This window comes from Microcaecilia unicolor, chromosome 10, assembly GCF_901765095.1.
Source record: "Microcaecilia unicolor chromosome 10, aMicUni1.1, whole genome shotgun sequence".
Taxonomy (NCBI): domain Eukaryota; kingdom Metazoa; phylum Chordata; class Amphibia; order Gymnophiona; family Siphonopidae; genus Microcaecilia; species Microcaecilia unicolor.
Window position 1 is genome coordinate 697,543 of NC_044040.1, and position 947,505 is coordinate 1,645,047.

A 947,505-nucleotide genomic window follows, 5' to 3' on the forward strand; every position below is an offset into this window, starting at 1 on the left:
TCAAATACACTGAAAATATTAACAGCGGGATCTGGATGGAATTCGTTCACTCGAGTTACACTCACAATAACCGTTACTGTGCCTGTGATGTTGTAAACAAAGTTACATTTATTTAGGATAATGAAGCCACTTAAAAAACGTAAATCATCATTTTATGGAGATATGAATCCATTCAGCTTTAGTGTTTCATTTTATATTTTCATTCTAGTTCTCCTCATAGTGATTCAAATTGAAGATCATGAATCATGATTCACGGTAGAGAAATAGATGTTTAAAACTATCTAAAGGGAGATTAATTGCTGTAAAATACGTGGGTACTTTTGGAACCAGTGTTTGCTGAGAAACATCACAAAATCCTAAAGTTCTTGTATACTTTGTACTCCCTGTTTCTTTAGGAAACAAAATTTGAATTTTTTTTGTTACATTTGTACCCCGCGCTTTCCCACTCATGGCAGGCTCAATGCGGTGGGCAATGGAGGGTTAGGTGACTTGCCCAGAGTCACAAGGAGCTGCCTGTGCCGGGAATCGAACTCAGTTTACGCTTGGGGAAGGCCTCTTCCTAAAGCTGGTATAAATGAAAGAGTGTATATACTTTCAGCAATTGGGAAGATCATTTCTATCCAAGTCAGTCTGGCTAGGTAACTACTAAGATACCCAACTAAGGGGGAATATGGCATTTTACTGCAGATTGGTTTACCTAGGGAGTCACTAACCAGCAATAGTGCAGGATTGCAGTTAGTGACTCCCGTGGTAAAGCAACAACACAACTTGTGATTAACATTCAAAGTTGCAATGGAGTGGAGGAGTGGCCTAGTGGTTAGGGTGGTGGACTTTGGTCCTGGGGAACTGAGGAACTGAGTTCAATTCCCACTTCAGGCACAGGCAGCTCCTTGTGACTCTGGGCAAGTCACTTAACCCTCCATTGCCCCATGTAAGCCGCATTGAGCCTGCCATGAGTGGGAAAGTGCGGGGTACAAATGTAACAAAAATAAAATAGATACTATTGGAGATTCTACATAGAATGTTGCTACTATTGGAGATTCTACATGGAACGTTGCTACTATTGGAGATTCTACATGGAATGTTGCTATTCCACTAGCAACATTCCATGTAGAAGGCTGCGCAGGCTTTTGTTTCTGTGAGTCTGACGTCCTGCAGGACGTCAGACTCACAAAAGCAGAAGCCTGCGCGGCCACATTGGTGATCTGCAAGGGCTGACTTCTACATGGAATGTTACCAGTGGAATAGTGGAGGAGTGGCCTAGTGGTTAGGGTGGTGGACTTTGGTCCTGGGGAACTGAGTTGGATTCCCACTTCAGGCACAGGCAGCTCCTTGTGACTCTGGGCAAGTCACTTAACCCTCCATTGCCCCATGTAAGCCGCATTGAGCCTGCCATGAGTGGGAAAGCGCAGGGTACAAATGTAACAAAAATAAAATAGATACTATTGGAGATTCTACATGGAATGTTGCTACTATTGGAGATTCTACATGGAATGTTGCTATTATTGGAGATTCTACATGGAATGTTGCTATTCCACTAGCAACATTCCATGTAGAAGGCTGCGCAGGCTTCTGTTTCTGTGAGTCTGACGTCCTGCACGTACGTGCAGGACGTCAGACTCAGAGAAGCAGAAGCCTGCGCGGCCACATTGGTGATCTGCAAGGGCCGACTTCTACATGGAATGTTGCTAGTGGAATAGCAACATTCCATGTAGAATCTCAAATAGTAGCAACAGTGGAGGAGTAGCCTAGTGGTTAGGGTGGTGGACTTTCGTCCTGGGGAACTGAGGAACTGAGTTCGATTCCCACTTCAGGCACAGGCAGCTCCTTGTGACTCTGGGCAAGTCACTTAACCCTCCATTGCCCCATGTAAGCCGCATTGAGCCTGCCATGAGTGGGAAAGCGCAGGGTACAAATGTAACAAAAATAAAATTAGTCTGCTTCCAGGGAACATTGGGCCACTAATGTGTGGCCTGATACTCGTGGGGCCAGCACTGTGAAATAGAGAGTGGTCTGGTCTTCAGCAAAGATGCTGAAGATAACCCAACCCCCTCTAGACCCACAAGTTCTGAAAGACATAAGTGTTGCCATACTGGGACAAACCCTTCAGAAGGTCCATCAAGCTCAGCGTCCTGTTTCCAACAGTGGCCAATTCAGGTCACAAATACCTGGTAAGATCCCAAAAAAGTTCAATACATTTTACGCTGCTTATCCTAGAAATAAGCAGTGGATTTTCCCCAAGTATTAATGGTCTATGGACTTTTCCTTTAGGAAGCCATCCAAACCTTTTATAAACCCTGCTAAGCTAACTGCTTTTACTACATTATCTGGCAACAAATTCCAGAGTTTAATTACGTGTTGAGTGAAGAAAAATGTTCTCTGATTTCTTTAAAATATACTAGTTTGTAAAAAAAAAAAAATAATAAAAATATACTAGTTTGTAGCTTCATTGCGTGCCCCCTAGTCCTAGTATTTTTGGAAAGAGTAAACAAGTGATTCACATCTACCCATTCCACTCCACTCATTATTTTATAGACCTCTAGGGATGTAAATGTATTTTTTTTCATAATAGTTCTCTAATGGCCCCTTTTAGAAAGTGGTGGTAAGCCCAACACGGGCTTACCGCTCACTAAAAAGGAAGTACTGCCAGGCTACCGCAGCAGCCGGGCATTAGTTCCCACCCGTAGTTCACCATGTGTACCCAGCAGTAATCAGGCAGTCCTGTGCACAGTCCAGCTACTGCCAAGTTAGTGTGGAAACCCTTACCACCACCAAAAGAAAGACCTACCTTATACCTGCTGTGTTAAAAGGGAGCCTTGACACAAATCAAAATCACGCACTGACACCAGAGCAGTCCCCCTTTTGTTTCAGCTTGGTAAAAGAGTGCCTATGTCAGTTGATACCTGTATGTGCGGAGGAGTAGCCTAGTGGTAAATGCAGTGGACTTTGATCCTGGGGAACTTAGTTCGATTCCCACTGCAGCTCCTTGTGACTCTGGGCAAGTCACTTAACCCTCCATTGCTCCTGGTACAAAATAAAGTACCTGAATATATGTAAACTGCTTTGAATGTAGTTGCAAAAACCTCAGAAAGGTGGTATATTAAGTCCCAGTTCCCTTTCCCCCTTTCCCTTATGACATCACAATATCAGAAGTGAGCCAAGTATCGGGCAATCAAGCCATTGTGACATCACTGATGAGGTTGGCTCTTATTGGTGGAATGAGTTGAGGAGTAGCCTAGTGGTTAGTGCAGTGGACTTTGATCCTGGGGAACTGAGTTCGATTCCCACTGCAGCTCCTTGTGACTCTGGGCAAGTCACTTAACCCTCCATTGCCCCTGGTACAAAATAAGTACCTGAATATATGTAAACCGCTTTGAATGTAGTTGCAAAAACCTCTGAAAGGCAGTATATCAAGTCCCATATTCCTTTCTCTAATATGATCTGAAATGTTAACAGGTATAGAAATTCTAGAAATCTGCAAAAGTTCTAGTTTTCCTGCAGAATCCCAATACTGGATTAACACTCACTTGTCAGTAATGGAGTTCCTCCATCAAACAACTTCACGATTAATGTATGCTTAAACTGTGTTTCAGCAAAATATGGGTGATCTGAATCTAAACCCTTTGGTCCTATCTGTGAGGCAAGAGAAATATGTCAAAAAAAAGCTGCATGTGTTAGAAGGTATGTTAATTGTAGCTGTCTCTTCAGTGTATGAGAGAGAGAGAGAGAGATTAGTGGCAAATGACAGAAGGTACCAGGACAACAAGAAAACAGTTCAGTACAATCAATTTATTAAACCATGAAAATATGCTTTGAATAGATAAACATATAGAATATTAAAATCAATATGCACATAAAAATTAAGTATAACCAATACAGTCATGTTTCAGCAGAACACCTGAATCAGGCACATAAAATTCTTACACAGAGATGAAATCACAATTCAAGTGCTTTGCATTCATACACCAGTATAAAAAAGAAGAAAAAAGTAGAAAATAATTTCTCTAAAACTATCAGTTGACAGTTTTGCAAATACACTTAGGGGAAGTTATTAACTTGGGCTACCATTAAACTGTTTTGCAGTTAGTAGTAACTAGGGACGCTCTTTTACAAACTGGTGATAGAGCTTCTGCTGCTTTGCCACATGCCAAATTGGGAGTCCCACCGAGATACCAGAGGAGCCTGGTTCCCCCCAGCGAACGCCATTTCCGGCGCTACAGAAATAAACTCACTCATGGTGATATTTTTGGTCAGAGTAAATTTTTTGGCTGAAAACTCATCCTGTAATTTGAACCAGCAGCAGTGAATTAACTTTATAGTAATAAACCTTCTAGGAAATCTTACAGCAAGTGATTAGCCATTTATAAGGTGACATTAGGAGGAAGATGATAAACTCACTCACAGTGATATTATTCTTGCTCAGAGTAAATCTTTTGTCTGAAAACTCATCCAGTTTGTCCATTGTAAAAGTGATCTCATTATTTGGACCAGTGACATCATTGTCCCAGCAGGTCAAGGACATCAGGAGAGTACGAACTGCACTTGTTTCAGGAACTTCAACACTATCATATATAAAGAAAGTTAAAGCTCGAAATTCATCTTATCAAGATCAACACAACATTCTTCCAGGTATCACATTTTGAAAGGACGCACTTTTAAAGCTACTGTACATTCCTCACCTGAATTTTCTGAGTTTACAATGGAGGTGACTTCTGTTTAAAATTCGATGAATTACGTTTGTTAAGCGATGAAATGGAACGCATGAAGAATTTCACTGAACAAAGATAAATAAAAACTATGGGAGTCTTTCACTAGTGTGATAAAATCACGGCTTAACATGTTCTAATGCAGAACCTTCCTGTTTGCCAAGCCCAGATTTAACATTTTTTAGGACATTTCTTTTTTGCAGATTGTGCGTTAATGTTCCCATTAGTATGCAGAATCTTAAAATTAGGCAGGTTTTATAGAATAGTTCTTTGGGTTGTATAAATGTATATATGTATGTGCCTTCCTCCTCCTCTACCATCCCACCCCATTCCCTTCCCTCACCACTTTATTTTCTTTCTTTCTTTCTTTCTTTCTTTCTTTCTTTCTTTCTTTCTTTCTTTCTTTCTTTCTTTCTTTCTTTCTTTCTTTCTTTCTCAACTCGTGCACTCGGCACTTGCTCCGCCTCACTCGCAAACACTACACCAAAACGCTGCTCTCTCCTTGCTGTCCCGAATGGAAAAGGAAATTCCCCTTTCCTTCCCTTCCTTTAACTTTTCTTTTCTCTCCGCCCCTCTCCTCCCCTTCCATGCTTTAACCCTTTGCCTGCCTATCTCTACCTTTCTATCCTCCCTGCACCCTCCTCCCGCCTCCCCCCTCCCTCCCCACGTCGCATGCCATCGGCCCGGTTGTGCCCAGCCTCCCTTTAGGAGGTGTGGCTGGGTTCTTTCTTTCTTTCTTTCTTTCTTTCTTTCTTTCTTTCTTTCTTTCTTTCTTTCTTTCTTTCTTTCTTTCTTTCTTTCTTTCTTTCTTTCTTTCTTTCTTTCTTTCTTTCTTTCTCCTATGCTCCTCCCCTTAATTTGCTATTAAGTGTTTTTCCCACTGTTTAACAATTTGCCTCGTAGCAGCATGGAGAATAATATAGTCTTGAGTTCCAAGTATCTCGTGCCTCCCGGTACTGAAATTTAATTGTGATTTTTGCAATAAGCTCTTTTTTGTCCTTTTATACTGTAAGACTTTTTTTGGCATTAGTATGATAAATTTAGATTACAGTTTTTAGTCTTACCCCTTGCAATAGTTCTTATAGGGTTCCTTTTACTAAGGTGTGCTAACAGATTTAACGCGCGATAATCATTAGCATGCGCAAAATGATAAGACGCCTATTATATACCTATGGGCATCTTATTTAGTGTACGCTAATTGTTAGCATTCATTTTCTTTCAGCCATTTTTGATAACTGACAATTGGAATATATCTTTATTATTGGCTTTAATTGAGAGATGTGGAGGGGCATTTTCGAAAGGGACATCCAAGTTGCGATTTGGACATCCTTGCAAAACGGCAAAATCTAGGGGCAGGGAAACCCGTATTTTCAAAACAAGATGGATGTCCATCTTTTGTTTTCAAAATACCATCAGGGACGTCCAAATCCTTAAATTTCGCTGTCCCTAGATTTGATCATCCCTAGACATGGACGTTTCTGATTTTCAGCGATTTTCAAAATCAAAGACGTCCATGTCAAAAATGACCAAACGCAAGCCATTTGGTCATGGGAGGAGCCAGCATTTGTAGTGCACTGGTCCCCCTGACATGCCAGGACACCAACTGGGCACTGCAGTGGACTTCACAAATTGCTCCCAGGAACATAGCTCCCTTACCTTGTGTGCTGAGCCCCCCAAAACCCACTACCCCCAACTACACACCACTACCATAGCCCTTACGGGTGAAGGGGGGCACCTAGATGTGGGTACAGTGGGTTTGTGGTGGGTTTTGGAGGGCTCACTGTTTCCTCCACAAACGTAACAGTTAGGGGGAGATGGGGCTGGGTCTGCCTGTCTGAAGTGCACTGCACCCACTAAAACTGCTCCAGGGACCTGCATACTGCTGTAATGGACCTGACTATGACATCTGAGGCTGGCACAACATATTTTGAAAGGTGTTTTTTGAGGGTGGGAGGGGGTTAGTGACCACTGGGGAAGTAAGGGGAGGTCATCCCCAATTCCCTCCGGTGGTCATCTGTTCATTTTGGCACCTTTTAGTGCCTTGGTCATAAGAAAAACATGATCACGTAAAGTCGTCCAAGTGTTCATCAGGGACATCCTTGCTTTTTTTGATTATGGGTCAAGGACGTCCAACTGTTAGGCACGCCCAAGTCCCGCCTTTGCTATGCCTCCGACACTCCCCCTTGAAATTTGGCCATCCCTGTGACGGAATGCAGTTGAAGATGTCCAAAATTGGGTTTCGATTATACCGATTTGGACGTGTTTGAGAGAAGGACGTCCATCTTCTGATTTATGTTGAAAGATGGACATCCTTCTTTTTTCGAAAATGAGCCCAATATTCATACATTCCCTTTGGCCTTGATAATGCCACATTTTCCCCTTCATAATTTGCACCTCATGTTCATACATGCCTTTTTATTAATTAAATGTTGTTATTCTTTTACACACTTTGGTGCCCTTTGTGACAGATATTTGGCAACTCATGCTTTTTTAGCATTAATTTTAATTCATGTTTTTCATAACTTTTTCTTACAATATATTTTAGAACCTGCTTTATGGACATGGTTTTGGAGGGTTAACCATACGATATAAGGGGGGTAATGGTGAGATGTGTACCTGGGATCTTTTATAAGAAGTCCACTGCAGTGTCCCATAGGGTGCCCCTATGCTCTACTGGGATGTCTGTTTGGCCAGTCTACTAAGAATTCTGGTCCTCCATAAGTCCCAATAGTTTGGTTTTGTGTGTTTTTCCCTTGGACTTTTTTATGTACAAAAATGGACCGGAAAGATAGATGCACTGAGCACAAAATGTCTACATAACATCTAGGAAATGGCCACTTGGGTGTTTGCCACTTGGGGGTCTTTTTACTAAGCTGTGGTAAAGGGGGGGCCTGCACTAGGGTCAGCGTGTGTTTTTGACTCATTCTGAGGCCCCTTTTACTGTAGGTGGCCATTTTTGGGGAAAAGAAATAGCCGTATGGTAAGTGAACCACTTACTGCACGGCCATTTCGATGGGGGAGACCTTACTGCCACCCATATTGATGGCAGTAAGGGCTCGTGTACTAACCTGGTGGTAACCGGGGATTACTGTCAGTTTCAGTGCTACAAAAATCTGAAAAAGTTACTGTAGTGCCGGAAATGGTGCACTGGGGGTGAGAACTACCACCGAGCTCCTGCGGTAGCCGATCAGTGGTTCTGGATTGGCGAATGGGAAGCCCATTGCTGCGCGTCAATCCTTTAGTAAAAGGGCCTCTAAATTTTTGGATGTTTTCAGCAAAATGTCCAAATTCAGATTTAGACGTGATATCAAAATGCTTCTCTTAATCTAGCACCCAGTCCCCTTCCCATGTTTTACCACTGAGTTTTCTTCCAAATCCGTCATGTTGTTTAGTGAAAGTGTCAAGCTTTGAGTAACTTTTTTCATACTCACACATTGAGGTAACTTTCACACTGGGGAGGATTGTCATTAACATCTTGTAAGCTGACATTTAGCGTCGCAGTTGACGAATGCACTCGGTCATTATCATAAGCTCGAACTTCTAATATGTTAGTATGAGGAAGGCTGAGGTCCTCATAATCCAAAGAGTTGGAAATTGTGATTTCTCCAGAATCTTGAGTCCATAGATAAGAAAAAATTGTCAGTGCAAATGTATAAATCAAGGAAAGTGGAAGAAAGTAAGGTGACATTTTATGAACAAAACTAGAAAATGAGTAGAGTGAGTGATTTATTGTTTGATTTATTTATCTTCTTTCTTTCTTGAATAGGATTTATTAAGCACCCTTATGAAAAGTCACCCAAGGCAGTGTACTGCAGCTACAGCTTGGCATAAACTTTACAGTTTTGCTAACATAACAATATCGAACTTGCCTTGAATTTAGCCATCCATCTGTTTATCTCATCTGACTCTGTACCACCCACCTTTCCCCATCTATATATCTGCACTTGACTCCTCGACAACATGGTAAGTTGTATTGTAGAAAAGTATTAGCATCATATCCATGTTAATTGAATGTTTTAATGCGTGCTTATTAGATGTTTCATCAGTATTATGCTGACATTGTATTAAATCTCTGCTATTTAAATTTCAGTGCTGTTAAATGTGTTTATCATTGATGTTGTATCATGGTAGACCTATTATTGGGTTTTATTTTGCTGTTATTGTTTACCTTATTATTGTATTTATGTTTTTATTTGGTCATTTTTACTATTGTTATGCTGTTAACAAAATTATGTTAAACTGTACGTGCTGTACACTGCCTTGGGTGAATCTGTTCATAAAGGTGGTTAATAAATCCCAATAAATAAATAAAATAAATATTTACCCCCCCCCGTTTACTAACCCATGTGACAATGCCAACACAGCCCATTCAAAGAGAATGGGCTGTGTCAGCATTAGCACACAGCAGCCGCTGGCACGGCTTAGTAAACGGGGGAGGGGGGTTAGTCTGCTCAGTGACCACCTTTTCCCCTTAATTACCACTTCCTTAAACTAAACATTCTCTGGATTTGTCCCAGGCTTTTGACAATCCTCCCTTTGCCTTTGTTGTCTACCTGAAAAGAGAGAAGCTCAACCAGATCTCGTAGGGTACAAGTTATTCGGTATTCTTAGTTAACACAAATGAACATCACGTTGGTTTGCATATTTCAGACTTACCTTCATTTATAGAAAAACCTTTGTAAATCCTCAAAAACTCATAGTGAACCCAATCATTGATATCTTTGTCAACTGCTTCGAACGTGTACACTTTTGTGCCAGCAGGAAGATTCTCGTCAATTTTTAGAGAAACAGATATATTCCTCATAAAACAGAAAAATGATTAGATTTAACAAAAGTGCCTGTTATCTGGGAATAGTATTTCAAAAAAAGTGATAAGCAAACAGCTTTATTTCAACAAGAAGAGTTCATAAATAAGGGACATTTAGCATCAAAACAGGTCAACTTCACATTTATAGACTTTACCACATATATTAATTATGGGAGATTCCTGAGAAAAATACAGAGTCGTGGGATAGGAGGCAAGGTTCTGGTGTAGATTAGGAAATGGTTATTGGACAGAAAACAGATGGTAGGGTTAAATGGTCATTTCTCTCAATGGAGGAGAGTGAACAGTGGAGTGCCGCAGGGATCTGTACTGGGACCAGTACTATTTAACATTTTTATAAATGATATGGAAATCGGAATGACGAGTGAGGTGATCAAATTTGCAGATGTTACAAAAACTATTCAAGGTTGTTAAAACACGTGCGGACTGTGAAATATTGCAGGAAGACCTTAGGAAATTGGAAGACTGGGCATCCAAATAGCAGATGAAATTTAATGTGAACAAATGCAAGGTGATGCGCATTGGAAAGAATAATCCAAATCACAGTCACCTGATGCTAGGGTCCACTTTGGGGGGTCAGTGCTCAAGAAAAAGATCTGGGTGTCATCACAGATAATACTTATTCCAAAAGTACAAAGACTAGGGGACACTTGAGGAAGTTACATTGAAATACTTTTAAATCAAATAAGAGGAAACTCTTTGCTGGAGGAGGTGGTAACAGCGGTTAGTGTATCTGGGTTTTAAAAAGGTTTGGACAAATTCCTGGAGGAAAAGTCAGTAGTCTGCTATTGAGACAGACACAGGGAAGCAACTGCTTGCCCTGGGATTTGTAGTATGGAGTGTTGGCACGATTTGGATTTCTGCCAGATACTTGTGGCCTGAATTGGCCACTGTTTGGAAAACAGCATCCTGGGCTAGATGGACCACTGGTCTGACCCAGTATAGCTACTTTTATGTTCTTACTCTTTTAGGGGCCCTTTTACTAACAGGTTCTAAGAAATGGGCTTAGCACATTTTAGCGTGGGACTTTCCCATGCACTAAACCCATTTCTAGTGCATCCCTAAAACAGGACTTTTTTCTTTTTGCAGGTCCCATGCTAATTTTTCCATTAGTACATGAGACCTGCAAAAATATTAATGATAACACTTCTATGCCCATGAGATGCCCCTCCCCAAAATATTGCTTAAAAATAAACAGCAGACAATTAGCACACGCTGACAAGAAAATTATTGCAAAATGTTTTCGCTTGTTTTATGAGGAGGTGGGAGGGAAGGGGGCAGTGCTTCTGAGAGAGTTGGGGGAGGGAAGGTAGAACAGAAGGGGATAGGAGAGAGGGAGGAGGATTGGTGGAGCAGAGGCACCTCCATCCCTTATGCGGGTCCTGGATGATATTCAGAAGGGGGGCTGCTGTTCTGCTTTTGGAGGATGGGAGGGAGAAGAATTTGGGGATCAGAGGGCATCTACATCTCTAATGTGGGTCCCAGTGGAATATTGTTCAGGAAAATTCTTATATTACTTACTTGAAGACTGGAGACTCATCATTTACATTCTGAAGGTTTATGGTGATGGTACCACTACATCTGGAATATGCTTTTTCTGTATTTACTACAGCAACAGTCATCTGGAATGTCTGAAAAACAATAAATATGGGCAGTAATATTTTGTATGTACAAACTTACCAACCTCAGTTTTACAAAGAGTAATCTTAAGGATAGGAACCACTGTTCCCTCTATGCTGAGTGGGAGTCCTCCAAGTGCAGAGCTTCAACACTGTGCTATCAATTGCTAGGGAGAGGAACAGTGGCGTTCCGAGGGGCACTGACACCCGGGGCAGATCACCGATGCGCCCCGCCCCCCGGGTGCAGCGCCCTCCCCGTGCAGCGCGATCCCCCCCGGCGAAGGGACACACCCCCACCCTGGCGAAAGACCCCCCCGGGTGCACGACGGTCAGCGTCGTTCATTTCCATTCTCCCTCTGCCCCTGAACAGGTTACTTCCTGTTCCGGGGCAGAGGGAGCATGGAAACGAACGATGCTGACCGGGTGCGGCACCCCCCCAGCGGCGTGCACCTGGGGTGGACCGCCCCACCGCCCCCCCTTGGTACACCACTGGAGAGGGAGGTCCCTTGGAGTCCCGCAGAGCTTGCTTGTCCCTCACTACTGAAAAGGTGATAGTAAAACAGCACCCCCCACTGGCAGGACTGTAGATGGGAGGACTCCTCCTCAGCTTAGAGGGAACAGCAGTAGGAGCTGTTACTTTCTGCTACCTAAGGCCCAGATGCTCAAAAAGCATCCGTACAATGTTGTAAAAATAACGTCCGGAACAGCGCGGGAAAACAACTCCCTAATGGTCAACGCTAATGAGATGCAAATATAGGCACGTTCATAGTGTTGAGCATTAGGGAGCAGGAAGACTGTGCTTGGCACATGCGCAGAGGATCTGCGTGGTAAGCGCCTGCCAAAACCTGAACGTGAAGGACACATTAGCATCTGTTTTCTGCGGCCTAGATATAAATGCTTTTAATTTTAATTTTTTAGCTGGGATGCTTATATTTAAATGTAAGAAACAGACGTCAATGTGTGCTTTCACTTTCAGGTCTGCTGTGACTTGCATATATTCATTTCTCATGAACAGCACTTAAGGGCTTGCACAGGCTTCCTTCTGCTCCCAAAAAGCAATGAAAAGTGGCAAATCTCGAAGAAAGAATCGTGAGAAATTCAGCACCCTAATGCCTGCTCTGACCTGCAGTTTTGTTTCTGAGCATTGGGAAGGAATTCAAAATGACCTCATTAACATGATACTTAGATTGTTCGTCTGAGCGCTCGTTTGTTCCTGCACTCTGAACATTCTATGCAGGTAAATGCGGGTGTTAGTCTGGCGCTAATGGCCTTTAGCGTCTGCATTTACTTTTGAGCATCGGGTCCTAAATGAGATGACAAGAATTATGTGTTTGATGATAAGCTTCATGTTCAGGAACAACAATAGAAAATAGGAGGTGATATAGTTTAGGTTACTGTCAATCCATTGATGTAATATTTACCTAGTACTAATCTAAAATGAGAAAAGACCTCAGAACTTTGGTGGCTTCACACAGTAGTATAGCTAGTTATATCTGGAGCTATGAGTTCAAATCACTTGCCAAAAAAACTCTTCATACACCTCCTTCCAATATCCATTATACACGGTACAATCATGAATGCTCTGACCCAAAAGACAGGGATAAACATCTCAAAATCCATCAAGCAAAAAAGTGACAACCCCAAACCCTAGGGAAATCCTCGGAGAGAACCCCCTGCAAAAACTGGCAAAAATCATGAGTTACAGCCTCTACTACAGAAGGATGAATTACTGAAAAAGATATTTCCTGCTCCACCAATGTTGGCTGTCTGACAACCACAGAATTTGAAGCAAAAATTAATGAAAAGCTAGCTCCCAACAGAACCTCAAAAAGAAGAGAATGACACACAAGTCCCTGTAATATACCAGGCTGCAAACTGTGCCATCACATATCACAGGAGGACCCCACAGTTACCCTCATGGGAAAAACATTCAACGTACGAGGACTGTACCCATGTTCTTCCTCAAATATACAATGCAAAAAATGTGAAGAATAAAAAATAAAGGTCTGACACCACTTATCCTTTTCTCTATTCCTGTTTGGAATGTTTTGAGGATTGATTCATACTGGAGAGTCTTTTAATCTCCCTCGGAGAATCCTGAGGGAGTTAGATTGGCAAAATAATAGAGTTCTCTATTTTTTCTAAAGAGACATCGTTGATGTGTTTGTAAAGACATATAAGAACACATCCTTTCAGACATTGTTTTGAACCTAATTTGGGTTGGTGGTTTTCAATTTTGATTTACCAGGTTGTTGTACACTACCTTATGTGATAGAGGTATATAAAATAATGAGTGGAGTGGAATGGGTAGACGTGAATGGCTTGTTTAGAGGGGGCACACAATGAAGCTACAAAGTAGAAAATTTAAAACAAATCATAGAAAATATTTTGAATGTGTAATTAAACTCTCAAATTTGTTGCCAGGGATTGTGGTAAAAGCAGTTAGCTTAGTGGGGTTTGGCTAACTTCCTAAAAGAAAAGTCCATAAGCCATTATTAAAATGCACTTGGGAAAATCCACTGCTTATTTCTAAGATATTCTGCTATCAGTGGCAATGTTCTACTACAACTTAGTTTCTATACCTCACACGGAAAAGTAGAACAGATGCGTATAGGTTATGTATATAGTACTGCTGTTAGTAGGGAAGTCTCATAAGGTCGCCGGGGTTTAATTGTAATCTCTTACATGCCCCTGTTTCGCGACAGTTATAATCATCGACTTACCCTACCTCCTTCCTCTTTTGTGGTGATTTTATGATTTTTTCTAATATTTCTATCTTTTTTTAAAATATTTTTTAATTATCAAACTCCAGAGGTATGACTATTATCATTACTGCGTACACATCAGGAGCTTTAGTGTTTGAACAATCTGACAAGGCTGTTAACTTTTCTTACAAAAAAGCATAACTTAGCTTAATTCTTGAAGTGCGGAACTCTCTAAGATAAGCAGCATAAAACTTATTGTACTATTTTTGGGATCTTGCCAGTTATTTGTGACCTGGATTGGCCACTGTTGGAAACAGGATGCTGGGCTTGATGGACCTTTGGTCTGTCCCAGTATGGCAACACTTATGTACTTATATAATAGCCAGCATATATGTAATCCCAGTTAAAACACAATTAATTCACCATCGATAGGTGACAAACACTGGAAAATCAAGCCAAAATGCTAGTGAATCTTCACACTGAGAAAGCAGCAAACCACATTTCCCCTGGCCTTCCAAAAATGCCACACAGGCTTGGAAACTTTTGAGTGTGATCTAAATTAGTGGTTTTTTGTTTCTTTTCCAAGTTTGAACCTGTGATCTTCAGGTTGAAAGGCAGCTACCTTTCAGGTAATGCTATTCTGGTTCACATTCGATGTATGAACACAGTTTTCTATTTCTTAAAACGGTATAGGGAATTTTTTTTAAAGGTCGTATTTAATAGTTTGCGCTCAATAGTCTACAAACACATGTTGTACTTAATTCTGGTGTATATGTTACCTTTAGACTGCTGATCCAGGCTTTTTAGCACTGGAAACAAGGAAACATTCTTTGGTATATCACAGGGGCGTAGCCAGACAACAGATTTTGGGTGGGCCTAGGCAAGAAGTGGGTGGGCAGCAAGTGTTCTCCCCCCCACCAAACATGCGTAGGTGCTGGTATTGTGGACAGTAACATTTTCGTTACCATCAGGAGGAAGTCTTCAGCTGGTGGAGCTTGGGATCTCCACCAGCTACTGCTAAACGTGTGCTACTGTTGGGTGGGCCTGAGTCCTAAGCCCACCTGTGGCTATGCCACTGGTATATCATTTATACTGTTTCAGGAGTACAGGCATAAGCTGTAAATACCATGATCTCTGATGCTATGCACTTTTTTTTGCTGGGCCACTACCTCTTCATGGCTATCAGACCTTTTGATTTTAGGGCAGAAAAACTTCATCAAACAATTTCAAGGTACTTGTTGAAGACCCTCTGTTCTTCTGTCTTTTTTCTCTACCCAAAGTGGCTTCACTTTTCCTGCCTCACCTATTCCCAAATTACACTCATAAAAATGAATTAAATTAATGAGGATTGGACTTGTTGTATTTCTCTCAGTTCTCTTTGGTTCATTTAAAGTTACTTGAACTGAAAATTACCTTATTTATCTCCCCCCCCCCCCCCCCCCCCCCCCATTTGTCCAGAAATTAATACATATCTCAACTGCTTTAGGTCCACATTTGTAAGTTAAGGCTGTGTAAACCTGTTAAAATGTAATTATAGTTCCCAGGTCCTTTCACCTCTGTTTTACAGTTCCCTTCAAGCGAGGCAGATTATTTTCCAATGTTCAGCACATTGTCTCCCAAAACTCTGCATCATTCTAAATATAAACTTATTCTGTTAACATCAGTTTGCAGTTTATATAGTCTGATATAAACTGCATTTTAGGATAAAACCTTTTAAGATAGAGTTCCAATTCTGTGTATTTGATGGTTTCTTAACTCATGATAATTATTTCTTCTCATCAACTACTGGGTTGGCACAGTGTGGTATCGGGGTATTTCTCAGCTCAGATCTCTATTAAAGTACTCTGAGAATTCTTGGCAAGACCAAGGGCATTTCCTTTCCTATGAAAAGGCCACTGTTTAGAGCTGGAAAACAGATTCGTTTACCTCAGTGTTTTAGTTAAAATGTGGAAATATTTTACTGGTAAAAGTTTCTGGTAAACAGGAGATTAAAAATAATTTTGGGGATAAATTTGAGTGCATTTTGAGTTCTCACAGGCCCTTTCTTCAGATGTCAAAACAGGGGTTGTTATACTTGGCTATCTCTTCTCCATTTCACTTTCAATCAAATGTCCTTGCATACCTTCAATTCATTATGCTACAGTGTTGGTGACTGGCAGGCTGTGGGTTAGGTAGCCAGTGGAAAACTTCTTTGAAACTACTAGATCTAGAGATCCTTTATGAAAACAAAGGATTAACTCAAAAGCAGATATCGGATTCAGATATTCTATTCTCAAAACCTGGATGCAGCTGGCTGAATATTTTATTTATTAGCATCAATTTACCACTTTTCTGAACAAATTCACACAAGGTCATAAACAGCAAGAATAAGCCAAACATAGGAAAGACAATTCCAGCAGTACAAATATTCAAATAACAGTACATAGTTTGCACAGTATGTTACATTACAATGTCAACACAAAACAATCAAAACATAAGTACATAAGTATTGCCATACTGGGAAAGACCAAAGGTCCATCAAGCCCAGCATCCTGTTTCCAACAGTGACCAATCCAGGTCACAAATACCCGGCAAGATCTGAAAAAAGTACAAAACATTTTGTGCTGCTTATCCCAGAAATAAGCAGTGGATTTTCCCCAAGTCCATTTTAATAATGGTCTATGGACTTTTCCTTTAGGAAGCTGTCCAAACCTTTTTTAAACTCCACTAAGTTATCTGCCTTTACCACATTCTCTGGTAACGAATTCCAGAGTTTAATTACATGTTGAGTGAAGAAACTTTTTCTCCGATTCGTTTTAAATGTACTACTTTGTAGCTTCATCGCATGCCCTCTAGTCCTAGTATTTTTGGAAAGTGTAAACAGACGCTTCACGTCTACCCGTTCAACTCCACTCATTTTATAGACCTCTATCATATCTCTCCTCAGCCGCCTTTTCTCCAAGCTGAAGAGCCCTAGCCGCTTTAGCCTTTCCTCATAGGGAAGTCATCCCATCCCCTTTATCATTTTTGTCACCCTTCTCTGTACCTTTTCTAATTCCACTATATCTTTTTTGAGATACGGTGACCAAAGTTGAACACAATATTTGAGGTGCGGTCGCACCATGGAACGATATAAAGGCATTATAATGTTCTCATTTTTGTTTTCCATTCCTTTCCTAATAATACCTAACATTCTATTTGCTTTCTTAGCCGCAGCAGCACACTGAGCAGAAGGTTTCAATATATCATTGACGACGACACCTAACATAGTAAATGATGGAAGATAAAGACCTGTACGGTCCATTCAGTCTGCCCAACAAGATAAACTCACTTACATGGTATGTGATACTTTATATGTATACCCGAGTTTGATTTGTCCTTGCCTTTCTCAGGGCATAGACTCTAGAAGTCTACCCAGCACTGTTCTTGTAGTAAGTTCGGGAGCTAATGTCGAAGCCCCTTAAAATTTACACTCCAGCCCATCCCTATCTATTCATTCACAATCAGGGCATAGACCATAGAAGTCTGCCCAGCTCCCATTTTGTTTCCCAATTACCGGCGTCGCCACCCAATCTCCTCTAAGATTCCGCGGAATCATTCCTTCTAAACAGGATTCCTTTGTGTTTATCCCATGCATGTTTGAATTCCATTACCGTTTTAATCTCCACCACCTCCTGCGGGAAGGCATTTCACATATCCACCATATCCACCTAGGTCTCTTTCTTGGTTGTTGACTCCTAACGTGGAACCTTGCATGACGTAGCTATAATTCGGGTTCCTCTTTCCCACATGCATCACTTTGCACTTTCCCCACATTAAACGCCATCTGCTATTTAGATGCCCAGTCTCCCAGTCTGATAAGGTCCTCTTGTAATTTTTTCACAATCCTCTCTTGATTTAACAACTTTGAATAACTTTGTGTCATCAGCAAATTTAATTACCTCATTAATTATTCCCATCTCTAGTCATAAATATGTTAAAAAGCAGCAGTCCCAGCACAGACCCTGGGGAACCCCACTATCTACCCTTCTCCATTGAGAATACTGACCATTTAACCCTACTCTCTCTTTTTCTATCTCTACCTCCTATCTCATGACTCTCCAATTTCTCTGGAGTCTTTCATGGACAGTGCAGAGTATAAGTTGAGGAGCAACGTATAGACAGATTAGATAGAGTAACAGGAGTTAAATTGAAATAAAGGTAACTAACTTAAGGAAAAATTGCACATTAAGTCAAAAAAGATGCAGGAGAATAATTTCAGCTGGAGTAGGCATGAATAAGCAGCTCGTGTTCAGGACTGGCTCAAGGAATTGTGGCACCATGAGCCAGTTTGCTTTGGCACACTCTCTCCTATCTCATTGGCCTGTGCACCCTTCTACCAAAATTGGCACCCTCTCTCATTAGTTCCCTGTTGTTCAGCATCTCTTTCTCTCCTCTCTCCCTTCTTTCTTCTACTCCCCATTGGTTGCCGGTAGGAGAAGTGATAAAGATAGACTCCTCTGACTTGCCCTTGGGTCTTCCTTCTGCTGTATCCTGCCTACAGGAAATTGCATCAAAGGATGCAAGATGTGGTAGAGGGAAAACTCAGGGGTGGGCTGGAAGCAGCCTATCTTTATCACCAATTCTACTGGTAACTCATGACATCTTTGCAGAACCATGGAGGATGAGGGTGAAGGGAACAATGCTTGACCCATGGGGAGAAGGGGAGAGAGACCAAAAGGGGTGGGGAGTGAGGAGGAGAGACATTGGACCAACAGAGGGAGGGAGAGTTGCTGGACTCATGGAGAGGGAGGGAAGCCTGTGGAGGAATAGCCTAATTGTTAGTGCAGCAGGGTGAGATGCTGGGAAACTGGGTTCAGTTCCCACTACAGCTCCCCGTGACCCTCTGTTGCCCCAGGTCCAAAATGAAAAGCCCTTAGATTGTGGGCTCACTATGAACAGAGAAAGTAGCTGCATATGAAGTGTACAGCACTGTGTACATCTAGCGTACTATAGAAGTGACTACTAGTATTAATATTTGGTAGCCGTCAGCCCTGGGCCTTTTGCCAGGCACATTCACCGATTTTGCCCCTTACAATCTTGCACAAGGGGATTCCCTGTCTTTCCTCTTTGATTCTTCCATATCCTGTCACTCACTGGGCAGGAGCATCTATTATTGATCGGCCTAGGTACTTCTTTAGGCATCCAGACGTGCATAATTCCTTTTTATGATGCCTTCACTTTGCCACACTCACTTTGATCTGAATCTTTATTTACTCATTTCATTTTCATCTAAGCAGTTTACAGTTTCATTTTACAGGTCAAAGTTCGCCTTAAGATCTGTTTTCTCACCCTGCTATTCAGTGGCTCTAAGATGATGGACTGGAGCACAGACCCCCTGAGTAGATCTAATATTCTTCTTCATATCTTCCTTATCTGGTCCTTTCAGAGCTCCTTGTGTTTTCCGAGGTTTTTAAATGATTAACTGCTTCATTAGGCTATTTATTATTAAGGGTCCTTTTAATAAGCAGCACTGACCCCAACAGGAGTCCCCCAGCACTGTCCCCAGCGGGAGCCTTTCTCGTGAGCTGAGGCCACTTTTAGCACGGTGATAAAATGGCCCCATTTTAATTTTTTTTCTATTAATGGCCATGTACTAATTTCCTGTTAGCTGTGTGAGGTCTTATCGCCACCTATTTTTTAGATTTTAAGGCAAATTTATTTTATTTATTTATTTGCTGCATTTGTATCTGACATTTCCCACCTATTTGCAGGCTCAATGTGGCTTATAATATATATATTACAAATCGGTTAGCATGTGGCAATGTAGCTGCACTAACCAATCAGCACAGAGCATGCATACTGTCCAACCCACACACGCGTGCCCTGCAGTGTGCTTCCTAACCTGCAGTAAGCTTACCGTAGCTTCGTAAAAGGACCCCTGAATTTGCTATACCAACACTACATCCGGTGTGTTTTTCTTTTTGCGGCCTGAGGGCTGGTGTAAATGCTTCTCAGATCACACAAATAGGGGAGGGAAGTATAGAAATTAAATAAGTGGAGTTTTTTTCAGCAGATTTGGAGAAGATCTGAATTTCTTATCATAATAAAAATAGGCTGAATTCCTCCACATTAGAATTGTTGGTACAATGTTGATTGCATTTATTGTGTGCTAGGTGGTGATTAATGTAATATCATGTGCTGCTAATTCTTAACCAGAGCTGACACAAGTAGAAGAACGATAAAATGTCTCTGATTAACACCTAGACAATGAACCAAAACAGTCTGTGTGTCTGTGTGGTATAAAGGCCTTATTTTCCATGCTTACCCTGGGTTCTGATTCATAGTCCAGAGGTGCTCCAGCAGTTTTAAAAATCACACCAGTATCTTCATTCAGATAAAAGTATTTATTTGTTTCATTTGTAAATCCCACAATCTCAAACTAAAAGAAAAATAAGATTATATACTCACGAAAAAGCTCCTTAATATTTAAACTGAGCAGACAAGCTGAAAGAAATGTACAAGAACACAAGCACAAATTTCTTTGTCCAAATTCCACAGAGAAACTAGTGTCATTTCAAAACAATACCAAGACAGTAGACAGACATGAGGGAACAGGATAACAACTGGCTACTACGGACGCAAACACTCCGTACGATACTAGCCCAAGAGAAACGCTGGACAAAATAAAAAAATCATGATAGATAAACTTGAAATTAACAAAGGATATTTTAAGACAACTATGAAGTGGTAAATGATTCCAGAGAGCAGGCACTGTTTTTCAGCACTAAGGGGTCCTTTTGCTAAGCCGCTTAAGTGTCTACGCATGCCTAGCACGTGCCAAAATGAAGTTACCGCCTGACTACCGCATGGCCCTTGTGGTAATTTCATTTTTGGCATGCATCTGATACGCGTGTCTGAAAAATATTTTTTATTTTCAGGCACGTGTAACGGATACGTGCCAAGTGGCATGCGTAGGTCATTACTGCCCGGTTACCGTGTGAGTTTTTACTGCTAGGTCAATGACTGGCGGTAAGGTCTCAGACCCAAAATGGACGCGTGGAAGTTTTAATTTTGCTGCATGTCCATTTTCGGCAAAAATAAAAAGAAGGACTTTTTTACAGACGTGCTAAAAAATGGATTGGTGCATGTCCAAAACCCATGCATACTACTACTACTACTATTTAGCACTTATATAGCGCTACAAAGCATACACAGCGCTGCACAAACATAGAAGAAAGACAGTCCCTGCTCAAAGAGCTTACAATCTAATAGACAAAAATAAAGCAAACAAATCAATACACTACCGCAAGCCATTTTTCAGTGAGCCTTTGTAAAAGGACCCCTAAAACAAGATTGTATAGTGTGATCAAGTCTGAAATAAAAGCGGGATTGGATAACTAGGAGATTATGTTGGGAGGAATGAAGGGAATGAAAGGGAGCTTAAGGGACCAGGGAGTTGTAGGGGAAAGCTAGAATATCAAAACAGAAAGCTTGATGGTCACTATTTAGTATTTTAAAGGGGATGCAATAGAGATCCAATGTCCTACATATAAAAGTAAAGTAACCCTATCAAAACGTTTAGCACAATGTAAGAGCTTGACTGAAGCGTTCTCTATACCTGCAGATGAATTTGAGAGAACGGCAGACCTTGGTAGAGATAATTACAGGTCATGCGTTAGATTTAATCTGTGCAAATGACTTATCAACTCTGACGTGTTTAAATTGGAGACCTGTTATTTGGTCAGACCACTATACTTGTATATTCACTTTGAATTTTTATTTATCTAAATTGCCTCAATCTTTTCCAGTTGTGAATCAAAGAACTAGGGGTAAAATAGATAACTCACGTTCCTGGTCTTCAGTAATTCCATTATTAGCTACTTCTGAATCTGAGCCTGTTATCTTTGCTTTCATCTTTGAATGCTGTAACTACATTAGTCCTTACCTCTATTGCTCCAGAAAGAGAATTAAGAGTCACTGAAAAATCCAAATCTCACTGGTTTACTGCTGAAATACTGGCTCTGAAAAGACAGTGCTGCTGTTTAGATCAAGAAAACAAAAGAATGAAACTGTAAGGACTGAATGGAAACAGAAGTTAAATCAGTATAGATCTTGTATTAATGTGACCAAAAAAACTAATTTCTTTGGTGGGATTAGACAAACCTAATTTGAGGAAATTATTTAGTCTGGTCAATTCTAACTTGACATCTTCTGTTTCAACAAGCATTTCTCAACCTTCTGCTGAGGATTTAGCTACATATTTTGCGACCAAAGAGAACTCCATTTATCATTCATTTGATAACTCCTTTCACTGTAATTTACTAGAATTTAATTTTACATTAGGTATTCCTGTAGATACATATTGGTTTTCTTTTGACCTAATTTATATTTCTACGTTGCTTTCTTTGATTAACTGATCAGCTCCTTCTAACTGTCCTTTAGATAATTTTCCTTCCTGTTTATTGAAGGATCTTCCACTTGAAGTTATGAATTGGATAGTTCTATTTGTTAATTCAGTTCTGGCAACTGGTTGGTTCTCTTCAGATATGGGAAATAATGTGCTAACCCCAATTCCAAAACAAATTAATGGTGTTTTATCACAAACCTCCAACTACAGAGCAATTGCTAATATTCCCTTTTTGATGAAGTTCAATTTACTTCTTAATTCTCAACATGGGTTTAGAGCTTTTCATAGTACCGAGACATTACTTTTATCATTGATTTCCAAAGTTAAAAAGGTTCTTTGTTGTGGAGGTAACATGGTTCTGTTGCAGGTCAACATATTGGCTGCTTTAGATATGATAAATCATATTTTGCTATTGAATTTACTTTCAGTTTTTGGTCTGACTGACTCAGTATTTTTATAGTATAAATCAGTTCTTACCCAGAGACATGACTCTGTATTAAACAATAACTCTCTATCAAATTCCTGGTGTTCACTTGCGGAGTCCCCCAGGGTCCTCCTTTATCTCCTGTGCTGTATAACTTTATATGAGTACATTAGGTCAACTTTCCTTTGGATCAGATGTTACATTTTGATCATATGCTGATGATATTTTTTTCCTGATTCCTGAATATACCGTTATTGGAAATCTTGACTCTAAAATTAATGTTCATGTAAAGAAGACATTAGCTTGGCCAAAAGCCATGAGACTTAAATTGAACAAGGATAAAAGAAAGATCCTCTGGTTTGGACTTGGCCATTCCAATACTGCACTTGATAATGGATTTTCTATCAACGTTGATTGTGAATCTAGAGTTTTAGGAGTGTTCCTAGACTCTTCACTTTCAATAGAGTTTCAAATAAAAAATGTAAGACATAATAAGTCTTTCTTTAAACTTAAACAGCTATGTTTGATCATATTATTTATTTGAAGATTTCAAAGTCATTGTGCAGTTGTCAATTCTTTCAACACTTGATTATTGTAATTCCTTGTATATAGGATAAACGGGTATTCAACTCTGTCAACTTCAGATGGTTCAAAACTTGGCAGCAAGGATGATCTTTTGCTGCTCCAAATACGAAAGCCACTCCCCATTGTTGGTTAAGTTGCCTTGGTTGCCGGTTCGAGCAAGAATTCATTTTAAGACTTTAAAGAATTTTGTTTCATCTAGAACTTACAACTTTGTGCTTCTGGTATTTTCATCTGTTAAATGCATTTGTTTTAAAGCACTATTTTCTGGATCATTTCTGTTGTCTGCTATTCGTCTCTAGAACAGTTTACCAGTACAGCTATGTTCTATATTGAATTTATTTGTTTTTTGGAAAACTTTAAAAACATTTTTTTTTCTAATTTTAATGGCTGATTTATTTTCTTTAGTTTGTTTTGTTTTCTTTAGCTGTTTAATTTTCATGTTACATCCTGATTTATGAATCAGTTTATATTCTTTTGTTACCTCGCCTTGCATTTCATTTTTGGAAGATTTGGCGGGTTATAAGACCTCAGATAACAAACAGCAGTTAAAGAGATTTGGAACAGGACAATATATGTATTTATTTGGATTTTGATCACACCTATTTCAGTAGTAGCTCAAGGTGATCTTGTCAGGTATTTGTGACCTGGATTGGCCACTGTTGGAAACAGGATGCTGGGCTTGATGGACCTTTTGTCTTTCCCAGTATGGCAATGCTTACTTATGAGTTACATTCAGGTACACTATTATTTCTCTGTCCCTGGAGGGCTCACAATCTAAGTTTGTACTCGAGGCAATGGAGGGCTAAGTGACTTGCCCAAGATCATAAGGAGCAGCAGTGGGATTTAAACTAGGTACCTCTAGATGTCAAGACTGGTGCTGTAACCACTAGGCCACGCCACTCAGAATTTGTGAACATTTTTGAATTCTGGCTCTGTTTTTGAAAACTTCTTAAATGGAAGGATGCCCCTTAGGACTAGTACCATGAGATTACAGCCAGGGTTCGCAGCAGTCATTTTGCATCCCTGTGTGGTCCTGAGTGGGAGCAGATGAGTACTCCTCACACCTGTGCCCACTGATCTACCCATACAGACTCCTGGATAGGTCCTAACTCTGATGGGGGTGGGGAGTAATTAGGGTCAGGGGTGTTGGAAATTTGAGTGGTGGGGGATCAGATCAGGGGGTATCGGGGGGAATGTGCAGCCACACAGGTGCAGTGGTTGTATTATTTATTTATATTTTATTTATTTATTTGTTGCATTTGTATCCCACATTTTCTCACCTATTTGCAGGCTCAATGTGGCTTACATGGTACTGTGAGATGATCGCCTTTCCGGTATGACAAATACAGAGTGATGATATGGTATAATAAGGTGCATGTGTGACAGACACATAAGGGAATAGAAAGGAGGAAGCGTTAGGTTATGTCCAGTTCGAGTATTAGTATCATTGTGTTGCAGAATTCAGGTATTTAAGTTGGATTGTTAGGGTATGCCTTTTCGAACAAGATAGTCTTTAGTGATTTCCGGAAGTTTGGTAGGTCATATGTTGTTTTCGTGGCGTTTGGTAGTGCGTTTCAAAGTTGCGTGCTTATATAGGAGAAGTGGATGCACTACATGCAATTTCAGATAGTTAAGGTGCTCCTGCACTGTCTGTCATTACATGTGACATGGTGCCATACAGTGACTGTCTCATGTGAAAAATGCAGAGCAGATACTGGACATGCCCGACAATTTTTTGCACTTACCATGCATTTCGGATTTGAAACCAATGCATGGTAAGTGCAAAATCTTACCACGCTTTATAAGTGCTTCTAATTCAAATCTAGCTTTCTTAGATGGTAAGTTTACCTTAATTTTTTCTCCAGGGTCCAGTTCTCTGGCCAAAATTGTGTAGACAGCCCAAGAAGCAGGAAAGTTTTCAGGAACAGCTAAGGAAATGCCTAAGTAATTGCAAAAGAAAAGATGACAAAATAATCTCATGTTGAAGACCGTTAATCATCTACTATAATAAAACTCACCCTCAACGTTCTGAGGACACTGACTTCAGTGAAGCCAAGCCCTGACTTCCTTCAAAAAGGTTCGAAGGTTCGTGGTGGTGAAGCCACCAAAATCGCTCCGGGCCCTGCCCTTGAGGGAGGAGCAATGGCAGAACAACGAAGGGGTTGGCAGGGAGGGAGGCAGGGAAGCGGGGGGGGGGGGGGGGGGGGGAAATCGCTCTGGGCCCCGCCCTCGCGTCAAACGTCATGACATTGGGGGCGGAGCAATGGCAGAACAACAAAGGGGTTGGCCAGGGAGGGAGGGAGGGAGGGGTGTTGGTGACGAAAACCTTGCTAGCGCCCGTTTCATTTGCTCTGAAACGGGCCTCTTTTACTTGTAATATAATAAAAGGGTTATAGAACCTCAGATGTGATGACTTATAGGTAGGATTAAATGAGAGAATATGGGGAAATGGAAGGAAAGTTGCACAAATACTGAACTGGGGCAAGTCATTCTCGCTGCAGCTTTACAGTATAGTGGGTTAAATTTCAATGAAAAAATATGCAGAGAATCTTTGCACATCAACTATATTGGTGTTACAGGCTGTCTATTAGAGAGATTCGGACTCTGAAGCAAGTTTAGTGGACTCTGATGTGAACTGTATGGAGATGAACGGTGTTCTTTTACATAAGATGGAGGTGTACAGAGAAGGGAAAATGTTGCAGTAGTTGCACTCTGACAGCAGGGATGTAGCCTTACAAGTTTATTCTAAGGTAGGTCATGGAGAGAATAATTGAAACATCCAGATCATAATATGCTCAGTCCCTCCTGTATATTAGAAATGGTTCTGATGAGCGCAAAGTACATAGGACACCAGCAAATACACAGATATTTGACAACACATCCAGAAAGAGTAGCAATTAAACTGAAAACAAGAGCATCTGAAATTTTTCAAGTCACATTGAAGGCAGGAGCATCTAAATTTCTAAGATAGCAAACTCCAAGACAGGCTCCTCTATCTGTTAAAGGTGCTTGGAAGGATCAAGTCCCCACCACCACCATTCTAGATCAGCCCTGACATCTATAATATCCATCACCCTGGATTAGTGCTCACATCCCTCCACTCCCTGGACCTGCTACACATCTACAATATACCCCTCTAGCCTCCAAAATCAATTTTTCCCCTGGACCCCTAGGAGTCTGAGGCACCATTTTGAACTTAGGGTATGAGTGACTGGGATTTCCCCTGACCCTCTATGAGACTCCAGAGAATCCCTTGGTAAAAGCTGGGAGAGGGGGAACTAGATGGATTTGGGAGTGGATATTGTGGATGTCAGGGCCAGTCTGGAGGAATCAGGGGTACCATTAGTTTCTGGACCTGTCTCCTAATTGAGATGGCTCTTGTGTGTGCTATTGGGCAGATGCAAATGCGAAAAGCAATATTTTTGGTTTTAGATGTGATTTCCCATTGTAAAATGGAAAGTTTTGAAGCACACCAAAACCTATCCCAAGCAATAGTTCTCCACCCCTCCCCCACTCCTTAAATCTCTGCATCCCAGGTGATATATAATTGCAAATAACGGCCTCTACAATCACCATTTCTATATAAATGTTCCATTTACACCTCACTCCTTCTACAATCATCTCCTTTGTATGAATAGATTAGATTATTTTTTTCTGCTATCATCTATTGCAGTGTTAGCACATAGAGCTAAGAGTTGTTAATATTGATATTCTTTATTGGTGTAACATCTAGCCTTGATGAATGGGTAGACGGTTACCTCCGAGACTGGAAAAAGCTGGATCACAGAAAGGAGGGTCATCCACATTGATGACATTAATTCTAAATTCATAGCTCGCAGTGTGAGTCTCATTATTGTCTTTTGCCTCAATCACCACAGTATAGGATTTGGGATTATCAGGATTGTCATAATCCAGAGGTCTCATAAGTGTAATAGCACCAGTACCTAAATCAAGAAAGGAAGAAATGCAGAAGATACAAGAAAGAAACATGAGGGTAATATTCAGTGATCCAATAACCAGTTAAAAATATACAGACAATTTATTTGGAGATCTTTATCCAGGGTTTCCTCAATGACATATTAAACAATGAGCATCGAATATGCTGCCCCCATGTGGTAATATTAGGCCTCTATCCATATAGGTAAGCAGCTTCATTTATGATGGTGAAAAGATTATCCTAAATTAAAAAGATTAAGTATATGGATAGCGGCTGAATATTGGCTCAATGGGAGCTGAAAACACGTGGCCTAGTGGTTAGGGTGGTGGACTTTGGTCCTGAGGAACTGAGTTTGATTCCCGGCACAGGCAGCTTCTTGTGACTCTGGGCAAGTCACTTAACCCTCCATTGCCCCATGTAAGCCGCATTGAGCCTGCCATGAGTGGGAAAGTGCGGGGTACAAATGTAACAAAAACAAATGCTAGCATACATGTGACTATCCAGTTTATTTTCGAATGAGAAGGCCGGTGATCTTCTGACACAAATCGGAATTCGATATTTTCAGTACAAGGACCTGAACTCTGGAATATGCTTCCTCTGCATCTTATACTGCAAACATCCCTTCAACAATTTAAAACCAATGTCAAGACATTCTTATTTTCAGACTTGTACACTTGACTTCCCTTCCCTACATAGGCAGAGTGTGAAACCCAACATATAGCATATCCCTATTGTGTCCCCCCCTCACTGTTTAATGTTGTAGTTCTATCCCCTATCCTTCACTGTAACCATTGTTGAATGCACTCACTCTTCCTCCAACCCTTTTCTTTTATATGGTAAGCCGCTCAGACATCCTTTTTGATGGGTGGGTGTAATGGAAGTGAATTTTAAAAGATTGTTTTTCAACTCTGTCTTTGACTGAAAATAACTTTTCTTGTAAATACAAAAAACAAGTTGGAATGCAGAAGAACAGCTCTAACTAATTTGGTATGTGAAGGGGAGGATGGCACTTGTTTTTCCGGGCCCAGCTTGGCCACCTAGACTTGGGAAAGCATGTGACCATGTTCCCACAGACCTAAGCAGAGAAGCATTCTGTAATTTTCCTTAGAAGCATTCTGTAACTTTCCTTAGCTCTGGACATGACTAAGAGCCTAATAAAAAGGGAGGGCTTGACACAGCAGAGTAGGGACTCATCTGTGAGTAGACGTACTGTGCAGAGGGTCTGTTCCTGGTCCAAAAAGCTCCTGGCTTTCGCTGTGAACCGGGCTCCCCCAGCTGATGATAAGAGCCTGAATGATGGAGACCAGTGATGTTGTATGTATAGTGTAATTATTGCTTCTTTTCCTGGTCTAAGAACTCTTGGCATTGCTTAGATGTAGAGACCAGTGATGTAATGATTGTTTATACAGCTAATCATTGTGTGTATATGTGCTAATCATTGTATATATCCTAATCATTGTAAATTTAGCTCCTCTAATAAAGGTTTTCATTTACTTATTATGAATACAAAAGAATCCACAGTAGTCTGTGTCAGTGAGACAGGCTGTAAATCCATAGCAGTTCAGTGTGATAGAAAGTCCCTCAATAAACTTGGAAACTTAGAATAATTGGATGATAACTGGCACTAATTGACACAAATTGAATCTGTGCTCACATCTTGCTACATAGAAAAAAAATAGAAAACCAGAGAAATATTGTAGGCAGATAAAGACCATATGGCCCATCAAGTCTGCTCATCCATGCCATCTACTCTCCCTTTCTGTCCGCTAGAGATCATATATACTACCTGCTATTTTATATCATTGTGTGCCCAAATCCCATAGCATGCAACCCAAAAGGGGTGTTTACTTGCACATCATGTCTGTTGATTTTACTCCCCTCCAATTTTTTTTATCCAGCTTTTTTAAAATTCATTTTTCTTCAGTTTCATCTTTCAAATATCAAGCACCATTAACGGAACAGAACAAAACAAATCAATTTCATTAGGATTTATGTTTAACTATGAGATGAAGTGCACACACCCAGGGTCACAGACTTAGTCACACACTACATGCCTGGAGGTGAATATTGCCGTGCTCTCACACACACAGTCACTTGTGTCATGGTAATTATTATTATTATTATTTATTGCATTTGTACCCCACATTTTCCCACCTATTTGCAGGCTCAATGTGGCTTACAAGCACCTGTTATGGCATCGCCATTCCAGGAGATAGATACAATTGGTATTACAAAAAAGATTCTGGATGAAGAATTGTACACTGTGCTTGAATAACAGGCGTACAGGCAGCATATAAAACAAAAACTGGAAACAAATGGAAGTGAAAATGTGTGCCCAAATCCCATAGCATGCAACCCAAAAGGGGGCATAGCCATGGGAGATATATGGGTGGGTCAGGGGTGTTTCTAAAACCCACCCATACATTTGGGCATTTGAGAGATGGGAAGAAAACCCATCATCTTGCTTCAGTCAGTGACTCACTGTAGTTCTCATTGAGATAATTGAATGGAAGTTACGAAGACAACCAGAGTTGCTTATTACTATCCACTGTAGCCAGTGTTTTCATTCTATTTTACAGTTCAATCAAAGCATTTTAAAATTGTTTGAAACTCACTCTTGTCTATATGAAACATGGTCTGTGCTGGAGAGAAGGTGTAGGCGATTAGAGAGTTGGCATCTCTGTCTTCCGCTTGTGCTCTTGCTATGACTGTCCCCACAAGGGTGTCTTCGTTTAGAGTAACTGAGTCATTTGCAAATTTACTACACAAAGGGAGGAAAATAGTGTTGGATTGAGAAATCATAGTTTTTCAAAGAAATAATGTTCTGTTATGCATTAAAAACACTTGGATCTATGCAGTAAAAGAAAAATTAATTTTGAGAGGTAAGATTAAATATAAGATTACTGTACTTATGGCAGTATCAATCACATAACATTATATGGTAGCTGTTCTCTGTTAGAGCATCATGGGTTCAATAAATGCTATACACAAATAAGAGGCATTTTTTTATTCATCTAGTGTATGGGTACTAAAAACCACCTAATCGGAAAAAATACATAAGGGTTGGCAAACTTTCAAAACTTAAAAACGATCTATGAACTAACTAACTTCCACAAACAACTGAAGACCCATCTCTTTAACAAGGCATACCACAAAGATCAACAAATGTGAACTCCTCCACATATATCCAATATTGTCCTATAATATTTGCTTGTTATACTAATCTCAGGCTTTTTCATTATCATGCTACCCAAGATCCTTCCACAATACTAAATGTCAATTTTATTACATATCTCCACTATTCATGATATATTGTAAGCCAAATTGAGCCTGCAAAGAGGTGGGAAAATGTGGGATACAAATGCAATAAATAAATAAATAAAAATATCCCCAAAAGAGCATGAAACGTGCAGTTTGCTAACAGATGAGAAGACAGATTTGGATAGGCTGGAGTGGGATTAAGACGGCAACTCTAGTGGTTGGAACATAAGGACAGAGCCAGGCAGACTTCTATGGTCTATCCCAGAAACGCCAAAGAAAGGCTATGATCAAGTATATAATATCACGTTCATTGTTGGTTTAAATCTGTTGGGCAAACTGGATGGACCATTCAGGTCTTTATCTGCTGCCTGTGACTATGTTAGGATGGCTAACCCAGACTGTGGGGAGCTAAGAAAAATCTCACAATTACACAATCGAGGCCTCGCATGTTTACACATTGTCATATTCACTGACATGCAGGCTTTCACATAATCTCAGCGTCATATGTACGTAACATCACACATATTTTCTCACATAAATGTGTCCCCTCATCCAGTTAGCAAACTGCATGTTTCATGCTCTTTTTGGGATACTAAAAACTACCATCATATTTACGCACACTTTGTTAAATGGGTTATTGTTATGCTGAGCAGCTTGACAGAGATTATTGCATTAGGAATTAATGTAATTCTGTGAGGAAGTATTTAATGGCTGGATATTCATAGCATTTTTGTGACAGAAATAAAGTTGTCAATTCACAACAAAGTGGTTCCACCCAGAAGATTACCACAGCTGACCTTTCAAACAAAGCACAAGCAGAACTCAATTTTAATCATGGGTGTTCTGAAAATACTGTAAAAAAGAAAACAATAATACTTTTCTTACTGAAATATAGGTGTTTCGTCATTCACATCCTTAATATCAATAATTAGTATATCTTGACAGAAGAGGCCATCCTTGTCCGTTGCTCTTATTGTGAGTTTAAAGCGCTGGAAGAAAAGAAAATGTAAGACCTGAGAGACTACTATGGTGCCCACAATGGCAGGGGAGGGGTCCTGAAGCTGAGAATAAACTGCACATGAAAGGATATGAGCATGCAAGAATGCCGAAATGCCAGTTCTTTAGGAGGGGATTAGGCAGTTTGAATGCATCGAGCCCAGAACAGATATAATCCCTAGAGCATTAGGACCCTTTATGTGATAAATGATTAGAGTAATGGCATAGATGAGTGTGTGGGTATGTAAATGACAAAATTGCACCTAAGCACTATTCTCTAAATACTTGCAAATCTTAGCATGTATTCTACAGGCGGGCAAACACAGAGGTGGAGTCTGGGCGGAACTTAGGCTGGACTCACACTTCCACATATCATGCATAAAATGCTACATGCTACGCATGTACCATTGACAGATAGGATCACTTACACCTGGCACAAGCGCTCATGTTTAAATTCTACATGCAGATCTAACCTGTTACTCTGGTATTCTATAAAGGAGAGTATTAATTCCTAATACAATTAATGGAATACTTGACACATTTCTCAGTCCTACACAGCTCTCAATCAGGCTTCAGACCACACTTTATAGCACTGAGACAGTCATAACAACTCTGATAACAAAATTCAGAAGCCTAAGGTCAGAAGATCCTACTACTGCAATTTGATATGTCAACTGCTTTCGATCTAGTAGACCACACAACACTAATGACACTACTTGACAACATAGGAATAAGTGGAGCAGTGGCAACCTGGTTTAATGGTTTCTGAAGGACCAGAGCCTAACTCGTAAAGATGTCCAATCAGATTTCAGCCTCCTGGATCCCTAAATATAGGGTACTACAAGGATCCCCAACATCACCAATACTATTCAACATCATGATGGCTCCACTTGGGTACAAATTAGAAAAAATGGGACTTAACCCATTCATATACGCTGATGATGTCACTAAATATATACCTTTTCACAATAACATCAAAGAAAGTTTGGATAAGATTAAAAAAAAGGCTGGATCTTATAGAAAAATGGGCCACAACCGTCAAACTCAAACTAGAGATAAAACCAAATTCCTGGTCCCAACACCTACTAAACCTTCACAATCGACCAACAAACGTACTCAATTGAAACAGAACTAAAAATATTAGGAATCATTCTTGATAAACATTTATCTCTTGAAACCCAGGTCCCTGCAGTCAGATCAAAGCGTTTCAAAACCCTGTGTAAACCGAGAAGGATCAGAGATTACTTTCCCAGACAATCATTTCGTCTGATAGTACAATCGCTGATACTACCCCAACTAGTCTATTGCAATGCTGCATATGTAGGATGCAAAGAGAACATTCTAAAATCACTGCAAAACATAGTAGCAAGACTAATATTCAGAAAATCTAAATACAAAAAGGTAACCCCACTCACTACTTACGATGCTACACTGGCTCCCAATAAAGGCAAGACTATTTTTCAAATCAAGCACTCTCATCTTCAGAATACTGGTTGGTATGTCTCCCGACTACATGCTAGACTTGATCGATTTGTCTCTAAGAAATGCAAGCCCAGAAATCTACCTACTCCTTCACCTATCTAACTGCAAAAACTTAACCTTCAAATCCATATACATGGCTGAATTTTAGGTATTTGGGTTCCAAATGGTGGAACTCAATTCCCAAAGCGATAATAAGAATCACAGACTATCTTCAATTCAGAAAAGAACTAAAAACCTATCTTTTCAAAAAATTCTATGGTTAACCAAATGAGACGTTAGTCCACTCTAATCTATATTTCTATAATGCGTCATTGTAATCTCTCATAAATGTTAATTGTAGCCACATTGAACCGTACCTTATCTTTGGATAATTGTGGGGGTACAAGAACAAATACATAAATAAATGTGCCTGCTTTCCTTTATAGAAAATGCTCCAATTAGAGTCCACTAGGTCTTTCGATAGAGGCTATAGTGCTATCGACTTGCTCTCCACATGCCTAATTGTATAAAATAGCCCCTGTGTCAAGCTGATTCTAGAAAGAAATGTAGACACTTGTTTTTTATAAAACGCTACTGCAAGTGGCAGAAACACTCTAATATTTAAGGTACAATCAATCACGTCACCTGGGGTACATGCCCATGCCAAAATGTGAACTAGAACATGAGTAAATTATACTAGTCTATAATTTCTATGTGTGTTTGTGACCTTCACCCATGTTATATCCAAACTCCACCTAAGCATGTGCCCACCGGCAAAGTCACACCATCAAAATCTTGAAGCATGATTTCTACTAGCCAGTATTCTATAAGAAAACATTTACACACATAAATAGTTAGAAAACTGCTATTTGTGTGTGTTCCTAGGCCGCTCTTTATACAGCAGTCTTCACACATATTCCTGAGCAATTTTGTAAGTTCCCATTGATGTATGAATAATGATGTTTTAGCTCCACCAGGGGCACTATTGAGCTACATTGCTGCCAGATAATGATAAGGCAATACCCTGTTATGTTACACACGTCTCCTAGCCCACAATTACAAAAAAAAAAAAAAAAAAAAACCTAGTTCAATGCATGTTGCAATGTTACAAGATGAACTGGCAGCAATAATCTAGGATTTACAAAGTTACAAACAAGTTTGTCTAATAAATAATAAATGTCTTAAGTGCTTTACAGAATACCCAATAATCTGAGAGAACCCAAATATGAATAGGCAGTGAATTCCACACTGAAACTACTTGATAGTGTAAAGACAAATCAAAAAGTCTTTCTGGCTGTGAGAAAAGCTAGAAGCATTTGATTCGGAGTCTTAATGATAGAACTTCCGTGCAATAAAGTAGCCAATCACTTAAGTATAATGGAGCATCTCCATGTATAATTTTGCAAACAGTGACACAAAGTTTAAACTGACCCTAAGCTTTTATAGCCTTTTAAAAATCATTTGCCTGATGTTCTGTGGCCCTTTTTCATTTAGGGGGTCTTTTACAAAGATGTGATAGCGTTTTTAGTGTGCACTAAACATGTAGATGCCCCATAATACTCCTATGGGTATCTACACAGTTAGTGCATGCTAACAATGCTAAAGCACCTTTGTAAAAGGGTCCTTAAGTAGGATCGCTGACTGTATCTGAAATTTGAGGGGTCTTTTTACAAAGGCGTGCTAGCATTAAAGATAAGCACACGCTAAATGTTAGAGATGCCCATATATTTTTATGGACGTCTCTAGCATTTAGCGTGCACTAATCATTAGCATGCACTAAAAACAGTAGCGCACCTTGGTAAAAGGACCCCTAAATGACTAACATCATTAACAAGTAGGGCTTCTGCAAGAAAATGAAAACACAGAAAGTGAACGCTCCTAGTTCTCTTATCACTCCTCTGCAGGCTGGTTTTGAATCTTCCTCTCAGATTTTCTGCTCTTGCTGAGCTGATGATTTCTAAGTGACTCATACATACACATTTGATTCCACTGGGAAAGGTACCTATCAATCTTTCCTGTGGAGTGAAAAACACTGAAGCTGAGATTTTTTTTCTATGTTCAAAGAAACAATAGCTGGAAAATAAATACCTACAGTTATGATTTGTAAATACCTAACAAGAGCCTTACAAAAAAGCAAGAACTGCTGTTTCCACAGTCCTATTGCAATGCATAAAATTATGGAGATGATCATTGAATAACTTCTGGCTCTACCTTGATGAATGGCTGTAATACCACTTCCTCGTAAATATATATGGGTTGATATTTAGCTAACAGCACTCAGCATTTTGCTGACTGCCAGAAATTCAGTGCCAGGCCATGTCCCGGCTCCAGTATTGAATTTTTGGATGTGCGACGCTGGCTAAAGCATAGTCATTTAAGCGCAATATTCAGCACTTAACTAGCTATGGGTTACTGCAGAAAGATAGGAGTGACTTTTATGTGGTCCTATTTATTCAGCGACCTTGGCTATCGGCACTTAACTAACCAAGTGCTGACTCTGCCCCTAAAACAACACCAAAATAGCCATTTTTTTTTTATTAGCTACAACCCAATTAAGTGCCACTGAAAATAGCCAGTTACCCTACACAAGTGATTTAACTGACCAGGAGCCATTTCTGACCAGTTAAATCGATTTGAATATCAACCCTATCATGTTTGGTTGGAGGTGGAGATCTCTAGCCAAAAGCTATGTGTTGGCCAGGACAAAAGTTTCAAAATAAAGAAGCCTCCTTTTGAATATAGACACCATTGCTTTCAGCAGAAAAAATTTCTATTATTCATTAAGGGGCTCATTTTCAAAACAAAAAACATCCCGAAAACATCTTAAGGTGGCAGAAGGACATTTTTCTCTCAAAAACATTCAAGATGCAATTTTTGACACCCCAAATTTAGATTTTTTGCTCCACAGTTCATCCAAATTGCGGAGGTGAGTTGGGGGACTGTTTTGGACGGGACACGAGAGACGCCAAAAGATAGATGGTTTTCTGCAATAATAAAACAAAATGAAAACTTCTAGGGCCAAAATTAAGATGTTTTTGGCTAGACCTGTTTCAATCATGACTAACTGAACAAAAGGTGCCCCAAGCTGAAGTGTCCAAACAATATTCCATGCGTGATTGCATCGTGGATCAATACAGGTGCATTTGTGTATTCCCCGTCGTATTCTCAAAATCTTCTCAAATAATTCCTATCATTCTCTTTGGTATTTTAGCTGAAACTAAAATTTGGGAACAACCTGTGGCTTTTTGCATTTATATTTTGTTGGCATCATGTGAACATCACATTCCTACGTTTCATGTTACCAATTCAAGATTTTACCGACATCAGGTGATCATTCAACAGGCAGGAAAGTGCTAATGCTAAAGTTTAAAACTACCCACAGGGTTTGCAAGATGGATCAGAGACTGTGGGGCTAATTCTATAACTGATCACCTTCTTTAGGTGCCCTGAGGCTGTGCAGTAGAGGCTTATTCTATGATGGAACCTGGTACCTAAATTCAGTTGTAGAATTAGCATAAACTGGTATTGGCTTTCCTTACATTTAGATGCCACCCGTTTCAGCAGGGGGCTAAATGTGGCAGAGATGAGTGTAACTTAAGCTATTCTGTAAGTTACACATGTAAGTGGACCTCTTACCTATATCCTGCCCATAGGCATGCCTTCCTATGCAAGATATTCTGTAAATATGTAACTAACTCTTAGGTGGTCCATTGGTATATACACATGCAAGTATGCTCCTACAGTTCTGAATTTTGGTCAACAAATTCCTCTCTCTCTCTCTCTCTCTCTCTTTATATATATATATATATATATATATATATATATATATATATATATATATATATATATATATATATATATAAAGCAGTATTCTACACATATGTAATAGGGTCAATTTGCAAAAGAACCTCTGGCCAGAATTGTGAGTCAGTATCTATAGTCTTAGTGAGCCCTTCATGAAGAAATGAGGGTTTAGAACATAAGTGTTGACATACTGGGACAGCCTGAAGGCCCCTCAAGCCCAGTATCCTGTTTCTAATGGTCAATTCAAAGAAATAGTGGACAGAACAAACAGTAGACAATGTAAAAAAACACTAAAACAGTGGGTGGAAGCTTACGTGATATCCCTCGTCATAGTCCAGGGGATTTGCAGATGTTCTTGATATAGCTCCAGTTACTGAATCCACACTGAAGAATGCCCCATTTGTTTTTGGCCCAGATAATTGCTCCTGAATGGTATACTACAGAAGAGAAAGAGAATCTAGCAGTTTACATGACTTTATCCTAGAGAAGAGAAAGAGAATCTAGCAGTTTACACGACTTTATCCTACAGAAGAGAAAGAGAATCTAGCAGTTTACACGACTTTATCCTACAGAAGAGAAAGAGAATCTAGCAGTTTACACGACTTTATCCTAGAGAAGAGAAAGAGAATCTAGCAGTTTACACGACTTTATCCTACAGAAGAGAAAGAGAATCTAGCAGTTTACACGACTTTATCCTACAGAAGAGAAAGAGAATCTAGCAGTTTACATGACTTTATCCTAGAGAAGAGAAAGAGAATCTAGCAGTTTACACGACTTTATCCTAGAGAAGAGAAAGAGAATCTAGCAGTTTACACGACTTTATCCTACAGAAGAGAAAGAGAATCTAGCAGTTTACATAATTTTATACAAGAGAGAATCTATCACTTTACTCAAATTTATACTACAGAAGACAAAGAGAGACTAGCATTTTACGTGACTTTATACAAGAAAGGAAAGTTGCCACACTGGGACAGACCAAAAGTCCATCAAGCCCAATATCCTGTTTCCAACAGTGGCCAATCCTGGTTGCAATTACTTGGCAAGATCCCAGAACAGTAAAACAGATTTTATGCTGCTCATCCCAGTGTCTAATTTCCTTTCTGGAATACCATAAGAATAGCCATAATGGGTCAGACCAATGGTCCATCTAGCCCAGTATCCTGCCTCCAACAGTAGCCAATCTAGGTCACAAATACCTGGCAGAAACCCAATTAGTAGCAACATTTCATGTTACCAATCCCAGGACTAGCGTAACCGAGTGTTTATATACCTAACATCTAAATATAAGCACGTACACCAGCCTTAGAACTGTGAGCACCTAAAACCTATGTAATAAAAATATCCTGTCCAGGTTATGCTGAATTGGTTCCTTAACCTAGATAAATGTATCCATTTCAAAAAGTACAAAGACCAGGGGACACTCAATGAAATTACATAGAAATACTTTAAAAACAAATAGGAGCAATATTTTTTTTCACTCAAAGAATAGTTAAGCTCTGGAATTTGCTGCTGGAGGATGTGGTAACAGCGGCAGGCATATCTGGGTTTAAAAAAGGTTTGGACAAGTTCCTGGAGGAAAAGTCCATAGTCTGCTATTGAGATGGACATGGAGGAAGTCACTGCTTGCCCAAAGATCGGTAGCATGGAATGGTGCTACTATTTGGGTTTCTGCCAAGTACTTGTGACCTGGATTGGCTACTTTTGGAAGCAAGATAATATGCTAGATGGGCTATTGGTCTGGCCCAGTATGGCTATTCTTATGTTCTTATGCTCTTATTTGAGGGACCATAGAAATAGCTATCCTAACTTGAATTGATAAATTGTTTGTTAACGTTTAGGACTGTAGATTCAGGGTTCCTCCATAAATAGCTACAGCTGCTGAATATTGACCATGACGTTTAGCAATAAATTATCTACACATCTTTATGTGGCAGTTGCCATATTCTGACTATGTTCACCCCCCCTCACCTTTCAGAGTTTTCAATGGTCTTCAACCTCAAACTCTTGAGGAGTGGAGGAATAGCCTAGAGGTTAGTGCAGTGGACTTTGATCCTGGGGTTTTGGGTTCAATTCCCATTGCAGCTCCTTGTGACACTGGGCAATTCACCTAAACCTCCATTCCCCCAGGTACATAACCATTGTCATACTGGGACAGACTGAGGATCCATCAAGCCAAGCATCTTGTTTCCAACAGTGGCTCATCCAGGTCACAAGTACCTGGCAAGATCCCCAAAAAGTACAATACATGTTTTGCTGCTTATCCTAGAAATAAGCAGTGAATTTTCTCCAAGTCCATTTTAATATATAGTATGTAAACCACTTTGAATGTAGTTGCAAATACCACAGAAAGGCATTATATCACGTCCACCCTCCCTTTCATAAAAATCAAAAGTGAAGGTACACCAAAGAACTTTACTAAAATGATGAATTTCACCCTTGGAGACTTTCAATTTTGTCTCCAGCCGTCCTCCAGTGAGTGGAAAAGTAAACCCACCTCCACAGTGTGCAGGGAGCATGGCAGGGCCTGGGCATTCCAACAAGTACACATGGACGTTTGTTTTAAGCTTATACTTTTCAGTGAACTGTTTTTACTGGCAAATTCTGCAGGTACTATACACCTGCAAGAATTAGCAAAGTGCACAGGAGTTTTCCCCTTGAAAATAAACTGAAAGACCCACAGGTGTGTGGGGGACTAAAAATTACCCCTGAAGACTTACAAAAGTTACTAGTTTCAACTTTCTAGGTTATTGATTGCTTAATTTAATCTTCATTTTGGAATACATCTGAGCTCATTCCCTTAATCACGCCTCCAAACAACCAACTTAATCTTCAGCTAAGCTGACATTTTTGAGCTGTTAGTCCACCAGTCAGACTAAATTCAGCTTGCTCTACTTTTTGGCTACATTTTGAGGAGTTGGATCAGTTATTGTTATTGATAGGCCTTTGTAGAAACGTTTTGGGTGGTGTTTCTGTTTATTTGACCTTTCCACAAATGTAGTTCACTGCAGTGCTCAATAGAAAATAAGAAAACACACACACACCACTTACTGTTATTGTGTCTCCCATATCCTCATCTGTGGCCTCCACTCTGTAGAGGATGTCAAACATTTGATAATTCTCATCAATGGTCATCCCTTAATGAAGCAAAAATAGCATGTCAGTAAGGATATTCAGCAATTTAGCAAAAATCAGAGCTAGAAAACCATGAATATGTTGTAACTCCAGACTGCTCAAAACACAGCTGCAAGGCTAATATTAGGCAAATTGCGCTTTGATCATGCACAACCTCTTCGTTATCAGCTGCATTGGCTCCCCATTATAGACCATATTACCTTCAAAATTTGCTCATTGACTCACAAGATAATTTATGGGGAAGACCCTGCCTATATGCTGAATTTGATAGATCTACCATCAAGAAATGCGTCGGCAGGGCTTTTTTTGAGGGGGTACTTGGGGGTACTGAGTACCGGCACCTTTTCCACTGTCTGCTAAACTTGACCCATGGTTCTCGTATTTTAATGAAAGAGCTCAGGCTCTACATACAAATTCTGCCTTGTCTTAGATTCTATGACTGGTTGCAGGGGTCCTGGCTATTGTAAGGTGGGTCCCTCAATGATCACTCCACCCCTGACGGGTGGCCTGGCATTTGAGTATCGGCACCTTTTTTGCTACACAAAATGCACTGTGTGTTGGTGACTGCTCGATCCTACCTTAATCTACATTACCCAAGCTGCAAGTCTGTAAAATACAACTGCTCTTTTCATCTTCTTTCTCCTATGTCAGCCCAAAGTCTTGGAACATCCTACCAAGGCATCTAAAAGTGATTGACAATCACCAGCTATTCAAGAAATCCTTTAAAACATTTTTATTCGAGAAAGCATATCCCCCCAATTAACGCTCAGTCTTCACCTTCCTCATATTACCAATACCCATTTAGCCAACGTGTATTGCCCTCATGTTCTTTCCCGTCCTTCAGACTTTTGTGTCCTTACCCTCCTTATATTGTAATCTTTGTAAGATTGTAAGCCACATTGTGCTCACTCTAGTGGGAAAATGTGGGGTATAAATGTACCAAAAATAAATAAATAAATAAATAATTTATGTAATTGTTTTCAAGAGAATTCCCAAAGAACCCCTTCCTTGATAAATATACAGTGTAGCTGCTTAGGGAGGCTACAGGAGATTTTCTTGAATCAGTCATTTAGATTGGCTTCTCTGAAAAGATACTGTAGTTTTGGCTCATTATTGAATTCCTAGGTCAGTGTCTAAACCCTGCAGTGAGTGTGCTTTTCTAAAATGTTCCACTCAATGTGGAAACTCAAACGCGTGAAACCATTCTTCCCGAGGGAAACATTTCGCAATTTGATACAATCAATGGCACTAAGCCATGTAGATTACTGCAATGGAATCTATGCAGGATGCAAAGAACAAATCATAAAGAAACTTCAAAACACGGCAGCCAGGCTTATATCGATTTGAAAGCGCCAAACCCCTCTGAGAAAAACTGCACTGGCTCCCAATCAAAGAACGTATTGCTTTCAAAATCTGCACCCTGGTTCATAAAATTATCTACGGTGTAGCCCCGGAATACATGACAGACCTCATAGACTTACCAACCAGAAACACAACAAGATCAACACGAACATACCTAAATCTCCACTACCCAAGCTGCAAATGACTCAAATACAAATCGACTTATGCATCCAGCTTTTCCAATATAAGCACACAACTATGGAACGCATTACCAAACGCCGTGAAAACTACGTATGACCACCTAAACTTCCGGAAATCACTAAAAACTAATCTGTTCAAAAAGGCATACCCTACTGATCCAATTTAAATGCCTGAACCCTGAAACACAATGAAACCAAAGCTCGTACTGGACATAACTTAACCCTTCCTCCCTACGATTCCCTAATATGTCTGTTATACATGAACTTTATTCTACATTTGGTCTTTTCCCAGTATGGCATTACTTATGTACTTATGTACCACAACATCACTTTGTATTTGTTCATACCGGAATTGACGAACGCCTTTACGGTACTAGGTAAACCACATTGAGCCTGCAAATAGGTGGAAAAATTTGGGATACAAATGTAACAAATAAATAAATAAAAACCCCGCACTGTTCCAAACAGTGCTGTAAAAATAGCACTGGAACAGTGCAGGGCTTTACCACCCATATGATCAGAGATAATTGTATGCAAATTTAAGCACACTATTCTGTCTGATCATAGGGTAGAAGTGTAGGAGCATTGTGCCTCAGCATGCGCTCAGGCACAGTCCTCCTGCATTTGTTTGACAGGTCTGGGCTATCAAAAGCCCAGACCTCTCGAACACAGGGGCTGGAGGTCCATGGGACCACCAGACCCCAGCTATCCCCACCCCGAGCCAAGCGAAACAGGGGCCGGAGGTCTAGCGGACCTCTGGTCCCCATGACCCCCCAACACAAGTTCAGGGGGGGGGGCTGGAGATCTGGTGGGTCTCCAGCCCCCCTACCCCTAGCATCCCCTCAGATATTCCTGGTGGGCTGTGGGTCAATCCCCCCCACCTGGTGGTCTAGCAACCCTTCCCCACCCCCTACCTTCAGTTGGAGGAGGGAGGTGGCCCACAGGTGTGTGGTATAGAGAGGTGACAATGAGAAATATTTGTGGAGAGCGCTCATCACCAGTAGCAATTGTGTAGTGCTCTGCAGGGTGTCAGAAAGGATCTGCTATTGACTAACCCAAACACAGCTTATGGGACTGTAACATGTGAAATAAATAACAAAGAAACAGTAGAAGGAAGACTCCAAGGAAGCAGAAGAGGGATTAACATTGACTGCAAGACCCCAAAACAGTAGGACAGGGGCAGAGCAGCACCGACATTGGCTGGAAGATCCTCAAACACCATGAGGGTAATTAAGCATTGCCAACATTTCCTTGAAGACTCCAAGGCAGCAGCAGCAGAGGGGCAGAGCAGCATTAACATTGGCTGGAAGACCCTACGGCAGTGGAAAAGGAGTAAAGCATCATCATCTAGAAGACCCCAGAACACCAAGAGATGGTAAAGTCAGCCCTAAGTCTTTGTTCTAAGGACTTTTGTCTAAATACAGGAATCTGCTGCGAGGATCCTGCTGGACTAGGAGAACAAGATACTTCATGGATTAGTTGAATAAGATTCTGCTTGATTTAGATAGAGTGCAAAAGAGAGCTGCAAAGAACACAACATTCCCATGGTGTGGTGAATGTGTAGAGGATGACCACCAGGTAGGGGGTAACTACTGAGGCAGAGGAACAGAGATAATCGAGAAGACCAACAGGCTATAGAATCACAGATAAAGGAAGCCTGAGGAATTATCTGAGGGCAATAGAACATTGACATCACTCCAGCTGAAGTGTATGCCATCTGGGCAGTGCATTTATGATCTGGGATGGGGTGAGGAGAGGAGGTGAAATAAAAAAAAAAAAGGAGGATTAATGACATGGAAATTAAAGTTTATTCATGTTGTAAGAAGAAGCATTTAATATCAGGATTGGGAGATCCTGCTATTAAATGCTGCTTCTGGGAGATTGGGAGTTAGTTAATTAATTTATGTGGAGCTGCTGGGTATAAGATTGGGAGTTAGTTAATTAATTTATGTGGAGCTGCTTGGTATAAAATTAAAATTCTATTAAAAGAAATTGGAATTAAATTAAATACATTGATTGCCCAGGGCTTTATCACCCTGATGGTATTCATTTATTGGAAATAGGGTTACATATTTTTCTTCGTTCAGTTCAAGATTTGTTGGAGGCAATTCTTTGACCTCAGTTTGCCGCAGCTTCAGATTTTGGGGAAGCAATGACTAACTGTAGGCTAGGCAGGGAAAGACTATGAACAATTGGCAAGCGGCCTGCGTTTATGATTTTAATTACTATTTTCTTAGCACGCGCTAAGAATACAGGGCACTAAGGTATGAGGCAGTCTATAAAATTAATAAATCCAATCCATTGTATGCACCTTTGTGGTATCCTGTTTCTTTTTATAGGTGACAATGTAGCTTTTTAGATATACACAATTTATTCATTCTGTATTTTAATATGGTATCCTGTTCCTTTTATAGATTACTATGTACTTTTTTTAGATATACATACCATTTTATAGTTTTTAAAATACATTTATGCATCCATTTTTTTAAATATTCAAGTATGTATATGTTTATCATTTTTAGACTCCTGAGGCAGGCTTTTATGCTGAAACACATTGCCGTGTCAAGTCTACTTATATATGACAAATAACGACTATATTATACCTTATCTCTGATTCCATGGTCTGTTTGTGAAGAGCCATTTCTAGTTCCCCACTCCGTTTGGTGGTCTTCTCTAGAGCAGTTTTCATATCACATCTCTAGCTGCTGAGAGTTCAGCATGAAAAGTTAGCAGATATGGCTTAATGATGTGCTGCAGTCACTTAGCATTCTCATGATGGGCCAACAGCCTATTGGATTTATACTTGGGGGGGGGGGGGCAGGGGTTATAATTCAAGGCTTGAGGAACCAGAAGAGTTACAAAAGAGTCACTATCATCCTTCAATTTTCACTGCTTTCTTCTTCTGAGTCTCCACACTCATATATGATGGTCTTCTCCAGCTATAAGACTTGTTCATTTCTTCTAATTGGGTACTTTTCTTTCTCACAGATTCTTTCAGGCCCCCACATCAGCATGTCATACTTTTACACAAGCCTGTATTCACTGCCTTCCCCGTCAGCACTAGGGAGGTCATGAGAATTCATAGCAGGATGGGTCCAATGAGGAAGGCCGAAGCTGCATTTGCATCTGCCTTACACAGCCTATCTAGCATGATGTTACAGATTCCTCTTCCATTAAAAGTCTAATCCATGAACCCTTATGTTCTCATTATTAGGAGTGTGGTAATATTTAATTCTAGGAGGATCATGGTTTTCCCCAGCTCAGACACAAGAAAGATCTTTTCCTTAACTGTGAGTGCTTTCAGTACCTCATTTGAGAAGCTTCCCTCCTTCCCAGTAAATAATCTTTATCACCAGACAGTGCACATCTGAACTGCTCTTCGACCCCCATATACACTTGATCTCTTAAGTCTCATGTTTTCTTTCAGCAAATTATTATTACTTAGAATTATTATCAATTAGAGATGTGAATGGCAAAAGTTGTAGTTCAGTTCATTTTCAGTTCTGTCACCTGCTCATTTCATCTTGAGAGATGAACCAGACAGGAGATGGAACTGGGATATTATAAAATAGGCTGGAAGAACTCAGGGCCCTGGGAATGACAGAAAAGACATTCATGTTCAGTGAGTGGGGGTTTATTCCCCAAGGATTTGGCCAGAAAAGAGGATTCAGACCTAATGCTGACAGGCAAAATGTTCCATAATTTAGGAGCAGCAGATGAGAAAGCAGTTTTACGGGTGATGTCGAATCATCTATTTGAAATTGAAGGGAGCTGTAGAAGATGATGTTGAGAGGACCATAAGTTGCAAGTTGGAATGTATGAAATTAGAAGGTTTGAAATATATTCTGCTGTGCTAGTTTGTAATCCTTTATAGACTAGAGAAAGAACTTTAAATGCGTACAGAAAGGGGCAACCAATGTTCTTGGTGTGACATGGTTGAACTTGTGTGCTCTGTGAAGAAGGTTTACTGCAGTTGACTGTATGAGGCGCTTGAGCAAGGAAAGAGGAAAACCAGAAAGAGAGAATTGCAATAATCTAGATGAGATATAGCTAAAGAAAGTAATAAGAGACGGATACTGGAAGAAGGTATGTACAGTAATATGTAAATTTGATGAAGGGCAGAAAAGGAAGAACGTAATAATTTATGTTAGATTTAAAGGTTAGCTTGTGGTCAAATATAGCTCCTAAAATCCTTAGTTTGTCTGAGTAATGATATAGGGTTGTGCATTGATGACAGGTGGAGGTGATAATGGGCAGTAGGGTTTGGAGAAATGAATGAATTCACTTTTTGAGACATTTAGAACAGTTTATGGTTTTATATCCAGGAAGAAACTTTCCCCCACAATATTCAGCTGGCAATGGGCAGCACTTTTGCTGTCAGCCACTGAAATTAAACCTGGATACTCAATGCCAGGCCATTTCTTGTGATCGACATTGAATATCCAGTTTCATTTTTGCTGCGGCAACTTAACCAGCTATGCTAATATTCAGCAGTTACCAGTTATATTCTTTTCAGTTAAAGATAGGCCTACTATTTAAGTGCCTGTTTTAAGCATTAAACATAGCTGGTTTGGTGCTAAACATCTGCACCTAACCGCCTATGTCAGGCGATATAGCCAGTTACCGGCTAGCCACTAACCGCAGATAATCAGTGGGAGATAACCAGTTATCTCCCGCTGAACATCCATGGTTAGGTGCTAAAACACTATTTTAAATAGTTTTGAATATCTGGCTCTTTGTTTAAACAGGAATTGAGTGTTAAAGGTCAGCGATGTCATTGGCATAATAGTACGGGCTACAGCCAGAAGATTGGATTACTGTGATTAAAGGTGCTAGAAAAAGGTTGAACAGAAGAGGAGCAGGGGAGATCTCTGTGAGTAGGTCAAAGCCCCTGTCTTTAAAAAGGTTTGTACATTCATTTGAAGTGTTGTTTTCTATCTGAAACATTTTCTGTGTTGTTTTCTACCTGAAATGGTAGGGAAGAAGCCTACATTTTTTTCGCACTTCCTGTTTTGAAGGACTGAGCTCTTTTGGAAAGAACTGCAGTATTTGTGAACAGGGCACCCTCTCTCCAAGCAAGTAGTACCAAAAATATTTCTCTTGCAATGGAAAAAAAAGAAGAAGGAAAACCTCCCATAAATGACAAAGAAAACACCCCTAGTACTCATTTATAAGTTGAATCAAAATAAGATCGAAAACATTTTCAACATATTTCATCTTACCTCGTTCTGGAATAGGTGTCAGGTTCAGGCACACAGGAGCTTCTTTTTCATTCAAAATGTTGACTCTGAGAAGAATTCTATTGATCGGGGAACCATATGCATATCTTGATTCAATGATCACCTCAAAATTTCTTGGATCAACCTCATAATTAATCACTTTGATAGTTTGAATTGTACCAGAAACTAAAGAAAATCAAATTGAATTATATTGTTAGTTTTTTTTTTCTAAACCAAAATTATTCTCTTTTCTTGGGGTAACTTAAACTAAAATACAAATAATGTATTTTTTTTTAAATTTTGGTAAAACCTTAGGGACGTCTGTAACGAATAATTTGTCTTCTGATTTTAAGTGTTAACAAGAACAACAGCAAGAAAACCAGCAAAGAACACACCTGATGAAAATACTGTCAAACAGGCATTTATTGGGTGAACACCAGAATAACACCACTTCCCTAATAACACTGTAACCCCTCTCCTGGATTCCAGTAATTCCGAAATGCCTCACTAGATGTAGATATTCAGTGTCTGTGCCTGGAGAAGGGTCAACGTTAAATACCTTGATCTAATTTTGCCAGCGGCAGCCAGCGTTTAAAGAAACATTGCTGCTGGCTGAATATTGTACATCAGAAATGGGTTCAGCATTCAATTAGGTTCATTTTTTAACCTTGTTAAAGATAAATTATTAACTTTTCTTGGAGCAATGCTCAAACTACCTGTAATGGCGTATATGTCCCAGCACTACTGACCAGAAAAGCAAGGGAGGTACCAGTAATCCAAGATAAGGAACAGTAGAATAAGCAAGGGAAACCCAGGAAAGAGACAAATACAAGCAACGATTTGTCGGTTCCTATGGTAACCTGAAAGGTAGGAACCAGGCAGGAGAGGAGTCCACCACGTTATAAAAGCTTGAAAGACCGAGTGGGGGGAGATTCAAGGAGCTGTTAGACTAAATGGAAGAAGACCAGAATATGCAAGGTGCTCTCCTTGCAGGTCAAATGATTATGCATTTGAAGCTCCAAGAAAGGAAACTAAACCTATAGCTAAGAAAGAGCAAGAAGTGAGTCTGGCACTGGTAGGAGTGAGAAAGATTTCCAAACCCTCATCAGAAAGTGGCTTGTTTTAACAGAGTCCATTAATCCATTACAAAGAGAGGTAGCATCTATGAAAATGCAGGGTAGGATCATTCATCTCTTAAAAAAAAAAAAAGGAAGCGAGGTGATAACTGTGGTGGTGAACACCGATACTGAAAGTGACCTTCAAACCCTGGTGGCTGGGCTATGCTACGAGGTAATTGCCTTAAAGGAGTCACAATTTTGTGCAAAACAATCAGAGACTGAGATATGAGGCTCTGAGAATGACAGGAAGTACCAGGAGACTCAACAACCAACTTCCATGAGTTCTCAAGTCAGGATTGAGATGAGCAGGTCTACTTCTGGCTATAGAGGTGGTGAATGAGGCCACTAGAGGAGAGATACTGCCACCTATCAGAGGGGGTGATGATGGGTCATGAAGGAGAATAAGTCTTCCAAACAGCCAGAAAACGTTGGAGGGACCCAGTGAAGGAGTGACTAGGGACCCAGAAGGTAAAAAGCTCCAGAACTCAGCCAGGCCAAATATATTCCGCATATTAAAAAAGGAGGATGGAAGACCAAACGCCAGCCGGCATGGTTAAAAAGTGAGATGAAGGAAGCTATTAGAGCTAAAAGAAAATCCTTCAGAAAATGGAAGAAGGAACTGACTGAAAATAATAGGAAACAGCATAAGGAATGTCAGGTCAAATGCAAAGCGCTGATAAGGAAGGCTGAGAGGGAATTCGAAAAAAAGATTGTGTTGGAGGCAAAAACACATAGTAAAACCTTTTTTTAGGTATATTAAAAGCAGTAAGCTGGCAAAAGAATCAGTTGGGCCATTAGATAACCGAGGAGTAAAAGGGGTGGTCAGGGAAGACAAAGCCGTAGCAGAGAGATTAAATGAATTCTTTGCTTCGGTCTTCACCGAGGAAGGTTTGGGTGGGATACCGGTGCCAGAAATGGTATTCGAAGCTGACGAGTCGGAGAAACTTAATGAATTCTCTGTAAACCTGGAGGGTGTAATGGGGTAGTTCTACAAATTGAAGAGTAGCAAATCTCCTGGACTGGATGGTATTCATCCCAGAGTACTGATAGAACTGAAAAATGAGCTTGCGGAACTATTGTTAGTAATATGTAATTTGTCCTTAAAATCGAGCATGGTACCGAAAGATTGGAGGGTGGCCAATGTAACACCAATTTTTAAAAAAGGTTCCAGAGGAGATCTGGGAAATTATAGACCGGTGAGTCTGACGTCGGTGTCGGATATGAATCACTAGCCCCTGGATAAAGTTTAGCCCCGTCCCTGGAATGCACCAGATTACATCTCATTTTAATTCTTATGTGGTCAGCAATGCAACCAACTGCTTAACTGCTCTTCAATATCAACCTGCACCATCTTGGGTTAAGGCAATAAAATCCTATTTGAATAAATTTAGATGGTCATATAACCATATATGTTCAGTGCTACTCTTTGCTGAATACATGCTTTTAAAGTTTTCCAGATATGTACTTAACTAGAAATATTTAACTGCATATATTCAGAGGCAAATTTAAACTGCAGGTATTGTGTGGTGAACTTATCCAGGAATCTTTAATTGCACGTGTTCAGTAACATACCTATAGTTGTGGTTATGGTTACACTTTATCTGATCTACCACCATTACTTATTCAGATCACTACATCATAGAATATATACATTTATCCCATTCTATATATGGCATCTAAAGTTGCGCATGCAGACAAACTGCGTGTACAACTTAACTGATTAACAAGCCAATCAACAAGCAATTATTGGCACTAATTAGAATTTACGTACACAACTTTCTAAGCATATTCTGGAAAGTGGTGTGTGTAAATTCTTATGTGTGGATATCAAAAGAAGGTGTGGCCATGGGAGGGGCATGGACGTTCCTAAAAATTACACGCACTGTTATAGAATATGCCCCATCTGCATCTTAGTTAGGCCTGGCCATTTATAGCAGGTTTTAGTGGGCATAAATAGTCACACCTAAATTTTAGTTATAGGAATGGCATATTCTAGAAACCCATCTCACTTTAGGTGTGGTTTACAGTATAGTGCTAAGCTTGGGGTGTTGTACCGCCTATTTTTTTGGATATATATATATATATATATATATATATATATATAAGAGAGAGAGAGAGAATTTCACCCATTAATGTTATCTAGATAATTTTATCACTGACCAACTTGTAGATTATTGACCTTGATGTTTTTATGCTTTTCTAATTAGATTGTCCTGTGGTTATGATTTTGTAGTATGGTATTTATTTATTTAGTTTTGCCTTGGGACTTGTATGATATGTTTTCAACCTTGTTTTGCAACTTAATTATTATCTTGTTCCTTAGTGATACCGGGCCTGATATTCAGCCACCAGTGGGCAGCGCTTTTGCTGTCTGTCGCCAGCGATAAACCCGGATTTTCAATGCTGGGCCATTTCCAGTGACCTGCGTTAAGTATCTGGGTTTTTAACTGATAAAAAGTTAACCAGTTAAGCCAATATTCAGCGCTAACTGGTTAACTTTTTAACAGTTAAAGATAGGTCTCTATTTATGCAGCCTGTTTCAACCGCTGAACATAGCTGGTTAAGTGCTGAATATCCATGTCTATCCGGCTATGTCCGTGATATAGGGGCTCATTTTCAAAACACTTAGACATACAAACCAGCTTATAATTGAAAAAGAAAAACACCTATATTGCGACCCAAATCGGGAGATAGACGTTTATCTCACAAAAACGAATAAAGCGGTATAATCGAAAGCCGAATTTGGACGTTTTCAACTGCACTCCATCGCGGATGCGGACAAAGTTGATGGGGGCGTGTCGAAAGTGTGGTGAAGACGGAACTGGGGCGTGGTTATCGGGCGATCAGAGATGGGTGCCTTTCGCCGATAATGGAATAAAAATATGCGTTTTTAGCGAGAATATAGTGCACTTTTCCTGGACCCTGTTTTTCCACGAATAAGGCCCCAAAAAGTGCCCTAAATGACCAGATGACCACTGGAGGGAATCGGGGATGACCTCCCCTGACTCCCCCAGTGGTCACAAACCCCCTCCCACCACAAAATATGCCGTTTCACAACTTTTTATTTTCACCCTCAAATGTCATACCCACCTCCCTGGCAGCAGTATGCAGGTCACTGGAGCAGTTATTAGGGGGTGCAGTGGACTTCAGGCAGGTGGACCCAGGCTCATCCCCCCCCCACCTGTTACACTTGTGCTGGTAAATGGGAGCCCTCCAAACCGCCCCCCAAACCCACTGTACCCACATGTAGGTGCCCCCCTTCACCCCTTAGGGCTATAGTAATGGTGTAGACTTGTGGGCAGTGGGTTTTGAGGGGGATTTGGGGGGCTCAACACACAAGGGAAGGGTGCTATGCACCTGGGAGCTCTTTGACCTTTTTTTTGTTTTTGTAAAAGTGCCCCCTAGGGTGCCCGGTTGGTGTCCTGGCATGTGAGGGGGACCAGTGCACTACGACTCCTGGCCCCTCCCACGAACAAATGCCTTGGATTTATTCGTTTTTGAGCTGGGCGCTTTCATTTTCCATTATCACTGAAAAACAAAAACGCCCAGCTCACAAATTGTCGAATAACACATGGATGTCTATTTTTTTCGAAAATACAGTTCGGTCCGCCCCTTCACGGACCCGTTCTCGGAGATAAACGCCCAAGGAGATAGACATTTTTGTTCAATTATGCCCCTCAAAGTAACCTATCTTTGAAAGTGAACCCCATAGCTGGTTAGCGGGAGATAACCTGTGATCTTCCACTGAATATCTACGGTCAGGCGCCAGCAAACTATTTAACCGGTCAGTGACCATGTCTGGCCAGTTAAAAAGCTTTGAATATTGGAGAGGTTTATGTTTTATATGTGTTTGATACTGATTATTTAATTGCATGATGGGAAATAACCGTATTAATAAATAAATGTACTATGAAAGACCTATGAATAGAGGACAAGTGAAACCTTTGTAAAATAAAACCAAGCATTTACCTGAGTTAATCTGAAAGTACTCGGAGTTTCCCGCAATCGCGTATGAAGCAGCGCGGGGATTAGATTCCATTGCTCTGGATATTATTGTATCAACAGGCGAGTTCTCATTCAGATTCACTGGATTAGGACTTAATGCAATCTGGGCATTCACCTGTGAAATCACTAAATAGGAAAAAAAAGAGAAATAAATAGCCATTAATATTTGCTGCATGTGGAAGGCATATTAATTCACTAAGTTTAAAAGGGAAGGTGCCTTGTAAGGGAAAGGGGATGGGAACTGATAACCATCTTTTTGTGGTTACAATCAAAGTGGTTTACGTATTATATACAGGTGCTTATTTTGTACCTGGGGCAATGGAGGGTTAAGTGACTTGTCCAGAGTCACAACAAGCTGCAGTAGGAATTCGACCCGATTCCCCTGGTTCTCGGACCACCTCACTAACCATTAAGCTGCTACTCCACTCCACTGTACAGAACTGGACCTATGCAAAGTGTTATCCTCAGCCTTTTTGCTGTCCTAACTTTAGCCTAGGTAACTGGTTACCAGTCTGAATATCGTCATTAACTGGATACATACCAGCTCCTCCCAGGCTCCACGCAGGGACCACCCCGGCACTAACTGAAGAACGGAGAGGTGGCTAGTGGTGATATTTTATGCCTCAGTCCAGTTCTGTGACACTGAATATCAGTGGTTAGTTGGCCATAAATAGATGATGTCTCAGATCTTGGAGCACCTCTGGGGACATCATGGCAGATGGATGTCTCTGTGCCCCTCAGAAAGGAGCTACCAATCACTACTGCACATTTCTGATCCTCCTTCAACTAGAGAAGGTTTCTTCTTTTCTTCCAGGTCTTTGGAGTCATGATATAGGGATCAGCTTTTGTGCTGTCCTACAGCAGACTGAATATTGCCATGCCCATATTTGCCCTTCCTCCAGGTGTCCAGCATCCCCTTCCTCTCCCTACTCCTCCATTCAGCATCTCCTCCTCCCATCCAATGCCCTTTCCCCACCTCCACTGTCTTATCTCTTCCCAAAATTAAGTCATGAGCAGATACAGTGCCAGCAATGGACCTTTCAGTACTGACCAGTGTCTACCTTACCCAATAAAGGAGTTCTTGTCAGGGGGAGAGGGAGGGTAGGACATGACAGCCTAAGCTTGAGTGTGGGCCTGTGTTGAAAAGTCCAGTTCTGGCCCTGTATATGCTCAAAACTTCAGACTGGGCCGAGGTTAAGGGTGGCAAGGAAAGGGCAGAGGGAAGATGTGCTGGGCAAGGAAGAGGCGAGAAAGGGGAAAACAGATTCTGCTTTCCTACCCCCCCCCCCCCCCCCAATGCTGCTGCCCTCAGTGGCACCTGATCAGCCAGTGGTACAGCCAACCATCAAAATAAAGAAGCTGCTGCATTCTGTGTAGCCGTAAAGGTCAGTTCACCTGATTTGTCCTTCCTAAACAGTGAAACTAAGAACCAAAATCCTAAAATCAGCAGGAGCTAAACAAGAGTTCAAAGTTTGCAAAAGCTTCAGCTTAAGCACTGAGGCCCTCACTGCCTCTCTGATGTGTGGTTACATCAGCAACAAAGGATCAGAAAGGAAGTTGCTACTGTTAATTGAGAATTACATTGTGCAACACACAGTGGATAATTGACATTTGTAAAATGGTTAAAAACATAACCTCGATTCTTGTGTTTTAAACAGTTGTCAATTATCAAACATCCATCCTTGACCTTCCCTCATGCAGATATCTGCGAAATGTATCACGTCACCTATAGAAGAATGAATAGGCAAAAAGACATCAAATCCTGCATTGACCATTTTGCCTTTATTACTGCTAAGAATAAATTCTCCTGAAAATAATTTTTGATTCACTTAATGCACATTGCTAAGAACAGAAGTACATAAGTACATAAGTAGTGCCATACTGGGAAAGACCAACGGTCCATCTAGCCCAGCATCCTGTCACCGACAGTGGCCAATCCAGGTCAAGGGCACCTGGCACGCTCCCCAAACGTAAAAACATTCCAGACAAGTTATACCTAAAAATGCGGAATTTTTCCAAGTCCATTTAATAGCGGTCTATGGACTTGTCCTTTAGGAATCTATCTAACCCCTTTTTAAACTCCGTCAAGCTAACCGCCCGTACCACGTTCTCCGGCAACGAATTCCAGAGTCTAATTACACGTTGGGTGAAGAAAAATTTTCTCCGATTCGTTTTAAATTTACCACACTGTAGCTTCAACTCATGCCCTCTAGTCCTAGTATTTTTGGATAGCGTGAACAGTCGCTTCACATCCACCCGATCCATTCCACTCATTATTTTATACACTTCTATCATATCTCCCCTCAGCCGTCTCTTCTCCAAGCTGAAAAGCCCTAGCCTTCTCAGCCTCTCTTCATAGGAAAGTCGTCCCATCCCCACTATCATTTTCGTCGCCCTTCGCTGTACCTTTTCCAATTCTACTATATCTTTTTTGAGATATCAAACTGTAGCTTAATTTGTGATTTCAGTACATCAGTGAGTCATGTATACTATTACAGATTATGTATAGGCAGCATAGAAAGGATTATAAAGCTAGTATATCTGATAATTGAACCCTGAATAAAGTTTATTTAAGAGTGGAAGAGTAGCCTAGTGGTTACAGCACTGACCTGACAAACAGGGAAGCCTGGCTTAAATCTCACTGCTGCCCCTTGTAATCTGCCTGGCTTAAATCCCACTGCTGCCCCTTGTAAACTGCCTGGCTTAAATCTCACTGCTGCCCCTTGTAATCTGCCTGGCTTAAATCCCAATGCTACCCCTTGTAATCTTGGGCAAGTCACTTGGGGGGGGGTCTTTTACTTAGGCACGATCACGTTTTTAGTTTGCTCTAAAATTGGATGCACGCTAAAAGTTAGAGACGCCCATAGGAATGCATTGGCGTCTCTTAACATTTAGCACTCACCCAATTTTAGTGTGCGCTAAAAACATGAGCGCACCTTAGTGAAAGGGGGTCTTAACCCTCCATGACCCCAGCTACAAACGTAGATTGTGAGTCTTCCAGGTACAAGGAAATACCTAGTGAACCTGACTGTAACTCACCTTGAGATACTACTGGAAAAAATATTATGTAAATCCTAAATAACTAAATAAATCAACATTAAAATAATTAATGCATGTACATCAATGAGGCATATACTGTAAGAAAATAAATGTACCTGTATAAAACAAGAGAAGACTGAAGACATTATTTGAAAGCCCCATTTTCAGTGAATTCATTGTCCCGTGAGTTTGAGTTACTGTCTCTGCTTGTACAGCGCTGTACCATTGTCCCTCATCCAGTGTCATGGAACCTCTGAACAACTGCTAAATTGTCTAGTGAGTTACTTTGTATTGAAGGAACAGAAGCAACAGGCTAATTTTTGTTTACAGTTGCTAAGTATTTTTGTGCCATAGATGCAGAAGGTCAGGCTATGGTGAGTTACTGGATTAAGACATAGTAAACGGTGTTTCTGTGATACACACCCACAGAAAAAAGAAAGAAAAGGCCCTTGCAGATAAAAAAAGTCAGTATAAAAAGAAGCCAAAATGCAAATTCAAAGCTTACATTGTATCCAAAATTTGAAATGTAGTAATGCAAGCCGATATATAAATCCTTTGTAGGAGCAATGTTTCCAAATGAGTTAGGTTTGCACATAACTATGACAGCAATGAACCTCACTCTTAAGCCAGGGCGTGCGGAGTATGATCTCAAACAGTGCTTGTGTCCCAGCAAAGAAAGCTTCCTTCTGGCTTCAGAAGATGCAACAAGTAACACATGAAAATAGCAGCAGATAAAGAGGCCCATAGAGACAACCTAACCCAACAGGGGAGTTACTTTTGACATGTATATGTTCTTATAACTGTAAGTCGGAAATGCCTGACTTACAAACATTTTATTCAGATTTGTGTACACTGAGGTGTTCTTTGTTATTGCATTATATTCATGATTATTAAAGGAGCCGGTACATCCCATCTATATTTATAATTACAGGTGATCTTGTAATTTGGGGGGAAATGATTTATCATAAATGTAATACAAGCAACAAGACCTATACAGTAACTGGACATCAGATAGTCACATCAATAATGGAAAACCACCACTACAAAAAGATATAGTTTATACTCTCACAATAAAGCCTCAAAAGTGTTAAAGGGTTAAAACAATGAGATAATTAGCAAGGAATCATGGTTACTTTACTTTATTTGGATTCTATGTGGCTTGCATAAGATTTTGGTCAAGGGTGCATGATTTTTATGTATTTTTGTTACATTTGTACCCCCGCACTTTCCCACTCATGCCAGGCTCAATGCGGCGGGCAATGGAGGGTTAAGTGACTTGCCCAGAGTCACAAGGAGCTGCCTGTGCCGGGAATCAAACTCAGTTCCTCAGTTCCCCAGGACCAAAGTCCACCACCCTAACCACTAGGCCACTCCTCCACTGTTGCTACTATTTGAGATTCTACATGGAATGTTGCTATTCCACTAGCAACATTCCATGTAGAAGTCGGCCCTTGCAGATCACCAATGTGGCCGCGCAGGCTTCTGCTTCTGTGAGTCTGACGTCCTGCACGTACGTGCAGGACGTCAGACTCACAGAAACAGAAGCCTGCGCAGCCTTCTACATGGAATGTTGCTAGTGGAATAGCAACATTCCATGTAGAATCTCCAATAGTAGCAACATTCCATGTAGAAGTCGGCCCTTGCAGATCACCAATGTGGCCGCGCAGGCTTCTGCTTCTGTGAGTCTGACGTCCTGCACGTACGTGCAGGACGTCAGACTCACAGAAACAGAAGCCTGCGCAGCCTTCTACATGGAATGTTGCTAGTGGAATAGCAACATTCCGTGTAGAATCTCCAATAGTAGCAACATTCCATGTAGAATCTCCAATAGTATCTATTTTGTTTTTGTTACATTTGTACACGCGCTTTCCCACTCATGGCAGGCTCAATGCGGCTTACATGGGGCAATGGAGGGTTAAGTGACTTGCCCAGAGTCACAAGGAGCTGCCTGTGTCTGAAGTGGGAATCGAACTCAGTTGCCCAGGACCAAAGTCCACCACCCTAACCACTAGGCCACTCCTCCACTGTTGCTACTATTTGAGATTCTATTCCACTAGCAGCATTCCATGTAGAAGTCAGCCCTTGCAGATCACCAATGTGGACGCGCAGGCTTCTACATGGAATGTTGCTAGTGGAATAGCAACATTCCATGTAGAATCTCCAATAGTATCTATTTTATTTTTGTTACATTTGTACCCCGCGCTTTCCCACTCATGGCAGGCTCAATGCGGCTTTAATGGGGCAATGGAGGGTTAAGTGACTTGCCCAGAGTCACAAGGAGCTGCCTGTGCCTGAAGTGGGAATCAAACTCAGTTCCTCAGTTCCCCAGGACCAAAGTCCACCACCCTAACCACTAGGCCACTCCTCCTGAATACAGGACCAGGGAGGAGGCCTAGTAGAGGTAGATAGTTCCTTGGAATAAGTATGAAGTCCAAATGTAGATTGACCATGCTAGGGTGGGAAAGGGCGGGGGTTGCATAATCAGGTGTCTTGTAGCATAGATTTAATTTACATCTATTTTCTTTTCCATGTTTTATTTTGTTTGATTTCTATTGATAACCTTAAGAGTGGACTAACACGGCTACCACACTCATCTATTAGCAGGAATTTCCTATATAAGAATGTTTTCATTTTTTTTTTCAAAAACGTTTATTGGAGGTGTCATGTCGTATGTCTTTGGTCAATGTATTCCACCATTAATATGGAAAGCCGGTGGTGGTGGCTGAATTGTAGACCACCCCTTTGCAGCTGGGGAAGTGGATAATTAGGTGTTCTCTTAGCTTCTCTTTGATGTTTAGTATTACTATTTATTTAGATTTTGCTCGCACCTTTTTCAGTAGTGGTAGCTCAAGGTGAGTTACATTCAGGATATTTCTCTGTCCCAGGAGGGCTCACAATCTAAAGTTTGTACCTGAGGCAATGGAAGGTTAAGTGACTTGCCCAAGATCACAAACTGGAAGAGAACCTGTTGCAAAGTAAGTGCTGGGCTGCATGTCAGAGCCCTTCCACAAAGCCTGAAGGGAACACTAGGAAATACTGTGCAATTCCCCTCCTCATACACAGGGAAGACGCTTTCAAAATGGTTGTTCCTTCTTCGAGTGGCCATGACCAATGGTGACCCCCTCCCCTATAGCATTGTTTTCTACCATATCAACCTCCACAACCACCCCCCTACCACCATATCAACCTCCTCTTCTCCTGATGGTCCCTGGATGACACCCCCCCCCCCAATCCAACTGTCACCAGCCACCCAGAGGGATCACTCCCTGCTAGTAATCCTCCCCAGATTACAGAGACCCCCAAGGATTCCCTGCAAAGCAGTTCATCTGTGGCAACCCTCCCTACCCCCAAATTTGGTGTCTTCTCCCAAAACCAACCACATTCCCATGGTACAAAAATAACCTCATTCAGGCCCTGAACCCCATCTGATCCCAATCTCGGCCTTACTTGGGGGTCCCTGGTGTCTGGTGGGGTAGGGGCACACTGTGATGCTCCTCTGGGCCAAAATGGCCACTGAGACCTCAATAGCTAATATTGCAGTATTATTGCTGTGGGATCAGGCTTCCATATATGGGTATTTTGCCCATATATGGAAACCTAATGCCTAGTAGTAACGCTACAATATTAACACTAGAACTCTGAGCAGCCAATTTGGTACAGACATGCAGCCCAGCACTTATTTTGCAACAAGTTCTATATTTTGCAGAGCCTGTTGTATAATAGCCTAAGAGAGTCCTAGATCCTGACCTGGATGTGTGAATTTCTCTCTCCATGTTCCATGTAAAATCTGCCTCCACGATGTGACAACTCCTGAATCTCAGCAGTTTCGGAAAGGAAGGTGAAGATTTTCAAAGCCAATGGTTAGTGATACTGCAAACAGTATAAGTTGAACATTTCTGATTGCTTTACATAGTTTTCAAGTTCTACCCGGTACAGAGAAGACTCAGCTTAGTTTTAAATAACAAGTGTACAAAAATAGGCAAAGCTAGCACGGTTGACTTTTCAAACACTTCTGTCAGTTCAATAGTAATGTTTCTCTCGGTTATTGGCAGGCAGCTCTCTTTAAACAAATAGAGACCTATCACTTCATCTCCTTTCTATAAACGTTTATGATACTGTTACTAATAAGGGTGCATTACTCATCCTAATGTTTCCGATTTTCTGGAAAACATTACTTGCCTTGGAAGGACTCCACTCCTCTTACTAACGTGTAGAATGGCATTGGGGTAATTACTTCAATAAGGCAACCCTCATGTCTTGTGAATGTGTTTATATACAGATCACTGGTTAGTTACTCACAGGCAGCAGGCAGATGTCCTGGGACAAAGAAAACGATTTTAGTGCCTCTGAAGACTGTTCTCAGTGAGATAAAAGGCTTTTATTTATGAATTTACATCTTCCTATTTATCATGACTCTTGCAGGTCAACAGATGAGAAAGTTATGTTAGCTAAAGTTTGATATTCAGAAAATTTATGCAGGGAAGACTGTCTTTTACCCACATAAACCTTGCCCTTTTATCCCCCTTGCTCCAAGTAAGTTTGTGCACAGTGTGAACAAAATCACCTGATCGAAAAATGGAGCTGGGGTAGAAGCATATGAACAGTTGTTGCTGGATATCAGGCATGAATATGAATAGACAAGTTTTTGCCTGGTCAGATTTATCCAGATATAAGTTTGAGTTGGTACTTCTGTGGTGGTGGTGGTGGTGGCAGTGGCTGGACCTCTGTAACCCCTTGGTTTTTTTAATCACAGGAAGGCTACAGAGAAAGTTAGAGGCAGTGAGCTGAGTGGCTGAGGTCACAGTATAACTGGCCCCTGTTTGACACTGATGCAAACTAGAGTACTGAAAACACTGGAGCACCAGGGGTGGTTTTCCCACAGATGCAATAACCCATGCATGTGGCTGATGTGATCAGCTTTTGGAGCAGGAGTTAGGTTAGGGTTAGAGCAGTTCAGTCAGGCACCTGTGAGAAGCTGTAAGAATTAGCAAAAAGTTTGAAAAACAGAATAAAACTCTCTTCATGTACAGTCAGACACCCTTTGAATATCCACCCCATTCAGAAAATGGAGTCAACGTCACTGCTAGGCAGTCCCTCTTGGAAATTCACCTCCCCAGTCACCAAGATCTTACAAAATAGCACCAGCTGACCCCTAATGATTCATCACCAAAGCAGCTGGAGTGAGGAGGTTGTCACTCTGGGGGCCATCAGGGACCTAGGAGGGGAGGAGCAGCTAGTCTACTGAGGATTTCTGAACACTGGGATGGGGGAGGGGTGGTGCCTGCTCTAAGGTCTGCATAGAGTCTTTAAATCTTGGCTTCCAGGACCACTACCAGCAGGTGAACTCAGGAGTAGGAGCCTACTTGAAAATATTAGTTCACCTCATTGAGCAGTTTTGCATGAGTTTGCACTGAAGCAGTTCATTAATGTTACATTTAAATGCACTGTTGTGTATAGTCAGATAGGAATAAAACTTTACTAAGCATGCCCTAGTACAGTCAACTTGCCTGTAAGGAAAGTTGAAAAATACACGTGAAAGGGAGGAAATAAATTGCATTTTGTTCAGTGCCACTGAAATACAGAAGTTAAGTCTGGCTCAGGGGCTGTGGCCATGTCTCGCTTAATGCTGGATGTATTGCAGTATTTCTAACAGGAAGGAATCCTACCCCCTCCTCTCACCTTTAGTTAATTTACTTGTTTAATTTATTTATTATTAATTTAGATTTTGCTCATACCTTTTTCAGTAGTAGCTCAAGGTGAATTACATTCAGGTACTCTGGGTATTTCTCTGTCCCAGGAGGGCTCACAATCTAAGTTTGTACCTGAGGCAATGGAGGGTTAAGTGACTTGTCCAAGATCACAAGGAGCAGCAGAGGGATTTGAACCAGGCACCTACTGGATATCAAGACGGGTGCTCTAAGCACTAGGCCACTCCTCCACTTGTGTATTTTAAAAGTGACAACATTGGAGAGTGAGGGAGCCTTTCTTTTCAGTGTTTGTTTTCCTAGTGTTCAAAGACCCAGTGGAGCAGAAAGGCAGACATTCCAGTTCGTAGAGGCTTTCTAACTGAAAGAGCAGAAAGTGTTTCTAGCTGTTCTTGATTTTGTTTTAGAATTAGAACCAGAGGCAACCTCACCAAGAAACATCATCCTTCCTCTGCTGGACCCCAGGCCCCTCACTTGTGACATGACTGTATAAACAAATTATTTCCACTTAGAAATATTCAGGCCCTGACACTTTAATGCTAGTTCGTGATCCTAATTCTTAGTATTTCCCAATAAATAGATATACACACACTGAAGGACACTGTATAAGGCATGATAACATGTATGTATCAGAATTTCCACCATAAATGTATGTGGGGGAGGGACAGTTTTACTGCTTGTAAACAGTGATATAGGCACATTAAAATTTAACTTTGCTGCCCAATTCCAGAATCTTAGTAGCATGAGGTATGCTGTGATACTCTTTTATGTGTACCTGATCTTGATTTGTCCTTGCCATTTTCAGACCGTAGAAGTCTGCCTGACATTGGCTTTGTTCTACAATTTCTGAAGTTGTTGTCAAAGCCCCCGAATAGCTGCACTCCAGCCCATCCAAATCTGTTTAGCCACAATCACGGCACAGACCGAAGAAGTCTGCCCAGTACTGGCTTTGCTTCCCAATTACTGGGACACAAACCAGCTTATTTTCAAAATAGAAAAACGCCTATAGTGCAACCTAAATCGGGAGTTAGACGTTTATTTCGCAAAGGCGCCCAAATCGGTATAATCGAAAGCCGATTTTGGGCGTTTCCAACTGCACTCCGTCGCGGAAAAGAATAAAGTTGACGGGGGCATGTCGGAGGCGTGGTGGAGGCGGAACTGGGGTGTGGTTATCAGCCGAGGAGAGATGGACATCTTTAGCTGATAATCGAAAAAAAAAGGCGTTTTTACCGCGATTTGGGGTCACCTTTTTTGGACCCTTTTTTTCACGAAGAAGTCCCAAAAAAGTGCCCCAACTGACCAGATGACCACTGGAGGGAATCTGGGATGACCTCCCTGGACTCCCCCAGTGGTCACTAACCCCCTCCCACCAAAAACCCCCCACTTTACAAACTTTTTTTCCAGCCTCTATGCCAGCCTCAAATGCCGTACCCACCTCCATGACAGCAGAATGTGTTCGATCTCTCACAGCCTTTCCCTGGGTCAGATGTGGCTCTCGGGTGCAGTACAGGGTCACATCAGCATTGCATTGTGGTGAGTGTAGGGTATCGGGCTCCGTGATTTCATTAGCTTGTGTTACAGTCTCACGATGTTGGTAGTTGGTAGGCTCTTCTCCCATGGTGCTTTTCCCCCTACCTACTGGGTCAGAGTGTGCCCTGTTGTGTTTCCTGTTGTAGTCCATGCGGTAGTGGCCATTTTTGTAAGCTAGTTTTAGTTCCCTTTCCTGTGTTAGCCACGTTAGAGAACTTAGTTCTTACCTTGAATGTGGCTGAAAGAGGGCATTGTACAGCATTCTGCCAGCTCTGACCTACTGCTAATCTCAGTACCAGGGAGACTCGTTGCCAGTGGGGCACAACCTCTGATCTGCAGTTAACTGTGAGTAAGCGTGCTTATTCCAATAAAGGACGTTTTCGTAGAGATTAGTCTTCAGGTGTCAACTGGTGTGCCAATGTTAAACAGCAGCAACAAGTCCTAGAGGCCTGCGTGTATGCAGGTCCCTGGAGCACTTTTAGTGGGTACCGCAGTGCACTTCAGCCAGGTGGACCCAGGCCCATCCCCCCCTACCTGTAACACTTGTGCTGGTAAATGGGAAGCCTCCAAAACCCACTGTACCCACATGTAGGTGCCCCCTTCACCCCTAAGAGCTATGGTAGCGTTGTACATTTGTGGGTAGTGGGTTTTGGGGGAGGGGGGTTGGGTTCTCAGCACCCATGGTAAGGGAGCTATGCATGTGGGAACTTTTTCTGAAGTCCACCGCACTGACCTAGGGTGCCCAGTTGGTGTCCTGGCATATCAGGGGGTTAGTGTACTACCAATCATGGCCCCTCCCACGACCAAATGGCTCGGATTAAGACTTTTTGAGCTGGGCGTTTGTTTTTAGTTTCCATTATCGCTAAAAAAAATAAACGTCCAGCTCAAAAACGTCCATTTTTTCGAAAATACAGTTCCGCCCGCCCCTTCACGGACCCATTCTCGGAGATAAAGGCCCATGGAGATAGGCGTTTCCGTTCGATTATGCCCCTCTACGTAACCTACTGCACTAACCATTAACTATTCCACATGAAGTCTGAATGGCCTTTTTATAATATGACTGTCCATAGCTCCCGAAGCTGTCATAGAGCCAAGTATCCCTTGCCACTTTCATTTTTCGGGGTGGGCTACAACTCCTGGGGGATTAAGAAAGTGACTTGCCTTAATGCATCCTGTGCAGAACTGCTCAATCAGAGCATCTTTCTGTAACCTGGATGTGCCGGATACTAGTGACCACTGGGGGAGTAAGGGGGGGTCATTCCTTTTTTCCTCCAGTGGTTATCTGGTCATTTAGGGTACTCTTTTCTGGCTTATTTGTTCTAAAACGGGTCTAATTCAAAAATCTTAGTTTGCATCCTGGTTTTAGCCCTTTGTTTTGTTCCATTATGACAGAAAAACATCCAAGTCTTAGGAAAACCCAGATCCCACCCTTAACACACCCCTGACACACCCCCTTGAGATCTGGACACCCTACAGGTTCACAGCATAGAAAATCATCTGAAAAATGGGTTTTGAAAATACTGATTTGGATGCTTTTATGAGTTAAACATCCAAATGCTGCTTTATGACACTTTGGGGCTCATTTCCAAAAGAGAAAAATGTCTACAAAGTATCCCATATCGTCCTTCCCTACACCCCTTCCCGTGCACTCCGCTCCATGGATAAATCCTTCTTATCTGTTCCCTTCTCCACTACTGCCAACTCCAGACTTCACGCCTTCTGTCTCGCTGCACCCTATGCCTGGAATAAACTTCCTGAGCCCCTACGTCTTGCCCCATCCTTGGCTACCTTGAAATCTAGACTGAAAGCCCACCTCTTTAACATTGCTTTTGACTCGTAACCATTTGTAACTACTCGCCTCCACCTACCCTCCTCTCTTCCTTCCCGTTCACATTAATTGATTTGATTTGCTTACTTTATTTATTTATTTTTTGTCTATTAGATTGTAAGCTCTTTGAGCAGGGACTGTCCTTCTTCTATGTTTGTGCAGCGCTGCGTACGCCTTGTAGCACTATAGAAATGCTAAATAGTAGTAGTAGTAGTAGTAGTAGTCTCTTGTAACCAGAGCTAATATTGTGATGTCATAATGCCTCAGTCCACCAATAAGAGCCAACCTCATCAGTGATGTCACAATGGCTTGATTGTCCTATACTTGGCTCACTTTTATTACATAGCTCTTTGAGCAGGGACTGTCTTTCTTCTATGTTTGTGCAGCGCTGCGTACGCCTTGTAGCGCTAAATGCTAAATAGTAGTAGTAGTAGTATCAGTAAATAGAACTCAAAATGATCAATTACTTGAGAAAATGGTAATATTTGCTTGGGGATTCTTTCTAGTGAATAGAATGAGATATCCATGAACATATTTATATCAGCAGGGCTTGTCCAGGCTGCTGTCTGATAATGTCCAACAGGTTGAAATGAAAAAAGAAAATAGGGAGCACAAAATTCAACCCTTCCTCAGAATTTGGAGAAAGTAATATTTCTGGATGTGTCAAATTTGCTTTCTCCATGCCATAAATTATTATCTCCTTCACAACTGGTCATTGGATCCTGCTCTTGTCTTCACAGTCTTCATAAAAATCAAAATATGAAAGAGGGAGTGTATTTAGTTAATGTTATAATAGATTTTCCTCATCTTAGTTTAGAGGCAGAGCCTGAAGTAATTTGTTGTATGTCTTGAAAAAACATCATGCCATCCACAAAAGGAGCCTGTGTGCGAACCCTCCCCGTTCATCAGCCCACAGAAGATTAACCTCTGCCTGAACATCAGCAAGTAATGATTCCCCCATTATTCTGACTAACAGAAGATAATTCATCACTGGAGTGCCCACATTTGGCTGACTGCTGATGGTTGACCTAGTGTTTTCAGTAATTACCAAACATCTGGAATACTTCCATTCTTAGTACAAACCTTACAGAATAATAAATCTGTCAACCCATGGGTCAGTCTCTGTTCTCACTGGATCCTTCTGTTCTCTTCTGTGCAGCTCCAGGTTATATTCCATAAAAAGAAAGTGATGAATTGTAACACTTGCCGGTCTGACATCAACACTATAAAATATGGCTTATTAAAGAAAAATATCTCTCTTCTTGCATCTTTTCTTTATAAGGAAACATTTGATTTATGAATGAGACACTTTTTCAGCCTATGAGACAATAAAAAAGTATGTTGGAAAAGAAAAGCATGTATAAATAGCCTGCAGTTTTGTGAAATGCAACATTATATAGAGATCAATATTCAGTTTAAAAGTTAAGAGGCAGACTTTCTATAAGAAACAGCAATGAGTTTTTCGATCTATATGTAGGCTGAGGAATAGCTTCAATGTGGACTGATGCTAAGACTCATTATTTTAACACTGTCTCATTTTATACAATGAGACCTAGTCGCTAGTAACCCAGGGTACCAGTAAAATAACCCATCTTAATGGTAGCCCAAGTTTATTACAACTCCTCCCCTAGCTTAAAAAGCAGTGAGCCTTTTATGAAATATGAAGTATGCCTGCCAACAATGCACTTAAATGTGATTCAGTTCACTAGAGGCAGGGCCATTAAACAGAGTGGGTTCACAAGGGGGATATATGTGTGTCTATATATGTAAAACTCCCTCAGAAGTGTCCCCAGAAGTGTCCCCAGATTCAGGGCCTGACTTAGCAGGAGCCCCAAGGGCCAGCTCCATTGATTCCTTATATGTATGTTGCCTGGTGCCTCCAGGGTATTAGTGAGCAAGATTTTCCCTAGGAAAGCTACAACAGACACTTCAGTGAATTTAACACTCAGGATTTTCCAGTCCTCTGTGATCTGTGACCCATTTTACTTGACAGGATTCAAAATTCCACAGAAACCACTCTGTATTCATTCTAACACTCTCTGATCTGTGACTTGTACTCATCTGACAGGATTCACAAATTCCACCCAGCCCTCTATTGGCCAAGTCTGTAACTTCAGTTAAGCCAGCGCTGAGAGAAAACGCCGTAATCTCCCCTCAAGGACAGATAGAAAGATATATTTTCACTCTATTTTTTTCTCCTTTAGAATCTCAGCCCTGGGGCTAAACTCTACAACTGCAGCCTTTCTGTAAACCCTTTATCCATTCTACTCCAATCCACACTCCACTTTCCAGATTTTCAGCTCATACGTCCCATCACGGACCTCACTTAGCTCTCCTAGGTTCACTCTACTTTCCCCATCTAGGTATTAGGGTGAGGTTAGAGACTGACCAAACCTGAATCTGCATCCAAACTTCATCACTCAGTTTCAGCCAGATTTGGAACTAAAACAGTGGTCCTGCCCCCACCGCTGCAAGCCCGTCCCCCTGAGCCAGCCTCCCCTGACATAAAACCCATTGCCACAGGTTGTCTACCAGCTGTGCCCTCCACCCACCCATAGGCCCTCCCTTTGATATACTTACTGGTCAATATTCAGCCTGTAGTGGTCAGCATTGTTTTAAGTGCTGTATACTTTGGAAGAAAGCTGGGAGAGGTGGGCTTCTATCAATTGAAAGGAAGCTGTGGAGTGAGGGATCAAAGGATGAAGGTGAAAGGGGACAGACTCAGGAGTAACTTGAATTCATGGAACGGCCTCCTGGTAGAGGTGGTGGAGACAAAGACTGTATCTGAATTCATAGAAACATGGCAGATTGGCCAGGCCATGTGGTCTTTATGTTCCATCATTTTCTCTGTTTCAGTGCAACTGGAGTTTGTTATATGTGCCATGTACAGTCAGTTTGTCTTGTACCTATGGCAAAATTTCAATTGTGATGTGTGACAATTTCTTGCAATCTTCCAAGTCTATGTTTAAGAAAACATCAAACAAGGGTGTCATTTTTTCAGCATATTTATGTTGTCTTGGTTGTTGAGAGGTGAGGATAGTGCTGGGCAGACTTATACGGTCTGTGCCAGAGCCGGTGGTTAGGAGGCGGGGCTGGTGGTTGGGAGGCGGGGATAGTGCTGGGCAGACTTATACGGTCTGTGCCAGAGCTGGTGGTGGGCAGCGGGACTGGTGGTCGGGAGGCAGGGATAGTGCTGGACAGACTTGTACGGTCTGTGCCAGAGCTGGTGGTTGGGAGGCGGGGATAGTGCTGGGCAGACTTATATGGTCTGTGCCCTGAAGAGCACAGGTACAAATCAAAGTAGGGTATACACAAAAGGCAGCAAATATGAGTTATCTTGTTGGGCAGACTGGATGGACCGTGCAGGTCTTTTTCTGCCGTCATCTACTATGTTACTATGTAACTATGTCTGCAATCTTCTGCTGGGAGCAGTGAGTATGATCCAATATTTGCAGAAGGCAGAACAGAGTTTTAACATGATATTTTAGCCATGTGGTAAATGGCATTTTAAAAGTGAACATCACGGTTCATGTAATTTTGGGCGTAGACCTTTACCATTTCAGTGTAAAGGCCCTGTTAGTAAGCCACACTAGAGCCGTGTTAGCATTTTTAGCTGCCCATAATATTCCTATAAGTGTCAACACGGTTAGCGTGTGCTAACTTTCAGCACAGGGCCCTAAGTGTAGAAATGAAGCTATGCTATTTATCTCGGTCTTTCTCTCTCTCCCACCTTCTTGAGCAATGGGAATCAGCTGTGACCCAGCTTGGACCCTCATGGAACAGCCAGTATTACTGGTTAAATCAGGCCAGATTTAGTATAGGGACTCCTGGGCCTGATACTTACAAGACAAAGGTGTCATTTGAAAACAGCTTAAAATGTATATAGCAGTAAAAGAACTCAGCACAATTTGTTTCTCTGTTTTTCATAAGTACAAATAAGCATTGCCACACTTGGACAAAGCAAAGTTCCATCAAGACCAGCACCCTGTTTCCAACAGTGGCCAATTGAGGCCACAAATTCCTGGCAGAAACCCAAACAGTAGCAATATTCCATGTAGAACCCCAAAGAGTAGCAAGATTCTAGAATCCTAAAGAATAACAAGATTCCGTGCAGAATTTCAAAGTGTAGCAACATTCCATGTAGAACCCCAAAGAGTAGGAAGATTCTAGAATCCTAAAGAATAACAAGATTCCATGCAGAATTTCAAAGTGTAGCAACATTCCATGTAGAGCCCCAAAGAGTAGCAAGATTCTAGAATCCTAAAGAATAATAAGATTCCGTGCAGAATTTCAAAGTGTAGCAACATTCCATGTAGAACCCCAAAGAGTAGGAAGATTCTAGAATCCTTAAGAATAACAAGATTCCATGCAGAATTTCAAAGTGTAGCAACATTCCATTCAGAATCCCAAGTACATAAGTGTTGCCATACTGGGACAGATCAAAGGTCCATCAAACCCAGCCTGGAGGAGAGTTGCTGGCTGCTCAAACAGAGACAGACGCCAAAGTGGCTCAGCTGGTCCTGTCTGAGGGTGTGACTGCAGCAACGGAGATAGATTCTCAACTTCGGGAAACATTACTACAACAGGCTTCAAAGGTATTGCCTCAAGCTATTGTTTCCAAGTTAGCTCGTGCTGATAGTCTATCTCAATCTCCTCCTGTGGCTAGTGGAGTGATTAGACCAGCAATTGTGATGCTGGAGTCACTATGGGATATGGTTTACAATATCCAAACCTCTATGCAAACTACTTTAAAGCAGAATTCTTCTGATATTGAAGTTCTTTCTGAGGCTGCCCTGCTTCAAGCACAAGTGACTGCACAGCAAACCCAGAAATTGGAACATGTGGATATCAAAATTCAAGAAATGTGATCTATAGAAACAGCTCTGGTTAAAGACAATAATTTCCTACATAAACGACTTGAATACCTGGAAAATCAGACTAAAAGACTTAACCTTAGGTTTCTTAATTTTCCCAAATCGCTGTTAATTTCTCCCTTGGAGATGGTTAAAAAATACTTGGTGGACATCCTTGGAATGGACAAGGACTCCCTCCCTCCCATTACACGGGCTTATTACATCGGGAGTACTGGAGTGGTGGTAGGAAACCCCCCTGTAATAGGGGAGGGAATTAATCTTACCTCATTCCTAGAAAGCTCATTAGAAATAGTTACGCAGAGGTTAACTCTGCTTGTCACTTTTGCGCTGGAGCCTGATAGGAATGCCGTACTACGGCTTTCGTTGAGACATTTAGAAAATCTGTTTTTGGGCTCAAAGGTCCGTATCTTTCCAGATCTCTCACGGCCTACACAGATGAGATGAAGGGCCTTTTTGGAACTTCGCCCCAGGGTGGTGGCATTGGGAGCAAATTTTGTTTTGCGATTTCCTTGTTTTTGTAATGTGATACTTGAGGGTAAACATTTTCAGTTTGTAGATCCAAAACAGTTGAAAGAGTTTATTGATGCAAGAGTTGATGTGAATATAGTAAACCTTCCCTAATTAGCAGGCTGGGGTCTGAACCAGAGGAAGCATCTATTGATTGTTAATTTTTGTATTTTTTTTCCTTTCTTTTTTTTGAATTTCCTTTATCTTGGAATCAAATTTCTTTAACTTGTGGACAAATGGGCGGTAAAGATATATACTTACTATTTTTGTTTCCTAATGTTAAATAATGTCGATTGCATATTCACTTTAAGTGGTGATGTATTGGAAAATTTAAATAAATAATTAAAAAAAAAATCTACACTTCCCCAGCTGTAAAGGATTACAAACTAACACATGCGACCAACTTTTCATACATGAGCACACAACTGTGGAATGCACTACCAACAAAATTGAAAACAATTAACGAAATAACTAACTTTTGCAAATCTCTGAAAACCTATCTCTTCAACAAGGCCTACCACGAGAACTCGTAGCTTAGCTATAACACTTCACCACCCCACCCAATTTTAAACGACATCTTTCTTTAAATGCATGCTTAGTTCTTCTCTGTCATCATTGATCTCTCTATAACACCAATTTGTTCCTTTCACCCTGTCATGGCGATGCCATAACAGATCTCTGTAAGCCACATTGAGCCTGCAAATAGGTGGGAAAATGTGGGATACAAGTGCAATAAATAAATAAATAAATATTTGTAAGGGAGGGTCAAGGGCAGGACACAGGCAGCTCCCACATGTACATAACTTACAGAATACAGTAAGTGATGTGTGTCCCTGCTGCATTTAGACACACTTATGCTAATGCCATGGCTTCTGTAATGGCGAACAACTAAATGTTAGATGCACCGATACTGGGACCTGGGCATCCAGGTTCTGTTATAGAATTAGCTCCTACTGCAGATCCTTCTGGCACCTAAATGGAAGAGCCCAATTGAAGAATTATACCTTTACTGACTGGAGTTTGCTGCTGAATGTGCAACTTTGCTACGCTAGACCTTCCCCAGATCATGTCCCTTTTGGATGTTAAATTTGGCTATTTTTTAAAACATATTGGTCAAATTTATCCGTAGGTGAAAATGGATATATTTGTGTAGTTGGTTCTGCTTTTGAATAGCAGGCCTTGAAATGTCTAGCGCATAAGAGTAGCCATACTGGGTCAGACCAGTGGTCCATCTAGCCCAGTATCCTATTTTCCAAACAGTGGCCAAGCTAGGTCACAAGTACTTGGCAGAAACCCAAATAGTAGCAACATTCCATGTGGAATCCCAAAGAGTAGCAACATTCCATGCTATCAATCCTGGGGCAAGCAGTGGCTTCCCCCATGTCCATTTCCTCTAGGAACTTGTCCAAACATTTTTTAAACCCAGGTACGCTAACCGCTGTTACCACATCCTCTAGCAACAAGTTCCGGAGCTTAACTATTTATTGAATACGAAAATATTTCCTCCTATTTATTTTAAAAGTATTTCCATATAATCTCATTGAGTGTCCGCTGGTCTTTGTACTTTTTGAAAGAATGAAAAATGAATTCAATTTCACCTGTTCTACTCTACTCAGGATTTTGTAGAACTCAATCATATCTCCTCTCAGATGTCTCTTTTCCAAGCTGAAGAGCCCTATTTGAGGAGTTCCATTCCCTTTATCATTTTGGATGCTCTTTTTGAACCTTTTCTAATTCCACTATATTTTTTTGAGATACGGTGACCAGAATAGAACGCAATACTCAAGGTGAGGTCACATCATGGAACGATACAAGAGATTATAATATTCTTGGTCTTATTTTGCATTCCTTCCCTAATAATTTGTAGCATCCTTTTGCTTTTTTGGCCACTGGTGCATACTGGGCAGAAGATTTCAGTGTATTGTCTACAGCATTATTATTATAAATATCCTGCCTAGTGGTCAGGTCATTTTGTAAATTCTTCAAATCATTCAACCATATGTGTTTCATCAGAAAAATAGAGTTGTTTGTTGGTAAAAGATATTTATATGATTTATGATTCATTCTGTTTAATTACAGAACCATGTAAACATAGGATGGAAGCGATGCAATGTTAACTGTGTATCCCTATTGCCTAAATGTAGTACTGGTCAATGTAGCATAACCTAGGGACACAGAGAATAGTGAAACAGGTTACTTTACCTCAGAGGATAAAATCATTGTTCTATATGACATATGGAAATGATCTATCAAGTGATATATTAAATTAAGGTTCAATGAACATAATCTATCAACTGCATGGCCTGGAAATAAAACTTGGATTATCATTGCCCAACAATTTTCTACCATAAAGTTCATGTGGAAGAGGTTCTTGGTAAATGGATCACAGATGTCTTTTTGGGAGCATTCTGTGTGCGTTATTATTGTAAACACTTTGATCTGTAAGCCAGCTAAAGTGGTATATCAACCATTAATAAACTCATAGGTAGGGTTTAGCATCGTTATCCTTGGGTAAACTGTAAGCATCAAAGGTAATGACATAATACATCAGGGAAATGAATAGAAGCAGAGAAAAAATGAAGGCAGATAAAGACCATATGGCCTATGCAGTCTGCCCATTCACACCATCTACTATCCCTTCCCTTCTCCCTTAGAGATCCAGTGTGCCTGTCCCATGTTTTCTTGAATTCAGATACTATCTCCAACGGGAGGCTGATCCATGCATCTGTAAAGAAGTTCTTCCTTAGATTACTCCAGAGTCTGACCTCTTTCACCACCATCCTATACTCCCTCATTTCAGAGCTTCCTTTCAATTGAAAGACATTTGCCTCCGGTGCATTTATGCCATGGAGGAGCCCAGTGGTTAGCGCAGTGCTCTGAGAACTGGGGAACCAGGTTCCATTCCTACCCTGGGCAAGACAATTATCCCTCCATTTACCCAAGTGTAAAAGTAAGATTTGTGGGCCCACTAGGGACAGAGAAAGTACATGTATGTAATATGTAAACTGCTGTGATTAACCACAGAAACGCGGAATATCAAGAATCAATTAAATAAATAATTTCTCCCCTCTCCTTTCTTCTAGAGTATAAGTATCTTTAAATCTGTCTCTATATACTTTATGATGGTCTTCATTATAAAGAGTATTGGAACAGACTTAAAGATCTCAATATGTATGCTTTGGAAGGAGAGGTATGATAGACATGTTTAAATACTCATTTTGTGTTTCGTGGCTGCCTTGCAATTTGAAGTTCCTTCTTTAACTAAAACTCATCTGGTTGTGACTAGAAAGAGCGCATTTTCTTGGCAAGAAGTGGGTGGGCACCAAGTGTTCTCCCCCACCACCAAAAAAATATCTAAGCTGGAGGGAAAATGCTTCTCTCCACCTTGGCAGTCTGCAGCAGGCTTGCGCTGAAAACAGAACATGCGCAGGTGCCAGTATCATGGAGAGCAGCGTTTTTGTTCCCCTCAATGGGAAGCCTTCAGCTGGCAGAGCTTGGGATCCCCAACAGCTACCGCTAAACGTGTGCTACTATTGGGTGGGCCTGAGCCCTAACTGGGTGGGCCTCGGCCCACCCAGGCACACCTGTGGCTACGCCACTGCTCCCATGATCTTTTGCGGGCAGTCCAGTCCCTTCCACCTTTTAAGTGCCTTTGATATTACTCTCCTTGAGGGTTAGAGGGCTTGATGTTTTGGGTGCCTGTTGATGTTAACATTCATTCTATTTGCTGATTTTTTTAAAGTATGATTGTGTTTTTCTATCATGAATTGGAGTTCTTTTCACTTCTTGTTTTTAATTTTTAATTGTGCACCGCTATGATTTCTTGTGAATTCAATGGTATATCAAGTTTAATAAACACTATAACTATACCTAAGTGGCATAAAGACACAGGAAGCGAGTATCTTTCAGTTGAAAGGATGCTCTAGAATGAAGGGACATAAGATGAAGGTGAAAAGGGAAGTAACTTGAGGGAATACGTCTTCACGGAAAGGGTGGTGAATATGTTGAATGGCCTTCTGGTGGAAGTAGTGGAGATGAAGATTGTATCCGAGTTCAAGAAAGCTTGGGAGAAGTACATAAGATCTCTAAGGGAGAGGAAGGGATGATAGATGGCAATGGATGGACAGACTGAATTGGCCGCATGGTCCTCATCTGCCTTCATTTTTTCTGTTTCTACACCCAGCTTTATATTGAGTAAGCTATCAAAACAATTTGAAATCTAACGAAAATCTTTTATTAATATGGACAAATAAGGTTACAAAAAGAACAAGAAGTAACTGGTACAGAACGTAAGCAGTAAGTGGAGAACTCTCTTTCCATCTGCTAAGAGGGATAGAAAACAGGTTTATTTTTACAGTTTCCCCAAATCCAGTTCTAATGTAGAAAATTTATATTGGTCCACTTAGAGGGGCATAATTGAACGAAAATGTCTATCTCCATGGGCGTTTATCTCCGAGAATGGGTCCGTGAAGGGGCGGACCGAACCGTATTTTCGAAAAAAATAGACGTCCATGTTTTATTCGACAATTTGTGAGCTGGGCGTTTTTGTTTTTCAGTGGTAATGGAAAATGAAAGCACCCAGCTCAAAAACGAATAAATCCAAGGCATTTGTTCGTGGGAGGGGCCAGGATTCGTAGTGCACTGGTCCCCCTCACATGCCAGGACACCAACCGGGCACCCTAGGGGGCACTTTTACAAAAACAAAAAAAAAGGTAAAAGAGCTCCCAGGTGCATAGCACCCTTCCCTTGTGTGATGAGCCCCCCAAATCCCCCTCAAAACCCACTGCCCACAAGTCTACACCATTACTATAGCCCTAAGGGGTGAAAGGGGGCACCTACATGTGGGTACAGTGGGTTTGGGGGGGGGGGGGTTGGATGACTAAGCATTAAGCAGCACAATTGTAACAGGTGGGGGGGATGGGTCTGGGTCCACCTGCCTGAAGTCCACTGCACCCCCTAACAACTGCTCCAGGGACCTGCATACTGCTGCCAGGGAGGTGGGTATGACATTTGAGGGTGAAAATAAAAAGTTGTGAAACATCATTTTTTGTGGTGGGAGGGGGTTAGTGACCACTGGGGGAGTCAGGGGAGGTCATCCCCGATTCCCTCTGGGGGTAATCTGGTCATTTAGGGCACTTTTTGGGGCCTTATTCGTGAAAAAACAGGGTCCAGGAAAAGTGCCCTAAATTCTAGCTACAAACGCATACTTTTTTTCCATTATCGGCGAAAGGCGCCCATCTCTCCTCGGCCGATAACCACGCCCCAGTTCCACCTTTGCCACGCCTCCGACACCCCCCGTCAACTTTGTATGCTTCCGTGATGGAGTGCAGTTGAAAACGTCCAAAATCGGCTTTCCATTATACCGATTTATTCGTTTTTGTGAGATAAAAGTCTATCTCCCGATTTGGGTTGAAATCTAGGCGTTTTTCTCTTTCAATTATAAGGTGGATAGTCTCTAGATGTCTCAACGCTTCCTTGAAGGGAATCCTGCTGCATGGAATTTACCTGGTACCAGATATTCACAGAAATAAGGGAACGATAAAGACATTATTACATCACTGTCCTTTTATTCTGTTTACTATCCATGTTACGGAATACAAACCTTTGAAGGTTCAATATAATTCATTCACTGAGGCACAGCCCAGAAGAAAACATACAAATCAGTTCAAAAAACAGTATCCAAAAAATATCACAATGTAAGATCGTCTGCACAGCAGAGGCTGCCAAATATAATAGCCTGGAATCCAAAGTCTACATTGGGAGACATAAAATTGTTACTTATTCCTTTAGCTCATAATTCTTCATAAAACACTGAAGAAACAATGCTGCAGTGAAAGCTTTGCTCCTTCCAACCTGCAGCTCAAAAAACCCATAACTTTTACAGCAATCGCAACTTCCTCTGGAGAGCTGACTGGTGGTTTTCTGACATACAAAAGAGTCACTTTTTAATGAGAAGATTCCAATTTAAAAGCAGAAATGTTTACAGTCTTACAAACAGTTTAGAAAATACATTTCTTGTAGCAGTTTGTATTAAGTGAAACTGTATCATTGTAAAAGCTATGTAACAAGCAGTTAACTCAGCCTATTAATGAGTTAACCTAGAAACTTTGGTGCTGAGTTAAATATTAGTACACAATATTGCCTCTGATATGAAATTACAGTGAACAAGTTTACAAAACAACATGGCCACATAATACTTTGAGAACAGTATAAAAATAATAAATGGAACCACATTAAAATGTTATTTTGTGGTCACTCATGCCACGGGCCACAGACTTTTCTTCATTACATGCATGTTCCTTATTGAATAAGTTCTGTATTATGCTTGTTACATTTATGACATGGAAAATTTGGGCAGAAAAAAAAGACCCTCCAGTCCACACAGTTTGTCCATTTTTACTCACATGCCACAGATTTTACTCAATTGTAATCTTCTTTGTCCCGTTTCCTGTCCTTGAAATGCTCGTGTGTCTTATGTATGACTTAAGCATTGTACAATAGACACCTCTCACCATTTCCTAGGGATCTGTCAGGCTGTCATAGCCACAAAAAACGTAGTTTAGCATTGCAAACAAAAGTCTAAACATACAGAGCTTTTTGTCTTGGTTTTCATATATGTATTACTCTTCTCATGGATTAAATATGGTTATACAAAGAAAATTATACACAAATATTATTGAAGTCAAAACTATATCAGTTTTATATTGTAATGCATTGTATAAGCCTGATCTGTATTGTTGGGGTAATGTACTGCTGTATAAAAATCTCTGTTTGATTCCCCAGTTGCAGTACTGATGGACTCAGGGTGCATTGATGACAGGTTTTAAACGTAATGAAGATTCTGGGTAGAGCTTTTTCAGATGAGTACTAAATTATTGTATTTTATTTATATTGTGGAAAAATTTATGTGGAGGCATTTTTTCAAAGCACGTAGACTTACGAAGATATGTGGAGGGGCATTTTCAATACATTTTCACTACAATGGTCTTTTTAAAGACCATCACAATCAATCGTCACTACTCCTGGACTTTCATGTTCTGAAATCAAGTATACAGACTCCTGATGTAGGCCTTCTGGCCGAAACACAACGTTGTGTCGAGTCATTTTGTTTTGCTTCATCACTTTTGAGGTCCTGCTTTGGGAATCCTGGTTCTCATTCCCACTTTCCTCTTTGTTTGAGTTTCTCCGTGGGATTTCTTGAGTGGATTTTCTTTTAGACAAAGCCATGGGGTAGGATGGAATACATCCAAGAATAGTGACAGAGAAATCCTGGCAGGACCTCTTAAGGATTTATTTAATAGACCCTTGGAGATGGGAGATGTTCCATGGGATTAGAGATTAAGTGGATGTGGTCCCAGTTCACAAAAGTGGAGACAGGGAAGAAGAGGGAAACTACAGGCTGGTAAGCCTCACTTCGGTGGTTGAAAAACTAATGGAGATGCTGCTGAAGGAAACGATAGTGAACTTCCTGGAATCCAATGGGTTGCAGGATCTGAGGCAGTATGGTTTTACCAAAGGAAAATCCTGCCAAATAGCTCCGAATGATTTCTTTGACTTGGTGACCAGAGAGCTGGATAATGGACACACGCTAGATGTGGTCTACCTGGAATTCAGCAAAGCCTTTGATATGGTTCCTTACAGAAGGCTCATGAATAAGCTGAGTGGGATGAGGTTAGGACCCAAAGTGGTGAACTGGATTGGAAATTGGTTGACTGGCAGACAACATAGTGTGGAGTTAAATGGAATCCACTGAGAGGAAAGAAAGTGAGTAGCGGAGTTGCCTCGGGAATTCAGTGCTGGGGCCGATTCTCTTTAATGTATTTGTGAAAGATATTACTGAAGGGTTAAAAGTAAAGGTTTGCCTTTTTGTGTATGATATGAAGATTACTAATAGAGTGGATACCCCAGAGGGAGTTGAAAGCATGAGAAGAGATCTACAGCAATTAGAAGAATGGTCAAATGTTTGGCAGTTAAAATCTAACATGACGGAGAGTGATGGCTTGCAGAAATCCAAAGGAGATGTTTGAGATTGGAGGCAAGAAACTGATAAGAATGGCTCAGGAGAAAGAAATGGCCACAAGGGGATCCCTGCAGAGCAGAGGGGCAGTCTAGTGGTCACTACAGTGGACTTTAATCCAGGACACCCAGGTTAATATTCCACTGCAACTCTGTTATTTTAAAGGGTGAGCCCTCCAGGAACAGGAAAATACCTACAATACACCGCCTCAATAGCCTTCAGGTTAGCAGATGTCATAAATATTTAGGTACCATAGATAATCCCTGCTTTCTGGAGGGCTCATAATTTAAAGAGGAAAAAAAGAGAGATTAAGTGCAAAATGAACCTGGGTCCCCTGGTTTATAGTCCACTGCAAGAACCACTAGGCTACTCTTCAGACCTGCTTTCTGCTGTAATGAAAATGCCCATAATACCTGATACTGTCTTAGATCTCTCTTCCCCCCCTCACCCCTGCTGAGGCCATTTTCATACAAATGATGCATTATTGTCCCCAGTTTCACTTTCAGGGGAGAGGGAGGGGGACAGCAACCACTGTGGGATTCAGGAGGGGTTATGCCTTAATCCCTGCAGTGATCAGCTGCTCAATCAGAGCATTGTTTTGTAACTTGGGCGTGACTGAAACAGATCTAGATATAAACGTAATCCTTTTTCGATTTGGATGTTTCTTCCCATTCCATTAACACTGAAAGACATCTTAATTTTGGGTCTGCCGTAGCCCCACCCATCATCTACCTCCAACATGCCCCTCCATTTGGATGCACTGCAGTGTAAAAATGACCTAATTCCGCCTTTCCAAAATCACTATTTAAATGTTTTCGGCAGAGGGACACTGTTTGGCCCTTTTGAGATATCCATCTGCATTGGAAATGAGAACAATAGTTTAATAGGACAGAATTAACATGGATTTAGCCATGTTTTGAAGGCACAAATAAACAAATGGATAACACAGAGCCGGTTGATAAAATTTCAGAAAACATTTAACAAAGTCCTTTATGAGAAACTACTGAGGAAAAAAAAAACACTTGGGATAAAAGTCAATGTCCCATTGTGGGTTGGAAATTAGTTGGAAAAAAAAGCAGAGAGTATGGTTAAATGGATAATTTTCTCAACAAGGAGTGGTAAATAGTGGAGTGCCACAGGGCTCTTTATTTGGAACATGCTTTTCAATATATTTAAATGATGAGAAAATGGAACAATGAGTGAAGTAATCAAATTTGCAGATGGCACAAAATTATTTAGTTGTTAAATTGCATATGGATTGTGAGAAATTGTGTGAGGACTGTGAGTCTTGAAGACTGGGCGTCCAAATGGCAGATCCATTTAATATGAACAAGTGCAAAGTGATGCACATAGGAAAGAATAATCTTAACTATACCCTACATGTTGCAGGTTCCACATTAGGAGTCAGCACTGAGAGAAATGATCTAGGCAGCATCTTGGACAATTGGTAGAAGTCTTCTGCCTAGTGTATGGCACAAGCCAACCCCCCCCCCCCATCCTAAAACTCAAAAAACAAACAAACAGAATGCTAGGAATTATTAGGAAGGGAATAGAGAACAAATAAAGTATTTCATAATAAATCTGGCCTCACTTCAAATATTGTGTGCAGGTCTGGTCTCAAAAAAAAAAAAAAAGATACAACAGAATTAGAAATGGGGTGAAACGATTCTCATATGACAAAAGGCAAAAAAAAAAAGTTAGAGATAGTCAGCTTGCAGTAATGACAGCTAAAGGACATATGATAGAGGTTTAGCCACATTTCCAAGTTTATTCAGAATTTCCTATGCCGCCCTCTGGGAAACCATCAGGACAGCTTACAATATAACAATGCAGTTATGCTATTCTGAATGGAGTTGATTGGGTAAAAAATACTAATAGGAATACCAATATGATGCTTGTATCCCAAATATAGCATAGCAAGTTCAAGGCAGTTAATTAAGAAGAAAAACTAGGCATAGCTACAGAATTACAAATAGAAAACACCCCTGATAAAAATACATATAGTACATTTTTTTTAACTAGCTAGATTTTGAGACTTTTCCTGAAATGTGAATAATGAGTAAGATTTCTAAGAATCCTGGAAGAGCATTCCGGATCCTCACCGCCTGATATAGGAAGGTAGTCATAAAGACTTTTATATTTCATCCCTTTTCCACATGGAAAATGAAGTAACGTAAACATCACACAAGCCTGAATAGGCAACAAATATGCCTTATGAAATAGGGGCATAACCCTCTCAAATCTTTTCAATGCTGTATTCTGCAGGGTCTGCAATTTTCTTTTCTTTGAACCTTTTTCTAAATCTGTTATATCTTTTTTGAGATATGGCAACCAAAATGACTCAAGGTGAAGTCACACCATAGAGTGATACATAGGCGTTGTAAGATCCTTGTTCTTATTTTGCATTCCTTTCCTAAAACTTCCTAGCATCCTGTCTGCTTTATTGGCCACCACCACACACGGTGCGGAAGATTTCCGTTTATTGTCTACAATGACATCTAGATCTGTTTCTTGTGTGATGAGTCCTAAAGTGGACTCTAGCATCAGGTAACATTTGGATTATTCTTCCCAATTAACAATCCACTTTGCATTTGTCCACATTAAATTTCGTCTGCCATTTGAATGCCCAGTCTTCCAGTTTCCTAAGCACTTCCTGCAATTTTTCACAATCCGCATGTGTTTTGACAACTTTGAATAGTTTTATGTCATCTGCAAATTTAGGGCCTCTTTCATCAAGCTGTGCTCGCAGTTCCCATGCAGCGATGCTGATGGATCCCATTCAAAGTGAATGGGAATTGTCAGCATTACCGCACTGGGGGCTTCTAGTGTAGCTTGACAAAAGGCCCTTAATTATTTTGCTTGTTGTTCTGATTTCCAGGTCATTTATAGATCCCTTTGGCACTCCACTATTCACACTCCTCTATTGAGAAAAAAGCCATTTAACCCTAAACCAGCTAACACCTAAAACTTTCAAAGTTGTTTTCAATGAAAATAATTTCCATTAACTTTTAAGTTTTCAAACAAGGATTTTTGCAGAATTGGATCAACTAAAAGAATCTTAATTTTATCTACATTCAATCTTAATCGATATTTTGTAATCCAACCATAGAAGCCAACTTTTCAAAATTATTGGGGGTGCTAAGCCCAGTGGAAATAACCCCTCCCTGGACACATACAAAGAGTTTTCTCAATATTGGGGGTGCTCAAGCACCCACAGCACCCACAGAGTTGGCTCCTATGAATCCAACGATCCACTGTAGTACCTTGTAAACAAATTGGAGAAAATACATTGTATCATTAGGCTCTCGAACTTGTTGGATGATGTGATAAAAGGAGTTAGTGTAGCTGGATTCAAGCAGCTTGCTCAAATTCTTTGAGGTTAAGCCATAAACCGATATTAAGGTAGATCTGGTGAAAGGTTAAGTAGTACTGAACTTGTCTATGTTTTGAGATCCTGCCAGTACTTCTGACTTGTGACCAGGAACCAGGATGGCAATTATCTTTTCATGACAGAGAGAAAGAAGCCATTTCTGTTTTGTTTTAATAAGATTTATGGTCCCCTTTAAAATGCACTAAAGTATAGGCTTCATGCATTTTAACACGAGACTTTCCCGGACACTAAGCCCATATTTAAGGCATCAGTATTTTAAGGAGCTTTTTGAAGGTTCTGTGCTAATTTTTCATTAACATGTGGGACTTGCAAAAAATTAACATGGAAGCACCTACTGCGTCCTATTAATGAGGTGGATAGTGATCCCAAATTAACCCCGTGTTATCCACTAATATGAATAAATCAGCTGGATAACACCTCCGTGCCCCATACCTGACATGCCCCCTCCCAAAAATATTACCAAAAATAAATAATGTGGGATTAGCATGTGCTGACAGGAAAATTATTGCACAATGTGTTACAGCATTTTGCGGTAACCCTTTTTCCCATGTTCAGTGTATGTCATTTACTTTTTTTTCTAATTTTTTGGGAGGGGCCATATTGTAGGTCGGGAATGGGCAGAAACATTATCCAGCTAGCATTGTTCCCTTGCTACTAGCAAACATCTAGGAAAGTTCAATGATTTCATGAACTAATTTTGTTGTTTTCCAAATTCAAATTTGTGATACATTAGCAAATGATAAAATGTATATTTAGCTATGTTACTGTAACTAAAAAAAAAAAAACTCCATACAACAATATGGAAAAGTAATGATGTGCAGCCATGAATATCCCTAAAACCAGCTTCAATGGGATCTCCAGAGCACATGCACATGATTGCCTGCTTCCAACACAGAGGATGGTAATTTCATGCACTGCATTAACCCAACAGCTGGAAAAATAGTCTTACAAAATAACAGTTAGAAATTACATTCTGCCACCACCAACGACCCCTGACAACATAATATGTGCTGTGGTGTCATGAGGAGACATATCATCTTGAACCATGGCTCAGAAAACTAGTTTGGCTGTAGTCTGGAAAATTCATAGGTATGTGAAAAAAATTATATCTATATATCTATACCTATATATATACACACACACAGAGGATTAAATATCTGTAGGGCAGAGCTGATCATCACCCTTCTCCGCTGCTAACTCCTAGACTCCGTTCCTTTTATCTTGTTGCACCATATGCCTGGAATAGACTTCCCGAGCCAGTACATCAAGCTCCATCTCTGGCTGTCTTGAAATCTAGGCTAAAAGCCCACCTTTTTGATGCTGCTTTTAACTCCTACCCCCTAGTCACTTGATTAGTACCCATGTCTGTTTTATCATTCCCACCTTAGTATTTCCCTTATCCCTTATTTGTCCTGATTAGATTGTAAGCTTTGTTGAACAGGGACCGCATACAATTCATACAATTCAAGCTCCTCCTCCTTACCTACAAGTGCACTCAGTCTGCGGCTCCTCACTACCTCTCCACCCTCATCTCCCCCTATGTTCCCGCCCGTAACCTCCGCTCACAGGACAAAGCCCTTCTCTCAGTACCCTTCTCCACCACTGCCAACTCCAGGCTGCGCTCATTCTGCCTTGCCTCACCCTATGCCTGGAACAATCTTCCTTTACCCATACGCCATGCCCCCTCCCTACCCATCTTCAAATCTCTGCTTAAAACTCACCTCTTCAATGCTGCCTTCGGCGCCTAACTGCTTGAGATAGATAGAATGCCCCAATCTATCCACTCTATCAGATTAACTGTTCACTCGTCCTCTAGATTGTTCACTTGTCTTTAGATTGTTCTCTTGTCTTTTAGATTGTAAGCTCTTTGAGCAGGGACCGTCCTTCTATGTTTAAATTGTACAGCGCTGCGTAACCCTAGTAGCGCTTTAGAAATGTTAGTTAGTAGTAGTAGTAGTAAGCTTTGTTGAACAGGGACCGTCTCTTCATGTTCAATTGTACAGTGCTGTGTACATCTAGTAGCGCTATTGAAATGATAAGTAGTAGTAGGCGGCAATATTTTTCCTTTCTGAAACATGAGAAAAAAAAAAATCTGCAAATTGCATTGCCTGGGAGTTCTGTAGACTAGAACAAGGGTTCTGAATCCAGTCCTAGTCAGTCAAATTTTCAGGATACCCACAATGCATATGTACTGCCTCCATTGTATGCAAATTTATCTCATGCATATTCACTCTGGGTATCCTGAAAACCTGACTGGGTAAGTGTGTCCGGAGGACTGGGATGAGAACCCCTGGACCAGCCGATTAAAAGGGAGACTGAGAGGAGCCTGCCTCTTTGCCACTTTCAAAGGGATATATTTTTATGACCTCATAGTGTCACTGACTTCAGTTACAGCCAATTCCTACAGCCTTGGATAAGGAAATGCTGGCAGTCAAATCCACTTAGTTCCCTACTGAAGTGCTAAGAAATTAATGGTAAAATGCAGAAACAAAACAGGAATTTGGGCATTTCGGATACTTAAAGACTATTTCATTATACTGGACCAAAGAACTATATTTTCTGGAATTAGTCATGAAGGGACAGTGTTCAATTAAAACATGGTTCCTTATCAACCAAATGAACCCAAGAAGCAGCATAAATGAATCCTATAAACAAGTTTTACTTTTTCCCTAATGCATATCATCCAGGGAAAGTTCTATGTATCCATTCAAGTATCTTCAGGAGATCTGTCAGCACATTCGCAACAACTGTAGCTCATATAAAAAAACCAACAAAGTAACAAAACAATGGTAACAAGACATAAATATCAATTGGAGAACACAGAATCCCAAGGAGGGCTTCTGAGGCGTCTATAAATTATACATTAATTTCCAAGTGTCTGAAGTCTTTCTGTGCTTTGAGCGGTTTGTTTCCTGTGCTCAGCTGTAACTCTGCACCTTGTATGTCAACAAAACTTTTTGAATCCACTTTGCATAATAGGCCACTCTTACAAATATTCCAGGCCGGTTTGGCGTGGCACATCCACGGCCTGGAATGATGACACCCTGTATCAGTTTTATTTTATCATCTTCGCAGACCAAGGGACCACCATAATCCCCCTAGAAAAATGAAAATGAATGAATTAGTGTTTGTAAAATCAATGAAATAGGAAGCTAATATTAAAAACAGAACAATGCTGCTGAGCCATAAACAGACACCTGATCTATAACATCTGGAGGTTTACAAAAATTACATTTGTACCCTGCGCTTTCCCACTCATGGCAGGCTCAATGCGGCTTACATGGGGCAATGGAGGGTTAAGTGACTTGCCCAGAGTCACAAGGAGCTGCCTGTGCCGGGAATCGAACTCAGTTCACCACCCTAACCACTAGGCCACTCCTCCACTGCTGCTACTATTTGAGATTCTACATGGAATGTTGCTATTCCACTAGAAGTCGGCCCTTGCAGATCACCAATGTGGCCGCGCAGGCTTCTGCTTCTGTGAGTCTGACGTCCTGCAACATTCCGTGTAGAATCTCCAATAGTAGCAACATTCCATGTAGAATCTCCAATAGTATCTATTTTATTTTTGTTACATTTGTACCCTGCGCTTTCCCACTCATGGCAGGCTCAATGCGGCTTACATGGGGCAATGGAGGGTTAAGTGACTTGCCCAGAGTCACAAGGAGCTGCCTGTGCCTGAAGTGGGAATCAAACTCAGTTCCTCAGGACCAAAGTCCACCACCCTAACCACTAGGCCACTCCTCCACTCCTTATGAAACTTCAGGCATTTCATCAATTTACTAAGGCATGGGAGGGGCTGATGCCAAATCAGCAGTACTGCTAGGCTAGAGCACGTGCCCAGTGGTAATTCTGAGTTTGACGTGCACCGAAACCTGCGCTAGAAAATAATTTTCTTCTATTTTCTACCGTGGGGGCGTTCCCGGCGGTAATCAGCAGCTGGCGCACACTGCCTAGTTACCACACGGGTAGTGTGTGAGCCCTTACCACTAAGTCGATGGGTGGCAGTACAGGCTCAGGCCGTAAATAGCTGCACACTAGTTTTAATTTCAGAGCACGCCCATTTCCAGGTCCATTAAAAAAAACCCTTTTTCTCAGCCATGGTCAGAAATGGCCCAGAATGCACCCAAAAACATTTGCCCCACAATACTGCAGGTCACTTTTTACTGCAACTTAGTAAAAGGACCCCTATGATTGGGAAAAGTGGTTGCACTGGCACATACAATGTTAATTGATCTAAATTTCTCCTCATTAGTGTTTTAAGGGAGAAGGAACTCAAGTGCTATTCAACGTAAGAGTTAACCTCTCATGCAGAGGTTTTCAACCCAGTCCTCAATGGAGAATTCAATGGGGATATCCTGAAAACCTTGACTGGCTGGATGTGTCCCAAGGGCTGGGTTGAAAACCCCTGCTCTAGTGAATACGTGAGTGAGCAAAATAAACGTTTACCACAGAATTCCAGACACGTCTGGTATATGTAATCTCCTGTTTATGAAAGCAGGGAATATGGGGCTTAGAATCTATGAGCTAAAGGGAAAGACTCTGCAAGATCTTCAGTGTAGGTGGAAAAGCTTGCATTAACGTTTATCAGCATCGTAGAGCAATCTTTACCCAACCACTTCTTTGAGTTTTTCTTCAGCTTTCCTCCATACAATAATCATGGCAGAGAGTTTTCTTTTTACCTCACAGGTGCCTGCTGGATCACTTTCACTTTTTGCACAGATTTCAGACTCGTTTACAACAATCTTGCCCTTGTGGTTTTCATTGCACTTATCATTTCCGATGGTAACCAAGTTTGCTACTTGTAATAAACCATTGTAGTTAGTTCCTGAAAGATGGAGGAGAAATGATCAGAACAAACACAGCTTCTCAGCCGAGATTTGATGTGCTATTTTTATCTAGAAGATTCTGCTGCCTTTCAGATATTAAACGGTACTGACAGATAGTTAAAGATTTATCAACCACCTTTATGAAGAGATTCACCCAAGATGGTGTACAGTAGGTACAGTTTAACATAATTTTAACAGTATAACAATAGTAAAATAACCATGAATAAACAGAAATACAATAAGGGGTATGTTTACTAAGGTGTGTTAGTATTTCTAATGCACCTTTAAATTTAAGGTGCGTTAAACGCTAATCTGACTATACATTTCTATGAGCACATTAGCGTTTAATGCGCATAAACCATTTTCATGTGTTAAAAACGCTAACATGCCCATAGCGCACCTTGGTAAACATAGGCGTAAATGAGGTAAACTTGAAAACAGTAAATTGAAACCTAATAACAGAACTACTGTGAAACAGTATAAAAATATACACATTTAACAGCACTGGAATTCAAATACCAGAGATATAATACAATGTTAGCATAATACTAATGATACACCTAATAAGCATTCATTAGAGCATTCAACTAACAGATATGATGCTAAAGATTTTCTACAATACAGCTTACCATATAGCTGAGAGACCAAGAGCAGATATATGATGGAAACAAGATGCGTGGTACGCAGTTAGTTGGGATAATTTGATGGTTAGTTAAACTCAAGGCAAGTTCGTTGTATAGTTAAACTCAAGGCAAGTTCGTTGTATAGTTAAGCAAGAGATAAGGAAGTAGTCTAAGTTGCAGTGTGTGTTGCAAGCTAGACCAGGTGCAGAATGAGTGTATAGTCAGTCACCCTATGTATTAAAGGCTTGGGAGAAGAGCCAGACGTTCACCTCATGTTTCATCTATGTTTTGCTAAGAAGGACTGTATTGCATTTGAAAGGAAAGCTTGTGTTGTTGCATCCTGGTAAACACCTGTTCTCCATGGCAGCAATCAATCACAAAAGACTGTCCTATGGTGTCCATTAATGTGTGGCAGACATCCAAGCCACTGTCTCTTGGTACTTTCATAACTATTTTTGCCTTTGTGTATAGCATAATGTGATTTATTTCGTGTTCTGCAAACATTGATATCGAATACTGTGCAAACTTCCAAAGCTGTATAAAAATAAACGATCTAATATCATAACAACTGTCATTTCAATGGAAATAGTAACAAGATAGCAAGAATATAAGTTGTTCTAATTTTTCATAAAGTCTTGGGAGAAGCCTATGATTATCCTCTATCACTAGTAAAAGTGCAATGCTTTATCACCCTGCTTTCACACGTCTCTTATGTAATAAGAGAGTAATGCACACACACGCTGTCGGGGACATTATCCTGCTTATAATCGAAATAGAAAAACGCCTATATTGTGACCCAAATCAGGAGATAGACGTTTATCTCACAAAAACGAATAAAGCGGTATAATCGAAAGCCGAATTTGGACGTTTTCAACTGCACTCCGTCGTGGAAGCGTACAAAGTTGATGGGGGCGTGTCGAAGGCGTGGTGAAGCCGGAACTGGGGCGTGGTTATCGGCCGATCAGAGATGGGCGCCTTTCGCCGATAATGGAAAAAAAAATATGCGTTTGTAGCGAGAATTTAGGGCACTTTTCCTGGACCCTGTTTTTCCACGAATAAGGCCCCAATAAGTGCCCTAAATGACCAAATGACCACTGGAGGGAATCGGGGATGACCTCCCCTGACTCCCCCAGTGGTCACAAACCCCCTCCCACCACAAAATATGCCGTTTCACAACTTTTTATTTCACCCTCAAATGTCATACCCACCTCCCTGGCAGCAGTATGCAGGTCACTGGAGCAGTTATTAGGGGGTGCAGTGGACTTCAGGCAGGTGGACCCAGGCCCATCCCCCCCCACCTGTTACACTTGTGCTGGTAAATGGGAGCCCTCCAAACCGCCCCCCAAACCCCCTGTACCCACATGTAGGTGCCCCCCTTCACCCCTTAGGGCTATAGTAATGGTGTAGACTTGTGGGCAGTGGGTTTTGAGGGGGATTTGGGGGGCTCAACACACAAGGGAAGGGTGCTATGCACCTGGGAGCTCTTTTACCTTTTTTTTTGTTTTTGTAGAAGTGCCCCCTAGGGTGCCCGGTTGGTGTCCTGGCATGTGAGGGGGACCAGTGCACTACGAATCCTGGCCCCTCCCACGAATAAATGTCTTGGAGTTATTCGTTTTTGAGCTGGGCGCTTTCATTTTCCGTTATCGCTGAAAAACCAAAAACGCCCACCTCACAAATTGTCGAATAAAACATGGACGTCTATTTTTTGCGAAAATACAGTTCGGTCCGCCCCTTCACGGACCCGTTCTCGGAGATAAACGCCCATGGAGATAGACGTTTCCATTCGATTATGCCCCTTCACATATTTTTTTCAATTAACTTTAACATAAAATGACTTACTTTTTTTGGTGGGAGAAATGGCCACTGGCTGAGATGCTGTGTTAACTCCTAACCTTTAAACTGGAATTTATCCACTAAAACCTGTAAGACTGTGATGGCAGCATAATGTGAAAGTGAAAGGACAAGAAAAAAAAATCTGTCTGGCTGAGCCTTATAGACCTGCAGGCAGCCTGACAACGTCTGATTGTACAGGGGCTCCAGCGTTTTGTGGGTTCTGTCACTGACAGCAGTGATGTCTCTGCAACCAGCCAGATGTTTTGCTTACTTCTGCAGGTAGTCTCTCCCAGATGTTGTAACTAGTGGTTCATGTGGTCCAGGCAAAACTAAGCAATGCATTGTCTGCAAATATGGGGTGACAAGGAAATGTGTGAGCACACTTTTGTCACCTGGGATTATTTTAATACGAGAAGTACTTTCAGTTATGTTGGAGGTGGTGTCCAGGACACCTTCTGTTAAGCCTTTTCCAGAGTCAAGTAAACGTCTTTCTTTTCTAGTCTTTGTGTATTTAGAAGGGAGAAATATAACTTTGAACAACGGCTTGTGAGCAGTAATCTAGATGATCAGTATTTTCTCTAATTCTATAAGTAGAGGAGTGTGGATCTGGGGTTCCTAGCCCATTATAAACCATAAAGCTGTATGTCTCTGTTGATCACTCCACCCCTCACCTATCCACACCCATCCTGTTAGAATATCAATGATATGCTTTGATGTCCCCATGCATACCTGCGACCCACCCCCATCCTCCCACCCTGTCAGACTGTCATAGTAATGCTTGAATGTTTTCACTTATATACACTGTCAGCTAGCACATTTGCTTATTTCCGACCTGACGAAGAAGGGCAACCTTCGAAAGCTAATCAAGAAATGTATTAACTTATGTCCAATAAAAAAGGTATCATCTTATTTTCTTTTCTATGTTTTATTTTGTTTGATTTCTATTGATAACTCTAATTCTATGAAATGGTTCTGTTTATTTACCAATGAAACAGTTAACAATTTCAAAGATCAGCTCTTATTTGGCATTTTAGAATTCCTACCCAGGATTTGTCATGGACCATTCTGGTCACCTTAGTGTATGGGAATATTCAAGGATACTTTATAACCCAGAAGGTTCCACTATGCCTGTGTATAGGTGACCAAAGGGAGGACATCGCTCTCTATGTCCACCAGACATCCTTGAAGTCCATCATCTTGGGGTTGTCATGGTTCCAGAAACACAACCCAACCATAGACTGGGCGAGAGGGGACATTACTGCCTGCAGTGATGCCTGTGATCAACGTTGTTTGAATTCTGAGATGGCTGCTGTCATCCTAGCCACTGCTAGCATTCCTTATGATCCACCCTGGACCGGTGGGGTTCTGGTCAAGGTCTGGCCAGGGCAGCGAACAGAGACGAGTCCTCCACATCAGAAGAGCAAGGATGCCACAGATCTCCTACTGGGAAGGAGGCTTCTTCAGAGTAAGACTTGTTCGCTCTCTGTATCCAAGATTCAGACTATGGCAGGGAGTCTTCCTAAGGAACCTCCTCAAGCTCCAATATCAGGTACCATGCCTGAAGAAGTGGACCTCTAAAACAGCATTGTTATCAACTATTCTATGTACACTAAGCTAAGTTTTAATCTTAGCCACCTTTTTCTTGAAAAACTGCTCTAGAGCATAGGCTGACGGAACCTCTTCATCATGTTCCAATAGCAAATCATCAACAGTAGTTAGATTATCTACTAAATTAAATAGTTCAGGAATACTCGTGGTTGACTCACCCACTGTCTTTGAGAAAAATTCTTTTTTCTTAACATTTATAGCAGTGGTTCCCAAACCTGGCCTTGGAGGCACCCCAGCCAGTCAGGTTTTCAGGATATCCACAATGAACATTCATGAGAGATATCTGCATGCACTACCTCCACTGTATGCAAATCTCTCTCATGAATATTCATTGTGGATATCCTTAATACCCAATTTTCTGGGGTATCTTCAGGACCAGGTTTGGGAACCACTGACATAGCATATTTCTAAAGAGATATCATAGATCCCCTGCTCTTTTTTGATTCTTCCAAATTCTATCTCTCTCTCTGTCTACAATCCTGTTTCAGAGTTATTAACTATCTCAAACCATTTTGCTGATTTAATAATCATTTTTTCATCTAGTTTTCACTGCACAAACATCCACTTTACACCCAGACATGCCCTCCTCCAAGCAAAGTTTTAAAAATTTTTTTAGCATGCAGTTATCGTGCACAGATTTGGAAATTACCGTAGGATGCCTGTCCTTAGCACAGTTTGGTAAAAGATCCCATGAGTGGCTTAATCTGTGTTGCCCAGATGCAGGACGAGTTGGAGGTGATGCTATTGTTGATGCTAACTTTGATTTTTTTTCTCTTTTCCTACAATTTAACATGTTTTCTTTTTTTTTTTATTGCTGATATAAGGCTTGATATGCATATATAAAATGAAAGACTTACTTCCTGTGTATCCCCACCCATAGACATTGCAAGCAGTTTTCTCTGGAACGATACAGCCATGATTTGGAAGTTTGATTGTTCCTACAAAGTTAGTCAGCACAGCTGGCCTGTCAAAAAAGAAGAAAAATACACATTACAATAGATATTTATTGACCTTGAAAAAAAATGAGGGATTGAAGGTTGACCCGTGGATTGGGAAACTTTCCATGATATTCGTCCATCAGCGGTTAGTGATTTTAAAGCTGCTGCCTTCCGTGGGCTGAATCTAACCTGGATATTCAATCCTGAGGCCAAAGTCCAGTCATTGCCTTTGACTATCTGGATCAGCCACTAACGCAGAGGTTAAGTGGGTGCCGGCTGACATTCAACACTGGCACCTACATAGCTAAGTGGACAAAGATGGGGTCTCTCTGCCCGCTTAGGTACATGGACACCAGCAATAAATATGTCCAGTGCCTGCATAACTGGTGGTTCTGTCTCTGCCCACAGACCACATCAGCACTAATCACAGTCTACTGCCGGGGTCAAAGGAATATTCAGCCTCACTGTAGAGTTAACTTCCTCCTGAACATTAAGAACATAAGTATTGCCATACTGGGGCAGACCAAAGGAAAAGTCCATAGACCATTATTAAATTGGAATTGGGGGAAATCCACTATTTCTGGGATAAGCAGCATAAAATGTTTTGTTCTTTTTTGGGATCTTGCCAATTATTTGTGACCTGGATTGGCCACTGTTGGAAACAGGATGCTGGGCTCGATGGACCTTTGGTCTGTCCCAGTATGGCAATACTTATGTACTTATGTACGTACTTATGCCAATCTAGGCCACAAGATCCCAAAACATTTTATGCTGCTTATCCTAAAAATAAGCAGTGGATTTTCCCCAAGTCCATTTTAATATATACTGTTGGGCTCATTTTCAAAAGGGAAGGATGGCCATCTTTCGACATAAATCGGAAGATGGGCGTCCTTCTCCCAGGGTCATCCAAATCAGTATAATCGAAAGCCAATTTTGGACGTCCCCAACTGCTTTCTGTCGCAGGGACGGCCAAAGTTCAAGGGGGCATATCGGAGGCGTAGCAAAGGCGGGACTTGGGCGTGCCCAACACTAGGATGTCCTCGACTCATAATCGAAAGAAACAAGGACGTAATACCTTAAATTGGGCCTCACTAGCAATTTGTACAGGGCTGTTAGCAGCTCCTTTCGTTTGTTGCTTTCACCTCTCTCTATACCTGAGCCAAGCTTTCTTCTGGGTTTGGACATCGTCTTGTCGCATTCTGAGGATGCCCCTAACCCACTAGTGCACTGTAGTTATTTTTCTTTTCTTTTGCATTTTCAACAGTTATTACATGAAAGAGATACTTTGAAAAAGAAATAATGCACCATGTCTTACAGAAATAAAATAAAAACAATTATAACCAAGAAAAACAACACAAGACATCCTGTCTCTGTGTTGCCCAAAAGCAGAAGTCTGAAAGGAAGCAGGACTGAGAAAGGAAATAACATATCAAGCAATCAGGCTAAATCTACATTATTTAGTTGGATTTTGCTCACACCTTTTCAGTAGTAGCTCAAGGTGAATTACATTCAGGTACACTGGATATTTTATAAGGCACAGCATAAATCCTTGATTGTCCTTTAGTAACATAGTAGATGACGGCAGAAAAAGACCTGCATGGTCCAGACCCTTATTTTCCAAGAAGAAATGAAGTTGCGATGGTTCATAAAAGACATGAGTAATTCTCAAAACCAATACACATTTACAAGGATATCTTAAGGGAAATTTAACTCCCATGTCTAACAAATTCTTCCAATAAGACAAAAACTGCTTTCTCCTGGATTGGGTCGACCGGAAACATTAGGAGAAACTAAAATGTTCCCACTCATAAATTCGCATGGACTCTTGTGGAAAAACAATTGAAGAACTGCTTCCTTATCTTGCAGGAACACAACAGAAACAAGAAGCAGAGCTCTGCCTGTATCCATTATCCATTGAACTTTCTAATATATGAGTAACATCCAAGCTATCAGATGAAACTTCATCCAGCGATTGGGAGGCATTGGGTTCCACAGATTTTGAAGCCTGTTTAACTGCAGAAGATGGTAAAAAGTAAATCTTCCGTAATAGAATAATTCAATTTCTCTTTCAAAAATCTATAAAACAGGTCTTTGGGTGGTACAGTCAAAGTCTGTGGAAAATCCAAAATAGAAAATTTTGAAAATATATAAGATCTCTTAATCTTACATAATTTTCAAAATTTTCTATTTTTCGATGGATAACCAATTTGTCTTGCAGCACAGCAGCCTGAAATTGCTAAACCTGATGGATGGGATTGTCTGTCCCTTGGCAGCCTCAACATATTCTTTATAGTGCTGCTTTAAATTGTGTTTAATGGTATTCTCATTTCTTAGGATTTTAGTGCTGCAGGTACTTCCTGTCATGTGTTTTCTTCTTCAAAGACCTCCTGCTGCTATTTCCTGACCTCTATGACCTGGTCTCAGACTCGCTACCTATTGGTCCCTTCGCCTTGCTCCCTGGCCTTCTGGGTATTCTTCTTGCTGTCTTCTGACCTTGCGAGGCAGTTGCGTCCATCTTGACTTAGGAGTATGTGCTCCTCTGCTTCCCTGAAGTGAACCCATCTTTTTACCTAATACAGCATCTCACCTCTGAACGTCTTCTACCTACCTGCCAATTCTCCCACCTCTGCCATAAAGCTTTTTCTCTTCAGAACTTCACATTCATCTCCACCTACAGCCTTCAGAAATTTGAAGTCTGTTGCCTTAGGGCACCAAGCTTCTGAGAATCTACAACTGAGTTAATTAGCTATATTTATTCAATAAATTAAATTTCAGAAAAAGAACAGAGGCTTCTTGTGTTATGGTGCCTGTATATGTTCTAAGAAGGCCAGGAACAGGGATACACTAATTCTGTTATTTTAATGTCTTCCTTTGTACTTCTTTTTATTGAATTTTGTAACTTTTATTCTATTTCCTGTTTTTAATTGCTTCTTATTTTAAACTTTTTTAAACCACTGAGATAGCAATGATTGGTAGTATATAACATTTTTAATAAACTGTAAACTGTTAACATAAACTCTTTTTCCATCAGATTAGAAGTTGCCAACCTTGAAAGTTTCAGCAGAACCAGATTTGATCCTTTTGGACCAAACACCAACTGGGAAATGTTCATAATCTGTTTATTTTTCTCTTCTTTATTAAAAATATTGTGGACCCCCAGCCAGGCTTCATAGTGTCTCAAATCTTCATCCCTGTACAGACAAAAGACACATTTTTCATACCATCAGATTAATTTTTTTTATTGACTACTGATGTTATATGTATCATAATTTACATTGTAATATAGCAAATGAGATCAGAAAGAGCAAACCTGACCCTGCTCAGCTATCCATTTCACATTAAGAAGGATAAATCCCAGATATACAGTGGGGGAAATAAGTATTTGATCCCTTGCTGATTTTGTAAGTTTGCCCACTGACAAAGACATGAGCAGCCCATAATTGAAGGGTAGGTTATTGGTAACAGTGAGAGATAGCACATCACAAATTAAATCCGGAAAATCACATTGTGGAAAGTATATGAATTTATTTGCATTCTGCAGAGGGAAATAAGTATTTAATCCCTCTGGCAAACAAGACCTAATACTTGGTGGCAAAACCCTTGTTGGCAAGCACAGCGGTCAGACGTCTTCTGTAGTTGATGATGAGGTTTGCACACATGTCAGGAGGAATTTTGGTCCACTCCTCTTTGCAGATCATCTCTAAATCATTAAGAGTTCTGGGCTGTCGCTTGGCAACTCGCAGCTTCAGCTCCCTCCATAAGTTTTCAATGGGATTAAGGTCTGGTGACTGGCTAGGCCACTCCATGACCCTAATGTGCTTCTTCCTGAGCCACTCCTTTGTTGCCTTGGCTGTATGTTTTGGGTCATTGTCGTGCTGGAAGACCCAGCCACGACCCATTTTTAAGGCCCTGGCGGAGGGAAGGAGGTTGTCACTCAGAATTGTACGGTACATGGCCCCATCCATTCTCCCATTGATGCGGTGAAGTAGTCCTGTGCCCTTAGCAGAGAAACACCCCCAAAACATAACATTTCCACCTCCATGCTTGACAGTGGGGACAGTGTTCTTTGGGTCATAGGCAGCATTTCTCTTCCTCCAAACACGGCGAGTTGAGTTCATGCCAAAGAGCTCAATTTTTGTCTCATCTGACCACAGCACCTTCTCCCAATCACTCTCGGCATCATCCAGGTGTTCACTGGCAAACTTCAGACGGGCCGTCACATGTGCCTTCCGGAGCAGGGGGACCTTGCGGGCACTGCAGGATTGCAATCCGTTATGTCGTAATGTGTTACCAATGGTTTTCGTGGTGACAGTGGTCCCAGCTGCCTTGAGATCATTGACAAGTTCCCCCCTTGTAGTTGTAGGCTGATTTCTAACCTTCCTCATGATCAAGGATACCCCACGAGGTGAGATTTTGCGTGGAGCCCCAGATCTTTGTCGATTGACAGTCATTTTGTACTTCTTCCATTTTCTTACTATGGCACCAACAGTTGTCTCCTTCTCGCCCAGCGTCTTACTGATGGTTTTGTAGCCCATTCCAGCCTTGTGCAGGTGTATGATCTTGTCCCTGACATCCTTAGACAGCTCCTTGCTCTTGGCCATTTTGTAGAGGTTAGAGTCTGACTGATTCACTGAGTCTGTGGACAGGTGTCTTTCATACAGGTGACCATTGCCGACAGCTGTCTGTCATGCAGGTAACGAGTTGATTTGGAGCATCTACCTGGTCTGTAGGGGCCAGATCTCTTACTGGTTGGTGGGGGATCAAATACTTATTTCCCTCTGCAGAATGCAAATAAATTCATATACTTTCCACAATGTGATTTTCCGGATTTAATTTGTGATGTGCTATCTCTCACTGTTACCAATAACCTACCCTTCAATTATGGGCTGCTCATGTCTTTGTCAGTGGGCAAACTTACAAAATCAGCAAGGGATCAAATACTTATTTCCCCCACTGTATATTTTTTTAAGCTTTTGTGCCGTCCTCTGCACTTTTCCTCCATCTAGAAGACCTTAAAAGATTCCTCCAGTCCTGCACCTGTCCTCTGCCTAAACATACGGATCTGTAATAATCTTAATGCCGCTAGAGTGGCTCTTCCTTAGAATCCAAACTTCAAGGTTCCTTGCACAGGCTGCCACACAGATGCAGAATTCCTGGGGGTGGGAGGAGGGTCAAATCAGTATTTTTAAACACTGGCCACCAGTGGCTGACTTGTGCCTGTATAATCAGTACTGGCACCTATCTGGACACTGGAACTAAACATCTGGGCAGCTGGCAGCCTGTCGAGAGTTACCTGGGTACCACCAATGTGGAATGAAGGTCTCTGGATAGCTACCTGAATATTATTAGTACCCAGTTAACTCCAAGTTCTGCCCTTAATCTTCCTCCATAGGACCCCTGCACTAGTTGGATAGCACTACAACAGTCTCCCTGGATTTTCTATGGCAATATCCAGTTATGTGTCACTGAATAGCAGAGCCATAGATAAGAATGGTAGGTAAAGACAATATGACCTATCCACTGCTACCCTCTACAGCCCCTTCCTCTACCTCTCCCTATGGTGGTCCCATGCTTTCTTAAATTTAGATGCAGTCCTTATCTCCATCACCTCACTTAGAAATTGTTTCATGCATCCATCACCATTTCTACTACTATTGCTTATCATTTCCATTTATTTATTTATTTGTTGCATTTGTATCCCACATTTTCCCACCTATTTGCAGGCTCAATGTGGCTTACAATGTTCCATCATGCCATTCGCCATTCAAGAGTAAAGAAACAATTGGTATTAAACGAAGAACAAGTATAACATAATAGAGTTGAGCAATCCGGTATAAAAAGAAAACAGTCAAAGTAACAGGTAAGTAGTGATGCGATAGAATTCCTATTTTTGATCATTGAAACAGTGGCGTAGCTATTTGGAGCCTGGGGGGGGCCTGGACCCCCGTAGATTTGGGCCTGGACCCCCCTGCCGATGACCCGCTCGACCCTCTCCCGCTGCCAACCCGCCATCGCCTACCTTTGCTGGTGGGGGACCCCAACCCCTCGCCAGGCGAGGTCCTCCTCGCAGAAAGCTTCCTTCTGTGCAGGATGTCAGACTCACAGAACGACGAAGCCTTGCAGATCAGCTGATCTGCAAGGCTTCGTTCTGTGAGTCTGACGTCCTGCACGTACAACGTGCAGGACGTCAGAAACAGAAGGAAGCTTTTTGTGAGGAGGACCTCGGCTGGCGGGGGCTTGGGGTCCCCCACCAGCAAAGGTAGGCAACGGCGGGGGTGGGGTCGAGCGGGTCATCGGGGGGGAGGGCAAAGTTGGCAGTGGCAGGGTGCACAATGGCTGGCGGGCAGGCAGTGTGCAAGAGTCAGCGGGGGGTGGGGGTGGGGTGGAACACAGCGGTGCAGAAATCTGAAGAAGATGACAGGTCCCGTGGGCTGCAGCACTAATGGATTCTTGCTCTGTCTTTCCTGTTGTGTTGTGCTGCGCAGCACTGCATGGTACCGTGAGGAGGCTTGCTGGGTCTCCTTGCAGCTGGGAAGGCTTAGTTTTCCCATACAGGGCACTTATAGCTTGTAATCCTGTTGTGTATCTTTTATGCTGAGTAGAAATAACTGGGGGTGCTTGGAGCAGCCCTATCTGGTTCCAGTTATTAAATACAATTCTGCTGAACACCCCCTATTTACCTTAATGCGAACCTTGGATCCATTTTATTAAATTCTCCCCCAAACCCATTTTTCTAAGAGTTTGAAGCATGAAATTCCAGTTAATCCAACTGAAAGCCTGCTTGGCTTTAATTGCTAGTAATATAAATGGTATCCCCTCCGCTCCTTTTTCACTGACTTTGACCCTTGGCTTTCCTTCTTTCTTTCCTCCTCTTCCCTCATCGCTTCTCATCTTTCAATGATTTCATCACATGTAGCACCTCAGAGACAGAGATGTCTTTCTCCAGCAATTCAAGGCCCTTCTGTGAAAGGATCCAGGGTGGGCAGGAAGCAACACATTGTCCCTGCCCATACCAGGGGTCCCAAAGTAGTGGGAGGAGGGAGGAGAGAGGAAGCCTCAAGCCTGAGCTGTCATTGTCTTTAGAGAGGAGGGAGGGAGGGGAAGGGCTGGGGATCTCATTGTCCTTGGGGGGAGGGAGAGGGCGAGGAGACCCCCCCCCCCTAGTCCATGATAAACTAATTACCACTTGCTAAATGAAATAAAAATGAAACAAAAAGAAAAAGATGTTTTCACCTGTGTGTCCTGCTGCTAAAGCTATATCCAAGCCAGTGGCATACCAAGGGGGGGGGGGGGGGGGCGGACCGCCCCGGGTGCACGCCGCTGGGGGGGGGATGCCGCGTGCCTGTCTGCTCCGCTCGTTCTGTGCTCCCTCTGCACCAGAACAGGTTACTTCCTGTTCCGGGGCAGAGGGAGCATGGAACGAGCGAAGTAGACAGGCGCGCGGCACCTCCCCAACAGGTACAAAATGCACCCGGGGGGGGGGTGTCCTTTCGCTGGGGGGAGGTGGCCTTTCGCCAGGGGCAGGGGGGTCGCGCTGCACCCGAGAGGGGGTGGCCTTTCGCCGGGGGGGGGGGGGGGGGCGCATCGGCGATCTGCCCCGGGTGTCAGCCACCCTAGGAACGCCACTGATCCAAGCTTCCAGCCAGTGTCACTACTTGTAAGATTTTGTAGCTCTCATTATACAAGACAATTTTTGTTGTCTTTTTCATCTTTATTTCTTACTTTCTAACTCCTCTTACTCTTACCTATCTATATGTTCCATCTTTGCTTATACCCTACACTGTCAATTAAAATGTTCTATTACGTATTGTGTTGACATTGTAAGTAGTATACCATGCCACACTTTGTATTGCTATTTGAATATTTTTACTGCTGTAAATTGTCTATTGCTCATGTTTGATTTATTCTTACTGTACACCACCTTGTGTGAATTCCTTCAAAAAGGCGGTAAATAAATCGTAATAAATAAATATATTTCACCATCTTGTGTGGATTAGCTTACAAATTCCCACTTAACTCACACCCAACACATCTCCCCCTCCTATGTCTAACCATAAATATGTTGATAGTGATCACAACTAGTGGCTCTTACTTAAACATTTACCCCTCTGTCGGACAGATTTGGCTATGTGAACATTTGCTTTCACCTAGGACTTTTAGCTACATTGTAACTAGTACAAGGTCTTACACCCAACTCATGCCCTACTGAATACTGACCCAGTCCCCATAGCTATACTGACTGGGACTCAGCTTTACCAACCTGCTAGAACTGACCCAATGGGGTATGTGGGACTTGGTGTCCTTTGAACTAAGCAGGCTTCCCAGGGGCACACGGGACTGCTAGAACATGCTTTCTTATGCCGGCCTTTGTCTTCTGCTTATGTTTATTTGATTTGAATAACCAGAACAAGGTGCTTCACTTCATCAACAGAATATTAAAACACTAAAAGCAAAGCAATTAGGAGAAAAGAGGGAGAAACAAAGGATTGTTTCAAGAGATAAAGATAGTAGACTGTGGCTCAACCAGTCCCAGTGGGGAAATGTTTGAGGGGAACAAGCCGATACAGAAGCTTTGCATCAAATATCTACTACTACTTAACATTTCTAAAGCGCTACTAGGGTTATGCAGCACTGTACAATTTAACATGGAAGGACAGTCCCTGCTCGAAGAGCTTACAATATAAAAAGACAATGTACAGTTAATCAGATAGGTCAGACAGATCGGGGCAACCTATATGTTCGAAAGGTTAGGTTCCGAACGCAGCATTGAAGAGGTGAGCTTTAAGCAAGGATTTGAAGATGGGTAGGGAGGGGGCTTGGCGTAGGGATTCAGGAAGACTGTTCCAGGCATAGGGTGAGGCAAGGCAAAATGAGCGGAGCCTGGAGTTGGCAATGGTGGAGAAGGGTACTGAGAGGAGGGATTTGTCATGTGAGCGGAGGTTACGGGCAGGAACGTAGGGGGAGATGAGGGTAGAGAGGTAGGGTGGCGCAGCAGAGTGAGTGCATTTGTAAGTAAGGAGGAGAAGCTTGAATTGGATGCGGTATCTGATCGGAAGCCAGTGAAGCGACTTGAGGAGAGGGGTGATATGAGTATATCGGTTCTGGCGGAATATGAGATGTGCGGCAGAGTTCTGAATGGATTGAAGGGGGGATAGATGGCTGAGTGGGAGGCCAGTGAGGAGCAAGTTGCTGTAGTCGAGACGAGAGGTAATGAGAGCGTGGACGAGAGTTCGGGTGGTGTGCTCAGAGAGGAAAGAGCGAATTTTGCTGATGTTGAAAAGGAAGAAGCGACAGGTTTTGGCAGTCTGCTGGATATGCGCAGAGAAGGAGAGGTAGGAGTCGAAGATGACCCCGAGGTTGCGGGCAGATGAGACGGGGAGGATGAGGGTGCCATCAACTGAGATAGAGAGTGGGGGAAGAGGAGAAGTGGGCTTAGGTGGAAAGACGAGGAGCTCGGTCTTGGACATGTTCAGCTTCAGGTGGCGGTTGGACATCCAGGCAGCAATGTCGGATAGGCAGGCCGATACCTTGGCCTGGGTCTCTGCGGTGATGTCTGGTGTGGAGAGATAGAGCTGGGTGTCATCAGCGTAAAGATGATACTGGAAGCCATGAGATGAGATCAGTGAGCCTAGGGAAGAGGTGTAGATAGAGAAGGGATCCAAGAACAGATCCCTGGGGAACACCAACAGATAAGGGGATGGGAGTGGAGGAAGATCCATGGGAGTGCACCCTGAATGTGCGGTGGGAGAGATAGGAGGAGAACCAGGAGAGGACAGAGCCCTGGAACCCAAATGAGGCCAGTGTGGCGAGAAGTAAATCGTGATTGACAGTGTCAAAAGCGGCAGAAAGATCGAGGAGGATGAGGATGGAGTAGTGGCCTCTGGATTTGGCCAGGAGCAGGTCAGTGCAGACTTTAGAGAGTGCTGTTTCTATTGAGTGGAGAGGGCGGAAACTGGACTGGAGTGGGTTGAGGATGGCATGAGTGGAGAAAAAAATCAAGACAGCGGCTGTGAATGGCGCGCTCAAGTATTTTGGAGAGGAAGGGTAGGAGAGAGATGGGGCGATAGTTGGAGGGGCAGGTAGGGTCGAGTGATGGTTTTTTGAGGAGAGGTGTGACTACGGCGTGCTTGAAGGTGTCAGGGACAGTTGCAGTGGAGAGAGAGAGGTTAAGGATGCGACAGATGGAGGGGTCTCAAGGCCTGGTTATGTCTGGAACATTTGCATCCTCCTCTCTGCACTGCATGGAGTGTTATACAGTGCAGAAAGGAGGATGCAAATGTTCCAGCAGTAAAACAAAAAAAAATAAAAGAAAGCAAAATAGGCAGGAAAATCTCAGGCTGCAGGGGAAATTTCTCGTTGCTATGGTGACCTTGTGCCTGGGATTTGTCAAGTCCTGACCCTCCCCTCACCCTTTCTGCTTATCCCACTGCTGGTGAATCAGTTACTGGTTCTGTCTCTGTCATGTATACTGTGTGAAACTGGTCCTTGAATGCACAACCCTTTCTGAAGCAGTTTCTGAGTCCACCTCCTGCTGATAATTTATGCTTCAGATTATGCACATCTTGTTCTGCTGCAGAGATGTTTACAAATTTTTTTTATTGACAGGTATCAGGTTCTAACATCACAGAGGCCGAGTCACAGGATGAGACTGAAAGATGCAAGGATCTGATCAAATGGGCTGTGCTAGTGCCACTTATTAAAACAAGAACCCAGGAAAACATTCAAATGAAAAACATGCTGTGGTGGAAAACATTGCTGACTGTAAGAAAAAACAAACAAACAAAGCACAGTACCGAGAAAGGAAGCATTGACTGGCTGTCAGAATCCAGCTCTCCTTTATCAGCGATCCTCCGCACTTATGCTTATTCCTGTGGAGAAAAGGACAAAAGTTAGGTGCCTGCTCTTTGCACTATTCCTGCTTCCACTAGTGCTGTGCAGCAGAAGGGAATGTAGTGGACAGGGTGGTCCATAAGGGAGAACAAGTGCTCAATAGAACATAAAACTTATGAAATACAACAATTTAAGCACACGGATTTAGTGGAGCAGGTTCATAGTCGACTGGGGAGACAGAAAGATGAGAAATGTACATAAGTATTGCTATACTGAGAAAGACCAAAGGTCCATCAAGCCCAGCATCCTGTTTCCAACAGTGGCCAATCCAGGTCACAAGTACCTGGGAGAAACCCAAACAGTAGCAACATTCCATTTAGAACCCCAAAGAGTAGCAAGATTCTAGAATTTTAAAGAATAACAAGATTCCATGCAGAATTTCAAAGTGTAGCAACATTCCATTTAGAACCCCAAAGAGTAACAAGATTCCATTCAGAATCTCAAGTACATAAGTTTTGCCATACTGAGACAGACCAAAGGTCCATCAAGCACAAAATCCTGTTTCCAACAGTGGCCAATCCAGGTCACAAATACCTGGCATGTGTTCCAGCACGGAGAGCTCTGTAGGATGAATCTGTTCAGAAAAACACTCACTTATTTCACATTCCTTCAGGCCTTTTCATTTGTACTGAAGCTGTGTCGTGCCCTGAAAACATTCTAAACTCTGCTCTCAATGGCTGACTGCAGACCTCATTTTCAGGATTTCTGCATGAATATCCAGCCCATATCTTTCCATGCACTTATTCCAAAACTGGGTTTGTTTGCCTATTGATTATTTCTGAAAAAGAGACCTGTCTGTGGCCTTCAAGGACTGAAGTTGAGTTTCCTGATTCAGAAGAACTGCAAATCCTGTCCAGCATAGATTGAAGCTTAGAGTACAGATTATAGGCAACTTGTGACTTTCTGTAAATTCTCCACAATAACTCAACACTTTCCTTGTTATACCACTTAAGGAAGATTAGAACCATGTCTTATCTTGAATAAATAACAGACCTCAGATAATATCCAGTTGTGTCTTTCAATCAAGCCGGCAAAATATGGCTTTATAGCAAGTTATCAGGGTTGTAACTGTAATTCAAATTCCAAAGCTATTTAAACTGGAGATACTGAGAATAATTACTCCACTAGTGTTTGTAAAATACGAGAGTGCATCGGTTTATTATATATTGAGAAAATATTAGGCTTTTAGGTTTTTTTTTCTGTGCTTAAGGGATGACTATTTTTGAAAATAATCATGTCTCTTTCATTCGAGTTATACAGCTGAAATAGAGCATTTAACAAGGGATTAACTGCACATAACTTTGCAAATTCAGTTCACACAGATGGCAGTGCTGGACAGATACCAGGGTAATTTAGGCTCTTTCTTAACTGCAGTTCAAAGACAGGGAAATGATAACACACAGGCCTGACTTTATTCTCTGTAGATCTGGGCCTCAAGTGAGGAAGCAATCATCTGTTAAACATGCTATTTTGACAGCACTGCACTTCAGTTCAGCTTTCACTTAACAACAACTCACTTTCAGCTAGACAAAGTAGCTGATAACTCTTGCATGCCTCAAAAACTAGGGATATTAATGGATAAGAAAAACAGCAAGACGACACCATAAAGCTGGAATAATATTTATCCTTCATATAATAAAACTGGAACCATACCTCAAGCTGAAGGTATACAAAACTAATTTCTTTATGATGAAACTGGCCTAAAAAAGCACAGCTTTTGCTTACTAAACTCCTCTGCAGTTCTTTCCTTTACTCCTTTCCCACCTGTTTGCAAACTCATGTTTACGGTAGCAGCAATAAATGATGGAGAAAGACCAGGTGACCCATCCAGTCTGCACAGTTACAGTGTCCCTATCAATGAGCCTTATTGCATGACCACCTACAAGATTTCTCCCCTTCTGAAACATCCTTCATCTTCCCCCGTACTCTACCCCCTCCCTTTAGCTCTGATTATTCTCATGCCTAATCACAAAGTTCTGTCATAATTTAAATAGCCCAACCATGGACTCCTCTGCCTATGGTACCATTTTCTCTGGTATTAAAACATTGTGGTCAGCTTTGCCTTCACAGACTGCAGTGTGGAAGAGTAGCCTAATGGTTTGTGCAGAGGGCTTTGATCCTAGGAACCTGGGTTCAATTCCCTTGTGACCTTGGGCAAATCACTTAACCCTTCAAAAACTTAGATTATGAGCTTTCTAGGGACAGAGAAAGTACCTGCAGATAATGTGTATAGTTCTGAGTACATCTAGCAGGAGAGTTGGTGCTGAGTGTTTCTCTAACCCATAGGCAGTGGGATCAGGTGGGTGGGCCATGGTCTTACCAGTATTTTGCCCATTAGAGAGCTTGGGGCAGAGCCAAAGGTTGTTTTTTTTTTTTTAAGCCCTTCTAACCAAAATGATGATCCACTGCCTTTGCTGCAACCTTTTCCTACCTGTATTGCTCAAGCATATCGTGCAGTTAATTGCTTTGTTGATGGTTGGATATACATCCGATTTTTTTTTAAATTCACCTTGTTTCTTTAACACAGAAAATGTTTTGCTAATTTTCTAAGTATCTGGCCTTCCTTCACTACAAACTGCTGAAATGTTGTAGCTCTTAGCTTTAGAAATTCTAGCTTCTCTATCATTTATAAGAAAGAGATTTGGGATTGCCAAAGCACATTATCCTTCTCTCCCTTCACCTCACCCACCCTTCTCAAGGGCTGAGCCAATAGACCTCAATTACTGTACAAACATAGCTGTGTTGCCGTTCATAATGCAACTGATTTATATAACCCCAATAATCAAAACGACTAGTATTTAATGCAATTGCTGCACTGCTCTTATCCTGAGACAAACCATTTGGAATATTAGAACTTGCCCTGTCTGTCTCCAGATCTCTGCTTTGAAATACGAGTTGACTCAGCTGAGAAATTAATAAACTGCAATAAAAATGACCAGAAAATAACAACCTACCCCCAACCCAGGAATAGATGGATTTTATGGGATCTGGAAAGGTACAACCTATAAACACAGGAATACCTACTTCTCCAAAGGATAACCCTGAGAAATGCCTTTTTTTATCTTGGGAAAGGATGATGCCACAATAACAGAACCCAAATTAGCTTTAGCGAAAAGAAGCAACATCCAGTATATCAAAAATCTCTCAGGCAATGTCGAAATGTCTCAAGAGAGAAAAGTTACTCCTTTGAGATTCCATTATTAGAAGCATTAATTTGGGAACAAAGTTCAAGAGACATAAAAAGGCTGAATGTCTCCCAAGATCCGCAGCAGAAACACAGATCAAATTGTTAGTGAAATCAAAGAAGAAAATAAGGATTCTAAAGTTTTATTTATTTATTTAATACATTTGTATCCCGCACTTTCCCACTAAAAGCAGGTTCAATGCGGCTTACAAGTTGATGTTATAAGTACATAAGTAATGCCACACTGGGAAAAGACCAAGGGTCCATCGAGCCCAGCATCCTGTCCAGGACAGCGGCCAATCCATTTGGGAACAAATGAACTGCTAGAATCAGCACCTCTTCAATGCAATGAGATTTCCAAATTTTTGGAGAGAGACTTAGGGGTCCTTTTACTAAGGTGCACTGAAAAATGGCCTGCACTTTTGTAGGCACACGTATTGGACGGCCGCAGGACCATTTTTTAGTAGCCTGCAAAAAAAGCCTTTTTTGGGGGCCAAAAATGGACGTGGGGCAAAATCTAAATTGGCACGTGTCCATTTTGGGCCTGAGACCTTACTGCCACCCACTGATTTAGTGGTAAAGTCTCACGCATTAACCGGGTGGTAATCGTCAGCGAGTATACTTAACTTATTTTTTATCAATACTATGCAATCCCTATTACTGTGTAAGCCGCGTTGAACCTGCTTTGAGTGGGAAAGCGCGGGGTACAAATGTAATAATAAATAAATAAATATATACTGCCAATTACCACCCATTTAGCGCCACGTGGTAGAAAATAAAAATTATTTTCTGCCGCGCATATTGGACACATGTAAAAAATGGAATTACCACCCGGACCATGCTGTAGCTAAACTGACACATGTTGGAAGCGCATAGGTACCCTACATGCCTTAGTAAGGTGGTGTTCAACAAGAATATGTCAAACAATAGACAATTACAGCAGTACAAATATTCAAAGTTACTTTGATAATATATGATACAGACGTTCAAATATTTGAAAGGTATTAATCCGCAAACGAACCTTTTCCGGAGATGGGAGGGCGGTAGAACAAGAGGACATGATATGAGAGTGAAGGGGGGCAGACTCAAGAAAAATGTCAGGAAGTATTTTTTCATGGAGAGAGTGGTAGATACTTGGAATGCCCTCCCGCGGGAGGTGGTGGAGATGAAAACGGTAGCGGAATTCAATCATGCGTGGGATAAACATAAAGGAATGCTGTGCAGAAAGAATGGATCCTCAGAAGCTTAGCCGAGATTGGGAGGCGGGGCTGGTGTTTGGGTGGTGGAGCTAGTTCTGGGCAAGACTTCTACGGTCTGTGTCCAGAAAATGGCAGATACAAATCAAGGTAAGGTATACACAAGAAGTAGCACATATGAGGTTATCTTGTTGGGCAGACTAGATGGACCGTGCAGGTCTTTTTCTGCCGTCATCTACTATGTTACTATGTTATATACTACTTATAATGTCAACACAAAATGTAAAAGAACACTTTAATAGACAGAGTAGGGTGTAAGCAAAGATGGGACATATAGATAGGTAAGAAAGAGCAACAGGGAGGTAGTATTTTAATGTCTTTATATTGCAGTGAAGGGCAACGAAAATGATAGCAGGGATGGGACGACTTCCCTATGAAGAAAGACTAAGGAGGCTAGGGCTTTTCAGCTTGGAGAAGAGACGGCTGAGGGGAGACATGATAGAGGTATATAAAATAATGAGTGGAGTGGAACAGGTGGATGTGAAGCGTCTGTTCACGCTTTCCAAAAATACTAGGACTAGGGGGCATGCGATGAAACTACAGTGTAGTAAATTTAAAACAAATCGGAGAAATGTTTTCTTCACCCAACGCGTAATTAAACTCTGGAATTCGTTGCCGGAGAATGTGGTGAAGGCGGTTAGCTTGGCAGAGTTTTAAAAGGGGTTAGACGGTTTCCTAAAGGACAAGTCCATAAACCACTACTAAATGGACTTGGGAAAAATCCAAAATTCCAGGAATAACATGTATAGAATGTTTGTACGTTTGGGAAGCTCGCCAGGTGCCCTTGGCCTGGATTGGCCGCTGTCGTGGACAGGATGCTGGGCTTGATGGACCCTTGGTCTTTTCCCAGTGTGGCATTACTTATGTACTTATGTCCTCTACTTGGCTCACTTTTATTACATAGAGCAGTGATTTAACCTATTGTGATGTCATAGTGGCTCATTCCACCAATAAGAGCCAACCTCATTAGTGATGTCACAATGGCTTGATTGTATAGAATGTTTGTACGTTTGGGAAGTTCACCAGGTGCCCTTGGCCTGGATTGGCCGCTGTCATGGACAGGATGCTGGGCTCGATGGACCCTTGGTCTTTTCCCAGTGTGGCATTACTTATGTATTTATGTACTTATGCTCCCTCATTCCAGAGCTCTCCTTCATTTGAAAAAGGCTCTCTTCCTGTACATAAATGCCCTTGAGATATTTAATTGTATTTTATGCTTTGTTTTTTGTAAACTGCTTAGTTTTAAGTGGTATAAAAATTTTGAAAATAAATAAATAAAATAAGGAGACTAATTCAGAACAGTGCATGAATATGTCAGCTAAGGCAGGAGTGGATAAACATGTCCTTCTCTCGTTTACTCCTTTCCCCACCTGTTTGCAAATTCATATTTATGATAGCAGCAATAAATGATGGAGAAAGAGCAGGTGACCTATTCAGTCTGCCCAGTTACTCTGTTCCTACCAATAAGGATACTTCCCAGCTGCCAGCCTTAATGTGTGACCACCTACAAGATTTCTTCCCATCTAGAACAGCCTTCTTTGTCTTCCCCTGTACTCTACCGTCTTGGTGTCACTGCTTACTATGCAGTGACTGTGCAGTGACTGTCCTTCCATGTTAAATTGTACAGCACTGCGTAACCCTAGTAGCGCTTTAGAAATGTTAAGTAGTAGTAGTAGTATGCTGAATGGGTGCTTGGTTGAATTGGCAGCCTGATCAATGCATTGAGAGAAATGTTGAGGCCCTTTTACTAAGGGCACCTAAAAGTGGTCTGCGCTGGGGTAGGTGGGTGTTTTGGACGTGAGCAGGTCAATTTTTCAGTGTGCCTGGAAAAAAGGCATTTTTTTCTGTGGCTGAAAATGGATGTGCGGCAAAATTAAAAACAGCCTAAATGAAGGTGTAGTTTGTAGAATACGCTTAAGCGAATTTCATTACTGTGTCAATTTTTTAGGTGCGATATATAGAACCTAGTCCTTAAGGCACCTTTTGGTTGCTTAGTTGAGATTGAAACAGGTCTAGCCAAAAAGGTCTTAATTTTGGCCTTATTGCTTCAGCAATATTATGGTTGATTTATGGATTTTAAGAAAAACCGTGTGTTTTTTCTTCCTTGGTTAATGTGGGCTATATTTGAAGAAGTAATTTTTATTTGTATCATATTATATTTTTTATGATGTGTGCTTATCTTTTTATTGTAAACCGCTTAGACACAAAAGTATATTGCGGTATATCAAATCAAGAAATTCAATCCACATCATATCTATTCTTAGCTCAGTTTAAGAAAAAGCTTCACTGTTACGGTTACCTGTATCTCAAACTAACCATCCAGCCTTCACCGGTTTGTGTTGAGATTCCATTCACAATTCTGACATGCTTCGATGATCCACACGAATGAACGGAATCTGAAAAAAGGAGCAAACATCACATTTTATTAAATGCAATTACTTAGCCAAACCTACTCAGAACCTACTTTAGGTTTAATTGAGATTGGTGAAGAGAAATGTAAACATGTCATGATAACAGGAGAACCCTCACTTTGAGGTTAATGAAAGGTTCACCTCTAAGAGTAGGTGCAGCAGGGGCAACACTGGGATGGGATGGGTGAAGTAAGTCTAGAGATTTAATTTTGAAATCCTCTCATCTGATCACCTTGCATAGGGGTCTTTTTACTAAGGTGTGGTAACAGATTTAGCATGCGCTAAATGATAAGGCGCCAGAGGAATATAATGGGTGTTTTTGTTAGTGCACCTTAGTAAAATGGCCCATAGTTATTTTTTTCGTTCTTGCTTATGCCTTTCTTAATAAATCAGGTAATTGTTAAAGAACACCCATTTGGAATTTGTTTTGAAAATCGGGTTTCAGCCTTGTGACTACAGGGTCCTGTTGGGCCTGCAGACTCCAAAGATAATTAAAGATGGTCCTGTTCACCAGGGTAAAATATGAAGGAGGCAGTTTCCGAACAGTTTTTCTAGATGTGGTTCATCGCTCACCCTATGCAAGAATCATACCCCTAGACCAAGAAGGTCTTTGTAATAAAAACATGAAATCTGCATAAAATGAATTATAATAATGAACAAATCTCTTTCCTTGTGGAATTTGCAGGTCAGATTCCCTGCAGTGAAGGAGCAGTGATGACTTAAAAAAAAAGCTGTGTATGCTTTATATCCCTGGACAGCCCTGGTCTTGCTCCCTTTTCACCATCTCTTTTGGCTTAGGTATTATCTGTACAAGTGAGCACTTGATAAACCTACAGAAATCTCTGAAACTTTTCCCCATATACAATATGTTACACACACATGCTGCAGTGGAAACAATGTAGCTCAGGACTTCCCACAGCACATCCAAAATGAATATGCATGACATAAATTTGCATACAGAGGAGGAAGTGCAAGCAGATCTACCTCACATGTATTCATACTGGAGATCCTCTAAACCTGACTTGCTATGGTTTGGAAAAACCTGATTTTGGTCCTTTTCTTTAAATAAAAGTGATTGATTCACTCACCATCTAAATTCAATACAGGAGGCATTGAGTCAGCTTCACCTGAACAAGTTTGAAATGAGAAAACAGAAAATTAGGAATGTGTCGGTAAGAGCGTGCATGCTTCCAAAAATGTGCTCTTTTTGCAAAGAGTGCAAAGTATTTGCAAAAAGGGGTGCACTCTCCATAAGAATTCACCCTTCTAGCAAATAATGCTCTCTCTTAACAACCTGAAAACATGAACCTCTCTTGTGTCATTTGAAAATGACATGTTGACATAACATTGGCATTCGCACTTCAGTCAGTCTATCACCACACACCTCTTTAGAGATTTAAATAACACCACAACACCTTGTTTGGAATAAAATTTGGCGGCAGCTTTATTCAACAAATAACAATATATAACTCAGCTTCGCAACTTCACTTTTCTTTAGCAACAATCAAAGTTTTATCACCCTGTTAACTTCCCAGAGCGGTTTAATAGTGCTAAGCCATTCGGTAACGAAACTGGCTCTGACTTTCCCCACATTACAACTTCCCACAGCGGTTCAAAATTGATAAGCCATTCGGTAACGAAACTGGCTCTGACTTTCCCCACATTACAACTTCCCACAGCGGTTCAAGATTGATAAGCCATTCGGTAACGAAACTGGCTCTGACGTTCCCCACCTTACCCCCTTCTACCCATGTGACTTACGGTTCTGTCAAGCCACATCTTACTCGTGGCGGTTCCGCCCCCGAGTTCTTTCCATTCCATATCGTTAACAACTGTTCACTTAACCGCCTCTGGTGCCTCTTTATTCCCCTCAAACAGGCCCCTTGCCCTGCAAAGCTGCTACCGATCTCCCAAACTCTACCTATACCCCTTCCCACCCCTCCCCCTCTAACTACCCCTATCCTCTTCCCAATACCTCACTCACTGTCCCAAAAACGGGCGGGTTGGGCAGGGTCAGCCAAACTTCCTCCTATCCAACCTCACCCTCACCTACCCACCCACCTAATACTTTTTCCTCTCTTTTTTAACCGCCCAAACCCTTTATCCAATCTTATCCCTTCTCTATTTCCACCAATCCCATTGCCTTTTACCAACCAATCCCCTTTCTTCCCCTTGTTGCTATCCTGCCTAACTTTTCCCTGCACTTCTCACAACCCTTCCCCCTCCCCTTTCTTTTCCATCCCTTACTTCCTTCGGCATCAGCCAATGTTATTACCCCCACTGTCAAAACAGTGAGGGTCTCCTAACATTGGCATTCGCACTTCAGTCAGTCTATCACCACACACCTCTTTAGAGATTTAAATAACACCACAACACCTTGTTTGGAATAAAATTTGGCGGCAGCTTTATTCAACAAATAACAATATATAACTCAGCTTCGCAACTTCACTTTTCTTTAGCAACAATCAAAGTTTTATCACCCTGTTAACTTCCCAGAGCGGTTTAATAGTGCTAAGCCATTCGGTAACGAAACTGGCTCTGACTTTCCCCACATTACAACTTCCCACAGCGGTTCAAAATTGATAAGCCATTCGGTAACGAAACTGGCTCTGACTTTCCCCACATTACAACTTCCCACAGCGGTTCAAGATTGATAAGCCATTCGGTAACGAAACTGGCTCTGACGTTCCCCACCTTACCCCCTTCTACCCATGTGACTTACGGTTCTGTCAAGCCACATCTTACTCGTGGCGGTTCCGCCCCCGAGTTCTTTCCATTCCATATCGTTAACAACTGTTCACTTAACCGCCTCTGGTGCCTCTTTATTCCCCTCAAACAGGCCACAAGCGGTGACAGATTATATCTTGTCACCGCTCCCCATAAGCGAAGCTGCCGCCAGATCCTGTTTTTAAACAATCCTCCAACAGATCTTGGATTGTACTCAATATTATATCAAGCCCAATCTCCAAAAGATGCACTCCATCCTTTCTATATAACCCGCTCATGCACTAACACCAAACCCCCATTCTTCCCATGAATTTTAACACTTCCCCATTCACCCAACGCCGCAAACGTTCAATGCCCTTTGTATTATTTGCCCCCCTCCAAACTCTTCTTGAAATTACCTGTGACCATACCATGAGTGCCTCAGTAAATGACACATCACAGCTAACAATTCTGTTTTCATTAAACGAGTTACCTCAACACCCTTTACATTACATAAATCATTACACCCAAATGAATACAAATCAAAACTGGTGATGAAAAATCTACAAGCTTGCAGTAATGCTGGTAACATCAGCTTCCAAGTCAATGGCTCGTATGCTCAACCAGCGGATTCAAATACCATATTCCACCAATCCCAATTTGGATCCCACTTTGATTCCTGAGCATGCTTATGTGCCAAACACATATGAATGTCCACCACTCCACACACATATGTCCGGTGGCAATGCATCTGCAAAAGAAACTATAACAATTAACATGCAGTATTCAAGTTCCCCTCACAAATATACCCTTTATATCTATTAGCACGCCATCTCCCCAAACGTTGAATTACAGCCACCGAACCATCCTCCTGCACTGCATTTGAAACTGCTCCAATTCTAAACGAATATGTTCCATATTCTTTAGGCTCCAACCCATATACCCCAAACCTTTCTGTAACACTGCTACAAACTGATAATGAGTCAATGGCATCCCGTTTCTGTGACCAACCAAACCTCCCTACCCACTGGCCTTACCACATTATAATCAATCAATTGCACATTGAACCGGACAGAATTCCAAACACTCAGATACCCTTAAAATAATCCACGTGCCCTTCCCTCCTTGATCCATTCTCGACTTGCGTAAATATAAATACAACACTCTCTTTCCCAAAATGACATCCCTTCACTGCAAACCTTCCTCATCTCCTGTCTGGTTAGATGAAACAACCGATTCCCCCCACTCTGCAAGCTGCAAAGAAAGCCACCACAAATGCCACTTGAGCAATACCATCTTTCGCAAAACAAATCCTCGGTCACACCTTACACAACTGCACCACCTGTACATAGAACAGAGGCCGCCTCACCCTCTTAATCCGTGGTTTCACCGCTGCTCTTGAATACCCACAAAATAACTTGCTTATCAAGCATGTCACAGCTGGATCTGTCCAACCCACCAATTTAAAACAACTGCTATCGCGGCCATTGTCTGGGAAACCATCCCAAACGACCATTTTTTATGAACCACAAAAGCAATATATCGGATCACTCTCTCCTCCACAATCGGAAAAACCAATTCCCTATTCTTTTCTTTCAAGAAGGTTAAACAGCGACTCCAGCCCACTCCTAAGCCTTCCAAGTATTTATTTATTTATTGCATTTGTATCCCACATTTTCCCACCTGATTGCAGGCTCAATGTGGCCTACAAAACCTAATATGTCATCGCCAGTCCCAGAGAAAGATATATAGTTGGTGTAACAACCAGATCATGGATGAAGAAAACGAAAAGATCTGAACAAAGTTAAAGAGAGATAATTATCAGAATAGAGTGGAGTGGTGAAGTATTGTCATTAAGTATCCGTAGCTAACGCCCTCATCAACAACGTTTCACAAGTGCTAAACTTGTACCACAAATCTTCCGACATCCTCGTAGATTCCCAATCGGCTAATGGAGCCCAGCCTCTAAAACGATATAACTGTATACAAGAGAAGCATCCACAATGTCATTCCACACCCCAGGCACATGTCTAGCCAATAACATACAGTTGTACAGTTGAACACTATTAACCTCACAGCTCAACTAACAAAGGACAATGCACATATTTCTTATTGATCGCCCATTCCACTAACATATTATCCGAATAAAAAGCAATCCACCTATTATACCATCTATTCCCCCATAAACACAAGACAATCCTTATCGGAAATAATTCCAACAGAGCCATATTCGCACACCAACCACTCTCCTTACACCCTTGCGGCCAAACCTCCGCACACCCTTCACCTCCCAAATAGATCCCCAATCCAATCTCCCCTGAGGCGTCAGCAAACAATTCCCGATTCACATTGGAACCACTACCTGCTGCCATATACACATTCCATTAAACACTGCCAAAATTGCCTCCAGATCTGCAAATGCGCCTGCACTGCCTGCGTTAAACACAGTCTAAAATACGCCCTCCTCAAACCGACTAACAACAATGCTAACCTTCTTGAAAATACCCCTCCCAATGGAATCACCCTCATTGTAAAATTGAATTGACCCAGCAAAGATTGAATCTCCCTCAAGGTCACTTTCCGCTTACTGCAAATCCTATCAATCTCTTCTCATAAAGCAATAATCTATTGCCTGGCCAGATGCCACTCCATTCACAAAGTCTCACTCCATTCCCCCGAACACTAAAGTAGTAACTGTTCCCTCACTTTTATCCCCTCCTTAGCCACTATACTAAATGCTGACAACAAATCAGCATACTGATCCAAATTCTACAAACCCCCAAATACCAAATCATTCAAGTAATAACAATAGTATCCAAACCACACACTTGTTCCACTACCCAATGTAAAATATGTAGCCAATGCTTCAAGTAATTACAGGAAATCGAGCAAACATAGGCAAACATGTGTCAAAATAAAATTGCCTTCAAATTCCTCCTGCTGGGCCAAAATTACCCACTCGCAACCCCCCAACTCCCCCGATGCTTGCCCTTGTACCACTACCATATCCCGGACATCCAACATAGTCTCCCGACGAAAGGGGATAATTGTCTGATTTGTCACTTGCCACACAAACCCCCATACATTTTGTATGCTCTTAGATTAAATCCCAATAGCTGAACAATCTCGGAAAGACCTGGTTTCCTTGCCCTAAAACACTGGCAAATACATGAAAACTCCGCAACCAATTCAAAATCGTCTGAGGAACTCTCCCTTTCCTCCTTCTTCCCCCCATCCTTCCCTGCCTTACCAAATTAATCCTGCACCAGCAGGACAAATAAATCTATATATGCACCCCGTAAAATTCTCTGTCGCCACTTTACCACAATCCAAAGGTGCAATAGTGAATAATGTATGACCCATTCTTGAACCCGCATTCACTCCCCATCTGAGTATTCCACACACCCATTACCCCAGTCCCCATAACTCTTCCTCTTCCTCAGAAGAATATGACTTTGACCCAGATGACTATCATGAGTCCGATGACTCCCAAACCTACATCGGGTCGCCTGTCGCTTCCTCCTCTGCTTCTTTTCACTATCTATGCTGTGCCAGAGCCGGTGGTGGGAAGCGGGACTGGTGGTTGGGAGGCGGGGATAGTGCTGGACAGACTTGTACGGTCTGTGCCTGTGCCGGTGGTTGGGAGGTGGGGCTGGTGGTTGGGAGGCGGGGATAGTGCGGGGCAGACTTATACGGTCTGTGCCCTGAAGAGCACAGGTACAAATCACAAAAAAGCAGCAAATATGAGTTATCTTGTTGGGCAGACTGGATGGACCGTGCAGGTCTTTTCCTGCCGTCATCTACTATGTTACTATCCAATCTCTTTACCACATAACACACATTACACAACAATTTCTTATTCCTCAATCTCTTCCTTAAACCTCCACCACTCACCCCATTAGCACGACTCCTCCTCTCCCTTGCACCCTCCCAAACCTCCCTTCTTTAGCTCCGCCCTTTCTGCTGTACCTCTCCCTAAGCTTGAAACAAACTTCCTGAGCCAACACGCCAAGCCCCCTCCCTGCCCATCTTCAAATCCTTGCTCAAAGCTCACCTCTTCAATGTCACCTTTGGCACCTAACAATTTCACCTCTATCCAAGAAATCTGAACTGCCCCAATTTGACTGTCTGCACATGTTGTCCCTTAGATTGTAAGCTGACTGCACATGTTGTCTATTAAATTGTAAGCTCCTTTGAGCAGGGACAGTCCATTTTTTGTTGCACTGTACCACACTGCGTAACCCTAGTAGCCTTTAGAAATGTTAAGTAGTAGCAGTAGTAGTAGTAGTAATGGATCCTTGCCAGCATCTTCAATAACTGTAACATCACCTCTCTCATCTGCAAACCACCTGGCCTCTCCTGCACTGCCGAAATGCCACCTTCCACCATTTCACCTCTCAGGCCCCATGACAATATTCATTAACGTCTCCCCACTACCCTTCAGCCCTGCACACTAACGAACCTACAAAACACCCTCACTGCCCCTCCAGCCCGTCCCCATCCGCTTCACGCTACTGAGAACCCCACCCTCACGATCATCGCTCCACTTCGTCAGCTATCACGCCACCTGACCGTCACCCCTCACCCCTTCCCAGACCCACACAAATGTACCTCAGGCTTCCACAATTTCTTCCTCCCGATTCCATTCGCTTTCACTCCGTCTCAAAAACGCGAAACCGGAAGTGCACTCGCCAGCCGTTCCGCATCAGAAAACTGCAAGGACACCAACGCGCCCCCGACTAGCAGGTACCAATTCTTTCTCCCCCAAACCAATTTCAGCCAAACTTCCTCCTATCCAACCTCACCCTCACCTACCCACCCACCTAATACTTTTTCCTCTCTTTTTTAACCGCCCAAACCCTTTATCCAATCTTATCCCTTCTCTATTTCCACCAATCCCATTGCCTTTTACCAACCAATCCCCTTTCTTCCCCTTGTTGCTATCCTGCCTAACTTTTCCCTGCACTTCTCACAACCCTTCCCCCTCCCCTTTCTTTTCCATCCCTTACTTCCTTCGGCATCAGCCAATGTTATTACCCCCACTGTCAAAACAGTGAGGGTCTCCTTATCCTGTCATTTCAAACAAACACATATCCCTACTGAGCTGCACAACAAGAACATTCATATGAGTCAAACAGTATTTTTCCATTTACGAGTTTTATCACCCAGCAAAACTTTCCCTCTGATATTCATCTTGTAGCCCCAGGTATGCAATTACTGGACAGTGTGAATATCCAGGTATAATTTGGCTGCCACTCCTTATCCAGGTACTGGCAACATTCACACTGAATTCTGCAGCTAACTGGGTAAATGCCAGCTCCGTCCAGGCTCCACCCCCAGGCGCTACCTGGATACTGCTAAGGCGGTCTGTCCAGATATTTAGTAAAAACCTGGTATGGACCTGGTGAATAGGACTTATCCGGGTAAAAGACATTTCTATCTGGAAAAGTCACAGTGAATCACGTGACCCACTGAGCTCAGGCAGCAGCACTGCAAAGGCCAGAAGCAAACAATGTTCTATAATGCTGAAACTTAGAAGGTTTCGATGACAAGGTTTCTTGGGAAAATCTCCTATTGAACTGTGAGTTTTGTCTTATTTCACAAGCTGAAGGAAACCTGTGGAAATTTGATGTGCAGATGGTAAGAAACAAACATGTGCGCAGGCCAATCAAAACTGAAAGATGACATGGAGGGGCATAATTGAACGAAAACGCCTATCTCCATGGGCGTTTATCTCCGAGAACGGGTCCGTGAAGGGGCGGACCCAACCGTATTTTTGAAAAAAATAGACGCCCATATGTTATTCGCTAATTTGTGAGCTGGGCGTTTTTGTTATTCAGTGATAATGGAAAATGAAAGCGCCCAGCTCAAAAACGAATACATCCAAGGCATTTGTTCGTGGGAGGGGCCATGATTCGTAGTGCACTAGTCCCCCTCACATGCCAGAACACCAACCGGGCACCCTAGGGGGCACTTTTACAAAACAAAAAAAAAGGTAAAAGAGCTCCCAGGTGCATAGCACCCTTCCTTGTGTGTTGAGCCTCCCAAATCCCCCTCAAAACCCACTGCCCACAAGTCTACACCATTACTATAGCCCTAAGGGGTGAAGGGGGGCACCTACATGTGGGTACAGTGGGTTTGGGGGGGTTGGACGACTAACGCATTAAGCAGCACAATTGTAACAGGTAGGGGGGGATGGGCCTGGGTCCACCTGCCTGAAGTCCACTGCACCCCCTAATAAGTGCTCCAGTAACCTGCATACTGCTGCCAGGGAGGTGGGTATGACATTTGAGGGTGAAAATAAAAAGTTGTGAAACGTCATATTTTGTGCTGGGAGGGGGTTTGTGACCACTGGGGAAGTCAGGGGAGGTCATCCCCGATTCCCTCCAGTGGTCATCTGGTCATTTAGGGCACTTTTTGGGGCCTTATTCGTGGAAAAACAGGGTCCAGGAAAAGTGCCCTAAATTCTCGCTTAAATCGCATATTTTTCTTTCATTATCGGCGAAAGGGCGCCCATCTCTGTTCGCCCGATAACCACGCCCCAGTTCCGCCTTCGACACGCCTTCGACACGCCTTCGATACGCCCCCGTCAACTTTGTCCGCATCCGCAACGGAGTGCAGTTGAAAGCGTCCAAATTCGGCTTTTGATTATACCGCGTTATTCGTTTTTGTGAGATAAACGCCCATCTCCCGATTTAGGTCGGAACTTGGGCGTTTTTCTCGTTCGATTATAAGCAGGATTGGCACCTGATTTTCTGCTCTTAAATTTAAGTGCACACAATTTTTGAAGAGCTCCTATTTAAAGGCACAGAAGAACAATGCCAGCGTGTGCTTAAACATCCAGTTTTGTTTGGACATGCACACAAGGGCCGAACTTACCGCAAAACTTTGGTACACATGCGCCAGGCACGTTCAGTTTAACAGTGCATGCGTCTTGCTTTTGATCTAACAATGCAAATTGTTCATGCATAAAATCTGAATCTCATTTGCTTGGACCTGTTTTTCTGTGCTGTTGTCATGCTATGGGGTTTGCGCTGTGGGCTTTAGTGCAAAAGCTTTGAACATCTGCCTCATAAAGAGAGAATTGTGGAGCAAAATATTTGAACGTAAGTAAAAATGTAGTTATACATTCTCCATCGATACTTAGCAGAGGCTCAAAACTATAGAAACTGTACAAACACTTCCTCCCGTACTGGGGAATATTATTGCAGTAGAAGTTTCATCTTGGCCGCACCATCACATAGATACTCTTTGTTTATGGATTTTTACAATTTTTTTGTGGCTTCTAAAAATGTTCCTGTACAATCCCTCATGCAGACGAAAAAAATTAGCAACAAAACAAAAACTAGAGTGAAAAAAGTGAAAGTTGTCTAGATGGCAGCAAAAGTAGATGGTCAAGCTTCACAAGATGAGCTGCTCCATATGAACTCATGGCTGCAGAGATTTCCCAACCTCAGGCTTCAACCTGGTCAGTGGTTTTGCATGAACAGTTTTCTCAAGAAGCTTTAGATACATTCCCCCCCAATATTCAGCCAGTGTCGGGCTACGCAGTGACTGTCCCACACCAGCAGTCAGACTAGATATTCAGTGCCGGGCCATAAACGGTTAAGCTGATACTCAACGCGTAGTGATTTAATATTTAGTGGTTGAAGATACGCCTGTTATTTGTGTGGCCTGTTATAACTGCTAATAATAGCTGGTTAAACACTGAATATCCACACATAATTGGCTATGTCGCACGATTTAGCCGATTACCCCCGGATTCTATTTAGCACGCCTAGAGTTCTGCGTGTAAATCTAGGCATATCCTATAACTACGAGTGTAGATTTATTGTTTTAACAAGCTGTTAAGCATTGTTAACAGGTCTTAACAAGTAATAACGAGCACTAATATACAAAAATTAGATTTATGCGCAGTATTTAGAATATGCTTAAGGGTGATTGCCTACCATACGTTAAATTTAGTTTCCATATATAGAATCAGGCCCTTAGTGGCTAGCCGCTAAGCCTGAATACTTAGCAGAGATAACTGGTTATCTCCCACTGAATATCTGTGGTTAGGCAGTAAAACACTATTTAACTGGCCAGGAGACATTCCTGTTCGGTTAAAATTATTTTGAATATTTAGCCAGACTGTTTCTATAGTTTGTGGAAATCTGGTGCATCGATTGTGTATAACCTGGACCACATCACCTAAGTTCAGCAATCTCATGTGTTGGAACGGTTATAGAGCTGATGCCTGACACAGGCACATTCCTAAAACATGGCCCGAGTTGAGTCCTCTAATAAAATTAGTTCCTCCACACTGATCCTTGCCCACTGTGCTTTTTTCCTGCTGTGCTTTGTTCACTGCGCTTTTGATTTCACCCTCTCTTGGCTGGTACATTATTATTAGGGAAATAGAAACATAGAAACATGATGGCAGATAAAGGCCAAATGACCCATCCAGTCTGCCCATCCTCTGTAATCCCTAACTCTTCCTTCTCCTAAGCAATCCCACATGCTTATCCCATGCCTTCTTAAATTCTGACACAGTCCTCGACTCCACAACCTCCACTGGGAGGCCATTCCACGCTTCCGCCACCCTTTCCGTGAAATAATACTTTCTTAGATGATTCCTAAGTCTATTCCCTCTTAACTTCATCGTATGCTCCCTCGTTCCAGAGCTTTCCTTCATTTGACAAAAGGCTCACTTCCTGTACATTAATGCCTTTGAGGTATTTAAATGTTTCTATCATATCTTCTCTCTTCATCATAGAAACTATGATGGAAGGCTTCTATTGGACTGCTTTTCAAAATTTAAGTAAGTGACTCAATAGAGCAGAATTTCATGTTGAGAAGCTTAAGGAATATTGCCGGGTTAAATGTGTATCTTGTGGTTATACATTTAACCCAGCAATATTCCTTACTTCTCAGCATGAAATTCTGCTCTATTGAGTCACTTACTTAAATTTTGAAAAACAGTCCAAACTTGTGGTTTATGTCTGAACTAAGCTCTGAGCCAAAGAAAAACCACACAAAGTGTGGAGGTGCACTGGATCCCCACGAAACAAGTAGGAGAAATGAAAGGAGGGGTGGGGAAAATAGGCTCTATCCAAACAATGGGGGAGACGTATATTTTAATAACACAATGATATTTATTGCAAATGGTTGGCTCAACACAGCCGTGTTTCGGCGCCATAGCGCCTTCTTCAGGAGTCTATAAAAACAAATACAGTAACAAACATAAAACATGAATATTGCGAACAAAGGAAATTTATCATATATATATATTTTTTGAATTTCAAATAGACATCTAAAAAGCATATATGAATAAAAATAAACATACATAAAATATCATAAATACAAAAACAAGAGCATAAACATTTGTCAATAATAACAATTATTATTCAATATTAGTTCTTATTGATTTGAATATGTTTATGATCTTGTTTTTGTATTTATGATATTTTATGTATGTTTATTTTAATTCATATATGCTTTTTAGATGTCTATTTGAAATTCAAAATATATATATATATAGATAGATAGATATGTATATATAGATACATTTCCTTTGTTCGCAATATTCATGTTTTATGTTTGTTACTGTATTTGTTTTTATAGACTCCTGAAGAAGGCGCTACGGCGCCGAAACACGGCTGTGTTGAGCCAACCATTTGCAATAAATATCATTGTGTTATTAAAATATACGTCTCCCCCATTGTTTGGATAGAGCCTATTTCCCCCCCCCCCCCCCCCTTTGTTTTCTCCTTCTTGAACTAAGCTCTGCACGTTTGATACGGATCAAGAATTTGTGACTCTTTAGACTGCCATTCTTAGTAAAAGTTCTTATGTCCTCATGCTTTTAATTATTGAAACAGGGGAAACAGCTACCTAAATACAGCAACAGGTGGATGGACATTTGCAAACTCTTCAGCGCATGAATCATACAGATTAGACACAACAGAGTTTGTCCCAATTTCAGGAAGAGGTTAAGTCAGTAGTTCCCAAACCTGGAGGCTCTCAAGACAGTCAGGTTTTTAGGATATCTACAATGAATATTCATGAGAGATATTTGCATCCCCTGCATGCAAATCTCTCTCATGAATATTTATAGTGGATATCCTGAAAACCTGACTGGCTGGGGTGTCTCCAGGAGCAGGTTTGGGAACCACTAAGTTAAGTAAATGAAACTCTATAAATACCGTTGAGATGAAATGAACTATAATCAAGAGAAAATATACTTTTGGATGTTTAAAAACGGTAAAACTGCCATTGATTGCTCTAAAAAAGTGGCATTTGAAAGTTCATCTGATGATTCCTTCACTGTTTTTGATCAGGACTCCTTTTTACAATTTGGAAAAACTCTGGTCAAAAAGCATCCAACAACAAGATTGGGTGTTATTAGGAAGGGTATGGAGTCCAGGTGTGCGGATGTTATAATGCCGTTGTATCGCTCCATGGTGCGACCGCACCTGGAGTATTGTGTTCAGTACTGGTCTCCGTATCTCAAAAAAGATATAGTAGAATTGGAAAAGGTACAGCGAAGGGCGACGAAAATGATAGTGGGGATGGGACGGCTTTCCTATGAAGAGAGGCTGAGAAGGCTAGGGCTTTTCAGCTTGGAGAAGAGACGGCTGAGGGGAGATATGATAGAAGCGTTTAAAATAATGAGTGGAATGGATCGGGTGGATGTGAAGCGACTGTTCACGCTATCCAAAAATACTAGGACTAGAAGGCATGAGTTGAAGCTACAGTGTGGTAAATTTAAAACGAATTGGAGAAAATTTTTCTTCACCCAACGTGTAATTAGACTCTGGAATTCGTTGCCGGAGAACGTGGTACGGGCGGTTAGCTTGACGGAGTTTAAAAAGGGGTTAGATAGATTCCTAAAGGACAAGTCCATAGACCGCTATTAAATGGACTTGGAAAAATTCCGCATTTTTAGGTATAACTTGTCTGGAATGTTTTTACGTTTGGGGAGCGTGCCAGGTGCCCTTGACCTGGATTGGCCACTGTCGGTGACAGGATGCTGGGCTAGATGGACCTTTGGTCTTTCCCAGTATGGCACTACTTATGTACTTATGTAATAGAAATTCTTCCATATTTAATTTGTCTCATCATTCACTTACAAAAGTGGAAGAGCGTTTGCTAAATAAAGGGTTATCATATGTTCCCACTCAAGATCACGAGTCATTTTTTAGGCTACTGGCTTTAGATATGTCGTTTCTATAGTTTGTACAAATATTTTTTCTAAGGCCATTTCTTTCACCAACTGTCCTTCCTGATAGTAGATAAAGCTACATCCCCTGGATTCCATCTTCAGATAAAGCTACATCCCCTGGATTCCATCTTCAGATAAAGCTACATCCCCTGGATTCCATCTTCAGATAAAGCTACATCCCCTGGATTCCATCTTCAGATAAAGCTACATCCCTTGGATTCTATGTACGGATAAAGCTATATCCCCTGGATTCCATCTTTAGATAAAGCTACATCCCTTGGATTCTATGTACGGATAAAGCTATATCCCCTGGATTCCATCTTTAGATAAAGCTACATCCCCTGGATTCCATCTTCAGATAAAGCTACATCCCCTGGATTCCATCTTCAGATAAAGCTACATCCCCTGGATTCCATCTTCAGATAAAGCTACATCCCCTGGATTCCATCTTCAGATAAAGCTACATCCCCTGGATTCCATCTTCAGATAAAGCTACATCCCCTGGATTCCATCTTCAGATAAAGCTACATCCCCTGGATTCCATCTTCAGATAAAGCTACATCCCTTGGATTCTATGTACGGATAAAGCTATATCCCCTGGATTCCATCTTTAGATAAAGCTACATCCCTTGGATTCTATGTACGGATAAAGCTATATCCCCTGGATTCCATCTTTAGATAAAGCTACATCCCCTGGATTCCATCTTCAGATAAAGCTACATCCCCTGGATTCCATCTTCAGATAAAGCTACATCCCCTGGATTCCATCTTCAGATAAAGCTACATCCCCTGGATTCCATCTTCAGATAAAGCTACATCCCTTGGATTCTATGTACGGATAAAGCTATATCCCCTGGATTCCATCTTTAGATAAAGCTACATCCCCTGGATTCCATCTTCAGATAAAGCTACATCCCCTGGATTCTATGTACGGATAAAGCTATATCCCCTGGATTCCATCTTTAGATAAAGCTACATCCCTTGGATTCGATCTACTGGTAAAGCTACATCCCCTGGATTCTTTCTACGGGTAAAGCTATATACCCTGGATTCTATGTACGGATAAAGCTATATCCCCTGGATTCCATCTTCTGGTAAAGCTACATCCCCTGGATTCTTTCTATGGGTAAAGCTACATCCCCTGGATTCTATCTTCAGATAAAGCTACATCCCCTGGATTCTATGTACGGATAAAGCTATATCCCCTGGATTCCATCTTTAGATAAAGCTACATCCCTTGGATTCTATCTACTGGTAAAGCTACATCCCCTGGATTCTTTCTACGGGTAAAGCTATATACCCTGGATTCTATGTACGGATAAAGCTATATCCCCTGGATTCCATCTTCTGGTAAAGCTACATCCCCTGGATTCTTTCTATGGGTAAAGCTACATCCCCTGGATTCTTTCTATGGACAAAGCTACATCCCCTGGATTCTATCTTCAGATAAAGCTACATCCCCTGGATTCTATGTACGGATAAAGCTATATCCCCTGGATTCCATCTTTAGATAAAGCTACATCCCTTGGATTCGATCTACTGGTAAAGCTACATCCCCTGGATTCTTTCTACGGGTAAAGCTATATACCCTGGATTCTATGTACGGATAAAGCTATATCCCCTGGATTCCATCTTCTGGTAAAGCTACATCCCCTGGATTCTTTCTATGGGTAAAGCTACATCCCCTGGATTCTTTCTATGGACAAAGCTACATCCCCTGGATTCCATCTTCAGATAAAGCTACATCCCCTGGATTCTATCTACGGGTAAAGCTATATCCCCTGGATTCTATCTACGGGTCAAGCTACATCCCCTGGATTCTATGTACGTATAAAGCTATATCCCCTGGATTCTTTCTACGGGTAAAGCTATATCCCCTGGATTCTATGTACTTATAAAGCTATATCCCTTGGATTCTATCTACGGGTCAAGCTATATCCCCTGGATTATTTCTATGGATAAAGCTATATCCCCTGGATTCCATCTTCAGATAAAGCTATATCCCCTGGATTCTTTCTATGGGTAAAGCTATATCCCCTGGATTCTATGTACGTATAAAGCTATATCCCCTGGATTCTATGTATGTATAAAGCTATATACCCTAGATTCTTTCTATGGATAAAGCTATATCCCCTGTATTCCATCTTCAGATAAAGCTATATCCCCTGGATTCTTTCTATGGGTAAAGCTATATCCCCTGGATTCTATGTACGTATAAAGCTATATCCCCTGGATTCTATGTATGTATAAAGCTATATACCCTAGATTCTTTCTACGGATAAAGCTATATCCCCTGGATTCTTTCTACGGGTAAAGCTATATACCCTGGATTCTATGTACGTATAAAGCTATATACATACATAGATGTCTGATTTAATAGACCTGCCACCCAGAAACGCTAAAAGATCATCCTGCACTTTCCTCAATCTCCACTTCCCTAAGTGCAAAGGCATAAAATACAAAGTACTTCACGCATCAACCTTCTCTTATATGAGCACGCAATTCTGGAATACACTACCACGCAACCTGAAAACGATCTACGAATTAACTGACTTCCGCACACTATTGAAGACTCATCTCTTTGAGAAAACTTATCGCAAGGATCAAAACACATGAAGTCCATACACACTAATAGAAATGCATCACTACACTTCTTCTGAATTCTCTTCCCCCATACTTTCACCACTTTTAAAACTCTACCCACAGATAAAATTGTCATACCCAAATGTTCTCTCGCTATTGTTCTATTGCCCTACCATTTTCCCATTGGTACATTCCATTGCTCTATTCCCCTAATGATATTTTGACTTTGTCTTCCCATAACTCTTCATAATGTAACCCATAATCGAATTGTAACAAACTGTTTTTCCATCATTCACAATGTATTGTAAGCCACACTGAGCTCGCAAATAGGTGGGAAAATGTGGGATACAAATGCAATAAAATAAATAAATAAATAAATAAATAAATAAATAAATAAATAAATAAATAAATATCCCCTGGATTCCATCTTCAGATAAAGCTACATCCCCTGGATTCTTTCTATGGGTAAAGCTACATCCCCTGGATTCTATATAATGTGCACAAAGTTGCACTCCAAAATTTGAGCATTTGCCCAAGTTCTGCACGCAACTTAATTGATTAACGAGCCCTTAACTAAAAATAGGTGGGTGCTAACAACCAATTATTGCAGTTAATTGGCATGAATTAGAATGTGCGCACACAGCATGTTGTAATGTATTCTATAAGGCTCAGCGTCTAACTCTCAGAACGCGTATCTGAAAAGGGGGCTTGGCCAGGGGCATTCTGAAACGTTGTACATGCAATTACAGAATTTGGCCTAAGTGCGCCCAAGTTGGGTGCCAGCATAAGTCCAGTGCGGACTTCACGCCTCTGTGTTGTTCTATATAAGGGGCACCCTTTAGAGAGTAGCTTCCTAGTGCCAAACATTTTCAGTGCCCAACTTCATTGATAGAATTTCCTCCTATGTGTGTTTAAAGACATGTTACATTTACATATTATACTTTAGAAAATTCAAGCACATATGTAACTTTTCAAGGAAATATTACATACCCCAAAAAGCAGCTGTACATGTGTGCACATAGTTTTCTTGGGAATAATTTTCAAAGCGAGAGTACCTGAGTATAATTAATATGGAAAGTTAAAAAATTACCCTATTACTTCCTAATTCTGAAACTCTACACGTAAGCTTGAAAATGAGAGACTGGACCACTTACATTTTGATATGGCACAATAGTCCCATGGGATGGTTGGGTTATCTGTGTAGCACCATGGGCCATGGGCATCGTTATCAGGATTTCGGCAGTAATTTTTATCCAGGATGCTTTCATCTGGTCCTCTGAAGGTAAGCCTGCAGAATAATGAACACATATTTGTTAAATGCTTTCATTTTATTTCTGTTTACCAGTCATTACTCCTATATTATTTAGTAATGTAGGAACTGTCAGCAAATCAGAACCTTTTGGACAAACCAGCCCACAAAATTTCTCTTGTCTAGTGTGACAGCAGGAATTGCCCTTCATGTCTGAGCATCTATTTTTTTTACCCTTCCACATCATCCCTTATTGGTCAGTAGCAAAGTTCAATTTGTCCAATTGTGGAATTATTTTACCTTTCCAAGAATCATCCATTGACTCAGTTAAGAGGTGTTTTCTGCTTCAGAGTCCATTGACAACCATGTACAGCACCAACTGGGCAGCGAGATGCTAAATTAACATCCAGACAAATTACTGCTGTTGGTGGTGGGCATTTATATTTGGTAGGGCAATGTAGGTGTTCCTGGAGAGGGGAGGAGCTGTAGTTTGAGCGGAGCAGAGCTGAGGTTGACTTTTCAGTGTGTATTTATAAAATGTGAGTAGAAATTCATCACATGCACATATGATCTGCTTCAGAGTAGGTGTAAATGTGAATGTCAGAATTTCTGCAGTACCGGAGCTGCCTGTGCCTGAAATGGGAATAGAACTCAGTTCCTCAGTTCCCCAGGACCAAAGTCCACACCCTAACCACTAGGCCACTCCTCCACTGTTGCTACTATTTGAGATTCTACATGGAATGTTGCTATTCCACTAGAAGTCGGCCCTTGCAGATCACCAATGTGGCCGCGCAGGCTTCTGCTTCTGTGAGTCAGAATCAGAAGCCTGCGCAGCCTTCTACATGGATTGTTGCTAGTGGAATAGCAACATTCCATGTAGAATCTCCAATAGTAGCAACATTCCATGTAGAATCTCCAATAGTATCTATTTTATTTTTGTTACATTTGTACCCCGCGCTTTCCCACTCATGGCAGGCTCAGTGCGGCTTACATGGGGCAATGGAGGGTTAAGTGACTTGCCCAGAGTCACAAGGAGCTGCCTGTGCTTGAAGTGGGAATCAAACTCAGTTCCTCAGTTCCCCAGGACCAAACTCCACCACCCTAACCTCTAGGCCACTTCTCCACTGTTGCTACTATTATGAGATTCTACATGGAATGTTGCTATTCCACTAGCAACATTCCATGTAGAAGTCGGCCCTTGCAGATCACCAATGTGGCTGCGCAGGCTTCTGCTTCTGTGAGTCTGACGTCCTGCATATCACAGAAACAGAAGCCTGCGCAGCCTTCTACATGGAATGTTGCTAGTGGAATAGCAACATTCCATGTAGAATCTCCAATAGTAGCAACATTCTATGTAGAATCTCCAATAGTATCTATTTTATTTTTGTTACATTTGTACCCCGCGCTTTCCCACTCATGGCAGGCTCAGTGCGGCTTACATGGGGCAATGGAGGGTTAAGTGACTTGCCCAGAGTCACAAGGAGCTGCCTGTGCTTGAAGTGGGAATCAAACTCAGTTCTTCAGTTCCCCAGGACCAAAGTCCACCACCCTAACCACTAGGCCACTCCTCCATTCCACATGCACAAGAGGTTGAGCCTCTTTCATTTGAAAAGACGCTCTGGAATGAGGGAACATAGGATGATGAAGAAAAGGGATAACCTCAAAAATAATGTAGAAAAATGTGTTTTTATGAAAAGGTTGGAGATGCTTGGAACAGCCTCACAGCAGAGGACTGTATCTGAATTCAAGGAAGCAAGGATAAATCCAGAGGATCTGTATGGCGGAGGAAAGGAATCTAGAGCTTAATAGTTGATGTGGGTGGGCCTATTGCTCCCAATATTCAAAAGCATTTAACTGGCCAGGATCGGATATATTGGGTGATATAACCGGTTATCTCAAAAACACTAATGTGTCACTCCTTTTATACAGTCTATAGGTGAGCGCAAGACTTTGATCTGACATAAGAAATTTATATAAATAAAATAGCCTCAACGGCCCAGGGAACCTAACATTAGGACTCCACTGAAATGGCCAACATCATGGGCTCCTACCGCCTTCCGAAAAAACTCACAGACATCAAAAAACTCCCGCACTTAGGGAGAAAAAGATTCTGTGAACGGTTATCTGCCAATTTTCAGCCTGAGTTTAGTGGCCAAGTATGGCTGCTTGAAAACGTGGGGTATCTGTGGCCGGTTTCAAGATAACCGGCTAAGTCTGTATATCTACTTAGCCGGTTATGTTGAAACAAACTAAAAATAAACCAGATATTCAATGCCGGTCACCGGAAACGGCCCGACATTGAATATCTAGCATCACTGCGGACTGGGGGAATTAGCCCAGCTAACCTATGCGATCTGAACATCAGCCGCATTGTCTTTGTCCGTTGTCAATTTCTCTATTTCTTAAAGTGACTTAAATGAAACATCATCAAACTGCAGATAATACAAAGGTTTCCCAATGGTATTTGACTAAGGAAGGGGCAGATTGACAGTGATTTGGGTCCCTGAGCAATAAGGGTCATGTGCCCCTAACCATCCATCTGACATATATTACTTGGTATTACTGGTTAGGGGAGAGTGGGTCCTCAGGCACTACCCTATTTACAGACTGGTCAGTCCCTCCCCCCCCCCCCCGAACTAAGACTCTGGCAGCACATCTCAAGAACTCAACCAAAAAGCTTCTCTAGCCTAAGTACATGTGATCTCTGCACATTCACGTGTAGCTGTACTTCATGTACCTCTTTAAGTCTTCCATGTTCTCATTCCACATCGAACACGTCAGTTTAAGTCTTGTGATAGCCATGTTTCCCTTGTAGCCATTGCCATTCCCGTTATAGCACTCTAGGAATAAAAGGATACCTTATTTTGGTTCTTTAAAATTGTTAATAGAAAGCGTTTGAACTTAAAAAAAAAATACAGAAAGTAAATGATCTGGTCCCCTGGTCTTTGTACTTTTTGAAGAAGTGAAAAATCGACTCACTTCTACCCATTCTACACCACTCAGGACTTTGTAGACCTCAATCATATCCCCTCTCAGACGTTTCTTTTCCAAGCTGAAGAGCCCTAACCTCTTTAGCCTTTCTCATATGAGAGCCTGCCATCCTCTTTATCATTTTGCTCACCCTTCTTTGTACCTTTTTAAATTCTGGAATGCCTTTTTTTTTTTTTTAGATATGGCAATCAGAATTTCACATCTTGTCAACGTATAGTCACACCATGGAGTGATTCTGAGGCATTATGATATCCTTTGTTTTATTCTTGGTTCCTTTCCTAATAATTCCTAACAATCTGTTTCCTTTTTTGGCTGCTGCTGCTGCACACTGAGCAGAAGATTTCAACATATTATTCATGATGACACCTCAAACCTTTTCCTGGTTGGTGACTACTAATGTTGAACCTAGCATCATGAAATTATAATTCAGAAAATTCTCCCTACATGAATCACTTTGCAATTGTCTACATTAAATTTCGTGTGCCATTTGGATGCTCAGTCTTCCAGTTTCATAAAGTCTATATGTGATAGAAGAAATACAGAATTCACAAAGAGATATCGAACATTTCTTGGAATGCATTGACCAGCCCAGTTTTATTGTGGTTTATCAGATCACAACGGGCTCAGTGAATGCACTAGTACTGTCTTATAAGGTGCTACTCCATTCACTGAAATAAAAGAAGAAATTATTTACTGACACACACTAGTCACCACTTTTATTCTATGGAAAAACTTCTAGCTATTTCTAAGGGATAATCAGGAGGACGATAAGTGATACATGACTCATACAGTACCTTCTGTAGTAAAGACATCACACATTGGTATTTGCGTGCAATACCCGATCCGAGTATCGGGATCAGTGGTGAAACACCAAGGTGACTCTGCTCCATCTGGATTTCGACAGTAATTTTCCATCAAATCCCTATAAAGATAAATGTTTGTTGCAATTTACTTTAGGATAATGGTACTGAAATGTAACTTTTCTTTGGAAATAGCATTTACAGGGACAGTTTATCTATTTATTTATTTATTAGATTTGATATATACCTTCCAATCAAGTATCTCAAGGCAGGTATAGAAATATAACAATAAAATAAATATCACTCATTAAAAATGTAAAATAAAGCATCATAACATCATAAAAATAGCAAATACCTACATACAATATGTAAACCGCTATGACTGTAACCACAGAAAGCAATATATCGTTCCATCCCCTTTCCAAGTGATGTCTACTAATATGTACTACACTAATATTTAGGGATGTTTGCTACACCCCTGATTGTGCTCATAGTATGATAAAAAATCCTATGCTGTTGGGTGTGAGTTGAGGTGGGAACAGGACAGATGTAGCCAGTACCGACAGTGAGAATGTGGTACCTTAACACACGGCAACTGCCAGGGAGGCCGATAGTGAGGGTGTATTAACACTACCTCAAGAGACGGTGTTAAGTGTACACCAGGTAGTGTGGGAGCAGTACCCAAAAAGAAAAACCTCAGCTCCAATACCCACTCCCTGAGCCCAAATCCTAATGAGAGGCTCGCAATCCATATTCCCCTCTGTGGGACACCCCAGATACATATAACCCCAATAGGAGACCACTTTTGAAGCAGAATCCCCAGGAACATATGATCACCCCCCCCCCCCCCCCCCAGCACTTTCCGGTAGTCTAGAGGATAAGAAAAGTGCAATTCCCCTCTTCTCATGCTACACTGCCATCCTGGGTCAAAATGGCAGCTATGGCCCCCAGCAGTAGCCTCTCAATTTGGCAAATTGACCTTATTTGGTAGATTGACTTTTCTATGAAAGCAGAAGGCTTCTGTGTGTTACAAATCAGTTGATTCTGTACTTCCATTTGTTTTACATGTTAAATATAGGGGATGTGCTCACATCAGGGTGTCATATCAAGTTGAATTAATATGGTATTCACTCTCTTTGAATGTTACATTCTTTCTGAAGATACAGCATTTCCCCTTGTTTTCATGTTAACGACATGCAAGAATATGGAATATGTTGTTGCCATGTCCTACGTTGCTACGAATGACAACCCATTCCTATTTCAGCACCATCAATTTCTTCCATTGGTTTTACTATATTTCTTTATATCACTAGCCAAGAGGATGTGCTCTTACAAAATAAAAGCAGCAGTTAAGATTGAAAAAGGTCTTCTTTAATTAGCTTTTTTTCCCCTCAGAGACACAGAGTGGGAGAAACACTTTAGTGAATCAAGGCCTTAAAACGTAACTTAATGGGATGCTCTATTTTCATATTAAGAGGGAAGTTCCCTCTGCACAATCTTTACTACTCACTTGCATTTGTAGTTCTCAGGAGTGAAGTTGTGTTGATGAGGATACTGAGCGTCCCAGCGTTGGCACAGGGTTCCACTATATATGGCATTCACCGTACCTCGAAAGCCCTCTCCCTGGCCTTTGATGCACTCTGTCGTAATGTCGGTAGTGTTCACAATGTTGTGTGCTGTTGGGAGACAATAAGAAGGAGAAGACTCATCTTTTCAAGCTTTGATTTAGTTTTATCAATAAAATACACATCAGAACTGGACAGAATAAACAAACATTAAAATGCAACCAAATGCATACAGAGCTCTACATCGTAACACAACAATCTGCTATGCTGACCCTGTGATGACTCTCTTCATTTCCGGCCACAGGCAGAAATTAAATCCCCACGTCTACCTGCTAGTTTAAATTTTATGTTAAATGATAACCTCTAACAACAGATGAGGTTTTAAAAGTTTCTTACATTGCACGGTATCTGTAGTTCTTCTAATATACACCAGTAACAAATTCCACATCGTTAGGCCTGCCACAGAGAACGTGTTCTCATGTATTTTCAAAATGGGACAAACAAGCAAACAGACTCCTCTGATCTGAGTGATCGATTTGGCACATAAAGTTTAAAAATAGAGGACAGATACAATGCAGATTCCTTTTTTAGTGCCGTATGAATCAGAAATAAAATTTTAAATGAAATTTTCTACCTAACTGGAAGCCAGGGCAATTCATGCAAAATTGGTGTATTGTGTTGCAAACACAAGCAACCCGTAATGAGAAATGCCGAGACATTCTGAACTACAGAAGAGAGCCTTGACAAAATCCTAAGAGACCTTCAACCAACTACCTGCTCCCTCGACCCCTGCCCATCAAAGATAGTGTAGCAAGCAAGTATGGGTTTCTAAGTATGGGTTTCATAGAAGGCACCACAAAAATTGTGAACTCCTCTCTTTCTAATGGGCAACTACCAACAGCATTAAAAAGGGCAGTGGTGCATCCTTAGCTACAGAAGAACAGCCTTGACCAGGACAAACTTGAAAGTTACCGACCAGTATCCAACACCCCATTTTCTAGGGGTCTGTCTCAGCTCAGTGGTTGGCTAGAAGAGAGGAACTGGCTAGATCCATGTCAATCTGGATTCAGTCCCAATTAAAGAAGAGAAACGGTCCTCATATCCCTATTAGATGATCTTCACAGAAACCGAGACAGGGGATTTGTCTAGGTGTTAGTACTGCTAGATTTCTCAGCATGTTTAGACACTGTGGATCATGATATATGCTAGCAGATACAGGTATCAATGGAACAGTACTTGCTTGGTTCAGATCCTATGCATCAGACAGGCAACAGTCTATAATATTTGGAAGCACCTCATCGCCACCATAGGCACTGACCTGTGGGGTCCCACAAGGATTGATACCCACTGAACCTGACTTAACTACAGTCCTGAATAAACTGTTTACCTGTCTAACATCAATTCAAGAATGGGCTAAACACAACAAACTTTGCCTGAACCCAAGTACAACCAAGCTTCTCTGGGTCCCTAACTTAAGTGGATACATACTGGACAACACAATCTCTTTTGGGAAGTATGAACTCCCCCCTCAAATCACAAGTCAGGAACCTTGGAATACAGTTAGATTCAACAATTACTTTGATTCCCCAAATCCAAGCAACCTTCAAGAGCTGCCTCTACTATTTGCGACAGCTACGCTGCCTCTCTCCTTATATCGAGAAGGTAAATCTTATCCCAGTTGTGTGTGCCATGATAACATCAAGACTAGATTACTGCAATGCACTATACGATGGTCTGGCTACAAAGGGCCTCCACCAGCTCCAGTTGATTCAGAATGCAGCAGCAAGACTCATAGAAGGTTGCAAGTGACGTGACCACATCACACCATTTTTGCAAAAACTTCATTGGTTACCAGTACAATACAGGGCTAAATTTAAAACTCTATGTCTGATATTCAAGGCCCTTAAAGGAAATGACCCTGAGTACTTGAAGAACAGGATCACCCTCTACACACCTCCAAGGACACTAAGGAGTATCCCTAACCATACCCTCTCCAAAAGACATTACACGATGTGATACCCGCAAGCGAGCCTTCTCCAGATTAACCCCCACACTCTTGAATGCACTGCCTGAAAGGCTCCGCTTAATACAAGACTATCTCTACTTCAGGAAGCAGGTGAAAGCTTGGCTCTTCAACCAGGCCTTTAATAGAGGAAGTAACTAACTTCTTATTCTCTCTCACATACACACAAGGAGTGACACGGGCTGTACATACTGTAGCAGGGCATGTTTATCTACTCCTACCCTAGCTGAGATAATATTTAATCATCTTTCTGCTCTCATGTGGAGCTTTATTTAAATTAGTCCCCTTATTTTCTAACTCCTCTTACTCTTTTACCTATCTATAGGTTCCATCTTTGCTTATACCCTATGCTGTCTATTAAAATGTTCTATTACATATTGTGTAGACATTGTAAGTAGTATACCATGCCTTATTTTGTATTGCTGTTTGAATATTTTTACTGCTGTAATTGTCTATTGCTTATTTTTGATTTATTCTTACTGTACACCGCCTTGAGTTAATTCCTTCAAAAATGCAGTAAATAAATCCTAATAGATAAATAAATAACAGCAAAGCCAGGGTATTTAATAGCATATTATGAAGTTATTTTCTATAATATGAAGGAAGAGCAAGAAACATTTGTATTTTTTCATTTGAAATTCTGAAAAAGGAATGAAAGTCCTCAATTTCACTTCAGCTTACCACAGGGTTTAATGTTGCAGAACTCCCAGGGGGTCTTAGGGTCAAGCGTATAACACCAGGGCCTCGACTTGCCATCAGGATTCCGGCAGTAATTATCTTCCAGGCCCTTGTCAGGGTATCTGAAAACCACAGACAACATTTCATCAATCATAAACAGGTATCCCCCTGTTCAAAAGGCCAATTAAATGTGGATTGTGAAAGCCAAAATACAATACAAATCTCATTAAGAAAACTGTCTCTCCCGGGACCTAAGCCCAGTGTTCAGACCCCAAACTTCTCATTATCAATGAGGGCTTCTTTCATTCTACTATTAGATTTGTGATCCTATGTGCCACTTTCTTAGTTCTTTTCCTGAAAAAATGAGAAGTTCTTTTAACTTCATTGTATCTGCTGTCAGGAGATACAATAATAGTGGTTTATCCCATTGCTATAGAAAACGTAGCATATTCTCTGCTATTTATTGTTAAAATAGCCTAATATGAATTCACTAAAACATCAGCATAGAGATGGTAGGAAAAGCCATGAGAGGAGATTAATGAACCAAGGGAAGAAGTGTAGATAGAAAAGAGGATGGGACCAAGAACAGAACCCTGAGGTACGCCGACAGGCAGAGGGATAGAAGTAGAAGAGGATCCACCAGAGTGAACACTAAAGGTGCGGAGGGAGAGGTAGGAAGAGAACCAGGAAAGGACAGAGCCCTGGAATCCAAGTGAGGACAGGGTATCGAGAAGTATGCTGTGATCGACAGTGTCAAAAGCAGCGGAAAGATCAAGAAGAATGAGGATGGAATATTGACCTCTGGATTTAGCCAGTAATAGGTCATTGGAGACTTTAGTAAGTGCAGTTTCGGTTGAGTGGAGAGGGCGAAAACCAGATTGTAGTGGGTCAAGAATAGCATGTGAGGAGAGAAACTCAAGGCTGCGGCGGTGAACAGCACGCTCAAGTAATTTGGAGAGAAAAGGAAGGAGGGAGATGGGTCGGTAATTAGAGGGACAAGTAGGGTCGAGTGAAGGCTTCTTAAGGAGAGGTGTGACCACAGCATGTTTAAAGGCAGCAGGGACAGTCGCAGTGGAAAGTGAGAGGTTGAGAATGTGACAGATAAAAGGAATAAGAGCAGGAGAGATGGCATTAAGAAGGTGGGTGGGAATGGGATCAGAGGAACAGGTGGTACATTTTGAGGAAGAAAGGAGAAGTGTAGTTTCCTCAATAGTAACTTCAGGAAAGGAGGAAAGGGAATGAGGGGAAGGAGAGAGAGAGGGGAACGGACTAGTGGAGGGAGAGGTGGTGAGGTAGAGAAAGCAAGGTTTATTTTTTGAATCAGAGGTACTAAGGGGATCTTTTAATAAGTGTATTAGCATTTTTAGCTAATGCAAACAATTAGTATATGCTAAATGCTGACAGTGATCACTAATCACTTGACTGATTAACTTCTTTGCTATTAGTGAACAAGCAATATCACTTCAATCCTTATGTCCAGGGCCACCGAGAGCCGGAGCCGGTCCCGGGACAAGGCCACCCCCGGGCCCCCCCACCCGAGGTCGCCGCCCACCCGAGATCGCCGGGCCCCGCCCACCTGAGATTGCCAGGCCCCCCTGCCGCCCATGGTCGCTGGGCCCCCCTCCACCCGCAATCGGGCCGGGCCCTCGGAACTAACCTTAAGCCTCCTTTCACTTCGCAGCAAGCAGCAGCAGGGCAGACCTCTCCTCCTTCCTTCTGTGCCCCGCCCTCACGGACGTTACGTCAGGCGAGGGTGGGGCATGGAAGGAAGGAGTGGCCTGACCTGCTGCTGCTTGCTGCAAAGTGAAAGGAGGCTTAAGGTTAGTTCCGGGAGTGACGGAGGGCGGGCCAGGCGGCGACAGAGGGCGGGCCAGGTGGCGGCGGCACCGGGCCCAGGCCCCGGGACTTTTGTCCCCCCTGTCCCCCCCTCTCGGTTGCCCTGCTTATGTCGAATATGGTCTCTCCATAGTCGATGACCTAATGTATGTTATAATCCAATTATCACTCAGGAACCTTCATGCAATACCATAAATTATTCTTCTTTACCATGTATGTATGCACATGGTATATATATATATATTAATTACAAACCCGCTCCAGTCTATTATTACAAGTATCTTTATTGAAAAAATGTGCTCCGAAATTAAGCACATATCATATTTAAAAACAATAATGACAATAATACTCACTCATTCACTCATTCCACATTCATTCATAATACCTGTCTAGTAACATTTCATTTTATGTACTAATAACATTTATGTATACAAATGCTCATATTATTCTCACTTATAATTATTTGAATTTTTACGTTCTACTACATTGTCAGACTATTAATATCTTCTTAAATATCTTGTCCCAATTTTCACATGGGTACTTGCTACTTCACAGTTCCAATTTATCTCCGTGAAGTTGTTATAATAGTCTCTGACACAGTTCTCAATGTAAGTAAAACAACTTTCAGTAATCCCCAGGTACTGGATGAACGGAATGAGTTTATCACTCCCACATTTGATGTCAGCTTGTTCCTTATACAAACGTCGGTTCCCCTATGCAGGACCGCATTTCGCTCACTTCGTCAGGAGGAACCACCGCATCATCTTCTTCATCTAAATTCACCTACTTTAATCGATTCAAATCGGCTGCATGCCTGAATGAGACTTCTCAGCTCGGGAGCCAACTGCCGTGTCTCTGGGTTTGTAATTAATATTCAGGTTAGCTCCAGTAGTTCTACTGTGTCCCTATTTGAGTAGTATTGTTAATTATATATATATATATACCATGAACTGTTCCATGTATGTTATGTTCCATCTATGTTACCATGTATGTATGCACCTTAACGCAACACCATTTGTAATTTTGTTACCCGGAAATGGCAACCGCCATTATGGCAAACATAAGCCACATTGAGCCTGCAAATTGGTGGGAAAATGTGGGATACAAATGCTACAAATAAATAAAATAAAAAATTCTTAATGGGAGCTAAAAACGGGTAATGCACCTTAGGAAGAGACCCCTAAGTGTTATCGCCTATTTCATGTATTTACTAGTAAAAAAGGCCTGTTTCAGACACAAATGAAACGGGCGCTAGCAAGGTTTTCCTCAGAGTGTGTCTGTTTGAGATAGTGTGTTTGATAGTCACTGTGTGAGGGAGAGTGAATGTGCGAGTGTGTGTGTGTGAGAGAGAGAGAGAGAGAGACTGGGTGCGAGTGTGTCTGTGAGAGAGAGAGTGTGTGTGTGACAATGAGAGTGTGTCCCAGGACCCCCCCCCCCCCTCTCTCTCTCCCTCCCTCCTTCCCTGTTCAGGGGTCCTCATCCCCCCTCCCTCCCTCCCTCCCAGTTCCAGGGTCCCCCCTCTCAGTTCCAGAGTCGTCTCCCCCCCCCCTCCTGACAGGGTGTTCCTTTTTTTTTCACTGTCAGAATGACAGAGGGGGTGGGGTGGGGTGATGGGTTTGTTGAAGTGTGTGTGGGGGTGAAGATCTCGTTTTCTCTTACCTGGTGTGCATTTGTGATTTGTTTTTCTGTGGGTGCCGTTTTTGACTGGCAGTGGGTGGGCTGGCTGGCGGTTTCGTAGCGATGTGGTTTGGCGGGGCGGGCTGCAGGTGGACTTGCACTGCTGGGCGGGCGGTCTGGCTTTAAATTTGACGGGCAGCGGGCATGGTTTCTGTTGGACTGTCAGTCCTTTGTTTTTCTTTCTGGTTGCCATGGGTGCCGTTTTTGACTGGCTGCGGGCCTGTGAGCTGGCGGTTTCTTTGCTATTTGTTTTGACGGGGCGGGCTGCAGGTCGACTCGCGCTGCTGGGTGTGCGGGCTGGCATTGGTGTGCGTGGTGGCGGGCTGCGGGTCAACTTGCGCTGCTGTTGGTCGACTCACGCTGCTGGGTGGGCGGGCTGGTGTTGGCGTGCGTGGTGGCGGGCTACAGGTCGACTTGCGCTGCTGTTGCTTGGGCTCTCTGGATGACGTCATCCGAGGCTTCAGTCCCAGGCACAGTCAATCAGAATGGAGGCATGGGCCCAGGCAGCTTCATGGAACTATTCTTTGAGTAAAAAAATATATCCTCCTATTTGTTTTAAAAGTATTTCCATATAATTTCATTAAGTGTCCCCTGGCCTTTGTACTTTTTGAAAATGTGAATAATCGATTCACTTTTGCCCGTTCCACCCCACTCAGGATTTTATAGACCTCAGTCATATCTTCCCTCAGTTGTCTCTATTTCAAGCTGAAAAGGCCTTACCTCTTTAGTCTTTCCTCATATGGGAAGAATTCCACTATCAGGCTTATTTTCGAAAGAGAAGGACGCCCATCTTTCGACACAAATCGCAAGATGATCGTCCTTCTCACAGGGTCGCCCAAAATCGGCATAATTGAAAGCCAATTTTGGGTGTCTCCAACTGTTTTCCATCGCGGGGATGACCAAAGTTCACAGGGGCGTGTCGGAGGTGTAGCGAAGGCAGGACTTGGGCGTGCCTAACATATGGGCATCCTCGACCCATAATCAAAAATAGAAGGGCGTCCCCAGTGGTGTGCTGGTAAATTTTTAACAACAGGCTCTCTCCCCGGTCCACCTCGGTGTCCCCCCATCCACCACTGCACCCCCCCATCCACCTCTGCGCCCCCCCCCCCACCTCTGCGCCCCCCTAAAATTGCAGAGCTGGCTATAGCCGGGGGTGGGGTGGGGGCAATGCATTACTCTCTCCAGGAAAAAAAAATTAAATGATCCCAGGTTCCAATCTAATTCATGTTTAATATGGGATAAAATGCCATAAATAAGTAAATAAATATAAACTTTTAACGTTCAGCACCTGATTCTCAAAGCGAACATATTCCAAACACTATAATGAAAATAAAATTATTTTTTTTCTACCTTTGTTGTCTGGTGACTTTGTTTCTCTGATCATGCTGGTCCAGTATCTGATTCTGCTGCTCTCTATCTTTTCCCTTGACTCCATTTCCAGGGCTTCCTTTCCATTTATTTCTTTTCTTTCCTCCTTTCTTCTTCATTTCTGGTCCTCCGCATACTTGATTGTACAGTGGATCCAGCTTCTGCCTATTTTCTCCATCCATGTGCAGTTTCTCTCCTCACTTCCTTTTCCCTCATCTAATCTCCTTCCTCTATCTTCCCTCCATGTCTAGCATTTCTTCTCTCTCCCTTCCCTTCCCTCCATCCATGTCCAGAATTTCTCTTGCTCTCCCCTCCTTCCATGTCCTGAAACTCTCTTCTCTCCCCTGCCCCCCTCTGCCCATCCATGCCCAGCAATTCTCTCCCCTGCCCCCCTCTGCCCATCCATGCCCAGCAATTCTCTCCCCTGCCCCCCTCTGCCCATCCATGCCCAGCAGTTCTCTCCCCTGCCCCCCTCTGCCCATCCATGCCCAGCAATTATCCTCCCTCCCCTGCCCTCCCACTCCCATCCATGTCTAGTGATGTCCTTCGCCCCCACCCTCCCCTGCTGCTCCCATCCGTCAGTTTCAATTACCTCCCTCGAAGCGCCGCATTATTTAAGGCCCTGCTGCCCGTCTCCAGCTGCCTTCCCTGCTTGCTTCTGAGGAGTTCGCGCCCTTAGTCCGGCCGTCGCGGAAAAAGGAAATGACGTCAGAATGATGTCAGAAGGCGGGACTAAGGGCGCGAACTCCTCAGAAGTAAGCAGGGAAGGCAGCTGGAGATGGGCTTCGAGGGAGGTAATTGAAACTGACGGATGGGAGCGGCAGGGGAGGGTGAGGGCGAAGGACATCGCTAGACTTCGATGGGAGCGGGAGGGGAGGGGAGGTAAGCATGGCGCCCTCCTGCCATGCTTACCTCGTGCAATGGAGCCAGCTCGCCCCGAACAACAACCGGCTCGCAAGAGCTGTCAAAATTTAACAAGCGGCTCTTGCGAGCCGGTGCGAGCCGGCTCCAGCGCACCACTAGGCGTCCCTGATAAGCACTTGGATGACTTTACTTGGTTCTTCTTTTGTTACGACCAAGCCACGAAAAGGTGCCCGAACTGACCACATGACCACCGGAGGGAATCGGGGATCACCTCCCCTTACTCACCCAGTGGTCACTAACCCCCTCCCACCCTATAAACAAAATTTAAATATTATTTCCAGCCTCTATGCCAGCCTCAAATATCATACCCAGCTCCATGTTAGCAGTATGCAGGTCCCTGGAGCAGTTTTAGTGGGTGCAGTGCACTTCAGACAGGTGGACCCAGGCCCATCCCCCCTACCTGTTACACTTGTGGTGGTAAATGTGAGCCCTCCAAAACCCACCACAAGCCCACTGTACCCATATCTAGATGCCTCCCTTCATCCCTAAGGGCTATGGTATTGGTGTACAGTTGTGGGGAGTGGGTTTTGGGGGGCACAGCACACAAGGTAAGGGAGCGATGCACCTGGGAGCTTTTTCTGAAGTCCACTGCAGTGCCCCCTAGGGTGTCTGGTTGGTGTCCTGGCATGTGAGGGGGACCAGTGCACTACGAATGTTGGCTCCTCCCACGATCAAATGGTTTGGATTTGGTCATATCTGAGATGGGCGTCCTCGGTTTCCATTATCACTGAAAATCAGGGACGACCATCTCTAAGGTCGACCTAAATGTTGAGATTTGGTCGTCCCCGACCGTATTGTTGAAACGAAAGATGGACGCCCATCTTGTTTCGATAATATGGGTTTCCCCGCCCCTTCACGGGGACGTCCTCAGGAAAACTTGGGCACCCCGTTCGATAATGCCCCTCCTGGTAAGTTAGGACATCGTCTGGGAAAACGTCTGATGGGCAGTCTATATCTTATTTCTTTATTTATAACAGCATTTATATTCCACGATTTTTCAAAATGAATTGGTTCAATGTAACTAACACATTTTAAAGTATTTGTATATTCAACTCTGGTATTCAGGTGCCGGTCAGCACTAAATATCTAGGTATAACTTCAATACCACCTTCGGTGAATCTCTTTATAAAGGCAGTTAATAAATCAAATAAATCAAATAAATAAATAATATGTTTGTTTTTTTTAACTGCTTCTGCTCTTTGATGCCCCCTGGAAACTGCTGTGCTAGGCAACTGCCTAGTCCTGCATTTAAAACATGTATTACACTTGGAAAAAGCTTTATTAAATTGCTTCTTCACTATGTGTTTGAAAACCATTAAACACATGCTAAAATGAAAATGAAAACATAAAATAAACAAAAGCAGCTCAAATGATACAAACTGAAAAAATCTACAAAGCATATAAAATGAAACTGAAAAACCTCCCAGACCTCCTAAATTCTTTATAATCTGCTTGTGTTTTAACTTCTTAGAATAATTTTGTGTCATCTGTAAATTTGATCAGTTCATCCTGCTGCCCTTTCCAGATCATTAGTGAATAGTTTCAACCGTAGCTAGTCCCGAGAAACCCATAAATGAAGGAATGTAGCTGCTGCATTAATCTTGTAGCTTGCTGAAGTGGATCCAGGGCTGACTGAGGGCACCTGCACATTTAGGCTGTTGATAATTAGGGTCACCAATAATTTCATGTCTCTAGGGAGCGGCTGGGCCAGCTGTGGTATTCCAGGCATTGTACACATGGGCTTGAATCTACTCTTCCTCAAGAAACTGGGCTACCAGTGCTGTAATGCAATGAAAGTAAAGAAAGGACTGATAGATGCAGCCTGTGTAAATATGGAACTATGGGCTAATCCCACTGGTTTCATAGATTTTTATCTGGCAGATCCTATAGGGTTAAATGTAAGAGAATATTTTCAGAGACTTGGAGGACCTCATGAGAAGTTCCACAAGGCTCTCCTTTATCTCCCTTATTATTTAATATTCTTATGCAATCTTTGCACTGGTCCCTCTCACATGCCCTAGGGGGCACTGCAGTGGACTTCATAAATTGCTTCCATGGTGCATAGCTCCCTTACCTTGGGTGCTGAGCCCCCCATCCCCCCCCAAAACCCACTACCCACAACTGTATAACACTACCATAGCCCTTAAAGGGTAAAGGGGGGCACCTAGATGTGGGTACAGTGGGTTTGTGGTGGGTTTTGGAGGGCTCACATTTACCAGCACACATGTAACAGGTCGGGGGGATGGGCCTGGGTACGCCTGCCTGAAGTGTACTGCAGTACCCACTAAAAACTGCTCCAGGGACCTGCATACTGATGTGACGGAGTTGGGTATGACATTTGAGGCTGGCAAAAAATGTTTTTACATTTTTTGGGGGGGTGGGAGGGGGTTGGTGACCACTGTGGGAGTAAGGGTTGGTGATCCCCGATTCCCTCTGGTGGTCATCTGGTCAGTTCGGGCACCTTTTCGAGGCTTGGTCGTGAAAAAAATTGGACCAAGTCGGCCAAATGCTCGTCGGGGACGCCCTTCTTTTTTCCATTATCGGCCTAGGACGCCCATCTCTTAACCACACCCCCGTCCCGCCTTTGGTACACTGCTGACACGGCCCTTTGAACTCTGGTCGTCCCCACGATGGAAAGCAGTTGAGGATGCCGAAAATCGGCTTTCGATTATGATGATTTGGGCGACCTTGAGAGAAGGACGCCCATCTCCCGATTTGTGTTGGAAGATAGGCGTCCTTCCCTTTCGAAAATAAGCTAGATAGTGGACATATTTCAAGATATCTGTCAGAATTCCATCCTTTTTATTGTGCAACCCTTGACCTTCCAGTCAAAAACAAAGCATTGGACTGAAAAATAATTCAGATTCTGCATGTTATTCATATTATAGAACAGTTTTGACCTATCCAACATAAAATTATAAGCTTAGCAATTTGTGACAGAGTCGTGTGTTTCTAGAACTCTTCTTAGCTTTTTAAAGCCTTCTAATGTGAGCCAGTGTCCACAAAGAGTGATCTGGGGAAGAAATCAGCAGACTTTGTAATGCTTCTGACTCTGTTGAAATGAGACAACTGTGCATATAACTCCCAGAGGAAGGTTTGTGCTGGTGATGGATTGAAATCGGCAGCTTTCCAAGCTAATTACTGCCCCAACCGTTTTTGTGTTTCATCAATTATTTTAAACAACATTCAAGTCTCCTACCTCTCTGGCCCAAATTTGTGCTGGTGAGGCCACTGAAGATCCCAACGCTGGCACTCCTTCTCCGAGTCTGTGTAATCCATCGGACCTCTGTAACTTTCTCCATTGCAGCTCATGCATTCCACTATTTATGCAGAAAATAGAATAACTGTAAGTGCATCACAAAATTTCAAGGGCGATTTTCAGTGTTTGCATTTTTGCACTCTGGCTTTCCTTTAAGCCCAGTCTACGAAAATCCTTTTCATTTGAACATACCTTAAGGAACATTATCCACAGAGACTTTTATTTGCCCATACTTTGGAACCCTGTCCCTAGACTGCCTCTGGTGCAGGTAAAAGAAATCATAATGATCCAAGTTTTAAAAATTAAGACGAGAACTGAGTTCGGTACAATTAACACAAAGAATTGAGGGGTCCTTTTACTAAGCTGTGGCAAAAGGGGGTCTGCACTGGCATCGGCGCAAGGTTTTGACGCACGCTGAGGCCTCCTTTTACTGCAGCAGGTAAAAGAAATGGCCAAGTGGCAAGTGAAACACTTGCAATGTGGTCATTTCAGGGGGGGAGCACTTACTGCCACCCATTGAGATGGTGGGAAGGGTTTCTGCGTTAATCCGACGGTAACTGGACAGCACGCAGCACTGCCCAATTACCTCTGGGTAAACACCGCTGCTACAAAAAAAAAAACTATTTTTGTAGTGCCGGAAATGGCATACGCTGGGGGTGGAAAATACTGCCAGGCTGCTGCTTTAGCCCGGCGGTACTTCTGGTTTAGTGAACGGTAAGCCCACATTGGGCTTACTGCCGCTTACTAAAAGACCCCCTGAAACATTCTATGTTGATGACTGATTGACTACAGAAAATTCAGGAAAGTAGATCCTGCCAAGACAACCTAAGGGGTCTGACTCAGATCCAGACACTACATATCTTAGATAGTTCTAGTCTGGGAATTTCAGGCATAGGGCAGGTGTTTCAACTGCATTTCCATAGATAAACCAGTGCCTGAAATGCAGAAATGGTCTGTTTTATAATTGACTACAAAATGCTGGTATTAATAAGAGGATTTAAATAGTGTCAATAAACAAATATAATCTACTATAATAAAACGCAGCCTCAACGTTCTGAGGACACTGACGTCACTGAAGTCACTCACACACCGGTTCGTGGTTTCATGGTGGTGAAGCCACCACAACATCTTCATGCCCCGCCCTCGCGTCACACGTGATGACGTCGAGGGCGGAACACGAAAACAAATTTACGCACGGGGAGCAGTAGTTTCCCTACTCCTCCCCTTCCAACAAATCCCAGCCGCCGCTGATGTGCACATGAACCCCACCCCTTTCACCACATAGCCCCGCCCACGGTAGCACACGCTTAACCTCACCAACCTCCCTCCCTCCCTGTCACCTCCCCTCCCCTTACGCGTGTCTCCCTGGTGGTCTACAGGTACCTGTTCCATCGGCCCAGGAAAGAAAGAGCCCCCTCTTTCCTCCCGTAGCGGTGGCTTCCTTGCTGCATGGTGTGGGAGTCCGGCTCTCGGCATTTCAAAATGGCCACCGAGAGTTCAAGCTGCCTCGCGAGACTTCAACTCTCGGCGGCCATTTTGAAATGCCGAGAGCCGGACTCCCACACCATGCAGCAAGGAAGCAACCGCTACGGGAGGAAAGAGGGGGCTCTCTCTTTCCTGGGCCGATGGAACAGGTACCGGAAGGGGAGGGGAAGAGAGTCCCGTGCCCGCTAGCGCCCGTTTCATCGGCACTAGAAATGGGCCATTTTTACTAGTAATAATAATAAACCCTTTCTGTGAGTAGAGATAATATATTCTCTGATCCCTTGTTCTGCTTTTTACAGCACGTGTTCCACGGGTCCTGATGCAGTACATCGAAACTTTGACAACTGTTGGCTGTGGAATAGTTGCAGATGGAGTCTCACACTGTTAAGTTAAGTACGATTCCTGTTTTGGAAAATTTGCATTGAGAATATCCAGCTTATAATCGAAAGTAATCGCCGGCTATTTCCCGACACAAATCGGGATATGGCCGGCGATTTCGCAAAAGCGGCGAAAAGCATATATTCGAAAGCTACATTTGTGATAGCTTCGCCGCTTTCCCTTCGCCTCGCCGGCAAAAGTTCAAAGGGGCGTGTTGGCAGCGAAGCGAAGGCGGGACATGGGCAGGCTTGGGCGTGGCTACCAGATGGCCGGCTTTCACGGATAATGGAAAAATAAAACCCGGCGATAAGCAGTATTTCGCCGGGTTTACTTGGTCCTTTTATTTTCACGACCAAGCCTCAAAAAGGTGCCCCAACTGACCAGATGACCACTGGAGGGAATGGGGGATGACCTCCCCTTACTCCCCCAGTGGTCGCCAACCCCCTCCCACACTAAAATTATTAAAATACAAACCTTTTTTGCCAGCCTGTATGCCAGCCTCAAATGTCATACCCAGCACCCAGACAGCAGTATGCAGGTCCCTGGAACAGTTGTTGTTGGTTGCAGTGGACTGCAGAAAGGCAGAGCCAGGCCCATCCCCCCTCTACCTGTTCCACTTGTGGTGGGTAATGTTGAGCCCTCCCAAACCCCCCAAAACCCACTGTACCCACATGTAGGTGCCCCCCTTCAGCCCTTAGGGCTAGGGTAATGGTGCACACTTGTGGGCAGTGGGTTTTGGGGGGGATTTGGGGGACTCAGCACACAAGGGAAGGGTGCTATGCACCTGGAAGCTAATTTGGTTGTTTATTAAACATGTTTGAAGTGCCCCCTAGGGTGCCCGGTTGGTGTCCTGGCATGTGAGGGGGACCATTGCACTACAAATGCTGGCTCCTCCCACGGCCAAATGCCTTGGATTTCGCCGGGTTTGAGATCGCCGGCAGTTTTTTCCATTATCGCAGAAAAACAAAAGTGGCGATCTCAAACCCGGCGAAATCCAAGGCATTTCGCCGGCCCACACCGTATTATCGAAAAAAAAAGATGGCCGGCCATCTTTTTTTGAAAATACGGTTCCGGCCAGCTGATGCGCCGCCGCCAAAATAGATCGCCGGCGACCTATTTCGCCGGCGACGTTCGATTATTCCCCTCTAACTGCACTATGGAAGGTTTTTTTTTCAGCCTTTGATGACAGTGAGAACTGTTGTCTGTTTTGGAGTGTGTTGAGGCTTCTTTTCCCAGAAACAGAAGAGTAACGTGATCAACTGGACACTCATTGCTGACACAGCGATTTTTTTTTTGCGGATAAGATTCTTCTTGCAGTTTTGCTCATGCTTTTTCACCAATGACTCTTGTATATCCACCAATCATCAGTCTTTTTAAAGGCTTGATTTGGTTCAGCTTCACCTACTGGCGTTTACCACATACAGACTTCTGAGGCAGGCGTTTATGACCGAAACATGGTGCCGTGTCGAGTCTTATCTTCCACTATTAAAGAACATTTTTTATTCCTTATTTTTTCGTCTTCTTGGTCTCTTTGGAAGTGTCCTGTTGATCAGGCTACTCTTCCGTTTCTGCGTTTCCCTTTGTAGTGGATCCAGTTTCTCCACTTTTGTGGTTGTTTTTGTTGTGAGGCTTTTTTCTTCCCATTATTTTTTTTTCATGATTATTGCATGTATTCTGTCTACTCAGAGGGTTTATTATTATATCTGCTTTAAAATTGCCCATCTGAAATACAGGTAAACGTGCTTGTAGAAATGTAGCTTTACCTTTTTTTTTGAAGACGTGTTTCCAAGAATGAGATTGAAAAGAGGTCTGATTTACAAGCACACTTTCCAAAATTTGAAAATACGCACAATTTTGGCTCTAATGACCAGATATAATTTTCAAAGCAACACTGTTTTGCTTTGAAACTCTGACAAAATCCACAAAGAAAAAGGCATGTTTGCATTTATTTTCCAATTTTAAAACAGTTTCCTATAAAACTAATGCAAACATATTTGGGCTGATATTAAAAGGGAGGTATGTATTTGCCAAGGGGACATTATATGGACACTATTGGACCATTTAAACTGGTAAACAACCAGATATATCTATATAGTTAGGGCCACGTTAGGGGAGGGGCAGAGGTGGCTATGGGAGGTTGACCCCTAGTGGTAGTACCATAAAAGTATCACTAGGTGTCATGGATGCTATTTTTGAGACCCAGTGCCAGATGGGGTGGGAGTGGAGGGGGGATCATTACATAGGATCCAGTTGCTTCAAAATACGGCAGCTAGAATTCTTTTGTATAAAACCCGTTTTGATAATGTCATCCCTTTGCTGAAAGTGTTACACTGGCGTCAAAGTAACTGCTCGAATCTAATTTAAGATCTTTTGCTTTATATTTAAAATTTTATATGGATTTATTATTTATTTATTCCATTATTTATCCTGTCCTCCTGACAGCGCCCAGAACGGGTTACAGAATTACATTGATAATATAATAAAACAGTACAACATATAACTAAATTAAATTAAACAACGGTTCCAGCCTATTTCCATTTCAAGTCATCAAACCGCTAGATTTAAACAAGTAAGTTTTAACAGCCTTAGAAAACCCCAAAAGACACAGAGAGAGAAACCTAGTTCCACAACCTGGTCATAAGAGTATGTTCAAGAGCGAGCACACTCTAACCGATTGTGTCTTATTTCTTTACCAACCACACACCATCCTCGTAGTGGCTTCATAAAAACAAACTTCCGTTCAAGTTCTGTATCCTTCATGTAGGAAGATTTTCGGCTATGCTGCTGTCAGACTTTGAAACTCTTTTCTCTTGGAATTATGGATTGAATATGATTACCTTAAGTTCCATAAATTATTTAAAACTTGGTTATTTAACAAATATTTATACATCAGATACATAACTGCTGTTACTTAGTGATTCTTTAGATTTATATTTTGTAGATTGGAATATCTGAATACTTTTGTGATCCGTTCAAAGCTCTTAGGGTTTGATAAAGTATGTAAAATCTATCATGCTATGTTATGTTATGTATGTATATATAAAAAGAAAAGAAATATATTAGAATAATGAAACATGAATGACCTCCCATATATGAAGGTTCTCAGAAATGTTGATGTATTAAGTGATTATTTATTTATTTATTTTATTGCATTTGTATCCCACATTTTCCCACCTCTTTGCAGACTCAATGTGGCTTACAATACATCATGAGTAGTGGCAACATTTATGAAAGTATACATTTAGCTTACAGGAGGGTCTTGATAACATGATAATGAAAAAAAAAACATACTAGTAACATAACAAACATATATCGCAAGGCATTTCTGGATATTTGTATAAAAGTTCACATATGTTGGTCTTTATGGTATGCCTTGTTAAAGAGATGAGTCTTCAGTAGTTTGCGGAAGTTAGTTAGTTCATAGAGCGTTTTTAAGTTCCGTGGCAGCGCGTTCCAGAATTGTGTGCTCAGGTAGGAGAAGGTTGACATATGCATTAGTTTGTATTTTAGACTTTTACAGTTGGGGAAGTGAAGATTAAGGAATATGTGGGATGATTTTTTAGTATTCCTGGGTGGTAAGTCTATCAGGTCTGACATGTAGGCTGTGGCATCTCTGTGAATGTTTTTGTGAACTAGGGTGCATATTTTGAACGTGATGCGTTCTTTGGGTGGGAGCCAGTGTAGCTTTTCTCGTAGGGGTTTAGCACTTTCATATTTTGATTTGCCGAATATGAGTCTAGCTGCAGTATTCTGAGCTGTTTGAAGTTTCTTGATTATTTGCTCTTTGCAGCCAACGTAGAGTGCATTGCAGTAATCTAGGTGATTGAGTACCATTGATTGTACCAGGTTGCGGAAGACGGTTCTTGGGAAGAAAGGTCTTAGTCTTTTTAATTTCCACATTGAGTGGAACATCTTCTTGGTTGTGTTTTTCGCGTGACTCTCAAGTGTTAGGTGTCGATCAACGGTAACTCCAAGAATTTTTAGGGTGTCCAAAATTGGAAGGTTCAATTTTTGTGTGTTAATGGTGGTGAATTTGTTCATGTTGTGTTGTGAGGTGAGTATTAGGCATTGTGTTTTTTCTGCATTGAGTTTCAGCTGAAATGCATCAGCCCATGTGTGCATGATGTGTAGGCTTTGGTTGATGTCGTTGGATATTTCCTTTAAATCTTGTATAAATGGGATGTAGATTAATTTGGAAAATGTCAGGATTATTGCAGATATAAACAGTGATAATTGTGGCATGTTTTCTGGGTGAGGGAGAGGGGGTTGCAGCCTCACCTGTGCTTGTTATAACCTTGTGAACTGGATCACAGATTTCTGTGCCTGAGTCCATACAACCTCAGTAACAACAATTTGTATTAGCCAGCAACACCATGACAGTGTATTCTTGTGAAGCAATCCCACCCAGGATGGCAGAGCATCATTCCAGGAGCTTAATCCTTGTATTTGAAAGTTTATCTCTATCCAGGTTGCCATGGTAGGGCTTGTAAATAGGGTTCCCTAGAGGCCACTGTGTAACATGGTATCTGAAACATGTCATCATGACTTCACAGAGCAATCTGAACCATGGGAAGACAGGAGGACCATAGTAACATAGTAAGTGAAGGCAGATAAAGACCTGAATGGTCCATCCAGTCTGCCCAACAAGATAAACTCATTTACATGGTATGTGATACTTTATATGTATACCCGAGCTTGATTTGTCCTTGCCTTTCTCAGGGCACAGACCATAGAAGTCTGTCCAGTACTGTTCTTGTCCTAAAAGTTCTGAAGATTCTGGAATCCTAAAGAGTTACAAGATTCTGGAATCCCAATTAGTAGCAACATTCCATGTAGAACCCCAAAGAGTAACATATTAATAACATAGTAAATGATGGCAGATAAAGACCTGTATGGTCCATCCAGTTTGCCCAACAAGATAAACTCATTTTACATGGAATGTGATACTTTATACCCGAGTTTGATTTGTCCCTTCCTTTCTCAGGGCACAGAACGTAGAAATCTGCCCAGCACTGTTCCTGTACTAAAAGTTCTGAAGCTAACGTCAAAACCCCTTAAAATTTAGACTCCAGCCCATCCATATCTATTCAGTCACGATCAGGGCATAGACCGTAGAAGTCTGTCCAGCACTGTTCTTGTACTAAGTTCTGAAGCTAACGTCAAAACCCCTTAAAATTTAGACTCCAGCCCATCCATATCTATTCAGTCACGATCAGGGCATAGACCGTAGAAGTCTGCCCAGCACTGTTCTTGTACTAAAAGTTCTGAAGATTCTGGAATCCTAATGAGTTACAAGATTCCGGAATCCCAATTAGAAGCAACATTCCATGTAGAACCCCAAAGAGTAACATAGTAAATGATGGCAGATAAAGACCTGTACAGTCCATCCAACATGATAAACTCATTTACATGGTATGTGATACTTTATACCCGACTTTGATTTGTCCTTGCCATTCTCAGGTCCCAGACCATAGAAGTCTGCCCAGCACTGTTTTTGTACTAAGTTCAGATGCTAACGTCAAAACCCCTTAAAATTTACACAATGCAAAATGATTCCACTTACATGTGGTTTCCAATATGCCGGTTACCACAATGTCCAAAAACACGTGTATATCCTCAAACATGACTGCACATTCTGACACCCCTTTACGCAATGCTATTCTACACATTCATATGATACCAGGAGGGTGCCTACAAACTATTCTCTAATAGGAAAACATAGAAACAGAGAAAAATGTAGGCAGATAAAGACCAACTTGAAGGGGCTCATTTTTAAAGCACTTAGCCTCCCAAAGTTCCATAGAAACCTATGGAACTTAGCCTCCCAAAGTGCTTTGAAAATATGCCTCATGCATATGGCCTATCCAGTCTGAGCATCCATGCCATCTACTCTCCTTATCACTCCCTTAAAAATCCTATCTACTTGTCCCAAGCTCTCTTGAATTCAGATACTGTTTTCATCTCCACCACTTCCACTGGGAGGCCATTCCACAAATTCACCACCACTGAGTCTAATCCCTTTCACCCTCATCCTATATCCCTTCATTCCAGAGCTTCCTTTCAATTGAAAGAGACTTGCCTTCTGTACATTTATACCTCATAGGTATTTAAATGTCTCTATCATAACTCTCATCTCCTGCCTTCCTTACAAAAGTATACACATTGAGATTTTTAAGTTCCTCCCCATACGCTTTATGACGAAGACCACTGGGTTTTGTAGTATGGAGTGTTGCCACAATTTGAGTTTCTGCCAGGTACTTGTGACTTGGCTTGGCCACTGTTTGGAAAATAGGATACTGGGCTAGATGGACCATTGGTCTGATCCAGTGTGGCTACTGTTATGTTCTTATGTAACCAACTCTGGACTGACTCTATCCTGTTTATATCTTTTTGAAGGTGCCGTCTCCAGGATTGTACACAATATTCCAAATGTGGTCTCATCAGAGTCTTACAGTTCACAAAAGCAGAACACATGTCTTTAAAAGTTAAAAAGGCTTTTATTCTTGCCACTTTAAAACACAACCTGATGTGGCCACATTTCACCTCTCTAGAGACTGTGTTCGGGGTTAACAACTGTGTGGTGAAACATAAAAACATTAAAAATGAATAATGAGAAATTTAAATAAAATGAAATACTTTCTCAACATTACATTTAACATATATACTAAAGATAATGGAGACACACTACTAACTAATATCATTCAAATATATTAGGACATATATAATTGAAATTAATAATATTAAAATGCACACACTCTCAACTCTTATGAATTCAAAGGCACAAAGATTATGTTAATGAAATCATTAAAATCTGAACATTAAAATCCAAATGATATCTAAATAATACTCAAAGTCAACTTTGTAAGTTAAAATGTCAAATAATTATTAAAACAGTAAAAGGGACACATACCTATTAGGGTCCCAAAGGTCACAAACACCTAATAGTTAGCAACCAAAGCCGCAAAGAAAACAGATCAGCCTAAGAACGGTAAAAAAGGACATCAACGTTCAAAAGACAAATGTGGAAGCACAAAATACTCACAGCGAGCAGCAGAATTCTCACACTAAAGAAGTGTCTCCTTCTCCCTTAATAGAATACGGAGTCAGCTGTGCCACGAAGTAGTGCTGAAATGACGCATGGTAAAGTGGCAGCACTTTGTAAAAGGGAATCTAAATACAGATTATAAATCTAGCTGAATTAGTAGAGCAAGTAATGAACTTTCCACAGTATGATTTTTTTTCTCAAGTCTGATTGTATAGGGTCCAAGATATTAAATTTCCACAAGTAATCTCGTAATTGAATAGAAACAACAACCTCCAGTAACTTAGCTAGAAATGGAATATTAGCTACCGGCCTATAATTTGAACATAGCTTTGTGTCTTTTCTCTCATCTTCAAAAATAGGAGAAGGCAATATAGGTCCTAAAGACATCAGAAAAAGGTACTTTCTTTCAAAGCCAGATTCACAAATGAAATTAACCATAAAAGTCGGAAAATCTTTCATCAAATAAGTGGGACAGGGATAGAATAAACTATTTCTATGACCATATTTAGATACTAATTTCTTTAGTTCAGCTGGGTAATTAGCATAAATTCATCCCAAAATTACGAAATTGATTCTTGATAGAAATCCTCTTTGTGCAAAAAACTTCTGCCAACTCAGAAGCTGATAGGCCTTTCTCAGATTCAATAACCATAGGTAGCATAGTTAAAGAATTTAAGATTGACAACATAGTATGTGTTGCATTATTTTCTAAGGAATCAGTTTGTGTAGAATTATAACATTTTTTGAAGCTCAAATTTCCCTTTCTAACCATGTATAGTAAAGTCTCTTCATTCTTATTTATCTAAAGGTGATCATGATTTAAGCCTTGCTCAGTCTAGCTTTCTACAATCATGTTTATCAAGAACTTTAGTGAACCATGGTGAAGGATAAGTTCGTTCCTGACTCCATCTTAGAGGAACAATTGAATTCATAATATAAACAAACTGCTCATTCCACTATATAGCACCACCCTTTCTACATCTGAATAGTCAACATCTTGAAACAAAGCTCCAACATAAGCTTTGAAAAGCTTAACATTAACTTTTCTTCTAGACCATCTACCATTGCTTTTTACTGATGCTCTCCCTGTCTGTTCTGCGAGTGATAAAACAAAATCTATCTTATAACGATCTGACCAAGTTGAGTTTTCAGTATTTTCTCAATGAATATCCGTGAGATCATACAATGCAGGCAGTGCATGCAAATAGATCTCACGGATATTCATTGGGGAAATTCTGAAAATCTGACTGGGTTGCGGCCCTCAAGGTCTGAGGTTGCCCACATTTGTCCTAAATCCTTACCAGAATAACTTTCTCCATCTTTAGCTGTAAGCCAATCCATAGAAAATGCCATTACCCCTTCCTAGAACAGTAAATTAATTTATATCCTAGATGACAAATAGCATGTAATCTAGAACCCTCAGTAGTTGAGAACCAGGTTTCTGTTATACATGCCAAACTCAATTGAAAGTAATCAACTAGTTCCCTTATTAACATTAACTTTTTTCCCATAGATCTAGCATCAACCAAGGAACATGGCATAGGAAGATCAGATTTATGACTGGAATCAATGTAAAGTGGTATATGAACTGAAAATCTAGAATGAACAGTACTCTGCATAAAAGGAATTCTGAACCATAACTCCCACATTCTACTATAACTGTGATATTGTTTGACTAATGGGCCCTCAACCAGATTGGACAAATTTAGCCTACATGGCTTACAAACTATTCTTGGCCAATGGCCCCAGTGACTCTCAGTACCTACTTCTATTTCCATAATAATAATAATAAAATCAAACAAAACAATAATCTAAATGAAAACTTCTTTCACCTCTCATAAAACCTTACAATATTAACAGCACACCTCTCTATTTCTCATTACTAAAAGTAAAAATATTTGCATCACAGTCACAGTAATATCCACAAGGTACATAAGTACATAAGTTTTGCCATACTAGGAAAGACCAAAGGTCCATCAAGCCCAGCATCCTGTTTCCAACAATGGCCAATCCAGGTCACAAATACCTGGCAAGATCCCAAAAAAGTACAAAACATTCTATACTGCTTATCCCAGAAATAGTGGATTTTCTCCATTTAATAATGGTCTATGGACTTTTTCTTTAGGAAGCAGTCCAAACATTTTTTAAACTCTGCTAAGCTAACCGCCTTTAGCACATTCTCTGGCAACGAATTCCAGAGTTTAATTACACATTGAGTGCTCACAAAGGACACACTAAGGGGTAGAACAGGCCCCTGAGGCATGCCCCTTCAGCAGCGTGCCTGAAGAGGTGTGCCTCAGACTGGGTGGGTTTTTATGATGCCCAAAGATGATGTCATAAGAGTAGTCATACAGGGTCAGACCAATGGTCCATCTAGCCCAGTATCCTTGTTCCAACACTGGCCAAGCCAGGTCACAAGTACCTGACAGAAACCCAAATTGTGGCAACACTCCTTGCTACCAATCCCAGGGCAAGCAGTTGCTTCCCTATGTCTGTCAGCAAAGTGGGTGAAGCTACTTCCTCAAATGCCTCTCTCGTATGCACAACACTACAGCAAACTGTAGGTACCTTGATGGAAATCACAGTATTGAAACTGCAGGACAGGTAGTGGGGCAACAGATGGAATTAACAGTATTCAAGGTGTATTCAAGCTGCCTGAAAGCAAAAGGGCTGAAGACCTATAGACTTGCCCTGCTCTTGACAATATACCCAGTACATGAATAAATTCTTCCCAAGGGCTGTTCTCCATTTCTAAAATTGTAGATGCCACCTGGATTTAATTTCTGCTGTCACACTGTGTTTGTAATATTGGTACGGCTTCATCAAACTGTTAAGGTATGGAGGCATGATCAGGTAGCACTGAGTGGCCAATGGCAGAGTGTGTAATGCTCTCATTAGAACTGGGGTGAGGTTGTGGGTCTTTGAGCAGCCATGGCACGATATCTAGCTAATGGCTGAAAAGTCAGTTTGAGGTCCAGAAAATAGCAAAGAAACATCAAGATCAAGTACATGTATTTTATACCACATTCTTTATTGGTTTAACCATGAATTGATAATGAGTGTGACTGTTGGGCAGAATGGATAGACCATTCAATTGTTTATCTGCTGTTGTCTACCATATTACTATGTGGCTATGACTGCTGGGAAAGGATGACGACCAAATTATTACATCATTAACAGGAACAGCTCTGTAAACTAAGTTCTTTATGTGTTTTTTTTAAAATCTACTAATATCTACTGTACGATTATGCTCTTGTGTAGTAAGGATGTGCATTTCATTATAGTTTAATGCTAACATGGGGAAATTTAAGGGCTCTTTTACTAAGCTGTAGCAAAATCTGGGCTTCGCACATCCTGGTACAAAAATAAGTACCTGAATATTTGTAAACCGCTTTGAATGTAGTTGCAAAAAAGAAAACCTCAGAAAGAGGGTATATCAAGTCCCATTTCCCTTCCTCTAATACAGGACTTGCCTTCACACTAAGCCCATTTTTACCACATCCCCCCAAAAGGTTTCCTCTTTTTTATATTTACAGCTCCCATGATCATTTTCCCATTAGCCTGCAGGACTTACGAAAGCTTTCATGAGGGAGAACCTACTGCCCCCTATTTAGAAGCTGCTCCCATATTAACCGCACCTAGTGTGAATGTGTCAGCTAGTTAGCAGTTCCATGCAATTAGCATGTGCTAAAAGGCAAAACATTTAGCGGTGGCAGGGCCTTTTCTTCCTATGTTAACCCCTAATTTTATGAATGTCACCAAAAATTGTGCCAAGAAATGGCACTAGATTTAATTGGAATTTATGTGCATAAATTTATTGTTTGGATTTTTTGCTCACACTTTTTTTTTCAGTAGTAAGTCTAAGGTGTAAGTATAAAAAAAGAGGTGTCTAAATGGGAGGGTCACGGGCGGAATGGGAGCATTCCTAGCATTGCACTCCAGTATTTGTAATAAATGTTGTAAGCCACCTGCCAGTGGTGGGAAATTGTGGGATATAAAAGCTGTAAAATGAAATAAATACATTTACGTCCCTTGTTAATATGGGGGATATATATGTGCCCGATTTAGACGCGTACATTACATGTCTCAGTTGGTGCCAATGGCTGCACTTAAAGTTATGCGTGGTTTTTATTATTACGACCAAGGGTGATAGCAATTGGTGCAGATTTCCTTCTGAGATATCCCTGTATATGTAGAATAAAATTTCAATCCAAACAATATCAATTTTTTGACCCAAATCAGTTGGAGGAACAAGAGCAGAGAAGAAGTCAATGTACAAGTTTAGTCACATATGTAACACTGTATGGCAGATTGGAGTTAACCAATCAGGAATTAAGCAGCTCGTTTGATTTATTATTGGTGAAATTTGCTTAATTTAAGTATAAAGATTTTTCCTTTTCCTTGGATCAGTTTCCTACTTTTGTGGACGATAGGTAACACATTATTGAGTTTTTGAATGTATCATTTCTTTGTTGAAAGATTCTGTTTTAGTGTATTATCACTCATAAATGTATATGATTGTTAAAAATTAATAAAAGAGAAGTTACAAAAAAAAAGTTATGCGTGATCCACAGGTGGAAGCACTATTTTATAAACCTCACCTAACTTTAAGCATAGCTTATAGAGTAGAGCTTTTTCATCACCATATATAGAATTCACCCCTAAGCGTGATTTAGCATTTAACACGGTGTACACTAGCATGTGACAAAATGAAATTGAGTGCACTAAAGTGGAATGAAACACACTATACTTAAAAGTAAACTGAAAAAAATTGAAACATTTTCCTGGATATCCCTATTACATAGTGTAAAATTCTACTAGATATTTTGGTCCTGTAAAAAAAACAAACAAAAAAACCTGCTGCCTTAAATGAACATAAATCTGTTTGAATATGTCTTAGAGATTCTTTTGCTGGAATAATAGAAAGTATTCTTAATTACTAGAGGCCCGATATGCAAAAGAGTTTAACCAGGCAGGAGAGGTTTCTGCCCAGTTAAACCAGGCTGAGCAGGCTGGGAGAGGATTGTTCATGGCGTTTAATCAGGCAGGTCCACCGAATATCTCCTCTGACTGCTGCAACACCGTCTGGGGGTGAAATCAGGGCAGCAATATTCAGTCTGCTAATTAGGGGATCTTTTTTCTAAGCTGCAGGAAAAAGTGTCCTGCGGTAGCAGGTAAAAAGCCCCTAAAAAAAGGGCCCACAATAACCAGACAGTAATTGGGCAGTGCCCGATGATGCCCGATTACTGCTGGGTTAGTGCCATGCTATAAAACACACGTTCTAGGAGGAACTACCACCGTCCGCATCGGAGTGGGGGTAGTTCCAATTTGGTGTGCAGTAAGTCTGTGTCCCAATGCTTTGTAAAAGGGCCCCAGATGTCCTAATTTAATCTACTGAGCTATCTGGGCACCCATCTGCATATTGACATGTGTCCATGTAACTTTAGGGTTTCAGCACTGTCCCAGATGTTCAATGCCGGCGTCTGGACACGGTCTATCATTGAATCTATGGGTTTACTTCAGCCCTCGGCTGTCAATGTCTTAAAAAACGCTGACTTATCGTGGGCTGAATATTAACTCCTATGTATCTTGTTACATTACAGGCTCCAACTTCACATATCTTATCACAATGGCACTTTTCAATTTCCAAAGCTTAAAATGTAACTAAGCCCAGTAACTATAAGCACCCTGTTCCTAGCTGATTGTGGAAAAGTACCTTCTGAGCAGAGAGGGATATCACAGGCGTCATGGCGGACCTCTGGACTGGTAGTGAAGCACCAAGGACCTCCTTCTTCCCCTCGTGGATTCCGGCAGTAATTTTCTCTCAAATCTTTACCTCGATAGCTCGAAGGCAAAAAGCTAGTTTTAAAATGACAATCATTACAGCATAAGAGCATCCAAGTTGTGAAAGAAAATATTGAAAATTAGTTTTCACTCTAAAATTTTTGTTCTGTATAACTATACTTTGTTTCTAATGCAAACCATGTTTAATCATATTATTTTTGATCTACAACTCTCTTCTTACTCTCTTACCTATCCATATGTTCCACCTTTGCTTTACCCTTCACTATCAATTAAAATGTTCTATTGTATTGTATTGACATTGTAAGTAGTATATTATTCTGTACTTTGTACTGTTATTTGAATATTTTTACTGATGTAATTGCCTATTGCTCATGTTTGATCTATCCTTACTCTACACCACCTTGAGTAAATTCCTTCAAAAAGGCGGTAAATAAATCATAATAAATAAATAAATAAATAAATAAACAAACTCTGACAAATACTTTGATTAATGGTGGGAAGAGATGGGGGATATGATTAATACATTTATATATTTCAAAAGATTTACAAGAAGCATACTGTTTTTAAGAGGAGTTAATTTAAAATAAAGGGTGAAGGAGTTCAATTTAGGAGTAATATCAGGAAATATTTCTCCACAGAAAGAGTAACTGATGCTTCATGGTCTCCCAGTAGAGGTCCTGATGGAGACAAAATGGTAATGAATGCAAGAAAGCCTGAGATGAGGACAGACAATCCATAGTTGTGAGGAAGGGAGGGAGAAACCAAAATTCAACTGAACAAATCTTCACTTTCAAATTCTCACTTAAGTGGTAAGTGGTTAAAAGATTACAGATCTTTATTTGGCGTCATATTCCGCAATCAAAACAATTGCATACAATATTAAGAATATAAGAAGCTAAGGGGGTTGTTTACTACAGCTTAGATCAAGTTATCTGCATCAGGGCATCTTGTTTCCAACAGTGACCAATCCAGGTCACATGTTCCTGGTGATAGTTTAGATATTTCTAAATTTCTTGAGTCACTGTAGGAATTGATAAGTAAGCAAACGACTTGGATAATTCTTTTTCAGTCCAAAAAGCATAAAGTGCAGCATATTTTTCGAAAAGACAAATTTATTTCTGTGGACAGGCCATTACTATGTTCCCAGGGGTGACCAAAAGAGCACAGATAAGAAGTGCCGATCTAGAAGAGTTCTGATTGGGTCCAAATGACAGCGTCTGACGTCATAGCAAGAGGAAAAAGCAGCCATGTTTTGTTTGTTGTTGCCCTTTATGCATCTGTCAACAGAGTGAACGGAATGTAAGCTTTTGTTTGTGTTACCTATGAGTTGAGCATTAGGTGCACAATTTTAGTGCTCTCTCTTCTTTTTGACAGAAAATGTGACCGGAGGTTCTGAAGCAGCAGAGGTGAAACGGGGGCCAAAGTTGACCACGGTCATAGCAACAGTGAAAGACGGAAGGACAACACACGTCTTTAAGCTAAGTACATTTACATAAAGCTAACGTAAATTCGAGAAGGAAGAGTTGAGTAGAAGAATCTAAACAAGTCATACAGACTAGGAGGTTTTTAGCCGATGATGAAGAAGGCCTAGCCCTCCTTTTGCAAGTGAGTAGAAGAGGTGCTTCTCGAGGCATTTTCCTCCTCAGAACTAATTGTTTTTTGCTTACCTTAACTGGTTTTCTAGAGTTATATGAAGTAAGATTGATTAGTGAAGAGACCTCTGCCCCTTTTAGAAGTTTAGTTCATCTCTATAAGGAGATGGGTATGACATTTGAGGCTGGCATAGAGGCTGGCAAAATTTTTTATTTATTTTTTTTTTTTTTGGGTGGGAGGGGGTTGGTGACCACTGGGGGAGTAAGGGGAGGGGATCCCCGATTCCCTTTGGTGGTTATCTGGTCAATTGGGGCACTTTTTGAGACTTGGTCCTAAAAATAAATGGACCTAGTGAAGCCGGCGAAATGCTCGTCAGAGCCGGCCATCTCTTTTCCATTATTGGGCGAAGCCGGCCATCTCATAACCACGCTCACGACCCGCCTTCTGTACCCTGCCTTGAAGTTTGGCTGGCTCCGCGATGGAAAGCAGTTGGCGCCGGCCAAAATCGGCTTTCCATTATACCGATTTGGCCGGGTTCAGGAGATCGCCGGCCATATCCCAATTTGTGTCAGAAGATGGCCGGCGATCTCCTTTGAAAATAAGCTGGAAAGTAAGTCATGCTATAGGGAAGGGGAAAGGGAAATGGGACTTGATATACTGCCTTTCTGAGGTTTTTGCAACTACATTCAAAGCGGTTTACATACATTCAGGTACTTATTTTGTACCAGGGGCAATGGAGGGTTAAGTGACTTGCCCAGAGTCACAAGGAGCTGCAGTAGGAATTGAACTCTGTTCCCCAGAATCAAAGTCCACTGTACTAACCACTAGGCTACTCCACTCCGGGGGTAAATGAATAAGTAAGTCAACTAACTTTAGACCCATGTGGAGGGGCATAATCGAACGTCGATTCCATGTTACTGATTCCAGGGCAAGCAGTGGCTTCCCTCATGTCTGTCTCAATAGCAGCCTATGAACTTTTCCTCCAGGAACTTATCCAAACACTAAAGAGCAAACATAGCTTAGAGCACTTAAGTACAACCTTATATAATAGCACTAGAGCACTAAAGTACAACATTGTATAATACAGTTTGGAGCACTTAAGTGCAGCCTTGTATATAATAGAGCTTAGAGCACTTAAATGTAACCTTATATAATAGCACCTAGAACACTAAAGTGCAAACTTATATTACATGGCTTAAAGCACTTAAGTGCAACCTTATATAATAGCACTAGAGCACTAAAGTATAACATTATGTGAGAGTATAGAGCACATATGTGCAACCTTATATAATAGAGCCTAGTGCACTTAAACACAACCATATATAAGAGCCTAGAGTAGTTAAGTGCAATCTTATATAATAGCACCTAGAGGACTAAAGTACAACCTTATATAATAGAGTCTAGGCCACTGAAGTGCAACATAGAGAATGACTTGGGGACAAAATTTGTTCCCGTCCCCGCGGATTCCGTCTTCGTCCCTGTCCCTTCACCGCCGACACCTGTCTCCAACCCCAACCTGTCCTCGCAGGTTCTGTCCCTGTCCCTACTCCATTCCTGTGGGTTCTGTCCTCATCTGCAGAAGCCTTGAATGCTTATGATTTTATATTTGAATCTTTTCATTAAAGTATAAAAAGGAACAATATGCTGTGCAACTGTTGTTTATAAATCACAAATAGAAAGCAATAACAACAACGAGGAACTATAATAACCCTCCCACCACCACTACCAATCCCAACAATAGCTGAATTCTACCACCCCAAAGAATCCTAATCCACCCTGTTAAATGGGCCAGGGGTACAAAATACAACCCGTTCTGTACGTTCTAGCGGGGGGAGAAATAGGCCCTATGAAGCACTGTTATGATTTTTTAATCTGTGGATGAGTAAGTCATCAACAATCTCAGGATTCAGTCTAGCTCTCCTGTCTTCCACAGTCCTTCATGCACTGGAAGATGTCTTCTTAGCAGATATGCTGGTAGCAGGAATGTACAGGATCCAACATTTATTTTATTTATTTGCATTTGTATCCCACATTTTTCCCACCTATTTGCGGGCTCAGTGTGGCTTACAATACATTGTAAATAATGGAAGTACAATCGGTTGCAGTGCAATAATGGGTTACAATGTGAAGAGTTATATAAGACAGAGTAAATGTAGGATATTATTAGGGGATGGAACAGTGGAATATAACAGTGGTGAGTTGAGAGGGGGACAGAGCAGTATCGAGGGAACAGGGAGGTCTGACAATTTTATCTGTGGGTAGGGTTTAGGAGTGGTGAGAGTGCGGGAGAAGAGATTTCAGAGAGTGTATTGGCGCGTGTCTATGAGATTGTATGGGCTTCATGTGTTTTGATCCTTGCCGTAGATTTTCTCGAAGAGATAAGTCTTTAGTAGTTTGCGGAAGTCGGTCAGTTCGTAGGTCGTTTTCAGGCTGCGTGGTAGTGTATTCCAGAATTGTGCGCTCATATATGTGAAAGTCGATCCGTGCAGTACTTTGTATTTTATGCCTTTGCACTTAGGGAAATGGAGATTGTGGAAGGTTCGAGACGATCTTTTAGCGTTTCTGGGTGGCAGGTCAATTAGGTCGGACATGTATGCAGGACATGCAAATTTTGCTAGTTGTGGCCAACATGTTTGCTTGTTTGTCCAAAAAAAAAATCAAAATATCATCATCCGCATCACTCAAACATAAATAACGTTCCAGTTCATTAACAAGTAGAAAATGACATGGGGACAAAATTTGTCCACATTCCCAGGGATCTGTCCCTATCCCCGCCCCCTTAGGCTCTGTGTCTGCCTCATCCCCATGGGCTCTGTCCCTGTTCCTGTGTCATTCTCTAGTATAACTTAATAATAACACCTAGAGCACTTAAACACAACCTTATATAAGAGAGCCTAGAGCCTTAAAGTGCAACCTTACAAAATAGAGCTTAGTGCACTTAAGTGCAACCTTATATATCAGAGCCTAGAGCACTTAAACACATGTAACTCCCAATTTTGGCTCCACTGATGTGTGGAAGTGGCGTGAAAGTGTAGGCACTAAGTTATAGAATTGTCCTCCATTTCTTTTTTTCAATTTGTTATTTTACAATTGGTTATCATAGTGCAGCGGTTGCCAAACCTGGTCCTGGAGGCACCCCAGCCAGTCAGATTTTCAGATTATCCACAATGAGTATTCATGACAGAGATTTGCATACCAAGGAGGCAGCGCAAGCAAATCTTTCTCATGAATATTCATTGTGGATATCTTAAAAACCTGACTGGCTGCCTCCATGGCCAGGTTTAGGAACCACTGATAGGGTCATTATTTTAAAATTTTGTCTTTGAGACTTAACCATACTTAAGAAGTATCTGTTTAAAAGGGAGGGAATGTCTGTGTCCAAGTTTCTTCATTTAATATTAGTATAGGTGCTGTCAACCCAGTTCTCAGGACACAATTCAGCCAGTCTGATCTTCAGGATACCCATAATCAGGGCTTTTTTTAAGGGGGTACTTGGGGGTACTGAGTACCGGCACCTTTTCCATTGTCTGTTAAAATTGACCCATGGACCCCAAGTTCTAATGAAAGAGCTCAGGCTCTACACACCAATTCGGCCTTGTCATAGATTCTGTGACTAGTTGCAGGGGGCCTAATTGTGGGGTGGGTCTCTCAGTGATCACCCCACCCCCGAAGGGTGGCCAGGCATTTGAGTACCGGCACCTTTTTTGCTAGAAAAAATGCACTGCCCATAATGAATATGCCCGAAAGAGATTTGCATACAGTGGAGGTAGCAAATGCACATTAATCTGATGTATAAGTACATAAGTACATAAGTACATAAGTAGTGCCATACTGGGAAAGACCAAAGGTCCATCTAGCCCAGCATCCTGTCACCGACAGTGGCCAATCCAGGTCAAGGGCACCTGGCACGCTCCCCAAACGTAAAAACATTCCAGACAAGTTATACCTAAAAATGCGGAATTTTTCCAAGTCCATTTAATAGCGGTCTATGGACTTGTCCTTTAGGAATCTATCTAACCCCTTTTTAAACTCCGTCAAGCTAACCGCCCGTACCACGTTCTCCGGAAACGAATTCCAGAGTCTAATTACACGTTGGGTGAAGAAAAATTTTCTCCGATTCGTTTTAAATTTACCACACTGTAGCTTCAACTCATGCCCTCTAGTCCTAGTATTTTTGGATAGCGTGAACAGTCGCTTCACATCCACCCGATCCATTCCACTCATTATTTTATACACTTCTATCATATCTCCCCTCAGCCGTCTCTTCTCCAAGCTGAAAAGCCCTAGCCTTCTCAGCCTCTCTTCATAGGAAAGTCGTCCCATCCCCACTATCATTTTCGTCGCCCTTCGCTGTACCTTTTCCAATTCTACTATATCTTTTTTGAGATACGGAGACCAGTACTGAACACAATACTCCAGGTGCGGTCGCACCATGGAGCGATACAACGGCATTATAACATCCGCACACCTGGACTCCATACCCTTCCTAATAACACCCAACATTCTATTCGCTTTCCTAGCCGCAGCAGCACACTGAGCAGAAGGTTTCAGCGTATCATCGACGACGACACCCAGATCCCTTTCTTGATCCGTAACTCCTAACGCGGAACCTTGCAAGACGTAGCTATAATTCGGGTTCCTCTTACCCACATGCATCACTTTGCACTTGTCAACATTGAACTTCATCTGCCACTTGCACGCCCATTCTCCCAGTCTCGCAAGGTCCTCCTGTAATCGTTCACATTCCTCCTGCGACTTGACGATCCTGAATAATTTTGTGTCATCGGCGAATTTAATTACCTCACTAGTTATTCCCATCTCTAGGTCATTTATAAATACATTAAAAAGCAACGGACCCAGCACAGACCCCTGCGGGACCCCACTAACTACCCTCCTCCACTGAGAATACTGGCCACGCAATCCTACTCTCTGCTTCCTATCTTTCAACCAGTTCTTAATCCATAATAATACCCTACCTCCGATTCCATGACTCTGCAATTTCTTCAGGAGTCTTTCGTGCGGCACTTTGTCAAACGCCTTCTGAAAATCCAGATATACAATATCAACCGGCTCCCCATTGTCCACATGTTTGCTTACCCCCTCAAAAAAATGCATTAGATTGGTGAGGCAAGACTTCCCTTCACTAAATCCGTGCTGACTTTGTCTCATCAGTCCATGTTTTTGTATATGCTCTGCAATTTTATTCTTAATAATAGTCTCCACCATCTTGCCCGGCACCGACGTCAGACTCACCGGTCTATAATTTCCCGGATCTCCTCTGGAACCCTTCTTAAAAATCGGAGTAACATTGGCTACCCTCCAGTCTTCCGGTACTACACTCGATTTTAGGGACAGATTGCATATTTCTAACAGTAGCTCCGCAAGTTCATTTTTTAGTTCTATTAATACTCTGGGATGAATACCATCAGGTCCCGGTGATTTACTACTCTTCAGCTTGCTGAACTGACCCATTACATCCTCCAAGGTTACAGAGAATTTGTTTAGTTTCTCCGACTCCCCCGCTTCAAATATTCTTTCCGGCACCGGTGTCCCCCCCAAATCCTCCTCGGTGAAGACCGAAGCAAAGAATTCATTTAATTTCTCCGCTACGGCTTTGTCCTCCTTGATCGCCCCTTTAACACCATTTTCGTCCAGCGGCCCAACCGACTCTTTGGCCGGTTTCTTGCTTTTAATGTATCTAAAAAAATTTTTACTATGTATTTTTGCTTCCAACACTAATTTCTTCTCAAAGTCCTTTTTTGCCCTCCTTATCTCCGCTTTGCATTTGGCTTGGCATTCCTTATGATCTATCCTGTTACTTTCAGTTGGTTCTCTTCTCCACTTTCTGAAGGATTGTTTTTTGGCTCTAATGATTTCCTTTATCTTACTGTTTAGCCACGCCGGCTGACGTTTAGTCTTTTTTCCCTTTTTTCTAATACGTGGAATATATTTGTCCTGAACCTCCAGGATGGTGTTTTTAAACAGCATCCACGCCTGATGCAAGTTTTTTACTCTGCGAGCTGCTCCTTTCAGTCTTTTTTTCACCATTTTTCTCATTTTGTCGTAATCACCTTTTCTATACCTTTTGGGTATCCTGTAAACCTGATTGGCTGTGTGTGTCCTGAGGACTGGGTTGAGAACCACAGCGTTAGCATGAACTACAATATCAACCAATTGTACATTCTTCATGTAATTCTTTTCACATCTAATACCGTATTTACATTTTTGCAAAATATTTTATCTATGCATTTCTATTTTTGCTGGGCTTTAACAAGCTGATTATGACATTCTGGAACAACGTTCCACCACATCTGCATTTCTAGTCCCAAACGGCTCGGCCAAATATGATCAGTTTTGTACCTAAAGCTAAAAATGTCTACCATAGCAGCTTCTTCTTTTTTCACTGCAGTAATTCATCTTTAAAGATGTTATCATGATACTTTTATAGGTCAGCTCTTCCATAATCTTAAAATTGCAAATGTTTCGGAGCAATTGAAAGTTGGCACAACAGAATAGCATAAGCCGCAGCTGCCTATCTTGTTTAAACAAGTCCAGCGCGCATTTGATGTATTATGGGCCAATTTCACAACTTACCAAGGTCCATAAAGCACAAAATGCAATCAAGAACACCAGTTGCGTAATGGACACTGATCATGGTATTCTGACTCTTCCAGCTCAGAATGTGTTCAATTCTCATTCTGAAAGAGTAACTTCCAATTCATGTTGTAATTGCCTATTGCTCATGTTTGATCTATTCTTACTGTACACCACCTTGAGTGAATTCCTTGAAAAAGGCAGTAAATAAATCCTAATACATAAATAAAATAAATAAATGTTCCTACACTTTCTCCACTCTCACACATTCTCTTCTCCTATCCTAATGTAGGGATTTACAGACTATAGAGCCTGCTAAAGGCAAAATGAAGATCCATCAAATTTGTTCGACAGATCTGATGGAGTGCTGAAGCTGTTTCCAGGCGAAGTGCTGATGTCCTGGAAGGCTTAACTCATGCAGTAACTGTGGCCTACTTAAGCAGCTGACTTAGAGTCCAAATTTGGCAAAAGGGAGGGGATTTGAAGTATGCTGAAGGTGAGGTTGGTCTTCTAGCTAGTTTCAGGGCAGGTATAAAAATAATCTAATCGTAACCAGGAACATACAATAAAATATAAGTAAGCTATAAAATTATTTAGTTGTACGATTCTTAGTACAAAGAAAAGATTTTCAGTATGGAAGAAAACAGGTAACTAGATATTATTCTAATAAATAGAGGAAGATTATTCTAATTCCTTTATAGAAAGGAACACTGCAAATCTATGTAATAGTTTTTAATAATGAACTTCTTTAACCAGATTTTCTCTTAACTAATGCAAAGTATTAAAGGAACCTTTACATAATGAAATGTTTTTATTTAATCATCATCGTAGGTGCCAATATTCCATGCTCTCAAGTTCAAGATTGCTTTCCTACAGTTAACATGTATCTTTAACTGGTTAGCTTTAACTATAAGTACATAAGTAATGCCATACTGGGAAAAGACCAAAGGTCCATCGAGCCCAGCATCCTGTCACCGACAGCAACCAATCCAGGTCAAAGGCACCTGGCAAGCTACCCAAACGTACAAACATTTTATACATGTTATTCCCGAAATTGTGGATTTTTCCCAAGTCCATTTAGTAGTGGTCTATGGACTTGTCCTTTAGGAAACCGTCCAACCCCTTTTTAAACTGCCAAGCTAACCACCTTCACTACGTTCTCCGGCAACGAATTCCATAGTTTAATTATGCATTGGGTGAAGAAAATTTTTCTCCTACCCAACGCATAATTAAACTCTGGAATCCATAGACCGCTACTAAATGGACTTGGGAAAAATCCACCATAGATTATTATCGGCTCCCCAGACCCATTTCCATGTGTGAAACAGTTGCTGAACTTCAGGGTAGGGGCTTCTATATAGTTTCCCTCCCTTTCGTTTGTACTTCATGCCTATTTTTATTGGTTCCTTGAGGTGGGATAGGCTTTGGGTTGGAATAAGGTTTGCAACTATACACATATGTTTGGTATTTTAGAAATATGAAGCATTTTTATTCGCAAAAGACATCTGTACATATGATCAGGTAAACATTTGTGTGGATAGATTTCATGGGAGAATTTTCAAAGAGGAAGTTTGAGTAGATGTCTGGGATCTGCAGGATTTTCAAAGTATAGAGTGAATAGTTCATTTATGCTTTTCACTAATGACTTCTATATGTAAATGATCCCTGGAAGTAAATTACACCTACTTTAATTATGGATCTTATTATACAATAAGTATTGTCTTATTTTCCTTTCATTTGTTTTATTTTATTTCTATTTATTATCTAATAATTATAGACAGATACTGAGGAGAGACAACCATGACCCAATAATCTGCTGACACACATCAGGTCAGTCATATTCACTCCCAGTCCACGAGGTCCACATGCAGAATGTACCCTATAAATATGCATGAGATATATTTGCATGTATATCACCTATGTTGTATGAAAATCTGTATCATGCATATTCTGAATATCCTGAAAACTTTGACCTTTTGTAGCCATAGCTAATAATTAGCACTGCAGCTGGTATTTCAAAGCAAGATAAGTAAAATATTTTGCATTTGCTATGTTACAAACTCCAGGATGCTCTGTGCACAGAATCCTCAGCATGTGGTATTCAGGGAAAATGCATTTAAAACAAGAATATTTTTGCTCTGGTAACCACAAAATACAAATGCCACCTTCTGAAAGCCAGATGCTGTGAATATGGAATCTTAGGATTCCCACCTACACGCTAATAAGCACCAAATGTTTCACTGTTTTGCTGCCAGATTTCCACAGTCACAGATCACGCAAGACTCTGGCAATGACATCACCACTCGTCATGATCTTGTGTGCAGTGAACTCCTTTTAAGGGACTTTCCAAGATTATGACATTTCCACTGCAAATTTGTTGTTAAAAAACAGACAAATGTTCTTAAGATGAGCGGATGTTCTAGCAAAAAACTTTTCATATTACAACTGAATGACCAACTAAATACCATGGATAAACGACATGATGAAACATCACAAGCACAATGTCAAACCAAGCACTGAACAAATACATTGCTTAAACTGGCTTTTATGAAATCACATTATAATGAAAACCAGTGGAAATTCAATGCAATTTATATAAACATAGACCATGATGGCAGAGACAGGCCACAGGGCCACCGAGTCTCTCAATGCAATTTATATAAACATAGACCATGATGGCAGAGACAGGCCACAGGGCCACTGAGTCTTTCAATGCAAATTATATAAACATAGACCATGATGGCAGAGACAGGCCACAGGGCCACTCTCAATGCAATTTATATAAACATAGACCATGATGGCAGAGACAGGCCACAGGGCCACCGAGTCTCTCAATGCAATTTATATAAACATGATGGCATAGACAGGCCACAGGGCCACTGAGTCTTTCAATGCAAATTATATAAACATAGACCATGATGGCAGAGACAGGCCACAGGGCCACTCTCAATGCAATTTATATAAACATAGACCATGATAGCAGAGACAGGCCACAGGGCCACTGAGTCTCTCAATGCAATTTATATAAACATAGACCATGATGGCAGAGACAGGCCACAGGGCCACTGAGTCTCTCAATGCAATTTATATAAACATAGACCACAGGGCCACTGAGTGTCTCAATGCAATTTATATAAACATAGACCATGATAGCAGAGACAGGCCACAGGGCCACTGAGTGTCTCAATGCAATTTATATAAACATGATGGCAGAGACAGACCACAGGGCCACCGAGTCTCTCAATGCAATTTATATAAATATAGACCATGATGGCAGAGACAGGCCACAGGGCCACTGAGTCTTTCAATGCAAATTATATAAACATAGACCATGATGGCAGAGACAGGCCACAGGGCCACTGAGTCTCTCAATGCAATTTATATAAACATAGACCATGATGGCAGAGGCAGGCCACAGGGCCACTGAGTCTCTCAATGCAATTTATATAAACATAGACCATGATGGCAGAGACAGGCCACAGGGCCACTGAGACTCTCAATGCAATTTATATAAACATAGACCACAGGGCCACTGAGTCTCTCAATGCAATTTATATAAACATAGACCACTGAGTCTGGCCGATTTCTTTCTTATGCAATGCCTTTTTTCCCTTCCTTCCTTCCTTCTCTTTAGGGTTGGTGAATTCAGGCTTGTATTGAGTAAACGTAGCTGTTATGAGAGCTCTGTTGTGTTATTTTCTGGTGTACAAATGATGCCAGACAGATGTTTTTGTTCCAGTTTTTTTGGCCTTTATATTTTGGACATTTCATTTTGGAAAATGGCTGTTCATTTTGGATGTTTTCAGTACAAGAACGTCCTTCTCACATATTTTTGAACAGGAAATCCCAATGTTTTTCCTGCTCGAAAATAGCTGCAAGATGGACATTTTTTTGGATGTTATGGCAGGTCGTCCCAATTCTGACTTGGACGTTCTTTCAAAAAAGCCCCTGTAAGTCTCAGTGTTCAAAGGGACTCCGCTATCTAAGTTATGACTTACTGGTTAGATCAAAGTCTTTTTAAGTTGTCTGTAGTTTAGTTTAATTTACCTTCCCAATCTTCACTAGGTGATTTTTTAGCTAGCCAAATTCTGGGTCATTCTAGAGTTGGGGTTAAGATGGGGTGGAAAATTGAGATGCTTAACACTAATAACTCAGGACAAATAACTAATAACTAATAATAATAAATAACTAATAACTCAGGACAAATCACTCCTTTCTGTACCCTTCTCCACCACCGCTAACTCCAGACTCCGCCCCTTCTGCCTAGCATCACCTTATGCCTGGAACAGACTTCCTGAGCCCATACGCCATGTGCCCTCCCTGCCCATTTTCAAGTCCTTACTCAAGGCCCATCTCTTCTCCCTTGCTTTTGGTGCCTAACCACCTTCCCATTCCTGATACCTACACTGACTACATAGTTTTTACCTTTAGATTGTAAGCTCTCTTGAGCAGGGACTGTCCTTCCCCATGTTTAAACTTGTACAGCGCTGCGTAACCCTGGCAGCGCTATAGAAATGCTAAGTAGTAGTAGTAGTAATTTTCAGTGCAAATTGTCTAACTTGGCTGGCAAAATCTGGCCACTGTAATATCAAGCGTAAATCTGGCCAACCAGGGTTAACCTCAAAGCCTAATTTCCCTCTCCATACATTATAAAAATAAGTGTTCTATAACATGAACTTTCTGCCTTCAAATCTCCTCCCATGATTAAGAAAGATTTTCAATACACAAAGGAGTCTACTACATCACTACTTCTACTACTTATCATTTCTATAGTGCTACTAGACTAAACATGTAAGAGACAGTCTCTGCTTAGATTAGAGCTTACAATCTAATCATGAAAGACAAACAGGACAAATAAGGGATAAGGGAATTACTAAGGTGGAAATGATAAAACATGGGTACTGAACAACTGAATAGGGGTTAGGAGTAAAAAGCAGCCTCAAAAAGGTGGGCTTTTAGCCTGGAGTTGAAGATGGCCAGAGATGGAGCTTGACGTACTGACTCAGGAAGTCTATTCCAGACGCATTCCAACTCCTGATACTGAAACACTGCCCAGCAACCCCTAACTCAAGTCTCCATATGCAGAAAGGTCTCTGGAAGTTATCTCCATTCTCTCTTCCCAATAAGGCAGGAGGAGCTTTGATTACCTCTTCCCGACTGTAGCACAGTCTTTCCACTGTTTTGCTGGTTGGTCTACTTTAATAATATAATAGACTCAATTTGGGGGGGGGGGATTTTGGTTTGCATTTTATGTATGTTCTATTTTGTACATTGCCTAGAATTGTAAGATAGAGCAGTTAATAAACATTTTCAATAAATAAATTAGTAAATCAAAATACTGATAGTGGTAGAGAGTGATAACTTCCAGTACTTAGGGGTCATTTTACAAAGACAGGCTGAAAAATGGCTTGCAGTAGTGTAAGCGCAGGTTTTGGGTGCGCACCGATCCATTTTTCAGCGTGCCTGTAAAAAAGGCCTTTTGAAGATTTTTGCCGAAAATGGATGTGTGGCAAAATCAAAATTGCCGCACGTCCATTTCAGGTCTGAGACCTTACTGCCAGCCATTGATCTAGTAGTAAAGACTCATGTGGTAACCGGGCGGTAATGACATACACACGTCAAATGCCACTTGGTGCCCGGCTGGTACGCGCAGCCAAAAATAAAAAATATTTTTCAGACATGCGTATCAGACGTGCACCAAAAATGAAATTACTGCAAGAGCCACTTGGTAGCCGGGTGGTAACTCCATTTTGGCGCACATTGGGCGCATGTAGATTCTTACGCGGCTTAGTAAAAGGACCTCAGTATTATTTTCTTCACTTAGAGTAGGGTTTTTCCCCCTAATGTTTACACCTAGAGGGAGGTGGTGGGAGCTAAGACAGGAAGTACCTTGAGGCTGCCAGTAGAGGTCATGGCAGCCATTTTGCCAAAGCAGTCACTAATGGCAGGAGCAAATGGGGTTTGCTCCTGCCTCCAAAGCACTGCTGGACAACCAGGAAATTAAAGTAGGCTCAGGAGGGGCCTATTCTGATTGGAGGGGGGGGGGTTAACCTTGTTAGGGGGTGATTGGGGGCTGATGCACAAATTTATACATGCTGCAAAAGTGGGCTGAATGTCTGCATGTCCTCTAGACTTGTGGAGCAGCATTCCAAACATCAGTATGTCACAAATGAACGTCCATCTTACAAGTATTTTAGAACAAGATACAGCCTGTTCTAAAATACATGCGAGATGGACATCCATGTGTTTGAAACGTTCAGCATGAGCATTTATTCTACAAACTGAAACATCCAAATTACGAATGGGGAAAACAAGAGACAGACTTCTGTGCGTAATATTACAGAGCACAGAACTCAATTTTCTCAAAGACCAGACGCTGTTGTGGTATTTAGCCAAGGAAGCAACTATACAAACTAATGAAGGATACACATGCTGATTTTAATAAGCCACAAAACAGCAAAATGAGAATAAATAAAACAGAACTGAAGTTATAGAAATAGAAAGAAACAACTTAAGTAGGCGATGTAGAAAACATAACATCTAGTAATAAACATTTCTGAATTATAAATAAATGGAACACTTCTCCCCCATTCTTACCTGTGTTCATGTGGTATCATAGAATTCCAGGCCTGACAGGACAGACCACTTTCTGTAACGGATATGGTTCCCTTATAATTGCCTCCTTTGCCATGGATACAGTCCCTGATAAATTCTGTTGGGAGAAAACAGACACTTCAAACTTGCCGCAACTTGAAAACTGAAACATGAAAGATAATGAAAGATACAGACCAACTGGCCAAACCAGTTACCCCCATTTTCTCCATCCATATCGTTCAAGCTTTCAACTGTTTTATTGATGGCACTCCAATAAATTCAACTGAAACTCATTTGACCTTTTATCTGTCAATTGTACAAGCTTGTCTACCTGCAGTATCTCTTCCCTCATTCTGTTCAGCTTTCTTGTCTCTCCTCTCACCACCATCCTCTAAAATTATCCTGAGCTTAAATTTTGTCACATTACTAGTTTCTGCCACCTGCTCTGGTCGGCTATTCCAAGCATTCATATTTCCTTCCAGCCTCCTGCCATCCGTTTTATTCTGTTATTTAATTAATTTATTATGCAAAAAAAATTAAATCTAGGTCAGGAAGGGCAAAACAGCCCATCCAGCTGGAACATTGTTTTTTATAAATCTCAGGAGGAGAGGGAGTCCACTTGTTTACTACAAAGAAGAATGGAACAACTGGAGAAAGAAGAATTCAAACGTAACGAGAATCAGTGTGGAAAATATTCTCTGGGACTGAAAGAGAATTACGAACAGTGTTTCTGTTCCCTGTTTGTTTATGCTTATAAAACAGGAATATAAAAACACACGAAGCATCAGTTGGTGAAGTATAACTGGCACAAGTGTGAATTTTAGGCTCTTGTACAGATAGTACCACACTGAAAATCTGACTGCGTGACCCAAGGTTTTCAGGGCAATTCTTGAGTAGAGAGGTGTGGTAGCCGTGTTAGTCTACTTTTAAAGGTAATCAATAGAAATAAAGCAAAATAAACATGGAAAAGAAAATAAGATGATAGCTTTTTTATTGGACATAACTTAATACATTTCTTGATTAGCTTTCAAAGGTTGCCCTTCTTCGTCACATCAGAAATAAGCAAATGTTGGTAGATGACAGTATATATAAGTGAAACATCAAAGCATTTCAGTGATAGTCTAACAGGATGAGGGTGGGTAGGTGAGAGACAGGGAGATATGCATGGAGACAGGAGGGTGTCAAAGCATTACAATTTTATGGTTTAATAATGGGCTAGAAAACCCAGATCTTTGTTAAGTGCTGTCTGGTGGGTGTCAAAATATTTAATCATTCTGACTTCAAAGGTCTTACGTTCCTGTATTGTTTTAAAGTTCCCTTTTAGGATTCTTACCATGAAATCACTGGTACAGTGTTCTGGTTTTGTAAAGTGCTGCCCCACAAGCGTGACATCTTTATTGGTACTAGCATTTTTCATATAACATCTCTTGAACAAATTACTAGATACAACACCGGTCATCACAACCAACACTGATATCCCATCTGCAGACAATCTTGCCAAATATTTTAATGAAAAATTTGTTAACCTACACAAAACTCTACCTCAGGACAACATGGACATAGAAAACTTCATGAATGGGCTAGACCCAACCCCCGGTGAATACACTGCGGACCGAATATGGTCAAATTTCGCTCTCCTCAGTGCCGACACAGTCACCCAGGTGATGAAACGATAATCCAACAGCCACTGCCAATTGGACACCTGCCCCAGCTATCTAATACAATCTGCCCCCCACTGCTTCATAACAGATCTCACATCCCACTTAAACTTCATGCTTCAGCAGGGTATTTTTCCTAAAGATAAAGGCAACATCCTGCTCATCCCAATACCAAAAGACATCAAAAAACCCCCAAACAATATCACTAACTACCGCCCAGTGGCATCCATCCCATTAGCAGTCAAACTAATGGAAGGACTGGTGACCATACAACTCAATGACTATATAAGCAATTCATTATTCTACATGAGTCACAATCAGGATTTTGACCTCTACACAGCACTGAAACAGTATTACTTAGTCTCCTAACTAAATTCAAGCAGGAGATAGCCATAGGCAAAAGCATTCTCCTCCTCCAATTTGACATGTCAAGTGTGTTCGACATGGTTAACCATAACATACTACTAAGTCTCTTAGATTACTTCGGAATCAGTGGTAATACTCTCAATTGGATCAAGGGCTTTCTAACCTCCAGAACATACCAAGTGAAATCAAGCACAAGCATATCATCACCCTGGAAACCAGATTGTGGAGTACCGCAAGGATCACCACTATCACCGATCCTTTTCAACCTCATGATGGTCCCACTAGCCAAGGCCTTATCCATCCAAGGCCTTAACCCATTTATCTACGCTGATGACGTTACATTATGCATCCCCTACAAACATGATCTAACAGAAATCACCAACGAAATCAAGCTCAGCCTAGACATCATGAACTCATGGGCAAATGCATTCCAACTGAAACTCAACACAGAAAAGATACACTGTCTCTATTAATGCCCTTATCCTCGCCCTACCTATCCCACATCTACCTCATACCCCATCCCCTGTTAATTCCACTCTATCCCCCCGCCTCTCTCCCGCCAATACTACCCCTTCCCCTGTTCATCTCACATGCACTATAATATACGTTCTCTCTACTACACTTTGTAACCTATCACTATGTAAGCCGCACTGAATCTGCTATGAGTGGGAAAGCCCAGGGTATAAGTGTAACAAATAAATAAATAAATCAATCAATCTTCTCATCCCAACACAACACATACAAACCCACAAACATTAATACCCCAGAATATGTATGTATTGAAGGAATTGTAAAATTGTTTCAGAGTTTCTTCCCCCTCAGTCCAAATCATAAAAATGTCATTGATGTACTGGTAATATTTTAGGGGTTTGGTCTGGTATGTATTCAGAAATGTCTCTTCCAGCTCAGCCAAAAAGAGGTTGGCATATTGGGGTGCTGTCCTGGTGCCCATTACAGTGCCCATTATTTGTAAAAGTGGTAGAAATAGAAGACATGAATTGAGGTTGCAGGGTGGTAGACTTAAAAATATTATTGGGAAATACTTCATGGAGAGGGTGGTGGATTCTTGGAATGCCTTTTGATGGAGGTGGTGGAGACTAAAACAATGACAGAATTCAAAAATGTGTGGGATAAAGGGAGGATTCCTGTATAGAAAGAAATTGGAATGAAAACAAATCTTAAATGATCAGTACAGGAGGTCGAACAACACTCCATTTCAGTCCGCCTTTCTGCTTCCCCATTGAAGATGGTAGGAAATTCATGAGAGCCATGGAGGGTCAGGGAGCAGCGGCCATCTTGGATATTTGTTCACTCTTTAGTGATGGATAGCGAGTCGTGTCCTTTCCTTGAATGGATTTTCTATATTGTACGTGTATCATATTTTCCTCCATCATTTGTCTTGGATCCTCCCCAAAGAGTGGAGGAGTGGCCTAGTGGTTAGAGCACTGGTCTTGCAATCCAGAGGTGGCCAGTTCAAATCCCACTGCTGCTCCTTGTGATCTTGGGCAAGTCACTTAACCCTCCATTTCCTCAGGCACAAACTTAGATTGTGAGCCCACCATGAGCTACTACTGAAAAAGGTGTGAGCAAAATCTAACTAAATAAAATATACAGAGGAATAGAGCCTTTGCTCTCTTCTTCCTTTTCAAATTTAAACTATTTTCCTTTTTTTGGCTGTATCGACAAGAGTTTCTCTTTATTTGTATATTCAAAACGTATACATTTTTTAAAAATAAATTACAGAATATATTATACTGGTTGCTGCCACACTTAGATGACTCTAAACCGATTCAGTCATGGACTGTTTTTCAACTGTGGGTGTATTTGCACTCACTTTCTGTAGCTATCCCAACACTTTCATTTCTTTAATAAACCACGAGTAGAACCTTCGGTAGCGAATCTTTTCACAGGGTATCAGCCTAAGACTCACCTTATTTTGTCATCAGTTCTACATGTAAAAGTGGCTATGTTAATATTATGAATTATTTCTGAGCAAAATCCACTAAATTACAATATTTATCTTTTTTTTGTATTTGCGTGTTTTAGTTTTTTTTATTAAAAAAACTTTGTAAATTATAGCATTTAATAAACTACAGTTCTCATGATTGAATGAAAAATATCTTCCTGCAGGTTTCCCAACCAAAGTTTAAGCAACAACATGTGCATTAGTCAATGTTTCAATTCGTGACACTTATCTTGCAAATTCCAGACACCGACATGGGTCATGTTTTGGTATCTGCATCAGAATGTGGTCCTGCAGTTTCAATATCCAGCTTTCTTAAACAGCTGGCATAAGTGATCAAACCTGAATGCTAGGCAAATGAATACCCCACTATGCTTGGTATTCTGTAAAGGAATAGAGACCCCTACATACCATTACAGAATAGATTCCTAACACAACCCCCCCCCCCCCCAGGTGTCTACTGTAAGTCTAGAAGCCCAGTTATAGAACTGCCTCCCTTGTGAATAAGAAAGAGGTTGAGCGAGGGCAGAGAGAGGGTGCAACAAAAAAGTAATCTGGATAATAGCGATAGCAGGACTAATCTTAACCTGTAGAGATCAAATGTATAAGGGGGCATCTAGGTTAAGCAGATTTTCAAGTGCTATAACATGCATGCAAACAGTGCATAAATGTACATTTTCCCATGTATTTTAGAACAAGCTGTAAATGCTGATGGCACTTGAGAGATGTCTGGAGCCGAATGTCTCAATTCTCATTTGTATCTACCACGGTGTCTGGAAAAAAAAACGGAACTCCTTACACCATTTCAAAATTCTTTGCAATTGTTTAAAATGTGTAATGACCTTTAAGTCCAACCTTTATTTGGAACTCCCTTAGCAAATGCTTTGCACCATTTGCCTTATTTTGTTCCAAAAATGTAATTCCAAAAATTTATCTTCTTCGCTAAAAGCCATTTTGCTAAAACGGATCTTAATGGTCACTTTCTGAAAGACATCATCATGAAAACAGGGATCATCCAGTTTTTACAGCATCTTGCAATAACATCTGTCAATAATAGTAATATTTTATTATTACGATATTTGTTTTGGGGTTATTTGGAAACTTGTTGGGGTTCCTGTTTTCTTCAGACACCATGTATATAGCTTGGTCGAATATGCACATTAGTTTAAGCTCTGGCACTTTAATTAATAACATTGCCTTACCAATTGAACTTTGACCCAATTGTTTTTGAAAAATTATTTCCAGTGGTGTGTTTTCATCCATGTGATCAATGGGAAAGCGAGAGACTCAATCTGCTCATCAAACCTTAAATTAAAATATACCAGGCCCCTTTTACAAAGCAGCGGTAAACCCAAAATGGGCTTACCGCTTCCTAAACAGGAAGTACCAGCAGGCCCGGCAGTACTTCCACCCCCAGTTTGCCATCATATCCGGCACTACAAAATATATTTATTTTTGTAGCACTGGGGTGTACTGGGCAGTGCTGTGTGTTGCCGCAGTAAGGGTTCCCCCTGAAATGGCCACGTGGCATGCGCTTTACTTGCCACACGGTCATTTACTGAAGAAAAGAAAGACTACTCTTTTACCAGCTGTGGTAAAAGGGGGGACTTGGTGCGCCTGAAAAACACGTGCCAACGCAGGCCCCTTTTTGCCGCAGCTTGGTAAAAGGCTCAATCCTCTGAATCAAATGATCTTCATTCATATCAAAACATACAGTTTTATATCTACCTTTCTTCTCGTAGAGATCAAATGCAAAATCTCGTTTCTTTCTCACTCCAGCTGATGTACTGCTGAAAGATAGCCAGTGGCATCGTTTGGTGTTTTTATCAAAAGCAAAGGCCCTGTACAAAGGAATCAACTGTATGTATAAATTATAGAAATTACAGAATGCAATATAGTATTATGGATGGTTTTAAGAATATTAAAAACAGGTGGCAGTGGCCAAGCTGGATACTGAAGCCAGTAGTATAACAACAGCAAATCAAGGGGTCCATTTACAAAGATGCGCTGAAAAATGACTTGCAGTAGTGTAGGCATGGGTTTTGGGCGCACGCCGATCCATTTTTTAGCAAGCCTGTAAAAAGGCCTTTTAAAATTTTTTGCCGAAATGGACATGCAGTAATGACCTACATGTGCGTCCATTACGCATGCCCGAAAATAAAAAAATATTTTTCAGACTTGCGTATTGGACATGCACCAAAAATTAAATTACCACAAGAGCCACAATGTAGTCGGGCGGTAACTCTAGTTTGGAGCACATTGGGTGTTTGTAGATGCTAACACGGCTTAGTTAAAGGACCTCCAAGTACCAGCTGCCCTTGGCACAATCTAGAAAAGGTCATAGAGGTCCAGCTACATCCTTGTCACTGGTGACTCATCCTACCTGGGGGTGAGATTATTGGGGAGGGCGGTGCAAGGCTCATGCTCACATCCTGCTCCCACTACTAGGACTAAGACAAAGCCCAACAGCTTCACCTGCTCCTATCCAAAGGCAGGTAGTGGCCAGGGCCGCTGAGAGGGGGGGCAGGGGGGACAAAATTCCCTGGGCCCGGGCCTCCAAGGGGGGCCCGGTGCCGGGGTCAGGCCGCCAGCGCTGCAGTTCCCGGTCTCACCTGCATGCCTCCTCGGCTCCGGGCCCCCTGCATTCAAGGCAGCAGTCACAGATCGCCTCTCTTCTGGCCTTCCCTCCCTGTGTCCTGCCCTCGCGGAAACCAGAACTTACATCAGACAAGGGTGGGACACAGGGAGGGAAGGCCAGAAGAGAGGCGATCTGTGACTGCCGCCTTGAATGCAGGGGGCCCGGAGCCGTGGAGGCAGGCAGGTGAGACTGCGGACTGCAACAGTGGGGGGAGCAACGGGGGGTGGCAGGGGCATGGGGAGCAACAGGGGGCGGCAGCGGTGGGGGGGCGCGGAGGCGGGCTGCCTTGCCCCGGGCCCGGCCTAGTCTCTCAGCGGCCCTTGTAGTGGCAGCAGGAAGGAGGGGAGGTGGAGGGGCAATGAAGAAGGGTTCTGGATCCCAAAGACCTCGGTATGAAACTATTTTTAAAACTTTTAGCCATCTAAAATTCTAGGCAGCATAAAACATATTCAATAAAATACAAACAATAAAAACAAAGCAACATCAGCTGTTAATATCATCCACCTAAAAAGGAAAAAAGGAAAATTAAATAGCATCGAAAGCCTGCTGGAAAAAATGTTTTAAGGTATTTTAAAGTATTTTTAAAAACTTCTAGTTTTTTAAAAATAAATCTATATTGGCTGGTAAGCTGTTTTGTATTTTCTGGCCAAGAATTACCACAAGAGCCACGCGGTAGCCGGGTGGTAACTCCATTTTGGCTTAGTAAAAGGGCCCCCCCCCCCCCGATTTAATGAAAGGAAGGAACATCCAGTAGATCTTGTGTTGCTGACTTAAGGATCCTGGTCAGTTGATAAATATGCAAATTTTTTTGTGAAGTTACTACTACTACTTAACATTTCTATAGTGCTACTAGATGTACACAGCGCTGAGAGAAGTGGACATTTCTCTGGGTAAGTGAACATATTTTGCTCTCATGATTTAAAGATTGGGGAGAAAAGATAAATTCTTGATTTATTGATAAAAGACAATTTGAATGTAAAAAAAACATTATTAACTAGTTTCAAACTGTAAAACCCTTTCCCCCATAGTTTTAAACTTAAGCTTTTTGCCAGAGGTAGAAACTTAACTGTCACAGCCTATAGTATTAATAGAAGACACAGCAGGGTCTCATTCAGTCTTCAGTTCCACCCATCGATCCCAACTCCCACTGACCCCTACTTCATTTCTTCATTTATAATCTTAATTTATAGTCAATTATTCTAACTCCGATAACAAGAGGGGAGTTTTCATTACAGAGGCAAACACTAAATAAATCACACAATATACCATCTAATCTTAAAAGGCCACTGCAATCTGTCACGAATTCAGGGATGGTGAGCCTTTGGACTGCAGCTGGAGCTGTGGCAGACAAATCACTGGGCTGGCACTAGGCAGGAGTCAGAACAAGTCAGGACTAGGCAAGGCTGGGCTAGACAAGACAAGGGCTAGCATAAACCAGAAGATTAGATAAGGCTGGACTAGGTAAGGCAGAGGTAACAAGGTTAAAAGACAAGACAATGACCAGATTCAGACGAGGCAAGGAAAGCAAGTGAAGGGGCTAGAACTGGAACCTAGACAGAACTAGGCATGACACGGAACTAGATTAAAACTGCGTCCAGAAAAGGCAAGACAAGGACAAGGCAAGGACTGAATGTGGACTGGACTGGACAAGACAAGGCAAGGCTAGGCACAACTGGACAAAACAGACAGGCAAGACAGAAGCTGGATCCAGACAAGGCAAGAAAGCAAGGCAAAGGACTAGAACTGAATCCAGACAGGAACACGACAAGACACAGGAACAAGGCTAGAACTGGGTTCAGACACAGCAAAGCTAGTCAGGGAAAGAGTAGATCAAATTGGAGGAGGGGGGAGGGTTGCACTATATGTTAAAGACAGAATTGAGTCAAACAAAATAAACATTCTACATGAAACAGATAGCAGCATGGAATTCTTATGGACAGAAATTCCATGTGTGTAGGGCTGTACTACCGTCCACCAGGACAGAGCAAACATACAGATGGAAAAATGTTTACAGAAATTAGGAAATCTGGCAAATTGGGCAATAATAGAATAATGGATGATTTCAATTACCCCAATATTGACTGGATACATGTTATATCAGGGAGCGCCAGGGAGATAAAATTCTTAGATATAATAAATGACTGCTTCTTGGATCAAGAGATTCCTGAGAAAATTAGAGCCATGGGATAGGAGGCAATGTTCTGTTGTAGATTAGGAATTGGTTATTGGACAGAAAACAGAAGGTAGGGTTAAATGGCCATTTTCCTCAATGGAGTAGGGTGAATAGTGGAGTGAGACAGAGATCTGTATTGGGGCTGGTACTATTTAACATATTTCTAAATGATCTAGAAATCAGAATGACAAGTGAGATGATTGAATTTGCAGATGGGCCATGTTTTGGTATCTGCATCAGGAAGTGGTCCTGTAGTTTCAATATCCAGCTTTCTTATACAGCTGGCATAATTGATCAAACATGAATACCTCATTATGCTTGGTATTGTATAAAGGAATAGAGACCCCTACATACCATTATAGAATAGATTCCTAACATAACCCCCTGGGTGTCTACTGTAAGTCTAGTTATAGAATCGTCCCCCCCCCCCCCTTGTGAATAAGAGAGGGGTGGAGCGAGGGCAGAGAGAGGGTGGAACAAAAAATAATCTGGATAGTAGCAATAGCAGGACTAATCTTAACCTACAGAGATTAAATTTATAAATTTGCAGATGAAAAAACTATTTGAAGCTGTAAAAACACATGCGGAATGTGAAAATGTGCAAGAAGATCTTAAGAAATTGGAAGACTGGCCATCCAAATGGCAGATGAACCTAATGTGGGCAAATGCAAAATGATGCACATTGGGAAGAGTAACCCAAATCATTACTACCTGATCCTGTAGTTCACCTTGGGAGTCACCACCCAAGAAAAAAAATCTAGGTGTTATTATAGATAATATACTGAAATCTTATGCCCAGTGTATGGTGACAGCCAAAAAAGTAAACGGGATGCTAGGAATTATTAGGAAAGGTATAACAAATAAGACCAAGGATACTATAATGGTTCTGTATTGTTCTATGGTGTGACCTGACCTTGAGTACTGTGCTCAATTCTGGTCACAGTATCTTTAAAAAAAAAAACCCCAAAAAACAAACATAATTTGAAATGTTTCAAAGAACAACCAAAATGATATGAGGAAAGGCTAAAGTGCTTAAGGCTCTTCAGCTTGCAAAAGAGATGGCTGTTTTGGGGATATGATAGAGGTCTACAAAATCCTGAGTGGTGTAGAAAGGGTAATAGTGAATCAATTTTTTCCTCTTTCAAAAAGTACAAAGACTAGGGGATGCTCAATGAAGTTAATGGAAATACTTTTAAAACAAATAGGAGGAAATATTTTTTCACTCAAAGAATAGGTAAGCTCTGGAACTCATTGAAGGGGAATGTGGTAACAGTGGTTAGCGTATGGGTTTAAAATGGTTTTGGCAAGTTCCTGGAGGAAAAGCCCATAGAGGGGCATAATCGAACAGAAACGCCTATCTCCATGGGCGTTTAATTCCCAGAACGGGTCCGTGAAGGGGCGGACCGAATCGTATTTTCGAAAAAACATGGACGTTTATCTTTTTTTGAGCTGGGCATTTTTGTTTTTCAGCGATAATGGAAACCGAAAACGCCCAGCTCAAAAACGAATAACTCCAAGACATTTATTTGTGGGAGGGGCCAGGATTCGTACTGCACCGGTCCACCTCACATGCCAGGACACCAACCGGGCACCCTAGGGGGCACTTTTACAAAAAAAAAAAAAAAAGGTAAAACAGCTCCCAGGTGCATAGCACCCTTCCCTTGGGTGTTGAGCCCCCAAAATCCCCCTCAAAACCCACTGCCCACAATTCTACACCATTACTATAGCCCTAAGGGGTGAAGGGGGGCACCTACACGTGGGTACAGTGAGTTTGGGGGGCGGTTTGGAGGGCTCCCATTTACCAGCACAAGTGTAACAGGTGGGTGGGGGGGATGAGCCTGGGTCCACCTGCCTGAAGTCCACTGCTCCAGTGACCTGCATACTGCTGCCAGGGAGGTGGGTATGACATTTGAGGGTGAAAATAAAAAGTTGTGAAATGGCATATTTTGTGGTGGGAGGGGGTTCGTGACCACTGGGGGGAGTCAGGGGAGGTCATCCCCGATTCCCTCCAGTGGTCATCTGGTCATTTAGGGCACTTTTTGGGGCCTTATTCGTGGAAAAACAGGGTCCAGGAAAAGTGCCCTAAATTCTTGCTAAAAACGCATATTTTTTTTCCATTATCGGCGAAAGGTGCCCATCTCTGATCGGCAGATAACCACGCCCCAGTTCCGCCTTCACCACGCCTTCGACACGCCCCATCAACGTTGTCCGCATCCGCGACGGAGTGCAGTTGAAAACGTCCAAATTCGGCTTTTGATTATACCGCTTTATTCGTTTTTGGGAGATAAACGTCTATCTCCCGATTTGGGTCACAATGTAGGCGTTTTTCTCTTTCGATTATAAGCAGGATAGTCTGCTACTGAGATAGGCATGGGGAAACTGCTGCTTGCCCTGGCATTGGTAGCATGGGATGTTGTTAATATTTGGGTTTCTACAAGGCAAGAGAGAAGTGTTTTAAATGAGCATCAAAGGTAGAAAGAACATAGTATGTAAACTGTATCAAAAGCAGATTCAGCATTGAGGCATCATAGACCAAGTGAACCGGCTATGAGATCTCTTATAGCCTCCAGCTATTTCAGATCTGCAGCACTAAATGTAAAATAATCATCTGCTTCTTGAGCTATAGTAATCTTTTTGAAAATAATGAATATTTAATTTTTATTTTATTAGCACTCAAATTAAAAATAAAGAAAAAACAAAGACAGCAGCCCTTGTACTTAACTGATAAGCGATTAAACATCGCAGCAGCGCTTCATTCACTCTCAGCACTGTGCTGTTTATTCTAGAAACATAACATAGTAAACATAGTAAACATAGTAGATGACGGCAGAAAAAGACCTGCACGGTCCATCTAGTCTGCCCACGATAAACTCATGTGTATACCTTACCTTGATATGTACCTGTCTTTTTCAGGGCACAGACCATATAAGTCTGTGCAGCAGTATTTCCCGCCTCCCAACCACCAGTCCCGCCTCCCATCACCGGCTCCGGCACAGACCCCGTATAAGTCTGCCCTCCCCCATCCTAGCCTCTCAACCACCAACCCCTCTTCCCCCCGCCACCCAATTTCAGCTAAGCTTCTGTGGATCCATTCCTTCTGCACAGGATTCCTTTATGCCTGTCCCACGCATGCTTGAATTCCGTTACCGTTTTCATCTCCACCACCTCCCGCGGGAGGGCATTCCAAGCGTTCACCACCCTCTCCGTGAAGAAATACTTCCTGACATCTTTCCTGAGTCTGCCCCCCTTCAATCTCATTTCATGTCCTCTCGTACTACCGCCTTCCCCTCTCCGGAAAAGATTCGTTTGCGGATTAATACCTTTCAAATATTTGAACGTCTGTATCATATCACCCCTGTTCCTCCTTTCCTCCAGAGTATACATGTTCAGGTCAGCAAGTCTCTCTTCATACGTCTTGGAATGCAACTCCCATACCATCCTTGTAGCTTTTCTTTGTACCGCTTCCATTTTTTTAACATCCTTCGCAAGGTACGGCCTCCAAAACTGAACACAATACTCCAGGTGGGGCCTCACCAACGTCTTATACAGGGGCATTAAAACCTCCTTTTTTCTGCTGGTCACACCTCTCTCTATACAGCCTAGCAACCTTCTCGCTACGGCCACCGCCTTGTTGCACTGTTTCATAGGCTTTAGGTCCTCAGATACTATCACCCCAAGATCCCTCTCCCCGTCCGTGACTATCAGAAATAAGCAGTACATTTTCCCCAAGTCTATTTTAATAACGGTCTATGGACTTTCCCTTTAGGAAGACATCCAAACCTTTTTTAAACCCTGCTAAGCTATCCACAGGGTAAACAAGTGATTCACGTCTACCCGTTCCACTCTACTCATTATTTTATAGACCTCTATCATATCTTCCCTCAGCCATCTTTTCTCCAAGCTGAAGAGCCCTAGCCATTTTAGCCTTTCATTATAGGGAAGTCGTCCCATCCCTTTTATCATTTTCGTCGCCCTTCTCTGTACCTTTTATAATGCCACTTTATCTTTTTATGAGATGCAGTGACCAGAATTGAACACAATATTCGAGGTGCAGTCACACCATGGAGTGATATAAAGGCATTATAACATCCTCATTTTTGTTTTCCATTCCTTTCCTAATAATATCTAACATTCTATTTGCTTTCTTAGTCGCCGCACACTGAGCAGAGGGTTTCAATGTATCATCAAGATGACACCTAGATTCCTTTCCTGGTTGGTGACTCCTAATGTTGGACCAAATATCATGTAGTTAAAGTTTGGGTTTCTCTTTTCCACATGCATCACTTTACACTTTCTCACATACGTCATTTGCCATTTAGTCGCCCAATCTCCCAGTCTCATAAGGTCCTCTTGTAATTTTTCACAATCCTCTTGCGATTTAACAACTTTGATTCACTTTGTGTCGTCAGCAAATTTAATTACCTCACTAGTTACTCCCATCTCTTGATCATTTGTAAACATGCTAAAAAGCTGCAGTTCCAGCACTGACCTCTGGGGAACTCCACTATCTAACCTTCTCCATTGAGAATACTGACCATTTAACCCTACTCTCTGGTTTCTATCTTTTAACCAGTTTTTAATCCACAATAGGACACTACCTCCTATCCTATTACTCTCTAATTTCCTCTGGACTCTTTCATGAGGTACTTTGTCAAATGCCTTTTGAAAATCCAGGTTTAAGGACAGTGGTTTAATGAATCCCACAATAAAGTTTCCAGCTATAAAATAGCAGGTTAGTAAATAAGGTCCCTAAGGAGGAAAAGTTGAGGTGTGGGATGAATTTTGATTAACAGATATGGATAGGATGCAGAGGATAATTGAAGAGCTTCCATCCTACATCTTCTAGGGATGACTGTTATCTTATGGGTGTTGAAGGGAGTTAGGTCATTGCTTTTAGATTGGGAGGACATTATTGTGCAAACATTCCTAAGTGTGATTATTTTATCATTCACTTTAACTAGGACAACTGTGCAGCTATTCAGGGCCAGCTCGAGTGTGGACCTTTAGCTGTGCTGCCCCCAGGGTGGGTGAAGGCCCTACCCATAGTTCATAATCTCCCCTTCCCCTCTCTATTTCCCCCCCCCCCTCCATGGCCAGCATTTCTCCTTCTCCTCTCTCCCTCCCTCAAATGGCCAATATAACTGCTTTTCTAACCCCCTCCCTCAAGGAAGCCAGCACCTCCCCTTGCCCTTTCTAGCATCCCTCCCCCCAGCATCTCTCCTTCCCTTCTCTACCTGTCAAGATGGCTAGAATCTGCCCTTCTCATTTCTATGTGCCCTCAGGTAGTCAGCATCTCCCCGCTCCTCTCTACCCCTCCCAGTTGACAAATATCTCATTTCCCCTTCCTCTACCCCATATCCAGTATCTCCTCCTTCTTCTCTCCTCATTTCTGGGCCACTGCTAATACCATCCCTCTACCTCTTCCCAGGATGGCCTGAAGTTTAAAAAAGATTGAGCTCTATGCAGACATTGTAAGCACAGACCTGTCTGAAATGCTGCCATGTCCCACCCCCGTCTGACAGGAAGTCTGCTTAGGAGAGGGGTGGGGCAAGATGGCGCTTGCATGCAATGCTTAAAGGTCTTATACAGCACTCAATTTTGTTTAAGCTTTGGTCCCACACAGGAGAAGGTAGGTGGACAGCAGCAGGACCAGCAGGGAGGTTATCATGTGTGATAGAACTGTGCCAATGTACCCCAAAGTCTGCTCATCTAGAAAGTTACATGGACCACCTAGTGGCAGAGCCAGCCATTCAACCATTATTAAAGAAGGAAGGATTAGATCAAAGTGCTTTGGATCGCCAGGGTCCAGTTTCTAATGTTCATTTTTTGAGGGAAAGTGTTACAGAGTGAGGTCAGTGAGCAGTTCATGGAGTTTTTAGATTCCCTTGGTATTTCAGTTTGGGGCTCCAGAAGATTTGTGGTGCAGAGATGGTGCTAGCAGTGATTATGGATGATTTGTTGAAGGAAGTAGATAGAAGAGGAGACTTGGCTTTAGTGATGTTGGATGTTTCTACACTATGTGAGAAGCATATCCTAAAGTTATCTGAATTGTTCTTTGGATAACAGACTGAATATTGCCGCTATCCATTGCCCCCCCCCCACCCCCATTGCATATTTGGCCTTCTTTCCAACAGTGATGCTGAGTATCTGGAATATTTTCAAACATTGTGGCTGTCGGTGTTGCTGTATTGACCCACCTGTATTTTAGTGAATTGTTCCCTTAAAATATTAAAAGTCACGTGACATGAAAATTAAGAGAAAACATTTCTCCCCAGAGCATGCTATTACAACATTCCTGATCCAACTGCTTAATTCCCAAATTTTCAAGCTGGATTCCTGACTACTTCCAGCAGGATTTAATTTTCTATTCAGTGAAATGGTTTCCCCCACCACCACCAAAAAACATGTACTGCTTGACCATAATTATCACCAGTAATTACCTGAAAATGGAAACAGATGATAAAACTTTCATAAGAGGGCACTCGTTTTGAATATGGTTAACTTACACATAAGCATATTTCTCTAGCTCTGCAGGCCAACAAAATCTAATTGCCTGAAACATTTTAGCTGTTATTTATTATCACAGTGTTTTTAATAGGGGGAGGGGAGATAATCCTTCCAGTTTAGTCAGGGTCCAAACAGTGCATGCCTTCGGCATGGTCAGGTGGCAAAAAACAACAATCCCCATCAACCTCAATTGTACAGGCTCTCAATCTTAACCAAGAGGCCAAGCAACGGCTACTCTGACATTGGGTCTTATACAAACTGGAATCGGACTATAGAACAGTACTTACAGAGGGAACAACTACGTGTAATCAGCATGCTTCTGAGGTAGAACTATTTTTAGTCTGTTGCATACATTTTGATTTCTATCTAGTTTAGGGGTCCTTTTACTAAGCTGTGGAAAAAAAGTGGCCTGCGGTAGTGTGGGCAAGAGTTTTGGGGCACTCCAGGCTAGTTTTTACCGTGTCTGAGAAAAAGTGATTTTTTTTCAATGGACCGGGAAAAGGGCCTGCGGTAAAATTGAAACCAGTGCGCACCTTTTTACAGCCTGATCCCTTAACACCACCCATTGATCTAGCGGTAAGGACTTATGAGCTACACGTGTAGTGACCGGTCGGTACACGCCAACTGCCGATTAATGTCGGAAACACCACGCGCGGTAGGAAAAAAAAAAAAAAATTTTGTCCTGGCAGTATGGGTGCATGCCAAATCTGAAATTACCACCAGGGGGCGCTAGCCTAGCAGTAGTCTCATTTTGGTGCAGGGGTTGGCTCATGTTCAGTTACAATACCCATGAAACTCATTCTTTGGCCAAATTCATCTAGAATAACCTTGAAACATATGAATTGGCTCATGTTCAGCTAGAAGAACGTTGAAATGCATGAGTTGGCTCATGTTTATCTAGAATATCCATTAAATTCATTCTTTGATCAAATTCATCAAGCATATCCTTGAAACTCAAGCTTTGGATCATGTCCATCTAGAAAATCCTTGAAACTAATTCTTTGGCTGGTATTCATCTAGAATATCCTTCAAACTCATATATTGGCTAATGAGTATCTAGAATATCCTTGAAACCTCATTCTTTAGCTGACATTCATCTAGAATATTCTTGAAATTCATTCTTTGGCTCATTTTCATCTAGAATATCTCTGCAACTCATTCTTTGGCTGATATTTGATCTGTTTTAAATTTACTAAACTCGATATACCACTAACATTTATCTAGAGTATCCTTGTAACATTTTCTTTCACTAGTCTGGAATATCTTTTCAGCTTTGGATTCACTTTTTTCACTACAAAGACTTACTTGCAAAAGAAGGTGAGCCCTTTGTTCTTGCTGCATCTTCTGGCACAGGACTCGATGTTGTTCAACAATTTGGTTTTTATTTCCAAGGACTTATCTGTTCTTATTAAAGTGACCTCTGATGTCTTTTGGTAATCATGAAGAGCATTTCTCTTTTTCTCTTTGCCATCTATAGGAAATGAAAAAAAAGTGTCTGTCTTTAACGTTCAAGATCTTCTCATAGTATAATAAATAGAATGAGGAGAATCAGAGCAAATAATACAGTGGACATGAAATCTGTAACTAAGCTGTACTGTAGTTGAACATCCTCATCAGTTTTATTTACTGGGTTCCTGTAAAGAGGTCATTGCTGACCTCATGCCAGGGACACACAAAAATAAACATTTACACATGATTCACATATTGTCATTTCCTTTCTTATTTCATAGCTGTAACAATGACAAGGCATGAATGGTCAGTAGTAAGTTTCCAAATCCAGTGCTTTCCACTGGAAATCTTATTAGTCCCCAAGAAAGGTCCATGGCCAAATTGTAGGAACCCAGGGGTCAGTCATGCAGCACTGAAGATAAGAGGCACCTGTCACAACCCCCAGCCTCATTCTTCTGCCTTGGTCCATTGCTTGCTGGTCTCTCCTCCACTGGTATTTAGATAGTAGATTGACTATGTTCTTTTGATAACATAAGGACTTAGCTACAATGATCCATGCAATTCTATAAAGAGGGAGCCAACACATAGACACTGAGGACGCACATAAATGACCAGAATCCTGGCATAATCGTGTGTATTTCTGCACATAAGCATGTAAATGCTAAAATGATGGCAACAGACTCTTTTCCTGCACAGTTTGAAGAAGGTTGTACACATAGGCAGAGCATGGGTGAGGTGCATATCAATTACAGAATACTCTAATTTATGTACATTAAAAAAAATATATTTTTATTGAAATTTACAATAATTTCTAAGGAATATCAGTTATAAAGAAATATGGAAAAAAATTAACAATAGGAAATCAGACAATTTTAAATAAAAAAAATACTACCATGACAATGTGGGGGATTGAGCAAGTGAAACTCACAAGAAAACCAAAAGAGAAAATTTCCTCTCTAATTTATCCAGACAACTTAAAGCAAGCTAACAGCATAGGACACATCCAGAAACAATAAATTGCTGCAGAACGGTAGATACATCTCTGACCAAGGAACTCATGGTGACCTTCCTGCTGCTAACAAAAATGGAGAACTGAATGGGTTCATAGAATACATATTTGACAGATTTTAATTTTATTACACATTTGCATAGAAACTTTATGAAAAGAGTGGACCTAACTTCAAAACAGCTGGTCTGATTAACAGGAAATCTCTGCTTCTCCTCTGAGGTTTTTTGGTGACATCTCAAAAAAATCTGTACTATACAACCGAAGAAAGGCACTTCCCTCTTCTTAAAATATACACATAACAACCAGTCACAATCTGATGGTAATGCAAAAGTAACAATCAAGGTTCCTTTAACCAAAGTCTCCATCTCAGATAATTCCAAAATATCAGAAATGTTAAGGACGTTGACCTCCAAATTAGGGTCCATAGGTCTCAAAGACTCCTTTTTTGCAGTAGGTACATAATACAACTGAGAAATTGGAGGCAAAGGTTTTCAGGAACTACAAGAATCTCCTTCAAATAACAAGAAAACGTCGCTAGGGGAACCTTAGGGAAATTAATCTGTCAAAGATTAGAGTATCTAACAGAATTCTCAAGGTTTTCAACTTTCCTTCTTAGTACCATATCCTCTTTCATAACAGCAGAGTTTACCATCTGAGCATTCTTTATCATATCATTATGTTCCAGTAATTATTGAGTCACTTGAGTAACTTGATTTCAAACAGTAGATATATCAGTAGAATTAATTTGAACAGTAACATTCATTAAGTCAAACTTTGCAGAAAGCGCCTTACCCACTTCAGGCACAGCAGTCCATATTGATTCCAAGGTAAAAGTGGATGTATCTTCCCCTCAAACAATTTTGCCTTCAGCGGACTACCTTCAATAGCAGCAGTCACAGTCTCCTTCCCCAGTCTCCATATCCACCACACCCAACACCGTTGCCATAGCATGATGAACTGGAGGTGAACTAATCACATCCATACTTGTCGTGGGGGTTCTCGCCCAAGAAGCAGATGCTTCCAACTGAAACCGCTGGATGCCCATCTCTGGACCCGTGAGACTTGCTATTAGCAGCTGAGGTGGAGGTGACCATATATTGGAGGTCAAAGAAAGTTCTGAGCCAAAGCCCAATGCCATTCCTCCTGGCAATGGTGTAGAGACAACTGGGGTCAGGTACTTCATGCACTACAAAAATATCCATTGAAGCTCGCTGAAGAGAAGAAGGGTCTGGTTGGGGCTCCGAGGGAAAACACCTCACTTTCCCCTTCTTTTTTACCATTGTAATCTCGGTGATGTGGAGCTCTGTACTATGCTGCAGTTGCCATCTTGACTCCTCTTAATTTATGCAGATTTTTAAGAATGTAGGCATGAGTATTTATAGCATCTCTATGTCTGATGTAAGTGGTTGCCCTTGAATTATACAGACATGTCTAATGTGCTACTGTAGAATTCTAGAAAGGGAACTAGGGGAAATTCTATAAATCATGTTCATACAATGGGTGCCAGAAAAGATTCTTTAAAAAGAGTACACCCTTTTTAACGTTCCCAAACTTTGGGTGCCAGACATACGCTGCTGAAACCTGGTATAAATGCTGGGGTCCAAGTTGGGTATGTGTTCTTTTAGAACATGGGGACAGCATGCCAGACTTTTGGAATGCCCCTCCTATTGCCACACCCCCTTTTCATATATGTATTTTAGGAGTTAGGTCCCCCTGCTTTATAGAATAGCGCAGAAATTCTAATGAGTGCCAATTAACCTCAATAATTAGTTGTCAGCACCCAATTATGATGGCTCAGAGCTCGTTATTCATCTAAGGAGCTCATGCAAATTAGGGTGCACAAATCTAGGTGGTTCATGGAGCTTAGTAAGAGGTCTCCTTGGTCTTATTGCATAAAATGGGTCCTTTGCTAAAAGAGCAGATGTTAGGTGTAAAATAACCAGTCTTCAAAATAGCCTAGGTTGACAACTGAACCCCTTAGATTGAGTTTAAACAGCTGTAAATGTTAGTACTCAAAGTCTAGTGTTATTTTTTTGCAGACTTTGTGCTGGTATTTTCTAGAAATTGATTGGTGTGTACGTGTCTTTCTAACAGGCTAAAAATAGGGACCTTGTTGCCCTAGTAACCTCGGTGCCTTGCTATAAAATGACCCTCCAGATGTGCAGACGTCCCTGGGGGGGGGGGGGGGGGGTGAAGAAGGAATGAAGCAGAGATGGGGATCCACTGGCTGCTTTCGGCAAAGACACACAGACGCTTTCAGCACCTTGGAGCAGAGGTAAGCGTTCAGGAGCTTTTGGGCAGATACATTTCTTTTATATAATAAGTGCTGTTCCGAGAATTTTATATAGATGTGAAGGTCTAGGGCAGTATTACATGCTCTGTAATTGACTTATTAATGCATTTGATATACCATTCGAGCCTGCACATAGGCATAGAGCGATTCACACAGTAATATCTGTACAGGTACTTTCTATCACAAGTGGGCTCACAATCTAAGTATTCTTTGTACCTGGGGCAATGGAGGGCTAAATGACTTGCTGTGCTGGGAATTGAACCCAGTTCCCAGGATCTCAACCCACTGCCCCAATTGCTAGGCAGCAGTGGGAATGAAACCCAGTTCCCCAGGTCCACCTACATCTGTATTCTTGACAGCTGCATTTTTACAAGTCTGACTCCCTGGGATGGGACTTGGACCTAGGAATGGGCATCTCTGCATGTCTCTAGCATTAGCATGGCTTAGTAAACAGGGCCTTTAGAACCATGAACTTCCGTATTTCCTGAAGCTGTTTTTTTGCACTAGATTTGGTTTGTGTAGTGGTCACATGTATGTCAGCAAGTTGAGCAGGGTATTTTGAGTTATTTTGTAGTTGGCCCTGTTCCCTCTGTGGATATTGTATTTCTACTGCAATTTGACATAGTTGATTAAGATTGAGCGAGATTGAAATAGCTGGTGTGATTTAAAATTAGTTTAGTGAATTTTTATGTAATAGAAGTTACTCTACCTGAAATTCAAAGTGATTTAAATGCCCATAAGAGGCTCCTGGGTGTTTGAATCACTTACCCAGGACTAAATATTGGAGGATATTCAGACACTTAACTGGACAGTGCCGCAGAATATGCCAATCTAAACTACCTTTCCCTAATTGGCAAGGCTGGGGCAGGCTACGGGAGGAGGTTAGGGCAGAATGGGTGACCTGGCTGGCTAGCGGTGATATTCAGTCCACTAACCAGCTAGGTAATCACATAAAGTTAGGATAGCAGGACTGTTTGACTAACAGCCAGTGCCCGGTTAACCTCTGAGTAGCGTTACATGTTTTCTTGCAGGCTCTCCCCCAGGGGCATAGCCAGACAGCAGATTTTGGGTGGGCCTAGTCAAGAAGTGAGTGGTCACCAAGTGTTCTCCTCCCCCCCCCCCCCCCCACCCCAATGCGATGAGGCCAGTATCAGCAGCTTAGGAAGCTTAGACTGCTGAAGTGGAGAGCAGTGTTTTCAGCACCATCAGAGGGAGGTCTTCAGCTGGCGAAGCTTGGGTTCCCCACTAGCTAGCACTAAATATGTGCTGCTGTTGGGTGGGCCTGAGCCCTAAGTGGATGGGCCCCGGCCCACCCAGGCCCACCTGTGACTATGCCACTGCTCTCCCCCTTCCCCAACACCCGAAGACAATAAAAAGACTCCTGTAGGTTCCCTTAGATTCAATACGGCTTACAATATAAACGTTTAGATTTAGCGCCTAAGGACTTGCCTGTTTACTCAGGAACATCACTTCCAGTTGATAAATCTTGAAGGGTCTTTGGAGACATATTGGATGCTTCACTCGCTATGGAATCACAGGTGAAGAGATTATTTACAATTGTAATACTTAAATTAAGACAGCTTCCTTCTATTAGATCTTATTTTTCAGGTGATCATTTTGGATTATTTGTTCAGTTAATGATTCTACCACATATTGATTATTGTAATGCTTTGTATTTGAGAATATATACTATACTAGTAACCAACTTTTTGAGCAAGCGGATGAGATAGAGTTTCCCTTTGATGTTGCAGTTAGATTGGTTTCCAGTCCAGTCTCAGATTCATTTTAAGATTGCTGGTATAATCTTCAACACATTTCATGGCTTGAGTCCACAGTATTTTTTATGCCCCTTAGATATTCCTGTGACATGGTATGGACGGGCAGACTGGACCTGCCTTCAATTCTTTTTGTATTTCTAGTTAAAATCATCCAGGGGCTGCAATCGTTTTGTTTTTGAAGTTCCTTCCAATAGAGGAATCTGTTACTAGTGTATTTCTGACTCTTCTTTCGTATTCAAGCAGTTAAGTTTTGGAATGATATACCAGGCTGTGACCATAATACTTTCTTTAACCAGATAATCATGAAAGCAAGAATGATGTCTCTTAGCAAGTTATCCCTCCTTGGGTCTATGGCCCAGTGTGCCTGATCCACTTTCACTTCTGGCATTTCTGTTCCCAGCACTTTTTAAACTATCGCTGTGCAGTCTTTATAAGCTGTTGTTTCAGGTACACCACTTATCTGAATTTTGCTTCATCTGGATCTGTTTTCCAGTGCTTCAGCTTTACTCCTCAATTCTCGATTCTCCTTTTACTCATGGCTTCCTGGGAGGGCTTTAAGTCCCCCACGTCTTCTTCACATTTATTGATCTTGTTTTCCAGCTACTCCTGCCTGGAGCCCAGCTCACTTTTCTCTTTTTAATATCCTCCAGAGCCTCCTAAATGTCTTGTCTCAGCATCTGAAACTTCTGTTTTAAGTCCCCCATCGACCTTTTTAGAACAATATTCTGGAATGCATGGCCTGGCCTCTCAATATCCTCTGAGTCCAAGCTCTATACCACCATTTTCTGAGCCTCAAAAGTGCTGCCTTGCTCTCTTGCAGACCCAACATCCTGAGCAATTTCTGATCTTTCGCAGGATGCCATTGATTAGGACTAAGGTTGGAACCACTTTTAAATCAACTTTCTGGGATGGTCCAGGGGAGGGGGGCGGGGGTTGTGCTATTTAAAGTAAGCCTATGTGGAGCTTTAGTTTCATACCCATCTGAGGCTCTGATGTCACTTCCTCTGTTACATAATTATGTTAAGGACATTTTGAGAACTTAATAAGGATGATTAATTACAATCTGTTCTATGTTTCAAAGACTTGGGTAGTGAAAGTGGAGGGTGGTGATGGCAGAATTAGATTCCCTTGATTTGACTGTTTTATTTTGATTTTTGAAATATCATAAGATGCTACTTCTTATAATGCTACCCTCTAAGTCACACTGTTAGAATTTGCTCAAGGCCCTCTCTGTTATTGGGTAAAAAAAAGTCCCATATATTTGTGTTTGTAAGCTCCCAAGTTTATTTCCATTTTGATATACCATCCATTGGAATGACCCTCTGAGCGGTTTACAAAATCATACATATAAAAACAAGCATCAAGGAAAGGAATGCCAATATTGTAGGAAAGGGTAAAACAAACTTAAATCAGAAAGGCAAACACACACAAACAATCCTAAAAACATATTATCCAGTGCCAAATACGCCAATCTCAATCAGCAGCAAGCCCGCGAAAACAAGCGAGAGGCATATTATACCTGGAAAGCAGCATGAAACAAAAACCTAAAACTTGAAATGATTCCTCAAGCTGTAAATGCAACGGAAGGACATTGAGGAGAGGGAAATTTGTGCTCCCCGTAAAGCTGCCTGTAAATCTTGGTGGAGACTTTTATACAGCAAAATCTGTGCAGTTTTTACATATTACTCTCATTCTATCAGCTTCACATTAATTTTTTTTTTTTTACTAGCTTTCACAAATCATTTTTAGAAACACAGGGCCTGGTGGCCAGTGGTGGCAGATGCTGGATTAAGTAAAGAACAAGGAGCTTTGTGTATATTATAGAAAAGGATCTATGTCGGCGGATTGTACATGTTTCAATCAGGACATATCAATTCTGATTTCTACATTTTATCTAAAGTGTGCCTGTGCTCATATAAACCATCCAATTATCAAATGAATATCATTGTTTTGATTTCTGTCCTCATTCCACCCTCCTTCCATGCCTTCAATAGATAGATGGTGCTGGGATAGTTAGACGTATTTTCACACAAATACTAGCCATAAATATTTTGAGTATCTATAGATAGGAAGTTATACATTTACTTAACTTCCCTTGAAAATTCACACTAATTATATTTTGAAAACATTATTCAAAATTTAGCTGTATAATATCAATTATGACTATGTAGCAAATTAATTAATGAGCAATAACAATGAGATTATAGAACTCATCAGAAACCATTATAAAATCAGGATATAGTCCGCACAAGGCACTTTCAACGGACAAGCTTGAATCTCCAGCATAACTGCAAGGTAGACGGATCTTGGGAAAATAAGGATCCAGGTACTATTCCTTTGAAAATCTCCTGCAAGTTCTGTGTGTGTACTATGAGCCGGATTCAGTAAATGGTGCTCCAAATTCAGTGCCGGAAAAATCAGTCAAAGCGCCAATTCCCACATTTAACTTAGGCACCAGATTTACACCTCCTGAAACCTGGTGTAAATGATGCTTTCCAAGTTAGGTACACCGAGGCTGTATTCTATAATTATGCATGTGACTTTTAGAAGGACCCTGACCTGCCCCCTTATCAATCACGCACAACTACAGTTAGATGTCATGCCTTTTAAAACAGCACCCAGCCAGCTTTTAATGAGTTCCAATTAACATCAATATTTGGTTGTTAATTAATTTGCATGTGCATCTGGGGTTATACACAGACATATACTGATGCCCCATTTATTACAGCAGGGCACTTTCTCCTGAATTTTCTACATGTGGTCCAACATTGGCTGCTGATCCAAGATATGCATCCAACTAACTTGGCTAAAGAGCCAACCAGTGCCAATAATTGGGCACTAATTGGATGCTAATTGGCTGCTAGCTGTGCGCACATTGTGCTTTGTACTACTCTATAACAATATGCATCCAAATCTCATAGCGTGCAACCCAAAAGGAGGTGTGGCCATGGGCAAATCAGGGGCGTTCATATAATTTGCGCACAGTGTTATAGAATATCAGGGGTCTGCACCCAATTTGGGCACCAGGAATTACACGTGGTTTCAGCAAGTACAAGTTCTGCTTCCCAAATTTGGGCACTGAAATCAGCACTCAATACTAGTCTATAATTGCTGACTGATAGAATAGAATTTAGCGCCTTGTTTTTGGCGTTGATTTTTCAGCCCCCACTGTATCTCCCGCCCTTTACTTTGGTGAGTTCAACACTTCTCACCTCCATGGACACCGTTCAAGTCTTTATCTGCCGTCATTTACTATGGTAGTGACTCAAAATAACGTTTTCACAGTTCAACAACTTAAAAAAGAATTATTCCAACAGCTAAGGTAGGTTTGTGCAATTGTTCTTCTGCTATAATTTTGCAAATATAAAATTTAAAATACATTTATAATACAGAAGCAAATATGGAAGAAATCTTTGCACACACAAGCCGTCCTGAGAAATTGTAGCAGGCAGCTTCTCCTTTCCCCCATAAAACGAGAGTTACTGTGCATAAAGTAGACTGGAAACGCATTTGCCTCAGAAACTGTTCAGAAAGCACCAGCCACAAACTAACCAAGCAAACCCGGTGAGACATAATGAGCCCATCTATCTCTGGAGGACACTTTAACACCTTCCAAACTATTTATATACATATAGAGATAATATACACCATGATTTTAAAAAGACAATTCCACATTTATTTTTCTGAAATGTCTTCTGGCCACTTATGATCATTGCATTTGTTTGAAATTCTAATCCTGCTCAAATCTGTTTTTACCCAGTTTAAAAATAACATTAAAAGAACTAGAAAAATCACTGGTGTTCTCATAGTTTTTGTTCATTTGTGTTGACTTTCCAGAAAAATCCAAGCTGCCAGACCTTGCTCCTTAATTTGCTTCAGTATTGTGTGGATCTATCCACAGCAAGAATAAAATTGCGATTATAATCTCACCACCATCTGCCAACCTATACCAAGCCTGCAATGATGAGCCAGAATAGTGAAAAACAGTGCCACAGCTCACGTATCAATCACACTGATGTGCATGATTAACACAACCTGTAGGAAAGACACTCAGGAAAAAGCATTACAGCACAGTGCTGACAAAAACCACCTCAGTCAGACGTCAGTTCTGGGATTGTAATTTAAATGCTCCAGAAATGCAGCAAAGAGGAAGTTATTCTACTCAGATTTTCATGCACTTTGCATTCAGAACACAATTTGGAATTTTTAAAATCTGATTAATTCCTGCAAAAATCATCTAATGTTCATAGAAAAGTTTGACTTTCATCTTATCTACCTGCATTTGTTAATCAATAATATGCAATGAATAGTTCCATTTTTATAAACATTCCTAATTAAATGTATTTGATTATGCCATAAAACCAGCCAATTACAGAATAGAGATTCTGCTCAATCTATGCCATATTACCACATAGTCTCTGCTGAATTCTCCATTCTGTAATGGACACCATTCAGGAGTGACCGGTGTTGATCTACTGAGCTGTATCACTTTGTATTTTCTCTTGCAATGACATCTGCTCTGCTAAAGCACTGCCTTTATTCATGCATTATACTTTGCTAATTTATCTCTTAGGCATAGTATAAGTCTTCAAAAATAACTTGCACAGCAACAATGCTTCAAATCACAAAAGGTAGATTATGCTAAGTCTCCGAGCAATCTATTAAAAATGCCATCGTCCAGCTTAACAGAGAACTGACCTGCAAATGTGACAAGGAGCAGAAGTAGAAGTTTGCTGATCCACATGTTGGTGACACTGGCAAGACCAGAACGGTGACAAGCTGCTATGCCAGGAAGCACCGAGTGACAGCTTGAGCTGCTGCTTATATTCCAATGACCTAAGTTTGTTGTGTAATTAACTGGAAAATCTTTCTGAACTATAGATCTCCCTCTTACGGTAAAAATCTGTGTTTAAACAACATCCTTTAACTCTTCCCCCTCCCCTTCTGCCAAGCACCAGAAAACAGAAAGCCTCATCCCACTTTTCCTGAGCTGGGAAGGGAAGCTGAAGTGGCCTTGTGCCAGCAGGGCTTAATCACTTCTCTTACTCTCCACTTGCACTCAGAGTAGCGAGGTCAGAGGCTGGATTACGACTTCCATGCCCTCCCCCAAGTCTCTGCAAAACCAAAATGAGAAAGACATCATTTGGTAGAAGCAGATTAAAGAAAATACATTGCACTTTATGCTCGCTTATGTAACATTATCTGCTGTAGTAATTGACCACAGGAATGTTAGCTGGATTCAGTCTTCTAAGAATTTGATCTTTTAGATTTTTATGCTTTTTAGTTGTAAATTCAGTCATTTGAAGATGAATGTCTCAGAGGTCGGGCTTATCCCAGGGCCGATTTAGAACTGACTGATTGAGACAGTATCTCAGTGCTGCAAGTTGAGTTGAGCTCTCATCTCCCAGCTCTGTAAGAGGTTCTATGGATAAATGGCCTCTGGTGTAGGCCACCCTCACAGCCTGTCTGGGTCAGACCAAAGGTCCATCTAGCCCAATATCCTATATCTAACAGTAGCCAATCCAGGTCACAAGTACTTGACAGGATCTCAAAAAGTAGCAAGATTCTATGCTATCGATCCTCAGGGATGAGCAATGGCTTCCCTTAGCTCTGCCTTAATAACAGTTTATGGACTTTTCCTCCAGGAATTTGTCCAAACCTTTTCTACACCCAGCTACATTAACTGCTGTTACCACTTCTTTCAGCAATGAGTTCCATTGCTTAACTACAGACCGAGTGAAAATATATTTTCTCCTATTTTTAAATGTAGTGAAGTGTAACTTCACGGTGTGTTCCCTTGGCTTTGTACTTTATGAAATAGTAATTGTGTTTACCTCTTCCACTCCATTCAGGATGTTATAGACCTCTATCATATCTCCACTCAGTTGTCTCTTCTCCAGCTCTAACCTCTCTAACTTTTCCTAATTTGAAAGGAGTTCCATCCCCTTAATCATTTTAGTCACCTTTCTACCTTTTCTAATTCTGTTATATCTTTTTGAGGTTTTCTTATTAGGTAGTATTTTAATAAACTTGGAAACTTGGAGATGTGGTGACCAGAATTGCTCATGAGGTGTAGTCTCATCATGGAGTGATAGAGACATTCAGATATTCTCTATTCCTTTCCTACTAATTCCCGACAATTGATTTCCCATGATGAAAACTAGATTATTTCTTCAATGGTGACTCCTAATGTGGAACCTAGCATTATGTAGCTAAAATGTGGCTTATTATTCCTGATGACAACAATGTAGATGTCTACTATACTTCATAGACCCCCCTTATACTGTAGAGAAATAAAACATCATTGAAAGGTTGGCCAATGACCCTCAGCGATAACGCACTGTGTTTAGTCCTTATACACAGTGACTCACATATTTTATTTATTTATTTGTTGCATTTGTATCCCGCATTTTCCCACCCATTTGCAGGCTCAATGTGGCTTACAATGTTCCGTCATGGCATTCGCCATAGCAGTGTAAAAGATACAATTGGTATTACATAAAGAACACCACCACCTTCCTGGGCTAATTTAATTTTGCAAAGATGAATATATTAAGAATATGTTAAAATAGTGTGATGAAACATTGAAAAAGTTGTTCACGTTGATTAAGATTGTGCAAAATTAAATTAACCCGGGAAGGTGGTGGTGCCTAAGAACCGGTTAGGACTGAAATATGTAAGTCACTGTGTATAAAGAGAACAAACACAGTGCATTATCGCTGAGGTTCATTGGCCAACCCTTCAATGATGTTTTATTTCTCTGGAGTATAAGGAGGTCTATGAAGTATGGTTGACATCCTTTATTGTTATTGTACGTATCCAGCATTTAAAGACAAAGTGCCTTAGTTGTTTTTATTCTTCCTGATGTTCATCACTTTGCACCTGTCCACATTAAATTTGATCTGCCACTTAGAAGCCAGTCTTCTCATCTCCTAAGGTCCTCCTGTAATTTCACGTAGTCTGCATGCGATTTAGCAACTTTGAATAGTTTTGTGACATCTGCAAATTTGATCATCTCACTCATTGTTCCCATTTCCAGATCATTATAAATATGCTAAAAAAACCACCAGTTTCAGTACAGATCCCTACGGCACCTACCTCAATTGATATAATTGGCAATTTAACCCTACCCTCTTTTTTCTGTCCAATAACCAATTCCTAATCCAATTTCAATTCCTACTAATTGGGTTTCTGCCAGGTACTTGTGACCTGGATTGGCCATTGCTGGAAGCAGGATGCTGGGCTAGATGGACCATTGGTCTGACCCAGTATGGCTATTCTTATGTTCTTATGTAACAGAACATTGCTTCCTATCCCATGATTTTTTAATTTTTTTCAGGAATCTCTCATGAGGAACTTTGTCAAAAGCTTTCTGAAAATCTAGATACAGTACATCAACCAGCTCACCTTTATCAACATGTTTATTCATTCCGTCAAAGAAATGGTGTGGCAAGACGTCTTTGGTTGAATCCATGCTGACTCAGTCTCATTAAACCATGTTTATCTATGCGTTCAGTGATTTTATTCTTTATAATAGTTTCCACTATTTTGCCCAGCACTGAAGTCAGGTTTACCGGTCTGTAATTTTCCACATCACCCCATATGGTAAAATTATAAATTTCAATAAAAGTAAAAAAATAGAAATCAAAAATCGGCATTACATTGGCCACCGTCTAGACTTCAGATACTACGGACAATTTTAATGACAGATTACAGATTTCTAACAGTAGATCAACAATTTTATATTTGAGTTGATCAGTAACTTGGATGCATGCCATCTGGTCCAGGTGATTTACTACTCTTTAATTTCTTGATTTGGCTTAGATGTCTTCCAGGTTCACCTAGATTTCTTTCAGTTCTTTTGCATCGTCACCTTTGAAAACCATTTCTGGTACAGGTAGATCTCTTACATCTTCTTCCATACTCCATTTTAGGCTGTGTTAGGCATGCATTAGTGCCTAACTCAGCATAGTAAAAGAGCCCCTTAGTGACATGGTATAGTCCAAATTTTAAAGTGGGTGATGTATTGCTCAATTGTGTACGAGTCCTGGAGAACAAATACTATATTGTTTTTTCCAAGCAGATTCCTAATAACGTTGAATGTGCAAAGCATTTCCTAATTTCCCTAAATTAGAGACCACTCATTGCCTCCACTTATTGTCTCTTGGTGTCCTGAAGTGTTCTGGAACAGACTTCACAAGATTACTTGGAAAGGTTTTCAGGGAACATAGAAATAAAAGCTGGCAGAAATATCTGGAAACTAAGAATAGAAATGTAGTTCTTCATGCTCTGAACTTGGGGATTACATTTTATGTACAGTTAAAAGCTGGTTAAGAGATTTGATGTTCCATTATAACGAGTTGATTCATCTAGTCTAAACCTGGAGAAAAGGCCATGATGAGCAACTGTTTGGAAAGGCAAGAAAAGAAATTGCTGTTTACTGACTAAACATAGGTTGAACTGAGTAGCAGCAATCAGTCTACACTAAACAGGGCACACAATAAACAACTTAACAAAACAAAGCATGGCAACTGCTCCTTCAAAAGAAACAGCGCAAAAAAGACTGGTGGCAAGGACAAAAGTCTTCTTCCTCCCCTCCCAAAGTTTTCGAATATGACCTACAGAAATTCCTCCCCCTCCAGAGGCAGGCTTGTATCAATGAATTTCCAGCCTCATTCCCACCAGAATTTAAATTGTGACCAATGACCTTTTCCTCCAAAATTCTAGTTTGTGACCAATGGACTTTCTTGCCTGAATTTTCCTCCGGCTTTAAATATCGACGCCACAGATTTTATCAAATGCATTGCTTTATTATATTTTTTGTGACGTTTACCACTCTGAGATCATTGTACAAAATGACATGGACCTTAATAGCAATTGGTGCTCGTCTGATTGAATCATTATTATTATTATTAGCATTTGTATAGCGCTACCAGACGCACGCAGCGCTGAACACCTGACGTAAAGAGAGACAGTCCCTGCTCACAATTTAAGTAATACAGACAAACAAGAGGAAGGGACAAGGGGAGGGCAATTGTGGCTAGGAGCTAAAAGCAACAGTGAAAAGGTGGGTTTTCAGCAAAGATTTGAAAACAGCTAGAGATGAAGCTAGACGTATAGGCCCAGGAAGTCTATTCCAGGCATAAGGTGCAGTGAGAGAAAAGGAACGAAGCCTGGAGTTAGCAGTATCATCATAAAGGCTCTTCTCTTTCACTTCTGCTCTTTAGCTTCTCTCATAGAAAATGCCTTTTTTTTCTCCTGCAATACCCAGCAATGATTAATGATCCGCTGTCACGCTGCCTTACCGTTCACATGTATTTCCCTGGGGTCTCACTTTGCTTAGTACAATATCTATTTCCTTTCTCAATTAAACTCTTGGGGCCTTGTGGTTAATAGTCTAATTGTGATTCTCAGAGATGGTCATAGTGCAGACAGAACCCCCCTGAAATTAAAAAGAACTTTTCATTTCTTTGCTTTGCATTCCCCCCTCCCCCCATTGACTTAAACCAACTACTGACTGCTTAACATGACGCATCCAGACATGCCCTAATGGGATTTAAATACCTTCTTGATGTCTTGATGTGCAATAGATTTCTTTATTCTAGCAACAAAGAAAATGGGGAAATGTGGCAAAGCGAATGTTGCAAGAAGGAAAGTCCAAGTAAAAGCCTGTTCTAATGATTTCTTATTAAAATATAAAGAATAAAAGAAGCTATTGTACTTCGCAATAACGAAGTCAGAACTGTGTGCTTTTCCTTGTTGCTTTCCATTTCTTGAATATAGTCACAAATTTAAAAAAAATAACAAAACTGATTAAAAATGCAGACTCAGTACATCAGACTATATAAATTAGCTTTCAGATACCTTTAGAGCATTATTACATGAGACTTTAACTTTCAAAAGTTTCAGTTAACTCATCCATACAAACAATCTGGTGGTTTATCCTATTAGAAAGGTCTCCCGATTGCCAGATAGGTGGACAACTGCTTCTAGAATGTGAAAATAGCACAGAGAAAGAAGCTACATTAAGGTGGTCAGAAAATTGTGGTAATTAGACTGCTAAATCAAGGAGAAAGCTCATATCTTAGCAAATTGTAGAAAACATCACAATACAATTCCACTGGAATGAGGCCACATTATTTCTCTGTATACATACAATACGTACAAAGGTAAAGAGGTGTGGTAGCCGTGTTAGTCCACTCTTAAAGGTTATCAATAGAAATCAAACAAAATAAAACATGGAAAAGAAAATAAGATGATACCTTTTTTATTGGACATAACTTAATACATTTCTTGATTAGCTTTCGAAGGTTGCCCTTCTTCGTCACATCGGAAATAAGCAAATGTGGTAGCAGATAGTATATAGGGCAACCTTCGAAAGAAATATATTAAGTTATGTCCAATAAAAAAGGTATCATCTTATTTTCCTTTCCATGTTTTATTTTGTTTGATTTCATAAGTACATAAGTACATAAGTAATGCCATACTGGGAAAAGACCAAGGGTCCATCGAGCCCAGCATCCTGTCCACGACAGCGGCCAATCCAGGCCAAGGGCACCTGGCAAGCTTCCCAAACGTACAAACATTCTATACATGTTATTCCTGGAATTTTGGATTTTTCCAAGTCCGTTTAGTAGCGGTTTATGGACTTGTCCTTTAGGAAACCGTCCAACCCCTTTTTAAACTCTGCTAAGCTAACTGCCTTCACCACTTTCTCCGGCAACGAATTCCAGAGTTTAATTACACGTTGGTTGAAGAAAAATTTTCTCTGATTTGTTTTAAATTTACTACACTGTAGTTTCATCGCATGCCCCCTAGTCCTAGTATTTTTGGAAAGCGTGAACAGAAGCTTCACATCCACCTGTTCCACTCCACTCATTATTTTATATACCTCTATCATGTCTCCCCTCAGCCATCTCTTCTCCAAGCTGTATAGCCCTAGCCTCCTTAGTCTTTCTTCATAGGCAAGTCGTCCCATCCCCGCTATCATTTTAGTTGCCCTTCGCTGCACCTTTTCCAATTCTACTATATCTTTCTTGAGATGCGGCGACCAGAATTGAACACAATACTCAAGGTGCGGTCGCACCATGGAGAGATACAACGGCATTATAACATCCTCACACCTGTTTTCCATACCTTTCCTAATAATACCCAACATTCTATTCGCTTTCTTAGCCGCAGCAGCACACTGAGCAGAAGGTTTCAGTGTGTTATCGACGACGACACCCAGATCCCTTTCTTGGTCCGTAACTCCTAACGTGGAACCTTGCATGACGTAGCTATAATTCGGGTTCTTTTTTCCCACATGCATCACCTTGCACTTGCTCACATTAAACATCATCTGCCATTTAGCCGCCCAGTCTCCCAGTCTCGTAAGGTCCTCTTGTAATTTTTCACAATCCTGTCGTGATTTAACGACTTTGAATAACTTTGTGTCATCAGCAAATTTAATTACCTCGCTAGTTACTCCCATCTCTAAATCATTTATAAATATATTAAAAAGCAGCGGTCCTAGCACGGACCCCTGAGGAACCCCACTAACTACCCTTCTCCATTGTGAATACTGCCCATTTAACCCCACTCTCTGTTTCCTATCCTTCAACCAGTTTTTAATCCACAATAGGACATTTCCTCCTATCCCATGACCCTCCAATTTCCTCTGTAGCCTTTCATGAGGTACCTTGTCAAACGCCTTTTGAAAATCCAGATACACAATATCAACAGACTCCCCTTTGTCCACATGTTTGTTCACTCCTTCAAAGAATTGAAGTAAATTGGTCAGGCAAGATTTCCCCACACAAAAGCCATGCTGACTTGGTCTCAGTAATCCATGTCCTTGGATGTGCTCTGTAATTTTGTTTTTAATAATAGCCTCTACCATTTTCCCAGGCACCGACGTCAGACTCACCGGTCTATAATTTCCCGGATCTCCCCTGGAGCCTTTTTAAAAAATGGGCGTTACATTGGCCACCCTCCAATCTTCCGGTACCACGCTCGATTTTAAGGATAAGTTGCATATCACTAGCAGTAGCTCCGCAAGCTCGTTTTTCTATTGATAACCTATACGTACAAAGAAACTTGGCACATAAGAACAGCCATACTGGGTCAGACCAATGGTCCATCCAGTTCAGTATCCTGCTTCCAGCTGTAGCCAATGCAGGTCACCTGGCAGGAACCCAATTAGTAGCAACATTCCATGCTACCAGTCCAGGGGTAAGCAGTGGCTTCCTCATATCCATCTCAATAACATATGGACTTTTCCTCCAGGAACTTGTCTAAACCTTTTTTAATCTCAGATACGCTTAACTATTCTTTGAGTGAAAAAATATTTTCTCCTACTTCTTTTAAAAAGTATTTACATGTAATTTCATTGACTATCCCCTGGTCTTTGTATTTTTGGAAAGAGTGAAAAATCAATTCACTTCTACCCATTCTACATCACTCAGGATTTTTTTTTTTTATTCTTTATTTATATTTTCCAAATATTTGCATTACAAGAAAATCTTGCTTAAGAAAAGCAGACCAAATTAAACTTAGGAATATAGCATCCATAATAAACATTGTAACAAATTTAAATGTCTTCTTTAAATCACTCAGGATTTTATAGACCTCAATCTTATCTCCCCTCAGCAGTCTCTTTTCCAAGCTGAAGAGCCCTAACCTCCTTAGCCTTTCCTCATATGGGAGGAGTTCCATCCCCTTTATCATTTTGGTTACTCTTCTTTGAACCTTTTCTAATTTCAATATATCTTTTTTGAGGTATAGTGTCCAGAATTGAACGCAATACTCAAGCTGAGGTCACACCATGGAGCAATACAGAGCCTTTATAATAATCCTGGTCTTATTTTGCATCCCTTTCCTAATAATTCCTGGCATCCTGTTTGCTCTTTTGGCTGCTGCCTCACACTGGACAGAAGTATTGTCTACAATGACACCTGGATCTTTTTCTTGAGCGCTGACCCCCAAGGTGGACCCTAGCATCAGGTAACTATGATTTGGATTATTCTTCCCAATGTGCATCACTTTGCATTTCTCCACATTAAATTTAATCTCCCATTTGGATGCCCAGTCTTTCTGTTTGCTAAGGTCTTCCTGCAACTCTTCACAATCTGCATGCATTTTACAACTTTGAATAGTTTTGTGTCATCTGCAAATTTAATCACCTCATTCGTCATTCTGTTTTCCAGATTATTTATAACTATGTTAAACAGCACCGGTCCCAGTACAGATCCCTGCAGTACTCCACTATACACCTTCCCAAATTGAGAAAAATGGTCATTTAACCTTACCCTCTGTTTTCTGTCCAATAACCAATTCCTAATCCACAGAAGGATATTTCCTCCTATCCCATTTCCAAGCAGCATTTTCAAAAGGAAAAGATAAACTTTTTTTTGTAGAAAATGACCTTTCCTGTTCTGATTTTGGACGTTTTTAAAAAAACGTCCAAATTCAGACTTAGATGTCATATCCAAAAACGCTCCTTGTGCATTTGACTTGCTCAAAGTCACAAGGAGCAGCAGTGGGAATTGAACCCATGTTGCCAGGATCAAAGCCCGCTGCACTAACCATTAAGCCACTCCTCCTCTGTTTTGTACATTTTGCATTAGTACGTTTTTTTGTTTGAAAATGGACCAAACCCCCCCCTCCCCCGTCCAAATCACAAGATGTCCATAGTATTTTTGAACACAAAAGATAGAAGTCTATCTTTTTCAAAAATGACCTTCTTTTCTGATCAGAATTTGGACATTTTTGTAAAATGTCCAAATTCTGATTTAGACGTTCTATCGAAAATGCCCCTCTATATCAACAGGTTCACCATTTTCCACATGTTTATTCACGCCTTCAAAAGAAATAAAGCAAATTAGTGAGGCAAGATTTCCCTTTGCTGAACCCATGCTGACTCTGTCCCAATAAACCATGTTTGTCTAAGTGTTCCGTAATGTTATTCTTTACAATATTTTCCACTATTTTACTCAGTCCTGACATCAGGCTTACCGGTCTGTAATTTCCTGGATCACCCCTGGAACCCTTATCTATTTGAAAAAGTGGATTAAATAATAGATCTCCAAAGAATCTGTCCACTGAAGTCCTAAATGCTGCATAAAAATAACGAGTGTCTGTGAAATTTATTTTAAGCCAGTCATGCTCTCTGTATAAAAATAACTTCCTATGAAAGAGTCTTCTTGAGCCATTTCAAGATGAACCCATCTATGGATGCCCAAATCTGATAAACATCACTTCAGAAAATTGAAAGGAAAGGTGGTATAATTTGAAATCCAGCAAATATATTCCCCTTTTGTCTCTACTAAGTTTAAATTTATGCAATGCAATACAAAGTATTTTCAGTACAGAAATTGGATATAATATCTTCTATTTTCTCATAAATTGATAATGGAAATGAGAAGGGAATCATGCTTACTGTATAATTAATCTTTGAAGTTAACACCATTTTAGTGGTCTCAACTCTTTCCCACATGATAAATGAAGGGGGGGGGGGGGGCATTTGTCAGTCAAGTTCTTCATCAACTGGATCATTGTATCTTTGTGGTACTTAAGTTGTTTCAATAGTATTACTGCAATCAAACCTCCAAATATTTCAACTTATCTGGCTCTCACATAAAAGGAAACCGTGCCAGCTGGTGCATCATCACATCTGCCCCCGGATTCTATGAAAGTCACCAAGATCTGGGTACCCAAATTTGAGTATGAATCCCAGATACACGTAGAAACTAATTACGGTAGTCAATTAGGCGTTAACAATCAATTCCTGGATTTAATTGGCACTAATTAGGACTTACATGTTGTTCTGCCTATGTGCTATTCCATAGTGCCAGGCACCTATATTCCATAGCATGCAACTGAAAAGAGGGTGTGGCCATGGGAGGGGCATGTTAGGGGTGTTCCCAGAAATTAGGCATGATGTAATAGAATACTTTGATTTCCACACTCAACTGCCAGGATTTACACCAGCTTTCGGTAGGCATAAGTCTTTGTACCCAAAGTTGAGCAGAGGAATCAAATCGGGAGATTGCCGGCGATCTCCTGATCCCAGCCAAATTGGTATTATCGAAAGCCGATTTTGGCCGGCCCCAACTGCATTTTCTTTGCAGCGCCGGCCAACCTTCAAGGGGGCGTGTTGGTAGGGTAGCGAAGGTGGGACGGGGCGGGGTAGGGGCGTGGGTATGAGATGGCTGGCTTCGCCTTATAATGGAAAAAAAGTGGCCGGCTCGAATGAGCATTTCGCCGGCTGGACTTGGTCCATTTATTTTTAGGACCAAGTCTCAAAAAAGTGCCCCAATTGACCAGATGACCACCGGAGGAAAGTGGGGATCACCTCCCCTTACTCCCCCAGTGGTCACCAACCCCCTCCCAGCCAAAAAACAAATTAAAAAACATTTTTGTGCCAGCCTGTATGCCAGCCTGAAATGTCATACCCAGCTCCCTGACAGCAGTATGCAGGTCCCTGGAGCAGTATTTAGTGGGTGCAGTGCACTTCAGGCAGGTGGACCTAGTCCCAACCCCCCCCCCCCCCCCACCTGTTACACTTGTGGTGATAAATATCGAGCCCTCCAAAAACCCCCAAAACCCACTGTACCCACATGTAGGTGCCCCCCTTCACCCCTTAGGGCTATGGTAGTGGTGTAGAATTGTGGAAAGTGGGTTTTGCGGGAGGATTTGGGGGGGCTCAGCACACAAGGTAAGGGAGCTATACTCCTGGCACCTATTTTTGGTTTTTAAAAAAATATTTAGAAGTGCCCCCTAGGGTGCCCGGTTGGTGTCCTGGCATGTCAGGGGGACCAGTGCACTAGAAATGCTGGCTCCTCCCACGACCAAATGTCTTGCATTTCGCCAGGTTTGACATGGCCGGGCCCGGATTCCATTATGGCTGGAAAACGAAGCCGGCCATCTCATGTAAACCCGGCAATCCTGCTCTAAACCCGGCGAGCGATTTGGCCGGCGCCAAGCGCATTTTGAAAATACGCTTGGCTCCGCCCCCTCGGGGAGCCGTCCACAAAGATGGTCGGCCATCGATTTGGCTGGCGCCGTTCGATTATGCCCCTCCATATGGCCTATCCAGTGTGCCTTAATCCTACATATCTTCATAAAGCTGTTCCTGCTAGGAGGACAGGATTGTACACATTTACTTCTGCATGTATTTTACTAAAGGCTCTCCTCCAGAACTGTAGACATCCTGACCTGGAAGTACGAATTCTGATTGTTATCTTCTATCTAAAATGAGGCTGCTCAGGTTTCCTTAAACTATGTCAACCTTACCTCAAGGAATTTGGACCGATAACATGTGAGTTCTTATCGTGTTATACTACAGTATACAGTCAGCCTTATTTTCGAAAGTGATGGGCGCCCATAATTCGACCCAAATCGGAAGATGGGCGCCCATCTCGCAAAGGTGCCCAAATCGGTATAATCGAAAGCCGATTTTGGGCGTCTTCAACTGCAATCTGTCGCGGAAATGGGCAAAGTTAATGGGGGCGTATCGGAGGCTTGGTGAAGGCGGGACTGGGGCGTGTTTATCGGCCGAGGAGAGATGGGCGCCTTCGGCCGATAATCAAAAAAAGAAAGCCATTTTAGCGAGAATTTGGGTCATTTTTTGGACCCTTTTGTTTCATGAACAAGTCCCAAAAAAGTGCCCTAAAATACCAGATGACCACCGGAGGGAATCGGGGATGACCACCTCTGACTCCCCCAGTGGTCACTAACCCCCTCCCACCATAAAAAAAAACACTTTAACAACTTTTGTTTCCAGCCTGTATTCCAGCCTCAAATGCCATACCCAGCTCCATCATAGCAGTATGCAGGCCCCTGGAGCAGTTGTTAGTGGGTGCAGTGGACTTCACCCAGGTAGACCAAGGCCCATCCCACCCCCCCACCTGTTACACTTGTGGTGGTAAATGGGAGCCCTTCAAACCGCCCCCAAAACCCACTGTACCCACATGTAGGTGCCCCCCTTCAGCCATAAGGGCTATGGTAATGGTGTAGAGTTGTGGGCAGTGGGTTTTGGGGGGGGGATTTGAGGGGCTCAGCACCCAAGGGATGGGAGCTATGGACTTGGGAGGTATTTAACTTTTTTTAAAATTGTTACAAGTGCACCCTAGGGTGCCTGGTTGGTGTCCTGGCATGTGAGGGGGACAAGTGCACTACGAATCCTGGCCCCTCCCATGACCCAATGCCTTGGATTTGTTCGTTTTTGAGCTGGGCACCTTCGGTTTCCATTATCGCTGAAAAACAAAACCACCCATCTCAAATCCGCACAAATCCGATGCATTTGCCGGGCACAAACCATATTATCGAAAAAAAGATGGGCGCCCATTTTTTTTCAAAAACACGGTCTGTCCCACCCCTTCACGTACCCGTTCTCGGACATAGACGCCCATGGAGATAGGCGTTCGTGTTCGATTATGCCCCTCAGTATCTCTCTTTTTGCTATAAATGACATTAATTTCTATTAACTTGTGGTATGAGTAAACTGTTGAGTTTTTGTGAGTTTTTTCAAATCCAGACTAAAAGCCCACCTCTTTAACGCTGCTTTTGACTCCTAATCATTGCTTACTTGCCCTGTACCTTTTATCCCCACCTCTTTTTTTTTTTTTAATATATTTATTTATTAAGTTTCAAAATTTTTTACACATTAACATGTAATTGGAAATACATTGTATACCTTGATCCTTAATCTAAACAATACATTAATAATAATTTGCAAATACACAAATTCACCAAATAAGAGCAGGTTATACAATTAATTAGACCACAACTATGACTTTCAGGGGAACGTGAGTTAGATTATAGGAGATCTCAAAAAGAAAAAGAAAATATCGTTTATGGCCTGGCCTGGCCTATCTTAGCCTTGCTACTATTGATAATCTGGTAACATCAGTTATTCTGCAGGTGTTATGGCTAGTTTTTTCATCGCTAAAAATGCTTTGAGATGTTCCGGTTCAAAAAAAATATATTTTACTCCCATATATTTCACCAAACATTTACATGGGTAAGCAAGCAAATATGTTGCCCCCAGAGCTCGGGTCTCTTCTCTATATAAAAGAAACAATTTTCTCCTATCTTGTGTTGTCTTACAAACATCCGGGTATATCCACAGTCTTTGACCACAAAAGGTTTTTAAAGCATTTTTAAAATATAACTTCAATACAGCATTCAAATCCTGTTCAAAAACAAAAGATATCAAAAGAGTCCTACGCTGTTCAATTTCAGATAGAGATGAGTCTAATATTGCTGAAATATCCAATTGTGCTTGAGGATCCAAGATTATATTCCCCATTTCAGTTGTTTTACCCTTGTCTCCAGGTTCAGCTTGTTGAGGAATTAAAAGGTAATATATCCTATTTAAAGGAGGAATAGCTGAGTCTGGATATAACAAGATTTCTTTTAAGTATTTCTTAAACATTTCAGTAGGGCTCAATTCTTTAATCCAGGGAAAATTCAATATTCTAAGATTCAATCTTCTATTAAAGTTCTCAAAGTGTTCAATTTTCTTGTGGATTACCATTTTGTCTGCTACTAAAGATTCAGTCACAGATTTTAAAGATTTAACTTCCTGCTGAAGTACTTCAGTTTGTAAGAACGATTCCTGTTTAGTTTTTTCAAGGGAATTAGTTAAAGAGTCAATTTTACTTACTAAAAGAGAAGTCTCTCGAGCAGATTTTGTTACCGTCTGGGTTAAACCTTGCAGTATCTTCCATATCATCTGCAGATCAATCTCCGCTGGAGGATTCCCCTCCAAAGAAATATCCTCAGCGTTCGGAGGGGAGTTAGCGCCTTCTGAGGTTTGGTCCAACACGCCTTCCGTAGTGGCTTCATCCTCCTCCCTCCGCCCCGAAATCGCTGGCGGCGGAGGTCGATTATCTGGCGGCGAAAGAGAAATTTCCAGTGCTGAGGGAGATATGGCTCCTCCAATAGCTCCCAAATCAGCTTCGCTCGCCTTACGAGAGATAGGCGTCGTGAATCGGTCAAGTGTTTGTTGGGACGGGGAGGAAGTTCGGGCCGCTGGCGTCAGGCCCCTAACTTCCTTTACTAGCCCCTTCCTTTTAGTATGAGGCATTTCGAAGAAAATCAGAGGAATTAGGCTCCCAGCAAATCTACCGTGAGCGATTCACAAACGCTCCGGCCGCCATCTTAATACGCCCCCATCTTATCATCCCCACCTCTTTAATTCCCTTACCTGTTAATTGTTCTGTCTGTTTGTCCTATTTAGATAGTGAGCTCTTTGAGCAGGGACTGTCTTTTCATGTTTGGTGTACAGCGCTGCGTATGCCTTGTAGCACTATAAGTGTTAAGTAGTAGTAGTAGTAGTGAGTAGTCTATTACTAATGTGAGTTTTTCAAACTAGCAGACATATAAATATGAAAAGAGTAATTTTTGTTGTTAACAAGATCTGTGTCTAGGGAAGTCCTTTATGATTAATTCTGAATGTTCAGGGGAGGTTTCTTGTTCTATAAAAGTGCTGAAAGGATGAGACAGATGAACAGACACAGACACATATGTACAAAGTGCGGTAAGACCTAATGAAGCCAAATGTTTAAGAGCATTTATCATTAATTTCACAGGGAAACTCAGGAGAATCCTGGCTATTTTTCAGCTGAAAATCAGTAAAAGAGGCCCAGAAGGATATATATATATATATTTTTTTATTAATGCTTGAATTTCAATCTGAGCATTTTATATGGGTCATGCTGGAATGTGATGGTTTCTCTTCAGTTTGCACATGACTGATTTAAGATTTTAAAGGTCACTTTCTCCAGATGTTCAGTCATTTGTGACTGTCCAGCCAATTTCATGTAATACACACATGAATAATGAAGCCTAGCAACTTTTAACATGATTGCAGATCAAGGTTTAAGCTTTATTGACATAACACCTTGCATCCTCTAGAACTGTGTCAAATTATCAGCTCTATTGCCTCATTCAATCTCATTATGTTGATGGATCTCAATTTTAGCACTTGTGAATCCATCATATGTCTCCGAAGTGCATTTATATTTGCATCAATCCAGGTATTAGTGATGTGCTTTCGAGGGAAAGGAAATGAGAACTTGGTACAAAATTTGACATTTTAGGGGTAATTTAATCAAGCTTTTTTCAGCATGTCACCCTTACTTTACCCCACAAAAATGGGCTTTTATACAATTATCACATGGTATACACATGTAAAAGAAGGTGTGAACTTGTATGTGGAGCTTAGTTTGGGTTGAGCATCAATGGAATTATGGAGAATCACATTTCTTTTGCCAGTGATATGAAACCAGATAGGACAGATAAATCACTGACATTTTCCTATTGTCACGCTCCTAACGGTACTTCTAGGTTAGTGAGCCCTTGGGGCCACTGCCGAGGGGCGGCAGCGGCAGGAGAATCACCCAAACACAGGACAGGCAGAACAGACTTCCCGTACCCTGGGCTGGAACTCTCAGACAAAGGCTGCTGCTGAGGCAGCTCAGGCTGACACCAACTGGACCGGAAATAGCCCAAACTTCACCTGCACTTAACCACCATTCCTCAGGGGTTCAGCCCCAGAGTGCGGGCAGTCGGCAGGATTTTCCGGACAGAGCAGGAAATCCGAGCTGCAGGGACCAGCAGGCTTAAGGAACCAGGAACTCGGCTGGAGCAGGGCAGGTAGCCGACAGCAGAGTAAGCCAGGAGACAAGCCGGGTCTGGGCAGGCAGCAGTCAGAAGGGTAAGTCGGAAGACAAGCCGGGTCTGGGCAGGCAGCAGTCAGAAGAGTAAGTCAGAAAGCAAGCCGGGTCTGGGCAGGCAGCAGTCAGTAGAATAAGTCAGCAAACAAGCAGGGTCAAAACCTAAAACAGGAAAAACTCAGCAGCACTGCAAACGACTTCCACCAAAGGAAACTCCTCTGAGGACCTCTGTTGCAAGGCAACTAGGAACCTTTCCAGGTGGTTAATAAAGGCAGCCCACAAGGGAGTTCACCGGGTATGGGTACTGCTTAGTTCCAAAAAACTCCCCCAAAAATCTGGAGGGCTGGAAGATCCGGACCGGACCAGCATATCTTCTGGAACATGGAAAATGGTAAACCATCAATTCGCAGCATTCCTCGGGTCTAACCCCCGGGGCCCGAGGTGACTGCAAGCCAGGAACCTGGACACAACCGTGACACCTATGTTGTTTCAAATCAATCCTCAGTTCATCTTAGATAGGAAAACAGACAGTTGAAAAAGAGAGTGTGGTGTTAGTAGAAATGTTCTGATTCTCATAATTTGGTTATGTAACACCCTCCTCCCCCTTTACAAAGCCATACTAGTGGCTTCAGGTGCAGTAACGCTGACACAGCTGTCCTTTATGACACCAAGATTCAATATATTCTGCACCTAGCTCAAAGGAGTCACTTATCACAGATATTTTCTCCCCCTCCCCCTTGGTGTATTTTTTTCAGGGGAGGGGGCTTGTTGCCCCAGTATTATGTCCTGTTGTAACTGTCTTGTTTGTCTGCATATGTTATTGGTCACACAGGTTTCTTATATTCGTATGGGTCATGAAGGCTAAGCAAGATGCCAGTAATCTTAATTTTACTTATGTTTTATTTTGTTTGATTTCTATTGATTACTTATTTTTATTTATTTACTATTACATTTGTATCCCACATTTTCCCGCATAGCAGTAGGCTCAATGTGGCTTTCAGATTCGGGAGAGGTGAGTACCAACTCCGGGGATACATACAGAGTGGAATACAGAGTAAGAGTAGGTTCAGAGTGGCTGATAAGTTTCCGGAGAAGAGAATACAGCTTCTGGTGGGCAAATACAGAGTAGAATATAGGGTACAAGTACAATTAACTATAACTGGAGTGGGGTTGATTCGTGCAGTTTGCAGGAATGAGATTATGTGGATAGGAGTGAGTGTTGTTCATTTCTTAGTTTGATAGATGTGATACATTATTCATGGATTAGTTCGGGTCTGTGGGGTAGGCTTTCCAGAAGAGGTGAGTCTTGAGGTTTTTTTTCTGAATTTTAGATGGGTGTTCACAGTTCTGTTTCTTGCGGAGCCATTGTTAGTAATATGTAACTTATCTTTAAAATCGAGCATGGTACTTGAAGATTGGAGGGTGGCCAATGTAACTTAAAGACCTATTTACTCATTAAACAAGTATTTGAAAATTAAAATAGCATCTTAATCTTTATGCTGCCTGAACCAAGGCAGATTACAATGAAACATACATAATAACCAAATCACAAACCACAGAATCTCTCAGGGAAATGCTTATCAGTGTGGGCTACTGATGACATGTACTGTTTTACCACTAACATACTGATTTAGCACAGGTCCCATTTTATACAATGAGATTTAGGGGTACAGTGATCAACATGGGCTTTCATTAAGATAGGCTATTTTACTGTTAACTCAAGTTATTCATAACTAAACCTGATTGTATAAAATGGCAGAAATTAGTGGAAAATAACCTGTCTTAATAGTAGCTCAAGTTGATAACTCTCCCCCGCAATGATTAACAAACATTACTTAATCTGTGGAAAGCACAAAAGCCTGCATTAAACATGCCATAGTCCTAAAAGCATAGTCTCTAAAACCTATCTGCTTAAGTATGCCAGTATGTGTGTATATGAAAACCAGTTCTCCAAGAGAAAATATTCATATTCTGCACAAACTGAGAGCCCTAAAAAGCATTGACCAGATGGATAAACTGTAGTCCTGAAAAAGGTCGACTCCAAGTATTTTTTTTTTAAGTTATAGTATTAATCATAGGCCTGATCTGAACAGGGAGGATATTCCAGTCCCTGGAGCTTGAACAACCCAATCAAATGAAAGAAAATGTTAATACATCTTAAGAAAGAAAGTCAAGGCCTTATGCTTTTGCATGAACCCATCTAGATTATACAGAGTCCCGCAAGCTATCTGGTGGCTGGAAAGAGGATTGTAGTGTTTTCCTTGGCACACACACTAAAAAAGGTAGGTCCATCTTGTTGAAACATCACCAGATGTTCCACTCATTGCAGCAATCAAATAGCTGTGGTAGATGGGAGCACCAGTTATCTATATTAAATGTATACAGGGAGTCCTAGTATTCAGGTCAAACTGACTATTTTTTTTAGTGTAATGTTGTTGCAAAGAATGGCTGTACCCCACTTATTATAGCAAAAGATTTCAATCAAGTCATGAATCCAGTAATCAATACAAATAGAGACAACTTGGTCCACAGAAAGGAAACGAATGCCTTAAATTTGTAATAGCACATGATGGATTGGTAGATCCTTGGAGATATTACACCTCAAGGACGATACATTTTACTTGTCAGCACAGTCCTCATTCTCAAGTAGAGATTTTATTCTAATGTCCAAGATGTTGTTTTTCCAGGTATCGGAAGCTTAGATTCATTTAACAGCCTCTTTTGATTATACAGCTATTTCCCTACTACTTGTATGCAGTCCCCATGTTGATCCCAGAAATGGACAGCGCCAAAGACTCCATTGGCCCAAGTACAAAATAAGTACCTGCATATAATATGTAAACCACGTTGAATGTAGTTGGAAAAACCACAGAAAGGCAGTATATCAAGTCCCATTTCCTTTTCCCCATTCGAGATTCAAACCTTCCATTGCCCCAGGTACAAATAAATACCTGTATATAATATGTAAACCGCTTTGACTGTAACCACAGAAAGGCGGTAAATCAAGTCCCATCCCCTTTGCTTTTCCTCTAGGGGAAAAGTGAACATCAATTCCAGAATAGAAACCTAGAGGAGGGGGAGGGTTCCATCATGGGTTTCTCCATAAATGTACCCTTCTGTTTCCCCTTAAGTCAACATTGAGGAAATAAGGCAGGAAGAAATCTTCCATCTGGATCTTCAAAGTTAATGTCTCTCCTCCTGCTATTATCTTGCATTTTTAAGAGCTTTAAACTTTTATGTTAACTTCTCCAGTAGAGGAACAAAGTATCTTGTCTTGTTCCAGAGAAGATTACAACAGAAATTACCCTGTAAAAAGGAAAGTGCGTAGCTCTATGTCTATGGTTCAAGGATAGGCTGCCTCAGATTTGCATTGCTGAAAGCTTCACTGCTTTCTAATAAAAACATGATGGACGACTTTTAAATGCTTCCCTTCATGTTTAAATTTCTAACATGTGCATTTCAAGCTGTTCTCAGCACATTCTGTTTTCCTCACTAAGGTGTTTCTTTCCCTAAGCTGCAGAATAATTTTTCATGGTCCATTTGTTAATTTTGTAATGCATACCTCTTCACTGTCTGCCACCATATGCTTACATTCTCTGACATAATATATATTTCATGAAGATAAAGAAGTACTCGTGTGGGACTGCAGATATCCATCTGTGAATCAGTTTGTTTAATTAAGCATGGTGAGCTTAAGATTTAAGGCATGGACAATATCCCCTGTATATTAAGATCCATCTTCCAACAGTGGGTCTTAAAGAGCTTTAAGCTAAAAGCATAACTGTCAAAAAAATCCCCCTGCAGATTTCCCTTCTGAAGAAACAGAAAAGAAGAAAATGTTGAGCTTTGGGTTTTGGCCTCCTTAACTACTTATGATTTAAGGATTATGTTTATTTGATTTCATTCTCTTCCTGGAGTGAAACTTGCTTTCAGTCTGTCAAACTCTGCACATCTAGGAGATCCACTCTGCTTATTTTCATGTCGATCAAGTTCTCTATTTCTGTGACCTGTTCTTTCCTCCACTGTACTTGCCACCATGTCTCTACTCATGCAAATCACTCTATAATAATGTATTTCTTGAAAACTTTTAATAATATTGGTCAATAGGCCTGACCATAACATCCGAAGCTGTCACAGAGGCTGGCATGTGCTGTTTCTTTCACATCTTTGGGGGGTGGGAGGGGGGTAATTGACTACTGGGGAATTAAGGGGGATCATGCCTTAATCTGTCGAGTGGTCATTTAGGGCACCTTTTTTGACTTAGTCATGATTGAAAAAGGTCTAGACCAAAACATCTAACTTTTAGCCCTGGACGTTTTTGCTTCGTTCCTTTATGGCAGAAAAATGTCCAAGTTTTGGGAATGCCCAAATCACAACCCTGACACTCGTCCTTGTGATTTGGACTCACTGCACAGAAAAACATCTTTATGTTTAAACATTTTTATTGAAAACAATCAACACAGAGAAATGATACAACTATCTGGCAATGCCAAACATACAGTATTAACAAAACATCTTGAGCGCTCCTGTTTGCTATAAGGTGCCATCAAACTTTAACGAGCTCACATTTGTATTGAAAGTTCCCCCCTTGGCTCCAAAGCAAACATACCTATCCTTTAAAGGAATGAATTACTTTAAACATCATTCTCTCATTGCCCAGGAGCCGATGTATATTCACAGTGTACAGTACAGTACTGCTTTATCTACTATCTTTACAAATGAGCCTTAAGGTTGTAGTCTATGTCAACTGTAGTTTTTTTTTTTAAGTTACATTTGTACCCCACACTTTCCCACTCATGGCAGGCTCAATGCGGCTTACATGGGGCAATGGAGGGTTAAGTGACTTGCTCAGAGTCACAAGGAGCCGCCTGTGCTGGGAATGTTTGCGCTGTCCGCAGCCGCTGCCTTGATTTCCGCTCCTCTCAGGCCATCCTCGATCCGCTTCAATCCGGCTTTCGCCCACTACACTCAACAGAAACAGCACTCACCAAAGTCTGTAATGACCTGTTTCTTGCCAAATCCAAAGGTCACTATTCCATCCTTATCCTCCTCGACCTATCCTCTGCCTTTGACACCGTCAATCATAATTTACTTCTTGACACACTGTCATCATTTGGGTTCCAGGGCTCCGTCCTCTCCTGGTTCTCCTCGTATCTCTCCCAACGCACCTTCAGAGTATTTTCAAATGGCTCTTCTTCCACCCCCGTCCCACTCTCTGTTGGGGTTCCTCAAGGATCTGTCCTTGGACCGCTTCTTTTCTCGATATACACCTCTTCCCTGGGCTCGCTGATCTCATCACATGGTTTCCAGTACCATCTCTATGCCGATGACACCCAGCTCTACCTCTCCACTCCCAACATCACAGTCGAAACCCAGGCCAAAGTTTCGGCCTGCCTCTCAGATATCGCCGCCTGGATGTCCAACCGGCATCTGAAACTGAACATGGCAAAGACTGAGCTCCTTGTCTTTCCACCCAAACCCTCCTCTCCTCTTCCCCCACTCTCCGTCTCTGTTGACAACGCCCTCATCCTCCCCGTCTCTTCAGCCCGCAATCTCGGAGTCATTTTCGACTCCTCCCTCTCCTTCTCTGCCCACATCCAGCAGACAGCTAAGACCTGTCGTTTCTTCCTCTATATTATTAGCAAAATCTGCCCATTCCTCTCTGTACAGACCACCCGAACCCTCGTCCACTCACTCGTTACCTCTCGTTTTGATTATTGCAACCTTCTCCTCGCTGGTCTCCCGCTTAGCCACCTATCCCCCCTTCAATCTGTCCAAAATTCCGCCGCACGTCTTATCTACCGCGTGAACCGATACGCCCATATCACCCCTCTCCTCAAGTCGCTTCACTGGCTCCCGTTCCGCTACCGTATACAGTTCAAGCTTCTCCTAATGACCTTCAAATGCACTCAATCTGCAGCCCCCCATTACCTCTCTTCCCTCCTCTCCCCCTATATCCCCACCCGTAACCTCTGCTCTCAGGACAAATCACTCCTATCTGTACCCTTCTCCACCACCGCTAACTCCAGACTCTGCCCATTCTGCCTCGCATCACCTTATGCCTGGAACAGACTCCCCGAGCCCATACGCCATGCGCCCTCCCTGCCCATCTTCAAGTCCTTACTCAAAGCCCATCTCTTCTCCCTTGCTTTAGGCGCTTAACCGACCTTCCCCATTCATGATACCTACACTGACTACATAGCTTGTTACCTTTAGATTGTAAGCTCTCTTGAGCAGGGACCGTCCTTCCCCATGTTTTAACTTGTACAGCACTGTGTAACCCTTGTAGCGCTATAGAAATGCTAAGTAGTAGTAGTAGTAGTAGGAATCAAACTCAGTTCCTCAGTTCCCCAGGACCAAAGTCCACCACCCTAACCACTAGGTCACTCCTCAACTAGGCAACTCCTCAACAAATTATAAAGTAGAGATTTGCCTAAACGACCATCTTTCACTTTGTGCTACTTTTTAGATGTTTTTCTGTTTTAAAAATGAGCCCCATAATGTCAGAAAAAATGGGGAAGAATCTTCTTTTTGACCCTCAAGGATCTCTGCTGTCCCCTCAGTTATTTAATGTGCATTTCATCTCTCTGGGCAAGTAGTTGGCCAAACAGAACATTTTTTCCTCTATCGTATGCAGATCAAATTTTTATTCTTTGCCCAGAACAAAGGACCTTTGAAGAAACCTTATTATGTGTGAAGTAGTATATTACTATAGTAGATAATTGCAGAAATATTAATTTAAATAAACAGAAAATCAAACTGCTGTGGTTTGGTGATATCTGAACAATTCCATCAAATGAGGTTTAAAAAAAAAAAAAAACCCTCAGGTGAATTGCTTAAAATCCAGAGTTTTGGGTATGGTGCTAGATTCAAATTTAACCTCCTGTTTACTAAGCTGCGCCAGTGGCTGCCACGTGGCAATGCGACACAGCCAAGTCAATGTAAATGGCCTGTGTCGGCATCAGCGCACAGCAGCCGCTAAAGTGGTTTAGTAAAAAGTGAGGTTATAGTTTACGGTTTATTTAAAACTTTCTATACTGCCCTAACTGACAGGTAGAAACAGAAAAGAACTCCAGTTTAATAACAGGACAGAATACAGGCACACAAAAGTAATGAAAATACAGACATTTCTCAAATAAAAGCATAATCAAATACTAAAAAGATATTTACGACAGCAGATCAGAAGAACAATGCCAGCGAGAGACTATCTCAAAATCTTCAAGTATCAAACACTTGACCAAAACGTCATGTCTTTATTTTATTTAAAACCTTTTATTCTGCTCAGTCCAAGGTTCTCAGCAGATTACATAATCCCATACATAATATAAAAACCTGGTGTAAATCTCTGCGCGTAAATTTAGGCAAACTGGGCCACGCTCTATAACTAGACGTCTACATTTTGGACTGCCAATGAAATGCCCATTTCCCTGCCCATAACCACACCCTTTTTTGCCTTCACACATCATTGTTTCAGAATACGCTTAGCGAGTTGAGTGTCTAAATTCTAATCGGTGCCAATTAGTGCTCATTATTGATTGTTAAGTTCTGTTATCAGCTCTCATTAGCTTGTTAAGCCAATTAAGTTATGTGCAGTGTTATAGAATCTGCGCCGATTTTGGCGCCTAAATCTAAGCGCAATATAGAGAAACCTGGGGAATGCACTACATCTTATAGACTCAAGTCGCGCCTGCTTGGGGTCAGGAAGAGTCAGGCAAAAATCATTAACAGAACCTAAAACTTGAGTTTACAAAGAGAGTTTTTAAAATTTGTGTCGCTTAAGAGCTATAAGATCATCACTAAGTCCTACAAGCTTTAGAACTATTGCTCTGGCCATTCTAATTCCTTATCTGGATTATTGCAATTCTCTTTCTTTGAAATTATGTAGGAAATTGCAACTGTTGCAAAACACATCTGCTCGGCTGATTTTTTCGTTAGGGAATTTTCATGAAGCAACTCCACTTTTAAACAGACAACTGGCTTAAAATAGATTCTTGTCTCCATTTTAAATTGTCTGTATTGTTTATAAAAATTTCCATGGACTTAATTTAGACAACATAGTACAACTTTTGTTATTTCCTATGAATAGGTCATATTCAAGAAGCATACATAGGTTGTTGTTGTAGATAACACGCTGAAATCTTCTGGTCAGTGTTCTTTTGCGTTTCACTTATATATTCTGATATTTGTCAACATTTGCTCATTTCTGATCTGAAGAAGGGTTACCTTCGAAAGCTAATAAAAATGTATTTAGTCCAATAAAAAAAGGTATCATCTATTTTCTTTTCTTTGTTTTGTTTTATTTTTCTTTATTACCTTTAAAGATAATCAAGAAAACAGTTACTAATTCTTTTTTATGTGAAGGCTTCTTTACTTGTGATCTGTCTTGCATCCTAACGGTCAAAGGCAAGTTATAAAATACGATACAATACAATATGATTGAGGTCTTCAAAATCCTGAGTGGAGTAGAATGAGTAGAAGTGAAGACTAGAGGACACTCAATGAAATTACATGGAAACACTTTTAAAATAAATAGGAGGAAATATTTTTTCATTCAATGAATAGTTAAGCTCTGGAACTCGTTGCCAGAGGATGTGGTAACAGCAGCTAGTGTACCTGCGTTTAAAAAAGGTTTGGATAAGTTCTGGGGGGAAAAGTCCATAGTCCGTTATTGACACAGACTTGGGGAAGCCACTGCTTGCCCCGAGATTGGTAACATGGAGTGTTGCTACTATTTGAGTTTCTGCCAGGTTGGAACCAAGATACTGGGCTAGATGGACCATTGTTTTGACCCAGTATGGCTGTTCTTATGTTCTTAATTAAAATGTCTCTTTAAAATGCATTCCTCATTACTCCTTTTAGTCAGAACCATTGTTCAGATTCTGGGACCATTTACCTGGGGATTTTCCCCTTTTATTAACCCACCTGCCCCTGTTAGCAGTGATGGTCTTTCTGGAAACCTGTATCACGGATTCTGTATCTAGGGTGTAGAAGTCTTCATCTGTGAATTGAATAGGAAGAGATCATACACCTAGCAGTTCACAGGACTGTTACCGAGCCACTGGACCAGCCCCAAGTGTCAATTGTAATGTCTTAACCAAACTGCTGAAGCTGTCAAAGAAATAGAAGGTCGTAGTATATTTAACAAATTCATTCACATTTCTTCCTGAGTAACATTGGGTATCTGTTTACAGGTTGATTTGAAAGGTAGACAGCTTTTACACTGTTGATGAATGAAAATGTCAAAGAGCAAACATCCAGCTGGTTCTTACTAATGAATCCCCCTGGGGGAATACCAGACCACTCAGGGCCCATCAGGGAAAGAAGAATCTTTGTGTTACAAAAGCTAAAAGAATTCTGTAGAACTCAAAATGTCATTGCTCTTTGTCCTATAGGTCTTCATAGGTAACTGTAACGCACTGTAGATTCTTTCGATACAGTCTGCTTTTAATTTAAAGAGTGAGCTAAAGGAAAATACAGTACTTTTTAGCAGTGTGTGGTCGATAATGGAAATGTTAAAAGCGATTGTGCATGGTGAGACCTCATTTGAGGTACTGTGCATAATTCTGGAGACTGCAGCTTTCATAAAAGTATAAACAGGATGAACTTGGTCCAGGGGGTCGGTACTAAAATGGTCAGTGGTCTTCATCATAAAACATACAGGGACAGAATTAAACATCTCAATATGAATATGTAACCCGGGTCTCGCCGCTGCTAGCTCAGGTCCAAAACCCCGACCTGGGTCACAGGGATAAATCACACACTTTTCTCTCCGGACGGTGTCACAAAGGACCTCACATATGCCACACTCATGTCCCAATTCGCCTGCCGTCGAGCTTGGGAGTGGGTTGATGATCTGGAAGAGATCCGGGGTGTTGAGAGCTTGAGAGAGCCTCAATAATGGCCCTTTTCTCAGTCTTACAGCAAACATTCTTGCTCTCACGCCAAAACCCACTCTGTACTCCAGGAGTTCTCTCATTCAGTACAGGACCAGGACACTGTACCAGTGACTTCACAGTGAGAATCCTGAAAGGTAACTTTAAAACCATACAAGAACGTAACACCTTTGAAGTCAGAATGATTGAATATTTTAACACCCAACAGAAAGGACTTAACAAGGATCTGGGGTTCCTAGCCCATTATAAACCATAAAGCTGTATGTCTCTGTTGATCACCCTCCCCTCACCTATCCACACCCATCCTGTTAGAATATCAATGATATGCTTTGATGTCCCCATGCATACTTCCTACCCACCCCCCTCCTCCCACCCTGTCAGACTGTCATAGTAATGCTTGAATGTTTTCACTTATATACACTGTCAGCTAGCACATTTGCTTATTTCCGATCAAGGAAGACAAAGACGTAGCGGAGAGACTGAATGAATTCTTTGCTTCAGTCTTCACCGAGGAAGATTTGGGTGGGATACCGGTGTCGGAAATGGTATTTCAAGCGGACGAGTCGGAGAAACTTACTGACTTCACGGTAAACCTGGAGGACGTAATGGGGCAGTTCAGCAAACTGAAGAGTAGCAAATCTCCTGGACCGGATGGTATTCATCCTAGAGTACTGATAGAACTGAAAAACGAGCTTGCGGAGCTACTGCTAGTGATATGCAACTTATCCTTAAAATCGAGCGTGGTACCGGAAGATTGGAGGGTGGCCAATGTAACGCCCATTTTTAAAAAAGGCTCCAGGGGAGATCCGGGAAATTATAGACCGGTGAGTCTGACGTCGGTGCCTGGGAAAATGGTAGAGGCTATTATTAAAAACAAAATTACAGAGCACATCCGAGGACATGGATTACTGAGACCAAGTCAGCATGGCTTTTGTGTGGGGAAATCTTGCCTGACCAATTTACTTCAATTCTTTGAAGGAGTGAACAAACATGTGGACAAAGGGGAGTCGGTTGATATTGTGTATCTGGATTTTCAAAAGGCGTTTGACAAGGTACCTCATGAAAGGCTACAGAGGAAATTGGAGGGTCATGGGATAGGAGGAAATGTCCTATTGTGGATTAAAAACTGGTTGAAGGATAGGAAACAGAGAGTGGGGTTAAATGGGCAGTATTCACAATGGAGAAGGGTAGTTAGTGGGGTTCCTCAGGGGTCCGTGCTAGGACCGCTGCTTTTTAATATATTTATAAATGATTTAGAGATGGGAGTAACTAGCGAGGTAATTAAATTTGCTGATGACACAAAGTTATTCAAAGTCGTTAAATCACGACAGGATTGTGAAAAATTACAAGAGGACCTTACGAGACTGGGAGACTGGGCGGCTAAATGGCAGATGATGTTTAATGTGAGCAAGTGCAAGGTGATGCATGTGGGAAAAAAGAACCCGAATTATAGCTACGTCATGCAAGGTTCCACGTTAGGAGTTACGGACCAAGAAAGGGATCTGGGTGTCGTCGTCGATAACACACTGAAACCTTCTGCTCAGTGTGCTGCTGCGGCTAAGAAAGCGAATAGAATGCTGGGTATTATTAGGAAAGGTATGGAAAACAGGTGTGAGGATGTTATAATGCCATTGTATCGCTCCATGGTGCGACCGCACCTTCAGTATTGTGTTCAATTCTGGTCGCCGCATCTCAAGAAAGATATAGTAGAATTGGAAAAGGTGCAGCGAAGGGCGACTAAAATGATAGCGGGGATGGGACGACTTCCCTATGAAGAAAGACTAAGGAGGCTAGGGCTATACAGCTTGGAGAAGAGACGGCTGAGGGGAGACATGATAGAGGTATATAAAATAATGAGTGGAGTGGAACAGGTGGATGTGAAGCTTCTGTTCACGCTTTCCAAAAATACTAGGACTAGGGGGCATGCGATGAAACTACAGTGTAGTAAATTTAAAACAAATCGGAGAAAATTTTTCTTCACCCAACGTGTAATTAAACTCTGGAATTCGTTGCCGGAGAAAGTGTGAAGGCGGTTAGCTTAGCAGAGTTTAAAAAGGGGTTGGACGGTTTCCTAAAGGACAAGTCCATAAACCGCTACTAAACGGACTTGGAAAAATCCAAAATTCCAGGAATAACATGTATAGAATGTTTGTACGTTTGGGAAGCTTGCCAGGTGCCCTTGGCCTGGATTGACCGCTGTCGTGGACAGGATGCTGGGCTCGATGGACCCTTGGTCTTTTCCCAGTATGGCATTACTTGTGTACTTGTGTGAGGAAGAAGGGCAACCTTCGAAAGCTAATCAAGAAATGTATTAAGTTATGTCCAATAAAAAAGGTATCATCTTATTTCTTTTCCATGTTTTATTTGGTTTGATTTCTATTGATAACCTTAAGAGTGGACTAACACGGCTACCACACTCCTCTCATTCAGTACAAAACAAATTTACTGGGATTTCAACAAATGGTAGTTAAACTCTTCAGAACCCTTTATGTACATTTACAAATCCAAGACAGTCCATGGAAATCTTGGCCACTTCCCTTCACTGATTAATTAGGTCAATGCTGTACATATTTACACAGACTCCTATCCTTCACCTGTCCTATCGTATCAGGAATAAATCCAGGATTGTTTCTGTTACTCCTGATACCAATCCAACTCTTTCAGGCACAGACCCTTTAGGCTGTCCTTCTTCCAGTGATGCACCTCAAAGGTTTCCCCTGCTCTGGTTCATGCTTCCGGGCTTGATTTCCCCTTGTCCACTTCAGCTGTTTCTCCTCCTCAGTTGCCACTTAGCGAGGGGCAGCAACTCTCCTCAATTCAGCCTGTATTTATTTATATCACTCCAGGATCCCCTAATGCTCCCAAGGGTAACCTGAGAAAATTCTTCTTCATGGGAAAGGTGGTGAATTTGTGGAGGTGCTGGAGATGAAAACTGTACTAATTCAAGAAAGCTTAGAACAAGCATAAAGGATCTCTAAGAAAATAAGAGTAGATGGCATGGATAGGAAAACTTGATAGGCCATATGGTCTTTATCTGCCTTCATTTTTCCATATTTCTATGCTTCACCTTACTAGGAAACTGGATGTGACATATGCTATATTTGCTGTCATCAACCTCCTTGCTGTGTTGCTCTGAGTATATATCAAGTATCTGCATTTTTGCATTAGAATCAAGCAAGCTGTGCTATAAACACCATCCACACCAAAGTATCCAAGACACTTATTTAACCAAATTAAATGTACACTGAATCATTTTTACATTAACAAAGTATGCCTTGCATATGGATAGGAATCTTATTGGTAAAATAGTTCATGATAAAAATGACTAAAATGATAGCGGGGATGGGACGACTTCCCTATGAAGAAAGACTAAGGAGGCTAGGGCTTTTCAGCTTGGAGAAGAGACGGCTGAGGGGAGACATGATAGAGGTATATGAAATAATGAGTGGAATGGAACAGGTGGATGTGAAGCGTCTGTTCACGCTTTCCAAAAATACTAGGACTAGGGGGCATGCGATGAAACTACAGTGTAGTAAATTTAAAACAAATCAGAGAAAATGTTTCTTCACCCAACGCGTAATTAAACTCTGGAATTCGTTGCCGGAGAACGTGGTGAAGGCGGTTAGCTTGGCAGAGTTTAAAAAGGGGTTAGACGGTTTCCTAAAGGTCAAGTCCATAAACCGCTACTAAATGGACTTGGGAAAAATCCACAATTCCGGGAATAACATGTATAGAATGTTTGTACGTTTGGGAAGCTTGCCAGGTGCCCTTGGCCTGGATTGGCCGCTGTCGTGGATAGGGTGCTGGGCTCGATGGACCCTTGGTCTTTTCCCAGTGTGGCATTACTTATGTACTTATGGTGATGTTCTACTGGGACAGGGAGTCATTGGTAATGTACCTATTTCTTTGTTCTGGATTTCAGAGGGATACGAAATGTCCTTTGATACCTGACTCAAGCTGAAAAAGCTGTATAACAGGGGAATTTTGGACTGTGGTTAACAGAGATGTGAGTACTGGCTCTGCTATAGAAAGCGGATTTTAATGTGTCCATAATACAATTCATAATATAATAGAACCATTCCTTGCCCAGAAGGGGAGAATTAACCTGGGATTTTCAAGGATGTCTATGCTGTTGGGTTGTGAACATGTGCTTGGAAAATATATACTGTAATTGAGACAGGGCAGTCCTCTTTAGGTGAAGGACAGCACAAACGTTAATCTTTCCCCCTAACCTCTCATAACATAGTAACATAGTAGATGACGGCAGAAAAAGACCTGCACGGTCCATCCAGTCTGTCCAAGACAAACATATGTGTATACCTTACCTTGATTTGTACCTGCCTTATTCAGGGCACAGACCGTACAAGTCTGCGCAGCAGTACTTCCCGCCTCCCAACTACCAGTCCCGCCTCCCATCACCGGCTCTGGCACAGACCGTATAAGTCTGCCCTTCACTATCCTCGCCTCCCAACCACCCACCCCTCTTCCCCCTACCTGCTCCGCCACCCAATTTCAGCTAAGTTTCTGAGGATCCATTCCTTGTGCACAGGATTCCTTTATGCATATCCCACGCATGTTTGAATTCTGTTACCGTTTTCATCTCCACCACCTCCCGCGGGAGGGCATTCCATGCATCCATCCTCTCTGTGAAAAAATACTTCCTGACATCTTTCCTGAGGCTGCCCCCCTTCAACTGTGGGATGCTGAAAGACCACCCACTCTCAGCAGCTTTTAAAGGGTTACCTTGTTGCTGTCTTTGATAGCTGTGCCAACACTGTGCTGGTCCCCTCCACCTCCCACCCCCCAACATCTGTATTGTTTTTGGACACCACAGTGGTAGGTTGGTGGGAGCAGCAGTAGCAATGGAAACAGAAGGGCAGGAGAGAGATTCTACACTCATTTGTGGGGGGGGGGGGGGGGCAGTGAAGGGGAGATGCTATGCACCTTGGAGGAGAGAAGGAGAGAGATGCTAGATAGCTTGTGGGGAAGGAACGGGAGATGCTGAACACCTGGGAAGAGAGGAAGGGAAGGGCAGATACTTACCACAGGGGATAGGGGATTAGGGAATGGGAGATACTGGAGACTTGAGGGGAGTAGGAAAGGGACGGTAAGACGCTGGCCATAGAGAATGGGGGGGGGGGGGGGGGCGTGGGTAGGGATAGGAGATTCTGGAGATGTGAAGGTGAACGATAGGAAAGGAAAGAGGCCATGCTACCTGCGTGGGGAGGTGCAGGGAGAGTATGGATGGTGGTTTGCCTAGGGCATTCAATATCCTTGGCTCATCCCTACTAGTGAACCTCTTTTATAAAAGAGATGCGTAAGTGCAACTCCCCCCTCCCGAAATCTAGCTCTCAAGAATACCTCTAACCAAGGAGGGTAAATTAAACCGGCTGTGTGTACATTATTTTGTCTGAGTTGTTTGGTAGTAATCCTGGGGCAGGAGTGGGTGTGGTTTGCTCATATGCATGTATTTTACATAGGTACAGCTTAGATTGTGTGCCGAGTCAGACAGAGAAAGAACTTAGCAGCCCTTTGATCAAACTGTGGGAAAAAGGTCCCTGCGCTAGTGGCAGGGGTCATTTTTTCCGCACACCGGGGCCATTTTTTTCCACATTTGGTAAAAGTCCGCACCCCCCCCCCCCCAAAAAAAAATGGCCATGCGATGAGATAACTCTTACTGCATGACCATGCGGCAGGGAGCCCTTACCACCACCCATTGAGGTGGCAATAAGGGCTCCCGTGCTAACCCTCCGGTAACCTGGCAGGGCGTGGCGATGCCCAATTACCTCTGGGTTAGTTCTGCACAAGCCATTTCCAGGGGGGTTTCTTTTTCCCCTGGGAATGGCATGCACTCAGGACAGGACTACCACTGGCAGCCACGTTGGGCCGATGGTAGTCCCGTAAAAGCGAGCGGTAAGCCCGCGTTGGACTTACCGCCGCTCTGTAAAAGGACCCCTAAGTATTCTACATCTAAAATCCAAGAGGCACCTATAACCTGGGCAGTTTCAGGTAGGAGCAGCTCCTGTCCAGACAACCGGGGGTAATACCCTGATTTTCAATAGCATTAGCTGAAAATCATCGCTGAGTGTCTTGGCAAAGGCACATAAGCACCGCCATGCTGGGAAAAGACCCAAGGTCCATCAAGCCCAGCACTCCGTCTCCGACAGCGGCCAATCCAGGCCCTAAGAACCTGGCAAAAACCCAAAATTTAATAATGATCAATGGACTTTTCCTTCAGGAATCTATCCAGACCCCCTTTAAACTCAGCAAGGCCAGCTGCCGTCACTACCTTCTCGGCAATGAGTTCCAGAGTCTAACTACGCGCTGAGTAAAGAAAAACTTTCTACGATTTGTTCTAAACCTTCCACATTCTAATTTCATCTTGTGTCCCCTGGTTCTATTATTGTTAGAAACTGTAAACAAACGCTTCACATCTGTCCGCTCTACCCCACTCATTATTTTGTAGACCTCTATCATATTGCCCCTCAGCTGCCTTTTCTCCAGGCTAAAGAGTCCTAGCCGTCCTAACCTCTCCTCATAGGGTAGTTGTCCCATCCCTTTTATCATTTTTGTTGTCCTTCTCTGCACCTTCTCCAATTCATTTATATCTTTTTTGAGATGAGGCGACCAGAACTGAGCACAATACTCCAGGTGCGGTCACCAGGCTGGTCTAGGGTTGTCCTAATATGCCTGGATGGCTCTCTGGATACCAGTATCCACAGTGATTTGATGTCATCCAGTGACTGTTCTATATTTAGATATTCCAACATCAATATCTGAGCATTGTCTGGTGCTGAAAATCCAGGTATAGAGATAACCAACGCCGTTATTCAGGTACAGACAATATTGAGTGATAGTACCCCCAAAACTCTCCAGATAACTTAGGACAACCTTCCTGCTGTCTTAATCAGATAATAATCCAGACGCTACCTCTGAATATCACTGATACCTGGAGAAAATCTGATTCTGGCCAGGCTCTATGATAACCAGGTAGGCTGAGGTGGTATGTCTGTATTTTTAGCATTGTTTACTGGATAGTGCCACTGAGTTTCCTCATATGGCCCCAGTGAACAGAATTTATCCAGGCAGCAGTATCTCTTATCCACATTCACCCAGCAGAATATTGCGCCCACCGTTGTCATGTTTTTATAGTTTCAGCAAAACTGCTCTGTGTCCCGGGTACCCTATAGTTTACGTTGGTCTCTGCACTAATTTTCATCTCCATTTTGTCCACTGCTTTCATACTGAGAGGACATTACGACAAGGCAGTGATATCTGGCTATATAGAGAGAGGCATAACCAGCAAAGAGAGGATGTGGTAATGGCCCTGTAGAGGTTATTGATCAGTTCTACCTCTAGAAGGTTCCTTGAATGTCAGTTCTAACCCTAGATAGTTTAATGAATTTGAGTTCTACCCCTAGCAGTGCCGCCGAGATGGGGGGCAGGGGGGACAAAAATTTCCCGGGCCCGAGCCTCCAAGGTGGGCCCGGCGCTGGGGTCAGGCCGCCGGCGTTGCAGTCCCCGGTCTCACCTGCCTGCCCTCGGCTCCATCGACAGCCCCCCTCTGTCCGCCACCAGGCCCCCTGCATTCAAATCGGCAGTGCCTCACCTCCGTATGAATGCGGCAGATCGCCTCCCTACGGGCCCTCCCTGTGTCCCACCCTCGTGGAAACTGGAAGTTACATTAGACGAGGGCGGGACACAGTGAGGGAAGGCCTGAAGGGAAGCGATCTGCTGCTTTCACACGGAGGCAAGGCGCTGCTGATTTGAATGCGGGTGCCTGGTGGCGGATGGAGGGGGGCTGTCGATGGGGGTTGGCGGCCTGGGAGCAGGGGGGGAGCCTTGCCCCGGGCCCGGCTTAGTCTCTCTGCGGCCCTGACCCCTAGAGGGATGTATGAATGTCAGTTCTACTTCCAGAGGGTTCCTTGAATGTCAGTTCTAATCCTAGATGGTTTAATGAATTTGAATTCTACCCCTAGAGGTATTTATGAATACCAGTTCTACCACCAGAAGGTTGCATGAATGTCATTTCTACCCCCAGAGGGTTGCATGAATGTCAGTTTTACCTCTAGAGGGATGCATGAATATTAGAACTACCCCTAGACAGTTGCATGAATGTGAATAATGTCAGTACTTCCCCTAGAGGGCTGTCTGAATTTCACTTCTGTCCCTAGAAGGCTGCGTAATGTCAGTTCTACCCCTGAGTGTTGCAACATTATATAATGTCAGAACCAGAAATGCCCAGAGCTTTACAGATATTCTGTGATTGATAGAGAGATAGATAAATAAATAAATAAATAAAATACACAAGTAGAGTGGTTATTCTAAAATATTTGCAAAATACAGTAACTAAAATCCCCCAAACGCTGGTTAATGACGCTTTCTGTGTATATTTCCCATGGTCTCGGGGCCACATAAAATTCAATGGTGTGTCTCAGGTCATTGAACCCTGCTCTATATGAAGATGTGGGTTAATCTGGATGGAGTGATACTTACAGTTTTAACCACCTTACTGGGCAATGTTGGTCTTTATCTGCCATCATTTACCATTTTACTAACATGGTTCTAATACTTCTAGTGAAAATGTAGGAAAATTTGAAAACAGCCTTGCAGGAGGCATTTAAAAATATAAATAAATAAGATTTTTGCAGACATTTTGCTTTATATATCAAACTTTGTGTGCATATCTGGGTCTAACCATCTTTTTAAGCTTAATATCCTCTTCCCATTAGAACTTCTGCTTTGGAATGAGAGCTTCATTCCTGCAATGGGCAGAACCTCTAGAGAACATCTTTCATCAGTTTGATTGATCCCTGCACCCCAGTCTTTAAAGTGCTCTTATGTTGTTATTCTGCTGGTTGCTCATGGTATGTCCCAGAATCCTATCAGTTTACAAAAGAATTCATCAAGTCCTTTGATCACTTCCTTTTAGGGAAGGAAGGAAGTATCTTTAATTAGCGTTTGCCTTAGTAGGAAGAGACATTTCCTTTGAAATCCAATACTTACAACAGATTCAGCCATACAGGCAAACCATAGGTTCTAATGTTTAAAAAAAAAAATCTGATTTGATGCATTTAAAGAGAAATGTAATTTCTTTGTAACATCAGGAAACACCATCACATTTCGAACTACACATCGTATTCAAATATGTGGTTGATGACTTCTACATTCTACATGTCAAGATAAAGATAAGATTAACAAATAGGACATTGGACATTTAACTGCAACGAGTTGCTGGCTTCTTATAATGAAATAACTAAGGAGCCCTTTTACGAAGGCATGGTAGGGCTTGCCTGTGGGTAGAATGCACCAAATTGGCTCTACTCTCGGAATAGTGCAGGAGTCTGCCATTGGTTCCAAAGTTGGCATGCGTAGTTTCCCATGGTAGAAGCTAACTTTCTATTTTCTACCGCGAGGGGCATTCCCAGCAGTAATCGGCACCGTGGCCACATTGCCACGTGCTGTCCAATTACCGTGGGGTTAGCGCGAGAGCCCTTACCATCTACTAAATAGGTGGAGTAAGGGCTCAGGCAGTAAATAGCTGCATGATAATTTTAATATTAGCAAATGGTCATTTTCTGCCCCATTTTTAAAAAGGTCTTTTTCCACACTGCAGTAAAAAGTGGTCCAGCGAGTGCCAATTTCACACGTCAAAACTAGCACAGGCCACTTTTTACTGTGGCTTAGTAAAAGCCCCTTAAGTAAGGCAGAGTTCACTTTCCTGCTTATAATCGAACGAGAAAAACGCCCAAGTTCCGACCTAAATCGGGAGATGGACGTTTATCTCACAAAAACGAATAACGCGGTATAATCAAAAGCCGAATTTGGACGTTTTCAACTGCACTCCGTCGCGGATGCGGACAACGTTGATGGGGGCGTGTCGAAGGCGTGGTGAAGGCGGAACTGGGGCGTGGTTATCTGCCGATCAGAGATGGGCGCCTTTCGCCGATAATGGAAAAAAAATATGTGTTTTTAGCGAGAATTTAGGGCACTTTTCCTGGACCCTGTTTTTCCACGAATAAGGCCCCAAAAAGTGCCCTAAATGACCAGATGACCACTGGAGGGAATCGGGGATGACCTCCCCTGACTCCCCCAGTGGTCACGAACCCCCTCCCACCACAAAATATGCCGTTTCACAACTTTTTATTTTCACCCTCAAATGTCATACAGCAGTATGCAGGTCACTGGAACAGTGGACTTCAGGCAGGTGGACCCAGGCTCATCCCCCCCCCCCCCACCTGTTACACTTGTGCTGGTAAATGGGAGCCCTCCAAACCGCCCCCCAAACCCACTGTACCCACGTGTAGGTGCCCCCCTTCACCCCTTAGGGCTATAGTAATGGTGTAGACTTGTGGGCAGTGGGTTTTGAGGGGGATTTTGGGGGCTCAACACCCAAGGGAAGGGTGCTATGCACTTGGGAGCTGTTTTACCTTTTTTTTTTTTTTTTTTGTAAAAGTGCCCCCTAGGGTGCCCAGTTGGTGTCCTGGCATGTGAGGTGGACCGGTGCAGTATGAATCCTGGCCCCTCCCACGAATAAATGTCTTGGAGTTATTCGTTTTTGAGCTGGGCGTTTTCGGTTTCCATTATCGCTGAAAAACAAAAACGCCCAGCTCAAAAAAAGATAAACGTCCATGTTTTTTCGAAAATACGATTCGGTCCGCCCCTTCACGGACCCGTTCTCGGAGATAAACGCCCATGGAGATAGGTGTTTCTGTTCGATTATGCCCCTCTTTATCAGCTAAGAAAGTGGCCTTAAAAGCTGAGACCTCCTAGATTGCTTTGCTGTGAGGTGTCACTGGCCTTTAATATGTTTTTACAGGGTAACGTGGCATGCTGGTATGGAAATCTGACATTTAACCCCACTGTCGCTCATTTTCAGTATGGCTATGAATCACCAATTGCTAAGAATCATAGAAACAGACTCGGCTTTTCCAGTTGTCTTCTTCCTATTTCCAGGGCTCCCAGAATGAAGCTTCAAAGTGTTAGTCTTACATGTAGGATGAAAGCTCTTATCAGTGCTGTTCAGATTTACAACGGCTTCTTCCATTCTTCAGTTGCTAATGGAGAATCCTTGCTCTCCCATGAGAGCAAAAGTAGGAAAATGACCTAATAACTACCTACTACAGCTGGAATCACATCTCACTTCAGAAGCATTCTCAGCTGTATGACTAATCCTTGGGAGACCCAATGGGAATAACTCACTGGCACAGAGCAGTACTAATGTCAGAAGATATAGAACAAAAATGCACCTCCATGGTAAATCTGGACACAGAAATTCAAGATACTCCAAGGATAGATCAAAATAAATAAAATCACCCCATTAGCTCTAATGGGGGAAAAGGGAATGGGACTTGATATACCACCTTTCTGTGGTTTTTGCAACTACATTCAAAGCGGTTTACATAGTATATACAGGTACTTATTTGTACCTGGGGCAATGGAGGGTTAAGTGACTTGCCCAGGGTCACAAGGAGTTGCAGTGGGAATCAAACCCAGTTCCTGAGGATCAAAGTCCTCTGCACTAACCACTAGGCTACTCCTCCACTCATTCCACCAATAAGAGCCAACCTCATCAGTGATGTCACAATGGCTTGATTGCCCGATACTTGGCTCACTTCTGATATTGTGATGTCATAAGGGAAAGGGAAATGGGACTTGATATACCACCTTTCTGTGGTTTTTGCAACTACATTCAAAGCGGTTTACATAGTATATACAGGTACTTATATGTACCTGGGGCAATGGAGGGTTAAGTGACTTGCCCAGAGTCACAAGGAGCTGCAGTGGGATCAAAGTCCACTGCACTAAGTACTAGACTACTCCTCCACTCAAGGTAGTGTACACCAAGAATAAGTCAAACATAAGCAATAGACATAGTAAGCAGGTAATTCTATAAGTGGTGCCCACTGTTACATGCTTCAATGCAGTGCCTATTCTATAATGGCATCTGGGCACCCAGCTACCATTATCGAATACTAGCAAAATTCAGTTCCCCATGCCTTACATTTCAGCATCTGCACTTGTACCTGCCATAAACCTAGCATAACTGCGGGTACTTACATATGACAAGGGCATGTAATATTTAAGTATGTGTAACTGGGAGCCCCGCCCATGATCATGCCCCCTTTGCATTTTCCCGCTACATTCACTTATGCATACCTTTTTAGAATCGTGTCTGGGACACTTGCGCGTTCAAAGGAGGGGGAAACCCATAAGTGCCCTTCACATGTCTGTGCATTTCACTTTCCTTTACTCTTTCTTAACAAAGATGGATGATTGAATTCTACGAACTCTTTCCTTATCACTTAAATGTGTAGATATTTTTGTGCTCCTTGCAGTCAAATGCTTACCTTATTTTTTCTCTCAGGTATCTGATGTAACAATTGCTAAAATGAATCCTGGCTGGAATCAATAAAATCAGATGAAAGGCACAATTAAAAAGGAATTCATCAGGAAATCTTTGCTTAAAGCTTGAACATTTTCCACTGGAAAGATGCCCGTGACATTAAACAGGATCCCTGGTGGTACAGCCTGGCTAATACTACAGTTGTCAAAAAGTAGGCCTCATGAAAACTAGTTTTGAAAGGAAGTGCTTCTGGTACCACTTATAGCGGACAAAACATGACACTGGCTGTTTCCAAATCTGTAATTATTTCTGAAACGTAATTCAACCTGACCTAAAGTTCCTTGGTATTGATGAGAACTTACTCTGGTATGATTTTGTCAAAGAATACTCAGTACAAATGATATAAGATGTCCATGACCTCCTGCTGACCTAGATTTGAAAGACTATGAAGGAGAAATGAGACTTAGGTTTTGTTTTCTGTTATTATTATTCAATGCGAAGAAATGCAAAGTGATGCACTTAGGGAGTAGAAATCCAAGGGAGGCGTATGTGTTAGGTGGGGAGAGCCTGATAGTCACGGATGGGGAGAGGGATCTTGGGGTGATAGTATCTGAGGACCTAAAGCCTATGAAACAGTGCAACAAGGCGGTGGCCGTAGCGAGAAGGTTGCTAGGCTGTATAGAGAGAGGTGTGACCAGCAGAAAAAAGGAGGTTTTAATGCCCTGTATAAGACGTTGGTGAGGCCCCACCTGGAGTATTGTGTTCAGTTTTGGAGGCCGTACCTTGCGAAAGATGTTAAAAAAATGGAAGCGGTACAAAGAAAAGCTACAAGGATGGTATGGGAGTTGCGTTCCAAGACGTATGAAGAGAGACTTGCTGACCTGAACATGTATACTCTGGAGGAAAGGAGGAACAGGGGTGATATGATACAGATGTTCAAATATTTGAAAGGTATTAATCCGCAAACGAATCTTTTCCGGAGAGGGGAAGGCGGTAGTACGAGAGGACATGAAATGAGATTGAAGGGGGGCAGACTCAGGAAAGATGTCAGGAAGTATTTCTTCACGGAGAGGGTGGTGAACGCTTGGAATGCCCTCCCGCGGGAGGTGGTGGAGATGAAAACGGTAACGGAATTCAAGCATGCGTGGGACAGGCATAAAGGAATCCTGTGCAGAAGGAATGGATCCACAGAAGCTTAGCTGAAATTGGGTGGCGGGGGGAAGAGGGGTTGGTGGTTGAGAGGCTAGGATGGGGGAGGGCAGACTTATACGGGGTCTGTGCCGGAGCCGGTGATGGGAGGCGGGACTGGTGGTTGGGAGGCGGGAAATACTGCTGCACAGACTTATATGGTCTGTGCCCTGAAAAAGACAGGTACAAATCAAGGTAAGGTATACACATGAGTTTATTGTGGGCAGACTAGATGGACCGTGCAGGTCTTTTTCTGCCGTCATCTACTATGTTACTATGTTACTATGTATTATACGACAGACCCTCACTTTCTCCCAAAGGTGGTATCAGTGTTTAACACATCAGCCCATTTTCTTCCTAAATCCTTATTCTCCTGGTGGTGAACAGGTTTGGGGCATTCTAGACTAGTCAAGGGGAAAAAAGTGGGAGAGGCAGAATACGGTGGGACATGCAAAATGTTATTCCTGGAAACACATGTTGTTCAAAAGTACACAGAAGCATAGAAATGATTGCAGAAAAAGGTCATACAGCATAATCCGTCTGCCCATCCATGCCAGCTAATTATTATAATCCCATCCTCTCCCTTTGGATCACCTATGCTATTTCCATGTTTTCTTTTAATTCTGATAGAGTCCTTGTCTCCACCTCCTCTGTCATGGTGCCCTCACACAAAAGAGAGCACTGAGAGTTTAAAGGTCTGTCTTAAAGGCTGGAATTTTAAAATATAGCTTTAGAGCGCTGAGGTGTTTTTTTTAATACCTAACAGTGTTTCTGCTATTTCACAGATTTAAAAACACTGGGTTTCTAATTCCCTGAAGCAGCAGTTCTGTACCATGAAACCTGTTGGAAATGAATTTACAGGACATGACCTGACAACTTTAATTGCTACAAAAGCTAAGGACCTCTTTAATCAAGTCCTTTGAATGGGCTCTCTTGGCATTGCCCTACGTGCTTTATTTAAGAAATTAAAAGTTTAACTGGCAAGAGTTTATTAGTCACCTCTCTTTACATCTTTAGCCATTTTTTCTTCTGCTCGTGCTTTTGCTAGCTGAATTTCCCTCTTCACTTCTTTGAGTTTAATCCGATAATCTTTTCCGTGATCCTCTCGTTGCATTCTTTTATATTTCTTGAACAAAGCCTCTTTTGCTCTTATTTTTTCAGCTACTTGTTTGGAGAACCATGAATATGCATATTTTCAAAGCACTTAGACTTACAAAATTCCATAGGTTTCTATGGAACTTTGGAAGGCTAAGTGCTTTGAAAATATGCAGAATCGGCTTCCTGCTTCTCTTGTTTTTGTTTACTTTCCTCAGAAAAAGATCAGTCACCATATTTATAGCAGCCTTTAGCTTGGACCACTGTTTTTCCACTTCTCCTACGCCTTCCCACGCCAACAGCTCCTTCTTCAGGTATTCCCCCATTTTATCAAAATCAGTACATCTGAAATCCAGTACTTTGAGTTTTGTGCATCTGCACTCCGCCTTCTTCCTTATATCAAACCATACGGTGTGATGATCACTATTACATAGGTGGGCACCCTCCCAGATATTGAAAACACTACCTCCATTAGTGAGCACTAGATCCAGCATCGACTCTTCCCTCGTGGGTTCTGTCACCATTTGTCTGAGCAAGGCACTTTGACAGGCATCCACAATCTCCCTATTTCTTTCCGATTCCGCAGACGGGACGTTCCAATCCACGTCAGACAAATTGAATCTCCCAACAGTAGCACCTCCCCTTTCATAACAATCTTTTGAATATCTTCTATCAGATCCTTGTCTAATTTCTCCGTTTGCGCAGGAGGTCTGTAGATAACTCCTGTGTGGATACAGGTTCCGTCTTCTCTTTCCTGGACGACCCATAAATCTTCTTCTTTTCCCCAGGTTCCCTGCATTTCAGCCGCTCTGATATTCTCTCTCACATACAGAGCCACTCCTCCACCTCTTCGGCCCTCTCTATCCTTCCTAAAAAGATTATAGCCCGGTACAGTCACATCCCATTCATGAGAATCGTTGAACCACGTCTCCGTAATAGCAACAATATCCAAGTTTTCTTCAAACATCAGGGCTTCCAAGTATTGAACCTTTTTACTTAGACTATGAGCATTTGTGCACATAGCTTTCCATGTGCTTAGTGAGTTTGGGTGGTTTTTTATATTTACCTTTCCCTCTGTCATCATGTTTATTCTGGGGGTGACTTTCCGAAATCCCCCGTTTCCTTTTGTCACCCCCACCCTCTAGTTTAAATGTCTAGAAACATACTGTCTGAATTTCTCCCCAAGGATCCTTTTTCCCATCACAGAAAGATGTAGCCCATCATTACAGTACAGCCTGTTATTTTTCCACGTATTACCCCATTCTCCTATGTATCTAAAACCTTCTTCTTTACACCAAGACTCAAGCCACTTATTGAATTCCTCTGTTTTGCGTAGTCTTTCCTCTCCCCTCCCCAACATAGGAATTACTTCAGAAAAAGCCACAGTCCGAACCAAAGATTTCATTGCCTCCCCAAACTTCTGGAACGCTCTTCTGTGCTGTAAGCTTGCTATTGTTGGCCAGGTCATTTGTCCCCAGGTGAATTACAACATCAGTGTTAGAAGCCTTGCTCTCTTCTCGGATCACTTTCAGTATTTAATCTGTACATCTTGTAGCTGAAGATCCTGGAAGACATTTCACTATGTTGGAACCCCTGAACTGTGATCCTAAGTTAATGCCTCTGATAATGGAGTCTCCGAGCAGTAATAATTTTCTGCTTTTCACAATTCTGTCAGTTGGGCGATGTTTCTGGGGTTGTGCTATTTTCATTGCCTCTGGTTCTACCACAGTACTTCTTTTTTCGCTATCATAATGATTCAACGCTGCATCATTAGTAACAGTAGTTAGAGTATCTGGGTTTAAAAGAGGTTTGGACAAGTTCCTGGAAGAAAGTCCATAGTCTGCTGTTGAGACAGACATGGGGATACAACTGTTTGCCCTGGGATTGGTAGCACGGAGTGTTGCCACGATTTTGGTTTCTGCCAGGTACTTGTGATCTGGCTTGGTCACTGTTGGAAATAGGATATTGGGCTAGATGGACTACTGGTGTGACCCAGTATGACTACTCTTATGTCCTTATGTAATTGAACATACAATTGGTGGAGTTATAACTATATCATAATTCTTTGAACACATATTTTGCTGCATATACAATTCTGAGATAAGTATATAACTTACTCTTCTGCTGTCTTTTGAAAACAGAACCTACAGTTTCTCTGTTGCATTCCTAAACCTAGTGACCTGATCTGTATAGGTTAAATAGAAGAGTTGACCTCATGAGTTAGTTTTGGCAGTAAATCCATGCACTGTATTTGTAAAGTTCAAAATTGTTGGAAAAGCTGCAGAGGAGTAATAGTCTGTTTAATAGCAGAAATAAATCTTTGCAGGGTAAATCTTCCCACCCCATGACCCTCACCACATAAACCTTCTTGAACAAGAACTCTTCTTGCCTAAGTGCATTAGAAAATAGACATATTGTTGATGTCTAGGATCTAAAATGCAAAAAAAGACACAAATAGAAGAAAATGTTCTGATTTATCTACCATGGATGTCTCAACTATAATAATGCAACTGGATTCTACTTTACGATATTAAACAACTAGATATACTTCCACTCAGGTACACTTTGGAAACTGCTGACATTGGGACACATAAAAACAGCCATACTGGGTCAGATCAACAGTCCATCTAGCCCAGTATCCTGTTTCCAATAGTGACCAATCCAGATCACAAGTACCTTGCAGAAACCCAAATAATAGCAACATTCCATACTACCAATCCAAGGCAAACAGTGGCTTCGCCCATGTCCATCTCAATAACAGACTATAGAATTTTCCTCCAGGAACTTCTCCAAACCTTTTTTAAACCCAAATACGCTAACCGTGTTATCACATCCTCCGGCAAAGAGTTTCAGAGCTTAACTATTCTTTGAATGAAAAAGTATTTTCTCCTATTTGTTTTAAATGTATTTCCATGCAATTTCATTGCATGTCCATTGGTCTTTGTACTTGCTGAAAAAGTGAAAAATCGATTCTGGTCTACTCATTCTAAACCACTCAGGATTTTGTAGACCTCAATCATATCTCTCCCCCCCCCCCCCCCCCAAGCTGTGTCTTTTCCAAGCTGAAGAGCCCTAACCTCTTTAGCCTTTCCTCATATGAGAGGAGTTCTATTCCCTTTACCATTTTGGTCAGTTTTTGTTTGAACCTTTTCTAATTCCGCTATATTTTTTTTTGAGATGCGGCGACCAGAACTGAAAAAGCACAGACTAAGCACCAATTTTCCAAGAGAAAATTTGCATTTACTTGTGCTTGGACATTTGTTGTGGATTTGAAATTTCAACAGATGTTTACGCTTTCTTCTTTTGCAAGGGCTTCTTCATGGAAAGTAAAATGCACAGAGTCCAAAATGTGATCTAGAAATATGATGGCAGATAAAGGTCAAATGGCCCATCCTCTGTAACCCCTAACTCTTCCTTCTCCTAAGGGATCCCACGTACTTATCCAATGCTTTCTTAAATTCTCACAGAGTTCTCAACTGCATGACCTCCACCGGGAGGCCATTCCATGCTTCCACCACCCTTTCCGTGAAATAATACTATTCCCTCTTTACTTCATCATATGCCCCCTCGTTCCAGAGATTTCCTTCAGTTGAAAAAGGCTCATTTCCTGTACATTAATGCCCTTTAGATATTTAAATGTCTCTATCCCCTCTTTCCCTCATCTCTTCCAACGTATACATGTTGAGGTTTATAAGCCTGACTCTATACGTTTTGTGTTCAAGACCGTTTACCAATTTTGTAGCGACCCTCTGGAGCGACATAGACAGTTATATGTACGTACAGAGATTGCTTGTTTAATTCAGGGGTTCTCAACCCAGTCCTTGGGGCACACCTAGCCAGCCACGCTTTCAGGATACCCACAATGAATATGCATGAGATAAATTTTCATACCATGGATCTACCTCATGCATATACATTGTAGGTTTCCTGAAAACCTGAATGGCGAGGTGTATCCAACCCCTGGTCTAATTTTACCATGGACCTTGATAACCGGTTAGGGGATGATATTCAGCAGCACCCCCAGGTTAAGTGCCACCAAATTCCTGCAGCAAGCTGGCTCAGTGGGGTTTAACTGGGCAGGAGCCTCTCCTGTCCTGTAAAACCCCTTTGAATATTTACCCTTCTGTTACCAATGGCACAACTTATGTACCAATTTCAATTTAAAGAAAATCTTCTCCTCCACTTGACAGACTTGAAATTTGAGTGAAAGCTGAAAATCTAAAAGCACCCCAAGGTCTTTCACTTTCTCTACAATTGGGTACCCTGAATTCAAACTAAAAAAAAAAAAAAAAAAAAAAAAGAGCCCCTTCCATCAAATTCCCATTACCTAACTACAAGATTTGTTTTTTTCATTTACTGTCATGTGCAATGTTCTGTGGACCTTAATCTAATCTCATATCTGTATCACTGTCCCCTTCTATGGGGAACAACAATTGCGTATCATCTGCATATATAAAACATTTAAATACCAGCTGCCATATACTTCCCCCCCAAGGGCTGCAAATATAAATTGAAAAAAAAAGTGGATAGGGAAGAGCCCTGGTGAAACCCACTGATTGGAAAAAAGGATCTGATTTCTCTTAATGGTCTCCCATTTACAAATGATTAGACCCATTGTCATTCCTTAGCTCTCTCATGCCCAACATATCACCAAAGGCTGTAGAGAGGTCTTACTTAATTAACAGTACCTGAATCCCTACATCCCTATATTTTAAAACCTTATCTGGAACTGCTAAATGAGCCAATTCAGCCCAATGATCTTACCAAAACCCTACCTGGCTCTGAACCAATATTCTCTTCTTCTGGGCTCAAATCCCAAAACACAATTCTCTCCAATACTTTGTCCACATAGATGTGAATTGTATATATGGCACCGGAAAAATTAGTGCTGAAAAAAAGAGCTATTCTATAAGCCACACTCAAAGTTAGGGAATCACACCTAACTTCAGGCATGGCCATTTCCATTACTGAACTGTGGAGCAAATGTACACACCTAAATTAAGCGCATATCTCCCCCTCTTATTCTATAAAAACATGCAAAAATGCTAGGAACGTCCCCGTTCTGCCCATGATCCTCCCATTTCTGTGCCTCCTTTTTTCACTCATGTGTAAAATTTAGGCATGGGATCCCTCGCCTAAATTTACATTTCTAAATTCCAATTAAAATTTTTATTTTTTTTGTTACATTTGTACCCCGCGCTTTCCCACTCATGACAGGCTCAATGCGACTTACATGGGGCAATGAAGGGTTAAGTGACTTGCCCAGAGTCACAAGGAGCTGCCTGTGCCTGAAGTGGGAATTGAACTCAGTTCCTCAGTTCCCCAGGACCAAAGTCCACCACCCTAACCACTAAGTAGTGCCAATAATTGCTTGTTAGAATGCCAATTATTTGTGCCAATTAGCTCATTATTTAATTAAATTTGCATGCCCAATTTTTGGCAACGTTTATAGAATTAGGGGGATAATGTAAAGTTAAAATAGGCCTATAACTAGAACAGGCCAGTAGATTTAAATCCCTTTTCTTTAATATTGGAGTAACCGTTTAACATCTTAGCCTCAAAACTACCCTTCCTCTATTGACTGTTTTAAAATTGTGTAAATCACTGCTACTGCCTCCTCTAAAAAAGCCTTGAGATAACTTGAATCACATGGGTCAAGAGCACAAAACAATGGGTTGTCTTTAATCTGCTTCATAAGATTCTCCAAGGAAGGTTTGCTGAATTCCTTTAAAACCACATTACTACTCAGTCCATCATCTCTTTCCAATCTACTCAAACTTTTCCAACTGATCTCAAAGAAGATCATCAATTTCTCACAGGACTCCTCTTGTGGAATCTCATCCTTAGATTTTCCCTTTGGCTACAACCAGCACATAGTGGTTAAATAACTGTTTTGTGCAATTGGCAGCTGAGAAGAAAGACATCGTAAAAAGCTTTTTTTTAGCCTTCAAAATTTCCTGGCAATGATGATTGACTAATTTTCTCCATTTCTTTTACCTGTAATGTAACATATGGCAGACTGACATCTACTGGTAGTGTCAGACTACTGCAAGAGGACCTTGAGAGACTGGGAATGTATGGTAACGTTTAACATGGATAAGTGCAAAATGATGCACAAAGGGAAGAGCAACCCAAGCTATAAATACGCAATACAAGATTCTATGTTAGGAATCAACACCCAGAAAATAGCGAAACACAGGAACACTGAATAAGGAAGTTATATTGTTTCTATTCTAGCAAACACATATTCATGAGTTTGTGCATTGGGTATATATTGAGACTGGAGAACACCTCTACTGCTTTATAAGTGGGAAAAGTGTTTTGATACCAACTAGATAGTAGTTTTTGAATAACCTGAACTAACAAGCATAGTTTTAAATATGGTACTAATTTGGGAATATGCTGAGTTACTGCTGTCTCCAACATGTCTCACCTCAAGCTTATTCATAGCTACTATAAGTAGGGCTTATCATTATCAGAGCCAAATACAACTTGACCTAGCTTTTTATGGAGCTCATGAATATTTTGCAAATCTGTTGTACAGCTTGCCAAGTTGTGCTAAGAGGATCTGAATCTACCATGAGAATTTGGTTCTTCATGCTTGCCAAGTCACTGCTGACTCAGAAGTTTAGATCATGATCAAAGTGAAGCCAAGTTGCAATGGGATTCAGGTCACAGTTGACTCACCCACCGTCAGTAATTCAACATTTCTTATATGGATAGTCTCTTCATAAGACTAGATAAAATATGCATGAATTATAGCAACAAAGAGGCCAATGTCCTAAGGGATCTAACTGGTTAAATCAGCACCTTTGAAACCCAACTGTACTACTTTGTTAAATTTAGAGGTGGATTTTAGAAAGGGCATGTAAATCAGAACTGAGACATCCAGATCGAGATGTCTCAAGCTCCACTAGTATATCAGAATAGGATATTCCAATGTACAGCCTGTTCTGTAAATGGTGCAATCGATGCTTATACACCATTTACATCCAGCAGGAGCGTCTATTTCAGAGCCACAAACATCTACAATATCAGTGGCGAGCACACAAACAAGTATCTGCAAACACTTACACCTTTATCTTTTGAAATAGCAATGAGGCTAAAGTGGCTAGAGTTCTTCAGCTTGGAGAAAAGACAGCTGAGGGGAGATACGATAGAGGTCTATAAAATAATGAGTGAAGTGTAGATGTGAATCGATTATTTACTCTTTCCAAAAATACCAGGACAAGGGGACACGCAACAAAACTACAAAGTAGTAAATTTAAAATGAATCAGCCCAAAATTGTCTTCATTCAATGTGTAATTAAACTCCATAATCTGTTGCCAGAGAGTGCGGTAAAAGCAGTTAACTTAGCAGGGTTTGAAGAAGGTTTGGATGGCTTCCTAAAGGAAAAGTCCATAGACCATTATTAAAATGGACTTGGAGAAAATCAACTGCTTATTTCTGGGATAAGCAGCATAAAATATATTGTACTTTTTTGGGATCTTGCCAGGTACTTAATACCTGGATTAGCCACTGTTGGAAAGAAGATGCAGGGCTTGATAGACCTTCGGTCTTTCCCAGTATGGCAATACTTATGTACTTATGGAAGAAGTTATCAAGGTGCGGCAAAAGGTGAGCTTTCATCGAACCTTGATTTACCACAGGAGACACCATACTGCAGAACCACAGTATCACAGGTTGTTGGCTACATGGTAAATAAACAATGCTGCTTGTGAGGCTACTGCTAAGAGAACCATTTTGAGAGGCGATGCTGGCATAGACAGGAGCAACTGGGGATCACGTCTGCAAAGGCTCCACTATACCACTAGGTATGGGCCAGTAGGCTCCCTAGGGGTGGGGATCCTTAGAAGGCTGGAGTGGAGGAGTAGCCTAATGGTTAGTGCAGCAGCCTGAGAACCAAACTCTCAGACCCCCATTGCCCCAGGTACATCAACTTAGATTATGAGCCTTCAAGGGACAGAAATGTGCCTGAATAGAATGTGTACAGCACTGCATATATCTAGTACACTATAGAAATGATTACTAGTGGTAGTAAGGATAGAGATATGATCAGGGGGTTTGTGATTGGGGGACTTGCATTTGGGGCAATGCAGGTAGGTTTGTAATCATGGGGTTGCATGTGGTCAGAGGACAGCACCATGACCCCTTTAAAATGCAGCCCAGCTCAGGTTTTTGCTGTGTATTGTTTCACAGCTATAACATGACTTGCAGTATTCGCCACAATTTGCATGATAGAATTTACATAGTAATGAGCTGCTTTACATACATTTGCTTGTTTTGCATCTCATTAATTTGTATTTATTGATATTTATATCCCACATTATCCAAATTCCAATATTCAGTTCAATGTGGCTTACGTTAGTAAAAATCCATATAATCGAGAATGTAAGAAGTACAAAGAAACATATAGTAACACAGTAAATGAAGGCAGATAAAGACCTGTACAGTCCATCCAGTCTGCCCAACAAGATAAAATAAGATAAACAGAGAAACAGTGACACGTTGTTGATAGACAATAAGGAGAAATTAATCATTGCTTATGTAGCAGCTGCATTAAACAGTTAATATAAGAAGTTATTGCAAAGGAAAGCCTTCTGGAAATTGTGGAAGATCAGGCTGTTACTGAGATGTCTTACTTCGCTTGGAATAGATTATGGTATCTTAAGTCATGTTAGTGTCCTTTTACAAGAGTTAAGGGGCAAATTAGGTGAATTAGAGCCCTAATGCATCTTGATAACTTGCCCCATATATGTTAGTGCTGGAGCATAAATATTTATGTCGGCCATCTTACTGCTACTACTACTTCTCATTTCTATAGCACTACTAGACATACATAGCGCTGTAAAATTGTAACCAGAAAGAACCAGAGTGGGAATCAATCCTACATTCCCTGCATTAGGAGCCCACAGCCCTAACCCCTACACCACACATGTATCTTAAAAACATAGGGGTCGATATTCAGCCAGCATTATGCCTGGAAATTCAATGCCAGGCCATGTCCAGGCTTCAACACTGAATTTCTGGGTTTGCGGAGCCGGATGAAACAGCCAATTAAATGCGACATTCAGCACAACTGGCTATGGGGCACTGCATAAAGGTGCCCTTTTACCAAAATGTGATAAAAAGTGGCTTCAGCGCATCCTTATGCAGATCATTCTCGTGGCTGCTTTTTATATTTTTTTTAAATCAATGGCCTGGTGCTAATTTTGACGCAGGCACAGTAAACAAGCAGCCTATTTTCCAGCTTCAGGCACTAATTTTCCCATGTGTGTGGCCCCTACTGCTACAGTAAAAGCTCATGATTTAATCATGTGTTAATTGGTTAATGTGCGACAATGTAGTTGCACTGATTAGCACAGAACGCACCTACTCTCAAACCCCCAACCTGCCCCAGCGCTAAAAAATAAAATCTATTTTTCTTAGCATGTGGGAAACACGCACTGATCACAAAATTACCATGGGACACCTGATCACGCCCTGTGGTAACACCTTGTTTGCTGTGGTAAGCAAAAAGGTGGAGGACTGGCATTATATGTTAAGAATAATATTAAAGTGACAGAACATAGGACCTATGGGGTAAGGAAGAAGTGCTATGGGTTAAACTGGAAAGAGGAATCGGAAAATATATTTACGTTGGTGTAATGTACAGGTCATCTTCACAGTCAGAAGAATTGGACAGAGACTTAATTGAAGACATCCACACGATAGCTAGGAAAGGGAAGTATTACTGATATGCCGGATATTGATTGGGGTTTTCCTGCCTCGGGGTTGTCTAGAAGGAAAGGGACCTTGGGTTCTCTACAGGAAGAATTGTTTCTGTAGTGGGTGACGGAACCGATGCGGGATGGAACTATTCTAGACGTGGCGCTTACAAATGGAGACAATGTTACGGTGGGAGATCATTTGGCATCTAGTGACCACCGGATGGTGTAGTTCAATATTAAGACAGAGGAGGAGAGGGCTTATTCGACATTGATGGCCCTAGACTTCAAAAGAACTTTGAGGAGATGGGGCAGTTTCTCAGGAAAGAGTTAGCTGGATGGGAACAGCTGAAGGAAGCAGAACAGCAGTAGGCAAAACTGAAAGGAGCTATTTTAAAGGTGACAAACCTTTATGTTAGAAAACTACATAAAACTAAGATGAAAAGACCGCTCTGGTTCTCGAACATAGTAGCTGAAAAGGTAAGGGAAAGAAGATTAGCCTTTACAAGAGGACTCAGAAAGAGGAAGACTTAGAGGAAAGACTAAGAGGAGAAGTTGTCAGGAAAGTGAAGAGGCATATGGAAGAAAAGATAGCCTACACGGTAAAACTGGGGGACAAGAGATTTTTCAGATATATAAACGACAGGAGGTTCTGAAGCAAATAGTAGATTTGTATTGTAAATGGAAAGCATTATACCTCACACGATGAGGTAGATAGTAAAAATGTATAATCTCGGGACAATGCATTCTGTTCTCACCAGGCCACTATCTTGCTCTATACGGCAGGATAAGACACCATGGGCCCTGTTTACTAAGATGTGCTAGCGTTTAAATTAGTGCATTCTAAACACTAGAGTCGCTCAAAGTGTCGCACATGCTCAACTAAGAAAAGCAGGGTAGGCAACTCAGCAAGGCCAGTGCGGGACAAATGCTTCAGCTGGTGGGGGTTGGGGACCCCCACCAGCTAAACCAAGGGCCCCAAAGCCAATTGGGGGGGGGGGGTGGCCCAGGACCTCTCTAAGTTAAAAAAGAAAATTCCCATTTTAGAAGCTGCATCGGGGGATGTGCAATCCATGTTATTCCCATGATCTGCGAAACCCTGTTCCCCTGCCCATTTGTTTGAGGATTTCACCTGCACCGCTTATTCATAAAGCTCTGCTAAAAATCTGTGCAGAAAATGCCCCCCATCACGAGTGTGGAAGATCTCTCGGTAAGTAAGATTGTGGGAATATTGCATCCATGTTTACTAGCTGAAACAGCCTTTGTTTTTAAAGCAGCTTTTTATAGGAAGACTTTTGTTCTGGATGAGTCGCTCTAATACTGAACTGAATCTGTCAAATTCTGCAGCCTGTATCCCTTCAAGGTTTGAACAAGATGTACCAGCAGTAGGTCCAGAGAGCACAAGGCCATGTTCCCAAGAAATGGTTTCTAAGGTCAAAAGAAGTCATTTCCATTTCTTTCCTATTGTGCACATTTTAAATTAGCTTGGCAGAAATCTAATGACAAAGAACACATGAGTGCAAACAAATACAACTTTAGAAATGTAGAAGGCAAATACAAGGATTTAGTAAAATGGGTGTGAACAGAAAGCTTTCATGGGCATAACAACCTCTCATTTATACACTGTCGGAGATATCTGCCTAAGGTATCTGCTTTTAATGTCTGTAGGAATGAAGCCTGGCTCTTTCACCAGCTATTATGAGGGTCCTGGCAGTGTGGTTGGAGGACAGACTGGGAGCCCCACAGACACAGTCAGGGTGCAGCGTAAATCCCCAAACCATTTTACTGCTGAAAAGCCTGTTTCTGTAACAGGATCATGGTTTAACATGGCAACAGTTACATTAGCAATGGCTTCTCCAGTTCAAGTCACTCATGCATAACAGCGAGCCTGGATCCAGTTAGGACACTCCGATCCGAGCATTCATAAATAAAGAAATACACACTACCTTTGCAGCCTTCTGTTCCTTCTCTTGTAACCCTGTGTGCTTACTTTTTTTTTTCCCCAGGTGCAAACCTTGGAAATGGGGTCACTTCTTGTTTCTCTGGGTTTCCCCCACAGGTACTGGAGCCCCGCCACACCATGGGATGATTCTTTTACTCCCGGTCCTCCTCCAGGAGACCTCTGTACTCGAGGTCTCACTCCTGGATACCTCTTTCCTCAGGGCCTCCCTGATCCACTCTGCACCAGGACATTAACCACCTGCTGGCCTGAGCCCCGCCCCTCTGGCCCAGCCTAGCGCCACCTACTGTAAAGTGTTTTAAATGCAACATCATTGAGGGAGAGTTCTCAGGGACACCTGCCAGGATACCATTCATTCCCTCACAAAAGTAAACAAAATTCATTCCAAGTATAGCCACTGGTGATTATTATATTTCATATCCATAACCAAACCCGAGTGCAGAATTCATGGAATTAAAAACAGCCAAAAGTCAACAGCACACAAGAAAGAAAAGCAAACATATTTTATAACATGAAATATTGATAAAATATTTCAGAACAATAAGTTACCTGTCATGAAAGATGGAAGACAAATTGAAACTGGATCCCAAGAGAAAGAGAGGTCCCCAGAGGTGCAGTTCCTTTGTTTCTATTTGCTATACTGGACATTTCCTAAATTGCTCCATGCGAGTCTCAGATATCCAGGCAGCCCATTCCACGACACAGGTCCTGCAAATGAGAAAGCAGTTGCATGAGTCTCTGCATACTTAGCAGACATAATTCAGTTCACTTGATACCTGCAGTGATGCTTCTGATGGAAAAGCCCTTGCAGGCCATAAACAGATATCAGTTGCCTAATGTGGAGAATACAGAATCTGCTGAATTAAGTTCTCAATAAATAAATAAATAAATAACTCGATAAATAATTGGCAGCCAGTGTAACTGTTTTAACAAAGGTGTCATGTGTTTGAACCTTGAAGCACCAACTACCAGTCTGCCTGCAGCATTCTGAATGGTTTTTGTAATGCTTGCATTCTTGATTTAGTAAGTCTGAGATATTACAAAAGTCGATCCAGGAAAGAACTAAGCTCTGGACCACTGATCTAAAATCATATGCCGACAATATCGGTTTTAATTTGGCTAAAAAGATGCAGCAGGAAAAACAAGGAACCAACCACGTTCAGGATCTGATCCTGCAGTGACAAATGAACTTCAAGAATTACCCCAATACACGCATTCTAACTCTAACTCAACCTCACCCACCTTCAGGACCCCTGGCATTGAGTATTGGAGCATAAAGACGGCAGTGGCTCAACACACACTTGCTGCTCCTGGATGAATATTGACCCCAAGCAGTTTCTCTGGCAGGAGGGAGGAATTAATGGTCAGACAGAAAAAGAAATGGTTTTCCAACATCTTCTAGGTTATCTGCTTTACTATCTTTAAGAACATTTGTTTTTTACCTTTCAGGCCACCCACTGTTTGCAGAATAACATCTGATGTGTTACTGTAAATTGAAACCTTGGTAGACACTGCAGATAATCATATTTCTACCATGGATTTCAGACTTCTATCAACATATCTTTTCTTTCCCTTGGGTATAACATGTGGTTTTCATTTTCTCAGTTTGCTTACAGTAAATAATGCTTATAAATAGCCTTCAAATTTAAAGAGCACACAAACAGGGCATATTTACTAAATTTATGCATTCATAAACTCTCAGGAGGATCTCACACAAAAACTGCTCTGGGGTTTTTTTTCCAGGTGGAAAAAGATTATGCAAAACAAGATATAACCTATTTGTAATGAACACAAGATACTAATTGCTGTTTCCCTGTACATTACCCAGGGTGTGCATCAGTCAAGCAGAAGGTTTCTGATCCCATGTGTGAACTGCTGTCCTCTGCCAGCTGGCCTTTATGAGGGGAAAATAATATTCACCTTTGTAAACATTTTCTTTTACTGAAAATTCACTCCAGCAGGAATGGGATAATCCTAAAACATAAACTCAAGACATCATTAGCTCACCTGTACCTCACTTTACTGCATATCTCCCTTAACGTCCAATGTTCTAAAGCATTAGTATATCTTCCTAACACTTCACCTGCTAATATGCTAATAATTATGCAAATAAGTGAGCATAAATACATGTACAGTATCATAATGTTACTCCTTCTTTAGCACCTGCTCTTAACATGAAAAATGTAACACAGATTCTTGATGAGAATCAAAGCTGTCGTCACAATAGCACAATCCAGTGGCAGAGGTCGAACTAAAAGGCCTGAGATCAGCTCAAGTGGCCCCAGAGCCCCTGATTCAGCTCACTGAGTCACAGTTCAGATTTCCTGTATGAAAACTATCCTTACAAACATCTACCTTTCATGGGCAACACGGTGTACAGGATGGTATCTCTGCTGCGGCTTGAATCTTTTTTTCAGTTTGGGGTTCATTTTAATGGCTTGATGAGTGCACAGGATGAGGAGAGAGAGAGAGAGAGTGAAACAGTAGGAGGCATGGAACAAGACAGTGGGCAGAGTGGTTCAGGAGTGCCATGCAGGCACTGTGTTTTTTGTCCCTGGACTGCCATATTGGTAGTCTGAAGGTATCTCTTCAGTCCAAGAACTATTTTGATCAACTATAAACACTTTAAAGACAACATCTAGCTCCAGGTGGACAGATCTCACATATCCTTTCTGGACTTACAAAGGTCCTTTGTTATTTTTGTGTCTAAACCTTTTCAGTCGTTTCTTGGCTGTGGTTTACAGAATGGATCTGTAAGATTGAGCTATTACCATTCCACCCTCTCCCCCTGCCCTATTTTTCTAAAGATCATTGCACACAGTATTTCATCTGAACAAAGGAAAACAAAGTAATAAAGCTCAGATAGACTGAAAAATTGCACACATCAGAAAACTCTGGAAAATGCAGGGACTGTCATCAGCAGGATGACTCAACTCCATTCAAACATGAGAGCAGAGTTGATACCAATTACAAAGTAATCTTGGGGGTGGGTAAACTAAGTCAGTAATTTACAAGAATGTAAGCACACAGAACCATGTCTTATGTGCTTAATTAGGCTCTTAAAAACTGTCTTGCGGTTGGTGCATGCAAAAGGCATACAGCAAAAATAAAATAAACCACCCCAAAACTACCCCATAATGGAGGTAATTCTATAAAAGAAAGTAGGCTTTGACTTTCCATTGTAGAATAGGCTTCAAATAGGGGAACCTCTATAGTCCACTTTTACGTGATATACCTGATGCTAGGGTCAGTGGCGTTCCTGGGGGGGCTGGCACCCGGGGCGGATCGCCAATGCGCCCCACCCCCCAGGTGCAGCGCGGACCCCCCCCCCCGGTGAAAGGACACCCCCGTGAAGGACCCCACCCCCGCCGGGTGCAAGCCGCCGGGGGGGGGGGGGTGCCATGCGCGCCTGTCCTCCGTTGTTCCATGCTTCTTCTCTGCCCCGGAACAGGTTACTTCCTGTTCCGGGGCAGAGAAGAAGCATGGAACAACGGAGGACAGGCACGCACGGCACCCCCCCCCCCCCAGCGGCGTGCACCCGGGGCGCACCGCACCCACCGCCCCCCCCCCTAGGAACGCCACTGGCTAGGGCCCACACTAGGAATCAGCACGCAAGAAAAAGATTTAGGTGTCATTGTAGATAATACACTGAAATCTGCCAGTGTGTAGCAGCAGCCAAAAAAAAAAAAAAGCAAACAGGATGCTAGGAATTATTAGAAAAGTGATGCAAAATCAGAACAAGAATATTATAATGTCTCTGTATCGCTCCATGGTGCAATCTCACTTTGAGTATTGTATTCATTTCTGGTAGCTGTATCTTGAAAAAGATATTGCGGAATTAGAAAAGGTTCAAAGAAGAGCAACCAAAATGATGAAGGGGATGGAACTCCTCCCATATGAAGAAATGCTAAATAAGGTTAGACCTCATCAGCTTCTAAAAGAGATGGCTGAGGGGTAACATGATTGAGGACTACGAAATCCTGAGTGGTGTAGAATGAGTAGAAGTGAATCGATTTTTTTTTTTTTACTCATTCAAAAAGTACAAAGACTAGAGGAAATATTTTTTCACACAATGAATAGTTAAGCTCTGGAACTCATTGCCAGAGGATGTGGTAACATTGGTTAACATATCTGGGTTTTAAAAAAAATGTTTGGAAAAGTTTCTGGAGGAAAAGTCCATATTCTGCTATTGAGATAGGGAAGCCACTGCGTGTAATGTTACTACTCTTTGGGTTTCCGTCAGGTACTTGTGACCTGGATTGGCCACTGTTGGAAGCATGATACTGGGCTAGATGGACCATTGGTCTGACTCAGTATGGCTGTTCTTATGTGGCGAATAGACTTAGGAGAATAGGATAGGAATTTATGCACATATTTTATAAAATACATGCAAATGTGCTCTCATTCCCGTAATATCACATCACTCATACCTTTACTCACAGAAAGATATATACCATATGTCTTCATGCCTTTTTATCGCCCTCTAAGCTCCCATTGTTTCCTTCCAAAGTTTCAATGTTTAGTTCCATTGTTACATTCCTTAACGACACCTCAATTGTTTCGCATAACTCTGCACAATGTAATCCATAACCAATCTGTAACAAATTGTATTTCCAACATTTAACTCGTATTGTAAGCCACACTGAACCCGCAAAAAGGTGGGAAAATGGATACAAATGCAATAAATAAATAAATAAAATTCTTACAAAGAACTGAAGAAATAAACTACTAGAAGAGTGATCATAGTTGGCCATGAGAAGGAAGAGGGAATGGCAAATGTATTTACATCGGTGTGATATACAGACCTCTATCACAGAAAACGTGGACAGAGATTTAAATGAAAAAATGTAAAATATAGCTGTGAAAAGGGAAGTACTAATAATAGATGATTTAAATATCCTAGGTGTCGAATGGGGTATCCATATTACAGGGTCTTTTAGAAGCAGGGAGATCCTGGTTTCTCTACAGGGAGAACTTTTTCAGCAGTTGGTAATGGAGCCCATATGAGATAGGGCCATACTGGATTTAGTGGGGAAAGTGTTGCATAGTTGGTGATCCAATGGCATCCAGTGATTACTAGATGGTGTGGTTTAATATTAAGGCAGATGTGGAGAGGGTTCATTCAAAAGTGAGGGTTCTAGATTTCAAACAAACTAACTTTATTCAGATAGGGGATTCCCTAAAGGAATTGCGGTCTGGATGGGAACATCTAGAAAAAGCAGGAAAGCAGTGTGCAAAACTGAAAGGAGCTATTGTAAGGCCAACAAACCTTTTTGCTAGAGAAGTAAATAAAAGTAAAAGGCGGCCGATTTGGTTCTCAAAAGCAGTTGCATAAAAGGTAAGGAAAAAGAGGTTATGTTTTATCAACTACAGGAGATCGCAGAAAAAGGAAGACGGGTGACAATATCTGGAAAAGCTATGAGAAACCGATAAAGTTGTCAGGAAAGGAAAGTTGCAAATACAAGAAAAAAAATAGCCAATATGGTAAAATGGGGGGGGGGGGGGGGGGGGGGAGAAGACATTTTTTTTTACATATGTTAGTGATAGGAGGAAGTACAAAAATGACATTGTGAGACTCAAAGGTGAAGGGGAGGAATTTATGTAGAAGTTGATAAAGATAAGACAGAATTGCTTAACAAATATTTCTGTTTTGTGTTCTCAGCTGAAGGGTCGGGAACCGGACCACAGAAGACAGTAGTACTTTGTAGTACCTGGGGCAATGGAGGGTTAAGTGACTTGCCCAGAGTCACACAGAGATGCAGAGGGAATTGAACCTGGCTCCCCAGGATCTCAACCCACTGCTGACCATCAGGCAGCAGCGGGAACTGAAGCCAGCTCCCCAGATCCATAACCCGCTGCACTAACCATTAGATCACTCCTCCACTCCAGTATCTGAATTCAAGAGAGCCTGGGACAAGTCCGTAGGATCTCTAAGGGAGAGTAGATGACATGGATGGGAAGACTAGATAGTAACATAGTAACATAGTAGATGACGGCAGATAAAGACCTGCATGGTCCATCCAGTCTGCCCATGACAAACTCATATGTGTATACCTTACCTTGAATTTGTACCTGTCCTTTTCAGGGCACAGACCATATAAGTCTGCCCAGCAGTATTTCCCGCCTCCCAACCACCAGTCCCGCCTCCCATCACCGGCTCTGGTACAGACCGTATAAGTCTGCCCTCCCCTATCCTCGCCTCCCAACCACCACCCCCTCTTCCCCCCAACTGCTCCGCCACCCAATTTCAGCTAAGCTTCTGAGGATCCATTCCTTCTGCACAGAATTCCTCTATGCATATCCCATGCATGTTTGAACTCCGTTACCGTTTTCATCTCCACCACCTCCCGCGGGAGGGCATTCCAAGCGTCCACCACCCTCTCCGTGAAAAAATACTTCCTGACATCTTTCCTGAGTCTGCCATATGGTCTTTAACATTTTTCTCTGTTTATACATAATTTGAAAGAAGAAGCATGAATAAAATGGACAATGAAGACAACGCTGTATCAGTAGGCTGTACAGGTATGAGAAAATTACTGTCCTCAATGAAAATTCTACAGGTCAAATAGGGTTTTAAGTGAAGTGAATTGTACCTAGGAGCAAGTTTTGCCATGATTGTTTAAAAAAAAAAAATAGTCCCAAGATGTTAATGTAGAAAAAGTACCTGTTCCAAAGCAGTCTTACAAAATCCAAGTTAATACATAAATAAATAATGTAATATCGAAATGATGTTTTCTATTTATGTAATGTGGTGTCTAATAGCCAGTGTATTTTCTCCTTTGCGATGGATATAAATGTAATATTTAAAATTATAGTCTTGTATGCTGCCCTTTTTCCTTGCAGTTCAGTAGTCTGTAATCCATCTCGTTTACTGAGCTGGGATTGCTCTCTCTTACCAGGGAAATGTGCTTCCACTTGCTGAAGTGACACATTTTCAGGAGATGTGAAATAGCCACATTTATCAGTATTAGCAGAGATATGGGTATTTGCGCACACTGCAAAACACAAAGCTGTTTCTAGATTTCAGGCAACTTAAAAAAAAAATAAGGGGCTCGATGTTCAAAATGATTTAAATGCCCTGTCTGGGGCTCACCAGGCATTTCCAATGGCTCTTAACAGATAGTTCCACTGAAAATGGCCAGTTAACGCTCAAGCTGAAAGCAGCTACTTTGGGGGCATTCCAGGGGCGGAGTTAAGAGTTTATCACATAAAAGGCAGCCCTATCTTTAAGTGCTGAACGTAACACTTAACTGGACATAGTCCGGCATTGAATTTCTGGGTATAATGCTGGTGGGAGTGAGCACAATGCTGATCACTGTCGACTATCAGGTGCAAGAAGTCTTAGAGCAAAAGGATCATTACAACATTTCTTTATTTACACTATTTTTCAATAGCTCGTTCACGTGTTTGGAAATATTTTAACCATGATCATTTCCAGCTTATAGTTCAAGCTTTGATTTTAAATTTATTAGATTATTGTAGCATAAGTAATGCCACACTGGGAAAAGACCAAGGGTCCATCAAGCCCAGTATCCTGTCCACAACAGCGGCCAATTCAGGCCAAGGGCACCTGGCAAGCTTCCCAAACATACAAACAAACATTCTATACATATTATTCCTGGAATTGTGGATGTTTTTCCCCAAGTCCATTTAGTCGTGGTTTATGGACTTGTCCTTTAGGAAACCGTCTAACCTAAAGGACAAGTCCATAAACCGCTACTAAATGGACTTGGGAAAAATCCACATAATTTACTTTGGTGCTTTAAAACAAATACTAAAGGAACTCCATAATATCCAAAAAGTTCCATTATGTTTGATCTATTCATTAAAAGGTTTGATGGTATCTCTTTGTATTATAGAAAACTTCATTGGCCGCTAGGATATTCTCTAAATGTTTCTGCTTTATTTATAAAATATGCATGGATTAGCTGCTTCTTATCTTCTGGATCATTTTCTTTATGCAAAAATCTAGAGTTACTAGATCACTTTTTTTTGTTTCCTTCATTAACGAATTTAAGGAGAATCAGGTTATTTGATTCTCTTTTTTTCATATCAAGCAGCTCACTTGGAAAAGGAAGTTCATGTTTTATTTCTTCTAGGATAAGTTATAGTCAGTTTCGTCAGCAAATTAAAACTTACTTACATAGTAACATAGTACATGACAGTAGAAAAAGACCTGCATGGTCCATCCAGTCTGCCCAACAAACCTACTTATTTAGAAAGTTTGTTTTAAACTTTAATGATTACTATATCTTTGTTCATTTGCAGTTTATGCTATTTTGATTAATTTTCTGTATTTCTTGGAGTATAACAAACAAATAAAAACAAGGGACTCACATTGTCCAAAAGGAGCTCCAATATCAGACAGAAAAGATACTGTCCAGAAAAACATACACCAGTGAGCCTGATGTTGGTGTGTACAACATTCTAAGAAGAAACGAGTCAATAGCCAGTCGGTGATGGTCAGGGTTTCTTTAAACACTGGCCAGTGAAGGAATTAGCAGTGAATATTCAGTGTCACCTCTAGGCACCAGCACTGAATTCCTGTGTCTGGGGCAGCAGCAGGGTACTGCGGATATTCAGAGGTATCATCTGGATAGCTACCCTGGTTAACTTAGGAGAAACTTTTTTCCATCTTAATACCAGCAGTGTCTGGATCCCTCCTGGCTCTGCCCACCCCCCATGCACTGCCCCTGCACTAACCAGATAATTCCATGGCAGTATGTCCAGATTTTCAGTGACACTATACACGTAAGAGGGAAGTTATTAAGGGGTGACCAAACATGGAACTCACGAACCTGCAGTATCTCACTACTGCAGGTTGCTGACCCCTGTGGGTAATGCATAATGCTGAGCCACCTCACCAAAAGTGTTGTGTCACAGTTCCAGGAGCATCAGGACACCAAGCTGCAGTCTGATGCTGCCACATTTCCCATTAGCCACTCCCTGAGTGAATTCCAAGCAAAAACTCCCGCCTCTGTAAAGCCCCCCCTAGTCAAGTTCACCAGCATTCAAGCCCCCTCCCACTAACATCCCCTCTAGAGAAAATTCCCCAGCTGGAAGCTCCCCCCCCCCCAGAATACCCCCTTACAAATATCCCACCTACCCACCTGTAGCCCCCCCCCCCAAGCCTACCTTGCAGTATCCATGGGCTTTAGCGAAGGTCCATGCAAGACTGATCCCATTCACTCCTGTTCTCATTGGCATCAGGATTCAAAATGGCACTGATGACATGGAAGTCTTACAGTACTACCACTAGAGGTCATCTTTCCAAATTAGCGTACACGTATACACATAAATGGTAGCCATGTGTTCGGCTCTCTTATATAACCTTGGTGAACAACTTATGTATCATGTAACTCCAAGAGTGTGCACACCTGGGTAGAGCTTGGGAAGGGCATAGGGAGGTCTCCAACTTACACATGCAACATATGGAATCTATAAGTTATGTGCCTAGCTTGCTACCCTTAGGCACACCCATTGATATGATGTAAGTGGATGCACTGATGCCAACTTATTATTTATTTGGATTTGGATTTTGCTCACACCTTTTTCAGTAATAGCTCAAGGTGAGTTACATTCAGGTACCTCATGTGAATTGCATGTTGGTTCTTAGTACTACACAGCATATAAATTGAACATTACCATCTATAACAAGAGATCACAGATAGGGTAGAGAGGCAGGGATCTGGTGCTATGATGGTATGAACTGGAAGTTTTATAAACTGGCACCAGACACACTGTGAAATAGAACTTCACAAACTGAGTACCTATAATATTTTAAATAAAAATTTAATTTTTACATTGGTAATAATATGAACTGGTATCAATAAGAGAAGTTGATAAGTGTGAGATACCAGATGAAAGTCTGGACCCTTAATTTTGATAAAATTTTAACTGCCAGACCCTCGACCATTCTTCTAATGTTTGGAGATCCCTTCTCATTGCTTCTACTCCCTCCAGGGTATCCACTCTTTTGGCTATTTTCGTGTCATCCGCAAAAAGGCAAACCTTTCCTTCCAACCTTTCATTAATATCTCCCACAAATATATTAAACAGAATAGGCCCCAGCACCGACCCTTGAGGAACTCCACTGCTCACCTTCCTTTCCTCAGAGTGTAGCCGATTTACTACCACCCTCTGCCACCTGTCGGTCAACCAGTTTCCTATCCAGTTCACCACTTTTGGTCCTAAGTTCAACCCTTTCAGCTTATTCATGAGTCTTCTGTGGGGGGACCATATCAAAGGCTTTGCTGCAATCCAAGTAGTTTACAACTAGCTTATGTCCTTCGTCCAGTTCTTTGGTCACCCAGTCAGAGAAGTCAATAAGATTCGTTTGGCAGGATTTTCCTTTGGTATTGAGTACTAAGTGGTTGTATTTTAGCCATGATGCCACTGCATCAAGACACAATAGTATGGGTGAGAGTGAAGGTGATAGAGGGGACGTGGGGAACAGCAGAAGAATGTCATCTGCATAAACATGCATTGAGATATCAAATGGTTGGATTAAGGTAACCAGAGGACTGAGAAAGAGATTAAACAGTAGGGGGGAAAGAATTGATCCTTCTGAAATGCCACAGTATAAGTCTTGTTTTTCTGATAGGGTATCAGAGACATGAATCTGAAAGGATCAAAATGAAGAAAACTAGGATAACACAGAATGAAAAAGACACAATGAAGCTAAATGGGAAAGTAGAAGATGGTGGTCAACAAGGTCAAAAGCTGCTGATAGAGCTAGGGAAATTGCAAGAACAATTTTATGTCATTCGAAGTGTGAATGCAGCTTGCTTAGGAGGGCAGTTATAACCGTTTTGGTGCCTCCCTTCATCCCTAAGGGCTATAGCAGTAGTGTACAGTTATGGGGGGTTTGGGTGGGGGCTCAGCACACAAGGTAAGTGAGCTATGCAACTGGGAGCTTTTTCTGAAGTCCACTGCAGTGCCCCCTAGGGTGCCCAGTTGGTGTCCTGGCATGTGAGGGGGACCAGTGCACTACAAATGCTGGCTCCTCCCATGACCAAATGGCTTGGATTTGATCGTTTCTGAGATGGGCGTCCTCTGTTTCCATTATCGCCGAAAACCAGGGACGACCATCTCTAAGGTCAACCTAAATGTTGAGATTTGGGCGTCCCCGACCGTATTATCGAAATGAAAGATGGCCATCCATCTTGGTTCGATAATATGGGTTTCCCCACCCCTTCGCGGGGACGTCCTGCGAGGACACCCTCAGGAAAACTTGGGTGCCCCGTTTGATTATGCCCACGTATATGACTTAGAAAGCGCTTTTCAGATGTATGCCTTTTTTCTACTTTTATTTTATTTTTTTTTTAATTATTTGGATTTTGCTCACACCTTTTTCAGTAGTAGCTCAAGGTGAGTTACATTCAGGTACACTGGATATTTCTTTGTCCCAGGAGGGCTCACAATCTAAGTTTGTACCTGAGCCAATGGAGGGTTAAGTGACTTGCCCAAGATCACAAGGAGCAGCAGTGGGATTTGAACCGGCCACCTCTGGATTGCTAGACCGGTGCTCTAACCACTAGGCCACTATTGAAATCACGAGGTAGATGGTGGCATTTTTGCTGATCAGTTATGGAACCTGATTTTTTCCAGAGTTGCTCTGCCCTATGGTATTGTTGCTTGAGAAGCCGAAGTTTAGGGGTATACCAAATATGATGTTTTAATGTGTGGTGAGAACAGAAGAATTTAGGGGCAACCATGTCAAGACCCTGTCTTAAGATCTGATGCCACAAGTTAGTTTGCTCATCCAAAGATTTGGAAGAGAAATCAGATGGGACTGGAAAAATAGAAGAGGAGAGGAAAGAGTACTAGGATCAATCTTAGAGAGAGCGGTAGTCTATCTACCATGGGTACGAGCGAGCATCTGAAGCCCCATGGAAACTGAAAGTGTAAACTGAATCAATGAATGACCAAGGAAAGATTGTTGGTAGAAAAAGAAAAAGGTTGGACTAATGAGTCCTCAAGTGTCAAGACTAGATCAAGAATTCGACCTGCTTGTGTGTAGGGAAAGAGATCTAGTGTTGCAATGATAAATCCGACACAAAATCACAGAAGCATTTTGATTTGTTGTCTTTAGGATTATCTACATGAACGTTGAAATCTCCCAAGATTAGTAGATTAGAGAAATGGATGGTGGCCTCCCAAATTGTTTGTCAACAGGTTTCCCACCCTTCAGCAATAAAAGATGGTGGGCAATAAAACAGAAGAACATAAAGGGGATGTAGTATTCCTATCTTTAAAAGTAGCATATTCACCATGGCTATCCTAAAAATCAGACCAATTAAACATGGTTAGAACTCATTTTCTGTACATTTTCAATATTTAATCATTTTCTGAAACTGTTGTATTGAGCACTAGAAAGTGTAGCTTTTGCCTTATAAGTATGTTTAACCTAAAAACAGGAAACTCATTTCAGTTTGCTACTCCGAGATGAAAGAGGAATTAGAATTATTTAAACAAATTTATGTTATAGCAGAAACAAAAATCCAGGCTTAATCTTCATTGGTTTTTGAAATGATAAACTTTTATTCTGAATATACTGTTATTGCACAAGATTTAACACAACATTTTCTAGGATTATAAATTTTTTTTTATAACAGTATCATACAAATGTTTACAAAATCTGTTCTTTTTAGGCTCGTCAAGTTCCACAAAAGTGTCTAGCTAGTACAATTGAAGGGGAAAAGGCCTGTTGCCTAGGATGCTAGGGGTCTCTTAAATAATTCTGCATGAAGCATTTCAGAAAAACTGCTTCATGAAAGATAACCCTGGCAAATCATAAAGCACGAGAGAGAAGACATTCATTAGTTCACATTGCAGATAACAGGACAGTATCCCTTCAACCTTTATGAAAATTTCTTCTAGGATGATAAATTAACCCAATTTCCCAATATATACCCCATGGGAAGTGATAGGAGAAGGATGCTCTGATATCAGAAATAATACTGTAAAGTGCTTGTTTCACGAATGGGTCAGCTTTGAAACATTTCACAATTTAACTTGTTTCAAATTTTGCCATCAAATCTGAGACAAACCTATCAGTGCTTTGTAATGGGTTGAATTCGCAAAGAGATTGAGTGACCTTTCCCTATTAGGCAGTGTTTACCAAGTCCGGTCCTTGCCTGTCAGGTTTTCAGGATATACACAACGAATATGCAGGAAAGAGATTTGCATATAATGGAGGCAGTGTATGTACTGTATATTCATTGTGAATATCCTGAAAACCTGAATGTTAAGAGGTATTCCAGGACTAGACATGGGAAACACTGCTATAAGGAAGTCACTGACAACTGAATTACATTCAGAAAAATTTAAAATTTTTTGTACATCTCCAAACATCCAACTTACCAAAACACCAGCTTCCTAACTTGTAGGACATCTGAGATACCGATGTCATTTCATGACAGACTGAAAACACATTCCATCAATGAAACTGTTCGAAAGGAAGAATGGGGGGTGGGGGTAGGGGGTTCTAACTTCATTTTAACAATTGATCAACTAGAACTAACTCAGCAGTGACTTTTCAACTGCACCTCCTTTATACCAAGACTGTACAGAGGGTCATATGCTAACCACCTGCGTCATTTTACATACACCGTTTAGACTACTGTTTTCAGCCATTCAAATGAGCAAAGCAGAAGAATGTAAAATTTCAAATTAAAATCCCTACTTCCCACTGGAGCATATTATTGCTTATTTAATTAATTTATTTGTTAAAATGTTGTGCATGTAGTTTAAACACACACTAACAACGAGCATGAATTTGCATTGAAAGCAGCACATTACCTATTAAATTTAATAACATTTCAGACACACAAAATAATGCATACAATTTTATTCATTGCAAAGGCTTTGCTAATCACACTTCATTTGGTAAAACACTGAAAAGTGTATATAGCAGTACACTAAAAGAGTGTGTATACATTGTACCTGCTGTTCCTGGAGGTGGTTGGGGAAGGAAACGGTACAGCACACCGACATTTGAAATTTGAGGGTCCACACCGTTTTTCCTCTTTCAACTTAAACACGTTCACACCAGCAATTTCTTTTTAATGCCGCACATGTTGTAAGCCAGGAAGAGCGAGGCAATTTCAAGCTAAGCCAATTTACCTGGCAAAAGGCCGTTTTTTCTTGGTACAAAGTGGCAGGGCATACGACTTATAAAATAATCTCACAAGCTCTGACTATGGAATGTTTAGCACTCCATAGGATGTCCTTTTGTGCAGCAAAGCAGAGCCAACCTGATTCATAGGGGATTTGAAATTTGAAGTTGCCCTGTGTTAATTTTCTTGACTAGATACCCATCTCGCCTTCATTTAAACTGTGCTCGTAAGGTACATTTGCGATACATGCATAGGGTATTGAGCACTTGGAGAGCCATCTTTATAGGTAAACCCATATATATTCTAAAAGTATAAATTCTCGGAAGATGTATCACACTTCGGGTGTACCTCTTGCTCTATTCTTTTCACTGTTTTGCACCTTCTGACTTTTTAAGAAGATCTGGTATAATCCTTGGCATCAGTACACTAGATTATTGTTATTCTTAGTTGACAGAATGTTATATGTTACAACTAAGGAACCTAATATGTATAATGTGAGAATTCCTAGCATGATGGAAAATACAGAAACATAGATCATGACAGAAACACAGCCAGAGTCCATCTTCACCTTCCTCCTATACTGTCAATGGGCTCACTTGATTTATGGCCTTCCTAGCTCCTGGACTAACTTCTTCTTCTTGCTTGAATTCTATTATCTTATTTACTTTTATGGATTCCACTTGAATTCTTCCAGGAAACTATCGTTCAGGGAAAACATATTTTTTCTGCACTGGGGAAGCTCATTTCAAATCCCACTGTTCCTCCTCTGTGACGCTGGGCCAGTCATCTAACTCTTCATTGCCTCAGGTACAAACTTAGATCCTGAACCCACTAGGGTCTGGGAAAACACATACCTGAATGTAAGATGCCTTGATAAAGAGAGTGAGCTAAAATGCATAAATAAATACATTATTTTGCTGCTTCCCTCTCTCTTTTCCTTCACTTTCATAGGATGACCCATTATCCTTCAGTTTTTATTGCATGCAAAATGCTTCCTTCTGGTACGTTATTGAAGCTCTGCTATATCTGGATGTTTGTATCCAATCGCTACATTCCTTTCTTTGATCTAGAGAATACATCTTTAGCTCATTTGGAATGTGTTTGGTTGGTTGTGTAAATCATTTAAATTCTCTGTATCTTGCTGATGCCCTTTTGTAGTTCACATGGTGGGATCTCACCTACGCATGTCTCTCTATTTACACTAATACCTCTGTTTAGTACACACTATCAGGTTATTGATTGCTTTTAAATCAATAGAAATGATGACCCTTGATCTCTTTCCAACTTGGTGACTGCTAGATGATCACCTCCAAAAATAATTCATCCTTGGAGTTGTGTGTCCTAAATGCAAATATTGCATTTCTTTAAATTGTATTGCCCGATATAAAAAAAAAAATAGCCTGCTAAAATGGTACTTAGGCGGCTATTCGGCACTGAATATAGCCAGTTAGTGGCTTAAAGATAGCAAGTTATAGCTATCCACCGATTTTCAAAGGCAGACCGCCAAGTTTGGTGGCCGTATAATAACTTTGGCCAGCCTGACTTTTAACCAGCCAGTGCTGAATATCAGCTTGGCTGGTTAAAGTCAAACTGGCCAAAGTTAAACTGGATATTCAATGCAATTTACTGGAAACAGCCCAGAATGGAATATCCGGGTTTAGCGTGGCCTGCGGGAGACAACCCGGCTATCTCCCGTGGTCTGAATATCAGGCAAATAGTTGCCTTAGCTTTAAGTATTTTTCCAAGTTTTAAAATCTTCTTTCACCTTAGTTATTTCCTCTGGCATATCTATCATATCTTCTGCAATTAGGCACACTTTCCCCATCTAAGGGCTCCTTTTACAAAGCGGCATTACCGATTAGCATGTGCCGAATGCGAAAAAACCCTTGAGAATTGAATGGGCTTCTTTGCATTCAGTGCACTGCTAATTGGTAGCATTTCTTTGTAAACGGAGCTCTAAGTCATTTATAAAAACACTAAAGTGGACTGGACCTAGCATTGATCTTTGTGGCATCCCACTGGCCACTCCATAATGATTAAAGTAGACTTCATTGATCTAAGAGTTTCTCCTTGCATAACCATATTATTTATGATCTGCTAGCCTACTGGCTTCCAGATAGTGAATTATTTTTTTTTCACTCATCAGTTTATTCAGAGGAAACGACAAGGGCTGGCAACATGAAGCTTCCCTTATAACAAACCAGGGATTTTTCTTTCCTTAGGTCTCCTCCTAATTTATGTTAATCTGGTCAGCTCCTTCGCTAACCCAACAATCACCAACCCTAAATCTAGCCAGCCATTAGGTTTCACAATGTGGATGTCCAGCTCCTTTCACTCAGGTGATGCATCTCCCAAGATGACCAGGGCAGTGGAAGGTCTAAGCCTGAGATCAAATCCAGGTGCCTCCACTCTGCAGCACAGAGCACTGCCTCTAAGCGTCTGGCACAGCCCAGTATTGCATCAGTCTACCCTTCAGTAGTTATTCTGTTCCCTTCACTTCTCCTGGGCATTTTTCTAATCCTCCTCCTCCTCCTTCTGTGTCTCATTTATATTTTCTGAAAACCATTGTTTTGCTCTTGCGGTTTCTCCAACTTCTTTAATGAACCACACTGGTATCTTCATTCTCTGTCTTCCCTGGCTAACATGATTATTACAATGATTCATTATATCAGTACTCTCATGTATTGCTGTCCATAGTTTCTCAGTATTTCCCAGATGCACTACTTCTAGCACGGTGTCTTTAACATAATTATACATTTTCTTAAACATGTACTTTCTTACGGTTGAAAAATGTCACTTGTATTTGAAGAAACATAGATTTCTTTAGCTATTTAAATAAGAAACTGTAGCATGGTACAGTATGACAGCCACTTTTACAATGCAGTTTTCAAAAATGAAGCACCAAGTTATTGATCGTTGTACAGTTTGAGAATATACGGAATTAGGTTGATTTTATTTAGAGAGAATGCTCAAGTATGGGCATAAAACAGTGAAGTAGGTTTTTCTTTATTAAGAAGGGTTGATTATCCCCTTGAGCAGCACTTTACATTGAGCTCGTGTGTAAACTTTTCGAGTATCAGTGCAGTGAAAATAAGGAGGGTTAAGTAGTCCAAGAGGGAGAAAAGGCCACTGAAAAGGGATACTGCCTATCTGAACCTATTAAGGCCAGTCTGAGTAACAAAGATTATAGGAACAATTACAAATGGCAGGAACACTGGTTTAATTAAGCTAGGCCCAAAATCTGAACAAAAAGATCATATAATATCATAAAGATACAGGGCATGGTAATCACTTGGATCAAGGTTGCTAATGATGTCATGTTATAAAACCTCTTACAAATCTGGACCACATCCCAATTTTTGGCAGTAATGCTGGTTCTTTAAATTAAAAGCAAAACAATATTGTTATTGATATATCATATCAGCATATCATTAGAATACATTACAGAGTTCTGTCCACAATCAATGTTCTGTACAGTAGATGCACAATAAAACCTTATTAAAAATGCTCATATGCATATTTTGGTATCCCGTGGTTGATTTCAGAGATATTTTCTAAACTAACACAACCGTTTAAAACTGATGCATTTAAAGTTTACAAAATTAAATATTCTAGTCATCTAAACAGTTCAGGATCTCAGCTCTGAAACTAATGATAAAGTATATGTAATGCAGATATCAAATGCTGTCAATATTTTATCATAGGGCTTCCAATAGATACCTAGAACATCCAGTGTAAGCTTTAGAATGTAGAAATAAATACACCAAAGAAACAGAGTTCTAAAGAGCAGGTTTAAATCTCAGGACCAACTAAAAATGCCCAAAAAAATGGCAATCGGGTAAACCTCTGGTCTCTATTACTTTTATTGGAGGAGTGGATGATATCTGAGTTTAGAAAAGATACTGCCCCAGGGTCATTGACTCTGCCTAATGACACACCACTTTCTCAGCAGACAAAGACCCAGTCCTTCATGCCATTGTATTCTCAAGTTTATAAGAAGGTTGGTCTCTGTGTACAGTGAATGAGAAAACAGAGGAAAGGAACGAAGAGCAGAGATTAAGTCTTTGAAACAGAATAATGGCAAACTTTAAAAATGAGACTAATAAAAAAGGAACAAATGTTATTATGATAGCAGGCCTTGAATGCAGCAGTTAACATTTTCATGAAACAGCTTTCTTCATATGCACATTGAGGGTAGACCAGGTTCAAATAAACATCATATAGTGTATTGTATAATGTTTTAAAACAATTTAAATCACAAAATCCTACACACCCATGTTTAGGCAACTAGGCTCCTTTAGTGTATTATTAACTAGAAAGAATATAAATACACTATTATAATGTAAAATCCTTGAGTTTCAATATAGAGGGATATTGTATAGACGATGCTACTGTTTGACTCTCAGCCAGGGAGACTGAAAGAGACCCGCACTGAATTCTGTCCGCACAGAAAGGTTGGGACTCCTCATGAACTCATACACCCATGTAACCACCAGCATCTTTTCTTTCTCTCTGAAGAAGGACACATGATAATGTTAAATCTGAAGAACGTTTGTGGTTCTCAGAGCTTGTGACCAGATAAATTGCCATCTTACCATCTTGATGTAATTCAGGAGGTGTACAGGTTCATGATGGGGTACCACCCTATCCGGGATAGATTTCAATAACTGCCTATCAACATCCTTGGTTAATCAAATAATAGTTTTGTTTATTTGGGACTTACTATCCCTCTATATCAGCACTGGGGTTTTCAATTATACTAATCTATTTGCATTCTTGTCCAGTAGGTACCAAAACTTGGGCATAGAGTTTTTGGTTCTGTCACTGGTTCATCAATCTGGGTACTTTTGATATTTAGTCTGTAACTAAAATTTATATATGTCTATTCATTTTATTGTAAGTGATCTTTGTGTCTGGTTTATTTGATGGAAGTTTTTTTTTAATAAACATTTTAAAGTTTTCTTTAAGGTTGTCATTATCATATTTTTAAAATTTTTATTACTCTTGTATTTAACAACAGGTTGCCATTATTCTGTTCTATAATTGAGCATGAATCTCTTCCTTGTTACTCTGTGTACAGTGTACAGGACATTGGGTCTCAGCTAAAAGCTCCTGGAAAACCAGAGGCCTCCACAGCATTCCCGTTGGCTCGTCATTGTGTCATCCTCTACTCCTCCTTGGTTCCCAACACTTAAATTATGCCTGAACATTGTATTTATCTGCATATGATTTTCCTCTGTCCTCAGCCTGCCTAAAACCCCTCAGACAGCTAACGTTGGTTATATAGGGCCCTTTTAGTAAAGCTTAGAGTGCTAATGGAATAGGAAGAAGCTCATTCTATACCTATAGGCTTCTTAGCATTTAGCACATAAAAGAGACCGAAAGTGAGTTACATAGACAAAGGTTAGCCATTCAGTAGGGCAGAGTATTTTTTAGGTCTTATGTAGCTGGCTGTGGGTACCTACCGCATAAGTCCTTTTCAATATTGACCTCTGTTATTAACATAGTTTAATCTGGTCTAACCACCCCCGAGTATAGACATCCCTTGCGAGGTTCAATTAGAGCTTAGCAAAACCTGGTTCCAACATCTATCATCATTTCCCATTCCTCGGGAGTACTGATAGGCCAGAAGCAGCAGGCCTGTGCAGTAACTTGGGGGGGGGGGGGGGGAGTTCCAATGGTTTGGATTTCCCTGGGCTCCACACCTCTCTAAGGTCAGTTTTGCCCCCAACGCTCCCAATCCAGAACTAATGTGGCATACTCTCTAAGAGCTTTTGTGAAAAAGACTTTCCGGGCTTTATAAAACCATTTATGGTCAGAAAACCCACTGATGGTGGGAGAGCTAAAAACCTTTGTTGGATGCAAGGACTAATGATACAAGTTTCCTAAAACTTTTGTCTGCTTTGGGTAGAATTTGTACAGTGACATAGCAAATACATAAGCACTGTTTTAGATTTAACGCCACATAGTTTCATGGTAACATCAATGCAAAAATGACTTTTGAAAGCCACTGGCATGACACGTATGAATTGGTCGAAGTGTACATCCTATGCCATGCAGACTTTTACAAAGACCCAATGCAAGGCATTTTCCTATATGAACAGAGATTTTGTAATTGCATTCATGATATGAAAGACAGTTCGATAACCCCCATTTATATGTGCATTATATGCATAAATGTTTAGGATGCCAGCACTTATGCAGGCCTGTGTGCACATAGCCACATACTGGAAATGCTAGCAGGACACCTTGCAAGGGGATTACCCAGGGGTGAAGCATGGGCGGGACACAGGTGCGCTTCCCACTTACACCAGTAACGTGCAGAATACTGCAAGTTACCAATGCCCCTGCTGCACTTTGCCAGGTCTATGCTTGGTGCAACTGAGGACATCTAAATGTTATGAACCAATACCAGCTTATGCTAATATTGTATAAAGCAACCTAGAATACGCTCCTACCCACCTTTGGGGCAACTGAATGGAGGCATTCAGTTATACAATTGCTCCCTATGAGACGTTCTCAGTAGAGTTGCACTTGATATGGATTCAGTTCTAAAGGTTTAGGAAGAGAAAAGCTTTTAACTACATCAAATTTAATGTGTCAATTGTTTTCTGATCATAACAAGTTAGTATAAAAATGATACTATTCAAACTCCAGTATTAATGGACATTTATATTGATTCAAGAAGTTATTATCAGTCCAGAATATTCTAATTTGAAAGGTACCTTAACTATGGAATTGTTTCAAGACTTTCAGTATCCACCCCTCTTCCCAAAATGCATGATTTGTTAGCTTATCAGTTTTGGTTTTCCATGCGTTCTGTTCCCTTGGAGGCGTATTCTCAAAGCACTGCTTTCCCCGGGATTGGTAGTATAGAATGTTACTACTATTTGGGTTTCTGACAGGTACTTGTGATCTGGATTGGCCACAGTTGGAAACAGGATACTGGACTAGATGGACCATTGGTCTGACCCAGAATAGCTATTCTTATGTTCACTTAGAAGCAGTGGTGTAGCTACAAGGGGCCACGGGGGCCGGAGCCCCCCCAAATTGGCACAGTGACTAAAAAATAGGACAGGGTGTCGTCAGACATTGTGAGACTAGCGCAGGACAAATGCTTTAGCTGGCAGGGGTTGGGGACCCCTGCCAGCCAAGGTACCTTCGCAGTGGCTGTTGGGAGGAGAGGCGGTGGCGGGCAGAAGCGGCGGCAGGAGGGCAGCAGCAGGGAGGCGGGCCAAAATGTGGCCCCCCACCTTGGGGTCTGGCTCCCATCCCGTCGAGGTCTGGCTACACCCCTGCTTTGAAGTTACATGGTGTCTCTCTTGCAGCTGTGTGTGCCTTTAACTTTGGCCCACTGAGAACGTAAGAGTCAGGCACTGCCACATTTAGGTCTGATTTACGTCATGTTTTATCAATCGGAATTTTTTCAAAATGTTAACAAGAATCAGTAAAGCAGAAGTGCACAAGATGCTACTGAGTAAGGCTACTCTCGTCTGAGCGAGGAGAAGGCACTGACCGCAGGCTGTAGCACTTCACACGGCCTCTAGTGGAAAGGGGAACTGGGCCTGAATCTGCTTTCAAAAATAAACATGTGAAAATGATTTTTATGTACTTATATACACACAGATATTCAGATGGCAGCATACATCTGTATAAATTACAGACACTGTGAAACCTATTGATCTGACAGCTGAGGGGTCTAAGCAGTCACTTCATTGCACAGTATATTCAGAGATCCGACCAAACTGCATCACACTGCAACATTTAATGTCCCACATTGGAGATAAATCACTCCCTCTTCAAAGAATTATAATAAAGTGAAAAGAGCAGCAGCATCATGCAAACTAACCTTGGTAACCAAAGTCAGACAGCCAGAAACACTAAGGTTTGTTTGTATTCACAAGTTTTTTTTCTCATTCTTTTTGAAGATTTTGGCCGACGCCTCTGGTCTTTACACACTGCAAGTGCATACAAGAAGCGGTGCACGATTCCATACAACGGGATGACATTGCATCACGAGGGGACGCTCTTCATCTCACTACAACCACAAATTCTTCAGCACCTTTAAAGGTTTTGGTGTAAATTTACCATATTCCCATTCTTTTCATAATCGATTCTTTATGAATCCACCAAAACATCGCTGGTCACCCGTTTTTGACACGGTTTGGCAGAATAAGTCACTCACTTTAAGGCATTCAATCATGTGAACTTTTGTAGAAGACTCGCCAATATTCTTGCTTGATTAAACTTTTTTTTTTTTTTTTACAGACTCACTGTCTGCAGTTTTCTGTTTTCTTTTTCACAACACAGATAAAGCAGTCATTATACCGAATACAATAAAATGGGGTTAAACAAATTGTCTTTGCACACATAGACATGAGATACAGAAAGGAGCACAATAAAATCAAAATTAAGTCCAAATAAATAAGATAACTCAGATTATACAGAAGCCAAATTAAGGGGAGCCCTTGACATGAAGTCATCAACAATGCAACAACCAACCAAAGGGTCTTAATTCTTCAATACAGCACACATGGATTTCGTTTCCGATGGCGAGAGGGTGAAGCACTCACACAAATCACCTTTGAGAATTCGGGACGGTGACATGCAGCCATTGTAAATGCTCTTATGAGTCTTTCACATCGAGTTGTATTGAGTGATAGACACAGCTGTACTTGACCCCTCTTGTTAGGTAAATCCAGGGTAATGTTTTGGCAGGATTATACAGGTTTTGGCTGTACAAGGTCACAATGGACAATGTCTGCTGCTGGATAAGAGCCACGCAAGAAACAACTGGATTCCTACCATGAACCATAGTGATGGGTTCAGTCCAGAGACACCACCACAGTCTGTGTAGTTTTCCTAAAGGAAAAAGAAAAAAAATGTGTATTAATTACAAATTTCCAATGATTAGAGGCGTTTAAAATATTATTCTACTTATTGAGCAATCAAACAAGTTAGCCCATTTTATGGGTCCTTTCTGCAGCTATGCAGACAATAAATATGTCTGATATTCAAAAAGATTTAACTTAGCTGAAGAAATTTGCTGCTGGAGCCCCTTCCTCTGCTGCCTGAGCAGCAAAGAAGCCGGAGGGTGATCTAGCCTTTGACACCGACACTTCCACTCATGCTCAGCTGAATTCAGGAACGGAGCAGGTGCAAAGGTGCTGGTATCCTAGCTGGTGCACCTCACCAACTTCCTGTTGCTCAGGCAGCACCAGGGCTTGAGTATCCTTGCCAACCATAAATCTGGTATCAGAAGTTTGAAGGGGCCTGAGTCCAAAGAGTGTGTGGGGGGGGGGGGGGAGCCCACACCCCCTGTGGCTACATCACTGATCCTGACAGAGCCATAGTGCCTGTACCTAATCACATTCCATTTCAGGCCTCTCAAACCATCAACCCTACTATCCTGCAAATATTGTGGAAAGGCCATTATCTGATCCCAGCAGCTTACTATGTCTGTGCATTGTGCTCCACAGCATCTGCTAGCATTACACAGAAACACCACAACCGCCCCTATTCCCAAATCCCAGATCTCCAGTACATCTCTATCCAAGCATCACGAGAGTCCTGGAGACTTCTGTGAATGTTCATAACACAACAGCGTTCATTGGAGCCAACTCTGTGGGTGCTTGAGCACCCCCAATATTGAGAAAAATTCCGTGTATGTGTTCAAGGAGAGGTCATTTCCATTGGGCTTAGCACCCCCAATAACTTTGAAAAGTTGGCTCCTATGACAGCGTTCTATTTCAATCCCTAAAATTCACACATCTCCATGCCAGGCTACAGCCACCTAAAGTGCTGAGACAATAATGCAATTCAGATCGTTTCCCCCATCATGTCCGTACATCTAACAGATGCTGTTCTGGAATAGCCATGCTGGTCTGGGTTGCTCAAAGACAATGTTCAGTTCATTTATGGGAACCATGTTGTTTGCCTGGAATACTCATATCCCCCTGGGTTCTCTCCCAGCGGCCAGGCTTACACATGGACCAGACCTTCTTTGTCCATCTGATCTTTGAGGAGTGGTTCCCTTCAGCTACCTTTTTCCCCCGGGAGGACACTTTTCTGCCCAGCTCTCCATGCTCTCGATCCCCTCTCCTCAGAGGACCAATTCTCCACTTCTGGTCACCCCTGCTTAGGGCCACCGAGACTAAGCCGGGCCTAGGGCAAGGCCACCCCCTCCACTGCCGCCCCTGGTCTCACCTGCCTGCCCTCAGCTCCGTCCGCCACCGAGCCCCCTACATTAAAATTGGCAGCGTCTCAGCTCCGTTTGGAAAGGCAGATCGCCTCCCTTCAGGCCTTCTCTCACTGTGTCCCGCCCTCGTCTGATGTAACTTCCGGTTTCCGCAAGGGCAGGACACAAGGAGGGCCCAAAGGGAGGCGATCTGCCTTTCCAAACGGAGCTGAGGCACTGCCAATTTTAAGGCAGGGGGCCCCGTGGTGGATGGAGCCGAAGGCAGGCAGGTGAGACTGGGGACTGCAGCGCCGGTGGCCTGACCCCGGCGCCGTGCCCCCCTTGGAGGCCTGGGCCTGGGGAGTTTTGTCCCCCCTGCCCCTGCTAGTGGGCAGAAATGCTACACTGTGCTCCCATAGCACCTGTTTCTTTTGTCATGACAGGTCTTGGTAGGGGTTCAGGCTACCAAAGACCCTACGTAGGTCTAAGCTAACATTTTATTACTCAGACGCCATTCCTGATTTAATAATTTGTGCCAATCATCTCTTCTCATAACACTCTCTTGCTATAATTTTGCTATTACTAAATGTATATTTTCTTACATAATTCTTATACATCTCTTATTATGTTTGCTGAAAAATACTATCATGTTCTATCATTATCATGTTACCCAAAATCCTTCTGTTATTACTAAATGTATACTTTCTCATGCATTTCCACTACTCATGATGTATTGTAAGCCACATTGAACCTGCAAAGAGGTGGGAAAATGTGGGATACAAATGCAACAAATAAATAAATAAATAAAACAATCTAATACAACTCCTTCTCCTGTAAACCAAATGCCATTCTTCAGTGGTATTTTATTACCGCAGCCCCTTCAGGCTGCATGACAATGTTCCTGTCCAAGCAACCCCTAGGAAAGTCCACTCACTCCTTCTGGAGCCCAAAAGGGTTTCCCTGAGGAGGGTTATATGTACATTAATGTCAAGCACCCTTAGGTGGTGCTAAGTGCAATGCGTAGTCCATGACCAATCTCAGTCCATACTCTGCCCAGTCAGCACCCCATCCTACGCTAAGCAACTAGGGGCTGATATTCAGACCACGGGAGTTGAGCCTAGATATTTAATTCCAGGCCATTTCCAGTGAGTGGCATTGAATATCCAGTTTATTTTTGGCCAATTTAAGTAAAACTCACATGGACATGGAAGCAAAAATATTAAGAGAAAGTCATATTTGGGCAGGATAACTCTAATTTCTTATTAATTTATTTACTTATGACATTTATATTCCACATTATCTCAAATAGAATTCGAGTTCAATGTGGCTGACAAAGTCATAAATGTAGAACTGACAAGCCGTTCCGATTACATAGAACAAGTAGGCAGAAATGTAACTACAAAATTCATTGCCCATAAATGGTGCCCATAGCTTTTCATGTCTATGTATACAATTCATTTTTAACCATATTTGATTTATATTTGTAAATCAAACACATGGTATTCCACCACTACATATAAGTACCTGTATACAATATGTAAGCCGGATTGAGCCTGCCATGAGTGGGAAAGCGCAGGGTACAAATGTAACAAAAAAAATGAATTTGGTAGACATAATGATGATGTCTATAAGATACAGGTAACCCAATATTTAAGATTTCATCTATTCCATTTCAAACTACTTACCAGTACGATCTTATTTTAAAGCTCCAAGATTCTGATTCTGTCAAACACCATCAACTATCATCAACTTCCTCTGCATCGTCTTCAAAGAAATTCATACAGAAGTGCAAAGTACAATCATTTGTTGCTCTATTACTGGAAGCTTTGATCTCCCATGCCTGGTCTGAGTTTACAACTTTAAAGGGTCTAATTTCTCAAACCAGTTGACCTAAAGCCTTTAATCCTACAGTGCCAACTGGTAATATTGCTGATCCACAGATTCTTTTAGGACTGCAGTGCTACCCAGTGAAATTTGCATAAGGAGCTTCTGACATAAACAATGTGCCTTGGCCCAGCAAATTGAGAGACCTCGAGGATCCCAGTGGTGTGTGGGAGAGGAAACAATAATCCCCACCAACCAAAGAGAAGACAAACGCGCAAGAGGTCAAACACCTACATAACAGTCTTAAAAGATCACCTCACTGCCATACCAAAGCTACCCCCAGCACCCCCCCCCCCCCCAAACCATCCTTTGGAACTATAGGATGGTTGAATGCCAGATCAGCTGCTATGAAATCCTCAGCGATTCATGATGTCATCCACGAACAGCATCTTAACATTTTAGGAATAAGTGAAACCTGGCTAGATGAAAGTGGGGGCTTACCACTGGCTGAACTGTGGGGGCTTACCATTGGCTGAACTATGCCCAACAGGTTTCAACATCCAACATCAACCAAGACCAGGAAGATGCGTTGGAGGGGTAGAAGTCCTGATTCAGGATATAGATTTAGATTTTATTATTTATAACCCACCCATATCCAAGGTGAGGTACAAAATACACCTGTAGAACTCATAAAAACATACTACACAAAGAAAAATTGACTAACAACAAAGTCCATACTCAGCAAGTTCAAATAATTAAACTGTGCAGAATTGCCATTACCCAACTAAATTAATCAGAATCTCTTTTAATCCCGCTAAAAGAGGAGAAACCAATCTAGCTTCTTATTGTATACTGAGCACCTTGTAACAACACATCATCTATACAAGAACTCCTTGATCTGATTACAAAAGTGACCCTGAATTACCCTAGGATGGCGATCATGGGAGATTTCAATCTACACATTGAAACCCCAGGTACCACCATAGCTGTCTTCCTGGACATGATGACGGCACTAGGATTCACATAGGTGATCAATTTTCCAACCCATGAAAAGCGTCACATATTAGACTTGGTGTTCTACAAAGGGGTTGACATCCCAGAATACCAGCACTGAAATAACACACCTATCATGGACAGACCACTTTCTAATTAAGTTTTCCGTAAGTGACCACCTGAAACAAATGGCACCTTCCAGAGTTTGGAAGGAGATCAGAGACAAGAAGAAGCTGACTGCTGAGAATTTCCTAGAGGCCTTGGACTATCCACATGTGGATGTAAAGACAACAGTGTCAGAACAGGTTTATATTTGGCATACACACTTAGCTAAGACCTTAGAGAAAATGGTACCACTAAAAAAGGTCTTATGCCCACTCACAAACCCTCACCTCGGTTTTCTCCAGAACTTCAGAACCTTGAGAGTGAAGGATGAAAATTGGAAAGGAGACGGCATAAATCTTGCCTAGATGAGGACAAGATTTACGCCTACATGCCAAAGTACAATCAAGCTTTAAGAGCAGCCAAAAAACAATATTTCTCTCAATGCATTGAACAGGCTGCCAATTCAACCAGGCCCCTGTTCAGTAAAATAAACAGCCTATTGCAATCCCCACAACAGAAACAGCCTACCCAGTCAAAGCTGAACTGCAATGAGTTTGCTGCATACTTTGCCAGCAAAGTTAAAAATCTCCACCAGGATTTACAGGCAGTTTCACCCAGTCTCCAGTCAGCTAACCAGGAGGGTACAAACTTGTCCCCTCCTGACACAGACATATGGGACTCTTTTAACCCAATAACCGAAGGAGGACCATGACAAAACCCTATGAGGCCTTCAACCAGCTACCTGCTCTGTCGACCCCTGCCCATCAAAGATATTGCAGCAGGCAAGTAGGGGCCTCATTGAAGGCACCACAAAAATTGTGAACTCCTCTCTTTCTAATGGGCAACTACCAACCGCATTAAAAAGGGCAGTGGTGCATCCTTTGTTAAAGAAGAACAACCTTGACCAGGACAAACTTGATAGTTACTGGCCAGTGTCTAACATCCCTGATACATTCAATGGTTATTATGCAGCTTGACTACTTTATGCTGGTATCCATCAAATAGAGATTAAATGGTTCTGAACTAGTGGTAATTAGGCTGCTGACCGATTATGGGAAATATGACCACGTTACCCTGCTTCTGAGAAATGAACATTGGCTTCCTATTTCTCATAGGGTCTGAGATAAAACTCTTTGTTTGATAAGATATAGCACACAGGTAATCCATTTTATCAACCAGGCAGCTGAGGTTTTATACACCTACATGGTCATTACAATCTAGCTCTCAAAATCAACTAGTAGTTCCACCTTTACGAACCTTCAGACTCGAAACCTTACGTGCCAAGATATCTAGCATTGCTGGCCTGCTTCTTTGGAATGCTATGCCTTTATATTTATGTATTTAAAACATTTCTAAACCACACAATCCAATTGTCCTAGGTGGTGTATATAATCTGTGATTGGAGGGCTCTTGAAATGCATTCTAGAGATTACTTAAATCCTATTTCAGGATGCTTTTGGGGCATAATTTTGACAGAATACATATGTTGTTTTCCTCTTTAAATGCTTGCTGGCTCAGAGGTTGGGGCCCTGTTGATTAGTACTGGATATGATATAATATGATGATATGATACTGTTGGTTTTATGCGGTGTGGCTGTCTATGTTTTTATATCTACGATCTTTATGTTCTTTCCTATTTTGACTTTTGGCGTTCTTTCCTTACTTTTAAAAATAAATTATTGTATTGTAAACCGCTCAGAAGGTCATTCTTATAGGTGGTATAACACATTTTTAATAAACTTGGAAATTAGACCATCCTCTATCTGTAGAAATCCCAGAGGTTAAGATCATACTATTATCCTTCCAACACTGGACACCATTTGTACTCCTCCCATACTTTTTAATATCTTTATGCAGTCAGTAAGTGTGGTAAATCTTTTCATATACGCCAATGATATCATTTTTCTTTTGACTACCCTTGCGTCCTGGTCAGGCACTATGGGGTGAATTTTATATATGGTTCAGAAAAAAAGTGTGATTCTATAAGCCATGCTTAAAGTTAGGCATGGTTTTTAGAGTAGCGCTTACCCCTGGGGATCATGCCTAACTTTTGGTATGGCTGTTTGTACCAACTGAAATGTGGTGCAAATGTACACACCTAAATTGGGTGTGCATAACAATGCACATATATGCTAGAACTGCTCCAAATTCTGCCCATAACCCCCCCCCCCCCCCCATTGCTGTGCTTTATTTTACTTGTGCATAAAATTTAGGCACAGATCCAGCACCTACATTTACATGTGTAAATTTTAATTAAATTACTACTACTATCAATAATCATTTCTATAGCACTACGAGACGTACACAGCGCTGTACACATTGAGAGGAGGAGTGGCCTAGTGGTTAGGGTGGTGGACTTTGGTCCTGGGGAACTGAGGAACTGAGTTCAATTCCCACTTCAGGCACAGGCAACTCCTTGTGACTCTGGGCAAGTCACTTAACCCTCCATTGCCCCATGTAAGCTGCATTGAGCCTGCCATGAGTGGGAAAGCGCGGGGGAAACAAATGTAACAAAAAAAATTATATGCAGGTACTTTCTCTGTCCCTAGAGGGCTCACAATCTAAGTTTGTGTACCTAGGGCAATGGAGGGTTAAGTGGATTGCCCAAGGTCACAAGGAGCTGCAGTGGGAAGCCAGGATCAAAGCCCACTGTGCTAATCACTCCTCCACTAATTGTGCCAGTAATTGCTTGCTAAAAAGCCATTTATTGTGCTAATTAGCTTGTTATTCAATTAAATTGCACATGCAAATTGGGCACGTGCCCATGTTTGCATGGAAAGTTTTGGTAACTTTTCTAGAAGCGAGGGGGGGGGGTTGTCTCTCATTAAAACGTCTATGAGGTTAATAGAGGACTGGGTCATGGCTTATCTCTTAAAGCTAAACACACAAAAACCAAAGTTCTTATGGACCTTCCAATAATCCTAGATTCCACCACACTCTTAAACTATGCTCTGACCAATTTTCAGTTGAACTACTGTCAAAAGTACTTGGAGTAGAACTTGATAACCAGTTGTTTATGAATAGTTACACTCAGGTTGTAGTGAAGAAGTCCTTTTATTCTTAGGAAACTTTGAGAAATGAGGATATAGTTTAAGCTACTAGCTTTTAGGCTTTTTGTTCAATCTCTGATCTTACAGAGATTAGATTATTGCAATATTGTTGGTTATTTATTTATTTTACACATTTATAGACCAGTTAAATCAAAGCGGTGTAGAAAAAACTTAGAAAACAAAATACATACAGCACTAACAATAAATTCAATCAAATACAAAGAAAGCACAGACCACCACTGATGTTTCATATCCATCACTTGCATCAAAACTGTCAAGTTAAAGAATGAAAAATCACCTGGACTGGATGGTATACACCCCAAGGTATTGAAAGAACTCAACATGAAATTGATGATCTGCTGCTAGAGATCTATAACCTGTTGTCAAAATCATCCACAGTACCTGAAGACTGGAAGGTGGCCAATGTGATGCCAGTTTTTTAGAAGGGTTCCAGGGATGATAAGGGAAATTACAGATTAGTAAGCTTGACTTCAGTACTGGGCAAAATAGTGGAAACTATTATAAAGAATACAATTACAGAACATGTAGGCATGGTTTAATGGCACAGAGTCAGCATGGATTCAGCCAAGGGAGGTCTTGCCTCACCAATTTGCTTTATTTCTTTGAAGTAATGAATAAATATGTCGATAAAGGTGAGCTGGTTGATGTAGTGTATTACTACTACTACTACTACTATTTAGCATTTCTATAGCGCTACAAGGCGTACGCAGCGCTGCACAAACATAGAAGAAAGACAGTCCCTGCTCAAAGAGCTTACAATCTAATAGACAAAAAATAAAGTAAGCAAATCAAATCCATTAATGTGTACAGGAAGGAGGAGAGGAGGGTAGGTGGAGACGAGTGGTTACAAGTGGTTACGAGTCAAAAACAATGTTAAAGAGGTGGGCTTTCAGTCTAGATTTAAAGGTGGCCAAGGATGGGGCAAGACGTAGGGGCTCAGGAAGTTTATTCCAGGCGCAGGGTGCAGCGAGACAGAAGGCGCGAAGGTATGTAGATATTTAGAAAGCTTTTGACAAGTACCTCATGAGAGACTCCTGAGAATATTAAAGAGTAATGGGATATGAGGCTCTGTCTTTTTGTGGATTAAGAATTGGTTATTGGAGAGAAAACAGGGTGTAGGGTTAAATGACCATTTTTCTCAATGGAGAAGGGTGAATAGTGGAGTGCCTCAGGGATCTGTACTGGGACTGGTGCTATTTAACATATTTATAAATGATCTGAAATCTTCTGCCCAGTATGCCATGTTGGCCAAAAAAGCAAACATGATGCTAGGGATTATTAGGAAAGGGATGCAAAATAAGACCAAGAATATTATAATGCCTCTGTATCGCTTCATGGTATGACCTCATCTTGAGTACTGTGTTCAATTCTGCTCACCAGGGCCGGTCTTACACAGGGGCAACAGGAGCATTCGCACAGGGCCTTGTGCCTCCAGGGGCCCCACGGCGCTTCCTGCCATATCGTCGCTCGGCTGCTTTCCTTCCAGCCGCCCTGCGTTTAAAAAGTTGCAGCGGTGGCAGCAGCAGCGATAAAGCAGGCTCGCCTCTAGCCTTTAAGTCTTCCCCTTCTCTCTCAGAGTGCACTGATGCAATTTCCGGTTTCCGCAAAGGCGGCAAAGTGTGCATGCTGAGAAAGAAGGGGAAGGCTTAAAGGCTAGACGCGAGTCTGCTTTTTCACTGCCACTGCTGCGACTTTTTAAACGCAGAGCGGCTGGAAGGAAAGCAGCTGAGGAAAACTTAGGGCACAGATGTGGCTGGGGCTGGGGTAAAACGGGTTGGGACCTGAAACTCAGGGGCTGAAAAGGGGGGTAAGTTAAGTTGGGGGCTGGGGCGGGTAAGTCACTGGACATGGAGGGGAGAGCAGAGGAGAATCGCTGGACATGGATGGGATGGGATGGGAGGGCAGGGGACAGAGGAGAATCACTGGATGTGGATGAGAGGGGAGGACAGGGGGCAAAGGAGAATTGCTGGGCATGGATGAGTGGGGAGGGCAGTGGACAGAGGAGAGTTGCTGGACATGGATGGGTGGAGGGGAGGGCAGGAGAAATGCTGGACATGGATGGAGGTGAGGGAAGACAGGAAAGAGATGCACATGGATGGAGGGGAGAGGAGAAATTCTGGATAAGGATGGAGGAGACGGGAGAGTTGAAATGCTGGATATGGATGGAGGGGAGGGAAGAGAGAGGATGTGAGATGAAGTGAGATGAACATGGATGGAGGGGAAGAGAGGGAGGAGAAATTCTGGACATGGATGGAGGAGAGGGAAGAGAGAGGAAGGAGATGCATACTGACGGAGATGAGGGAAAGGGAAAAGAGGAGAAAAAATGCACACGGCTGGAGAAAATAGGCAAAAGCTGGATCCACTCTACCTCCTCCAGTCAAGTCCACGGAAGACCCAGCTTTTACCTATGGATGTAGGGCAAGGAATGAAGAAGAAAGGAGGAAAGTAAAGAAATAAATGGAAAGGAAGCCCTGGAAGTGAAGTTAAGGGAGCAGATAGAAAGCAGCAGAATCAGAGACTGGGACCAACATGATCAGAAAAACAAAGTCACAAGACAACAAAGGTAGAAAAATCATTTTATTTTAATGTTAGTGTTTGGAATATATCCAATTTGAGAATTTACATCTGCTGTCTTATTTTGCAATGCATAGCAATGTTCTGTTTTTCTGGTATTGTGCTGCATGCAGAATCTGTATGCTAATTTGGTTTGCATCATTTTGGATACACTGGAGCTGTAACAGCTTACAGAAATTATTTATAATGAAAAAAACAAGTTATTTTTCTCCTGTACTGGTGTAATATTTTCAGTGATTACTGTTTACATGTGCCATGGTTGGTAAAAGGGTGTGGCTAAATGTGTCAACATTGTCCAGTTCAGCACACTATTAGCAGCCAAGTTCATACAAAGTTAATTATGTTCAGTGGAAAATAAATCTGTTGGCTCAGGCTGCTTGCTATCTGAATATTCAATCACTGTTTCATTATTGCTACCAAGTATTACATATTAAGGGGATTCGTTTATCTAGTCCTTACGTGCACATGGTTTTGCTTTTTAAACCCAAAGGTTTCCTAGTATAGCATTTTTCATATTTGAATTAGTTTTTGTATACAAGTTTTGCTTGATTTGTCTTTATTTGAAATAAAAGAAAATGTTTAAAACATATCTTGTCAACAAGGGGCGGGGCTGGGGGACTGGGGGGGCCCCAGTGAACTGGTTTGCACAGGGCCCCACAGTTGCTATATCAAAAAAAGATATAGCAGAATTAGAAAAGGTTCAAAGAGGAGCAGTCAAAAAGATAAAGGGGATGGAACTCCTCCTATATGAGGAAAGGCTAAAGAGGTTAGGCATCTTCAGCTTGGAAAAGAGATGGCTAAAAGGGGGTATGGTTGAGGTTTACAAAATCCTGAGTGGAGTAGAACGGGTAAAAGTGAATTGATTTTTCACTCTTTCAGAAAGTAGAAAGACCAAGGGACACTCAATGAAATTACATGGAAATACTTCTAAAACAAATAGGAGGAAATATATTTTTTTTCACTCAAAGAATAATTACGCTCTGGAACTTGCTGTCAGTGGACGTGGTAACAGTGGTTAGTGTATCTGGGTTTAAAAAAGGTTTGGAAAAGCTCCTGGAAGAACAGTCCATAGTCTGTTATTGAGATGAACATGGGGAAAGCCACTGCTTGCTCCAGGATTGGTAGCATTCTATTCTATTTTTTTTATTTGTACCCCGCGCTTTCCCACTCATGGCAGGCTCAATGCGGCTTAGGTACTTATTTGTACATGGGGCAATGGAGGGTTAAATGACTTGCCCAGAGTCACAAGGAGCTGCCTGTGCCTGAAGTGGGAATCGAACTCAGTTCAGTTCCCCAGGACCAGAGTCCACCACCCTAACCACTAGGCCACTGGAATGTTGCTTCTATTTGGGTTTCTGCCAGGTACTTGTGATCTGGATTGGCCAGTGCTGGAAGCAGGATACCGGTCTAGATGGACCATTGGTCTGACCCAGTATGGCTATTCTTAAATGCTTATCGATGAGAACTTTAAAGGATGTTTATATTTTGTACTATACAGTGGTTTTTGATCATAGTGATTATAATATTTTATTACTGATGTTACTGTGTTATTTTTTTTAACTTTTGATTATTGCATACTGTTGTATAGAGAGCTTTCATGGTAAGGTCAAAAATAAAAAATAACTTATGTTAAAATGGTTTTGCCTTTGGAAATCATCTAAAAGAACTGTGACTGACTAACCACATTCTCCTTGTAGCAAAAAGAGGACAATAATTGCTCATTACATTCTTCAGAACTGATGTCTAAACTGCATGTTGTTCTATTTAATGGAACTTGTCAACGATTCAAAGCCGTATATTGCTGTGATAGTGGACACAATCAGTGTTTTCACTAAAGATAACCGAGGGAATGGTGGTCAGAATCTTGTGCAGGATGTTACAAAATGACTAATAGGGGAAATATGTTTCTAAAATTTTGTTTCTCTCAAACTTTAACCTATGAGTCAGAAAAAAGAAAACAAACCAAATGGCATCATACAGTCAAACAGTATAAGGCAAGACTAATGCTGGTAACAGGCCTGAAAAGGTCCTGAAACTCGTATTTTGCTTTGGTAAAACCATTTCAGGCAGAGACTGGAAAAGTACGAAGAGACAAAACCTGCAAAGAAAATGGAGCACATAACTATCCAAGTGAGGCCAGAAAAGATTTAGGAAATTCATGGAAATAATGCTCATAAAATGTGATTATAAACCTGTTAAGATGACCATCTGTAGAGAAAGATCTGAACGGTCCATCCAGTCTGCCCAACAGTTGCACTCATTATCAATTCATGATTTAATCAACAATCATAATACTGAAACCAACCTCTTAGATCTGAAGACAACAATTCTCTTCCACCTTGACCGGTTTCAATCAGTCCTTATCTCACTGGACCTCACTGCAGCATTTGACTTGGTCGACCATTCTATTCTGCTCTCTCATCTGTACTAGATAGGACATCACAGGATGGCCTATGCCTGATTCACCTCCTTCCTCGCCCATCGCTCCTACATGGTACAATCGTCTCCCTCAGATTAGACTCCCTTTTCCTTACAATCCGGTATGCCGCAAGGATCCATTTTATCACCTTTGTTATTAAAATTTTTTCTACTAGCACATTCCCTTCGCTTTACTGCATTTGTTTACACAGATGATATTCAGCTTATGTCCTTGATCCCCTAAATTCTCAAAACATCTCTATTCTTAATACCAAACTCACACAACTTATCGACTGACTTAATGACAATAAGTTAGCGCTAAATCCTCAAGAATCTAACCTCCTCCTCTTCAATGGCAATAAAGACATTTCTCTTCTTTCACCTATCCCATTGGTCTCCTGTATAAAGATTCTAGGGGTTATTCTTGATAAGCTGACTTTTCACCAACAACTCTCTAAAATTATCTGCCGTTCTTTCTACAAATGAAAGCTGATCCGCTCTATCCGTAACCTCCTCCAGCTATCTGCACTCAATGTCCCTGTTCACTCGCAACTCGCTCTACAAATCCCTTATGGATAAGGATACCTATCGTCTGCAACTTATCCAGAATACAGCTGTCAAAGTTATACATAGTGCCCGGAAGATTGATCACGTAATTCCCCTTCTGATATCATCCCACTGGCTGCCGTTCCATCACCGCATCACCTACAGAATCTTAGTTCTGGTCTTCAAAATCTGAACTACAGGAGAACCAACCTTCCTAGCAAATCTGCTGTCTACCTATATTCCTACTCGCTCCCGCCGTTCACAGACCCAACAATGTCTGATCATCCCCTCATATAAAGAAATCACTCATGCTAGAATAAAGTGCTGTATTTCCTCAGCACAAAGCTCTGAGCAAAAGAACCAGCTTCCCGAGAAGTTACGAATCCAGTCTAATTGCATAGGTAAATAATCTAGGTAGTCATTTACACTTGTTGGACAGCAAATATGCGTACTGTGCAGGGGCAGACAGTTACAATTTTTGATGCTTATGCTACCATTTTATAAAGACACTTAGATGCCTATATATCTTTATAAAATTGCACCTAAGTTGGTGCCTACTTGCCCTCTTAAGTCAGATGCCCTGTTATAAAATTGCCCTTAAAAAATTCTAGTTTAAAACATTCTTTATAAGTAGGTTCTATCAGTCGTCAAACTGACATCATCAGTCACGGTACTTAAGCTCTCTATCATGATCTTGGCTGTATATTGAAACATAGCATTCTTTGTCTCAGTTTAGCATGCCCATTTGCATTCTAGGAGATGGTGGTAGTAGAAACATTAATTTTTACAAACTGAACATTTGCAGAGATATGTTCATTCGCTCTTGTCACCACAGTTTCACATTCATTTATCTGCTAAGAATAAAAATGAAAGAGAATAATAAAGCAAAAGGAAAGCAAATAATTAGAGAAATGAACTGACCCTCAACATTATATGAATACTTGCAGCAAAATGAAGATAGGAGTGGACATCATGGCAGAGACACGACTTGCTGTACGTATAGGCTGATCCTGTTAATAAACAGGCAGAGTAGCCAGGGGAAGAAAGGAAAGAACACAGAAGAGAGAGACACACGAGATGAGATTTCATGCAATCAGCTGGCAATTAGCAGAGTTACATGGGAGCGTCCACTCCGAACAAAAGATTCACGGTATCGCATCGAAAACACATTAAATGAAAATATTCCACTGTTACAGAAACACACAAACAACAACATAGATTAGCACATCAAGCTAGTGAGCGAGAGTTGTACCTTCACACAGTAATACCTGCTATTCAATATACAACCAGATTGTTCCTATCAAAAGAGTGTGACTTCTATTTCTGTATTATAATTTCTAAATGATCTCCCCTGGTCACCCTTTTCTGAGTATGCTTAGATGTATTCCATCTCAGAATTTCTAATATCACTGTTTTATGATTTAACTTGCTTTGTCTTCTGTTCATAGGGATTGTTAGGGACAAGTGAAAAATATATATATGTATATTGTTCACTGATAATATTGCACCCTACCCCCTGGATTCTATAAACAGTGCTCAAATTTGCATGCGATCCTATGATCTACAAAAAAATAAATTAGATAACGAGGCATTAACACTCAGCAATTGGCTGTTAACAAGCAATTAATTGGCACTAATTTGGATTTGCGTTTGGATCTGGCTGCATGTGATTCCATAAAGATACGCATTCAAATCCTCTCATATGCAATCCAAAAGGGGGTCTGGTCAAGGGAGGGGCATGAGTGGCTCAGGGACATTCACAAAAGAATTCCGGGAATCTGTGTTCAACTTGCCTTCCAGGATTTACAACAGGTTTCAGCTGGTGCTTGTATAAAGGATGCGCATCCCAGAGAACCCTTTATAGAACATGGCTGAGCACTAATATTTCTCAGTACGTATTTATCGGCACCATTCACTTTTCTTAAAGATATTTGTTCTGAAACAAACAAACAAAAAAAAACCCAGAAAAAAGACAACATTTTTTGGCTGTCCATCTTCATAGTAAGGCGCCTATCTGGCAAGTCCTCCTTGCTATAAAGAAAACTGATAGTTCTATCCTGTAAAATTCATGGGTCACAGAAATGACCAAAACTTTGAACATTTTTGACTTGTGGCATTTTTATTCAATCATTGAAAATGATACTTGAGTCAGCTTTGTCATATGAGAATTTAAGAATCATCTGTTATCTTGCATTGTGTTGTCCTTTTGTTTTTGCATCAAATGGGAAAGAGTTCCATGATCATTTTAGAAATGTACTGCATTGATAAATTCAACAGATATGGTTCATTTAAATGAACAGCAGCCCAAGCATGGACTCTTGCTCTTATCTCCTTATCTCATTGCAATATCATGTCTTTATATCTTTCATTCAGACTCTTCTTTAGATATAATTTAGTCATTGTTAAAAATTCATGGTCCCTCTACCTTCTTGTTCTTTATGGTGGCTTCTTCCTTTGCAGACAACATTGCAGAAAGACTGGTAATGTTTGGTTCTTGAAAATGATACAAAATCTTCCACACAGTAGACACCCCCAGGTGTGAATAACATAAGAAAGAACGAACTGAAGCTTGAAGAATGGTCCAGAATTTGCTAAAAAACATGCAGGGTCATACATCTGGGCTACAAAAACCCAACAGAGTGGTACAGGTTAGAGGGTGAAGTACTTCTGTGCACAGAAGAGGAGCAGAACTTGCAGGTGACTGTATGTGATGATCTTAAGTTGGCCAATTGGTAGAATATCCAGAAAGAAGTTTGGGTGCATAGAGAGAGGAATGGCCAACAGGAAAAAGGAGGTGATAATTCATCTGTATAAGACTATGATAAGGCCTCATTTAGAATACTGTGTACAATTCTGGAGACCACACCTTCAAAAAGGCAGTGCCCACTAAAATGATCAATGATCTTTATCATGAAAAGAATGGGGACAGACATAAAGATCTCAATATGTACACTTTGGAAGAAAGGTGAGAGTGGGGAGATATGATAGAGATATTTAAACACCTCTATGGCATAAATGCACAGGATGCAAGTCTCTTTCAATTGAAAGGAAGTTCTGGAATGAGGGGGATAAGATGAAGGTGAAAGGGGACAGACTCAGAAGTAACGTAAGAACATAAGAGCATATTTGGATGCCCAGTCTTCCAATTTCCTAAGTTCTTCCTGGAATTTTTCACAATCCACATATATTTTGACAACTTTGAATAGTTTTGTGTCATCTGCAAATTTAATCACCTCATTTGTCATTCCGATTTCCAGATCATTTATAAATATGTTAAATAGCACTAGTCCCAGTACAGATCTCTGCAGCACTCCACTATTCACCCTCTTCCATTGAGAAAAATGGCCATTTAACCCTACCCCCTTGTTTTCTGTCCAATAACCAATTCCTAATCCAATATAGAACATTGCCTCCTATCCCATGACTTTTTGATTTTCTCAGAAGTCTCTCATGAGGAAGTTTGTCGAAAGCTTTCTGAAAATGTAGATACACTACCTCAACCAGCTCACCTTTATCCACATGTTTATTCAAGCCTTCTTTTATGGAAATGGTAACTAATTCATGGAACAGCTTCCTGGTGGAAGTGGTAGTGACAAATACTGTAACTGAATTAAAAAAAAAGCTTGGGATAAGCACACAAGATCTCTAACAGAGAGGAAGGGATAGTGGATGGCATGGATGAGCAGACTGGATAGGACATCTGGTCTTATGTACCCTTGGGTTTGTATGTTTCTGTTTTCTCTCTCTTTCTTGACTTCACCTCACATTATCTTAGTAATTATTTTGACCTATAAAGGTTAATCTCTATAAGTCAAATCAAAAATATTGCAGGCTGTCCACAATATTTGTATAAGGATGGGTAGTCCACAAAGGAGGCATGGATATCACTTTTAGAACAAGCATTAAAGTACTATGGGAAATGCTTTTGTTTAGCTGTGTTTCACCTGAAACTTATACAAGGAAGGACAAGCCCTGATGTTTAAAGGTGACCATAATCTTCAAAGCAATAGTTTCCATTGGTCAGTATCCTGCTTATAATCGAACGAGAAAAACGCCCAAGTTCCGACCTAAATCGGGAGATGGACGTTTATCTCACAAAAATGAATAACACGGTATAATCGAAAGCCAAACTTGGACGTTTTCAACTGCACTCCATCGCGGAAGCGTACAAAGTTGACGGGGGCATGTCGGAGGCGTGGTGAAGGCGGGACTGGGGCATGGTTATCACCCGAACAGAGATGGGCGCCTTTCGTCGATAATGGAAAAAAAGTATGCGTTTGTAGCTAGAATTTAGGGCACTTTTCCTGGACCCTGTTTTTTCACGAATAAGGCCCCAAAAAGTGCCCTAAATGACCAGATTACCACCAGAGGGAATTGGGGATGACCTCCCCTGACTCCCCCACAGTGGTCACTAACCCCCTCCCACCACAAAAAATGATGTTTCACAACTTTTTATTTTCACCCTCAAATGTCATACCCACCTCCCTGGCAGCAGTATGCAGTTCCCTGGAGCAGTTGTTAGGGGGTGCAGTGGACTTCAGGCAGGTGGACCCAGGCCCATCCCCCCCCTACCTGTTACAATTGTGCTGCTTAATGCTTAGTCGTCCAACCCCCCCAAACCCACTGTACCCACATGTAGGTGCCCCCCTTCACCCTTAGGGCTATAGTAATGGTGTAGTGTTGTGGGCAGTGGGTTTTGAGGGGGATTTTGGGGGCTCAACACACAAGGGAAGGGTGCTATGCACCTGGGAGCTCTTTTACCTTTTTTTTTGTTTTTGTAAAAGTGCCCCCTAGGGTGCCCGGTTGGTGTCCTGGCATGTGAGGGGGACCAGTGCACTACGAATCCTGGCCCCTCCCACGAACAAATGCCTTGGATTTATTCGTTTTTGAGCCGGGTGCTTTCATTTTCCATTATCGCTGAAAAGCAAAAACACCCAGCTCACAAATTGTCGAATAAAACATGGACGTCTATATTTTTTTAAAAAATACGGTTCGGTTCGGTCCGCTCCTTCAAGGAACCGTTCTCGGAGATAAACGCCCATGGAGATAGACGTTTTCGTTCGATTATGCCCCTCTATATGTAAATGGCAGTCACAAATTGCAAATTGTGCACTTTCTGCAACCACATACCCATGGAGAGGCTGATGGGGGGGGGGGGGGGCAGGGTTGGAATTGCAAAACTGATGATTTTATAGAATTTGTTTGGTACAGTGCTAACAGGACTGTGGTTTTTCTGGGAGCAGTAAAGAATATACTGTCAAGAGTGCATAGAGACATCTGTGTACTAATTCCACATAAAGACCTCTTCCTAAGATCACTGCTGGCTAAGAAACACCACTTCATTACTTGAGAGAATTGTGAATTGTGCAGATGCTTTAAGGAGCCAATTCTAAATTGCAGTATGAAACAATTTACCAATTTAAGACTTGTTATATCTGGGAAGAAATGTGTCTCGATATTATCAGATGCAGCACAGTCACTATATCTTGCTTTTAGGGTGTCATTTTAGAGGCTAGCCTATGAATTAGTGTGTGAAGGTACAGTCTGGAAAGGAGACAGATAAGCAGCTGTTAGTTTTATGTTAATTATGGAACACAGTTGAAATAAAGAGACTCTACAAGGTCCAAGGCACAATATCTATTTCTAGAATAGTCTAAAGCTGCTGTTTCCGATAAAAGAAGGACTGACACGGCAGAAAGGTGTCTAGATTCACCACATAGGTACAGTTTAAGTTGTATCTATCCAAACTATCAGGCTTACCAGCGTGTTATCATCAAAGCAGAGGTCCGGCCCCTTTCTGTGGCGCGGATTCTGAACTAGTATGCAAGGATTGGGTCCATTAGCTGGAGGTTCACGTTAAAGAGCGTAACTTTAGCCCATTTTCAATTCCAGAAAACTTATTTTTTAATAATGGTAATAAATGCCTCTGTACGATCCTTGTTTCTAACAACACTTTGTTTACAACAACCTCTCCAAGATCTCAACAAGCTAAGTCAGTCCCAAGACTGGGCAACATCACTGAGGAGATCTATTGGTTAGTGCAGCAGCCTGAGAACCTGGCGAACTGGGTTCGATTCCCACTGTAGCTCCTTATGACTCAGGACAAGTCACTTGACCCTCCCATTGCTCCAGATACAAAATAAGTACTTTGACTGTAACCACAGAAAGGTGGTATATCAAGTCCCATCTCCTTTCCCATTCCCCCTATTCCTATTGTGACTTGCCTAGAAGGATTTTATTCACTTTTATGGTGTATAAGCTTTTACAGATAAATAAAATACATCTGGAAGTCAAAAATGGTGTATCAAGGTCACCAGGAACTAAGCTAAAAGAGCTGCAGATTTTACAAAACTTTAGAAGAGGCCAAATCAAAGTGACTGCATTACTTCAGTTTTGACTGAATTGTACTAGTTATCTATTAATGGATGACTGTGGTCTAAGGACTTAATACTAACCACTGATTTCTTGATCTGCTATGAACCAAGTCAAGCTCACAGGAAGGGGAAGGGAAAGGGAAGGGACTGGATATAGCAACTTTTGGTGGTACAATCAAAGTGGTTTGCATATTACATTCAGGTACTTTCTCTGACCCTACAGGCTCACAATCTATGTTTCTCTGCATCTGGGACAAAGGAAAATTGAGTCACAAGCAGCTGTAGTAGGAATAGAACCCGTTTCTCAGCCCACTGTACTAACCATCAGGCTACTCCCCCCAGAAAGGTTGATACCATTTCCATCTGTGTCATTAGCCAGACACTGAATGATACAGAATAAGGCATCTTCATGATTTGCAGCTGAATCTGAAATTTTCTTTCACTTGAATTGTGGATGGACTCCTACAATTTGGCACTTAGACAGAGGTCAATGCATAGCTTTATCAACAATTTTACTAAGCATAGTTTTTTGTTAGACAATGTTCAATTTGTCAGGTTTGAGGGACTGTTAAAAGCCATCTGGTCAATATTTTGCAGGAGTTAAGCTTTCACTACCTGCCAGCAAAAGCATCGCTTCCCTATCTGGATATTTTGAAAATATAATAATTGTTTAAGTCACTAATCCCTGGATTCTATATGTCGCCCAAAGACAGATGCCATATTCTATAATCTACGCACAACTTCAAAGGGGGCATGGCCAGGGGAGGGGCAGAGGCAGGTCAGTGCTGTTCCCAGGATTTAGGCACATTTCGGTGTCAGACAGTACTTGGGTGCCTTTGGCTGGTGTAAACGCGGATATCCAAAGTTAGGCATGAAATTATGCAGTATGCTGGTATTTTACAAAGCCAACTCTGCCCGGAACTGTCTTTATAGAATTTGTGTTTAATGTTCATCATCCCAGCACCTAACTTTGGGGGACCGTTACTGAATTCCCCCCCAAGAGATCATTTTACTTAAGAGGAAAAGTCAGACAGTGGAGCCAATGTAGAACTAATTTGGAACCAATGCGGCTGAATGCTACTACCACATTTTCAGATTCGTCGGTGTGGGTTCTTTTGATGCTGTTCCATGAGTCTCTTAGATTCATTCGCCACTACATGAAATTAGTAGCTGGTGTAGAGAGTTTTTTTCAAAACCACTAGATATTACACTTCTCATCTCCGATATTTTGGACCCCTGATGCAGACCTTTAGGCCGAAACACAGCCCATGTCGGGTCCTTGGATAATGAAATAAAGAACCCCTTTAATATACTTGCACACTGAATTGTGTATGTCAGTTCTGGTCTCCAATGGATGGACTTGTGAAGCTTTTTCTTCCTGTTTTGCTTTACACTTAAGAGAACATAAGAGTTTTCCTACTAGATCAGACCAATGGTCTATCTAGCCCAGTAACCTGCTCCCAAGAGTGGCCATTCCAGGTCACAAGTCCCCAAAAGCAGTACGATTCTGTGATACTTAATCCCAATAATAAACAGTGGCTTTCCCCAGGTCTACCCAGACTTTGAGGTGCAATAAGTGTAAAGCTGTGCAGTAAAGCCCTGCATTTCTATAAAGGGCAGACCTTTAGCACATAGGCAAAGAGGGTACCTGTTAGGTTATGTAATGTGGTTGCTCCAACACTGCCAGAAATGTGAAAAATCATCAAGCCACATCCTCCATAAACACATGTCCTTTACAGTCAATCCAAACACAAGTAATTCCCCTCTGATTCCCCCAACAGACCCTTCCCCCTCCCCTCAGCAGACCCTGACCTTTACACCCCTCCTTTTCAACCCTCCCAGGGCACACCAGGAATTCTCTTGTATAGTGGGATGGGACTGGAGTAGGTCACCTCCTTTCCTGCCCCATCTGGATCTAGGTGCAAAAATGGACCAATGACCCCTAGCAGAATTTCATGCTCCTACTGCTTTTACATGGAAAGATGCCCCCTAGTGGTAGCACTGAAGGACTGAATTCATCATTGCCATTTTGTCACCTAGAGCCAAACCGCTGGCATTAAATGCAGCTGTGCTAACAGCATTTATAATATCTAGCATGCAGCATCAACCGACACGCATGCTGTCACAGCCAGCCACGCCTCTGTTATGCCTGCAACCCACCCATACCTGTGACAACAAAGTGACATCTTTTTTTTTCTTACTGTGCTAGCTGGTTTTAATGCAGATTCCTTGTTAGCACAGGTCCGTACTAATGTCTACTGCATGGAAAAACCCACATCAGCTGCTCACTGCAGCTGTGTAAAGCGGCCTCTATATGGCCAAATATTAGTTTAAGGGAGGCAGGAAGTCATAAGGCCCCTAATTCTATTAACTTTGGCACTCAATTTTGTGACTAGAACACAACATCGCACAAACAAGTTACAGAATAGCACCTAACTTAATTGTTTAAGTGGGCACTATAACTGCTAATAATGACCTTTAAGTGGTGTTAATTGGCACCAAATTGCAGTTATGCACACCTGTACCCAGGTGCTATTCCATAAGCTTAGCGCTTGAGTTCTATAGTTCCATAACTGCCAAGAGGGCGTTAACATGGGAAGGGCATGTGTGGGTCAGGAGCGTGTCAGGCACTTATGCACTAACTTTATAGAATACTGTCAGTTATGCACGCAACTGATAGAATTTAGGTGCAAGCATTTACACCAGCCTAAAGTTAGGCCCTCAAATACTGACTTATGCTAGAATATCTATATTGGCTTCAGCGCCTAGCTTTGTTGTTATAAAGTATTTGATTAGCACTCAATTGTTTGGAATCTAACTTTTGCCACTCTTTCTTGCATCTACCCCAAAGTGTATTCAGTCTCTGCTTAGAGGACCTTCTCCATGAAGTGCACAATACTCCGTAAAACCAAAGTCCTTTGGTTGAGGCCATCAATGGGGCCATAATATATATACTTCTATACTCTCCCACCTAACTCTTTTCTTTTCCCTACTTAATCTTGTTACATCACCAACTGTATCTGATATCCTGGAATGACAATACCATTACAAGACTCTGTAAGCCAGATTGAGCCTACAAATAGGTGGGAAAATGTGGGATACAAATGCAATAAATAAAATAAAATAAATATATCCCTAGAATGTGATTTCTCCAAATGTTTGTCCATTGTGTTGACTTCAATGTTGACTTGAAAGTTGGTTTAGAACATAGAACATCCCTCATGCTTGTATTTCTTTGATCTGCTCGACTTTGTGCTTGTTGATATCATTATGTAATAACTTGTTATATTATTTCTCTTTTTTCATTGATTTGGCCATATACTTACCAGTATCTTACAAAATCTGAAATCACGTTAAACCTGTATACGTTCCTACCAAAGCCTGAGATGAAAGGATACAAGGTTGTTCTGCTTGGATCAGTGGGCGAGAGTCACAAGGGAGGCAGGTCTTTTTGCTGTCTACAATTATAAATACAAGATTGGTCTCCAAAAGCTTTTCTGCATGATATATTCTGGAAAAGAAAAACACAACAATCCCAATCGGAGTCATGAAGGCCAACTGTCTTGCTTGCAGTCATTGAAGATATTTAAACATATTATATTTTGAAACACTGGAAACAGCGTGAAAATAACAAAATGAAAAACAACTATTACTGCACCTGATGTCACTGCCTCCCCATCTGCTTCTACTCATCTACAGGGGTCTTCACTCAGCATCTGCTCATTAACTGCCATCTCTCCTGCACTGCTCCTTGTGACCTCCATTCATCAGTCAAGCTCTTCTCTGTCATTAACTGATAACTATTTTAAACCTTGCTGAACCACATGCTTAGAGCAACCTTCCAGAATTTGTTTGTCCTGCCTTTTCTCTGTCTGCGATAATCAAGCCCATCTCAGAAAACATCTTTTTGAGGATATTTTAAAATTGTAGTCACCAAACACAACCTTGTCAATTTGAACTGTGTTTAATGTAATAAATTCATTTCCTTAAACCTCTTCATTATCTTGCTTATGTACATTAGCTAGACTATAAGTGTCTCTATTCTGTGTGTCTATATAGCAATGGGCACATCTAGAAATGCAACAGAAATAATTCGTTCCTTTCTTCACATTTAAACATACGAAGATCCATTTTTAGGTGTAGTATATAAACAGGAATTGAGATATTCAGGCTGGAACTTGTCAAGTTCTGCTAATACTGTAGAAAAGGATCTGCCAACGTAGAGCCTCTTCTAAAATTCATACAGAATGATATATATGGATTAACAGGAGCATCCATTTCACAAGTATCAATATCGAAAATATCAACAGGTCCTTCATGTCAACATCCATGTCTAAGAGTATATTGGTACTTCAGAACATAGAAGTGTTTGTGTGTTACTTTAGAAACCTACATATCAATATGTGCTTAATTAAGACCAGACCCTACATCAAGGGGGGGCAGCAGCTTCTCCTAATCCCTCCTGTAGAGTACTGCCCAAAACATAGACATCCTCCAGGAGCCGCTATAAATCCCAAAGGAACAAGGCTCTGCATTTCCCTTCTGAAATGGGGAATAAACATGTATTTTGGCCCTGCCCTAGTTCTTCTCTAGCTATACCCAAGTTACATCCCCTTGCCATGTGCATGTATTTGCAATCTGCACATGTAAATACCAGCTTTTTAAAATAAAGGTTTGATATTCACTTGTAAACATGCAAATTGTGACTAGAGCTGTGAAAATAACCATTGCAGTCTCTAACATTCCCAAACCTCCTCAGCTTTGGATTATACTTATACTGCCTGAACGAGAAGAATCACAGATGAGCATTTGTCTATTGCATATGTTTGATGTATTCCACCTTGAGTGAATTCCTTCAAAAAGGCGGTAAATAAAGCATAATATATAAATAAATACATACATTTTAGAAAGGATGTTCAAATTGGAATTTCCATGTCTCAAGTTGGAACACCTGAAGCTGCGCTAGGATCTTAGAACAGGACCTGCTCATTTACAATTTCTTCTGAAACATACGTTCATGTGCCAGTGATGTGCTGCGTGGACACCCATTTTATAAAAATAGACATTTAGTTTAATTGTGCTTGATATACTGCCCTACAGGGGACATTCAAAGCGGTGTACAATTAAAACTGGAAATAAATATCAACAAGGAAACACAGGAACATAAATGCCTCTGAGGCAGCTGTGCTAGAACATAAATAGTTATATAAAGCTATTTTAAAAGCATAGACATCTCTTAGACATCTATTTCTCCCAAAGGGATATTGGGCTGTGTGTCACAGCTGTCACAGAGCCCACTATCCCTTGCTCATTTCACTTTTGGGGGGCAGGACCTTCCCTAATCCCTCCAGTGGAGGGCCCTTCTGAAACATGGATGTCCCAGGTAGCAGATCTAAATCCCTGCATCTATCTTTTTGGATACGGACTTTTATTCCCCTTCCAAAATGGGAAATAAATGTCTATTTTTTGACTCACCCTATTCACACCTAAAACACGCCCAGACTATTTGGACTTTCTTCAGTTTTAGATATCCATATCCCAACTTGGCCGGGAGAGTCCACAGCAACCACTATCTCCTCCTTTCCCTAAGAGATCCTACGAATCTGGCCCACATTTTCTTAAATCCAGTCACAGTCCTCATTTCCACCACCTTCACTGGGAGGCCATTCCATGCGTCCACCACACTTTCTGTGAAAAAGTATTTCCTTAGATTCCTACCTGTTTACAGAGAATTTATTAAGTTTCTCCGACTTGTCAGATTCGAATACCGTTTCTGGCACCGGTATCCCACCCAAATCTTCCTCGGTGAAGACCAAAGCAAAGAATTGATTTAATCTCTCTGCTACGGCTTTGTCTTCCCTGATCACCCCTTTTACTCCTCGGTCATCTAGCGGTCCAACCGATTCTTTTTCCGGCTTTCTGCTTTTAATATACCTAAAAAAACTTTTTACTATGTGTTTTTGCCTCCAATCCAATCTTTTCTTCGAGGTCCTTCTTAGCCTTCCTTATCAGCGCTTTGGATTTGATTTGACATTCCTTATGCTGTTTCTTATTATTTTCAGTCGGTTCCTTCTTCCATTTTCTGAAGGATTTTCTTTTATCTCTAATAGCTTCCTTCACCTCACTTTTTAACCACGCTGGCTGTCGTTTGGTCTTCCGCCCTCTTTCTTTAATATGCGGAAAATATTTGGCCTGGGCTTCCAGGATGGTGTTTTTGAACAGCATCCACGCCTGATGTAAATTTTTGACCCTCGCAGATGCTCCTCTAAGTTTTTTTCTCACCGTTCTTCTCATTTTATCATAGTCTCCTTTTTTAAAGTTAAACGCTAATGTATTTGATTTCCTATGTATACTTACTTCAAAGCTAATATCAAATCCGATCATATTATGATCACAGTTATTAAGCGGCCCCAGCACCATTACCTCCCGCACCATATCATGCGCTCCACTAAGGACTAGGTCTAGAATGTTTCCTTCTCTCGTCGGCTCCTGTACCAGCTGCTCCATAAAGCTGTCCTTGATTTCATCAAGGAATTTTACCTCCCTAGCGTGCAGCCATGTTACATTTACTCAGTCAATATCCTAGGTCTCAAATAGTCACGGTTATATGCGAGTCTGAGCAGGTTTAAGCTGCCTAGAATCATAGAATAGTGCGGGCTAAATTTTTAAATAAATAAAATGATGCCATGGAGTAAACGTGCTGAGGTAGCCATGTTTTGCCATTATAAAATACAGCTGAAACATATACTTGGACACAATTTCTTTCCAAATCTGTAAAGCTCTTCATATTTACAAGACGAACCCTTCACTGATTATGTGTAATTTGCCAGCTACATGTGTAATCCCTGCCTAGCGTATATAAAATGACCTTTTAAATCTCCTTCAGTTACATTTATAAAGAATTCACAGTAATAATATTTTTGGTTTTGCTTGTATTACCATAAAGGTCCCAAAAGAAATATTCACCTTGAGCAGTTCTCACAGTCCAGAACACCATAAAAAGTTTTATTGCTGTTGTCAAAGAAATATTGTGTTTGCTCAGTTATGCAGCTTTGTTTGGAAAGGGCAACAGAGATTTCCTGATCTTCATAGTCAACTGTAAAATAAACAAAACAAAAAAAAACCCCAATCAAAAAAGGAAGAAAAACCAAGCGGTTTGCTAACAAATTTGTACGGTAAGATGACGTTATTATTTTCTCTTTGATCTTAATTAAGATCTAGCAAGTAAAAGAAGTTTATTTGCCACTAATCAGTATATTCATGTCTCTATATCCTACAAATTCTTCCCGACATACAGCCCAACTCATGTTCATGACATTTCTTTCAGTTTCAGGCCTCATCTATTCTCCAATATACATAACAGATATTCAAGAAAAAAAAAGACAGAAACACTGCCAAAATATGCTAAACATCCATTATTACAAGGGAGTCACTTGTGTTGAGTTTAAATCAAACTTTTGAAAATATTTGGCAAGATCTATTTTACCACAGAATGACAATTTAGCAAAAAAATATTCATTCCCAAGTAGGAAGATAGGTACACTGAATTCATTTACAATCTGTAATGTATTCCATCAAAAAGAGTAAAGAAAAGCCAGAGGGTTTGATCTTCGGAGTAGTTTCAGTGAGCTGGAAAGGCTCCTGCATGTTAAACCATTTTTATGGGGGGGGGGGGGGGGGGAGGTCATCAAGCAGCGTTAGGGCTTTAAGTTGCATTATTTGCCCCTTAATGTGACTTAAAAGGCACTAACACAGCTTATCCTTGCAGTATTTAAGTCATTGAAGGTTACATAGTAATGAGATGCAAAATATACAAATACATGTAATGCAGCTCATTGCTATGTAAATTCCACACCGTGACTAGTGGTGAACAGTAGGTGCACACTGCAAGTTGCATTCTGGTACTAAAATGAGAGTAAAATAACCCCAGTAGAAAGCTGGGTTCATTTTACTGCCTGGGAGCATTGGGTTGCTAAGCCACAGTAAAGAGCTTCTAGCCAAGACTGCTAATCAAGAGCCCCCTCATCCAGACCCCTCTCAAGTAGAGCGCCACCAACATAGAGTCCCCCTGACAAGACCCCACCTAATCCAGCTTCCCCGAAGTAGACATCATCTGATCAAGCCACTCAGTTCCAAAGGAACCCCCCACTCCCATGCCTGCACCTTAATCCCCTGGTGGTGTAGGGGTTCTCAAGGCAGGCACAATCCCCAATAGCTCCTGCCCTTCCAGAACTATCTATCAAAAAGGCACCCTAATGATAGTCTTGAACAACTACTGCTAGGGTCGCCATTTTGACAGATGGCACTGGAAAGGCAGGACCAATCAGCGACTGCTCCTGTGCAGGGAATCCCTAGACCACTAGGGAATTAAGATATGGGCATGGAAGTGGGTGGATTGAATGAGGGTCTACTTCGGAGACATCCTTGATTGAGGGGGCCAGATCAGGGGGTCTTTTACGGGGCTCTATGTAAGGGGGTCTGTATTTGGGGGCTCTCCTTGGGGAGTCTGGCCATAAGAGTCTCTTGACCAGGAGGAACCCAGATGATTATGGTTGGGAGTATCAGGCAGCAGCTTGGTGGCCCGATGTTCTGAGCCGCTAGAATAATGCTGCTTATGAAGTGGCTTCACAGCAGTTTTATTCATTTACCACTGTAGTCAGCAACCTGTGGGACTGTTCAAACTTCTTCTACTAACCTATAAATGTATTCACTCTGCTGCTCCCCAATATCTCTCCACACTCGTCCTTCCCTACACCCCTTCCCGTGCACTCCGCTCCATGGATAAATCCTTCTTATCTGTTCCCTTCTCCACTACTGCCAACTCCAGACTTCGCGCCTTCTGTCTCGCTGCACCCTACGCCTGGAATAAACTTCCTGAGCCCCTACGTCTTGCCCCATCCTTGGCCACCTTTAAATCTAGACTGAAAGCCCACCTCTTTAACATTGCTTTTGACTCGTAACCACTTGTAACCACTCGCCTCCACCCACCCTCCTCTCTTCCTTTCCGTTCACATTAATTGATTTGATTTGCTTACTTTATTTATTTTTTGTCTATTAGATTGTAAGCTCTTTGAGCAGGGACTGTCTTTCTTCTATGTTTGTGCAACGCTGCGTATGCCTTGTAGCGCTATAGAAATGCTAAATAGTAGTAGTAGTAGTAGACTGTTATACCACAGGCTGGCAATTCCTGTGGTACATCAAGGTGCAGTAAAAGCTCACCTTTTACCGCATCTTGATAGCTCCCTCTTCCAATATGCAGAGGCATTTAACCAGTCAGTGCCACTGAATATTGACTCCGACGACTGTGTAACAGCTCAGTTAGTGCCAGGGCACCTGTGGGTAAAGGCGGGGAGGAGACATGGGCACTGGCTTTATTCAGTGCTGATGTACACATCGCTAAGCAGGCAGGCGCAAAAGACATAAGAACATAAGTGTTGCCATACTGGGACAGACCAAAGGTCCATCAAGCCCAGCATCCTGTTTCCAACAGTGGCCAATCCAGGTCACAAGTACCTGGCAAGATCCCAAAACAGTACAATACATTTTATGCTGCTTATCCTAGAAATAAGCAGTGGATTTTCCCCAAGTCTATCTAAATAATGGCTGATGAACTTTTCTTTTAGGAAGATATCCAAACCTTTTTTTTAAACCCCGCTAAGCTAACTGCTTTAATACATTCTCTGGCAACGACTTCCAGAGTTTAATTACTCATTAAATGAAGAAATATTTTCTTTGATTTGTTTTAAATTTACAACTTTGTTGCTTCATTGTGTGTCCCCCTAGTCTTACTATTTTTGGAAACAGTAAACAAGCAGTTCATGTCTACCCATTCCACTTCACTCAGTATTTTATAGACCTCTATCATATCTCCCCTCAGCTGTCTTTCCTCAAAGCTGAACAGCCCTAGCTGCTTTAGCCTTTCCTAAGTTTTCACCACTTAGCTATGTGGGTGACAGCACTGAATATCAGTCAGCACCCAAATAAGCTTCCGGGTAGACAGCTATGTCCGGATATTCATAGCTGATGCCGAGACATGGCCTGGCATTGAATATCTGGGGTTAAATCTGCCCACAGCTTTCAGGAGATTGGTCTTCCATCAAGGTGTGTCTGCTCCTGGGTTTTTTTTAATGCAGTTCAAGATGAAATGAAATTGTTTGGGTCGATATTCAAAACAACTTAACCAATCAGAAATGGCTCCTGGCCAGTTAAATCGCATGTACAAGGTTAACTGGTCATTTTCAACCGGTTAGTGTTACTGAAAATGTCAAGTGCCTATCTCAAAACTGGCTACTTTGTGGGTGTTCCAGAGTCAGCACTTAATCAGCCAAGGTAACTGTATACATGGACAACATAAAGGTTGATCCTGTCTTTACGCCAACGCTTTAGCCAGCTCCACAAACTCAATGCTGAAGCCTGGAAATAGCCTGGCATTCTGGGCATAACCCTGACAGTGGTCAGCAAAGCGCTATGCACCACCGGCTGAATATCAGGCCTGTTGATTCTTCTCGTCCTGATGCTATCCTTGTGCTGAGTTTACAGATTCTGATCATCAGGTATTTGTTGCAGTTTCCTGTTGATCTTAGAGACACTCTTTCCCCTCTCAAAGACCCCTGGGATAATGCACAGGAGACTAAAGTGCTACCACTGAACCATTACGCTCATCTCCAATGACTGTTACACTGAGAAAATCAAGAAGATGCACATTTCATTAGAAATAGATTTGTCAAACCTGATGTTTAACTTACCTGCCTCTAGCAAATGTGGAAAGGTTATGCTCCATAACAGCTGCTGTAGTAGAGACCTACACGATAGAAAACATTTGCGTTACTGAACTTTTGCCTCCTCCTGTACATTATTCTCCAATTGTACAAATTTTGGCAACTTAAAAATGTTTGACATCCGTTCAAAGAAAATTGAAAAACAAACAATTATTTAGAGGGCCGCAAACTTGTTAACAATATTTCTAGCAATCTAGGTGACAACTACAGAAATTCACTGGAAGATTTCCATCACCCTCCCCCACACCTTTCCCCATCTCCTTAGCCAGCGGTGATCAGCATTTTGCTGACTGCCACTGACATAAACCCCTGGAAATTCAATGTCGGGCCACGTGCGGGTTCTGGTTTTGAACTTCCGGGTATACAGGGAAGTAAAAACATACCGGTTCAGTGCATTATTCACCACTTAACCAACTATGATGAACCTTATAAAGATAGGACTGACTTTTGCGTGGTCCTATTTCTGCATTTATCTTGGCCAATTAAGTGCTGGCTCTGCCCCCCGGAACGCCCCCAAAATAGCCAGTCTCACGTTAGGTGCTAAACAGACATTTTCAGCAGCTCTATCCAGTTCGCTGCTGTTGAATATGCCCTGTTAGCCCTGGGCAGGTGGCTTAAATGGTCTTTTCAATCATTTTAAATATCGGGCCCTAAATTTCAAAAATGAAATTATTTTCTCCTAAAAAAATGAGCTAATACAAAAGAAATTATTCTACTGTGTTTTAATAATGTTCATCCCAAATCCCTGTCTAAACAATATATCGCGATTCAGTTTCTTTTCACTGTGTTGGATTTGTGCTTCTACATTAATCGTTTATCTATTTACTATACCGTTTCAATTGCATTGACAAAACAGAACAGTTCTTTTACTAAGGCATGAACTAATCATTAGCCTGCACTAAAAACACTACTGAGCCTTTGTAAAAGATCCTCTATGTTAATGAAATAACACCATTGATATAAAGGTTGCTTTCATATACGAGTTCAGTCCAACTGTTGCTAGAACAGAGGAGAGCACAGTAGGATCCTGGGCATTATGGTTTTACTAGAGGTTGGACTTATCCAATCAATCTGAGCATTTTCTTTGACTGGATGACCACAGCTGAATTGGGTGAGAGAAGAAATTTCAGCGTTATTATCTAGAATGACACTGTGATCTTTTTATTGAGTGCTGACCCCCCCCCCCCCCCCCCAAGGTGCACCCTAGCATCAGGTAACTATGATTCGGATTATTCTTTTCAATGTGCAATACCTTGCATTTGTCCACATTAAACTTCATCTGCCATTTGGATGCCCAGTCTTCCAATTTCCTAAGGTCTTCCTGCAATATTTCACAGTCCGCAGGTGTTTTAACAACCTTGAAAAGTTTAAATTATATGGAAATCGGAATGGTGAGTGAGATGATTAAATTTGCAGATGACACAAAACTTTTGTCATCTGCAAATTTAATCACCTCACTCACCATTCCGATTTCCATATAATTTATAAATATGTTAAATAGCACTGGTCCCAGTACTGATCCCTGTGGCACTCCACTATTCACTCTCCTCCATTGAGAGAAATGACCATTTAACCCTACCCTCTATTTTCTGTCCAATAACCAATTCCTAATCCACACCAGAACCATGCTCCTATCCCATGACTCTTTAATTTTCTCTAAATCACTAGAGGGTATGTTCGGGGTATATTGAGGGTGGGGTTTGGGTGGGGTTTGAGCAGGGCCAGAATATGGACTTTTTCAGTGATGATGGAACAAAAGCAAATCATCTAGGGCTCAGATTGAGCCTCACTTTAATATTCCCTTATCTCTTGTTTGTCCTGTTTGTCTGTCCTAATTAGATTGTAAGCTCTGTCGGGCAGGGACTGTCTCTTCATTGTTCAAGTGTACAGTGCTGCGTACGTCTAGTAGCGCTATAGAAATGATAAGTAGTAGTAGTAGTAGATTGAGACGTTTTATCAGGACCTAATGCAAACACAACTAAGTCACAAAAAGGTACCCTAAACGACCACTAGAGGGATTAAGGCATAACACCCCCTTCCAGCTCCCCCAAAGATGTGACAGTGTCAGATGTGAAAGCTTCCGATTTTATGGTCATTTCTATTACAGTAGCAAGCTGGTCCCAGGAGTAGCCTTGTCAGTGCAGTGGACTGCAGAGAAAGGGATCCAGGTTCATATCCCATTCTAACTAGTACATGTGGTGGAGATTGTGAGCCTTCCAACACCCACAAAATACCAACTGTACTAATTGGACTGAGGGCTTTCGTAGTGGTGTACAGTTAGGTGCCGTAGGTTTAAGATGTTCCTGGAGGGCTCACAGTACAAAATAAGGGTGTTAAGGTGGGATTTATACCTGGGTCCCTTTATGTGACGTGCACTGCACTGACCACTAGGCTGCCCCTCTGCACTGCTAGAATGTCTGGGTGGTCAGTTTACTAGGAATGGTGCCATACAGCCATCCATGTGGCTTTCTTTTGTGCATTTTTCTCTAGGACATTTTTTTTAAAATGGTACTTAAAGAAATCCATACTGAGCACAAAATGCCTGGAAACTAGCAATTTTCAAAACAATAAAATAGATGTTTTTTTTTCCCGGTTTGAAAATTGCTATGTTCAGGATTAGCTCTGCAGATGTTTTCAGCAAAAAGTCTACAATTGGACTTGGGTATCACATCGAAAAGCCCCTCCACATAACTCAAGAAAGCAAAGGAAAAAACAGATGATCTGTAAGGGAAAGGAAGATCCTTATCTGCCATAATGTACTTTGTTCTGCTTATAAGTATGTGTTGTATAAGTGAAGGGATATTTAAATTCCACTCATGCAAAGAACAAGGAATGCAGATTACGTTACAATATACTGAAATTTGTTTAAAAAATCTATGCTATAACAAGGGAAACCATCAGCAGGTTTTATTTTACTCAGTTTTGTCTGGGAATTATGCAATCAGTAAGATTATTTCCAATTAGGGATTGCTGGTCAATTAATTCATAAATCCATAAATGCAAGAGTAACAGAGATAGGACAATGTTCATGTAACGTTCAAGAGTTGGGAACCCCTCCATTGCTGAGTAGAAGAGATGAGTTCAAATGAAATCGTCACAGCTCCTTCAGCTTTCCAGTCTTTTGAAAACTGTCATAATGAAAAGATTTCACTGTTTTTTCAACATGGAAGAGGTTATGTCAAATCCACAAGGGGGCTGCTTGGATCTATGGCTGCAATAAAGAGAAGCCCATTGGTTCTTCTTACTAAAATCTGGTTTTCTATGTACAGTTATTATGGACACAGGTGATAATAAGCATTTCCATTTGCTCTTCCGGACTAACCAAGTTGCAGTTTCTCTGAATGTAAGCAATAATGAATTAATTGCGCATTTCTTTGTGCCCTGGGGCAGCAGGAAAATGATATACTGCCAGCCCATCAGTTTATGAGTTGTTTCAGCCATATAGCCTGTTGCCTTGAAAACAATAGTCCTTCTGTAATTCAAAATATAGAAATAAGTTTGAAACTGTGCCCTTGACACAGGCCAGCTGGCAGAAGCTTGTGAAGTTGGGATTTATTTAAATGATTGCATTTATTGTTGGCTGGGTGTTTTATTGTTTTTAAAGGATTATGATTGGCATTTTGCCATCACAAATATAGTACAGCAGTGCAACTTCAAAGTGACTAAGTTGCATTCCTTGATTTTTACTCATTCCACACGGAATTTGATTAGGTCACTTGTACAGTTTATAACATATAGACCCATTTTACATAGAATATAGACATCAGAATCAAGAAGTCCAGGTCAGGACATCCTCAATTCCACCAGTATATTAGTAAAAGATACAATGTGGCAAAAATCAGGGGAGAAAATGCAGCAGCCTACATTGCTGTTCCTGGATTCATTCTACGGGAATCTGGAATCTTCCTAATCTTTGGGACCTGGCTTTGCCACTGTTGGAAGCAGGAAACTAGATGGACCACTGATCTGACCTAGTATGGCTACTCTTATGTTATGAATGCTGCTAATTATATACAGAGGTCGCAATGTTTATTCATGCGGGATTAAGAGGATAACACCCTTACTGCTTCCTGTAAAGGGCTGGTTGAGTTGAACACTCTTTAAAAAGCTGTACATGCCTGGGAGCAACTGTAGATCTCACATGGATCTATGAAATAATATGCATCATTCTCTTTATGAAATGGGGGACATGTGTAGTTTTTTGACCCACCCAGGCAATAACCAAACCCTGCCTCAACATGCCTCATTACAATTTCTATGTATTATGGACATCCATGTGTAAATTAAACCCATCTAAAATTACCATTTACAAGTGAATGTTGTTTCCACATGTAAGTGCTGGAATTTTCATGAATGTGGCTTCCAAAATAACCCCTATAAATTGTTCAGAAGAATCAAATACAAGTGATTTATGTCTGTCTGTCTGTCCATGGACACAATAAGTTTCTAAAAAGGGGACAAAAATTCACCAAATTTGACGTGTTGAAAAAAAACATTAACAGGCTTATTTTTGAAAGAGAAGGACGCCCATCTTTCCACACAAATCGGGAGATAGGCGTCCTTCTCCCAGAGTCGCCCAAATCGGCATAATCGAAAGCAGATTTTGGACATCCTCAACTGCTTTCCGCCGTGGGGACGCCCAACGTTCCCGGGGCGTATCGGAAGCATAGCGAAGGCGGGACTGGGGCATGCTTAACACATGGGCGTCCTTGGCCGATAATGGAAAAAAGAAGGGTGTCCCTGACGAGCACTTGGCCGACTTTACATGGTCCATTTTTTCTTGCAACCAAGCCTCAACAAGGTGCCCGAACTGACCATATGACCACCAGAGGGAATTGGGGATGACCTCCCATTACTCCCCCAGTGGTCACTAACCCCCCTACCACCCTAAAAAAATTTTAAAATATTTTTTCCAGCCTCTATGGCAGCCTCAAATATCATACTCAGCTCTATGACAGCAGTATGCAGGTCCCAGGAGCAGTTTTAGGGGGTACCGCAGTGCACTTCAGGCAGGCAGACCCAGGCCCATCCCTCCCCCTACCTATTACACTTGTGGTGGTAAATGTGAGTCCTTCAAAACACAACACAAACCCACTGTATCCACATCTAGGTGCCCCCTTCACCCATAAGGGCTACGGTAGTAGTGTACAGTGGTGGGGAGTGGGTTTTGGGAGAGGGGGTTGGGGGGCACAGCACACAAGATAATGGAGCTATGCACCTGGGAGCTTTTTCTGAAGTCCACTGCAGTGTCCCCTAGGGTGTCCGGTTGGTGTCCTGAGATGTGAGGGGGACCAGTGCACTATGAATGCTGGCTCCTCCCACAACCAAATGGCTTGGATTTGGTCGTTTCTGAGATGGGCGTCCTCGGTTTCCATTATCGCCAAAAACCGAGGACGACCATCTCTAAGGTTGACCTAAATGTTGAGATTTGGGCGTCCCCGACCGTATTATCAAAACAAAAGATGGACACCCATCTTGTTTCGATAATACGGGTTTCCCCGCCCCTTCATGGGGACATCCTGCGAGGACTTCCTCAGGAAAACTTGGGTGCCCCGTTCGATTATGCCCCTCTAAGGGTCCTTATACAAAGGTGTACCAAAAAGTGGCCTGCAGTAGTGTGGGCATGTGTATTTGATGAGCGCTGGACCATTTCTCCACAGCGTCTGGAAAAAAAAAAGAGGGGGATTGGGCCGGGAAATGGACGTGTGGCAAATCAAAAACCAGCGCACATCTATTTATGGCCTGAGCCCTTAACCCCACCCAGTGACTTAGCAGTAACCATCCAGCACACACCACCTGTCGATTACCGCCAGGAACGCCCCTATGGTAGAAAATAGAAAATTATTTTCTATTGCATGTTTTCGGCGCGCGAGAAATTCAGAATTACCATCTGAGGCACACGGTAGCAGGGCGGTAATGCCGATTTGGCACATGCTGGATGTGCGTAGGCTCTTACGCACCTTGTAAAAGGGCCCCTAATTGATTTGCACAGGATTAGCACATGAGCCCTTAAGTCTGCAACGTAGGTGATGGTAGGGGCTCAAATGCTAATTTTGTTAATGGCCGCATGCTAATAGCACATGGGATAGACTCGTGTAAGGGTGTACATCTTTGTAAAAGGACCTTTTAGTGAGATAAGCTTCAAACTTGTAAGTTAGAAAAACTAAGGACTCCTTTTACAAAGCCAAGCTAGTGAGTCTGGTGCAGCAAATGTGACGAAGCCCATAGGAATTTAATGGGCCGAGATGAAAAAGATGATCAGAATGACCGGGTGTATATGTGGATGCGAGAGAAACAACCTACTGTTCGTCAATAGTAGCATTTGAGTGTTCCTCGGATAAATCAGACAGTGGAAGTGATGAATCAACAGACAAAGCGGGAAGGTCTACTGCTGGGGACATAGATTCAGTGGAAACAGATATCAGTCGAGCCAAAGGAGACGTGAAAGGAAGGAATCAACACAATGTAAGACCAGATCTGCATTCCAGGATGGCTGAGCGATGTCAACAATAGTGAATATATCTTCTGAAACTCTTTTGGTTGTTGAGCTAGAAGTGCTGCAGTTGGGATTCGATTTGGTCCCAAAGAAAGTTTATTATCCATTTCAATTAAGAATAGAGTTCTAGCGTTTTGTAAGAAAATTACAATTGCAAATATACTTTGATGATAAACCATCTGCTCCAGATATATCAGTGATGAAACCTTTATCAAAATGGTATCCACTAGATCTGATAGATCCATATCGACATTTCATGATTTGGAATTGAGAGATCTTAAGACATTAGAAGAGAGGAGTTCTCACAAGAGCACGCAAATTTAACTAAGTCACAGTATGAGGCATTGACAAATCTGAAGATTTCGTCTAATTTAATAGGATAAGGGCGGAGCCATGATAATACAAGTTAGGAAACAATATGAATTGGAAGCAAGTACACAATTGTTAGATAATATTACTTACCATCTGTTGGACTGTGATCCTGCACCAGAGTTGAGAGATCAAATTAAAGCTTTAGTTATCCCGGTACAGAACAGTGGAATGTTAACAACTAAGGAGACACAGTTTCTGATAGAACAATATCCAAAAACACCTAAAATATATTTCATCCCTAAGATCCATAAAAATTTGGAATCACCACCAGGGCGTCCAATTGTGTCCACTAGGGACTCAATTTTGGAGCCTTTATCATAATTTGCGGACAAATTTTCAAGGGAAGAAGTAGTTAAATACCTTCATATCTGAAAGACACAGGGCATTTTTTGAGATTGTTGAAAGAGTTGGGGACTCTTCTGAAAAATATTGTGTTAGCAATACACAATACACTATACACAAAAATTCCACAAGAGGGAGCTATGGAAGTTATTATGGAAACGCCGCAAGCTCATCAAGAAGCACCTATACCCACTGACTTTTTAATGTCATTTGCTGAGTTGGTTATTAGAAGAAATTATTTTTAGTTTGATGGATTTTATCAACAAATACATGGTGTTGCTATGGGGGCTACCTTAGCACCCTCCTTGGCAACATTATATGTAGCCTGCTTTGAAAAAACAAGATTGTATCAAGCACTTGAGTTTGGTCCTGTGATCTTAGGGAAAAGATATTTAAATGACATTTTTTTTTTTTGTGGCAAGGCACAGAAGAGGATTTGGACAAATTTGGAATCTGGATTAATTCATTGGATTCGCAGTTCCAATTCACATTGAAGTATAGTATATTGCAGACAATTTTTGGATGTTCAGATATAAACGAGACAAATTATGTACTACCTTATATCGGAAGCCAGTTGAGAAAAATAGTTTTTCACATTTTTCTAGTTTTCACCCTATGAAGTTGAAAAAACGTTTACCAGTAAGTCAATTCTTATGCCTCCGCTGCATTATGTACTTCAGTAAAGGATTATAAACATCAAGCAGCATTTTTGTCATGGTGTTTCAACGATAGAGCCATTTCGGAAGCTTATTTGAAAGCTCGCTTCGCAAATAGAGAATTGCTTTTGTTAGACAAATCTTCTACTTCAGAACAGGACCTGTTAACATGTGCCTTACCATTTTTGGACAAGGCACAAACATTTGTGCAAATTCTTAGTTCACAATGGCATGAGCTGCAGTTCTATTCATGTTCAATGGAGTTCTCAGCTATAGCCTATAAAAGGAACCTTACGTTTGGGGAAATACTGTCTTATTAGAGATATGAAGTAAAACCTTCAAATGGTAGGTTGGAGAATCATTCTGTTTCTAGACATTGTCAATGGGGCGTGAGTTGGCCTTCACAGGTTCAATACGGAAACATCAACAGTCGGGTCGTACCATATAGACATATTCAATTACAGTCTGCAACAGTTTCAACGTGGTTTATCTGATAGAATGCCCATGAAATTGATCTACATAGGACGAAGAAGCAGACCAGTATGTTTAAGAATGAATGAACACAAATCTAGAATAGTTACTAAGAATGTGGAATCGTCGTTGGTATCACACTGGATGCTGAAAAATCACACTGTGAGAGATAAAAAAATGGAGGATATTAGAGTGAGTTATAGAAGGGTGGGAGGGTGGTAATTAAGAAAGGATACTCAATTATAAGGAACAACATTTTTTTTGTTACATTTGTACCCTGCGCTTTCCCACTCATGGCAGGCTCAATGCGGCTTACATATTATATACAGGTACTTATTTGTACCTGGGGCAATGGAGGGTTAAGTGACTTGCCCAGAGTCACAAGGAGCTGCCTGTGCCTGAAGTGGGAATCGAACTCAGTTCCTCAGTTCCCCAGGACCAAAGTCCACCACCCTAACCACTAGGCCACTCCTCCACTGTTGCTACTATTTGAGATTCTACATGGAATGTTGCTATTCCACTAGCAACATTCCATGTAGAATCTCCAATAGTAGCAACATTCCATGTAGAATCTCCAATAGTATCTATTTTATTTTTGTTACATTTGTACCCTGCGCTTTCCCACTCATGGCAGGCTCAATGCGGCTTACATGGGGCAATGGAGGGTTAAGTGACTTGCCCAGAGTCACAAGGAGCTGCCTGTGCCTGAAGTGGGAATCGAACTCAGTTCCTCAGTTCCCCAGGACCAAAGTCCTCCACCCTAACCACTAGGCCACTCCTCCACATTGGATATTTTTGTTGCAAACGGCTCATCGTAATGGTTTAAATGCAGAGATAGAATGGGTTTTGCTGTTATGACAACACTGAGCCAGTGTTCTGTTGTTGGTGGAAGAAATCAGCTAATGATTTAAAAAGCAGCGGTTAACATGCCAGCGCCATTTTAGATGGCATAACGCTGGTCGGCAACTGAAGGTGGATAAATTAAATGGTAAGGGGTCCATTTTTAAAAAAAAGATTAAAGGGGGTCCCGGAGCAAAATATGGCTACAAGTAATACAAACTAATATTTGAAAAGAGAGACTTAATATGTTCTTTTTTTTTCTAGGGGGTTTGTCCATGAAACAGCATTTGTGGGAAACGTGAGTCATGTCGGACTGTTTTGCCCCTGAGCCGACAAAAAGATAAGGGTCCTTTTTACTCAGCCATCCTGTAGACACGCTAGTGTTTTAAGCATGTGCTAAAAATTAGTGCCCGCTAACACTAGAGACACCCATATATTCTTGAGTGTCTCTAGCATTAGCACGCGCTAGAAATGCTAGCGCACCTTAGCAAACAGGGCCCTAAGTCTTTCAAGTCATTTCTTTATTACAAGTTATTTGCTTTATGAAGAATGTTGTTTTCAGTCTTTGTGATACGAATACTGTGCACATTTCTTGTAAACCACCTAGTTATAGGTGGTATAGACATTTTTAAAATAAATAAATGTTTACAGCAGTAAAAGTTAAAAGATACATAAGCAAGAAGACCGATGACGACTTTAGTGCATAATTCTTAAAGGCATAAATTTGAGAAGTCTTTCAGTTGCACCACTGAGGTCTCTGTAAAATCTTTACTAAAACTCCTAAGAAATCGATTGTGACACCTCTGGCAGAGTATTCCATGGTTTATGTCTTTACTAGAGTTGAGAGATGGTTTTTGCAAATATTATTGATGTATATCATTTACAATCACTGCAAGTTTCAAAATGTAACTACACACACGTCCATTTCAAAAACTGGTGCAAAGACCAAGCACAGAAGACATCCAGGAAGCTTGAAAACTGCCCATTATAGTCCAAAATAAGATTGTGAAAGCCCATATTTTAACCAAGAGATTTATAATTGATTATCATTTCATCAAATTATAGGAGGCCTAGCCAAGGTCATAGAAACATTATAGGGGACAATTCTTGTAGAGATACCGTTTTTTTTTGTCCTATTTGGGGACTTTATATTGAGCGAAAGAGTTTTGCATTCAGGATTTACATCATTGAGCAATGTCTGCCATGTCAACAGACAAGCGTTGTCTTGTTCTTGAAGCGTTGATTTTTTTAAGCTTAGATATTTTTTTATAAAGAATCTCCAAATGTAAATGCCGTAGATGCTTTGTAATAAATTAAAACAGTTTTCAGTGATACTTCTTCTTTGATCAACTCCGGGTTAATGGGGAAAAATTCAACAATGAAAATGTGTTTCACGTTCCTATCAGGGAGCAGAAGACAGGGTCAAAATGTCAACCAGCAAAGACAACACAAAAAAAGCACAAAAAGGCCTTCAAGACTGGAACAATCAAGAGATCTTTAATAAACAGACCAGACATGGGCAGTGTTTCGGTGCACAAGCAGCTGCGTCAGGGGTCAATTGGAGTAAAACTGCTCAAATAAATAAAAAATAAACAATCTTCAGATAAGAAAGCAAAGGTCCAGTCAAGCAGAGCTTAAAAGTGCATCTTGGAGCACCACGTCTGCGTTTGTTTGCCTGAAGCCTTTTTGACTTTTCTATCAGGCATGAGGAAAATCTGAAACAGGTTCAAAACCATCCAGTGTATTCACATTGAATTTTTCAGAAACCTGAAGTGGATTTTGGAACATTAATTTTTTTATTTTAGTTATTTTTGTTACATTTGTACCCCGCACTTTCCCACTCATTGCAGGCTCAATGCGGCTTACATGGGGCAATGGAGAGAGTTAAGTGACTTGCCCAGAGTCACAAGGAGCTGCCTGTGCCTGAAGTGGGAATCAAACTCAGTTCCTCAGAATCTCCAATAGTAGCAACATTCCATGTAGAATCTCCAATAGTATCTATTTTATTTTTGCTACATTTGTACCCTGCGCTTTCCCACTCATGGCAGGCTCAATGCGGCTTACATGGGGCAATGGAGGGTTAAGTGATTTGCCCAGAGTCACAAGGAGCTGCCTGTGCCTGGGAATTGAACTCACTTCCTCAGTTCCCCAGGACCAAAGTCCACCACCCTAACCACTAGGCCACTCCTCCACTCCAACATTCAACAAAAATATTGGAAAAATAAAAACACTGAACTTGTGTATCTTATTTGACATTGTCCAGATCTTTGGAGAGAGCACAGATTTGCTGTTAAACCTTTTCGAAAGATTTCTACTCAGTGCTCTTGATATATGAATATAGAAGGGACTAACAATTTAGATAAGGAATTGGAGATAAAAGCAGTGATATTCTACCAAAACCTAGTTTTTCTGAGAAAGGAATTTAATGTCGATTGGAACTTACCACGCAGCGGCAGAAGCCCACCAGCCTATGTTTAAAATGTCTGCTATTGTAGGCTAGAAGATATGAAATAAAAGAATTAAAAATAAGCAGGTATCCAAATCTACATCACATCATCATATTCAATTCCAATCTCGTGCAAAGACTCGTACCACATAGACGGAGCGTGGACCAGCATCTTGTGTTGGTTCCTTGCCAGGGTCACACAAGGACTGGTAGTCATAGGATTTGTTAAAAGCATACAGGGAAACATCAATGAGTTTTCGCATAAGGCTGGGATCAATCTCTCCAAAGAATTTTCCAATCTAAAAGAGAATAAGTCAATACTGTGGGCTGAAGTACTTGAAAACAGTGTTTTACACAACCACACAGACTAATATCAAATACTTCCAATAAGCAAACTCGATGATTTATGTAGTCACTCAATATACCGCTAATCACATTTAAAAAAACCCCAATTTACATTCTAATAAGCAATAGTTAACAGATCATGAAGGTAGGAGAAACAAAATAGAAGGACCAGTGAGAGAGAATGAGATGGAAGAAATGGGGAAAAAGGCTTAAGGATTACAGGATGTATGAAAAAGTAGTGATGTGCTCTTATTTTGAAACACATGCATTAGGATGAAAAAGCACCACATGGTAAGTGCAAAGACTAAGAGGTGAGTGCACGAAGCATGCCTAGCATCTGCCCTACATTTACCACACAGGGAAGTCAACATTTACCACAGGACAACACATTACATGCAGTGGCAGTGCAGAATCATGGAACGTGCTGCAGATTCATTAAAAAATATACATGAATTAAAAACACCAAATAGCTATGGTGGAACACCCCGACATCTGTTTCCCAAAAGGCATGGTCCACTGCTGCTACTTGTGATCCAAAATCCAAATAAATAAAAGGGGTATTGGAGGCATAGCAAAGGCATGGATGTCTTTCTCACAGGAACATCCACATTTTGGAGAGAGAGCCTTCACCCATACTCTAAAAAAAAAAAAAAAAAAAAAAAGAAAGACATCCCTGACGAGCACGTTTTCACCTGGACTTGTATTTTCCTAAGGTTGTAGGTGGCAATTTATTTAAGGTTGTAGATGGCTATTATACACGCAGCTTGTCTGCATGTATGAAGCCGTCTTTGGCATGTGCAGAGCAGCCACGCATAATGCTTGGCTGCTCTGCACTGGCTTCCCCTCCTTAGAACGGAAATCGTGTGCAAATGAGCTAACAGTAAGCAGCTCATTTGCATGTGATTTCCTTCATGCATGCCCGTTCCTTTCCGAATCGCTATGGGATCGGTAAGAGAAGGCCTTTTCCGTTCAGTTAGTGCATCAGTTAGTCCACTGCAGTGCCCCCTAGGGTGCCCGCTTGTTGTCCTGGCATGTCAGGGGGACCAGTGCACTACAAATGCTGGCTCCTCCCACGACCAAATGGCTTGGATTTGGTCGTTTCTGAGATGGGCGTCCTTAGTTTCCATTATCGCTGAAAACCAGGGACGACCATCTCTAAGGATGACCACCTCTAAGGATGACCATCTCTAAGGTTGACCTAAATGTTGAGATTTGGGTATCCCCGAGTGTATTATCGAAACGAAAGATGGCCGCCCATCTTGTTTCGATAGTACGGGTTTCCCCGCCCCTTTGTGGGGACGTCCTGCGAGGACGCCCTCAGAAAAACTTGGGCGCCCCGATCAATTATGCCCCTCTATGTGAGAACCCTCCAACACCCCCTCAGTCAGATCCATTCTCCCAAAATACCTGACCACCAATCCGATCTCCCCTGCTCTGCACCCTCCAAGATCACCCCCCCCCCCAAAGATCAGATCCTCCCAAAAAGTCCCCTCTGTCCCAATCTGTTCCTCCTGAAGTCACCTAAACTCAAAGGTTAAATGCAGCCCCAACCCTTTATAAAAAATCCTTTCCTAAGATCAAACTGGTCGGCCGAGAACCCCACAACTTACCTAGGGCTATCTCCTGATGGACTAGTGAGATGAAGTGGGAATGGTCTCCCCCAGCTCCAATGTCATTGGGTCTGGCAATAAAACGCGCCTGCTGACCTCTAGTGGTAGTCTTGTAGTACTACCACTAAGGGTCAGAAATTACCCTTATATGGACACTGGCTTTAAGTGAAGCTGCACAATCGGTACTGCTCTGTGCACTAGCTGTCACTGCTGGTCGCTCCTCCAACCTACCCACATCATATCCCTACCTTTGTTAAGCAGCTAGCATACATTTTCTCCAGTGCTGGTTGTTTTTAAGCACAGTAGACATTAGCAGAGATCTGCCTAAAACATGCGGTAGCTGCTTAACACACCTTAGTAAAGGCCCCAAAATGAAAAACAAAATACAATGGGCTTCTTTCATTTCATTTCAAAATGACCCCCCAAAAGAAAAAAAAAACAGAGAAACTCCTTCTTTAGTTTAATGTTTAGCAAAAGCTAGAAAATGTAACAATATTAAAAACTAAAATAAATAACTAAATAAAAATAAAAAGAAGAGAAAAAAATAAAACAAAAGACAAATCAGTGTCAGACAGATGTAGAGAAGGAAGGGAAGAAGAGGAGAAAGAATAATTTAGGAAGAAACTGGCACAAAAAAGTAGAACAAACTTGGACCAACCTAAATTAGAAAAGTGCCCAGACCAAAAAGGAAGCAAAAGGAAAAGCGTATTTTCAATTTTTAAAGACTAGAACGTGTCAGCTCTCGGAAAGGTTCATGTCTTCTCTTTCTGTATTTTGAGGAAACACCTTTCTGTTTCTTTTTGCCAGCATTGCACTGCTCACGGAGGGTGATTCTATAACAGGGCCAACTTAATTCAGTTCCCAGAGGTGCCTGCTAGGAGCCTAATCAATACAGGAATGTAGGCGTCTACATTTCTTTATAATATATGGGAATAACTGGGTATATAAGAGCTTATGGCACCTAAAGGTAGGTGACACTGAGGTGCGTCAAAGGCACTGCTGATTAGGTAGCGCCTAACTGCAAGGGGAGTACATGTAGGCGGGGCATGGGAAGGCCATTGGCATGCCTCCTTGTTACATGCATTGAATTCTATAAATTATTCATGTCCCTTGTTGCACTTAAGCACAGGAGCTTATGCCTGCCACTGACATGGCGCAAGAGTGCGAGCCTAAAGATGGGCGTCAAATGCCATCGTACACTAGAATTTTACAATGGGAACTTGATGCACAGATGCCATTATAGAACTGAGGTTAAGCGCACAGCATTGAGGCTCTTTAGCTGGCATCAATAAATAGAATCTCCTTATTAATATTTAGACCATAGAGTTGGCGTGAGTGTCATCATCTAATGCTGAAGATTTGCATGTAAATTCCAGTGTTCTATAATTTATGAGTGTGACTGGGAACTCTGTCCGCCCCCTTACAAATATTCAGTAGCTATGTAAAGTGGTATTTTCAGAATAGTACTAGACAGAATTCTGGCATGTACTTGAGTCTGTGCACACGTGTACACAACCACCTTCATTCTAAACCTTCACGCATGTAATGGGTGCACATATCTATCTTATCTACCTATATGTTCCATCTTTGCTTACACCCTGTTAAAATGTTTTATTGTATATTGTGTTGGCATTGTAATGTAGTATACTATGCCATACTTTGTATTGTTGTTTAAATATTTTTACTGCTGTAATTGTTTGACTTATTCTTACTGTACATCGCCTTGAGTGAATTCCCTCAAAAAGGCGGTCAAAAAAATCCCAATAAATAAATATTGTCCCTCAGAGGGGGTAATTCTTTGACTGCACACCTCCATTTAGGTGCCCTTAGACCGTGGTGGAGGAGGAGCCTACTCCACAGCAGAATCTAAGAACCTGGCGTCCCTTAAGATTGCCAGTGTAACCCAGGATCTCAATACCTGCACTTGTAGCACCTAAAAGCAGCAGGGACACATGTCAACGAACAGTATTCCATAATTTAGATGTATACATATACCCCATCCCCCAGTTATGTGGGTATTTGCAGGATAGCTCTTGGGCACACGTGTGCACACATACATGTGCATATGTCATTATTCCAAACATGTACACAGGTGTCATCTGCGTGTTTATTATTTATTGAATTTATTATACCACACTTCTTGCACACAAGACAATTCAAATTCTATTTTAGTAGAAAGTAGAAAAGGATGCCATTGATTGTAAAGAATAGGGACAGGAAGAGAAGAAAGCAAACAGAATAGTGGAAGAAAAGACTGGCATTCAGTGGTTTGGTAATGGAAGAGGGTTGATGCAGCCATTAGGCTAGATAAGGTGGAACACCAACCCAGGTTTTGGTCAGGATCAGCCTGTTGGTTTTTAAAGCTGTTTTACGTTTGTGAGTGCCTAGATTATACTATTTCCCATGTTGTGACTATACAAGTTTTTTATTTGCATATTTGTTTATAATTTGTGGCTCTTCATTCTATATTAGGTGAGGGTCTTCCCGTGTTCTGTGACTGAGGTAAAGGATTTTGTTACTGTCTAATTCCTGTGTAGGGGTCTGTGAGGAATCTCATTTCTTATGTTTCCCCAATAGGAGGAAAGTGGGTGTTCTAGGACCCAGTGCAATATTTGCAGTGCTGCCTTTTCAGAGTTAGGTTCTTGCACTTTGAGTTCTAGCAATTAGTATTGTTCGTATGCTGTTCAGTATTTATATATTTTGAAAGGTTATGGTCCTAGCTTCATGGTTGGGGGGAATGCGGAGAGTAAATTACAGACCCGAGAGTTGTGAGGCTTATATAGAAATTCTGTATTGACTCCAGAAGACATCATTGAATGATAATTTAACTACATAAGTACATAAGTATTGCCATACTGGGAAAGACCAAAGGTCCATCGAGCCCAGCATCCTGTTTCCAACAGTGGCCAATCCAGGCCACAAATACCTGGCAAGATCCCAAAAAAGTACAAAACATTTTATACTGCTTATCCCAGAAATTGTGGATTTTCCCCAAGTCCATTTAATAACGGTCTATGGACTTTTCCTTTATGAAGCCGTCAAAAAACTTTTTAAAACTCTGCTAAGCTAACCGCCTTTACCACATTCTCTGGCAATGAATTCCAGAGTTTAATTACACGTTGAATGAAGAAAACGTTTCTCCGATTCATTTTAAATTTACTACATTGTAGCTTCATCGCATGCCCCCTAGTCCTAGTATTTTTGGGAAGCGTGAAGAGACGCTTCACATCTACCCATTCAACTGTGCAGCTGAAACTGAGGTTTCTTTAGACATAAAGGGATAGATTCTATATATGGTGCCTGAAAAATTTGCATGGAATAAAATTTCCATGTAAATGCATTTTTTTAAGTGGCACCTAGATTTAGGCACAGCATATAGAATATGCTTAGAACTGCGTGCATCCATTTACACCAAGAGAATGTGGCATAAATATCGCTGCACAGTTGTAGATGCAGAGGGGCAGGTGAATTTTAGAACGCCCACGAAGCGTCCATTTCCCAACTCATAACCACACCCCTTTTTGGTTCTGCACACTAGCACTTAAGTGTTGTGCATTACAGAATATGCTTAGTGAGTTATGCGCATAGATTGTAATTATTGACAGTGCTCATTATTACTTGATAAGTGTTGTTAAAAATGCTGATTGGGTTGTTAAGCCATTAAGTTATGCGCGTTGTTATAGAATACACTTGGGTCTTGACGTGAAGCACTAGGCACAATATATAGAATTGGAGCCATTCTTGTGGTTATCATTTATAGCTAGTTTAAATGTGGGGAGGGGAGAGCTGTGATGCGGGTGTGATGCATGGAAATGTCACTTTTGCTTGCCCCCTTTATTGCATCCCCAAATACTTCAGTCTAGAGATGCTGCCATTGGTTAGCAAATGATCTGCTAAACCTACTAAAGTTTCCAGGCTCTTAATGTGCCCAAATCCATGTTCATGTCGTTAATTTTAAGATAATTATGTTGCTAAAAGTGTTATGGTGAAATGGGTTTCTTGATGATATGATTCTTTTTCCTTTTTACATTATTATTTCCCCTAATATAATACAGCATCACAAATATTTTGCTGGAAACAAAGATTCTACTAAAGCCTTTATTCCTGCTAATTGGACTAATTATTAATTTATGAAAACCCTGGTTTCTCAGAAAGTTTTCTGCTCTCCTGTGTCTGTGACCACACAAGGAAACAGAAGTAAAATTAATACCTAACATGGTTTTTATTGCTTTCTTTTTTCCCTTCATTAGTGACAGTCATAATGATAATGAGCAGGCACTGACTATAGGTCAAAATAATCTCAATGCCCTGGTACAGTTGATCTGTAAACAATTATCTTAATCACAAAAACATTTCAAACCTATTAACATAGGGATGAATCAGGAGAAAGTCAGCAGCTTAGTGTGGTGCTCCATACTTCGAGGTGGTTAAGAAGAAATGCAGGCTGAGGGTCTATCAGTTGTCTGTGAGTTTCCAGCTGTTCTGACACTACAGATCTTAGATCTGATATCTCTTTAACTTCCGACTTACAGACCCCCTCCCCACCCCCGCCACATCTGTTCCTGGAAGAATCACTGGATCTAGAAGCAAGAGCTCAATGCAAGACACTGGAGTTCTCAGGCTGGAGAGGGATGAAGTCCATGTCTGTGGAGGAAGTTTTCCTTTTCCGGGTCATCGAGTTACAGGCGCTGCATCAGCAGGATCAGCAACACTTCTGGGTATGGATGCGGCCACTGTTGGATCTGATCACATCATACCTTATGCTATGAGATTATCTTGTTGGACAGACTGGATGGACTATACAGGTCTTTATCTGCCATCATCTATTATGTTATATATGGAAGCACGCCATTGTTGGTGAAGTTCCAGGAATGTCGCTACAGAAACCTTCAGAATTCACGCTAGAAGCAATTTGGAACACTTACTGATATGAGTAAGGTGCTTTTGGCGCAGACTGCCATTGTTAATACTAATCTCCAAAGTAATGCTTCTACATTAACTGCACTTCATATCAGTGGCGTAGCTAAGGGGGGGCCACAGGGGCCTGGGCCCCCCAAAACTGAATCTATGTCCATGGGTTGGCTGGCAGGGATCCCCTGCCAGCTGAAGCATTTTTTCCAGCTCTGCTGTATTTCCTACCCTGCTCGCTCTTCCCCTCACATCCAGCACATGCATTTTAGTGAAACTGAGCATGCCGGACATGACATAAGGGGAAGAGAGAGCAGAATTAGAAAAGGTTCTAAGAAGGGCAATGAAAATGATAAAGGGGATGGGGACGAGTATGGATGGGCTGGAGTGTAAATTTCAAGGGGCTTCGACATTAGCTTCAGAACTTAGTACAAGAACAGTGCTGGGCAGACTTCTACGGTCTATGCCCTGATCGTGACTGAATAGATATGGATGGGCTGGAGTCTAAATTTTAAGGGGTTTTGACATTAGCTTCAGAACTTAGTACAAGAACAGTGCTGGACAGACTTCTACGGTCTATGCCCTGATCATAACTCAATAGATATGAATAGGCTGGAGTGTTTAAGGGGCTTCGACGTTAGCTTCAGAACTTTTAGTACAGGAACAGTGCTGGGCAGATTTCGACAGTCTATGCTCTGATCGTGACTGAATAGAGAGGGATAGGCTGGAGTGTAAATTTTAAGAGGTTTCGACATTAGCTTCAGAACTTAGTACAAGAACAGTGCTGGACAGACTTCTACGGTCTATGCCCTGATCATAACTCAATAGATATGAATAGGCTGGAGTGTTTAAGGGGCTTCGACGTTAGCTTCAGAACTTTTAGTACAGGAACAGTGCTGGGCAGATTTCGACAGTCTATGCTCTGATCGTGACTGAATAGAGAGGGATAGGCTGGAGTGTAAATTTTAAGAGGTTTCGACATTAGCTTCAGAACTTAGTACAAGAACAGTGCTGGACAGACTTCTACGGTCTATGCCCTGATCATAACTCAATAGATATGAATAGGCTGGAGTGTTTAAGGGGCTTCGACGTTAGCTTCAGAACTTTTAGTACAGGAACAGTGCTGGGTAGACTTTTACGTTCTGTGCCCTGAGAAAGGCAGGGACAAATCAAACTCGGGTATAAAGTATCACATTCCATGTAAAATGAGTTTATCTTGTTGGGCAGACTGGATGGACCGTACAGGTCTTTATCTGCCGTCATTTACTATGTTACTATGTAAAATAAAAGGAGGACTTCAGATCTCCGATCTCCCATTTGAATGTTCTTTCTTAAAATGTCGTCCCACTCGTACAGAATGACTTGTGTCATGCACTTACTTGTTTTATATAATCATCCTGATTGGACATCAGAAGGAATCCACCATCATCCAAGATCACACAGTCCACTTGCTGTAAAAGAAAAACATACATTTGATTATCTACTTCTGCCTAATAAATCTTTAGGATGTGGGTACAACTATACTTGTTTGTGCAAATGCAAAGAACATTACAACAAATGAACAGAAACCAGACCTGAAAAGAAATCACAATGTATTTATTTATTTAACACTCCTTCCACAGTCCTGGGCAGTTTACAGAAAAAAACACACAATACTTTACAAATATATCACATACAACATTGTCAATACAAAAACAGAATTCATAAAAACAAGCTAATCGTAGCAGTTATAACAGTAAATGAATGTAATCCCCATAGTTCCTTCTTGAACTGAACAAAGTGATACTGCAGAAGATACAGGGAGTTTATTCCAGAGTTTAGGACCTGTAACTCTGAACATGAACTTCCTGTTAGCTTCAAGTCTAATAAAATGAAAAGAAGGAACTTCTAGTAAATCCTGGGAACCAGAACGAAGAGACCTGGCCGGTTGATAGAGTCCTAGAGTATTTGATGCAGTGCTTTAAAAACTAAACAAAGTATTTTAAATTGTTTTCATTGCTCTATCGGTAACCAATGGGAACCCTTGAGAACAGGAGCACCTATGGGTGTACCTAGATCCACCTGCCAGAATTCTGGCTGTGGCATTTTCTGCTGACTGCAATGCTTTTAAAGAAGATTTTGGAACGCCTCTGACAGACTATTACAATAGTCAAAGCAAGGACATATCAAAGATTGCACTGCCATTCTGAAATTAAATGGATTCAATAAGTCTCACAATTTTTTAATTTTGGAGAAAGCCAAACCAATCAATTTAGCCACTTGAAGTTTCAATGTTAGTCCACTATCCAGGATACCCTGAATATCTATATATATAAAACTCACCCTCAACGTTCTATTTGCACTGACGTCACTGAAGCCAGGTTCGTAAGTTCGAAGCTCTGAAGCCATACAAAATCACAGGGCGGAGGGCGGAGCACACGTTACTTCGGCAGGTCAGTGGGGTGGGGGGGCCTTCGGCGGAGGCTGCAGGGGGGGCCGGCGACACACGGAGACACAAAGGGATGGAGGGGAGCCTTGCTAGCGCCCGTTTCATTGCGATTTGAAATGGGCCTTCGTTACTAGTATATTAATAAAAGCATTAACTCTAGGTCTCTTCTTTTGAACCCTCACCAGAGACTATATTGGCCAAATTCAGCAATCGTTGGATTAAGAATTCTAAAATGAAAAAGCCCAATATTCAACTCAGCAGTCAGTGGTTAAAATAAAACTGGATATTTAATGTTGGTAACAGGATCAGCACTGACCCAGACATATCACCCAGTTAGCAGCCATTGACCGGGGTGGGGGTGGGGGTGGGGGGGTTATATTGCTGTCCTTACTTGATCCAGTTAGTTACCTGGTTAGTGGTTCCAATATGGCTGCTGACTGCATAAGGAAACATTGATTGGTTTTTCCTTTACGATCTAACAGGTGCTTTTTAGTGATGATCAGCTCTCCTGGAAGTGAGTAAATGGAATGGACTTTCCTTTTAGGATCTATGAGGTATTTCTAAGTGATCTGGATTAGCTTATATGGACCAATTGGTCTGACCCTGTCTGGTACCTTTTATGTTTTTAAATAAAAGTATTCCATTTCACTGTCTAAATTGAAAGCACCTTTATGTGTTTTTTTTTTGTTTCATATTTTTATTAAGGTTTTCCAACCATAACACAAAACAAAAATCAACTTTATGTGTTTTGGTTTTCAATGGTTCTCTTAATTTTTAGTTAGCACCTACAGGGTGATGTGAAAGGATATTTCTTATTCAGGTACTTCATGTGCACTTTATCAAACTAATTTTAAACCAATTTTCCATGTGGTAGGCAGTTCAAAGTGTTAGACAACAAATGCAGTATTGATTTATTTTAAAAACGTATATACCACTTAATTCACTAGCTGGTTTACAAAAGAACATACATAATCAAGTATCAGAAAGTAAGGCAGAAAAAATAATGTCAATCTTACCATACTGTCCTTTTCGCAGTCGCATATCTCACTCTTGCACTGGAGAATGGAAATTATTAACAATTATCAGACATCGTTTAGTAAATGGAATAAACCATATCAATGATATTTAGATTTCAGATAAAAGTCATAATTTTATGCACGTATGGAAAAGAACCATACAGATCAAGTATGCATATGTAGTATCACATCATATCTATTTATCTTGTTGGGCAGACTGGATGGATCATACATCTACTGTATTACTATGTTACAGAGGTTATCAATAGAAATCAAATAAAATAAAACATGGAAAAGAAAATAAGATGATACCTTTTTTATTGGACATAACTTAATACATTTCTTGATTAGCTTTCGAAGGTTGCCCTTCTTCGTCAGATCGGAAATAAGCATATGTTATAGAGGCAAACTGAAGAAAGGTTGGCTAAAGTTAAGCATCAGACATTGGCGTGGAACTGCGGTTATAGAATTTTATTTTTGTTACATTTGTACCCCGCGCTTTCCCACTCATGGCAGGCTCAATGCGGCAGGCATGGAGGGTTAAGTGACTTGCCCAGAGTCACAAGGAGCTGCCTGTGCAGGGAATCGAACTCAGCTCCTCAGTTCCCCAGGACCAAAGTCTACCACCCTAACCACTAGGCCACTCCTCCAAATTTATGTGTCTACCTTCAGATGTGTAACTAACAGATATATTTGGCAGAAAATTTTTCCAATCTTCTCAGGCACCGTCAAAACCTAAGCATTTAACCATATAAGGGTCCTAGATGGAATTAAACTCCCTCAGCTTTATCCATAAACCACCATCATACTCATTATAATCCTTTCCGTTTTCACCTCAGCGGTGCTCATATCCAACCCTCATTCAATGTTGGAAATGCATAATTGCACCAAGTTCTTCATAGGCGATTAATATCGCAATGATTTCATCAAGTTTTTTAAATGAAATATTTTAAATATATTATAATTTCCTCCTTAGAGTACTTATCTTAACAGATAATCGGACCGGGGGTTCTGAAATGTCCGACATGCATGTTTCGCCAACTAGGCTGTGTCAAGGACTGCCCCCTTTGCCGTTTTCAGTGCCAGCTTTGCAATGTTTACTCATGGGATTCCCCCTTTGCATCAAAAATGAAATTACCACTCGGGCCACGTGGTAGCCGGGTGGTAACTCGGAATTGGTGCGTGTTCGGCACATGTAGGCGCTTATGCGGCTTAGTTAAAGGGCCCCCCCTATCTCATAGAGCTGCTGCTATGGCATTCACATTCCTCGTTATTACAGGTACATGGGGGAGGGGGCTCAGAAGGGGCGCTAGACCATCGAGGGGGGGCCCGATTTACCTCTTTCAGGGAGGGGGTGTCAGGTGCTTTTTTGAGGGGAAGTTGGGTGCTCTGTCAGGAAGGCTGTGGGTGCCAGACCTTGTGTCAGGGTGGGATGGGGGGGTCTCCAGCCCTGTTTGACTGGTCCAGGCTTTTTTTCTTTTGACAGCCCGGACCTGTCAAACAATTTCTGCGGGAAGACTGTGCCTTGCGCGCATGCCCAGGCACAATCCTCCCGCAGAACTACCCCTATGATTAGAGCTCATGGAGTACTTAAATTTGCATGCTATTAGCTCTGATCATAGGGGCATTAATGCCCCACTCTGTTCCAGTGCTAATTTTAGAGTTCTCTTTGGAACAGCACAGGACTTCTGATCATTTGCCTCTTAGTATCTTAGGGGTCAATATTCAAAGCGATTTCATCAAGGAGAGGCTTCTGCTGGTTAAATATCTGCTGATATTCAGTGGCATTAAACTGGAAATGAGCACTAACTGCCTAATCTGAAAATGGCTATTCAGTTGGCAGTCTGAAGGTGGAATTGGGGGCAGAGTTGGCACTTGACCAATTAAGTGACGATATTCAGCTCTTTAATGGTTAAGTTAGACAGACAACTAGGACCATATAAATAGCAATCCATATTCAGTAGGACAGAAAAGCTTAAAACATTATAAAACCAATATAGAGGTGGACTCGGTATCCTATTCTTGTGGTGGCTACTGCTGGACTCGGTACCCTAATCCTGTGGTGGCTACCGACTCGGTACCCTATTCCTGTGGTGGCTACTGCTGGACTCGGTACCCTAATCCTGTGGTGGCTACAGACTCGGTACCCTATTCCTGTGGTGGCTACTGCTGGACTCGGTACCCTATTCCAGTGGTGGCTACAGGACTCGGTACCTTATTCCTGTGGTGGCTACTGCTGGACTCGGTACCCTATTCCTGTGGTGGCTACTGTTGCTCGGTACCCTATTCCTGTGGTGGCTACAGGACTTGGTACCTTATTCCTGTGGTGGCTACTGCTGGACTCGGTACCCTATTCCTGTGGTGGCTACAGGACTTGGTACCTTATTCCTGTGGTGGCTACTGCTGGACTCGGTACCCTAGTCCAGTGGTGGCTACTGCTGGACTCGGTACCCTATTCCTGTGGTGGCTACAGGACTCAGTACCCTATTCCTGTGGTGGCTACTGCTGGACTCGGTACCCTATTCCAGTGGTGGCTACTGCTGGACTCAGGACCCTATTCCTGTGGTGGCTACAGGACTCAGTACCCTATTCCTGTGGTGGCTACTGCTGGACTCGGTACCCTATTCCTGTGGTGGCTACAGGACTCAGTACCCTATTCCTGTGGTGGCTACTGCTGGACTCGGTACCCTATTCCTGTGGTGGCTACAGGACTCAGTACCCTATTCCTGTGGTGGCTACTGCTGGACTCGGTACCCTATTCCTGTGGTGGCTACTGCTGGACTCGGTATCCTATTCCTGGGGTGGCTACTGCTGGACTCGGTATCCTATTCCTGGGGTGGCTACTGCTGGACTCAGGACCCTATTCCTGTGGTGGCTACAGGACTCAGTACCCTATTCCTGTGGTGGCTACTGCTGGACTCGGTACCCTATTCCTGTGGTGGCTACAGGACTCAGTACCCTATTCCTGTGGTGGCTACTGCTGGACTCAGGACCCTATTCCTGTGGTGGCTACAGGACTCAGTACCCTATTCCTGTGGTGGCTACTGCTGGACTCGGTACCCTATTCCTGTGGTGGCTACTGCTGGACTCGGTATCCTATTCCTGGGGTGGCTACTGCTGGACTCGGTATCCTATTCCTGTGGTGGCTACTGCTGGACTCGGTACTCTATTCCTGTGGTGGCTACAGGACTCAGTACCCTATTCCTGTGGTGGCTACTGCTGGACTCGGTACCCTATTCCACTGGTGGCTACTGCTGGACTCGGTATCCTATTCCTGTGGTGGCTACTGCTGGACTCGGTACTCTATTGCAGTGGTGGCTACTGCTGGACTCGGTACCCTATTCCTGTGGTGGCTACTGCTGGACTCGGTACCCTATTCCTGTGGTGGCTACTGCTGGACTCGGTACTCTATTCCAGTGGTGGCTACTGCTGGACTCGGTACCCTATTCCTGTGGTGGCTACTGCTGGACTCGGTACCCTATTCCAGTGGTGGCTACTGCTGGACATGATGGCAGGTTCAACTTAGCTAAAAGCATCCTGGAAGAGAAAGGTGTTCACGCCTGCCTTGATCTTATCAAATGGGACATGGCCAAGCAGTGATTATCTGGGTTTAAAGCTGCATGGGTGAAAAACTAGTGAACGCCACTGGCTAAATATTTGTCCTTAGTGTTCTTTTGAAACATTAACAGTTTAACATACAAATATTTCTTGGAAGTGGATTCTAGAAAAATGGAACCACATACCAACAAGCATTTTTCCTTTAATATGTAATTACTTCTTTAGGTGAGAGATATTTGGCCAATTTGGCCTTCAAAAACGAGAGAATTAAGTTCTTCCATGCTTTGAATATTTAAAACTGAACAAGTGTGCTGTGATGTGATCTCAGTGGTGTCCCTCAGTAAACATCAGGCTGAGTTTTACATAACCTCTGCATTAACCAAATCACTGTCCTGTAAAAAAACCTCAGTTTCCACACTTGGCCTAGAGAGAAAAGAGAAATGCACAACAGCTGAACATGGAGATATCAAGCCACAAATTATAACCCTATACTGCTAGGTAATAATATACGTACTTCCTGTTAATGCAATATGGGAATTTTGTATCTAGGCCAGTAGCTTGGCTCATTATACAACCCTTATTCCTGCAAGATCTGTGGGTACCTTGGTAACTGAAGAAGTTGTAATTCATTTTCAAATGGAAATGAGCCAGATAACTTTCCATTTCAAAAATGCCTTCAATGGCCAGTGTGACTGGATCCTTTACTGTCCTCCTAGACTTGTTATCAGAAGCTCCATTTTGTGGACATTAGCCTTGTTTTCATTTATTTTTCTCCTACTGATCTTATATTTATTTATTTGTTGCATTTCTATCCCACATGTTCCCACTATATTAGTTTTTCCTATGTATTACTAAATTTTACTCTACAAAATTTCCTTCAATTGTATATTTGAAAAGCTATTTGAAAAAAAAAGAACATCTTGGGATAGGAGGTAGTGCCATAATACGGATTAAGAACTAGTTAAAAGATAGAAAACAGAAAGTATTAATTATTTATTACATTTGTACCCCACGCTTTCCCGCTCATCGCAGGCTCAATGTGGCTTACATAGTAACAAGAGAATACAATCTGTAGTATCTGAATCAACAAAGGAGGTATGTGGTCGGACAAATGAACAAGGGGTAAATGGGATAAAAGAGGTATGAGAGAAAGGATAGGGATAGGTAAGGAAGTGGAGCGATAAAGAAGAGGTAGGGGAAAAGCATGGAGGATAAGAAGGTTGGTAGGAGGTAATTGCTGAGTCATCCAGGCACCGCTTATAGAATACTCTTAGAAAGTAGGGTTAAATGGTCAGTATTCTCAATGGAGAAGGGTAGATAGCGGGGTTCCTCGGCGGTCTGTCCTGGGACAGCTGCTTTTTAACATATTTATAAATGACCTAGAGATGGGAGCAACTAGTGAGGTAATTAAATTTGCAGATGACACAAAGTTAAGCAAAGTTGGTAAATCGCAAAAAGATTGTGAAAAATTGCAAGAGAACCATACGAGACTGGGAGACTGGGCATCCAAATGGAAGATGTCGTTTAATGTGAGCAAGTGCAAAGTGATGCATGTGGGAAACAGGACCTCGAATTATAGTTAAGTAATGCAGGGTTCCACATTAGGAGTCACTGACCAAGAAAGGGATCTATGTGTCATCGTTGACGATACAGTGAAACATTCTGCTCACTGTGCGGCGGCGGCTAAAGAAGCAAATAGAATGTTAGGTATTAGGAAAGGAATGGAAACAAAAATGAGATTATTATAATGTCTTTGTATTGCTCCATGGTGCACCCATACCTCAAATATTGTGTACAAGTCTGGTCTCCACATCTCAAAAAGATATAGTAGAATTAGAAAAGGTGCAGAGAAGGGCGACGAAAATGATAAAGGGGATGGGACGACTTCCCTTTGAGGAAAGGCTAAAGCGACTAGGGCTCTTTCAGCTTGGAGAAAAGGCGGCTGAGGGGAGATATGATAGAGGTCTATAAAATAATGAGTGAAGTTGAATGGGTAAATGTGAAGTGTCTGTTTACGCTTTCCAAAAATACTAGGACTAGGGGGCATGCGATGAAGCTACAATGTAGTAAATTTAAAATGAATCAGAGAAAGTTTTTCTTCACTTAACGTGTAGTTAAACTCTGGAATTCGTTGCCAGAGAATGTGGTAAAGGCAGTTGGCTTAGCAGAGTTTAAAAAAGGCTTGGACGGCATCCTAAAGGAAAAGTCCATAGACCATTATTAAATGGACTTGGGGAAAATCCACTATTTCTGGGATAAGCAGTATAGAATGTTTTGTACTATTTTGGGATCTTGCCAGGTATTTGTGACCTGGATTGGTCACTGTTGGAAACAGGATGCTGGGCTTGATGGACCTTTGGTCTTTCCCAGTATGGCAATACTTATGTACTTATGTTCATGAAAGAAAAGTCCACAAGCCATTATTAAGACGGACTTGGGAAACTCCACTGCTTACACCTGGGATGAGCAGCATAAAATCATTTTTACACTTTTGGGATCTTGCCAGGTGCTTGTGACCTGAATTGGTAGCTGTTGGAAACAGGATACAGGGCTTGATCGACCCTATAGTGTGTCTCAGTGTGGCAATGCTTATATTCTTACTGTTAACCCCATAACTAGGTCTCTTTGCATCAAATGAGACCTGTGCCAAAATAATAATAGATTGTAAACCACCTAGATAGCTATTTGGTGGTCAGGATTGTAAGTCTCTGAATAAACTTGAATCTGGTATTTTAATCTGTTGTTAGTCGGTCTCCTCCCCTCTTCCATTTATTGTAACTTTTCAACCACTTAGCTTCTTCTGTGATATAAGCAGTTATATCAAATAAAACAACCTTGGAAAGGCAAGAGTTAATCTCAGCTTTACCAATCCTGCAGATCATCTGTAGAAAATCTGAGCAGCAGAGCCTTGTGGGAACAATAGCAAAACTTTTGTTTGCCCCACCCAGAAGGGTATAAAAGCTCAGCTAGACAGGAAGAGCAGTAGAGGTGCTGATTTCATTCTCACACCACAGACCTCAAGAGAGGTCTGGATATATTTGCCATGAAGCCTTTAAACTAAGGGCAATTTGTTTTGGGTTATTTGTACAATTGTGGGTTCTGGACAGAGCCGTTCCAGGACATTTAGGCTTTAGCCAGATCACAATTCAGTCTAGTCCCAGTTCCAGCACTTAAACTAGTTCAAAATTTTTTTTTCTTTATCCATTAACACCACACTAAATTAAGAAACATTATATGACAAGGATTCTGTTTGGCCAGAAAGAAATAAAGGGATCCTAATCAAAAAATAATTTCCCAATCATCTGCACTGGTGAGATGAATGATTATGAAACAAGTAGTATTCTGCCCACAGCATGGAAACGATCAGGGATCTGTTCTGGATGGGGTTTCATTGAACTTCAGCACAGACTGATTCTGCACCACATAGAAGGCTCATTTATAAACTGAGTGAATCCCAAGGTGAAAGTCTGGCCCGGAAATTTTTAAAACAGAGAATAGTAAAGTTTTTAGAATCCAATGGATTACAGACCCGAGGCAACATGGTGTCACTAGAGGCAGGTCTTGGCAGACAAATCTGATTAATTTCTTTGACTGGGTGACTAGAGAGTTGGATTGAGGGAGAGCATTAGATGTGGTCTATTTAGATTTTTTTTTATGTTTTGTTAATTTATAACCCACCTATATAGTGGTCCAACAAAGAGTAAATTGTTTCCTGATACAAGAGTTATCTTGTGCATTATTCTTAAAATGCATAAATGCAAATAAAGTAAACTTATAACCCACCTTTACCCAAGATGGATTACAACCTAACCTACATTTTTAAAACAAGAAACTAAAAAATAACATAAGTGCAGTGATATAAGAATGCTCATCAAGCCTCATACAAGACAGTCATATCATAACCATGGCCCAGCAAATACTGTTTTAACATTGCCTTAAAAGAGGTGATTTTAGGACCATAGGCAGTTTGTTCCACTCTGTGGGTCCTGCCACAGAGAAGATACCAGTTCTGCTAGCATTCATTCACAATTGTCTCACGTTTGGGACAACAAGTGCACAGGCACTAGCCAACCACAGCATCCTGGGTGGTTCATATACTTGCCAACACATTTAGTGACTGACTGGGTTTGGAACTGGTTGAGTGGAAGGCGATAGAGGGTAGTGGTAAATGGAGCTCCTTCTGAGGAAAAGGATGTGCTGCAAGGTTCGGTTCTTGGACCAGCTCTTTTTAACATTTTTTCTAAACGATATTCCTGAAGGGCTGTCTGGTAAGGATTGTCTCTTTGTGGATGATACCAAAGTCTGCCAGAATTTGGCAGCTATGATGTAACGCTAAAACGTGCAGGGTCATGCATTTGGGCTGCAAAAACCCAAGGCAATGGTACAGTTTAGGGGGTGAAGAAATTTTGTGCACGAAAGAGGAGCAGGACATAGGATCTCTAAGGAAGTGATAGGGAGAGTAGAGTACATGGATGGGCAGGTTAGATAGGCCTTCTAGTCCTTATCTGCTTTCAGTTTTCTCTGTTTCTGTGTTTCAGTGATAGACAACAATGGGTGGTAAACAGAGAAACATGACGGCAGATAACGGCTGAATGGCCCATCCTCAGTAACCACTTACTCCTCCTTTTCCTAAGAGATTCCATGTTTCTGTCCCACACTTTCTTAAATTCTGCCTCGGTTCCATAGAAACATAGCTGGCAATGGAGTTCATTCTGAGGAGAGAGAGCCTCAAGGATTAGCCTTGGGGATGGCTATTTTATTATACTACTTAAAAACTTTATATACTGTTTCTTTGTTAATAGTCATCAAAAGTGGTTCAGAAATGTAAAACATAAATAGATTAAAATATGACAAAGAAGATAAATAAAAATATAATTCCCATATTATACAATATAAACCATAAAGGTCATATACGTTTCTGGTATTTCATTCAATCTGTGTCCAAGATTTTGTCTCCAAGGATACAAAGCATTTATTTATTTATTTGAGCACTTTTGAGTAAAATGGACTAGAAATGCCTGTATTAGACTGGATATCATGATCGCAATTGCTTTAATAAGTGTTATTTGAGATTGGAAATAGAATTCCCTGGTTTCCTCCAGCTTTTGCTGGAATTCTGTCTGTAGGCTATGAACAAAGAATAACAGAGAAGAAAGGAACACTGAATCGACTCTCACAGATATGAGAACCTATATTGAACTTTTGTACTGTAGGTTAAGGTAGCCTTACTATAAAAGGGAAACACTAATTGTAAAGCAACTAGAGTAGAGGAGTGTGGTAGCCGTGTTAGTCCACTGTTAAGGTTATCAATAGAAATCAAACAAAATAAAACATGGAAAAGAAAATAAGATGATACCTTTTTTATTGGACATAACTTAATACATTTCTTGATTAGCTTTCGAAGGTTGCCCTTCTTCGTCAGATCGGAAATAAGCAAATGTGCTAGCTGACAGTGTATATAAGTGAAAAACATTCAAGCATTGCTATGACAGTCTGACAGGGTGGGAGGATGGGGGTGGGTAGGAAGTATGCATGGGGACATCAAAGTAAGACAAGATTCAATTTACATAGACATCATATAAACAATGCTGGTGCCAGCAGGGTTCCCACGCCTGTTGGGCAACATTTTACAAGACCAGGACACTGCACCAGTGACTTCACAGTGAGAATCCTCAAAGGTAACTTTAAAACCATACAAGAACGTAAGACCTTTGAAGTCAGAATGATTGAATATTTTAACACCCAACAGAAAGGACTTAACAAGGACCTGGGGTTCCTAGCCCATTATAAACCATAAAGCTCTATGTCTCTGTTGATCACCCTCCCCTCACCTGTCCACACCCACCCTGTTAGAATACCAATGGTATACTTTGATGTCCCCATGCATACTTCCTACCCACCCCCATCCTCCCACCCTGTCAGACTGTCATAGCAATGCTTGAATGTTTTTCACTTATATACACTGTCAGCTAGCACATTTGCTTATTTCCGATCTGACGAAGAAGGGCAACCTTCGAAAGCTAATCAAGAAATGTATTATGTCCAATAAAAAAGGTATCATCTTATTTTCTTTTCCATGTTTTATTTTGTTTGATTTCTATTGATAAAGCATCTAGGAATGCTGGACTCTCGTACACTTACGGTTCACATGATCAATCTGCTTATACCCACCCTCCACACTCAGTTGGTTCTTTGTTTTATGTTGTTTGTATGCAGCATAACCAAATAAAGATTATTGGAACCAAAAAAAAGGTTAAATTAAGCTCTTTCTCCAGATATATCACACTTTAAAATCCTCAGCTGAGCTTTTCTGCTACACCTTCCTTCAAGACCATTCAGACCCTTCCACAATTTACATTGGGAAAAGGCACGTTTTCAATTTTTTATGGAATGAGGCAAAGCCTAGCTCCAGCTTCCAAACAATTGGCATGCTATTGCAAAAAGTGGAGCTATCATGCTCTGCAACAAGTCCTAGTTACTAATAACGGGTTAACAACCAATCTTAACAGAAGCCCAGGTTGATAACCCCCCCCCCTTCCTTAATTAAAGAAAAGAGAAATATCTCAAGAAACTGAAATCAAAATTGTAATAAAAGAGAACCAAGTATAGGACAGTCAAGCCATTGTGACATCACTGATGAGGTTGGCTCTTAGTCATTGGTGGAATGAGGCATTTTTTTTATTTGTACCCTGCGCTTTCCCACTCATGGCAGGCTCAATGCAGCTTAGGTACTTATTTGTACCTGGGGCAATGGAGGGTTAAGTGACTTGCCCAGAGTCACAAGGAGCTGCCTGTGCCTGCAGTGGGAATCAAACCCAGTTCCCCAGGACCAAAGTCCACCACTCTAACCACTAGGCCACTCCTCCCACAGGAGGACATCACAATATCAGCTCTGACTAAATCACTGCTATATGTAATAAAAGTGAGCCAAGTGTAGGACACTGATGAAGTTGGCTCTTAGTCATTGGTGGAATAAGGAATTATGACATCACAATATCAACTCTTGTTACCAGAGATTAGAACTCTTCACAATAAGGGGGGAAATTATCAACGTGGCCACTCTTAATAAGGGTTATTTTACCACCAACTCATGCTATTTTGGCTCAGGTCCCATTTTATGAAATGAGACCATAGGGTATGTTTACTAGGGCACGTTAGCGTTTTTAACGTGCCTTTAAAGTGAAGGCATGCTAAACGCTAATGCGCCAATACATTCCTATGGGTGCATTAACATTTAACGCACATCAACCATTAATGCACATTAAAACACTTACGTGCCTATAGTGCACCTTAGTAAACATAACCCTAGTTACTAAGAACTAAGATCACCAGTAAAATAATCTTTCTTAATGGTAGTGCACATTGATAACTTTCCTCCCAAATAACATGCATTAACAGTAGCCTTTGTTGATAACATCCCACTAGGTCTCATTGCGTAAAATAGGACATTGCTAAAACAGCATCTTAATGGTAGCCTATGCTGATAGCTATGCTCCCTAGTTAATAATAATTGGAGTTAACAGTAAAATAAAATGTTTTAACGGTAGCCCATATCAACTTCCCCACCTAAATATTGACCACCCCAGCATAATCTTTAACTGGATAACTTCATTCAATTAAGTAATTCTTGCTATTTCTGCATTTTAGCAGATTTGAACATGTAAGTTAGAATAGCTGAATTTCACCAATCTGTCCACATTTAAAATTGATATCTTTGGTCTTGTAATGACTTTTATTGTTAAATGCTACCCATAGAAGTGCCAGTAATTTTTAATAAAAAGCACTTAGTCAGAAGTACCTATGGATCTCCTGTGGGTACCCAACTGAATATCAGATCTGGAATGTTTTACTATTTGTTAATATTAAGAAAATCTGTAGAAGTCAAAGCCAAGGAGTGACTTCCTACCGGGATCTTGGTTGTGGCTCTAGTGAAGTTGTCCATCCAGCTGTCCACATCAATTTTTATTCCAACAACTAAAAGCAAAAAAAAAAAAAAAAGATGAGAAAATCCATTGAATAAATTAAAAATGAAAGCGTATGTTATGTAAAACTAAACATCCCTTTTGTTACTTTTGTCCTAGCTAAAGGTGAATCAAAAATTGCCAGAATCAAATTATTCTCCTTAATCATCAGTGTAAAGAATTAACCAGTAACCCCCAATTCTACTCACCTGCAGGTTTAAGCAGCTTCCCATCAACAGTTATTTCCACAGCCCTGCTGACCATTATTCCAGATTCATTCTCACTGGTTTCATCGTCTAGGGTGTAAAACAAATACAAGCATAGTGGCCAAAATCAAGTCCATGAAGTTCAAACCCTTATCTGCCTTCCCCTCATTCTCGTGGTCTTACCCGTCTTAGCTCCTTTCCCGTCACTCAACACTTCTGGGCATCTCACTTCCTGTTCAACTCCTCCCCAGCCCTCCCCTTTATACTATATTTTAACCTTCTTCCTGCTCTCCCCCAGTTCTTTCATAACACCTCCATCCCCTATGTCCTGTCTTCCCATTCTCTCCTTCCATCTCTTCAGAATGTCTTTCACACCCACTCACTTCAAACACTATTCCCTCTTTCCTTTCCCTCCCCCCTCCAACTATACCTGTTCACCACCTCCTTCAAAAACTCTATCCTCCTGTATTCCCACTTTTTTCCTCCCTCCAGATACTCTAACCCTATTCCTTCCTTCCTTCAGCACACTCCTCCATTCTGCCCTGGGATTACTCCTGGGATTATCCCTTTTACCCGCATTCTACGACATTCTTTTCCATTTCAATTATACCTCGAAGGTCATTTTATACGTGCATAATTAAGGAAATACAAATGCTGACATTTTCACTATAAATAACATTCTGTTTTATGAATGACTGACCCATGAAGGTAGCAGCAAGTCTTGCATTGCAGCAGTTTTTCTACAGAGCAGGGCGGTGACTTACTGTTAAAGTAGGGGGCAGTGAAAACATAGACATCATTATCCAAACTCCGTTTATAGAAACTGTCTTCATAGGTTTCAGGATTTTCCGTCCAGTTTTTCCCAGCACTATAAAGTGTAGAATAGTAAATTTACCCTTTGAGGATACAATGTAACACTTAGGAAACGGTGCACCAACCACAGGTTTTCTCCCTAGGAAAATAATAGTATCTTTTTCCCTCTTTATGCTTTCATGTCTTTCCATATAAACTGTTGGACTGAGTTTGACACATTTAAATATAGTCTTTCCTGTCTCTCAAACCTTTTGTTTCCTTAACTTATCACCTGTTTTTTTTCAGTAAATAATAACAAAGCATTTACTGTATTAGAAGAAAATTTTGATGCGGTCTTAATCTATTTGGATATGTGGAAATAAGTCTCAACAACCAGGTTTTCATTTGATTAACTTGGGGGGGTGGGGACATGTAATTACTAACATGTATTAAGAGAATAATACAAGATTTAATGCCATGTAAAGCACGATTAACAGCAAAATTGTGTTTCTTTTACCATAAGACAAGCTAGTTTAAGGTAACATAGGCTGCATAACATGCAAATGTATGCAAAACATTTCATTATTATGTAAATGAAATAATTCAGCTTGCACTGAATTTAGCAAGCTGAGCTGTTCATAGAAAAATGACGACAGCTGAAAGCTAGCATTAATTTTCCAGCCCGTGAGCACTGGGCCACTAATACTGGCCCCAGGTGCTTTCCTGAGTTCCCATGATTCCTCACCCCCCATGTAGACCTCCCCTGAGCCTACCTTCTATATGCATTAACGGTCCAGGGTTTTGAGGGACAGGAGTGATCCCTATTTTTAATTGTAAACTGCTCTGTTAAATTGCAAATAAACAAACAGTAAACTTAAAGATAGTCACTCCTGTCACCGCTGGCTACACGTTTACAAATGGTGCCTGCAAAACCCTAGTGGTAATACCACTAGAATACCACAAGGGGACAGGCTGCCATCTACGGCAAAATAGCTTTATATGGCAGCCTGACCTCTAGCAGTGCCTGCCACTCCTCTACTTTAAACATCTGTCCACATACTGATTGAATTTTTCACTTAGGATCATTTTTCCTGCCACAGGAAGATATAGAGGAGCATTTTCGATATGACGTCTAAGTCTGACTTTGGACGTTTTGCAAAAAAACGTCCAAAATCTGAATAGCAAAGAAGGTCATTTTCAAAAAAGAAAAACGTCTATCTTTTGTTTTCAAAAATAGAAGGTTTTGTGATTTGGCCATTTTAAGTTTTGGTCCATTTTGAAAAAAAAAAAAAAAAACCCATCCAAATGCAAAATGCACAAAATCAAGTCATTGGGATGTAGGAGAAGCCAGCATTTTTAGTACACTGATCCCCCTGACATCCCAGGAAAGCAATAGGGCACCCTAGGGGGCACTGCAGTGAACTTCATAAAATGCTCCCAGGTACACATCTGACCATTGCTCCCTTACCTTGTCTGCTGAGCCCCCTTAAACCCACTCAAAACCCACTACCCCCAACTGTTCAGCACTAGATAGCCCTTATGGGTGAAGGGGGCACCTATATGTTTTTACAGTGGGCTTCTGGTGAGTTTTGGAGGGCTCACAGATTCCTCCACAAGTGTAACAGTTAGAGGGAGGTTGAAGCCTGGGTCCACACTGCACCCACTACTAGGCTACTCCAGGGACCTGCATGCTGTTCTAATGGACCTGAGTATAACATCTGAGGCTGGCAAGTAATGTTTTCATCACATTTGTGGGGGGGGGGGGGGGGGGGGGGGGGGGGGAGGGGTGGGAGGAGGTTAGTGACCACTGGGGGACTAAAGGGAGGTCATCTCTGATTCCTTCCAGTGGTCATCTGGATATTTAGGGCACCTTTTTGTGCCTTATTGGTTATAAAAGCAGGTCTAGCTCAAAACATTTTAAGTTTTAACCCTGGACCGTTTTGTTTTCTTCCATTATGGCTGAAAAACATCTAAGTCTCAGGAACGCCCAAGTCCCGCCCTGAACACATCCCTGATACGCCCCCTTGAGATTTGGAAGCACTTCTGATGGACTTCAAAGAAAAACGTCAAAAAAATAGGTTTTGAAAATACCAATTTGGACGTTTTTATGAGAAAAACGTCCAAATGCTGCTTTATGCCACTCTTTAGATGATTTTTTTCTGTTTTGAAAATGAGCCCAGTAGTCCATCATTGCTGTACAGCTACATGTTACCCATCCCAACCATCTATATAACTAAAATCTTCTAGCTTACACAAGTTAAAGTTGGTTATGCAATGGTCTCTCTTTTCCCTTACCATGAGCAGGCAGAACTTTTGAAAATGCTATAGAACTGAATTGACAAACATGGAGCAGTTAGTTAAACCTGTGGAGATGGAATTAACTGCATCAGGTCATCTACCATTCAGTTAATTTGCACAAAAGAAATTTCTGTATGTCAACTGAAAGATAAAATGTTGGTGTTGACAGCAATAGTTAACAGAGAGGTTTTGTAGTTCAGATGTGTTATATTTGGCCTTTAATCGATAGTAACTGCAAAATCTTACCACACTTTAGTAAATAGGTTTCAAACTGCCTGATATTTAAAGGGAAATGACCATCAAAATAGTACCTAACCGGCGATATTCATTTATTAGCATTTACGCCACTTTCGGTTTCGGACAGCACCAGCGTTTATCCATTTCACTCCATGAAAGTTCTGGAGGCACATCTGTATACGTCAATTTGAAGAGCCCTGAAGAAGGCCGGTTGGCTGAAACACGGACCATGTAGGGTCCTAATAAACTTTTTTGGTGCTCTTACTCTCTGTGGTTTTTATCTGGTCTATTTTGGTTTCCTTCCGCTCTCTTTGTTGTTTCCGGTGATATTCAGTGCCAGATAGCTGAGTATCCGGCACTGAATACTGCCAGTTAGCGGCTTAAAGATAGCCGGTTACATCACACAATATAACTGGCTACCTGTTTGGTGGCCATATTTGGTTGCCACAATAGGTGGAATAATTTTCCCGGCTCCACTGAAAACCAGCCTGGTTGGTTAAGATGAAACCGGTCAAAATTAAATGGGATATTCAATGCTAGTCACCTGAAATGGTCTGGCATTGAATATCTGGGTTCAGCGTGAACCATGGGAAACAGCCTGGCCATCGCCCATAGCTTGAATATCGGGGCCAAAGTGTTTTTCTATATATGTTGTGACTATACAGTACCTTCCACCTTAATAATGTGGCGAATGAACAAACTTTTTCAAGTTGCTATATTGGTTTATAAAAATTTGGGGGAATTTATTTCATCTCTGTACATACAAATAAATAACTTATCTTTCGACATTAACAGGCTATCTGGACCCCAGTCATCTTTATATGATGATTAATATATTTTTCAAGTCTGAAATTTTAAAGAGGTTCAAACACACTTACCTTTCTGGGTACACTCTAGTAATGCCACCATCTGTAACCACAAATCTAGAGAGAACGCCACTGCTAAAATTTGGAAGAAAAGGAGGACGAATTGAAAATAACATTTGTGAAAGCAATTCAGCAATTTCATGTATTAAGCCTCTCACCCCCTACCACATACCCCACTGACCCAACATAAAAATACCGGTCACTTGCAACACAATATAACCAAAGACCGTAACGGACATTACCTGACTCTTCTTCCCTCTCTAAGTTCCCCCCCCCCAACTGTTTCCTACCATACATATACCTCATTATACCACAATATCACATACTATGTATTTGTTCAAACCGTAACCAGCTAACGCCCTTAACCAGTGGTGTGCTGGAGCAGGCTCTCACAGGCTCTCGAGAGCCGTTTGTTAAGTTTTTTAAGAATTTTGGGAGCCGGTTCTCCATGGCTACTTTAACAAATGGATCCCAAAATGTGGGCTTGGGCCCCTCCTGAATTCTCTTTTACTTTGCTGGTGAGAGAGAGCCCCCTGTTAACAATTTACCAGCACACCCCTGCCCTTAACGGTTATATGTAAGCCACATTGAGCCTGCAAAAGGTGGGAAAATGTGGGATACAAATGTAATAATAATAATAATAAAAAATCCTAATGCATGTATTTAACATTTAATGAAATGTCCCTATACAATTATAAAAATTATACATAATGTCTTCTTTTACAGACATAGCATTAATTTTTCAGCTGAATTTTATTCTCTAAAAACTCAGAAGCAAAGGGCAGAGTGCGTAAGATAAAAATGAGAGAGAAAGGCATAGTGCAAGGCTTACAGAGATTGTTTGCTCCAGTACTGGACAAGTTCATTGGTAAATCCAGCGTCCAGTAACACCCTGTGAACCATATCAGTGTTACCTAACAAAAGAAAACATGAAAATTAACAATTCATTCTTTGGAAAAAGAGATGAGACTCAAAGATGCTACGTGCAATTGTTATGAAAAGTTAAACGTAAATAAAAGAAAATACTAGCAGAAAGGCCAGAGAGCCTAAAGACGGGTGAAGTTGCTCTTCAGAATGTGGGTTGGCTCTGAAGGGTAACAGGATGGGACTTGATCTGCTGCCTTTCTGTGGTCACAATCAAAGCAGTTTACGTGATGTTAAAGTGCTTATTTTGTACCTGGGACAACGGAGGGTTTAGTGACTTGCCCAGTGTCACAAGGAGCTGCAATGGGACTTGAACCCAGTTCCTGAGGTTCCCAGGTTGCGGCACTAACCAATAGACTTACTACTTACTACTTAACATTTCTGAAGCGCTACTAGGGTTACGCAGTTCTGTACAGTTTAACAAAGAAGGACAGTCCCTGCTCAAAGGAGCTTACAATCTAAAGGACAAAATGTCAAGTTGGGGCAGTCCAGATTTCCTGAATAGAGGTATAATGGTTAGGTGCCAAATGCGACATTGAAGAGGTGTGTTTTGAGCAAGGATTTGAAGATGGCCAAGGAGGGGGGCTTGACGTAGGGACTCGGGGAGTTTCTCTTCCACAATAAAAGACAGCAGGTCCAGCCCTGCCCAATTAGTTTGGCAATTGATGCAGCTCTTCCCTTTTATTTTAAGGGTTGAAATTACTGCTTCTTCTATGCCTTTTGTTTTGTTTAACTGTGAAAATAAGTTAAGTTTTGTTTTGAGAAAAAAATACTCCATATTTTTATACCATTCTCTTGTATGACTTCACCGGGGACCACTAGCGTGGTTTGATAAAAGAAACCCTAAAGAATAAATATATTTAAATGTCTGCATCATATTGGATCTCCTCTGTCCCTCCTCTCCTCCAGAACATACATATTCAAGTCTTCAAATATCTCCTCATACATCTTCCAGGACAGACTTCTATTAATATTTTTGGTCACTTTCTTCTTAAAGGATTAGTCTTTTAAGTGTCTTTGGCAAAATATGGCATCCAAAACTGAACACAGCATTCTAAGGGGGTCTAGCATTTTTAGCGCACACTAAACGCTATTCCTTTGGGCATCTCTAGCGTTTAGCGTGCGCCTATTTTAGCGTGCAATAAAAACGCTAGCGTGCCTTAGTAAAAGACTCAATAAATGATTTCTCACCAACAATTTGTACAGGGGCATTATCACTTGCTTCTTTCTGCTGATTATACCCTTCTCAACCATCCTTCAGATCTTGGGCATTGGCTTGTCACATTGCTTTGCCACCTTGAGATCCTCAGATACTATCACCCGTGGTCTATTTCCTGTTCTACGCAGATCAGCCTCTCACCCCCTACCACATGCAACTCCTTTGAATTTCTGCACTCCAAATGCATCACCCTATATTTCTTCACATGAAAACGTAACTGCTAGACAAGATTCAAATTTTTTTAGATCACTTTTCATGCTTTCTACTTCCTCTGGGTGTCAACTCTGTTGTTAATCTGTGTGTCATGTACAAAAAGGCACATTTTATTCATTCTGCAAAGATATTGAATAGAATCAGCTCCAGGACAGATCCCTGAGGTACTCCAATACCTACTTTTCTTTCTTTTGAATGCATCCCATTTACCACTACCCTCTGTCACCTGTCAGCCAGCCAATTTCTGATCCAGGTTACCACCTTGGGTCCCATCCTCAAGCTGCTTAGGAGGTGGTGGAGATGAAAATGGTAACGGAGTTCAAACATGCGTGGGATATGCATAAAGGAATCCTGTGCAGAAGGAATGGATCCTCAGAAGCTTAGCTGAAATTGGGTGGCGGAGCAGGTGGGGGGAAGAGGGGTTGGTGGTTGGGAGGCTAGGATAGGGGAGGGCAGACTTATACGGTCTGTGCCCTGAAAAGGACAGGTACAAATACAAGGTAAGGTATACACATATGAGTTTGTCTTGGGCAGACTGGATGGACCATGCAGGTCTTTTTCTGCCGTCATCTACTATGTTACTATTTATGAGCCTTTTATGAGAAACCGACAGCAATCTGCATCAATTGGACCATCCTGCAATCCGTGAGTCAAAATTTTATTTTAACTGTATTTCTAAAACTCTGAATCTATTAGATTCCTTAAAACTAAAGGCAAATATCATCAATCCCCTTTACAAAGCAATTCACATAGAAGTGCTAAGTGTGCAGCCATTTGCTTTCCCTTGCTGCTAGAAGACTTTGATCTCAAGGGCCTGATCTGAATTTACAACTTTAAAAAGATCTGCTTCTTTCATAATATTTAAAGCCTTAACCCTGCATTTGCCAACTAGTAAGATTGTGAACTCAACAGAGAGGACAGCAGTGCCATCTAGTGAAATATTGCCTATCTAATTTCTGACACAAAAAAATGTGCATTGGGCTCAAACATCAATCAAGTATCCCAGTGGTGTGTGGGAGAGGAAACCATAACCCCCATAAACCAAAGAGAAGGCAAACGTGCAAGAGGTCAAACACCTACATAACAGTACTTAAAAGATCACCTCATTGCCACACCAAAACTATCCCCAGACCACCCTTGGGAACTATAGAACTGGTGAATGCCAGATCAGCTGCAAAGAAATCTTCGATGATCCATGATGCCATAAATGAACAGCATCTTGACATCCTAGGATTAAGTGAAACCTGGCTAGATGAAAGTGGGGTTTACCACTGGCTGAACTATGCCCAACAGGTTTCAACATTCAACATCAACCAGCAGATTGACAACAATTTTATGCAGTGGGAAATGTGATGAAAGTGACTAACATAGTGGGATTTCAAAGTGGTTTGGACACATTCCTGAAGGAAAACCCATAAAATATTATTAGCCAAGTAGATTTGGAAGACCTATTCTTCATCCTTGGTACTTGAGACCTCTATGGACCCTTGTTGGAAAGAGGATGCTGGGCTCAATGAACTATGGTTTGACCCATTATGGCAGTATTCATGTTCATACTTGTGACCTGGATTGGCCACTGTTGGAAACAAGATATTGGGCTTCATTGAAACTTTAATCTGATCCATACTCAGACAAATATTCAGGTTTACTGTAACCTACAATCCTCCCCACCAACTGACCTCTTAATCTTGATCCTCCGTAACCTCCTCCTCAAAGGTTAAACTTCAATTGTAAATTGCTATGAATCCCAATCAGAACAACGGTCGCCATATAAAAACTAGATTAGATTAGATCCAGTAGAGTAGTCCTTATGTTCTTATGTTATTGCAAAATAAGAAGGTTGACATTGTTTAATTTCTTTGTTCTTCTAAGAAAACTTGTGATATTGATACCATTGTTGAATAAAGATAATAGAACAATTCCTCATAATACGAAACACAGCTATCAAGTTAGTGAGAAAATGGAAAACAAGACATTTGTCAAAGAGAAGGAAACTTGTTATATCTCCTTATCAAATCTGCAAGTTAACTTGGGCTGTAATATCTAAAAAGATGTTTGAAAAATAAGTGCAGTACTGGGATGTCTTAGCATCCCCTGCTTTGTAATTAAGTCAGATTCAGCCCTCTTCTCACTCATGATGGAAAATAAAGATGTATTCATGAAATAAATCTTATTCAGTACTTTCTCATGAGCAGTAAGTTAGTCATTCACAAGCAGACAGGCATCCCTCAAGTTTTAAAACGATCTCTGAAAGGTTGGGTACAGCTCTAAGATTCTAACAACTATTTAATGTGTGTGACATTAATTTAATTGTCCAATGTCTGATTCAATGTCCCATTAACATTTTGGAGACTCATTTATCTTCTGTGTTCTTCAGAACTGCACCACATGGAGCCATATGGTGAAATTCTAAGCATCAAAGTATTAGGAGGTTTGTTTGTTAGGTTTGTTTGTTTACTTATTTACTTTGCATACATAATCTTTAGTAAAAGACAAGTAAAAATATAAAGAAAAAAGTTGCAAGGGTTAATATTCTTTCAGATGTTTTTGTTGTTATCTACTAAGGATAGTTTCCAGATTCAAGACTGCCTGCCCGAACTAGCTATCACGTCAGGTAACCTGCTCAAGGCAGTAATAACATTTGAGTGTGTGTACAGATGACCAAATTACAGCTTTGCAAATCTACTCTATGGAGGCTGACATCAAGTGGGCTACCTTTGTAACCACGGCTCTGACATTATGAGTCTTGACATGACCCTCCAGAGTACAGGAGATGCAATCTGCTAGTCAATTGGATATTGTAAGTTTGCCAATGGCTACCCCCATCCTCTTTGGGTCAAAAGAAGCAAAAAGCCGCGTGAACTGTCTATGGGCTTTAGTCCACTCCAGATATAAGACTAAGGCTCACTTGCAGTCTAAGGTATGCAGTACACTCTCGCCAGGATGGGTATGTGGTTTGGGGAAAAATGTTGGCAGGACAATTGACTGATTAGGATGAACTCTGACTCTACCTAAGGAAAGAACTTAGGATACATGCAGAGAAGTATTCTATTGTGGTGAAACTTAGTGTAAGAAATCACTCAAGATTCACCTATTCAAAAAAGCCTATCCCAACGATCCAACATAAAATCCCAGCACCCAGTGATACAACATAACTAATGATCGTACTGGACAGCTTAATCTTCACCTCTTTTGACCACATGATACTTGATCCAAACCCACCTCATCTGTTCACAACATAACTTTGTATCTGTTACCAACCGAACTGGCAACAGCCTATACGGTACCATGTAAGCCACATTGAGCCTGCAAATAGGTGGGAAAATGTGGGGTACAAATGTAATAAACAAATAAATAAATATATAAATAAATAAATCAGCTACTAGGGCCTAAAGCTCACTGACTCTGCGAGTTGAAGTGACCACCACCAAAAACACAAAATACTTCAAATGACAGGAATCAAGCGGCTCAAAAGTAGTTTTCATCAACTGGGTGAGGACAACGTTGAGATTCCATGACACAGTTCGAAGTCTGACAGGAGGCTTTGTCAGTAACAAAACTCTCATTAAGGAAACAACTAGAGGCTGTACAGAGATGGGCTTACCTCCTACATGCTGATGATAAGCACTGATTGCACTTTGATGAATCCTTCGAGGTACCAGTGTTGAGGATCTCTACACAGGCATTGGCTGAGCCTCAGGAAGAATCTGAGGCTGATCTGCAGCTGACACAAGTACCCTCAATGCCAGAGCAATGTGCAGCATCTGTGGCAGCTCCTCCCTAAGCATGGCTTGGAACTGCTCATTTGACAAAGTACCTCATGAAAGACTCCTGAGAAAATTAGAGAGTTATGGGATAGGAAGTAATGCCCTATTGTGCATTATAAACTGGTTACAAGGTAGAAAACAGAGAGTAGGGCTAAACGGTCAGCATTCTCAAAGGAGAAGGGTAGAAAGTGGGGTTCCCCAGGGGTCTGTGCTGGGACCGCTGCTTTTTTAACATATTTATAAATGATCGAGATGGGAGCAACAAGTGAGGTAATTAAATTTGCAGATGACACAGTTATTCAAAGTTGGTAAATCGCAAGAGGATTGTGAAAAATTGCAAGACAACCGTACGAGACTGGAAGACCGGGCATCCAAACGGCAGATGATGTTTAATGTGAGCAAATGCAAAGTCATCAATGAGGGAAAGAGGAGCACAAACTATAGCTATGTGATGCAAGGTTTCACATTTGGAGTCACCGACCAGGAAAAGGATCTAGGTGGCATCATGATGATACTTTGTAACCCTCTGCTCAGTGTACAGCAAATAGAAATGTTAGGTATTATTAGGAAAGGAATGGAAAGCAAAAATGAAACCTTGAATACATATCTGCAATTGTGGTTACTGTAACTCAAAAAAGATATAGCGGAATTAGAAAAGGTACAGAGAAGGGCTATGAAAATGATTAACGGGATGGGATGACGTCCCTATGAGGAGATTCTAAAGTGGCTGAGGGGAGATATGATAGAGGGCTACAAAATAATGAGTGTAGTGGAACGGGTAGATTTGAATCTCTTATTTACTCTTTCCAAAAATACTAGGACTATGGGGCATGCAATGAAGCTATTAAGTAGTAAATTTAAAACAAATCTGAGAAAATATTTATTCACTCAACATGTAATTAATCTCTTTAATTCATTGCCACAGAATGTGGTAAAAATCAGTTAGCTTAGCAGGGTTTAAAAAAGGTTTGGATAACTTCCCAAAAGAAAAGTCCATAAGCCATTATTAAGATGGACTTGGGGGAAAATCCACTGCTTATTTCTGTAGAGACAGCACGTTGCAGTTCCCCTTGAGAAAGCCAGGAGAGCGAAACAGGCTCCTGTTGGGGTGTGCTTGTCTGACGGCATTCAGCTGCAAGATAAGTGACTGTTTAAATAATTAATGCATTAGTAGCTAGCATAAAAGAAAAAGAAAAAAGAAAAAATTTATAAAAAGTGGTTAGCTACTAGTGAAGACCAGCGGAAGGATGGTGGGTTTAAGTCTATGATTATAAAACCGCAACAATAACGTAAAAAGTAGCTGCAACGTTGAAATGAGACTTTGCCCTTAAACCTCTGATATACTGGTACTCCAGTAGTTCTCTACTAATTTTGCCAGTGTTGACATTAGTACTAGTAGAGTATAGCTGCATTTGTTGGCAGTATTTCTAGGATAAGCAGCATACATTTTGGGATCTTGCCGGGTACTTTCATCCTGGATTGGCCACTGTTGGAAACAGGATACTGGGCTTGATGGACCTTTGGTCTGTCCCAGTATGGCAACATTTATGTATCTACATAGAGCACTGCAGATCACAGATATGCACTAGGCCATTCCTAATAGAATTCCAATAGTATCAATCAAAAATTCTCTAATAGAAGCCTTTTAAATAGATATGTTTTCAATTCTTTCCCAAACATCATATAATCACTGATCATCCTAATGTTGAGGCAAAGTATTCCAAATTAAAGGATCTTGATAGTCTAAGGATGATGCTACTTGATTAAAAAGCTTCACATTTTTGCTACTTGAGAACTGAAGCAAAATTAACTGCCATAGGGGATGAACCCTCAAACCATGTGATAATCGAATGTGAGACAACAAATAAGATGGAACGTGGCCATATTGAACCTTATGGATTATTGTAAGTAATTTGAATTGAATTCGAGCCATAACTGGTAACTAGTAAAGTTTACAATAAAATGAAAACACACTATCAAGTCTTGAATCTGCATAAATTGACCGATCAGCGGTGTTCTGTACAGTCCATATTTTTCTTATAAGGGAAACAGAACATCCCAGATATGCTGTTACAATAGTCCATCCTAGATAAAATAAGGGCTTGTACTAAAAGAAAAAAAGATAGAAAGGTCAAAGTTTTTTCTAATATTTCTTAATTTCCACAATATTAAAAAAATATTTTCTTTATTAATAAGTTAATCTGATTAGCCATAGTTAGCCAACTGTCTACCTGAGCTCCTAATACTTGGACTGAAGTCTTAAATTTATAATCCAGATTGGCAAACATAAAATATGGAATGTTATTACTTCTACTGGTGGACCTATCCAGAGAAATGTTGTTTATCTTTATTTAGTTTCAGTTTATGAGTAAATATACATTTCTCAATAGTAGATAGACATTGTTTAATCCCTGACAAATCATTAATATCACCAGCATATATATAGCAGAAGGCATCGATCTTGTCAAATTCAGCACCCAAGAACTGCATCATACGATTGAACAGAATCAGGGAAAGTGGTGAACCTTGCAGGACGCCACAATCTGCACTCCATGGGTCAGATAGAGAACCCTGAACTTTTACCCCATATGTTCTCTGAGTCAGAAAGCCCTTAAACCAATTAAACACCAGACCTATAATACCAATTTCACTTATGATCTTGAGCATAATCCCATAACTTTGCAGATCCCACTACAGCCTCTGAAAACAAAATGAAATGCAATAAAATGCTACAACATTGGTATAGTTTTAAATTAACTCACAATATTTATAATTTTTAGCAAAAAAGTAAAGAAATCAAGTTTCAGTACTTACACGAGTTGCTGTTTGGAGTCTTTTTATCAATATATTCATTAAAATTTAAGAGGAATTCAGTGTTGTTATCAGAGAGTTTTAAGTCTTTACAATATTCCCTGTTAAAGAAGAAACATAAGCTGACTCAGTTTCTGAACAGTCCAAGGTCATATCCTAAGAGTTTATGTGCACAGACATGAAGTCAGCACATTCCTTCTGTGCAAACAGCTACATTTTCAAAGCAAGAGTGCATGCATACATCTCCCAGTTTGTGTCAGTTTTTCCCTAAAATGACAGGAAAGCAACCTGAATTTCAGGGTTGTTTTTTTTTTTTGTGTGTCTTTAATAGTGGACACTGCCAAAACAGTACATACTGCACCAAAAGAGTATGTACTTTTCACAGAGACTGTGTATTAGTCGAAGGACTGCAAACTATTTGCAAAGAGGGTACATTGTTTAGGAAACAGTGCCAACTCTTTCCTGATACTGCATGTGTGAGTAGACGTGTACTAGCAGGAAAGAATACAGCCTCCTCATTGGTACTGTGCACTCTGTGTGCTCTTTCCAGAAGAGTACACGCTCTTAACAATATTACGCCCATAACGTTAAAAGAAAAAGCCCAAATGAAAATTCCTGGAAATAACAAGAAAAATGATATCAAATGAACCTTTATGGGCTGCAATCACATTTACATATGCTACTGATGCACACATTTTGGGGGCTAAATTATGTGTGCACAATATTCAAAGGTACATATTTTATTTATTTATTACATTTCTATCCCACATTTTCCCACCTATTTGCAGGCTCAATGTGGCTTACATAGTACCGGAGAGGCGTTTGCAGACTCCGGTGTGAACAAATACAAAATGATGTTGTGGTAAGATAAATTTCATGTAGCACAGCCACATTAGGGAATCGTGCAATGGAAGAGTTGAGTTACGTCCATTACGTACTTTAGTTTTGTTGTGTTGCAAAACCCTGTCGGATCCCGTTCTTGTGAGCACGTCATCAAAAAGTGAGTAAATTTATGCCCACACAGAAAGAAGTAATTTTATCCATGTGTATATTTCTAAAATGCCTCCTCCCTCTGTACTTGGCGGCACATATGCAATCTCTTCTCTAAAATACCACTGAAATTCAGCATCTCCTGACCTGGATTTCTCAATGTTGATCTCTATGTTCTATGTAAAATCAACTTTTATGTGTCTTTATAAATTAAGACCAAAATAGGCACCCTGCCTAGGTGCCCAGTTATAAATTACCCTCTACTTTTCCAAGTCACTGAATCAAATGTCTAACTGTATGCCACTTAGAATTCTAGAAACAGCACATTACACATGTTTTAAATAAATAAGCGAAGCCTTTCTCAGCGAAGGAAGCACTGCTGTTTTCATAAGAGTATTAGGCAGAGTTCCTTTCAAAAGACTAAGCAGTGAAATGACTCATTAAGGGGCCCTGCTACTAAGCTGCGTAAGCGTCTATGCGTGCCCAATGTACGCCTAAAATGGAGTTACCGTATGGCTACCACTTGGCTCTTGCGGTAATTTCATTTTTGGCGTGCATCCGATACACATGGCCAAAAATTTTTATTTTCGGCCGCACGTATCAGCCACGCACCAACTGGCATTTGGCGCAGGTAGGTCATTACTGCCCGGTTACCGCGTGAGACTTTACCACTAGGTCAATGGCTGGCGGTAAGGTCGCAGACCCAAAATGGACACGTGTCAATTTTCATTTTGCCGCACATCCATTTTCGGCAAAAATTTTAAAAAGGCCTTTTTTTTACAGGCGTGCTGAAAAAAGGATTGGCGCGCGCACCTAAAACCCACGACTACACTACCGCAAGCTATATTTCAGCGCACCTTAGTAAAAGGACCCCTTAGTTTAGAAGGAAAAGAGCTGACGTCTCTCTTTTGTAAAGATTGCATTCTAATTCAATGTTCTGGGAGGACTTTACCTCAAGTTTTTACATATAGCTGGGCATAAGGTTTGGACTACCCTATCCCCCCCCCACCCTAGCTCAGTTCAAATGGATGTAAAGGTCCACTAAGGAGGAGTTTGTTAGGGTTACCCTGTTGTTTAAAACTGATTTGAGCCTGTTTCTCTGCCTGTTTTCAGACATCACACAGAGTTATTTGATGGGCTTAAGATACTACTACTCTACTACTATTTAACATTTCTAGAGCGCTACAAAGTGTACGCAGCGCTGTACAAACACAGAAGAAAGACAGTCCCTGCTCAAAGAGCTTACAATCTAATAGACAAAAAGTAAAGCATTTAAATTTAAAATATTTAAGCAGTCAAGCACAAGAGAACAGTCACAGAAGGACTGAAGATGTTGAAGGGTGGTCAGTGTGATTAGGTGTAACTCTGGTTGGAGTAGTGGGAGAAGGTGATAGAAGAATAGAAATGGGTGAGGTAAAAGTAATGAGTGGGTTGATAGGGAGGTTATATAAGACATGTCACTCTAGGGGTGGATGGGTAGAGGGGTAGGGTGGGCGGGACTAAGTCTAAAGCAGGAGAAGGTATTCTCTGCAGCCTATCTGTGAGATGGAAAATGCTCTCTGAAGCTGCTGCTATAAGTTGTTAGTTTTCTCTCTCTCTATTTTTCTAGTTCTGGCAAGAGTATTCAAGAAAGAAGTTTTTGATGATGTGATAGGAAATTCTCTCCCTAAGGGCACAGATGTTCCTTCGATTTACTTGCAAATGTTTGTTTGAAATTCAGGGAAATAATTTTCTATTTTTTAACTTGCACAAATGAAGGCCTTTCTTGATGTAAAGTTGGTTGTAAGGAACGACACTAATCCTCAGTTATTCTCTAAGGACCTGATATTCAGCCGCTGGTGATTAGAGTTTTGCTGATTGAAGTGATCCAACCAAGGCCCAATTGGGCTGGAACTCTATAGTTTCTAATGCTTTGGATTTCATTGCACCACTGGTATCTAAGAATTCCAACAGATGAATGTCTTCCCAATGGTATGCTTTTCATTGCCTTTTTTTCAAATAATAATGTTGTAAATTAGAAAGAAGGATCCTGTAGTTAAAATTCAATTAAGGATATATTAACAACAGGTAAGTAAAGCGTAAAGGGTCATGGATTTGATATACTGTGTTTCTGTGGTACAACCAAGGTGGTTTACATACTCTATGCAAGTACTTTCTCTGTCCCTACTGGGCTCATAACTTACGTTTCTTTTGTACCTGGGGCAACGAAGGGTTAAGTGACTTGCCCAGGGTCACAAGTAGAAGCAGTGGGAACTGAACCCAGTTCTCTAGGTTCTCAGCCCATCGTACTAACCATTAGGTTACCCCTTCACGGTGACATGAAAGCAGAACATTTTCCTGGTCTGACTGGTTTTCTTACAAGTAGATCCTACAGGGTTGTAAAGTGGTGGCTTGTCAGATTTCTGGCAAGATTCTTGTGGGATTGCCACAGGGCTCTTTGCTATCGCCCATATTATTGTTTAATATCTTCATGGATACTTTAGGACTGAAACTTGAAAAGGAAGGATAGAATATTTTCATCTATGCAGATGACATTACAGTAATAATTCCTATACATAACTCTTTACAGTTGATAAAACTGTGATACAAAACTGTATAACCTTAATAGAAAAATGGATAACTAGACATTTGCTGAAATTAAATACCGAAAAAAAAACTAAGGACCCTTTTACTAAGCCATGGGTAAGGCTACCGCATGGGTAGCATGTGCCAAATTGACCCTATGACTGCTGTAGCATGGGTGCTCGGTGGTAGTTTCAAGGTTGGCGAATGAAGTTTCCCGTTTTAGAAAATAATTTTCTACTTTCTACCACAGGGGTGATAAGGGTTCAGGCAGTAAATAGCCACACACTAATACACAGCCATTTAACGTCCCATTTTAAAAAGAGGCCTTTTTCCCGCTGCGCTAAAAAATGGCCCAGCACACGCCATTTTCAGGCATCAAAACTAGTGCAGGCCACTTTTTACCATGGCTTAGTAAAAGGGCCCCTAAGCCTGATTCATGTTGTCCTTGTTCAGTGAACATAAAGGATGCTGTTTATAAATTCTCATGTATTGAAGGTATTAGGAATATTCAACAAAAATGTATCGCTCGAACAACAAGTACATTCTTTGGAGGTTATGACAAATTCATAACTATTTTAATTGGAACAATTCAGACTGGTTGTTCAAGCCCTTTTACTATCACAAGTTGACTACTGTACTGTCATCCACTTAGATTGTCCTAAAATGTCCTAAAATCCCTGAAAACTAAACAAAACACTTCTATCTGTTTGATATTTTATGTAAAATTTGAAAAAGTGAGTCCCTTATATATTCATTTGCCCTGGCTACCAATAGAAGTGAGAGTTTTAGTTACAATTCATTGCATTATTGTTAACATTCTTTATGATGTTGCACCTTCTTAGATGTATAATTTTATTCACTTCTCATCTCTATCAGACCATATTGGTCCCTACACATTAACTTAATACTATACTTTCCAAACCTGAAGGGGAAGAAATCTAACAAACTTGTTACTTCACCTTTTGCTTACCAAGCTGCTAAAGCATGGAGTATGCTATCAATCACTTTACGACCATCTCCGTCTAACTACAGGGCTTTTCGAAAGACTATAAAGACTTTTTTGTTTTGCAAATATGTACTTTATAACTGAAACTGTAAGAGAAACTGTGAATTCAGGTATTATTATATGACATGTTAATTGGAATTTCCTAGCTGACTATCCTAACTTCTGCTTAGAACTTTCTTGGTATTAGCAGGCTATAAGAAGTGGTATGTTGTGTTATGTTTTTCAAGTCCAGACCAAAAAATAACCTTTCATATCTTCAAGGATCTTATCTCTCTACTCATTATTAATGCTTCATTCTCAGCTTGCTACTTACTGTTCTGAAAAGGTTTCCTTAATACGTCATTCTTTGCTTGTCGATCGGTTTACTTTACCTCTTCAGTAAATAAGGAAATTATTAATGGTATCCTCCTGGTGACAAATCAATATTATATAAGCTCTCTCTCTCTCTTCTTGTGTACTTGATAATCGTCCCACTTTTTCGTTGCATAATCCTCTCTCTAAAATTGTGATTTGGCTTCCTTGGTTCATAAATTATGTAATAAGCCTTGAGAAATTCCCTCATTCTCTGGGCAAGATTTCTCTTACGCCTATTCCTAAATCTAAAGTGGCTAATTTTAGACAGACAGCAAGTGTTCCTCTTTTTATGAAACTAACTGAGTCAGTAGCATGTAAACAATTATCTTCATCTCTAGATCAGTTGGAGAATTTCCATCATGCGCTTATTGGATTTAAAACAATGCACAACACTGAATCACTATTGATTGCTTTGATCTCAGAGGTAAAAAAAAAAATACCATTTGCTCACCCAGTGCTTATTTCTGTTGCATTTGATTCAGTTGGTCAGGATCATTTCAGAGTTAAGGCGTCCTTTTACAGAGTGGCGATAAGCCCAACACGGGCTTACTGCTCGCTCTTTTGGGACTACCGCCAGCGGAAGTCCTGCCCCATGCGTGCGCCATTTCTGGGGGAAAAAGACCCCCCCCCCAAAATGGCTTGCGTGGTACTAACCCAGCGATAATCGGGTATTGCTGTGTGCTGCCCTGTTACTGACAGGTTAGCACGGGAGCCCTTATTGCCACCGTCATGGGCTTCCAATCATATGGCCATGTGGTAAACGTTATCTCACCATGTGGCCTTTTTGGCTTTTACCGGCTGCGAGAAAAACGGTCCTGGCACACAAGAAAAAACAGCTCCCGCTGTTAGCACAGGGCCCTGTTTCCTGCAGCTTGGCAAATGGACCCCTAAATGAAGTCCCAGAAGAGCGACTCTGTAAAAGTGCCCCTTAGACTGTTAGGTCTAGTGTTGGATTGGTTTCCTAATTTTCTGACTACCAAGAAAAATGAGGAATGTTCATTCACCTGGTAGCCACCCGGAGCTCTCCTCTTTCCCCAAGTTTTTAACTATGTTTATGATCTCTTTCAATCCAGTTTTTGTAGATGAGGGGAGAATTTGTTTTCCTATGCTGCTGATATTTTTATTCTTATTCCATTTAATCATTTAAATCAGATTTGCTTGTTGATCTCTAACTGTAATGACAGAATCAAAGTTTGGGTGTTTCTTCATCTTCTTAAGCTGAGTGCAAAGCTCTTTGGTTTAGCACCTTTGCAGATCTCATTCCAACCACTATTCTTTAGGACCCCTCCAAAAATATATATTTTTTTGCACACGGTTAGCATGTGCACATTTGGCAGTTACCATAGGATGCCCGAGTGCATCCCAAGCTATGCCATTTTAAGCCTCATTAGGTGCAGATTAGAAAAAGGGCCCCTTTGTAAAACAACAGCCCTCTTATTATTATTATTTTAAATTTCAGACACATTTGAAAGCTGTTCTGTTTTTTTAAATATTTTACTTAGAAAACTGTTATTTTATGACTGGATTTCAAAATTGTTTATTGATTGTAATTCCTAGTTCTTTTCTGGTTAATCCTTTGTAAACCGCTTTGAACCCTTAGGGGCATGAGTGGTCTATAAATTACTACTATTTAGCATTTCTATAGCGCTACAAGGTTAGATTAAGATATTGAATTTCATGAATCTTGATGATCTCTGACAAAACAATTTACAACCTTAAATTAATGTTTGAACATCTCTGGCTGCTTGTGCCAAAAACAAAATTGAAGTAGCCATTTGATTTAATGGGTCCTGTGCTAGATATTATGTGATAATGGCATTAGCACAGACCATTATTAATTAACCATCTATGAGTCTCTGACTTAAGCTCTTGTAAATAACGTATCTTTTATGAAAAATATTTCTAGACCACCCACTCTACAAGGTTCAAAATGATATATGACAGTGGTTCCCAAACCTGGCCCTGGAGGGACCCCAGCCAGTCAGGTTTTCAGGATATCCACAATTAATATTCATGAGAGAGATTTGCATGCAGTGGAGGCAGTGAATATTCATTGTGGATATCCTGTAAACCTGACTGGCTGGAGAGCCTCCAGGACCAGGTTTGGGAATCACTGGTATACAACAATCCTGCATTGCATTAAAAACACAGGACACATACAACACAAAATAAATCATAAAATTAAAAATAAAAACTAAGGGGTATGTTTAATAAGGAATGCTATAGGCGCTAGCATTTTTAATGGGCATTAATGGTTGCCGCGCGTTAAACGCTATTGCACCCACTAAAACTGCTCCAGGGACCTGCATACTGTTGTGATGGAGCTGGGTATGACATTTGAGGCTGGCAAAAAATATTTTAAAAGGTTTTTTTTGAGGGTGGGAGGGGGAGTAAGGGAATCCCCGATTCCGGTGGTCACCTGGTCAGTTCGGGCACCTTTTTGAGGCTTGGTCGTAAAAAAAATAGACCAAGTGGCCCAAATGCTCGTTAGGGACACCCTTCTTTTTTCCATTATTGGTCAAGGACACCCATGTGTTAGGTGCGCCCCAGTCCCTCCTTTGCTACGTTTCTGACATGCCCCCATGAATTTTGGTCATCCCGGCGACGGAAAGCAGTTGAGGACGTCCACAATTGGCTTTCAATTATGCTGATTTGGGCGACCCTGGGAGAAGGATGCCCATCTCCCGATTTGTGTCGAAAGATGGGCGCCCTTCTCTTTTGAAAATAAGCCTGTTATTAAACCTAGCCCATAATAAAGAATGTAAGCCTCATTGAGCCTGCAAAGCGGTGGGAAAATGTGGGTTACAAATGCAATAAATAAATAAATAAATTCCATGCTCGCTCTGTTTCTCATTATATAGATTCCCAATCCCTTCACACTTTGGTCCATGCCTACATTATCTCACGGTTAGATTACTGTAATGTGATCTACCATATCTCCCCCATTTTCAATTGCATCACCTATGAACCATGGAAAATACCGCTGCACGATTACTCTGTAAACCTAAGAAATGTGACCATATCACCTCCCTTCCAAAGCAACTTCATTGGCTTCCTGTAAAATATTGAACACAATTTAAAATTCTTCTCCTTACCTATAAAGTTTTACATAACATACAGACCCTCTTATTTGCCTTCCATGATTACTCCTTATACCTCAGCCTGTGCTCTTCGTACCTTGGATTCTAATCATCTGGTTCTACCTTCTCCTAGGTTTTCCCACCATGAATCTACCAGAAAAGTGGCTTTTTACTTCCTGGCCCCAAGTTTATGGAACAATCTGCCCCCTGAAATTAGATCTGAGCTCTCACTTCCCCAGTTCAAACTTTACTGAAGACCTATTTTTTTTTGTCAGTTAGCTTTCAACATCCCTCCGCCTGTTGACCTCTGCCTGCTTACCCTGTAATGCAGTACAAGCACAGTGATTTTGACTGCAATTTTAATTTTATTATGTTTAAGTTGGGTGATTGAGAATCTTGTTGAGTGTGTCTTTCCTATCACATATTGCACTTCCTTTTCTTTTGTTATGTTATTGTTGTAACTGTAAACCGCTTTGACTCCTCAATGAAAAGGCAACATATCAAATACCAATTAAACTTATTGTGCCTCTACTATAATAATGTCACTGAAATTTGACTAGCCCTCATGAATCATGGTATCTACTGAAAATTCCAAGGGGTTGATAATTCAAAACAATTTAACCGGCTCCTGGCTGGTTAAATCACTTGGGGCTATCTACTGATACTCGGCGTAATGTAACCGGTTAGTGTTTCTGAATATCATCACAGCCAGCTATTTTTTAGGTGATCTGGATGGAGGGGGAGGAGTCAGCTGAATGTCTATCCCAGGTGTTTAAAATCAAAATAGTTGTTTAAAAAATTCATATCCTAGATTCCTACAGGAACACTTGTTTTCCTTCCCCAGGGAGTCTCTAATAGTTTCAACTTCATGTACAAAAAGTGGCATAAATTAACTGCAGTCAGGAGCCAAAGGTGAGGTGAAGCTTTCAATAGGAATTAGCACATGGATCTGGAATTTTCAGATACCCCCCCCCCCCCCCCTCCCCGGATACATTTCATCCAGTTAAGTTGAGAGCATTATCAAGGAATGTTATATCTTTCACTGGTCAGTGCTAACTGGCAAAGAAGAGATTTTGGATTTATTTCAAGGCAAGTTATATTTATTTTCCTGTGTCAAGATGACACAATCTAAGGGGCTCTTTTATTAAGCCACGGTAGGGCTACTGCGTGGGTAGTGCGCACTAAATCGACCCTACTGTTGGGCTAGCGCTGGCGTTTGGTGGTAGTTCTGAAGTTGGTGTGCGCAGTTTGCTGCGGTACAAAATAATTTTCTATTTTCTACCCCGGGGGGCATTCGCGGTGGTAATGAGCAGCGCAGCCACATTGCCAGGCGCTGCCCGATTACTGCACGAGTAGAGCGTGAGCCCTTGCTGCCTTCTAAATAGGTGGCAGTAAGGCCTCAGGCACTAAATAGCTATTTACCTCCCCATTTAAAAAAAAGACCTTTTTCCTGCTGTGGTAAAAAATGACCAATTTCAGGTGCCAAAACTAGCACAGGCCACTTTTACTGCATCTTAGTAAAATGGCCTCTAAGTTTGCATCTGAGGCAATGGTGGGATAAGAAACTTGCTCAAGGTCCCAAGAAGCTACAGTGGGATCTGAACTAGGCTTCCCTGGTTCTCAGCCGACTGAACAGTCACTCAAAAGTTATAGAGCTAACCCAAGTCAGCCAATGACTTGGTTTAAGGTCAATCAGGCAACTTTTTCCAATTAACCAAAGACCTGGTGGTGAGCACAAAAGCACTTAGATCACACATCCAGACACAGTTACCAAGTTAATTTTACCTGGCCATTGCTGGCTGAACAACAGGCTCTATGAGATGGTTTCATAAAGGCAAATTTGTTATAATACAACCATCTGTATAAATTAATCTCGAACTACAGTATTGTGACAACACTTTAGTTAGATTTTTATACGTTTCCACTGTTTGATAAACATTAGCGTATATCATAAGTGCTTGAACATTATTGGGCTGTTAAAGAGACCGGCTCCAACTGATTTGACCTCATCTGAAACTTTTGGGGCTGTATTTACAATAGGATTTCACCTATCCAAACATTGAAAACGAGGCCTCATAAGATTATTTTATAGATACTAAATGTTTATGAAGTACAGTGAGCAAATGTCTGAGTTGTGCAGCTGATTATATGTCTCAAAGGCCTTTTTATAACATTAAATAAACAACTGTCTCTATAAAGACCAGTCAGAGCAGAGACTTGACCAACCTTGGAGCTATGAAAGTGTATCCAGTTTCATCAAAACGATCAAACTTCAGAGTTTCAGTATCTGCAGGAATTAAGAAACAGTGCATCAGTTAAAGAATTTACATTTATATTTAAATATATAACCAAGTCTATTATGATTTAACAAAATAACAAAAAGAAATCTATAAAACTAATTTAGGCTTTCTTTTGTATTATTATTGATTTTCATATAATGTTATATGCCATTTTCATGTGTAAAACTGCAGAAATCGGCTCTTATAAAATGAGGTCATCCCTGAGTACGTGGCTGTCACACACAAGCACAGTAGACATGTTCAGGGGTGGAGTTTGGATGGAGCAATAATAGTCACAATTTATGCACAGAGGGGTCCTTTTACCGACCTCAAGTATAAAGACCCCTGTAGCGATGTCGGCTTGAGGGTTTTGCCACGAGCTGAGGCCTCCTTTTATCGCAGAGGGTAAAGGCCTTTTTTCTTTTTAAAGGAAATGGCTGGGTGGTAAGTTAACCACTTGCCACGTGGCCATTTCCCAGGGGAGTCCTTAATGGCACCTATTTAGGAGGCAGTAAGGGCTTAGGCGGTAACTGGGCAGGGTGCAGTGCTGCCCGATTGCCACTGAGTAAGCCCCCCCGGTACAGTATGTCAGAAATGGGGCACAGTGGGGGTCAAGCATTACTACTGAGCTTCTGTGGTAGCCCGGTGGTACTGTTGAATTGGCATATGGCAAGCCCATGGTGGGCTTTCCATGCCTTTGTAAAAGGCCCCCAGAGCTAGTAAAATATGCACTGGACACATTTAACATTCACACTTGCTCTTGAGCAAAGCATAACAACCACATTTTCAAAGTAGGCACAATTTCTGCAACGTTTGTGGCAGTATCTTCTAAGGACACACAGGTCTCTATGGGTGGGGCGCACAGTTATTTGCATAAATTATAGAAGACTGTAATTTATGCATCTTTCAAGCATTTGCACCAGTGTGTTCCTAAATGATAGTCATGTTGTCTACCTGCTACACCAGTATTCCACTAAGGGAGTAAGCGCCCACTTTCCTGTACAGAATAGGTACCACGTACGAAAAGGATGGAGAGACCCTGGCTGGATGGATGGAAAGAGAAATAGGGGAGATGCTGGGTGAAAGGAGAAAGAGAAAGAAGGAAGATGCTGGAAGGGTGGGGCAGAAAGAGGGAATATGCTGGATGGAAGTGTAAGGAGAGAAAGACAAGAGAGCACTGGAAGGATGGGAAGAGAGAGAGGGGGCATGCTGAATGGAAAATGGGAGAGAGAGAGACTGGATGGAAGGATGGGGAGAGAAAGAGGGAAGATGCTGGATGGAAGGGTAGGGAGAGAGAGAGAGGGGAGACACTGGATAAGGATGAAGAGAGAAAAGTGCAGACAGTGAAAGGAAGGAGAGAGAGAGGGGGGGGAAGCTGAATGGAAAAGCAGGGAGGAAGAGAGAGAGAGACTGGCTAGAAGGAAGGGGGGGAGAGAGAGGGAGACAATGGATGGAAGGGCTTGATAGAGAGGGTAGAATGTGGAAGGATGGGAAGAGAAAAAGGGAAGACACTGGATGGAAGGGTAGGAGAGAAAGCGGGAAAACGCTGGATGGAAGGATAGGGAGAGAAAGAGGAGATGCTGGATGGAAGAATGCAGAGAGAAAGAGGGGGGAGACACTGGAAGGATGGGGAGAGAAAAAGGGGAGCTGCTGGATGGAAAGGGGGAGAGGATAGAGTTAGTGAAAGACTAGAGAATAAGAGGAATTTCTTAGCCAAACCCACAGCTTGTTGGGTGTCTGGATCTCACCCTGTTCCTTCGCTACCTTTTATCTTTTTTAATACTCCTTTAACTGCAGTCATGTCATTTCATTACCTTGGGGTCATCATTGATTTCCAGTTACATTCTGAGCACAATCTCCAAAGTCGTTCAGCTAGAATTTTTCTGGCCTCCCCATCTCCAATCGATCAGCAAATATTTAGATTTCACGTCTATGCATACTCTCATTCACAAATTCATTATATCACGATTAGATTATTGTAACTCTGTTTATGCAAAATTAGTTCCATTCAGCAGCATCACCTCCAAACCCTTCAGAATTTGGTAGCCTGTCTACTACTGAAAGCCAAGAAGTTTTGACTATATCACCATTCTTTTTCTGTAGCTTATTTGGTTACCTTTTCCATACCATGCACAGTTCAGAATCCTGATTCTCACTCAAAGTACTGCATTCTGGTTCCCTCTCTGTTGTAATCCCCTACACTCCTTCCTGATCTCTTCGTTTCTTAGATGCACATTGTTTGGTGCTCCCCTCTCCCTGATTGGTTTACCAAGAATCTGTGACCTGGATTGGCCACTGTTGGAAACAGGATGCTGGGCTCGATGGACCTTTGGTCTTTCCCAGTATGGCAATACTTATATACTTATGCGAACAACGTCTGGTTTTTATTTTTTTAGCCACCAAGAACTCTCCTTTCCTAAATTTAAAACTCTTATCCACTGACAACTTGCCCCACTAACTGCGTAGTTGTACAGAGCTGAATGACAGCTTTTTAAATCATTTTTTCATGCGCGTATGTACTATGCCTGGTTTTGACTGACTGTTTTCTTTCCTGTCATAATGTAGTGTTTCCTTTTCTTATATTCTCTATTTTTTAACTTTAAAAAATTTTGCTAGCCTCTTTGACCTTGTCATTGTAAAGGCAGTATATTAAATAAATGTAAGCGTAAACGTGGTCCCCTCATAGCCACAGAATATCCACGTAACTTTGTAAAGATACATTATAAGTGTCACTAAAAATGTACCAGTTCAATGTCATTTACCTTTTTCTTTTCCCATCTAAATCCCATTCACCCCTTCTTCCTTTTATGCTTAGTGACTCCATAGGAATAGCAAAAAACTGTTTTGTAACAGTCCCATTTTGCAGTTCTTTTTAAAATCTCTAAAAGACCTCTCGTATGAGGAAAGGCTAAAGAGGTTATGGCACTTCAGCTTGGAAAAGAGACGGATGAGGGGAGATATGATTGAGGTCTACAAAATCCTGAGTGGTGTAGAACGAGTAGAAGTAAATCGATTTTTTACTCACTCCAAAAGTACAAAGACTAGGGGACACTCGAGAAAGTTACATGGATATAATTTTAAAACAAATAGGAGGAAAAACATTTTTACTCAACGAATAGTTAAGGTCTGGAACTTTTCGCCGGAGGATGTGGTAACTATGGTTAGTACATCTGGTTTAAAAAAGGGTTGGACAAATTCCTGGAGGAAAAGTCCATAGTCTGCTATTGAGACAGACATGGGAAGCGACTGCTTGCCCTGGGATTTGTAGTATGGAGTGTTGCCACGATTTGGGGTTCTACAAGGTACTTGTGACCTGAATTGGCAATTGCTGGAAACAGGATACTGTGCTAGATGGACCATTGGTCTGACCCAGTATGGCTACTCCTATGTTCTTATGTATCTTTATTTAGCAAAAGAAATGACAAACTTTCAGATTTAGTTATGTTCTGTTGTGTTTGTGGGGAAAACAAGAAGTTTGAAGGGCAGCACTAGCAGACTCCTTTCATGTAAAATTAGAGTTGTACATTCAAATATAGCAGACTGGGTGGCACAGGGCTGGCCTCTTTCTCGGAAGAACCAGCACTTAAGAAAGTGGTTCTCTCACTGGCTCTCTGCCTGCTGGAATGTTGTGATACCTTTAAGCAAATTTGTTGTACAGATAGAAGCTGATACAGAATATGACAACCAGAGCGATAGCGAAAAGAATTCACACTGAAAGAGCCCCATTTCAGTGCTAAACACATTACACTGGTTACTGTTCTGGCATGGATTAAATTCAGTCTTGATTTTAACATCCTCCTCTCTGACATGAAATATTCCTGTCTCGAGGAAAGATTTAATTAGCATTTTTCTACATGGCTGTTTAGATCAAGGCAGACAAAGGGGTCCTTTTACTATGGTGCACTAATGGATTTAATGTGCAATAACGATTAGCACTCGCTAAATTTATTTATTTATTTGTTTGTTTCTAACATTTGTATCCCACATTTTCCCACCCATTAGCAGGCTCAATTCAATGTGGCTTACATAATACCGTCAAGGCGATCGCCAAGTCCAGTAGATATTAAACAAATACAGTTTAAAATAAGGGTCAGGAAAGGTTAGGGTATACAAGTAGAACAAGGGTCAAGAAACTAAGGAATATACAATGTCCATTACGATGTGAGGTTTTGATGCATTACGGAGTTAAGGCATTTAAGTTGGATCAGTAGAGTATGTTTTTTTAAATGATAGGTGCCTGTGAACTGGTGCTTTTTCAGGGCCGGCTATAGTGTTTTGGATCAGTGGCGTACCCACAGGTGGGCCTGGGTGGACCGGGGCCCACCAATTTATGGCTCAGGCCCACCCCACAGTAGCACATGCTTAGCAGTAGCTACTGGGGATCCCAAGCTCTGCCAGCTGAAGACTTCCCCCGATGCTAATGCAAATGCTACTCTCCACGATACCAGCACCTGCACATGCTCAGTTTTCAGCACATGCCTGCTGCAGATTGCGAAGGTGGAAAGAAGCATTTTCTCGCCAGCTGAGATTTTTTTGGTGGTGGGGGAGGGGGGAGAATACCTGGTGCCCACCCACTTCTTGCCTAGGCCCACCCAAAATCTGTGGTCTGGCTACGCCCCTGTTTTGGATTACGTTACCCAAAGATATAAGAACAATTTAATTATCTGCCTTTTCAAAAAATGAAAAAGCCTGGCTCTTCTTGGCAAGTGGAAGCAATAGATAGAAAACTCCCTGGAAAGCACAGAGAGATGTGTGATGGCAGAGGTGATAGCTGGAGCCACCGGTCTCTTTATCTGCACTCAGAAATTTCTATCTTAAAGCATTAAGGGTTAGATTCTATTTATGATGTCAACAAAAACGCTCTTTTATAAGCTGCGCTTAAAGTTAGGCACATTTTACAGAACAGCGTTTACTCCCAGCTGAAATATGGTGCAAATATCCCCGTTATTGTATAAAAATGTGTGTTAATTTCAGGAGTGCCACCATTAAGTCCATGACCCCCCCCCCCCTTTTTTCAGACTGTTCGTAAATGCCAATTAAATCTTAGTGCCAATAATTATTTGGTAAAAAGTCAATTATTTGTGCTATAGTCCAGTAGATTCCAGTACAAAAGTTCTGTAGTGATTATATTTTTATTCTTGTATAGTACTTGGGGGTGGCTTATAACTAAAGAGGTCGAAACGAATGAAAAGATTCCAGTTTGAAGTTGAATAGTTTATTATGGAGAACTTCAAGCTAATTACAACCACACAGCAAACAACTTATCTTTCTGTTTTCATAAAATATATCAGCAGAACACGACAGAACAATGAATGCAAATTGTTCAACTAATGAAAATAAATGACTTTAGCATAATTAGAAGTCAGGTGGTGAGATAAAATAAACAATGATTAATGAGTAGGCAGTGGGGGACACTAAGCATAAATGAGACCTTAGTCTGCAAAGATGATTGCTGACCATAGGATGAATGATGATGAGGAGGAGGAAGGCAAAGAAGACCACACAATAGGAATGAAACCATGAAAATGAAATTTACCAATAGTAGTAAACAGAAGGAAACTGAACAACAAGAAGATACTTGCCCTTCACTTTGAGCCCTTTGTCTGTGACAATCCATCAGAAACAGAAAGCAGGGAAACAGAAAAACAGGGTAAAGTGACAGGGATCACAAGCTATTTTATTCAATGAACCTCTTGAATAAAATATTGTGCATAGATCAAAGGCCCATTTACATTGCATACAAGGTAGAATTCTAACATGTTGTCAATACTTTCTATATGGATTATATCGATAGCTTCAATAGATGAGGACGACAGCCGGTGCCTCACTTTGAAAACAAGTATGCATCCATCCTTTCAGTCTGCTGTACAATAAATTCCATTCCTTTGTAGTATCTGCTGCCCCCTATAGGGCACATTAACATTCAACCACTGTTACCCCCATGAAAATACATAACATATACATTGGACCAAAAGTTGATCACTAAGACTCATGTTTCCTAGAATTATTTAAAAATCCTTAAATGTTTACTATCTGGTTGACACTCAGTGCTATTTAACCGGCCAAGAACGCTGCTGGACGGTCAAAGAGCACTTAACTGTCTAATATTCAGAGCAAGATAGCCAGTTATCTCTGCTGAATATTACCACTTAGCACATAGCGGCTAACTGGCTATTTTGCACGATATAACCGTCTAACCGCAAATATTCAGCGTATCGCTGGCTAAGTTTGGTGGCCAAATAGCAAGTCTATCTTTGGCCGCTATAAACTTAACCAGCCAGTGCTGAATATTGACTTTGCTGGTTTAGTTTAAACCGGCCAACCCCTCCCCCAAGATATTCAATGCCGGTCACTGGAAACAGTCCACCATTCAATATCTGGACACAGCGCCAATCGCCTACCTCCCACAATCTGAATATTAGCTGGTTTGAATATAAGCCCAAACTTGTAAGAATTTCATCAGATTTGGGTAAAAAAGATTCAAGCTAGACACAAATGGAGTCTACATGGTAATACTCTGGATTTATCTAAGTCATGAATTACTTCTGTTTACATAATTGTGTTCATGAAACGTTCTATTTAACCTCTAGTTCCGTGAAACTATGAGTTCAGATTTAAATCCAAACTACTAATTTAGGGGGTCTTTTACTAAGGTGTGCTAACATTTACGGTATGCTAAACATTAGCGACGTCCATGGATGCCCTAAATATTAGCACGCGCTAAAAACACTAGCTTGCCTTAGTAAGAGGCCCTCATTGAGTCTATTTTTTAAAATTAATAGTATCCATCAATACTGACCATTCCTTGGAATAAGAGTTTAGTTGTCAGTTTACTTCCCGTGTTTTCACTGACACCCTATTAGCATTACCACTATAAACCTTTCATACATGTTGACCATTTGATGGCACTGGGTAAGTATTGTGACTCAAAAAATTGATCAAGCTGAACATAAAGCAGCTTAGTGTAATTCCCCATTATAATGGGGATTACTAAACTGATGAGAAACCCTTCCCTAGAGTCATTGGGGAGCAAATTGGTTGAAAAGGAAGAGTTAGAAGCCTAGCCCCCAAGGGCAGTGTTCATGAGAACGTGCTGAGGGAAACGACAGTAGAGGTGGAGTTTGGAGTTAATAAAAGTTGTTGTTGTGCAGAGCACATGGTCTTTGGTTGCCTTCACCCTTGCCAGGACTGGTGTAGAGAGGGGGTATCCTGTAGAGGACCAATAAACTAAGAGGAGGTTTTTGCCAATAACAGCATTAACTGTGAAGTGGGAGGAGTGCTCCAGGTGGGAAGAAGGGGTGACCCAGCCCAGAAGCAAGAACAAGGAAGGAGCCTGAGAGGTACACCTCTGGGAGAGAGAGGACAGACAGGGAGGTCTGGTTCTAAGAGGCGACAGCTTGCTGCAAAAGCGCTGCAGGTCCAGCCTTGTATTATTTTGCCCAAAAGGATGGATAATGGACTGGAGGAGTTGTAAATACGTACATACCATAGGATTTACAAATGGACTATTGAATTTACAGCAAAGTCTTGAACTGGCACTTAACCTTCTTCTTTTTTTTCTTTTAATAAGTTACCTTGTTGGATACCTAAAGAGTTGTTTGCCTCCAGAATATTCATGAAGTCTTGATGAACTGCTATTGCTGACTTAAGTAAAGTTCGTGTTTGGTTTATAAAACCTGGATTAAAGTATTTCTTTGAATGAGAGTGAAGTTTATTTGCTCCTGGACTAACAAAGAAAAGTAAAATCTAGACAAAGCGTGGCTTAAAACCCTACGGCCTACCAGAGTAAATCTGGCCCCCAGCCTGCGCCCTGCTCAGTGACCCACTGTGACCCTGGTTTCTTTTGCTGACCTGACGAGCAAGCTGGTGCCTGGAACATTTGTGGTGGGAGGCCAGGGTTACATTAACAGAAATGCACATCAAAAGATTGTCAGCTTCATCATGAATAAATTACAGCAACAGATGATACATCAAAACAATAATTTTAGAAAGGGTAATTCACAAAACCGGGGTATGGAAGATGCACGTACTCTATTCGCATAGAATATAATTTAGATATTGCATATTTCATATGGATTGAAATCATTGCTGCAGCTTTCATGAAGAAATCATCAAAGAAACTCTATGAGCTCATATCTGGGTGCCTGAAGAAGACACTTAATTTAAGATCCATTCTGAGAGACTCTAATCAGGACAGAAAGTTCTGTCACTACTTACATTTGGCTTGAAGTATTGTCTCATCTAACTTGGCTTTTATATAGTAAAAGCTGTAGGGAGGTAACACCAAAGCCAAGCTGTAATGGAAATAGTGATAAGTATTAGACAAGGTATCCAGGTACCATGATTGAGCATCCCGTTTCCATAAGGAAGGAATATTCACAGCAAGTCTTAACAATGAAGTGCATGCAAAATAGTTTAATGTGCATTATTCTATGAATCAACAGGCATCTAATCTATTTTTGTACATTAAAACGTTCTAGCAAGTGTTACATTTTTTTCATCATAAGGGGGGGGGGGGGGAGTTATCAACATGGGCTCACGCTCATTTCATGCAATGAGACCTAGTTAATAATAACATAGCATCACATCTTAATGGTAGCCCATGTTGATAACTTCCTCCCTAATCCCCGGATTCTGTACAGGTCACCCCAGATCTACACGTAAATTAATTAGCCAATTAAGCACTATCAATAATTGATGTCAACAAGCACTTAATTGTCTGTTCCAACTTTACCTGCGCATACTTAGTCGGTTACTGGTGATATGTAGTCTGCTAAACCAGCTAAGTTACATCTCCACCCAAACTCTGCCCCCTGACCGCCCTCAACCTATGGTAAATTGCAGCCAATATTCAGCGACATAATTCTGCTGAATATTGGTGGCCTGGGCAGGAGCCTCTCCTGCCCAGTTCAACCACTTCGACTATTGGGCCCAGTGTGTATAAACAGGAGTGTAGATGATAGCACTAAGTCTAAAAACACCTGATCCCTGGTTCTGAAGCTCAAGAACTCTCTTTAGCCACATATTTAGAAGTATAAATATAATAGTGGCATATTTTTAGAGCAGTAAAGACTCCGTTAAATCCTTATGATTCCTAATACTACTACTTATGGCTAATGAAAAAAAAAAACATGGTGCCCTTGATTTAACACACACTTCAACTAAATCCAGATACAAATGTGATCACAGAACTTAAACTATATAAACTGCAGATGGCAGTAGAGTCGTCTTCTCCATGACGGTTGCTGGAGGCAAGGTAGATCAGCTCCAGTGGCAGGAGGTGGAGCAGACTGGCTGAGTCCCTACACGGTCTTTGCTATCAGTGGGCCATGACTGGTGGGTATAACTGTTGACAGTAGCAAGCCAAACAGATAGGATTCTGCCACGCCAGCCTCTGATACTCTAGATTAGGGTTGAATTCCCCTTCCTTAAGGTTCTCTTAAATCATTAGGTTGCATGTTAGCCAGTGGCATAGCGAAGGGAGGGTTTGATGGCCTGCACCTCCCCCCACTTTGTGCTCAGGCCCACTCCAAATATGCAGCTCCCATTAAATGGCTGACTGGAATGCCGTAGCCCTGCCAGCCAACAAAATTTGTCGCTGAGCTGCTCCCTTCCTCCTCACGCTGCTATAGTACAGAAGAAGTCAACGGCATGTCTCCAGTCGCCGAACTGGAACTTTGCCAGAACAAGTATTAATTTTGGTGCACTGGGGAAGAAGGGAATGTGTTGCTCCCACAGTCCACCTCTGGGCTTCCCTCAAATCAGAGGGATGGCAATGCCCCTATTACTAGATGAGTCACTCTACATATTGTTCCTGAATTAGGGTCACAGTTTTTATTCTTGGCTGATGAAATGTAGTGAACATCTTTAACATACAGGATCCTTGTAACGGCTTCAGGCCTTTGATACAGGCTTGGTCAGATTAAGATCTGTGAAAACACGTATTAAATTGTGACGGGGGCTATACTCTTTACAGATTCTCTGGTTTTAAGGTGGGAAGAGTTACCACAGAGTGACTCACAACTTTAAAAAAACTAATGGTTTATCACTGTATGTTAAAACTAAATGATACAATGGCTAGTGAATACAAAGCTAGTATCGCAATAAACAAATATAAGCAAATATATGGACAAGTGTAATACTAATACATGCAAACAGAGTATGATAGAAGGGAAATATAACAGTTATAGGTCAGATACATGAATAAGCAGAGAGATCAGAACCTCAAGTTCATATGTATGAATGATGCAACTTCAATGTAAAGTCAATGGAGTGAGTGTTCATTATAGTGTCCTTTCTTCAAAAGTGTGTTAGTCTCAGGAATGAAGTCATATGGCTCCATGAATGGAAAACCTAGTTCTGTTGACAAATGATCTCTTCATTGTCCATAAAGTCATGAAGCCAGAAATGGTGAATGTAATGTACAATGCACTCCATAGAGTGTCCTTATAATGTGGATCAAAATTAGTAGATGACGGCAGAAAAAGACCTGCACGGTCCATCTAGTCTGCCCACGATAAACTCATATGTGTATACCTTACCTTGATTTGTACCTATCTTTTTCAGGGCACAGACTGTATAAGTCTGCCCAGCAGTATTTCCCGCCTCCCAACCACCAGTCCCGCCTCCCATCACCGGCTCTGGCACAGACCCCGTATAAGTCTGCCCTCCCCTATCCTAGCCTCTCAACCACCAACCCCTGCCTGTTGTTCAGGGCAGACAAATTTCATCAATGTGGTAATTCTTCAGTTTTAACCAGGGGATTCAGAGCACATGGATATTATTCTCATGTCCACTGAAATAGTCATAGCTTCTTGCAAGGTGAATAGGGTCAGTTCAGTTTATAACCAGAGTGATACACTACATCAGCGAGAAGAGTATATAGGTGATAATACAGCCCACAGTGTTTAGTTAGTAATATTACATTTAACAATAGAAGCCACAGAAAAAGTCATAGCAAAGAAAACAAAACTACCTTGTGTCTACTGTAAGGAAGGTGGTAAACTGTAGTTCTTGAAGCATCCTGTCTTTCTCTGAAAAGTATCATCCCTTGCTAATGATTTCATTTCAAAGTTAGAGAACAGAATTAAGCTATTCAGCTCTCATAAGCAAAAACTCTCTTGAGTCTACAGTTTTGAGTTTGTTGCCATGACAATGACCATGGCACAGTTCTATCAGGGACACCAAATGCAGGGGTTAGACTCACTCAACACAGTTAACCCTTAACTCAGTTAGTACATAAGTATTACCATACTGGGCCAGACCAAAGGTCCATCAAGTCCAGCATCCTGTTTCCAACAGTGGCCAATCCAGGTCACAAATACCTGGCAAGATCCCCAAAAAAGTACAACACATTTTATGCTGCTTATCCCAGACATAGTGGAATTTCCCCAAGTCCAATTTAATAATGGTCTATGGACTTTTCCTTTAGGAAGCCGTCCAAACCTTTTTTAAACTCTGCTAAGCTAACTGCCTTTACCACATTTTCTATCTGCTTAATTCAATTATGACATCCATGTTTCTATGCCATAACAGAACATTGTAAGCCACATTGAGCCTGCAAATAGGTGGGAAAATGTGGGATACAAATGCAATAAATAAATAAATAAACAAATTCCAGAGTTGAATTACACATTGAGTGAAGAAACATTTTCTCTGATTCGTTTTAAATGTACTACTTTGTAGCTTTATCGTATGCCCCCTAGTCCTAGTATTTTTGGAAAGCGTAAACAGACGCTTCATGTCTACTCGTTTCACTCCACTCATTATTTTATAGACCTCTATCATATCTCCCTTCGGCCGTTGTTTCTCCACGCTGAACAGCCCTAGCCGTTTCAGCCTTTCCTCATAAGGAAGTTGTTCCATCCCCTTTATCATTTTCATCGCCCTTCTCTGTACCTTTTCTAATTCCACTATATCTTTTTAGAGATGCGGCGACCAGAATTGAACACAATATTCGAGGTGCAGTCACACCATGGAGCAATAGAAAGGCATTATAACGTCCTCATTTTTGTTTTCCATTGCTTTCCTAGCTACAAAATATTACAAAGCAACATCAGAAGTCACACCAGTAGGTCATGAAACTATGGAAAATGCATAATTTTAAATTTTATAAAGTTTGAATAATTTTTATACAAGATCACAGTTTGTTATAGTTATTACAGAATCAACATGAAGAAAAGAAACAAACAAGCACAACTAAAAATCATAGGAAATAATCTAATTTCACGTGACTCTAAGCAGCCCACGACAAAAGAGACTTAAATTTTAAGGGAAATGGCTAAAAACAGCAGAATTAATTCTAATGGCATAGGTAATGAAACTCTGCAATCTAAGTCCTAGGAGGTTCAGCCACTTCAACAGGTCTCTCAATTGAGACTGATGATAAAATAGCATACCTAAATCTTCACTACCCTAGCTGCAAGGGACTCAAGTACAAATCAATTTACCGATCCAGCTTCTCCTATATAAGCACGCAACTATGGAACGCATTACCAAAAGCCATAAAGACAACGCAGAATCACCTCAATTTCCGGAAATCACTAAAGACTGATCTGTTCGAAAAGGCATACCCTACTGATCCAACTTAAGTAACTGAACTCAGCAACACAACGAAGCCATAACCGGCAATGAACAATGTATCACTCTTCTTCTCTTTATTCTCTAATGTTCTGTTACAACATCACTCTGTATTTGTTTCATCATCGGTGGTGGCTAACACCTCACGGTACTATGTAAGCCACATTGAGCCTGCAAAGAGGTGGGAAAATGTGGGGTACAAATGTAACTAATAAATAAATAAACAACAGAGGTTTGTCTCTCAAGATATTTGGCACTCACAAATGAAGACACATGCTGTGACTCAAAGAAAATATATTTCACCCCAGAGTATTTTGCGGCGTCAACCCAAGGAAGAGGAGGGAGGCAGGCTGCGTCTCTCCTCCAACTAAGGTAGGGGGACTGGGAGGGGTTTGGAACAGCGCGGGGCTTTTGATCATCTGCAAATGAATGATTTATTTATTTCCTCCCACCCACAGTGTTTCCAGCGGTAATCGGCAGTTGGTGCACCCTGACCAGTCACCGCACGTGTAGCGCATGAGCATTTACCGCTAGATCAATGAGTGGCATTAGGGCTCAGGCCGGTTTTAGGGACGTGTTGGATTCAGTTTTACCACATGCCTTTTTCCCGTCCCATTAAAGCCCCCCCCCCTTTTTTGCAGATGCAGTAAAAACTGGCCCGATGCACGCCAAAAACACACGCCTACACTACCGCATGCCTATTTCTACCTCGGCTTAGTAAAAGGACCCCTCTGTGCTGTAAGAAGAGTAAGAAAAATTCTTTCATAGGGATTATTTTAGAATATTGCACAAGCAATGATTCTTCTGAAATTGGACTACTGTAAAATAATATATCATGATGGCAGAACTCTTGCCCTTAGAAGTTTACAGACTTCACAAAATACCACTGTCAGATTAATTTATTCCATTAAAAATAGGATTACATCTCTGTTATTTGAAATTTACATTGTTTACCAGTAAAGTCACGTATTAAGTTTAAATGCTCTTTATTTATACATAGAATATTACATGGAATGGCACCACTATATCTGCATCAACTCATAAATCATCCTGCTAATAACAAAGCTACTTAGGAGCTCTTTTACTAAGGTGCAAAAGCGTTTTTAGCTGACGCTAAACGTTGAGATGCTCATGAGAATATAACGGCCATCTCAGCATTTATGCCAGCTGATTTCTGGCGTATGCTAAAAACACTAGCACGCTTTATTTTCGAAAGAGAAGGACGCCCATCTTTCGTCACAAATCGAGAGATGGGTGTCCTTCTCCCAGGGGCGCCCAAATCGGCATAATCAAAAGCCGATTTTGGGCGTCCTCAACTGGTTTCTGTTGCAGGGACAACCAAAGTTTCCAGGGGCGTGTCGGAAGCATAGCGAAGGCGAGACTGGGGCGTGGCTAAGAGATGGGTTTCCTTGGCTGATAATGGAAAAAAGAAGGGTGTCCCTGACGAGCATTTGGCTGACTTTACGTGGTCCATTTTTTCTTGCGACCAAGCCTCATAAAGGTGCCCGACCTGAACAGATGACCACTGGAGGGAATTGGGGATGACCTCCCCTTACTCCCCCAGTGGTTACTAACCCCCTCCCACCATAAAAAACAAGTTTAAAAATACTTTTTTGCCAGCCTCAAATGCCATACTCAGGTCCATCGCAGCAGTATACAGGTCCCTGGAGCAGTTGTAGTGGGTGCAGTGTACTTCAGGCAGGCGGACCTGGGGGGGGGGGGGGGGGTTGGGGCGCTTAGCACCCAAGGTAAGGGAGCTATGCAACTGGGAGTAATTTCTGAAGTCCACTGCAGTGCCCCCTAGGGTGCCCGATTGGTGTCCTGGCATGTGAGGGGGACCAGTGCACTACAATTGCTGGCTCCTCCCACGACGAAAGGGCTTGGATTTGGACGTTTTTGAGATAGACGTCTTTGGTTTCCATTATCGTTGAAAACCGAGGCCGCCCATTTCTAAGGTCAACCATCTTTAAGGTCGACCTAAATGTTGAGATTTGGCCGTCCCCGACCATATTATCGAAACGAAAGATGGACGCCCATCTTGTTTCGATAATACGGGTTTCCCTTCCCCTTTGTGGCGCAGTCCTTAGAGATGGGCGCCCCCATTCGATTATGCCCCTCCAGGGCACCTTAGTAAAAGACCTCCTACGTCAGTTCAACAAATTTATTTGAATTATCTAGCAGTAAAAAATGTAAAATATAGGTGTTTTTTAACCTCTGCCTTTCCTCACCCAGACATAAATTTGTGCAATTCTTTACTAGAATTTCATAGATTTGAGAGTGAATTTGTATTTTTTCGCAGCATGTTAAAAACGTTTCTGTTTAAAGAAATGTGGTCCTTGTATTTTCTTTTTTAACCAATAGCGGTTGTAAACTTTTGTTATTAATTCCCAGAAATGGCTGGTAGAATTCTTTTGCAAACCGCACAGAACTCAAATTTTATTATTTTGATGTTGCGGTTTACAAATATGTACATTGTACTGTGGATTGCAGGCCAAACTTCAAAAATAAACCAAAACATTTTTCCCCTGTGCACATGCCTAATTTATATAACAGTATTCAATGTGAATTTGAGTTTTAGGGACTTTAATGGGTTATGGCAAATTCATACATCATCACAAACCCTCGCTACTACTATTAAGCAACCTTACAAATGGAAATATCTTCCAGCACTTCTCATCATGTGCACACACCAAACTGATCAATACTAGACAAGTTAATTCACAGTCTAGAGGATATGAATGCCAAAATATTACCTGAACAAATATGCAATATCTAATATATCTGCTGTCACACTGGGAAAAGCTGAAGCAGATATTTGGTTAAAATTTCTGGACTTGTGTAACAGCTCGAGCCAAGGTGGACCTGGAGCCCTGATTAATCACAGCCAGGCACTGGGTTAAAATTAAAACAAAAGCAGTTTATTGATGTGCAAGAAAAGGGGTGACCTGATACTTTCACAGGTGAGGAGAAATAAACGTGTAGAAAAATCAGTCTGTTCTCTCAAGAGTTCTTCCCATGGCCTGCTCCTGAAAGGCCATGGTATCACCAATCTGTTCCCTCAAAAGGTCACCACAACACAGCTGGAGTCTCTGAGTTAAAGTTCTGTCCTTCAATAGTTCACACAATCAGGTGTCACGGCCCTGCCATGATTCCTGTCCCAGCCTCCCCCAAATGCATTCACCACCCCGACCTCTGTTGCACCACTCTTCAGCCTGGTCCTGCGGTATTCCTTCAAGTGGCAGCCAACTCCTGTGCAACAATGTCGGTCCCTCTAGGACAAGTGCATGCACCATAGTCCTGTCCTTATCAGAGCAGCGTGGTGGAGTTCCAGGGTCCTCTGGAGAGCTCTTTTCCAGCCTTGGGAGTATTTAGGACACTGCCTGCTTTCCATCAGGGCCTTCACAATGAGGTGTCCTTGTGTCCTGAGTTCCTGCCTTGTTCCAGTTCCTGCTTTCTCTCCATTTTCCAGCTGAGCTTTGCCTTGACTCCAAGTTCCTGCCTTGTCTGCAGACCTTGCCTTAGACCTAGTGTTGCCTTGGACCCAGCCTTGCCTGGTCTACAACTCTCTGCCAAGCTCAAGTTCTGCTTTGTCTCCGAGTTCCTGCCTAGCTCCTGTTGTGCCTCTAGTCCCAGCCTTGTCTGTCTTGTCTTTTGTCTTGTTCTTGCCCTGCCTTGTTTTGCCTTGTCTGGACCCAGTTCTAGCCTTGTTTCCTTGTCTTGCATTGTCCTGTCTGGGTCCAGTTCTAGCCCCATTGCCTTGCTTGTCCTTGCCTCATCCAGATTTGGTTCCTCTCTTGCCGGTCTTGCCTTGCCTTGTCCAGGTACAGTTCTTGCCTTATCTGTCTTCCTTGCCCTGGTTCAAACCTTGCCTCAAGTTCCTTGCCCTGGCTCCAGCCTTGCCTCAAGTTCCTTGCCCTGGCTCCAGCCTTGCTTCAAGTTCCTGCCTGTCTTGTGCCAGTTTGAAAGACTTGTCTGCTGTGGTCGGGGTCCATCCATGGCCCAAGGGTTTAACCCCCTGAGTCCGTGATACCAGGCCTGGTCTTGCTTTAAGTTCCAAAGGTTATAATGGTAGTAGGGTTCCAAGATAAACTTGGTCTTCTACTTTATATTAGCTTTCAATAAAGGCTTATGCTTGAGGGCTGCTTTTTTTCCCCTAGGGCTTCCATTCAGATACTGCAGCCCTGCTTGGAGTCATCTTTAACCGGGTCCTTCTTGGCTTGAATGTACCCTGGGCTCTTAACCTTTCTGGGCCATGCTCTCCTAGCTCCACTCTTGCTGAATCACTTCTCCCTTGGACTGAAGAGAAACATTTAAGGTGGCTCTGTAACTGTGAGGGAGTGTTGGTGAGGGGGAACAGTAACTCCCTATAGACTCCCTCACAGCTTGATATTCAGAAAAAAACCTGAGATCCTAAATTTATGCTCCTAAATTAGGATTAAGCAGGGCCACCCAACCATTAAGCAGGACTAGCCAATCATCAAGGGCAGCTGCAGTAAAAGGAAATCAATAGGTCCCAAGAACCAGACACACTCAAAGGGTGATCAATTTTCAAACAGCTTGTTTACCCAGATTATCCTGTGAAGGGTGGTATTGGGGTGATCACAATTGTTGGAAGGTCAAGGGAGTTAACGGTTAATTTGTGGGTGGGGTGCAAGACTGAAAGCTTGCTTAGACCACCTAAAACATCAGCCCTGCTCATTAAAGAAGAATTTTCTGTACTCCTGCCTATGTACCACATGTGAAGAATGAGAAGAGATTCAATTGTCTTTGCTGGTTTCTATTACTGCTAATGATTTCTAGATAAGTGCACAGATAAAGTTAGGCGAGAAAAGGCTCTCCAAACTTTTTTTCCGGGTGCTTTCCTGGATATTGGGCTGGTAACTATTTATATCAGGATATTCAGTGCTGGAATTTGAGTAAGTTCGTCTGCTGAAGTAGGTTTCGAGATCCAGCAGAGGCCAGTATTTCAAAAAACGCTGACCTCGCTGACTTGATTTATTGTGTGAACTTGTAGGCATATTCTACAAAAGGGCAATTCACTAAGTTATGTTTAATGAGTGACACAGTTCACACAGCATATTAAAGAAATATGCTCTAAAATGCAGAAATAATCTGATGGGAACAAGACAAAGTATGATAATGTATTTACCTATAATCAGTTCCATTCACAGGAGTCCAGGTGTACGTTCTGTTTCCTTTGTCGATGTATCTCTGGAAAACCATGGTAAATAATTATAATTATTTTGCTATAAAATGTAAACACGGTGTTATTTGCTGAAGGAAAGTTTCTGAAACGCATATCCACTTTGACTCTAAGTCCAGGCAACGTGTGCACCAGTAATGGCCGGGAAATCGAGCTGATTGCTTAGCATCCCTGATTTAATAGGTGATGCATCTCTACCAGTAGACAGATGAAAATGTGCTTTTTACATCTCTGACACATTTTAAGATACAAAGAACATAATCTTTTGCTTCAGTGCTTTTACACATTGACACAAATGTGCTTTTGGAGTTCCAGTATTGCTCAGTGACTAACAAAATGTGTCACCTATTAAATCAGGGATGATAAGCAATCAGAAGGATGAACAAACCTGCAGCTCCCTGGGACAGAGCTGAGCACAACCTAAGACAGTGTCGGAAGATCCCATCATTGCACATCCAGCTAATATGAGAAATGTCTAATCACCCAGAGTGGAAGACGTTCATCACTATTCATTTATCATCTGTTCATTTAGTCATAAAGAAAGTTATTTGTTTAGTTAAATGGATGCTTGTTATCTTAAGCTTCATAAAGTTTGGTGAGTTTTTGACAGGAATGACTTATTAGGACGGAATGGAATGGAAGATTAACAAAGGGGTCATTTTACTGCGCTGTGGCAAAAAGAGGCCATAACACTGCCCCGACGATTATTATACCTTTGACCATGTCTCATTCTTCAATCTCTTCCTCTCCATCCTTCCTACTCCTTACCCTTCCCAATCTCTTCTCCTTTTGCTCATCCTATCTTTGTTTACCTCTCCGTGCTCAATTTACATATTGTCAAAACCCCACTACTACGTTTACTACAACTTGAAACATTCTCCTTCAAGACTTTGTAATTCTATTTACTATGTAAGCCGCATTGAACCTGTTATGTGTGAGAAAGCGCGGGGTACAAATGTAATTAATAATAATAACACGCCCCTACCTAGGTCTTTCCTATGCACTAAGGTCATTTTTACTGCTGCAATATAAACGCTTTCATTATCTTTTTTTTTTTTTGCATTACGGCCATGTGCTAATGTTGTCATTAGTACATGGCCTTTTTTTTTAATTACCACATGACACCACCATTAATTTTGTAGGGATTAAGGGCTCCTGCATTATTCGTGTTTGACAAATTTTAGGATGTTTTATTGTTGAATTTATGTAATTCTTCATGTTATTTTGAGTCTCTTATTTTGTGAACAACCTTGAGCCTCAAGATGGGATTAGTATGGTGTACAAATCTTGGATTAGATCATTCTTTTTTTATACACTAGTATCTTCTGTTTCAAGATGCCTCTTGAACATGAACATTAAAATGATAAAACTAAGGAAAAAGGACTGAGCCTGTGTTGCTTCAGAGAACGTTTGCTGATACTGTGAACAAGTCTTGGACTGACCCCCATTTCTAGTTATGGGGTAGGGTTAGCTGGGATGCAGGGCATGGTGGTGTTTATCAGTTAAAACTGAGAAACCTGATTTTACATCATGAATGTTTCGTGATTTCTCAGTTTTAACAAAAGATAAGAAGACCTATAATAGATGGAAAGATACTGTAGAATACTGCTTTTACAACAGAGTTCGTACCGATGAGTGACGCCCTACCCACACTAAGGCACACGCATTATGGTATACAGTATGTTAACACTTCCAGCTGACATTGTCTGGTAGAGAACTACCCTATACATGATAGCGTTGCATATTACAAAAGAGGAGAACATCCAGTCACCTCTCTCTGGACATGCCATGGAGGTGCAGGGAAAGATCTATCTCGTTGTGATTATCTTGATAAATGAGAAGTTTTCTATCCTTACCCAGAGGATGTTATGCATCCATCCAGGTGTGAGACTCACAAGCCATAAATGATCACCAACATACTATCTCACAATAGTTTTCATTCTGTGGTGCCATAATATTGTCTCTTACCTCATCTTGTGACTTAATCAGTGTTCCAAATGTCCGCTCTCCACTTTTTCCATCTATCATTTGATTTCGAATCTAAAGAACAAATAGACACATTAAGCATAATGTTCACCAATATCCTCCCTTTTTTTCCTATTTTATACTGTTTTTAATGCTTGATTGTAAACTGCCTTGCTGTGCAGGAAAGGCAGTATATAAAAAAGTTTTAATAAACTATAAACCATCATGATTACATATAAGGGTTTGTAAATCAACTCATTTTAAATAGAAGAAAATTACTTGTTAGAAATGCTAAGTAGTAGTAGTAGTAGTAGAATTGACACCACAAAGTTAAAATTCTACATATCTCAGATTGACTCTGTATCCTGGTTTAAGAAAGAAAAGAAAACAAGGCTAGATTTGAATCTGACCTCTACACTCTAAGGGGTCCTTTTACCAAGCTGCGTGAAAAAAGGCCCAGTGGTAGTGGTGGGGGCTATTTTTCCTATGCACTGAGGCCCTTTCTATCGCAGCAAGTAAAAAGCCCCCCCCCCCCCAAATGGCCACAAGGTATGATAACTTGTACCGCGTGGCCATGTGGTGGGGACCACTGAGGTGGCTAAAAGGGCTCCTGCGGTAACCCAGTGGTAACTGGGCAGTGTGTGGCTACCCATTTCTAGGGTTTTTATTTATTCTCCGGAAATGGCGAATGCTCGACCCGGAACTACTGCTGCTGGCCGCATTAGGCCAGTGGTACTCTTGGAATAGCGTGCGGTAAGCCCACTCTCTGAAAGTAATGTGCCCACAACCATAACAAATCATTAGCAGAATGTTTCAAGTATTATATCCTGCAAGTCACTCTAATTCTGTAGCTAGATATCATTATGCTATAGCAGTGGTTCTCCACTGGTCTGTCCCCAAGAGGTAGGAGATGTGTCACAAAACATTTGGTGTAGGGAGCAAGCCTGTGCTTCCTTTGCAACCATCAGTGCTTTAAGTAGAGAAGAGCAGCAATTTTGAGAGCCAGGTTTTCGAAATCCCCATAATTGGTCCCATAGGAGCCGACTCTGTGGGTGCTGTGGGTGCTTGAGCACCCCCAATATAGAGAATATTCATTGAATGTGTCCAGGGAGGGGTTATTTCCACTGGGCTTAGCACCCCCAATAATTTTGAAACGTTGGCTCCTATGATTGGTCCCTATTTTATGCTTCCCCACTACCCCCAATAATAACTGTGCCACCAGCCCCAGCTGAAACAGTTGCAGGTCTGCTGTCCACAGCTTCTGTTTGCTAGGTGGTATCTGGGTAGCACCTTTGTAGGTTTCTGTGTTGCATCACAATATCTGGCGGTGGAGGGATTTTGTGTTGCTGTTACTGAGGTGACAGCAGAATTTGAATATATATTTATCTTGTTATATGACAAGTGAGAAATCTGGGACTGATGTGTTGCACAGTTTTTTTTTTTTTTATATGGGATAGGCAAATTCATACTAAACTTACAATAAAACAATTAAATATTTAGGCACATTTTGTTCAGTGTGAATTTTAGTGTTCGGTGTGTCACATTGAAACATGACAGCAGATAAGGACCAAAAGGCCCATCCAGTCTGCCCTTCCTCAATAACCACTAACTCCTCCTTTTCCCAAGGGATCCCATGCTTTCTTAAATTCTGACACATACATGGACGTTGTCTGTCAGTTGTGTCTTATGGGTATCATTTTGTTTCTTTAGTCTCATAGTTCCCTCCTCTCTCTTTCATTTCTTAACTCATTCCTTCTCTGCCTCAGCATAGCCCCCCGAGCCCTCCACCACAATCTGTACTTCATTATGTTTTCTAGACTGCCAGTGATGCATCTAGAAACCAGAACAACATTAGTATCACTTACACTACACGAAAAGGTTCACAAGAGCAAAGTCTCACCTCGACTTTAATTTCATTCTCCAGCTCAGCATCCAGGAAGTCCAGTGTTACAGGTTCCTGGAATTGGGGGTTCTACAGAAGAAGAAATTAAACCATTTCACATTGTGAAGAAGGAAGAGGAAGTAGAGATTCTGACGTCATAGCTGCGGTATCATGCTTCACAATCATCTGATTTTTTTTTACTTAACCCTTTATCGTATTTACTAAGGGGTCCTTTTACAAAGGTACGCTAGCGTTTTAGCACATGCTAAAAATAAGGAATAGATGGGTGTCTCTTGCAGTTAGCATGTGCTAAAACATGCTAGAAACACTAGCACGCCTTTGTAAAAGACCCACTAAATTAGAAAATAACTTTAGTTTTGAACAGGGAAAGGGAATTGTTGGCATGTTATGGGTTAGAAATTAGATGAAGCATGGCTGAAGTCATAAATTGCATACTTTATGTTATACAAAAATCAAAAAATATACTGGAGAGCAAAAATAACATGAAACCAATCACTAAATAGTTTGCTCTAAATCAGGACTTTAAGCCATAAGATTATCTGCAATATAAATCTTACAGAAAGGAAACCTCAACAGCCAGGGGCGCCTACAGAGATGGCCTTCCCCTTTAAACAGCCCTTATCACAGGTTTCAATCATCCTCGGAAACAAACTGCAATGGAAAACAACTCCTAACGGACTGCAGTTTGTTTCAGAGGATGATTGAAACCTGTGATCAGGGCTGTTTAATGGGGAAGACCATCTCTGTAGGCGCCCCTGGCTGTTGGGGATGCCTTTGCACATATCATATAAAAGCAAGCACTGTCCACTTTTTACATGTGTATATCCATGCAGAACCTGTAAGAGCCAGTTTCATGTTTATAACATTAGCCTTATATTGAACACATGGTAAGAGACACTAAGGTGTGTTACAGTAATAAAACACATTTGCCCATTAATATGAGTTAAACAGCAATAAAACACAGCAGCACTGAGCATGCTTAGAAAAAACAAGAGATCATTCACAGTATTAAGTCCAGCTGCTCAGACTTATGGAAGATGGAGCTGGGTGGCAGATAAGGATGTATTTTTGTTGAAGACTGGGGCTCATGTCTTGTGATAAGGTCTCTGACATACAGGCTGATTCTAAATCATTTCATTATGCTACTTTATTCGGAATCTTCTGTACAATGCTAGATATAACAGTGTTTGTTTTTTAAATAGACATTGAAAATAAATTGGTGCATTTTACCAATGAGACTTTGTTTGCCTGTTCCATTTTTATTGAGTTAGAGATACCTTTCCTTGCAAAAGTTGTGTTTTTTCAAATTATGTAAGCCTTTAGACAGAGCTAAAACTTCCAAAATGTGCAGTTCACTCATACACCACAAACTGCCCAAGTCACAATGAACTCATGCAGGAAACACAAATGATTTAGTAAAGCAGCAAGAACAAGAAATAAGAAATGGCTTTGGAGACAAGCATTACGCCGTGAAGCCATTGCACTTGAATGAATGAACGGGATAGAGGGTAGAGGAGTGGAGCAGAGAGCAATTGCTTGCAACTAGGAAGGCGCTGGTTGGGGCTTGGAATGTTTTAAGATGCTGCAACTCAAGTATTTGAAACTGGGTCTGCAAGTGTTTATGTTTATTGAGTCATGTTATATTGCTCTAACTGCCAAGGCACAGCAGAGCGGTTTACATTTACAACTAATATTTATAATAAAAACAGAGGGGGGAAAACGCCAAAATAATGATAGAAAAGTTACTCATTCATACTTAAGAACAGGAGGGCAGGGTCTGGATGGTATAATAGACAGAAATCTCATACTGGCTGGTCCATCACCCGTTGTCTTCAAAAGCTTGTTGGAAGAGAAAGGTTTTCAAGTTAACTTTAAAGGATTTTAAAAGAAGAATTGCTCTAAAGACAAATTGGAAGCCAATTTCTAATACCGGGAGAGAGAAAGAAAAATACAGTGTTCCTGGTGGATTTGTAGTGGGCGTGTTTAGTGCCGGAAAGGACAAGATGGGAATCATTGACAGAACGGAGAAGCCGTATTGGGGAATGGTTCTAGTTTTTGTTTTGTTTCATTATGGCTGAAAAACATCTAAGTCTTAGGAATGCTCAGATCTGGTTGCACAGCATAGAAAAATAGGTTTCAAAAATACTGATTTGGATGTTCGTGTGAGAAAAATGTCCTAAGTCTGCTTTTTGCCACTTTTTAGACGTTTTTCTCTTTCAAAAATGAGCCCAATAGTCTACAAGGTAGTCCTCCTAACCTTTAAAGCACTTAGACCTCTACTGTACCCACATATAGGTGCCCCTTCACCCCTAAGGGCTATTGTAGTAGTGTACAGTGGGGGGCAGTAAGTTTTGGATGGGTTTTGGAGGGCTCAGTGAATAAGATAAGGGAGCAAAGGTGAGATGTGTACCTGGGAGCATTTTTATGAAGTGCACAGAAGTGCCCTCTAGGGTTCCTCATTACTCTCCTGGGATGTCTGGTGGACCAGTCTGCTAAAAATGCTGACTCCTCCTACATCCCAATGGTTTGATTTTCTATGTTTTGCACTTATTCATTTTTTTTTTAAATTGGACCAAAATACAAAACATCCAAAGCACAAAACCTTGTATGAAACAGTATTTTCAAAAAAAGAGACTTTTTTTTTTGAAAATGACCTTCCTTCCTATTCAGATTTTGGACATTTTGTGCAAAATATCCAAAGTCGGACTTAGACGTCATATCAAAAATGCACCTCCACACGTTTTTGCACTGGCAGTCAGTGATACTGTTTTAAAAAAGGGGTTACGTGGTCAGAGCAGTGAGCATGACAAAGTAATTTCTTTGCAGTATTCTGGAGAGACTGTAGTTTTTTCATTGAAGAACGAGGCAGGTCGGCATATACAACATTACAATAATCAAGACGTGAAGTGAAAAGTGAGAGCACGAGGGTGTGAAAGTGTCTAGTATCGGAGAGGTGATGAACAGTACGTTGTTCAGTGTTGTTAAACTTCAGTATAACAGAATAATCACATGATAAGTGGTACTTTAAGTGATAAAGAGCATCGAGCTACTTCAGCCTCCTTCCTTTATATCTATTACATGATGAAGATGGTGGACCTGTAACTCCTCTATCTGTGAATTCTAGGCTAAGGGAAGGAGGTGGAAAGGAACACTGCTCTGTGTGTACCAACCTGTAAAATTTGGAATGGATATTGCACTATAGTTTAGATGGAGGATTTTTTAGGACCTATGATGGTGGTAGCTATTTAGTGGGATCCCAAGTTGGTGTAGGGTCCACTTTTTGTTGCACTGAAGTCCTATTTCTCCATTTTTAGCCTGAATGAGATTGTTTCCTGGTGAGTTTTCAGTGATTTACTACTACTATTTAGCATTTCTATAGCGCTACAAGGCATACGCAGCGCTGCACAAACATAGAAGAAAGACAGTCCCTGCTCAAATATTACTAATATTTGATGTTCTCTCCATTCTATATACCTATATGGTGTTTTGGTGAAATCTATTTACATCAATTATGTGAGTTTTCACAAGGAACTTTAGACAGACTGAGTGTGCAAGAACAACTATTCACAAGTACGTTAAGCATCAGTAGGCTTGTGTCCATATTAGGCATGAATACAGCCTTATGAAAGACAACATTTTCCTGAGAAACTTCCTCAGTATCAGGACAATTAGGCTAGGAGGCAAAGTTAACATGTTGCGAATTTTCCTAAATCTAATTATATTTTGGCATGTTGAAGAAACATTTTTTGTAGTTTTGAAATATCTTATTGAAGCTGCTTATTCTTTGCGTATTATGGTGCTCTCTTGGGATGGTCTACAGGAAGGAGACCTGGTCATGGAAAGTTTGCAGTTGACGACAGTGTTAGAGACATTTACTAAGCTGGTTGCAAGACTTATTTTGTTAGTATCATTTGCACTGGAACATAACAAAGACTGAGCTCTTAAATCTTTCTTTCAAAATAAAGACATTTTGGGGTAGGTATTCAACTGGATGGGAAAGTTAAATCCTGTTGGCCTGTTCATCTCCTATATTAACAATTAACCAGATATTGCCACTAAATATGAGCACAGACTGCTGTGGTACTATTCAATTAGTCTGGGGCAGTCAAGGGGCAGAGACTGGGCAGAACTGGGACTTACCCAGTTAATGACAATTTTCAGTTCGCCAACTAGGTAAAGTCAAGGCAGCAAAAAAGTTTGTTCTAACTTTATCAAGGCAGTTAACTAGGTATCTGGCTTCACCTTGAGGAACAGTGCTTCTATCTGCTCTGTCCCCAGGCCTTGCTCCAAATTCTCCCGGTGGGCCCTTGCCATGACACTTGTTAATGGCGCAGGTTCATGATATCACGTATAGCCAGATAAAACACCTGCTGAGGCTGCTACATGAGTCAATATGCTGTCCCTTAGGTGCATAAGTGCCCAACTAGTGGCAGAAGTGCTGGTATTCTGCATATTCATGAGTACAAGTGGCAACATAAATGCATGAGCCCAGTCATAGATTTGCTCTACTATAGGCCGTTTCTGGACATAAACCACCGTTTTATGTGTGAAAATAGCTTTGAAAACTAGTATCTAAAAAAAGTGTCATTTTGGAAGCTGATTCTTCCATTACTTTTCACAGGTATAAGAACTTTGTGCAGTTTAATTTCAAAGCATGAATTTACATTGTAAACCTTTTGGGGACAGAAAAATTCCTGCTGTTCTGACTGTAGCTTGCCTTGAACAACTGAGAAATGTGTGAGCTACATTCAAATCCAAATAAAAGTAGAGACAGTAACCGTCGGTCTTCTCAGATGACATTTGGAAAGCTTTATTTTGCATTGAGCTCTATCAGCTACCATTAATATTGCCTTGGCTTACACCACATCTGAGGAACTTGCATGCACCATGCTTGGAAGCCAACGTAAGGTCACCCGCATCTAGTTAGAATTTTTTTAGTAAGCTGGCCAGACACTCTGTTCTCAGAAACTCTGATATTCACTCCCAGCCACAGTTACCTGAATGCCGGGCCTCCTTTTTCTCAAATTAATTGTAGGGATACCTACACCAATATTCTAAAGTAACAGAAAAACATTAATTTGTACCTATGGTTTACTCGTTCTCGTGCATGTTTTGTTTCAAGGACTTCTTTACAATGTTCCTGTAGGTCTTCTCTATGTACTTCTGTCTCCCTCAGCACCTCCAAGTCTGCTACTCAAGCCTCAAGAGAATAGACTCATTCTCTGAGAGCTAGGAGCTCTTTGCATCAGGCACACACATATAACTTCTTGCCAATTGGGAGATAATCATACATGTAACACTCAATGCAAAAGGCTAAATAGCACCCCTCTTGCTGCTGGACTGCTCTCTGCATCTTAGTAATGTTGAGTTGTTTAATAATTTAAAACTTGTTAAGGTACTAGGGATATAAGACTAATATAAAACAGTGTGATTTATTTAGTATTTGCTTCTCAAAAAGTAATGAAATGTAGTTAAAACTCTGTGAGAGGACTCCTCTTTTATTTTCCTAGTTAGAATAACTGACTATAAATGAAGAGATGTGTTAGGGGTGGGCAGAAGTTGGGGAGGGTAGTTGGCAATGAAGAGATATGCTTGGGGTGGGTGGGAGTTGGAGAGGGTGAGTGGAAATGAAGACTAAACTAGGCCCTGCTGTGTCTTCTAGAAGATATCTGTTAATGCTTTAGGTTGTGGCAAATGTTTTATTTATTTATTTATTGCATTTGTATCCCACATTTTCCCACCTCCTTGCAGGCTCAATGTGGCTAAAGTTTTAAAACTATGGGGGAAAGGGTTTTATACTATGGAAACTAAGCTGTGATGCAAACTAAAGTTAAAACTCTAAGTAAGTAGTATACTATGCCATACTTTCTATTGTTATTTGAATATTTAGAACATAAGAGTAGCCATACTAGGTCAGCCCATCCTTCTAGTCTAGTATCCTGTTTTCCAAAAATAGTGAGCAAGCCAGGTCACAAGTATATGGAAGAAACCCAATTAGCAGCAACATTACATGCTACCAATCCCGGGGCAAGCAGTTGATAGCATTTAGAAATAACTTAAAAACTGAAGAAAAAAATTAGACCTAGAAACTATCAATACAAGAAGATAGTACGAAAAACAGAAACATCTTCCCAAGCACTGAAGATGATTGGGTGCAGCCTGAATCTAGTGCAGTAACCACACAGGTCCTGTCTTTGGCCTGGCTAGCTATGCGAACATTGGCATGGAATATGGATAGGCTGGAGTGGGCTTTGATGGCAACTTCAGAAGTTGAAACCTAAGGACAGGGCCAGGTGGACTTCTACGGCCTGTCCCAGAAATGCCAAAGAGAGACAATGATCATGTATTTTATATCACATTCATTGGTGGTTTAATCATGGCTTGATGAGTGTGACTGTTGGACAGACTGGATGGACCATTCAGTTCTTTATCTGCTGTCATTTACTATGTTACTACAACTACTGGGTGTACCCCAATGCTGGCCCTAGACTACCTTGGTGTTTCCTGGTTCTGCTGGGACAGAGTCAACACTGATCAGTTATGTGCTGCGAAGTATTGGCAGCCAACTACCTGCAATTTAACTGGACAAAAGCCTCTCCCTGACTGGTGAAATCATTTTGGATACCAAACCCTTTGGCTCTTTTCGTGTTTCTGTATTGTTTCCTGCTCTTGAAATATCTTATAATAAAACACTCTTACCTCGGGTCGAAGATTTGGATGTAGCAGTACATAGCCATTTGGGTCAATTGCAAAATAATAGCCATTTGGACATAGCTGAAAGGAAGAACACATTCTTTTTCAACATCCATTGACTGTACGAGCTTTTCATGACACTTTCTGCTTGCGTGATCATGTGGAATCAGGCTTCATGGCATGCTTGAGGCCACATTGACCCATAGAGATGTCCATGCAATGCATATTTCACTTCCACCACCTACTGCTTGTATTGCTATTTGATTGAAATATGTATTTATTTATTTATTTGTACAACAGAGCGAGATCACAGGAAATGACTCAACCACACTGACCTTTAGGCTTTTCCATTGTGTTGTAATTTTGCAAGAAGGCAATTCACATGCAACTGAGCAATTACAGCACTGATCCAGAATGAGGATCATTTGCAAAGCATTTTACCTGTGTTAATCAGCAGTTTGAAAACTTCTGCCCCTCAATGTGTCTAAAAGTCCACATCCTACATAATGGCGCACATTCCTTAATGCATTCTTCATCACCTTGAGCGAGCAGAAGTGTTTTATACATTCATATGTTCTTATAAGAACGTACAGGGTTATTTATTTATTCATTCATTCATTTACTGGGATTCATTAACCACTTTTATGAAGAGATTCACCCAAGCGGGTGTACAGCAGGTACAGATTGACATAAAACATACAATTTTGTTAATAGTATGAGAAACCGTTTCGACCTTTACTAGAAAAGGGGGTAAATGAAATTCGATAATAAACATAAACAATAGAAAAATGACCAAACATAAGGTATAAATTCTATCAATGAGGTGAATTGGGAGATGACACACTGAAAGCTGGTAATAGGAGCATCATGAAAGAGTACCAGAAATATACACATTTAGCTAATATTAAAACTAGTGCCCTCCTATTTATGGCCTGTGCCCTTACCGCTACCCACTGGCCTAGGAGTAAGGGCCCATGTGGTAACCATGCAGTGCGTTCCAACGTGGGCACGTTGCTGGTTACTGCCGGGAACTCCCCCAGTAGAAAACATAACATTATTTTTTTACCATGGGTTTCGGCACCTGCCAAACTTACAATTACCACCGGGCACATGTGTTTCCCCAACGGTAGTGTCGATTGGGCTACCTACGCTATAGCCCTCTTGTGCCTTTGTAAAAGGGCCCCTTAGTGCTGACTCTGGCCCCAGAATACCCACAAAGTATCCAGTTTGGGGCATTTTCAATGGCACAATCTGATTTAAATGCAGAACCACATATGTGACTATAACGTATGTGCCGTCCATAGGTCGATATTCCCAGGGCTGCAGTGTGTGTAAAGCAGGGGCAGAGTTGCAATATAAACCAGTATTTTATACAATACTCACATACGCAGACAAACTGATACCTTTTCACAGATGCTGTGTCAGCATTTGAGAGCTATTGGGCCAGAATCTGGAAACTCAATATTTAGCACTATTTAACCAGGCAGAACTGCTGCTGACTGGTTAACTAGTGCTTAACCGGCTATCCACAGATATTCAGCAGGGGATAACCGGCTATGTTCCCCTGAATATCCCTGGTTAGCAGATAGGCGGTTATATCACATGATATAACCAGCTATCCACCGATTTTTAAATCAGGTTTAGTGGCTATATTTGGACGCTTGAAAACCTGGTATATCTTTGACCGGTTATCTTTCAAACTGGCCAAAAATAAACCAGATAATCAATGCCGGTTAAGGGAGGATATTCATCGCTGAACATCAGCTTGGCCAGTTAAGTTAAAACAGGCCAAAAATAAACTGGATATTCAATGCCGGTCACTAGAAACAGCTGTGCTGTCTCCAGCTCCTGCCTGGTTACCTCCCATTGAATATAGACCCTTAAACAACTTTTCCTCTAGCAATTAGGTCATCTAAGCATAGTGGTAACAGCATTTCTTAGCTTGCATGAGAAAAGAAGATTAGATAATGCTGCTTACTGTGAAGTGTGGTGTCAGTCTCTTGATATCTTCCAGTGACACATCTACTCCCATCACACCAAGAATCAGCAGGTTCTGTTAGAACATTCCAAACACAAACCAGTTTCTTACCAACTCTGGTTCCATTTACAATGCTTAATAGTTATTAATCGTTCAGATTAAGACTCACATGAGACAGGACGCGCACTTTATAAAGAATCATCTGCAGAACAACTCAAATCAGTGCATCTCAAACTTTTATCCAATATGACCGTATTTTAACAACAAAAAATTGCCATGACCCCAGATCCCAACTGCTCTCCCTTCCTCTCCCTTACCCTCCTCTCTGCCACTAGTCCAAAGCAGAAAGATAGATGACAGCAGTCAGCACAGGCCCTGTCAGTTACATCCTGTGAATACCTTCCCAGGAGGGGGGGGCAGGCCCTTTCAATCTTCACTAGCTCATAAAACCCATGCTGACTGGCACTGCTGAGCAAAGATTACACTGAAGTCCAGAGAGAGGGGGAGGGGTCCTGATCCTGAGATCCCATCCACCGATGATGTGGCCTCATTTCCAGTCCAGACCCACAGTTTTGAAACAGGAGTAAACAATAATAGACTCTAATCTTTAATGTACATTTGTGCACCAAACACCCAGGGGCGTAGCCAGAAAACAGATTTTGGATGGGCCTAGGCAACAAGTGGGTGGGCACCAAGTATAAAATCTCAGCTGGCAGGAAAATGCTTCTTTCCACCTTGGCAGTCTGCAGCACACATGCGCTGAAAAGTAATATGAAAGTGCTGGTCGTGGAGAGTAGCATTTTCATTTCCATCAGGTGGAAGTCTTCAGCTGGTGGAGCTTGGGATCCCCACCAGCTACCGCTAAATCTGTGCCACTGTTGGGTGGGCCTGAGCCCTAATTGGGTGGGCCCTGGCCCATCCAGGCCCACCTGTGGCTACGCCACTGCAAACACCTATTCCACTATAACTAGGGTTTATGCATTCAAGTGATAATAAACAAGAAGACAGACAATCCGGAAAATCCAATGTGGATACAAACAGAGCAGATCAATCAGTGGTATGGTTCAAAACTTTATTATAAGATAATCGCCCGACACAGACTGTGTTTCGCCCACAAGGGCTGCGTCAGAGGCTTTCAATCGATGCAGGGCAAAAACCCAGCAGATTAACTTCCCCCAATACAAGGTCTATGAATGAACTCAAAGGAGGAACGTTAATCAAGTGCTGGAAAAAAAAAAGTGTTAATATTCAAAAGATTCAACCAAGTTTCCTGGACAAATCTTTGAGCTAGATAATCATGCTACGGATGCTGCAGCAGTGATCTCCCGGGATTTTAAGCAGCGTTACCTGGTTATAAGGCATTGAAAGTCTGGGGATTAACATTTACACGCTATTGCATTAAACAAGTCCTTATAGAATAGCAGAATACTACCTTAGCGCTGATCTCACGATTGACGGTGGATGCTGGATTTATACCCGATGAAACGGGGTGTAACCTGGTGTAAAACTAGCACCCAACTTAGGTGTGGAAATGACATTATCCTATAACACTGCGCCTAAGTTCTGGGAATGCCCCCGATCCACCCATACTCTCCACATTGCTACACTCCTTTTCAGTTGTGTGCTATGAAATTTAGGCACAGATGTTATAAAATAGCAACTAGGGCAGATGCGCACAAATGCAAATTGATGCCATTCAACTTCACTTATTTATGCTTTCGGCTTGCACCTGCCCTGGGATCCCAAATTTGAGTGTCCTATAGAGAATCTTGGGATTCGTGCTCCTGCATTAACTCTGTGTTATCCAGTTAGTGGATAGTAATGCAAATGTACTATCTGGATTATACTTCTACACCCCTTCCCTGCCCAACTCCCATAAGTATTTAATAAAAAACAACAACACAAGATTAATGCACGTGAACCTGAAAGCTACCAGAAAATGCTTTAACATGTTTTGCAGTAAACCTTTTTTCACATGCTAAACTTGCGTTGGGGCTTCAGGTCCTTTAGTAAAAGGGTCCCGAAATAAATACAATCAGTCTAAAAACACAAAGGACTTCTGTATGGAAGGTGTGAAACCAAACAAGCTTAGCAGTAATTAGATGGAAACACCAAACCAGAGCCGTAGCGAGGGGAGCTGACACCCGGGGCGGGTCGCCGCTGCGCACCCTCCTCCCGCTGGAGCACACCCCCCCGGAGCGCATACCTGCGGCGAGGGACGGGCGGGAGGGCCGATCTGCCCTGACTGCACGTTGCTGGGGTGTGTCGGCTCCGCGCTGGTTCACTGCTCTCTCTGTCCCAGAACAGGAAGTAACCTGTTCCGGGGCAGAGAGGGCAGTGCACCAGCGCGGAGCCGACACCCCCAGCGGCGTGCACCCGAGGCGGACCGCCCCCCCCCCCCCCGCCTCCCCTTCCTACGCCACTGCACCAAACCAGTGCTGGGCAGACTTCATGGTTTGTGACCTGATCATGGCGGGACAGATTCAGCGACAAACGAACAACAGTGCATCCAATAAAAGTCCTCTCACAGTTGGCGTCCTTCTAAACAAGGTCTTTATTCAAATCAATAAAACAACCCGACACGTGATGTGTTTCGGCCGAAAAGGCCTGCGTCAGGGGTCTATTAATCCTTCATGTAAAATACCTTGGGAATCCGGTAACTCTCAGTAAATAAATCGTTAACAGTGATATCATATGCGATGGGTCGCTGCACTTATCTCTGCCAAATGCTGTATATCAGTCTGCACTCAAACCAAAAGGGACAGATTCAGCTTCAGTAACTGGAGAACAAGGCCAGTGCCGGGCAGACTTCTATGGTCTGTGCCCTGAAAATGGCAAGGACAAATCAAGATCAAGTAGTATCACATCATACCTTATGCTATGAGTTTATCTTGTTGGGCAGACTGGATGGACCATACAGGTCTTTACCTGCCATCATCTACTATGTAAAAAGATTGAGGTAGGAAGGGTGTATCACTTAGTATTAAACTCATCACAGCCTTGCGTTATAGTTTGAAATCTAAGAGAACCTCTGAAAGTGCTATTTGCATTAACCTGACTTGACCATATAATTTACCACATCACCTCTTGAAGTTTCATAACATCCATGACTGCTTTTCTAAATATGTTTCCTTTTATAAAGCTCTGCAAATTAACATCACCATTTCCCTTGTCCTCTACCCCGGATTAAATGCTAGCATTCTCTCTATCAAATGCAGTAATAGATGAAGGTCAGAATAGCAACAACAAACCTTCTTTTACATTTTCCCAGGAGGCTTCCAATTAACCAGCTGTAACCCAAACATAAGTTTGCTTGTAAGAATGAGAATGCACATTTATTTTCTAAAGGAGAATATTCATATTCTAGTGATTTTTTTTAAAAATCAAACATTATTAATGTAGCTGAATTAATTGGGTGACAGTTTACCTTATGCCCATTGTGGTCTTTTGTTAGATTGAAGACAGGCAAAGTTCCTGTTATGACAAGTCCGAGTTCCTAAAACAGTCACAGAGGTCAAAGAATCAACTTAAATTGAATTGATACAATAAAAGTCTAATTTTGTATGACATCAACACACAATTCTAATCATGCAGAATCAAAAACTGCCTCAGTCTTTCATGGCTCATTTACCAAATTCATTGATCTTTATTTGTTTTATACTTTAGAAAAGAAGGATCTAGTTCCACCCTAGAGCTCTGTAGGTCTTTGATTGACTTTCCCCTTTTTACCTGCACCTGATTTGTTGTGATTAATCATTAACATCAACGGGGTAGACAGTATCGCTTAGGAAATGATCCCTTCAGAAAATGTGACATTAGGAAGGGAACTAAATGTCAAATAACGGGAGAAGCAACATAAAACAACACCAAGAGCCTTCAAAATAGGGACACGTTTTTAATTGATGGACCCGATACGGGCTGTGTTTCAGCACACAGTGCCTGCGTCAAGAGCCTATGTAAAATAACTTAATGAATACAAGAGTCACAAATGATATACATATTACATGAACCACCAAAGGCAGAGTTAAATGAATGAATAAAATAAATACATAAATAAATAAGATGTACAGCCTTCATGACTGAAAAGAGTGTATGCGTTTGTGTTACAAATTTACCCCCCTGTTTACTAAGCCGACGCAGCCCGTTCACTTTGAATGGGCTGTGTCAGGATTGCCATGCAGTTTAGTAAACAGGGAATTAATGTGTTTGTCAGTGCTCAAGCTATGAATACAATAAATATTTGGAAAAAGAAATGTGAATAAATGTGTGTTCAAAGTTAAGTGAGAGAACATGCAGAAGGTGGAAACAAATGGTGATGAACCTCTGTTTTCAGCAAATTTACTGATGAGTAGTAACAGTGCAGATATGCGTGAATGAATAAGCACCATGGAGAGACAGGAGCCAAGACCCCCCCCCCCCCCAAAGGGGCAAAATTCCTTACTGTTTAAAAAGATAACTACCAATCACGATAAACCCAGCCTAAGGGTTGTAGCTGATGTAAATAACGGGAGAACACATTTTCATAGCAAGGGGTGATTTTTGGTTCATACAAGGGAATGGACAGAGAAGATATGATGGACTAGACGGTGTATTTTATTTGCATCGTAGAATGAAAAGTGTTTACTGGGCCACTGCTATTATTCCTCAAAAGAGAAACAATATGTCATGTCCCATACCTCAATGCAAGCGGCATCCTCGGGCTGCGTGGGGTCCCGTCGACACGCACACTTGACTGGCACAGCCCTGAGCCATGTGTGTGTAGTTCTTCTCTGGGTTTGTTCAGAGAGACGGTGGTTGCAGGCTCCTTGATTGCTTTGCTTCAATGCACTTGTGTCTGCTCTCCCTCTGCCTGGCTTCCCTTTCCCTGTCAGCTGTGTGTGCTAGCTGAGTTCTGGTGAGAACGTTCTTTGTTTTCCCTTGCTTCTCTCCTATTGGTCTTCCGGTTCCTCCTCCCCCTGCTTTTGTCCTATGGCTGTGCTCCTTCTCCCTGCTGGTTCCTGCTGATATCAGACGCCAGCACTTTATCAGCTGAGCTCTTCCCAGACTCCATGCTTTGGCTTCTACTTTGTGTTACTAACTCTGTAGTCTGCTTCTTGTCCCTCGTTACTGACTTTGCCTGTGCCTGGATTACTCTTCTGCCTGCCGCCTGCCTTCTGACTTTGCCTGTGCCTGGATTACTCTCTTGCCTGCCACTTGCCTACTGACGTTCGCCTGTACCTGGATTACTCTTCTGCCTGCCGCCTACCTACTGACTTTGCCTGTGCCTGGATTACTCTCTTGCCTGCCTAATGACTTTCGCCTGTACCTGGATTACTCTTCTGCCTGCTGCCTGCCTACTGACCTTACCTGTGCCTGGATTACTCTCTTGCCTGCCGCCTGCCTACTGACTTCCGCCTGTACCTGGATTACTCTCTTGACCTGCTGCCTGCCTGGCCAATACGTTCACCACCCCGCTTCCAGCTCCGTCCCATAAGTCCTGCAGGCTGCCCGCATCTAGGGGCTCAGCGCAGGTGAAACCCGGGGTTGTCCAGCCGCCAAGCAGAACCTGGTCCGAGTACCAGGCTCAGCAGCACTCTACTTGGTACAAGAACTCACAAGTCTGACACAATAGTCACACACAATAAATATGGTTATTTCAGAAGCTCTATTCTTGTTTTAGATATCTGAAAACCAGCATTTATACATCCGTGTTGCATGGATGTCCAAATTCCAATTTTGTAAAGTCAGGATATGGACTTCTAAAAGTGCAATACATTCATATGGCATGAGGGAATGGTCTGGGCATGATTTGGGTAGCACTAGGAGCCAAAATATTGACATCCAACTCTGATTTCAGAAGGGGAAGAGATGTCCACATCCCAAAAGATGCAGGTCCATATTTAGACCTGGTACTTGGCACATCCTGGCTACAGAACAGTTCTCTGATTGAGCAGTTCTCCACTAGAGGGAGCAAGAGAGGTCACATGAGGTATTTTACAAAGATATGGCTTGAACTAGCAATATCTGGTCTTCTGCTGGCTGCTGTAATCATTTAGGGTACTCATTGAGGTTCCTCAGCTGCCACACAGAAGGTCCATGTCTTTTGTTTTGCTCCGTTCAAAGTTTGGACATTTTAGTTTGTAAAATGGAAGTTTATGCTGGATGTAGCCATCATTTGGACTTCTGTTTCTCAGGTAGTTCAGAAGAGGCTGTATGTTGGCAGATCCTGTTCTAAAATACATGAGAAATGGACATTCATATTCTGAGTTGGACGTCCTTTTTAAAATGCTGCTCCAGGTTTAGTAGATGTTCTGAAGAAACAAATAAGTAGACATCTGTGAGATGAGGACAGAAAGAGGTGAGGATGAGCAGGACACAGGCTGAAGGAGGAAATATAATGAAATGAAGACTTAGATGTATGCAGGACAGAAACAGTCACTTTCTCACAAATACCTCCAAGTTAGTAGAGAAGTAGCCTAGTGGTTAAAACAGTGGGCTACAACTCAAAGAAGCATGACTTCAAATCCCACTTTCCCAATTATTTAGTTGGGGTTTATTAACTTTATAAACTTCCTGAGCCCTTACGCCAAGCCCCCTCCCTACCCATCTTCAAATCTTTGCTCAAAGCCCACCTCTTCAATGTTGCTTTCGGCACCTAACCTTTATACCTTTCAGGAAATCTAGACTGCCCCTATTTGACTGACTGTACATTTGTCCTTTAGATTGTAAGCTCCTTTGAGCAGGGACTGTCCTTCTATGTTAAATTGTACAGCGCTGCGTAACCCTAGTAGCGCTTTAGAAATGTCAAGTAGTAGTAGTAACTGTTATTTCAAAGATGGAACAAGATAGTGAACAACAGGTGTGACATAGAAACATAGAAACATGACGGCAGATAAAGGCTATATGACCCATCCAATCTGCCCATCCTCTGTAACCCCTAATTCTTCCTGTTCCTAAGCGATCCCACATGCTTATCTCATGTCTTTTTAAATTCTGGAACAGTCCTCGATTCCACAACCTCCACCGGGAGGCCATTCCACACCTCCACCACCCTTTCTGTAAAATAGTACTTCCTTAGATTACTCCTAAGCCTATTCCCTCTAAACTTTGTCATATGCCCCCTCATTTCAGAGCTCTCATTCATTTGAAAAAGGCTCTCTTCCTGTACATAAATGCCCTTGAGATATTTAAACTTTTCTATCAGGTCTCCTCTCTCCCTCCTCTCTTCCAGTGTATACATGTTGAGGTTCATAAGTCTGTCCCTGTAATTTTTGCATTCAAGACCGCTTACTAATTTTGTAGCTGCCCTCTGGACCGACTCCATCCTGTTTATATCTTTCTGTAGGGTGCAGTCTCCAGAACTGCACACAGTACTCCAAATGTGGCCTCACCAGAGACTTATAGAATGGCACTATCACCTCCTTTTTCCTGCTGGTCATGCCTCTCTTTATGCACCCAAGCATCCTTCTGGCTTTGACCGTCGCTTTTTCGACCTGTTTGGAAGCTTTAAAGTCATCAGACACAATCACCCTCAAGTCCCGCTCTTACTTCGTACACTGAAGCACTTCACCCCCTATACTGTACCATTCCCTTGGATTCTTGCGACCCAAGTGCATGACCCTGCATTTTTTGGGATTAAACCTTAGTTGCCAAATATCGGTCCATTCCTCCAGCTTTGCTAGGTCCTTCCTCATGTCATTCACACCCTCCAGGGTGTCCACCCTGTTGCAGAGTTTAGTATCATCCGCAAAGAGATAAACCTTACCAGACAGCCCTTCTGCAATTTCACTCACAAAGATGTTAAAAAGAGCCGGCCCTAGGACCGATCCCTGCAGTACTACTACTACTACTTAGCATTTCTATAGTGCTACAAGGCGTACGCAGCGTTGCACAAACATAGAAGAAAGTACTCCACTGACGATATCTTTTTCTTCAGAGCAAGCTCCATTTACCACTACCCTCTCTGTCTCCTACCATTCAACCAATTTTTTACCCAATCAGTTACTCTAGGTCCCATACCGAGGGCACTCAATTTATTTATCAGTCACCTGTGTGGAACCGTGTCAAAGGCTTTGCTGAAATCCAAGTATATCACATCAAGCGTCCCTCCCACATCCAACTGTTTGGTCACCCAGTCAAAGAAGATAGTCAGATTTGTTTGCCACGACCTGCAACTAGTGACATAATTTACATTTTAATAGCATAACCAGGGCTTTTTTTGAGGGGGTACTGAGTACCAACACCTTTTCCATCGTATACTAAAATTGACCCATGGACCCCAAGTTTTAATGAAAGAGTGTGGAGGCTACACCTGAGATGGTCCACAGTGGGTGTCACACTGTGAAGGTACAAGTTAGCGATGATCTTTGAGAGGACCTTGAAAATGTGTGTGTAGAGGGATAACTTATTCTTTAGCTAGATTAAGGAATTTGAAAATCATACCATTTTAAATTTGGCTTTGTAGGGTAGTGGTGCTCTTTGTGACCTTGGGCAAATCAATTAACCCTTATTTGCCTTGGATACAAATTAAGGACTTCATTTTCTAACATGCATTGAGTTATGTAAGAAGGTAATTATATAATGTGGTGTCTACATGGGAAAGACAAGTAGTTTCCATTGGGCTCATTTCCCAAGGTACTTTGTGTGTCTAAGTGCTTTGAAAATGAACCCCTATATCTCTAAAAAATACCAGGACAAATTCTGCTGGCACTTTTGGCTCTTATTCAATCATTAGGCTGTAATCCCTACAAGAACATAAGGGTACTACTACTACTACTACTACTTAGCATTTCTATAGCGCTGCCAGGGTTACGCAGCGCTGTACAAGTTTAAACACGGGGAGGGACAGTCCCTGCTCAAGAGAGCTTACAATCTAACGGTAATAGACTGCGCAGTCAGTGTAGGTAACAGGAATGGGGAAGGTGGTTAGGCGCCAAAAGCAAGGGAGAAGAGATGGGCCTTGAGTAAGGACTTGAAGATGGGCAGGGAGGGCGCATGGCGTATGGGCTCAGGAAGTCTGTTCCAGGCATAAGGGTAGCCATACTGGGTCAGACCAATGGTCCATCTAGCCCAGTATTCTGTTTTCCAAAAAGTGGCCAAGTCAGGTCACAAGTACCTTGCAAAAATCCAAATCGTGGCAACACTCCATACTCTATATGCAGATGACATTTAAACCTGTTTACCATGAAATCAAACTCTTATATTTCTTCTTTTCAATCCTGTCAGCAATCAATTGATAATCGGCTCTTTAACCGCCACCTATTCAAAATCAATCCTTTTCCAACCATGGCTCCTTATCTCCTTCATATCCAGTTGTATGGAATGTTACCCCCCAGCAGAAAACAGGAGTGGGAGATGGATCAGGTACTTCAAAAACAGATGAAGGGGCACCCGAAACATGAATAAAAACTTTTATTAGTAATTCTTAACTTTCTACCTGTTGAAGGGACATTCACTTTTTCAACCAACGGTTGTCTTTTTCAAGACCTCTTTTAGCAGTTCTGTCTTTGAAGACAAGCTCATGTGTGGCTGTCGTTTTCATCACAGAAGACAGAACATATTTACAAAACAATACTTACTAGAGACTCCCGAGGCAGGCACATTTATGCCGAAACATGGTACCATGTCGAGTCCCACTTCTGTTTTCTGCTGTATGCTTCCCGGTGGGATTCTGGTGTTCTTTCCACATCTGTGGTTTTTCTGGAATGTTACCCTACCATTCAAAAATACACGGAGGGTGTTTGGGTTTCTCCTCGATACTTCTATTCATTTTGAGCCTCAAATCTCATCTGTGATATGCATCCGTTCAGTTCAGTGTCATGACCACATATTCCCTCTCACTTCCCATCTAAAATTTGTCATGACTTGTAATCCACTTCTAGCTCCTTACATGCCCTCCATTCTTCCCAAGCAAAAATGTCTGGTAATAACCTTTGATTTTCACTTATACTTCCACCTACACATTTCCTCCATAGTGAAAACATGTTTTTTTTAATGCTAGTTTGTCATCACCTCCTATAATTGCCCATACAATATATATCACAATATTACTAGAGAATCCGTCTTTCCACATCTTGGTCCACATCTTTAGAATTCTTTTCCTATTCATATTCATGTGGAAACATCCTGTTCCAAATTTTGAAAATCTCTTAAAATGTGGCTATTTCAAACTGCCTACTCTGCTCACTAGGGGGTCCTTTTACTAAGGTGCGATGAAACATGGCCTGTGGTAGTGTAGGCGCCTGTTTTAAAATTTTTGCCAAAAATGGACGTGCAGCAAAATGAAAATTGCCGTGCGTCCATTTTGGGTCTGAGACCTTACCGCCAGCCATTGACCTAGCGGTAAAGTCTCACGCGGTAGCTGGGCAGTAACTCCATTTTGGCACACATTGGGTGCGCATAGACCCTTACCTGGCTTAGTAAAGGGGCCCCTAGGTAGCCATCTGGGACCGGTATATTGTTTTCCTGCCCTTCAGCTGTTCCTCCCCCATGTCTCACTACTCAACCGTCCTTATGATCCCTTTCACACCTTCTTCTGCCCACCTTGGACTGATTTCCAGATTCTAGGTGCATATTTCAGCAGTTACGTTGCTATTTTACAAATGCTTTCCTTTATAGGGCAAACACCACATAGGTTCTCACTGGGTGTGTCTGTTACAGAATTAGTTCCTACGCATCACTTCTTGTCTTCCCACCCAAACCCACTTCTCCTCTACCTCCACTCTCTATTTCGGTTGACAACACCCTCATTGTCCCTGTCTCTTCTGCCCGCAACCTCGGTGTCATCTTCGACTCCTCCCTCTCCTTCTCTGCGCACATCCAGCAGATAGCCAAGACCTGTTGCTTCTTCTTCTATAACATTAGCAAAATCCACCCTTTCCTCTCTGAGCACACCACCCGAACTCTCATCCACTCCCTCGTTACCTCTTGCCTTGACTACTGCAACCTGCTCCTCACTGGTCTCCCACTTAGCCACCTATCCCCCCTTCAGTCCGTTCAGAACTCTGCCGCACGTCTTATCTTCCGCCTGAACTGATACACTCATACCACTCCTCTCCTCAAGTCACTTCATTGGCTTCCGATCAGGTACCGTATTCAATTCAAGCTTCTGCTACTAACCTACAAATGTACTCGATCTACAGCCCCTCCTTACCTCTCAACCCTCATCTCCCCTTACGTTCCTACCCGTACCCTCTGCTCTCAAAACAAATCCCTCCTTTCAGTACCCTTCTCCACCACCGCCAACTCCAGACTCCGCCCTTTTTCCCTCGCCTCACCCCACGCTTGGAACAAACTCCCCGAGCCCATACGCCAAGCCCCCTCCCTGCCCATCTTCAAATCTCTGCTTAAAGCCCACCTCTTCAATGTCGCCTTCGGCACCTAACCTCTACACCTCTGCCCAGGAAACCTAGACTGCCCAACTTGACATTTCGTTACTTAGATTGTAAGCTCCTTTGAGCAGGGACCGTCCTTCTTTGTTTATTTTGTACAGCGCTGCGTAACCCTAGTAGCGCTCTAGAAATGTTAAGTAGTAGTAGTAGTAAAATTCAGATGGGGCCCAGATAAACTACCTTTGAAAATTTGGTCCTGATCTTTTATTTTACACAGAAACAGATAAATATGTCAGCAGACAGGATCATACATACACTACATAGGGTCCAATTGAGTGATCAAAACGGTACCTGAATTTGGGGTTTTACTAGCATATTAAAAGCTGCCCAGTATCAAACAGCATCAGTTTATTTCATGATACCCTCTACTTCCAGAAAATACATCAACACCAGCAAGAAAAAGCCTGGTCAATGAAATTCTGGCCCCAGAAAATATTATGAGATGTACCAAATGGTTCTGCCAGATAACCTAATGTCCTAGTCTGATGCAAGATAGATGTTTAAAAAACAGCATTTTACAGTAATCCAGACCAGACTCAGTGACCATGTGAAATTTAAGTAAATATATTGCATTGGAAGGTTATGCGTTGGCAACTGAGGTGAGTGCATTCAACTCGTATATCTGTAGCAGGACAGCTCTTAATTGTACTAAGCTTTGCTTATTTCCTTGTACATGTCTGATTTACAAGAACCAGAAGATAAGCTGGAAGATAAATTCTGAACTGGTCCAGAAATAGATACATAATGAAATGTCAACTGTATATTGAAGATACTGTTTCCATAATTCTTCAGATAATTCAATCAAATAATTACATGTTACTGACAAATAAGTGAGCCTAAATTTCTGCAAATGAATCACAAAAACAATTAAAAAATAATAAATCTTAGGACTGACTTTACTAATGTTTATTAATACAGCAAATTTAAGAAATTTAAAATGGAAGTAGGATAAAAATTGGAAATCTGTGCACTTACTGATATATAGATGTATAGTACCCCATGCTAAATCTGTCTCTCAATGTCCCTTCTGTAAAAAAACATGTGATTGAAATCTGGGAACATTCCAAGGTACAGAAATATGGAATAATCTACCTACAACAGTTTGCTTAACTACTCCTTATAATTCTTTTCGAAGGTCTTAAAAATTTGTTTGTTGTTAATGTTGTTTTATAAAAATTACTTTGATGGATATATTTTAAATTAAGATTAGATTATTGATTTTAATGTAATTCTATCCAGTTGGGATCTCTCTTTGCTCTGTGATCCGCTTTGAATCGCAACTTAAAAGCAGAATAGAAATCACAGAATAGAATACTCAAGAGCTAGGGAATTGTTTGCAGGAAAGATGAACATTGGGTTTACTAGATTATCAGGCCAAAGTAACAGGACTATTCACTGACATCAGCTGAACCTCAGCCATTTTCAAGATGGCGGATGACAGAACCATATGAGGAAGGGAGGACAACACTGGCTAAAAGTAAGCCCTGGAAGAGCAAGAGAGGGCCCTGCATGATGGGTGATGGATAAGAAAGGCAAAGAATAGGAACGTGGCATTATGTAGGAGATAGGGGCCTTTGTAATTGCAGGATGCTTTTGCTCAGGTGTCCCAAGCCAGCATCTCCTGGGAAGTATCTTCTTGGCTTGTGGACCTGTGCCGGGTTTTCCTGGGACATGGCAGCCTTGGTTGAAGGATCCTAGCATCTATGGGTCTCCAAACTGAGAATCACATCTCCAAGGGTCTCCATCTAGGGAATCTTCAGACTTTGGTGGTTGATTTATTTAACTTCTCAAGTCAATGGGAAGGTAAAACATTATTTCACTTGTGAAAGTGAAAGAAAGATTAATGGCCCCTCTACAAAGATGTGGTAGGCTCTATGTGTATACAGTGCACACCAACATGAGACTACTTCCATGTTGGCACCCAAATTAGGGGCACTGAGGCTCTATTCTATGACACGTGCAACCTTTTGGAACGTCCCATGTCCATGCCCCCTTTTGAGTTACACACTAGTAGAGTTAGGTGCCATGCTTTATAGAATAACGCACAGTCAGATGAGCACTGATTAAGTTTAATAATCGGTTGTTAGCACCCAATTTTTGAAAGTTAAGGACTCGTTATTAGATTAAATTGCGTCCGCATCTTAAGCACCATATATATATATATATATATATATATATATATATATATATATATATAGAACCTAGGGTTGGATCCTATTAGTAGGTTATAGAGTGAGGAGCTTCTATTCTAACTGTGCTCGTATTAGTGCAGTGTGTTACTTCCCAATGATCACTGACTTTTAGTGTGCTAAAAATCTTGCTACGTAGGAAGTAATCCAGCACACAAACCATCCAGTAATACCTATATACTACATGTTTTTTCACATCCTCGCCCATGTTTAGGGTGTAAGTTCGTAAAGTAATTTTCAAATGCAAAAGAATTATTATGAAATTACCCCAAAGGGCAAGCAGAGGATTACAATAGATTGGAGGCTCATTTTCAAAGCACAGACTTACAAATTTCCATAGGTTACTATGGATCTCATTTTCAAAACAGAAAAACATCTAGAAAGTGGCATAAAACAGCATTTTTGACGTTTTTCTCACAAACATGTCCAAATCAATATTTTTTGAACAAATTTTTAGACGTTTTTCTTTAAAGTCCGTCAGAAGTACGTTCAAAAAAACAAGGGTGTGTGTTGGGGGGGTGTGTTAAGGGCGGGATTTAGGCGTTCCTAGGACTTGGACATTTTACAGCCATAATGGAACAAAATAAAATGGTCCAGGACTAAAACAAAGATGATTTGAGCTAGACCTATTTTTATAATGAATAAGGCACAAAAGGGTGCCCTAAATGACCAGATCACCACTGGAGGGCTCTCACCCCCCAATACACCTCCCAACCCCCCCAAAATGTGAATAAAAATATGACTTCCCAGTCTCTATGACAGCCTCAGATGTTAAAGACAGGTCTATTACAGCAGAAGGCAGGTCCCTGGAGTAGTGTAGTGGTCAGTGCAGTGCACCATGGCTTCGGGGACTCAGGTCCCTATCTCTCTACCTTTCACATTTGAGGTGGAAACTGTGAGCCCTCCAAAACTTACCAGAAACCCACTGTACCCACATATAGGTAACCCCTTCACCCTTAACGGCTACTGTAGTGGTGTACAGTTGGGGGTACTGGGATTTGGGGGGCTCAGCAGACAAAATAAGGGAGCAAGGGTGAGATGTGTATCTGGGAGCATGTTTTTGAAGTCCACTGTAGTGCCCCCTAGGGTGCCCCATTTATCTCTTGGGATGTCTGCGGGACCAGTCTACTAAAAATGCAGGCTCCTCCTACATCCATATGGCTTGATTTTGTGCGTTTTGCACTTGGACTTTTTTTTTTTTTTTTAATGGACCAAAAAAAAAAAAACCAAAAACGTCCAAATCACAAAACCTTGTTCAAAACAGTATTTAAAAAAAAAAAAAGATTTTTTCCTTTTTGAAAATGACCTTCTTTTATATTCAGATTTTGGACAGTTTGAGCAAAACATCCAAAGCCAGACTTAGACATCATATCGAAAATGCCCCTCCACGTAACTTTGTAAGTCTAAGTGCTTTGAAAATATGCCTCCATATTACATTGGCCTGGATGCATGGATCACTGGTTTAGAACAGGACTGAGAGTCATTATAATGTATGACATGTACAAATCATATGAACATACGAATTGCCCTACTGGGTCAAACCAGTATCCTGTTTCTGGACAGAGTCCCACAAACTGGCAAGATCGCATGATACTTAATCCCAAGGACAAGCAGTGTCTTTCCCAGGTCTGCATTAATAATGGTGTATTAACTGCTTTTACCACTTTCTCTGGTAATCAGTTCCAGAGCTTAACTATACTTTGAGTGAAAAATATTTTCTCCTACATGTTTTAAATATGCCACTGTGTAACTTCAGGACCTGTTCACAATTATATATTTTATTTTGAATGGTTTTTATTGTACACCACTTTGATTTATGTGGTATATAAATGTGTAAATTAAATAACTAACTATATTCTGGAGTTGGTCATCTTATGATGTTAGATAACATTCACAAACAGTCCCATTGTTTCGTAGGATTAGGGTTTTGTGCAGATAAAGAACTTTTAGTTTATTTTCATTGTATGTGTTTTTTTTCCTCTAATTGAGAGGTGTTTTAAAAGTTTATTTTACACTTTTAATAACTTTTTAAAAAATGTGTTCGAATACACAAAGCAATCTTTTTACAATTTTGGCATGGCAAAGGCAACAAAGCCATCCAATTCCTTTGGGCTTCATCGCATTTGCTGTGCCAGAATTGCTAGCGTGGCTTTGTAAAAGGAGCCCAAAACGTGTAGGTTAATAAGCAATTGATTTTGTGGGTAATGGATTTTTAAGATTCCAAAATGAACTGAATGCAAGATAACGAAAGCACATCCCTCCACAGTGTACCCCAGTCCCCTAAAAAAGCAGCTTGGCATGTCTTAGCCTTATTCAAACTCAGCACACAAGATTTATAAGTAAATTAAAAAAGATATTTAATTGAAAAAAAAAACCAAAGATATTTTTTTAAGATGAAAGAAGTTCACTCATTGAGAGCTATGACATGGCCAATTGCTGTTCTACAATGAAGTCATTTTGCATGACTAGTAAATTAGTCAGCTATCACCAGCCTACCTCTTACTATAATTTTATTAAACCAAGGCTTCATCTAATTGAATTATAGTAAAGTCCTCATGAAGCATTGGGGTCTCAAACGGAATATAGAAGATGGAGTGAAGCTGAATTGTTCGATTTTAGAATCCTCTAACAAGCCAAGTTTTATGATAACGCAATTAGAATTCTACTGAAAAACAGCTTTTGCTTAAAACACACTGCAGACATAACACACAGATAGAATTACCACTCACAAGCAATCCAGAAAAGACGAAAAGTGGAGAGATGCAGACAGTTTAAGATATAATATGTAGGTTTAGACAGATGTTAAAGGTAGGCTCAATACAAGAGTCCGAGCATTTAATTAAATGAATTTAATACAATTTTAATTTGCAAAAGTTCTGTGAGAGCCAGAATACTGAGACTGAATTCCACATATGGTTTGGTCAGAGTTACTACTATTAAAATTACTGAAAAGGGCAGCAAATGTATGAAAGCTCTGATACATGAATAAATAAAAATCACGTGCATCCGTTTAGTATTTCAATGTGTACACGGCTTTCTACTTGTACCCTTGAAGGCATCACTCATTTTATGTCTAGACTAGCCGTTGAGCCCGTAAAAACGGGCTGGTATTGGGGTTTTCCTTCCCCTCCCCTCTCCGCGAGGTCGCCGCCGCTCCCCCCCCACCTCAGAGTCACCGCTGCCGCCCCCCCTCCACCCGGCCCGGGCCCTCTCTTCGCTTCTGAACTTACACATCCATTTGCCGAATGCAGCAACGCACATCAGCTCAGCTGCCGTGGGCCCTTCCTTCTCTGCCTGTGGCCCCGCCCTCCTGTGATGTAATGTCAGCGAGGGCGGGACACAGGCAGAGAAGGAAGGGGCAGCTGAGCTCATGTGCGTTGCTGTGTTCGGCAAATGGATGTGTAAGTTCAGAAGGGAAGAGAGGGCCTGGGCCGGGTGAAGGGGGGGCGGCAGCGGTGACTCCGAGGTGGGGGGGGAGCGGTAGCAACCTCGGCAGCGCAGTTTCCCTCTCTGTCCCACCCCCCCCACCCCCGTCATCACGTATTGACGCGGGGGCGGGACAGAGAGGAAAGTCTCTACTGCGCATTTACGAGTGAGTCAGTCACTCGCCGTTTATATGTTTGATAAAATGGTTACATGGAAGCATCACATAATAAAAAATGCTATAATTCAACTCAATGGCAGTAAATAGTTAAAAATGAAATTCTTCACAGTATAATAAAGGTCATGCAGGTCGTACCAGAGCATCTAAATAGACATTGGTCCATTGGACTTGTTTGGCTTTTTCTCCAGCTAAAACCATCGGTCTTCCCAAAACATCTAAATATTCCTGTAGAAAGAGAGCAAAAATATTGTACGGGTTTTACAGCACATAATACAGACACATACATGTATGTACACACACATATAAGCACAAATCACACTTACAATGACATCCCAGGGATAGTGTATACGGTATATATACAGACATATACACACAGACACACAAGTATACACACAAGCACATAGCACACTTACAATGACATCCCAGGGATAGTGTATATATATATACAGACATATACATACAGACACACAAGTATACACACAAGCACATAGCACACTTACAATGACATCCCAGGGATAGTGTATATATATATACAGACATATACATACAGACACACAAGTATACACACAAGCACATAGCACACTTACAATGACATCCCAGGGATAGTGTATATATATACAGACATATACACACAGACACACAAGTATACACACAAGCACATAGCACACTTACAATGACATCCCAGGGATAGTATGTATACACACACATGCATGTACACGCATATGTACACATACACACGTAACACAAACACGTCACACTTTCAATGACTTCCCAGGGATAGCATGTATAAATATACACACACATGTACACACACATACACAAGCACACATTCATGTACACACACACATGCACGTACACATACAAGCACATATCACCCATACAATGACCTTCCAGGGATAGTGTATATATACATACAAGCACATATCACACAATGACCTCCCAGGGATAGTGTGAATGTAGAGAGACATGCAAGCACATATCACCCGTAGAATGACCTTCCAGGGATAGTGTATATACACACACATGCATACTCTCACGCACACAAGCATGTCACACTTACAATGACATCCCAGGGATAGTGTATATATATACAGACATATACACACAGACACACAAGTATACACACAAGCACATAGCACACTTACAATGACATCCCAGGGATAGTGTATATATATACAGACATATACACACAGACACACAAGTATACACACAAGCACATAGCACACTTACAATGACATCCCAGGGATAGTGTGTATACACACACATGCATATACACGCATATGTACACATACATATGTAACACAAACATGTCACACTTTCAATGACTTCCCAGGGATAGCATGTATAAATATACACACACATGTACACACACATACACAAGCACATATTCATGTACACACACACATGCACGTACACATACAAGCACATATCACCCATACAATGACCTTCCAGGGATAGTGTGAATGTAGAGAGACATGCAAGCACATATCACCCGTAGAATGACCTTCCAGGGATAGTGTATATACACACACATGCTTACTCTCACACACACAAGCATGTCACACTTTCAATGGCCTCCCAGGGATAGTGTATATATACAGACACATACACACAGACACACAAGTACACACACAAGCACATAGCACACTTACAATGACATCCCAGGGATAGTGTGTATACACACACATGCATGTACACGCATATGTACACATACACACGTAACACAAACACGTCACACTTTCAATGACTTCCCAGGGATACCATGTATAAATACACACACAGACATGTACACACACATACACAAGCACACATTCATGTACAAGCACACTTGACGTACACATACAAGCACATATCACCCGTAGAATGACCTTCCAGGGATAGTGTGAATGTAGAGAGACATGCAAGCACATATCACCCGTAGAATGACCTTCCAGGGATAGTGTATATACACACACATGCATACTCTCATACACACAAGCATGTCACACTTTCAATGGCCTCCCAGGGATAGTGTATATATACAGACACATACACACAGACACACAAGTATACACACAAGCACATAGCACACTTACAGTGACATCCCAGGGATAGTGTATATATACAGACATATACACACAGACACACAAGTATACACACAAGCACATAGCACACTTACAATGACATCCCAGGGATAGTGTGTATACACACACATGCATGTACACGCATACGTGTGTATGTGTACACGCATATGTACACATACACACATAACACAAACACGTCACACTTTCAATGACTTCCCAGGGATAGCATGTATAAATATACACACACATGTACACACACATACACAAGCACACATTCATGTACACACACACATGCCCGTACACATACAAGCACATATCACCCGTACAATGACCTTCCAGGGATAGTGTATATATACACACAAGCACATATCACACAATGACCTCCCAGGGATAGTGTGAATGTAGAGAGACATGCAAGCACATATCACCCGTAGAATGACCTTCCAGGGATAGTGTATATACACACACATGCATACTCTCACACACACAAGCATGTCACACTTTCAATGGCCTCCCAGGGATAGTATACACATATGCATACACATACACAAGCAGACGCACACATGCAAGGATGCACACACATGTACACATACATGCACAGAGACATACAAGCAAACACATGCATGTATGCACACACACACACACACACACACAATCTCATTAAAAGGTAAAATTACTGGGGTATTTATTCTAAAGGATTTAGCTGGGTAACAAAGCCCCTGCTAGTTACATCCCACTGCCTGGCCTCAGGGCACAGATTCAGGCACATTTAACACTGGTCTGGGGGGCAGATTGAGGGCACCGCTGGGACTTACCTGGTTAGCAATGATGTTCAACCTGCATTAATATAGGATAGCACCTGTTTGAACATCAGCTGCTCCCCAGGTAACTTCAGGCAGGGAACCAGACCCGGACACTCAATGCCGGAGCTGGATTAGGCCTGGAATTGAATATCTGGGTGAAATTCAGCCCCCAGCAGTCAGCACTTTCTAACTCATTTAACTGTAATAAATTCAGCAGCACGTTCTGGCTTAGACTTTCTTATTACAGTTCATTCAGGTGTGTTTTTAACTACAAAGTGACAAGTTCTGAATATTCAGTTCCTACCTCATAAAAATTAATTGGTTTTATGACGATTCTGTCAGGAGCTTATGGCATTAGACTAAGTCCCTTTAATGTTTGAAGGGATCAGATACTGAAAGCTGTGTTTCAGGGCCACTCCTTTTTTCTTTTTTGTATAATTTTAGTGACATTTTTATACTCATGAAAAGCATTAGACTAACATCACTGGAGACTGGTGTTCACCACAGAACTGATTTAGGGCATGGTTTCCCCTTACTGACTTATCAATGTGCCTCAACCATGCACTGAAGGGATCATCTTTAAAGATAAAAAAGTAATTCCATCTGCACATCTGTCCTCTCTGCTGAAACTCTTAATCTTGATGTCAATTAAGGCCAAATTGAAATTGTGGTTTCCATTCATTCCAACCAGACCACCATTTTTGGAGTCTCCATCAAGTTCATTCGTAGGAACTGACTCTGTGGATGCCTGAGCGCTCCCAATATTGAGAAAACCCTTCCTTGCACACATACAAGGAATTATTTCCACTCGGCTTAGCACCCCCAATAATTTTGAAAAGTTGGCTCCTATGAGTTTATATAATATTGAGATGATTCCTTTAAGCCATCTAGTCAAAACAGTATTGTAGATTTTAAGAGAAGTAAGAAAAGATCACAGGAAAATAACAGAAACTAAAGGCGAGAGTTACGAAGGTGTTTTATGACCATAACATGAATTATTTGCTTCTTAACATCCTTAAAAGGGCAATTGCATACTTTAAGATACCACAGGTAACAGTAATGAGATGAAAAACATGCAAACCACATCTTTACTGTATAAATTGAATATCACAGCCTACAGTGGACACCACAAGCTGTGTTATTCCTGGAAAAATAACACCAGCAAAAAGTTGGCATTATTTTTCCTGTCTCTCAAATCTAAAGTACACAATAATCAAATAAACCAAATGTAAATAAACTAAAATAACCTCAACACTCATACAATGATAATTCAAATATTGAAAGTGAGAAAAGTGCTCAGTTCAACATACAATCACCAGCCTAACAAGACTGACTGAAGAAGTATCAGGCTGCCATGTTCCCAGCCACTTCTTACATGGGACAGCTAAACTGCTCATGCCCCTCCACAAATAATAACCCCCCTTCCTAAAGTCCCCAATCAATTTCCTAATTTCTCCCTCCTGAAGACCCCCTAATCAAATGTCTCCTGCCTTAAAGACTCCCGGACTTTTGCCCTTTCCGTTCGCTGGCACCATGTTGAACCTAGTGCCAGTGAGGGTGAGTAGTGACTAGGGATCACACTTGCCTGACCCCTCTAGATTCCAGGGATTTTGCACAGCAGGCCCAGGAGAGCCTACAGGATGGTTGGGCAAGCACTTGAGGAATGGAGGGGAGGTTCTTTGAGAGGGGTAAATCGACTGGGAATCAGGAAGGGCAATCTGATTGGAGAACCATTGGGAGGATTACTGTTATTGGTGGGAATATTGGTGCTCCTGGGCAGTGTGAATAACAATGCTTGCGAGGATGTTGACAATCAGCGTTATTCATTTACTACAGGAGTGACTATCCCTGTAGTAATGAGCTACTGCTCTTTGGTCACTGTGGTGCAAATTAAGCTGCATCTGATTTACTACACGCAAGACTTCCATTTGTTTTGTCAAATGGTTTGTGCTATCAGCTCCTCTTGAGAAATACGTATCAGTAATACAGCTCACTCGATGGACTATGAAGTCTAGAAAGTGTCTTAAGTCCAGGACAGAAACCTTCCCCTGCAAATTCATTTGAATGCAACATGCCTTACCTGTGTGTTGATTCTAATTGCCCCAATAGAAGGGATTTCATAATAGTAACCTTTAGAACATCAGAAAAGAGGGAAAAAAGATCAAGTTTGCGGTGTCCGTATTTAGAACAGAAACATTCTAATCTACTCAATTGTGGTTCCACCACCTCTAGGAAAACATTGTAATATAGGTGGAAAACTCCATGAAACCATCTTTTTAAGAGACATTTACTGTGCATAGATCTGTAACCTACAATAGTTACTTGACACATAAGGTGTATGTAACATAGAAACTAAATATACAAATCAGATATAGGTAGGCAGGAATCTCTGTGAATCACCAGGACATCTAGCCGCTCTTAATTATTAAGTAGAATATCTACATATTTATTTATTTTAAAAATGTATAACTAACACAATCATTGAAGGGAGCAACGATGGATTTTGGAATTGGATAGTGTGGAACCTAGAGGTTTAAATAGAAATATAGAGTGTACTGCATTTTACTAGGTTCCTCGCGGACTTCCCCTTTAAATTTGATTTGCCAGCTGATTGGTGATCGCTGAGGTGGGTGTTTTTGTAATCCATGGCCATCTTGTGTCATGGTGATAAAAGTGAAAGTTCTGTAAAGTAGTATTCCTACTGAAGCTGCAAATTCAACAAGGCAAACTTTTTGAGGTTTCATGGATAGTGAGCAGTACACAATCATGCTACTTTCTATGTAACAATAACTGCTCTCTCTTTAATCTACTATCTACTAATAGCGACACATTGTAAGCCACACTGAGCCTCCAAAGAGGTGGGAAAATGTGGGATACAAATGCAATAAATAAATAAAAAAAATAAATAAATAATAAATACACTGCCAGTTTAGACTCCTTACAGCAATGTCGACATTGTAACCCTTAGGATACTAATGAGCAACCAGAGGGACTGTTTGAGTTACAGCTGAGTATGGAGTGTGAAGATCTTCTAAGCATGCTTGAGAATTTAGGCTCACTTTGTGTGTTCTGACTTTTTTTTAAAGAACTTTTCCATTGAGTGCCTGGATTGCTCCACTGTTGGGAGTTTCCATAGGGTGCAGAGGCTTTTTTAAATCACTTGTTTGTCTCCCTTGGGGAGGTTTTGGTACAGATTCTTTTTTTTTTTCCATTTCTCAGAAACCGATGATAGTAACTGGACACCTTTGAGGATAGTGGGTTATTAATAGTTTTCTGTTTTCCCTTATTGGGAGATTCGAGGTTTCAATTATGTAAATAATTACATTTTCAGGAACCTTAAATGGATTAAGTGTTTGCCACATACTTAACAAACTGATGTTTTAAGTAATAACTATATTATAGTTTATTACCCTAAGTGATTACATGGGTTAACCCACACAATCCACAATGTTCTAGACAGCTTACAAATAAAAACACATAATAAAAAACAATCACAAAACAAACATATACAAATCATTTCAACATCTCCAAATAAACATTAACCATCCTGACTCGTTTAGTAAACTTATTCGTCACCATGGTTCTCAAAATCAATCAGATCATAGAGCTATAAGAAAATCTTCATTTTCCTCCTTCAGTTATTCTCAATTCCCCCAGTTTTATCTGGATTATCCTGCTAAAAATTATTACAGTGTTACCTAGAAAGCGCTGTGGTGGTCTGTGGACAGAGCAAGGGGTGGTCCCTGCAGTTATTCAGCTGGCAGCGATTTTCCATCTGCTAACTGGAAAACCATCCGATTAATGTGAGGACAGCAAAAAGGGTGTCCAATTAGCTACTTAATACAGTGCAGTCAACATCGACCCTACCCAGATAGTGCCTGCGCTGACCACCCTATCCGAAAATTCACCACCCGTCAATATCTAATCATCAATGCTAAATAGCCTGGTTTAACTCATCTGCAGAAACATCGACTATCCTGGCTGAATATTGACCTGAATGTACATAAATAACCTTAAACAAGTTAGAGGGTGGGATATAAATGTAGTAAATAAATAAGTTATGCCTCTGATTGGTAACTATAGCAGGATGGTTTAGTTATCAGATCATATAGACACATATCCCTTTATAAAATTCCCTGGGAATATAAGTGTACACATTTGTGCTTATTTAGAAGTAGGTATAATTACGTGCATATATGGCCCAGAAAGAATATGTGTGGATCTGATAAAGTGAGTGCAAAATGATAGCCCCACATTGATCTAGGACTGTATCACATGAAGCTGACCTTCTACCTCTCCCACCACCGTCTTCGGAGAATGACACGGCATTGAGGGATTCAGGGATCAGGAGAAGGCTTAGTCAATCATGAGAGGGCTGGATTGCATCAGGAAGAGGTAGAAAACCTTTTATTTCAGTTGCAGCTGAGGTGTGCTGGCTGTGCCCTGGCTTCTTGCTGGCCAGTATTCAGCGCTATTTAACCGGCCAGGACTGTGGAGATATATCCAACTACAGACCGATCTATAATCCCTGTTCTCCTGCAAAGTTGGTGGATAAGATCATGTTGACTCAATTGGTCGATTATGTTGACAGGATGGAAGCCTTTAGTCCCTACCAGTCAGGTTTTAGAACAGGTCATGGGATGGAAACTTTATTGACTTTGCTTCTTTCCAATGTTAGAAGATAGGTGGATGGAGGAAGGTTGCTTTGGCAAAATTGTTAGACTTGACATCAGCTTTTGATCTACTAGATCGCCAGTTGTTATTAAAGAGGCTATCTGGTTTGGGTCTTAGGGATCACGTTATGGATTGGCTTTCGTCTTTCTTAACTGGATGAATTTTTTGCAGGAAGGTGGTATTCCATCTGCAGTCCATAAAGTTGTTTGTGGGGTACCTTAAAAGTCACTTTTATCCCCTATTTTATTTAATTTGTTCTTAGCACCTTTCGTTAGGCTGATTCAGACATATTTGACTGATGTTTATGTATATGCAGATGATATACTACTAATTAGCTATTGTGATCCTCATGCTCCAAAATTGGAAATCTTGAATGACTGTCTAGTTTGTGTTTGAATATTGATAAATCTAGAGCTTGTTGGCTAACAGGGCATTTAGTTAGGCCATTGAAGTTGCCTAATTTTTTAGAAGGTCGGGTGGCCTTATGTGATTAATTTTTTTTTATTTGGGAGAGGTCCTGGATACACAGTTAAAATTTGAGCTCAGGATTTTATGTATTATGGAGGTTGCGTTTGGTGCGGCCATATTTTGATAACTAGACTGCATTTATTTCTTCATTCCTTGGTCATTGCTAAATTGGACTATGGAAACACAGTCTATTTGGAGATTGCCTGCTATTTGCTAAAGAGATTGCATACACTATAAAATGCTAAGATTATACTCTTTGGAGATTTTGGATGGCGCAAACACGTTACACCATTATATGTTCACTATTATTGGCTCCCACTGGAGTGTAGGTCCACGTATAAGATTTTGATGTTAACCCATAAGGTTGAATGTGGAGGGACACCCGCTTATTTTGTTCCATTTTACTGTTTTTGTCCACATGATCTCTTGTTTTTATATGTTATTTAATATGTATTTGTTTTTAGACCCCTGACACAGGCAAAGGCTGAAACATGGTCCATGTCAGGTTATACAATAAAGTTGCTATATGATCTGACAACTGATTCCTGTGACGTCTTTTTGACAATCATGGCCAACTCCAGGTTTTTTCATCACTTCATGGTTGTTCCCTGTCTTTTTAGTCAGAAAGGATGGGAAGGCTAGGGGAAGAATACCATTACAAGAGGGGCTGGATGATTGTTCCCTCTTCTGCTCCAGGCTCACCCCTCCTCTTCCCTACAAATTACCTGGAAGGGAGTAGTCTGCAATAATTGCCTGGGAAGAAGTGGCAGAACTGTTCATTCCTCTAGAAAAGTAAGCCCTGACTGTTAACTTTTGGAAAATAGGCATATCGAAGACAAATTTAGGGTTTCTTGGGAAATAGGCATATCGAAGAGAAATTTAGGGTTTCTGGGAGAGCCGTTTAGAAGATTTAGGGGTCCTTTTACTAAGGTGTGCTGAAAAATGGCCTGCGCTAGTGTAAGTGCTTGTTTTGGATGCGTGCAGATCCATTTTTTTCAGCACACCTGTAAAAAAATGCCTTTTAAAAAAATTTGGCCGAAAATGGATGTGTGGCAAAATGAAAATTGGCTTGTGTTCATTTTGGATCTGAGACCTTGCCACCACCCATGGACTTAGCGGTAAGGTCTCACGCGTCAACCGGGCTGTAATGCGTAGAATGCCTTTTGCTGCCCGGTTAGCGCCGCGCGCCAGAAAATTATTTTCTGGCATGAGTAGTGGACGCACGTACAAAATGAAATGACCGCTCGGGCCACGCAGTAGCCGAGCGGGAATTCCAAATTTGCGTTGCACATGGTAGGCACCTACACGGCTTAGTAAAAGGGACTAGAATTTTTAATGATCTGTCTTCAAGTAATGCTTTTGATGATTCCCTGGGATCTCTTTTCTTTGATGTCTATTATTATGTAATTATTTAGATTTCTGACTGGATGGTATTAAAAAGCTCCTAAATAACAAGACAGCTATTCTTTCATCTTTAAGAAAGTAAATCTTTGAACAGTACCTTTGTTATTGCAGGCCATCCACTTTATAGGTCCTTTATCGTAATTGTGTTGGCCAACAGAAAATGTAAATATACGAACCTAAGCAGAGAAAGAATGAAACGAATTAGTTTTGCAGTAGTTTTTAATATGAATAGTTAAGCGAAAGGAACAATAGTCACACAACTTTATATACAAAACTCTAACCTGCAAATCATTACAAAGTAAATCCCTTTTTCATCTTAATTGTTCATCCTAGAATTAAAATATTAATGACCAATTGGCATTGTGTTTTTCATTATATCAAAATTTGGTCTACCTATTTTTATAAGATACTGCGAAAGCATTTCATTGTTTCAACCAAAATCTGCCAAGTTTTGACTGTTCTCATACAAAATATGCAACATTAATCCCCAAGGTGGCATTTTTTATAAAAATGGGAATGCCAAATTCTCATAAAATGATTCATCCAGTACAAAATAAGATATCCAAGACATTCCAGTCTGCTACCTTTGATTTTAGACCGCACACTCACACCAACTTTGACACATATTGTTTTCACTAACACCAGCTTATATTTTGACTAATATATTCTCAATAACATTATGACTTTAATACATTGAAAAATGTTTGGCACAAGAAAATGACCAATGTGTAAAATTAATTCCCAACCAGCAAGACAGAAAAAGACATAATAAAAGTCCATTTTGATTCGTTGCACTGTTCACTTTTGCTAAATATGTTAAAAAATTTCTCAGTAGGAGCATTACAAAAACAAAAAAAAAACAACCCACACACACTCACTTAAAAGGCAGAGGAAGAATTTAAAAATACTTTCTTTGGCTTATTTTCAAAGATATCAGATTTAATTTTCAAAGCTGAATCTGTAACATTCAGTTAAGGCACATATTAACATTTAGGTTTTTATATATAAACTATGTCAGTGAATATGAAATCTTATTGCATGATGAGAAGAAATTAAGTCTGGAAATTTAAGTTCTCATGGAGAAATTGCTGGCTTAGCATTAGAAGAAGGCTTATTTCATATTAAACCACTTCTACTCCAGCAAAACCATTCATTAAAAACATATTTTATCAAAACACCATGAAATACCATATATTTTCTATATTTCATTTCCAGATGCTTTCATCAGTATAGATTAGAGATACGCATATATACTCAGCTTTACATGGATATGCTTTAAGATGGCTCTGCCACCCCATCTGAGGTTCCCTACCCCTCCCTCCCCTTGTGGTCAGGCTAGAAACTGCCAAGGGACACAGAAAGTGACATAGGGGAAATGGAAGATGTTGATTGATGCACAAGGTATGCTGTGCACCAATCCATCAAAGGTTTGATGCAAGGAGAGAGGTTGATACTCTGGTGGGCATTTGGTTGGGGAGTCCAGGCTAAGGAAAGGTTTTGAAAGCTCAGGCTTACCTGAGGTGCTGAGATGGGACTGGGTTTGGAGGCAGCAGTTAAATAGGAGATATGTGAGAGGGTATTTTCTTCCAGGTGAATTTTATCTTGTCTTCCAGGTTGCTGTCCAGGATCCAGATAGGGGGGGGGGGGGGTGAGTAGCAGGTCCCACAAGGTAAGTGGAATGTGGGTCCAGGGGATGCTTGAGGCTTCATGTGGAGAGAGAGAGAGACGTGCTAGTGGTGGGTGATGTATTTGACTCTCCAGTGGTTTGGGGAGAAAAGAGTTGGACCATTGTAGCTGGCTGAGTGGAAGTTCACAGCCGGGATTGTCCCAGCAATCCTAGTGCCTGCCACATTTTTGGTGTGGAAGTGCATGTGTGTGAGTTTTCTAGGGGTGTTTATGAGTTATTTGGGTCTGTTGCTGGTGTAAGTTTGTTGTTTAGGAAGAAGGAGGAAGGTAGTGGGGAATTTAGGTGTTGGGTTGTAGTGGTAAGTTTTGAGATTGTCAGGGATGTCACTGAGGTAAAGAGCAGGTGGGGGTTGGCCTCCAAGGTAGCAAGGAAGGGTGGGGAGATGGAGTTTGTGCAGGATAGAGTGGTGGAAAATGGGTTTCTAGGAAGCCTGTGTGTTTTGTGGAGCAGGAAGAAGTTAGTTTGGGTCTGGCTAGTTCTGGGACATTGCCTCAAGGTAGAAAGGGGGCTGGTGAGGGTGGATCAAAGTCCAAGAACACCATTTCTGTGGGTATGTATTCTCAGACTGGTAGAGGAGGAGTTAAAAAAGAGGTGGTTGCTTGAAGTAATTGGTCAGCTGGAGCTGGTTCAACAGACAACAGATAAAGGATCATCAGATGTTGAGGAATGTAATCTGCTGGTGGGCAAGTCTGAAGGGGAGAGATTTTTGGTGGTCAGATTTTAGAGGGCAGGAAGATTCAGTGGAGGCTGAAAGAGGGATAGCCAATGAGGGCATGCAATTAGTCTGGAAATTGTTGATAAGAGAATTTGTATAGTGTTGGTTGGAAGGGGAAACGTGCTTGCAGAGCTTCAAAAGGATTGGCCCTCTTCAAGTGCCAGAATTGGATGTTTTGGATTCTTTTGAGTCTATTTCCTTATTGGAGTTGGACTGAAAGGCTGATCCTTCTGGTAGTTCAATGGTTTCTGGGTTCAGTGTCAGAGCTGGTGCTAACAGTGCAGTCAATATGCAAGTTTCAGGGTATGGGCATACTTTCTCTGTTTTTGACCCATTAGATAGTTGGGTACCTCAGAAGTTGAGATGGAAGATTTTGAAAGGCAAATGCATTGATTTGTTTTCTTTGCTAGCTAAGATTTCAAAGAGTGGAGATTGAAAGAAGAGTGAGACGGGCAAGAAGCATAGTAGGAAGATGATTAAGGCCCCAAAGTCAATTTTTAATTGGATTTTGGCTTTTCATATTTATACTAGTAATCTGAGTGAAGTGAAGCCAGCATTATATCCTGGACTCTTGTGACATTTGGATTTGATTTTGAGAGATTCACTTTTGGTGGTTGAGCTTAGCTCAACTATTATGAGTACAGCCCCCGGATTGTATACAGCGTGCCTAGAGATCTGTGCTGAAATCCAAGCGTATTCTATAACAACGTAACTAAATTGGCTTAACAAGCTAATCAGCTCTTAAAAAGCAATAATGAGCGCTAATTGGCAATAATTAGAACTTACATGCACAACTCACTCAGCGCCTAACTTCTAACAAGCGCAAGCAAAAAGGGGCATGGTTATGGATTTTTCATGGGCGTTTTGAAATTTATGCACATTGTTATAGAATATGGCACAGTGAGCCTAAATCTACACGATGGGATTTAAACCATGTTTTCGTTGATGTAAATGGAAGCACGCAGTTTTAGGTGTTGAGATAGCAACTAAGTGTATTCTATATACTACACCTAAATCTAAGTGCCGCTTATAGAATATGCTGTCGGCATTGATTTCCACGCCAATTTTATTTTAGACGCCATATATAGAATCCCCCAGAGTAACATGGAGGGGAATAATCGAACGTCGCCGGCAAAATAGGTCGCCGGCGATCTATTTTGGCGGCGGCGCAACAGCTGGCAGGAACCGTATTTTCAAAAAAGATGGCCGGCCATCTTTTTTTCAATAATATGGTGTGGGCCGGCGAAATGCCTTGGATTTCGCCGGGTTTGAGATCGCCAGTTTTGCTTTTCCGCAATAATGGAAAAAACTGCCGGCGATCTCAAACCCGGCGAAATCCAAGGCATTTGGCCGTGGGAGGAGCCAGCATTTGTAGTGCAATGGTCCCCCTCACATGCCAGGACACCAACCGGGCACCCTAGGGGGCACTTCAAACATCTTTTATAAACAACCAAATTAGCTTCCAGGTGCATAGCACCCTTCCCTTGTGTGCTGAGTCCCCCAAATCCCCCCCAAAACCCACTGCCCACAAGTGTGCACTATTACCCTAGCCCTAAGGGCTGAAGGGGGGCACCTACATGTGTGTACAGTGGGTTTTGGGGGGTTTGGGAGGGCTCAACATTACCCACCACAAGTGGAACAGGTAGGGGGGGGATGGGCCTGGCTCTGCCTTTCTGCAGTCCACTGCAACCAACAACAACTGTTCCAGGGACCTGCATACTGCTGTCAGGGTGCTGGGTATGACATTTGAGGCTGGCTTCCAGGCTGGCAAAAAAGGTTTGTATTTTAATAATTTTAGTGTGGGAGGGGGTTGGCGACCACTGGGGGAGTAAGGGGAGGACATCCCCCATTCCCTCCGGTGGTCATCTGGTCAGTTGGGGCACCTTTTTGAGGCTTGGTCGTGAAAATAAAAGGACCAAGTAAACCCAGCGAAATACTGCTTATTGCCGGGTTTTATTTTTCCATTATCCGCGAAAGCCGCCCATCTGGTAGCCACGCCCCAGCCTGCCCATGTCCCACCTTCGCTTCGCCGCCAACACACCCCTTTGAACTTTCACCGGCGAGGCGAAGGGAAAGCGGCAAAGCTATCACAAATGTAGCTTTCGATTATACGCTTTTCGCCGCTTTTGCGAAATAGCCGGCCATATCCCAATTTGTGTCGGGAAATAGCCGGTGATTACTTTCAATTATAAGCTGGATAGTAACATAGTAACATAGTGTGCAGAAGAGTGACCATCTTATTCTGTTGATTTCTACAGATTTTTCCTGGCATTAATAATTTGGGGGGGGGGATTTGGGGATAACTTATGGTGAATTTGTGGTCTGACATGTCAGTGGTAGACCCTATAATTTTATAAACAAGCAGCTATGTGCCCACTGATGACTGAGGTCTTCAGAGTTCTCGTTCTGCGTTGTTTATTTCTTAATGTCACTTCTTTATGTCACTTGGTCAGCAAAACATTCCAGTAGTGTGTAATAAAATTACTGATGCTCTATTTCAATTTCAGTAGCCTCGGTTTTCAGATTTGGCTCCATGTACAGAGAACTTGCCAACAGCAATGCTGGTGGGGCTTTGGAGTGCCATTCAACAGTCCTTATGCTTTTTTCTGAGATCTTCTTTGGCTGTTAGTAACTGGCAGAAATATGAGTTGAGTTGGAAATGATTTGTTGTTTTCATCGTTGAGTGAAACCTACCTGTATATGGTCCATTTTCTCTAAACTATTTCACTTTGCTAGAATATCTGTTGTTTTACAGTTCAGTTCCAGAACAATCACATAATTCAAGTTGCCCCTATTAAAGATTTTGATGAAAACAAATACATTTACTTTAGTCTCAATGTACTATTTTCAGGCAGTTGTAGGTAGGAAGTACCATCTGAATTCTATTATATTCTCAAATAGGAGGAAACAGCATACAACAGGATTAAAGCTAGCTTAGGTGTCATCCTCAGATTTACAATAATAAGTTCGGTCTCGAAATTGTGCCTATACCTCATGGCAACAGTAGCTGCTGCTCTGCACAAAACACAAGAAATCTTTTACATTGATCATTACACACGATGTAAATTTCTTCCACATCAAGCAAATTCAGTTACTCTCATACTTGCTTATTTATTTACGAAGTTTAATTACATGCCAATTAATAAGATGGCCAATTAGGTGAGGTAGAGTATCTAGAAAGGGACAGTGAACACAAAATCAAAATTAAACACATCCTATATAATAAAACTCAACCTCAACATTCTGAGGACAGTGACGTCACTGTCACTTCCTTCCAGAACGGTTCCATAAGACCATGGTGGTGAAGCCACCGAAATCGCCCAGGCTAGGGGCCCCGCCCTCGCGTCAAACGTCATGACATCAAGGGCGGAGCAATGGCGTTCGGTGCGTCCAAGAGGCAGGTGCGGAATGCGGAACAATGCCGTCAGAATGACGAAGGGGTCCGTAGGGAGGGAGGGAGAAGGGGGCGACGAAGGGGTCGGGAGGGAGGGAGAAGGGGGGAGGTTGGGGAGGAAAACCTTGCTAGCGCCCGTTTCATTTGCTCCTGAAACGGGCCTGTTTTCCTAGTAATAAAATAAAATAGGAAACATTCACTGGTCAACATACCAGCGTTTTGTTTTTTAAACACCAGCTACCACAAGCTAATTTAGAACCAGAGTTTCACAGCTAGTTCACAGTCTATCTTATTCTTTTCTTTATTACACTTTCTACTGGACAATTCCAAGGAATTTCCTCTCTCCATGAGCAAACACAAGATAAAATGCATATTTGGTAACAGAGTTCAATTAAGAATTAAAACTGGGTGTCCACAAAGGTTCAGTTTTTGCAAAGGAGAGGGAATCTGTGGTCTAATTAAGTTCCCCTGACCCGACACAGTGAACACCTGCTACCTCAGCCTTCTATGGTGTTTTACTGAAGCCAATTAAAAGACCTTTGATAACTTGAACCCTTAGTTTCATAAGTCTGTAGAAATAAAAAAGATACTTCAATTATACTGGAAACTCTTTTTAAAAAATAATCATTTTTGCTCACATTTTGTCCACTTCCATCTATAACTGATAGACCTAAAAAGAGATTGTCAAAAATTCACAAATTCCTACACTCTTTCAAAATATATATAGCTTGCACTACTTATAAACCTATCAAGCTTCAACTGGAATAGAAAAAATTAAAGGGAAAAAGCCACAGATCCCTCTTGTATGGCAGAATCAATTAGGTTAAATGTGGGGGTGGGGGGTTATGCCTATGAAGTGAATTAACCTTCACTAATTCTGCCACACAAGACATTTTCTATTTAACGGAAGTGGAGAGAGGGATCTGAGGCTTTTTCCCTTTGAATTTGTTTTACTCCAGTGGAAGTTTCATAGGTTTATAAGTACTGCAAGGGCAAAGGGGAAAAGGATAGTGATAGGAGTGTACTACCGTCCGCCTGGCCAGGACGAACAGACGGATGCGGAAATGTTAAAGGAAATCAGGGACGCAAACAAACTGGGCAACACAATAATAATGGGGGATTTCAATTACCCGCATATAGACTGGGTTAATGTAACATCTGTACACGCAAGGGACATAAGATTTCTTGATGAAATCAAGGACAGCTTCATGGAACAGCTAGTTCAGGAGCCGACAAGAGAAGGAAAAATACTAGACTTAGTCCTTAGTGGTGCTCATGATCTAGTGCAGGGGGTAACGATACGAGGGCCGCTTGATAACAGTGATCATAATATGATCGGTTTTGATATTGGCATTGAAGGAAGTGAAACTAGGAAATCAAGTACGCTAGCGTTTAACTATAGAAAAGGTGATTACGACAAAATGAGAAAAATGGTGAAAAAAAGACTGAAAGGAGCAGCTCGCAGAGTAAAAAACTTGCATCAGGCGTGGATGCTGTTTAAAAACACCATCCTGGAGGTTCAGGACAAATATATTCCACGTATTAGAAAAAAGGGAAAAAAGACTAAACGTCAGCCGGCGTGGCTAAACAGTAAGATAAAGGAAATCATTAGAGCCAAAAAACAATCCTTCAGAAAGTGGAGAAGAGAACCAACTGAAAGTAACAGGATAGATCATAAGGAATGCCAAGCCAAATGCAAAGCGGAGATAAGGAGGGCAAAAAAGGACTTTGAGAAGAAATTAGCGTTGGAAGCAAAAATACATAGTAAAAACTTTTTTAGATACATTAAAAGCAGGAAACCGGCCAAAGAGTCGGTTGGGCCGCTGGACGAAAATGGTGTTAAAGGGGCGATCAAGGAGGACAAAGCCGTAGCGGAGAAATTAAATGAATTCTTTGCTTCGGTCTTCACCGAGGAGGATTTGGGGGGGACACCGGTGCCGGAAAGAATATTTGAAGCGGGGGAGTCGGAGAAACTAAACAAATTCTCTGTAACCTTGGAGGATGTAATGGGTCAGTTCAGCAAGCTGAAGAGTAGTAAATCACCGGGACCTGATGGTATTCATCCCAGAGTATTAATAGAACTAAAAAATGAACTTGCGGAGCTACTGTTAGAAATATGCAATCTGTCCCTAAAATCGAGTGTAATACCGGAAGACTGGAGGGTAGCCAATGTTACTCCGATTTTTAAGAAAGGTTCCAGAGGAGATCCGGGAAATTATAGACCGGTGAGTCTGACGTCGGTGCCGGGCAAGATGGTGGAGGCTATTATTAAGAATAAAATTGCAGAGCATATACAAAAACATGGACTGATGAGACAAAGTCAGCACGGATTTAGTGAAGGGAAGTCTTGCCTCACCAATCTAATGCATTTTTTTGAGGGGGTAAGCAAACATGTGGACAATGGGGAGCCGGTTGATATTGTATATCTGGATTTTCAGAAGGCGTTTGACAAAGTGCCGCACGAAAGACTCCTGAAGAAATTGCAGAGTCATGGAATCGGAGGTAGGGTATTATTATGGATTAAGAACTGGTTGAAAGATAGGAAGCAGAGAGTAGGATTGCGTGGCCAGTATTCTCAGTGGAGGAGGGTAGTTAGTGGGGTCCCGCAGGGGTCTGTGCTGGGTCCGTTGCTTTTTAATGTATTTATAAATGACCTAGAGATGGGAATAACTAGTGAGGTAATTAAATTCGCCGATGACACAAAATTATTCAGGGTCGTCAAGTCGCAGGAGGAATGTGAACGATTACAGGAGGACCTTGCGAGACTGGGAGAATGGGCGTGCAAGTGGCAGATGAAGTTCAATGTTGACAAGTGCAAAGTGATGCATGTGGGTAAGAGGAACCCGAATTATAGCTACGTCTTGCAAGGTTCCGCGTTAGGAGTTACGGATCAAGAAAGGGATCTGGGTGTCGTCGTCGATGATACGCTGAAACCTTCTGCTCAGTGTGCTGCTGCGGCTAGGAAAGCGAATAGAATGTTGGGTGTTATTAGGAAGGGTATGGAGTCCAGGTGTGCGGATGTTATAATGCCGTTGTATCGCTCCATGGTGCGACCGCACCTGGAGTATTGTGTTCAGTACTGGTCTCCGTATCTCAAAAAAGATATAGTAGAATTGGAAAAGGTACAGCGAAGGGCGACGAAAATGATAGTGGGGATGGGACGACTTTCCTATGAAGAGAGGCTGAGAAGGCTAGGGCTTTTCAGCTTGGAGAAGAGACGGCTGAGGGGAGATATGATAGAAGTGTATAAAATAATGAGTGGAATGGATCGGGTGGATGTGAAGCGACTGTTCACGCTATCCAAAAATACTAGGACTAGAGGGCATGAGTTGAAGCTACAGTGTGGTAAATTTAAAACGAATCGGAGAAAATTTTTCTTCACCCAACGTGTAATTAGACTCTGGAATTCATTGCCGGAGAACGTGGTACGGGCGGTTAGCTTGACGGAGTTTAAAAAGGGGTTAGATAGATTCCTAAAGGACAAGTCCATAGACCGCTATTAAATGGACTGGAAAAATTCCTCATTTTTAGGTATAACTTGTCTGGAATGTTTTTACGTTTGGGGAGCGTGCCAGGTGCCCTTGACCTGGATTGGCCACTGTCGGTGACAGGATGCTGGGCTAGATGGACCTTTGGTCTTTCCCAGTATGGCACTACTTATGTACTTATGTACTTATGTAAAGAGTGTAGGAATTTCTCATATTTGAGTCTCTTTCATTCTATATTATATTGAATATTTTGAGTAAAAGATTTAAGTCAAACCCAAAGAATAAAAAGGTCAAATTAAGGAGATCCTTTTACTAAGATGAGGTAAGCGCTAACACATGCTTACCGCAGCAAAAAAAAGTCCTTACTGCAGGTCATGCTCAGGCGTTCTGCGGTAGTTTTGTGATCGGCACTCACTTTCCACGTGCTAAAATATATATTTTATGTTTCAGTGCTGGGGGGCAAGTCAGGGGTTGAGAGTAGGCGTTGCTCTGTACTAATTGGTTAGCGTAGCTGCATCACTACACGCTAAGTGATTATCTCATGATTAGCATGTCAGCCCTTACTGCCTATAAATTAGGGGGCAGTAGGGGGTTTATGCATTAATGGCCATGTGGTAAAGAGAAAATTAATGTGTAGCAATTAATTAAAAAAAAAAAAACAACAACAGAGAAAGTGGCCATTTTCCCCATGCTGTGAAAATGGCCTTAGCGCGTGAGAATGACCTGCATAAAGACTCACTAAGGTCACTTTTAACCACAGTTTGGTTCAAGGGCCCCCAAGTCTTAAAAACAAACAAACAAACCAACCCCTAAACCAAAACCACAACAAAAACCCCAGAGCTGGATGTCCAAGAAGGCTTCTATGTGGAGGGTATAACGAGGCACCGAGATCATATATAAATGATAAGAATAGCAGAATGTGTGATCACACGTGTGAACATGCTCTGTGGCTACACACTATTCTATCAAGCGGCACTGAAATGCAATGAGGCGGAGGAATGCCGAGATCCCACGATGAAACAACAGCAACACAGGCTAACAGCTGAAACACTGTGTCGAGTCAACACCAATAAACTGTCTACTAATTGATTGAAGTTGCCTCGTTTGTTTCTGGTTTGCCTGGTCTATTTCCCACTCCTTTTGTGTTACTGAAATGCGATGCACATAGTTTGAAGGTGGGCACACAGAGGCAGACTGTGGGCAGGGCACACCGTTACATGTCCACGTTACAGTAACAGATTACCGTATTTTTCGGACTATAAGACGCACCGGACCATAAGACGCACCTAGGTTTTAGAGGAGGGAAATAGGAAAATTTTTTTTTCCTTTTTCCCAACTCTAAAACCTAGGTGCTCCGGTGCATCTTGTCCGAATCCCTCCCTCCCTCCGAGTTCGGGATCGCCGTCAGGGTTACCTCCTCCCCCCCTCCGACCCTGTCACCACTTCTCCCTACTCACGCGATCTTCCCTGGTGGTCTAGTGACATCGGGGCAGGAAAGAGCCCCCTCTTTCCTGCCCAGCGCGCTGCTCTCCATCCTCCTGTATGCAACCTGACGGTCTCGGCGAGATTCAAAATGGCCGCCGAGACTTCAATTCTTGGCGGCCATTTTGAATCTCGCCAAGACCGTCAGGCAGCAATGCATACAGGAGGATGGAGAGCAGCGTGCTGGGCAGGAAAGAGGGGACTCTTTCCTGCCCCGACGTCACTAGACCACCAGGGAAGATCGCGTGAGTAGGGAGAAGTGGTGACAGGGCTGGGGGGGGGGGGGGGGGGAGGAGGAGGTAACCCTGACGGCGATCCCAAACTCGGAGGGCGGCCTGCCAGCCAGCCAGCCAGCCAGCCAAATCTACCTTCGGACTATAAGACGCACCCCCCATTTTCCTCCCAAATTTGGGGGGGAAAAAAGTGCGTCTTATAGTCCGAAAAATAGTAAATGATGCAAGATAAAAACCTGTATGGTCCATCCAGTCTGCCCAACAAGATAAACTAATTTTACATGGTATGTGATACTTTATACCCGAGTTTGATTTCTCCTTGCCATTCTCAGGGCACAGACTATAGAAGTCCGCCCAGCACTCTTCTTGTACTAAAATTTCTGAAGTTAATGTTGAAGCCCCTTAAAATGTACACTCCAGCCCATCCATATCTATTCAGTCACGATCAGGGTGTAGACCGTAGAAATCTGCCCAGCACTGGTTTTGCTTCCCAATTACCGGTGTTGCCACCCAAATCTCTGCTAAGATTCCGTGGATCCATTCCTATTGAATGGGATTCCTTTGTGTTTATCCCACGCGTGTTTGAATTCCATTACTGTTTTCATCTCCACCACATCCCGTGGGAGGGCATTCCACGTATCTACCACCCTTTCCATGAAAAAATTCTTCCTGACATTACTCCCGAGTCTGCCCCCCTCAAACCTCAATTCATGTCCTCTAGTTCTACCACCTTTCCGTCTCTGGAAAAGGTTTGTTTGTGGATTAATACCTTTCAAATATTTGAACATCTGTATCATATCACCCCTGTTTTTCCTTTCCTTCAGGATATACATGTTGAGGTCAGTAAGTCTCTCCTCATATGTCTTGTAACGCAAATCCCATACCATTTTTGTAGCTTTTGTTTGCACCGCTTCCAGTCTTTTTACATCTTTAGTAAGATACGGCCTCCAAAACTGAACACAATACTCCACGTTACGTAATTCCCTGACATTTCTCAGTGCTATCATTTACTCCAACTCTATGGCTGCTGTAAGTGGTTCTACCTATGACATATGTTGTGCTGGTACCTTATAAAGCAGGTGTCCATATATCTCTTTATAGAAACCAGCGCAACCAGGGATATGCGCACTGATCTGATTATGTGCCCTACAGCTGCTGTAAGTGTTCACAGCTAGTTGTCTATAAGTTACGCACATACGTGCGAGACCTGCCCTCAGTCTGCTTAAACTCCACCCACGTGTAAAGTACAAAGTACAAAGACATGCGTGTTTTTCAAGAGCAGTGCTTGGATATTTAAATCTGTTGCACACACATACAGAATATATTACTTTAAAATTTGCCCTGTTATTCATACAAAGGGGTACAAGTATGTATCATAAAAATTAACCAGCGAACCACCAAATAAACAAACAAAAAATGCTTTTATTGTTGGATCTATCAGAAAAGGGAGCACAGTATCCATAAGGTAAGCACAAGGCTTAAAGGAGAAGCTCAATAATCATCATCGGTCTGTTTTTTTTCACTCTTATTAAAAAAAAAAAACTCTTATATAAGAAACAATACTACTACTACTACTTATCAGTTCTATAGCGCTACAAGACATACGCAGCGCTGTACACCATAGATGAAAAGACAGTCCCTGCTCAAAGAGCTTACAATCTAAATAGGACAGACAAAACAGACTGAACAATTAAGAGGTAAAGGAATTAAAGAGGTGTGGATAAAAGGGTACAGGGCAAGTGAGAGCAGTGGTTATGAGTCAAAAGCAGAGTTAAAGATATCAGATCTGCTGAAGTTCCTTATGATTTTCCCAGCAATCTCCACATACAATGCAGTTCTATAACTGGACGCTTCCAATTAGCTACCTCGACTAGAGGCTGAGCAAATTTTGGTTTTGACACTGAAACCAACCTGAAATCTGAACTTGGCCTTGATTGGGTTGCCAGTGCCTTTTCAACTGAAACCAAAACTTGGTGCAGTATACCCAAAATGCTTCCATCTAGTCTTGCCCCCACCAAAAAAAAAAAAACCACTAGTGGGTTTGACCCCTCTCCCTCGCTCCTCAGTGAGTAGTTAAGCTCTGGAACTCATAGCTGGAGCATGTGGTAAAAACAGCGTTTCTGGGTTTAAAAAAAAGGTTAGGACAAGTTCCAGGAGGAAAAATCCATAAGTCTGACTGTTGGCTGTACTGGATGCCTAATTATATGTGCCACTTGTGTTGTTAGAATGTTGGAGCAATCATTGACCTCTGCAAAACTTGGTCAAGTTGTGTCAATGTTTAATAAATTTGTTTGTGGCGAACCTTGAGTTTGCTCCTTCTCTGGACTACCTCTGCATTGTGTGGCTGCTTGTATTGGGTCTGAAGAGTGTTTTGCTTCTGTTTTGTCACTCTTTGGGGATTCTGTCAAGTACTTGTACAGTGGATTGGCCATGGCTGGAAGCACAGGATACAGGGCTGGTAGCATAGGATACCGGACTAGATGGACCATTGGTCTGACCCGATACGGTTATTCTTATGTCTTTAATTTAGGGGCCCTTTTACTAAACCTTAGCCTGTGTTAAGTGCCACATGGTCAACTGGTATAAAATAGCCTGCCCAGCATTTAGGGTGCAGTCTGTTAACACACACTAAGCTTCAGTAAAAGGGTCCCCTAAATGTACTTCAGGAAAAGAGACCCTACAAGACTCAATAGTTTTGAATTTCATTAATTTGGATAGTGCAAAAACAAAGATTGCGTGCTAGGTTTTGCAAAAAAAGGATTAACTCCCCTCGTTGAGTTCTATTAGTCCAAGAAACAATACATTTTTGCCCAGCTCATGTGCATGGGTAACAAACTTGCACACGGAGGAGGCCACTGACTCATGGGAAATCCCAGGGCTAATAAATCAGCCCCAATAGGAGAAAGGAACATTTTGCAATGTTAGCATGGGAATGGGTGGAAGAGCAGGATTCTGCTCCAGAGAACTATGGCCTCTCCTGACTCAGAGGTCATGGGTCTGAACACTAGACTGCATTTCCAGAGGGACATGGTGCGAGGCTGAATACTTCAGTCAGGCTGACAAGAAAAACATCTTCAGGCTTCTATAACACTGGCAATAGTGAGAGGGCAATAAATGGAATCCAGATGCTTGTGGTCTTCAGGAAAGACTGAAGCTGTGATAGTTTAACAAGGCCTCTAGTGAAACAGGACCAAAAAAGAGTGAAATGACTCAGCACAGGAAAGCTTTCAGACTGGGCAATGTCACTCACTGTAAGAAATCCAAAAAAGATTTTAGTTTTCATAAGAAGAAATAGCTGTGAAGGATAGACGCAAGCTGCCAATGTAAACAAAAGCAACCTGATTAGAGAGATAGAAGAAACACAGCCTTCCTAAAAGTAGCAGGAGAGAACAGTTCTAGTATAGAATGAGTTATCTTTTTTTGTTTTCCTTATGGCCTCTTTATCATATTGGTACTCAATATGGTGAACTTGTACTGAGTACTAGTTTTTATTTTTTTATTTTGTCTTTAACCTGAATTTTTTTTTTCTTTTGCTTAAAATCTGTTTTATTACATAGTAACATAGTAGATGACGGCAGAAAAAGACCTGCACGGTCCATCCAGTCTGCCCAAGATAAACTCATGTGTATACCTTACCTTGATTTGTACCTGTCTTTCTCAGGGCACAGACCGTATAAGTCTGCCCAGCAGTTTTTCCTGCCTCCCAACCACCTGTCCCGCCTTCCATCACCGGCTCTGGCACAGACCGTATAAAAGTCTGCCCTCCCCTATCCTCGCCTCCCAACCACCAACCCCTCTTCCCCCCACCTGCTCTGCCACCCAATTGTAGCTAAGCTTCTGAGGATCCATTCCTTCTGCACAGGATTCCTTTATGCATATCCCACGCATGTTTGAATTCCGTTACTGTTTTCATCGCCACCACCTCCCGCGGGAGGGCATTCCAAGCATCCACCACCCTCAGGTGCTATTTACTTGAAAATTTATAAATAAAACATTAAAAAAAAAAAAAAAGTATACAAGTGCAGGTAAATTAACAAATAGGTTTCCAGCTTCCAGAAATTGTTATGAATTACGTACAGCACCGGTATTCACACTATCTGCATGCAAACAGCAGAAACAAGTTTTCTGCCCAATGCTGTTTGTAACTGAAATGACAGAACGATCTAATCCAGTGATCTCTTTCTTAAAAAGATAACATGGAAAGGTTATGAATTCCACAGAGAAATACTATTAGTCTAAGCATGAGAATGTATAGTCAGAAACATCTCTGTATGGAAATAGCAGTATTTGCCCGCACAGCCTACAAATATTTTGCACACTGAGAACCAGGCAGAGATTTCAAGAGACGTGGTAAGAACAAAGGTTTGGATCTGCCTTGTGTAGGACATAAAGTTATATGAGTATTTACCATTTCACAAAGGGAAAACACATGCTTAAGTGGAAATTACTTTCCATCAGTCTTTATATCATCTCAAATGCACACACAGATTCTTAAGTGCTTGTTTTGGTTACTATGAACATTTTTAAGTCTATGGGACCCTTTTACCGCTCGCTAAAAGGAAAGTACCACTGGGTTATCGCAGCAGCCCAGCGGTAGTTCCCACCTCCAGCGCATGCCATTTCTAGCTGGAGGTGCTGCTGTGTACCTGGCTGTAATCGGGCAGTGCCATGCGCTGCCTGATTACCGCAGGGGTATCATGGTAGCCCTAACCACTACCTCAATGGGTGGCAGTAAGTACTCCCACCTGAAATGGGCATGCGGCAAGTGCTTCACTTGCCGTATATCCGTTAAAAAAAAAACAACAACCTACCTTTTACCCACTACAGTAAAAGGCGGCCTTGGCATGCATCAAAAACAGGGGCTAACACCAGCGCAGGTACCCCTTTTGCCACAGCTTCGTAAAAGGACCCCTAAGTGCTTTGAAAATTGGAGACCTAGAAAATTCCAGGTGAGAAGATCACAGGAGAGTGGAAAGTTCCATTAGAGATAACACATGCTGCCCGATATTCAGAACTATTTAACTGTTCAGAATGGCTCCTGACCTCACTTTTTTCCTTCATTGAAGCTATTGCTACACTACGATGCTCTTCTCTGTTCTGACAGTGGAAGTTTATACCTTAAATGAAAGTTTTTTTGTAACAAACTATTGACTTTACACAATCAACTATACATCATAAGACTCCTGAGGAAGGCGCAAGCTAGCGCCGAAACACAGCTGTATTGAGTCATTGTCACTTCACTCGCAATAAAGAATTGTTTCTTTATAGACATCTCTTCCGGTTTTTAGGAGAGTCTACCTTTCCTACTTCTTGCTTCTGCAACCTTTTACGTAGGAACCAGTGTACCTCCACCCCTTTGGGGTGGTTTTCTTTGCTCACCGAATATCACCAGTTAGCAGCTAGGCTGGTTATATTGCACGATATAACTGGCTATCCGCCAATTTTTAAAGCGGGTTTAGCAGCCTTATTTGGCTGCGTCAAACCCTGGAATATCTTTGGCCGGTTTGAGGATAACCGGCTAAGTCTGAATATCGACTTACATGGTTATCGTCAAACAGGCCCAAAATAACCCAAATATTCAATGCCAGTCACCGGAACCAGCCCGGCACTGAAAATTCAAGCTTAGTAGAGACCACAGGATTTAGCCTAACTCCTGTGGTCTGAATACTGCCCCTATGAAATGAGAGCATGTTTAGAAGCATTTGTGTTCTATGTTGGTAAAGATCTTCAAAGTATGGTATGAGAGGACGTACTTGGGGAACATAAGGGTTTGCCAGGGCATATCCAGAGAGGAATCTGACTATCCTGATTCATGAGGTCATCAGTATCTGCCCACCACACACACACAAACCACCACCACCAGTTTCAGGTTTATTTCACTTGATTAACCACTTGTGGAAATCCATCAAACGTAGTAGAATAAACAATGTAAAACTCAAGACATGTGGAGGGGCATAATCAAAAGGGGCACCCAAGTTTTCCTGAGGACGTCCTCGCAGGACGTCCTGGCAAAGGAGCGGGGGAACCTGTATTATCGAAACAAGATGGTTGTCCATCTTTCATTTTGATAATACGGTCGGGGACGGCCAAATCGCAAAATTTAGGTTGACCTTAGAGATGGTCGTCCCCAATTTTCGGTGATAATCGAAACCGTGGACTCCCATCTCAGAAACGATCAAATGCAAGCTATTTGGTCATGGGAGGAGCCAGCATTCGTAGTGCACTGGTCCCCCTGACATGCCAGGACACCAACTGCGCACCCTAGGGGGCACTGCAGTGGACTTCAGAAATTGCTCCCTTACCTTGGGTGCTGAGCCCCCCAAACCCCACTCTCCACAACTGTACACCACTACACCCTAAGGGGTGAAGGGGGCACCTACATGTGGGTACAGTGGGTTTCTGGTGGGTTTTGAAGGGCTCACATTTACTACCACAAGTGTAGGGGGGAATGGGCCTAGGTTCGCCTGCCTGAAGTGCACTGCACCCACTAAAACTGCTCCAGAGACCTGCATACTGCTGTCATGGAGCTGGGTATGACATTTGAGGCTGGCATAGAGGCTGGTAAAAAATATTTAACAAGTTTTTTTAGGGTGGGAGGGGGTTGTTGACCACTGGGGGAGTAAGGGGAGGTCATCCCCAATTCCCTCTGGTGGTCATCTGGTCAGTTTGGGCACCTTTTTGAGGCTTGGTCGCAAGAAAAAATGGACCAAGTAAAGTCGGCCAAGTGCTCGTCAGGGATGTCCTTCTTTTTTCTATTTTTGGCCAAGGACGCCCATGTGTTAAGCATGCCCCAGTCCTGCCTTCGCTATGCTTCCGACAGGCCCCCAGGAACTTTGGTCGTCCCCACGACGGAAAGCAGTTAAGGACGCCCAAAATTGGCTTTCAATTATGCCGATTTGGGCGACTCTGGGAGAAGGACACCGATCTCCTGATTTGTGTCGAAAGATGGGCGCCCTTCTCTTTCGAAAATAAGCATGATATTGTCTGAAAGGAACACCAACATTATAAAGGAAAGTCAAAGAAAAGATGTTGTTTACTGCTGTTCCTCTAACTCCCGATGAAGAAACCCATCCATTCAAAATGAGCCAGCTCTAGAATCTAATGTGGAAACCAATTAAAAATCTGCACCAAAAGCGTCCTGAGAAAGAAATTTCTTAAAAGAGGGCAGAAAAGATTCATTACATATGGACATCACAATGGTTGCACCACACAGTCTACAACTATTCAAAGCTTACAGAAAAGAATTCTATACTCAACTAAAACAATTGGTCATCTAAAAAAAAAGCTTTTCAGGCTCAAACTGTAGTTTAATTTAAGTATCCGAATGCAAAGACTAGGAGACACTCAGGGCTTCTTTTACTAAGGCATGATAGCGTTTTAAGCTCACAGTAATATGTAGGGTGCGCTAAACATTAGAGACACCCATATATTCCTATTGACATCTCTAACATTTAGCGTGCTTTAAATATTGGCGCAACGCTAAAAACACTAGCGCACCTTAGTAGAAAACCTCCTCAATGAAGTTACATGGAAATATTTTTGAAACAAATAGGGAAATATTTTTTCACTCAACCAGTAGTTAAGCTCTAGAATGCATTACCAGAGGATGTGGTAACAGTGGTTAGCGTATCTGGGCTTAAAAAAAGATGTGGACAAGTTCCTGGAGAAAATGTCCATAGTCTGCTATTGAGACAGACATGGGGAAGCCTCTGCTTGCCCTCGGATTAGTTGCATGGATTGTTGTTACTCTTTGGGTTTCTGCCAGGTACTTCTGACCTGGATTGGCCACTATTGGAAACAGGATACTGGGCTAGATGGACTGGTCCTGTATGGCTACTCTTATGTTCTTATGAAAGAAATACATGCTAGCTGTGTTTTAACAATGCTTGATCAAATGTTTTTATTCTCAAGAGTCTCTTGAAGAGAGCTCTCACCTGTCTGTAGAATCTATTCTTATTGCTTGCTGTTTGCAGGTATGATGGTAAACATTCTAGTAAATTTACATCACTCTGAGACAGGTATTAACAGAGTTCAGTTAGCATAATAAATATGTATGACCTTATTCATCAAGCATATCCTAAACTCTCATTTCCATCAGAGATTTCTTCATGTTCATGCTAAAGTCTTTACATAGAAACACAGAAAAATGATGGCGGATGAAGACCACATGTCCATTAAGTCTACCCAACCAGATCTTTTCAATTGTGAGGCAAGGCTTCCCTTCACAACACATTACTTTAGCTTACATACATGGGCCTTAACATAAAGCTAAACTTATTGCATAGGCCTAACCTTGAATGGTCAATTTCTAACATCACAATGGTAAGGTTAAGGCTTTCTGTGATGCAACCAAAGCAGTCTACATATTACATACAGATGCCCTCTCTGCCCCTAGTGGGCTCACGAGCTACGTTTTTGCACAAACAGGCTAGAAGTGCATTGATAAATACTCTACAGTCATGAAACCCAACTTCTCTTACTTTAGTGTTAGAGTTCCACACTACTTGGTCATTGAACTGATGAATCTGTACTTTATCAGCTAAAGGGGTAATGTGTAGGGGAAGGACACTTCCTTGGCACCATCCTGTTCTATTTTCTGCTGTCATTTTCTATTTTTCTTGATGTTAGATTGTTAGTTTGGATGGGCAAACTGGATAGGTCATGTGGCCTTTCTCTGTTATCATTTTCTTTGTTTCTATTAACGGCCATGTGTCCACCTCTAATTATGTTATTCAAAGCAGAGATGAAGAAGAGCATGAAACTGAGCCAAATGGGGATTAGTGGTCTTCCTTCTGTATCGTTAATTGTTCTGCTTTCAGAAAATGTACAACTAAAATTTTCTCTTACAGTTTCATAGTAACTGTGAATTAAAAGTGTAATTCTGAGGTTTTACCTGATCAGCTGTTCCCTTCCCCAAAAGTAAGCATTTACTGTAGAGGCATAAATTACATGGCTACAAATGCAGAGATAATGATGATACAATCTACTATGAATCTTACCTTCCACAAATTATTTGCACTATCAGAAAGAGCATTTGACAGGCACAAATAACAAGTAAACTCTTTTGAGCTGGTCTGGTAGCTCATAAGAACATAAGTGTTACCATACTGGGACAGATCGAAGGGCCATCAAGCCCAGCATCCTGTTTCCAACAGTGGACAATCCAGGTCACAAGTACCTGGCAAGATTCCAAAACAGTACAATACAGTTTATGCTGCTTATCCTAGAAATATACAGTGGATTTTCCCCCAAGTACATTTTAATAATGGTCTATGGACTTTTCCTTCAGGAAGCCATCAAACCTTTTTTTAAACCCCGCTAAGCTAATTGCCTTTACTACACTCTCTGGCAACGAAGTCCAGAGTTTAATTACACATTGAGTGAAGAAATATTTTCTCTGATTCATTTTAAAATTACTACTTTGTAGTTTCTTTGTGCGCCCCCAAGTCCGAGTATTTTTGGAAGCAGTAAACAAGTGATTCATGTCTACCCATTTCACTCTACACCTTATTTTACAGACCTCTATCATATCTCCCCTCAGCCGCCTTTTCTCCAAGCTGAAGAGTCCTAGCTGCTTTAGCCTTTCCTCATAGGGAAGTCGTCCCATCCCCTTTATCATTTTCGTCGCCCTTCTCTGCACCTTTTCTAATTCCACTGTGTCTTTTCTGAGATGCAGTGACCAGAATTGCACACATTATTCAAGGTGTGGTTACACCATGGAGCGATACAAAGGCATTATAACGTCCTCATTTTTATTTCCATTCCTTCCCTAATAATATCTAACATTCTATTTGCTTTCTTTGCAGCCTCTTCACACTGAACAGAGGGTTTCAACATTATCTTTACTAGATCGTTTTCCTGGTCTTTGACTCCTAATGGAACCTTGCATCGCATAGCTATAGTTTGGGTTCCTCTCTCCCACAATGATCACTTTGCACTTGCTCACATTAAACGTCATCTGCCATTTGGATACCCAGTCTCCCAGTCTTGTAAGGTTCTCTTGCAATTCTTTTCACAATCTTCTTGTGAATTAACAACTTTGAATAACTTTGTGTTGTCAGCAAATTTAATTACCTCCCTAGTTATTCCCATATCTAGATCATGTATAAATATGTTAAAAAGACGTGGTCCCAGCACAGACTCCTGGGGAACCCCACTACCTACCCTTCTCCTTTGAGAACACTGACCATTTAACCCTACTCTCTGTTTCCTATCTTTTAACCAGTTTTTAATCCACAATAGGACACTACCTCCTATCCCATGACTTTCTAATTGAATAGGTACCTTGTCAGTTCTGCATTCTTACAAAATGTTAAACCTCATTCGAACAGCCTAGAAAGAGGCAATGGAACAGAATCCCCCCTTTCTGACTGGTCAACACACAAAAATCTATTTACTCCACAACCTGGGAAGGATCCTCAAAATACAAGAAATGAATGATCACAGTGACCACACTCAGAAAGATTTTTTTTTGTGTGTGTGTAAATATGATTCTTCAACATTCTTTCATATTTAAAAACACAAGGAAGGGTTAACATTTTCCACAAAAGTATCAGTTTTTAAAAAAATGCCCTCAGTTTTGATTCCTGGGCTTAGCTTCTGCTTCATATGCATCAGGGATACCTCAGGAGTCTTCATCACTTGAATAGCTAGTTGGCTAGAGCAAGCCAAAGCAATAATGAAAAAGAGTGCCAAATAGCCAGAGGTGAGCCAGTGAGGGCTTTTTGGATTTGGTCAGAGCTCAGTTAGAAGAAAGCTTCTACTGAAACTTGAAGGTTAGCCAGTCAACTTTCTACTGAACCTCCTGTGTACTGAGTCTTCACTGCCATGGCTTTCTGCTCCAGACTGCTACCTGAACATGTTATGTTCAAGTCCCGAGTCTGCTTGCTGGTCCAGAATACCACGGCTTGGATGGGAGGGGGGAGGGTAAAATCCTAGTATCTTGTTCTTTCCTCTTGATTACCAGTAGCATTTTCTGTTCAGAGGTGCTTCATGGTATAGAAACAGATCAAGTCCTGATTGTTTTAGCACACTTTTGGTGACCACAGCTGAACACCCCTTACTACTACTACTATTTAGCATTTATATAGCGCTACAAAGCGTACGCAGCGCTGCACAAACATAGAAGAAGGACAGTCCCTGCTCAAAGAGCTTACAATCTAATAGACAAAAAATAATATAGCAAGCAAATCAATTAATGTGTAGAGGAAAGAGGGGAGGAGGGTAGGTAGAAGCGAGAGGTTACAAGTGGTTACAAGTCATGTCCTACACCAGCCATTCCCAAGCCAGTTCTTGGGGCACATCTACTCTCATTGGGTTTTCAGGATATCCACAATGAATATTCATGAGCTAGATCTGCATACAATTGAGGCAATGCATACAAATCAGGCTCATGCATATTCATTGCAGATATCCTAAAAACCCGACGGGACTAGGTGTGCTTCAAGCACTGGGTGTAGAATGGCTGCCCTATACCGATACAAGGCATCCCTGCTGTTGGTATAGTTTTAATTCTTTTTCTTTCTTGTCTTTGCATCTCTTTTTACTTATTTTTCTCCTCCTGCCCCTAATTTCTTTTCTAGTAATGTGCATTAGGCAATATATCAAATCAATGTAAATAAGTGAATAAGTTAGCAGCAGTGTATTGGACTAATCAGCTGGTCCGCTGTTGTCTGGCCTGATCCTTGCGCTCTGCATTGCATTGAAAATTCCTGGAGTTAGAAATGCCTGTCTAGAGTCAACGAGGCAGAGAGACTTTTTCTTTGTAGAACTCATGCTGAGTGTGGTTAGAGGTCTCTCAGGTTATTGTCAGTTCAGGAAATAAGTCACGGCTTTGCTTTTCCTTGATGGATAGATCTGTGAATTAATACATATGTTTTGTTGGTTTTGGAAGCTCTGGGTTGGGAAGTTGTATTTTTAAATTGAAGGGTTTTTTTTAAATTATTTTGCGATTTTATTGCACAGCGCAGAGAGTTTACTCACGAACATATGTATTTTATTAAATGCAAAAAATCAAGTCTCCTCTTACATGTTTCCTGTTTACTGCCAAGTTTCAGTTTTTAGGTTGCTGTTAGCTGTTTAGTTTAGATAATTTACATATTTGCTTAACCACGTTTCATAATAAGTACATCAGAGCGATTTGAAAGTTTGATATAATTAGTGGCGAACACACAGCGTTTGCCAAACTCAGAGTAAAAGGGTCGAAAGAAGGGGTAAAGGAAGAGGGAAAGAACGAGTATCAACCCGGACCCAAGGCCACATGGAGGGTAAATCACGTGGGGCTTTTTTCATTTCTTCTATGAAGAAAAAGAGATGCCCATAATTAAAGACATGATCACTTCCACTAGCTTTGCAGCTAGACATTAGTACGAGTACATTACAGAATTTACTTCAGCCACACGCACACCCGCTGGCAAAATATACGCTATCAAATCATGGTGTGTACTTTTCTAGCACATGGGAATTTATAGGAGGTCAAATATATCCCTATGCAGCCATTTAGACGCCTTTCTGGTGCTTAAAACTAGGCAATGCCTTATACAAGTATCCCTTAGCGGCTGAGTATCACTACTGACTCCCCCCCACCCACCACCACCACCAATGTCCACACTTCTATTATACAGAGAGAAGAGATAATTCTTAATCTTGAGGCTGATTTCACGTGCCCCCTTGTGCAGGCAAATGTCTCGAGTACCAGGACTTCCCCACAGAAATGCAGGAGGGTGTCTAATCTTTATTTTTTTTTCTTACATAAGTACGCAGCTGTGGAATACACTTCCAACCCACCTGAGAACGATCACCGAATTAAGTCATTTCCGCAAATCTCTGAAAACTCATCTCTTTAACAGAGCCTACCACGAAAACCCATAACCAACTATTATGTCAACATCTACTCACTTACTCAGAATGTATCTTTCTATAACTATCTAACCAAATTCTCCTGTTTCCTTGATTTCTTTGTAACACCAATTGTATTCTCTACCTTGGGATGGCGATGCCATAACAGGTCTTTGTAAGCCACATTGAGCCTGCAAATAGGTGGGAAAATGTGGGATACAAGTGCAATAAATAAATATTGCTCAAACACTTGTAGAACATGCATTGCACGTATTTGCAAGGGGGAGGGACATACACCTGGGGAGGCTCCCACATACACATCTAACTTACAGAATAGTGGAAGGTGTGTGCATCTCTGCCGTTCAGGTGCCCACATGCTGGGCACGTAAATATTAAGGACACCGATACTGGGGTACATTCGTAGTCTGTAATGCAAGCCAGGCATCCAGTTTCCAATATCCAATAGAGTCTAACGGCATGACCTTCAAGTGCCTCAATGGAGGCCAACAGTCGTAGAGCTGCCTCGGTAATGGCAGAGCAGTTGGAGGGATTTACAGTCTGGCATTTGAAGAGTAATTCTGTAACCCAGGTGCCCACATTTTATGTTTAAATTACTAGGTGCTATTGCGTGTAGCTTCATATGCCCATAGAAATGCCAGCGGGGCACTTAAGCACTGTTCTGCGAATACCAGCTTAGCGGACAGAGTGGATATTTGCAAGAGAGTCATAGACATGGGAAGGCTCCCACTTAACCATGTAACTTACAGAATGCTGCCAGTTCCAGGAGTCCACATTACATTTTGGTGCCCCCTCTTATACGCAGGGGCATAGCAATGGGGGGCCACTGGGGCCTGTGCCCTGCAAATTTCATCTGGGTGCCTGGTTTGGCTGGTGGGAGTCCCCAACCCCCGCCAGCCAAAGCCTTCTTCAGTGCGGTCTCTGGTGCAGCCACGTTCGCTGCCTGCCCCCTGCTCTTCTTTCTTCTTGCTCCTCTTGTGCATGCTGACACTCAGCGGTCTCCGGCAGAGGAGGAGCAAGAATAAAGAAGAGCAGGGGGCAGGCAGCGAATTCGGCTGCGCCAGAGACCGTGCTGGAGAAGGCTTCTGTTGGCAGGGGTTGGGGACCCTCGCCAGCAAAGGTATTTGATTGTGAGGGGGCAAGGTGAGGTGTGGGGGGGGGCAGCGGGGCGGCACTCAAAATGTGCCCCCAACTTCAGGCTCTAGCCCCCTCCCACCATGAGGTCTGGCTATGCCCCTGCTTATACGTGTCTGGTGTAACCGCAAGCGCTTTAAATGCTCATTGCACTGATACCAGGTTACACTTCCCATCTATACTGGAATGTAGCTGCCTAGTTTCCATTATAGAAAAGACACCCACAGCACAGTCTCAGGGCACCTAAATGGAGGCTCCCAGTTAGAGAATTACCCCCAAAGCCAGGGAGAACAGATTTATGGATCCAAAGAAGCTTAGCAGAGATTAGGAAGCAACATAGATAATTGAGAAGCAAAGCAAGTACTGGGCAAACGTTTACAGTCTGTTCTCTGATCGTGGCTGGACAGATTCAGCTTCAGAAGCTGGAGAACAAGGACAGTACTGGGCAGACTTCTAGGGTCTATGGTTTGAAAATGGCAAGGACAAATCAAGACCAGTATCACATCATACTATATGTAATCAGTTTATCTTGTTGGGCAGCCTGGATGGACTGTATAGGTCTTTATCTGCCGTCATCTACTGGCTGTCAGTAAACATATAAATTGGATTGGATTGATTATTTATATTCCACCCTTATCGAGGATGGGAACCCCCCCCCCCCCCCCCAACAATAAAGTCATTTAAAAAACATACATAATTACAATAAAGTCAAATGACAATGTATAAAAAAGCAATCATTTTCAGTACTGTCTCCTGTACCTGCAAAACAGTTTCAAATTCGTTCATTAACACGTTTCTCATTCTCTGTTTAAATGAAAATGCCTTGAACTGAGTCCCTAGTTATCTGAACAATTAATGGCTCAAATGTTTGGTCCACTCCTGAGAATAAGCATAAATATCAATTTTAATTTGAAAGCAAAGATATAACCCCGAAACTGAAGCAGCCAATCCCAAGATGAAACTGTCTGTAAATCGCCAGCAGCAGGACATTGAATGTGTGACACCATGAGTGAAGGCCTCACACTGCTGCATTACAGATAAAAGCAGCCGGGGGGGGGGGGGGGGGGGGGGGGGGTGATCAAGGCCACTGCCTGGAATTTTAATCTGGAATATTACAAGAACAAAGATGACAAGTGAATTAGTTTTGATCAGTATTTTTCGAGGCACGTCTTGGGGAGCCCAACTGCAGCAAACAACAAATGAATCAATTAAAGAATGTCAAACTGATCCTACACCAGTATCTGAATGCGAAAAAGGGTTCTTGGCATCTCTTTCATCTTCCCCTATCCAGGATTAGCCAAGGAGGCAGACAGAGGGGACCACTTGAGAACCCGAGATGTATCATTTCTAATAAGAGTGACCATAGTAACAGACCAGCAGGCGAACTGCTGCTAATTGCTATAAGTCTGAGCATCATGATGAATACTTTGATGTATTAAAATCAAACAAAGGGAATAAAGTGTTTTGGAAATTAGCTGTGAAGGCAGAGAGAATATTACTGTATTAGCGCTGTACTATTACTGCAAGACACTCCTATGAGAGCGGCATTTTCAGAGTAAACGAAGAACGGTAAGATCTAGAGAAAAGGCATCTAAGTGAGCAGAACTTCCAGGACTCCCCAGGGTGAATCTACATCACCATACTTTTAAGCAAGAGGAACAGAGATGGGCAACCAAAATGGAGAAGAACAGCTTTCAAATCCAGGCTAAAGGCCTACCTGTTTGATGCTGCTTTCAACTCCTGACTTGTAACTTTTATCTTATCCTTATGTATCCTTCCCTTATCCTTTTTGGTCCTGTCTGTTTGTCCTGATTTAGACTGTAAGCTCTTTTGAGCTGGGACTGTCTTTCTTCTTCATGTTCAATTGTAAAGCGCTGCGTATGACTGGTAGCGCTATAAAAGTGATTTATAGTAGTAGTAGTGTAATGGACTCTCCTACAAAAACGAGCTTGCAGATGTCTATCAAATAATGAGTGGAGCGGAACTGGTAAACGTGTCTTTCAGAAAGGATGGGTAGATTATAGGCATGGATGGTGCTGGCAGTTAGCTCATGGTAAGTTACCACATGCCATGTGCATGGACCCCCACTGAGTGTCTCCTCAATATCTGCACTTGTTTGGCAACCTGACCCCACAGTGAGATTACTGCTTGGGGTCAGTGCCACCATTTTGAACTCAGACTGGTTGCCGGGTAGGAACATCCGGGGATCGCTCTTTCCCCCTTACTATGTCACTAGGGACACCCCGCAGTAAGTACTGGGGGATTGGGAGAGTGGGGGGGGGGGGGGGGGGGGGGGGGGAGAAGCTGATGATGAGTGTGGGAGGAGTTCAAGAGGCTGATTGGTAGGGATTGAGGATTTTTTTTCTCCACTGAAGGCTTCAGTAACTGCTTCACCAGACAGCAGATGCATTTTTGTTTTACACATAAGGTGCAGCAGTGCAAAAATTTAACACACTGGTAAATAGACCCTAAGATGTTTTAATTGCCAGTAAGGAAAGAAATGCATGCTAACAAATGAATATCTCTAAGACATCAAAAGCATCACATAAAAAATAACCCTTGCCAATATCAAGTTATTAATTAAAATATTTTTACTTATTTGTTGAATTTGTATCCCAGATTTCCCCACCTATTTGCAGGCTCAATGTGGCTTACATAGTACCGTGATGGCGATCGCCAATTCCGGTATGAGAAATACAGAGTGGTTTTGAGTTAAGGTTCATAAGTAACATAGTAGATGACGGCAGAAAAAGACCTGCACGGTCCATCCAGTCTGCCCAACAAGATAACTCATATTTGCTGCTTTTTGTGTATACCCTACTTTGATTTGTACCTGTGCTCTTCAGGGCACAGACCGTACAAGTCTGTCCAGCACTATCCCCGCCTCCCAACCACCAGCCCCGCCTCCCGATCCTGACTAAGCTCCTGAGGATCCATTCCTTCGGCACAGGATTCCTTTATGCTTATCCCACGCATGTTTGAATTCCGTTACCGTTTTCATTTCCACCACCTCCCGCGGGAGGGCATTCCAAGCATCCACTACTCTCTCCGTGAAAAAATACTTCCTGACATAAGTGACAGAATAAATTAAGTCAGGAGAAAGAGTTAAGTTTTTTCCACTTCTGGTATGAGTTTCGCTGTGTAGCAGGATTCAGGTGTTCAGGTTGGGTATAATTAATGGATTGCATTTAATTTTGTATTTTATAAGTTTAGAATGATTATTTACTAGAGCAAAAATATAACATTTATATGGAGAGCTTAGTTGATATAAATATGTCCAGTGTCAGGGCAGATCCCAACAGGGACTTGAAGTGAGGAAAGCCCTGGAGTGCAGGGAAAATCCTCCAGGCCTCAGACCAGATAGTAACCAGGAGCATATCAAGGGCACTGAGAAGACTGTGCCAGGCTGACCCCAGTCCACATACAGTACCCTAGGAATAAGAGATTGGCTCTGGATCAGAGAAGAAAGCTGTTTTCTGCAGTCTAAGGACTAAGCAACCCACTTGTTAATCAGCCTCTTCTACACATTGGTGATCTGCAAGGGCAGGTTTCTACATGGAATGTTGCTAGTGGAGGAGTAGCCTAGTGGTTAGTGCAGTGGACTTTGATCCTGGGGAACTGGGTTTGATTCCCACTGCAGCTCCTTGTGACCCTGGGAAAGTCACTTAACCCTCCATTGCCCCTGGTACAAAATAAGTACCTGTATATACTATGTAAACCACTCTGAATGTAGTTACAAAAACCACAGAAAGGCAATATATCAAGTCCCATTTCCCTTTCCCTCACATAAGACGTTCCCGTGTTTAGGACCATCTGACATGCGCAAATGCAAAATATGTGTTACTTCTGCATGTACTTGCTTTAAGCGCTATTCTGTATGCTTGGGCGTAAGTGGCTTAGGGTGCAATTAAAAAGAGGGTTACATGAGGGAGTGTCACCCATCAATGCGCATGTCTCACAGATCACTATCAGATGTGTGCAAGGCTCGCCATCCTATGCCTTCCATTGACTTGGCATAAACAGGTGGGTTTCCTTTTTGGTGCACCAGGGCACCAATAGTATCAGATCACCCTGATGCCGGAATAGATTCCTGCACTGCGTTGGGCATGCCTAAAAGGAGCTGCTAATTTCATTCTTTTCAACTGGGTATCAAATAACTGAAATATAAAGAAAAGACAGATTGGGTTGGGAATAAGGACACAGCTACATGTGATACTATTTGTGTGACCTTCTGTACACATGCTGTGCGTAAAACTGGAAACATGTGTACGACATACAGATGGTTTTGCAAGCAAACAACCACAGAGTAAAAACATCAGTACTGAGATGAGGTCACTTGCTCACCATAACTGCTTGACCTGAAAGCACCACAGTGGTTTACAAAAGAGTTAAAAAGGAAACAAGAACATACTTAACCCGGATTTGACTTTAAAAAAAAAATAATCCCTGCAATGATGAAAAACTTCCAAAAATTATTGTTTCAAAGTTTCATCTATGAGACAGTAAAGCAATTTCCAAAGTGCTTAGAGCAAAGAACATTGCAGTTTTTTTTTTTTTTTTTTTTTGTACAGGGCATCATAGGGCCCTTTCACAAGAAAACAAATACTTGAACATATCTGAACTTAGTGGGAAAGGAAAAAGAGATAAAGCAGGTCATTGCACCCAGTCACGTGCAGGGTCTTCTGCTGAAAGGAAGAAAACGAATGTTTCCATTGTTCAGCTAAGGAGACAAGGGAAGGTTATCACTCAAGTTCGCTAGTTACAGTACATGCAGGATAACAGAGACAGGCAGAGCGTTTACTAGAAAGGTCTCAGAAGGACACTGTGTTAACTGCAGGATGAGCTTGGCTGTCCAACAGAAAGACAGGAGATGCAATTCAGAGCTGGATGTGCTGATTCCTGCGATCATGCAGTGTGACTGCCACCTTGTGGTCACTGAATATAACCTGGAAAAAGCTTCTAGCAGCTTGTGTTGAAATCAAATAAATGTGGTCATAAGAGGAAATATTATTTTAATTGCTGACTCTTGTAATATTAACATTTTTTAAAATTAAGTTACAAAAAAACATGTCATACTGGCCTTTCCTATGGGATATGTCATGTTTGACTTATTCTTAATGCAGAAAACCTCTCACCTCCTGCATTCCTTTTCTTTCTGTAACAGTTCTCAACTCAGTCCTTGGAACACACTCAGCCAGAATATGAATATGCATGAGATAAACCTGCATATGCTGTTTTATTATAATGGACAGTTTCCTTAGAAGGCAAACAGCTCTTCTGAATAATGATTTTATGTTTTAGTGAGAACAGACTGGCAGAGACACAGTGAGATTCTCATTCTGGGAGAAAGTTGTAGAAATCAACAGAAGTCCAAAGACCCTTATCCCAATTTGTTCTTAAATATGTACAAAATGTACCAGAAAGAACCATTTAACTTAGTCAAAGATAAGCAGCTATCTGCTAACAGGGCCGCCCAGGGATCACTGTAGGAAAAAAAATGTATTACCAGAAAGGAAAGAAATGTGGAATGTTTTCTGTTTCAATGACACCTTGGAGTGAAGGAACAACAAGAACTTATTTGGACTGTTCTTCAAATATAATCAGATCTGTCATTTGCAGCACCATTAGGACACATCAAATAATTTTAATTAAGAAGTTTATAAGAAACTGGCTGTTACCATCCTTAAGTTGCACCTTGGGTATAGCAAGAAATCAAACTGGTCTGTCAGGGCCACTACACTTGTCATACTAAATGGCAATGATCAGACAGGTAACGAAGCAATATTGAAATGCATTCTTAGGATCTCATAATCTTATTTGGTAATAAGAAACAAAATCTATTGCCCTGATTATGTAGAAATATTAAACAATCATCATTCAGCGTTGCATGGGACAAGCTTACAAATATGACAGTACAGGATAGGAAGGTAGAGCAGAAGCTCCCCACTGTCTACAATCCATTGCGCCCAGATGTATTGAAAAGTGACTGCATGTACTGTCCTGTGAAATACTCCAAATTCATGCCCAATCCCACAACTTAAGCTAGGAGTGGATGTGCAGGAAAGAAAACTGAGTTTTGTTTAGTTTCCTGTGTCATTTGCAGGGTTTTCATTTTCTTTTTATACATTTTCAGTTTGTTTCATTTGTATTTTATCAGTTTGCTGTTTCAGAGCGATATAGTTAATTAAAAAGGTGGCTGTGACTGCTGCCCAAACAGAGAAGACAAAGCTGCTTGTGGGAAACCTCTCCACTTCCTCCCCCCCCCCACCCTCCACAATTACAACCTAAATCCCCCAGGACAGCTGCACTCCCTAAGGGCATCATCCATGACACAAGTATTTACCAATGTATCAGCCCCCCTCCTAAACACAGACACCAAAGAGGTATTTGATCCCCAGAAGAACATACTGGGGTTATCACTGGTGATAAAGCGTTAGGACAGGATTGATCTCTTTTGCTCCCAGTTCCACGCTGTAGTGGGGCAACAGGTAAAGAGGTTTTGGGGCAGGAATTGACAAAAGGGTGAGAGAAGCTGGGGTACTGGATGCATCTGTTGGGGTTGGGGTAGGGGGTCAGCAGGGCTCAGGAGACACTTATGACATGGAAATGGGGGGGGGGGGGGGATGGGAACTGGGTACAAGTGGCAGAGTCAGTCAGAATTTGAAAGAAGGCAAACACCAAGACTACCAGGCAGACTGAGTCTAGGAGAGTAGCAGCTTCAAGAGTGGACAGATTGCCAGTCGGCCCTAGTGACTCTTACATGGTGGTGAGTCTGATTTGAGAAGAAATCCGCTGAAACACGGAGAACTCAAACGTCCCACGAGAAAAACAAGTGGGTAAAAAAAGTGGGAGAGCGACCAAGGATACCAGAAACTGGAAGATGTTCGTTAATAAACAACTTTATTAATGATTTGAAGACTCGACACAACGTCGTGTTTCGGCCGTCAGGCCTGCATCAGGAGTCTATAAAAACATACATTTATATGTAAAAAAGGTGGAAAAGATAAAATACAGTGCACACAAATAATGAATTTGCAAATTATATGAACTAATAAATTTTTAAAAAATGTGACAATCCAGTCATGGAGTTTAGAAGTACATGCAGAAAAAATTACAAAAAATGAGTTTGATTTCACAAGTGATTTATTGCTAGGGAGGGGTTTGAGAGAGAGTAGGTAGTGGTGAGGTGTGGATGTCAGTAGTAAATGGAAAAGGACGTCACTGGGGGCAGTACTTGCATTATAAAAAAATTCTAAAAGCATCTAAGTCATGTGGAGAAGCAATTGGATGCGGAAAAAGCAAAACATAGGGTTGGCAGTGGGGATCAATTGCATGTTTGGGATTCTACAGATGAATTGAGCTCTTTGTGTGACCTGGAGCTTGATGAGTGCAGATCTGCCGACCAGTCTGATGTTGGGAATTGGTCAGATATTGTGTCTCATGTTTCTAGATATGGGCACAACTTTTGTGAGATAACTTCCTTAGATAGTCAGGTTTCTCAGAAGCTCTGGAGGAGCATCTTAAGAGGAAAGTATATTTATTTATTTATTTGATATACTGGCATTTGTGAGACATCACAGTGATTTACAAAATCGAGTTATTCAGTGAACTATACACAAATAAAATATAAGACCTTAAGACATCAAACGAGCACACGGACATTAAAGAGGGAAGTGCAAAGCACACCAAAGCTCATCCAAAACCATTGCAAAACCAGAAAACACCAGGGACGGGAAGTAAAAAACGGACATATTTTCTTTATTGCAAAGGGAACATCAATGGTCCTGGTCACAAGAAGTCAGATGGGGGGGGGGGGGGGGGGGGGGGGGGGGGGGGGGGGGGGGGGGAGGGGAGGGAAGAGGGTGAAGGTTTCTGGGAATATTTTTAATTACATTTGCCCTTTCATATTTATACTAGTATCTTGGGAGAGGCAAAACTTGATTTATACTCTGGATTGATTCGTTATTCAGATTTCATTTTATATGTCTATTGAACTTATGGGGGTTGAGCATGGTTGAACTATGATGTGCAATTTAGAAAAGGACTGGAGAGATGGTGATTTGTGGCTAAAGGAGATGACTCAGTACCTGGGGGAGGGGGGGGGGGGGGGTCCTTTTATGCCAGAGCCTCCAGTATTCCAGGCTTCATTCCTGGGAGTTCTTTTATTTCAATCCTTAATCAATGAGCTGGCAGGTCAACAGTTTTCCCACTGTCCGATGCAGAAGGGCATGGGGGAATGTCAAGTAGCCTGAAAGCCCGGGCGGTGTGAATGTCCAGTCTACAGATTTTGGCATAGACGTAGTGGGTGTGGGGGTCTCCACTTGACCATTTATTGTGCTGGGGTGGGGGAGGGTTTAGAAATCAGGTCAACAGAGCAGTTTGGCCTGCTGCCGGAGGTCTGCTGAGTCAAGGCTCCATCCCCTATTATATCCCCTATTAGACTGTACTGCATAATTGGCTCCAGGATTACCCCAATCGTGAGGCTGCAGAACTATTGTGGAAAGAATTTTCAGAAGGTTTCTTTATTTTTATTGACAGTCCACAGTAATGTCTTGAGAGAATGAGTTAACAGGTTCAAGATTTAAATGAAGAGAAAGATGCATGTTGAAATAGAGATATGGTTTGCAATGGTACAGACACAATCACTGTGCTATTGTGATTTAAGCATTTGTTGGAAAATATTTAAAACCCACAAAAGTCCTGTGGGAATTGCAAATTCATAAGCAAAGAAAGGGTTAAAGGTTTTTAGGGTTTACTAATTCAGGGCCTATTAACAAAAGTGTTGTTTGACACTTGGTTCATATTGCAAAGTTCTCGTTCAACAGACACCTAGACACTTTTTAATATCCAGGAAAAATGTCTTTTTATTTATTTAGATGTTTGTACTACCCTTGTGAGCAATATTATTCCAGATGGTTCACCGAGTGAAGTGTTGTGCCATAAACACACAAAAAATGGATTGTGTGTGTCAAGTAATCTAGTATCCCAGCTAGAAGATGCAGAAATGATCTCCTGAATATTTGGAGAGATACTTACTTTTTTGTCATTGTTGTATTTCTTAAATATTTCTTGAGCTTTTTCTTCACCACCATCAGTAAACAGCATAATAATCTTATTACAGTTGGCTCTGGTGACATTGAACTGGGAAGAAAAGAAAATGTACTACTACACGATGAATGAAGAACACAATTCAGATGCAGGTAACGCAGTTCGACATAAATTTCATAGTCAAGTAAAACAAGACTCATGTAAGAAATGTACTTCGATCCTAAGCCATTTTAAGACATCATAGAAATGGTACCAAATAATGATAGTAATCCAATTCTCATTTATTATCATTGTTATTTGATATTGTTTTCTATCTATTTCTTCTCTGGCAATCCATAGATTTTTTTTTTTAGACTAAACCTTTATTAACATTTCTCTGCACCTGCCTAGAAAAGATTCCCAAAATCCCAAAAATACACAATACAAAACAATACAAAAAAATAACTCACAAAGTAAAAAATACTATAAAAATAAAAGTGGCAATATAAAACGTAACAGCACCAAGCATATAAGAGGTGCGATTATAGTGATATTTTGTAAAGGAAACACACGTTCCTATGTGACTTCATAAAACTGCTTCCCCCAAACTCCTTCACAGTTACACCTACTCTGAGGCAGGTAGGGGGTAATTCTATGAGGAACCTGCTGCGTCATAGGAAGCATGAAAGCGTGAAGAGTAGCCTAATGGATAGTCTCAAACCCCAGTGCAGTTCTTTGAGAGCTTGGGCAACTCACTTAATGCTCCACTGCTTCAGGTACAAACATGACGGCAATTCCTTAACTGGACATGTGCAGCTGCTTTTGTGGAATAAAGAAAGGTGGATCTAACAAGCCTACATAGATATACAGGTTAGGCATAGATATTTGAGTTATTTGAAATCATGATTTCCTGTGTAATTTTCCTTAACAATCTATTTGTCTCTCTGGTGATGTGAACTATTTTTTCTATTGCACTTGTACAATTGAATTTAATAAAGCTGGCCCTTAATAATCGCTGGCCCTTTCGAATGGAATCAATTGCCAGTTGTTGGCATGTTTAAGGTCAAAACTCTGGGCATTTTGATTGTTCATGAATTATGAAGAAGGTCAAAAAGTGATTTTTTTGGAATGTTTTGTTTACTATGTTTTGCGTATGTACATTATACCCTGTCCTGGGTAAGGGCGGGTTATAAATCATAAATCTAAATGTGTGAACCACTCTACAACATAACGTGTTAACTGCAGGGGGTGTAATGTGGAAGGAGCACCAACACGACTCCAACTTCTAGGTAGAATACTATCCGTTTGGGCGTTGCATGGCAACCTTAGGCAGCTCCGTTTATGCAAGTCGTAGACCTAGCATCAATGGTCACGCCTACATTTAGACATGTGAATGCGGGTTCTGTCATGAAACTGGGGCATCCAGATGCTGTTGTACAATTGTCCCCTTGGTCTTTAAAAGCCCTCCAGAAACAGGGAAATGCCTCCAGTACCTGAATATAAAATGGATGCTCCCACGGCATGTGCCGATAAAAACGTGTGCACTCGGGGGGGCAGCAGAACCTTGCCTAAAACACCTTCAGAACTGAGCAGGTCCCGTCTGGATCTCTATGTTCTGTGCAAAATGGGGCTTTACATATACAGCTCTCTTAATGAATGCTCCCTTCCAAGTCACTCTTTATTCTTGTGGAATCTATTAGTTCTGTCATCATAGGCGAAACTTAAAACACTTACATTCAGAAGCTGGTCAAAAGCAAAACTGAAGCCTTTCTTGTAGTCCGTCATGCCTTTGGCTCCCATCTTATGGACAGCGTCTTTCAGCACTTTCTTGTTTCTTACATTAGCCTGGACAAGGTGGGTAAAGCAGCTCACGTCCAGAGCATTGTTATTAAACTGCAATGGAAAACAGTTCAAGTTTTTAATGAGGTTAAAGCTTCCGAAATTATATGTCAAAATCTTTTCCCACAGCAACTATTTCACTTATTCCAAAAAGGGGGTAAAGTTGAGGCTTCCTGCGTTAACTCTACGAGGTGGTGGAGACAAAATCTGGGCACATACTATATGGCATTTACTGTGGGCCTTCGCAAAAAGACCCCACGGTCTTTAACTGCCTTCATTTTTCTCTGTTTTTGAATGTAGATTATAAAACGCCGATTGCACAGATTGTAAATTGGATTATGCAAACTATACATACTGACAAATTTGATTTCATCCAAGGTAGATATGGTTGGGACAATATAAGGCGCCTCATCAATGTTATTTGCTTTCTTAATAAGACAAACGATGACTCTTATTTTGTCACTAAATGCTGAAATAAGCTTCAATGTACTTGAAAAGTTGTATTCATTCTGTGTTCTGGAATGTTTTTGTTTGGGGCAACTTTCTTAACTGGCTAAACAGCTCTCCCTCTCCCTACCCCCCCCCCCCCCCCATCAGTTATTTATGCAGGCCTATTTTATCCTCTAAATATAACCTGTTTGGAGCTGAATATCCACGCTTATGTTGGGTGATATCCCTTCTGTTTATTCCTTCCCTCTCTTTTACTCAATATACGGATTTCTTCCCCTTTAACCTCACTGTCCGTTTGTCTGTTTAAGTGCATACACTATTTCCTTCTCTTATATATTTGTACACTTTGTAAGCCGCTTAAGATGGCATTTCAGGCTGGCGGCATAGTAAATTGTAATAAACTTGAAACTCGATATAGCCAGTTAGCAGTTAGCTGCTAACCGCAGATATTTGGCGCTAAACTGCTATTTAACCAGTTAAATAGCTTTGAATATCAACCAGCAGAAGTTTGATGAGTTAGGCCTGAGGGAGCCTATGGGAGGGTTGTGGTATGGATTCTTCAGGACAGGGGTGTACATAAGTACATAAGTATTGCCATACTGGGAAAGACCAAAGGTCCATCAAGCCCAGCATCCTGTTTCCAACAGTGGCCAATCCAGGTCACAAATACCCGGCAAGATCCCCAAAATGTACAAAACAGGGAGGGGAGTTATGTATGTGGGGCAGGGGAATAAGATTCTTTAAATGTCCAACCTCTTTAAGATATAGCCCGGTAGCACTGGGCCGCAGGTTAGTGGCCCATTGCTCCCAGGCAGGAAAAGAACTGTCAGCTTTGAGATGGATTATTAATTTATATAGCAATGAGGTGTTTTTCATGCTTTGCTTATCCTTTTGCATCCTATGTGCACTGCAGTAATATAATACATGCTACTTCTGTTTAACATATTAAGGCAGGAATAATCTGGGTAATCACCATAATTCATCTTAATAGACAATTTTTAAAAGAATTCTGTCATATTCCACATTGAAGTTTTATAAACTGTTATTCTTTAAAATGCTGAAAGGTATCTGATACTATTGCTTACATTTTCAATTCAAACGTTTTGTTTTCCAAATATGTTATGTAACCTGCATTTTTAAATATTGCATAATTTTCCACTTTTTAATCACTGAATACCATAGGCTCAGTATTGCCCCAAAAGTAATTTTATAGATATAGATATACTGTTTTAAAGACCTTCCTTTGGACCTTTAAAACGTCTGTCTACTAACACCATAGTCTTTTCTACAACCACTCAAATAACTAGAATCATCTAGAAGCCTGTTTAGTAAAGAGCAGAAAGCAGTTACATGTGAATTAAGGCGTGATAACTGTTAGCACGTGAGCGCAGAACTGGTATCAGCCGCACAAGTTAATACACTGCAATTAACAAGTTACTGACTTCTGAGCAAGAAATTCAATGACTTATTGAGGAACATGTTCTTTAAATTGAGGCAACTTGGGTCTGTTCGTTCCTCATTAACTGATTAGAGTGTTAGGATATAACTCAGTCTATGTTACTACCTCAGCTAGATTATTGCAATTTGCTTTACCTAGGTTTGTCAGCTAAGGGGTTGGGAGGCGGGGATAGTGCTGGGCAGACTTATACGGTCTGTGCCAGAGCTGGTGGTGGGAGGCGGGACTGGTAGTTGGGAGGCGGGGTTAGTGCTGGGCAGACTTATACGGTCTGTGCCCTGAAGAGGACAGGTACAAATAAAAAGTAGCACACATGAATTTATCTTGTTGGGCAGACTGGATGGACCGTGCAGGTCTTTTTCTGCCGTCATCTACTATGTTACTATGTTTTTACTAAGCCGTGGTAAAAAGTGGCCTGCAGCAGTGTAGGCAAGTGTTTTTGGTTCATGCCAGGCCAGTTTTTACCACATCTGCAAAAAAGGGCTTTTTTTTTCCAATGGGATGGGGAAAAGGCAGGTGGTAAACCTGAAACCAGCCTGAGCCCTTAACATCACCCATTGATCTAGCGATAAGGGTTCATGCGCTACACGTGAGGTGACCAGTCAGTGCATGTCCCAAATCTGAAATTACTGCCAGGGGGTGTGGTAGCATCATTTGGGCGCATGCTGCATGCATGTGGACTCTAACACGCCTTTGTAAAAGGGCATCTAACTTAAAAGGTTGCTGTTCCGCAGCCTGATTGATTTTCAAGAAAGGTAAATTTAATAGAGTTTCTCCTTTGCTGGATAACCTTCATTGGCTTCCAGTTAGTAAGTGGATGCAATTTAAAGACAGGCTGTTTAATTTTTAAATCTCTTAATGGTCCAGGCCCAGAACTGACTAATCTGCTTTGTATTCCAAAGCATAGATATAATTCTCGATTTTTAGATAATACACTTTTGGGCTATTTACTAGTTAAAAAAATCTCTCTTTTCAGAGCAGAATCTTTAGTTTTTAAGGTGATATTATAGATGCTGTAGTTATGTATTGTATAGATTATATAATCTGTATTTAACTTCTTTCTGAATGCAGGAGTTTTGTAGCTTGGGTTAAAGGTGGTAAATAAATAAATAAATAAATAAATATATAAATAAATAAATATATAAATAAGTCTCACATTAATTTTACTTTCTCATACCAAGAGGCAAGTTGCTTCTTATTTTTTATTCCGTAAAGCTTTGAAGATTTATCTGTACTCTGTTTAGTTATTACATTCTATCATCATGTGTTGTTCCCTTTTTGTCAAGGCTTCTTCCAGTGTAATCTGCCTAGAACCCTGTGGGATATTGTGTGCAATATAAGAAATTGAATTGAATTGAAACAGGCATGAGCTATGACATAATACTTGTACACTGTGTTATAGAACCGGGAACGGACAAGAAACAGGCGTGAGTTGTGACATGTCACTTGTGCATTGTGTTATGGGACAGGAAACAGGAACGGGCTGTGCACTGCAGGTGGTGCATGGTACTTGACTGCATGCTAATTTCATTTGTGGAGTTACTGCCTCCATAAGGGGTCCTTTTATGAAGCTGCAGCAAACATGCGTGGGATAAGCATAAAGGAATCCTGTGCCGAAGGAATGGATCCTCAGGAGCTTAGTCAAGATCGGGAGGCAGGGCTGGTGGTTGGGAGGCGGGGATAGTGTGCTGGGCAGACTTATACGGTCTGTGCCAGAGCTGGTGGTTGGGAGGCGGGGTTGGTGGTTGGGAGGCGGGGATAGTGCTGGGCAGACTTATACTGTCTGTGCCAGAGCCGGTGTTGGGAGGCGGGACTGGAGGTTGGGAGGCAGGGATAGTGCTGGGCAGACTTATACGGTCTGTGCCAGAGCCGGTGGTTGGGAGGCAGGGATAGTGCTGGGCAGACTTATACGGTCTGTGCCAGAGCCGGTGGTTGGGAGGCAGGGCTGGTGGTTGGGAGGCAGGGATAGTGCTGGACAGACTTGTACGGTCTGTGCCAGAGCCGGTGGTTGGGAGGCAGGGCTGATGGTTGGGAGGTGAGGATAGTGCTGGGCAGACTTATACGGTCTGTGCCAGAGCCGGTGGTTGGGAGGCAGGGATAGTGCTGGGCAGACTTATACGGTTTGTGCCAGAGCCAGTGGTTGGGAGGAGGGGCAGGTGGTTGGGAGGCGGGGATAGTGCTGGGCAGACTTATACGGTCTGTGCCCTGAAGAGCACAGGTACAAATCAAAGTATGGTATACACAAAAAGCAGCAAATATGAGTTATCTTGTTGGGCAGACTGGATGGACCGTGCAGGTCTTTTTCTGCCGTCATCTACTATGTTACTATGTAAAAGGGGGCCTGCGCTGGTGTCAGTGCATGTTTTTCATGCATGCCGAGGTCCCCCTTTTACCACAGTGGGTAAAAGGTAGGTGTATCTTTTCTTCAAGAAATGGCTGTACGGCAACTGAACCACTTGCCATGTACCCATTTTAGGGGGGAAAACTTACCACCACCCATTGAGGTGGCGGTAAGGGCTCCCGTGCTAACCCAGCGGTAACTGGGCAGCACGCAGAACTGCCTGATTACCGTATATTTTTGCAGCGCCAGAAAAGATATGCGCTGGGGGAGGGAACTACTGCGGGGCTGTACTTTCCTTTTAGTAAGCAGTAAGCCCGTACCGTCACATTGAAAAAGGGACCCCCCCCCCCCCACTCCCCCAAGTGCACCAGCAGTAATTGTCAATACAGTAACTGAATGGGAACTCACTTGGAATGCCTCCAACAGTTAACTCACAGGTTTTGCACTTACCATGCATTAATTTTTGCATTTAACGCATGGTAAGTGTAAAACTGTACCTTACTTTAGCAAACAGGCGCTTCGGTTTATTTACAGTTTATTATGCTCGCTACCACTTCTTGAACAGTATTTATTAATTAACTTAAACTTTCTACTCTTTCCCTGTAAATCTTGGCACAGTGCACAATAAACTTATGCAAGGACTTTTAGAGAAGACCCACTGAATGCATAGTACACTTTCAAAAGAGATTAATCAGCAAATTGTTTAAAGGAAGAGCATTTAGTAGGCTCCAAGCATTTCAGAATTTCCAATACCATCACTCTTGTGTTCAGGTGACTTGAACAGAAACACGGAAATGGAGAATGTGAAGGCTAGTGAGACACTAGAGGAAGAAATCCAGAAGGGCCAGACTGGAACCACAGATGGTAAGAGCACCAAAAACGTTTTATTTGGACCCTACACGGTCCGTGTTTCGGCCGAAAAGGCCTTTTTCAGGGGTCTTCAGATTGACATATACGGATATTCCTCCAAAGGTTCTCACGAAATGAGACGATCGCTGGTGCTGTCCGAACAGAGCATAGACGGTGGAATTGAGATGTCCAGGTCAGGCCATCTCAAGTTTTATTAGCATTTTTGAAAACAATCTCAACTTAGAGGTTGTTCTAAAACGCAGGAGACATGGACATTTATGCACTGGTCCATAAATTTGATTAAAGTCATTAAAATTTGTATACGCAAACTTGGGCAACACTATGAAACCAAAGAACGTAATGGACATAACGTAACTCTTTCTCTATGTGATTCCCCAATATGTTGTTCTACTTGAAACTGATTCTACCATAACATCACCGGGTAACTGTTTACACCGGAATTGGCAAACGCCTTTATGGTACTATGTAAGCCACATTGAGCCTGCAAATAGGTGGGAAAATGTGGGATACAAATGTAATAAATAAATAAATAAATTTAATTGAATGAGCTAATTAGCACTGATAATTGGCTTGTTAATAAGCACTTATTGGTGATAAATTTTATTAAAATATATGCACCTACATTTTATGCACAAGTTCAAAAAGGGGATGCGGAAATGGGCTAGTCATTGACAGAATGGGGGCATTCCTAAAATTGATGTGGGTAGTTGTAGAATATTGACAATCCAAGATTTGCACCACATTTCAGTTGGTGTAAATGGTCACACCTAAATTTAAGCACAATTCCCGGGTGTAAGCGCTGTTCTATGAACTGCGTCTAACTTTAAGTGCCGTTTATAGATTAACGCTTTTTTTCTGTGCCAATTTTTTGGCCATCATATATAAAACTCATTCCTGGGTGTGAACAGGATAAACATTCATTTAACAAAACAAAAACAACAACAAATGTCAACAGGTTGAAAACCAGCAAATACACATTTACCTTAGGCAGTGAAGAAATATAAATGTGTGTTTTCCTGGTGCAGCTGCAGAGACCAGTATCCCTTGCCGGTTTGCATTTTTTTTTTGGGGGGGGGGCAGAAACCACAGGCGGATTAAGGGGGCCTTTTACAAAGCTGTACTACTGTTTTTAACTCACTGTAAAAATCAGCTGGTGGTAAACGGTGAGATGCTCACAGAAATATAATGGGCGTCTCAGCATTTCCCGCCAGCTAAAAACACTAGTAGAGCTTTGTAAAAGGTCCCCCTAATCCCTCCAGTTCACTGCTGCTCATTCGGAGCAGTTTTCCAAAACTGTTTGTCAGGTGTAAGTCCTGACATCAGTGTTTATTCCCCTTCCGAAATGAGGAAGAAATGGGTATCTTCTAGGCACATTCTAGTCCCAACTAAAACATGTCCAGACCAAGCCCTCTTGCCATATGCACACACTTGGGTTTTTGAGATGCGTATCTTGGCTTTGTAAAACGGGAAAAGAGACATTTATACAAGATAAACTTTTAAGTACTGGTTTATGCACATCTCAAATGCAAATTTAGCTCTTTTTAAATGGCTGCCTTTAGATTTGAGGTTTAGAATTAATCACTCTTGAACAGAAACAGTAAAGTGGTATAAAAACAATATGAAATATGGGGTAACAAAGTAAAATAAAAATAACAAATATAACATAACATAAAAAAATGACTAATATAAAGAACAACCCAAAGATAAACACAATACAACAACTGGGGGGGGGGGGGGGGGGGGCAAACCCAATTCAAATCTGCCAATCCGTATTCCTGCTTTTAATTTAGCATATTCAGAATGTGAGGAGCTATCCTATTTAGTTTGTCTGCTTTTCTTTTCTTCTATTTTATGCATCTATTTTAGGTTCAGTTATCTTTCTTAAAAATAGCTTTGGGATTTAAACATTTTGTCTGAAAATGTGAGTTCAGTCTAATTGCAGAAGATCTGTGCACAGAACTTTGGGAGTTCGAAAATTCAGACTTGGACCAGCTACATTTTCTCTGCACAACCTGACATCTGGCCAAACATTAAACAGTTTAAAACGAGAGAAGCCGGAGACAGGCCACAGCACAGTTGACGTGAGCCAGTTAATGGTGATATTTCAGGCTCTTTGGTTAAAGATAAACAGTTCAGTTGATTGCACAAATAGCTGTCAAGTTTGCTGGATAAATTCTCTGGCTATATTCGTTGGTGCCGTTTCCCTCTTTAAGAAGATTGCTAAATACTGGCCTATGCCCAGGGGATTTCCTCCAACGCTGTTCTCCAGAGCCCCTTGTGAAATTAGTTAATGAAAATAAAGTCTTGCTGAGTAGAAGGATAAGAGCCCCTTAAATACCCATAGCTTAGTTGCAGTGCCGTATGCTGTCAAGTGGCCTAAATTTAGATTTGAATTTTAGACTTACTTCATTTAGGGGCCCTTTTACGAAGCGGCGGTACCTGTAACACCACGTCATTGCACGCATACTACTACTACTATTTAGCATTTCTATAGTGCTACAAGGCGTATGCAGCGCTGTACAAACATAGAAGAAAGACAGTCCCTACTCAAAGAGCTTACAATCTAATAGACAAAAAATAAATAAAGTAAGCAAATCAAATCAATTAATGTGAACGGGAAGGAAGAGAGGAGGGTCGGTGGAGGCGAGTGGTTATGAGTCAAAAGCAATGTTAAAGAGGTGGGCTTTCAGTCTAGATTTAAAGGTGGCCAAGGATGGGGCAAGACGTAGGGGCTCAGTAAGTTTATTCCAGGCGCAGGGTGCAGTGAGACAGAAGGCGCGAAGCACGCTAATTGGTTCTACCACCAGGCTCTCTCAGGAACCCGGCAGTGGTTCCAGCTTCCAGCATGTGATGATTACAGTGCTAGAAAATATGTAGGGAAGTGCCCGGTGGTAAGCGCCATGCACTGCTCAGTTACCACCGGGCTACTGTTGGACCCCTACCACCTCCTAAATAGGAGGCAGAAGGGCAAACGGCTGCACACCAATGCCTTGGCTTAATGCATTGCCATTTCCTTCTGGAAAAAATATCCCCTTTTACCGGTGGCGTGGGGAAAACCTGCATGCCAATACCACTGAAGGGCCCCTTTTACTGCCATTTGGTTAAAGGACCCCCATAATCAGCTTTGCAAATACTGGCTCAAGGCAAGGAACCGTGTTACATGCAGTGGCAAAGAGGCCACAGTATCATAGAGACCACGGCAGTGCCTCCCCGACACACATTACCCCACCCACCATCTTTACCCTATCAGTTCTCTGATCCAGGTCCCCAACCTCACCCCCCATGGAATACCACTCCGAACCCCTTAAGCCCCATGAACAGCAAGGTCAATAGACTCTTCCTCCTATCCAGAGCTCTGTCCAGTTTCTATTTCAAACCCTCCCCCCAACCTTCCATCATCTCTGGACCCAACTCTGCTGTATTGATATGAGTGTTTTATAGATTCCTATCTATACTAAACAAAGCTGGCCTTCTTTCATTTCTCCTTTAACTCTGTATTTGTAAACTGCTCTGATTGCTCTAACTGTAAAGGGCTAAAATACAAATCCAGATACGCAACCAGTTTCTCATACATCTGCACGCAGCTATGGAACGCACTACCGAAGGCCATAAAACAATGCAGGACCTAACCATCTTCCAAAGGCTACTGAAAACACATCTTTTCAAGAAGGCATACCACAAACATCCATCTTAAATACTAAATAATAACATTATACACGATCTATACAAAACCGAACTTTTATCACATGACTGCTTAACTCTTTGCTATTAATGATCAAGAACCTTCTTGCAATACCATAATGAATTCTTCTTTACCACGTATGTATGCACATGCTATATATATATATATATATATATATATATATATATATATATATATACACACCATGATCTGTTCCATATATATTATGTTCCATGTATGTTACCATGTATGTATGCACCTTAATGCAATACCATTTGTAATTCTGTTACCCGGAAATAGCAACCGCCATTACGGCAAATGTAAGCCACATTGAGCCTGCAAATTGGTGGGAAAATGTGGGATACAAATGCTACAAATAAATAAATAAATAAATACATTATGACTGCTACATCAAGCCTGAATAAACCATACAGTGGATTGGGATGGGAACAGACCAGTGGCGTAGCCACAGGTGGGCCTGGGTGGGCCAGGGCCCGCCCACTTAGGGCTCAGGCCCACCCAACAGTAGCACATGTTTAGCGGTAGCTGGTGGAGATCCCAATCTCTGTCAGCTGAAGACTTTCCCCTGATAGTAACAAAATTCTACTCTCCACAATACTGGCACCTGCGCATGCTCAGTTTTCAATGCATGCCTGCTGCAGACTGCCAAGGTGGAAAGAAGCATTTTCCTGCCAGCTGAGATATTTTTTGGGTGGTGGTGGTGGGGGGGGGGGGGGAACATTTGGTGCCCACCCACTTCTTACCTAGGCCCACCCAAAATCTGTTGTCTGGCTACGCCCCTGGTACAGACCCCCTTCTGCTTCTGCCCATCTGCCTCCAACTCTCTAAATGGCCTCCATGACACCTAACAATGGCCTTTGGGTAATACAGCAAGGTGTCAGCCTTCTATATATGCCTCCCTGAGCTGCCAACATGGGTTTCCATATGTCTCCCTCACTCTCTCCTTCATCCCAGGCACAAAGGAGGACTCTGAGGTTCTGGGCTGGTTAAATCCCTGGCAGCTTGGACTCAACCAATCTGCTTCTGTTTATTTAAAAAAAAAAAAAAAAGTGACCTCTTATTATTTAGGGGGAGGGGGGATAAACAGTCTCTTTCTGTTCTACTGCAGTAACATTTCCATTCAGGAAATTTATAGTAATCCCATTAGTTTGCTTCTGGAGAAAAGCACAAAATGAACTGTTCAGAGCAGCCAGGTGCTAATTACATCTGGCAGAAGAAGCAGGGCTGGGGGCAGGGAGGTGGTTTTTTTTGCATTGTGCTGATTAATATTTCACTAAGATTGAACTGGGTTATCTTGGAGTTTCCCTGATAGCAGCGAAAGCTCCCACAGAGCAGGTCTGCGGTTGGTGTTCTGTGGAATCAGTATTCTACAGTAAGAACAAAAATCCAGGCTCAGAAAGATGCACAAACTTATTTCCCAGAGACACAGAATCAGACAAAAGCCTTCGAGAGCCAGGTCCAGAGATTTTGTTTCGAATTATTTAACAGCTTTGCTTCTGCCTTTCCTGGTGTTATCATAGGTTTTATTTCCAAAACTTTTCAGTCTTATTTTTGGAATACAAGTTATGCCTCTATTGTTTGTTTCAACAATTTTTATTGATGGATTCACAAGTCCATATCCGTCAATATAAATCTTATAACAAATAATTCTATCGCAAGTTAACGAACCTGAAACTTTTATCATCAATGTTTTCCAATCTTTTCTCCCCTATCCCTTCCCTCTTGTCTTTTGATATATTTAGAATGTGTACATGTATAATTACAATACAGTTGCGTAACTATTAACAATAAACTTTTATATTAAATTCCAATATTTATAACTCGTGTTTTACTCTATGTATTGTCCCGTCAGTATTTGCAGGCGAGACCTCTTAATTCGCTCTTTCAATGGATTGCTCTCCTGGCTAATAATACACATGTCCCTCCAATGTGCAATGAGCATTATCCTTCCCGATTCTATATCTCCCTTCCCCCTAAATTACAGCTTTAAACACTTTCTTGTTCCATTCTTTCACTGTTGATGTATTCAAAGTATAGATTCTGTACCGTGAAGAAATACTGAGGTTTCTGTGGACAAACTAAACATTAGAAAGGTCTTAACTTATCAGAACTGTTCTGGAGCAGCATCTAAACGGAAAATAAAAGAACGGGAGACATTCTCCACAGAATGAAGGTCTGCGTTAGGAAGGCACCAATTGGCCTTCATCCGCACGAGTCTGTTTCCTTTCTATATTTTATTAATTGTTTCCTAGAATGTCTTTTATTACTTAAGAAAACCTCTTCAAAGCCTATTCGTGAAGATCACAAAAACATTTTCAAGGATTCATTCACTGGTCCTTGAATTCTCACTCTGTACCAATAACTGAAGGATTTTCCAAGGCTGCCGTTCTTATTCACTGCACCAAGCTACAGCCTCTGCTATTCAGGCTCTGAATTTCTGCATATGGGTTTTTAAAGCATTGTATTAAAATCTCAACACAAAGGCAATTAAATGATTGCCAAGAGTCACTGCACCATCACACAAGAAGCCATAGAACAGATGAATTATTTTCTCATCTGTACTGATTTTGTCAAAAATGTTGGTGGAAAAAATAATGTTATCCTGAAGCTGCGGCTTCCATAACCACTGGCTTTCTGCTATCCTGGATCACAGCCTGGTGGTTTACTTTCATGGAAGTCTCACTTTGCAGCAGGCAATTGCTCAGGACAGAGAGCTCCATTTCACAGAAATGGGAACTGGAATTACAACAGGTGCTCAGCTTTAAGAAATTTTAATTTGACTGCCCAGGTGCAAAGTCCATGGATATTGTATATTCAAAGAGAACAACGTATGACCACCTAAACTTCTGGAGATTACTAAAAACCAGCCTGATCAAAAAGGCAATAACCCCACCGACCCAACTTAAATGCTTGAACAACTGCAACACAATGAAACCAAAGCTAGTACCGGACACAAACTATCTCTCCCCCTCTACGATTCCCTAATGTATCTGTTACACATGAACTTTATCCTACCACTACATCACTTTGTATTTGTTCATACCGGAATTGGCAATCGCCTTTACGGTACCATGTAAGCCACATTGAGCCTGCAAGTAGGTGGGAAAATGTGGGATACAAATGTAACAAATAAATAAATAAAATATCATTCAAGCATGTCACAGGTGCAAAGTATCCAGGGACATTTGTACCTGCCTTTAATGGGTACAGAGTATACTTACAAATAAAAACAAAATATCCACAGTAAAATTATTCTGTGTGCGCTATTTTACCCTGGGATTCTGCTACCTCGGTATCTTGGGTTTGTAAATTCTGTGAAGTTTTTTTTTTTTAATTTCCATTGCTGCAGTCAAGAAATTTGCTAATTCCCAGCTGCAGCAGATGTCTCAACTTCTGGCTTACTATTCTTAAACAGACTGCCCTGGTATGAGAAATAGCCCATCCATCCCACAGACCCAGAGAGCAGCTTCCGTAGACAAGTAGTGACACCCCCTGAATGTTCTAAGTTGGCTCTATGGATAGTAATGAAATTCAGCTCCATAGCTGGAATACAACAATTGTGCTCTAACTTCGGATGGCAGATAAATATCAGCAGAATCCCCTGGATTCTATAAGGGACGGCCGAAATAATTAGTTAATGGGCTCCAATGATTTAATTATTGGAGCTAAGCTACTACTACTACTATTTAGCATTTCTATAGCGCTACAAAGCATATGCAGCGCTCCACAAACATAGAAGAAAGACAGTCCCTGCTCAAAGAGCTTACAATCTAATAGACAAAAAATAAAGCAAACAAATCAATTAATGTGTAGAGGAAAGAGGAGAGGAGGGTAGGTGGGCGTCGATTTAGCTATGTGCTATTCTGAAACAATGTGCACCTAAATTGGATCGCGCATAACGCAAAATGGGTGTGGCCATATGGGAGAGGCAAGGATGGGTCGGGGCATTCATAAAAGATGTACACGGTGTTACACAACAGCAGGGATCCAATTTGCGTATGTCCTCCCAAAGTTGAGTGCTGAATTTGGCGCCCAATGCTATCCTATGATGATGGCTCATCCTGGAGTGTCCTTTATAGAACAGTATTGAGCACTGCTGACAGAATCTATCCCTATGTGGGCAGCAGATAAATATCAGCGTTATCCCCAGATTCTATAAACTTTTACACCCAAATTTATGCCTAGCACGTCTACCCTCTTCCATCCCAAACTACCTCCCCATTCCAAGATGGATCCGAGATGGGAGGGGATAGGACTATGGAAACCACCGCTGTGGTGGCCAGGGCAGGGTTTGATGTAGGAGGATGGCCAGTGAATGATGGGGGTGGCCCAAAGAAGGTTTGATAATCACAGCTGGGGTTTTGGGAGGTTTGAGGGGGGGGGGGGTCGATAGATCAGATGTTGTGGAGGGATCAGTAGGGTGTTGGTTGTTATGGAGGAGGTCGGCAGGGGATCGGATGTTCTGGAAGGGGTTGGGAGGGGGATCAGACATTATGATGATCAGTAATATGAATGCCCATATTGCTCTTGCACTGCATAAATCTTCCTGCCTGGTGAAATGGACATCTCTGTGCCTGCTGGCTTCCCCATTCACATTTGGGATGGCTTTATTTCTGAAATGACCATTCATTCTGCATGTAGTGGCAAGAGACGTCCATTTTACCATGTATTTCGAACAGCCTTCAAGTCCCAGCTTGGGCATATGATTTTCCTTTTGTACCTGCTTTCTAAAATGCTCTTCTATATTCCTTTCCTATACATTATATTTTTTTTTTGTTACATTTGTACCCTGCGCTTTCCCTTTCATGGCAGGCTCAATGCGGCTTACATGGGGCAATGGAGGGTTAAGTGACTTGCCCAGAGTCACAAGGAGCTGCCTGTGCCTGAAGTGGGAATCAAACTCAGTTCCTCAGTTCCCCAGGACCAAAGTCCACCACCCTAACCACTAGGCCACTCCTCCACTGTTGCTACTATTTGAGATTCTACATGGAATGTTGCTATTCCACTAGCAACATTCCATGTAGAAGTCGGCCCTTGCAGGTCACCAATGTGGCTGCGCAGGCTTCTGCTTCTGTGAGTCTGACGTCCTGCACATACGTGCAGGACGTCAGACTCACAGAAACAGAAGCCTGCGCAGCCTTCTACATGGAATGTTGCTAGTGGAATAGCAACATTCCATGTAGAATCTCCAACAGTAGCAACATTCCATCTAGAATCTCCAATAGTAGCAACATTCCATGTAGAATCTCCAATAGTATCTATTTTATTTTTGTTACATTTGTACCCTGGGCTTTCCCACTCATGGCAGGCTCAATGCAGCTTCTTACATGGGGCAATGGAGGGTTAAGTGACTTGCCCAGAGTCACAAGGAGCTGCCTGTGCCTTCACCCTTAATTGTTTTTTGTAAACCTCTTCAGCCTGCTTGTCAAAAGAATGCAGTATAGCAAATTCCAAATATCCATATTCTACATGGCTGCCATCTGTCATATGTTATCATGTCTGGGAGTGGATTAAAGAATATATGGATGATTGACAGGTTTTCTTTCCTATTCATGATACTGTTGATGGAGCACTGCCAATACTTGCATACATTTAGACACCTGTAGCCTGCAAAGCTCCACTCGGCTTACAGATAGATAACTTAGGCATCCCCAGGGAGCTATAAAGCTAAAAGTGTAAGGAAAAAGCAGAAAAAAACAAATTATATCACGTAGCTGAAAAAGATAAGTTTTAAGAGCTTTCTTAAAGTAAACCGGAGTGTCTGTCTAATATTTAGTGGCAGATAGGAAAGAAAACAAATGTCATGGCACACAGCTTAAAAGCAACTCGAGCCTTGACCGTGAGCCAATGGAGACATATCGAGAGAAAAGACACAGATTCAAAATTAGACGACCTACAGATAAGCCTAGCTACAGTGTTTTGAAACGTCTGAAGCCTTTTCAAAAGGCTTTCAGAGAGGGGCGGACTGGCCATTCGGGCAACCAGAGGCCACCACCGCTGCACACTACAGCCACCCTGGTGATCTAGTGGCCACCGCAGCCGCACACTACAGCCACCCTGTCATATATATTCCCAGAAAGGTCATAATAATAATAAAACTTTGTTTATAACCTGCTATATCTTTAAAAGTCTAAGCAGGGAACAAATCACACACAAAATATAAACAACAAAACAATACAAAATATTTCTTTACAAAAAAATGTCTCCACTCGGTAGCTTCTAAGAAAAAGAAAGCGCTTGGACATAAAATCACTGGCTAATCGCCATCTCTGTAAACATACAAACTAGCAAGTGGAGACATTTTTTGATGACCTTTCTGGGAATACGTATGACATGACAAGTTCCTAGACCCCTGATACAGGCCAGTCGTGTCGAGTCTCCCTTACCCTGTTTGAAGACTATTTTAATATAGAAATTTTGGACACCATCTGCGAGAGGTTCTTTTTATTTTTGTTCCTCTACAGTTTTATGCCTGGTGCTCTCAGTTTTGGGAACTGACATCTGCTGTCTTTAGATTTTGCGCTGTACCTAAGGAAATGCTACATTTTCTGTTTCTCTGGTGTTGTGCTGCATGTACAGTCTGGCGTCTTGAGCTTTCAAGCTAATTGTTTACATATTTCTACTCTTAGGGGCCCTTTTACTAAAGCTTAGTATGCGCTAATGGGAATTAGTGTGCGCCATAAGTATAAAATAAAACGTGCAGCATTTAATGCTGCTAATTCCATTAGCACTCGCTAAGCTTTAGTGAAAGGGCCCCTTAGTTTGTGGTCATTTATTCTGTATTTGTGTTTGCAGGAGTGACCATGGCCAGATATTCTGTTAGTGTTGATTGTAATAGTAGTAATCCAGCTTGTTCAATTTTCCCGATAAGTGTATTGATGCTCTGGGCTCACCGTGATATTTCTAATGCTGCCTTTTCCTAGGACGGTCTTTGGTGCTGTTATGGAATGATTAGTGTTATACAGATCCTGAGTGACTTTTAATAAATCCATAATATGACTGCTACTGGAGAGAGGTTCTGTTGTTGTGTTCCTTAGATTAATGTTTGTTTTTCTCTTCTTCTCATTGATGTTTGTTTCTCAATCTCTTTTTAAGTACTGTGTAGTAAATTTTTGAATAAAAAAATTATTTTCTATTTATTAATTAAAATATGTCAGTTTTAAGAATGTACAAATGCTAGAGCTGGTTTAAGACTTGGCAGGAACACGCGAGAAAAATCTAATTCATTTGGCCTTCAGTCTCCAGCATTGCAGTGGTAAATCTCCAGCATTGGGATGGGCCACCCTTGGCGTCTCTGTCCTGAACAAGTCACTAGACCACCCCTTCAAGGTAAGGACTGCGGGGGCAGCAGTAGCATGTGGGGCAGCAGCGGTGGTGGTGGGGGGTCCAGAGTATTCTCAGTCCACTCCTTCTTTCAGACAAGCCCACAAAATAGCATTACAGTAGTCTATTTGAGATAATAGCAAAGTTTGGGCTACAGATCAAAAAGTATTAAAGTTCCGACTTGATCTTATTCTTCTTAGTTTCCTCATTGTAAAAAGAACCCTTTTTTGATAACTGGGCTCGATGGACCTTTGGTCTTTCCCAGTATGGCAATACTTATATGTACTTAACTTAACATAGTAACATACATAGTAAATGATGGCAGATAAAGACCTGAACAGTCCATCCAGTCTGCCCAACAAGATAAACTCATTTTACATGGTATGTGATACTTTATACCCGAGTTTGATTTGTCCTTGCCATTCTCAGGGCACAGACCATAGAAGTCTGCCCAGCACTCTTCCTGTACTAAAAGGTCTGAAGATTCTGGAATCCTAAACAGTTACAAGATTCCGGAATCCCAATTAGTAGCAACATTCCATGTAGAACCCCAAAGAGTAACATATAGTAACATAGCAAATGATGGCAGATAAAGACCTGAACAGTCCATCCAGACTGCCCAACGAGATAAACTCATTTACATGGTATATGATACTTTATACCCGAGTTTGATTTGTCCTTGCCTTTCTCAGGGCACAGACCATAGAAGTCTGCCCAGCATTCTTCTTGTACTAAACTTTCTGAAGTTAACGTTGAAGCCCCTTAAAATTTACACTCTAGCCCATCCAAATCTATTCAGCCATGATCAGGTTGTAGACCGTAGAAGTCTGCCCAGCACTGTTCTTGTACTAAGTTCTGAAGCTAATGTCAAAACGCCTTAAAATTTACACTCCAGCCCATCCATATTTATTCAGTTACAATTAGGGCGTAGACCGTAGAAGTCCTCCCAGCACCGATTATGCTTCCCAATTTCCGGCGTCACCACCTAATCTCTGCTAAGATTCTGTGGATCCATTCCTTCTAAACAGGATTCCTTTGTGTTTATCCCATGCATGTTTGAATTCCGTTACCATTTTCATCTCCACCACCTCCCACGGAAGGGCATTCCACGTGTCCACCACCCTCTCCGTGAAAAAATGCTTCCTGACATTAATCCTGAGTCTGCCCCCCTTCGACCTCAATTCATGTCCTCTAGTTCTACCGCCTTCCCGTCTCCGGAAAACTGTTTCTCCTTTCCTCCAAGGTATATATGTTCAGGTCGGCAAGTCCTCGTATGGTTTGCAATGCAAATCCCATACCAGTTTTGTAGCGTTTCTTTGCACCGCTTCCAGTTTTTACATCTTTAGCAAGATACGGCCTCCAAAAGTGAACACAATACTCCAATTGGGGCCTCACCAACAACTTGTAGAGGGGCATCAACACCTCCTTTCTTCTGCTGGCTATACCCCTCTCTATGCAGCCTGTTACACGTGGATCAAATGACAAATTTTCATCAAAGATAACTCCCGATAGCTTCAGTCGTTTTTCTAGTGGAAAAGTCATACCATTTGCTACTAAGATTGTACAATAAATTTAGTTTTATCATTGCTTAGCATTATTCTGAATGCTGATGTCCAACTGTCCAAAAGGCTAAGCACGTGTTCTATTGTTTAATGATTTCCTTTAGTGAATCAGAAAAAGGAATGGACACTGTAACGTCATCTGCATAAATATATGAATCTGAAAGTCAGCCTTGGAATGGGTAATAGCTAGTTGTGGCATTAAAAGATTCAGGGGGTCTTTTACAAAGCAGCAGTAAGCCCAACTTGGGCTTACCGCTCGGTAACCCAGAACTACTGCTGGGCTGCTGCAGTAGTTCCTACCCCCAGCGTGTGCCACTTTGAGCGCTACAAAAGTATTTTTATTTTTGTAGCGCCGGTGTTTACTCAGCCGTAGTTGGGCAGTGTTACGTGAAGCCAGGTTACCGCAGGAGCCCTTACCGCCAGCTCAATGGGTGCTCCCCTCCGAAAAGATCACGCTGCAAGTGGTTCGCTTGATGCGCAGCCATTTCTTAAAAACAAAAAAAAAAGATAAGTCTTTTACCTGCTGCAGTAAAAGGGGTCCTCAGAGCGTGTTAAAAAGCATGTGCTGACGCCAGTGCAGCCCCCCCCCCTTTTGGTAAAAGGAACCCTAAATAAGATGGGAGTCAGGGAGACCCTATGGAATTCCGCAATCTAGAATCCAGGAAAAAAAATAGTTGTCAGATTTTTTTAAACTTGTTTTGGCCGCTGTTTCAGAAAACCTCTTATCCATTGAAGAGCCACATTGCAAATACTATAGAAATCCAATAACAATAGTACCTTCATGGTGGAATAAGTCGAACGCAGCCCAGATTGCATGATTGGAAATCTATTGGCCCTACTAATCTGTTGCCTAGCAAATACTTTGTATTGATGTCACTACAGCTTCTGTGCTGAAAAAGCTCCCGAAACCCGACTGTGAACTAGGAAAAATACAATGACTCTCAAGGTATTCTGTTAAATGTTTTGCCGCTATAATCTGTAATAGTTTGGTTAACAAAGGGAGAGAAGTAATCAGGCGATAGTTAGAAATGTCAGATAAAAAAGTACATTTGAATTTTTCGGAACCGGTGTAAGATTTTCTCAGTCTCTTCCTGAACGTTTGAAAAATATCTGTTCTACATAATCAGAAGTATATGGAAAAGACTGAAGGAGGATTTTTTTTTATTTTTTTAGAAAGTTATTAGGATGGCTGTCTAGTACACAAAAGGAAGACGAAAGTTTTCTCAGATGTGAAACCAATTCATCCAAAGAAGGTAATTTAAACAAGGATAACTTTCTATCAGATATTACACTGCCAGAGTCAGCATTATTATTCTCAAATACCAATGAATTTACTACAGTTGAACATCTGTAAAATGCAGGTTCTCTTTTTATCCAGGTGCCCCTCCCTCTAAATATTTGGAAGTTTGGTAGATGCTTCTTAATCTTTAAAGTCTCAGATTAAAAGTATGCTTCAGAAGGTTTTCTTTACATTACAGTGGTTAAGAAGCTTCATTATTTGCTAGCGGCTGAAAATTTCAGAACAATTGTATAAAGTATCTCATCTCTTTATATTTGGGTGGTACAAAACTCTGCCGCTCACCTGTTTTTAGGCTTGTTGAGATTTTAAGATATTACTCCAACACTTGAACAACTGCATTGACTCTCAGTACAGAGGCATATAACGTTCTCTCTAGTAAATCACGCTAGCAATTCCCATGCGGAAAATGAATGGGTTATGGTGGGAATCGCTAGCGCTATTTACTAAAAGAGGCCCTAAATAATGATGCGGATCCTCTACTGCCACCTCCCTTACGATATATCAGCCAACGCATCACCTTCGTTCAACAGACAAACTGCTGTTCCTGTGCCTTCCTTTCATCAAGTAAGAACTGAAGTGTTGCGCCTCAATATTTTATATAGAAGGTGCCATAGTGTGGAATAGAGATTTACACGATCAGCTCTGTCATTCAATTTAGAAAGCAGCTGACATCTTATTTGAGATTGCTTTATCTTTTTTTGTTTGATGATCTGCTTGTAAATGTGCCTTTTTATGTGTTCTGAGTACATTTAATTGTATGTTATTTTTATTGGATTTAACTTTTGTATCTGTTTTTATCTTTTTTGTTTTATGATCTGCTTGCAAATATGTATTTTTATGTGCTGTTTTTGAGTACATTTATTGTATGTTATTTTTATTGGATTTAACTTGTATCTGTTTTTATCTTTTTTGTTTTATGATCTGCTTGTAAATATGTATTTTTATGTGCTGTTTTTGAGTACATTTATTGTATGTTATTTTTATTGGATTTAACTTGTGTATCTGTTTTTATATTTTTTGTTTTATGATCTGCTTGTAAATATGTATTTTTATGTGCTGTTTTTGAGTACATTTATTGTATGTTATTTTTATTGGATTTAACTTGTATCTGTTTTTATCTTTTTTTGTTTTATGATCTGCTTGCAAATATGTATTTTTATGTGTTGTTTTTTAGTACATTTATTGTATATTATTTTTATTGGTTTTATCTTGTGTATGTTTTATTGTAACCCGCCTAGAATAGTAGGATAGTGTAGGATAAACATTTTTTTTAAATAAAAGAAACAATAAACAGCATCTGGACACCCAGATTCCATTAAAGAATACTAGCATAACCCAGTATCAGCCTATCTTACATTTAGGCACCCACAGCCATAGACCTGGTATGACTGTGGCTTTCCAAATGCAGCAAAGGCACAATTAACTGCAAGTGGCATGTGTGAGTGGCAGCCCCTCTCATGTTGATGCCCCTCACACTTACATGCTATAGGGGGAAATTCTATATATGGCGTTGATCATCGGGTGCTACTTCTGCACTGAATTTTTGGCACAAAATAGCTTTCTAATGGATGTAAAGTACCAAAACGGGGCAGAAATGGCAGTTCTGCACAAAATCACACACGCCCATTTATAGAACAGCGCATAACTGTTCCACGCAGACTTGCACAGGGGTATGGCCATGGGATGGGCATGGGTGGGCTAGGGGCGTTTCCTTAAAACGTGCAGAGTGTTGTAGAATTCAGGGGATCCGCACCCAGCTTGTGTGCCGGGATTTACCCCTGGTTTCAGTTGGTGTAACTCCTCATGCCACACACTATTCCTCAAAGCCCATTATGGAATATCGTTCAGCGTTGATTTTTTTCTTGTCACTGAATTTTGAGCACCATTTCTAGAATTTCCTCCATGCCACTTAAGTGCACCCTTACAGAGTAGTGCTTAGGTGTTTCACTGCCACTTACCCACAAAAGTGACAATATTCTGTACACTTATGCATTCAAGTAGCAAGTAAATGTGCTCAAGCAGTGTGTAAATGTGCTCAAGTAGCATGTAAATGCGCTCCGCGTGTAAATGCGCTCAAGTGGCGTGTAAATGCGCTCAATTAGTATGTAAATGTGCTCAAGCAGTGTGTAAATGCGCTCAAGCAGTGTGTAAATGCGCTCAAGTAATGTGTAAATACAGCCACGCCTATCTGCCTTTATAACTCTCAGTTTCCTTTCTTGCATCTGATATGGTGCACCTCCTAATTCGGATGTACTAATAAGTGTGAACACCTTAAATGGCGATTTCCAGTCAGCAAATCCTAGTATTGTTCGTTGGTTATTATTTCTTTGGTATTTACTATACAGTCTTTAGTAGGACACTTCAAATCTCTTTACATACTAAAACTTCACAAAAATATACACTGTAGTAATTTTCTCTTTGCTAGTGCCAAACAGTTGCGGCATGTCATTATCCAATGGCTATCCAGCATTTCTCTCTTCTACATAGAAATATTTCTTCTTCCCTCTGCCAATGACTTGCCTCTTCCAGTAAACAATAATAATAACCGGAGAGTCTAAAGAAAGCTCTTCGTTCCTTGGATCTTTTGGTTTAAACCAACTGTTATTGCTGAAACCTCCTCTGGATCAAGCAGTATCTCTCTTGATCCGAAATGACATGTCCTAGGTGCCTGACAGTTGTCTGGAAAAATTTGCATTTAGATAGAGAAAGTTTCAATCCATACTCAAAAGACGTGTCAAAACTTTCAGTGGCTGATTTTCATGCTGTTCCAGGGCCTCTGAGAAGATGAGATCAAGGAAGGCTATTACCTTCTTCGAATTAATACCTGCCATCACCCTGCAGATCATGTAGCATCTCTCTCAAGCACAGCTTGAATACAGACAGGAGAACTAAATGCCATTTAACAAAATGCCAAAAAAAGAGAAAGGGGAAAATATGGATCTAATCATACCTACCAGAACTATCAACACCTGCACCCTGCATGTGTTCCAACTTCCTTATGCTCTCTAAAAATCCCTCCTATTTCAGAATTTTTCAAAATACATTACTACTGCACCATTGTAATGAAACAGAGGGGAATATTCCCCCAAAAGTTCAAACTATTTCTGCTTTCAAAATTACATCTGCTTTAGTTTTACCTCTATCTATCTATCTGAGTAAGATTAATATAAATTATATATAGGTCAATATCCATCCGCTATCTGATATCACTATTGTTTTCCAACCAATCGATTATCGAACGCTGAACTCATTTGCTTCTAGTGGAGAAAATGTAAGATTAAACAGAACCGGTACATGAGTGAGTGACTCACTGAAGCTACATTCACGAAGTCATCATCCGATAGTGTCTCCAGCATCTCAGTAACAGACGTTCTGATCAGCTTCAGGGTCAGTCCACTGACGCTTCCACTCCTGAAGGGGAAACAAGAAAGCAGTGAAAACTCCACCTCTGTCTGCTTCTCCTCCTGCGTCCACCAGCTTTCATTTTCTGTCTGTAGCTTCTCAGAGATCACGATGGCAGATCGTCTCCATCGTGTTGAGAAGACACACCAATTCTGAAGGATCAGATGTCAGCATTAGAAACACACGAAATGTTTTCATGCACAAGCAAGCTACTGAATAGGATTTTTTTTCAATAAAAGACAGTCTGAAGTCACCCCAAGCTCACTGTGGTCTGCCTACAATCTTTAATGTCATCAAGATCCCTTTCCCTACCTTTGGTCTTTGGAATTCATGGAACATGACACTAAAAATTGATTTCAGTGCAGAACAAAGGTTGCACGCAAATGTTAGGGGTACACAATCATTGGAATACTATTTCTTAGTAATCTACTAAGAAGGGATAGGAGCGGAGGGTAACGGAGATATGTTCAAAGTGGGTAACATTCAGCAGTGATGACCACTATACTAATTTGTACAGTCAGTAGAGTTGTATATCTGTACTGCAGGGATAATCACTGCCCAGAACTTATCTGTGAAGTGGCTAAATACCGCTACTAGATGAAACAATTTTGCCTCTTCACTTTTGCTCCACTATATGGATAATGGTGAAGCAAATAAGATGGATTTTCAGCAGATGCACCTCTTCTGCCAGATTCTATATATCGCTCCGAGATTTTTGCACAGAAATCAAAGCATATTCCATAACAATGCACATAACCTAATTGGAGAACAAGCCAATTAGCATTGATAATTGCCAATTAACAAGCAATTATTGACATTAATTAGAATGTATGCGCAGCACTGTCTAGGCATAGTCTCTAATGTGCTGCATGTAAATTCTAAGCTGCATAGTTGAAAAGGGGGCGTGGCCATGGGTGTGGAATGGGCAGGTCATGATCATTTCTAAAATCTACGCACGCTGTTATAAAATACAGCCATTCCACACCTAATTTAGGGATCAGCATTTACTACTTGGTGTAACTGCCCATGACTAAACTTAGTTGCGCAGACGGGCGTTCGGCATATTCTAGAAACAGTGTGGAAATTTAAGCATATTCAATAAAGTACACCTAAATCTAAGGCATACTTTATAGAACGCGCTTAGGCGAATTTGATTTTGGCGCCAAATTTTTTGGCATGAGATGTAGAATCTTAGTCCTTACTGGATACAGGTTAACATCTAAGTCCATCTGGAAATTAATCCTGGCATTGTTCCTTTCCCTAGTAGCTGTTATTTTCTCCATGTCAACGAATGAATTGTGGGCTGGGTTTTCTAACACACGTTGCGCTCGCATGTATTCACAGCAGTTTTTATTGCAGGACCTACTTACTAATGATGTGTGCGGTGTGTGTGTGTATTACACTTCACATTTTTCACATAAAACAGGATCACGCACACATCAACAGGATCACGCACACATCAACAGGATCACGCACACATCTGCTAAAAATGTCAGAGAATAGTTCTAGAAATTTAATATACACAAATAAGGGGATGATTTCTGTTTCTAGAACGTTGTCACTAACCTATATGGAAAAATGAAAATATGCCAAAATTTACTTCTTCACATTTAAGGGTTAATTTTTCACAATCTTGATGCAGAAAAGCTAAGATTTAAGGAGTCAGCTTATTCCTGACTGTATGCAGAAACAATACATGCATAATTTTCAATGGGTCAACGTCACTGAATTTTCAAAGTGAAAGCATAAGAGCATTTTTGGCTGAATTCTAGGGGTATGTTCACTAAGGGCCTCTTTTATCAAGCCCTGCAGTAGCTTCAGTGCATGGATCTGCTGCGTGCCGAGGCCCCTTTTACCACAGCGGGTAAAAGGCAAAACAAAGGGGGAAAGGTAGGTGCTGACTTGCCACGTAGCCATTTCCACGGGAACCGTTACCGCCTCCTATTTAAGAGGAAGAAAGGGCTCCCGCACTAACCCTGCGGTACAAATAGAAATTATTTTCTGTCACGCTGGAAATGATGTGCACTGGGGGCGGCACCTACTATCAGGTCCTATCGTAGGCTGGTAGTAGTGCCGGATTGGTGCACGATGCCATGGTAACTCTACCGTGGCATTAAGATATGTTAAGCAGTTAGTGCAGGATTTAAAGTGGGGAGGGGGGTGGTGCACGGGCATGACAGATGCAGATTGGTACTGTACACTGTCTTGACTGTGCATAATGCCATTTTACATGGAAGGCTAATCCACAGAGGTAGTAATGTGAGACGATGGAAGGGATGATTTGTTTTATTGCATGTTTTTATTTGTAGACATGGATTACATATGTATCCCCTCCACAGATATTCAGAACTGTTTTATATTATTTGCTTGTTCATATTTCCACTATCCACCTTATAATCGAAAGAGAAAAACGCCTAGATTTCGACCCAAATCGGGAGATAGACGTTTATCTCACAAAAACGAATAAATCGGTATAATCGAAAGCCGATTTTGGACGTTTTCAACTGCACTCCGTCGCGGATGCGGACAAAGTTGATTGGGGCGTGTCAGAGGTGTGGCGAAGGTGGAACTGGGGCCTGGTTATCTGCCGAGGAGAGATGTACGTGTTAGGGCGATAATCGAAAAAATAAAGGCGCTTTTAGCGGAAATTTAGGACACTTTTGTTGGACCCTTTTTTCACACGAACAGGTCCCAAAAAAGTGCTCTAAATGACTAGATGACCATCGGAGGGAATCGGGGATGACCTCCCCTGACTCCCCCAGTGGTCACTAACCCCCTGCCACCACAAAAAAATGATGTTTCACAACTTTTTATTTTCACCCTCAAATGTCATATCCACCTCCCTGGCAGCAGTATGCAGGTCCCTGGAGCAGTTGTTAGGGGGTGCAGTGGACTTCAGGCAGGTGGACCCAGACCCATCCCCCCCTACCTGTTACAATTGTGCTGCTTAATGCTTAGTCGCCCAACCCCCCCCCCAACCCACTGTACCCACATGTAGGTGCCCCCCTTCACCCCTTAGGGCTATAGTAATGATGTAGACTTGTGGGCAGTGGGTTTTGAGGGGGATTTGGGGGGCTCAACACAAAAGGGAAGGGTGCTATGCACCTGGGAGCTCTTTTACCTTTTTTTTTTGTTTTTGTAAAAGTGCCCCCTAGAGTGCCCGGTTGGTGTCCTGGCATGTGAGGGGGACCAGTGCACTAGGAATCCTGGCCCCTCCCACGAACAAATGCCTTAGATTTATTCGTTTTTGAGCTGGGCGCTTTCATTTTCCATTATCACTGGAAAACAAAAACGCCCAGCTCACAAATTGTCGAATAAAACATGGACGTCTATTTTTTGCGAAAATACGGTTCGGTCCGCCCCTTCACGGACCCGTTCTCGGAGATAAACGCCCATGGAGATAGACGTTTTCCTTCGATTATGCCCCTCCCACATGTCTATTTTCTAATCTACTTCCACTATTCATATATTGTAAGCCACATTGAGCCTGCAAAGAGGTGGGAAAATGTGGGATACAAATGCAATAAATAAATATTCTAAATTATTACCTGCTGAGAATGCTCAGATCAAGCGGGATATAAATAATGTAAATAAATAAATAAACTGCCCAAGCTGCTCCCCAGGACCTGCTCTTGACCTAACTGGGTTGATGCAGGCAGGAGCCTCTCCTGCCCCGTTAAAGCTTTTTCATTATTGACCTCTAGATCTTTAAGACGCACAAATTTCTTGGTTAATGTTAGGAAATTTTGTGTGTCAATGCAAACTCTTTCATTACCTACGTTGGGGAAAAACTATAGGCTCTGTGGTCATTTACCTGTATATTGACTGGCCAGTTTTAGGAAATGACCATTTCCACAACTACAGTACTTATTTTACCCAACTTATCAGATGACCACTGGAGGGAATCAGGGATGACCTCCCCGGACTCCCCCAGTGGTCACTAACCCCCTCCCACCAAAAAAACCCCCACTTTAAAAACTTTTTTTCCAGCCTCTATGCCAGCCTCAAATGCCGTACCCACCTCCATGACAGCAGAATGTGTTCTATCCTGTGACAGCCTTTCCCTGGTTCTGATGTGGCTCTCGGGTGAGTGTGACACCTTTTCTGTTATGCGCACTGCAGAGTCACATCAGCAATGCATTGTGGTGGGTGTAGGGTATTGGGCTCCGTGATTCCACTAGCTTGTGGCAAATGCTCACGATGTTGGTAGTTGGTAGGCTCTACTCCCATGGTGCTTTTCCCCCTGCTTACTGGGTCAGAGTGTGCCCTGTTTTGTTTCCGGTAGTCCATGAGGTAGTGGCCATTTTTTAAAGCCAGTTTTAGATCCCTTTCACGTGTTAGCCACGTTACAGAACTTAGTTCTTACCTTGAATGTGGCTGAAAGAGGGCATTGTACACCATTCTGCCAGCTCGCACCTACTGCTCATCTCAGTACCAGGGAGACTCGTGGCCAGTGGGGCACAACCTCTGACCTGCAGTTAACTGTGAGTAAGCGTGCTTATTCCAATAAAGGACGTTTTTGGGGAGATTAGTCTTCAGGTGTCAACTGGTGTGCCAATGCTATATAGCAGCAACAAGTCCTAGAGGCCTGCATGTATGCAGGTCCCTGGAGCACTTTTAGTGGGTACCACAGTGTACTTCAGCCAGGTGGACCCAGGCCCATCCCCCCCTACCTGTAACACTTGTGCTGGTAAATGGGAGGCCTCCAAAACCCACTGTACCCACATGTAGGTGCCCCTTTCACCCCTAAGAGCTATGGTAGTGTTGTACATTTGTGGGTAGTGGGTTTTGGGGGAGGGGGTTGGGTGCTCAGCACCCGTGGTAAGGGAGCTATGCATGTGGGAGCGTTGTCTGAAGTCCACCGCACTGACCTCTAGGGTGCCCAGTTGGTGTCCTGGCATGTCAGGGGGGCGAGTGTACTACGAATCCTGGCCCCTCCCAAGACCAAATGGCTCGGATTAGGACGTTTTTGAGCTGGGCGTTTTTAGTTTCCATTATCGCTAAAAAAACAAACGCCCAGCTGAAAAACGTCCATTTTTTTCAAAAATACGGTCTGTCCCGCCTCTTCACGTACCCGTTTTTGGACATAGACTCCCATGGAGATAGGCGTTCGCGTTCGATTATGCCCCTCCAAGCCAAACAACTCACTGTCCCAAAGCCAAAAGAATGGCTGTAGTATCTGCATATTTTTCAGAGTGTAGCTTCTATAGCCTTCCAGTGCAGTGCAGAGACTGTGGAACGATCCAGCAACGGGAAAGCTGTGGGAGTGGAGCACTGGAAGGCAGTCCTAGTCACCGAGACTGGTAGGATACAACCAATAGGAAACATGTGGAGGTGGAACATTGGAAGGCAGTTCATAAGTTAATGCCCATAAATAAGTACACAGTACATAAGTAATGCCATACTGGGAAAAGACCAAGGGTCCATCGAGCCCAGCATCCTGTCCATGACAGCAGCCAATCCAGGCCAAGGGCACCTGGCAAGCTTCCCAAATGTACAAACATTCTATACATGTTATTCCTGGGATTTTGGATTTTTCCAAGTCCGTTTAGTAGCGGTTTATGGACTTGTCCTTTAGGAAACCGTCCAACCCCTTTTTAAACTCTGCTAAGCTAACCGCCTTCACCACATTTTCCGGCAATGAATTCCAGAGTTTAATTACACGTTGGGTGAAGAAAAATTTTCTCCGATTTGTTTTAAATTTACTACACTGTAGTTTAATCGCATGCCCCCTAGTCCTAGTATTTTTGGAAAGCGTGAACAGACGCTTCACATCCACCTGTTCCACTCCACTCATTATTTTATATACCTCTATCATGTCTCCCCCATCAGCCGTCTCTTCTCCAAGCTGAATAGCCCTAGCCTCCTTAGTCATTTGTAAGCAAATGTACTCTACCAAATGCACATCTGTAGCGTTCACTGGTTAGCGATCACCTGATTGAGAATTTGCTCTCATAGCAAGGCATATACAGATACACTCCTTCATCAATGCACATTTGCCATATTGAGATGCAGATGATTTGGTACATACTTAAGACAGTTTTTCATAAAATCGCACAGTTATACATTTAAAATTGTAAACACTTACACATCGACAAGGATAAGCATGTCTTTAGGAGATGCTGCTCCTTGGATGTACCTGTAAAAAAGAGACAATGAGTGTCAATAAACTATGAGCTATACAATGGATCAAGCATACAGAGCACAGTAGGAACTGACCTCTACCAAAAATGAAATTAGATGCAATTTAACAACATAGCAGAAAGCACAGTGCAGAAGCACTTTTGATTTTATTATCTGTGGCACATACTGTCTTCCGTTTGCCATAGGCTCAGAATAAGAAATCTTTTTTATAGGCCTTTGCACAGAGAGGATTTTAGTGTAGTACTTCAGACAGAAATTGACCAGCTGATATTTTGAGTGGTTTAACAGGTCAAATGGCTCTGCCTCTCCCACTCATTAATATTCAACAGCATTTAACCAGATCATCACCATGTACCAGCAGAGACCGCCGTGGCACTCCCTGCGCACTGCTGAGGCAGGCGGAGGGCGGAGTCAGGGCGGACCCAGAAGTGCATCGGTGCCTGAGTAACTATTCAGCCATGTAGGCCCCGCCGCCTCCCTGCAGCTGTCCTAAACATGCTGCAGATTCTGTGCCATCTGAGCCCCTCAATGATGTCACCATCTTAGCAGATCTCACCTCATTTTTTGTCGGTCAGTGCATTTGCAGAAGCCATGCCTAGACTGAAGTTGCAGACATTATACCTGCTTGAGACCAGGAGTATATGTTAGTGTGTAAGTGTGCATTTAAAAAAAATGTATGTGTTCTACTACTACTACTACTACTATTTAGCATTTCTATAGTGCTACAAGGCGTACGCAGTGCTGCACAAACATAGAAGAAAGACAGTCCCTGCTCAAAGAGCTTAGAATCTAATAGACAAAAAATAAATAAAGTAAGCAAATCAAATCAATTAATGTGAATGGGAAGGAAGAGAGGAGAGTAGGTGGAGGCGAGTGGTTACAAGTGGTTACGAGTCAAAAGCAATGTTAAAGAGGTGGGCTTTCAGTCTAGATTTAAATGTGGCCAAGGATGGGGCAAGACGTAGGGGTTTTGAACCGACTGGAGAGGGGAGAGGTGACTAAGAGGGAGGCCAGCAAGAAGCAGATTGCAGTAGTCTAAACGAGAGGTGACAAGGGTGTGGATGAGGGTTTTGGTAGAGTGCTCGGAAAGAAAGGGGCGGATTTTACGGATGTTGTAAAGAAAGAAACGACAGGTCTTGGCAATCTGCTGGATATGAGCAGAGAAGGAGAGAGAAGAGTCAAAGATGACCCCAAGGTTTCGAGCTGAGGAGACAGGGAGAATGAGAGAGCCATCAACAGAAACAGAAAACGGGGGGAGCGGGGAGGTGGGTTTAGGGGGAAAATTGTGATTCCACCATGTGTAAATTGTGACTCCACCATGCTCCATCTGAACTCCTCACCCGAGCATTCTTACTAAACAAATTCATGCCCGCTTGTTCTGTGTGTAATCTTATGCATGAAATAATGTCATAAGAGGGATTTTCCATGCACAAAACAGCAGAAAAGTTATGCAGAATTACCCTAGAGACAGACAGAGATAATGATGGGAATTCTTGAAACTGGGAATTTCACTTGAACAAATTAGAAACAATTCAAGGGCAAAACATAGCAGACAAATTCAAAAACTCCTAAAATCAAAGCTAAATAGGGGAAACACAATCATACTTAGCTACACTGCTGGTATAACAGATTCAACACAATCAGGCCTAGATACCTTATACGGTTTGTGCCAGTGGTTTGGAGGCGGGGCTGGTGGTTGGGAGGCGGGGATAGTGTTGGGCAGACTTATACGGTCTGTGCCAGAGCCAGTGGTTGGGAGGCGGGGCTGGTGGTTGGGAGGCGGGGATAGTGCTGGGCAGACTTATACGGTCTGTGCCAGAACCGGTGGTTGGGAGGCGAGGCTGGTGGTTGGGAGGCGGGGATAGTGCTGGGCAGACTTATACGGTCTGTGCCAGAGCCAGTGGCGGGAGGCGGGGCTGGTGGTTGGGAGGCGGGGATAGTGCTGGTCAGACTTATACGGTCTGTGCCAGAGCCGGTGGTTGGGAGGTGGAGCAGACTTATACAGTCCGTGCCAGAGCCGGTGGTTGGGAGGCGGGGCTGGTGGTTGGGAGGCGGGGATAGTGCTGGGCAGACTTATACGGTCTGTGCCCTGAAGAGCACAGTAGGGTATACACAAAAAGTAGCACATATGAGTGTATCTTGTTTTTCTGTTTTCTTTATTGATATACCTTGATAGGGATTGAAATTGTATTGTTAAACAAATATCCATGCTGTAGCAAATCTTTCAGAGACCAACACATGCTGTAGAGAAAGCTGCCAAACTTACCACGGCCGTCTTCGCACATCATACAGATCAATCGTGTTGGGGGTCCTGCTTTTATTTACCCACGGCGAGGCTGAAAGTAAAGCAGAAAGTACACTCACCTGAGGACACTTTATATTATTAGACTTTAGTCTTGACATACAAGTAGAGATCGATTTCTGAAAAGAGACATTTGCTGGCTTTAAAAGGGTGGGGGATTGATATGAAAAGGCAGAATGGGGAGAAAAGATGAAGACATTTATATTCCTCCAGGATAGAAATGCACAGGAGGCAGAGCTTAGAATTGAAAGGATGCTCTGGAATGAGGGAAATTGGGATGAAGGTGAAAGGGGACAGACTTAGGAGTAATCTATGGAAAGGGATCGGCCTTCCGGAAGAGATGGTGGAGATGAGGACTGTCTACTACTACTTAACATTTCTAGAGCGCTACTAGGGTTACGCAGCGCTGTACAATTTAACATAAGTTTACATGCATAAGTTGGCATGTGTGTGAATAGCTAGCAAACATGCTAAGCTCTGTTCTACAAATATGCACTGTAGCGTGTACATGGACAAAGTCTGAGTGGAGCGTGGACACGTCGCACATATGGGGGGGGGGGGGTCTGGGTGAAGTGTAGAAGGGGCACATCCATGGGTGGAACCTGGGAGGAGTGTACAGATGGCAGACACATGGACGGAGTCTGGAAGGAATGTGGAGAGGGCGCACCCATGGGCACGGCCTGGGAGGAGTATAAAGATGGCAGACATGTGGGCGGAGTCTGGGTGAAGTACAGACAGGGTACACCCATGGGTGCTCAAAAGTCAACATTTAGGCTGACTGTTTTGTAGTTTGATGAAAATCTAGGAAGCTAAGTAGATGTTTGGCAGAGACCATGCCAGCACTTTGGTGGCTGCTGGACTATTCCAAGGCTTTGTGGATTAGAGATGGGAGGAGTGAGATACTGGTAGTGAACTGAGTAGTAGATCCTGCAAGAGGCTTGAGACCAAAGGAGAAGAAGACAGAAACTCTCTTTGATAAGGGATATGATAGTTTACTTGTGGTTTTATTCTGTGATATGTCCTTGGCAGTGGTAAGAAAGATCACTGGGCAGACTTCCTGGCTTAGTAGGTCTTTTTCTGCCATCATTTATGATGTTATAATAAAGCTTGCTGCCGGGTTCATTACATTGAATGAATAATGATAGCTAGTCCATAGCATATCAAATGCATGAGCCTTACTCCTTACCCTTATGTCTAAACTAACTCCATTTATAAAGAAAAATGGTGCAAAACCAAAAAACTTAACCAAAAAAATAATTGTTAATTAATTTTAAACCCAATATATTGGACATAAAATTCAGTGCTGTCGTGGGATTGGCTAATTAGCTGAAATCTGGCTTGTCCTTTGGAGTTTTTAATTATATCTTATGCTCTGCTTCATGGAAAAGTAAGCAGCAAGGCTAGAGGGTCCAGGGGGAGCTGTGCAAACAGGGTATCAGGCTCCAGTAGACCATATCAGATGCGTTTGCTTTCAATGTCTAAGCTGTCTCGCATGGATGATCATTTAAGGAAATCAGATTACACTTCTGTCCGGACTGTGGCTTAGGATAAGCGAGGATTGTGAAATGGTTCTGTGGGGTACATAAAAACCTTTTATTTTCAGATTTTTTACTTACTTCTTTCAACAGTTTCCAAGTATATTACAAACTTATATCTCTAATTTGTTTGCTGACTTAATTCATTATTTTTCAGGTAGCTGCCAATAGAATGGAATAATGTTCTGCTCTGTAAATCTGTTCCGAAGGAGAGGACATCGCTCATTCTTAAGTACTCAAGAGCTTTGGGATCTTGGTGAGCTGAAACGCATTTCCTATCCCTTATTACGATCAAAGAAACAGGAAGTAAAAATAGTGGAAGAAAACAAAAACAAAAACCAAAAGAGCAAGGCAACAGTAAAAAGGTTAAAGATCTTCTTATATTCTGAACAATTTATCTGCTTCTTCTATTCTCCGCTGGAGGAACTGGTGGCCTGGAGCATCCATCACAGCGTATTAATTACTTCATTCACTTTAAATGCAATTTGTTAAATTGTTTTGTTTGTGAAATAGAGCAGTAATCGGAGATCAATGCCTTTTATTTTAAACAACTGAACTGCTGCACATCCCTCTAAAAGCTTCAGACTGACTGAAGGCAATGGAAGGGATTTGGGATTTAACTCATGCCTTTTCCAGCTGTAGCTCAAGTTACATTCAGATACAGCAAGAACCTTCCAAGAATAAATCATTAATTAGTTTTTTTTTTAATTTACTTTTTAAGACTTACATCTCAAGTGATAACACTTGTAAAGAAATACAGATAGGCATAAATATTTGCGGATAAATACAGTCAAAACTTTTGTATATAATCTTCTTTAGACCAGAATATGAAAGGGGGGCCATTAAACAATGTACCGGGAGAAAGAAAACCACTTAAAACAATTTAAACATGTATATAGCTTAACACGCCTATCCAGAAATCAACTTAAATCAGCCCAACCAGATACTAAGTTACAGACAGTTTTTTTTAAATCTATAAATGCTTTCAAGTGTTCAGGATTGAAGAAGATATATTTGAGCCCTAAGTATTTTATCACGCATTTACAGGGATAGTTCAATTAAAAGGAGGCTCCTATTTCTAGGGCCTCCTTTCTAATAGCTAAAAATGCCCTTCTTCTTTCCTGTGTTTGTTTGGCAACATCGGAGTACATCCATATTTTTGCCCCACAAAAAAGGGACTGTGTATGTCTAAAGAATAATCGTTTAAGTGCTTCTAAATCTTGCTCAAATATAAAGGACACTATTAAAGTATTTCTATCACAATCCTCAATTAATGAGGACTCTAAAAGTTCCGTTGAATTCAAATTTTGTCCATTCTTTTTCCCTTGTGACTCTATGTCCATTCCTGGTTCACTTTTCTTCTTCTGTGGAATGTAGTAAATTCGATTAATTGGAGGAATATGTTCTGGGGAATACTTCAAGACCTCTATCAGATATTTTTTAAAAGCTTCTAAAGGAGAGATCCCAGTGGCTTGTGGAAAGTTTAAAAATCGCAAATTTAATCTATGATTATAATTTTCCAGTTGTTCAAGCTTCCTATGCATAACAGCATTATGCTTTATTAGCATAGTAGAAGTTCCTTGAATCTTTTCCACTTCAGTTTTAAGCTGAACCATTTGGGTTTTAGAGTCAGTTTTAATTATTTCTATAGATTTAGAAAGATTGTCCACAGTACTCACAAGTGCTGTCATACCTTCCGTTGAGTCAGTAAGTTTAGTATCGAGTTGTTGGAGAGCATCCCATATGCTCTCTAAAGTTACCATCTGAGGTTTAACCAGAGAAACTCTGTGAGCTTGATAGCCCGCCAGCTTCAAGCCTCCGTCGGTTGTACTCCCTTCCTGACCTCTTGCTTGGGAGACCCCTTCGACGACTTCCGTTTCGGGCGTCCCAATAGGAGAGGGAGGACCTTCGGGCACAGGTGGTATGTTGGGCTCCCGGGGCGAAAGAGTAACATCGAGTCCCAAGTCTCATAGCTCTCCCAGCAAAGAGACAGCAGGGTGGCTCCCGGTGGATATTTCTGGAGTCCTCACGGTGAACCTTTCGATTGACGGCTGTGACGGGGAGGAGGTCCTGACCGCTGAGGCTCATTTTAATTAGTTGTTTTAAGTTAATTGTATGCATTATAAATACAAATTATTTCAAAACTAGCCAGTAACCTGTAGGAATTCTTTATCTATTTATGGTTAAGAAAATTTGGAAGCTGAAATACTATGGGCTCCTTTAACAAGCTGCAGTAAATGCTAGAACACATTTATCGCAGCTTTAAAGGGCTTATCGCGGGACAGTATTAAAGGATGTCCAAAGTTTCTCTAGGGAATGTCCGAGACATTTTCTGATAAACGTTTTGAAGGTTCAACTAGCTTTTGTTGCTCTTGAAAAAAACAAGCTACATAACAACTACTTTATCAAGAAAGTACGTTGCTAGAGCTTATGGCACTAGGCTGATCAGTAAAATGCAACCTTTTCGGTGAAGCTGTCAATAGTCTGGAAAAGAGTTTCTTATTCAACCGAAGGGACCAATTAATGTTGAGTAACAGGCTCTTCTAGCCACTTGCTGTTTAACACAGTTTAGTAAAAGGGTCCCCTTGAGTTGGCTTTTCCCTTCGTTCCTACCGTCAGGCAAAAAGCAAGCCCACATTATTATAATGTAGAGGAGAAAATAAAATAAGATGATACCTTTTTTATTAGACTAACTTAATACATTTTTTGATTAACTTTCGAACGTAACCCTTCTTCTTCAGATCAGAAATGAGCAAATGTTGACAAATATCAGAATATAAAGTGAAAAACAGAGGCATTCCAATGACAGTCTCACAGGAAGAGGGTGGGGTGGGTTAGTTGAGAAACAGGGAGTGCTGGGTGGGTGAGAGACAGGGAGAGCTGGGTGGGTGAGAGACAGGGAGAGCAGGGTGGGCGAGAGACAGGGAGTGCTGGGTGGGTGAGAGACAGGGAGAGCTGGGTGGGTGAGAGACAGGAGAGCTGGGTGGGCAAGAGACAGAGAGAGCTGGGTGGGCGAGAGACAGGGAGAGCTGGGTGAGGGAGAGCTGGGTGGGAGAGAGACAGGGAGAGCAGGGTGGGTGATAAGATGGTGACAAAGGAGAATAATTTTATGGTTTAGAATGGGATAGAAAACCCACATCTTTGTTAAGTCCTGTCTGGTGGGGTGTCGAAATAGTTCATCATTTTGGACTTCAAAGGTCTTACATTCCTGGATGCAGAGGAGAAAAGGCCTCAGATGTTAATTAGTGCTGGTAAATTAATGGCCACATAGGCGATGTAAATAATATCGCACACTACATCCAATTAATGGAGCAATATATCAATACAATGTGATTTATTTGTAAATGAGTAGTTAATAAAGCACCTCTCTTCGATATAGCACAGTCCACCAATGTAATTGGTTTCAAATCCCTGAGGTCCCCGTTTCACAAATGCTGCTTCAGGAGGAATTCCTTGGCCTTCCGGTTTAATGAGCTTTACCCTTACTTCACTTTGCAGCCCTTTCCCTAAAGCTTAGCATGAACTAACGGAATTAGAGTGAGCTACATGCTAACAAGCTCATAGGTATAAATTAGACATCTTTTTATTTAACATATATGTCAGTGGCGTACCAAGGGCGGGGGGCGGTGGGGGCGGTCCGCCCCGGGTGCACGCCGCTGGGGGGGGGGGGGTGCCGCGGCGCGCGCCTGCTCCTCCAAGTTTGCTAAACTTTGTTCGTTCGCTGCAGCTCCCTCTGCCCGGAACAGGAAGTAACCTGTTCCGAGGAAGAGGGAGCTGCAGCGAATGAAGTTTAGCGAACTCGGAGGAGCAGGCGCGCGCTGCGGCACCCCCCCCCCCCCAGCGGTGTGCACCTGGGGGGGGTCATTTCGCCGGAGGGGGGAGGTGTCATCTAGCGGGGGGGGGGGGGCACGCTGCACTTGGGGGGGGGGGAACGCATCGGCGCTTCACCCGGGTGCCATCCAGGCCAGGAATGCCACTGACATATGCTAATTCCATTAACGCATGCTAAGCTTTCGGAAAAGGGCCCCTTTCTTCTTTTAAATAGCTTCACTTCACAAGAAATGGTTCGGTTGTACAGTTTAATTCCCGAGTCATGTTATATTCATATATCGCTTCATTGATTGGATGTACTGCAAATATTATTTACAATTGTGCATTCTGAGGAGGAGTTTTTATGACTGTAGCCTGTTTGGCTAATTAAAATCTGAGGGGTTTTTTTTCTCTATGTTATAATAATGTGGGCTTCTTTTTGGCCTGGATAAAAAGTGTTGCTGTTAGTACAGTTTCACAAATTTTGCCTCATTTTAGGGTGTTTTCTTGTGAAATAACATTTTTTTGGGGGGTAGGAGGAGGGTCTTCAGCTCAGGAATTCAGGATTCTATAATTTATGGAACATAATAAAAACAACACTACTATTGAAACTAAAGGTCCCTTTTACTAAGTTGCATTAAGCAGCTAATGTTGGATTAACTATGTGATAGACAATATTTATTTATTTATTTCCATACGCTTGATATACCGCAGAGGGCTTGAGCATAGGCTTTAAAGTGGTTTACAAATAATTAAGAGTTATCAAGAGAGATGAGGCCAGAAGGCCCAGGCTAGTAGAGCGGAGAGGGGTAGCAGAAGAGAGAGAGGGGTAAACAGGCCTACGTGGTTACAGAAATATGGAAAAAAACTAGGATATGAACGAGCAGTAAGTGACAAAGAGGTAGGTCTTCAAAGCCTGCTTCAAGGTGGGGATGGTATGTTGATTACGGACACGGCATTGGAGGTCATTCCAGAGTCTGAGGCCCAGATAACTGAAAGTGGTGTCATGGGTGCTGTTGAGATGGAGGGCAGGGGGGAGGGGTAGAATAAGTAGGTTCTTATCAGCAGATCTGAGGCATGGGAGGGAATGAGCTAGAAAGGGGCAGTGGGAAGTCAGTTGCTTAACACTGGAGTGGTCAAGAGAGAGGCATGACATGGGTGGAAGGAGAAGTTGCCAGCTCGGTGAACTAGTGCATGTAAGTACCGTGTGCCAGCTGTCATGTCTGCAGATAGCACAGGTAAAATTACCACCACCTCAAGACAGTGGCGTAGCCACAGGTGGGCCTGGGTGGGCCAGGGCCCACCCACTTAGGGCTCAGGCCCACCCAACAGTAGCACATGTTTAGCGGTAGCTGGTGGAGATCCCAATCTCTGTCAGCTGAAGACTTTCCCCTGATAGTAACAAAATTCTACTCTCCACAATACTGGCACCTGCGCATGCTCAGTTTTCAGAGCATGCCTGCTGCAGACTGCCAAGGTGGAAAGAAGCATTTTCCTGCCAGCTGAGATATTTTTTTGGTGGTGGTGGGGGGGAACATTTGGTGCCCACCCACTTCTTACCTAGGCCCACCCAAAATCTGTTGTCTGGTTACGCCCCTGCCTCAAGAAGAGCGATTGAGAGCAGCTGCACTATTGCTAGTCTGATAGTGTGGCCACAAATGAAATGATGGCGGTTTGTGGTGCCTGTTCCCCAACCCCTGACTTCTGTCATATCCAAAGCCTCTCAATCTCATTCCCCAACCTCTGATCATTCACATCTCCCAACAGAAACCTCTTGAGTTTTATCATCCTCCTACCCCTCGACTCCCCTGGGGGGGGGGGGGGGGGGGGGAGGGGGGTCATCACTGGTGGGGGCACTGATCTCAGGAGGATGTGGTCTTCCTCTGCTGTTACCTGGGGTTGGCACTCATGTAAAATGGTACTTGCAAGATTTCTACTTGGGGACAGGTGGCATTTTGGATGAGAGCAGCAGAGGACGATAATTGCCTCCTGGGATCACTGTCCCACTAATGATGACACCCTGGTAAGTCCTGGGTGGGTGGGTTGAGAGTAGGACTTGGAGGGGGCAGAGTTTCTATCTGGGGGTGGGGGGTTTTGTCAGGAGTGGTTGTGGAATGTGATCAGAGGGTCCAAAGGGAGACTTCCTGAGCCTGTACGTCTAGCTCCATGTCTACCTGTTTTCAAATCTATGCTGAAAACCCACCTTTTCACCACTGCTTTTGGCTCCTAGCCACTACTCAATTTGCCCTCCCCTTGTTCCTTCTCACCCAGTACTTCCCTCGCCCTTAATTATCTTGTCTGTCTGTGTTTTTAGATGGTAAGCTCTATTGAGCAGGGACTGTCTCTGTTTGTCCGGTGTTCAGCGCTGCCTGCGTCTGGTAGTGCTATACAAATGCTATTAATAATTGGGGCATGTGTTTGAGGGGTCTTTTGTGTGATTGGGGGGATGCAGGTGGGAATTGAATCTCATAGGGTGGATCAAGAGGGGGAGGAGTGTGAAGGGGTGGGGGGGCACTGGTTCCTACTGTATATTTATTTCTGGTCTGGTCTTGTATGCGTTATATGCAGTGTCTGATAGTGCGGGTACTCTCACGTGATCTGACACCTGCTGTGCAGTAACCCTCTACCCTGTGTAGTAAATACAGGAGAGACACAGGGCAAAATCCTTGTATTATCCCTCGGGCTTTGCAGTCACTGCTCATTAATTCATTAAAGGGGCCCTGCTCCAGTGGTTTACAGCCAGTCAGAGTTCAGGAAGTTCTCTCTCATGGGTTTAACATCTCTAACAAGTTCCCTCTTACCCTTCCACAGATAATGCCCCATGTTGTTCTTTTCTTTTAAAGGGTATATTGCACTTTAACCCTTTCACTGTGTCTTTGCCAGCGCTGATGAATAGGCTTCAATCACATCTTCTGCTGAGATTTTGCAAATATATTAATTACAGCAAAGTTTCTTATGTCTCATCTAATTGGGTTGCAAACCTTGTATTACCCCCAGTCCAGCCTTATAGTCAAATATAGCGATATTGTTTTACTTTAATTGAACTGCTATTTTCTTGAATGCTTAAGTTTGTCAATTCAACATTTTTCTGCTAGGAGTGACATCTACTGGCCAATCTTACGGTGGCTAGTGCTAACTTCTAGAAGTTTCTGTCCTAAGAACTGAGAGGAAGAGGCAGTCCGAGGTCACAATTCCTTGACAGAGGCCAATAAAGTACTTCTCAACATTTGTGCTCACCTCTCAAAGATGGGCAATTCTGGTAGGGAAAAAGGTAGAGGGGCATTGTGCACAGTGTGTGATATATGAAATCAAGTTCATTTAATAGGTGCTTAATTGATATTGAGAATAAAAAAATAAGCTGCTTACAATCTGTTTATAATTAAATATTTATTAAGAGGCATAAGGCACTACCACAGGTGTTATAAAGAATGATTTCTAGAGATCTGTAGAGCAGTGCTGGAACGGCTTCTCACCTCACTTTCCCTCTAATCATCTTGAACAACTAATTGCGATTCATTTGGAGCGTTGTTTTTAACAGCTTAAGCAGTTAAGGTTGTTAACAAGGCAGGTTTCTCATAAAACTCAAGCCATTTCACATCTATTCATTTAAAGTGTGACACAAATGAAATGATTTGTTGAATGGAAAATGCTTGCCAAAGTTTAAAAGAGGAATTTAGCTGTGCGCAGTCACAAGAAGCCTCATTCCTCTTATGTAGCATTCTTTGCAGCATGTGCAAGAAAGTTAATTTCTGGATAATGTCATTGAGCTCCTGTTAATGTGAGACGCCTGCCTTGCATAAGAAACAGAACAGCAGAAAGTACGAAGAAGAGTCTGAGAAATGCAGAGTATTGGCAGGAACTCATGAGATCTGGATTCTGGGAAAAAGGGAAGACCTGAAGGAGAAAGGCAGCGTAGCTGTCGCAAATAGTAGAAGCAGCTCCTGAAGGTTGCTTGGATTTGGGGAATCAGAGTAAGTGTTGAATCTAACTGTATTCCGAGGTTCCTGACTTGTGATTTGAGGGGGAGTTTCATACTTCCCAATTTATCCACTTGTGTTAGGGACCCAGAGAAGCTCGGTTTTACTTGGGTTCAGGCAGAGTTTGTTGTGTTTAGCCCATTCTTGAATTGATGTTATGTAATCAGTTTATTCAAGGTTGTAGGTAAGTCAGGTTCAATGGGTATGAGTAGCTGCACATCATCCGCATAGATGTAGAACTGAGTGTCCATTGACCGAATCAGCTCAGCTAGTGGTTTGAGGTAGATATTGAACAGAATAGATGACAATATCGATCCTTGTGGTACCCCACAGGTCAGTGTCCATGGTGGTGATGAGTTGCCAAACATTATGGATTGTTGCCTGTCTGATAGGATCTGAACCAGGCAAGTACTGTTCCATTGATACCTGTTTCTGTCAGTCGTGCTAGCAAGATATCATGATCCATGATGTCAAAAGCTACAGAGAAATCAAGCAATACTAACATTGAGGCGAATCCCTTGTCTTGGTTTCTGTGAAGATCATCTAGTAGGGATACAAGGACTGTTTCTGTACCATAACCAGGTCTTAATCTACTAGAAGGAAATTACTAGAAGGAAACAGAGTAGTATAACAAATGATGGCAGATACAGACCAGCAGGGCCTGTCTAGTCTTACCAGTACTTGCCACTCCATGCCACCCACCTCCCATGCCCTTGTTTAGTATTGTAACTGCCGTTCCATCCAGGTTACTTTCCCCCCCCCCCCCCCCCCACCCCATTACCTTGTAGGAAGCACCCAAAGTAATTGTAAATTTTTGCTTTGTATAGAAATGTCCTACATTTGAATTCCATTCTTTTGCCATTTAGGAATCCTCTGTGTTTATCCCTTCACTATTTTTCTCTCCCTCCTCCACCTTCATCAGGAGGGTCACTGCAGACATCCACCAACCTTTCTGCTAAACGTATTTCCTGTTCTTGCTTTTAAGTTCACCTCTTTGCGGCTTCTTTTCACATACTCTAGTTCTACAGTTTCTTGTTCTTCACAAAATATTAATTTTCAGGCACCTGTATCACATCTCCCTTGTCTCTGCTCTTCTCTAGGGTTTAAGTCTCTTCTCATTTGTCTTCTGGCATGAACCCTGTACCATTTTGGTTGCCTTCCTCTGGCCTGCATCCAAGCTCTTTATATCCTTGGAGAGATATGGCCTCCAGAACTGAACACAGAACTCCCAGGTGCAGTAGGACCACCGCCTTCTGCTGGTTGTGCCTCTTTGGCCACTGCCTGATTACATTATTTTGCCACCTTGAAATCCTAAGATGCTATTGCCCCAATGTTTGTCTCTTGGTCTGTGTACATTAGCTTCTTGCCCCCTAGCAAATATAGCTCCACTTGATTACTCCACCCTAAATGCACCACTTGGCACTTCTTCACATTAAAGCTTAACTGTCCAGGATTAAACCATGCTTCAGCCATCTGTAGATCACTTCATAGGTTGTCTACTCACTCTGGGTGTGCACTCTGTTACAAATCTTTTCCTAACCCCTTGGCAATATCACTTTCAAAGATACTGAACACAATCAGTCCCAGTACTGATCTCTGGCTAGCATGGGGGTGCACGGAGAAGGTGTATGAGTGTCAGCTCTGTTGGTCCCCTGCCCCCTCTGACGTTATTTCTTGTTCTGGGGCAGGGGACCAGCAGAGCTGACACTCATACACCTGCTCTGCGCACACCCTTGCTAGCAGGAAAGGTGGTGGGGTGATGTACTTCAGGGGGTGATGGCAATCCACCCCAGGTTGTGAACAAGCCAGGTACGCCACTGCACTGGATCATCCTCTTAAAGAGCGTTATGAATCAGACATATAACATTTAGCTCTGATAAAAGATTAGTGATACGAGATGGGGAGCTTGTGCTTCTTTCAGCTTAGTCCACTGTCTTTCCACTTGTCTTATCTTCACCCATCCTGCCAGTTCTTTCATCAGGTATTTCCCTATTTTATTAGTGTCAGCATGTTTGAAATTCACTCCTTTGGGTTTTGTGCGTCTGCCTCCTTTTCAGCTATTATATTAAAACACAATGTGTGATGATCACTAGAGATGACTCACACTTCCTCTAGATCCAGTGTCACCCCTTCCCCTCATAGGTCCCATCACCATTTGCCAAAGCAAAGAACCTTGAAAGGCCTCCCGGATCTCTCTTCTTTGTGATTTGCAGATGGTACATTCCACTGAAAACCCCTAACAGCAGAACCTCCCCGTTCGTTCCCAGCTTGATGACCATTTGAGTTGGAGGTCTGCAGATGACATTCATCACAAGAAGGTTATACGCAGACATTTTTCTGATGTTGATATTTATGTTCAGAATAACTTTCCAGCGTAAGTCTCGATGTGTGGTGGTCCTTTTTTTTTTTTTTTTTTTAACTATACCTTTGCGTGACCCGCTTCTCTTAGCACAGAATTTTGCACTCTCCCTGATTTTGCAGTGACCCCCCTTGTTTTTTGTTTTGTATTTTTCATGTTGCTGTTGTTGCTTTACTGTTGATTACTATAGATCTTTTCTTCCTAGACTACTGTAATGCAATTTACGCAGGGTGCAACGAACAAGTCATTAAGAAGCTTCAAACAGCCCAAAATACAGCAGCCAGACTCATATTCAGGAAAGCAAAATACGAAAGCGCCAAACCTGTAAGAGAAAAACTACACTGGCTTCCATTAAAAGAACGCATTGCGTTCAAAGTCTGCACCATGGTCCACAAAATTATACAAGGGGAAGCTCCGGCCTATATGACAGACCTTATAGACCTACCTGCTAGGAACGCAAAAAGATCAGCACGCACATTCCTCAACCTCCACTACCCCAATTGCAAAGGATTAAAATACAAGTCCATATACGCAACCAGTTTTTCCTACATTTGCATGCAACTATGGAACACACTTCCGAAGACCATAAAAACAACGCAAGACCTAACTATCTTCCGAAGACTATTGAAAACTGACTTATTCAAGAAGGCATACAATAAACAACCTTCCTAATTACTAAACAATAAGAATGAAGAATAAGACTGGATCGACCTTAACCGCACGATCAATGCTCTTAATGATCAAACAATACCACTTCTAATCTGAAATCAATTACTATATAACCACATAATGCTGACTAACCTCACTGCCAAACACTATCACTCTCACCCTAATGTCGATACATGAGCAACAACATAATGCTGACACCTACGCAAGATCACAATGAGGGGCATAATCGACCAGAAACGCCTATCTCCATGGGCGTTAATCTCCGAGAACGGGTCCGTGAAGGGGCGGAGTGAACCGTATTTTTTAAAAAAAATAGACGCCCATGCTTTATTCGCCAAGGTGTGAGCTGGGCGTTTTTGCTTTTCACCGATAATGGAAAATGAAATCGCCCAGCTCAAAAACGAATAAATGCAAGGCATTTGTTCGTGGGAGGGGCCAGGATTCATAGTGCACTGGTCCCCCTCACATGCCAGGACACCAACCGGGCACCCTAGGGGCACTTTTACAAAAACAAAAAAAAAGGTAAAAGAGCTCCCAGGTGCATAGCACCCTTCCCTTGGGTGTTGAGCCCCCCAAATCCCCCTCAAAACCCACTGCCCACAAGTCTACACCAGTACTATAGCCCTAAGCGGTGAAGGGGGGCACCTACATGTGGGTACAGGGGGTTTGGGGGGGGTTGGACGACTAGTAGCATTAAGCAGCACAATTGTAACAGGTAGGGGGGGGATGGGCCTGGGTCCACCTGCCTGACGTCCACTGCACCCCCTAACAACTGTTCCAGGGACCTGCATACTGCTGCTTGGGAGGAGGGTATGACATTTGAGGGTGAAAGTAAAAAGTTGTGAAACATCATTTGTTGTGGTGGGAGGGGTTAGTGACCACTGGGGGAGTCAGGGGAGGTCATCCCCGACTCCCTCTGGGGGTCATCTGGTCATTTAGGGCACTTTTTGGGGCCTTATTCGTCAAAAAACAGGGTCCAGGAAAAGTGCCCTAAATTCTAGCTACAAACGCATCCATTATCGGCGAAGGGCGCCCATCTCTGTTCGGGTGATAACCACGCCCCAGTTCCGCCTTCACCACGCCTCCGACACTCCCCCGTCAACTTTGTCCGCATCCGCGACGGAGTGCAGTTGAAAGCGTCCAAAGTTCGGCTTTCGATTATGCCGCTTTATTTGTTTTTGTGAGAGGAACGCCCATCTCCCGATTTAGGTCGGAACTTGGGCGTTATTCTCGTTCGATTATAAGCAGGAATGTATTCTTCTAATATGTATGTACGCACTTGATGCAAAACCATGTGCAACTCTGTAGTCCGGAAATGGCAATCACCACTAGGCAAATGTAAGCCACATTGAGCCTGCAAATAGGTGGGAAAATGTGGGATACAAATGCTACAAATAATAATAATAATAATAATTTAAATTGTACACTGCTTCACATGTTGCTCAGAATGGCAGTCCATGAAATCCAAAAACAAACGTCAGCAGACAAGTTCTCTGCACATCAAATGTGCCTATGATTAACTTACTGCAGCAGGGAGTGAAAATTCTGAGGTACATTTGCATTGGAAGTCATGTGCCTGGCTTTCTAGCACAAGCCTTCTGCAGTAACTCCAAGGGATTTTCTTTTTACAACTACTGATTAAACACTGGCAGGAAATCTAGATGCATTCTAGAAAGAAACAAAAATCTCTATAGACAGTTAAGCAACTTTGAGAAACACCTACTGGTAAAGATCAGTCGAGCAGTTCTGTTTTATTGAACAAACTTAAGCCGTTTTCCAAAGATCACAATTAACCAGAGACAGAAAATGATGCTTTTTAACAATGATGCAAAGAAACAGACAGAACTTGAGAAACAAACAGAATGTAAGCAGCAAGATGTTAAAAAATGAAGCCACTTATCCAGTCCTCAGGAGACAAGGTATACACTGAGGAGCCTGTGTCCTGTGCCCCTCCCCCAGTACAAAATGCTGGGCTTTTATTTCTACTGCTTGAATTTCACAGCCAGAGACCCCTGCAGTACACTGTGAACTACCTGAGCCAGCCCTGGCTATTATAGGTACATATTGTTTCTTTAAAATACTTAACAACAATGGCTGAAACTGGGGACCTTTTTTTTTTATTATTAAAAACATTTAATGATTACTGTACTAAGTAGAAAATCTAGCTATATTCTAAGTAAGCCACAAAACTATCTATGGACTGGTAGGCAATTAAAAATAAACCCCTATTTTGTGAGCCTGCTTTATAAATAATACAGATTATTATAACATTCATCCTTGAAAATAAATGAAAGTATGATTCATGGGCATCGAGAATAGATAAAAGTAACTTTTTTCAGCATTTTATTCTCAGCGGATACTGCTCAAAAAGAAGTCAGTGCACAGCACAGTTCCTTCTGCCAGGCTATTGATTCAAGCATCCTCAGGCTTAGAAAGTAACATGTGACATTTGAAAGAGTCAATGCGGCTGAGCAGGACTATTATATTCCCCTGGATGTCCAGCAGGACACGATTCACAGGCACAATGCAACTTCAAATATATCACAAGGCATTCACAGACTCTGCAAGACTTATTCCAATACTCCAGCCTCAGTATAATATCCCTGGACTTACAAAATCACCACGGACATGGGGGTCATGTGTCTTATTACTTGTGAAAACAAACTGCATTTTGAATAGGTTAGACACTGTCAGTGTTTTCCATCACCGCTGGCTATAAATAAATTCTCCATTTACAGCTGTTTCCTCTGTTTTCTAACAATTCATAAAGTTTATACACTTCTGCCGGGAAGTGTACAGAGTACTGGCTAAAAGTCATGCTTTGGGAAAGCAGATCTAAAAATATGCCTCCTCTTCCCCCTCCCTAAAAACAACTAATGGGTCACTAGGATTAGTCACCCTCCCCCCCCCTCCCCCATGACACAGACGTTCCTTTTAATTCAGTCCACTGAGCAAGATCTAACTTTAGATCACTAGAACTCAATACGATCATAGATAAATCATCTGGGGAGACCCAGATTATGTTAAAAAAAAAAACCCACATCCAAGTTCCGTTTGGTTCTGGTTGCAGTATTTCTTGGTTATTCATGGAAATGAGAGTTAAGGTGCTGCTCTATTTCTTAAGGAATCGTTGTAAAGGTTCTTCAGATGTTTCTCTGATACATTGTATTACGGGTAGTTCTTAATAACAATGAAAGATGCTACATTGTAAAGAGTGTTACAGCCATTGCTTCAGATATTACAGGGAAATGCTTACCTGGATAATACCTGGCTAGACCTGTAGCGCTCCCGAACACCTGCCACAACAAAGTTGAATCTTCCTCTCTGTTCTTTTTAAACACATCATCCAGTGCTCCTGTCCAGTTCAGCTCATTTAACACTATAGTGGCTGTCAAAAAGAGAAAGAATCTTTGAGGAAACAAACCAAAACAAATCATATTTTCTTCTCACCACTGAGTAAACATCTGATTCCAGTGGCAGTTTCTTGGGTAGTCCATATTGAATTTGTTCACATATGTAACATCTGCGTCACCGTCATTAAACACTCAACAGATTTTCAGGTGTGGTGAATAAAATTTCCAGGGCCTTCATTAAAGTACACAAAGCATTCCTAACAGAAGGAGTCTGACTGCAGGAGAAAAAGATAAATAATCAAATACATTAGAATTTTAAAGCTGCCCTGGGACCAGCTTTTCCACACACTGCTCATTAGTGCAAGTTAACAAGATTTTCATGTTTATGGATGCGATCACTTTCCGAAAGATCAGCTGTGTGTGTATTAATATTCATGAGGCAGGTCAGAGCAGCAGCGGAGCTGAGACACCAGCAATTTGAATTCTGCAGCACGACTGATCAACATTTTCTAGTCAGTTCCATGGAAATTCATATTCACAAAGCTAACTTGAGAAGACGGGTCTCGTTCATGGATATCCACAATAAAAAATACAATCCTATACATTTCGGATTTGAATAAGTGGAAAGATCACCGATTCCTTTTACGAGTGCTGCCGGGGGACAGACAATAAGTACAACAATTAAAACAGATCTCCAATAAATCATTCAGATTTAGTAATATTTGGTGAGCTCAAAACTGACTGACCCAGCTGGGTTTTGGAATGATTTTCATATTGTTTTATTTATTTATCAAGCCCTGGGAGGGAAAAGGTGGAACATTTTCATTTAGCCATGTGAAGAGGACTTTGAAAGCTGTTTTTTGGTGGGTAAACCACTGGCTTACATGCATCAATAGACTCTTTTACCAACCAGCATAAATGTACATGCCTTGACATGATAACATGTGAATTCTCAAAGTGCATCGTACCAGCAAAATACAAGTAAACGTATAGATTATACTAGATCAGCTACGAGATAGGAGCAATTTCTGGAGTTCACACTAGTACTTTATAAAGATGCAAAGGCACATGGATATGTATCTTAGTAGGTGCCCAGGTGCCATGGTTAAGGCGGGATTATAAAATAAATCAGTAAATAAAGGGGAAGCATTGTGAAGGATATTTGCACTGATATTATTCTTCAGCTCAAAGTCTTTATTAAAAGAAAAAGTCAAGCTTCAAATACTGCTAAAAAGGCAATTACACACACTAAACACAACCTTTGAGGAGATAGTTCAGTGTGGCAAAGAGACGTCGAGGGTTTGAGCCAAGAGAATTTGTCAACTGGATGTAATTGTCCTGTTTGGCAAGTAAAAGAGTAGACTGGAAGGAGGTCAGCAAGAATTTGAAATGTATGAAGTCAGCATGGCCACAGGAGTTCAGCCAAAGGCGTTCGGCAGAGCGGGCACAGGAACATAGGTGGCGGATTCTAGAGGTCAGCCAAGGCTGGGGTTTGGTACGTTTTACAGAATGGAGAATGGAAGGAGCGAGAGTATCCAGAGCAGAAGAGAGAATAGTATTATAGGAAAAGACAGCCTCATTGACAGACTTGGATAACATAGTGGTAGAGAAGAGATTTGAAACACTGGAGGACAGAGTAGAAGGGTCAATAGCCTGAAGATTCCTAAATGTGTTGGTTAAGATTGGACGGGAGTGGGGAGGAGGGTGTTTAAGTATGAAAGTTATCAGATGATGGTCAGAGAGGGGAAGAGTTGAGGCACAGAAACTGGAGAGTGACCAGTTTGAGAAGAGGATAAGATCAAGACAGTGGCCATTTTGGTGAGTAGGGGCAGTGAAGCACAGTTAAGATTGAATGAGGATGTTAAAGCAAGAAACTGAGAAGCGTAAGAGTCAGAGGGATCATTAGCATGAATGTTAAAATCCCCAAGAATGAGGGAAGGAGATGAAGGTTCAAGAAAGAAGGAAGGCCAGGCATCAAAGTCAGTGACAAAGGAAGAAAGGGACTTATCAGGGGGTTGATAAATGACTGCTACTCGGAGAGGCAGAGGAGCAAATAGATGGATGGAGTGGACTTCGAAGGAAGAAAAACAGTGAGACTGAGGTGGAAGAAGAGGTTGAAATCTACAAGACGATGAAAGTAGTAGCCCGACACCACCTCTGTGGCCAACCAGGCGAGGAGTATGGGGAAAAAGATAACCTCCATGGCATAGGGCCGCAACTGAAGCAGAGTCTTCAGGGTAAAGCCAAGTTTCAGTTAGGGCAAAGCAGATGGAGAGTACAAGAGATAAAGAGGTCATGGATGTAGGAAAGTTTGTTACAGACAGAGCGGGCATTCCACAGAGCGCAAGAGAAAGGCACGGAAGGAGAGGGGGAGGAGAGGAACAGAAATTAGATTGGAGATATCATGGTGTGACCTGCACAGATAGGATGAGAGCTGATGTAGAAGACCAGGATTGGAATTCATGTCCCCAGCGGAAAGCAGGAGAAGGAGCAAGAGAGTATGGACGACAGCGACGAAGGCGAGATGTACTCAGAAAGGAGAGGGATGAATGGACGGAAGGAAATGTTGAAGGTTGAGAGCTGAGAAGAAGGAAGAGAAAAAAAGAGATGGTGAGATGATGAATACAGAGGGTGGACAATGTGTTCCTGCAGTGTACAGTGGTTTCAGATGGAGAAACAGATTAGGAAGGGACGGTACCAAGAAGAGAAAGTGTACTGGAGCCATAAGTAGTAACTGGGAGAAAAATAAATGTAAAGAGAAAAATGCCCCAGGCGCGCGGCACCTAGAGCGGAGGCCCTGAGTGGATCGGAGTGGACCTGGGAGTCACCCCGGAGAAGGCTGTAAGGATATTCAGAGGAGCTGCAAGTCCTCCACAGCACCTGAAAGGCAGCTGGTGGTAGAGCTGGGCACCTTAGCCGAGGAAAGGCTTACCAGGGGTTAGGCAGAAGCCAGCATTCCTTCCCCTGAGGGTCGCCTGATCCTAGCCAAAAAGCACCTGGAAACCCTGGGCACCTGGACCAAGGGCCCTGGGAAGATCGGGGTGGACCTGGGAGTCACCCCGGATACAGCTGTGAGGATATGCAGAAGGGATGCAAGTCCTCCACAGCACCTGGTGGGAGCGCTGGGCACCTAGAGCGGAGGCCCTGAGTGGGTCAGAGTGGACCTGGGAGTCACCCCGGAGAAGGCTGTAAGGATATTCAGATGAGCTGCAAGTCCTCCACAGCACCTGAAAGGCAGCTGGTGGTAGAGCTGGGCACCTCTCAGCTGAGGAAAGTCTTACCAGGGGTTAGGCCGAAGCCAGCATTCCTCCCCCTGAGGGTCGCCTGAGCCACAAAGCAGCTCTCAAGCTCTGCAGTACAGAAACATATTGCCTTCTATGTGGGCCAAGGCCTGCAAATTGAATAAATCATCAGATACACATTCTTCCAGCTCACTGCTTTATTGATTGCATTTGTAGAGGAAAATTGAATTCAGAGCTTGTCAAGGTTTTTGAATCCCATGTCATGAACGAAAGACAGACAGGAAGAGATATGTGCTGTAGTAAAATTAGCAGTGGTCCGTTGCATAATGATGGGATTCTGGTTTTCCTTTCTGCTCATGCCAAACCAAGCTTATCAGATGCACAGTAAAAATGGACGCACTCTTCTAAAACCAAGGCCAGCTGCAGAGGGCTGGTCAGCACCACTAGAGACCATTTTGATATCTGGAGTCTTTGAATTGCTACTTAAAAAAAAAAAAAATCTCCATGCATGACTAGAAGTTAATATTCAAGGCATTGAAGTCCTATCAGCATAACAGATAGAACAGACATGGTTAGTTTACTAAAGGGGCCTTTTCCTAAGGGGGTAACGTCTGTTTTTTGCCACGTGCCAGGGCCACTTTTACTGCAGCGGGTAAAAATTAAAAAAAAAATGGTGTGGCAAGTTCACACTTGCTGTGTGGCCATTTCGGGGGGGGGGGGGGGAGGCTTACCACCACCCATTATGGTGGCAGTAAGGGCTCCTGCGATAGTCCAGTGGTAATGGCAGCATTCGGTGCTGCTTGATTACTGTTGGGTAACACCCTGCAGAAATATTTTTTCATATTTCCGCTAGCGCCAGAAATGGCACAAGCTGGGGGTGGAACTACAGCTGGCACCTGTGTCGGGTCAGCGGTAGTTCCAGGTTGTCATGATCCACCCGGAAGTGAAAGGACCCCTGATTAATGTATTCAGCACTGCTACCTACATGGGGGGTGGGGGCAATAAAAGGTCCCTTATAAAAAATATCCCTGCATAAAAGTAACTGCAATGATAAGAAGGCCCCCGGCTTTTATGTGACCCTAGTGTGGGAGTGTTTGGCGGGGAGGGGGGGTCGTCTAGGATGAGCACAGGTAGAATCATGCATTATGTGTCTTCGATATAAAACAAACAGGTGAAAATATATGTCAGCTCATTTTAGTTGTGATTTCTCTCTCTCTCTCTCTCTCTCTCTCTGCGTCTTTATAAAATAGCTCAAAACAGGAACCAAGTCAGCCTCCTCAACTAGGCAACTCATTAACAAAATAAACATCTATAAGAACAGAATTGTTTAATATATGCATTTATTGGACACTGGATGAGGAACATCTGAGGGAAATTGAAAATTAGAGGAACTTTTACCAAGCTGCGGGGGAAAAAAGGTCCTGCACTAGCGGTGGGGGCCATTTTCTCCACGTGCCAGGGTCCTTTTACCGCAGCAAGTAATAAGCCCCCAGACAAACATGGCCGTGCGATAAAAGAACTCTTACTCGTGGTCATGTGGAAGGCAGCTCTTATCGCTACCTACTGAGTTGGTGATAAGGTTTCCTGCGGTAAACCAGGCAGTATGTGGCAATGCCAGATTACCATTGTGCAAGCCATTTTGAGGGGTTTTCTTTTTCCATTGGGCCAGCAGTAGTCCCAACTTAGCATTCGGTAAGCCCGCATTGGACTTACCAATGCTTTGTAAAAGACCCCCTTACTGAGCAAATCTGAAACCAGATATTTCAAAGGTAAGAAACATTTTGTTAAGGTAAAGGAAGAGGAAATTACTTTGGTTATCAAAAGAAGCAACCGAAAAGTTAAGGGAAATGGGACTTGATATGCTGCCTTTCTAAGGTTTTTTTGCAACTACATTCAAAGCGGTTTACATATATTCAGGTATTTATTATGTACCAGGGGCAATGGAGGGTTAAGTGACTTGCCCAGAGTCACAAGAAGCTGCAGTGGGAATTGAACTCAGTTCCCCAGGATCAAATTCCACTGCACTAACCACTAGGCTACTCCTCCACTCATTCCACCAATAAGAGCCAACCTCATCAGTGATGTCACAATGGCTTAATTGCCCGATACTTGGCTCACTTCTGATATTGTGATGTCATAAGGGAAATGGGACTTGATCTACCGCCTTTCTGAGGTTTTTGCAACTACATTCAAAGCGGTTTACATATATTCAGGTACTTATTTTGTACCAGGGGCAATGGAGGGTTAAGTGACTTGCCCAGAGTCACAAGGAGCGGCAGTGGGAATCGAACTCAGTTCCCCAGGATCAAAGTCCACTGCACTAAACACTAGGCTACTCCTCCACTCCAAAAAGAAGTTAACCTTAAACTACAAGAGATCACAGAAAGAAGACAGACAGCAAAACCCGGAAAAGCGAAAAGAAGCTGGTGAAATGAGAGAAAAAATAGGCAACACAGTAAAATAGGGGACATTTTAAAAAATATGTCAGTGATGGGGGAAGTACAAAAGTACAACTGTCAGAATCAAGGGTAGGGATGGGCAGCCCTACATTTTTCATTTCATTTCATTCCCGTGTCATGTGCAGCACCGTTTTGGTTTTGTTTTGGGGGCAGTCGTCATTAGTGTGCATTATTCCATGGATTCTATATATGCTGCCTAGATTTGTGCACTAAAATTTGAGCACGCTTCTGAGATGCACATGCTATGAGCCTGAGATGCGCATGCTATGAGCCAATTGTCAATAATTGGATACTAACAACTAATTATTGACTAACTTGCACCCATTAAAGTTTGAATGCACATCCGGCTGTGCATTATTCTATAAGGCATGGCACCTAACTCTAATAGCGGTTAGCTTAGCGGAGTTTAAAAAAGGTTTGGACAGCTTCCTAAAGGAAAAGTCCATTGACCGTTATTAAATGGACTTGTGGAAAATCCACAATTTCTGGGATAAGCAATATAAAATGTTTTGTACATTTCTGGGATCTTGCAGGGTATTTGTGACCTGGATTGGCCACTGTTGGAAACAGGATGCTGGGCTCGATGGACCTTTGGTCTTTCCCAGTATGGCAATACTTATGTACTTATAAATCAAAAGGGATCGTGGCCATGAAGTGACATTTATAGAATTCCCTCCCCCCCTACACCCAATATGGAAAGAATAACTAATTAGGGGAATGGGGAGAAGCGGGCTGCCATTAAGATGGGTTATTTTACCACCAACTTATGCTATTTTGAAAAAGTTCCCATTTTATGCAATAAGATCTAGAGAGGCATATTTGAATGACATCCTGCTCCTAACGTCCAAAAAAAACCCCGTCCACCTCACAGCCATTTTCGTTCAGGTAAAATGTCAGGATTTCCTGTTCACAAATATGCGAGGAGGACATTCTGGCACTCAAAATGTCTAAAATGAAACATCCAAAATATGTAGGTATTTCTATTTTCCAGAAAGGCTCATGTATTTGTATAAGAGTTAAAGTGAGAGTTACACCTGCGTCCCATTGTTCAAAGTCCACTGTGCTGACCACTAGGCTACTCCTTACACGTGCTTGGCCATAATACCTGAAGCCCTGTATTGTACTAGTAGTTAATGAAGTTTTTGCAAGAATGGTGTGATAATGGTGGGGTATGCTGTTCAGAAGAGCATACCCCACCGACCCAACATAAAAATACCTGGTCACTTGCAACACAATATAACTAAAGACCGTAACGGACATTACCTGCCAGCAAAGGTATATCTTGCACACCCACGGGGTGGGAGGGCGGAATGCATTGCTCCCTGCGTCCACCCCTGCCCTCCCCCCTCAATTTGCAGAGATGGCTATACCCGGAGAGCCTGTTGTTAATAATTTACCAGCACACCACTGGTCCTAACCCCTCCCCCATTTCCATCAGGAATATGTCCTCTCAATGAAGTTAAACATGTGCAATCAGGAACAACACCAACTTTTATCAGTTTAGCAACAGTTGATCAATGTAGGCAAAGCACTGGGTAATTCACATTGACATTGCTTGAAATGTTTCTCCTGCAGCTCCATAAAGATCTACATCTCTTGCAATGTCCACACCGTTTCACGATATTCGTTAGTACATTTGTACCTCTGGTTACCATGTTCTTTGGTTTTGCCTAATAAATTCACTAAAAAAAAGAAAAAAAAAGCAATTGTCTTTCTTCAGTCATCAAGGGGGCTAAGTAATGAAGATAGATACGACAGCAATAAAAACCTAAAAAAATATTTTGCCATCTTCTGGTTAGACCATGAGAATAAATGAGAAAATCTATAGAGAAATTGGAATCTAATGGAATAATAAATTAAATTGTATTTTTTTTATTTTTTTGCTCTGACCTCATTTATCAAAGACCATCTGACAGAAGAACATTGATAGCCTTTCTGTTTGGTTGAAATCTGAAAGCAGTTTGTTTTAAAACCATATTTTCCACTTGCTTCCTGCTTCTAAAGATGGCCAGATATCCAACCTAACTAATAAAAAAAAGTCCTCCAATACTGGACTCTAATATACCTGTGTCTATATGTGACCAGTATAAATACCAATGCTTTCATCTCAATTAAGCTTAATGCTTATATATTGTGAGAGCCCTCAGAAGCATTAATCACTTAAACAGAAGACCCTTGAACGTGAATACGATTCTGTCTCTTTCATAGGGGTTCCCACACTCATCTATGCCAGTGGTTCCCAAACCTGGTCCTGGAGGGTTTTCAGGATATCCACAATGAATATTCATGAGAAAAATGTCCATGCACTACCTTCATTGCATGCAAATTGCTCTCATGAATAATTATTGTGGATATCCTAAAAACCTGACTGGCTGGGGTGCCTCCAGGGCCAGGTTTGGGAACCACTCATCAATGCCATACAGTGCCTATATGGCAAAACGTACATTGGGAGGGCATTAGGCAGATGCGCATATGATTGATCATAAAAGCAGATTAAGGACCTCTACATTGACGGCTCCATTAACCCCCCATTGTATAGAAAAAAAGATTTGACTTGGTTCATAATAGATCAAATCCCACAATCAAGTCTTTCCTACTTTCAATAACGTGTTGGAGTGTTAATTGAAATTGGAGGAAAAGCCTCACGTGGCGTGATGTAACTCCTTGTTTCGCATTATACATTGAGGCATTTTCTATGGAACTTTGGAAGGCTAAGTGCTTTGAAAATATGCTTCACTGTCATATATCTAAGGAGTACTCACATCATTGGCATAAAAACCTCCAATCAATCAGAATGTGCACTTGGCTATGTAAACATTCTCAATCCAGCTTAAGTCTCGCTTAATTTACAGTTCTATGGAGTGTTCAAACTCTATGGGACTTCTCTTTTGCAGTTCTACAGTCCGTATTCCTTGGCCGTGGAAAGGAAAAGTGATCTGCAGCAGTGCGAGCATGTCTTTTGGTCATGCACAGGGCCAGGTTTTACCACATCCTGGAAAAAGGGCCTTTTTTTAAGGGACCGGAAAATGAATGTGCAGTAAAATAAAACCAGCAGAAGTACATTTTCGGCCTTAGACCTTACCTCCACCCATTGACTTAGAAGTAAGGTCTCACGCGCTACCCGGGCGGTAGACATACAGTGTGTGCCCACTACCGTTTACCACTGGGTAAGCTCCACATGGTAGAAAATATTTTCTACTGTGTGTTTTCAGCATGCTCCAAATTCAGAATTACCACCTGGGGCATACAGTAGCCAGGTGGTAATGCTGATATGGCATTGCACTGGACGTGCGTAGGCTCTTACGTACCTTTGTAAAATGGCCCTTGAATAAGGTTTTTCATGGGGATCTCAGTGGCAGCTTAGGAAGATTTATTAGCACAAGGTTTGTAGCTCTGGCTTTATTTTGTAGACCTTCTACCTTTGTTCTCAAAATTGCATAATCTTTCATAAGCGCTGTATTTACATTTGGAAGCACTAATATAATTGGTTTTACATTCCTACATAGACTGTTAAAGTTGTAACTTTAACACATTTATTAATTTCAATTCCTTGATGTTGACCTTCTAAAGTTAGAGCATTTACTTGAGGGTTGAATGCCTGACCCAGCTCTTGAATCACCACCCCTATGGTTTCTGAAGTAAATTGCCTAGGGTGCTGAAGTTACTACTACTACTTATCATTTCTATAGCGCTACTAGACGTATGCAGCGCTGTACACTTGAGCATGAAGAGACAGTCCCTGCTCGACAGAGCTTACAATCTAATTAGGACAGACAAACAGGACAAATAAGGGATAAGGACAAAGGGTAGCAAGTTTCCGGGATCCGAAAGAGTAGCAAGATTCCAGAACCCAAAGACTACTACTACTACTACTACTTATCATTTCTATAGCGCTACTAGACGTACGCAGCGCTGTACACTTGAGCATGAAGAGACAGTCCCTGCTCGACAGAGTTTACAATCTAATTAGGACAGTTCAAATTGGGTTTGTGTCATATCTAAAAATGACTGACCTGAGCCTCCAAAAGTTAAAGATGTTGTGTTTTCAGACATTCCAACTTGCAAAGATCTTCTCTACTCTACTCAAATTACGTTACCTCTCCACATCTTCCAGCATAGCTGCTCCGCTCTCTTCCTCTTGGGCCTACCCTGCTCCATCTGCTTCAGAAAACAACTGTAAGATGTGTACTGCTGGGCAGACCTCTATGCTCTATGCCCTAAAAATGGCCAGGATAAATCAAGAACAGGCATACATACCATATGTAATGAGTTTATCTTGTTGGGCAGACTGGATGGACCGTACAGGTCTTTATCTGCCGACATCTACTATGTTAGTCACTCATCCAGGGGATGGTGTCTGGTTACATCAACTCAATCTCTATATTAACTTACTAATCTGTTTAAAATAAATTTTAATAACTAACAAGAGGAATAAATCAAACAAATTTTAATAGAATTAATAGTGAAGAATGACTTCAAGTGCAATGCACTTTTCAATTTGATATAGGTAATTTAATGAGTTAATCAATCACCATAAGTATGAAGAATGGCCATTCAAGATGGCACATGACAGTTTTAATTTTTTCACTAATCCTGACGCTAATATTTTGTGTAAAAATATTCGATAGCAAAGGTCTATACATGCACCTTGCATGCAGGCTACAACATTGATCAGTAACAAGACTGTAAAATATCAATGAGAAGAGGCTACAGGTAATTAAACAGATGACTCAGATCTTGAACATGTTTGTTAATGTTAAAAGGACGAGACCAGTTCAGTGGATTTAGCTAATGGAATCTAATTTAATCTCCTTGTAAATGAAAGATTAATGAGATCTGGGATGATGGGCAGAGGCCTAGTCTAATTTATTTAATTGTGTCTCAGACAATGGAAATTCAAGAACAGGAGGTACCCAAGAGAACACCACAGATGAGAAGGTGAAGCAGCTGCTGATGAGAAAGTCTGCCGTAAGTACTAAGGTAAGCCTTCCTGCTCAGCTGTACAGTCTTCATCCAATGTGGTTCTAGGGGAGTAGTGATTTTCCAAAGTCAGTTCAAAAGATAGGTTTCATGCTTCCCTCGTACTGCAAGCCTACAGGAAACCTAGTAAAGGTGTTCAAAAGCTACCAATTTCTACTTTAGGGCAGCAACGTATACATACAAAGCAGAAATTATTACTGGGTCTTATCAGCATCAACTAAACTTTATTAAAACAAGTCATATATAGTAACATAGTAGATGATGGCAGAAAAAGACCTGCATGGCCCATCCAGTCTGCCCAACAAGATAAATTCATATGTGCTACTTTTTGTGTATACCCTACCTTGATTTGTACCTGTCCTCTTCAGGGCACAGACCATATAAGTCTGCCCAGCACTATGCCCGCCTTCCAACCACCAGCCCCGCCTCCCACCACCGGCTCTGGCACAGACCGTATAAGTCTGTCCAGCACTATCCCCGCCTCCAACCACCAGCCCCGCCTCCCACCACTGGCTCTGGCAAAGACCATATAAGTCTGCCCAGCACTATCCCCGCCTCCCAACCACTAGCCCCGCCTCCCACCACCGGCTCTGACATAGACCGTATAAGTCTGCCCAGCTCTATCCCCGCCTCCCAACCACCAGCCCCGCCTCCCACCACCGGCTCTGGCACAGACCGTACAAGTCTGCCCAGCACTGTCCCCGCCTCCCAGCCACCAGCTCCACCTCCCACCATCGGCTCTGCCACCCAATCTCGGCTAAGCTCCTGAGGATCCATTCCTTCTGAACAGGATTCCTTTATGTTTATCCCACGCGTGTTTGAATTCCGTTACCGTAATGTTATATATAAATAACACTATTAAAATAAATGGGAATAGTGATCGTTTCCCTTCATTACCAGTGTTAAATCATTTTCTCTAAATCTATTCTAAAATGGTGGGGGGGGGGGGGGGGGGAACAGAATGTTAGGAATTATTAGGAAAGGAACAGAGAATAACACAAAGAATATCATAATGTCTCTATACTGCAACTTGAATACCGTCCGCACTTATAGTCGCTGCATCTCAAAAGAGATAGGCAAGATTTAGAAAAGGTACAGAGAAGGGCAACCCAAATGATGATGATGATGATAGAACTCTTCTCATATGAGGTTAAGGCTCTTCAGATTGGAGAGGAGAAAGTTGAGAGAGGAATGAGAGAGGCCTACAAAATCCTGAGTAAAATGGAATGGGTAAATATGAATCAATTGTTTACTCTTTAAGATTATAAAGACTAGGAGACACACCACGAAGCTACATACTAATGCTTTTAAAATATATTAGCACAGAAGTGGATATTTTTTTTCAACTCGACTGAACCAGACAGATTGAATGTCCGGGTGGTTGGTGTTCTTCTAAAGAATTCTTGTGCATAATTTTTTGCTAATTTTTAAAAAAAAAGACAAAAGAAAGAAGGCTTTGGAGAAATAAGTTTTTGTTTCTAGATGTGACAGATCTTCCTCGATCGTGATTCGTGCCATGGATAGAGTGACGACAGAGTTAGTGAATACTGTGGATTGCCTGGCTGGAATCAGAGTGGGAGGAACGTAATCCATTTAAAGAATGGCGCTGGCGTCCCTCTGCCAGTTACCTGCTTTGTTTTACGATACAGCAGACTGGACACAGGATTGTACTCTCAGATGTAGCGTTGAACCCCCTGACACAGCGGAAGCGAAACGAGGACTTCCTGTTGGGTTGATCAGCTGGTGATATCAAGGACTGCAGAACATTGCAGCGATTGGATTATAAGCTAAGTTGTTTATGGCTGGATCACCAGGGCTGACGATTGTTATTGAATTGATATAAATTGCACTAATAGAACTGAAAGCAATCGATTTGAACTACATTCTGTGTTCTACAAGCATATATACACATCTGTTACCCCATTAGTTGATGTGAGAGAGGTAGCCAACATTTATTTAGACACACCAAGGTACACTAAGTGGAATTTTTTTTTTGAGCCAGATGATGGTACGCCGGGTCCATGCCTTATAGTCCGAAGTTTTGGGCTGGCTGGGTGGCGCTGGCTTTTTTTCTCCACCGTCGAATGCGTTGTGTGGGTGACAGCGGGAGTATTCAGCGTTTCTATACGCAGTGTGTGTGAAGCTGTGTTTGGAGTTTCATTTAATTTCTAAGCTTGAGTGGATTATTGGTCATTATACCTAAATGCGCCATTTACGCATTCTGTGAGCTCCCAGCCTAAATGATGGCCATGCCTATGACGCACTCATGCTCCTCCCCTCTTACAATTATTCACTAAGCCATTTTAGTGCGTAGCTACAGAATAGCAGTTAGGTATGCTAATGCAACGAAGGGACATAAGCATATATTGACCTGTGTGAAGGGCAGTGTTCTATACATTGATGCATGCAAATGGTGCTTAAATTTATGCAACCTGTTATAGAATGAGGGGGTAACTGGATACAGCCGTGGAAGTTGTACTGGCTTTATGTGGATAATGCTACTAATATTGGGCTCACTGGGAATTATTTGGTTAGCAGGTCAGCTTGAATATTTTTAGATTATATAGAGGAACATTTTCAATATGAGTGGAGTTGAACGGGTAGATGTGAAGCGTCTGTTCACGCTTTCCAAAATACTAGGACTAGGGGGGCATGCGATGAAGCTACAATGTAGTAAATTTAAAACAAATCAGAGAAAATTGTTCTTCACTCAACGTGTAATTAAACTCTGGAATTCGTTGCCAGAGAATGTGGTAAAGGTGGTTAGCTTAGCGGAGCTTAAAAAAGGTTTGGACGGCTTCCTAAAGGAAAAGTCCATAGACCGTTATTAAATGGACTTGGGGAAAATCCACTATTTCTGGGATAAGCAGTATAAAATGTTTTGCACATTTTTGGGATCTTGCTGGGTATTTGTGACCTGGATTGGCCACTGTTGGAAACAGGATGCTGGGCTCGATGGACCTTTGGTCTTTCCCAGTATGGCAATACTTATGACATCTAAATTCAACTTTGGATATTTTGTTGAAAACATCCAAAAATCAAGTGGCGAACATGGCCATTTTTGAACCTAAAAAGCATCTCTCTTTTTCTTTTGAAAATTGCCATTTTCTAGGGGTTTTTAGATGTTTCCCCTGGATTCTATATATGGCACAACGAGTAGTGCACATTAAATTGTGGACATGGCCAATTTATGTGAACTATTCAATTAGTTAATGAGCATATTAGTGTTTAGTGGCTGATAATGACCAATAATTGGAATTTAAACACACATATTTTAGGCATATGCTAAAAAGAGGCGTGTGTAAATTGCAGTGTGCATAGCCAAAAAGGGGGTATGGAAATGAGAGGAGTGTAGGCGTGTCAGGGCCATTAATCAAATGTACGCGCGTGGTTACAGAATTCGAGGGAGAGCACCTAGGGAAAGCATTTACACTAGCTTTTTACTGGTTGTGCCTAAATCTAGGCGCATCCACCCAGCCTAAGCAACTATTCTATAAACCGCACCTGAATGTATATGTGGCTTATCGAATACTGCTAGGTGCGTAAATCGGACATGCGTAGATTTTAGTTGCCATATATAGAATCTAGCCCTTTGTGCTCATTGTGTTTTTCTTTTGTGACCATTTCGGAAAAAAAAGTCCAAGGGAAAAATGCACAAAAACAAGTAATTGGGATGTCTGAGGTCCAGCATTCCTTATAGACTGGCACCACAGACATTCTAGCAGGGCCCTGCAGTGGACTTCACATAAAAGGTCTCAGGTGCATATCTCACCATTATCCCTTTATATTGTATGGTGAGACCTCCAAAACCCTACTGTACTCAACTGTACATCACTACAATAGCCCTTATGTCTGCAGATGTCACCTACATGTGAATACAGTAGGTTTTTGGTGGGTTTTGGAGGGCTCACACTTTCCACCAAAAGTGTAACAGATATAGTGGAATATGATCCTGGGTCCACTTCTCCTCAGTGCATTGCACTGACCACTAGGCTACTCCAGGGACCTGCTTACTGCTTTAACATGGCTGTGTTGGGTCTTGTTTTTTGTTTGAATAAAATCCTTTCCTTGCCATATGATGCTTTGCATTCTTTTTTGATTGGCGTGCCTTTTCCAGACTGGGTCGTCGTCTTTTTACTGTTATAGATTTTATGTGTGATGTTTGACTGTATGTGTTTCTATGTTATAGCTGTAGATGTTTGATTTTAACCTACCTCGACCCATCGTGATTTGGCGAGACATAAACTATGTAAATAAATAAGCAAATTGAAGCAGTCTTGAAAACTCAACTATTCTCCCAGGCTTTTGGTGATTCTGACTGAAAGGGGACATGGCGTTCTCAAGTTTACCTTCCTCTTTTTTCACTTTTTCTTACTGTCTTGTTTTCTCATTTCTTTGGTCTTTCTTACTGTAAACGGAGTTCCTTCTCTGATTTCCTTTAAATGACTGTACACCACCTCAATTTTTGTTATACAGAAAGTAATATATTAATAAAGTGCCAGTTTATGCAGATCCAAAATGCAAATGGCACTTCTAAAATAAATAGCATACTGTAGCACTGCTTTGCAAAGGGAAACGTATTAGAGTCAAACCTTAAGTTACAGTAACTTTGGAGAAACTGACTTTTGAAGAAGTCTACAATGTTAATGTAAAATACGAATGTTGGATGATGGTTTTGATTATTGGGAAACTAGAATCCTATATAATAAAAGGCACCTCCAACATTCTGAAGCTGACTGCATGGCTAAGGCATTCCTGCTCTCTGTATCCATCTCCTGAATTGACATCACGTACTTCTGGGTTCGTCACAAGCAGAAGTGACCAACCACACAAGGTTTCTTGGCTTCAGAATGTTGGAGGTGCATTCTATTAAATAGGATTGGTCAGTTCCTTGAAGCACAGCCAGAGCTCAGCGTCCTGCACAGTAACGCTCAGACACCAGAGAGAGAGAGGGAGGGCCAGACACCAGAGATAGGGAGGGAGGGGCCAGACACTAGAGAGGGGGGGAGGTATCTCTATCACACACACACTCTCTCTCCCAAACACTCTCTCTCTCTCTCACAGTCAATGTCTTTCCCTCTCTCACTCTCACACACTGTCTCTCACACACTCTATGTCTCGCACTGTATCACATTCACTCTCTATGTGTCACACAGTCACTCACACACTCTCTTGGTCTCATACACTCAGTCTCACAGAGAGTCTGTGTCTCACACACACTCTCTCGCACACACTGTATCTGTGTGAAACACTCTCTCTCTCTCACACTGTGTCTCACATACGCACTTGCTCACACACTCATTCTCACACACACACTCGCACCCAGACTCACTCTCTCTCTCTCACACACACACACTCGCACATTCACTGTCTTTCTCACACACAGTCACTCTCACATACACTCTCTCAAACATACACACTCCAAGGAAAACCTTGCTAGCGCTCGTTTCATTTGTGTCAGAAACGGGCCTTTTTTACTAGTTTAAGATAAATCAAGTAATATAACAAAATGTATAACAGCTGCATTTTGACAACAAGACAAATGAACAAATAAATCAACTCAGCTGTGGGGTTGTCATCTTCATTCTTTCGTATTTTATGCTGTGAAAGTTTAATAGATTTGACAAATACCAACGCTATGCATTTTCAAAGGTTTAAATACTGTAAACCCTGAGTTCTGATAAAGGCATGAACCTTTAAGCTAAAAAATCAGCAAAGAAAAAAAAAAACGCGCACTGTCACAATGAGTCTCTCATACAGTGTCACTCAGCTCCGATCTGAGATATTATCGTCTGCCAAACTGAATGATCAGTGAATATAATAAAATGGAAATGATGGTCTTTTATGAAATTAATGCATGAGAAATTGTGGAAATAATCATTGCAAAATGAATTGCATTAAGCATTATAATTGCAAAGCACCAAGTCAGCTTCCTGCCTCCCCTCAGCATCGCCTCATCCATTCAATGAAAATGGAAAGTCTCAATTTGTTTGTTTTTAGAATGAGATCCCTTAACCTACCATGATGCCACAACAGTCTCAATTTGTTTGTTTTTAGAATGAGATCCCTTAACCTACCATGATGCCACAACAACAGATTTAATTAATGGGCTAGAAGGAATCTACTTTTAAGTTCAGCATGCCAAATATTAGTTGATTCCATGTGAGAAATATGCTCAGCAGAACCTAATATTACACTGGTTCTTCATTAAAAAAAAAAAGTTCAACATATAATCAATGGTTAGGCCGACAGACCAGCAGAAGATCTACAGCTGCCATGCAGGATGTACATTTTGATTCCTGGAGGCAGTTCCTATTTTTCAGTTTGGTGGACATCAGGGAAGCTTTGGTGGTGGCCATGAGAGGCCTTGGAAAGTAGCCTTAGGCACTCAATTAAACCACCATCCATTAACTGGCTCAGGAGAGAACCTCAGATTCCAGAAAGAGTTTTAATCCTTGCCTTTCTGTCAGAATATTTACATTTCACTATATATCTATTATACTCTTACATAAAAAACAAAAATGACCCAGAGCATCTCACAAACCCAAAGCCAGTACAAAAAATATCACCGAAAAACATGCAAAATATGGAACAAAATATGGAATATAATCATAACCCATTTTGGAGTGGAGGAGTAGACTAGTGGTTAAGTGCAGTGGACTTTGATCCTGGGGAACTGAGTTTGATTCCCACTGCAGCTCCTTGTGACTCTGGGCAAGTCACTTAACCCTCCATTGCCCTGGTACAAAATAAGTACCTGAATATATGTAAACCGCTTTGAATGTAGTTGCAAAAACCTCAGAAAGGCGAAATATCAAGTCCCATTTCCCTTTCCCCCTTTCCCTTATGACATCACAATATCAGAAGTGAGCCAAGTATCGGGCAATCAAGCCAGTGTGACATCACTGATGAGGTTGGCTCTTATTGGTGGAATGAGTGGAGGCGTAGCCTAGTGGTTAGTGCAACTGACTTTGATCCTGGGGAACTGAGTTTGATTCCCACTGCAGCTCCTTGTGACTCTGGGCAAGTCACTTAATCCTCCATTGCCCCTGGTACAAAATAAGTACCTGAATATATGTAAAGCACTTTGAATGTAGTTGCAAAAACCTCAGAAAGGCGGTATATCAAGTCCCATTTCCCTTTAGCCCTTTCTTCCACAAGAATGGGACAAAATCCATTTAATATTTGTACCCTTCATCTTTGATGTGCATTACTGTGCGAGTTTGCTGATTTACATACGAACATACGAGTTGCCATACTGGGACAGACAGTTTCCAACAGTGGCCAAGCCAGGTCACAAGTACCTGGCAGAAACTCGAATCGTGGCAACATTCCATGCTACAAATCCCAGGACAAGCAGATGCTTCCCCATGTCTGTCTCAAGAGCAGAATATAAACTTCTCCTATAGCAACTTGTCCAAACCTTTTTAAACCCAGATACGCTAATCACTGTTACCACATCATCCGGCAAAGAGTTCCAAAACTTAACAATTTGTTGAGTGATAAAATATTTCCTCCTATTTGTTTTAAAAGTATTTCTATGTAATTTCATTGAGTGTCAATTAGTGTTTGTACTTTTGAAACGAGTATAAAAATTGATTCACTTCTACCCATTCTACACCACTCAGGATTTTGTAGACCTCAATAATATTTCCCCTCATCCATCTCTTTTCAAAGCTGACGAGCCCTAACCTCTTTAGCCTTTCCTCATACGAGAGGAGTTCTATCCCCTACATCATTTTGGTTGCTCGTCTTTGAACCTTTTCTAATTCCGTTATATTTGTTTTCAGATATGGCAACCAAAACTGAACGCAATACTCAGGGTGCGCTCACACCATCCCTTTCCTAATAATTCCTCGCATCCTGTTTGCTTTTTTTGGCTGCAGCCGCACATTGAGCAGAAGATTTCAGCGTATTATCTACAATGACACTTAGATCTTTTTCTTGGTGATGACCCCCCCGTGCACCCTAGCATCAGGTAACTATTCAGAAAATATTTGTTCTTAATATTTGTTAAGAAACTGGTTTTATTTTTTATGTTTTTAATTGTATTCGCTATTGAATCTTTTTTTTTAAATCACTATCCTTCTCTGAACCCTTTTTGAGGATAAAGCAGCTTATTAAAACCTAATCTAACATAACATAACATGAGCCTTGCAAAAATGGTTTGCACTTGAAATTTCTGAGAGGCTCATCTTTAGACACAGAAGAACAGATGCCAATATGCGATTTCACATTTGGTTTTGTTCAGATACACACATCTGTTACTTACCATCTACCCTTAAAACTTACAGGTGCTTCTTCTGTTTGCAAAACAAGTCAAAATCAGCACTTAAATGTGAAAGACTGACAAGAAATCCTTTCACACAGTCCCACACCTGGTGGAGAAATCCTCATGGTGTGCACGCATCAGAAGTGGGCAATGTACTCTCTGCATTGCATGGTATACCTTAATTAGCTGATTAGTATACATTTTAATGCAACCTATGGCTGTGTCTTCTCACACAAGCTAACACCTATGCACAATTCCTGTCTGCATCGCTCAGCATGCAGTAAACCCTGCGGTTGCTTTCAGCATCAGCCTCTGTGAGTGTTCCCCGATTCTCTCTTTAGTAAAAGTCCCAGGACCCGATACACAAAGCTTACCATGCTGAGGACATTTGCTTTTGTAGCTAGTCTAAAGCAAACGTTATTAGCGATTAATGCACAAAAGAATTTTCCATGGTTCTAAAGTGCCATTTGCAGCCACCAAGAAACCCATGCAAATGTATTGCAATGACTCATTAGTATTCTAATGAATATTCTGGGTGATGCACAGCTCCAGAACATCTAGCTTTAATGTGCTAATTTTACAGCTGCTCTGGAGCTGTCAGAGAGGAGGGAAACACAAAGAGGTAGCTGCAAAAAGCTTGTGCTTCCTACTTCTTCCCTCCTTACCTACCCCGGGCACCCCCCAAATCTTTTAAAGATTCCCTGGTGGTCCAGTACCCCCAAGCAACCTTTCCGTGGTGGTCCTGTAGACCCTGCACCCCCTCCCAGCCCCCCCAAGCTAAGTCACTTTAGGGGTCCAGTGGACAACCCCCCTTACACTCCCCAGCAAAGATTAACCTGGTGGTCTAGTGATCCCCCTTCCCTCTCTGTACCTTAAAAAATTGGAGACAGGAGGGCAGGAGCAACAGTTCCTCCCTCTGAGCCTGCAAAAAAAAAAATGGTGGCACCCAGCTCCTGCCCAGTGCATTCTGGGATGCACTGGGTGGGTCTAAACATCATATAAGGAGTGTCTCCAACTTGGGGGTCACTAGACCACCAGGTAGATCTTTGCCGGTTGGTCCAAAAGAGGGTTTGAGCGGATCATATCCACTGGACCACTATGGTGATTTTACTTGGAGGAGGGCTGGGAAGGGGTGCAGGGGGGTAAGGGCTTTTATGCTTGGGGGTCCAGGAGTGGGTGCATGGGGGTTAGGGTCCACTGGTCTACCAGGGATTTTTGACAAGCTGTCAAATGCATTTAACAGCTTTGAATCGCAAACAGCAACCGATGGCCGAAGGAGGGATCCATGCATCTCATTAGCATGTGGTCCCCTTTCTTGATTGATCTGCTCCTAGGTTTTGAGAGTCTTGGATTGCCTCTCTTGAATGTCGTATAACTTTCTTGATGTTATCATTATTGTCAATTTTCTTTGTATGACTTACTTAATTTATTTCTAGCATATCATGGGTCTTTTCCTATTAATGTATTTATTTCTGACATATCACACATTATTCCAAACAAGTTTGAGTTCAATGGGGCTTATAATAAACAGTATAGGATACATAATGAAGAATAATGCATAAGAAAGTAATTTGTTGTGAGAATCCAATTTTTACAATACAGTATTATAAACATACTGTTTTCTTGTCAAGGTTCACTTGATATTTAAGTAAATGCATGACTGAATGATTTTTAATGCAACAGCCAATACATCTAAGTGTTGATTTTGTAATCTACATGTGTAATACTGACATCTATTCCAGGAAACTGCATGTGTTAAAGCAGCCAATGACAGAGTCAAAATCCAAAAATCAAATGTTTATATTTTAAGATTATGTACTGTTCTGGGATCTTGCCAGGTACTTGTGACCTTGATTGACCACTGTTGGAAACAGGATACTGGGCTTGATGGACCTTTGGTCTCTCCTAGTATGGTAACGCTTATGTTTATAATGTGAGAGACAAACATAAATGCACAGGAGCACAGAAAAACCAAGGCAGATAAAGACCATACAGCCTACCCAGTCTGCTTCCTTTTCTGAAGCAGTTACCTGTCACTTATGTTTCATTCAAAACAGGTGCAAAAGCCAACAGGGGAATGATTGAAAACATGTTGTTATGACCTGGTAGTAGTGAGCCCCTGTGCCCCGTCTGAGCATGGCAGAGATGGAGTGACACCGCACTCGGTCAGGCAGCCAGACAACCCCTAGCTTCACCTGGGAAGCGACCACCATTCACCAGGAGTTGAGCTCCCAGCTGCAGGTGGCCACCAGGACTTCTGGAACCAGTGGGGTTGCACGACCACTGACCAGACAGGCAGGCAAACAGACACAGTCCAAAAGCCAGGAAAATCCGTAGGGCAAAGAGTAATCAAAAACAGTCCATGGTCTAGGCAGGCAGCAAAACAAGCGAGGTCCGGGAAACAAGCCAAGGTCTGGAACACTGGAACTGAAGATAAGGAGCACCGGCGTGGACCTCAAACACAATTGAAGCTGAAGCAATGAAGGACTGGAGGCAGGGCTTTAAATAGGGTAGGAATCAGTCTCAAACATGTGCAGCTGATCCAAGATGGCTGCCCCCATCAGCAAAGTAGCACAACGCCCAAATATGGGCTTCCTTCCTGTTCTAGTATACAAGATGGCTGCCCCCTCCTGAGCTAGCCAAGATGGCTGCTGTCCTTGATCCAACCAAGATGACGGCTGCCAGAAATAGGAAACAGAAACAGAAACAGACCCATCCTGGAGAAACCACATCCAAAAATAGCCAGCTATCTCTGCTGGACTGCACCTCGTCAGCGAATCGGCTGTGCAGGCCTGGAACCAGATGGGGAACGTAACACATGTGTATTTCCAAGGAAATTTAGAAAAATATGTAGGGGTTAATATATCCAACAGCTGCTGGTCAATTAAAGTATGGGGCTAACTGAAACTTTCCTGTGGCCCATCTTTATGCAGTAACCCAGAGATGGTTAGGTGCTAAATATTGCACTTATCCAGTTACGCATTAGCTGGCTCCGTAAACCCAGAAATTCAATGCCAATGACCGGACATGGCCCCACATTGAGTTTCTAGGTTTAATGTCAGTGGTGGTCAGCAAAATGCTAACGGCCGCCGGAGGAATATCCAGCCTGCATATCTTTTGAATCGCTGCATCTCATGGCATTTACATATGCAAAGGCTACACAAGGTTCTAAAATGATCTGCTATGTCTTATTTGAATGACTTTCTCAAATTGGCATTGGTCACTGCAATATGCACATAAGTCGTCATCTAAAGCTAGAGGCCTATTGCACATACAAGGTACAGAATATTAGCGTTTCTGCGCTTAACTACTACTACTACTTAACATTTCTAAAGCGCTACTAGGGGTACGCAGCGCTGTACAATTTAACATGGAAGGACAGTCCCTGCTCAAGGAGCTTACAATCTAAAAGACAGGTGTACAATCTAGAGACAAGTGTACAATCTAAAAGACAAGTGTAGAGTCAATCTGATAGGGCATACTATATTTCTCGAAAGGTTAGGTGCCGAAAACAGCATTGAAGAGGTGAGTTTTAAGCAGAGATTTGAAGATGGGTAGGGAGGGGTAGGTAGGGAGGGGGCTTAACTGTTATAGCTAACTGCATGCTCAGCGGGATTCTACAGTGCCTCATGCAAGGCGGCATTCACAGAGGAGGAGGAGGAGGAGTATATGCATAACTTATAGAATGAACTACATTACATGTAGGCTGTTGCATCTATGCTTCTATTGAGATGACTTCTATGGGAGACATGCAGAAGTGCTGTTACTGCAAAAGGTTCTCCACCTGTGTACTTTTGGCATTTAAATTGGAATACCCATTTATTCTATTGCAGGTGTATTCAATGTCAATCCTCCAGATGTGCAACCCACTCAGATTACCTATTTGCATGCACTGCCTTCGTTGTGTGCAAATAAATCTCAAACATATTCATCGAGGAAATTCTGAAAACCCGACTGGGTTGTGCAGCTCAAGGACTGACATTGAATACCCCTGATCTGCTGGATTCCTGCAGTGCTGCCCATTCAATACATCCAAATACAACTGAAACACTCATTGTCTCATGCTATAATAATTACTGTGCAAACCTTCATAAATCTGCAATTTACACTTGAAAAATAAATAATACAAAATGGTCAATATACGTGTTATGTTATGCTATGTTATACAGATCTTATATTCCACAAATACAAATATTTGGTTCACTATGGATATAGCAGAAGAAAACTGGTAACAACAATCCAGGAAATTAAAACTGAAACTCTAAACCGAACTTAACTAAGCATTGCCCATTAAATTCCAACTAGCAGTTGAAAAAGTAGAAAGAATGCAGTAAATTAATTATTAAAGGTTAGATATTTAGAAAATGAAAAAAGTTTTCAAAGACTTATGAAAAATCAGAGGATTAGTGAATACACAGATCTCTAGAAGTAGAGAATTCCATATTAATACAGATTGATAGTGAAGAGTCGGATTGTTTTCTCATTTTAATTTGGTTCACCAAAGGATAACGTACCAACAGCTGATTACGAGTCAGTTTAGCTTCAAGCCAAGCACCTATGCAAACAGTATTTTTCAATTTGGGATGTTAAGTACTTCAGTTTGCGGCCATGTTACCAAACTGTGGCAGGTTTTTGCATTTACCACACTTTAACAGCAAACATTAACACACTAAGGGGTCCTTTTACTAAGCTGTGGGAAAAAGGGCCCTGGGGTAGTGGTGGGGCCGTTTTTCCTGCAGCGGGTAAAAAGCCCCTAAAAATACAGCCATGCAGCAATATAACTCGTACCACGTGGCCATGTGGCGAGGAGCAGTTACTGCCACCCACTGAGGTGGCGGTAAGGGCTCTCATGATAACAATTACCGCCGTGTTAGCGCTGTGCCATATAAAAAAAAGATTTCAGTATTCCAGAAATGGCACACACTCGAACCAGAACTACCACCGGTGGCAGTTCTGAGTTAGTGTGCAGTAAGGCCGCGTTGGGCTTACTGACGCTTTGTAAAAGGGCTCCTTAGGGCCTTATTACGTACGACTATAATCTATGTTCCTACGTACATTTAGGAGCATAAATTATGCTCATAAATTTAGGAGTATAAATTTTAGGAGCATAACCTTTATAGAATAAAGCCCTAAGTGCAAAGACTGCTTGGTAATTGTTGGGAGGGCATCCTCAGCATGTCCTCTACATAAGAATCTAAGAATAACCATACTGGGTCAGACCAATAGTCCATCCATCCCAGTATCCTGCTTCCAACAGTGGCCAATCCAGGTCACAAGTACCTGACAGAATCCCAAAGAGTAACAAAATCCCATGCTACTGATCCCAGGCCAAGCAGTGGCTTCCCCCATGTTCTTTACACCCAATTCATGCAGATGGGATGAATTGGACAGCGCTTCGACGCCAACTCCAGTAGTTGGAACATAGGAACGGTGCCAGGTGGACTGAATTGATAATGAGTGTGACTGTTGGCCAGCCTGGAAGGGGCAGGCTTTCCACTGAGTGGATGAACACTAAATCCCACGATGTTATAGATACACAAAAAGAAGTGGGACGTGGACCAATGACTTCAGGACGTCGAGACTATGATGGTATATAAAAGGGTATACTTTATTGTAGACTCGACACAGTACAAATTCTTTTTACTTCATTCAAGTCTCTTGAGGCAGGCCTGTGGCCGAAACACAGTACTGTGTCGAGTCTACAAGAAAGTTTACCCTTTTATACATTACCATAGTCTCTACGTCCTGAAGCCATGGGCAGCCTGGATGGACCATTCAGGTTTTATCTGCCCTCATATGTTCCTAACACTTCCTCTTGAGGAGATGGTAAGTGTACCTGGGCTAACCGCATGGTAAGATCTGTCAGCTTACTGCAGTTTGCAGTCTAGGCCAATTCTCTGCCCATACCTGCCCAGTTCCTACCCCCAAACAAAGTATGTAATTAACAAGCGGATTAGCAGATGCTGTCATGCGTGAATTTGCATTAGCTGTTTAATGCACTTATTTTGAAATATTATTTGAGCAATTAACTACTACAACAATATAACCAACTGGAAGACATAATGCACTTTAGGAAACGGAGCTCTTTATAAATAATGTACAACTCGAACCACTTTGGATGACTTTTTAGCCAGTAAGGCAGAGTATAAATGTGTTAAATAAACAAACACTTCATTTATGGAAGAGTATAAAACAGCTTATTTGTTCTGAACGTTAAGGAAGCATGGAGCAATTACTGCCCCAGTCCTTGGATTGTAAAAATGAAGCAGCTCTGTATGGAGAATTCCTCTTTAATCTCCCTTTTCTAGTTCTCTCCCTCTCTCTGCATCTGTTAAGGTAATGCTGTTAGACGTCTTCGTCAACACAAGTGCTAAAAGTCAACCTAATCTTCAGTACAATCAACATGAAACACCACAGATAAATCAAAAATCAACCCAAGAAGACAGACTTATTCAGCCTGTATAGAAAGCAGGGATGTCATAAATTCTTGTACACGTACTCATTCAGAATCTGCAAATAATTAATGTCTAAACCTTATTACAGCAGGAGCCATCTGCCCTGCACACACTAGACTGATTGCCAAAGCACAGAGGGAGTCATTCTAGAGTTTCTATTAGTCTGTGCCCATGGTGAAGAGGAGGGGAGTGGGACTCGGCAAATTAGAAACAGTAGCGTTCATAATACAATTATCAAAAATAAGGCTCAGCTGGCCTCATTCCTAGGTACCCTGTCCAATATGCAAAGATGTTATTTCAAATATTTTGGAGTGAAATATATGCAGAATCTATTCTGGTCTATAATATTTATTCATCCACAGTTAACTGAGAACTAAATTCAGCTTCCCAGACACATCAACACCAAAGTAATAGAGAACAAATTCCCAATAACCTCAAATAATAGCAACTATGAAAAAGACACACTCGACCACTAACATATCCATCTGTCAGGTTTTAAAAATGGAATGAAAGAAATAGTTCAGGGTCTTTGCAGGGTTTCACGGTAGGATTCAGGCTTTGAACGTTCGATCTGGGCACATGTTCTCCTGTTTCAAAGAAATACACAGAATCTGCACTCTCAGGAAACTTACTTCTAAAACAGCTCAAAGTTAAAATGATACCTGTCTTTCAAATCAATATCAAAGCAGTTTACAACATATAAATGTAATTTAAATTCAACAGCGAGGAAAGCATCAAGGGAGTACGTAAAACCATTCCATGTGATCCTCAGCCAAACAGCCTGAAGACCAGCTCAAAGAAAAAAAAAATAAAAATGTCTTTAGACCCCATTTCAATTTCATGAAAAAACTCTCCCTTCTCAACTAAAAGGGCAAAGAAGGGCTGGCACCTGGTAAAAGAATACAATCCTATGAGCAGTTTTATACTGAATTGTCCAAACGAGTGAATGTGGACTACGTTGCCCATTTAAGAAGGAAGGATTTACATAGGAGTGTACAGAGAAATAATGCTGACCAAAACCAGAACTTTCAATTCAATCCTATAGGAAACTGGAAGCTTTTGCTCAGTATATTTTCCGATCTGACGAAGAAGGGCAACCTTCGAAAGCTAATCAAGAAATGTATTAAGTTATGTCCAATAAAAAAGGTATCATCTTATTTTCTTTTCCATGTTTTATTTTGTTTGATTTCTATTGATAACCTTAAGAGTGGACTAACACGGCTACCACACTCCTCTGCTCGGTATAACAAAACAGGGAGAAGCATAAGTTTGCATTGTGGAACCGTTGTAGTTTGTGAGGCTCCTGTAGAGAGAGTTGAAATTCATCCAGTCACAAGAGGGCCAATGCATTGATTAATGCCCTGAGGTCCTTAAGATCTAGGAGGGGCCTCATGTCCTTAACAGCCCACAAAGTCTGGGCCTGTGAAAGAGCAGATATGGCACAACATTTTTTAAATATTTATATTGATTATATTTACTATACTGCTCTGGCTATAACAGCAAAGTGGTGTACAATTAAAATAATCACAGAAAGGAAAGAGACGGAAGAGTGAAAAAAAAAAATCAAAAATAAGATGTAAGAATAGAAACTGCTTCCGTAGTGACCCCCCCCCCCCCCACCACCACCACCATCCTGTGGCTGTCCAAATCGAAAGTCCTGAATAGCACAGCTTAGAAAGTAAGTCCTCAAGGCCGGCTTCAACTTCCTATACGAGTGTTTTTCTGAATCATTATCAGTAACACATTCCATAAAAAGGAAGTTAAATAACAAAATGCTAAGGTCTGAGTAGAGTCCAGATGTGGAGGGGCTAGTGGTTGAATAGGCAGTAAATTATCTCCTTGAGAACATAGTGCCCTTGACGGAACATAAGTAACAGTCAAGGCTGATAAATAAGTAGGAAGACCTCTATGCATCATTTTCCTGCTTATTTTCGAACGAGAAGGGCGGCCATCTTCCGACACAAATCAGGAGATGGCCGGCCTTCTCTTAAGGCCGGCCAAATCGGTATAATCGAAAGCCGATTTTGGCAGGCTTCAACTGCTTTCTGTCGCAGGGCCGGCCAAAGTTCAAGGGGGCATGTCGGTAGTACCGAAGGCGGGATGGGGGCGTGGGTAAGAGATTGTCGGTCTGGGCCGATAATGAAAAAAAGAAGGCTGGCTCTGACGAGCATTTAGCCGGCTTCACTTGGTCCATTTATTTTCAGGACCAAGCCTCAAAAAGGTGCCCAAATTGGCCAGATGACCACCGGAGGGAATCGGGGATGACCTCCCCGTACTCCCCCTGTGGTCACCAACCCCCTCCCACCCTAAACAAAAATTTTAAAAACATTTTTTGCCAGCCTCAAATGTCATACCCAGCTCCATGACAGCAGTATGCAGGTCCCTGGAGCAGCTTTAGTGGGTACTGCAGTGCACTTCAGGCAGGCGGAGCCAGGCCCATCCCCCCCCCCCCACCTGTTATACTTGTGATAGTAAATGTGAGCCTTCCAAAACACACCCAAAACCCACTGTACCCACTTGTAGGTGCCCCCCTTCACCCATAAGGGCTATGGTAGTGGTGTACAGTTGTGGGGACTGACGTGTGAGGTCTGCCACCTTCACACCAGGCAGGCAACTGACCAGGCATTGTTCATGTCCACCAGCCACCCAGCTATCTACAAGCCTAATAATTGAATCACCAACTACAACAGCCATCCTAATCTTTTCCTCGTGGGTAGAAGCTCCTGGAGACACATCCTAGTGCAAGAGGATACTGCATTCCCTGGTGGGATGATCCTGGCTACAGGATTACATCCAACTTCACCAGGGTGAAACTATCCTTTTAGGAGACCTACCTCCTCTAGGGCAGCACAGGGGCTGTTAGGCAGGAGGTGGGACTTCTCTAGAATGTTCCTGTAGGCCTCCTCTATATACCTCTGTCTCCTCCGTCTGCTACTATAGCCTCAAGAGAACAGACTCATTCTCTGAGATCTAGGAGCTCTTTGCATCGAGCACACACATATAACCTCTCAGCAACTGGGATATAATCATACATGGTCACGTGCCCTGTCCTTTTATCCTCACCTCTTAATTCCCTTACCCTTAATTGTTCTGTCTGTCTACTTGTCTTATCTAGATTGTAAGCTCTTTGAGTAGGGACTGCCTTTTTGTGTATGGCGTACAGCGCTGTGTATGCCTTATAGCACTATAGAAATGATAAGTAGTAGTAGTAGTAGTGTTGGATTGCTGTACATCTAAGGCGCTAGGGATATTAGATGAATAAAAAGGCCCTTAAGATTATATAGTATAATGTGTAATTTATTTAGTGTTTGTTTCTCAGGAACTAGTTAAATGTAATTAAATAATAAAAACTCTTCATCTTCTTATCCTAATTAGAATAATTGATTGTAAATGAAGAGCTGTGCTAGGGGTGGGTGGAGGATAGGGAGGGGGTAAGAATGAAGACTGAACTAGGCTCTGCTATGCCTGCTAGAGGCTATCTGTTAATGCTGTGGTACAAAGTTCAAGTTTTAAAACTAGGAAACTATCATTAACCTAAAATTCCTCCTTTAAACCCCAATCTTTAGGTTCCGAAAGCACAGAGCAAAATAATGTTCGTTTACCAGAGAAATGTCCTCTTCTCTCAGAACTTCTCAGAAAGAAAGTTAAGTGGGGCCTTTCCTCTCTATACAGTATACAGGTACCCATTTTGTACCTTGGGCAGTGGAAGGTTAAGTGACTTTGTCAGAGTCACAGGAACTGCACTAACCACTAGGCTATGCCTCCACATGCCCTCTGGACGCCTTATTCTAGGCACCCTTGTTATAGAATTGCACCTTAATTGCTTAGCACACTTTAGTAAATAGGCCCATAACCAAGTTAGGTAGATTATTATCCTGGTGGGCACTTTGGGTTCACAAACAGTCAAGAGATGACATCTATAGGCTACTGTGTTGTACGCAAGTTCCAGCCAGAAAACCCTAAATGTACGCAAGGTTCTACAACTTATAATGTCATCTTCCATTTTCCAATCTTTGCTTATTTAAACAATGGCCCTCCTCTTTCTTAGACTGCCAGTTTAGTTTATGTCTATTGTTTGTATTGATCTTACTCAAGTAGTAATTTTTCACAGCTCTTGTCACATTCCCTCTTTCATCAATATTATCATTCATCTTTTGCAAAGCAAAGCTCGTCTATTTCTTACATTGCTACTACAACACCCATCCTGCCAAACTCACACCAGGAGTGGCCTAGTGGTTAGGGTGGTGGACTTTGGTCCTGGGGAAGTGAGGAACTGAGTTGGATTCCCACTTCAGGCACAGGCAGCTCCTTGTGACTCTGAGCAAGTCACTTAACCCTCCATTGCCCCATGTAAGCCGCATTGAGCCTGCCATGAGTGGGAAAGCGCAGGGTACAAATGTAACAAAATAAAATAGATACTATTGGAGATTCTACATGGAATGTTGCTACTATTGGAGATTCTACATGGAATGTTGCTATTCCACTAGCAACATTCCATGTAGAAGGCTGCGCAGGCTTCTGTTTCTGTGACGTGCAGGACGTCAGACTCACAGAAGCAGAAGCCTGCGCGGCCACACTGGTGATCTGCAAGGGCCGACTTCTACATGGAATGTTGCTAGTGGAATAGCAACATTCCATGTAGAATCTCAAATAGTAGCAACAGTGGAGGAGGAGTGGCCTAGTGGTTAGGGTGGTGGACTTTGGTCCTGGGGAACTGAGTTCGATTCCCACTTCAGGCACAGGCAGCTCCTTGTGACTCTGGGCAAGTCACTTAACCCTCCATTGCCCCATATAAGCTGCATTGAGCCTGCCATGAGTGGGAAAGCACGGGGTACAAATGTAACAAAACAAAATTCTCCTATTGGTTTATATCGCTGTACTGACAAAATTATTGAATGCCTTCCTTTTCAATCCTAGCTCCAATCTCTCTCTCTCTCTCTCGGGTTGTTTAATAAGCAAAAAACTGTTCTTATGTTTCTGAATGCATACGTCATGTGTTGAAACATTTTTCAGGATGCCGCATAAATTTTTCCATTTGAATGATTTAACAATTGTGCATGCCAAACATCAAATATGTATTAAAAATTTAAGAATTCTACTACTGTGCTACTCTAATGAGTCATTTCTAGCACAATGAACTGCAAAGTAAATTAAAACCAAGCCACAAAGCACACCACAGGCTCTGAAAAAGTCTATTTCATTATAAACAATACAATGATATCATAATGTCATACCTTGTGTATCTATATTGATTACTCACTTGGGTTACTTTCTCCAAATGTGTTTGCTTAGGAACAGTAATCCATTGATTTATTATATAGGAACATAGAAATATTGAAAGTGATGACAGATAAAGGCCATATGACCCTTCCAGTCTGCCTATCCATATCATCCAATATCTCTTCTTCCCCTTAAGAAATCCCACATATCTATCCCCATGCGTTTTTTGAATTCAGATACAGCCCTTACCTTCACCACCTCCACTGGGAGGTCATTCCATGCATTTACCACCCTTTCTATAAAGAAGCATTTCCTTAGATTACTCGTTTATGTGTGAAGGTCATTTAAGTTTTGCTTTGATCCACACTTCTTTTCTATGTGGGGTTCCTCTGTGATTTTCTCATATTTTTTAAAAATGATGTCACTGTTTTTCACCTCAACACCTTCCCCAGGAGGTATTCCAGGCATCCACCATCTTCTCTGTGAAAATTATTTCTTGATTTTACTCCTAAGTCTACCGCCCTGCAACCTCAACTCATGCCCTCTAGTTCTACCACTTCCCTGTCTCTGAAAAATGTTTGTATATTAATTCCTGTCAAGTATTTGAACATCTGTATCATATCTCCCCTGAACATTCTCTCTCTAGGGTATACACGTTCAGGTCCTCAAGTCTCTTTTCCTATGTCTTTTGCTGAAAACTCCAAGCCATTTTTGTTGTTTCCCTTTAAACCACTTCAAGTCTCTTTAAATCCTTGGCAAGAAGCGGCCTCCAAAACCGAACATAAAATTCTAAATGGGACTTCTACAGTGGCATTAACACCATCTTTCTTCCACTATTAATGCTTCTATATGCAGATCAGCATCGTTCTAGCTCTGGCCATTGATGTTTCACTACCAAGGAATATGACTAAACACTGAAAACCTCAATTATTCAATTAATTTTAGCAAATCTGATTGAATAGAGGTTTGCAGCGTTTAAGCACCTTCCTGTTCAAATGACAATTTTTGCGTTATTTTAAAAATTTTGGAGTAAATTTCCAGCATTTTTATATAAAAATTAGCAATTCTGAGAGGGTAGAGAGAGCTGCATCTATTGCCACCATCATTTTTCAACTTTATGAGATTTTTCACGATTGAATTTTCCCTCTTAATTTGGTATTTTTTTAAATTTTCAACTTCTGTAATATATTCCTTTATGTAGATACTTCAATATCAGTGATTATGAATGGATTTAAGATGATTATGGCTTTTTTTTATATATATGAATTAAATTGCACTTAAACATATTGAAGAGTGAGCTGACCTTTGACCAGAAAAGAAATAAAACCGGCTGCATAAATAAGGTGGCAGATTCACTTAGGGGCACTTTTAACAAGCTATGGTAAAAAGGGCCCTTTGCTAGCAGCGGGCGACATGGCCATTTTAGGAGGAGCACTTACAACCACCCATTGAGGTAACGGTAAGGGCTCACGCGCTAACATGGAGGTAACTGGGCAGTGCACAGTGCTGTCTGATTACAGCTGGGTATTCATTTTTCAAAAGTTCTGGCAGCGACGGAAATGCCAAGCTCTGGGGATACAACAACTGCCGGCGGCCATGTTGGGCCACCGGTAGTTCCGGGTTGCTGCGTGGCAACCCATTAGTAAAAGGGCCCCTGAGTTTGTCAGCATGGTGAAAATGCTGCTGCGCTGAGGAAAGAAGTGCAATACTGTGAGTAACTTTGGTACGTATTGCTTGGATATTTTGACTAGCACATAAGCACCGCCATACTGGGAAAAGACCAAGGGTCCATCAAGCCCAGTATCCTGTCTCCAACAGTGGCCAATACAGGCTTCAAGAACCCGGCGTTTCCTTCAGGAATCTTTCCAACCCCCCCCCCCCCCTTAAACTCCTTAAGGCCAGCTGCTATCACTACATTCTCCAGTAACGAGTTCCAGAGTCCAACTACATGCTGAGTAAAGAAAAAATTTCTCCTATTTGCTTTAAATCTACCACATTCTAGCTTCATCTTATGTCCCCTGGTTCTATTATTGTTTGAAAGTGTAAACAAATGCTTCACATCTGTCAGCTCTACTCCGCTCATTATCTTGTAGACTTCTATCATATCACCCCTCAGCCGCCTTTTCTCCAAGCTGAAGAGCCCTAACCTTCTTAGCCTTTCCTCATAGGGAAGTTGTTCCATCCCTTTTATCATTTTCGTTGCCCTTCTCTGCACCTTCTCCAATTCCTTTACATCTTTTTTTGAGATGTGGTGACCAGAATTGGACACAATATTCGAGGTGCGGTTTTTATTGTGAGACTGCTGCAGGAGTTTTAAAATTATACCTGTGGTATATTTTTAGACTTTTGGATTCGCTATAACTATTAGGGGAAGGTTTTGCCTTTAATCCCCATTTTTATAGATTACACCCAATCTGCACCTAATTTAGGCTCTGGGGTTTATGCCAAGTAAAATGCGGCCTAAATGGCCACATGGAGAGATGCTCGGCATATTCTATTTACCACATGGAAATGTAGGCACATTTTACAGAATGCAACTAGGCGTATTTTTTTCCATATGGATTTTTCAAGAGCCATATATAGAATGTAGCCCAAACCATATAGAAACAGAATTGTTGAACTCAATACGCAAACTCTGGAAAAATGGGGAGAGAAAGGGGATATGATAGAGACAATTAAATATCTCTGTGGTATGAATGTACAGGATGAGACCTTTTCAAATAAAGAAAAGTGTGGAATGAGAGGGCATAAGATGAAGTTAAGAGGTTTATAGAACTTTTTGTTTTATGGAAAGGGTGGAATAGCTTCCTGGTGGAGGTGGTGGAGACAAGGACTATATCTTAATTTAAGAAAGCATAGGAGGGGCCACATGGGATCACTTAGGGAGAGGAGGAGATAGTGGATGCTGTGAATGGGCAGATGGGCCATTTGGCTTTTATCTGCTATCATGTTTCTAAGTAACCTGCATGGATTGACAGGTGTAAACTTAAATTAAGGCAAAAAGGGTGTATCCTGCATGGAGAAGCAGGTGTAACTCCTACCAAACTATTGGGTAGATTGGATAGGCCATACAGGTCTTTATCTGTCATCATTTACTAGGGGGCCCCTTTCACTACAGTGCGTAGGTGCCTATTTGCGTACAATGCGCATCAAATTGTAACAACCACCCGGCTACTGCGTGCTCCGGGCAGTAATTCCATTTTTGATATGCATGCAAAACACATAGTAGAAATTATTTTTTGTATTTTCTACTGCGTGGTGCTTACCCAGCAGTAATCAGCAGTTTATATGCGCTGACGATTACTGCCCGGTTAACGCGCGAGACCTTAGCGCTAAGTCAATGGGTGGTGGTAAGGCCACAGGCCGAAAATGGATGCATGATGGTTTTAATTTCGCCGCACGTTCATTTTTGACCATAAAAAAGTCTTTTTTCCCCAAGTGTGCTGAAAAATGGACCTGCGCGCGTCCAAAACACGCACCTACACCAGCGCAGGCCATTAGTAAACGGGTTCTTATATTTGTCCAGGCCAAGTATTGCATTTTCCTGTTAATATTAGGTAAAACATCCTTATTTACTTATGAATCTGTGCACTGTTAATTAAATTATAAAGCCCTTAGCGAAGGGCTTGTTAGGTGTCTATCCAGAATGTTACTAAATAGAAGAAAACACGGTTATATTATTGTGACCCTGAGCATTAGCATTTGGGAGTTAAATTCTATGACAGTGAATACATTCTTCCGCTTTTTTCTTCCTTGCTTCCGCCCTCTGGAACTCGTTACCAAAGGAGTTATGTCTTGAAAGATCTTAGTCTGCCTTTCGCACAACTTTAAAAACTTACTTTTTAAAATTAGCTTTTGAACTTTGATGGCCATTCTGGTGGAGTCTTCTGTGACAGAGGATGGGATTGTAACATTTGACTTTTTATTAATGGCTCATGGAACCATTAAGTTATTCCTATTTTTGGAGTTGTGTTTTCTCTTTTTTTTCACTGGTTGTTGCTTGTATTGTTCTGAGTGAGTGATGACGTTCCTAATTTATTATGGTGGTTTTTTTTTTTACTCTTTGTAATATGTTTTATTTATTTATTTGTAAACCGTTTTGGTCAACTGATAGGTCCATATTCAATAAAGGAAAGTAGACACCTTTTTCTTTACGAAACACTAGCGTAACCAGTAACCAGGTATATCTGCGTGAATTCATTCAAGGTACGAGCTGACATGTGTGAGTGCTAAGCACCAGTGGAATGCATTTATTTTATTTATTGGGATTTATTAACCGCCTTTATGAAGAGATTCACCCAAGGCAGTGTACAGCATCCTATACGTGATGCATGTAAATGTACTTCCCCAGCCAGCATCCGCCCTTGTGACGCCTGCTTTTAAATATCACAGACTCATATCTGGCATGTAAATATATGCATATAAATGTTGGCACCTATTTCATCAAATTACTTCCTTGTTGACTTTGTCTTCTGATATTAGATCTGTGGTCTATGGGATTTTCTTGCCGGAGGTGGAAGAATGTTTGTACTAGTAATCTTTCATTCACTATGATCAGTGCTGATACCCTGGAGGGTTGAGCCTTCCCCCCTCCCCCAGCAACCACCACCTATATACCATGAATTAACTGATTGCACAGACCGTCTTACTAGAAATAGGAATTCTAATTGTCAGTTTTTTCCTTCCCTTTCATGTGTCTGTTTATCATGGCTTATATTTCTGTATTTTTTTTTCCTTGTACTCTTTTAAATTTAGGATTGAAATGTAAAAAATGCAGGGGTCTGCTTGAGAATCTACACAGCTTTGTTATTTGTATAATATTTACATGCACTGGGACTCACTATTGATATAGAAATGAAAATATTTGCATACTAAACATCTGGGATCGCAGTGTATTTTGCAATCTGGGAACTTCTGTTGGATAAAACCCAACATATAATTATGTTGCCCACATTAAGCAATTCTGAAGTGCACATCAACTTATAAATTGCCTTAAATTACGGCTTTGCAAGAAAAACATAATCAGATGTTCTCTTCTTCAAGAATTACAACTGTAAAGCATGACGGAGTGTTCCATATTGATATTTAAATGCACTTATGGGGCTCGTTGTGATATAGAGCCTATATTTTTTTTTAATGTGTGGCTCTTGTATCATTAAACTACCAAAGTTAAGTCACTGGAAATGGTGAGTGGTCTGCAGGCTGTGGACAGCATTTAAAAGTTCCCACTGCTCACATCTTCAAATGGCTTTCCATGGGACGTACTCAGGCATCCTATGGTAAATTCTAATAACACTCCCCGTGAATGCCTCACCTCGATCTGTTTTAAAGTATGAGTGCTATGGACCCCTGCATGTACTTTTAGCTAGGCTGAGTGTGAATAACTTCAAACACTCAATTAACTAATGTAACTATTACTCACTTGGGCAAAGCCCTTTGAGAAACCTCTTAACTATCACAGAAAATAGTGAGATGTCAGCTGAAATGACTGGATGAGCGATGAATGAGGCTAGATGACGGTTAGATCCTCATGTTGAGAACCATGGAAGTCAGGGTTCAGTCCCACTGCAGTGCCTTTTGATCCCAGGTAACTCTCTTAGGGGCCCTTTTACTAAGCCACGTGGGTACCATGCACCAAATCGATCCCACTACTGGGGTAGAGAAGTGTGCCCAGCAGTAGTTCCGAAGTTGGCATATAACAGTTTCCTGCAGTAGAAAATAATTTTCTACTGCGGGGGCGTTCCCAGCATATTATTTCTGGGATAAGCAGCATAAAATGTATTGTACTGTTTTGGGATCTTGCCAGGTACTCATGACCTGGATTGGCCACTGTTGGAAACAGGATGCTGGGCTTAATGGACCTTTGGTCTCTCCCAATATGGCAACACTTATGTACTTGGGATTCTGAATGGAATCTTGCTACTCTTTGGGGTTCTACATGGAATGTTGCTACTATTTGGGTTTCTGCCAGGTACTCGTGACCTGGATTGGCCACTGTTGGAAAAAGGATGCTGGGCTTGATGGACCTTCGGTCTGTCCCAGTATGGCAAACACTTATGTTCTTATGTACCAGTGTTGTGCTTAACAGCAGCACTGTCAAAGGATATTTGAAAGATGGCTGGTAATGTTATTCTATTAAAAGATGTGGTGTAGCTCCTTTTTACGCTTGTTGTAAATGAATGCAATTTCTTCATGCATGCAACAGAGGAGAGTAAAATGATCCTGTCATTCTGCTTGGAATTATTACTTTGGCTTTCTCAATCTTGCAAATGAGATTTCCTGATGAAATTCAGGGTGATCTTGTTCTATTGTTTGCTTTATTCTTCTAGGGGAGATATTCATTTGCCAACCCAGTTAGAATGCATGAGATGCAGCTAGTCTTCATATTGTTAGGGATTGTTCTAAATTTGATGAATTCTACAATGCAGCTAATAGCAGTGGAAATAAAACTCATTTTGCACAATAGATACGGCATATATCAAATAAGGAAAAAATGATATTCCAGGTGATAGATCATCACTCACAGACTGCATATACTAAAATGTTTAGGGGTTATTTACTAATGGTTATCACATGTTATCTGACCACAGACCTCCTGCTTAACCCTCCATTGCCCCAGGTACAAATAAGTACCTGTATATAATATGTAAGCCGCATTGAACCTGCTATGAGTGGGAAAGCGCGGGGTACAAATGTAAGAAAAGAAAAGTAAAAGTAAAATGGCCCTGCAGCAGATAACATTCAATGACAGCGTTAACACATATTACCCTTGGTTGCTTCTGCCCCATGGGGTATCAGGTTCAAAATGGTGACAGTCCACCACTAATAGTAGTTTTGCTGCCATTTTGAATCTGGTAGTCAACCCCAAGCTAAGCTCAAGATGATACCCCCAGATCTAAAGCAAATTATCTCCCCCTCCACTAGACACCAGGGGGACCCTGGTAAGACCCAGGAAAGGGTCAGGGGGGCTGTTTTTGTTGAGTTGGGGCAAACTCAACAAATTTAATGACTTCATGTTGTGTTCCTTAGTCTTTGTATTTTTAAAAAAGACTAAACAAATTGAATTCTACACATTCCACTCCAGTCATGGATTCATAGATCTCTATTATATCTCCTCTCAACTTTCTTTTAATCAAACTGACCAGCCCTATCCTTTTTAGTCTTTCCTCATATGAGAGTTGTCTCATTCTCTATCATTTTCATCATCCTGCTCTATCCTTTTTCTGAGATGTGACCAGACTTGTACAAAACACTCAATATTGGGAGGCTACCAATGATGTTGGGGTGGGGGAAAAAGGTGCATGATGAATTTAGGGGTCACACATGCTGCTTTATAAAATCGCTGCTCCCATGGGATGTACCAGCACATACACACACGCAACACCACACCCTAACTGTATTTTACTAAAGGATTTGCTTTCCTGGCTACTCTCATAACTTCTATTAGCTTTTCCAGATCATCTTGTCTTCCCCTTTCTTTTATTTCTTTCAGTTTACCTTTTCTATTACTTCTATCAAGAACCATAGAGGTATCCTTTTCCTTTTATTTACATTCCTATCAAAGAGAATCCTTGCCCTTAAATATATCCTTTCAGTTTTGCCATCCAGCTGACACTCCTTGACATAATCCTTGATCTTGACAAAGTTAGGTTTCCTGAATTCTAAATCTTCACTTTTGAATGGACTTCTCAATCCATGCTGAACCACATCATGCTCCTTTTAGTGAAACTGAGCATGCTCAATTTCACTAAAAGGAGCATGCAGGACGTGAGGGGAAGAAAGAGCAGGGCAGGCAACGTGGCGGCACTGGAAACCAGCGCTGGACAACACTTCAGTTGGGGGACCCCCACCAGCCAAGGTATTTGCTGCGGCAGCGGGGGGGGGGGGGGGCGGCAGACCAAAATGTGCCCCCCCTACCTCGGGCTCTGGCCCCCTCCCACTGCAAGGTCTGGCTACACCCCGTCTCATGTTGTCCACTCTCTCTGGGGTGTCCACTTTTCCTTCAAACCCTTCTCACAAATATGTTGAATAGAATCAGCCCCTGAACTGATCCCTGACGTACTCCACTACTTACTTTTCTATCCATTTACTACCACCTTCTGCCGTCTGTCAGTCAACCAGTTTCCAATCCAGTTCACAACTATGGATCCTAACTTAAGCCCCCTGAGTTTATTTATGAGTCTCCTTTGAGGCGTAAACTCATGAATAAGGAAGGACAGGACTTCTTTCTTCCTTTGTTTTTGAACTCTGTAAGTGATCAGTGACACATCTGACTTAGGCTGTCTAGCATTTAGTCAAAAATACAAAAAAACAAAACAAAAAAACAACGGTCTCCTATATATGACAAAATGAGTCCTCAATGGGAACTATGACTGAAAAAACATTTTTACATTCAAATCTTGCCAGAACATTCTAAAATTTTTCATTTTAAAAATTTTTTGTGAGCACTTCACAAAACCTATTAGAATGCAAAAAATGTTTTTTTTTCAATCATAGTTCCCACTTTGGTCTTATTTTATCTAGCACTTAGGGCAGCTTGGTATGAAAAAGAACCCTTCCCCGTGAATGCTCCACTCTGTACCAGGGTAGTGCTGAGCTGGGTGTGAGAGAGTGTCAGAGCTTCCAAGTCAGTTTAGTGAAGTTAGTAGCCACCTTTCTCTTCTTTCTCATACTCATAGGCGTAGACTGGGGGGGCGAGGGGGGGCAATGCCCCCCCAAACGACGCGAGGCGCCACCGCGCCATTAGTTAAAAAAAAAAACACATGCAGGCACGCGCTCCTCTCCGTCCGCTTGGCTTCCCTGCCCTCTCTATCTGCGTCCCGCCTTCCTCTGACGTCATTTCCTTTCGGGCGGGACGCAGACAGAGAGGGCAGGGAAGCCAAGCGGACGGAGAGAAGCGTGTCCGTCTACCCCTCTCTCTTCCTCCCTCCCTCCGGCACAGGCAGCAGTCTTTTCCAGCGTTCCTGGCAGCGGTAGCGTTGTACACACTGCCTTTGGCTCTGCCCCGAAGCCTTCTCTTCAAGTTCCTGTTCCCGCATAGGTGGGAACAGGAACTTGAAGAGAAGGCTTCCAGGGCAGACCGAAGGCAGCGTGTACATCGCTACCGCTGCCAGGAACGCTGGAAAAGACTGCTGCCTGCACCGGAGGGAGGGAGGAAGAGAGGGGGTAAACGGAGTCACCATCTTGGACCTCGTGGGGGGGGAGGTGGGGAGCAGAGGGAAGATGGATGGGATGGAGGGATGGTGAGCAGAGGGAAGGAACAGAAGATGGATGGGACTGCGAGGGGTGGGGAGCAGAGGGATGGACCAGGAGATGGATGGGATTGGGAGAGGTCAGGCACAGCAGAGGGAAGGAGCAGAAGATGGATGGGAAGGAGGGATGGTGAGCAGAGGGAAGGAACAGAAGATGGATGGGACTGGGAGGGGTGGGGAGCAGAGGGAAGCCTACTGGAAAGAAGACACTGCATAAAACAGAAGACACTGGGATCAAAGCGAATAGAAAAACTAAATGATCAGACAACAAAGGTAAATAAAAGTATTTTATTCATAATTTATTAATTGAAATGTGTCAGCTTTTTGAAATGTGCATCTGTGATATTTTGCCTGTAAATTTCATTTCCTTCCTCCATATTAGCATATTCATTTGCATATGTATATATGCAAATGATATGCTAATATGCTCCGCCCATTCTTTGCCCCCCCAAATGAAACAGTCAAACTACGCCTATGCTCATACTCAAGGATTATCTCCCTATTCCAGACTCTGCTACCTGAGGGACTTTGGCTAGTTTCCTGCTTGATTCCACTCTGCCTCCTTGCCATCATGAGCAATTCACTTAACCCTCCACTGCCTCAAGGAATAAACTGGATTGTAAGCTCTCTGGGGACAGGGAATACCTATTGTATGATAACATAACTCATCTTGAGCACCAACTGAAAGTCATCTAGGATTCCTTCCCTTCCAGAGTGAGCTGCTTGCTTTTGTCTTTCAGGTTTCAGGAAAAAAAAAAATACTCTCTTTCCAAAACCATAAGTATATTGAGATTCATCAACTAGCCTCCCAGTCCCTCCTATAAGGTTGGGCTTAATAGCTGCTGTATGCAGATACAGTGTCAAGCTAATTCCAGGGAACTTGCTTCACTGAATGCCCAGCATGTCCAGAACCAGAGGCTGACACCAGACTTAAAACATCCAGGTCATACTTATAAATATTTATTTAAAAATATTTTATCTTATCTATGTGCAGTGTGACTAAACACAGAACAGTGAATTTATGCACAGGTCAAAGCAGGCAAAAATATGAGTAGCTGCTTTCCTTTAAAACTTTACCCCCAAGAGAGTAATTTTAAATCAAGGTACCTAGACAGAAAAGAAGCAGCTGCTTAGTGGTTACATCAATGGGGTGAGGACCAGAGAGAAGCTGGGGTTCAAATTCCATTGACCCTCGTCATGACCTCAGCCAAGTCACTTCACCCTTTCTTTCCTCTGGTACAAACTGAGACCTATTTATTAAACCACATGATGACAATGTCACCCATTAAAGAGCAACTGACACACGGATAAAGCCTCACAACATGCGTTACTCTCAACTAACTCACTGTCTTCCACAATGTGCTTTAAAAATGAGCGAGATGCTGAATGCAAAGCATCTCATTGCTATGAAAAATAAATAACACAGCTTGGTTTAATGTTTTCTAGCTGTATTATTCATGGAACGTTAATACCACCTCCAGAGATGTCATTAAATTTCTTCCTTAGAGCACCTGGCCTGGTGCTCTTGGGAAGCAGGTGCTTGCTGATAATCCTCTCCCCCAATCCTTTTTCAACACCCCCCCTCCCTCCCTAGATCCTTATTCCAATTCCTGCATTTGTTTTGTACAAGACTTCATGTTACATCAAATCAAACAAACATGAACATCCTTTTACTTATTCTGAATGACATTATACAAATGAACTAATCTAGTCCCGAGGCTTCCTCCCAAAAATCCAGTCTCTAGGCCCCTTCTTCACCCCTATTCTAAATCTTATTTTCTCATATCAATGGTCTCTCATATGACTTTTCAAAAGTGTGCTTTGACCCATTCTGCCAGAGTACTTTGAAAGCTATTCTAATTTAAGATTTCATTATCTTATTTCCTTCCAGCAGTAGATGATCTGTCATTTGCAATACCCGTCATGTCAAGCATTCATCTGATTCATGATTCAAACATGTCGAGATTCTTACTCATTCTCTAACCCCACTTTTTATTTCATCTCTGCCAATCAACTCAGATAACATGACAAACTAAGATATCATAAGAAACAGACTCAAATGACAAATAAAAGTAAGAAATCAAGTTAACAGAATTCAAGCAAGCAACGGAGCAAATCTGAGGACTGGTTGGGATGTGAGCGCGTACCGGGAGATCAGAACTATTGCAACAGTTCCCCACATTAAGGAGTCCTTTTACAAAGCCATGGTAAAAAGTGGCCTACGGTAGTGTAGGCGCATCTCTCAAACACATCACTTGCCCTTCATTCTCTCTCATACTCCAGCACTCTCTTCCACATATCAATAAAGGTTTTATCTTCACTTTATCTGTGCACATACAAAATATCTCTCACCTTACATCTATATATCTATATCTATATATATTTATAGTAGCATAAAGTGACATTATTTTGAGATTTATTTCGATGCTCATTTTAGGTGACACAAAGATTATAACAAATAATTAAAAAATAAGAGGCAATATTTATTCCGGATTTCAGGAAACAAGTCATATCACTGATTCATGCAGATTAATTCCTAGGTAAAAAGAATGCATGAGAAACGCTTAAGCCTCAGCAGATGAGAGTTCCCATGAATTCACTGGCAGAATTTCAGCTAAGTCACTCGTGGGAAATTAGACCCTAATTACTTATGGTACAAAGATGTAGATGTGATGAAGGATGGGATCCCAAAGCTTTCAGCCCGACTTTTTTTTTTTAATAGCTGTTAATGACAATATTCAACAGCTTTGTCAAGTGATAGAATGCATATTACTCTCTTGATATGACCAACAAGAAGCAATTAAATAAGTTCACATATTAAATTCCATCTTTGAAAAAGTAAAGACATGTAATTCCAATAAAAATGTTCACTATAATACAATAGTTTATTCCTAAATTCCCTAAACAGATCTAGAAGTGGGAGAAAAATAATAATTCACTGAAATCAGCGTAAATATTTAAGGGCAATTTTAGAAGCGACTTGAAGTAGAAAAGTGTTTTCCATGTTCAAGTACTACTACTACTACTACTTAGCATTTCTATAGCGCTGCCAGGGTTACGCAGCGCTGTACAAGTTTAAACATGGGGAAGGACAGTCCCTGCTCAAGAGAGCTTACAAAGGCTTATAACATTATCAAAGTAGGCGCTAAAAGAAACAGAGGGTGGAGAATGCACAGATAATCGGCAGGATCTGAATTTGAATGTCTTTTATAAATAGAGGTACATATTCTCAGAAAGTTACCCTTTTATATTTTATTTATTTATTGGAGTTTACCACCTTTATCAGGAGAATCAATCAAGGCAGTGTACATCGGGTAAACAGAAACAGAGAAAAATGAAGGCAGATAAAGACCATATGGCCTATCCAGTCTGCCCACCAATGCCGTCTACTCTCCCTTGTCATAAAACTTACATTTTTGTTAACAGTGAAACAATAGTGAAATGATAAAATATAACTATAATTAATGGGGTAACTTGGAGATAATAAAACAAATCCTAGAAACAGGAGTAACACGATTCAGTATCAGAAATATACAAATTAAACAGCAGGGTTCAATCAATCATATCATAGAAATGTGATAAATGTCAGCAGAGCACAAGTAATACCATAATAGGAAAAAAACAGCTGGGGTTAAGTGGAGCATATTAGACTGGCTGCAGTCCATATCTTGCTGATAGAATCTGGCATGCTGGCTTCTCCCTACAAACAGGAATTCCTCAGGGATCGACATTATAAGCATTGCTTTTTAACATTTACCTTGTCCCATACGTCGTTGGTTTGCTGGATTGGGATTGATTGCAAGATATATGATACAAGCGGATGATGTACAATTCCTGATTCCTATAACTTCAACAATGAATGATGCAATTGACCATATAGTTAGAGGGGCCCTTTTACAAAGCCGCATAGGTGCGTACGTGAAATCTACGCAAGTCAATTTTGAACTACCTGGTTACCGTGAGACCAGGGTGGTAATTTCAATTTTTACGCGCGTCCACTAGGCGTGCTGGAAAAGTTCTGGCGCACAGCACTAACTGGCATTGTATGGACGTACTACTACTACTACTTAGCATTTCTATAGCGCTGCCAGGGTTACGCAGCGCTGTACAAGTTTAAACACGGGGAGGGACAGTCCCTGCTCAAGAGAGCTTACAATCTAACGGTAACAGACTACGTAGTCAGTGTAGGTAACAGGAATGGGAAGGTGGTTAGGGGCCAAAAGCAAGGGAGAAGAGATGGGCCTTGAGTAAGGACTTGAAGATGGGCAGGGAGGGCGCATGGCGTATGGGCTCAGGAAGTCTGTTCCAGGCATAAGGTGCTGCGAGGCAGAAGGGGCAGAGTCTGGAGTTAGCGGTGGTGGAGAAGGGTACAGATAGGAGTGATTTGTCCTGAGAGCGGAGGTTACGGGTGGGAACATACAGGGAGAGGAGGGTAGAGAGGTAATGGGGGGCAGCAGATTGAGTGCACTTGAAGGTGAATAGGAGAAGCTTGAACTGTATACGGTAGTGGATTGGGAGCCAGTGAAGCGACTTGAGGAGAGGGGTAGACCACTACCACCCGGTTAATGTGTGAGACTTTACCACTACATCAATGGGTGGCGGCAAGGTCTCAGGTCCAAAATGGATGTGCATCAATTTTTATTTCGCCACACGTCCATTTTTGGTAAAAAAAAAAAAAAGGTCTTTTTTGCAGGCGTGCTGAAAAATGGATCTGCGCAAATCTAATACATGCGTTTACACCAGCGCAGGCCATTTTTCAGCGTATTTTATTAAAAGGACTCCATAATTCCTTATACTCAAAACAGTTAATACATCATGGAATGGTTTTGAATATTAAAAAGTTGCCTGGTTAAATGAAGTTCATTTTCTAAGGACTTCTGTGCCTTGCCAATACCATTCGGAATAGATCAGTGGTGAACACAACTGAAGATCTTGGGAATTGTATTAGATTCATATTCAACTATGAAGGCACAAATACAAACTTTTTACAGTTCTCTCTTGGACTGAAACCATTTCTGGCATCAGAAATTTTTCAGTCAGTAATTCAGGCCTTATTTATTTCACTCTTCCTATTTCTTCCCTCCACATCTTACAGTTTCCTCAAAATGTGGCTGCATTGGGTACTGGGTGGTGTTTAAGTCACCCGTTGTGTGCACTGGTTACCTATCGATTGGCATATTTTATAATAATTCTATTAATAATCAAAGTATTAACAGATGAAGCCCTGTGGAGCATCTGAGGATTTACCATTCCTTCTAGAATGCTGAGATCAGACGGAAAAACGTTTCTTGATGCCCCCACTGTTAAATGCTATCATTTTTTGGAAAGGGTGTTTTGCAAGACCAATTCCAATTCTCTGGAATACTTTACTAGTGCATTTAACAGTGATGACTAATATTTTGTCCTTCCAGAAGTAATTGAAAGCACATTCATTTCAGCAAACTTTTCCAGTCATATAAATGAGGTGCCAGTAGATTCTCTTCACTAGACTATTGATTTTAAGGGGAGCATTTCCTTAACTTTGTACCAAGATGTAGATGCCACAAAAGGGTGTGCTTACTGCCAATTCCACAATGATTTGAGGGCGTACCTAAGCTATTATAATTGACGAGAGAAAAGCCGCATTGGTGTGCTGAAATTTAGGTGCTGTATTGTTGGTGCACCTAACTGATAGTAGACTACAAGTTCTGAATGTCACGTGGAGGGGCATTTTCAAATGGGGATGACCATCTCTAAGGGCACCCAACTCTAAGGGCGGAGCAACGCGTTTTATCGAAACAAGATGGACGTCCATCTTTTGTTGCGATAACACGGTCGGGGATGCCCAAATCTTGACATTTAGGTCGAACTTAGAGATAGTCATCCTTGGTTTTCAGCGTTAATGGAAAACAAAGACGTCAATCTGAAAAAGTCCAGATCCAAGCCCTTTGGTCGTGGGAGGAGCCAGAATTTGTAGTGCACTGGTCCCCCTCACATGCCAGGACACCAACCAGGCACCCTAGGGGGAACTGCAGTGGACTTCAGAAATTGCTCCCAGGTGCATAGCTCATGGAGAGTTTATACCTGGGTTTGTCTTGGGAACAATTTCTTCAAGTGGGTTAGTCTTGCGCATACCAGGACAGGAATGAACCTCACACCTAAGCCAGGGTATGTGGTGTATGATCTCAGTCTCTCAAATTTACTGCTAACACTCACCAGGTCTTTGTGAGCACTTTTGTGCCTGTACTTCCATACAGGAATTCAAATCCTTAGGATGCTTCTTTCTACAAATAGATACAACAAATGGAAAACAACACAGTTCCGACAATGAACAAATGAGTAGTATTAAATAAATAACTATTAGCGACAGCTGATTTTAATTATGTGGGTTATGCAATGAATTTGGCATTATTTTATAGGCGGGAGACAACTCATGCTAATTTGTGGGACAAAGATTGAAGACTAGAGAGTGGTGACTGCTGTAAAAATAATATATGTGATGAAGCTGGTGTCTGTATTTAGCTTCTGCAAGTCTTCTTGTGTTATTTTCCTGCTGTGCCTGAAGAACTGGAGACACATCTCCTTGCAGAGCTATAACTAATCCTGAGTAGCTGCTGTCTGAAGTGGATAGAAGGTGGCCTGTGATTGACAGAGGCATGCTGAAGAGCTAGAAGAAATAATGAGAAAATGGCTCTGGAGTCATCTTAATCACCATTGTGAGAAGTAAGAGGCAAAGAGGCTGTCCTATCCTGGGCAGGTCACTAGATGGCGCTGTTCCCCTACAAAAGGTCCAGGGAAAATGTTGGAGGTTGCTAGGACCGGGGAGAGTCCTGGGGGTGGCAACAGGTGTAGCCAGTTATGGGCTGGGTCCTGTTTAGCGATTAACCACTTTATACCCCACCTGAGTTGTAAAAGGAAGAGCAGTGAGCTGGCAGCAGAAGAAGAGAGATCCCCCTGGAAGATATTGGCTAACCTTATGGACTTGTGGTGGACTGGGTGTCCAAAGGAGCCAAGCAGGCTGAAAATCCTGGGGTAAGAAGGCCCTAAAGCATTAGTGTTGGACTGTGTGTCCTCAGTACTTATAGAACTGTGTGTTCAAAGGAGGAAGGACTGTGTGTCCTCAGTACTTGTAAAGAACTGTGTGTTCAAAGGAAGGACTGTGTGTCCCAAGTACTGGTAAAGAACTGTGTGTTCAAAGGGAGGACTGTGTGTCCAAAGAAGGGGGGACTGTGTGTCCCAGTACTGAGAGAAACAGGCTGCAAGGCCTGGGGTTAGAAGTCCCCAAAGTCTTGAAGCTAGTACTGAGCCCATGTATCTATGTGGGGAGGCTCAGGGTGAAGACCTATGAAAGCATAAAGTATTAATCTAGAAGAAGTGTGCCCAGGGGCTGGAATAGAGAGTTGCCTGAGAAATATGCAGTTGGTGAGACCTGTTTAATTTGCTTAGTGGGAACCAGGTCACCCTGAGCGAGAAGGGGTAGCACACTAATTTGCATATGATCTGCATATTGAGAACCAGGTCCACCCTGAGAGAAGAGGGGGATATCACACCATGTGAAAAAGATGTTTGCACAGACTGATCATCCGAGCTCTTATAATCTGTAAAAGCTGCTTCGAAAACTAGCAAATATGGTGGAATAACCTTGACCTTTGGTTGCTGTTTCCTCCTGTTATCCCAGGGGATTGCACTTATCTAAATTTCCATATCAACTGCAGTCCTTACACTAAACAATTAGCTTATTTCTATGGCTTTCTGGATTTATTTTAGCATTGGTACCATTCATATGGCTGATTCATCTCAGAAATTTTCTGATCGTAGTTGCAGTAGTAATATTGGAACGATACATGGCAAGTGTTACAGGCTTCATTTTACAAAAAAGTTTGAACATGTATAAATAAAAATGCACTACATGGGATGGAGCTAAATCTCACTCAAATTGCATTTAATGCTCCATTTTACAGCACGACAAACTACTGCAGATCTAACATTTCCGCATTTTCAGCCATCTGTACAGCTCAGGGATTTTTCAAAAATGGTCTCTATGGGCATAATTCATTTAAATGCCAATACTTAACTTCCAGCAGAAAGATATCTGCCAACTTTGTTCAATAAAAACCAAACCTTATTTCTATATGAATATATGATAGGAAAAGCCAAGCAGACCCCTCTGTGCTCCCTCCTCGAAGAGCTTCACTCAGAAGTGTGTTCTGCACAATGTAGCCTTTTGGATTTAGAAGAGAATTCAACAGGTCACTTATATTACAGTTGCTACTTACTACTACTACTACTATTAAACATTTCTATAGCGCTACTAGACTTACGCAGCGCTGTACAAGTTAACATGAAAAGACAGTCCCTGCTCAACAGAGCTTACAATCTAAATTGGACAGACGAACAGACAGCTAGGGGTGGGGAAATTGCAGTGGTAGGGGTGATAAGTGAGGGTGTTGAGAAGAGAGTCATGGTTAGGAGTCGAAAGCAGTAGCAAAGAGGTGGGCTTTAAGCCTAGCCTTGAAGACAGCCAGAGACTGAGCCTGACGTACTGGCTCAGGGAGTCTGTTCCAGGCATAGGGAGCAGTGAGATAGAAGGAATGGAGCCGGGAGTTAGCAGTGGGGGAGAAGGGGGACAACAGGAGACATTTACCCAGCGAACGGAGTTCACGGGGAGGAGTGTAGGGAGAGATGAGAGCGGAAAGGTACTGAGGAGCTGCGGTGATTTAACAAAAGCTTACATTGTGATGTCATAATTCCTCAGTCCACCAATGCCTAAGAGCCAACCTCATCAGTGATGTCACAATGGCTTGACTGTCCTATACTTGGCTCATACTACTACTACTACTACTAAACATTTCTATAGCGCTACTAGACTTACGCAGCGCTGTACAAATGAACATGAAAAGACAGTCCCTGCTCAACAGAGCTTACAATCTAAATTGGACAGATGAACAGACAGCTAGGGGTGGGGAAATTGCAGTGGTAGGGGTGATAAGTGAGGGTGTTGAGTAAGAGAGTCATGGTTAGGAGTCAAAAGCAGTAGCAAAGAGGTGGGCTTTAAGCCTAGACTTGAAGACAGCTACTTCAGGGGGTCTTTTACTAAAGTTGCTATTCCCATATCAGCCCTCTTCTGAAGTCACTTCACTGGCTCCCTATCTGTTTCTGTATACAGTTCAAGCTCCTCTTATTGACCTATAAGTGCATTCACTCTGCTGCCCCTCACTACCTCTCCACCCTCATCTCTCCCTACATTCCTCCCCGGGAACTCTGTTCACTGGGTAAATCTCTCCTAATTGCACCCTTCTCCTCCATCGCTAACTCCAGACTCCGTTTCTTTTCTCTCGCCGCACCTTATGCCTGGAATAGGCTTCCTGGGCCGTTACGTCTAGCTCCATCCCTGGCCGCCTTCAAATCCAGGCTAAAGGCCTACCTGTGTGATACTGCTTTCAATTCCTAACCTGTCACCTGCTCGTAACCTTTATCTTGTCTTCTCTCTTCAATAGTCCCTTTTCCCTATGAGTCCTGTCTGTCCTGATTTAGATTGTAAGCTCTTTTGAGCAGGGACTGTCTTTTCTTCATGTTCAGTTGTGAAGCACTGCGTATGACTGGTAGTGCTGTAGAAATGATCTAGTAGCGCTCTAGAAATGTTAAGTAGTAGTAGTAGTAGTAGTGTAGTAGTAAAGATCAGCTCGAGTTATCTGCAGCAGGGCCCAGAAGAATAAAATGGGACCTGCTGCAGATAACTCGAGCTAACCTTTAGTAAAAGACCCCCTCAGCTCCTTATTTTTTAGATGATTAAGGCCTTGTTTACTAAGGTGTGTTAGTGTTTTTAATGCACCTACTCTTAGCGTGTGCCCTAACCATATAGGCACCTATAGGGATATTGTAGGCATGTGCATGGTTAACGCACATTAAAAAATGTTAACGCACCTATAACACTGCTTAGTAAACAGGGCCCCAAGTTTAAGATGTTGATCTTGATCTACAGAGGCCTTAGTGATGATGTTGTAATGGTGATTTGTGGCTGTATTGGAAGTGCATTTTCCTATCCACCTGCATAAGAGAATTGACTTCACTTTCCTTCATTCTGAGTTATGTTTATCTGAGATGCGTTCAAGATCCTTCACTATTGCAAGCTCTTTTCCTTGTGAAATGTAGTTAGAGCTGAAGTTTAAACAGGGCTTTGAATGACCCAATTCAGATACGTCTTTTCTGGACTGATAAAGTTAGAGTCAACTCTAGATTTTTTTTTGATCGAAGGGATGTGCATTCATTCAAAATAAAGTAATGTATGAAGACAAGTTTCCACTAATAAGAGAAATCTTATCTTAACACAACTAGGAAACAAGTATTCTTAGTAAGCTCTTTATGCGTCCGTCGGCAGACTGAACGGAAAACTTTTTGGCTGGTGGTTATGAGGCAGCAGTTGTGAAACGGAGGCCGACGTTGACCACTGTCAGAAGCACGGAAGAGCCAGAGAAAAAAGAATGATCTCTGAAGCTAAGTACCTCTTATGTCAATCAAACAGAATGCAAGGTTGACAAATTATCAGTGTGTCATAAATTGATATAGACAAGAAAGGCAGTTAAGAATAAACAGGAGGTTTTTGCCGATGATGAAGAAGTCCCAGCCCTCCACTCGCTAGTTTTATGCAGGGTGAAGGTGCTTCTCGAGGCTTTTTTCCTCCTTATGCATTCATTTGAAATGACATAGGGAATTCCCAGTGTCACAGGAAACTGGGTTACCTAAAATCTCAGGATGAAATCCAAATTTCTTGGTCTTGTGTCATTAATATTTGTGATCTCTTCCACAATTGTGCACTTCTCGGAAAGGGAACACACTATTGTAAACATCTCACATGTTTTTGATAGCGTCCACACAATATTTAGAGGGGGCAAACCCTTAACAATATTGTTCCTGTAATGAAAAAAATGAAAATTCCCATAAACAACAAAGCAATCCAAAAATTTCCAGGCTGCACCTTCCTAGGAGATTATTTAAATATAAACCTAGGCAGATTGTTGCTGTTTGTGATTGTTTTATGATTTTTTTTTTGTTGTACTGGTTAATGTCTTTTTATTGTATATCTTGCTTGTACCCCACATAGAACTGCAGCTAATATCCGCTAAAATATTTTCAAAAAATAACTAAACAGATTTCCCTTTTGTTGCAGCAGGCTATATAATAATGCCATATTAATAGTGCCAACACCTGTTAAGTGTTAGTAAATGACCCCTAACTTCATAATTTCTGTTTTACATGTTTAATATGTGTTTAAAACATGTATTAAATATCTAACTTGGGTAAGTAAATAGACCCATGATGCATTGACTGCTTTAATAATTGTACTTGGATGACAGCAAACAGTTTCTGATAAAGTCCAAATTCTCTGGTTGTCACATTTTGATTTTGTTGAACCACCATCTAATTTTTAATTTGAAGGTATAAAAGTCTGGGTATCATCTTAGATCCTTCATTGTCCTTTAAACTCCAAATAGTCATTAAAATAAGACTAAGATTGAAAATTTGTTGTCATCAGACAACTTTCAATGTGTTATGCAGTGACTAGTTATGCCTCATCTTGACTATTGTAACACTTTTTATTGTGTGTTACCACAATCCTCATTAAGAGCTTTACAAGTGACTCAAAATGCTGCACTTGGACCCCGGTCCCCTGGAGTTGAGCTCCAGCGTGTGGGGAACCGGCAGGATTTGCAGGAGGAGGCCGGTACTGGAGATCCAGAGGACCCACCCTGGGTCAGGGAACACGAGGAATCTAGACTAACTACTAGACTCAGACTGAAAGCTGCTGTGCTGCCCCTAGCAAGGAACACAAGACAGACCAGGGAGACAAGATGAACAGAAGCGTAACAGGAGCAAGGACTAGGGCACACAGCAAGCTAGGCAGAACGGTGTACCGGGAATAATCACAGGGTAAAACCATTAGCTAGGTAGAGGCAGGCTACAGGATAAGCACCCAGGAAATACATGCTAGCTAGACAGAGACAGGATTCAGGATGAACACTCAGGATATACAAGCAGGGTTCAGGATATACACTCAGGATATACAAGCAGGGTTCAGGATATACCCTCAGGGTAAACGCCCTAGCTAGGCAGAGGCAGGGTTCAGGATATACCCTCAGGATATACAAGCAGGGTTCAGGATAGGCACTCAGGGTAAATGCCCTAACTAGGCAGAGGCAGGGTTCAGGATAACCCTCAGGGTAAATGCCCTAGCTAGGCAGAAGCAGGGTTTGACAGGAACCAGCAGAGGTCAGGGCTGGCAGCAAGCGAGGAAAGTCAGGAACAAGCAGGAGTCAAACTCGTCAGGCAAACAGAAGGAGTAACCAGGAACTAATGGAGTCTTAGGGCTGGCAGCAGGCAGAAGAGTATATCAGTGTTCAGGCAATAGTCAGAAACAGGCAGCAAGCAGAGAATATCGGGGTTCAGGCAATAGTCAGAGACAAGCAGCAGACGATAGAATACACCAGGAACTATCAGAGTCAGGCTGAAGCTATAGACTCCCACCACAAACCGAGGGAGAGTGGCTGAAGGCTTCAGACTCCAATCACACAGCAAGGGAGTAGACGGACAAGCAGTCCACAGACACAGAGTAGCAGGGCAGAGCCCCCCACGGAAGGACTAGCAGTCCACAGACACAGAGTAGCAGGGCAGAGCCCCCCACGGAAGGACTAGCAGTCCACAGACACAAACCGAAGGGCAGAGCCCACACAGAAGGACTAGCAGACACAAAGAGAAGCTGGGCCAGAACCCAGAGAAAAGCTAAGCAGTAGGGCAGCAGAACACTAACTAACCTGACCTGGCCTAAAGGCATAACACCATGCAAAGGCCCTGAATGCTAGCACAGCACTTCCTTCTGAAAGTCCTCACTGATGATGTCACCTGCGCAGGACAGAAGCAGGAAACACACTCACACCAAGGGTAGGGTTACCATTTTGTGTCCTCTGAAAAAGAGGACACATGTCACGCCCCCTACCCCGCCCCCGCCACGCCTCATAACCCGCCCCCGCCACGCCCCCTTCGGGTCCTCGTTCCGCCCCTCTATTCCCCGCCCCCCGTCACATGGTTCCCCCCCTCACTTACTATCTAGCCCTGGTGGTCTAGTAGGGTCTTCTCTTTGGGGCAGGAAAGAGCCCCCTCTTTCCTGCCCGGAGCGCTGCCTGTCCTTGCCTGCTGCATCCTCCTCGGTCTGGCTGGAGATTCAAAATGGCCACCGAGAGTTGAAGTGGCCTCGCGAGAGTTCAACTCTCGGTGGCCATTTTGAATCCCCAGCCAGACCGAGGAGGATGATAGACAGGGGAGGCAGCGCTCCAGGCAGGAAAGAGGGGGCTCTTTCCTGCCTCGAAGACGTCACTAGACCACCAGGGAACATGGTAAGGAAGGGGAGGGGACGGGAGTAGGGTTACCACGGCGCCGATCGCCCGCCCACACGCACGCGCCTGCCCGCACCCGCGCCGACGTTTGTCCAGAAATCCGGACAAACGTGGGTGCAGGCAAAATCCGCCGGACGCCCTGGACATGCCCTCAAAAAGAGGACATGTCCGGGGAAATCCGGACGAATGGTAACCCTAACCAAGGGGAGGCTGGGAACACAAAGGAAGTGAACACACAGGAAAGACAAGCAGGAGCCATCTTGGAAGCTGGCACAGAGTAGGCGGCAGCCATCTTAGATGCTGGCTCCCCAGAGAGGCATAGCCCACACAGGTGAGGTCTAGTGGAGTAATCAGCACACAGAACCAGAGATGAAACTAACAGAGACAGACAGAAGCGAGCACAGAGGCTGACCCCCAGAAACAAGGTAAGGCTGAGGGTGGTCATGGCCACAGACGTGACAGTGAGCGACTTCTCTTTCCATTTTCTGGTGTAGCACAGAGGGAAGTTTCAACACCTGAGATAGTCTCAACCCCAGGACCCTGCTTGAACCGCAAAACAGCACCATTGAGACCTGGGACCCTGCTTTCACTAAGGGGCTCTTTTCCAAAGGCATGACAGGCTCTACTCGTGTGTAGCATGCGCCAAAATGAGACTACCGCCAGGCTAGCGAGACCCCTTGCAGTAAGTTTTGATTTGCCGCACACCCGTACCACCGAGAAACATACTATTTTTAATTTCCTACCATGTATGGCGTTTCTGGCAGTAATCGGCAGTTGACACATGCCAACCGGTCACCACACGTAATTCTAAGTGCTTTGAAAATGCACCTCGTGGCACCTATAAGAAGCTTTTGCCCACTGTGAATTTATGACAATTATGCTTTAACTTTTTAACTACTGTACTAGAAACCAGTGTTTATATGGAATCTTATCCATCAGTGCAATAGTCAGACATCAGAAACTTTGTGTGACAATGTACATACATTCCAATTCCTATAACTTGAATTATCATCAGTGCATGCTATTTTCCGCAATGGGACCTGATTACTAATAAAACAGATTAATGACATTACCATGCACTAATGCAATAGCAACACTGATAGCTTGCAGAAAGTGTTAATAAATCAATAAGATTTCACAAAAGATAAAGGATTCTGAAGCACGGAAGATCTTAACAGCAGCAATGGAAGGGGTCATGCCCTTCCCTCCCAGAGCAATCCTTCAATTAAAGTGCACTTTAGCAATTATTAAACCTGAGATTAACATAATCCTCTAAATCACTGCTGTCCGTGTGTATCTGATGAAAAACGCCAGAAGGAATGAAGGTTGTGCAGCCCTGGACGGGTTTCATACTTTATTCCCAGGTTGTTTGCAAAAGCAGAGAGAATGATGGACGTGAATTTTAAAGAAACCTGGGTCAGGCAGGGTCTCCGGCAGCTTGATGAGATCTCGGTGCACAGAGAAGTGGGCAGAATTAAAATGAATGAAAGCAAGCAGGACCTTCCTAACCAGGACTTACAACAAGTCCTTATTATAATGTGAAAGACATTGGATAAATGCACCACAGTCTGTATAAGAAGCTGCATTAAAAAAGTAGCCCACTGTGAATAATGAAACTGTACTTAGAGACACATCCTGAGAGACAAATACTGACAGACAGCTCTCATTCAGCATGTACTGAGACAAATACTGAGAGACATGAGCAAAGAGACAAGAACTGAGAGACATGTACTCAGAGACATGAGCAAAGAGACACGAACTGAGAGACATGTACTCAGAGACATGAGCAAAGAGACACGAACTGAGAGACATGTACTAAGAGGCAAATACTGAGAAGCAGGAAGAGATGTATTGGGAGACACATACTGAGAGAGAAATACAGACAGACAGCTCTGATTCAGTATGTACTGAGACAAATACTGAGAGACATGCAGTGGCGTACCAAGGGGGGGGGCGGTCCGCCCCGTTTGCACGCCGCTGGTGGGTCCCATGGCGCGCGCCTGCTGCGAGAGTTCGCTAACTTCTCTCGTTCGCTGCAGCTCCCTCTGCCCCGGAACAGGTTACTTCCTGTTCCGGGGCAGAGGGAGTTGCAGCGAACGAGCAAAGTTAGTAAACTCACAGCAGGCGCCTGTGGCACCCCCCCCCCCCCCCCCAGCGGCATGCACCCGGGGGGGGCGGGGCGCCGCCCCGGGTGTGCGCCCCCTAGGAACGCCACTGGAGACATGTACTAAGAGAAAGGAAGAGACATAATGAGAGACACACAAAGAGACAGGAAGAGACATGTACTGAAAGACAGCTTTGATTCAGAATGTACTGATAGACATGTACCTAGAGACACCAGCTAAGAGACAAATACTGAGAGACAGGAAGAGACATATAGTGAGAGACAGGTACTGAGAGACAAGAAGAGATGTACTGAAAGCAAAAGAACTAAGAGACAAGAACTGAGAGAGAGCTCTGACTCCGCGTGTACTGAGACATGTACTACTAGACTGCTCTGATTCAACATGTAGGGAGACATGTACCGAGAGACAGCTCTGACAGCTTTGCCACTTCTGTCATTTCTTTCCAAGGTCTTTCAACACATGTTATTTCTCTGAACCTCTTAAGCATCAGGAAGTCGAATTTACTTCGAATCACCAAGACTTGGTTCCTTTTGCTAGAAATTCATTTCTATCTGCTACTCCTAGGTAAATGTTTTTAGAGCTTGCTATTCCTGTGGACAGCACATGATTTCAAACCACTTCAAAAGTATAATATTTTAAACCATCCACAATACATGAATACATAAATGGGTTCTTTTGAAGCTAGGTTACATCTGAAAGCACATGCAGTGCACACTCAGAGGCAGAGAGTGTGGGCGGATCCTGGCTATACATGTGTATTGTGCATACAAACATTTACACCTGCCTTCAACCTAGGTGTAATTCCTGCAGGATTTTGTTTTAAAAACAGGAAAGCTAATTCCCTTTCAAGCAACAGGACTGAGCCAATACTAGAATTTTAATATTGAAAAATGTATTTATAACCAGGCCTTTGCCCTGTCCTAAATTGTAGCGGCTGAGATTGGTCGCTGCTGTCTTGTACCTGTCCCTCACTTCATATGGGCTTCCCCTTCCCTTCATCCCCTTCTTCCTTGCTTTGATTCTTTCTTCTCAAATGTATCACACTTCCTTTCCTTTCTGAATATTTGGACTATTATAAATCAGTGAGATCTGCTAATTAGTCATGACAGTATAGCAAATGTTAATAAACTATAAACTAAAATGGATTTTAATGTGCTGATGTTTCCCCAAACGTATGGAAGGCATCTGGCATCATTTCAGCATTAGTCCATATAAACTAACTATGCTCAACATTATAAGCATCACCATGCTGGGACAGACCAAGGGTCCATCGAGACCAGCACCCTATCTCTGACAGCAGCCAAAATAACAGACAATTTGTCCCGCCCATCCCAGAAATAGTGGATTATTCCCACGTCCATTCAATAACATTCTATGGTCTTTTCCTCCAGGAAGCCGTCCAACCCTTTTTTAAAGTCCGCTAAGTCAACCGCCTTAACCACTTTTTCCGGCAACGAATTCCAGAGTCTAACTACGCATTGAGTGAAGAAAACTTTCCACCGATTCGTCTTAAATTTACCACACTGCAGCTTCATCGCATGCCCCCCTTGTCCTAGTATTTTTGAAAAGCGTGAACAGACGCTCCACATCGACCCGTTCCATTCCACTCATTATCTTATAAACTTCTATCAAATCTCCCCTCAGCTGCCTTTTCTCCAAGCTGAAGAGCCCCAGCCTCTTCAGCCTTTCATAGTAACATAGTAAATGACGGCAGAAAAAGACCTGCACGGTCCATCTAGTCTGCCCAACAAGATAAACTCATATGTGCTACTTCTTGTGTATACCTTACCTTGATTTGTATCTGCCATTTTCAGGACACAGACCGTAGAAGTCTCTTGCCCAGAACTAGCCCCACCACCCAAACACCAGCCCCGCCTCCCAATCTCGGCTAAGCTTCTGAGGATCCATTCCTTCTGCACAGGATTCCTTTATGTTTATCCCACGCATGCCCATCCCCTGTATCATCTTTGTCGCCCTTCTCTCCACCTTTTCTAATTCCACTATATCTTTTTTGAGGTGCGGCGATCAGAATTGAACACAATACTTGAGGTGCGGTTGCACCATGGAGCAAAACAACGGCAGAATAATATCCTCATTTTTGTTTTCCATCCCTTTCCTAATAATACCCAACATTGTATTTCTATCTCTGGTATTTGAATTGTTGTGATGTTAAATGTGTATATTTTTGATACTGTTTCATTCTAGTTCTTTTATTAGGTTTCAATTTACTGTTTTCAAGTTTACCTCATTTATTGCATTTATGTTTATTCTTGGTTATTTTACTATTTTTATGCTGTTAGTTTTATTGTAACTTTTATGTTAAACTATGCCTTGTGTACACCGCCTTGGGTGAATCTCTTCATAAAAGCGGTTAATAAAGTCCAATAAATAAATAAATGCAATATTATTTATTTGAATTGCCGTAAGTTGTTAATGAAGGGCTTCAGACAGTCCAGAACGTCGCTTTGGGTGGGATTTGTTTCTCATATTTCAGATTTTTTATGTTGAGACACATTGGCTGCCAATTTCAGCATGGATCTTTTAAAAAAAACTTTTTGTCCCTTTTTGATTGTTATCTTATTATTTGGTGGACCGTTTGTTCCACATCTTGTTTTACATCTCAGAAGGTTTGTGTTTTGTTTTCTTATTCCCCAATTAGAGGTAGCAAAATATTGAAATATGTGGAATATTTGCTGGCATTTCAAGCAATCAGGCGGGGAAATGAAATGACTCGGTTGCTGTTGACTGCCAGGGGGTATTTGAATTTTAGGAGGCCTTAAGGGATCATTTTACTAAGCCTCTGTAAAAAGTAGCCTGAGCTGGGCTACATTTTACTACAGAAGGAAAAAGGCCTTTTTAAAAATGAGGGCAGCAAATGGTCTTACGCTAATATTAACATTAGCGCAAGGCTATTTACTGTCTCAGCCTTCGCTACCAGTCATTCAGTTGGCGGTAAGGACTGATGCGCTAACCTCATGGTAATCATGCAGCACAAGGGAAGGTGGTCCTGCTGTCGATTACTGCAGGTACAAAATGTAAAATTATTTTCTACCGTGGGAAACTGCGGGCGCCAACTTCAGAAGTACCGCCGGGCTCCTGCGCTACCCCGATGGTAGGGCCAATTTGGCTCGCACTACCCGCATGGTATCCCTTCCACACCTTTGTAAAAGGGAACCTCGTTTCAGGAATGTGTCACTGGAGGATGATGGGTGGGTTGGGGGGGTATGATCTGTTGTAATTCTGTCTTATAAGGACTGTGCTTCCTGCGTATGATCGATCGGTTTCCTTGATTGTGATCAACGTAGAACTGCAAGGTATTTGTGGAAGAATGAATTTATGTTATGTTATGCTTTCATCTTCAACAATTACAAATTTACTGAATAAAGTTCAAAAATCTTTTAAAAGAGTACTAAGGGGCTAATTTTCAAAAGAGAAAAACGTTCAAAAAGTGACATAAATCTGCGTTTGGAAATTTTTCCTCAGAAAAAATGTCCAAATTGGTATTTTCGAAACCAATTTTTAGATGTTTTTCTATGACGTCCATCAGAAGTGTGTTAAAATCACAAGGGAGTGTGTCAGGGGCATGTTAATAGCAGGATCTGGGCGTTCCTAACAGTTGGCCGTTTTTCTGCCATAATGGAACAAAACAAAACATCCAGTGCTATAAGTTGGACGTTTTGGTCCAGACCTGTTTTATAAATGAATAAGCCACAAAAAAGTGCCCTAATTGACCAGGTTACCACTGCAGGAATAAAGGAATGACATCCCCTTACTCATTCAGTAGTCACTAACCCCCTCCCACCCTGCAAAGATGTAAATGAAACAGTACATACCAGCCTCTATGACGGCTTCAGATGTACTATTAGAGCAGAAGCAGGTTCCTCGAATAGACTAGTGGTGGTCGCAGTGCATTGTAGAAAAGGTGACCCACCCATAATTCACTCTTGTGATGGAAAGTGTCAGGCCCCCAACTCTACTGTACCCTCATCTAGGTGACAACTGCAGCCATAAGGTCTATTGTAGTGGTGTATACTACTACTACTACTACTATTTAGCATTTTTATAGCGCTACAAAGCATACGCAGCGCTGCACAAACATAAAAGAAAGACAGTCCCTGCTCAAAGAGCTTACAATCTAATAGACAAAAAATAAATAAGTAAGCAAATCAAATCAATTAATGTGAACGGGAAGGAAGAGAGGAGGGTAGGTGGAGGCGAGTGGTTATGAGTCAAAAGCAATGTTAAAGAGGTGGGCTTTCAGTCTAGATTTAAAGGTGGCCAAGGATGGGGCAAGACGTAGGGACTCAGGAAGTTTATTCCAGGCGTAGGGTGCAGCGAGACAGAAGGCGCGAAGTCTGGAGTTGGCAGTAGTGGAGAAGGGAACAGATAAGAAGGATTTATCCATGGAGCGGAGTGCAAGGGAAGGGGTGTAGGGATGGACGAGTGTGGAGAGATACTGGGGAGCAGCAGAGTGAGTACATTTATAGGTTAGTAGAAGAAGTTTGAACAGGATGCGAAAACGGATAGGGAGCCAGTGAAGGGTCTTGAGGAGAGGGGTAGTATGAGTAAAGCGACCCTGGCGGAAGATGAGACGGGCAGCAGAGTTTTGAACCGACTGGAGAGGGGAGAGGTGACTAAGTGGGAGGCCAGCAAGAAGCAGATTGCAGTAGTCTAAACGAGAGGTGACAAGGGTGTGGATGAGGGTTTTGGTAGAGTGCTCGGAAAGAAAGGGGCGGATTTTACGGATGTTGTAAAGAAAGAAACGACAGGTCTTGGCAATCTGCTGGATATGAGCAGAGAAGGAGAGAGAAGAGTCAAAGATGACCCCAAGGTTTCGAGCTGAGGAGACAGGGAGAATGAGAGAGCCATCAACAGAAATAGAAAACGGGGGGAGCGGGGAGGTGGGTTTGGGGGGAAAATGAGAAGCTCGGTTTTGGTCATATTTAATTTCAGGTGGCGTTGAGACATCCAGACAGCAATGTCAGACAAGCACGCTGAAACTTTGGTTTGGATGCAAGGTGAGATATCAGGGGTAGAAAGGTAGATTTGGGAGTCATCAGCATAGAGATGGTAGGAAAAGCCATGAGATGAGATTAATGAACCAAGGGAAGAAGTGTAGATAGAAAAGAGGAGGGGACCAAGAACAGAACCCTGAGGTACGCCGACAGGCAGAGGGATAGAAGTAGAAGAGGATCCACCAGAGTGAACACTAAAGGTGCGGAGGGAGAGGTAGGAAGAGAACCAGGAAAGGACAGAGCCCTGGAATCCAAGTGAGGACAGGGTATCGAGAAGCATGCTGTGATCGACAGTGTCAAAAGCAGCGGAAAGATCAAGAAGAATGAGGATGGAATATTGACCTCTGGATTTAGCCAGTAATAGGTCATTGGAGACTTTAGTAAGTTATAGTATAATTGGGTACAGTAGTTTTTTATGGGTTTTGAAGGGTTCATCATATAATATAAAGAGGTAACAGTGAGATGTGTACCTGAGACCTTTTATGTGAAGTCCACATAATGTGTGGAGGAGTGGCCTAGTGGTTAGGGTGGTGGACTTTGGTCCTGGGGAACTGAGGAACTGAGTTCGATTCCCACTTCAGGCAAGTCACTTAACCCTCCATTGCCCCATGTAAGCCGCATTAAGCCTGCCATGAGTGGGAAAGCGCGGGGTACAAATGTAACACAAACAAACACTGCAGTGCCCCCTAGGGTGCTCCACTGGGATGCCTATGTGGCCAGTCTATTAGGAAAGCTGGCTCCTCCTACGTCCTAATGGCTTGATTTTGTGCATTTTTTTCACTTGGACATTTTATTTTATTTTTTGGAAAATGGCCCATAAAGATAGATGTATGCTCAATTTCACTAAAACTGAGTATACGTGTGACATGAGGGGAAGCAGAGCAGGCAATGCAGCAGCGAAGGGCACAGGAAGGAAGTTTCTCCTGGAGGGGCTTGAGGACCCCCTAAAGGTCCTTCCAAGGAGTATCCTTAACCACACCATCTCCAAAAGACATTACACGATATGATACCCGCAAGCGAGCCTTCTCCGGAGTAGCCCCCACACTCTGGAATCACAGCCTGAAAGGCTCCACTTAACACAAGACTATCTCTACTTTAGGGAGCAGGTGAAAGCTTGGCTCTTCAACCACGCCTTTAATGGAGGAAGTAACTAACGTGTTAGTCTCACTCACACACACAAGGAGTGACTCAGGCTACACATACTGCAGCAGGACATGTTTATCCACTCCTACCCTAGCTTTCTGATCTCATTTGTAACTTTCATTAAATTAGTCCTTTATTTTCATACTCCTGTTACTCTATTTTATCTATCTATATTTTCCATCTTTGATTACACTCTATGCTGTTTATTAAAATTTTTTATTGTATATTGTGTTTACATTGTAATGTAGCATACTATCCACCTTATAATTGAAAGAGAAAAACACCTAGATTTCGACCCAAATCGGGAGATAGACGTTTATCTCACAAAAACGAATAAATCGGTATAATGGAAAGCCGATTTTGGACGTTTTCAACTGCACTCCATCGCGGAAGCGTACAAAGTTGATGGGGGCGTGTCGGAGGCGTGGCGAAGGCGGAACTGGGGCGTGGTTATCGGCCGAGGAGAGATGGGCGCCTTTCGTCGATAATGGAAAAAAAGTATGCGTTTGTAGCTAGAATTTAGGGCACTTTTCCTGGACCCTGTTTTTTCACGAATAAGGCCCCAAAAAGTGCCCTAAATGACCAGATGACCACCAGAGGGAATTGGGGATGACCTCCCCTGACTCCCCCAGTGGTCACAAACCCCCTCCCACCACAAAATATGCCGTTTCACAACTTTTTATTTTCACCCTCAAATGTCATACCCACCTCCCTGGCAGCAGTATGCAGGTCCCTGGAGCAGTTGTTAGGAGGTGCAGTGGACTTCAGGCAGGTGGACCCAGGCCCATCCCCCCCTACCTGTTACAATTGTGCTGCTTAATGCTTAGTCATCCAACCCCCCCCCCCAAAACCACTGTACCCATATGTAGGTGCCCCCCTTCACCCCTTAGGGCTATAGTAATGGTGTAGACTTGTGGGCAGTGGGTTTTGAGGGGGATTTGGGGGGCTCAACACACAAGGGAAGGGTGCTATGCACCTGGGAGCTCTTTTACCTTTTTTTTTTGTTTTTGTAAAAGTGGCCCCTAGGGTGCCCGGTTGGTGTCCTGGCATGTGAGGGGGACCAGTGCACTACGACTCCTGGCCCCTCCCACGAACAAATGCCTTGGATTTATTTGTTTTTGAGCTGGGCGCTTTCATTTTCCATTATCACTGAAAAACAAAAACGCCCAGCTCACAAATTGTCGAATAAAACATGGACGTCTATTTTTTTCTAAAATACGGTTCGGTCCGCCCCTTCACGGACCCATTCTCAGAGATAAACGCCCATGGAGATAGACGTTTTCATTCAATTATGCCCCTCCACGCCATACTTTGTATTGTTTGAATATTTTTAATGCTGTAATTGTCTATAGCTTATGTTTGAATTGTTCTTGCTGTACATCGCCTTGAGTGAATTCCTTAAAAAAAAAAACCCAGTAAATAAATTTGAATAAATAAATAGATAAAAAGAGGAAGGAAGGAAGGTAACAACAGAAGGAGAACAGGGTGAGAGGAAGTCCTAGAGGGTAAATGTCAGACAATCCTGGAGGTCAGCTTCAGGGGTTGAATGCTTCTTTGAACGACCAGGTTTTAAAATCAGCATTGAAGCTCTTAAATGACAAGTTATCACAAAGTGAAAGGGGAAGGTTGTTCCAAATGAAAAGCGCCAGAAAGTGAAAAAGCAGTATGTCTAGTGGATTCAAATTTTGCTGCCTTCGGTTTTCACAAGACTAGGCGGTGATCATTAAGGGAACGTGGAACCCTGTGGGAGAAATAGGGTATGGTAAGATTTGACAAGTAATCTGGAATCCTGAGATGAAAAGCCTTTAAAATGAGTATTGCAATTTTGTAAATAATCTTCTGTTTGATTGGTAATCAATGATGGTTTTTGAGCAAATGTGTTATGTGAGCTGTGCGACGGGCATGGCAGAGTAATCTGATAGCTATGTATTGAAGCGTTTGGAGTTTTTTCAGGAAATACTGGGGCAGGCCTGAAAAACAATATTATAATAGTCTAGTCTTGACATAACAAATGAGAATAGGGTTGGCAGTGGGAGTCCAGCTGCAGTAGAGATGGATGCCCCCTGAGATCACGGTCAGTGATTTTGGGCCTGGCAGCAAGAAGGCTCCTGGAATCATGGCCAGTGCTTGGGTTCCAGCAGCCCCCTGCAAGCAGAAGAAAGGTCCATGCAGATGCCATCCATGTGAATATCCATAGAGTGAAAGTACAGACCATGAAACATTCTTTCATGCTAGTCAGTATTTCATAAGACATTTTCACACGTTCTTAGTGTCTAAACCCAGTTGAATCTGTGCTAGAAACATCCATTTGTCATTTATCAGGCGTTATAGTTGTCTTGGTACACACCATCAAAAACAGACTTTTATGAGATATTTTTTCATTCACCCATGTTTTATCTACTCACAAATAAAGGTAGGAACTTTTGACCTATCCTTAAATAAATTGTGATATTCTGTTTATACCGTTCAAAGTTTGGCAACATTTCTGTAAAATCAATGCGATACAAAAGTATGAAGAAATGCAAATTCCTGATAACTTCTTTCATGCGACTGAGAGGCCGCTGATGTTATAAAAGCTTGTAATGGCTACTTACAGCCTTCGTATATATCTGTGGGTATATGTACTGCAGCATGCTGGTAAGAGGTCTGCCGTCGAAATATAGGATCCTTCTCAAACACAGGTTTGATCCTCTGTCTGTCAGAGCTGCTTTCATTCTTCTCAGGCTATAAATAAAAAAACATTTAAGAAATTAAATATTATGCATCTAATCTGATTTATAAGAGATAACTTTCCCCATTGTTATTGAATGGTAGATATCATTTATCAATTACTATTTTATAGCCCCTATTCAGAAATATAATAAGCTTAAAGAAGGGTTAATGTGTTTGGATTTATTATTTTTAATCCGCCTTTGTCCAAGGCAGCTTACAAAAGTACACACAAAGTCATGTAAACAGATCCATAAAATCTAGTAAATACACAATGACATGATACGCAATTATCCCAGCAAAAGCATCCAGGCCCTTTAGGTTACCTAGTTAAGTAGAACAGTCTAATGCTTAGTAAGCCAGACCACATGAAAGGTAACGTCCAGGTCCCTTAGGTAATCAAAAAACAAGCATCATCGGATAAATAATATGTTTGTTAACATGGGATCTATTTACTAAATAATAAGGGTAAGGGAAGTACAGATAATGCATTTGATATATAACATGGGTAACATGTGCATGAACACCTTACACTTTTGAGTTCCTAGAGACATCAGCTAGAGTAAGCAAATAATGTCTGATGGAAGATTGTATTTTTGTTTTTATTTGAAGAGGTGGTTTTGTTAAAGCTTAAGCTCTATCCTGTAAAGTCTCCAATGTTCGGAGCTACAGAACGACACCCATTACACACAAAAGCCCTAACATACAATGAAAAAGTCCCATAATAGAAAGTTCCTTCTCCTGGAGGACCCTATTTTCAATGGCATTAAGCTAACCAAAGAACCCGAATTATAGCTACGTCATGCAAGGTTCCACTTTAGGAGTTATGGACCAAGAAAGGGATCTGGGTGTCGTCGTCGATAATACACTGAAACCTTCTGCTCAGTGTGCTGCTGCGGCTAGGAAAGCGAATAGAATGTTGGGTATTATTAGGAAAGGTATGGAAAACAGGTGTGAGGATGTTATAATGCCGTTGTAGCGCTCCATGGTGCGACCGCACCTTGAGTATTGTGTTCAATTCTGGTCGCCGCATCTCAAGAAAGATATAGTAGAATTGGAAAAGGTGCAGAGGAGGGCGGCTAAAATGATAGCGGGGATGGGACAACTTCCCTATGAAGAAAGATTAAGGAGGTTAGGGCTATTCAGCTTGGAGAAGAGACGGCTAAGGGGAGACATGATAGAGATATGTAAAATAATGAGTGGAGTGGAACAGGTGGATGTGAAGCGTCTGTTCACGCTTTCCAAAAATACTAGGACTAGGGGGCATGCGATGAAACTGCCGTGTAGTAAATTTAAAACAAATTGGAGAAAAAGTTTCTTCACCCAACGTATAATTAAACTCTGGAATTTGTTGCCGGAGAAAGTGGTGAAGGCGGTTAGCTTAGCAGAGTTTAAAAAGGGGTTGGACGGTTTCCTAAAGGACAAGTCCATAAACCGCTACTAAATGGACTTGGGAAAAATCCACAATTCCAGGAATAACATGTATAGAATGTTTGTACGTTTGGGAAGCTTGCCAGGTGCCCTTGGCCTGGATTGGCCGCTGTCGTGAACAGTATGCTGGGCTCGATGGACCCTTGGTCTTTTCCCAGTAAACCGCTACTAAATGGACTTGGGAAAAATCCACAATTCCAGGAATAACATGTATAGAATGTTTGTACGTTTGGGAAGCTTGCCAGGTGCCCTTGGCCTGGATTGGCCGCTGTCGTGAACAGTATGCTGGGCTCGATGGACCCTTGGTCTTTTCCCAGTATGGCATTACTTATGTACTTATAATGTACTCTAATCTGGAATTTATATGCCGCTGAATCCGGTGAGGTACAAAGAGGATTGCAAACAGTCAGTAAATTAACTGTATATATATATATATATATATATATATATATATATATATATATATATATATATATTTATATATATATATATATAATAAAATGATTCAACATAAGAATTTTTGACTTAAAGTTTTGAGAGTGCACCAAAAGAGAGACTAAGAATTTATATATGGTGCCATGTGTCTCCACTAAAGGTAAAAGGGTTTTAATGGGTAGGATGCCCCTCTTTTCTCCCAAAGAAACTACAACACAACACTTCTGTAAATTGAATTTTCTTAAGCTTTTCCATTCCTCTCTTATCTGTGACCTTCACAGAAATCCCCTTGGCCAGAGCAAACTTTATATTGTGAGCCAACTGGGGACAGAGAAAGTGTCTCTATGTAAACCACTTTGGTTGTACCACAGAAATGGCCTGATAGTCAAATACAAGACCCTTATCCCTTACCTCTTCTTTATTCCCTCCTCAAAAAAAAAAACTTTTCCCTCCTCCTCTCAAAGATAGGGGTCCTTTTTCCAAGCTGCAGGAAAAAGGGCCTTACGCTAGTGGCAGGGACCATTTTTCCCCATATATCAGGACCCTTTTTACCGCAGCGGGTAAAAAGCCCCCAGACAAACATGGCCATTTCATAAGAGGATTCTTATTGCATGGCTGTCCCGTTCCGGGCCCTTACCTGGCACTCCGCGGGCCGGAGCGGGAGGCTGGGGCGCCCGGGGAGCGCGGGTCGACGGGGAGGGGCGGCCACGGGGATCGCGGCGACTACGGGTTGCTCCGAGGCCGGCGACCCAGGAGAACCAGCGCCGGCCTCGGAGAAGAGGATCCGCCGGCCAAGATGGCGGCGCCGGCGGCGGCGTCCTCCTCGCTGCAGCAGGACCAGCGAGGAGGCTCCGCCCACACGCGCCGGATTGGCGCTTCCCCCTAGGAACTCCGCCCATTGGACGGAGGGACCAATCCGGGTCCCGCTGCAGGCTGGGGCACCAAGGATTGGCCACAGCTGTTCCCCAGCCAGGACGAGCGGGGGATTTAAACGGAAGCATGGAAGGGAACCAATGCTTCCGTTTTCTTGTTTGAAGCCATCCTGCGAAGCTTTCCAAGCCTGTGTTTGTTCCTCGTGACTGCTAGCCGTCCAGCTAGCGAATTCCAAGCCTGTGTTTGTTCCTCGTGACTGCTAGCCGTCCAGCTAGCGAATTCCAAGCCTGTGTTTGTTCCTCGTGACTGCTAGCCGTCCTGCTAGCGAATTCCAAGTCTGTGTTTGTTCCCCGTGACTGCTAGCCGTCCAGCTAGCGAATTCCAAGCCTGTGTTTGTTCCTCGTGACTGCTAGCCGTCCTGCTAGCGAATTCCAAGTCTGTGTTTGTTCCCCATGACTGCTAGCCGTCCAGCTAGCGAATTCCAAGCCTGTGTTTGTTCCTCGTGACTGCTAGCCGTCCTGCTAGCGAATTCCAAGTCTGTGTTTGTTCCCCGTGACTGCTAGCCGTCCAGCTAGCGAATTCCAAGCCTGTGTTTGTTTCTCGTGACTGCTAGCCGGCCTGCTAGTGAATTCCAAGCCTGTGGTTGTCCCTCGTGACAGCTAGCCGTCCTGCTAGCCATTTCCAGGACTGTGTTTGTTTCTCATGCCAGCTAGCCGTCCTGCTAGCCATTTCCAAGACTGTGTTTGTTTCTCATGCCAGCTAGCCGTCCTGCTAGCCATTTCCTAGACGGAGTCTGCCCTTCAGAACAACTAGCCGTCTCGCTAGTACTTGCCACTTCAGCACACGTTCCAGTTGTCAGCTAGCCGCCCGTCTAAGCCACGTTACCAAGGACTCTGTATCCACATCCAGCCAGGCCAGCCGTCACCCCGTGGTTCCAGCAGTCCTGCTGGCCGCCTGCAGCTGAGGGCTCAACCCTCGGTGAACGGCGGTCGCCGCGGGTGAAGAGTCGGGGTGCTCGGTTATCTTCTGGGCCTAGTGGAGCTCGGGAGAACTCGAGAGCTCACCTACACCAGAGTGGCATCAGGGCCGCGACAATGGCCATGCTGCGGGGAGCCCTTATCACCACCCACTGAGGTGGTGATAAGGGCTCCTGCGTTAACCCGACATGCGTTTGGGACAGAACTACCATCGGCGGCTGCATTGGGCTGGTGGTAGTCCTGATTTAGCGTTCAGTAAGTCCAATGATGCTTTGTAAAAGACCCCCCCATAGGTTGTTATGGAGGTGAGAAAAAAATATGTTTCACTGACAGCAGACACGGTCATGTCACCACAAAACTGACATAGAAGTTTCACACACAAAATGGCAGCCTGTTTAGCACACATGTACTGTGTCTTATTAGAAACCTCTTTATAAAGGGGTTTCACCTGAACTTCCAAGAATTTCAATTTAAAATAAATCAAAAGAAAGAACTACCATCTTATGTTGCTCTGTTCATTTACAAAGTAATACAACTCTCAGGTTTTTACAAACACAGTACCAGAAAAATCTTCCTCTCTGGTCTTCAATCATACTCATTACAGCAGTAATTCTCACTCCTTGGGATGGGCGACCCTTGGCTCTCTGAATCTCAGATATTATCCAGGTGGGAACCACCAGCAGGTAGAAGAGGGATTCTCATTTCAAACACATCTACCTACCTTACTAAGTCCCTTGCAACAGGATGTATAATTCCCTAGTCAGGTAATGGGATAAGAGCAAAAAAGGAAAACTTTCACAGCAGGAATAACTGAAAACTGAAGATCATCTTCTTGACTGTTGGGGTTTGACTTCTAAACGTTTACGTTACGTTTGCACTTATTTCTTTGTGCATTGTCTCTTTCATAGTTATAGTGTCGTAGAAATCACCAGGGAACATCTTGAGAGAAAGACTAACCCAGAGGTGGTTGGGACCCAGTCGGTGGGAGGAGGGTGGTGGTGCAGAGCACAAGTGGCAGGTACAGGTGAACCTGAGCTGTTCTGGGGATAGACCCTCTAAGTGGCAGCATGGTTAGCCCACGGCAAGTGGCTAGGCATTTCTTGACAGTACTGGAGGCAGTGGAGGATTAGGTGACCTGCCCAAGATCACAAGAAGCAACAGTGGGATTTGAACCGACCACCTCTGGATATCAAGATTGGTGCTCTAACCACTAGGCCACTCCTCCGTGATGCTCATATTAGCCCTCTCCTCAAGTCATTTCATTGGCTCTCTGTTTCTGCATGCAATTGAAACTCCTCTTATTGACTTAATCGCATTAACTCTGCAGCTCCTCAGTACCTCTCCACTCTTATCTCTCCCTACACTCCTCCCCCGGGAACTCCGTTCAGTGGGTAAATCTCTGCAGCTGCATCAAAGTATCTAGTCTACCCAATTTTTACCAATCTCCTAAGCTTTCTAAGCAGAATAGCATAGTTGTACAAAAACAAGGTTCCACATTCATATACCCCTATTATAATCTCAAAATTTGAAGGTTTTAGGGACTTCGGATCTGAGCACTTATATTTTTTACAGGACCTCTTCTTTTGTGCCTGCAAAATTGCAGCGAGATGGAGTTCACTTTCTGTGTAATGAATTAATATTGTCAACCTGAAAGAAATTCATTGCCTTTTGTATTTCTAACACAATCAATTTGCACAGCTAATGCCCCTTTTCTGTTCATCTTTTTTTCTACTGGAAAGGAGTCAACAACGAAAGATTAAATTTACAATAATTGAGCAACGGCACTTCAGTTGAATTGAAACCAAACAAGTCTATTTACTGCACAAGAGAGACACAAAATACAATTGTTGGGAATTTGACAATAGATTGCCTAACCCAAGGTAGATATCTAATTTCAACTAAAACTAATGGGTTAATTAAGTTTGAAAACAGAGCCACACAAGATACAAAAAGTATAAGTATTTCGATTCAAAGTAAAACATAACTGACTCACACACACAAAAAAAGCTAAAAAATGCATGTGAAGAGAAAGTAACCTTCAAAGAGCAGCATCGATAACCCTTACAATAAAGGGTGGGGGAGGAGGGTTACCTACACAGGGCAGCAGCTATAACCTTTACAATAAAAGGGGGAGGATACCCTGCATGCAGCAGTATATAAAACCCTTACAATAAGGGGGGGTATCCTGCATAGAACAGCATATATAACCCTTACAAAAAAGAGGGGACGGTGCCCTTCACTCTGCTTGGGCTTCAGCATGAAACAAAGAAAGGTGGGATATCGGAAGAGTTTAACTTTTGGAGAAGCATTTCAAAGTAATGGCTGAACAGCCATACCTATTATAGCATGTAACCCCTCACCAAACACAAGGCCCACCCCAAGCACTGCCATACTAGGACAGACTGAAGGTCCATCAAGCCCAGTACCCTCTTTCCATCCGTGGTCAATCCAGGTCACAAATACCTGGCAAGATCCCAAAAGAGGAAAACAGATTTTATACTGTTTATTCTAGAAATCTGCAGTGGATTTTCCCCAAGTCATTTTAATAATGGCTTAGGGATATTTTTTTTTTTAGGAAATTATCCAAACCTTTTTAAAACCCTGCGGAGGTAACTGCTTTTAACTTATTCTCTGGGAACGAATTCCAGAGTTTAATTACAGAATAAATATTTTCTCCGATTTGTTTTAAATTTACTGCTTAGTAGCTTCATTGTGTACCCCCTAGTCCTACTATTTTTAGAAAGCGTAAACAAGCCATTCACGCATACCCGTTCCACTCTACTCATTATTTTATAAGCCTCTATCATATCTTCCCTCAGACGTCTCTTCTCCAAGCTGAAGAGCTGTAGCCGCTTTAGCCTTTCCTCATAGGGAAGTTGTCCCATCCCCTTTATCATCACCTTTCTCTGTACCTTTTCTAATTCCGCTATATCTTTTTTGAGATACAATGACCAGAATGGCAGACAGTATTCAAGCTGCGATTGCACCTTGGAGAGATGCAAAGGCATTGTAATATTCTTATTCAGGCTTGTTCTCTAATTGCTTTCTCAGCTGCTGTTGCACACTGAGCAGAGGGTTTCAACGTATCATCAACAGTGATACCTAGTTCCTTTTCCTGGATGACGACTCCTAATCAGGAACCTTGTATTATATAGTTACTAGGAAAAAATGCCCGTTTCTGAGCGGAATGAAACGGGCGCTAGCAAGGGGCCCCCTCCCTCCATCCCTCGAAGCTACTTGCCTTGTTCGCTGTGGGCCGTTTTGGCCCTGGAGTGTCAATAGCTCCGCCCTCGACGTCATGACGTTTTGACGCGAGGGTGGTGCAGACACTCCAGGGCACACCAGATATCTCGGGCGCCTCAACTTCCATGGAGGCTTCAGAACATTGGGGTTGCCTTTTATATATATAGATAGTTTGAGTTCCTCTTTTCTACTGCTACTGACCTGAATTAGGTGTTAATTAAAGTGTGAGGAAGTAGAAGTTTTGTAACGGTTATTAAGGGTAATAGGATTACTGAGTTAGCTTGAAAGGGTTTGTTTGAAGTAATCCCCTTAGATTCAAAACTATATAAAGAGGAAAGGTCCCACTTAACTTTCTTTCTGAGAAGTTCTGAGAGAAGAGGACAATTCTCTGGTAAGTGAACATTATTTTGCTCTGTGCTTTGGAAACTTAAACATTGGGGTTTAAAGGAGGAATTGTGCCTTGGAAACGTAAAGATTAGGGTTTAAAGAAGGAATTATAGGTTATTGATTGGCAGAGTAAAAAAAAAACAACAAATTTATCAATTAGTCTCCATACCCTTTTTACTCTAGTTTTAAAACTTGAACTTTGTACCACAGTATTAACAGATAGCCTCTAACAGGCACAGCAGGGCCTAGTTCAGTGTCTTTGGGGGGGGGGGGGGGGAGAGAAGAAGCATTATTAACTAGTATCCATAGTGAACAACCATTTCCCCATAGTTTTAAACTGAAACTTTTTCTAGGGGTAGAAAATTAACTGCCAAAGAATATTAAAAAGTATAGTAGTACGGCTCAAATTTTGTCCTAAAAAAATTATTTTCTCTTTTTTGGCTACTGGAGAGGTAGCACTGCTACTGACCTGAATTAGGTGTTAATTAAGGTGTGAGGAAGTAGAATATTTGCAAACTTTATTAAGGGCAATCAGATTACTGAGTTAGCTTGAACTTTCTGTTACAGCCTACAACATTAACAGATAGCCTCTAGAACTACTACTACTACTACTTAACATTTCTAGAGCGCTACTAAGGTTACGCAGCGCTGTACAATTTAACAAAGAGAGACAGTCCCTGCTCAAAGAGCTTACAATCTAATAGACAAGTGAACGGTCGGTCCGATAGGGGCAGTCAAATTGGGGCAGTCTGGATTCACTGAACGGTAAGGGTTAGGTGCCGAACGCAGCATTGAAGAGGTGGGCTTTAAGCAAAGACTTGAAGATGGGCAGGGAGGGGGCTTGGCGTAAGGGTTCAGGAAGGTTGTTCCAAGCATAGGGTGAGGCGAGGCAGAATGAGCAGAGCCTGGAGTTGGCGGTGGTGGAGAAGGGTACTGAGAGGAGGGATTTATCCTGTGAACGGAGGTTACGGGCGGGAACGTAAGGGGAGATGAGGGTAGAAAGATAGTGAGGGGCAGCAGACTGAGTGCATTTGTAGGTAAGAAGGAGAAGCTTGAATTGAATGCGGTATCTGATCGGAAGCCAGTGAAGTGACCTGAGGAGAGGGGTGATATGATTATATCGGTTCTGGCGGAATATGAGACGTGCAGCAGAGTTCTGAACAGACTGAAGGGGGGATAGATGGCTAAGTGGGAGGCAGCAGAACCTAGTTTAGTCTTCAATCCCATCATCATCCCCAACTCCTGCCCACCCCTTGCACAACTATTCATTTATAGTTAGGTATTCTAATTAGGATAACAAGGGAGGAGTGCTCTTATAGAGTTTTAATCACATTTCATTACCTTCTAAGAAGAAAACACTAAATAAAACACACAATATACCATATAAGCTAAAGACTTTTTTTTTTACATTACACTAATATCCTTAATGCCTTAACAAGTTTTAAATTATTGAAAAACTCAAACATACTAAGATGGAGACAGCAGTCCAGCAGCGAGAGGGGTGCTATCCAGTTTTTTGCAATGAGTGTCACATGTATGATTATCTCCCAGTTGGTGAGTGGTTTTATGTGTGTGCCTGATGCAAAGAGCTAATAGCTCTCAGAGAATGAATAAGTTCTCTTGAGGCTAGAGTAGCAGACTTGGTGGAGCTGAGGGAGACAGAGAGGTACATAGAGGAGACCTACAGGGATGTTGTTTGGCAGCCTTTGTGCTGTCTTGGAGGAAGGAGGTCTCCTAGAAGGACAGCATCACCCTGGTAAAGTAGAAAGTTCTCCTGTACCCAGGACCTGCTCATCAGGGGATGCACTATCCTCTTGCACTGAGGTTGTGTCTCCAAGAACTTCTGCCCAGGCAGGAAGGGTTAGGACAGCTGTTGTAGTTGGTGAGTCTATCATTAGACATGTAGGTAGCTGGGTGGCTGATGGATGTGAGGATCGCCTGGTCCCTTGCCTGCCTGGTGCGAAAGTGGCAGACTTCATGTGTTACCTAGACAGGATCTTAGATAGTGCTGGGGAGGAACCAGCTCTTTTGGTACATGTGAGTACCAGCAACATAGGAAAATGTGGGAGAGAGACTCTGGAAGCCAAATTTAGGCTCTTAGGTAGAAAGCAGAAGTCCATATCCTCCAGGGTCGCATTTTCAGAAATGCTCCCTGTTCCACACACGTGACCCAAAAGGCAGGTAGAGCTCCAAAGTCTCCATGTGTGGTTGAGACGATGGTGCAGAGATGAGGGATTTAGTATGATAGGTACTGGGTGACATTCTGGGAAAGGGGGAGAATGTTCCAAAAGGATGAGCTCCACTGTAAACCAGGAAGGAACCCAGCTGCTGGCGCTAACTTTTAAAAAGGAGACAGAGCAGCTTTTAAACTAGAATGGGGGGGGGGGGGGAGGAAGGGAGTGGGAAAGCTGACAGTTGCCCAGGAGTGCATGGTTCAGTGTGGAGTATCCTCTAAGGATACTATTGAAACAGGACATTTAGGGAATCCCAGTAGACAGGTTTCAACAATGCTGAAAGTAAATCAGGTGTGCTTGATGAGAGAGCAGGATAAAGCATCCAAATGGCAGATGAGATTTAATGTGGACAAATCAAAGATGATGCTCATTGGAAAGAATAATCCAAATCATAGTTACCTGACTTTAGGGTCCACCTTGGGGGGGGGGGGGGGGGGGGACAGCACTCAAGAAAGAGATCTAGGTGCCATTGTAGATAATACGCTGAAATCTTCTGCTCAGTGTGTAGCGGCGTCCAAAAAAGCAAACAGGATGCTAGAAATTATTAGGAAAGGGATGATGAATAAGACCAAAAATACTATAATGCCTCTGTATCAGTCCATGATGCGACCACACCTTGAGTATTGCATTTACTTCTGGTCACCGTATCTCAAAAAGGATATAGCAGAATTATAAAAGAGGAGTGAATAATGATAAAGGGGATGGAGCTCCTCTCATATGAGGAAAGGCTAAAGAGGTTAGGGCTTTTCAGATTGGAAAGGAGATGGATGAGGGGAGATATGATTGAAGTCTACAAAATCCTGAGTGCTGTAGAAGTGAATCAATTTTTCACTCTTTCAAAAATTACAAAGACCAGGGGACACTCAATAAACGTCATTGGCTACCAGTACAATACAGGGCTAAATTTAAAACCCTATGTCTGATCTTCAAGGCCCTGAAAGGAAATGGCCCCGAGTATCTGAACAATAGGATGATCCTCCACACACCGCCAAGGACACTAAGGTCCTCCCAAGGACTTTCACTAACTACACCCTCTCCAAAAGACATTACACGGTGTGATACCCGCAAGCGAGCCTTCTCCGAAGTAGCCCCCACACTCTGGAATGCATTGCCTGAAAGGCTCCGCTTAACACAAGACTACCTCTATGTCAGGAAGCAGGTGAAAGCTTGACTCTTCAACCAAGCCTTTAACGGAAGAAGTAACTAACTTGTTAGTCTCACTCACACACACAAGGAGTGACACGGGCTGCACAGCGGGACATGTTTATCCACTCCTACCCTAGCTGAGATTATATTTAACCATCTCTCTGACCTCAGGTGCAACTTTCTTCAAATCAATCACCTTACTTTCTAATTCTTCCTACTTTCTTACTCATGTATATGTTACAACTTTGCCTTACCCTTCACTACCAATTATAATGTTCTAGTACATATTGTGTTGTCATTGCAAGTAGTATACCATGCCATACTTTGTATTGTTCGAATATTTTTACTGCTCTAATTGCCTCCTGCTCATGTTTGATCTATTCTTACTGTATACCGCCTTGAGTGAATTCCTTCAAAAAGGCGGTAAATAAATCCTATTAAATAAATAAACAGAATTAAAACAAATAGGAGGAAATATTTTTTCACTCAAAGAATAGCTAAGCTCTGGAACTCTTTGCTGGAGGATGTAGTAACAGCGGTTAGCGTATCTGAGTTTAAAAAAGTCTTGGACAAGTTCCTGGAGGAAAAGTCCATTGTCTGTTATTGAGACAGACATGGGGAAGCTACTGCTTGCTCTGGGATTGGTAGTATGAAATGTTGCTACTAATTGGGTTTCTTGTGACCTGGATTGGCCACTGGTCTGACTCAGTATAGATACTCTTATGCTCTTATGTTATCATTTCGCACTTGCTCACATTAAGTGTTCTGACATTTTGACACTCACCCCCAGTATTCAAAACTATTTAACCACTCAGAAACTGTCTGCATTGTCAATTGCCTTGTTGGCTGACCCTGCCACCATATCCAAACTCCACTGCTCACCACATGTTGTCATCAGGTCTGGCCCTGAGCTCTCCATAGCTGTATATTTGAAATGTTCCAGTTGCTTACGGGTGCTCATTATGAGATCTACTAGCTGTTTGTCCTTTTTCTCCCTGTTTTAATGTGTGGAATATATCTGGTCTGGGCCTCTAGGACGGTATTTTTGAACAACATCCACACCTGATCTAAATTTTTGGCCTTTGCAGCTGTTTTTTTGTTGTTGGTTTTTTTTTTTACCATTCTCAATTTTTTCATAGTTTCCTTTTTGAAAGTTAAATGTGAAGAATTCAGATTTTCTGTGTGTACTTACTCTAGTTATTAAATCAAATCTGATATTATGATCATTGTGTCCAAGTTGGCCCAGAAACCTTACTTCTCACATCAAATCATGTGCTCTGCTAAGGACCAATCTAGATTTGCTCCCCCTCTTGTTGGTTCCTGAACCAGGTTGCTCCATAAAGCAGTCTTTTAATTTCATCTAGGAACTTTACCTGCCTAGAATGCCCTGACATTAAATTTACCCAGTCTATATCGGGGTAATTGAAATCACCCATTATTATTGTGTTACCCAGTTTCTTTGCCTCCCTAATTTGAACTAATATTTGTCTGTTCATTAAAGCCAGGTGGATGGAAATATACTCCTATCACTATCCTTTTCCACTTACATAATTCATATTAGCAAAGGGGGGGGGGGGGTACTCAGAGATGGAGCACGGATGGGCCATAGGCAGGGCTCACACTTATGCATAAAAACTCAAACAACACTTTTAATTATGTACAAACCCACCATACACCTGTGCACATGCTCATGCTTAAATGTTAGGTACACTAAACCCAGCTGCATCTGGAAATCTACACAGGACAGAAGGCAACTAGTTGTCCTCCTACTAAATTGTCCCCATACTGCTTAATCACTTAGGGGCAAATCAGGAACTAGGCACCAGCCTGGGGATGGGTCTACTTTCCAGACTATTACTGGAACATCAAATATACACAAGTAAAATATAGGCTCAAGCACTTATGCAAGAACTAGAGCCTCCGCAACTGCGTGCAACTAAATGCTGGAAATGCACAGTAAATTTTAATTTTCTCAGGGCCGGTGGAACACGGTAAGCAGGGTATACATGGCGGGGGGGGGGGGCACCTGGCTTTAACCCTCCCCAGCTGCCCTGTTCTTTTTCAATGCCGCCGATCTGCCTCTAGTCAAATGGTCTGGTGTTCCGGCACCGTGTACTCTTCTGAGTCACAAAATTAACTACTTCCGGTGTTGTGAAAACAGAAGTAGTTAATCTGTGGCTCAGATGACTATGCATTGCTGGCACGTGTTTGATAGAAGCGGAGCTCGAAGCTGATCCAGGGGACATGTGAGAGAACGCAGCTGGAACTGGGGCTGGAAAAGGGGGCGGTTGGGAGAAGGGGAGAGGGAGAAGAGAGAAAGTTGATGCTGGGCCAGGGCAGGGCGATGGGGGGGGAAACCACTGATGAGACCTTAGCTCCGGCCCTGAGTTTTCTTTAACATAGTAACATAGTAGATGACGGCAGAAAAAGACCTGCACGGTCCATCCAGTCTGCCCAACAAGATAAACTCATATGTGCCACTTTCTGTGTATACCTTACCTTGATTTGTACCTGTCCTTTTCAGGGCACAGACTGTATAAGTCTTCCCAGCACTATCCCCGCCCCCCACCCACCAGCCCCGCCTCCCACCACAAGCTCAGGCACAGACCATATAAGTCTGTCCAGCACTATTCCCCGCCTCCCAACCACCAGCCCCGCCTCCCACCACCAGCTCTGGCACAGACTGTATAAATCTGCCCAGCACTATCCCCGCCTCCCAACCACCAGCCCTGCCTCCCACCACCGGCTCTGGCACAGACCGTATAAGTCTGCCAGCACTATTCCCCGCCTCCCAACCACCAGCCCCGCCTCCCACCACCGCCTCTGGCACAGACCGTATAAATCTGCCCAGCACTATTCCCCACCTCCCAACCACCAGCCCTGGCACAGACTGTATAAATCTGCCCAGCACTATCCCCGCCTCCCAACCACCAGCCGCACCTCCCACCACCGGCTCTGGCACAGACTGTATAAATCTGCCCAGCACTATCCCCGCCTCCCAACCACCAGCCCCACCTCCCACCACCGGCTCTGGCACAGACCGTATAAGTCTGCCCAGCACTATTCCCCGCCTCCCACCACAAGCTCAGGCACAGACCATATAAGTCTGCCCAGCACTATTCCCCGCCTCCCAACCACCAGCCCTGGCACAGACTGTATAAATCTGCCCAGCACTATCCCCGCCTCCCAACCACCAGCCGCACCTCCCACCACCGGCTCTGGCACAGACCGTATAAATCTGCCCAGCACTATCCCCGCCTCCCAACCACCAGCCCCACCTCCCACCACCGGCTCTGGCACAGACCGTATAAGTCTGCCCAGCACTATTCCCCGCCTCCCACCACAAGCTCAGGCACAGACCATATAAGTCTGCCCAGCACTATTCCCCGCCTCCCAACCACCAGCCCTGGCACAGACTGTATAAATCTGCCCAGCACTATCCCCGCCTCCCAACCACCAGCCGCACCTCCCACCACCGGCTCTGGCACAGACCGTATAAATCTGCCCAGCACTATCCCCGCCTCCCAACCACCAGCCCCACCTCCCACCACCGGCTCTGGCACAGACCGTATAAGTCTGCCCAGCACTATTCCCCGCCTCCCACCACAAGCTCAGGCACAGACCATATAAGTTTGCCCAGCACTATTCCCCGCCTCCCAACCACCAGCCCCGCCTCCCACCACCGGCTCTGGCACAGACCGTATAAGTCTGCCTAGCACTATCCTCGCCTCCCACTACCGGCTCTGCCACCCAATGTGTAAATCCAAGCCAGACCTACCTGTAAAGTACACGATTAAGTTAGGCTAACCATGCGTTTACAGAATGGTGCTTACACAGAAGTATGGCCTAGATATGAATATCAGTGCAGATATACTATTATTCTAATAACATTCGTATGGAAATGGAATGTAAATATTAGTGCTGATGTCATAGAACTGTGCTGTTTGTGCAATTTGTTGCAAGGTATATGTTTGCATAATCACTTAAACATGGTTCATGGACCAAGAAAGGGATCTAGGTGTCGTCATTGATGGTACGTTGAAACCTTCTGCTCAGTGTGCTGCTGTGGCTAAGAAAGCAAATGGAATGTTAGATATTATTAGGAAAGGAATGGAAAACAAAAATGAGGACGTTATAATGCCTTTGTATCACTCCATGGTGCGACCGCATCTCGAATATTGTGTTCAATTCTGGTCGCCGCATCTCAAAAAAGATATAGTGGAATTAGAAAAGGCGCAGAGAAGGGCGACAAAAATGATAAAGGGGATGGGACGATTTCCCTATGAGGAAAGGCTAAAGCGGCTAGGGCTCTTCAGCTTGGAGAAAAGGCGGTTGAGGGGAGATATGATAGAGGTCTATAAAATAATGAGTGGAGTTGAACGGGTAGATGTGAAGTGTCTGTTCATGCTTTCCAAAAATACTAAGACTAGGGGGCATTGCGATGAAGCTACAATGTAGTAAATTTAAAACTCAATGTGTAATTAAACTCTGGAATTCATTGCCAGAGAATGTGGTAAAGGCGGTTAGCTTAGCGGAGTTCCAAAAAGGTTTGGTCGGTTTCCTAAAGGAAAAGTCCGTAGACCGTTATTAAATGGACTTGGGGAAAACCCACTATTTCTGGGATAAGCAGTATAAAATGTTTTGTACTTTTTTAGGATCTTGCCAGGTATTTGTGATCTGGATTGGCCACTGTTGGAAACAGGATGCTGGGCTTGATGGACCTTTGGTCTTTCCCAGTATGGCAATATTTATGTACTATATATTCCTTCTTTAATACATTGAAAAACAGTTTTTAAGAAAGTTCTCTGAATCATACACACAGTGAAACAAAATCTGTTGCAACTGAGCACAATTAAAATCTAACATCAACCAATTTCTCTCCCGAGGCAGGAGATGAGACTCAATCAATAATGGCAGAACGAAGCCCCACTGGAGACAGGAGCAGAAGATTCATTCCCCATCTATTCAGACTCCGCCGTGCCTTATTAAATTATGTTTTTACCTAGCACTGGCAGTCAGCAAATTCCCCCTCATTTCTCTGAAAGAAATCACTAGACCAAGGCCTCACCCCTTGTATGACAGACACCATCTGCTTCCTCTCTCAGATCAGGGCTTACCACATCTCACAGAAAGAGTCTGCTATTATTTCTTAAATGCCACTTGCCCAGTGACACTGCACAGAGGCAGCCCACCACAATTTAGAGCTGCTCTATATTGCCAGAAGGATAACAGGTCTCGGTAATTAACATTACCGTAACACTACGTCCAGAGACACTATACCCTGACATGTTACATGGATAAATACATATAAATGCAGTACAGGAATGTTTATAAATACTATTATTACACGAGGCATCATACACACTATATGAAGTGTATTTATAAATACTATTATTATAAGACGCTTGGCACATACAATATGAAGTGTATTTACAAACACTATTACCAAGCCATTGTGCATGCAAATTTGGGTCTGTGCTCTACTTAATCAAGTAACAAACCAATTAGCGCTAAGTGCGCGCTAATTATCAATTATTGGTATTAATTAGCAACAGTTAGAATTTATGCATGCCAGCTGCATAGCTAGACTTCAATTTTGACGGGAGGGGGGGGGGGCTTAGCCCAAAGTGGGGTGGAGCACATTTTGCCTCACATCCCCACTGCTCTCTGCCCCCATGCCCCCACTACACCCTGGGAATGCTGGGGGTCCCCTAGCCCCCACCACCAGATGCCTTCCTCCACTGCTCTTTGCTGCCTCACCACCAGCCTTGCTTCTCCTCAATGGCATTGAGCTTGAGCAGAACAGAGCATGCTCATGGGAGGGGGTTGGGAAGAAGGGCAGGCAGTGCAATGGTGAACAGCCCTGGAGGAAGGCTTCTGTTGGCGGGGCTTGGGTACCCTGGTCAGCCAAACCAGCAGATCTTGGGGGTCTGAATCCAATTTGGGGGGGGGGTCAGGCTCCCAAGGTCCCCCCCCCCCATGGCTATGCCACTGATGGACGTATCTTGCTAGGTGCTATTCTATAAAAATGAGCGTGTAAATTCTTCTGTGTGGATTCAAAAAGGGGGTGTGTCCATGGGAGGGGCATGGGCGGGGTATGGACGTTCCAATAATATGGCAGATCTGCAACTAATTTAGGTGCATGGATTTATACCAGGTTTTAGTTGTGTACTGAGCCACTCAATAATAATACATTCCATATTGTACCAGTATGTACTAAGCCATTCATATCAGTATATATAAATACACTTCATATTGGACCAGATTCTCTCTATATATATGGTACCTAACCCTAACCAACGTTATATAATCTTCTTGAATACAAATCACAACACTGTATAATATGAAAAAATCCTATTTTTAAATAGTAAGAATCCATTAAAAACAAAATGCACCGATAAGGTAATTCTTCAAGTGGGTGCCAGAATTTCAGCATCGACTTTCCACAAGCAGTGTGCCTATTTTGTGAGATGGCTTATGCACATAGTTGCATATTCGACAGTGACGTACACAAATGCAGGCTTGAACTGCGGACATTACCTGTGTAACTTACAGTAGTCTATAAGTTACAACTAAAGAGGAGACTCTGCCTATGCACCATCCATGATCCACCTTTGTGAGCACCCGAATAATTATGCACTTGTGGATGGCAGAATTATATAAATACTAGTAAAAAAGGCCCGTTTCTGGGAGACATGAAATGGGTGCTAGCAAGGTTGTGGTGTGCAGCGACGCTCGTGTCTCCCGGCGTGTGCAGCCTCCCCAGCCATCGCCACCCATCGTCAGTGACCCAGCTGTCCCCAACCCCCGTGCAGGCACGGGGAGATCGCGTTTCCAGCCCCGGCACCCCATCCGCACGCATTGTCAGCGACCCAGATGTCCCGTGGCCAGCGACCCACCTGGCACCGCCGCCCAGTGACCCAGCTGGCCCCGAAGCCCCCTCCAGGCACCTCTGCGCTGTGTGATGCGGGTCCCGTCTGAAGCATGGCCGCCGAGGGGCAGGGGGAGATCGCATGTGCTCATGAACTGTGCTCCGTCCTCGTCGTCATCACATTCTGACGCGAGGGCGGGGCACAGGACTCTTCACAGTTCCGGTTTTGAGCCATGGGCAAAAAGGATATCTCTGGCGCCTCACACTTCCGGTTTGTAGGCTTCATTTAGAACGTTGGGGTCGCGAATTATGTCCGGAAAGGGCGTGGCTGAGGGCGGGTCTATGAATGACAGTGAGTGGTGCATGAGTGAGAGTGAGTGAGCTGACAGCCTAGCCTTCACTGTTTCCTTCCCACAGAGTAAGCTTTAGAATGTTTTCCAGGTGAGAATTATTAATATAGATACTGTTCAATGAGCCCTGTGATAAAATGAGGGGGTAAAGGTTTTCTTCTACAGCAAACCAAATAAAATATTTGGAGAAAATTTCTCCCTCAAGGGAGGCCTGTAGATGCATTCTTTTTTAGTTAAATCTATAGATAATGGGTAACAGTTACAGACATGGATGGGCTTAAATAAAAGCAATAAAGATCTCCTTCCTTTGACTATCCGGTAATAAATGGAAGATTCTGGATGGCACAGCACAGGTGTCCTGGGAGCAACCTAATCAACTCTGTAGCTGAGGAATGGGCACATTCGTTATTAGTGACTATACCCCCGGGCTCAGGCACATCTTCATAACAGGCACTGGAGAATATACATGAGTGGTATCAAGTCCCTTCAGCAATTACTGATATCTGAAGAGCAGTTTAGATACACATGAAGTGAATAAAAATGAGATGTTCTAAATTAAAAAACTATTCTACAACCACAAGGACCTCAGAGGCAGGGTTTGAAGAGAGAGAATTTACCGAGGAGGTCAAAAATTACAGAGAAAAATCAAATATATAGAAACAGGAAAACTCAGTAAATGCTTAAAGAAAAGACTGGGCCAGTGTTTCAATGCTGTGGTCAGCATTTGTTTTAATGCCCGGCTGTGTTGTACAATCAGTGCTTCTGTTTGTCCTTCCTCATATCGCTACTGCGGTTTGGTTGTCTATGTAAACCCCCACCAAAGGATTTTATGAATTATGCTTGGGATGAGGACCCTAAAGATGTGGAGGGACATAATCGAATGGGGACGACCATCTCTAAGGGCGTCCATCTCTAAGGACGTCCCCATGAAGAGGCGGGGAAACCCGTATTATCGAAACAAGATGGACGTCCATCTTTCGTTTCGATAATACGGTCGGGGATGCCCAAATCTCAACATTTAGGTCGACCTTAGAGATGTTCGTCCCCAGTTTTCAGCGTTAATGGAAACCGAAAACGCCCATCTCAGAAACGACCAAATCCAAGCCATTTGGTCATGGGAGGAGCCAGCATTCGTAGTGCACTGGTCCTCCTCACATGCCAGGACACCAACCGGGCACCCTAGGGGGCACTGCAGTGGACTTCAGAAATTGCTCCCAGGTGCATAGCTCCCTTACCTTGAGTGCTAAGCCCCCCAAACCTCCACCCCCCCCAAAAAAAACCCACTCCCCACAATTGTACACCACTAGCATAGCCCTTAGGGATGAAGGAGGGCACACATTTAACAGCACTGGAATTCAAATACCAGAGATATTAGCATAATACTAATGATACACCTAATCAGCACTCATTAGAGCATTCAACTAACATAGATATGATGCTAAAGATTTTCTACAATACGGCTGAGGGACCAAGAGCAGATATATGATTGGAACAAGATGCCTGGTACAGAGTCAGTTGGGATAAGTTGATGGTTAGTTAAACTCAAGGGAAGTTCTTTGTATAGTTAAGCAAGAGATAGGGAAGTAGTCTAAGTTATAGTGTGTATAGCAAGTTGGAATAAAATAGCATTAAAAGGTGCGCTTACAAGTCAGTTGATACCGCACTGGTGATGAAGAGGGAGAACCAAACAGCAATAATCATAAGTACATAAGTACATAAGTAGTGCCATACTGGGAAAGACCAAAGGTCCATCTAGCCCAGCATCCTGTCACCGACAGTGGCCAATCCAGGTCAAGGGCACCTGGCACGCTCCCCAAACGTAAAAACATTCCAGACAAGTTATACCTAAAAATGCGGAATTTTTCCAAGTCCATTTAATAGCGGTCTATGGACTTGTCCTTTAGGAATCTATCTAACCCCTTTTTAAACTCCGTCAAGCTAACCGCCCGTACCACGTTCTCCGGCAACGAATTCCAGAGTCTAATTACACGTTGGGTGAAGAAAAATTTTCTCCGATTCGTTTTAAATTTACCACACTGTAGCTTCAACTCATGCCCTCTAGTCCTAGTATTTTTGGATAGCGTGAACAGTCGCTTCACATCCACCCGATCCATTCCACTCATTATTTTATACACTTCTATCATATCTCCCCTCAGCCGTCTCTTCTCCAAGCTGAAAAGCCCTAGCCTTCTCAGCCTCTCTTCATAGGAAAGTCGTCCCATCCCCACTATCATTTTCGTCGCCCTTCGCTGTACCTTTTCCAATTCTACTATATCTTTTTTGAGATACGGAGACCAGTACTGAACACAATACTCCAGGTGCGGTCGCACCATGGAGCGATACAACGGCATTATAACATCCGCACACCTGGACTCCATACCCTTCCTAATAACACCCAACATTCTATTCGCTTTCCTAGCCGCAGCAGCACACTGAGCAGAAGGTTTCAGCGTATCATCGACGACGACACCCAGATCCCTTTCTTGATCCGTAACTCCTAACGCGGAACCTTGCAAGACGTAGCTATAATTCGGGTTCCTCTTACCCACATGCATCACTTTGCACTTGTCAACATTGAACTTCATCTGCCACTTGCACGCCCATTCTCCCAGTCTCGCAAGGTCCTCCTGTAATCATTCACATTCCTCCTGCGACTTGACGACCCTGAATAATTTTGTGTCATCGGCGAATTTAATTACCTCACTAGTTATTCCCATCTCTAGGTCATTTATAAATACATTAAAAAGCAACGGACCCAGCACAGACCCCTGCGGGACCCCACTAACTACCCTCCTCCACTGAGAATACTGGCCACGCAATCCTACTCTCTGCTTCCTATCTTTCAACCAGTTCTTAATCCATAATAATACCCTACCTCCGATTCCATGACTCTGCAATTTCTTCAGGAGTCTTTCGTGCGGCACTTTGTCAAACGCCTTCTGAAAATCCAGATATACAATATCAACCGGCTCCCCATTGTCCACATGTTTGCTTACCCCCTCAAAAAAATGCATTAGATTGGTGAGGCAAGACTTCCCTTCACTAAATCCGTGCTGACTTTGTCTCATCAGTCCATGTTTTTGTATATGCTCTGCAATTTTATTCTTAATAATAGCCTCCACCATCTTGCCCGGCACCGATGTCAGACTCACCGGTCTATAATTTCCCGGATCTCCTCTGGAATCCTTCTTAAAAATCGGAGTAACATTGGCTACCCTCCAGTCTTCCGGTACTACACTCGATTTTAGGGACAGATTGCATATTTCTAACAGTAGCTCCGTTAAGGTCACCCATCTTTGTACTTATACCCAAATTGTAAAAGTAAACATTTTAAAGCAAAAGGAACCACAGCTCTTTTAGCTGAAGTTTTTGTTTTTCTATTAAACTTTTTCCCCTATTCAGATAGTTGTAGGAAGTTAAATCCTTGTTAAGAGACTCTTATTTCAAAATTTTGCAAAGTGAGGTGCAGGCTCCTCATAGTTTGTATTGCTCTGGCCTTCCCCAGAAATTGAAATCTGGTCCTCTCTTATTACAGCATCTACAAGATGTCTTAAATTAATTAAAAAGCACTGGCGAGCCAATACATGGTCCAAATGGAAAATGAATAAAAAGTGGCCGAGTCTGCTTGCTCATTAGAGAGTGATTAGCATGGGTGCAGGCAGCAGGGCCTCATCAGTCATGGCTGTTTTCCAGGACAGGAGCTGGCTAATCTTTTCCCATAAATCACTGCCAGTAATTGGGAGAATGGCCCCTGTCAGATGATGGGCTTGACTTTACCCATTAAGGACTAATGTGCTAAGAGGACAAAGAAGCTGCAAAGTTTCAGCCAGTCAGGGCTGAGCTGGTCTGGGGAAAGGTTAAACTAAACATTACGGACTAAAGCTTTCTGTCATTACAGTTACAGGAATCTCTGCATTTTTCAGTCTTGCAGACAATAGGCATAATTTAAAACCTTCACATTTATTTATTTATTGCATTTGTATCCCACATTATCCCACCTCTTTGCAGGCTCAATGTGGCTTACAATATATAGTGGAAAGTGGAAATGAGAGGAGAGTTAATATTAGTGTAACAGACGTATATTGGGTAATGGAAAGTATGATGAAGAAATAATATGGGGCACTGTTAACAATGCTTACTAGATATATGTAGGGTTTTCATGTTTTAGTCATTGTGGTATGTCTTGTCGAAACGATAGGTCTTCAGCAGTTTTCGGAAGTTGGTCAGTTCATAGGTCGCTTTTAGGTTATGTGGCAATGCGTTCCAGAATTGCGTACTCATGTAGGAAAAGGTTGATGCGTGCATTAGTTTATATTTTAGGCCTTTGCAATTTGGGAAGTGAAGATTAAGGAATGTGCGAGATGATCTTTTGGCATTCCTAGGTGGTAGGTCAATCAGGTCAGACATGTAAGCTGGGGCTTCGCCGTGGATGATTTTATGTACTAGGGTACATATTTTAAACGTGATGCGTACATTTCATGCACCACTCTGACCACTGGTGGGAAAATCATGGATCGGAGCATCTTCTAAATAGAAGGGACTGAAAAGAACGAGAAACTTACTTTCCTTTAGGAGAGAAAGAATTGGGACACTCAGAAAGACCCTCTGGTATTTCTTAATTTGAAAGCCTTTTCTAACGATGTAAACCCCGTGACATGGAAAAGAACTATGTGTGTCCAGAAATTTATTTTTATTTATTTATTAGGATTTATTTACCGCCTTTTTGAAGGAATTCACTCAAGGCGGTGTACAGTAAGAATAGATCAAACATAAGCAATAGGCAATTACAGCAGTAAAAATATTCGAACAACAATACAAAGTATGGCATGGTATACTACTTGCAATGACAACACAATACGTAATAGAACATTATAATTGGTAGTGAAGGGTAAGGCAAAGTTGTAACATATAGATAAGTAAGAAAGTAGGAAGAATTAGAAAGTAAGGTGACTGATTTGAAGAAAGTTGCACAAGAGGTCAGAGAGATGGTTAAATATCATCTCAGCTAGGGTAGGAGTGGATAAACATGTCCTGCTGCAGTGGATAAACATATCCCCAGCACTATAAAGCATTCTTTAGCGCCAGGGAAGCATGTGCAGATACCAGAACTACCACAGGACGTCTGGTCACAATCCATGGTAGTGCATTTGGGCGTGTTGTTAGCATACGTTAATGTTTACTGCCGCTGAGTCAAAGGACCTCTGTGTTTGTATTTACTCCAAGTGCGTTATCTTCTCCTCCCAGCTAACAGTTCATCCTTCTGCACCCGGCATATTATGCATATACCAGGGCTGTGCATTAAGATCAGAAACATCCTGGAAACATTCTTTGTCTGCTCCAACTTCTTATTATGTAGAGACAAAGATGCGATACGGGCACTCTCAATTGCTGGTCCATCCTTGTGGAACGCCTTGCTAGGACATTTCAGATTCTGTGACAATATTAAGCAATTTAAACGTCTTTTGAAGACTCATTACTTTCTAAAGGCCTTTCTGGAAGAATGAAGTAGATTGCGGTTGATTTACTATGATTACCTTGATGATGGTTATGTGTATTCACGTTTTTATTTTTTTGTGTATGTTTATTTGTTACCTGCTTTGGATAAAAGTGGGATAGAACTAAAAGTATATAAATAAATAAAATAAATAAATATCACCTTTACATAATAACATCAAAGCAGTATATTGACAAAATAGAAAGAGAAAAGAACAGCAGAAGAAAAGACAGGACAGTAACCAGGTAGGACAAGGTCAACCATCAGCAACAGAGCACATATTATGCAAATTTCAGTGCACCACATCCGCCCCCACCCTCACCATTCAAATGGTGACTTTTATTGCATTAAGTGTTATTTGCCTTTGTATGCATTTCCTTTAATTTCTCCTCTTAATAATGTTGTTCTCCCCCTTCCCCATCCTTGTTTACTAACTGAAACATCTGGATTTTGTTCATTTTCCTTCCATTTGTTTTGTGTTGTTAATGTGGTTTGTAGTTCTTTTAAGCAATGCTAAATTATTTAAAAATTATTATAACAAACGTAAAAAACATTTAAAAAAAAATAGTTTTCATTTCTGTTCTATTAGTCAAACCAAACCTCCTAATTACAATAAACTACTTAGGAAAAAAAGGAAACCCAGTCCTGCTGGCTTTTGGTAATTTTGACCTGTTTTTCGGAACCAGACCTATTGAATCCTAGAGCGGCTCCTTTCACTAAAGTTTAGCATGTGCTAATGGACATTAGTGTGAGTTACCAGGTGAAAAATAGGACGAACAGCATTTATCACATGTTACTGTCCATTGGCGTACACTAAATTTTAGTAAAAGGGCTCCTTTGACATTTTACTGGTAAGGTTATGGATAACTCAAGAAAAATGTCAGGAAGTATTTTTTCACGGAGAGAGTAGTGGATGCTTGGAATGCCCTCCCGCGGGAGGTGGTGGAAATGAAAATGGTAACGGAATTCAAACATGCGTGGGATAAGCATAAAGGAATCCTGTGCTGAAGGAATGGATCCTCAGGAGCTTAGTCAAGATCGGGAGGCGGGGCTGGTGGTTGGGAGGCAGGGATAGTGCTGGACAGACTTGTACGGTCTGTGCCAGAGCCGGTGGTGGGCAGCGGGACTGGTGGCTGGGAGGCGGGGATAGTGCTGGACAGACTTGTACGGTCTGTGCCAGAGCCGGTGGTTGGGAGGCAGGGCTGATGGTTGGGAGGTGAGGATAGTGCTGGGCAGACTTATACGGTTTGTGCCAGAGCCAGTGGTTGGGAGGAGGGGCAGGTGGTTGGGAGGCGGGGATAGTGCTGGGCAGACTTATACGGTCTGTGCCCTGAAGAGCACAGGTAGAAATCAAAGTAGGGTATACACAAAAAGCAGCAAATATGAGTTCTTGTTGGGCAGACTGGATGGACCGTGCAGGTCTTTTTCTGACGTCATCTACTATGTTACTATGTTACTATCCACCTTATAATTGAAAGAGAAAAACGCCTAGATTTCGACCCAAATCGGGAGATAGACGTTTATCTCACAAAAACGAATAAATCGGAACAATGGAAAGCCGATTTTGGACGTTTTCAACTGCACTCCATCGCGGAAGCGTACAAAGTTGACGGGGGCGTGTCGGAGGCGTGGCGAAGGTGGAACTGGGGCATAGTTATCGGCCGAGGAGAGATGGGCGCCTTTCGCTGATAATGGAAAAAAAGTATGCGTTTGTAGCTAGAATTTAGGCCACTTTTCCTGGACCCTGTTTTTTCACGAATAAGGCCCCAAAAAGTGCCCTAAATGACCAGATTACCACCAGAGGGAATCGGGGATGACCTCCCCTGACTCCCCCAGTGGTCACTAACCCCCTCCCACCACAAAACATGATGTTTCACAACTTTTTATTTTCACCCTCAAATGTCATACCCACCTCCCTGGCAGCAGTATGCAGGTCCCTGGAGCAGTTGTTAGGGGGTGCAGTGGACTTCAGGCAGGTGGACCCAGGCCCATCCCCCCCACCTGTTACAATTGTGCTGCTTAATGCTTAGTCGTCCAACCCTCCCAAACCCACTGTACCCACATGTAGGTGCCCCCCTTCACCCCTTAGGGCTATAGTAATGGTGTAGACTTGTGGGCAGTGGGTTTTGAGGGGGATTTGGGGGGCTCAACACTAAAGGGAAGGGTGCTATGCACCTGGGAGCTCTTTTACCTTTTTTTTTGTTTTTGTAAAAGTGCCCCCTAGGGTGCCCGGTTGGTGTCCTGGCATGTGAGGGGGACCAGTGTACTATGAATCCTGGCCCCTCCCACGAACAAATGCCTTGGATTTATTCGTTTTTGAGCTGGGCGCTTTCATTTTCCATTATCACTGAAAAACAAAAATGCCCAGCTCACAAATTGTTGAATAAAACATGGACGTCTATTTTTTTCGAAAATATGGTTCGGTCCGCCCCTTCACGGACCCGTTCTCAGAGATAAACGCCCATGGAGATAGACGTTTTCGTTCGATTATGCCCCTCCACATAACCCTATTGTTGAGCAAGTTTTTAAGGGTATTAACATAAACAGAACATTATTTGCTGAAAAATCCAGTACTCACATCATCTTTAGCATTGTAGTATACAATGTCATTGGCCTGTGAAAGAGAAAGAAAATCAATTTGTTAATTTGGCAAGGACTCTTTTAAATGGAAATAGCAAAAAAACAAACATTGCATATGATCTATAGTTTCCAATCGTCTCAGTGGGTCAGCTGAGAAGCATTGCTACATTTCCTGAAAGCTTATTAAAAGTGTACATCAGAGCCAGTGGAAAAATACACAATGCACTAAAAAAACCAAGTATAAGTTCCACAAAAAGTCTTATTAATCTCATTTATTTTGAAGTTATGAAAAATTCACAGTGCAAAATGATGGTAAATGCCAAAAAGAGAAACATCCTAGCAAGAGGCAAACATGATAATTCGTCAGTCCCTGGACGGATAAGTTATTAAGTATTTATCAGACACACACATCATTCTTTATATCCCATTATTACAAAACCAGTTTAGACACTGAAAATGTTTTACTTGTGCAATGTAATTAACTGCTGTCTTTACGTAAATGATCTGAAGGGCTAAGTACCCAGTATACCTGAACGTAACTCACCTTGAGCTACTACTGAAAAAGGTGTGAGCAAATCTAACTAAATACTTTAAAAGCAACTTCACATGTAATAGTGGCAGCTATACATGCAGATGACACGTGCATGCAAATGTTAATTTTAGAAGCTGCTAAGCAAAGATTTGAAGGTCCTTCCTCTGAATTTCAAGTGGCTTTACATGGACAGCACGACAGAAAATTCTTACACACTGGAAAGAGCCAGGGCAGAGAGAGGGCAAAGCATGGACACTCTACTTAACTCGATAAACAGTCATATTAAAGATTTGTTTAATAAATCCTTGGAGACAGGAGAGGTTCTGTAGGACTGGAGAAGAGCGGGATGTGGTCCCTCTTCACAAAAGTGCTGGTAGAGAAGAAGCAGGAAACTACAGGTTGGCAAAGTTCACTTCGGTTATTAGAAGAGTAATGGAAGCAATGCTGAAGGAAAGGATAGTGAATTTCCTGGAATCCAATGGGTTACAAAATCCGAGGCAACATGGTTTTACCAAAGGTAAATTGTGCTAAATGAATTTGATTGAATTCTTTGACTAGGTGACAGAGAACTGGATCAAGATTATGCGCTAGATGTAATCTACTTAGATTTCAGCAAAGCCTTTGACATGGTTCCTCATAGGAGGCTCTTGAATAAACTTGACAGGCTGAACTTAGGACCCAAAGTCATGAATTGGATTAGAAAATGGTTGAGAGACAGACAGACAGACACCAGAGGGGTGGTAGTCAATGGAATTCACTCAGAGGAAGAAAAGGTGAGTAGTGGAGTGCCTTAAGGATCGGTGCTGGGTCCGATTCTGTTCAATATATTTGTGAGTAACACTGCCAGAGGGTTAAAAGGTGAGGTTTGCCATTTTGCAGATGATACCGAGATTTGAAATAGAGTGGCCACCCCAGAAGAAGTAAAAAACATGGAAAACGATCTGCAAAAGTTAGAAGAATTGTCTAATGTTTGGCAGTTAAAATTTAATGCAAAGAAGTGCAGAGTGATGCATTTGGGGAGTAGAAATCCAAGGGAGCCGCATGTCCTAGGAGGTGAGAGGTTAATATGTACAGGCAGGAATAGGGACCTTGGGGTGATAGTGTCAGAGGATCTGAAGGCGATGAAATTGCGATAAAGCAGTGACCATAGCCAGAAGGATGCTAGGCTTTATAGAGAGAGGTATAACCAGCAGATGAAAGGAGGTGTTGATGCCCCTGTACAAGTCATTAGTGAGGCCTCACCTGGAGTATTGTGTTCACTTTTGGAGGTCGTATCTTGCTAAGAATGTAAAAAGACTTGAAGCGATCCAGAACGCTGCAAGAAAAATGGTATGGAGCTTGTGCCAAAAGACATATGAAAAGACTAGAAGACCTAAATGTGTATGCCCTAGAGGAAAGAAGAACAGGGGAGATATGATAGAGACATTTAAGTACTTGAAAGATATTAATATAGACACAAATCCTTTCCAGATAAGGGGAAATGGTAAAATTAGAGTACGTGAATTGAGGTTGTGAGGTGGTAATATCAGGAAATTCTTTTTCAAGGGGAGATTGGTCAATGACTGAAATGTCCTCCCAAGGGAGGTGGTAGAGATAAAAACAGTGACAAAATTCAAAAAGGTGTGGGATGAACACAGAGGATCTCTAATTAGAAAATGGATGGTATTAAAAAAAAAAAACCCCAAACTTAAATGGCTGCATGTGGGTGGATATGTCAAGTGTTGCTTAGATGGGGAACTCTGGTTATGAAGAACTAAGGCTGGTGCCAGACAGACTCGTATGGTCTGTGTCTGTATATGGCAATCTAGTTTAGGATGAGCTGGAGAGGGCTTCAACAGCAACTTCTGTAGCTGGAATGTAAGGACAGTGCCAAGAAGACTTTTATGGTCTATGTCTCACAAAAGACAAGACAGATTTGGATAGGTTGAAGTGGGCTTCGACAGCAATTCCAGTAGCTGGAACATAAGGGACAGTGCCGGGTGGGCTTCTATGGTCTATGTCCCAGAAATGCCAAAGAAAGACCATGATCAAGTATTTAATTATCACATTCATTGTTTATTTCATCATGAATTGATAATAAGCGTGACTACTGGGCAGACTGAACGGACTGTTCAGATCTTTATCTACGGTCTTTTACTATTTTACTATATTCTACTATTATCTGGATAGAGCTGGGACAGAGAGGGTGGAACATGGATACTGTCTAATCCAATAAATAGTCATTATATTCTGCTGCTCTCTGGATATATATGTGGAGAAAGTTAACTGCTATATCGAGTAGCAGCTGAAAATTCCAGCTATTCCAGCTGGTGGCCGGTTCAAATCCCGCTGCTGCTCCTTGTGATCTTGGGCAAGTCACTTAATCCTCCATTGCCTCAGGTACAAACTTAGATTGTGAGCCCTCCAGGGACAGAGAAATATCCATTGTACCTGAATGTAACTCACCTTGAGCTACGCTACTACTGAAAGGTGTGAGCAAAATCTAAATAAATAAAGATTCCATTCAGAACCTCAAAGAGTAGCAACATTCCATGTAGAACCCCAAAGAAGATCAAGATTCTGGAATTCTATAAAGTGACAAGATTCCATGCAGAATCTGAAACAATAGCAACATTCCATAGAACCCTAAAGAATAACAAGTGGAGGAGTGGAGTGGAGTGGAGTGGCCTAGTGGTTAGAGCACCGGTCTTGCAATCCAGAAGTGGCCGGTTGAAATCCCACTGCTGCTCCTTGTGATCTTGGGCAAAGTCACTTAACCCTCCATTGCCTCAGGTACAAACTTAGATTGTGAGCCCTCCTGGGACAGAGAAATATCCAGAGTATCTGAATGTAACTCACCTTCAGCTACTACTGAAAAAGGTGTGAGCAAAATCTAAATAAAGTAATATATATTTGTATAAGTAACACAGATTTCCACTGAATATGTATATTCTCCTCCACCGCTTCTAGGGATAGTGTTACTGAATAAACAAGGACTGTATAAATGTTGCTGACCACATTTAAATAAATGCTGACCATGTCATCTGAATGTTCACTGGCTTGTGCCTTGAAGGGAGATTTCTTTCGTTCTTCTGTGAAACCTGCTCCTACAGGTGAGAACGCATGCATTGAGTAACAGGGGAGCAAAGACCAGGGACGATAACTTTCAATTGTACCCCTTGGATATAGTATGGTGTCCCCAAAGCAAGGGTTATGCAAAAAATGACCTTCCAGTAACGGAATTCAAAACACAACGGATAAAAGAAGAAACTGAGAGAAGAAAACTATTTACAGCATTGAACCAGGAGGAAACTGAGCAGACTAGATGACCGCTTCAGAAAGAAGACAGATTAAATGGCCTCATCAGAAAGCGGACAGACTAGATGACTTCATCAGAAATTGGGTAGACTAAGGGCCCCTTTTACTAAGCTGCGCAGGAGCCTACGCGCTGCCAAATTGGAGTTACCACCTGGTTACCGCGTGGCTGTTGTGGTAATTTCAATTTTAATTTCTGGCATGCATAACGGACGCACGCCAAGTGGCATCTGACGCACATAGGTCATTACTGTGCAGATTCTTTACCGCTAGGTCTGTGGCTGGCAGTAACGTCTCAGACCCAAAATGGACACGTGCCAATTTTGATGTTGCCACACGTCCATTTTCGGCAAAAAAAAGGGGGGGGGGGGCTTTTTTTACCAGTGCGCTGAAAAAATGGATTGGCACACGCCCAAAACCTATACCTACACTACCGCAAGCCATTTTTCAGCGTGCCTTTGTAAAAGGACCCCTAGATGACCTCATTAGAAAGCAGAAGAAAACAAGTGGGAAGTCAACCGTGGACTCCAGAAACGAGAGGAACAATCTTGATACTTATTGATAAAAAGAGTTGACACCGCACTGTGCTTTGGTCTATGGCCTGCTTCAGGATTTTAAAAAATAAGTATATACAAATCAATAACCAACACAGTATAAACAATAATGTTGAAATATAAACGATAATATTAAAATATAAACAAGAATATGATGAAAAACATATCTCTCTCTACAAAGGATGATAATTAAAGCTGAAAATATATTTAAAAATGTGAACATAATGTAATTTAAGTATAAAAAACATGAGTATGAATAGAGCTGTACACATAAATAAAAGAAAAAAAGAATATGAACCAACTTTTTGATGATAACCAGATAACAAAATCTCCAATGTAGTATATTTTCAATGTAAAAAATATAAAAGAAAGGTCTACAAAAAATACACCAAAGGTTACTGAAATACATATAGAATGCATAGAAAATATGAAATTGAACCAATATGACTTATACATGTGTTTATGTATAGACACATACAGTGGGGGAAATAAGTATTTGATCCCTTGCTGATTTTGTAAGTTTGCCCACTGACAAAGACATGAGCAGCCCATAATTGAAGGGTAGGTTATTGGTAACAGTGAGAGATAGCACATCACAAATTAAATCCGGAAAATCACATTGTGGAAAGTATATGAATTTATTTGCATTCTGCAGAGGGAAATAAGTATTTAATCCCTCTGGCAAACAAGACCTAATACTTGGTGGCAAAACCCTTGTTGGCAAGCACAGCGGTCAGACGTCTTCTGTAGTTGATAATGAGGTTTGCACACATGTCAGGAGGAATTTTGGTCCACTCCTCTTTGCAGATCATCTCTAAATCATTAAGAGTTCTGGGCTGTCGCTTGGCAACTCGCAGCTTCAGCTCCCTCCATAAGTTTTCAATGGGATTAAGGTCTGGTGACTGGCTAGGCCACTCCATGACCCTAATGTGCTTCTTCCTGAGCCACTCCTTTGTTGCCTTGGCTGTATGTTTTGGGTCATTGTCGTGCTGGAAGACCCAGCCACAACCCAGTTTTAAGGCCCTGGCGGAGGGAAGGAGGTTGTCACTCAGAATTGTACGGTACATGGCCCCATCCATTCTCCCATTGATGCGGTGAAGTAGTCCTGTGCCCTTAGCAGAGAAACACCCCCAAAACATAACATTTCCACCTCCATGCTTGACAGTGGGGACGGTGTTCTTTGGGTCATAGGCAGCATTTCTCTTCCTCCAAACACGGCGAGTTGAGTTCATGCCAAAGAGCTCAATTTTTGTCCCATCTGACCACAGCACCTTCTCCCAATCACTCTCGGCATCATCCAGGTGTTCACTGGCAAACTTCAGACGGGCCGTCACATGTGCCTTCCGGAGCAGGGGGACCTTGCGGGCACTGCAGGATTGCAATCCGTTATGTCGTAATGTGTTACCAATGGTTTTCGTGGTGACAGTGGTCCCAGCTGCCTTGAGATCATTGACAAGTTCCCCCCTTGTAGTTGTAGGCTGATTTCTAACCTTCCTCATGATCAAGGATACCCCACGAGGTGAGATTTTGCGTGGAGCCCCAGATCTTTGTCGATTGACAGTCATTTTGTACTTCTTCCATTTTCTTACTATGGCACCAACAGTTGTCTCCTTCTCGCCCAGCGTCTTACTGATGGTTTTGTAGCCCATTCCAGCCTTGTGCAGGTGTATGATCTTGTCCCTGACATCCTTAGACAGCTCCTTGCTCTTGGCCATTTTGTAGAGGTTAGAGTCTGACTGATTCACTGAGTCTGTGGACAGGTGTCTTTCATACAGGTAACCATTGCCGACAGCTGTCTGTCATGCAGGTAACGAGTTGATTTGGAGCATCTACCTGGTCTGTAGGGGCCAGATCTCTTACTGGTTGGTGGGGGATCAAATACTTATTTCCCTCTGCAGAATGCAAATAAATTCATATACTTTCCACAATGTGATTTTCCGGATTTAATTTGTGATGTGCTATCTCTCACTGTTACCAATAACCTACCCTTCAATTATGGGCTGCTCATGTCTTTGTCAGTGGGCAAACTTACAAAATCAGCAAGGGATCAAATACTTATTTCCCCCACTGTACATACATACACATCTATTAAGTGACCTTGACGTAATTTTAACATGTTAATGAGTATATGATGGGAATAAAGATAACCTGTTGGGCAGACTGGATGGACTGAACAGGTCGTTATCTGCCGTCATCTATGTTACTATGTAATAAGTCATTGGTTTGTTATTCATAAACATCAAACCTGGCTGATGCTGATACAAACAGTGAGTACAAAATTGAGTGGCCTAGTGGTTAGGGTGGTGGACTTTGGTCCTGAGGAACTGAGTTCGATTCCCACTTCAAGCACAGGCAGCAACTTGTGACTCTGGGCAAGTCACTTAACCCTCCATTGCCCCATGTAAGCCGCATTGAGCCTGCCATGAGTGGGAAAGCGCGGGGTACAAATGTAACAAAAACAAATTAATTCTTATTGAAGGGGATATACTGGATATGCTATACTGTTGCTGGGTTGGAAATGAGAGAATTTTGTACCATGTGTGACCCTGAGGTCTGTTTAGTAAAGAAAACCACTGGCTTTTCAGCTTGGATTGTATATTTTGGCATCACCATGAAATATGATTTCTGAGGAATTTAATGGAAAATATTAAAATATTGATAGAAAATAAACCCCTTCTGTCCTTGTGGAATCCTTTAATGCCTCCTCAGGAATCAGAATAACAACTAATCTGTAAACCACAAATATGTCTTTTTGGAATACTTTTTCCTTTATCTAAATGGCAACGTGATGGAGGTTCAATCTTAGAGACTAGGGTTATGCGTAGAAACAAAATTCATTTTGTTTCCATTCAATTTGTTTCACAGATTTATGTTAATAAAAGTTTTAATAAATGGAAATCAATTAATGATGGTACAGCGCAATGTTACATTGATATTGCATACACTTTTTTTAACATGCCCAGATCAACTGAATGCATGCTAACAAATGCAATGTCCCTATTATAAACAAAACTGTCTCCAGCCTGGAAGACACTGAGGCTGCTTTGCTACGTGAATTTCAAGGTTTGGATTTGAAACTTGATGCGGAACAAATAGAGCTGATTCTACATTTCTTTTAAGGTTCTCTGAAGTTGGTATTGCATGAGAAATGCAAATAATAATCTTCAAGACTTGAAAAATCTTTTCCTTCGTGATGCCTTGACTGTAAAAGTGTCCCATAGTTCTCTTGAACTGAATGAATAAAGGGGAAGCTGACAGCTCACCCAGCACTTGTGCTAGAAAACCTGAGGTACATTCATAGCCAAAGGCAACAGGGTTAAGAAGTGACCATCTGTGGGTGGTTGAGATGATTTGGTTGATATCTGGGCGATATCAACCGTATCATGTCAACCATAATAAAAGAAGGACTGTTAACCAGAGTGAGAGTATCCTATAAAGGGGTAAGTAGTGAATCTAGGTGGGCCCTGTAACCAGCATCATGTTTTGCCTTTGTTATATTCCCTTCATCACTAAGTTTAAGTCTTGTCCAAACAATGGAATATGTTCAAGTAGCAAATGCAGAGGGAAATTTCTAGATCCATTATCTACATGGCAGTGTTTCAGCAAAGGCATTCGGTAACAAGGTCTTGGACATCTTTTATAGAATCTGTCATCCACCAGAATGTTAGCTGCCAACATGACAAGAAAAGCTTTTAATAACAAGACTCTTCTAGGGTTAAACCATCTCATTCTATCATTCAAAGCACTTTAATAAGGGCTTTGGAAAAAATATGACTTGTACTAAAACACTGTTACAAGAGATGCATCACGAAGCTTAGGGAACTGAGAGTCACATTTAGAAAACTTTAGAATTAGACTTGCCATTAATGTAATTGGAAATTATGAAAAAGTAAAAAGTCCCCCCCCCCCCCCCCCCATCAGATCTGAACTTCAGAGAATAATTTACATCCCAGAGAACAGAATCACTTTTCTCATTTAAGATTAATAAGTCATGAGATGATCAGTGCTGTCAGCTGCCATGAAGAGGACCTGAGTTTAAATCATAGTAAAGACTCCGATAGCCAAACCACCAGGTGAAGGAGCTTCAGTCCTCACTTAACGGCATCACCTAAAGACCAGATTTAGGTCACAGCAGCTGGGTTTGAGAGGAAGCCACAGTTCGTTACCTCTGGACAAAGGTATAAATGGGAAGGGGGGCAAACCCTTGAGTAGGGTCATACCCAACAGAGCAGCTTATAGGAAGCTGCCATTTTGGTACAGCACCACTTTGGGAACCTGCTGAAACTGTTCTATTCTACATCCTTATTACCAGGAGCTTTCTAGTAAGGCTTTGCACATTTGAGTTGTTTTTACTAAATGCAGGAGTCTTACATTTTGTTCCTCACATTGGGATGAATTCTATATTAGGCGCTGGAAAAAAAAGCGCTACTTTATAAGCTGAGCTTAAATTTAGGCAGAGTTTATAGAAGAGCGCTTATGCCCAGGGATCAGGCCTAACCATAAGCCTGGCCATTTGCACCAACTGAAAAAAGGAAGTGTTTAGAGCTTTACTAATGACAACCTGTTCATTTAAAGCATGAGGAAGACTTGTTTACTAATTGGGGAGTCACCTTGCAGGACTGGAAAGTTGGAATAGCCATTGGGCAGCCGTACCATAGCAAAGGGTGACTCCATCCAGGTAGTTATTGCCTGGAAGGGGCGTCAGGACCAGGGCACACAAGCCCTAGGGTGGCCCCTAGTTGTCACAATTAATAAAACTATAGGAAGAATGATAGGTGACCAACTTGTCATTGTTTATATGTGGATCAAAGCAGTATTAGGAAAAGAAGCACAGCCCACAACCATGCCATACAAAATCATTTTAGTCACCTGAATAACATAAGCCAAAGAACATTCTAGAAGCTCACCAAATTCAGACACGACACATTAATAAAAACATCTTACAAGGTCAGGGAAAGACTGGAAACACAAGTCAGCCTACTAAACACCCTTCAGTGGACAACTCTAACTGATCTGTGTATGTGTGTGTGTATATATATATATATATACCGTATTTTTCGGACTATAAGACACACTTTTTTCCCCCAAAATTTGGGAGGAAAATGGGGGGTGCGTCTTATAGTCCGAAGGTAGAGATTTCCCTCCCTCCCTCCGAGTTCGGGATCGCGCTCCCTCCCTCCGAGTTCGGGATCGCCCCCCCCCCCCCCCCGGCCCTGTCACCACTTCTCCCTACTCACGCGATCTTCCCTGGTGGTCTAGTGATGTTGGGGCAGGAAAGAACCCCCTCTTTCCTGCCCAGCGCGCTGCTCTCCATCCTCCTGTATGCAGCGTGACGGTCTCGGCGAGATTCAAAATGGCTGCCGAGACTTCAATTCTCGGCGGCCATTTTGAATCTCGCTGAGACCGTCAGGCAGCAATGCATACAGGAGGATGGAGAGCAGCGCGCTGGGCAGGAAAGAGGGGGCTCTTTCCTGCCCCGACGTCACTAGACCACCAGGGAAGATCGCGTGAGTAGGGAGAAGTGGTGACAGGGCCGGGGGGTGGGCGATCCCGAACTCGGAGGGAGGATTCGGACAAGACGCACCGGAGCACCTAGGTTTTAGAGGAGGGAAAAAGCAAATTTTTTTTTCCTATTTCCCTCCTCTAAAACCTAGGTGCGTCTTATGGTCCGGTGCGTCTTATAGTCCGAAAAATACGGTATATATATATATATATCAAACATATATATATATATATATATATCAAACATATATATATATATATATATATATCAAACATATAAATAGCAAGTGACCGACTCACCTGCAAATGCACAGTAGAGACTTCCCTCTCTGTCCCACCCTCGCGTCGAGACGTGATGACATCAGAGGGTGGAACAGAGAGGGAAATGGAGTCGGACGCTGCCGCTGGAGCCTGGAAACGAACATCGCGTGCACCAACCTCCCCCCTCCCTGCCGCCGCTCCCGCCCCCTCTGTATCGGGCCCCCTGCACTGACCTGACAGCGCCTCTCACCTCCGTGTGGAAGTGCTGCAGGCAGCAGCAGAGCAATCTACTGCTGCCTGCAGCGCTTTCACACGGAGGTGAGAGGCGCTGTCAGGTCAGTGCAGGGGGCCCAGCACGGAGGGGGAGGGAGCGGTGGCGAGGAGGGTAGCTGGAAATCTCACCCGTTTTTACGGGCTTAATGGCTAATATACACAGATCAGGTAGAGTGTGTGTGTGTGTGGTGTGTAGAAAAAGAGAGTGTCTAAGGGAATGTTTGTGAAAATGTGTCTATGTTTGAGAGAGTTTGTAATACAAGAAGTCGAATCGCAGTGTGATTAAATGCAAGTGCATGCTGAGATTCTCACTCTAGTGCACAAACATTACTGGTGATCCTTCTGACATAATATTGTCAAAACAAATCAAATTCCTACATCAATAAAGCACAGGAGGGGATGGAGGAAAGGAAAGGAAACCTATATCATTTCTAGCAATTAACATAACTCCTAGAGTTTCATCAAATTATAGAGTTGCGCATTCATTTCAAAACAACATGAAAAATGGAATGAAACTGGCAGTTCCCTGTCAGATTGTTTCCAATCAAAGTAAAATAAAGACATCAACAAAGATTTGGTATTCATTTTGCATCGTTTCATTGACCATTTGAGTCTGTAATACCCCATGGGAATGGGTACTACTAAAGTGATAGATTATTCTACAGCACTGGGGGAGGGAGGTCCCTGCTAGAGGGCTGCAATGGTAGGATGTCCCTGGGTGGGAGAAGACCCAGCCCAAGAGAAGTAGTTTTGAAACAGAATGCGGGAGGAAAGTGTTGCCCTTGTAGAGAATGACAAGGGGGGGGAGGGACAAAAGGGATAAATGTTGGAGTTATAACCTTAGAGGGGTGGGTCTTTTGTTGCCTGATGGTCCCCTGCCAAGAGACAAAGAGGAGAAAAGGGGAATCTTGAGGAGCATGATCACTGGCTGAAAAGGAGGATTGCAGCTCCTGAAAGTAGCAACCGGGAGATTGTGTGGGCTACGGGTGGGCAGAGGAGAGACCCAGCCCAGGAGCTTAGGATTGGAGCCACAGAGAACTTGGTTCTGAGACCAGGCTGGATCCAGAGAAAGATCACCGCTAGCAGAGGGTCAGACAAGAGGAGGGGGTCTGAAGTTGCAGAGTTTGAGTCTGTACAGAAAAGGAGGAGAATCAGCCAGGGGGAAACAGCACTGCCCAGGGGATAGGCATGGACAGGGGAACTGTATTGGGAACTTGCCCTTGCAAATAAACCTGAGGAAAGACGTGGTAAAGGAGTTCCCCCCGAGGAACAACAGAAGAAATGGAACAGAGTTTGTGTCTACCTGGAGTTGGATCACAAAAGACTGTTTGATGCTGCTGACAAAGTTGGAAAATAAAAGTTTGAGTTCTTGTATAGATTGTGGATTACAGTGCGTCTCTGGGGACCGAGAGGCGAGAGTGAACTGATCCCTGAAAACGTGAATGTCTCCCAAACCCCTGGATCTCTATTCCGGACTGTTGACCCACTCCAAGCTCAATTGCACGTGTACTGGAATTGATGAGTGAGGGGAGCATGGCCTTGAGTGAGACTAATGTGCTTTCTGGCCCAGGGCTGTAGCTATCGCGTGGGTTGAGACCTGGGTTACACACATGTACACAGGCAGACTTTGGATGGGATGCACAAGTACGCACAAAAGTTACAGCTGGGCACCAGCACTGACACGAGCCAGAGGGCACATTTTTGGCCACTTGTGCTAGTTCTCAATAAAGAAATGTGGGCTTCTATTTTTCCTTTTAGGTTTGAAATCCGAATGTAACCAATGCCTTTAATACCTGCCCTTGAACACTTCATCCCAGACAGCCTGGACCCAAGGCAACATGGCTTCACTTGAGGCTTCACTCTCTCATTCTCCCTGTCTCCTCAGCTCGAAACCTTGGGGTTATCTTTGACTCTTCTCTCTCCTTCTCTGCTCATATCCAGCAGACCGCCAAGACCTGTCGTTTCTTTCTTTACAACATCCGTAAAATCCGCCCCTTTCTTTCTGAGCACTCTACCAAAACCCTCATCCACACCCTTGTCACCTCTCGTTTAGACTACTGCAATCTGCTTCTTGCTGGCCTCCCACTTAGTCACCTCTCCCCTCTCCAATCGGTTCAAAACTCTGCTGCCCGTCTCGTCTTCCGCCAGGGTCGCTTTACTCATACTACCCCTCTCCTCAAGTCGCTTCACTGGCTCCCTATCCGTTTTCGCATCCTGTTCAAACTTCTTCTACTAACCTATAAATGTACTCACTCTGCTGCTCCCCAGTATCTCTCCACACTCGTCCATCCCTACACCCCTTCCCATGCACTCCGCTCCATGGATAAATCCTTCTTATATGTTCCCTTCTCCACTACTGCTAACTCCAGACTCCGCGCCTTCTGTCTCGCTGCACCCTACGCCTGGAATAAACTTCTTGAGCCCCTACGTTTTGCCCCATCCTTGGCCACCTTTAAATCTAGACTGAAAGCCCACCTATTTAACATTGCTTTTGACTCGTAACCACTCGCCTCCACCTACCCTCCTCTCCTCCTTCCTGTACACATTAATTAATTTGATTACTTTTTTTTTTGTCTATTAGATTGCAAGCTCTTTGAGCAGGGACTGTCTTTCTTCTATGTTTGTGCAGCGCTGCGTATGCCTTGTAGCGCTATAGAAATGCTAAATAGTAGTAGTAGTAGCAAGTCATGTTGGACGAATCTGATTGATTTCTTTGACTGGGTGACCAAATGGCTGGATGTGGGAGGGGTGCTAGATGTGGTGTACTTAGATTTTAGCAAAGCCTTTGACATAGTTCCGCACAGGAGACTGATTAATAAACTGGGTGACCTCGATATGGGACCTAAAGTGGCTGACTGGGTTAAAAACTGGTTAAATGGGAGGAGACAGAGGGTAGTGGTAAATGGAGCTTGCTCTGAGGAAAGAGATGCTATCAGTGGTGTACTGCAGGGATCAGTCCTTGGGCTGGCTCTTTTTAACATCTTTGTGAGTAATATTGGTAAGGTTTGTCTCTTTGTGGATACCACCAAATTCTGTAATAGGGTGGACACGCCGGAGGGTGTGGATGGCATGAAGAAGGATCTGGTGAAGCTTTAAGAATGGTCTGATAATTGGCAACTAAGATTTAATGCTAAGAAATGCAGGGTCATGCACTTGGGTTACAAGAATCCAAGGGAAGAGAGGTGGGAGAGAGGGGATATGATACAGATGTTTAAATACTTCAGTAGCGTTAATGTACAGGAGGAGAACCTTTTTCAAATGAAGGAAAACCTGGAATGAGAGGGCATAAGATGAAGTTAAGAGGAAACAGGCTTAGGACCAATCTGAGGAAATACTCTTTCATGGAAAGGGTGGTGGATGCGTGGAATGGTCTCCTGGAGGAGGTCATGGAGACGAAGACTGTATCAGAGTTTAAGAAGTTGTGGGACAGACACGTGGGATCTCTTAGGGAAAAGGTGGAGTTAGTGGCTATTGAGGATGAGCAGACTGGATGGCCCGTACGGCCCTTATCTGCTGTTTCTCTGTTTTGCATCTGCATTTGTAAGCAGCCATCGGGAAAATGAGTTCAAGAAAGAAAAATAAGTTGATCAAGACGATGTTTGAGAAAGCTAATTTGACCAGACAGAGAATGATGTGATGGATTATAATATAGAGAAAAATCCACAGAGCTTTACAAATGAAGACTCAGAGCCCCAGCATTGCAGCCCTGGTTCCAGTTGAACCACAGACTCACAGGAGCAGGAGGCAAAGGCCAGCTTTGAAAAAAAATTGAACAAATTTAATTACAAACGGCATAATTCATTTTCTCTGAATGTAATTATAGAACCTAATGTCAAGGTTACATTCTGCACCAAGTTCTCATCCTAGCAAAGAACAGTAAAATTGACATCAGCTGTTTTATCAAAACTCACGAATCTGCTGAAATCCCTAAGATATGCACAGACTACGATCAAATTATGCCGATTGCTCCAATTACTGTCTGCATGGACTGCATTAATAAAAGATGACTTTTCCAAATGAAGCCTAACCAGTCTGCATTTTGACTCAATTTTCAGAGATAACATTCCCTGGATCTTTGGGATAGATGTGGATTTATTTGGCTCATTTTACTTCCTTACACATATTGACCAAACACCAATATGTAGATCAATGATATTGAGGTACCAGTGCTGGCTCTCACAAACAGATGTGCTTTCCGTCCTGCAAGGAAAAGTACAAGTTACTGGTAATGGATAGAAATAAAATAAAACAGAGAAAAGAAAATAAGGTGAAAGTCCAATAAAAAAGGTATCACCTTATTTTCTTTTCTATGTTTTGTTTTATTTCTATTTGTTACATTAACACGGCGACCACATCACTTTCAGGTACTGGGAAACTGGATTTAAATATCGAGCTTCCAAGATCCAAGATCAATGCAGTAGGTATTTCCTTAGTAAGATGGATTTACGATCTAATATTTACTAAAAAGTGATTCCACGTTACTGCAAACCACCTTGAGTGAATTCTTTCAAAAAGGCGGTAAATCCTAATAATAAAATAAATAAATATGCATTGTTTGCTGCAAATTCCATCTCGTATGTGGCGGGACTTATTTACTATAAAGTGTGTCAAACATGTTAGCATGTACTGATGTGGGAATGCTTTTTATCCTAAACCAGTCCACACGGCTTACCCAAGTTTACAAGGAGCATCAGCGGGAGAAGCAGGATTTGAACTCTGCCTTCACTGGTTCTCCTCCTGCTCTAAAAATTCCTCCCTCCACATTACAGTCCAGTCCAGCCACACCAGTCACTTCATTTCCAGTCACTCTTCAATCTACATTTTAAAGAATCTCTGTACTAATTAACATTATGTACTTACTATACAGATGTAACCCTGCACCTAACATATATAGATAATCTAGAACATGTACGTCTTTCCATTTATTTCCTTATCACTACTGACTTTCACAATTCAGTCTTACATAGTAACATAGTAGATGACGGCAGAAAAAGACCTGCATGGTCCATCCAGTCTGCCCAACAAGATAAACTCATATGTGTATACCTTACCTTGATTTGTACCTGCCTTTTTCAGGGCACAGACCGTACAAGTCTGCCCAGCAGTATTTCCCGCCTCCCAACCACCAGTTCCGCCTCCCATCTCCGGCTCTGGCACAGACCGTATAAATCTGCCCTCCACTATCCTCGCCTCCCAACTACCAACCTCTCTTCCCCCACCTGCTCCGCCACCCAATTTTGGCTAAGCTTCTGAGGATCCATTCCTACTGCACAGGATTCCTTTATGCACATCCCACGCATGTTTGAATTCCGTGGGATGTAATTAGTCTTGTAATTAGTCTTTGGATATGTTAATGAAGGAAGGTCTTGCCCTTATGCAACACAAAGACATGGTGGATGATTTGAGATGTGCGTTCGATAGGTCTGAGTCAAATTTGTTGTCGTTGGGTAGGGTATCTTGTCTGCATTCAATACTGGGAATCATGGTATTTTATAGTCTGAATAGCGTGGTCTAAACTGTGAGATGGGGAGTGGATTTTTTTCCCTTTATGAAGAGAAGGGAAGATGGGGGGTGGTATTTTATTGTCTGAACTGCGTGGTCTACACTGTGAGGTGGGGAGTGGATTTTTTTTCCTTTATGATGAGAAGGGAAGAGCAGGTGAAGATGGGGGATGGTATTTTGGTGTGGACAGGTGTGGCAGCAGGTGACTGTGGGGATCAGCCCTGTCAGTTGTGCTGTTTAATGTGTATTTTGCTTCATCAGTGTGGATATTTATTTTCAAAGAAACTGAAAATGCATTTAGTTAGTCAGATCTTTTGATTAGGAGGGGGCTTTTAATGGGGGGGGGGGGGGGGAATGGGAGGATTTTTTTTAGTACTGTTACTTTTATGTTATTCATTTTATGTTATTCATTTTATGTTGTTCTCTCCTGACTTTGTTACGAGATTGTCTGCAATATAAAACCTTTTTAAGTCAGTGTCACAGAGCAACGAGAAGAAAAGGAGAACGGTGAAGATATTCAGCCACCAATATGAGTTTTAGCATTTTTGTATACTTCTCTTTTCTTAATCTTGTCTCCCACTTGATGGTTTGTGAATTAATAGATGACATGATATTTACTCATCTGGGTCATTAGATTTTTACCCAGAAAAAAAAACCTATCTGAAGCCCTTAGAGTCACCACAAAACTAGGGTCTGTTAAGGGGTAGGCTACAAGACAGCCCTCAAAATGGACAGGATGTACTGAGCAACTGGGAATACTCTAACTACTTTGTCTTTTCTTCTAATGGTTTATGATGTTATTTCAACAGCTTTTAGGCAAAGAAGCACAGGTTTGGCATGGTGCAGATTTTCCAAAGTGGACCTTGTTAGGTCAGCCCCAGAACTAGAAAGGAGACCTCAAAGATTAACTCAGGCTCATTTCATACCTCACTATGCACATTTGTTGATCCAGAGAGAACAAGCAGATACCATAGACATATAAGCATCAGCAGCTATTATGAAATACTTGACTGCCACCTAGTGACTAGATTTAACAATGCAGACTAAGGCTTAGTACATATGTATCAGTCTAACTAAATCATAACTAGGACTTTTATTCTATTTCTGAGCCCTCTTGCCTCTCTAACTCAAGCTTCTTGTAGCTCTGCATATTTTTATGCAGATGAGTGGAGGAGTGGCCTAGTGGTTAGGGTGGTGGACTTTGATCCTGGGGAACTGAGGAACTGAGTTGGATTCCCACTTCAGGCACAGGCAGCTCCTTGTGACTCTGGGCAAGTCACTTAACCCTCCATTGCCCCATGTAAGCCGCATTGAGCCTGCCATGAGTGGGAAAGCGCAGGGTACAAATGTAACAAAAATAAAATAAATAAAATATACCCAACTAATCTATTTTCCCCCTCTCTTGCTCCAGTCATGTCTAGACTCCATCTCCAAATGGTTATTAGAACTTAAATTAGTACTTAAAGATAAGGCGTTTGCTTGTTGGTTATCTGGGCCTATGACTCCTCCCCTTTTCTCAGCTACAAAATTTTGGAATTTGAATTAACCCTGTCTCAAGCTTTCGTTATTTGGGAATCATACTGGACTTTTCACTTTCTTTTCTCCCCCAAACTTCTCATCTATCAAAAATCAGTTTCTTTATCTTTTGGCAATTGCGCAGTATTCGTTATTTATTTAATCCAACTAGATTTCATACACGTCTTTCATTCTTCATGTCCTGCCTGGATTACTGTAATGTAATCTATGCGGGACTACCACATTCTTCCCTAATGAAATTGCAGACTCTCCAAAACACGACTTTTAGATTGCTTTGTCGTGCGCACAGATCAGATCATACCACATCTCTATTAAAACAATATCATTGGCTGCCTATGGAACAAAGGATCATTTATAAAATAGCAGTATTGACTTTTACAGCTCACCATTTTGGCTACCCGGAACACTTAGCCACAACTCATATTTTGTGTTCCCTAAATGATCATCGTCTCGTCCTTCCTGGGTCAAGATTTGCACACTACGACTTGACCAGATGTAGTGTTTTTTTTCTTTCTTGCATCAAATATCTGGAATAGTCTACCATTACACATTCGTAGTATTCTTGAATTTAAAAAACTTCAAGTCAAAGTTGAAAACCTGGTTATTCCAACAAATCTACGGAAGTCCTGACTAATTTGGGCTGAAATGCAAATTGCCTTTTTTCTATTATCTTTAGTTTTCCTTTGCCTCTCTGTTTTTAATGTTTGTGTTTCTTTCCTATTTATTAATGGAGTTCATTTCTTTGTTTCTTAATTTTGTAGCCTCTACACTGCTTAGTTCTGCCTGACAGTAAGACGGTCTAGTAAAGTTTTAATAAACTAAACTAAACTTTAAACTATCATTTGTACAAAAAGGCAAATAATTTCTTTTGTAGTGCCATACTTCAAGAATGACTCATATTGCCAAATTCAAACTGAACTCTTCCCCATCACCCACATTAATTTGTCTTGACCCCTTCTGCAGCCTGTATGGTGAATCCTAACTTTACAAAATGTAGTTGGAATATATATGGAATCAGTCAATATTCTATAATTGCTCTAGAACCCTACAGGATCATACATGGTTGTGATACAAATGTATTTTCTCCATCAGGTTATTTCACCTATAGGGGCTTGATTTCATAAAAGGACAAGTAGAGGAGTGTGGTAGCCGTGTTAGTCCACTCTTAAGGTTATCAATAGAAATCAAACAAAATAAAACATGGAAAAGAAAATAAAATGACACCTTTTTTATTGGACATAACTTAATACATTTCTTGATTAGCTTTCGAAGGTTGCCCTTCTTCCTCAGATCGGAAATAAGCAAATGTGCTAGCTGACAGTGTACAGTATATAAGTGAAAACATTCAAGCATTACTATGACAGTCTGACAGGGTGGGAGGATGGGGGTGGGTAGGAGGTATGCATGAGGACATCAAAGCATATCATTGATATTCTAACAGGATGGGTGTGGATAGGTGAGAGGTGGGGTGATCAACAGAGACATACAGCTTTATGGTTTATAATGGGCTAGGAACCCCAGATCCTTGTTAAGTCCTTTCTGTTGGGTGTTAAAATATTCAATCATTCTGACTTCAAATGTCTTATGAAATAAGATGATACCTTTTTTATTGGACATAACTTTACATTTCTTGATTAGCTTTCGAAGGTTGCCCTTCTTCGTCAGATCGGAAATAAGCAAATGTGCTAGCTGACAGTGTATATAAGTGAAAACATTCAAGCATTACTATGACAGTCTGACAGGGTGGGAGGATGGGGGTGGGTAGGAGGTATGCATGGGGACATCAAAGCATATCATTGATATTCTAACAGGATGGGTGTGGATAGGTGAGAGGTGGGGTGATCAACAGAGACATACAGCTTTATGGTTTATAATGGGCTAGGAACCCCAGATCCTTGTTAAGTCCTTTCTGTTGGGTGTTAAAATATTCAATCATTCTGACTTCAAATGTCTTATGAAATAAGATGATACCTTTTTTATTGGACATAACTTTACATTTCTTGATTAGCTTTCGAAGGTTGCCCTTCTTCGTCAGATCGGAAATAAGCAAATGTGCTAGCTGACAGTGTATATAAGTGAAAACATTCAAGCATTACTATGACAGTCTGACAGGGTGGGAGGATGGGGGTGGGTCGGAAGTATGCATGGGGACATCAAAACATATCATTGATATTCTAACAGGGTGGGTGTGGATAGGTGAGGGGTGAGGTGATCAACACCCTGTCAGACTGTCATAGTAATGCTTGAATGTTTTCACTTATATACACTGTCAGCTAGCACATTTGCTTATTTCCGATCTGAGGAAGAAGGGCAACCTTCGAAAGCTAATCAAGAAATGTATTAAGTTATGTCCAATAAAAAAGGTATCATCTTATTTTCTTTTCCATGTTTTATTTTGTTTGATTTCTATTGATAAAAGGACAATAATGTGAGAAGTTCAAACAGGTGCCTTTTTATATGTATAAATGTAATATAGGCACAAATGTTGCTTTGTAAAAAGCTCCCAGAACCAGCTCCAGTACTGGATAAATATTGATCCACAGATTTGCACCTATTTAAGGCAGGGACAAATGTTTCCGTGTAGCCTGTGTGTATATTCATGTATTTTCTAAAAGATGTATGATCACAATTCTGCCTCTACTCTCTCCCCGGCAATGCCTCAAATGAGACACATGTACCAATAGAATATCTTGTTGATACATGTAGTTAGATGTGGAAAGATCACTTTTCTGTGGGTAAAACAGGTATTATGCATGGAAAAAGCTTCCTAAAATGACCCTTAAATCTGTTTGACCAGTCTCAGGAGACCTGAATAATGTTTTGGTTCACTAGCCACTACTTTCAGATAAACCATTTAAATTGATTAATTCAATCCTTGATTTTTTAATCAGGAAACATTTCAGTTGATAGTCAAATGCAGTTATATTGTTGGCCGCAATGGTGAGTGGCCTAGTGGTTAGGGTGGTGGACTTTGGTCCTGAGGAACTGAGTTCAATTCCCGGCACAAACAGCTCCCTGTGACTCTGGGCAAGTCACTTAACCCTCCATTGCCTACCGCATTGAGCCTGCCATGAGTGGGAAAGTGCAGGGTACAAATGTAACAAAAATAACAACTCACAACTGTTCTTTGGCATTTTATACATAACATGGTCAAATTTATCCATTGGGCAATGGTATAGGGGCAGATGAGAAAGTTATACATTCAAAAGTGAAATTCAACTGTGGAACCTAGAATTTATCCATACAAGTGCCAATGATTAAAAAGCAGGTACAGTTCTAAGAGGGTAATGCTAAACAATATTCTTCTTCTGGAAAGTTGATTTTACATGCAGGAAAAGCTTGTATAAAACTCTGCAGCCGCATACATACTATATACATAGAAAGTAGACCCATGAGAAGGGTGAGCCTGTGATATGCACCTTGTGCATAGGCGTTCTGACTTTTACACCACGGCTGTGCCACTGAACAATGATCTCATTATGCTTAAGAGTCATCACTGATGCCAAGATAAGTGCAAGAAATCCTCAAACATGAGATGACATATGTGTGGAAGGTGCCTTACCCCAAAATCATCCTGCCACTGGTGCGCTTTTTGAAATTTCTCTGCTTCTTGAGCAAGACGCTAGGAAGAAATGAGAAAGGCTTCAATTACTTTCCTAAATATACTGTTTTGCATGATTAATGTATATTTCAATTTACATATTTGCAGAACCCCAAGCTTATCACATCAATACAGAATGCATATTTAAGAGCCCATTTTAGATAGGTCATGGAGAGAGAAATTGAGACTTCCAGATCAAGATATGCACAAATCTTCAAGTATTTTACAAAAGACCCTGCCAAATGTGAAGCTTTTTGTAAAATATAATGACCGGCAGAACTGGGCATGCCTTGTCAGCTCAATAGCTGAGCTACCTAATGGCTAGTGCTGTGGGCTGAGAACCTGGGGAACTGGGTTCAGTTCCTTCTGCAGTTCCTTGTAACCCTGGGCAAGTCACTTAACCCTGCATTGCCCCAGGTACAAAAACTTAGATTGTGAGCCCACTAGGGACAGAGAAAATACCAGCATATGAAAAATGTAAACTGCTCTGGATGTGTCACAGAAAGGAGGGAAATTAAATCCATGATTCTCATCCAGAAGGAGCAGTAATTTTTTTAAAAGCTGTACTTAGGGAAAAAATGTCTCGCTCTCCCCAAATGTGAGTAGAAATAGCATTTTATAACTACTGCTCCTGATATCCAAACACCCCGATCCCCTTCTACATCAACATGGCAGTCCTCAACCCCCCCCCCCCCACCAACATCACCAGACATTACCATGATAGTCAACATTCCACTCCTGATGCCCCTCCCCTGACATCAACACACTGTACCTCCCCACCTCTACATCAATGCATAGCACTGACCTCACCTCTCTCCCTCCCCCAATACCTCAACAGCTACCCCCCTCTTTTAATAGGGATTCCTGGTGGTTTAGTGGGAGCACAAGCAATATTCAGTTGTTGCATTATCATGTGGCTCTGGGAGTAAAACAGTAGCCTTGACCCCTAGCAGTAAGGAGTCAAGGAGGAGGTTATGGACTGCCATGTTGATGTGTGTATGTGGATGGTGGGGTAGGAACTGAAATGCTGGTATAGGTGCAGGTGACAGTGGATGGAGGTGCTGGAATCATCAGCCTTTGAACCTACCCCTGCAAGTTGGCAGTTGTGCATGCCTTGGGGTAAGTGCAAGGCAACGGTTTTGGCCTCCACATGTACTCCCCTTGCAAAAGAAGAAACACGCATATAGCCCCTAATTCTAGAGACTTGTGTGCATAATTTTACATTTAGCATGCAAAGTTGTGAGCACAAGTTATACAATAATGTCAGTTGTGAGCATAATGTAACACCGTAATCACCTGCATTACCGATTAGCTATAATTGGACCTAATTGGCAGTAATTAGCAGTTACGCATATAACTGTCATTAGATGACATTCTATAAATCCAAAGTGCACAGATGCAAAGGCATGTGGGCCTGGGAGGGACACGGGTTGGTCAGAGACGTACCTAGCACTTACTCATGAGGGTTATTGAATGCTAGCAATTACACATCTAATGCCAGCCATTAAGCCACCACAGACTTAAACTAGGATTCCATAACACCAACCCCCCCATATTCAAAGCTATTTAACCAGTCTGACATGGTCGCTGACCAGTTAAATAGCGTATCAGTGCCTAACTGCTAATGTTCAGTGGGAGATAACCGTTAGCACCTAGTCCATAACCAGCTGTATTGCGTGACTTATCCGGTTAGGCACCGATAGTCAGTGTCTAACTGGATAAGTTTAGCGGTCAAATAAAAAGCTGGCCTATCACCTACCCCTCACAAAACACCACAAAACACAATACAAAGGTTATACATTTTGCAAGGAACAATAGTCATCCAATGGAGCCCATATCTTCCGAAATTCCGGAATGCAACCTCGCTTAACAGCAGCAACTTATTCGTATTTAATCCCAGTCCACCAAGCATTCATGGACAAAATGGAGCTGTCCTTCCACTGTATAGCCAATCCCATTAGCACATCAAATAACCAGGCCCTACTTCCTTGCAACAGACAGGGAAGGGCTGAAGATCTCAGAGCAACCAGCCTATATCAAAGCTCATGTTGAAGTGAAATACATCTTGGATTCTTGCCCAGACCATATCCCACAAACCCAACACAGAACTCCACCTATACAACATATGGGAAAAGGTACCCACTTTTTCTCTGCAAGTCCAGAACAAATTAGACTCACCTCTAGTCAGTCTCGAAATCTTATAAGGCATCCGTAAGCACCAGATGCCACATAAAAAAGAAACTGGGTCAAAGAAGCAGATAATGTCGGCCTACAGACAGGTACCCAATCTGCAAAGCGCCTGTGCTGCATTAACGCACTGCAGTTACACCAGGTCTACGGCTGGCGTAACTGTACATGAACACTGGGGGCCCCTGATACCAGGTTACATCAGTATTTCATCAACAGAATTGGGGTCCCTAGTTACCGATATAGAATCCTCAGGGCTGGATGCACCCACTTCTACAATGTTCCCCACAATCCTTAAAGCAGAGTTTCCAAAACTGTGGGTCACAAAACCCATGTGGGCTCTCCATAGGTATGTTATTATTCTGCACCTTGGTGGGGGTGGGGGGTACCAATGTTCCTTCTAAGTGAAACTCATACATTTTAGGAAAGTCGCTCAGAAATTTTACATGGCTGCTCACACACACAAAAAATGTGCTATATATAGAAATGCATTGCTAAAACTGGTGCTCAAAATTCAGTGCTTTTTAAAAACTTGTTGCTCACATGAACAAAAATTTGCACGCACCAGGCCACTCCACAGAGGAAACATTTGGGGTTACACAATTTTATTTGGCCACAATTATGGGGTTACAGGCACAAAAGATTGGGAAGCACTACCTTAAAGGTAAGTTTTAAACACTGCTTTCTGAATAGAGGCACAAAAAAGTTTACATATTGATTACAGATTTAATGGAATGATTGAAACGTCTCACTTATTCAATCTGCAGCTTCCAGCAGGAAATGTGGAACAGAAAGCCAGAAGCTCTGATTTGTATTGCTACACAAAGGCACTGAAAAAATTCTTCCATATTTTTAGCTGCTTCTATAAGGTTATCAACAACAAAAGAAGTTCACATCATCTGTCAGTATCTGAAGTGTCACTTCTAAAGGTCTCATCCCGAGATTCATGAGCCTATATTGCAAATGTGAGGAAAAAGCTGTCGGATGCATTCTCTGGAAAGATACCCAAAGAAGCTTTATCTCATCAGGAAAAGATCAGCTCCCAAGAAGCTCCAATTCATCTCCTCCCTTTCTCTGCTGTCAAATTTTTCATCTCCCTCCACCTGAAAAGAACTCTGCTGCTTGATAAGAACCCCCACCGAAGCAGGAGTATTGTACCGGGCACAATGAGTGCAAGTCTCCAGTGTTTTCTCTAGAAGAGTAGTTCATCTCGAAAATGAAGTCTGAAGACCCCTTGATAGATTGGGCTATTCTTAAATGTAGACTCCAAAAGGTCATTAGCAAACTTTTCAAGAGTCACGTAGCACTATATCTTAGGAGATTCATAGCTCAGCAGTCTCGTGGAACTGGTCTGTAGTTGTCATTTGTACTTAATGTGAAGTTTCTCAAGTATGCTTTAAAACGACATTATTTTACACGGCAATTCTAAACATAAGAAATAACAGCAACTAAAATCGAGGTATGTCTCTTCTTCTTAGATCAGAGGTCTTCGATGTTTTTCAAGAGGGGGCCGATTTGTCAAAAAAAGTTCAGAACTACCATCAGAGTGGCAGACACCCTGTCCACTTCCACTATCCTGTCTCCACCCCCCCCCCCCCATCTCCTTCACAAACTTGATCTCCCCCCACCCCTTCCAGTTTTTAATCTGTCTGGAGGCTTCTTTGCGGTGACACCTTTTGAAAAACTCTTCTATTTCCTTCTACCAGCACGGGTGGCAAAACTATTTTTTTTTCATGTTCAATTTTTTGTTATTAATATGTTTTCACCAAGTACAGAGAAGAGTTAATGTTAGGAAATGAATAACAGGGTATTCAGACTCTTCTTATTGGATTTTGCTCGCAACTTTCTCAATAGTTGCTCAAAATCAGCTACATTCAGGTATAGTAGATATTTCCCCATCCCTGCGGGGCTCACAATCTAATGCCCGTGTGGCAATGCTGACACAACCAATTTAAAGTGTTTGGGTCGTGTTCGCATTACCGCAGTGTCAGCTGGTACTGCTCCTTAGTAAAAGGGGGGGGGAGGTAAGTTTGTGCCTGTGGCAATGGAGGGTTAAGGGCTCCTTTTACCAAGCTGCAGCAAAAGGGGGCCAGCACTGGCATTGGCGCATATTTTACACGCACGCCGAGGCCCCCTTTTACCGCAGCTGCTAAAAGGGAAGGTCTTGATTTCTTACAGGAAATGGCCGGGCGGCAAGTAGAGCACTTGCCAAGCGGCCACTTCATGAGGGGGGGGGGGGGAGTCCTTACAGCCACCCATCGAGGTGGCGGTAAGGACTCTTGTGTTAAACCAGCAGTAACAGGGCAGTGCCAATTACCGCTGAGTACTCTCTGGCACTACAAAAATACATACATTTTTGTAGCACCGGAAATGATGGTGCGCTAGGGGTGGGAAGTACCACTGGGCTGTTGCGACAGCCAGGCAATACGTCCTGTATAGCGAGCGGTAAGCCTGCGTTGGGCTTACCGCCACTTAGTAAAAGGAGGCCTAAGTGACTTGTGCAAGATCACAAGGAGCAGCAGTGGGATTTGAACTGGGCTTCCCTGGATGTCAAGTCTAAAAGGCCAGAGGGAGGCTGCCTGAACTTACTCCTGTTTTTTAGCTAGAAGGAATGCAGCTAGTGCAGGGAATTTGAGGAGGTAAATGAAAGCTCCCTAACTAGGAAAGCGAGTAAATCTTTCAAAATAAAGATGGAGAGGAATGCGACAACAGAATTGATCGGCAGGCTGTTGTGCGTTTCAATACTTGCAAAGCATTTCCAATTTGAAAACTCACTAAACAACAACATCTAACATCTACTTCGACAAGAACAGACATTCAGAAATGTCCAAAGCTGGGGTTATTTCACCATGCCAGGAGCATCAAGCCTCAAAGTCAGAGCCCAATGCCCCCGAGCCAGAGACTGAAGGGCCAGTGCCATTCCCTCCATTTCTCCCCCCACCCCCTCCAAATGCATCCCACATCTCTGATCAAACCCCCCTCTCTCCATCAAGTGGCAAACATAACCATTTTTGAACCTTGTTTTCGGTTTCAAAAATTGCCTTTTTCTAGACGTTTTGTGCTCAATGCCTTTTTCTTTTGGGACTATTTTAGAAAAAAAAAATCCAAGAGAAAAACGCCCAAAAACCAATCATCATTCTTAGTAGACTGGCCACACAGACATCCTAGAAGAGCAGTAGGGTAGTCTAGGGGGGCTATGCAGTGGGCTTCACATAAAAAGTTCCAGGTACACATCTCACCATAGCCCCCTTATAATGTGTGGTGAGCCCTCCAGGAACAGAGAAAACCTATGTGGCCACCACTGTCACCCCTACCTAAGACCAGCCCCGCACTGAAATATGTACCTCTTCTTATTCCCGAAGGGTTCAGGAAAAAGTAAAGGAAGCTATTTTGCACTCCCAACAATACAGAGAAAAGTAAAGTCGTATCAAGGTAAATAATTAGAAAAAAAAATAATAAGTAACATCTCTTCCTTGGACTACCAAAAGAAGAGAGGTGGCTGGAATATTAAGAGATAATTCAAAAGGGAAAAATACAATAAAAAAAAGGCTTAACAGGATTATATACACACATTGTTAAATTACTCGGTTTCCAGGTGTCAGAACCTCAGTGGAGATTTTCTTTAGGTCTCAACTGTTCAGGAGCAGAACCCCCCCCCCCCCAAACCACTTAACCCCTAAATAGTGGAACTAACATTTACATGGGTAGGAAAACAAACATAATGCTTCTCGCTTCTTAACGTCCTCTCTCATTGACAGAAAAATCTTTCATCTTTCCTGTGTTGACCATGTCACATCTGGAAAAAATTCAGATCCGTTGACCACAAAATTGTATTGACAGTATCAAAAGTAAAGTCTCATAATAGCATTTAAATCCTGCTCAAAAACTAATGAGACCAAGCATATTTTCAAAGCACTTAGCCTTCCATAGGTTTCTATGGAACTTTGGAAGGCTAAGTGCTTTGGAAATAAGTGTCTATCTTGCCTTCAAGTCAGACTCTTCCAAAATAGTAGTCAAACCTTTAGCCTTATAATCTTTCCTTGATTGTTCAAAAGTTCCAGGTATTCCCTCTGATCTATTGGGAGTATCAGGCACGTAATATATCCTATTAAGTGGAGGAATAGATTCTATAGGCAACTTGAAGTTCAATTTTATTATACCACATATACACATACAATATGTCTAAATGCTATACAAAATTAATAATCCAAAGTTTTAAAAAAAGGGAGGAGGGTGATATAAACTGGACAGTGGAGGACAAAATAAACAACTGGAGCATAACGAGAAGGTAAAGCTTTACAGTTCCAGCAAAGAAAAGCAGTAGTGGTGTAAGAGAAAATCCAAAGCACAGAGGAAATTACACTATTGTGAGCAAACTGGAACCAGACTCAAATAGGGAAGACCAGACTAGAGTTGCTTCAATGTCTCTAGCTTTGGGGGATCCAAACATAGAAGTTTTGATCCATAAACTCTCAGTAAACCGCTGGTTTGGTTCAAAAATATGTTTTGATGTTATTGGTTGAATTCTTTAGATGTAGAAGAGAAGAGTAGCAAAAAGACAAAGTTAAATACTGTCCATAAGGGCCTCATGGAAAGAAAGAAGGAGACTCTTATCCTTGCCACTCACTTGGATGCATGGATTTTCTCTTGTCAGGCTGAAATGGAGTGGTGATGGCTCTGGTACTTCAGTTGCTCCAGTCACTGTCCAGCTGACCCAGTCCTCAAATATTGTCTGCTCTTCATTAGCACCTCAAAGGAATACCCAAAATCATTGTAGCCTGAGTTCTGGAGAAAACCCCAGAAATAATGTCACCAGACTGTTTGGCGCCCTGAATTCAAGAAATGCATCTTGATTTATGTCAAAGACATTTCTATGGTTTGTCAAGTCAATCGCCCACTGAAATGTTATCAGAACACCAGACATTGCCAGTAGGAAACTTGACCCTTCTCTTAGCCTTTTAAGACTAATTTGACTTTCATCTCCTCTTCTATCAATTCACTGAACATTTGAGGGTTCCTGAGCAAGCATCACTTTCAAGAAGACAAATTTCTGCTTCTTCAGTGATCCCTGAGAAACACAGTTAAAACACGCAGGTTGTACGGTCAAACTTTGTAATTGCTCGTAGGTGACAGACTTGGCAGTTGCCAATAGGATAAATTATAAGCTTATAAATAAACTTTTTGCTTTTATTATAGTTATATGTTCTTATGGTACACGCATATATTTGGAGTCTGTAAATAAATAATAAACATCCAGAGTGCATAATATAATTTTACTTGCATGTCTCTATTCTACCATCCCTAGTGGCGATTGTATCACGCCTACACTCCTACACTGATCTCAAGACTTTCAGAATCTGTGGAAACTCTGATAGTATTAGGGGAGAATTTGCTGACTCTCTTAGCCAACATTTTATCTGGAAATCTTGGCAGTCAAGTTTGAAAAATTCTTATAAGCCAGTTGATAGGAAGGATAAAAGTATCCCTCTTCCATTCTAATTCACTTTTGCTATTCACATGGGCAATGAATTGTTTTGGAATCTCTCAACTTCTCTCCATACCATTATTCTTTCTAAATAAATGGAATAATATAAAATGGAACAGAGGAAGACTCTTTTGGGATCTTGCCAGGTACTTGTGACCTGGATTGGCCACTGTTGGAAACAGGATGCTGGGCATGATGGACCTTTGGTCTGTCCCAGTATGGCAATACTTATGTACCATAAATTTTGCCACTCTTTTATGCTTCAGCACTGTAATTACACTACTCTTCCCTTAATCCAGCGTTTACCAATCTTTCCGCAGCTGCAATCTCTAATCATGCGGCTGTAGAAAGTGAGCAGCCCCAGACAGTACAGGACAATGTCGTCCTATTTCGCAGCCACCAGGCCGTGATGCTAAATGTAGTTCTTTTGACCCCTCTCGAGGTCTCAGCCCACACTTTGGGAAGCTCCACTTAATCTGATAGCAACCATTTCTGAAATCCTTAATCCTACTGGATTACTCCAAACCCAACCTTTGAGTAACAGATTTAAGCAATACAGATTCATATGTGCTGCTTTTGAGCAAAAGGTGTTTAATTAGGAAACCTAACACTTCTCTACATCTGATAATATAATCACCACCTTCAGTAGCTCAAAGAGGATAATCAAGCAGCATTAGCCAATCTCATATATCCTCGCAGCTTTTTCTCCAGCTTCTGGGGTTGCTTTGTTTTGTTAGCCTTTCACCAGAACAGTAGCATAAAGCATGTAGGATTAACAATAATGAACTCCAAATTATCATTTGCTTCTATAGGTATAACTGTTTTACTGTGAAACCAATTTTCAGCAGGCTGAGATCTGACAACAAAAATGAAAAAGAATTAAAAAAAAAAGGAGCTTGTGTCTATATCAAAGGAAGGAGGCTTTGGTGATAAATGAATGTCAACATGAGGGCTTCAGCACTCATGTTCCCTCATACAGACGCATTTGGAAAAGAACAAAATACCATCTACTGATATAATTGTGTTCTTAGAGCTCCATAAATGCTTGTGTTTTAAGTTGACTTTAAAGCTGTGTAATACATATTTCAAGAATAAAGTAAGGTTTAGTAAAGCTTGGAAATTAGTTTCAGCATGTTTGTATTTTTAATCTCTTACATATGACTTAATTATGTGTGTTATCTTTCTAGGCCACCAAGAACTTTTTTGGATTGTGTAGGTTAGAAAATGATGAAAATAAATAAATAGTAATATTTTTTAAAAATATTAATTAATTATTTAAACATTAAAGATATTCACTGCCCGATATTTAGTGCTATTTAACTGGTCAGAATGGATTCCGTCCAGTTAAATAGCACTTAACCGGCTATCTGCCGATATTCAGCGGGGGATAACCAACGCTCCTCTACTGAATATCCGTGGTTAGCGGCTGGTGGATAACCAGTTAAATCATGCAATATAATCAGCTATCCGTCGAGTTTAAAACCAGGCGGTCATATTTGGCCGTGTCAAACCCTGGTATATCTTTGACTGGTTTAAATAACTACCTACTATCTATGTCTGAATATCGACATAGCTGGTTATCTTCAAACCGCCCCCCCCCCCTCCAGATATTCAATGCTGGTCACCGGAAATGGCCCAGCATTTAATATCCAGGTTCAGCACGGACTGCAGGAGAAACTCAACAATCTCCCGTTGTCTGAATATCGGGGCCTCAATCTCCAAATCCCTGAAACTATTTTACTTCTATCAAACTAGATGAAACCTTTTGGGGGTGAGAGTGGAGTAGAAGTAGAAAGAAACTGCATGATTTTCTAGAACTTTTTACATTATAGACTTTAAAATGAAGCAAAGACTAGATCAGAAACTCTACCTTTCTGAAAACTACTGTGCAAAATTGCATCTTCCGGCATTTTAGAGAGATACTACTCCAACAGTGTTAGAGTTTCATGCCACAAGCCAATCAACTATATTTTTCAGCACACTTACTGCAGAATAGAGAATCCTCAACCCTGATCCCTGAAGCACTGAGCTGAACAAAACTCAACAATGAATTGGGTCTATAGGGTAAAATCGGACTGATAAACTGAAGCGTCTTAGACATAAGTATAAATATATATGATGACACATCCTAGGCCACAGGATGATTTTTTATGAGCAACTAGGCAGAGAAGGTGTCCATCTATTAAATAAGGGATGATGTGTCTTCTGGAGCAGACTGGCTAACCTTCTGAGAAATACAGAGGCACCCATCTGTCGATCAGACATGATGTCCAAGGAGGTGTACAGTTTGCATGGTAACAAGATTTGAGACATTACAGAAAACTTGTCAAGACTTCTCAGTCCTACCAACCATTATCTCATGCTGTTCATCCATGTTGGCACAAATGATACCGTTAAGTATCCCACCAAATGTATCAAAAGTTGCTTCATGACTCTGGGAGAGTGTTTGAAGCAGAAAGGTGCATGGGTGGTGTTCTCATCGATCCTCCCTGTCGAGGGTGAAGGCCAAACCAGAGATGCTTGCATCTTGGAGATAAATGCATGTCTATGCCAATGGTGTCATCAAGAGCATTTTGACTTCCTAGACCACGGGATGGTGTCCATCTATCAAAGAAGGAATGAAGTGTCTTCCGCAGCAGGCTGGCTAACCTACTGAAGAAGGCTTTAAACTAAATTCATTGGGAAAGGGTGAACAAAGCCCTCAGGTAATTAAAATCCCTCAGGCAAGTAAAACACTTAATATCTTTACAGAAATAATAAAAGGGCAATATCTGGAGAGCTTTCTAGTAAGAAGAACAAGGTTCTGGACCTATAGGTTGTGATGGAAGAGGTTGACATGGATTTAGTGTCAGTCCCAGAGATGTGATTCAAGAAGACTGGGATATCGTTATGAAACAGTACAGAGAAGGTTCAAAGTAAAAAAACAAGGTCCAACAAACAACAAAAAGCACCAAGAACCTTCAGAAACGGGACACAGTTCCTTTAATTGGTGAAATCAATATTCCAATATAGACCCGACATGGGCTGTGTTTTGGCGCCTGCGTCAGGGGTCAATAGCGATCTATAAAAATGAATATTGTGACCAAACTTCTTCTTTACAAATTAAGAAGATTGTAAAATGCTTGGTGAGAGTCACTTAGCATAGTAGGAACAGACTGTCCCTTCTTTCCTTAGTTAAGGAGCAAACCAGGATATCGTTATACCTAGGGTTACCATATGGCTCCAGAAAAAAAGAGGACAGATTGAGGCAGTCCGGATTTTACTTCCATTGAAAGCAATGGAAATAAAATCCAGACTGGCTCAATCTGTCCTCCATTTTCTGGAGCTATATGGTAACCCTAGTTATACCAGGCTATACTTTTTTCAGGAAAGACAGGGTAGGGAAAAAGGGTGGATGAGTGACAGAATTGCTAGACTTAAAGGGTAAGGAAGAGGCACTGTGGTTTAATCTGAAGAGCAAAGACAATGGGCCCAATATTCAGACCATGGGATGTAGCCTGGCTCACTCCCATGGTCAGTCCTTATAGTCAATGCTGACCCATTTCTAGTGACCGGTGTTGAATATCCAGGTGTTTTTTGGACAGTTTAAATTTAACCAACAAAGCCAATATTCACCACTGACTGGTTAAATTTAACCGGCCTATTCCAGGTATTTCGGCAGTCTAATTTGTTCGCTAAACTTATCCAGCGATGCGCTAAATAATCGGCAGATAGCCAGTTATATCGCGCAATATAACCAGCTATCTGCCAAGCACTAGGCCAGCTATCTCCCACTAAATATTGCAATTAACCAGCCAGGAGCCAATCCTGGCCAGTTATATGGTTAAGCTTTGGAGGATGTGGTAACGGCAGTTAGTGTATCTGGGTTTAAAAATGGTTTGAACAAGTTCCTGGAGGAAAAGTCCATAGTCTGCAGTGGCTGAGACAGACATGGGATTTGTAGCATGGAATGTTGGTACTATTTGGGTTTCTGCCAGGTACTTGTGGCCTGGATTGGCCACTGTTGCAAACAGGATAATGGGCTAGATGGACCATTGGTCTGAATCAGTATGGCTATTCTTGTGTTCTTATTTTGTTAAATTGTTCTAAAAACCTTTCTGGGTGATAAGATTTTGGTTTATATGAAAAACTAAGGCATTTAGAGGGTAGTTTTATATAACAGGGCAAATAGGTGCCTGCTTAGTCATTATTTTATCATAGGCACCCAAGTGTCTCTATAGCATACCAATGTAAGTGGCAGAAATTGCAACCACCTTACAGGCACCGAGAGTTCCATCTCCTCTTGAGGAGTGTAAATGTCCAAACCTAGATTACTCATGTATGCAGAACTATGCACACAGAGTTTTGTATATTATAATCTATGTACACACTTGCAAACTCCACCTACACTCTGCCTCTGCCCACGCCTACCAGCCAAGTATTCACCCTCATGTCAAGGCATGTAGCTTTACAAATGTTGAAGAGGCCATTACACATGTGAAGACGACTATGGGCTCATTTTCAAAAGAGACAAACATCTAAAAAGTGACATAAATCAGCATTTGGATGTTTTTCTCATAAATATGTCCAAATCTGTATTTTTGAAACTTATTTTTCAGATGTTTTTCTATGCTGTTCATCTGCAGTACATCCAAATCTCAAGGGGGCATGTTATGGGTGGGATATGGGTATTCCTAAGACGTGGATGTTTTTCAGCCATAACGGAACAAAACAAAACCATCCAGAACTAAAACTAAGATGTTTTGAGCTAGATTGGTTTGTAGAACAAATAAGGCACAAAAAGGTGCCCTAAAATAACCAGATGATCGCTGGAGGGAATCAGGAGTGACACTCTAATACCTCCCCATTGGTCACCGACCTTCTCCTACTCCCCCCAAAATATGGAAAAAAAAATGACTTACCAGCCTCTATGACAGCCTCAGATGTTATAGCCAAGTCTATTAGAGCAGCATGCAGGTCCCTGGATTAATGCACTATGCAGTTGGCGACTCAGGTCCCTATCTCCCTCTACCTGTCACACTTGTGGCGAAAACTGTGAGCCCTCCAAAACTCAACAGAAACCCAAGGTACCCACATATAGGTGCCCCCTTCACCCATAAGAGCTATTGTAGTGGTGTACAGTTGGGGGTAGTGGGTGTTGGGTGGGTTTTGGAGGACTCAGCAGACACGATAAAGGAGCAACAGTGAGGGGTGTACCTGGGAACATTTACTTGAAGTCCACTGTAGTGCCCCCTAGAGGGCCCCATTGCTCTCCTAGGATATCTGGGGACCAGTCTGCTAAAAATGCTGGCCCCTCCTACATTTTCTGTGTTTTTAACTTGTCCGTTTTTTTTCTTTCAAAAATGGCCTAAAAAGATAAATGCACAAAGCATAAAACCTTGTTTGAAATGGTATTTTTGAAAAAAAGATTTCCTTTTTTTTCAAAAATTGATATATTTTCTCTTCGTAATTTGCATGTTTAGTGCAAAACGTCCATAGTGCGACTTAGACGCACTATCAAAACTGCCCCGCCATGTAAAATTTACTTATTTATTGCATTTGTATCCCACATTTCCCCACCTATTTGCAGGCTCAATGTGGCTTACAACATTACATCATGTCAAACGTCATTCAAGAGTAGATACACAATTAATTACATACAGCACAAGTGTAACATAGTGGATACCTTCATATTGTCAAGGAATATCATCAGACATTTGCCCACAATTCTAAAAGTAAGAATACTGAAAGCAAATTTTTCTGTGGAATGTTATAAGAATTAATTCTTCTAATGAAGCTGCATTAGAATTTGATTCTGTCTGCTGCTCTCCTATACCCTTCCAGTTTGCCTGGCCTGGCAGCTCTTTTCCCCCCTGGCAGGAGTAGGGTTGAGGTTGAGCTCTGGAAGCTCTTCCTCCTTCCCCTGGCAAGAATGATAGGTAATGTGTCATTATTTTGATACACTGCTTTTTTTGGTACAAGCAGTAGGGTTGAGGATGGGCTCTGGATGCTCTTCCTCTTCCCCTGGCATAAGTAGGGTTGAGGTTGGTCTTTAGAAGCTCTACCTCTTCCCCTTAGTAGGAGTAGGGTTGAGTTTGGGCTCTGGAAGTTCTATCCACATGGCAGGAGTAGGGTTAAGGTTGGACTCTGGAAGCTCTTCCTTTTCCCCTTGGTAGGAGTAGGGTTGATTGTGCTCTGGAAGCTCTTCTTCCCACTGGCAGGAGTAGGGTTGAAGTTGGGCTTTGGAAGCTCTTCCTCTTCCCCCCGTTAGGAGTAGGGTTGATTGTGCTCTGGAAGCTCTTCTTCCCACTGGCAGGAGTAGGGTTGAAGTTGGGCTTTGGAAGCTCTTCTTCTTCCCCCTGTTAGGAGTAGAATTGAGATTGGGCTCTGAAAGCTCTTGCTCTTCCCCCTGCTAGCAATAGGGTTGATATTGGGCTCTGGAAGCTCTTCCGCTTCCCTCTGGCAGCAGTAGGTTTGTGGTTGAGCTCTGGAAGCTCTTCCTCTTTCCTCTGGTAGGAGTAGGGTTGAGTTTGGGCTCTGGAAGCTCTACCCACATGGCAAGAATAGGGTTAAGGTTGGACTCTGGAAGCTCTTCCTTTTCCCCTTGGTAGAAGTAGCATTGATTGTGCTCTGGAAGCTCTTCTTCTTCCCACTGGCAGGAGTAGGGTAGAAGTTGGACTTTGCAAGCTCTTCCTCTTCCCCCTGCTAGCAATAGGGTTGATATTGGGCTCTGGAAGCTCTTCCGCTTCCTCCTGGCAGGAGTAGGTTTGTGGTTGAGCTCCAGAAGCTCTTCCTCTTCCCTCTGGTAGGAGTAGGGTTGAAGTTGGAGGCTGAACAAGTGAAGTAAGGAAACCAAAGGAAAAATGAGGTTGCAGGGGTAAACTAGAAGAAAGGGGAAGGAAACTGGGATGAAGGGGATCCCGATTTTTCTTTACCCTTTTCTCTCAGTTTTATCCTTGCAACTCTTGTTCATCTTTGTTCCCCAGCGTCATCCCTTCATTCTTTCCTTCTGCCTCTCCTCTGTCTCTCTCCCCCAGCCTCAACAGTGCAAGAAGAATCCATTAAAAAGTATTAGACTGGTTGAACTGGGAGAGCCATTGTCCATCCCTGGAGATGAACTATGGGGAAACAGATTTACTTTTTGGAATCTGCCAGGTACTTGTGACTCAGACTGGCCACTGTCAGAGACAGGATGATGCACACGCTGGACCTCGGTCTGGCTCCTTTGTATTTTAAAATCCGCTGGGTTTGTATGGACTCAAAAATACATGTCCATATTCCTAGTTAGGTTCACTACTGAAAATATCACCCTTAATGGTCATCGGGTATCTGCCTACGTCAGGTGTTGATTATTCCAGCTGTGGTGGTAGGAATCATGTTCATATGAATGCTGCATAATCCAAAGCTGACAATACTGTTCATATATTGTTTTTAAACCTTCCTTCTCCTGTCATGGATTTTTGGGTCACTATCCAGCTTATAATCGAAAGACAAAAACGCCTATATTGCGACCTAAATCGGGAGATAGGCGTTTATCTCCCAAAAACGAATAACGCGGTATAATCGAAAGCCGAACTTGGACGTTTTCAACTGCACTCCATCGCGGAAGCGTACAAAGTTGACGGGGGCATGTCGGAGGCGTGGTGAAGGCGGGACTGGGGCGTGGTTATCACCCGAACAGAGATGGGCGCCTTTCGCCGATAATTGAAAAAAAAGTATGCGTTTGTAGCTAGAATTTAGGGCACTTTTCCTGGACCCTGTTTTTTCACGAATAAGGCCCCAAAAAGTGCCCTAAATGACCAGATTACCACCAGAGGGAATCGGGGATGACCTCCCCTGACTCCCCCAGTGGTCACTAACCCCCTCCCACCACAAAAAATGATGTTTCACAACTTTTTATTTTCACCCTCAAATGTCATACCCACCTCCCTGGCAACAGTATGCAGGTCCCTGGAGCAGTTGTTAGGGGGTGCAGTGGACTTCAGGCAGGTGGACCCAGGCCCATCCCCCCCCCACCTGTTACAATTGTGCTGCTTAATGCTTAGTCGTCCAACCCCCCCCAAACCCACTGTACCCACATGTAGGTGCCCCCCTTCACCCCTTAGGGCTATAGTAATGGTGTAGACTTGTGGGCGGTGGGTTTTGAGGGGGATTTGGGGGGCTCAACACCCAAGGGAAGGGTGCTATGCACCTGGGAGCTCTTTTACCTTTTTTTTTTTGTTTTTGTAAAAGTGCCCCCTAGGGTGCCCGGTTGGTGTCCTGGCATGTGAGGGGGACCAGTGCACTACGACTCCTGGCCCCTCCCACGAACAAATGCCTTGGATTTATTCGTTTTTGAGCTGGGCGCTTTCATTTTCCATTATCACTGAAAAACAAAAACGCCCAGCTCACAAATTGTCGAATAAAACATGGACGTCTATTTTTTTCGAAAATATGGTTCGGTCCGCCCCTTCACGAACCCGTTCTGAGAGATAAACGCCCATGGAGATAGACGTTTTCATTCAATTATGCCCCTCCACCTATTCTAATATAGCCACATAAACACCCACTAGACACGAGAGGAGAAAATGTGCTCCCTATGCATCGGATGCCATGACAAATTTAAATAGATGAAATGAGATGCCACCTTAGGAATGGGACATTATTTTATAGACCTCTGTGACCAGCTCTGGCTTTTTAAATCTCATTACGTACTCCTACTGAGCTTTTTCAATTTAAATAGCCATGAAATATGAAAGGTTACTACTGGTAATTACAGAAAGGTGCAGACAAGTTAATTACAGATAAGTAATAAATAGACAGATGAAACATTTAAGGGCTGATTTTATCAAGCCACGCTAGTGGTTCCCGCACAGCAATGCCGAAGGAGCCCACAGTGAGCGGTCTTTGTCAGCATTAGCGCATCGGGAACCGTTAGTGTAGCTTGATACAAGTGGCCCTAAGGGGGTCTTTTAGTGTTTAGCGAACATGTATATTTTCAGTGCACTTTTCTAAAAGGATCCGTAAGTTCGTCTATAATCAGAAGAGTTGTACTCTCTTTTTTTAATTTTACACGTTAATGAAAAATTAAACAATTTACATAAAGCAAACAAAACTAGAAGATACAGATGGGCCTTTTCTTATCAATTACATATTGAAGAAAAGCTCTCTTTTTTTTTTAATTGTACATTGTATTGCAAAATGCCTCTTAATTACAGCAGTCACAAGTCTCGTAGACAATGGAAAGCTTTTGGAAATGTCATGTCCTTGGGAAGCTTGATACAACTGATCGGCAGATTCAAAGCAGATTCTGTCCTCCCATGGCAGACCTGCCAAAATCAATACATTTAAAATCAAATTCCTTCCTGACATTTGCAACAATTAAACCTCCCAGCTGCTCATGGGTTACTGTCTAGCGTGTGTTAATTATTTCGTCAGAGCTTCCAGTTTCGCACAGCTATCACAATACAGCAGCGGTGCATAGCTAAATCAAATGTAACCATGGGGACTCTGCTGTTTTTATTTCCCTCTGCGCCGAGCCTGAATTATTATTTTCACCCAAATCAAGTTTAGAAAGTGTCTGTGTTGCAGAAGCTGTGTGAGATCCTGACACAGCCCTGTCATTCTCAAGCATAACTCAGAAATCTGAAGGCAGGCCCTCGCTCCTTTCTGGTTAGAGTAGTTTCGTTTTGTGACTTAATTAAGGTGCTGAGTGACAGTTCCAGAGGAGGGAGTACGGGATTTGCTCTTGGTGTGACAGAACATTTTCTTTAAGTATGGGAATGTGGTATATTGAAAAAAAGTGATACTTAACCTATTAAATCAAGCTCTCATACTCTGACTGCTCTCTCTAGTCAGAAATATGTGGGAAATATGCAGAGCGATCATCAAATGCATTTCTAGGCAACAAATATTTATGTAGAATCTGTTCAAGGATATTATAGGGGTTGAACGGGTAGATGTGAAGCGCCTGTTCATGCTTTCCAAAAATACTAGGACTAGGGGGCATGCGATGAAGCTACAATGTAGTAAATTTAAAACTAATTGGAAAAAATTTTCTTCACTCAACATGTAATTAAACTCTGCAATTCGTTGCCAGAGAATGTGGTAAAGGCGGTTAGCTTAGCGGAGTTTAAAAAAGGTTTGGACGGCTTCCTAAAGGAAAAGTCCATAGACCTTTATTGAATGGACCTGGGGAAAATCCACTATTTCTGGGATAAGCAGTATAAAATGTTTTATACTTTTTTGGGATCTTGCCGGGTATTTGTAACCTGGATTGGCCACTGTTGGAAACAGGATGCTGGGCTCAATGGACCTTTGGTCTTTCCCAGTATGGCAATACTTATGTACTTATGTTCAATATTCAAAAACACCGCTGCTGTTGAAAGATAAACGTCTTCTTTATCTACTTTTCATTCTTCCCAATATTCAACGAGTCAATTTAAGCAGGATCACGGAACATACCTGAGAGGAGTCTATCTCAGCACCAGTACGGAGCAAGTTGTGAAAATCCGTATAATAGCACATCCAAAAGCTTCTGGTCTAAGAGTGTATTTATGTTTTAAAGCCTAATCACATGCTTCAATCATAATGGCGTTATTTCCCCCTGCTGTTTCGGCGCTAGGTTTACAGTACTATTTGGAACAGCGTGGGAAAATTGATCTTTGGGGCCTCGTTTATATTTATATTGCATGCATTTATAAAATGATTGCTCCCACTGCACGTTCTGGCAAATACACGCACCCCAAAAGTATACAAAGGAGTTGAATAAAGTACACAGTCCGGTAAAGGTCACTTTATTTGGAGAAGCCCAATCTTGTTGTGTTTCATTTTGGTTGTAAGGCTTCAGTGACAAGCAGCTTCACTACATTTTGACTTGAGATTGTTCTCCTGCAAGGATAAGGATTATTATTGGAACACGTAACTCAGACATAATTTTACTACTTAGAGACTAACTGAATAAGGCTACAGGAGAAGTGTTTATGCCTCTGATGCAGGCGTAAGCAGAAACGTGGCCGTGTCGGGCTTCTCCAAATATACAGACTTTTACCATAATGTGCTGGACTGTGTGTTTTATCCAACTCCTTTGCACATTTAACTACACATACTCTCCTGCGGGTATTTAAAAAAAAAAAAAAAAAAAGAGCTCTGTGTTGGCAGAACCATTTCTAAACTTTGACCAGAATCGATCACTCCCACCCTGGACGCCTCCATCTCTACCTTCTATTTATGTAAACGGTTTTTCACCACTGAGCTTGTTCAATGATTCTCATAATAATTGGTGAGGGGGGGGGGGGGGGGGGGAGACATTTTTCATTAGGGGAGCAATATTTTTAAGGTTGCATATTCTTGTGGAAAAGTGTGCATTCTTCTCAATGAGCTCATGATCTACTGATCATTTTGATTGCTTTGAAAATATTTGTACTCTTTCCTTTTACCTTTATTTATATTAGGGTTATTTATATTAGCCACATCCTTTTCAAGCACATTCTGCTAATATTTCAAGCCTGTCAACTTGTGGCTAGTAATACAGTAAAGGGACTACTAGCCAGCATTGCAGCCTGGACAAGTATGATTGATGTTTATTCTAATCGAGCAAAATAAAACCCCTTAGACTATAAGCTGTTTGTCATACATGTAATCCCCCATTTTATGGAGATCACTAGTGTTTAGCTCTTTGAAGTCACTGAGGGGAGGAGCTGGGAAGTCACTGGGTGGGAGGAAGTTCAGCCCAAGGGGAGTGGTATTGGAATAAGTTGCAGAGCAAATATGTTCATTGGGTTTGAGTGACAGTTTAGGAGGAATGATAGTTGATAGAAAGGATCACTGAGGGGAGCATGAGGTCTTGGTTGCCTGTACCCCCAGCAGGACCCTTGGGAGTATTGGGGGATCCTGGAGTGAAAGAAATAAATGCAGGATGAGTGAAGGAGTAATTGCTGCCCCTCTAAGAGGCAACTGAGAAGGAGACAGAGCTTCAGGTGGATCAAGGGAATCCAGCGTGGAAGCAGAGCAGGGGAAGCCTGTTCAAGGTTGAGGCATGGCCCTGCGATGTGCATCACTGGAAGAAGGGCAGCCTAAAGAGTCTGTGCCTGAAAGTAACATAGTAACATAGTAGATGACGGCAGAAAAAGACCTGCACGGTCCATCCAGTCTGCCCAACAATTTAACTCATATGTGCTACTTTTTGTGTATACCCTACTGTGCTCTTCAGGGCACAGACCGTATAAGCCTGCCCAGCACTATCCCCGCCTCCCAACCACCAGCCCCGCCTCCCACCACCGGCTCTGGCACAGACCGTATAAGTCTGCCCAGCACTATCCCCACCTCCCAACCACCAGCCCCGCCTCCCGCCACCGGCTCTGCTACCCGATCTCGACTAAGTGTTGGATTGGTATCAGGAGTAACAGAAGCAGTCTTGGGTTTATTAATGGCATGACAGGATGAGTAAAGGACAGGAGCCTGTGTAAATATTACAGCCTTGGAATACTCAGTGAACTGGAGTGGCTAAGATTATCATGGATAGTCTTGAGTGAACAATGTACGTAAAGACTTCTGAAGAGTTTACCTGCTGGCTGCAGAAGTTCAAGTAAAGTTATTTCACCTTAAATAAAACTCCCAGAGTGCAGAGTGGTTTTTGATGTGAGAGGACTCCGCTTGATCCCGGACTGAGACGGGACTACCACCAGTAAGTCTCTTTCAAGCTCCCAATACCCCAGATCTCTATTCTGGACCACTGACCCACTCCTATGCTCGACTGCAGGTGAATCGGGACTTGAGTGTGGTGTGTGTGTGTGGTCCTCTGTGATGCAGAGACTGAGAGAGAGAGAGTGGATTAGCCAGGACTTTTTTTGAGGGGGTACTTGGGGGTACTGAGTACCGGCACCTTTTTCGTTGTCTGCTAAAATTGACCCATGAACCCCAAGTTTTAATGAAAGAGCTGAGGCTCTACACACCAATTCTGCCTTGTCATATATTCTGTGACCTGTTGCAGGGGGCTTGGCTATTGTGGGATGAGTCCCTCAGTGATTATCCCACCCCTGAAGAATGGCCTTTTTTACTAGGAAATACGCACTGGGATTATCCTTGAGATCCAGATCGGAAGACTGGAACTGAGCTAGTGGCGAGGCTGGATTATATATTGTTCCTCCATGTTACCATCTTTGCATTCTGTACGTTGAAGATTATAAAGTTTAAACATTTTTGTGTTCATGGTTTCATCCCATCTGAAAATGTATACAGCAGCTAAGAGAGATTTTCTTCCTCCCCTCCTTCATTTTTGTTCTTTTTTGGAAAGTTAGCAATAGAAATTATCTGCTAAAGGTGACATTTTGTCTCATCTCACTGATGAAAAGGCATCACCCATATGAATTTTTAAAAAGTCACATATCAGTATGACATTTCAGTGAAAAATATCCAGTGAACTGAAAGTGGGAGAAGGAGGTGCCCCAGAATAGGCTGTGCTTTAATGGACTCTTTTTTCCCTACTTCTCAATCAGTTAAATCTGCCATAAATTGCATCCTTAAAGTCACCTCTCTTTTCACTGCTATACAGATTGCGTGCAGGGGTGAACTCTGTCATATTGGGATTTAGATGTCCTAAAATTCCCAAGAGAGCAATTCATCATAACACAGCGAGAATAATAGACAGGCCGAGTCGGCTAAACTGGCGACTGACAGTGAATGATATGTGAATTGAAGTCACAGGTTTCATGAGGAGACAGTGGACAATGTATACCAAATACGTCAATCAAACAGAAACCGGGAGAAGATTTATAAATATTAAAGAGTGAAGAAGAAGATTGGTTTGTGCTTCCACTTTCTGAAGAGCTTAAAATTTGCTAAACTGAATGGCCATTTTCCGCTTTCTGGGAACGTAAGTGAAAATTCCTCTCCTTTACACCATGATTAAGATTAATGAATTCTATTAGCTATAGTATATCCTCAGGGATAAGCAGTGGCTTTCCCCAGGTCTACTTTAATAATGGTTTATGGACTTTTCTTCCAGGCATTTGTCCAAATGTTTTTTTTTAACCCAGCTACATTAACTGCTTTTACCACTTCTCCAGCAAAGAGTTGCAGAGCACAGTAGATAGCGGCAGATACAGACCTGCATAGTCTATCCTGTCTGCCTACAAGATAACTCTTAGTGTATATATATAATTGGATGGCATATTCATACTTGATCTTGATCTAATCTTGCTATTTTCAGGACTGTAGAAGTCTGCCCGGCACTGGCTTTACTTCCCAATTATTGGATTTGCTGCTTGAGCACAGCTAAGTTTTGATTCCATTCTCTTTCCTATATGAGCACGCAACTCTGGAATACAATACCACGCAACCTGAAAACAATCTACGAATTAACCGACTTCCGCAAACGATTGAAGACCTATCTCTTTGAGAAAATTTACTGCAAGGATCAAAACACATGAAGCCTATACGCACCAACAGAACTGCATCAATACACTCTCTTTGAACCCTCTTACCCGTACTTACACCACTATTAACACCCCAACATTTAGAATAGTTATACCTAAGGTTCTCCGCCATTATTCTATCACCTTATTTTTTCCCCACTGTACCATTCCAGTGTTTCTACGCCAAACGATGTCTTGACTTGACTCCTCACAATGTTAACCCATAATCGAACTGTTACATATTGCATGTTCATATTCACAATATATATTGTAAGCCACACTGAGCCCGCAAATAGGTGGGAAAATGTGGGATACAAATGCAATAAAATAAATAAAAAATAAAATAGGAATCCTTTGTACTTATCCCACATACTCTTGAATTCCGTTACTGTTTTTGTCTCCACCATCTCCCACGCAAGGGCATTCCAGCCATCCACCACCCTCTCTATGAAAAAGTAATTCCTAACATTACTCTTAAGCAACTCCCCTGTAACCTCAGTTCATATCCCTTCTAGTTCTAGGATTACCCTTCTCTGGAAAAGGTTTTCTTGCATATTAATACCTTTGAAACATTTAAATGTCTGTATCATATCACTCCATCCCTCCTTTCCTCTAGGGCAGTGGCGTACCAAGGGGGAGGCGGTGGGGGCGGTCCGCCCCGGGTGCACGCCGCTGGGGGGTGCCACGGTGCGCGCCTGTCGGCTGCGAGTTCGAATCGCTACACTAAATTCTCTCGTTCGCTGCAGCTCCCTCCCTCTGCCCCGGAACGCCACTCCTCTAGGGTATACTAAGATGAGTGAGCAGCAGAGAGGTGGGAGAGGAGGATATGATAGAGATGTTTCAATACCTCATTGGTGATAATGTGCAGGATGTGAGCCTTTTTCAAATGAAGGAAACCTCTGGAATGAGAGGGGATAAGATGAAGTTAAGCGGAAACAGGCTTAGGACCAATCTGAGGAAATACTCTTTCATGGAAAGGGTGATGGATGCATGGAATGGCCTCCTGGAGGAGGTCATGGAGATGAAGACTGTATCAGAGTTTAAGAAGTTGTGGGACAGACACGTGGGATCTCTTAGGAAAAGGTGGAGTTAGTGGCTATTGAGGATGAGCAGACTGGATGGCCCATATGGCCCTTATCTGCTGTCATGTTTCTATAAGACAGCAGAATTCAGTGAAAAAATATTTCCTTCTACTATGTAACTTCATGGAGTGTCCCTTGGTTTTGTACTTTCGACAGAGTAAACAGACGCTTCACATCTACCAGTTCAACTCCACCTATTATTTTATAGACCTCTATGGGAAAGAGATGCTGAACCTGGGAGAGGTGCTGGCTCTGGGGAGGGAAGGGGGAGAAGCAGTAAAGAATGAAGAGAGGGAAATATTCTGGCCCTAGAAGGGAGGGGGAAGTGGTGCAGGAGAAAGGGAAGAGTGAGGGGAGAAGTTGGGCACGGGAAGGTATAGAGATACAGAGAGGTGATACTGGGCACATGGGGAGATAACCAGAGGGTCTATGCTTGACATGGGAGAGAGGGACACAGAGGTGCAATGTGGACGTGTAGGGGTATAAGGACATAGAAGGGCTATGCTGGACAGAACAAGAATATGAAGAAAGAGAGAGAGGGGATGCTGAACATGGCAGGAAGGTAGGGGTAGGAACACAGGGGAAATGCTGGACAAGGCAGATAAGGATGCAGAGGAGAGAAGAATACCAAATGGTCAGGGAGATCACGACAAGAGAGTTAAAGGAAGACAGGGAAAAGCAGAAACCAGAGAATGGGACCAACACAATTAGAAAAATAAATAACCAGACAAGAGATGTAGAAAAACACATTTTCTTTTTTTATTGATTGATTAAAATCTTTCAGTTTTTGGAAGGCACATCTGGTGTTAGACATGGCTTGGGCCCATGAGAAAAACCTCACTCATCAGCCTTAAATCTCAAGCAAGGCAGTGGCAAATCTCCAGATTCGGGATGGGCCACCTTTAGCAACACTGCATAAAAACATATCCTGAAGCCAGATTGAGGCAGGACCTGCAACTGTTGGCTAAGAATTTGCACTTGAGTTTTATGTGCTGCAAAAGTGTCTTAAAGCTTAGGGAAGAGAGCGATTGCGGGTTTAACTGATAAATTGTGTTTATTTAAAAAGTAAAAGCTCTCTAGTTGTGTTTGAATCCCACTGTCAAACTCCACAGCTCCTACTGATTTACAGGCTTTTAAGCCAATTAAAATAGGAAGGAAGATTGTTACCAGAGGGCATAATTGGGCATTTTAATATGCACGCAATTAACTGTTAGCAAGAGATTAATTCTAGGTTCTTTGCAGTGCATTGAGAAGCAAACAAAAATATTTGCATATAATACACCTCATAAGTTTGCTAAGGGAGCATTTCCTACTTCCTTAGCAAACTTTAAATAACTAAACAATTCACCAATACTACTACTACTAATCATTTCTATAGCGCTACTAGACGTACGCAGCGCTGTACACAAGAAACAGTCCCTGCTCGACAGAGCTTACAATCTAATTAGGACAGACAAACAGGACAAACAAGAGATAAGGGAATATTAAAGTGAGGATGATAAAATAAGGGTTCTGAACAAGTGAACAAGGGTTAGGAGTTAAAAGCAGCATCAAAAAGGTGGGCTTTTAGCTTAGATTTGAAGATGGCCAGAGATGGAGCTTGACGTACTGGCTCAGGAAGTCTATTCCAGGCATATGGTGCAGCAAGATAAAAGGAACGGAGTTTGGAGTTAGCAGTGGAGGAGATGGGTGCAGATAAGAGAGATTTACCCAGTGAACGGAGTTCCCGGGGAGGAATGTAGGGAGAGATGAGAGTGGAGAGGTACTGAGGAGCTGCAGAGTGAATGCACTTCTAGGTCAATAAGAGGAGTTTGAACTGTATGCGGAAATGGATAGGAAGCCAGTGAAGTGACTTGAGGAGAGGGCTAATATGAGCATAACGACACTGGCGGAATATTAGTCGTGCAGCAGAATTTTGAACAGATTGAAGAGGAGAGAGAGAGGCTAAGTGGGAGACCTGTGAGAAGCAAGTTGCAATAGTCTAAGCGAGAGGTGATAAGAGTGTGGATGAGGGTTCTGGTAGTGTGCTCAGAAAGGAAAGGGTGAATTTTGGTGATATTATAGAGAAAGAAATGACAGGTTTTAGCAGTCTGCTGAATATGTGCAGAGAAGGAGAGGGAGGAGTCGAAGATGACCCCAAGGTTACGAGCTGATGAGACAGGATGGATGAGAGTGTTATCCACAGAAATAGAGAATGGGGGAGGAGGTTGTATCCTAAACACTCTTTTCCTTTGTTCACCAAAAGCATGGATCGGTGTTGGTGCAACGGGATCTCAGAGCAGAAAGGGACCATTTATTTAGTTGCTACACCAATCAAATTTTTGACTGGGTATTCCTGAGGTGAACTCGAGGAGAGAGCAAGTATTTTAGACTGGGTGCTGACTCTGAGGAGCAGTTTCTTTTATTTTAAAGTTTTATATATCATTTTACTAATGATAAGCATCATTCACAACAGGGGCGGGCAAACTGACAGTATTCTGGGCACTAGGGCAATAAGGTCCCCTAACCACCTATCAAAGTGATTAAACTAGAGAGAGTTTGCCGAGACAAACAGTTGCCTGTGTGTAACATGGTGGCTTTATTTCATCGAGCTTCTCCAGTGTCTGGCAAAACTTTGCTTTTAATGATGCTTCCAGAAACATAATCCATAACAGATGTGTATAATTGCTGCTAAATTTATAAATTCACATAAATTAGATTTTATGTAGACACAACAATAACAGTAGCAGCGCATACCAAGTATTTAGAATATCAAAATTGCCACTCATCACTACATATGCATAAGAACATGATTGAAAATATGGATGATATGCGACTGTGAATGCAGATTTATTTTTCCTTATTTGCAAGTGTGGCTTTGTTTTCCAGTGTTAATTTAGATTTGTAGTTAAGGGGCTGTTTCCACCTCTCCTCAAGGCTAATCTACCTTTAATTAGATGAAAGTACTGAAGTTTTCTACCATTTGAGACTCTTGCAATACATGTAGAAATGGACAGCAAATAAAACTCCCAGAGTGCAGAGTGGTTTTTGGTGTGAGAGGACTCCGCTTGATCCCGGACTGAGACGGGACTACCACCAGTAAGTCTCTTTCAAGCTCCCAATACCCCAGATCTTTATTCTGGACCACTGACCCACTCCTATGCTCTCGACTGCAGGTGGATCGGGACTTGAGTGTGGTATGTGTGTGTGGTCCTCTGTGATGCAGAGACTGAGAGAGAGAGTGGATTATCCAGGACTTTTTTTTGAGGGGGTACTTGGGGGTACTGAGTATTGGCACCTTTTCTATTGTCTACTAAAATTGACCCATGGTCCCCAAGTCTTAATGAAAGAGCTCAGGCCCTACACACCAATTCTGCCTTGTCAAAGATTCTGTGACTGGTTGCAGGGGGCCTGGCTATTGTGGGGTGGGTCTCTCGGTGATCACCTCACCCCTGAAGGGTGGCCTGATATTTGAGTAGCGGCACCTTTTTCGCTAGAAAAAACATACTGAGCAAATCTGAAGCATCAGCAGCACTTTGAATGTTGATAAATGAACACAGAATAAGAATGTATAGTTACAGAGACTGTAAAACAAGAAACCCGCAGTTAACTAGCAGTCGTAAGAAAGAACAGCACTGAAAGAGGGACAGAGTCTACCAGCCAGTGCACATCCCTTGAAAAATGAGCGGTCTGTAATTCTCAGCTCTTGCAAATCAATGTTTGAAAATGTTTACCAGAATCAAAGCTACACTGCATTAACTCATCAGACACAATCTTTCATGGTTTAAATTGCTGAAGAAACCACTACGTTCACATCTGATCCGATATCTAGAAAGAGTCTAGAGCTGGACATTTCCTGTTCATGGCTGGTAGCCTGCATTATTAGCCAATGACTTTGCACAGGAATCCTGCAGCCAGGGCTGAATTTAGGTGCTCAGAGAGCCAAATTCTGAAGGTGCCCAAAAACTGTGGTTTGGAATCCTCCATTTGCTGATCGCTGGAGGTTCTATGTCCACCTGAACCTCATGAGATAATCAAATAACTGCAATTAATACCTCTTGCATCTCTCTCTTTACTGTTTTAATCTTACAGTATCATGTATGTTTTTAATTCTAATTGACCCCAGGAAAACTATATTATTTATAAATTTCATCTACACATCAACAGTACATTCCAACAACTTGTAAGCAAAAAGAAACTCATGGTATTTGTTGAGGATGATTAAGAACCAAGTATAGACTGTGTCCTGACTGTGAAGCCTGGATAATGTAATTACTATGCTGTCGGTGTTCTAATGAACGCATAATATAAAAAAAAAAAAAATTAACTGCCAATGCAGTAAATTAATGCCATGCAAATTACCACAGCCTTAAGTGTGTCCTGTCAGAAACAAACAATGCAGAACTTAGGAAGGGAGATCCTTACTGATACTGCAGCCTCTGTTTGATTGAAATTCAAATGCACTGTCTGTCAGTGCTCAGTGGACATTGGCTCAGGCAGTAACAGGAAGGGAAATAGATACCATAAAAGCAGGCTAGACTCCCCAAATCCTGTCACCTACTTCCACCCCCAAAAAATGCCCTGATAGCCGATACGGGTCCCTAAGAGTAGCTAAATGTTTAGCACAGTGGGCTGAGAACCTGGAGAACTGGATTCAATTCCCATTGAAGCTCATTATGACTCTAAGCAAATCCCTTAACCCTCCATGGTCCCAGGTACAAAAACTTAGATTGTGAGCCCACTAGGAAACTATGAAATATGTAAACCACTTTGGTTGTATCACAGAAAGGCAGCATATCAACTATCTAATAACCTAACGTAACACCCTCTCCCGCTAAGCCCACAAAAGTGGGCTCTGATGGCTTAAGTGGGGTGATCTCCCATTGCCCTGGCAATGCTGACTCTCCTCCCTTGCACCTCCAAAAGCTGGGGGACAAGAGCAATGCCATTTGCTCCTGCCTCCAGTACCACCATCTTGCAAAATGGTGATGCATAAGAGTAGCCATATTGGGTCAGACCAATGGTCCATCTAGCCCAGTATCCTATTTTCCAAACAGTGGCCAAGCCAGGTCACAAGTATCTGGCAGAAACCCAAATTATGGCAACACTCCATACTTCAAGCTGTTGCTTCCCATGTCTGCCTCAATAACAGACTATGGGCTTTTCCTCCAGGAATTTGTCCAAACATTTTTTTAAACCTGTATACACTAACCACTGTTACCACATCCTCCGGCAAAGAGTTCCAGAGCTTAACTATTGGTTGAATGAAAAAATACTTCCTCCTATTTGTTTTAAAAGTATTTCCATGTAACTTCCTCCTCGTGTCCCCTAGTTTTTGTACTTTTGAAATGAGTGAAAAATCAATTTACTTCTACTTGTTCTACACCACTCAAGATTTTGTAGACCTCAATCATATCTCCCCTCATCCATCTCTTTTCCAAGCTGAAGAGCCCTAACCTCTTTAGCCTTTCCTCATATAAGAGGAGTTCCATGCGATGAAGCTGCAGTGTAGTAAATTTAAAACTAATTAGAGGAAGTTTTTCTTCACTCAATGCGTGGTTTGACTCTGGAATTCGTTGCCGGATAAGGTGGTTGGGGCAGTTGGCTTAGCGGGGTTTAAAAAAAGGTTAGATGGCTTCCTGGAGGAAAACGACATAGAATGTTATTGAATGGACGTAGGAATAATCCACTGTTCCTGGGATGGGCGGGACGAAATGCCTATTCTTTTGGCTGCTGTCGGAGACAGGGTGCTGGGATTGATGGACCCGTGGTCTGTCCCAGCATGGCGATGCTTATGTCTTATCCCGTTCTTATTTGAATATTTGCAAATTCCACTATATCTTTTTTTGAGATACGGTGACGAGAACTCAACGCCAGACCCCTAGCAATGTATACCGATGTATCGCTAGGCTTCACCCTACCAAATAAGGCAAAAGCAAGGGAGTCATTACTTTATTCAGCAGTCTGTCCTCCAGTGGTTCATCCAAAACACCGCTAGGAGTCAGGCACCAATATTTTGCAAGATGGCACTACAGACGGGAGGAAATACACCTTGGATGAAAGTTGTTCCAGAAGGCTGAATTTTGGCTGAGAATGTTATTAACCATGGGCCCAGGATGAAATAACTCCCTGGTAGACTAACATTGAGAGATCAAGGTGTCACAATCACCAAATGAGAAACTGACAAGTGATTTTAGTTGACACAATAAAGCCCAGAGGCTGTAGTCTGTACTTTGAAGGCTGTGATTGGGGAACTTTCTTTCCTCCTTGTAACTGCACTTTGGATTAAGTTGTGCAATGTGCTGTATGTTAGTTGCACAAATTTCTCATTTTAAGCCACATGGCGAAGCATCCAAGTTAAGTAGTACATAACGCATTTAAATAGTCCACCACTGTCCTGCCTTACTGATGGGAGATCTGTGTTGTTTTTCTTTTCCCTAACTGTCCTTTTAGTTTTTCTAGTCTGTAAACCACTTAGTTCTGTACATCAGTTGAAGAGGTATAGCAAATGTAAATAAAGAATAAAAGAATATTGATGAATTCCTGAATTAGAGAGCTGATCTAAAAGTAGAAGTCTGTGACAGCACATTAATCCCCTTTCTGTATTCCAGCTGTGAGATTTATCAGCATAGCATTAATTTAATGGGTGTTTTATGTTTGTAATATTTGAACCAAATAATCGTTAGCAAATGCAAATCCCTTCCATTCTTGTCAACAGTGGCAGCCCTACCATTAGACCACCTGAGGCGGGGGGGGGGCCTCCGCTCCAGCAGAGGCACTCTTCCCTGCCACCAGCACTGGCTTCTTCTCCCACTGTGGCCCACCTCTTTATGTAACTTTCTGTTTCCCAAGAGGCCATGAGGCAGATGCTGGCGGCAGGGCAGCCTATGGGAATTGCTTCTGTCATCTTTCGGAAAAAAATAAGGTAAATGCGGGGAAGGGGAGAGATGCTAGACCGGGGGCGGGGTGGGGGCAGGGGTGAGCAACATCTCACTCTTGCCTCGGGCAGCAGATTGTCTTGGGCTGCCCCAGCTAGTAAACGATATAGGAGTCATGAAAATTCAATGGGGTGATATTCAGCCCGCAGTGGTAAGTGATTAGCAAGGTGCTTCCAGTCGTGGAATGAACTAATCCTTCTTATCTGTTCCCTTCTCCACTACTGCCAACTCCAGACTTTGCGCCTTCTGTCTCGCTGCACCCTACGCCTGGAATAAATTTCCTGATTCCTTACGTCTTGCCCCATCCTTGGCCACCTTTAAATCTAGACTGAAAGCCCACCTCTTTAACATTGCTTTTGACTCGTAACCACTCGCCTCCACCTACCCTCCTCTCCTCCTTCCTGTACACATTAATTGATTTGATTACTTTATTTTTTGTCTATTAGATTGTAAGCTCTTTGAGCAGGGACTGTCTTTCTTCTATGTTTGTGCAGCGCTGCGTACGCCTTGTAGCGCTATAGAAATGCTAAATAGTAGTAGTAGTAATAGTCAATCCTGGGATATGCACAGCTTGCGGCTTTGAATATCTGGGTACGGCTGCTACCCTGGAAGTTAACTAGGCACTGGCCGATATTCAGATTGGTGCCCAGTTAACTCACTGCATAAAGTTAGCACTGAATATTGCTGCAAACAGCTAAGCAGCCGCTCTGTCCATGGCCCACCCCTAACCTAGACAGTTAGGCAATAGATGGTTAAGGGAGATATTCAGCAGTACCAACCAGTTAAGTGCCACTGAATATCCCTGGTTAGCCCCACCCAAGTAATCTAAATGGCCCCAATGATTTACTTTTGGAAACAACTATACTGGTCCACTGTTTGGTATAAGAATTCTAAGCACAATCCTTCGAATTTTATATAGTGTGACCAAAATTGTGCGTGCAAATCCGGCCCTATTCTGCATTTCCATGTGCAATTTAATTACTTAACAAGCCAACCAGTGCTAATAATTTCCACTTAAGGAGTGGCCTAGTGGTTAGGATGGTGGACTTTGGTCCTGGGGAACTGAGGAACTGAGTTTGATTCCCAGCACAGGCAGCTCCTTGTGACTCTGGGCAAGTCACTTAACCCTCCATTGCCTGCCGCATTGAGCCTGCCATGAGTGGGAAAAGCGCAGGGTACAAATGTAACAAAAAAAAAAATTAATACTAGTTATCATTAATTAGAATTGATGTGCACAACTTGCTTAGTGCATTTTGTAAAGTTTTGCGCATAAATTCTAATGCGCACTTCCAAAAAGGGGGCATGGCCATGGGCAAGATATGGGCATTCTGAAACTCTATGCACACGGTTGTAGAATACGCCTGCTCTAAACCTAACTTAGGTGCTGGTATTTACAGCGAGATTTATTTATTTATTGCATTTGTATCCCACATTTTCCTACCTCTTTGCAGGCTCAATGTGGCTTACAATACATCATGAATGGTGGCAACATGAAAAAATATACATTTAGTATTACAGAAGGATCTTGGGTAACATGATAATAAAACATGATAGTAGTCTAACAAGCAAAATTGTAAGACAGTTCTGGATATATGTATAAGAGTTCACATTTATTGATCTTTGTGGTATGCCTTGTTAAAGAGATGGGTCTTCAGTAGTTTGCGGAAGTTAATTAGTTCATAGGTCATTTTTAAGTTGCGCGGCAGCGCGTTCCAGAATTGTGTGCTCAGGTAGGAAAAGGTTTACTTGGCGTAAATGGATGCACCTAGAGTTAGGCACAGGCATGGCTGCTAGGCGTATTCTAGAAACCACGCCTAAATCTAGGCACAGTTTACAGAATACACCTAGGCGGAAGTATTTTCAGCGCCAATTTTGCAGGTGCCATATTTAGAATCTAGTCCAATTTTGTGGCAGACTCTGTCATTACTTGTGGTTCTGTGGTTATCGAGACCTTCAGCTGCTCCCAATGTGCGTTTTATTTGTCGCTGTGTGGTCTTACCTGATGATTAGTTTTGAACAAAAAAAAACTAAGAAAATATATTGAGGAGAAGAACAATTAAGAAAATTTAACAAGTGTTGCACTAATTTTATATAAGCTGTGTTTGATTTATAATTCTACTGCAATTAAAAAAAACTGGAAACAGCACATTGGTTGTTAGCTGTATTTTTTTTTTTTTGCAGGTGTTTTGCATGTATATTTTTTCCTGTGCTATTTTCTCCTCCAAAATTTGCAGTAACACAAAACCTTTCAGTTTGTGCAAGGGTTTTTTTGTACTGTTTTGTTTAGTTTGGGGTGCACTGTGTGCCTTCCACTACACAATCAAAACTGCATGGTATTGTGGTTGATAAAACTACAGCTCAGCTCTGTCTACACCCAAACTGTTCTCCCTATATGCTTCTTCTTCTTCCCCATCCTTGGCAATTAACAGAAGAACCTGTCATTTTTGTGCATGGCTGTCACAGAGGTCTCCCGAGGGTGAAGAATCCACATGTCACTCTGTGTTAGACACCAGCAGGCTTTAGGCTCAGTTTCAGTCACCAAACTCTGCTGCTCTTGTTCCAAACACTAATTACCCACCTCCCTCCCCTGACAGCTTTCAGTGTCAGTGGGGTCAGCTCAAGCTCATGTTCCCAGTCACAGGCTTGCCAAAAAGAGGAGCAGCAAACTTCCTTTCAAAGGTTGCATTTTGAGTTTCCAAAATCTAGGGATGTAGATTGGGTTTTTTTTATTGTTGTTGTTTCATTTATAGCCATTTCAAGCACACGCAAACCATAAAACCGAACCCCCAAATTAAACAAGCTGTAAAGGTGCACAATGGCAGCGATAATTTCTGATATCTAAAATAATGAAACATTTAATAATCGAACACATTACCCCGAGTGCAGCATTTGCTATCCAGATGTGCCTCTGACTGATGTTATTCTAATTTCAGCAAAACTATCCAGATATCAGTGAAAATCGCTAAGGACCACCTCAGTGCTATCTGCATATTACTGGGGCAGAGTGAAGTTGACATCATAAGTTTATTCCATTATTTACTGTGATCTGATAACCAGATTTATGAAGAAATTCGCCTGAGGCAACATAGAGCAGGTACATTGACATAAAATGTACAATTGTATTAATATTACAAAGTGGAGTAAAATGAACGAAAATAAGCAGAAATACAATCAATGGGGTAAAGCTGGAGATGGTAAAACTGAATCCTAGTTACAAGACTAATGTGATAAAGTATCAGACACATTTAACAGCACTGTAAAACAATTATGACAAATGTCAGCAGAATGTGAACGATAACTTAACAACAGTGTGGAAGAACCTTCATATAAAATAATAATGGCATTAGAACATTAAAATAACAGAGATACGATGCCAACACTCTTCATACAATACAATGAAACATCTTAATAGGCAGATGAGGGGCAAGTAGGGCAACCGAAGATATATAGGCAGGACAAACTGAAGTTGCATAAGATTATCCTAAGTTACAGGATATGCAGTGAACTAGCCCAAGTCAGTTTTCTGATTATTGGCAATATTTAGTCTGCTAAGCACATAAGTGCCTGGATAAACTTAGGTGTTCAGTTAATGGTGCCAATTATGCTGTCTGCCGACATCCAGAGTTTTTGGGCTGCTGCTGCTACTGGCATTTCAAAGAAACGCCAACCGTGGTGCCTGAACATTGGCCAGATAGTTCTTAGAACAGCGAGCGGCCAGATTTACAGCCTGGGACTCAAGTTTTCCGTGTATCTTCCAAACTGATCCATTGTCACCAGTAAGTTCTACAAACCTCTGTGCAACCCTGCTCTGCAAGCCTCAGGCTTTCTTCAGGAAACCATTTCTTGTAATAAAGCCCTCTGATGTCCTGACAGAAACAGGAAGGAGGAGTGGCCAGAGCACCTGTCTTGCAATCCAGAGGTGGCCAGTTCAAATCCCACTGCTGCTCCTTGTGATCTTGGGCAAGTCACTTAATCCTCCATTGCCTTAGGTACAAACTTAGATTGTGAGCCCTCCTGGGACAGAGAAATATCCAGAGTACCTGAATGTAACTCACCTTGAGCTACTACTGAAAAAAGTGTGAGCAAAATCTAAATAAATCTGTTCTTTGGAACATCAAGGGGTAATTCTCTTAACAGACGGCACTTGGTACATCTTCTATGACAGAAGGTAAGTACCTACTTTCCTTTACATAAATGTATGTGCACTTCAGAGAACGGAGTGAAGGAGTAGCCTAGTGGTTAGTGCAGTGGACTTTGATCCTGGGGAAATGGGTTCATGAATCAAATTTATTTTCACAACTATTTCCATTTAAATAATGACATTTATCTACATATCATGGGCACCAGGAGGCACCAACATATGAAACCTTTTCATGACAGATGGTGTGGAGGTGGGGGCACTGTCTGAGAGAGTACATACACTTGTGTATGTTTCTGTGTCATATAAATAGAGCCTCCCTTTGAAAGTCCACTGCTACAAATGTACCTGCACACATACTGAATAAAAGCAAATTTTCAGCCCAGAGAATTTACCCAGCTAGCTATTAAGTTTCCTGGGCAAATTCTTTTGCCTACTGTCCTATTAATGCCTTTTCTCGGTCTATACCCTTTCGGACACCAAAGAAAGGGACATTTTTTATTTTACTGCTTCCATGTGTAAACCTTTTCTCACACATAAAATTTTACAAATATGTACCTCAAACACATTGTCCCTTGGTTCGTACCAGAGGCAATGGAGGGCCAATCTGTGGTTGAACTCGCATTGCCAATTCAGTGTTTTATTTGTAGTCCCTGATTCTACCAAGTTAATATGTCCCATGATGTACCAGGATAGGGTTCAGAATTTCCTTCCTGGAACTGGGTAACTTGGCAGGTCTCCAGCTCTAACCTTAAGCCTCTCCATTTGAGGCATTTGTTTTGTAATTGGGAGATATGAATTTTAGGATAGTGTCATTCAGTATGGTTTTATCTTTATTTTTTTTAGGACTGAGCCCTGAAGCAGTGTGTTTACACAAAACATGGCAGTTATACTGCTCATTTAAAAAAATATATTTTGAAAAAAAAATGTACTTTAATTGAATTTGATATTTGGAAAAGTTTTGAGAAGAGATTTAAAGATTGTGAGGGACGAGCCGATGACAATTGATTGTGAAACGCGGTGGTGAGGTCCCCACGTGAAACAAGTCACCAGCTGAGGCTCTATAATGTAATTTGCTCCTGTACCTTTATGTAAGACCATACAGATTTTGTATAAAAAAAGTTTTGCAGTGCTGGACCTTTAGATAATTTATGTTTGATAGCTACCTGCGCTATAAAGACTGGACTATTTAAAACTGGTGTTTTAAAGATCAGGGTATAAAATCACTCAGCAGAGAAGTTTTGCTCCAGTATTTCATAATTATGTATGCACAGCAGGAAGGGAAGAGGGAACAGCTGTCAGTCCCTCAGGCCAAAATCAAATTGCCTCACTTTATTGGCTGGCCAGGGTTGTAAAGAGTTCTCTGGGGATTCTCCAATATTACAGGCTGCTGTGTAAAATTCATCTCTCCTGGAACAATGCATTTCTCATGGCCCAAGATATTGAGAAGCAGTGACTGTCCAATAATTAAGATGTCAGACAATATCAATGCTGTTGGTTTAACTAATGTAGGTATGAAGATGTCACTGTAGAGACTGATTCAGTAAACAAAATATGAGGCCGAGCTGGGATCTCCAAATGAACCTTTAGAGAAGAGGCAGAGTGAACAGTAATCACATTTTAAAAATTCATTTAGCACCAGTCTTCGCCACCTTCATTAAGTGGCTGTAGCAGGCCACCGACACTGTCTCTAGCAAATTACTGCACTGCTAATAAGTTCTGGCATATCCGAAAGGATGTGGAGCTCTGGGGAGGAATTTTCTAACTGCCCACTTTAGGCAAAAGGCCACAGGCCGCCGCACTTTCTGCCCACTGGCTTAGTGTCAGTTTTGAAAGCAAAAATAGCTGTTCTAGGTTCACAGGCTGCCGGGATCCTGGATAGGGGGGATTTTGATAAAGGATTGCACACATTCATATAAACGACAGAAAATAGTCCTATAAATTTCCTGCTACACAGCAACAAGAACATGCACAGTTACACAGACTCAGGGCAGAGCATTGGCCGATTTGCGATTTTCACCCATACTTTACAGAGTACACACAGACATTTACACCTGCTCCTCAACAGCAACTGATATCCACAGCTTAGTTAGAGCCATGATTTCTACAGCTTTCAAGGGCAGTTTTTTAATGACACGTGGAGGGGCATAATCAAAAGGGACGCCCAAGTTTTGTTGAGGACGTCCTCACAAAACGTCCCGAAGGAGGGGTGGGGAAACCTGTATTATCGCAACAAGATGGACGCCCATCTTTCGTTTCGATAATACGGCCGGGGACGCCCAAATCTTGAAATTTAGGTCGTCCTTAGAGATGGTTGTCCCTAGACTTGGTCGTTTCTGATTTTTGGCAATAATGGAAACCAAGGACGCCCATCTCAGAAACAACCAAATGCAAGCCCTTTGGTCGTGGGAGGAGCCAGCATTTCTAGTGCACTGGTCCCCCTGACATACCAGGACACCAACCAGGCACCCTAGGGGGCACTGCAGTGGACTTCATAAAATCCTCCCAGGAACATAGCTCCCTTACCTTGTGTGCTGAGCCCCCCCCAAACCCTCCTACCCACAACTGTACACCACTACTATAGCCCTTACAGGTGAAGGGGGGCACCTAGATGTGGGTACAGTGGGTTTGTGGTGGGTTTTGGAGGGCTTGCTGTTTCTTCCACAAACGTAACAGGTAGGGAGGGAGATGGGCCTGGGTCCACCTGCCAGAAGTGCACTGCACCCACTAAAACTGCTGTGATGGACCTGAGTATGACATCCAAGTGCTTGTCAGTGACACCCTTTTTTTTCCACTATGGGTCGAGGACGTCCATGTGTTAGGCACTCCCAAGTCCCGCCTTCACTATGCCTCCAATATGCCCCCTTGAACTTTGGACATCCCCACGACTGAAAGCAGTTGGAGACGTCCAAAATCGGCTTTCGATTATACCGATTTGGACGCCCATCTTCTGATTTATGTCGAAAGATGGGCGTCCTTCTCTTTTGAAAATGAGGCTGATAGGCACCTGCTTGACTTAATTATTAATGTGGGCCACTGTTACCAGGGGTTATAGCCGTACTGGGTCAGATCAAACTGATGGTCCATCTAGCCCAGTATCCCGCTTCCAACAGTGGCCAATACAGGTCACAAGTACCTGGAAGAAACTCAAATAGTAGCAATTGAGTAAGCATTGGTTTGCTCATGTGTCTCAATAGCAGACTATGGACTTTTCCTCCAGGAACTTATCCAAACCGTTTTAAACCCAGATAAGTTAACTGCCTTTACCACATCCTCTGGCAACATGTTCCACAGCTTAACTATTCGTTGGGTGAAAAAATATTTCCTCTATTTGTTTTAAAAGTATTTCCATGTAATTTCATCAAGTGCCCCCTGGTCTTTATGCTTTTTGAAAGAGTGAAAAAATTGATTTACTTCTACTCATTCTACACCACTCAGGATTTTGTAGACCTCAATCATATCTCCCCTCATCTGTAGCCTTTCCTCATACGAGAGAAGTTCCATCCCCCTTATCATTTTAATCGCTCTTCTTTGAACCTTTTCTAATTTCACTATATCTTTTTTGAGATATGGTGACCAGAAATGAACGCAATACTCAAGGTGCGGACGCACCATGGAGCAATACAAAGGCAGTATTTTATATTGTTCTTATTCACCATCCCTTTCCTAATAATTCCTAGCATCCTGTTTTTTTTGGCCACTGCCACACAGAGCAGAAGATTTCAGCGTATTATCTAAGATGACACCTAGATCATTTTCTTGAGTGCTGACCCCCCAAAGGTGGACCCTAGCATCAGGTGACTGTGATTCAGATTATTCTTTCCAATGTGCATCACCTTGCATTTGTCCACATTAAATTTCATTGCCATTTGGATGCCCAGTCTTCCAATTTCCTAAGGTCTTCCTGCAATTTTTCACAGTCAGCATGTGTTTTAACAACCTTGAATAGTTTTGTAGGGTTTCTTTTACAAAGTCGCGCTACTGATTTTCAGTGTTGCGAATGAGAGGAAACCCATTCAATTCCTATGGGCTTCCTCTTATTTGCTGCATGGGAATCACTAGTGCAGCTTTGTAAAAGAAACCCTTAATCACCTCACTAATGGGGGAAGTACAGTGTGGGTTACTTTTAACAAACCAGATGTTTGAAATAAATATTAAAGTAAAAGCAAAACATAAAAATTAAACAGTCACAAGGTTTTTGAGAAACGCAATCCCAGTGTTAAAACGCTGAAATATTAGTAAGCGTTTGGGTGCTTGAGGTCTTTTCCGTGTGTTTTGTTAAGGTGATTTAAACAGATGCTATGATTTATATTACTGTTCTCTTCAATTCATGAACTCTTTACAGTAAACGGTTCACATATTATATACAGGTACTTATTTTGTACCTGGGGCAATGGAGAGTTAAGTGACTTGTCCGGAGTCATGAGGAGCTGCAGTGGGAATTAACCCAGCTCCCCTGGCTCTCAGGCCACTGCACCAATACATTAGGCTACTCCTCCACTGGTAAGATAACCCATCTTAATGGTAGCCCATATTAAAACTTCCCTCCAAGTGACCTGTTATAAAATTACTCTGTTTTTTCCACTGACTTTGCACATTTACATCTGGTAACTTGTGTATGAACAGCCCGATATGTAGCCGGTGGGGATCAGCGTTTGCTGTCATCAGCGTTACACCCAGAAATTCATTGTTGGGCCAGACTACACATGACAGTTTACCTCTATGATGGGCAGTTTAGCAGTTTATGGTGCTTTTTTTGAGAAGTGGCTGCATTTTAGTACATCAGCCTATGCCGTGTGTCTTGCCAGGTACTTGTGATGTGGATTAGCCAGAACATAGATGCTGGCTTAGATGGAACAGTATTACACTTATTTTTTTATTTAATTTTCTTTATTAGTTTTCATTATATGCAAAGATATAGATCTTTGATAGATAATCCAATATTGAATAAATGTACAACATTATAGAAACATAATAACATCAAAAGAAAAATATTGGAATTTCAAATAGTCCCCAAATGGGGAGAACCAAGGTTTTATCCATGGAAGTTGAAGCTCAATATTATATTATAAAAAAGGAAATATATGTAGGTGGCAGTCCTATATTTAAATTATCCAGCATGCATTTCTATCGGTCAATCATTCTTGATCTCATGCCTATCTAGAAAGGCACATAATTGTTCTGGCTCATAGAATATATACCTATTATTTTCAAAGAGAACTAAACATTTACAGGGGAATCTCAGCTGGTAGGAAGCTTTAATCTACTACTACTTAACATTTCTAGAGCGCTACTAGGGTTACGCAGCGCTGTACAAAATAAACAAAAAAGGACGGTCCCTGCTCAAAGGAGCTTACAATTTAAAGAACGAAATGTCAAGTTGGGGCAGTCTAGATTTCTTGGGTAGAGGTGTAGAGCTTAGGTGCCGAAGGCGACCTTGAAGAGGTGGGCTTTAAGCAGAGATTTGAAGATGGGCAGGGAGGGGGTAGTATTTTTCTCTTGGCAGGACGGTCAGAGATACCTGCTTCTCTTGTAGTGTGGCGCAGCTAAACTGTTGAGAAAAGTGTAGACAGGCTGTCAGAGTGGTGGATGTGGTTGTGTTGTCTGTGTTTAGCCTTGAGCACTCTTTTACTAACGCGTCAAACAAGAGTAAAGTTTCTACTGTTTTACTGCTGCATTTGAGGTTGTGAGTCAGAGTTCTCTGTTTTAATTCCAAAAATGTCTTTCTCCTTTGTTGTGTCCAACGAGAGATATCTGGGAAGATTAAAACTTTACTTCCCAGAAACTCCGGTTGGATATTTTTAAAGTACAAACGAAGCAATGCTTCTTTATCCTGCAAAAACACAAATGTAATAATCATAGTTGCAAGAGTCTTAATTTCTTCCTTAGATTTCTCTAAGAACTCCGATAAATCCAATGTCTCTGAGGAAACTTGTTGATCTGCATCTCTTTGTAATGAAGCTGGTTGTAACTTCTTTTTGTCTCCAAAATAATATATTTTTTGCAATGGTGGAAGAGAGTATTTTTTAATTATTCACAAATGCTGCCTGTAGTCCTCACTCTGAACTTTTCCAAATATACATTCTGGACCTACAGTAAGTGACTATACGCTGGTCACCCCCAGGGATAAGTTTACCTGGTTGATAACGATTTATGGACTTTTCTTCAAGAAAGTGACCAATTGCTTTTAAAACCATGCTAAGACAATTGCTTTCAGTACATCATTGCTAGACTGGGCAACTGGGTGTCTAAATGGCAGATGAAATTTAAATGTGAACAACTACAAGAAATGCAGATTAGAACAATAGCATCAGTCATTTTTTTCTGTTCCATATTTTTATTGTGTTTTGTAGTCAATAACAAATGGCTAAAATAAAAGCAAATAACCAGCATAACAGATTAACAATAACAAAGCATCAGCCTACATGTTCAGACTAAGATTATACAAGAATTATTGCTATAACAAGTCATGATCATACATCATTTCATTCTGGTACATTAATGCAAAGCTCATCAGCACCTTTACTCCATCTGCCACTGAAGTTAGCTTGTTCTAATGCTGCTTATTAAGTGTATTATTAATATTATGCCGACATATTATATCTCTGTTATTTGAATTTCACTGTTAAATGTGTCTATTTTTATACTGAATCATGTCAATGCTATTATTAGATTTCAATTAGTGGTTTTCAAGTTTACTTCAGTTATTGTATTTATGTTTATAATTGTTCATTTTTACTATTGTTATGCTGTTAGCAAAATTGTAAGTTTTATGTTAAATTGTACCTGCTGTACTCTGCCTTGGAGGAATCTCTTCATAAAGGCAGTTAACACATCCCAATAAATAAATAAAATTTAAGTGGATGTGCACACACACACAGCACAACAGACCCCCCCAGTTTTCCTAACAATAGTAGTGGCTTTCTGAAACACAGATCTACATCTGCTTCCTAAACTCGCCTTCTGGAACATTTCCACTGAATGTTTAAATACCTATGTGGCATAGATGCACAGGAGGCGAGTCTCTTTCAAGTGAAAGGATGTTCTGGAACAAGGGGGCAAAGGATAAAGGTGAAAGGGGACAAACTGGGATGCAACCTGAGGAAATACTGCTTCATAGAACAGGTGGTGAATTCGTGCAAAGGCCTCCCTGTGAAAGTGGTGCAGATGAAAAGAGAGCTTGGGACAAGTCCATAGGACCTCTAAGGGAATGAGAGGGAGAGTAGATGGCATTGGATGGATGGGTGGACTGGATGGGCCATGTGCTGGCCAATATGCAGCCAGGAACAGCTCCTGTCCAGTTGTCTCCCCTGAATATCAGTGCATAGCAGCTAATCGGCTATACTGTGTGATATAACTGGCTGGCCATTCGCCGGCTAAATTTAGCAGCCAAATCAGACCACCTAAATAAATGTCCTATCTTTGGTCACTATAAACTTAACCGACCATAGTTAATAACGTGGCCGATTAAGTTTAATCCGGCTAAAAAACAAACCAAAACACACCAGATACGCAATGCAGGTCACCGTAAATGGCACGGCATTGGATACCCGGGTTCAGCAGTGATCGTGGAACTTGGCTGGCTTGTCTCCCGTGGGCTGATTATTGGCTGGATTTTTTACGTAAAATACGTTCAAAGGCACAGGAGGTTGAACTATTTTTAAATAGCACATTTACTGCATTAAAACACCCGATTATATGATTTAATTTTGTTACCTAATCATAATAGGTTGGGAACAGCCAGGTGATATTTAGAACTTATGTATTATAGTCCAGTAGATACTAAGAATAAAACCATTTTTACAAACTCATTCCAATTTATGGCAGCCAAATGGTGGAACCTGCTACCTTTAAAACTCAAGAAATTGATGCACTGTCTATTTAAGAAATCATTAAACTCCTTCTTATATACTGAGGGCCCGATATTCAGACTGTGGGAAGTACTTGACTGCCTCCCGTGGCCGGTGCTAAATCGATATTCAGCACTGGCTGGTTGAGTTGAAAGACGCCAAAGATACTCCACCTATTGATGTGGCCATATTTGGCTGCCAAACAGCCAGCCAGACGCTGAATATTAGCAATTAGCCAACTAAGGAGTGGAGGAGTAGCCTAGTGGTTAGTGCAGCGGACTTTGTTCCTGGGGAACTGAGTTTGATTCCCACTGCAGCTCCTTGTGACTCTGGGCAAGTCACTTAACTCTCCAATGCCCCAGGTACAAATAAGTACTTGTATAAACTATGTAAACCGCTTTGAATGTAGTTGCAAAAACCACAGAAAGGCAGTATATCAAGTCCCATTAACAAGATTCCAGGCACAATCTCAAAGAGTAGCAACATTCCATTTAGAACCCCAATGAATAGCAAGATTCCGGAATCCCAAGGAGTGGAGGAGTGGCCTAATAGTTAGTACAGAGGACTTTGATCCTGGGAAACTGGGTTCGATTCCCACTGCAGCTCCTTGTGACTCTGGGAAAGTCACTTAATCCTCCATTGCCCCTGGTACAAAATAAGTACCTGAATATATGTAAACCGCTTTGAATGTAGTTGCAAAAACCTGAGAAAGGTGATATATCAAGTCCCATTTCCCTTTCACAAAGCCCCGCTAGCAATTGCTGTGCGATAAATGAGAGGAAATCCATAGGAATTGCTAACGTGGTTTTGTACAAGAAACCCTAAGTAGCATTTACTTTTTTTATGCCTCACCCTGCAGACAGGCCATCTCTCTCTTTTATGTGTCAGTATTGTATTTAAGATTACACGTTTGATTGTTCCCCTCTTAGATTTGGGATAGGTGGGTTATAATTCCTGTAAATAAATGCTGTAATGCATTAGTTTCAAATTTGAGTTTACAGATACCAGTTTTCCATCTATGGATTAACTATTTCAACACAATTCCACTTTTGGAAGGTTTGTGCTAGAAAATGTCTGAAGAGGGATTCAGAATAATGCAATTTATTTTGGGGAGATTTCTAGTAAATGAGCTCCAATCATATATTCCAAATTTGGATTCAGTATTTGCAATAAATGTTGATGCCTGGGATGAGTTTTAGACATTTGTTTGATCAATATTTCAGTGTAGACGGAAGGTAAATAACTGCAATTACTTCATTATTCTAGTTCTGATTGAAATCAATAGCAAGACTGTTGTAATACTAGAAAGATAATGCTGTAACCAGCTCCAACAGTCAACATCAATTAGATCCGCTTGTGGAAAACAAGTGAGACGTGCTTTCTGCAGCTGTGATTTACAGGAGGGCTTTGGGTCGGAGGCAGCTGAAGCTCAGAAGTCCAATATAAATCTCGTAATGCTCAATGTTGTGTTACTATTGACGTACAGTTTAAACTTGAGGAGGTATAGATGTCTAATCGCCATCACTCCGGGAGCAAATCATTCTATTCTATGTGAGGTGAGAAGTGATAAATTCACTACAGATAAACGCTTATGAAACTAACAGAATATGATACATAGGTTCCTCCAAAACATGTTACTATGCTCTGCATCAGATAGGGAGGAGTAGCCTGATAGCGAGTAAACAGAAACATTGAAAAGGAAAAAGAGAAACAATGGGGGGGGGGGGGGGGGGGCGAGAGATATACAGCACAATAATCCCAACGGACAAGTGGAGAAAACTAATAAAATTAAGTAATGGAACACATTAGGATGGGGGAGGGGAAGGAAGCTGCCACTTATGAGGGAAGGTAAACATTCAATGTCGCCTTCGGCACCTAACCACTACACCTCTATTCAGGAAATCTTGACTGCCCCAACTTGACATTTCGTCCTTTAGATTGTAAGCTCCTTCGAGCAGGGACTGTCATTCTTTGTTAAACTGTACAGCGCTGTGTAACCCTAGTAGCGCTCTAGAAATGTTAAGTAGTAGTAGTAAGGTAAACATAAGAATAGTCACACTGGGTCAGACCAATGGTCCATCCAACCCAGTTTCCTGCTTCCATCAGTGGCCAATCCAGGTCACAAGTACCTGGCAGAAACCCAATTAGTAGTAATATTATGGAACCCCAAAAAGCAGTCAGATTCCATGCTACTGATCCCAGGCATCAGCTGTGTTATTTGAGTTGCATAATAATAATGTGTATGCATACTTTTGTCCATGTCCTCCGCTCTCAAGACAAATCACTCCTTTCAGTACCCTTCTCCACCACCACCAACTCCAGGCTCCGTCCTTTCTGCCTTGCCTCACCCCATGCGTGGAACAAACTCTCTGAGCCCATACGCCAGGCCCCCTCCCTGCTCATCTTCAAATCCTTGCTCAAAGCCCACCTCTTCAATGTCGTCTTCGGCACCTAACCACTACACCTCTATTCAGGAAATCTAGACTGCCCCAACTTCACATTTCATCCTTTAGATTGTAAGCTCCTTTGAGCAGGGACTGTCCTTCTTTGTTAAACTGTACAGGGCTGCGAAACTCTAGTAGTGCTCTAGAAATGTTAAGTAGTAGTAGTAGTAGTAAGGTAAACATAAGAATAGTCACACTGGGTCAGACCAATGGTCCATCCAGCCCAGTTTCCTGCTTCCATCAGTGGCCAATCCAGGTCACAAGTACCTGGCAGAAACCCAATTAGTAGTAATATTCTGGAACCCCAAAAAGCAGTCAGATTCCATGCTACTGATCCCAGGTATCAGTTGTGTTATTTGAGTTGCATAATAAGGTGTGTGAATACTTTTGTCCATGTTGCTGTTTACTAATGATCATTTGGTAAAGTAAGAGACAAATGCACATTAGCAGCTACCCCACTATGGGGCTATTTTACTACAGTGCAGTAGGACGCAGGGCCGCTGAGAGACTGGGCCGGGCCCCCGCCGCCCCCCCCTGAGGTTGCCACCCCCCCCCCCCCCCAAGGTCACCGCTGCCGCCCCCCCGACCGCCACCAGGTTGGGCCTCCTGCATTGAAATTACAGCGCCTCTCACCTCCGTGTGAAAGCGCTGCAGGCAGCAGCAGATCGCCTCCCTTCGGGCCTCCTTCCCTCCCTGTGTCCTGCCCTCGTCTGACGGGCGGGTGGGACTGCGGCGCCAGGCCCCCCCTTGGAGGGCGTTGCATTTACCACATGTTAACGGCTAAAATGAATAGATGGCAAGTACAAAGCTTGTGGAGTAAATGCTCTGCATCTGCCCTGGATTTACTGCAAAGGCAGACACACGGACAGAAGGTTCTGTTCCCTCGCTCTGTCTCTCTCCTGTCCCTGTGTGCCAGGACCCAGGTTATCACGATAATGCAGCTGTGCCTCCACAGGTCTTTCCTTCTGCCGCATCCCCTCCTGCCTATCTGGAAACAGGGAGTACTTCACACAGGAGGCAGGAATAAAGATCTGTGCTGGCAGACCATAGTAATGCATTAACACAATAACCGGAGTCCCGGCACACAGGAGCAGGAGAGGGACAGACCGAGTGAGCAGAATCTTCTGTCTTTCTACTACCAGAAGCCTTGCCAGTGCCAGGCCTCCCTTGGAGGCCAGACCTGGGGGAATCTTGCCTCCGTCAGTCACTGCTCCCAACTCCCAGACACCCCTTCTTAGAACCCCTATCCACCATTGGGACTTGGAGGCAAAGCCCAGTGGTCTAGCGGTAAGACGTGGCAACAGTCCTCCTCTGCTCCATCTGGCTCCGTATTCAAAATGGCATTGCTGACCTCTAGCAGGTTTTTCATGGTACTACCATTAGAGGTCAGACTTCCATATTTTCTTCTACCACTGGATTACAAGACTTTGCCTCTGAGTACTTCCCAGAGCTGGATGGGGGTTCTGAAGGGTAGCTGCGGTCAAATTATTGGACAGGTATTCATCTGCTGCTATTTCCTATGTTACCATGCAGGGCTTTTTAGAAAAGATATGCATAGGAGGAATTCCAACATAAAAATCAGAATGTATTAAATTCCTACACTATTTTACTAGGGTTGGGTTGAGGACAGGTGGGAGTGGCTTAGAGTGGAGGGTTTAGACTCTTTGAGCATGGGGATCAGAGCCTGTGATTAATGGACAGAGGGTTTGGACTTTGATCGGGGATTGGACATTGTGACCAGGGTTTGGGCCGTGGATTGCCAGTAGTGTGGCTGCACATACTGGTGGTAAGGGGCAGCCATGCTATTGGCAGTCATGGAAGTCATGCACAGTAGCTGGCCACTCCTCCACCCACTCATGTGATGCCCAGCTCCCACCCACTCCCATGTCAAGAAGCTAGTGCCAGTTTTTTCCTGCACCGGCTGCTATAATAGCACAGTAGATATTTATTGATTGATTGATTAGGATGTATTTACCACCTTTATGAAGGCATTCACTCAAGGCAATGTACAGTAAGACTAAATCAAACATAGATAAGAGAGTAAGAGGAATTAGAAAGTAAGGTGACTAATTTAAAGAAAGTTACACATGAGGTCAAAGAGATGGTTAAATATTATCCCAGCTAGGATAGGAGTGGATAAACATGTCGTGCTGCAGCATGTGCAACCCGAGTCACTCTTTATGTGCATGAGTGAGACTAACCAGTTAGTTAATTCTTCCATTAAAGTCCTGGTTGAAGAGCCAAGCTTTCACCTGCTTCCTGAAGTAGAGGTAGTCTTGTGTTAAGAGGAGCCTTTCAGGCAATGCATTCCAGAGTGTGGGGGCTACTCCGGAGAAGATTCGCTTACAGGTATCACATCGTATAATGCCTTTTGGAGAGGGTGTGGTCAGTGATAGTCCTTGAGAGGACCTTGGTGTTTTGCATTAGTGCGGGTCCATGTTTATATCTATAGTGTGATAATATCCACGCTAGATGCTTAACGCAGCTTCGTAAAAAGTCCCCTATTTCTCTATTAGGCATATGTATTTATTATTATGCAAAAAAAGCAAAGAAAACCAATATCAATGTATGAAAGTCCATTTCCATCTGATAACAAGATTTCCAAGTTACAAGGTTTTAACCTGGAAAGTTTGCAACAAATCTAAAAATGCCTGAAAACTGGTCAAACATTGAAAATATAAATAGAAAACAAATCATAGTTTTTAATCTGTGCACACTGTAATTCCTGTCTTCACGCTAGCTCATCCTTATCTAGCGTGCCGTACAGCACAGTGGCTGATCTTCGTTTGGAAAGGTGGATAATATGTTGTTAAAATTAAACAACATAGAGAAAACCCATTGGGCCACTCGATATTTCCAGTTTCAGAATCTTTGCCTGGTTTTCTACCACTATGGGTGGATAATCTTGCAAATGTCTAAATGCAAATCTAGAACATATCCCCTCCCCCCTTTCACCACTTCTCTCCGTCTGTTCACTGTCTCCTCTGATAGGCCCTTTGAAACCTTGTAGCCTCCTTGTTGGAATGTAATTGTATTTTTACATGCATTGCCTGTCACCTATTATTTCTCTGTGATTACTCTGTGACCTCTGATGTGAATTACTTAGAGAGGTCACACAGCTATGCAACTTCCTGTGGGGGTTAGACACATCAGATGCAGCACATGGAGCACATGGAGCTCATGATCTCTCCTAACCTGAGAGGATCTATGGTGGTGTGAGCATCCATTACCATCTAAGCACATGGAAGGAGCTGATAAGACAAATGTATAGTAATATGTATATATAAGCCTGTCTGATTATAATCTAACTACAAACTGTGAGTAAACAGATGTTTTGTTACTTCAACTTTAAAGTGACTCAGCAGTGAATTATTCAGGGGTGAATGAGAGAGAGATGAAGAAAGAAATTAACATTTCTAAAGCTGAAGCTGTGTGTACTAAAATCTGCTAATTATTTACTACAAATAATCCAACAAAAGGGTTATGGGCCCAGGGCTCAGGAATTGAAAAAGAAGAGAAATATTACCAGGCAGAAAAAAAGGCCACATTTTTCTCTTAAGTTTTAAAGGAAAGATTCAGTCTGTCTCTCTCTCCCCCCACACAGCAGACAGAAGGCTAAGAAAATGGCTGAGGGAAGAAATTCACCATTTTTCTATTCTCTCAAGGTGCCTAGATTAACTGAGTTTAATTATCAGCAGTGGGAACTAAGATTCATATGTCTCCTTCGAGCAAAAGGATTACATATATGCTTAGACCAAGACAGAACAGCTGAAAATATGGCTGAATGGGACAATGCAAACTATTATGTGAAGTGCATGCTTTTGGAAGCTCTCTCAGAGAAACAAGCCATATTAGTGGAGGGAAAAGATACACCAAAGGACATTTTATATAAACTGAGAACTATGTATGCAACTACATATGCAAAGCAGCAACCAATTTGGTTGGCAGAGTTGAATGAAACCAAATTAAGGGATAAAAGTAAATGTAATGATCACATTATGCATCTTATGTCTTCATTTCAAAAGTTAGAACTTTCTGGAATTCCCATGTGTGATGCATTGAAAAGAGCATTTCTTTTTACCTCACTATCAAAGAAGTTTGATGTTTTTAGGTCTGTAAATGAGGCCATTGAAGGGCAATCTTTTGAACAGACAACATCAAAACTAAGGCAGGAATGCATAATAAATGATTCTGAGGAGATGTGTTCTCAAAGTCAGTCAGAGAGAAATGAAACAAATTTCTTGGCAAAGAACAGAGGAAGGCGGAGCTATGGGAAAACTCCACCCAAGGGCAAGCTGATTTGCTACTCATGTGGAAAGGAGGGACATGTATCTAAATGGTGTAAGGAAACACAAAACACTCCCTCTAGCTCACCTAAGCCAATGGAACTAAAGAATTTTCAAACCAGGAAATGTATGAAGGACAAAGATAAACACAAGGGCTTTCTAATGGCAGAAAAATCTTTGACTATGGTAAATAATAATTCAAATGAAAGTACTTGGATTTTGGATTCAGGGAGCACATGCCATTTAACCAATTGTAAGGATTTCTTTCAGGAAATGTGTCCAGAGGAAGGTATTCTTAAAACTGCAAACGCAGGGACTGCTAAGATCCAAGCAAAAGGTATTGGATTCTTAAAATGCAAAGTGTCTAATGAAGTTAAAGAAATTCCTGTAAGTGATGTCTTGTATATTCCCCAAGCAGTTTGTAATATGCTTAGTGTATCTACATTAGATAAGAAGGGATTTGTGATTCATTTTGAAAACAGTAAGTGCACAATCTCTAAAAATGATGAAGTGTATGCTGAAGCTTTTATGCATAATGATGTTTATAAGCTGAACATTTCAGGTGAAGCCTCACATATGGCGCAAGTAAGGAAGAATGATGGTAAATGTAGTCTGGAAATCTGGCACCGCCGCCTGGGACATCGTGATTCTAAGGTGATCCAGGATCTTTACAGTAAGCAACTAGCCACCGGCATTCAGATAAGTGCAGATGCTGGTAAAATGGAGAAATGCATAGACTGTGTTACTCAAAAAGGTGTGAGACCCTCATTTCCTGCATACACAGGAAATAGGAGTAATAAAGTACTGGACTTAATACACAGTGACTTATGTGGACCGTTTAATATCCCATCATTGGGAAATAACAGATTTGTGCTAATATTCTTGGATGATTTCTCTAGATATTGTGTGGCCTATTTGCTGAAAAAAAAAAGTCAAGTCACAGACATGCTGAAGAAATATGTAGCCATGGTGAGCAATAAATTTGAAAGAAAACCAAAGGTTCTTCAGACCGACAATGGTGGTGAGTTCACTTCACAAAGCATGCGCACATTTCTAGAACAAGAAGGCATTCAGCATATCACAACAGTAGCTTATACACCAGAGCAAAATTCTGTTGCAGAGAGAAAATTTAGGTCAATTGTGGAAATGACCAGATGTATGCTGTCAGATAGCAATCTCCCTAAAAGACTATGGGGGGAAGCCATTCTCACAGCAGTGTACCTACAAAACAGAATGCCAACTAAAGGCGCTCAGCGCACACCACATGAGACATGGCATGGTAGGAAGCCAAACCTGTCACACATAAGAACATTTGGAAGTACAGCATATGCTCATATACCAAAGCAAAGAAGGCATAAGCTGGATTCCACAACAGAAAGGGGCATTTTAGTTGGCTATGCTCCAGGACACAAAGGATATAGAATTTTGAATCTGAAAACTGGCATTGTTGGCATAAGACATGTTACATATTTTGATGAAAACAAAAGGGTTGATAAAGGCTGGATTATCCCAGATGAGCCTTATCATCCAGAATATGAAACTAGAACCATAATAGACATGCCAGTGTATATAAATGCCATACCAAGGCAGATGTCTGAAAGCAACTCATCTGTATCTAACGAGGAACAGGCAGAGGAAACAGACACAGAAAGGATCATTGAAGAAGACAGTACAGTTGGAGAAGGGGAATCAATTGGAGAAGGACTCTCAGATTTAGAGGATGCAGAAAGGTCGGACCAACCTGTTGTCAGACGCTCATCCAGGGAAAACAAAGGTGTTCCACCCCCAAGACTGTCTTACCTAACAAAGTCAGCAGAAGCTCAAGAGCCCTTAACATGGGATGAGATTGAGAAAATGTCAGCAGAAGAAGCTGCTGAATGGCATAAAGCTGCACAAGAAGAAATTGATGCATTGGATAAAAATAATACTTGGATTCTTACAAAATTACCTCCTGGCAAGAAAGCTATAGGATGCAAATGGGTATTCAAGTTAAAAAGGAATGCACAAGGAAAAGTGGAAAGGTATAAAGCCAGATTAGTCGCAAAGGGATATCTTCAAAAATATGGAGAAGATTTTGATGAAGTGTTTGCACCTGTAGTGAAACACACGACAATCAGAACACTTCTGAGCATTGCAGTCTCAAAGGCATGCAAGTCAAACACATTGATGTGAAAACAGCGTTTCTTCACGGAGATATAACTGAAGACTTGTACATGGAACAACCAACAGGTTTCATAAATACAAAACAAAGACAGCTAGTGTGTAAATTAAACAAAGGTCTTTATGGATTAAAGCAAAGTGCAGAATGTTGGAATGACAAATTGCAAGAAATATTGACAAATTTAGGATTTAAGCAAGGTGAAGCAGATAAATGCTTGTACACTAGGTGCACAAATGGACAATATGCATACATTTTAGCTTTTGTTGATGATCTGCTCATTGCAAGCAAAAGTGAGCAAGAGTACAAGGACATTGTAAAGTGTTTAAACCTCAATGTTGAGATAAAAGAACTTGGTAATGTGTCATACTATCTTGGTATAGAAATTGAGAAACAAAATGATGGTTCTTATCTTCTAAGCCAGAAGCAGAAAATAAATGAGCTTATTGAAAGTTTAGGTATGCAAGATGCCCAAGTTGTAAGCACTCCCATGATCACTGATTTTCTGAAGGATGAAACAGTAAGAGAACCTTTACCAGATAACATCCAATATAGATCAGCCATAGGTAAGCTTTTATATCTAGCTACCACATACAGGGCTGATATAGCAAATGCAGTAGGAATTTTGAGCAGAAGGGTCAGCTCACCTACCAAATCAGATTGGACTGCAGTTAAAAGGATGGTAAGGTATTTAAAGGGTACCATTGATTGTAAATTAAAGATTTCAGCCAATAGTAATCCAAAACTAACATGTTACTGTGATTCAGATTGGGCAGGGGATCATTCTGATTATAAATCCACAAGTGGATATGTGTTTATGTATGGAAATGTACAAATTTCATGGGCCAGTCATAAACAAAGTATTGTGAGTCTGTCTTCTACAGAAGCTGAATATGTGGCTGTATCGGAAGCGTGCAGAGAACTGATATGGATTGAAAAACTTTTGCTGGATTTTGGAATAGCTGAAAAGAGACCAATCCAGATAATGGAAGATAATCAGAGCTGCATCCGACTGTCACAGAATGACAAGGTTCAGTCACGCACCAAGCACATCGCAACGAAATACCACAACGTGCGAGAGTTGGCGAAAGAAGGGGTCATCAGTCTACACTATTGTCACACCAGTGAGATGACAGCTGACATCATGACCAAACCGTTACCCAGAGAACATTTTGTGAATCTGCGTATAAAGCTTGGACTTTGTATGAATAAATAATTGCATGACAGTTATGCATGAGAAGGGGTTTGTTGGAATGTAATTGTATTTTTACATGCATTGCCTGTCACCTATTATTTCTCTGTGATTACTCTGTGACCTCTGATGTGAATTACTTAGAGAGGTCACACAGCTATGCAACTTCCTGTGGGGGTTAGACACATCAGATGCAGCACATGGAGCACATGGAGCTCATGATCTCTCCTAACCTGAGAGGATCTATGGTGGTGTGAGCATCCATTACCATCTAAGCACATGGAAGGAGCTGATAAGACAAATGTATAGTAATATGTATATATAAGCCTGTCTGATTATAATCTAACTACAAACTGTGAGTAAACAGATGTTTTGTTACTTCAACTTTAAAGTGACTCAGCAGTGAATTATTCAGGGGTGAATGAGAGAGAGATGAAGAAAGAAATTAACATTTCTAAAGCTGAAGCTGTGTGTACTAAAATCTGCTAATTATTTACTACAAATAATCCAACACTCCTGCTTTCATTGAAAGCATTATTTTGTAGTAGCAGCACCCCCCCTCCCTCCCGAAGTATAGCTAGGTTGGGACGCCAAGGAGAGTGGACAGTGCACTACGTAGGCACTGGCACCATCAGAAGTCCATTTGGGGCAGCGGTCGCTCCCCTGGCTCCCCACCTAGCTATGCCTCTGCCCCCCCCCCCCCCCCCCCCCCGAGCAAGCACAGCAGCAGCAGAGAAATCCAGTGTTTAGGGAACTTTGTTTGCAGGTACTTTGTACTCACAGTCCTGTAATTGGCTTTTCTAAGGGAAATCCCTCAGGAGGAATCTTTACTACACAACCTTTGCAGGATAAAGTGGTGGAAAACAAGCACAAGGACTGCAAAATGAATTCCCCAAGCTTATTTTCTCCAGTCCTCCCTGGACCTGCCCCCTGTCCCTGTGGCACAACATGCAGGAGGCAGGGGCGAGTTTCAAAAGTGCTTTTTCCACAGGTCAGTACATGTTGGGCCTGGAAATGTTACAGGGAGAACTATGAGTTCTGCATGAGTACCTTAGTTTTATATCATGGATATAGGCCTAAATAATTATCCCCAGTTCTGTGGGCAGATATGAGGAACGGGCTCTGTAGCTTAGAGAGCAGATTAGGCCAGTGGTTCCAAAATCTGGCCCCGGAGGCAACCCAGCCAGTCAGGAGGTTTTCAGGATAACCTCAATGAATATTCATGAGGTAGATTTGCATGCAGTGGGGGCAGTGCATGCAAATCTCTCTGATGAATATTCATTCAGGTTATCCTGAAAACCTGACTGGCTGGGTTGACCAGGTTTTGGAACCAATGGATTAAGGAATCTGTTGCATGAGCAGGGCAAATTGAGGTTTAGTTGTTTAAAATATCCTTGAAAAAGTGATTTGTTTAGGCTGGATTTGAATCTGATGAGAGAAGCAAATTCCTGCAGACATTTGATGCAGAATCTAGATTTGGGGAGAAGGAGAAGCTTCCAGAATCCCTTATATTATTGGAGTGATTTCCTAGTACTATTGCTTCAGTGTTTCACTATTCACCATTAATGTTTCTTTGGTCAATCTAAAAACATGGAATAAAGACCACAATAGACTGTGGACAAGCAACTCACATTTACTATGGCCAAAGTATAATTAAAAAACAGCTGTAGCTGAACATTGGTCATTCAGTAGCTAAACAGCTTTATTAAATGAGAATGAAGAATGGTTCATTAGGTTTGTCATATTTTATGATTTTAACGAGTGGCTTAATTGCTACTTGTTTATGAATGAGAAAATACAACAGAGAAAATGGAGCATTGAAAACATCAGAAAATTATTTACTGGCAGGGTGCCATTGGGGAATCCTAGTTAAATTTAGCTGGTTTATACTACACAGCAGGCTCCAATACCCTTTGACTGAACCAGTCCATGATACCATGTGATGAAGTGGGATGTACAGCATTCTGTCTTGACTATCAAAATGCAATTGTTTCAATAATAAAGTCAGCTTTCATCATATTATACAGAGTTCGGTCTCTCAAAGCTTCCATAAGTCATGCTGGTGTGAAATCTACTACGCCCTTTCTTCATCTCTAAGACTAACTACTGCAATGCGCTTTATAATGCATAGGCGTAGACTGGGGGGGGCGAGGGGGGCAATGCCCCCCCAAACGACGATGACGTGGACTGGCGCTAGAAGTGAAAAAAAAAAAAAACAAGCAGGCACGCGCTCGTCTCCGTCCGTTTCGCTGCTTCCCTGCCCTCTCTGTCTGCGTCCCGCCTGAAAGGAAATGACATCAGAGGAAGGCGGGACGCAGACAGAGAGGGCAGGGAAGCAGCGAAGCGGACGGAGACGAGCGTGTCTATCTACCCCCTCTCTTCCTACCCTCCGGCGCAGGCAGCACCAATCTTCTCTAAGTCTTTCTTGTTCCTGGCAGCGGTAGCGACGTACACGCTGCCTTCAGCTCTGCCCCGAAGCCTTCTCTTCAAGTTCCTGTTCCCGCATAGGTGGGAACAGGAACTTGAAGAGAAGGCTTCCGGGGCAGACCGAAGGCAGCGTGTACGTCGCTACCGCTGCCAGGAACACAGAAAGGCTGAAGAAGACTGCTGCCTGCACCGGAGGGAGGGAGGAAGAGAGGGGGTAAACGGAGTCACGATCCTGGACCTCGCGGGGGGGGGGGGGGGCAGCAGAGGGAAGATGAATGGGACTGGGAGGGTGGAGAGCAGAGGGAAGGAGTAAGAGATGGATGGGACTGGGAGGGGTGGGTGGGGAGCAGAGGGAAGGACCAGGAATTGGATTGGACTGGGAAAGGAGGTCAGAGGGAAGGAGCAGGAGATGGATGGGACTGGGAGGGAAGGAGCAGGAGATGGATGGGACTGGGAGGGTGGGAAGCAGTGGGAAGGAGCAGGAGATGGATGGGACTGGGAGGGGTGGGAAGCAGAGGGAAGGAGCAAGAGATGGATGGGACTGCGAGGGGTGGGGAGCAGAGGGAAGGAGCAACAGATGGATGGGACTGGGAGGGGTGGGGAGCAGAAGGAAGGAGCAAGAGATGGATGGGACTGCGAGGGGAGGGGAGCAGAGGGAAGGAGCAGGAGATGGATGGGACTGGGAGGGTGGGAAGCAGAGGGAAGGAGCAGGAGATGGCTGGGACTGGGAGGGTGGGAAGCAGAGGGAAGGAGCAGGAGATGGATGGGACTGGGAGGGTGGGAAGCAGTGGGAAGGAGCAGGAGATGGATGGGACTGGGAGGGGTGGGAAGCAGAGGGAAGGAGCAAGAGATGGATGGGACTGGGAGGGGTGGGTGGGGAGCAGAGGGAAGGACCAGGAATTGGATTGGACTGGGAAATGAGGTGAGCAGAGGGAAGGAGCAGGAGATGGATGGGACTGGGAGGGGTGGGGAGCAGAGGGAAGCCTACTGGAAAGAAGACACTGCATAAAACAGAAGACACTGGGACCAAAGCGAATAGAAAAACTAAATGATCAACAAAGGTAAAAAAGTATTTTATTCAGAATATATTAATTGAAATATGTCAGCTTTTTGAAATGTGCATCTGTGATATTTTGCCTGTAAATTTCAATTCCTTCCTCCATATTAGCATATTCATTTGCATATGTATATATGCAAATGAATATGCTAATATGCTCCGCCCCATCCTTTGCCCCCCCCCCCCCAAATGAAACAGTCAAACTACGCCTATGTTATAATGGCTTTCCTGGTATCCTGCTCGATCACTTTTTCTGCATGTAAAAGAGGCTTTATTTTTGAAAACACCTATTTCTGTGGGTCAATTATACTTTAGGGATAGATGGGCAGAAAATTTTCATTTCATGTTGTTTCCTGTGTCGTTCCTGCAAGAAATATTTGTTATTTTTCTTCATTTGGCCATTTTGCCATTACAGGAGCAAAATAGCTGAGTGCACACTCTTTCAAAGGACAATGTACACTATGGCGATTATTTTTGAAGCAGATAAATGTCTTGAAATGGCCAAAAAAAAAACGGTCTGTCAAAAACATCCAAATCGCAATTTTTGAAAGGAAGACTTTGGACGTTTTACATTACAGTTCGTTAATATAGCAAGGGGGCATGTTGGAGGCATGTTTTGGGTGGGACTTAGGTGAGCCCAAAATGAGGACATCTTTCAGAGATAATGAAACAGGAAGAAACATCCAAAGCAAAAACGAAGGATGTTTTTACCTAGACATTACAATACATATGACATTTATAACTTGCCATTGCTGCCCAGCCCTGTTGGAAGTGAAGGAGATATGAAAGGGGAAGCTTGCTATGTGAGAACCAGCGTTGCCGATTACCCAGTCCCCAAACCCACCCAAAAAGTTCACACCCCCACCCCAGCCGTCATCAACCCCGCCCCCGCCGTCATCAACCCCACCCCCGCCGTCGTCAGCTCCACCCCCGCCATCATCAGCTCCGCCCCTGCCATCACCAGCCCCTGCCATCACCAGCCCCAACTTATAAACAAATCTGCCATGAACATACTCGAATCTCAATATTCTCAGTTCAAGGTCCACATCTTTGGAATCTCCTGCCCACCTCTTTGCGACATCAGACTTCACTCTTCACCTTTAAATCAGACCTCAAAATGCCTGACTGAATTGCAAACAGCTTCCCTATTGTTTTTTCCATCACTTGCTTTCTCTCAACAAGATGGAGTTCCTCTCCCTTTCCTCACTGTTAGTTGTCTGTCTATATGCACACTTTGCTATACTAACATTGATTATATTGTAAGCTGCCTAGATGGTACTCCTGACTGGCACATTAGTAAATCTAAATAAAACTTGAACTCATCAAAGGGCAGCTACCAACCCCTTCCAATAGGGTGGCACCACCCCAGGTTTTCCTCAACCTCCTATTCTGAGCTGGTGATCCCAATGCCTTCTGGGACCTATAATTGGCTTTTTCTCACTACTGTGACAAGCCCTGGCTATTGCTTTGTCACAATATGTTATTGTGAACCCTCCAGGAACAGAGAGAAACCTACTGTACCTAAAGGTCTACCACTACAATAGCCACCACGCTTGCAGTTGTCATAAATTCAAGTACAGTAGGTACTGTAGCTGCCTTTAGAGCACCTCAGGGTTCTCACCATGCTCTAAAGGCAGCTGTGAGATGCCCCTCAGAAAGGAGTATGGCTGTGAGCTGCCTGTTCCTCAGTAGTGAAGACGTCAACATATGCAAAGACTGTTCTGAATTATGAAACCTGAGCTGTATATTCTTTGAAGGGTCAAGGTGAAAGGACCCTGGTTATGGACTGTTGTTTATTGGCGCCATGGTGGTATTAAGCTTTTGTTTGCTGGAATTGGTTATGTGCTTATGGGCATGAATAAAAGAGGAAAACCTGGACTAGATCAGTTTGTGGCCTTGACTTGGAGTTAGGGGAACTGCTAAGCTGGGAGTACTGGCAGCAACCTGGAGGTCTGAAGAACACCGAGCCCAGGGTTTGTCACAATATAATGGAATTAAGATGGGATCTGTTCCTTGGTTCCATTGTTTAAATCCATTACATTGACCATTAGGCTGCCCCTCTGCTCTGTAGGGACATCAGTGTGGCCATTTTTATAAAAATGATGCCAGACAGACATTTTTATGCCTACTTTTTTGGACGTTTCATTTTGGAAAATGGCTGCTCACTTTGGATGATTTCAGTACAAAAACATCCTTTTTACATATGTTTGAACTGGAAATCCAGACATTTTTTTCTGTTCAAAAATGGCCGCGAGGGGGACATTTTACATTCCAATTCTGACTTGGACAATCTTTAAAAAATGCCCCTCCATGGGGGAAATTCTATAAATAGTGCCAAAATTTAAGTGCTGAAAAGATCGACCATGAGCTGGGTTTTTATTTAGGACACCCAACCTTTATAGAATACCAGGATAGCGCAGAGATCACAGTTAACCGTGCGTGCCGGACTGGTAGAAAGTCAGGCCTGGATTGACCAAATCTGTAACTTGGAACCTAACTTGATAATCCACATGACCCACTCATGCCCCCTTTTTGATTCGGCACCATGTTATAGAACAGCGTGCGGGGAGATCCAAACGCAACCTCAATTAAGTGGCCACTTGGTGCCTATTACCCCCATTAAGTTGGGTACAGATATTGGATCCGTGTGGAACTTCCTGCGCCTAACACTTGGTGCTGTATATAGAATCTGGAGTATGTGTAAGAGGGCACAGTTTTTGGAAAACGTGTGCATATGCATACACTGTTCACACATATGCAGTGCTTTGAATAGGGGCTGTACTAGGAAAAGAATGAGCACTCTTTCTGAACAAGTGCGCCCTCTTTTGCACAAGAAAGAATACACACTATCATCATCATCAAACAACTCATTTTTGTTTGTTCACAACATGCAATGACTTGGGACATGCCAAACGACATGTTCCATATCATTGCAAATGACAGGCTCTCTCTATTATATTAATTAATTCATTTGATTTCTTGTATACCTTGTACTTTTTCTGTTCCTGGAGGGTTCATAATCTAAGCTTGTTTCTAGCTTTCCCCTGTTTGCTTTATTAATTTTGGTCTTTGCTTTCCTATAATGAAATCTTTTGCTAATTAACAGCTCTCTAGCTTCTCTGTTTTCATTGCTTGGCATTACAAATAAGAAATTTGGAATTGCATTCAGTTCAGACATGTTCTACAAGCCCTGGTGAACTTAAAATTCCTTCCTTCTTACCCTCACCCACCTGCCCCTGAGCCCGCCTTCCCAAGACATTGGCCATTTTTTTTCTTTCACACTGCTTTGCATCCAACCCACCAATCAAAATTAAATGTAATAACTATGATGCCTTAGTCTTAAGGCTGATCATTTGAGGAGTTATAGTTTGCCCAACCTGTCTGCCTTGAAAGAATTAGTTACAATTTAATGTATTTATTAGATTTAACTTGAACCTTTTTCTCATTAGTAGCTCAATAAGTTATATCCAGATACAATAGATATTTCCCTGTCCCCAGAAGGCTCACAATCTAAGTCCATACTTGGTGCAACGGAGGGTTAAGTGACTTGTCCAAGATCATAAGGAATAGAAGCACAATTTAAGCCTGGCTTCCATGGTTGTCAAGTTTCTGATTTAAAAAAGAGAGAAGCCACTAACCCAAACAGGCTCAAATGACGTCCCAGAAAAGGTGGAATTCTTACTATAGTCCTTTAAAATCTTTAAAAATATATATTTTTAGAAAAATATAAACAACTCTATTAATCCATCAAAACATCCACACCTCAGAATTCTATGAGAATAATAATGTTCTCCAGCAAGTGAAAGTCTTCACAATTTCACAAAAAAAAGTGGAAAGATGAAAAGTCTCATATAAAATAAATATTTAACATATCAAACTGCCATATCAGCTCTGCATATCAGCCCAATGGTTTAATCACTAGGCTACCGATCTACTTCACAAAGAATATAATCCACTCTCACTTCCACAGAGAATAAAAATAATTCAGGATTGAAGGGGTTATACTGTATTCCAGAAGAAAGTACATGTATATAATATGTAAACCGCTTTGGCTTTACCACAGAAAGGCAGTATATCAAACGCTTTAACCTTACCCTTATCTTATCTCAGAACGGTATATGACTTACTACTACTATTACTACTATTTAACATTTCTAGAGCGCCACAAAGTGTACGCAGCGCTGCACAAACATAGAAGAAAGACAGTCCCTGCTCAAAGAGCTATGTAATAAAAGTGAGCCAAGTATAGGACAATCAAGCCATTGTGACATCACTGATGAGGTTGGCTCTTATTGGTGGACTGAGGCATTATGACATCACACTATTAGCTCTGGTTACAAGAGACTACTACTACTACTATTTAGCATTTCTATAGCGCTACAAGGCGTACGCAGCGCTGCACAAACATAGAAGAAAGACAGTCCCTGCTCAAAGAGCTATGTAATAAAAGTGAGCCAAGTATAGGACAATCAAGCCATTGTGACATCACTGATGAGGTTGGCTCTTATTGGTGGCCTGAGGCATTATGACCTCACAATATCACCTCTGATTACAAGAGAGAACTACTACTACTACTACTATTTAGCATTTCTATAGTGCTACAAGGCGTACGCAGCGCTGCACAAACATAGAAGAAAGACAGTCCCTGCTCAAAGAGCTATGTAATAAAAGTGAGCCAAGTATAGGACAATCAAGCCATTGTGACATCACTGATGAGGTTGGCTCTTATTGGTGGACTGAGGCATTATGACATCACACTATTAGCTCTGGTTACAAGAGACTACTACTACTACTATTTAGCATTTCTATAGCGCTACAAGGCGTACGCAGCGCTGCACAAACATAGAAGAAAGACAGTCCCTGCTCAAAGAGCTATGTAATAAAAGTGAGCCAAGTATTGGACAATCAAGCCATTGTGACATCACTGATGAGGTTGGCTCTTATTGGTGGCCTGAGGCATTATGACATCACAATATTAGCTCTGGTTACAAGAGACTACTACTACTACTATTTAGCATTTCTATAGCGCTACAAGGCATACGCAGCGCTGCACAAACATAGAAGAAAGACAGTCCCTGCTCAAAGAGCTATGTAATAAAAGTGAGCCAAGTATAGGACAATCAAGCCATTGTGACATCACTGATGAGGTTGGCTCTTATTGGTGGACTGAGGCATTATGACATCACACTATTAGCTCTGGTTACAAGAGACTACTACTACTACTATTTAGCATTTCTATAGCGCTACAAGGCGTACGCAGCGCTGCACAAACATAGAAGAAAGACAGTCCCTGCTCAAAGAGCTATGTAATAAAAGTGAGCCAAGTATAGGACAATCAAGCCATTGTGACATCACTGATGAGGTTGGCTCTTATTGGTGGCCTGAGGCATTATGACCTCACAATATCACCTCTGATTACAAGAGAGAACTACTACTACTACTACTATTTAGCATTTCTATAGTGCTACAAGGCGTACGCAGCGCTGTACAAACACAGAAGAAAGACAGTCCCTGCTCAAAGAGCTTACAATCTAATAGACAAAAAGTAAAGCATTTAAATTTAAAATATTTAAGCAGTCAAGCACAAGAGAACAGCTACACTGGATTGTCATTGACAGTGCTGTTCACAATCCAAAAGAGACCTCACCCTTTCACTTCCAACTCCAAAAAAGGAAGCCTGTACAGGAGGAAGAGCTTTCTTTGGAAATTTCTAGAATTTGACACATGCTACATGCATACAAAAGTAAATGAGTCTTTCCACTGTTAAAACAAGAGCATTTTTTGATGGTGTTCTGATAAAAAATATCTAGGGTTTAAAAATTTGCTTCGTTCTTTGCTTTTAGAAGAACAAAAAATTTTTGAACGTGTAATCTTTTTTGTTATTATGTATTACTAATACGATTGACACACACAGAATTGTAGAACCACCATTTTGCACTCTAAAAGGATAATTTTATACTAGGGCACTCATGTTCCTATGTAACATGTTCCTATGTTCTTATTACATAGAGATACCTGGTCCCAGAAATGACAGATCTACAAAAATGTTATTTAATTTAAAAAGGACATTTATATTCCACTTAACCTTAAAGTCTAAATTATGTTTTGCAGGGTAAGAGAATTCAGGATTTTTTTTTTTAACCTATGGTTCAGGGTATAGTTAGTCCATGGTTTTTTTCTGTGAAGGACTGGTTTGTCAAAAAAACACTTAACCAGGAATGGCACCTGGCCGGTTAAATGGTACTGAGCCAGCTATCCGGTGATATTCAGCGGGACATAGTTGACTAACTCCCTCTGAATATCACTGGTTAGCACCTAGCAGATAGCTGGTTATATCATGCGATATAACCAGCTATCCACCAATTTTCGGCACATCGCTTGCTAAGTTTGGCCGCATCGAAAGATGGTATATTTTTGGCTGCTTCAAACTTAACCAGGCAGCGCTGAATATTGGCGTGGGTGGTTAAACCCTTTAGTGTCCAATGTTCCCGTAATAAGCCATATGGGAACAGATTGATGGGAACATTGGACACTAAAGGGTTCAATTCAAACTGACCAAAAATAAACCTGATCTTCAATGCTGGTCACCAGAAATGACCCAGCATTGAACATCCAGGCTCAGCGCTGATTGCGGGAAGCAGTTCAGCTACCTCCCGAAGCCTGAATATTGGACCCATAATGCTTTAGTCAAATAAAGAGGAGTCATACCACCAATTGTTTGTAAACAAGAAGGAAAAATCTGAACTTAAATCTTTTTTCATTCAGAGGGTAACTTGATTGAATCGAGTTAGACCTGTCACCAACCTAACAGTGAAATTTTGAACAACCTACTGTATTAATACTCTACAATACCTTACATCTTGTGTGTGTTGAACCCATATACAAACTATTATAGTAATCTAATTGGTGATTGATTGACAGATGATTGAAGCTAATGGTAAATAGAATTTACTTGGTAGAGAGAGGAGAGTAGTAGAGGATCTTGCCGATCAGTCATTGGCTAGTTCTGTTCAATGTCTTTGTGAGTTAAGTTACTAATGAAAAGCTACTTTTTTAGTTTACAGATGACATGAAGATCTGCAACAGAGTGAATACCCCAGACGGAGTATACAATATAAGAAGAGACCTACAAAATGAGAAGCATAGACTAATGTTTGACAGTTAAACTTTAATGTGAAGAAACGTAGAGTGACACATTTGAAGGGCAAATATCTATAGGAGGGGAGAGGCTGATATGCACGGACCAAGAGAAGGACCTCAGAGTGCTTGTGTTTTCTGATCTGAGTGTAGTTAAGCAATGTGATAAGATGGTGGAAGAATAGCCTAATAGGTTAGTGCAGCAGGCTTTGATCCTCGCAACCTGGGTTCAATTCCCACTGCAGTTCCTTGGGCAAGTCATTTAACCCTCCATTGCCCCAGGTACAAAAAACTTTGATTGTGAGACCTCTAGGGACGGAGAAAGTATCTGCATATAATACATCTAATAGCACTTTAGAAATGATTAGTAGTAGTAGACTAAAGTCAAAAGCAAGCTAAGCTGCATAAAGAAAGGCATACCAGCAGAAAAAAGGAGGTCTTAACTCCCCATGCAGGTTATTGAGAGGCCCCCACCTAGAATAATGGAAAATTGGCCCACAACTGTCAAAACTTAAACTGAACTAAGACAAAACCAAACTCCTTACCTACCAAAACATCATAATAGATCACCAATCTTACACAATTGAAACACAAATAAAAATACTAGGAATAATTCTCGACAAACATCTGACTCTTGAAGACCAAGTTGCTGCAATCACGTCAAAAAGCTTCAAAACACTATGGAAGCTGAGAAGAATCACAGACTATTTCCCCAGACAGTCATTCCGTCTTATAATACAGTTGCTGATATTGTCCCAAATAGACTACTGTAATACAGCATATGTAGGCTGCAAAGACAACCTACCATGATTGTTTTAGACTGTCCAAAGCACAGCAGCGAGATTGATATTCAAAAAGTCAAAATATGATAGAGCAATCCCACTACTCATAATGCTACATAATGATCAAGACCAGATTATTTTTCAAAACCAGAACAATCATCTTCAAAATACTTGGCACGTCACCAGATTACATGCTAGACATGATCAAACTATCACCAAGAAATGCAAACCCAGGAACTTGAGCTTACCTACTACTTCACCTGCCCAACTGCAAAAACATACTATACAAGTCCACCTACACGGTGGGATTTAGCTACCTGAGCTCAAAATGGTGGAACTCAATTCCCATAGTCATAACAATCATCATAAACTACCTCCAGTTCAGAAAAGATCTAAAGACCTAACTCTTCAAGAAATTCTACTAGTAAAATATGCACTAATCGTTCTAAAAAATATACACAACACAACCTCTAACTGTAACACAACTTTTCATTTAAGAAATGAACTAAGACATACCTTCTCAAGAAACCTAATGACTACTCCATATGCACTAATAGCTATCTTGCCAACCACTGTAAAACACAGTATCATACAACCTTGTAAATGTAATTGAATCGATGTAATCTCTAATAACTGTTAAATGTAAGCCACATTGAACCGAAACTCAGTTTTGGATAATTGTGGGATAAAAGTATGAATACATAAAATTAAATAAATAAATGTGCTAAGTTGGGAAGCCCAATCTTAGAAAGAACATAAATATGTCAGAGGAAAGCAACCAGATTAGTGCAAGGACCATGAGAAGGGAGTGCAGGGTCTGAACAGTTATACCCAAGAGGGACAGGGGAGATAAATTACAAATTATAATAATAATTTAAAGGCATGAATACACAAATGAAAACATTTTCCAAAATAAAGGAAGTTGTAGAACCAGGCAACATAACCTGAAGCTTCAGGAGTCATGTTAGGAAACATTTTTGTCATAGAAAGGTTGGTGGATGCCTGGAATACCTTCCCAGAGAATGTAATGAAGACAAAAAAGAGTGAAGGAATTCAAAAGAGTGGGGTACATAATCCATAAATCGAAAGAGGATGAAAACAAGCAATAAGCGCTTCAGCTCAAAACAGCTGTGAAATGATCGCTCATTACCATGGGGGTGGGGTAACCTTCAGGGGTAGTTACAAAGCAAAAGAAAAGCACAGTAGGTAACATACATGGAGCATCAGTTACATAATTAATCAACTTAAAAGTGTAGACTAGATCGGCCATTTTGGTCTTTTTCTGTTACCATTTCACTGTTCTATTCCTCCTTCAAAGTACTTATGAGTAACATTCCTTCCAATGACATCACTCAGGTTATTTATGTTCGTTTAAACTAAGTCTTTTAGGAAATCTCTCAAAGGAAATTTTTAATGTTCACACCTCTTCCAGCAGCTCTGACAAATCGATAGCCACAGGATAAAGAGTAACAGGTCATGTATTTGAGATACCACCTGTCTATGGTACAACCAAAGCAGTTTATATATATTATATGCAAATTTGTGATCAACGTGTTGCTCAAAGAAACAATATCCAACTCAGCAAACCTCTCTAAAGCCAGTTCAAGTTCAGGCCAATGTCTTTACCGTGTCTTTTCATCATTTCTCAGCATCTTTCTACTTCCCCTGTTTGCTAATCACATGCCTAACATTACATTATACTGCAGCCTGCCAGAGTTTTTGCCAGTCATCAGTTCACTTTCTTGGGCTCTGTGTACGTCAGCTATTATCCTAATGACCTTCTCCAGCTCCTAATACTCTGCACTATGAATTATTCGTAATTAAATCTGCTGATATATTTGTGGCATGACTCCATACAAGAAACCCGAAAGGGAATGCCATTTCTGTGAGCTACTAAGAACATAACCAGCCACTGATATCATGGAGTTTGGCTACACACATGTATAAAAGTGCACTCAAATATTTTACTCAGAATAGATTCATATCCGTTCACAGTACTACATAAAATTGCCTTAAGCAAAATGAGAATCTTGATTCAGGATCACAACTTGACAAATTTCTGATGCTTATGCTCAAAATAAAGGAGGGAAAGGTGGCAATTGCATAACTGGACACCTGGTAGGCCCCTAAACAGAAATGTAGGTGTCTACGTCCTTGCAAGTGACTGAGGAAATAAAGGCTAAAGAGTTGGCGTTCATGAAATACAGAAAAACTCAAGAAGAACACGGAGGGGAATACTGGATGAAACTGAAAGAAGCCAAGAGAGAGAGATAAATCTGGCAAAAGCGGAAGCGGAAGAACAAATGGCTAGAAATGTAAGGAAGGTCGACAAAATTTTCTTCAGGTATATTAGTGAAAGGAGGAAGACTAAAAATGGAATTGTGAGACTGAAAGATGCTGCGAACTGCTATGCGGATAATGATGAAGAAAAAGCAAATTTGCTAAACAAATAATTTTGTTCTGTTTTCACTGAAGAAAATCCTGGAGAAGGACCACGATTGAATGGCAAAAGTACATATGAGAATGGAGTGAATATAGCACCGTTCACAGAAGAGAGTGTATATGAACAACTTGAAAATCTAACAAGCCATGGGACCGGACGAGATCCACCCCAGGATATTGAGGGAGCTCAGAGAGGTTCTGACCGGTCCTCTTAAAGATTTGTTTAATAAAGCCTTGGAGACGGGAGATGTTCTGTGGGATTGGAGAAGAGTGGATGTGGTCTCTCTTCACAAAAGTGGTGATAGGGAAGAAGCTGGAAACTACAGGCCGGTAAGCCTCACTTCGGTTATTGGAAAAGTAATGGAAGTGATGCTGAAGGAAAGGATAGTGAATTTCCTGGAAGCCAATAAGTTGCAAGATCCGAGACAACACGGTTTTACCAAAGGTAAATCATGCCAAATGAATCTCATTGAATTCTTTGACTGGGTGACAGGAGAATTGAATCAAGGACGTGCTATAGATGTAATCTACTTAGATTTCAGCAAAGCTTTTGACACTGTTCCCCACAGGAGGCTCTTGAATAAACTTGACAAGCTGAAGATAGAACCCAATGTGGTGAACTGGATTAGGAACTGGTTGACGGACAGACGCCAGAGGGTGGTTAATGGAATTCACTGGGATGAGGGAAAGGTGAGTAGTGGAGTGCCTCAGGGATCAGTGCTAGGACCAATTCTGTTCAATATATTTGTGAGTGACATTGCCGAATGGTTAGAAGGTAAAGTTTGCCTTTTTGCAGACGATACTAAGATTTGTAACAGAGTGGCCACCCGGGAGGGAGTGGAAAACATGAAAAAGGATCTGTAGAAGCTAGAAGAATGGTCTATGGTTTGGCAATTAAAATTCAATGCAAAGAAATGCAAAGTGATGCACTTAGGGAGTAGAAATCCGTGGGAGATGTATGTGTTAGGCAGAGAGAGTCTGATATGTACAGATGGGGAGAGGGATCTTGGGGTGAAAGTATCTAAGGATCTGAAGGCGATGAAACAGTGTGACAAGCCGGTGGCCGTAGCCAGAAGGTTGCTAGGCTGTATAGAGAGAGGTGTGACCAGCAGAAGAAAAGAGACGTTGATGCCCCTGTACAAGTCATTGGGTAAGGCTCCACCTGGAGTATTGTGTTCAGTTTTGGAGGCCGTATCTTGCTAAGGATATAAAAAGAATTGAAGCGGTGCAAAGAAAAGCTACAAAAATAGTATGGGATTTGCGTTACAAGACGTATGAGGAGAGACTAGCTGACCTGAACATGTATAACCTGGAGGAAAGGAGAAACGGGTAATATGATACAGATGTTCAAATATTTGAAAGGTATTAATCCGCAAACGAACCTTTTCTGGAGATGGGAAGGCGGTAGAACTAGAGGACATAAAATGAGGTTGAAGGGAGGCAGACTGAAGAAAAATGTCAGGAAATATTTTTTCATGGAGTGGTGGATACTTGGAATGCCCTCCCGCGGGAGATGGTGGAGATGAAAACGGTAACGCAATTCAAAAATGCGTGGGATAAACATAAAGGAATTCTGTTCAGAAGGAATGTATCCTTAAAAGCTTAGCAGATACACCAGTGGTGGGAGGCAGGGCTAGTGCTGGGCAGACTTCTACAGTCTGTGCCCTGAAAATGGCAGATACAAATCAAGGTCGGGTATAGACATAAAGTAGCACATATGAGTTTATCTTGTAGGGCAGACTGGATGCACCGTATAGGTCTTTCTCTGCCGTCATCTACTATGTTACTATCCAGCTCATTTTCGAAAGTGATCGCCGGTGATCTTCCGACACAAATCGGGAGATTGCCGGCGATCTCCTGATCCCGGCCAAATCGGTATTATCGAAAGCCGATTTTGGCCGGCCCCAACTGCTTTTTCATCGTGGCGCCGGCCAACCTTCACTGGGGCGTGTTGGTAGGGTAGTGAAGGCGGGACGGGGGAATGGGTACAAGATGGCCGGTTTCGCCTTATAATGGAAAAAAGTGGCCGGTTCAAACAAGCATTTCGCCAGCTGGACTTGGTCCATTTATTTTTAGGACCAAGTGTCAAAAAAGTGCCCCAATTGACCAGATGACCACCGGAGGGAAGCAGGGATCACTTCCCCTTACTCCCCTAGTGGTCAACAACCCCCTTCCACCCCCAAAAAACACAAAACAGCCTGAAATGTCATATCCAGCTCCTTGACAGCAGTATGCAGGTCCCTGGAGCAGTATTTAGTGGGTGTAGTGCACGTCAGGCAGGTGGACCCAGGCACATCCCCCCCCCTACCTGTTACATAGTAACATAGTAGATGACGGCAGAAAAAGACCTGCATGGTCCATCCAGTCTGCCCAACAAGATAAACTCATATGTGCTACTTTTTGTGTATACCTTACCTTGATTTGTATCTGTCACTTTCAGGGCACAGACCCTATAAAGTCTGCCCAGCACTATCCACGCCTCCCAACCAGCTCCCCCCCTCCCACCACCGGCACTGTTACAGTTGTTGTGATAAATATTGAGCCCTCTAAAGCCCCCCAAAACCCACTGTACCCACATCTAGGTGCCCCCCTTCACCCCTTAGGGCTATGGTAATGGTGTAGAGTTGTGGTGAGTGAGTTTTTTTTGGGGGGGGGATTGGGGGGCTCAGCGACAAGGTAAGGGAGCTATGCTCCTGGCACCTATTTTTGGTTTTTTAAAAAATATTTAGAAGTGCCCCGTAGGTGCCCAGTTGGTGTCCTGGCATGTCAGGGGGACCAGTGCACTAGAAATGCTGGCTCCTCCCACAACCAAATGGCTTGCATTTCACCGGGTTTGAGATGGCCGGGCCATCTCATGTAAACCCGGCCATCCTGCTCTAAACCCGACGACTGATTTAGCTGGCCCCAACCGCATTTCGAAAATACAGTTTGCTCCGCCCCTTTGCGGAGCTGGCCCCGAAGGTGGCCGGCCATCGATTTGGCTGGCGCCATTCAATTATACCCCTCTAGGTTATAGAATAATTGCATAAGTACAGGCACAAGAAGTTATACCAGCCACAGAGTTGGAATAATTGTTCGTGTCTAAATGCTAGAAATATGCACACAAGTTCTAGAATTCTATGTTACATGTATAAGTGTGAGTCCCACCCATGGTCCTCCAGACTCTGCCTATACATGGCCACCTTTAAAACACGCACTGTGTAAAATATGCACATATTTACAGAATAGCACGTAGGTGGAATAATTTTGACGTGTGCATAAGTAATCTACATAGAAGTATAATCGGTATGTAACTGTTAGACTATATTTCATAAAATTATCCCCATATTACCAACAATCAACAGAAGCAGATATTATAGAACATTCATCTTACATCTTCAATGTTGTCTCTTGGAAACAAACAACTAAAGGAGAAGATTAAATAACTGATTCTGACTCTCTCATTTATTAAGGAACTGTGTACTGAAAGCGAAAGGTGTGATATATAGACTTTTATAAGACAGTCTACTAGTACTATGGAATTCATTTTAATTTCCATCATCCCATCCGATTATTCATAGATCACATGTCAAATTAATGAAATTGTGCTTCAGAATGGAACGTACTGCAGTCTTATTTTTTTCCATAGTATTTCTACTCTTCTGCTCAGTGTGCTGCTGCGGCTAGGAAAGCGAATAGAATGTTGGGTGTTATTAGGAAGGGTATGGAGTCCAGGTGTGCGGATGTTATAATGCCGTTGTATCGCTCCATGGTGCGACCGCACCTGGAGTATTGTGTTCAGTACTGGTCTCCGTATCTCAAAAAAGATATAGTAGAATTGGAAAAGGTACAGCGAAGGGCGACGAAAATGATAGTGGGGATGGGACGACTTTCCTATGAAGAGAGGCTGAGAAGGCTAGGGCTTTTCAGCTTGGAGAAGAGACGGCTGAGGGGAGATATGATAGAAGTGTATAAAATAATGAGTGGAATGGATCGGGTGGATGTGAAGCGACTGTTCACGCTATCCAAAAATACTAGGACTAGAGGGCATGAGTTGAAGCTACAGTGTGGTAAATTTAAACGAATCGGAGAAAATTTTTCTTCACCCAACGTGTAATTAGACTCTGGAATTCGTTGCCGGAGAACGTGGTACGGGCGGTTAGCTTGACGGAGTTTAAAAAGGGGTTAGATAGATTCCTAAAGGACAAGTCCATAGACCGCTATTAAATGGACTTGGAAAAATTCCGCATTTTTAGGTATAACTTGTCTGGAATGTTTTTACGTTTGGGGAGCGTGCCAGGTGCCCTTGACCTGGATTGGCCACTGTCGGTGACAGGATGCTGGGCTAGATGGACCTTTGGTCTTTCCCAGTATGGCACTACTTATGTACTTATGTACTTATAGTTAGTTCTCTCTTGTGAATGCACTTCATACAATGGTGGACAGCAGACAGCGGTCCTTTTACAAAGACACGATAAAAATAATTGTCTGCGAAACGCTAGAGACACCCATACATTCCTACGGGCATTTCTGCTAGTACACAGCCTTTGTAAAGACCCCCCTAGTTTCCAGGATTCATAAGTACATAAGTATTGTCACACTGGGAAAGGCCAAAGGTCCATCGAGCCCAGCATCCTGTTTCCAACAGTGGCCAATCCAGGTCACAAATACCAGGCAAGATCCCAAAAATGTACAAAACATTTTATACTGCTTATCCCAGAAATAGTGGATTTTCCCCAAGTCTATTTAATAATTGTCTGTGGACTTTTCCTTTAGGAAGCCGTTCAAACCTTTTTTAAACTCCGCTAAGCTAACCGCCTTTACCACATTCTCTGGCAACGAATTCCAGAGTTTAATTACATGTTGAGTGAAGAAAGCTTTTCTCCGATTCGTTTTAAATTTACTACATTGTAGCTTCATCACATGCCCCATAGTCCTAGTATTTTTGGAAAGAGTAAACAGACGCTTCACATCTACCCATTCAACTCCACTCCTTATTTTATAGACCTGTATCATATCTCCCCTTAGCTGCCTTTTCTCCAAGCTGAAGAGCCCTAGCCGCTTTAGCCTTTCCTCATAGGGAAGTCGTCACGACCGACTAAAACTGGGACAAGACCTTCAGTTTGCCATATACAACCGATTCTTCTCAGATTTTCTTAGCACAGCATTTAGAGGCCCTTTCATTACGGCACGTAGGTCAATTTGAAACTACCGCCCGGCTACAGCATGCCCCGGGCAGTAATTCTATTTTTTACACGCGTCCAATAGCGCGGCAGAAAATATTTCTTATTTTCTACTGCATGGCGGTAATGAGCAGTGTACGTGCACTGACAATTATCATCTGGTTAACGCGTGAGACCTTACCGCTAAGTCACTGGGTTGTGGTAAGGTCTCAGGCCCAACATGGACACGCGCCAATTTTTATTTCGCTGCACGTCCATTTTCATCCAAAAAAAAAAAAGGCTTTTTTGCAGGCGCGCTGAAAAATGGACCTGTGAGCGTCCAATTCACACGCCTACGGCAGCGCAGGCCATTTTTCAGCACACCTTAGTAAAAGGACCCCTTAGTTTGTACAGCTCTGAGGGGGTAACAATCACATCCTTCCTTCCTCTCATTCTCCCAGTCACCTTCCTGCAGTTCCCAGACTAGCCTCATGCATGAGCTGAAGTGTGCAAAGGAAGACTTGAGCTGGTTCAGCAGAACAGTGTTACTTCATACAAATTCAAATTACTATAGTGGAAATGTTTTGCAAGAAATAGTGCTATAAATATTTTGACACCTCAGTCTGCTTCTGTTCTAAAACTACCAAGAGCAGGTAGCGAAATAAGAGTCCCAGGGATCTCCAGATAGCCTAGTTCATGCAGCCAGGACAAATCTTTACATTCACAGTTTTTATACGAGAACTACATTTGATTAAATAAGGAGGGTTGGACATTTGCAGATTGTGTCAGTCAATCAATAACTTGGGCCACTCCAGTAATTACATGGAACAGATAGGTCCATTAATCAAATTATTCAAAAGTGTCTTCACTGCTTATTAACACAATAAAAATTTGATACTTTTCCCAGAATAAAAACAAGCGCAAATCACACGTAGGTCGTAAAAAATCATACAAGTTTCAGCCCTCTGGTCTTCGAACTAGGACAAATCACTTTGTCCCTTTCAGTCTAACGGTGCTGATTTATACATCCTGAATTCAGAAGAATCCTGTAGTGCACTGATAGATGGATATTTGGAGAAGGTTAACTTCAGGGCATTTTTTTTAAATTATTTCCCTGCCAACAAGATCTTTCAGCCACCTGAGAAGATTTTGGAAATCCTACAGCCCTATCTGGTGTTTTGTGTGACTCTTGAGTTTCACAGAATGAAGCTATTTTCAAACAAACAGTTTTATGGGTAATGGGTAACGGATTTGATATCCCACGTTTCTGTGGTACAAACGAAGCAGCTTACATTTCTTATATGCAGATATTTTCTCTGTCCCTAGTGGGCTCACAATCTTAAGTTTTTTTTAGATATTTGGGGCAACAGACAGTTAAGTGACCTGCCCAGAGTCACAAGGAGCTGCACTGCAAATTGAACCCAGTTCCCTAGGTTTTCATCCCATTAGCTCTTTTGCACTTCAATCCCCAATTCTTGGACATTTTCAGTATGTTTCACACAGTCACATTAAAAAAACTGTTCACACCTCTTTTAGAACTTAACACACAATCAACATTCTGTGCTTTGTTTAGTCCAACAACATGCATTAAACTGATTTCTCATCAGCAAGGGGGCAATTCTCTAAGCTGAAAGGGGGGAGGGGCGGTAGAAGTCTATTGTAGAATGGAAATCAGCTGCCTAGATTCAATTATAACCCAGTGTTGCTCACAGCATCCATAGATCTGTCATAGGTGGGGGTGTTGACAGCACAGTCAGAGGGAGCCCTGCCCATGCTGCCCCTATGTACTCCCCCCCCCCTTGCAAATATGTGCTCTGTAAGTTAAGCGGTATTTGCAGATAAGCACTTAGGGGGCGTGTGGTATATATGTGTGTACACATGCACCTAGGCACATATATGCTCGTGTTCTAAACATGCACATGGGCAACGGGCAAACACATGTCAGCATCGAGTTTAGAGAACTGTCCTTAAATATTTTAAGGTGCACTGATGAACCTCATGCATGCTAACATTTCTATGTCAAGTAGCAGAGGGAAGCAGAAACCAGAACCTGGAAAACACAATTAGAAACAGAGAACTGGCCACAGGAAAGAGAGAAGAGAAAGAGAGAGAGAGAGAGAGAGAGAGAGAATGCATTGACCAAGGTGATGCAGAACTTTTTCTCAGCACTGTGTTTACAGCCACACACATCCATATTCTATTTACTAATTGGAATGTGTCAGTTTTGGGGAATAATATCCTCATTAGACATGGTAGAAATCTGGGATGGGATCCAGAAGCTCAAAGAAGCCTGTCTCTTCTTCAGCTTTAGGTGGATTTGGGTTCCTCTCTGGCTGAGAGGTCCTGTTCAGTAGCCCTCATCACTTAACACTAGCCCTGAGGTCTGCTCTCTTTATAGTTCACAGACTATGGGGGATAATGAATGTCTTTCTATTTTGCTGCATCTTGGCCTTTCAGTTTGATCTTCCTCTTTCTATTTTCTGTTTATAGTCACGTATTCTATACTCGCTAAGAGTTTGTCTGCGTTCTGTATCGGTGATCAAGGCCAGGTATTCTGTTAGTATGAATTTTCTATTTAGCAATCTGTACTTGCTCAAGTGTCCCAATAGGTGTATTGATGTTCTAGGGCCACTGTAATTTTTAGGGTGCTGCCTTTTCCTAGGAAGGGTCCTTGTTGTGTGGGACTTGGAATGGGACTCAGCTCCCAGTACTTAATATTCAGGTATGTGTGTATGTGTTGACCTGGAAGTTAACCAGGCAGGAGTCAGTATTCAGACCAGACCACTGCCTGATTACCTTAGCCTTTTTGCTGTCCTGTCTTTATGTACCTACTTCGCTAGATATTTCTGCTAAGTGGCTGAGTGCTAACTGTTCCCGAAACTGCCCCTTATCCTAGTGGGGATATTCAGTAGAGAATGACATGGGGATGGGGTCAGAGCCCCAAGGGACTGGGGCGGGGACAGAGACTGAGGGGATGGGGTGGAAACAGGAACAAACTTTGACCCATGTCATTCTCTAATATTCAGCCTTATTCATTGGTTTAAAAACCTATTTTAGGTGGATAATGCTTCAGCACTAAGGGAGGTTTCTATATATAGCACTGAAAAGATCCACATTCAGCCCCTTTTCTAGAAAGGGCACCGAAGAACCGGCATCAGTTGCGCCTAACTTTGGGTGCTGGACATTTGCCCGATAGAAACAGGTATCAATCTGGTGCCCAAAGTTAGACGTAGAGAAGATCCATGTGCAACTTCAACCAACTGCCAATTAGAACCAATTTAAAAGGCCAACTGGTGCCCATTTCCTCATTACGTTGCACGTGGAAATATGATCCACATGCAAATTAGGGATCCCAACTTTGGTTGTCCTATTGGAATCTGGGAGAACGCACTTATCATTTTTCCCCCGCACAAAACATACTTCTGAAGCCACTACTTAAAGAATAGTATTTTAGAAAGGAGTCCAACTGAGAATAAGAAACCAGGGAAAACAAAGTCACCAACATAGAAAGTAATGATTCTGGTGACTTTGCTCTCCCTGTTTTTTTTTTTTTTGTTTCGATATTGGTGATACCAGTGGATTTAAGAGACTCTTGGTATTTCGCTTTTGGTTCAACTCAGAATAAGGACATCCAGGTGGTAATATTTTAGAATAGGATCTGTATGTGTACAGCTTGTTCTAAAATACATGATAAAATGGACATCCGTGTGTTTGTTTATTTATTTATGTTTCATTTGTATCCCACATTTTCCCACTCATGCAGGCACAATGTGGCTTACAGAAAATTAAGAACATTACAATAAAGGAAATATTGCAGAGGGGACAAAGAAAAGACAGAAGGAGCAGTAGCTAACAATGGGAAACCAAGCAGGGTGGGGATCATGAAGGGTGTATCAATCAGAAGAGTAACTAGGGGAGTAAGTTTTGGCAAAGACGTAAGTCTTCAGCAACTTCTTGAAGAGGATGTGGTCCACTTGCGATCTGAGGTGCTGCGGGAGAGCATTCCAGAATTTAGGGCACCAGTAGCGGAAAGAAGAGGTGAAAATCTTCTTATACTTGACACCCTTACAGTTTGGGAAGTGTAGATGGAGATATGACCGTGCTGCAGGCGTGGCATTCCTGGGTGGAAGGTCGATCAAGGGGAGCATGTAGTCCGGGGCAAGGCCATAGATGATTTTGTTGGTTAAGGAGCAGATCTTAAAAATAATACGCTCCTTTACAGGTAGTCAATGGAGTCTGAAGCGTAGAGGCTCGGCATGCGCAAAACGATGTTCTCCCAGAATCAGTCTCACGGCAATGTTCTGGACTGTTTGGAACCTTTTCAATAAAGAGACCTTGCAGCCCGCATAAATTCCGCTACAATTATCTAGGTGGGAGAGGACTAGCTAATGCACAAGTGTACGGAACAGATCTCTGGTAAGGAAACATCGTATGCGCCGGAGCCTCCACATAGCATTGAAAATTCTTTTGGAGACCAAATGCACATGATTATCCAACTGGAAGTGCATGTCCAGGTGCACTCCTAAGAGCCGCAGACTGTTGGCAATTGGAAGAACGTAGCCCTTTACTGGAAGCGTTGTGTCGGTTATTTTGGTATGGGTGGATGAGAGTATGAGACATTGAGTTTTATCCTTGTTTATTTTAAAGCGAAACACCTCAGCCCAATGCTCAATAGTGGAGAAGCAAGATTCGATGAGATTAGCGATTTCTGATATGGTGGTATGAAAGGGGATGTAGATGGTAATATCATCAGCATAGATGAAAGGATTTGTTCTAAAATACATGATAAAATGGACATCCGTGTGTTTATTTATTTATGGTTCATTTGTATCCCACATTTTCCCACTCATGCAGGCATGAACATCCATTTTACAAACTGAAATGGGGCTAAAACAAGCAACATGGACACCACAGTGGCAACAAATGAACATCCAAGTTATAAAATGGCCACATATATTTGGTCAGAGTTCTCTTGATTATGATTGTGATGCGATTCTTATAACCCGCCAACTCCCAACTAGCGGTTCAAAGCAGGATACAAACTAATAAATGGAAAAAAGATGGTAAAGAAATCCATTGTATTGGTTTGGTGTAGTGATTAGGCACCCACCATGTATAATGGCGCACCTCAATGATAAAATCAAGGACTAATTTATGGAGCAGCTGGTTCAGGAGCCAACAACAGGGGGAACAATTCTAGATCTAATCCTTAGTGGAGCACATGATCTGGGGCAGGAGGTAATGGTAATGGAGCTGCTTGATAACAGTGATCATAATATGATCAGATTTGATATCGGCTCTGGAGTAAGTACACACAGGAAATCCAATACGTTAGCATTTAACTTTCAAAAAGGAGACTATGATAAAATGAGAAGAACGTTGAAAAAAGAAAGCCAAGCAGAAGCCAGCATGGTTAAAAAGTGAAGTGAAGGAAGCTATTAGAGCTAAAAGAAAATCCTCCAGAAAAGGGAAGAAGGATCTGACTGAAAATAATAGGCGATGCAGGAAATTAAAGACCAGTGAGCCCGACTTCAGTGCTGGGCAAAATGGTAGAGACTATTATAAAGAACAAAATTACAGAGCATATTCAAAAGCATGGATTAATGAGACAAAGTCAACATTGATTTAGTGAAGGGAAATCTTGCCTTACCAATCTATTACATTTCTTTGAAGGGGTGAACAAACATGTGGATAAAGGTGAGCCGGTTGATATTGTGTATCTGGATTTTCAGAAGGCATTTGACAAAGTACCTCATGAAAGAACCTAGAGGAAATTGGAGAGTCATGGGATAGGAAGTAGTGTCCTATTGTGGATTAAAAACTGGTTAAAAGATAGAAAACAGAGTAGGGTTAAATGGTCAGTATTGTCAATGGAGAAGGGTTGTTAGTGGGGTTCCCCAGGGGTCTGTGCTGGGACCGCTGCTTTTTAATACATAGTAACATAGTAGATGACGGCAGAAAAAGACCTGCACGGTCCATCCAGTCTGCCCAACAAGATAACTCATATTTGCTGCTTTTTGTGTATACCCTACTTTGATTTGTACCTGTGCTCTTCAGGGCACAGACCGTATAAGTCTGCCCAGCACTATCCCCGCCTCCCAACCACCCGCCCCTCCTCCCAACCACCGGCTCCGGCACAGACCGCACAAGTCTGCCCAGCACCATCCCCACCTCCCAACCACCAGCCCCGCCTCCCAACCCCGGCTCCGGCACAGACCGTACAAGTCTGTCCAGCACTATCCCCGCCTCCCAACCACCAGTCCCGCTGCCCACCACCGGCCCTGGCACAGACCGTACAAGTCTGTCCAGCACTATCCCCGCTTCCCGATCCTGACTAAGCTCCTGAGGATCCATTCCTTCGGCACAGGATTCCTTTATGCTTATCCCACGCATGTTTGAATTCCGTTACCGTTTTCATTTCCACCACGATCTACAAAGTTGCAATTTTTCAAAATCCTCTCGCGATTTAACAAGACCTCCTTACGAGACTGGGCATCCAAATGGCAGATGACGTTTAATGTATGCAAGTGCAAAGTAATGCACGTCAGACGCTCACAATGAATATTCATGAGAGAGATCTGCATGAGATGGAGGCAGTGCATGCAAATCTCTCTCATGAATATTCATTGTGGATATCCTGAAAACCTGACTGGTTGGGGTGCCTCCAGGACCAGGTTTGGGAACCACTGGCCTAACGGTTAGAGCAGTAGACTGAGAACCTGGGGACCCTGGTTGAAATCCCACTGCAGCTCTTTTGTGATTCGTTTTTTCTTTTAAATGTGAGCCTTCCAGGGACAGGAAAAAGCCCAATATATATTTGAGTATACACTGATTCCAAAGCCTTGGGCTTGCAGGGGCCATATAAGAAGTTAATTAAAAAATGAGGGACTGAGGTAGTTAAAGCCCTTAATCCTGAATCTGTCACAGAGTCGTATCCCTTGCCAGTTTCACTGTGGTGGGTGAGGAGGAGGGGGCTAGGACCTGGGGAAACAGCAATCACTGGAAGATTAAGGGGGTGACTTCCCAAAACATGCTCAGACTTTTCTCTTTGCCACAAGGGCATCCTGTTATTTAGATGTCTAGATCACAGCTTTATAAAATCAGGAATTGGATGTCTAAATGCCAGTTTTCAGATACCCAAAACACAAATAGAACTTTTAAATTAGGGGCCTTAGGAGTTAGTTATCCATGTGAGACCTAGTTATTGGTAGCAGGGCTCATGTGTTAAAGGAAGCTGACGATGATAACTTCCTCCCTTAGGCTCCTAAATTTAGAAGTTTAGTGAAATTTTTTTGTATCAATTTAGAAACCCAGCTGTAGTAAATTTTCTAACAGAGCAATTTAGGAGTCTAATTCTCATAGTTATGAACATAGACTCCTAACTTTATAGTTTCTAAATTCCTTTGAACCTGTCTGAAACGTTTTGGCTTGCAGGAGCTGCAGGATCCTGAACCAACTCTCAGGTTCTTGTGGTGCTTTGTGTTTCCTCAGTCTATTTACTGAAAATCAGAGACAGGCATCTTTTTAATATGAACACTAGAGGGCCAGACAGGGCTTCTAATAACTTGGCTCAGTGGTAACCAGGGGTTGAAAAAAAAAGTTGGTTTGCTCTGTAGAAGATGCTCAGTATCCCGCCAACCAAGGATGGGGACAGAATTCAAAGGACACTGATAACATCTAATTCTTAGTATTTAATGTGCTCTTGATGAGATGAGAAAAGACTCAATTACATTTTTATTAAATATTTCTAATAAAAAAGCTCTGAAACAGAAGATACAATTAAATCTTATCAGCTGTCTAAACAACTCTGACTGAGTAATATGGCTTTTCAGCACACCTTCAGAAACGATGTTGCAATATTTAATTCATTAGGCAAATGCACACTTCTAATTAACTATGATAGAGAAGGCAGTGGGCTGTTTGTAATCTAATTATATCAGTCAGGAAATATGCACAAAGCACAACAGATCAAAATCCACGGACCCTCTCATTTCCTGTATGAATTTTAATTTGGGGACAAACAGGGAGATCCCCTATCTTTTCACAGGCTTTATTCCTTTTTGTAGTCTATTTCAACATGAGGAAATTTTAAACAAAGAGACTAGATCAGGGCTTCACAAGCCTGTTGTGGGGACCTGATAGCCAGCTGGATTTTCAGGAAACCCACCGTGAATAAGCAGGAGAAATCTGAAGGCATGGAAGACTCACTATTTGGGGGAAATTCCATAAGTAGAACACTTCTTTGCAGGCTCCCGATGTCGCACAGCGAGAGCCTGATCTGTAATGGTATCTAAGTGCATACATCGCAGTAGGGGGGGTAGAAGAATGGCCTAGTGATTAGAGCACCGGTCTTGACATCCAGAAGTGTCCGGTTCAAATCCCACTGCTGCTCCTTGTGATCTTGGGCAGGTCACTTAATCCTCCATTGCCCAAATTTAAAAAAACAATTATGCAATACCAGTATAGTCTGCCTTCCTTTACATGGTTTCACTTACAGTAGCCATCTGGGCAACTAAATTGGACAGTATTCTGAGAGATACATCCATAAATGGTAGGAATGTATTGGTGGGGGGGGGGGGCTGCTGATTGAGACAGGCATAAGGAAGAAATTTACATGATTATGGGCATAGCTGCTTAGTGGGGCACTGACTGAATAAGCACAGTGTGTGTGTGTGTGTGTGTGTTTGTCCACATGTACATGGACACGTGTGCTGAAGTGAGAGTGTATGCATATCTAAGAATGAGTGTGCGTGAGTGCTCATGAAGAGCAGAAGTGCATATGTGAGTGTGTGACTAAAGAGCAAAAGAGCATCCATTGTGCATTTTCAGTGTCTTTGGAGGGGACAGAATGGAGGGTTCAGGGGTATCTGCATGCATTCCTGTTGTTATGAAGTTACCTGGGCAAATTCTTTGAAAACTACCCTACTACTGCCTTCATTCTGTCTATATTCTTTCAGATGCACCAAAGAAAACTAAAATAATTTTCTTTTGCTTCTTCCGTTTGAAGTTTTTTCCGCACTTAAAATTGTGTAAATATATAGATCGGACACATTAAGGACAATTCTGTAAACTGGCTACATATAAATATAGATGCACATTGAGCAGCACTAACTCACTTTTACATTCCTAAGAGCTCAGTATCATTCTATAACAGATACAAAAACCGCTTCGCTTGGGCCGAGTATGTGGGTCATGGTAATATTTCCTTAACCAAAGGCATTTATTTATTTATTTATTTATTTATTTATTGCATTTGTATCCCACATTTTCCCACCTTTTTGCGGGTTCAGTGTGGCTTACAATACGAGTTAAATGTTGGAAATACAATTTGTTACAGATTGGTTATGGATTACATTTTGCAGAATTATGCGAAACAATTGAAGTGTCGTTAGGAATGTAACAATGGAGCACGTTCTTTTGGTTCTGTTCTTGATCTGTTCCTTCTGTTGACATATTTCCTATGTAGTAACTGATTTTACCATCCTGGAGACAAGAGTTGGAATTCATGGACTGCCTCCCCAGATGTTGAGCCTGTTCCTAGTTGCTGGAATGTGTGACTTGAGTTCTGACGATCTTTATATACACAACGTAGTTACAGCTGCTGTTCTTCCAGCACAATATTAACTGATCTGTTCACACAAAAACATTCATATGCTGATCCTATAATCACTCTATCACCAAAGAAAAACAGACCTGATTACAAAACGTTCACCAGGACAAAGCGTCCTCGAAAGACAAAAATATTTCAATTTAGATATAGATTTATTATTTCTAGTCTGCCTTTTCCTGAGGCAGAGTACAAAATCACATCCATAATAAGGCAAATAAAAAAAACTAACAGCTGCCAAAATTACACTAAAAAAATCCACATAAAGATCACGTCAAATCACATACTTAAACAGAACAAAGAGTGCTTCAATAAATGCTTAAGAGTTGACATATTTCTTCGAGTTCTGAGTTTAAGTTTAAGTTATGTCCAATAAAAAAGGTATCATATTTTCTTTTCCATGTTTTATTTTGTTTGATTTCTATTGAGATTCCGAGGCAATCTGTTCCATTCATTTGGGCCACCGATTGCAAATACTCATCTTCTCATCTGCTATCAGCTTTTTCTACCCCTCCAAAGCAAGCACAACTTTATTTAATGTAATTATTAATTTATGCCACAGTTTATAAACTGCTCTATCCCTGGTTCACTACACACATAAAACTAAAAACAACAAAAGCACAAAGAAAATGACCTCTCAAATGACCTCAAATTTCAATACAATCAAGTTTTCAGCTAGACCTCAAACCAGGTGACAAAGTTAAAAGCTTCTTAACATAAAAAAGCCACTAGCTGTTTCCAAAATTGTGCATCGTTCTTTAAATTACGTATAATTGTCCGGAAGCAAATTCCACAACCTGGTACCTTCCACATATAACATTCTAGATCTGTACTTGTCCAGACAAACGTGCTTGATAGAAGGTACATGTAGGAGTAATTTATCACTTAAATGAAGCAATCGTTGAGAGCAATAAATTCACAATAAGGTTGCCAGTGAGAGAGGAGCATCATTATTCACATATTTAATCTTAAACTGTGCGCAACACTTTACAGGGAGCCAATGAAGCTTTATCAATACTGGGGGTGATATGTTCAAATCTATGGGCCCTGTTTACTAAGCCACGTTAGAGATCCATTAGCATTTTTAGGGCATGCTAAGCATCAAATGTACGCTGACCGTATAGATGCCCATAATATTCATACGGGTGTCTATACGGTAGCGTGCGCTAATGTTTAGCCCGCGTTAAAAATGCTAATGCACCTTAGTAAACAGGGTGCTATGTGTTTTGTTAACGATTTGGCTAATGCATTTGTCTCACTTGATGTGATCTGATCATGTGACCTGTTGGTCCAACTCTACTACTGTACACTGTCTTGGGTGAATCTCTTTATAATGGTGGTTAATAAATCTCAATAAATAGCACATTACACTAGTCAAACAGCAGCATAATATGAGCATGAATCGCTGGTCTAAAACTGTCATTTCAGCCAAGACTCAAACTCCCCGGTTTACCAAGCCACGTATAGATGCCCATAATATTCATACGGGTGTCTATACGGTTAGCGTGCGCTAATGTTTAGCCCGCGTTAAAAATGCTAATGCACCTTAGTAAACAGGGTGCTATGTGTTTTGTTAACGATTTGGCTAATGCATTTTGTCTCACTTGATGTGATCTGATCATGTGACCTGTTGGTCCAACTCTACCTACTGTACACTGTCTTGGGTGAATCTCTTTATAATGGTGGTTAATAAATCTCAATAAATAGCACATTACACTAGTCAAACAGCAGCATAATATGAGCATGAATCGCTGGTCTAAAACTGTCATTTCAGCCAAGACTCAAACTCCCCGGTTTACCAAGCCACGCGGCAAAGCCGACTCAGCCCAATGAAAGTGAATGGCTGTATTGGCATTAGCGCACTGGCAGCTGTTAGAACGGGGGAGGAATGAGAGACTGAAGTAGTTAATGCCCTTAAACTTCTGTTTATTAAAAAACAAGAACCACCACCACCTTTTGAGGGTTTTTTTATTTTTAACATTATATTACTTGACATTTCTATCCCACACATACCCACTCAGTTGTGTGGCTCACAATTCAAGAAGACCGGGCATTTCCAGGTATATTGTACAAAAACACATGTAAAATCAGTTAAAAAAGAAAGAAAGAAAAACCAAATAATTACAATTAGTGGGCCAAGTATTTCCTGAATAAAAAAAGTCTTCAGTAATTTTTGAAATTTACCACAATTGTCCTGGCCTCTAATTGCACAGGGCAGCTCATTCCATCGTCAAGCAACTTGTTATAGAAAATATATTAGTGAGGAATTTCTTCTACACAATCTTTTTAGGATTGGGATAATGGAGAATTAAAATCCCCCCCTCAATTCAGGACCACAATTTCTGGCTGACAAATGAATAAGAGATATCAAATAACCAGGAGCAGAGTCATGCACAATTTAAAAGAACCATAGAACACAATTTAAACATAATTCACACATGGGCTGATACACAATACAGTTGTAACAGCGCAGAAGCAAAATGGGCACAATTTCCATTAATGGCCACGTGCTAATTTCCCAATTAGTGTGTGGCCATTAGCATAGTAGCCCTTGCCGCCACCTATTTTGTAGGTGGAAGGGGCTCCCGCACTAATCCTGTGCTAATTGGGAAATTAGCACATGGCTGTAACTACTTCCTCTTTACCAGAGGATGTGGTTACAGCAGTTAGCATACCTGGGTTTAAAAAAAGGTTTGGACATGTTCTAGGAGAAAAGTCCATAATCTGCTATTGCGACAGACATGGGGGAAGCCACTATTTGCCCTGGGATTGGTAGCATGGAATGTTGTTACTATTTGGCATTCCGGAATGTTGTTACTCTTTAGGATTCCGGAATGTTGTTACTCTTTGGGATTCCAGAATGTTCTTACTCTTTGGGATTCCGGACTCTTGTTACTATTTGGGTTTCTGTCAGGTGCTTGTGACCAGGATTGACCACTGTTGGAAGCAGGATACTGGGCTGGATGCACCATTGGTTTGACCCAGTATGGCTACTCTTATGTTCTTCATATGTTCTTAATCAGTCAGCACACGCCAATGCGCACATGCTAACTATTTAGCACAGGGCACACATCTACTTTCCACCCTCTACCACGCTCTGTGCTAAAAAATAAAATCTAGTTTTTTAGCGCATGGGAAGCGCACGTCAATTCCAAAACTACAAAAACTACCATGGGATGCATTAGCATGTCCTGCGGTACAGACTTTCTAAACCACGCTAGTTCTTACTGCAGCTTAGTAAAAGTACCCCAAAATTTGTCCTTCTGCACATTATTGCTAAGTGGAATTTTAGGGGCCCTTTTACTAAGGCACAAAGGCACCTATGTGCGCCCAATGTGTGTCAATTTGGAGTTACTGCCCGGTTATCGTGTGGCCCTTGTGGTAATTTGTTTTTTGACGCGTGTCTGATACGCGGGCTGGAAAATAATTTTTATTTACTGTCACGTGGCAGAAACCAGGTGGTAATCGTCATTCTACCCATGTAGATGATTACCACATGGTTAATGCGTGATACCTTACTGCTAAGTCAATAGCTGGCAATAAGGTCTTAGATCCAAAATGGATGCACACCAATTTTTGGCAAAAATTTTAAAAAGGCCTTTTTTTTACAAGCATGCTGAAAAATGGATCTGTGCACGCCCAAAACACCCGCCTACACTAGAACAGCACATTTCTCAGCTCATCTTAGTAACAGGGCCCCTTTAGCCTTCTAAAAGTGCAGTACACACCTAATTACATGGCTCTTATATGATTAGTCAAATAGGAAGGAAATGTTCCAGAGGGTGGTAACTATACTTATGTATTTCAGTTTTAGAAATGAGCACTTGAAAGTCATTAATGCTATTGAGCTGGGTTTGCTAGGCTGAAGATTAGGCAAAGATCAAGGCCAGTCAATCAAAGCTGAGCAGCTGATGAAGTCTTGAAGCAATATATCTGGACCCCGCTGGGCAATGAAGAAAAACGTTACAAAATTTTGAAAATTAAAAACTTATGTGCGAAGATTTTGTAAATCTATGTAGGAAACAAAAGGAAACTCTTATGCTCCAAATAATTGGACAATATGAGGCTTCTGAGGTCTTTTTCTCCAAATAACCAGCTTTATATATACAACTGAGATATTGTTCCAGCACCCAAAGAAGTCTGGAAATATTTTTCTACTAGAACATTTCACAAAACAAAGAAACCAAAAGTGGACATTGAAATCTACTGTTGCAGTTGCACCATATATTGATTTAAAATTCCTTTACTGAATTATTCAGATGTCATGTTTGCATTTCGCATACTTCAATGTTGTCAGCAATCATTAAGAGATATACATTTTGCTTTCACATATTTATTTCCTTCACACATTTATTAGGAAAAAGAATGGTTGAATATGAAGGTGTGAATTTAATCTATTAAGCACTGCATTAACATAAGAGCGGATCACATTGATATTCATTAAAAAAATAACTCCTTTAATATGAAATCAGTCCCTGGTTAACAGTCAGACTCTGTGATTCACAACCGTGTAGTCTTTTGTATCGACGGCATCAGCTCAACATGAAGAGGAGTAAGGATGTCTCCCCCACCCCCACCCCTGATACTCAGCCAGCGGCGGTCAGTTTTTTAAAATGCTGATTGTCACTCGCTAACTTATCCCCCGATATTCCCGGCACTGAATATTGGAGATTTTTTGGACAGGCTGAATATCAGGACGGCTGGCCCACATAACTTTTTTTTTTTAACTAACCCCCCGAGCTCCCTCAAAGTACCGCGAGCTGTCGTGAGAGGTCGTGGCCATTTTAGACCGGCACCACAAGGGGCAGGAGCGAGAGGGCTGCGCTCCTGCTCCAAATGACCCTGTGGGACCATAAGGAATACAGGTAGGCCCGGAGGACCTGCCTGCATTGCTGGGCGGGGGGGGGGGGGGGGGGGGAAGACACGAATTCCTGGGGCTTTAGAAAAAATAATAATAATTTTAAAAATGTTTTTAAAAGTTGTGTGTGTGCCGGCCCGATATTCAGAACTAGCACTGGCAGAGCTAAGCGGTCTTATTTAGGACAGTTCTTGAGCTATTCTAAACGAAGCCTTATTTTTGGCAGTCAGCGTTGATCTGAAGTCTTTTCCTACCACACATTTTAATTGATAATTCTGAAAATTGTGAAGCAGACAAGTAGTTTTGGTGCAGATAATTTGCTAGATTTACAGTCTGGTTGTGGCTATTTTGACCCTGCCACTGTATCTTATGTATGTTTTCCATTTTTCTCCAAACAGCGGCAGTCTGTGAAAACTGGACCAGCTTAAGCACTATTGGGCATGGCTTGGCGTTTCCCTGGATGGCCCATACCGGGACATGATGCGCTTGTTCAGTTTCAAAGGGTCAATCAAAATGTATATTAAGCACTTTCGGAATCCAATCTTCCAAGACTTTGACTGGATCTTGGCCCTCGGAGCCTTCATATATTCCAATGATTTGCAAGTTGTTTCAACTATTTCAGTTGCCAAAGTCCTCCAAATGAAGTTTCCAGAATGCACAGCACCTTCCAGTCAACGCATTGATTACAGGTCACATTGTTGATTTGAGCACACTTCTTTTCTGACACACCAAGTAGACTATCCATCATTGAAATCTTAGCATTAAAGTTAGCAATTTCTGATTTAATCTTTACTATCAGACTTACTCTCAGAAAGCAAGATGGAAATGTACTTGAGTAGTTCCACCCCTTCAGCCATAGTAGCGGCTTCTGCTTTCTCCATGTCGAGCTTCCTTGGCAACGGTGGGTCTGGTTTAGGTCTTTTAGTGCTAGAGCAGTTTTAAATCTGGTAGCACAGGTACAAGTCCAAGTCCTGTTCCAATTTGATTAATGTAATATGCACTGTTAGGGATTATTCCAGAAGTCCTTGGCTTGCTTTCCGCTTAAACAAAATATGAAACAGGGCCAGTGCATTTCATATCTCGCTTCATTGGCTTCCAGATAAGTGACCAGATGTATTCAAATTATGGCTGATTGTTTCAAATCAGGGTGGAGGAGTGGCCCAATGGTTAAAGCACCAGTCGTGACATCCAAAGGTGGCTGGTCCAAATCCCACTGCTGCTCCTTGTGATTTTGGGCAACCCTCCATTGCCTCAGGTGCAAACTTAGATTGTGAGCCGGACAGACAAATACCCAGTATATTATCTGAATGTAACTCTCCTTGAGCTACTACTGAAAAAATGTATAAGCAAAATCCAAACAAATAAGCAAATCTCTTAGAGGAGCATTTTCCATCATAGCTTAGCAAATTTGTGCATCAATATTTGCCTAAGAGACCTTTAGAATCTCAGTAAGACCTGCGGTTTAAATATTCCTACATCTATATTTCAGATTATTTACATTTTGTAAATATATGATATGGGGTTGTGTTCCAATAGCCTGGAATGCAATATCTTTAGAACTGAGTGGAGTAAAGTAGATGGACATGAATCGATTGCTTTCTCTCAAAAAGTATAAAGACGAGGGAACACTCCATGAAGTCACACAAATAGGAGAAAATATTTTCACTCAACAAATAGCTGTTGAACTCATTGCTAGACGATGTGGTAACAGCAGGCAGCATATCTGGGTTTAAAAAAGGTTTGAACAAGTTCCCGGAGGAAAAGTCCATAGACTGCTATTAAGGTAGATTTGAAGAAAGCCACTGCTTATACCTGAAGTTGGTAGAATGGAGTTTTGCTACTCTTTGGGATTCTACCAGGTACTTGTCACCTGGATTGGTCACTGCTGGAAGCAGGAAACTGGGCTAGATGGACCATTCGTCTGACCCAGTATGGCTATTTTATCTTCTTATATTTTTAAAGTGTGACCTATATCGAAATAAATAAATAAAATATCAGAAGATTGTCATCTGTAAAGTAGGGATCTGGCAATCTGTTTTTTCCCTCTTTCTGTTGTTGGCTTTCTGATGGACACTATTCTATTCTGGAAAGACACAGTTTTGCATTTCCCATGGGTGAACAGCTTGTTCTGTCCTGCTCAGAAAGATAATTTGTTTTTCCCAGGCAGTGAGGCTCAGGCTCTTGGCTATTCACTGTTTATACAGAGAAATCCACTGCACAATTGAAATTCACCTTTAATAAGTTCCACTGGGACCAGACCCCAGCATTCTTGTCCTGCCCTGATGCACGGATCACTCTAATAGCTGTCAATAATAAAATGCTGCTTCTGGTAAAGGTCAGGTTAGTTGGCGACATTGCTTCTTCACTACAAATAAAGAACATTCACCTTTTCTAAATGTTACTACATATGTCTACAAAATCTGGAATTCTTTCTGCAAAGTTGGCGTTCCCAAATAGCAAGCATTTACTTGCTGTCAACTGTATCCACAAGTCGTGTTCAGTCACCAGCATAATCCATCAGCAGAACATCTTCAACCCAGAGGAAGATGGCTTTCCACCCATGAGAGATCTAATGCCCCAAGAACATCTGGAAAGTGATGCATTGACATTTCCTTGTACAATGACAAGATAAATCAGGCAGCTTTGCAAAGAAATAGGTGTTAAATATGATTTTTATGTACGACTTAGCTCTAGCAATGATTCCGTGTGGTTCAGATATATCACAGAAGCTTTCCAGTCACAAATTAGAACATGAAATGCTCTTGTATATAAGATGAAAACAGGCCTGGCCCTTTGAGATATATGCAGGCTTATTTTCGAAAGAGTAGGGCACCCATCTTCCAACACAAATCGGGAGATGGGCATCCTTCTCTCAGGGTCGCCCAAATCGGCACAATCGAAAACCGATTTTGGGCATCCTCAACTGCTTTCTATCGTGGGGACAACCAAAGTTCACGAGGGCATGTCGGCACCGTAGTAAAAGTGGGACTGGGGCCTGCTTAAGAGATGGGCATCCTCGGCCGATAAAAAAGAAGGGCGTCCCTGATGAGCACTTGGCCAACTTTACTTGGTCCATTTTTTCTTGCGACCAAGCCTCAAAAGGGTGCCCAAACTGACCAGATGACCACCGGAGGGAATCAGGGATGACCTCTCCTTACTTCCCCAGTGGTCACCAACCCTAAAAAAAAAAAAAACTTTAAAAATATTTTTTGCCAGCCTCAAATGTCATACCCAGCTGCATGACAGCAGTATGCAGGTCCCTGGAGCAGTTTTAGTGGGTGCAGTGCACTTCAGCCAGACAGACCCAGGCCCATCCCCCCCTACCTGTTACACTTGTGGTAGTAAATGTGAGCCCTCCAAAACCCACCCAAAACCCACTGTAGCCACATGTAGGTGCCCCCCCCTTCACCCCTTCAGGCTATGGTAGCAGTGTACAGCTGTGGGGAGTGGGTTTTGGAAGAGGGGTTGGGGGGCTCAGCACACAAGGTAACAGAGCACCTGGGAGCAATTTCTGAAGTCCACTGCAGTGCCCCCTAGGGTGCCCAGTTGGTGTCCTGGCATGTGAGGGGCACCAGTGCACTACAAATTCTGGCTCCTCCCATGACCAAAGGGCTTGGATTTGGTCTTTTTGAGATGGGCATCCTCGGTTTCCATTATGGCCAGAAACGGGGTCGACCATCTCAACATTTAGGTCGACCAACCCTAAGGTCAACCTAAATCTTGAGCTTTGGGTGTCCCCGACCGTATTATCGAAACAAAAGATGGATGCCCATCTTGTTGTGATAATACGGGTTTCCCTGCCCCTTCACGGGGCTCTCCTGTGAGGATGCCCTCATGAAAACTTGGGCGCCTCCGTTTGATTATGCCCCTCATGGCCTCCTACCTACAAGCATTTAGCAGCAGAGCCACAGTACAGCGAAGTGCCCCACCTACCAATTCACAGTGGAATCATCTGATTAGTGCCACTAAAAATTCTTACTATCAACCTGGGCGTCATCTGGGGTGAGTGGGCAAAGAACCAGGGCAGAGCAAGGACATGCTGCTTAACTCTACAGATATTCAGCTACCGGGGGGGGGGGGGGGGGAGTTCTTTAACATAGTGCCTTTAATTAGTTGCCCCAATAACACACAATAGGACCAATATTCTATAATGACAACAGTATCAGTGTGGCTAACATTTAGGCATCATTGTTATACCAGTCATAGACCTGGCATGATTGCAGTACTTAAATGTTACAATCTTTGCCCTTTTGGGGCCCAGATTCAGTAAATGGCACTCAAATACAGACATTGGGAAAAATCCACGCTCATGTGCTATTCAGTAGCTCCAGGTTGAGCAGCTCACAGAACAGATTCCATGCCCAGCTGAAAACCTGGTCTATATGCAGGCAAGTTGGACGCGTAACCCTAGTCTGCCTAAATATTTGGAATACCCCCTCCCAGGGTTGAGCCCCTATTTTTGGCTATACACCAGACACTTTGGGCATGCAACATTACAGAATAGCGCAATGGACATCAATAATTGGTTGTTAGCATCCGGTTGACTCATTAGTTTGCGTGCATCTGGCCTCCGCTGCCCAAATTCGGATGACCTCTAGAGAATACAGAGGGTTGTGTACAGTGCTCGTTAGATAAAAGGGCCCCGTGTCTGAACACTGGTCAGGAGTTTTTAATTCTTCGTCTTTTTTTTTCACTCACTGTACAGTTAAACTGTGAAATTTGTTTCCTAATGATGAAGTGAAAACAGTTACTAGAATTGAGTTCAAGAACAGTTTAGACAGGTTTTGGAGGAAAAGTCATAAGAACAGCCATACTGGGTCAGACCAACAGTCCATCCAGCCCGGTATCCTGTTTCCAACAGTGGCCAATCCAGGTCACAAGTACCTGGCAGAAACCCAATTAGCAGCAACATTCCATGCGGAATTCCCAAGAGTACAAAGATTCCGGAACCCCAAAGAGTAGCAACATTGCATGTGGAATCATAATAGTAGCAACATTCCACGCAGAATCCCAAACAGTAGCAACATTCCATGATACCAGTCCCGGGATTTCTGCCAGGTACCTGTTACCTTGATTGGAAAGAGGATACTGGGCGAGATGGACCATTGGACAGGAAGCCAAATTTGGGATTTCCAATAATAACTGAGATGAGATTCTAAGTGTACGAACTGGCTCACACTGATAGATCGGTGTCTGATGATACAGTAATTTAAAGGCTGGAACTGGCAGCTTAAACAGGCTCCACTCCTTAACTGGCAACCAATGCACTTCTCTAAGTATAGGGTCAACACTTTCCCATAATTAACCTGCAGCTGTATTTTGAATCAGCTGAAGCTGTTCTGGCACTTTTCCAGGTATCCCTATATACAGTACATTGCAATAATACAGTAGGCCATGTACAACTATCTCCATAGCTTGTGATTCTAAAAAAATATTACAATCATCTTATCAGTCTTAATATGCATTTAACAGCACTGCAGTAAATCTTGCCCTTAATAAAATACACTTAAGGCATTTCCTTATAGACAATTTATGTTTAATCATTTTTTATTGATGAATGCAGAGATAAAACAATTCCATGTTAAACAAGATAACTCAGGCAGTTAACATTGTAAACCTGTACTAATACAGCGAAACTTCTATCATCAATTTTTTCCCCCTTGTGTTTCTCCCCCCTATCTTCCCCCCTCCGTATTACTATATTAATTAACAATGGCATGTGCCTGCAAAAGTGTTGTACATAACTATTATCAATAAATCTGCATATTATTTTTGGGATGTATCAACTAACAACCTGAACATTATTCAACAAATTTTTTTTTAAATAAATATAAATGACTGGTGCCATTCTGTGTTCTTGGTTTGTATTTCATTGTTCTGTTATACTGTGGTTCTGCCAGTCAGCAAGTTATCACCCCCTTATAGACAATTTAAAGTTGCTTTTTCATTTACAACCTGGAATTAATTTGGATTTTTTTTGTTGTTCTCTATGTAGAATTCAAAGCAGACAAATTGAACCCATATATTTTGCTTTAGTTTTCCTGCAGAACCTGGGTGCACTTTACCCATACATGGAGCAATTACCATCATGGTGTAGAGGGTGTTATTTTACAACAAGCTGCCTAATCCATTTGGCAAATAGACATGTTACATTTCTTTTTAAAACGGGATTTCATGTAAATAAATGGATCGGCAGTGAGGAAAACTGCATTGTTTGCCTGTGGAAGACCTGCAATCTTGCATTACATGGGTAGAGAAGTACTTATCAATCATTTTATGGCTGTGGACCCATGATAGCAGTCTAATAAAATTGTCTGACTCTCCCTCCCCCCCCCCCCCCCCATGCACCACTGACCTAAGGAGAGCCAGCCCAGATTGTGACCCTAAATGTGGGATCCCGACCTACAGACTGGGAAGCTCTGGGGTAAAGTGATTGGGTACATGTTCACTTGTCTTTGTGTCTTTAAATGTGGCCCCTGTTGGTTTGATGTCCAGTTCTCTTCTACGAGTCAGCTATTTGCCCCCGATGCAAGCATCAATAGCCAAAACAAGTTGGGCTTCTAAAACTATTTAAAATTGTACCACCCTATTGTGCAACTATAATAGAAACATAGAAACATGATGGCAGATAAAGGCCAAATGGCCCATCCTCAGTAACCCATAACTCCTCCTTTTCCTAAGAGATCCCACAAGCCTGTCCCACGTTTTCTTAAATTCTGACACAGTCCTCGCTTTCATTACCTCCACCAGGCCATTCCATGCTTCCACCACTCTTTCCGTGAAAGAGTATTTTCTTAGGGGTCCTTTTACTAAGCCACGGCAAAAAGTGGCCTGCAGTAGTGTGGGCCAGGCCAGATTTTACTGTTTCTGGGAAAAAGGGCTTTTTTTCAATGGGCCGGGAAAATGGCCTACAGTAAAACTGAAACCAGCACGTGCCTATTTACGGCCTGAGCCCTTAACACCACCCTTTGATCTAGCGGCAAGGACTTACTCGCTACACATGTGGTGACTGGTCGACACACGCCAACTGCTGATTAACGTCGGAAACGTCATTCATCATTTTTAAAGAATCTAATAGAGTACAGCGCCGTCTGTATATCTGACTCTGGGAGTTGACTACCGTAGAAATACGAGATTTATTGTCTTCCCTCCACTTCTTCCCCAGATACAGCATCTTCTCTCTTCCCCCCCCCCCCCCCCCCACACACACACACACAATATGTGTCTGGCTTCTCTCTGCCTACCTGCTTCCCTCCTCCCATGCAGGTCCTGCATCTCTCTCTGCTCCCCTTAGTGGTCCTTCAGAGTCCCAGTGGCTGACAAGCAAAGGCAATGATGGAAACCCATTGGCCAAACACCCCACCGGGGTCTTTCTTGTGCTGCATCCTGTGATCCTGCGGGCAAAATGCAGCAGAAGAAAGGCCCCAGTGCATCATCCACAGAGAGAGAGATGCTAAACCTGCACATGGAGGGAGGAGTAACCAGACACCAGGGAATAGGATCGAGGAAGGCAAACAGAATGACCCAGAGGGGCTCAGCAAGATCTAGCCCTGGCCTTGCCCATAATTTGTTCCAGCGGTATGGGTACGTACCAAATCTGAAATTACCACCAGGGGGTGTGCTAGCCTGGCCATAGTCTTGTTTTGGCATGCACAGCACGTAGATAGAGCCTACCATGCCTTTGTAAAAGGGCCCCTTAGATTCCTCCTAAGCCTATTTCCTCTTAACTTCATCCTATGCCCTTTCATTCCACAGTTTTCCTTCATTTGAAAAAAGCTCACCTCCTGTATATTAACGCCACTAAGGTATTTAAACATCTCTATGGTATCCCCCTCTCTCCAGCCTTGTTTTGGCTGCTTCTCCACTGCCCTAGAAAGATCCTGAATAAAGTTACTGCTCCTCTGAGGCTCACACAAATGTTATATGTTCCAAGATGTGCACAGAAGTGTGTAAAGGTTGTAACTGGACCTAAATACCGTTCAAAAATCTACACTTAGCGCGTGCGTGCTGACCATGTAGGCGCCTACAGGGATATTGTAGGCACGTACATGGTTAACGCGTGTTAAAAACGTTAACGCACCTATAATGCTGCTTAGTAAACAGGGCCCTACGTCTTCATAGTTTCTCTGTCTGGAAGTCTGTAAAACACTTTTCACATTTAACCCCGCCAAATCTGCAGACTTGTTTTCCAAGCAGGCTATTAGTGAATGTGACAGAGGGCGGAGAAAGGAGAGAAAGAGGCAGTGTGTCAGAGAATGGCTGTCATCCACCCAATCTAATGACTCCAATAAATAATTTAGTTTTTAATTATGTTACAAGCCCCCTGACCTGAAGAGAAACCGAGGCAGGAAAGCGAGAGGAGGTGGCGACAGACAGCAGAAGCACTGCCTCCAGCAGCTGATCTCCTGACACCCTGCTCCCTCTGCACCCTGCACCTGCCGTCTCGGGAGTAAAGCCTAGAGTGATACAAGACTGTGTATTCAAAGCCGGGTTAAGTGAACCTCCATTATATAATCAATTTTTTTCTTCCTTTTTAACATTCGAAAACTGCTCTCTGTTCTAAATAAAGGGAAATGTCATGTGAATGCATCTGAGAGATGAACCACATAGAAGGGGGGGTGGCTGAATGATTTCCACCCACCTACAACCATTTTAATTGCCAGCAAGTCTCTCAGAGCCCAGCAGCACATCTGCTCATTAGCAGAGAAGTGCTATTTCTGGAGGCCTAGACTCCAGGGCCGCATCTCCTTCCACTATTCCCAGTGCACTAGGAATTGTAAGGATGGAAAGAGCTCAGGGCCTGGCTTTCAGTTCTGCTTCTGAAGAATTTGTTTACAGTCCACTGTTTTTGTTTTCTTTTACAGCACAGAAAATCAAATCGATCATAATCTGATTCAATAAAGCTGCCGCGTATGTAAAACTGTGGTTGTTTCAGATAAGTGGGGGGGGGGGGGGGGGGGGGGGGGGGGGGAGGGGAGGGTGTCATTTCATTTTTATTTTTTTTTCCATTTTGTTTCCATTAAAAAAAAAAAAAAACCTGGAACCATCCCAGGTCAGCGATTCAGTACTTGTAACTAGGAACATCTGGGACTCGCTTCTACCCCGGAAAGACACCCTAAGATTGTACATAAACTGAGAATGGGGAGAAGGTGTGGGAGAGGGAGTAGTTTTACCTTTTAGCAATAGAAATCAAACAAAATAAAACATGGAAAAGAAAATAAGATGATACCTTTTTTATTGGACATAACTTAATACATTTCTTGATTAGCTTTCGAAGGTTGCCCTTCTTCCTCAGATCGGAAATAAGCAAATGTGCTAGCTGACAGTGTATATAAGTGAAAACATTCAAGCATTACTATGACAGTCTGACAGGATGGGAGGATGGGGGTGGGTCGGAGGTATGCATGGGGACATCAAAGCATATCATTGATATTCTAACAGGATGGGTGTGGATAGGTGAGGGGTGGGGGTGATCAACAGAGACATACAGCTTTATGGTTTATAATGGGCTAGGAACCCCAGGTCCGACCCACCCCCATCCTCCCACCCTGTCAGACTGTCATAGTAATGATTGAACGTTTTCACTTATATACACTGTCAGCACATTTGCTTATTTCCGATCTGACGAAGAAGGGCAACCTTCGAAAGCTAATCAAGAAATGTATTAAGTTATGTCCAATAAAAAGGTATCATCTTATTTTCTTTTCCATGTTTTATTTTGTTTGATTTCTATTGATAACCTTAAGAGTGGACTAACACGGCTACCACACTCCTCTACCTTTTAGCAACACATTTTTGACAGGGGAGGGACGACCTGGTGCTGGATAACAGCTTTTATTTTTTGTTTTTTAAAGAATTTTACAAGGCACCGTTAACAAAATGTAACGCACGATTTTACCAGTACTTCAAGGAAGCACAGAGAATACAATTTAACATTAAGATATACAACTTCCTCTTTCGAAGAGCAAAGTTCTTTCTACAACCAGAAGCTATTAATGGGATGATACACCATTTGCTGTCTGTTTGAAACAAGGTGTGCTGCAATTATACAATATCAGGAAGAGAATTAACCATGCTGGATTTGATTTATTTTATTTATTATTACATTTATAACCCACATTTTCCCACTGATCGCAGGCTCAAAGTGGCTTACAAAGTCTGTAGTGCAAGCTACAGTCCAAGAAAAACAATTATACAAATTGAGAATAAGATATAAAATAACAATTAAACATCAAAAGGCAAGTGATAATAACAGATTATTATTGTCCTTGGATCTGAATTTATAGTAATAGTTAATTCAAGTTAGGTTAAACCTGGGGAATATGCCTTCTTAAACAATACTGATTTCAATAATTTTCAGAAATTTAGGTAGTTCTGTGTAGATTTTACTTGTTTGGGTAGAGCATTCCATAATTGAGTGCCTAGATATGTAAAGTTGATGGTGTAAATTTGTACTTAAGGCCATTACAGTCTGGGTAGTGTAAGTTCAGATATGATCTTGAGGTACTGAATCTGTTTCTGGGTGGTAAGTCAATTAATTCGAGCATATATTCTGGGACTTCACCAAAGATTATCCTGTGAATTAGTGTGCATATTTTAAAGGCTTCTCGTTGTCTAATGGGGAGCCAGTGCAGAATTTCTCGAAGCGGTTTTGCAGATTCAAATTTGGGTTTTCCAAAGATCAGTCTATCCGCAGTATTCTGAGCTGTTTGTACTTTCTTTAGTACTTGTTCCTTGCATCCTGCATATATAGCGTTGCAGTAGTCCATCTGACTTACTAAACTTGTTTCCCATTAGAGAACTCCATGGGAACAGGAACTGCAGGAAGCCCACAGAAAACCTGCAGGTATGACTCCTGTGTTTGCAGGAAGCCTTTGAGGATTGGAGAAGTCGCCGCAGGATTCTCACTAAGTATAATGTTGAGCACATTAACACAGCCTATTGCAGCACCAGAATGAGGCTTGAAATGCCCAGAGAGGCAGCCAAAGGACCCAGATAACCCCAATCAAACCCTGCATTACTGTCCCCCTCTCTAACCTGCCATTGGCCGCCAGGCTTCAGCACCACCCCTTTCCCTTTTACCAGTTTGCCATTTGATCCATGGGCATCTGCAGCCATCATGTCACCACATTGGAAAAGCTCAAGAGATTTGGGGTGGCTGGTGCTGCAAGGCTTTGCAGCAACCTGGGTGAGGCCAGGGCTAGATCTTGCTGAGCCCCTCTGGGTCGTTCTGTTTGCCTTCCTCGATCCTATCCACTGGTGTCTGGTTACTCCTCTTCTCCCTCCATGTACAGGTTTGGCATCTCTCTCTCTGTGGGTGATGCACTGGGGCCTTTCTTCTGCTGCATTTTGCCCGCAGGATCACAGAATGCAGCACAAGAAAGACCCCGGTGGGGTTTGGCCAATGGGTTTCCATCATTGCCTTTGCTTGTCAGCCACTGGGACTCTGAAGGACCACTAAGGGGAGCAGAGAGAGATGCAGGACCTGCATGGGGGGAGGGAAGCAGGTAGGCAGAGAGAAGCCAGACACATATTGTGTGTGTGGGGGGGGGGGGGAGGGGGGGGGGAAGAGAGAAGATGCTGTATCTGGGGAAGAAGTGGAGGGAAGACAATAAATCTCGTATTTCTACGGTAGTCAACTCCCAGGGTCAGATATACAGACGGCGCTGTACTCTATTAGATTCTTAAAAAATGTTTGCCTTCCTCGATCCTATCCACTGGTGTCTGGTCGCTCCTCTTCTCCCTCCATGTACAGGTTTCGCATCTCTCTCTCTGTGGGTGATGCACTGGGGCCTTTCTTCTGCTGCATTTTGCCCGCAGGATCACAGGATGCAGCACAAGAAAGACCCCGGTGGGGTTTGGCCAATGGGTTTTCATCATTGCCTTTGCTTGTCAGCCACTGGGACTCTGAAGGACCACTAGGGGGAGCAGAGAGAGATGCAGGACCTGCAATGGGGGGAGGGAAGCAGGTAGGCAGAGAGATGCCAGACACATATTGTGTGTGTGGGGGGGGGGGGGGGGGGAAGAGAGAAGATGCTGTATCTGGGGGAGAAGTGGAGGGAAGACAATAAATCTTGTATTTCCACGGAAGTCATCTACCACAGTCAGATATACAGATGGCGCTTCTGCCCCTTTAATCAGCTCTATAGCTAAAATTATTTGTATTAAGGTGTGCATCAGGTATTTTTGTATAGTTTACTTGTAACATTTTATATATTTTTTAGTTGAGGGAGTTTTATTACTTTTTTTTTTTCTGTTTTACTTTCATTTTCATGAAATCTAGACTGCCCAACTTGACATTTCGTCCTTTAGATTTAGATGAACAATACAGCCAGTAGGGCCCCCACCCCGGTGGGACAGCACTTCACAGAACCAGGACACTGTACCAGTGATTTCACAGTGAGAATCCTGAAAGGTAACTTTAAAACCATACAAGAACGTAAGACCTTCGAAGTCAGAATGATTGAATATTTTAACACCCAACAGAAAGGACTTAACAAGGATCTGGGGTTCCTAGCCCATTATAAACCATAAAGCTGTATGTCTCTGTTGATCGCCCTCCCCTCACCTATCCACACTCATCCTGTTACAATATCAATGATATGCTTTGATGTCCCCATGCATACTTCCTACCCACCCCCCTCCTCCCACCCTGTCAGACTGTCATAGTAATGCTTGAACGTTTTCACTTATATACACTGTCAGCTAGCACATTTGCTTATTTCCGATCTGACGAAGAAGGGCAACCTTCGAAAGCTAATCAAGAAATGTATTAAGTTATGTCCAATAAAAAAGGTATCATCTTATTTTCTTTTCCATGTTTTATTTTGTTTGATTTCTATAGATTCTACATGGAATGTTGCTATTCCACTAGCAACATTCCATGTAGAAGTCGGCCCTTGTAGATCACCAATGTGGCCGCGCAGGCTTCTGCTTCTGTGAGTCTGACGTCCTGCACGTACGTGCAGGACGTCAGACTCACAGAAACAGAAGCCTGCGCAGGAATGTTGCTAGTGGAATAGCAACATTCCATGTAGAATGTCCAATAGTAGCAACATTCTATGTAGAATCTCCAATAGTATCTATTTTACTGTCATAGTAATGCTTGAATGTTTTCACTTATATACACTGTCAGCTAGCACATTTGCTTATTTCCGATCTGACGAAGAAGGGCAACCTTCGAAAGCTAATCAAGAAATGTATTAAGTTATGTCCAATAAAAAATGTATCATCTTATTTTCTTTTCCATGTTTTATTTTGTTTGAGTCCTTTAGATTGTAAGCTCCTTCGAGCAGGGACTGTCCCTCTTTGTTAAACTGTACAGCGCTGCGTAACCCTAGTAGCACAATAGAAATGTTAAGTAGTAGTAATTTTCCTGTTTTAGGGGTCCTTTTACTAGGCCTAATGGTCAGTGGCGTATTTGACACCCGGGACCGATCATTTTTTAACACCCCCTCCAAAATCCAGTATTATACATACTGAGAATACAAAACATCTACTATCTGCCCTTTCTCTCTCTCATCCATCCATGGTCTGACATCTCGCCCTCTCCCTTCCATCCAGGATCTGTCCTCTCTCTGTCTCTGCCCCTTCCATCCAGGATATGCCCTCTTTCTGCCCCTTCCATCTACCATGTGCCCTTTCTCTTCCATCCATCCAGAGTCTGCTCTCCCTCTTTCTCCCTTCCATCCAGGATATGTCCTCTCTCTCTCTCTCTCTCTCTGCCCCTTCCATCCACCATCTTCCCTCTCTACCTTTCTTTCTCTCTCTCTGCCCCTTCCATCCACCATCTGCCCTTTCTCTCCCTTCCATCCAGGGTCTGCCCTCCCTCACTCCCCCGCTCTCTGCCCTTTCTTCCATCCACTGTCTGCCCTCTCCCCTCTTCCATGTCTGCCGTCTCTATCCTTTTTACTGGATCCATTCACCGCCGCCGCCACCCCCCCCCCCCCAAATGCTGCTGCTTCTCCTCCCGCTTCAAACTATCATCAGAAAAAAATAATAAACCAAAATTGCGGGGCCTTACCTACTCATGGCTGCCGATTGTGCTCCACAACTGGAAGTGACATCAAAGGGGTGGGATCGGCAGCCACAGGTAGCTTAGACCCTGCAATCTTCCTGCTTTTTCTTACCGCTACTAGTCTGCTGGATGAGAAGCAGCAGTGGCGGTGGTGACAGCTTGACAGGGCTGGAGGCTGCTGGAGGAAGGCGCGGGACCATCCGGCCAGAGGAGACGGAGAGGCAATAGCGGCAGCAGTCTGGCAGGGTTGGAGCAGAAGAAAGGCACGGAACCAGCCAGGAGAGAGGCAGGGATGATGGCCCAAATGGAGGGACTGGAGCAGTGGGAGCGGAGCACCCCCCGTTGATTTGCACTCGGAGTGGACCGCCACCACCGCCCCGCCCTTGGTACACCACTGCTAATGGTTAGTGCTATGGATTTTGATCACCACTGCATTGCCCCAAGTACAAAAAGCTTAGACTGTGAGTCCTCTAGGGACAGAGAAAGTACCTGCGTATAATGTGTACAGCGCTGCCCTCTAGGGACAGAGAAAGTACCTGCGTATAGTGTGTACAGCGCTGCCCTCTAGGGACAGAGAAAGTACCTGCATATAATGTGTACAGCACTACCCTCTAGGGACTGAGAAAGTACCTGCATATAATGTGTACAGCGCTGCGTACACCTACTAGCGCTATAGAAATGATTAGGAGTAGTAGTAGTAGTAGTATACTGAGCATTAAATTACAACAAAGGCAGAGAACAATCGCTGAAGCTTGGCTCTGTCAATTGATATTACATTAGCCTTTGACTCACACTTTAGTTCACCACTGCCACTGTACTTTAATTATAAGCTATGGCGTCATTCAAGAACAATTCAGCTAATGGATTATTCATCTAATGAACGTTGTGCAGCATGAGGCACTCTTGTGAATCCACTACTCCTACCATATATGAGGCATCAGCAAGCAGTGCTGAGCCGTTCGCCGTGTCTTATCCTTCTACTGGTGTGTGTTGCTTCACACAGTGGGATGACAAGGTTTATCTGCATTGTGCAATGGCCTATTTTTAGAGGTGCACAGCTGGTGTATGACTGCGATCTTTGCAATGTAAGTCTACGGGCGAACGAAAGAGAGAGGGATTTTTATTTTAACACAGTCTTCATTAGATACAGTTCTTGTGGTCTCTTGTCATCTGTTGACTTGCCTTTTAGCAGCTGCTAAGGTAAACCAGAATGGCATTAGATTGAATCAATAGGAATTTGAGATTAATGCAATTGTCATTCACCATGACCTTAGACCGATATAATTTTATTTATTTAAAAACAAAACATTTGTATCCTGTCAGTCATCAATGGTTCTAGACAGTAAACAATACAGCATAAGGAATGCTAAGTCATATGACCACTAAATAAAGCACTCATTTAAAACAATAGACAAATACAAATGCAAAACAGTTTTGGGAAAGGGGTGGAGGGGCAGATGGGTACATCTTAGCTTTGTGCTAATTAATAGTAACAGGCTTTGGGCTTTTTTTGCAAGATCAGTAAAGGAAGTATGTAAATTTTTCATTGTATCTGGTTGTCATTGTTTAAAATCCACTGCACTGACCCCTAGGCTATCCCTCTGCAGGGCCGCCGAGAGACTAGGCCAGGCCCGGGGCAAGACGCCCCACCTCCGTCGCCCCGCCTCTGCCCCCTTCTGCCCCCCGCCGCTGCAGTCCGCAGTCTCACCTGCCTCCCTCCACGGCTCCAGGCCCCTTACATTCAAAGCAGCAGTTGCAGATCACCTCTCTTCGGGCCTTCCCTCCCTGTGTCCCGCCCTCGTCTGATGTAACTTCCGTTTTTTTCTTTTTAGGTTTTATTATGGATTTTGTTTGTAAAGCACTTTCATTCCAGTGTTTGTATACCGCTCAGACCAAAGTGGTTTACAGTTTCATAGGTACTGAGTCTGTCCCTATTGGTAGTACATTGTATTAGTGTTGTACCTGGGGCAATGGAGGGTTAAATGACTTGCCCAGGGTCATATGGAGCTGCACAGGGAATTGAACCAGGTTCCCCAGGATCTCAACCCACTGCCAACCATCAAGCAGCAGCGGGAATCAAACCCAGTTCCCCAAGTCCACAACCCACTACATTAACCATTAGGCCACTCCTCCACTCCACTGTAAAACCTTACTGTATTGTGGTATATCAAATCATTAAATTAAATCAAAAATGTGAGAACACTTGCAGTCACAGCAGCTGCATAAGCTCTTTGCTGTAAAGGGGACCAGTGCAAACAGGAAAATTGTGTTATCCACCCTTAGAGCTAAAGAGTACAGGTGCCTGGAACAGCTTGTGAGGCCAAAGAAACAAGAGCAACTTATATATTGCGGGAGGTGGTGGAGATAAAAACGGTAGTGGAATTCAAAAATGTGTGGGATAAACACAAAGGAATCTTGTTCAAAAGGAATGGATCCACAGAAGTTTAGCGGATATTGGGTGGCAACACAGGTCATTGGGAAGCAAGACTTCTAAGGTCTGTGTCCTGAACATGGCAAGGACAAATCAAGGTCAGGTATTCATATAAAGTATCATTATGAGTTTATCTTGTTGGCCAGGTTGGATGGATCGTACTATCTGCTGTCATCTACTATGTTACTATGATACAGATCTCCTGGAAACTCTCTCACTTCCCAACAGAACCATAAAAACATAGAAAAATGTTGGCAGATAAAGACTATATGGTCTATCCAGTCTGTCCAACCCTGACATCTACTGTCCCTTTCATTCCGTTAGAGAGTCTAAATGATAAAAAATGAAATTTCCAGATCTTAAAGATATTTGGAAATGTTCATTAAATTATTTAATTAATTTGCTGCATATCCTATTAAAGATGAAGTTCAATGTTCAATGTTGACAAGTGCAAAGTGATGCATGTGGGTAAGAGGAACCCGAATTATAGCTACGTCTTGCAAGGTTCCGCGTTAGGAGTTACGGATCAAGAAAGGGATCTGGGTGTCGTCGTCGATGATACGCTGAAACCTTCTGCTCAGTGTGCTGCTGCGGCTAGGAAAGCGAATAGAATGTTGGGTGTTATTAAGAAGGGTATGGAGTCCAGGTGTGCGGATGTTATAATGCCGTTGTATCGCTCCATGGTGCGACCGCACCTGGAGTATTGTGTTCAGTACTGGTCTCCGTATCTCAAAAAAGATATAGTAGAATTGGAAAAGGTACAGCGAAGGGCGACGAAAATGATAGTGGGGATGGGACGACTTTCCTATGAAGAGAGGCTGAGAAGGCTAGGGCTTTTCAGCTTGGAGAAGAGACGGCTGAGGGGAGATATGATAGAAGTGTATAAAATAATGAGTGGAATGGATCGGGTGGATGTGAAGCGACTGTTCACGCTATCCAAAAATACTAGGACTAGAGGGCATGAGTTGAAGCTACAGTGTGGTAAATTTAAAACGAATCGGAGAAAATTTTTCTTCACCCAACGTGTAATTAGACTCTGGAATTCATTGCCGGAGAACGTGGTACGGGCGGTTAGCTTGACGGAGTTTAAAAAGGGGTTAGATAGATTCCTAAAGGACAAGTCCATAGACCGCTATTAAATGGACTGGAAAAATTCCTCATTTTTAGGTATAACTTGTCTGGAATGTTTTTACGTTTGGGGAGCGTGCCAGGTGCCCTTGACCTGGATTGGCCACTGTCGGTGACAGGATGCTGGGCTAGATGGACCTTTGGTCTTTCCCAGTATGGCACTACTTATGTACTTATGTACTTATGTACTTATGATCTATTTATTCACTGATTTGAAATTGTTTTTCACGACTTTTTATTGAGATGAGTAATACAATTATTTTGGAAGGGTTTTTTTTCCCATGATAGAAAATGAATGAGTACTAGTTTTCATTATGCCTGGTTGCGCTTTCTGAGACTTTTTCCTTCCTATAGGAAAATAAAAAAATTTGATAATTGTGTATAAGACTATTTTGTAAAGAGTAGCTTATCGTATTTTGGTTGGCTGCTTACCTCCTGACATGTTGCTTCCTGCTGAGGATATATGTATTCCTAGCCCTAGAGAATGACACGGGGACCCGCAGTAACCGTGAGGATGGGGACGGGGCCAAACTTTGCCCCCATGTCATTCTCTACCTAGCCCTTCTGTCAATTCATTATCAGAATTTGGACACCATCAGTGTCTTTGATGTAGAAGTCCTGCTTCTTGGAATTCTCATCAGATTGCCTTCTAGCCTTCTGCTCTTTTTCAGTTTCCTGCCTCAAACCTTCAGCCACCAACTTAATGCCCATTCTGAGAATGCAGCCTGGGCAGACTGAAAACCCAACCTGAAGGGAAGGCAGCCTGTGCAGACAGAATAGTAACATGGTAGATGATGGCAGATAAAGAACTGTATGGTCCATCCAGTCTTCCCAACAAGATAAACTTACAGCATAAGGTATGAATAAACTCATAGATTGTAAACTCTAGATTGTAAGCTCTTTGAACAGGGACTGTCTTTTGTTTTGTGTATGGTGTACAGTGCTGCGTAATGCCTTGTAGCGCTATAGAAATGATAAGTAGTAGTAGTAGTATAAGGTACCTGTATCTTCTCTGGCCTGAGCCCAGCATATTACTAGCTGAATGTCATGACAGTTATTTACGTATTACTGAGGAAAAAAAGAAGCTTAAGTTGCTAGTTTGTTTCTCAGAAATGGATAAGGATTTCTTCCACACAACAAAAGCTATCAGAAAGTGTGTAAACAATGGATATTTTCAGAAACGATCTCTAAGAATCCTTCAGTTGAATTTTCATTTTGGTATTCTATGAATGCGTGAAATGAATTAGCTATCTAGAGAGAATAGTGGGCCGAGAACAAAGGAATACAGGTTCAAATCTTTGCTTCTTCCCCATTGCTTCCTTATCTTCTATTGGGCCAGGTAGAAAGTTTTATCGAAAGCTCTCTGGGGTAAGAAAGCCTCTACAATCCTTGAATGTTACTCAACTTGTGTTTGTAAATACGAGTATTAAATCCCAAATCTGGAACTAAAAATCTCCGTCATACTTATCTAGGGAAGTAGCAGTCCACGCCAAGCATTTCTACAGTAGGATTTGGCTTGATGCATTGGTCCTGCTTGCAGAGAACTTGTTGGGAAGAATCCACTTGGCTAACATTAAAGGAAACAAATCTATGTGGTAAAGAAAGAGTAACTGATTTTCATGGCATTTAAAACATTTTCAATACGAGAAAATAACGTGGGAGTTCACAATCAGCAGAATTATAAAAATGATTGCTTCAAGTTATTCTGGAAGTACAAACAATGAATTCCTCAACTCAGATTGTTAGGATTAATGCTGGTCTGCCCTGTAATGATGTCTTGGTAGCAGGCACAAGCAGAATATTTCTATTTTATATTATGTGCATTTTTTAAGATGTCGTTTGAAGTGTGTTTTGAGTGAGCAACATTGAAGGCTGGGATAACAAGCTGTGTAACATGCACAGAAGGTGTGGATATAAGGCAGAGCACGCTCATTTCCAAGTTTCAGGTTTATTAGGTATTTGATATACCGCCCACCAATGGATGTCTGAGCAGTTTAGAAAATCATAGGCTAAAACATGATGAGAGAGGGATTTCAAAATCATAATAGGAAGTAGTAGGTGAATGGGCAACAGTTGGGAGGGGAGGAAACGGACCTACAATAACTGATAGGAAATAGAAGTTATAAAGGAGAAAATGGAAAAAAAAAAAAGATGTCTTTTTTGCAGGCTGGCTCTGGGAGCGGCTGCCCTAATGGAAAAATGGGGGGAGGGGAGGGGGAATTGAAATATACTAAACAAATGATGAGAGGGAATCGAGCCAGTCAAAAGCATCCTTAAATAAAAAGGTTTTGAGTGAGGACTGAAAATTTATCTAGAGAAGTTTCTAAACGGCGAGAAAATTGTTCCATAGGGTTGGGCCAGATACTGAGAAAATATGAAGATGAGTAGAATCATAGGTAATATGTCTGTGATTGGGGATACTAGCAAATTCTACTGCAATGATTTGATGGTAAGAGCAGAGATATACGGGATTAGCAAATGGTCAAGGAAGAGTGGAAGTCTAGTTTGACAGATTTTAAAAGTTAACAAGAGGATTTTGTAAGTAGTTCAATGAAACTTTCACAGTCAATGTGCAGATTAATGGCTGTGTTTTGAATCAATTGGAGACACTGAAGATCTTTGGATCTCAAAGTGTGGTAGGGTGAATTACAATAGTCAAGATGACTAATAACGAATGGAATTGTTCCACACACATTTACACCTACTAAGTATAGAAATGCACAAACTTTTACCTAGATATGTACATATTTTATGTGCAAATGCCAACTCCCCAGTCCCACTCCTGGCAACAAACTCACGTGCATAAATAGCTAATTCATATGTAAATTTATGCACATAGGGGCTAAATTCAGTAAATGGTACCAGGGGTGTAGACAGATCTCGATGGGAAAGGGGACCAAATCCCAAGGTGGGGGCAAATTCTGGCTTGCTTCCCCACTGCCGCCCCCCTGCAGCCACTACCACCTCCTGCCGCAGCTTCCGTATCCTTCCGCTGCCGCTCCCCCTCCCCCCCCGCCACTGTGAAGGTACCTTGGCTGGTGGGGGTCCCCAACTTCCGCCAGCTAAAGCGCTTGTCCCTCGCTGGTCTCACTTTGCCTGGCGCCCTGTTCTGTTTTCAAACGCTGTTTTAATGAAACTCAGCATGCTCACACCCCAGAGCCAATTTGGGGGGGGGCAGGCCCCCGTGGCCCCTCGTAGCTATGCCACTGAATGGTGCCCAAGTTTGGGTGCCAATCAATATACATGCTATCCTATAAATACTGCTCCGACTTGGGTTCCATTTATAGAACAGCACTTAGCGCTGGATGTTTTACAGCCATGATGGAACAAAATGAAAACATCTAGTGCAGAAACTTCAATGTTTTGGTCTAGGCCTGAAAAGGTGCCCTAAATGACCAGATGACCACAGGATGGCATCACGGATTACATCCCCCCTTATTCCTCCATTGGTCACTGACCCCCCTCCCACCCCCCAAAGATGTGATAACAATGTTACTTACCAGTCTCTTATGACACCTTCAGATGTTATAACCAGGTCCATTAGAGCTGGTTCATGGAATAGTATAGTGGTCAATGAAGTGCAATACACAGAGCACGACCCAGGCCCATATCCCACTCCACCCGTTATACTTGTGGTGGAAAGCATGAGCCCTCCCACACTCCCCCAAAACCTACTGTACCCACATATAGGTGATCCCTTCAGCCATAAGGCCTATTGTAGTGGTGTACAGTTGGTTACAGTAGGTTTATGGTGGGTTTTTCGAGGGCTCACCATACAATATAAGGGGGTAAAAGGTGAGATGTGTGCCTGGGACCTTTTATGTGAAGTTCACAGCAGTGGCCCCTAGAGGGCCCCACTGCTTTGTTGGGATGTCTGTGTGGTCAGTCTACTAAGAATGCTGGCTCCTCCTACATCCCAATGGCTTGATTTTCTACATTGTTCACTTGGACAGTTTGTTTTTTTTCTAAAATGGTCCAAAAAGAGAAATGCACAGAGCACAAAAACATCTTGCATGTGGCTATCTTCAAAAAAAATATATATAGACGTTTTGCTGTTTCAAAAATGGCCATATTTCCTATTCGGATTTGGGATGTTTAGTGCAAAACGTCCAAGGTCTGATAAATGTCATATCGAAAATGCCCCTCCATGTATGTTACTAGCTAGGAATTAATAAAAACAAATTAACTTTTAATATATAAAGCAAAAATACTTTAAAATCATCTCTTTATGGAACTGTGAAGGAGACAAGCTCAACACAGTTCTTAATCTACTTGTTTTAAAGGAATGTTTGTTCATTTGGATGCAGGAATGAGAATTACGATTCTGTTTCTCAGTGAAATAAATGTAGCCTTTTCTGCCTTTAGTAAGAGAAATAGGGATTGCCAACAAATTGATATACACTTAATTATAGACTAGCAGTAGATGGCTTTAAATGTTTCACCATGTACACTTACTTGATAATTATATAGATCATTAACACACAAAACACAAAGCACCCATTCCAGCTTAAGCATGATAGTACTTGGAAGTAAAAAAATAAAAACCTAAGGATGTATTTCCTTGATCCACTGTATTTCCTCAGCTGTATAAACAAATTGTCTATTTTTATAACCTTACTATCCAAAGGCCATCAGCATGGGAAAGGACTGGTGAATGCACGTCTTAGGAATTTGGGTCTTAATGATAACAGCTAAAGCAAAATAAAGAGAAGGGCTTATGATTAGCGCTTCCGATTTTCAACTGTAACCAGAAAACCACAATAAGACCATCACCCATGATGCTCCAGTGCAACAGCCAGATAACAATCAGAACGAGACTCAAAGCAGAGTTTACATTAGAAATGAGATGCACAAGGGGAGTGGAGAGAGAGAGAGATTTTAGTACATCTACAATTTATAAACCCTTACAACAGTGCTTCTCAATGCAATCCTAGGGTCACACCTAGTCAATTGGGTTTTTAAGATATCCACAATGAAACCTTGACTGGATGGGTGTGTCTCGCCCTTGAATCAAAAGCTGTACTTAGGATGCAGTGGGGGAAGCACCTGATTGGTCAAAGCTTTTAAACAATCCATGAAGCTGAAAACTCATACACGTTTGTAATCTTATTTCAGATAACACATTCTGTATTTTAAGATTTTCAAGATTTTTGAGTGAAATACAGAATGTGTTATCCTATATAATAATTTGTACCTCCAACGTTCCACATCTGGCTGCCCGGGTTCGTAACATCTCCTGACATCAGCCAGCCTCCAGCGTTCCATTCCCCCTCACGTCAAGACATAATGACGTCAGAGGGCGGAACAGTGAGAGGGAAGGGAACGATGGAGGTGAGCTGACGTCAGGAGGGATGTTATGAACAGAATGGAAGCCAGCGCCAGCCAGCCAGAGAACATTCAGGTACAAATTGAGGGGAGGCAAGAATTGTGGGACATCGAGGGGCGAGAGGGAGGACGGGAAGGGCAAGGCAGAGGAGAATGGGTGGGATGGGAGGACTGTAGAGGAGAGAATCACGGGACACGGATGGGAGGGCAGGGAAGAGGAAAATCGCTGGACATGGAGGGGAGGGCAGGGGAGAAAAAAAAAAAACCTTACATGACAGCCTTCCTAGGGCCCGTTTCATTGTTGAGGAAACGGGCATGGTTCCACTAGTCTGAAATAAAGATTACAAATGTGTATGAGTTTTCAGCTTCATGGATTATTTACACATTGGGGGGCCCTTTAACTAAGCCGCATAAGCGCCTAAGCGTGCCCAACGTGCACCAATTCTGAGTCACCACCAGGCTACTGTGTGGCCCTTGCGATAATTTCATTTTTAGCGTGCGTCCACTACTCACACCTGAAAAATGTTTTTTATTTTTTGACGTGCGTAGGTCTTTACTGCCCAGTTACCGCATGAGACTTTACCGCTAGGTCAATGGCTGGCGGTAAGGTCTCAGATCCAAAATGGACGTGCGGCAATTTTCATTTTGCCGCATGTCCATTTTCAGCAAAAATTTTAAAAAGGCATTTTTTACAGGTGCGGTAAAAAATGATTCTGTGTGCACCCAAAACACGTGCCATTTTCAGTGCACCTTAGTAAAAGGACCCCTGGATTTTTTTTTTTGCTGAAGTTTAGCCAAGTTATTGGTTTGAATAAAATCTTTTAAACAAACATTTATCCGTAGTCTGCATCTTTCAACACGAGAGTCCTACAGCAATAAGGCACATTTTACAAATCTTTGAAATAAGAAATTGTTATTCCTTACAAAAACAGTAGACAAAGACAATTCTCTTTAGAGTCATAACAAGCCAGAAAGAAAAGTCCGTAGATACAGAACACATGCATTTTCTGTTTAACTGGGCGGCTGGCTGCGAGATCGTCTCTCAGCTGTTCCTACAAGGTGATTCACTGTTAGGTTACTTCTCTCATCTCATCTGTTCTGCAAGCAACTGTATCATTATCTCCGGATGAGGTCTTTCCGAACAGACTCCATGACCTCCGTATGCGTTTTTATACTCTCTCCAGCAGGAAAGTACCATCTAGCAAACATTACTCTGTCATTTCTATTGAGAACCATAATTATCCTCCTCAAGCAGTATCTTGACTTGTTTAACTGATTAGAGACCAAATAGAGCAGACAGCAAAGAGTGACAAATCATAGAAGCATGAGACTTCTTATGCAAGATAATGAAAAAAAAAAACTCCCCATGATACATTCTGCACTACATGGGATAAGCTGCAAATTTCGTAAAAAGAGGGAAATCTCTCTACTATCTATATATTCATACACATTTTATTTATGTATTTATTTGGATTTATTTACTGCCTTTTTAAAGGAATTCACTCAAGGCGGTGTACAGTAAGAATAAATCAAACATGAGCAATAGACAATTAAAGCAGTAAAAATATTCAAATAACAATAGAAAGTGTGGCATAGTTTACTACTTACAATGCCAACAGCCAACTTAAATGCCTCGATCCCGCAACACAATGAAACTAAGACTCGAACTGATCACAGCTCAACCCTTCCTCCTTATTCTCTGATGTGTCTATCCTACACGAACCTTCTACGTTGTTCACTCTGTATCTGTTTTACCGGAACTGGCGATCGCCATCACGGTTATTATGTAAGCCACATTGAGCCTGCAAATAGGTGGGAAAATGTGGGATACAAATGCAATAAATAAATAAACACAATACTTAATGGAACATTTTAATAGACAGTATAAGCAAAGATGGAACATGTAGATAGGTAAGAGAGTAAGAAGAGTTAGAAAGTAAGGCGACTGATTTAAAGAAAGTTGCACATGAGCTCAGAGATGGTTTAATATTATCTCAGCTACGGCAGGAGTTGATAAACATATACAGAGAGTCAGCGAGAATTCCATCTTTCTTCTTTGCGTCACAAAAATCCATGTAAGTGATTAGCACATTAAGGTGTTCAGTTTACGATCCGTCTGCTTTGTGAAACTAATGTAATTAACCTACGCAAAATAATAAATGCCAATTCTACGGTGTCTGTTTTCGAGCAAGCTTGTCACAGGACACACAGTTTGAAAGGGGGCATGTTCTGAGTATAGATAGACAGGCTGAAAAGAACATGTATATTTCTCATTTTATAATAGGAACACACACTATTTTTTTTTTAATGTCCCTGTTGGCATTTCTACATCCTCCGAGGCACCCTCTGTAGTTGCTCTTGTACATGTAGTTTATGAAATCCATCAGTTGAATGTGGAGGTGGCTTGAAACATGTCAATGTTCTGGTCTTTGTTTGGGAGGCTATTAATAAGTTGAATAAAACTGTAAGTAGCAGAATGGACCGAGCTGAACAAAGTGTTCAGGTTTCTAATGTGGATGTATCTGTGGAGAGGCTTCATACCATGGAACATAAGAACGTAAGCATTGCCATACTGGGACAGAGCGAAGGTCCCTCCTGCCCAGCATCCTGTTTCCAACCAGGTCACAAGTACCCGACAAGATCCCAAAAAAGTAAAACAGATTTTATGCTGCTTATCTTAGAAATAAGCAGTGGAAAATCATTTGAGAATTTGTAATCTTAGGTTTTTCATCTTCCCCAAGATTAATTTTTTTAAATCTCTGAGGGGTCCTTTTACTAAAGTGAGCTGAAAAATGGCCTGCGATAGTGTACGCACGGGTTTTGGGTGCGCACAGAACCATTTTTCAGCGCACCTGTAAAAAAGGCCTTTTTAAAATATTTGCCGAAAATGGAAGTGCGGCAAAATGAAAATTGACTTGTGTCCATTTTGGGTCTGAGACCTTAACGCCAGTCATTGACCCAGTGGTAAAGTCTCACACGGTAAATTGGGCGGTAATGACCTGTGTGTGCCAAATGCCACTTGGCACACGTCCTATATGCGCGGCTGAAAATAAAAATTATTTTTCGGCCTCGCATATCGGACGTGCACCAAAAATGAAATTACCACAAGAGCCATGTGGTAGCTGTGCGGTAACTCCATTTTTGTGCAAGCTGGGCGTGCATAGACGATTACACGGCTTAATAAAAGGGCCCCTGAGAGAGTTGTTTAAGAAGTATATGCTGGAAATTTTGAAAATTACCGATGAAGCTCTTCCTCCATATAAGAAGAGTCAAGCGTTAGATTCAGTTGGATTAACAACTGAATGCTAAATTGGAATTACTCTCTCCAGATACTTTAAATGTGACCGATATATAGGAAACATCTTGAGAAGTAGTGGATACTCAAGCAATAGTTTTAGGGGCTAGATATCAAGGTGCGGAAAAAGGATCACCTTTTACCTCACCTTGACATACAATGGGATTCAGTAACCTACAAAATCTTGGACCCACTGTTTGCTGAATCCCATTATAAAAGAACAACACTGCTTATGAGCCACCTCTATGAAATGATCCTAGTGGTAGTCATGGGAGTGTCGTTTTACAGACAGCAATGGAATGGGTATCGCTCTTGCCCGAACCCCCCCTGGACCACTAACGGTTAAGAAGGTAGCCCCTTTAGGAGGTCTAAGGTCATGTGGGTCACAAGATGGATTGGCAGGGTTTGGACCTGTTGGGAAGTAGGGTGCCTGGATACCCGGGGGGGGGGGGGGGGGGGGGGGGGGGGGGGGGGGGGGGGACAACACATGGCCTTGGGAGGGTGGGTGGCAATCTGGGAGGATCTTGCTCTACCAGACCAGGAGCCTAATGCTCTTGTGATTAATGCGATTTGTGGTAATCACTGCAAGTCACAATATGGTATTTATACAAAAATGAGCAGCAAAAGTATATAACCTGCCGAACTTAAATATTGCCATGGTAAATTTAGTCAAGCTGCATTAGGGCCATTTAAGTAGCACTAAGGGACAAACAATAGGACTTAAAACCCTAATAAAGCTTGATCACTATCCCACTTAGGGGCCCTTTTACCAAGCGGAGGTAAAACGTGGCCTGTGATGGCATCGGTGCATGGAATCGCTGTACACCAAGGCAGCGAGGGCTACGGTGGTAACCTGGCAGTAATCGGCCAGTGCACGGCGCTACCCAATTACTACCAGGCACACCCACTCCCCACCCACTGACACTAAAAAATAAAAAAAATATTTTCTAGCACCAGAAATAGCACGTAGCAGATGCAAAACTACCACTGAGCTCCTGGGAGAATCCGGCAGTCGAGTCAATTCACCACACACACAAACACGGTGTTAGCCCTACCGCCTCCTTAGTGTAAAAGGCCTCCTTAGTGTCCTTTGCTTTTGAAGCAGAAAATAATTTGGTATTGAAGATGTTTTTCAGAACATGGTGTCTCCTTACATTTGCAGAGAAACCCACGAATAGCGTAAACTATTCCTGGCTCTCCGTGGACATGTGATACAAGCTAAGGGAGAAGTCGTTTAAATTGTCCTTCTAAATGCTTGAAAAAAATTCAGAATGAGCGTTATTTATTTATTACATTTATATCCACATTTTCCCACCTATTTGTAGGCTCAATGTGGCTTACACAGTACCGGCGAGGCATTACAGACTCCAGTGTAAACAAATACAAAGTGATGTTGTGGTAAGATAAAGTTCATGTGGCACAGCCACACTAGAGAATCGTACAACGGAAGAGTTGTGTTATGTCCATTGTGTTCTTTAGTTTTGTTGTGTTGCAGAGATCAGGTATTTACGTTGGATCGGTAGGGTATGCCTTTTAAAACAGGTTAGTTTTTAGTGTTTTCCGGAAGTCTAGGTGGTCGTTCGTAGTTTTCAGGGCTTTTGGTAATGCATTCCACAGCTGTGTGCTTATGTAGGGAAAACTGGACGCGTAAGTTGATTTGTATTTAGTCCTTTGCAGCTTGGGTAGTGCAGATTTAGGTACGTTCGTGTTGATTCGGATGTATTTCTAATTGGTAGGTCGATCAAGACTGTCATGTATCCCGGAGCTTCACTGTAGATAATTTTGTGTACCAGAGTGCAGACTTTGAAAGCAATGCGTTCTTTGATTGAGAGCCAGTGTAGTTTTTCGCAAAGGGGTTTTGCACTTTCAAATCACGTTTTTCCGAAGATAAGCCTAGCTGCCGTGTTTTGAGCAGTCTGAAGTTTCTTTAAGATTTGTTCTTTGCATCCCTTCTTTGATATACCTCCTTTGACCATGGACAGCTTAAACATTTTCTCGATAACAAATTTCTCTTGCAACTAGGCGATACCTCACCTGTGAACCTGAGAATTTAGGGCTCCTTTTAAGAAGGTGTGAAAATGCAGTTAGTACGCGCTAATGATTTGCATGCACTAAATGCTACAAAGCCCAATTATTCCATAAATCCATTAATGCACCTTAGGAAAAGAAGCACTTTAGTTTGGTATTCTGCTACTAAGGAGCACTTAAGCTTTTTTATCATTTTTCTCTCTCTCTGTTTATGTCTGATGGACATCCAATTTGGGGATTGTGAGAAGCTGTTGTAATTTTTAATCATAATTTGTATTCTTATTGCAAATACCTCATTATATCCTAGTTTCTGGACAAGTATCATGAGTTTTTGTTCCTGTAGTTTATGTTTTCAATCCTTAATAACAAGAAATTTAAAAAAAAGAGTAATTATTGGCCCTTACATGTTCCACTGCCAGTGTTTCCATGTTATTCTGCTCTTTTTACAATGTGTATATTTCTGAAAAACAAAGCTTCTGATATATGTGGACAAATTCATATACATTCTTTTTCAAAGGCTTCACATTTAAGTGATTTTTCTAAAATATCTGGGAAACAATGAATGGCTCTACCTGCAAATACTAATTCATATCAAGATGTCTAAAGTGACATGTGGATTGACCAGTCACATAATTCAAATTTGCTGCCCAAGGCTCCGTGAAGAAGCTATTTGTACTTCGAACATTTTTGGACCTTTTTAACTAAACTGCGGTAAAAGGGGAACTACGCTGGAGGTAGCAGCCATTTTTGCTGGTCCCTTTACCGCAGCGGGTAAAAAAGCCAAAACAGGAAATTGCCATGTAGTAAGCTCACACTTGCAGTGCAGCCATTTCGGAGGAAGAACTGACCGACACCCACTAAGATGGCGGTAAGGGTTCCCGCCCTAACCCTGCGATAACCGGGTACCGAACGGAGCTACCCGATTCCTGCTGGGTAACTGCTGCACAAAAATATCACAACCCGCTTTTCCCAGCATGGAAAATGGTGCGTGCTAGGGTTGGAACTACAGCCAGTGCCCAAATTGGGCCAACAGTAACTCCAAATTGGTGCACAGTGAGTTTTCTGCTGCTTTGTAAAAGGGCAATTATACCGGAACAACCCGAGTAGAACCATTACATTCAAATCAGGAACAAGTCTTACAGTAATAAATTAGTAAAAGCATCACCCAATCTGACACAAACACCAGAGTACAACCGTTACGTTCAAATCTGGAACAAGTCTTACAGTAATAAATTAGTAAAAGCATCACCCGATCTGACACAAACACCAGAGTACAACCGTTACATTCAAATCAGGAACAAGTCTTACAGTAAATGAGATAATCTAATCAATTTGCAATGTTCTTCCCTACACAGCAGCTGCTCTACAGAAACAAAAGGCCTTGTTTACTGAGCACTATCAATATAAAGACAAATGTCTCTATCATTAGCATACGGGAAACATTTTGCACACTTACAGCGTGGCTTAGTAAACAGGACCCAAAATTAGTGAACATTTAGACAATCACGATTTAATAGGACAAACTCTACATGGATTTCGTCAAGGAGGTCTTGCCTCAGAAATCTGCTACAATGTTTGAGGGTGTGAATAAATGTGAATAAATGAGAGCCTGCCTGGATGTTAATAAAGCATTATACTATGTAATAAACTATAAGGGGCATAATCGAACGGGGCGCCCAAGTTTTCATGAGGGCATCCTTGCACTCGGGGCCTCTGCTCAAGGTGCACAGTGCTCCTACCAGGTGCCGTGGAGGACTTGCAGCTCATCTGCATATCCTCGGAGCCTTCGCCGGAGTGACTCCCAGGTCCGTTCCGATCCACTCGGGGCCTCTGGGAGAAGAGGATATTTCTCTGGTAAGTGAACAAATTTTGCTTGTGCTTTCGGAACTTGAAGATTGGGGTTTAAAGGAGGAACTGTAAGTTAGTGATAGGCTGATATCCTTAATACTTTAGCAAGTTTTAAATTACGGAAAAACTCAAAAAACACTAAGATGGAGTCAGCAGTCCAGCAGCGAGAGGGGTGCTATCCAGTCTTTTGCATTGAGTGTCACATGTATGATTATCTCCCAATTGGTGAGGTGTCATATGTGTGTGCCCGATGCAAAGAGCTCCTAGCTCTCAGAGAACGTGTCCGTTCTCTTGAGGCTAGAGTAGCAGACTTGATGGAGCTGAGGGAGACAGAGAGGTACATAGAGGAGACCTACAGGGATGTTGTAGAGAAGTCCCACCTCCAGTCAGGTAGCCCCTGTGCTACCTTGGAGGAGGGAGGTCTCCTAGAAGGAGAGCATCACCCTGGTGAAGTAGGAAGTACTCCTGTAGCCAGGACCTGCCCACCAGGGGATGTATTATCCTTTCGCACCGAGGATATATCTCCAAATGTTGCCCGGGAGGGAAGGTTAGGACAGCTGTTGTACTTGGTGATTCGATCATTAGGCATATAGATAGCTGGGTGGCTGGTGGACGTGAGGATCGCCTGGTGACTTGCCTGCCTGGTGCGAAGGTGGCGGACCTCACGCGTCACCTAGATAGGATTTTATATAGTGCTGGGGAGGAGACGGCTGTCTTGGTACATGTGGGTACTAATGACATAGGAAAATGTGGGAGAGAGGTTCTGGAAGCAAAATTTAGGCTCTTAGGTAGAAAGCTGAAATCCAGATCCTCCAGGGTAGCATTTTCTGAAATGCTACCTGTGCCACGCGCAGGGCCCAAGAGACAGGCAGAGCTCCAGAGTCTCAATGCGTGGATGAGACGATGGTGCAGGGAGGAGGGCTTTAGATTTGTTAGGAACTGGGCAACATTCTGGGGAAGGGGGAGCCTATTCCGAAAGGATGGGCTCCATCTTAACCAGAGTGGGACCAGGCTGCTGGCATCGGCGTTTAAGAAGGAGATAAAGCAGCTTTTAAACTAGAAATGGGGGGAAGGCCGACAGTCGCTCAAAAGAGCATGGTTCAGGATAAGGTATCTTTCAAAGATATCACCATAACAGGGAAGATAGAGTATCCTGATAGTGAGGTTGCAAAAGAGATTGTAGTAGATCGGGTATCTTTAAATAACAATAAAAATCAGACAAAAGATTGCCAATTAATACTGTCAAGTACTAAGCATGATGTACTTAGGAACAACAAACATAGTTTGAAATGTCTATATGCGAATGCCAGGAGCCTAAGAAATAAGATGGGGGAGTTGGAATATATTGCACTAAATGAAAAATTAGATATAATAGGCATCTCTGAGACCTGGTGGAAGGAGGATAACCAGTGGGACACTGTCATACCGGGGTACAAATTATATCGTAGTAATAGGGTGAATCGGATTGGTGGAGGGGTAGCATTGTATATTAACGAGAGCCTTGAATCAAATAGATTGAAAATTCTGCAGGAAACAAAACACTCCTTGGAATCACTATGGATTGAAATTCCATGTGCAAAGGGGAAAAGGATAGTGATAGGAGTGTACTACCGTCCGCCTGGCCAGGACGAACAGACGGATGCGGAAATGTTAAAGGAAATCAGGGACGCAAACAAACTGGGCAACACAATAATAATGGGGGATTTCAATTACCCGCATATAGACTGGGTTAATGTAACATCTGTACACGCAAGGGACATAAGATTTCTTGATGAAATCAAGGACAGCTTCATGGAACAGCTAGTTCAGGAGCCGACAAGAGAAGAAAAAATACTAGACTTAGTCCTTAGTGGTGCTCATGATCTAGTGCAGGGGGTAACGATACGAGGGCCGCTTGATAACAGTGATCATAATATGATCGGTTTTGATATTGGCATTGAAGGAAGTGAAACTAGGAAATCAAGTACGCTAGCGTTTAACTATAGAAAGGTGATTACGACAAAATGAGAAAAATGGTGAAAAAAAGACTGAAAGGAGCAGCTCGCAGAGTAAAAAACTTGCATCAGGCGTGGATGCTGTTTAAAAACACCATCCTGGAGGTTCAGGACAAATATATTCCACGTATTAGAAAAAAGGGAAAAAAGACTAAACGTCAGCCGGCGTGGCTAAACAGTAAGATAAAGGAAATCATTAGAGCCAAAAAACAATCCTTCAGAAAGTGGAGAAGAGAACCAACTGAAAGTAACAGGATAGATCATAAGGAATGCCAAGCCAAATGCAAAGCGGAGATAAGGAGGGCAAAAAGGACTTTGAGAAGAAATTAGCGTTGGAAGCAAAAATACATAGTAAAATTTTTTTTAGATACATTAAAAGCAGGAAACCGGCCAAAGAGTCGGTTGGGCCGCTGGACGAAAATGGTGTTAAAGGGGCGATCAAGGAGGACAAAGCCGTAGCGGAGAAATTAAATGAATTCTTTGCTTCGGTCTTCACCGAGGAGGATTTGGGGGGGACACCGGTGCCGGAAAGAATATTTGAAGCGGGGGAGTCGGAGAAACTAAACAAATTCTCTGTAACCTTGGAGGATGTAATGGGTCAGTTCAGCAAGCTGAAGAGTAGTAAATCACCGGGACCTGATGGTATTCATCCCAGAGTATTAATAGAACTAAAAAATGAACTTGCGGAGCTACTGTTAGAAATATGCAATCTGTCCCTAAAATCGAGTGTAGTACCGGAAGACTGGAGGGTAGCCAATGTTACTCCGATTTTTAAGAAGGGTTCCAGAGGAGATCCGGGAAATTATAGACCGGTGAGTCTGACGTCGGTGCCGGGCAAGATGGTGGAGGCTATTATTAAGAATAAAATTGCTGAGCATATACAAAAACATGGACTGATGAGACAAAGTCAGCACGGATTTAGTGAAGGGAAGTCTTGCCTCACCAATCTAATGCATTTTTTTGAGGGGGTAAGCAAACATGTGGACAATGGGGAGCCGGTTGATATTGTATATCTGGATTTTCAGAAGGCGTTTGACAAAGTGCCGCACGAAAGACTCCTGAAGAAATTGCAGAGTCATGGAATCGGAGGTAGGGTATTATTATGGATTAAGAACTGGTTGAAAGATAGGAAGCAGAGAGTAGGATTGCGTGGCCAGTATTCTCAGTGGAGGAGGGTAGTTAGTGGGGTCCCGCAGGGGTCTGTGCTGGGTCCGTTGCTTTTTAATGTATTTATAAATGACCTAGAGATGGGAATAACTAGTGAGGTAATTAAATTCGCCGATGACACAAAATTATTCAGGGTCGTCAAGTCGCAGGAGGAATGTGAACGATTACAGGAGGACCTTGCGAGACTGGGAGAATGGGCGTGCAAGTGGCAGATGAAGTTCAATGTTGACAAGTGCAAAGTGATGCATGTGGGTAAGAGGAACCCGAATTATAGCTACGTCTTGCAAGGTTCCGCGTTAGGAGTTACGGATCAAGAAAGGGATCTGGGTGTCGTCGTCGATGATACGCTGAAACCTTCTGCTCAGTGTGCTGCTGCGGCTAGGAAAGCGAATAGAATGTTGGGTGTTATTAGGAAGGGTATGGAGTCCAGGTGTGCGGATGTTATAATGCCGTTGTATCGCTCCATGGTGCGACCGCACCTGGAGTATTGTGTTCAGTACTGGTCTCCGTATCTCAAAAAAGATATAGTAGAATTGGAAAAGGTACAGCGAAGGGCGACGAAAATGATAGTGGGGATGGGACGACTTTCCTATGAAGAGAGGCTGAGAAGGCTAGGGCTTTTCAGCTTGGAGAAGAGACGGCTGAGGGGAGATATGATAGAAGTGTATAAAATAATGAGTGGAATGGATCGGGTGGATGTGAAGCGACTGTTCACGCTATCCAAAAATACTAGGACTAGAGGGCATGAGTTGAAGCTACAGTGTGGTAAATTTAAAACGAATCGGAGAAAATTTTTCTTCACCCAACGTGTAATTAGACTCTGGAATTCGTTGCCGGAGAACGTGGTACGGGCGGTTAGCTTGACGGAGTTTAAAAAGGGGTTAGATAGATTCCTAAAGGACAAGTCCATAGACCGCTATTAAATGGACTTGGAAAAATTCCGCATTTTTAGGTATAACTTGTCTGGAATGTTTTTACGTTTGGGGAGCGTGCCAGGTGCCCTTGACCTGGATTGGCCACTGTCGGTGACAGGATACTGGGCTAGATGGACCTTTGGTCTTTCCCAGTATGGCACTACTTATGTACTTATGTACTTATGCAGGACGACCCCGCGAAGGGGCAGGGAAACCCATATTATCAAAACAAGATGGGCGTCCATCTTTCGTTTCAATAATAAGGTCGGGACGCCCAAATCTCAACATTTAGGTCGACCTTAGAGATGGTCGACCTAAATGTTGAGATGGTCATCCCTGGTTTTCAGCCATAATGGAAACCAAGGACGCCCATCTCAAAAATGACCAAATCCAACTCATTCGGTCGTGGGAGGAGCCAGCATTCATAGTGCACTGGTCCCCCTGACATGCCAGGACACCAACCGGGCACCCTAGGGGGCACTGCAGCGGACTAACTGATGCACTAACTGAACGGAAAAAGCCCTTCCCTTACCGATCCCTTAGCAATTCGGAAAGGAACAGGCATGCATGAAGGAAATTGCATGCAAATTTGCTGCTCGATGTTAGCTCATTTGCACACGATTTCCTTCCTAAGGAGGAGAAGCTAGTGCAGAGCAGCCAAGCATTATGCATTATGCTTTTATATATTTTGTAAGCCGCCTTGACCTGTACATTGGATTAGGTGGTATATCATCACGTTATACGTAACTGCTCTGCGCATGCCAAAGACGGCTTCATACACGCAGACAAGCTGCGTCTACAACCTTAAATAAATTGCCGTCTACAACCTTAAAAAAACCACAAGTCCAGGGGAAAACGTCCAAGTGCTCATCAGGGACGTCTTTTTTTTTTTTTTTAGTATGGGTGAAGGACGTCCAAGTGTTAGGTGCCTTTGCTATGCCTCCATCCCTGCGACGGGCAGTTGTGGACGTCCAAAATGTGGATGTTTCTGTAAGAAGGATATCCATGCCTCTGCCACCCCCTTTATTTATTTATTTGGATTTTGGATCACAAGTAGCAGCAGTGGGATTTGAACCGGCCACCTCTGGATTGCAAGACCAGTACTCTAACCACTAGGCCACTCCTCCAGTCCACTCCCTTTAAATTTGGCCATCCCTGGGGGGGGGGGGGGGCAGTTCAGGACTTCCAAAATGTTTGAAAGAAGGATGTCCACGCCTTCGCTATGCCTCCGCTGACACATGCACACCTCTCCCCCCCAGGGACCTTTATACTGCTGCGATGGACCTGAGTATGATATTTGAGGCTGGCAAAAAAAGTTTTTAAAGTTGTTTTTTTCAGGGTGGGAGGGGGTTAGTCACCACTGGGGGAGTCAGGGGAGGTCATCCCTGATTCCCTCCGGTGGTCATCTGGTCAGTTTGGGCACCTTTTTGAGGCTTGGTCAAAAGAAAAAATGGACCAAGTAAAGTCAGCCAAGTGCTCATCAGGGACGCCCTTCTTTTTTCCATTATTGCTCGAGGATGCCCATCTCTTAAGCACGCCCAAGTCCCGCCTTCACTACGCCTCCGACCTGCCCCCGGGAACTTTGGTCATCCCCACGATGGGAAGCAGTTGGGGACGCCCAAAATCGGCTTTTGATTATGCCAATTTGGGTGACCCTGAGAGAAGGAAGCCCATCTCCCGATTTGTGTTGAAAGATGGGCGCCCTTCTCTTTCGAAAATAAGCCTGTTGCTCATGTTTGATTTATTCTTATTCTACACCGCCTTGAGTATATTCCTTCAAATATTTGGTAAATAAATCGTAATAAATAATAAATAATAAATAAATACAATTTCTCATAATCATAGTGCCATTGCTTTATTCCATGGTGCAAATGAGTATTGTGTGTAATTCGGGTCATGTATTTTCAGATAATTAGAGCACACGGTTCGTCTTCATAGCTGAACAATGAACAGTACCCCGAAATCTATCCTCACAACTACCACACCACTTCCCAAAACTACTTCCCCTGATTTACACATCATTGATAGAATTTCGTTTAAAATGTTTATGTAGAAAAACACAGCTCATTGTTTTAACTTCATTTAAATATTTTAACATTAAACAGCAATCTGTTACCAAAAAAATTCTAATTAGAGCAGTAATTTATCCTTAATGGTTCTTCTGTCTGATAGTTCTTACTGAAACATGACTAGCAAATGAGCTGATATACTTTTATTTGATATTTGGAAGCTTTCTCGAAGCTTTTCTCTTTTATATACTTGGCTTTTAGTTCTGTCATTTGGATGAAGCAGAACAAGGTTTGCTGGATTAAAGTCCGATATTTATGGATCATACTAGGAATGATAAAAAACAAAAAGTGAGGAGAATGGATGAGGATACCAAAAAAATATGTATTTATTCACATAAAAAATCAAAATTAAAAAATAACAAATTTGTACATAAAATGGACCCGACATGGCCGTGTTTCGGCCCTAAGGCCTGCCTCAGGGGTCTTTGCAACCTCAGAAGATATACCTCAGAATATGTGCTCCAAGGGAAATATCGAAACGAAGATCTCTAAGGTCTCCTCTCTTCTAAAATATGTATGCAAAATGTGCTAAAAAGCACAACGAACTTGTAATACTTCTCTCCGAAGAGATGTCTACAATTGTGAATATTTCGGAGAGAAGTATTACAAGTTCGTTGTGCTTTTTAGCACATTTTACATACATATTTTAGAAGAGAGGAGACCTTAGAGATCTTCGTTTCGATATTTCCCTTGGAGCACATATTCTGAGGTATATCTTCTGAGGTTGCAAAGACCCCTGAGGCAGGCCTTAGGGCCGAAACACGGCCGTGTCGGGTCCATTTTATGTACAAATTTGTTATTTTTTAATTTTGATTTTTTATGTGAATAAATACATATTTTTTTGGTATCCTCATCCATTCTCCTCACTTTTTGTTTTTTATCTCACGGTTTCGTGAGGGCGTTTACCTCCTCTTTGTTTTTTGTCATACTAGGAATGTGCATCGCCAAGAAAAGTTTGGCTACTCCTTATTTTAAGTACAGGTTTTACAATTTCCATGTACGGTTTGTTTTTCATGTTTGGGTTCACACATTTTTTTCAGTAGTAGTAGTTCGAGGTATTTCCATGTCCCTGGAGGACTCAATAAATATAATTTGGTACCTGAGGCAATGGAGGGTTAAGGGGTCATTTTACAAAGCCACAGTAAAAGGTGGGCTGCGGTAGTCTGGACGCATCTCTTAGGCATGCGCTGGGCCATTTCTTTTTTACTGCGGCTGTGAAAAAAGGCTATTTTTTAATGGGCCGGGAAATGGACCTCTGCTATTAAAACTAGTCTTCTCCTACTTACGGCTTGAGCCCTTACCGCCACCCACTAACCTAGCTAAGGGCTCATGCGCTACCCACATGGTACCCATGCAGTGTGGGTTAACGTGGGCACGCTGCAGGCAACCGCCAGGAACGTCCCCCGCTGTAGAAAATAGAAAATTATTTTCAACCATGGGATTCACCATGCACCAAAAACAGAATTACCGCCGGGTGCACATGCCACCCCAGTGGTAGTAGTCTCAAACACCTTTGTAAAAGGGACCCTAAGATCAGAAGGAGCAGCGGTGGGATTTGAACCGGGCACCCCAGGATGTCAAGCAGAGTGTTCTGAACACTAGGCAACTCATCTACTCTGCATACATGCATCTAGAGTAAACACTGTATCAGAAAACATTGGCCGATAATATTGCTATTATGAAAGATTATGGGTTCTTTTTTTTACTAAGATGCGCTGAGAAATGGCCTGCGCTGTTGTAGGCACATATATTTGACGTGCACAGGTCCATTTTTCAGTGCGTCTGCAAAAAAGGGCCTTTTTTTGGCTGAAAATGGAATTGCGGCAAAATAAAAGTTGGTGTGTGTACATTTTGGGCATGAGACCTTACCACCACACACTGAATTAGCGGCAAGGTCTCACGCGTTAATCGGGTAGTAATCGTCAGCGTGTGGACACTGCCAATTAACGCCCAGTTAGCACCACACAGTAGAAAATAAAAAAAATTTTCTGCCGCTCATATCGGATGCGTGTAGAAAATGGAATTACCGCCCGGGGCATGTGGTAGCCGGAAGGTAGTTCTAAATTGACACGCATTGGATGCACGCAGGCACCTATGCGACTATCATCAATGTAGCAGATCGACTTGAAAGAGAGGTAGTTAGTAAGCTGTAGTAAAATAACACATTCCTACCATAGAAGTGACTAATCTGAAGATCATTAGAACCATAGATTAATAACTCCCAGGGTAAAAATAAATCATGTGATCCACAGAGTTGGTGACAGATGGAGGGATGGGAGGAGGTAGAGTGTTCCCCTCAGAAAATCTGAAAGTCAGTTAGAGAGCCCTGGGAGGTAGGAGCGTAGCAAGCCTGGAATGCGTCCTGTATGACATGCTGCCAAAATGCTCCACTTTCAACATGTCAACAAGGGAAGCCAATGGAGGGTACAGCTGTGCTGGGAGGTAGCCAGAGAAACTGCAGACAAAACCTAGCCTGAAACAGCAGCAGCCTGGGCCCTGGTAAGACATGTATGAAATAAACAGTGATTAACCATGGGGGAGAGCCAGAAGTAGGAAACCTCAGAGAGGGAGGCAGGTTTAGCCCTTGCGGGGGAGGGAGAAAGAGAAAAATGTAGGCTGTCAAAGACCATATGGCCTATCCAGTCAGCCCATCTACTCTCCCTATCACTCCCTTAGAGATCCTGTGTACTTGTCCCAAGTCCTTTTGAAATCAGGTACTGTTTTCATCTCCACCACTTCCACTAGGAGGCCATTCCACGGATTCACTACCCTTTCCATGAAGAAGTACTTCCTCAGGTTACTTCTGAGTCAGTCCCCTTTCTCCTTCATCCTATTCCCCCTCATTCCAGAGCTTCCTTTCAATTGAAAGACTCGCCTCCTGTGCATTTATGCTGCATAGGTATTTAAATATCTCTACCATATCTACCCTCTCCCACCTTTCTTACAGAGTATACATATGGAGATCTTTGTGTCTCTCCCCATACACTTCGAAAAATTGCTTTACAGAGAGACCCAACATGGCCACGTTTCAGCAAATTGCCTGCGTCAGGGGTCTTAGTAATAGCCAATCATCATCTACTACTGGAAAAAGCCAATCATAAAACTTTTCCGAAACAGGTAGTACATACACAAAGCAGATTAGGATGCACCACTTGATACCGAACTGCAAAAGGAGGTTTGCTGAAACATGGACTGTGCCGGGTCTCTCAATAAAGCCATTTTTCAATGCTAACCTCATTCTAAATGATGTCTCACCAGAGTCATACAGGGGCATCATCACCACCTTTTTCTTACTGGCCATTTCTCTCCCTATGCACCCAAGTATCCTTCTAGCCTTCGCCATCACCTTTTCTACCTGATTGGCTACCTTAAGATCAGCACATACAATCACACCCAAGTCTCGTTCCTCTTTTCATTCTTAGACTCTAGACTTTTGTGGATGAGAGAAATGTAGCCCTTGGCCACTTTCACCAACAGAAGAGATGGGGAGTGGCTCAGAAGGTACAAGAGGTCAGCTAGAGGTATAACCAGCAGCCTCCAAGAGAGCAGCAGCTTCCATCTGATTTACTTTCAGAGCCTGAAGAGATGGAATTTATTTGTGATACTCCTAAGGCAGCCTCTGTGGAAGAAAAGGACATCAAAGTCAATGAATAGCTGGCGAGCATTGCTTTTTCAGCTATTCAAAGAGTTTTGCTATTTGCACTGGTGTCTTCCATCATCTTTTGTGGAAGGTCAGAGGGATGACCTGGCCTTTACATGTCAAGAGGATGGGGCCTTCCCTTTGCTTATTGGGAAGGCAAACATAGATGAGGGAAACAGTGTTAGCACTGGTGGCCCAGTTGAAAAGGGATATAAGCAATTATATAGCTTCCTGCCCTGTTTGTGGTCATCACAAGGGATCCCACTCTCACCCGTGGGGGCTTCTCCAACCACACCCAATAGGCACCTTGGACCCATATAGCCATGGATTTCATACATAATCTTCCTAAGTCTGATGGTTTTACCACCATACAGGTCATTGTGGAGCGGTTTTCCAAGATGGCTCACTTTGTTCCTCTACCTAGGTAACCCACTGTCTCCACATTAGCCCAACACTTTTTTAAAGAAAGTCTTCCACCTACACAGCCTACTGAAATCCATTATCTCTGATCGGGGGGGGGGGGGGGGGGGGGTTCAATTTACATCAGAATTGTGGCGCAACCTTTGTGGGTCCTTACAGATTAAGCTAAAGTACTCCTCTGGATATCATCCCCAAAACAATGGCCAGATGGAGAGGGTCAATCAGATCTTGCTAAAGTCCCAGCTATTGCCTTGGGCAGAGTTCTGCTATAACAACCACATGAATGAGTCTGCTGGGCATCACCATTCAAGCTTGTATTTGGGCAGCATCCACGGGTACTTATGTCCATACCCCAAGCTCCTATGCTACTGGCTGAGGCTGCAACTGAGTCTCTGACCTCTGGAGAAGCACGCAGAACCTCGATTCAGGCATCAGAGAGGTACAAGAGGCATGCTGTCAAAAAGAGATGCCAGGCTCTACTCTTCAATCCTAGGGATTTGGTCTGGTTATCCACTCGGAGCTTACGCCTCAAGATACCCTCCATCAAATTTGTTCATTGTGCCATACCCTGTGACCCATCAGGTGGGCCATGTAACTTACCAACTGAAGTTAACTCCCATTTTATGTATTCATAATACTTTCCATGTGTCTCTTCTTAAGCCACTCAAGTTAAAAGGGAAAAGCAAAACCCCACAGATGCCGACCAGGACAGCGGTGGATCATTACATTGAGTATGAAGTGCAAGGGATCATCGACTCCAAGAGAGTATGGAACAAACTCTAATATCTCATCGCCTGGAAAGACTATACACCTGAAGAGAACACCTAGGAACCAGCAAGTCAAGTCCACGGCCCCCTGATCATCAGAAGGTTCCATCGCACATTTCTACATAAATCCAAGTCGAGATCACACAGGGGATGGCTTTTGGGGAGGAGGTAATATCACTATCAATAGATGCATTACTGAAGAATAGCGTGCACTACTGTTTAATAATGTGTATTTATTATCAATAGATTAACCACTGTACCAAATAATAGTGTTCACTATTGACAATATTGCTTCAAAATGGAAGAACATTTTCAAAACATAGCTCAGAGACAGCAGGTCCTGTCTTGTAAGCTGCTTCTACCGAGTGTGCCCCAAAGACTGGGTTGAGAAGCACTGCTCTTGTTAATGGCCATGAGCAGAAGGTTTCTTTGTTAAATTATAGATGTTTATAAAAATTGTGCTCTGATCGCCAACATCATAATCAACATTAATAAGGGATTTTGGATTTGGTTCACACCTTTTTCACTAGTAGCTCAAGGTAAGTTACATTCAGGAACAGCAGGTATTTTCCTATTCCCAGAGGATTAGGTGACTTGCTGAAGAGCACAAGGAAGCTCAGTGGGATTTGAACCCTGTCTTTCCTGGCTCCCAGCCCAGAGTACAGTAGGCATACCACAAAAAAGAGAGGTCAGCATATCAGTGTGTGAAATGGCCAATGAAAACCGAGTCCGAAGAATAAAGATTTCATTGTGGAGCAAAAAAACACTCCATCATTATCCGTCTCCTCTACTAAAGCCAGATTTTCCTGCTTGTTCTTTCTGGTGGCTCTTGAGGATGAAATACAAATAGCATCTAAATCTTAATATCAAGACATGAAAAGCTAAGATAAAACAAATCTGTATTCTCTCAAGTCATTACAGCTAAAAATCCCTTCTGTAATAAAAGTTGCAGTTGTTACGGGTAGTATCTTTCTGCCTCTGGTTTAGACTTCTCTCCCTGTTTTCCTAGTCCTGGTTAGTTTATTATCCAGCTTATAATCGAACGAGAATAACGCCCAAGTTCCGACCTAAATCGGGAGATGGGCGTTTATCTCACAAAAACGAATAACGCGGTATAATCAAAAGCCGAATGTGGGTCGCTTTCAACTGCACTCCGTCGCGGATGCGGACAAAGTGGACGGGGCGTGTCGAAGGCGTGTCGAAGGCGGAACTGGGGCGTGGTTATCGGGCGAACAGAGATGGGCGCCCTTCGCCGATAATGGAACAGTTTTGCGCTAGAATTTAGGACACTTTTCCTGGACCCTGTTTTTTTACGAATAAGGCCCCCAAAAGTGCCCTAAATTACCAGATGACCCCCAGAGGGAGTCGGGGATGACCTCCCCTGACTCCCCCAGTGGTCACTAACCCCCTCCCACCACAACAAATGATGTTTCACAACTTTTTACTTTCACCCTCAAATGTCATACCCTCCTCCCAAGCAGCAGTATGCAGGTCCCTGGAGCAGTTGTTAGGGGGTGCAGTGGACGTCAGGCAGGTGGACCCAGGCCCATCCCCCCCCTACCTGTTACAATTGTGCTGCTTAATGCTATTAGTCGTCCAACCCCCCCAAACCCACTGTACCCACATGTAGGTGCCCCCCTTCACCTCTTAGGGCTATAGTAATGATGTAGACTTGTGGGCAGTGGGTTTTGAGGGGGATTTGGGGGGCTCAACACCCAAGGGAAGGGTGCTATGCACCTGGGAGCTCTTTTACCTTTTATTTGGTTTTTGTAAAAGTGCCCCCTAGGGTGCCCGGTTGGTGTCCTGGCATGTGAGGGGGACCAGTGCACTATGAATCCTGGCCCCTCCCACGAACAAATGCCTTGGATTTATTCGTTTTTGAGCTGGGCGATTTCATTTTCCATTATCGCTGAAAAGCAAAAACGCCCAGCTCATACCTTGACGAATAAAACATGGGCGTCTTTTTCTTTTAAAAAATACGATCCGCCCCGCCCCTTCACGGACCCGTTCTCGGAGATAAACGCCCATGGAGATAGGCGTTTCTGTTCCATTATGCCCCTCCATGTGTCCTTTTGTCATCTATCTTCTGTGTAAATGTTATTCACATCGCTTGATTTTGCTGTTATTACACGTATGTAACCGCTTAGTTGCCTATGTAAACGTTACGTGCACTGCCCAGATCTTTGTTCTTATTATTTAATTGCTGTAAAGAGCTTAGTTGTCTACCTGAAGGCCTTTTAGCAGCATATGAAGTGAATGCAAATAAAATAAATAAATGAATTTAAGCAATGCAATTCTCTAGGTGCCTCACGGCTTTCAGCAGTGAATTTTTTAACAGTGAAGAAGCAACGGTATAATCTGATACTTTCCTGTGAGAACGGTGCAAATGGATTATGAATTTTCAAGTGAAAATCTTTTCATTTTTGCTTCCTCATACGAGTGCTTTATTCGTGTATGCACATCCATAAGACAGGAACAATTAAGTTAGCCATTATTTGTCTCATATGCACAGGGCATGGAATTTAATTGTAAGTGGGAGGTGATTGAAGTCTTAATAGGAAGTATTGAATGCAAAATAAAGCAACATCCCAATGATATATTGTCACAAATGGGTCACAACCTCTCTGGGTGCTCATCCTACTTCTTTTGATACTTAAAGATCTCAATATGTATACTTTGGAAGAAAGGCAGGAGAGGGAAGATCTGGAGACTTTTACATCCCCCCCATGGCATTAACATACACAAGGCAGGCTTCTTTCAATTCAATTGAAGCTCTGAAATAAGTGGGCATAGGCTGAAGGTGAAAGGAGGTAGACTCAGGAGTAATCTAAGAGAATACTTTATGGAAATGGTGGTGAAAGCATGGAATGACCTCCCAGTAGAGATGGTAGGGATGAGGATTATCTCAATCCAAGAAAGCATTATCATGCACAGAGGAACTCTATGGGAGAGGAAGGGAGAAGTAGAGATTAGTAGTAGGTAAAAAGGAGCAGACTGATGTGTCATATGTGGTCTTTATCTGCATCGTTTTCTATGGAAGGAACTGGAGAATTTACCAGTTTCTTTTTCCAGCCTTTTATTCCACTGCCACTCTAAGGTGTCTACCAAACTGCCCCTGTGCAGCTGCTGCGCATTCCCAGTTTTCAAAGTAGTTGGTTCAGTATGCTAATGCATTTGATTGTATCCTATTGAATAAATATAGGACAGTATGATTATCAGATTGCTATAGATTCATTTGTATTGCTTTTCACAGCTTAGGCGTGAGGGAACCTAAGCCTCCACTTGGGTTAAATATAGAAGAGCTTAAGTTGTTCCTAATAGGGCAGGGGCAAAGGAGTGCCATACTGCTATCAGCCATTGATTAGGAACCCTCTCGTTGGCACAGTTGGAGTTGCCTGGGCTGGTTTAGGCTCCAATGGGTACTAGACTGGTGATTCTAGCATCACTGCACTGTGGCTCAGAGATGTGACAACTTTTCTTGAATAGTGTAGGCTGTGTGTTGAAGACTAGCCTAGAGCTGGTTCCAGACTGGATCACATGGAGTAAACTGATGGATCTAGAGATCTTCCTGACTTTTGTTTAAAGTTTAGTGATGTATTCTATATGCATATTTAGGAGGGCACAATTCTAGATTCTGTTGTGTGGCCATTAATAATGCGGTGACTGAACATCTTCACTCAATCAATATAGTGTCTGAATATTGACTCTATGTTCAGTTTTGTAGGGAGAAGGCGCGCAGTGAGCTTGGGAAAGTCATGGTTGCCCTGGATCATTTATGCATCCATCAATGGCCGTGGTTCCTTTGGAGATGACCACACTACCCATCACCCACCCAACCACAAAATCTATCCCTATATTAGCTCTTTTTTCCCCTCTTCAGATAAATAAAAGAGAATAGAAATAAAACCAATAAGTCTGAAGGTCAAGAGTTGCTCAAACTAGGAAGGAATAATCTAGAACAAATTCAGTGCAAGCTTTACATTTTGGAACTAGCTGTGAAATTCAGTAGGAAACACAAACAACATTGCCAACGCTTAGCATACATTTTGGAGATGGAAAAAGAAAATATTTTATGTAGAAAAACCTCCCCAACTTTCATTTCCTATTACTCTGCTGTTTGTACATCACTTACACCCAAACATGCTTTAAAAGTCTACTTAGATAACAAGACAAACAAAAACAGAGAAAATCAAAGTCTAATCACTGTGCTGGCTAAAAGCTAATGAGCTAATGCACATCTTGACAAAACTAAAATTACAATTTATTTATTTGTGACATTTATATCCCACATTATTCCAAACAAGTCTGAGTTCAATGTGGCTTACAAAGAATAATGCATAAGAAAGTAATTTGTTGTAATAATACAATTTTACAATACAGTATCATAAAAATACTGGGATAGCTATGGATGTTTAACATTTAGAAAATCTATTATGAATGAGAATACTTGTCAAACATTTATCATATAGAAAAACACAAAGGTGCCTGTCTTCATCATACAATAAAATTACTTAACCTATAGGATTCACTGTTACACAATGTTGTAAAAGAGAACTATTTCCAAGAGGACAGAGCAATCAATCATGGGCTATTTCACAAATGTAAGGGATGCCAACCCAGCTTCAACGTTTCCCTAAACCATGGGTGCTAGAGATCAGAAAGGTGTCAAGTGGAACAAGGTCTCAGCATATGCCTCATTTCTTATATCCTTCCTCTAATTGGTTTAAGACATGGGATGGAGTCTAATCCCACCTTAAATTCTCTTACTTCAATATTTATAAGGAAGGGGAAATGATAAAAGAATAAAACAACCCCTACAAATAATTTCTGTAGAAAGAACCTGGAACAGGTGCAGTTTGCCAGTGGGTCTTGTGACTCCAGTCTAGATTACCGTTTAGCAAGTAATACTAATTTCCATTCTACAAGCCACCAGGCTAACTTCCTCTTCACTTGCCAACGCTACCATTAACTCCTTCACACGCTTTTACTGGAACTGAACAAAAACATTGGAACGAGCCTAGTAGAGAAAGCAATCAGCCAGAGAGAACGGCATTTGGGACTCACCACCAGCGCTTTGGAACGATTGCTCAGTAGCTTCTCAATCTCTCGAGCTGCGCTTTCCACCAGGCGGTGGGCGTTATTGGCTTCTACTCTGTACAAGTCTTTGTATTTCATATAAATCTGCACAAGAGAGACAGAGATGAAAATGAATGTTACAGCAAAGCTTGAGTCTTTGGCCTCGGGGTGTTCACTGTTGTCCCTATAACCAAGTCAGAGGGGGCATTATAAAATAGCAGAAGACCCAAAACAGCTTTAAAAAAAAAAAACAATTAAAGTTGGAGTCCATTACAAGCTATTTCCAACTGAAATGAGGTCTAGAAATGTAGAAGGGAAACTGCGGCCCTTGGACCCTCCCCCAATAAAAGCTATTGACAAAAAAGAAAAAAAAAACAAATTAATATAAAAGCAAGTCAGGTGAGTCCAATCTGAGGAGGGCTTAAGAGGGGCTTTTTTTTTTTTGGGGGGGGGGGTAGGGGAATTTAGCTCATGAATTATTCTCATTTATAGTAAGCATTTAAACATTGAAATTGATGCAAGGCACAAAAGCAATCAGTGCAACCATCTATCACTGGACAGGATCAAAGAACAGCGATTCATGCCACTGTTACCTCACATTTGCATTACTGTAACACTCTGTGAGATGGACAATCTCCGTACTTGGTGAAACATCTACAAAATGTGTTACGTCAAGCATGTATCTCCGACTGCATCTCCCTTCTCCTATAGCGTTATCACTGGTTACCGGTAAGTTACTGTCAGGCCCTTTTACGAAAGGGTTGCCGTGTGGTAAGCCGGAACTACCTCTGGCCCAACGTGGCCGCTGGCAGTAGTTCCAGCTTGAGTCCGTGCCATTTCCAGCACGCCGGAAAATATTCCCAAATTTCTAGCGTGGTGCTAACCCAGCAATAATCAACACAGCCTGGTTACTGCTGGGTTACCATGGGATCCCTTAACACCACCTCAATGGGTGGCGGTAAGTGCTCCGTCCCCCCCCCCCCCCCCCCCGAATGGCCTTGCGGTAAGAATAATTTGTTTAAGGGCATGCAACTATATTTATCATTTTGTTAGCTCCCTATAGGCCATCTCATCACAAGGTCTCCTTCTCTCCCTCCCATCGTTATCACCTGTGCTGGCTCCGGCTTTGATTATCTGGTTAAAACACAAGCGCTCAAGTCGATATTCGGCAGTTAAGCAACCAAGGGTTAAGGATTGAATATCAGCACTTAAGTGGCCAAGCGCTGACTCCGCCCCTAACATAGCCAGCTTTGAATTTGTCGCTATCTGCTATAGGTCATCCTGCAGAAGCTGAGCTGGGGGAGGGGAATTCCTTCCCGGCTGGGCTGGTCAGGCTGGTAACCAAGGTAGCCTGAGTGTGTGGTTTCCCCAGCAAGCAAAGAGAAGGAGAGAGAGGGTGTGGCTTGAAAGCACACTCTGGTTAAAAGTAGCAATCATTCAAAGACCAGGGGTTCATGATGAAGGAAGAGTTGGATTCCCTAGAAGCCAGAGGAAAGGCAAGAGCCCAGTGAAAGGAAGGGCCAGTTCCCAGTGGCAAGAGGGAAGAGAGGTTTTCCCCGGGAGGGAGCCACAATCCACAGCTTGCCCAAAGGAAAAGGGATTTTCCCAAGAATGCTGTGAAAGGCTTCAGGTAGAATCCAGGGAGAGGCAGAAAGCTGGTACTGAGAACCAGAAAGGAATAGTAGTCCTTGTTAGCTGGCTGGAATGTGGACCCACAGCTTTCCCTGGGATCCTGGTAAAACAGTGGGGGAAGGGAGCTGTGCAGCTACTGTAGCTATGCTATAGTGTGTGTTTGAGTAGGGCTGAGAAAGGTGGTAGCCCTTATCCAGACAAGTCAGGCAGCCCACCTTCTGAGTAGGGAATAAGGAAGGTGCTTGGAGCTGAAGCCTGGTTAACTGGCAGAAGGTCACCTAGTTCCTAGGTGGGTGGAAGGGCTGGGGGCCAGAAAGTTAAGTGCCCTGCCTGTGTAAATGAAGTATTTGCATTATATGCAGAGTGAGCTGGATGGAAGTAAATGGACAGGAGTGAACAGTGAGGCTGCCTTTCTAATTAGCTTGTCCAGAAGAAACCCTGTGTGTGTTTGTAACCAGAAAGGGTAAGATAAACCTGGTCTTAAGGTACTGTCATGGAAGTGAAAGGTTGTTTAATTCAGTTTGGTCCTGTTGTGGGAAGTGTTAATTGGCTTAATGAAGTGTGGACTGTCAGGTCTGTAGGAAGCCTGGGTCCAATAGACAGAGGTTGTCAGCACCAGAGCCATGCCCCCTGACATAACTTGCAGTCGGGGGGGGGGGGGGGGGGGGGGGAGGTTCAAGTGTTGCCTGAAGAGCACCTTGGTCTGCAGGCTGAATGGCCCATCACAAGTGTCTTTGTTAATGCAAATACCACCAGAGTAAAATATTGTTTACTGCAACTAATTTCAAAAAACATGGACAAAATCTATAGTAAATGTGAAATAGAAGGAACCTTCCAGAAAAGATAAATGGAAAAAAGTCCCAGCTCAAAAACTAATACAGTTGATTTCTGAAAATACTTCAAAGGGTCACATGCAGTGAATATACAGCTTCAAAAACCATGAGTTCTCTTCTTCAGAATTACATTAAACATATGAACAGTTAAACCCATGTACTCGGCATTTACCAAACACAAAGGAGAAAGCTCTTAATTTTCAATATATGCAAATAAGAACTGCTGAAACTTCCCCTCCCCCAAATTGCATAAAATACCTACATCAGTGGTTCCCAAATTTTTGGTTCAGGGCACCCTTAGTGTCCGAACAGTTTTTCACAGACCCCCCCCCCCCCCCCCAGAGGTCTCCACCCACGCCCCCAGCCACATAAGTCTCCCTGTCCCTGCAGCCCCCTCCTCTCACTCCAGCACACCATTCCCTGCAGCCCCCTCTTCCCTGAAAGTCCAGCATAACTCTGCCTTCCCCAATTCCAGCATCGCTCACTATAGTGGAATTAGAAAAAGTACAGAGAAGGGATATGGCTCTTCAGCTTGGAGAAAAGAAAACCTTGAGGAAGTGTTTACAAGGTTCTGCAGAGACACAAGCAGAGCAGATTTACTGCTGTACCGGCTCCCACCAGAAACCAAGAAAGACTAACACCCCTAACACAGCAGAATATGTGTTCAGCTTGCCCATTTAACCATTCAGCTACTGCAGATCCAGCTGGCTGTCCTGAAGTCAGCTAGAGCTGAGAAGGACCTGGAGTGGTGTAGCAGCCTCAGAGTAGAGACTGACAATGGGGTCAAGCACCCGCAGTAACCGTGGGGGACGGGGACAGACAAACTTTGTCCCCATGCCATTTTCTACTTTGAAGCCTGTTAATGAACTGGACTGTTATTTATGTTTGAGTGATGCACACAATAATAATTTGATTTTTTGGGAAAACAAGCAAACATGCTGGACACAGCTAGCAAAATTTGCATGAGGGATCCTGTACATTCCTGCTACCAAAACATCTTATAAGAACATAAGAGTAGCCATACTGGGTGAGACCAATGATCCATCTAGCCCAGTATCCTGTTTTCCAAACAGTGGCCAAGCCAGGTCACAAGTACCTGGCAGAAACCCAACACTCTATACTACAAATCCCAGGGCAAGCAGTTGCTTCTCATGTCTGTCTCAATAGCAGACTATGGACTTTTCCTCCAGGAATTTGTCCAAACCTTTTTTAAACCCAGATACGCTAACTGTTGTTACCACATCCTCTGGCAAAGAGTTCCAGAGCGTGACCATTCGTTGGGTGAAAAAAAGATTTCCTCCTCTTTGTTTTAAAAGTATTTCCATGTAACTTTGAGTGTCCCCTAGTCTTCGTACTTTTGGAATGAGTAAAAACATAGTAACATAGTAGATGACGGCAGAAAAAGACCTGCATGGTCCATCCAGTCTGCCCAACAAGATAAACTCATATGTGTATACCTTACCTTGATTTGTACCTGCCTTTTTCAGGGCACAGACCGTTCAAGTCTACCCAGCAGTATTTCCCGCCTCCCAACCACCAGTCCCGCCTCTCATCACCGGCTCTGGCACAGACCGTATAAGTCTGCCCTCCACTATCCTCGCCTCCCAACCACCAACCTCTCTTCCCCCACCTGCTCCACTCTATACCACTCTGGATTTTGTAGCTCTCAATCATATCTCTCCTCAGCCGTCTCTTTTCCAAACTGTAGAGTCCTAACCTCTTTAACCTTTCCTCATTTGAGGAAGGACTATGGAAGACAGGAGAGCTAGACTGAATCCTAAGATTGTTGATGACTTACTCATCCACAGATTAAAAAATCATAACACAGCTTCATATGGCATATTTCTCCCTTGCTAGAGCGTACAGAATGGGTTGTACTTTGTACCTCTGGGCAAGGTGGATTAGGATTCCTTGGGTAGTAGAAGTCAGCTATTGTTGGGATTGGTCGTTCAAGGGGGGGGGGGGGGATTATTATGTTTGTTCATTGTTATTATTGTTTTCTATTTATAATTTATACAGAACAGTTGCACAGCATATTGTTCCTTTTTACACTTTAATAAACAAGATTTAAATATAAAATCATATGTGTTTGAGGCTTTTGTGAATGAGGATGGGGCAGGGACAAACTTTGTCCCTCTGTCATTCTCTACCTTAGATCTTACTTGCAGGGATGAAACACATTCACTTCTATGGTTGGGGGTGAGATAGATTTTTGTTTTGTTTTTTGCAAAAAACTTGTTAGGCTAATCCAATAGTTCCCAAACCTGATCTTGGAGGCACCCCAGCCAGTCAGGTTTTCAGGATATCTACAATGAATATTCATGAGATAGATTTGCATGCAGTGGAGGCAGTGCTTGCAAATCTCTCTAATGAATATTTATTGTGGATATCCTGAAAACCTGACTGGCTGGGGTGCCGTCAGGACCAGGTTTGGGAACCACTGGGCTAATCTGTTGTGTGTCTGCCTACTTTCACTTTTGTTGGTGTTTTGTGCTAGAACTGATTCACTCACTGTTTAACAATAGTATATATTTGCTGCCAAAAAGTCTGTCTGTACATGCTGCTTGCTATATTATTATTATTATTATATTATTGATGTCCAATAAATCATAATATATTTTCTTTGAGCACTTTCTGTCATTAGTTCAGACAGTTACCGAACCTGCAGGAACAATACTGGAAACACATAGTAAAATAGTAACATAGTAGATGATGGCAGAAAAAGACCTGCACGGTCCATCCAGTCTGCCCAACAAGATAAAATCATCTATGGGACTGCACCGGAATACATGCTCCCCTTGATCGACCTTCCGCCTAGAAATGCCAACCCTGCCGCTCGGTCATATCTCCACCTCCATTTTCCGAACTGTAAGGGAGTCAAGTACAAGAAAATCTTCGCCTCGTCCTTCCGTTACTGGAGTCCCAAACACTGGAATACGTTACCTCATCACCTTAAAACTCAAGAGGATCATGCCCTTTTTAAGAAGTTGTTAAAGACATTCCTCTTTGCTAAGACTTACCCCTCATCTTACTATGTTGATTAATGTATCCCTTGTCCCCTACCCTACCTAGTTCACTCTGTTAGACGCTTGCCTAATCTTTAAGTTTGTACTTTTATTTAACTTACTGTAAGCCACACTGAGCCTGCACAAGTGGGAAAATGTGGGATATAAGCAACAAATAAATAAATAAATAAGATAACTCATATGTGCTACTTTTTGTGTATAGCCTACTTTGATTTGTACCTGTGCTCTTCAGGGCACAGACCGTATAAGTCTACCCCGCACTATCCCCGCCTCCCAACCACCAGCCCCTCCTCCCAACCACTGGCTCTGCCACAAACCGTATAAGTCTGCCCAGCACTATCCCCGCCTCCCAACCACCAGCCCCTCCTCCCAACCACTGGCTCTGCCACAAACCGTATAAGTCTGCCCAGCACTATCCCCGCCTCCCAACCACCAGCCCCTCCTCCCAACCACTGGCTCTGGCACAAACCGTATAAGTCTGCCCAGCACTATCCCCGCCTCCCAACCACCAGCCCCTCCGCCCAACCACTGGCTCTGGCACAAACCGTATAAGTCTGCCCAGCACTATCCCCGCCTCCCAACCACCAGCCCCTCCTCCCAACCACTGGCTCTGGCACAAACCGTATAAGTCTGCCCAGCACTATCCCCGCCTCCCAACCACCAGCCCCTCCTCCCAACCACTGGCTCTGGCACAAACCGTATAAGTCTGCCCAGCACTATCCCCGCCTCCCAACCACCAGCCCCTCCTCCCAACCACTGGCTCTGGCACAAACCGTATAAGTCTGCCCAGCACTATCCCCGCCTCCCAACCACCAGCCCCTCCTCCCAACCACTGGCTCTGGCACAAACCGTATAAGTCTGCCCAGCACTATCCCCGCCTCCCAACCACCAGCCCCTCCTCCCAACCACTGGCTCTGGCACAGACCGTATAAGTCTGCCCAGCACTATCCCCGCCTCCCAACCACCAGCCCCGCCTCCCAACCACCGGCTCTGGCACAGACTGTACAAGTCTGTCCAGCACTATCCCCGCCTCCCAACCACCAGCCCCACCTCCCAACCACCAGCCCCGCCTGGAAACACATCATCCTCTAAGTGTATCCATTGCACTACGAACTCCAAATACGGAAATTACGTAACCCCAAAGTGCTTCTACAATCCGACGAGACCTGGTTTAGTGCACTGTTTGCAATTCTGAAGAGCGCACCTTCAACAAGATGCCATCTGTCCAGAGGGTGATTACTTAAACGGTCAGTAGAATTCATCATAAAGCATTTGAAGACAGACTTAGAGATCTCAACATGTTTATTTAAGGCTGAGCCTGTTGTAGCTGCAGATACTGCATATGGGGGGGGGGAGGGGAGTTCGCATAACAATATTTAATTGATTTATACACAATTACCACACTTTCCGCACTCCTAACTCAGCTAATGAGTCACACTGTTCCAGTACTGGTGTTCTGAACCAACATGTTTCAGAAAGGTAAGCTGAAAGAAGCTTGTCACTTTCCGTCTTTGTTACTAGATGTGGTTACTCAGGGGGTCCTGAGACTCCAGCATTGCACTACGGGGCTCATGTTCAAAGCACTTAGACTTAGAAAGTTCCATAGGTTACAGTGCTTTGATAATATGCCTCTGTATATAGTTTGGTCTTTGCCGGATGTATGCCGGTCCCTAGAAGACCTGAATCTGCAAGTATTTCTTCACTCAACGTGTAATTAAACTCTGGAATTCGTTGCCAGAGCACGTGGTAAAAGCAGTTGGCTTAGCAGGGTTTAAAAAAGGTTTGGATAGCTTCCTAAAAGAAAAGTCCATACGCCATTATTAAGATGAACTTGGAGAAAATCCACTGCTTATTTCTAGGATTGAACTCGAGTATAACTTGGGATAATGAGGGATATAAATGTGTTAAATAAACAAACAATGAAATTAGATCTACGTTATGGCTACTGTCGATGACAGTATGCTGTGCTCAATTGACCTTGTGTGGATGTTCTTATGTCTATTGCAATCCTGTTTTATACAGATCTGTAATGCCTGTGTGTCTTTGTAAGGTGCTAGGAAAAAGCCAGCTGTGTTGGAGTCACAGCCGTTCTCACCTGTTCAGAAGCAGCTGTAAATGTTAAATCTGTGAAATGCATGGAAACCCGTGTAAACTTGCTACTCCAGAATACACTGACAATTATATACCGTCATTGTGCATATTTTTATGGTCATAATCCCTGGGGCAATTCAGATCATTACCCTGTGTAATCCAGGATTCTGGTAACTAAAGAGCATCAATGTTCACTAGCCGAAAGATTTTGGATTATCAGCCTTTTTGTTGGCCTTGCAAAAATGAGACCCAGAGATGCTTGCAACTGGTTTCTATCATGTTCCTGAGGAATGCAAAATATACAAAGAGATCAATCTACCTAACAGAAAAAAATGTTTTCCCCAACCATATGAATATTCAGAATGAAAAAAAAAAACCCAGCTTGGAAAAAATTTACACAATGAAAAGGAAAAGAGGAGAAAAAAAAAAGGTTAGGTAGCAACAGATGGCACAAGTTTGCAGACCCATTTTCTCTGCCGTTCAATGAAATATTATCTCAGTATCTTAGCAACAGCCATATCACATTACAGTGTTTACCGTATGATAGCTCTGAGGAATATGAATTCAGCTTTAGTTTCTTCCTCTATGCTGTAGAACGTAGCCTCTTTTTCTAATGCACACTGTGAGGCTAATTTTATTCTGGCGTTTCTGCGTATATAAAATTCCTCTCATAAGATTAACTCAAGTGTACACGTTTGTGCGATGACAAAAATGCATGTACTTATATACTGGTGTGCTTGGCGGTGGGACTTTGGGTAGAGTGTAGGTGGAATCAGAATTTACACATGAACATTTACAATCTGCTCCAGAATGGGCGTAAATGTCTTGGCTTCATTTTAGCTAAAATTTCTACAGCTTTTCTACAAAGATACAGGTGTCCATGTTAGAGGAGGACACAAGGACAAAGTTTGTCTCTGTCCCCATCCCCACCCCATCTCTGCAGGTTCTGTCCCTGTCCCCACCCGTCTGCAGAAACCTCGAACAATTATAATTTTATATTTAAATCTTTTTATTAAAGTATAAAAAGGAATACGCTGTGCAACTGTTGTGTATAAGTTACAAATAGAGAACAATTATAACAATGAGCAGCTATAATAACCCTCCTTCCCACCACCACCCTCTACCCTTCCAACCCCAACAATAGCTGACTTCTACAACACTAAAGAATCCTAATCCATCCTATTAAAATGTCCCGGGGTACAAAATACAACCCGTTCTATATGCCCTAGAGGGGAGAAATATGCCCTGTGAAGCACTGTTATGATTTTTGAATCTGTGGATGAATAAGAAGTCATCAGCAATCTCAGGATTCAGTCTAGCTCTCCTGTCTTCCGCAGTCCTTCCTGCAATAGACGATGTCTTCTTAGAAGATGTGCTGGTAGCAGGATGTACAGAATCCCCCATACAAATTTTGCTGGTTGTGGCCAGCAGGTTTAATATCGTTGTCTGTAGCATTCAAACATAAATAACAGTCCAGTTCATTAACAGGCTTCAAGGTAGAAAATGACACAGGGACAAAGTTTGTCTCATAAGTACATAAGTAATGCCACACTGGGAAAAGACCAAGGATCCATCGAACCCAGCATCCTGTCCACGTCAGGATAGGGGAGGGCAGACTTATACGGTCTGTACCAGAGCCAGTGATGGGAGGCGGGACTGGTGGTTGGGAGGCGGGAAATACTGCTGGGCAGACTTATACGGTCTGTGCCCTGAAAAGGACAGGTACAAATTCAAGATATGAGTTTATCTTGGGCAGACTAGATGGACCATGCAGGTCTTTTTCTGCCGTCATCTACTATGTTACTATGTTATGTTACTATGTTACTCAGGGTGCCCAGCGATGTCACTGTGCAGGGAGCCCAATTTCTCCATGCAGGAGTCAAGAGCTCCTGATCCTCCAATGCCTCAGGCACAGGAGACAAATCATGAAACACAACCAGCATCTCCCTCCACACAAGGTCTCCATGAGGTCATGGAGATGAAAAAGGAGCAGCTTGGAAAGGCCAGTGTGAAGCATTGCCCCGCCCCCCCCCCCCCCCAGGATCACAATACCACTCATGTGCAAGCACCATACATAGGGCAGGGTCACATGCACTGAGGACCCCTTTGTTATTGCAATACCTGTTACTGCTTTGTTCAAAAGAAAAAAAACAAAAACAATGCTGAAATCAGAATATACAGAAAATGCACTGATGACTAAGTATGTGGCCCCCCCTTCACTAACCATGCAATGCTAAGATGAGGGGCTGCTCATATCTGGACCCCTCCCCAACACTGGCCCAGGCCTATATACTGATGGGAACATTGGCAGCAGCTCACTAAAGTACATTGAGTCACCCAAAGGCCCACCTGCTTTACCCCACTGCCCATTCCCACCTCCCAACAACAGTAAGAACATAAAAATAGCCATACTGGTCAGACCGATTGTCCATCTAGACCTGAGACTGCTTCCAAGAATAGCCAATCCACATCAAAAGTACTTGGAAGAAACCCAATTTGCAGCAACATTCCAGAACCTCAAAGCGTAACAACATTTAGAACCCGAAAGAACAGCAAGAATCCATTTAGAATCTCAGATAATAGCAACATTCCATGCTACCAATCCCAGGGCAAGCAGTGGCTTTCCCCATGTCCATCTCAATAACAGACTATGGACTTTTCCTCCAGGAACTTGTCCAAACCTTTCTTTGTGTTAATGCGCATGTTACTACTACTACTACTACTACTACTACTACTACTATTTAGCATTTCTATAGCGCTACAAGGCGTACGCAGCACTGCACGAACTTAGAAGAAAGACAGTCCCTGCTCAAAGAGCTTACAATCTAATACACAAAAAAATAAATAAAGTAAGCAAATCAAATCAATTAATGTGAACGGGAAGGAAGAGAGGAGGGTAGGTGGAGGCGAGTGGTTACAAGTGGTTACGAGTCAAAAGCAATGTTAAAGAGGTGGGCTTTCAGCCTAGATTTAAAGGTGGCCAAGGATGGGGCAAGACGTAGGGGCTCAGGAAGTTTATTCCAGGCGTAGAGTGCAGCAAGACAGAAGGCGCGAAGTCTGGAGTTGGCAGTAGTGGAGAAGGGAACAGATAAGAAGGATTTATCCATGGAGCGGAGTGCACGGGAAGGGGTGTAGGGAAGGACGAGTGTGGAGAGATGCTGGGGAGCAGCAGAGTGAGTACATTTATAGGTTAGCAGAAGAAGTTTGAACAGGATGCGAAAACGGATAGGGAGCCAGTGAAGGGTCTTGAGGAGAGGGGTAGTATGTTAGCCAAGATCCCGTTCTGGTAATCCTGTATAACCACAGCATTTCTCATTTCAATTAAGTGTATATCATTTTTAACAGTGAAAATCAATAGTGAAGAACAGATTTTTAAAATAAGGTTTCACCAAGGGCAGACAGTATATCGACATACCGTACTGGTAGTATGGTAATAGGCCTATTTTGATTCTACAAACACAAGGTCAAATAATTATTTAATAAACTTAACTGTTTAGAATGTTCAAAGATCCCACTTATATCCTAATCTCATTAAACAAAAATAATGACTAAAGCAGCTGAATTCCCTGTGGTCAGGTTCATTCTTCTCATCTGAGGCCTGCTGACATTGCTTTCGGTCTATTTCTTTAAGACACACCATTAGCTGCCAGGGTAAATATCCCATCCATCAGGGTGTATTGATTATTTGGTCAATAATTATTCTCGAACACCAGTCATGACAAGACTGCCCAGGAGACTCTGGCTAGACTGCTAAAGCACAAAAGTCTGAGGACTAAAATGTGCTCAAAGGTTTCTGTCTTCTTGTTTCAATGTGGAAAATTCTGATGCTTTAGAACACCTGTCCCTCTGTTCAACTTTCAAACCTACTGCACTCTTAAACTCAATTGGGGGGGGGGGGGGCTACATGATGCTTCGGCCTGAGGAACTGTGTTTCAACTGAACTCTGGGAAGAGTCTCCCCCAATCACATCTTTAAGGACAAAGATCTGCCCTTTATCAACAAAATCCAACATTCGATACTTAAGGTGGACAAACAAATATATCAGAAAGAGTGATGCGGTTATGGGGCACAAACCGTCAAAAAAGAAAAGTACAAAACTAAAGGCCTAATCACAGAGGGGCCTATGATGGCAGAGTCTGCAGCAGAAGTCATGGAAGATGACTGTGGTAATTTGATTCAGGATATCATAGTAGCTGTGGTATGTGCCCTACAGGCTAAATTTACTGGTCTTACCAACAAGTTTACCATGATTTTATTTATTTGGATTTTGCTCACACTGTTTTCAGTAGTAGCTCAACGTGAGTTACATTCAGGTACTCTGGATATTTCTCTGTCCCAGGAGGGCTCACAATCTACGTTTGTACCTGAGACAATGGAGGGTTAAGTGAGTTGCCCAAGATCAGAAGGAGCAGTGGTGGGATTTGAACTGGCCACCTCTGGATTGCAAGACCAGTGCTCTAACCACTAGGCCACTCCTCCACCCCAAAGAAGCTTGCTACTCTTTGGGGTTCTACATGGAATGTTGGTACACTTTGAAATTCTGCATGGAATCTTGTCACTCTTTAGGAGTCCAGAACCTTTGCTATTCTTTGAGATTCTACATGGAATGTTGCTACACTTTGAATCTTGTTACTCTTTAGAATTCTAGAATCTTTATTTATTTATTTAGATTTTGCTCACACCTTTTTCAGTAGTAGCTCAAGGTGAGTTACATTCAGGTACTCTGGATATTTCTCTGTCCCAGGAGGGCTCACAATCTAAGTTTGTACCTGAGACAATGGAGGGTTAAGTGAGTTGCCCAAGATCACAAGGAGCAGCGGTGGGATTTGAACTGGCCACCTCTGGATTGCAAGACCGGTGTGCTCTAACCACTAGGCAACTCCTCCACTCCTCAAACAAACAGTGGTGGAGGCTGTTTGACTGAATATGAGCATCGACTTAGTGCCACAGAGGACACCACCATAGTGGTTCAAACTTTAAAGTCCAGATTCCACAGATATGAAGCCAAGCTAAAAGATCTCGAGAATCAATCGCAATGTGACAACATTGGGCTGGTGGGTTTAATGGAGTCTTTGAAAGACAGTGAGTGAGCTGGTGGGGTTTTTTGTTTTGAAAAATGGCTGATGGATAAGCTCTATCTTGGGGATCCTTTCAGACTATACCATAGAATATACTTACAGACCTGGACATGGGGTGGATGGTGATGGTGATAGATCCTATGTAGCGATTACTCGTGTGCTCGATTTTGTGCACAAGGATTTATTGCTGCAGACTTATCACCAAAAAAATGAACTATCATATCAAGGCATCTTTCTTCAAGATTATTATTCGGTAGGTGTGGCAGAATGGTGCTAAAGCTTTAAACAGAATATGCAAGCAGCTGTTTGATAACATCGTTCATTTTACACTACATTATCCTGCGTGGCTTAGAGTTCTATAGAATGCGGAGTGGCATCTGTCTATGATGCCCAACACTTGGCTCAGGAGCATCTGGCAACAGTTCATGAAAAAGTTTTGGCTGACCCAGCTGGACATTATGTACTGTTAATACTTGGCAAGGGCAGTGAGTACTCATTGTTAATGTTTATTTTCCTAATGTACATGGGCACCAAATTGTTCTGGAGGTGATATGTAAGGGCTCGATATTCAGCATGAGTTAACTGGCAGAGAATAGCAGCCGACAGGTTGGCTCATATCTCAACTGATAACCAATTAAATGCCGCTGAAAATAACAAGTTATCAACACTGAAAATAAAGCTGGTGATGTTGGGGACATTCTAGGGCATCACCAGTTGAGTCCCAAAATTCAGAACTTTATTTTTATTTATTGCTTTTATACCTCATATTTTCCCACCTATTTGCAGGCTCAATGTGGCTTACAGAGTTTGTTATGACATAGTTCACAGGTCAGGCTTAGCAGCCAAATAAGAACACATAAAAAGCAATCCTATCTTTGCTTGCTAAGCCATGGCCAGTTAAGTCTGAATGTGATATTGTGTATCAGGATTTTCAAGAGGCGTTTGACAAAGTACCTCATGAATGACTTCTGAGTACATTAAAAAGTCATGGTATAGGAGGTATTGTCCTATTGTGGATTAAAAACTGGTTAAAAGATAGAGAGTAGGGTTAAATGGTCAGTATTCTCATTGGAGAAGAGTAGATAATGGGGTTCCCCAGGGTTCTGTGCTGGGACCGCTGCTTTTTAACATATTTATAAATGATCTAGAGATAGGCGTAACCAGTGAGGTAACTAAATTTACTGACGACAGAAAATTACTCAAAGCTGTTAAATTGCAAGAGGATTGTGAAAAATTACAACAGGACCTTACGAGACTGGGAGACTGAGCATCCAAATGACAGATGACATATAATGTGAGCAAGTGCAAAGTGATGCATGTGGGAAAGAGGAACCAGAAATACAGGTACGTAATGCACGGTTCCACATTAGGAGTCACTGCCAAGAAAAGGATCATCGATGATGATAGTTTCAAACCCTTTGCTTAGTGTGCAGCATGTCTAAGAGAGCAAATAGGACGTTAGGTATTATGAGGAAAAGAATGATACAGCTACAGTAAGCAAAACGTTAGTGCAAAGTCGGAGACTAGTACTTTGCCGCTGGAGACTTCTAAGCTAAGTGCCTCTTTTTGCGCTGTGTACTTTAGTTTTATTTAATTGGATAATTATTTTGCATACTGTGCACTTTTGTTAGCACTTTTGCACTAGGATGGATCAATGATGGCATAAGAAAAAATGTTGCTAATTGGGTAACAGTTTATTGAGGGCTTCTTATACAAAGCCTCGCTAGTGATTCCCGCACGGTAAATGAGAGGAAGCCCATAGGAATTGAAAGGGCTTCCTCTTATTTGCCGCACAGCTTTGTAAAAGAGGCCTTGAGTGCTGTAACCTGTATGGCAAACACATTAGTTTTGCCTATTAGGAATTCTGAGACCCATCTATCTTTATTAATAGATATTTATGTCGTACAGAGAGCGATATAAAGATACTTTAGTATATAATAATTGCAACAATATCTTATTGAGCATTGGCTGTTTTGAAAGTTTTGGGGATTTGGATCTGGTTATGATCTAGGTGGACTTTTCCTAAATATTTCATACAGGACAGTCATTTTTAGAAATTTTGGGGAGATGGATTGGATTTCTTTTGTGCAACAGTACTACTACTACTACTATTTAGCATTTCTATAGCGCTACAAGGCATACGCAGCGCTGCACAAACATAGAAGAAAGACAGTCCCTGCTCAAAGAGCTTACAATCTAATACACAAAAAATAAATAAAGTAAGCAAATCAAATCAATTAATGTGAACGGGAAGGAAGAGAGGAGGGTAGGTGGAGGCGAGTGGTTACGAGTCAAAAGCAATGTTAAAGAGGTGGGCTTTCAGTCTAGATTTAAAGGTGGCCAAGGATGGGGCAAGACGTAGGGGCTCAGGAAGTTTATTCCAGGCGTAGGGTGCAGCGAGACAGAAGGCGCGAAGTCTGGAGTTGGCAGTAGTGGAGAAGGGAACAGATAAGAAGGATTTATCCATGGAGCGGAGTGCACGGGAAGGGGTGTAGGGAAGGACGAGTGTGGAGAGATACTAGGGAGCAGCAGAGTGAATACATTTATAGGTTAGTAGAAGAAGTTTAAACAGGATGCGAAAACGGATAGGGAGCCAGTGAAGGGTCTTGAGGAGAGGGGTAGTATGAGTAAAGCGACCCTGGCGGAAGATGAGACGGGCAGCAGAGTTTTGAACCGACTGGAGAGGGGAGAGGTGACTAAGTGGGAGGCCAGCAAGAAGCAGATTGCAGTAGTCTAAACGAGAGGTGACAAGGGTGTGGATGAGGGTTTTGGTAGAGTGCTCGGAAAGAAAGGGGCAGATTTTACGGATGTTGTAAAGAAAGAAACGACAGGTCTTGGCGGTCTGCTGGATATGAGCAGAGAAGGAGAGAGAAGAGTCAAAGATGACCCCAAGGTTTCGAGCTGAGGAGACAGGGAGAATGAGAGAGCCATCAACAGAAATAGAAAATGGGGGGAGCAGGGAGGTGGGTTTGGGGGGGAAAATGAGAAGCTCGGTTTTGGTCATATTTAATTTCAGGTGGCGTTGAGACATCCAGGCAGCAATGTCAGACAAGCACAGAATACACAAAGATGATCCTATTTTGTTTTCCATATCTAAAATGATTAAACACACATTTGAAATATTGTAAAACATTTTTGTGGACCATCAGAACAAATAGGTGATTTCTTTTCAGGGTGGTATTAATCTACACAGTTAAACATTCCGAATCCTCATTGGTCTTTTTTTTTAAATAATAAAATAAGCCAATACTCTTACTTCTTATTCTATTTGCAGTTCAATTCAAAAATGGAAAAAAAAAACGTATCTTACGTAAGAGACCAAATCTTCATAACTTGATGCTGTAAAGCCGAGTGCTAATGCTATGATCCACAGAGTCTCATACCGGAGCTTAAATCCAGTACAACTTTAGCCCGACATAGCGCTATGTTTCGCAATCATAGCTGCATCAGGGAAGTTCTACTCAATCCACTTCAGCACTCTTCTCAGCTGGGATTATGCATGTTGAGAAGAGTGCTGAAGTGGACTGAACTGCTGCTGTAGACAATATTCCTGAAATGACTAGTTTGCCTACTTTATGTGGTGTATTTGACTATTTTTTTATGACTTTTGAACTCTGTATAGTGGAGTTTTTTTTATGACCAATGATCGAAGGTGAGCTCTCTACTATTATAAGAGCTTCAAACATACAGGAATCGCTGATAATTCTGAGGTCTTTTTTCTCCACTTTCTTTAGTTGGAAGGCAGTCAATACTTACCCTTAGTAGAAGGCAGATGATTTTTTTATTAGATTATTGATTTGTTTCCATCTCTGATCCTGTGCCTTTTTCTTACAAGAAGGTAATTGAAATCATCTATTATACCGTTACCCTGTTTGTCTGCTTTCCTAATTTCTATAAACATTTCTTCATCTGTCTGTTCGTTCTGTCCTGGTGGATGGTAGTAGAGCCCTACAAGAATACTCCTTCCTGGTATGTAAATCACTGGGGACATGTAGCGTGGAAACAATCTTATAAACAAGACAATAAAGCTTAAAAAGAACTCGAGCCTCCACCAGCAGCCAATGACTATGAAATCTACTTAAGCCCCATATAAGACAGATTGATGTATTTTAAATAGTTCGGAGTTTTCTCAGTAAATGTTTTGTACAACCAAGGTATATAGTATTACCATAGTCAAATTTTGTTAGTTTTAACAAAATTTGACTATGGTAATACTAAGCCGCGCTGTAGGATGCAAACATTTTAGAGCGCACTAAAAATTAGCATACGTTAATGATAGAGACACCCATTATATTCCCTATGGGCATCTCTATCATTAATGCATGCTAATTTTTAGCGCACGCTAAAAGGTTTCTGCACCTACAGCGCAGTTTAGTAAACAGGGCACTAAGGCTTGTACTAACAGCTGAAATTTTTCATCAGTGAAATATTTCCAGATGCCTTTTAAGTTATTCATCATCCAAAAACATTTCTTTATGAGGCCATTGATCAGATTCCCAAGACAGATTACTGTCTAACTTAACTCCTAAGATTTTCAAGGACAATTCCAAATTATAATTTAAGCCACTTAATACTAAAGAAGATGACTTCAATGAGATATCTTGGATACCAACGAAGAGAAACTTAGTTTTCTCACTATTAAGTTTAAGACGGTTATTGAGCCCTCAAGAATGGAAACAATGGAAAGTCCTTTAATTCAATAGACCCGACATGGGCTGTGTTTCAATGCTAAGTGCGCCTGCCTCAGGGGTTAAATTAATACTCTCAGCAATGGCAAGTGAAATCCAAAAAGGATCATTCAAAAGAACACTGCATTGTAGTTAGCGGCGTAACACATCAAATGCATCCTTACGCATTCAAGGCTTCCAACTGAATGCTTTTTTTGCTGCTTTGATTGTGCACTTTTGCTAAGGATATTGACCATCCACATAACCATCATCGTCATACAATTATTTGCAGAAATACACGTATAATTTCTGTTTCTGTTAGAATTAAAATTATAATATCATCCGCATACATAAAAACTTTATAGCCAGCTGCTATATCCTAATGAGGCCATAAGGACATTAAAAAGAACCGGAGGAAGTGGGGAGCCCTGAGGGCACAAACGATTTCTCAAAATATACTCCTTCCAACTTCACCGAATAAGTTCTTGCTATAAGAAACCTCAAAATCAATTCAGAATGTTCCCTGTGATATCTATGCTATCTAAAATATTTAATAACAACATCAAATGCACTCGATATGTCGAACTGCATTATAAAGGCCTTTTTTCTCTCTCACTTAATAGAGTGTGTAAATCAAATAATAAAGTACATAACAACATCTCTGTACTAAAGTTACATCAAAATCCTGACTGCAAGTAATGCAAGATATTAAATTTATCCAAAGACAATGTTAATTGAGTGGAAACTATAGCTCCATATCCTTAGCTAAAAATGGAATTCAGGCTACAGGACTGTAGCTCCTAACCATTGCACAAGATTCTAATTTTAAGTATGGGACTTAATATGGTATCACCCAAATAATGAGGGAAAGAGCCTTGTTCTAACAAAGTGATCAACCAATTATAAATTTTAAGCCTAAACTGTACGGAAGCTAATTTCATATAGACTGTGGGACAAAAGACCAACTGACAATAGGATTTAGCAAATTTGTTAATTAGATGGTTCATATTGATCTAGCAAATTTTATGAAAGTCACTCCAAATCATATCCACCTTGATCCCGTCTTTGCTAGATCTAAAACCTGAAAATTCTTCTATCTGACTGTTAGTAAATTGAGCTCAAATGTTAAGTATCTTATCTGTGAAAAACTGTGGCAATTGATCTACAGTAGGGGTAGGGTCATTAGATGCAGCCACTATTTGTTCATCAATAAAATATACTTGTACCAGTGTTTGGGGGAGGGGGGGGTCAACAATAAGTACATAAGTACATAAGTAATGCCACACTGGGAAAGACCAAGGGTCCATCGAGCCCAGCATCCTGTCCACGACAGTGGCCAATCCAGGCCAAGGGCACCTGGTGAGCTTCCTAAACATACGAACATTCTATACATGTTATTCCCGGAATTGTGGATTTTTCCCAAGTCCATTTAGTAGCGGTTTATGGACTTGTCCTTTAGGAAACTGTCTAATCCCTTTTTAATATACACTTGTACCAGTCTTAAGAGTCATTTGTGCTGTTTTCTTTGGGTGGTCATTTGTTCAACATCAAGCAGATTGTGGACTATTGAAAAACGTTATTTAGTACACAAATTATAATTCCCTATTAATTTAGAGAAGTAAGCTTTCTTTAACAAAGCTCTTTTATATAGACTGCTTGTCTCCATTTGATTTTATCATTAATCAGCCCCTTTCTCTTCCATTGCTTTTCCAACTTTCTACAAGTTTTTTAGCAGTTCAAGGCAGTGTACAATAATCATAAAAACATAAAACAGGAAGGAAAGGAACTACAATATTGGATAAGAAAGGAGTATCATGATCATGCACACAACAATAGAAATTACCAAAAAGAGGGAAAGAGAGAAAGAAAGAAAGAGGACTGAGAAATAAAAACAGGGCCAGTCAGCCATGAAAAGCCAAATGCACTCAGCCAGAGGGAGAAGGGAAGGCTTGTGGAAAAAAACAGGCCTTAATCAATGATTTACATTTTTTTCAGAGATGGTTCAGATCAAATGTGAAGGGGCAGAGAATTCCACAGATCTGGGGCAGCAAAGAAGGCGGCTCAGCACCTAGTGGAATCAAGAAATGCACTTTGGGGGCTGGGAAGAACGAGCTGGTGGTTGTTCAAAGAGCAAAGGGCGTGGGTTAGTGAGTAGGGGATAGTAAGGGAGTATAGATAAAAGTGGAAGGCCAGTCCTGAGAGCTTTGACAGTAAGCATAAGTAATTTAAAAATAATGCGCTGTTCTACTGGAAGCCAATGGTGAGATATAAATAAAGGAGTAATGTGATCGGAGCGACAAGCATGACAGAGGAATCTTACGGCGGAACAAACTAGGTACACTACGTTGCAGTAGTCCAGCCTTGTGGTAAAGCAAAGAGAGAATGAGAGCACGTATGGAATCTTGGTCAAAATATTGCTGAACTGAACGGAGCTGTCTGAGAACAAAGAAATCTGTTTTGTATAATTGAGGAATTTGAGCAGAGAATGAAAGTTGTGAGTCCAGTAGTACACTGACGTATCGGAAGGATTTAACGGGTTGAATATCAGTATCATAAAGATTAACGGGAGAGCTTTCCATCACAGAGGTAGTATGTAGACCACTTAGAATGCAGGCCTGTACCAGATTATAACTCAACTTGAGCTCAGATCTGACAAGGTAATTAAGTCTAAAATGCAAGTTACTAAAGCCATGCAAAAGGTAATTAAGCAGAAAACTGCCCCAACTGTAACAAACTTTTACACTAGCTGAAATCAAATCACTTCTATGAAACTTTGTCTCTCCCACTCATTCTTCTGAGAAGTACATTGTGTGTTGCTATTAATACAATCGTAGAATGAGTCACTGTCGCCTCTCACTCTTCTGTTCGCTAGGATACAATCTCTTTATGTCCACAGTACAGTTGAGGATACACATCTCTAAAACGTCCTTCTTCATTTCAGGCTAGAGGTCTACATTGCAACTGCTTCTGACCTGTCTAGGCCATGTTCTCCAAATACAGAGGAGGACAGCTGGGCCGTTCTGGTCACAACTCAACCTCCACAGCACCGACTTAAGCACAGAGTAACTGAACAAATATTAGCTTTTAAGATCAGCAAATATTTAACCAGAAAGGAAACAATTTAGTTGCCTGTTTCAATGCTGTTATTCTCTACCGTGAATATTAAAACACCATCTCTGATTTCCAAAGATTGCCTATAAACTAGTATAGAGAAGGACGTTTGCGCTGTGCAAATTGAAAATGAATGTGGTTTTCCAAAGATTTCTACTTACATCTGCTAGCTGGTTCACACCACTTGCTGTTCTTGCCAGGGTTACCAGGTCATGTTGCATCTTATCCACCCATGACTTTATCCTAAAGAAAGGGAAATGAAAGAAAAGAAAGTGAGAATGAAAGCTGTCCCATCAGATCAGACCATGGACATTGAAGATCACACACAAACACAGACTGGCAGCTTGTCTTCTGCTTAGCTGAACTGCCAGGAATCTGGACACGTCACACTAACCTTTTCTCTTATTTCGGGGACTACTCTTTGAAGCAGCTGAGTTTGGTGTTAAAAAATACACTGATCACGATGGGGGGGCTTATTTACCCAGATTAATGCACTATCAATGACTGTCCATCCTGTGTAGAGATATTAACAAGATGCCTGCTTTAGATCAGCTGATAAGCACGGTTGGTCAAGGCAGTGCACACATACCCCCAATCTGCGCACAGTTTGAGTGACAAGCTAATTAATGCTAATTGGGTGCTAACAATCATATGTTGGTGTTAATTGGCAACAGTTTGGATTTACATGCGCATCTTGCCAAACGCTATTCTATAAATCTTTTACTGCGCAACTGTACAGGGGATCTGGCCAGGGAGGAGCAAGAGTGGGTCAGGGGTGTGCGCACTATTACAGAATTTGGGAGAACCGTGTCTCATCATAGCTCACAGTGGGGTCAATGCAGAAAGCTTCACACCAGAACCAGCACTCTACCGGGAAATTAGCGCTAAAAAAATATCATAGCCATGCTATAATCAATGAGCATATAAAAAACTGTTGAGTTAAAATCACAAGAGTAATTTGCAGCTCATTGCTAAATGTCACCTTTCTTGTCGATGCCTGAGTTGTGATTGGCTGAGGCACTGACAGGAAGGGTGACATTAAAAACACCCCCACACATAAGCATACCACACCATTTACACTGACCCCCCCCCCCCTGATGCCCTAACATTTCCCCCCAATCCAACAGCTGTTTCCACTCACCTGAAAAAAACTGGTGTCTATGAACCCCAACAACCCTTCCTGCCCCAATCTCTGGCAGTGGCCCCTCTCCCTCCCTCCACTTAAAAAATCTCTGGTAATCTAATGGAACCCTCACCCACCCTACAATCTCTTGCCTAGGCTCCCCTCCCCCAGCTCATGAGGAAGGGGTGATGCCCATTCACTCCTGCTTCCAGCAGTATCATTGCAAAATGGCGGTGCCCTACCCCATGTGGTGCATTCTGGAATGCACTGGGTGGGGTTAAATTGCCATATAAGGGGATTTCTTCTTTAAATAGCAATATGAACCAGGTGAGTGAGATGGTCCCATTGAACTACTAGGGCTATATATCAAACATATAAACAGCAAGTGACCGACTCACCTGCAAATGTGCAGTACAGACTTCTCTCTCTGTCCTGCCCTCACGACAAGATGTCATGACATCAGAGGGCGGAACAGAGAGGGAAACGGAGTCAGACTGTCGGACGCCACCGCCGCCGCCTGGAAACGAACATCGCGCGAACCAACCTCCACCCTCCCCCATCCCCGCTGCCGCTCCCGCCCCCTCCGTATCGGACCCCCTGCACTGACCTGACAGCGCCAATCATGCTTTCACACGGAGGTGAGAGGCGCTGTCAGGTCAGTGCAGGCAGCCCGGTACGGAGGGGGGCGGGAGCGGCAGCGGGTAGGGTAGCTGGACATGGGGGGAGGGCAGAGAGGAGGGTTGCTCGAAATGGGGGGATGGGGGAGGCCAAGGGAAAGAGGAGGGTTGCTGGATATGGGGGGGAAGATCGGTGGACAGAGTGAGGCCAGGGGAGATAGGTGGGCTGCAATATTCGCCCGTTTTTACGGGCTTAATGGCTAGTATATATATATATCCATGGAAGAGGAACAGGCTGAGCGAGCTGGCCACTGCGGAAAGCAATCTGTGGCAGGGTGGTTGGACTGGATTGCGAGAAGGGATGCTGCTAGACACCTGCACTTCTCAGCCAACCTTTCTATACTGTCCCAAACCTGGCAAACGTTTCCAGCGCACAACGCATGTCAGAAACTTTTCTTTGCATGGGCAAGAAATCCTTAGCGGCTACATTAACATGTCTTTTAATTCATTTTAATGTGGTCTGTGATAATAGTATCCATGCATGTTAACACCCTCGCTGAAACCATTTCTGCATTGTTTGAATGCTAAAACCTTCAGTAACAGTAGGTTAAACCTGCACAGTAATGCTTTCTTCGTGGGTCCCAGCATGCAGGTAAGTTTCATCCCCCTAACTGATGGCTTTGGAAGGATCTCAGGAATTAACTGGACCATATTTAGAGGTGGAGCAAAACGTGCCGACTTTTCTTCTTGCCGATATCCTTGGTCCAGTTTTTTCCCTTCTCCCCCTCCCACCCCACATCATCTCACCTCAGTCCAGCTTTTCTCCTTCTCCTGCCCTTACCTCATCCCACCCACCATTAGCTCAGCTTTTCTCCTTCTTCCCCCCCCTACCTACCTATGTACCCATGTCCAGGCCCACCCCTACTCCTACTCCCTCTTCCATTGGTCCAGCATTTCTCCATCTCCTTCCCTCCTTCCAGTCCCCCCCTCCCCAATTGGCCTAGTTTTTCTCCTTCTCCTCACCACACTCACACACTCACTGAGCCATCATTGATCCAGGTATTCTCCTTATCCCTTCTTCCACCCACCATTGGCCCTGAATTTCTTCTCCCCCTCCCACGGTCCAGCTTCACTCCCTTTTGCTCCTTCTCTAATTCATGATGGCATCCTTCCCTCCCTCCATACTTTTTAAAAGCTGTCTTAGAGGTTGCTGGCAGCGATTCACAACGCGCTGCCCATGCCAACATCATAGCCTTCTATCTGACCTTCCTGTCTGCCTATGCAGAAACAGGAAGTTGGATCATATAGAAGGCAAGAGCAGCACGTTGTGAATCGCTGACCCACTGCGGGGAAATCTGTGTAAGCTTTGAAAAGGTATGGGAGTGGGGAGAGGGAGGGGGATGCCATTGCACATTATAGAAGCAAAATAGAGGGAAACCTTACAACACGTTCTGTATGTCCTAGATGGGGAGAGAAATATGCCCTACAAAGCATTGTTAAGCTCTTTTAATCTGCAGATGAAAATTAAGATGCCCTACAAAGCATTGTTAAGCTCTTTTAATCTGCAGATGAAAATTAAGATGCCCTACAAAGCATTGTTAAACTCTTTTAATCTGCAGATGAACATTAAGATGCCCTACAAAGCATTGTTAAACTCTTTTAATCTGCAGATGAACATTAAGATGCCCTACAAAGCATTGTTAAGATCTTTTAATCTGCAGATGAAAATTAAGATGCATGTGCTATTTGTGTGGGTGCCCAAATTTGGAGACGCATCTCAAAGCACCCTTTACAGAATTAGGGGGAACATATACAATGCTGTGAATGTCTAGTAGAAGTAGATGGAAAGGAAATCACTTTCCGCAAAAAAAATTACAGCGATAAAAATAACAAAAGAAATGATCTCAACAAAGAGGAGGAGGTGACCAAATCCCAAACTTTACAAAACACTAGAATCCATCTAAAAATTGGTGAAAGATGATGAGCATAAAGGCCAAATAAAGGGGGGAAAGGCAGCATTTAAAGAGTATGGAGGTCACAGAAAGAGGAACACACACACGAATACTGCATAAGTAATTGCGAGAAATGAAAGAAATAATCAGAATAGCAGAAGCATGGGCAGAAGGAAAAATACCAAGATGGCTGCCAGGATTTCCCACAACAATCTCATGAGACTGCCACGGGAAGTACTGGAAGCCATTTTCATCTGGAGCTGGCCGTGCACAGGGGTGAGAGGGATGCTTCTGTGCCCACTACCCACCAGCGAAAAGGTAGGCCCAGGACGGGGCTGCCGCTGGGGGGAGGGGGGGAGTGGACTCAGGATGGGTCCAGAAGGAGATGGGTCTGGGACGGTGGTTGCCATCGAGAGGGGGGCTTGGGAGGGGCAGTTTCAATTTCTGCTGAAACCAAGCGGTCGATTTCATTCTGTTTTGGCAGAAACCACAGATCCTGGTTTCGTTTGGGATCTATCTGATATTTCTGTTCAGACATTAACTACTTTAATTATCTTGGTATCATTTTGAACTGTCCTTTCATGAACAAATTTCTAACACTGATCAAAAGAGATTTTTGGCTCTGCGCTTGCGTCATTCATTTCGTATTTATCTGGCTTTCTCTTCATTACATACCCTCACCAATGTCTTATTGATTTCTAAGATTGATTACTGTAACATAGTTTATGCTAGAGTTACTCACCCTCTTCTTTAAAGGCTTCAGTCTGTACACAGCAGCTTGCTTTTTATGTCATGCCCATAAATTTGATTGGGTAATCACATTATTTATTAAACTTCATTTGCTTCAAGTACTATTTGGGATTAAGTTTAAGATCCTCTCATCCCTCCATACCTCTCTGCAGTAACTATTCTGTATGTCCCTGGTCGAGCTCTTCAGTCTTTTAAATAATCATCGCTTGATCGTTCCCTGCCCCTCAATCAAGCTTGTTTAGAACTTACAAGACATTCGGCATTTTTGTTCCTTGCACCTAAAGTGTGGAATGAACTTTGCTTATAGTTACATATTGAATCATCTTTTGCATAGTTTAAAATATGCTTTAAAACTTGTTTTTTTAACAGGCATTTGGATTCTGAGATGGAGAGTCTGCTTTTACTTTTGTGCCATTTCTTATTATTTGCTCTCGCCTGCTTTTATATATTTCAGATTTTTTATGTGTATTTATAAATTCCAAAATACAAAAGCATTTCAACAAGCCAGCATCAGTGGTGGTACTTTAATGCAGAACACAATAATATGAAAACAGCTGGAACAGGCTTCTACTGAAAGAACGGTATGATTGATCCCTAACCCTCACCGCCCTCCCTCTCCCATATTTGAGCTTTGAGTGTTTGCGATCTGTCCTATCTGATATCATGACATTCCTTTCCATCCTTGATTTTAGTCTGTTGTTCATCAGACAGAGCAGTACAGAAAATATTTGACTAAACAAAGATGCACATGAGGAGAGTATAGAAAACTCTCTGTTTACGGAAGAAAGTGTTTATGAATTTGGACAAAGCCATGGGACTGGATGAGATACATTAACGGATGCTGAGGGAACTTAGGACCTCTTTCACAAATCCGCGCTAGTGATTCCCGTGCAGCAATGCTGAAGAAGCCCATTCAAAGTGAATGGGCTTTGTCACCATTACGACGCCAGGAATCGCTAGGGTTGCCAGCTAGCTCCAGGTTCACCTGACAGGGTTGATCCAGGGGCTTACCTCAATGTATGCAGGGACTTGTAGCCCAGTTTTTCTTAGGGAATCCAATGAGAAATCAGAACCGCAAGTCCCTGCATGCAACAGGGTAAGGCCAGGACTGGATCAACCCTGTCAGGTGAATCTGGATCTAGTTGGCAACTCTAGGAATCGCTAACAAGAGGCAAGAGAGGTTTTTGATGGGTTCTCTAAAGATGTGTTTAATAGATTATTAAAGACCAGGGCCACAGGATTGGAGAAAGGCTGATATGGTCCCTCTTCATAAACGGGTAAAGGGTCATGGATTTCATATACTGCCTTTCTGAGATACAAACAAAAGCAGTTTACATATATTGGATGCAGGTACTTTCTCTGTCTCCACTGAACTCACAATCTAAGTTTTTGTAACTCACATGGTAACAGAGAAGGCATGGGAAACTACAGACTGGTGAGCCTTATTTCTATGGTGGGAAAGGTAATGAAGAGGTTGGTGAAGGAACAGGTGGAGGGGCATAATCGAAAGGGCCGCCCAAATTTTTCTGAGGACGTCCTCGCAGGACATCTCTGTGAAGGGGCGAAGAAACCCGCATTATCGAATCAAGATGGATGTCCATCTTTCGTTTCAATAATACGGTCGGGGAAGCCCAAATCTCAACATTTAGGTCGACTTTAGAGATGGTCGTCCTTAGACTTGGTCGTTTCTGATTTTCGGCGATAATGGAAACTGAGGACGCCCATCTCAGAAACAACAAAATCCAAGCCATTTGGTCGTGGGAGAAGCCAGCATTCGTAGTGCACTGGTCCCCCTCACATGCCAAGACACCAACCAGACACCCTAGGGGGCACTGCAATGGACTTCAGAAATTGCTCCCAGGTGCATAGCTCCCTTACCATGTGTGCTGAACCCCCAAAACCCACTACCCACATTTGTACACCACTACCATAGCCCTTATGTGTGAAGGGGGGCACCTAGATGTGGGTACAGTGGGTTTCTGATGGGTTTTAGAGGGCTCACATTTACCACCACAAGTGCAACAGGTGGGGGGGGATGGGCCTGGGTCCGCCTTTCTGAAGTGCACTGCACCCACTAAAACTGCTCCAGGGACCTGCATACTGCTGCGATGGACCCGAGTATGACATTTGAGGCTGACATAGAGGCTGGCAAAAAATATTTTTAAAGAATTTTTTTTGAGGGTGGGAGGGAGTTGGTGACCACTGGGGGAGTAAGGGGAGGTCATCACCGATTCCCTCCAGTGGTCATCTGGTCAGTTTGGGCACCTTTTCGTGGCTTGGTTGTAACAAAAAAAGGACCAAGTTGTCCAAGTGCTCGTCAGGGACGCCCTTCTTTTTTTGATTATGGGTCGAGGACGCCCATGTGTTAGGCACGCCCAAGTCCCACCTTCGCTACGCTTCTGACATGCCCCCCCAGGAACTTTGGTCATCCCCGCAATGGAAATTAGTTGGGGACGCCCAAAATCGGCTTTCGATTATGCCGATTTGGGCGACCATCTTCTGATTTATGTTGAAAGATGGGCGTCCTTCTGTTTCAAAAATAAGCCTGACAGTCAACTTTTTAGATCCAAAGTAACATGTCTTTACCAAAGGCACATCATGTCAAATGAATCTGTTTTATTTATTTAACTGGGTGACAAAATTACTGGATGTGGTCTACTTAGATTTCAGGAAAGCCTTTGATACTGTTCCTCATAGGAGGCTCATAAATAAGTTGAGTGACTTGAGAATGGGACCTGTCGAGCAGGGACTGTCTCTTCATGTTCAAGTGTACAGTGCTGCATATGTGTAGTAGCGCTATAGAAATGATAAGTAGTAGTAGTAATAAACTGGATCAGAAAGAAATATAGGTAAGTATTGAGTGCCTCAGGGATCCTTCTTAGGGCTGATTCTGTTCAATATATTTCTGAGCAATACTGCCGAAGGATTGAAAGGAAAAGTGTGCCTTTTTTGGTTGACATAAAGATTGGCAACAGACTGGATACTCATTTTTTAACCCTCCCCTTTGTTTTTTTTCCTGGGGTTTTTTTTTGTTTCATCCATGTTCCTCATGGAAGCCAGAAACCAGCTGTGGATCTTAGGGGTCAAAACAGCAGGAAATCCTCATTAACACTGCTGCAGAAGATCAAGCTAACCTTTTACTGGTCCTCACACCTTAAGCTGAAGCCCTGGTTGGGCTTCCCTACATCTACACTAACAGCTTCATTACCATTGTCTGCCTGAAGTTTTGCACATAGTTTTTTGGTAAAACTAAAAGTTTAGTAAACTTTTTACAAAGGACCCAAACCAAAATCGTAGGCAAAAGCTGAGGTAATGTCTGCAGAAAAAACAGTGCATGTTACTGCATCAGTCCCTTAGTTAGAAGCTGGAGATTTTAGACCTGAAAGACAAAGAATTTATGCTCCTAACTCTTTAAACATTAACTAGCGCTGTTGATTTAGAATCACAATTTCAACTAAAATCCTAAATTTAGGAGCATATAGAGAGAGTGGAGACAGAGATGGATTTAGGGCAGGGATAAAAGCTAGGAGCTTATAAATCTAGGGGAAATGGATGATACCTCCGAGAAGTAAGGTGTGGTTAAAACCCCCATCATTTACTGCACTCCAAAGTGATCCTCAGGACCCGGTGCTGAGGTTTAGCATTTCCAATTTGCAGATCTTAGGATCTAAGTTTGGCTGAAAGCAGAGCACAAATTTGAATATTGCCCATTTGATTTATTTTCTCTTCGGTGCCATGGTTTAATTTTCTGAACTTCCAGATAGGAGCCAACGTTTCAAACAGGTTCCGTTGGGTTTAGCACAGCCAGTTACTCCTCCCTAGACGATATTGGGGGTGCTCAAGCATCCGCAGAGCAGCCTCCTAAGAGTTGCTATCTTTGGTAAGTAGTGCAAAGGTTTCAGAAGCAGGACTGAAATGCACTCTGGGAATGTGAGATGATCTTCAGAAAATCCAAGTTCACTTTATATTCTGTCTTATGCGATATTTCTACTAAGAGGGGCAGTTATTAAGGTGTGTTAGAGCCATAGAAGCCTTTATTTGCACCCTAACTTGTTAAATGACAATAATATAAGTTACCATGGGACACAAGTGTACGTAAAACACCTCTGACCTGATACTCAAAGGAGTTTAACCAGACAGGAGGGGCTCCTGCTGAACTAGTTGGTTGCTAGTGTTAAGCTGGTAATGCTGCTGAATACCATCTCTAACTGGCCATTCTCTAACCATCTCTAACCGGGGAGGAGTTTGGGCAGAGCTGAGACTTAACCAGTTGACGATATTCAGTCTGCTAATCAGTTAAGTATGTGGATACAGTTCCATACATCAGGGCTTATATGTGACTCACAGAACATACAAAGAGTAACTGAAACAACATCCCGTGAATTATATTATGAAATATAGAACTAATACCTTTACTTATGTAAAAATTTGTTAAAAAGCCAAGATATGAGGTATTTCCGGAACAGCAAATAACTAGACTGATGGCGAATGTTAGAAGCAAGCATATTCCTCCATCTAGTTGCTCGGTTAAGGGACGTTCAATTCCAGTTTTTTGAATCACTTTATAAGGGGAAGGACATTGAAGCATAAGGTAATGCCAAGAGTCCATCGACAGCTGAAACACTGTCCTAAAGCTTATCCGCCAAGTTAACTGGGCACCAATCTGAATATCAGTCAATGCTCAGTTAACATCTGGTGATGGCAGATACCTGGATATTTGGTGCCAGAAGCCAGACTTACCCGGCATTGAATATTTGGGATTATTTCAGCCCACAGCTGTGAGCAGTTTACCACTACGGGAGAAATATTGGTCCCTTCATTACTATCTAATAACACAGTTTGCTTCATTATTCCTGCAAAAAAAAAAAAAATCTAAAAGCTGACATTATTTTCCTAGCTGGGAGCATCAGGAATCTAACCCACAGCTCAATGCTCGAAGGCCACATATCATAAGGACCGGGCATTAATAGTCATTCTCCTTCTCCCCAAAGTCCCCCTACAAATACATCCCCCCTCACAGACCTCCCATCACCATCTCCCTTCCCTCATAACAATTCCACCCTAAAGGCCTCACCATCACAAATGCCCCCTTCTATAGCCACCTCCCAATCTGATCCTACTTGTAGAAATCCCTGGTGACTAGGAGTAATGGAGTAGGAGCAATCATAAGTGTTGCCATACTGGGACAGACCGAAGGTCCATCAATCCTAGCATCCTGCTTCCAACAGTGGACAATCCCAGTTACAAGTACCTGGCAAGATCCCAAAACAGTTAGACTTCTCAAGTAAGAGACTGCCTCAAGGTTAAATTGACTCTCTTCCTCTGATCAAAAAGCCTGGCTGATCAACACAACAAATATCAAAGGTATCCAGTAGAGGCAAGGAGACAGGCAGGTGGGGAAGGTGTGAAATACAGCTACTAAAGACAAAGGACACCTGCTGGCCGCCCCTGGCAAATCTTATCGGAGTATCTAGCACAGAGATTCAAGCAGGGAAAACCTTACACTACAATAAACCATTTGTCAGCAAAATCCAGACAGCAAGCCTTGTGATGTCATAAGACATGAGACCAAGATACCACAATGCTTTGCAAATGCCCAAGGGTCGTGTGCAAACCAGGAAACCAAGACAGAGATTCACATGGGATGTCTTCCTGCAGCATGCAAGAGTATAAAAGATAGAAGTTGTTCCAGACAAGCAGATGCTTCCCTTCAACTGCAACACAGATTCTTTTCTTCCTGGGACCTGTAGCCCACCTGCCTGCTATGAGGACCTCTTCTGCAAGCATGTGCTTACCTCATGCTGTTCATACTATGTAACAAGGACTTGTAAGTAACATAAATTTTGATCTAGACTTGCTACCTGGCTTTAAGTGCAGATTCTCTGTAAGACCCTTACCTCTCGTTTGCAATATTATTTACATGATTTGTATATTAAATCAACCTTTTTGAAGCTAAAAATATAGTCTCTTTGTGTTCTGAATATATGGTATATGTTAAGGTTATACTGATAGCGCATGGACACTTTTAAACTTAGTGCCATGCTCTGAGTACATGCTTTCAAATCTTGCAGTACAGAATGTTATTCCTGGAATTTTGGATTTTTCCGCTACTAAACGGACTTGGAAAAATCCAAAATTCCAGGAATAACATGTATAGAATGTTTGTACGTTTGGGAAGCTTGCCAGGTGCCCTTGGCCTGGATTGGCCGCTGTCGTGGACAGGATGCTGGGCTCGATGGACCCTTGGTCTTTTCCCAGTATGGCATTACTTATGTACTTATAATACTGCATTTCAACAGAGATATATACTTAATTTATTTAATTTATTGCAATTATCACCTTTGGTGATTGGTGGAGAAATTAATATACTAAAACTTATAAATACAGCGCCTGCTCTTAAATTATAAATAGTAGCGAGTGCTTTAGAGCAATATTCCCCAAGTAAATCATTTCTTGTAACTGCTCCTGCACCTGCCTGTACAAAAACTTAGTGGTTAGAGGAGTCTAGTGGTTGGAACACTGGGCTGACAACCACTTCAAATCCTGCAGCCACTTCGTTTAATCTTGAGCAAGCCACTTACTCCTCCATTGCCTCAGGTACAGAATTAGATTATGAGCCTTGTGTGGCCCAAGGTTATCTACTGCCTGAGACAAGGATGAAATGGCACCCTGTCACCCCAGTATCACGCCCCCCCTGCCAAATTCTTCCCACCTCCCCAGCCATGGTCTAGCATCTCTCCTCCTTCCCCCAAGCCTACATTCCTTTTTTTTGTTGTTCTGTTCAAAAATTAGCTGCCGCAGCAATCAGCATATGTGCCCTGCCTTCGGCACCAATGTCTCCTCTGTACTGTGGCCTGCCTCTGAGGAAACAGGAAGTTACATCAGAGAGGAAGGCCACAGTACAGAGGAGACACCAGTGCTGGTGGCAGGGCAGCATATGGGGATCGCTGCTGCTGCTGAGTTTTGAAAAACAAAAAAAGAAGCTAAGCTGTGGAGAGGAGTTGAGGAAGGAAGAGGGAAAGATGCTGTTCCATAATTAGCAGAGTGTGTTTTTTTATTATTTGTAATTTTATATTTGTAATTGGTTTTTGATGTATATTTTGCTTATATTTTATAAACTGCTTAGATTTAAGTGGTATAGAAATTTGAAAAGAAATAAAATAGTAAATAATTAGTGCCGACTGAGGCCTCTCGTCTCAGTTGGCCTAATGATAGGCTTTCAATTCCTGGCCATGTGAGGTTAGTCTTCCTGTTCATGGGCATTTGAGGCATTGCAATCAAAGTTATGGAACACAGTTCCAGTAGAGTTGCCATTTGAGAGTTAAAAGAAGTTAAAAGCATAGTAAGTCTTTTCTTAGTTGAGCTAAAGAGAGGTTGCGATTTTCTGAGGGGTACTTTTGGGACATAAGTTAAGGAAGAGGCTGGAGGGATGGCATTGTATTTTACATGTATTTATTTTGCCTCAAAATTTCTGATGAGGTGTGTTATCAAAGCACAAGTTTATCTGCCGTTGAAGAGATCTTTCCAAGGGGGAGGGGGTTGGAGTAAGTATAATTTTCATGGAGTAATTTTCAAAGTCAAAGAATGTACACGCTTCCCCATTGAAAATCTGGACAATCCACACAGAGAAAATTGTGTGTACATGATTTAAAATTGACTGCAGAGGGTTTAATATTCCTTTTCTTACTGATATATGTTTTAATGACTTTTGATGTTCTCTATTAAAAATAAACTTTAAAAAAAATAGCTCGAAACAAATAGCTCCTAGGTATAGAGCACTGCAGTAATTTCCGACTACTGCTAAATGGTGTAGTTCAGTAAATATTCATCAGACAAAGCAGCAGCACGATCCTTTTGTAAAATCACAAGCTGGGGTCGATCAGGGTCAGGACGTAACAAAAATGGGCAAAGGCTCTTTAAGCAAAGTCATCCATCTCTAAGCAGGCCTTACACAGGGCTGGCCTTGGGTGCTTCTTTTGTTCCCTTCTTAAGCTAGTGGAACAGAGCTTAAGGGTCAGAAGTCCACAACATTTGTCAAAGCCTTCAATATGCCTATTAAAAAAAATACTATTTAAAGACCTTTCCCCATCTTCTCATCTCCCATCCCATCTTGACATGCCTCTAATTAAGCAGCAGTACAGGCAGCATAATTGGACAGATGTCGTAGTCATTAAAAGGAATGACCCATTTTCCTATCAAATCCGAGTGTAGGAGAGGGCTCTATTTGCAATGGGGAGACTTAATTGCCCAATAGTCCCCAAGAGAGATGTACAAACAGATGAAGACATCACACACGCCAGTAAGTGATCTGGGCTCTGACAAACTTCCCGTCACTCACTCATCCATCTTTGCTTAGTGAGGGAGAATGATGGCTGGGGTCCTGCACTGGTGAGGTTTAATAAAAAGGCGTGGATAGCTTTTAAATTGAGCTTTCCAGAGCTCTGTGCACTGCAGTCTTCCCTGACAACTTGATTAAAGGTTCATATACAGCAGAGGCTTTTAAGAGGCAGCTGGTTAAAAGACACTGAATGGAAAAGCGAGTACTGGCTGGTATCCCATGGAAATTTGCTGGGAACTCTGCATCCTAAAGACCTGATTCCTGCTCGCTCGCTGGCTGACAAGGTTGGCTTAAATCGGGATTGATGGCAGACCAGCACCTTCAGGAATCTCACTGTTGTGTAAGACAAAGTCCCAGGAGGCATTTCCTCCTTGCACCTGGATACCCAATTCAGTCTGTTTGCTTCTCGGGTTTTAGCTCTGCTTGTCTGGTGGTACAACAACCAGCACCCTGGTCCTTAGATTCTGATCCAGTGTGAGGAATAGAAGGTTTAACTCCAGAAAGTTATTCCATGGAAGTCCTCTCCTCCCCCACTTAGGAGTGTGGTAGTGAATGGAAGTCAGGGCCAACATCTGCACTGCCCGGTGCCCCTGCCCCCCCCCCCCCAATCAACCCCCAGTACATTATTAGTATAATAGAAAAGCTACAAGGTGATGCATGTGAGGAAAAAAGAACCTGAATTATAGCTACGTCATGCAAGATTCCACGTTAGGAGTTACGGACCAAGAAAGGGATCTGGGTGTCGTCGTCAATAATGCACTGAAACCTTCTGCTCAGTGTGCTGCTGCGGCTCGGAAAGCGAATAGAATGTTGGGTATTATTAGGAAAGGTATGGAAAACAGGTGTGAGGATGTTATAATGCCGTTATATCACTCCATGGTGCGACCGCACCTTGAGTATTGTGTTCAATTCTGGTCGCCGCATCTCAAGAAAGATATAGTGGAATTGGAAAAGGTGCAGCAAAGGGCGACTAAAATGATAGCGGGGATGGGACGACTTTCCTATGAAGAAAGACTAAGGAGGCTAGGGCTTTTCAGCTTGGAGAAGAGACGGCTGAGGGGAGACATGATAGAGGTATATAAAATAATGAGTGGAGTGGAACAGGTGGATGTGAAGCGTCTGTTCACGCTTTCCAAAAATACTAGGACTAGGGGGCATGCGATGAAACTACAGTGTAGTAAATTTAAAACAAATCGGAGAAAATATTTCTTCACCCAACGCATAATTAAACTCTGGAATTCGTTGCCGGAGAACGTGGTGAAGGCGGTTAGCTTGGCAGAGTTTAAAAGGGGGTTAGACGGTTTCCTTAAGGACAAGTCCATAAACCGCTACTAAATGGACTTGGGAAAAATCCACAATTCCGGGAATAACATGTATAGAATGTTTGTATGTTTGGGAAGCTTGCCAAGTGCCCTTGGCCTGGATTGGCCGCTGTCATGGACAGGATGCTGGGCTCGATGGACCCTTGGTCTTTTCCCAGTGTGGCATTACTTATGTACTAAGGATATGGGACACTCGGCCGCATAATGACTCCCCTCACTCCAAAACAGGTTGAATGGAAGTTCACAATATCACTACAGATGTAGCAAATGGAAAATTTCCACATGCACAAACTGTATAGTTTTGAAAGAAAGGATATTCACAGCATCTGTGTAGTCACTTCCTGCTCTGTATATGTAGCTGAGACTGTGCAGCAAAAGATCTGGCAAGCAGAAAGCTCACTTCTAGGGCTGGGGAATTGAGCAATTCTGCTCCTATGACAGCTCATTGTAGTTACTGAGTTTGAAAGCAGATCCAAGTTTTCTAATCCTGTCTGGGTTTCAAATTCCTGCAAGAGGGCTGAAATTAAAGTGACGGAAAGGATCGAAACGTGAAATTGTGCCAGACACCACCAGACAAGAAGAATCAATAATTCCACCTCACTCATGCAGGAATGGGTGGCTGTCAGCCCTCAGGGTTGTCCATTTAATGAACTAGTTGTCACCTACAGAAAAATCTTGTACAGACGGCAACCTCCATTTCTCTCTAGGAGAACTGGGAAGCTCTGACTGCCTTCCAGTGAGATGTGTGCATGTGGCACCAATAGATTCAGTAAATCAGTAAATAAATGTTTACTGTTTTGATGCCTTGACCTCATGCTTTAATAGCTGCGCATATGAACAGCGTTGTGGGTTTATTCACTTGAGGCTGTCAGCTCTTATATGAGCACAGCAGCAGCAGCGGCACAAAGTGAGACACAGGCACTAATTCTCAAGCCTGAAATGCAGCCACTCCTAATCACTTTATATTAATTTGCATGCACTAGAGGACTGGTTCTGCAGACCTATTCCATGCACGTTCATTGTGTCTATCCAAAAAAAACAGATGGGAGGAATGTACCACCAGGGCAGGTTTGGAAAAAAAACGGTATGAAATCTTGAGCGCCGCTGAGTGATGGGCAGTTTAGATGCAATGAAAAGCATGCAGAGGTGGGCATTTAGGATCCAGAATCCAAGGGGATGCTACATAAAATATACCTACTTTCGACTCCTGACTTGTAACTTTTCTCTTATCCTTATGTGTCCTTCTGTCTGTCCTTCTCTTATCCTTTTTGGTCCTGTCTGTTTGTCCTGATTTAGATTGTAAGCTCTTTTGAGCAGGGACTGTCTTGCTTCTTCATGTTCAATTGTAAAGCGCTGCGTATGACTGGTAGCGCTATAAAAGTGATTTATAGTATTAGTACCTACTGAAGCTGAACATAACTCACCACAGAAAAGGAAATCAGCTAAACCCCTAAAGAAATATCTACTACGCTATACTATTTGGAGTGACAGGGCAAGTTCCACTAAACTAGAGAAAGAGGGCCTCAAGTTAGCCAAACAGTGGCAAGCGGGATTGGATTTAGGCAAAGGCGCTGGAGCACTGCGCTGGCATGATGCTGCAGTCTGGACCTGCCACTATTACCGCTGTCTCGCTAGGCATTACTTATACGTGCATAATCTGGGTAAAGTCAGTCCTTCAAAGTCTGCGTAAGCTCCATTTCTCAGTATGGCAATTCATCTATACCACAGAAAACATCCACCTACTCCATGCCAAGCAGAACAGCCTGTTAACAGCAGTGGAGGAGTGGCCTAGTGGTTAGAGTGGTGGACTTTGGTCCTGAGGAACTGAGTTCGATTCCCACTTCAGGAACAGGCAGCTCCTTGTGACTCTGGGCAAGTCACTTAACCCTCCATTGCCCCATATAAGCCGCATTGAGCCTGCCAGGAGTGGGAAGCGCAGGGTACAAATGTAACAAAAATAAAATAGATACTATTGGAGATTCTACATGGAGTGTTGCTATTCCACTAGCAACATTCCATGTAGAAGGCTGCGCAGGCTTCTGTTTCTGTGAGTCTGACGTCCTGCACGTGCAGGACGTCAGACTCACAGAAGCAGAAGCCTGCGCGGCCACATTGGTGATCTGCAAGGGCCGACTTCTACATGGAATGTTGCTAGTGGAATAGCAACATTCCATGTAGAATCTCAAATAGTAGCAACAGTGGAGGAGGAGTGGCCTAGTGGTTAGGGTGGTGGACTTTGGTCCTGGGGAACTGAGGAACTGAGTTTCATTCCCACTTCAGGCACACGCAGCTCCTTGTGACTCTGGGCAAGTCACTTAACCCTCCATTGCCCCATGTAAGCCGCATTGAGCCTGCCATGAGTGGGAAAGCGCAGGGTACAAATGTAACAAAAATAAAATAGATACTATTGGAGATTCTACATGGAATGTTGCTACTATTGGAGATTCTACATGGAAGGTTGCTATTCCACTAGCAACATTCCATGCAGAAGCCTGTGCGGCCACATTGGTGATCTGCAAGGACCGACTTCTACATGGAATGTTGCTAGTGGAATAGCAACATTCCATGTAGAATCTCAAATAGTAGCAACAGTGGAGGACTGGCCTAGTGGTTAGGGTGGTGGACTTTGGTCCTGAGGAACTGAGTTCGATTCCCACTTCAGGCACACGCAGCTCCTTGTGACTCTGGGCAAGTCACTTAACCCTCCATTGCCCCATGTAAGCCGCATTGAGCCTGCCATGAGTGGGAAAGCACAGGGTACAAATGTAACAAAAAAAAAAAAACATCCTTTGACCTGGGGTTTGGAAGAGGACTTGTACTCACCTCTGTGCAGGTGAAAAGCACCTCCTTTGCCCAGAAATTTCAGTTTTGGGGCACAGTTTGTTAGCTCCCCCATGGACACTCGGAGAAACTTGTAAATAGCACAGTCACGTCTTGGGATACATTTATAAAGCTTTATCATTGGGTAAAGTGTGTTTTACATGCAGAAAAGGGATTTTATAAAATGACAATGCCTTATATGCATCTGAAAAGAAGGCAAACTGAAATACTGTGCGTTCTTACATGCACGGTGCATGAGGATGTTCCCAAGGCGTAGCCTGAGTTTCAGTACAGAAACACATGCCTGTAAGTAATTCCCCCTTATCCCTTATTTGTCTGCCTTGATTAGATTGTAAAGCGGTGAAAAGAAAAGCTACAAGAATGGTAAGGGATTTGCGTTACAAGACGTATGAGGAGAGACTTGATGACCTGAACATGTATACTCTGGAAGAAAGGAGAAACAGGGGTGATATGATACAGACATTCAAATATTTGAAAAGTATTAATCCGCAAACGAACCTTTTCCGGAGCTGCGAAGGCGGTAGAACGAGAGGACATGAAATGAGATTGAAGGGGGGCAGACTCAAGAAAAATGTCAGGAAGTATTTTTTCACGGAGAGAGTAGTGGATGCTTGGAATGCCCTCCCGCGGGAGGTGGTGGAAATGAAAACGGTAACAGAATTCAAACACGCATGGGATAAACATAAAGGAATCCTGTTCAGAAGGAATGGATCCTAAGGAGCTTAGCCGAGATTGGGTGGCAGAGCTGGTGGCGGGAGGCAGGGATAGTGCTGGGCAGACTTATACGGTCTGTGTCAGAGCCGGTGGTGGGAGACGGGGCTGGTGGTTGGAAGGCGGGGATAGTGCTGGGCAGACTTATACGGACTGTGCCCTGAAGAGGACAGGTACAAATCAAAGTAGGGTATACACAAAAAGTAGCACATATGAGTTTGTCTTGTTGGGCAGACTGGATGGACCATGCAGGTCTTTTTCTGCCATCATTTACTATGTTACTATGTTGATTAGATTGTAAGCTCTGTGGAGCAGGGACCGTCTCTTACAGCACTGCCTGCATCTAGCAGCGCCACAGAAATAAGCTGTAATAGCAGGGTTGCAGCATATCTACATTAGATGCAAAGATATAAAACAGATGTAGCTTTGAGCTGCAGCGTATATACGTGATGAAACTCAAGTCACGTCTACTTTGTAAATAAAGCATGGAATTCCTGAAATTGTCCAAAGAGAAAAGCCGTGAGATATTTCATCTGTCTGTCACAGCAGCTTCCTACGCATGAGCACAGTTTAAGAGTGGCCTGTACAGTACTTAAGGCTCTTCATTTCTTGTTTTGAATTCAGCTCGCACCTTTTCATTTGTAGCTGAAGGTTGTTATCCTGGACCAATACAATTTATCACAGACTGCAAAGATTCCAGCTTTGGGCCACAATCGAAATAACTGCGAGATCTTTGAGCTACAGGAAGCACGTCAATGAATCTGTACGAAATGAAGCACAAAGGCTCAGGCAGTTATTATGCAAATACCATCAGGGCTGGAGGAAATTGCATTTCTAATGTAGAATTCGACTAACTGAAGTTATCCTGCAGCCAAATCTAAATCATCTTATTAATTTATTAGCTGAACATATATATTTATATATGTGTTTGCTTATTATTATTATTTTTTTGGTTCAGATCTCTTTCAGTAATAGCTCAAGGTGAGTTACATTCAGTTACACTAGATATTTCCCTGTCCTCAGAGGTCTTACAATCTAAGATTTTCCCGACATCACAAGGAGCGGCTGTGAGATTTGATCTAGGTTTTCCTGGTTGTCAGCCTATGCTTTAACCACTAGGTGACTCCAGGGCCGCCGAGAGACTGGGCCGGGCACGGGGCAAGGCCGCCTCCGGGGACCCGCCCCCCCAAGGTCGCCGCTGCCACTCCCTCCCAAGGCCACCACACCCCCTCCCGAGGTCACCGCTGCCACCACTCCCCATCCACCCGCCTCCCTCCGTCCGCCCTCGGGCCGGGCCCCCTGCGTTGAAATCACAGCGCCTCTCACCTACATGTGAAAGCGCTGCAGGCAGCAGCAGATCGCCTCCCTTCAGGCCTCCTTCCCTCCCTGTGTCCTGCCCTCATCTGACGTAACTTCCACGAGGGCGGGACACAGGGAGGGAAGGAGGCCGGAAGAGAGGCGATCCGCTGCTGCTTGCAGCGCTTTCACACGGAGGTGAGAGGCGCTGTGATTTCAATGCAGGGGGCCCAGCCCAGAGGCAGATGGTCGGCGCCGGGCCCCCCCTTGGAGGCCCGGGGAATTTTGTCTCCCCTGCTCCCCCCACCCCTCTCGGCAGCCCTGGGTGACTCTTCCATTCCACTAGGTGAATCACCAGTTACATACACAGTTTCAAACAAAACATTTATTTGAAATATTTTTATTCAATTTTCTTCTCCGTTCCATAAACATACAATAATACAGTAATACATATCATCTAGTACAACTATTGTAATCATACACATTTTTTTTTATTGTTGTGTACCTTCTTCATTAACCTCCCCCTACCCTTCCCCCCTGCCCCCTCCCATACGCCCCCCCCCATAGTGATTTCTACGCTCTTCTTCCCCCTCAGTCTCTGTTGCCAGTATACAGTCCAACGCTACCCACTCCTGCGCCTTTTTGTTATATCGACCTGCTTTTCGATCCGTTAACTTTTCAAGTTCCATCGTGATTTTAAGTTTCATTTAAAAGGCATATAAAAATATTTCAAATTAGAAACAACAGACTGCCACAGCATGATTCAGATAGTGGGATAGAGCAAGAGCAGAGCAGGAGCAAGTTAGTGTATAGAACCGTAAGCTCATAAGTAAACCAGTGGAAAGTGAAGTGACCTGCCACTGATCTTCAGCTGCTCTTAACCGGTTACTGCAGCAGGAAGTAACTAGTTAGTGCCAAACTGAAAAACCGGCTATTTCAGGGGCATTTCAGAGGCAGAGTCGACACTCTGCCTGTTACGTACTGATATTCAGCCCTTAACCAGCCAGGGTAACTGCATAAATAGGACCGCATAAAAGTCAGAGGTGGCCCACAGCCACTTGTGCTGAATATCGTAGCCAACCAGCTATGGCCCGGTAGTGGCAGTTGGCAAAACATTGATCATCAGCGGCTGAGTATCAGGCCTTTCATATTCTTAATTGACTGGAGACATCCTTTCCTTTTATTCTGCAGTTTTTAGGCATACATTGTTCCATTGACTAGAAGGCTGCAGAACTACTTGATAATAATACTTACATACCTGGGTATGAAACACATTAAGGCTTTTCAATTTAAAAGATCCAACATTTTGCAATGTGAACAATCCAGGAAACAATCAGTTGAAAAGAAGTACCAGCAAAACATTGTCATCTGAAGTCCGACTACACAATCTTACCAATTCCCCCCTTGGTTCGGATATAACATTTGATTTATCCACTCCTACTCTAGCTGAGATAACATTTAACCATTTCTCTGACCTCATGCGCAACTTTCTTAAAATCAATCACCTTACTTTCTAACTCTTCCTACTTTCTTACCCTTCTATATGTTACATCTTTGCTTTATCCTTCGCTATCACCTATAATGTTCTATTACGTATTGTGTTGACATTGTAAATAGTATACCATGCCATACTTTGTATTGTTTTTGAATATTTTTACTGCTGTAATTGTGTATTGCTCATGCTTGATCTATTCTTACTGTACACCGCCTTGAGTGAATTTCTTCATAAAGGTGGTAAATAAATCCTAATATAGAAATAAGCTGTAAATTTTCACAAGTCCTTCTTAATAATGTCTTAGGGACTTTCTTTTACGAAATTATCCAAACCTTTTTAAAACCCTGCTAAGCTAACAGCTTTTACCACATTACCTGGCAACAAATTCTAGAGTTATAAACAGGATGAAGTTGGTCCAGAGGGTAACCACTAAAATGGTCAGTGGTCTTTGTCATAAAGCCTGTGAGGACAGACAAAGATCTCAATATGTATACTTTGGAGGAAAGACGGGAGAGGGGAGATATTGTTACAAGGAATTAATTTATACTTGGGGATAGCTAGAGCACTCACTATTGTTTATAATTTTTAAAATATATATTTATATTGAATAATTCTCCACCAGTTGCCGATTACAGCAACAAGAGTCACAATTGCCACTAATTAAATATATATTGGATTACATTAACCTGCATTACCAGGTTTAAAGAACAGGAACACTATATATTTAGATTCAAAAGGTTTATTTAAAGTTACAATTATAATATAATTGCAGCGATTAATGTGGCAGCAAGCGGTAAGGGTCTTACAGAGAATCTGCACTTAAAGCCAGGTAGGAGGTCTAGATCAAAAGTTATGTTACTTACAAGTCCTGGTTACAAAGTATGAGCACCTTGAGGTAAGCACATGGTTAGAAGAGGTCCTCATAGCAGGCAGCTGAGCTGCAGGTCAGGTCCCAAGAAGCTGGCAGGTCCCAAGAGGCTGGCTGGGCTACTTCCAGGCTTTTTATAGTTAGCAGAGAAACATGGTGGGTGCATGTCCTGGATCATTTGCTTCCTGGTTTGCACTGGATATTTTGCAAGGCATTATGGTTATTGTAGTCTGTTCACATGATCACATAATAAGTCTTTCCTTTCTGCACACATGTCTTGGCGTCTTCATGTCTGATAGCTGATGGGAGGGGGCAGGTATACCTCTGATGACAGGCAAATGTTTTGTTTATGGTTTTCCTCTGAGTTCTTTGTTGTCAATAGCTGGAGTTACGCCTTCCCAGACCCTCTGTCTGCAGTTGTGTTTTGATATTGGTGAGCCTTCAGGTACCTACCTTAGTACCAGTCCTTCAAGTGGGAGAAGGAAGTTTTATATCTCTGTGAAGCAGTGCCCTTTTGTCTCTGTTAAGTGTTCCCAAAGGGAGGGGGAAGAGGGGCTTGAACTGAAAGCCAGATTCTGCTGCAGTTTCAAATATATTTTTAAAGCTGTATTTTTGTATTGCTATATATATTTGTATCTGATTCAGCACAATCAACTGACATACTGCTCAATAATTCTGACACCATGTTACAATATGATAGTCATTTAAATACCTATGCAGCATAAGTGCCCAGGAGGTGAGATTCTTTAAATTGAAAGGAAGCTCTGGAACAAGGGGGCATAGGATGAAGGTGAAAGGTGATAGAATTAACCTGAGGAAATACTTCTTCACAGAAAGGGTGGTGAATTCATGGAACGGCCTTCCAGTGGAACAGGTGAAGATGAAAAGAGTATCTGAATTCAAGAGAACTTGGGACAAATACACAAGGGAGCGATAGGGAGAGTTGATGTCATGGATGGGCAGACTGGATAGTCCATATGTTATTTATTTGCCTATACTTTTTTCTCTGTTTTTATGTTTTTACTCCTTTATCCATTGACCGATCCACAAGGCGTTGACAAGTACAGAGAAAAGCCTTGTGACTTGTCCTCACTTGGCAAGAAGGACTGAGCGTCCTCTTCTCTAGCTGTTGATCTGTTTGACAGATCTCATACTCTGGCCTCCTGGAAACTATTGATCCCAGTGTTATGTAATGTAATGAATAGTTACTACCTATTCATTACATTGCATTACACTGTTGTCTTATATCCCGCAAACATCAACAAATTTGATGCACCCAACATTAAACAGCTGACGTAAACTTCAGGAATTACAATTTAAAAAAAAACATATCTTCACTGCTACAATGAATCATAAATCCTAATCCTGGTAAAATTTCTTAAAAAGAAATGTAACAAATTTTCTAAACTGAAAGTTAGCACACATTCGTATAAGAAGAGAAATCTAAAATTGTGCGGCTTGATAAGAAAAGGTAGATTGAAGAATTCTCATATCCTTAACTTGTCCCCTCCACATGGCTCCAGTTTACCCATGGTCTCATTACCCTGGCTGTCCTCTTGATTAACAGTTATTTGCACATGGAGGAAATTCCTTTGCCATTGAAATAACCCATCAGAAAACTATTTTGGACCTTTCTAAAACATCTAACTACTGCCCCATCTGTAATCTCAGTTTTATTTCTAAACTTGTGGAGAACATTGTTTTCCAGCAGCTGTCTCAATACGTTGAGGAATAGTGTGTGCTCCACCCATGCCAGTCTGGCTTTAGACAACATCCTAGCACAGAGACAACTGTCATGGGCTCTCCTGAGTGGACTGTATTCTACATTTGACCTCGAGTTGGTTGTGTTGGTTACTTCATTCGATTTCACTACCACTTTTGACTTTGTCAACCATGCACTCCTGCTTGAAAGACAATTGACCATTGGTATGTCAGGAACAGTACTCCAATGGTTCTCCTCATTTTTGACTGACCAGCTGTTCTCCGATTTTGTTTTGGGTTTTGCCTCTTCATCCTATCCTCTTTTTCTCCAATGTTCATCACAGTTCAATCGTAGCTGCCCTTCTGTTTAATATCTTTCTTAGTCCCTTTGATGTTACATATCTTTTGGTATCACTGCATTTTTTTTTATGGGGATGACATTTTTTTTTTCAATAGGTCTTCACAAACACTTGGCTGGGGACAGACCCAATTAGACTTGTAGTTAGTCTTGTAGTCTGCAGCCCCTGTAGATTCTTTTTATTTTATGTGTTAAAGCTGTTGTCCTACTTTGCTTTCTGACTTATCTTTCCCTTGATTGCATTAGTGTTTTTTTTTTCTTTGTCTCTTAATTTTGTGTTTGTAAACCGTCATGCTCGGTTACCCCAAAAGGGCAGTATATCAAGCCTAATAAATCTAAACCCAAATGAGGCTAAAAATAGAATTTGTTGTAGTCAAGGCTGAAGTGAAAGCCTAGGCAGTCAATCAGCTGGAAGCAGGCAACAATAGGGACACAGTATTGAGAATTGTGAATCTGTGCTGACATGCACAGCATCTGTCGTATGCACTTGTCTCCAAGCCAAGCGAGTTAAGAGTCCTGTTATCCTGTGCAGCGTCTGTGATTCCCATCTGCTGGTTGGGATTTGGGTCGTTTCTTCAGTAAAAATTAATTTGTCCTCTCAGGAGTTTGCCCAGTATGTTATTTGGCACTCTTCTGAGGGCAGAAAAAGCGCCATCTTTACAGGTTACATAATCAGTCTCGCTTGCCAACATTTGTACAAAGCAGAGACATGTTGAAAGCATGACACTGCAGACAGACTGTACTTCCTCTGCCTTCGTTTTTAGCACTATTAATTCAAATCTGCAGTCACCATTATTGTAGAAACTTTAGGAGTGATTTCAATGTGGATATACTGGCACTTCGGCAGAAACGTGCAAATCTTGACTTTAGAACGGATATAGCTACATCATATGTATGTGCAGGTCACGTCAAGAGATCCACATTGAGAAACAAGACACGCTGGGGGTGTGGTATGGGTGATATTGAGGTCTACACACCTATGACACATTCTGCAAGGGCCAGGCATGTCGAGGGTGGAAAATCTAAATGTCAATATCAGCACCTGCTATAAATTACACACAAACGTCAGCATTGTTTGTCACTGGAGCTTTGATTGATCCAATTACCGAAACTGTTCAATGAATATTAGAAAATATCAGTCACAGAATCCAAAACCCTCTATAAATAATGGAGAAAGAATATTTTTAGGACCCTCAGAGGTGTGAGCTCTTAGAGATTCCACTTCCAAAGAAGGATTCTTCAAACATAGTAACATAGTAGATGACGGCAGAAAAAGACCTGCACGGTCCATCCAGTCTGCCCAACAAGACAACTCATGTGTGCTACTTTTTGTGTATACCCTACTTTGATTTGTACCTATGCTCTTCAGGGCACAGACCGTATAAGTCTGCCCAGCACTATCCCCGCCTCCCACCACCAAACAGAAAAACACCTTTCTTTCTATTGTCATTAGGTCTTCAACTTTTTTTCTATATATCCTGTGTAGTTCATTTCTAAACACAAAATTGTTTAGTGCTTCATCAATTTGAAAACTTGTGTAACAAAATATTACTTCCAGTGTTTATCGTAAAGTGTTCAAAAGGAGCCATAAACACACTTCAGGGACACATTTTCTGCTCCATAGAAAAGACTTCTTTTAATTTAGCAGTTAGCCAAACTCCTGTAGCTCATTCAACACTTGTACGAGATGGATTTGTTTGCAACTCCCCCCCCCCCCCCCCCCCCCCCCATTGTATGCAAATTTAAATCATGCCCATTCACTACCGATATCCTGAAAGCCTAACTGGCTGGTGTTTTGAGGACTGGGTTGAGAACCTCTGGCCTAGAACAAAGAAAGCACTTGTGTTTCACCAGTTAAGGGGGAAGATATCAGTGTGGGCTACCTTAAGATGGGTTATTTGACCACTAACTGGTGCTATTTTAGTACAGGTCCCATTTTATGCAATGAAACCTAGTTACTGGTAAAATAACACATCTTAATGGTAGGTAGTCCACATTGATAACTACCTCCCTTAATGCCTTGGGATTTGCCACCATTCAGTCAGACCTGTTCAGAAAGTCCCCCCCCTCCCCCACCCCTTCAAGGAAAATGAATACACTCATTAAAGAGGGAATTCAAACTGTTATATAAGGAACAGAAAAATAGAGAATGAGAAGAGTCTGTTAAGCAAACAACTTCTTCCCTATTTACCACTGTTTTATATAGAGAAGAATCACTGTGGAATGGGTCATTGAGCTGGTTCCAGTGACATTTGTGTGCAGCTCCGTGTGGTTTAATGATGACCCGTTACTTAAACACAAGACAAACAACAGATGGTCAGGTTCTTATAAAGCTTTTTACAAATGGAGCTTCTGGAATGCAAAGTCTTTCATTCTCTTCTCCTTCTATAAATAGAAGAGTTAGGAGCACCTGCCTGGTGGCCACAGCTCAGGAGAATGCTATATCTCTATATTTATTGCAGATAGCAGTACATTTTGTGCCCAGTTTCTGACACTCTGTTGTTCGCTTGTTTGCATTTTGGAAGTTAGTTTATTCCTCTTTAAACCCAACAATGCCTTCATTACATCATGGTCTTTTCATCATTCCTCAGAATGGTACTAACCTTCTATACTCTTGGGGAAAGATACACCTAGCGCAGTCATAGCAATGGAAGCTCTTACCTAGCAGCTAAATCTCTGAGCTCATTTTAAAAGCCTCTCCACATGGACATAGTGGTCTTATGTAGATTGGTTATACATATAGATGATTCATGGGGAATCTAATACCACGAGTATAATCTCACCAGGCTAAAAGATTTAGCTGGAGAATGCCTGGTGAGATTATACTCGTGGTATTAGATTCCCCACGAATTATAGATATTGTTGATTCACAAGGAAAGGGATCACCTCACAGTACAGTATGTTAAATCTTAACAATACTGAAGATTTAACGTATACATATAGATGGCCATTTTAGAAAGCTGCTATATTCAGTACATGTGGAGATGACAGAGATGCCGAGTTTCAAAGGGGGTGTGTCACATATATATATTGTTGTTGGGCTTTAAAGTGATTGAAAACAATGTTGCAGCTTTCCTTGTCGGGTGCCATATGCATGTACTTTTCAAAATGGGGCCATTCTTGGGGTAATTCTTTAAAGTTGGTGACAGAATACCAGTATATACGCACATCTGTGTACACACGAGTACATCAATGGCAAAAATCCAGCTAGGCACTATTCTATAAATACACATATATCCTACATATTGTCCACCCGATTATTCAAAGTAATTTCAGTGGGCAAGAGAGGCTGCTGCCCACACAGATCACTTGACACCGCCTAACTGCTAATATTTAACGCCACTTAACTGCGCAATGCTATATATTTGCTCTGACCAGCCATTGTTGAAGTGGGCTAGTCAGGGGTGGATTTTAAGGGGGGGAGTGGAGGGAGCCAGGAGCTACCTGGGTGCTGACAATATTCAGTGCCACACCCACATAGCGAACTGGGAGGATTTAGGACTTCACCATACCATTGTTGTACATTGTGAGGCATATTTTCAAAGCACTTAGCCTCCCAAAGTTCCATAGAAACCTATGGAACTTAGCCTCCCAAAGTGCTTTGAAAATATGCCTCTGTGTCTCCATGCTAATGCAACGAGTCCACCTCTTTATTGGCTCTCATTCTTAACATCCTCCCATCATGGTCAGGAGACAGCTCTCCTACACCTACAGGTACAATATTAGCTTTTTTAAAACCCAGATACGCTGGGTTACACATCCTCCAGCAAAGAGTTCCAGAGCTATTTGATGATTGAAAAAATATTTCCTCCAATTTGTTTTAAAAGTATTTTCATGTAACTTTCACGAGTGTCTCTTAGTCTTTCTACTTTTGGAACGAGTAAAAAATCAATTTACTTCTACTCGTTCTACACCATTCAGGATTTTGCATACCTCAATCATAGCTCCCCTCATCCGTCTCTTTTCCAAGCTGAACAACCCTAACCTCTTTAGCCTTTATTCATATGAGAGGAGTCCCATCCCCCTTATTTTGGTTGCTCTTCTTTGAACCTTTTCTAATTCCGCTATACCTTTTTTGAGATACGGTGACCAGAACTGAACGCAATACTCAAGATGCAGATGCACCATGGAGTGATACAAAGGCATTATAGTATTTTTGGTCTTATTCACCATCCCTTTCCTAATAATTTCTAGCATCCTGCTTGCTTTTTTGGCCACCGCCGCTGTGCAGAAGATTTCAGCGTATTATCTACAACGACACCCAGATCTTTTTCTTGAGCGCTGACCCCCAAGGTGGACCCTAGCATCATGTAACTAGGGTTCGGATTATTCTTTCCAATGTTCATCACCTTGCATTTGTCCACACTAAATTTCATCTGCCATTTGGATGCCCAGTCTTCCAATTTCCTAAGGTCTTCCTGCAATATTTCACAGTCCGCATGTGTTTAACCAGCTTGAATAGTTTTGTATCATCTGCAAATTTGATCACCTCACTCGTCATTGTGATTTCCATATCATTTATAAATATGTTAAATAGTACCGGTCCCAGTATAGATCCCTGCAACACTCCACTGTTCACCCTCCTCCATTGAGAGAAATGACTATTTAACCCTACCCTCTGTTTTCTGTCCAATAACCAATTCCTAATCCACCCCAGAACCTTGCCTCCCATTCCATGACTCTTTAATTTTCTCAGGAGTCTCTCATGTGGAACCTTATCAAAAGCTTTCTGAAAATCTAGATACACTACATCAACCAGCTCACCTTTATCCACATATTTATTCACGCCTTCAAAGAAATTAAGCAAATTGGTGAGGCAAAACTTCCTTGGCTGAACCCATGCTGACTCTGTCCCATTAAACCATGTCTATGTGTTCTGTAATTTTATTCTTTATAATAGTTTCCACCATTTTGCCCAGCACCGATGTCAGGGTTATCGGTCTATAATTTCCCGGATCACCACTAGAACCGTTTTTAAAAATCAGCGTCACATTGGCCACCCTCCAGTCTAAAGCCAGACTGTCTCAGATATCATATATAAGATACTTGATGTGCACAAAAAGCTGTTGGTAGACTAACTTTTCTGTAAGTTTAGACAAGTAGCAAAGATTGGAAATAAGGTGGTGATTCTTTACTAAAATGTCGGATCCGCCTTAGCCTGCTTTACCAGAAAATTGTGCACTTCCAAAAACAAGGGAGAAGCTTTGCAGTCAGGCTGTTATTAATTATATGCAAGAAGAGAGAAATAAGGCCATGCTTCAAAACTCAGAACAAGGGAGAAGGAACAGGGTCAAACTGACAAGTTGTGGAATTGATGTTGCTCATAAGTTTCATCAATGAGGCCAAAGTTGGCAGCGTAGAAGAGGAAAAGCAAAAGAAAACAGTGAGGTGAATCCAAGGAGGATAACAAAGAAGTCTTTATTGAAGATACTTAAAAACGACCCGAAGAGCGTAGAAGAGGACCATATATACGTTGTTCATCTGGAATGTATGGTAGGATCATGATGGAAGGGAGCCTTAGAGTGTACGATCATGTCTGTGTCCTCTTGGAAAACAGGTGAGAGGAGGTTTTGTGGGTAAGACTTCTGATTAAGTCTTCAACTTAAAGTAGGTCGCAAGGGCTTCTGCTTATGGATAGAGGATAGACCTCTATACAGAAGGGATTACAGAGTTTTTCAGTTGGTTAACAGCATTGGATATTTGGGTTGTGTAATAACTTTTCTTGGCTTTCATAACCTCACTATGATAGTATTTATATAAGTATTCCCATAGAGATACAGTGAGTCAGGAGTCCTAAGTGCCTGATGCAACATTAAGTTGGTGTTAACAAAAGGTGCTGGAGAACAAAGACCACTGTGGTACCAGGGGTGATTAGTATATTGGGTAGAGCATCACAACTTCATCTGGGAGAACATATTCAGTTTTACTTGCAGAAGAGAAGTTCAGAGTTTTGACTTCTGCATTAGGTCATGAGATTCAAAGTCAAGGAGGAACAGTGCACACAGAGGAGGCAGTGTTATAGAATCAATGTAAGTACATAATCTGGAATGATCAATAGTAGGAGGAAGAGACTGAAATAGCTGAGGCGCAATCCAAAATGTGGTACAATAGTGATCAGTTCAATGAAGTTCAGTGGTTGAGAAATTAAAGGGAGATTCGAGGATCTCCTCACTCATGGGGCTCTTATAGCATTTAAGCACAATTAGAGAATCCCCTCACTCATGGAGATCTTATAAACTCATACTGGTAGACCATCCTCTCAACTAAATTACTATTTTTTTCCTTTAACAAGATTTAATGTTCTTAACAGTTGTAAATGTTTTTCACTTACTAAAGTAACATTTATATAATTTGCACCAAGAGCTTTTATGTAAAGGTTATCATTCGACTCATGAATAATTATACTCTAGATACTGTTAACCTTATTAAGATAAAACATTTTTATATTTTCCCCATGTCTTTCTCCAAGGGTTTCTTTGTTAATTAGATAATTTAGGTTGTCATGTTAATCCATTTGGATTTTGGATATGTGGAAACAGACGTCAACAAATACATTGCAGTTAAGACCTTTTTTGGTTCTTCAAAGCTTGTTACAGATACATTGAGGTGGTCACTTTAGAAGCCTTATTCACAATTTGAACATGCATAAACTAGTATTCAGGTGTATATATTGCATTTGCGTTTAAATCTCAATGTTTGAAAGCCAAGATATACATGTTCAAATCGTGAATACATGCACACTGTTGAAGGTGTGGTCTGGGTGTGTTTTGGGTGAGGGTAGGGTGTGGATAAACCATACACATGCATTCCTCATTTCAGAAAAATAATGCACATGTAAGTCCCCCAAGATCGACCTCGGGATTTACAGCTGCTTCCAGGGTCGTCTAGGTTATGAAATGTGCTTGTTCTGTGCTGCATTCTACTGGAGGGATTAGGGAAGGTCATCACATTAAACCCCTCCCCCCCATTCTTTGTTCCCACAAAAAAGTGATACTGGTGCTTGATATCGGGCTCTGTGACATCCTAGGAAAAACAGATTTCTAAAATAAGACTTACACACTGGTAATTTGGAAGCAAAACCAGTACTGGGCAGACATCTAAGGTCTACACTCTGATCATGACTGAATAGATATGGATCGGCTTGAGTGTAAATTTTAAGGGGTTTCGACGTTAGCTTCAGAACTTAGGACAAGAACAGTGCTGGGCAGACTTTTACGGTCTGTGCCCTGGGAATGGCAAGGACAAATCAAACTTGGGTACACATATAAAGTATCGCATACCATGTTGAGCAGACTGGATGGACCGTACAGATCTTTATCTGCCATCATGTTACTATGTTACTATGTAATGGCACATACATGTGTGTGTTCTGTATTACTAAAATGCTTGTCTTAGTGCCACCACATAGATGCATAATGTATGTTGCCGAGTTGGTAACTGTAAACACTCATATTCAATGTGATTTAAGTGGGCAGAAGAGGCCCCTGCATGCTCACATTATGCTCAGTAGGTCAGCCGCTGATATTTAGCGGCACTTAACTGGGCAGTTCCACTGAATATTGGCACTAACCAGCCATTTTGAAAGTGGGCAGCAGCAGGGAATTCTGGGGGTTGAGCTGGGGAGGAGCCAGGAATTATCCAGGTAAGTTGCTCACATAGCTATCCGGGTATGTAGGTTGACAAAAATGACAGTCCTAACTCTGCCTGGTTAACTATGCGGGTGCCAGTACTGATTATTGACCAGGACATACATAGCTATTAGGTTGCAGCCAGAAGCTGATATCCCTCCTGCCCCCCCCCCCCCCCCCCCCCCCCCCAAGCATTGAATATCCTGGTCTAATTAGTTGGAGACTGTCCGTGCATAAAGCATTGATTTGCTGCTGGCTGAATATCTATAGATAGATCAGATTGATATTTATGAAATGAGGCCAGCACTACCACATGTAGCCAGCAAACAGAAGCCCATTACTGCATGCATTTTGGAAAAAACTCTACAAATCGGCAGATTCTGTTCTAAAAGGCTAGTGGAATTTTGAGATGTTCTGACCTGTATGTCTCAATTCGAGTATCTGTTTTATCTAAAAATCTATTCAATTAAAAAGTCTCCCCTACAACTGGTTTCTTGACCCTTATTTGCACATTTCTAATTAGTAAAACATTACAAAAACAGAAGGTATTAGAAATAAATCCAAGGATATAGGTGGCCCATCATGAGCCCAAGACAAAATTCCCAAGGACATCAAGGCAGCATCAAATGTGAGTTGCTACCAAACAAGTCTGAGTGAAAGAAAATCAAAGCTCAAAATCAAGCCAATATCAATAGGGAGGTCAACCCAAGGACACACAGACAAATTTTAGAGAACATAGACTAGGGGCCATCTCAGTAGCGCCATTAAATGTTTCAGCATTAAGAGGGGCCTGGCTTGATTCCCTTCCTCTCTTCCCCCATTCTCTGTCTGTGGATAACACTCTTTCATCCTCCCTATCTCATCAGCTTGTAAACCTGGGATCATCTTTGACGCGCTCTCTCTCTGCATATATTCAAAAGATTACTAAAACCTGTTTCTCTATATCACCACCAACATCCATCCCTTCCTCTCTGAACCAAAACCATTATCCACACTCTTATCACCTCATGCTTAGATTGCTACAGCTTGCTTCTCACAGGTGTCCTACTAAACTCTCTCTCTCCCCTTCAATCCGTTCAAAATTCTGCTGCATGACTTATACTCCGCCAGTGTTGCTACACTCATATTATCCCCCTCCTCAAGTCACTTCAATGGTTCCCTATCCGTTTCCGCATACAGTTCAAACTCCTTTTATTGACTTACAAGTGCATTCACTCTACAGCTCCTCAGTATCTCTCTACTCATCTCTCCTCTTACACCCCTACCCAGAAACTCCGTTCATTGGATAAGTCTCTCACATCTGTACCCTTCTACTCCACTGCAAACTCTACACTCTGTTTCTTTTATGTTGCTGCACCATACACCTGGATTAGATTTTCAGCTCTGGCCGTATTAAAATCTAGGCTAGAAGCCCACCTTTTTGAGGCTGCTTTTAACTCCTGTTCATACCAGGTCTGTTTCTTTCATTCCCACAATAAGTAATCCCTTATTTAAACTTGTACAGCGCTGCGTAACCCTGGCAGCGCTATAGAAATGCTAAGTAGTAGTAATTTACCCTGTTTGGCTTTCTGGATTAGATTGTAAACTCTGTCGAGCGGGACTGTCTCATACCTGTTTAGCGTACAGCGCTGTGTACATCTAATAGCACTATAGAAATTAGTAGTAGAATCAGTTGGACGGGTTTGAGAATGTTGCAGAAGCCACACTCGGACACACTCAGGGGTGGGGAGAGCCAAGGTTATGAAGCAATCCTAGTGGCCAGATTAAGGGTTAATGATAGGTTTCTACAAGAAGCTGTTGGCTCCTGGCCAATGACCAGAAAAGGCTACATAAAATAGGGAAAAACATCCCCAACTACTTGTGAATACCAGCTAATAGTGTTAGATCCCAGCAGTGGTTCTCAGAGATATGAGCAGTAGGAAACTGCCAGAGCAAGCAAACAAACAAAACAAAAAGACCCCCCCCCCCCCCCCCACACACACACACACACACACATGGCCTAGAGGCTTGGCTATACAAATATGATTTTTTTTTTCACAAAAGGGGCTAACATGCAAAAATGCAGGAAACACAGAAATGTATACATTTTGGGGGCAATTCTTCCAGCTGGGTGTTTCCATTTAATCACCCTGAGGATGCACAGAAGAGCCAGTCTACAAAGGCATCTGGGCAGCCATATTCTGTCATAGAACACAAAGCACAACCTAGTATTGGAACACCTAACACTTACATGACCACAGTTACACCAGCCACGTAAATGCCACCGGGGTAGCTACACAAACAAGTGGGAGCCCCACCTGTGTCCCGCCCATGCTAAAGTACATAAGTATTGCCATACTGGGACAGACCAAAGGACCATCAAGCCCAGTTTCACCAGTGTTTCCAGATGAAAAAAATTGTTCACGCCCAAAACCAGCCCCAAACCGCACAAAGTCAATTTGCATATGAATGACATCATTAATAAATATGGAGTCAATTTAGTGACTCCACTGCAGGAAGCCAACCAAACTGAAGACATTTGGACATATTCCCTTCCCTAACAGCTTGCCCTCTATCGCCCTGCCTACCTATTTATTTGGTTTAAGATTGTATTTATATTCCCTTCCTTTATCTCTCTGTTCCTTCTACCCTCTCAGTTCTCATTGCATTTATTTTAATGGTTCATTGTAAGCCGCTTTGAGGCTGCAAAACTGTGGCAAAAGGCAGGGTATAAATGATCAAAATAAATAAATAAATAAAAATTTGCATATGAATGACCATTAATAAATATTAATGAGGTCATTTGCATACAAATGACATCATTAAGCCCACCTCCACTGGCCATGGCCGCGGGAAAACTGAGCCAACCCACGTCCGACAGCCATGGGAAAAAACGTGGCGGGCGAAAAACCCGCCGGTGGGGCAAGAAAAAGCCGCCCAAAATCCCGCAACCCGCACGCAGTGTGAAAAAGCCGCAGTGGGTGGGCGGGAAACCCGTATCCCTGGCAACACTGATTCATGTACACAACACCTTGCGTTTAGAAGCTACGTAAGTTACCCTGACAAAGTTGAAATTCCAAGATTTATTTAATAAAATATGCCTGTTTTAACCATGTCTCATCTAATAAGGCTGCATCCCGGGGGGGGGGGGGGGGGAGGGGGGGTCAGTGCAGTGGATGTTTTGAGGCACAAAATCAACATGACACAAATCTTCCAATACACAAATGTAACAACAACCAGTAATTATTTGTAAAACAGCTCTCTCCTATATAAGGTAGGAAACCACCACTATTAAGAAAAGCCTGCCTTTCAATAAAACGGGATATTTTACTGTTAATCCCAGCTATTAGTAACTAGGTCTCATTGCATAAAGTGGCAAACATAAGCTGTCGCATTGGTAGCCCACATTGATAAATTCCCCTTAAAGTGTCAGTGTTTCAGAACCTAGACATGTAAACGCCAACACAAAGCCATGTATGTGTGACATTGTGGAAACTTATATATCTTAGTGTCCCCAATTAAGGGGTGAACTTACTAACGTGGGCTACTGTTAACACATGTTACTATACCACAAACTCCTGGGAAACAGCAATCATAACATCATAAAATCTGAACTAATATCTGGAGTGGTCACTAAGGAAATCTACTGTAGCAGCATTTCGTTTTTGAAAGGACAACAACAATAACATGAGGAAAATGGTTTAAAAGAAGTTGAAAGTGTTGGCCGCCTTATTGAATTCTTCATATATTTATGATTTTTTCCTTATTGATAGGTGTGGGTTTATGTATTTCGTTTCATATTTTGTAATGACCTCTTTTTAGCTTGTTAGCCAAATCGAACTCAAAATTGTACTGGAAAATGTGGGGTATAAATGTCAAATAATTATGTAAATGCCAGTAATTACACATGTAAATCATGAAAAGGGCTTCTAAACCGAGGGTCTTAACATCTTCCCTGTTCTCTTTTTACTGCTTCTGTTTGTTCTCTGTGTATCATCCTTCAGGTAGTAAGAATCTTCCTCCAAATGGACCTTTAATTATTGAGGCTGTAACAGAAGATTATCTTATGCTTTGCTTTGTCTCTCAAGTGAATTATTTTAATATTTATTTATTGCATTTGTACCCCACATTATCCCACCTTTTTGCAGGCTCAATGTGGCTTACAGAGTGTTATGATGTAGTCATTACAAGATCTTAAATACAATTGATGATAGGCTGAAGGTAAATGGGGATTTAGATGGAAAGGTGGTAGGTAAGGTAGTGTGAGACGTGTTTTTTGGTGCACGAGTGGTTTAAGGAATGATAGGTGTGGGTTTATGTATTACACTGCAGCGGGTTAGACGAAGAAGCACCATTCTAAAAATTGGTTTTGAAAACCAGTGCCCTAATGCAACTGTCTAAAACTTTATGGGGCACGTTTGCCAAAAGGTGTTAAACCCTAACGCAGTCTTAGTGTGTGAAAAAAGGCTTCCTGCAAATTGCATATTTTAATAATTTTGGGAGGGGGGCGTGTCATGGGTAGAGAATGGGTGTGGTGGTAATTGCTCCCACATTGATGGAAAAATTAGTGTTGGACCTGCAAAATAAAAATATTTAAAAAGCCCTAAATACAGATGTGTTAAGAGTGGGCTTAGCATGTGCGAAACCCTTGTGCGAAAGCAAATTAAGACCAAGTTTTAATGCATTTTAGTAAAAGGATACTAAAGAAAGAAAACATTTCCTACAAATTTGAGAGAGTTGCCACATCTGTGACTATCAAAACCTTCCTGACCATAAAAATGACTTGTTTTCCCAAGGAAACAGAAACAAGCAAAGTAATCGTAGTGATAATATTATGAAAGGAGGACTCTGACAGCTTGAGCTATCAGAATATACCACCGTGTCAAGCCCCCCATCAGTCCGACTGAGGTCTATAAAATAATGAGTGGAGTTGAACGGGTAGATGTGAAGCATCTGTTCACGCTTTCCAAAAATACTAGGACTAGGGGGCATGTGATGAAGCTACAATGTAGTAAATTTAAAATGAATCAGAGAAAATCTTTATTCACTTAACATGTAATTAAACTCTGGAATTCGTTTCCAGAGAATGTGGTAAAGGTGGTTAGCTTAGCAGACTTTAAAAAAGGTTTGGACGGCTTCCTAAAGGAAAAGTCCATAGACCATTATTAAATGGACTTGGGGACAATCCACTATTTCTGGGATAAGCAGTATAAAATGTTTTGTACATTTTTGGGATCTTGCCGGGTATTTGTGACCTGAATTGGCCACTGTTGAAAACAGGATGCTGGGCTCGATGGACCTTTGGTCTTTCCCAGTATGGCAATACTTATGTATTTATGTAACTTACAGGACATATAGCTACTGTCTCATACTAAGAAATGGAAACAGATCCATTAAATACATTTTTAACAATAGAAGAGTGTGGGGAAAATTTTGAAACCTCGACTTCTAGCCTTAAACTTTCAGTGCTGCACTTACAGGCTCATTTTCAAAGCACTTAGCCTCCCAAAGTTCCATAGAAACCTATGGAACTTAGCCTCCCAAAGTGCTTTGAAAATATGCCTCTTAGTGAACTGCGGGAAGAAACTTCAGCACTGTTCCTATGAAAACACCAATAAGCACCGATATTTTATACCCTCATTGACACCTGATTGTTTAAAAAATAAACATCTAAATTTACAATGTATAAACACTCCAGAAGTCCTGTTTATGGCACACTATGCTTTCCTATGGGCTCCTTTTACTAAGGTATGCTAACGATCTGCTTACGCTAAACCTTAAGAAGCTCATCGAAATATAATGGACTGAACAGAATTTAGCACTCTTTAATCGTTAGAATGTGCTAACCTTATTAAAAGAGAGCCCCACGAGATATTTTACACACACAATTCACATAATAAGATAATATCTAGATTCAAAGCTTACGTGGATACATTACCTGTAAAATGTTAGGTCTCCTATTTCTGCTCTCTGACTTTGTGGTTAAGTAATGCACAGAGTGGCTGAATTTTATCATTCTCCTTATAAGTTTTGACCCCTCACCCTGGACTACCCATAATCCCACTCCACTGGTAATATGGCAACTTTATAGACCCAAAAGCAGTAGCGTACCAAGGGCAGGGGACCAGCAGAGCCGACAGCTGCACACCTGCTCCTCACACCCCCTTGCTGGAAGAAAAGATCTAGTGATGTACTTTTGGGGGGGGGGGGGGGCGGGTGGACACATCAGGAGGGTGCAGTGGTGACCCGCCCCGGGTGGTGAAATGGATAGGAATTCCACTGGCCAAAAGTTATGCATATATGGGCTGGTTATATATATTTTTTTATTTGTTTAAAACTGATTTGACATCCACTGGAACGTATTACCAAAAGCCATGAAAACAACTTATGATCACCTAAACTTCTGGAAATCATTAAAAACAAACCTGTTCAAAAAGGCATATCCTACCGACCCAACTTAAATGCCTGTACCCTGCAACACAATGAAACCAAAGCTCGTAATGGATATATAATAACTCTTCCTCTCTATGATTCCCTAATGTGTCTGTACACACGAACCTTATTCTACCACAACATAACTGTATTTGTTCATACCAGAATTGGCAAACGCCTTTACGGTACTATGTAAGCCACATTGAGCCTGCAAATAGGTGGGAAAATGTGGGATACAAATGTAATAAATAAATAAATATAGGTGCTTTTGAATATCAGCCTATTTATGACAATGCTTAAACTGAAAGATGGTTAATGATTGTAAGGTTGAGGGTCACGTCATGCCTTTCTATGGTACGATTAAAGTGGTTCACATACTATGTACAGCGTAGGAGCCAACTTTTCAAAATTATTGGGGGTGCTAAGCCCAATGGAAATAACCATTCCATGGACATGTACATGGAAGTTTCTCAATATTGGGGGTGCTCAGGCACCCACAGCACCCACAGAGCCGGCTCCTATGATGTACAGGTACCTTCTCTGTCCCCAGTGGGCTCACAAACTAAGCTTTTTCTTTTTTTGTAACTGGGGCACTGGAGAGTTAAGTGACTTTCCCAGGATCGCAAGAAGCCACAGTGGGAACTGAATCTGGTTCAAGCATTAAATATTTGACACTACACTTTATCCTTGTTTGGCTACAAAAATCCCTCCCCTTACAGCAATGAGTTAACTCCACCCGCTAAAACCCCAGAGCATTGATGGAGCTCCGATTAGGTTCTCAGGCTTTTCCCTCCCTCTTTAAATTTCTTTTAAGTATTTCTAGAGTATGAGCAAAGCAAATGATACTTGCTTCAAAGTAGGATTGGAATTTTTCATATATATTGATGTTCTATTGATTCTAACGGCTCTATATTATTTGTAATTGAACCTGGTTCCCCTGGTAACCATTAAACTGGTAGGGACACTTTTACGAAGCTATCTCAGGCACTGGCAAGCTCCTGGGCTTGATGGACCTTTGGTCTGTTCTACCATGGCAAGGCTAATTTTCCTTATGTAATGCAGCTTAAAATGGCATACTGTGGTAACTCACAGAACACAGGTACCTGCTGTGTACTGTCACATACTGCAGTGAGTGCCAAGTGTGAACATGTTAACCGCACAATAAAAAACTTCTTTTAAATTTGCTTTGAGGTGGTGTGTCTGGGACGGAAGGTGGTGGTTCCTGTGCTAATCAATTAGCGCAGCCACATTACTGTGCACTAACTGGTTAGCACTGGGTCAGCATCCGAGCCCTTACCACCTACAAAATGGGTGACATTGAATGCACACATACTAGGTTTTTTTTTTTAATGTCTGCACTCAAATGCCAACATTAGCACATAGCCATTAATGCAGAAAATAGAAACGGATGGAATGCACCATGCATTCCATCCGTGGAGGTTTCTTCCTTCTGTTTTTCACTGAAAATAGAAAAGGGCCACTTTTTAACTGCTGCAGTAAAAATGGCCTTAGTGTGCAGGAAATACCCACGCAAGGACCATTTGGATATTTATTTATTTATTGGGATTTCTTAACCACCTTTTATAAAAAGAGGCTCCCCCAAACTGATGTATTCAAGGTGTACACTGCTTATTAAACTTTCATTCAAACGAATTAGAAAAGTGTTTCACCTGAGCTTCAGAAAAATTAAAGAAATTGAGAGATACTGTCCCATTTCTAACTCATAATACGGAAAGTGGAATTAGGACAGTGCTGCCATAGAAGAGGACAGAAGAACAGAATCATCTCAATACTCTGACAAGCCATCTGTGCTGTTCGCTGCTAAGTCTTTCTTCTGACTAAATCACTTCTGCTCCAACAGATCTTTCGCTGACTGTGGCAAGCAGCCCAAGCGTGTTTGGCTGTCGCCAGAAAGAAGGACAGGAAAGCGTGTGGAGCAGCAAACACACATATTAAACCCCTGTAAAATTCTACAGATTCATAAGTGTAAACCTAGCAAACCCAAACACAGGATATTGAAAACTAGGTCTCCATTGCAGACACTGCAGCAGTCCAGTAACCCCAAGCAGATGGCTCCAAAGATTATTTTAGCTTTTGCCAGAGGGTGTGGTCACAGAATCTCACATACATGGGTTTAAGTGATAATTAGGGGTAGCAATAAAAAAGGATTGGACAAAGTCTTAATGGAAAATCCATAAAACACAGTTATTAGCCAAGGAGAGCATGGAAGGCTATAACTCATCCTTGTGAGAACATAAGAACAGGCATACCGGGTCAGACCAAAGGCCCATCTAGCCCAGTATCCTGTTTCCAACAATGGCCAATACCATTTATAGAAGAGGCAGCTCCCTTACATCCTTCTCATGTGCAGCGCTATTTTAGATAAGTCACAGAAATGTGGAAATGGGCCATATTTTACAATAGCAGGGCAGGACTCAGAAGCATCTTGCAAAATCAACCTCGCTCGACCTCCTGACCAAGACAACTAGAAGCCATCGTAAACGTATAGATGGAAAATGGCAACCTCTCAAAACGGTAGCATGATAAACATTGAAATCCAGAAAGATGCATAGGCAAACATCTTCATGCCACACTCCAACAGGAGGCGTAAATGGTGTCCTCAAGGTCCCCTCTGCTTAAAGCTAGCTGTGTGGCACCTGCAAGCAAAAACATCTAGACGGGACTCCGTTGACAGCACAAAGTACAGCACTATACATGTAGGGGGAGACTCTATATGGAAATCCATACTGACCAAGCAAATTCTAAGCGGTGCCTAAGTTGACGCGCAGTATATAGAATACACTTAATGGCTAAATCTACGCACCAAATAATACCAAAATACTACATTTTCCTTACACTAGAATGATGCAAAAAATCAGTATACTGCGATGGAATTATAATGTGGAGGAAAAAGAGCCTCACAGAGCTCCTGGACAATGTATCTGTCTATTGGAGCTAAAACGGATCTTAAACTGATCCTCTGTTCATCATTGGCTCTAAAAAAACCTCCAAGAAAACATATTAATCATTGCTCACTAGCAGATTTAACAGAAAATTTTTTTTACTGTAGTGGCAGATTTAATATTTCCACAATAGTGACAGATATAATGGTTCCATTCAATTGTTACTTCACAAAATATTGGAACTTAGTGTAAAATAAACACTTATCTTTAGCGCTAGAAGACTTCAAACACTCTTCTTAAGGCGCTCCAAGCCAACGTGGCCAGCGTTTCGTAAAAAACTGCTTCAGGGCTTAGGTAGCGCTAGTCTTCTAAAAAAGAAATTCAAATTATTCATCACTATAATTGTGAAACAATGTTCAACTGATTTTAACTAACTCGCCTACTCACATGAAAACCGCTGTAGCGGTAGTCTCCTGCACTCGGCATTGCAAAATGGCTCCGATTTATACTGAATGACGTCAGACGCTGTGCCGTGGATTAACCATTTTGAAGGAATCGCAATGCCGAGTGCAGGAGACTACCGCTACAGCGGTTTTCATGTGAGTAGGCGAGTTAGTTAAAATCAGTTGAACATTGTTTCACAATTATAGTGATGAATAATTTGAATTTCTTTTTTAGAAGACTAGCGCTACCTAAGCCCTGAAGCAGTTTTTTACGAAACGCTGGCCACGTTGGCTTGGAGCGCCTTAAGAAGAGTGTTTGAAGTCTTCTAGCGCTAAAGATAAGTGTTTATTTTACACTAAGTTCCAATATTTTGTGAAGTAACAATTGAATGGAACCATTATATCTGTCACTATTGTGGAAATATTAAATCTGCCACTACAGTAAAAAAAAATTTCTGTTAAATCTGCTAGTGAGCAATGATTAATATGTTTTCTTGGAGGTTTTTTTAGAGCCAATGATGAACAGAGGATCAGTTTAAGATCCGTTTTAGCTCCAATAGACAGATACATTGTCCAGGAGCTCTGTGAGGCTCTTTTTCCTCCACATTATAATTCCATCGCAGTACACTGATTTTTTGCATCACTCTAGTGTAAGGAAAATGTAGTATTTTGGTATTATTTTTTGCAAGTAAATTTTTCCATACCTTGTAGACTGTTTTTTAGTAAATCTACGCACCTCCATTTACACCAATGAAAACACGGCATAAATCCCGGTGTGTAGATTTAGGCACACTAGGTCATAGTCTATAAATTGCCTGTAAATTTCAGAATGCCCACAAAATGGCCATGTCCCCAACTATAACCATGCTCATTTTTGCTGTATTACAGAATGCGCTTAGCGAGTTGCGAGTGTAAATTCTAATTATTGCCAATTAGTGCTCACATGGGGGACAGTACCACCTGTGTGCTAGTGTATACACTATCGTTGGGGGTGTTGACATCCCCTCACAGATGTGCACATTCATATGATCAGCTCATGGGTGGTTTATATTTTGTCCATGCTTACAGGAATAGGGAAGTGAGTGACAGCATGCCTTGTCCACCTTGTCACTGTGGGGATGCGCATGAAGCGACATCATTGGGCAAAGCAGACCTCTGTGTAGGTCCCGGGGGTGGGGGGGTCATGGGGTGCGGTAAGGTAGGGCTTTGAGAGTAGGGCCTTATTGTGAGGAGGTAGATAATTTGAGGGTGGTTGACCTGATTAGGAAGGGAATCTGACCTTGGGGAGATCGAGGGGGAGATGGGTATTGAGGTAGGAGTCTGGATGGTCATAGGGGTTCAGCCACAGACTTGCACAACTCTACTACTACTTAACATTTCTAAAGCACTACTAGGGTTACGCAGCTGCAACAGTTTAATGCACTGCTGGTAGGACGTCTGCATTTGGCATCTCCTCTTCAAGCACACGATACAGACCTGCACACTGGCTGCCACAGCTAACCATGCCTCCAACTCACCTAGGTCACACCCAGTTTCTGCCCCTACTGGCATTAAGGAGCTAGAGCGGAATTTTTACCAGGGTGTCTGGTTTAACGTGCAGTACAAGTTAATAGGATCTGCACTGTTGGAAACATCCGAGTAAATAAATATGATTTCAGTCTGATCTTAGAGTTAGCAAATGGTTCAGCCCTAATAAGACAAGGAAGTGAGTTCCAGAACTTAGGGCCCAAAGAGTAGAAAGCTGAGAGTCAGTTGCTTTCTGGGTGAGCACGTGAAGGGCTCGGCAGAGATAAAAGTACTTAGCAGAAGACCATAAGTGACTGCAAAACAAGGTAAGGTGGGTACCTGAATAAAGTAATTTATGAATAAAGGTAAGAATCTTGAACTGGTAACGAAACTGCAATGGAAGCCAATAATGATGGACAAACAGAAGTTACATGATCATATCTGCAAACATGGTAAAGGATCTTTATTCCAGTATTCTGTACAGTCTGGAGCCGCTTAACAGTAGCTTGGGGTAATCCTGCCAGTACGGTGTTATAATAATCAAATCTGGACAGCACTACAGCTTATAAGATCGGACACTGCGCTGCAGAATTTTAAAAAGAGAACGGACGGAGCAAAATTGCACTAAGACAAAGAGGCAGCGTTTGACCATAGAAATGCGGGCCTCAAAGGATAAATGATTGTCTAAATAAGTATGCTTTACATATTATATACTATGTAAAAGTACTTTTCTTTCCCTGTCCCTATTGAGCTCACAATCCCGCCTTGGGTGAATCTCTTCATAAAGGCGGTTAATACATTCCAATAAATAAATCTCAATCTCAGAATCACAATTCTCAGAGTTGTTGGACACACTTTTACTTAGTGTTAATGGGCCTGAAAATCTATCAACTTCTCTAGACTTGATTGTCGCAGTGAGCCCTGGAGCATTCACAGTATAACAAAAGGTATTGTAAAAGGGGTGGATCCCTATAATTTACTGGTGAATAAAGGTCAGATTTCGATTGAGGGGGTTGGCTTGTCTTTTGTTCTCAAGAGAACCACTAACAGATTCCCCATTACTGCCACATTGGTCCTTTGAATAGGCAACACTATAAGCTTGAAAAGTGTAGGGCAGAAGTGACAGTGTTTGTCCATGTCCTACTCCGAAAGTACAGCCATATGACAGCTACCATCTGTGACAGTTCTTCAGGACTGAAAATGCCACGTCTGCCTTCCCCTGTCCCTCTTCCAAAAGTTTGACCATATCAGAGTTCATTTCACTTAATAAGCCACTTGGACACCTTGTCCTGAGTTCAACAGTGGAACCTGGATGAAAATGCCAAATGGGACCATACTCCTGGCTATGTTTCTATTGCATATGACACATCTCAGAGAGAGAGAAGGAAGACAGCAAGACACTGCTCTCCCCACCCTCTTCCAGGAGTAGCATATTTCTCCTCCCCTCAACAGGTTCAATGTATTCATTTATTTACTTAGGTTAGAAAGCCTCAATCTCCTCCCTTGTTCAGGTCATCTGACACAAAGTGCAACACTTAGACCAGAAGCTTTCACACCAGTCCTTGGAGCACAGCCAGTCATTGTTTTTGAGACATCTCCATTGAATTCAATGTCCAAAATATATATGACCTTGTCCTTTTCAAACTAACAATATCTTTTATACATATAATATATATCACACTTCATAAACTGAATACATTTCTCTTCATTTATTACTACTACAAAAACATGAACAGATTAGATCTTATATACTGTTCAAACAGTCTTAATCAGAATCGTGGTGGTAACATTGAATTCAATGGAGATATCCTGAAAACCTCGACTGGCCGGGTGTGCCCCAAGAATTGGGTTGAAAACCTCTGACTTAAACAAAGACATAAAAACAGCAGGAACTAATAATTATTATGTTTGAATCCTATTTAAAATGACCAACCAAGCAAATAGTAAGCAACATTGAAACATGGATTTTTCATTACCTTTTGGGTTTAACTTTCAATGTTATGCTGATAATATGCAGCTGACACCTAAGCTATATCACCAACATTATCATGTTAAATCACAGTGACAATACTTACTGGTTAAGTTTTAAAGATTTGTTCAGGTTCTTCCTAACGTTACCCAAGGCCAGTCTCCTGAAGAAGCAGTCCAGCAACATCAAGAGGCTCACCTGGAAATAAGGCAGAGGAAGGAAGGTTCCCTCCCAGCTAACCCTGATCAGCGGACTATTTCCCCAGGAAGTGGTGAAAAGGGACTTTTGGAGCAGATCCATGGATGTGGTCTCACCATGGAGTGATAATGGTATTATGTCTCTATTCCTTTCCTAACTCTTGCATTCTGTTTCTGGTTTTGGCCACCACCACCACAGTACAAACTGCAAATCAGTTCTAGTCATACAGAAGCTGTTGGAGCACAAAGAGTAGGAGGCTTTGTGAGCCCCAGAGCCGAGAACAGGTGGCTTCACCTGGAGACAGACAGAGAGAGAGCGAGCGAGCAAGCACAGGACCTGAAAGACTGAGTCACTGCAGGAAGATGACACAGCAGGAGGATGAGTTGCACTAAAGAGAGTCCTCCAGAGCCAGCCTGAGACATCAGATCCAATGAGTGGCTACAGCTGCAGAGGTGAGAAACCTGAGCCAGAGAAAGATCAGCTGAGACTGAGTGTGTGTGAGAGAGTCAGACACACAAGAGAGCTCTGAATGACTTGAGACAGGAGGGATTTGGCAAAGCCTGGAGGAGAGAGAATGACTAGATAACTGGCTGTTAGAGGCTCTTTTCTTCCTATTCAGGATAATTCCTCTTTTGAATTATCTTTATTACTCTTGTTCCTCTCCATATGTATTTTGCTTGATGTTAGGGAATGATTTTGTTCAGTATTGGTGATAGAATGGGGGTCCTTTTTCTCTCTTTTTCTTGAAGAATGTAATTTAATGTTATTCCCTTTTCCTACAGTGTAAGACTTGTAAGTCAAAATGACTTGTAATCATTTTTTTTGTTTAAAAACTTAGCGAGCTACAGCATGACTTAGTAAACAAGGCCCTAAATGTGAAGTAAAACACAGAAATCAGCAAAGCCAGATTCCTGAGCTGCCTCTGTGTCAGTTGCAAGTTTCACTCCTTTTTACCAAGCAGGGGGGAAGGGCCCTGCGGTGGGGTCTGTTTTCCCACGCACCAGGACCCTTTTTACTGCAATAAGATCCATGCGATGGGGAGTCCTTACTGCTACCCACTGAGGTGGCAATCAGGGCTCCTGCGCTAACCAGTTGGTAACTGGGCAGCGCGCCGAAGCCCAATTACCGCCAGGTCATTGCTGCGCAAGCCCTATCCAGGGGTTTTCTTTTTCCCCCTAGAAATGGTGTGTGCTCATGACGGGACTACCTGCGGTGGGCACATTGGGCCAGAGGTAGTTACTCACACACACTTACCCTGCTCCGGCTGGTGAAAATTGGTGCATGTACTCTGGCGTAATTGTGAAAAGGATTGTTTTGTGCATAAAGGCTATTCATTACCTCTAGGACAGTACAAAAGTGCATAAGTATTGCCATACTGGGAAAGACCAACGGTCCATCGAACCCAGCATCCTGTTTCCAACAGTGGCCAATCCAGTTCACAAATACCCGGCAAGATCCACAAAATGTACAAAACATTTTACACTGCTTATCCCAGAAATAGTGGATTTTCCCCAAGTCCATTTAATAACGGTCTATGGACTTTTCCTTTAGGAAACCGGCCAAACCTTTTTTTAAACTCCGCTAAGCTAACCGCCTTTACCACATTCTCTGGCAACGAATTCCAGTTTAATTACACGTTGAGTGAAATGCAGAAAGGTCCCCACAGTTACAAGAAGGTGTGTATTTTATGGGTCACAAGTGTGTAGACATGGTCAAGTCTGGAGGGAACAAGGGGAGGAGCACAATTTACAAATCTGTTTAAAAAAAATGCTCAGATACGTGAATAAATTTATACTTGTTCACAAGCAATCTCAAATCTGTGCTGTCCGTCTAGGCACAGTATCTGAGGGCTACCCCTAGTATTTGAAAAAGACCCATAGGTGCCTGTGGAGCTCGTTTTCAAAAGAGAAAAGAACCTAAAAAGTGGAAGATGGATGTTTGTCCAAAACATCCGCATCTCTATTTTCTAAACCCATTTTAGGACATGTTTCTATGCTATTCGTCTGCAGTATGTACAAATCACAAGGGGCATTTCAAGGGCAGGGTTTGGGCTAGAGAGTTGCACTAGGACAGAAATCTTACCCGTCCGTCCCTGTTGTAATCTTTCCCATCCCCACCCGTCCCCGCAAGAATTTAACCTGTTCCCACCCAGTCCCACAAAAAATTCCGGTCACCTCTCTCGGTCTCTCTCTGGATTCGAGCCGCGGCACTGCAGACAAGGAAGGAACGGAAACTGGGTTGGAACACTCTGGTGCGCACATGTAACACTTGTCACTGATTCACTGGCTCTGTGTGCTGAGAGGTCACCGCATGCATGCGCCAGCAGGTCAGGTGACATCTGATGCTCACGCCTATGTTAGAGCTGAGGTCTGCACATCAGTCTGGTAGCAGAGAGGATTAATAGTAACATAGTAAGTAGCAGCAGATAAGTAAAAACTGGAACGGTTCATCCAGTCTGCTCAATAGTCACAATCATTATCAATTCATGATTAAATCAACCATGAATGTGATATTATATACTTGATTATGGTCTTTCTGTGGCATTTCTGGGACATAGACCATAAAAGTCCGCCTGGCCCTATCCTTTTGTTCCAACTGCTCGAGTTGCCCTTGAAGCCCACTCCAGCCTATTCATCTTCTCATTTGCAGGACACAGACCGTAAAAGTCTGTCCAGCACTGTCCTGATGTTCCAGCCGCTAAAGTTGCTGTCTAAGCCCTTTCCAGCCCATCTTAAACCAGATTGCCATAGATGAGATACAGACCGTAGAAGTCTGCCTGGTATCGGTCCTGGTTAATCACAGCCAGAGTCGCCATCTAAGTGTCACTCGACACATCCACACACATGTAGCCATTTAAGTTTAGTTTTTTTTAATTTTCTAATTAGAGATCCTCTGTGTTCATCCCATGCCTTTTTGAATTTCATCACCATTTGAGTCTCTACCACCTCCTTAATGGAGACTTTCCGCATCTGTGCTGTTAAAGCGAGGAGGAGGAGACGGCACTCAAAGTACTTGGTAGGTGAGAGGCTGCCGCATGTGCAGGAGGATGTGATAGCAGTGGTTAGTGTATCTGGGTTTGAAAAAGGTTTGGACAAGTTCCTGGAGGAAAAGTCCGTAGTCTGAGTCTGCCATTGAGAGAGGCATGGGGAAGCAACTGCTTGCCCTGGGATTGGTTGCATGGAATGTTGCCACGATTTGGGTGCCAGGTACTTGTGACCTGGATTAGCCACTGTTGGAAGCAGGATACTGGGCTGGATGGACCATTGGTCTGACCCAGTATGGCTATTCTTATGTGTACATTGCAACACCACCTCTGCTCTACTCAAACCAGGAGCACCTACATGCAGTATAAGTATGTGCCATTGTGTCACTGTTTGCATTAAGATTATTATTATTATTTAATATCCTTAACTGCCTTTCACAGAGAAAATCAGAAAATGATTTTATCTCTTGTGAAAACTGTACATAGTGCAAATAGTGCACCCTGTTGCTCAGTACTGTGCACTGCTGCTCTATATTGTGCTTCCTTATTGCACAATAGTGCACATTTGTTCAAATAGTGCATCCTATTGCTCAGTAGTGTGCACTGCTGCTCTATAATGTGCCTTATTTTGTCAGTAGGTATCTTGTTGCACAATCATTCTGTTTGTGAGACAGACATGGGGAAGCAACTGCTTGCCCCGGGATTGATAGCGTGGAATGGTTCTACTAATTGGGTTTCTGCCAGGTACTTGTGACCTGCATTACTGTTGGAAACAGAATACTGGGCTGGATGGACCATTGGTCTGACCCAGTATGGCCTGTCAGTAGGTGCCTTCTTGCACTATAGTGCACACCACAGAGCAACAGGGCACAGTAACATGCAGTATTGTACAACATTGCCCCATAATGAATAAAAAAATTAAAAACCTGAATAAAATGAAAATCCCATAACTGATACATAGAATTAAACAAACGCTTTGGGCCTGCAGAGCCCTACCAGGCAATGGAAAGAAAGATAGAGGGCTAGAATATAATTGTTCACATCTTTAGCACTTTTCAATACGGTGCATATGAGATGGGTTTTTTTCACAGAAAAAATAAATTCAGGGAGAAGGTGTCATTATGAAGTTAAAGCGAGGGAGGCTCAGAGGAGATTAATTATTTATTTAGTAAAATTTCTCTCCCCTCTGTACATCAATATGCTCCAGGCGAGTTACATAGATTGTATGTTAATAATTCATACTTCTGTACAATGCAGCTGGTAGATGCCTGAACTAACCTGCAAGCAGAGATCACAGAAAAAAAACATTGTGAATTAAACACATGAAGGGGGAGGGGCGGTAGAGCTTTGGTTTAAATAGAAGTACTAATTTAATTTATTTATTTGGTGGAAGTTCATGTGTTCATTGGTGGCTCACTGTGAGTAACATTCACACACAAGAATTTCTCTTCACCCAGAGGATTTACAACCTAAGTATATCTATTTAATCTGTATATTAGTCTAGCAACTGTATTCTGTATAATTTGCATTTTGTTTCTGGTATTGACACCTAATACCAAGGAATAGAACGTTACAGTAATCCAAGTGAGGTAGGACTAACATTTGGACTAGTAGTGAAAAGGCTTTTTGTTCGAAGAATGATCTGACTAGACGTAGCTGTCTCATTTTGAATAGTGTTTTCTTCCATAGTTGGTTAATATGGGAACAGAAGGTAAGTGAAGAATCAAGCAAGACCCCTAGTACTCTGCTTTCAGACTCGTCTGTAAAGCTTTGACCATTGGACAAAGATATTGATGATGGGACCTCAACTCCCTGATTTTGGACCACAGGACCTTGGATTTTTTTGCATTCAGTTTCAGTTTATTGGTCAGAGCCCAGGTGCTAACAGCAGTCATATCATTCACTATAGACTGAGTTGCATCTTTGTTTGATGCTGTCACTGGTAAGAGAAGCAGGAAGTCATCCGGGTAGGATAATAGTAGATCATTAATTCCCAGGTGTATTGAGGCAAGGGATGACATAAAGAGATTGAACAGAATAGGGGAGATCCCCGTGGGACCATGCAGTTAGGAGACCAGTAGTTGGAAAGTTGGTTGTTTTGCTTGACAGAATAGCTTCGATTTGAAAGGAATTCACTGAATCATTTGATCACAGTCCCTGTCATTCCTATCTGATCCAGGCGTTCGAGTAGCAACCACATCGAACACCGCCAATTATATCAAATTGGAGAAGAATTACTTGGTCGCCTTTGCATAGGTTTTGTTTGACACATGGACATTTTCCAAGCAGTAATTGTTCCTTATATCAATATACCTGCAAAATCCATTCAACATCCTGTCAATAGGTAAAGAATATATTTAGAAACATTTTTTCAATTGTAGAACACAGAGAGTTACTTATGCCTGTTACTGTCCATGTAGTAAGACCAAAGAGCACTTCTAGAACATCGGAGTGCTCCTGACCAAAATAATGGACAAGCCCCTGACTGAGCATTCTGGGGTCCTGTTACTAAGCTGTAGTAAAAGGGGGCCTGTGCTAACATCAGCATATGTATTTTTTTACTCAAAAAGAAATGGCCATGTGGCAAGTGAACCACTTGCCGCACGGCCATTTGGGGGAGGGGCACTTATCACCACCCAACCAGCGGTAACCAGGCAGCATGCAGCGCTGCCCAATTACCACTGGGTAAGCACCAGCGCTATAAAAATATAAAATATTTCTGTAGCACCAGAAATGGCGTGAGCTGGGGGTGGGAAGTACTGCCAGGATCCTGCGGTAGCCCAGCGGTAGTTCCGATTTGGCATGCGGCAAACCTTTAGGAAAAGGGCCCCTCTCTGAAACTGGACCATAAATTTGAGGACTACAGATTATACCTTGGAGAGGAGGTGATGTGGACAATTTGCTGATAAAGATTGAACAGAAAATGATTTTTCATTTTAAGATCGTGACTCCTTTTGGTTTGAATAAAGAGCTTGATCTCCTTGCCTGTTAATATATGGTTGTTAATGTAAATTTAGGACAATCTTTGCTTTATAAAATCATACATTTAGAAAGAGTTCTGATTCCATATGCTTGTAAAGATCTTATGGAGAAGGTTGTGCCTGTTTGAGATATAAAAAGCATTTGTGAACTATTTTTTATTATTAGAATTATCTTATGGATTTTTTTCAAAAGTATTTTTAATATGTTGAACGTGCTTAAGACTCGGACTTCCTGGTTTTGCTGATTTTTGAGCAATATGATTGGTTTACTCATAGTATGATAATATTGGAACACAAATGCGTCAGTGGCATAGCCATGGAGCTCATGGCCACCTAAAATCAGAACTCCGTTGGTCTGGCTAGTGGGTATCTGCAAGCCTCATCAGCTGAACACCTCCTCCCAGCAGAAAGAGGAGTAGCCTAGTGGTTAGTACAGTGGGCTGACAACCTGAGGAATTGAGTTCAATTCCCACTGTAGCTTCTTTTGATCCTGGGCAAGTCGCTTAACCCTCCTTTGCCCCAGGTACAATACTTAGATTGTGAGCCCACTAGAGACAGAGAAAATACCTGCAATTGTAAGCCGCTTTGATTGTACCAGAGAAAGGTAACTGGCAGGAATGTCCCCGAGCTGCTGCTGCCTCAACTCTTGTGCATGCATGGAGGCTAGCCATGCTAGCGGCTTGGGGACACTTCTGCCAACGTTATAGGATGTAATTGTCCTTCTGCTGGGAGGAGGTCTTCATCTAGTGGGGCTTGCAAATCCCTGCCAACTTGGGATTTTATTATGGCTTGGGGGGTGCGAGAGGGACGAGGAGGGCGGGAGAAGAATGAATTTTTGGATTCACTGCTATGCATTCCAACCGTGGGGTTTTAGGAATTTTTGGTGTGTTTTTTTAAATACATAAAACACTGCACGTGATATTTTCGGAGTGTCTCTAGTCATTTTAAACTGTAGAATGCTAGAGACTCAATAGTGTGTTTTTTAAGAAGCTTTGAACTGGGCCTGTGACCAGGATGTGGTATATAAGTACCTCTCCCATCATGCAGTGGTTTTGATTGCCCCCTTGAAGTTAGATGCTACCTTATAGAATAGCTCCAAGTGCATTTAGATGCCTAACTCTCAATTAGTAGTGTCTTTGATCACCTAAGTGCTGTCTACCTCTTGGCACTGGTTCATAGCTTTGCCCTTCAGTTGTACCAGAGGCAGTGGAGGGTGAATTGGTTTGCTGAAGGGTACAAACTGCAGTAGTGTGATTTGAACTCTGGCTTCCCTGAATCTTACTCTGCTGCTTTAACAACTGTGCTCAGAATTGTAGAACACCAAGAGTTATGGACAACTGAACGTAAAGAGCAATTTCCTGCCGTCAGTCAAGTTTGAATGGCTGAAAGCTCGACTCTATCCATTGCTAGAGCACCATAGAGAGGAAATTCCAGGCAGATGGTGTAAATCAATTGGTCCTTATCTACTCCATCTACTGTCTGCATATATAGATGTAGAGATTTATCTGAAGTGCCTTACAATCAAATTTATGATAAAACAGTAAATGGAGAGCAGATACTTTCATGGGTTGTGAAAATACTTCCTTAAATTAATTTAATCTTCCAGACCATCAAAGAAGGATCAGAGGCCAAGCAGAAACAAAGGAACTGGAAAGCTAAAAGAACACTAGAAAGGGAATCCTTTGCCATTTGATATCCAGAGGGTCAGGAATGATTACAGGGTTCAACATATTACATTTTAACTGCTGAGTTAAGTAGGGGTAATGCTGACAATGAAATCGGCTCCTCTTTGATAGAGACGTCTGCCCAACTTTTCTCAGATTCCATCCCACTGCATTGCCAGACTTCTCATAAGGAACAGGCGAACAAAAATGAACAGAAAATACTTGAATAAAATGATGTAGTAGCCATTTAGTCCACTTTTAAAGGTAATAAATAGAAATAAGAGGATACTTCTTTTATTGGACTAAATACGTTTTTTGAAATAAGCAAATGTTGACACCAGAATATATAAGTCAAACATAAAAACATTTCATTGTTTCATTTACATATTCTGAAAATTGTCACTATTTGCTCAAAATGCATTTTAGTCCAATTAAAAAGGTATCCTCTTATTTTCTCTTCTCTGTTTTCTTTTATTTCTGTTTATTACATGGAAAATGCTAAACAGGGTGGAAAGAATAGATTCATCTCTCAACATGGCCTCGGTTCTGATGGCATCATAGACAACGGGTCAGGTGGAGGGTAATCTTTGAAAACTATTCTGCATATAATATGCTGATTTATGCACAGAAGGTCCTGCTTTTAAAGTTAAATCACAACTGAAAGGACTTGCCTTACGACTTGATGCACAAGACAGCTGCAGTTTTAATGCATAATTTATGAAATATTGTACATGCCAAGTGTCCAGGAGGCATAACGTCTGCATTTCCAAACTCGGTGCAATTTCTGCCAGATTCGGGCTAGTATTTAAAAGACAAATAAGCGCCTCTGTGTTATTCATTTCCAAAACTAGGCATCCTGTTTTGAAATTAGCTCCTTAAAGTCAAATGTGTTGAACTGCTCAGCTGAAAGCCCAACCCACGATGAGCAACACTTATTTTTAGATGTGTGTTAAGTCGGTGTTTGTGCTCCATGTTCTTCCCCCCCCCCCCCCCTCTCCTCTCCCTTCTCCCTCTTTCTCTCATGACAGGTGTAGGAAGGATTCTAAAAATAGCATCTACCAGTCAGCTGGCTGTTGCAATCTGCAAAGTGATTTTGTAGTTCTCCTAAGCTAAGCAATATGTATTAATATTAATGCATTAATATGCTTAATACATATTTGTATATTAACTAATTTTACAAAGAAGGGAAACTAGATACAGTGTTAGATATGGAAAGAGTTGCGTATGAAGAAGGATCCTGTGGAGCAATCAAAGAGCAAAAAAGATGTTATCCAAAACCAGCTCTGAGGGTGTAATTCATAGGTAGGCACCAAGAATGCCCATCAGCTCAGATGCCTATATTCATAGGAGCCGACACTGTGGGTGCTTGGGCACCCCCAATATTGAGAACATTCCTTGTATGTGACCAAGGAAGTGTTATTTTCACTGGGCTTAGCACCCCCAATAATTTTGAAAAGTTGGCTCCTATGCCTATATTATTCCTAAACACTAGTCTATTAAACAGTGCCTCAACACAATCACATGTGGATGGGCATTTGCAAAAGAATGTCCAAGCTGGCTTTGGGACATCCTTCTTATAATGTCCAAAAAAAGGTCCATCTCTTGGCCGTTCTGTACAGGGGAAAATGTCAGGGTTTCTTGTTTGAAAATGCATGAGAATGTCCAAAATGAACAGCCATCTCCAAAATAAAATATCCGAATTATAAATACCAAAAAAACAGGGACAAAGACGTCTGTCTGGCAGCATTTGTTACAAAAATGGCCACAGATGTCCCTGCAGAGCAGAGGGGCAGCCTAGTGGTCAGTGCAGTGGACTTTAATCTAGTGACCCCAGGTTTATATTCCATTGCGACTCTGCTATTTTAAATGCTGAGCCCTCCAGAGACAGGGAAATACTTACTGTCCCTAAATGTGCACCACCTCAATAGCTCTCAGGCTTGCAGATGTCTTTAATATTTAGGTACAGTAGGTAATCTGTTTCTGGAGGGCTAAAATGTAAAAGAAGTAGGTTTGAACCTGGGTCCCCTGGTTTACAGTCTATTTCACTAACCACTAGCCTACCCTCCAGAGCTGCTTGCCACTGTGTTCTGAATGCCCACAAAGCCTGATGTCAGGGAGCCTAGTTTCTCTTTCCCGTGTCACCTGTCAGGGAGTGAGGGAAGGGGACAGTAACCATTGTGAGATTTAGGATGGATTATGCCTTAAACCCTCCAGTGGTCAGCTACTCAATCAGGGCATTTTTTTCATACCTGGACATGATTGAAACAGGTGCAACATAGGCCGCCCTTCTCTTTTGACTTTGATTATTGCAGTTGGACATTCTAATTTGGGCCATCCCTCGTCCCGCCCTAAACACTCTCACAACATGCCCCCTTGCTATTTGGATGAACTACAGTGTAGGATGTCCAAATTCTGCCTTTTTTGAAAATCGAGGTTTGGACATTTTTGGCAGATGGACCATTTTTTGGGCATTGTGAGCCATCCATCTGCTTTGAAAACGAGTTCCATAGTTTGAAGGTGGCCATGGGTGCAGCATGGATGGGGCACACGTTTCTGTGTGTACATTATAGAATAGAATAGTTTACACTCTTTATAGCAATATGTCCTGATCATTTACATCAGCTTTATGGCTGATTTTCTCATCCTATATAGGACAGTATACACGGAAGGTTAAAGCAACTCAGCGTTGATAAAGAATTTTATTTGTTTTCACAGTTTCTATACCTCACTATCGGCAATACTAGGCAGTTTACAAAATCAACATCCATAACATTCATTCATATAAGAGCACAATAAAACATGTAAAAAATAAAACCTTAAAATATCCCAAATTATCATCTCATACTAATAAATTTTAGGTAAGCTGATGGCTATCAAGAGAAGACTTGTTGGAACAGAAAAGCCTTTAGTTGCTTCCGGAACTGCAGATAGCTCCTCATATTACGCAAAGTTTCCGAAACTGAGCTCCACAACTGGGCTCCTTCAACACTGAACATCCTCGGTCTATATTCCTCTAATCGAGCAAATCTAAATGACGACACATCCAATAAAAATGTTTCTGCTGACCACAAAGTGCAGGGTGGACAATACATTTGTCAAACTCATTACCAACATCAAAGGAAATTCATTATTCAGAGATTTGAAAATAAGGAACAGAATTTTAAATTGTTTGCACCATTTAACAGGTAACCAATGTAATGGTTTATTTATTTATTAGGATTTATTTACCGCCTTTTTGAAGGAATTCACTCAAGGCGGTGTACAGTAAGAACAGATCAAACATGAGCAATAGGTAATTACAGCAGTAAAAATATTCAAGTAACAATACAAAGTATGGCATGGTATACTACTTGCAATGACTACACAATACGTAATAGTGAAGGGTAAGGCAAAGTTGTAACATATAGATGAGTAAGAAAGTAGGAAGAATTAGAAAGTAAGGTGACTGATTTGAAGAAAATTGCACATGAGGTCAGAGAGATGATTAAATATCATGTCAGCTAGGGTAGGAGTGGATAAACATGTCCCGCTGCAGTATGTGCAGCCCAAGTCAATCCTTGTGTGTGTGAGTGAGACTAACAAGTTATTTACTTCTTCCATTAAAGACTTGGTTGAAGAGCCAAGCTTTCACCTGCTTCCTGAAGTACAGATAGTCTTGTGTTAAGCGGAGCCTTTCAGACAATGCATTTCAGAGTGTGGGGGCTACTCCAGAGAAGACTCACTTGCGGGTATCACATCGTGTAATGTCTTTTGGAGAGGGTGTAGTTAGTGAAAGTTCTTGGGAGGACCTTAGTGTCCTTGGCGGTGTGTGGAGGATCATCTTATTCTTCAGATACTCAGGGCCATTTCCTTTCAGGGCCTTGAAGATCAGACATAGAGTTTTAAATTTAGCCCTGTATTGTACTGGTAGCCAATGAAATTTTTGCAAAAATGGTGTGATGTGGTCATGTCGCTTGCAACCTTCTATGAGTCTTGCTGCTGCATTCTGAATCAACTGGAGCTGGTGCAGGCCCTTTGTAGTCAGACCATTGTATAGTGCATTGCAGTAATGCAGTCTTGATGTTACCATGGCATGCACAACTAGGATAAGATTTACCTTCTCGATGTAAGGAGAGAGGCAGCGTAGCTGTCGCAAATAGTAGAAGCAGCTCTTGAAGGTTGCTTGGATTTGGGGAATCAGAGTAAGTGTTGACTAACTGTATTCCAAGGTTCCTGACTTGTGATTTGAGGGGGAGTTCATACTTCCCAAAAGAGATTTTGATGTCAGGTATGTATCCACTTGTGTTAGGGACCCAGAGAAATTCGGTTTTACTTGGGTTCAAGCAAAGTTTGTTGTGTTTAGCCCATTCTTGAATTGATGTTAGAAAGGAAATCAGTTTATTCAAGGCTGTAGGTACGTCACGTTCAATGGGTATGAGTAGCTGCACATCATCCGCATAGATGTAGAACTGAGTGTTCATTGACCGAATCAGCTCAGCTAGTGGCTTGAGGTAGATATTGAACAGAATAGGTGACAGTATCGATCCTTGTGGTACCCCACAGGTCAGTGTCCAAGGTGATGATGAGTTGCTGCCAAATATTATGGATTGTTGCCTGTCTGATAGGATCTGAACCAGGCAAGTACTGTTCCATTGATACCTGTTTCTGTCAGTTGTGCTAGCAAGATATCATGATCCATAGTGTCAAAAGCTGCTGAGAAATCTAGCAGTACTAGCATTGAGGCGAATCCCTTGTCTCGGTTTCTGTGAAGATCATCTAGCCAGGGATACGAGGATTGTTTCTGTTCCATAACCGGGTCTGAATCCAGATTGACATGGATCTAGCCAGTTACTCTTTTCTAGCCATTCATTAAGTTGAACACAGACTGTTTATTCTATGAGTTTCCCTAGAAACGGGATGTTGGATACTGGCCTGTAACTTTCAGGTTTGTTCTGGTCAAGATTGTTTTTCTTCAGCAGAGGGCGAACCACTGCCCTTTTTAATGCTGTTGGTAGTTGTCCATTAGAAAGAGAGGTGTTCACAATTTTTGTGGCGCCTTCTATGAGGCCCATACTTGCCTGCTGCACTATCTTTGATGGGCAGGGATCAAGGGAGCAGGTAGTTGGTCGAAGGTCTCTTAGGATTTTGTCAAGGCTCTCCTCTGTCATTAGGTTAAGTGTTCCATCTGTCTCTGTTAGGAGGGGGCGAGTTTGTGCACCCCTGGTTGACTGGTTGGGCACTGGGTGGGATTGCCTGTAAATCGTGGTGGAGACTTTTAATTTTGTTGCCAAAGTATACAGCAAAATCATTGCAGTTCAATACAGGAGAAATATGATCAAATCTAGTGGTATTCGAGCAGATCCTAACTGCTGCCTTCTGCACTAATTATAATGATTTCAACATATTTTTAGCAATACCCAAAAATACAGAATCACAATAATCAAATAATGGCATTACAAGTGTTTGTACAATCTTCCTAAAATTCTCTTCAGTTAACAGGTTTTTCATACTTCTTAATATCATCATGTTATTCTGAAAGCTAAAGTTGAGGCCTTAGAAAATGAAGTGAAAGCATCAAATCTTTGCTGGATAAAGATCTCCCTGAGAAACAGTTATCTTCTATTTGACTGGCGCGATGAAAATTGTACTTCAAACCATACCTCCCATCACACAAATTTATTATTTGCTCTTGGCTAAGAAAAGGGTTAGTAATGCAGTGGTTGAGCCCCCTGCATTTGATAATCCTGATATTCTAGAGTCACCAGATGCTGATCTGACAATGTTGACCACATTAGTGGTTTCACTTGCATTGACGGGAACAAAGGAGTACAGGTTGGCCAAAGGACAGTCCAACACAGAAGGTGGTGCCTTAACAGATGCTTTATTCGCTGCTTGGAGACAAAGGATACAACATGGTCTGTGTTTCGGTGTTAAAGAACGCCTGTCTCAGGGTCACAATAGTGTTCAGACAAGGACACTAAGAAACAAAGCCACAGAGCAGAGCTGTTTGGTCAGCATTTTTTCCGAGCTGGTTACCCTGTGGCTTTGTTTGTTTCTTAGTGTCCTGCTCTGAACACTATTGTTTCTCTAACTGCCAACGAGTCATTTCCAAAGGAGAAGAGATCCAAGAATTTTGAGATTTTCCTAAAATTGTGCATTAACTTTCATCGGTGTATAATATACACTGCAACACCTGAGATTGATCAAGACCCCTGAGGCAGGCCTTAGGGCCAAAACACGGCCGTGTTGGGCAGAAGCAGAGCCAGGTTGAAGGCGCAGGGGGAGCGAGAGCGGACTTCCGCCGGCGCTGACACACATTTTCAATGCAACACATTGAGAAAAAAATAGGCGCTGGAGCTGGCAGAACTCCGTTTGGGGACGCGGCCGCTCCCCTGGCACCCCCCCCCCCCCCCCCCCTGGCTATGCCACTGGTGTCGGGTCATTTTTTAGAAACCCAACAAAAGTTTTTTTTAAGGAAAGTCTTTTGGTCTTGGTCACAAGTACTTGACAGAATCCAAAAGAGTTGCAAGATGCCATACTACCCATTTCTATCTAATAGCAGAGTATGGCCTTTTCCTCCAGGAACTTGTCCAAACCTTTTTTTTTAACTCAGATATGCTAACTGTTTTTACCACAACTTCTGACAACAAGTTCCAGAGCTTAAGTATTTGTTGAATGAAGTAACGTCACTGAGTGTCCCCTAGTTTTTGAAACAGTAAACAATCCATTCATATTTACCAATTCTAATCCACTGCCGTCTTTTATCCATGCTGAAGAACCTTAAGGTCTTTAGTCTCATATGGGAGAGTTCCATTCCCTTAATCATTTTGGTCATCCTTCTTTTAGCTTTCTCTAATTCTGCTACATCTTTTTTGAATATACGGTGAATACAATTGCATATAATACGCAAGGTTATATTGTGCCATACAACGATACAAAGGCGTTATAATAGTCTTTGTTTTATTTTCTACCCTTTTCCTAATAATTCCCAACATTCTATTTGCTTTTTTGACTGCCGCCACACACTGTCCAGGATATTTCGAAGAATTGTCCACCTAGATCTTTTTCATGAAACCTAGCATCATGTAGATATAATCTGGATTATTTTCCCCAATGTGCATCCCTTTGCCCTTGTCCACATTAAATTTCATCTACCACTTGGATGCCCAGTCTTCCCATTTCCTAAGGTCCTCCTGCAATTTCTCAGACTGCGTGCAATTTAACAACGTTGAATTGTGTCGTCTGTAAATTGAATCACCTCGCTCGTTGTTCCCATGTCTAGACCATTTATAAACGTGTTAAAAAGCACTGGTCCCAAAAAAAAAAAAAAAAAAAAAAAAGCACTGGTCCCAGTACAGATCCCTGGGGCACTCCAGCGTTCATCCTGCCCTATTGAGAGAAATGGCCATTTAACCCTACCTTAACCAAGTCCCAATCCACAACAGAGCATTGCCTCCTATCCCATGTCTTTTTAATTTTCTCAGGAGTCTTTCCTGAGGGACTTTGCCTGTTCTTTTTCTAAATCTACCTGAGCTGCATCAGCTTTTTCCACATGCATTGTACCTATCCATCTTATTTAGTTATGAAAATACCTCAAATATTCATCATGTTACACAGGTTTCATATAAATCACTTTTACATTTAATTTTCCATTTTAAAGAGAATGAATTGAATTTGTCATATTGAAAAGGTATTCACATACAATTTGCTTTGCTTAAAGCTTTATTTACGGGGCCAGTGAACTAGAATGCCTCCTAATGTGCTACAAATTGGTAGTGGTAGGAGTGGGGGTGGGGGGTGGGGGCAGTAGCTGATGGACCAACTATTCGTACAAATGTGCCAAATCTCCTGTATTGGGAGGACGTCACCCACTCTCTGGCCAAAAAAAAGAAGGAAACTCCTACCCAATGGAAGAAGCTTTGAAGACAGGCGATGGTAGCTCTAGGGAAGAAGTCTTGCACAGGAGGTGGCTCTTGATATCAAAGCAGCAGCAGCATGAAAAACAGAGGAGAATTGCCTCCCTCCCTCTCCCCTATAGCTGGCAGGAGCAGCAGGTAGCATTAAATGTAGCATGAACTTCCTGTCTTGTCATGAGATTAATGGATCCTGTGTATACAACATGGGATTGACCACACAGTTAGGACTTTGACACTGTGTAAAGTTCAGTTGGTCTTGCTGGCCTGTGGACAGGAGACACTGTAAAGGGTGAGGTGCTTTTGATGGGGGAAGAGTGTGAATATACATATAATCAAGGGCTAAGCTCTGCAGTCTTTTTCCACCAGCCCCGCTGAGGTGGATGGCAGCTAGGGCTCAGCAAAAGAAAGAGGGGAATTTTCCTGGATCTGGGAGAAAAATGTGTGTTTGAGGGGAGGGGCATGACTGAAGGGTTCCCATGGTGTCCAACATCCTTGCAGTGGCCCCGTTCATTTTCACAATATCCTGTAGCTTTCAGGTCAGATATTTCGCGTCTGTGTGCCACACTCATTCCTCTTAAGAATATAAGAATAAGCCATACTGGGTCAGATCAATAGCCCAGTATCCTGTTTACAACAGTGGCCAATTCAGGTCACAAGTATGTGGCAGAAACCCAAATAGTAACAACATTCCATGCTACTAATCCCAGGGAAAGCAGTAGCTTCCCCCATGTGTATCTTAATAACAGACTACGGACTCTTTCTCCAGGAATTTGTCCAACTGTTTTCAATAGAAATCAAACAAAATCAAACATGGAAAAGAAAATAAGATGATACCTTTTTTATTGGACATAACTTAATACATTTCTTGATTACCTTTCGAAGGTTGCCCTTCTTCGTCAGATCCATGTTTTATTTTGTTCGATTTCTATTGATAACCTTAAGAGTGGACTAACAAGGCTACCACACTTCTCCAACTGTTTTTAAACCTAGATATGCTAACTGCTTTTACCACATCCTCCAGCAACAAAGTTCCAAAGCTTAACTATTCTTTGAGTGCAAAAATACTTTTAAAACAAATAGGAGGAACTATTTCCAAATAATTTCATTGTGTGTCCCCTGGTCTTTGTACTTTTTCAAAGAGTGAAAAATTGGTTCAGTTCTACTTGTCCTACACCACTCAGGATTTTATAGACCTCATTCCTATTCCCCCCCCCCCCCCCCCCCCCCAGCAGTCTCTTTTCCAAGCTGAAGAGCCTTAACCACTTTAGCCTTTCCTCATACAAGAGCCCCTGAAAACCACACTGCTCAGATCATATCCTAACTATTTTATATTTGTGTTCATGTGGTAAAAGTTCTACCATCTCCCAATTTATCGAATTAGGCAGACAACACTGCACAATACATATCAATCATTTTGGTCATTTAGAAAAATGAAATCAAGGAGAGCACAGATGGGTGGAAGTTGTAGTCGGAGCTGACAGCTTCATGAAGAGCTTTACCATCTTGTGCTGATAATCTCAAAAAATGAAGGAAAAAAACCACTCTGGGAAAGGAAAACCTTGTAGCAGATAACCCCACATTCTCCATTAAGTGCTTACAAGATAAATGACTTCTATTACCTCGACCTTCTATGAATATCAATGCTGAGCACTTTTACTCATTGCTTTAAAATCCAATTAAAAATAAATGTAGGAAAATAGCTTAAAGGAACAGCCCACAGCTGACTTCACTGAACAGGCCCTGAGAAGAAAAATGCATACACAGGAAAGTTTTCAAGATCACCGGGGATCAGGGGCAGACTGAGAGTACTCTGGGCCCCCCACACCACCTGTGCTATTGCCCCCCCCATGCTACTGCTGCCCCCCCCCCCAACCTTGAAAGGCCCTGGTGGTCTAGTGGCTTGTTCGGGGGTAGAAAAGAACCCCACTCTTTCCTGTCCACCTGCTGCCACTACTCTGCCCAACGTAGTCTTTTCAAAATGGCTGCCAAGACTTCCCGCGGTAGGCTCGCGGGTCTCGACAGTCTTGAGAGACTGCTGCAGGGAGTCTTGGCAGCCATTTTTAAAACACAGTGGTGCTGGGGAGAATAGTGGCAGCGACCTCTAGACCTAGAGCCTCTGGGCCCTCGAGTACTGCCCGGTTGCCCGAATGGTGGGGATCTGCCTTAGAGCTTAGCTCCGACTGGCTCTGCACCAATAACGTCCTTGTTCTTCTCTGGACTCGGTGAGGTCACTAAACATGGCTGCAAGGGGCAAGACAGTTCTCCTTTACAGATATTTAGAAGGGACCAATCTGATTTGCAAAGCTCAACTACTACACCTCGGGATCCTTTTGTTCTTGTCCAATTAAAGGAATCCACTTTTCTTCAGCTCTGAAAATTTGACGATGAAACATGTATTATTTTTCTAGAGAATGTGCATCATGTGGTATGTCTTGCTTGTTTTGGAACACCTATCATAAAATAGTGACTGCACGTCAAATACATACACGTTGAAACGCCTCTACATTTCAAAATGACCTTTATCTTCATCATTGGTTGGATTATCAGAAGCTTCATTAATGTGAAAATCCCAGCTCATTAGGTCTGAGCAGTTCTTTCTGTCTCTGGCTCTCTCCTTGGTCATTCTTTATATTTGAAAGGTCCTTTGCAATTTATACCCAAACTGTTTTCTTGTGTGGTTATACATTTTTGAAAATGGGACAAGAGAGGTAATGAATGTGTCTAACGTGTGTTACAGCTCTACCACCTGTTATTTACCTGTAAATATGTATGAAAGGTCAATAATGTGTTAGACACTGTGAACTATATGCAGGGCTTTTTTTGAGGGGGTACTTGGGGGTACTGAGTACTGGCACCTTTTCCACTGTCTGCTAAAATTGACCCATGGTCCCCAAGTTTTAATGAAAGAGCTCACACTCTACACACCAATTTTACCTTGTCTTAGGTTCTGTCACTGATTGCAGGGGGGCTGGCTATTGTGGGGTGGGTCCCTCAGTGATCACCCCACCCCTGAAAGGTGGCCTGGCATTTGAGTATCGGCACCTTTTTCGCTAGAAAAAACGCACTGACTATATGTGATGAGAGAGACAGCATGCAAAACAGCTCATTACTAACGTAAATAACACCGCAAGTCATATTATTCCTGAAAATATAGCACCAGGAAAAAAGCTGGCAGTATTTTTCCATCCTGGAAACATTGGGCTGCAAAGCTGAAGCTGATACTCCCCTTCCACACTTCAAAACAACAGCTGCCCCCTTCCTCATTTCCCTTGAATCACATCCCCCCCCCTCCCAAAGTCCCTCATCACATCTCCACTGCCCCCCCAAACCCCTCATTAATCAAACATCCCCCACCTACACACACTCCGGTAGGCTCCCCTTGGGCCTACCTTGCAAAATCCTCAGGGGTCAGTATTCAGACTGCGGGAGGTAGCCGGGCTTCCTCGACTTTATCCAGTCAATGCTGAATCTGGATATTCAATGCCGGGCTGTTTCCGGTGACTGGCGTTGAATATCTGGGTGCTTTTTGGCCAGTTTAATTTTAACTGACTAAGCTGATATTCAGCCAAAGGTATTTCATCTAAAACTTAGCTGATGATGTGCTGAATATTGTCAGACAGCTGGTTATATTACATGATCTAAGCAGCTATCCGCTAAGTGCTAACCAGCAATATTTAGCGTGAGATAATGGCTATCTCCTGCTGAATATTGCAGGCTGGCCAGTTAAGTGCCATTTAGCTGGCCAGGATCCATTACTGCCCAGTTAAATGATTGAAGTTGAAGGAGGGCAGAGTCAGGAAAAATGTCAGGAAGTAGTTTTTCACAGAGAAGGTGGTGGATGCTTGGAATGCCCTCCTGCGGGAGGTGGTGGAGATGAAAACGGTAACGGAATTCAAAACACAAAGGAATCCTGTTCAGAAGGAATAGATCCACAGACATTTAGCGGAGATTGGGCTTACCGCACTGTCGCTTTGTAAAAGGGCCCCTCAGTTTTGGGTTATATCTCCCTTTTTTGGGATCAAACAGGCACAGACAAAAAAAAAAATATCTAAAATCTACATTAGTGAGAGAATGGTTGACCCTAGATTTGCATGTCTTTTTAAATTTTTAGACAGTACGTTAGCATTTATGCCATGGCAATAAACAGCACTGCTGATCTGGCGTCCATGAAAAAGCATCGTCAAAATTATCCTGCTTGCGGTTTGTATTTTAAGAGCAAACTCAAAAGTCTTACTGGAAATTAGATATGCAATTCCTCCGCAAGACTGACTGCTTAAGTACATTATTTAATAAATGTGTCATTATTTGCAAGGGTTACTTTAAATCATATCACAGGCATTTGAACTACTCCGGCTTTCTTTTATGGTAAAGACACTTTTATGCAGATATAGCTAAAGGCTTCTTCCTCACTCAGGTACAGATAATTGAGTTCACAGTGAAGGCTGGAAAGACTCAAATTACTTCTCATTGGGACGGAGTCTTTAAAATATTCCCTGATTACTGGCCCCACTTACAAAAACTAAAAACTTCAATTTTATAGCAGCTTCAGTAATTGAATTCTCAGTACAGAAAAGAGGAGGGAGGGGCATTGCATCCTGTTTCCCTACCTTGGCCTGGAAACTCACGTGAACTATCACTTTTTTAGGACTGTCCGATTAATATGAATGAGAGAGATTTGCATAGATTGGCAACCCAGAAGCAGGGAAACCAGGGTTCAAATCCCAGTTCTCTCACTGCTCGTGTCATTGTATCTCCTCAGCTCTCCGTGTATATAGTAAGTTCCTCTGGGCAGGGACTTAATGTAACTTAAAATATTTATATTTTACTCCTTTCTTTCAACAGACCACAGAGAGCATTCAAGTCATAAGTACATAAGTACATAAGTAGTGCCATACTGGGAAAGACCAAAGGTCCATCTAGCCCAGCATCCTGTCACCGACAGTGGCCAATCCAGGTCAAGGGCACCTGGCACGCTCCCCAAACGTAAAAACATTCCAGACAAGTTATACCTAAAAATGAGGAATTTTTCCAAGTCCATTTAATAGCGGTCTATGGACTTGTCCTTTAGGAATCTATCTAACCCCTCTTTAAACTCCGTCAAGCTAACTGCCCGTACCACGTTCTCCGGCAACGAATTCCAGAGTCTAATTACACGTTGGGTGAAGAAAAATTTTCTCCGATTCGTTTTAAATTTACCACACTGTAGCTTCAACTCATGCCCTCTAGTCCTAGTATTTTTGGATAGCGTGAACAGTCGCTTCACATCCACCCGATCCATTCCACTCATTATTTTATACACTTCTATCATATCTCCCCTCAGCCGTCTCTTCTCCAAGCTGAAAAGCCCTAGCCTTCTCAGCCTCTCTTCATAGGAAAGTCGTCCCATCCCCACTATCATTTTCGTCGCCCTTCGCTGTACCTTTTCCAATTCTACTATATCTTTTTTGAGATACAGAGACCAGTACTGAACACAATACTCCAGGTGCGGTCGCACCATGGAGCGATACAACGGCATTATAACATCCGCACACCTGGACTCCATACCCTTCCTAATAACACCCAACATTCTATTTGCTTTCCTAGCCGCAGCAGCACACTGAGCAGAAGGTTTCAGCGTATCATCGACGACGACACCCAGATCCCTTTCTTGATCCGTAACTCCTAACGCGGAACCTTGCAAGACGTAGCTATAATTCGGGTTCCTCTTACCCACATGCATCACTTTGCACTTGTCAACATTGAACTTCATCTGCCACTTGCACGCCCATTCTCCCAGTCTCGCAAGGTCCTCCTGTAATCGTTCACATTCCTCCTGCGACTTGACGACCCTGAATAATTTTGTGTCATCTGCGAATTTAATTACCTCACTAGTTATTCCCATCTCTAGGTCATTTATAAATACATTAAAAAGCAACGGACCCAGCACAGACCCCTGCGGGACCCCACTAACTACCCTCCTCCACTGAGAATACTGGCCACGCAATCCTACTCTCTGCTTCCTATCTTTCAATCTTACTGTAGCTGAATCTTCTGACCATTGTACAGTGGTTCATCCATCCAGAGGTGCTCTAAATATAGTCGGTATTCTTAGCTGAAATTCGCAATTAGAATAGTTAAGTGCAAGATAATAATGTAAAGTGAAGGATGATGAAAAGCTTCATATGAATCTCTTCATAAAGGCAGCTAATAAATCCCAATAAATAAATAAATAAATAAATCTTGTTCCTTTCACTTCCCAGCTAGTTGTGAATGAAAACTCATGCCCCTCCCCCCCCCCCCCCCCCCCCCGAAATTCAGCCAGTGGTGGGCAGCGCTTCTGCTGTCCAGTACCTGCGTTAATCCCGGATATTGAATACGGGGCCATTTTCAGTGACCGGCATATTCCATTTTAGCCCCTGTCAACTTAACCGGTGAAGCCCATATTCAGCGGTAACCAGTCAAGTGCTTAGCAGCTAAAGATAGGCCTGTTATTAATGCAGCCTATTTTAACCGCTAAATACTGAATATCCCTGCCTAACCGGCTATGTTGCACAATGTAACTGGTTAGTGGCTAGTCACTAACTGTGGATATTCATCAGGAACCTTTCCTGACTGGTTAAATAGTTTTGAATATTGGCCAGTTAGTTCTCAGCAAGATAGAAATACAAGAGAGGAGGAGGAGAGTTGGATCAAAAAAGAAAAGTCAAAACAAAATATCCTAAAAATTAGGGCCTGATTTTCAAGGTGATATAACCCAAGTGAAGAATTAACTAACTAATTTGTAATACTTCTAACGTGCCCATCCACCGTCCCATCGGGATACAAAGGACATCTGAAATACCACGAAATAAAATGAAAGAGCAGCCAGTGAATAGTCAAAGGCCTCTGGACATGGGCACTGAGGGGTTAATTCTCAAGAGATCACCTACAGTTAGGAACACACCACTGCCGTTATTATGCCAGCGGATGTCCACAGTTATACAACAAACTTTAGGGAGGGGCACTTAAGCCACCTCAATGGCAGGTCTGAATGTTCAAGCCTAGACAGTTAGGCACATAAATGCACATAACTCCCTGACATGTCCCGACCCTCCCATGCCCTGCCCAGGTCTATAACTTCTTGACATGTCCTGACCCTCCCATGCCCCGCCCAGGTGTATAATTTCCTGATACGTCCCAACCCTCCCATGCCCCATCCAGGTTTATAACTCCCTGATATGTCCCAACCCTTCCATGCCCCTCCCAGGTCTATAACTTCTTGACACGTCCTCACTCTTCCACCCCCCCCCCCCCCAGGTCTATAACTTCTTGACATGCCCGGACCTTCCCATGCCCCCCCAGGTCTATAACTTCTTGACATAACACGCACACCCAGGTCTATAACACCCTGACATGACATGCCCCAACCCTCCCATGCCCCGCCCAGGTCTATAATTCCCTATGCCCCAACCCTTCCATGCCCCGCCCAGGTCTATAACTTCTTGACACGTCCTCACCCTTCCACCCACCCCCCCAGGTCTATAACTTCTTGACATAACACGCACACCCAGGTCTATAACACACTGACATGACATGCCCCACCCAGGTTTATAACTCCCTGATACATCCTGACCCTCCCATGCCCCACCCAGCATCCCAACTCTCCCATGCCCTTCCCAGGTCTATAACTCCCTGATACATCCCGACCCTCCCATGCCCCCCCAGGGTCTATAATTCCCTGATACATCCCAACGCTCCCATGCCCCGCTAAAAATCACAGTACTTATGATTTGGAAAATGTAAACTGTTGTCAAACATGAGTGCCTTTCAACTTACAACACCACTTAAATAAATAGATTTAAAAAGTTAAAAAATTTTACATTTTTGGTCCTATTTAAAATTTAAAACCAACATTGGATTCCTGTTCTATAAGTCATGTCCTCCTGGAAATGCAATTTTTATTCAATTTTGCCGCAAAATAAGTTCTAAAAACACTATCAGGCTTATTTTCAAAAGAGAAGGGCGCCCATCTTTCAACACAAATCGGGAGATGGGCATCCTTTTCTCAGGGTCGCCCAAATCATCATATTCGAAAGCCAATTTTGGGCATCCTCAACTGCTTTCCGTCACGGGGACGACCAAAGTTCACGGGGGCATGTTGGAGGCATAGCAAAGGCAGGACTGGGGCGTGCCTAACACATGGGCGTCCTCGACCGATAAAGAAGGGCGTCCCTGACGAGCACTTGGGCAACTTTAGTTGTTCCATTTTTTCTTACAACCAAGCCTCAAAAAGGTGCCCGAACGGACCAGATGACAGACCGCAGGGAATCAGGGATGACCTCCCGTTATTCCCACAGTGGTCACTAACCCCCTCCCACCCTAAAAAAATGTTTTTAAATATTTTTTGCCAGCCTCTATACCAGCATCAAATGTCATACTCAGGTCCATCGCAGCAGTATGCAGGTCCCTGGAGCAGTTTTAGTGGGTGCAGTGCACTTCAGACACTTCAGGCAGGCGGACCCAGGCCCATCCCCCCCCCCACCTGTTACACTTGTGGTAGTAAATGTGAGCCCTTCAAAACCCGCCAAAAACTCACTGTACCCACATCTAGGTGCCCCCCTTCACCCATAAGGGCTATGGTAGTGGTGTACAGTTGTGGGTAGTGGGTTTTGGGGGGCTCAGCACACACACGATAAGAGAGCTATGCACCTGGGAGCAGTCCACTGCAGTGCCCCCTAGGGTGCCTGGTTGGTGTCCTGGCATGTGAGGGGGATCAGTGCACTACGAATGTTGGCTCCTCCCACGACCAAAGGGCTTGGATTTGGTCGTTTCTGAGATGGGCGTCCTCGGTTTCCATTATCGCCGAAAATCAAAAATGACCAAGTCTAAGGACGACCATCTCTAAGGTTGACTTAAATTTCCAGATTTGGGCGTCCCCGACCGTATTATCGAAATGAAAGATGGACGTCCATCTTGTTTCGATAATACAGGTTTCCCCGCCCCTTCACGGGGATGTCCTGCAAGGACGTCCTCAGAAAAACTTGGGTGTCCCTTTCGATTATGCCCCTCTATGCGTTCCAGCAGCCATATTGGATGCATTGCAATACCATCATCAGGCATCACTGGAGTTAGAAAACCTGAAAGTCCTAAATGAAAATCTATTTATATTTGAAAAAAGAAACAGTAAAACACCTACAGCAATGGTAAAATGGGTTAAACAAATGTGTAAGAGACCTTTAAAATCTTATACACAAGACTTCTCAAATTAGAGATGGAAAATAAACTTCAAGTTAAAAGTAAAAATAAAAACATACTCATTATCCTTATTTAACCCATGTGTATGTTTAAAAAAGGAACAGTAAAATGGGCTGAACAAATGTATAAGAGACCTTTAAAATCTTATGCATAGACATCTTAAAATACAAATAGAAAATGAAAATAAAAACATACTCATTATATACATGCCAACAGGTCTATCTCCTTATTTAAACCATGTGGATGCACTGTGTTAAAACGAAAAATCAATCTCTGCTCTATCCTCATGCAGATCTTATTATCAAAATCCCTACCTTGCCTGGGTAGGTTAGGTCCTTGAATCACACAGAATTTATAGTCTTCAGATTTGTGATTCAACATTATAGAGTGTTCTTTCAAGGGTTTCTTCAAAGCTCGTCTCTTAATAGCACTTCTGTGCTCTATAATTCTCTTATTTAGTGTCCTTTTTGTCTTACCTATATATCTGAGAGTTCATGGACAAATACAATTGGAAAAATGTCTCAAAACATATGATATTTTGCTTACTGGATGGGTGATAGACAGTGGTTTGTGATTGACGGGATAAACTGAACACTTCCCACATGGGTAATGGCCAAAGGGAGTCATCCTTTCTTGTATATCCCACCCTTTAAAATCAGATGATACCAAAAGGTCCTTCAAATTCTTCTCCCTCTTACGTGCAATTAGGATATCTTTACCTATAAAGGCATCATTCGTCTGAACCAAATGCCAATTTTTTTTTCAAAATCTTCATATTGTAATTAGAGAGACAGACGGTTGAATTCTAAACCACAAACCACCTTATCCTTATCACTCTTTTCTTTTTCCTTTAAAAGTTCTTCTCTAGTATACTGTTCTGTTGATTTAAAATGTTTATTCAGATCCAGTTCTCTCTCGTAATCCTTAAAAAGTTGGCTAAACGGTAAGTTCTTTTTAAGTGGTCTACTATGACAGTTTGTAAAATGGAGTAGCTTATTCACATCAGTTGGCTTCCTACAGTATATACATCTGTGTGAAATATCCCATTCTTTTGGGATTTAAGAATATCCAAAAATGCAATTTCTGATTTACCGTATACTCCATCTTAAACCTGATGTTTTCATCCTGTGCATTATTCCATTCATAAAAATTCTTTAACTCCTCCTCATTGCCTGTCCATAACATCAAAACATCATCTATATATCTTTTCCAGACAAGCAGTTGCTCATTGAAAGGATGATCTATCAGGAAATTATTCTCAAACTGAGCCATATATAGGTTGGCAATTGAGGGAGCCATTGTACAACCCATGGCTGTGCCTTTAACCTGTAAATAAAACCTACTGTCAAAACAAAAATAGTAATGCGTTAATGCAATCTCTGCTAGAGATAACAGAAAATCAATAGGTATTCTTCTAGGATGCTCACTAAGGATAAGATTGTCCCGAATGATATCTAATGCAGCATCTTGTGGGATATTGCTATATAGTGAGTCCACATTCAAAGCTACCAGGAGACAATCCCCATTAACTTTGTACTCATCAAGAAAACTGATGGTGTCTGCTGAATCCCTTACGTATGAGCATGTTTTCGGTACTAAGGTCTCAAACATTTATCAAGAAAAATTGATAAAGGCTCCAAAACTGATTCATTACCCGACACGATAGGTTATCCAGGTGGGTCATGTAAACATTTATGTATTTTGGGGAAGATATAAAAACATGGAGTTTGTGGGAAATCTACTGTAAGGAATTCAAATTCTTTTTTGGTGATATATCCTTCTTCTAAACCTATCTTTAAAATGGAATCAATGAATCTCTTAGTTTCCAAAACAGGATCTTTCTGTGATCATCTGTAAAATTTATGATCCTCCAATTGTCTGTTAAGTTCCTTTTCCTACTGTTCAATGTCCATTACAACTATTCCTCCTTTGTCAGTAGGTTTGATAATAATACTCCTATCATTCTTTAAAGAATCAACTGTTGCTCTTTCACTGGTAGTCATATTACAATACCTCCTCTTTTGGTCCTTTCAAACTGTTCAATCTCTTTGAGAACTATATTTTCATATGCTTTTATCATTGGATCATGTGCTCCTGATGGCATCCATTTACTGTCCCTTAACAACGGAAAAAATGAGGCACTTTTATTTTCAAAAAATATGTGTAAAGGATGCACCGATGTAGAATCATTTAACAAAACTTATGTCCAAATAGATTTGCCATTCTTTTAATCAATATTTGCACCCAAATAACCCATAATTTTATTTATTTATTTTTGTTACATTTATACCCTGCGCTTTCCCACTCATGGCAGGCTCAATGCAGGGTTAAGTGACTTGCCCAGAGTCACAAGGAGCTGCCTGTGCCGGGAATCAAACTCAGTTCCTCAGTTCCCCAGGACCAAAGTCCAGCACCCTAACCACTAGGCCACTCCTCCACTCCAATTCACATAATTGAATGATTAGCCCAATCCATGACAATTGTTCGAAGTCGGTGATTGAGATCCTGGTATTTCTTCTTCTGCAAGGAAGGCTGTTCTCCAGCAGTGAGACGTTCGATATCTAAGTCATTCGTGTTCTTTTCCTTTTGTACTTTCAGCATTAGCCTCGATGGTATTGGATGGACAATTTTCACAGACCAATCAAATGCATTATGCCATCCCTCAACTGCGTTATTTGTTCATGGTGTTTTATCACAAACGGCCTAGTAATAGTCCGATATGCTGGAAAAGAAAAGAGCATCACCTCTTCGTCATGATCACTGCCTTCCCATAAATGTGTCTTAGAAGTAGTTCAGAAAGTCACCGAACTTTCTTGGGAATTGGCACATACTCAAGAGCAACAAGCATCCGGATGTGCATAACGAAATCTGGATCTGTACTGTAATATCCAGCATAGCCATATTCCTGTACCTTATGCCAAATGCATTGTCCAAAATGAAAATGGCATCCATGAATTTGTGGGTTAAAGATTTCAGTAAATGAATTTATTGATGCCTGTAATTGACCTTAAATACTTCTACAGCATATTCAAAAGACATGATTTCACATCTTAGTAGGGCAGTTAATGAGACATCAAAAGTTACTAATTGTCCTGCTCTGAATTATTTTCTGTCAACATAACTGCTCCAAATTATCCTACAATGAATTGTCCTGCACCTAATTTACCGGTTACCATTTCACATGCAAAAGATGTCGGGAGGCCTAGCCCTCATCGTAATCCTCCTTCCAAAAGGACGGGAGGAAAATCGTCTGATTGAGGTGAAAAGACGAAACCACTTTTGGAAGAAAGGAAGGAACCGTGTGCACAGACACTGCTATCTGCGAAAACTGAAGAAAGGGATCCCTGCAAGACAAATGCCTGGAGCTCAGAAACCCTTCTAGCTGAAGAAACAGCCATCCGGAAAACAGTTTGCTCCCAATTGCCCTAGCGCCTAAGCGGTGCGCTCCCAATTGTCCTGCCGCTGCATATTGCATAGTGTGTAAGTGGAAGGGGGGGTGTTCACATAGGAGGGGCATGGGTTGGTTACACACCCCCTTGCCTCACCTGGATGCCTACAATTACCAAAGGTCTTTGGCAGCCTTAAGGTGCCTGAATGGAAAGATCCACCTGTAGACTGAATTATCCTCCATACCAAAGGTTTTCAATCCAATCCTCAGGGCACACCCAGCCAGTCAGGGTTTTCAGGATATCCCCATTGAATTTAATGAAGGTATCCTGAAAACCCCAGACTGGCTGAGTGTACCCAGGCAAGGGGTATAACCAGCACAGGAAAGGAGGTGTTGATGCCCCTCTACAAGTCATTGGTGAGTCCCCACCTGGAGTATTGTGTTCAGTTTTGGAGGCCATATCTTGCTAAAGATGTAAAAAGACTGGAAGCGGTGAAAAGAAAAGCTACAAAAATGGTATGGGATTTGCGATGCAAACCGTATGAGGAGAGACTTGCTGATTTGAACATGTATAGGAGGAAAGGAGAAACAGGGGGGACACGATACAGATGTTCATATATTTGAAAGGTATTAATCCGCAAACGAACCTTTTTTGGAGACGGGAAGGTGGTAGAACTAGAGGACATGAATTGAGGTTGAAGGGGGGGCAGACTCAGGAGTAATGTCAGGAAGTATTTTTTCACGGAGAGGGTGGTGGATACGTGGAATGTCCTCCCGCGGGAGGTGGTAAAGATGAAAACGGTAGTGGAATTCAAACATGTGTGGGATAAACACAAAGGAACCCTGTTTAGAAGGAATGGATCCACGGAATCTTATTGGAGATTAAGTGGCAACGGCGGTAATTGGGAAGCGAAACCGATGCTGGGCAGACTTTTACGTTCTACTCCCTGATTGTGACTGAATATATATTGTGATAAGTAAGGGGGTGTCCTATAGGGTGTAGGCCCTAGAGGGCGCTAGAAGAAGGTGGAGGTCGCTAGGACCGGGGAGAGCCCTGGGAGGTCCACAGGTGCGGGTGGTTATGGGCTGGGTCCTGTGTAGCTGATTAACCACTTTATACCCCACCTGAGTGGTGAAAGGAAGGGAAGTGAGCTAGCAGCAGAGGAGGAGAGAGCCCCTGAAAGATACTGGCTAACCTGATGGACTTGGGGGTGGACTGGGTGTCCAAAGGAGATCAGCAGGCTGAAAGTCCTGGGGTAAGAAGTCCCTAAAGCATTAGAGTTTGACTGTGTGTCTAGAACTGTGTGTTCAAAGAGGGACTGTGTGTCCGAAGATGAAAAGACTGTGTGTCTAGAACTGGGTGTTCAAAGAGGGACTGTGTGTCCGAAGTACTAAGAGAAGCAGGCTGCAAAGCCTGGGGTTGAAAGTCCCCAAAGTATTGGTATAGTACTGAGCCCATGTATCTGTGTGTGGAGGCTCAATGTGAAGATCTATGAAAGCATAAAGTGTTAAGCTAGAAGAAGTGTGCCCAGGGGCTGGAATAAAGAGTTGCCTGAGAAATATGCAGTTGGTGAGACCTGCTTAATTTGCTGAGTGGAAACCAGGTCACCCTGAGTGAGAAGGGGGTAGCACACTAATCTGCATATGATTTGCATATTGAGAACCAGGTCACCCTGAGTGAGAAAGGGACCCAGGATCTTGAGGTTGGTGTGTGCTCAGGATACTGGGAAGAGATTGCCTGAAGCTCTGCTTGTGAGCCAGAGGCCCAGTGACGAGTGGGAGGAGAAACCTCATCTTCACAATATGGATGGGCTGGAGTGTACTACTAGTACTTAACATTTCTAAAGTGCTACTAGGGTTACACAGCGCTGTACAAGTTAACATAGAGGGATGGTCCCTGCTCAAGGAGCTTACAATCTCAAAGACAAGTGAACAGTCAGTCTGAAAGGGGCAGTCTGGATTTACTGAACGGTAAGAGTTAGGTGCTGAATGCAGCATTGAAGAGGTGGGCTTTAAGCAAAGACTTGAAGTGAGGTGGGCTTTAAGCAAAGACTTGAAGATAGGCTTTTAAGGGGCTTTGACGTTAGCTTCAGAACTTAGTATAAGAAGAGTGCTGGGCAGACTTTTATAACTTTCATAACTCAATAGATATGAATAGGCTGGAGTGTTTAAGGGGCTTCAACGTTACCTTCAGAACTTTTAGTACAGGAACAGTGCTGGGCAGATTTCGACAGTCTATGCTCTGATCGTGACTGAATAGAGAGGGATAGGCTGGAGTGTAAATTTTAAGAGGTTTCGACATTAGCTTCAGAACTTAGTACAAGAACAGTGCTGGGCAGACTTCTATGGTCTGTGCCCTGAGAAAGGCAAGGACAAATCAAACTCGGGTAAGTATTGCATACCATGTTAAATGAGCTTATCTTGTTGGGCAGACTGGATGGACCGTTGAGGTCTTTATCTGCCATCATTCACTATGTTACTATGTTACTCTTTGGGGTTCCGCAAGAACAGGTCCAAAAATTCCACAAAAATCCAACACAGAAAAAAACAAGTGGAAAAATAACTTCAAGGGATCAATCCAAGACAAGAGGTGAGATGCTCCAAAAAAACTTTATTAAGGACCCAACACGGTCCGTGTTTCGGTTTTTAGAAAAACCTTCATCAGGGGTCAATCAGTAGTTGCACAGAGGATATACTGACAGACAATGGAGCTCATGAAATGTGGTCTCTTGAATGAATTGGAAATAGTTGCCTCGTACTGACAGATTCAATATGAGATAGTGTCGACACTATCTCATATTGAATCTGTCAGTACGAGGCAACTATTTCCAATTCATTCAAGAGACCACATTTCATGAGCTCCATTGTCTGTCAGTATATCCTCTGTGCAACTACTGATTGACCCCTGATGAAGGTTTTTCTAAAAACCGAAACACGGACCGTGTTGGGTCCTTAATAAAGTTTTTTTGGAGCATCTCACCTCTTGTCTTGGATTGATCCCTTGAAGTTATTTTTCCACTTGTTTTTTTCTGCACTCTTTGGGGTTCTGCATGGAATGTTGCTTCTAATTGGGATTCCAGAATCTTGTAACTCTTTAGGATTCCAGAATCTTCAGAACTTTTAGTACAAGAACAGTGCTGGGCAGATTTCTACGGTCTGTTCCCTGAGAATGGCAAGGACAAACCAACTCGGGTATAAAATATCACATACCAAGTAAAATTAGCTTATCTTGTTGGGCAGACTGGATGGACCATACAGGTCTTTATCTGCCGTCATACCTCTGCTCTATACTGTATGTACACAGTCTATCCCATTCTGTGCTCTGACGGAACTGAGCAAAAATAATAGCAGAGCTAAAGAAAGAGAGAGAAATAAGATCTAGTCTTTCATACAAATGTGTTTGTTCTCCATGTTTCTGCTCTCATGCATAAATGTGGGAGTAGGGGGGAGAGAGAGAGACTGATTTTATAATGCTTCTTCATAAGTACATAAGTAATGCCACACTGGGAAAAGACCAAGGGTCCATCGAGCCCAGCATCCTGTCCACGACAGTGGCCAATCCAGGCCAAGGGCACCTGGCAAGCTTCCCAAATGTACAGACTTTCTATACATGTTATTCCTGGAATTGTGGATTTTTCCCAAGTCCATTTAGTAGTGGTTTATGGACTTGTCCTTTAGGAAACCATCTAACCCCTTTATAAACTCTGCTAAGCTAACCGCCTTCACCAAATCCCTGAAAATTAAAATGTTGATCCTACAACATATTACTTTATAGACTGGAAGGGGGGATTTTAGAACGCATACAGAAATCAGCGGAGATTGGATGGCATTTAACTAAGTCCTAATGAAGATTATTTTAGCTCATTTTCTAATATTCTTGGTATAAGACAATCTGAAAAATAATGGCATTTAGCTATCAGTAAACTTTCTTACAAACAGGATCCGCTGAGTTAAGTGTAATAGCAGGACAATATTCTAGGCTGTTACATTACTATCAAATATAATTGAGACAGGAAATTAGTGGAGAAGCAAATTACGCCTCATTTGTTTAATCCTATTTGGCAGATTTACCCCTAGCAGTAGTACTGAGAGACCACCATTAAGGGTCGTGACTACCATTTTGAACCTAGAGCCAGTAAGGACAGTAGTGTCTGAGGATTGTTCCTGTCCCTACACCCTGGACATGAAGAAACCTCCCGGGTACAAATGAAAGGGTGGGGGTAGGGTACATAAGTACATAAGTAGTGCCATACTGGGAAAGACCAAAGGTCCATCTAGCCCAGCATCCTGTCACCGACAGTGGCCAATCCAGGTCAAGGGCACCTGGCACGCTCCCCAAACGTAAAAACATTCCAGACAAGTTATACCTAAAAATGAGGAATTTTTCCAGTCCATTTAATAGCGGTCTATGGACTTGTCCTTTAGGAATCTATCTAACCCCTTTTTAAACTCCGTCAAGCTAACCGCCCGTACCACGTTCTCCGGCAATGATTCCAGAGTCTAATTACACGTTGGGTGAAGAAAAATTTCTCCGATTCGTTTTAAATTTACCACACTGTAGCTTCAACTCATGCCCTCTAGTCCTAGTATTTTTGGATAGCGTGAACAGTCGCTTCACATCCACCCGATCCATTCCACTCATTATTTTATACACTTCTATCATATCTCCCCTCAGCCGTCTCTTCTCCAAGCTGAAAAGCCCTAGCCTTCTCAGCCTCTCTTCATAGGAAAGTCGTCCCATCCCCACTATCATTTTCGTCGCCCTTCGCTGTACCTTTTCCAATTCTACTATATCTTTTTTGAGATACGGAGACCAGTACTGAACACAATACTCCAGGTGCGGTCGCACCATGGAGCGATACAACGGCATTATAACATCCGCACACCTGGACTCCATACCCTTCTTAATAACACCCAACATTCTATTCGCTTTCCTAGCCGCAGCAGCACACTGAGCAGAAGGTTTCAGCGTATCATCGACGACGACACCCAGATCCCTTTCTTGATCCGTAACTCCTAACGCGGAACCTTGCAAGACGTAGCTATAATTCGGGTTCCTCTTACCCACATGCATCACTTTGCACTTGTCAACATTGAACTTCATCTGCCACTTGCACGCCCATTCTCCCAGTCTCGCAAGGTCCTCCTGTAATCGTTCACATTCCTCCTGCGACTTGACGACCCTGAATAATTTTGTGTCATCGGCGAATTTAATTACCTCACTAGTTATTCCCATCTCTAGGTCATTTATAAATACATTAAAAAGCAACGGACCCAGCACAGACCCCTGCGGGACCCCACTAACTACCCTCCTCCACTGAGAATACTGGCCACGCAATCCTACTCTCTGCTTCCTATCTTTCAACCAGTTCTTAATCCATAATAATACCCTACCTCCGATTCCATGACTCTGCAATTTCTTCAGGAGTCTTTCGTGCGGCACTTTGTCAAACGCCTTCTGAAAATCCAGATATACAATATCAACCGGCTCCCCATTGTCCACATGTTTGCTTACCCCCTCAAAAAAATGCATTAGATTGGTGAGGCAAGACTTCCCTTCACTAAATCCGTGCTGACTTTGTCTCATCAGTCCATTCTTGATCTTGTACTTCAGGAGGGTGGGAAGGGAGAGGAGGGCTTCTTCTTGTGCCTCAGAGCAGGGAAGAGGTGGTATCCTTGGTCCTGTGCTTTGCTGGGGTAGGGGAAGGTGCCCTTAACTTTATACGTTGGAGAGCAGGGGAGGAAATGTGTGTGGGGTGGAGAGTCCTAGACCTTGTACTGCAGAGGGTAGAGACTGGGAAAACTGGGCATCTAAATGGAAGATGACATTTAATGTAAGCAAGTGCAAGGTGATGCATGTGGGGAAAGAGGAATCCAAATTATAGCTACGTAATTCAAGGTTCCACATTAGGAATCACCGACCAGGAAAGGGATCTAGGCGTCATTGTTGACGGACGATAAGTTAAAACCCTCTGCTCAGTGTGCAGCAGTGGCTAAGAAAGCAAATAGAAAGTTAGGTATTATTAAGAAAGAAATGGAAAACAAAAATGAGGACATTATAATGCCTTTGTATCGCTCCATGGTGCAACTGCACCTCGAATACTGTGTTCAATTCTGGTCACCGCGTCTCAAAAAATTATAGTGGAATTAGAAAAGGTACAGAGAAGGCAAACAAAAATGATAAAGGGGATGGGATGACTTGCCTATGAGGAAAGGCTAAAGCGGCTAGGCCTCTTCAGCTTGGAGAAAGATGGCTGAGAGGAGATATGATAGAGGTCTATAAATAATGAGAGGAGTGGCACGGGTAGACGTGAATCGCTTGTTTACGCTTTCCAAAAATACTAGGACTAGGGGGCATGCAATGAAGCTAGAAAGTAGTAAATTTAAAATGAATCGGAGAAAATATTTCTTCACAGCATGTAATTAAACTCTGGAATTCGTTGCCAGAGAATGTAATAAAAGCAGTTAGTTTAGCGGGGTTTAAAAGAGGTTTGGATGGCTTCCTAAAGGAAAAGTCCACAGACCATTAATGAAATGGAATTGGGGGAAATCCACTGCTTATTTCTAGAATAAGCAGCACAAAACATATTGTACTGTTTTGGGGATCTTGCTAGGTATTTGTGACCTGGATTGTTCACTGTTGGAAATAGGATGCTGGGCTTGATGGAGTGTCCCAGTATAGCAACACTTATGTACTTATAAACTGTATTAAATTGTAAGCCACATTGAACCGACAACCTGTTTGGTACAAATGCAGAAATAAATATAAAAAATAAACTTAGCATTTTAGCTGTGAGGCGATGTACAGGTGCATCAGTGCAGATTCATTGGCATGTGTGCGCTCCTGCGTGTGTATGCAAAAGGATGTTCTGTTTTATTTATTGAACGGTACCAGTTAACGTTCCTAAGTGCAGCATTTCAGTGACCCATTTACACCTGCCATAGAGCAAGCAGAAGTAGGGGCTCAAAGTGCTGAGTTATGCTGCTAATTCTATAACAGATTAGACACACAAATTTGCACCAGAGAACACGAGCTTATGCCCAACCCAGAGCAGGTGTGCGTGCAAATGAATGAGTTAAAGCATCAACAATCAATTGTTGACATTAATTGGCACATATTTGGATTCACCTGCGCACTATTCTATAACACTGCAGCCTAAATTGTCTCGTGCACAACCCAAAAGGGGTCTGATCAATTAGGAAAGGCATGGGCAGGTCAGGGGCATTCCCAAATTCATGTGCAATGTTATAGAACACCGGGGTTACTTGTGCACCAGGCATAAACCTTTGGGCCTGGAAAACCCTAATAGAGTATCACTTCCCAGGGATTTCTCCTGGCACCTGAATTTCAGCACCATTCCCTGAATCTGGTCTTTCGTGCTTAGATTTGGGGCACCTAACCTTGGGTGCCCTTCCTAGAACTGCCCCTCAAATACACAGCAGATGCTTCATTGCACAGACTTTGCATTTACTATACTTTAAATGTTGTACTTAAGCTGAAGTAACTGCAAATTCTTACTACACTTAGCAAACGGACCCCTCACAGGTGCCAGGAGAATAAAGCGGCTTGAGTTATATAACATGTGCTAATACAAATTAATATTCATTAATGCATGTTAACATGTCAATAGAGTTTGGTGAATGAGGCTATTAGTGCGAACAGTAAACCATATCCCAAAGTAGAAATGATTCAGTGCATCTCCTTTGGCCTTTAATGAATCCCAGAACAATTCCCTTCAGTAGAAAAACAACTCCAAATTGCACCAGTTCTCTGTTATTTCCAAAATAACCTCGTGGAAATGACTAAGAATCTTTGTAAATTTGAAAGCCATTTGCCCAGGTGACTTTACCTGTCTATAAAACAACGGCCTCTGTCTAGCTAACAACACAATTCCACAATTATACCTGTGTTCAAAAGGACACCCTTCTGTTGCCCACAAAGTAGCAGGCACGCAGGACATAAATGTTTGCAAATGTTACCTTTAGGGCGCACACGAGCCCGCCAAGTTGCTCAGGTCCAGAAGGGAGCTTTTTGGCCAATCCTGGTTTTGAACTTGCGTCCTAAAGCAGCATGGTGTTTCTAATCAGTTGAAACCATGCTGTAGGTCCTCTAACAAATCCGAGGTTGGCCTAAAATCTCGCTCCTGGGAGCTCTGTGCATGTAGTAAAAGTACCTGCAGACCCTGTAACCAAGCAGCCAATGTGAAAAGAGTCCCTGGAATTTAAAACAGACTCATTATTCTAATACTCCAGGGGTTCCCAACCCAGTCCTTCAGGCATACACAGCCAATCTGGTTTTCAGCATACCTGCAATGACCCTGTGTGTGAGAGAGAGATTTGCATGCAGTAAAGGCAGTGTGTACAAGTCTGCCCAGTGCATATCATTGGGGATATCTTGCAAACCAGACTGGCTTGGTGTGTCCTAAGGGTTTGAGAACCCCTAATATATTCTGCCACCCTAAGCAGTGACAAGTTATAAAGAAATACAATAAAATAAAAAAAAATTTTGCAACATGTGGTCTTTGTAAGTTAAAAACTGGTGTCCAGTGAAAAAGGCAGACAGAACAGGGAACTGTCAACTTAAGTGGACACCTGAGTCCTCGGGATGGGATAGATAACTCACAAAACCTCAGCAACAGAACCAGGAGGGTCAACTCCTATGCTGCTTTTCCTATCCACACCGATCAACAGAACAAACTCTTGTAATGGACCTCTGCCGGCCTCTGTGAACACCATATGTACCTTATACATACTGACAACACTAATAATGTGGGGCATTCATGTTTTAACTTTTATATTCTACAAAAAAACTGGATTTCCTTGCTCATAGTTTAAAAAGGAACCTGACACAGTACAAAGGAATTGTCTAAGATCAGAAAGAGTGAGACTTGAATCCTGGCAGAAGTGCTCTGGCCACTAGGATATCTCTCTCCCAAAACATAAGCATAACATCATCCAAAATATGTCAGGGAGCTTCCGTCAATCTAGGAATGACACTCCTTCAATAATTTCCTTGAATTGTTAAAAAGGTATGATGTGATTGCTCAGTTAATAAAAGCTGCTCACGGCATGGACTGTGGAGGGCTGGAGACTCTGCAGAGCCATCCCTTTGGTTACTAAAACCTTAACCAAAGAGCCAGCCAGCTTTGTACTGGGACTTTAACCAGGCCATTAAAACAAACAAACAAAATAAACCAGACATTTTAAAACAAAGAATAAACGATCCATTATTTGTTCATCTTCCATATTGACTGTCTTATACACATGCTTAACATGTTTGATAAATTGTTTTTTTTAAAGCTAACACATGCTCCATAAAGACCTAAGTTCACAAAAGATAGAAGCTAAGACTATTTAAAAAAAAAAAGCCAATGAAAAATCACATTGGTAAAATTCAGTTCATTATCTCACAAAAAGGAGCAGAAAAATCTCAGTCTTTGTACAGACCAGAAATGAGAAGGATTATGCTCAGGCAAAGAATAATTTTTGCTCATTTTTGGATTTTTCAGGCATTCTTAAAAGATTGGTTCATATATCAGTAATCCTTGTTAAGGGCATAATTCTTTTATTCTCTCGTTTAGTCTACAAGATTTTTTTCTTTCTTTTTCTTAAAATCCTATACTGAATATCATTTCACAAAGCCTTGAATAATGTTTTCATACTGCTCCAATGTGAAGTCTCATTTGCACATTAATATTTTATTTATGTAATTCCCAGTGTTTAACTTCTTAGGATGTGATCTGTTACCATGCATTTGTTTATTAGAGTTTGTAAATGTATACGATGTGAAAAAAAAATGATTTTATGTACATTAACCTATGAATTAAGATGGATACATTGAAATTGAGGCAATTGAAAATGTCTAATTTGCTTTAAATTTATTTCTATTAAAACAATTAAAAAAAACAAAACCAGAAACAAACCAAAAAGCTGAAAATCCTTGTTGTCAGTAACACAATTGTAATGGCTTTGCTACTTGAGATCTCTTTAGCTTATATTTCTTCATTTCTGATCTAATACTGAATAAAAATCATATCCAAACTCTGTACAACTAAATTTCAAAAAGAATATTTAAACTAAACATTTTTAGTTATTGTTCTGATACAGTATTTTTAGAATTTCTTTAATGTGGAAAGCTCAGATGCGTTACACATTACTAATCATTCACACCAATCAGAGGATTGCCTATGGATAGTAATAATCATATTAGATCACATAACACTAGATCTTTTAATTGTTTGCAAAGCATTAAAATAACTGACATTCTGATGAGAAATTAAATTTTCTATAAAACTTTACACTGAACGCTGTATGAGAAATCTTAAAATATAAAAGCCATTTGCTGCTAGTCAAGACATTTTCCAATCAACTTTATAAATCTCTCTTCGTAAAATTAATGTGCATTATTTTTTGTGCAGTTCCAGAAATAGCTTCCTTGAAATACAATCTGTCTAGCACCTTCCTCCAGCAGCTTCTGTCAGACAAAGCCTCAGGTTGTGATGAACAACCACTCACGGATTCATAGGTTGGGACAACAGCTGTTTGTTTCATAATAAGATTTTAAATTAACTGGGTAAGGATCCAAATGGAAAAGTGGAGACTTGCAAACAGAACCAATGAAATTACTTAGGAGAACAAAATTGGATCAAGACAGATCAATCAGCATTTGTATAAGATGCCTAAGCCATGTTAATAGGGTCCCTTCTTCTGCTTCTTTTATCAGAAAACAGAGGTCCCAGGTACTATGTCCATTGGGCAATAACTATTATCGTTTTTCAAGCACAAATAATAATCAGACAGATCAATCCAGCATGTTATCAGTTGCAAAATGTATTGACATGAAATGTGTCCTTAAGGTTTTTCTTTTAGTACCTTTTGCACACAGAGGGTTATTGCAAATAATAAAAATAAATTCACTTGTATTTTTACACTTTTATGCATCTTGCAAATTTGTGTGCATGAATCACACCTGCACAATGTATTCTGCTTGCTTATGGTTTTTTGCTTAATACACAGCAATGTTTTGTTTTGGTTTTTTTTTAAATCCGTTCCATGATCAGATTCAATCAAAATTCAGCTATTAAATCTGCCAGGAAATTCAAAAGTGAAATGCTCCATCTTGTGAAGGGTCTAAATCTTGTTAGAGATTGAAAAAAAGAACCACCAGGGCTCAGGAGCAGAAGAAAAGAAGTGGATGAGGACAAGCTCTGCCATCTCCTCACATCACTGTTATTGATCTGGCCCCCAAAACAGTTGCATGTGCCAAACATCACCTTCTTATACAGACAGTACCTGTTATTCTCTTTCTCTCTCCATGTGCAAACAGGGAAAAAATGGAATTAATATCCAGCTGTTTCAGCCATGAAACACAAATCTAACCAGAGTCTCATGAGTAAATATATCTCTATGACAGTAGCTGGCATTTTCTGTGCATATTTTGGTTTCTATTTCACAGAAATTCGAAAATAATAAGCAATTTGTGTGAACGAGATATTGACAGCAAGTTAACTGATTTTATTTACATCAAATAGATGTAGGAACTGGGATGATTATACAGCTGAGTTTAAACTTTATTCTTGAAACTTCTAGTGAGGCACACAATTGAAATTTAGTGGTTCCAGCCTTATCATTTTTCAACATGGAACGAATGCACCTCAGAAATACAGAAAAACTTTGCATTTCCAACCTAGAAATCTTAAGATGATGCATGGCAGCCTGAAGCCTACCTTTCTGTTATAAGTCTGTTCTTCTGGCTCTGTCCCAAGATTTATATATTTTTGAATTTCTTTTTTTTTTTTAGCCAAAAGGAATAAGGTTGTGATAGGTCAAAATGATCTCAGGTTGGAAACAAACAAGGGAAATTGTGATATGATAGAGCAAAAGCCTTTTTCTTTTCTAATCGATTTATCACATTTGGCAAGATCGAGGCTTCTCCTGTTGCAGAACAAGTTTCTGGCTCTCTCTATTTACCAAAGTCTTTACATTTTGAAATTGATTTGTTTTTTTTTAATCCAATAGAGATCTTCTGAAAACCAAATAAACTGGAGTAGCATTTACGGTCTTCATTTGCCTTATTTGCCAGTAGATCTGTGAGCTGATCTTTTTGATATTGTAATAGAGGATTATAATTACCACTGAGACACGCTGATGGCTCAGAAGAATTACTTTTACGGCAACATTTCTGCTGCGGGGATTAGACAAAGAGGCCAGATATGAGATGCAGGTGAAATTACTCTGAATTTTGCAACAGTTTTCTCCGAAATGATGGGAAAGCTTTGACAATGCAGCTCTGCAGCAGCAGCAGACTGAACATAGAAAAAACAGGGCCGTTTTCTCTGCTGGATTGTTTAAAGTGTAATAAAACCACCTCTGAAAACAAAAACAAAAAAATTAATTGCACCTTGTCCTGGTGAGATTGGGAATTCTGGCTACTATGCAGGTAATTGATGAACTCGTGAAATCCTTGGTCATTTCTGAAGTTTCTGGTTTATGTTTTTAATCTCTTATTGTCTACAAGGAAAGCAATAATCTCTCATCTCTTCCCTTTCATCTGTTACATCATTAACCCTCGTTAACTTGGGGGGGGGGGGGGGAGTACGGGATTTTTCTTTCTTTAAAAGATTTCCTGGGAGTCACTGGAAACTCTATTTTTTAAAAACACCGCTCAAGCAAATACCTGAATTATTAATGGTGAGCATGCTTTGCTGCTGTTCAAAAAGGACATTTAAATGCACCTGGCTATTTAATGTACCAAAAAATATAGCCAGGATTTTTTTTTTTTAATTGTGAAATTGTGGCAGTGACAAGAACAGACAAATAAACCCTGTACAGTATACGGAATGTGCGTAAAAATCACTCTAAAGATGTGACTTTCTCAGTATTGACTTTCCAAAATGTTTGTGTCTGCCTGCTGAAAATAAGTGACAATAATTAGTATTTGCATATGAATATGCTTAAGCTTTAGCATTAAAAGGGCATTTTCAAGCCTCGCTCTCTGAATATTTCACTGCGCCTCGACATTCTTGTAATTATCTAATGTTTTCAAGCAAGAATAATGAGCCAGGGAGTGGCCTGTCCCAGGTCAGTTTGATTCTAGCAAAAGCTGAGATCTTTCCTTTTAGCGATCCCTTCCAAAGGAAGATATTGTCCCTGTCAAGCGAGCAGAGGGGTAAATCAGGCTGAGTCCATTTATAGCACCAGGGAAAGAGCAGGGCAGAGAGACAGAGAGAGAGGAAAGGGAACTTTGTCAGGCCGAGGGACCGACACGACTCCCCCCCATGAAATGACTCATAACCCAGATTGAAAAGGCTGCTACTTTGCTCATGGCTTCCCCTATTCCTTTCAGCCTCAAATGTCTACATGGTTTTCAGCTTGCTTTGGCTGCACGAGGCTAGGATTTCTCCATTTGACATTAGATATAAGAATTAAACTGTATTCGTTCTTTTTCTAAATAATATTTCCGTGCAAACAATGCACTTGCTGTGTGAATGGAACCCTCTAGCTTTATAATAATAATAATAACACTGGCGTCATCTGATTTTCTGCTTGAAAGGGAGCTGTGGAAACCTTCAGCCCAGCACTATTTTCGGAACCAGCCTTCCTCTCTGCCAGAAATAACCTTCCACAAGGAAAGGCATGTGGAAACTTTGGTCTTGGCAGAGCCCAACCCTGTGGCCGGCTCCTCTCCGCGCAAAACCTGCAGCTCTGCATCTCCCGGACACCCCGACGTGCGCGCTTTCCTCCCGAGCGATGCAGCAGCCCCGGATCCCCAAAAGCCAGCAAGAGAGAGAGAGAGAGACAGAGAAAGTGACTCACGTCGTGGAAGAAGGGAAGGGCTCTTCCGAGGATGGACTGATCGGCCGGGACTGCAAAAGTGTGAGGATGAGGAGCAGCAGCCAGCCCGTAGCCATCTTCAGCCTCAGCTGGCCCCAAAGTCCCGAGGCCGCCGGGCACAGCCCCGCTCCCGCAGCTGCCATCAGCCCTACTTTGGGAAGAGAAGAGCTCTGGGCTGGCTGATTTATTGAGAAGGGGAGGAGGCTGGCTGGGGAAGGGGGGGAGGGGTGGGGAGGGGGAGGGGAGGAGATCTTCTTCCTCCTCTTGCAGGCTGCTGCTCCCCTCTCGGATCGGAGAAGCAAGTCCGAAAGTCGGCCTCCCTCCCAGGCCACATATAGTAAATACAGTCTCGGGGCTATTTTTAGCTGCCCCCCCCCCCACTCCCCACCTGATGCTTTCTTTTAAGCAGGTTACTCACTGCATGCGGCAAAAACAACGTGACAGAGAGATTGTTGGAGGGATTAAACCAGCAAAATGTTTTACAAGTGGCTGCAGTGATGAACTTAAGCTCTGTGGTGGCTGAATTCACTTAAATTTAAAAAGGAGAGAGGGTGCCAAAATGCATAACCCCTTTTCAGGGCTGAAATAAAACTGGCATAATACTCTGGTGCCTGACTTGCAACTATTAAAAGTGCTTTACATAGTGCGTTCAGGTGCTTTTTCTGTTGGGCTCAGCAAGTTTTATGCCTGGGGCCAATAGAGGGTTCACTGACTTGCTGGGGGGTGCTCATTTTCAAAGCACTTAGCCTCCCAAAGTTCCATAGAAACCTATGGAACTTAGCCTCCCAAAGTGCTTTGAAAATATGCCTGGAGAGATGGGACTTGAACCCACTTCCTGAACTTTTTACACACTGCACTAGCCATTCGAATAGTCCTTCACTCCATTCACATTATAATAAAAATGAGCTCATTTGCATTCCGTTTTCGTTAGCTGCTACCGTGACAGGAAAATGGCTGGGAAAACCCTTTTGTGCATGTCCCGGTTTACTACTTGCAGGGCCTGATGATCAGTGTTTTGCAAACTGCTGCCGGTGCTGAACCCAGAAACGTCCAGGCAGCAGCATTGAATTGCCAGGTTTGTGGAGACGGCTAACACAAAACCAGTTAAGTGCGATATTCAAAGCTTAAGTGGCTCTGGGGCATCACACCAAGACAGGAATGACTTTTATGTGGTCCTATTTATGAGGTTAACCTGGCCAGCTAGTGCTGAATATTGGCCAAGTACTGACTCCGGCCCAGAATGCCCTAAGAGCCATTTTGTAGTTCAATGCTAACCGGCCAATTTTGGTTAAGTGCCACTGGAAAAGACTGGCGAGCCCTGAACAGGTGATTTAACCTGTCGGGAGTTATTGCTACCTGATTAAATTGTGTTGCATATTTTATTTTTATTTTTTTTGTTACATTTGTACCCCGCGCTTTCCCACTCATGGCAGGCTCAATGCAGCTTACATGGGGCAATGGAGGGTTAAGTGACTTGCCCAGAGTCACAAGGAGCTGCCTCTATGTATACAATATGTGCATAGACTGAAAAGCTGCGTGTGGGACATGGCAAGGGTGATAGCAAATTTATTCAGAGGGCCCAAATGTGTTACCCTGAGGGTGAATTTCTAGCAGATCGCCAAGCTAGGAAAGCCAAGCAGGTTCCTGTAAAAACCACTTCTATAAAGATACAGACTCACCTATGTGACTTCATAGACTGATGAGCCTTGACATCGATGACGGGCAAAATGGTAGAGATTATTACAAAGAACAAACAGAGCATATTCATAAGCATGGATTAATGAGAGAAAGCCAACATGGATTTACTTCAGATACTATGGATGACTTTAACGAGAGGTTACAGATTATTAACGCAGATCAGCAATTTTATGTTTGAGTTCTTTGGTTCAGTACATCTTCCAGATTCACCGCAATTTCTTTATTACTCCACATCATCACCCTTGAAAACTATTTCTGGTACAGGCAGATCTCTTACATCTTCTTCCGTAAAGACCAAAGCAAAGAATTCATCCAGTTTCTCCGCTATGGCCTTGTCCTACCTGAGCACCCCTTTTGCTCCTTTTCTTTACTATTGGAAATGACATTCTGTTCTCTTATTAATAATTTGATTTGTAAACAGCTCTGCTATCACAATTTAATGGTATATTAATCTAATAAAGCATAATTTATATTTGGTAATGTGGTAAAATTCATGCCACAGCTTAATTAACAAAATGCCAAAAGCTTTACTCATACTACTCCTCTCCTCAAGTCGCTTCACTGGCTCCCTATCTGTTTTCGTATCCTGTTTAAACTTCTTCTACTAACCTATAAATGTATTCACTCTGCTGCTCCCTAGTATCTCTCCACACTCGTCCTTCCCTACACCCCTTCCCGTGCACTCCGCTCCATGGATAAATCCTTCTTATCTGTTCCCTTCTCCACTACTGCCAACTCCAGACTTCGCGCCTTCTGTCTCGCTGCACCCTACGCCTGGAATAAACTTCCTGAGCCCCTACGTCTTGCCCCATCCTTGGCCACCTTTAAATCTAGACTGAAAGCCCACCTCTTTAACATTGCTTTTGACTCGTAACCACTCGCCTCCACCTACCCTCCTCTCCTCCTTCCTGTACACATTAATTGATTTGATTTGCTTACTTTATTTTGTCTATTAGATTGTAAGCTCTTTGAGCAGGGACTGTCTTTCTTCTATGTTTGTGCAGCGCTGCGTACGCCTTGTAGCGCTATAGAAATGCTAGTAGTAACAGAAACACCTCTGTCCTGCAAATTTTCTGGCGTTCCTTTTCCTTTGTTTTTATGATTTATTTTGCCTGGACCCTTGTACTACTTGGAATAGGTGGTACAACATGTTTTAATAAACATAAACATATACCTAAGCCAGCAAACGTATTAAAGTAGATACTGTCCATCCCTAATGGATATCTGGAGGACTGCTGTCATTTCCACTTCTCTCCAGGACCACCACCATACAAAAAGGTGGCCCACCTGTATCATATCTGAGCAACGGTGTCTTTCTTGCCTTGTAGGGACACCCCAGCTACATTCAATAAGCCACCTGAATACTGTGTTCATTCTCTTATCTTTTATGGAAACTGCTTTTGTTTATGCTGGTCTAAAACTCTGGAATCTTCTTATTCAACATTTGAAAACTCCTCAAGACTCAGCTTTTTAAACAAACCTTCAATACACAAATTCCTTCCCTCATTTCTCTCTCTCTCTCTTTTTTTCTTCTTCCTTTTCGTCTTTCCACCTTTCTCTTGAGTTTTATTAGTGTGAACCGCATTGCAGGAATTTGTGTGATTTGTGGTATATCAAATTACTGTAACAAATTAAAAAAGAGAATAGTTTAATTGGATAAAATGATCTTTTTTTTTTTTTTGGTGCTGCCTGTTTATCTCCAAACGGTGTCCAAGTGAGCCTGGAAGAAAGCATTTTGGTGGTGTGGGCAAAAGGGTATTGTTAGATTTCATATGCTTGCATATTTACAATACTAAAGCAAGTAACGTGTAGTAACATAGTTGATGACGGAAGAGAAAGACCTGTACAGTCCATCCAGTCTGCCTAACAAGTAGAGGTTGACCAAATGACAAACCAACGCAGGAGATGTATCTTCAAGAATCCTTTAATTAAAAGCACCAGGTAAAGGACCCGACACAGGCCATGTTTTGGTGGAGTGATCCACTTGCTTCAGGGGGTCACAACAGTTGTGTCTATGGGCTCCTTATGATGCTGCTGAAAACAGCAGTGTTAGCTTTTCTGTGAAAGACCACATAAAGGAACCCTTCTGCTTGTTTTTCTAGATGAATTACATTTGCTTGCTCCTGTCTACGTAGCGTTTCTGGTCCAGCTTCAGAAGATGGTTCATGCAGGCCAATCAAATGTTCCTTAGCTTTTTCCCTTCTCAAGAAGCAAAAAAAGAGACAAGTTTCCTCAAAAGACCAATCAGAAACAGATTCAGGCTCACAGTCTTTAAATAATCTGAGATGTTTTAATAGTCCAGGTCCAAGCAGCCCTTCTAGAACACTTTTTCTGAGGAGGGGATTAAATATCTGAGTAATAGCCGTAATTTTGAGCTTTTAATCTTGACGATCATAGTGTCAGGAGGGGATAAAAGGGACTTAAAAAGTACCTGTATGTAATATCTAAACTGCTTGGGTTGTACCATGGAAAGGTGATATATCAAGAATATAATAATATTATTATTATTAATGCCAAGCATTACGAGGGCATACATTTAAAATTGTTGTTTTGGCACATTGAGCATTCTTTACAGGGATACCTTCGTACCTGCATACTCTTTTTGGCTTCCATATTGATGTTCTCAGAGCTTGCAATCATCACAGACTAATCATATCAGGTTCTTCTCAGAAAAAATTATTGTTGGATTCCTCATTACAAAAGCATTAAGTTGTATTGCACCTTCCTTTTAAAATTCAGTTCCTGTGGATTTTTGTAAGGAAACCTCTTAGCAGAAATATAAGATCGACTTGAAAACATGGTTGTTTAGGCAGACTTTTAAATTAAAGGACATTTTAAATGATATCTTCCTTAAGGGATTTTTTTTTTTTGAAAGGCTGTGTTGTTTCTCTTTTGTGCCCAGTTGTTAAACCGTCCTTTGCATGAATTATTGATGTCCTGTTCATTCTCCAACTTGTGCCTAAGGGGTCCGTTTACTAAGGTGCGCTGAAAAATGGCTTGCGGTAGTGTAGGCGCAGGTTCTGGGCGTGCGCCGATCTGTTTTTTTAGCGTACCTGTAAAAAAGGCCTTTTTTATTTTTGCTGAAAATGGACATGCGGCAGAATCAAAATTGCCATGCATTCATTTTGGGTCTGCAACCTTACTGCCAGCCATTGACCTAGCGGTAAAGTTTCATGTGGTAACCGGGCAGTAATGACCTACGCGCGTCAAATGCCACTCGGCCACACATATCGTACGCGTGCCAAAAATAAAATTACCGCAAGAGCCACGTGGTAGCCGGGTGGAAACTCCATTTTGATGTACGTTGGGCATTGCGAAGAGCCTTATGCGGCTTAGTAAAAGGACCCCTTGGTTTGTCGTTTTGTGAATTCAGTTGATACTTTTTGACTTAATTATTTGTTGTTATCTCTGATTACAATTATTTTTATAACCACTCTGATATAAATTTTAAGGGTGGTATAACAAGTGAATCTCAATAACTTAAAAATAAATAAAAATTAGTAATAATCATAACTGTGAGGTACAAATGCATGTTTGAATATTCCCTCGGATCTGTTTCCTTTGAATAGGGAAGATACAGCCCTCCTGTGAATATAAGTGGGTTTGTACATGAATCGCCCCATGTATACTGTATATTTGGTTTGAATTTATTTGTCTTTGCAAGATAATCAAGGTGATTACACTAGAGCATATCATCACAAAAATTCCCGTCTCTTCCTTTTTGATCCCATTGCTTTCACGGTAACAATGAAGCATCTGCTGTGAGATATGTATTCAATTCTGCAGTTCTGTGCAGTAAGAAGAACTCGGCAAATACTAGGGGGTAAAGTCATGTTGGGCTATTTACCATGCAGAGAGTAAAACTCTTATTTGCATATGACATTCCTTTATTTACACATGGTCACAAATTTTAATGCAGTGACAATGTTTCTTCTGCCCCTTTCAGCATGCATAGACACCGTAATTAACATTTTTTTCCTCACAGAGAAAGAGTTTATCTATGTTTTCAGTGTTCTGTGGTCTTTATTTCTTCTACGGTAAGGAAACAGTCTGCAAGAGATGCTGATGGTCTTCAGGGTTTAGGAACCCACTGATCTTTTACCACTTCTGCTGCTAAAGGGCTAAGTGAAACCCCTACACTAGTGAATGATACTGTAACAGTGACAGAATTCAAAAAAGCATGGGATAAACACAGATGATCCCTAAACAGCAAGAGGATGAGATCCAAGCATTACAAATGACTCTCATACAGACATTCTACTGAAATACCACAAGGCTGCCACTAGAGGTCGTGGCAGCCATTTTTTGCAGGCAGCAGCTAGGGGCAGGAGGAAGTGGGATTTGCTCCTGCCTCCTTCACCCCAGTGGTCCGCTAGGAACTTAAGATAGGCCTAGAAGGTCTATCCTGAGTGTGTGTGTGTGGGGGGGGGGGGGGGGAGCATATGGACCGGGGGTGGGGTGGGAAGGAGGTCTTGGCTTGTCAGGGGGTGGGGTATTGCATGGAAGGAGGAGTGGGGATAGGAGTATGGTCTTGCCTCACAAAGGGAGAGAGGGAGGGATCAGCAACTTTCCAATTTTATATGGGTCTCAGCTGAATATTGTTATGGACGGTGATGTGCATAATTGCCGGGTATAGCAATCCATTCTGGGTTCCCAGGGATGTCAACCGGTCACAGAGTGCCAGGAAACATTTCCTTTTTTTGTACTGTATCTCTTCTGAGGTCTGGGAAAATCATAATCTTTGTGCCCTCCCAAGTAAGTGGTGATTAAGTTTTGCCTTTTGTAGAACGTATAGTGTCTATTGATAACAGAGGAGTTGTATCCCTAAGGGCTTGGGGAATTGTTGGTTCTGTGAGCACGATGAAGGCACTTGGTGTGTGCACTCTATTTTCAGTGGGTGCTTGAATGTGACATCCAGCAATTTAGTTAGTAAAGATTTCAAGACTCTTTACTGGATCTGTTCCCTCAAGACCTTCAGAATACATCGGTTAGTCCTCCTAGGATTGAGATCTTCTAAGTCTTTCCTCAGATTATTTAATTCTTTATTTTTCAATTGTAAGGCTGTGATGACCTCTGGATGGGCAGCACAAGTGGTCTCCAGTGTTGTTGTACAAAGTTGCATCTGTGAGAGTTGATTATTTAATTCACAAATATCATCTTTAGTTCTTTAAATGTGCTTTGGTTATCTTACATGATTCCTTTTAAAGTGATGATTTCATCCATAACTGATTGCATTATGGATTGCAGAGAGGGGTCCACGTTTTCCTTTATAGGCAATGTTTCAGAAGGCTTCTCATCTTTTGGCCTCTTAGGAGCTGGTAAAGTTGAAGCACCAGGCTCAGATTTTTGATTTCTTGAAGCCACAGAGTCTTAGAAGTGAATATATCCTATATAATAAAACTCACCCTCAACGTTCTGAGGACACTGACGTCACTGTCAGGTCCTCCGGGCACTTCCTTCCGGTTTGAAGCCTTCGTGGTGGTGAAGCTACTGAAAACACTGTGCTGGGGCCCCGCCCTCGCGTCAAACGTGATGACGTCGAGGGCGCAGCAATGTCAGCAGATTGAAGGTGGTGCCGAGGTCTGCAACAATGGCGGACGAACGCCGACGGGGTGAGTAGGGATGGGGGGGAGGTCAGGAAGGAAACCGTGCTAGCGCCCATTTCATTGCCGCAAGAAACGGGCATATTTTAATAGTAGCTTCATAAGTAGCAGAAATAGTTCTTATGCTAGGATGTGCAGGGATTCTTTGCAGGATACTCAGGGGCTATGAAATCAGGCGGCCATCTTCACCGGGCTCACTGGCGTCCTCCCCCCCCCCCCCCATTTGTTATCTTTTTTTCTAAAAGAGACTCTATATTCAGGCAGCTTGAGATTCTGGGGAACTGGGTTTGGTTCCCATTGCAGATCCTTGTGACTCTATGCAAGTCACTTAACTTGCCCCCCCCCCCCCTCCCCATTGCCCAGATACAAAATAAGTACCTGTATATAATATGTAAACCACTTTGATTGTAACCACAGAAAGGTGGTTTATCAAATCCCATCCCCGTCCTTTCAATTAGATGCATCTATGGTAAATGACATAATTGTGGATTCTGAAAGAATCTAACATTTCCTTCATCAATTTTAGCTAAACAGTGAACATCAAATGTAAATCAACCTGAATAAACTGTATGAACAGTAATTAATTATACAATCTGGAAAGAAAATGGCTTTTGATGACTGCTATACAGGTAGCTATTGCCAATTAGAATATTGAATTTAACGGGTAAGTGGCCTTGTTTTAACCTGATTATGTAACAGGCTACTTACTGAAGAGAAGGAGTCATGCAATCATGGAAATTAGCGGATGAAGGAATAGCAAAGTAACCCTGCTGTATTTTTGTGGCTTATGCCTGCTTTCTAAGCATTAGAAAATACCCCCCAAACACTATCTGGAACTGCATGTAAAAGATGAATTAGATCATTGAAATGAACACACTGAGGGAAATTACAAAAGCGGAACAGCACTTCACATACAGAAATAGGAGTGTATGAACTGCGCCCAATATATTTGTACATTTAAGGAAAGGGAAAGTGGATGGGATTTGAAATACTGACTTTCTGTTGTTAAAAATCAAAGCGGTTTACATATTATATACAGATACTTTTAAGATCTGGTTCATAGGGCGATGTATGGCGATTTACCAGAATACATGCAATCAAAGTTTCATTGCATACATTTTCTAGGGTAATTTTCAAAGTGGAAGGAGCCACATCCTTTCATTTTGACACTTTGAAAGCCCACACCTACTTTTTCTGCATGCATGTAATTATAAAATTACTCCCTTTCAGGGCAACCTACATTCTATATTTTATAGGTGCAGATGACAGATTAATACTCACCTGGCTCTTTGTCATTCTCTGTGTGGAGATAAATCCTTCATTTGTTTCTCTTCAGCCCGGCTATCGCTTGTGCTCTGAAATATTGGCCCCTCAGTATTCTAGCCACATAGTTCCCAGAGTTTGCTGTCGAAAAGTGCAGGATCATGGATTTGGGCAGCAAAATCCAGAGGGAACAGTATAGTTTAGGGGGGTGAAGAACTTCAGTGCATGAAAGAGGAGCGGGTCTTGGGTGTGATCGTATGTGCTGATCTTAAGGTGGCCAATCAGGTAGAAAAGGTGATGGCGAAAGATAGAAGGACACTTGGGTGCATAGGGAGAGAAATGGCCAGTAGGAAAAAGGTGGTGATGATGCCCCTGTATGATTGATTTATTTATTTAAAACCTTTATGTTCCACATAGTCCACAGTTCCCAGTTGATTACAATACCATATACACAACCAAAATTTCTGATACTAATAGTAAAAACATTTGTTAAGACAATAATACATTTGTATATTCAATCTATGCTTATGCCTTACACTGTCAATTAAAATGTTCTATTACGTATTACGTGTTGACATTGTAAGTAGTATACTATCCAGCTTATAATCGAAAAAGAAAAACGCCTATATTTCGACCCAAATCGGGAGATGGGCGTTTTTCTCGCAAAGGCGCCCAAATCGGTATAATCGAAAGCCGACTTTGGGCGTTTCCAACTGCACTCTGTCGTGGAAACGAATAAAGTTGATGGGGGTGTGTCGGAGGCATGGTGAAGGCGGGACTGGGGCGTGGTTATCAGCTGAGGAGAGATGGGCGTCTTTAGCTGATAATCGAAAAAAAAAGGTGTTTTGACCGCGATTTTGGGTCACTTTTTTTGGACCCTTTTTTCTCACGAACAAGTCCCAAAAAAGTGCCCCAACTGCCCAGATGACCACTGGAGGGAATCGGAGATGACCTCCCCGGACTCCCCCAGTGGTCACTAACCCCCTCCCACCAAATAAAACCCCACTTTAAAAACTTTTTTTCCAGCCTGTATGCCAGCCTCAAATGCCGTACCCACCTCCATGACAGCAGAATGTGTTCGATCCTGTCACAGCCTTTCCCTGGGTCAGATGTGGCTCTCGGGTGCACTACAGGGTCACATCAGCATTGCATTGTGGTGGGTGTAGGGTATTGGGCTCCGTGATTTCATTAGCTTGTGTTACAGTCTCATGATGTTGGTAGTTGGTAGGCTCTTCTCCCATGGTGCTTTTCCCCCTGCCTACTGGGTCAGAGTGTGCCCTGTTGTGTTTCCTGTTGTAGTCCATGCGGTAGTGGCCATTTTTGTAAGCCAGTTTTAGTTCCCTTTCCTGTGTTAGCCACGTTAGAGAACTTAGTTCTTACCATGAATGTGGCTGAAAGAGGGCATTGTACAGCATTCTGCCAGCTCTGACCTACTGCTAATCTCAGTACCAGGGAGACTCATTGCCAGTGGGGCACAACCTCTGATCTGCAGTTAACTGTGAGTAAAGGCGGTTATTCCAATAAAGGACGTTTTTGGGGAGATTAGTCTTCAGGTGTCAACTGGTGTGCCAATGTTAAATAGCAGCAACAAGTCCTAGAGGCCTGCGTGTATGCAGGTCCCTGGAGCACTTTTAGTGGGTACCGCAGTGCACTTCAGCCAGGTGGCCCCAGGCCCATCCCCCCCCCCACCTGTAACACTTGTGCTGGTAAATGGGAGGCCTCCAAAACCCACTGTACCCACATGTAGGTGCCCCCTTCATCCCTAAGAGCTATGGTAGTATGGTACATTTGTGGGTAGTGGGTTTTGGGGGAGGGGGGTTGGGTGCTCAACACCTGTGGTAAGGGAGCTATGCATGTGGGAGCGTTGTCTGAAGTCCACCGCACTGACCTCTAGGGTGCCCAGTTGGTGTCCTGGCATGTCAGGGGGGCGAGTGTACTACGAATCCTGGCCCCTCCCAAGACCAAATGGCTCGGATTAGGACGTTTTTGAGCTGGGCGTTTTTAGTTTCCATTATCGCTAAAAAAAACAAACAGGCAGGTCAAAAACATCCATTTTTTCGAAAATACGGTTCGGCCCGCCCCTTCACGGACCCGTTCGCAGGGATAAACTCCCATGGAGATAGGCGTTTGCGTTCGATTATGCCCCTCCACACCATATTTTGTATTGTTATTTGAATATTTTTACTGCTGTAATTGTCTATTGATCATGTTTGATTTATTCTTATTGTACACCGCCTTCAGTGAATTCCTTCAAAAAGGCAGTAAATAAATCCTAATAAATAAATAAATAAATAAATAAGCACTCCTAGTTTTTCATACCTCTTAATACAAATATTGCAGACCTCTTTTCAAATATCGTGTACAATTCTCCCCTCCCCAAATCCCCCAACAACCTAAGCACTGCGTTTTGTAACATCTGCAGCTTCTTTAAAAGGTAGCATGCAAAGCACACATAAACCACATTAGCGTAATCCAATTTTGAAATCACTAATACTTGCAAAGAAACATGAAGCATAACCTAATCAAAATAAGGCTTTACTGCACACAACAATCGCAAGACACCAAAACCTATTTGCACCACCGGAGACACCTGCTGATCAAAATGGAAGAGGAAATTGAGAACATTTATTCCAACAAACTTTTGGGTTGGCTACTTGACCAGAGCAGATGTCACCCTTGGCCTTCAGGATGTTGGTATGATAGCTTGAGTGAGGTCTGTCCTATTTTATATCGGCGTTCCTTTCTGATTTTACTATGATTTTTAATGTGGACCACTCTGACTAGTTAGAAGTGTGGTATATCAAGTGAATTAAACCTTTCTGGAGACTGCACCTTCAGAAAGATATAAACAGGATGGAGTCGGTCCAGGTGGAGGCTACTAAAATGGTGAGTGGTCTTTGTCATAAAATGTATAGGGACAGACTTAAAGATCTCAATTCGCCCGATATTCAGCACTTCAACCAGCCAGGAACAGCTCCTGGCTGCTTAAATAGCCTTAAGCTGGCTAAGCGCTAACATTCAGCGTGAGATAGCCGGCCATCTTGGCTGAATATTAGTGCTTAGCAGCTAGTTTGGTCATCAGCTGTGTTGTGTGACGTAGCCAGTTAGCGCTAATATTCATTGGCTGACTGGCTAAGTTTAGCAGCCAGATAGACCTACATAAATAACAGGTCTAGCTTTGGCTGCTATAGCTTAGCTGTCACTGATAAATATTGGCTTAACTGGCTATGTACACACTGCCTGATATTTAGCACTATTTTAACAGTGCTTAACCGGCTATCCGTGAATATTCAGTGGGAGATAGCTAGTTTTCTCCCATGGAATATTTGCGGTCAGTGCTTAGTGGACAGCTGGCTATATAGCCGCTATCTGCTAATATTCAGCACATCGCTGGCTAGGTTTGGTGGCCAAATTGGGCCGCTGAAATAGCAGGGTATCTTGGGCCAGTTTCAACTTAACCGGCCAGCACTGAATTTTGACTTGGCTGGTTCAGTTGAAACTGGCCAAAAATAAGCCGGATATTCAATGCCCATCACTGACTGCGGGATTCAGCCCAGCTAACTCCTGCGGTCTGAATATTGGCCCCCTAGCTGCCAAAAAACCCCTGGTAATTCAATGCCGGTCACCAGATACAGCCTGGCATTGAATATATCGGTTACTTGCTCACTGCGGAGTTAACTGGGCTGCCTCCCGCAGTCTCAACATCGGCCCCAAGAAAGGTGGGAGAGGGGAGATATGATAGAGACATTTAAATACCTCCCTGGCATAAATGCACAGGAGGAGACTCAATTGAAAAGAAGCTCAGGAATGAGGGGGCACTGGATGAAGGTGAAAGGGGACAGACTCAGGAGTAACTACTACTACTACTACTACTACTACTACTACTTATCACTTCTTTAGTGCTACAAGGCATACGCAGCGCTGTACACCATACATGAAAAGACAGTCCCTGCTCAAAGAGCTCACAATCTAAATAGGACAGACAGACAGAACAATTAATAGGTAAGGGAATTAAAGAGGTGGGGATAAAAGGGTACAGGGCAAGTGAGTAGTGGTTAGGAGTCAAAAGCAGTGTTAAAGAGGTGGGCTTTTAGCCTGGATGTGAAAACGGCCAAAGACGGGGCTAGACGTACAGGCTCAGGAAGTCTATTCCAGGCGTGAGGTGCAGTGAGATAAAAGGAACAGAGTCTGGAATTAGCAGTAGAGGAGAAGGGGACAGACAATGGAAAGGGTGGTGAATTCGTGGAACGGCCTGGCAGTGGTAGTGGTGGAGATGAAGACTGCATCTGAATTGAAGCAAACTTGGGAAAACTACATAGGATCTCTAAGAGAGAGGAAAGGATAATAGATGACATGGTGAGGCCCCACCTGGAGTATTGTGTTCAGTTCTGGATGCCATATCTTGCTAAGGATGTAAAAAAAATTGAAGTGGTGCAAAGAAAAGCTTCGAGAATGGTATGGGATTTGCGTTACAAGACGTATGAGGAGAGACTTGCTGACCTGAACATGTATACTCTGGAGGAAAGGAGGAACAGGGGTGATATGATACAGACGTTCAAATATTTGAAAGGTATTAATCCGCAAACGAACCTTTTCCGGAGATGCGAAGGCAGTAGAACGAGAGGACATGAAATGAGATTGAAGGGGGGCAGACTCAAGAAAAATGTCAGGAAGTATTTTTTCACGGAGAGAGTGGTGGATGCTTGGAATGCCCTCCCGCGGGAGGTGGTAGAGATGAAAACGGTAACGGAATTCAAACATGCGTGGGATAAACATAAAGGAATCCTGTTCAGAAGGAATGGATCCTCAGGAGCTTAGCCGAGATTGGGTGGCAGAGCTGGTAATGGGAGGCGGGGATAGTGCTGGGCAGACTTATGCGGTCTATACCAGAGCAGGTGGTGGGAGGCGGGGCTGGTGGTTGGGAGGCGGGGATAGTGCTGGGCAGACTTATGCGGTCTATACCAGAGTTGGTGGTGGGAGGTGGGGCTGGTGGTTGGGAGGCGGGGATAGTGCTGGGCAGACATACGGTCTGTGCCAGAGCCGGTAGTGGGAGGCGAGGCTGGTGGTTGGGAGGCGGGGATAGTGCTGGGCAGACATACGGTCTGTGCCAGAGCCGGTGGTGGGAGGCGGGGCTGGTGGTTGGGAGGCGGGGATAGTGCTGGGCAGACATAAGGTCTGTGCCAGAGCCGGTGGTGGGAGGCGGGGCTGTTGGTTGGGAGGCGGGGATAGTGCTGGGCAGACATACGGTCTGTGCCAGAGCCGGTGGTTGGGAGGCGGGGATAGTGCTGGGCAGACTTATACGGTCTGTGCCAGAGCTGGTGGTGGGAGGCGGGGCTGGTGGTTGGGAGGTGGGGATAGTGCTGGGCAGACTTATACCTGTCTGTGCCCTGAAAAAGACCGGTACAAATCAAGGTAAGGTATACACAAAAAGTGGCACATATGAGTTTATCTTGTTGGGCAGACTGGATGGACCATGCAGGTCTTTTTCTGCCGTCATCTACTATGTTACTATGAATAGGCCATAGAATCTTTATCTGTCTTCATTTTTCTTTGTTTTTATGTTTTTTGCTACTGCAGCCATGTTCTGTCTCCCTCCCTCTCTATCTGTGCATGTACAGTATAGTCTCTGTACTCTCCTCTCCTTCCTGGACTTTCCATACTGCTCCGGTGAGTCCAGCAGCAGCTTCAACCTAACACCAGCTATAGGCAAGAGGATGACAGCAAAGAGAGCAGAGTTTAAGCCGGCTCCTGAAGTGGAAATTCACTCCCAGTACTGATCAGTCAGTCAGCTCTCTCTTTTGACTGACAACTTCTAAATATATTCCAGCCTCAACCAATTTTAACCACTCAATAAAACTATTATTAGAAATGAGAGCAGCATTCAACTAACTTTTCTGTTTGGGAGCAAAAAAAAACATGCAGGGTGTTGTATACCTACCTCCCAGAAACGCCACAAAATCATCCCGAAAATTTCTCAACCTGCACTTCCCCAGCTGCAAAGGACTAAAATACAAGCTGATGCATGATACCACCTTCTCGTACTTGGGCACAAAGTTGTGGAACGCATTACCTAGAAATCTGAAAACAATCAACGAAACAACTACCGTTCGTACATCCCTCAAGACATATCTCTTCAACAAAGCATACAATGAAAACCTAGAAAATTACTAATCCACTGCTGAAAACCTACTGTTCACTATACCTAATAAACGCCTCCCTTCTACTCTCTACTTCTCCCTTAACTAACCTCTGTACTACAATAATTGTGTTACAAAACTATGTAAGCCACTTTGAGCCACTTTGAGCCACTTTGAGCCTGCAAATAGGTGGGAAAAGGTGGGATACAAATGCAATAAATAATAATAATAATACTAATAATCTATCTATATATCTATAAGTCTTCAAATTATAGTGTCACACTCTCCTTGCACTGCCAGACACTTTAGTGAATTAACACACAATCCTGACAAAGACACTCAGAACTTATATAGCAAACACATGGAGGGGCATAATTGAACGAAAACGTCTATCTCCATGGGCGTTTATCTCCAAGAACGGGTCCGTGAAGAAGCGGACCGAACCGTATTTTCGAAAAAAATAGACGTCCATGTTTTATTCGACAATTTGTGAGCTGGGCGTTTTTGTTTTTCAGTGATAATGGAAAATGAAAGCGCCCAGCTCAAAAACGAATAAATCCAAGGCATTTGTTCGTGGGAGGGGCCAGGAGTCGTACTGCACTGGTCCCCCTCACATGCCAGGACACCAACCGGGCACCCTAGGGGGCACTTTTACAAAAAACAAAAAAAAAGGTAAAAGAGCTCCCAGGTGCATAGCACCCTTCCCTTGTGTGTTGAGCCCCCCAAATCCCCCTCAAAACCCACTGCCCACAAGTCTACACCATTACTATAGCCCTAAGGGGTGAAGGGGGGCACCTACATGTGGGTACAGTAGGTTTGGGGGGGTTGGACGACTAAGCATTAAGCAGCACAATTGTAACAGGTGGGGGGGGGGGGTGGGCCTGGGTCCACCTGCCTGAAGTCCACTGCACCCCCTAACAACTGCTCCAGGGACCTGCATACTGCTGCCAGGGAGGTGGGTATGACATTTGAGGTTGAAAATAAAAAGTTGTGAAACATCATTTTTTTTGTGGTGGGAGGGGGTTAGTGACCACTGGGGGAGTCAGGGGAGGTCATCCCCGATTCCCTCTGGTGGTAATCTGGTCATTTAGGGCACTTTTTGGGACCTTATTCGTGAAAAAACAGGGTCCAGGAAAAGTGCCCTAAATTCTAGCTACAAACGCATACTTTTTTTCCATTATCGGCGAAAGGCGCCCATCTCTCCTCGGCCGATAACCACGCCCCAGTTCCACCTTCGCCACGCCTCCAACACACCCCCGTCAACTTTGTACGCTTCCGCGATAGAGTGCAGTTGAAAACGTCCAAAATCAGCTTTCCATTATACCGATTTATTCGTTTTTGTGAGATAAACGTCTATCTCCCGATTTGGGTCGAAATCTAGGCGTTTTTCTCTTTCAATTATAAGGTGGATAGTCTACCATAACAACCCTAACTGCCAGGATCAAACTGCAAAAGCCCTTCCTATGAAAACACACCCTAAGGCACACAGATGTTTTTTCAAACAGGCTTAAAACAGGCATCTTTTTGGACCACAAGACTATCAATAGGGGCCTGAAGGACAACATTTTGGATGAGGTAACCAGAGGCACAGGTGAGACTCCTGCTTCTACTAAACCCAATGATCAAGTTCAAAGGGATGGGGAGAGGGGGCTTCAGCTCCCTAATTTAGTGGGGTGGTTGAGAGGGGCTCATATTTGACATAGAGGAATTGGTATGAGTTGTGGAAGGATTGATTGAGTAGTTGGAACATAAGGACAGAGCCAGGAGGACATTTATAGTCTATGTCCCAAAAATACCAAAGGAAGACCATGATCAATTTTATAATATCACATTCATTTTTGATTTAAATCTTGAATTGATAATGAATGTGACTGTTGGGCAGACTGGATGGACAGTTCAGGTCTTTATCTAAAATCACTGGGGGGGGGGGGGGGGGGAGGTTGAAGGCACACTATTTTTGAATGGATAAGTAGGTTGGGGGTGTTCAGTTTTGCTTTGCATGCACCCTTTGGCTTGTGTTAATGGGCCAGGGCTCCCAGGAGAAGTTGGTAATGCTTCTTAACATATTGTGAGTTTTAATGAATGGTGCACCTTGTGAAGTTTAATGCAAGCTGAGCTATTCATTTTGCAGAATAATGAGCTGTTTATTTAGCCCATATTGTTTTAAAAAGTCCTGCACTAAGTGCCTTTTAGGTAAATAACATACATTATTATCACAGTGCAATTTAGTAAATAGACCCCCTTGCTTTTCATTTTTTAATTTATGGTTAACGAATCCCATAATTAAGGGGTAAGAGGAATCTTGGAATAATGCCTGTAATGCAGTCCTACCTTTTTCTGCAGTCAGTCTTTTTTTTTTGAATGACCTTTCTACTGGTACAATATATTATTCTCCACTGTCTATTGGCAGAATGAGCTAAGCACTGAACAGGTTCAAATATTAGACTGAAAATCTATTCACTGCTGGTCTGACACAAAAAGAGCACACCTTTGTTTACTAAGGCGGTCTTTTACTAAATATTAGCATACAGAAATAAAATGGATCCTGTGGCAGGAAACGTGTGTTAAATCTTTAGTAAAAGACCCTCTATGTTTTCAGGGAAACAGTCTTTCCAGCTAATATTGAGCCAGGGTGGTCAGCATTTTTTGTTTTAGGACAGCCACTGTGCCTAAATTAAATCTCAATATTCAGATACTACTACTACTTAACATTTCTAGAGCACTACTAGGGTTACGCAGCGCTGTACAATTTAACAAAGAGAGACAGTCCCTGCTCAAAGAGCTTACAATCTAATAGACAAGTGAACGGTCGGTCCGATAGGGGCAGTCAAATTGGGGCAGTCTAGATTCACTGAACGGTAAGGGTTAGGTGCCGAACGCAGCATTGAAGAGGTGGGCTTTAAGCAAAGACTTGAAGACGGGCAGGGAGGGGGCTTGGCGTAAGGGCTCAGGAAGGTTGTTCCAAGCATAGGGTGAGGCAAGGCAGAATGAGCGGAGCCTGGAGTTGGCGGTGGTGGAGAAGGGTACTGAGAGGAGGGATTTATCCTGTGAACGGAGGTTACGGGCGGGATTTATCCTGTGAACGGATAGCGTAAAATATCTAGATTCAGTGCTGACTGCCAGCAATATCTGGATTTTGGCGATATTCAGCCCAGTGTCTGCATAACTATCCAAAGTTAGGACATCTATAATATTGCCGCCAATCAGATAATTCCAATTTAATAGGTCTTAAATGTCTTACTGTGGGGGTCTCATTAAAAATCAATACAAATAAACACAATGCTTAGCAAATACTCACATTAATGTCACTGGACTAGAGTAAACATTTTCCTATACATACTCTCCTATATCTTCAGACCTCAGTGGTAACTCTTTTTCACTTTGAACTTGTGAAGATGGATGACTGAGGGTCCCCTGGTCTTTGTACTTTTTGAAAGAGTGAAAAATCAGTTCACTTTTACCCGTTTTACACCAGTCAGGATTTTGTAGAGCTCAATCGTATCCCTCTTCAGACATCTCTTTTCCAAGCTGAACAGCCCTAACCTCTTTAGCCTTTCCTCATATGGGAGGAGTTCCATCCCCTTTATCATTTTGGTATCTGCTCTTTAAACCTTTTCTAATTCCACTATCAGGCTCATTTTCAAAGCACTTCGCCTCCCAAAGTTCCATAGAAACCTATGGAACTTAGCCTCCCAAAGTGCTTTGAAAATATGCCTCTATATGTTTTTTGAGATATGGCATCCAGAATTGAGCACAATATTCAAGGTGAGGTTGCACCATGGAGTGAAACAGAGGCATTATAATATTCTTGGTCTTATTTTGCATCCATTTCTTAATAAGTTCTAGCCTCCTGTTTGCTTTTTTGGTTGCTACCACACACTGGACAGAAGATTTCAGCATATTGTCTACAATGACACCGAGATATAGTCTCCTAGTGGAGGCACAGATTGTATCTGAATTCAAGAAAGCTTGGGGCAGGCACATAGGATCTCTAAGGGAGAGGAAGGGATAGTAGATGGCATGGATGGACAGATGGATTGGCCACATGGTCTTTATGTGCTGTCATTTTCTCTGTTTCTATAAACGTATGTGCAGCAGAGAAAAGCCTTATACATACACAAGTAGAGTTTTAACTTGCCCAGGCCTAGACCAAGTTGTTCTTTCAACACACCCCCTTGCCATTTCTATGTATTATTAACATATAAATTGAGTCCTTTGTAAAATTGCTCTTTATTGGTAGGTGTTGTTTAAATTTTCATATGTGAATCATGAAGAAGGCTGCTAAAATAATGGCCGCAGGCACCTTATGTGTCTACCAGAGCGGTTACAAATATTTGCTGGTAGAAATGGAGGTTTTCTATGACTCGGTGACAATGTACTAAGGTTATGAAGAACTAAATATATGAATGTTTCCTTTTAGGGGGGTCAACAGGATTAAACAATATTTAATTGAACTGTGTATATGAACTTTTGCATTCCATTCCTTCTTTCCATGAGGTCCTAATACACCCACCACCCTAAACCTCCCTGCTAGGCAGCCATACAATAAATGCAATTCCATAGTTTTCAAAGTGCTGTGAAACAGTTGGTTTCAACTCCTACTTTTTCCTTGTCAAATAAATTGAGCATTGTACTCATTGATTCCTACACAAAATCATCTTTGTATTTCATATGAAAAATTATGACAAAGAAGAGATTGCAAGAACAGGGGGTAATCATTATGACAATAATTATATACAGCACAAGACCTATGTGTACCATGAAGTGAGGGAAAAGAAATGGATAATGAGCTAGATGAAGTAAGTCTAATGTGCTTGCAATCTGAATTTATATTTATAAAAGTGAATCCAAAATCTCATTGAAACTGAGTGTTTTTCTATTCGTCATCGCTTCCAAATGATAGGAGTAGAATAATTGATTCATCATTTCATAAACATGAATTAAATGCTTCAAAAGGAAGGCAAAGTTCTTATTGAATGTAAACATTCTTGAGGTGCAGGACTCGTTTATCTGCACAGTCCTATCTTATAAGGGACTAGGAATAGTGCAAAGAGGGCGGGGTGGAGGCTGTAAATTTATATCATGCATATCATGCATTTAATTAATTATACATGAGCCGGCTTGCATCTTTTTCAGAGCTGCAGGCAGGAATCCCTACTCCATTCTATCAAATGTCTTTTCGGCATTTAGCAGAACTATTAAACAAGTCTAGATAGAATGAGATAACTGAATAAATTGTCTAACATCTGTACGTACTGTCCAGTCTCAAACAATCACTTTCTTCTGGAGACTTCTGTGGCCTTGAGCACCATTTGAAACTGTTTTGTAAAGAAGAGGGTGATTTTCAACAGCTTGCTTAAGGGCAAAGATCCAGAGGTCCTTCTACTGAATTTTCAAAGTGGAAATATGTAAATATTTTCCCTTTGAAAACTGGACACAGAGATATTGTCCCTGATTTTTCTACAGTCATGTGTTTGCTGGAATCCTGTTTGAATCCAGTAGATCTGAAACATTCAGTATACATGTTCTCTAAATAATCTATTCAGTCCTATACACTATACAACTCCAGGTGTAATCTTAGCTGAATTGAGGACAATGTACTCATGTAAATCTGAAGGGATGAGCCTGTGGGGGCAAAGGTCCCTGCATAAAGCACTACATGCCACTATATAACAATGTTATACAGAATTGATACATGGCACCTACCAGCAATACCAACATGATACTGAATTACAGACTTTGGCTAACTTCATTTTTCATTGCTAAAGCCTTTATGTGTGCAGTCAGTGAGGACATTGAAAACATCATCAAGTAGTGCAGACCAGCTAAGGACCACTGGAAATTCCCTTGGTAACTGACCCAATATAATGGCTGGAGAAGCAGAATACAACACGCACTCCACAGTCAGAGTGACTCTGTTACATCATGCATGTGATGTAGAGTGTTCAATCTTTAATCACCATGTTGGAAAGTCTCAGGCCTGTTGTCCCAGACTTTGTGGCACATTTGCACTTCAGAAAAAGCACCTTGTTTCCTGAAATACTGACTTCATGCTTAAAGTGCCCTTCATTGTGGTGTCAATGGGACAGCATTGTGGTCACATAAGTTACAACAGTCTGAAACAAAAAAAGGTTGTTTCAAGGAACACATGGGGTCCTTGCCAAGCTAAAAGTGATGTCACCATATCAGCTGGAGTTGGCCTTTTCTCTATAAAAAGGACTATAGGCTAAGACAAAGGGCTGTTGCTGCTGTTGCTGTTTGTATTCTATCTCACGTGCAGTCTCTGTTAAGCCTGCTTGTCCATTCATCTGAGGAGCTATCTGCCATATGCTGTACCATCTACACTCAGGTTGTATGATTGCTATGAACTTCTGTGTAGTGCAATGGGGATAGGTGGTGGAATTAAAAGCCTGTCTAGGGTAATGTATGCTTACTCAGAGCTGTGTTCTTACTTACATTTGCATCTCTTTCACTGTCTATGCTGCTAGTGTGAATAAATAAGCATTATATTTTTATAATACCTTTGGGTGTGGAGTCAGTTCTGTTATTATTTATGCATTATGAATTTGGATCTATTGATAAAGGGAATACAATTTCTTTCCAGACACTATTCTGTCTAATACCAGAACATGGCGGAGTCACATTCTTCTGTAATCTATACTAAATGTCATGTTCCCAGTAATACCCAAAATAGTGTTATCTGTGTACACCCCACAGACTGGAGGTTCCACCGAGATCTAGATAAGATAAGAAATATAGATCAGATAAGATAAGAACTGTTTCATAGCCTGGTTTACCTCTTTTGGGTTTGGGGCTTCAGTTAACTCTACTTTCAGTGCTTAGTCTGTGTTAGTACAGCTACTAGAGGTTTGGAGCCCTTTCCATAGTGTTTTATAATTGATTACAATACATTGGGAACATATGTTGTAAACATCCCTGCTTTGGCAGTTTTCCTAGAAAAGGCTAGCATTTTTGTGTTCTAAGTTAGTAAGTTATAAGAGACTACTTTTAAGCAACAGCTCTTGGTTTTAAACTGAGACAACTTTCATATGTCTATAAGCTGTCCCCTAGATGCGTAATTAATTATAGTGACTAAATTAACACTAATAAGTTTTAGTGAACCAGAAACTACAGAATAATAGCAACAAGCAGAAAGGAAATGTGTTTCATTTCAGTAAGCAGAGTGAAAGAACGTTAACTCCTATTGTTATTAATGAAATGGTGCTTTTTAATTTCATTACTGTTATTAACATTTAGTAGCATACAGTCAGCATATTTGTTAATTTCACTTTAAACAAGCAAGCATTCAGGATCGGATGGGTGGTAGTACATATTTATTATCTATCTTTAGCAGATCTTCCCATTTATGTTGATATGGTCAAATTACCACAGGATGTTGCCAACCAGTAGGTATGCTTTATGTTCAGGGCTGAGCGAGAGTGAATGCCATCAGAGGTAAGGGGAAAGATGGATGAAACAGTTAAACTTTGTGAACAGTATCTAGATTTCTTTGACCTTATCAAGTATTTGGATCTATGGCAGTTTGCACATATAAAGGCCACCATAGCCCTTGAGGAGGTGATTGGAGTGTGTCTCTGAGTCAGTTGTCTGTGTTAACAAGGAGACAGAGCAAGGGTTAATTCTAGCCTTTTCTTGAAAGGAGGAAAACATGTATGTGAACCCATAAGAGATGCAGAGCAAGAGGAATGTTGTGAACCAGGGCAACATACTATGTTAGCTTCTGTTCCCCAGCCAGGGAATAGTTCCACTCGACTTTTAGTGGATGCAGAAAAGAATTCCTTATTTGTCAGAAACATTGCAAGCCTCAGTGAAACCTGAGCTTGTTAGACAGGGTCTGAAGTCAGATGTGGTGTTACCCAAAACATCTCAGGTGGTTATACAAAAAGTGTGCATGTCATTAGTCCCACGACATGTGATTCTGAAACATTCTACTGCTACTGACAGACTTTCCTCTAACATATATGTTCAGAATATTCTCAGCCAGCTGGAACAGGTCTTGATGTAGCTTGCCTTCCATTTGAAAATAACAGTCCCATCACATATCAATGTAGAAGGAATGGAACTTGCCTTTGTGTTATGCTTGCCTTTTATTTTACCTGATAATGTTTACCTGCTGAAGCAGATGCTTAATGTGGGATCTTGGGATAATGTTCAGACTAAGGATAAAACACCTGAGCATGTGGTGTACCACCACAATAATCCACAACCAGTTAAGTAGTAACAATCATTGGTATTAACAAGCATTTAATTGGAAATAATTAGGAGTTACATGCAGATCTGCCCTATGCTCTATTCTCTAATATATGCACCGAAGTTTCATAGTGCACAACTCAAAAGTGAGCATGGCCAAGAGAGGGGCAAGGGTTGTCCCTAGAAATTATAGAATACCTGCATTTGTGCACCTGCCATCAGTTGGGTGTGAGTATTTACAGAAGATTTTGGCAGGCATAAATGTTCATGCCCAAATGAGGAGTGAGAAATGCACCAAGCTAATATGCTGAAAGGGTGCTCAGAGCAGAACACCCTCTAAAGAATACTGGCTTAGTGTGGCTCATAACTGCGCCTACATTTGGCCACCTTTTATTAAACCTGTCCCAAAGTGTTTTACTAAGGTCATTCTGAAATATCAAAAAATGAAGGCAGGTGACCAGATGGGAGTATCCAGTTTGCCATCCATTCCATCTGCTACTCCTTCCTCTCCCGGAGAGATCATGGGGCTCATTTCCAAAACAAAAAAGGTCCAAGAAACATCATAAGATGGCAGAAGGACGTTTTTCTCCCAAAAACATCCAAATTGAGATTTTTGACACCCCAATTTTAGATGTTTTCCTCCATATTGTGCCCAAACTTCAAGGGGGTGTGTTGGGGGCAACTTTTAGGTGGGGCATGGGTGGCATCAAAAGACATTTTTCTGCAATAAGGAACAAAATGAAAACATCTAAGGCCAAAATAAGATGTTTTCAGCTAGACCTGTTTCAATCACAACTAAGTGACCAAAAGGTGTCCTAAATAACTTTATGACTACTGAAGGGGTTAAGACATAACCGCCCCTAACTTCTCCATAGGTCACTGACCTCCTCCCAGCCCCCTAAGATGTGACAGTACATACCAGGCTCTATGGCAGCTTCAGATATGATGGCCATTCCTATTAGAGCAGCAAGTAGATCTCTGGAGTAGCCTAGTGGTCGATGCAGTGGACTGTAGACAAGGGAACCTAGGTCCATATCCAACTCTAACTGGTACATTTGTAGTACAACATGTGAGCCCTCTAAAAAAAAAACACCAAATATCTACTGTACCTACATATAGGTGACACCTACATACACAAGGGGTATTGTAGTGGTGTACAGTAGGTTTTTGAAGGGTTGTGGAGAGCTCACCATACAATGTATGGGGGTAATGGTGAGATGTGTACTTTGGACCTTTTATGTGAACTACAACTACATTACCCATCTTGCAGGGGTGTTAAATACAATCTTCTTTTTGCCTCTACTTTCCACTACTCCAGCCCGAAGACTTGGAATGTTCTTCCCCTGTTCCTGAAAACGCAAGCTGACCACCTTCTTTTCAAGAAGCTGCTGAAAACGTATCTTTTTGAAAAAGTGTATCCCATTCGTAACTCTGCTGTTTAGCCTTCCTAATTGCTGCTAGCGTATTATCCTTTTCTACTATAAACTTCATGTGTTGTGTCATTTAACGTTTGTAATTCATGGAAGCCACATTGTGCCTGCATTTGTGGGAAAATGTGGAGTAGAAATGAACCATGAATAAATAAATAAGTCCACTGTAGCACTCCCTAGGGTGCCCCACTGCTCTGCTGGGATGTCTGTGTGGCCAATCTACTAAGAATGCTGGTCTCACATCCCAATGACTTGTTTTTGTGTATTTTTCACTTCGTTTGTTTTTTTTTAAGGGTCTTAAAAGATAGATACACCAAGCATAAAAATGTCTAGCAAATCCATTTTTGAAACAAAAAGTTGGATGATTTTTTTTCTGGTTTGAAAGTGACCATGTTCACTATTGGATTTTTGGAGATTTTTTGCAAAATGTCCCAAATCAGATTTAGACATATCAAAAACACCCCTCCAAATATACTTGACTCAGGCTTGCTTAAATTCAGGTACAGTATTTGTCTAACCACCTCCACCAGGAAGCTGTTCCACAAATTCACCACCCTTCCCGTGAAGGAAGTATTTTCTCAGACTCCTAAACCTGTCCCCTTCCACCTTCATCCTATGGCTCCTCATTCCAGAGGTTCCTTTCAGCTGAAAGAGACTCGCCTTGTGCATTTATGGCACTGAGGTATTTAAATGTCTCTATCATATCTTCCTTCTCCTGCCTTTCTGTATATCTGTCCTCTGTACTGGTTCCTAATACACCTGCGCATTCTCTCTGATCGTCTAATACTAACCTTTTGGTTATTCACTCTGTCCTCTTTACAGCTGGACTCTTCGTGTTCTCTTCATACTGATGTGTTGCCCTCTCATTCCTGCCGGACTTACTTGGAACCCTTGCTGCCCTGCTTCTGAACAGCTATCAAGACTTGGCCCCATTCCCATGTCCTCTTGATTTGTTTCTCTCTTGCTCTCTTCAGTGCTCTACTGCCCATCCTGTTTTGTTTTGTTTTTATTTTGTATGTTGCCATACTGGAAAAGCTTTGTGTTGCTGTGCTTTTGTGTTCACCTGTTGTCTTGTCTCTGTTATTATATTCTGTTTGTGTTACTGCTGTTGAGTTCTCTGGTTTTGTAAACCACTGTGATATTTTTCAAATGGTGGGATATCAAATGCCATATAAATAAATAAATTGAGCACTGAGATGGTGCATTCCCCTGTTGCTAAATATTTTATCTTGCATGTAATAGCACTTCCTCTTTTTCTCTGATCCACACCTTTTACAGGTAATGTAAATCAGAGATCAAGTTATAGTCCAGCTATTAGATTTACTCCAAGAAACATATTGCTTAATGTTTGTTATCTGAATTCTTCACTTAGTTTACTCTCTCTCTCTCTCTCTCTCTCTCTGTCTCTCTCTCTCTCTCTCTCTCTCTCTCTCTCTCTGTCTCTCTCTCTCTCTCTCTCTCTTTCTCTGTCTCTCTGTTCTAGGATTGGAATATTCCTAGCACTTGATATAGTTTTATTATGCAAAAAATCCTTAGCATTTTTGGAATCTTATCAAGGCACCAGATGAGTTTATCCCGACTGTCTCTGCACAGAGTAAGACCTCTAATAATTTTCAATCTTTTCATTCCACCCTGCCTTTAGAAAAAAAACCTACTAAATCTCTTTAGCTCTTTCCCTGTAACAGAATTCAAACAGGATTGTAGGTCTAAGAAATAATGAAAAAGACGTTTAAGAAAGAAATGGAATTAGTCTGTCTTTCACTTCTCCTGTATATATCCATATTATTTTATACCCAGCTCCTCTCTAGATGACCTAAAGTAAAAGTCCCATTAATGATCTGTATTTTGTAAATAACAAAGGAGAAATGAAGTCTGGTATTTCTAGCTATGCATTTTCTCAGGGAGAGAGTGGTGGATGCTTGGAATGTCCTCCCGCGGGAGGTGGTGGAAATGAAAACAGTAACGGAATTCAAACATGCGTGGGATAAGCATAAAGGAATCCTGTGCCGAAGGAATGGATCCTCAGGAGCTTAGTCAAGATCGGGAGGCGGGGCTGGTGGTTGGGAGGCGGGGATACTGCTGGGCAGACTTAAACGGTCTGTGCCAGAGCCGGTGGTGGGAGGCAGGGATAGTGCTGGGAATGACTTATACGGTCTGTGCCAGAGCCAGTGGTGGGAGGCGGGGCTGGTGGTTGGGAGGCGGGGATAGTGCTGGGCAGACTTATACGGTCTGTGCCCTGAAGAGCATAGGTACAAATCAAAGTAGGGTACACACAAAAAGTAGCACATGTGAGTTATCTTGTTGGGCAGACTGGATGGACCGTGCAGGTCTTTTTCTGCCGTCATCTACTATGTTACTATGTTCTTGTTAGGAGAATTGCATCTGAATACAAAAAAGAAAGATATGATGCTTTAGTTTTAAAGGGATTGTCTGATAGAATCGTTTTACCTTGCTGATGAGACATCCAGGTTGGGACACCTCAGGTTTTGTTCGTATTTTACAGCGAAATCTCTCGCCGTAAAGTTTGTTTTAAAGTGCACGGAGAAATGGATGTTTATTCACTGGTTAGTTGCAGCTTGAACATCCGTTTTAGAAAAATAAAAGTCTACAATATCAACAGGTCAAAACAGGCTGCAGTACACAGACATTTATGTTGTGGAAAGTAACATCAGCCTTTATGTATCTGAACATAAACACTCATTTTAACCATTTTAGAAACATTAACAGGGCAGGGACTCGTTCCCGATTACTTATTGGTTTGTTGTTAATCCCTTTTTCATTACAGTAGAGAAGAGCAGGAAGAGGGGGAGAAAAAGAGAGGAAAGGGGAGAGGGTGGTAAGGTTTATTCAGTTCATCAATAAAAAGAGTGAACAAAAATGTATGTAAATCAGTTAAAAGATTGAACAAAAACGCATGCAAATCAATAAAAAGAAAAAAGTGCATGCAAATTGATTGTGCCCATTTTTAACATTCTACATGTAAACATGCACAGGCAGAACGAATAACTCAAAGGAATATGAAAGAATGCCTGAAGGTCAGAGGAATTCATTAAAAAAAAGGGGTGTGAAAAAAATATTTCCTCCAGTTTGTTTTGGAAGTATTTCCATGTAATTTCATTCTGTCCCCTGGTCTTTGTACTTTTGAATGAGTGAAAAATCGATTCACCTCCACCTTCTCCACACCACTCAGGATTTTGTAGACCTTAATCATAGCCTCCCTCAGCCGTCTCTTTCCATGCTGAAGAGCCCTAATCTTTTCAGCCTTTCCTCATATGGGAGCAGTTCCATCTCCTCTACAATTTGGTCACTCTTCTCTGAACCTTTTCTAATTCTGCTCTATCTTTTTTGACATACGGCAACAAGAATTGAACACAATACTCAAAGTGAGGTTGCACCCTAGGGGGCACTGCAGTGGACTTCACAAATTGCTCCCATGTCCATAGCTCCCTTACCTTGGGTGCTGAGCTCCCCAAACCCACTCTCCACAACTATACAACACTACCATAGCCCTAAGGGGTGAAGGGGGGCACCTACATGTGGGTACAGTGGGTGTCTGGTGGGTTTTGAAGGGCTCACATTTACCACCACAAGTGTAACAGGTGGGGGGGATGGGCCTGGGTCCGCCTGTCTGAAGTGCACTGCACCCACTAAAACTGCTCCAGGGACCTGCATACTGCTGTCATGGAACTGAGTATGACATTTGAGGCTGGCAAAAAATATTTTTAAAGTTTTTTTAGGGTGGAAGGGCATTAGTGACCACTGGGGGAGTAAGGGGAGGTCATCCCCGATTCTCTCCGGTGGTCATCTGGTCAGTTCGGGCACCTTTTTGAGGCTTGGTCACAAGAAAAAATGGACCAAGTAAAGTCGGCCAAATGCTCATCAGGGATGCCCTTCTTTTTTCCATTATTGGCCGAGGATGCCCATATGTTAGGCATGCCCCAGTCCCGCCTTCACTGTGCTTCCGACACGCTCCTGGGAACTTTGGTCATCCCCGCAACGGAAAGCAGTTGAGGACGCCCAAAATCGGCTTTTGATTATGCCGATTTGGGCGACCCTGGGAGAAGGATGCCCATCTCCCGATTTGTGTCGAAAGATGGGTGCCCTTCTCTTTAGAAAATAAGCCTGATAGTCGCCCTTTTGAAAATTAAAAGCTGGTACAGTAGATTTCCTTAGTGACCACTCCAGATATTAGCTCAAATTTGATCATGTTATGATCACTGTTTTCTAGCAGATCCAACACCATTAACTCTGATACTATGCCCTGCATTCCACTAAGGATTGGATCCAAAATAGCTCCCCCTCTCATTGGTTCCTGGACCAGTTGTTCCAAGAAGCAGTCATTTATTAAATTTTACCTCCTTAGCACTCCCTGATGTAACATTTATCCAGTCAATATTAGGATAATTGAAAACACCCATTATAATGTTGCTCAGTTTGCCAGCTTTCCTAATTTCTGTAAACATATTTTCATCTATCTTGCCAGAGGAAGGGGGAAGGAAGTGTTTTGTTCTATAATGTGAATTACCTGCACTATGTAATTCACTTAATATAGTTATTACTAGTTTTGGGAGACAATAATTAGGCATCTTTTGCTATTTCGGGATATGTGGGGATTTGGCTGCTGCCTTTGACTCTGACATGATATTTTGCTGCGTGGTTTAGCAGAGTTTGGATTTGGCAAGGTTATTCTGATGTGGTTTGCTTCCTCTTTAACAAGAAGAATGCATAATCTCTGATTTGGTTTCAGGTAAATTGTGGTGTACCTGAAGTCTCAGCACTATCAGCATCTTAATAATTTATACTTGACTCCTTTATGCCATAAATCATATGAGCTTAATTTAGATTTCCCGTTTTATGCTGATGGCATCCTCCTAATGGCATCTTTCAATTTAGGAATTGAAGGCCACTCTTTAGATCTTACTATCAATCTTTTATCTAATCTTTATTGGTGTGCAGAAAATGGTGTAACAGTGAATTTTAAGACAAGGGAGGCAGTGGTGATTTCCAGAGATCGGTCTTTCCAAATTTCTGCTAGCCTTAGGATCTCTGATTCCCTGATGCCAATACAGAAGAGATACAATAATTGGATGAAGCAGTGGAGCAAAGCATTGCATAGTAAAACAGAAAAACCCTCTTTGAAGGCAGCACACACAGAAAAAGAAGAAGAGACTGGCCAAAAGTCGATTCACCGTCTTTTCCGATCGAACGAAGCAGCTGTTTCCAGGCTGCACTGTTTTATCAGCGCTGTTAGTTTGCTTTGCTGTCCTGAGTCTCACAAGCATTTGTGTACCAGTATTTCACATATCTTGCTTTGTTTTTAGAGGGGCTTGATTGTGACCCCTGACACAGGTGGTCTGTCCCGCTGACACATGGACTATGTTGGGTCCCTAAACTGGTGCTGTGAATAAAGTATCTTTTCACAACATTCCCTGTGGTAGACCGTCTTTTGGCCAGACTGGACCGGGCGTTGTCATTAAGAGCTCAGGCTTAGAATGGACATGCAGACTATGTGCCCTTCTTGATGTTTCTGAATTTCTAATCGTGATTCAACTTCTCATTCTGCATTACTTAGATTAGTGCAATGACATCTGTTTAAGTCCCTGAGGTTACTATTAAGTCATTGCAGCTGCTACAGAAGGCTGCAGCTTGAATTAATGCTGACGATGGCAGGTATAAACAAGTATCTTAGTTACCGATTGAATTCCACTGGCTTCCAATTAAATATCCACTGGAATTCAAAGTCTCCCATGCAGAGTTTAAACTGTTGTGTTCCATTTGTAAGGTTATGATCTCCCATAGGAGCCAACTTTTCAAAATGCTAAACTCAACACGAGTTAACGCTCCCTGGTCACAGTACAGGAGTTTACTATATTACTACTACTCATAATAATCATTTCTATAGCACTACTAGATGTATGCTTTAAAATCAAGCATGGTACTCGAAGATTGGAGAGTGGCCAATGTAACATTGATTTTTTTTTTTTTTAAAGGATCCAAAAGACATCCGGAAAATTATGTGGTGACCCTGACATCGGTGCTGGGCAAAATGGTAGAGACTATTATAAAGAACAAAATTACAGAGCATATTCAAAAGCATGGATTAATGAGACAAAGTCAACATGGATTTAGTGAAGAGAAATCTTGCCTCACCAATCTACTACATTTCTTTGAAGGGGTGAACAAACATGTGGATAAAGGTGAGCCGGTTGATATTGTTTATCTGGATTTTCAGAAGGCGTTTGACAAAGCACCTCATGAAAGACTCCAGAGGAAATTGGAGAGTGGTTTAGGAGGTAGTGTTCTATTGTGGATTAAAAACTGGTTAAAAGATAGAAAACAGAGAGTAGGGTTAAATGGTCAGTATTCTCAATGGAGAAGGGTAGTTAGTGGGGTTCCCCAGGGGTCTGTGCTGGGACCGCTGCTTTTTAACATATTTATAAATGACCTAGAGATGGGAGTAACTAGTGAGGTAATTAAGCGCCTAATATGATGATACGTTGAAACCCTCTGCTCAGTGTGCGGCGGCTGTGGCTAAGAAAGCAAATAGAATGTTAGGTATTATTAGGAAAGGAATGGAAAACAAAAATGACAATTTTATAATGCCACGTATCACTCTATGGTGAAACCACACCTTGAATACTGTGTGCAATTCTGGTTACTGCATCGCAAAAAAGATATAGTGGAATTAGAAAAGGTACAGAGAAGGGCGACAAAAATGATAAAGGGGATGGGACGACATTGTTATGAGGAAAGGCTAAAGCGGATAGGGCTCTTCAGCATGGAGAAAAGATGGCTGAGAGGAGATGTAATAGAGGTCTATAAAATAATGAGTGGAGTGGAATGAGTAGACATGAATTGCTGGTATACTCTTTCCAAGAATACTAGGACTAGAGGGCATGCAATGAAGCTACAAAGTAGTAAATTTTAAAACAAATCAGAGAAAATATTTCTTCACTCAATGTGTGATTAAACGCTTGAATTATTTGCCATAGAATGTAGTAAAAACAGCTAGCTTAGTGGGGTTTAAAACAGATTTGAATAGCTTCCTAAAAGAAAAGTCCATAAGCCATTATTAAGAAGGACTTGGGGAAAATCCACTGCTTATTTCTAGGATAAGCAGCACAAAATGTATTGTATGTTTTGGGATCTTGCCAGGTGTCAGGCTTTCAAGGCAGAAACTAGGTTCGTGAGCCCTTGGGCCACTGCCATGGAGCAGCAGTGGCAGGCAAAACCACCCCACACTAGAGACAAGGCAGAACTCTGACAGAAACAGCTAGACTTCACCTGCGTTTGACCGCCCTTCCCCAGGAGTTGAGCCTCTGGGTGCAGGTGGCTGGCAGGACTTACTGGACAGGGCAGGCACTGGATACCAACTAGGCTGAACAGGGACTGAGGGTCAGAGGGGAAAGGAATATACATGGGCAGCAAGGCAGGAAACTGGGCTAGGACTCACAGACAGACAGTACTACACAAAGCAGGGAATGGACAAGCTAAAGGACAGGAACGGAAAGCTGCCACGCAGCCAATGAAACAGGGTACAAATACTAAGATACAAGAGACAGGACTGAATGCTGCAGAGCAGCCACTAAAACAGGGTACAAATACTGACAGACAAGAGACAGGACTGAAAGATGCAGAGCAGTCACTAAGCAAGAGACGCAGACAAACAGAAACTAGACAAGGAATACAGACCAGAAACAAGACTAGGGAAACAAGCAAATAAACCTAAGCTAAACTACACACAGATAACTAGAAACAGACAAGGAACTAAACACCAGACTAGGCAGAAGTGCAACAAAGCACTCACAAACTAGGGACCTTAGACGATGCAAAGGTAAACTCAGAAGGTTCCAGGTGGTAATAAACCTATCAGCAGCTGAAACTCAACTGCAAGAATCATGAGGCAGCTACAGGTGAGGCTAGCTGCCAAACTTCAAACCAAGTCTAGAGGGCTGGAATATCTGGACCGGACCAGAAAGAAAGTCTGGAAAGTCTACGGAAGCCACCGGTTCTGGCCACCAGAAGGCAAGAGGAACACAAACCAAGACACAGGCAGAAAGCATACTGAAGCACAGAGAGGCTTAACACACACAGGTGCAGTATAGTGGAGTAATCAGAGCCATGCTGGAAGCAGCCAACACACAGAGACAGAGACAGAACTAACTCAGGAAGAACAAGCAGAAGCCAGCTCAGAAGCGGACCGCAGGAAATAAGGTGAATCTGAGAGGGGTCATGACCACAATCGTGACACCAGGTTCTTTTAACTTGGATTGGCCAGTGTTGGAAACAGGATGCTGGGCTTGATGGACCTTCGGTCTGTCCCAGTATAGCAACACTTGTTGCTATACTTGTTATGTCCTACCCTTTGCACAGAAGGGCTAGTAACTGGTTGTCTTCTTAAAAACCAAGTCCAATCTCTCTTTTCATTCCTCTTCCAACATAGTCTGTCAGACTGCCCCTGTGCCTTTCATCTGCTGCTTTCCTCCTCCTCTGGGTGGGACACAGCAGAGGGAAGTCACAGGGGTGGACTAAAGCCGCTTTCTAGCTTATTTTCGAAAGGGAAGGACGCCCATCTTCTGACACAAATCGGGAGATGGGCGTCCTTCTCTCAGGGTCGCTCAAATCGGCATAATCGAAAGCCAATTTTGGGAGTCCCCAACTGCTTCCTGTCGCGATGACGACCAAAGTTCCTGGGGGCATGTTGGAGGCGTAGCGAAGGCGGGACTGGGGCATGCTTAACAGAGGGCATCCTCAAGCGATAATGGAAAAAAGAAGGGCGTCCCTGATGAACACTTGGCCAACTTTACTTGGTCCTTTTTTTATGACCAAGCCACAAAAATGTGCCCTAAATGACCAGATGACCACTGGAGGGAATCGGGGATGACCTCCCCTGACTCTCCCAGTGGTCACTAACCACTTCCCACCCTGAAAAAAAACTTTAAAAACTTTTGTCTTTTTTTTTTTAGAGTATGGGTGAAGGACCTCCTTTGCTATGCCTCTGTCCCTGTGATGGCAGTTGAGGAGGTCCTTCACTATTTATTTATTTAGATTTTGCTCACACCTTTTTCAGTAGTAGCTCAAGGTGAGTTACATTCAAGTACACTGGATATTTCTATGCCTCCCTCTGTGCAACGGCAGTTGAGGATGCCCTTTGATATGCCTTTGTCCCTTTATTTATTTGGATTTTGGATCAGAAGTAGCAACAGTGGGATTTGAACCGGCCAAGGCTGGATTGCAAGACTAGTACTCTAACCACTAGGCCACTCCTCCACTCCACTCCCTTGAAATTTGGTCACGGAGGCATAGCGAAGGACATCCTTCACCCATACTCTAAAAAAAAGACAAAAGTTGTTTTTTTTTCGGGGTGGGAGGTGGTTAGTGACCACTGCATGCCTTTTTCCATTCAGTTAGTGCATCAGTTAGTCCACTGCAGTGCCCCCTAGGGTGCCCAGTTGGTGTCCTGGCATGTCAGGGGGACCAGTGCACTACAAATGCTGGCTCCTCCCATGACCAAATGACTTGGATTTGGTCGTTTTTGAGATGAGCGTCCTCGGTTTCCATTCTCACCGAAAACTGGGGATGACCATCTCTAAGGTCGACCTAAATGTTGAGATTTGTGCGTCCCCGACCGTATTATCAAAACGAAAGATGGACGCCCATCTTGTTTCGATAATAAGGGTTTCCCTGCCCGTTCACCGGGACGTCCTTAGAGATGGGCACCCTTAGAGATGGTCGTCCTCATTCGATTATGCCCCTCCACATCTTTATGCTGCTGCTGGCAACCATAGTAAAGTGTACAGGACCACGGTAGAAGAGGAAAGGAGAGAAGGCTTTGTCATTAGACGAGGCGAGGCACTGGTGGTGACATCAGAGGCTGGGAATTTTGGCATCCTTTATCACCCGGCACCCTGAGCCAATGCCTCAAGTAGTCCAATGGTTACGCCAGCCCTGATTTAGCAGTACTAAGTAAGCATGTAGTACTTAGGTATCAATTGAAATGTTTTCATTATACATTTCACATTATTAGATGTCCCCAATACCAAAAGACACAAAGAAAAACACAAACGACCTCACCAACTATCGCCCAGTTGCATCTATCCCACTAGTAGTCAAACTGATGGAAAGCCTGGTAACCAAACAGCTTACAGAATACATGGACAGGTTTTCAATACTACACGACTCACAATCAGGATTCCGCCCCCACCACAGTACTGAAACTGTCCTAATCACTCTCCTGGCAAAATTAAAGCAGGAAATAGCCACAGGTAAAAGCATACTCCTACTCCAATTCGACATGTTGAGCGCATTTGACATGGTAAATCACAATATACTACTAAGACTCCTTGGCCACTTTGGAATTGATGGAAACGTGATCAATTGGATCAAGGGCTTTCTAACCACTAGAACATACCAAGTAAAATCAAACTCAATCATATCTCCACCTTGGAAAGCAGCCTGCGGAGTCCCCCAAGGATCATCATTATCACCAATACTCTTCAATATAATGATGATCCCTCTAGCAAAATCCCTATCCATTCGAGGTCTAAACCCGTTCATCTATGCAGATGGCGTTACAATCTATACTCCCTTCAAACATGACTTAACAGAAATAACCAATGAAATCAATGACGGCCTAAACATCATGGACTCCTGGGCAAACTCATTCCAACTGAAACTTATCACTGAAAAACACTGCCTCATCCTCTCATCCCAACATAACAAGTACAAACCCACAACCATAAACACCTCAGGACACACTCTTCCTACCTCAGACAGCCTAAAAATACACGGAGACACAATCGACCTTACCCTTGAAACTCAAGTAAACTCCATAATAAAGAAAATGTTCTACTCAATGTGGAAACTTAAACGATTAAAGCCTTTCTTCTCGAGAGAAATTTTTCGAAACCTAATACAATCAATGGCCCTAAGTCATGCAGATTACTGTAACGGAATCTACGCAGGATGCAAAGATCAACTCACAAAGAAACTCCAGACTGCCCAAAACACAGCTGCCAGGCTGATATTCGGTAAAGCATGATTGGAAAGTGCCAAACCCCTCAGAGAAAAGCTGCACTGGCTCCCAATCAAAGTAAGGATCACCTTCAAATCGGCACCCTGGTCCACAAAATCATCTACGGCATAGTCCCAGGATACATGACAGACCTCATAGAGTTACCAACCAGAAACAGAATCCGATCATCACAATCATACCTAAACCTAAACTACCCTAATTGCAAAGGACTTAAATACAAAACAACTTACACATCCTACTTCTCCTACATAAGTGCACAACTATGGAATGCACTCCCAAAAGCTGTAAAAACAATCCATCACCATTTAAACTTCATGAAATCTGTAAAGACCAACCTCTTCAAAAAGGCTTACCCCACCGACCCACCTTAAATCCCCAAACCCAGGAACACAGCATAACCAATGATCTTACTGGGCAATATATAATCTACATTCCCTTCGACCCTCCTGTTGCCTGATACACACGTACCTCATCAGACCACATTACAACCTGTATTTGTTATCAACCGAACTGGCGAATGCCATTACGGTACTGTGTAAGCCACATTGAGCCTGCAAATAGGTGGGAAAATGTGGGGTACAAATGTAACAAATAAAAAAATAAAAAAAAATAATAATAAAAACCTCTTCCTTCTTGCGTTAATTTATTTATATAACTCATCCTAGAATATTAACATATCAACTACTTTGCCATATTTTTCCATTTGGTTTTTGACTGGCTTGAAGTGCTTTTCATGCCAGGGTTAGTACAACAGATTTTCCCTTTAATTTTTCTAAGCTTAATCTTTGTTTTTTTCCTTTTAAAAAAATAAAAATCTAAAATTGAGAGATGCTAAAATACTTCAGCAAAATTCTCCATTATTATTTCTGCTTTGTGTGGGGAACTTATCTAATTGTTTTAATAGCTATGACAAATGTGTTTGATATTTGTACCAGACATCTGCCTTGAAGTGCTGGTTGTCGCTTCCCTTATGAAAGAGAACGCTTGTAGTGCTAATTAATAAAATATATCCTTCCACCAGCTCTATCTGTTTAGCCTCAATGGAGAGTTAATATAAAAATTGCAGATATTTAGTGGTTAATAAATTAATGCCAACCGTGATTTTTAGGATCTTCAGAAAGAAGATCTGACAGAATGCAAAACATTATTAAATTCCTTTGATATCATTATGGACAAAGAATAGATTAAAAAAAATAATACACCATTCAAGCTGACCCAATCCTTGTGCTTTATTCTGAAATATGAAAGTTTACAATGAAATTTGTAAACATTTTCAGATGTTTTTCGTTCCTGTTTTATCAGCTTGAGAGACTCACCTTGAACATTTGTGCATATATGTGTGTACACATTTTTTGCACATTGGATTTTCTGAGTTGTGTGTGTGCATCTTTATGTTCCTGTGCATTTTCTAGATAAACTGGATTTTGTGTGTGTGTGAGCGTGTGCATTTTTGTGTTCCTGTGTATATTCTGCTGTTACATTGGATTTTCTGTGTATGTGTGTGTTTGTGTATATATGTGTGTGCCCGTGTGCATCTTTGTATTCCTGTGTATTTTCTGCAGTTACATTGGATTTTCTGTGTATGTGTGTGTTTGTGTATATATGTGTGTGCCCGTGTGCATCTTTGTATTCCTGTGTATATTCTGCTGTTACATTGGATTTTCTTTGTATGTGTGTGTGTGTGTGTGTGTGTGCACGTGTGCATCTTTGTGTTCCTGTGTATATTCTGCTGTTACATTGGATTTTCTTTGTATGTGTGTGTGTGTGTGTGTGTGTGTGTGCGCGCGCGCACGTGTGCATCTTTGTGTTCCTGTGTATTTTCTGCTGTTACATTGGATTTTCTGTGTATGTGTGTGTTTGTGTATATATGTGTGTGCCCGTGTGCATCTTTGTATTCCTGTGTGTATTCTGCTGTTACATTGGATTTTCTTTGTGTGTGTGTGTGAGAGCGTGTGCATTTTTGTATTCCTGTGTATATTCTGCTGTTACATTGGATTTTCTTTGTATGTGTGTGTGTGTGCACGTGTGCATCTTTGTGTTCCTGTGTATTTTCTGCTGTTACATTGGATTTTCTGTGTATGTGTGTGTTTGTGTATATATGTGTGTGCCTGTGTGCATCTGTATTCCTGTGTATATTCTGCTGTTACATTGGATTTTCTGTGTGTGTGTGTGTGTATGTGTGTGTGTGCACGTGTGCATCTTTGTGTTCCTGTGCATTTTCAGCTGTTACATTGGATTTGAGACGATCCACCTCCTTCATCCAGTATCCCTCTTTCATTGTATTCTGGCTCTGATGATAGCTGCCAGGCACAGTCTGTGGCATTTCCCCTGTGTCTAGTTCTCTGGATGCTCTCTGATGTTTTTATTGTTAATGTTGGAGTCTCTCTTTTCATGGCTTCCCCCCCTCCCCCGTGTTTGATTTTGAATGTTTTTATGATGTTTATCATTTACGCTGATGCCGTTATGTTTATTTTAATTATGTATGTATGTTTTATGATCCACACAGTGTTATATGCAGAAATCAAATGTGATAAATAAAATAAAGTTTCCTGTGTTCAATAAGTGTGTTTGTGTATTTTATTTCTTATATCTGATTCCCTGTGAGTGTGTGTACCTATGTATTTTTTTGTCTCTACATCTTATTCCCTGTGTGGTGTGTGCATGTGTGTATTTACCTATGTGTTTTTACCTATGTGTTTTTTTGTTGCTACATCTGATTTCTTGAGTTGTTTGTGTGTGCGTGTGCTTGCGTGTTTGTGTACCTATGTAGTTTGTTGCTACATGTAATTTCCTGATTTCCAGTTCTGTATGGTGCCAGGATAAAGTATTTGCGTCCCATCTTCACGGTAACTAGACCGCTCCGTGTTTACAGAGCCCACAAGAAGGAATCTGCGTGCACGTGATCAGGGCTTTTGGCCATTTTCCTCTTGTGCAACTTGACTTTGAAGTGTGGTAAACAGCACGGAGACAATGAACGCTGCCACTCTCCTTTCTCATTAGAGCACACCCAGTACCACTTTCCGAAGCACCGAGCGTGCGGTTGTATAGAGACAGTGTCTGTTGCTTAGCAACCGCTCACATCCAAATCCCCAAGCAGGTCTCTTGCTCAGGGACACCTGCCTGTATACCAGCTCTTTATTTAATTAAAAACCTGCTCCTGCACAAACGCTTGGCCAGCAAGTCAACAGAAGCAATCGATCACAAGTACATTAAGCAATCCATCTATATTTTATGTCATATTTTGGCCAGCTGAAATGCATTGCATACTGCACTTACTTTGATTGACTTTACGAAAGGTGTCTCAGAGCAGACTAATTCCAGTGTGCAGAAAGCAGCTGGCAGGCACTTCTCTTTGCATTATGAATATGATACAGACAGAAAAACACATGCTCAGAATAAGACCATGTTCTTGAAAATGACGAGCATCCAGCAGCAGCATAGATGTAATATTTTCAGAACAATTAATTACAGTTCTATCGTTCTCCGTTAGCAGCAGCGGCGGTGAAGGATCGGCCTGGCTCGCACTCTTCTGTAACCCCACCATTATTACAGCCTGTGCTGACACCTCTTGGCCTCCCAGAATTCTTTCCTGAGGACAATTACCCTGGGCCATGTCTGCGGGCCGAAAATACAGGCACAAACTGTTTATAGGCCTGTAATGGCCTTTGGGAAAAAAAATCCATTGAAACCTTTCTGCTTCAAACATTAGGGGACCCGAACTGTCGGTGCTTCAGCTCCATAAACGAGGGCCTTCTTATAGAGTTTCAAGGATACAGGGTAGAGTATTCCTCAGAGGAAAAGTTCTGAAACAGTTAATGCGTATGAAAAGTATTTAACCTGCATAAATCAAGTATTTGAAAATTACTCTCTCATAATGCCACTGAAAGTCCGCATCTTGCTCCGTAAGGTGTATCATTTTACCTATATTTAAAAGGAGGCTTTTCTAGGGATATGTTTAGCTAAGAGAAAGAAATAATGGATGCAGACCACTCTTGCATAGGCCAAAGTCCCCTAATGTTTGAGGCTGAAAGGGCTCAGGGGCCCTTTTACTAAGCCCCGTAAGCGTCTACCACACCCAACATGTGCCAAAATGGAGCTACCACTTAGGTACCACGTGGCTCTTGCAGTAATTTCAGTTTTGGTTTGTGTCCGATACATTTGTTGGATGCGCGCCAAGTGGCATTTGATGTATGTAGGTCATTACCTAGGGTTACCATATGTCCGAATTTACCCGGACATGTCCTCTTTTTCAGGACATGTCTGGGCAACCGGGCGGGTTTTGCCAATCTGCCCGTTTGTCCGGATTTCTGGACAAAAGGGCAGATTGCTAGCCTCCCCTCCCCTTACTTATTACTGCCCTGGTGGTCTAGTGACCTCTTCCGCCTTCGGGGCAGGAAAGAGCCCCCTTTTTCCTGCCCGGAGCGCTGCCCTTCAACTCTCAGTGGCCATTTTGAATCTGCGCCGAGATCAGGAACAGGAATGATGCATGCAGGGCGGTGCTCCGGGCAGGAAAGAGGGGGCTCTTTCCTGCCCCAAAGAAGTCACTAGACCACCAGGGCAGTAGTAAGGTAAGGGGAAGAGGGTGACGGGGAGGGGGAGTGACAGGGTGAGGGGAAAATGTGACAGGGGCGGAGCAAAGGCATGAAAGAGGGCGAGGCGGGGTGTGTGGTGGGGCGGGGCTGGAATTGCCTACCTCTGTACTGAGACCGTTGCTTTTTTTAACATATTTATAAATGATCTGGAAATGACAAGTGAGGTCATTAATTTAAAACTACTCAAAGTTATTAAATTGCATGCAGTATGAGAAGTTGGAGGAGGACCCTTTAAGATTGGAAGACTGGGCATCCAAGTGGCAGATGAAATTTAATGTGGACAAGTGGAAAGTGATGTATATTGGGAAGAATAAGCCAAGTTATAGCTACATGATACTGGGGTCCACATTAGGAGCCACCAACCAAGAAAAAAGATCTAGGTGTCATCATGAGCAATATGTTGAAATTTTCTACTCAGTGTGCAGCAACAGCCAAAAAAAAACCCCAAACAGAGTTAGATATTATTAGGAAAGTAATAGAGAACATACTAACATGGTAACATAGTAGATGACGGCAGAAAAAGACCTGCACGGTCCACCCAGTCTGCCCAACAAGATAAACTCACATGTGCCATTTTTTGTGTATACCTTACCTTGATTTGTACCTGTCTTTTTCAGGGCACAGACCGTATAAGTCTGCCCAGCACTATCCCCGCCTCCCAACCACCAGCCCCGCCTCCCACCACCGGCTCTGGCACAGACCGTATAAGTCTGCCCAGCACTATCCCCGCCTCCCACCAACGGCTCTGGCACAGACCGTATAAGTCTGCCCAGCACTATCCCCGCCTCCCACCAATGGCTCTGGCACAGACCGTATAAGTCTGCCTAGAACTATCCCCGCCTCCCAACCACCGGCTCTGGCACAGACTGTATAAGTCTGCCTAGCACTATCCCCGCCTCTCAACCACCAGCCCTGCCTCCCACCACCAGCTCTGCCACCCAATCACGGCTAAGCTCCTGAGGATCCATTTCTTCTGAACAGGATTCCTTTATGTTTATCCCACGCATGTTTGAACTCCGTTACCGTTTTCCTCTCCACCACCTCCCGCGGGAGGGCATTCCAAAACAACAACTATATATATATATATATATATATATATATATATATATATATATATATATATATATATATATATATATATATGGGGATGGAACTCTTCTCATATGAGGAAAGGCTGAAGAGGTTAGGGCTCTTCAGCTTGGAGGAGAGATGGCTGAGGGTAGATATGCTAGAGATCTACAAAATCCTGAGTGTAGTAGAATGGGTAAATGCAAAGTTACAAAGGAATACTTTTAAAATACATAAAAGAAAATATATTTTTTTTTTTACTCAACAAATAGTGAAGCTCTGAAACTTATTACCAGAGGATTCGGTAAAAGCAACTAGCATGACTGCATTTAAAAAAAGCTTGGATAAGTTCCTGGAGGAAAAGTCCATAAACATTTATTAAGGTAGATATGGAGAAAGCCCCTACTTATCCCTGAGATTGGTAGCATGGAATCTTGCTAGTTTTGGGGAATTCTGCCAGGTACTTGCAACCTGGATTGACTACTGTTGAAAGTAGGAGACTGGGCTGGATGGACCTTTGGTCTGATCCAGTATGGCAATCCTTATATTTTTATTTATAGTGGTGTGATATATAGACCTCCTTTTGTAGGCAGAAGAAATAGAGATTTATTAGAAAATATTCACAAAATTGCAATGAAAGGGGAGGTGCTAGTGATAGGTGATTTCTGTCTTCCAGATACTGATTGGGACTTCTCAGCTACAAAGTCATCTAGAACATTTCTCATGCCAGTCTTGTATTCCCTAGTCATTCTGGTTTTCAGAGTACCCTATCATTCATTTCAGGTTTGATATACCAGCTTGATTTCACTAAAACAGCCAAGGCAGTTTACAAAATGTCAATGACAAGAAAGTAGGGGAAAAGAACTCCAATCAATCATAGCACTGGAAGAGGTGGGAGGAAAAAGGAGAGAAGAGAGAAAATGAAATCTACTGATCACAACATGCCACATCAGCTGACTAAGCTTTGAGGGAAAGTGGCACAGGATTTTGCATGTGAGTGATCTGGATATCTGTGGGAAGCGAAAGCAGAGTGTCAAGTAGACTCAAGGTGAGAATAATGGACTGGGGGTAGGGCCAAGTGATGAGTAGAGGCAGAGCAAAGGGAACGGGATGGGGCATAGGGGGCAAGAAGTGAAGTAAGATATAAATGAGTCCCGTGTACGAGTATTTGGTGCCTTAGGAGACCTTCAATATTGTGACCCCATTAACTAAGAGGCCCCTATGGCCTTCCTTTACATTTTCATTATTACATAAGTACATAAGTATTGCCATACTGGGAAAGAGCAAAGGTCCATGTAGCCCAGCATCCTGTTTCCAACAATGGCCAATCCAGGTCACAAATACCTGGCAAGATCCCCAAAAAGTACAAAACGTTCTATACTGCTTATCCCAGTATAGTAGCTTTTCCTACATAAGCATGCAACTATGGAATGCACTACCGTATGCCATAAAAACAATGCACGGCCTAACAAACTTCTGAAAATCACTAAAAACCAACCTGTTCAATAAGGCATACCACAATGATCCATCCTAGATACCAGACAACGAAACTCATACCAGAACTTGACAAAACCGAACTCTCTATATTTGACTGCTTCATTTACTTGTCACAAGTGAACTTTAACGCAATACCACTTTAATTCTCATACCGGAAATGAATTCTATATACTTGACTGCTTAATTTACTCTGTCACTATGAACTTTAATGCAATACCACTTTGTATTTCTCATCCCGGAAATGGCGATCACCATTACGGAATAATGTAAGCCACATTGAGCCTGCAAATAGGTGGGAAAATGTGGGATACAAATGCAGCAAATACATAAATAAATAAAAATCATGGGGAGTTGTAGAGATTCAGGTGGTGAGAGGCTGCGGTGGAGTGTTAGAACTGCTGCCTGACTAATAGCACAGCAAGAGATTCAACGCCACTGTTGATGTCAAAATTGCGTGACCAGAGCAGCTAAAGTGCACTGAGCCCCTTGGAGCACTGAGGGAGCAACAAGGGAGTAATATAAGTCTGGTGAGGTGTCCAATTACCACTAGGTAATTAATTTTATATACTTTTAACTTTTACATCATGGGGAAAAGGAAAGGCTCTCCAGTAGCAAGTAATCCACAAGACCTGATGGATAAACATCTCATTTTAAGAGCACAAATGGTGTCTTCAGCTTTGGGCTCCTTTCAGGAACAGGATCAGCTGAATGGACACCCCCCTCCCCCAATGCTGGCATCTCCCAGTTTGTTTATTTTTTAGGGCTCCTTTTACCAAGCAGCGGTACAAGGTGCCCTGCGGTGGCATTGGCGCATGGATTTACGGCACACTGAGGCCGCCCTTACCACTGCGCTAATCAAAGGCATTGGCATGCGGCCATTTCCTATTTAGGAGGTGGTAGAGCAGCACACTGCATCATTACCGATGGGTGCACCGCCACCGCAATTTTGTTATTCCAGAAATGGTGCGTGGCAGGGGCAGGAAGTACTGAATTTCTGTGTGGCAAACCTACAAGAGGGTCTCTTATTAGGATTCATTTACTGACTTTTTGGAGAAGTTCATTCAAGGCAGTCTACAGCAAGAATAAATCAAACAGTTAGTATCTAATTGTACACTGCCTTGAGTGAATTCTTTCAAAAAGGTGGTAAATAAAGCCTAATAAATAAATAATTCCCTCTAATAGGGCAGTCAATGGGAAAGCAGCAGGAGGTGGTCTTGCCCCATTTCCCAAACCAGTTTTGCTTCCATCCTTGGAAATACCTGGTTTAGATATTGCCTTGTAAAACATTTCTTTGAAAGACATGTAGTATGCTGCAACTAAGATCAAAACCAAGTTGGAAGGAGTGATGGGCCAGCTTTGTCAATTTTCTCGAGAGACAGTTGCTAAATTGAAAGATATGGACAAAACTCTTTTCTTTGATGAAAAGAGACTGTAGAATATGGAATCTCAGGTTGCCACTCGACAGTTTACTGGTTCTTGGGCAATTAAGGACAGTTTTCCACCCATATTGGATTGGAATGGCTAGAAAGTTCACTTAGATCTAGGAATCTTAGGGGCCCTTTTAATACGCCATGCTAAAAAGTGGCCTGTGCTATTTTTAGTGTGTGGATTTCCAGTGCACTGAGGCCACTTTTAGCGTGGTGGTAAAATGGCTGCAATGTCGTTTTTTTCCATTAATGGCCATGTGCTCATTTCCCACTATTTACTAGGCGGTAAGAGCTCCTGCGTTAAATCTGTTCAAATCAGCAGCGTGCAGTGATTTGCTAATTAGTGCAGGGCAGGCCTACTCTCCCTCAAATATTTTATATTTTTAGCACGGGATTGGCGCACACCTGGCTATGTTTAGTTTCAGATGGCGGTGAGAAACATCCAGGCAGCAATGTCAGACAGGCAGGCTGAGACTTGGGCCTGGATTCTAGCTGAAATTTCTGGTGTGGAGAGGTAGATCTGGGAGTCATCAGCATAAAGGTGATACTGTAAACCATGGGAGAAGATCAGAGTACCAAGGGAAGAAGTATAGATGGAGAAAAGAAGAGATCCCAAGACAGAACCCTGAGGTACACCTATTGATAGTGGGATAGAAGTGGAGGAGGATCCACCAGAGCATACACGAAAAGTGTGATGGGAGAAATAAGAAGAAAACCAAGAAAGAATAGAGCCCTGAAATCCAAGTGAGGACAATGTATCAACGAGTAGGTGGTAATCAACAGTGTCAAAAGCAACATAGAGATTGAGAAGGATGAGGATACAATAGAGACCTGTGGAAAATGAGCAGTTGGAAAGACAACAAGATCAAGCCAGTGGCCATTCTGGTGAGTAGGGGTAGTGGAGCACAGCTGAAGATTGAAGAAGGATGTTAAAGCAAGAACTGAGAGGCATGAGTCAGAGGAATTATTAGCATGGATGTTAAAATCCTCAAGAATGAGGGAAGGAGATGAGGGTCCAAGAAAGAAGGAAAGCCAGGAGTCAAAGTCAGTGAGAAAGGATCTATAAATGACTGCTACTTGGAGAGGTAGAGGAGTGAATAGACGGATGGAGTGGACTTTGAAGGAAGAAACAGTGAGAGTGAGGTAGAAGAGATTGAAATCTACAAGAGGTTGAGAGTAGTAGTCCAACACCACCTCTGAGACCAACCTGGTGATGTGTATGGGAGAGAAGGTAACCTCCATGACACAGGGCAGCAGCTGAAGCAGAGTGTTCAGGGCAAAGCCAAGTCTGTTGGTGCAAGCAGATGGAGAGTACGAGAGATAAAGAGTTTGTGGATGTAGGAAAGCTTGTTGGAGACAGAGCAGGTATTTCACAGGGCATATGAGAAAGGCAGAGAAGGGGAGAGGCGAGGAACAGAAATTAGATTGGAGACATTGTGGTATGACCTGCATGAGTAGGGTGAGAGCTGATTTGGAGGACCAGGATTGGGATTGATATCCCCAGCAAAGAGCAGAAGAAGGAGCAAGAGTGTACGGAGAAGAGTAGGAGAGGCATGATAGCCGTGATAAAGATGAGGTGCCATACTGGGACAGACCAAAGGTCCATCAAGCCCATTATTTTCTTGGGGCTCCTTTTCCTAAGGTGTGCTAATGGATTTAGCACATGCGAAAGGCTAAGAAGCCCATAGAAATAGAATGGGCTTCTTAGCCTGTGCTAAATTAACGTACCTTAATAAAAGATCTTCCTCAGCTGTAATTTCCCCACAGAGTTCCCCACAGAGAAGAACAAATTTTTGGTTCTGTAATCTTACTTTAAGAAGAGAGAATTTCTTTTTTTGTGGCCAGACAATTAAAATATTCCTAGATGTGGCTCATGCCATAGAGCTAAGAAGGAAAATGTCTAAGGTTTTGTCTGTGACTCGCAGGTTTCTATTAAAAAAAGTCTATCTGATTTGTTACCTAAGGATGGGGGTTAACGTATGTCCAAAACAGATTTGTACCACCATTAGAATTAGATTTAACAATCTCATTTTGATTGCTATATTACTTTTTTTTCTCTGCTTTGTCCTCTTGAAGGGGCTACATCACCTGTTTGCCTACTTACTGTATTTATGTTTGCTTTTGGAATATTTGTTTTAAATATTGGTGTAATTTCCTGACATTATTTTTGGAATTTTCAAAAATCCCAATTAAAAAAAGCTTCAGAAATCATTTACACCCCAACGCAACCCTTCCAGGATAATCTGATAAAACTCAATTATTTGGCATTCGACATAAAGGGTTCTCTTTCTAAAGTGCGTTAGCATTTTCAGCATGTGCTAAAAATTAGCACACGCTAACCGTGTGGATGCCCATAGGAATATTACAGGCATCTACTTGGTTAATACACGCTAACACACCTCTACCATGGCTTAGTAAACAGGGCCCTTAAATTTTAAGCTTCATTTTGTATATATTTACATGATGAGGAAATGGGCTATTTGAAAACTGTCCATTCTTCTTGTAGGTAGAAGGAACCACTGTGTGTAAGTCGGGCCTATTGCTTCGCATTCATTTCAGCTGTTCTTTGCCACCCCCAGAAGCTGGCCCCTGGGTGATTCCCTTGTCCGCTTAAGGATTAAGCGTGTCCCATCTGTATAGCTTGTCACACATATGAAATTTATTTCAGGAGGAAAAGTAAAATCTGTCACTTATCTGTCGCCTTCCCTTTCTAGCTGAATTTAACAAAAATACAGGTTAGTACAGCACCCTGGCGCCTCCATGTGGAACACAGGATAATTACACCAGAGAAACAGAGCAGGCTGTGAAGGCTGAAAACATCGCTGCTCACCTGACTTGTCATAACACAAAATTCAGAACTTCACTTTTAAACAGATATATATTTTTTAAAGGATTGCCCAAAGCTATTCTCACTTTCTAGAAGTTCCAGTCATTACCCGTAATGTGCCACTGGATGAGACAGAATAATATTTATTTACCACCAGCACAGAAAGAACAGCACCGTGGAAATGCAGATAATATAAAACATTTCACCTAGGAGCCTAGGCACTAAAACTCATACTTAAAATTGTTGGCACGCAAGCTGCATCGAGTGGCTTTTTATAGCCTTCCTGCTTGCTGGCTGACACATGGGTCTGCAAGCAGATTTTGGGTTTCTCTTCTAAAACTGATACCACTTGCAGGGTGTATAGATAATGCTGGCATTTGCAAATGAAATCCCAGTGCAAACGTTCATAGTCTGTTCTTGAGATGGACATGAGGGAAGTCACTGCTTGCCCTGGGATTGGTAGCATGGAATGGTGCTACTATTTGGGTTTCTGCCAGGTACTTGTGACCTGGATTGGCCACTGTTGGAAACAGGATACTAGGCTAGATAAACCATTGGTCTGACCCAGTATGGCTATTCTTATGTACTTCAGCTGGCTTCATAGAAGGGGGAAGGGATTTTGAAAGGAGCTTTTTCCTTCAGTAAGCCTCTGTTACCAGCTGAACCCTTTTCAAGCTCCCTTGTTCAACGCACATGCTCAAATTCCAGAGCCTGAAAACAGAACCAACGTGCACATTAACCCATACATGTGGTCCCGCTCAGCACTTTACCCTTCCTGAGCACTAAAGAGCATGGGTAGGGATTGTGCATTCATTAGTCCACCTCAAAAATGCCCTATTCACCTATCAATTGACATGTGTTAAAAGATTCCTAGATGTTTCTACGTGCCGGAAGGTGGTATTCCTGGTTAGAGGTTGAGAGACATGTTTGGAGAACAGGAGATCAAACACCCTTGGGATAGAGAGAGAATTGTTCTGATGTGTTTTGCATGTTCCAGGAGACTTTCCCACCAGAAGAAGGTGGATCAGATAAGAAGAGCATCTAAAAGATTCCAATATCTGTGAGACCAGGAGACCTCTCCCAAAGAAGAAGATAGAAATCTCTTAGTATATTTTATTTTTTAATGGCTTTTTGCTTTTGTGTTTGTGAAGTTAATATTCTGAATATTAGGTCACCTAGGGTGAAAGTGAGGAGAGACACTGGTCACCTTTGAAAGTGCCTACAAAAGTAGAAGCAAATCTGTCCTGGTCCCTCGGGGCAGAAGGTAAGGAGCAGGATCACCACCTTCACAAAATGTAGCCCTTGTCCACCACCTGCAAGGATAGGAAGCCAGGGACCAGCTGCCTCGCTAGCCCAGGCCCCTGCTGAGGTTCTCTCTGTGCCTGGAGTAGGGATGCGGTACAGAATTGAGCAGAGGGTCACATATCTTTGGACATCTGTGTTGCTACTTGAGAAAGGAAAAGTGAAGTTTACTTTGTGATAATGTGCTGTTACCTGCTTTTAATTGGCCTCTATCTTTATTGTAGGAATGCAAACCAGTACAGCAGTGTCAGGCCATCACTGCGATGATATAGAGGGCCATAATCGAAGGGGGTGGCCATCTATAAGGGTGGCCATCTCTAATGATGGCCCAATAAACCGGCGTACCCGACCATATTATCGAAACAAGATGGCTGGCCATCTTTTGTTTCGATAATATGGTCAGGGCCGGCCAAATCTCAACATTTTGGCAGCCCTTAGAGATTGCCAGCGTTAGAGATGGCCGCCATTGGTTTTCACCGATAATGGAAACTAATGGCGACGATCTCAAACCCGGCCAAATCCAAGGCATTTGGTCATGGGAGGAGCCAGCATTTGTAGTGCACTGGTCCCCCTCACATGCCAGGACACCAACCGGGCACCCTAGGGGGCACTGCAGTGGACTTCACAAATTGCTCCCAGGTGCATAGCTCCCTTTACCTTGGGTGCTGAGCCCCCCCAAATCCCCCCCCCAAACCCAATCCCCACAATTCTACACCACTACCATAGCCCTTAGGGATAAAGGGGGGGCCCTACATGTGGGTACAGTGGGTTTTGGGGGGGTTGGAGGGCTCACATTTACCACCACAAGTGTAACAGGTGGGGGGGGGGATGGGCCTGCGTCCGCCTGCCTGAAGTGCACTGCAGCACCCACTAAACACTGCTCCAGGGACCTGCATAGTGCTGTGATGGAGCTGGGTATGACATTTGAGGCTGGCATAGAGGCTGGCAAAAAAATGTTTTTTATTTTTTTTGGGTGGGAGGGGGTTGGTGACCACTGGGGGAGTAAGGGGAGGTCATCCCCCATTCCCTCCGGTGGTCATCTGGCCAGTTCGGGCACCTTTTTGAGACTTGGTCGTGAACAAAAAGGGACCAAGTAAAGTCGGCCAAATGCTCGTCAGAGCCGGCTTTCTTTTTTCCATTATCGGCTGAAGCCAGCCATCTCTTAACCATGCCCCCGTCTCGCCTTCGGTACACTGCCGACATGCCCCCTTGAACTTTCGCCGGCTCTGCAATGGAAAGCAGTTGAGGCTGGCCAAAATCGTCTTTCGATTATACCGATTTGGCCGGCTTTAGGAGAAGGCCGGCCATCTCCCTCTTTGTGTAGGAAGATGGCCGGCCTTCTGGTTCGAAAATAAGCAGGATAGTCAGATATTTCCATAGAGACGTGCTGTGCAGCAGTGAGCAACTAAAGATAGAGGCTTCAGATACAGGAGACTAAGAGACATTTAGGTTATTTGTAAACAATGATTTTGTTTGATTTCTATTGATAAACAATGCCATGAAAGAAGGACAGTGAAAATAATACACATGCAACTGAAAAGAATTCCAGTGCGACTCTTTAGAAGAACTCTGACAAATGTATGCTGTCACCTTGATCGCATTTCCTACATCTAGCTAGTATGACAGCTAATAAAGGCAGACACGGTAGTGCTTATTATTAATTAATGATTATTCAATTCTATTTAAGTAACTTGAGTCAGGAAAAGGGAAGTCTTCAGTCCAACTCAATCATGTAAACAAAAGTCACTCCTGCATGTGCTGCAAGAGATTTCCATATGAGATATCTTTTTAAATCTGATCTTCTCAAACTAAGGGTGATTATCTGACTGATAGCCTATTAAGATGGTTTGATCAGCCACTAAACCTAACCCTTGCCCACTTCTCTAGAGAAAACAATTCTGCAGGCAGGAAAGACATTTCTTCAGTTTCTTCTTTCTCTCTCTCTTCTAGGGATTAAGTTTTGTAGATATACATGCATTACCATTAGACAGAATTCCAGCATTTACACAGATATGTGAACACATACACACGTAAACCATTATTCTAATAATTTATAAGAGTAATTGGCATGTACTGTATAGATTTACCCTCAGATAGTAGACACATGCCATTATTTAGAAAATAGATGGTAGAAAACAAAAATAAATAATTAAAAAAAAACCCCTTAAATGGCTGCAGGGAGTAGATGTGTGAGTGACGCTTAGACGGCTAATCTGGCTGTAAAGAACTAAGGCCAGTGCCAGGCAGACTTTGTAGGTCTGTCTGTATATGACAATCTGATTTAGGATAAGCTGGAAAGGGCTTCAAAGGCAACTTCAGTAGCTGGAACCGAAGATAGTGCTGGGCAGACTCTTACGGTCTGAGACCTGCAAATGACAAGATGGATTTGAATAGGCTGGAGTAGGCTTTGATGGCAACTCCAGTAGTTAGAACATAAAGATAGATCCGGTCTATGTCCCAGAAACACCAAAGAAAGACTCGTGATCAAGTATATAATATCACGTTCATTGTTGATTTAATCTGTTGGGCAGACTGGATGAACCGTTCAGGTCTTTATCTGCCATCACTTACTATGTTACTATCCAGCTTATTTTCGAAAGAGATCGCTGGCCATCGTCCGACACAAATCGGGAGATGGCCGGCCATCTCATGAACCCGGCCAAATCGGTATAATGGAAAGCCGATTTTGGCCGGCTCCAGCTGCTTTCCGTCGCAGAGCCGGCCAAAGTTAAAGGGGGCATTTCGGAAGGGTATGGAAGGCGGGATGGGGGCGATAATGGAAAAAAGATGGCCGGCTCTGACGAGAATTTCGCCGGCTTCACTTGGTCCATTTATTTTTAGGACCAAGCCTCAAAAAAGTGCCCCAATCGACCAGGTGACCACCGGAGGGAATCGAGGATCACCTCCCCTTACTTCCCCTAGTGGTCACCAACCCCCTCCCACCCAAAACAAAAATTTAAAAACATTTTTTTGCCAGCCTCAAATGTCATACCCAGCTCCATCACAGCAGTATGTAGGTCCCTGGAGCAGTTTTTAGTGGGTGCACTGCACTTCAGGCAGGTGGACCCAGTCCTATCCCCCCCCCCCTACCTGTTACACTTGTGGTGGTAAATGTTGAGCCCTCCAACCCCCCCCCCCAAAACCACTGTACCCACATGTAGGTGCCCCCCTTCATCCCTAAGGGCTATGGTAGTGGTGTAGAGTTGTGGGGAGTGGGTTTTGGGGGGGGGGGCTTAGCACCCAAGGTAAGGGAGCTATGCACCTGGGACCAATTTTTGAAGTCCACTGCAGTGCCCCCTAGGGTGCCCGGTTGGTGTCCTGGCATGTCAGGGGGACCAGTGCAGTACAAATTCTGGTTCCTCCCACGACCAAATACCTTGCATTTGGCCGGGTTTGACATGGCCGACATTAGTTTCCATTATCGCCGGAAACCGATGCCGGCCATCTCTAAAGCCAGCCCAAATGCTGACATTTGGCCGGCTCCAACCGTATTATGGAAACAAAAGTTAGCCGGCTATCTTTTTCAATAATACGGTTCAGGCACCGCTTTACGGCGCCGGCCAAATAGATGGCCGGCGCCATTTGATTATGCCCCTCCATGCTATTCTAATGATTTACATGTGCAATTGGCATGTACTGTGTACAATTACCCTCACAGAGCACAGACACACACCATTATTCTAATGATTTCCATGTGTATGGGATACGATTTAAAGATTATGGAAAAGTAACTAAAAGATTGAAAACAGCAAATAATAGTGACTTGAATATGTATTTTCACTGCTGAAGATTGTGCTACTGGAGATGGACACTGTGCACATGACAGTAGCACTCCCTGAGCCCATACGCCGGGCCCCCTCCCTACCCATCTTCAAATCATTGCTCAAAGCCCACCTCTTCAATGTCGCCTTCGGCACCTAATCACTACACCTTTCTCAGGAAATCTAAACTACCCCAACTTGACACTTCGTCCTTTAGATTGTAAGCTCTTCTGAGCAGGGACTGTCCTTATTTGTTAATTTGTACAGCGCTGCGTAACCCTTGTAGCGCTCTAGAAATGTTAAGTAGTAGTAGTAGTAGTATATGCTGTGTGGAAAGGAACCATAAGGACAGCACGTCATATGCCAATTTTTAATAAGTCTTCAAATACATTAAATCCTAATCCTCATCAAAGCAGCAGTGGAAGACTGGAGGGTGCCTCCTCCTCTGCTGGGACAAGATTTCTTTGCTTGGCCTTTGTCTGAGGCAAGAACAGATGCACCTGTGTCATTGGAATGACCTCCAGCTGCATATATGCATTGATCAGAGAAAAGCCCTTGCAGGGAAGACCCTTGCTGTGCAGTGGCGCATTAAACATCTGTCTCATGCAGATGTGTATTGATCCAGAGTATGTAAACAGCACAGCTGGATGACTGGCTGCAGAATGTTATTTTTCCCCTGTGCATATACAGCTCATCCTTGCCAGCAATCCATTACCAGTGCTTCTAATCATGCTGTTAAGTAGGAACTGTGAAATACTCTCTCAAATTCTTTACTTTTATACTTCACTTTATTTTTCTGTTTACATTTTAGTGTATTATTTTAATAGTATTTTTATATATATTTGACTTTTGCTCATTTTCAAAGCACCTACCGAAAACACACTTTTCTTTTAACCATAGCTTCTAGATCTCAGTCTGGATAAGCAGCTTTTCATGAGCCATTTGGTTTGATTTTATATGTTTTTAGTGAGATTGTTCTTGGGTGAGGGTATTCTTTCCTGTCAATATTGATGGAGTTCTGATTTCTTTTTTTGTTTGTTTGTTTGTTTGTTATACAAGTATCGTACACCGCCTTGACCTGCATTTTCAGAAAAGGCAGCACAGCAAGTAAATAGACTTAGAAATGTCCAACTTTGTAAGCCTATTTGCTCTGAAAATGAGCCTCTTTAAACAGAGAACAGTTCTATACAGTAGCATAGCCAGACCTCACTTATTGGGTGAGCCAGCCCCTGCCTCCGCAGCATTAAAAATGAATACCTTGGCTGGTGGGGATTCTCGGGCTGAAGAATCCCAAGCAGTCTCAACCTCACAGCTGTTAGCAGCAAGGAGGTTAAACCTCCTTGGTTAGCAGCCCATTTTGCAGCTGCCGATACCAGCACTGCCTTGCTCCTGTGCATGCTCAGTTCAACCAGCATCCCCCATGCATGTATGTGCGGGGGGGTGTCAGTTGAACTCAGCATGTGTGGGGGCTGGGAGAGTGCCAGCGTCGGCAGCTGGAAATGTGCTGCTGACTGCTCTGGGGATGAGACTGACAGGGGAAGAAATTCTAGAGAGGACTCTTAGCTGGCAGGGCCTGGGGATCCCCGTCAGCTACACAAATGATGTGCACTGCCACTGGGTAGGCCCCTGCCCACCCAGGCCCACCTGTGGCTATGACACTGGTTCTATGGACAGAGGCTTCATATCATTACTATACGTGGAGGGGCATTTTAGATATGATGTTGAAATGGCAAAATAAACGTTTACTGGAAAACATAATGGAAGAAATAGATATTGGAAAATAGTGCTGTACCAGAGGGTTGCCCAACTGACAGTGGGACTCAAACCTACCCACCCCAGGATGCCATACCACACCCCAAAGTAGACTATTGCAATCTTTTATTTTGGGGTTCTTCTAAAATTCGGTTACAAAAGTTGCAATCAATATAAAATATAGCAGTGAGACTGATCTTTTCTTTAAATAAAAATATGATGGTATCTCCCAATTCTGTGTTGAATTATACTGGTTGCTGGCAGAGGTGAGAATATTATTCACGCTTGGTCTGGGGGACTAATCTGCTCAAATGCTGGCCCCTCCTACATCCCAATGGCTTGATTTTCTAAGTTTTGCACTTGTAGATTTTTTTTTCATAAATGGACTGAAAAGATAAATGCACAGAACACAAAACCTTGTTACATATAGTATATTCGGGAAAAAATAGACATTTTTTGTATTCGAAAATGGTTACATTTGTTATTCGGATTTGGGATGTTTAGTGCAAAATGCTCAAGGTCCGACTTAGATGTCATACTGAAAATGGCCTCCCCATGTCAACTTTCCTGATATGTGAATGCCAGTATTTTACTGTCTTTCTCTTAATCTTTCTCGGAGGACTTTACTCCTACTGTCGTTCTCTTCCTCATCACACGTGGAATTTATATCTACAAAGATTACGAGCCGCATCCTGTTTCCTGTAAAATCTTTACCTGGTTTGATTCTATGCCATTGCTAATACACAGTGAAATCCTCCATCACTTTATAAACTGCTTCTGCAAAAATGGTCTCAGAATTATTCCGCATCTTAATTTATATAGAAAAGGAGAGAGTATTAGTGTGACAATCTCTGTTTCAATCAAGTTCTTAATCAGGGCATTTTTCTGGGAAGAATTTCATGATGCCCTTTAGTGACATTGATAAACTGTCCCTGATCTAAGATGGTTCCTGAATTATTGACAAGATTCCGGTGTCGGAGAAACACTTAAGTCTCAATAAACAAATAAAGATGTGTCTTTTATGCTTCCTAGTAATTAATTTAATGGTGGCTGAAATGAAGGATTTTAGATAATTACTAGTAAACCCACATAATCCAAATACCCTGTTTTAGTTACACTTTTTGCAGTATTCAAAACACGAGCATGCAATTTATCGTTTTTTCATATTAATAGGCAGGTTCATTGCTCTTCCAAGAACCACCCACATGCATTTCATATTGTTTCAGTGGAATCTATATTTAAATTAGGGACAGTTAAAGCAACTGAACTCCCACATTAATGTTCCACTGCATTACTGAAAATGGTTTTCCACATGTTTTCAAGTTTCTGTACATTGCAGTCGAATGTGCCAGGTTACCCAAGGCAGGGCTTCTCTACCCAGTCCACACCAAGTCCGATCAGGTTTTCAGGATATCCACAATGAATATGCATGAGAGAGATTGCCATGCACTTCCTCCTTGGTAGGCAAATCAATCTCATGGATATTTATTGTGGATATCCAGAAAACCCAATGGGTGTGCCTTGAGGATTGGGTTGAGAAGGCCTGACCTAAGGATTGTGTAATGTATGAGTTTCCATCAACACGCAGGATTGCATTTGGCATGCAAGTGGGTGATATCATGGGACAGCATTGGGATGGAACTGCTTTCCCAGAACTCAGAACTTGAGCAACCCTTCCTGAGCACAGTGGTCTCCTTCAGTCTTTAGTTTTTTTCTTCTGCTCTGCTAAACGGCATATATCAAAGCTCTCCCTAAAATACTTTGTTCTCTTAGGGATCCTTTTACTAAGCTGCGGTAGAAATCATCTGGAGGTAAATGCTGAGATGCCCATAGGAATATAATGGGCATCTTGGCGTTTACCACCAGCTGAATTCTACTGCAAACTAAAAACACCACCGCGGCTTAGCAACAGAACCCCTATGACTTCATACTGAAGACTTTCATCCATTCTGCTTTGGCTGTAGATTCCTACCCATAAGCAACCAAACTGCATTTTTCCATGGTCATGTCAGTGATCTGACAAAATGATAGAGCGTCACCGCACTACCTTTGCAATTTCTTCGCTATGGTTCTAGTGTACTAAACACCAGCAGTCTGAAACACACTTCCAGAAAGGCTTTGCTTAGCAAAAGACTATCTCTATTTCAGAAACTACTACTGCTTATCATTTCTATAGTGCTATTAGACATAGTTTATGTATTTATTTATTTGTTACATTTGTATCCCATATTTTCCCACCTAATTGTAGGCTCAATGTGGCTTACATAGTACCGGAGAGGCTTTTGCAGGCTGCGGTGTGAACAAATACAGGGTGATGTTGTGGTAAGATCAAGTTCATGTGGTACAGCCACATTAGGGAATCGGAGAACAGAAGAGTTGTGTTACGTCCATTACGTGCTTTAGTTTGGTTGTGTTGCAGAGATTAGGCATTTAAGTTGGATCGGTAGGGTATGTCTTTTTAAACAGGTTGGTTTTTAGTGATTTTTTAGTTTAGTGTGCTATACACATTATATACAGGTACTTTCTCTGTCTCTACTGGGCTCACAATCTACGTTTTGTACCTGGGGCAACAGAGGGTCATAGCAAGCCATAACTAGGTCCCATGTGACTTGCCCACCATGGTGCTCCCCATCCTTTCTTGTACTGCCCCACCTTCCCCCACCATGATATATCAGACTTTCAGTTGTGAGTTTTGTACTTTATTCAAATAGTATTTCCAACTGAATTTATATGACCTGTCCATCCCCTCCCTACTCGGCATTAAAAATAAATGATAAATTAGGTGATACCTTTTTATTTTTTTTGCTAGCTTTCAGAGGCCAAAACCTCTTTCCTCTTATCAGTATGCTGCTGTTATGGTATTTATGGTATTTTCATCTGACCCGTGGAAAGAGGTTTTGACCTCTGAAAGCTAGCAAACCCCCCCCCCCCCCCAATCTATTCCACCTTTTCCTGCCCACTCCTAAAAGGCACTTTCAAGAGTTCTGATAATTTTCTGAAGGTGTAATTCCCAATTCTGACTGTAACTAGTAGGTACTTTGTACCCAACAGAATGTTAATAGGTTTCCGTTCTGTATAACACATACTTTTTAAGAACATTTGCATCATTTATATATTCATAGTTGGATGGGTGTTCCTCAGCAATCGATCTATTCAATGTCCCATGTTGTTTATCTTCCTTCCACCGAATTGTCCTCCAGTGTCATAGTTTCTGGAATGTTAACAGGTCAATCCATTTAAAATGAAAACATTGAAATGAAGGAAGGAAAGGATATTGCAATGATGTCCCCACCATCACTTAAAAGAACTAATCTGGTATGTTGGACCGCTATGAAATGATAATAAGTTCACTGCACCTACGCTGCTCAACGTTCTTGGAACTCAGGAAACGTATCATCACTCTAGCTTTTACTGGTGCACCACACGGGAACATATCTTTGAATCTTTCTATAAGGATTTTTGCTTCCTCAAAAGTCTCAACTGTTCCACCTGGTCATGGGGTCCACCATTACTTTCCACAGGATTACCCTCTAGAGCTAGAAAAAAATTAAAGAAGCAACTGATGAGGATTATAAAGAAAGTAAAATTATTTTATCAACAGAAATTCCTCCACAGACTAAGGGGTCCTTTTACTAAGCGCCGATAAGCACTGGCGCGTTCTTTCTGTGCGGGAAAATGCACTACTGCGAGGCATGTTCAGACATCCCATGGTAGTGTTGGCATCTGTGCACCCTTCCCATATGCTAAAAAATACTTTTTTTTTTTTTTTAGTGTTGGGGCATGTTTGGAGGGCACAGAGCAGGTGTGCCCAGTGCTAATCAGTTAACACAGCTTCATTGCCACGCGTCTACCGATTAGAACATGGTTAGAGCTTAAGCCATTCCTACCTACAAAATAGATGTTGATAAAGGCTCACGTACTAATATTTTTCCTATAAAGAATGCAAACTCCCCCCCCCCCCCCAACATTCTGCATTTGTTCTTTTCAGATGTGGTTGGATTTCATTAGATAATTCATTTCTCTTTCTGTAAAGTTATTCATATTAAAATCAAAATAAATAGCTCGTTATGCAGTCTATCTTAAAATATACACTACAGCTTATCCAATAATCTATTTCATTAATTCCTGACAGACATAATCAACTTTCACTATGTCAGATTTTAATTCTATTTCTAAAATAATAATGTGCAAACAAGACAGACCACCATCCCGAGTACAAAATTTAATAGACACCAATTCTTTTTTTTAATTTAGCATCATTAGACTGTAATGATTAGATGTGGTATAGGTTTCCTTAATCTCCTGAATAGTGATTATTCATGAACTTTCCATGGTGTTTCAGACTACACCATGATCTGATTTTGATTCTGACAATTAATAATTTCTGCCCACAGTTAAAAGGAAATTACTGAGGTCTGCTGTTTTAAAGAAGTATCACCACCGTCCCTTCCTGACATCATCATTCATATCAAGGACAGAATGTCCGAGCTTCCTCATCTCAGTACGAGGTGGCCAGACTAAAATGGTTGCTGTTGTAAGATGACTCCGTGTGCTAGGAGCCAATCTTTTAACACATTCCAATCTGCTCTCAATATTCAGAAATTCAAAGTTTGAAATGAAGCAGCAACTTTGCAATGCACCCAAGAATGAGCATATGTACTGTAGGGTCATATCAATCGCTTATCAAAATAACAGGATTTGAACATCTGTGTCATCATTGGGACCACCTTTGTTAGTTTCTTTCTACAGTGGTAGTATATTAGACTACCTGAGTCATAAGAGTATCATATTTTCCTCTCAGTCAAATGGAAACACCATCTCAGGCAGATAGCTCTCACCTGCACAGAGGCCCAAGAGGTCTGGAAGTGGTGAAGCATAATATGGAGTCTATTCTTTCTTGCTGTACTTATCTGGATGTTCTCAATTAATTTGATGCTTACCTTGCACAAGGTGCTGTGGAACCTCAACAGATGATGTCTACTGAGTAGTTAGCATTCTCATGTCCTCCACATTCTCAGTGCTATAACCCTGTGCATGGCAGCAAAGCATTCCATATCAGCATAGTGCTCTCCACAATTTGCATGAACCTCATGTACAGAGGTACAGTGTATATTAAGTCTGTGAAATCTTTTAGTATACAGTTATTCCTTTTCACATCAGCTTGATGCTTTGTGGCGAGCACTGTGATTATATATATATATATCATTGTTCCGTTCCTTTTGTTTTGTTTTGTTAATATGGATATCTCTGCTTCATATGCCCTTGATTAATCTAAGAACTGCTCTTCTGAATAAATTAATGCTCTTGATTAAATTGTGTCTTCTTTATTTCATATTTGTTGATGTGCCCCATCATATGAATGAGTTCCCTAAGTTCTATGTTCTGTTAGAACATTACATTGTGTCAAACACAGCCAAATTGTGTTAACTGAATAACATCTTCCAGCTAAGCTTGAATGCTTTGGCGTTCCCATTTTTGGTTTGAATTTCAAGGGTCGTACGCCCTTTACCATCATTATCAGTATGTGCATAAACATCACTGCACAAGGGGTGCATAATAAAACAATTTCACATTGAGAGAGCACGACTATTGGCAATCCAATGAATGGAATGTACTCTCTACGGAGTACGCAAAGCCCTTTTACTCATCTTCCCTTCTCATATGTTTCATTCATTAACAGAGTTGCCTTTTCAGTCTCCAGTGTTGTACTTGATTAAGTATCACTTGTCTACAGGTTTCCCCCTTAACTTAGTTCTTTCCCATAGTCTCTAACAAAACTTTGTTAATTTATGAGACAACTATTCTTTGTAGTGCATTCACTTTCTTTCCTGCATATTCCCTGATTGCAGACAGATTTCCATCTCTTCCTAACAGTTTGTGAAAAGGCTGTCCACTTTCCTCTCCAGGCAGAGGCTATAACAATCTACATAATGTAAATTTCGAAAAAAAGGGGGAAAAATAGGAAAGGGAGGAAGAGTGAACTAGAACTTGGTACTTTGTCCTACTATTCTATCCTTTTTCTTCTGCTTAGGACAGGGCATGGAATGTATCCCCAGATCTTCCTCTGCCTTAGTCTAAACCTCCTTTCAGCCACCTAATTTGTTGCAGGAGCACATTCACCTCCTTCTCTAAGCCATGGCTAAAGAACCTGTCTCTCCATAAGGAGGGAAATCACGGGGTTTTCTCATTCTAAGAAAAAGACAGAAGGCTCGTGCCCCATACATGATCTCAGATACCTCAACCGTTTCTTCTCAAGCACCGATTTAGAAGGTCCACCATTGCCTCCATTCTTCTTATGCCCAACAGGGGGAGAGGAGATTCCATGTCTACCTTGGATCTTAATCATATCTATATATCTATATAAGATATATGCTCATTTTCTAATGCCCTGTCTTAGACTTATCTCAAGATTATCCTTCAATCTGTCCCTTTCCACTACAAGACCTTTCTCTTCATCTCCCACAATATTCTCCATGTGCCTCAGGGTGACAACTCCACACCACCACAAGTGGAAGTATTTACCCCTTTATTCCATTGGGCACCATTTATATGCTTAAATTTATAGAATACTGTAATTTATATTTACAGGGGAGAGGCATGGGTATGTCATATCTTAAGTAAGTAAGTACATAATAAGCACATAAGTATTGCCTGTTGGATAGTAATATAGTAGATGACAGCAGAGAAAGACCAGTATGGTCCATCCAGTCTGCCCAACAAGATAAACTCATATGTGCTACTTTATGTGTATACCTAAGTTATGGGAAAAAGTGGGATGTTTGACCATGGAAACCAAAGACTGGAGAAATAAATTCTTCTAAAAGCAAATGTTTATTAGGTAAAAAGACTCGACACAAACGCTGTTTCAGGCACTAGGCCTGCATCAGGAGTCTTAATGAACGAAGAGCATCTGATGTACAGATGTTGAAGAAAAAGAACTGGTGAAGTATGATGTCAATGAAGTCGGTCTTTAAAAAGACCTTTGGGTGAAAATAGAGACTTTATCGTCAATGGGTTAAGTTACCAGCATCCTACTTTTTCCCATAACTTGTGTTTTCCATGGGAAGTTCGAGTTTTTCGCCCTTGGTGGATCATTCTGGACACATGTTTTGATTTGTATCTGCCATTTTCAGGGCACAGAGTGTAGAAGTCTGCCCAGCACTAGCCCCACCTCCCAACCAGTAGCCCCGCCTCGACCCACCAGCTCTGCCACTCAATCTCCGCTAAGCTTCTGAGGATCCATTCCTTCTGAACAGGATTCCTTTATGTTTATCCCACGCATTTTTTAATTCCGTTACCATTTTCATCTCCACCACCTCCCGCGGGAGGGCATTCCAAGTATCCACCACTCTCTCCGTGAAAAAATACTTCCTGATATTTTTCTTGAGTCTGCCCTCCCTTCAATCTCATTTCATGTCCTCTAGTTCTACCGCCTTCCCATCTCCAGAAAAGGTTCATTTGCGGATTAATACCTTTCAAATATTTGAACGTCTGTATCATATCACCCCTGTTTCTCCTTTCCTCCAGAGTACACATGTTCAGGTCAGCAAGTCTCTCCTCATATGTCTTGTAACGCAAACCCCATACCATTCTCGTAGCTTTTCTTTGCACCGCTTCAATTCTTTTTACATCCTTAGCAAGAAGAATTGAAGCGGTGCAAAGAAAAGCTACAGAAAAGGTATGGGATTTGCGTTACAAGACGTATTCATCTTGTAACGCACTTGCTTTTCTTCAGTCTTTGCAATTCCTTCTCATCTTTTAGAAAGCTGGATCAGATTATTCATAGCCGTAATCTTTAACACTACCCAATCCAGAGCATTTCTTCTAGACATCAGCATCCAAGGTCTTAGGCTGAATATACTTATAAACACTGGGGCACATGGCTCTAGCCTTTTGCTCATCTAAAAATGTGACGTTTTAAATGGAATCTGAAGCACTACTGGGATCATTCATGCAGCAGCAGGATAAATGAGGTTTTTGTTATGTTGCTATGCTTCTCATTCGCACTTGCTTCCAATATATCCCACACTTCTGTTTTCTAGTGTGCCTGCAGTTTGTGGCTGTTGCTATAGCAATCATACCTGGAAAAACAGAAAGATTCTTTTTAATTATTTACATAGTTTTTTTTTTAACGTTGCCGGGATGTTTAATTTCTTTTAAATACAATATATTTTAAATATTTTAGTCTTTAGCCTTTTTATATGTTTGTCGAATATAAGATGTCAAACTGAAAGTCAAACACACAGAAATATGACCTCATGTATGCACATTTGCTGCCTTTGCAGGAGGATATTAGAACAGATATTAGAGAGATCGTTCCAAATAAGAAATGTATAATGATGTTTCTGTGCTCCTTATTTGCATCTTTTCCAATCTGTCCACAGTTCGTGGCTGTTATTATAGCAACCACACCTGGAAACACCAGAAAGTATCTCTTTAAACATTTATGTGATTTTTTGACATTCACAAGATTCTTTTTCTTTTAATAAGATGTTCTTTTTATTCTTAAACTTTCTATACATTTCTCATACATGAGATGTTAAACTGACAGTAATTCAGAAATACGGGAATATGACTTTTTTAAAGGCAGTGATATTAGGTTTCGATGCTCAGGCTCATCATTTGTTTCTTCAGAAGAGTTTTCAGTAAACTGTCCAGGACAAAATTATATTTTTAGAAGTTCTCTTTAATGCTAATTCCATTTAGATGTTACTGTTGTCTATATGCAATACATGATCTGCTTTCTTCAGGTATTCATTATTCACCCATAGCTAATTTGCATATTGTGCCACTTAGGGCAGCATATATACGTTTTCTCACATGGGTTGATGTTGTGTTGGTTTGATGTTAATTAGTTGCCTATTGGTTTACTTAAATCTATCATTCTTTTTATTAAGGACACAAACATGTATTTGTTGGTGTCTAATTCCCTTTTCTTACTATGTTGCATTAGTAAATGGGCTTAGCACACCTTTATGTAGCTCTTTTCCACTTGCTAAGCACTTTTCTAGTATCGCTGACGCCGTAAAAAAGCCTTTTTCTAATTGTTGAATTTCTGGCCATATGCTTGGCAGGCGGCCATTTAAAAAAATTAACACAGGAACACTTACTTTTGACTACGATTCAATAAATCTTTTTTTTTTTACAGTATTTTTTTCAAAACCTTGATTTTATGATATTCAGAGAAAAAGGAGGGAAGTCCATTTAGTTGAGCCAAAGGCTCCCTGCTCATTGACATCAGTGGAGCAGATAGCGACAATTGAAAATCACAATCTTATGAGGATATCCTTAAAATAATTTCTTAATAAATCTCAGATGAGAGCAAAAGAATTATAACATTCAAAAAGTATGTTTTTAATCTATGCTATTCTCCAACGCCTTCATTTTATTGTATGTTGGACAATCCGAATGTCTTTAATCCCAGATACCCCAGTTGTTTGAAGGGTGGAGACATCATAGGTACTCCATTATAGATAGTCTATTGTATATGTCCACAAACTTTCAACTTGTATAGAGAAATCTCACAGTTGGGAAACTGAAGGTCTCAACATACCGCTCATTCTAGAAACAATCCTTCTAATACCTTTGAGTGAGATCTGTTGGGTTAGCTCCACTTCCTCATGGACACTATCTGGCACCAAAGGTCATGAGGCTTGTCTGGGGACCAACTCTAATCCAACTGGAAAATCAAAGGGAATAAAACCTTGTAAGAGAGATTCATCTCTTGGGACAATGAGGGAGGCATTAGGTAAAGTGGCTTAACCCCTGAGAAGCACCAGATTTAGACCCCTGTTTAAAGACTGGACTGGAATTTAGCTCTCTGGAGTGGAGGAGTAGCCTAATGGTGTACATTGGGCTGGGTTCAACTCCTACTGAAGCTCCTTGTTACCATGGACAAGTCACTTAATCCTCCATTGCTCCATGTACAAATAAAACTTAGATTGTGAGCCCTTTTGGGACAGAAAGTACCCGTACAGATAAGTACATAAGTAATGCCACACTGGGAAAGACCAAGGGTCCATCGAGCCCAGCATCCTGTCCATGACAGCGGCCAATCCAGACCAAGGGCACCTGGCAAGCTTCCCAAACGTACAAACATTCTATGTATGAACTGCTCTATGCTTATGTGTGTAAGCTCTAGAGGTATATCAAATGTGTTAAATAAATAAAATATCTATCCATTAAGACCTTGATTAACTTGGAGCATAACAGCTGGTCTTTTGTCCTTAATTTTACACTTGTCCATAGTGTATAATTGCAAGGGGAGTAAAACAGACCTTGCAAATTGCCAACTCCCCAACCTGACTTGCTGGCTCCATAGCAGCTTCATTGTGACTCTGAAAGGGTTCCAAAGGGACATGCCCCTTTTAGAAGGATCCTTCAGGTATATAGAGGCAAGTGCATGGTACAACCAGAGCGCATCTTAATCTCCACTAGCCAGCCCCTAAAGATGATCTCAACGGAGCTGGGTGCTTCCAGGGAGATCCTTCCAGATCCCAACACAAAAGATGACAACAGTCTGGTTTATTTATTTGTTACATTTGTACCCCACATTTTCCCACCTGTTTGCAGGCTCAATGTGGCTTACAGTACCATAAAGGCATTTGCCAAGTCCAGTTCAGAAACAAATACAAGGTTATGTTGTGGTCGAATGAGGAAGATGTGTATCAGACATCATGAGGGTCGAGGGGAGTGAAGTACAATCATTGGTATTGCTGTGTTGCCTGGTATAGGGGTTTACGTTGGATTGGTGGGGTAAGCCTTTTTGAAGAGGTTGGTTTTTAGTGATTTCCTGAAGTTTAGGTGGTCATGGATTGTTTTCACAGTTTTTGGGAGTGCATTCCATAGTTGTGCGCTTATGTAGGAGAAGTTAGATGCATAAGTTCTTTTGTATTTGAGTCCTTTGCAATTTGGGTAATGTAGATTTAAATATGTTCTTGATGATCCGGTTTTGTTTCTGGTTGGTAGGTCTATGAGGTCTATCATGTATCCTGGGGCTATGCTATAGATAAATTTGTGGATCAGGGTGCAGATTTTGAAGATGATCCGTTCTTTGATTGGGAGCCAATGCAGCTTTTCTCGGACGGGCTGTGCACTTTTGAATCATGTTTTGCTGAATATCAGCCTGGCTGCTGTGTTTTGGGCGGTTTGGAGGTTTTTTTTGTGAGTTGTTCTTTACTTCCTGCATAGATTCTGTTGCAATAGTCTGCATGGCTTAGGACCATTGATTGTATTAGGTTTTGAAAAATTTCCCTAGAGAAGAAAGGTTTTACGTGTTTGAGTTTCCAAATTGAGTAGAACATTTTCTTTATTACGGAGTTTACTTGGCTCTCAAGAGTAAGGTTGCGGTTGATTGTGACGCCAAGTTTCTCAGCTTTACCCTCCAGTTCCCAGATAAGTTGTGAAGCTATGTTCTGCACCAACTGAAGCCGACACATTAATTTCCTGAAAGCATAATATGAAGAGAATCACAGTAGAAAAAGCAAGGCAACATCTCCACCTGAGATCATGTTCAAATGACACTAACATATTGGCCCTCTCAGAACCCTTGTTTAATGATGTTTCAAGGATTGCAAATATATTCAAATTATCTGGCTTTGCACCCTGAGGTAAAGTCTCCTTCTGGTTCCCAGAAATCATTTTACTGGGAACTGGAATACAATAAACCCTATTTAAAGGAGGAATAACGTCAAGAGAATACTTTAACACATTAATCAAATATCTCTTCAAAACCTTAAGAGGAGAAATTCCTGGGGACTTGGGAAAATTCAAGACGCAAAGATAAACTCTGTTAAAGTTCTCAATCTGCTCAGTCTTTCTATGTAGAACAATTTTATCCTTAAAAAGAGAAGTTGTTAACTCTTGTAATGATTTAACATCTTCCTGAGTGTTATAGATTTGAGTTAAATGATCCAGTTTTACCCCTTCTAAATTTTTAGAAAGCATGTCCACTTTTCTCACAAGTGCTGAGATTTCTTTGGTAGTCTTACTGACCGTTGAGCCCAATTTCTTGAGAGCTAACCAAATGATCTCTAAAGTAACTCCCAAGATAGCTTCCTCTGGGGCAGTAATAACAGCCCAGACTCAATTGTTGGGATTCTCACTGCCAGGTCCCTCAGCATCAGCATCCCTGTAAGGGGTTCAGTAGCATGGAATGTTGCTACTAATTGGGATTCTGTTAGGTACATGTGACCCAGACTGACCACTGTTGGAAGCAGGACTATTGCTCTAACTGAGAATGGCTATTCTTATGTTCTTATTTATTTATTTATTTGTAGCATTTGTATCCCACATTTTCCCACCTATTGGCAGGCTCAATGTGGCTTACATTTACCGTAATGGCGGTTGCCATTTCCAGGTAACAGAATTACAAATGGTGTTGCATTAAGGTGCATACATATATGGTAACATATATGGTGCATATATACATGGCTTTCACACCAGTGTTCCCCACTGTGGTCAACCCCAGCACTGTCGCCAAGCTCGGACATGGTAGAGGGTTGCATACCACAGGTAAGAGAGCAGTGGTTCTCAACCCAGTGCTTAGAACATACCCAGCCAGTCAGGTTTTCAGGATACCCACAATGAATATGCATGAAATCTCTCTCATGCATATTCATTGTGGTATTTTGAAAACCTGACTGGCTTGGTGTGACCAGACTGGGTTGAGAACATCTTTGCCACTTCCCATCAGTTCTAAATATCTGAAGCCTTCTCAGAGGTACTTACAGGCATAGCTGGAGTATGAGCTGTGAGTGAAAGCACAACACAAAATCACTGCTGCCGCTGCTGAGACACTGTGTCTCGGGAACCTGGATGAAGAAGAAGCTACAAGACTGATTCCTTCCTGCAGCAGGTGGATTCCTTCCTTCCTGACCCTGTCCTCTGACCTTCTTACAGGCAAACTCTATGAATGTGGCCCTAAAAAAAAAATCCTAAATCCAAGCACAATGTAGAGTAAAACCAGGATTGGAAGGAACAGCATGGGCAGCAGAACTAGTTTACAGTCCTAAAAGACCATGACCTACTTCTCTGTTCAGTGCCTTCCAAAATAGGCCTGATTTAGGAATGCCTCTTAGTCCACTACAACTGTAAAATCTACCAGCTCTGACATACTATTATGTTCCCAACATGTTCCATGGAAAGAATCTTTAATAGTATCCACTTAATTAGTTCATCTGGAACATTTGTTTCAAGTGCAATTATACAATTTGTATATTTTGTGCCGAATGATAGGATTTGATTCACGATAGACACTACAAAACTATAATTATCTTCATTACAGGACAATCACAACAACTGCTTCTGATTACTTTGGTTTGTTTGGAAGGCAAAGGTCAGCAGCCTGATGGGAAAGAGACAGCTGCTTCCTCGGCACCTGCTTCACAAGTTGTTTGTAGATTATGAATTCGTTTTCAGGATGAACTGGTGGAGAATATGGGAAGATTTATTAACAGAAATTTTACCTTCAGATACTTATATTTAAACTAATTAGTTTTCAAAGAAAGAACTTGCAAGTTTGAAATGAAAGACTGCAAACGCGAATGAGTGGCAGTGTGTGTTGAACTGCAGTCCGTCCAATGTTCTCGGTAACCATATGGTAACTGCACTGCATGCGGATAGATAAACAGTCTGCTCGTGTAAAGCTCTGGCTGCTAAAAATGATCCAGAATAATTAAAAAAAAAAATCTGTTTGAAAATAAGGAGATTAATTGTACAGAGGGCAGGTAGGTATGTGCATCTTATAAATGGCCACTTAAATATGTACCTATCGGGCTGCTATTCAAAAGAATATCACTTCTGGCAACTACGAAATCTCTTTCAATATATTGAAATGATGAATCTGACCACAGTGGTCCATGCAGCGATAATGTGACAGTGGGACCACTCTAACACCCTGTACATTGGTCAAACCAACAAGACTTTGCATCCGCATCAACTAATTCAGAATACTGCAGCACGACTGATTGAGGGCCGCATGTAGCATGACTATATCACACCCTTCCTGCAAAAAACTGCCCTGGCTGCCAGTACCTGACAGGAGCTAAATCAATATTCAAGTTCTGACCAGGAGAAGACTGAAAATGGAATGCAAACTCAATCTCTAGATACTCTGGGGCATTTGTCTGATGACCTTGAAAATCAAAGACAAACTTAGCCCTCTACACACCTTTGAGGCCTCTAAGGCCTCAAGAAGCATCAATGTCTGTACCCTCGGCAAAAGAAATTGCATGATGACCCATCAGTGAGTCTTCTAAGGAGTACTTCCTACACTCTGGAACTCACTCCCGGAGGGACTATGTCAAACAAAGACTCCCTCTACTTCAGGTGAAAGCCACACCTTTAAATACATGTGGTGACTGCCTATCCGGTCATTCCGCATCCGGACTAGCTTGACCCACCCTGCAGCAGTTCCATATCTTTTATTCATACCGTATATATAATTTATTTATTTCCGCATTTGTACCCAGTCTAGTTGTTTATCGTCAATCTAGCCACCCATGGATTTATCCCAATGATTTGTCCTACCCAGCTTGTCAATTGTCTGCTCAGTTGCCTATTAAGATTCATTGTTTTTTTTGTTCTGACATTATGAGGATCAGATCTATGATATTTCATAGTGAACCTTTGCAGGTGTGTCATTGAATGTTCTCATGTGCCTTTTAAGGTGTTTCATTTGCACTGTGCAGACGTTGTCGATATCATGTTTTTGTTATATGAATGCTTCCTATGCTGCCTATTATGATACAACATCTGTACTTTGCTGTTATTTACCATATTATTATTAGTCCTGAACAGGTGCTGAAAGAAGACCAGCTTAGGGGAGGAAAACGTCACTGGAAATTGCATCCAAACTTGGGGTTGAATAGGTAATTTCATTTTTTTTTTTAAATTAAATTACTCTACTTATTTAGCAAAGTCAGTTTAGATAATAGTGTAGCCTTTTAATCTCTGTTAGGTTTTTATATAAATAGTGTTTTAGAGTCTAGTCTAGGTTGCTTTTTAGAGCACGACATAACATCAGTTTAGAGCACAGATACCAGCTGAGGGAAGCCTTCATGAAAGAAGTGAAAGAATTGAGAGAGGAGGTGGCAAGGTTGAGAATCATCCACGAAAATGAGAAATACATTGATGAAATGATTCATGAAGCATCAAAGATTTCCAGCAGTGGGGAAGAAGAAGCTGTGCTGAAAGAAGACAACTGGACTCAGATCACAAGACCCTGCAGGATCGATGCCAAGACTCCACCTGCCTTCAAACTGAAGAACCTAGATTATAAAGTCAACTGACTAGTGAGCGACACGCCAGCGCATCTTGACCGTGAGAGCATATATTGTCAGCAGGATGGATCTGGCAGATTGAGCAGTAAGGAGACCTTGTAGATTAAAGGGGGTCTTTTTCTGCATTAATATGAAGAGTTCCTGTTAATGTATAATTTATTTTTTAGGGGGCATATCCTTGAAAAAGCACATGGTGAAACGTGAATCATGTCGGATGAACATTTCCTGAGCCAACAAAAGATAAGTTAATGAATACAAAACAGTTCTACATATCCTATATAATAAAACTCACCCTCAACGTTCTGAGGACACTGACGTCACTGTCAGGTCCTCCGGGCACTTCCTTCCGGTTCGAAGCCTTCTTGGTGGTGAAGCCACCGAAAACACTGTGTTGGGGCCCCGCCCTCGCGTCAAACGTGATGACGTCGAGGGCGGAGCAATGGCGTCAGTGGCTTCACAACCAACGACGCAGCAGATTGAAGGTGGCTTGCCGAGGTCCGCAACAATGGCGGGCAGTGCCATCAGAACGCCGAAAGGGGTGAGTAGGGAGGGGGGGAGGTTCGGAAGGAAACCGTGCTAGCGCCCGTTTCATTAACGCAAGAAACGGGCATGTTTTACTAGTAAATAATAAGAGTAAGAAGATTTCAGATAAAAGACCAGCGACGAATATGGTGCCTAAATCTATTGAGGCTATAACCGATGCTCACCGAGTAGCACTGCTGAGGTTTTCATAGAAAGATAATATTAAAGCCACATGATTGCAGGGCCTACAGGGTAAAGAAGAGGTAATGTGGGTCAGTCTGGAAAGAGGGAATGACAAATGAATTTACATTGGTGTGATATACAGGCCTCCTTCACAGACAGAAGTGTACAGAGATTTAATTCAAGTCATTACAAATATTTGCTGTGAAAGGGAAAGAACTACTAATAGGTGAATTTAATATGCCAGATGTTGATTTGGGTATCCCTATTGCAGGATCTTTTAGAAGCATGGAGATCCTGGATTCTCTACAGGGGTAATTATTGGTAAGTTGGTAATGGAACCCACACAGGATGGAGCCATATTGGACATAGTGCTTATTAATGGTGAGAGTTTTTCTGATGTTTTTGTATGTGATCACCTGGCATCCAGTGATCACCAGAGGTTGTGGTTTAATATTAAGATAGGTGTGGAGAGAGTTCATTCAAAAATGAAAGTTCTAGACTCCAAAAAAAAAAAAAAAAAAACTAACTTTATTCAGATTGAGGATTACCTCAAGGAATTGCAGTTTGGTTGGGAACATCTAGGAAGAAGTTGGAAAACAGTGGGCAAAACTGAAAGGAGGCATTGTAAGGGCAGCAAACCTTTTTGTAAGGAAAGTAAATAAAAGAAAGAGGAAAAGGAGGCCAATTTGGTTCTCAAAAATAGTAGCTGAAAAGGTACGGAAAAAGAGGTTAGTCTTTATAAACTAAAAGAGATCACAGAAAGATACTATTAACATAACATAAGTACATAAGTAATGCCATACTGGGAAAAGACCAAGGGTCCATCGAGCCCAGCATCCTGTCCACGACAGCGGCCAATCCAGGCCAAGGGCACCTGGCAAGCTTCCCAAACGTACAAACATTCTATACATGTTATTCCTGGAATTTTGGATTTTTCCAAGTCCGTTTAGTAGCGGTTTATGGACTTGTTGAAACAGGACATTTAGGGAATCCCAGTAGAGAGGTTTCAACCATGCTGAAAGTTATCAATAGAAATCAGACAAAATAAAACATGGATAAGATGATACCTTTTTTATTGGACATAACTTAATACATTTCTTGATTAGCTTTCGAAGGTTGCCCTTCTTCATCAGATCGGAAATAAGCAAATGTGCTAGCTGACAGTGTATATAAGTGAAAACATTCAAGCATTACTATGACAGTCTGACAGGGTGGGAGGATGGGGGTGGGTCAGAGGTATGCATGGGGACATCAAAGCATATCATTGATATTCTAACAGGATGGGTGTGGGTAGGTGAGGGGAGGGTGATCAACAGAGACATACAGCTTTATGGTTTATAATAGGCTAGGAACCCCAGGTCCTTGTTAAGTCCTTTCTGTTGGGTGTTAAAATATTCAATCATTCTGACTTCAAAGGTCTTACGTTCTTGTATGGTTTTAAAGTTACCTTTCAGTATTCTCACTGTGAAATCACTGGTACAGTGTCCTGGTTCTGTGAAGTGCTGTCCCACCGGGGTGGGGGCCCTACTGGCTGTATTGTTCATGTGATGTCTATGTAAATTGAATCTTGTCTTAAGCATCTGGCCTGTTTCTCCAATATAGCATCCTTCGTTACATTTTTTACACTGAATGATATATACCACATTGGAAGATGAGCAAGTGAAAGATCCCTTTATGTTGAATATCTTTCCTTTGTGGGTAACTGTGGAGTCCTGTGAAATATTTTGGCATAGTTTGCAACTGGATAAATTACAGGGACCCACACCCATCCTGTTAGAATATCAATGATATGCTTTGATGTCCCCATGCATACCTCCGACCCACCCCCATCCTCCCACCCTGTCAGACTGTCATAGTAATGCTTGAATGTTTTCACTTATATACACTGTCAGCTAGCACATTTGCTTATTTCCGATCTGACGAAGAAGGGCAACCTTCGAAAGCTAATCAAGAAATGTATTAAGTTATGTCCAATAAAAAAGGAATCATCTTATCCATGTTTTATTTTGTTTGATTTCTATTGATAACCTTACGAGTGGACTAACACGGCTACCACACTCCTCTACTTAACCATGCTGAAAGAAAGCCAGGTGTACATAATGAGCGAGCAGGATAAAGGATGCACATTATCCCCTTCAACTTCTAAGCAGCTTGTATGAAAAAATACAATTTGAAGTGCCTCTAAAAAAATAAGATGGAAGAGTTAGAATATATAGCACTAAATGATGAGGTTGATACAACAGGCATCTCAGAGACTTGGTGGAAAGAGGAAAATCAATGGGGCATTGTGTTAACAGGGTAAAAAGTGTATTGCAATGATAGAGAAGATCAAATTGGGGGGGGGGGGGGTTGCGCTATATGTTAGAGAGGGAATTGAGTCAAATAAAATAAACATTCCACATGACACAGATAGCAGCATGGAATCATTATGGATAGAAATTCCGTGTGTGAAGGGAAGGAGTATTCTTGTAGGGCTGTACTACCATCTGCCAGGACAGAACAAACAGATGGATGAAGAAATGTTTACAGAGATTAGGAAAGCTGGCAAATTGGGCAAAATATAATAATAGGTGATTTCAATTACCCTGTAAATTCCCGGAATAAGTAGAATAAATTATCAAAACAAATCCCACAATTCTACTTTACATACAACGTGTTAGATGGCAACTATGGCAGGCAATGATGAAAAAAAGTGGAGAAAAAAAAGACCTCAGAACACTCGGAACCTCCTCGTTCAATTACCCCAATATTGAATGGATAAATGTTACATCAGGGAGTGCCAGGGAGATAAAATATCTAGATGTAATAAATGACTGCTTCTTGGAGCAGCTGGTCCAGGAACCAACAAGAGAGGGAGACATTTTGGATCTGGTCCTTGGTAGCGTTCAGGGAATAGTGCGAGAGGTGGTAGTGTTGAGTCCCTTTGGAAAAAGTGATCATAACATGATCATGTTTGAGCTATTATCTGGGATGAACCTGCAAAGAAAATCTACTGTAGCTGCATTTAATTTTCAAAAGGGCGACTAGAATAAAATGAGGAAAATGGTTAAAAAGAAACTAAAAAGATTGGCTGCAAAGTTTAGTATGCTAAATCAGACATGGACGTTATTCAAAAATACCATATTGGAAGCCCAGTCCAGATGGATTCCACGTATTTGCAAAGGTGGAAAGAAGAGAAAACGTCAGCCAGCATGGTTAAAAGGTGAAGTAAAAGAAGCCATTACAGCCAAACAATTGTCCTTCAAAGAGTGGAAAAGGAACCCAAATGAAGAAAATAAGAAGCAGCATAAGAACTGGCAAGTCAAATGCAAAGCATTTAATAAAGAAGGCTAAAAGAGAATATGAAGAGAAACTTGCCGGAGAGGCTAAAATTCACAGTAGCAACTTTTGCAGGTACATCAGAAACAGAAAGCCTGCAAGGGAATCTGTGGGACCGTTAGATCACAGAGGAGGAGCAAAAGGGGCGCTCAGGAAGGACAAGGCCATAGCAGATAAACTGAATGAATTCTTTGCTTCTGTCTTTACGGAAGAAGATGTAAGAGATCTGCCTATACCAGAAATGGTTTTAAAGGGTGATGATGTGGAGGAACTGAAAGAAATCTCGGTGAACCTGGAAGATGTACTGAGCTAAATTGACAAACTAAAGAGTAGTAAATCACCTGAACCGGATGGCGTACATCCAAGGGACTCAAAGAACTCAAACATGAAATTCCTGATCTGCTGTTAGTAATATATAATCTGTCATTAAAATCATCTGTAATACCTGAAGACTGGAGGGTGGCCAATGTGACGCCAATTTTTAAAAATGGTGCTAGGGGTAACCCGGGAAATTATAGACTGGTAAGCCTGGTGTTGGTGCTGGACAAAATAGTGGAAACTATTATAAAAAATAAAATTACAGAGCACGTAGACAAACATGGTTTAATGGGACAGAGTCAGCATGTGTTCAGCTGAGGGAAGTCTTGCCTCACTAATTTGCTTAATTTCTTTGAAGACGTAAATAAGCATGTGGATAAAGGTGAGCCAGTTGATGTAGTGTATCTAGATTTAGACTCCTGATAAAGTTAAAAAGTCATGGGGTAGGAGGAAAGGTTCTGGTGTGGATTAGGAATTGGTTATTGGACAGAAAACAGAGGGTAGGGTTAAATGGTCATTTCTCTCAATACTGGGACCAGTATTATTTAACATATTTATAAATGATATGGAAATCGGAATGACGAGTGAGGTGATCAGATTTGCAGATGATACAAAACTATTCAAGGCTGTGAAATACTGCAGGAAGACCTTAGGACATTGGAAAACTGGGCATCCAAACAGCAGATAAAAGTTAATGTGGACAAATGCAAGGTGATGCACATTGGAAAGAATAATCCGAATCATAGTTACCTGATGCTAGGGTCCACCTTAGTGGTCAGTGCTCAAATAAAAGGTCTAGGTGTTGTTGTAGATAATACGCTGAAATCTTCTGCTCAGTGTGCGGAGGCAGCCAAAAAAGCAAACAGGATGCTAGGAATTATTAGGAAAGGGATGGTGAATAAGACCAAACATACTATAATGCCTTTGTATCACTCCATGGTGCATCCGCACCTTTATTGCATTCAGTTCTGGTTGCCGTATATCTAAAAAGATATAGCAGAATTAGAAAAAGTTCAAAGAAGAGCAACCAAAATAATAAAGGGGATGGAACTCCTCTCATATGAGGAAAGGCTAAAGAGGTTAGGGCTGTTCAGCTTGGAAAAGAGATGGATGAGGGGAGATATGATTGAGATTTACAAAATCCTGAGTGGTGTACAATGAATAGAAGTAAACCGATTATTTACTCATTCTAAAAGTACAAAGACTAGGGGACACTCAAGGAAGTTACATGAAAATAGTTTTAAAACAAATAGGAGGAAATATTTTTTCACTTAATGAAGAGTTAAGCTCTGGAACTCTTTGCCAGGGAAGGTGGTAACAGCGATTAGTGTATCTGGGTTTAAAAAAGTCTTGGACAAGTTCCTGGAGAACAAGTCTATAGTTTGCTATTGAGACAGACATGGGGAAGCAGCTGCTTGACCCGGGATTGATAGCATGGAATGTTGCTAATAATTGGGTTTCTACCAGATACTTGTGACCTGGCTTGGCCACTGTTTGGAAACAGGATACTGGACTAGATGGACCATTGGTCTGACCCACTATCCAGCTTATTTTCAAAAGAGATTGCCGCCCACCTTCCGACACAAATCGGGAGATGGGCGTCGATCTCCTGAATCTGGCCAAATCGGCATAATCGAAAGCCGATTTTGGGCGGCTTCAACTCCGTTGTGTCGCGGAGCCGGCGAAAGTTCAAAGGGGGCGTGTTGGCATGGTAGCGAAGGCAGGATGGGGGTGAGATGGGGGCTTGCGTTGAGATGGCTCAAATGTCATACTCAGCTCCCTGACAGCAATATGCAGGTCCCTGGAGCAGTTTGTAATGGGTGCAGTGCACTTCAGGCAGGAGGACCCAGGCCCATCCCCCGCCTACCTGTTCCACTTGTGGTGGTAAATGGGAGCCTTTCAAAACCCCCCAAAACCCACTGTACCCACATGTAGGTGCTCCCCTTCAGCCCTTATGCCTATGGTAATGCTGTAGAGTTGTGGCCAGTGGGTTTTGAGGGAGATTTGGGGGGCTCAGCACCCAAGGGAAGGGTGCTATGCACCTGGAAGCTAATTGTATTATTTTTTTAAATTTTTTACAAGTACCCCCTAGGGTGCCTGGTTGGTGTCCTGGCATGTCAGGGGGGCCAGTGCACTAGAAATGCTGGCTCCTCCCATGCCCAAATGCCTTACATTTCACCGGGTTTGAGATGGCCGGCTCCGGTTTCCATTATGGCTGAAAATCGGAGTCGGCCATCTCATCTAACCTCGGCGAGCGATTTGGCCGGCGTCAAGCGTATTTCGAAAATATGCTTGGCTCCGCCCCTTCACGGAGCCGGCCCCGAATATGGCCGCCCATCGATTTGGCCGGTGCCGTTCGATTATGCCCCTCCATGGCTAGTCTTATGTTCTTATGTAAACATCATGTTTGCCATTTTTACTATCTCTGGCAGAGGCTTCATGGGAAGGTTTGTAGTGGGTCAGAAGAAGCCATTCTTGTCCCGGAAGAGAAACCTCACCTCAGACGGTACAAGGAGCAAAATGATGAACATGCTGAAAACCAAATAGGATCCAGAAAGGACCTGCTGCACTCCACAGGGGGAGAGGGACGGGAAGGGGAAAGTTAAGGGCATGGGGTAATTGGCATGGTATTGGAAGGTGGGGGAGACAGCAGGTGTGGAGTCGGAGAAGTTTCAGACAACAGACTAGAGTGACCAAAAACAGCAATTAAACTCACAGACTTGTCAGCCCCAATGACATGCTGTGGTGGCACTTATTCGTGATTTTAAGGTGGTCTAAGTCCTGCTGTTGGATGTATGTTGGCGTGCTATCTGGAATCGGGGATAGATGATGCTGACACACCCCTGACATACCTGTGGCCCTAGACATTTTAGTTACTTGAATGTTTTGTCCTGCTGTTTTGTAAAATACTGGCTTGTACGTTTTGACCACAAAAATGTATGTGTCGGGATCGAGAGGTTTCAAGCACAAATAGCACTCGTAAAATGACCACCATAGGCTTCTGTCTATGGGGGGAAAATGTTTTGCACAACCAGGTCCTGTAACTCATTTCTTCTCAGGCAGTCAGAATCAGACTTGAGTCATATCATTCTACACAAAGAAAACTTACAGCAGGTAAAGAGCACACACATAGTAACACAGTAACATAGTAGATGACGGCAGAAAAAGACCTGCACGGTCCATCCAGTCTGCCCAACAAGATAAACTCATATGTGCTACTTTTTGTGTATACCCTACTTTGATTTGTACCTGTCCTCTTCAGGGCACAGACCGTATAAGTCTGTCCAGCACTATCCCCGCCTCCAACCACCAGCCTCGCCTCACATCACCGGCTCTGGCACAGACCATATAAGTCTGCCCAGCACTATCCCCGCCTCCCAACCACCAGCCCCGCCTCCCACCACCGGCTCTGGCACAGACCGTATAAGTCTGCCCAGCACTATCCCTGCCTTCCAACCACCAGCCCCACCTCCCACCACCGGCTCTGGCACAGACCGTATAAGTCTGCCCAGCATTATCCCTGCCTCCCAACCACCAGCCTCACCTCCCACCACCGGCTCTGGCACAGACCGTATAAGTCTGCCCAGCACTATCCCCGCCTCCCAACCACCAGTCCCGCCTCCCACCACCGGCTCTGGCACAGACCGTATAAGTCTGCCCAGCACTATCCCCGCCTCCCAGCCACCAGCCCTGCCTCCCACCACCAGTCTGCCCATCCAAACCAACTAATCTCAACAATCCCTTCCTCTCCCTCAGAGATGTTTGTCCCATACATTCTTGAATTAAGATACAGCCCTTATCTTCACTGCCTCTGCTTGAAGACCAGTCCATGCATCTATCACTCCTTCCATAAAGCAATATTCCCTTAGATTACTCCTGAGTCTAACCCTTTCACCTTCATTCTTTGACCCCTTGTTTCAGAGCTTCCTTTCAACTGCATTCCTGTGCATTTATGCCATGGAGGTATTTAAATGGTTTTATCATACCTAATTTCATCTACCTTTCTTTCAAAGTTTACATATCCAGATCTTTAAGTCTGTGCCCATATTCTTTATGGTGAAGATGACAAAATATTTGCAGCCACTCTCTGGACTAACTGCATCAATTTTATAGATGTTTTAGCATTAAAAAAAAACCCCATAATATTAGAACGATGGAAGGTAATTTCTTAGTTCATTGATTGTCATAATTGTGTTTCCATCACCATCTGGTGGTGATCTGCTCTTATGACAGTCCATATAACCAGCACTCCATCCACATCAAGAAGGGAATGAAACAAATTTATGTCTTCAGGAAGGAAGATATCTTAGGGCCCTGTTTACTAAGCTGCGTTAGTGTTATTAGTGCGCACGCTAACCATATAGGTGCCTAAAGGGATATTGTAGGCATGTACGTGGCTAACGCGTGTACATGTTTAACGTGCAATAAAAATGCTAACGAGTCTATAACGCTGCTTAGTAAACAGGGCCCTTAATCTTACAATGAGCTGCACCGGGGATCCCGAAATGAAGGACAAGACTAGAAAACTAGTAACATGTTTGGTCAGATGACAGGAATTTTCATTCTGTATCCATCAGAACGCCTTTCGTACAAAGGTCATCTACCTCTGGCTTGGAACAAAATATCTCATTAATACAGAGCATTCCCTAGAACAATGGAAAGATTAAGGAAAATATTAGGGAAGGACAGCCCCAAAATGTTCATTTCATTTTGTTTCCCACGTCATTTCAAGTGTTGTTCATTTTGTTTTGTTTTATCTACCTTCATTTTCATTTCAGAGACAATGTTATTTGGATGAGTGCACACTCTCACGGCTGCAACTAACCAATCTGCATACAGAGAGAGCAAAGTGCCCTCCTAGTGACCCTGCAGGTGTTCTCAAATTGTCAATTAAGCAAATAGTTGGGGGCGGAAAAAAATCAAAGTGCCCTAGAAGTGATGACCCCACAGATCCAGGAGTATACATTTCTTGATAAGGCTGAGCACTATGTGACAAGAATACACACTTGTTTCAAAGAGTGTGCATGCTTATCACATAGTGCACACTCTGAGAAATATTGCACACTGTTTTCTGATGATGACATGGGATGAATTTTTGGGTTTCTCATTACCGTTTTTGGATCGTAATGACTTACAATGACATAGGTTAACATTTCCTATGTTGTTGCAAATGACAAGTACAAATAAGAAAAAAACGTCTTCCACAGAAGGAAAGAAACAAACCACAAGAGTGGAAGAAGCGAAACCACACTTCTCAAGTGGATCACCAAGAGGGGCATAATTGAACGGCGCCGGCCAAATAGATGGCCGGCCATATATTTGGCTGGCGCCGCAAAGAGCAGTCCCGAACCGTATTATCGAAAAAGATGGCCAGACATCTTTCGTTTCAATAATACGGTTGGGGCTGGCCAAATGTCAGAGATGTCCGGGTTTGAGATGGTCGGCTTCAGTTTTCGCCGATAATGGAAACTAATGCTGGCGATCTCAAACCTGGCCAAATCCAAGGCATTTGGTCATGGGAGGAGCCAGCATTTGTAGTGCACTGGTCCCCCTGACATGCCAGGACACCAACCGGGCACCCTAGGGGTTACTGCAATGGACTTCAAAAATAGTTCCCAGGTGCATAGCTCCCTTACCTTGGGTGCTGAGCCCCCCCCCCCCAAATCCCCCCCAAAACCTACTCCCCACAACTGTACACCACTACCATAGCCCTTAGGGATGAAGGGGGGCACCTACATGTGGGTACAGTGGGTTTTGGGGGGTTTTGGAGGGCTTAACATTTACCACCACAAGTGGAACAGTTAGGGGGGGATGGGCCTGGGTCCCCCTGCCTGAAGTGCACTGCACTGACTAAATACTGCTCCAGGGACCTGCATACTGCTGTCAGGGAGCTGGGTATGACATTTGAGGCTGGCATAGAGGCTGGCAAAATATATATATATATTTGTTTGGGTGGGAGGGGATTGGTGACCATGGGGGGAGTAAGGAGAGGTCATCCCTGATTCCCTCCGGTGGTCATTTGGTCAGTTCGGGCACCTTTTTGAAGCTTGGTCCTGAAAAAAAAGGGACCAAGTGAAGCCGACGAAATGCTCGTCAGGGCTGGCTTTTTTTTTTCCATTATCGGGCGAAGCTGGCCATCTCGTGAGCACGCCCCCAGCCCGCCTTCGCTACCCTACCGACACACCCATAAGTACATAAGTACATAAGTACATAAGTAGTGCCATACTGGGAAAGACCAAAGGTCCATCTAGCCTAGCATCCTGTCACCGACAGTGGCCAATCCAGGTCAAGGGCACCTGGCACACTCCCCAAACGTAAAACATTCCAGACAAGTTATACCTAAAAATGCGGAATTTTTCCAAGTCCATTTAATAGCGGTCTATGGACTTGTCCTTTAGGAATCTATCTAACCCCTTTTTAAACTCCGTCAAGCTAACTGCCCGTACCACGTTCTCCGGCAACGAATTCCAGAGTCTAATTACACGTTGGGTGAAGAAAAATTTTCTCCGATTCGTTTTCAATTTACCACACTGTAGCTTCAACTCATGCCCTCTAGTCCTAGTATTTTTGGATAGCGTGAACAGTCGCTTCACATCCACCCGATCCATTCCACTCATTATTTTATACACTTCTATCATATCTCCCCTCAGCCGTCTCTTCTCCAAGCTGAAAAGCCCTAGCCTTCTCAGCCTCTCTTCATAGGAAAGTCATCCCATCCCCACTATCATTTTCGTCGCCCTTCGCTGTACCTTTTCCAATTCTACTATATCTTTTTTGAGATACGGAGACCAGTACTGAACACAATACTCCAGGTGCGGTCGCACCATGGAGCGATACAATGGCATTATAACATCTGCACACCTGGACTCCATACCCTTCCTAATAACACCCAACATTCTATTCGCTTTCCTAGCCGCAGCAGCACACTGAGCAGAAGGTTTCAGCGTATCATCGACGACGACACCCAGATCCCTTTCTTGATCCGTAACTCCTAACGCGGAACCTTGCAAGACGTAGCTATAATTCGGGTTCCTCTTACCCACATGCATCACTTTGCACTTGTCAACATTGAACTTCATCTGCCACTTGCACGCCCATTCTCCCAGTCTCACAAGGTCCTCCTGTAATCGTTCACATTCCTCCTGCGACTTGACGACCCTGAATAATTTTGTGTCATCGGCGAATTTAATTACCTCACTAGTTATTCCCATCTCTAGGTCATTTATAAATACATTAAAAAGCAACGGACCCAGCACAGACCCCTGCGGGACCCCACTAACTACCCTCCTCCACTGAGAATACTGGCCACGCAATCCTACTCTCTGCTTCCTATCTTTCAACCAGTTCTTAATCCATAATAATACCCTACCTCCGATTCCATGACTCTGCAATTTCTTCAGGAGTCTTTCGTGCGGCACTTTGTCAAACGCCTTCTGAAAATCCAGATATACAATATCAACCGGCTCCCCATTGTCCACATGTTTGCTTACCCCCTCAAAAAAATGCATTAGATTGGTGAGGCAAGACTTCCCTTCACTAAATCCGTGCTGACTTTGTCTCATCAGTCCATGTTTTTGTATATGCTCTGCAATTTTATTCTTAATAATAGCCTCCACCATCTTGCCCGGCACCGACGTCAGACTCACCGGTCTATAATTTCCCGGATCTCCTCTGGAACCCTTCTTAAAAATCGGAGTAACATTGGCTACCCTCCAGTCTTCCGGTACTACACTCGATTTTAGGGACAGATTGCATATTTCTAACAGTAGCTCCGCAAGTTCATTTTTTAGTTCTATTAATACTCTGGGATGAATACCATCAGGTCCCGGTGATTTACTACTCTTCAGCTTGCTGAACTGACCCATTACATCCTCCAAGGTTACAGAGAATTTGTTTAGTTTCTCCGACTCCCCCGCTTCAAATATTCTTTCCGGCACCGGTGTCCCCCCCAAATCCTCCTCGGTGAAGACCGAAGCAAAGAATTCATTTAATTTCTCCGCTACGGCTTTGTCCTCCTTGATCGCCCCTTTAACACCATTTTCGTCCAGCGGCCCAACCGACTCTTTGGCCGGTTTCCTGCTTTTAATGTATCTAAAAAAATTTTTACTATGTATTTTTGCTTCCAACGCTAATTTCTTCTCAATGTCCTTTTTTGCCCTCCTTATCTCCGCTTTGCATTTGGCTTGGCATTCCTTATGATCTATCCTGTTACTTTCAGTTGGTTCTCTTCTCCACTTTCTGAAGGATTGTTTTTTGGCTCTAATGATTTCCTTTATCTTACTGTTTAGCCACGCCGGCTGACGTTTAGTCTTTTTTCCCTTTTTTCTAATACGTGGAATATATTTGTCCTGAACCCCTTGAAGTTTGGCTGGCTCCGCGATGGAAAGCAGTTGGCGCCGGCCAAAATCGGCTTTTGATTATACCGATTTGGCCGGGTTCAGGAGATCGCCGGCCATCTCCCGATTTGTGTCGGAAGATGGCCAGCAATATCCTTCGAAAATAAGCTGGCAAGTCACTCATTCATCCAAAGTCCGAAGGCTGAATATTTCCTAATTCTGATGGTTTGAACCCTAAACGGGCCATGTTTTGCCACCCAAATCCTTCAACAGGGGTTCTTCTAAGCCAGTGGGATTACGTGTGTATACTAAAGAGATGAGCTAAATCCAAAATGTCCTCTTTGAAGTAGAAAAGAATCATTACTACATTGATACTCAAGTTGTTTTTTCAAATGAAACATATTCATGTGTTTTTCTAAATCTTCATTACACTGAGTGAATGATAGGATTTGTTTTCCGAAAGATCAAATAATGGTAGTAGTTGTTGTTGGAATGTAATTGTATTTTACATGCATTGCCTGTCACCTATTATTTCTCTGTGATTACTCTGTGACCTCTGATGTGAATTACTTAGAGAGGTCACACAGCTATGCAACTTCCTGTGGGGGATAGACACAGCAGACACAGCAGATGCAGCACATGGAGCACATGGAGCTCATGATCTCTCCTAACCTGAGAGGATCTATGGTGGTGTGAGCATCCATTACCATCTAAGCACATGGAAGGAGCTGATAATACAAATGTATAGTAATATGTATATATAAGCCTGTCTGATTATAATCTAACTACAAACTGTGAGTAAACAGATGTTTTGTTACTTCAACTTTAAAGTGACTCAGCAGTGAATTATTCAGGGGTGAATGAGAGAGAGATGAAGAAAGAAATTAACATTTCTAAAGCTGAAGCTGTGTGTACTAAAATCTGCTAATTATTTACTACAAATAATCCAACAAAAGGGTTATGGGCCCAGGGTCCAGGAATTGAAAAAGAAGAGAAATATTACCAGGCAGAAAAAAAGGCCACATTTTTCTCTTAAGTTTTAAAGGAAAGATTCAGTCTGTCTCTCTCTCCCCCCCCACACAGCAGACAGAAGGCTAAGAAAATGGCTGAGGGAAGAAATTCACCATTTTTCTATTCTCTCAAGGTGCCTAAATTAACTGAGTTTAATTATCGGCAGTGGGAACTAAGATTCATATGTCTCCTTCGAGCAAAAGGATTAAATATATGCTTAGACCAAGACAGAACAGCTGAAAATATGGCTGAATGGGACAATGCAAACTATTATGTGAAGTGCATGCTTTTGGAAGCTCTCTCAGAGAAACAAGCCATATTAGTGGAGGGAAAAGATACACCAAAGGACATTTTATATAAACTGAGAACTATGTATGCAACTACATATGCAAAGCAGCAACCAATTTGGTTGGCAGAGTTGAATGAAACCAAATTAAGGGATAAAAGTAAGTGTAATGATCACATTATGCATCTTATGTCTACATTTCAAAAGTTAGAACTTTCAGGAATTCCCATGTGTGATGCATTGAAAAGAGCATTTCTTTTTACCTCACTATCAAAGAAGTTTGATGTTTTTAGGTCTGTAAATGAGGCCATTGAAGGGCAATCTTTTGAACAGACAACATCAAAACTAAGGCAGGAATGCATAATAAATGATTCTGAGGAGATGTGTTCTCAAAGTCAGTCAGAGAGAAATGAAACAAATTTCTTGGCAAAGAACAGAGGAAGGCGGAGCTATGGGAAAACTCCACCCAAGGGCAAGCTGATTTGCTACTCATGTGGAAAGGAGGGACATGTATCTAAATGGTGTAAGGAAACACAAAACACTCCCTCTAGCTCACCTAAGCCAATGGAACTAAAGAATTTTCAAACCAGGAAATGTATGAAGGACAAAGATAAACACAAGGGCTTTCTAATGGCAGAAAAATCTTTGACTATGGTAAATAATAATTCAAATGAAAGTACTTGGATTTTGGATTCAGGGAGCACATGCCATTTAACCAATTGTAAGGATTTCTTTCAGGAAATGTGTCCAGAGGAAGGTATTCTTAAAACTGCAAACGCAGGGACTGCTAAGATCCAAGCAAAAGGTATTGGATTCTTAAAATGCAAAGTGTCTAATGAAGTTAAAGAAATTCCTGTAAGTGATGTCTTGTATATTCCCCAAGCAGTTTGCAATATGCTTAGTGTATCTACATTAGATAAGAAGGGATTTGTGATTCATTTTGAAAACAGTAAGTGCACAATCTCTAAAAATGATGAAGTGTATGCTGAAGCTTTTATGCATAATGATGTTTATAAGCTGAACATTTCAGGTGAAGCCTCACATATGGCGCAAGTAAGGAAGAATGATGGTAAATGTAGTCTGGAAATCTGGCACCGCCGCCTGGGACATCGTGATTTTAAGGTGATCCAGGATCTTTACAGTAAGCAACTAGCCACCGGCATTCAGATAAGTGCAGATGCTGGTAAAATGGAGAAATGCATAGACTGTGTTACTCAAAAAGGTGTAAGACCCTCATTTCCTGCATACACAGGAAATAGGAGTAATAAAGTGCTGGACTTAATACACAGTGACTTATGTGGACCGTTTAATATCCCATCATTGGGAAATAACAGATTTGTGCTAATATTCTTGGATGATTTCTCTAGATACTGTGTGGCCTATTTGCTGAAAGAGAAAAGTCAAGTCACAGACATGCTGAAGAAATACGTAGCCATGGTGAGCAATAAATTTGAAAGAAAACCAAAGGTTCTTCAGACCGACAATGGTGGTGAGTTCACTTCACAAAGCATGCGCACATTTCTAGAACAAGAAGGCATTCAACATATCACAACAGTAGCTTATACACCAGAGCAAAATTCTGTTGCAGAGAGAAAATTTAGGTCACTTGTGGAAATGACCAGATGTATGCTGTCAGATAGCAATCTCCCTAAAAGACTATGGGGGGAAGCCATTCTCACAGCAGTGTACCTACAAAACAGAATGCCAACTAAAGGCGCTGAGCGCACACCACATGAGACATGGCATGGTAGGAAGCCAAACCTGTCACACATAAGAACATTTGGAAGTACAGCATATGCTCATGTACCAAAGCAAAGAAGGCATAAGCTGGATTCCACAACAGAAAGGGGCATTTTAGTTGGCTATGCTCCAGGACACAAAGGATATAGAATTTTGAATCTGAAAACTGGCATTGTTGGCATAAGACATGTTACATATTTTGATGAAAACAAAAGGGTTGATAAAGGCTGGATTATCCCAGATGAGCCTTATCATCCAGAATATGAAACTAGAACCATAATAGACATGCCAGTGTATATAAATGCCATACCAAGGCAGATGTCTGAAAGTAACTCACCTGTATCTAACGAGGAACAGGCAGAGGAAGCAGACACAGAAAGGATCATTGAAGAAGACAGTACAGTTGGAGAAGGGGAATCAATTGGAGAAGGACTCTCAGATATAGAGGATGCGGAAAGGTCAGACCAACCTGTTGTCAGACGCTCATCCAGGGAAAACAAAGGTGTTCCACCCCCAAGACTGTCTTACCTAACAAAGTCAGCAGAAGCTCAAGAGCCCTTAACATGGGATGAGATTGAGAAAATGCCAGCAGAAGAAGCTGCTGAATGGCATAAAGCTGCACAAGAAGAAATTGATGCATTGGATAAAAATAATACTTGGATTCTTACAAAATTACCTCCTGGCAAGAAAGCTATAGGATGCAAATGGGTATTCAAGTTAAAAAGGAATGCACAAGGAAAAGTGGAAAGGTATAAAGCCAGATTAGTGGCAAAGGGATATCTTCAAAAATATGGAGAAGATTTTGATGAAGTGTTTGCACCTGTAGTGAAACACACGACAATAAGAACACTTCTGAGCATTGCAGTCTCAAAAGGCATGCAAGTCAACCACATTGATGTGAAAACAGCATTTCTTCACGGAGATATAACTGAAGACTTGTACATGGAACAGCCAACAGGTTTCATAAATACAAAACAAAGACAGCTAGTGTGTAAATTAAACAAAGGTCTTTGTGGATTAAAGCAAAGTGCAGAATGTTGGAATGATAAATTGCATGAAATATTGACAAATTTAGAATTTAAGCAAGGTGAAGCAGATAAATGCTTGTACACTAGGTGCACAAATGGACAATATGCATACATTTTAGCTTTTGTTGATGATCTGCTCATTGCAAGCGAAAGTGAGCAAGAGTACAAGGACATTGTAAAGTGTTTAAACCACAATGTTGAGATAAAAGAACTTGGTAATGTGTCATACTATCTTGGTATAGAAATTGAGAAACAAAATGATGGTTCTTATCTTCTAAGCCAGAAGCAGAAAATAAATGAGCTTATTGAAAGTTTAGGTATGCAAGATGCCCAAGTTGTAAGCACTCCCATGATCACTGATTTTCTGAAGGATGAAACAGTAAGAGAACCTTTACCAGATAACATCCAATATAGATCAGCCATAGGTAAGCTTTTATATCTAGCTACCACATACAGGGCTGATATAGCAAATGCAGTAGGAATTTTGAGCAGAAGGGTCAGCTCACCTACCAAATCAGATTGGACTGCAGTTAAAAGGATGGTAAGGTATTTAAAAGGTACCATTGATTGTAAATTAAAGATTTCAGCCAATAGTAATCCAAAACTAATATGTTACTGTGATTCAGATTGGGCAGGGGATCATTCTGATTATAAGTCCACAAGTGGATATGTGTTTATGTATGGAAATGTACAAATTTCATGGGCCAGTCATAAACAAAGTATTGTGAGTTTGTCTTCTACAGAAGCTGAATACGTGGCCGTATCGGAAGCGTGCAGAGAACTGATGTGGATTGAAAAACTTTTGCTGGATTTTGGAATAGCTGAAAAGAGACCAATCCAGATAATGGAAGATAATCAGAGCTGCATCCGACTGTCACAGAATGACAAGGTTCAGTCACGCACCAAGCACATCGCAACGAAATACCACAACGTGCGAGAGTTGGCGAAAGAAGGGGTCATCAGTCTACATTATTGTCACACCAGTGAGATGACAGCTGACATCATGACCAAACCGTTACCCAGAGAACATTTTGTGAATCTGCGTATAAAGCTTGGACTTTGTATGAATAAATAATTGCATGACAGTTATGCATGAGAAGGGGTTTGTTGGAATGTAATTGTATTTTACATGCATTGCCTGTCACCTATTATTTCTCTGTGATTACTCTGTGACCTCTGATGTGAATTACTTAGAGAGGTCACACAGCTATGCAACTTCCTGTGGGGGATAGACACAGCAGACACAGCAGATGCAGCACATGGAGCACATGGAGCTCATGATCTCTCCTAACCTGAGAGGATCTATGGTGGTGTGAGCATCCATTACCATCTAAGCACATGGAAGGAGCTGATAATACAAATGTATAGTAATATGTATATATAAGCCTGTCTGATTATAATCTAACTACAAACTGTGAGTAAACAGATGTTTTGTTACTTCAACTTTAAAGTGACTCAGCAGTGAATTATTCAGGGGTGAATGAGAGAGAGATGAAGAAAGAAATTAACATTTCTAAAGCTGAAGCTGTGTGTACTAAAATCTGCTAATTATTTACTACAAATAATCCAACAGTTGTGTGATGAGATACTTAGCAGGTAGGCTATATGAAGACTGTCACCATACGTCCAATGCAAAAGGTATCCATTTAAATGTCATAGAACCAGTCAAAACTATTAGGATTTTCATTATAAACATGCAATTTGAATGTTTAGGGTATTTCATGTGTAAAGCGTGATGTTCTTCCCATATTTCTAGATCACATAAAGAAATGTTGGTGCACCAAAAAAACAGGACCAACTCAAACACTAGACAAACTAAGGGCCGGATTCTATATATCGTACCTAAAAAATCCACACAGAACACATTTTCGACTAAGCGTATTCTACATGATTTAGGCATGGTATATAGAATATGCTTCATTGATACTATAGTGTCTAAATCTATGTGCACCCATTTACATTAACGAAAACCTGGCATAAATCATGGCTTGTAGATTTACACGCAGTAACTATGTGTGTAAATTTTGGAACGCCCAACCCCCTTTTGAACTGCACACTTTAGAATTGAGGCAGTGCTTAGTGATTTGTGCATGTAAATTGTAATTATTTATTTATTTTCTTGCCTATTGGTAGGTTCAATGTGGCTTATATAATACTGGAGTACATTTGTTACAGATTGTATCGAACAAGGTTACAATTTATGTGCAATAGTGAGAGTCTGTATTAGATTCAAAGTAGTTTGAATAAACAGGGTAGAATTTGTATAGACCAATGAGATTAGCTTGATAATGACAGGTTAATGGGTTTTGATTTAGTTTCAGGTAGACACGTTATGTGATTGTGGTGAGCTGAGCAACGGAAGCTTGTGCCTTTTCTGTCCACTGGTATGTTTATTAGTGATGTAATACGGAGAACTGGATGGATTTTGTTGGTTCAGTGGGGATGAACATCCTAAAAAAGTGGGCCTTCAGATGTTTTTGGAAGATTAGGTAATTGTCCTTAAGTTTTAGGTCTTTTGGTAGTGAGTTCCAAAGACATAGGAGAAGCTGGAAGCATAAAGTCAATTTGTATTTAATGTCTTTACTTCTTGAGAAGTGGGGGATTAGGTAAGATCTCGCTGATTTATTTTTGTTCTAGGTTGGTAGGTCTATTAGATTGATCACCACGTAGCCCGGTGATAAGCCGAAGATTATTCTGTATGTCAGAGAGCAGATCTTGAAGGCTATCAGGCTCATTTTCGAAAGAGAAGGATGCCCATCTTTTGACACAAATTGGAAGATGGGCGTCCTTCTCACAGGGTCACCCAAATCGGTATAATCGAAAGCCGATTTTGGGCATCCCCAACTGCTTTCCATCGCAGGGACAACCAAAGTTCACGGGAGCATGTCGGAGGTTTGTGATACAGGCTACCTGGCAGTGAAAGGATTTTGCGTTGCTATTATTGAGGTGTACCACAATTTGAATACATGTTTTCTATGGAAAGCTGTAAGAGGAAACATTCTAGCTATGTTCTGTATGCTGTAGGTGGAAAAAAAATCTTGATGTCGACAGTAGGACTTTTCTTATTTCATGAGTGAGAAATATGAGGCTTTGCTTCATGCGGTTTTTGATGTGTTGAGGAATAAACAAAGATTAACATTTCTGAAAAAAAATGTATTTACCTGTTTTGCTTAATCAGGCATTTACATTTGTTATAAAGCAAAGTTTGAAGGGTATATGCCATTGCTGTAATTATATTGCAGGATCTTGTCACATGTGTTGAGATGTTTGCCATTATAAAAGACATATCTGGTCAAGTTTTAAGATATGGGCTAACATAACTATATTTATCGTTTATTTTCTCTTTTAAGTATATATGTGGTTTATGCTGATGCAGGGCAGCTACTGGGCAGAGAAATCCATTACCAAGTGCATTCTAAGGCCTTATTTTGTAGTATCCCAAGAAACACTGCACATACCTATATACGCAGTGCTCACCCATATTAGCTCTGGGCCCACCCAAAAATTCAGATCTGGCTATGCCACTTCTGCCTCTATTATTTGTGTCATTTGCATCCGCTATCTTGGTAATTTCCTGGCGTCTCTTCTTAGTCTGCTCTCCCCCAACCCCTTCACTATGTGGATAGTGTCAGGCTGTTCAATGGGCAAAAATCTATGGATAAGGGAGTTATATGTTCACTGGCTACTGGTGAATCAATCCCTTGATTATCGGTACACTTGTACCTGAATGAAGCTACCCGCATATTTAAAAGCAGTTCAAGCTGGAAGTGAATTCTATAATGAGTGTTCACCTTTTAACACAGTAGTCTTCAAGTCTTTGCTTAAAGCCCACCTCTTCAATGCTGCGTTCGGCACCTAACCCTTACCGTTCAGTGACTCCAGACTGCCCCAATTTGACTGCCCCTATCGGACCGACCGTTCACTTGTCTATTAGATTGTAAGCTCTTTGAGCAGGGACTGTCTCTCTTTGTTAAATTGTACAGTGCTGCGTAACCCTAGTAGCGCTCTAGAAATGTTAAGTAGTAGTAGTAGTAGTCTCATTGCTAATTATTTTCCAATGCTAAAAATTCTTACCGCATCAGGAATAAGATTAACAAGGGAGAATCAGGAGTGAAGCACTGCACTAAAGGATAGCACAGGTTACTCCAGCAAGGTTTGTAGAGTGGAGGAGTAGCCTAATGGTTAGTGCAGTGGACTGCATTCCTGTGGAACTGAATTCAATTCCCACTAGGTCTTCTTGTGACCCTGGGCAAATCACTTAGCCCTCCATTGCCCCAGCTATAAAAGAAATAATGCTTAGATTGTGAGTCCACTAGGGATTTAATGTGTGCAGTACAAAGGATGATTAGTCATTAATTTATATTCTTAGTATTTTTATTGTTTTAAAACAGTATTACAGTGAACAAGTCAATACAACAGTAAACAAATTACATAAAAGCGTGAAGGAGGGGAAGGGTGTAAAAAAAAGGGGGGGGGGACAGAATTAAAAGCTTCTCAACATGCATCTCTAAAGTAGGTCTGGTGGTCTAAAGCAGGGCTGGTGGTTGGGAGGTGGGGATGGTGCTGGGCAGACTTCTACGGTCTGTGCCAGAGCCGGTGGTGGGAGGCGGGGATAGTGCTGGGCAGACTTATACAGTCTGTGCCAGAGCCGGTGGTGGGAGGTGGGACTGGTGGTTGGGAGGCAGGGATGATGCTGGGCAGACTTATACGGTCTCTGCCAGTCAAAAATAAGGTGTTTGAGAGTGCCCCGCTGAGCACGGCAAGACCAACAGAGATATACAACTTACAATCAGCCGAAGTGCTTTTTTCAGTTGCAGATTTAGATTAAAGCGCATGGGGGCAGCACAGCCTCACGTTTAGAAACATTTGATTTGCAGCGCTGCTGTGCTCATCCCTTGAAATCAGACCTTAAGAGGGTTCTGTAATAGGATTTTCTGTACTGGTCTTTGTGTTAGTTTCTGTCATTCAGAGGAGATTTGCTTTGCTTCTGATTTGGTTCATATTTATTTATTTAAATATTGCTATGTTACACACAGGTATAGGAAAGGTTTGGGTGTTGGTGCTTAATATAACATAAGTACATAAGTAATGCCTCACTGGGAAAAGACCAAGGGTCCATCGAGCCCAGCATCCTGTCCACGACAGCGGCCAATCCAGGCCAAGGGCACCTGGCGAGCTTCCCAAACGTACAAACATTCTATACATGTTATTCCTGGAACTGTGGATTTTTTCCAAGTCCATTTAGTAGCGGTTTATGGACTTGTCCTTTAGGAAACCGTCTAACCCCTTTAACAGTACTCTGAAGTTGTCTTGTGGCTGTAGAAATGAAGAATTAAAGATATATCTTTTCTCATAAATATTTAATTCAAAAATTGTAATTTTGTAATACCATTTTCTTTTTGTAATATTCCTAGTGCTGTTTGCCAGCTTCTCTAAGCTATGGCTTCGCTTTAGAAAAGGCAAGTTATAAATACAGTACTGTAAGAAGGAAGAGGCTGTCATACCCTGGTTAGGCCCCTAGAGGGCGTAGTTCCCCTAGAATGTCCAGGGAAAAGGGCTGGGTGAGGGGCTGAAGGGAGCCAGTAAGGGGAGGTATAGCTGGAGGTCGCTAGGACCGAGGAGAGTCCTGGGGATAGAAACAGGTGCAGCAGGTTATGAGCTGGGTCCTGTTTGGCTATTAACTACTTATACTCCTCCTGAGTTAGGAAGAGAGGAAGAAGGAGAGCTGGCAGCAGTGTTGCCAGGTGGGCGGTTTTACCGCCCAATTGGGCGGTTTTCCGCGACCCGCCGCGGGAAATTTTTGCCCGCGGCGGGTTGCGGTTTTTTGGGCTGTTTTTGGGCTTCAGGGCGGTTTTTTCGGCCGCGGGGGGGCGGGGTTAGTGACGTTTTTTGGGCGGGGTTAGTGACGTTTTGGGCAGGGTTAGTGACGTGGGAGGCGGGGCCGATGACGGGGAGGCGGGGCCGATGACGTGGGAGGCGGGGCCGATGACGGGGAGGCGGGGCCGATGACGTGGGAGGCGGGGCCGGTGACGGCGGGGGCGGGGTTGATGACGGCGGGGGCGGGGGTGATGACGCGGGGGTGGGGGTGTCAGGGGCGGGGTTTGTGTTTGGGCGGGTTTTGGGCTGTTTTTTGGGCTGGATTGGGCTGGAAAAAAAATTTCCACCTGGCAACCCTGGCTGGCAGCTGAGAAAGAAGGCTGGTAACTGAAGCAGAGGGATCCCCATGAGAAGTGCTGGCTGAGCCCTATGGCCTGGTGGTGAAAAGACTGTGTCTAGAACAGTGAAGAGGTACTGTGTGTGTCAGATGAAAGGACTGTGTCTAGAACAGTGAAGAGGTACTCTGTGGCCCAGAGGAAGAGACTGTGTGTCTAGAGCTGGGTGCTACAAGGAGGGACTGTGTGTCCAGGGACTGAGTTAGTACTGAGCCCAAATGCCTGTGTGAGAGGGCTCAGGGGGAAGAAATCCAGGGATATTGAACTGAACTGTGCAAGAAGAAATGTTTGAAAGGGAAGATTGCACTGAGTAGAAAGAAAAGAAATGGTTAAGCTGGAAGAACTGTTGAAGCTTGTAGCTTGTGAAAGTGTTTTAAGCTAAAAGAAGGGTGCCCCAGAGGCTGGAATAAAGTTGTGTATGAAAATAGCCTGATTGGTGAAACCTGACTGGGTTTGCTTTTTGAGAAGCAGGTCACCCTGAGCAGAAAAGGGTGGTAGATTAATTTGCATAAATCTGCATACTGAGAACCAGCTCACCCTGAGTGAAAGAGGGACCTGGGATCCTGAGGTGGGAGCATCATCATCATCACAATAGCCTCATCATTTTCACAATACATAACATAAAAAATGAAAATGCCTGGGAAGCATTTGGAGCATCAGGTCATACAGAAGAAAGTGAATGTTTCCGCTGGGTGCTGTGAACTGAAATGTCTCCTGGTATATTTATAAAGGAAACAATATTCAAAGTGATTTTAACCAGACAGGAGAAGCCCTTGCCTGATTAATGGAGGAAGGTATCAAGCTGTGTTAGAGCATTAACCAGTATTAATTGTCCCTTAACATGCCTTAAAAAGCACTAGTACAGGCTGCCTTACCCTAATACATTTGTAATACCCTATGATATGGGTATTATTAGAAGATACTGAGAGAGATTTTTTTTAAGGCCCTGGGGGGAGGGAGGTCCCTGCCAGTGGGCTTGAGAGACGGATGCCCCTGAGTGGGGGGGAGCTGGTAGTGGGGTCAGGGGCCTGATCAGCAGTGGGAGGAGAGCAGTAGCATTGGGGCCTTAGCAGAGGAAGCGGTGATTTTAGGAATGTATTAAACAATAGAAAAGTAAAGCAGAGAAACAGACTGTACAAACTGTAGGGATGGGCAACCATGAAGTTTTCATTTCATCTCATTTCTGAGAGTGTTTTTTTTTTCATTCTGTCATGAAGAGCAATGCACAATCTTTTCAAAAAGCACATGCCGCACGACATTCAGCGTTATTTAACCAGTCGAAATGGCTGCAGACCTGTTAAACAGTGCTTAACCGTCTATCCGCCAATATTCAGCGGGAGGTAACCAGCTACCCTCACTGAATATCCTCTTTATGCTGGATGAGTGTGAGTGACTGTGGGGTCCTGAGAAATGTGTTGGCACAGTTTGCAGCTTGATAATTGCAGGGACGTGTGTCACTCTCTTCTTTCGAAGATTCTATTGGAAGCTTGTTTTTCCACTAAATTTTGCTTCCGATCAGGTGGTTGGTGGAAGGCCAGCAATGGTGGAGTTGGGAATCCATCCTCCTGGAGTAGTGGCTGTAGATCTTTTATCATTCTTCTCAGTTTTTCCAACTCTGCATTTTATGTCGCTACAAGGGTGGGTCTTTCTCTCAGTGGTTTTCTTTTCTTTGTACAACAATGGGTTTTCTCTGGGTGCTTTATTTTAAGAGGCATCTTCTTGGAGATTATTTTGGGGTAGCTTTTTTGTTTGCAGGATTCTGTCAGGATTTTGAGGAGTTATCTCTGTCTCTCGGGTCAGAGCCAACAAAATGGTAACATGTACGTTTGGGAAGCTTGCCAGGTGCCCTTGGCCTGGATTGGCCGCTGTCGTGGACAAGATGCTGGGCTCGATGGACCCTTGGTCTTTTCCCAGTATGGCATTACTTATGTACTTATGTGGCTTGGCCGTATATAATGGACTTTTTTTTTATATGTGAAGGGTGGAAGTTAGATTTGTGGAGGTACCTTCATTTGTCAGTTGGTTTCTTGTATATAGATCAGAGGTTTCTTTGGGACACACCTAGCCAGTTAGGTTTTTAGGATATCCACAATAAATATACATGAGTTAAATTTGCATGCAGTATCTCTATTCAATGCAAATCTATCTCATGTATATTTATTATTGGTATCTGGAAAAAACTGACTGGCTATTGGGCTCATTTTCGATAGAGAAGGACGCCCATCTTTTGACATAAATCGGAAGATGGACGTCCTTCTCCCAGGGTCGTCCAAATCGGTATAATCGAAAACTGATTTTGGACATCCCCAACTGCTTTTCGTCGCAGGGACAGCCAAAGTTCAAGGAAGCGAGTTGGAGGCGTAGTGAAGGCGGGACTTGGGCGTGCCTAACACCTGGATGTCCTTGACCCATAATCGAAAAAAAAGGATGTCCTTGACGAACACTTGGATGTTTTCACCTGGTCGTGTTTTTCTTACAACCAAGGCACAAAAAGGTGCCCGAAATGACCAGATGACCACCAGAGGGAATCAGGGATGACCTCCTCTTACTCCCCCAGTAGTCACTAACCCCCTCCCACCCTCAAAAAATATCTTTAAAAATATTGATTGCCAGCTTCAGATGTCATACTCGGGTGCATCACAGCAGTATGCAGGTCCCTGGAGCAGTTTTAGTGGGTGCAGTGCACTTCAGGCAGGCGGACTGAGGCCCATACTCCCCCCACCCACCTGCTACATTTGTGGAGGAAACAGCAAGCCCTCCAAAACCCACCACAAACTCACTGTACCCACATCTAGGTGCCCCCTTCACCCATAAGGGCTATGGTAGTGGTGTACAGTTGGGGGCAGTGGGTTTTGAGGGGGGGAGGGTTGGGGTCTCAGCACACAAAGTAAGGGAGCTATGTACCTGGGAGCAATTTATGAGGTCCACTGCAGTGCCCCCTAGGGTGCCCGGTTGGTGTCCTGGCATGTCAGGGGGACCAGTGCACTACAAATGCTGGCTCCTCTCACGACCAAATGCAAGCCATGGTTTGGTTTCGAAATTCTCCGAAAATCAGAAGCATCTATGTCTAGGGACGACCATCTCTAAGGACGACCAAATTTCAGGATTTGGACATCCCTCACCACATTATCGAAATGAAAGATGGACGTCCATCTTGTTTTGAAAATATGGATTTCCACGCCTCTGCATCGGGACTTTTTGTGAGGACGTCCTAATCAAAACTTGATTGTCCCTTTCCCCTCCACATGTTCCTTGAGAACCCCTTATATATAGCCATTGTTGATAGAGACTGGTGTCTAGAAGGAGGGACTAATACAGCTCCACACCCCCTTCGCTACATGCCGAGGAGTGGCCTAGTGGTTAGGGTGGTGGACTTTGGTCCTGGGGAACTGAGTTCAATTCCCACTTCAGGCACAGGTAGCTCCTTGTGAGTCTGGGCAAGTCACTTAACCCTCCATTGCCCCATGTAAGCCACATTGAGCCTGCCATGAGTGGGAAAGCGCAGCGTACAAATGTAACAAGAAAAAAAAAATATTGTGTGCGCTCGTGAAAGAGGTGTGCCCTATGAACAGCACACAAAAAAACACATTTTCTTTTTATTTGCTGATGACATGAAATGACGTGGGATATGCGATTGACATGTCCTTTGTTATTTGAAAGGAATGCATGACCCTAATAAATAGTAGGCATAGAGGTGTATTTTCAAAGTACTCAGACTTACAAAGTTGCATACTGTCCTATTTAGGCCTTGCACATTATTTTGTGTCATTTTGTGCCTGGCGTGATGGAAGAAACCCTGAAATTCCGCCGTTGCACATTATTTTGTGCCTGACGTGAAGGAGGAAACCCTGAAATTCCGCCGTTGCACATTATGTGTCATTTTGTGCCTGGCGTGACGGAGGAAACCCTGAAATTCCGCCGTTGCACATTGTTTTGTGTCATTTTGTGCCTGGCGTGAAGGAGGAAACCCTGAAATTCTGCCGTTGCACATTGTTTTGTGTCATTTTGTGCCTGGTGTGACGGAGGAAACCCTGAAATTCTGCCGTTGCACATTGTTTTGTGTCATTTTGTGCCTGGCGTGACGGAGGAAACCCTGAAATCCGCCGTTGCACATTGCTTTGTGTCATTTTGTTCCTGGCATGATGGAGGAAACCCTGAAATTCCTGGTGTTGTATATAGGAGCGCAGTCTTCCTTCTCCTACTCATTAAACTTCACACTAGCTGCTCAATGCAGATTATTTTTCTATTTTATTTGTAGTGCACAGGATTATTGTAATAGATAAGAAGTCTATCAATGACAGAAAGGGGGGGGGGGGGGGGGAATACAAGGTACCATCAAATCCCAAAGTCAGTAAATCACAAGCAGCAAAGAAAAGAGAGGCGGATCGAGTCGGTATTTATTAGCTAGATGGGGATCAGCCTTTTATACAGCACAATTAGCAGGAAGCTTTCAAGATACATCCTGTGTACAATCACAAAACCTTAACGTGGATTTTTACATAGAGTGGAACCAAGAGATTTACAAGCATTTCTTTATACAATTGTCAGATTTGTTTCAATTTTTACAACTTTCTCAATGCCAGATGTTTGGTAAGAGGACTTGGAAGCAAAAACATAAAAATTATAAGAAAAAGAAGTGGAAAAAAACTGAACAGAATACAAACAACCAACTAGTCAATGCGTCAATGCATGCAGTGTTCAATGCGGAAACATCGACATACTTTAAGGGACTATTCTCAGCTGGCTTTTTTTTTTTTGGCATTTTATTTTCAATGACTGGTTTTTCTTTACAGATTGGATGACACCACATACGCTATTCAGCCATTGGTGATTGAGCACCTGAGCACATCACTGACAATTATGCAGATATAACTATGGAAGTAACTGACATTCACATGCTGAATGGCTGAAGAAGGCTGAATCATTGCTACCTCCCTCATATTAAAAAAACAAAAGAACATTTATTTATAGAGTAACAAACTGGGGTGGGGGGGGGTCTTTTATAAAAGCACACTAGCATTTTTTTTGCACACGCTAAACATTAGAGATGCCCATAGGGTTATATAGGGGTGTCTAACATTTAGTGCACGCTATAAAACGCTATCACGCCTTTGTAAAAGGAGCCCTAAGGAAACGGTTGTCTTGCTCTGTAGCCTGAATTCTCCAGGGCATTTATCTGAAGTATAGAGAAAAGGTGCAAACAGCAGGTGACAAACTGTAAACCATACTCTCTGCACCTTAGTTTCAACCTGCTTCGGTCACCCTGTTACATCAGACAGTTCTGGTGCAG

The 947,505-nt window shown here is 42.0% G+C and overlaps 2 protein-coding genes across 3 annotated transcripts; both read right to left on the reverse strand.

The window, feature by feature from the left end:
- Positions 1 to 82,626: 82,626 nt before the first annotated feature.
- On the reverse strand, positions 82,627 to 199,203 carry HGF (hepatocyte growth factor). 2 transcript variants are annotated; one of them, XM_030217049.1, is made up of 18 exons: positions 199,061 to 199,203; positions 189,139 to 189,304; positions 178,244 to 178,356; positions 172,532 to 172,646; positions 157,659 to 157,786; positions 142,975 to 143,095; positions 133,974 to 134,092; positions 131,215 to 131,380; positions 129,699 to 129,826; positions 128,651 to 128,753; positions 125,819 to 125,952; positions 109,258 to 109,296; positions 108,058 to 108,154; positions 101,222 to 101,296; positions 93,476 to 93,619; positions 90,348 to 90,454; positions 85,280 to 85,425; positions 82,627 to 83,695 (listed from the first exon to the last, which is right to left on the reverse strand). In XM_030217049.1, exons 1-18 carry the CDS (start codon positions 199,104 to 199,106, stop codon positions 83,516 to 83,518), a joined length of 2,127 nt encoding a protein of 708 aa, XP_030072909.1. In that variant the 5' UTR covers positions 199,107 to 199,203; the 3' UTR covers positions 82,627 to 83,515. The 2 variants fall into 2 exon arrangements, with proteins under 2 accessions (XP_030072909.1, XP_030072908.1); XM_030217048.1 differs by having other exon boundaries at positions 157,659 to 157,801.
- Positions 199,204 to 272,281: 73,078 nt separating this feature from the next.
- Positions 272,282 to 850,512, reverse strand: CACNA2D1 (calcium voltage-gated channel auxiliary subunit alpha2delta 1). Its single transcript, XM_030217110.1, has 39 exons — positions 850,360 to 850,512; positions 764,152 to 764,233; positions 743,541 to 743,657; positions 611,833 to 611,892; positions 590,815 to 590,850; positions 564,681 to 564,810; positions 500,460 to 500,591; positions 484,818 to 484,887; positions 482,496 to 482,546; positions 476,317 to 476,416; positions 453,896 to 454,054; positions 452,171 to 452,275; positions 418,244 to 418,322; positions 413,681 to 413,730; positions 408,870 to 408,959; positions 395,000 to 395,068; positions 391,573 to 391,647; positions 389,601 to 389,675; positions 387,899 to 387,955; positions 382,899 to 382,970; positions 381,002 to 381,073; positions 378,980 to 379,041; positions 369,469 to 369,545; positions 361,199 to 361,259; positions 350,981 to 351,078; positions 342,876 to 342,957; positions 342,056 to 342,118; positions 338,615 to 338,718; positions 337,854 to 337,940; positions 337,590 to 337,657; positions 326,126 to 326,164; positions 324,061 to 324,132; positions 315,965 to 316,117; positions 315,816 to 315,868; positions 304,163 to 304,218; positions 300,384 to 300,513; positions 296,816 to 296,928; positions 292,804 to 292,886; positions 272,282 to 274,197 (listed from the first exon to the last, which is right to left on the reverse strand). Exons 1-39 carry the CDS (start codon positions 850,452 to 850,454, stop codon positions 274,081 to 274,083), a joined length of 3,294 nt encoding a protein of 1,097 aa, XP_030072970.1. The 5' UTR covers positions 850,455 to 850,512; the 3' UTR covers positions 272,282 to 274,080.
- Between the last annotated feature and the right edge of the window lie 96,993 nt (positions 850,513 to 947,505).

What these genes read in the sequence shown, in the direction of transcription:
- HGF (XM_030217048.1), bottom strand. Translation starts at nt 199,106, where the DNA reads ATGTGGATCAGCAAACTTCTACTTCTGCTCCTTGTCACATTTGCAG. An exon ending in GGGCTCACCTTCTTTTGCAA is followed by an intron (nt 178,357 to 189,138) that starts GTAAGTCTTTGT and finishes TCCTTTGTACAG; the next exon opens with GGCCTTTGCTTTTGATAAAA. An exon ending in TGATCTCTACGAGAAGAAAG is followed by an intron (nt 172,647 to 178,243) that starts GTAGATATAAAA and finishes TTCTCCCAACAG; the next exon opens with AATTTATCAGGGACTGTATC.
- CACNA2D1 (XM_030217110.1), bottom strand. Translation starts at nt 850,454, where the DNA reads ATGGCTACGGGCTGGCTGCTGCTCCTCATCCTCACACTTTTGCAGTCC. An exon ending in TCTAGCCAGGTATTATCCAG is followed by an intron (nt 484,888 to 500,459) that starts GTAAGCATTTCC and finishes CTTTACTTTCAG; the next exon opens with CCTCGCCGTGGGTAAATAAA. An exon ending in CAATTAGAATCAACACACAG is followed by an intron (nt 408,960 to 413,680) that starts GTAAGGCATGTT and finishes CTCTTTCTACAG; the next exon opens with GAATATTTAGATGTTTTGGG.